This window comes from Hetaerina americana, unplaced genomic scaffold, assembly GCF_022747635.1.
Source record: "Hetaerina americana unplaced genomic scaffold, ioHetAmer1.1.p SCAF_8, whole genome shotgun sequence".
Classification (NCBI taxonomy): Eukaryota; Metazoa; Arthropoda; class Insecta; order Odonata; family Calopterygidae; genus Hetaerina; species Hetaerina americana.
This window is the reverse complement of record NW_027287427.1, coordinates 5,023,229-5,831,290: the sequence shown is the minus strand read 5'-3', so window position 1 is coordinate 5,831,290 and position 808,062 is coordinate 5,023,229. Positions and strand designations below refer to the sequence as shown.

At 40.2% G+C, this 808,062-nt stretch overlaps 3 protein-coding genes across 3 annotated transcripts; 1 reads left to right on the top strand and 2 right to left on the bottom strand.

The window, feature by feature from the left end:
* Nucleotides 1–39,585: 39,585 nt before the first annotated feature.
* LOC139697732 (lysoplasmalogenase TMEM86A) lies at nucleotides 39,586–596,466 on the bottom strand. Its single transcript, XM_071596557.1, has 6 exons — nucleotides 596,404–596,466; nucleotides 50,380–50,549; nucleotides 45,424–45,617; nucleotides 44,534–44,649; nucleotides 43,567–43,677; nucleotides 39,586–40,473 (listed from the first exon to the last, which is right to left on the bottom strand). The coding sequence occupies exons 1-6, from the start codon at nucleotides 596,452–596,454 to the stop codon at nucleotides 40,264–40,266; spliced, it is 852 nt and encodes a 283-aa protein (XP_071452658.1). The 5' UTR covers nucleotides 596,455–596,466; the 3' UTR covers nucleotides 39,586–40,263.
* A 71,591-nt stretch (nucleotides 596,467–668,057) lies between these two features.
* Nucleotides 668,058–682,437, top strand: Pex16 (peroxin 16). Its single transcript, XM_071596556.1, has 6 exons — nucleotides 668,058–668,522; nucleotides 668,627–668,867; nucleotides 668,949–669,130; nucleotides 673,012–673,130; nucleotides 673,905–674,008; nucleotides 681,520–682,437. Exons 1-6 carry the CDS (start codon nucleotides 668,399–668,401, stop codon nucleotides 681,770–681,772), a joined length of 1,023 nt encoding a protein of 340 aa, XP_071452657.1. The 5' UTR covers nucleotides 668,058–668,398; the 3' UTR covers nucleotides 681,773–682,437.
* A 25,489-nt stretch (nucleotides 682,438–707,926) lies between these two features.
* LOC139697534 (1-acylglycerol-3-phosphate O-acyltransferase Pnpla3-like) lies at nucleotides 707,927–764,543 on the bottom strand. Its single transcript, XM_071596264.1, has 12 exons — nucleotides 764,078–764,543; nucleotides 726,880–726,992; nucleotides 721,233–721,352; nucleotides 719,490–719,678; nucleotides 718,993–719,076; nucleotides 718,718–718,894; nucleotides 718,147–718,322; nucleotides 713,850–714,007; nucleotides 713,406–713,487; nucleotides 711,983–712,187; nucleotides 710,236–710,428; nucleotides 707,927–709,130 (listed from the first exon to the last, which is right to left on the bottom strand). Exons 1-12 carry the CDS (start codon nucleotides 764,235–764,237, stop codon nucleotides 708,835–708,837), a joined length of 1,953 nt encoding a protein of 650 aa, XP_071452365.1. The 5' UTR covers nucleotides 764,238–764,543; the 3' UTR covers nucleotides 707,927–708,834.
* Between the last annotated feature and the right edge of the window lie 43,519 nt (nucleotides 764,544–808,062).

Here is an 808,062-nt window from a genome sequence, read left to right as displayed (position 1 = left end):
ATCTCCGCATTGGTGCTAATCTTCGTCATCCGGGCTGTGGCATCCTTCGAAGTACTCCCCACACGCTCCCAGCGGTGCTTTCACATCTTAAAGTAGTCTTCGAACGCAGATTTTGGAATGGCCTTCAGCTCGCGCGTCGCATTACTCTGAATCGTCTCGATGTCGTCGAACCGCTTTCCTTTGAACGCCATTATCAATTTTGGGAACATTAGAAGTCGCAGGGAGCTATGTCGGGACTGTACGGAAGCTGGGGAGGCTGTAAAATATTGTGTCTTGCCAAAAATGGCTGCACAAGGTTCGATAAATGCGCTGGCGCGTTATCGTGGTGGAGAAGCAGCCAGTCATCGCTTGGCCGGAGACACGGTCGTTTTTTTCTCACGGCATCACGCAAACTTTTCAGAGCTTCAACGTAATATTCTTGGTTAATCGTCTGACCTCTTGAAGCAAATTCGTAGTGCACAACATCTCACAATAAACAAAAGAATTAAAAATGCGGGTCGGATACTTTTTGGGCACAATTCGTTTCCCCCGAATGTCTTTCACCCAGGTGAGGTCGTGAGTAAGGGTAACCCCTGAGTCATTACTAAGCACTGAGTTATAACTAGTCTCTCCGTCCTCTCGGCATTACCAGGTGGCGCTGTGATTTTCCCCGGTGATAAAAGCTTATCTCTTCGAGAATACGATCAAAGACTAATTTAGCCTCAAATCCTGTCCTTTTGCTCTCCATTTCTGCCGTAGTCATGGAGAATTAAATCTCATTTATCCCAAGAGGTTAAAGAAAATCCACAGCTTAGCACCTAAGTTCTACTCTTTTAAAAACAATGTTTTTTTGGTGAGTATTAACGTGGAGTTAACTCGAATGATTGCATTTAACGGTATTTGAAATTCTGGATTTTTTTCTCCAATGGTTTTGCTGAAAGAAATCTTGCCGCCATTACATCCAACAATCCACCCACAATTGGCTTGCACGAGATCGGTAAAGACGAAGTGTTACAAGAGACACTTAAAAAGGAATTTATACTGTAACAATTTCAGAGTGTAAAAATCATTCGCCTTGACTGGGATTCGAACCCAGATCCCTCAATATCCGGTCGAGTGCTTTAGCCACTTAAGCTACCGAGGCGTCCTCTTAAACTCTGAAATTTTGGGGCTTTTAAAGGGACAAGATGTTGTGACGAAATACCGTACATACAATGTCATAGGCATTCGTAGTCGTGCGCGAGGCGCCACAGTCCACGAGGTTAAAGCCAACTTTAAACACTTATGGTGTTTTCACTTTGACAAATTCCAAAGAAACTGCGGGAGATGCCGCAACAGTAACTTTTAACGGAGTCATCCGCTAATGTGCATTTCAATGCAACAATTTCAGAGTGTAAAAATCATTCGCCTTGACTCTGAACACTCTGAAATTGTTGCATTGAAATGCACATTAGCGGATGACTCCGTTAAAAGTTACTGTTGCGGCATCTCCCGCAGTTTCTTTGGAATTTGGAATTTATACTCTTTTAAAAAAAATGGTTCTATAAGCTTCATGAAAATTCAGTAATAAATAAAAATTACAAGTACATGATTAGGATTTGCATGTGCTATGGTACCTAAATACAGGATAAATGTCGTCGCTATTCTTTGCGAAAGATTTCCTTCAATGCAGAGTGGCGATGCAAAATGACGAGAGAATTGAAATAAATAAAGTTCAGCGGGGGAATGTAGCAAGTTAATATTACGACTGTACTTCAATGCAACAATTTCAGAGTGTAAAAATCATTCGCCTTGACCGGGATTCAAACCCAGACCCTTCGATATCCGGTCGAGTGTGTTAGCCAGCTAAGCTATGGAGGCGTCCTCTTAAACTCTGAAATTTTGATTGGAAATTGGATCCGAGTTCGAATCCCGATCAAGGCGAATGATTTTTACGCTGAAATTGTTTCATTGAAATGCATATTAGTGGATTACCCCATTAAAAGTTATTGTTGTGGCATTTCCCGCAGTTTATTGGAATTATGAGTGTACGCCTGAGGAAAAGTTAAGCTAGCCATCTCTTCTCCTCCTTCAAAATTCTCGCGAAGTTAATTATTAATTGTAAATTTTCTCTCCGTTTTACCACTCTTTTGTTTAAGCGTAAGATGGCAGTAAGCAAGTAGCACTAAGCATGTAAGATGTCAAGAGAAAATTTTAGTGACTATATTCTGTCCACTAAGTTACAACATTTTGTTTATTTATTTCACGTGGATCCTAAAACAGCACTTTAACATTTATATCGAACTTTTAACAATGATGTAATCATGGAAACAATTACAAACCCCCAAACCCTAAGATGGAGAAGTTACTAAAATTAACCACCGTTTTTGCGCTACGTACGCATGTTCTTAATTTTAAGCTTCCACATTATATTAACTTTTTTGCTTTAATAATAATTATTGAGTGCTCATTGGTGTTGCAAGCTGAAATTGCTATATATTTCTGGATAATTTGTGTGAGTGTAATTAACTGCGTATTCCTTAAAGGATTAAGGATTGGGGACGTTCACTTTTCATAATCATCATAATGGTTTCCAGAAATTTGACTTGCCCATCGTCACAAGAGTACTCATGAGTACTCACGGCTTAAATTACGTACTTTTCAATTCTCTAGCAAAATATCACCATTCTGCTGAGGGATCGCCTGTAAATGCAATTTTTCCTTTTACTTCCATTACTCCCCGCTCTCTCTCTTTCTCTTTCTCTCTTTCTCTCTCTCCCTCATCGGAGATCTTTTTCCAAGACTGTAATCTCATTATGAAACTTGAACTCAACTGCGGTTGATTCAAAATTATGAGCCTAATCGTAATTAAGGCCATACGCACACGGAAAGAATGAAAGGGAAAGGATCTCGTGGGAAATGGAATGAAGCAGTCCAGAAATCCCCGCCACCGGAGTTGAACAAATTAAAAAGCTAATATTCGCAAAGAGCCAAGCTGTGGTAGCAATGGACCGCCGGCACAGAGCCTCCCGCTCAATTAGCATATTCCTTCCCGGGAAGCCAGATTAGGTTTCCCTTCCCCCGTAAAAACGTTCTCGCCACTACGAAGCAAAAAAGTGAGAGAATTTATATACTGTCGGCCGCGGGAGGGAGGAGGAGCCCTTTTGCCCTGGATTCTAAACATTCTCGTCCTCAGCTACAAAGGATCCCTTCTACACAGTGCTTTGGTAAGTTTACCTCAAGCGATCCACCTTGTTGCTCTTATCCCACTTCTTAAATGCAGCACTGAATCGAGCACCTTGCCTCCCTGATGAAGATATTTCAATTGTTTTCCCTTCGTGACTTCCTAGAGGCTCAGAGAGGGAGAGGAATTCCAAATTTCCCAAATACGTACTTGTGTCAGGTTTCTCAGTTGCAAAAGTCTCTTTGATGGAATTTAACATTATTATTTTAGTTTTTGAGAGAAGATTATCGCGAATGAGGCGAGTTATGTGACATATGATAGATTTTATTTTATTATTTTTTATTACATTGAATCCTGAAAGCCGTCTGTAGAGTGTGTGGCAGCGGGTGATTACACACCAGACTACACTTGACCCAAAATACGATCTTCACCCATAGCACGGTAGTACAATGTTATTCTGACCTCTTATCGTTCGTGAAACAAAACAATTCATCAGTGGAATAAAGACTAGCAGAATTTTGATAAAGGTATTCACACTAATCAAATATTCCCGGATATTCAATTGTTTCTGGCTCAACCTTGTGGAAATTCATGTTAATGAAATTAAAAATACAAAGTTACTTTGTATTCTTAATTTCATTCCCGGGTATGATTGAATGGCTAAAGATAAAATTTAAGCCAACTAATAGAGCGACACAACTCCTATCATGCCACGGAAATTACGAGCACTGCCTCAATAAAAAAAGGAAAATCGAGTACTAATCTAACCTGGGTAAATGGGTGCCCCGTTTGCTCACACGCGAGCAAAACCCACTTGTTTCGTGGAGATGTTTCAATTGAGCGTTTAGCAAGCTTTTACAGCAACAAAGCAGAATTTTTACGTCATATCATAACCATGGATGAAACATGGGCTCATTACTTCACACCCGAGACAAAAGAACAATCAAAACAATGGATTCCAAATGGAGAACTGGCTCAAAAGAAGACGAAGACAGTTTCATCTCCAGGCAAGGTCATGGCGTTGGTTTTTTGGGATGCGCGTGGGATAATTTTCATTGACTATCTTGAAAAAGGAAAAAGTATCAACGGTGAGTATAACGCGTACTTAGTGCAACATTTGAGTGAATAAATCAAGCAAAAGCGGCCGCATTTGGCGAAGAAGAAAGTGTTGTTTCACAAAGACAATGCACCAGCCAACAAATCCGTTATTGCAATGGCCAAAATTAATGAATTAAAGTTTGAATTGCTACCTCATGCATCCTATTCGTCGGATTTAGCCCCCTCGGATTATTTTCTGTTCGAAAACTTGAAAAAATGGCTCGGTGGTCAACGATTTTCCAACCGTAAAGAAGTGTTATCGGTAGTTAATGACCATTTTGAGGAGCAAGGCCGTTCTTATAATGAAAAGGGTATCGAACTTACTGAACATCACTGGGAAAAGTATATAGAGCTGAAAGGAGATTATGTTGATCCATAAATACATTTTTTCCAACATTTTTGTCATGTAGATTATATTTTTATTGAAAAATATCTGAGCGATTAGCGATTTCTTAATGTGTATTTTTTCGCTTAGGTTCAAGATTTGGTTGCCAGCATTAATTCATCAATAGTGATAGTCATCACTGTGTAAAATAAAATATCACTGAGCAGTTCAATGCCTTTTATCAACGCTATATACGAATTATGTAAGCTCAAAGCGAATATTGATAGTTGTGTCTCGACTCCAGGAAAATCTTTATGTCAAAAATCTGGCGCCCTTTCTGAGGCTTGGTACTTTCAGGGCTGAGAAATGATTATTAATGAGGTCTTGATAGCGTGAAGCAGGGATAATTTCTCCAATACACAAATTACTTTCAAAAGTAGGAGATTTGCGAAACTAAGTTGCACTCAATCTGTTCACAATTGAGGCTGAAAATTCGTTTCGTCTCCACAATGATATCCTCACTACTTCAACACTCCTTCTCCCGCACTGTCCGATGCCACCAAGCAACTAAGAATTTTTCCGGATGAAGCCTAAGTAAATGTTATCGGAGGCATTGCAACTCGTAAAACGGCTTTATTAATGCATATCTCATTAACTGCCCTTGAAAGAAGTTTCTTAGTCAAAATGACTCGGGACTAGGTTGCCCGAGAACTTAAACTCTATCGCTTCCATTTAATAAATGGTTAACACTGTCAGCATGATTTAAATTGTTCGATATTGATTTAGTTTTGTATTTTATTGTTCTTTAACTTCCTATAAAAAATAATGCATTATAATGTCCTTTATGCATTATTAGTTGGGTCAAATTGAACTTAAAAGGAAAATGGATTACAATTATCAGAAAATGAAAACCAAGATAATATGCTTAAAATCTTCATGAGTTACAATTAAATTAAACGTAGATAAATGTATTCTAATCTATTGCTGTCATACAACATGCATATATTTGCGACCCGGTCCCCTGCTATTTACTTCACCTCCCCGGGTCCTCATTTTAGATTTCTCCTCATCTCGAAAAAAATCTCGAGACAATTTAAAAAATAACGAATAATTAAATGCTTAGTTATATTTTTTTCCTTCGGTCGACCAGATGTCGACTGGAAATCCAGTTATTTGGTGTCAACAAATATCGACACCATGTCGTAAGCTAAGACGTATTAGGGTCCGTTAAATGATAATTATAAGAGTTATTGATTGCTGCTCTTCCTTGATGGCAATATGTATTCAGCCCTCTCCACCCGTCACTCCTTCTCTGCCCTAATCCCCCCCTCGCTCTCACCACTAGCGCTGCTTGCTGCATACTGTATACCCGCTATCGCGAGCACACCTCTCCCAAATCCCTCGGCATTAAACAAAGTCGGGGGCGACCGTCTCGGGAGACACATTAAAATGTGGCTTTACGCCAAGACCCGAAGGGAGAACGATTTTGCTCTTTCCTCACAAAAGCGGTGAAAACGTCTTAAAACCTCGAGGAATTTGATCAAACGCATAGACTCTGAGTCTACAGTGTGCATTTAGCCTAATATATTGAGTTCAAATCAGTTTGGTTACCGAAAGTATTTCTCTTGTCTTTCATCAAGTAATAATTTTTATACGGTGCATTTAGTCACTCCATAAACTCTACTTATTTTTTATGCAGTGAGATTTGGCTCTTAAGGTTTGGATATTGTTCTTTTACGAATTGCAGTAATTTTCCTATGGATATTGATCATCAATAAACATTATATCCTTAAAGTATCAGCCGTCAGCAGCAGTCTAATTTACCGACAGGGGTGTCCGCAACCCCTCCGAGCTGATCCAGCCGTGTCAAGTGTGTCGTCACTGTCAACTTGTCGACGCACAGATCACAATAGTTGGGTTCGATGGGCTCTGACATCTGCGATCCATTCGCACCGTTGACGGGAGTGAAGGTGACTTTCACCACAGCATACACTCGGCTTGTGAATTCCGTTTCGAAGACCTTCATGGTGTGCATGTACGTAGCCAAGTTAATTGACGAAACATCCAGCAATCTTTGAGGATCAAATCGAGACTTATACGTGAAAGGTCGGTGAGTTTACGAATGAAAATAAACCATTGGCTAGTTAGGCACAAGAGGTCTCAATCAAGGTCTCTTTAAACTTGTCTATTTTTCTATGAGAGCAATCGATGTACTACTTGCGTCAATGAACGTACCGAAACGCTCGGGCGTTCTTTTACCAGTACCCGCCATGCAAATTTAATTTAATATCATGCAATAATATTGCAAATATATGCAATAATTTTCAATTAATATTGCAAAATTAAAAACTATGTTGCGAATTGTTTTTCAAGTTTTGTGAACTAAATATATTTTCCGTCTATCAAGTGTAGAAGTCAACGAGTTGAACATTGAAGAGGTCTTCCGCGTGGGCAGGAAGGTATTTTGGCAGAAGTGGGAGATCAGAGAGAGATGGAATAATGAATAGCAGCGTGAAGTGGGCATGCCCTGAAGGAAATGTCTTCAAAAGGACCACAGCTTAAACTTCAATTGATCAAAATATTCATTTAACGAATGGCTATACTAGTGCGACAATTGGCAATTAGAAGTAAACTTAAAAAAGTGCGTAGTGACACATTTTTGAAAAAAGAGCAATTCCCTCCCGAACACCTATTAAATATATTGGGAACATCTAAATGTAATGAGTAGGCTCAATTAAATATCTGGACGTTGCCCTCACTCACGACCTCTCCTGGGTGAAATAAATCCTCAAGGAGAATGTGAACAAAGCAACAAAAAATTAAGATTTAATAGAAGAGTAATGGGTATAAGTGATGAAAAGCGAAGAGAGAAATGTTATCTTTCGCTGGTTAGGCCTCAATTAGAATATACAGCAAGTAAATGGGATCCCTCTTGAAGTTGGATTGATTACCGTACTGGATCGCGAACAGCATAGAGGAGCTAGATTTGTAAAACGTTGCTATGATAAACTTAGTAGCGTATCCAAAATATTAGAGGAGCTAGGCTGGGAATCACTGACGGAGCGAAGGTTAAATTACAGATTGAAGCTGTTGTATAAATTGAAAGGGCGTCTCTTTTGTAGTGATCTTGAAAATCTTTTATTAGCCCATCTCATTACGGAAGGATAGATCATCTCAATAAAATTCGAGAGATTAAGTGCAGAACAGATAAATTGAAGATGTTATTTTCCCAAAGAACGATAAGGGATCAGAATAAAATAGCGTTTGTCCGACCGCACTAGGAGGGAAAGGTGTTTTCGATTAAGGATAGTCCGTTATGTAATCGCCCCCTGCTACACACGTTAGGGGTGGCTCGGGCCACACTGTACTATCCTTAAAACTAATAGAACTAATTAAAGTAACCCATTCCAGTTTTGCTAACCATGAATCCGTTCGCCCCTGAGCTTTGAGAAGCTCAATTTTACCCTCCTCGCCCCCTCCCCCTTTCCTCTCCGCCCCTCACCCGCCTCTCCTCCTTCCCAATTCACGCCCAATCACGCCGGTTAATCACGAGCCATCGCCACCACACGGCGCCCCTAGGAACTAGCGCCCGTGAAAGGCATTCTTGGATAAGCCGTCAGCGCCAGTTGCCATGGCATCCCCACACGATGAAACAGAAGGACTTCTAGTTATTTCTGAGTGTCTTTCTTTGAAGAAGAAGGGAATGTCTGCGGAAGACGATGCTTGAGAACGGCCGAAGAGGAAAGAAAAGGAAGGAGAGAGACCCAAGAAATTTTATAATGAAGGGAATGAACCATATTTGATTGCGTGGAATGATGAGCGAAGGGCCATTACTATTTAAAGTGTAATATCTTACTTTTCCTGTGGTGATAATTATCCATTAAATAATTTTCATGAGTCCTTGGCACTTGTCAGAGGTGATGCCCCCCTAAGTTGCCTTTCACCTCGTGGACTGTGGCGCATCGCCCACGGCTATGAATGCCTGTGACATTGTTATGTACGGTGTTTCGTCACAACGTCTTGTTCCTTAAAAGCCCACAAAAAATCTCAGAGTGTAATAGGACGCCTCGGTAGCTTAACTGGCTAAAGCATTCGGCCGGATATCGCGGGATCTCGGTTCGAATCCCGGTCAAGGCGAAGGATTTTCGCACTCTGAAATTGGAGCTCTATAATCTACATTTGCCGGATGACTCCGTTAAAAGTTACCGTCTCCATATCTTCCGCAGTTTCTCGAAATTTCCTCAAGTCGTTGAATACATAAAGCCAAACTTCTCTGGAATAAAAATAAGAAGTTTATTGAATTGTTCATTGAGTGAATTGAGTTATTACATTATGCTTGATCATAAACACGAAAAGTACTTTCAAAATTTAATTACTGGGTATCTTCGACTACCAAGGTTTACTCAATATATCAGAATACAGATGCCGTATGGACGTCAAAGCTTTTCGTGTTACATTTCGTTGAGGTCCCATTGATATGTTCACCGCTTTCGCGGCAAAAAGAGAAAAGAGTTCCTCATTAGAGTCATGATGTAAATTTTATTTTAAATTAATCTCCCTCCAACTAACGGGCAGTTATTTTCAGTTGAGTGTGTACCTTGTGATATTTTTTTCATATTTCCCTTGTGCACATGGTATTTCAGCTCCTCGTTAACTCATAGTTTGTTTGGCAGTCCAAATTCAGACGTTTCGCAGAAGTAAAATGGTACTCCAAGGAAACTAGTCGGGCATAATATAATCCCTGAATCGGCCGTCTAGTCCCTCCTCGTGTTTCTCGTTATTTGTTACTGAGCTTAGAAACAATTAACGAGAGATTAGTGGGGATCGGGATTATTGCGGTGGCTAACGTACTGGCTTCTGACCCAGAGGGCACGGGCCCTTGAGGTGCTTTGTAGAGGGCACTTTGAGTGAGTACGCCGTCCGTCATACCCCTTGGCGCTTTTCATTAAGAGTAGGCATTAGCCTTAATGAGTGGTGAAAAATGGTGAGAATGGTGGCGGTGGAAAAAAGAATGAGAGTGATGAAAAATGGTTTGGTTCAATTTTGAGTGGATAAACTTAACTTTACTCAAGTACTTGGTATGCATTTCGAGTGACCTGCCCCCATTTCATTCCTTTGTCTTAAGTAACATTTGAATTCGCTGATTCAATCCAACAATTTACACCGTTTCAATCATTCAACAGTGCATGGGGATCGGCTTGGGTCGATGGTTAGTGGGCTGGATTCCTCCCCCCACCCGGAGGGCTCGAGTTCGAATCCCGGTGGTGGTTGGATTTTTCATCGGTGGGTACGCCCTAAGTCGGATGGGACGTTACACTGTAGACCCTTCGTTGTATGAATTCTTCAACAGACTTCATTCCTCACACACACTCTGTCCCTCTAAGATGATATAATCTTGAGTTTTTTTTAGTATTTCAATCATAGGATTGGTTTCCTACAGCCAATATCTTTCCATTCTACTATATTAGAATGCAAGACAAGGCTGTATATTCTAGGGAGATAAAGTAATGTGGTGGTTTCCCGTTGCCTTCCACATCGCAGTGCTGCGGCCGATACCGTGCACTTAACTCTCGTCCGTGGCTGTGGCGGTTGCCTCGTTTCTAAATACCTCTGTTGTATTTTTTCTGTTAATGTATGGTTATCTCGCTCAGGAAAACCTTAAACAAGTTCTTTCTAGGCCAAAAAATCTCCGCCGGTCACGGCACTCGAGCACGCGACCTCCGGCTCCACAGGCAGACGAGCGACCACTGGTCTATCCCCGTCCCATAATCTTGGTGAATTGTTTTAAATCACCAAGGTTAATTATGTTGATCGTTGCCATTTCAAAATCGGTCCAAGATCTACGAATAACCCTTTGCCTGATGAAATTGACAATGCCGCCAGGAATTCTGTAGCCCTCTTTTCGCAAGCCTTTTTCTCCGCCACCCAACTTTCTTTTCCCAAACACCCCTTTCCATTCCCATTCTTGCACCTTGATTCTTGTCCTCCGATAACACGACGCGAGTACCTCCAAATAGTGCTCCCATGTATTGTTTGTCGGAAAATAAACGCCCAAACTTTATCAAACATTATCAACATCTTTGCTCATCCATAACCTACAGGTTGCGTTCCAAAAGTACTGCAATTATTATTTTATCTAAGCACGAGGGCGATTCGAAAAGTAAGGTCTCCTATTTTTTTCATGTAAAAATAAATTTATTCTCAACTTTTTGTTCATCGTAGGGAAGGCTGAGCATTTAGCTATTTTTCTACAACGTCACCTTGACGGTCAATCACTTTTTGCATCCTTGTAAGCAGCTTTTTAATACCGGCGTAGTACCTTTCTCCCGCCGCGTCACGAAGCCAACTGACGACTGCTTCTTGCACTCCCTCGTCTGACTTGAATTTCTGTCCTCCAAGGGTTTTTTTGAGAGCGGGAAACAAGTGGTAGTCGCTGGAGGCAACATCTTGGCTGTAAGGAGGGTGGTCGATGATATCCCAGCCGAATTCATTGCGATGGGTGGTCGTTTGATGTGACACGTGCATGTTGGTGTGGACGTGCATTTTCATGATGCAAACACATTCCTTTGGTGAGACACCTTGTTGTAACCGAGGACCTTCGGTACAAAAAACTACATTGAGAAGTAGCCACTCTCTTCATTTAGGCATTCTTTATCTCATGAAGGGTAATTACCCGGTTATTGCGCACCATCTCGGCAATTGGACCTGCCGTTGATTCCGGCAAACTCGGCCGCCCCGCTCACCGTGGACGTTTTCCCGGCCATCAAAAAATTCCCTGCACCACTTCCGCACGTTTTTGATGTCCATACACTTCTCACCGTACACTTTCACTTAATGGCGATGAATTTATATCGGATAAGCAGTCGTCAGTTTGCTTCGCGACGCGACGGGAGAAAGATGCAAAAAGTGATTGATCGTCAAGACGACTATGTAGAAAAATAGCTAAATGCTCAACCTCTCCAACGATGCACGCAAAGTTGAGAATAAATTTATTTTTCAGGAAAATAGGAGACCTTACTATTCGAATCTCCCTCGTAATTATTTAACAAATTACCACAAACACTTAAAATTCTTCTTAGTACTATCCTTGGATCTCTAAACATTTTTTCCAGCGACTCTGCCATGACCGGTAGGCACCCAGGAAGGCGTCTTCGGGAACCTCTCGCAAGGCCTTCGTCACGGCTGATCGTATTTTTTCTATGGACGAAAAACGAGTTCCTTTCAGGGCTGCCTTAATCCGAGGGAATAAAAAGAAGTCTGCTGGGGCGACGTCAGGAGTATAGGAGGGGTTAGCGTTGGCACCTGATGTTTGGCCAGGTACTCGCAGACTCGTAGCGCGTTTTGACGAGACGCGTTGTCGTGATGGAGTTGCCAGGTAGCGGAGATGTCTTTTCTCGTCTTGACGATCCTTTTCGGAGTCTTTACGGCACATCCAAAGAGTAGGTGTCTGTCCTTGAGGAACAAACTCATTATGGACCACTCCTTTAATGTCGAAAAAGGCAATGAGCATTGTTTTCACTTTTTATTTGCTCATTCTTGCCCTTTTAAGCCCGAGGGACTGGTCGCTGACCAGTCCCTCAGGCCCGGTCACTCCTCTTAATCCCCACCCCCTTCCCCACATTTTCAACTCTTCATTCAGTTCAGCCCTCAAACTTTTTATTGGCCCCGAAGAATATCATACTAGTCATATCGCCACCTCAGAGGAAACCGATGATGGAATTGATTTCGTTATCTAATCTCGTGAGCAATTGGTATATTTAGTATATGCTCATAATAATTATACAGATCTGGGGTGGGATCACTTTTCTTCTTTTCCACAAACCTCTTTCCATTACAGCTGTTAATTAATGAAACATCCGTTCAAAATCGGGAAATAACTACGCTTTTTCAAAGACATTTACATCAATCTGACTTGCTTCATTCGCCGAGGGACTCGAGTGATTGGCGGATGGAGTGATGTTGATTCCAGAGAGGGTGGAATTGGGAGACGGACGTGGTGGTGGATAGGGGGCGGAGGCAGAAGAGGTGGATGGGTCTTTGACAGGTGAGGGCCGTGGTGTAATCGGAAGAAGGCCATCAAGAGGTTTTTTGGCCTGGGGGTGGGAGGGGATCGAGAGCGGAGTGGGGAATGGGGCGGAGGATGTAGTAAGGGGATAGTCGGAACCCTAATCATCCGAGTGCGGGGTGAGTAGGGTTCTATCGTAAGAGAAGCGATCTACAAGAAGATGATAGAGTGGGCAACCGATAGTGGGGACGGCTGATGTTGGATCTAGAAAGGTGAAAGAGGTGAATTGAGAGAAGGATCGATTGTAGTGGTGGGGATATGATCAAGAGAAGTGTATCGGAATAAGGGGGAGATCGATAGGTTTGGATCCCCCGGAGGGAGATCGAATTGGGAAAAGATTTGGAAAGGGGATCGACCCGGGGGGGTGTACTCGTTGGAAGGTGTAGGTGATTTAGATCGAGAAGTTGAATAAGCGAGCGATTCATACGAACGATGGAGAACGGGGATCTCGAGTTTGGAATTGAGAGTGAATGATTGACAGTATGGATCGATCGAATTCTCGGGTGTTGAATTTCCGTTTCGAATTCTGCATTAAACGCATCAAACATCCATTGTAACTATGTATGGAGATCTAAAATGAAATTAATTACTTGGTGTGTCGGTGGAAATTAGGTTATTCTGACGTGAACGTATACTTAATGTAGAATAAAGATATTTGAACTCACTAAGCCAGATATTTGTATTCAAAGGGCACAAAACCTATGAGGTTTCAGGTACCCAAGTTTCTTTAAACTAATATATTTCAAGTCTATAAGAAGCCATTATCAAACTTAAAAGCATTTAACTCATTTTCGATGTTAATTAAATTTCATAACTAAAGCATCTCTTATGGAGGCTTCAAAAGGAAATATTTGATGGAAAAATATGTACCCAAAATGATTCAAAAGTGTTGATTATTGTTCATTGTTACCACATAAACCAATAAAACCGAATTTTAATTCTCAAACATGAGAAAAAACCATATTAAATGCTATTGTACTTTTATTTTTATTTGAGTATTGTATTTTTATTTGAGTATAATAGAGTAAAAAACACATAATCGTGGGATGAAGATATCATTTTAAATGCTAACTTCACAAGTCAAAAAGATAAAAATTAATTTCTTAGTTCATCACGGCCTAATATGTTTAAATGTACTGTGATGTAAAATCAAAACCTTATAAAACAAAAACACTGAAGAGGAGACAAAGAGGAGACCAACAAGTTAGGATAGTGAATTGGAATGTTAGGACAATATTGAGGACGGGGAAATTAGAAAATATAAAGCATGAGGTTTACCGAGGAAATGTAGATGTTATAGGGCTGTGCAAGGTGAGATGGAAGGATAGTGAGGAATACTGGAGTGATAGTTACGGAGTGATGCACAGCAGATGGGATAAGAATCAGCAAGGAGTGACAATAAAATTGAATATAAAGGTAGGAAGAAGCATAGTAAATATTAAGAAGTTGAATGATAGGATATTTTTCTGAGAAATAAATGCTGAACCAATGAAAATAGTCATTGTTTGGGTCTACATGCCACCGAGAAATCATGAAGAGGAAGAAGTTGACACATCATAGATGCAGTTAAAGGGTATAATTGCTGGTGCTCGCGGGAGGAAACATTTGATGGTGATGGGGGACATTGGTAGCTGAAGGAAGAGATGGTAGTGAGGTATGGGACTAAGGTTTACAAAAAAGCAATGATCGTGGGGAGAAAGCGATAGAGTTCTGCAGGAGACAGGGTTTAATCCTAAGAAAGACATGGTTTAAACACCAATATATATCTAAAGCATGAATGGGAAGCCTCACCTAACAAGACACCACCTGACAGCCGATACTGCATTAAACCCTTTGCATATCTATCTACCTTTCTTCACTCTGCCCAACATGTCTATCCTTTTCTACCTCTCCCTCCTTTGCACAACCTTCTCCTCTCAACTAGTGTTCAAAATTCCATCTTCAATGAAATGCTCAACATCCATCTCTCCTGCTGCAGTTGGATTTCTTCCAACAATCCTCTTTCCTCCCAATCATGCTTCTACATTTGCATTCCTTTATAACCTGTTTACTTTTTCCATTCTTCTCCATAGCAGCATCTCAAAAGTCACCAAATGCTTTCCTATCATGTTGCTACAATGACCAATAAATATGCATTCATTTAAAAACTTACCCCCAGTCAATCTAAACTAATTAATTACTTGAAAACTCCTTTCTTTATTTCTTAAGTCATTTGTCTCTTCACGAGAAGGTCATCTCTCACATCCAAAATATTATGAGCCTTTCTGGCAAGCATAATTCTCACATTTAAAACATTCCTTCAAATGGTATTTTATTTGGTATTCCAGTGTTTCAAGTAGGTTTTGGACATACAACAACTGACCCAATGCTATGTAAATTTTTAAACCTCATCTAACCAAACCACTTGTTACCCAATGTTTCAATAAACCATTCTTCTGTTCAATTCACTTTCTACATGCCTTAATTCCATTTTATACACCCATTTCTTCCTCCTCTAAACATAAGTCCAACTCTCTGGCACAGTGTTCTACATTAATGCCAATCAAAATGCTGTTCATACACTTTCAATCCTTTTTTTGGATTTCTCTCGACAGCCCTCTACCCAACAACATTTTTTGTACTTATTGTATTTGTAATACTTTTGTATTTGTTTACCTTTGCATCCTTCTCCATTCTCACATACTACAAGCCTCCAAACTACACCATCATCATGCCGCATTCACCAAGCTTCTGAGTCCATAGTCTAGAGTCTCTGAGAACTACAACCTATATCAAGGCTTTAATTAATATTTTCTTATCATCCTTACTCTATGTAACTAGCTCCCTCCTCCCTTCAAAAGCTGACTTGCCTAATGCAATTCTTCTTCATATGTTCCTACCGATTACTTTGGATGTTAGCCCCTACTACTAGAAGAATGTAATTACAGGATTAGAAGAAGAAAATATGAATAAATAATTAATAAACTGAGTTGATGGCTAATACATTGTATGATAGAAACACAAATGAGGATGCAGTGTCTGAAGACAATGGCTATAGAAAGGAGGAATAAAATTGCGACACTGAACTGGAAAGTGAAAGCGTTTTCAATTTTCTATTTTTCTTCCATTTGCAGTGTAAAAGGGATAATCCATGCACACCATCAAAATATAGCAGAGATATTTTTAACCGACCGAGAAAATATTGTGGTAGGAATACCTAGAAGAGTTACATGTATATTATGAGTGTATTAGTTCAATGAGTCTAGACATAGGCAGAAAATATGATGATGAGGAGGATATGTATGTTGCTATAATGTGAGTTAGACAGGGTAATGAAGGAAATGAAATCAAATAAGACTCTGAGGAAAGATAACTGGAATTATCTAAGGGTTCATGACAACATAGAAAGAAAAGTTTTTACAGGCTGATTCAGAGAATCAGTTCCCATTCCACGTACATATGTGAGGACTATAGAACAATAATTTTGATTTTATGGGCAGCTAATATAGTATGTACTTACTTATATATGAATACATCAATGCAATAATAGAGGGGAGGGAATGAATAATTAGTAGATACATAATTAGTTTGTTATCAGGAAGGGCTGAGATATGCATGATGCAAGAATAATATAGAGGTCACAGATGAAAAGAAATATAGAATACAACAGAATGAATTTGTTTCCTTTGCGGATTTCAAGATGGCATTCAATGGAGTTAATTGGTGAGAATTAATGAATACCTTGTAGAAGATTCCAATTGACTGGAGGATTAGGCAACTGATCTGCCATCTATAGTCTCAGAATATTCAGATCTGTGGGTCAGATGCAAAATCAGGATGGGCAGGGTTATGAAGATGAATAAGACAGGTGTGTCCATAATCAGTCATGCTTTTCAACATATAGTACATACCAATACACTAGTATAATTACATATTAATTGGTTAAGCCGGAATTGATGCATAGCAACAATTCCAGGTATTCATTTACAGAATAGAACATATTATTTTTTAAAAGGTTGAACAGCTTTTTATTGAAAACGGGTACTTTTGCTTCATATTTGATTTCATGGGGAAGTTTATTGAATAACCTTAAGCCCATTGCTTTGGGCCCATGAGCAGTATTGTGTGTCCTGACAAATGGTTGGTGCAGGCCATTGCAGGTCCTTGTATACTGGCTATGGTAATTGTGGTTGGACTTGTACTGGGAAATAGGGAAAAAGGAGCATTGCTCATAATTGTATAATCCTCTTTTGGATTTTGAAGATTATGCCCACATGGGGAGAGGAACCCCAGAAGAGGATGCTGAAAGTAACACGAGAATAAAATTCACCATAGTAAATGCATAGAAGGACCTCTAAATTTACAGATTATCTAATATTTCTAATAAGGAAGCATAGGGAGCTTAACTTTCTATGTAATTTGAAAATGCGTTCCTCCCAAGACATATTACTATGCAGGATTACTCCCAGGAATTGGGTACTGGAATTTTGGGGAATGCTCACATCTTCTACATCTACTGAGATTGCAGATGAAACTTTCTTTTTATTAGTAAAATAAATCAGGCTGGACTTATTTATATTGGGTTGTAGAAAGTTATGAAGACACCATTCATTGAAAATCTGAGCTACTTCAGCTGCTCTTTCTGTCAAACTGTCTACTGAGGAGGCTGACACAATGATATTTGTATCATCAGCATACAGTATTGGGTCTATCCCCTTAATGAACTTAAGCTTGTCTGGGAGATCATTGATATAGATTAAAAATAAAATAGGATCAAGTACAGAACCCTGGGGAACACCCAGTGTTACTTCTCTACCAGGAGAAACAAATTTGGAGCCATTTCTTGAGAGCTCAACATACTGATGCCATTCACTTAGATAAGATTCAATCCATTTGTAGGGTGTGCCTCTTATACCATAGCATTTCAGTTTTTATAGGAGTAACTGATGATTGACAAAGTCAAACGCTTTCCTGAAATCAAAAAATAATCCTAAAGTTTCCGTTCTATTATCCAATCCTGAAAGTATTTGATTCACCATGTGATATGTGGCTGTTGTAGTGGACCTTGTTTTCCTAAATCCATGTTGAGATGTGGATAATAGGTTATATGTTTCAAGATATGATACAAGATGTTGATAAAAAACTATTTCAAATATTTTCCCCAACTGGTTCAACAGGGATATTGGTCTATAAGAATTCATTGCCATTTTGCAACCTTTCACTTAGTATATTGGCACAATTTTTGCTGATTTAAGAGGGCTTGGGAAAATTCCAGTTTTTAGGGATTCATTAATTAATTAATATATAATGAATATATTCTATTGTTTCAGGCTTCACTTCGTGGAAGTATTCAATATCCATACTAAAAAGAAAGAATCGCACTTTTCCACAAAATCTGTAGAAAAGTACGAGTCTTTCTTTTTAGTATGGATAATATATAATGAATTGCATGAGTTAGGAATATGAGAATAATTAGCTGAATTGACTGCAACTGTGGGATTTTGATGGGATAGGTAGAAATCATTCAGAAAGGAGGCCATTTTAGAGTTATCTGGTAGAGCATTACCAGCGGAGTCCTGCAGTTGAAGATCTTGTACATTATGTGGGCCCTTGGATTCATTAATAATTTTCCAAATCTCTCTAGATTTATTGTCTGCATTGGTAAGTCTATGGTTGTTGAAAGATTTTTTAGCACGCTGTAAGGTTTGGCGATAGCTTTTCTTGAGTACTGAGTATTCCTGGCAATCTGCTGGATTTGATTTACTTTTGTAATACACTGTGGCATCTTTCATTTTCTTTGAAAGCCAGCGAATTTCATCAGAGACTTACTGACTTTTGTAGTTAACAGAAGAGCTTTTGATTTTGTATGCTTCAGGACACGGGGAAAGCAGATTTCAAAGTAATGTAGAAATGTAGTAATGCATAGTAGTAATGTAGTAATGAAAAGGTTTTGAATGCTACCTTTTTCCCAAAATATGATTGTTGCATCCAATCAAGCAGGACTTTAGGTGCACTGTTTTCAACTTGAAAAAATATCAAGCAATCAACATTGCTCATACTTAGTTGTTAACATGAAGTAATGTAATCAGCTAAGGTAGCCCTAGTTTTGTTTCACATGTATATTCAATGCTATTCTAACAATGTAACACCCCAAACCACAATAAATATTTCTTTGATTCTGCATATCTCTCTTCATCACAACATTGATGACTACTTATTCCACCCTTCACCACACTTATTATACATTTCATTATTTTATTGCCACTCAGGCCATGATAATTTTATTCAATTGCCATAGATCCACTTTCCTTACCTTAAAATTTCTCCTAGAAACTCTCTCTCTTTCTTTCTCTCTCCACCTCTACCATGCCTGCAAACTCTTTGTTCATTATTCTTTCCATCCCTTTAAATTTTTACATCATCCTCCACACCTACATCCTAAAAACTTCCAATGTAAATATCCTCTTGTCTAATCAAACAAGTTTCAAGTTATACAATCTATACACTCCATGTCAAAGTTCTTCTGGGATTATTTATATGAAAAACATAACTACTTAATTATGATATTCAAGATTAAATGTTTATTGATTAAAATTGACTTTTTTTCAAATTATAAATAGCTAGCTATCTCATTAAATGATCATCATTGTTACAATGACCATCAATCCTAAGATAATGAGAAAAAGAAATTTGCACTTTTCCACAAGTTTAATGGCAATGGTCTATGCGTTTTGGTTTACAGAGCCATCATCAAGTACAAGACTTATGGATCTGTGAACTGTAGCACTTATGGCAATGTAGAACCAAAGTAAAGCTTAGCACATTGCCAATAAACATGTGGGAAAGTGCAAATTTGTTTTTCTCATTCTAATGCAATTCCAGTACATCTCGCCTGAATCTGTTGTATCCTAAGATTCTTTTCTTCTAGCTCTATGTGTACTGAAGTTACATATCAATGAATAATATATTTATATCTACATACATATAATAAATTCCTTAGTATCTGGATACATTGTCTTTATCCTGCACCCTTTTTCTGCTCAGGAAATTGAAATTATATGTTAGTAAGGACTACTTAATTAATGCCTACTATGCAATCTTTCACTCGCATATTACTTATGGCATTAGACTTTGGGGGCATGCATCTGATATTAAGCTAATCTTTGTGATGCAGAAAAAGGCAGTCCGTACCTTATCTAATTCATGTCCATTTGAACACTGTAGACCTCTCTTTTTAAATTTAAAAATTATGACTGTCTACAATTTATATATATTCTATTCATTAGTTCATGTAAAAGAAAATACGAGTATGTACTCCACTAGGGCTGATGTTCACAGCCATAACACCAGAGCAAAGTCTAATATGGATTTTCCATACTGTAGGCTAGATAGGACTTACAAAGTTGAAGGTTTACCTATCAAATTGTTTAATATGCTTCCAAAATCTGTAAAGTCAGCCCGCAATGTAGTGTTCCGCAGGGTGCTGCGTGATTGGCTTACCTCCAATCCTTTATACTCAATAGAGGAGTATTATGAGCTCGACTTTACTAGCCTAAAATTATAAGGTCTTGCGTGAGTAGAATACTAGGTGTATGTATGCAAATATTTTCAAATAAGTATTTTATGTGATTGTATATTGTGCTGTATACTATATTATCTAGGAACAACTGTATGTTCCTAAATGACGACATCTACCATATGTGAATATGATTATAAGATGAATAAAGTATATTATTATATTATTAGTGTATTACCATTATTTGTTTCATTATCTGATTGACTATCTAGCTCTACAGCTCTTTTCATTAATATTTTCCATGTTGACTACCCAGTTGAGGACATGGAAAATATCTCATAATATATCCAGTAGGGTTGTTTATTCCTTTTTCTGTTCAGAGTTGTCATTATATGCTTTCCTTTTCCTAATTTTCATGGAAGTTCTTTATTTGTGATTGGATTCTGTCATATCTGGTGTTCTTGTGTATGTATGTGTGTGCATTGTAAGAGTGACCATTGACCAGACTTGACCATTGCCACCAGGAGAATTGCCTAATTGCAACAAAAAATAACCAATAAATAAATAAATATTATCTTCATTATTTTTTTGCAGGACCACATTTAATAGACTTCCACTCCTCCCTATTCATGCTGCACATGCATGCTCCAGCTATATGTTTAAATGAAGTACCTGCTTAACAACAAGGTCCTGTTACAAGTTACCAGTAGGCTGTTTTCTTATACAAGATATTTTAGTATTTTGGTGTTTTGACACTGAAGTATGAAATACATGTGCTGCAATGGTTCAGTAACATTCAGAGAACTCAAGAAACGTGATATATGAAGTATGAAAGAAGAGCAATAAGAAAGGGGAAAGGGTGATCGGATATCATTTGATACCAAGGGGACGAACAAGAAAGTCATTGTTAAATACGGCTGGAAATACTCTAAAGATGAGGAATGTTTGAAGTCTTGGGAGCAGAAGATCATGTATGGGACTGTGTATCAATGGGATGGAGGTGAAAGAAATATCCAAGAGGTTATATGAAAGAAATTAATAAATAAGATCAGATAATTATATGAATTTAACTTTGGAATTTCTGTGACATTTTTACTGTGAAAATTTCCTTATCTATATATATAAAGGAGAGAGTTTGTTTGTATGTATGTAATTTGTTTACTTTTTTGCTGTCATAGAAACAGCATTTTTCCAACTATGCCAGCAGGATACTTTTGCAAGAACACTATTGTATTCAGAATTGCCGAGATATTATACGTGGAATACATCAAGGAAAGTCTTTTGTAGAAGAAAAATGGGCAACTTTGATCCTGAGAATAATATTTATTAATGTGACGCATTGGGCCGAGTCTACACAGTCCATCCTAACAACGCCGAATGTTATTTTTTAAGAATGCTTCTACATACTATTAGAGGACCTCGCTCATTTGCAGAATTAAGAACGGTAAACGAAGAAATATGTGAGACGTTCAGAGAAGCTTGCCAGAATTTAGGTTTGCTAGAAGGAGATCAACACTGGGATGACTCATTGCGAGAGGCCAGTTTGATTTCTCTTCCAGGACAAATCCGAATTTTGTTTGCCATCATAATTACCTCCTGTAATCCATCTAACCCAAAAACATTATGGGAAAAATATAAAGAATCAATGAGTGAGGATATACTGGCTAAAGTTCGAAGTGAAAATCCTACATTGGATATTACGTTTAACTCCGACATTTTTAATAAAACTTTGATTATTTTGGAGGAAAAGTGTATCACCATGGTTAACAAGACTTTAGTGGAACTCGGTCTTTTTGCACCTGTACAAGATCAACAGGGTGTATTTTATCCAGATTATATACGTGAAACTAGCTACAATGTCTTAGACTTAGAAGCATACATCGCGGATAAAAAGCCACTTCTTAATGAAGATAAGGAATTCGCGTACGAAACAATAATGGATCAAGTAGATAAACAAGAAGGAGGTATCATTTTTCTTGATGCTGCTGGTGGCACGGGAAAAACATTTTTAATTAATTTAGTTCTCGCTGAAATCAGGGTTCATGGAGAAATTGCTCTAGCCGTTGCATCTTCAGGTATTGCAGCGACATTAATGGAAGGAGGAAGAACAGCCCACTCAGCCCTTAAGTTGCCACTTAATATTTCCCGACAAGAAAATCCCACATGTCATATAACTAAAACAAGCGGCCAGGCACAAGTTCTTATAGAATGTAAATTGATAGTATGGGATGAGTGTACCATGGCTCATAAAAAATCTCTTGAGGCCCTCAACGCACCACTTACGATCTTAGAGGAAACTGCAGTTTAATAAGAGGAGCTCTGGTACTCCTGTGTGGAGACTTCCGTCAAACTCTGCCTGTCGTTCCAAAATCGACTCCAGCCGATGAAATTGATACCTGTTTAAAACATTCTGTTCTATGGAATCATGTCCAAGAAATTAGCCTTAAACAAAACATGCGAATCCTCTTAAGAGATAGGAATGCTCAAAATTTTGCAAATAAACTTTTGGAGATTGGAGAAGATAGATTAGTTATTGAAGCATCTGGTATGATAAAATTGTCATCAGATTTATGTGTATCGGTGAAAACTGTCCGCGATATGATACAAGCAGTCTATCCTAACGTTAATCAAAATTATAAACATTTAGAATGGTTGCGGGAAAGAGCCATTCTTGCTCCTAAGAACGATGATGTTAATGAAATTAACAAGGAGATACTAGCCATGCTGCCAGGAGACGTGATTGAATATAAATCGGTTGATACCATAGTGGATGCTGACGAAGCCGTCAATTATCCAACGGAATTCCTAAATTCACTTGATCCAGCTGGATTGCCACAACATCGCCTTATACTTAAAGTATGATCTCCAATCATTTTATTGCGAAATTTAGATCCACCAATACTCTGCAATGGGACACGATTGTGTGCGACAAAATTAATGAAAAATATAATACAGGCAGTCATTTTAACTGGAAAAGGAAAAGGTGAAATAATTTTTATTCCACGGATACCTCTAATCCCAACTGATCTTCCCTTCAACTTTAAAAGATTACAGTTTCCAGTCTGGCTAGCTTTTTAAATTACCATTAATAAATCACAGGGACAGTCTTTAAAGTTTTGTGGTGTTGATCTAAGATCGCCATGTTTTAGCCACGGGCAACTTTATGTTGCTTGCTCCAGAGTAGGTTCGCCTAAAAATTTATATATTCTTTCTCCTGGATATGAAACAAAAAATGTAGTTTATAAACAGGTGTTAAATAGAAAAGATTCTTAAATTTGTATGAAGTAGAGTACCTGTATTATTGTACTTTATAATTTGTTGTTTTTATTTATGTAGTATATTTATATCATTGTTTCTCCCTAACCCGTGCAAAGCCGGGTATTCAGCTAGTTTAAACTAAAAGTGTGTTTTTTTTGCAGTGCTCACACTGAGAGAGAAAATGTGTGGGCTGCATTTGCATGTTATTTGGAGCTTGGATTTAAAATTTGTTGCTACCAGTGAACCATATTGATTTAATTCAGGAACCCATATTGATTTAAGCTACTTATGAGTCGATTAAAAATGCATGACAAGATTCATTAAGCTTTACAAATTCATCAGTGGCAATGAACTGAAGGAATGCTGATGGGTGCTCAGATGACATAATTATCCCTATCCTCAAAAAGATGAATTGAAAATTTTAAAACCAAAGGACAAAAGACATATGAATGGAATTTCTTGACATGAATCATCTTCGGAATATGACGGAAGGATGTAGTACAGTGTCTAGATAATGAGACTAGTTTGTATTTAGGGAAATGATTTAGGGTCCTTGGGCAATTGGACCCTCAGGCATTTAAAGGAAAGAGGTGGGCAAACACTTATTACAATTGTGGATCTAAAAAATTATTTTATTAATGCAACTGGAATAAAAGGCTTCATATTTTCAAATTTTCAAGTTTATTCAGATGCAGATTGGGGATGTGACTCACACACATCTTACCATGGGTATGACGCATTGCCATAATAAGGAAATAGGCACACCAGATCTTTCTTCAATGATAATCCCGAGTTGCATTTTGCAACATTTTGAAGCGTCAGCAAAAATAAGTAACTCTAAACAGCTCTCTAGTAAAAAGTAATTAGGTACATATCATAAATAAAAAACTATTTATTTCGATCTTTGTTTTTACAAATCGAGTTTGCATTCCTGGTTGCTTCATTCGGCGATAGAATAAAAGGTGAATATGATCCGCCATCCTAAACAATGAAAATACAATGTATGTATGTGCATACTTTTCTTTGAATAAACCTTGTGCATAATTTATTTTTTTCTGCCTCAAAGATATTTTCAATAAAAAACCCTTCTAGGGTGAAAATAATCAATTCTTTTTCTCCTCTTTTAATTCTTATGTGTGCTTAGACTCTGAGTCATGGAACATTGGAAATCACGGAGCAGAGGGAAGGACACATGAATAAATGCTGAATGTCCACTGACAAGACTTCATCAATGTGACTGAATGAATTTCATTTTGCACAGCATAATTCCTTATTTTTGCTGATAATTGCACATGTAGCTTAAAGTTAATAATTGATTGCACTGGCTGAAATAGAGGTTGGCCATGGTGATTTTCAATTTGCATTAGCTAGGATAGTTTTGTCATGGATATGACCGCATCTTGAGAGCAATTGCTTCCTGCATGATTAGTTTTCCTAAAAACAAATTCGTTACCATCCCATGTGCCAAGGTGACCATCGATTGTGAGTTTTCCCTCAATACACATCAAATGCATGGTTACTTTATCACCATAGATTTCGCTGGATTTGGAAACAATAAGATTAATCCAGATATTTGCATTTTTTCAAAAAATATTAGACAAAATAGCTACAATTTTTACTATTATCGTTAGCCTTTAAGTGTTTAGAATTTAAGATTGATCATACATAAACATGGAGGACGTCAATAATTGCAAATATTATCAAGATTAAAGTAGGTAAATTCTTATAAAGCTAGATGGTACAAACAAATGAATAATTGATTTTTAGTTATTCCAGCTTCATTATTTGACATGAAAGTAACTGAGACAAGTTGGAAAACAGAAGCTGTTCATGAAGAAGTCTTCAAATAGAGATCTTTGGGACAGATGCTATAATATTTTACAAAATGCTAGGGATACATTTTTTTGCTTGTGAATTCTTCTCTCTCTATGGCCATATATATTATTCTAATGTAATGATATTTTGAAAGAGTACAACTCTAGAGAAATTTCGCTCTAATTATTGTTTAATATAAAAATAATTGCAATGTGTTCAATTTACTTGAGCCAAAGGTGACATGCATCTGTGTCAACAACCAGCATTTTATCATTTCTTAAAGTCATTGTTCTGACAAAAATTGTGCAAAATGACTTCAGTCGACTACTTACAACTAATATTCCAGAATGTTAGATTCCGCTGGCCATGATAACTAGGGGTTATCATCAAAGTTAAGTGCATGAGAGCAAGGGACAGGTAAATTTATAATGTTTGTCAGGTTTATGATAATCGTAATGGAAAACTTTTATTTTATTTGCATTATATTCAAATAATATAACTTGAGCATTCACAATTAATCAATTAAAAGAATTACTTATTTAATAATCTTGCTAACAAAATTGACATCAATCATAATAAATCATAATCATTCTCATGGGCTAATAGTCTAAGAATTGGTTTTTAACAGGTCTCCAGGCTATATCTTGTTCAAATCTGCCCATCTCTTCATTCCCCTACGACCTCCTTGCTTCCTTCTTCCATCACCTGCTTCTCATTGTTTAACATAGGCCTACCTCTACCTTATTCTTCACTTTTCAGGGGAAGAATAGCAGAGGTAGGCCTAGGATAGTTATTTTCATTCAATTATGGTCTTCAGTAAACTATCTTGCCTCAAGATACATCTATTCATTTTCCCTCTTTACAAGTGTCCTCCCCCTCTCTCACACTCTGTTCCAAGCACTTCATTTGTTCCTCTAATCATTTTATCCTCACCATTCTTCTATGGCATCACATTTCCATCAACCCCCCATGTTCTTTCCTCTGCTTCTTCCATCATCCTTAGATTTCAACATGCATCTTTTCTCAGCTTATCATAATCTCTTCCTTATGTCTATGCTTGTACAGTTTTCCATGGGCACTTGTCTCTCGGATATAATACTCTTTCATTACATGTGACCTAACCTGTCTAATTTTAAAATTCTTCCCCTTCCTCCAGAGTGTCTTTCCCTACTATCATTTGAAGATCATTTTCCTCGAGACTATAACAAGCCATTGATTTATTTGAATTCATTTTGTCTGGAGTTAGATTTTTTTTAACTTCCCTACCTCATATAGGCTAATAGTGTTCTTGTCAGATCTTCTATCTTCTCCACGAGTAAATGAAGCAATGACATTCACAAATCCAAAGAATGTTTATCCTTCCTCCTTAATTTGTCTTTTATATGTCCATGTAATTGTTCTTTGCCAACCGGCAAATTTATTAAAGATTAAGGTTGTTATCATCCAGTAAAGGGCCTAACTCTTATGTTCTAACTTCTATTTTACTGAATCTGAATTTACTGTTACTCAGAGCTTATTCCTGGCCGATTTTGGAAATCAGATAAAGATCTAGTTATTGAATTATTGGGATGAGTTTGTTTTTTAACTAATAATAATCTGTGAATCACTGTGATCACGTAATGATTCGTACAGGGTAACCTACAGGTTAGGTTACCCCTTATGCCACAGGCTACATACAGGGTTTACATGTAGGTTACCCTGTGCATTAAATTGATAAAACCTAATTTTATGCTTCTTGAAATGTGATAATATTTTGTTTGATTCATTTTTTCTTTCATGAATTAATGTTAGGGTAGTGGCTAAGATTTTGGATTTGGGCTTCATACTTGGGTGATTCCTTCCTCCTAGTTCTCAGATCTAATTAAGCTGAAGAATTAGAATACCATTCTGCCTTTTATTTGGGAAGGGTTGCACATTTTTCATGGGAATTTCCTCTGACCCTTTCGAAAATATAAAAATCAACATATTCATAGGCATAAAATGTAGGCATACATTTCATCCTGGCCACCTTAAAGGGAGTTAAGTTGTGTAACAATTTTCACTCTTATATTAATATTGAAGAAGATTAGTTTCAGATATTGAACCTTTCTCTTCACTGAGGAGCAGGAAAAAAATAGGTAAATCTTAAACTACCTTCAAATGATGACAATATTTAGCCTCTTATGCGCAATAAATGACAAAAATTGCACTTTGATGGTGTTTTCCTGCTTATGATGATGCCCAAAGATCAATTTCTTCAATAAAGTATCCAGTGTGAGATATTGTTATCTCCAATTGCAAAAGAGCAATAGAAAATAAACTAAGTCACTGGTTATTTTTGACCTAAGCTGCCCATAATGGGGCAACTTTCTACATTTAACCCTTTTAATTCAATACAAGATCTCACCTACCATAGCATGATAAGATAATGACACTGTTTCAATATCATAGGTAATGAGGAGACATCCTTCCCATTTGTGCAAGATATTTAATCTGCAATTCAGCCTTCTCTATGCAAGTGATTCCCAGCCTAGCTACTCTAATACTTTGGATACGCTACTATGTTTATCACAACAAGATTTTACAAATCAAGCTTTTCCATACCACATATGATTCAACTTGGCAATGAATGCAATCTCAATTAACTGCAGTCGATCCAGCCCCAGTCTCGGAGCCAATCACTGAAATAAATAGTCGTCAATTCACAGAAAAATTGAACTATACGAACGTATGTGTATAAAAAGAATTCTCATTCCCTATGGTGGAACATACCTAGGACTAGCAGTATGAGGGAAGGCCATGATGGCTTAGTTCATTTGCTGAGGACATTAGGGTATTTAGATAACCTTTGGTACTTTGATATCCCTGAATGTTAATTTTTATCTTAGTCTTCATGTTACTTGAATATATGGGCCTATTTGTGTGTAGACTTGCTTAATTAATTACAAAGCAATTTGAAGGGAGAAATATTCAAGTTCATATTTTATTTTTTGTATAGCACAATGGAAAATTCAACTAAACTGGCATGAGATTACAATATGTTGCCTTTGGCCCTTGTTTTACATTGTTTAAGTTGCCAGCCTGTTTTTGTGGCTTGATATTATATATGAATTTTTGTTTCTTCAGAAATATATGTTCTTTTATAATCTGGCCTCACAGAAAATGATAAGTTCTTGGTTTCTTTCAATGTCAAGTAGCCATGTTCTCAGAAGTAGGAAGTCTTGATTTGTCATTTTGATATCTTTTCTCAGCATTACCCAGTTTAAAGTACATTCACGCAGTGTTTTCATCATTAAATGTAGGTAGTCACTGTATTGCATCCTAGTCTTTGTTTATTAGTTCAAGAACCGTACGTGTTGGCATTAAATTGCAATTCCACCTGTCTTATTGGTGTTTCAAAAAAATGTAATATGATTCATTTCCAAGCAAGCTGCAATTTGTGTACAATCCTCTGTTAACCAGATGAGAAAGTGAAAGAAAAGCTAATTTAGTATAGTAGAAGGTCGTGTCAAACAGCAATTGAAAGGTTCATTTTCTGCAGCAAGTGATGATATCCAGCTGGTCTATTATGGTGCTGTGATATCTTCTCCCAAAGACATGATAATGAAAATTGAAAAAATCCAAACATTTACACAATAATGTAAAGAAGAGTCTCGCAAAAATAAATTAGTCTTGAAGCATGTCTTTATAATTGCATTATATTTTATTCAGATCTATTACTGTTACAGTTATTTCATCTCATAAATTCATGAGAAAAAGAAGAAACATATAATTTCTATACTTCATTTATTCTAATACGTAGTGCTTCTTTATTCTAATGCATAGTATTTCACGTAAATCTGGAGTACGTCGTAATATATACACAATGTATAAATATGTGATAGGATAGGTAGATCACTGGAATCCAAGAAATTCGTCAACTGAATGACAATTAAATGAATTCGGTGCATTCATTATCTCTTCAGGCACATCAACGAGTTAACTCTTCATCTTCTAGCCTTGGCGTTGAATATTGCCCAAAGCTTTTTCAAATCCATTTTTTACACAAGTCACTCTAATACCCTGCCAACTTTCCAGGATCCACCGGATTATTTCTTCATAAGATGCTCTTTTAATCCTTCCCGATTCTGTGTAGTCTTTCTTACCAGACATCATCCACTTTTCCTAACTAGATCATAACTTTGATTTAAAACATTTATTAATAAATTCATGCTGGCAGCCTCGCTATTTCCTTTTTCTTTCGTGAAATTGATGATTTCTAGTGTAAACATTGCTGTATACGATTTTGTTCTCCATGGATAATTTTCATGAGAAAATTCTAAATTACAATAGCTCAACTCAATTCGGGTTTGAAACAGTCACCATGTAGGCGGCACTTTCATAGAACTTGGAGTGTACAGAACAGCTGAGCGCCAATACGAACAAAGCGAAGTAAAGCAAGCAAAACGAGAAAATTTTATTTCATTAATTCTCTTATATTTTTATATTTGATTTTCTGAAAGTTAATTCATGTAGCAAATAAAAGGACACACAAACCTGTCTCGTTTCGACTTACGAATCATAGCAAAAAGGCGGCACATTGTGTTGGCTTGTAAAAATTGTTTATTTATTTATCCTTCTGTTGTGTGGAATTAATTTCAAACGCCTGGCTCTAATCTTATGTATACCTACGGTAGATATAGCCACAGGCAATTATGATTTCATGTATTCATTTGTTGTTACCATTTAGTAGTGTATGGATATAGACGTATTTTTACAAATTATATATATGATATTAACGCGCATACATACGCGGCGTGAAATGAAAATTGATTCCCCAGGGCAGATGAAAAAGGTCATGGGGAGAGACGCGAAGACAGGCCACTTGGAGAAGTTCGATAAGGAGCTCAGCGCTGAACGCTCCAGAAATTTGTTTGTTGACGAAATGGAATAAGCGGCGATGGGATATTAACATTTTGACTCGGAGGAAGATGAATAGATAAGGATATTGGATAAGGATACCAACAAACGCACGTCAGATGGGGCTTTCTGAGTTGTTCGAATAAATTTGAAGGATCCAGGAAAAACGGAGGACGAGTATGAGGCACGTTAAGGGAACGGATGGATTGCGGAAGATACAGTAAAGCATTTTGGATGGAATGAAGAGAGGAGAAACTTTATGAAGCTAAGGAAATGTGTGCACGGTATACTATATATATGTTAATGTACAGATGCGCGGCATCTACTCACGTTCAAAATAACTGCGAAGGTCTGGGCGCGCGTATACAAATTCATGATAGCTACCAAGTTCTGGATGCGCGTTATACATAAGGTGCGCATTATCAATGGGAAAATACGGTTATAACACTTTTTAATGCTTTCGTAGATTTAATTGCATTTTATCTTTCCATTGGAAATCATATTTTAGTGGTCTTTCCTCTGGGAGCCTATTTTAATAGGTTTAAAATAATAATCTTAGTATCATGATATTTATGGCACCGTGCAGTCAATGATAATTGATTGAGCTATTCATTTGTAATTTCCAACTAATAATGGGAGGTAAATTGTCTTATTGCTCTGGGGAAGGATAGAAAATATTTAATTTCAGAATTGGAAAGTTAAAAATTGGGTGACAAAAAAAGTCTCCTCATTACTAATTTTGCCAATAATTATCCTATGTTTATGGCTGATAATTGTACATTTATTTAAAAAGACAATAGAATGACCTACCATGAACATATTGTTCAAGATGTAGCAACAACATAATTGCTGTTTTTCTCGTGTGTGTCTCCAAGAGTGACTACAAGGTCATTTTTGATTGATGGAATAAAGAAAAGGTATGACCCATTCACTAGAAAGTTTATTTGCATAGAATGCTAAGTCAGCTTTACCATCACCTGTGTGTCAACATAGATGTCTTTCTGTGTTTCCAAGGAATCATTTATATTTGCCATCTCACCAGTGAGCAATCAGCGGACAAAAGTCCTGGTATTAGGTCTTTTTCCCAAAATGTTGAATTGTTTTTAAAAACAGGGTGAAGGATCTTGCAATTTTTATGTACTTTCCTATTTGCTAACAAAATAGGTGCTTTGTTATGGGAATGGCTATGCTGATGCTATTTTGACTCATTTGAGTCATCATGCATTGCCAATAGTTTAATTAAATAGCCTTTGTGGTTGTCGTCGGCTTGCCTGAGCAATACCTACATCTCAACTGACCTCCTTTGGCAGGAACCGGCGTTAATATTAGTGCTATTGGAGAAAGTATTAATTTTTCATAGTTTAAGTAGTTAGGATATCTAATGAAAAGGTTCAAGAGAAATGCTATATTTAGCAAGTTAGGCCTCATTTAGAATATGCTGCCAGTGTACGGGATCATTATGAAGTTGGATGGCTTGCCGAATTGGATTGTATGCAGCATAGAAGAGCTAGACTCATGAACCATTGCTATGCTAAACTGGGTCATATATCAAAATTATTAGAGGATCTAGGTTGGTAATCACTCACAGAGCAAAGGCTATATTCAGATTTAATCTCTTGCATAAAATGGAAGGATGTCTCTTGAGCAATTATGTTAAAAATGTGTTATTAGCCCCATCTGTATGCTAGGAGATATCATATCAATCAAACTAGAGATATTAGGTGTAAAACAGATATATCTTGGATGCCATTTTTCCCACGAATGATATGGGATCAGAGCAATGTTCTCCAACCGTGCTAGTGGAGAAAAGGCTTGTGCGTCAAAAGTAGTCCCGCGTGCAATCATTCCCTGCCACACACCCTAGGGGTGGCTTGCAGGGTACTGTAACCTAAGAAGGCGATTGCCATTTTATTTATTCTACAGTACATATGAAACCTAAATTGCCTTTGTTATTTAATGGTTAATACCCACCACATACCCATCATTTCAAACCCATAAACCCAAGTGATGGCTGCAACTCTTTGGCAGACTAGCTAGGTAAAGGATATAAAAATTAACTATAACAAATAAAATATAATAATTAATGTGCATCATAAAAAGACATAGCATTAGCATGCATTCAATTATATGTAAATCACTTGTGTTTATTTCAACTAGCATAATGGTATCTCTTTGTACGTGAATTGGAGATTGGAAGTAATCTACTGGTTAAGGTTGATTTTTGATGGATACAGCTACCAAACATATATTTTTTCTCCTCAGAATGTACAAGCCAAAATCATACTCTACATGTCCCTCTTCATCTCTGTGTACTTCATCCCGTCCAATGTTCCTATCCTGTTCCCAATCTTTCCTCGTTTGCCTACCATTCTCCCCTCTATCACAGTCTTCAACATCCCACTGCCGGTCAATACCCCCTTCAGCCACTTTTCCTGCCTCCATAGGATTTCTCCCAACAATCCCCTCTCCTCACCCACCATATCAAGTACTTCCTCATTTTTTTTCTTCTCTGTCCATTTCACCTTCTCCATTCTTCTCCACACCAACATTTCAAAAGCCTCCAATCTACGTCTATGCTCCTGCTTCAATGACCACATTTCTGCACTGTACATAGCTACGCTCTATTTGAGAGTTTATACCTGTCTTTTCTTAATATCCTGATTCAACGTCCATTTCATCAACTCCCTCTTCCTAGTGAAAGCCTCTTTATTGAGTGCAATTCTTCTCCTTACGTCCCTACTACTTTGACTATGTTGGTCAAAAACACTTCTGAGATGTGTAAACTGTTTTACCTGCTCTAGTTTTTGTCCTCCTATTTCAATGATTGCCTTAGCCATTTTCTTTTTGGTATATCGCATAACCTTTGTTTTATTAATATTGATTCTCATTCCATATCTATTACATTAAATTTCCAATTCCCTCAGCAATGCTTGCAAACCCTTGGCTGACTGAAGTGTTAAAGTGCAAAAAGAAGCAGCTGCCATTTTCTGCCATTCCATATGGCAGCAAATGTAGACAGCAGCAGCCGATTCCGTTCCAAGAACTGCTTACGCTTTGCAAAGGGAGCGAAATCTGGGTTATTTCTGTGCTTGGTTGCTCTTCCTTTTCATCACTCCTGTTCCTAGGTTATTAAGTTGTACTAAAATCTTTTAGCTGTTCTTACAATTTTCAAGGCACTGGTTCTTAAATAAAGGAATAAAGTTAAATTAGGATTGTGGCAAGTGATCATTTAATTAAAGTCATCACAAAAAATGAGTAAGATAATTCTGGTGAATTTACAATTGAAGAATAAACTTTCCTTCCACTGATTTATGAAATGTAAATGTCTATGACTACTGAATTCACAATGGAAATAATTTTTTATCAACACAGAGGGGATAGAGATGCATAGAGCAGTGAGACAGGATTGATTTCCCACTCCTACTTCATTCAACATCTATAGAGAGGAAATTAAGAGCTGCACCCTAACAGGTAATAATGGGAGAAATATTGGGGGTAAGAGAATAAGCAGCATATGATTCGCAGAGGACATGGTGTTGCTCACAGAAGACATGCAGGCTTTGCAAAGAACCAGATGATGACGATGAACTGCATCGCAAGGAAATAGTTTAAAAAAACAAATATATTGTAAAATCTGTTGTCTCGGGCAGAAGTTTATGGAATTAACAGGAAATTTTGAAATGACATAAGTAACTTTTTTATTCCACACACACTTATTTTAAACAAGACCTAGGGTTCATTGAAAATGTTTATGTGGTTTGTGATGTAAGGTCTAACAATTTCACTACCACCAAAGAGGTCATCAGTGCAGTAACGTTTCTCTTTTTTCAAGGAAAAGAACCCATGTGGAAGAGAAATCAGCAGTGGGCAGGTGAGAAAACATTAAGTCGTTCCAGTACATGATGTACCACCTGATTAATATGTAACGCAGTATATGTTTTGAATATGCATTAATATGTAATGCGTATAAAGAGAAATTAATTTATCTATAAAAATTATACAGGAATAAATTCACAACAATGTATACTCTACACTTAAATAACAGAAATCAAATAATAGAATGCAAATTGTAAAATGTAGCCCATCATGTTTTATGAAAAGTAGAATGTAACATAGCAAACCTACCTCTAAAAGAAAGACATGCTACATTGCCTCACAATATGCATATGAAACTGATGAAACAATACCCCATTCCAAGTAATTGTCAACAGAACAGATGAAGCTGCTAAAGTTTAGGTAATTAAATATCCATGTGCATATATGATATGCACTGCTAGGCATTACACGTCATGCTATGGAAGAATATGTAAAAAGGTATCCTGTAATAAGTTAGGGTCAGTAGCAAGACTTCCTCTAAATTGGTTACAATGATGAACCTTAAGAAATATCTACACCACATGAACACCTAACTTCATCAAAAAACCCTGTTTTTGTTACTTTCAATCAACTACTTCCTTCCTCTTGTCATCATCTGGTTCTTCAGCATTTGATTAAAATATCCTGTTCTGAAAAAGGAGGCAATATGCCACTCAAGAGATGGCCACCATCTCCCACAGAGCAGAGCTAGTTAGAAATCAACTCATATTTCAGTTTTTGAGCTGTCAGGATCTGTGGTGGCTAATGCTTGTGATTAGGACTGCAGTTGTGTCTCATATCACTGGATATTATTTTGATATGATCATGATCAAAGTTTCTTGTGTTGTAGTACCAGGGTTGTTTAGTATTCAGTTCAGTCCATAACAACATTACTACTCTTAAAGAAGTTCACCACTCATTTCGCAAAGGTGATTGGAATTCCTTCTCTTTGCCACATACTCCCGTAGCTGGGTTTTGGCAAGGGCTCATTTCCCATGAACCATGCAAGGACTCCAATTTCTGACTGCCAACTTTAATTCTTTCTTATAGCCCCATTGAAGCTAACAAATGTTGCACATATATTCAGTAGGAGTTATACAGTGCTCAGCTACTTCATTCCTAGAACACCCACAATAACAAAATAAAGGCCTTTATAATGCTAAAGCTATTCATATCCCAAATTTTCCAACAAATGCAGCAACGTACATTAGTAAATACTCTTGCTGTTACATTCATATACATTTTCTGGAATGGAGACAAATCTCTGTTTGAATAAAGAGCTTTTATTAACTAATTGTGATAAAGGAAATAATTACATCACCTGCAAAGTACTTTGATAGGCAAGGGTAGAACTCACCCAAGACTAAGCTCAAGGCATTGAAATCTCACTCACCAAGTGAGGGTGTCTGAGGAAGGGAGAATGGTGTGGAGGAGGCAGTTGGTGCATCATGAAAGGCAGTTGATGGAGTGGGTGCAAGTGTGATCAAGAAGGATCAGGGGTAGGTGGTGGTGTTTCAAATACTGGAGGCTGAGGTTCCAAATGGAGCAACTGGAAACAGATTAATGGGTGGAAAATGAGTGGTGTACCTGGCAGAATGAATAATTACTTCTAGGTTAAGTGATTACATCAATTAACCACGAATAAAGCATATTTTTGTCTGGCTGAGACATTTGGTTATTATGGCCAAGAGATAAGCATAGAGTTGGAGGCTTCTGATATGTGAGAGTGAAGAAAATAAAATGGATGGAAAGGAATGAAGTTCTAGGAATGGTAGCAGCACAGAGATGGCTATTGAGACAAATGTGAAAAAGACAGAATTAATGAATGCAGGAGATACTGAGAGGGCATACGATGCTGAAAGTGGTAATAGTAGGGAGAATGCAGGGACCAGGAGGAAAATATAGATATTTTGAATTAAGTAAAACAAGGAAGAAAGTATACAGAGCTAAATAAGGACTAATTATTATGTGTCATATGGGGTGTAAGGTAATTTTTTGTAATGTTAGGGTCAAAAATAAAGTATTGTGAAGTACAAGGATTTATTAAAAACCTATCATAGGCAGCTGGACTACTGCCATTAATATTATCAAACTTCAAGGTGTTTTAAACATAAAATTTCTCTCAACTCTTTTACGCTATTCTTTCCTGTTTGCTTTCACTACTTATAATCCGATTTTATCAGTTTTTCCAATCATCAGAATAGGTACAAAATTTCAACTATCCAGGAATTATTTTACATTAAAATAAGTATTATCGTAAAGATTTCAAAAGAAGGATTGAATCACATAAAAAAGCTTTTACAAAAAAGAGGGAGATTATGACAAGGACTTTGAGTGAAAATATAAATAAATAAATTGTGAAAACTTTGATACGGAGTATAAATTTCTCAACTTGGTAACTAAAGTCACTGACACAAGGGAATATACATGGATTGGAGAAATGAGGAATTTTGAACAAGGGATAAAAGAAAAAACTGATAGGCATGATAACAAAAACAAATAAAGAGAAACTAGCCATCTTATAGAATGAGCTAAGATTATTGGAAGGAAGTCAAATGAGGCAAGAATATAGAATGACAAGGGCCCTAGCTTAGGGTAGGTTTTGGATGGACCTTTTGGCTACACACTACTTTACTCCTAAGCCCTAACTAACACGTCAAAAATATCTTTAAACCCCATATACATTACCAATAACTCATTATTTAGCTCTGCATAATTTCTACCTCCTGTAATTTCATCCAAAATTATTACTATTTTACTCTCCTTACATTACTTTCACATGATTTCCCATTTTACTGTCTTCAGCATCCCACTGCCTCTCAGTATCTCCTAAATCTAACTTTCCTGCCTTCTTAGGATTTCTCCCAACAGCTATAACTCTTCGATTACCATTCCTCAGTCTTCATCATTCTTAATGCTACTGCTCATGGGGCACTATATGAGTTAATCATGCCATTCCTAAACCTGTGCCTAGTTGTAGTGTAACCATATTTCCCTGTATGTTCCAGCATTTTCCATGGATAAATACATCTAAACTGGTGTTTAAACCAGGTGTTAGTCATATTAACTTAATTACTCAGCAAAACTGTATAGTTTTCACCCTGTAGCAATTTCATTTCCCTAAACCATTCTCCCCTACCTCACTCTTATCTCTACCTTCACCTACCAATGCATTCTAATCTCACATCACTATCATGTGTTTTCTTCCTCATGCACCTGAAATTATTCAGTATAAATGATTGTATACCCTATTTACTTCTTCGGACCTGTGACTGCTCATTGGTATTTACACCAGCAATACCACTATAGGACTGGATTTGCTTTTATTTTCACTAATAATATCCCACACCTCACCTGTTACTCATTCATTATCCTTTTCCTCAGTTTCCTAGTCTTTACAGTTGCTAAAATTTGTTAACTCTCTGCCAGTTCATTATTTTTAAAATGTTTATCAATCCAGTAATCCCAGCTATCTCACATTAAATTGGTCAGACATAGACTCAGACTCTATTTCCATCCTCCATCTCTTCCTTGACGTCTGTCCCCTTCCCAGTCCTCTGCACAACCCTCAGTTTTCAAGTACCATTTCCCAGATGCTATTTCTCTTCTGTGACTCATTTTCTGCCGCCATCAAATCTCCTGTGCAAGGATTTCATGCAAAGACAACCACTATGGTATCACTTACTTGGCTATCATATCTGACACACCTCAGTGGGCTGAGTCCTACAGCTTTCACAGCTTATTTTCATATTATGTTTTACCTTCATTTCTTGGGTTAAGTAATTGAGGTGGTTTCCTGTCGCCTCATCAGTAGTGTTTTTAGCCCTGCACCATCACTGCAAATGGCCACCCCACTGAGGAGAGATGACACTGCAACTACGTCACTGAGAAACAGATGCTATTTATACTACCTTTTGTTTTTTCTCCTGCCCTTTGACCTGTGCAGCATGGGAGCCCTACCAGGAGAGATAGATAACCTTTGCTCTCATCAGTGAATCTCTATGGGTCATAGGCACAAGCAAGTCATGCCATGGTTCAAGGGTCTGAGTGGTTTCATTTGTGATGGGCCTTCCATAAGAAATTGAAAGAAAAAAACATTGAGAATTTATAAGTTTTTGTGTCTTATACACAGACTTAAAGATAACTCATAAATGGTCAATCTGATGACCTCTGATTAGATCTCATAAAGAAGCTATACTTCTCACTTTAAGGACCACTCATTCAAAGATTTCATTCTATAATTTAAGCCGTAATAATTAAAAACCCCATTGTCCAACATGAAATTTATCAGGGAAAAATAAAAATTAACTAATTAACATAGACTTTAAGCATCTTTATTTCATAAAAAAGTATTTTAACTTATATATGTACACTTCAACAGTATTATTTGAGTATATACAATAATCTCCATTTATCATCCAGAAGAATCATAACATTAATATAAAATACAGGAATAACTTAAACATTTAGCGAACAGAAAGGCTTACCTAGCACCCACGTGCATTTCTAAGCCTTTGCCAAATTTTAGGGCTAAAATATTAGCCTTTAAGATACGAATTTACAATATTCCTCTCTATGCTATATGTATTAGGGTATTTTAACATTCACTCAGTCTTTGCAGCTCATCCAATTACATTTCCAGGTTTCATAGATGTGGGTGATAATCAGTGTACTGAGGAATTGATGAGCAACTTCCCTTCAAACCATTCCAAACAGTTTTCATTTATTCGACTACATCCCAATAAGTAACCTAAGGCCTTCATGCATAACCTTTCTACCAGCAAGGATGAAGTATGATGCATGAAACCACACTGACATATATATAATATATAAGTATATAAATAAAGTAGCTAAAATCTATCCCTCATAATCACCAATGGCTCAACTTTTGATGATACCTGAGCATACCCTTTGTTAAGTCAGACAATATAATTCTATTTCGACATCACAGCTTTAGTGCCACAATAGATAAGGAAAAATCAGACTAACATCAAAAATATTTTTGGTCCAGGTATATAGAATGTTACAGAATGATGTTTTATAAGATCTCCCTTCTCATGAATCCCATGACTAATAGGAGTTATCATGAAGCCGGAGGAATGAGGAAATCTGATTGATTAGGTTAATTAAGTGGAGGGTATAATTGTAAAGACATTTCTGACAAATAAATCCCTAATTGGGCAGTTTTCCATCAAACTTGTAGCTGAGGGCACAATCATCCAGAAAGCATTGAATTATGTATCCCCAGGGCAGTGCTATATGTATGTGTACATTTATATATATATATATATATATATATATATATATATATATATATATATATATATATATATATATATATATATATATATATATATATATATATATATATATATATGTATATATATTATATATAAATATATATATAATATATATATATTTATATATAATATATTACACATATTACATATATGTAATACATATATATATATATATATATATATATATATATATGTATATATATTATATATAAATATATATATAATATATATATTTATATATTACATATATGTAATACATATATATATTTATATATAATATATTACACATATTACATATATGTAATACATATATATATATATATATATACACATATATGTAATTCATAAAAGGAAAGGAACTTTTCATTGTTTCCTTGTTTATACATGATCCCATGTAGAAAAACATTATGAGTCATTAAGAATATTCTTTACAACCATGACTAAAAGACATCAGCTTAAGACAATATGTCATCACACTACTACACTTCTTATGACACCAAGATTAATTCCTTTTTCTCAGTCTGAGCTGAAATGCTTATCATTATGGCGCATAGTAAAGGTTTTGTACACAGACAAGTTTTAAGAGTTACAAAAAAGGTTAATTTCAGCACTTAAAGATGGTGCATCATTTCATTAATGGAGTCAGGCCTCTGTAATGCACTGAATTGGAAAATGCCTTGGAGTTTGTTAATTTAACTTTCAGGATGGAATAATATTAGGTAAGTGCCTCACTTACTTAATTTTTTGTATATAATTTGTGACATATTGGTGACCTTATTCAAAACAGTAAAAAACTATGAACTCGACCCAGGGCTTGACTTGACACCACTGAGGTTGGAATTAAACTATTTGGCTAAGACTTTGGACTAGAAGTGATTTCATCAATGTCTGGGCTACCATAAGACAAGATAGGAAGAAGAGAAGGTTAAGAGATCACAAATCCCGACCTCATCATATGTATCACACTTGATTGTGAACAATTATGCATGGGAAATACGCCCATGGCAGTCTCTCAATGTCTGCAGCATCCAGTTATCCTCGGCCACCAACACTGACTGGGCTCATGGGGGTGGCTAAGTTAACTTTGGCATCCATTGCATCCCTTAGGGCATTCTTCTCCTCAGCAATCCGAGCTGCTTCCTCAGCCTTTTCTCTCTCTGTACGCTGGTAGGAAGCCTTACAGTCTACCACACTCAGGGAGATGCCTAGTTGTGCAGCATAATAGGTCAGCATTATGAGTGCCTGGAGAGAAATTGAATTATGTGAGATTCATGAAATGGTGACCTGAAAATTATCTGGCACACTAATATCTCCATTGCATATACATATATCATATGTACAGGGTCTGTCCCAAAAGGAAAGTAGAATAATTTTTCCTGGCAAATTGGATGACTGGAGCGGGACGATTTGTGGTGGTAAAAATGGTTAGAGGTCTACGGAAAGCAACATTATCTGCCTCAGTTGTCTACAGGCCGTTACAGTCTTTGGATTACTGCTAGACTGATTCCCTTTGAGGGTTGTATCACAATTTCCCAATGCCACTTTCCATAGAGCAATGATATGTATGAAAAAACGACCATAGCCAAAAAATAAAAATAAGGACTCAAAAAACCAATAAGAAAAAATACTCTTTTTTTAAATAGAACCATTATTGATTGGAACCAGCTGCCTGGAGGTTTGTTTGAGCCCTTTCCATCCAATTTTAGAAGTTTTAAGTTGAAATGTAAAGTAGCCACTGGGTAATAAACTTCACTGTAGTTTTGAAAATATTGTTTGTATGTGATGTGGACGGCATTTTGTATGTGGTGTGGAAGTTTGTTTGTGTGTGATGTGGAAGTGTCATTATGTAAAAATATTTTGTCTCTTATCTGTTTTCATGTGTTCGTATGTAATTTTCGTTGTTAGTAGTTATCCTTGACCTAACCTGACCATTGCCACCAGGAAATTTGCCTAATTGCAACGTAATTGTGTAAATAAATAAAAAAATGTAATAAAATTTTGTGTTAAACTCAGGAAATCAGTTTCAGAGACCATGACCATGATTAAGGATGCTAATGAAGATAGAGAAATGCCCCAAGTGATGGTTTTCTGCTTGCACAGGATGTTCTCGGAGGGTAACAAGGAGGTAGAGGATGAGGAATGCCCTGGACATCCATCAACAACACAGTGTGATGAAAATGTACAAAACGTGAGACGCATACTCAATCCTGACTGACCCCCAAGTGTCAGTATGTTAGCGGCAGAGTGCAATGTACAGAAAAACAGAGTGCATTGCATTCTTACAGAAGATTTAGCCCTGAGAAAGACGTGCTAAGATGGTCCTCAAGGTGCAGTCGGAAGACTGCTTGTTTGACAATCTTGTCTTGGGCCTCTTTTTGGCCATGGTTAAAGCGAATCGAATATTTTACAATAGGTAATTACTGATGATGAGACATGGGTCTTTGAATCTGAATAATACAACTCCTTTTAGGACCATTTTGTACCACTGGATTATGTCAAAGAGGACACGAAAAGGTGGCTGAACGGGATTCGGGAAAATGGGGTTGAGATCGGCTTTGATGGGGAGGGGGGAGAGGGGTGTTAAGCATCAGGAAAGGTGATTGGTTGGTTTACATTGGGGTGGGAGGTTTGTTGGGTCTATCTGTGTAGGAAAGGGGTACTTCCAGGATTGGGGAGAGGTATTCAAACAATAAATCATTAACCAAATGACCCGTTTTTAAATTATTCCTGATTTGGAGCTTTTCCCATTTTTCCATCCTCATTCCTTTTTCCATCTGGTGAAAGAATTCCAGGTTGAAATCACTCACATGATTTTCCCGGAATGGGGAATTTTTCTTTTAATTAACTCCCGGATTTTCATTTAATTGAAATGAATTTTCACAAAGTTGAGCCAGGAACAATTGAATAACTGAAAATCTTTTGTAGTCAAGAAATTGTGAGGTTACAAATATACTGCATTTCCTGACCCATAAGATGCACCCTTATATTTCAGCTTGGATTAGAGAAAAATACTTGCATCAAATAGCAAAGGGTCAAAGATCTTTACTTAACATGAAGAAAATTGAACTGTAAACAAAAACCATTTAAAAAAATAAGCAGTAACACATATGTCAATGGTTATATATAACCCCAAAATTTCTTCATCATTGGGCCAAAATACTTTTCATCTGCCTTGTTTCTGTCTTCTGAAGCATTATTCATAAATTTAAGTTTACATGCAATGCTATATAACGATCTTCTCTCTTAAGATCCCATGAGAGTTTTGTTGAATTCTAATCATTTTATATTCTTATGCGATGCTAAGTTTCCATTTTTATTTTGATATTATCAAAATTTGTAATGAAAGAAATCATTTTCTTTACCTTTACAACACCCTAATACTACTTAAGGTTGAATGCCTGTAGACTCCAAGTTTATCATGAGAGATACAATATATGTATGTACTCATATTAGCAGAGGGGTGGCATCCCTGTTGGCCCAATGCCCATCAAGTTTCATGGTAGCACCTCACGTGAGATGAAACTAAATGTGCTAGAATGTATAAACTTATGATATTTTAGGAAGTACTTTCAATGAAATATTAAAACTTTTTTGCTCACTACTGACTCAAAACAGTGATATTATTGAAATTTGAAATCAGGACAACCATCTTCTCTCCCTGATTTGGGAAAAAATACTTTACATGGAGTATTTTTCCAGCAAATGGGTTGGTGCTTATAGGTACAGTTATACATATTTACCCTGGGCTTATTAGGCAAAGGCTGATTTTAGAGCAAAAAAAGTGTTTTATGGGCTGGGAAATGTTGTACCATAAGTTCCAAGGCTATCATTTGATTCTCCCTAGGAAAAATATATGTTGGAGTGCCATAGTTTTGACATGTAAAATATTTGACATGTAAAATTTTAGCTGAGGCTGAGTGAACTCCAATTAAGATCTGAAATCAAAGTATCTTTTCCCCAACTGCTTCCAATGGAACCTGCAACTATCCACTAACATTAATTGTTATTTTGATTTTCAAAAATCCATTAAACCTTGATATAATCTTTTTCCATACCACGAAAGTGTCCTTTAACTTTCTTTGGCTAATTTCTAATTATTTACATAGTACTTGAAAACACTATTGAATTTCCAATGATATTCAGAGCTGCTTAAATCATTTTGCAACAAAATGGCACATTGCACATTGGCTTCACCACTAGGTACAATTTCAAATCCACTTCCTTAACCAATATAATATAATTGTGATATGTCATCTTGAATTAGATATGGCAAAATAATTCCAAAGACTGGAAAAAATACCAGATGATCAACCTTTTAAATTCACAGAAGCTTACCTGAGAATTTGGTATTGGGTGATAAAATTGATGGAAGCCAATTAAGCTGTCAGAAATGACAAAGAAAAATGCGCCAACACAGGAGCATAATTTGGTCCATGTCCAAAGTTCCTAAAAAAGATGCAATACATATTAAACACTTTGGAGACTTAAGCTTACACAAGATGTAATCACTTATCAATCCACGGAAGGTAAGCATTTAAACTTATTCATTGAAGATAATTGAATTTTTGGTTTAATCCACCCTTGAGATTAAGTTATTTCCTAGGCATTTGGTGAAAATGGAATGAATTTACTCATTAATATTCAAATTAAGTTAATTATTGGAATACATAGTCTGGAACTTGAATGTGCAGGGAGGGGGACACAAAAACGTTGTGAGATCAAAGGTATTGATTGACCTGGGATTCATCAGAAGGGTGACCCATCTGTATGAGATGAGGCAATTAAGAAAACTGATATAATTGTGACCTGTGCAGAAAGGTTATCCTTTGGTTCAGTATGTTTCCATTCTCAATAAGGGACTGTGAGTCTGGAGATTGGAGGGAAAAATATGTGGGGGATTTTTTTAACTATAATTTTGGAAAGAAGGAAGCATCCGTCCAATGAGGTAATCATATAACACAAACTCTATGACAGATAAAAAACAAAGAATTCACAGCAGCTAAAATTTTCCCCTGAAGAGACAGACATACTGCCATTGCCAAAGCAAAATTGCCATTGCTATTGTCAATCCCAACAACCTGAACAAATAGAATAGAATCACAGGCCTAAAAGCACACATTTTTTATCTGCATAGTTAAACACATTTTATATGTATATACTCTCTTATACAAGTAATGGATGATCCCCCTCGTAAACGATAGTCAACTGAAATCCTAGTGAAATGGCAGAGCATGTGTTTTTGGAATAAGCGAGCAGAGCATGAGATTTTTGTTACATTTGTATTTTGGTTCTTAATACATACTTCAAAGAGTTGGACGCGGGCCATTGCCCTCCATGCCATGGTAATCAGAAGTGTGCTGTAGATTGGAACCCCAGCAATCAGCACTCCGCTGAGTCCAGGCATCAAAATGTATACTCCTATGATAATAGTAGTAAATTATCAAAATTAATATCAAAATATAATATCCATCATAGCCACTTGATTTCTAAGCAAAATATCGAGGAAATGCTGGCTCAAATTAATTTTTCCTTTCCCATATTAGGAGTAATTTTTTTTAAACCCCAATATACTACATAAACTCATTCATTTCAATGGTCATAGAAATGGAAGCAATAAAAATGGGTTTCTCTGTCACAAGAATCGTGTGAGAAGAGGAAATATTAAAGTAACAGTAAGTCAGTTTTTGGACCACAATGTGATTATCAACAATACATAGCTAATCATGATATATCATCAAAGCCTAGAACAGTTAGGATAATAAAATTGTGAGCTCGTACACACAGAGTACCTATATGTTACATTTATTGCCAATGAATTCATAGAATTCAGGTATAGTTTAAGATTTCGATTCACAATTTCTCAATTTTCCAAGAAAATATTCAAAATTTCATAGCAAAGATAAGCAGGTTTTGCAAATTTTAGCTTATTTGAAAGATTAAGGAAGAAAAGAGGAGAAGATATGTTGAAGGAGCATGATGATATGATTGCTGATGCCAAAATATGCGTATCGTGAAAAATATTGGCAAACATGCTGCTATGACTTCAATAAAAATGGAAAAAGAATACCACTATTTCTTGACAAATGTCATTAGTTTGAATTATAATAAGGTAAATTTCATAATGTGATTTTGTAAGAGCATTGAATGGGCATCAAGTGATACTTCAGCGCTCATATATCCACAATGCCTTACCTGAAGCAGTTAATAGGTAAAGCACTGCCCCAAGGGGTGCATTTATTGGCCTAAACCCAAAGGCAGCAGTGTACATGATCTGGGCTGCACCAAAAGCAATCATTCCATGAACAAAGTATGATGGCCATATGAGTAAGACATCACCAATACATGATAAGCCCAATCCAATTAAAATTCTTCTTGAGTAGGCATACCTAGGGAAAAACGTAAAAATAAAATTTATTCAGCCTTTCATTTGAAATGCACTTGATGAAATTGCACAATATACACACACCAGAACAAGTAAGCTCATAGAGTTATATCAAATTTGAATAGATTGACAAAGCACCTGAACTCTAAAACTACAGAAACTTACGTTGAATATGTATGCAATAAGTTTGATCATGGGTTAGAAGCTTTCAATTAACTTCTCTAAACTAAAACTTATGAAGAATCACACCTTCAGACCAGATTCAGATATACAATCTAAATCTACGAAATTAGGTTGGTAGCAAGAAGAACATAATGTAAAAGTAATCGAGTGAAAAAGCAGTAAATTAGCATGACAAGAATGTAATAACTGAGTATGAATGTAGCTGAATAATTATCACCACAATTTTTATTGAAAGGAAGCAGGCTTGAGGATAAACTGTCCTCAAATCCAGCAGAAAGGGGAGACTATATCAAAAACATATATTTGAATGTTCCTGAAGAGTGTTTGAAAGGAATAATTGTTGACTATGCAGAAAGTGCACATGGAAAACAAAGCAGGGTGCACTGCTGGAATGAAGAAAAAGAATAAGATTCCAAAAGTGCTAAAAAAGAGGCATAAAAGAGGGTGATAGAAGCTAAAGGCAAAGAAGCTAGGATAACAATGCATAATGTTTACTAGGAGAATAAAAATAAAGCAATGAAAGGTTAAATAAACTTAACCTTAAAAATTGTTCTTGATATAAATTAGGGAGATAAAGCCGGCATGGTATAAGGATAATTGAAGTGACAAATGGAGCATTTGAAACTGCTGGAGGGAGTATTTTAAGCACTAGTATAAAATGAGTTCAGAGAAAGAGCCAGCCAGCCATTAGATGGCAAAAATGAATGAACACATGCTGACTGATCAATGACATAAAGTCAAGGTGATCAAATGGATTCTTTGCAATCCAAAAAACACATGATTTCTGCCATCAACGATATACTAGAACTGCTAAAAATCCGTGATTACTCTAATTCACTCATTAAGCTAGTCATACTTATTAAGGAAAAGGACCAAAAGAATTCAAAATTTGAATAAATGGAATCACAGTTTAAATGAAAATTCATTAACTTTAAAAAATCATTTTTTCAAGATACGAGGGTCATCCGGAAAGTAGTACCCGTTCGTGCCGCATGAAGTGCTGACGACGCGAGTAGCCGCTGGACGAGGTCAGATAGCTTCAGTGGCTTGTCTGCCTTCTCTGAGCCAAGTTGCGTGACGCTAGCATTGCCTGTGTTGTTTCTGTGATTGTTTACAATGTTTAAAAAAATTGAGAACGCCGCCAGTTGTGAAGTGAGGGCAGTGATTAAATTCCTCAATGCAAGAAACGTTCGCCCATGTGATATTCATCGCCAATTAAAGGAGGTGTATGGAGACAATGTAATGGACGAGTCGTCTGTTCGGCGGTGGTGTCGCAACTTCAACATGGGGAGGGGGAACACACACGACGATGAGCGTTCGGGGAGACCGTCTGTCATTACAGACCAACTGGTGAGCTCAGTTGACGAATTCGTGAGGAACGATCGGCGCGTCACAATTGATGACATCTGTGAGCATTTTCCCAATGTTTCTCGAACAATTGTTCATGAAATTGTTAAACACCATCTGCATTATGCAAAAATTTGTGCAAGATGGGTCCCTCGCGTATCTCAATGAGCTGGCGGCGAAGGACTATGCAGTAGGAATACAGAAACTTGTCACACGTTATGACAAATGCCTTAATTTGCTTGGAGATTATGTTGAGAAGTAGTTTAAAGTATCCTCTTTCAAATAAAATTTTTTATGTTTGTTAATATTTACTTTTGTGTCGTTATTTCACGAACGGGTACTACTTTCCGGATGACCCTCGTATTTTCCAAAATTAAACTAATAAATGAAATACAATAGCAATAATAATAACAACATACAAAAGAATACTTAATAATCCCTTAGTTTTAATTTAGCCATTTTTAAAGTACACTTTTATCCAGATACAATGCCTGATTATATAGGATAGTATTATATAGTTTTTTGTAGTCAATATATGAGCTACAGTGGGTCACGGCAGTTTAGGGGTAGAGTGTTGGACCATTGACCGGAGGGCCCGCATTTGATTCCCAGGCAAGCCTCTCTGGGCACCTGCAGCTCCACCCATGCTGTATAGTTTTTTGGGTACCAGATCTCCTTGGAAAACCATAACCCGCACGGGGAAAGGAACTGGCCCCCCTACCCTGATGTGTGAGTTTCCCATGCCATATAGGGGGCTTAATACTGGGTGAACTCTACCATCACTTACCAAACCGAACTTTGGGTTGATTAATGTGTTTATGGTTTTTTTAAAAGAGCTTCAGATATCGGATATGTAGCGATGTACATGCCAAATCCCTCAGTTAAAGCTCTATTTCAGAATTTAAATTACATATTCAGTTTATGATATCACTTGTCATAAATCCAACTGCTACAGACATGTGCTTTGCAAAATTATTTTAAATTTAACGGAAAGTATTTCAAACAGCCCAATGGCCTAGCTATGGGTTGCCCTCTATCACCGATTCTGGCCGACATTTATATGAACCATTTCGAAAAGAACTTGTTCTCCTCGTGTAACGAACTAACAAATAATGTGTTGTGTTGGTATTGATATGTGGACGATGTGTTTTGTGTGTGGAGAGGCCCCAAAAGGCAACTTCAGCTATTTCTTACACATTTAAATTCTTTGAACGAAAACCTAAAATTCACCTGTGAAGTAGAAGAAAATAATAATGAATCAGTTCCATAAAGTTACGCCAGAAACCATTAATTATATCACTTATCATTAAACATTATTCAAGAATGCCATTTTCACTACAATGGCCATCACCAAATGCAAACCAACGAGCTTTATCCCATACCTATAATCCATTTACAGCCACCATATTTACCAAAAATTAAATGAATACTTATAAAATGTAGCAATGCACTCAGGATAAGACAACACCCAAAATCTTAACTAAACGTGCTCATTTTGCCCATGTACTAAGACAAAATGTACAACTCTGTCAATCAACTTTTTCCCATACTGTCGAGTTGGTTCCCTAGAGCACATCAGCCTCCATGTCTCATTTTTTCCTGGGGAACAAAATCTCAATGCCTCAACCCTCAATGACAAAAAGAAATCAATCGATTGATTCCTCAAACTTTTGGCAAAGAGTCACTCCACCAGTCACAGATGCCCACCCGACTATACTGACCTCCCAATCTGTAATCCTTCCCTCTTGCAGAAAATAAACACACCCTGCTCAACTGCACCAAACACCCAGATGCAAAAACGTCAACATTGTTAACCCCATTATTGTCTCCTGCAGTCTTAATGCATTCTGCATGCCATTCCAGCCTCCAAAATTGAAAAACAGTTAATCATCACATCCGTTGTCTGCCTGCTGCAGTGTGTCAAATACCCTACCTGAGTCTTTGGGGGTGGAGACCATGAGTTGCACTTCCATGTGATAGTAGAATTTCCTTTCTATTTTTTCAACTCTTATTTCCATGCTATTGGATATATTTTTACTACATTTGTAGGTCCATGTGTATGTTAGCTGATAGTATATGTATTTCCATGCGTGCCAGTTAAAAGTGTTTTTTCATGAATATCTATGCCTCTGTGGGTGCAAGTTTGCATGAATATGTTGGCTTTGCATGTGGTTGTATTCTCTTTTACAGGTGGTGACCAAACACCCCTCATCATATGCCCTAGTCGCGGCTTGCAGGGTATTATGTATATAAAATTATTTATATATGTAGATAAAAGCTCCACATGACCAATCATCTTCTTTCCAGCAGTCTTGCCCCTGTTCTTTATGGATCAATATCCCCTTCCACATACAGAAACCCATACTAGCATTTGATGACGGCTCAACTGTGTCAATACTACACTCCCACCCTATTGATATTCCATCAACCCAGTCTACACCCTGGATATCACCATCATATGGGACATTAAGGCACTAAACCCCATCAAACAAAATATTTTGCCCAAAAACCCTCCAAACCATTTCTCAGCACATCACACTGCATCCCTTTATTATTCCTGCAGACTCTCAACCACACATAAAAGTATATTCAAACATGAGTAAAACAATAAAAAAAAATATCTCTAGCAATATTTAAAAATGAAACCATAGTATTCAAGTAGAAGTTTGGTTTGATGGGCCAATGGGCTACCAATCACTAAGCCCAATGATGCCTGAAATTCCTACTTTGAGATTAAGGGGGCCAGTTTCTTTCCCTGAGCCACCTATAGTTTCCCAGAAAGATCAGGTACTCCAAAAATCACACACCAGGGGTGAAGCTGAGGGTGCCTAGAGGCATCTCCAGGAATCAAACTCAGGCTAACTCAAACTCATTAAACTCAGGTTAACAGCCAAGTGCTCCACCCATTGGATCACCCCATATAATAATAATTTTATACTGTAAATAATAACCGTCATACATCATATATTTTATTTAGATACACTAACACTTGTGGGCAAATATTACAGAACAGCAAGAGAAAAAATAGCAAATACTGACAAGACACTCACAGAAGACTTTACGTTTCAGGCTGTCATGCTTCCTTGGTTGATTGAATGAAAGTAGAAGCTTTAAAATACAGCAGATGACTTAAAATAATAATGATAGGCAATTAATAAAAACTTGACATAAATAAATAAAGATTGGTTCTGTAAATAATAAGCTTATTTAGAACAGGGGAAAGGTATTCCACTCACTCGTCATGCAGGCTCATTCCATGGAGTAGGACGAAAACAACAAGACTGATGATTGGGAGACATTTCAACGCTGCGGCCACCAATGTAGGCCTGTCAACTGGGATGAACACGACGAAGTATATGGCGACAGTCTTGAAGAATGGGACCAACTTCGGACCCACGCTCTTCAACTGGAAAGAAACCAGAGAGGAGGAGGATCGATGAGAAGAAAACACAAAAAGTATAGCGTCGAAATCATTGACAAACAATAATAAATAAAGGTTGCATTGTTTTTACGGACTTTTTTGTCCGTACGATCCCATTTTCTGCATGAGATGACACTTTAGTCCCTTTTAGTGCCTTAGGAACGAAACGGCTGATCGCACAGCGATGGCATACCGCTACTCTCCCGGAAAATCATTTTAAAGAAGGGCAAATGATAATCCACTCAATTGAAGTTTTAAAAGTCGCGGATAATTAATCAATGTATAACAAATGAACTTATCAAAATGCCATTTGTGAGGCATCACTTCAAAAGTGTTATTCATTATGCTAAATTCAATATTTCCGATTAATTGAAACTAGTCAGCCACCTTCACGCCGAAGTCATAGTAAGTACGAGTGAAATTCTTTCGGCTATCATGGTGAAAGGACAGTTGGGAATAATTGTACTCAGACTGGGGTGCATTAAAAAATATTTTCATTCTGAGTTTGGTTCGTTTAGCTTAAGGTTTTTCTTGGAAAAAACGATCAAACCCCTCCAGAGCTATTTTTTTCCTTTTTAATCACAAATTCATGCTCTATGAGCCGATATAAAGTTGATATTTACGATATTTTTGAAAAGAAAAAAAGATCTCCAGCGTGTGCGTTAATATTTCCGTAGTGTACTGCGAGAGTCCTAAGTTTAAAAAAATAGAGTTGTTTGTTGGACAATTCACATTCATTCGACTGAGTAGGATGACTTGATTCTAGCTTCTACCTTCAAGTTGAAAAACAACTCTGAGTTAGCAAAACTGTTTTTTTTTGCTCCTTGTTTCTCATTTCAAACAAAATTATTTACGTCTCCCTACTTGATGTTTTCATTTTGCAAGCACAATAATGAGATATTTGTAGCACCCACGGAACAGAAGAGACGCTGCTACTTTTGCGCATCAATTCCAACTTCGATTCGAATGTTTAACGCATCGCCGGCGAGATACGTTCATCCACGCGTGAAACACAACCCATGATGCAAGCAATATGTGAGCACAGGGAAGAGAAGACGCCGACCAATCGACTTCAGCTCCTGTGACTCGGGTTCTCAGAGTCCACCCTCTCAATTCCAAATTACTTTCTCGCTGACTGGGAGATGATTTCATAAAACGAACGAAGTGCAGGAAGTGTGATACGGAATTAATTTCAAAGGTTTGAGACCTCACTTCGTGGCAGAATGTGGGATAAATGTAATCCAGCTGTACTTTCCCATAGATGATGTCCTTTGTTCACCTCCGATCACTGTCTCAAATCACAATGGTAAAATAACAATAAGTAAGTTGAGACCGACCTAAATCGGTGGATAACAAGATCTGCGGTACTTGCACTGCATTCAAGGTAGACGTAACTATGTATCGTAGGAGCGACTAGATTTATTGCATCGTTTTCTATGCACGTATTCCTCGATTTAAAATTAATTACGCACCGTATGCGAAACTCTCGTAAAAAAACATGGTTATCATACACTAGCTTAACGATAAGAACTAATGCTATAATAGATGAAGACCTATGCCCAAAATCTGGATACGGATATGACCCTTATCCAAGTGGATTTGAGTTAATACTTGAAAAGATATTGAGTACGCTATTCGGATATAAGTAAAATTGGATTTCTAAATACATTCTTCGCATTCTAAGTTAAATTGAAAACTTTATTTTGAAGTCTAATGTCATTTATGTATCCTGTTTATTTTATCTGCGATTTCCTATATTTGCAGCATGCATTTTCTTTTTCATAACCAACTGAAAATCTGAATAGACATGAGATACCCCATATGAAATAAAAGATGACTCGGGAAAAGAAACAGGGATCCATTCATGATAAGTCACACTAAGGGAAAGATAGATATTTCGGGTTAAAATTAGTCAGGTGTACGTATTCACCCCCTGCCACACGTCCTAGCGGTGGCTTGCAGGGTGCAAAATAAACTCCAAGGTGCAAATTAAATTTGTCATAATTTTCCCATGATTAAGGCGGTTGTTCATTTTCAGAGGGTCGCTTGTAAGAAATGAGGGAGAGAAGATACAAATCCTCTGACGTATTGAGGGGGCCATCGGACTGAAACAAAATTGAATTTGAATACCTACAGATTCTCGAAATCCTACACCCCCCCCCACCCCCGGTACCTAAATCAACACCGCTGGGTCTGAAGCTTGGTCGGAGGATTTAACCGTGGGTGGGCGGCTCAAAGGAGGGTGAGGCGGAATGGACCACGGGTGTGTGTGCACGGGGAGGTCCATGATGGGCAGGCTGCCAACGCGACGACGAACCGCCTGTGTCCTACGACGGACGACCCCGCCCCTAACTTCCGCGCTAATGTGTCAACGGCGTCATCTATCAAACACCACAGCCTCCCCCCCCTTTCCGCCCTTCCGCTGGGCGCGGGCCGCACGCACTCTCTCCCCTCCGCGAGCCGATGGTTTACCGCCGCCGGCGATGAGGAAGCCCCTCCGACGATTCATGACCTATTCAACACTCGGAGCCCAGTCGCCCGACCATAGAAATAAATTCATTGACACGTGGCGGACGTAAATAAAGACTGCTACGTTCGGATAACTTATTGCCACTTTTGTTTTTTCAAATCCAAGCCCACAATTCAATGCTATTCTACCACTAACTCGACAGCCACTCGGGTGCGCGTGGCCCATTGATTCTTCACGAACATAACATCGCATGTGGATAAACGACGTCTCCGCAGTGGGGCTCTGTTTGGCTTTTACCTTTTTCGTCAGATTCCGACTCCAGGATAGCGAGCTCGACTTTAGCGGTACCCACGCAAATAAAACCTCTTTAGCTTTTGATTGGGGTGGCGTGGGGAAAGGGATGGGAGGAGGGGGGGTCGCATAATTTAACACTCTAAATCTCCTCGAGTGAACTTTAAACTTTCGTTGGATGTGCGTTGACAAAAAACTCACAATCGAAATTCACCTCGGCACATGGGTTGGTAACGAATTTTTTTTAGGAAAATAATCACGCAGGAAGCAATTGCATGCCAAGATGCGGTCATGGCCTTAACGAAACTATTCTAGCTAACGAACATTGAAAATCACCGCAGCCAACTTCTATTTCAGCCAGTGCAATCAATCATCAACTTTAAGCTACAAGTACAATTAACAGCAAAAATAAGGATTTACACAGCCGAAAATGAAATTCATTCAGCCACATCGATGGAGTCTGGTCAGTGGGCACTCAGCATTTATTCATGTGCCCTTCCCTACGCTCCGTGATTTCCAATGTAATACCTAAAAGTAAGACCTCTTTCATGAAGAGCCAAAAATCATCATTCATGAGTTTTTGCAATCCTAATTAAAGAATCACAGCTGTTACACCGGTAATGCCAACAATTTTGAAAGGAAAATTCGAATCATTCTCGAAACATTGATATCCTTCCGAAAATATTACAAAGGAAAGGAAAATTGTGAAGGAGCCCAGAAAATTCACAAACGTAAATAATTTCCAATTCATTAAAGGGACGAACTTACGTCGCTTTACTATGAGGTGCCTTTTTTAAAATTAAAGTAGCCATCGCCTTCCAAGTCGTTTATGATGCTGCATTGTGGCGATAAGGAAAAGTAAGTAGGGAATGGAAGGGAATATCTCCTAGCCATACTCTCCTCTTGTTGTTATAATAATACGCTAAATACCATTATATTAATCGTGTTTACAACCAAATGAATATAAAAACAAATTAAACACAAAACTACTTATTTTTAACGACTTGACACCAGACAGAAAAACCTTTGGTTAAATACAAAATAGCCGTTTCCCACGTTTTTCTAGGCTTTGGTGCCCAAAAAAAAGATTTATTTAAAGGTTCTTTGTGAGTAAAAGTCCACCGGGTGAGGTTACGATTTCGATAGACCCTGAAACTACATACTATTGAATTATAAACTTCTTTACTAAATAATATATTGACCCATTCTTTAGCTCTGCATACTTTCTCCTTAAATCTAACAAAAATGCCTATGTTTTTCCTTCCACAGCTACGTTTTCCCTTGCTCCCCTCTATCGTCATCTTCAGCATTCTGAATTGGATCGCGTGCAGCGTAGAGGAGCTAGATTTGTAAAACCTTGTTATAATAAACTTAAAAGCGTATCCAAAATATTATTGCAGCTAGGCTGGGAATCAGTCAGAGAGCGAAGGTAAAATTACAATATAAAGCTCTTGCATAAATTGGACGGAGGTCTCTTTAGCAGTGATGCTGAATATGTATTAAAACCCCCATCGTACTACGGTAGGAGAGATTATGTATATAATTGGAGAGATTAAGTGTAGAACAGATAGATTTAAGATGCCATTTTTCCACGAACGTATTGAACATCAAAATGGTTGGCCGTAGGTCTGGATGGGCGCCAAATACACGGGATGAAAATTACGACCTCCAACTTACGCATGCTTGTTGAGGGAGAATGTTACTTCCACATACCACCAGGAGTGCTTCTGAAGGTCATTTTGTTTGTGGTCTGCAAGCATGTGTGCATAAGTTTCCAGCCTACCCTCGTAGCTTACAGCCTCCGTTGTATGAGCAGAAGACCACTATGCCTGATGCACCGTGAGGGTATGCCGTAGAAATGTATGAGAATAGCAAAAATATAGATAAAACTATGATATTGCATAGTACACGATGCTAAAGTTAAATTTACATGAATAAACAACGGGATGGCTAGAAATAAATATAGTCACATTTAAACTAAAATGAACGTGATTACGAAAATCAGTTCAATTATCTATCGATCGACAAGTAAAGGTTGATTTAACATATGATGAATATTTCCCCAACTTTTGGGGAAAGCAATCAGGCTCAAAGTGTCTGAAATGGCACATCCACAATATTTGGTAGAGTGAGCCGCGCTGGCAGCGGCAGAAATAATTTCCAGAATCTACGAGAGACAACTTGAGCAACGAAAAGTGAGAAAATATTTATAAGCCCGTGTAAAAGAGCTATCGGGTCAAATCGAGAAAAATATTGAATTTGAAGGCCGTAGAGCCTATTTGCCATTGTTCTTCCACGATATTCCTTGCATTATGTAGTTTTTATTTAGACTGTTAATTGATTATTAATTAATACCAATTAAATTTTGTATTAATAAGACAAAACATCTTACAACCACTACGTTAATTCTGGGTGCACATTTTACTCTTGGCCACGCCCACCTGCTGACGATTGTCGGCATGTGCTCAATCACAACTCAAGCATTGCAATCACAGCTGAAGAAATCGTTTGCTAACGTTAAAATGCAGACAAAATGGATAACTGGTCTCAGAATCCGAAGCGTTATGAGGGCTGTCATTGTTTTTTGAAAGAAACTGATTTTGAATACATAACGCGTGAGCACGTTACCCTCAGTCACGACCCATTCTGTGTCTGGAGTATATACTAGGGGGAATATGTGGACAGTCTAACGAAAAATTAGTATTTATTAGAAGAGTACTAGGTAAATGTGATGAAAAGGCTAAAGAGAAATGCCATCATCTATCGCTGGTTAGGCCACAGTTACAAGAAGTAGAATATGCTGCTAGTAGTATACGGGATTCTCATGAAGTTGGATTGAATGACGGATTGGATCGCGTGCATAGTTTAGAGGAGCTAGAATTGTAATATGTCGTTATGACAAACTGAGTGGCGTATCAAAAAAGATCTGGGTTGGGAATCACTCACGGAGCGAAGGTTAAATTACAGATTAAATCTGTTATATAAATTGGAAGGACCTCTCTTTAACAGCGATGCTGAAAATATATCATTACCCTAATCGTACTGCGGTAGGAGAGACCATGTCAATAAAATTAGAGAGATTAAATGTGGAACATATAAATTTAAGATGTCATTATTTTCCTCAAACGATAAGGGATGAGAATAACGTTGCCCGACCGCCCAAGGAGGGAAAGATGTTTCGGGTCAAAATAAGTCTGGTGCGTAAAAACCCACTGCCACACACCCTGGCGGTGGCTTGGGGTATTAAAAAAAGAAAAACTAAACCTGCCAGTACAAGGCTATTTAGATTAAATGTTGCTTTATACTTAACTGATAACTTTCACTTGGTCAAGCCGTATCAACCCCTGTGGTCCAAATTTAGCTTCCAGCAATCCTGAAGTGGTCTGGCGTTCAGAATGTTTCGGCTCTCCAACAAAGTGAGAAATTAGCCTTCTCATTTAGACAAATGCATTGGCATACTGATAGATTTCGTAGTGAAGGTAACCTATGGGTAAATTTACGAAATTCACTGAAATATATCGTACGTATTCATATCCATTTTGATGTACATATATCGATATAGCATCAGGTTGGCATGCTCCATGTATATGTTGTGCGTTTGGCACGGGATTGCACGATGAGTAAAGCAGTAGTGAGGTTACGAGATGCAACGAAAGATACGTACTCGTAAACTCAAACGTTGGCTGAAAAAATAACAGTCAACAGATTGAAGAGGGGGAAAGAGGATGATGGCGTGAAGGTGTGGGTTATAAACTATCAATCTCATATTTCATCGTTCATATCAGCAAAAATAATTCCAGACCTATTTTCAGGAAATTAAAATCTCAAAGTCAGCTAGAAATAAATAATTTACTCATTGCTCAAGTAAATACTTTCCACCAAATGAAACTTCTCCACTCTTTCCTTAAGCAATTGCCCTGAAACTCTGAGCGCACAGCGTAGCGATATAATATTTTACATGTTTTACGCAGTCTCTATGGCTTATGGAGAGCTGAATAGAAATATCTCAGCACAAGTTTAGTTTGGAAAAAAATGGACGAATAAAGTAATAATTAAAGCAGTACGCGGTTTTGTCCATCCATGAAATATAATGGAAAAGATGGAGGAAAGCCGCAAAAGACGCTAGAAGGGTGGAGAATCTCGTGGTATACGTCACTTGTACCTGGAGAATAATAGATAATAACCAAACGTGGACGCCTAGATATCATCATCCCTAGGGAAAACCTTAACCTCCGCTTCGGATTTCCATGCCAGCCCTCCCATTTCTGAGGGCAGATGACCTTTCAAAATCGTTATAAAAAATTCTCCCATCTCCGTTGGGATGCTTCGCGCTAATTACCCTCGTAACCTTATACTGCCGCACGGCCGCCGATCAAGCCCCACCCCCCGGCCTCCCCCCTCCACCGCTCGCGATACTCGGGCCAAGGCGAAAAGGGGTTTATACACACCCTTATTTCCCGGATTTCATCAGACCCCGGAAATGGCTCCGGGCAACCTACACTCTGACACTGTCCGGCGCCGCGCGAAATGAGACCATCGAGCATCTGCCTCCGCTCGTAACGGCCACCAAACAAGAGTGCAAAAAATCTTTAAAAAAACTCGAGCATCAGGGCGACCCTGAAGTTTCATTGCGGAACGAACAATTGTGAGTCCAATGCTCGCGAGGAAAAAAAAACATTGGGGTAAATTAAATTACCCGGGTACTCAAAATTACCCGAAAATAACATAAAATACGACAAAGACAAAAGCTTTAATTCTTAGGTATTATTCGCCTTTGGTACTTATATATCGGACGGCGCGTACAGAAGCTGGACGACAGGCACATAATGTGCTTTGAGAAAAAAATCTGTGCACATATACTACCAGCATCACCCATACCTATATACTATATATTTAACGTTGAGTTGACTCTGTAAGTATGTTTGATCTGTTCATGAATATGACGAGAATTTATAGTTTCCTCATGGCGGATAAAAAAGTTACTCCATTCAAGTTAGAACTAATTAAAAGAAAATATTCTGAAAACACCTTTGCCGTCCAAAAATGCCAGTTTTCAAGCGGCTCAGCGATTGAGCCATCTGAAAAAATAAAAAAGCACCCCGACTGTGTAAGGTTCAGAAATGTTTCCTCCGTGGAATAGTTTAACTTCTCTAAATAACGCCACCGAGCGGCGCCTTCGAGCAGAGCCATCGCCCTCAATAGAGCTTCGAAATCCATTTTCTCGTCGTCACTGAAATATAACGTTTATTTTATGGCCAATCTTTCTTCACTGCAACGAGTCCTGACCAAAATATACTTTCCCGACGTCACTTGGTGGAATCGTTTCGTTTTATCAGCTATATTCACGTGTTATGTGACTAATGATTCCAAAGTAGGCAATATACCGGACGCACGTGACAATAAAAGTAACTGTGGGGCTTTAAGTGGTTCAATTCATTTTATCACTTACGACCAACAGTATACCTTATTGAACCTTTTATAGAAGTCTGTACTGTCCAGTGAGTCACAATTAGAAGCATGTATCGAAGGGATTATATTGAAAGGAGATGGACCCTGAGGATAAATTTTTATTCAGCCGGAATTCATCCACTCGAAAACTTTTAACCGCTATACGTACATATGGGCACTGCTATGTAGATGGTTTCAATATTTGGAAGATATTTCCTGGTGCGTGTTTTTAATACTTGTATACAGCCTTAAAAAAAGAGATTAATGATACACATGGAAGGATATCTTTCTTATACCTGCGACTATCATTTGAAAGTTGACAGCAGAAGTAAATCGCCATTCCAAGGCGTGTGACGTTCACCCTTTATCCAAATATGAAATTTAAGTCTCCCAACTTTTAATTAGTTGTCACTGCACTGATGCCATGCTCCGTATTCAACGTCTGCGGTTAAGTACCTGCGAACCACGACTAGACAATTATTCGGGGTAATCACCAATGAAGGAAGAGTGAATGATCTAAATGGCAGACGTATTATAATTAATGATTTTAGGTAAATGATTAACTTCCCAAAAGCGATAACTTCATGGGCCTTAAAAAAAAACAGGTATCATAATTTTATTTTATTTGAACATTGAGGGACTTTTAATAACTTAGTATTTTCATAAATTAAAAAGTAATCTCACATAATTATAAGTAAAATACATGCATAAAAAAGTTGGTCGGAGAGTATCACTAGCGAGGAAGTTTTAAAAACGCTCGAAGGGGAGGGAAAGTTGCCAGAAAAAGTTCAAAGAAGGCAGACATAGTGGGTGGAGATATAGAGAGGTGGCGAGATGTTGAGGCCGTGATAGAGGGAAGAAGAACATCAGGTAAACGGGGAAAGAAGCGGAAAGAAGATAAGAGGCTTTCTGGACGGCGTAGAAGTAGGGAGAAAGCACGTAACTGAAGAGAGAAGTAACACTGGGCATAAAAGAGGAAGCTCACGCGAAGCTTGATATGCACAAGCTGTTTTGTAAGGTCGTAAACCTTGCCTAAAATTAGTTCATTACTAATTGAGTAATTACTAGTCACCGAGAGATGTTGTAATTTAACTAGATAAACGGAAAATGTGGGATCTGAAATATATTGCACGAAAAAATTCTAAGAAAATTCCCAATATACTATTAAGCATTTATTTATTCAGATATTTATTCAATTACAGCGATCAGGCAAACATTTGAACGGATGTTTACAATGAAAATATTTAATAAGTAGAATATCAAGAGAAAAAATTGCCTCAAAGGATACATATTGGTACATACAATTTAACTTATTCGAAAAAACAAACAATCAAGGTATTTTACTGCCACGGCCAGGTAGTTTCTTTGTCACTCTCCCAGGAATCGCAGCCTTCGAATACTACATTGGCTTTCTCCGCCCTGATTTCGATTTCCTCACCTCCTCGTAATTTCTGATGTTCTACTGCCGTCTATATATAATTTTATTAACAATAACAAATAAAGGAGTGCACTGATTATTCATTATTCTTACGGATGAATTATTTTTTTTCATCCACCCGAGAAATCTTTCGTAAAAAATTTCACGAATTTACTTTTCGATAAATTTCCACTTAAATTGTATTCTCTGGGCAGGTTTCCTCCGACATGCACGCCCACAAGTGGACTTAATTCTTGGGTTCATCAAAAGACAATCATAGAATTTGTTAATGATATTGGCTCGCTACATGGATGAAATCATCCCGTTTGCGTTGAAATATAGCGAATGGCTATGGAATTGTTATTAATTTTGTAAACGGAACAAAAAAGTAACTAAAATAAACATTTTTATCTTTTCACGGTTTTTAGAGTTCCATAAGAGGCGGGGAAATCTTTGCGAAGGATATTCGTTGCTAAGAGTGACCTTAATTTGCATACGTCAAGTGCCTATGCTATTCCACCCTTCTCCCTCAAAGACTTCGCCCTTTCCTCATGGCCCCAAAGCTAACGAAAGGGGCGAACGACCCTTGCAAAATATAAGCGTACGTTAGCTGTAACGATTTTCTCTAGGAATGCCGGCATAAAAGTAATAATCGATGAAATTGATGCTATAATTTAGGGTGACCTGCGGGAAAGAAAATCCCACCACCATTAATGCTACTAATTTGGAAAGTTGGGTATAATATGTCTTACCAGGTAAATTACTTTGGAGCCGCATGTAAAACTGGGACATCATGAATAAAACGTATTCTAAATACAGCCGAGCCGCATTAAAGAAAATTTCCTCTATCAAAAAAGCAATAAAGAAACATTTTAATGGAAAATTCAAAGATATGAGTGTTTTTGCTTCACTAAAGCCTCATCTTGGATTCGCCTCCGGGATTAGAATCCCGGAGATTAGAGATTCTGCCCCGAAGATTAGATCATAAATTCTGTCTATAAGTATTCCACTTCTGAAGTAGACAAGGAACGAGGAAAATTTGCGAAAAAGTGCGATTGTGGCCATGGAGTAAAAAAGAAAATGCACCTTAGTGTACTCCTCCTCATAACGTTGTTGGCCAATGCAATTTGGATATTCAAGGATAAGCCATTAATGCCAACATATTAATAAGGGTAAGGAATACTAAATTAGAGTTTTTAGAGTTGATTTTGGAGTAATACGCAGTATCAACCCGAAGGTCGGTTTGGTAGGTGATGGTAGAGTTCACCCAGTACTAAGCCAGACGGCGTGTGAAATTCACTCATCAGGGTAGGGGGGCCAGTTCCTTTCCCTGTGCCAGTTATGGTTTCCCAGGTAGATCTGGTACCCGAAATATCACATAGCTTGAGTAGAGCTGAAGGTGCCCAGAGTGCCTTGCCCGGGAATCGAACCCGTGCCCCTCCGGTCAGCAGTCCAACGCTCTACCCCCTGGACTACCGCGACCCATATATATATATATATATATATATATATATATATATATATATATATATATATATATATATATATATATATGATTTCGTCGAAGTAGCACGGACGTGTTGAATAAAATACTTGGACAGCAACAAACAAGTACTAACAGATACTGAGTACTTCTGTTTCTTCCGATGAAGACGGAGCTAAATTCCGTCGAAATTATCACGAAATAACGCGTGAGTGTTCTTCTTATGTGTTCTTATATTGTTTGTTGCTGTCCAAGTTTTGTATATAAATAAATCCCTTGCAGGGTGGAAGAGATTTATATGTATGTTTAGGGATGAGATTCCCTGCAGGGATGTGTAATCCCTGCTGCAAGGGTGACCTACCACCCTGTGGCGCGCGTCCCTGGTGCACTCTGGGCAGATATCATATTGGGGGGCGGAGGGAGAGGAGAGAAGGGGAGCTGGAGTTGTGGTGGGTGAACATTCCTGACCGAGGCGGAGTCCTGCTCTATGGGAGTTTCTCATCCGGAAAAAGCGCCCTCCATTAGGATAATTGCCACCTCCTCCAAGGGAATCACCCCCTCCCTCATTCGTCCTTGCGAGACCCCGGCTCTCCCCTCCCCCTTGCTGGCCGTAACATCTTTCAACAAGCACTTCATAGGGCCTTCCCTTTAATCGTCACTCCGGAGATATGTATCACGAGCACTTGCGCGCACGTCTCCAACCTAACCAATTAATTTTTGCGACCGACAGAATGAATATTTCTCCCTCCACGCAAAAAAATTATTTTTAGGAGTAGTATATCGGCTTAGGGTATTATTTAAATGAACCCTGCGGCTACACACGACTTTACTCTTCAAATCCTAACTAACTAAAAACAAAATATCCTTAAACATCATGCCATGCATAGGAGAAAACAATAGAATTAACCGCCCTTACTGGGGTCATATTGAGGGTAAATAATTCCTACTTCCATATATTCCCTTACAATTGATACGGTAGAGACTCATATTCATAAATATAATTTTTAATAAGATAAATTTAAGAAATTATAGCCCTGCAAGTTCCCTCATAGTACAAAATACTTTAAGAATTTCCAATTAATACCATTAAAAATGAGGCTAGGAAGAATGTTTTTATGGGGTTGAAACGCTATTTATTGGATTATTAAAACAATTCAAGAATACTTTTGCGTACTTTAACTTTAAAAATATTTTAAAAATCCAAATCCGGTATGATCACAAAGTAAACAATGTTTAAAAATTAACTCTTGTAATGAGGCCAAATATGTGACGAGGGAGATGTCATTTTCTTGGATTTGGTCACAAATAGTTTTTTTGGCGCTTTCAACATGATTAAACACAAATTATAGATGTGTTGTAATGAAAGAAACATAAAATAAAATTCAAAATGAATTACTCCACGAAGCAACAAATGATCAGCAAATATTCGGGAAGTCTGAATGTACCCCAATGTATTTCTGATGAATTTATGAGTCCAATAGATTAGGCAGTTTGCACCAACTGGAGAAAGGGTGTGCGAACGTAGACACAGAAAAGGCGCACGAGGATATGAGAGTCTCATGGTATTCACATGGTCCAGCGAGGGTTTGCCCGAGGGCGCCTCTTAGAAGGGGGTGAAAGGAAGGGGAGATGGAATTTTTGCAGCAACAAGATTAGAGCGGTGCGGCCATAGGCTAATGTTAAGCGCGAATTATCCGAACAAATGATGAAAAATTCAACGAAATTTCTCTCCCGAAACTAACTGGCAGGAAACATTTTCCTACGCCATTTTTTCCTTTGGAAGTCATCGATCAAAGGAAGATGCCTCCCCACTCCCCAATACTCACACTCGCCTCCCGAGTCCTATCCATTCCAATTATCTCCGGGGTAGACACACTCATACACGAGGGCAAATGGACAAAAACACACAGGCGCGCGCACGCACACACAAACACACGGCCCTAACAGGCCACCACTTTTCAGGAGGACGGGAGAAAGCCTTTAACATCCAAGCACTCAACTGCGGAGGAGACTCGTATATACGTCCATGATAGACTCATTTTTTTACGTCCCGAAGAGATAGGAAGGAGTTGTCTGGGGGAGAAAAAAGGGTGTGGGGAGAAAAAATTGCGATGGCAGGATAGGGGCGGAAAATGGGCAAAGTCCGCCCGAGGTGCGCTCACTGGTGGGGCTCAGGGTACCGAGGAGGAGCCCAGAACGAGACTTAAGCGGGAAACGAAGCGGGGAGAGGCGTCGAGGGAAGCGAAGAGGAATCGAAAATATAGTTGATCCGCCGTTCGGATTGGTGAATCAAGCGTATTTTTAAATATTTATTTTTATAATCTATATTTTATTATATATAATATTATTATAATTATACATTTATACTCGCAAATCCGTCTCGAATAAAGTTCACCTCATCTAGGGAAGCTAAGTCCGAAGGGTGGCTGTTACGCCTGAAATTTTTCGAGTACCTTGAGGAGATGATTTTAAAAATCGAGCATTTATGGAGCCAGCCTTTCGCCATTTACGAAAGCTCGTACAGTCCGCCTTCAAAAAATAAACTTTTAAAAATTGGCTAATGTGTGCCCCATTTGTTCCGTAATTTTCACGAAATACATGTCTGCGTTAAATTGAATAGGAGGCATCGATGATTTGAGGGGGATATGCTCCAAATAATAATATTTTCTCAGATGTAATACGTTATGAATGCCTAATACTTTCATTTGTAAAATCATGGATACCAATATGATTCGTCTAGGAGCAAAAGATTGATTTGGTCCCCTAAGAGTTAGCGAGACCCAAACTACAATTCCAAAATGCGTTTTAAAAATTTCGGATGAAAAGTAATTACAAAGAACACAAAGAGAAGCAAAATATTGGTAAATAGGTAAGACATTGAATTAACAATTACGAGAAAAAATTAAATAAGAATGCGATAAAATTTTACCAAAAAGTATAACAAAATTAGCGATTAGGATTGAAATACGGGCCAATATTTAATCAAAATTTTCCCTTCCTTCTCTCAAAATGGTGTATAAGTATTTAGTTATCATAACTGGGTCATAGTTTAAGATTTTAAATTTTTAGGTCCGTTTTATCCAGCACCCAACGAATTTTCAAAGTAATACGTTGATAGACCCTCCCCGGACTACAACCTTGACGTGGTGGAAGGGCTTGTGCGTTCCGATGACCCCTAGAGCTGTGCTGGCGGGAGTAATAATTATTGCTCCTGGTAGGGTCACCCATGCCAGATAGGTCGAAGGTTAGGAGCCAGACGAAAGGTAGTCCACGCAGCGTCTGTTCCTCAGTGAGGCGGCTGCAATGGCGTCTGACCCCAGTGGGGCGGCCAGTAAGTGATGGTGTCACGTTAAAAACACTATTGAGGAAGGCAATGGGAAACCACCTCAATTATCATTCCCTAGAAAAATATGATGGACAATAGAGATATTTTGAGTCCTGGCAACCACGGGGCTCGGCCCAATCGGCCGTGTGTCGTGCCCGGCAGCGGGGGAGGCAAGGCTTCCGCGGTCGTCATCCCACGAAACCCTTGCAAGGGAAAACCAGCAGCAGCAGGACAGAAGACGCAGGAGAAGAAGACAAAATTAGTTAGAATAGGAACGTGGAATGTTAGGACAATGATGAGGACAGGGAAATTGGAAAATGTTAAGCGAGAGATGGAAAGGGGAAATATAGATATTTTAGGTCTATGCGAGGTGAGATGGAAAGATAGCGGGGATTACTGGAGTGATAAGTATAGAATAATATACAGCGGTGGGGACGAGAGCCAACGAGGGGTTGCCATAGTATTAAATGAAGACGTAGGAAGAAGCGTAGTCAACATAGAGCAGGTAACGGATAGAATACTACTAGTGGAGATAAAAGCAGAACCGACGAACTTAGTTATTATTCAGGTATACATGCCACCGAGCAACCATAAGGAAGAAGAGGTCGATAAGATATACGATCAGTTAGAGGACATGATCGCGTGTGTTCCTGCAGGGAAACATTTGATAGTGATGGGGGATTGGAATGCGACGGTAGGCGAAGGAAGAGATGGTGATGAGGTGGGCGACTACGGTTTAGGCACGAGGAATGACCGCGGGCAGAAAGCAGTTGAGTTCTGCAGGAGACAGGGGTTAGTCATCACCAACACTTGGTTTAGACACCACAAAAGACGCAGGTATACATGGAAAATGCCAGGTGACTCAGGAAGATATCAGCTAGATTATATCCTGGTTAGACACAGGTTTAGGAATAGTGTGATAAATTCCCACAGCTTTCCGGGAGCGGATGCGGACTCAGACCACAATTTAGTTGTTATGAAATGTAGTGTACGTTTCAAAAAGATAAGGCAGGGGCGGCGAGTTAGAAAATGGAATGTAGAAGCATTAAATGGGTTGAAAAGGAAGGAATACAAACAGGCGGTAGAGAAAATAATGGAGGATGGTAAAGGGCTTAGTACTATCGAAGAAAAATGGGAAATGATCAAAAAAGGGTTGTCTAAAGCCGCAAAAGACACTATTGGAACCGTTAACGCTAAAAGGACTAGGAAACCATGGATCACGGATGAGATGATTACAAAGATGGATGAGCGGCGAAAATGGAAGAATATAAATACAGAATTAGGCAAAATGAAGTACAAAGAATTGAACAATAAATTGAGGCGGGCAACAAATAAGGCAAAAGACGCATGGTGGAAGACGCAGTGCGAGGATATGGAAAGTCTCCAGAGGAAGGGCGAAATCGGTGCGCTCTACAGCAAAGTTAAATCGTTATCGGGAAGTAAGAAAGGAAGAGCTATGCTAATAGTTAGAGATAAGGCGGGTAAGATAATAGTTGACGCAGGAAAGATCCAAGATAGATGGAAGGAGTATATAGAAGAACTGTATAGTAAAGAACTCAGACCAACACAGTTATACATTGAAAAAGAAAATGACGTAGAGGAAGACAGCTTAGGTCCAGGCATACTAAACAATGAGATAGAAAGGGCATTAAGGGAGATGAAACTAAATAAGGCCGTGGGGGTAGATAACATTCCCGTGGAACTTTTAAAATGCTTAGGAAAATGTGGGAGGAAGAGGCTATATGGGCTGATCCGTAGCATTTATGAGGAGGGAATCTGGCCGGAAGACTTTGTGAGAGCAGTTTTAGTTCCGATTCCGAAAAAGGTAAAGGCCACGTCATGTGAGGACTATAGGACAATTAGTTTGATATCCCACGCAGCTAAAGTTGTTCTCAGGATCATAAACAAACGGATAGAGAGTAGGGCAAATGATTACTTAGGGGATGATCAGTTTGGGTTTAGGAAGGGGAGAGGTACGCGTGATGCCATTGCAGTAATGAGATTATTAATCGAGAGGAATATAGAACACAACCAGGAGGTATTTGCCTGTTTCGTAGATTTCGAAAAAGCGTTTGACAGAGTGAATTGGGAAAAACTAATGAGTATATTGCAGAAAATAGGAATAGATTGGAGGGAAAGGAGGCTAATCCGCAACCTGTACATGTCTCAGACTGCTCAGGTGCGGGTGGGAAACGGGGAGTCAGGATGGGCAGTGTTAGGAAGGGGTGTAAGGCAGGGTTGCCCATTATCACCGTTGCTGTTCAACCTGTATGCAGAGGAAATGATCAAAGAGGCATGGGAAGAACTAGAGGTAGGAATGAAAGTGGGCGGGGAATTCGTAAAATCAGTTAGGTTTGCTGATGACCAAGCTTTAGTTTGTCAGTCAGCCAAGGGGCTGCAAGCATTGCTGAGTGAATTGGAAATTCAGTGCGACAGGTATGGGATGAGAATCAACATTAATAAAACAAAGGTTATGCGATTTTCTAGAAAGAAAAAGGGCAAGCTTAACATTAAAATAGGAGGGCAAAAACTAGAGCAGGTAGAACAGTTTACGTATCTCGGTAGTGTTTTGGACCAACACGGTCAAAGTAGTAGGGACGTAAGGAGAAGAATTGCGCTAGGCAAAGAGGCTTTCACGAGGAGGAGGGAGTTGATGACGGGGACTTTGAGTAAGGATGTTAAGAAAAGACTCGTAAAAACTTTGATATGGAGCGTAGCTATGTACGGCGCGGAAACGTGGTCATTGAAGCAGGAGGATAGACGTAGACTGGAGGCCTTTGAAATGTGGGTGTGGAGAAGAATGGAGAAGGTGAAATGGACAGAGAAGAAAACAAATGAGGAAGTACTTGGTATGGTGGGCGAAGAGAGGGGTTTGTTGGGAGCAATCCTATGGAGGCAGGAAAAGTGGATGAAGGGGGTGTTGACCGGCAGTGGGATGTTGAAGACTGTGATAGAGGGTAGAATGTTGGGCAAAAGAGGAAAGGGAAGGAACAGGATAGGGATGTTGGACGGGATGAAGGGCGGAAGAAAGTACTCAGAGATGAAGAGGGACCTGGTGTAGAGTAGAATTTAGGGTTGTGTTTTGTTAGTAGTCACAAAATATTTGTTTGGTAGTTGTGTCCATCGAAAAACCTACCTTAACCGGTAGATTACCTTAAAAAAAACGTTGATAGAAAAGATGTCTAACATGTTTAATCTAAAGGTGTATTAAAAAGAGTTAGTTCTAATTCGACGTTAAGGATAAATACACTATTTGAGAAGAATAGTTGACACATTATTGCCAGAATTCAACAAACTCTACACATTATAAACTCTTAAGTCGAATATTGATCCCATTTTCAAGCCCTTCTCAACCAGTATTTATGATTTCCGAAGCCTGCCAAGCAAGTGTTCGGATGCCCGTACAATCTATTTCATAAATTGCGAAGAGCAGAATTGTCGAAGCTCAGCCACTTTTAATACGCGTCGACATAATGTAAATGTTAATAGCTATTGACTTCAATTTCTTAGTGTTTCAACTTATAGTATGTCTGACTGGAGTGGCCATTTCCTGATAGTAACAATACGAACGCGGGGGATCGAGATGGTGCGGGGGCTAACGTACTGGCTTCCCACCCTGAGGGCGCGGGTTCAAATCCCGGCGGTGTTGAATATTTTTCAGAGGTACCTCGATCCCTACTTGAGGTGCTTTGTGGAGGGCACTTTGAGTGAGTACGCCGTCCGTCGGATGGGACGTTAAACTGCGGACCCCTTGGCGCCTTTTCTAAAGAGTAGGCTAATGCCGACGCCGGGTTTCTCTCCACCCTTCATCCTTTCCTATACATCCCCTATGGCACAAATGACCTCAGCTGTTGGTCGCCTCACCTAAAAACTACTACTACTGCAATGTGAACGCAAGAAAATCACACAAAAATAAAGCAATCTTTTCCAGGAGCTATAATTCTAAATCGCAAATTCCTATTTGTTTGATTTCGTAAATGTTTGCTCCGTTTTCAGATTACCTTCCTCTCATAACAAGGTGACTGATTATGAAAGAATCCCAATATCACTATTAGACATACGTTGTACTTTGATGAAGTACTGAGCCCTGATCTTTATGTACAAATCAATATCTACTTCCAACGACATAATTTTCCCATTAGGTATCTTCTTCAAAGAAGACAATTTTTACTCTGTCTTTTGTCATAATTTTAATGATATGTGCCCAAACTTCTTTACAATTTTAATTAGCGTACAAATACAAGAGAAGGCGAATACTAATTCCGTCCCTTTAAAAGTAAAAAGGTTATCAAATTTCGAAATTTATTTTCACGACTAAGATAAAAATCGCTTTGGTAGACATGAAGGAAGTGAAATCGCAGAATATTATAAACTTGCTTGTTCCATTTGAAACTCAGCTTTACGCCATTGGTAAGCATACCAGTCCATGATATTATTCTGTTTCTATTCTTTGTATTCATCGCCAAAAAAATCCATCCAGATGGAAGGACACTTCAAGATGAATCAAGAAGGATGTTATGAAAGTCAACAATGAAATCTTTAGAAGTGGCAATTGAGAGCTGCAGATATCGCTTTTATGATTGAAAGCTTAGCCGCCATCCACGACGGTTGACGTTTGTGGTCGAATAAAAGACTCGAGGAAGCATAGAAAGATTCGGGAGTATCGAGTAAGCTGCGAGAGGGGCCAAGCAAAGAGAGGGACAAGGCGAGACATCCATGGGAGCGGGAAGGAAAAAGGAAATGGGCATAGGCGGCGGTGAGCGCGGGAGGACAACTGAAGAGCGGTTAGCGTCATCCAAAGAACTTTCTTGGCAACGCGTCTCGCAGAATGCTATTATAATTGAGCGCTGAAGGAACTTGCAACTCCCACTTTGATAAATGGTTCCGATTGAAAATTAAGTCCTCGCTGAGAGAATATCGAAGAGGTTTAGAAGAAAAAGAGGAGGTAATTGAAAAGCTGCAAGCGGATTTAAACATCGCTCGTAAGACAATTTTCAGTCTTTCCGCTGAAAATGAGGAACTGAAAGCATCATTAACAGAGATGAGGCGGCGGGTGAAACAGCAAATCGAAGATGATCTCCACTTTGTCCGAAGGTGTGATAAGAGGAAACCGGAAGATTTAAGGCCGACCAGAAGTGGAACAAGCTCATGTGACGCGGATGCCGATCGGGCTGGAGGAATACGGGAAAGCATCCTACGGAGAGAGCAGCCAAAGAAGCGAGGAGATGGAAGGAAGGATAGGATAAACGTGAGACCGAAGAGGGAAGTGCTTCCGATGAGGGAGGTCATAGTGTCAAGGGAGGGGAGGTCTCTTGGTGATCCAGGGCCACCCAAAGTGAAAATATTTGGTGATTCCATAATACGTTTCGTTGGAGATTGTGGCGATAGTATCAATGGAGGCGTTCAGTGTTTTCCGGGGATAAGAGTGGAACAATTGGACAATAAAATAGCTGATATGGCTAGTGATGGTGATGAAAGTGTTGTCATAATTCACGTAGGGACAAATGACGTAAAAAGTGCTAAGTCAGAAGACCATCTAATCGGTTTTATTTGGGATTTGGCGACCTCGGCCAAAAATAAGTTCAAAAGTGCTCAAATTGTTATTAGTGGAATTCTTCGTAGAAGGGACATACATTGGAAGAGAATTGACGCCATAAACGAAGGAATAGAGTGGGTTTGCGTGCAACAAAGTCTGACATTTGTGGACCCGAATTGTTGGGTCGGTGATAGACACTTGGGCCGCGATGGAGTGCATTTAAACAGGAAGGGATCCCTGGTTTTGTCAAATCTGTTTAAAAATGTCGCACTAAAGCTCAGTGAGCAGGGAAACCTGTAATGGGCACAAGAGGTGGACCTCGCAATACCGAAGGAAAGGAAGGTAAGGGCTTAATAGTTTTGCAGGTAAACTGCCGAAGTATTCTAAATAAAGTATGCCATTTCGAGACGTTAGTTGATGCATGTAATCCGGATATTGTGATAGGTACGGAGTCGTGGCTAAGTGATCATATTATGTCAAACGAGATTTTTCCCCAAAATTTGTCAGTTTACAGAAGGGATAGGGATGGTCGTGGAGGGGGGATATTTATATGTGTAGATAAAAACCTAATAAGTACATTGGAATGGGTAAGAGATGATTGTGAGATGATGTGTGTTCATGTTAAAGGTAGGAATGGAGGGAAAATTTTAAAAATAGTTGCTATGTACAGAAGCCCCAACGAAGGGATGTACGCAGTCGAGGTATTAGCAGACATATGCTCGGCTAACCCTGAGGATCATACCCTCATAGCGGGGGACTTGAACCTTCCAGGTATTCAATGGTCGGCAGACGAGGTCACGGTGGGGGGTGGGAAGGCCCAAGAAATCGTTAGTCGTCTTATAAACGAGGAGGGTTTTGTACAGATGGTGGAAAAACCCACGCGCGGGGGAAACATCCTCGACGTCATACTTGTGAGACCGAAAAAGTGGGTAGGGGAAGTCGATGTCCTTCCGGGAATAAGTGACCATTCAGCTGTGCGTATATATCTAAACTGGGAGAGGGCTCAGTATAAGGGGCTAGTAAACAAAAAGATAGTTTGGCAATATAAACGGGGTGACAGGGAAGGGTTACAGACCTTTTTAAGGGATAAATATTCAAAATGGGTAAGTGGTGGGCAGAATGTAGAAGAAATCTGGAAAACATTTAAGGGGATAATGGAGGAGGGATTAAATAAATTTGTCCCGAAAAAAATTCTTAAAGAAAATACTGATCCAGAATTCTACAACCGCAAAATTAGATCCTTGAAGAAAAAACTGAGAGTGATTCACAAAAAACGGAACGAGAGCTCGGAATGGCTCATAATTTACAAAAAATTAGTTCGTGAATTGAATAGAGAAAAGAAAATAGCCAAAGATAGTTTTCTACAGAAAATAATCGGGATAGATAATGGAAATAAATTTTACAAGTACCTCCGGAGGAGGAAAGGCAACAGGGAAAACATAACAGCTTTAAAAAAAGAGGATGGGACACTAATCGTTGATGATAAGGAAAAGGCTAATGCGTTTAATAATTGGTATGCAAGTGTATTTAAGGTTATGGTAAATAAAAAGGATCCTGTAGATTCATCTCTGAGTCAACAAGGAGGCGAAAAAATATTAAATACCAAAAGTATTAAAACGACGAGCGCAGAAATTTATAAAAAAATTATGAAAATGAGGGCAAATAAATCAAAAGGGCCAGATGGTATCTCAATTGACTTGCTTAAATTGGGCGGTAGTGTAGTTTCAAATTATATAAATCATTTATTCAATGTTACCTTAAACAATAATGCCCTGCCAAATGCTTGGAAGGAGGCATATGTTACGCCAATTTTCAAAGGAGGAGATAAGGCACTAGTTGATAATTATAGACCGGTAAGCTTGACATCAGTTGTATGCAAGCTATTAGAAAAGATAATGGCTGATTATCTCTGGGACCTGTGGGAGAGTGAGAATTGGTTGTATAGTCGCCAATACGGTTTTAGAAAAGGGCACTCTTGTGAAACTCAGCTATTAGGGTTCTGCCAAGAAATGTTCGACTCTATGGATGCGGGAATAGAGGTGGATGCTATAATAGTCGACCTGTCAAAAGCCTTTGACAAAGTTGACCACGATCGCTTAATGCTTAAGATGGGCCAATTGCCACTACACACAGATGGAAGAGTAATCTCTTGGGTCAGAAATTTCATGGAAGGTCGAACACAAAGGGTAAAATTAGGAGAAGTGTATTCTGAAAAAGCAAGGGTAACATCGGGAGTCCCACAAGGAAGCATACTTGGCCCGCTATTGTTTTTAATATACATAAATGATCTCCCAATAAATATTAATTCTCAGTTAAGACTTTTTGCAGACGACTGTATTATCTACAGGAAAGTCGAAAATGACAGAGACCGTGACAAACTTCAGAGGGACATTAATAAAATGGCTGATTGGGTGACAAAAAATGGGATGGATATTAATGTTAACAAATGCAAATCCATCACTTTTAGCAATAAGGTAAATGGAAACCATAGGGAATATAAATTCTCAGAAAATGTCATTCCTAGAAGTGATACTGTCAAATACTTAGGTGTATATTTAACTAAGGACTTAGGGTGGGGGCTAAATGTGGAGTACATCTATAAGAAAGCTTTCAAAACTCTTCATTGGGTAATGAGAAACCTAAAAGGGAGCGTTAGAGCAACCAAGGAGAAGGCTTATCAGACCCTAGTAAGACCAATTTTAGAGTACGCTTCTCTTGTATGGGACCCTCATGAAGAAGGTCAAATTAAAAAACTGGAAAAGGTGCAAAGAAAGGCTGCCCGATATGTACTGGGGAAGCATAGGAGGATGGAGAGTGTGTCTGACATGCTAGAAACGCTGGGCTGGGAACCTCTAGAATCTAGAAGAAAAGTAAGCAGACTTTGTGGAATGTTCCGAATTTTGAAGGGGGAGAAAGCTTGGGCAGATCTTAGGAAAGAGGCGGGGAACCCAAATTTTATAGGCAGAAATGATCACAAATTTAAGATAAAATGCCGGGCACAGAGGACAAATAAAAAAAAATTTTCATTTCTAAATAGAACAATTGTTGAGTGGAACACCTTACCTGCAAAAATATTCGAGCCCTTTCCTAACAGAGTGTATACTTTTAAGAATAGATGTAAGGTATATATGTAAAAATTTGATTTATGTGTGGTGTATGGTATTATATGTTATAGCTTAATTTTTTTTATGTATCTTTTTTTTTCTTGCTGGTTAATGGTTGTAAATGGGATGGGGATTCACTTGTTTTGTTAAAGAGATCTGTGTTTGTCTGGTTTTATGTATTATATTTTGCAATTGTTTGGGACTTGTGTGCCACCTGACAGTGTCTATTAGCACATGTGTATTTATAATAATAATAATAATAATATGAACTTAGAATGTGAATGTGCCAGACGAAAGTATCCCAAACGCTAGGATTCTTCATTAAGATCAAATGTATGAATCCAAGCTAAAATTAAAGGAGAAATGAATAAAAACTACGTGTAATTTAACTTATGACATGAGGGAGACACTCAAACTATACGGAAACTTACTGAATATGTTTGGTCAGAATACCATAGAAATACATCCAAAATAAAAATGAACTTAGCAATGTTTTCCATCAAATATTTCACCCAAAACTGAATCGACTATAGCACTGAATCTGCGATATCACTGTAAAAATTATGTAGAAACCTGAATTCATGCAAAAAATCAAATGCATATATGTATTTAAATAGGCAGGTGCAACATGGACGGATATATATATGCATACTACCTTGATACATATATATATATATATACTTATATATATATATATAATGAGCTGACACAATATAACACAAATAGAATAGAACAGCAACATTTAAAAGGACACTCACACGGTAAATTGTTCGAGCTTTCGGCCCTCTCAGAGGCCTTCTTCTATTCTATTGCTTGTTGCTATTCTATTCTATTTGTGCTATATTGTGTCAGCCCATTATTGTACCTCTCGTGTGAGTTTTTCCGAACAATCGTTATATATATATATATATATATATACACACACACATATATATATACATATATATATACATATATATATATATATACATACACACATATATATATACATATATATATACATATATATATATATATATATATATATATATATATATATATATATATATATATATATATATGGCTATATCATGTGAGGAGTACAGGACAATTAGTTAGAAGTAATATAGAACACGACGGGGACGTTGAGTAAGGATGTTAAGAAAAGACTCGTAAAAACTTTAACTCGTAGCTATGTACGGCGCGGAAACGTGGTCATTGAAGCAGGAGGATAGACGTAGACTGGGGGCTTTTGAAATGTGGGTGTGGAGAAGAATAAAGAAGGTGATATGGACAGAGAGGAAAACAAACGAGGAAGTACTTGGTATGGTGGGCGAAGAGAGGGGTTTGTTGGGAGCAATCCTATGGAGGCAGGAAAAGTGGCTGAAGGGGGTATTGACCGGCAGCGGGATGTTGAAGACTGCAATTGAGGGGAGAGTGTTAGGCAAACGAGGAAAGGGAAGGAACAGGATAGGGATGTTGGATGGGATGAAGGGAGGAAGAAAGTACTCAGAGCTGAAGAAGGACCTGATGTAGAGTAGGATGTTGTGTTTTGCTAGGGGCCACAAATTATTTAATTAGTAATTACGTCCATCCAAAAACCTACCTTAACCGGCAGATTACCTAATAATAATAATAATGATATATGTATATATATATATATATAAAGTATATATTTCTTTTAATTATTTAGGCAAGGTGATATTGATGACACTTTCTTCTTTCTACTGTGCAAATAACTTCAAATTCCAAGAATTTCAAAAATATGATAATAATTGATACTTCAAATGCAGAAAACTTTAAAATTCACCGCTGGCCATATCAATGACCGCCATCTTAACCATATTTGCACGTATTGGCCATATGAACTTAATGATTGATTTTCGTTTCTTCTTCCACCCTATTTCTAGTATTTCTTCCTTTGGTTCCACAATGCGCTTCTATGTATTTTTTCCATATTTCACGGACGCGACTCGTCTGGTAAACGACGTTCATTAAGTCTCATATAACTAATTATGAAGAGAACGACAAGCATACAGGATGATGATGCAAAGGACATTCTCTGAAGGTGCTTTCCTAAATGAAGGCATATTCAGGATGATACCGAACGACAATTATATCGAAGAAATTCCTTTTGTTTCCACTACGTCTTCAGTTCTTCATGCCTTTTGCTCTCTGAAAATCCTATTATGTTCCTTCCCCAACCCCGCTCAATATTCTTCCGTATCCATGGTCTTTCAACACCTCACTCTCCTTCAACACCCACTTTCTCAGCCTTTTTTTTGTTTTCCCCTACAACTGCTTCCCCACCATATTTGAAACTTCGTCATTAGTCTGATATAGTCGTCTACGTATGAACTGATATTAGTATAGACATGCATATGTTTTTTTCCTAAGGCCAGTTACACCTTATTCGAAGCTAGAATTTGCAGGCTAGACTGCGGAGTCTTAAAAAACGGCGGAAAATCTTATAACCACGTAATTACGATATCTTGTTTGCTTCAAAAAGCTACGACCCCAGGGGATTGTAGACGATTAAAACTAGGGAGAGTCTGTGCGTGTGTATATGAGTCATACGAGGCCAATAAATACGGGAACTGGTGCAATCTGGTGGCCATGACGCGGACTAGAGCCCCGCCCACTAGCGGCGCTAGTCGCCTGAGACCCAATGAGCCGTTTGTCCTCGGTGGATCGTCGAGCTGTGCGTATGGTGCCAGTTATGTTAATTTCTGTTGTCCTTGTTTTTACTCTTTGTCGAACATGAAAATTGACGAAATCACGGAGCAGCGAATTAACATCAAGTTTTTTGGTGATGTGCGGTAAAAGTTACCAAGAAATGACTCAAATGTTAACAGCTGTTTACGGTGATAATGCTCCGAAGAAAACATCCGTTTTCGAGTGGATTAAGCGTTTTAAAAATGGCCGACGAGACGGATGCACGGAGGATGCAAGGCCGGGACAACCTTCAACCACCTGTGTTAACGAAATAATCTCAAGGAAGAAGATCCTAAGGCCAATAAAAATAATTACGAAGAACTCCTATACCGGTATTTCGGTCACCTGGTGACCGAAATACCGGTATAGGAGTTCTTCGTAATTATTTTAATTGGCCTTAGGATCTTCTTCCTTGAGATTATTTCTTTAACAGCCAATAGCTCCACATCTTCCAACCTGTGTTAACGACAACATTGATCGTGTGTGGTCGCTTGTCCTTACCGATCGTCTGAAAACCGAAACTACCTACAACTATCCGAATGATAGCTGATTAACTGAATTTAGGAAAATCAACAGTACATACTATATTAACCTAACATTTGGGTTTAAAAAATATGTGCAAAAATCGTGCCCCAGCTTCTGATGCCAAGTCAAAAGTTAAAAAGAGTTGAATGTGGCACAGACTGGAAAATTTCACTTTAAACGATGCTGGATTTTTCAAAAGGGGTATCACTGGCGATGAATCGAGGCTTTACGAGTAAGGTATTGCTCTCAAATCGCAAGGCAAGGAGTGGAAAGCAAAAGATCAACCTCGAACGTAAACATCAAGAAAAAGCCGATCGAATATCAAAGTCATGCTCGTGGCTTTCTTTCATGTCAAAGCTGTTGTTGGTCATGAATTTAATCCTGAAGGACAAATAGTAAATACTAAGTTCTACCTTACAGTTTTCACGCGTTTGAGAGATCGCATGCGTCGTGTGCGACCAAATTTGACTCAGGGCGATGGATGGATTCTTCACCATGACAATGCACCTGCACATTCAGCATTGGTTGTTCGCCAGTTCTGGTCAAAAATTCAATCACCTTGATCCTTGATCATCCTCCTTATTCTCTAGTTCTCGACTGCCCTCCTGCGAATTTCGTTTCCCATTCCCAAAACGCACAAATGTAATGATGGGGCATCACTGGGAAGATGTGGACACAATAAAGCAAGAATCGACGAGAAAATGAAAAAGCCTAACTGCCGAGGACTTCCAAGGGTGCTTTAAACAGTGGAAAAGAACATGGAATAAGTGCATAGCAACGAATGGTGAGTACTTTGTTGAGGGGGATAAAATCGATGCAGACTATAATTTGCAAAATGAAGTTTTTATAGCCTCAGTTCGCTTATTTACTGGACAGACCTCGTAGAGAGCGCAGAAGAAAAGGAGTGTGCACATTTTGATGGGAAATGGAGTGAGATTAATGGAAAAAGTACAACAAATACAGAATTTGGGACAAAAACATCAGATATTAATATTGAATGGCTAAATTTTGAGTAGAGGAGAGTTTGCCCATTATATCATTTTAAAATCTGAGGGATTTCATGAATTTTGCGTGCTTTATGAAAGGGTATGAATTTTCAATTTCTTGAGCGTAGAAAGGTAAACATTTGACTGTGTCAAATGTTTACCTTTACCTTAAACACTAGTGACAGTTTTCTTTTGAAAGGAAAGGAACTGGCCCCCCTACCCTGATGTGTGAATTTTCACACGCCGTATAGGGCTTAGGGTGATCTCAACCGTCACCTACTAAACCGACCTTCGGGTTGATTACTATGTTTATGGTTTATATATAAAAATATATATATATGTATATATATACATATATATATATATATATATATATATGTATATGCATATATATATGTGTGTATATATATATATATATATATATATATATATATATATATATATATATATATATATATATAAAGAGCATCCGCCCGGCAAGTGGAAAGATCCGGTGTTCGAGTCCCGGTCAAGGAAATATTTTTACTCTTGTCATCCGCTCGATTCCGCCTTCCCCACCTCTATTGTGTTCGTCCTTTATGTGTGTTCCTATCCCTTTTCCTTACACCTGTTTCTATATAAATGAGTATTTATTCGCCGTTTGGCGGGATTTTGTGTTTGATTATATATATATATATATATATATATATATATATATATATATATATATATATATATATATATATATATATATTTTTTTTTTTAAGTAATCTACCGGTTAAGGTAGGTTTTTGGACTGACACAACTACCAAACAAATATTTTATTACTCCTAACAAAACACAAAATCAATCATCCTACTCTATATCAGGTCCCTCTTCATCTCTGAGTACTTCCTTCCTCCCTTCATCCCGTCCAACAACCCTATCCTGTTCCTTCCCTTTCCTCTTTTGCCCAACATTCTACCCTCTATCACAGTCTTCAACATCCCACTGCCGGTCAACACCCCCTTCATCCACTTTTCCTGCCTCCATAGGATTGCTCCCAACAAACCCCTCTCTTCGCCCACCATACCAAGTACTTCCTCATTTGTTTTCTTCTCTGTCCATTTCACCTTCTCCATTCTTCTCCACACCCACATTTCAAAAGCCTCCAATCTACGTCTATCCTCCTGCTTCAATGACCACGTTTCCGCTCCGTACATAGCTACGCTCCATATCAAAGTTTTTACGAGTCTTTTCTTAACATCCTTACTCAAAGTCCCCGTCATCAACTCCCTCCTCCTTGTGAAAGCCTCTTTGCCTAGCGCAATTCTTCTCCTTACGTCCCTACTACTTTGACCGTGTTGGTCCAAAACACTACCGAGATACGTAAACTGTTCTACCTGCTCTAGCTTTTGCCCTCCTATTTTAATGTTAAGCTTGCCCTTTTTCTTTCTAGAAAATCGCATAACCTTTGTTTTATTAATATTGATTCTCATCCCATACCTGTCGCACTGAATTTCCAATTCACTAAGCAATGCTTGCAGCCCCTTGGCTGACTGACAAACTAAAGCTTGGTCATCAGCAAACCTAACTGATTTTACGAATTCCCCGCCCACTTTCATTCCTACCTCGAGTTCTTCCCATGCCTCTTTGATCATTTCTTCTGCGTACAGGTTGAACAGCAACGGTGATAATGGGCAACCCTGCCTTACACCCCTTCCTAACACTGCCCATCCTGACTCCCCGTTTCCCACCCGCACCTGAGCAGTCTGAGACATGTACAGGTTGCGGATTAGCCTCCTTTCCCTCCAATCTATTCCTATTTTCTGCAATATACTCATTAGTTTTTCCCAATTCACTCTATCAAACGCTTTTTCGAAATCTACGAAACAGGCAAATACCTCCTGGTTGTGTTCTATATTCCTCTCGATTAATAATCTCATTACTGCAATGGCATCACGCGTACCTCTCCCCTTCCTAAACCCAAACTGATCATCCCCTAAGTAATCATTTGCCCTACTCTCTATCCTTTTGTTTATGATCCTGAGAACAACCTTAGCTGCGTGGGATATCAAACTAATTGTCCTATAGTCCTCACATGACGTGGCCTTTACCTTTTTCGGAATAGGAACTAAAACTGATCTCACAAAGTCTTCCGGCCAGATTCCCTCCTCATAAATACTACGGATCAGCCCATATAGCCTCTTCCTCCCACATTTTCCCAAGCATTTCAAAAGTTCCACGGGAATGTTATCTACCCCCACGGCCTTATTTAGTTTCATCTCCCTTAAAGCCCTTTCTATCTCATTGTCTAGTATGCCTGGACCTAAGCTATCTTCCTCTACGTCATGTTCCTTTTCAATGTCTAACTTTGTTGGTCTAAGCTCTTTACTATACAGGTCTTCTACATATTCCTTCCATCTCTCTTGGATCTTTCCTGCGTCAACTATTACCTTACCGGCCTTATCTCTAACTGCTATCGTTGATCTCCCTTTCTTACTTCCCGATAAAGATTTAACTATGCTGTAAAGCGCACCGATTTCCCCCTTCCTCTGCAGACTTTCCATATTCTCGCACTGCGTCTTCCACCATGCTTCCTTTGCTTTATTTGTTGCCCGCCTCAATTTATTGTTCAATTCTTTGTACTTCATTTTGCCTAATTCTGTATTTATATTCTTCCATTTTCGCCGCTCATCCATTTTTGTAATCATCTCATCCGTGATCCATGGTTTACGAGTCCTTTTAGCGTTAACGGTTCCAATAGTGTCTTTTGCCGCTTTAGACAACCCTTTTTTGATACATTCCCATTTTTCTTCAATAGTACTTAGCTCTTTACCGTCCTCCATGATTTTCTCTACCGCCTGTTTGTATTCCTTTCTTTTCAACCCATTTAATATATATATATATATATATATATATATATATATATATATATATATATATATATATATATGTACATCTAATAGCGTGATAATTCCCACTGGCTGATTTAGACTGAATGGTAGCGTTCGGGATAATTAAAATAATTTTAATGGATTGATAATTAAGCAGTCATTAATTGAAAGATTAATATCTCGATTGAATATTCAAGAGGGAAGCCAAATCAAACAGAAAGTTTTCCGATTGAAATGCGGATAACATTCACAAGAGATGAAGAGCAAAGCTTTTGATTACGTTCGGAAAATCATTGATACTCTACGGCAAGTTATAATTTGACATTTTAAAATGCCTATACTCAATATCAAATAGTTTTCTATCTAAGATGATGGATCTAGTCTGGATGCTTTGATTTTATTCGTTAAGCAAATCTCTTCAAAACGAACTCCTCTTCCGTGATGCTAAATCGATAAAATGAAAGGTGGTTTGGAGTATTCCCTCAGAGCCTCTGAGATGATTGGCATTTCATTATGAGCCCAGTTTAGCACGTGATCTTTCTGTTTCTTTCAAGGTGGCGATTCCTCATTCCAAACTTCCTTAATAATCGTGTGGGCCCGATTGGTCCCGCAGCAAAATTTATTTAAATCAAGTGTCTTCATGACGACCAAAAATGATGAATGTGAGAATGTCAAGGGTACGAGAATAGAATTACTTGGGAGTTGTTCCTTCTCTTAAAGGAAATAAACCTTTAATTTCATTCCATTGGAATTATGCCTAGCGAACTGGTCGTTAAATGGCACTTTTAGCATCGCAAAAGCGTACTTTCCCTACCTTACCTCCGCCCGGAGAGAAAATTTAAAGTCAATAAAAGCGAACGGCGGAATCTTTTCTCCATCGCGTGTCACGGAAATAGCAGACCTTAGCAATCATCGAATCAGCAACTCAGAGCGCCCCACCCATTCATATTCAATCTATTCCATGAATTCGTAAAGCAAGGCCCTTTTGACTCGATGGCCCCTTTGTGGATTCTCTGGAAACAGATTTTCTTAGGTTGGCTTTTCGAAATATGATTTTGAGGTGGCTTTAAACATATGGAACCAGACGAAATAGATTTAAGGCATGAAGTGTGAGCTCAATTGAGGTGACAGACTACAGCTAGTGTTGTCTCCACGCATGACATTTTACTTAATGATTACCGGCAATGCACTATTTATTCCTTTGCCTTATTCTCTCAGTCATTTACGATCGAAGGTACTTCCTCGCATGAAACTTATTAACCCACTTTTAAACAATTTTAAAATTACAGACATTACATCATAAGGACGATATTTCATTACTTTGTATGCCAACAGTGAATGAATATTGGCATTATTATAAATTGCACAGCTATTAAAAAGACAATTATCTGGACATAGTAAATGAAGGTCAACGCATACTTTATTTAAAAAAACAAGTGTGTGATGCAATAGGCTTCGCTTTTTGAAACTAATTACCATTCATTCAGGTAATATAGGAGCGTATCCTTTGTTTTCAGCTCTTAGTGATATTGTTAATGCGTTGAATTAAATGAGTTGGTGCGTTTTATTCTCCATAGTATTCAAATAACTCCCTTATTCCGGTTGTTTCAATTTCTGCGGCAGAAAAAGGAAACTGTCGCAGTAAATTAGTGTCCCAAGATGCATTTATTTTTTACGACCCGAGTTTTGTCGTATCACAACATCATCGGTTGGACAAAATTAGAGAAGAGGCAGGTATATATAGATGTAGTGTCGTTCGACAAAGGGTGGTGGTTAGAGCTAGATGGGAGGGATGGGGAAAGGGGAGGGGTGAGCTCATGGTCGGGAATTTCAGCGCCCCTGACAAAGTGAAGCAGGGTAAATTTCAGTTTTTCTTCAAACTACCGCTTTGATAAAGAGTCACAAAGTCTTGAAACTGTGGCAAGCCTCTTCTAAACCTCGTTTGGAAATTAACTAGGAGACTTAATTTTAACGATGGGTTATTTTTAAAACCCAAATATCTGGGACCATGCAAAAATTTACAACTTTATTAAACTTAATCTTCAATATATAAGAATGGGATTTCCTAAAAACATTGTTCTTTAATTAGGCCTACCCCTATTGGTTTAAACTTTTGAGAATTATTCCAATTATTTTTCAAAGCCTTCTTTCAATTCATTCTCAGAGCACACATCCGCGAAATTTAATTTACTTTCACACACTTCCATTAGGATGAGTGATTCAATTCAATGGTTAATTTCCAATTCATCAATTTTTAATTCACGGCAGGCTCTGTTCTAGACAGCATGAATAAATTATTAAGTTCTTGCCGCCACTTCAAAAATCGACCATTTTTAACATTCTGGAGGCTTAAAAAACAAACTAGAGAGCACTTGATGATTGGAAAGGATTTATTTCCTCTCGCTCTCCGCCCTTCCGTCCCGACGCGTATAACTTAAGGCCTCCAAAATAGTGGATTGGAGGCCCCAATAGGTACATAGGGGTGAACGGTTATAATGTGGGCAGCGGCCATTATCCCTCTCATTACTTGCGTCAGCCTACTCGACTATTAAATTTAAAAACTGAATTTTGAAGTGACGGAACATTTGGGGAACGACATTCCCTATTTGAAATACGTGCTGCGCATTTTATGACAAAATCATGCTCGAAATAATACGAAGATGTTTTCAGTGAAATACTTGAGAGTGCAATCAAATCTCAAAATGGTGTCCCACTGTCCTGTTAGTTGGCAACCGTGATATCCATGGTTTGATGAGTGTCCCACAGTTGGCAGCATGGTGCCAGAAAGCAATAATATGGTGCAAAAATAATGTAAACATGGCAGCTGCAATTGCAGTGAGAGGAAGAGCATACCCTCCTTTCTTTGTTGAGTAGATAAGAGGATAAACATTGAACTTTATTATCAATCAATGAAAGTTAGTGATTCAGATCTGTCATTGCAAGAAATTTACCAGTGAACTGGGCAGTTCCTAAACAGCAGTACAACTCTAAGAGATTCAATTTGAACAGATCAGGTACACCAAGTATTGACATCACTGGCCTTGGTAGCAGTTAAAACATTGGTATTTCTACAGCTATCATTGACATTCACAGTGCTGGAATGCTTCCGTTGCACACCAAGGAGAGTGGATACAAAAACAATATAACTGAGAATCTTTTATATTAAATAAATTACGAGGCTCAAGATCTATAAGTGTAAACGTTTTCATTTCACTCGCTCTAGGATATCGGAGTGCATTGTCGCAGCCACAGATGAGGGTCATCTGTCTTGGAAATATCATTCTGCGAGGAAGAGTCTAAGTGAGGATTTGCATAATCTATTTGTTTCCGATTGTCAACGTCGGTTCTTTTCGATAACTCCTAATATTACAAAACTCAGGCAAGAAGTCATTATTCTTATCTGACAACCTAGTAGCAGTTAAAGACATGTACATTACCTTTAGTGGCAGTTAAAGACATGGAATTTCGAGAATTGAATTTTCAAAGTGCAGGAATATTTCTACTGCACCCCATGGAGAGTAAATGCGAAAATAATATAACTGAGAATATTTTGTATTCGATAATTTGCGAGACTACAAATATTTAAGTTTCAAGGTTTTCATTTGACTCTTCACGGTATTTATTACAAATAGTGTCGATTCATTAACTTCGTTTCGAACAACGATTGGATTTTATTTTCTTCATCGATTCAACAACTATTATCACACAGTGAACACCATTTTCAAGTCCAATGGAATTGAGAACTCAGGGATATTAAATCGAAGTATAGCATTGAAATTATAGACAGTGAAAGAATTACTGCCAGAACTGCGAACAAACATGATCGATGAAACATGATCAGTCACCATGGAACATTTCCAGCACACCTACCGCAACGCACATTACGGTGTGCAATGCATTTTCGATACGTTTTCTTTTGCTTCGACTTTTCGATTTCGGGAGCGATTGAGAGCAGAGCAGACTTGAGACGACAAACATCTATGCCAAACGCCAACCCACGACCCTCCACGAACCCATCGATGGATCTCCCCGCCTTTCTCGGAGGCCTTACGCAGACTGTAACCAACAACGACGAGAGGGGAGAGGGGAGATCTGATAAACAGATAGGGGGAAGTCGCAAAGAAAGAGTGAAAGAAAAAGTGGGAGGGGAGGTTTCTGGCTTTAGAAAATTCCGTGAAAGACTTCTCTGCAGCGTCGCGGGGTTTCGCGGTGTGAAGGGCAAGGCGGGGCGGGGACCGGGGGGAGGGGCGGTACAGAAAGAGGGAGATGAAAGAAATCCCTCCAATGAATACCCTTGTTTTTTCCCGAAGATCCCTGGGTTAGGCCGCGGCAAAGAAAACGTCGCTGTGGGAGCGAGAAACTGGGTTGCCTCTGAGAAACTCCGCCCATGCGAGCCACGAAAGACTCAATCCGCTCTGCTTGTGGAGAGAGGGATGGTTTCCTTTTCCCAAAAAGAATCTATATTCCTTACGAATGCATGTTTCGATGCACGAACGAGTTGAGGCACGAGTCTTAGCATCCACTGCCGTCTTGCCCAGCTAAGACATCTTTGCATTCTTCCGTCTCCTTTTGGAACAGGAAATGGAGTGTGATACGGATTATTGGCAGGATTCTATCCGGATTAGAGAAGGTTTTTGATCAACCATGGCAATACACACCGCTATACCCGTAATCCCGAACTAACATGACTCGGAAAATGCTTACACCTCTATCAACATGAACTCGTTCCTTAGTTCTGCATATTTTATGGCTCTGGTAATTACTAAAGACTTAATCCTTTTCTTCCATATATCTTCCCCGTATTCTCTCTGCTATTACCACTTGCAGTATCCCATTGCCTCTCTTTATCACCTGCATCCGTAAATTTCACTAAATTTACGGCGACCGCGAAAGGAAATGTGACCATTTCAATCGGGATTTTGGCGAAACTTACATGTAATCCGTTGTCTTTATTGCTCCTGAAGAACGGATTTAAGATCAGTATTTGCATACGAGCGTCAATTATCAGAAAGTTAGATATAACTAGCGATTGGGTGGAGTTTGGTCAGCTGAAGGGACGTGAGTTAAAGTTTTTACATTGTACGTACTTTTATAATTGGAGAACGCAAAAATTGATAAATCGCGAACGCTGATTCGGAACCAACTGAAACGTACGCCTCTCTGGGCGACAACGAAACTACAAGAACTAACATTTATCGCGAGACGAGCTGAGGGATATGTAAGTTTGACCTCAACCTCTCAACCTTATTTTTATGCTCTTCGACACTATTATTGATGCCCTCCCTCCCCTCAATCCTTTGGCGACGCCCCACGTAAATATTCCCATTCCATCAAGTATTTTTTCCCACTCAGTCAGACCAACGCTGGGGGCAATACGTATAAGGTTTTACTGCTTTTTCTTTCAGCACAGTTCATGCTGCAAGATTGGTGGTGGAATTATGGTTTTTGAGGATAGGGTAGAGGTTTTTTAGGATTGATCTCAGATGCTCTAGGCCAGGGAAGTATGTTCTTCTCTGACTGGGATGCTCCCAATATCAAAACACGCCTCCGTACACAACACTCCTTTCGATAAATTCTATGGTGTATCCACTTTAATATCCCTCCCTCACTCTGACCCTTCACTCAATTTCAAAACAACAGAGCAGGGGTTTGTCTCTCTCCTAGGTTCCTGGAATGAACCAGGTATTAATATTATACATTAATTACCCCATTCTCTACAAATTTTCATCCCAACTCCGCTCCCCACACTTTCCATATTATTCCCACACTTCTAAAAATTCCCCTTCCTAACTCTTCCAATCGAAAACCTTTCCCCACCTGCCTCTTCCACCCTGCGTCTCCAGCCCCTTCTGTTATAACCTCCTCCTCAGTCCCCCCCTTTTCTTCATTGAGAAAGGTGGCTTGTACCACCGAAAATTCGTAAACGTGTGAGTTTCTTTTCTTTTTTGTGTGTTTCTGTGTTTTCGTTTTTGTTCGCTATTTCTAACTTGGTATATAATAAATGCAATGTGTAAAAAACGAAGACGCAAGAACGAACAAAAACACAGAGAAATACGCACAAATTTAACTCACACGTGTTCCTTATTTTCGGTGGCCAAATCACCTTTCTCAAGGGGAAAGAAGGATCTGAGTACATAACATGTATAAGAAAAAAGAAATTGAAACACTCATGAAGGACAAACAATATTAGTGAGGTGGGGTGTATGAGTATATGTGAATATATTTTTGTGAACGTAAAACCATATTATGCCTTATATTATACGAGTATATCGTATTTCCTAAATAATTATAATGAAGCCTAAAAATAAAATTAAATCATAAATGAATTACAAATGAAATAGCAACATTTAATACAATGTATCCAGGAAGGCAACTCTCAGGGTAATCTATTGGAAGAATGGCGCAAAATTTGCAACAAAATGTGTACAAATTATTCACACGCTTAAATTATGTCATATAACACTCATTTAATTGAATATTAAAGGGATTTTCTCAATAAATACATCCCTCTCAACGAGAGAGACAATCCGTGGCGTTATTTTTTTAAATGAAAATTTATCCACCAAAGTAATCATGAATCATTTCATAGCAGGAGTGCATTTTATGATGATATTTCCAAGTGTTCCGTGCAGCACAAAGGGAAGATTTGAGTGGTAATTGCAAACAGGGGACAATGCTCCCATCCGGTCTGGCGCCAAGAAAGCAGAATAATCATTTGACACAAAAAACATCACGCCCAATAAAGCCAAAGGCGTCGGATGCAACGTTCGCATTTAACATTCATGAATCGGCAAAAGGAGTCGAGAGTCCCGACGAGTGAAAATTAGAAATGGGGACTTCGTTTGTCTGTTTACCGCGAGATAAAATGGAGATCACGTCGCAATATTCACCAGAGGACTGCGCAAACCCGATGCATGAAAAACCAGGAGGCCTAATCGCAGGGAAGAGTACATATTCATAAGTTCATAAAGCTATAGTTCTCCGATGTAAATATAATAACGTATGGCTAGCCAGAAACAAAAAGGCAAGGAGGTCCAGAGCTTCCTCCTACACATTTACCACTTCTCAGATTTGCTGGTGGCGGATATATTTAACTATCATATTACACTCCCTCTCCATTTCTTTATTTCTAAAAGTTGCACTTGGCCCTGTGTTTCATTTGAGTTTTGTATTTCCGTCACTTACTCATTTATCCAATGAACTGGAGGATTATTCAAATAATAATAAATCATCATCACACAGCTATACATTCCTGCTGCTCAAGCACTATTTTTTCAAAGCGATTTTTAAGATTGAAATTTGAGCAATTTTCTGCGCAAATACACAACGCCATCGTTTTGATAACACTTCACAAACTGAATACATTCTATACATGAACAAACCAAATAACATTCAATTTCCATATACACAAAAGATTTCCTTCAATTGAAGTCGATTGGCTCATGAAGTGCTTGTTGGATTGTATTTTTTTGGATCACACTCTACGAACTGCACGGGGTCTCCCTAGACCTTTTCATCCACGAGACCCCGTATGCCATCCCACGATATTGAAGAAAAAAATCCAAAATAAAATGGCCACCACTTTGAAGACCTGCAATTGATTAAGTATAATTCAATCAAATTACTGAGTATAATGACACTCTTGAGAGAGTACGGATACGGCGCAAAGATACTACTAAACTATAAGGTCACAAAATTTGCTCCAAGCAGCAAGTTTAAGTCCACTCGTAACCTTGAAAAAAAGTCAATTACCAAATGGGGTAAGTAATTTCAATTAGAACGTGTCAATAAAAATCAAGTCTATCCAAAAAAAGAATAAAAAATGGTTACATGGAAGAGTTTGCACTCAATTAATTTTTTAAGATAAGATTGTAAGAGTTTTCAAACCATGCAAATATAGATTTCGTGCGGGGAACGAGAGAAAGCGAGGGTTGAGGTGCTTACCGGTAAACCAATCAATAATCCAACCCAGTGCGCGATCCACGTTTCAAAATTCGTCCCAAATGGATCGCAAAAAATAAAGATAAACAATCAGCCAGTCCCTAACATCTCCGGAATGGAAACGGAGCGATGGGACCGGATGACTTATGTCTGTTCTGACGGCAGAGGCTTCGTAATAAGATTGCGCAAAACACGAGTGGGACGCGTTCGAGTGAGATAGTGCCTCGTTGACAACACTCAACTGCCAAAGGGAGCGTCAAATCTCCAGGGATACACACACTCCAGCGACTGGAGAAGGGGGGGATGTCAAAGCAACTCGGTAATGGCATTGAGATGGAGGGAAAAGGTAAAAGCCCATTCCTGTCTGCCAACTGAACCTTATCGGAAAGACTCGAAACCCTCCCGCCCAAAAACTCCAGGCACACCCAAATTGTCCATATTGGCGGTTCAGTCGATAGGGCTCCGGGCTCCCGGTTGGAGGGCTCGGGTTCGATCCCGCGTCACGCCTCTGGGTACCTTCAGCTTAACCCAAGCTGTGTGACTTTTTGGAGTAGCAGGCATTTTTGGGACACCAACACGAGGCATGGAGCGGAGATAGGGGCCGTGGCCCCCCACCATAAACGCACGTGGACGTCTTCCATATTTCTGCCATTAACACGCTGCGCTGTGCTTGGTATTGGAAGAGCGCCGCTCCCACCTATCAAACCAACTTCGTGGTTGATGATTGTGGATTTTTTTAAACAACCAGTTGCAACAATTTTTTCTGCTATGAGGGGAGGCTGAAAACTAATGCACACATGCATTGTAGACCACAAACAAAATAACCTTCAAAATCACTCCTTGTGGCATGTGGAAGTAACATTCCCCTTCAACACTCATGCAAAGGTTTGTGTTCGTTACACTCATCCAGTGTAATTCGAGAAGGGGAAGTATGGAGACGTGTTCTAGTTCTATGCCAACGCGAGTTAAACAGCGTGCTGTTATCGAATGTTCTCCTTCACCCCATCGTCCGAGGTGTAATGATTACCCTTGAGGTGTCTCTTGAGTTAAGGAAAAAAATAAAAATCGCAAGGCGAAAGATCCTGGATTCGAGAAAATTCGCGTTGATGTAGAACTAGAACACGTCTCCGTATTTCCACTTCTCAAAATACACTGGATGAATATAACGACCTCAAAGCTGCACTTGCGTTTTGAGGAGGAATGTTACTTCCACATGCCACCAGGAGTGCTTCTGAAGGTCATTTTTTTGGGGTCTAGAAGTATTTTTGCATTACTTTTCAGCCTACCCCCGTATAATTTAATAAAAAAAGGAATGCATTCATCGACATATGATTATCGATGCACAAAATGAGGTTTTCTTAAATCATTTTTTGGCGTTTCCCTAAACACGACTGAACGCCACGGCCCGAAACAAATGATCAATTCATACGCAATTCCGATGGTTGGGAGGGTTGCTTAGAGGTGACTTCAGCCTAATCACCCGTCTCCACGGCTACGCCAAAGGCAGGACCGGAGCGGATGCCGTCCGTGAATGATTGCGGCGGAGTGCGGAATAGACCGGAATTGGGAATGGAATAATTCGGATGTTTTGAGATGAGATGGTAGTGTACACGAACCGAGCACGTGTTCTTCCGAAAAAAAACCCTTGGAAAGATCAGTTGATAAGATGCTGCATGGGTTATGAATAAGCATCGCTGGAGTTTAAAATGCGTTACGTCCAAAGTGCACTTTAAGATATAATGGGCTCATTTCTCCTTAACAAAATCACAACCAAATAATCTCGGGCTCTAGAATTTCCCCGTTTTGCGAAGAGATTAAATTGCATTCTCATGAACAGTTAAACTAGGTATGAAATAGTTCGTTTGAATTCACTTGATGCGGGAGATATTACGTCTAAGAGCCCCCTCAATTTATTTACCTCACCGACATGAAGACACTACGGGCGCGTAATTATTTTGAAAATATCGCTTTCATGAGTTTTTTGACGTTTATGAAGGATTTAATGAGGTCTTAAGATAATGTATCCCGTCCATGACAAGTTACGAGCCCGGGAGAGAATCATTACCGCAAAGGCTTAGAAGGGTGCCTTTGGAAACCACAAGGAGATCTTGAAGTGGAAAAGAAATTTTCATAATCGGTTAAAATATATTACGAAATCTGTTGGTGCAATTATTTCAATTGCATTATCTAATTAGGATAAAAATAATGCATGGAGTATTGCGAGATAAAATTCATTATAATAAGGTAAACAATAATATTTTACAATAATTTGCGCCATAAAAATGTTCCCGATATTCTGCGATTCAAGATGGCTTTTGGCAACATTACTTTACTGCAGCGGATGTAACATAAAGCAATACCGGAATCCGGAGTAAACAGTAAAGGAATGCCCATTTCCATATTAAACCCGTGGGCGAATTCGTGGGATTTCCTCAATGCTTCGAAATTCCTGGGCATAAATTCAAAATTATACGAAAACTAAATTCAGCAGTTCTAACCTTAAATTTCACCAAAAATTATCATTATGGAAATTATCGAGAAAATAAAGACTACGAAACCCCAGTACCTAGACAAAGTTTTGAAATTTGAATCACAACTGAACGACTTCAGTTCGTAACTTTTCTGCGCAAGTCTGCTCATTTTGGCGAGGTTTATGCATTCAAATGAAACTGAAGCATTTTTTAAAAGCTAAATAGCATTTCAAATCATGAAGCACAATGCTTTAAAGAGGTAAATGCAGGGAAGACTAAGCGATGAAAGCTCCTTCTCTTACTCCTGCTCACTTCGCGAGCTAATTTTTAAATCCCCACTGAAATATATATGCATCCTGAACAAATTGAAACATTTAAGCTAAAAAATAAATTACTCACGAAGAAAAATATAATATCAGAGAATTTAATAGGTTGGAAGAAATACCAACAAATATACCGAATAAATATAAATTATAGTTTAGGTTTAACATCCAAATGAGTCTTAATTATGGCAAGACAACAAAACATGCGAAAGGAATTGCCGTCAGATCTGCAATGACAAATCAGTCCCGTCATTCCATCCCCACAAATTTGGAATAAAGTTTTTCTATTTAAAACTAGTGATATTTTTTCAACTCTAGGGCAAGAATTGAGAGGAGGGCAAATATTTATTTATCCCTTCGATGCGGCCATAAAAGTTCCAATGCCCCTCGAGTATTTATTTTTTATATAATTCTTTAATTTCAGACATAGTAAGATTCCAGGTGTAATAAATCTTTTCCATGGTTTACACTGTGCCGAAAATAATGATTTACTGCTTATATGTCAGTCCTACTCCACCATTTAGATTTATAGTTCTATAATTAGGCCACTGTCCTTCATTGTACATGTATCTTTGTTTGTGAAAAAAATGAATAAATAAAACGAGTTTCCTTTGGCATCACCAACGTTGGTTGCTTCTGTGTTAATAGAACCGAAGGTCTTATATTTGAGCCGCCTTTCAACTTATCTCCCTCATAAAAAAATTCATGGCGAAGGAGCAAGAGCTGTAGATACTAGCTGCTTCTTTATAGTCAAATGTTTTTCTAAGCACACAGTATTTTCACGTAAAACTATAAATGGATTTCTCACGTTGTATTTACAAAAGAAGGAACCGTTAAAAGTATATTGTATTTTCTCTCAACCTTCAATTATACCTATCCACGAATTTGCAACGTTGTTCAGCGACCAATCCTTCCGTTGAGACAATTAGTTCTTAAAAAGCCGTCACACTCATGGAAAAAATGTTGAGTTTTCAAAAACGTAGGATTATTTAAACCAAAAAAAGATATTATACTTTTTTTCAAGAAACACTAGGCCAATATGGCACCGGATGTGGTGCTTCACTAATTGCCGATTATTTCATAAACACATTTACAATATCATATTAAGGACATAAATCAAATTCAGCTATTAGGGTTTAATAATTTTCCTGAAAGAAACCACAAGTAAAAAAGGTATTCTGTGTTAGAATAACACACTGAAACAAAAATTACGAACACTTAGAGCATAATGAAAGGCCCTCCTTCTAGTCTCTCCCCTCCCTTTCCTCTCCCCCAACCATTCCTCTCCCCCTCCTCCGCCTCCCGTTCTCCCCTTTCCCTGGCCCCCTTTCCCTTTCTCTCGCACCCCTCACTCACCTCTACTATTCCAGCAATCATTACTTCTATATCTTCCGATGAAGACGGAGCAGAATTTCGTCGAAATTATCAAGAAATAATGTGTGAGTGATCTTTTTGTGTTTCTATATTGTTTGTTGCTGTGTGTGTATATTTATATATTTATATATACATATATATATATAATGGGCTGACACAAATAACACAAATAGAATAGAATTGCAACATTTAAAAGGACACTCACACGGTAAATTGTTCGAGCTTTCGGCCCTTTCAGAGGCCTTCTTCAAGTGAGTCGTGACTGAGAGGGCCGAAAGCTCGAAAAATTTACCGTGTGAGTGTCCTTTTAAATGTTGCTATTCTATTGTATTTGTGTTATATTGTGCCAGCCCATTATTGTGCCGCTCTTGTGAGTTTTTTCGTACAATCGTATATATATATATATATATATATATATATATATATATATATATATATATATATATATATATATATATATATATATATATATATGCTTTCATAGACGTAACACGGAAGTGCCGAATAGTACAATACACAGTAACACATAATATAGAAACACAAAAAAAAGAGAACACTCACACGTATTCTCTTGATATTTGGACGGAAACAATCCGTCTTCCTCTGAAGATGTAGAAGTAATGACTGCTGGAATTGTTGAGGTGAGGGATGCTTTCTCTCCGTGTGAGTGTTCAATACGTCAAGTAGCTTCAATGCGTGTGAGTGTTCTCTTTTTTTTGTGTTTCTATATTATGTGTTACTGTGTATTGTACTATATATATATATATATATATATATATATATATATAAATATATAAAAACACAGATGTAGATTTTTAGAATATAGAGACACAAAGAAAGGACACTCACAATTTGTTATTTTACGTTTCGACAGCACGGCTGTCGTCTTCAGAATGGCGTTCTCGGGGAAGAGCGGAGAGGGTGTGCGGGGGAGAGGTGGGGGAAGGAGAGGTAAAGGGACCAATAGGAAATGAACAAGGGGGTGGGGGGGATATGTAGGCAGCCAATTGATGCATTCAGTGGGCTTGGTTCAGCCCGGGCGGTTTGAATGATTGGGCCACCCAGATATGCGCCATCTCGCGGGTTCTCACCTCTATTATACTCGCAGATTTGGGAAGGATTTCAATCACCGAAACAGAGAAGCAGTCGTCAAAAGATTGGTTGTGGGAAGCGGTGTGAGTAGGGATGGGATAATTAAGAAAGGTGGGGGATTTGGTGGAATAACGGTGGTTATTCATGCGGAGGGAAAGTGCGGTCGTGCATTCGCCCACGTAGAAGGCAGGGCAGAAGTTACAGGAGAGGCGATATATAATATTTTTTGAGGTACAGGTGGCGAGTGGTTGGGAGTTGGTACTGAGTGAGGGGGAGGGTCTTAAAAGATGACAGCATTTGCAGCGTGGGCGGTTGCATGGTGCGGATAGGGGCGGGGGAGAGACGGGGGTGCTTGAAGTTGGATTTGTGGACTTAAAGATGTCTCGCAGGTTCGACGGGCGTTTAAATGAAACAGAGGGACAGTGTGGGAATAAAAGTGATGTGGACTGAGTGTTATTGATAATTGGGAAGAGGTCACGGATTAGATGTTTAATTTTGTGGGTACCGGGGAAGAAAGTGGTGATAAGATTAGGGCATTTTGGGCGGTTTGGTTTGGGGAGGGGAGTGTATTGTGTTGACGGTTTGAGGATTTTACTGTTTAGCAGTTTTTCCGGGTACCCACAGTTTCTCTCAGACGTTTAACGTTAAATAAAGATATCATAATCACGACGGCGGACAAAGGGTCATCCGTTGTCGTGCTAAACAAAGTAGACTATAACGCCGAGGCATTGCGCCAATTAAATGACATTTCCTGCTATGCCCCCCTGCCCCAAGACCCAAACCCTTCTTATCAAAAGGATATTCTCTCTTTTCTTTCCAATTTCGGTCCCAAAGAAGGTCTCTCCCCCACAGACATATCCATTCTTTCACCACCTAATCCTAAGACTCCCCATTTCTATTTGCTACCCAAAATACACAAAACCAATAACCCCGGACGCCCTATTGTCTCCAGCATCAACTCACCCACAGAACGAATCTCCGCATTAATAGACCACCACCTTCAACCGATAGCCACTTCACTCCCTTCTTACATTAAAGACTCGCACCACTTTCTGGAACGTCTACACTCAATCCCAATTCCGCATAACACAACCATTCTCATGGCCACGATAGACGTCACATCTCTGTACACCTCCATTCCCCACAAAGAAGGCTTAGAAGCCCTGAAACATTACCTCTCCCTACGATCCACACCACACACCCCATCCACAGATTTCCTCCTCGAATTAAGCCAAATCGTTCTTACCAAAAATGCTTTTCAATTCAATGACAAAATATATTTACAAATAAAAGGCACTGCAATGGGCACGCGTATGGCTCCTGCATACGCCAATCTTTTTATGGGTAAACTAGAACACGACTTTCTGCAACAACAAACCCTAAAACCACTTTTCTGGGCCCGCTATATTGATGATATTTTCCTCCTTTGGTCCCACGGACGCGAAACTTTATCCTCTTTCATTTCCTCTCTCAACTCCTCCTCCTCAGTTTCATTCACTTCTTCTATATCCGACTCGAATATTACCTTCCTAGATATCGATATTCACCTCCAAAACAATACGTTTCACACTTCAGTCCACATTAAATCAACCAATAAGCAACAATATCTTCATTTCGACAGCTGCCATCCTCCTCACACAAAGCGCTCCATCCCATTCTCACTCTCTATCCGTGGCTTCCGTCTCTGCAACAACACCCCCTCCCAACAGAAATACTTGGACCAGCTGCATGAATCCCTCAGAAACTGTGGGTACCCGGAAAAACTGCTAAACAGTAAAATCCTCAAACCGTCAACACAATACACTCCCCTCCCCAAACCAAACCGCCCAAAATGCCCTAATCTTATCACCACTTTCTTCCCCGGTACCCACAAAATTGAACATCTAATCCGTGACCTCTTCCCAATTATCAATAACACTCAGTCCACATCACTTTTATTCCCACACTGTCCCTCTGTTTCATTTAAACGCCCGTCGAACCTGCGAGACATCTTTAAGTCCACAAATCCAACTTCAAGCACCCCCGTCTCTCCCCCGCCCCTATCCGCACCATGCAACCGCCCACGCTGCAAATGCTGTCATCTTTTAAGACCCTCCCCCTCACTCAGTACCAACTCCCAACCACTCGCCACCTGTACCTCAAAAAATATTATATATCGCCTCTCCTGTAACTTCTGCCCTGCCTTCTACGTGGGCGAATGCACGACCGCACTTTCCCTCCGCATGAATAACCACCGTTATTCCACCAAATCCCCCACCTTTCTTAATTATCCCATCCCTACTCACACCGCTTCCCACAACCAATCTTTTGACGACTGCTTCTCTGTTTCGGTGATTGAAATCCTTCCCAAATCTGCGAGTATAATAGAGGTGAGAACCCGCGAGATGGCGCATATCTGGGTGGCCCAATCATTCAAACCGCCCGGGCTGAACCAAGCCCACTGAATGCATCAATTGGCTGCCTACATATCCCCCCCACCCCCTTGTTCATTTCCTATTGGTCCCTTTACCTCTCCTTCCCCCACCTCTCCCCCGCACACCCTCTCCGCTCTTCCCCGAGAACGCCATTCTGAAGACGACAGCCGTGCTGTCGAAACGTAAAATAACAAATTGTGAGTGTCCTTTCTTTGTGTCTCTATATTCTAAAAATCTACATCTGTGTTTTTATATATTTGTGTGTCGCCGATGAGCGTTCCATTTCGAAGATATTTTATATATATATATATATATATATATATATATATATATATATATATATATATATATATATATATATATAGGCACTCAAAGCTTTGCCTTTAAAGATGTAACATCAATGTACACATACGTGTATGATATCCAATGATAATATCCACGGTGTATCAATTTTTTATCGTGATAATACAACGAAATAACTTTATATTCGATGCTGTAAATGAACCTTTGGCGATAATTCATGCAGAATGAGCATTTTCGCCAAAAAATAAGCGACACATGATTATTGGTGAGTTCCACACTAGCCGTCGGTCATTACTCTTCGTCGCCCGACGTCCTATCTTTCCCTTCACGCTTTCGAATTTTAACAACGCATTCAGCGGACGCAATATTCTGCAGTGACTCCGCAGGCAGGCATCGAAAGACTAAGGAGACGGGGAATGGAGGGGACCCTAGCGGTAGTTACCGTCTAAAGGGAGCTTGGACGCCGAGATACTTAGACGCCGGGATTAAGACTTCGGAGGCGTCGCGTCGGGCAGCTTCGCGGGGAGAGGAGAGAACAGATGACAATCGCACCTGGGATTCTTACAAGAAAGGGAGTCGGCAAAGGAGGTCACCGAGTCGAGGGGATGGGGCGGGGGGCGCTCGCAATAAGCCTGACATTGCGGCAGCTCCCCCGCACATAAAACACTTGAATGCGACCAAGCGTCCCGATTTTCAAAGAATAAAACTCTTTGGATTTCATCCACTTCACTCTTCAAACTGCATTAGTTACATTCCACGAGGAACAATTTTACGATGCCACAGATTCAGGGTGAAAACAAAAATAGTTCAAATTGTGGACAATTAAGCTTACTTAAAATTACACGACTTACATTTTTCACAGCCTAGTCCCTAAAAAAAATTGTAAATGATAAAAAGGCAAACAATGTTTGAGGAATTAAATGCCAACGGTCGTTTAAGTTCATTTCCTTTATAAATAGTCATTTTTCAAACTTACATCGCTGATAAATGTTCTCAAAATTTATTTAGAATAAAAATAAAGGGCTCCCATTATTCTAACATGCATCCATATGTATAAACTTGGTAGTCCACGGTTAGAGTGTTGGACTACTGACCCGAGGGCCCGGTCAGTAGTCCAACACTCCAGTCCGGCACCTGCCTGTCCACCCAAGCTATGGGATTTTTCGGGTACCAGATCTTCCTGGAAAACCATAACCGGCTCAGGGAGAGGAACTGGCCCCCCTACCCAGATGTGTGGATTTCACACACCGTATAGGGCTTAGTACTAGGTGAACTCTACCATCACCTACTGTGTTTATGGTTTTCTTTTACATGTATAATAGTAATAATGTGAAGATAAAATATGAAAGAATGGATACACTGCAAAAGATACCTTAAGGATAATGATTTTGTTGATTTTACACGATTTTCCAAAATGTTAAAAAGGGATAATTGCAGATATACTCAGTGCATATGATTGATTCAATGATTATCTAAATCATGACACCGCGATTCACCACAAAAATGATGATTGGCAAATGCTGCAAGGATATCAACCGCGAAATAAGATATAAGAATTTCTACACAGATGGTACCTATTTTAAGAAACGTATTATGAGTAAATTCAACTGGATGAAGATCATGAATAATACAAGACGAATTATAAAATCTGTTGCGCAGTCCGTCTATCAAATTTGTCACTATTGCCTAGAGTAAAGTGCGAGTCAAGCAGCTTACATTATTTTCTCAATTTCCTGCCTATTAATGAGATACTTGAAGAATGGTGAATTTATTGCCTTAAAATATATCTACATGAATTCCTCGCGATCCACCAAAAAGGTGTGTGGCAGGGACTGCAAGCACCAGGTTGAATGGGAAAGAGGTATTAGAGAGAGTGTGTTTAAAGGGTTAGGAAAAGGGAAAACACATTCAGTTAAAATCCCCAACAATACGTCCAAATTTGTATACATGCTAGCGGAAGACTTAGCTCAAAACAACTGTTAATTTCACCCAATATAATAGTTCTTTGTTATACTGAAAAGAAAATGTGGCACCCCCTGCTGAGAGCGGACGGCAATAGGCCATATTACCCCCACGGAGAGGGACGAGGGATGGAAGGGGGAGCTTGAAAATGCAATAAAAAAGGGTAAGGAGTGTTTTGATATGCACCACATTGATTATATCAGTCCAAATCGGTCATGCGGGACGGTATTTGCAAACAAGACACACCATATCAGTGTAAAATGCATGCATATGAGTGAAACTAATAATTCTCTAGACGCTGCGGGGGTGGCAAGTAGGGTAGATGAAAGTAAGTGGGGCACCCAGAGTACACGAAATCGGTGAAATTGATTATTCAACACACACATGCCCAGTGCCCAAGATCAACGAAGCACCTCTGACTTAGGGTAGAAGTGCTCGGCGTGGTAACATCCGAATCCAACCACAATAGGAAACCGTTATCAAGGCGACGGGGGTGTCATGGTAAGGACAAAAAATAAAGGGACTCCAGGCCCGATGGCTACGTGGCATGTTGGCGGGCAGCGGATGGAAGTAGGGCGACGCTATTTCAAGTGAGAAGGCATTAAGACGAGAGGCGAGATTTTGAGGTCGGGAAATCTGCATAATGAAAGCCGAGGGAGACTTCATGGAGAAGGCTTCCTCGGAAAGTCGGGACAACCGCCCGAGTTGATTGTGTAAAACTGAAATTATCCAACGCCGCCACCAAACAACGCCATGAATACATTATTAAATCGCCTGCCCTTGGTGAAATCGGAGCAAAAGATTTGATATCTCGAGGGTGAAACTGAGATTTCGCGGATTGAATTGCCAATCTTGGAAGCACAATATCTCGCTCAGGGGGAGGAATAGTTTTTCTCCCGGGGGGGGGGGGGATCGAGGAAATAGTAAATGGACGACTTTCGTCGAGAAACAATCTGAATTAATGAAATTTAAAAAAAAATGAAAAACTTTAGGCTGCCAGCGAAGAATGAAACGAATGCCCTCACTGTCAAATCCATTTTTACGAGCTGCGTTAATTCATTCGACGAACTATATTCGGATGTTTGTGTTTGCCCTGGATTCGAACATAAGACTTTTAGCCTGAACTTAAATTGCGTAATCCCAGGAAACCCAGGAAAAAATAACTGCTCTTACGTTTTGACTCCACCGAGAGAAATACATAGTTCTCTTTTCCGAGAATTGGCTATTTTCCGCCTCCAATCCGATCGATTGAATAACAGCCGGTGGCGTGAACTTAATTTACGGCTGACAAACCTATTGGATTAGCCACGGACGACAAAAAATGAAGATGCCCGCAGGGGCGACGGAAAAAAAAGAAACTGCGACATTTGAGGTGGCGAATGTCGGCAGGCATTACTTCGGAGGTAAAGGTAGCGATATTATGGCGGGGACGGGAGGCGCCAGTTTGAGAGTGCATGAAGCAATTTGTAACGTAATTTGACGGTAACATTAAGGGATCGGGCGAGGAGGGAAGTCGGCAGAGGAAGAGGTTTGAAGGGATTATAGAAATCAAATTAAGGCGCGGCGCAATCTACGGACTGAACTTTTAAAAATAAACCCACGAAGTGCTTCGGAGTCCGACTTCAGTTTTGCTCACAATGGCGCACTTCGGTCCGTCGTCTGCGGTTGACGGTTGACGAACGAGCATCGCCAGCGTCGACGCCCGACTGGGTATGTCGATGCCCCCAGGAGAAATGCTAGACAAGAAACAAAAGGAAACAAACAAGATGACTGAAACTAAATTAATTATTTTCCTAAGTATTTCCCCAGGGCGGAGACAGGGGTGGACTTAGAGGAAGAGGTCACCCAAATAGAGAGATAATGTACTTTTTAATTGGGTCAAGTTGGGGCTCTTCAGTCTCCCCCTCTTAGACCTTATTCAATTGTCTCAATGATGAGCATATTTCAAATGGTTGCATATAAATATAAGGTGTGTCCCAAAGGTGGTAGGACTGAGTCAATTAAAAAAAGTACTGCCAGAATCGATATACTTGCTCATAAGTCTTTGAAGTAGCACCCTTGTGCGTTCTTGTTCGCAATCTCGTAGATCTCGCCCCCTGCGACCCTTTCCTGTTCCCAAAATGCAAAAATGCGATGAGGGGACATCACTGTGAAGATGTGAACACAATAAAACAATTAAAAACGAGAAAACTAAAAAGCCTAACTGCGGAGGACTTCCTTAAATGGTGCTTTTAACAGTGGAAAAGAAGAAGATGGAAAAAGTGCATAGCAACAACGAATGGAGAGTAATTTTAAGGGGAGAAAATAGATGTAGACTAAATTTTGAAAATTAAAGTATCTATGGCCTCAGTTCACGTATCTATTGGACAGACCTGGTAAACCTATCTACAGAATACCTTGAACGGATGTCTTGCTCCATCACACATATCGAAGTACCGTCACCTCCGCTACTGGTGGCGGGGCCTTATTTTGGGGGCCGAGGCAACCACCGCCGTTCGCCCCGCTTCACCCCACCATGCAACCGTCAACCGCGATACGACCCACCGCTACCTCGTCTACTGAACACCTCCCCCGTCGCTGGGCGCACTTGATCTCCCGATAACGCCGCCTCGCCACACCGCCCCACATCATCCAAAGGTCGACCGAGGCCTTCCTAACCGCACACGCCCGGCGGACACCTTTGCGGCCTGCACCAATCAGGGTCCTCCCGATTCGACCGGTGTTGCGTCGGATCGAATGGCCAGAGCCCGCCCGTGGATCTGCAGTCTCCGAACGGCCAACGCCACCACGATATCATTTTCCAAAGCAAAAAGAGTCAAAAATCGCGACATCATCGATATCATTTATAGCTGCTTTTTCCAATTCTATTATTGCATTAAGTTGCATTTTCATGCATCTCTATGCTCTCTAAACTTGTGGCGCAAAGAGGACGGCGATGTAATGTAAGGAACTAGCAGATAATGAGTGTTTTTGAACCGCTAGCGGCGCTGATCTGAGATTATATTTACATTTTACTATTTCTGTTATTCCTTCATTTCCGGGATTAATTATACAACGTACATGTATAACAATTTACGCACCACTTTCCACACTTGCCCAATACGAACAAAAAAACCAATATGTTCTGCGTTTCCTGTTCTTTTTCAGTTCTTTATTGACAACTATTTATTCATCTACATTACACCCCGTCATCCACCGCAAGGGGGTGTGGCCAGCCACGCATGTACGTGCAATCGCAATCATGACACCTCTACACAGTTATTAGTTTGATTTTGCACTGAATGAAAGTTGCTCACATGAAAGAAGGTAAGTATATTCAAATAATGCGGGAAGAGTGTTAAAAAGATGAGTCTATTTTTAAAAAATACATAGGATATCGATAAGATGACACTACCAATGCTAATTATCTCTTTCGCGCATGCAACCATATCTACTATATTTTGATATCTAATGGTAGGAAGGAAAAAAAAGAAATTTTTAAATCTATCCGTTTTACGCATTATTAATCTCCCTCATTTTAAGTACGTCATCTGATCTACCATAGTAGTTCGGGGCTTGAAATCGTACGATATATTTTTAACTTTCAATTTTGTTACGACATTAAATGAACAACACAACGTATTTTTCCACTGTTCCTAATCAAGATATTGCAGTGAAAAATGGCTACAAAGAAGATTTAATTGAAAAAATATAATACAGATAACGTTCCCTTAGAACAAAAAATCATTTGTTTAAACCAGTTAGAATGGATGTAAAAGGTCACAAATGGTGTAGACTCCCTAAAAACTTATTGATTTAAAAAAATATAGCCAACCTTTCCCCTAGGGAAATATTTCGGATAGCTTTTTAAAATGAGAACAACTTAAAATCATTTATGAACACTACGAAAGACAAAGTGGAAAAACAGAATAAAAACGACACTTATAGGTTAACTTATAAAGACTGTAGCGCTATATGCATAGGCCAAACGGGGAGATCGTCAAGAACATGAGCGGAGGAACATAAACGCTGTTTTAGATATTGTTACCTCAAGAAATCTCACTTCGCCAAGTATCTGTGGGAAGAAAATCATGGGAGCGATTTCAAACCGGAATTGGTACACCAAATAGACAATGGAAGGAGGATGGACGAGTGATGGAAATCATAAAATATTTGAAAACGGGTCATTTGGTCAAGTATTTATTGTTTGAATAACTCTCCCCAATTCTAAAAGCATCCCTTTCCTTCACGGAAAGACCTAACTACCCTTCCGCCCCCCCCCCCCACTGTGAACCCCACAAATCGCCTTTCCTGACGCTTAACACCCCTCTCCTCCTTCCCATCAACACCAATCTCAACCCTCCTTTTTTATCCCCTCTCCACCCCCCTCTCTCACCCACCCCTTCCCGCACATGAATGGTATACCCGCATACGCATGTAAATGGACCGCAAATTGACTAATTTGTACCTGATGATGACGCCTAGGCGTTGAAACTAGAAGTACAAAAGTAAAGAACAGTGGAAAAATACATTGTGTTCTTCATTTAATGAACATGAATTCCCAAAAAGTTGAGCCAGAAACCATCGAATTTGTTACGATACTTAATTATTTGATTCAAGCGATGTTTCGTAAGCACTGTCGTAGTTCTTCCAGATGCCGACTGGCCCACGAAAATAACTCATTCATTTATTGAATTATTCAATTGATTCACCAAAACGCCAGTCTTGTTAGGTCCCATGACGCTTGCCATTTCCCGAGATTACGTCCGTGATATCCGTAGGAAACCTTGATCGATTAGAAACAGTCGAGGAAAAGACCTCTCTCACTCCCTCTCTCATTACCCGATCTACGTGCACCGAGGCACGCTGCAGGGGTCAGTCTGTAATAAGCCACGACCCATTGCGGTGGGCCGTGGTCTGAATGAAGCGAACTCACTGCAGAACATGCTAGGATCAAATGAGGAAATAAAAGGGACCGTTCGGAGGTGCGGTGGGAAGCGTCGCGGACCGGAGGGCTGCATTTAAAGCGTTTCCATTCCACGAGGCGCGAGTTGCGAAGAGTGGAAATTCGAATGGAGTCCGGATGCTTGCACTCGTGCGAGGCGAATTGGTTCTTGTCTCGGGGAAGGGGGAGTCTCGTGAAAGGGGAATGTGAGATGTGTATCGATAAATAAACGCACACTTCAGCGAGGACAACGACCTTCTGGACGAAGAAGACATATTGATGCTATGCCTCTTAAATGTATGACGGGAGGATACACGTGCCAGTTTTCTCTTCTCCAATTTCCATGGAATCTTCTACCTCTTCGGCCCTTGGTTTTTTTTCCCAGCTATGACTCTGCCAAATGGCTATTTATAATATCTCCACAACGTTTGCAGTTTTAGGTGTAAAATTTAGAAGTTTATATTTCCATAATTATCGCCAATGGTATAAATTTTAATTTCTCAGTATTTTTATTCTATTTTTTCCGTGTTTCCGCAAATACTTCATTTATGAAATAGTTCATAAAACTCATTCTAATAATTTTTATCACTATGAACCTGTCCATTACCAATTTGATCAAGGCACTGAAAAAACCCACACACACACTCGAACGAAATAAACATAAAAATTACAATTTTCCCATTAAAAACAGGGAAGTATAATTGCATGTCTAAGCATACTTTCATGACTCGATTTTAACGACTTTTAAATCTCCTTGTAAAAGACTGAAGCACGTTCAAATTAAACATGATCTGACTCGCCGATGACGGTAGTCGGGGTCGTACCCTGTGGCCTCCGAAACCCACACAAATCCCGTTTCAGGAGGGTGCGTGGGGGTTGACTTCCCCGGCTGACTCCCACATCCAACCGCCCCATTGAAATCCTAGCCGCTTCCGCGCGAGTAATCTCTCGAGATGACTAAAAGCCCTTTCCGTCTGGCTCTCAGCTATACGCTTATAATTGCTTAAAAATTCAGATTTTTTAGGAATACTAATGAAACGAAAAAGGTACCCCACCTGACAAAAACTTCCTGTCTTTAAGGATTTAGAAATTCAAAGTGGTAGTTCAGTTGCTTACAGTTCTTTAACGCACGAATTTCACATTCGGCGCGGTTTGAAATCCGCAAAAAGGTGTCCCCTGTTCTGCTCGTAACACGACGCAAATTTAATCATAATCTTTTGTATTTTTAGTGACTTGAACACCACCGCAAGGATGTGTGGCAGGGGGTTAATACAAACCATACTCATTTTAATTCGAATAATTTGTCCCCTACGGAGGTCTGATAATGTTATTCTGATTCTTCTTCGCTGGTGGAAAAAAATGACATCTTAAATATATCTGTTCTACACTTAGTCTCTCCAATTTTACTGACATGATACTATTACTCTCCTACCGTAGTTCGATGGGGGTAATAATATACTTTCAACATCACTGCTAAAGAGACGTCCTTCCAATTTATGCAAGAGATATAATCTGTAATTAACCTTCGCTCCGTCAGTGATTCCTAGCCTAACTGCTCTAATATTTTGGATACGCTACTAAGTTTATCATAATAACGTTTTAAAAATCTAGCTTCTCTACGCTGCACGCGATCCAATTCGGCAATTGATCCAACTACGTGAGGATCCCATTTACTTTGAGAATATTTTAAATGAGGCCTAACCAGCGAAAGATAACCTTTCTCTTTCACTTTTTAATCACATTTACCTAGAGCTCTTCCAATAAATCCTAATTTTTTGTTAACTTGTCCACATATTCCCCGTATGTGTTTCGCCCAGGCGAGGTCATGAGTGAGGGTAACGCCTTTAAGTACTTAATCGAGTCTTCAGATTCCGCTTCGATGTTTCCGATGCAGTAGGCGTTTGGGAAGGAATTGCTCTTTGCCCAAATACTCATCACTACGTAATTTTTTAAGTTTATTCAAATTTACAAGGGTTGCATCACAGTTCTAAAGCATTTAGGTCATCTGACAAAGCTGTTGTGTCCTCAGGATCACGGATATCACTGTAAATCACTGCATAGTCGGCAAATAAACGTATCTTACTCGTGACTATATTGAGTCAATGTCGTTGACATAAAGTAAGAATTAAAGAGGTCCGATGACATTTCCCTGGGGAACACCTGAAGTGACTTCTACTGCATTTGAGCTAACTCCATCTATCGCTACTCTTTGTGTCCGACCATTCAAAAAGTATTTAATCCAACCCAAGATATTTTAATCGATGCCGTATGCTTCTAGCTTTTCGAGTAGTTTACCACGAAGTACTTTGCCGAAGGCTTTCTTAACATCTAGAAATACTGCGTCCATTGGAACATTGCTTTCTTCCGAAATAGGGATACATATTAAGTCGCCCGGTGCATCATGGAGCATATTGTAGGCGAGACGGCCAGGGCCTTAACCTTTTAAACCAACTTTCTGATTGAATGAACGAAACGATACAGTGGTTTAAACCTTCCGTTTTGGATTTCCCTTTGGTTTTATTTTCCATACTTCGTTTGATAATTTATTCCATAATTTGTAGCGAACTTATGGGAACACAACCTTCTAATTATTTTTTTATTTTTCAGGTTAAATATTTAAAAAAACGTAGAACCTAATTGCGCTACATCTGCATGACATTCCTGCAAGCCATCAAACAAATATGTGAGGCAGATACTAATTATACATCGGCCGCAGCAGGTCTAATTCATCCATGGGTCGAAGGTTAGATATTAATTGATAAGAAATATAATTCAAAGGGAAAAAGTAAAAAGGGTTTGAAAATGCGTTACTCGCAGGACGGCATAGTATTTATGTTTCAACTGGTACTCTTGTGGTACTGATCTGGCGTTCACATACACGTTAATTTTTCACTACTAAATTAATGCTCACCATTACGCGTCACAGGACATGACATTTAAATTTAATTCAAGTATAAACATCAATTACTTTGATTAAAGTCCACTCTGATAAAATCAGATGCTTAATGTTGTCCTCCATCACTCATTCCCTAATTAATAAGCTGATTTCGATTTTGGACTGCTCTCTTCCACTTTCCCTTATTTTTTCCCCTTTTACAAAGCAAAAGGGAAAAAGGATTAAAGTGAACCATTAATTGGCACCAACCTAAACATTCATCAAAGTATGATTTCAAAGGAGCACCCTGTCCTCTTTCTCGAACCTAAACGAAATTCGGATGGAATAACCATTCGTGACGTCAAGGCCTTCCAGAGGCGTCCACACCGTCGACAAGGGAACCAAGCGGTGGTGATGCATTCCGAAGGTGATTTCACCCTCAACAAATGTTAGTTTAATGATCGAACCGTCTTCAAGTCGTAGGAAAAAATGCTTAGGAGATTCTCCTTATCATGCACTTGCCTGTGAATTAACAAATAAAAGCTCGCAGGTTTCCCAGTCACTATCGATAGATGCTTAAGTTTGACTTGATTGAGAATGATAACGTAATTATCACTGAGCTTTGAGAATGTGAGGAAAATGTTATGCAAGTCTTTTTGCGTGTACATATGCTACCCAAGATTTAGATCTTCGCATCACAGGACACAGGAATTTGCCTACTTTGCCAAAATCACGAATAGCAATTAAGCTATTAATTTGAAATGAGGTTTGCTCATTTCCAATTATACATTAATATAAATAGATAAACATCACGAAAATAAAGCTTAAAAAAAGGTCCAAGGAGTGATAAATGCACCATTGAAGCGGGAGAGACTCGCAGTTTTAGGACATTGACGATAATTTTAACATAAAATAATATTAGGAGACATTAATTCAACCAAGAGTCAATATTTCATGCGTGTCCTTCCAACCAACCTCAGGAGAGGCTCTCTTCGGCAAGAGTCCCTATGCTGAAGTGGTTTTTATTTAATCCTAATTCAATTGATTGTTTTAGATAGCCAAAAGCCATACAAAAGTGTTGATTTTTTTCATTAAATAGCAATTTTAATTACTTATCTTTGAGAAAGTAACGTACTAACGAGTATCAAAACATACACATTGTTGTGAAGTAACGATATGTGTTAATGTACCGAGATTCATAATCACTACAGCAGATTCGTGAATAAACGATTCAAAATTGCTAATTAGCTACAAAGTCACAATTTAGCCACAGTATATGTCATCCTGTAATAAAAAACTCATTGTACATTACAAGAACCGATAACAATGCTTTTGTTTAAACTCGCCAGAGATAGCTGAGGACGGTTAGGAGAAAAGTCGGCTTTAAGTTCGAGGAAAGCTGATTGTTTGCCAGCCGTTGGGCGCACCGCTTTCAAAATCCCCTCGGCCCCTTATTTTACCGACCAGAGAATATGTATCAAAATAAATGAAGCAGGATGACGAGGACGGTGCCGTAAATAATGCCTCGCCGTGTCGGATTGATACCATTATCGGTTTATGATTTTCTTGATAAAGCCTTAGCAAATCAATTAATAACGCCAGATTGGGAAATTTGATAAATCGGTACCGAAGAGAGACGTAATTGGCCTCCTGAGAATAGAAATAAATACCGTGATTCGGCAACATAGAGGTGATGAAAAATTAACGATATCCAGGATCTACATCATCCTTAGTTTAAAGTTTATCTTCGGATTTAGGTAATCCGATTCGAATTGCAATAATTTGTAAAAAGGTGATCATCCACAGTAGCGAGAGACTTGACTTCGGGGAAGACAACAGTACCGAAGAACTGTCCGTGGTCAAGTAGTAGCAGTCGTATTTAGGGGAGGCGACCGACAGCTAAAGCTATTTGCGCCATTGGGGATGGACAGGAGAGGATGAAGGGTGGAGAGAAACCCGGCGTTGGCATTAGCCTACTCTTGTCGAAAGGTGCCAAAGGGTCCGCAGTTTAACGCCCCATCCGACGGACGTCGTACTCACTCAAAGTGCCCTCCACAAAGATCCTCAAGTAGGGATCGGGATACCAATGAAAAATATTTGTTGCGGTCAGGATTTGAGCCTGGCTCTCTCGGTGGGAAGCCTGTACATTGATCACCGCACCATGCCCATCCCCCTGCCGAGGTCAAGAGAGAGGGTTCATATGAGAGGAGGCGGAGGGAGGTGGTTGGCGACCCGTTTCTAGGGGTGGGGGAAAGGTACGACTAGGGGCGGGGAGAGGAGGGGGTGAGGTGGTGGTGGTCATTGTATTGAGGTGCAAGTGTACCCTATAACCCGTGAACCACTTTGGGTGTATGTAATTGTCAAATTGTTATATCAATCTTCAAGGTCCTTTGTAAAGGTCGAAGCGCTGTTTTCGGACTAATTCAAAATAAATAAATAAAGCAAGTCAAGTAAGGAAATGGTGATGATTCCCGGGCCGTTGTTTTAAATGTTATTTCGATCAATGTGCATGTACAACTGCGGCGTCGAGTTCGGAATTTTGGGCGTGCCCAATTAGGGATGAATCTTAAATAAATTTAATGGGTGGGAAGTTTCGTCAATGTGGTTAGTGATGGCCAATTTTCCAAAATGGCCGTCATTGAAATGTGCTAAATATTCCATGATTCTTCTAATGACATTACGTTTCTTCTATCCACTACGTTGTTTGACAAGTGCTCCACTTCATTTCGTAACTTCCAGACTTATCTAATGAGAGAGTTTTGTCTTTAGGATTACCCAGTAAGTTTTGTAGGGTTTCTAAAACTGATGTCCGATTTGGAATAGACAGGTGTCCGATAGTTTGAAAATGTTATGGTGGCCTTAGGTGAATTTGGTTCCAAAGTGTTGGAAAGGAATGTATTCTTGGGGTGATTGTTCATAGGTGTGAGTGCGGTGTGTTTGTTAAGAGAGTTTTTTCTTTCGATTGGTGATCATTTTATATATTTTAGGTTCGCGTCCCTTTTTTAAGGCTGTATGTTTTATGCGTTTTAATTCTTTATTGTATCGAAGTTCTTTGCGAGGAACGGTGAGGAAAAGATTTATTGAACGATTAAAAGCAGCCATTTATTGTTGGTAAGGGCGGTGTGAGTCAGCTTTTATGTAGTTATAGGGGGCGTTGGTTTTCCATAAATGTCACATTCGACTATTCCGCAGTTTCTTATTACTAGTTTGTCTAGAATTGAAAGTAAGTGATTTCATTCAACTTCGTGGCTGAATTCAATTGATTTAAGTTCGTTGTTCAAAACTTCGATAATTTTTCGATGTGACAGTTGCTAGTGTCGAAAACGGCAAAAATGTTACCCATGTTCGCGACTCATGTTTTGGGAAAGTAATGGAAAGTGTTCCTGCATTTATTTTTTAAAAATAGGAAGATAGTATAGTATTGAGGAAGGAACAGGATTTCACGTTTTTATAGTTATACATTAATTCAAAACATTTTCAGTACTTTTTACTATAATCACAGCCAGCAAATTTTTACGGTGATTTGGGCTTGACGACGCGAGGTTTAACGGAGATGCTCTTTTCATTGGCAGTATGTCTATCATAAATAAAATTGTTTAATTTTCACCAAAATTTCCAGCAGTGTTTTTTAACGCTGTTATTACGTTAATTTTAGATAGTTAATAAATGACATTAGACTAGCGACAAATTTGGAAGTTTGATTCATAATTATATTAAATTTTGAATCTCTCTTGCTTTCGAGAGGTTAATGCCGAATTGAGAAAATATTGCGAACGCTTAGAGAAGAAAATGATACTATTACTTTTAATGAAGGGGAATTAATGAGGAAATCCGGATTGAAACTGATCAGAGCTCATCGGGAAACACTCACAAGCCCTTTCGGACTCTCTTCTCTTTTCTCTGTCTGTCACACATCGACCAAACAGTTGGCGCTTGGTGCCCCACCAACACCCGAGTGCATCCCTTTACTGATTTCGTCCCACAACCGCTCCCTCCAAATCAAATGGAACCTGCCAACCAGCTAGTCTGACAATAACGATGCAGCGGCAGTCAACAAGGGACACTCCGGCTCAGTGGAGCAGAGTACGAGAGGGCAACTCTTCACCGGTCATGTTCTGCTGAAGGGTGGCTCAAATGACGCCAGGCAACGTTAATGAATGCCTGAAGAGTTATAACAAAAGAGAGAGAATTAGGGATTGGAACAATATTTAAGAGCAGCGCTGAGTGACGCGGGAGTGGCGGAGAGGCCTAGGGTCCTTTGCCGCAGGGGTAATGCACCCGTGGAAACAGCAGAGGCATTCAGTCGTTGAAACGACTTCAGGAAAATCAATAGTAGTGCCATTTTTCTTAGCTGCTTTGAATTTCTCTTTTAGCCTGGAAATTTTATTTGGAGAGATAGAGAAGAGGGGCTTCCCATCAGTTGGATATTTGGATATATTATAATTCAAACGAAAATATGTATGTATATGTATACTTATATGAATATATATATATATATAATGTATAACACAGCACAATTGGACACAGACAAAAACACCCAGGAACACAAAAAAGAGACTCTCTATTTTTCGAATTTTCGGTGGTCGTGACCACCTTTATCAAGGAAGAGAGGGTTCTGTCCCTCTCTTCCTTGATCAAGGTGGCCACGACCACCGAAAGTTCGAAAAATAGTGAGTCTCTTTTTTGTGTGTTTCTGTGTCCAATAGTGCTAAGTGTTATACATTATTATTCACGCCCGTGAGACTTTCAAAAAGTGTTACATATATACAGGTATATATATATATATATATATATATATATATATATATATATATATATATATATATATATATATACATATATATAGGGGGGCCAGACCCTTTCCTTATGCCGGTTATGGTTTCCCAGGAAGATCTGGTACTGGAAAAATTACATGGTTTGGGTGGAGCAAAAGTGTGCAGGTACCCAGAGTGGTGTGCCTCGAAATCGAACCCAGAGCAACTACTACTCTGGTCAGTATTTCAACGCTCCTGGACTATCGTGACCCACTTATATGCATACACATATTATGCTTGTGCATTTTTCTATTGGTAAATCATTGGCCCCGAAGTTCATCGTCCCTTGGTGCGCTCAATCGAATACTGGTTATGTTTGCAGAATTGGTTATCCCACACATGTCGGTTGATATTTCTCTTGCTTGGGTAAATAGGCGGTCCTGGTGATACACCTTCCTGAAGAGCTTTGACGCAAAAATATAATTTCTATTCAGATGAAGGATTCATAAATTTTCTGTACACATTCATATATATATGGGACTCTTTTCGTACAACACGAAAATATTCCAGACACGCTCATTCAGCTTCTGGAGCATATCTGAAACAAGGTTATGACGATACACATGCTATATAATGCAGGCACATTGCTGCACGTACAAATACTGCTTAATTAAGTACGATTTCCCGGCAGAAGCGTCCGCTGGTTGGAGCAGGGTCTAAATTAGGTTTCTTTTTAGTGTCTCAAATCCACAAGAGAGTCTCCAACTATCGGCTGATTTTGAACTTCAGTACCAATTAATGTCTTGTAAATAGGGGTTCTGTCTACACAACTTATAGAATACCTTAAAAAGAAAACCTAAGGGATAAATAAAAATCAGGATTTTTAAAGCTAAATAGAGCACAGATATTGGACATTGTGAATGTAACGGAGCATAGCAGTGACGACGCATTTATTCTTTTTGTTAGGTTTTATTTCACGCATATATTTTTACATAGTCACTCGGTCCCTCCTCCAGTACTAGCAGAAAGAAATTAATTTTACAGTGAGCATCTGGAACAGATATTTTTCGTTTTTAATGCACCATTAGTGAGAAGTACATTAGCATTATAATATGAAACAAATGAAATAATGTAAATAGTATCATAATTAATGACTGATCCCATCGAGTGATCCCGAGTACCCTCCTTACTCTACCATTATTTTATTCAAGGGAATACCTATGTGATCATAGCCACAAAGTTACCATTTCACACCCGTATTTCCTTATTGCATTATCGCAAAATGTAATGCAACTTCAAATATTGCACGTTTACATATGTATCCGTAATTAGCATTTGAGTAACATTTAATTTCGATGATTTATGCCCGATGAGGTATTATCCTCTTCCACACACCCTAGCGTGACTTAAATGGTACAATACAAACGTAAAAATACTTCATTAAACCTCACGTCAGGAATAATAAAGAGAGATAGAAGAGTAACGTGCAACTAAAAGAAATTTTTTCCTGAAAAAAATTCTATTTCTCCCTCTTTTTTCCTCATCGACAATAATAAAAATAATATAATAATAATAAATAATAGTATAATTAAAGCGACTAATTGATGTCACGTTTGTAAATGATCACCAGAAAATCCATTAATTTGCAGACAAATTTGATCCTAAAGTGTCCATTTTCTCGAGTGTAGTTGCAGGAGAATAAAACATTTCTTAACATTATTTTCAAATTAAATCATTCTTCCTTCAAATTTTCAGCGATTTCTACAACTAAAAAACAGAATCGCCTTTTTTACTTCCGCAGTGATTTCAACATTATCCCACTGACTTCCGAAAGGAATAATGTATTAAATTTAAAACAAGAAAAATGTAATTCCAGACATTCTAGATGGACTGAATGTGTTTACCTGATGGTTTCTCCTGACTTCTCGACCCAAAAACGTCAGGTAATGCTGACTCACGCTGCTGTAATTGACAACCCTGATAAGAAATGGCGATGTCGCACTATATTACACTCAGTAACTTCTAAATCCGACACAAGTGATGTCGCAACACGCGCCCCTCAAATATCAAACGTCACAGTACAGCGACGCAAAATAATTGATGCCAAACAAAAACAGACTGCGAAGCGAATTCATGTTATAAGCCAAGTCATTGTCGCTTGAGTGACATCTAAATACACCATCGACAAATTAATGACGTCATGACATGCCAGGGACGACCCATCAACGTCATGTAGAACGTCACCCTCGGATTAATGATGCCACAATACGTCACCACGGGGTTAGTTTGGCGGACGAACTTCTCGAGTTCGTGAGGTATTTCATTTTCTGGGTCACGGTCACTCTGGACAAGACGAGTGCTGTCATACTCGCCGTAACCAGGCAAAGAGATTGGGAATGCGAGGTGGGGAGGTAAGGTCTTATGGAATTACTTTCATAAAGCCCCCCCCCCACTCCCGCCCGCGGGATTCAAATCATGGGCGGCCTGGAGGAAAATTGGAGTCCCATCGTTGGGCCCACAACAATGCTACTCTTACGAAATCCGTATCAGCACAATGCTTAAGTTCTTTCATAACACAAAAGTGTTAGTTGCATTTGTTATTGCCATATTTTCTTTTCCAATAAATGCGGTCGGTTATCGCACAGGAATAATGACTTCCTGTCGGAGTTTTGTACGAATAATATTAGAAATTATCGTAATACTGGGAATATTAGAACTGACGGTGCCAATGGGAAACAAATATATTACGCAAATCATCACTTGACACTTCCTCGTAGAATGATATTTCCAAGACAAAAGGATGCACATCTGTGGCTGCGAAATTGCACCCCGATATCCTAGAGCGAGTGAAATGAAAAAGTTGAAATTTAAAAATCTTATTTTCGTCGCACTCTCCTTGGTGAGCAACAGAAACATTCCAGCACTGTGAATGTTAATGATAACTGTAGAAATACCATTAATTTAACTGCTACCAAGGCCAGTGATGTCAATACTTGGTGTACCTGATCTGGTCAAGGTGAATAGAGTATTAATACTGTTTAGGAACTGCCCAGTTCACTTGTAAACTTTTTGCAAAGACAGAGATAACTCACCAACTTTCATTCATTGATTAATTTCAATGTTTCTCCTCTTAGCTACTCAAGAAACAAATGACAGTATGCTGCTCATCTGTGGTGCACGTTGCAAATGCAGCTGCCATGTTTACACTGTTATTTTATTTCTGAGATTATGCTGCTATATGCTGGACAATCATCAAACAATGGCTATCACTATTTCCAACCAACAAAACTGCGGGACAGCATTTTGAAATTTTAGTGCTCTTTCAAGTATTTCACATGATTCCTCCTTCAATGTGGCAACAGTGTTCAGTTTGGAGCGATATTATGGTCATCTCTCATGCGATGCACAAAATGGTGTTCATTTACTCGTCTCGTCTGAGGAAGACAACTAATTTTGTAAAAAGGTCAAGCGGCGTGTATGTTTTTGCGCTCTAAGTTTAACATTGGACTTTTCGGAACAATTTTGTCGTCACGGCTTAGTGCTTCTTTAACTTATATCAATACATAAAAAACAAAATTTTAATGAGTTTTATAATTTATAATATTCACGTATGTGAACTAAATCGGAAACATTAAGTAATGAAGTTTCCCCAATATTACGTTTTTCGCAACAGCCTCAATCAGAATGCAATCTAAATTAGTATCTCGGAAATTCGAAGCTTATGAATCAGCAAACATACGAAGGAGAGCATCTCAGTCGACGTTTCCATCTGACCTAATTTCTTGCGTACTCTTCTGAGTATAAATGGTCACAGCGTGGTCTGAAAATTAACTGTGCCCGAATCCTATGGAGTAGTAAACCTTAAGTTTAAAATTCAAAAGAAGATGGGATATCCACAACTATGGACTCCTTTATGTAGCCTAAATTTGCTCAATCCAATAGCGGCCACATGGCTTATTCAAAGGCTTTCGTCAGTGTTTTCCATGTCCTTTTTCACATCTGATATGTGGACGAGTGGGACGCTGGCCCCCAGCGTTCGCTCGACGAAACCCCTCCTAGCATGCTTCCTTCCCTACCCAACTCTTTAAACTTCATCGATTCCCCTCACCCTTTCCTTCATTTGCCCTCTAGCAATGAATTATCATCTATTTCAAAACTGACTAATTAATGTCACATAAAATATTATATGCAGGTTGCGCACAATGATAACTTTGACACTATCATTGAGGTTTTATAAGTACCCATTGCTAATAGATATATATATATATATATATATATATATATATATATATATATATATATATATATATATATATATATATATATATGAAGGCAAAATAATTAAACATTTATCTTCAAGAGAAAATTTTATTTCACATTCATTCATTCGCACTCATTATTTTATAATCATTGGCATAATTTTATCCAGAAAAGAATGTCATTTGCGTTTGTAACTGTTCATTCAATTATGGAATCTTTATTTTAGGGATTCGAAGGAAATTAAAGAAAAATATTTTGGCTTACCACATATCTATCGTCGTTATGTCCTATCGTAGTAAATAATTTCTCCAACCGACACCAGATCACACTTCATTTGGCGATAATGCAGGATTTCGCTTCAATAGCCTGCCATTTCTAAACGGATGTATGAGGTCACTGGTACACCAAGGGGTACACACACCCCGGAGGAGCTCGATCACACCGGCGACGCTCACATTTCAATATTATTTATTTCACAGCGGGAGCCTTCGCGTGTAACGAGCCTTTCTTTCTTTCTCTCGCCCTCGCTACCAACGAGGCCTTATGAGGATTAGGGCCTTTTCCGAATGCTACGACGACGTCAAAATAAAACATTCGCAAAACCAAGTACCCGAGTCACGAGTGAATTGTATTCCCTTCCCGGGGTTGTGCTCCAGTTCTTCCGCGGGGAAAAAAATTAAACCCTCGTCGAATCAAGAAAGCGCCCCCTAAAGGGGAGGGACACGCGCTCGCCCGACCCCGCACAGGGTAAGCAAAATCCCTGCCTCCTTTCATCACGAACAAAAATCACCCTTCATTGTCTTGTGAGAGGACGACTCCCGAGATAACTCCCAAAGGCTCCTGAAGGAAGGTTGCACGACGAAAGAAGCGAAAAATAAAATTTCGCTTCGCGGCAGAAAATCGATTTTTGCCACGAAATAAGGAAGCTGATTTTTTCAAGTAGAGAGAGAGAAAGGGAGAGAGATAGAGAGAGATAGCGAAGAGCATTTCCTGCTCAAGTTTTTCAAGAGAAACTCGTATTGCGACGAAGAGCAAACAGTATTATTTCTCAGCTACGTAAACTCCGTTGGCTCGCGTTAAAAGGCACTTCAAATGCAAACCGGCCAAATCAAAATATTCACTGGGCGTGCAGACAAGTTCAAGCAAAGACGCGAAATAAAGAGAAACATTTGCGCAGCTTCATAGAGTATCTTACTCCACTCATCTAGCAAAAAATGACCTAGTCATAAAAAACTTAAATTTCAATAAAGCAAAATATACATACTCGTATGTATTAAGGAAAAACAGAGCGTCTTGCATTCGGAGCCTACAACAAAATACGAGGGTTATCATAGAAGTACAGGGTTCGTCCGGAAAATAAGTGTACTGACTCCTGGGCTGAGCGCGCCGCTCCAGGGGCGCCCAGCACCGCTCTGACGGGCTGCGATTGGAGGGGGTATGTTGGCAAGCGACGCTGAAAAAGGCAGTCGGCTCTGAGCTGTGGTGTAGTGAGGAGCTCTGTTAACGCGAACCTCCACGCTCGACCCACGTCACGGAACGCGATGCCGAAGTTTTTGGAGCAGCGTTATTCCATCAAATTTGCGGTAAAGCTTGGGAAATCGTCTACCGAAACTGTCGGTATGATTAACCAGGCTTACGGGGAGTCAGCCATGTCCAGAAACATGATCTTTTGGTGGCACAAGATGTTCGTGGAGGGCAGAGAAGAGGTCGACGACGAGTCTTCGAGAGGTTCCCGATGATGCCTTCGCGGGAGCGTTCCAGGAATGGGAACGCCGCTGGAACAAGTGTATCGACTCACAAGGGTCCTATTTTGAGGAATATTAGCTTAAGATATGTAAAAGTGCAATAAATTTTTTTCCTGAGCTCAGTACACTTATTTTCCGGACGAACCCTGTAACTTACGTTTCGGCCTAGCGTGGTGGTGGTTGAGGCTAGAGTCACCATCTTCCTGTCTAAACGTTCCTACACTCAGTGCACATCCTGTTGTGGTAGTGTACAGACTATGGTTCTTCTACTCTGCTCACTTCGGACTGTTACAATGTGCCCTGCTGTAGGAAATCCGCGAGTTGTGAAGTGCGATCTGTGATTAAGCTTATATTGGCGAAAACCCAAAAGCTAATTGAAATCCATAGGCAACTTTGTGAGTGCAGTGGTGCATCATTTGTTTAAAAATGGCTACAGCACCAACGTTGACCACGAGAACTGCAGTGGTCAGGCTCACCTTGTGACATAGGAACAGACCGATGGCCTGTTCTTGGACATCATGAAATTTGTCCATTCACTCTTAAACTAACAACACCAACACAATACTGCCACTCGTCACTTAGTCGGAGCACAGCACCAAATTCCCGATGAATATCAGCAGTTTTGAAGTTTATTGTCGATAAAAAACCTTATCAATAAACGGATTTAACATTTGGCGAAATTTCCCATGGTATCGTTCATTTTGACTCTCTATTGTAAACCAACGACAAGAAACGTTCCAGGGGACTTTCCAAACAGCGCAGCTCGAAGCGTTTTGCCCTTGCCTTTGCCTTAGCGCGTCAATACAACTAACATTCCCACTACTTCGCTCGCTACACGCAAATGGAGGTTACTTTCTGGAAATACACCGTAATTACCACTTGGCGCATCATTTGTCTTATTTCCCCACCCAAATACAATACAAATATTAACAGACGTGCGATAAAGGCTTCTACTTTAAGCATCGCGCCACTGGCTCATTAAGCTGCAAAGGGAGGAGGTAATGGAGAGAAAAAATTAGCGCACATTTTCCGGCGAATTGAAATTTGGGTATCATAGGTGATAACCGACGACGTACCTCAAGTCGTCTCGCAGAAAGGGATTGATTTAAAAACCACAACCACATGCGATGCCAATTGCAAAAATGAATACAAATGCACTTTTATAGTTAATATGAAACTTTTGAACTGAGTGAATCGATGTCCTCGAAGATATTCCACCGGTTCAACAGAGATGTTTTGATCACCAAGCCAGTGTTTAAGGTTTTAAGAAAAATGTTGAATACTTTGCGAAATTATATTCTATTGCTTCAGGCTTCACTTCGTGGAAGTATTTCATATTCATATGAAAAGGACTTGGTACTTTTCCACAAATTTGTGGAAAAAATCCATAAATCTGTGGAAAAGTACCAAGTCCTTTTCATATGAATACTTTGCGAAATATTCAAAATTTGGATCTGAGATAATTTCGCACAAAATATTTAATAGATGTTCTTCCTTCAATCAATTTAAGAGACTATCGAAAGATGACACTAATAACAAATCTATCGCATGTATTTACAACTGCTTTGATGATTTAAAGCCCTATTGTTTTCAAACTTGTCAAGTATTTTTCATTGATTCCTAGAGGACTTGAGCCAACATTTCTGTTCCGAACGAAAAACGATGACGAATGCAACATCACTTGGTGCACCGACGTTCTGCAGGAAGAATAAAAATTTGTATTTCGGTGAAAGGCCTGCTTCTCTTTTCCGCGGTATCGCACACCGTCTGCACAATAGCAAATTTTAAATTTACACAATTTTGCCTGTCTCAAAATTGCACAAAATATTTTACTACGGCATCAGTAAGCCTTGACATCCCACACAACCGCATGGTTCCCTTTGCACAGAAATCCCACATTCAGTTGCGCTAATATTACACAATGTAATTCGTTAAGTTGATACTTACGTCTAAGCATGAATATGATAGCGCTGTTCCCTAAAAAGAAATACCACATTCCAAATCACCAAAAATATATCTCATACTATATATATACTTCCATTTGATTCGATAGTTCGCAAATTCATCATTTAAATTATGTGGATAGATAATTTTTTACAGAAGTAATTACGGTCATATATTTTCAAATATCTCATAGGAAATATTTATGATAAAAATCGGTAATTGCAGCGCGAATGAGTAGAATAAATATAGTATACCATGTCCTATGGACTTTGAAAATTACGCTGGTTTGCACAGACACAGATTTTTTCACACAGATTTTGAAAACATTTTTTTAAACTAATCATATTAAAAGTTCTAAAGCCCATCAGACTGTCTGACCTAATGGCATTCTAAATAAGAGTATACTCTCGTTTATTGATCATTAAAGGGAATGATGTATCACCCTCGCTAGGATAACAGAGAATTATTTGCTTTCAGAGTAGCAGTTAAGGCACATCCTCTTCCAAGATGACGAAAATAGCTGAATGTATTATTGTAAACTGCAGAATAGCAATAAAAAGCCCAAACATATCAGATAACGGATAAGAAATATTATCAGTGACATTTTAGTACGATAGAACCTCACCACTGTCGCGTCTCATCACATGTGAAAGCCCGAAGGCATCCTTCTACGCCGAATGATTCCGCCTCAATCCGTGACTTCACTGTTCCCCAATACCCCACACCTACATCTTCGTAAGAGGTACACCCATCCTGGATTACAATTAATTCCATTTCCGTCATTCCAATTCAATTGAAAAGGACGTATTGACAAAAGTAAGAAGATTCTCAGTGATTGGGACGGATGGGTTTCCCACTTGTCCCTGGTTTGAGGTTTTAATTACCTGGTTCTTTTTTTTCCTCGGTTAGTGGTCACATTCTTAATATAGAGATATGTCGAGTCTGTCTCAGAAGTTCACATCCTGAATAACACATCCTTTTCCTCACCCCTTCCCTTCCTTATAATATAACGTAGATGGCAATCAGTTCCAATTTCCATTACTGGGAATGAATGAATATTAACGCACGGAGTTAATATGGAGTTTTTTTTCAATTTTAATACAGACCTCCCTTTCTAATAACGTAATTAAATTTCAAGCTGTTACGTCTGGCGGTAAAATTAATCCGCCTAAAAGGATAATTTGAAGAGTTTTTCAAAATATTGGATAAAAAGAATAGATCGGAAAAAGTTAATTGCTCAGAGCTCTTTAAAATACTTTTATTCATAAAGTATATATTTACTGCGCCCTCTAAACGAGAGCCATTACTTTGAATGAGATTTGAAACGAAATGAGTCACTGACACAGGTGGATTTTCAAATTAATGGAAATAATTATCACTTTTCAAAAGATTGAAGCCATAAGAAACTCTTTTTGGATAGCCCTTGACAGAAATAAGGGCATTTAATAGCATTTTACATTTACATTCATATTATGCATAAAACATTTTAGAATAAGCTGTCCTGCCAGCGAATTTTAACAAAATAAATCAAATATTGGAGGTAAATGGTCCTGTTTTTTTCTTTTGAGATTGAAAAAAATATTTGTTAAGTGAGAATAAAAAACTGAGAGTACTTCTTAAAAAAAACAAAACCCAGGCGTTGCTAAGCCAGAGAATCGGCTTGTAGCTCGACAAAATATTGTCGTAATTCTATAGCGTTGTATATTATTTTACAATCGAGAAGACTAAAAAAGATGCAGGGAAGGTATTTTGAGCCAAAAATTAGTCTTGAAATATTATTTTAAGGTTAACTCCCAAAATTCTGCTTGAAATTAAAAAAGAAAAAAGATAAGTCAATGATTGGGTTTTTTTTCAATCACTCCTCAATAACTTTCGAAATCCTTGCGAATTTTTTGTTTTTCCCAGCATTTGCAATGTTATTTTCTTCATTCAAACCTTACGAGACATACGCATTTACGCAGCAGCGCAGTGAAATTTGCGTCGGAATTCAGTTTAGTATTTTCACTTCTATCAGTGGTCTCACAGCAAATCAATCGCCTTTAATGTTGAGTACTTCGTCCAAATCAGCGAAACCAGCTCCAAAACTAAATGTGTCTATCGGGTAGGTCATCTCCTAAAAAATGATGATATGTTCTTACAAAAAGTGGTAATTATCGGCTTAGGCTCAAATAAATCTAAGTTTGTGTATCTTATCAATATATTCCCATGCCGTCGGAATGATAAATGGAGAGAAGCAAGCGGGCAGAAATATGCATAGCAAGTCAAAACAAAAAATTTCGATGAAATAGGCTATAATTTTGAGTCACATCAAGAAAAGATCACTCACTCGAAACATTCTACGACTAATACGATCAAAGTAAGTCGCGGCGGCGATTGAACTTCTAAAATGATTATGTTGGTTGATTATTCACGAATAAGATCATACCGTCTCTCCTCGGCAATAATATTTTCTCTAACATAAGTAGTAGAGAGGAAAAGGCAGGTCTAAAATCAAAACGATTATTAGGTTTTGGTGCATTATATTCCGCGCATATTCGGCGCATGCCTGCATTTTCTCTTCACATTCCCTGGCGCGCGGAGCCGGACGCAGCAGCATGCCTAAATTAACATAACATGCGATGCAAAGGAGAAAATATGAACTGCGTTCCCAAGTCGAAGTTATTTTTTAGAGCGTACATATCAGATGAAATTTAGGTAGAGAAACCATTAATGCTCAAATAAAATAATTCTTTTATGACTATATCAAAATGGGAAGCAACTTCCTTGAAAACCTTGGAATATTTCCAAATAATACCAAGCGACATCGTTTCTATTCCCAACACACCGTTTTTTCGCCAAATCTGAAACTGAATGAAACTTAAAGAAACGAAGAGACTGGAGAGTTTGAGCATTATTCAGCTAGTTGCAGTGGTTAATGACACAAGTGTTTGTATACCCCGTAAACTCTCATATTCTTACTATGCTGACAGTATTGCGGTTTCTTACTGATAAACATTAGTCGAAGAAACCGTAAAAATCTCTTTTTGAAATTTGATTTATCCTTTATGTTCATAAGCAATCTTAATTGCGTGATCGCGAATCCCAACTCCAAAACTGACAACGCTGAATGGCCAGCGTTTGTTCCGTGCGCGGACGAATACTTTCGATTAATCGATTTATCGGACGAACAGGACGTTCCAAGGATCACACCGCTCACTCGGGTACGCGGGATTGTTTGCATTCGCTATTTGTTTTAAGGATGAATTTTATTCCGAGAGGGGAGGATGTCGGATAGGAGGGGGAGGGAATGAAAGTGTGGCGCGTTGCCGGGGTTGGGAAGAGCGGACGGAGTCTGATGCGGAAGGAAGAAAAGATACGCTTCCCACCCATCCTCCCTCCTCCCCCCCGCCCCACGCTCCCCACACCCCAGATGGAAATACCCGAGGGTGGGGGGGGGGAAAGGATCGATACTTGGCGGGCCATTTCGACTCGCGCGAACAACTACTCTCTCGCGGACCGGAAGGGAAAGGGAGAAGAAAAACGGACGAGGCGAGAAACAAACTCTCCACCATGGTCGCGGGCATCTGCCCGCAATTGTTTTTCGATTGACATGCGTGTGGGAACGTCCCGAAACTAGTAATGTCACTCCAAAAGAAATCAGATAGTAATCAGTAACCTTTCGATGGCTTAGTTCAGGGCGGGGGAGGAAGAAACGATACCGTGTAGAACAGGAACAGCGTGAGATACGGTACTCAAGAACATAACATAATCGAAGTTGACATATCTGAAGGTCGAAACTACGAGGGTAGGCTGAAAACTAATGCACACATATTTGTAGACCACAAACTTTCAGAAGCACTCCGGATGGTATATGGAAGTAACATTCCTCCTCAACACGTATGCACAGGTTTGAGGTCGTTACATTCATTCAGTGTATTTTCGACGCGTTCTAGTTCTATGTCAACGCGAGCTTAACATCGTACCGTTGTCGAATATTTAACTGCTGAAAAAGTGAGATTCATCGCCATTTGAAGGCTTTTTATAGTGACGATGATGTTGATAGATCCGCTGTAAATCAATGGGTAGTATAATTTCGTGGTTGTGAGCCTGGAAAAGCCATAATTCTTAATGAAACACGCAGCGGACGTCCGATCACTGCCACTGACGATAAACATCGCAAACTCGTCGAAGATTTGATTCAAAATTACCGGCGATTCACTCAAAAGCGTATCGAAAACCATATTGGAATATCCAAGGAACGTGTTGCCTTCATTATTGAACCATTGGGATACCGTAAAATCTATGCACAATGGTTACCACGCCGTCTCACACACGCGTCAAACAAAACACTCCTTATTCCCCCGATCTTGCGCCTTGCGATTTATATTTTTTCCTCAACTCAAGGGTAATCATTACACCTCGGACGATGAGGTGAAGGCAGCCGTCAAGTCCGGGATTCGAGGAAAGTGGCGTTGACATAGAATTAGAACACGTCTCCATACTTCCGCTTCTCAAAGTACACTGGATGAATGTAACGACCTCAAACCTGCGCATGCATGTTGAGGTGGAATGCTACTTCCACAAGCCACCAGAAGTGCTTCTAAAAGTAATTTTGTTTGTGGTCTATAAACATGTGTGCATTAGTTTTCAGCCTACCCTCGTATATTACGATTATAGCATTGTTGGCAGAAGACAACTCACTTTCGAGATCCTTAATGTTTCATTCCGGTGGTGGGAATTTATCTCGTCCCGCCACTTTTCGGTCACGTGACTCCTCGATCACATCACGTGGCGAGTGGTCGAATGAGGGTTCAGCGAACGCACATTTTACGTTTCGTGTAGCTTAAACTCTTAATTTCTACTTCGAGCACGGTTAGGTGAAAGAAGCGATCTTAACGACGAGATATATCGAGGTATTGCGACGTGTGTGACACCATCAACGAAATCACGTCGGCGCATTTGTGTCGAGACCTCGCAGTCTTTTTATCCCCCCACCACGCCTTAATTTGACCGCTCCCGACCGCGACAAAACCACTCGAAGACGTTGTATCTCGTCCCCTAAGGCCATTACCCTGATCTAAACTAAGCCCTGGTAACATCTTCCGTCTCACACACGCGATGATAAGAAATCATTTTCCTACGTAATTTATATCCTTATTTACACAATTAATTAGCCAGAATAAATGATTATCGACATCCATTTGATGAAAAAGCAGACATACGAGTAAAGTGCTTAAATCACACGCATGAAACCGGGGTTACAAAACTTCCAAACTGTATGATGCCCCCTTATCCAACCCTCCAAATTACGGGCCTACTCTCTTTTCGCATAAAATATTTTTTACGCATATTTTTTGACATGTTTTAAAATAATTATAAACTGGTTGTCAAAATAAATACAAACTAAATCTACCAAAATAAACTTTAATTCCAAAATGAATTAAAAGAGCATTCAATCGGCGTTACCATATTGGAAGCTATTCGAAAACAAAATCAGAAATATTATTGCGTCACGCTCATTAAAAATATGATAAATATTACGTCTCAATAATTTTCCGTCAATAAATAAGTTTAATAACAAAAGTTTCTTTATCTACAAACTTTTGAGTCGAATTGGTTCTTAGAAAGTTTCGTATATTTGTACGGCGGAGTTTGTGTCATGACCAGGTTTCTTCGGAAAACCTTGCCTATTGGTTAATATCAACATATTGAAAACATATTTAAATTTCAAAATAAGCGACATTGGGTGGTCTGCAAGCCATGACATCAACCTAAGTGTTGTCCAGAATGTCCCGACTGAGAAGGGGCAATGACTTGACTGACGACGTAAGAAAAAAGAGGAGCAGTTCATTTGGAACGAATCCATCTCTGCCGGATGGGCGTGAGTGTTGAAAGGTTCGCTTACCGCTGGCGGAAATGCAAGTGCCTCCGTCGCGAGAGTTCTCCGCACTTCGGATGGAGCGTATGAGAAGTTTAACACTATTGGAGGAAACATTGGAGGAGGGGAAAATACCTTTGGAAACAATACGCATTACCTTTTTCATTTTTTATCGTTAATAAGCCAAGTACTTGAAGATTCTATGCATAGTTCTTGAACAAATCTGAGCGTGCAGTAAAATTTAACATAAATGATCAAAGAAATAATTTCTCTGCTCGATTTCCAAGACGCTGATCGTCGTTTCTTCATATTGTGCTCTTGCCAACAAATAATAGTTTGAAGAAAAAAACATCTTTTACGGCCACTATCAGCAGATTTTAATAGAAGATGTAAGTAATACGTGTAAATTATTCATAAGTGTACAAAATGCATAGGTTACAGAGTTGATTTCCCAATAAAATCTCTGTAATACCGTAAATTGAATTTATTTCCTTATTCAAGAACGGGACCTCAGTATCTCTCATGGATACGCAATGAGAGAGGGGAAATTAAACCAGTTGTGACGAGGGAGAGAGAAAATATGACGATGATGAATCCATAATTTGATGAATCATGTACTACAAATCCAATAAATGCATACTAACAGAAAGGATAGAAACCAATATGTTTTGATGACCATGTAAGAGAATTTTGTAATAAAAGAGTAAAATTACAATAAATTTCAATTTAAATAAAATTACATTTCAATCAATCAAACAAATCAATATTTCGCGTCAATGCAATCAGCAAAGTACATCCAATATCCAATATTACGCAAAATCAATGTATCTTGGTCTTAGCATTTCGAATGTTTTAATGAAAATGACTGATTGTCTTCGATAAATACTAAAGATAACCTTGACAAAAAATATAAAAAACACGAATATTATTTTTCAGTAGAAAAATCACCGGCGAAGGAGTCGGAATTACTCCTAATTTCTAGGAGGTGAATTTGTTCAGTTATATAAATAGAGCCTCTAACTATATCAAGCATAGTCATTTCGGTAAAAACACTTCGATTTTGCACATTAGCACGCTTATGACCAAGAGCCGTCAGTGCACGCTGCGGCGTGATGATCAATTTTCAAATGGGCGAACATCGATTCGGCCAAGTCAAGACTTATGTGAAGCCTTTAATTCAAATGACCTGCATGCGAAAGAGAGACCGAAGTGAAATCAGAAAATATCATTACAAGTAGGTTTCTCTCGCATTTCAATTTCTGCTGATCTATTCCCAATATGTTTTCTCCCCTTCTAAAAATATGAATATTCGAATGATTTTGCGGTATCCCGCAGTCATTTTCGCATAATATTAAAATATATTACTCTTTATAATAAAAATCAGCTCATATACTTGACAGTTGATAAATGCAGAAATGCTCGATTGATAAAATTCAACAATTAATTTTTATATAAAAAATAATATTTTCTTTTAAATCTTTTTTCTGGCGAATTCAATTCACGCTCCATATGGGATATGCACCATAAGGGATCCAAATCAATTCAATTTGAGCAGAAATTCCATCTGCATAATTTTAATAACAATCCGAACGAAACGTTTATTTTTTAATGATTGAATCACAAATTTAAAACTTTGATTCAGGAATTGGGAAAATCGGGTCAATTTGCACATTGTCCGGATATTTGACAAAGGAACGACTTTGGGAAGGTACCCTAGAGCTATTTTAAATCAACATTTAATTTTTTTACATTTCTGTCAGAAATAATTACTTTCCTACAATTTAGCCTCCATGCCGTCGAGTAGCGCCATCTCTTTCTCTCTCTCTCTCTCTCTGTCATCTCTTCTTTCCTTCCTTCTCTCTTTGAAAATAACCATCAACTCACATTCTCCTTTGAATAATTGCCACTCTTTTCCCCACAATTATCCCCCCATCTAACATCTTAATCTTTACTATCTAATCTAAAACGTCTTCCGAAATATACCCCTCTGTCTAAATTTGTATCACTTTAAAGTGGCTATATTGATGATCCAAGGAGACACTTTGACTTTCTACATAGAAATTTTTTCTATAGAATGGTTTAAGGCGTCACTTTGTGGAAGAGATTCATACAGGAAAAGGAAATACTTAGTTCTTCCACATATATTTAATTGTGCACGGACTAGGTTTCGACTTACAAAGCCAAAATTAGGTGCCATCAAAGTCGATGACTTTGGAAGTCGAAACCTAAGTCGTGCATAATAAAATATGCGTGGAAGAACTAAGTATATTTTTCCGATAGAATACTTTTATTACGACCTTGGTTTTGCTACAGCAGAATATCTTCAGATAACGCTGTAAAGAAACCTAGGTCGTAATTTAATATTCTATATGGAAAATCAAAGTGTCTTCTTTAATCATGAAGGATTTCCACCATTTTACGCCTGAAACTGTTTTAAATTGTAACATAGTGGAAATTAAATAATAATATAACATAACATTACATAGCATAGCATAAAATAATATAATGAAAATATAGTTCAATAATAATAATAATTATTTGATTGCATTTACATTTAAATCCGCAGGTCGCCATTCCGAAACTTCATACTGTCCGACCCGTTGGTATAAATTTACACATTTTACTGACGATCTCCATATGAACTAAATACACTCAAATTTCGAGAGAAATCTTAGAATATTCCCTGACTTCAGCTTATAGCGAGACGATCTGCATGAAAAACCAAACCTGATGAGAAAAAGAACACCCCTCTCCAATAAATTCAACAAGAAATTCTCCGGGACATGATTTATGAGCGAGCCAAGTTGAGCTGACGATGTTTCAATGAAGCCTCTACCCGGAATCCTTCGCTTCGAGGCATCCATTATTTCAAATCAACGCCTCCGCCTCACGCTCATGCAAATCCGATCGCCCGCGTCACGTGGGAACTCTCTCACGTGACGTGGGTGAAGATGAAGAATGAGAGGGAAAAACAGGGCGGGGGAGACAGGAAGTGAATTAGCGTTAAACCATGTATTTGGCGTACCTAAACGCAAAAAGAACTCAGCTGTCGGTCGCCTATACTAAAACTGGTACTACATACCTAAATCTAAGTCACTGTACGACCGTAATAAGGCCTGTCCAATAAATACGCAAACTGAGGCCATAAACATTTTATTTTGCAATATTTAGTCTACTTCGATTTTGTCCCCTTCAAAGTACTCTCCATTCGTTGCTATGCACTTATTCCATCTTCTTTTCCACTGTTTAAAGCAACCTTGGAAGTCCTCTCGGCAGTTGGGCTCTTTAGTTTTCTCGTCTTGTCTTGCTTTATTGTGTCCAAATCTTCCCCTAATCACATTTTTGCATTTTGGGAATAGATATAAGACGCAGGGGGCGAGATCTGGCGAATAAGGAGGATGATTAAGGATGGTGATTGAATTTTTTCTTGACAGACACTGGGGAACAATCAATTCTGAATGTGCAGGTGCATTGTCATGGTGAAGGATCCATCCATCATTCACGTTCGGTTAAAATAGCAGTGCGCACTGCTGATTTTTCTAAATTTAGTTCATCAGATATCATTCGGACAGTTTTTCGACAATCGGTAAGGACAAGGGACCGCACACGATCAATGTTGTCATCAACACAGGTGGTTGCAAGTCGTCCCGGCCTTGAATCATCCGTGGCGTCTTGTCGGCCATCTTTAAAACGCTCAATCCACTTGAAAACGGAAGTTTTTTACAGACCATTATCACCGTAAACAGATGTCAACATTTCAGAAATTTCTTGATAAAATTTACCACCCTCCACCAAAAAACTTGATGTTGATTCGCTGCTCCGTGATTTCGATAATTTCCATCTCCGAAAAGTAGTCAAAACAAGGGCAACAGAAGCTAACATAACTGGCACCATACGCACAGCTCGACGATCCGCGAAGCACAGACGGCTCATTGGGTCTCAGGCAACTAGCGCCGCTTGTGGGCGCGGCTATAGTCCGCGTCATGGCCGACAGATTGCACCAGTTCGGGCTTTATTGCACAGACCAAGTATATCAACAACTGCCATTACCATTTCCAATTAAAGATTAAAATCTAATGAATAACTTCTAGGAAATGCAAGGTCTGGTAAGAATCGTAAGCAATTTAAGTTTTTCACTCCATTACTAATAGTGCATTCTTTAATTACTGATTGAATTGCTAATATTTAATATTCATCCCGCTAATTTCCCGTCGCGATTAGCAGGGAATGAGCATCCTGAAATAACTTAAAATCAGCCCCTAATGATTTCACTTACCGCGAATAGGAAGGGCGTGAAGGATATGACTATATGTACGTAACGTAGGCATAAACGTTTCCAGTTGTTATAAGTAGTAGCCTAGCGGTTTCGGGTAAGTTTTACAAAGACCCAGGGACTACATACTACTCATAACCATTCCTAAGCTCTAACTTCTAAAATTTCCTTAAGTCTCATACTACATGTAACGATAACGTATTCTTTATTTAGCACTGCGTGCTTTCTACCTGCCTCCATCAATTCCATCCAAAATTCCAATTATTTTTCTCCCTCCACCTCGCTTTCCCAACATTCTCCCTTCTATTATCTTTATTCAGCATCCAACTGCCCAGTCTCAGGGTCTCTCATATACCAACTGTCCTGCCTTCTTTGGTTTTTCGCATCAACCCTCTCTCCTCCCTTGCAATGCCTGGAACTCCATCGTTTGTTTTATTTCAGTCCATTTTTTTCTATGTTATGTTTTCCATTATTCACCACATCCACATTTCAAAAGCCTCCAATCTACATATGTTTTTCCTCTTCCCTCAACGGCCAAGTAAGAATAGAAAAGATAGAAAGAAAAGGTATTGCATCTAATGGGGATTACTTTGAGGAAGACTTTCAAAATTTGGAGCATGGGTAAAGGTATGTCGTAAAAAAAGATCAATCTTTATTGGACAGCCTCTGCACCTACATAATCTAGGACGCACTTGGACTTTGTTGCGTCACTACTATCACAGGTACGTATAGCACCACGTTTTGTATGCGAAAGCGTCCTAACATGAATGATTTTCATATTGCGGTATTTCAGATTCTCTGAGCTCAGTTCTCAGAGCTTTCTATCGATTTCAACGAGTGAAAATAATGATAGAGTGGTTTTTCCTAGTTTTATATATGTATAGGTATAAAAAAATGCAGATTCATCGTAGGTCGATAGTTCACCTCCGGATACGAAGGTTAAACCATCACTGATGCTAAAAAATCAGCATAGAGTGAAGTCAAGGTCACGTAATAACTGAGAGAAATATTGCAAAATACTGACAAACAAATTTTCTTCTTTCTTGCTCTCCTATCCATCATTGAAGGCCTTCATCGACGATGACAGCACATGGATTGTATGAGCTAAAAAATTACAATGACGTCAATAACGTAGCATACTCGGTTCTGACTGTTTATAAGCTTAAATCAACGATGACAATTAATGATGATGATGCTTTCCGTGTATTAAGATCGAGCTAAAACCACTCACACCGATTAAGAAACGAATATAAACAAAATAAAAACACTACGGAAAGAAAACTTTCAGCTTTGTTAATTCCACTAAATGTAATTAAGTGGAATTAACAAATCTGCGGTTTTTCCTTCCGCGTTGGATAAGTTCCCTGAAATTACCAATTTTAAAAGAAAAACACCTAATAATAAAAATTAATCATACTGAAATACATTCATGATTTCTGCAAATCGTTCAATAATCGGTCTATGCAGGATCTGCCTAAATAATGTTGAGAACATTCATGGTTTGTATAAAAAGTAACGGGAAAATTTTCGGAAAAAAAGATTAATTCCATATTTTGCCTAAATGCCTCAAATTATTTATTACATCCCTTGAGCGTCGAGACACTCAGGACTCGAAGGCTCCCTGGAAGGCGGATACCGGGTACGCGTGCAAGCTTCTTTGACGGCATGGTGGTGTCCTTCGAAGGAGGATTTCACTTTTGGAAATAGGAAATAGTCTGCTGGTGCCATGTCGGGGCTGTAAAGGGGCTGAGGAGTCTGTCTCGATGCCGTTGTAGAAGGTCTTCGCTAGGAGACACCCGACTCTGCTCTAGGTCGTCCGTCCAGAGATCTTCTGGACGAGTTTAGCCCGGATCGCTTTCGCATTGCCAAACTTTCAGTGATAAAGCTGTGTGCACTGTCACCAATACGACCCGCGATCGGGCGCACGCCTAACCGAAGGTTTGTTCAGTACTTTACGAATACGGCAGGAAAAAATTGCTACCGATACTGTTTATATAAACATATATAAACAATTTTTATTGCTCTGGGAGCAAAGTCCCTTGGAGCTTTATACAAACCTTTTATTCTTTAACTACGCGCTACTTTTAAATAATGACTGTGTTGAGTTTGAGCATCTGTTATTTACATGCAATCGTCATAAATCCCAGGATTGGAATGCCGCAGCTATACAATCATTCTTTTATCTAGTAACCCCCTATTGCCAAGTTATTTCATTTTTGTCATTTATGCGATATTGCTAACATATTTAATTAAGAAATGAACTTCAATGCCAAGTACGATATGGTTTAAAAATATATAAAAACGAAAACTTTCTAATCCCATAAAGCTGCCGGACTGGACAAAATAATTTTAGATAGAATTTACAGGTACATGTTATAGCTTATATTCCATGTAAATTGAAAGCGGCATGGTTTAGATTTTCAGTGGTAACCTTCCGGAAATATTTTCATTTGAATGGAAACTGGACGCTATTTCACGACGAAGTTGATTGATACAGAAGAGAAAACTCTATCGATGAAAAACACATTTAAAACCATAATCTTAAAATCCACACTTTTTCTGCCTCTATAAAAGACTTATTCTTATTTTGCGTCTACCTCAGTGCTCTTCCCTCAACACAATATTCAGCATCCCAATACCTTTCAATATTTCTTCTAACTTTTCCGTATTTTCCATCATCGAATTTTTCCGAGTACTTTCTATCTTTTCCCAATATTTCTAGAACTTCGATTAGTGTTTCTTTCTGTTCTTTTGTATTTTCTCCCTTTTTTAAAATACGCGCTTCCAAGAAGCCTCCAATCTCCGCTGATCCACTCGAATATATACGATTGTTACATCGTAGTAGCTGTTGATTCATACAAAACTTAGACCCATAAATTACCACAAAAAATTTCCTTCGTAACTTTACTAAAAGACTCTGTCGACAACTCCTAAGTCTTTTTGTTGTATATTCATTCAACACAATTCTTTTCCTAATGCTTCTAAAATCATTTCATATCGCCTACATTTTTTTAATCGCCTATATCACTTGCTGAAATAAAAGTTAGTGTCCTCCAAATGTAATGTCCAACTTTCCATTCAATGAGTTGTTCAAGAATAGAGTTATCTCCGTAGTTATAATCAACTGCCGGAGCTTGAATAATCAAGTAGCCGAATTTTAGCATATGGTTAGAAGTACCGAAACCGATATAGTTATTGGAACCGAGAGTTGCTTATCGCAAGACATTGCAGACGGGGAGATTTTCCAAAAGGCTTTAGAATTTACATAAGGGACAGAGAAAATAGGACTGGGGGAAGTGTCCATAGCTGTTTGCTGTCGCTACCTGCAACGTGGGGTCGCATTCCCTACCTTTCACAGTCTCCTTGAGGAGAGAGCGTTTTGTATTGCATGTTCATGTGGTGGTGGAGTTTCACTTTCTTGCTTGTTATGTTCTGGCTTGCGCGTTGTTCGATCGATTTCATGCTGCATCCTGGGGTGCAGTTGTTCGTTGGTTTAAGGTATATGTGTTCGCATAAATGTTGGATGAAGGGATTTTTGAATGAGTGTGTGCGCCGCTGTGGGTGTAGTTTTTCATGTTGTTGATTTTGCATGTGGTATTGTTCCTTTTTACGGGTTGTGACCTAACAACCCCCGACACACACCCTTGACTTGCAGGGTATTATGTAGATGTAGCTGTTAGAGATAATCACGAAAGCAGAGGAGAGTCTTCCCCTAATAGTAGTATAGGAAGCGTTTGGTCCTCCATAAAAAAACCTAGGCGGAGAAGAGCATACCTTCGAGCCTAATATACGTAGACCTCCCGATTCCACAGAAACATCACTTTTAGAACTAGGAAGAGAGGTCGCTAGTTTGAATTCCCACATAAACAATAGGAGACTTACAACCAGAGGGGATTTCAATCTTCTATCCATAGACTGGTAAAACTAAAGTTTCATAGAAGGAGTTAAGGATAAGGAGTCATTCGAGTCATTGCTTCGTGTTTTCACATCACATTCATTAAAACAATTAAATACTGACACCCACCAGAAGAAACAATATACTTGATCTAGTGGTCACAAATTTATCCGAAGACGTCCAAAATACAACAAAACTTGAAAGACTTAATGACCACAGAACAGTGCTATTTAAAATTTCCTTGATGACTATGAAAAATCAGAAACCTAAAAGAAAGATTAACTTGCTTGACCGCGCCCATTACGAAGGACCAAAGCGTTAGTTGCAGTAGTCTAATGATTCATTTGAAGATATTAGTAGAAACAGAGACGGTGAAAGTTACTTGTGGAGTGCTTTTCTCGACGTCACAATACCTCCAATAGAAAAAAATATGCCTAGTAAATTGAAAAGTTATAGGACGGAACGTAGATGGTACATCGTAGAAGTACGAGTACTTTTTCGATTTCCTACACCCTCTTTCCTGCATGCTATTTTTTTTACCTAATAGACCCATCTTATTAACAATTATACAGCGTGATGTAAATATAAATATCCTGTTATTGACTAATATTTCATGTAAGTACTTTCTTTCAAGTGATTAACATTTTTCGAGTGCACGATCAAAGTAATATTCGTGTGGAGGTGACATGATTAGGCACGCAAGGCTGGTGACTTAACACCCCCCGCCACACACTCTCGCGGCGAATTGCGGGGTGGCATGCAGATGTAGATGCGCTCCATATTGATTGCAATCCATTGGCCATGTGGCTGAACAAGTTGTACTTATCCGCCATTCAGACTGAACGAATTGATTTAGGCTTGACCACGTGGGGTCATTTAAACTTTCAAGGACTGACGAACACAAAGATTTAAGTTCCACATAATATTTTATTAAAGACGATTTTTTTACAGTTTTAAACGGCATTATGGTGAAGCGAAACCACGCTCCCGTTCGGTAAAATCCAATTTCCAATGTTTTTTTTCTACCCTTTCTGATTTTAACGGCTCTCCGTCAAAATATATGCACACTTAAGCATTCCCATCCAGGGAAGGCGAGTCAAGAATAACCTCCTCTTAAATTATTTCCGGAGGCTTAACTCCATTTCACTCATTTTTTCCATGCACCTTAAACCCCTTGCACACTTCCTTCGCCGTTGCCACATTTATACACGCGTACGCTATTGGTCCTGGTTGCATCCCCCATCTTGAGAGAGGGCACTTCGCCCACATTCACTCGGGACTTCCACCCCTCTTCCTCTCCAACTCTATTTCTCGCTCTTGATATGCATGATGACCCCAGAAAATCCCCGACGCTAATACGAGACATTGCAGCGTATACTAAATGGGAGTTTGCAGACTTCACCGCAGATTTGAACCGATGCGTGCACGTGAAATGCTCCGCAAATGAAGTGGGGAGAAGATTGTACGTAGTCCGTACAATAAATACGCGAACTGGTGCAATATGGCGGCCATGACGTGGACAATAGCCTCGCCCATAATTGGCGCTAGTTTCCTTGAGACCCAATGGGCCGTCTAAGCTTGGCGGATCGTCGAGCTGTGCGTACGGTGCCAGTGAAGTTAGTTTCTGTTGTCCTTGTTTTTACTGTTAGTCGAAAATGGAAATTGACGAAATCACGGAGAAACGAATCATCATTGAAAAAACGTAACTATCGAATCAAATAAAAAAAATCCTTGATTATCCTCCTTATTCGCCAGATCTTGCCCCCCCCCCTTGCGACTATTTCCTATTCCCAAAATGTAAAAATGTGATGAGGGGATATAGCACTGGGAAGATGTGGACACAATAGAGCAAGAAACGACGAGAAAACTAAAAAGCCCAACTGCCAAGGACTTCCAAGGGTGCTTTAAACAGTGGAAAAGAAGATGGAATAAGTGCATAGCAACGAATGGAGAGTACTTTGAAGGGGACAAAATCGAAGTAGACTAAATTTTGCAAAATAAAGTTTTCATGGCCTCAGTTCGCGTATTAATTGGACAGACCACGTACATTTCTTTCGGACGAGGAAGGTACAAAACGCAGCTTCTTTCGTCGACCGACCAGCAATCTTCCCGAGAGGACCCGTGTTCGCCCTTCCCCCCCCCCACCCGACCCTTAAAGGGTTAGGCGCGGGAAGGGAGGAGAGGGGCGCGACGATTCCCAACGACCCGCCCTCCATCATGCGAGGTTTTTAAAGGGAGGCGAGGCGTGAGCGCAGGCCTCCCAACCCCGCCCCCTCCCCATGGGAAAAGGGCAGCGGTGGAAGGCCCCCCTGGGAGGGGGAGACTACTCACGCCGCCGTGCATTAGGCTCCCCTTTCCCCCTCCGCCGCCGCCTCTTTACTACCATATTTTTACACACCGTTCCTCACACTTCTGGAAGGAGACCAGCATCCCATTTCCAATATCGATCATGGGCATTAAAATAGAAAATACATTTAGGCGATGACGGGGTGTGTGTGTATATATCTATCTATATATATATATATATATATATATATATATATATATATATATATATATATATATATTTAGATATATATATATATATATATTTAGATATATTATATATATATATATATATTTAGATATATATATATATATATATATTTAGATATATTATATATATATATATATATATATATATATATATATATAGATATATATATAGATATATATATATATATATATATATATATTTAGATATATTATATATATATATATATATATATATATGCGCGAGTAATACTACATGCATATATACGAGTAATCGTATTTGTATACTATATATCGGGTAAATTGGGCATCAGAGAAGCACATAAGCCAAAGCCGTGAAATTTGGATACTGTTCCTAAAAGAGGCAATTTGTCATACAATTACTCCAAAAACTTTCGTAAACACCATGCAAAAATATACATAAGACCCGGTGAAATGCATACTTATGACTAGTTTTTTAAACTGATTCAATGTCAACGATTCATATACCGTACCTGAGCAAACTAAGTCGCCACAAATAAATAGGAAACCTGAACCTGGCTTTACGTAGCTCTCGCCTCATAAAGTATTCCATCGGATAATATCTACACATTTCTTCCCCAAAGTATTTGATATTGCTTGCTTCAAGCATACATCTCATCCGGGGTAACATTAAAAGTAAGGGCAATCATACAATGTCATGAAGGTTAGGAACTGTTACGATATATGTATATATGTATGAATGTATGTGTGTATGTATGCACATATATATATATATATATATATATATATATCAATTTGAGTGTAGAGAGAAAGGAGTTGACCGGGAGAATCAAGGGACCCTGTGGTAAATGAGACTCTTATGAAGAGGGAAGGAATCGCGAGTATCAGTTACAGGAGGAAGCGGAAAAAAAGATTAATTTGACGGTGGCATAAAATGAATGAAGGATACGAAAGAGATTAAATAAATACAGTAATGTTTCTTAAATAATCTATTATTAGATTTTCTTGGCTATTCCAACCCCGAAATGGATTGCGCAAGTATTCATGTACGATCCAAAACCGAGGGCGAATCCTCCGCATCATCGCCATAGTTCCCATTTCCATATCAACTCCCGTGGCGGTGCATAAACGTTCCTGGGGGCGATGAAAACTCTCGTGCGACCCCCGGGGGGGTGCGAGGAGGGGGAGACGGTTCATCGGCCCTCTCGTCCCCCGTTTCGATCTCGCCTTATTCCGCAATTTCCTGCCCCCCCTTCCTTTCCTATTTTCCAGCCGTGCCTTAGGGACGGAATCCCCCCTGCGGGGTGGGGAGCAAGGGGGAGGGAAAGAGGGGTGGCGGGAATACTCGGGGGTGGGGAGCAAGGGGGGAGGGGATTAGGGAGAAGGTCTGATGCAAAGGTGATTAACCGACCTCATATGGAGGACGGCCTATAACACTCCACCCTGGAGGGAAATTTTATTCCTGTAATTTCTTATGCCTTTTAATACTGTTAATATTTCCGCAGCGAAGGTTGGCTCAAAGTCAGTTAGTTGATCGCGGTTATTCGCTTACTCTTTCGCCAATTTCGAGCGCTTCATCCGACATTATTGATAACCATTAGGGCCTTCATCTTACCTAGTGGGGAAAATTTACCATTCAAGTTATATATATATATATATATATATATATATATATATAAATGTACATATACATACATACACACACATATATACATATATGTTTATATACACATATCGGTTTGGTATGTTTACATACAGGGTTCGTCCGGAAAATAAGTGTACTGACTCCTGGGCTGGGCGCGCCGCTCCAGGCGCGCCCAGCACCGCTCTGACGAGCTGCGATTGGAGGGGGGTATGTTGGCAAGCGACGATGAAAAAGGCAGTCGGCTCTGAGCTGTGGTGTAGTGAGGAGCTCTGTTAACGCGAACCTCCACGCTCGACCCACGTCACGGAACGCGATGCCGAAGTTTTTGGAGCAGCGTTATTCCATCAAATTTGCGGTAAAGCTTGGGAAATCGTCTACCGAAACTGTCGGTATGATTAACCAGGCTTACGGGGAGTCACCCATGTCCAGAAACATGATCTTTCGGTGGCACAAGATGTTCGTGGAGGGCAGAGAAGAGGTGGACGACGAGTCTTCGAGAGGTTCCCGATGATGCCTTCGCGGGAGCGTTCCAGGAATGGGAACGCCGCTGGAACAAGTGTATCGACTCACAAGGGTCCTATTTTGAGGAATATTAGCTTAAGATATGTAAAAGTGTAATAAATTTTTTTTCCTGAGCTCAGTACACTTATTTTCCGGACGAACCCTGTATATGTACATATATACTGGTCGGTTTGGTAGGTGATCGTAGGGTTCACCCAGTCCTAAGCCCGACGGCGTGTGAAATTCACAGATCAGGGTAGGGGGCCAGTTCCTTTCCCTGTGCCGGTTATGGTTTCCCGAGAAGATCTGGTACCTGAAAAATCACATAGCTTTGGTGGAGCTGCAAGGGCGTCTTGCACGGGAAACGAACCCGAGCCCCTCTGATCAGCAGTCCAACACTCTACCCCCTGAACTACCGCGACACATGATATATATATATATACTATATATATATATATATATATATATATATATATATATACACACACACACATATATGTGTGTGTGTGAGTGTGTGTGTGTGTGTACGTGTGTGTGTGCGTGTAAAAAAATAAACTTCTATTAAAATATTTAAGCACAGAAACAGAGGAAGTACGCTTAAATACATATGTATGCATACGTCCGTACGCTGGATATTTTTATTTTAAGAGAGAAACAAGAACGAACATTCCTTTTCAACAGAATAATTTTTATTATCGGTGTTCCTTCAGATAGAACGCAGTGTTGGGTAGCTCTTGAAAACGTATTCACCACATAAAATATCAATGAGCGGATAAAACTTGGCTATTACAAATATACCCAAGTTTAACTTGTTCATTTTATTTTAATTATTCCTTAGAAAATATAAATTTAAGAAGAATACCTAACACGTGGTCAATAGAGGAAATTTGAAAATATTCCTCAGTTTTAGGTCACGAACTCCAAATTTCATAGAAAGCACAAACAAAACGGAGGTTACTGAAAGAAGGAAAGACTAAGGGAGTGAGGGAGCATCGTGGAACGGGTGTGTGTTAGACACGATGCAAATTTCTCGGGAGCCGTGCGTCCTTGGGCCTTGAAACGCTGTTTCAGGGACCCCATCGGGGAATCCGAGTGTTGTCACACGAGTTGAGACGCTTCAAGTAAACTTTGTCTGTCCCTTGGACGACAACTTTGACGTTTCGCCGATTATAGGCCTCGTGTGCAAAAGGAATGGAACGCACGAGGAGAGGTAGAGGGAGGATATTCGAGGGCCGTGTTACCACTTATGTTCTATTGTCCTAAAAATAACTTTTCAGGATTTGGCTCATACCTGCGAAATATCCAAGAACTGAAGGATTCGAAAAAACAAACAAGTTCTGTTTTAAATAAATATAAATTGCATTATTGAATTCTGGTACGCACAGCAATTTGATTTCCTGGCGACCACGATTTCGTAGGAAAATCTGTTACACCGGGAAAGGAGTTTACACTCCCCTACCCCGATTGCGTATAATTCATACAACTTTGGACTTGGATCGGGGGTTCATAGATGGGGATACATTGATAGAGATGCACTAGTAATTGTTTTTGTTTGTTTTATGTAACTTAATCCCTCGAATTTCATTAACATGTTTCAACGTCATTGCTCAAGAGACACTTCCAATTTACGTATGCAAGAGATTTAATCTGTAATGTAGCCTATGCTCCACGAAACGAAGATCCGCTAACAGTTTTGTTGCGCTACGCAGTTTGTAATGAAAATGTTTCATTCACCTAGCTCCTCTGTGCTGCACGCCATCTAATTCAGCAATCAACGATGATGCGCAGCATCGAAACCATGGTCGTGAAATATTTAATCTTTAAGTGGAAGAGCAAATTTTCTTTTTTACCCTCATAATCAATCCAACTTCACGAGAAAAAGTGACTTACCATTGTGCCAAGTGACTTATAATTCACACTTAATACTTTTATGACAGATGCGCAATATATATTGTAAATGTTAAACTATTTCAAAGTCTCTCGTTCTATTCGCAATCGCAAAATTCTCTAACAATAACAAATATCACTTTGACCATTCCCTGGGTTTAAAGAACAACTGTGTATAAGCCATTTTTATGCGCGGTTTGTACAAAAAGTATCGGCAAAATTTTCGGAAAAATAGACATATTTCAGCTTTTTCTATAATACCTCAAAATTCTTCAGAGCCATTCCTTGAGCGCCGACACACTTTTCCTAGCGGCTTTTCCACGACTAGAAGGCTCTCATAGGGTAGGCGGATAGGATGTTTTTCCAAGATAATCGGTTCTTTCGATGGAGTTGAGCGAATGAAAGAAAGTTGTGTACTGCAAAAGCATTTAACTTACTAGAATGATAGGCGTCTTATTCTTAACGTTTTCATCAATCAGAGAGCCAGTAAGCGTACTTGAATCTGGACGTTAAGAGCTGAAGAGTGAACTAGAGAAGGGTGCATTTTAACGGCAGTGATTTACAGCGTAGGAAATGATAAGGAAGGAATGATAATGGCTCTGAATGAGATAGTTTACGGGAAGCCACATTAAGCATCAGATTTCAGTATGTCGCCTGAACCATGGGATTTCAATAATGGAGAAACGCATTACAGAATTCGCGTGAGAGGCATAGGATTGAGTTTTGACACAAGAAAGCAAAAGAGACCTCCATCTACAAAATAAAACCCAAGCTGCCACAAGAGCGTGTGGCAGGAGCTGCTAGGGCACTAAACATGAATGCAGGTACACTGGTTCAATTATGCATTTGAATAAATGTCAGCTGACATACAAAAATAGTAGTACGAAACATGCTTTTATACATCATGGAGGAATTGGTGTATGAGACTAATTAGTCTTTCATCGAAAGAGCACACTGCGATCCGCCGCTTGGTTATGTGACGGGGAGTGATTCCAGACATCAAAAATCAAAGGATACACATTTCTCTGAATTATGAGTGACAATAAATGCGTAAAATGATTAAAACAATTTTAATCATTTTACGTAGCATTGAGATCATCAAGAAGTATGGTGGTGAGAATTACATCAGATGAAAAAGGTTACTGGAAAAACATACCGGGGGAAGTTTTTGCTAGCTACTAATTTTTATCTCAGATAAAAATAGTATAGTAGGCATCAATACACAATAATACCCTTTAAAAAATCGCAATATGAAATACGCGCAGGAAATAATTCGTATCTATTCACCTGCGACTCCTGCCCGGAATCAATACATCTTGATCTCGTGAACTTGATCCCTACATCGATGATCTCGCCAATGTCTAAGAAGTCAGTGTAGAACATGAAATATAGTATTCCATTAATTTCTGCGTGAAAAATATTTAAATTTATACGTTTTTAAAACTATTAATTTTTTTCCACTGATCAACGTGAACTTTTATTATTACGTAAGGAATCATGGAATAAACCTTCAACCACTTCAAATTTTACGTCACCTATAAAAGATATATCCAGGATTTTTTATCTGATGGTACCACGTTTGAATGATCGCCAAGCAGTATTCAATAAATACTCATTTTCCACTTAAAATGTATCATTATTTGAGCCTTACGGTATATGAATATATGATTATATTTATTATTTCAATGTTGATCAACTAGGACAGTCTGGTGGGTAGTTTAGTTCATCCCCGAGCGATAGGAGTTCAAGAGGTTCAATAGTTTCGGGTCCGGCGGTGAAGTCTGTTGGTTCGGACCAACTTTACATTAATTTGTCTTTCGCTGTGATCAACTGCCTTTGAATCAAACTTATTTGCTTGTAAAGGGGTTACTTAAGCGTGACTAGCGAGTTTCATATTTAACACTGATTATTTTTTAACATCATACGCAAAACTCTAACTGTAAAAAATCAATTTTCCATTAACCTAATCCATAAATACTCCGATTCCACGCCACGCTCCCAACTCACACTAATACTTCAGCATTCCCGCACTTGTCGTGGAAATATCGATCTTCTTCAGCCGTCCACGGATTTCCTTCGCCAACTTCCAGACTTGCCTCACCCGCTTCTTCGCGTGTCACATCCGATTCACTTCTTCTATCTTCGAACATCTTCCAGTCCACACGCATTCTCCTTTCTCGGAGACGCAGTCACTTAACCGTAGAACACATTGACGTCATGACTGGAAGATTCATCATATCACCACAGGAGTGCCCTGATCATTATTTCGCTACTTTTTCGAGAGCTGATGATTCTTTTTGATGACGCAATGATTCTGTACAATCAATGACTGATATTATTGCAATGGATATTTAAGTGATCATTTATGAACGCCATACTTAATCAAAACAAGTTAAGCAATGATTAACTCTGAAGCACTGTGCAACGATTTTACAGTTTATAATTACTAGCGTGGATCGGAGAAATTCCGTTCTCTAATTCGTAACGAATTAAAGAGGGGAGATATAATCGGTAACGCTGTACTTGCAAAATTATCGCTTCCTAAGACAATTAGTTAAACGCTAAGTTGTTTAATGAAAACATTTCTTTGTTTAGAAAGATTGGAAGCCTATGAGCAAACATTCCTGCTTGTGTTTTGAATTATGGTGACCACTCTGATAGTGCCATAGATTATTGTTTTAGCCTTTACTTTCACATTCAATTGCAACTAAATCTAAATTTTCCTAAAACCTAAGATGACAACTTCCAAAAAACTGCGGAAGGAGCCACGACAATGAATTCTAACGGAGTCATCTCTAATATGTGCATTACAATGCAACAATTTCAAAGTACTCATCCGGACATCGAGGGATCCAGCTTCGAATCCCGGTCAAGGCGAATGATTTTAACATTCTGAAATTGTTGCATTGCAAGCTACCATGACCTTCTAACGTTGAAAAGGAGCATTTATTTCTACAAAAAAGTACTATAGTAATTTCCTTCAGTACGTTGAAAACACAATTGTTTTAAAAACATACAAGACATGAACGCTGTGCCTACGAGGAAAGACAGGTCAAACTTGTCGAGTGCAAATTTTCTCAACGGGCTCCTTAGCCCTTGCTCAGGGGCAACCTTACAAGAACATACTGGGTGAGTGCGGTAGTTCGAGGTTAATGTGCCCAGATCCACGCCGAACCGAACTAGGGCAGGGAAGGAGTTAGGGCAACGCAATAAAGGCATCTCCAGCGAGCAAACGAGTTCGGTGTGGAGGCCGAGAGGGCGTAGTAGGAAGCGAGGAGAGATTCTGTTCCGAGGTTTATTTCGGCATCATTCGAAATTTAAGACGTTTAATGCCCAGTTTAAACCTCCCTATCCTCGTGAAAATGAGGGGAGGAGGTTCAAACGTATCAATATAACCTAAGGATATACGGTAAAAATTAAGGAGAATAGAAATTGCAGCAGGGTAAACTGACCTTGGTCAGAACGGCAGTCGTAGATTGAATTTAGATAAGAGAAACAAGGTGACCGCATAACTAATTTTTATCCTCCAGGTAATAAACAGCATTTAGCAACGTCCGTTGCTATGCTAAAATGCGTAATTAGCTTGACTCATTCCGGTAATCATTCCGAAAAATCTTTACAATGAATTATACATGAAAAATAACTTTCATTTGACGGGGACAGTTTAAAAAATAAAGTAATAAGCGCGGCCACAACTATGTTCAACAGGAAAGCTGGCATTTATAACAACACAAGGACAAACGAACATTTTTCAGTGCCTCCGACAGTAAAAACGAACAAACTTGTATATAAATGTTTTAAATAAAGTACATGATAGTTAATTAATTGAACACATTTCAACAATAATGTGTCACAGTTATAATTACTCGTGTGAGATTAGACACTCGAGAACGGCCAGCTGTCCTTAATGGCCTTTTTGACCTACGTCCCACCATTAGAATTTTTTCCAATCCTACCCCTTCCCCCATTCTCCACGCTCTCAACCATTATCCCCCACCTCCTTATTCCTTTAACCCTCAATTTCCCCTCCTTTCATCCCGTTAAACTATCCAAAAAGGTTTCCATTGTCGATAATTCACCGATGTAGTCGTTAATGCAATGAAACCAAGGCCATGATTTCTTTGTGCATCACTGTGGTTCGCGAAAGTTCGCAATAATAAATTGCGAATACAACTATGCCGCATAACGAGGGTTATGAAAATGTGTTTAACCCCAACGGCGTCCCCTTATCATCTCAAAAGTGCTACTTTTACGGCGAGAACTGGTACCATTAAAGCGCGGGACTGTTTTCGCCACTGCTGCGAATTTCCAGCGAAAAGAAGGGAAGCGATAATGGAAACTGAATGGCGTACGTAGGCAAAGCCTTTATGTCCCAGAAACGCGAATCTCCACGGCAACGTAGTCTAAGTCTCGGGCTTGTGAACCGGCGAACTGAACGATACAAACGTTAAAGAGCGGTTCGTTTTTATTTAAAATTTTAGGGACATTGCAACTCATTCGTAAGTCGTGACCTTGATTAGAGAATAATTCAGTGAAGACTCAACGACCATTCGAAATTTCACGGAAGATAAATCTCACTGAATAGCAACTTTAATTGGTTTTGTTGAAGTTTTTCGCGGCGCGAATTTCAATTACTTGCGAGAAATCCCTCCATGGAGGAGGACATGCTATTTCACACCACTTAGGATTTTCTGCTACCTGGCGTAACAGCCACATCTGTAATACTAGCTAATTTAATGAATTCGTTCTAACTTTATCGCAAATTAACCGGATATATCAGTCATTCAGTCAAAGTGTTCCAATTGTTGTAAAGATAGGCTTTGGGCGGTCAATAAAGACTACTTATTTATTTACAAGTATCGAGGGAACTTCCTATTTCCCTCTGCATTTCTTCGTAAGATCTGTCTTGCCTTCCTGCTGGCTAAAAATCTCACACTGTTCCTCATTCTGCACAGAATTCCCAACGTTCTCCCTTCTATCAAAGGCGTTCAACGTACGACTACCTTTCAAATATTTCCTCAACACACTTGCAACTGCCTTTTCTGGATTTATTCGAATAGCTTCACCCACCGTATTAAAAAATTCTGATTTTTTCTTCCTTTATTCTCCAACGCATTTACTCCATTCGCCACCACATCTCAAAAGCCTCCAATATACGTTCATCCTCTTGCCTCAAAGTTCAACTCTCACATACAGCCATAAAGCACTACGCTCCAAATTAAAGATTTTACTATTTTTGTTTTCAAGTCTATACTCAGTTTCCATTTATATGAATGGAGTGGGATGTATACTGACTGAAATAAAGTGTCCCGTTGATAGTAGAAATCAAGGCGGGGAAAAATGTAATTACTTCCGTCTCCCAATAAATTCCTAACACTTGAAAGTACTCGTATATTCTTTAAAGTTGGCCCTTTGTAAATGACACAGTTTCAGGCGTAACATGTCCACCTGAAGAAAAAAAACGCTATATTAAAACTGGTCTATAACCTGAAGAGCAAATCTCAATTCAAAACGCAGTAACGACACCTAGCTCGTAATAAAAAATATTCTACGTGGAAAAGTAGTGTCATCTTTCATCAAGAACAACTATTAATAATCAAATTCACACAATAATTTATGTTTAACGTCTTGGTCCCATTGAAAATTGAAGCAAGTCAAATATATTTAATAAGAATTCTGTCCAAAATAATAGCAACATCCAATAGCAAAACCTAATATCGAATCACAGAATTCAAAACCCAGTTCGAAATAACTACTTCTTTAATGGATGGTCGCAATTATTAATCCGGAGAGTATTGTTTAATTCCAATCATCTCGAGAGTAAATCTTCCTGATTTCGTGTTACACTGTTTATCATTCATACGTCGTTAGACGAGGTAGAAGGCCACCAGCCGTCAGTAACTAGACAAATACGTGCTCGAGGCACAGTGGTTTACAGATGCGTTAATCGGTCGTGGTTTTTTCGTTGGCCACCTTTGTTTTTGTCATGATCGCGAATCTTAAAAGGAGAGTAAACTTATGGCGTGTTGATATAAATTACTGATAAGGGCGTAAGTTGCTTACGAAGTTAATTGGAAGAAAAAGTCATTCATATAAAATTTGTTGCAACAATATTAGATTTGTGCCGTGAAGGATTACTTGCATCATAACTTAAGTTGAAACTCTTTTTTCTAGGACTGCTTTCTTATCCTGCCGTAAGTATTTCGATCTCCAATGCCTAATATACCCCATCCTCCACCCTCCGACACGTATGGAACTAAATGATATCAGTTTCAAAGCTACATTTCCCATCCATTTACATTGTTTTAAAGACTGCACTCACATAATTCGAAAATCGAAGTTAATGAATTAAAAAATAACCAAATTGGGGTCTGGATCGGCTCAAGGACTTTTTATCAAGATAAAGTAACGCCAAATTAAAGAAAAAATAGTTATCCATGCACAATTTGTTTGTCTTTGTAATATACAAAGTATAAATCTCACTGAGGCAAAACAAATATAGGCAGGAATAGGACCAAAGCAACCCTATTTATTTTCATACATGGTAGAGCTTCCATACCTGTTTTTCATCCAATTTCATGTTTATATCACACTCAATTTATAATGTCACCTCAAATAGAATTTAAACGACGATAGTTTAAGACGACATCTTTGTTAGCGCCCATATTTTTTTGAAATTTCCGATTAAAGTAAAATAAACCCTTTTGTCTCGCAAATTCATTTCCCGTCCAACATCGGCATCGCAACCAATGCATCAATCTTCTTGTCCAAAGTCCGTTAATCGCAGTATTTAGTTCTAGTTTAATCACAGGCACTGGCTACGGACCCGAACCCGATTACAACTGATTAATGCAAAGAGCCTTGGGAGCAATTGTTACTTGGGTGTTCGGTGCCCACGGTTCGCGGAAAGCACACGCGGGACGTGTCGTCACTGGCGATGAACTAATCACGCTCTCCCATCCCGCGGTGATTGAGTTTGCGCTTCCCAAGCATGGCTGGGATAATGAGCCGAAAGAACCAGATAAGTACCCGCCATTCCTCTTTTTCCCATCGGAAAAGCCATGCACGAGAGTAGTGTAAAAGGTTGTACGAATCACCACCAGATAACAGCGCTGGGGCCAAGAGTATTCCGCGTAGTAATAGGTATTTATTTATGAATAAACGAGTAACTAGTGACTGCTCTGGGAAGAGATCTGTGGTGCGGGTGTCTCTCTGTTTTTGTTCCCGTCTAGTGATTTGTGAAGATGGAAAAATTTGCGAATGGAGGAATGATTAAATGCTTAGTGAAGAAAGGTATGAAAGCAAAGGAAATTTGTACCGACTTTCAGGACACTCGGAGGGTGTCTGCTCCTTCATATTCAACTGCTGCCAAATAGAAAAATGAGTTTTAAGTTTGGTCGGGACATCTTAGATGATGATTCGCGTAGTGGTCGGCCAAAATTTCCACCTTCCAAGAAATTATTGCAAAAAAGTATAAAATGGTCATGGAAGATCACCGACTGAAAAAACAAGAAATTTCTGAAGCTTAAGGGATGTCATCTGTACGAGAATATCATATGTTAACACAGGAATTGGATACGAGAATATTATCTGCTAGATGGGTGCCACGATTCTTGGCGCAGGATCACAAACGCATCAGAATGGAAATTTCGGAACAATATTTTACCCGTTTTAAGAGCAACCAACAAGATTTTCTGCGCCGCTTTGTGACCACAGATGAAACTTTGGTCCACTGCTATACCCCAGAGACAAAACAGCAGTCACATTAGTGGAAACATTTTGATTCACCACATCCAAAGAAAGCAAAGGCATTACGGTCGCTGGGAAGGTAAAGGCTTAATTTTTCTGGGATGCGGAAGGGATTCTGAAGATAGATTATATTTCCAAAGGTCTTACAATAACTGGACAATACTACGTACGCTAAACTCCTGGATATCAACTACGAACATCGAAAGATACACGAAAAAAGCCAGGTTTGGCAAAGAAGAAAGTCATCTTTCATGAAGACAGGGCACGCCCACACACAAGTGTCGTTGCCGTGGAAAAAATACGTGAACTAAGATACGAATTGTTGCCACACCCGCCTTATTCGCCTGTTTCGGCTTCATCTGATTTCCATCTCTTCCCCAAGCTCAAAGTATTCCTCGGTGGACGGAGATTCTCTTCAAATAAAAAACTAACAGCCGAAGTAGATTGGGTATTTTGCAGACCTGAAGGAAAATAATTTCCGAGATGGGATCAATACATTAAAATATGGCAGGACCAAGTGCAATCAAGTACAGAGAAACTACATTGAAAAATAAAAACGTTTCGCTGAGGTAAATCCTTTATTTCTATTCCAATGCGAAAACCTCTTAAATAACCTTAGTAAATAACTCCACTATTCCGTAATCGGTGATAGGACTAGTCTTGGAAAGTTTAGTCTTCTCTTTCCGCAGTAGTTTCGAACCTAATAAGCTTCGCGTAATGGCAATTGGCCGATCTACGGGGAATCAAGGATCCTCGCTTCCCGTTTCGAACACAAGAGTGAATCGCTACTGCCGAAATGCGAATTATTCCGGATATTATATCTGTACTATATAACAATCCAATGTAATGATCGAATCCCTATTTTGGGAATGCGATCTCGTTACACCGAGCCTTAAACAACATGAATTACCTTTGGGGATTAATCAAATTCACAATACGAGAATATTTTTAGAAATTATATTTCAGAATGTTTTAGAATATTTATAGAATTTTCCTCCCTCTACCTCTCTTTCTCAACATCCTTCCCTCTACCTACAGTATCCCATTGCTTCTTAGTATCTCCTACATCCACTTGTCCTGCATTCTTCGTAAACATCCCAACAGTTTTTTTGTTAATTTTTGGTCCATTTTATTTTCTCCATTCTTCAACTCACTGACGATCTGTAAAACCAAAAATCTACACTTGGCCTCTCGCATCAAAGACCAAGTTTCCAAGACATAGCCGTGTGACGCTTTACATTAAAATATTTTCTTTACCTTTTTAGTTAAGGTGACTCATGCCTCTTTTTAAAAGTTTCTTTAACTTACGCACTTTATTTATTCACTATAAGAAATATTCTGAGATAGCGAAGCGAAGTATTAAATCTGAAGGGAAACGATTAGCAGTCATTACGGTTGTACTTAGTTTTACGGAGTGGAGCAAGAGGAAAATGGAATATAAATACATAACCGGCCGCACCACTAACTGACAAATGAATCAGGGCTGAAAAAAGGGATTGAAATTCATTATTTGTTAGATTAACTTTACATATTGTAGCTACAAAAAAATAGATGCGGAGTGCACGGATAGATGCATTCATTAGTACAAGTCGGCAGAAGAAAGCTGATTCATTATTCATTTCGGTATGAAAAACTAATGAGCAATAGTCGAAGTGGCATTCATGTTTCAGCGAGATGACTGGGGTGGCAGAATATTAAGTAGGTTGGAGGGGTGTCACAAGGAGCATTGATTCACGCATGAAAATCATGCGGGGGAGGAGAGGAGAGGGTGAAAGGGGGGTGGGGGAAGTAATTCAATCCGACGGCCAAAGTACCCCATGGATGGGTCGTGAGGAAATGACAAACGAGGATATTCCATTAACCATGACGAAATCAAATTCCCGCACTCGCTGCATTACAAACGAAGCTGAATAGCAAAAACAGCACTGGAGTTGACCTTAAACACTCACCATGACGGTAATTACGGCGAGGCAAAGAGACAACCAGATATCCAGACTTCTGCGGACATTTTAATTTTTTTCCCACTTCGAGCCCTTTTCTTTAGAAATACTGCAGAGGGACGGCACGTAGAGTGATATGCAGGAAAGATATTGTCGTTGCTAAAGAGGTATCTATTTACTTTTTAGTTCTCAAGGGCCTGACCTGCACTTCTGCTCCTTATCGGACATTCAAACCATAGACACTTTCATTGCAGCACTCCGATCTTCAATTCACTGTCATAGAACACTCAATCAAGCGTCCAATCTCCTTACGACCTAATGTCCGTTTCTCTAAGCTACAAGTCTGTTTACAAGCCATTGACAATTCTCTTGATTCTCCTTTCATTCTGTCCAACATCCCTATCCTATTCCTGTCTCTTTCTCGTTCGTCTGACATTATTTCTTCTATCACAGTCTTCAACAACATCCCATTGCTCAAATCAATATGCTTAGCTACCATTTTTCCTGTCTCCCTTTTAAATCCCTCTCGACCATTCCCTTTCCTCCCCCACCATGCGTAGCAGCTACTCATCCGTTTTTCTGGCCTTTTCCTCTCATACCTTTATTGCATACTTCTCTTCCATTACTGCATCCATTTACTCTCTAAAATCCGACACCTCCATCGGATTTATAAAGATCCTATCAATCTTATATTAGTTATCAATATTAATGGTCAATTCCATGGCTTATATCAAGGGTCCATCGCTGTCCTCCATGTATGTCACTCTTCGCAATCGTTTAAAAGACTGCCTCCACTCCAATCAACGGATGGCGATCGAGTCTCTATACTGGATTTCACTACGGTTTTGTTAAACAAAGCACACAAATTTTTATCAAACGATCACAAGAGGAGCAGAAAAGTTACCAAGGATTAGAAACTTCCTCTTTATCGGACAGGTCTCGGCCTATATACTGCACATCGGACATCCCATTCTCCGCAGAAAATATGACGATCTGACGGAATAATGAAAAGGTCACTGCTCGCCACGTCCGCGCCCGCGGCGACTGCGAGGGATGGATGGATATTAGACGAAGGGTTCCGGAGGCGAAGGGGGGAGGGGAGACGCAGAGGGTATGCGAGATGTTTATAACGGCCTTCTGACGGCAACTGAAATAAGACTCCCTTTCTCCGTCGAAGGACACGGGACCATTACCTTATTTTCGGTCGGATAAACCAATCATCCTGAGAGCTCTTGGGTCGGAGGAGGGGGGAGATTTTAGGGGGTGGAGCTTTGACCAAATGTCCATTGGTTTCTCAGAACTCCACAAAGGATGGAGGAACACTCCCTTAACTAGATGGCTTTTGAAAGGCATTTATGATAAAATATAAAGGCGGATCCCAGAAAATCATTTGGAACACTTCTCAAGGTCCATGAATAACACGGTACGTAGATGAAAAATATAGGTAGCGACATTTCAACTTAGTGATTCAACTGAAAATTACGCACAGATTACTGAACCAAATCAAAATATTCCGCTCAATCGAAACGGTAAAGCCAACTGCAATGAAAGCCACTGGCACTGAACGAAATAAAATTTTGTTTTGATTTCATGGACATAATGGAGAGAAAAATTTGAATTAAAAATAAATAAACAGGCACTGACCGACGTATTGAAAATTACCACTACTGAGCATTTCTTTATATTTGTTGGGAATTGGAATTATTTCATGTTTCACAATGATATACGATAGCATGTTCTCATTTTGAAAATGACCAATAAATAGTCTTTCACTGCAATTCATTCCATCCATAAGGTGGCAATGCTCAGTGTATGCATGCTCTGGTATTGATTTTTGCAAGTGTGCGATGGATCAATACTAATGAATTATAGGTGCGGTCATAATGACCGACAGTTATTAGAAGAGTCAAAACATTTTCTTGTACGGTTAAGTAAATATCAAAAACAGCAGGGATCTCTTTATTTTGCTTTTCTGAGCTACATACCAGAATACAACTTAGAAACTGTAGATACAGGTATATACTTATACGGTAGTTTACTTATACTGTATATGTATACATATATATACATACATATATTTATACATATATACGCATATATGTATATGTATATATATATATATATATATATATATATATATATTTATATATGTATATAATGCTAAGCTAAGCATCAAAATAGGAGGGCAAAAACTAGAGCAGGTAGAGTTTACGTATCTCGGAAGTGTTTTGGACCAACACGGTCAAAGTAGTAGGGACGTAAGGAGAAGAATTGCGCTAGGCAAAGAGGCTTTCACAAGGAGGAGAGAGTTGATGACAGGGACGTTGAGTAAGGATGTTAAGAAGAGACTCGTAAAAACTTTGATATGGAGCGTAGCTATGTACGGTGCGGAAACGTAGTCATTGAAGCAGGAGGATAGACATAGACTGGAGGCTTTTGAAATGTGGGTGTAGAGAAGAATAGAAAAGGTGAAATGAACAGAGAAGAAAACAAATGAGGAAGTGCTTGGTATGGTGAGCGAAGAGAGGGGTTTGTTGGAAGAAATCTCATGGAAGGAGGAAAAATGGATGAAGGGCGTATTGATCGGCGGTGGGATGCTGAAAACTGTAATAGAGGGGAGAATGTAAGGCAAACGAGGAAAGGGGAGGAACAGGATAGGGATGTTGGACGGGATGAAGGGAGGAAGGAAGTACTCAGAGATGAAGAGGGACTTGATATAGAGTAGGATGATGGACTTTTTGTTTTGTTAGGAGTCACAAAATATTTATTTAGTAGCTGTGTCCATCCAAAAACCTACCTTAGCCGGTAGATTACCTAATAATAATAAATATTATATATAATACATACATACACATACCTACACAAATGTATACACTCACCACGCTTGACTCCTTGTATTCACTTTTGTTAACATTTTTCGTAAAAAATAAATAAATATATATTTATGCATATATATAGTTAAATACCTGGGTGTATGACAACATTAAACATCCACCACCACTTCTGCCGCGTGCATTCCAATCAGCCGGACGCAACGCAGCGAAACGGCAAAGGGTTGGACAGATCCGGGATCGGACCGGACCAGCATGAGCATACGAATGCGACAAATGGAGAAGAAAGGGGGATGGGTTGGGGAGGGAGGGCTCCTGAAGGCTGCGACCGGAAGGGATCCTGGCGAGAATTAAAGGGGTTAGATCGGAGAAGTTGACCAAAAATTGCGCGACGCCCATTTCAGGCAATCGAGTAAAGGAACCACCGAATGCGCTTGGAAAAAGATCGGAGGGGACGATTAAGGAATAAAGCGGTTTCGAAGTGGGCAGTTGATTGAATTGTTGAGACATAGACGGGAGATTATTCAATCAGGAGATAAGAAAAACAGACACGGTAAAAGTACCTAATTTGCGGAGAGTAATCAGGACACACTTGGAGAAACGCAATGACCAACCCTGTAATGACGGCGATATAAAATTACCTTCTAGTTGATTGTCCTGAGGTATGTGCCCAGCAACTGTTGACGCCAATTTAAGATTTTAACAGCTAGGATCTAAAAAAATAAACAAAACGGTTGACAGTACGTTGTAATGTGAGGAAAAATCACTGAAATATAATTTGATAAAAGGATTTTGAAAACCTATCAAGGTGACCAACAGTAGAGAGCATGCGTCCGAAATAAAAATATATGATTGAAATTTATCCTGACAACCTTCTGAACTTCGAATGTATAAATGGACGATCGGTGAATAAGTTTTGATTAATATCACCCCCGAAGTTTGATCACAGCCGGTTCAATATCGCCATAGTTTTACTGGGAGAATAATAATTTATAATGAGTTAATACAAGCCTTTGAAAAGTACATAGTTGGCACAGTAAAATGAACCGAAGTTCCAAGCTAAATGTAAGTGTAATATGAAAACGAATAGAAAGAAAGCCATGTGCACCCAAGCAGTTCCAAACAGGGACTACATTCAATACCAACAAAAATAACAGGTTAACTTAAATACTTTACGAATGTTTAAGGTGGCTAGGAAGATACGAGACTCCTTCGATGCATTCGGTGGGAGTATCAACCAAGGATGAATATTGTATTGTATCTCAAGACTCGGATTTTTACCGAAATATTTTTATGCACCTAATACATTGAAATAATGTAGCAAGGCCAATTCAAATCCCATACTGAACACCAAGGGTATTCTAGTATTTGACGTAGTAGTATAAAATGTCTTAAAAACATAATTTGCACGCCATTTAATGCACCTCTCAATGTTTACAATTTCAAACATATCACCACGCTCGAAATTTGTAATATAATAGTTTAATAAATAATAACTATGCTATCATTGCCGAGATGAGTTAACGAAAGTTAACGAAAAAGACAGAGCATTGAAACATGACGAGAGGGGGAATGATTGGGATTCCCTAAGGGAAAGAGGGACTACGTATGAAAATGGCATGCAGCTCATCACCGGCGAAACTTCCACGACAGATCATCCGGGTCCTTCGCTCGTAAAAAATGCTTCGTGGCGGCCAACTCGAACATTCGAGATGCATGATCGACTTCCAAGCTCAGCATTCGTTGAGGGACGTGGAGCGTTAAATTAGCCAATCTCTTCGTCGTTTCGAATCGGCGCAAAAGCTTTCGAAACTTTGAAATTTAGCAAATGACCACTTCAAAGTTTCAGAATTGAAGATGGGGGGAATAGGATGGATGGAGCCCGAACCCGACGGATTGGTTTACTAATTTGCAGATTTCATCGGTGAAGTTTTTTTTCTCCGAATCTGCAATGACAGGAAAAAAATCATTCATGATCGCAGTCAATGTAGTCCACTTGAAAAGTTCAGCGAAGACTCGCAAAGTTCCCCGCGTATCGCCGACAGGCCCGACGGTAATTATCAATTATAAGTCAGCGCATCGACGATAGCCACGTAATTTTAGTGGACAAAAATTGGTTTCGGATATTAGTTTTGAGTCTCATTACTCTTGAAACGAGGGTCAAAGGGAACGTAAAAATAAAGTCGTTTAGTGCCGCTGCGATGAACTGACGCAAGCGGATTTAACGGCGCCAATTAACGACGTTAGAACAAAGTCAAACTAAATTATATTTCACGAAATTTTCACCGCGGCTTATATTTAAAGCCGTATTTTTTCCGTCACATCAATTATCTTACTATTACTTCCTGGAACTTTTAATTCTATCCTCACTTTTATTCAACGTAACTCGGTGTTTAAATGCTCCGAGGAACAGGCAGTTTTCGTTAGGAAAATTTAAATTTTTGAATACTTCGTACCCTTGCGCTTGAGCAAGCAAACGTTTTCAAATATCCACTCATTTTCCATGTATTTTACATTTCATTAATGATGTGCAATATGTTAAGTTAGTGTAATGAATAGTTTAAGGATTAACTTTGTGGAATTGTTCCATATTGAATAATTTTTAAATTAAAATTTGTAACTCCGCATGAAAAATAAGTTTTATTGCGACCTAGGTTTCACTACGCTTCGGCATCTTCATGACCTGAAGATGCCGCACCGCTTATTTTTCATGCGGAGTAACAAAATTTGGTTTTAACCTTATTTATGTTACTCAAGTGTTTTAAATTAGGAGCAATCTTGGACAGAAAATAAAAGGTAAAAAGCTATAGCATTTCATAGCAGCGTTTAATATGAAATTAAATCAATTCAATCATTAAATAAAATGTATGCTTGATTGATTGTAAATTTGGAATAGATAGTTCAGATACATTGCAGAAGTCTGAAAAAGATTTTTTTAAATACCAGCTGTGATGCCAGAAAACATACGCAGGCTGCATCGCATACCAAAACCAACCAAATTAATTTCCACCATATTTTAACGACGGTATCTCCGAACATCACGTAAAATAATATCACAAAAATTACTCTTATTCAAGTTTAATGAATGGTTACTTTTAGCCATTTTTCACCCAGGCAAGAGTCATTGGGTGGCCCATAGGCATTAATTAAAACGCAGCACCAGGGAACACAAAAACGCATTAACTAATTACCACAAGAGCGCTTCCATTATCACTTATGCCTCGTCAATCTTTCATCAGCAATCCAAAGTTACCATGGAGACGATAGGCGGTGACAGAAAGCGAACGAGCAGCGCTGCATTAGGGGTCCCCTTAAAAAGAGAGCTTCTCTTTCACTGCCGATTTGAAGGGTACCGCCATCAGCCAGTCAGCCCATTATTAAAGAAAACATGGGGAGGATGAAGGGAGGCGAGCGCGAGACGAGAAACAACTGACGCGTGATCGGTGCGCAACGCGATCGAAAATATACGTCACCACACGCAATTTCGACAGAAGCAAAAGACATGACGCAGCTTAAAATACCGTCACCGCAAAAGAATTGGAAAGCATTTTCAAATTGCTTCGGTCTCCCTTTCCTCACTTCTTTGCCTACGAAAATTAAAGCTTAGACCAGACAAAATTGAGAAATTAATTTTACAATTAAATACGAATTCTAAAAAATAGTCTATTTTATGGTTGAGGAAAGAAATTTAATTGACACTTTTTTTTCAATTAGGTGGCGTAATTGGCTTCAATAATCGGTACATTTATCGGAGTCATACGAATGAAATTCTCGCCAAATGATCACTTACATCCAAGGGTGAAATCCAATTAACACGAAAGATCGGCCTGAGAAAAAAAGCGAAATAATATGGCGACAGAAAATTTCGTTAGAACAAAAAACTTTTAACAAATGCATATTTTTTGCATTATCGAATTTGACGATAGAGATGACGACAGTCAAAATTCCTCATCTCAAATACATGTTGACGGATACATTTTTGAATAAATTTACTTTCAAAAGGTCGATATTTTGAGGAACCTCTTATCGATTCCATCACTATTACTTTTAATTAAATATTTAATGGTATTAAAGCTATCATCGAATAGCAAAGCCTCTTCCGAGACTACTACCAACTTTGGCATTTTCTACTCATAACCATTAAGCTAACTTCTGGACCTGAAAATGGTTCTCCTTAAAGTGAGTAATGAACACATTCCCTAATCTGGAATGCACGACTCTAAAACCACGGAATTTGATCGGGGGCGCTTTGTGATCGCACCAAGAATACGCGCATTCGGTGAAATATCTCAAAGCGAATCAAATAGAATAGATGAAGGTGCAAATCCCTATTAATGGAAGCTTTGGTTTCATGATAACGGGAGACGGGCACGCAATAATGTTGTTATCCATGGCAATTGGTTTTAGTTCCCGTCCCTTATTTATGTATAAACATTGAACTGAGGTAAAAACTTTTTTATCCGATTGCAACCAAGGAGTTTGCAGTTCACAGTGGCCTGATTGGTGACCAAAAGGTTAGAAAAGCCGTAGTCCGCAGGTTCGAATCTATGCGCGGGAGAATCGATGAAATGCCTGTCAGGTTGGGAGCTGGGATATAACATTATAAACTAAAAAAAACATTACCAAAGTACAATAATACTATGGTAACCAAAGTGGACAAATGGACAAAGTGCGAAACACGCATAATAGCCATGAAAGTTGGATCACGGAGCTCCAGGTGAATGCCGCACACTACGGCTATAGCGCCCAGAAAATCGAGAATACTACGAGGGTAGGCTAAAAACTAATGTACACATGCTTGTAGACCACAGACAAAATGAACTTCAGTAGCACTTCTGGTGGCATGTGGAAGAAACATTCCCCCTCAACACGCATGCGCGTGTTTGAGGTCATTACATTTATCCATTGTATTTTGAGAAGCGGAAGTATGGAGATGTGTTTAGTGCTATGTCAACTCGAGTTAAACAGCGTGCTGTTATCGAAGTTTTGCCTTCAACTCATCGCCCGAGGTGTAATGATTACCCTTGAGGTGTCTCTTGAGGTGAGGAAGAAAATTAAAATCGTGAGGCGCAAGATCGGGGGAATAAGGAGGGTTGCTCGCAGCATTCCAATCGACGCTTTTTGTCCTCGTCGGTGAGACGGCGTGTTACCCATCGCGCACAGATTTTACGGTATCCCAATTGTTCAATAATGAAGCCGTACATAATATAAAATACTGGTATATTTTGAAAGAACTTTTACTGACGTAGGTTTCTAATTAATAATCCATGTGATACTCGAAAGTCTTCAGAAGAGCAAGGAAAATTGGGAGTAAAGTTTCGAAGTTAACATATGAAATATTACAATAATTTTAGAGAGGGGAAAACATAATTTCTGCGATAATATTTAGGGATTTCCCGTAACACCGTTCATCAGGAACTGCATTTACCAGTTCACGATTTGCGGATGGGGGAAGTATTTAAGTGTAGATTTACTGAAAACATACCCCTAAATACTTCTCCGTCACACTGACGGAAATAAATATGGTTTGTTCATAGCGTCAGCATTGAGGTAATCCCAAGTTTGACCTTCTTGTAAATTCATGTACAATCAAATATATGAATAAGGTCTATTTAAAAGCACGATGAAACTTTCCACAGTAAATCCTTCAGTAAATTCTTTCAATAACACTATCTTTAAGTCATTAGCCACGAAAAATATATCACTTAAGTTTCAATAGCCTTAGACGCTCGTATCAAATGTTACGACCTTTTCAAAAACGTAGTTTTCTGATACTGAAAGATCATTCCAATTTACTATATAAAAACCAGGGAAAAGAATTATCAGAGATTAAATTGGCGGAATAATTTAAAAAATACGATATAAATATATACGAGTATAGAATCCAAGATATATTTTAAATTTCTTTAAAAAAGCTATTCCATCACTGCGCCCCGTAGTGAGTATAAAAAAATCGTTAAACAGATGGAATCCCGAAGCGCCCTCACCTTTATGTTCCCCAATGACGTCGCTTCAATTACCGTGCGTCGTGCGCGGTACGATTTACGAGGTTGGCAAATCTGAAAATGGATGACAAAGTGAGATAGGCGAAATGCTAACGGATGAAAACGTCAGCATGCCACGCTAACACGGCTACGGGGCTTAAGGGAGGGCGAGAGAAATATCTCGAAACTAGAAGAACGGCGATTATAAAAAAAAATATTCACGGGAATAAAGGGTCGTCGGAGGCAAAATGGCGGGAATGGCGAAGAGGTCGGAAGATGTGGAAAAGTTGAATAGGCCGCCATCTTTGCCGCACTTGGTGAGAAGGTGAGCCTCTTGGGAGAGAAAAAAATATCATCACCCGGAGAATGTTTTACTTTATTTCTTTGAACCTGACCACATGTGGTCCTCTCACATCTGGCCACACAAACACGGCCTTCCGGCGCACGCAGCTTCACCCCCTTCCCCCGACTCCCCCTCTGCTCTCATCCCCCTTCCCTACCGCCCCCCATCCCTCTCTCTCTCTGGGCACGACCCCCGCTAGGGAGATCGTTACGCATCGATACACCAGAGAACTCGATGTTCTCCCCGCGAAGCAGCCACGGAATCGGATAGCAATATCTTAAAAAGCACGGGCTAAATTTACTCCAAAATAAAAATTAAATATGGCTAGGGAATAATTTTCATCAATGACTAGAATAACATGAAAGCACTTATTTCCGCGGAGAATACACTGGGACGTTATCGAATATATTACAATACCGTTTGTTTTATTCTATCATCCTACTCATAGACAGAATGAAATTCCGAATTACGTATGTACACGAAGTTTAGGCTAGCCGAGATTCAGAAAATGGATCAAGAATGCTCGAATGAATTATTTAAAAATATAATTTATTCTCCACTTTCACCTTTAATTCTCTCAAGTCTATGTAGTGTGTCCATTACGGGTCAAAAGGCGCTCGTAATTAACACATTATTAATTTTCCTGCTCGACTAAAAAAACCTTACTATTATATTAAGTTTTGATGCTCTTGCAGACATAAATCTGATGACAATTCACATTACCCCGCCTCTAGCAAGGATTTCTTTTGAGATGTAGCTTTAAGGTTTCAAATTCTGATGGGAATTTGGACATTATTTTTGTGGTTGTAGATGAAAACACTAAAATTCATCATCAAAATTATAATAATTGCTTTTGAAAACAAATGCATCAACCACGAATGCATTTGTGAAGAAGAGTTACGACATAACGGACTGCGGGCGACATTTCACGACCGATCCATTTGCATTTACACGATATCAGAACGAATTATTATATTAGGTCCGATTATAAATCGAGTTTTCAATCAATTGATTGTTTTATTTCGAGTTTTTGATCAAAAGAATTTGACCAAGCGCTGATAACGGATTTGTCTCACCTTTTTCTTTAACCAAATTCGTACCATCAAACGCAAAACGGAAATTCTGCAACTTGCTCCAGCGAGGCCAAAAAACACTTTGAATGTATCGAATCGAAGCACACCGATACTTTTCTGGAGACCGCTTATCTCTTCCATCCCGCCCCCGTTTTCCACATCTCTTTCCTCTCTTAAACCGCACCCCTCGCACCCCCTCCGTCCTTCCTTTACAGCCCCGCCGGGGGAGGGAGCGGGGTGTGAGGGAGAGTTTTCGGTGGATCGATGCCGTCACGTGACACGCTTAGTGGTCGTAGTAGTATGCGTAGTATAAGCAGTAGTAGCGGTAGTGGTGGTGGTAGTACGAGGAAGAGCCGAGAAAGAAATGAAGAGCGGACGGCGCTTTTCAACGAGATTCAGGGTTTAGAATTAGTCACGCGGGAATGGACGATGGCGGCAAAAAATATTGCGAAAACGGACATAATTCGAAAAATGCTTTTGTGGATGACGAAACAAGAGCGTTTGATGATAGGCTGGAGAATAATAACGGAATGGGCACAGTAATGCTTGATTTAAATCAATTTAAAAGGTCACATGAAAAGTGGCGGCGGAATATATATGCCCTGCGAAATTAACGATTTTTGTTCTCCTTGAGCGTTAAAGAAATTACATGGCAATGACTAGTTGTTACCTTAAAGGAATTATGAAACAGTTTATGAGTGTAAAGTTACAGGAATAAAGTGATGCAAAACTGTACTTACTGGAATTACAGACGCAAGACTTCGGACATAACTTACTATGTGCATCGGTAATGAAAGCAAACTCTTCAACATTTGATTCAACAGTAAATTCTAGTTATTGAATGTTGGATACTGAAGATTTTATTACTAGATTTCCGCCATCATCTACAGGTAGATGTGATTAAAGTTGGGATTGGTTTAGCCATTATCGCTAGAAGCAATAAATGGGTCACATAATTCAATATCGTAAGCTTCCCAAATGCCATTTAGCGCGCTATTTATCTACGCCCTAGAGATCTAAACGAAAATGGGTCAACGTGAAGTGGACCTCTTCGTTACAGAGTTATGATGAAGAGATGAAATGCCAATAAAATGCTTTCAGTGCAGGGTTTTAAATAAATGAGCGAAACGCCTATTTCCAGCCATAAAAAGAATTATCTAAAAAAAGGAAATAAGATTTGAGTACAACTACATTCAGGGTTTCAGTTATTTTTTCGGGCCCAAAAAACATAATAAATAATGGCCCAAACGAATGGTCACTGAGGTATCGTTTTTCTTTACTGTTTTTTTTTACTACACCATCATCTACTGAAACATAAGCTACGAATAAACGATTGCAGGTGACATTAATACTATTATTCCGAAAGATCATCAAGGGAAAGATTATTCGATTGATAGGCCTTCTAAACGATCCATTAATCGAGTTTCCTGACACTCGATACATGCACGATTCCAAATTCGGGCATGAGTGAACTTAACAAGGTAAGGCAATGGAAGTTTCGTATGTCCATCAAATTCAAGAGAGAAAATACTACTTTTCCACTGAATTCAAATTTTATGAAAAAGAACGTTCTCCCTTTTATTTTATGAGCGACCACGACATTGAGGCGGAAGAGAAATGTCATTAGAGAAGAACAAAGGTGAAAATATACATTTCAAACAGTCCGAGACAGCGCGTCCCCCGTTCATGACAGACAGCCTCGATGACAAAGCAGCAGTTAAGGTATGTTATTTACGTGATTGACAATATAAAAAAGGGCAACAAAGAGGGGGGTTGGAAATCTAATCGGTGGGACAGAAGCCGGGATTTTTGGAGTTGAAGGGAAGAATGCAGTGGTCTCGCGTGTTTGCTCGACGGTGGATCAAGGGAGCTTTGGATCCTGGACGCTTCGCTTTAAATATGCCGTAATTCCCCATGTTTATGTGTGGTTCCTCACCCCGCCCCTCCCGCACACGTGCGCTGCAAGTAAAGAAGGCCTTAAGGAGGGGTAAGGAACGGCGTGAGATCCTGGGAGCAAGGGTACGATTGGGCAGGTGTGATACGGTGCGCTGAAGCGAGCAGATGGGGAATGAATCATTGAAAATCACATCCTCTCGGAGTGATAAGGCACGGCCCGACAGAGGATCTTCTGGGGAAGGGATTTGAAAGGAAAAAGAGGGAGGGGTGGGGAGGAGGGGATGACTATTTTATGAACGCATTTTCCCCACGCAAAGTGAGCAAGACTGATGGATAATGGCGCTTCGCGAATGTCAACTAGCAGAGAAATGTCAATAAAAATGACGTCAAGACTCTTTTCCACAATGGTAATTATAAACAACCAGAATAAGAGCTAATTTCCCCATCCTTAGGAATAAAATAAAAATCAAACCCCCACTAAGGAAGATACGGCGAAAAAAGATTTAAACTTTTCATAAAGTAATTGATGAGACTAAAATATCAACTTTCTTACATTTACATCAGATGTAAAGCTGTAGCGATGGAGAATTTGATTTCATTCAGCATCGATTAAGTTGGGCGAATCGAATAAAATAAGAGAATTACTACAGACGAGAGGCGACGGCGATTACTTGCCGCAGCTTGCAACAGAGACCACGTGGAAAAGTCGCGGTACAGGAAAGAAATTTCTTCGCGTGAAGTTAATTCTTCCAACATTATATTTGCTGATAATTATGCTTTCCTGAGACTGAAATGAAAATGTCGCCCAATAATGGGATATACCAACAGGATAGAGCATCGGAAATTATAAAATACCAGGAGAATAGACAATTTCAGATTTAAAAACCATTTATCAAAAGGTAATACCCATACATAGCTTGATAATACCTACGAAGATCTAGAATGATATAAACATAAATACTTTTCAAGTATTTCACTCGAATATGACATTGGTTCTGTGTAAAACGTCCTCTCCAAAGGTCATGTGTTAGAATTATATTCAAAATTCTACAAGGTCCCAGTAAAACACCGCGAACGTTCAAAGAAAGTAGGCTTCAAACGTTATTTTCTAAAGGCAACACAAAATCCAGATATCAGTAATGCCTTTTACCATGAAGCAGTCTTCTAAAAGGACAATGTATCAGCGAAATTGAGTAATTTTTGTATTGATGAATGCGGAGTCACATGCATACTGTAAAAGATAATGAAACAGAACTTCATTTAATGACACAGACACTGGCATATTGATTAAACTAAATTATCTCTTCCATTATACGTGCATTCCGTGAGAAATGCTATTGGGAAGTCGGACACGAATGACAGAAAACAATTTTTGGGGCATGAATTAACCCGGACATCAATTGAGCAAAAAACTCTTCCTTATTTATATATTTATTCTTAGCCCGAAAGCAGCACTTTTGAGCCTTTTGCATCGAACTATTAACAGTGATAACAATGGACACGATTATTCTTCTATTCCCAGTCTAGTAATAATTTTTTTTTAATTAGAAATATTATCCACCCAATTCGATAATTTAACCGCCAAGACGGGCACCATGTCCCATTCGCAGCAAATGTTTCCCAGCAATAAATAACCTCGAAGAATTTCGCTGATGCAAGAGACACTACCTCAGGGATTCGAGGAATTTATTTCTTCGGGCTCACCACGCGGAGTGCGCCGTTGCGAGGGCGACACATAAAAAGTTACCTCGGCTAGGCGAGGCGGCGAAACATATAACAAAATGGAGAACATTACCCATTTATTCCTCCCTCGCCAGTGAGTACAGATTTCCAAGGCAATCGATTACTTCCCTGCTTCTCGAGGAGTAACTTGCACGTGTTACGGACCGAATCGCAACCACCTTACTCAAACGAAGCCCTCCGATCGGCTCGGCCGGGAAACAAATAACAATGAAAAGAGGAAGAATAAGTCCCTTTCCTTGCATCTCTTACAACCCACCACGAAAAAAATAATTATAATAAATTCAGAAATAATATCGAGCTCGTTATCCTAGGGCAAATAGTGAGTGTTATCGACGCGCATTGTAGCCTGGGAGGAGTGAGGAGTAATAAGGTTCCTTAGAGAAAAAGAGGTGTGGACGGAATAAGACTGCAGGTGAAATCATGCAGTAATGAAATCATAAAGTAATCGTACGATTGACTATTACTTTAAAAATATCTGATGGATAATATATTCGATATTTAAATTATATTATTTTTTCCGAGGTATATTTTTCAAACTTAACGGTAGACTAAACGTTTCTTGGAAGCGAAAAATCACGCTTGTAGTCTTCGGTAAATGTCTGATATAATCGTCAGTTAATCATATTAATAAACTTTATTATTACTATAAACTAATCATTTATTAAACTACATAATATTATATTCGTAGGTAATAGTGTATCTAATAATACGTCTTAATGATCTAGCTCAATAAAATAGGACGAATCAGAGACAAAGAATTAACATCAAAGCAAAGGTGTACGGTCAGATTTATTCTGTTTTGCATTAGAGTATGATAAAAAAACCATAAACACAGTGATCAACCCGAAGGTCGGTTTAGTAGGTGATGGTAGAGTTCGCCCAGTACGGCATGTGAAATTCACACATCAGGGTAGGGGGGGCAGTTCCTTTCCCTGTGCCGGTTATGGTTTGCCAGGAAGACCTGGTACCCGAAAAATCACATAGCTTGGGTGGAGCTGCAGATTCCCTGAGTGCCTTGCCCGGGAATCGAACCCGGGACCCTCCAGTCAATAGTCCAACGCTCTACCCACTGGACTACCGCGACCTACTAGAGTAAGATATTAAAACAAAATTTGATTCCTTCCTGAGCATTAAATATAAGACAAACAGTAATTAAAGTAGCCAAAAAACGACACAATTATTTATTAAACAAGAATTTCTTTTGGTGAAAATCAATATCCAACTTTCAATAAATTTTCTCATAGTCGAGACAATTACGAGGAACGTCCCATAAAGAGTGATCATCAAGTTTTTACTGGCATAACTTTTTGTCAAAAAGTTTAATGTTGTAACAATGTTATATAAATGTTTAAAGCACATGAAAAAATAGGCATTTAATTGATTTCACCCCAGTGCTGCGACAGCGGCAGCCGTTGCAACTTGAAGCGTGTTTAGTTCGCCTACGCCTGCTTTTGATGACGAAAACGCTTTCCGCGAAGTTGCTTCTTCTCATTGGAGAACAAGACACAAAGTTACACGGGACTAGGTCAAAATTAAACAAAATATAAGCAAAGATTTACTAGAATTGAGATGAAACTTTAAAATTTTGCTATAATTATAATATAGGACTTGCATCCCCTTCATAATGTCCTCCCCATACAACTTTCCCGATCCCAAACATTCTCTTCTGTCTATTATTCCCTACTCGTCAATATCCCCTTTTGGCTTAAAATCTTGTCCGCTTTATCTCGAATTTCCTCATTGAATTCCTCTCTCTCTCCCATCTCCAGCCGTGACGCTTATTAGTTTTTCTTTCTCACCATGTTGACTTAGTTTATCCATCTTTGCCCATATCCTATATTCAAATATTAGTTTCGCACTATCTTGATAGCCATGATCCATGCCCAAGAATGCACCAAACAATATTTTCTATAGATTCGTAAAAAGAGTCAATGACATCCATCAGTTCCCTACTTTTGCCACTTGCGTACTTCTTTGGAATCCTGTTTCCCTATTTTCATTTTCGTTCAAATAATACCCAAACAGTGAATACTGATCCGCATTAAATTTATGTTTATTAAAGAATAAGTTTTTTGTACATTTAAGCATGGAGAAACATTCAGACCACATAAAAGTGTCTCTCAGCGTGTTGGTCCTGGCGTGTGTGCCTCTTAGTTTCCTAATGGTGGCCGGATCTGCAGTGCGCCTGCATTCACTCAAAGAAACCACTGAGATAGAAATACCTGCCGGAGTGCGTCCGTTGTGTCCGCTTGGCGCGAAGCCACTTCCTCTTCAATCTTTCCAAAACGAGACGGATTTAATATTCACGGGGACGCTTCTTTTAAAAATTAAAGAGTTTTAACCCATCGCTAGAACGTCCAAGAGGTCGATAGAAATCTCCGAGGAATACCCTGGACACTTTATCTAAAAGGGAGTGGTAAATATTCTGCTCGTTGGCAACTCTCTCTTGTATTCAAATTACATAGAAACCACGATAACTTTAGCATGACCCAAATTCTTATTAATTGGTCGGAAAATATCGTGAATGCACCATACATAATGCACTTCAATTTTAAACTTTGAATTCAGAACTACGAGAACAACGTATGGCAGTGCAAAGCGAACCTCGTAAAACAGTGCGAAGAGAAAAATTTTACACAAAAAACATAGAGGCGAATTTTTGGATCAACCGGATTTTTTTAATGCATGATAAAATGACGATTCATAATCGACATATTAGAGATATTTTTGGAAGCATAAAACCAAAACGAAGTCCTCTTTACAAAAGTATAAATGTAATACAAAATCATATGTAAACATACCACAGTAAACATTTATATGAATATATATATATATATATATATATATATATATATATATATATATATTCATAACTGCATTTGTATATAATTCGCCAATATATATATATATATATATATATATATATATATATATATATTCGAACATTCCGCCGGATCAATCATTGAATTCGCTCTCTAGTTCGGGACACACAGCAATTTAAAGCGTCTTCTCTCAACGGCTCCTAAATTTCCTCGCATATTCCGAATTCCATGTCGAGAATCCATCGTCTTAACGTCAAAACGGACGCTTCGAGGCGGTAACGGATGTATGAATTATCATTTCTATTGGGAATCTAATGGTAAAGGCTAGTCTTGGAAGGACTCAAACCATACAACGGGACAACGACCACTCCTCTACTTCTCCTATCCAAACAAAAATTATACCAGTATAAAAAAACAGAGGCCGCAATCCCACAAACATCCGACGCTCCGATGACATTTCTTTGGTGAACAATAAATCAAGGCCACAGATCGGCCCTGCAAGGACGGCCCTGAACGAAAAGAAGGGAAAATATTTACGCCGGAGGCAAAGAGATGCGGGGAGATCTATGAAAGTGACTGTGGAGGCCATGGATGAAAGCCGGGGAAGAAAAATACACACGCCGACACGACGTCCAGTGGCGGATGCCCTCAGTCCGTGGAAGACATTACGACTACGGGAAGTGGTGAAGGGTTAGAAAGGGACCATATTAAGGGCTCAGGGAATCAAGGCGAGGGCAAAAATACGGGTTTAAAGGAAGGACATCCCTCTCCCCACTTCATCTCTCTCTCTCTTTCGATCTCTATCTCCACCCCTCCATCCTCTCCTTTCCCTTAAGGAGTGGACCGGAGAGAATTACATGAGGGATGGAGAGAGAGAGAGGGCGGATGGACACAAAGGGTGGGGAACTATAAGGCAAGACTTTGCGTCGGCTAAATTAAAAAATCAAATAAAAGATGGCGACAGCGGAGGGAAATAATATCCGGGAAGGGGGCGCGTGATGGAGAGTGGAAGGCGAGCGACGCCCTGGGAGGAGACATAAATCACCGAGAAGGAGCGGGTCGTATGAGAAAAGGGAGGAGGGAGTTGGCGGTTAGAACCTTCAGTGCAACAAAGGACCCCGAAAGCCACACCCCCCAGAGGCGTGTAGCAGGGGATGTAAAGCGTTCGGAGGAGGTGGAAGATGACGCAATGATTAGACGGGATGGAAACGGAATGAAAGGAAAGTGGAACGCGTGTCAGACCGAGGAACGAACGTGCGCCATTAGAAAATACCATCTGTTTTAAAACATCATTTTGTGCACTACACCTATAAATTCTGAAAAGGTGAATATAATTCACAGATATTTTACAGAAAACGAACAATATTAAAAAAAGAGGTACTAAAGACATCGTAATAGTAGTTTTTTAGGGGAGGCGACCGACAGCTAAGGCCATTTGCGCCATTAGGGATGGACAGGAAAGGATGAAGGGTGGAGAGAAACCCGGCGTCGGCATTTGCCTACTCTTAACAAAAGGTGCCAAGGGGTCGACAGCTAAACGTTCCATACGACGGACGGCGTACTCACTCAAAGTGCCCTCCACAAAGCACCTCAAGTAGGGCTTAAGAAACCACTAAAAATATTCAGCACCGCCGCTATTCGAACCCGGGCACTCTGGGTAGGGAGCCAGTACGATCGCCACCAAACCATCACGATCCTAACCACAGATTATCATTTTACAACTTCATAAATTGTATCCATTATTGAAATAGAAAGAAAGACTTGTACTTTTCCACAGATTTTATTATACGGCACGACGCGTTTCACCGACTTCCGGCATTATCAGGTACCTGATGATGCCGCAAGTCGGTGAAACGCGTCGTGCCGTATAATAAAATCTGTGGAAAAGTACAAGTCTTTCTTTCTATTTCAATAATGGATATCAATTACTTCCACGAAGTGAAGCCTGAAACAATAGAATATATTCATAAATTGTGATATGTTATTTTTCGCGTTCACAGTGGGATACCAGAGATATTGAGCAATGCTTCTTTTCCTCCCCGGATCGATTTTTCATCAACAATACCACGACGCATAGGGCGAGTTATTATCGCACGTAGCGAGGATGGTAATTAAATTATGTCTCGGGTGAGGAAAAACACATCACTCAACCTGAAGATGATGCGACCCTTAAAACGAATGATGGAAAATTGATTGAAATGATACGAATTCAAGTAAATGGAGAAGAAATTTACGAGAGGGTAAGCGTCACACAGGCATTCTTCAATTATCTCACCATCTCAAGTGGAATTAGATGGTAGAAGAGACTCCAAAGTCTCAATCTCGCCCCGAAATAAAAACGAATATCTACCTATTTATCTATCTAAAAAGGTAAACATAAAGTTCAATACAAATAATATACTCATTTGAGAAAGAGAAGAACTGACGGAAAGTATTGAATTACGAGGAGAGGAAGTAGAGCATAGGATTCGTAAAAATAAACAAACATCCGAGGGCAAAGAGAGCTTAAAAAAGGTTCAAAATGTAACTAAGAGCCAGGAAGTGAAACGCTTACGAAGAAAAAATCAGCAAGCAAAAACATTCCTATGGCTTATGGCCCCCCAGGGATTAGATACTTCGAGGAATTAGTTCGTAAGAGGAATGAACGAAACAAAAGAATCGTGGTCCTGGGCCAATAACAGTACTGATAGCCAAGTAACAGTACTTATCTACATATATATATATATATAATACACCGCAAGCCGCCGCAAGGGCGTGTGGCGGGGGGTGTTAAGTTTCCACCCGTAAAAAGGAACAAAACCACATGCAAAACTATACCCACAGTGGCGTATACATTCATACGAAAATCCTTTCGCCCTACACGCATGAAAATTCATATACTATCATCCAAAAGTGTCCCTAAAGAGAGGGCGATTAAAGATGGAAGAGCTCCCAAAGTGTTTGAGATTTAATTGGAATGGATATGGAAAAATCTGTAGTGGCAAACACTTAAAAACAAACTTCGTTCGAATTTATAGGCCAATGATGATATTGACAAAGTCAAAGAAAGTTATTTTTGAAAGACACTCCTGAGAGTTAATCGAATAAAATATGACAGGAAAAGCAAGAGGATCACGATGGGCACATCAGAGTAAGTTTGTTTCCGAGACTTTAAAAACTGGAGTGCAGTACGCAGTGGCAGAAGTCAGGCAAGCGGATTTCTTATTGATTGAAACTTTGCATTCTTGTTCCTCCAGAAATCTTAACATGTATTTTTTTTGACGATTCAAATTTTGAACCCTATTGCTAAGTTTCCGCAAAAATACCCTAAAATTTATTTTAGAAGCTTCATGTTACGTCAACGTGAATAAAAAAGGTCATAACCATTTTTTTTCAACATCCAGATTTAATTTTTTAATCACCTACCTTAAAATAAATAACAGTAAGGCATTCTTAGGAAAGCCTTACCCTTTCTTCTACTTATTCATTAGAGGATTATACATTAAAACTTGTAGAATTGGGCAAAAAGGGGCCATTTGCCGATTCGGGACAGATTGAAGTCGGCCCTCCGGGAACTAAACAGTCCCCGTCACCTGGCAACCGTCATCTCAAAGAAGGACTAAACATTTCGCATCTATCCTTCACACGATGATGAGGTTTATAAAGCGTCCAGCTCGATCAGGCAAACGCTGCATCACCAACGAATCCCAGAAGGATGAGCCAAGGTGTTCAACCGAATTCAAATCAAGGATTCAATTTTAGTTAAACTTTGAATGTCACACTGACTTTTGAATTCGATTCGAAATAGAAGAGAAATGGATTCAGACTGGAATCTGATACTCGGCGGACGTATTGCAGTGAGAATAGCGTAATGGAACGTCACCCTCATGTACACGGACAAGGTGAATTCTGCGCCCTGGGAAAACACATTCGTCATATTTTTGGAGTAGCAAATTGAAAGTTAGCAATCATAAAAAGGATACTTGGGTATTGTGAAGAAAGAGTGAAGGAGCATTATTTCACGTTAGTTAGGTCCTACCTTGAGTATGCTGCAAGTGTATGGGATCTTCACAAAGTAGGCTTAATTTTGGAACTGGATCGAGTGCAACTGAGAGCAGCTAGATTTGTGAAAAGTTGTAATGAACAAGATAGCAGTGTCACATCACTATTGAACGAATTAGGGTGGGAGCCACTACTTGTCCGTGGGCTTAAATACGGGTTAAATATACCGCGTAAATTCGAGGCAGGTTACTTATCTGAGCAAAGGATTAAAGGCAAATTGCAGGCCCCCACTTACTATGGTAGATCAGATCACCCACGTAAAATCAGGGAGATTTAATGTAGAACAGATTGAATTAAAATTTCGTTTTCTCCTCTAACCATTAGAGATAAAAAAACGAAGTGACATCAATCGCGAAGGAGATAATAATTGCATAATTATGCATTGGCAGTGTGTATAGTTTTCTGATATCCAGCATGCTTTTTTATTTGATAGAACCACATTTTTAGCACTTTTCCCGCATGATTTGAACGCACGCATCTTGTTATTGGATATTATTGCTGTAAATACCTTCCTTCGCATGATTACCTTGCTCCAGTGCATGATGAAACTGATACTTGTGTAGAGGTAAGATGATTGTAACAGAGCATGCATGGCTGGTGACCTAACACCCCCCGCCTCACGCCCTAGCGCCGGCTTGCGGGGTATTATGTACATGTAGAAGTATCACATAGAATTTTCAATTGAAAATGGTCCTCGCAAATGCATTTCTCGGTACCCGATTGAAAATGAAGCGAAGAGCGGGTATCGCCTGTGAAACATTGCTCCATTGAATTTGATGATGCCTCGTATGATGACGCATTCTCGTCGAGATTGGGAGTGGACCGCCGTGCGCAACTCCAAATACTCTCCCCGCATCACCACAAGCAGGGATCGGGATCCCACAGCCAAATCCTGCCACCTCCGGAATTTGAACCCGGGTTCTCTAGGTTTGGGTTAGCTCTCTATACTTGTTCAATCGCCAACAAGTATCAGGGATGGTGTTCCACAGAAATATACTGTTTGCCTACCTGAGATTCTCTCCACCTAAAAATAAAGCATGCATAATTTATAAAACCTCTTCCCTTAACAAAATTCGCAAATGGGTCGTACAATTTGACTTCTCATCCACCGGACGGAGTGGAATGTCCTCCATAGGTCACCGCACTAGAGATCAGGATAAGGAAAAATTCCTCCACCCTGGGTATTTGAACTCGGGACTTTTAAAAGGAAGGATATTACACTAGCCACTGCGGAAACCCAACGACGAGAAAATAGAACAAAATTTGAAGCTTAAACAATCGAATGCAAACGAAGCGCGAACATTCTTCCGTAATGACCATCATCGCCTTTAAGATAAAGCAGCGGGTTTTAATGATTGACGCTAAGAATCCCTTCCTCCGGCCCTCCAGTAAGCGCTCCATTAGTCCTTTCAAGTCGGCCGCCCAATCTCCTCTCCCTTCAGCGGACCTCGCCCTTTTACCTCGGGGACTCCCTTTCATCGCGGACCCCACTGGTCTAACTTGGCTCCGCGCATTTTCTCCTCAGACCTCCCCCTCCCCCCCGTCCCTCCCAACCTCATTTCCAACCACAAAGGCCTGCGCCCTCCCAAACCACCCCTTCTCCACACCAAGAGAACTCGCCCCTCGCGCCCCGTACCCGGCCCTTCCCCGCGCAAACCCCCTCGCCCCTTCTAATTACCCTCCACCCCCCCATCCCATTTTGGGTGGGCGACGGTTTTGTGCAGTGGAGAGCGAGGGGGAAGGAGGATCCGGGTTTCCGCCCGTCCGCATAAGCCATCATCCCCTTAAAGCCGTCCCGTTACACCCCTTCTCTAGTGAGGGTGAAGGGTTAGGGACCCTCGGTGGCTTTCAGACGGCTGTGTGAAGGAGAGATGATGAGGAGGACGGAAAACTTTTGTCCCGACCTCCGCCCATACTATAAGAGTGCAATTTCTTTTGCGTCGGGTACGATTTGTGCATGGCATTGACGACCGGGACCTTTGTCAGGGCCTCGGTTCTATGATTTTTGCAGCCTCCGTTTTTAATGATAATATTCGATCCTGTAGTTGAATATCCCTTAACCCCCGCTCTATGGTTTCAGCGGTAAGATAATTAAATAGACTCAAAAAGGATATAGGAATATATTCCGGTTCCACGGAAAACTCGGGACTATGTGCGCGAATGATTCTTTTAAAACGAACATACTCGCAGCCTGAAAGAGGAATGGAATTAAGCGTAGGTGGGGACATTTGAAAGGAGATGATTCATTACTTACGATTTTTTATTATTTGATATGCGGATCAGCTTTAAAGAAACTTGGCTTCATAAAACGGGTGGTGGGGAAAAGTAATGAAAAAATGAAAGAGAGGTGTTATTTTGCTCTAGTTAGACCACATTTGGAATATGCCGCAAGTATTTGGGATCCGTGGGAGAAAATTTGGCAAAAAAAATTAAATAAATTCCACAGAAAATCTGCTAGATTCGTTAAAAATTGTTATGATAAGAACACAAGTGTGACAGATCTCTTAGGGGATTTATGTTGGGAACCACTTGAAGTGCGGAGAGAACAAGCGAGGCTTAGACTTTTAGAAAGGTTCAGAACAAACGAGTTTAACTATGACACTGAAGGAATTATAATGGTCCCACACTACTTAGGTAGATCAGACCACAAAGATAAACTAAGGGAGATAGATTCCAGGACAGATAGGTACAAATACTCATTCTTTCCCCGAACAATCAGAAATCATAATAGTACCTAAAGTAAATATTTCTAAAGTGACCGAAGTCACTTTAGAAATATTGAAAACATTGAATTTACAAGTCGGAGCAAAGTTAAACACTGCAAAGCTGTTAGGTATACTTTCAGGTGCATGTGTATGTAAGATGTAGATTGAGTGTTTGCATGGGTGTGGGATGTAAGTGTTCATGCATGAATGTATGCCATATTTTTTTTGTGGATATGTGATTCTGTGGTTATTGCATGCGGTTTTTTTTTTCTTTTTCTTTTCTAAATTACGGGTGGAGTCCTAACACCCCCCGCCACACGCCCTTGCGGCGGCTTGCGGGGTATTAATTAGATGCAGATGTAGATTATTTGGTAGCCTACCATTTAAGGTCGATTTCGGATAGGCCCGTATTGAAAACATTTCTTATCCTCGCCTAAGAGGACACAATAGGCCCTCCGACGCCACAGTGTTGCAAACCTCTCTTCAACTCCGCATACTACCCTCCGCCCTTCATTCCGTCCAGCAGATCTATTCCTTTCCTCCGCCTATCTCGTTTGCCTAACTGCCCTCCACTCTATTGCAGCATTAAACATCCAATCGTCAATCAAAACGCTATGCGGCCATATTTTCAATTATCTTTGGATTTCTCCCAACAACCATCTCTCCTCGCATACCATGCCTAGCGATCATCAGTTTCCTTTTCCGTCCACTTTCCATGTTAGACGCGCTGTCATATAGTACAGCAGCGATTATGGTCTTTCCCTGCAGAAAAACACCTCTCGAAAGAAATGCGCACTTTTGGCTGTCGGGCATGATACGCAGCGATTTGATAGAAACTTGTTTATCAAGCTCGGGAACTCTCGGGTTCTCTTAAAGATACTTAGATTCTCTTAATTTCACAGCCAACTAAAAAAAAATGTGTTACCCGACACGTGGGTGTCAAGGCAATGAATGACCTGGCCGAAGGCAAGGCAATTCAACAAACACCGATGGTGTGCATTATCTGTTTTCTCGGTGCAAAATCCCACGTGGAACTTTTTGCCTGAATGCCTGCTATTTCAGGCTGATTGCAATTCTTCCGCCAGGAATTTTCAAGACAAATGATTGAGGAATAGACATAAAACCTTAATAAGACCCAAAAAAATTCTCATTCTTGTAACTTTATTTTTATTCTTGGTGCGAAAATACGCTAAATACACTTTGAGAACTGATAAAACCTTTGTGCAGGAGGTCGTAACTTCGGAAATTAACAGGATGCGGAGAATATTTACCCGTTTCTTGAGGAATGTTTTCAAGTAAACAGAAAGGCCCACGTTATTACAAGATAACTTTTGTTAGGAGTTACTGGAGACGTGGAGCTTCCATAAACAACTTGCACTATTAGATGAGTGTAGAATAGTTAGATCTATGATATCATTTTTTCCGCGAATAGTAAGGGATCAGAATAACGTTGTCCGACCGCGCCAGGGCGGAAAAGTGTTTTGGGTCAAAAGTAGTCTTATGAGTAATCACCACCTGCCACACACCCTAGCGGTGGCCTGCAGGTAGCCATGTATGTTCGTAGGTAAACGTCATGCATGTTCTTCTAAAGTACCCTCTAGAGGATCCCGCTGACGCACGACGGCTTTGGTCGTTCCTAGGTAACGATAAAAATCTCGAGGGGTCACAAAGAGCAAAAAGACTGCCTTTGAGCGAGCGAATTGCAAACATGGCGCCAGGCGCATTCGAAATCAACCGTTGCAGCTCTTTATGAAAGCATTCCAAGCTCACCTTGAGTGCTTTGCGGCAGTGGAGGCAACAAAGACCATGCACACTTCACCTCACCCCTTCCATTCTTCATGAATTCAAGAACACATTCGCACACTAATGATTATGCAGTGTTCACGATAACCTTTGTAATCAATCATGAAACGGTAGATATTCATTAAAATTCATATTTGCAATGCACTTTTCTCCGGGGATGAGAGATGGCGGACATGAACAGCAGATGAAAGAAGACTGTAGGCAAAGAGAATGAGGTGGAACAGATGGTGCAGAAGAACTTCGAAGAGTAGGTGAAGGTAGGAGATCATGGAGGTCGTTTATGTGAAGAAGAGTGATGATATCGGACAGGTTTTTAGGCACGATAACTTTCATACGACAATAATTGAAGGAAAGAGGGTGGAGTTAATTGAAAAGTAAGGCAAAGATTGAACTGCGAGAAGGAGGCAATGGAATATATTAGCGCAAGGAGTTATGAGGGAATTCATGGATTGGTACTGAGTGGCATTATTTGTAGAGCTGCTACAGACCAATGCTCGGATTGATAACCGGTAATGTTTTGAAAAGGTATCACACATTAAAATAAAACTAAGCCATTAATCCGGAGAGTGAGAGAAAGAGATAGAGAGATGAGTGTTGATGTCGAAAAATGATTATCACCAAATTTTTAGCCCAACGAGACGTAATATAAACCCAATCATGGTAGAATAATACTGTTTTAAGGAACTAAGTTTAAGAAAGAAGTTTGTCAATATGTTTATCATAAAATAAACAAATATAACTAAAATAAGTAAATATATATATATATATATATTATTATTATTATTATTATTATTTTTATTATTAGGTAATCTACCGGTTAAGGTAGGTTTTTGGATGGACACAGCTCCTAAATAAATATTTTGTGACTCCTAACAAAATTCAGCAACCTACTCTACATCAGGCCCCTCTTCATCTCTGAGTATCTTATTCCTCCCTTCATCCCGTCCAACATCCCTATCCTGTTCCTTCCCTTTCCTCGTTTGTCTAACATTCTCCCCTCTATCACAGTCTTCAACATCCCACTGCCGGTCAATACACCATTCATCCACTTTTCCTGCCTCCATAGCATTCCTCCCAACAAACCCCTCTCTTCGCCCACCATACCAAGTACTTCCTCATTTATTTTCTTCTCTGTCCATTTCACCTTCCCCATTCTTCTCCACACCCACATTTCAAAAGCCTCCAGTCTACGTCTATCCTCCTACTTCAATGACCACGTTTCCACGCCGTACATAGCTACGCTCCATATCAAAGTTTTTACGAGTCTTTTCTTAACATCCTTACTCAAAGTCCCCGTCATCAACTCCCTCCTCCTCGTGAAAGCCTCTTTGCCTAGCGCAATTCTTCTCCTTACGTCCCTACTACTTTGACCGTGTTGGTCCAAAACACTACCGAGATACGTAAACTGTTCTACCTGCTCTAGTTTTTGCCCTCCTATTTTAATGTTAAGCTTGCCCTTTTTCTTTCTAGAAAATCGCATAACCTTTGTTTTATTAATGTTGATTCTCATCCCATACCTGTCGCACTGAATTTCCAATTCACTCAGCAATGCTTGCAGCCCCTTGGCTGACTGACAAACTAAAGCTTGGTCATCAGCAAACCTAACTGATTTTACGAATTCCCCGCCCACTTTCATTCCTACCTCTAGTTCTTCCCATGCCTCTTTGATCATTTCCTCTGCATACAGGTTGAACAGCAATGGTGATAATGGGCAACCCTGCCTTACACCCCTTCCTAACACTGCCCATCCTGACTCCCCGTTTCCCACCCGCACCTGAGCAGTCTGAGACATGTAAAGGTTGCGGATTAGCCTCCTTTCCCTCCAATCTATTCCTATTTTCTGCAATATACCCATTAGTTTTTCCCAATTCACTCTATCAAACGCTTTTTCGAAATCTACGAAACAGGCAAATACCTCCTGGCTGTGTTCTATATTCCTCTCGATTAATAATCTCATTACTGCAACGGCATCACGCGTACCTCTCCCCTTCCTAAACCCAAACTGATCATCCCCTAAGTAATCATTTGCCCTACTCTCTATCCTTTTGTTTATGATCCTGAGAACAACTTTAGCTGCGTGGGATATCAAACTAATTGTCCTATAGTCCTCACATGACGTGGCCTTTACCTTTTTCGGAATCGGAACTAAAACTGCTCTCACAAAGTCTTCCGGCCAGATTCCCTCCTCATAAATGCTACGGATCAGCCCATATAGCCTCTTCCTCCCACATTTTCCTAAGCATTTTAAAAGTTCCACGGGAATGTTATCTACCCCCACGGCCTTATTTAGTTTCATCTCCCTTAAAGCCCTTTCTATCTCATTGTCTAGTATGCCTGGACCTAAGCTGTCTTCCTCTACGTCATTTTCTTTTTCAATGTCTAACTTTGTTGGTCTGAGTTCTTTATTATACAGTTCTTCCTTCCACATCTCTTGGATCGGTCCTGTGTCAACTATTACCTTACCCGCCTTATCTCTAACTGTTAGCATAGCTATTCCTTTCTTACTTCCCGATAACGATTTAACTTTGCTGTACAGCGCACCGATTTCACCCTTCCTCTGCAGACTTTCCATATCCTCGCACTGCGTCTTCCACCATGCGTCTTTTGCCTTATTTGTTGCCCGCCTCAATTTATTGTTCAATTCTTTGTACTTCATTTTGCCTAATTCTGTATTTATATTCTTCCATTTTCGCCGCTCATCCATCTTTGTAATCATCTCATCCGTGATCCATGGTTTCCTAGTCCTTTTAGCGTTAACGGATCCAATAGTGTCTTTTGCGGCTTTAGACAACCATTCCTTGATCATTTCCCATTTTTCTTCGATAGTTATAAGCCCTTTACCATCCTCCATGATTTTCTCTACCGCCTGTTTGTAGTCCTTCCTTTTCAACCCATTTAATGCTTCTACATTCCATTTTCTAACTCGCCGCCCCTGCCTTATCTTTTTGAAACGTACGCTACATTTCATAACAACTAAATTGTGGTCAGAGTCCGCATCCGCTCCCGGGAAGCTGTGCGAATTTATCACACTGTTCCTAAACCTGTGTCTAACCAGGATATAATCTAGCTGATATCTTCCTGAGTCACCTGGCATTTTCCATGTATACCTGCGTCTTTTGTGGTGTCTAAACCAAGTGTTGGTGATGACTAGCCCCTGTCTCCTGCAGAACTCAACTGCTTTCTCCCCGCGGTCATTCCTCGTGCCTAAACCGTAGTCGCCCACCTCATCACCATCTCTTCCTTCGCCTACCGTCGCATTCCAATCCCCCATCACTATCAAATGTTTCCCTGCAGGAACACACGCGATCATGTCCTCTAACTGATCGTATATCTTATCGACCTCTTCTTCCTTATGGTTGCTCGGTGGCATGTATACCTGAATAATAACTAAGTTCGTCGGTTCTGCTTTTATCTCCGCTAGTAGTATTCTATCCGTTACCTGCTCTATGTTGACTACGCTTCTTCCTACCTCTTCATTTAATACTATGGCAACCCCTCGTTGGCTCTCGTCCCCACCGCTGTATATTATTCTATACTTATCACTCCAGTAATCCCCGCTATCTTTCCATCTCACCTCGCATAGACCTAAAATATCTATATTTCCCCTTTCCATCTCTCGCTTAACATTCTCCAATTTCCCTGTCCTCATCATTGTCCTAACATTCCACGTTCCTATTCTAACTAATGTGGTCTTCTTCTCCTGCGTCTTCTGTCCTGCTGCTGCTGGTTTTCCCTTGCAAGGGTTTCGTGGGATGACGACCGCGGAAGCCTTGCCTCCCCCGCTGCCGGGCACGACACACGGCCGATTGGGCCGAGCCCCGTGGTTGCCAGGACTCAAAATATCCCTATTGTCCATCATATTTTTCTAGGGAATGATAATTCAGGTGGTTTCCCGTTGCCTTCCTCAATAGTGTTTTTAACGTGACACCATCACTTACTGGCCGCCCCACTGGGGTCAGACGCCATTGCAGCCGCCTCACTGAGGAACAGACGCTGCGTGGACTACCTTTCGTCTGGCTCCTAACCTTCGACCTATCTGGCATGGGTGACCCTACCAGGAGCAATAATTATTACTCCCGCCAGCACAGCTCTAGGGGTCATCGGAACGCACAAGCCCTTCCACCACGTCAAGGTTGTAGTCCGGGGAGGGGATATATATATATATATATATATATATATATATATATATATATATATATATATAGATATATATATATATATGATGAAAAGGGACCTGATGTAGAGTAGGTTGTTGATTGTGTTTTGTTAGAAGTATTAACATTTTTATTTGGTAGTTGTGTCCATCCAAAAACCTACCTTAACCGGTAGATTACCTACTAATAACTAATATATATATATATATATATATATATATATATATATATATATATATATATAATATTATATATATTACGAGAACACACGACTTCAAGGAAAAAGAAGCCGATCTCTTTAGATATCTCAGAGAATATTAATCAAATAGGGGATTTCGTTCATCAAATATTATAGAAGGAATAGAGTTGTGAATAAGTTATCAATGTCATTTATTTCGTAGAACAACATAAATTCACATTTGCGCTTCTCTGCAATAGCCTTTTTATTGATCGATTCGATATGTGACAGTCTCCATTTCTAAATTCCTGCTTTATACTCTATGTGAAATAACTAACAAGAGTTAGATTAGCAATTCAGAACCCTTTATGCGACAGCGAATTCTTAATGTTTCTTTAAAATATGTGTCACCAAATCGATCTTCCCTGAATTTCCATGCTCCTCTGTACGTGCTAGGAAGCTCTAAGATCATTGAAATGTACCAGAAGTATGATCAGTCATAATTAATTCACTAAACTCCGGGACACGCCGTGACAGTCAATTTGACGGCATCTGCTGATGAGCGCCGAAATGCTGAAATTTGACAGTGCCAAGGCGATTTCTTTTTACTCACCCTGAGAAACATCTGCATTTCACGGAAATATTTTATTTAAGGCGGGAACATTTTTCTAGTTGTTTTATATTCCTATATTAAGTTTCTGGTAAGTTTGTCGATATAAAATCGGAATTTTACGAAGCCAAAGGGTTTATTTATCATTTCAAGAGTCATTCGAATTTTGTGTTGAGGTGTTTTATTCAATTCTATGTCAATTGGTTACACTTAAATTAAATCACCAGTGATTGCTTGGCCGCGTGATTAGTCACTAATTTTCTTAAATGAACGATGCCACAACACTCCCTGCCGAACGCTCTTGGGGGACTTGGAGGGCTCCGTTCAGATCTGCACGTGTTTATTCCTCCCCTCCCTCTCACCTTGACCCACCCTCCCACCCCCTCAAGCTCTATCCTCAGACAAGTTGACCTTCAAACCCCCCCTCATTAGTACCCTCCACGGCAGCGCCCACTTCCCAATTAAACCCCCACCCCCATGCTCCCAAAAAGCCGCCCTTTTGACTCCACATCCCTGGCAAGGCCCTTCGGTTAAAACACCCCATTCAGTTTCCCTTTGCCTTTTCGTCCCGCGTCGACCTTACACACCCGTCACCCAGTTCTTTCATTTGTCTCCATTGTTCCGGCCAATTATTCTCTTCCCCGACCGTCATCATTTCGGCAAATTTTTCTTTCCCATCCACCCCCTCATTCCGGCCTCCGTCGTCCAATCACCATCCACTCACGTGATCACTTAATTCAACAACTCCAGATGAAGCCGTGGGTTTGCCATATTTCCTTCGTTCGTATCTCGCTCATCTTGAAGTCTTCCGACGCGTACCAACGTCGCATTCTTCCGCTAGAAGGTGGTCGCCGGAAGTCCTGGAAACGTATTTGAACCCGGAAGATTCGGAAAAAGAAAATACCAGGCATGGAGAGGCTAGAAGCCACCATTTGCCTCGAAATCAAATTTTAATTTTAGCATACCTGTATCTCCTTAGCGTGAATGTAATACTCATATACAGTTGCATTTAAATATTACACTTGCGTTGACCCTAGTTCTCGAGCCGTAAAGGTTATATAATATTTATTATATAAAGGCAATTCTTAATGCCCTTCTTTTTTTATAAACTAAAACATATTCGTTGCAAGGAAAAACTTCAGTCAGAGGTCACAAATTTAATCAGATTAGTTTGCTAAATCCACTAAAAAAATGCATCAATTATATCAATTCCTAAGTCATTAACTCGATTTGTTTTGTCATACATTACTACAACGCACTAGAGGAGTACTGTATATGGCCCGTCATATTTTAGCCATTAGATTTTATTGCTATTCCCAGAAGTCAAATAAAGCGAAGAAGCTTATATACAAGCCCGTAAATAATTAGCACGGCCATTATTTGGTTCATGTTGGTGCACGACAAAGAAAAACGAAAATGCGCACCAACGGTAGGGGAAATGTACCATTGGCGAGTGAAAAAATATAGAGGTAAATGCTCCAACCTTTGAGAGTTCAAATAGAAACTGCAAACAAATACTAGGACCGCGAACAAATTGTATCAGGTGAGACAGGTAATAGAAGAAAACATTTTTACAGAGGATACAATATCCAATGCTTAGTATCGGAATAAACGTTTAAAAACTGAAACTCGACATTTCCTCGCCCACGTTCCTACGCAAAAAAACAACTTCGGCTCATTCCACGATTTCCAGAGTAAATAGCCTCCATAATAATTAAATTCGAAATATTTCAGAGATAATTGTGCTGAGAATTAATTAATATGACTAATTTTTAGTTATTAGTATAACGATTTCAGATAAATCCACTCACAACCAATTGTCTAGCTGTAGAGGAAATCAAAAAGAATTAATTAAAGGAAAACCTTTAACAATTCACTCTCGGCTAACCAAGCTTCACCCATGTAAGGAAATCCTTCCACTGGTGAAGGGTGGGCGCAGTCTTACCAACTTAGTTGACGGCGCATATTTCACCCATTGCATTGAAAATTCAGGAGGCATTAACCAAACATTTAATCATCAGCAGCACGCACATTTCCCTCATTTTTTTAAACACTCAAAATATTTCTAGATTGCCTTCACGCAAGGTCAAAGCCGAAATGGTATCGACAGACATTCAAAAATCAAATGTATTATATGTACATGCGCTAGGTATCGATGGATACCAGGCTCATTACAAAATGAGGTCTACACTCAACTTCGGCTCCAAAGAGTTATTCTTCTTTGATAGCCGGATTGTTTACTGAATGTAGGCTATGTATCTTATCCGATTTATAAGTACTAAGCATTAACACCGCAATATGCCATTCATTTCATTTTCCAAACACAGAATGTGACTATTTCGCAATGCGACCGTCCTCAGCATTGCTGAACACGATGGCGCAAATCAAGCTCGGCTGTCCCCGGACATCGTTGTTAGCAGCCTCGCTGATTGGCCAACCTCTTTTATTAGTATCTCGCATGAGTTTCATTAGTCCCACAGCAGCTTTCACGACGCCTTTTTTTCTGAAGAGGGCGTACCTGCATGGGAATGTGACGCTCACTTTTTAACGAATCAGCGCGCCAATCCGCGCCAGTGAACCTTTCGTACATGATGGGTGGATTATTTGCTTACGCCCCGGATGCCTCCCGTCATTAATTATTTATTCTGAGCAATGTTACACATTCAAATAAAAAATGCAAGCCAACGAGGAAAATAAAAAACACGTGGCTAAAGATCAGAAAGTTATTTGCGGAATCGAGCATGGTCAGAGAAAATATTTCAATCATGACATGTCGGAATCGAATTTATGCGGATGCATACTATTAGTCATTTGGAAGGGAGAAAGCGAGCGTTTGTTTGGGGAAACCTAATCAAACACTCCAATTAGAAATGGAGGCAGTTTGATAGGTCCATAGGTAAAACACTCAATTGGCAGTATAAACGTACACCACGGGAAACACGAGTACTTACTGAAAAAGGTATACAATGTAATTGAATACCAATACAGTGAAAGGAGCTTTTATTTAGAGTACATCCAAATCCTAGCTTAAACTGAGACTACAATTATAAATAAATAAACCCTCACACCCATATGTCGGGCCTCCCAGTTTATATCCTGGATAGTAATAAGCTATGAATTAGCACGATACAATACTGCAGTATGGTGACTAAGTTGCTCTTTAAATTTTATTGAGCAGCGATCGTGCATTTTAAGACAAAGAAACTTACAACAATTCCAGAGAGTAAAAATCATTCACATTATTGACCGGGATACGAACTCGGATCCCTCGATGTTCGACCAAGTGCTTTGGCCAGTTAAGTTATCGAGGCGTCCTCTTAAACTCTGAAATTTTGACATCGAGGGATCCGAGCTCGAATCCCGGTCGAGACGAATGATTTTTTACACTCTGAAATTGTTGCATTGCAATTGTTGCACTTAGCGGATGACTCCGTCAAAAGTTACTGTCGCAGCATCTCCCGCAGTTTCTTGGAATTTGAGAAGGCAATTTATTTGTTAGTTTAAGCACAAGCTAAAATAAAACAAACATACATCGAAAACGCTTTGCGCTATGATGGTATATTTTTAATTACTTGATAACTATGAATATTCGATGGATGTATTGTGAAAAATTAATGACAATTGATAAGTGGCAACAATTTTATCATACGAAGATATTTAACCAAGACCTCTTTGGCCAATTAAAATCTATAATCATTAGATATACGTTAAGAAGAGTCAAAGGAGATAAATAGGATCCCCTGGACGACCTGCTGGACGCGGTAATGGCGCCCTGATAGATGGCGTTGACAACATGCCATTGATATGGGCAGGAAAGTAACAGGAAACATGGAAGGGGAAGATCGATCAGCGAGTACGAATTGAAACACATCTCCGGTATGGTACGCAGACGCTTCATATGTTTGAACAATAGAGCCGACTCTAATGATTCGATTTTTATCAAGTGGAGCGAAAGTATTACGGTGCCATCCCTTACAAACCATCAACATTCGGCGTCATGCGCCGTACCGTATAAAGTTTGCAACCCAAGTATCATTGACGTAAATGAAAATATAATTTAAAGAAAGTGGTCGATTAAGGGTCACATTTTAAATATGTGTGGTGTAATTTTCCGCAATCTTGAATAACTATCCATTAGACCCTTCTTCGATCGCAAACACTGGCAGATTTGAAGAATCAAATCCATTCGGTCCAAATATGACAAGGCACAGCTTATGCGCAATTTCAGACTACAAGAAGCAGAGAATTAACTTTGAAAATTATTTGTCACTAAGGTTCAATTACATAGAAATTCCAAATACAATCTCGTGAATCGGTAAATTTATTTTTAACATTTAAGAAGGCCAATGAGAAATATTTTAAATTATTTTTTTCAATGTGTTCATGAGGAACTTCAAAAAAGAAAAAAATGCCACCTGGGATATTGCTCATATAAGTAATTAATTTAAATTCGCTAAAAAATTATATTTACCTATAATTACATCCAATTATTATTAGTTGAAATAACAGCCAATCGGAAAAAATTGTGTTGCGTGAAGATTTTTTAAGCTAATGTATTATTAACTAGTTTCGAGATTTATATTATGTCAGTAAAATTCTTCCCTAGGTACCTATACCCCTGGCACTATATGCCACGTCCAAAATCCACCCACCTACTCGAAAGCCACCGGCGATTAGTTTTTATTCCAAATATTCTTTACGATCGAAAAGTCCACGATTAGATTTTAGATTTCTAAATTCATTCGATTCTGAAAAATAGTCCATGAAATAAGTGAGACAGAAGAAAAATTTTGAAAACATATATATTTTGAACGCAAATTCCCTTTTTAGATCCATTTAATTTTGTGCGAGATAAACATATTTTAGGGTACGCCAAATAAAAAAAAAACTCTCGGACTGTTGATAACAGTTAATACCCCGCAGCAAATAGATAGCTCAAGTCAGGAGAAGATGAAATATGTATTTCATCAGCAATAATATTATATTTCTTTTTATTCCATACTTTCGTGTTCACGGCCTTCATATAACTTTTATTGCCAACCACGTCAACTAAACACGACAGCTTTCGTTACACAATATATTACACATAAACTACTCCGCAAAGTTAGCAAATATTGTTCAACACTTAACAGATAAATAATAACAATAAGAAGCAATGAATAATAATTATTGTAGTTATTATTTCACCATAGGCTTTTGGGAAGTAACACTTTTGAGCACATATTTTCCAGGAGTTTGGATGACATGACTTATGATTTGGTGACCACCGAATCCAATTATTATTACTTGAAAACCATTTAATACTCACCACCCAATCTTCCCATTTCCACTTAATACAGGACTTACCTGAAATTGAGAAAAATATGCATTAATTCATAGCGAAAGAAATGAAAAATTTCAGACAATCAATAAATATTAGTAACATTTCTATCATAAACACTATAGTTTAGGAGTTATCTCTCGGTTCAATTAAATTTTGATTAGATTCGTGGAATTTTGTACAGGGGACAAAATTAGAACGGCCATTCAGCGGAAACTAAAGGCGATTTAGTGCATTCGCAGCAGATGGGAAAAATAATATCGAGTCTCATGACTCACTAATCCCATTTAAATCAATGAATTCAGGGAGTCCTTAGAATTTTTCATTCACTACGGACTGTTTCGTGAAGTCTACATAAAGTTATCACTAAACAGAACAAACTGGATGCATCATATAAAAGCAACTGCACATGTCATAAAGAGATGAAAAAATAAGATTCACAATTTCCGGCTTGACGTAATGGAAGTATTTCATAATGGAAATAGAATTTTCGTACCTTTCAGCAAAATAATTGCAAATAAACGACACGCTTTGCAGTGTTTATAGATGCAGTGGCATAGCCACTCTCTCTCTCTCTCTCTTTCTCCACCTGCAGTGTCATCCTCCACTTCCGGTCACCCTTCTGCCCCACCCGTCCCTTTAACCTACCTTCCTCTTCACTTCCCCTTTCCCTTGAATTTTCTGTCCATATAAATATAATGTTTCTCTCGATTTAATCGTCTTGTCCTGAACATGAACATATGAACTGAAACGAGCGTCCTTTATCAAATTTATTTTGTGAGCAGATACTAAAATTGTTTCTAAAGGTAACAAAATACTCTTTGCTAAAGTGATATAGGAGTATCTTCTCCTCTTCATTAAAATTCACGGTGTCTCTTTCCCATGAAAAAAGCAATATCACGGCTCCAGAGAAAAATATTTACAAAATAAATAATCGGAACAACGGCATAGGATTAATTTCCTTTTACGGAGCGAACTCAATCTTTTGTTTGATAAATACAACCGTCAGTATTCTTCAAATGTTCGATTAAAAAAGAGTTTCATCACCAGAAGTGACTGAAGGGTATTAAATAATAACCAAGGCATATGTACACTAATATGCCTTCGGCAATCCCGTTTTGGATTTCCCCAAAAGTCTTGAAATTTGATTTTATGACCCCCTCTAATGTCCATCAGTTGTCTAACGAAATAGATATAGCACTATTTTAGCGGTGTTTGTACCATTTTATGGTACTGGGATAACGAATACATAGTTATGCATTCGCCCGAGGCAATGGGAAGACTTGCCCAAAACCTCACCCTGGCCGCTGCGTTCTCATCGAATTCAATGGCCCACGTCAATCAAAAAACATACAATCAGAGAATAACAGAAGCATAACGAAAACAGAACACTAACAGCCGCAACCCCCCCGCTTCACGAGGCAGGTCTTACTCATCTTCGAGATGGAACTATTCATTGTGTTCCTGTTCAGCAGTGGCGAAATACCTCGATTAAAATTATTTCTTTCGAGAGCTTCAACGGTACAGCTTTGGCATGAGGAAAGAGGGAAAAATCCTCGAATTAGAAACGGAAGTAATATAAATTAATAGATAAAGAAAGACCGACAGAAAGTCCGTAAAAGGGGAGGACGTAAAAAACATAAATAAGATACAGACATAAAGCTATCAGGAAGTGAGGTGTCAAGTATCATCGGCGGTAATTAAATATATAACTAAGCCAGCGGGAAAATCACTGGAATCACTGTAAATAACGGGTGAATGAGTTTGTGATAAATAACTGATAAAAAGATAAATTGGAACTATTTCACTGAGTCAAAACGTTGTCATGATTTTTTCGGGCATTCATAGTGTCTTTTCTCGAGCGTAGGGAGCCGTGATTGTTCCATTGTAATGCTTTCCCATGAGAAAGCCGCTGAGTGAGGTATTGAAATAGGGAATTGGCACGATGCAATCAGCTCCTGCCTCCCCGCTGCAACACTGACGATATTTGGGTGATTTCTATCTCTTCCTGAATTTAAAGTTTAAATTCCGATTTTTCCAACGCTAAGAAAATTGATAGCTCTCCATTCCGGACTTACATTATTTTTATTCATTGTATATCCATTAAAAACTCAAGAGCTTTACGAGTAATAAATTAGCCTTGACCCGAGGAGAAACCGATGGATGGCAATGGGGTGTATTTGAAAGTTGAACCAAACAGTGTTCAATGACGATTATGAGGAGCATTGCAAAGATCAAAGCATACTATGTTAAAAAAATACGCGAACTGAGGCCATTAAAACTTCATTTTTCAAAATTTAATCTACATCGATTTTGTCCCCTTCAACAAAGTACTCTCCATTCGTTCTTGCTATGCATCAATTCCATCTTCTATTCCACTGTTTATTAAAACACCCTTGGGAGTCCTCGGTAGTTAGGCTTTTTAGTTTTCTCGTCGTTTTTTTGCTTTCTTGTGTCCACATCTTCCCAGTGGTGTCCCGTCATCACATTTTTGCATTTTGGCAATAGGAAAAAGTCGCAGGGGACGAGATCTGGCGAATAAGGGGATGATCAAGGATGGTGATAGAATGTTTGGCCAGAAACTGGCGAGCAATCAATGCTGAATGTGCAGGTGCATTGCCATGGTGAAGGATCCATCCATCATGTTCCGTTAAAATAGCGTGCACTGTTGATTTTTCTATATTTAGTTAAACAGTTATCATTCGAACGGTTTTTCGACGATCTGTAAGGACAAGGGGCCGCACACGATCAAAGCTGTCGTCAACACAGGTGGTTGAAAATTGTACCGTCATGGCATTATCCGTGGCGCCTTGTCGGACATCTTTAAAACGCTTAATCCCCTTGAAAACGGGTGTTTTCTGCAGAGCATTATCACCGTAAACAGCTGTCAACATTTCAGTAATTTCTTGATTACTTTTACCGCATTTCACCAAAAACTTGATGCTGATTCGTTGCTCCGTGATTTCCCCATTTCCATTTCCGACAAACTGTAAACACCAGGACAACAGAAACTAACAAAACTGACATCATACGCACAGTTCGACGATCCGCCAAGCACAGACGGCTCATTGGGTTTCAAGCAATTAGCGCCGCTAGTGGACGGGGCTAAAGTCCGCGTCCTGGCCGCCAAATTTCACCAGTTCGCGCATTTATTGCACAGACCACGTACATCCGTCCATGTGTCAGAGAGAGTGGGAGAGTGGACAAATCAATCAACGAATAATTTTCATCGGCCACATGTAATTTAGTACTTCCTCTGCCACCTTCAATCCGTCGAGGCTGAGCTGCCACATAAACCAAGAGGTGCAGTACTCAATATATATACTACCCGTTTTTGGTCATATTTTGGAATCACTTGTTTGTTTGTTAGACAACAGAACTCAAAATGGCTTGGTTTTGGAAAAAAATAAAAATTCACTTTGAGAGATAAGTGAGGATGATTACTGTATTCACACTGAGGAAGACATTTTACTTAAGTAAGATTAAGTTGGTGTATCACATCAAATTTCATCTGAGATTAAATGTCAATCGTTGAATACCCAATGAAAATCTGTCTTTTGCCGTAATTCAAACCTGAAAAGCGAGCATAATATGAGGTGAAACATTTCAAAATGGTATTAAAGGCATTTGCCCGGAGATATGCCCGAAAACTTAAACTTGACAAGGCTCTAAAAACCAACGTCAACATTGATCTGTTCTCCCAAAAGTTAAGGAGTCAGAGACGCTCGACACAAGAGCCCACCGTGAAGGGGAGGAGGGGGAGTGAAAGAGGAAGGGCTCGGAGGAAGAAGAAGAGGACAGGTTGAATGAAGGGTAAGGTGAGGAAGGCGAGGGTGATAAGGGTGAGGACACACCTACGAAGAGGAGGTCCTGGAAGTAGGGGAGTGGGCGAAACTCTGGAGGAATAAAAGCCCGTGGATTTCAAGGACAGAGGCCACTGACAGAGAGGGGTTAATTTCAAGACGAGGGGAAGACAAGACTCTTTTATTTTTACCCTACTTAACGCCCTAAAAGGACTGAAGAATCGAAATAAAAAAGGGTCCACGAAGCAGAGACACGGTCAAAGAAAGAAAGCAGGGGAAAAACTCAACACGCCAGAGTGACGTGACAGGGTGGGAAAGACTCCAGTCGAAAAGAGTCTTCGTTAGTCCCTCTCCTACGCTATCCCTTGCCCCACAAACCTCATCCTTTGCTTAGACTTTCCTTAAATTACTGATCTCTTTATTCACTGTCATTTACTTTGAGTACCTGTATGTGTAGGAGTATCTTTAATTTATATATATATATATATATATATATATATATATATATTTTTTTTTTAAGTAATCTACCGGTTAAGGTAGGTTTTTGGACTGACACAACTACCAAACAAATATTTTATTACTCCTAACAAAACACAAAATCAATCATCCTACTCTATATCAGGTCCCTCTTCATCTCTGAGTACTTCCTTCCTCCCTTCATCCCGTCCAACAACCCTATCCTGTTCCTTCCCTTTCCTCTTTTGCCCAACATTCTACCCTCTATCACAGTCTTCAACATCCCACTGCCGGTCAACACCCCCTTAATCCACTTTTCCTGCCTCCATAGGATTGCTCCCAACAAACCCCTCTCTTCGCCCACCATACCAAGTACTTCCTCATTTGTTTTCTTCTCTGTCCATTTCACCTTCTCCATTCTTCTCCACACCCACATTTCAAAAGCCTCCAATCTACGTCTATCCTCCTGCTTCAATGACCACGTTTCCGCTCCGTACATAGCTACGCTCCATATCAAAGTTTTTACGAGTCTTTTCTTAACATCCTTACTCAAAGTCCCTGTCATCAACTCCCTCCTCCTTGTGAAAGCCTCTTTGCCTAGCGCAATTCTTCTCCTTACGTCCCTACTACTTTGACCGTGTTGGTCCAAAACACTACCGAGATACGTAAACTGTTCTACCTGCTCTAGCTTTTGCCCTCCTATTTTAATGTTAAGCTTGCCCTTTTTCTTTCTAGAAAATCGCATAACCTTTGTTTTATTAATATTGATTCTCATCCCATACCTGTCGCACTGAATTTCCAATTCACTAAGCAATGCTTGCAGCCCCTTGGCTGACTGACAAACTAAAGCTTGGTCATCAGCAAACCTAACTGATTTTACGAATTCCCCGCCCACTTTCATTCCTACCTCGAGTTCTTCCCATGCCTCTTTGATCATTTCTTCTGCGTACAGGTTGAACAGCAACGGTGATAATGGGCAACCCTGCCTTACACCCCTTCCTAACACTGCCCATCCTGACTCCCCGTTTCCCACCCGCACCTGAGCAGTCTGAGACATGTACAGGTTGCGGATTAGCCTCCTTTCCCTCCAATCTATTCCTATTTTCTGCAATATACTCATTAGTTTTTCCCAATTCACTCTATCAAACGCTTTTTCGAAATCTACGAAACAGGCAAATACCTCCTGGTTGTGTTCTATATTCCTCTCGATTAATAATCTCATTACTGCAATGGCATCACGCGTACCTCTCCCCTTCCTAAACCCAAACTGATCATCCCCTAAGTAATCATTTGCCCTACTCTCTATCCTTTTGTTTATGATCCTGAGAACAACCTTAGCTGCGTGGGATATCAAACTAATTGTCCTATAGTCCTCACATGACGTGGCCTTTACCTTTTTCGGAATAGGAACTAAAACTGCTCTCACAAAGTCTTCCGGCCAGATTCCCTCCTCATAAATACTACGGATCAGCCCATATAGCCTCTTCCTCCCACATTTTCCCAAGCATTTCAAAAGTTCCACGGGAATGTTATCTACCCCCACGGCCTTATTTAGTTTCATCTCCCTTAAAGCCCTTTCTATCTCATTGTCTAGTATGCCTGGACCTAAGCTGTCTTCCTCTACGTCATTTTCTTTTTCAATGTCTAACTTTGTTGGTCTGAGTTCTTTATTATACAGTTCTTCCTTCCACATCTCTTGGATCTGTCCTGTGTCAACTATTACCTTACCCGCCTTATCTCTAACTGTTAGCATAGCTATTCCTTTCTTACTTCCCGATAACGATTTAACTTTGCTGTACAGCGCACCGATTTCACCCTTCCTCTGCAGACTTTCCATATTCTCGCACTGCGTCTTCCACCATGCTTCCTTTGCTTTATTTGTTGCCCGCCTCAATTTATTGTTCAATTCTTTGTACTTCATTTTGCCTAATTCTGTATTTATATTCTTCCATTTTCGCCGCTCATCCATTTTTGTAATCATCTCATCCGTGATCCATGGTTTACGAGTCCTTTTAGCGTTAACGGTTCCAATAGTGTCTTTTGCCGCTTTAGACAACCCTTTTTTGATACATTCCCATTTTTCTTCAATAGTACTTAGCTCTTTACCGTCCTCCATGATTTTCTCTACCGCCTGTTTGTATTCCTTTCTTTTCAACCCATTTAATGCTTCTACATTCCATTTTCTAACTCGCCGCCCCTGCCTTATCTTTTTAAAACGTACGCTACATTTCATAACAACTAAATTGTGGTCTGAGTCCGCATCCGCTCCCGGGAAGCTGTGGGAATTTATCACACTGTTCCTAAACCTGTGTCTAACCAGGATATAATCTAGCTGATATCTTCCCGAGTCACCTGGCATTTTCCATGTATACCTGCGTCTTTTGTGGTGTCTGAACCAAGTGTTGGTGATGACTAGCCCCTGTCTCCTGCAGAACTCAACTGCTTTCTCCCCGCGGTCATTCCTCGTGCCTAAACCGTAGTCGCCCACCTCATCACCATCTCTTCCTTCGCCTACTGTCGCATTCCAATCCCCCATCACTATCAAATGTTTCCCTGCAGGAACACATGCAATCATGTCCTCTAACTGATCGTATATCCTATCGACCTCTTCTTCCTTATGGTTGCTCGGTGGCATGTATACCTGGATAATAACTAAGTTCGTCGGTTCTGCTTTTATCTCCACTAGTAGTATTCTATCCGTTACCTGCTCTATGTTGACTACGCTTCTTCCTACCTCTTCATTTAATACTATGGCGACCCCTCGTTGGCTCTCGTCCCCACCGCTGTATATTATTCTATACTTATCACTCCAGTAATCCCCGCTATCTTTCCATCTCAACTCGCATAGACCTAAAATATCTATATTTCCCCTTTCCATCTCTCGCTTAACATTCTCCAATTTCCCCGTCCTCATCATTGTCCTAACATTCCACGTTCCTATTCTAACTAATTTGGTCTTCTTCTCCTGCGTCTTCTGTCCTGCTGCTGCTGGTTTTCCCTTGCAAGGGTTTCGTGGGATGACGACCGCGGAAGCCTTGCCTCCCCCGCTGCCGGGCACGACACACGGCCGATTGGGCCGAGCCCCGTGGTTGCCAGGACTCAAAATATCTCTATTGTCCATCATATTTTTCTAGGGAATGATAATTGAGGTGGTTTCCCGTTGCCTTCCTCAATAGTGTTTTTAATGTGACACCATCACTTACTGGCCGCCCCACTGGGGTCAGACGCCATTGCAGCCGCCTCACTGAGGAACAGACGCTGCGTGGACTACCTTTCGTCTGGCTCCTAACCTTCGACCTATCTGGCATGGGTGACCCTACCAGGAGCAATTTTTATTACTCCCGCCAGTACAGCTCTAGGGGTCATCGGAACGCACAAGCCCTTCCACCACGTCAAGGTTGTAGTCCGGGGAGGGGATATATATATATATATATATATATATATATATATATATATATATATATATATATATATATATATATATGTATGTACATATGGATGTATATATATACACACACACACATATATATATATATAAATATATATATGCATACGTACATGTACAAATATATATATATATACACACACACACACGCGCACGCACACACATACAGATATATATATATACATTCCTTTTCTTTTAGATGTGCAAATCTGCGCATAATGCATTTGTGTGTCTAAATGTATTTATGTGTATATATGCATGTAACTATAAGTTTAATGCCTAATATAATATGTATACGACGATGGGTTAAATGGAAGAAGGGACCATTAGGTCTCAATTTCGCCCAAATAAAGACCTCTATCTATCTCTCTCTCCTCCCTGGAATAGAACGCCATGCACTTCAACGAACGGTGATGGAACCGTGGGAGGATTCCACTCATGTAAATGCTACGGTCAAGTTCCAGCGTCGACAATCACCGATGGGTCTTACCAGACCCCAAGAATTTGGCGATCGTATGAAACACTAACGAAATGTTATTAACGAATATTCACCGGTGACCATTGGCATTCATCTCGAGGCGTCGGTCAATGTTTTGCTGGACAACTTACATTAGGCTGCGTTGCGTTGGTAATGAGGACAACACGCCAGGAAACGCATTCATTTTTGAGCGCAGAATTGCGAGAGGCAATAAAGAGATCATCGTATCTCGTTTGAAACTTGCGCCGGTTTCCAGTAAAAATTTTCTTTGTTTTAGTGAAATAACCCATAGTTACTTTTGAAGAGTGCAGTTAATTTTACGGATACATTCCAACGTTTCTGGTGATTTTTCAAATTTGCTAGTGATTACCAACGTTCTCTTCATTTTTAACATTTGTCCTTATATGCGTATATACATGGCGATTCGTAATCGTTTGAATTTCGTTACTAAAATGGTTATACCTTGTGGGAATAGGTCATCTAATAATGTATTTTCCGAAATAGGTTATTTTATTTCGTCATTTCATTTTATGGCGGCACGCTAAACATCCGAATTCAATTATTTGCCACGCACATGGCGAGTGGAAATGAAACTGAACAAGGTGTGCGAGAGGGGAACACCCAAGAACGCCTACTGAGTTTGGAATATTCGAACACTAGACACAAGATCACGAGACGTCCGTAATGTCGCATTGGGATAGAATTCACGCCATTGTTCTCCCTTCCTCGCAAGCACGTGGTATCAAAGGGGGGGGGGTTGATCAACTAACGTGGCTAATTACCCGAAAGAGCAAGGAAGCTAGCTGGCTCTTTGGAGGAGGGCGGTAATATTATTCCTCCGAATTCCCAATGAGGTACCACTCGCCCACATAATAAACGCTGATCGTGCTTAGACGCAAAGTCAACGAGTGCCTTTGAAATTAAAGCAGGGGACCTATGACAACATCTGTGTGCTTTTAAATGAATTTCAAACCCGATGAGCGGTAAACTTTGAAGGGACAAGGAGATCAACGGTATTCGTTTCATTTTTTTCACACCAACAAGGGCAAACTCGCGAAGCCACATTAAACTGAAGGTTGAAATACTTCAACCTCGAAATATTTTCATCTGGGAAACACTTTTTGGGAGACCGGAAGGGAAACGGGATGAATAAAAATCCTTAAAAATAAACTTTTCAAGCCAAATATCAATCCACTTTTCCAACCTTATGTTTTATTTTTTACTTATAACATTTGCATCCTTTGGCATCTATTCATATCAAAGTATTTTTTTCGTTTTATAACGTCGGTTCCCACTGACGTATTCATAAAGACTCAAACGGTGGTTCGCCACAAGCCGCTCTATAAGCACAAAGGGATATGCGGATCAAGGGTAATGAGGATCGTGACAAAATAATTTCATGATCGTAAAAGAGAAAGGAAAAAAGTATACCGATAAAAGACTGTTAATTTCAAATTTAAACAAAATAATGCTCGTAAAATTCCAGGTTCCACACATTCCCTCTTCCTTTGCATTCGCTGGAAAAAATAAAAATACGCCAGATGCATGCGGCTGGAGCCACACTTACGAGTTCAGTTCAGTATTCTGTACCCGACACGTCGGTTAAGGCGCTCACTAAATCATAAGTCGACCGGCAGCGTTTGTTTCAATAAGTTGGCAGTTTATCCCTCGCACAGGAATTTAGTTTCCAGAGACTCTTGGGTGTGAGGATGAGAGAGTTGTCGATCTCGATGGCGATCAAAGGACGCTTTGTGACTGGTGAAGATACGAGCTCGTGTTTAGGCTTTGCAGAGTACGCCTAAGCGGAAATCACAGTTGAAATTACGCAATTCCGGTGTTATTAGAGTCACAAATTGGTTACCAAGGTACTCAAACGATAAGAATTATACAAAGAAATAACGTTAAATCAATCAAAACTGTCGCATAAATATTGATAGTAATATATTTTAAATTTCTTGATCATAGCGATGGCTTCTACTTCCATAACATATATCGAACTCTTCCCTTTGCTAAGAAGCCGTCTTCTGCTCTTCTAAGTATTTTATATGCTTTCACGTATTATTTTATTTTTTTATATCGATCAGATTTTATCCCGTGTCTCATTCAAGATAAAATCATTCGTATTTGGTAAAAGGCATTACCAACGGATAAATATCAGGGTCTTGCTGTTCATCGGGTAATTCGTAGACAGACGGAAATGTCTTGGTCATGCGTCTTTTACTTCTCAATACAGGTAAGTGATATCTCTGTTAATATGTATGGCTTATGTGCAACCTCATATGCGCACACGTTATGTCCTCTAAACTGAGCCTTTGAACCTGATTGTAATTCTTTACAACTTTTATTCAAGTAAACTAGGGGGGTTGTTATTTATATTTGGAGCATTGATAACACTATGGGCTTTAGACGCCATCTGACGATTTCATATGAAATTATGACCCTTTTAACGCCAACTCTCTTCAGAATATTTTGTCATTTGATCATAACTTGTGTTATTCACTGTGACTCGTCAATTTTGTCTTGGAAAAATATGGAGTTAACTCGTGAACACTTCGTGCGATCATTTTTTTTACGACTTTAGACGTGGATTATCAAGACAGGACTGCATCGATCAACTTACTTCCATTTTTGGCGATGAAGCCCCATCTTTTGCTACTGTGAAACGCCGGTATAACGAATTCCATTATGGCTGCCGTTCGCTCAGCGACGAAAGTCGTGAAGGTCGTCCAAAATCAGTTGTTGTGCCAAAAATATTCATGCTATGCAAGGAATAGTAAATGAAGATCGTCATGTGACTTATCGTGAGATTGAGGCATCCTTTAGACTAGCATGACGAGCATCAATAAGATATTGCATGAACAGTAGCTGGGAAAAAAATTTGTTCGTGTTGGATCCCGTATAATTTGACAAAAGCTCAAAAAGATGCTCGTGTCAATTGGTGCACAGAAATTTATTATCATGAAGAATACTTGGAAAAACAATAAAGTCATTTTCAACAATAAATTGCTGTCTTTTCATTATTAGCTAAAAAATATAAATAACAACCCTCTTATAATACATTTGTGTCACTTCTTGCACGAAGTGTAATGTAGTTATTTCAAATCCCTTGCGTTGAGTCGCAAGTATTCCTTTATAAGATTAACTGCTTAGTTTATAAGCATGTTTACAAAATGAATATTTCGTTCAGTATTCCATTTTCAATTTTCGTTTCTTTTTTACTTTTATGGGCTGTCTCAGAACATTAATGAAGTTGTACACTCATTCTTTGCGAAAAAATGAATACTAACAATTCACTGCGGTGTTCCACGAGTGCGCCTTCACATCTAATATACATAATGTCACAAGTTCAAAGTGCAAAAATCAAGTATTTGGAGCCTAAGGGTACTCTCGATAGGTTTTGGTAAATCAACTGGCTAAATACACAAGGCCGATAGATCGAGGTCTCCAGGTTCGAATCCCAGTCAAGGAAATTATTTTTACACTTAAAAACCTTTGCATGGTAACACGCATTAGCTGATGACTTCGTTAAAAGCTACTGTCGCGGAATCTCCCGCGGTTTATTTTACGTAAATCATTTTTATTTTTGAAGAACATTAATCGAAACAAGCTTTTTTTATAAATCCATGTGAAGCTTTACGTATTTCCATTAACGTAAAGCGATTTTAGGCGAAATTCCAACAGTTTCAAGGTAAACTATCCTCGATATTTTTTTCGGTTACTCAGATATATTTTTTCACTAAATACAAGAAAAACTCACGGCCAACATTTTTAATTCAGAGCAAGTAATTAGAGATACCTTCTTAAAAATTTAGGTCCAATTTAAAGGGACGGCTGACCTTTTCCTTTTTCCATCTCTTCGCTTTCACTGCATTCACGGGCATAATAATTTACATGGTCTCATGACGTAATGTTTGACCTAAATAGCCAAATAATAATCACCATCAAACATTTATTTATTCTCTATTATCAAAGCATTAAGTCCCACCAGTGCCTCGTTTCGCAATGGATAGTACCATCTTAACAAAATCATTCTAACTGTTGCTGTGGTTTAAGGACACGGCTATGCAAAGACAAACAGGATGCAAATATCCACTTGAGAGTGTACAAAGAGAGCTGAAATGCTTCAGAGGATTTATTTAACCATCGAAAAAACTTAAGACTATCAAAAGGTGACTTTTAAAAGGAAATATCTTGGGAGGTAAGTGGCCACGTGGCTCATTCCGAAAGGGTTATATCAACAAACCAAGCCAGTATACCCAAACTTTAAATCGTAACGCGTGACACATTATTCTGATAACTGAAAATGTGCTCCAAAAAACGACCTCTTTTGTAATCCTCAGATATTACCTTTATCCTCACCCTGTCTATATTTTCATGCGTGTGACTCACGATGGTAAAACATAATGAATCGAAAGCGATTTCAAAAATATTTGAGTTCAGTGCCACGGATGGCATCTCCAGTTAAATGCAATAAAAAGCGCAATAATTCACTGATGGGAAAGATATATCTTAAACGCTAAGGCCATGGACTCGGCTTGGAAAACGTAAGCGCTGCGAGCAAATTTAAGTACTTGGGAATCACACCAACGTCGGGCATAACAACCGGAGAACACGACGTGATAACTAAGGAGCCGCAATACAAATCCTACTTCATCTAAGAGCTATAGATGAAGTAAGATTTGAAGAATATTAGATTAAATTTAAGATGAAAAATTGCACGAGAAGGGTAAATTTGCATTCATCAGACTTCACTTTGAATATCCGTCGAGCATTTGGTGCCTAGCGCAGATGGACCAAATATATGAATAGAACAGAAGAGTAAACAATCCTGTCCATTTCGTAAAAAACGTCATTTGTCCAGAAGAAAGAGTTGCACTTTAATAATCAACCCAGCGTCGGGAGCCATAGCTAACAAGAAACTTTTACGACCGACTTCAATTATCAGAAAAACGTTATCCTCGTGAGCTTCCTCCCTCAAAGGACACCGCCGCGGGATCCTTAAGTGTCGTCAAAAATGTTTGCCCGTGTAACCACCTTAAGAACTTTGGAGCCTAGGCCCTCATTACATCGGCAAAGGAGAGCACACCGAGAGCTTAAATCAATAGCCGAAAAGATGGATTTAAAGGAATTCATTTAACCTCGTACGATTCGTGGATACAACAACGTAAAACACCTAATACGACGTGACTCGCAAAATACGCACAAGGTTTGCATAAAAAGTATCGGTGACAAAGTTTCCCTGACGTGTGCGTTAAGTGTGGAATTCAGACCGTGGGTTAAGTGTGCGCATTATCGCAGATCATATATTGGTATGGATTGATAAGATGACAGTGTACACACCATTATATCACTGACAATTTTGCAATGCGAAAGATGTGCGTTAAACTCGCCCCAAAGGTCTATAATAATGACTCAGAGCAGAGTTGAGTGTCTGCTTACGAAGAACTTCTGTGACGGCACATCAACGATTCCCCAAACCCTTTACAGTCCCCACTTGGTACCAGCGGACTACTTCCTATTCCAAAAGTGAAATTCTCCCTTAAAGGACACCACCCTATGGGACCCTAAGAGACTTCAAAGAAGCTTGCACGCGTAACCTTAAGGACCTCCTGGAATCCGCTTACTATGGAGCCTTCGCAGAATAACTGTGGGGAAGTTCTTCGACGCTCAAGGGACGTACTTGGAAGAGCTTTGAGGTGATGCAGCAAAATCTGAAATAAATGTATTTTTACGAAACTTTTCCTTATACTTTTTATACAAACCAGATGAAAGTAAAATTAAAAAGCATCTCGCACGATGGAACATGAAGACAAAACTATATCTTCAAATGCAGCATGGCTCCCAAGTAGCATCAAGACGCGAGGAAATTACCCCTTAAGCGGTGGGTGAATCCGACGTCCCCTGACGGATCCTGAGAACCGGGGATGCAATCAGTGACAATCCCAGGTCGCCTTTTGAGAGGAGATTGCGGGGCAGGAGGAACTGTAGGGATGGATGAGATAATGAAGGGGAGAGCGATAGTGTGCTCCTCCCCCCTCCCCGAATCCCTCCACATAGACTCCCGCCACTGACAAAGGGCGACAAAATAGTCCGCCTACAGTCCCCCTTGGCCCCCTCCTCCCTCCCTGAAGTACGTAAATAAGGGCATAGGTTTTTGGCTCAGATGGCGCTGCGGGGCACAACAAAACAGCCAGGAATGCAAATGAGTGAATTGGGAAGGGGAGACGGGTCCGCCGCCAAAAGAACTCTCGTCTCCACACAACACGGAAGACGCAAGGGGGTAAGGACACAGCCCACAGGTTCTCTGACACCCCTAAGTGGGTCCCTACTCCCCTCCTCCGGCTTTTCGATCTCGGATTCGGGTCACTCAAAGTGGCGCAGCTACTGGAGTGGCATCATTAGTACTCCCGGTCATTTGGCGAGACCACCGACGGTTGAGGTCATCTACTCCATTGATGAGATGCGGGGGTGCGGGGAGGGGAGTTGGCCGGAAAGGGAGTAGGTCTTAGAGGAGCAGAGAGTGGGCAAAGGGAAATTAGACGTCGCAATTAGCCGAGTCTTTGCAAAGCAAGAGGTTGACGCTTTCACATCTCTCCTTTCAGGCGAAAGGGAGTATTACAGTGGAAGTGTTCTCCGATAGAAATTCAAGTGTGGACCCAAGTACATATTAATGGAAACTCCGCCAACATGGATTGCTTACCTTTCACACCGGTGCAGGGAAATCTGCACAATAATCCTATCCCAGTTCTTAACCTAATCCTAATAGCCGAAAATAATCCTATACCAGTTCTTAGTACGAAAAACCTAGTTCTATTCGCGCAAAAAAATTAGGACAATTGAGATGATGAAAGAAAAGATAAAAGTGCTCGTTTATTATTGCTGAATTTCCTTTTTGTCACTTTAGGTGAACTACCTGGAAACTAAATTTCACCAAATTCCTGTGTAGGCATGGCACAGACGACAGACGTGGGCGAATAATTGAATCTCGAATCGGTCGGAATTCTCCCTCTTGCAAAGACGATCTCGAAAATACTTGTATTATTTATTATTTATATTAACCTCGTCGAAATTAGGGAATTATCCTGGTGGAAACGGTCAATTCTGGTAAACGGTCACTCTTACAATGCACGTTCATACATAAGAAGAGCAGATATGAGACAAAATGCTCTTACATATGAGTACCATCGTACAATGACACTTAAAGATTACCAACCGCACCTTTCCCATCACACAAGGGCTAGGTTTACACCATACCTACAACGTTCCGTCCAAGCCGCACTCCGTCCATAATCACACACTCTTCAATTCCATATACCGTTCACAATCACGCAACGTTTACACATCATTCCTTAATAATTCTCTTCATTCGCCAGATCTCACTCCCTGCGACTTTCGTTTCCTATTCCCAAAATGCAAAAATGTGATGAGGGGACATGACTGGGAAGATGTGGATACAATAAAGCAAGAAACGGCGAGAAAACTAAAAAGCCTAACTGCCGAGGACTTACAATGGTGCATAAAACAGTGTAAAATAAGATGGAATAATTGCATAGCAACGAATGGAGAGTACTTTGTTGAAGGGGACAACATCGATGTGGACTAAATTTTGCAAAATAAAGTTCTTACGGCCTCATTTCTCGTATTTATTGGACAGGCCTCGTATATCCGTCCCTAAACCGGAGGAAATACGAGAAAACCACAAAGTTTGCATTCCCGGCATCATCTTTCATTTGGTGCCTGTGTCTCTCCTGACTCGTCTCTCGAAGTCACCGTACCTCACCGCACACACCCGCTGAGCATCATTCGCAGTCCTCGTCCATTCCGTCCGATTCCATCTCCTTCGTCCGCGTCGTTTTCCATCGCTTTTACTCCCATGTCCCTCCTGCCTAAGCACGCTTCTGTATTTTCCCTCTAATTTTTCACTGAAATTGAGTATCCACAAGTAAATATTCGCCCATCCACAGAGTTTCAGTTTGTTTAAAAAAGACGTTTTCTTCAAAGAGAACGTGAAGGAAGAGTTAATTTGCAGACATTTTCTACTCCAGCCAAAGACATTTTTTGTTTTCTTTTTCAACAGTTCGTCGTTTTGCTCCAAATCTCAGGTATCGAAGAGAAGGAACTTGAAAATCAAGTTTAAAAACTTAGATCTAACCACTTGATCCTATTAAGCCTTTTTTTTTGAGTGAATTCTCTTTCTCCTACTCCTTCAAAGAGATACTCTATCGCGGTGAATAGATTCCATCTGTATTTCAAGGCTTAAAAAACTTTTATTCAATGCGAGGTCTTTAAAATGTAAAATGAATTTTAGTTTTTACAATTAAGAGTCTTCACTTCACTTAACCCAAGGGTTCATTTAAGTTTTTCATTACCTCTTTGAGTTTTCCCTGACCTCCATCGGTTTTATCATAAAATTACATCCAAATTCACTAGATTTAAGCCTAAAAGACTAATTGCTTACTTTACAAGTTTGGGTTAATATAAGTAGAGATACTATATCTATATTTAATGCAAGATGTGTATTCACTGGATTCATACTATTCGAAGCAATCACTCATTGCTTAACGTATTTTATGCACTGCAAAAATTCCATTGCCATCACGGTTTGTTCAGCACCTGAAGGTTACTATGCGGAATGAACAGAGATAATCCCCACGGTGTCCCAAGATGGTCTCCAAGGTTCTGTCAGAACTGACTGCTTGTGTGACAATCTTGCCTTGGACTTCTTCGAAACAGTGGAATGGATCCGACTTTTTTGAATAGGTGGTTACTGGTAACGAAACATGGCTTTTTGAGTACGACCCAAGTACAACCCCTTTTGAGTGCCATTTTGGACCCCTGGATTATGTCAAAGAGGCCGTGACGAGGTGCCTGACCGAGATTCCCACCGACGCCTTCCAGGAAGTGCACCAGAAGCGTGGCAGAGGCGCTGACACCGGGGTGTTGATATGCACAAGGTTCCTATTTTGAAGAGTTTAAGCAATTAGTAATTTAATCTGCAATAAAGGTTTCCCCCAATTAATTCAACTAACTTTTTGGGACGGACCTTGTATTAACCTGTTTCAGGCGTAATACGATGGACTTATTGTATGTGTATTGAATTTTTTTAGAAAAAACTTCCTAAAATTATATTTTCTTCTTTACGATAGTTGTTACAGTGCATCGTGACATAATTTCACCGCGACTACCGTACGTGGATCACGTACCACAATTTCACTTCCACAAAAATTAATATTCACCAAATGCAAACAATAACTATTTTTAATGATTACTGACCGACGCCCATCGGCGCACGTTGAGGTGGCTGCAAGTAGTGGACGCATATTGTGAAGCGACTTGATCACATCACATTACTCCACTATGAAAACTTTGCCGTGAAACATGCAGTGTGGTTCAAATGATTTGTGTCGTTTGTATCCTTAAAGTTTTAGAACATACAGGTATTCGATTGGGAAATATTTCAATTGGGAAAAAGCATCAAGCGAAATGGAGAGTGGAACGAGATTTCGATAAAATGAAACTCATGGCTCGCGCATAAAATAAAACCATTAAGACTCGTCGATTATTCTCAATGATAGATTTTTTTATATGAGTAAATCATTTAGCTTCCTTTTATGTTTAATCGTTTGATTACCTTACTCAAAAGTCACATTTTAATTGAATTGTTATCGCATTTGAATCAATCAAGGGTGCTTATTTGACGTGCGAACTGCGTTATTGTTCCAATTCATTTTACGATGCACGTCCTGTTAACGATAACTCTAACAATTAAAATGGCCCCTCAATAGCATCAGTGTTGCTAATAAATAGACACCCCTAAGCAAGGAGCAGATAGCTCAAGTGACCAAATAATATTGTATGCCTAATATTAACAGGCGCCGAACTATCCAGTAGTTCATGCGTAAACAGAGCGATTATTCGATTTCGAATCAAAGTAATTGGTCTGATTTATTATCCGAGAGTGGAAGCATTTCCATCGATCGAAGAAGAATGATTGAATTAATTAAAGCACATAACTCTCGCGTGTAGTCGTGATTTCGGAAGGGGACCAGATGCTTTACGCTCGTATGGATGCACAAAGGCCGAGAAATATCGTTCAGATCTTCAATTTTTCATGATTTATATTTTACATTTCAGGAGATTTCATTGCGTAAATCTATCTTTCACCATTCATCATTGGACTTTATTTTACACCAACTTAACCTAAAATTTTGTTTCGGCGCAGAATTTACGGCAAGGAAGAATGAAGAAACGAAACGGACACAGGCTAGAAGATTAGAAGAGAATACGATTTGTCATTTGATAATGGACCAATGCCAATGAGCCAGTGACTACATGGTGATATGTCATCACCCTTACTTTCAAACTTCCATCAGCTCATCATCTTCATGCATAAAGACTGGTCAGTTAATGCTATAAAAACGGCAAGCATGAGTTATAAAAAACGCTGCGGTAAATACAATGGACCACTGTAACTTTGCCTAACCTTCTGCAGATGATAATCAACCTGTTTAATGCAACAATTTCAGAGAATTAAAATCATTCACCTTGACTAGGATTCGAAACCGGGCCCCTCAATGTCCAGTGTTTTTACCACTTAACGTATCGAGGTGTCCTTTTAAACTCTAATATTTTGTCCCCAAAAACTCTGAAAATAAAGCCCTCAAAATTTCAGAGTATAAAAAGACGCCTCAGTAGCTTAACTGGCTCTAGCACTCGGCTTGACATCGAACGATCCGAGTTCGGTTTTCAGTCAAGGTGAATGATTTTTAAACTCTGAAATTGTTGCATTGAAATGCGTATTAGCGCATGAATCCGTTAAAAGTTACTTTTGCGGCATCTTCCGCAGTTTCTTGGAACCAACCTGTTCGTCTCCGAGGATATACATATACATATATATATATATATATATATATATATATATATATATATATATATATATATATATATATATATATATATATATATATATATATATATATATATATATATATATATATATATATATATATACGTACACACACACACACCCACGTAATACTACACGACATTTTTCATCCGCAGGACACATCTCGTTGGACCACGAGAGAATCTTTGAATACGCTTAAGGAAAAGAGTGCGACGGAATGGTGCACGACAGGCAGGCATGTTATATTTTTTTCCAGTCGAGAGAAGGAAAAAGGGGCAAAAAGTCAAAAACGATCCGATCTCTGAATTACCCCGACGGATCCCTAAATTCATTTCGTCCACGGAAAGCCGACGGTATCCACGGAAAGCCGACGGCATCCACTGAAACGCCTTGTCGCATTAAAACCACTCTCCTCTCGTGAGGGCGGAGACGGGAAATGGGGTAGGTTGGCGGGAAAGGGGGTAGGGTGGCGGGGGGGGGGGTGGCACGGCGAGTGGATGAGCGGTCTAAGAAGGAGGCAGGGGTGGAAAAAACATGAAACGAAAAGAGAAATGAGAGCGGGAGGGAGGGGCGTGCAAACGGAGGGGGCGGACGGGGGGGGATCCGAGGGGAGAGAGTTCCGAGGGTGAGAGTGGATTTGTCTCTCTCTCTCTCCATAACCCACTCACCCCCGCGAGAGGAGGGGGTTGAGAGAGACACGCAGTGGTGAATAGCATCGCAGATAGCCACGGTGCTCGATTCTTTCGACTTGCATCCCCTGCATAACGAACCGTCGAGCCGGAACCTCATGATGAACTAATCATTTGAAAAATATCCACCATGCACAAGGTCAATCCCAAAAATATGTGGAATAAATCTGGGGAAAAAATGTACTGCAGATCGAAATACGAATTCCTAATTTCTTCATAAGAGCACCCTTATGTATCGACACACCAAAGCCACTGCTTCCAACAGTCGTGCTATGCTTCCTGTTCAGCATCCACACAAATCACGTTCGGGCACTTCGCCACGGCCTCTTTGACATAATCCAGTTGTCCACAACGGTACTCATAGGGGTTGTACTTGGGTCGTACTTAAAGACCCATGTATAACCATGAGTAAGCACCTATTCCAAGAAAATTGGGTCACTTTCACATTGGTCCAAGAGGTCCAAAGCAAGATTATCACAGAAGCAGTCTTCTGACAGCACCTTGGAGACCATCTTGGCACACCGTTCTCGTGGCCAAACCTTCTGTAAGAATTAATACACTGTGGTTTTCTGAATACTGCACTCTTCTGCGATAATTGGGGCTCAATCAGAATTGAGCATGAGCCTCACTTTTCGGTACATATTTTCATCACATTGCGTTATCGATGGATGTCCAGGGCGTTCCTCCTCTCTACCCTCCCAGAATATCACGTGCAAGCAGAAAACCATCACTTGGGATATTTATCCATCTCCATAAGCATCCTTAACTATGGTGATGGTCTCCGAACTTTATTTCGCTAGTTAAACACAGAATTTTATCACATACCATTGCTCTATGGAAAGTGGCATCGTGAAATCGGGACGTGACCGTCATACAGGGGTCCAGTCTAGCAGTAATCAGCACACTGTAAATGCCCAGTTCCCAATCGCTCTCCCAGCACCTTTCCCGCCACAAATCGCCTCACTCTAACCGTCCCCGTCGGTGGAAATAAGTCGTTATACATTTTTTTGGACAAACCATTTATGTGTCAATACTTTTTTTAATAACCAGTATATCAACTTATTAGGACACGGTTAATATAATCTCGGATAATTGCTGACATGAATTGATGAAAGTTTTGCAAATCGTATGAAGCTTGTTTTTTGTTTATGTAATATGCCTTTTTATTTCTATATTTACGGTAATAACGAAAGTTAATCATTCATTAAGGCGGCAAACTTCCATCATCTTATCAGTGCTATAATCTTTCAGGCAGCTTAAAGCTTTCAGTCACGGTGAGTTCCTCAAACTTATCAAAAGTAATTCCGGAAGCATTGATTATAATAAAATGTTATCATTTCGCATCTCGACATTCACCAGCTCAGCTCTCCAGCCCATTCCACTTCCTTAAAATTAACGAGTGTCATCATATGACCCTTGACTCTCTCCGTTGATGTGGCACATATGGCATATGCAGGTTTATTTTTAAATTTTACCGTGCTCGGTATCTTGGGGTAAGTATAAAAAAAACTTCTTTTGGACATTTTCCCATTCATATACTACCTTGATCAAAAAGTTCCCGGAATAACCACCGTGTGGCGCTCCCATCGTTCCGATTTGAGTTCTGTTTTTTTTGTTAAATTGGTACATCTGTTGTTGATATTCCCTTTAAATCTTAGTGTCATAACTTGACATTTGCAAAAGTTACGTAGCCAAGAGTACATCTATCTCTGTGTGTGTTGGAGATTTTTTACAATTTCAGAAATGGATTTAAATTTGCAACAACGAACTTGTATTAAATTTTGCGTAAAAAACGGATTTAGTGGCGCACGGACGTTGGAAATGTTGGAAAAGTGTTTCGGCAACGATTCTCTAAAAAAAACGGTCGTTTACCAGTGGCACGAGCGGTTCAGAAGTGGTCGTGAGTCAATCGAAGATGATGAACGCAGTGGCAGACCATCGACATCGAAAGTCGGTGAAAAAATTGATAAAGTAAAAGAAATGTTGGTCAATAACCGCAAATTAACCATCAGAGAAATAGCGGAGGACTTGAACATTGCCTATGGATCCGCCCAAGACATTGTGGTTAATGATTTGGGTTTCCGTCGTGTAGCAGCAAAGTTGGTTCCAAAAGACCTCAATTTCATGCAAAAAAGAGACCGTGTTGACGTCGCAAAAGACATGATTTCCGAGGCTGAATCCGATCCCACATTCATCAAAAGGATCATTACTGGAGACGAGACGTGGGTTTATGAGTACGACACGCAATCCAGACATCAGGCAAGTGAATGGCGTTCACCAAATGAGCCGAGACCAAAAAAACCACGTCGTTTTCAGTCAAAAAAGAAGGCAATGCTGACGGTTTTCATGGATTACAACGGTGTAGTGCATCATGAATTTTTGCCAGAAGGCCAGACAGTAAACAAAGAGTATTATTTGGGCGTTATGAGACGTTTGCGTGAAGCAATTCGCCGAAAGAGACCAGAAATGTGGGCAGAAAACTCGTGGATTTTGCACCATGATAACGCACCGTCGCACAGTGCTATCATTATTCGTAATTTTTTGACGAAAAATGCAACAAATACCATCCAACAGCCACCGAATTCACCTGATTTGGCTCCCTGTGACTTCTTTCTGTTCAATCGAGTTAAAAAACCATTACGGGGAACGCGTTTTAGCTGCCGAGAGGAAGTAATGGAAAAATCGCAGGAAGCACTGATGGACATACCGAAAACCGAATATAAAAAATGTTTCGAGGATTGGATCAAGCGCTGGCATAAGTGTGTTGCAGTCGATGGGGATTACTTTGAAGGGGACAATATAGATTTAGATGAATAAACTTGTATTTTTAATTTTCTGAATAAATTCCGGGAAATTTTTGATCAAGGTAGTATACCACCCATGACTAAGTATTAAAGAAAAGTGCTCTCCAAGTGAGATTTTTTTCGCTTCTAAAAAAATAATTCTGGTTAAAGGTGTTGGAAACAATAAATTATAGCTATATTTTCTGTAAATTGCACTCACTAGTCGCTAATAATCCCTGGTAAAAAGTTTCATTATTTTTTTAACTGTCACCTTACCAAACTTTCTGAACTTAAAAAGGGGAGAACGACGTGGCATAAAATAAAACTTTTGGCATATTTCAATTTAACATGTTGGAGGAAACCATGGTACGAATAAAAATGATGCCATTCGGTTTATTATATTCATGCGACGCCATTCTGCATTTATCAGAAAGGTTTTTGATATCGATTTGATATCGATATTTGATATCTATTAAAACAATAATTTTCCGCGTAAAGATCGAAGCGTCACGTTTAATGGAAAATTAAGTTATTGCAAGTTTCACTTTTTTTTAACATATTGCTTACGGAAGCATTTAGAATATCGTTTCTACCCTCCTAAAACTAATCTTTATCCATAGAAATCGTCTGCTATTTGGAATCAGCCAAGAACTTTCTCATTCGTGTCATAAAGAAATATCAGCATAAGGCATAGCAATATTAGCGATTATTACGATAACAAAGGAAACACGTCAATAAAATTTTTTCAGGTCCAGGTTTTAAATATAGAGCAAGCTAAATCAAAAGCATAAACTGAAGTCAGTATAAACACCAAGCGACTGTGACTTCACACTAAAATACAATAAAAAAATAGCAGTCTTAATTGTACAAGCCGATGAGAGCGAACATTAAAAATCAACGAAATATATGAAAGAACTAATAGAAATAGAGGATACCATTTATTGCGAATCGTGGGCAATAATAGATATGCATTTCCAAATACAAATAACACGTTGATTGGTAACACACCGATCTTTTTCCTTGAAGCATGCACGTAGATCTAAATTAATTAACGATTAAATGAAGAGGTCAATGGCATAATGTTACACTAAATCGCTAAGATAACTTTCATTTATAATGTGGGAAGCATATTAATCGGAGCATATTGGCTTCATCCATGCAATAAGAATTCGGATTTATAAGGATTCAAATGCTTCCACGCACTTTCGAATGAACGCGGTAGCCGCAGTTCAGGATTTATGATTTCCCGTTCTTTCCACGCCTACGAGGCGCGATCTTTGCGTAAGACTTATTATTAGGAAGATAAAGAGAATTCTCAATAATATATGGGTGAATAGCACTGCAATGCAGGCACGCTGCGGAGGTTATAGGAGTATGTTGAAACTTGGACGACTGCTTGTTGCTTCAAATCCATCGAACTATTCTATGCCTTATGATAAAAAAAATTCAAATCGTAGATGTGCCATTTCAAAGCCTTAAAATTGATTAAAAACGAAATAAATATCCCTGATTTTGACTATACTACGACCGACGTCCTAAATTACTGTTTTTTTTACTTTCCCACGCTGGAAACTACGATGTTCATGATTCGTTTTTGATTCAGTTTCCAAAGGGGTTATTCTAAGCGCACTTTTTCCGGTAAGAAAATTTGGGGTCTGTCAAATAATGAGATTAAAGGAATCATTTCCCTCCCAATAAAGGATAGATAGATAGATATAGGCAATTATTTTGGCCAAATTGAGGCCCAATAGTCCCTTCTTCCATTTAACCCATAAAGTAAAGAAATTAAAAAGCAAAAATATAAGATAAATAAAATAAAAAGATCATAAAAAGTCATTGAGAGTACCTTATTAGTGCCAACACTAACAAAGCATTATCTTTTCCCAACACCCACATTTCTTTATGACCAGCAGTGGCTACTTCCCAGTTTATCTACTTCAAATCTTGTAAAATTTTAAACAAATTTTTCCTAGCACATAAACTTTACTCACAACAACTTTACTTTCTTTAGCCGTAAAACTCTTAATGAGCAATTTTATTCGCGCATCAATGTGGCCGCTGTCTCAGTCTATCCTCGACGACTGATGTAAAGAAATCTTTTGATATCCTGCAGTAAAAGCATCATATCGAAGGAGAGAATGAAATATTGTCCAAGTGAACCGTCAATATTTTTCTGAAAAACTACCAAAATCCTTGAAGACAAGCAAAAGAAGTAGAGGGATCGCTTTAGGTAGATCTCCAAAGACGATCCGCCTCCTTTACTTGAATCTTCTTTCAGCGGCGCCCCTCACCCCTTCCCCCGCACTGCCCATATCCCAGGCCCTCTGCTGTTCAATCGTGAACACAGACGATGGCATCGCAACAAAAAGGAAATCGTAGTACGCAGTTCACGGGCTTTTGAGGTCGGAGGAGCCATGAACTAAAAGGGTAACCCGGGAGCGATATCCCTGAGCAAGCACAGTAGCATTGAGAATAAATGTGAAAAGGAAAAAAAGTTAAATTTCAAGACGAGGGAGGATATTTCTCGGTTACGAAAAGAGAACGAGATTATAGTTTCCACAACGCGTGTGTGGTTACCACAGGTTACTACTTACTCCAAAAGTGCGAAAGATTACTAGCTGACCTCATTTTATTATCAACCTGCTTGCCAGCATTAACCCTCGGTATTTTAAAGCGTTCGATGTTTGTTTCTAAATAATTAAATTAATTTATCAACCGTGAAAATAATCTTGTTCATTCGAAATTATTCTCTAAATAATTATAGCACTTGCACCACCATGTCGACCGGCTGTCGGAAGCCTACAAAATTCTTATCAATTAATATCGACTTTAGACACATCCATATTCTCCGGTTTAAAATGTTTACTCTCTCTCTTGTCCGTCATCTTAGACCAGTCTGAAACTAAAATCATTCTCGTTAACGATACCTTCAAGTTTTCAAATAACTCAACCGGAAACCGCAGGTCATTTAAGTTTAGAAGCATCATCCTTTAATGCATTATCCCCAATCTTCAGCGAAGGGACGGGTGGAACACCTTCAGAGAGGACGACAGGAAGAAAGAAAGGATGGAAGGAAGAGATAGAGAGGGAGAAAGATGTCCTCTCAACCTTAAGAGAGTTACATTTGCATACTTGAGATCCTTCCCGTCTCCTCGGTTACGCTCTCCTAAGTCGAACGGATCCCAGGGGGATGTCACGTGGGGGGGGGGAAGAAAGGCTTCGGGAGTGGGTGGGATGAGGAGCGGTGCTCGCGGACGGACGGGGTTGGGTGTGGGGGAGTGGAGAGAGGACGCGGAGAGGGATGATGCGGAGGGAAACAGCCAAGGACCGCAAGGGGTTGAGGGCGGTAACAGTCGAGGAGGAGGAACCAGACCCTCTTCCCGAAAATAAAATGGTGTGGAAGCGAAGACCGGCTCATGTGCGGGGGGAGGGACATTGGCGCAGAGGGAGGAAGAAAAAAAACGACAAAGGAGAGGAGGAGAGGACGTTATCCGTGGCGAGGAAAACGGAGACAAGGACTGAAACATAAATGTGTCATCTCCCTTCGCTACGAGAGCGAAATCTACATTCTCATTTCATTTTGCGGGTTTTTCTCGCCCCGAACGCGAGAATGGAGACTTCCTAGACGATGGACCGCGGTCATTCGCCGTTTAATTAAAGCCATCAACTCGCACTCGCAGCAAATGGGCCGAAATTTCTTGTCATGCATTCACCAAGTAGGCGACATCTCGATTGGGGCAGAGGTCCTTGACGAATACGCGGACGCAATGAATGAGAGAGTTTCTTTCGGATTGGAGAAACATCTCTGCCATAAGCCATAATTATGAAGTGTAGAAGTCATTCGCTTTGACCGATATTCGAACCCATATCCCTCGATGTCCGGCCGAGTGCTTTATCCAGTTAAGGTATCGAGGCGTCCTCTTAAGCTCTGAAATTTTGAGGGCCTTTAAAGGAACAAGATGTTGTGACGAAATACCGAACATACAATGTCACAGGCATGCGTAGTCGTAAGCGATGAGCCACAGTCTTCGAGGCTGAAGCCAACTTAAAGCAATAGGGGTGTTTTACCTTTGACCAATTCCAAGAAAATTTAGGAAGGTTTAAAGTTGGCTTTGACTTCGTGCGTGGTGCAACATGCATGACTGTGAATGCCTGAAACATTGTAGGTATGTTACTTCGTCACCACATCTTGTTCCTTATAAGCTCCCAAAATCTAGGAGTGTATACGAACGCCACGGTAGCTTAACTGGCTAATGCACTGAGCCGGATATAGAGGGATCAGGGTTTTAATCCCGGTCAAAGCGAATGATTTTTGCGCTCTGAAATTGCTGCATTGTAATGTCTAGGCTGTTTTACCGAAGGAATTTTTAAATGCAAAGCACACAGAACGTACACAAACATCCATGGGTAAAAGTAGGCATTTATGAAGGTGCCATTCGCAGGTAGGCAAAGTGCCATCGATTCTCTTAAAAAAAAATCTCTCGGAAGCAAATTGTACTCAAAGTTAACATCTGCGGCAATGCACGAAGAGAAGACACGACGAAGACGAAAATGAGAACGAAAGAAAACTGAAAATACAGTTATTTAAAGAAAGAGTAGTTTCTTCGGCACTTGAACTAAAAGTTAAGTCTATCGCTCTATAAACTTTTGATATCCTACCCTCCTATCGGGTAGATCTTGGCTTGAGGGTTTTAACCGGAGGGTGTCGAGTTAAGTCCGAAGACCTCTGGACGTTCTCGGCCATTCAAGAATCGTTGGTAGATTCAGGCAACATGTCTGACTATCTAGATAATACAATTTCATGGGAAACCGTGGTTGGCATTAAAAAAAGAAATTTCTCTGACCCGAAATGTATGAATTATGCATGCAAACCCATTTGTTAAGAGATAAAACTTACCCTAGACGTCAAATCAATCTTCTGGGTCACCACAGCGGAAAGCACGCGTATATGATGTAAAATAAAAAATGCGAGCAATGATATGCATCGCAATTAATGAATTGATAATAATTAACATTCCAACATTTTTTCGTAATTATTAAAATTTCCATGAGTATGAAATGCTGCACATATGAATATACTACAAATAGATTGAGCAATAACGAATTCACAAAAAAGATTATAAAATCAGGGAACGATATTCATACCCAACATGGAGGTAATGATAGAATGACTGGGAAACTTAAGATCGGAATATAAATCTACGTGCCTTCATTATTACGTACTCGACAATGTAATTAATGGGAACATTAATTTCCATCTGAATAAAGAAGTAAGTCACGGAAATAATACAATTTAACTAATGTTTGCTATAACATCACACGACGTAGCAATTAGAAACATGACTAATAATGCAAGCACAATGACTGCTTTGAAATTTTGACTTCAATGAATGAAAATTAAAAAAACATCAATGCAAACTGTAATTTTTCCTCCGAAAATTTCTGAAACAGAATCGATGAATATGCAATGTACTCCATGAGTCTAGTTTAAAAAAAAACTTAACATCCTACTTTTTGATACTCATAAAAATGCTTTCACAATATTTTTTTTCATTTCACTCATTCTTTCCAATTACAGTATTTCACTAAATAAAAAATTCCCTCATTCCTCACCTGAAGAAATGAAGATGGGAAAACTAATCGAACTCACGACGGAGGATAACTCGCACGCATGGGTAAAATTAGATCCCCACAGTAACAGAGGAAGCAAATGACTCCATCTCTCCTGAAATATTACCTCAAAAATACGTGGAAACGAGAAGCCTTGGAAATCTCCCACGCAAATGCCAGCACTCTCTGCACGAAATGGTCCGGGTATTCCGTCTAGATGTGACAAGATGCACGAATCAAACCACACACACGAGAGTTCGATATCAAGTCCCACGCGAGGGATTCAAAATAGGGAGGGGGGAGAGAGAGAGAGAGACGGCAGAGCGTGTGGAAGCGACCAAAGGGGATAACACCGTAGGAGGATTAATATCAGCGAGCCATCGACGGCGCGAGGTGGCCACACGCAGGGGAGGGGAGAGAGATGGCGGTCTCCTCCGCATTGAGATGCACAGATCGACGCCGAAAATCACGTACTCGTCGGGCGAAGGAGGGGGGAGGAGGAGGTTGGAAGTCGTGGGGGGTGAGGAGCGCACTCAGAAGGAAAGGAACGCGTGAGAGAAAGGGGGAGTGGGAGGAAAGCGAACCTAGTTCACACGTCCTGGGCAATGGTGACGCAGGCGGCAATGTTAAAGAGCGGAGGAGGAATTCATATTAGGATTTCGAATGGAATGCCATGTATGCGTGTAACCATTCCGATGGAAGAGCACACGAGCGCGTTTTGAAATCCATACTCCGTCGTAATCAGAAATTACTCTTTCATTCAATTCGAAATGATGCTGTTTCGAGATGCCGTCCACTTCCATTCGGCGATTAAGTGAAGTCAATGGTTACAGATGGGCCGAGCAATATCTTTTTTGTAGCAATTACAAGCAATAGTTTCTACCATGTCTAAGTCTACTACTAACTACGACTAAGTATTGTACCAGTGTTTGAACTGCACAGGTATACCTGTATTGCAGTTAAACGTTTAACCGCACAAAAAACTAACGTTGAACCTTTAAAGGAAACGAATCAATAGATATTCTTTGAAAACCTTTTGTAACAAATTATAATGGAAAACCCAAATTATAAAAGTAAAATATTTAACATGTGTTTAACAGTTGAACTCAATTCAAAAATGTTTAAGCTTTCGGCCTTCTTCAGGTCAGACTGGAAGGTTTCAGGCGGAGGGAATGCGAGGGATGGGACGGGGGAGGCGCAGGGTACGCTGGGAAGGACCCTACTGGTAACGGTTGAACCCGGGAATTAAAAAAAAATCGGGAAGCTAGTATGTATGCGGATTCACGGGTTCTCACCTCTATGTTGGTGGCTGACTCGAGTAAGCATTATCGGATGGTAAGGGAAAACTCAGGTCGCGAGAAAGGTCGTGGGAATTTGAGTGTGAATGGATATGAAGAGAAAAGATTGAGGCAGAATTACAGGAGTAACGCGTAACCTTCTGCGAACAAAATGAACAGCAAACAGAAGGAAAACTAATGAAAGTCCTATTTTATATTTCTTTGTACATTTGTGCAGGCCTACGGCATCTCGATCCTTCGTTTGATTTATTATTTACATCTATGAGAGGTTGTTTTTGACTTTGGACGCAATCAACAATACATTATCAAAACAATTTATAAAAATTACCCTTTCCAATATTTGCAATTCGTGGTTCAGTGAGCCGTGAATGACTAAATTCCAAAAGTTTATGCATTAAAAAAACCCTATTCCTTAAAAATCAAAAACAAATTTGAAACATATTAATATTTAATTAACGCGCCTAAAGTATGAAAAATATTTTGAATGAAATTGGAGTAATATTTCATACATATTCAACACAATAAATTCTAAAGTATTAAAATCAAATTTTTAGAAAAAATATTTCGTTTTGCAAAGCATAAAATATGACATTTAGGCTTATACAGTCATATGCCGCATATCATGTATGTATACATATATATATATATATATATATATATATGTATCTCGTATATATATATATATATATATATATATACGATACCAGCCGCAAGTAAGAGTTTTTATGATGAAATTCTGATTAATACCTAACGTGCATCACTTAATAATGATGCTTTAAAAATTAATTAATTTTTATTTGCTGAAACTTTAATAATGAAATTACGCAGGGTCACTTTTTTCTCGTATATATTTTAAAAATACTTTTAAAAAGCAAATATGAATAGTTCTCTAATTTTTCCCCCACCCATAGTTTTCCAATAATGAAAAATCTGAGTTTAATACATTAAAAAATACATTTCGACAAATTTGACAGATATTTATGAACAACCTCAATATTTCCTAGCCACATGAATTAATTTCGCGTTTGTAGAAGACTATTGGTTAGCCCCATACTGGGAATAAAATACACTAAATAGTAGGAAAAAATTAAAATATAAGGTCATCATTGCCATGGATACTACTTTGGTTAAACTTCGGGTGGTAATAAACAACTATTACCTATCGCATATTCTACACATTTCTTATATCAGTTGTACATTCCTTCTCCATGCTTCAATCCCCTCCCAAATAGCCTCTCCCCTTTCTTCCCCTTCTCATCTCGTCCAACGATTTCCTCCAACGCCGCCTTCGCTGCCGCTCAAGTTCTCTTCCTCACTCACTCTCTCTGCATCCTTCAGATTTAAACTTTCTCCCTTCTGCCACCGTGGTTAAAACTTCGCCGTCAATATTCCCCACGGCCAATCTTCTCAACGTGTATCCATGCCCACATCTTAAAAGCCTCTGTTCTTATTTGCAATATCATTTTTAAAAATTCTATGATAAATATGATCTATTTAAATTCATTCAGATGACCAATATGTTAAAAATCACAACCGATTGCATTTTAAAATAAATGGAAATCAATCGATCATTGTGATTCGATAAAAATGCATGGTCTGATGAGTGTCTCATAAATTGTTTCCTCTCTCGAAACAAACGGTGATATCATGACAGTAGCTATCATTTACTCTCGTCATAAACCTCTTCCTCTTAATATTGGGCCATCATCCCTCCTTCCAAATGCCTTCTAATCTCATGCTTTCCATGCGAAGAATACTACGCACCATTCTTTTGGGCTCGGTACTCTAATCCTACCTTCCTACAATTGTAGCTAAATTATTTTTCCCCTTTTTCTGACGAGACTACCCTTGGTGTACGGAAACCCGATGAGCACCACCGTATGGTTGTTTGCCGAACGTTCAGGATCGACAACGTCGAGAAGGGAGCATTTATTAGAGATGGCTAATTATGGATTAACTGACGGCAGTATATGAATAAAGAAGAACCTTTCCCGTCAATTATCCACACTGCAATCAATGTTAAAGCTGTAAATACACACATTTTTATAATTGTATTCAACAAGGAATACGGGCATAAATACGAGGGTCATCCGGAAAGTAGTACCCGTTCGTGAAATAAAGACACAAAAGTAAATATTAACAAACATAAAAAATTTTATTTGAAAGAGGATACTTTAAACTACTTCTCAACATAATCTCCAAGCAAATTAAGGCATTTGTCATAACGTGTGACAAGTTTCTGTATTCCTGCTGCATAGTCCTTCGCCGCCAGCTCATTGAGATACGCGAGGGACCCATCTTGCACAAATTTTTGCATAATGCAGATGGTGTTTAACAATTTCATGAACAATTGTTCGAGAAACATTGGGAAAATGCTCACAGATGTCATCAATTGTGACGCGCCGATCGTTCCTCACGAATTCGTCAACTGAGCTCACCAGTTGGTCTGTAATGACAGACGGTCTCCCCGAACGCTCATCGTCGTGTGTGTTCCCCCTCCCCATGTTGAAGTTGCGACACCACCGCCGAACAGACGACTCGTCCATTACATTGTCTCCATACACCTCCTTTAATTGGCGATGAATATCACATGGGCGAACGTTTCTTGCATTGAGGAATTTAATCACTGCCCTCACTTCACAACTGGCGGCGTTCTCAATTTTTTTAAACATTTTAAACAATCACAGAAACAACACAGGCAATGCTAGCGTCACGCAACTTGGCTCAGAGAAGGCAGACAAGCCACTGAAGCTATCTGACCTCGTCCAGCGGCTACTCGCGTCGTCAGCACTTCATGCGGCACGAACGGGTACTACTTTCCGGATGACCCTCGTAGAAGACAAGCAAAAAAATTCCATAGTGGAATATAAAATTGATGAACACAAATAATTTGAGTTTTTCTCTGAAGGTCAAATAAAAAACAATACATTTTCATGACAATATATACTCACTTATAAAATATTCAGGCTAATTTCATAAAATGAGCACAGTTTGAATGTAATTTCACGTAAGAATTATAAAATGAACAGCAGCAATTTCATATGATCTAGATAATCGCGAAATATGGAGAGCATGCATTAATATAATTGTCTTTCATTGAAATAAACCGAGATTTACATAGAGGACCATTTCCTACCACTATAAGCAAAAATACCTCCAAATATCGAGGGAGAGTGTCATTTACTAAGAGATACAAGCGTAATTACGTCCGAACATTGTACTTGACTCGAACCTTCAGGCTAGTAAAAGGGTGGAGTTTTACTCTTATAAGCACTAATGGGTGGGTGAAATTGCCTCAATAGGGTAATAAGAGGGACTAGTTTCTTTTCCAATGCCGCCTGTGGTTCCCTGGGAAAAACTGGTACCCAAAAAATCACACAGATTGAGTGGAGCAGGGAATGCATTGAGAAATTACTCGAAATCGAAGACGGGAAACTAAAACGATGATAATTATTCAAAGGTTAGTGACGTTAGGAAATAAGAGTGCTAGAAGTTCATCAACTTCATGCATTATATTGTAACTTTGACTTTAACTCTAGACAAACTAATTCCGAGCAAATTATCTCATTTCCTCGTCTCTATTATCACGTTTTCCTTTAATTAATCCTAAAATTGAGCCTACGGCAACCAAACAAAAAATGAGAATCGATTTTAGGTATTTTATTCAATGAAAGACTGCCAGTAAAAATTGACGGAATGTAAAAATATAAGTCCTTAAACCGCATTTTTTAAGGGAAAAAGATAACCCACAAAAGGCAGCTATTAAATGTAAAAATAAAATTCCAAATGAAAAAGAAAATTTTTCCGATTGTGTAACATGATTTAATCAAAGTATTTTTAAGTTTCGAAATTTCTCTTAAACATTTTCATATCTCCACTACAAAGAAAACCTACACTCCTTATGGTGTCCCACCTTACAAGATATTCTTATCTTAAGCGTAAGCGTCGTGCTGAGATTTCGAATTTACCAATCCATGAAATACTATAGACTCATTATTTCCATAGCTGGTTAAAATAGGAACACAGATTTTTTAACGCAGTTTTATGCATTATTTTTATTTCCTTTGGCATCTATCATTATATGTTTCATGCAACTTCATCCAAGGCATTCCTCTGCAATTCTTCAGAATATACTTCTCTCTTTTCTCATTCTTGGTAGATCTACATCGTTAATTAGTTTACTCACTCATTTTAGTTTTGCAATTTTCCTCCAACTTCCAATAGTTTCTTTTCTGCTGATTTAATTGTACAGAGTTATTGTTATAACTAGTTACCTTATTGCTACAGTTCAAGATACAGATTTTAACCGAATATTTCTTTAATTCCTTGTCTGAACAGCTAGCTTTAGAACACTCTACTTATAGCTTTGCTTCCCTGGGCACTTACACTAATTATTTCCTTCTTGTTTCCTGAGTCATGATACTACTTCTTCCAATCGTATATGATTGCACTTTTCCCTCTACTCTAATTCTTCAAATATTTGAATTCGTAATTCAACATAAGTTGCATTCTGGTTCTGCCTCACCTAAAGCATTGTTTTTTATGAATTTTTGTTGCTCTTGATTTGCTGGAAAATCAGCCTATTTCTAGGGCAATTGTTAGTTAATAAATTATTTTAAAATCTATGCGACTAAATCTATTGTTTTAAATACGATGATCGAAAGCGAAGTAAGCGAATCGATGAACAATTTTTTGTCCAAAACAAGATTCATCACAATTACCTGATCCACAGGATTCATCAAATTTTAATAAGGATATAAACTACCGTTTGCAAATATTTGCCAACAAAATTATGGGATTTGGGAAACGCCTTATTACTCATGCCCTTATGCATGAGTAATAAGGCGTGAAAACTAGAGGCGGTTTCCTCTCCTTGCCACTTTCGTTCGAAGGAGACCTCGAGTTCAGGGCGGTAGCACCGGGATTGCATTAGGGGACGGCCGAGCCGAATAATCGGATCGTAACGTCTCCACCCTCTCCGCAAATGCGAAGCCGTTCGAACAGTATCGGAATTCTTTCTCACGAGGCCGCGAGTCTGAAATGAGCACAGCATTTTGCTGAGCGATAAAGATATAAGGGAAGCATTTTCCTCTTAAACTTTCTTTTATCTAGATAGATAAATGTTATAATAAGAACACAAGTATGACAGGCCTCTTAGGGGGATTTAGACTGGGAGCCACTTGAGATACGAAGAGAACGAGCGAGACTTGGACCTTTAAAAAGGTTCAGAACAAACGAGTTTAACGATGACACAAAAGAAATTATAGTGGCCCCACACTACGTAGGTAGATCAGACCACAAAGATTAAATAAAGGAGATAGATTCAAGTACAGATAGATAAAATACTCATTATTTCCCCAAGCAATCAGAAATCATAATAGTAAGGAACCGAAGGCATTTTAAAATATTAAAAAAATTTAATTTACAAGTCGGAAACAAATTAAGCATTGCAAAGATATGAGGACTATTTGTAGGTGCATGAATATGTTAGTTGGTAGTTTTTGGGTTTTCGTGTGTATGGGTTGTAAGGGTTTTTCCGTGCACCGTGCTTTGTTTATGGGTTGTAAAACTATTTGGTTTTTGTCTGCGATTTTTTTCTTATTACGGGTGGTGCTCTAAACCCACACGACCTTGCGGCGGCTTGCGTGGTATTAAATAGATGTAGATATAAAATATTCCACGGCATGAGATAGGACCTGGACGATAAAACGCGGTAGAAGATAAGTTAAATTCCCATTAGGAAGTGTTTTGAAGTAGTATTTTTCTCCGTCTAAATTGATTCGAATCGAAGCGGTGGAGGTAGGGGAGCCGAGTGAATTGGATAGGAATGGTTGGGGAATTAAGGGCTACGAGCATTAGGGCCATTACACATTTAAAGCACGCCCGTGAGGGTCTTTCGTCGTTTGCCTGGCGAAAACGAAGCGCCGATCCCATTATCGTTTGCCGCGGTCACCAAATGGGAGGGAGACCACGCGGCAATCGGGCGGAAGGCAGATGATCACGGCTTGACAACGATGATCACAAACCTTCGCGGAAGAAAAACTCAGGGTTTTCTGAATACTTCGCCCGTGATTCCAGGGGTGGAAGAGGAATGTTACGACCTTGACTGGGCTCAAATTTCGAAACCTAAACGGCATCGTTTACGTGGTATCCAAAAAATCCACTGCCACAAACAATAACTTTCGTAGACTCCGCACGGTCTTTAACCACGAAGCACATGGCAAACTTACTTTTTACATTTCAATGTAAAAAATAGACGAGAATGCCCGACCCGTTCATTGGCGCATCGTCCCATGCACGATGCCCCAAATTCTCGTTGGACGATTTCCAGCTCCACTTGAGGTCTTAAAAAATCAGAATACGGTTTCTGCAGTGCATGAATGTATAGTATGCTTGCCACATTAAAGAATTTGAGCCAAATATTTTCTGATGAGACAGTATGGCTCGCCTCTTTCAGTCTTTCGTCGCAGTTGTACTACAAACGATAATTATGACCATCTGCCTTCTACCTTCACGTTTCCAAGAAACTATACAGTATCTATAAATAAAGATGCTGATTCGCTTAAATAAAACTTTTATTAATCAAATCTGTTATCGCAAACGCTCACCTGAACGAAGCATTGCAAAGGTAAAAGTTTATCGTGACAAACAAAAAGACTGACTTTTTAAGGTTTGAATGCACTTTTTTTTTAATTTTATTAGGTTTCTCAACTATATCTCAATCTTCTTAGTTTCCGAGCGATCATAAAGGAAGGTAATACATATTGAATAGTACACTTCATTCATTCTTAGGGTGAATTTTGTAATTATAACGACTTTTATATCCCATTTTCTGTTAACTTACAATGATGAGCATAAAAACATATAAAGATGAAAAACGAGATGATCCGTTATTCAAATTGGTAAACAAAATCTAAAAACTGTACTTTCATAAATTACCCCAGCTTGTATCGCTTTGCGGCAAAAAAAGAACATAATTGAGTCAATCCAAAGTTCTGCCAGCTTACCCCTAATAATCTATTTCACATTTTTAATTCCACAATAAATACTTCAGGCTGAAACGCACACTAACAGGATGATAAACAAGTCACTGATTTCCACCTAAGGATTTTAAAAGAAGGCCACTCCACCACGTTAGCTGATAGAGCTAGGTTTTTGGCCGATACGTTTCTTTCGTCTCTACGCTCGAGAATTATCAACGTTTATCATTATCAAATTCCAAAGAAACGGCGGGAGATGCCTCCACAGTAGCCTTTAACGTAGTCATCCGCTAAAATGCATTTCAATGCAATAATTTCAGAGTGTAAAAACCATTCGCCTCGACCGGGATTCGAACCCGGGTCCCTCAATGTCCGGTCAAGTGCTTAAGCCATAACTGGCTAAAGCACACGATCGGACATTGAGGTATCCGGGTTCGAATCCCGGTCAAGGTGAAGGATTTTTACACTCTGAAATCATTGCGTTTATCATTATGTTTATGAATTGGTACGATAATTCCAATTCCCAAAGTTTTTATTTAATTAAACACACATAAAATTATCGATATCCTGAAATGCTTATCAAAAGTCTCTCTCTCTCAGTAATCATTATCTTATATAACACAATGTTCACCATTGCTTGCTCTTGCTCAAGGCGTCGTCGTAGCGGGGAACGGGATAAAGGCCTCGCTGCTCATCGCATGCGCTGCGGTGTGGATCGCGGTGCCCCCGGAGAAGTTTCATTGCGGCAGCGGTGCAAGCGAAGGGTTAGGGAGAGCGCGCGGACGGCGTAGCACAGATACACTTGATCCGACGCGGAGAGGAGAGCGAATCTCGATAAGGAACTCAGATGTTTTGCATTAGTACTCATACAATACGAAATCCTCAGTCTTTTGACAAAAATACGTTACTTGACACCAACGTTCCCTTCCTGACTGCTTTAAAACGCTTAACCCCCTACAAAGAATATGATAATTTTTCTAGACAACCAAGTCTATTACAGAATTATAAATAGAAAATTAATTAAATCCATAATGGCTTATTGTGATGATTAATTCATATGTGCCCAAAACAAAATTTTCCACGAAACTGTTCTGGATTATCCTACTTACTCAACGAAAGTTATTTCAAATTATTCATTTCATATACATCAAATGAAGAAATAAAGTTAACAACTCTATTATGACTTTCTGATGTGATTTATAATACGTCAATTATGACTTCCCGAAAAATGTAAATAATAATTTGTCGACCTTCTACATAATAAAAACAATATCTTATCTTACAACAACCTCACCTCGTAATCCCATGCCCCCTTTGATACGAACAATTTGTGCTCCATTCATTAATGTAAATCCGGCTCAAAACATCGAATATGCACCAATCCTCTTTCCTTAAAAATTTAAAACAATTCAGTTTTGTGTTCCATAAATAATGATTCCCATTCTAGTATTTTGACTTCCGGAATTCAATTCTTAGTAAATATTCTTTTTTAGTCTTTTGTAAATTTAGTAATTTTCCTAAGTTTCAAAACTTCAATGCTCATTGTTACACCCCGTAAACATTGTTCCACATTCTCTAATCTCTTTCAAGCTACTCTCATTTTTGGCAGAGTATTTTACCGTGAATTTTCCTGGTGAATACTTCTCGGTCCATCTTATCCTCCCTAATCACTGCCTTAAAAGACCACAAACACCAAACCAGTCACCATTCCTCAACAAACAACTTTCATTCACCCGGTTCAATTTTAAAACCTCGTCAGTTATTTTTGCTGGGCCATAATCAAGTAGTCTTGATCATCAGTTCTCGCCATTGTACCGTCGTTTTTGAAGGGGAAATTCTTCTGAGAGTAATGGAATAAGAGAGGAGTGGGAAGGTACTTGGTGTCAGAAAAGACAAGATGGGACAGTTTGGAGGGGATGAGTAATGAAGGGCATCCAGCGAACCTCTTCTCGCCTCGGGGGGTCAATAAAAAACACGAAAGACTTCGAGAAAGTATTTAATAAATCAAGGAAAGTCCTCTGACTTCTCTTACTTTCTCATTTTAGAAAAGAAAAAACTTCGACCAATGTTTGGCCTTTTTTGTGTGGAAAAAATGTAAAAGCCGCAACATTTGTCACCGGAATTACAACAGCGATACTGTGAGACAAAAGTAGTTTAGAGAATTTTTCATTATAACATCGGGTAATCCATATCTTTGTTTTAAAATTAAGTTCCTTTTGCTGAATACTCAAGTTCGGTTCTTATTCCGACGTGAAGTATTCCCGAAATAACGATAACCTAAGCCATACACTTAAAGAGCCAAACGTAATATGCAGAATAATAAAAAATGAAGAACCAGTTAGATTGGGCACACCACGGTTTTGTTGGAAGCATCAAGGAAGAATATAATAATGAAAGGAAGTAGGTGAGAGTGCGAAGGGAAAAAGCACGTGCAAACTGAAGAAGGGTGCAAGAGCTACCACGGCGTAATGGAGTTGGCCCCAGAAAGCAAATAATGAATAACTGCAGACAACCGATCTTTCACAAATTTCAACACACTTCGGAAGATACCACGAAAGTATCTTTTAACGGAGACATCCGCTAAATTTGCATTGCAATACAACATTTTTTGAGTTTAAAAATTAATCACCTTGGCCGGGATTCGATCCCGGATCCCTCGATGAAAAGTCCAGTGCTTTGGCCAGTTAAGCTACCCAAATTTTGGAGTGAAAGAGGACGGCTCGGTATTTTATTTGACTAAAGCGCTCGGCCAGACATCGAGGGATCCGGGTTCGAATCCCGGTGAATGCGAATGATTGTTTTTACACTCCGAAATTGTTGTAATGTAACCAATGTTTCGATTGACATACTGATTGCGGGGATACTCTAAAGCGAGCAGCGTGATTAAATCTTATTTCAAGATGAGACACATGGCACAATTAAGAAAAATATATTGATGCCTTTCCCAATTAACAAGAATAAAACGTTTCCGAGTTTAATTTTCACGTTTTACGAATAAGCAACTTATCAATTCGTACAATTCCACAATTTATCTGCATAAAGGCGTAATTCTTTCAAATTTGAGGAAAATGAATGGAGGGCTAAATTTTCACGGAACCAATTAAAATTTTATTCATTCACCTTCAGCAAGTTCGAGTACAAAAGAATTAAACGCATAAAATATTTTTTTTTTTCAATTTATGTGGCACCGCTGAGCGATTTGCAGAATTAAAGAAATTGCCGCACATCCCCGAAAATTGCGCCATAAAACAATCAATAATGAGTCCCCAGAGAACCATAAAAAACGTGAGACTTACGTATGCCCCCGAGGCCCTTTGAGCGAAATCATACGGATGATATTCCAATGAGACTAATCCTCGCCTCGCGCTAACAGCGATCAAATGAGAGAGCCACCATTCAGTTCCCCAGTTGCTTTTGTGAAATTGTTTCCTTTTTCGGAATGGGAACACTAGAGAATGGGGCCAAACAATCCGAATCAACGAACTTATTATAAGAACGGATTATTAAACGGAGGGATTATAAAAATGATGAGCGTATCCATCAAAAATATAAAATCGCAAGCGGATGATTTTCCACATTGAAAAACAACAAACGAGGGTTTGAATTTTGAAAATTCCATCCACCGCATGCATTCGAACTCATATTTGACGGTTTTTATTTTCATTTAATTCCACAAACTTGCGATTCCTGGCAGTCAATTTTTTCCCCTTGACTCCCCAACGACCTAATGCCGAGCGAATCCGAATTGAATGAAAAGCAAAAATCATTAAAAATGATGCATTTAATTTTTTTTAAAATCATATCGCAGGAATGGAGGACATGCTGGATTGGGTTACTTTTTTTAACCGATAGAATTCGCAGAGAGAAATGGATTTCATTAACATTCGAGACGGGGTGACTTTTTTCTCGTTATCTCTGCCATGGTCACGGTTTGCCATTTCTGTTTTTCGGATCTACGGATCAAAGCGAGAGACTTTCAGAAACACTTTACAGTTGCCTATCCCGAATGAAAGGCGCACAAATTCCACTTTATCGTTATGAGCGTAGAAAGTTTTAACTTTCAATGGGAATCACATGAATTTTAATTACGTAATTTATTTGTAAAACATCGGAAAGATCCATTACACCCGTCCCTTACATAGATACACTTCCAAAGGTAAAGGGGGATGTCTTGGTGTTGAATTTTTGAATGGTAACCTGCAAAAATTATTAGACAGATGTGGTGGCTACAGACCTAGGGATACTTCTTAGATAATAGTTTCAAACACACTGTACAAGATCTGAAAGTTCACCCTTAACTAACGATCGATTTAAATAAATACTCAGTTAAACCAAATCGAACCAATCCGTGAGCTGTCTGTCCCCCTCTCCAATGGAGTCCATGGGACAATGACAACTCTTAAATCAAAGGACGACATACTTGATTGGATGTAAATTTCCTTCCTATCGTTTGTATTATGCATTTAATATTTTAAAAAACATTAGAATTATCTAACAAAGGTACAGAAAATAAGTGAACGAAATAAAGATTTAAGATACTATGCCTAAAAGCATAAAAGAGAGGTTGAATTGCAGTAATGTACCGACAGATTTACATTTTTGGCCTCAAACTTGACAAGATCGTCGACGACGAAAAATTTCGTTTTTTTTCACAGAACACGTATTATGGGCGAGAAAAGAATTCGTAGCTGGGAACAAATTAATCACTTCTTATTTTTATAAACATTATTTCGCTTCCTTATAATATTCCTCGATAAATATCATCAAGTGTTTCACTCATATTCCATATAAATTAATGTGAACTACCATTCACATTCACTTTCCTAGTGCTATCGACAAGTGCTATTTACTCCATTTAAATATTCTCTTGTGACATCATGGCTTAATTTTACAATCATGTTTGATGATTTAGATTGATCAGGTGAATGGTCTGGTTAATACAATACGCCACCCTTGTATCGAGTAGTCCTAGAAGTTATTTTCTTCCAAGGGACATTCCTCCTGCAGCAATGATAATAACTGATCATGGCGAAGCATGGTAATTAGGCTAGTGTATGAGTATAAATATAAACATAAACACACAAACTTTATGCATAATTACACACATATATATGTATATATATATATATATATATATACATATATATATATATATATATACATATATATATATATATATATATATATATATTATATAACCACAAAAAACAACCCCATAACAACGCGGAGGAGTCAATCTATGCACTACCTATTTCCCACGACCACAAAAGCTCAAAAACGTTTTCAGAGAATATTTTTCCTATTTTAAACAATAATTACAAATACTCATCACTACTTCACCTAGGCCTCTCTCTCGTAAAAAGACCAGCAGCCAATATCATTAAAATTCTAATATCCGTAAACCAAAATTTCCTCATCTTTCCCCTCCTTGCAACTGCCCCCGGTGTAAAACATGTTCGCGCATCACATCTGCTCCCCTCACTCCAAGTCCTCTCACTGCCTCCCCACCGCGCTCCCACGCTAATTGCCTCTCCAAACTGTAATCTATCTCCTGTCATGCAATCAACGTTCGCCATCCTACATAGTGCTTCTTGTTCGTCCGCATGAGCAATCACCGATATTCTTGTGATTCTACATCCCTCTCTTCTCTTCCTGTCACTTTACACGCAAATTCCATTAACCTTTCCTTCGATCAGTGTTTCTCCCTAACTCATACCAGAATCTCTCCCCAATTCAGCCACCAATATAGAGGCGAGAACTCGAGAAACCACATATAGAGGTGTGCTAGCATTCTGATCTCTCAAATTTTCCGATTTGAACCATAGATCCTTACCCCTTCCCAATCTCCCTCCCCAGTGCGCCCCGCGCAACACCCCGCCACAGCCCTCGCATTCCTTCATCCCGAAACGTTCCAGTCTGACCGGGAGAAGGCCGAGAGTTAAGACTACCTTAAATGAGAGTGTCCTTTTACGTGCTTTCAAACTATATTTTAGGCTCTATTCTGACGTCCAAGCGCTACTATTGCTCTCATCGATATATGTATATGAATATGTATATATATATATATATATATATATATATATATATATATATATATATATATATATATAGTCTCTCTTGAAGAAGGCCTCTGAGAGGGCCGAAAGCTCGAACAATTTACCGTGTGAGTGTCCTTTTAAATGTTGCTATTCTATTCTATTTGTGTTATATTGTGTCAGCCCATTATTATATATATATATATATGTGGGTCGAGGTAGTCCAGGGGATAGAGCGTTGACCGGAGGGTCCCGGGTTCAATTCCCGGGCAAGGCACTCTGGGCACCTGCAGTTCCCACCCAAGCTATGTGATTTTTCGGGTACTAGGTCTTCCTGGGAAACCATAACCGGCACAGGGAAAAGGACTGGCCCCCCTACCCTGATGTGTGAATTTCACACGCCGTATAGGGCTTAGTACTGGGAGATCTATACCATCACCTACTAAACCGACCTTCGGGTTGATTGCTGTGTTTATGGTTTATATATACATATATATATACATATATATATATATATATATATATATATATATATATATATATATATATATACATATATATATCTTCACCGGTTAGATGAGCACAGCTTAAACAACTGTGCAAAAATACCTTTAATTGTCCCTACTAAAAAAAAGCACACCCTGAAATAAGTCCCTCTCCAATTCCGTTCGCTTCGCTCCTGCCTTCACTCCTTCCAACATGTCTATCCTATTCCTTCACCTTCCTCGCATTCCCGACGCACTCTTGCTATCGGTCTTCAACATTCCATCGCAAGGCGTGCTTGTGTATAACTTATGCAAACAAATGCATCCAAACAAGTAGGGATCTTTTCAATGGAACGAGGTGTGCTACAAAAAATACAAGGGAGTGACATAAAAACACTGCGTCACAGAAGTTGGACGAACATTAATAATTTTTAAATAGCATGAGAAAGTCGTTATACAAAAGATTTTTAATGTTATTACGCTAATAATACGCTCTTATAAGGTAATAGGTTTAATACTTACACATTAAACTTCCAATTGCCAACCTCCAAGGAAATACCAAGGATGACATTTAATTTGATTGAGACAGAATTCACGATCGCCCAGTCACATCGAAGAACCCCCGGCACATTACGGATTCTCCAGAGAGTGAATCATCGATCACATGCAGATACATCAAAATACTTTGTCGGCCTCCTAAGTACCTCGCATTTCATGAAAATAAGAAATAGAGAAATATATTCACGGGCATTCTACCTTCCTATTTTCATTAATGAAAACAGAAAAGAATTGAAACAAGGTGCACGCAATAGAATTCAAATATAATTTCATGGAACAGATCTATTTTTTTGAGCAAAATTAAAACAAAATACGTATTTTTTCAATTCATACCGAGAATTTATTTTCAATATTCTTTCGTTTTACTAATCTTCGATTAACGCTTTCTAATAGCGAATGATAGCCAATACTTCTAGCGACTCAGTCGATAATCCACAGAAATCTCCAAAAAGCTCAACAACTTGAACAGAGGACACAGTTGCACGCTTTGAAGCGCTTTAAAATACATGTTCAATAAATTGCAATTCATCAAACTGAGCTCATCTCATTGGGTGGACATCTGGTGCGCTCCAGCCAATCCGAGAGTCGGGGCATGTCCTTAGACGGACCCAAGCAAGCGTCAAGCAACCCCTGAGCTTGTTATTACCGCAATTGTTACCTTTTCGTCGTAATTTTGGTATTCATGCCAATTCGGTATCAACATTTTTTTACATTGAGATTGTACTGAATAAGATCAAGCTCTGAAAACGCTCATTGTAACTAGCAAAAATTTCGTCTCAGAAAATGGACCTACGCAGAAAAAAAAACTCTCAAGACACGGAGCTTCCAATACATCAAACAAGGAGTAGCCTTCACGAGAAATAAATAAAACTTTGTCAAATGAGAATTATATTCTGAGATTTATCTATTTAATTAACGTAATTGGCTGTACTTTGGGTTTTATATTGTTGATGCTGCAATTTCACCGTTGGGAAAAGTTAAAAGTTCTAAACAAAACTTTTCTTCCCTCACAAAAATCCTCCATTTGTAACCTTCCGCGTTCACCTACTTCTCTCCACTTATGTTCTTCAGTTTGGTTTATTTCGAAATATTTCATTCACGTACGGTTCGCCTCGTATTCTACCAACCACAACTAAAGATGGGGTTTGGTCCACTAAACGAAACAATGGAGGCGCTTCACCATATATTTCATCAGTAAATACCCAAGCAATGAATACATTTTTCAAAAGGCCTAATCAATAGGGGTGTTTCAGAAAATGGTGCGCATCCCAATGGATCTGATAGAGAGAAAGCGAGGCAGGCGCAGCAAAGCGGACTTCCCGAAACATGGGAAAACTGGATTCCATTATTCATACAATAGAATAAGCAAATATTCAGGCGAACATAAATAAAACATTCTTCCATACTCCAGAATGGATATGGACCGCTGATGTCAAATCCAATTCTAACAAACCTCAAACACGAAGACTTCCTACGCAATCGGAAATAGGTATCTTATCTATTGTCGAGGCTCGGGGAAGGCGATTTGGATAACCTCCAAGCTAAGGCATTAATGGGTTATCCCAATTGCGTGAAATTTATGTAAACTCAAGAAATTTATGTAAACTCAAATAGAGGACAGAGGACATACGTAAAGCGTAAGTAATCACAATAAAGCGTAGGAAAATACTTCCATGTACCTCTATATGTACTGTTACAGGTAGTTTTGAAATTTTGGAACAAAGGAAGTGGCGAACAGGATATAAACTATGAAATAGAGGGTTGACTTCCAACTACGGTCGATCAAATTAAATATTTGCGGGTATTTCTAACACCATGTTTTTCATGGGGAGCACATATGAGGACAATGTGCGGGTCCGCTTTTAAGGAACTCGGAGAGAGAGGAGATATTTCGCTCTAGTTAGACCTCAATTGGAGTATGCCGTAAGTGTTTGGGATCCTTGGTAGAAAATTTGGTAAAAAGAATTAGATGAAGCCCAGAGAAAATTCTCCAGATTCGTGAAAAATTGTTACAACAAGAGCACAAGTGTGACAGGTCTCTTGGTGGATTTAGGCTGGGAGCCACTTGAGATACGAAGAGAACAAGCGAGACTTGGACTATTAGAAAGGTTCAGAACAAACGAGTTTAACGATGACACTAAAGGAATTATTATGGTGACAAACTTCTCAGGTAAATCACCCCACAAATATATAAAAAGGGAAACAAACTCCAGTACAGGTGGATAAAAATACTCGTTCTATACCCTAACAATCAGGAATCATAACAGTAAGAAACCGAAGTCATTTTTGAAATATTAAAAACATATAATTTACTTGTTGGACAAGATGAAACGTTTCATATGCATAAGGTATACTGTTAGGTGCATGTGCATTTTAGTTGATAGCATGTGTATTTGCATGCGTGTCAGTTGTAAAGGTTTTTGCATGAATATATACGCCTTTGTGGGTGTATATTGGCATGAATTTGTTGGTTTGGTATGCAGTTTTATCCTCTATACGGGTACCCCCGATACACACTTGCGGTGGCTTGCGGGGTAATATTTAGATCTATGATTTACCCAAAAAGGATCTCTTTGTGTCGTCGAGGGGGTTCAATTCAAGACATCCCGATTCAATGTTTATGAATAAAAAAGGGGAAAAGTGCCACGTCAACTTAAATATCTACCATGGGAATAATTACAGAACTTAGAGAACAAAATACGTAAGGTGAAAATTAATAAACAGGGAACCATCTGAGGTTGTCCGTTAAATTCTATTTCTAAGTTCAATTAATTTCTAAAATTAAGAAAACAATCTTACAATTCAGAGAGCATTATCAAGAATAGAGAGTATTTACCTTGCAGAAGATTGATTCGAATCCTCACTGGTTGCACAAAAATATTGGATCAATTAAGATTTTGAATTTAAAATGGTAGCTCTCCTGTAAATTTTGAGTATTCCACGAAGAAACTGAGATTTTTTGGTACTTTCAACTTTGGAAAACTGAACAGTAAGTTAGTTCCTTAAATAAGCCTCGTGCTACAATCATGCTTAGTTCGCTCTGGTCGTTTAAAATTGCAGACCAAGTAGCTCTCAGCAGTGACAACCGATTGCTGGGGCCATTGTCGTCACTAGGGACAGGTGGAATATTCCAATAAGTAAGACATGCATGGAAAGAGAAAAGTGCGGAGGGAAACCCGACATCGCCATACGCCAGGTCTTAATAAAATGCGCCAAGAGGTTCACAGTTGAGGATTCACTCTGACGGGCACTGCACTCCAATTGAAGTAATCTTCGCATATCACCCAAGCAGGGATCAGCATGCGACTGAAAAATCTTGCCAAATCCGGGGTTCGAACCGAAGTTATCGGGGTGGGAAGCCAGCATATAAGACACCGCGCCATCCATTTCCCCTGAACTTATTTTTAAATTTCACCAGCATCAACCTAATCAGTCAAGACTCTAAACATTACTACGAATATGTTAATCTAATTTTAAAGCAGAATCCTTCTTGTCCCAAGTAAATTGTATCGCAAACCTCTAATCTGCCTGACAATATTTCACACGGATCGAGGACTGGCATTTATTAAAACTGAAGGTCCATCCCCACACGACGCGTGTACAAGTTTATCGGAAATTTAGGTTTGCATGAAACTACATCCAAATCTTCATAAAACTCCGCAGGCCGATGCAATGGCGTGTGGCGGGGGGTGTTAGGTCACCACCCGTAAAAAGGAACAAAACCACATGCAAGATCCACACATCCATGCAAACCTATTTCCACAGTGGCGTATACGTTTATGCAAAAATTCCTTTCATCCTGCACGCATGCAATTACATATACTATCATCTAACAAATAATGGCACCTTAGGATACAATATGAAAGTTATCCAATAACGTGAAAGCTAGAATTTGGAAAGTAAGAAGGCGAAATTCCACTACCACATGGATGTACAACGATCTCCTCCCCCTAAAGACATAGGTAGGGAATGTGACCCAAGGCAGCAGGTAGCGGGAGGGTCCCCCCGTGGAGAGAGATGAGGGTTGGAAATGAAACTTAAAAACAGGCAAAGCAGAACAAGCAATACTGTAGAGAGCTCTACAATATTTAATGGCATGAGTTGGTTTTGCAACTGGTTTAATCACTTTTACAATTGGAGACCTAACACCCCCCACCACATGCCCCTGCGGCGTCTTGCGGGGTATTTTATAGATGTAGGTGAATTCATATAAAAGGAAACTTGAGTTGACCCTTCCTTACAAATGAGAATAAAAATGACCAATTTGAAACAACAAAGGGAACATCTTTTTGAAATAATTCCATATTTGGGCGCGTAATTTCCAAATACACTAACCAATCCGAATCGTTCGTCTGATAAGCGTGAGCTAACGGCGCCAACCGTCGCCACATCCAAATCTGGGAGTGGATTCATTGAACTTCGTGGGTGCTCGCAAACCTCACGGCGCCGCTGAGGTTTTCATCTGAAATGCAAGTGATTTCCGTGATTCCTACATCCCACGAGGTGACATTTGCGACACACGGTCATTCAGAATCGAGATTTTTTTACTTGTCGAAACTTAAGAAATTACAGTATAATGTGATTTCATCATGGGGGACGAGACCCGATTACGCGGCCCTGAGATTGCGAGAATCGAAGCAAATTGCACAACGTACAACGTGTGAGCCCCGACAGGACACACTTGGGAGGACAAGGGGTTTAACGGAATGAGGGAAAGAAAATTAGCAGGGGAACGAAGGCATTGTTAGCGCACTTCAGTGTCATAATACTGTAGCAGTTGTCAATTTGAAAATATGCGAATTTACATCTACATAATACCCCTCAAGCCGCCACAAGGGTGCGTGGCGGGGGGTGTTAGGTAACCACCCGTAAAAGAGAATAAAACTACATGCAAAACCCAAAATTTCATGGAAATCCACACCAACAGAGGCGTTTATATGCATGCGAAAACCTTCGCAACCCACACATATGCAAATTCAAAAACCATGGCCCAACATACAGGGAAGATGAAGAAGGGGAAACTCTACTATCACATGGGCATGCAACTAACACAATTGAATGAAGTCAACAGCGAAATCAATTGTTTTCAGTCGAATCAGTGGTAAGCATCAATGTTCGAAAAGAAGAAGTCATTTTACCAACTTTAGAGCATAGTTTTACGAGATAACACAAGACGGAATGCTTTGATAAAAACGACCTCCGCATTGGTTGAAGAAAATTGACCTTTAAACGATCCAATGATTGTTGAATATTTTCCTACGGTGGAGCTCACGGCCCAAACAACAATACCAGAACAATGCGACAATTCAAGGGCGTGAAAGTCATTCATCTAAGCCGGGATTCGAACCCAGATCCCTCAATGTCCGACCGGGATCCGGGTTCTAATTCCGGTCATGGCGAATGGTTTTTACACTCTGAAATTGTTGCATTGCAATGCGCATATTGTTACTATCACGGCATTTCCCGTTTTTCTTGGAACAATTTAGAGTCAAGTTTCCGGAAGATACTGTCGCGGTGCGATGTAAAATTTCATTAAATCTTTTAGCAGATAAAGTTCCTCGATCAAGATAAATTACGTGAAATCATTACTGAATGTAAATGAAAATGATTAATGAACACATGGCGTCATTTCATTCTTGCGCCTGAAAAGAAATTAGTTTAGACTCCTCGAAGGTGAAATATTAAGCCATTTCCGAGACAAATTTATTTCATGAAAACCGCTGCGTCACTTCGCCAACGAGAAAGTAACTTCTTAAGATTGATGATAGTTTTCCTGGACATAAGAACCACTGCAGATGGAAGTCTCTCGGGTTTCCTTCCTTGCCGATCTGTTGTGAGGACAGTTTCACAGGCATTCAGAAAGAACTTCCTTTGCGACATCAGACATTCGTCATAACCGGAGCACGAGGATTTATAGTCTTTGCACGAAAAACCCCATAGTCAATAGTTTCAGCTATCGACGCAACCGCCTTGTATATAAACTCCTCTGCTGCTCATACAAGGCAGCCAAAATACATCTGTAGCACTTATGGCCATGTAAGTGGGCTAAAACCAATGCAAAACTGCCATCGCACCTAATGCGTTAATACCAGGAATATACATTATACCCTATATACGAGGGTCATCCGGAAGGTAGTACCCGTTCGTGCCGCATGAAGTGCTGACGACGCGAGTAGCCGCTGGACGAGGTCAGATAGCTTCAGTGGCTTGTCTGCCTTCTCTGAGCCAAGTTGCGTGACGCTAGCATTGCCTGTGTTGTTTCTGTGATTGTTTACAATGTTTAAAAAAATTGAGAACGCCGCCAGTTGTGAAGTGAGGGCAGTGATTAAATTCCTCAATGCAAGAAACGTTCGCCCATGTGATATTCATCGCCAATTAAAGGAGGTGTATGGAGACAATGTAATGGACGAGTCGTCTGTTCGGCGGTGGTGTCGCAACTTCAACATGGGGAGGGGGAACACACACGACGATGAGCGTTCGGGGAGACCGTCTGTCATTACAGACCAACTGGTGAGCTCAGTTGACGAATTCGTGAGGAACGATCGGCGCGTCACAATTGATGACATCTGTGAGCATTTTCCCAATGTTTCTCGAACAATTGTTCATGAAATTGTTAAACACCATCTGCATTATGCAAAAATTTGTGCAAGATGGGTCCCTCGCAAGCTTACAGATGAGCACAAAACCAAGCGTATGGCTGCAGCACTGACGTTTTTGGGACGTTATTCTGATGAAGGAGACTCTTTCTTGACTCGCATAATTACTGGTGACGAAACATGGGTTTGTTATGCATCACCTGAGAGTAAACGACAGTCAATGGAGTGGCATCATGCTCATTCACCAAACAAACCAAAAAAATTCAAGACAGTTCTGTCCACCAGGAAACTCATGGCAACCATTTTCTGGGATCGACGAGGTGTATTGCTTATTGATTTTATGGCCCGTGGAGACACTATTAATGCCAATGCGTATTGTGAAACATTAAAGAAATTACGGCGGGCAATACAAAATCGGCGGCGAGGTCTATTGTCTACTGGTGTCATTCTCGTTCATGACAATGCCAGGCCTCATGCAGCTGGGATAACACAAAAACTTTTGCAGCAATTCAAATGGGAAACTTTCGACCATCCACCGTATAGCCCGGACTTGGCCCCTTCAGATTTTCATCTCTTTACAAAGCTTAAAGACTTTTTGGCAGGAAAAAGATTTGACAGCGATGAAGAACTTAAAGAAGGAGTGACCCTGTATCTCAATGAGCTGGCGGCGAAGGACTATGCAGCAGCAATACAGAAACTTGTCACACGTTATGACAAATGCCTTAATTTGCTTGGAGATTATGTTATGTTGAGAAGTAGTTTAAAGTATCCTCTTTCAAATAAAATTTTTTATGTTTGTTAATATTTACTTTTGTCTTTTTATTTCACGAACGGGTACTATTTTCCGGATGACCCTCGTACATTCAAAGACGAAAACCTGTTATATAGCGAACAAATATTTGTTCACATGGAAATAGATAAAAGGCAAAGGGATAGGAACACATATAAAGGACGAACACACACACACATATACATATATATATATTAATAAATATATATATATATATACATATTATATATATAAATATATATACATACATATATATATATTATATATATTAATAAATAATAATATATATATACATATATATATATATATATCCCCTCCCCGGACTACAACCTTGACGTGGTGGAAGGGCTTGTGCGTTCCGATGACCCCTAGAGCTGTACTGGCGGGAGTAATAAAAATTGCTCCTGGTAGGGTCACCCATGCCAGATAGGTCGAAGGTTAGGAGCCAGACGAAAGGTAGTCCACGCAGCGTCTGTTCCTCAGTGAGGCGGCTGCAATGGCGTCTGACCCCAGTGGGGCGGCCAGTAAGTGATGGTGTCACATTAAAAACACTATTGAGGAAGGCAACGGGAAACCACCTCAATTATCATTCCCTAGAAAAATATGATGGACAATAGAGATATTTTGAGTCCTGGCAACCACGGGGCTCGGCCCAATCGGCCGTGTGTCGTGCCCGGCAGCGGGGGAGGCAAGGCTTCCGCGGTCGTCATCCCACGAAACCCTTGCAAGGGAAAACCAGCAGCAGCAGGACAGAAGACGCAGGAGAAGAAGACCAAATTAGTTAGAATAGGAACGTGGAATGTTAGGACAATGATGAGGACGGGGAAATTGGAGAATGTTAAGCGAGAGATGGAAAGGGGAAATATAGATATTTTAGGTCTATGCGAGGTGAGATGGAAAGATAGCGGGGATTACTGGAGTGATAAGTATAGAATAATATACAGCGGTGGGGACGAGAGCCAACGAGGGGTCGCCATAGTATTAAATGAAGAGGTAGGAAGAAGCGTAGTCAACATAGAGCAGGTAACGGATAGAATACTACTAGTGGAGATAAAAGCAGAACCGACGAACTTAGTTATTATCCAGGTATACATGCCACCGAGCAACCATAAGGAAGAAGAGGTCGATAGGATATACGATCAGTTAGAGGACATGATTGCATGTGTTCCTGCAGGGAAACATTTGATAGTGATGGGGGATTGGAATGCGACAGTAGGCGAAGGAAGAGATGGTGATGAGGTGGGGGACTACGGTTTAGGCACGAGGAATGACCGCGGGGAGAAAACAGTTGAGTTCTGCAGGAGACAGGGGTTAGTTATCACCAACACTTGGTTCAGACACCACAAAAGACGCAGGTATACATGGAAAATGCCAGGTGACTCGGGAAGATATCAGCTAGATTATATCCTGGTTAGACACAGGTTTAGGAACAGTGTGATAAATTCCCACAGCTTCCCGGGAGCGGATGCGGACTCAGACCACAATTTAGTTGTTATGAAATGTAGCGTACGTTTTAAAAAGATAAGGCAGGGGCGGCGAGTTAGAAAATGGAATGTAGAAGCATTAAATGGGTTGAAAAGAAAGGAATACAAACAGGCGGTAGAGAAAATCATGGAGGACGGTAAAGAGCTAAGTACTATTGAAGAAAAATGGGAATGTATCAAAAAAGGGTTGTCTAAAGCGGCAAAAGACACTATTGGAACCGTTAACGCTAAAAGGACTCGTAAACCATGGATCACGGATGAGATGATTACAAAAATGGATGAGCGGCGAAAATGGAAGAATATAAATACAGAATTAGGCAAAATGAAGTACAAAGAATTGAACAATAAATTGAGGCGGGCAACAAATAAAGCAAAGGAAGCATGGTGGAAGACGCAGTGCGAGAATATGGAAAGTCTGCAGAGGAAGGGGGAAATCGGTGCGCTTTACAGCATAGTTAAATCTTTATCGGGAAGTAAGAAAGGGAGATCAACGATAGCAGTTAGAGATAAGGCCGGTAAGGTAATAGTTGACGCAGGAAAGATCCAAGAGAGATGGAAGGAATATGTAGAAGACCTGTATAGTAAAGAGCTTAGACCAACAAAGTTAGACATTGAAAAGGAACATGACGTAGAGGAAGATAGCTTAGGTCCAGGCATACTAGACAATGAGATAGAAAGGGCTTTAAGGGAGATGAAACTAAATAAGGCCGTGGGGGTAGATAACATTCCCGTGGAACTTTTGAAATGCTTGGGAAAATGTGGGAGGAAGAGGCTATATGGGCTGATCCGTAGTATTTATGAGGAGGGAATCTGGCCGGAAGACTTTGTGAGATCAGTTTTAGTTCCTATTCCGAAAAAGGTAAAGGCCACGTCATGTGAGGACTATAGGACAATTAGTTTGATATCCCACGCAGCTAAGGTTGTTCTCAGGATCATAAACAAAAGGATAGAGAGTAGGGCAAATGATTACTTAGGGGATGATCAGTTTGGGTTTAGGAAGGGGAGAGGTACGCGTGATGCCATTGCAGTAATGAGATTATTAATCGAGAGGAATATAGAACACAACCAGGAGGTATTTGCCTGTTTCGTAGATTTCGAAAAAGCGTTTGATAGAGTGAATTGGGAAAAACTAATGAGTATATTGCAGAAAATAGGAATAGATTGGAGGGAAAGGAGGCTAATCCGCAACCTGTACATGTCTCAGACTGCTCAGGTGCGGGTGGGAAACGGGGAGTCAGGATGGGCAGTGTTAGGAAGGGGTGTAAGGCAGGGTTGCCCATTATCACCGTTGCTGTTCAACCTGTACGCAGAAGAAATGATCAAAGAGGCATGGGAAGAACTCGAGGTAGGAATGAAAGTGGGCGGGGAATTCGTAAAATCAGTTAGGTTTGCTGATGACCAAGCTTTAGTTTGTCAGTCAGCCAAGGGGCTGCAAGCATTGCTTAGTGAATTGGAAATTCAGTGCGACAGGTATGGGATGAGAATCAATATTAATAAAACAAAGGTTATGCGATTTTCTAGAAAGAAAAAGGGCAAGCTTAACATTAAAATAGGAGGGCAAAAGCTAGAGCAGGTAGAACAGTTTACGTATCTCGGTAGTGTTTTGGACCAACACGGTCAAAGTAGTAGGGACGTAAGGAGAAGAATTGCGCTAGGCAAAGAGGCTTTCACAAGGAGGAGGGAGTTGATGACAGGGACTTTGAGTAAGGATGTTAAGAAAAGACTCGTAAAAACTTTGATATGGAGCGTAGCTATGTACGGAGCGGAAACGTGGTCATTGAAGCAGGAGGATAGACGTAGATTGGAGGCTTTTGAAATGTGGGTGTGGAGAAGAATGGAGAAGGTGAAATGGACAGAGAAGAAAACAAATGAGGAAGTACTTGGTATGGTGGGCGAAGAGAGGGGTTTGTTGGGAGCAATCCTATGGAGGCAGGAAAAGTGGATTAAGGGGGTGTTGACCGGCAGTGGGATGTTGAAGACTGTGATAGAGGGTAGAATGTTGGGCAAAAGAGGAAAGGGAAGGAACAGGATAGGGTTGTTGGACGGGATGAAGGGAGGAAGGAAGTACTCAGAGATGAAGAGGGACCTGATATAGAGTAGGATGATTGATTTTGTGTTTTGTTAGGAGTAATAAAATATTTGTTTGGTAGTTGTGTCAGTCCAAAAACCTACCTTAACCGGTAGATTACTTAAAAAAAAAAAAATATATATATATATATATATATATATATATATATGATTTCGTCGAATTAACACGGAGGTGTTGAATAAAAAAACTTGGACAGCAACATACAATATTTTTTTTTTTTTGTAATCTACCGGTTAAGGTAGGTTTTTGGACTGACACAACTACCAAACAAATATTTTATTACTCCTAACAAAACACAAAATCAATCATCCTACTCTATATCAGGTCCCTCTTCATCTCTGAGTACTTCCTTCCTCCCTTCATCCCGTCCAACAACCCTATCCTGTTCCTTCCCTTTCCTCTTTTGCCCAACATTCTACCCTCTATCACAGTCTTCAACATCCCACTGCCGGTCAACACCCCCTTAATCCACTTTTCCTGCCTCCATAGGATTGCTCCCAACAAACCCCTCTCTTCGCCCACCATACCAAGTACTTCCTCATTTGTTTTCTTCTCTGTCCATTTCACCTTCTCCATTCTTCTCCACACCCACATTTCAAAAGCCTTCAATCTACGTCTATCCTCCTGCTTCAATGACCACGTTTCCGCTCCGTACATAGCTACGCTCCATATCAAAGTTTTTACGAGTCTTTTCTTAACATCCTTACTCAAAGTCCCTGTCATCAACTCCCTCCTCCTTGTGAAAGCCTCTTTGCCTAGCGCAATTCTTCTCCTTACGTCCCTACTACTTTGACCGTGTTGGTCCAAAACACTACCGAGATACGTAAACTGTTCTACCTGCTCTAGCTTTTGCCCTCCTATTTTAATGTTAAGCTTGCCCTTTTTCTTTCTAGAAAATCGCATAACCTTTGTTTTATTAATATTGATTCTCATCCCATACCTGTCGCACTGAATTTCCAATTCACTAAGCAATGCTTGCAGCCCCTTGGCTGACTGACAAACTAAAGCTTGGTCATCAGCAAACCTAACTGATTTTACGAATTCCCCGCCCACTTTCATTCCTACCTCGAGTTCTTCCCATGCCTCTTTGATCATTTCTTCTGCGTACAGGTTGAACAGCAACGGTGATAATGGGCAACCCTGCCTTACACCCCTTCCTAACACTGCCCATCCTGACTCCCCGTTTCCCACCCGCACCTGAGCAGTCTGAGACATGTACAGGTTGCGGATTAGCCTCCTTTCCCTCCAATCTATTCCTATTTTCTGCAATATACTCATTAGTTTTTCCCAATTCACTCTATCAAACGCTTTTTCGAAATCTACGAAACAGGCAAATACCTCCTGGTTGTGTTCTATATTCCTCTCGATTAATAATCTCATTACTGCAATGGCATCACGCGTACCTCTCCCCTTCCTAAACCCAAACTGATCATCCCCTAAGTAATCATTTGCCCTACTCTCTATCCTTTTGTTTATGATCCTGAGAACAACCTTAGCTGCGTGGGATATCAAACTAATTGTCCTATAGTCCTCACATGACGTGGCCTTTACCTTTTTCGGAATAGGAACTAAAACTGATCTCACAAAGTCTTCCGGCCAGATTCCCTCCTCATAAATACTACGGATCAGCCCATATAGCCTCTTCCTCCCACATTTTCCCAAGCATTTCAAAAGTTCCACGGGAATGTTATCTACCCCCACGGCCTTATTTAGTTTCATCTCCCTTAAAGCCCTTTCTATCTCATTGTCTAGTATGCCTGGACCTAAGCTATCTTCCTCTACGTCATGTTCCTTTTCAATGTCTAACTTTGTTGGTCTAAGCTCTTTACTATACAGGTCTTCTACATATTCCTTCCATCTCTCTTGGATCTTTCCTGCGTCAACTATTACCTTACCGGCCTTATCTCTAACTGCTATCGTTGATCTCCCTTTCTTACTTCCCGATAAAGATTTAACTATGCTGTAAAGCGCACCGATTTCCCCCTTCCTCTGCAGACTTTCCATATTCTCGCACTGCGTCTTCCACCATGCTTCCTTTGCTTTATTTGTTGCCCGCCTCAATTTATTGTTCAATTCTTTGTACTTCATTTTGCCTAATTCTGTATTTATATTCTTCCATTTTCGCCGCTCATCCATTTTTGTAATCATCTCATCCGTGATCCATGGTTTACGAGTCCTTTTAGCGTTAACGGTTCCAATAGTGTCTTTTGCCGCTTTAGACAACCCTTTTTTGATACATTCCCATTTTTCTTCAATAGTACTTAGCTCTTTACCGTCCTCCATGATTTTCTCTACCGCCTGTTTGTATTCCTTTCTTTTCAACCCATTTAATGCTTCTACATTCCATTTTCTAACTCGCCGCCCCTGCCTTATCTTTTTAAAACGTACGCTACATTTCATAACAACTAAATTGTGGTCTGAGTCCGCATCCGCTCCCGGGAAGCTGTGGGAATTTATCACACTGTTCCTAAACCTGTGTCTAACCAGGATATAATCTAGCTGATATCTTCCCGAGTCACCTGGCATTTTCCATGTATACCTGCGTCTTTTGTGGTGTCTGAACCAAGTGTTGGTGATAACTAACCCCTGTCTCCTGCAGAACTCAACTGCTTTCTCCCCGCGGTCATTCCTCGTGCCTAAACCGTAGTCCCCCACCTCATCACCATCTCTTCCTTCGCCTACTGTCGCATTCCAATCCCCCATCACTATCAAATGTTTCCCTGCAGGAACACATGCAATCATGTCCTCTAACTGATCGTATATCCTATCGACCTCTTCTTCCTTATGGTTGCTCGGTGGCATGTATACCTGGATAATAACTAAGTTCGTCGGTTCTGCTTTTATCTCCACTAGTAGTATTCTATCCGTTACCTGCTCTATGTTGACTACGCTTCTTCCTACCTCTTCATTTAATACTATGGCGACCCCTCGTTGGCTCTCGTCCCCACCGCTGTATATTATTCTATACTTATCACTCCAGTAATCCCCGCTATCTTTCCATCTCACCTCGCATAGACCTAAAATATCTATATTTCCCCTTTCCATCTCTCGCTTAACATTCTCCAATTTCCCCGTCCTCATCATTGTCCTAACATTCCACGTTCCTATTCTAACTAATTTGGTCTTCTTCTCCTGCGTCTTCTGTCCTGCTGCTGCTGGTTTTCCCTTGCAAGGGTTTCGTGGGATGACGACCGCGGAAGCCTTGCCTCCCCCGCTGCCGGGCACGACACACGGCCGATTGGGCCGAGCCCCGTGGTTGCCAGGACTCAAAATATCTCTATTGTCCATCATATTTTTCTAGGGAATGATAATTGAGGTGGTTTCCCGTTGCCTTCCTCAATAGTGTTTTTAATGTGACACCATCACTTACTGGCCGCCCCACTGGGGTCAGACGCCATTGCAGCCGCCTCACTGAGGAACAGACGCTGCGTGGACTACCTTTCGTCTGGCTCCTAACCTTCGACCTATCTGGCATGGGTGACCCTACCAGGAGCAATTTTTATTACTCCCGCCAGTACAGCTCTAGGGGTCATCGGAACGCACAAGCCCTTCCACCACGTCAAGGTTGTAGTCCGGGGAGGGGAACATACAATATAAGAACACATAAAAAGAACACTCACATGTTATTTCTGAATAATTTCGTCGGAATTTCACACCATCTTCCTCAGCAGAAACAGTAGTACTGAGTATATATATGTGCAATATGCATATAAGCCCTAAACACAACATTTAACCCGAATGTCGGTTTGGTAGGTGATGGTAGAGTTCACCCAGTACTAAGCCCGACGGCGTGTGAAATTCTCACATCAGGGTAGGGGGGCCAGTTCCTTTTCCTGTGCTGGTTATGGTTTCCTAGGAACATTTGGTACCCGAAAAACCGCACTGCTTCTGGTGGAGCTGAGGGATCCCAGAGAGGCTTTCCCTGGAATCGAACCGGCTCCTTAAGGTCAGTAGCTTAACGCTCTGCCCCTAGAATACCACGAATCCCAACCATAAATTATCATACTGTAATTTCGTTACACTCCTGTAGTTCTTCAATTTCTTTTTAAAAAATTCTTCCTGCATTAGACACAAAATATCTGGGTCGCAAGCCAAGCACGTTGTATTTTGGGATCCGAACTATTTTCTAAGTAAATCTAGATACGCGTAAGCTGAAGGAATTAGTGCTTTTCCTCGCTTAATAAAATCCCAGACTTCCTGCCTCATCTTCTAGCGAGAACAAAAGGCCGAAACGAGGCCGAAATTACACGAATAAATCCCTGTCTGCACAGATACGGGGCTGGAGAGGGCATTGGGAGGGAGATGGAAGGAAAATGGTGTTCTCAGAAGGGCTGAAAGGAGCTCCCCGGACAAAAAATGAAACGATGGCGACATGGCGACACTTCCCCACCGAACCAGCCCTTCGGCGAAGAAGCAGCAACCTAGCACGGAGAAGGAGAGAGAGAGAGAGAGAGAGAGAAGGGGAGAGGGAGGGGGAGTGTTGAATGGCTGAGGCGCGCAGAGCGGGAGAGGGGCGCTGTTTTGGCGGCGGGAGATCCTTCGGGGGAGAGCGCCACGCGCATGGGGTCGGACAAAAGATGAAGACTAAAGGGCAAAAGGGTAAACGGAGCAAAGCGGACGAAAAGGGACGCGAGAGGATTTTGTGAGTGTGCGAGTGGGGTTGCGGTGAGCGATGTTTTTAAAGGCGGCTAAAATCGGTTATAACATCGCACCTTCCGTGTTCGATGATCCACAATTATAAAACTTTCCTCGATTATAATGCCTCGAAAAAAATTAAGATATTGCGATTTGGCGATGGGTAATTCATTCCAATACCGGAAAAAATAACCATCCTATATGAATCACACAGAAGACTTTAAAAAACTCATGATGGTTTCGCAATCCAAACATCTTTCAAATATTTGCCGAGGAAGATCGCTCTTTCGTCACGCACATAAAACGATATTGACCTTACTGCTAGTCCTGTCATTATACAATCATTTTTTCAGGCTAAAGGATATAATAAAAGCTCATACAATATCAAAAAAAGGAAGTTTCATTTATGAATTGAGGAAAACGACAAGAAATTACGAATAGAGTTTAACGAGGAGCGGAAGGGAAGAGGGCCACGGAGGGATGGCAATAGAGCTGAGCAAAAAGTTGAAAAAAAAAGTAGCAAACGTAGAGCAGGTGATAGAATATTAATTCTAAGTGATTCTAGTGCTTCTAAGTAATTCTAAGCATTATAAGTGATAGAATATTAATGGTAGGAGTAAAGTCTGAGTCAACGAACTCAGAAATTAACCAGGTCTGTCTGCCAGTATGCAATCATAGGGGGCAATAAACAAACGGGATGTACAATCAATTGGGGAAATAAGTGCACAGCTCTGAGAGGAATAATTTTATTAGGATTAGAAACCAGTTGTAGATGATGATAGGAGATATGACAGTGAGATACGAGGCTATGAATTAAAAACAAAGTGTTACCTATAAGGAGAAAACAGCAGAGTTCTACAAGAGAAATCTCCTAAATGAACACTTGATTTTAACACCACAATATACGCAGGTATTTGCGGAAAACACTCGGGGGCTCAAGAGAGATATATCAGTTAGACTACATTGTTTTTTCACAGACTAAGGAGTGATTTAATCAACTCCCACAGTTTCCCGGAAGTTGATGAGGATTCAAATCATAACTTAGCGCTAATGAAGCGTAAGTTCAAATTCAAGAGGATAAAACGGTGAAGGCAGATGGGGAAATGGAATATAACATTATCTGACAAAAAAGGTAAACAAAGGAGTTTTAGTTAACAGTGGTAAAAATTGAGTGAAGAGAAAAAAAAGGTTAAGTAGAAGAAAGATAGGAAAATGGATATAACAAAGGATTTCGAAAACAGATAACGAATCTACAGGAACAGCAAATTCGAAAATAACAAGGAAACCCTGGGTTGAAGATGAGAGAAAACAGATGAGAGGAGGAAATGGAAGAAATTAAACACAAATAAGGAGAACAGAGGTTTGAGTTATAAACTGAAACGGGAAACTAATGGAACGAAAACAGTGAGATGGAAGACACAGTGCGAGCATATGGAGAGTTAACGATGGACGTGTGAATTGGGTGCGCTCTACAGGAAGGTGAATTCTCTGTCAGGAAGTAAGAAGGGAAAATCTAGAGCTGTTTATGTACCTTGGAAGCGTTTTTGGACCAAGACGGTTGAACGTTTAAGTTTCCAGAAGAAGGCGGGAGTAGATTCGAGGTACGCTGAGGACGGATGTTGAGAAACGGCCCGTAAAAACTTACATATGGCGCGTGGTATTGTCCGGCGCAGATACATAGCCATTAAGGAAAGATGATAGGTACAGATTTTATGCTTGTAAGAAGTGTGAGAAAAACTAGCTTCTGAGAAGTGGGTGAGCAGAAGGGTGGAAAAGGTGAAGTGAACCGGAAGAAAAACAAACGGAGAGGCACTAAGAGTGAAGGGAAGAGAAGGGATTTTAAGATAAATCCAAACGAGGCAGGGAAGATGGATGCAGGGAATTGACGATGAAATGCTGAAGCCTGTGATTCAGGGGAGAAGGAAAGACAAGCAAGGGAGGGAAAGGATATTCATTCTGGACAGAATGACGGGAAGGAGATTGCATGCGAAATTCGAGAACATTTTAATGTCTGGTTAGACGAAGCTAAGAAATGCAGTGATTTGACAAATTCCAAAGAAACTGCGGGAGATGCCGCAACAGTAACTTTTAACGGAGTCATCCGCTAATGTGCATTTCAATGCAACAATTTCAGAGTGTAAAACATTAGCGGATGACTCCGTTAAAAGTTACTGTTGCGGCATCTCCCGCAGTTTCTTTGGAATTTGTCAAAGTATTAACACCATAAGTGTTTAAAGTTGGCTTTAACCTCGTGGACAGTGGCGCCTCGCGCACGACTACGAATGCATGTGACATTGTATGTACGGTATTTCGTCACAACATCTAGTTCCTTTAAAAGCCCCAAAATTTCAGAGTTTAACAGGACGCCTCGGTAGCTTAAGTGGCTAAAGCACTCGACCGGATATTGAGGGATCTGGGTTCGAGTCCCAGTCAAGGCGAATGATTTTTACAATCTGAAATTGTTGCATTGAAATGCAGTGATATTAATTCAAGGCAAAACATGCCTAAAGCGGTGAACTGCCAAGTAATAGCATATAGTGTAGAAGTACGCCTCGGTAACTGAACTAGCCAGAGTACTCGAGCCAGATATCGATGTACCCGGGTTCGAATCCGGGTCAAGAAGAGTGATTTTTACACTTTGAAACGGTTGCATTGTAATAACATGGGTTATGTTAACATTGACAATTCAATTATTCTTTTTTTTATTTTTTTCAGGTGCACGTTTCCCACGCCTGAAAGATGCATACAATTCTCTTTGAACCGAGAAGGGCGGCAAACGAACATTTTCGGAAACTACCGGCATTTAACGTGAGCGGTAAAAAATTTCATTTGAAAACTAACAAACTGGGAAGAACAAAAAAATTGACAAAAGAAAATAATTGTCCACGGGCATAAAACATTTAGGAGCGAAAATCCGCGCGCAGACAAGATCTATTTGTCATTAGCTTAAAACAAATAACTAGGGTGAAAGCAAATGTAGGTTTTTTACGTTTCCAAAACTTCTTTATTTTTATTGTTTACGTACACACATTCTATGCTGGTGTGGATTACAAAGAATGTTTCGGAGCCAAGGGAGGCGTTGGGCAAACATTTCCTGACACTCCCGCCCTTTATTTTAAATGAATAGTATTGGAAAACTTTGACACGTTGAGTAGAAAAAAACACTTTGACAGAACAAAATAATTGTCCACGGGGAATCAGTTTTTAGGCGCTACGATTTATATTCAGGTGATGAAGTTTCCGGGGCCAGTGCGGGGGTCGGAGCGGGAGGGGGAGAGGGAAGGAAGGAACAACCTTTCACTTTTTGTGGGAGGCATCAAACAAGACCCTCTCACCCCTCCCCTCCCCAAACCCCTCTCGCCAACCAACCCGGCCCTCCGCCACGCACCAACAGACCTCCGCTGGAAGGCCAATGACAAGGACAGCAAAAACCGGCAAACAACCTCCCATGAAATTGAATATTCGAAAGCGGGGACTTGTTTTGGAATCCCATTCCTTTGTTTTCTGCGGCGCGAGGGGAAGGGAAACAGGAGGGAGGGGCTGGGAAGGGAGGGGGGTGGGAGTAGGGAAATTTTGAGTGAGAGCAACGGGAGGAGAAAGAGGAGAGCATCTGAAGAATTGAGAGCGAATAACGCACGTTTCAGGGGTGTGCTTGCGTTTGCGTGTTAACGACACATGTCGACAATTAGACGCAGGACCATGGGGCAATGAATTCATCAGTAGCGTACAAGGTAGCAATCGTAAAAAGGTAGCAAGTTCATGATTCTATTGAAAGAATAGCAATGGGAGCCACTTAATTGACCGTAGGGTTAGGTACGGGTTAAATTCACTGCTTAAATTTGCGGCAAGTGGCTTATCTGAGAGTGTTTAAGACACATTACAGGCCACGACCTACTATGGTAGATGAGATCACCTACGTAAAATCAGGGAGATTTATTTTAGAACGGATAGATTTAAAATATAGTTTTTTCCAGATCAAAATAGATATGACAGCAATCGCGTGTGAGATAATTAGAATTGTTAATTAACATATTTGTCGATATCCTGCATATTATTCTTTTCATTATAAAGACCCATTTTTCAACAGTTCTATCGCATGATTTGAATATGCATGTGTATCCTGTTATTGAATATTGTTTCGATTGGGTGCCTTCTTTCGTGTGATTAAAATTTATCGAATGCATTAACAAACTAATATTTTTGTAGCGGCAACATGATTTGGTTTTAAATGTGGTCTCATTCTATTTTACGGGTGGTGACCAAAACCCCGCCACACGGAGGCTTACGGGGCATTCATTTTGTGGGTGTGGATACCGTCGCGTACGTTGGTTTGTTGAATAACAGATTCGCCCCCAGTCCTGGTGGAATCTTCTTTGGTCGAAAAAAGGACTGCCGAGAGAAAGAAAAAGAGCTGACGAAAGACGGGATTCTGGCAAGGAAAGAGAGCGTGGAGATGCTTGAAAAGAAAAAGTCGACTGCATATGCTACCAGCCCATACATCGCCGGAACGGCTTAAAAGGTGAGTAAGTTCCTACGGAAGCATGATGTATTAATTAGATTATCCACAACGAGGAAAATCAGCGACATCATCCCTGAGCCTAAGGACTGGGTCCCCAAGTTCATGCACGAAGGAGTATATGAGATCAAGTGTACATGTGGAGAATCCTACAGGTTCGTCCGGAAAATAAGTGTACTGAGCTCAGGAAAAAAAATGTATTACACTTTTACATATCTTAAGCTAATATTCCTCAAAATAGGACCCTTGTGAGTCGATACACTTGTTCCAGCGGCGTTCCCATTCCTGGAACGCTCCCGCGAAGGCATCATCGGGAACCTCTCGAAGACTCGTCGTCGACCTCTTCTCTGCCCTCCACGAACATCTTGTGCCACCGAAAGATCATGTTTCTGGACATGGCTGACTCCCCGTAAGCCTGGTTAATCATACCGACAGTTTCGGTAGACGATTTCCCAAGCTTTACCGCAAATTTGATGGAATAACGCTGCTCCAAAAACTTCGGCATCGCGTTCCGTGACGTGGGTCGAGCGTGGAGGTTCGCGTTAACAGAGCTCCTCACTACACCACAGCTCAGAGCCGACTGCCTTTTTCATCGTCGCTTGCCAACATACCCCCCTCCAATCGCAGCCCGTCAGAGCGGTGCTGGGCGCGCCTGGAGCGGCGCGCCCAGCCCAGGAGTCAGTACACTTATTTTCCGGACGAACCCTGTATATTGGCCAAACAGGAAGGTCCATTAAATGCAGAATTAAGGAGCGCCAAAAGACAAGACGGCAAAGAAAAAGTTCCGACTCTCGGTAATCACCGAACATGCGTGGTCGGAACCTGGACAAACAATTTAGTTCCACCAAACAAAAGCGCTGGCGAGGGAAAAGTATTATTTTCCGAGACTCATAAGAGAAGCGGTGGAAATAATGAAAAATCCAAGCAATTTCAAATGTGAGAACGGCTAAACCCTGACTTCGATTCGGAAAAGGGTAATTCCACCCTACCGCCAAGAAACAGCCAATCAGAGCGCTCCGGACCAGCCAGCGTCTCCTTCTTTCTACCCTGTAGTTATTGCTGCACCCCGTAAAGGATTTATTTCCTAAAACAGGGTTGCTGTTATGCTATTGTTTATCAATTCAGAGTTTATACTTATTTCACAGTACTAATCAACATCCTCAGTATTTCAATCCTAACATTGGTTTACTTCAGCCCTCCATTAATTCCTATTTGGTATTAATTCCCTCACCCTCTGATAGGTTCCCTGTTTTACGTCCTTCTTAATTTGCCCTATGTACTTTTCTCTTGGCCTTCCTCGCGGGATCTTTCCTGCAATTTCTCCTTCTATTATGTTTCTATCTAATCCATTGTGCCTCAATGTGTGTCCAATCCATTTAGCTTTTCTTTGCCGTAGAGCTCTCCACATGGTCCTTTCCTCTTCTGCTCTTATATATACTTTATCGTTCTGCACTTGGTCTGCACATTCAATCTTCAGCATGTACTCATGGATGACGGAAATAAAAACCTTCAAAACTAAAAAAACCTAAGACTGACAACGAAGGTCACTCAAACCTGAAGACGCCTCCAGGACTGGGGGTTGATACTGTTGCCTAACAAGCCAACCTACGCGACGGTAGTTCCCGGAAGCAGCTGTGGAAACTTCACTCGGAACAAAATTAAATAGATATCGGTAAAAAAGAGGTTACGAAAGGGTGGAAAGGGTAAAAGGACTAGACGCTGAATACGGACGATATGTGGGCATTCGCCAGGTTTGGTTGGAAATTATTTGACCTGAGGTGTAGAGATATCGATGATGATTATGACACATGGCTGAGCTCACTGCAAACAAGACCTCTCATTAAAAATGCCGTCCTCGTCTGACTATTCATTTGAAAAAAATGTATGGTCTGCCGTGATTGGACTTTGGACCGCTAAACCATTCTGCCATATTGGCGATTTCCACCCCTAGCCGACGAAAAGAAAGAGAGGAATGTATAGGCAATGATTGGCTCCTCTTCGTTTTTTCGCGGAATGCCAAAAATTGCCAAAAAGAGGGGAAAATACAAAAAAAACTTTCGATTACTCGTGGAAAAAAAGATATTCGCGTAAGATCGAATTTTGCTTCAACTGAAGTTCCGAATTAAAAATTACAGGATTAAACAGTAAAAATTAAACCTTTCCAGGTAAAAATAAGTAAGTGAACTATTACATAGCGGGATAGAAATGTTAACATTTAATCAGTCTAATTTAATTAGCATGTTAACACGAGTATGCACGAGAAAAATTTCACATTTATCGGGTGTCCAAATTATTGGAAGTCATAAAATGAGTTAACAACAGGTACGTCACTCAACATATTCAAGGAATTTAGACCAACAACCTTCAGTAATAATTACATGACAAAGGAAGTAATTAAAAATTGTTCTCCACAGAGTGTTAGAATTAAAATGTAGGTATTTTGATGAGTTTACTTGATCGCAAGTTTCCTATGGAAAATAATTATTTTCCTTGCCTTTTTTTGAAAGGATTTCCATATCTTTCAAACTTGCGGCCGCCATGTCTGAGATTAGTGGGCAGACTGTCGCAGAGCGCAGCACTCATAAAACACTAGCATCCGTAAAAAAGTTAGAATTGTTAGAGTTCATTGCTGACACCAAGGAAATACGAACTGAAAATTCAATGGGACAATTATAGTAAAACCAGCAGCAATAAGTTTTACTAAATTAGTTTCTAAAATCCACAATAGGAATACATTATCCCACGCGCCACCACAACACTGCCCATAAAATTGAAAACGACTGCACGAACTAATCGATAATCGATTTACGTTATACGAGTACGTGGTTTGTGCAATAAATGCGCGAACTAGTGCAATCTGCCGTCCATGACGACAGCATTGATCGTGTGCGGTGCCTTGTCCTTACCGAGCGTCGAAAAACTGTCCGAATGACAACCGATGAGATGAATTTAGGAAAATCAGCAGTGTTTTCTATTTTAACCAAACCTGATGGATAGATCCTTCACCATGACAATGCACCTGAACATTCAGCATTGATTGTTCGCCAGTTTCTGCCAAAAATTCAATCACCTTGATCCTTGATCATCCTCCTTATTCGCCAGATCTCGCCCCCCCCCTCTGCGACTGTTTCCTTTTCCCCCAAAATGCATAAATGTGATGATGAGAGGACATCACTGGGAAGATGTGGAAGGCACAATAAAGCAAGAAACGACTAGAAAGCTAAAAAGCCTAACTGCCGAGGACTTCCAAGGGTGCTTTAATAAATAGTGGAAAAGAAGATGGAATAAGTGCATAGCAAGAATGAATGGAGAGTACTTTGAGGAGACAAAATCGACGTAGATTAAATTTTGCTAAATAAAGATTTTATGGCCTCAGTTCGCGTATTTATTGGACAGACCTCGTACTTTTCATCAAATGTTCATGGTGCAGCCCCCCCCCCCTATTTTCTCATACAAGCCGCTGTCTCGACGTCCTTTGCCGAACAAAAACGAAAGCGCGCTCGGTCGCAGCAGTTTGTGTTGTAATATGTGGATGTGAAGACGAGAGGGAGAGGAAGTAAAAAAGGACAAATTTCAATTTATCAACCCTCCCCCCAAGAGGCCGAGGACGCTGTCAAACACAAAAAAAAATGCATTCAGTTGAATGGAAATGAAGTAGAGATTAAGGGTTAAAAAAAACATGAAAGATGGAAGGAGAGAATGAGCCCAGAGGATGAGGCGTGCTCAAGCCATAGGGAGTCTTGCAAGAGCAAGGAAGTAAAAACATGGATCTTGTACTCATGGCGTCATTAATGAATTTCTTCCGTGATCTTCCCAAAAAGCCTATAATTAAATCACACCTAATCATTTTTTAATGAGATTTCCTCAAGTTAGTTAAAAGTAAATGGTGTTGTGGTACGTGGAAAGTAAAATGAAGGAACTAAGATAACCATTATATTGGATAACAAAGGCCAAAAGGGCATTAGTTACGAGGCTTGCTATTTAGATCTTGAGCCTTGAAAGAGCTAAGTGTTTAGGTGCCATCGGACGTTTCTATCTGAAATGTTGACCTTTTTGACGCTAACTTTCTTCAGGGCATTTTGTCGTTTGATCATAACTTGTGTTGTTTACAGTGACGGAGTGGGAAACCTGTTACGAAAATTGGTTCGGGCTCATGGAAAAGGGCATTGATTGCTATGGAGAATACTTCGAAAAACAATAAAGCCATTATCCACAAAAATTACCGTCTTTTCATTATTAGTCTGTCTGATTCTCGTGCATAGCCTAGGGTTGTGTTAGGTAATCCACGAAGGAAACAATGTTAGTAAAGATGATCGAAAAGAAATAAGCAACAGAATTGAAAAAAAAATTAAAGTGGTAACAATACGGAACCATTTTAAGGACACAAAATTTCGTCAATATCAGCAAAATGTAATGTAGATTAATATAAAAATAAATAATTATTTCCTGCGGTTACTGCAGGAAATAATTATTCCATCTAATAGTTCCGCACCATTAATTGATAACATTAGACTAGGTCATGATTTCTCCAAAGAAAATTCAGTGAATAAAAACACAGGAATCCTACAGAGTGAAATGTGTGATTTACGAAGAAAAATGAAACATTGGACCGATAATTTCGACTTCAGAGACCAGGAAACGGAAAGTAATTAATCTATCATATTATACCCACGACTAAAGCCAACTATGTTTTCAAAAAAATGCACATCGGAATAGAAAAGGATTTGTTATGGAAAGGCATTAACTCTTCTTTTTTAAAACGTAAATTTATGATGCGCATTAGAAGTGGAATCAATATTCAATAAAAGCAGGCATCAATGATTAAATTTAATTAGAATTTGAATAAGATTTCCAATTTAGAAAAAAATAATGATTAAAAGATAAATTACAAGGAAAGATAACTTTTGGCGCGCTGAGAAGCAATCATAACGACACAGATTTTTCCGCTCCATGGCTTGATGTTAATTCATTGAACATTTGAAATGCGATAAAGCCTTTCTATTCTTTTCAAAGAATATAAGCAAACACAAACATGTATATCAACCGTCATCTTAATATATTTCCTGCCGCTCTACTTGCTGGAGGAAACTAGGCTCTTGAAATATATAGCGTGAACCCTCAGAATTTCCAGGAATCAAAGAATACGCTGAAAAACACAATGCGAAAACGTCCCCGAAGGCATACAAGGGTTTACCAGGAACCATTTTCAAAATAACACATTCAGACATGCTTGGAGAAAGGAGGAAGCCATTGCAGTATCAAAGGATTGACTAAAGCTAAGCTGAAATGATTTCACACAAAATAACCTATTCAACTCAAATTTAATGAAAACTTTTCTTCCATTTCGAGCTCAAAATTGGTTATTAGTATATTCTTATAATTTGCTTTGAAGATTTTCACTACAGTAAAAACATCGAATAATATCGAAAAATCTTCCACTCCTACAAACAACAACTAACTACGTATATCTATACCGGTTTTAGTGTTAGTATTAGATTCTTTTCACGCATTTAGTATCCCAAATTCTACCAAGAAGGGAATCCGAAAGCGATCATTCGTCGATGATTGAGTGTTTTGAAGCCAATAGTTAAATACGTAAAAATTCATATCTACATCTCATTATACCTCGCAAGCCGCCGCAAGGGCGTGTGGCGGGGGGTGTTAGGTCACCACCCGTGAAAGAGAATAAAATCACTGGCAAAACCAACATATTCATGCAAACCTACACCCCACATAGGCGTACATATTCATTCAAAACCTTTTTAACTTACGCGCATGCAAATAGATATACAATCCACAATACACATGCACCTACTAATGTAGTAAAAATGTATCCAATAACGTGCAAATTAGAATAGAAAAACAAGGAGGGGAAACTCTACCATCCCGTGAATATGAAACTCATAGCCTCTGCCCCAAAAGAGACAAGTAGGGAATATGACACACCGCAGCAGGCAGGCGGCGGAGGAGTCCCCACACCCCACAGGGGGAGAGAGACGAGGGGTGGGAAGAGAAGCTTGAAAACAAACAAAGGAGGACAAGTAATACTGAGATCAAGAGGAGTATGAAAGAGGTGCATACTCGATTGAAACACTCATTTGCGTTCAATTTGAATCACTTCAGTGACATCTCTCATTTTGTACAACGTTAGACGTGTGCCAAAGATCCCTTTCATTTTGTCTCTGAAGTAATAAATTGTGTTAATATTAGAGGAATAGAGTATCTTAAAAATATTGGCTTTGAAGTCATTGAAATACTTGCTGGATATATGAGTTGTGTTTCACCCCACTTGATCAGAGTGAATAGTTTTAAAAGTGTTATTCACGATGAAGAAGGCCTGTCTTTTAATCAATAAGTTACGTTTTGACAACCTTTGTTTCCTTGATGAGTGAATCATAGACATTTCGTATTACCTGTGAAAATACAACGAATGTATGCAAATACTATAAATCCGCAAATGTCTAAATAAAAGAGCACAACCCTTAAATTCGTAGCAATTTCACCAGGCTCATAATGTAATTCTGCACTTCCCGATTTGTACGTCTCCCAGGGACAGATTCCAAGACTTGCTGACGCATGGCCTCGAACTCAACACACAGGACAACACAAAAACAACTCAACGAAATTTAGTCATTTTAAAAACAAACCCTAATGTTTCTTTGAGTGCAATGTTATATCCGCGGTCCAGTTCACCTTGAAACAAAAAAACGTATTCCGCCCCCCCTTCTTCCGCAACCAAAATTAAAATAGCGGTTCTCGGAGACTTTTTTAACTCTGAGCGACCTTTACACGAGGTCACTCGCAAGCTCGATTGAAAGGCACTGCCGTGAAGTGCCCAACAGATCTACCCTACGCGAATGTGCGGCGCAGTGGAAACGTGATTAGTCCTAGTACACACTCCAATGATAATAACACTTTCTTGCTCATTTTATTCAGAGTGAATATACGGTTTTATGCTTACAAAAGTCTTACTTAGCAGTTCCGTTTTCACTGAAATTTTGATTTAATGGATGGACACGTCGTCGCCGCTACAATACAGGATAATATGTCTCTCCACTTCCATAATTAAGTCTTCAACGCATTTGACTTCATCCTGTAGCACACATAACTCGGCCAGAGGTGGCAATCATGTCCTGTCCAGGTCCGGTCGCTGCTGTTTGTTGCAGATACACGAGGGGTGACCCAAAAATAACAGGAATGATGATATAGATTCTTTAGTCCTTAATATATTTTCATTGAATTTTGTTCACCTTCAAAGTATTCCCCATTGACCACAATGCACTTCTCCAAACAATGCTTCCATTGTTCGAAACATTTCTGAAATTCATTTATCGGGATGTCCTTTAGGCCTTCTAGCGATTTTTGTTTTACCTCCTCCACAGTGTCACAACGCTTTCCTTTCATGTCCTTTTTGAGTCTGGGGAACAGAAAGAAGCCACAGGGAGCAAAATCCGGTGAGTAGATAGATAGATAGATAGATAGATAGATAGTGGTCTTTATTTGGGCGAAATTGAGACCAAATGGTCCCTTCTTCCATTTAACCCATCGTCATATACATATTATATTAGCCATTTAAACTTACAGTTACATTCAAATCTAAACATAAACACATAGAGATAGACATAAATTCATTAATCCAAATTTGCACATCGAAAAGAAAAAAGTATATACATATATATAGACACACACATACACATACATACACAAACATATATACCTATATGCATACACATACATACAAATATACATACATATCCACACACACATACATATACCCACATAAACATACATACATGCATTCATACACATGCATTAATGCATACATAAGTACGCACATACACACCCATACATACATACATATACATATATAAATTAAGAATACACCTTCAAATACTCAAATTAAAATGACAGTGAAGATAGAGTACAATAAAATGAGGAAAGTCTAAGCAAAGAATGAGGTTTGTGGGAAAAGCTAGGGAGAGCGTGGCATTGCTCAACTAGTAAAAACCCACGCAGGAAAAACACCCACGAAGAGAAGGGGGGTGTGAAAAACCTGCGAAAACCCTATTAATTAGAGGAAAGATACATGTACATTGTAACAATCATTTTTACAGAGTATACATATTATTAAGTTACTGAAATTGAATTGGAGAAATTAAATACATTGACAACACATGCGGAGTAATGAGAATCGTGATGTTTCTAAGAATAATTATGCAAACTCCTACCGCTTGAGATGACAAAACAAAAAGCAGGGTAAAAAACAAAGTAGACACAGTGATCTGTATAACAGCTGAGTGGAATGACCGAGGGATACTGGTTAAGTTAAGTACCTGAGGAAAATGAACTTGTGAAGTGCTCTTCTAAATGTTGTTGTTGATGAAGAGTTTTTTATGTCATCTGGGAGAGAGTTCCACAGACGGCATGCTGTAACACGAAAAGATTTGTGATAGATTTCCGTGCGATGGTGTGGGACAAGAAGTTTATTATTACCCCTGGTATTTCTGTTGTGGATTGAGTTGATGAAGAGGAAGTTTTTGTATAGATATTTAGGTGTGTGCTTTGAAAGTATTCCGTAGAGAAGTGAAAGAATATGTAAATGCCTGCGGCCTTCTAGCTTTAACCAGGATATTCTATTAAATGAGTCGGAAATATGATCGTACTTCCTAAGATCAAATATGAACCGCACACAGGAATTATGGGTCTTCTGGAGTTTGGTTTTTAGTTCGCCTGAAAGGTCTTGGTATACTACATCACAGTAATCAAAGTGGGGTATGAGAAGAGTGGACACAAGAAGCATCTTTAAGGAGGGGGGAGCAATGTGCTTTAACCTTTTCAGTGAATGCAGGGATGAGTTAATTTTTCTGCAGATAGCAATTGCATGATCAGTCCAAGATAATGTTTCATTTATGGTTAAGCCTAAATTATTTACTGTCCTTAGGTATGGTAAGATAGATCCTTGCAATTTTAGTGGTGGTAGTTTATCAATACTTATTTTAGAATGTATTTTATGGTATACAATTATGATGGACTGACTTTTGATTGGGTTTATTTTCAATAAATTTTTTATTCCCCATAGTGACAAAGCAGCCAGATCTGCATTAATTTCGTTTATAATTGTAGGTAGGTCTTGAAGGCGGGAATGGTGATATATTTGTAAATCATCGGCATAAAGGTGATGATTGCAATTTAAAATGCATTTACTAATATGGTTTATATACAGGGAAAAAAGCAAAGGTCCAAGAATGGATCCTTGTGGAACACCCCTATGTATATGAAGCCAGTTAGAGGATGAATTAGGTGTGATGACTCTTTGAAATAGGTTACTTAGGTATGAGCGAATCCACAGTAAAGACGAGGAAGAAAAATTCAGGTTTTGAAGTTTTGCTAAGAGAATATCTTTGTCAATAGAGTCGAAGGCTTTGGTAAAGTCTAGTAGAGTCATTATTGTCACCTCTTTGCGATCCATGGATAGTCGGATGTCATCTGTTATTTTAAGGAGAGCGGTAGCTGTGCTGTGAGAGGACCGAAAGCCAGATTGTAGAGGATCAAGTAAGTTATTTTCATTCAGAAACTTTGAAATTTGTTCGTGAATGAGTCTCTCGAATGCTTTTGATAAAGGAGGCAAGATGCTGATTGGTCTGTATTCAGCAATGTTAGTGGGTGTGGATTTTTTGGGGATGGGACGGACGAGGGCACGTTTCCAGAGGGAGGGATATGTTTCAGTTAAAATAGACCAATTAAAGATATGAGTTAAAACAGGAAGTACAATGGGAAGTAACTTTTGTATGAGAATAGCTGAAATTCCGTCAGCTCCATCTGAGGAGGACTTGATTTTTTTGAGGGCCTGGAGGACTTCCATTTGTGCGACGGGAGAAATTTTGAATGAGCTTCCAGCAGAAACTGGAGTTGGTTCAGAATTTTGCAAACTGTATATGTATTCATTTTTTGCATTAAAGTCGATTTCCGTCGGTGGGGTTGTGAATAAACGGTTTTGGTCGTCTGGAGAAATGTCAGCAGGTAGGGAGTGTTGATTTTTAGTTTTTCCGACACCAAGGTACTTCAAGCTTTTCCAAATATGTGACGGGGGCTCTTTAGATATTTGGAAGGCATATCTGATTTTGGAATTTCTAATGACTTGTTTAGTTTTGTCACGCAGTTTTTTGTAGATATTGAATACATTTTCGTTTTTATGTTTTTTAAACAGGCTATAGACTGCATCACGCCTACGCATCAAGTATTTTATTTCATCTGTTATCCAAGGGGAGCGTGGTTTGGACAGTCGGATTTTTCTAAACGGTGCATGTTTGTCTCCTAGATCATTTAAGAACGTATTAAATAGTTCTACTTTTTTATCTATGTCGTTGATGAATTCTATAGACTGCCATGGAATGGTAGCCGCATCGGATACCAGGTATTTGTCATCTATGGACTTGAAATCGCGAGTAAGAATGAATTTCTGCTTAAATTTAGGACATCTAACTGAGTAATGTTCGTTCGAAGGTTTCCGCGGCGATGAGTAGGTGATTTCCACATTTTTCGGGCTGCGTCCGCGTATGTCGTTTAAATGTACAACAGTTTCTCCAGCTATCCTGCTGGCGTCCTCAGGTCAAGGAATCCTTGACCTGAGGACGCCAGCAGGATAGCTGGAGAAACTGTTGTACATTTAAACGACATACGCGGACGCAGCCCGAAAAATGTGGAAATCATCTAACTGAGTATGTTAAAAATAACACATCATGCATGGATATTCCTGGGGCAGAAAGTTGCCCATATGTTGTGATTTTGTCAGGGTTGGCTGTAATTATTGCATCAAGCCAAGTGGCTGATGAAGATGTATGATGGGTAGGTTCTAGGGGAAGTATACTAAGACCGAGGGATGACATAGAGTTAGTAATTGTTTTAGAGTCATGAGTTGAGGAAAGAAAGTTGGCATTGAAGTCACCAGTAATAATAACATGGTCATAGTTCGGAATGAGGGAAGATAATGCTTCTTCCAAGTCGGAAAAATAACCTATCTTGGGTGGGCGGTAAACTATGCCTAAAAGAATTTTTTGTAGGTTGAAGGTTATCTCTAAGAATGCAAACTCGGGTCTTTTGCAGTAAACGGAAGAACTTTTTGATATAATTTTGAATGAGAGATCTTTTCTCACGTAGACACCTACGCCTCCACCACCCTTGCCGATACGATCATGTCGATAGAAGTTGTAGCCAGGAATGTCGATGGATGAGGTAGGCATATGAGGCTTAAGCCAAGTCTCAGCGATGGAAATTGCATGAACGTCGTTGTCAGGTAGAAGTTGACACAATTCGTCAAGGTGCGCAGAGAGACTTTGGGCGTTGAGGTAAATTATTTGAAAAGAACGAGGGTGAGATCTAAAAATGCTGCATAAGGTTAATTGATTGTTAAAAAATTTACTTGGAGCCACGTATCGTTCACGTAGATCAATGGTTGCAGAGGAAAGTCTTCGAGACGTATTTTTACCTTCAAGTTGGAAAGAGACGAATTCCGGTGCCAGAGGATTTAGGGATCTGTGGTGGCTTTTAGGGAAGAATTCTGGTGCAAAAGGGTCTAAGGGCGAAAAGGTTTGGGAAAATCCGAACCGGTATTTTGTGGGTAGCTGGGTAAAATGTAATGACACAAGGTCATTATCGGGGAATTCAGTCGTGTATGAGGGACAAGGATTAGCGATGTTACCTGTGGGGGTCAAGGTATTTTGAGTGGAAAGGAGTGGGAGAGCATCCTGCGGTGATGGTGTTACTGGCGGGGTATGGCCGAGGGTGTCCTGCCGTGGGGGTAAGGTAGTGGGTATGCGATAATGAGTTTGGGAATTTGGGAAGGCGTAATGGCTTACGGGTGACGACTGGGAAGTTATGTTTTTAGGAACCTGAGAGCCAAAAGAGGGGTTCATCATACTTCTTAGTTAAATACTGGAAATAGCGAAGCTATCTAGATTAACACAAGCAGAAGCATAAGAGGAAAGAATTAAAAATATTAAAGATCTAAGTATTTACAAGATTAAAAGCATTGGTACGTTAATAGCGATACACTGTATTTGTTAAGGTAGTCTACGAGATTGTTCAGAAAAGCACTAGATGGGATAGGCGCTAAGCACTGCACTACGCAAAGACTAAACAATTGCAGGAAACAAGTAAATAAAGATCCTGCAAACTCAATTGAAAGGAAGGCACTATCAAGTGAGATATGGGAAAAGCATTACGCACTGACACTAAATAAATTTTCACTAAATTACTTCTAAACACAGCACTACGGGATGATTATTCAAATGGGAAAAAGAATATAAAACACTATTTAAAGGGGAGGCACTATTTAAGACAACTAGGGGAAAAGCACTGGGCACTGACACTAAATCACTTTTCACTTGATGACTTCGCAACGTAGATCAGGAACAGGTGAGCTGGATCAAGCAGCAACAGGGTATAGAAGGTTAGAGATGCAGGAGTAAGATGAGGTGGGAAGTCAGTAGCTCAGAAAGAAAGAAGGCAAATCAGGAGCAATTTCCGGAGAGTGGGCGACGAGAATGTAGAGGCACAAAGCACGGAGGGCAGGAATTTCGAGTACCAAAAGGTAAGAGTGCGGCGCGGTAAGGTACTATGAGGGAATGTGTTCGCGGTAGTAGAGAGAGCACTGGCAAGTCACAAATCACTGTATTTAATTATTTTAATCTATCTGCAAGCGGTTGGTCAAAAATGCTCGTGGTAGACAAGTATGCCTTCAAGGCAATTCACACACTGAGTTAGCGGCGTCCGCTCCTCGATGAAATATTGCGAGAGTTATAATCAACACTCGCCTGCTGCATGTCTCCTTCATTTGATACATAAATCCTGGAGCCATCAGGTTTTAAAATAGTTATTTTACCATCTTGTGTCCATACGTTCTTCGGCCCGGCGAGATCTTTGGCGGCAAGTAGCAGACGCTTCCTAGTGGCTGTAAGTGACTCTGTTATGAGAAACCCGCTCGCTTTTAGGTTTCTTTTTGCCCTCCACACTTGATCCCTATCTTGATAGGAGATAAACTTTACGATGATGGGTGGAGGATACTTGTGGGATTCCTTAAATGGACCTATCCTGTGGCTTCGGTCAAGGGACATGGGGTTCACGCTTACCTTTAATTTATTAATGAAGAAATCTGCGGCTACACGCAAACAGTTCTCACCTTTTTCTTCATTGATCCCATGTATAAGAAGACAATTTCTTCTCGAGTACTGCTCAAGATCATCGAGGCGGTAGTCAAACCTGGAGACGCGTTCTTCAATGTCCTTCAACCTTTCAGAAAGATGCTTTAGGTCTCCGTTGATTCCATTTCGAAAGCTGATAAATCTTTCTTCGAGCGACGTAATTTTCACCATCTTTTCTTCGGAGCCGTCCTTCTTTGCCGTTTCCAGCTCTTCTTGGAAACTCGCCATGGTTTTGTTTATTGTTTCCAGCATGGACTTTAACTCGGCGTGGTCATGGGAATGATCGTCCTTTGGTCCGTTATGGTTGACCTTGGGAGGCATTGCAGCAGCGAGTATTGTCTGGGAGTGAAAGTGGGACGGAGCGACCGCTAAACACGTCAACCCTCTACGAGCATTCAAGGAAGACTGCGAGTAGGGGGGTAGACAATTGATGTCATGCCGTTTTTTGTCAAAAACTGCATCACAGAGAGGGCGGTATGAGCCAGCGCGTTGTCATGATGGAAGAACCAGTTGCCTGTGTGCCAAAGATCTGCTCTTTTCTTCCGTATACTCTAACTCAATCTCTTCAAAATCTCCAGGTAAAACGTCTGGTTGGCAGTTTGACCCGGGAGAACGAACTCCGAGTGCACAATACCTCTGCAATCAAAGAAACAAATGAGCAGTCTTCATTTTTGATTTCAATCGGCGAGCTTTCTTTGGACAAGGAGAGCCAGCTGTCTTCCATTGGCTTGATTGCTGCTTCGTTTCTGGATCGTATTCATAGCACCACGATGTATCACCAGAAATCACCTTGGAAAAAATCAGATTCCTCTTCAAGCTGAATTTGAAGCTCGAAACATTCATGGCAAGGGACAAATTTGGCTACAACCCTTTCATATGCAAATCTTCTGATAGAATCCTCTGAATTGAACTCCATGACACTCCAGACATCTCACAGAGTTGATCAATGGTTCTGCGACGGTCTTCACGAATGAGGGCATTGATTTTGTCGACGTTTTCGTCAGTTCTTGAAGTTGAAGGGCAGCCTGAACGGGGTTGGTCTTCCATTGGCATTTCACCATTTTTAAAACGTGTAAACCATTCGTAGTCTCTGGTTTTGCTTAGGGCAGCTTCCCCATAAGCAGTCTTGAGCATTACAATAGTTTCCGTGGCCGATTTTCCCAACAGGAAACAATATTTCACTGCAGCGCGTTGCTCTTGATAATCCGCCATCACCTTTTTCGCTGAAATGAAAAAAGTTGTTTCACTGAAACAGCTCTCACGGACGGACCGACCCAGTCACAGCGACGGCGCTGCGCATACCGACGCAGGTGGCGTGAGCCTGAAGTGCGACCGGCAGTACAAACGCTTCCCCCACTGTCGCTCACCACCGCAGCCCGATTCCCGTTACTTTAGGGCCCCCATCTTAATATTATCCTCTTGGATTAGCTACCACGTCCAGCAGTGCAAAACAGTGACCCTCTGCTTCCGCCGCACCTCAAATTTAGAGGCCGACACTCGTGTAGTCTGTCCAACACCAATCCGTGGCGACACTCGAAAGCAACACTGGAAGGTTCCGTCCCAAGCGGCGAGCAATCAAGGCAGCAAGCCTTAGAGAAAAGGATGTCCTTTGAGCAAGAGCATGTAAACGCACTCGCCTGACTGCCACTGGATATGAAATCCGGATCTGTATAAGGGTATGTCCTCAAAAGAGATAATGCAACTTCACGATTTGTCACTTCTTAAAGAAATACGGTGAGAATCACTAATGGGAAAACAAAGGAATAAGATGGTTCTCAAAAAAACGATAGATTAGTGAAATGCAAATGTTGTGGGACAGAAACTAGAACAGGCAGAATATTACCCTTATCCATTCAGTGTTTCAGATGAAGAAAAACAAACAGTACGTGAATCAAAAGGATTGAACCAGGTCACGAAGCTTTCATAAAGATGAATGATTTGATGAGAGCGACTTTGTGCAGAGATTTGACGACGAGATTGGATAGAAGACGAGGTAAAAAACTTGACGGTTGGGAAACTTAGCCGATCAAACAAGAGGACAAACTTAAATTGGAGGCTTTTGAAATGTGGATTCGGAGAAGAATTCAAAATAAAATTGACTGAAAATAAATAACGGAGGAAGAACTAGGTATGGCATAGAAGAGGAGACGATTGTTGGGAGAAATGTCAAGGAGGCTGGAAAAGTAGTAGTAGTAGTAGTAGTTTTAAGGGGAGGCGACCGACAGCTAAGGTCATTTGCGCCCGGGTTCAAATCCCGGCGGTGTTGAATATTTTTCAGAGGTATCTCGATCCCTGCTTGAGGTGCTTTGTGGAGGGCACTTTGAGTGAGTACGCCGTCCGTCGGATGGGACGTTAAGCTGCGGACCCCTTGGCGCCTTTCGTAAAGAGTAGGCTAATGCCGACGCCGGGTTTCTCTCCACCCTTCATCCTTTCCTATCCATCCCCTATGGCGCAAATGACCTCAGCTGTCGGTCGCCTCCCCTCAAAACTACTACTACTAGGCTGGAAAAGTGGACGCGAGACACATTGAGTGGCAATGGAATGTTGAAGACTGTGATAGAGTGGAGAATGGTAAGCGACGACGTTAAATATATTGAAGGGCAAGAAGGGAGATGAAAATTACGTAGAGTTGAAAAATCGTCTTTCGTAATGAGTGACACTACGGTAAGAGCTTACTGCCGCGTTAGCAACAGTACCTTGGTTCCAGCAAAAACATACCTTGGCTGCTCTTAATTAAAACCTGGCCGTCACTTTGTATCAATTTCGCATTGAAAAATGATCATATTGAAAATCAGAAAAATCAACACCACGTTACGACCAGCCATGAAACACTTCACCGTAAGTTTCACAGGTTTTGACGAGAAATTATGCAGTCTGTAGTTAGAAGGTGTGAAGTGATTTATTTTTCATCCGCAACGGCAGAACGTTTCTAAGGTTGATTGCGAAAATTCACCTCCCTAGGAAGTTAGGAGAGGAGATGGCGAAACAAGAGGTATCTGATGGCGGAGAGAATGCAGAAGAAGTAAAGAAGGGAACCTAAAAGAATAAATATGTTGAACAGAATGGAGAAATGTCGAAAAATAATAAGTTTTAAGGAGGAATAATATTTTCCTCGAAACTTCTTTAAGTTAAAATTAAAAAAAACGCATCACAAAAACGTTATCCCATACATTTTCCACTTGAACCCTAAGGACGTGAAACCATCCGAGAAAAAAGCATGTAATGGATTGGACTTAAGAAATTGAATTCGGCAATTCAATGATGACGGATCGGAACTGATACAAGATGACTCGTTCACAAACACACACTTCCCTTCGCAAGTCTTCGCAACTCCGTAATTATTTACTCCGAAATCAAAAAACATGACGAGAAGGAACTTTGGGATTAATCCGAGGGCAAAGAGACTTGTTCGCCTATCTTCGCAACTCCTCTTCAACCCTCCGAATGGGCCGTGCACGCGGGGGGCGTGGGAGAGGGTGGGGCCGAACGTGCCTACATTTTGCCTAACACACACAAGATTTCCTCAAGCCGATTCCTTCGGAGATAATGAAGGGGAAGCGCCGCGGCGCCAGTATTCTCTGGTGTCTCCAAGGAACGCTAATCCTTCCTCCTCTGAATACAGGCGACAACGGCTAAACGCCTACCGACGCGGCGGCGGACTCCGTACTCCGGAGGTATTATTCAGTTTCCAAGTCTCCCGAGGATAGGGCAGAACGAATAGTATTTACAGCTAAATCAAATTTAAAAAATCCCATAGAACACATTATATATACAATATTTTGTTACATTCAAATATTAGGTAAACAAAGATAAGGTTTACACGCATTGATTCTGCGTGTTTTGGTAGCACAGCATTGCATAAATGAAGACTACAGTTTGCAGTATCAACTTTAAAAATTAACTGTATTCACAACTAAATGGACAGAACAAACGATGTACCTTACTGATTTTCACCATCTTCATTAAAAATTCTCACATGAACAAATTCTATTAATACACACTGCATAAGGTTTGCAGATGATACTGTGGCGGAATCAGCCAAAGAGATGAATAGAATGCTCTAAACTCTCTCCACAGCATTGAAAAACTGGAAACTGAAAATAAATGCGAAGAAAACGGAAGCTGTGCTGGTGTTTAGAAACAGGACAGAGCTCCCTATGAATTGAATGATAGGGAAATCAAGTATAAGGCAAATTGAAGAGCTCTGCTACCTTGGGAGTGTAAGTAATTACAAAAGACAACAGATGTGCCACTGCAGTGGAAAGAAGGATAGCCTTGTAGCCTTGGCGAAGAAGGCATAGATGAAAATAAAAAGAATCTTTTAGGAAACAAACGCATGAAATTGGAAAGTAGGGAATTTGTTCGCAAAAACGTTTATATGGAGTAAATTATTACATGGATTTGAACATTGGGCATTGAGAAATATGAAAAGGACTCGGCTGGACGCTATGAAAATGTGGATTAGGAGAAGAATAGCAAGAACATGATGGAGGGAAAGGAAAAGTAACATAGAAGTATTAAGAGAAATTAAATATTAAATGAATCTAATTAAAGAGCTAGAGAAAATGAAAATTATATTTGATGTACATGTTCTCAGACATAAAATCTTCCTGTAAAATGTAATGGAGGGGAAAATAATATGAAAAACGGAAGAGGAAGGCCAAGAAAGCAATTTATGGGTGATATAAAAATTACTATGAGAATAACAACATACAATTATCAGGAAAGAAAGGCGATGGAGAAATACCAATAGCTGCAACGAAAAGGCTCCGCCTTTAGAAGATGATGAATTTAAATGAATGTATATCAATGTTTAATTCTAAAAGAGAAAAACAAAATGCAAGCTCATACTCTGGGTTCACAGCTAAGCAAATGTACAAAAATAGTTTACAGGACATGAGGACATAAATATAATACAAAATTTACTTAATTAAAACTTGTCCCTCCGCGAGAAATTAGTCCATACTATATGTTTACCTTAATTGGGCTGATTTTTTGACGCATTTTACGCTCCTAGGCAGGGATGTCCACAGTTTACACAGTTCTCACAAAAAAATTACCACTTACATGTAGACTACACTCGTAAAATTGACGAGCAGAAGAGTGTACACACAAATTTAAGATTCTCCTCCAGGCAACTCGACGACAAACGCCTTGCCACGCCACTGTGACTATTCTGCATCTCACCGGAGCATTAAGGACGGAAAATTTCCATTTGTACTCCCGAGGTGAATGAGAGGATAGAGAGAGAAAGACGGGAGGGGAAATGATGCGGAGGAGAGCATTTCAAACAGATGTAACCTCAAGCCTTTCGTCAACTCGCACCTCACGGAACTCATCATCTATTTCAACCTGCATGCTATGAATTGCTCCCTTTTGCAAGTGCCGTATTCAATGAACAGTATGATCTGAATACTACATCACCGATATATAAGACGAGACTAGTAGCCAAACAGCAATTTCTACCCTCTAGTTAGGAAAGTACATATCTAAATAATTATTTTCCCATGTGGGTAGCCATGGCAAATTGTTGTTCCCAATATACGGTGACACTTGTCGTTTAGAGCAATATAAATAATATTGCCACATGCCATCCTAAACTGATGCAAAAATCTGTAAACTATGTTGATCACATTACCATTAAACACCGACTCAAATCTTTCCAAGACGTTTTTATCCACCTCATGATGATGGCGGAACGAAGCTAGTGTGGACCGATCTATTTGAGAGAATTTTATAACGAAAAAATATTAAAAGTTCTCGGTAAGAATATTGACAAAGTCATTTTAAATGAACAAGTTAAAATTAAAAAGGAACAGTGTCGGTGAATCAAGGGTAATTTATAGAAAAGTAAGACCATTTGGTTCAAATATGTCTTCACAAAATACGGGAAGATAATAGAGCCTTTCCTCGAAAACGTTCTTTGCCGCAGAAGTTTCTCCGCAAAAGGGCACTCTAAGAAACTCTGGAAAACTTAATAATTCAAAGAGGAAATATGCATTCGAAACTCAATAATAACTCAATAAGCCCCGTACCTCTTCGCTATCATTCCTTCCTCCTGATTTACTCAACCACCCTTAACTACCGGAGAGGAATTTCGCCTTCCTTATTTTTTAAGGGATTTTCAGTAGATACAACAGAAACGAAACGAGGGTTTTTATGAGAAACTCTCTACAATAAATCACGGATAATAAAAGATATGGCATGTTTAAATGGAACTATTATAGACAGAGAAATTCTGAGATAATAGGGGAGATCAATTATCTCTTCTGCTACTGCCAAATTATGGGGGAAACATTTGCGTGCGTTTTGGGAAATGGAAATTTGGAATAAATTTAAAAGAATATTAACTTGGAATGCTCGAAGTTAATTTGACCACTCACTCTGAAACTATCTATACCTTACAGTAGGTTATAACTCCGGCTTATTCAGAGCTACTTCACTCCACCGCTGGCAATTTAAGGTCGGCTGCAGATGAAGTGGTTTACGGGTAGTTTCTGCAGCATTTTCCTTACTTAGTCCAAAAAACAAATAGTTTGCCAGGAAAGATGACCATTTTGACACGATGAAATACTTGAAAAGCGAAGGACTTTTCCTACAACCTGCTAGGTTCATTTAACTTGCGCACTCGAACGCCGAAAAAAAACATAAACCATCGTTCAATAAGTCCCGCGACTGACTAAGAAAAGAACATTTGTTTCGCAAAATTCATGTTTATTCATCAACATAATCACCTTCAAGAGCTATTCACAATAATTCCAACGCTTTTATAACTTGTGGATTCAATGCTTGTAAAACAATTAGTCCTTGTCCTCTCAGAATAATCTTCAGTTGCAGCGGTGACTTCCTCGTTCGAGCCAAATCTCTTTGTCCGCGGAGCATCTTTTTGAGATCAGCAAACAGCCAGCAGTCGCTGGGGGCTAGATCTGGAGAGTATATATGGCGGGTGGGGAAGCAGATTGAAGCCCAAATCGTTCAATTTCGCCATTGTTTTCATTGACTTGTGGCACGGCGCATTTTGTCTTTATGAAAGATGATTTTTTTCTTCTTCATGTGCGGTCGTTATTTTGCGATTCTGTCCTTCAAAACCACCAATAACTCAAATTAATAGTCACTATTGTCATTCAATAGGTCCCGAGACTTATTGAATGATGGGTTAGTTCCAAAGCGTCATATTTACTACGGAGAAAATAGACAAATAATGGACGTCGAATCTTCCAGCTTTTTACAGTGAAAAACATTAAAAATTTGATCTTTATTGGCAAAAAATCCTATCTCAGGCTAATATGAGAATTTGTCCCAAAATTGAAATTGCGTTCCATAGCACTCAGCGGTTTTGTAAAAAACGATGATAATTAAAGTAACATCAATTTTCAAAAATTAATTGGATATCATTGAATAATATTTCGTTGAAATATTATTCAATTATATCCAATCAATTAGTTGTCGGGTTATGTCCTAGTTGGTGCGCGGACTTGTGGTTGTAGTGGGTTTTCGGTTCCCATTTGACTTCCCCTCACGCCACATCATGTCGGACGCGATGTGTATGCCAGAGACAAAAGACGGACGATTTGGATCTTTATTTCAAGAGAGAGATTGCATAACATACCAGATTATGGAATTTTCGCGACGTACGCTCTTGTTATATCGAAAACGCACTTGCAGACAAATTAAAGTCAAAGAGGAAACCCACATGGCATCGTAGCATCGTGTATTTGGAAGTGCGTAGCGTAAGGAGATGTCTCAGAGAGACTGGAATAACTAAAACATTGAATGGTGCATAGAGTGAATATGAAAAGGAAGCGCCGTGGACAGCGTATTGGCATCCAACCCTAATGACCCGGATTTGAATCCCATCGGTTGCCGAATGTTCCATTTGTATCCCTACCTGAATGCCATACGGAGAGCACTTCAAGTGGAGTACCATCGGATGGGACTTTCAATTGTGGTCTCTATAGTTTCAATCGTCTAGAATTGACAAAAGGCGATTCCGGGCTCCATGGGACAAAGATTTTGTTTAATTACATAATTCGTAGACTATAAACTTTTTACGTCCCTCTCGAACATTTTTTTTTAAACTCAGGGTTTTAAATAATTATTAGTTTCTGGGAGATATAGGCATTCAGTGGGGGGGGCAATTGGCACCGTACCCCTCCCCCTCGGATACGGGTGCTGGTTTGGCGCTTTTCCGTCACGATCCTGGAGAATTTCTGAGTCTATACGTAACTGCGGACGAAACATGGGCATACCAATACATTCTAGAGGCATAGGGACATTCGGAACAGTGGGTTTCTAAAGGCGATCCAGCTCCGAAGAAGGCGACGACGGTGAAATCGGCCGACAAGGTGATGGCCACGGTTTTTTTGGATCCACGCTGACCAATCCACATCCATTACTTGCAAAAAGGACAAACGATAAATGAATGAGGTTATTATGCGTCTTTACTCCACCGGTTAAGCGAAGAATCAAGGAAAATCGTCTTCATTAGGCCAAGAAAAACATTCTCTTCCATCAAGAAAGTTCAAGGGTGCACAACTGCGAAGTTTTGGTGTCAAAAATTATGGAATTATACAAACTGAGTGGCTACAGGCGTGATATGGTGAAAGTATAACATGATAAATAACTGAACACTTTTAGTAGTACTGAGAAGCACTTTTCCATAATATATCAAGTGGAAAAGTGCTACGATCAGTTACTCATTATGGAATTATAGTTAGAATTATTACAACAGCCACCTTACACACCAGATGTGTCCCCCAATGACCTCTATCCGCTCCCGAATTTGAGAAAAATGATTCACCTAAAACGCGAAGGCCATCGCCAACAAAAATGCCTATTTTGTGGACGCCCCGAAAACCTAATATTAGGACGGCTTGAAAAAGTTGGAACAACGCCGGGTAAAATGTATCAAGATAAAAAGAGATTTTGCTGAAACATTAAAAAATGTATATCCAAAATAATGATTTTTTTCCATATTTTCCTAGGAATTTAATGGACGACCCATGCACACATTCAAAGATCACATCGAAAATCATTAAAAAGTCTAGAATATTAATCAATATGAATTTTTTCCATGCTTCCCTGTTAAGAGCTGTTTTTTATGAATTTCAATTTGCCTAGACATTCCTGCTGAAATTATATTGATTTAAGCGTGGCCTACAGAATAATTACCTACGCTCGATATAGGAACAACTCCGTGAACTACTATTGTTGCTAGGAACAATGTACTAAAAAATTCTATCAAAAATTCCAACATAAATTATGAAAAATTCATGAGAAAACTAATTTATAATGGTGGAAAAAAGTGTGCAATGCCCACTGTTCTTTCCACCGCTAAAATTTTTTCCCAATAATCTGGCTGCGAATTCCTGCCATCGAATGCTCGAGCTTTTAAAACGCGGGTTTTAGTGCTCTTTCACTAATTACTTTTAAAATATAGTTTAATACCATCAGACCAATTTTGTGAAAAGTTTGCAACAACCTTACATCGTCGGTGTATCCAAAACCCAAAATACAATTACTACCACCACCAATCTCCTGAATATTCTTAGTTCTTAAAGCATTTAATTAGCAACACATACTTAAAAATACGCAGACTGAGACGAAATGGATCTTGTGATATTTACGTTACATTTTACGACATGACACGCGATATTTAAACAGGAAACAAGCGAATGTTTTGCAACTTGAATATGGCCTCGTACCTCAAGTAAAAGAGCCCGTGGTCACCTAAAAAGGGAGAGGGATAAAAAGAGAGAGGAGCAGAGGCCAAGCTGAAACTTCATTGACCTTGAGGGCTTGGGAGAGCTGCTACTAGGAAGGGTCGGCAAGACGGATGGTCAATTAATACAAAGGGCCCTTCCATTCCCTCTCGGCTCTCTTCCCTCGGAGATGAGGAGGACCCTCTCTCCGCTGCTGCTAGTGAGGGGAGGAAGGGCACGAGGCGAAAGAACGGCCTCTCGCGGGAGAGGAGTGAAGGAGGGCGGGGAAGAGGGGTGGATGTGCGGGGGGGGTGTAATTCGTGAAGGCGGGGGTGGACGGTCAAGGGGGTGTGGGGCGGAGGGGCAGGGGGGAGGTCTACCCGAGAAGGACGGGAAGGGAAAGCAGAAGCTAAGGATGGGGTTGTTTACGGAATCGATCTTCCGCGGGCTTCAAGGGCGAACGAGATGAAGACGGTTGCTTGGCGAAGGAGGCCCACCGGGTGGTCGGCAGGTGGAGGACTGGATGGGGGAAGAGGCGTTGGGGGTGGAGGATCTTGTAAGGGTCGCGGCGAAACTGGAGCGAGGAAATAGGGCGGATTAAGGGTGCAAAGGACGGAGTGGGCGGAGGGGGAGGTGTACAGAAATGCTATAAATGGAAATCCTTTTTTTTGCCATAGTTTCGGTTCTCTGATGTCGACTCTCCTATCGCATTTCTTTTGATTTTTCTTCTTCAGTTGCCGAAGCGGAACTTCTGTTCCCAATAAAACCAACTGTGATTAAATTTATTATTCCAGGGTTTCCATTACTAACTCCGACCTCATTAACAAGTAAAATTAAGTATGGATCATTGCGGATGCCAAATAAAGGGAGTATATAATCAAGTACAAGGTCAGTCTCAAAGGTAGTATGACTATTTTTTCCCGGAAAGACGGACTGACGGGCGGCGGTTTCTCTTGCTGGGTTTGAGGAAGGGGAGTTATAGGAAAGGCTGGAGACCGTTGGCAGTTGGCTTCCAGCCTTTGCGGAGAGTGGATTGTTCGTTTGCGAAACCTCTATAATATGACCTCGTTACGCTCCGTCATGGACCAGTTATTGGAATAGCGGTAAAACATCAAATTTCGCGTGAAACTGGGTAAAACCGAAAAAGAGACTCATGACATGCTCAAGGCAGCTTATGGTGATAACGCCATGGGTCTATAGAGAGGGTCCTCTTCACCTCTAAGGGAGGAGAGCCGAGAAGGAATGTAAGGACACTTTTGTATTAATTGGCCATCCATCTTGCCGGCCCTTCCTGGTAGAATTGGTAGAGCGTGTGATTTTAAGTGGTACACGTTGTCTCGGGAGGGTTAAGAAGATGTTGAAGATAATGTAATGTATCACCTTGTGTCCGAACACATGGGCATGAGAAAGGTGTGTGCGATCGATGTTGATGCCTCGAGTGCTCTCGGACGAACAAAAGGAAACTCCCACGCGCATCTGCCAAGGGCTTCTCGACCATGTGAGTGACAATCCAAATTTTTTTGGCAATGCCCCCACCAGACTTCTTCCTCCTCTCCCGCCTTAAATACGCGCTGAAAGGACGTCACCACGGCTTGAATTTCGCATAAGATTTGAGGTACTAAAGAGCCGCATTGACGTTATTGATATTATGATTGTGAAAAAATGATTGTTTTTAGATTCCCAATTAAGAGGTCCGCAATGTATGAAAGTTTCTACTGTTTCAATTGTGTTATACCAAAAATGGATTCTCACCTTTTTAAAGATCGTAAAAATAAAAACGCGACATCGAATATTTTTCAAATAAATGTCTCATGTGGTCAACTTGCTTAAATTTTACAGTCAGCGGACGCTCAAGGGCACGTCCTTTTTTCGACACGTTTCAAAATACATTTCGACAACATTTTCAAGCTGCAAATAGTAGTAACCGCTTTCACGACCTCCCACCCTCCACTCGAACTCAAAACAATAGTACAGGGGTTTATCTGGCTCCTTGCCACCTGGAATGAACCCGGTGTTAATATTAGACAATAATTACCCCAATCTCCAGATATTTTCATCACCAAAACCTTCCATTTTATTCCCACACTTTAAAATTCCCCTCCAAAATCTTACCCGCGCAAAACTTTCCCCAACTTCCCCTTCCATCCAGCGTCTCCAGCCTCTCTATACTGAAGCCTTCTTCTTAGTTCCTTGCGTCTCCCCCTTGAGAAATGTAGTATAATGGTTTGAGGCGTCACTTTATGCAAGCAATTCATATCGGGAAAGAAAATTTTGTTCTTCCATACATATTTAATTATGCCCGAAATAGGTTTCGACTTACAAAGTCATAATCAGGTGATGACTGATGATGACTTTGTAAGTCGAAACCGAGGCCGTGCATAATAAAATATATGTGGAAGAACAAAGTATTTTTTTCCGAGCTGGTGTAACAACCGAAAAATCGGAATACGCGTGAGTTCATTTTTTGTACGGTTCTCTGTTTTTTTTAATTTTATTCGCTGGACCTATCTATGATATACATATATATATATATATATATATATATATATATATATATATATATATATATATATATATATATATATATATACACACACACACACACACACACACACACACACACGAGGGTCATCCGGAAAGTAGTACCCGTTCGTGAAATAAAGACACAAAAGTAAATATTAACAAACATAAAAAATTTTATTTGAAAGAGGATACTTTAAACTACTTCTCAACATAATCTCCAAGCAAATTAAGGCATTTGTCATAACGTGTGACAAGTTTCTGTATTCCTGCTGCATAGTCCTTCGCCGCCAGCTCATTGAGATACGCGAGGGACCCATCTTGCACAAATTTTTGCATAATGCAGATGGTGTTTAACAATTTCATGAACAATTGTTCGAGAAACATTGGGAAAATGCTCACAGATGTCATCAATTGTGACGCGCCGATCGTTCCTCACGAATTCGTCAACTGAGCTCACCAGTTGGTCTGTAATGACAGACGGTCTCCCCGAACGCTCATCGTCGTGTGTGTTCCCCCTCCCCATGTTGAAGTTGCGACACCACCGCCGAACAGACGACTCGTCCATTACATTGTCTCCATACACCTCCTTTAATTGGCGATGAATATCACATGGGCGAACGTTTCTTGCATTGAGGAATTTAATCACTGCCATCACTTCACAACTGGCGGCGTTCTCAATTTTTTTAAACATTGTAAACAATCACAGAAACAACACAGGCAATGCTAGCGTCACGCAACTTGGCTCAGAGAAGGCAGACAAGCCACTGAAGCTATCTGACCTCGTCCAGCGGCTACTCGCGTCGTCAGCACTTCATGCGGCACGAACGGGTACTACTTTCCGGATGACCCTCGTATATACAAAAAAAGATCACTGACAAGTTATTTCTTGATAATTTCGACGGAATTCTACTCCGTCTTCATCGGAAGATAGAGAAGTAATGACTGAATGAAGAAGTCATTACTGCTCCATCTTCCGATGAAGACGGAGTAGACTTTCGTCGAAATTATCAAGAAATAACGTGTGAGTGATCTTTTTTTGTGTTTCTATATTTTTTATTACTGTGCAATGAACTATTCGGCACTTCCGTGTTACGTCGACGAAATCATCTATATATATATATATATATATATATATATATATATATATATATATATATATATATATATATATATATACCACGATTGTACGGAAAAACTCACACGAGCGGCACAATAATGGGCTGACACAATATAACACAAATAGAATAGAATAGAAACAGTTAAAATGACACTCAGACGGTAAATTGTCCGAGCTTTCGGGCCTTTTGTCATTTTAAATGTTTCTATTCTATTCTATTTGTGCTCTATTGTGTCAGCCCATTATATATATATATATATATATATATATATATATATATATATATATATATATATATATATATATATATATATATATATATATATATATATATTATTAGGTAATCTACCGGTTAAGGTAGGTTTTTGGATGGACTTAATTACTAATTAAATAATTTACTATTACTACCTACTCTACATCAGGTCCCTCTTCAGCTCTGAGTCCTATCCTGTCCCTTTCCTTTCCTCGTTTGCCTAACATTCTCCCCTCTATTACAGTCTTCAACATCCCGCTGCCGGTCGATCCGTAGTTCAAATCTCGGTCAAGGAAATATTCTTTACATCTATTTCCATGTGAATGAATATATATATATATATATATATATATATATATATATATATATATATATATATATATATATATATATATATATATATATATTAATATTTCGGCTACGCAGGTTGCAGGTTACCTTCTTAGAATATTCCATATATAGTACATTTGTCTTCTTAACGTCACTTTCCCCTTTTTAAGTTGGTTCTATCAAGTCCATTGAAATTGTGATGAGAAGAATAAATTTGGCTCCCATTCAAAGCCGACAAATATCCCAACGACGGAGAGTTGAGGATGTGCCCGAAAACGCCACATAAATCAGCGCTTAATATACATAAAGCGCCCAACGGAGAATTCCAAAATTTCCTTGATGGCAATCGTTGAACGCAACGGGGTTAGCCTTGAATTTTGGGAGGAACGTGACTAGTAATCGGAAAACATATAAAATATGTAGTCCTTAACAGACTGCTCTACATGAATACTCCGTTTGTGAATTCATTATCTAAACTGCATTTCAAGTGATCTTCCTAAAAATCTCCCATCTGAGATATGAAAATAGATACTTCTACAATACAACGAACTTGAGGAATTAAATACGAAAAGCATACGGGTACACCACCATTATTAAGTTACGGTTCACCATCAAAATAACTGAAAATCAATACATGCCTGGGTAGACCCATAAGTACCCGGCCTGACCTAGAGATGGCGGTAGTTGTTTAAAAAATATCACTGCTTTAGAAAGTACGCAATTCATAAAGCATATGTTTCAAGTCTGGAGACGCCACGTTGTTTACTATTTGTTTGGCAGCAATCAATTATGAATGTTTTCAGTGAATTGGTGAAAATGGAGAAAATTGGTTATCGTTATATGACACAATACTTTTATTTGAAAGGCCCAACCATTATAAAAGCTGAACTGGATTCTACTCCGGGTGAATCCGCTTCTTTGCTTACAACAGTAAAATATTGGGGAGCAGAGTGCAAATGAGGCCGCACGAGCTGTCAAGACGAGAATCGCATTGGTCGACCAAATGAGGTGACGACTCCTGAAACGGTGAAGTAAATCCACAAAGTGATGCTGAATGATCGACGACTGAAAGTGTGCGAGCTAGCAGACATAGTAGGCATTCCAAAAAGTATCATATAAAAGTCGCATATTGACTGAAATGTCGGGTATGAGAAAGCTGTGTGCAAGATGGGTGCTGCGTTTGCTCACACTCGATCAAAACCAGTGTCATGAAGATGTCTCAATTGAGTGTTTAGCAAAGTTTCACATCGACAAAGCAAAATTTTTGCGCCGTTTCATAACCATGGATGAGATATGGCTCCATTACTTCAGACCCGAGACAAAAGAACAATCAAAACAATGGATTCTAAAGGGAGAACCGGCTTCAAAGTAGGCGAAGACCGTTTCATCTGCAGGCAAGGCCATGGCATCGGTTTTTTGGGTTACGCGTGGGATAATTTTCATAGACTATCTTGAAAAAGGATAAACTATCAACGGCGAGTATTATGCGAACTTATTGAAACGTTTGAGCGAAGGAATCAAGCAAAAGCGGCCGCATTTGGCTAAGAAGAAAGTGTTGTTTCATCAAGGCAATGCACCAGCTCACAAATCCGTTATTGCAATGGCCAAAATTCATGAATTCAAGTTTGAATTGCTACCTCATGCACCATATTCGCCAGGTTTAGCCCCCTCGGATTATTTGCTCCTCGTAAACTTGAAAAAATGTCCCGGTGGTCATAGATTTTTCCAACCGTGAAGAAGTGATGTCGGCAGTTAATGGCTATTTTGAGGAACAAGACAGTTCTTATTATAAAAAGGGTATCGAACTTATTGAACATCGCTGGGGAAAGTGTATGGAGCTGAAAGGAGAGTATGTTGAAAAATAAACACAAATTTATTTCCAAAATGTTTGTTTTCTTTGTTGGGTCGGATATTTCTGGGATTACCCTCGTATCTTGGTTTGACGCGGCACTCCACTCGAACCATTCATCGGCTAACCTCTTCATACCTACACATTTCTTCTCTTCTACGCCCCCACCAATGGTTTCATGCTAGCTCATCCGAATTATTTCCATTTAGGTCATTACCGTTCACCCCTCGACAACTATCTTCATTAGCCCCTAGTCGCTAACACCATCCCTTCTTCTTCCCAACTCTCTCTCTCTCATTCTTCTTTTCCAACTTGTCCTCTGTATAACGTTTTTATTTATTTGATTATTTGCTCATTTGATCATCAATCCTTAGCAATGCACCAGTTTCCAAGCTTTTAATCTTCTTTTTGTATCATGACTCACCGCGGACGAAACACACTGCTGATGTAACAATATCAGGTTAACCTTTCCTTTTTATGTTTTCAATCAGACCTGATCTTCCCCACACAATTCCTACAGCCTCTTTGCTACCTATAGTCATTTAATAATGCCCACCATTCTCCCGTATCAACATCTTTCTAACGACTAGATCTATTTTAGTCTGATATTGTTATTTCACAAGAAAGTAAATGGGAGAAAGAAGACGAAGGGTCAAACCAGTTAGCAACCCAAAGGTCGGATTGATAGTTGAGGATAGAGATCATCAAGTACTGAGCCTTGGAAATTCCTTGGAAAATTCACAAATCAGGGCAGGTGTTTTATTTCCCGGCTAAAGTTTCCCAAAAATAGATAGGTGCGCTACGTAAGGCAAAAATACTAGTGAATGTTTTAATGTGAAAGGTGAACAATGTATAGATTCGGAACGTAGTATTTGAGGAAAGAAAATGAGAATAATCTCTATTCCTTTGAGATGCGGTGAAGAATTGAGAAAATAAGTAAGAACTGAGAAAAAAAGCAATTAAGAAGTTGTAAATGTAATGGAATAAGGGAGAAAGTTGCTGCTGGGGAAATGCCGAACAGGGCAGAGAAAGTGTGCGGGGGAAATCAGTTGGATGAAGATTGCCGAAGTGCAAGTTTTATGCAAGCGGAATTGATGAAGGTAGAGAGAAGACTTTTCTGACGGCATGAAGGCAGTTAGAGTCAGAAGATGAGAAGAACTGAAAGAGGAATGAATGCTGGACAAAGGAAGAGGAAGTTCTCGCGAGGAGTAGAAGACAATAGGCGTCAGGGAAGGGACGCAAGAGCCGGAATTTATTTGGAGAAGAAAAAGGGGAAGTTTACTGTCGAACATAATAGCTCTAAGATTCCATCCTTAAGACCTACCATTTATGACTGCATCACCTTTGACTTACTGATGATTAAACAGTGAAATGAGACCTATGAATATGATCACATGATATTACAACGACATGCATTAGGAATAACTTAGGAGTTAATTAGAATTAGTAGTGTATACACACTTCATTATAAAATGCGCATATTTTATCGAGACGCGACAATCCATGGCAGCGCGGTCGGGACATACATGATGGGGGGGTGTGCCCTTTCAACGCAGCTAGTCGCCAGTTCGCTCCGGATTTTTCCCAGAGAATGCGCATGACTTTCATAGTAAACCCTGTATATTTGTCGACATATTTCTTTCCCCATGTCATCCTTTTTATTTCAAAGACCCGTCTTTTTAACAGATATACTGCTCAAACTAATATTTGAGCAGAGGTAACAAGACTTGGTTTTATATGTGATTTTATTCTTTTTTACGTGAGGTGGTCTACCACCCCCCGCCACACGCCCCCGCGGCGACTCGCGGGGTATTATGTGGATGTAAGATAAGAGAGTATGAGGGAAATGGCATAGTCTTTTTCCGCGACTAGAGGATTCGTTGGGATTCGCTGGGTTAAAGAGACGTGGGGGAGTATCTCTTAGGGGTTGACATCCCCGATTGAGTCGGAAGGTGCGCTGCGCCGTTCCTCCCCCGCTATCCCGGTGAACGAGTGGGAGTGGAGGGAGTTTTTTTCCGGGGGAGTAGTCGAGACCCCGTCGCGTGAGCCTGAGGGGACTGCTGTGGTGGGCGTAATCTGGGACGGGGGAAATGGACGGAGAGGGAAATGATTCGGAAGTGTAGGCAGGAGGAGGGGGGGGGGAGATGGGAAAGGGGGGGGTGTGAGGGAGAAGAGATGTCGGAAGGACAGATATGAGGTAGAGAGACGGGGAGAAGAGAGGAAATAAAAGGCAGTGAGGCGGAATGGGAATCGACGAACTCCTGAGGCGAGAATAGAGGGAAAGGGGAGGAGCGATCAAATTCCCACCGAGCCGATTCCGAGAGAGAGAGAAAAAAAAATATTGAGGAATCCAATTCTTAGGACCGCGCAAACATGATGCGAGGGAAGCGGGTTGACATGACGCTGGACCGAGATGCTGACTTAGAACATGGAGCGTGAATCAAAATTCCCATTTGCGTTTTCGACGAAACAAACGTCTATTGTTTCATGAAGGTGACCACGGGAAAAAATAACGTACAGACAGGCTCCAAATGGAAATTGATATGTAAACACATTGATCACAATTATTTCGTGAAAATGCTCACCTTTTTCTCCCATTTCAACCCCCAGTTTTTTAAGTCACCAATTTCTTTTGTTAACAATATTTCTATTACTAATTACTATTTTTACTACTACCCTGGAAATAATAATGAAAGACCTCGGAAATAATGGCTCGTCAAACCGAGCTCGTTGCATACATTTTTGTGCATAAAATTTTCCACGAATTCGCTCTAAAAACACGCGCGAGTCTAATAAATATGTGAAATAATATTAATAATATTAAATTTAAAAAAACCAGAACTAGATAAACTTACGCCTTTACCATTCCATCCAGTTACTGCACATTTGTCGTATTTTTCATGCATTGAAAGAAATAATATTTTTTACCCATTAAAACAATGGAATGGTTTCATGCGTGTTGGTACAAATACTCTATGTGAATGTACAATATTCATTTATCGCATCATTGATGCTGAATCTGCTTTATCCAATAAGCATGAAACAAATTTTAAACATTATGAATCGATACCCTAAGATCCGATTTCAAAAATGTCCCTTTTCATCTATTGCGTTATTTTGGAAATTCATCAAAACTGATTGAAATAAACGTCAAAGGTACAAAATTATCCGACTAAAATGAAGTGAATTTCATAAAACGTTTTCCATCATGTAAATTGTATCAAATTAAGAAAATACCACGACATCCATTGAAAAGAGTTTAACACGTTAAAAGAGTTCCTTTTGCAGGTATTACTAAATTATTAAATTAAAAAGAGGGTCATCAATCACATAATAAGGATTAATTCATTTGCTGTAGGGAACTTAATGGAGATGACAGTGGACTCATGCGCAGTATTGGTTCAGTTAATGAAACGTAAACCAAACGCAGGGGTACTAATAATTGAGAATAAGCAATGTTCAAAGTATTTCTGCAAAGCTAGCTTCATTTGCATGTTCCCTTTTTAAAGTTGAATATCTTATTAATTCTGGTAATAAAGGGGTTTTGAGGCGAAAGTGCAGCCAGGATGCACGTGGGAAACCTACGTATCTTCGTTTCACACAAACTGGTATTTCTATTGTAATCAATTGAATGCGTCGGAGAACTTAGAGAAAGTTTAGTGACTACGATAGCAACAATAACATACCTTAGAGGGTGCTAACGACGCATGAACACCATATCACTTCTATTTTTCAATTAGTAGGATTATGAAAGCAAGATTTCTTACACAGTGGACAATTATAGTGCACTTTACTACTATGTGATGCGTGATAACTTACTTATGGCTGTATCCCAAGAAGATTTAGCAAATTTTTTTGTGTTGCAAAAGCGATAAAAAAATTATGCATGCAAGATGTCACCGTTTGAACAGCCAAGTATTTATCTTCAATAGTTTAAAGGGTTATGCAAAATTATAAAATGTATTTTATACATGTGTTCTAGCGTGCATTTCACTTCATATTGGCAGATTTTAATAACTATGGAATAAATAACTTTATTCTTTCAAAAATATATATTTAGGGAAAACATCAAAAGAAAATTTTAACACAAATTATTGCGCAATTTACGTTACATTTTTTTTTAGATTACTGGAGTAATCCCAATGGAGATCTGAATACATTTAAAAAAATCCTAACGTTAAAGCGTCTAGCATTAAAATTGGCCAGGGCAACTAGCTGAATACACCGAGGGATAGATAATGTCTGGACTATCTGTAGTCCCGAGACCCCCTCAAGCACTTAGAGAAAAACAGGTTCACGCCTGAGGGACTGCCAGGAAGTTCTTTCAACGACCTTGGGTGTTCAGCGATGCGTTCCACGGGAGAGAGAAACACACGTTCAAGAGGGAAAGGAGGAGTTGTAAGCGCGGGACATCAAGCCGATTGGATAGCTACACACAAAAGAGTACCACGGAAGCGTCGTTCCACCTAGATGAACCTTTTTCCCCTGAAAGTTCCTTCGTGCTCCAGAAGAAGATGACCGGAGAAGGAGAGAGGAAGCGCTTGAGGGAAATGAAGGTAAAAGTGGACGAGAGATATGAGCAGATGAGGGAATGAGTGAGAAAATGGAATGGAGAACGGTAGAGAAAGAGAGAGAAGGGATAGGGAGAGGAAATGATAGGGAAAAGTAGACAGGGCGATAAACGAGAGAGAGAGAAATAGGAGGAAGAAAAGGGTGAGGAGATAATTAAAGGGCAGAGACATAGAGAAAGGCATTGTAGGAAGGCACAGAGAAAGGTGAGGCGATCGAGGAAAATGGAGGAAAGAGAGTAAGGAAGAAAGAGAAAGGAAGATAAAGAGATATTGAGGGAGAAAGGGAAAGAAAGATGTGGAAACAGAGAGAGGGGAAACAAGAGGATAATAAAGAGAGACGGAACGTTGGGGATTAAAGGAGAAGGGGAGAGAAAGAGTGGAATGGCACCGCTGTCTGCGGAAGTATCGTTCTGCTACGAAGAGAGAGGGAACGAGAGCAGGGCACCGCCATTTGCGCTCTCCAGCCCCCGGACCCTCCTCCTCACACCTCCCGGAAAAGAAACGAGGGCCGTCCAAACAACAGTGCTTCCGGGATTTTTACCCCCGCCTGGATGGCCACAAAGTTTACATTTAATCTATGGGTCGCGATGGAATTAGAGTCACTTAAATTTGCTTGGAGGTTTTACCCTCATGTTTAGAGGCACAGTACCCACGTTTGCCCTCTTTTCCGAAAGCGAGGGAAATTAATAAGGGACAACAAGGAATCCTCCTGAGTGATGATTTTTTTTATCCCCCCCCTGGAGTGGAAACATTACATTCTCGCATTAATTGCCCGCAACGACAAACGCGTGTGAAGCGCTTAAATTTGTCGACACAGAGCCGCCAGTGAAACCATGGAAATCTCCCCAAAAACGCTTCAATTTGAAACTTAATTCGAAGCATCTCCAGCATCGTTCCAAAACCTCTCCAGATCCCACAAAGGATCTCATTTTGCAATCTTGTATTAGACTGTAATTAGGACTTTTATAACTGGAGTACGGTTTACACAGGCAAGCAAGCATATGCCCAGTTGAGCAGAGATAGAAATGGGCAATGAGAGTTTCTGCGAAAGAGTATGAATTAGGCTCGATCGGTATCGAGTGCGATATCTGAATCGCATTCATAAGGTGTAACACCACCAAAGTACATAATGTGATTTTGCACTAAAGAGAAAAGAATGGTGAGGCCTGGATACAGCCTTAGATTTCAAAATATGGAGTGTAAAACATATTTATCGACTTAATTGGGCGAGGTTGGGACTAATAGTCCCTTCTTCCACCTAACCCTACATTACAGACATTTCACGACAATCACATACAACCAAGCCCTAGATGGAGGGAAATCCACCTAGGTGGGAATCGAACCCACGACCTCTGGGTTAGTACGCGAGGACGTTACCCCGCCGCCACCGAGGCCGGCTAAAACATAGGACGAGTATAATAAGAAAACCAGCAGTTTTACACTTGAATTTTATTCTTTGTGTGTTAATCATTAGGGAAAGTGTTATTGATTATTTTATTAAATCTAATCATGGTGGGGTAGGAGAGTGGGTTTTTGGGGGGAATTTGGTATTGGGAGAAATGCAAGGATGACAAAATTAATAAATGCAGGTTATATTGAATTGGCAATGGACAGCCGGATGTTGTGGCAGAGGGGAGACTGCTAATCAAGCGACAAAGAGACATGTGGAGAATAGGCATCTTGGATGAAATGAAGGAATACAGGAAGGAACTCTGTGGAGTGGAAGGATGGTTTATTTTAATGTAAGGTTTATTTAGTATAATCTTGGATTGGTCTTCGAAGTGTAGCGCAGAGGGTGTACTGAAACTATTAAATACACAACTTGACGGAAGTATAACACTCTAAATATAAAACGAATATGATCATCACATAAGAAGTCTCAAGAGTTTAATAAACCATGCGCAAACAATGGTTTTGACATTCAAAGGCAAAATGATTTCAGACGCTATATTATTTATAAATCTTTTGAACGAGAGTTGAATTCAATTAGTTATTCGAACGCGTGAAATTGGTACACTGCGATAGAAAGATGGAGGACGCGCCCAAGAATTAACTTCCTTTGAGATGGCACTCACGGGGATATGGGGGGGGGGAGGCCTCTTGGGTTGACCACACAAGACGCAGTCAAAGGGGCGCCGCGAGGGTGACGTGACGCAATGCGTGTGTCGGCTAACGGGGGACGTGGCCCCTCAAACGTAGCGCGACTTATTGCAAGACCTATTGGTGAAGTATGCTTTCACAAAACGATGTAGCTGCGTTGATCATTCTGCCCACCCAAAATAATGGCCGGGACGGGAAAATTCACAATGTTTCTGCGAATGAAAAAAACCATTAAGCTCGCGAGAAAGGATGTAGGCTGGGCGTGTGAATTATTAAGGTGCATGCAATGTGCATCACGAATATTTACATATACCCCCGCAAGGTACCACAACGGTGTGTGGCATGGGGTGTAAAGTCAACGGACATTATGGTAATTATTAATTCCTTATCATCTTACTTCCCGTCAGTTCAACTTTTCGTGCCTGTATTTTTCCACTATTGTGATCAGCAATAGTGCATAGGAGATATGTTAAATCCCTGTACTTGGCCGTTAATATTCCCAAAGTATTCGTGAGGGTTGGCCCATCAACGTAAAGCGACACTACCATCATTCGTTATGTAAACTCTAAAATAAATTTATTTCAATTCACCGCACATTGACCCAATCTTCGTGCATTCGGTGTGTTCCAACACTCAAGCAACGGTAACATTGTGAAATCATTTTTCGCAAGAAAATAATTCAACTTGGAAACTTTAAATCCTCTTCAAGGTTGGGTAATATCTAAAAAGAGCAGCAACTTTGAAGAAAAATCTGGTTCAGTTTATTTTACAAATGGAGTTTTTTCAGAATATTTTCGTTCTTAACTATTTTAATGGGATATACTTCTCCACATTTAATAAAAATCAACTATGTCAAATATTGGAGAATTAAAAAATCTCCATATGCGAGCTCCAGATGTCTTCTAAAGGCACGCTTCGCGCATTAATCTTCCAATCAATGATGTCTGGGATTCGATTGAGAGTTTTATGCTTAGCGCGTCAAATATGAAGTCTTATACCGTCTGCTCCGCCGCATGAAAATGAACAGACTCGGTAGGCTCAGCTTTTTGGCTCTTTCCTCCCAAACGAGGAAAAACTCCAAAACTGGAGTGTCTGCCATGTCGCCCAGTTTTCCAGTTTTTATCCAAGGGATTCTTTTTGCTCTCTGGTGAATTTTGCAGTTTTGGGTCAAACAATTCATGCGAACAAAAATGCCAACGAAGGTGAGTAAGAAAGTAGACGCCATGTGAGCCACAAGTCGAGAATCCATTTTCATCATCAAACACTGGGGAGGCTTAAAAACCCATGACAAAGCACCAGGATATTGAGGGACACGAGCAAATATACATTTCCATAAAATTATAATTAGGCTGACGCGTACAATAAGAGTGTTAGCGACCAATAAAAATATATAAAAACAACGATCTGATTGGAATGCTGCTCAGCTAACTAAAGAACGTAAAGTGATCTTCAGTTACTGCAATATAATTTAATATATAATGTGATAAAATTTGTACATATATCATACGAAATTCTATAGATGTCAATAATACAATAATAATTCAAACGAAGGAGGGACGAGATGGCGTTGGCCAAGAAAAATATAGAAAAACACGTAAAAAGGGGCACTAACACGTATTCCGAAAGGTTCGGTGGCAAGCCACCTTCTTCTGCGGAAAGAAGGAAAAATGAAGTTTCTTCTGTCCGCAGAGGAAGGTGGTCTTACCACCGGAAATTTAGGAACACGTCTTAGTGTCCCTTGTTACGTGTTTTTCTATATTTTTCTTGGCCAACGCCATCTCTTAGCTCCTTCGTTTAAAATATGTGTGTGTGCATATATATATATATATATATATATATATATATATATATATATATATATATATATATATATATATACATATATACACATACATATATATATATACACATATATACACATACATACATATATATATATACATACACATATATACACATACATATATATATATATATATATATATATATATATATACACATATATACACATACATACATATATATATATATATATATATATATATATATATATATACATGCACGTTATTTATGTATGCATATATATTTATACATATTTTTTTTTTTAAGTAATCTACCGGTTAAGGTAGGTTTTTGGACTGACACAACTACCAAACAAATATTTTATTACTCCTAACAAAACACAAAATCAATCATCCTACTCTATATCAGGTCCCTCTTCATCTCTGAGTACTTCCTTCCTCCCTTCATCCCGTCCAACAACCCTATCCTGTTCCTTCCCTTTCCTCTTTTGCCCAACATTCTACCCTCTATCACAGTCTTCAACATCCCACTGCCGGTCAACACCCCCTTAATCCACTTTTCCTGCCTCCATAGGATTGCTCCCAACAAACCCCTCTCTTCGCCCACCATACCAAGTACTTCCTCATTTGTTTTCTTCTCTGTCCATTTCACCTTCTCCATTCTTCTCCACACCCACATTTCAAAAGCCTCCAATCTACGTCTATCCTCCTGCTTCAATGACCACGTTTCCGCTCCGTACATAGCTACGCTCCATATCAAAGTTTTTACGAGTCTTTTCTTAACATCCTTACTCAAAGTCCCTGTCATCAACTCCCTCCTCCTTGTGAAAGCCTCTTTGCCTAGCGCAATTCTTCTCCTTACGTCCCTACTACTTTGACCGTGTTGGTCCAAAACACTACCGAGATACGTAAACTGTTCTACCTGCTCTAGCTTTTGCCCTCCTATTTTAATGTTAAGCTTGCCCTTTTTCTTTCTAGAAAATCGCATAACCTTTGTTTTATTAATATTGATTCTCATCCCATACCTGTCGCACTGAATTTCCAATTCACTAAGCAATGCTTGCAGCCCCTTGGCTGACTGACAAACTAAAGCTTGGTCATCAGCAAACCTAACTGATTTTACGAATTCCCCGCCCACTTTCATTCCTACCTCGAGTTCTTCCCATGCCTCTTTGATCATTTCTTCTGCGTACAGGTTGAACAGCAACGGTGATAATGGGCAACCCTGCCTTACACCCCTTCCTAACACTGCCCATCCTGACTCCCCGTTTCCCACCCGCACCTGAGCAGTCTGAGACATGTACAGGTTGCGGATTAGCCTCCTTTCCCTCCAATCTATTCCTATTTTCTGCAATATACTCATTAGTTTTTCCCAATTCACTCTATCAAACGCTTTTTCGAAATCTACGAAACAGGCAAATACCTCCTGGTTGTGTTCTATATTCCTCTCGATTAATAATCTCATTACTGCAATGGCATCACGCGTACCTCTCCCCTTCCTAAACCCAAACTGATCATCCCCTAAGTAATCATTTGCCCTACTCTCTATCCTTTTGTTTATGATCCTGAGAACAACCTTAGCTGCGTGGGATATCAAACTAATTGTCCTATAGTCCTCACATGACGTGGCCTTTACCTTTTTCGGAATAGGAACTAAAACTGATCTCACAAAGTCTTCCGGCCAGATTCCCTCCTCATAAATACTACGGATCAGCCCATATAGCCTCTTCCTCCCACATTTTCCCAAGCATTTCAAAAGTTCCACGGGAATGTTATCTACCCCCACGGCCTTATTTAGTTTCATCTCCCTTAAAGCCCTTTCTATCTCATTGTCTAGTATGCCTGGACCTAAGCTATCTTCCTCTACGTCATGTTCCTTTTCAATGTCTAACTTTGTTGGTCTAAGCTCTTTACTATACAGGTCTTCTACATATTCCTTCCATCTCTCTTGGATCTTTCCTGCGTCAACTATTACCTTACCGGCCTTATCTCTAACTGCTATCGTTGATCTCCCTTTCTTACTTCCCGATAAAGATTTAACTATGCTGTAAAGCGCACCGATTTCCCCCTTCCTCTGCAGACTTTCCATATTCTCGCACTGCGTCTTCCACCATGCTTCCTTTGCTTTATTTGTTGCCCGCCTCAATTTATTGTTCAATTCTTTGTACTTCATTTTGCCTAATTCTGTATTTATATTCTTCCATTTTCGCCGCTCATCCATTTTTGTAATCATCTCATCCGTGATCCATGGTTTACGAGTCCTTTTAGCGTTAACGGTTCCAATAGTGTCTTTTGCCGCTTTAGACAACCCTTTTTTGATACATTCCCATTTTTCTTCAATAGTACTTAGCTCTTTACCGTCCTCCATGATTTTCTCTACCGCCTGTTTGTATTCCTTTCTTTTCAACCCATTTAATGCTTCTACATTCCATTTTCTAACTCGCCGCCCCTGCCTTATCTTTTTAAAACGTACGCTACATTTCATAACAACTAAATTGTGGTCTGAGTCCGCATCCGCTCCCGGGAAGCTGTGGGAATTTATCACACTGTTCCTAAACCTGTGTCTAACCAGGATATAATCTAGCTGATATCTTCCCGAGTCACCTGGCATTTTCCATGTATACCTGCGTCTTTTGTGGTGTCTGAACCAAGTGTTGGTGATAACTAACCCCTGTCTCCTGCAGAACTCAACTGCTTTCTCCCCGCGGTCATTCCTCGTGCCTAAACCGTAGTCCCCCACCTCATCACCATCTCTTCCTTCGCCTACTGTCGCATTCCAATCCCCCATCACTATCAAATGTTTCCCTGCAGGAACACATGCAATCATGTCCTCTAACTGATCGTATATCCTATCGACCTCTTCTTCCTTATGGTTGCTCGGTGGCATGTATACCTGGATAATAACTAAGTTCGTCGGTTCTGCTTTTATCTCCACTAGTAGTATTCTATCCGTTACCTGCTCTATGTTGACTACGCTTCTTCCTACCTCTTCATTTAATACTATGGCGACCCCTCGTTGGCTCTTGTCCCCACCGCTGTATATTATTCTATACTTATCACTCCAGTAATCCCCGCTATCTTTCCATCTCACCTCGCATAGACCTAAAATATCTATATTTCCCCTTTCCATCTCTCGCTTAACATTCTCCAATTTCCCCGTCCTCATCATTGTCCTAACATTCCACGTTCCTATTCTAACTAATTTGGTCTTCTTCTCCTGCGTCTTCTGTCCTGCTGCTGCTGGTTTTCCCTTGCAAGGGTTTCGTGGGATGACGACCGCGGAAGCCTTGCCTCCCCCGCTGCCGGGCACGACACACGGCCGATTGGGCCGAGCCCCGTGGTTGCCAGGACTCAAAATATCTCTATTGTCCATCATATTTTTCTAGGGAATGATAATTGAGGTGGTTTCCCGTTGCCTTCCTCAATAGTGTTTTTAATGTGACACTGTGACACTATTGGGTGATCCGTGGGTGGGTGATCCGTGGGACATATTAGACCCACGGATCTCAGGGTAAATTGACTATCCTCGATAGCTCAAGTGGTTAAGAGCATCCGCCCGGCAAGTGGAAAGATCCGGTGTTCGAGTCCCGGTTGAGGAAATATTTTTACTCTTGTGATCCGTTCGATTCCGCCTTCCCCACCTCTATTGTGTTCGTCCTTTATATGTGTTCCTATCCCGTTTCCTTATATCTGTTTCTGTATATATGGGTATTTATTCGCCGTTTGGCGGGATTTCGTGTTTGAATGTGTATTTGGCCAATGTGGCTCATCTCTTTCTTCTGGCTATGCGTGCCACGAAACGCACTGTTCCTTTCCTGTATGATGTTGTATGAATTCTAACCCACTGTCCTTTCCTTTCCTTGTGTATTGTCTATTTCTCCTTTGGTGGGTGAAACAGCCCCCTGACGCCATCTCTTGGCTGAAAAAATGGGGCGCTTGGCGACATATTAGACCCACGGATCTCAGGGTAAATTGACTATCCTCGATAGCTCAAGTGGTTAAGAGCATCCGCCCGGCAAGTGGAAAGATCCGGTGTTCGAGTCCCGGTTGAGGAAATATTTTTACTCTTGTGATCCGTTCGATTCCGCCTTCCCCACCTCTATTGTGTTCGTCCTTTATATGTGTTCCTATCCCGTTTCCTTATATCTGTTTCTGTATATATGGGTATTTATTCGCCGTTTGGCGGGATTTCGTGTTTGAATGTGTATTTGGCCAATGTGGCTCATCTCTTTCTTCTGGCTATGCGTGCCACGAAACGCACTGTTCCTTTCCTGTATGATGTTGTATGAATTCTAACCCACTGTCCTTTCCTTTCCTTGTGTATTGTCTATTTCTCCTTTGGTGGGTGAAACAGCCCCCTGACGCCATCTCTTGGCTGAAAAAATGGGGCGCTTGGCGACATATTAGACCCACGGATCTCAGGGTAAATTGACTATCCTCGATAGCTCAAGTGGTTAAGAGCATCCGCCCGGCAAGTGGAAAGATCCGGTGTTCGAGTCCCGGTTGAGGAAATATTTTTACTCTTGTGATCCGTTCGATTCCGCCTTCCCCACCTCTATTGTGTTCGTCCTTTATATGTGTTCCTATCCCGTTTCCTTATATCTGTTTCTGTATATATGGGTATTTATTCGCCGTTTGGCGGGATTTCGTGTTTGAATGTGTATTTGGCCAATGTGGCTCATCTCTTTCTTCTGGCTATGCGTGCCACGAAACGCACTGTTCCTTTCCTGTATGATGTTGTATGAATTCTAACCCACTGTCCTTTCCTTTCCTTGTGTATTGTCTATTTCTCCTTTGGTGGGTGAAACAGCCCCCTGACGCCATCTCTTGGCTGAAAAAATGGGGCGCTTGGCGACATATTAGACCCACGGATCTCAGGGTAAATCGACTATCCTCGATAGCTCAAGTGGTTAAGAGCATCCGCCCGGCAAGTGGAAAGATCCGGTGTTCGAGTCCCGGTTGAGGAAATATTTTTACTCTTGTGATCCGTTCGATTCCGCCTTCCCCACCTCTATTGTGTTCGTCCTTTATATGTGTTCCTATCCCGTTTCCTTATATCTGTTTCTGTATATATGGGTATTTATTCGCCGTTTGGCGGGATTTCGTGTTTGAATGTGTATTTGGCCAATGTGGCTCATCTCTTTCTTCTGGCTATGCGTGCCACGAAACGCACTGTTCCTTTCCTGTATGATGTTGTATGAATTCTAACCCACTGTCCTTTCCTTTCCTTGTGTATTGTCTATTTCTCCTTTGGTGGGTGAAACAGCCCCCTGACGCCATCTCTTGGCTGAAAAAATGGGGCGCTTGGCGACATATTAGACCCACGGATCTCAGGGTAAATTGACTATCCTCGATAGCTCAAGTGGTTAAGAGCATCCGCCCGGCAAGTGGAAAGATCCGGTGTTCGAGTCCCGGTTGAGGAAATATTTTTACTCTTGTGATCCGTTCGATTCCGCCTTCCCCACCTCTATTGTGTTCGTCCTTTATATGTGTTCCTATCCCGTTTCCTTATATCTGTTTCTGTATATATGGGTATTTATTCGCCGTTTGGCGGGATTTCGTGTTTGAATGTGTATTTGGCCAATGTGGCTCATCTCTTTCTTCTGGCTATGCGTGCCACGAAACGCACTGTTCCTTTCCTGTATGATGTTGTATGAATTCTAACCCACTGTCCTTTCCTTTCCTTGTGTATTGTCTATTTCTCCTTTGGTGGGTGAAACAGCCCCCTGACGCCATCTCTTGGCTGAAAAAATGGGGCGCTTGGCGACATATTAGACCCACGGATCTCAGGGTAAATTGACTATCCTCGATAGCTCAAGTGGTTAAGAGCATCCGCCCGGCAAGTGGAAAGATCCGGTGTTCGAGTCCCGGTTGAGGAAATATTTTTACTCTTGTGATCCGTTCGATTCCGCCTTCCCCACCTCTATTGTGTTCGTCCTTTATATGTGTTCCTATCCCGTTTCCTTATATCTGTTTCTGTATATATGGGTATTTATTCGCCGTTTGGCGGGATTTCGTGTTTGAATGTGTATTTGGCCAATGTGGCTCATCTCTTTCTTCTGGCTATGCGTGCCACGAAACGCACTGTTCCTTTCCTGTATGATGTTGTATGAATTCTAACCCACTGTCCTTTCCTTTCCTTGTGTATTGTCTATTTCTCCTTTGGTGGGTGAAACAGCCCCCTGACGCCATCTCTTGGCTGAAAAAATGGGGCGCTTGGCGACATATTAGACCCACGGATCTCAGGGTAAATTGACTATCCTCGATAGCTCAAGTGGTTAAGAGCATCCGCCCGGCAAGTGGAAAGATCCGGTGTTCGAGTCCCGGTTGAGGAAATATTTTTACTCTTGTGATCCGTTCGATTCCGCCTTCCCCACCTCTATTGTGTTCGTCCTTTATATGTGTTCCTATCCCGTTTCCTTATATCTGTTTCTGTATATATGGGTATTTATTCGCCGTTTGGCGGGATTTCGTGTTTGAATGTGTATTTGGCCAATGTGGCTCATCTCTTTCTTCTGGCTATGCGTGCCACGAAACGCACTGTTCCTTTCCTGTATGATGTTGTATGAATTCTAACCCACTGTCCTTTCCTTTCCTTGTGTATTGTCTATTTCTCCTTTGGTGGGTGAAACAGCCCCCTGACGCCATCTCTTGGCTGAAAAAATGGGGCGCTTGGCGACATATTAGACCCACGGATCTCAGGGTAAATTGACTATCCTCGATAGCTCAAGTGGTTAAGAGCATCCGCCCGGCAAGTGGAAAGATCCGGTGTTCGAGTCCCGGTTGAGGAAATATTTTTACTCTTGTGATCCGTTCGATTCCGCCTTCCCCACCTCTATTGTGTTCGTCCTTTATATGTGTTCCTATCCCGTTTCCTTATATCTGTTTCTGTATATATGGGTATTTATTCGCCGTTTGGCGGGATTTCGTGTTTGAATGTGTATTTGGCCAATGTGGCTCATCTCTTTCTTCTGGCTATGCGTGCCACGAAACGCACTGTTCCTTTCCTGTATGATGTTGTATGAATTCTAACCCACTGTCCTTTCCTTTCCTTGTGTATTGTCTATTTCTCCTTTGGTGGGTGAAACAGCCCCCTGACGCCATCTCTTGGCTGAAAAAATGGGGCGCTTGGCGACATATTAGACCCACGGATCTCAGGGTAAATTGACTATCCTCGATAGCTCAAGTGGTTAAGAGCATCCGCCCGGCAAGTGGAAAGATCCGGTGTTCGAGTCCCGGTTGAGGAAATATTTTTACTCTTGTGATCCGTTCGATTCCGCCTTCCCCACCTCTATTGTGTTCGTCCTTTATATGTGTTCCTATCCCGTTTCCTTATATCTGTTTCTGTATATATGGGTATTTATTCGCCGTTTGGCGGGATTTCGTGTTTGAATGTGTATTTGGCCAATGTGGCTCATCTCTTTCTTCTGGCTATGCGTGCCACGAAACGCACTGTTCCTTTCCTGTATGATGTTGTATGAATTCTAACCCACTGTCCTTTCCTTTCCTTGTGTATTGTCTATTTCTCCTTTGGTGGGTGAAACAGCCCCCTGACGCCATCTCTTGGCTGAAAAAATGGGGCGCTTGGCGACATATTAGACCCACGGATCTCAGGGTAAATTGACTATCCTCGATAGCTCAAGTGGTTAAGAGCATCCGCCCGGCAAGTGGAAAGATCCGGTGTTCGAGTCCCGGTTGAGGAAATATTTTTACTCTTGTGATCCGTTCGATTCCGCCTTCCCCACCTCTATTGTGTTCGTCCTTTATATGTGTTCCTATCCCGTTTCCTTATATCTGTTTCTGTATATATGGGTATTTATTCGCCGTTTGGCGGGATTTCGTGTTTGAATGTGTATTTGGCCAATGTGGCTCATCTCTTTCTTCTGGCTATGCGTGCCACGAAACGCACTGTTCCTTTCCTGTATGATGTTGTATGAATTCTAACCCACTGTCCTTTCCTTTCCTTGTGTATTGTCTATTTCTCCTTTGGTGGGTGAAACAGCCCCCTGACGCCATCTCTTGGCTGAAAAAATGGGGCGCTTGGCGACATATTAGACCCACGGATCTCAGGGTAAATTGACTATCCTCGATAGCTCAAGTGGTTAAGAGCATCCGCCCGGCAAGTGGAAAGATCCGGTGTTCGAGTCCCGGTTGAGGAAATATTTTTACTCTTGTGATCCGTTCGATTCCGCCTTCCCCACCTCTATTGTGTTCGTCCTTTATATGTGTTCCTATCCCGTTTCCTTATATCTGTTTCTGTATATATGGGTATTTATTCGCCGTTTGGCGGGATTTCGTGTTTGAATGTGTATTTGGCCAATGTGGCTCATCTCTTTCTTCTGGCTATGCGTGCCACGAAACGCACTGTTCCTTTCCTGTATGATGTTGTATGAATTCTAACCCACTGTCCTTTCCTTTCCTTGTGTATTGTCTATTTCTCCTTTGGTGGGTGAAACAGCCCCCTGACGCCATCTCTTGGCTGAAAAAATGGGGCGCTTGGCGACATATTAGACCCACGGATCTCAGGGTAAATTGACTATCCTCGATAGCTCAAGTGGTTAAGAGCATCCGCCCGGCAAGTGGAAAGATCCGGTGTTCGAGTCCCGGTTGAGGAAATATTTTTACTCTTGTGATCCGTTCGATTCCGCCTTCCCCACCTCTATTGTGTTCGTCCTTTATATGTGTTCCTATCCCGTTTCCTTATATCTGTTTCTGTATATATATATATATATATATATATACACACACAAATATAAATACTACCAAAAGAAGGTAGTTGCCAGACGCTCTCTAATAGCTAGTACGATCTACGTATCGTCGGAACTACACATTGTGTTTCACATCATTCCCCTATTAAACTCTTCCCTCTGTACTTCGCTTTATGCCATCCAAGCCCCAAAATCATTATCAGCCGACGTTCTTCTAAATGTCTTGCTCATGTTAACATTATTTCAACGCTAATAAAATTTCGTAAATCAACTAGCGCTCAACAAATAAATAGTACCACATCGGGCACCTTCTTTGCCTTGTGTTAGAGCACACCAAGAACGTGTCCATTACTCAGGACTCACACATTGACGGGCATGGGAGCGTGCCTTGCCCATTTTTTTTAAGGTAATCTACCGGTTAAGGTACGTTTTTTGGATGGACACAACTACCAAACAAACATTTTATTACTCCCAACAAAACACAAAATCCATCATTCTACTCTATATCAGGTCCCTCTTCATCTCCGAGTACTTTCTTCCTCCCTTCATCCCGTCCAACATCCCTATCCTGCTCCTTCCCTTTCCTCATTTGCCCAACATTCTCCCCTCAATTACACTCTTCAACATCCCACTGCCGGCCAATACCCCCTCCATCCACTTTTCCTGCCTCTATAGGATTTCTCCGAACAAACCCCTCTCTTCGCCCACCATACCAAGTACTTCCTCATTTGTTTTCTTCTCTGTCCATTTTACCTTCTTCATTCTTCTCCACACCCACATTTCAAAAGCCTCCAGTCTACAAGTGACCAAAAGTCATTTATCCTGAACCATCCTATTTTAACTGAGCTCTCCAGAAGAAAATAATTCCCCGAGCCTTTCCAGTTTCCTCAGCTTTTCTTTAGGTCAGAGACCAGCCGGAAAATTGATGGATAGCAAATTTTTCCGACAATATCACCGGCACCACTTTCGGGACCCCAGTATAATTTGACTTCCCATCTGAATTCATTCAGGGGTCACGATAGCGAAGAGAGAAATTCAATTCGGGAAGTGGTCAATTCATTGTTTCGCACAGTGCTGGGAGATGGCGGCCGCTTCGATGCACTTTGCGCTGACCTTGGGATCAGGGGGCACGCTAACGAATTCCCTGGATACCCCACAGTCCTTTGCTATCACACCCTGGCTATAGACATTTTTCAATTGATTTTTCGCCCTTTTTTTCATTTTTCTTTCTTTTTTCCTTTAAGTAACTAAAAAACATTGTTTCAACGATTGTGCAAATTTTTATGCAAAAAAGCTTCGAGGGGTTGGGAGGAAGAAGGAAATATCTAGTACTCTCAGCACCGCTCCAATAAAGACGTTTTATTATTATCATCATTAATTCCCTTTACCTTTCTCTCTCGCCTTTCCTCCTCCCTCGGCCTTGATGGTGGGGTGCAACCGTAAGCGATCCCGTTCCCGCTTGTAGTTTTAACAGTATCAATCTCCCTTAAGCCAAATAATTTTAATAACCATCGCGATGGAACATGATCTAATATATCGCAAATGATTTCTTATATTCTTACATGGGCGATAATACATATCTCGAAATTGGCATGATGCCCGCAATTACAATGGTAACAGGAGCATGAATCGAATCTAGCATTAAATACCCCACTCTTTTGTTAAATCGTATTTTTTTTTGGAAAATATAAAAGTGAATATTATTTTCAATATAATACGATTCACACAGAAACTACAGTAAAATGTTGATTTTTTCTCCTTCAACTTATCACCTCTTTAGATATGTTGAACAAGAATTATTATTTAGTCATTACCAAATACGATTTTCCAGCTATTCTGATTTTTTACCCGGTGAATTTGTGCTAATTTTATTCTGCCATTTGATCAAATTTATTATTATTTTTAAAAACCTTATTTACGCCTTCTCAAACAAAAGAGAAATCGCATTAAAATATTTTTCGCGAACGACCATCATTAATCCAACATTTATCGATTGCGCAAATACCATGAGAGTTTTTAAAATATTCGCATTCCTATCTGCTCTATATTTCTATCGAAATAATAATTGAATGGAAACGGGGAGTATACTCCATCGCCTATCAAACCATCATTCATTTTGATCGCATGGATGACTTATATGAAAGTTGAGTTATAGCTTCACATCAAATAAGGGGAATTTGCGACAGGAAAGACTTAAGTGGTGATTCACGTGAGTGATTAACGGGTCGGAACGAGCGGAAGTGTGACGGGGAGTAGGGCGTCGTCCAGGAAGGCAGACAGCTGTCCAACCGCGGGGAAGAGGGAGAGGGCCGAGGTGACCCTCATATCTTCCCGGGGGTGACCCCGCCGTCCATGCTGCTTCCGACAGTGTCCACTTCCATCCACAAGACACTCGCGACCTCACTAAGGGGTCACACCTTATTGCGGAGGACTCAGCCACCGACTTGGGTGGGCTCGGATAGGTCATCCGTTTCGATCAACAATCAAAATGACCAGCTGGGCCTTCACGCAATTCGGCCTCGCATACATTTACAACTCAAGGGGGAAACATTAAGAGAGGCATGGGTAAGCACTGGCGAAAATATCAACTCACTTTATGGCTGGCCTCCTAACTAAAGGGGAGAATGTTAGGAAAGCGAGGAAAGGGAAGGAACAGGGTAGGGATGTTGGACGGGATGAAGGGAGGAAGAAAGTACTCAGAGCTGAAGAGGGACCTGAGGTAGGGGGGGGATGTTGTGTTTTGCTTGGGGTCATAAATTGTTGAATTAGGAATTTTGTCCATCCAAAAACCTACCTAAACCGGTAGATTACCTAATAATAATAAAATATATTTGGTGCTGTCGGTATTCATAAATGGATTGAGAAGGTGCACTCAGTTTTGATTCCCAAGAGGCGTGCCACGGTGCCCCTCCTTCTTTCCTGCCTCGCATCCACCCTTCCACGCGCCGCCTCCTATCCGTCGTACACCCGCCCACCCCTTCCCTCCCAACCCCTTCCCGCCCCCACCTTCCAGCCAATCGCGTGACGGGCGCACTCACCTGTTTCCCTCAACACAACGGCTACGAAAGTACTCCCACACGGAAAATGCCAGATAGGAGAAGCATCTTCCCCGAAAAATCGGTATCTTTTCATCAAATTCTGTATGACATGGCAAAGGAAAAGGCCCCTGCATATAGCACGTTAGTCAATACCATTCCTGGATAAAATTAAACACCATAAAGCACAAGTAAGTTGATAAGGACTCATTACTAATATTGACAGGTCACTGTCGGAGAGTGAAAAGCCACGTGTCAGTCACAAGCGATGATGTTTCAAGATACAAAAGACAAGATGATGCCGTAAAATCCTAACCGTGGACCCCTAAAGGATAATATTACACTTAGCCCAGACATTGATTATTATGAAGCGCATTTCCATATTACAAAGAGAAAGTGAGTAGCATATACATGAAAATTATTGGCACAAAGAGCGAAAAAGACAACTGAATTTTTACGCATATTGGAAAAGTAAACATCTGAAAACTTCAAGCATTTTTTCTTCCCTCACACACTTTAATTCAACGATATTTATTAATATTAAATCGAAACGATGAACTATGTGTGAAAGAGATAAACTTTCAATTCAAAAATCGTACGGAACTACATATGGGAATCAAGACACGAGAAATTAAGTACATAATCTCCATTATCATACGTATTGCCCGAAATGGGTTATTTAAAGTCGGCTGTGCGATAAATATACAAATGTTTGCCGGAGAAATGAATAAAGTCCATTTTTGGGCCGGCAGTAGAAGTTCTCGTAACATCTTTACGTAAAGAAATTTCCTGACCACGTAAGTGTTGAGGCAGATTCGAATGATAGTGCAAGGTATATCCATTCTTCTTGAAAGTGGAGGGATATCGGTCGCTTCTTCTCCTTAGGGGCACTTTGTTTTGACCTCCAGAGAAGGTATAACACCTTCAAATGATTTGCATGTGAATTTCTCACGTCAGGAGTGCAGTTTGGAGGCTTTAAAAATATTAAGTACAACCTCGTGTCCATTTATACTCCGTATTCTTCAATTTGAATCAAATGCAGGGTTGGATCAAAGACCTTTTGAATGATCTGGTACAAGGAGTAGTGATAGATGGAGTTAGCTCAAAAGCCGTACAAGTTACTTCAAGTGCTCCCCAGGGAAGTGTCATGGGACTTTTATTCCTACTTTACGTTAACGACAGCGACTCCGTCGTCACTAGTAAGGCACGTTTATTTGCCGACGATGCAGCGGTTTACAGGGATATTCGTGATCCTGAGGACAAAGCAGTTTTATCAGATGACCTGAATCCTATACAACGCTGGTGCAACACTTGGCAATTAGCATAAAACTAAAAAAGTGCGTACTGATGAGTTTTTGGAAATAGAGCGATTTCCTCCCGAACGTCTACTGCATGGGGTGCACGGAAATGGAATGTGTAGACTCGATTAAATACCTAGGAGTTACCCTCTCTAATGACCTCTCCTGGGTGAAACACATAAGTAGCGTATCCAAAATATTAGAGCAGCTAGGCTGGGAATCACTCAATGAGAGAAGGTTAAATTACAGATTGAAGCTCCTGCATAAATTGAATGGAGGCCTCTTTAGCAGTGTTGTTGAAAATGTATTATTACCCCCATCGTACTACGGTAGAAGAGGTCATGCCAGTAAAATTAGAGAGATTAAACATAGAACAGATAGATTTAAGATGTCATTTTTTCCACGAAATATAAAGGATCAGAATAACAAGGTCTAACCGCGGTAGGGTCATATTCGGGTCAAAATTATTCTGGTGTGTATTCACCCCCTGCCACACACTCTAGCGGTGACTTGCAGGGTTCTCGTAAATACTTTATTATTATTAAACACCACAAACCATATCCCTTCAAAAATATCGAAACCCTAGAGGATTCAATGTAACTAGCTACCAAAAATGCTTCAAAATAACGTATAATGTGTTCTTGGTCCTAATTGGCTGGTAATTGGTCGAATCTGAGATTTCCGTCGGATATTCACTCAAGAAAACCGATTACGTCGCGGGCGTCGAGCTATCCTCCGCAGGCACGATTATTTTTTCGCTCGAATTTCACCTCAATGCAACATTTCCCTCTCTCCGTGTGGGCGTCGTCGGGTTTGCGACCGCGCACCTAACTCGCTCCTTCGTGGACGGCGACCCATTTTGGGACGCGCGCGAACGCGAGTTCCCCGCAGACACACCGCCCCACACTCCGATTCGTCGCTCTTCTAGTCGGAGGGAACGACGATCAAACGATTTGTACCAATCAAGCGAGGTGACGCAAGGCCGCATCCACTCATTCCCGAAATTGGACGAAATGTGGCTTAATCCCGCCAGCGGTTTAATTAATCGGCTCGAAGGTTCCCGCACTGGCGGAGACCTCCGAGGCAGGCAGCAGCGCGGAGGGGAAAATGAGGGCGACCCTGGAGAGGAGCTAGGGAGGAAGCAGTCCCTGGAGACATTCTTGGGGAGGAGAGGGGTGAGTGCCACTCGATGAATCGGAAGAGAGACATGGGCCATTCGGAAGCCGGACCAGGGACGAACGGAATCCTCCGAAACCGTAGCTGGAGGAGGAGGAAGGCAAATCAATACCAAATGGACAGATACGTGGAATGAGAAATGAAAAATCACGCGAGAATTTAAGCAGGGAGAGAAAACGAGGAATATATAGATAACATACCAAGAAACTAAGATCATTACAATTTTCCACTGAATAAAGATTTATTCCCGACCAGTTTCGATGCACTACATCATTTTCAAGTAAGCTCTCATTGTACAGAGTTCAATATATGTGTGTAATATATATATATATATATATATATATATATATATATATATATATATATATGTGTGTGTTTGTGTGTGTGTGTGTGTGTGTGTGAGTGTGTGTGTGTGGGTCGCGGTAGTCCAGTGGGTAGAGCGTTGGACTGCTGACCGGAGGGTCCCGGGTTCGATTCAGGCCCTCTGGGAACCTGCAGCTCAACCCAAGCTATGTGGTTTTGCGGGTACCAGGTCTTCCTGGGAATATATATATGTATATATAAATATAAATATATATATATATATATAATTGTAGGAGGTGGGTAAACCAGGGTTCCTCCATGTGGTTTCCCTACCTCCTATATTTAATATATACAAATCGGACCCTGTTCAGTGTCCTCGAAAGTCATTGAAACTAGTCTGGTATAAATCTTTACTGAGTGGAATATTCTAATGGCCTTAGTCTCTGTTGTTATGGAACAGTTCCAACCACAATACACCTGAATCTGTGATTTATAAAATAAGACAACATTTCGCATCGTGTGAGATTGACCTAATAGTATAATTAATAACATTTGGGACAAAACATTTACAGAATACGAGCGCAAATTTACTCGAGCTTCATAACTTCATCTTGGTGCGTATAGTATGCACGTGCTGTGCATACTATACGCACTTGGAGTGTAATTACGGGAGACAGCTGTCTCTTTTCACCTTGCCACTAGCCGAACCTTAGGTTAAAATTCGATGGGACGAGTACATAATGGATGTTTGGAGACTCTAATTCCGAATGTTCTGATTGCTAAAATTAAGTCAGGAACGAAATGAAAAAAATGAAATAAATCTCCCAGACGAACTGTTTCTGAGAGGTACATTTCTGCCAATTATCTGCCAGTAACGTTCAGCGAGTTAATTTTCCGACGCACAGAATGGCAAAGCAAGGCTTATGCCGTTTGCCATTTTCATTTTCGATGGGTAGGAGACAAAATGGGCAAAAGAGACGTAAAAGAAGAACTGGATGCGCACATTGGGGCACATGATCAAATGATCCTAAGATAAAATGTAAGGAAACATACGGGGATAGAAGGGAGGAAGGGAAGGACCCCACGAGGGAGGCGCCGCACGATGGCCAAGGAAAGAGGGACCCAAGAGGCGGAAGACCGATTAGGTGGTAGCATGAAGACGGGGTTATGATAAAACGAGCTGAGTACTGAAGCAAACGAATCCTCGGATTGAAATGGTGACGATGCCGGGGAGGAAGCAACACGCTAGGGGGAATGGAGCGAAGAGAAATTTCGAATAAGTTCAACAGATTCAGGCTTGAGGTCGTGGAAGTTCATCATAATGAAATAAGGACAATTTGCACTTTTCCACAGTTTATTGTAAACTTGTATTGTATTTTATTGTTATAAACTGTGGAAAAGTGCAAATTGTCCTTATTTCTTCATGAAGAGAAATTTGCCGAGACCCGGAAGATAAGCGGCGGGAATGGGGGGGAGTGGCTTAAGGGGAGGCGGGTGTAAAAGTGACGGCAACCCTGCGGTCCCGGGCCCAAAGCAGTTACTGGAGAGCGCTCGAGATCGTGAAAGATCAGAAAGGCAGTTATTATACGTTTGACGACACCGGCGAACGGATCTGGGATGAAACGGCGGAAGGAGTCGGCCGTGGTCTCTGCGGGATAGGAATGCAGGCAAGGGAAGCTGCGGGTGGGGGCGGTACACGCAAATGGGGACAAAGGTGGCTCAAACACAAGACGATCCATACCCCCACCCCCCCCCCCCTCGCTTGAATCCATTGTCTAGACTGGAACTCGGTTTTTAAAAGCAATGAGACATAAAATGACGGCGGTTACGGTAACTTCAGGCGCTTTCAATTTTTATTGTAATCCTTTTGCAAAAGCATCTACATCTACATAATACCCCGCAAGCCGCCAAGAGGGCGTGTGACGGGGGGTATTAGGCCACCACCGGTAAGACAGAATAAAACCAAATCATGTTACAGCTACAAAAATATTAGTTTGATCATGCATTTGACAAACCTTAATCACACGAAAGAAAGTACTTACAAGCATAAATATTTAATAACAGAATACGTACATTCAAATCATGCTGTATAACTGTTAAAAAGATGGGCCTATTAAATAAAAAGAATAACATGCAGGATATGGACAAATATATACATACACTACTAATTCTAATTATCTCGTACGCGATTGCTGTCATATCTATTTTAATCTCTAATAGTTCAATGAAAAAACGACATTTTATATCTATCCGTTCTCCTATAAATATCACAGATTTTACTTTGGTGATCTTATCTACCATAGTAATTGGGAGCCTGTAATATGCCCTCAACATCCCCGGAAAAGTAATCTGCCTCAAATTTACGCAAGTAATTGAACCTATATTTAAACCTACGGCCAACTTGTGGCTCCCATCTTTATTCTTCCAATAGTGTCGTGACACTGCTACCTTGCTCATATCAACTTTTCACAAACCCAGCTGCTCTACTATGTTGCACTCGATCTAGTTCCAAAATCGATTCCATATTATTCTTTTTATGAATGCAACTGTTCCATCCTTTAGACTTCAATATATCCGCCTGAGGAGATCCACAGTTCCATTTATATTTCGCACAATACCAAAATATCGGATTTATTAACCCGGAAGGTTTGTAAATGAAAATCAAACCAACGCACATTGTATTTATTCAGTAATTACTCTACAGAGTTCAACCACCGGACTATCAAGTAGTTTTACAACTCAAATGGCAAAGGACAATTACTGCAAAAATTATATTAAATTTAATATTCACTTCAACAGTCGAAATCAGCCTTTGGAATGAATAATGTGTGTTCAAGGAAGGGGAATGCCTTGAGCCAAGCTTAATTAGCAGGCTTTCCTGCAACTAACCGAGCAAGAAAAAAACTTTTCTTAAATATACGACTTTTCCTTACATCTAATATAAATTAGCTTCAAAATTACTGATTGTTTGACCGATGCGATTCGGTAAATATTTAAAGCCAGAGAGTATACTACTACTAGGATACGGGCATATGGCAGAAAAACTGAGATAGACCGAATGGGATGTAGGGAAATAACGTCATTGAAGTACATTTGAGCATTTTCGATGAAGCATAATCGGTCACTCTTAAGATATGAAGGAGCAATTTAAAAAAAAGTTCAAGAAGCAGAAACGTGAATGGAACTTTCATTCACGGTAACTTCAAAAATTAATGACGGTTGCAAGATATGGGAGTTCGTAACAAGTCAAGGGCTAAAATAATTATCACGCTCGGATGACCAATTAAAAGTGTTTTTATAAGAAAAGACGTGGTTACATAAGTGTTGAATAGGTTTCGTTTATGAAATTACGATAGTGCAACACGATGTCCAGCCGCAATGTAATAACCAAACAATACGAGTAATCAATTGCGTAGTTTCAGGCGTGATATGGTGGAATTCGAACATACGAGCTGAAATTCGAACCGATTCCACACCCTCCTTATTCCCCCGATCTTGCGCCTTGCGATTTTTATTTTATTCCTCAACTAAAGAGACACCTCGAGGGTAATCATTACACCTCGGACGATGAGGTGAAGGCAGCTGTCAAGTCCTGGATTCGAGAAAAGTCGGAAGTTTTTCCGTGACGGAATGAAAAAACTTGTTACATGTTGGGAGAAATGTGTTAGCCTTAACGGTGTGTATGTTGAAAAATAAAACTACGATATTGAAACTTATAAATTGTACTTTAATATACTTTTGCCCCGATCTTGCTATTTGTTTTTGTTCACGCTCTTCAAGCATGTGTGCATTACTTTTCAGCCTACCCTCGTAATATCCACCAAATGAAAAACCTTTCCAATAGATGATGATCTATTGGAAACCAACCAGCCACGACATCTTTCGATGTACAGCATAGTCTTTGGTTGGGAATTTCGTTACCACTTGCTCATTATTAACACCGGTGACATTCAAATTATAATAACTATTACTAAATGAAAAACAAACAGAACTACCACTATCGTGAGATTTCATCGTGTGACTTGGGAAATTAATGGGAATCTTGGGCGTAGACTTTACAACAGGGGATTGCAGTTAAAGAGTCCTACTACTAACGGCAATAAACATTACGATCACAATCCAAGGTCGCTGTTGCATTTTATCGCTCCGTGATTCATGTGAAATCGAAACGAAGAATGACGCCCGCTAATTTGGTTTGAGAGGCGCGGTCGCTCCAGGCTAAAAAGCATGCACTTGCGGGATTTCGAATTGCGGGCCGTAGAAGGGATGAATTTAACGATGTGATGGGAACTATAGGAGTTAATGCAATCAATCCATTCTTTGGAGTGACCAAAGCTGAATCTACTCTCTTGCGAGCGGCATTATGCATTGCAGGCCGACTCTGGGCGGAATACTCCTCCCGCACCAGAAGTTTCCATAGAAAGTGGCTCGCCTGGACATTATGGCCGTCTAGACATTACCCCATAATTCGTCTCAAAGGCCCGGGGTAGAGAATGTTAAGGTCAGTCAAGACATGAAAATATCGAGAGAAATCGCAGTAGTAGTAGTTCTGAGGGGAGGCGACCGACAGCTAAGGTCATTTAAGCCATTAGGGATGGACAGGAAACGATGCAGGGTTGATAGAGACCCGCCGTCGGAATTAGCCTGCACTTTACGAAAAGCACCAAGGGGTCCGCAGTTAAACGTCCCATACGACGGACGGCGTACTCACTCAAAGGGCCCTCCACAAAGAACCTCAAGAACCCGGGTCCTCTCGGTGGGAAGCCTGTACGTTAGACACCGCACAATCCCGACACCCTCGAGAGTAATCGTCCCGTAAATGTTCCGTATAATAGCTCCCACAATTCAATTATAGTGGAATACGAATCCTGTTTACAAATGGATTTGGTTTCGTCAGGGAACTTTATCAGAGCTCACACCGGGATTTTGGGTTTCGTCCCCGAATTTCATCATTGGGGAATTAATTTTGATGTCACCATTTGGTTCCCCAGACTGAAACGATTGAAACATGACTATTTTTTAAATTCCCTCCTCATTCCCGATTGGATGTCCCCGCTGCCGATAGGTAATCGCCATCGAGGTGTGGGGCTGTCACCTTGGTCAACTGCGCGCTGTCCCCCTCGTCGAAGAGGGGACGGGGTTTGGCGGGGAAGTGGCGAGGGTGTGGGGGAATGAGGAATGGAGGGCTGGCGAAGGGGGGGAGCTGGCGAAGGCCAGGATCCGAAAACAAATTCGCTCCATCCATCTCGTCCGCCTGACCCATAAAGTCCACTCATATTGAAAGAAAGCGCAAGATGAGGACGTTAGATAAAGACCGGTGTGGGGGTGGAAAGAAAGCGGGGTTGGTGAGAGGGGCGTGATGCTCGGTGGTCGCTAGGAAGAGGCGGAGGATAGGAGAAGAAATGTCGGGGGTGCTGGTGAGGAAGGAAACTGGAAATGATTCCCCCGCAGTCCGGCGCAAAAGAAGGGTGACGTCGCCGGCGTGAGGTTTTTGAACACCCCCTGCCACCCCCCCTTTCTTCTTCTTCTTTTTGCCCCCTCCCCGACTCCCACACGAACGTAAGAACTTGGGAGAGCGGCGCACTAGAGGAAATCGATAGAAACTCTCCTTTGATTGATGAGCGGAGGAAGTTTGCTCCGGGAGCGAACGTTACGTGTCCTCATTCCTCAGCTTTTCCCGAATGACCGCCGCCTCGGCGGGGACGGAGGGAATGCGTGGTTGCGCTCGCAATCCTCGGCAATCGGGCAAACACCGGGAATCGGAAGGAAGTCGCGAGACGGCGCGATGGAAAAAGAACTACTTCACACAAGCCGTTGGCGTCTCTTTCCTTTGACGGAACATGCCAAGGGAGGTTCATTGAAATGAGAAATCAACCACACACTCCAATCTTGTTGCCTCATTTTCAAAATAGAAATATGTCGCTAAGCCATTCAATATTTCTCAGCTTGATGGTAACGGAGCGGATGGGAAATGGCATCTTGAAATTCTGTTTCTTCAAGTATTGTTAAGTGTAAGATCAGCATTTCCTAAAATTAATAGTCCATGGACGAAATAAATGGAGCACAGCTGAACGCAAGCTGCCTTAAAAACAAACGAGAAAGCGGGCTTGCAGATCACACCTGACAAAAGGTACTGCCATTTAAAGAGGAACAGTTTTCAAACAAAAAACCTTCCAATCCAACCAACACCTCGGTCTGGAAAATATTATTATCCCAATTATCCAGACTAAACGAACATGTAATCTCGGATGTTCGGCCTCCGTGAGGATGTGGATGAGAGCGAGCCTTAGGCTTTTAAGGCGCGGGTGAGAAGGCGGATGAACAAAAGCACTAGGTTGGTATATGACGTCAAAGAGAGTTGAGGCAAACTGAAGTTTGGTCAGGAGCATTGGAAGAAGGCAGACCACGTCGATGTAGGATACACTGAGTGAAGGGAAATGATTGAGATTGATAAAGGAGATAGAGCACTGAGCAAACGATGAGATGGATTTTAGACAGTAAAAATTTTATGACCAGGGACATAATACAAGATGAGCGAATTCATATTGTGGTGAAGGCATGAACGTAAGGCATGAGGTGGATGAGGACAACAAATAAGACGGGTGAAGTTTCCAGAGGCTTTCCAGAAACAGAAGTTTTTAAACATTAAAACTTTAAAAGACGTCCACATAACACATCTTATTACTATGTACCCAGTGCATCGCGTTTAAGTTCACGTCCCAGTTCACCCAGGGAATCACGTCCCTCAAGAGTAACATCCTAATTGTGCAATCACAAATCATTTATGCAGAATTTTCACACAGTACTAAATGCCTTTAATGTAAATACGCAAGCAAATCAGGATATATATTTTTATCTCACAGTTTTTTTATAGCTGAGAGATACTTTGAAATTTGTCTCCAACCTTCGGTTACTTCGTCGTGGGGTTTTCGTATATTAACAAAATAAATGCAATTTCAGCCCCACAATAGATCACTTAAAACAATTCATAACGCCCGTATGCCACCAAATACGTATTTTCTGCTCCCTTCTCTACTTCCGCTCTCCCAGCCATCTCAGATAACTCCCGCTAAGGATTGAGTAATTCGGCAAACATGAGCCCATTCAACGGCTAGGTCTTCTCGAGGACAGGGTCGGAGAGAGAGAGAGAGAGCAGTTGGGCAAAGATGCATAGACATCTTTCATAGCCGCATCTACGGGAGGGCTATGACCTGAATGAAAACATTGATTCGACGAAAACGGCAGCACTTACAAGGCTGTTACAGTCGCCGGCACTCTAAAAAAAATAAAAAGAGACTATTAAATGCGTCGTGCTTCAACTCGAGGTAAGAGGAGTTAAGTGAAACACACGCGAGTGGAGGCCGTTCTATGAGGAAAAGAAATAAAAATAACATGGGAGCGTCCATTAAAGGATAACACACCACCCATCAAGCGCTCTTAGAAATGAAATGGAAAAAAATAACGCGATCGCGGACGAAATGAAAACCTTATTGCTAAGAGCGCTCTCCAAGATTTATTCCGACGGAGAACACAAATACCTCCAACGAAAAAGTCTTCTGTCGGACGCCTGGTCGCCAAAAATAAGAAGAAAAACTTGGCTAGTCGCCGTCAACCCTTATCATCCGAACGTTGACATTCATCTTATTTAATCACCTTTGATGTGGGCTCTTCGCTCCATGGGAAAATCGCTTGACCCCGTGGATTACGGTGCTGGTAGAAAGGAGGCCGAACGAGGAGCCTTGGTTTTATTTTCCTGAAGGTAGCCGATAATGCTGATCATCGCAAAATATTTCCTTGAGATAACTTCATCCCCCGTATCATCGATTAAAATGTTTGATTGCTAAAAAGCATGATACCTTGAAGGCGATTTTACTGTAGCGAGCATGGTCTAGTCCGCCGGGTAGAGTCAAGGCCATTAAGGAATTGAAACATTCCAAAAACAAGATGGAATATCTAACTAGAGGGCCCGGTTTTGATTTCTGTTTACCACAACCCCTCAGTTTCTTCTTAGCTGTGTAATTTTTAAATTACAACTTCCTACAACCAAACTAAAGACGGTACAGAGAAATGAACTGACTCTTCTTACCCTGATGTGTGAGCTTCATTAGTCGTACGGCTTATTGAGAGTCAATTGAGTTCTGTCCATGCCAACCAATCCATCCTTCTTTGATGGAGTGTTCAATTAAGAATGATCACCAAAGCACCACAGTTTTTCAACTCTTTTCAGGCATCTTAACATATAGAGGCTTATAGTACTTCACGATTCAAGTATTTCCATCAGGCATTCCTGGTCGTTTTTTTAATTATTACAAAATACTGACAGAATTTCGTATTACACTTTATCGCATTAGAGTGATAAAATTTGAACTCAAATTCTATGTTATTAAAGTAGACGCCAACAGGCTAGGGCCGGATGATTCTTTGCTAGGAGTAACATTTACTAACAGCCTGCAACACACGCCTAAAAAACCACCTCTGAATATACCTGAAGGATACACTTTCAATAAAGCGCAGAAAGTACTATAAAAGGGTTATATGGAGGGGAGGAATGGGGAAAGCGACAATACGGATCTAACGAAGAATAATCGGAAATGTAGTATTAGGGAGATTTACCGAAAATGCATCGTTTATTTTGTAAACCACTGCTGTTTTCTAAAGTAAAATATTAGCAGGGCACGAGCCGTTTTTGACATGTTTACCAATCCTTTGGTTAATAATATGCTGGAAACCTTCCATCAATCCACAAATTGATGATTATGCTTTTCGAAAGCAGTCGTACTCTGCAACAAATTGTATTGTGGCAAAGTATGCACGTTACTTCCCTAAACCGCATATTATAAACCTTCTGTAATAATATTCTGGGATGCTCATTTTCTAAGTGAGCGTTAACCAATGATAAAAGCCACAAAGGTGTAATGATTCAAGGGTTCATTTGAAACCACCATGGAGAAGAAGAGACAATAACACGGTGAATACAATGGTTTGAGGCGTCACTTTGTGAAAGCGTTTCATACCGGAAAAGAATATGCTTTGTTCTTCCTCATGCATTTTATTATCCAGTACCCGAGTTTTGACTTACAAATTCATCATCAGGCCCCCTGATTATGACGTTGTTAGTCGAAACCCAGGCTGTGAATAAAAAAAGGGGAAGAACAAATATTTTCTCTTCCGAGACAATACCAATTCTGGCCATCAACTTCATCTATTTATTTTTATTTATTTATATATACCCTGAAAGCCGCCGCCAGGGTGTGTGGCAGGGGATGAATACAAACCAGACTAATTTTGACCTGAATACGACCCTACCGCTGTTGTACTCCATTGTGCGATATATCGTATTGCATGTGTATTACCACATTATATTTTTCGGTAGTTCACCTTGTTGTATATGTATTTATTGTACTTTATTTTTTTAATAATCTTGCGGGGTTTTCGTGGGCTTTCCACATGTTTTTTTCTTTGGGGGTGTTTCCCTGCGTGGGTTGTTATTAGGATGTTCATGTATATATATATGTAATACAAGAAGGAAGCTCCTGGTCTCTATTTCGTACAAATAAAGAAGGTTATCTATCTATCTACCATTGGTTATAATTAAAGGAACTGAAAACCGCTGCTCAGATATACATGGAAGGTTGAATACGGCTAAATTGGAACAACATCAGGAGGAAAAAAAGTATTGGATAATTAGATATGTGAATTTGGGGAGTCATTAGAATCAATAGGAACTATGAGAAAAAAATGGGGTGGCAGTGGGCTTATGTTTTGATGCACGACTTCACTCAAGAATGAAGATTAAAAGCAGCAAAAATTACTTATTGTTTAATTCGATAATTTAAAAAGTGCCTTTACTCGAAAAAAGTAATTATTATGGTTTTTTATTAGCTGTGCTAATTTCATAAAAGTGTAGCGAAACTAGATGTAGTCTAGTTATTTATTCCTGTGTGAAAAGATAAAGTATTAGACATTCCCAATCCATGGGATAGAAATCATGGGATGCAAGTAATGAAATGGTGCTTCAAAATGTGAGGCTGCATTCTGTTATATCGCCAGGGAAGTAAATAGGGTTTGATGGACATTAATTGATTTTATTGTAATCTCTTTCCGTTTCGTGAATTCTTCTCGGGTCTTCCGCCGGGTCAATGTCCCCGGTGGAAGACCCGAGAAGAATTCACCCAACTCATACGCCGGGAAAGCACCAGATCTTTCTTTCCGTTTAGTTGACTTGCAAAAAACATCATTGCATAAATTGGCCACTTAATCTAAAACGGCATGGAGTGAAAATTTTATCGTTACATACACATTAATATTTGTTAAGGAGTAATAAATATTTTATCCAGACTCTACTCCGCAAAGTACTCACGAATATTCGTCCCTTGAGGCTGAAATTTGGGTCTAGATTGGAGACAGCAGACTAGAATATCTCAGAGCAGACTTACCTGAAAAGAAAAGAGAATTCACAAAATCTCAAAAAATATAGCGCCAGAAATGATGGGCAAAAACGATTAAAACATGTATCCGATTTTAAAATTAGAAACAGAGTTTATATGAAAGGCATAATCAAACGATGATTCTCAAGCCCTCAGGGAGAATAAACTTTATTTTAATTTAAGATGATTTCATGGACATTTTAATCTTGTGCAATACAACAGACGGACATAAGAGTGAGAATTCATAATACTCGCAGGTAGCATAAGTGGAAAACCAGGCTCGCGTTACAAACCCCGCATCCTACAATCAATATTAAAAGGCATATACTATATACACGCGCAGCTAAAAAGATTGAATTTGAACCGGCAGCAACATAAGTCAACAAAGTCTAAGGCAAATGATGGATCAGCCTTTTGGAGTATTCGGAACTTTTCATGCACTGGCACGGATACTCCCTATTCACATAATCAATATGTCTCCACTATTGAACTTCTATTCCTTTGAGATAAAAAAAACCTTCGAGGGTGACAGCCCATTCCGGTGTGATGAAAGACTATCCAAAAGTCAATATTAAGACATCAGGCCATAGGCTGAGTTTTCAAAAATGGAGTTCATATCTCAAAACATCTGAAATTAGGTTAAGGGCTCAAAACTTTACGGCATATCCTTGGTTATAAACAAATACAGATTCAAATCTTCAAAACACATAAAAAATATCCATGTCAAAACTGTGGCTTTGCGAACCTAATGCCTCAAAGTTTTAGATCAAATAGGTAAAATGTTGACAAATATCAACCCCAATTACGAATGGGGCACATAATATCACCCATCATACATCTGGCTAGCATCAAAGGTACCTATATAGTATTTATTGAATCGTGATATACGACGGCTCTCCAGAGTGTAATTTACGTTTTGAAATAAAATATGAACCTAGTGACAAGACAAAGTTTTACAATCTACATTTCAAAGGAATATTCATGATCAGACGATTAGCTCCTGAAGTGTTTTACTTGCAATTCTGCAGTGATTTTATGAGTGTCTTATGTAAAGTTTTTTAAAAGATGCAATTGAAGTGGCTGGACTGAGTTTGTTCCACTCACGGCAAGAATGAATGAGCGAATGGTTATGGAAAAAAATACCAGATAAAAGTCGACCCACAAGTTGACATACTTTCCAAATGTGGAGTGATAGAAGGCTAATACCTTAGCTGCTACGAAAATTCTACCCTCCTTAACCAGTCAGTTTACACAAACGACAGATATTTAACGGTATTTTTTAACCGTAGCAAGAAACGCGGACTTAATTGCACAGGTGATTTTTAACTCCTGTCAGACATACGTGTTTTTGTAACATTGTTCAATCAGGGTAAGAAAATACATGTCGTAAAATCATACCACTCGATTTGCAGTTTTACAAGACACATGAAGGACGAGGACTCAATATTATTTACATTTAGATGGGCTTAAATGTATACATTAGTCTTTTCACATTTTCCAGAGAGGTTTTGGAGTACGATCAACGTTTCCGTAGGAAAAAATGCAGGGTAATATTTGGGTAAAACGTAATTACGGGTAAGACGTCCTAAAGGCGAAATAAGGCATGGTTCATATTCATGTGAAGAACTTAGACTTTTGGGTTGTTTATACCTTTTAAACCGGCTTCCTATCCAATTTTGTCCGACTTCTAAACCAAAGGACTGACAAATGAGCTGCGAGTTGCTTTTATTTCTCATCTTCAGCCGTTGGAAACATCGCAGATTCTTAACCACATCTTCCCTATCAAACGCGCGTTTGCTAACGTGCTTTTGACTGACGCCCGTTTCTTCAGCGGCATGTGTTCTGAAACTAAGGTTGCAAGGAGAGGATGAGGGATAACTATTGGGCTGGTTTCTTGTGGAAGTTCGTGCAAACTCTTCTACGCCCACAGCGGAATTTTGATCGAAATGTTTGCGAAGGTCGTTAGTCACGCAAGCGCCCACCTTGACCTGAGCGGCGTTGCAAATTCGTCAACTGCTTTTTGCTCTTAGAACAAAGCGGTCAACGAATATATCACACGACTTCAAGCAATTCAATGCGATGCATCGAACATCGTTCGTGAAAAACTCGCACCAAAGGACACAAAACATCACACATTTAATACAGAATCTGGGGTGGGAACCTTTAAATATGCGCAGACTTAGGGCTAGATTAAACTTATCACGAATACATATATTGCGTGGGGTTTCGCAATCGGCATTGGAGATAATAGGCCCCCTGATTACTTTGGCAGGGTCAACAGTAATCACAAAATTAGAGAGTTAGACTGTAAAACTGATGATAAGATTCACGTATTCGTTTTTCCGCGCACTATTCTCTGCAACAATAAAAGGGGGAACACCGAAGAAAATAATAGGTGCACTTTGTCGAAAATATGGGTTTACAAGATTAAATTTCCACAAAACACTCTCCAAGTCTGGCGTCCTAACGCCCCCCGCCGTGCGCCCTTGTGTCGGGTGGGGTGTAGGCGAATGCATATGAAGTCTATTGTGTTTGTGAATTCTCCGTTCGGAATGTGTCGAATACTAAACAGTAACAAGTGACTGAATCGCATGAGTGCCTACCCTCTTTGAAGGTATTTTCTTGTCCTCTTTGTTAAAGCATATGAATAGCTGCTGACCATGCAATACTTTAAATATACGTAGGCATTTTGCATGATCGCTGTTCGGTCGCACCCTTTTCACGCGGTTTTCGCTGGATCGAGGGGTGCCTGGTGCTTGAGGAAATAAGGGGAACATGTAGAACGGCTGGTGACCTATCCCCCCCTGCCACACATCCTTGCGTCGGATTACGAAGTATTATGTAGATGCAGATGTAAATGGGTGAAGAATAACTACCGAAATAGTCAATATTCTTCTCCTTTGAACATTTTCATTGCTTAATGCGATTCAACTTCATGCGATATTCACCAACTCCTCCTTCCTCGCTGGTATGCATGCGTGAACAAAATCAAGTCATCCTCCGACCAAATATTATTTCGATGGACTCCATAAATTTTAAGCACACGAAAGAAAACACATACGTGCAGCAATATTCAATAAAATATAAATATATCACTAAATCATGATAAACAAATCGGGATTCGAATCTACTCATTATCACTTAAATTGTAGCGGTAAGATCAAAAATTAAGCCGAAAAAGGTGAACATTACTAATTAAAGTAATAAAAATATAAATTGCTCAATGTCATGCGGCGTCATATTGTGTCGACTGAGTATGTATTCGCGGGAAAATAAAAGTAATGGTGATGCTACGAGATATGTCCCATAAATTTGCGAACTGAAGCCATAAAAACCTTATTTTGCAAAATTTATTCTGCATCGATTTTTTCAACCCCTTCAAAGTACTCTCCATTCGTTGCTACGCACTTATTCCATCTTCTTTTCCACTGTTCAAAGCACCCTTGGAAGTCCTAGGCAGTTCGGATTTTTAGTTTTCTCGACGTTTCTTGCAGCATTGTGTCCACATCCTCCCAGTGATGTCCCGTCATCACACTTTTGCATTTTGGGAATAAGAAAACGTTGCAGGGGGTGAGATCTGGCGAATGAGGACGATGATCAAAGATGGTGATTGAATTCTTTGCCAGAAACTGGCGAACAATCAATGCTGAATGTGCAGGTGCATTGTCATGGTGAAGATTCCATCCATCGCCTTAAGCCAATGTTCGGTTAAAATAGTGTGCACTGTTGATTTTTCTAGATTCAGTTCATCAGCTATCTTTCGGACAGTTTTTCGACGATCGATAAGGACAAGGGACCGCACACGATCAATGTTGTCGTGAACACAGGTGGTTGAAGGTCGTCCCGGCCTTGCATCATCCGTGACGTCTTGTCGTTCATCTTAAAACTCTTGATTCCCTTGAAAACGGCGTTTTTCTTCAGAGTATTATCACCGTAAAAAGCTGTCAACATTCAGTAATTTCTTGATAACCTTTACCGAACTTCATTCAAATAATTGGTGTTGATTCCTTGCTCCATGATTTAGTCAATTTCTATTTTCGACATACATTAAAAACAAGGACAACAGATACTAACATAGCTGGCACCATACGCACAGATCGACGATCCGCCAAGCACAGACGGCTCATTGGGTCTCAGGCAAGTAGTGCCGCTAGTGAGTGGGGGTATAGTCCGTGTCATGGCCGCCAGATTGCACCAGTTGGCGTATTTATTGGGTAGACTACGTATGCCTTGATGGTTGATGCATTAGCACTTATAAGTATTGCAACATCTCGCACCGAACATTTGAATATCCTAATAGTTAAATGAGTTAAGGATTTGTGCGTTTCAATCAGTTCTTTCAGATTTGCTTAGGCCTTCCTCTTCTGAAACTACAAGCTCGAGTTCGTACGCCCGTTTCTCTCTCGCCCGCTTCAGCGAATTCCGCTCTCATCCCGAGTGCAATCGACGGAACGGGCCGGATGGGGTTTGCCTTTGATCTTGTTTGCCGAGCATTAGGTACTCGATAATTAAATTCCAAATAAATTTATTGGCGACAAAGATACTCACGTGCCTGGAGAAAGTTTTTGCCGATAATCCGGTCGGCGGTTATCGGCGGTCCGTCGCGTGCATCGACCTATATCGTATCTTCCCCTGCAAGACGCCAAGAGGGAGGAGAGTGCGGCGGTTTGCGGTTATTTATCTGCCCTTTGGGTATCCAGTGACAAATTGGTTAATTAGGATCCCGACTCCTTTTGCATTCTGCAGTTTGCACTATCCGGCGTGATGTTTTCTATAAATCATTAAATATTTCGAGGATCATCTGCAGAGGTTTTTTCTGATGCTTCGCTGTAATTTTGATATTTTCCAACTGACAATTCATCCATCAACTACGAATCAACCGAAAGTAGTTCTAAATTGTACGAAATACACGGAAATGTTGAGATTCCCTTCCCAGTTACGAGGTGATACGGTTATACAGCTTCGCCTTAACATAAGCAATAGAGATGAGTTACTTATAAAGAAAGGGTGAAATGATGATTGGAAATCGAGCAAATGACGAAGATGTTCTGACAGATTGGGGGATATAACAACTTTTGGGTAATAACTTAAAACAAAGGGATACTAGCTCATCGGGAACGTTGTACAAAAGCCTGAAAACAACACAATAAGGAGGACAGTGATCGGCAAAAATAATCCTAATCCGGGTAAGATCCCGAAAACGGAATGCGAAACAACGCGCGATGATGTATTGAAATATAATCAGGCTAAAGCTATATTCATCGTGAGTATGAGTATTTTCAAATACACAAATAACACATCAAACACCCCACATTACAACTAGCAATTTTACAACTCCGCATGATTTTTCTCGATCACTCTCCAAATGAGAGAGCAATTTGATTATATCCAAAGGAGTACGCTGAGGATTTTGATTGGCTATGGAATGTTGAGGGGTTTGCTAGCGGTGAGTCCAATCCATCCAAAACCTAGTTTAAACAGTGAACTACCATACAATATTAATAATTTCTACCTCTTAACATGCAGCACAAAATGCCAATTCCTTTCTTCCAACTACTACGCTCACACAACATTCTCCTCATAATATTAGTCTTCGGGATTCCATCGCCACTCAGCATCCCCTGCGTCCATTTGCCCAGCCATATTAGAATTTCTCCCAGCAAGCGACTTTAATCCTGAAATATCCCTTAGTTTATTTTCCTTGCCATCCATTTTTCTTTTCGATGGGCAAATCTGTGCTAAATGAATTGATGTCTGTCTATATGTATAATATAGACAGACATCAATTCTGTCTATATGTATAATGCCTAATATAATATGTATACGACGATGGGTTAAATGGAAGAAGGGACCATTTGGTCTCAATTTCGCCCAAATAAAGACCTCTATCTATCTATCTATTTTCTGTTTCTCAATCCTTTCTCCCCCCACACCCACACCCACACACATCATACAAACTTCCGATATATGCCTGTCATCATGCCTCCGTAACATTCGACATCGACATAAATACCACGCAATCCACCAAAAAGATGTGTGGCAGGGGTTGCAAGCACCAGGTGGGAAGGGTAGGTGATAAGGGAGGATATGGAAGAGGAAGAGAAAAAGGAAAAAATATTCCGTTAAAAACTATCTATTAACGTGTAATTTTGTATATATCCTCGAAGAAGACTCCATTCAAAACAAGGATTAAGTCAACTGATAAATTGGATACTTGTTATGTAAAAAAAAGGAATAAAAATGAACGAAAACTACTCATACGTCAGGCCTCCACCATAACAAGACAGGTGATGCAGAATGGAAAAGTAAGGAGGGAACGTTCTACTATTACATGGACATATAACTAATGGTCTCCGCCCTTAAAGTCACAGGTCCCTATCCTTATCCTGTATTCGTACTCTACGAATACGTCTCGTGCCAAAGTTCTTGGAGAACAACGCTCTGTATCAAAGTTAACTCTTATCTTTTTAATTCCTCCTCTTTGTGGAGGTTATTCTTTAGGCAGGAGCGGTCGTCAGCTGGCGGTCAGAGACATGGATGGCACCACCGAAGCGGAACACGTAGGAAAGTGAGCGTAGAGAGGGCCCGAGTAGACCGGGGAGTAAATAGAGAACGCGCCGTTGACAGGCGTCCTTGAGTCGACCGTGCATTTGCCTATGAATTTCTAAGGCCGGGATCAATGCGTGATTGACACACAGGTCAATTGGCTTGACGCAGAAAGCCGCGGCTATTCATACGGGCCATCTGCCTGGCGGGCGATTTCCCCGGACGGACGCCTGAATGAGAGACGCGAGGCGAGGATGAGGAGAGACGCGGATGACGCTGTCGAGAGCCTCGCTCTCATGAGTGCCATGGGTCTGCATCGCATTTCTAAAATGTCGAATTATCAGGAAATGCAAATACTTTAAGTGGCATTAAGGTGCACGCTTATGTCGGTGTTTTCAATATATTGCCGGAATTGGTTGCGGAATATCTCCATTAATCCTAAAATATATTTCGACAAATATTTTAATCCGCCTTTTTGTTGCAACTAAAAAGTCGGTTATGGATATAGAATGGCTTAACCAATGATTGCGTGCGGTTGGCTCTCGTGGTTTCCGGATCTTGACATATAAAATATACTAATAGAATAAATCGCATTACAATACAACAATTTTAATCTACCTTTAAAGGATGACTCCGTCAAAAGTTAGTGCCGCGGCATCTCCCGCAGTTTCTTGCAACTGCATCACTTCAAAACACAACTTAAAAACATAATAATACTGGTGGCAAGTGACGCCACACCAAAAAATAGAATCTGAAGTAACCCTAGTTTTCAGTGACTTATGGCATTTCTCCGAAATTTTTTAGCGTTGTATGGTATGCTCGAAGCTTCTTTCTTCGAAATATGACGAAAATGGAAACATATCAATGTTAAGAATTTACGAGAAAGTTTTCTTTATTTTATTTTTATTGTTATAGACCCTCCAAGCCACCGCCAGGGTGTGTGGCAGGGGGTGAATACACACCAGAATAATTTTGACCCGAATATGACCCTACCGCGGTCAGACCTTGTTATTCTGATCCTTTATCTTTCCTGGAAAAAATGATATCTTAAATCTATCTGTTCTATTTTTAATCTCTCTAATTTTAGTGGCATGACCTCTCCTACCGTAGTACGATGGGGGCAATAATACATTTTCAACAACACTGCTAAAGAGGCCTCCATTCAATTTATGCAGGAACTTCAATCTGTAATTTAACCTTCGCTCCATTAAGCGATTCCCAGCCTAGCTGCTCCTCCATTATTTTGGATACGCTACTAAGTTCATCATAACAACTTTTTTGTAAATCTAGCTCCTCTACGCTGCACGCGATCCAATTCGGCAACCAATCCAACTTCGTGAGGATCCCATTCATACTTGCAGCATATTCTAAAAGAGGCCTAACCAACGACAGATAACATTTATCTTTGATCTTTCTATCACATTTACCAAGAACTCACATGATAAATCCTAATATTTTGCTTGCTAATCCACATATTCCCCGTATGCGTTTCACCCAGGAAAGATCATGCGTGAGGGTAATAACGCTTAGGTATTTAAATGAATTTACACATCCCATATCGGTATTAACAATTCAGTAGAGACTGGGGTGGGAATTTCTCATTTTCCAAATATGTATGACTGCGCACTTTTTTAGATTCAATTCTAATGCCCAAGTAACGCACCAGCGTGGTTTTTATATTGCCTGCGTTTTTAATATATTTTAACTTTACCAGCACCATTTTTATATTGGGTAAAGCCTCCAGAATAATTTTATTATTACGTTTTATAATTACTATAAAATTCAATTGGCATTTATTTGAAAACGATATCTAGAAGACTTATTGTACGTGACACTATGAGGACCTGTAGTGCGTTATTTTAACTTTCAAATACCCGGGTAAAAGGTCGGAGAGCTGTAGAGACTAATAGGATTATAGCGCGCACCTTAACATATAATGACAATAAAATTAATTATTCAACGACATCACTCGTGCCAACATTTTTTACAAATAGATACTAACTCGGTCATCATTATGCCTTTAAGATGATGTGATTAGAGAAGAAATTTCGCCAATTTTAGATTTGAATATTTAATTTAAATTGCCAGGGAACGTAATCATCTTTTCACTATTCTCTAGACGAATACATCACCAATAATTCAAAGCATTTGATATGAAGTAATACCGATCCCGATACCGACCCACAGTAAAAAAAACCATACTGTGGTATGAACCAAAATTCTGTTTTTTTATGTCGTTAATGTTATCGAAAACTCATGCTACGCGCAAAATTAGCTGAAATTACTAAAATGTCGCGAAAGGAAAACGAAACCCCGCTTTGATGGCATCTAGCTACTCCATTTTTCTCGCGTGATGAACCATCCTCTTGATTTAATCAAACATTTAAATGAGGAACTCTTAAAGACTGATAAAAAATGCGTTGTCTGGACCGAGAATAAAAAAAAAAGGTCGGAAGGAATTCTCCGTGAAATGGAGTGTTTCTCGTGGCCGCTCAACCTCGGCGTTTAATTCCAAATCCGAATTAGCACCAAAGCAGCTCTGAAGAGGTGTTTCCGTTCGGCCGCCTTCCTCCGCGGACGGCTGAATCATCCCCGGCGGAGCGGCGAAAAAATGCGAATGCCAGGAAAAGAAAATAGAGCGAACGCGAAATGATACTTGATTTTTTTTCGCCTCGAATACTTGCGGGCAAGGTGTGACCTCCCTCGCCGCGTTTACGTTTCCCGCTCTCATTTGCATGTTTGAGCGAGAGAATAAACATTGAAAAAAAAAGATATGCCGCGAAACAAAGAGTCCGTGCGAGCACCCTAAACTCGGCGCGAGGTTAAACTTTCATTTCCGGAAAAGGCACAAAAACACTCTTTTAAGGGAAACGGCAAACATTCCTCGGAGAAAAAGCTTTCGAACCATTCTCAATTTGTTTTGTTTTAGCCGCGAAAGTTTTTCCACCATTTAGTAAAACTTTTGCCCACGCACGTCTAGACCTCAAAGAGGGAAAGTTTAACTCGATAAGAGAAAATATTACTTTGGAGCGATCATTGCATTACATGTTCCTCAAGAACTCTAATCACCACGGTTCTTAGAGGTGTTTTTGTCCCAACGAAGCAAAAGAAATTAATAAGAACTATCAACGAAAATCGCAGGAATGAGAAAAACCTACTCCACAAAATACGACTTTGAAAAAATGAATTCTTTCTCGCGTAAGTAAAGGGTCAAATGTGTCCATGTTACATGTTCTATTTGATGAACCGCACGATACGAAGGTAAACTTCACAGTCATTGGCAAGATGACTGAAAATATTTTACCGCAATAATTATGACACAACTTTATGAAAGCTTATCACTAACCGGTTCATATTTGTTACAACAATATCCAGAACGATTACATCTACATAATACCCCGCAAGTCACCGCTGGGGCGTGTGGTGGGGGGTGGGCGGGGTATTTTACTGGTCGTCACCAGTAAAATAGGATAAAATAACATGCAAAACCAACAAATCCATGCAAATCTACACTCAAACAGGCATATATATATATATATATATATATATATTAATATATATATATATATATATATATATATATATATATATATATATATATATATATATATGCTTTCGTAGACGTAACACGGAAGTGCCGAATAGTACAATACACAGTAACACACAATATAGAAACACAAAAAAAGAAGAACACTCACACGTTATTTCTTGATATTTCGACGGAAACAATCCGTCTTCCTCTGAAGATATAGAAGTGATGATTTGATCATTACTTCTATATCTTCAGAGGAAGACGGATTGTTTCCGTCGAACTATCAAGAAATAACGTGTGAGTGTTCTTCTTTTTTTGTGTTTCTATATTGTGTGTTACTGTGTATTGTACTATATATATATATATATATATATATATATATATATATATATATATATATATATATATGCGAAAACATTTTTAACTTAGATGTATGCAAATATGTATACTATCAACTAACATGCACATATACCCCGGAATATAGTAAAAATCAATCCAAAATCTTAAAAGGAAAAAATAGACGGATGACATCGAGTGTCAACGATAGTTATGCTGTTACTACACAGTCCGGGCTTCATCATCCCTTGACAAACGGTGGCACTACATTTGAAAACCTTGTATAATTAGAACCTTAGATTTTGACGGGTTTCCTAAATGCTAAATGCTCCTCCCGCGGAGAAAAAAATATTCACGCAGCCTACTAGCACGTTTTTATCTCGTTTTGTTCATCGCGATAGTGTCATACACCGAATGAATACACGCATTAGCCATGGTCCACGTCCTGAAGTTGGGCTGGAGTTTCTTCGGTCATAAGTAGTATCTCTAATGCAGATCCTTAATAACGATTACCTCACGTGGACTTTAAACACTTCCACTCAGTCCAGTCTCCTTGAAATTTACCAAGAAAGTAAAAAACTTGGCCAATGATATTGAACACTTTCCTAAAAATTTAGAAGTCACAAGAGAAATATTGAATACATTTAATTTACAAGTCAGGACAAGGTTAAACGTTGAATAAACATTAGGTATATACGTAGCTGCGTGTGTATGTTAGTTTGATAGTACGCATATAGGTTTCATGGGTGTAAGTTGTAAAGATTTTTGCATGAATATGTACGAATAGGTGGGTTAATATTGGCATTATTTTGTAAGTTTTGCACGTGGTTTTATTCTCTTTTACAAGTGGTGCCCTAAAAGCCCCCGCCACACGCCTTTGCGGAGGCTTGCGGGGTACTATGAAGATGTAGAATCACCTCCGGACTGGGGCGCGCGTCACTTGTCTTGCTTAGGCAAGTTGGTCCTCATTTGGATAGATTTTTCCCCCTTTTTTCTATTTTTACATTGAAGATATCAACTACCTTTACTGAGCATGAAATCCCGTAATTCATCGATTTACAATTCTTCTTGATGAACGGTTACTAAGAAATTCTACACCAATGAGTGAGACTTAGGAGAAAAAACTAACTCCAGCTGATTCCTATACTAGGCATCAGTAAAGTTTCACCATAGCTAGTCACATTGGCTGAGAATTTTGATTCTAAAAAATGTACGCCCAAAGCTCGTATTTTCAATTTCAGCCCATGACTCTTCAGCCCAGTGAGTTCTACTAACCGCAAATACTAGCTGAAAACGAAAACACTGGCTGCTGGCATTGGTTTCTAATAACGAGGCACACAAAACAAAATTTTCCCAAACTTTATTAACGTAAAATCACCGAGGATCAACCCCACCGCTACCAAAGCCGTTCAAGCAGCGAAAACATTAGGAGTTAGTTTCTTCACTTTAATCACAGCTGGCTTAGAATTAAGTTTCTAAAAAGTTTATGCCAATATTTCGCATTTTAAATTCCTCAACTGTGTATTTCAGCGCCAAATCCGAGACATTCATGAAATGCTATCCTTTCCATTGCAAAATTTGAAATTACATTTCCGTACCGCCATTCTAGTTTTAGCTATCAATTTTATATCACACATAGCATTAAGTCAAAACGATAGTCTATGTAGATCTTGATCTACCACAGAAAAGACAGGTAAATTATTTTCCAGTCCGTAACCAGAAGTTACACACGTACTACGAATTAAAATCCTTTCCCGCTAAATGTAATTCTTGCCCTAGTTGTACCAGACTCCTAACCCACACTAGAAAAAGTTAAAATTACTTGTTTAAAAACAAAGCTCTAAGTTATTTGAAATATTTAGTGTATGCACGAATGATTATCTTTAATACTGTGGAGCACATACTCGGACAGTCAAAATAATACAAATCCCCAATCATATCATTATCCACTCTCTCTCTCTCATACGCCTAACATTACAACTGCCTTAGTTCAATGTCCTTATGTCTATTCTTGAATTTACTACCATTGGAAATAGGAATTGACATAAATTGGAAAAAGAAATAAATAAATTATTAATAAATGTTTAGAAATTTCCAGGTAAGCACACAATGATAGTTACAGCGATCTCACAATTAAATTCAATATTAAAATTTCCTCACTACAGATTATCCATGAAAGGCGAGGCAAAGGAAACTACTTTCAGTGCATCCCGATTCATCCAGGGCAATTCAAGAACCAAATATGGCTGAACACGATGACAAAGTCACGAGATGCCTGCGAGTAGGTGACGGGAAAGCAATGAAATGCCAACCGCCACTACGAGGGGTGTAGTGAATCACTCGAGAAAGAAGCTGGCCTTCCGCGCGCCCCCCTCCCACATGCGATGCGAAATATAAATCTTGAAAATGATATTGCCAAGCCACCAACATCATAAATTTGTGAAATAAAATAGCTCCGATCATAAATTCCTCTCCCATAAATTCAAACCATGACTTCTATTCCAAATGAAAATCAACACAAAAAGTCACTATTATTTTGACATTAGGTCCTGTTAACTCACGCTGTCCGTGCACGATTTAGTCAGCTATCCGCAACACATATATCACACAATGTAATTGAAGACATTAACAATAACATTTTTTTTCTTTTTTCAAAATAACCTCCCGTAATAATGAGCAATGTAAAGTTTGATCGGACGCCATTCGGGCAGTAAACAAAATAAGCGACGAAATGAACGAGTGAAGGGAATAAACATGGAGAAAATGAAAGCTTCGTTTCAACAACGCTTTTTGAACAGGGATTTTCACGCTCTCCATTTTTTTCTCTGGCAATTTATAATCGATTCGTCGACTGGAATAAAAAATATATTCGCATACTAATTAATATAACACATTATGATGAGAAATTCCTTCATTTGCATACACTTCACCATTACGGTGCCTCCATCAATGGTGAATGGACGGGCAAACGTGATACGTGACATGGTGCAGACACGAGCAGAGTCTTGAAAATTTATGAGATTCGAAAGGTTTACACAGAGAGTCAAGGATAACTACCGATCTCGTAACTGCATAGTACGTAAGTCGATCAGAGGCACACTTGTGGAATGTACGGCCGACACAGCTCCACTACGGCCCATGCTTTTTGCCATGCCTCATTTGTTCTGCGCCCAGGTTGTATTTGCGACACGACCAGGGACAGGACACAATTTATACGACCAGAAAACCTCTTTATGTGCAAATCAAGCAATTCAATGATTAATTTGATGGTTTGAGACCCTACTTTGTGAAAATTCATAATCACTTGATAAATAAACTTGGTGTTTTCCTCACGCAAAAAACTATAATACTACCGGTTTTGACGCATAGACGACATCATCAGGAATAATAAAATCATCAAGAACTGATGATGTCGCCTCTATTCGTCGAAACCAGTAGTATTATAAAGTTTTTAATGCGAAAATATACCAAGTATATTTATTCCGTAATGCAATGATTAATTACGCGTGGGGCGGTTAATCGGTACTTTTTCTGTAGTAGTAGTTTTTGTCTGGGAAAAGTCAGAATGGGCGATGATAAAATCAATAAATGCGATACGGGGGACTTATTGAATTTATCATTTTTCCACTCGATAGGACGAATTCTAGATTCTCACCTACACAGTGCCACAGAATATTGCTAGCCGCTACTAAAAAATCATAAAAATGAGACCTTGAAGACATCAAAGCTCAATACATTTCGATTTTATAGAAAAACGGCGAGCTGATAGATACGTATTCAGCCAAAATCTAGCAATTACCTTTCACTCTAAAAGTAATTCATACAATTTGAATGAAAGGTCTCCATTTTAGCATTTCCTTGGTAGACGGGAAAGTAACGCCAGAAAACGATCCACGATAACTGGGGGTCCATTGCTTGCGTTATTTTGTGGAGAAAGAGAAAACAAATCGTGCGCAGTGGAGAACGAATAAACGGCCCACCGCTTTCAGGGCTTCACAAAGCGGACAAGAACACATTATATGTACGAGGGTAGGCTGAAAAGTAATGCACACATGCTTGTAGAGCGCGAAGAAAAACTAATAGCAGGGTCAAGCGAAAAGTACCTTCAAGTACAATTATAAAGTTTAAAAATCATATATTTATACATATTCAACACAGACACCATAAAGGCTAACACATTTCTCCCAACGTGTAACATGTTTTTTCATTCCGTCACTGAAAAACTTTTTTGAATTTTCTCGAATCCATGACTTGACAGCTGCTTTCACCTCATCGTTCGAGGTGTAATGATTACTCTCGAGGTGTCTCTTTAGTTGAGGGAAAAAATAAAAATCGCAAAGCGCAAGATCGGGGGAATAAGGAGGGTGAGGAATTGTTTGGAATTTCAGGTTTCGCGGAGCCTCTCCAGTTGCGGGCGACGTGTGTGGACGAGCGTTGTCATGGTGCAAGATTATTGGCGCCAGGCTGCCTTTAACACGACAAACTTCTTCCTTGGATATTCGACTTCTTCCTAGGAAATTTGGTTTAAGATACGCTTTTGAGGAATTTTCCGGTCATTTTGAATCAAATCTTCGACGAATTTGCGATGTTTATCGTCTGTGGCAGTGATCGGACGTCCACTGCGTGTTTCATCGATAATTATGGCTTTTCCAGGCTCGCAACCACGAAATTTTACAACCCATCGATTTGCAGAAGATCTTTCAACAGTATCGTCCCATTAACTGTCGCCTTTAAACAACGATGAATCTCAGTAGGAGTCACTTTTTCAGCAGTTAAAAATTCGATAACAGCACGCTGCTTAACTCGCGTTGACATAGCAATAGAACACGTCTCCATACTTCTGTTTCTCAAAATACACTGGATGAATAAAAAGACCTCAAACCTGCGCATGCGTGTTGAGGGGGGAATGTTACTTCCACATGCCACCATAAGTGCTTCTGAAGGTAATTTTGTTTGTAGTCTACAGTCATGTGTGCATTAGTTCTCAGCCTACCCTCGTCATATTAATAATGGCAATTGATGCAACTCTTTTCTCTGCAGTAAAACGAAAGTTGACCCGAAAGTCAAAACCCGACAGCAAAGGTCGTAAATACAACTGATATTTTCAAATTAAATATAGGACATAAATTGAAATAAAGAAAGAAATAGCTTGCAAGTATTACAAAAATTCTAACATTTTATGGCGAATATGATGTTATCTTAGCGTTAACATTTGAAGTGAGCGGTTCTTTAAAATTTTTTTACCCTTAATTGTTTGAAAGCGTAATGGAAGAAGACAATAAATCGACACTCGCGACTTGGCAATTTCAACGCTAATGGACAAATGAGAGAAGCATGGTGAAGGGATCGGCTTCCAATCGAAGGGTCCTGGTGTAATTTCGGCCGGAGTCTCTGAACACAGCTACCCCGGCTTCACCAGAGCTGCGTGATTTCCAAGGCGGGTACTATATCTTCATGACAGATCGAATTTTGACGCAAGAAAGGGCCATTATCTTCCCTGAATGCGCAAATCACGCAGGCCGAAGGATTATACACGAGGAGAACTTTAGATTCACCCATAAAAACAACCTTTGGGTTGATGACATTGTTTTTGGAGCGTAGATAAAACAATTAAAACCCTTAATAGTCATTCATTAGAGCCTTGGAATTGAAAGTAAAGAAATTAAGGCATATGTAATAGATTAGCTTAGCTTCCCGTATTCACTTCGTAGTCCATTTTTGGACAGCTTAAAACTACATTTTTCATCCGCTTAATTACGTTGCTCTGCGAAGTTAACGACAGGGCACTAGGGGAAATTATTTCATGCATTAAAAATATTGATACTTCTATTTATGCTAAAAAATAAGTTTTGACAGCAACAATAAAATATCATAAAAAACAAGGCGGTAATATAATGGGTCCTCCGTGCCAATTTGTTTCACTCTAACTCATTATACTTGTATTTCCAGACATTTGCAAATGTAGCACTCTCCCAGTTGAGTGGGTCGCGCACCGTTAACATAACCTTTGAGGGCACAAACATACTCCGGCACCCTAGTCTGAATAAGACAAACTCCAAGTTAACGAGGCGGACCGAACGATAAAGAAGCGACCGAAATTCAAAGGTTTTGCCTTATTCTGAAAATTTCTTTAATATATTCTCCCTTGAAACCCCCAAAGAAACAGCTCTGCATTACTACATACTGAATACAGAATCGATCATTTCATTTAATATGTGATTCATCCGTTTTCTAGAGAAAAAGATGCTGCCCACGAAACATTAATGATTTCAAATTAATTAATTATTAATAAATGAGGAGAAGAATGAACTTAAATCGCTTTTTTAAATTAAATAAGGACTAAAATTCGAACTGATGTATCGAAACAACATGATTTTTATTCATTCATTATTTTAGTTTATAGGCTCTCACGTATTATGCGTAGCATACGTATTATATGCACACACACACATACATTGGGCGTTGATTTCTTGTTCCAAGAATGATAATTATCTAGAGTCATCAACTAGAGATCACACAAAGCTCTAGCAATATTTAACGAAAAAAATTGAACAGGCACAATTGCTTCAGTGAATGATCAAAATCATTTTCAACAAATATCCACGTGATTTAGATTTTGATTAAATGCTTCAGAACAAAGCAGGACTCCTTCCAATTTAAACGCGATTCTCTTGATAGACTACCGACAACCACTGTGACCTACCCACTCGCCAAGACTGAATTTCACCTCCATGAGCATTTAAACGAGCAAGGTATTTTCCTGTGAGGGAGTCATGATTTTTTTCAAGGTGACACGTTGACCCCTTTCTGTCTATTTAGTAGGCTCGCTGCTAGAAAAATGAATAAATAAATTCGTTAAGCTATTAATATAGTCGCCTCTCAAGTCGGAGGCAGCGAAAATGTGCCCTTTAAGTGGTGCTGGAAGGATGCACGACATCGGGGCTCTTATATAATTCCACATTAGCTCGAAGCAAGCAATCGAGCATCCCGGGGAAACCTCGACACTCTCCACGAGGCGTGAGGGCATTCTCAGATCCGAGCTCGATCACGGAACAAGGTCAGGAAGCCGCTAATTTGAATGCAGTCAAAACAGAATCCGGCTGTTCTCGAACGCTGAAAGAAAATTCCACATTGGCTATATCTTTCAAAAATTAGCTGGCCTGTTGTCATTTTACATCTACACCTACATAATACCCCGCCGAAAGGACATATGGCGGGGGATGTTAGGTCACCAAACGTATAAGAGAACATAACCTCGTACAAAATCAACATATTTACGCAAACCTACGCTCATAGTGGCGTAAAAGATTCATTGAAAAACCTTTTTAACTTTTACGCAATCAAATGCATAACACTATCAACTAACATACACAGGCCCCTTCATAATGTAGTAAAAATTTATCCAATGACGGGCAAACTAGAATTTGAAAAGTAAGAAGGTGAAATTCCACTGCCACGTGGACATGTAACATGACACGCTCCGCAAACTCCGCAAAATGCTTGCGAAACAATGATTTTATACTAATATGGACTGTTGGTGCATTGAAAAACACATAAAATCGATTAGTAATCATATATAATGGTGTACCGAGCAAATCCACAAAGATATGAGCGCATTGGAAACTCTAATCGATCAATCGCAGAAGTATGCGGTCATAAAATTTTAACGTAAATGTAATTAAACGATGCGTATCGGGTGTAATACGATGCATACAATACCCATGCGATGAGCGTGAAAACGATATAAACCGTGGCGAAATCGATACTATACTATATTATATGTGACCTTTCACATTTTATTCAATATGAACTGTGCAAAACACAAGTCGCTACACCGGCAAATTTGCAATAGACAAAACTTCACCGCAGTGCGGCATTTAAGTTTAAGCGTAGGACTAATTGCCGGTGAAAATTCAACCTTAGCCGTCACGCTGGCGGCCGAGGGTAAAACTTGAAAAGGGAGGGGGGCTGTGATGCAGCGTTAAGTTTGGGAGTGGATCGGGGACGGGCTTAAGATGCAGGGGTCCGGCGGCCATTCCCCGACCCCACGAGGAGATTCGCGGGGAGAAGTGGCGGGAAGAGACTGGTGAGGAGAGAGAGGGGTCGAGTCGGTTAGAGGGCGGGGAAGGGTGGGATTTGCAACTGCAATGCATCCCGCGAGCCACAACTTGGACAGTGCCGGGATTTCGAGATATAACTTTTATTTAATATAGCATTTACAGGTATTTACACGTATTAAAGAAAATATGATTTAATCATGGGAAATCATGAATTTGCTTGATGAATTGCTCATGCGCGATATCCTTAAAATATTGCGATGACATACTTCATTTTCCATAATAAAATTCGTTATTTCTTCCTCGATATGTACAAAGTCATTCGGCCAATTCTGTTTTTGTTTCAAACAACATCATCCCCACCGCTTGGAGACATTATAGCAACAAATTGTTCGGGCATTCGCAAGTAAAAGGCACACAGGAAATGATTGACGAATCCAGTCCGGTCTATGAGTCACAACTGTTAAATGACCATTCCTTGTTCAATTCATTCCACGGGAGGATGGCGATCTCACTGTTGGTTTTTTACCATCGAGGTATCTTTAAGTTTTCATTATTAAGTTGCTTAACCTGAGTGTATGAGGAAAATCGTATTGATGAATACTATTATTTCTTGAAATGACGACTGGTGTGAGAAAGAAACGGATCTCAAATTTACTCCGTATTAAGGATCTATCAACGCGGGAGTGTGTGTTCCCCTTATTTTATCCGTGAGTCTTCTAAATCAAAGTAAGAAAGAACTGTAAATAACTCTGGGTCTAAAAACAATTCACTCTTTGGTTCTATAAGATCCCAATCCACTATCTTTAATCAGGTATTAAGTGGTAAAAAGGATTACTTTAATATTCTCTCTCCAACATTTATTTTAATAAGCACGCGAGCCACGTTTTCTCTCCCGCGTCACATTTTCTTTAAGAGTACTAACAAATGATCTCTAAAATTAAATCAAATCCTAGAAATGAAAATTTTCCGAAGGGCTTTGAGAGAAACGCCATTAACGAATGTGGCCGATCTAATTCGAAATTACGACTCTCCTTTGCGTTTTCATCTCTTCTGCCTTAACCGCCACCTCTAATGAAGGTGAGTTTTCCTGAGGGCGGATCCGTGAGCGTGTGTGTGTGTGTGGGTGTATTCTGCTGGCGGATGCTCTCCCGTGCAGTGGTGGGAGAGAGGAGGGGTGTCGAAAGTGCAAACATTCCGGGGACGCCGCCGATGCACTCGGCAGCTGAATATTTCACGGGAGGAGAGGGGGGAGGCGTCGGTGATACCCATGCTTGAACTCCCCATCCCGCTCTCCTCTTCCCCTCTTACGTGGGACGTCATCCACAGCGCGGAAAACTACGGATTACGTCAAGGCTCAGCCGAGTAAAACCTTTCCGACCTTGCTCAATCCACTCCCGGAGCCAGCCATTCAAACCCAAGATAGAATAAAGCAGACCCGCCGTGCGCTGATGACTAATGCTCTTTCTAACTAAAGAAACGTTTTTATCACGGGTACACTGCTTCTCTTACCTAAAGTATGAAAACAATTTATCGGTTCTTTCACCACTACTTTGGTGATATCGGTAGTTGGGTACCGGCACCAACAAACATTACACACACACATATACTTATATATTATTATTATTATTAGGTAATCTACCGGTTAAGGTAGGTTTTTGGATGGACATAATTACTAATTAAATAATTTGTGACCCCTAGCAAAACATAGCAACCTACTCTACATCAGGTCCCTCCTCAGCTCTGAGTACTTTCTTCCTCCCTTCATCCCATCTAACATCCCTATCCTGCTCCTTCCCTTTCCTGGTTTGCCTAACATTCTCCCTTCAATTACAGTCTTCAACATACCGCTGCCGGTCAATACCCCCTTCAGCCACTTTTCCTGCTTCCAAAGGATTTCTCTCAAAAGCCCGTCCTCGCCCACCATACCAAGTAATTCCTCGTTTGTTTTCTTTTCTATCCATTTCAGCTTCTCCATTCTTCTCCACACCCACATTTCAAAAGCATCCAGTCTACGTTTATCCTCCTGCTTCAATGACCACGTTTCCGCGCCGCACATAGCTACGCTCCAAATTAAAGTTTTTACGAGTCTTTTCTTAACATCCTTACTCAACGTCCCCGTCATCAACTCCCTCCTCCTTGTGAAAGCAAATTATTGCATTATACTCACACATAATTGGTCTTTTCACAGCAGCAAAGGTTCAAGTACTGAATGGCACTTACCTGAAATAAATTAAATCATTGAAATTATTACAATCGAGAAGCAATGCATAAAAACTAAATTAACTTTCATAAAAATCAATAATGCCAAAAGTTTAGTAAGTATATTTACCTATCACAACAGTCCTCTATGACTAATTAAAGTTAGTTTTTAATAAATTGTATAAGAATATGGGCTGAAGATAGAGAGGCTTAGATAGCTTACCTAAGAACCAACCATTACCACAATAATGTAAGTACATACATTGACATTTGAAGACTGTATATTGTGAAAATTCTTAGTTAAATACACATTTTTAAAGGTCAACGGACAATTTTTTCGAGAATAAGACAAAGCACTCCATGAATACGATAAAAATAATAAATGCAAAGATATAGGGCCTTATGGATGTAACATGCTTCTATGAATAAACCGAGATAACAAAATAAATTGCAAGCCCACTTAAAGTCATGAGCGGAGGAATGATGGTCCATGTGAGCATGAAGATAATAAAAAATTATACTATCAAAGTTCACGATTACAAGATTGGTGCGATGAAAGAATTCCATTTTAAGATTTCATAAACCACCACATTATCTCGCAAAATTAGCAACTTTAATAGAGAGCAATTTGTCTCACTTTGTCATGAACAGGAAAAAGAGAGCAAACCATGAGAAATAGAGCATTAAAGTACAGTTCTTTCTGGGTATAATACATACATACACACACACTAACACACACACAAATATATATATATATATATATATATATATATATATATATATATATATACATACATATATCTTCGAAATGGAACGCTCTTCGGCGACGCACAAATATATATAAACACGGTATATGTACATATATATGTATATATATATATATATGTACATATATATATATATATGTATATATATATATATATATATATATATATATATATATATATATATATATATATATATATATACGTGTGTGTGTGTTCACACACACACACACACGTAGACCTAGTTTTTGGACCGACCCAGAAATCAGTACGTAAAACTGTGTTATTCCAAACTAACATATAACATTCGTATATACATATTCTTCCCTTCTTCCGCTCCTCATAGTTTTCGTCCGGTCAAATATATCTTATTCCTTTCAATTATTTTACGAGATCACGCGAAGCAGCGGCGTGGAAGGATCCTGATTTCGTTTCCAAGGCGATGCCTTTGAACAACCGCTCCCAAAAATTGCTGTACTGCGATTTTCTGGTCACTGGAAAACCGTCTTGGGAAACCATGAAATGGCACGGGGGAAGGACATGTCCCTCATACTCCGAACGCCTCAGTTTAGCTTGGCTTTAGTACCCCTATGCTAACCTTCTAAACACCAACCTTCGATTTGATAACCATGGTTTAACAACAGCCTTCCTCCATCTTAAATGCATGCCGATGATAATAATGAACCTATTATTTTCCCCTACACTGTCTTATACGTTTTCGTGTTATCTCTCCTAGTAGTAGTAGTTTTGAGGGGAGGCGACCGACAGCTGAGGTCATTTGCGCCATAGGGGATGGATAGGAAAGGATAAAGGGTGGAGAGAAACCCGGCGTCGGCATTAGCCTACTCTTAACGAAAGGCGCCAAGGGGTCCGCAGCTTAACGTCCCATACGACGGACGGCGTACTCACTCAAAGTGCCCTCCACAAAGCACCTCAAGCAGGGATCGAGATACCTCTGAAAAATATTCAACACCGCCGGGATTTGAACCCGGGCCCTCTGGGTGGGAAGCCAGTACGCTAGCCCCCGCACCATCTCGATCCCCTTATCTCTCCTTATCCCCTGCGTCTTATCATTTCCTCGCCTCTGGTAATATCAAATTCGCAAATCAACGATCATCCTTTTTCCACGTAGACTACGTTTCGAAAAATTATAATGTTATGCTGAACTTGCTACCTAATTAACCTTAAGAATAAGGTTAACCTAACTTCAATTATCAGACTTAATGCTAAATTAGTGTGATTATGCCATTTACCTCTTAATTTAAGATTTAAGATAAAACAGATTTAACTCCTTCAAGTAGTAGTAGTAGTTTTGAGGGGAGGCGACCGACAGCTAAGGTCATTTGCGCCATAGGGGAAGGACAGGAAAGGATGAAGGGTGGAGAGATACCCGGCGTCGGCATTAGCCTACTCTTTACGAAAGGCGCCAAGGGGTCCGCGGCTTAACGTCCCATCCGACGGACGGCGTACTCACTCAAAGTGCCCTCCACAAAGCACCTCAAGTAGGGATCGAGATACCTCTGAAAAATATTCAACACCGCCGGGATTTGAACCCGCGCCCTCAGGGTGGGAAGCCAGTACGTTAGCCCCCGCACCATCTCGATCCCCTTAACTCCTTCAAGGCAAGCCTTTTCACTACTAATATGTTCGTCTTACATACCTCATCGATTCCCTCCACTTATACACAAATGTACCCTTACACGCAAACACGATCAGTCGTTTCACTTCGCTCATTAGTTTACCCATTTTGGTCCTCAATAATCTTTAGAGATGTGAGATGTTCTATTTGACGGCCTACGTATGCATAGTTGCCTGTATTTTTAATTGATATTAATGAACTTAATCAAGTGACACGAAAATTAAATTGCAAAATAATGACTATGGTTTGGGTAGCAGTCGTAGTTCGAGGATGCATCAAACTGCAGATGTCATTTGCGCCGTTAGGAACAGGTGAGTAATTTTATACGGAGAAGAAAATTGCTCAGGGAATGAAGGAATGGTAGAGAGAAACCAGTCGTCGGAGTTAGCCTACTTTCAACCAAAGACGCCAAGGGGTTCACAACTTAACGTCCCATTCGACGGACGGCTTACTCCACTTTAGGGTCTCTCCACATATCACCCCAAGGAGGGATCTGGATACCTATGAAAACTTCGGTACTTCCGGGATTTGAAATCGAGACTTCGGGGAAGGAAACCAGTGCACCATACTGACCTCAATAAGATTCAAACATCACCGAAATTAATGACACTATTATCACAGTATCACCGGGGAGATTATTATGATCTTATTATCAAATGTCATCAATATTTACGCGATATGCATCGGAAATACTATTGGCATTTCACAAACTTTACGCCGATGAGAGCACAGGGGATAACGTAATTCCTGATCCTACCATGAATCACCGTATGACTATCGAAGGCTTCGTCTTCGCAAACTGGGCGACAGAGAAAAATATCGTTACAGATAGATAGATAGATAGATAGTGGTCTTTATTTGGGCGAAATTGAGACCAAATGGTCCCTTCTTCCATTTAACCCATCGTCATATACATATTATATTAGCCATTTAAACTTACAGTTACATTCAAATCTAAACATAAACACATAGAGATAGACATAAATTCATTAATCCAAATTTGCACATCGAAAAGAAAAAAGTATATACATATATATAGACACACACATACACATATATACACATACACACACATATATATATATATACCTATATGCATACACATACATACACATATACATACATATCCACACACACATACATATACACACATAAAACATACATACATGCATTCATACACATGCATAAATACATACATAAGTACGCACATACACACCCATACATACATACATATACATATATAAATTAAGAATACTCCTTCAAATACTCAAATTAAATGACAGTGAAGATAGAGTACAATAAAATGAGGAAAGTCTAAGCAAAGAATGAGGTTTGTGGGAAAAGCTAGGGAGAGCGTGGCATTGCTCAACTAGTAAAAACCCACGCAGGAAAAACACCCACGAAGAGAAGGGGGGTGTGAAAAACCTGCGAAAACCCTATTAATTAGAGGAAAGATACATGTACATGATAGCGAAAAGAGCACAAACAATCCAACTCACGACCGTTATCCACTGAAAGTGCATATTTCTATTTGAAACTACACATTCAAGCTCGTGGAAGCAGCAAGATCACTTCTGTACTCGTCACGAGTCAAATTCTACGGCGTGTGAGTAAATATTTGGATATCCAAATCCTAAAGCTTGTTCCCAGCGTTTGAACATCGCTCAAACCGCAAACCTGACTCGGAATTGGTTGATATTGGTGGGTTTGAGGGGAAGGGGGAGTAGGTTGAAGGGGGGGGAGTGGGTTGAAAGGGAGGGGGGGAGTGGGTTGAAAGGGAGGGGGGGAGTGGTTCATTATGACTCGCACTTTGATCCACGGCCGACGACGGAAGGAATAATGCGCGCGCGTTTTGAATTTCGGATATTGGTCCGAACATTTGTTTTCGCTCGATCTGAATCGCATTACGATTCCCGTCACCCCTGAATCACTCATTTGAAAGCGGCTCCATTATTCCAAGCCGCTCGCGTTACCGCGAGGGCGAAGTGCAGGGCAAACAACAGCTCCGCGGTTGATGGCGGCAACGAATATGGAAACGGCTGATTTAACCTTTCCCAACACGACGATGTAAACGCCAGGCGACTCCATGGGATGTCGCAATGCACCCAATGAATCACGGACGCAAGGACAATGCGAGAGATGCCGGGTGGGGTATCCAACAAAGAGCCGGTATCCGTGGTATTCTGCGTTTACATCCGTACTCAGGGGAATCGCGAACATAAATCTTTTTTTTTCTCGCTTCCACAACCCTTTTGATGAGTAAAACACGTTCGCCACTGAAATCGCAATTTTAATCCCATAGCTTGCCCTGTAGTAAGGGTTTGGAATTGGGTCAGAATTTTTCGTACCGCCAACCATACGCGTTTGTTCCCCGCGAAGGGAGTAAATATGGATGATGAATGTTTTGAGGGTAAGGCTACTATTACTTCACCTCCGAGGGAATAAATTACATGGCCCATTTAAAAACGTGATTATGAATACGATACTCTTTAGTGAAATTGTTTGGAGGGCCGTTCAGAAACAGGTCTGGCGGAAAAATTAAAAGACAAACGTAAAATTGCAGCGGTGTTTGGGTAAAAACCATCGAGCACGATTTGGAAGGAGTGTCAGGCGATTGAGTGCATCACGCCAAACTGCGGTAGATTGTGGCCCTGGATGGCCAGGGCCACTCGCGCGGCTTTCAGGGAGCCAGGTCATTCAGAGGGGTCATGGGCAGCGCGGAAAGAGACATGGCTGCTCTTGCGATGCACTCCGTGAATTAAGAAACCAGTTAGTCTAAAAAATAAAAGAGTGAAAGCAGCCGTAATCCCGACCGACCATTGTCAAAAAATTAGAGTTACTCTGTCGAACTGATAGATTGAAGTATTCGTTTTCCCCGCGCACTATCCGCGACAACAATAAAAGGTAGAGCACCTAAGGAAATAATAGGTGCGCGCTGTCGAAAGTAGGGGTATACAAGACTAAATTCCCACAAAACACTCTCCAAGTCTGGCGTCCTCACGCCCCCCGCCGCATGCCCTTGTCCCAGGTGGGGTGTAGGCGAATGTGTATAAATTCCATTGTATTTGTGAATTTTCTGTCCGGAACGAGTAGAATAATAGCCGGTAATAAGTGTCTCAATTGCATGTATACCTTCCTCTTTTAATGTATTTTCTTGCCTTCTTTGTGTAGGCATAGGACTAGCTGCAAATCATGTATTACTGTAGTATAAGTAGGCATTTTGGACAAACCGAACGGTTTCAGGGATAATTATGTGAAATTGATCCATCATGGAAAGGAACAAACTATGCAAAATTTCACTATTTAAAGAAATTTATTTTCGACCCGGGTATTTACGACCAGGATCACCTGAAGATGACATAAACTGTTGAAACCCGGGTCGTAAATAAATTTCTTTAAATAGTGAAATTTTGCATAGTTTGTTCCTTTCCATGATAAGTATGCATGTTGAATGATTGGTGTCCGGGCGTACCCTTTCCACGCGGTTTTTAGTGGATAGCGGGGTGCCAGGTGCATGAGGAAGTAGAGGGAATATACGTGGCATATCTGGTGACCTACCACCCCCTGCCACACGTCCTTGAAACGGCTTGTGGGGTATTATGTAGATGTAATTGATAGATGAATGTAACAAACCAAAGGATGCGGTCCGATTGGCCTCAATCAGCATAAAATTTCACCGAGTGTTTTGGTATAAATTAACCTAGGAAACCACTTCTGTTGAATGCACAAATAATTCGTGATTCCAATAGCACTGGGGCGTACGTGTACCAAATGTCAAAAGCGGATAAGATGAAATGACACTTTTGGTGTAGTTGGCTTTGAACGTCCGAAGAAGTATTTATGAGAAATATCCAATCATTTGACAAAACATACTCGGCAAATTCAATGTATTGCTGTTTTTAAATAATGGCACCGAGAAGGCCCGGGTTCCAATCTCGGAGAGGGCAGATATTTTTCAGTGGTATCCCAACCCGTAGTTGAGGTGCTTTATGGAGGGCACTTTGAGTGAGTGCGCCGTCCGTCGGATGGGACGTTAACCTGCGGACCCCTTGGCGCCTTTCGTTAAGAGCAGGTTAATGCCGACGCCGGGTTTCTTTCTACCCTTCATCCTTTCCTATCCATCCCTAAATACGCAAATGACCTCAGCTGTCGGTCGCCTCCCCTAAATACTACTACTACTACTTAAATAATGGCAATGTTCAATTCGTGATCATCACATTTTCATATTGGTAGTAGTAGTAGTTTTGAGGGGAGGCGACCGACAGCTAAGGTCATTTGCGCCATAGGGGATGGACAGGAAAGGATGAAGGGTGGAGAGAAACCCGGCGTCGGCATTAGCCTACTCTTTACGAAAGGCGCCAAGGGGTCCGCGGCTTAACGTCCCATCCGACGGACGGCGTACTCACTCAAAGGGCCCTCCACAAAGCACCTCAAGTAGGGATCGAGATACCTCTGAAAAATATTCAACACCGCCGGGATTTGAACCCGCGCCCTCAGGGTGGGAAGCCAGTACGTTAGCCACCGCACCATCTCGATCCCCTTCATACTGGTTCCAGAGATTCAGAGGAAAAATATCAGTCAATTTGAAGCGAGACTCAAGCTTCGATATTTTAATTACCAGAAGAGTACATTGGCTGGCGCAGCTGCCAAAAAAATGTCTTTCAAAATAAATTTCTCCGGAGTATAAAGTGAAAGAGTTATTAAAACGCGATATTTACAAAATTATTAAAGTCCACAAGAAGTCGGATGACAAGCGTAAAATCCATCATAGGACCACGTCCTTTCGATTTGACAGTCCACAAGTCTAAATGGTAAAGGCAGGCTCAAATTTGTCGAAATTATATTGCGAAATAGCAAAATTGCAGTTTTATTATTGCATACCTGGTACACTGACATTGAAATGCGCCGTGCAAAATAAATCTCTGCGGGAAAATATAATTTTATCTTACATGTACATAGCATTCTGCAAGCCACCGCTAGGATGTACAGAAGGGGGGGGGGGTGCTTTATTACCAGACAAATGACACAAAAAATAAGTTTCACTTACTTTTCAGCAACAATATATGAACCAATTAATTGAAATAAGTTATATTGAGATAAATACAGTTATATGCACCACGGTATAAAAGGAGGTTTACTTCTCACAATTAAATGAGGAGCTTTTGGTAACAAGTAGAACAGTCAACTAAGATTAGATGAAATAATGACAATACACTAGAATATTTAAAATTGAAAAAACACAATACTTCCCCCTCCCCCCAGCACGATCTCTAACAGTTATTTTGATGCCTTATCGTTTGCGGGGAAAATGAAAATCTTACTTCTGTCGGATTTACATTTTGTCTTTATAATCTTATGGTTACGATCTCTCTAACCGTATTATATATCATCATTATTCTTTCGTATCACAAATCCGAAGCTAATTATAAGCATATAAGGAGTTAATTTCGCTATTCATCTATCTCTACAAAATCCCTCGCAAGCCGCCGCAAGGGCATGTGGCGGGGGGTGCTTGGTCACCACCCGTTAAACAGAATAAAACCACGTACAAAAAAAATGTTACCTCTACACAAATATTAGTTTGACCGCGCACTCCATAAATTTAAAGCACACGACAGGAATTACTTACACGCAACAATATTCAATGACAGGATATTTGAATTCAAAACATGCAGTAGAACTGTTAACATTATGGGGCTATTACATAAAAAGAATAACACGCAGGAAGAAACATGCAGGATATCGACAAATATATACAATGCCAATTCCAATTATCTCCTATGTCTATTTTCATCTATAATGGTTCGATGAAAAAACATCATTTTAAATCTATCCGTTTTATAATTATTCTTCCTGATTTTAAGTTGGTGATTTGATCAGCCACAGTAAGTCGGACCTGTGATATGTCTTTAACATCCTCAATCCTCAGATAAGTAACCTGCCTCAAATTAACGCAGTATATTGAACCTGTATTTAATCCTTAAATTTTATCTGTATATTCCAAGTATATGAAATAGTAATGTCAGACGATGAAAGCGAGAGATTTACTAATATAAAATATTCCATGGTTTTTTTTATCAAATATTTTTATTTAGACATAATGAAAACTATTCTTGTACGCGTATAAACGCAAGCCAAACATATTCCGGCTGGAAGATTCCACGCACCGATCACTCGGGCTAGAAATAAAGGACTGGAGATGAGAAAGAGATAAGTCATGTGGGCATCGGAGAGACTGTTGGGGGGTGGACGCCGACCCCAGGTGCGTGGGCGCCGTATTATTGCATTCAGGAGGCGCCACAAGAGTCGTCGAGTCAACCATCCCAACGGAAGCCTTTGAAATGCACCAGAGTGGAATATAACGTGTAATAATACATTTATTCGAAAGCTGACAAATCACCGCTTTTTATCCTCACAACTTGCGACAACCAGCGAAGGAAGCGCACTTCTTAAACCCCACCTCACACGACGCAGAATACCTTAAGCCACCAGAACACTATCATAAATCATTTTTTAATGCTTCATACTTTTTGGCTTCCTTCACTCAGTCCAATATCCTTCATCTTATCCTCTCCTCGATCGCGTACACAACTTGCTCTCATCCACCACATTCTTCAGTATTCTATTGCCACGCAACATTCCCTGCATCCACTTTTCCTGTCTTCATTGATGTCCGAAGCTTTCAACATTCAACTGAAGTCTTCAATTTGTGAAAGCCTCTCTCGCTAACGCGCCTCTTATGCCCTGGCTACTTTGTCTCCTAATATTCAAATATGACGGCCGTAGGGACAAAACGATTAAATGTCCTTTATTTCAAGCGTTTTATTCCTGTCCATGAAAATTTCGGTTAGGAGCGTGGTTTTGTAAGGATCGGGAACTCGGTCGTTGGGGCGCATTGATAGAAGTAAATGGAGGCTTTTGCGATGTGGGTGTGGAGAAGATTGGAAAAAGTCAAATAGACGGAAAGGAAAACAAATGAGGACGTGCTAGGCGTGGTAGGGGAGGAGGGGGGATTGTTGGGAGCAATCACAAGGAGGCAGGAAAAATGGATGAAGGGTTTATTGATAGGCAGTGGAAGATGAAGAATGTAAGAGAGGGGGGAATATTAGGCAAAGGAGGAAGGGACAGGAATAGAATAGGGATGTTGGACGGGATTAAGGTAGAAAGAAAGTACGCAAAATTGAGTAACACACTACAAATATTGTAGTGTGGGGTGTAAGATTTTTTCTTAACAGGCAAAGCAAAAAATTGTAGGAGTGAAGAGCTTGTGTCCATCCAAAAACCCATGCAAAATTAGTTGACTGCCGAATTATAACTCCAATCTACATAACATTGTACCCCCTCAAGAACCCTTCAGGCCACTTAAGAATCTGCATAATTTGGACATGGAAGATAATGAGTGGCTCCGTTGCGTTTATTTACATAAATAGGAGGGTGAATTAAGTGACATCCATGAAGTTCACTGAAATTTCAAAATGGTGACCCACTGTCCTATTAGTGGCAGTGATGATAGGCATGGTTTGATGAGTGTCCTACAGTTGGCAGACTAATGCCAGAAAGCAAAAATATGGCGCAACAATAGTGTAAACATGGCAACTGCATTTGCAAAATGCACCACAGAGGAACAGCATACTCTATTTTCTTTGTTGACCAGGTGAAAGGATAAACACTGAAATTAATTAGCAAATGAGAGTTGGTGATTCATCTTCACCACTATAACAATTTACATGTGACCTGGGCAGTTCCTAAACAGCATCACTTATCCTAGTGACTCCCCTTGACCAGGTCAGGCGCACCAAGTGGCCTTAGTAGCAATTAAAGTCATGGCATTTCTAGAGTTATAGTGGGCATTCAAATAGCTGGATTATTTCTATTGCACGCCGTGGAGAGTACACAAAAATAATATCGCTGAGAATCTTTTGTATTCAAAAAGTTAGGAGGCTCAAGGTTTTCAATGTCAACGTTTTCATTTGATGCTCCGGAGTATGCCAATGTGGTTACGTGTCCGCCCACCAGGGAGCCTTCGAGTCGTGGAAAAGCCGCTCGCAAAGGTGTGTCTACGATCAAGGGATGTAATTTGAAGAATTTGGAGTAATTGTAGCAGTATCAGAAATATATTTTTTCCGAAACTTAGTATACAAACCACGTATATTAAATTCCTTACCGAGTCATTTTCAAGGAAAAAATTACAAGAACTTCTCGTCAGTCCTTCAAAATACATTGGCTATCAGTGGATAAATGCGGAGGTGGCTGAGATATAGGTAATGCTGGGGGTGGAATGCCTCGAGTGTTTGCGATAAGGGGGAGACGGGATGACCAGAGTTTCGGGCTATTATGTGAGGGCTATTTGTGAAGCCTATTTGTGAAGGAAGGAGGTAGGCATTCGAATTTGGAAGATATGAAGTCAACGGTAAACACCCCAAATTCGCCGTCTTAGCATTTAAGTTGGCACGCTCGCTAAAAGTCATTGCATCACCATTTAAAATTTTCTATAAATTTCGAACCTTCGCCATTATAATAAACGACTTTTGCCTGGAACTACTTTCGACAATGTCTTCAAATTTGGCGCAAAATATTACTTAAAATATTTTTATTTTGAAAAATGTCGGTAATGATTCTTTTATAAGCACACTTACATAAGTTTGTACCCTGCAAGCCACCGCAAGGGTGAGTGGCAGGGGGTTTCCAAAAGCATTCGACCAGTAACGAGACTATCTGTTCTTCCGTCACACGTATGTATACCACAAAAGAGTAATTTCAGTTCAGCAAGTTTCTTAAGAAATGCTCATTTCATTTTTATAATTTTATAGAGCTTTGTTAGGAATAATAGCACCTATTTCCTGTTGCATCACACAGTTATTTGGTCTTAGGGTATACCTGGACGCACTCACTGTATGTAAGCTGCCTCACTGAGGGTAACTCTCGCGAATATCTTGGTTATTGACAGCCCACGAGGTAAGTATTGAACGGTCCATTGATCGACGTGAAGGAGTATGGATGGAATCAGTGACACGGCAGAGTGGCCAGAGTTATTTCGCTGTTTGACGAAGCCAACTGCCTGATAGCAGGGCTCTGCTTCTCAAACCACATTGAAAATATTACTCAGCTGCGTTAAATGAAGCAGCGTACATTTGTGTAGTGGGGCCATGATTGTGATTGTGCATGCACGGCTGATTACCTAACACCCCCCGCCACACGCCCTTTCGTCGGCTTACAGGTTATTATGTAGATAAATGTATTATTCATATCATAAGTTACGCTTCTGTGTTAATAGAATTTACGGTGACACATGTATACGTATGAGAGTAGTAACAATATTATTTTCCTTTTTTAGAAGGCTAAGCGAACTACGGGTAACTCTGTTTGTAATACACCCCTTCTTAATCATTATTTATTTCTTTTGGTTATAATTCATGTTCAAAATCCCGAGCAAAGATTTCTGTACTCACGTGCTTATTCTTACAGTGTTTACCCAAGAGGAATTTATTTTCTATCTACCTCCACGTATATTCAGAGCGAGCGTGTTTGTGTGTGTGAGGGAAAATGCCATCGGCCATTTCAAGAAGGGAAGAGGTGCAGGGGGAGGAAGATTCGCTGGACCGGATGATAAGATCCGAGGGAGGAGGATATTGAGCATCCTTCCACTTACAACCTTTCGGCTACCGCGAATTCGGGGACATCGATTCGACGTTGACAACCTTCCACTCCGCACCCACTCCGACTCCCCTTGGACGCCCTAGGCGAACTGGTTCGCTGATCTTTGCGTTGGATTGCAACGCCGAAGGCCCAAGCTCGAGCTCCGGATATGCCAAAATTATATGCGAGGGTTGGAAGCATTGCTCTTCTGGGAAACGGTTCGGGCGCGAAGAAAGTAACGTCGAGAGGGACGCTTAACTATGGTCCCAGTAGAAACGAATCTCGTTGAAAGTATGGAGGCGATTTCCTTTGATTGGTTTCTCTTCAACATTGATTCATTCCTTTGAGTCGCATCTCATAGTGGTTATTAATCAGTGTTAGATATCACGTAGATCTTATTGCATCCAGCATTGATCGAACAATGCATTGGTTAAAACCCATATTTCATATTCCCTATCGACCCATACACCAATACTTCGGGAGAGAGCAATGTTCTAGTGGACGCGGTTTTTCTAGATTTTACGTAAGCCTTAGACAAAGTACTTCATAATCAACTACTCGCAAAGTTAGAAGCATATGGGATAGATAAAAATATCCGGGTTTGGATTAAAGGCTTTTTCAATGGTCGGGTTAAAAGAGTAGCGATGGATGGAGTTAGCTCATATGCAGTAGAAGTTACTCAAGGTGTTCCCAAGGGAAGTGTCATCGGACCTCTTTTATTTCTACTTTACGTTAATGACATTGGCAGCGTAGTCACTAGAAAGATACGTTTATTTTCTGCGGATGCAGTGGTTTACCGTGATATTCGTGATCTTGAGAATACAGCAGCTTTGTCAGATGGACTTAATATTATATAAGGCTCCTGCGACACTTGGCGATTAGAATTTAACTTAAAAAAGTGCATTGTGATAAATTTTTGAAAAAAGAGCAATTCCCTACCGAACGCCAACTGCATTGGGAACACCTAAATGGAATGTGTACACTGAATTAAATACCTAGGCGTTGTCCTCACTCACGATCTCTCCTGGGTGAAATACATACGGGGAATATGTGGACGAGCTAACAAAAAATTAGGATTTATTAGAAGAGTACTGGGTAAATGTGATGAAAAGGTCAAAGAGAAAGGTTATCTTTCGCTGATTAGGCCTCATTTAAATATTCTGGAAGTAAATGGGATCCCCACGAAGTTAGAGTGATAGGTCGAATTGAATCGCGTGCAGCGTAGAGGAGCTAGATTTGTAAAACGTTGTAGTGATAAACTTAGCAGCGTATCCAAAATATTAGAGCAGATAGGCTGGGCACTCAATGAGAGAAGGTTAGGTTATAGATTGCAGCTCTTGTATAAATTAAAAGGTCTCTTTAGCGGTGATGTTGATAATGTATTTTTACCCCCATCGTATATATATACATACATGTATATATATATATATATACATACATACATACATATATATGTATGTATGTATGTATATATATATATATATATATATATATATATATATATATATATATATATATATATATACATATATATATAACTAAATAAGGCCGTGGGGGTAGATAACATTCCCGTGGAACTTTTGAAATGCTTGGGAAAATGTGGGAGGAAGAGGCTATATGGGCTGATCCGTAGTATTTATGAGGAGGGAATCTGGCCGGAAGACTTTGTGAGATCAGTTTTAGTTCCTATTCCGAAAAAGGTAAAGGCCACGTCATGTGAGGACTATAGGACAATTAGTTTGATATCCCACGCAGCTAAGGTTGTTCTCAGGATCATAAACAAAAGGATAGAGAGTAGGGCAAATGATTACTTAGGGGATGATCAGTTTGGGTTTAGGAAGGGGAGAGGTACGCGTGATGCCATTGCAGTAATGAGATTATTAATCGAGAGGAATATAGAACACAACCAGGAGGTATTTGCCTGTTTCGTAGATTTCGAAAAAGCGTTTGATAGAGTAAATTGGGAAAAACTAATGAGTATATTGCAGAAAATAGGAATAGATTGGAGGGAAAGGAGGCTAATCCGCAACCTGTACATGTCTCAGACTGCTCAGGTGAGGGTGGGAAACGGGGAGTCAGGATGGGCAGTGTTAGGAAGGGGTGTAAGGCAGGGTTGCCCATTATCACCGTTGCTGTTCAACCTGTACGCAGAAGAAATGATCAAAGAGGCATGGGAAGAACTCGAGGTAGGAATGAAAGTGGGCGGGGAATTCGTAAAATCAGTTAGGTTTGCTGATGACCAAGCTTTAGTTTGTCAGTCAGCCAAGGGGCTGCAAGCATTGCTTAGTGAATTGGAAATTCAGTGCGACAGGTATGGGATGAGAATCAATATTAATAAAACAAAGGTTATGCGATTTTCTAGAAAGAAAAAGGGCAAGCTTAACATTAAAATAGGAGGGCAAAAGCTAGAGCAGGTAGAACAGTTTACGTATCTCGGTAGTGTTTTGGACCAACACGGTCAAAGTAGTAGGGACGTAAGGAGAAGAATTGCGCTAGGCAAAGAGGCTTTCACAAGGAGGAGGGAGTTGATGACAGGGACTTTGAGTAAGGATGTTAAGAAAAGACTCGTAAAAACTTTGATATGGAGCGTAGCTATGTACGGCGCGGAAACGTGGTCATTGAAGCAGGAGGATAGACGTAGACTGGAGGCTTTTGAAATGTGGGTGTGGAGAAGAATGGAGAAGGTGAAATGGACAGAGAAGAAAACAAATGAGGAAGTACTTGGTATGGTGGGCGAAGAGAGGGGTTTGTTGGGAGCAATCCTATGGAGGCAGGAAAAGTGGATGAAGGGGGTGTTGACCGGCAGTGGGATGTTGAAGACTGTGATAGAGGGTAGAATGTTGGGCAAAAGAGGAAAGGGAAGGAACAGGATAGGGTTGTTGGACGGGATGAAGGGAGGAAGGAAGTACTCAGAGATGAAGAGGGACCTGATATAGAGTAGGATGATTGATTTTGTGTTTTGTTAGGAGTAATAAAATATTTGTTTGGTAGTTATGTCAGTCCAAAAACCTACCTTAACCGGTAGATTACTTAAAAAAAAAAAAATATATATATATATATATATATATTTATATATATAATTAGGAGGAGGGAGTTGATGACGGGGACGTTGAATAAGGATATTAAGAAAAGCCTCGTAAAAACTTTGATATGGAGCATAGTTATCGTATGTACGGCGCGGAAACGTGGTCACTGAAGCAGGATGATGGAAGTAGACTGGAGGCTTTTGAAATGTGGGTGTGGAGAAGAATGGAGAAGGTGAAATGGACCGAGAGGAAAACAAATGAGGAAGTACTTGGTACGGTGGGCGAAGAGAGGGGTTTATTGGGAGAAATCCTTAGGAAGCACGAAAGATAGATGAAGGGGGTATTGGCCGGCAGTGGGATGTTGAAAACTGTTATATTAGGGAGAATGTTAGGCAAACGAGGAAATGGGAGGAACAGGATAGGGATGTTGGATGGAATGAAGGGAGGAAGGAAGTACACAGGGATGAATAGGGATTTGATGTAGAGTAGGTTGCTGAAATGTGTTGTTTTCTTAGAAGTCACAAACTATTTATTTGGGAGTTTTGTCCATCCAAAACATGCCTAAACCGGTAGACTACTTAATAATAAAAAAAAATAAGTTATGTCTTTCTCGTGAGTTCTGGTTACCACTAGCACTAAGATAGGAGAAATACGAGGGTCATCCGGAAAGTAGTACCCGTTCGTGAAATAAAGACACAAAAGTAAATATTAACAAACATAAAAAATTTTATTTGAAAGAGGATACTTTAAACTACTTCTCAACATAATCTCCAAGCAAATTAAGGCATTTGTCATAACGTGTGACAAGTTTCTGTATTCCTGCTGCATAGTCCTTCGCCGCCAGCTCATTGAGATACGCGAGGGACCCATCTTGCACAAATTTTTGCATAATGCAGATGGTGTTTAACAATTTCATGAACAATTGTTCGAGAAACATTGGGAAAATGCTCACAGATGTCATCAATTGTGACGCGCCGATCGTTCCTCACGAATTCGTCAACTGAGCTCACCAGTTGGTCTGTAATGACAGACGGTCTCTCCGAACGCTCATCGTCGTGTGTGTTCCCCCTCCCCATGTTGAAGTTGCGACACCACCGCCGAACAGACGACTCGTCCATTACATTGTCTCCATACACCTCCTTTAATTGGCGATGAATATCACATGGGCGAACGTTTCTTGCATTGAGGAATTTAATCACTGCCCTCACTTCACAACTGGCGGCGTTCTCAATTTTTTTAAACATTGTAAACAATCACAGAAACAACACAGGCAATGCTAGCGTCACGCAACTTGGCTCAGAGAAGGCAGACAAGCCACTGAAGCTATCTGACCTCGTCCAGCGGCTACTCGCGTCGTCAGCACTTCATGCGGCACGAACGGGTACTACTTTCCGGATGACCCTCGTAGTATTACGTGATTGACAACGCCACCACTCATCCAGTAATCCTAGATCAGAAATTCGAGTGAAAGACAAAGGAATACTATACTACCCAACTTTCACAAGGCAAAAAAAATTACGTTCGGCTCCACAAAACTTTGAGAGAAAACTGCTCGAGTAAATCTGTTTTATAGCGAACCCAAAGTGATTTCCTCTTCTAGTAGGGAGTTTAGAGGGTAAACATTTCAACCGGGTAGACATTCAAGAACAGAGTAAGCCACGCACCCTTCGGTTCAGATAAATGCGATGCTACTCAGCTCGTGCTAAACTTTAGAGAGCAGGAATTCTAGCATTTAAATGTAGAGAAGGGAACAGCCCCATTTCTTAAATCACCTCCTATATTTCTCAAAATTATGACACTCAAGAAAAACACACCACCTGAATTCCAGCCAAGAGTTTTCAGTGGAAACAACCGGGTTCGAACCCGAGACCCTTCTGGGGTCTACAGCCTACCTCTCTGCCCAATGGGCTGATCCATCTCTGTCGAGTCATTAGAGAAGTGAAACGATGAAATTGTTCCATAGAGCATGCAAAAAAAATAGATGTAAAAAAGAAAAATCGCGAATGTAACCATCACATGAAAAATTTAGAACTGTATGGTATATGATATTAGAATGGGTCAGCCAATTTTATTTTTATGGGTTGGCCAATACGTGTCGGTTCCGAATATCTATTAGTATTGCGATCAGAGAATAAAGGCGTTTAACCTTCCGCGTCGTTGTCCTGAAATTCTACAAGCATAATGCCAAGAATCACTTCCTCTTCTCCACTATACTCGTAGGATTTTAAGTTTGTCGAGGCGTAAAACGTTTTAGTCCGTGTCCAGAATGTATAATGAGAGGCAGGATCTTAACGTAAGAGAATGAAATATGATCGCCAAACGTGAAGATATTTTATTACTCCAACTTAGTAATAACTTTGTAAGATGCAGTTGCGCAAACTCTAACAATGAGCAATTGTTAATATAATTAATAATAATTTGTAGGCCTACATTAAATGGCGTTCGGATCGTGTGTAATCGAGGAAGCCTTAGGGACTGTAATCGAAAGCAGCAGCCTCGACATGGTGGAATTGCAGCATACTTGAACTTAAAAACTTGGGTGTATTACACAGCATTACAATTTACCGCAGTCAATACATTGAGAGTTGCTGTGGAATAAACCAAGTTTTCCCGAATGAACTTTCACAGACACCCTCCGCGCCCACCCCCTCGTGGTATCTTAGATGACCCACGACACGCGTTCTCGAGAATCGATCTTGTATTGTTTACGGTCCACAATCTCGAGATCGCCCACCCAGCACGCGCTCTCCGGACCCAAAACTGAAACCTTCCCGGGAGCCTTTCATCATCAAGTGCGCAGATCCACAGAACCAACCCCCGTCGCCCTCCCAGCCCTCCCCCACTGAACCGCACGCCAGCGGCGAGGAGGCCTTGCTTGTATATACACCCTCCCTCCGCCTCCTTTATTTCCCGACTAGTTACGACGCAGGGGGCGAGACGGTTCGCTCCATGTGCACTGCGGGAGCCGATGGTGGTGGAGGGCAGGGGGAGGGAGGGAGGGAAGTTAAACGAGGGGTGGGAGGGGGAAAGGGACAGAGAGAAAGAGATCATAGGGTCTCTGCGTGCCTGAACCGCAAAACGCTTCCCTCCTGCAGATTTTAACGACCTCCTTCGCCGTAAAGCGGATTGCTCCGCGGGCTGCGGATGCCATTCTGGGCGCGCGTTCCCTGCGCGAGATGCCCTCCCCGGGGTCGACCCTACTCGAATGCGCTTCGCCCTCTCGGACGGATGACCGCTGAATTTTAAGGAGCGGGGAGGGAAGGGGAGATATGACGCCAGGCGCCAGCGTTTTAGTGTTTCCGTCGCTTGTACTCGCGCCTCTTTATCTCCTTCGAGCAGCGCCATTTTTCGCTGGGCGCCTGGCAATAAGCATCGCTGGGTTATGGTGGTGCCTCGGCACATTAACAACTGGCACTTTCCTTAAATATAATGAATGCCCTCTTCGGTCGTATAGCGCAATTCAAAAGCATTCCAACTTAAACATCGTATTATACTCGTATACCTACTAAAGAGACGAATCATACTGGAGTTCATAACTCACTTCAAGGAACCAAATGCGCGAGATGAAGTTGAACTAAAGGAATACTGAGATACACTATGCTACAAAAACGATAATGATACTACGGAAATATCGACAAATAACTATGAGTAATAATCAATTATAATAATGAGTTATGGCGCGGCCTAAAGAGAATTTTATTGAGCCGTCAGTGCAAAAATGTTTTACATTTTCACACGCATGGAGTTATTTACTAATGCATCATTGAACGACTAGGTGAATTTGAAATATACTATATTTTGTAAAAACCTGAGGACTTGCCTTACCTATTGTAGTGAGAACCTAGTTTGATTGCTCGAGATTCACTTAAACATTCGGGATACCTAATTTTTATTAACATAATGACACAGTCTCAGACTTCACTAAGTGGTCATTCTGCATCAAGAAAGAAACATTGAATAACTTTTGACGGAATTTAAAAAAGTCACGATTTCAGCCTTAACATTGTTAAGAGATTCTGATGTCATTTTTTATCCAAAGACTTGGATGTTATAAGATGGAAAATTAAATGCTGCATTCAAAACATCACCCGAGGCCCTACGATTCCTTAATCTGCCACCGAATAGTATCCGGATTATCCTTAATAATGAAAAACACATTGCGTGAAATACATTTTGACAGCGCTACACAAATAATGGAGGAAACTTCTTCAGCGGCAGGAAAAATAATCCACCTCGCCAGAGTCAATCTCGTGAATAATAATCACGTTTTCGCACAAAGCTTTACACCGAACACCCTTGAAGTGGCACGTTCCCTCAGGTGCGACAGTCTTCTCTCGAGTGATCTCGAAGGGAAATCAGGGGCGAGGGAATTATTTTCGTATTCTTAGGCGCCGAGGCGATGTGGGAGAGGAGAGCAGGAGTGAGGCGAACGATGGGAGACGGCCCGGGAGCAGACCACCCGAGAAGGCGTGGCAATCGAGGATCATTTATTTAAAAGACTGTTTTCCGGCAGAAAGGGGGGTTGAAATCGTAAGAATAAGCCCGTGGAGGACAGAATGAGGGAGTAATGGCATCTAGAGAGAGAGATAGAGATAAAATGGAAGAGGAGCAGAAGAGAGGGAAACGGAAAACGGAGCGCTATCGAAAATTGACCCTAGCAACCCGATGACCTCACGCCATTCCCTGGATACTTGAGCAGCGCATTAATATGCACGCGTCTACCGATAATCTTGAAGCGAAACGATTGTGATACATAATTAGGTATCTCCGTGACCAAAATCCTCAAAATGTTTTGATAAAAACTACCTTGAGCACCTTCGTAGCTATGCATATTTGCTCCACCATATTACGTCTCTTGGAACTCATTATGGGACCCCGACCCTTCCGACGAATTGCGCGACCCAAAATCCATAAACCGATGAGAAATTATGAGGCGGAAAATACAGCGATCCCCAATGCCGAGTTTTGCTCGCCGTGCGGGAAGGAATAGTATTGCTGATCGAAATCCTTTTAAACACAGTGAAGGGAATTATTCCAGTTGATTGAAAAACTCATCGGAGAGAAATTAGAAATATAATTTCGTAGAATTTAACACTCCTCCCCGACCTTTTAATGAAATGGAGATGATTGCAAAGTCGGAATCCCCCAACCAAACACATCTTTTTACGCACTGAACATGCTAGTAGTTGTCACGAAATAATCACGGAAAACATCTGAAAGTATAATACACAAATGTTCGCTGAGCGAAGCGGATAAAATCAAAAATGCAAAACATTTATTGTGCCAAAAGTGGCAACAGCGGGGAAACTCGATCAAAATATGGCCGCTACCTGTAGTCCTTCAGAACTTTCCACGTAGTGCCTTCAATCAACTTCGGCATTTTGCCAACGAAGAGTACGATAGACACAACCGTTTTATTTCGCACATAGACGAGAGGAAGTATTTTCCTTTCACTCCTTTGCGTAAGTGTTCCACGTATTCGATTCTCACAAATTTCATGCTCGCTTTAATAAGTTCGATACCCTTTTTATAATAAGAACTGTCTTGCTCCTCGAAATAGCCATTTACTTTGACCATCGCGCCTTTTTTTCAAGTTTGGGGACAGAAAATAATCCGAGCGGACTAAATCTGTCGAATAGGGTGCATGAGGTAGCAATTCAAACTTTAATTCATGAATTTGGCCAATACAAAAACGGATTTGTGATCTGGAGCACTGTCTTGATGAAACAACACTTACTTATTAGCCAAATGCGGCCGCTTTTGCTTGATTTCTTCACTCAAATGTTGCAATAATTTCGCATAATACTCGCTGTTGATAGTTTTTCCTTTTTCGAAATAATCAAAGAAAATTATCCCACGCGTATCCCAAAAAACCGACGCCTGCAGATGAAACGGTCTACATCTTCTTTGAGGGCGGTTCTCCCTTTTGAATACACTGTTTCGATTGTTTCTTTGTCTCGGGTGTAAAGTAATGGACCCATGTTCCATCCATGGTCGTGAAACGTCGCAAAAATTCTACTTTTTTACAGTGAAACTTCGCTAAACGCTCAATTGAAACATCTTCACGACACTGGTTTTGCTCGAGTGTGAGCAAACGCGGCACCAGTCTTTCTCATGTCCAAATTTTCAGTTAATATGCGATGTACCGCACTTTTTTGAAATGCCTACTCTGTCTCCTAGCTGGCACACTTCCAGTATCACTTTTTGGATTTTCAACTCACCTCACATGGTCGACCAAGTCGACCAGGCGGTGCTCGTCTTGACAGCTCGTTAGACCTCGTTTAAACTCTGCTACCCAATATTTTACTGATAAAATCGAAAGAGCAGACTCACCCAGAGTAGAATCCAGTTCAGCTTTTACATTGGCTGGCCTGAGGTCTTTCAAATAAAAGTATCTAATAACAATGACCAATTTTCTCCATTTTCACAAATTCACTGAAAACGTTCACTATTAATGGCTGCCAAACAAATACTAAACGACATGGCGCCTTCAAAGTTGAAACATATGCTTTATAGATTCCATAATTTCTAATACCGTGATATTTTTACACAACTACCGCCATCTCTAGGTCAGGCCGGGTACTTATGGGCCTTCGCATGCATCCTAATTTACTCCGGTCCATTATTGCTTCTTAAATTAATTAGTAATTGATGACAATAATCCCTTTTTTTAGTGCTATTTAATGAACAACCATTCGCATCGAAATCCATTATTTCGATTGGTAATACAAACTTAATATAATGAAATGTGGGCAGCTTCAAAGAATTAGTTTGAAATATTCCAGCCTTCATAGTGAGAACTAGCGAACTCATCCACAGAGGAATCCCTTCATCTTGAATTTTCTAATGGGACGAGTAGGCAGACATATTTGCGAACTGATTCCTCGAGGGGACCAACCGTTTCGGCCATTTGAAAGAGAACATTCACCTCGCATATTATCATAACTAGAAGTTTGACCTAAGAATCCAGGGATTAGTATTTGCCATTTTATTACTCTATCAAGTCCCTCAGCTCTCGATCAAATGGGCAATATAATTGATTATCGTTGTTTTTTTATAATTCATGCAAAGAATGATCATGGTAAATCACACGGAAAGCATCATTATGCTAACTATATTTCGGTTTAAAATTTACGGAAAACGTTATCGTTTACTCTGTGAAGAAACAATTACGAGCGAAGCATAAGTAAACAATGTCCTTTTGCAGCATAATCAAACGTTATCATCCATTACTGTGCAGATTTTAGGAGTCGCATTTCCATGATTTCACTCAATAAAAATCTTCTATTAATTCACTTTATCTGTCAAATTAATCTGGAGTACTTTTTAGAGTCTAGGAGGTGCCTGAGGTGGTTTTTCTGAGCGTCTACAGGGTTCGTCCGGAAAATAAGTGTACTGACTCCTGGGCTGGGCGCGCCGCTCCAGGCGCGCCCAGCACCGCTCTGACGGGCTGCGATTGGAGGGGGGTATGTTGGCAAGCGACGCTGAAAAAGGCAGTCGGCTCTGAGCTGTGGTGTAGTGAGGAGCTCTGTTAACGCGAACCTCCACGCTCGACCCACGTCACGGAACGCGATGCCGAAGTTTTTGGAGCAGCGTTATTCCATCAAATTTGCGGTAAAGCTTGGGAAATCGTCTACCGAAACTGTCGGTATGATTAACCAGGCTTACGGGGAGTCAGCCATGTCCAGAAACATGATCTTTCGGTGGCACAAGATGTTCGTGGAGGGCAGAGAAGAGGTCGACGACGAGTCTTCGAGAGGTTCCCGATGATGCCTTCGAGGGAGCGTTCCAGGAATGGGAACGCCGCTGGAACAAGTGTATCGACTCACAAGGGTCCTATTTTGAGGAATATTAGCTTAAGATATGTAAAAGTGTAATCAATTTTTTTCCTGAGCTCAGTACACTTATTTTCCGGACGAACCCTGTAAGATTTGGAGAGTTACGGGGCAACCTTTAGTTTTCCCTGACGTTACAGTGAAATCGTACCTCTTTATAGGCATCCCTCGGGATGCCTATAAAGATACCGGATATCTACCGGGATAGACACGGGGGTGGCCTGAAGCCTTCTCGGCTTCGCCCATAGATGGCAAGTCTTCACGAAAAAATGGTGCACTGAGCAACACACAGTCGCAGATCTAGGATTGTGAGATGTTGGCTTGGAAAAGCATGGAGAAAATAAGTTAAAGAGACAGGAAGATGGATGAGCAAGTGTTGTAAAGGGCGAGGTAAGAGAATAATTGAGGGAAGAGAATGAGAAGGGAGTAAAAAATATTGAAAGACAATGTGATGTAAGCGGAACGATTCCATGGAATGGATAATATTAAGTCTACGTCAAGAGGGAACGTTTTGGCAAAAAGAAGACGAGGATGGCGACAATGGAGGAGGCATTATGCATTTGGAAAGGCATGAACTAATGGGAACTGAAGAAAGAGACTGCATGCCACAAAGGTTTGCGTTTACATCCTGGAAAAATGTATGCAAAGTTGTTTGATAAATGCATGTAGACTTCTTCAATAAATACTTTTCCTCAAGACTAACAAATTCGCCACCTCGTTATACGTAGGTAAGATGACTTTTCATTCTATTAACATATTTCATTTTTAATCCTGCTGGAGGGTGCATCTTTTGAATAATGAAAGTATAAAGGAAGAGTTTCCCTTCAATCAAATGGCAAGAAGAAATAGGTGGTTTCCTCATCGTCGGAAATGCGAAATTTCGCAAATACAGGTTCATCCATTATAAATCGTTATGACAGCGTTGTTCATCCTAGCTTTTCCTAAGAATACATTTAAAAATTAATACATTTTATGTGGTATCTCATGGACCATAACAGCTTCAGTATAAAAATAATTTAAATATGAAGGAATATCTAGTATTTTATTAACAATATTCAATAGGTTCGTTTCTGTGTACAATCATACGCGCCTTCCCGCGCTAACTGGGCAAAATAAATTGTCTCTCCATTTTACCCCAGGATAAAAAAGTGTTTAAAGGACCAATAGTTTTGGATTCATCGTCGTTAAGAGGAGAATCTCATAAATTCAATTGTTTCCAGCTCAAATTTGTGGAAATTCATTTTTATGAAATGAAGAGTACAATGTTTCTTTCCACTGTCCTTTCCTTGCGTACAACCGGTTTGAACGCTCAGGTACGTACCTGATGATGACGCTTGAGCGTTGAAACTGATTGTACGTGAATAAAAGACAGTGGAAAGATACATTGTATTCTTCATTTAATCAGGAGAATTTCAACTTGATTTATATATTTTTCGCGCCTGTTGTCAAGTACATTTCAGTTTACAGTTCAAACAAACTGGCGGTCATTAGCTGACAAAACCCATCTTATTTATGTTGTCATAACGATATCAAAAGTTACTCCTTTTAGAATTGATTTTGACATATGTTAATAAAGTAAAATATGGCTTTTATTCGCACCAGTAACGATTAAGTCTTTCTTCTGGGATAAATTTTTTAGGTCACACGACTTTCACAATACGCCGACAAATAGATCGTATTTTATTAATTACCTCTCAGTAATATAGATTATTGCATTATTCAGTAATATTAAGATCACACTAGTCCAACATTCATCATTGCTAAATTAATTTTAATTTTATGTACGTTCGCTACATCAATGAAAAGAATATTTACTCAACGTGGCCTCGCGAAGTCAAGCCCAAAGAAAACGACCTCCAGGAAATTGTTGCGGTTACTACTCGCAAAGAGTAAGAAATTTCCAACGAAAAATTGAATCCGTGGCTTTGGCGTTCCCTCCAGAAGAGGGGACGACAAGGATTCCTCGAAAGAGATGCAATCTGCTGAACTCGTCTCCCACCCTCCCCTCGCTCCCAATTCCCAAACCGTCCCCTCCAGTTAAACCGTAATACCGAGAGCAAAATGTTCCACGCCGGGACTTATTTCCGAGAAATAATTTTCTCCCGTTCTCCCAGAGAGTACCGCGCAATAATAAATCTAGGCGTGACCTGAATATGAACGCTCAGGAAGGGAGTGAAAAAAATGAGAGAAGGGGAGGAAAAAAAATAAGGTACAGCGTAGAGGGGAACGAAATTGTACGCGGGTGACGGGGTGAGGGGCGGGGAGTGGTCGAGGGGTCAAAACAACGGGACGGCCGCTGTAATCAAAAGAGCGATGGCGGATCGAGTTGTCGGGAATGGAGGGCAACGGGCGATGCTCCATTTTGAGCACTGTTGACCGGTGCACACGGAGTACAAAGAACTCGGAATTGCAATTCACTTCGACGGCATCGCATGTCACAACGCAGTATCGCATTTACCTTAGGACTATGAAATTTACACTATCCACTGTTAGCCTAGCAGGAAAAGTGAGCGGCCACCGACGGGAGATTTCATGGCCCACATCCCGAGGGATGCCTATAAAGAGGTACGATTTCACTGTAACGTCAGGGAAAACTAAAGGTTGCCCCGTAACTCTCCAAATCTTACAGGGTTCGTCCGGAAAATAAGTGTACTGAGCTCAGGAAAAAAATTGATTACACTTTTACATATCTTAAGCTAATATTCCTCAAAATAGGACCCTTGTGAGTCGATACACTTGTTCCAGCGGCGTTCCCATTCCTGGAACGCTCCCGCGAAGGCATCATCGGGAACCTCTCGAAGACTCGTCGTCGACCTCTTCTCTGCCCTCCACGAACATCTTGTGCCACCGAAAGATCATGTTTCTGGACACGGCTGACTCCCCGTAAGCCTGGTTAATCATACCGACAGTTTCGGTAGACGATTTCCCAAGCTTTACCGCAAATTTGATGGAATAACGCTGCTCCAAAAACTTCGGCATCGCGTTCCGTGACGTGGGTCGAGCGTGGAGGTTCGCGTTAACAGAGCTCCTCACTACACCACAGCTCAGAGCCGACTGCCTTTTTCATCGTCGCTTGCCAACATACCCCCCTCCAATCGCAGCCCGTCAGAGCGGTGCTGGGCGCGCCTGGAGCGGCGAGAAAAAATCAGTAGTCATTACACTTATTTTCCGGACGAACCCTGTACGTATGTATCGGCGATATTACTAAGCCATCCAAATAGAAACATATTCTAGATGAAATCTGAAATTAGGTTTGACTTAGCGTTTTACAATGCGATTATCAGCTGACCACGATGTGTTTGTGCAATAACAGAGCACCATAAATCATCACTTGTCTTTTTCACTGCGCGACAGCAGGACGCATTGGCACAGTGAATTGAAACAAATATTTCGAAACTCGTACGACAGGTGAATAAATGCGTCAATATTTCTGAGCAGAGAGTTTCATTTGTAAGTAATTTGGCCATCATTTGAAGATCAAGAATAATTTAAATTATTACTCCAACAATATCTGCTGAAATTATGCAATAATAAATCTTATCAAATATTTCTCCGGAGCAAGACGCCAATGACCTAACACCCCACGCTAAACTCTCTTGTTGCACCTTGCAGGGCATTATGTAGATAGGGATGACAACGTGAGGAAATGTAATGAAATGGCACCTCCGCCAATATCCTTACATAATTAAAGGGCAGGCTCTAAGCTCGAGGGGGCATCATTTAAAGGACTACTCCTAATATTAATACTCGTAAATTGTTTCGACTTTTAAAGGTCTGTCGTTATATACCTGTATCTCATCGCTTCAGTTCGGTACGTACGACAATGGTTACACGTATATATATCGTTTAATTTGGTATTCCAGAGTGTACTGTAGCTTTCGGATGGGCTGAGTATCTACCGATTAATTTCTAAACATCTCCCATCTAAACCTGACATCCTAATTTACAATGAACTCTTCAATTCCGCATAGCCTCTGCTTCCATTCATTCTTCTTCTTTTCTTCCTTATATTCTTTTTCCTCCGTACCTCACTTGTCTAACTTTCTCCATTCTATTCAAGTCTTCATCATTCTAGGGCCAATCAAAATGCTCCCCATTCACTTTATATGATATTTCAAAAGTTCAAAGAAAGGCAGCAATATATGCAGTCGGAAGGCACAAAAGAACATAGTTTCACGGAAATGTTAGATGTACTGAAATGGGAGAGAGTGAAAAATAGAAGGAAAAGGAGTAGGTTAGGCGCGATGTATAGAATTGTTAAAAAGGGCGAAGCGTGGGAAGATTCATGGAAAGAGATAGAAAAGCCTAACTTTAAGGGAAAAAACGACCTGTTTTATAATCAAAATAAGAACGCAAAACACAAATAAGAAAAAATGCTCTTTTTTATACAGAACTATTGTTGAGTGGAACCTTCTGCATGGGGAGTTGTTTGAGCTCTTCCCCTCCATTTCAGGAGCTTTAGAAATGGGTATAGGTCAGCCACTGGATGATCAACTTCATTGATCAGTGATTATTACGCTATTGTACTTATTAAAATATTGTTCGTATGTGATGGGGACGGCGTGAAAAGTTGCATTTCAAAAGTTAAGTTGAGTTGTTAAGGGTGCGAGATTTTGAACGGCATATGAAATTGAAGAGTAATTGATGGTGGACGCAGTGCGTGATTATGGACGGAGCGTTGTAGCAAGTATGGTGTGAACCTCGCCCATGTGTGATGGTAAAGGTGCGGTTGGTAATCTTAAAGAGTCTCTGTATATAAGAGATCATTTTGTATCATATCTGTTCTTCTTGTGTGTTAATTTATGTATGTGCATTGTAATTGGCGACCGTTGACCAGACTTGACCGTTGCCACCAGGACAATTGCCTAATTGCAACGAGATTTATGTAAATATATAAAAATATTCATCAGAACGATATTTTAATACATACCGTGTCGTCGGTATCTTTCATTTCGAGAGTCGACAGTCGACTTTGAGTAACGATTAGTGCGTATTTGCAACCCAATTTTACATGTCGCTTTAGTAGGTTGCTCAAAATATCTTCGACAATGGCATCTTCCCCGCACAAACATCGCACAGGGATGCGGACTCGTCGAGAAACATCGCGGCGCTCCCGTCGGGGGATGCTCGCGGGCGAGAAGACTGCACTGTAGACCGCGACGAATGAAGGGGAGTTCGTTCCGCGGGGACGAAAGGATGAAAGGCGGGTGGTGGGGTACGGTGGGGATACGGTGGGTTGGGACACGGGACGTCGAGGGGTTACGTCCGGAATACCCGATGGACTGCGGGCGTCGAATGGCCAGCCGAACGATCCACGCGAGTGCGCCCACGTAGGCTGGGGGAGGGGAGTGAAAACCCCGCCATGAAGTGCATCCCGTGCATAGATCAGGGGGGCGGTCCAGATGTAACCGCGCAGTGGAGGGCCACGCAAAGAAGTGACGCAACAAAAAAAATCATAATGGTTAATGGATCACAGCGTCCATTGCAGCGTGGAAAAAGTGAACTGGCAGGGTGTCGTGCGAAATGCAAGTAATAACTCACCATTGCGCAGCGTTAGACATGAAACGACTCCGAAACGTACCCTCAAACGCTATTCAAACCACTGAAGTTGCTGATTAAAGGAAAAGGACTATTACCATCACATTTCACTATGATTATATAAATACATATATATATATATACATATATATATATATATATATATATATATATATATATATATATATATATATATATATATATATATATACTTTCGTAGACGGAACACGGAAGTGCCGAATAGTACAATACACAGTAACACACAATATAGAAACACAAAAAAAGAAGAACACACACGTTGTTTCTTGATATTTCGACGGAAACACTCCGTCTTCATCTGAAGATATAGAAGTAATAACTTACTTCTATATCTCCAGATATCTTATACAGGGTTCGTCCGGAAAATAAGTGTACTGACTCCTGGGCTGGGCGCGCCGCTCCAGGCGCGCCCAGCACCGCTCTGACGGGCTGCGATTGGAGGGGGGTATGTTGGCAAGCGACGCTGAAAAAGGCAGTCGGCTCTGAGCTGTGGTGTAGTGAGGAGCTCTGTTAACGCGAACCTCCACGCTTCGACCCACGCCACGGAACGCGATGCCGAAGTTTTTGGAGTAGCGTTATTCCATTAAATTTGCGGTAAAGCTTGGGAAATCGTCTACCGAAACTGTCGGTATGATTAACCAGGCTTACGGGGAGTCAGCCATGTCCAGAAACATGATCTTTCGGAGGCACAAGATGTTCGTGGAGGGAAGAGAAGAGGTCGACGACGAGTCTTCGAGAGGTTCCCGATGATGCCTTCGCGGGAGCGTTCCAGGAATGGGAACGCCGCTGGAACAAGTGTATCGACTCACAAGGGTCCTATTTTGAGGAATATTAGCTTAAGATATGTAAAAGTGTAATACGTTTTTTTTCCTGAGCTCAGTACATTTATTTTCCGGACGAACCCTGTACATCTTACATTACTTCTATATCTTCACATGAAGATGAAGTGTTTCCGTCGAAATATCAAGAAACAACGTGTGAGTGTTCTTCTCTTTTAGTATTTCTATATTGTGTGTTACTGTGTATTGTACTATATATATATATTTATATATATATATATGTAAATATATATATATATGTAAATATATATATAAATGTATTTATGTATATATATAAATGTATATATATATATATATATATATATATATATATATATATATATATATATATATATATATATATATACACACACACTGAAACACGAAATCCCGCCAAACGGGATGACATTGATGTGAAATTAGTGGGAGGGATTCAAAATGAAAGAAGTTGCTTGGTAATTCCCCCTGGTGATGACGTCTATCGTCAAAACCTAGGTGATACTTTAATAGAGTTCGTGTGGAATTTCCAAGTTACTTCTTTCATTTACAATATTCTTTATACACTCCATAAATTTACACCTGAGACAACAAATTTTAGCGAGAAATATTTCAATTTTTGATCAATAATTGACTCATTGAAAGTAAACAAAGAACAATAATTGACTCTATCAGTTCACTGAGTTAGTGCCAGACGAAAAAGTGGACCCTAGCGTATGATAAAGGAATCTGCTCAGTCTCTACTGTTTCTCGCTTCTGTAAAGGAATTTTTTTCGAAAAACACAAGCAAAATTTTCAAATTAAATGATCAAGCGGGTACTAAACGGGAAAGAACGTATTGACGACTCTTTCGGGGGACCTCAACAACCTTACTGCTCGATGTCACGAATGGGGTCTCCCGCTGTATTTGAAATTTAAAATATCACACACACGAGCGGGCTTGGAAAGAGTGCTATAAGCACAGATGCCTAAGTAAATACGCGGTTGTCGCACGAAAATTGGACACAACATTGGGTAACACATTCAGCACACCTGCGGCACTACATTGGAGAAACAAGAAATTTGGCTCCTTTAAGGGAAGAGGGGATAAATATTAAGAAGAAAAAGTCAAGGAGAAGCGTCTTATCTAATTAGCTTGATCCCATTTTGAATAAACTTGAAATATTTTATTTCTCGGCTGATTAAGACAAAATCAGAGGCAGTCCAAAACGCCCGCAGTTTCTCATTAACGAAAAGATAAAAGCACACGATTATTGGGGAAAAAATTGGCTCAAAATCACTCGGGTCATGATAATTTAAAGTGTACAACTTCAACGGGATAAAAATCAAAAGTTCTCCGAGTTTAATTTTGGTATAGTGGCAAATATTAAAAACCCCGCATTTATAAGAAGGCTAGACAGGAACGTTAGAAAAATAAGTCATTCGCCTGTTAAAAATTCCTGAATACAACAAAAGTGAGCCTAATTCAGTATTCCTAGTTCACCCCGAGTAGTTCAAAATCTCTCTGAACCCAAATAAGTTCAAGCTCGGTTCAAGGGTTCTCAATTCAAAGACATTTATTGCTTGGGAGACGAATTATATCATTGTGAAGATGAAGCGGTTGCCAAACTGAGACTGTGGGAAGAGAGGTAATTTGGATCGAGCAGATCGAAGATTTTGTGTAGTTACAAGGGCAATCGATAGGAATGGAAAGGGAGACGGTGAATTCACTTGCACGCTTTCGAACACCCCGGCATAAATAATACTATTTAAGCACCAATATCGGACACTTCCTCCCCCCCCACCATCGACATACCCCTCAAAATCACCTCTTCCAATCCCTTTCTTCCTTTAGCAACTCTGCCACACTCACCCCGCGGAGATCGTTTGAAAACTTCGTTTGGCGATGGCGGTATGGCCGCACGGGAGTTGACACATATTTGGCTACACAGGAAAGTTGACTGACCCGGTCTAAACCGACCACACTAATAACCAATACCACTGCTCTCCTCACCTCCACCGAGGAACCCCTCCAATCCGTGGCCCTCTCCATCCTAAATCGACTTCCTCTCATCTTCATTTCGAAAAAGTCATTCTTTGTCCGACGAAGGCGACCTGGCGAACGCCGAAACGTAAAATATTTCTGTGAGTACCCTTTTTTATGTCTCTTAATTAACAATGTCTATAATATGTACCACTTCGATTATCATGAAGTCTCAGCGAGGAAAAAAATGGGAAAGAGGATCGAAAAAAATATTCCGCTTCCTCCTCCTAACACAGTTTCCTCTCGAGGTCCCAGCACTCCCGCCCTCCGCAAAGGGTTGAAGAACTCGATGGATTGGCGAAATGTTTCGGAGTAAGGAAATGCCCAATGAATGGAGATGTGGGGAACACGGAGAAGCTTCTAACAAGGACAGAAATATAGGGGTTGAATAAATTGCAACGAAAAAATAATACGAACCAAGGTATGGGCAATAAGGACTTCAAATATGATTTATAGGGAAAAAGTCTCAAGTTTGCCGTGGAAGTTTAATTTTCTTTATTTCCTCTCTGTTTCGCCCACCGCTTGTTCCCATTCCATTAAAATTTAAAAAAATAAGATAAAGGAGAAAATCAAACATAATATAGTATATCCACGAGGGGCCTACCCGGTAAGGGAGACCGTGAAATCGGAAACACAATTAAGTGGCGCGCCGGCTATTTTTTGTCCGGGTAAATATCCTTTCCGTCGGATGATATTGAGAGACTGTTGCCATGGCAACCGGGGGAAATTTCTGCTTATCTGAGCGGCACTTTTAGATATTAATAATAATAAAAGTCTTTATTGGGGCGAAGTTGAGACTAGATAGTCCCTTCTTCCTGAATGTAATCATAAAACAAGCGGTGAACGGCATCGTTAATTCATCCAAATTCAAGTACCGCTTCGTTATACAGGACATGTGCGTACAGTCCTGTAAGGTTATATAGGACACACTTCTCCCTCACTGTATTTACGAATAAATCTCGTGGCTGGATTATCTAATCATTAAGTTGTCACTTCAAAGAATTTTAAGACAACGGGAAACAATGAGTTGAGATAGTATAAGCCAGATGAAACCAATTGTGGAAACCAGTCAATATTTTTGGAGGTTAAAATATGCATTTGACCTATTTTAATAATGACTAGCCCTACTCTTTTAAATCATTCCGAGAATTATGTCAATACTCCATGTCCCTTGGACTGTTTAGATAAAACTATTAAAAGTTCCGAATATTGATAGCACCGAATATATCCGCTACTACTCGACTACTCACTCGACTGAAAATTTGGCGTTGATCATGACATGATACTCATTTTATGAATTCCTGTTATTCATTTTGAACGTCTAGGTTTAGTAATGCAAGACTATATCCTCCCATTTACCACTTAACAAAGATTAATACGACGAAGAAACGACTCCAATGCCATTCAAATAACAACTTATATCTGTTCATCAATTCCAGTAGAGAAATCTTTCGAGCTGTGTGAAATTACGTTTTTTTGAATAATGGAAGGCAATTTTTCCCCAAAATATATTTCCAGATTCGGTTAACATACTCAACATCCATCTACTTTATGTTATATTCATTTTAGATTCTAATCTAATACTAATGAGTGACCATAAGCTATACGAGTGCAAATCATTAAACCGCAGCCAATTGTTTGGTATACTTATTTACGTATCGCTTTATTCGTATTAATACGAGTGCTATCAGCAACCACCGCTTAAAAATCGCAAGATAGTATTAAAATTTATTAAATACAACAACATCTACTATAAAGCATGTGCACATTAAAGAATGAGCAAATATTTGGGATCAATCTATTAGTGACCATAATTTAAAAAGAATATTTGTAACTAATTTCCATGGGTAACATTATCAAAAAACTCAAGAGCTTGATGTGAACATTTGTCGTGACCACTTGCATAGTTTTAGGGAGACTATCTAAAGGTAACGTTAAAGGCTGTGGAGTTTCTTCGGGAGAATACAATGCATATAAACAAGACTAAAGTCATGAGACTTACTGTGTACTTAGCACGTACTTTGCCGTCAAAAAAACCCACAATTGGGCTAAATATGACAGCTGCTATAGTTTAATGTTCTTTAGGACAAAGAAAAGTAACCAGAAAAAAAGACTCTTCATTCGTTCAACAGATACCCATAGTACGATTCTATTAGAGACATAATTCATTCTCAACAAAACCAAATCTAAGCCTAAATCCGCAAGATCACTGCATGCGCCATTACGCGTTGCAATTACGAGGTGATAGCAATCACTATTCAAACGTTTGGAATCATTAATGAGTATTTATAGCATTCGGAAAATCTAGTCATATGAAGTAGCAATAAACGTGCTCCGATAAGACTCAAGTGTCTACCAAATAGCGAAATAACTTAACCAGTAGTCATAAAATTGAAAATTTCTCACCAATAAAATACCCCGAGATGGTTACGTAAACCCTATGATATGGTAGATTAGATTGGTAGATAAGCCATATGGTAGATTTGAAGGAATAACGACTGGAAACCATTTTAGCTGAAACGCCAACCTCAATTCAAAGCGAACGATATGCTTTCATTCGCTAAGGGGCATTATAATAAGTTTGGACAATATTTGAAGAGCGGCTCTCACACAAATACTACGAAGACATCTCTTTCTACCATAAAACATGGAACCGACAAGCGGTTTCAAAGCAAATGAAAAAACTTAAGTGACCAATGTGAATGGTGTACTGGAACTTTACATACACTTACAATATACTTGAGGTTTACTCATACATTTTACGATTTCTTGATCATTTTCATGATTGATTAAATAAGCGTACATGAAAATTAAATTTTACACATTTCTATCTTCATGTTCTTCGTCTCTTGATATGCATCTTGATTCTTGCTTCAAAAGACAAACTTCTTAGGGATCTTGCAGCACAAAGTCGTCTTCTATCCGTCCTCTCACTACTGGGTCACCTTGAAGGCCCTCAAGCATTACAATATGGAAGAAGCAGTTGTTCGTTCCAAGACATCCATTGATTATAATTCCTGTCGGTGCAAAATACCCCATGGTGCGCTCTTACAACTCCAAATATCCCCTCTAATTGGATATATACAGGGTCGCACCCAAAAGTGGTAGGACTGATTTTCTCTGGCGCGAACGGAGCGGTGGAGGGGGGTCTGCCTGGCAGGGTAAGGTGGGGGGGGGGCTCTTAGAAACAGACCGACACCAACCTCAGTCACCTGCGAGCTGTCGTTGAGTGAGGACACCGTTTTTAGTGAAGCAAGTTTTTTGTCCGCGTCGAAAAACAAAGTGAATCTGAATTTAGAGCAACGTTATTCCGTGAATTTTTGTGCGAAACTCGGGAAGACGGCTACTGAGACCCTCGATATGATCAAGCAGGCTTATGGGGACACTGCCTTAAGCCGTTCCACAGTATTTGAGTGGCACAAGTTTTTTAAAGAGGGTAGGGAGCTCGTTGAAGACGACCATCGCTCCGGACGGCCGTCGACGGCAAGAACCGACACGAATGTGGACAGAGTGAGGACACTGCTGAACACAGACCGACGCTAAACCAGTGAAGAAATTGCAGACCAGTTGGGTCTGTCTGCATCCAACGTCCAACGCATTATTTCACAGGATTTGGCCATGCGCAAGGTGTGCGCCAAGATGGTGCCGAAAATTCTGCCATGGCGCGCTCGTCGTCAGACAGCTCCTGGACAAGTACGGCGTTGCCACGTTGCCGCACCCGCCCTTTTCTCCCGATCTGGCACCACCGAACTTCTTCTTCTTCCCCCTGATGAAAAGACAGCTCAAGGGACGACGTTTTGACTCGATAAAGGCCGTTCAAGAGGCTTCAACGAGGGTCATTACGGCATCCCCAAAGAAAATTTACAGCGGGCGTACGGGGAATGGGAGCAACGTTATACTAAGTGTGTAGCAGCTCAAGGAGCATACTTTGAAGATTATTAAGTCGATATAAGTATATCGTCAATAAAATTCTTGTAAAAAAATCAGTCCTACCACTTTTGGGTGCGACCCTGTATGAGAGGAAGGATAAGAGAGATAAATAAATTGACACAACCACTGTTTGCTTTGTAAACTATATTTGATGCTTATATCAAAACTTTTACTACAACAATGATCCGCCTTAGATTCAAGAAACCCTTAGATATTCCTGAAAGATTTCCAATAAAGTTTCCTTCCTCGGATGTTTTAATATCTGCACTCCCCACTCCCTTTCCCGGAATTCGTCCAACAAAATGCTTCTGTTGTGAATTTCGCTTTCCGAGGATTTCGTGAGACGACGAACCACTAATGTCACCCCAGCAGACTTCTTTTTGATCCCTCGGAATAAGGTAGTTCTGATAGGAACCCGTTTTTCGTCCATAGAAGAGATCCAATCGGCCGTGACGAAGACCGTGCGAGAGGTCTCCGAAGACGCCTTCATGGGCATGCCCATAGTGGTCATGGCAGGGTCGCTGGAAAAAATGTGCAGCAGAGGCCCGAGGACAGTAATTTGAAGAAATTTAAGTGTTTGTGCAAATCTGATTAAAAAATTACTTTGAAAAAATAATTGTATTACTTTTGGAACGCATTCTGTACAGCTGCATTCATCCAGAGGAAAGGGTATATACTATATAATGTACGTCCAATGAAGTAATGTCGGAACCACTTCAATGCAGAAAAATCCCAATAGCTCGAAAGGATAAAGGCTACCATTTACTACAGCGGGGTGGGCACCTCCACAGTCATCACTACGCATCCAAGATTGAAATTAAAAATAAATATCGGACAGAGAAGGCGTTCCAATCGTATGCACCAGGGTACGTGCGAATGGGGCTACGACGAAACGCGCGGCATCGCCGACTGAACGGGGAACAGAGAGAGCGAGTCGGAGGAAATGAGGGAATTCAACATTGCCGCTGCCAACCCCCCCCCCCCCCCCCCCAGACGAACAGGAAGGGAGGCGGGGTCATTTAAAAAAAGAGACACAAAGAGGACGAGGCATGAAAAAAAGAGAGCAGATAGTGGCCTTTCATGCGGCATGGGAAGAGAGAGATAGGGCGGGAATAAGTCATCTGCAGTCGTTAGCGCGACACCATACACGGGAGCCGATTCCCTTTCACGACGCACAGTATCTATCTACAGCACGCACCGCGAAGAAATGCACGCACACAAAAAGAGAAACGGAATATAGTTGTGGCAGAGCAAAGCGGAGGGAGACGACTTCGTCCGACTTTTCCTCAAAGACAAAAGAAGAAAGAATTTGTGCATCCCGTACTGGGAGAAATGGAAATGGGGGGGGGAATCGTTAAATAATTCGTTTAGAAGTCGAACAAGATTCCCTCATGTGCAAATCAGGGACCAACTCCATCATACTGCCCGTCGAACCTCTCGGCGGACATCGGCACATGAGCAGTGGATATCACGTAGATCGAGAAGTTACAATGAAATAACATGTGTAAAAAATCATTTGCCTTGACCGGGATTCAAACCCGGATCCCGCGACCTCCGGCCGAGCGCTTGAGCCACTTAATCTGCAGATGTCTAATTGGAATTAGTCAAAGGTTATTATTATTATTATTATTAAAAATACACATGTGCTGATAGACATTGTCAGGTGGCACACAAGTCCCAAATAATTGCAAAAGATAATAGATAAAATCAGACTTCAAAACACAAATCTCTTTAACAAAACAAGTGAATCCCCATCCCATTTACAGCCATTAATCAGCAAGAAGAAAAAAAAAGATAAATTAAAAATAAAATTAAGCTATTACATATAATACATTACACCACACATCAATCAAATTATTACATATATGCCTTATATCTATTCTTAAAAGTATACACTCTGTTAGGAAAGGACTCGAATATTTTTGCAGGTAAGGTGTTCCACTCAACAATTGTTCTATTTAGAAAAGAAAATTTTTTTTCATTTGTTCTCTGTGCCCGGCATTTTACCTTAAATTTGTGATCATTTCTGCCTATAAAATTTGGGTTCCCCGCCTCTTTCCTAAGGTCGGCCCTTTCCTAAGGTTAAACGACCCTGAACTCTAGTTCAGGGTCGTTTTACCTTGAACCGTTGCTGGGGTCCGGGATCGACTTCCCGTGAAGCCGAAAGATTTTTTACACCGAAATTATCACATTGTAATGCACATTTTGCAGATGGCTTCGTTAAAAAATACTGTCGCGGCATCTCCCGCAGTTTCTTGGAAGTTGTTAAACGTAAAACACCACTTGTTTTAAAAAGTTGGCTTTGACCTTATGCGTTGACTGAGGCTAATCGTGTACGAATACAAATTCTAGTGACATTGTATGCACGGTGTTTCGTAGCGGTAGCTTAACTGGCTAAAGCACTCGGCCGGACATCGAGAGACCAGGGATCGAATCCCGGTCAAGCCGAATGATTTTTTTATACTCTGAAATTATTGTGTTGTAATACGTATTTAACGGATGACTTCATTAAAAGTAGCGGAATCTCCCGCAGTTTAATGGAAATCGTTAAGTTGACCAAATTCAATACTGGTTTATCGCGGTCATCCCATGTGCCTTTATTTTGCGGGAATCCATTACGAACCCTATCGATCTATACACTTCTAGCGAAACGACGTCCATTTTTGTCGAATTTCGCATAAGATGGCTTTTGGTTCTGACGGAGATCATTTTTCAAGGTAAAATGCGAAAACAACGACCGCATTTGATTCGATATCTACGAAACTACAACTTCCGCTATAGGCACATCTGGGGCACAAGGCCTCAATGAATGTCACTTTTAGTCTTCTTAAAAGTAATACGAGTTATTCGATGCAGCGTCTTCCGCAAAATGCAGAGGGTTTAAAGAAACCTTATCATTATATTGGTTTTAATTAGTACGCCAAAGTCTTGTCAATATACTACTTTCTGGTTTAAGAAACGGGAGACTAATGTCCATAATAAAGGTTTCTCCGTAGAAGCCATAAAAATGTTACCTAGTCATCACCGCTGAACTGAGCTCCTTGCAATATCTCCCCCTCCCTCTTCTCCACAAAAATGTAAAGAAAATAATAATTCACTCCCACCTACATCTTAATAATCACCTGTAAGCTGCCGCGGGGACGTGTGGCGGGGATCTTTAGGTCACTACCCGTAAAAAAGAATAAAATCATATGCAAAATCAAAATATATAGTAGATGCAAACACACCCCCAGAGGCTTATACATTCATGCAAAAACCTTTTTAACTTACACCAATGCAAATAAATATATACACCACCAATTAACATACACAGGCACCTGAAAAAGTAGTAAAAATCTATCCAATAATTGGTAAGGTATGAGAAAAACCTTTAATTCGCCTTCAATGGAAAAACCACAGTGATTCTCGGACTAAGATGGTGTCCAAACATTCATCATTTCATTCTACCAACATTATTCCACATCCTGCTAACTCTCAATATTTCTTCACATAGATATGCTGTAACACTGCTCCATCAACCCTCTACCGTAATTTACAGTATTTAAAAGGTGCGATCAAAAAAGACCGGATTGATTTTATTTTGCGCAAACCGTTCAACGGATCGAAACGAGACACAGTGCGCCATCTAGCGACACATCTGATCACTAAAACGATAGGTTTTAACGCTTGTCTACGTCGCGTCGTTACGTAGCAACAGCGGTACCTGTCTTAACCTGTTCGTCGCCGCGTGCAACGGCAGCAATGAAGGAGCAAGAGGAACAGCGTGTGTGCGTGAAATTTTGTTTCGAACTTGGCAAAAGTTCTACGAAAACATTTGGAATGATTCAGCAAGCCTTAGTTACTGAGGTTATGAGTCGAAGTCAGTGTTTTGAGTGGTACAGTCCTTATAAATAGATAGATTCCAAGTCAGATAGGTACAAATACTCATTCTTTCCCCGAACAATCAGAAATCATAATAGCAAGAAACCGAAGTCACTTTAGAAATATTAAAAACGCTGAATTTACAAGTCGGAGCAAAGTTAAACACTGCAAAGCTTTTAGGTATACTTTCAGGTGCATGTGTATGTTAGTTGGTAGTTTTATTGTGTTTGCATGTGTGTGGGGTGTAAGTGTTCATGCATGAATGTATGCCATGTTTTTTTTTATATATGATTTTGTGGTTATTGCATGCGGTTTTTTTTTTCTTTTTCTTTTCTAAATTACGGGTGGTGTCCTAGCACCCCCCGCCGCACGCCCTTGCGGCGGTTTGCGGGGTATTAAGTAGATGTAGAAGTAGATGTATAAATCGGGCAGAAACTCGACAGATGGAGATTCGCGAACGGGGCGGCCTTCCACTTTGACAGACCCCAACCATGTGAAATTGGTGAACGATTTGGTGCGGGCAAATCGCCGTTTAACTGTTAGGGAGATAGCCGAGGAGGTGAACATTAGTTTTGAATCCTGTCAGGCAATTTTGACTGACATTTTGGGCATGACACGCGTCGCACCAAAATTCGTCCCGCGGGTGCTGACTGATGAACAGAGACAAAAACGTGAGGGAATTAAAACTAATTGTACGGCGGACCTGAAGAGGATCCCTAAGGCGGCTTACCATGCATGGTTCGAGAGCTGGAAAAAACGTTGGCAAAGGTGTGTCGTCAGCCAAGGCATGTAATTTGAGGGTGACAAGTTCGATGTAGTCGGCGAAATAAACAAGGTATAAAATCAATCCTGTCTTTTTTTGATCACACCTTGCACATAAGAATTTTGCTCATAGATATCAAACTGAGCATTAAAATTTCACTCAAAGGTTGTTTAACTTAAGTAGTGCGATCAGATAAAAAGATGGCGCAAATGAAATAAGTTACATTATTTGCCAGAGAATAAAAAACGCACTTCCCAAGGACAGCATCAGTGACGAATTTCCGGCTCTCCAAATTAATTCAGTGCTGTTACTTCGATTGTGGCCATAAAACACTTTATTGGCCCATAATATATTAAGGGAATGGTACTTACGCCTTCGTATTACCTTCAAGACTTTCTGTTGGCGTCTTATAAATAAACCGGCAGGAATTTGGGCGGATGAGGAGGATAATTGCTGAAAGCTTGACCATTAATTCATTTATTTTGCATTAGTCCAAAAACAGCACCTCGGCCTTTAAATCGGACTTTAATACTGATATAATTCATTTTTAAGGCCCACTGCGTTAATTATGGAAACCCCTAAACATTTTTATGTTTCCAATTTTCAGTTATCAACATTAAGTAGTTAAAGTGTTCCCATTCCCTCATCTCTTGATACTGTGCAAAACCTCGTTAGGGTTATTGTTTATTTCAAGGGGTTTTTTAATAGCAACAAACTCCTGACCGCAGACGTCTCCCTTTAGATTCTGGTTAAAGGATTCGTAAAGTTTTCACTCAGATTACAGAACCTCGGATGAGAATCGTATCGTTCTTTTTCGTCACTACCTCCCGCTACGGAAGTTGGCCTTTTGTGTGCCAACTTCCCTCTCTGGACGTGGCAGACTTTTCATAGGCCCCTTCCCCGGGATCGAACCCTGATCCCCGTCACTCGTTGAAACCATGGTGCGCACAGATTCTATCATCTACATGTACATTATACCCCGCAATCCACCGCAAGGGCGTGTGGCCGGGGGTGTTAGGTCATCCACCCGTAAAAGAGAACAAAACCACACGTAAAATTAACATATGGATGTAAAAATACACCCATAATAGCGTATAAATCCATGCAAAAACCTTTTAAACTTACATCTACATAATACCCTGAAAACCGCTACAAGGGCATGTGGCGGGGGGTGCAAGGTCACCACCCGTGAATGAGAATAAAACCACATGCGAAGCCAACATATTCATGCAAACCCACAACCACAGAGGCGTATATATTAATGCAAAAACCTTTTTAATTTAAACGCATGCAAAAATACAAACTATAACCACATGGACCCTATAATGTAGTAAAACATGTATCCAATAATGTGCAAACTAGAAAATTGAAAAGTAAGAAGGGCAAAGCCCATTACTACATGGACATGCAACATGCAATGGTCTCCGCCCCCAAGGACACAGGTAGGGAATGTGACCCGCCTATCGTCGAAATTAAATAAGCCAGATATTTAAAAGATAAGTCACGCGTGCAACTACCGTGCGATCAGCCAAATGTTATCTAGAGCCAGTTGAACAACAGACGGAAGACCGACCCATCGCCTTTTATCCAATAGAAGTCTCTCATTCATCACTCTTAGGGCTACAAATTCCCTGTATAGCCCTTGGATTATCACAGCCATGAAACTGTGGGCAGGGTCCAGGAAACCATAACTCATCCAATGAGCATTGACGGGTTCGCTTCGAAGTGGTTACCACTGAAACATTCATGGCTTAATATTTGAGGCAAGCATACGGCTGTTGGAAGGGTTATGTACAAGGTCTGTAAAAAAATATGATACCAGTGACGCTCGAACTGCTTGACAGATGACAATCAGTGATATGTCGCCTTCTGGCGGCGTCTGTGAGAAGGAAAACACTGCCTTGCTCGTGGCCCTATTTGGACTTGTCTCCGCGCAACAGCGATTCTTGTCTGAGCATTGCTTGCTCAAATTGATGTGTCGGTTGGAATTAGGGTGTTAAATGAGCAGCGCGTGTGAATTGAATTTCGTTTAAACCTTCGGAAAAGTGAAACTGAAACTTATGCAATGATTCAAGAGGCATTGGGCAATGAATCTATGAGTGGGGAAAAGTATTTTCGTTGGTACAACCGCCGCTAGTCTGGAAAAACCTCGACCGATGAAGACTGGAGAAGGGGGGGACCATGGATGTCAACAAACGACGTCTGCCGACTTGTACTGCCAACACCAGGAGGGAAGGAATAGCTCAAGGGATTTCCACTTGAGCCTTGGACGGAGGCGTCTCCGGGGAGTAGCTGGGCGGTTCATCCAAGAGACTACCACGCCATCATTTTAAATATAATTAACGAAGAAAACTTCATTTTTCGCAAGTTATTCACCACAGAGACTATGAAAACAAATCACCTAAATCCCCTTAGTGATTAATGAATACGAATTGAAGACGTCGCGAGAAGCGACGAAAGTCGAGTCGAATAAATAAATCATTTAAGTGGATTTAACAAAGTTAATCATGAGATCTCCGTTTAATACAATCATATCTATCAACTTAATCTAACGGCCAGGTAGGTTTATGACAGACCGAAGGGGTATTAATGGCTATAATTCCAAGTTGGATCTAATACGATACGAAATATTCTAACATCCTACCTTACAAGAAACCATTTACTAACTTCACAGGATTTCTACCTCCCTTCGTGCCGGTCAAAATGCCTTATCTTTTACCTTCCCGCACTTCGATTGCCCCCTCCCCCCATCCCCGGCCATATTCTTCAGCATTTCATTTCCACGCAATACGCCCTCCACTCACTGTGCCTGACTCCTCATCGACCTCCCCCCACCACTCCACTGGGACTCGTTCCTTTGTTATACCCTCTGCCCATCATTCGTATTTTTTTTCCTAACGACGGACCTAAATGCAAACTCAAAAGAGGACAATCCATTTGAAAGGAAAGGACTCATGAAAAATATAACGTATGCAAAATAGAGGCTATCTTTACGGTCGAACGGAGTAATGCACTTCCGCGCGTTTGCGTTAAATTCAGGAAGTCCGTTAAAAAGACAATTGAACTAGCCATACGTACGCCTAGGGAGAGAAAGGAAGGATCCGGTCGTAAAAAAACTCGACGTCTTCCGAACATTTTCCATTAAGAGTCAAAGGCGATTCAACGTTGGAAACGTATTAGTTGAAATTCCAACATATTCACGCCACTAGGGTTATCAATTATCGAGAGACGAGGAAACATTACAGACCGCCACGGAAAAGTGATAAAGCGATAAAGGGGGCGTATTTCGACACGAAGGCCGGCTCTCGACGTAACGCGAGAGAAAAGAGAAACGACATTTTGAGATGAAAGGAAAAAATACTTGATGCGTTAATGAAAATTGCGTGTTAAGGTAACTAGGTTTCCAGATAAGATCCTGACCTACGTAAAACTTACTTGTTTCGCAAAGTAACTGACGAAGTCGTTACTGTTGAAATTTACGTCATTAAGCTGGCGTAATTTATTCTCGTTTCAAAAAGACATGCAAACTCTTGACTTACGGAAATACTTTTTTCCAAAGTGATAATCGATTCTCAGAATGGATGGAGAGAAACGAATTCCAAACGAGGCGTTGGTGTTCAAGCAAAGTATAAATGTATTAACAAATGAGAGATCAAAAGAATGTTCTTAAGCAGTACTGTAGTAATTGAACCTTCAAGGTTACAATAACTCAACAGATTCAGGTGAGATGTGGTAGAAGTTCGCCATTGTGAGAAAAAAATTGAACTTTTCCACAGATTTATTTGTAACGCACGCTCCCATCCCTTATACTTCATTCCTCCGATGTCTCCTTCCCACTTAACCTTTCTTTATTCTTCCCTCCTTCCTACTGCCAGGATAACAGCTACCTGCTACCGTCCTCTCAAATAATACACACAGTAGAATGGTTCGAGGCGTCACTTTGCAATGAAGCAATTCATATCGGAAAGGAGGATGCTTTGCTCTTTCACATATAATTTATTATTCGCGACCTAGGTTTCGACTTACAGAGATGATGACTTTTCTAAGTCGAGGCCTGGGTCGTGAGTGCTTCAGTGAATGTGGGGGAACAAAGTGTTTTCTTTTCCGAAATGTGCCCACGCCTACCTTACTCCTCACTCTTTTATCCTCCCCCCCTCACTTCTCGAACGGGTATATACCTCTGTGCAGTATAATAACATAACTTCGTATAAGGCCGTAGGAATTTCTTATTTACGAGATGGAGGAGTACGAAGAGAGATAAAGAATGATTCTTTAAAAGCTACTGATATATAAACAAATATAAACCAACTATAGATCACTCATGATAAAAAACATCTGTCTGCACGGGTCAACCGCTGTGGACAGAGAAAATCGGGGATTGTCAAGGATTTGTCTCAGACAAGGAGATGTAAGAGAATTTTCAGGAATTTAATAAGTGCCAACTTGGGGACTTAAGCACGTTGCGACCACATCTACGGCGTAACCTGCAAATGATTTGGTACGCAATTAAGTCGAAGGATTATACTGGTCTTCAAGAATTTGTCATCACTTTAATCTTGAATAAATGATATCACGTTAAAAATTAATCCTTCAGTCCATTCACGATGCCTATTATTACCGACCGATACGTCCATCGTTCAATAACTCCTTTGAAAAGTCAAGACAAGGGGCTCTTAGTATCTAAAAAGTTAGCTTTCAGTAATTTTAAACTCTCACTAGACTGCTGTAAGGGTTTCAGCTAATACCCATCTCCTGGTTTCATTTTCTTAGTCGATTGAAAAGAGAAACGTTTGTTTGTTTAGAAAAATGGAAAAAAATAGTTTCGTGCGGTGATTGAACACATATTTAACAGATCTAACACCGAAAAAGATCGCAGCTGAGTTGGATGGAGTTAATTGCATATTTGCACATGCGTTTGCGACTGTTTACAATTGACTGAATGGGTCTAAGTGCGGCCGCACATCGACAAATGATGGACAACGTTTGGATCTTCCAGTGGAAGTGACTTGCGCATAAATAATTGATACAAAACCAAGATATGAATCTAATCAATCGACGAATCATTTTACAGAAAGTTGTTGTGGCCACAGGCATATTACACGGTTTTCAATTTTAAATGAAAAATTGGGTGTGAAAAAACCTCGGCGTTTGCTTTCAATGCGGAGTAAACGCAATCGTGTGATAGATGTGGATTTCGAAAGGTGAACTTGCGCCGAAGGCGAAGGCGGTGAAATCGGCCGACCACGTGATGGCCACGTTTTTTTGCTATTCACGCGGAATCATCTAAATCAATATATTCTATTGTTTCAGGCTTCACTCCGTGGAAGTATTTAATATCCATACTAAAAAGAAAGACTTGTACTTTTCCACAGATTTAGCTATAAAGACATCTAAATCAACTACTTGCAAAAAGGACAATCAGTAAATGCAAAGTATAACGTGTCGTTATTGCCATAGATGAGCAAATCTATCATGAAAAAAGTCCTCATTAAGTAAAGAAAATATTATTTTGAATCAAGACAAAGTACGAGTACACACCTGCGCAGTTTCGACGGCAAAAATTATGGAATTAAGTTTCAAAGCATTACAAAATTTGCAGCATTCACCATATTTGGTTCCCGGTGATATTTTTATTCCCACAGTTAATAAAAATGGCTCAGCGGGAAACGATTCACGTCAAACTAACAGGCCATCGCGAACAGAGATCCCCATTTTCAGAACCTTACCAAATGCAACAATTTGGACGGCTTAAAAAAGTTGCAGAAGCACTGAGAAAAGTGTATCCAGGTAAAAGGTGCTCTTGTTTTTTGGAAAATTTGAAAAATAAAACAATTTTACTCAAATTAATGTTTTTCTATACTTTCGTACAGAATTTTTGAACGACCAACGTACATGTGAAACTAGTAAACTGGTTCCTACAGTTTGCAAGCAGTATTAATAAAATCTAAAGAAAAAGCTAAATATGATTGGCATACATTAGAAATGCCGACACAGAGACATCAAAATATCATTTTGCCTTAGACTCCTCCCTCTTTAACGAACAAAACCCTGCTCGTATAATGCTTTTAATTTCTGCCATTCCCCGATATGTTACCTTGCATATGAGTTATGTGATGCCGAAGGATAGTCAGAATTAATGATAAAATATGAAAAGATGAGGCGAAAAAATATAAGGTTGTGTTATACGAATACGAGGAAAAGTGCTTCATAATCATTTTTAATGCCGGAGTCTTGTATTAAAATTAAAATACTATAGTTATACATCTCATTCTTCATGCCATATAAATGATTTTGAATTCACTGCCACACATCTTTATGCATTGAAAACAAACGTTTCTTTACATGCACGTATGTACGCGTATAAAGCCACAAACTGACTGACCAACTCACTGATTCATTGACACGAATTCCTGGAGACATTTACAGGAGCTATAGAACTAGATTTTTTTAGGAGACGTTCATCAGATGACTTTGCAAAAAAGCAACAATCCAAAGAAACTGGCCGTGGCTCGAGCCCAGCGGTGATGATATTTTTCACTGCAGCGAAGTTAAGCACTTGAGCAAATATTTGCCTTGCAGATCGATTTTATTTCACTCGCTAAAATACGATATCTTGCCCTACGTCACAGGCACTTGATTAAAAGTACACTGAAAGAAAAGCATCCGTATTCTGTTTATCTTTTGGAGTTCTTTGGATTCTGTTTTCTCTCGAACATCTGGAGAAATCCATGCGAACATATATTTTTTTAATGGTTTTATGGGATTTTTGTGCTTCGTATCCGAGGCTAATTGTTGCCGAATACGTATTTTCACGCATTTGACTGTTAAAGTCAAATATAAAATGACATCGAATGAATATTATCGTATATTTTTCCTTTAAACGAAGCTCTACATAATTTACCCATAACTATAACATTTTCATGCGGAGAGTATTTCATTAAAAGTGAAAATAGCATTAACTTAAATCATGTTGAATTCCTCCTCAATTTATGAGAAGTAAATTTTAATTCGTCCTCGTATTTGCCCTGCGAGCAATTTCCTGCGGCTATTTTTAAGAACCGCTAAAGTGTACATTACGCACGTGCTAAAGCTATTACATGTCTCAAATTATGAGTAATTAATGAGGTTGAACGTGACGCTTAGTTATCCTCGGATTGTTTTAAATGGCTTTCCGTAAATGAAATACAAACTAATTGATTCAAACGAATTTCATTTCAAATTATTCCATTAAAAGCTCAGTTAATAATACTATCAAACAAACGCGTTTTAATCAAAATGAAACACAAGTTGATCCCGGAATTCTAATTATTCAAAATGATGACTATGAACTCGTTTTTCGCAAACGGATGGATGTATGAGTTCCACCGAAGGCTAGAAACATGAACTAATACGTACTAGCATTTCTATTCTCTTCTTCTTAAGGGTCGGATCCGATAATCAGAATTATAATGTGACGGAGTATGGCACCCATCGTTCGCATGAGCTTATTGGTTGTGTCGGAATGTGTGGGCCATTCGCTTATTGCAGTAATCAAAAACTATTGTACTGATAAGTAATTAGATTACAATTTAACCTGGACATAAGGTCGAATACAATTAATAATTGTGATTCACCTCACCATCTTTCATAAGCTGGACTGAATCTAGCAATATGTATAAGAAGGAGTTCACTCTCCCGTGAATAAAGATATTATATGAACATTCGAGCATATATAACCCTTGTGGAATGTTTATTCGTACTTAACAACAAAGACCTTCGAATTCAGTTTAACTAAACCAGATGAAAATGCACTCACGACACGGTCATCGCGTGAAAATCCAACCCAAATTTTTCAATTTTGATTTCGAACATGCATTATAGATTTTTATTTAGCAAAAGAACGTGAACGTAAAAAATACCCTTCTATATGTAACTAATAATAGACTATTCAGATGCATACATATTAATAGATAATGGTACTTCCCAAGGAATCAATATCAAAGAAACGGAAACAATGAGAGGCATTTCAAGGAACTGCGGGAGATGCCGCAACAGTAACTTTTAACGGAGTCATCCGGATGGATTTACTGACGACTAGAAAGTCGTGGAAAAACAAATGGCGACAGTGTGAAAGGAACAGGCCTCCAAATCCTTGAATGCGTTGATTTCACACGTCTTAGAACTCGAGGTGAGCTATTTAACTTCTGTTTGGCCACTATGACGTAGAGTCAAGTCACAAGCTTACCGTTCACAAGAAGGGTATTCCGTTTAGTATTATAAATTCCACACACATAAACTTAATACAATTCACTTTCGAGGTAGGCATAGTCAAATAGGCACGATAACAAGATATTTCAGGAATACTCATTCTTTCCCCGGACAATCAGGAATCATAATAGTAAAAAACCGAAGTCCCTTTAGAAATATTAAAGATATGCAATGTACACGTCAGGACAAGATTAAATGTTGCGTGGACATAAGGTATATTCGTAGGTGCATGTGTATGTTAGTTGATAGTATATGTGTTTGCATTTCTTTGAGTCATAAAGGCTATTACATGAATATATACCATTTTTAGTGTGTAACGTGGTATGGATTTGTGGGTTTTATTCTAAATTACGGGTGGTGACCTTCCGCCACACACCCTTGCGGCGGCTTGCGGGGTATCATATGGATGTAGAAATATTCCAGCAATTTAAAAGTTCACGATAACTCGAGAAATATCATTGGTTTAACTGCTGCTAAGGCCAGTGATGTCAATACTCGCATTGCCTGACCTGCTCAAGAGAGGTCGTCTCTTAGAGAAGTGATGCTCTTTGGGAACTGCCCAGTTAACATAGAAACTTGTTGGGGTGACAGAGATGAATCTCCAGCGAAACAGCGTACAGCGTAAAAGGAGTAATGGTATACGCATATAAATCTGGATGAAAATTAATTAAAATAAAATTACTGATTAGTAATGCAGATGCAAGAAATATCAACGAAAATAAATGCAAGAAAAAATATTACAACAGTACGATTAAATGGCATGGATATATATGCAGGCTGAGCGAATACGTAAACTCGTTATGTGCTAATTATGTTGGGGAAGAATGGAACATTTTCGGAATAAAAAGGATGAATTTTGCAATACGAGCATTTATTTTTTCACCCGGAGGGTTTGCGATTTTAATGGTCAGTTGAGGATTCAAAGAGACGGCAAAGGGTTCTCCTTCGCACAGCACTGTGGCCTCCCTGGGGCATCGGAGGGCAGTTTGTGTGGATTCGTTAGTGCGGGTGCCTTGCAAAATCTTTTCCCTATCGTATCGTCTGCCCTCAAAGTGGCCACTAGATCCTAATCCAAACACATATCTATTCGTAATACCCCACTCGTCGAAAGACGAGCTTTCTATCGCCATTCCAAGCTGTCGGAGCGAAACTCTTGACTTCCCCTACCCGAGGACCACACTGAGTAACTCACGCAAATTCCATTTCATTAAAAATTGATTGTTTCATATGTTAATTGGACAACAAGTTTGTTTTTTCTCATTATAAGTAATTCGTACTTACAGAATGTATTTGTGCATTATGATATTTATGCATTCTTTTCAACATATGCTCACGGATATCCATTTGTGATTATTTATAGATTTTCAAAAGACATAAAGAAACAGGCTGCAGTAATAGTAGGTTGATCAGCGTATTCACATTTGCCTTTGGAGAAATGTAAACCACATAGGATTTTGGCGTAAAACACTTTTTTAATCTGTTGCACTTAAGAATCATTAGTCCTAGTACTATGAATTATATTCTATTTCCCTCTATCGAAGTCTTCAACAACTCTACTGCCTCACGACATCGCCCTAATCAACTGTTTCTGCCTCAAAATTTCTCCCACCAACCTTGTCTACTGCACAATTCTTAGCGCTTTTTCGTTAGTTTTTCTTTCCGCCCATTTCACTTTCCCTACACAAATATCGCAGTCAATAGATATGCCGTGGTGATTAGTTTAATGGTAACTGCTTACGCTGGGGTATTGATGACAATTAAGTGTATTCTTCCGGCGAAAAAGCGGAGTTAAAGGTAGGGTAGATCCGCAAGCTGGTCCATTACTCGCTCTTGCCTTCACATCAGACTGGTAGCACATCGCAACGAAGAGTATTTAAATTCTCCGCAAGAGAGAGTCGTGTCTGAAGTGGATCTAGAATGGGAGGTGGCACTACGAATGAGTGGGAGAGCGGAATGAGAGGACATTACGGGGGACACAATTTGAGACCTTCGACCTATACCACTCAACGAGAGAATGTCCTGCTTATCCTGACGCATTGGACGCCTCTCACCCCCTCTCCTCCCTCCCTCCATTTCCCCCCCCGTCCCCATCTCGGTGGCGACCTCCTGCCATCGCGTGATAGAGTAGCAAACTACACGTAATGCCTTTCTTCCAGCCGAAGGTCGTCTACAAGCACCCCGGGAATCGGAAAATTAACTAAATTTATAAAAGGCACCAAAAAACTCCTTCAATAAAACTATGCACACATGACACTTGAAATGAAGAAATTGATCTATTAGAAACACTAATCCATTGCTACGAGGGTAGGCTGAAAACTAATGCGCACATGCTTGTAGACCACAAACAAAATGACCTCCAGAAGCACTTATGGTGGCCTGTGGAAGTAACATTCCCCCTTAATATTCTGCCCAGGCTTGAAGTCGTTACATTGATCCAGAGCATTTTGAGAAGCGGAAGTAACTCCATACTTCCTCTTCTCAAAATACACTTGATGAATGTAACGACCTCAAACCTGCTCATGCGTGTTGAGGGGAATGTTACTTCCACATGCCATGAGGAGTGCTTCTGGATGCCATTTTGTTTGTGATCTACAAGCAAGTGTGCATTGGTTTTCAGCCTACCCTCGCACTTACAAAATCGAAAAAATATTACTTCAAACGTAATTTCCTTGGAGGCTTCTATGAAATTAAAGAGTGCATTCATTCAGCTACTTACGACATGTTTTAGACGGTCATCGACGCTATTATCTTCTACATATCACCAAAAGTTCCTCTTGTTTGCTCCGCATTGTTTTAATTAACATCTCTTCTCTGATGACCACAATTCACAATCTAAGTCGAACCCTGATTACAGTCAAATCTCGTTACTATGCCACCTCGCTACTACGCCACTTTCGCTAGCCACTTTTGCTCGGTCCAGACGAAATTCAATACAAAATAAATTTGCTGCGCCACCCCATACTCTCGCTACTATGTCACTATTGTGTGACTGTTAAAAGGCACGAGTCGTGAAAAAGACTGTATATCTGCGCTGTGCTCCATTATTAAACTCACGTCCCAAAGGCGAAGCGACGAACTACAACCCAACCCACAACATAACTCAATACGTACGTACACAACAGTCGTTTCATTTTTTTTAATGCAGCCCATAATATCAGCTCAGAAACGCAGGCGAACCGACATTCCGCTGAAGGAGAAAAAGGACATCCCAGATGAATAGCAATAAATGGGGCTTCGAAGTTAAGAGAACTACCGTGAAGGGCATTGTCAGCAAGAAGGATGCAATCGAGGCTGCAAGCAAAGCTGGAGTTCCATCGAAGCGCATGAAGTTGACGCAGGCTCACGTCCCGAACCTTGATGCGGGAGTGCCCATGTTCGTGCTTGGGACGGACGGCTCGGCCAGCAGGGACGCAGAGTGCTGGTCTTTCTCGATAACTTCTCTGGCCACCCTCCTGAGCTCCAACCGAACAACAACTAACTTGTTCTCTTCCCACCTAGCACGACAGCCAATTCGTAACCTATGGATCAAGGAATCATAAAGAACCTCAATTGCCACTACAAGAAGCTCCTGCTATGCCGCCGGCTTGATGCCATGGGCGAGGGAAAGGAGTTCAAGTTCAGGTTGCTCGACGCTCTACTAGGCGCCCAGCAGGCTTGGGAGCAGGTCGGCAAGTCGACGATCAGGAATTGTTTCGCGAAGACCAAGTTCATGGAAGAGGAGATCCAAACTGAGGCACAGGATGCGGAGCTGCTCAACTTCTGGGAGGCTCTGCCTGCTGAGGAAAAGATACACGAGAACGGGGGGGATCGAGCTTTCTGACTTTTTCGAAGCCGAAGAGCACCTCGCGACTGGCGGGACTTTCACGCTGGAGGAGATTGCGGAGGAGATGCTGTGCAGTGCGGAGCTGGTGGAAAGCGAAGATGACGAGATAACTGTCGAGGAAGCCCAGCGTGCTTGGAGCACCGTCCGGAAGTTCATGCAACAGAGAAGCGGGAAGCCCGGTGTGATGCAAGCGTGCGATTGGCTAAAGAAAGAGATGCACGAGATCCGCCGAAAGAAGATGCGCCACCCGACGATTCCTGAGAGCTTGGGACTGATGGGTAACTTGAGAAAATAAAGCCGTTTTTACAAACCCTCGTTACTATGCCACTCTTGCTACGTTGGCACTCTTGCTCGGTCCCAACGGGTGGCATAGTAACGAGTTTCGACTGTATATGGAATGCGCGGGATGACACTCGCGGAGACCTTAATTCGATCATTTCATACAGGAAGCACCAACAAATTACAGTCATTATGACTCCCCGGGTACATAAGGTAAAACTATGGCTTCAATTGACCAGAATAAGCGTACCCTACACAGAGATATCCAGTAATTTTTATTCCATACATGCGGTACCTACATTTTTAGTGAAATATTTGTTGGCGTACTGTTCGAGTATACATCAGGAAGCTTACTGTATTCATACGGAAGCTATTCACGCCTGTGTTTAAAATAAACAATCTCTGAAACAATGTAACATATTTCTGATTGCCATAAATGTTCATTTCCTTAAACAACGGCGCTAAAAACATAAGATAAAATTTGGGAAAAATAATATAGGCTCGAATGATCAAGCAATTTCTTGTCAAATGATAATTCAGTTTACTATCAGTATAGAATAAATCCTCTTCAAAATTAGAACTTGTCAACACTTCTTCAGTTTCTCAGAAGCTGGTGATAAAAACATTGAATTTGAGAAAAATTAAATAAACAAACTTTCGAATGATAATCATTCTTATAACAGATTTAATGGCTTTTAACCGGTAGTAAAATCAATATTTCCTATGGAAGGGATTTTTATCTCTTGGTTTGACTCAAGGAGGAAAACTGGTCATTAATTTCCACTTCAATGCGTCAAATCGTTTCCGTGCCTAATAATATCATTCCAGGGATTTTCCCCGAAATCGAAACGAGTTGACAGTAAAAAAAATCTATTCTGTGGAAGCATGATGTTATTTGATTCTTCCACGTGCATTGAGGAGAGAGTTGATGGCAAGAATGAGGAAGTTAAGAAAAGTCTCGTTTAAACTTTTATTTGGAGCGCTGTGTTGATCGGTGTGGAAACATTGGTCATAGAAGCAAGATGATAGGCGTATATTGGAGACGTTTTAGGGGAGAAAAATAAGAGAAGCACTAGGCTTTGTGGGCGAGGACAGAGCGATGGGAGAGATCCAAAAGATGAGAAAGAGAATTCTGATTGGCAACGGGAAGTTGAAGACTGTGATGGAGGGGTAAACGCAAGCGAGGACGGAGCAGGAAAGGGATAGGCATGTTTGAAGGAATTAAAACCAGGCAGAGCACATGCGGACATGAAGAAGGGTATTGCAGTGTGCGGTGCCAATCGTGTCTTATAAGGAGGGGATAAGGAACGTGGCGGGGTTCAGTCTTGAGTCCACTCACAATCATAACTTAAACGATAGACTAGTCATAATTCGGGGTAGCTGCCATCATTACACTTCCTCATGCAAATTCTGCTTTCACCGAGAGATACACCTATGTCCACGGAATAGGAAAGTGATTCTCTACACTGCTGATTTAGACGAATATAATTTGAGGAAATATACCCGCTGTTGAGGATGAACACAAGAATCAGGCCAAAGCAATCGACAAACTCAAAACGCCGATTAAACGCGGTTTCAGGAGTTAAATTTGTAATGCGAGTGGGTCCGATAGGTCATCTCGTCATATTACGAGTAATGACAGTTTTCTTTTACAAACAAAGCCACACACTGGTAGGGAAGGGAAAGTGACTGATGGAGTCAGTTGATTGTGCCTCAGCCATTTCCTTCTCGACGCTCAAGCCAAAGTGATTCCAGAAAGTAAAAGCACTTTGTCCTTCGTCACGTGACTGATCAAAGCCCCGGCGTTCCTCCAAACCCTACGAATGAAATACGTTTCACGAATCAGCAGCTGCCGCAGAAAGAGTCCATTAAGGGTGAAAGGTCACTGGGTCACTAGGTTTGTTACGAAGGTCGACGAAAGAAGGGGCTTTAGGCCCTGGGTGGATCTTCCGGCCGTCTTGTGTTTACTCTGAGACGATCTCATCGTCTCTTTTGAAGTCACGGCAACCTCGATGTCAAGATTTCTTCCTGCTTAATGGGTTCCACTTCATTATTCACTTCTACGCTAATGAGATAACTGAGCAGATAGGTAAAGTATTCTTTCGTCACTTGTTTAAGACGATGCCTATGCATATAGTATTGACAGAAGTTGATTTGTCATGTGTTTCAATTTTTCCCCTTCTTGCATTCTTCTTGCATGAAACCACCGTCACGATTTCAACACCACGGAAAGATATTTACGGAATTATTTTACTCACTATTGGTTTTATGGGACATTTTTAAGTTTCTGGGCGTATGGTATGACGAAAGAGAGTAGTAATGAAGACGGGATATCATTAAACTCAACGCTAAACGGACCAACCTCCTTCCGGCCACTTAAGCTTCAAACACTTAACTCATGGCAACACATTAAGACTATTTCCTTCGGAATGTACTCCTCTAAAGAATGAAGGAATATTTCATGTTAAGTAAGATATTCGCGACAAAAACGAATCAAGCCTTAGGCCCACAAATGAAACAGGCACGTCAATTTTTCACGAAAACTTCACCCTTTTCAGTCAATTTTGGGAGCAAATAAAGTTGAAAGCATGATGGAATCACATTTCTAAAATTGCGATGCAAACCATATCTTTGGTCGTTATTCATTATCAATATTATGCTATTGTTTCACAGGATTATAATTTTGAATTATTTGATGCAAAAGCGACATAAAATAACATGTATATTCGTGACCAACGCTTTTAACTGTATTTATGAGATCAATAATTAGATATGAATGATATTCATACAACCTATTCTTTTTCCATCCCCTAATCCATGGACGCCCTTGTCCTACGCCTTAATAATATTTCCCCGAGTGCACTGCCCCTGGTGCAAAGTTAATCGCACTGTGGCCAATACACGGACGCGGCCTACATGGAAAGGTTCTCCCGATATCTACGTACCTGTATTTATGAATTATTTATGGTCACTGAATAACAGCTTTGGAGAAATATTTGCTGAAAATCATTACCATAATTGGGCGAAAAAGTATTATTCATTTAAACACAAATTTCATGTCAGGTAGACAAAGAAGAAATAAAAACTACATTTGAATTAAATTCAAGAATCTTCCTCTTGCACATTAGTTCCTATTATCCAATGTTCTTGTACGCATAATTCCCCTTCGTTTGTTACCACGTAATAATTTATTTTCTCCCCATGTTTTTAACCTAACCATAAGTACATACTTCTGCCAAATCATAGGATTCCACATTTCATCGTATTTTGTGTGAATATGAACCATTTGTAGAATGTATATCTCGTTATTATCTTGGAAACTATCGAAGCACTAATAATAATTATTATTATAATTTTCACTATTTTAAAAATGAGCATTAAGCACCTTAACGTATACAGGCGAGCGTTGTGATTGAAATACCCCATTAGGTAAATGGTAGGAAGCAAAAATATGTAAATACTTCTTGCGATTGTCGAAATAAATGAGCTAAAACATAATAACGTTGCAAATAAAGTGAAGAAAATCTTAGGCTCGCCGTTTAAAAATCCCTCGAGTATTATTCTTAAGTGATTCAATTATCAAAAATATCCCCAGATATTTAAGAGTAATCTTTACTGAACGCCATTTTTTTCAAAGACGATAATGAAATAGAATGAAAGAGAACAAAAAATTCATATTATCTTATCAAACCGAAAATAAAACCCGCTTACGCAGCGGGTGAGGACATTTCGAATTCAGACACTCGACAGTATTCTATTCAAGGATGTTAAAAAAATGAGAAAATCTCGCACTTGAAAGTTGAAAGGTTTACACGCACAATAGGCAATTAGAGAAATGCTAGGAACACTTACTCGTATACTTCCAGATACTCTGAAATACTTGATATAGAATCTCTGAATTATATGTTATTTCGACTGGGATAATTAAATTAGAGTATTATTATTCATTAAATTTCGGCGTTTATAACATGGAATCTAATGAATCACTCAACTTGCACCAAAATATATTCGGTTAAGTTGGTAATCAAGATGTTAATAAAAATTTACACTCAAATAACATGATCTATCTGTAATATTTCACTGCCAGTCCCGCAATTTTACACCATACAATACAGTAATTACAACAAACAGAAGGTGAGCATTTCTAAAATAAAACCAAAGAAAGAGCACTAGTACGCTATTGATATTTGATAATTTGGCAAAAATGTAATATGAATAGAAAATATTTATAGTTTGCCGATTTTTTCCAAAGCATGTAAATACAGCGGGAAAGAGTCTGAAATCAACTAACACTCTTAAGTAAACCATATCACGAGGTTTATAAAGTCTGACTATATAATCTTGACGTGCCATGTAATTAGTTTAATGCAATTTCCACATGATAGAATGTAATATCCGAGGTGTGTTCAGAAAATGACGGAATTTTTTAATTTCGCGAGTTTGGAGAGCCAAAAATGGTTTTTTATTATGTTGGCATGCATGCTCCTAAAGTATGATAAAATTTTCAACTGTTTTCATTGTTTATACTTTGTCTGTGGTAGCAGCCTCTATGGTTAGACGTGTTTTCATGAGCTCGGCGATTTTCTGTTTGCTAAAAAAAATGGATCGAAGAATCTGTATCAAGCCTTAGTTTCGACGTCATATCCGTAAACTCATGTTTCGTCACCTGTTGTTATGACACGTTTCAGTAATTCTGAATCGTCGTTGACTTCATTTTTATTGACTACATTGAGCTACTACCATTCGCTTCCGCTGTTTTCCTTCAAAATTCAATAATTTGGAAACGAATTTTGCTGTTTCACGCGTTTCATACCCAAAACATTCGAAAATATTTCGTGGAATGAGACAATCGACATGCCAACGTCATCAGCGACTTCTCTGATTATTGTGATTCGGCGATCATTCATTACCTTTTCTTTCACTTTCTCCACGTTTTCATCGATTGTTGATGTGCTGGCGCGTTCGTCATCTTCAACGTCTTCACCGCCATCTTGGGAAAACGCTTATAATACTACTCTTGTTTTACTCATAGCAGACTTACCATGGGTCTTTTTTTAACATTTCACACACTTTGTTACACTTTTTTCAATGTTTACGAAAAATTACAAATTCTTCGATCCATTTTATTAAACAAACGAAAATCACCGAACTCATAAAATACGTCTAACCTCAGCGGCGATTGCCACACAAAAAAGTAAACAATAAATACAGCGGCAACTGTTATTATACTTTAAGGGTATGCATATCAACATAATAAAAAAAATTGGCAATCGTACTCTCCAAACTGACGAAATTTAAATATTCCCGTTATTTTCGGAACACACTTTCGTTTTGTAAAAATGTTAATTATTCGTAATATTTAGACCGTGAACAAAAAATAATTGGAAAATTCACGTCGTAAGGGCCGGGATTGCCATAAAAGGGTTTATGTGACTCGCAAAAACATAACTAGTTTGTGTATAACTGCTCAAACCGACTAAAACTCGCGATAGCACGACAAGGAAATCTAATTTTAATATTTGCCACCTCACATACGATACGTCGATATGAATGACGGATGGTTTGGCATAAAAAAGACCGAGGGAGTGTAGTGCGAAAGGACGGTTGCACCCGAGTGTCTCCGCCGCTCTGATATGAGCGCACCATGGTGCACACGGGCAAGTGCACGCGTTCGGGTGCAACCGAAGCAATCAATCTTAATCTCTATGTCCTTGTCCCGTCCACGGAGTTGGCATTCCCGCGAGCTACTACGCCGGATGATACCGGCGCTCAGAGCATAAACAAATCGCCGGAACTAGGCCACTCACTGGCCAAAGCCGACTAGAAGAATTACATTCACGGGGAGGAGTAATGTCCCTTTGCGATGATACATAAAAGCTTAGAAAAAAACACCCCTTGAAATGACAAAATGAAAGTGATAAATTTCCAGATTTTTTTTAAATGATGAATATCCAATACCCGTGCCCGTGACGACGACTATAAAAAGTTCCCGAGGCTTTTAATTTTTTTCGTTTTCATGACGTATGAATGGACTTCAGCGGAATTTGGTGAACTATCATATCTATATCCAATAAATGTCTATTGCTATTAATATCTTATTTCAACACTTGATAGTTTAGCAATAACTTCAATTACCAAACTTGTATGGAATACATAAAGGAAACAATTTTTTTATGTTTTTTCTTAAAGGTAGAAGTCTTACCTCGCTTTTACATACATGAAGATGCAAGCCTAAACACTATTAAGTGCCTCCATATCATCATTGACGAGGACGGTTTTCAACCGGATCATACAAACAGTATTTTTAAAAGAAATTATCCTATTTTTTATCGGAGTATTCAACCTGAAGGAATACTTTCACAGATGGAGGCAGGAATTACCTGCTAATGATTAATTAAGCGTGAAAAAATCACATATTCATGTGAGGATGGTATTAGTTCCATTCCCAGAAATCCAATTGACTTCTCTCGAAACTCTAGCGACTATAAATCACTTATAAATGGCCCTGCGTCTACCCGATGGAGTCACAATCTAATCACTAAACGCCGGGCCAACAATTTATCCCAAATTATTGCATTATACTCACACATAATTGGTCTTTTCACAGCAGCAAGGGTTCAAGTACTGAATGGCACTTACCTGAAATAAATTAAATCGTTGAAATTATTACAATCGAGAAGCAATGCATAAAAACTAAATTAACTTTCATAAAAATCAATAATACCAAATGTTTAATAAGTATATTTACCTATCACAACAGTCATCTATGACTAATTAAAGTTAGTTTTCAATAAATTGTATAAGACTATTGGCTGAAGATAGAGAGGCTTAGATAGATTACCGAAGAACCGACCATTTCCACAATAATGTAAGGACATACATTAACACATAGTTCTATGAATAATCCGAGGTAACAAAAATAAATTGCACGCACACTTTAAAGTCATGAGTGGAGGAATGATGGTCAATGTGAGCATGAAGATGATAAAAAATTATATCATCAAAGTTCACAATTCCGAGATTGGCGTGATGAAAGAATTCAATTTTAAGATTTCAATAACTAGCACACTTTCTCGCCAAATTAGTACCTTTAATAGGAAGCAATTTGTCCAACTAAGCCATCAACAGTAAAAAGAGATCAAACCAAGGGAACTAGAGTATTAAAGTATAGTTCTTTCTGGGTTAATACATACATACACACATACACACACACACAAACATATATATATATATATATATATATATATATATATATATATATATATATATATATATATAACCGAAGGTCGGTTTAGTAGGTGATGGTAGAGTTCACCAAGTACTAATCCCAACGGCATGTGAAATTCAAACATCAGGGTAGGGGGGCCAGTTCCATTCCCTGTGTCGGTTATGGTTTCCCAGGAATATCTGGTACCCAAAAAATCACATAGCTTGGGTGGAGCTGCAGGTGCCCAGAGTGCCTTGCCCGGGAATCGAACCCGGGACCCTCCGGTCGGCAGTCCAACGCCCCTGGACTACCACGACCCATATTTATATATATATATATATATATATATATATATATATATACATATACATATATATATGTATATGTATTATATATATATGTGTACATATATATATATATATGTATTATATATATATATATGTATTATATATATATGTATACATATATATATATGTATTATATATATATATATATATGTATGTATATATATATATATATATATATATATATATATATATATATATATATACAGGTATATACCTGTATATAGAATGTATTTCACTTTGTTAAATCATTGGCAATGGCACAGTGATCTACTGTTCTTAAGTTTTTTTATCGAACTATTTTATTCGTTGCTTCTTATTATTAAGTTAAGCAGGAAGTGTTGACGCTGATTAAGCTATTGAATTTCTAACGCCTTTTCAGAGGGGCGCCTTGATAACCCCTTGGTCACTCCTCACTATCTCAGCGACGAAATCTAAATCGCTCCAAAGAGATACACGGAGAAAAACATTTAAGGCATACTGGCCAGGTCAGGTGCAACGCTTACTATGAGTGTGTATTTATAAATTAGTATTGAAAAAAAATTGAGTTCAGTTGGCGTCAATACAAAATGTTGGGTCGATGGCACATAAAATAGCAAAATAGTTGGCAGTACCCGAAATGGCAATGATTACTTGAGTAAGGACACTCGAGCGTGTCAGCTAAGCATTCGCGTTCAATAAACGACGGGTGCTCGGACTGCCAAAAAGAATTTCAATAGTCATTCATCATCCCACATACATTTCATGCCACCGAATTCAGAATGATAAAATTGAAAGTCATTGGATAATTTAGAGAAAATGAATGCAATATTAAAAAACCCCATTCAAAGATAACCTTTGAGATTTTTCGGATATCGAGGCATTTCAGAAATTATGACTTCCCGGAATTACTCGAATTGTTTTCTGAGATTCGATGGATTTTAATTAAGGGCGTTTGACGTTTGAAAATTCCTCTAGAGAACAAAGCAACTGAGTTGCCACCAAACCAACCCCTGCCAGTCTTCTTTTTGAACAGTGCATACATTATATGAACATTCCGATATCTAAAACTCGTGATTGTCCGTACATCTACTATTGAAGTTTTTAATTTTAAAGTACGGCCGCATAGGTTTCGAAAACTAGAGATATTAACTAATAGTCGGAGCCTTAATTGTCCGAAAGCGAAGATTCATCTTTTCCCTGAGAACTACTTGAATTATATTTGCTTTTAAAAATACATGCACATAATGTCTAATGGTGATAACAACATACATAGTAGTGATACACTTCAATAGTCATAAGTTACTGACGAAAAATCAGCACGGTTTCCGCAAGAGCAACTCCTCCGAAACACAAATTGCACTTTTTGTTCATGATATTCCAAGTTCGGGAGATAGCAATGTTCCAGGGGATGCGTTTTCTCTGTATTTTTAAAAGGCTTTGGGAAAGTACCTCATAGTAAACTACTCACAAAGCTAGGAGCATATGGAATAGTACAGAATTTTTTAATGGTCGGGAGCAAAGAGTAGTCATAGATGGTGTTAGCTCTAATGCATTCACGTCAGACGTTCCCCAGGGAAGTGTTATTGGACTTGTTTTATCCCTTATTAAGGTTAACGGTAATAACTACGTTGCTAATAGTAAGATAACCGTGATACTGAGGATAAAACAGCTTTAGCAGATGACCTAAATGCTAGTAGTAATAGTAGTATTTAGGGGAGGCGACCGACAGAGGTCATTTGCGCCATTAGGGATGGACAAGAAAGGATCAAGGGTGGAGGGACACCCGGCGTCGGCATGCTAAAATATGGCCTGGCATATTAAAATTAAACTTAAAAACTGCTTAGTGATGAATTTTTGGAAAGAAAACAAATCCCTCCCGAACGCCTACTGCATCAGCAACACCAAAATGGAAAGTGTAGGCCCGATTAAACGTGAAATTCGACGTTACCCTCGTATATAAAGAATATGTGGACAAGCAACCCGAAATTAGGATTTTTCGTGAGGGTAGTTTGAAAGGCTCTCGGAATCAGCACCATATGTCAGCGCTAGCGCAACGAGTTCACCTCATAATAATAGGTAATCCTTTTACGAGTACACAGAGAGCGCGTCGGTGCTCTCGGAAGAGATCTGTGGTGTGCGCCAAGCTGTGCAACGTAAAGCGACACACAACTGCATACTACAAGTGCAGTTCCTTGGCACCCTTCTTGATACTCAATCGACGGTAAGAGTGCAACAATTGTCGAAAACGAGCCACATTGTTGTCGGTTTTGCAGGTTGAAGGCCACCCAGAGCGTTGTTCGTCGTGAAACTCTCCCGTAAAGCCCTTTATCCACCTCGACACTTGTGAGTAGGGCAGAGCAGGGTCCCTGTAAGCCTCACGAATCATTTTGTTAGTCTCCCCCGGAGATTTTTTCAGTCTAGGAAAAAACGCAGTAATCGTATGACGTTGCTCGATCGTCGATTCCATTTTTTTCGTGACACGGTCGGCGTGTAGATGCTTACAATAACTGACGTACTGCCTCTTCCACAGCTTGGAGAGCACTGAGACTGGTTTCGCGGCAAAGCTCGTAGTTCCCCCGGCACCAAGTGGTTCGATTCCACTCGACCAATAGGAGCGACGCGGGAAATTAAATTGCATTACTTTCGGAACGCATTCTGTGCATTCGATCTGAAAATTCAACCATTTTTTTGGACCATTCCGCACAGGGATTCCCTGGCCTATTATTCCATATTTTTTAAGAAGTGTACGGAGATCTTCATTGTGCCTCAGGTATCGTAAATAAAAAATAAACATTTATTAAAATAATAATGAGGGCCACCGATAAACGCGTCGTATACTGAGGAAACACGAAGGGCAAGGATAAACCAACCACCCGGTCTCCACATTAAAAGCGTCTGACTGAATACGTACGGTGGGAATACGTATTTTAGTCCGAGACTGACCATTACTCACGCCCCGAGGCTGGCTCGCGACCAGCTCTCGATTGTGACATTTCCACCTATCTCCGGCCACACTCCACTCACTCCTCGGTCACGGCCAAAACGAAGACGCGGTGCGAGCGCATCACGACATGATGAAAAGCAGCGCGGAGAGCGTAAAAAAGATCGATACGCAACCATTGAAGACCACCCCCCCCCTCGTGCGTTATTTGCCAATAAGCGCAGGCATTTGCAATCCGACGGGTTTGTAGGTGGGGGAATGGGGGGGGATTCGTACGGCGTTGCCACACGCCGTCTATTATTAGCACGCCGCCATTAATGAAGAAGACGGAGGGTTGCAATCAGCCGCTCGCGTATGCGCCTCCATTCGGGATCTCAGGACATAAGCTTGGACGCGAACCCAATGCAAAAAATGATCGATGCAGTGAGAAAATATATTTCCGTCTATTTTCCTTAAGTTGTCTGAGCAGACGCACCAAATAATAAAAATATATCGTATGATGTGTACTGATGGTCGACGATAACTTTCCAATAAAAACTCGAACTGAGGCCATAAAAACTACATTCTGCAAAATTTAGTCTCCATCGATTTTGTCCCTTTCAAAGTACTCTCCATTCCTTTAAATGCACTTATTCCTATTTCTTTAGAACTCTTTAAAGCACCCTTGCAAGTCCTCGGCAGTTATGCCATTTAATATTTTTGTCGTTTCTTACTTTATTGTGTCCACATCTTCCCAGTGATGACCCCTCATTACCTTTTTGCCTTCTAGGTATAGGAAAGTCGAAGGGCGAGATCTATAAGAATAAGGAGGATGATCAAGGATGGTGATTGAATTTTTTGCCAGAAACTGGGGAACTATCAATGCTGAATGTGCAGGTGCATTGCCATGGTGAAGGATCCATCCATCTTCTCGAGTCAAATTTGGTCGCACACGACGCACGCGATCTCTCAAACACTTGAGAACTCTTAGGTAGCACTAAGCATTTACGGTAAGGATAAAGGACCGCACACGATCAATGTTGTCGTCAACACAGGTGGTTGAAGGTCGTCCCGGCCTTGCATCATCCTTGGGGTATTGTCGGCCATCTTTAAAACGCTCAATCCACTTGAAAACGGATGTTTCATTCTGAGCATTAAGGTGATTCGTTGCTCCGTGATTTCGTCAATTTCCATTTTCGACAAACAGTAAAAACAAGGACAACAGACACTACCATAACTGGCACCATACGCACAGCTCGACGATCCGCCAATCACAGACGGCTCATTGGGTCTCAGGCAACTAGCGCCGCCAGTGAACGGGGCTATAGTCCGCGTCATGGCCGCCAGATTGCACCAGTTCACGTATTTATTGCACAGACCACGCAGGTACATCGGATATTGAATTCAATAGCGTTTCTTTACACACATTCAGTAACTGCGTTTATCACTGACTTAAACGCAGTGAGAAAAATACTCTGCCCACAAAATACATAAAACAGAATATGTTTATTAGTAGCGTAACGCGAATAACGTGCAGATACCTTGGCAATATTGAGTTCACACATTTATGGACCTCGAAGATAAAGTGAAATTTAAAGTACAATCGATTTACGTTATTATGAATTACATAGTATGTCTCCGCGCCACGGGATTGGAAAAAATAAACACGTGTGCGTCCCAAACTAAGACAATACACTCAAGTTGGAAACGAGACAAGCCTGCGTATTTATAAGATGCATATATATAATCCAGAATAGTGAGGTCGAACTCCATAGTAAAGAGGCGAAGCTTTCTTCTTTCTTTCTTCCTCCACTAGGTTTTGTTTCACATTTCCCTGCAGCACATTTCATCTTTCTCCTCACAAGGGAATCGAAATCTACGGCCGGTGCCCAGAATAGGACGGACATAAGTCACGGCATGTTCTATAATACTCCAAGCAGACTTATTATATATTTTAAAAGGGCCATGTTTTATATAGGGCCGCAGTCATTACTATTGGTATACAATACTTGTATATCACTACACATGCCTGCTTGCAAACGAGCAATTTATTTAGTAGACGCTGTCGATTAAATGACTTGTTTTACGTTATAAAACGAAACATACACCATTAAAAAATTCTTCCATAATACGTCATTTTTGTGCTTACGTTTCGCTTCAATTAAAATATAAACTTGTTTAAAATATGCTCTCCTGCTCCTGAGAGTCTATTCATTTCTTGTCCAGGGAGTGCCCTCAACAACATTCACCCATTACTTACTTGATCGCGACGTTTCGTTTCAAACCGTTCACTTATCTCCTTCCATATGCCTGACTTCCATGGTTTTCAATGAATGGGATCCAATCCACATTCTTTCATTACCAACTCGTTCTTCACAGTATCTCCTCATTCTCTAAAAGCACCCCCCAAGTACCCTATTCTAGTTGCATCTATACGACATTTCTCCCATATACTCACCCTGCCATACGATAAGTCGACTTCGATCCCATAACATATATTGGGGAGGAGTACACTTTGAGTTGATACCTGAGGCTGTTAGCACGACCTCTCTCTTTCCATCATTTCTTTTGTTATAAACACAGTAATCAGCCCGAAGGTCGGTTTGGTAGGTTATAATAGAGTTCACCCAGTACTAAACCCTATACGGCACGTGAAATTCCCACAGTAGGAGGGTAGGGGGCCAGTTCCTTATCTTATGCCGCTGATGGTTTCCCAGGAAGATCTGGTACCCGATAAATCACAAAGCTTGGGTGGAGCTGCAGGTGCCCAGAGAGGCAGGGCCGTCATCATCAGAGCCATCTAATGATGACCCCCGTGCCATTGAACGCCAAAACTACATATGTGAGTGTCCTTTTTGTGTTTTTATTTATATGTGCGTCACCGAAGAGCGTCCTAAGATGAATAAGTATATAAATATATATATATATATATATATATATATATATATATATATATATTATATCTATTATATATATGTATACATAGTGTTTGAATGTATGTACGTATATACATACGTTGTCTGAAAAGTTTCCGACTCAGAAAATTTCAGAAAAAATGTCTTGTATCTTTGTTAGGTCGGAAACTTTTCAGACCAGCCGTACCGGCCATAGTCGCTGGAAAAATGTATAGAAGCCCAAGGACAGTACTTTGAAGAATTTTAAGTGTTTGTGGAAATCTGTTCAATTAATTCATTTCTAAAAAAATTGTATTACGTTTGGAATGCAACCTGTACTTTTACGTAGATTAACTATAATAATAATACGTACTTGTCAAAGATTAATTCATCTTCCAAATTGTCAAACGGATGTATTATTTATTATATAAGCATCAGCATTCATAGCGTGATATATAATATAAATTTTTATACTTCACCACGAAAAACTTCGTTGCCAATGATGTCTTTTAATTTGCAAATAATTTTGAAATTTAAGTCACTTATATGCCCCCTCTCTCCTCTAATTGAAACACCCGAAGGAATAAACCGGCTCCGGTTGCTGGATAGCCCCGAACGGAATCTACACCCTCCCCCCTCCCTTTCCAATTAACTCTTTTCCCAACGCTGCGTCTCCCGCTGGATTAGCGCACTAAATTTAATCACAAATAGAATGCGCATTACGGAGTTAATGTTTCCATCAGACAAGCCTTCGCTCGCCATTTCGTGCCTAGCCTTCCGTTCTCACCTTTCTGAAACATTGAAACGGAAAAATGACGTCCCATTATGACAAAGGTTTAGATTTGAGATATTTTACAAAAACAAAGAACCTCAGTGAAAGAGCCATCAAGTTCGCCATCATTGCTATCGTCCAACTCCGTCGGAGACAATTGCTGCCAATTGATGGACTCCAAGGGCAAAGAACGGCCTTGGGGCGAGGGCAGTTGTTTTTATATTCACGGCGCCAAATTAGCATATTCCTTCTCTTTTACCCCGCTCCCTGGAGAAGCCCTCTGGCGCCATTTCGCGGAACAATCCGAGGGGGGCGTGTATGATTTATCGCCTCACCGTTGGCAATCCATCTTCCCGTTTCCTAGGAAACGCGGCGGGTATTAATGCACGCGTGCTTCCGCCAACGACCGCCCTCGCCGGAATGGCGTGCGAAAACATCGAGATGAATGGGATACGAAATGGGAATTTCTTTTAATATCTGTGAGCGTGTGTGTGCGTGCGCGTAGAAAAGAAAAACAAAATGGTGCCGCCGCTCCTAATCATCCCATCGGAAATTGGACTCGTACGCTCGAGGTTTATGACAACCCCGAATCCTCCGTCTCCTCTTTAAATCCGCGGAGAGTTTTCTCGCGGCCACGGGATTATATACGTAGGCATCTTCGACGTTTCCTCGATAGCTCAAGTGATAGGAGCATCCATCCGGCAAGTGGAAAGATCCAGTGTTCAAGTCCCGGTCAAGGAAATATTTTGATTTGTAAAAAGAGTGCTGGGTAAGTGCGACGAAAAAGTGAAGGAACGATGTTTTCTTGCCCTAGTCAGGCCCCACCTAGAGTATGCTGCCAGTATATGGGATCCTCAAGAGATAAATTTGATCTCGGAATTAGATCGAGTTCAGCGGAGGGGGGCTAGATTTGTCAAGCATTGTTATGACCAACGCAGTAGCGTAACTGCTTAGCTAGAAAATTTTGGCTGGAATTCCCTTACACAGTGGCGTTTAAAATATAGATTTAACTTACTAAAAACATTTAAAGATGGGTTCTTTTCCGATGACATTAAGAACATAATTCGACACCCAACATATTACGGTCGGAGGGATCACAAATATAAGATTAGAGAGATAGACGGCAAGACTGACAGCTATAAAATGTCATTTTTTCCTAGAACGATAACAGATCAGAATGTTTGTAGTCGCAATCCCCCAGGATTCAGTTCGACACAATAGGTATTAACCTACAAGGTAGGGACTGCGCGTGGTTATACATGTACACATATTTATGTTCCTCCCACCTTCCTCCACCCATTTGAAAAACCCTAACCCCCTCACCCTTTCCTCCTGGTGCTGCACCCCCTGCCGCTCGCAGGGTATTGATGTAGACGTAGATGAGGAAAAAAAGGTAACCAAGCAACCCATTCACGCCGCCACTGGACCACCAGGCTCCTCAAACCCGAGCGGCAGAAGCGCAATTGAAAGGGATTCACTTCCTAATATACATGGAAGACAATATTTTGAGGGATAAAAAATAAGAAACACCGTTTTGGATTTTTGATGATTTTGACCCTATTATTTTCGATCAAGAAAATCATCGGATACGGCAATAAAAGGCCAATCGATATTCGTGACTTGTATCTCTTATGTCAACCACAATTATCTCGGAGCGTATTCATTTTTTTAACATCATTGTTCCGATATTATTTCCACCCGAGAAGAAAGTGGAAGTATTGAGCTGGAATATGAGATCGATCATATTGAATCCCATCCATGGAAATTTCGAAACTATCAGGCGTATCATGGCCTACATAATTTATTGACCTAATTTTATAAATAACCCCTTAAACCAGAAGTACTTGGCGTATTCTTAAAACCGTGTGAATGCCCGTGAATTGCGCAACTAACGACCACTGGTTTATCGGAAGTTATGTCGAAATGAAGCTTTGAAATTGAATTGAATCCTTTTATATAAATCTTTCGGTTTAAAATTTTTAATTCCCTTCACCGAGTGATGCTCGACAGTCCTGTCAATTCTCAATTCTGAGTCTCAAAAAATGATACATGTCACGGGATATACGTACGTGCGTAAAAAATATATGCAAAAATCGTACACATTCAGCATTGATTGTTCGTCAGTTTCTGGCAAAAAATTCAATCACCATCGTTGATCATCTTCCTTATTCGCCAGATCTCGTCCCCCGCGACTTTTTACTATTCCCAAAATGCAAAAAATGTGATGAGGGGGAAATCACTGGGAAGATGTGGATACAGAAAAGACAAGACACGACGAGAAAACTAAAAAGTCCAACTGCCGAGGACTTCCTTAAAGGGTGCTTTGAACAGTGGAAATGAAGAGGATGGAATAAGTGCATAGCAACAACGAATGGAGAGTAATTTTAAGAGGACGAAATCGATGTAGACTAAATTTTGCAAAATAAAGTTTTTATGGCCTCACTTACTGAGTTCCGCTTCCTAAAGTCCTGCAACCCTATTTACGTGGGATTGTTTGATATGTTCCAATGCGCGAATTATAAAATATTTTGGGTTTTGTCACCCATGACCTTAAGCAATCCTATCCTTCTTTAAGTATACGTATTCTAGGTTTGAGGTCGCTCTACGAGTCCCGGCAGTAGGAAGTACGGATAAAATGAGAAAACTTCTCAACCAAGAACTTGGAAATGAAGTCCAGCATGAATCACACACGCCGACGGAACTCCGCAAGCCTCCTCCTCCACCCTCGGCTGGGCTCCCTCTTCACTCGGCCGAATGTTCAGCGCTGCTAACCAGTCCGTCGTAGGAAGAAACTTCCTCGGAACGCCCCGAGATGTTGCGTTAATTTCGGCCAGCACTATGCGTACATGAGTTACTCCTCAAACACTAACATATTAAGCTGCTTAGTTTCTCATAACCACCCGTTTACTTCAGTATGTCCCCAGACACCCACGATGTTCTCCTTTCAAACGTGGTCTTACAATGGCACGAATAGTAAATCGAATACGATATCCGAAATTTTTAGGGTTAAATGCCGACTTCTTCATTTCGTCCATATTTCCAAATTTATTGAAGCATTAATTGAATCAAAAGGTATTAATGTCTCTTTTCATTTCAAATAATTACTATCTTATTTGTCGTCAATGGCTTTGTGGTACTTTCCTGAGAGAAACTTTAGCTTTACTAATTTTCATAAAGACAAACTAATTAGATAACGCCAATAAAATATGCTTCTGGATAGGAAATATGAAGGGCCATGCGTTATCTAATCTTACGTAAATACGCCGAATGGAAGCTTGACCTTGGTGCAGAGCATATAATAGCATTTCATTCATTGATACTATTATCAAGTAAAACCATATATATATCACATGGTCACATAGGTCACAGTCACATGGAGATTTCTTCACGGCCACTTTGCAGAATATTGAAAATAATATTGCCAAAAACAGGCTCTTGCCATGAGGGCAGAAAAAGAAACTTTGCACTTCCACATAAAGTGGAAGTGCAAAATTTCTCTTTCTACCCTCATCATGAAGGAATTCCACAAAGTTAAGCCTGAGACTGTTATGTTTAGGCTTTTGCGACGCAATTCTTGCGGAAGGGTATTTATCATAAATGAGAGATTACTTATAACATCCGAGAATCCGAAATTTTCCTGTCTAGTTCAGAAATGATTTTTAATGTGGCGAAGAAATTATGTTTGTTAATGAAGCCATACTGCTGTCAACTGCCGTAGCTAGAACATTTCAATTTTTTTAAACTCGCCCCGTGAGTTACAGTTTCCACAAACGAAATGTAATTTGTAACGCTTAATTTACAACTTTTTAAACGACTTATCACTGAGATGACATGGATTCGGAAATTTCATGCAAGCGCGTCAAATATCAGCCAGTTTAATTTTCCTGGGACAGAAATTTATCATTTCATTAAATCTCACTTAGCATTTACAACAAAAAATACTTTGCAATATTCCACACTGTTTAATAAATGAATCTGATTTAATTTCCGTTCCTATGGCCTCAAAGAGGCCACAAGAGGTTTGTCACAACCTCTTGATGATAATTCGTCCGTCAGCCAAGCTCTTTAATCAAATAAAGTGGAATATTACAAAGTGCTTTCCATTTATTACGGCACATGACTGCACAGAACCACCACGCCTGCAATAAATTTTATTCCTACTAAATGATTTTCAGCAAAAACATCCGTGCAATTTCATTTGAAGAAAGAACGCATTTAATTCTTCGTCTATTGCAGTTAACTCGATCATGGTTTACACGTAGGTTGTTCAAAAATCCCATAAACAATCCAATAAATGACGCTGGTAGTATAGGACAATGTTTTGCTTTTATTAAACCTCATTTCTCACTAGAGAACTGTTAAAGTTTCAGCTATATCCATCAAGTGGTGTCGTTTTCACGGCCAATTAATACTACCAACTTTGTTTATTTAGAAAGATTGCAAAAAATAGTAACGCGCGGTGCGGCAAACACTTTTATTTAAAAGGTTTATCACCAAAATGGATGAAAAGTTGGGTGAAGGTCATGGCACGTCTGCTCTTGTGTTTTCGATTGATTGATAAACGATTGGGTTAATGAGTTCCAACGTAGCCGTACATCCACAAATAATGAACATCGTTTGGTAGGTCCAGTGGATGTGACTTCCTCCGAAATGATTGACAAAATCTACGACATAGTTTAAAGCGATCGACCAATCAAAGCTCGCAAAATAGTTGAGGTCACAGGCACACCACAAAGTACAGTTTTTTCAATTTTCCACGAACAATTGGGTGCGAAAAATATTTTGGGGAGAGCACTTGCTTTCCAATTTTTCTAACGACTTCTTGAACGCCCCCCCCCCCACTCAGATTGAATGCTGATCTTATACAAACAAGTATCAGCAAATCTGAGGGACGAATTTTCGATCAGAGAACTTGGGTGATGAATCTTAACCAGGGTTAGATATCCTTCCAGTTAAGGATCTTGTGAATGTTCAGGCATCATTCGTTTAGAGCGCTTGGCGTAATTTTGACATTAAAAGACGAGCTAGATTTATCAAGACGAAAACTTGGAGGAAATGGAGAGGGAATAGAATGGCCTCAAGCGGATAAAATTTTTCAGGGCACGCACAGCAGCCAACATGGCACTAGATACCTCAAGAGCAGAGTCATATGTGAGACCTGAATTTAGTATTCTTTCCTCCGTATAAACGACTCTAATCTCTAGACACAGAAACGTCCAACTCAGAGAACGCGGAATTAGCGATAACGCGACAGTCATGGGTGGGCGGCAGGGAAAACCACAATTGATAAGGAAATATCTGTTGGCTCAATATGCATTCACAGGGAATATTAATATGAATTGTTGTCTTTGGAAAAGAAAATACTTTGTTCTTCCAAATATATTTTACTATACACGACCTAGGTTTCGCCTGACAAAGTCATTATCTAGTAAAGTGCAAAGGACACACTCATGATGTGGCACTCCGGAGGACACGCTCCAGAAACACTCCCTGACGATGACTTTGAAAGTCGAAACCTAGGTCGTGTATAATAAAATATACGTGGGAGAACAAAGTATTTTCTTTTCCGATATGAATCGCTTCCACAAAGTGACGCCACAAACCATTATATTCATCAAGTGTTCCCTTAATTAACCATTTCAGATAAAAGGCAGAATTTCTATAAAAACTTCTATTAATACTTCTTCAGTGAATTTACGAAGTTTTCATCATCAATGGAAACATAGCATGTTCGATAATCGTCCACAGGAACAATTCGAGTCGACATTCGATCGCTCATATGAGTCCATGTCTGAAATTTTAATATCCTACCTTGGAATCGAACACTAACTAAAATAAGTCATTCCAAACAATTCGTCAGGCTCTGAACAAATCCCTGCTCGAGTATACAAAATGGCGACCACTGAAATATCTTCTTATTTGGATAAAATATTGGCTAAATCCTTAAATGATTGCGCAGTATACAAAGATTGGAAAGTAGCCAATGTAACTCCCATACTTAAATAAAGGCGTCAGAGAAGATCCGTGTAATTACCGACCAATCTATCTCAAATCCATTTCATGCAGAATCTTAAGAGCACACAACTGTAAGTTCAATCAGGAAATATCTCGATTCTTAGAGTTTACTTACAAAACACCAACACCGTTTCCGAAAGAGTAGAGCTTGCGAGACCCAACTGGCACTTTTCGTTAATGATCATATGATCTCGGGAGGAAATAATGTTCAGGTCGATGATATATTTCTACAGGACAGAGCAGAGACCCCGTAAGCATCACGAATCATTTTTTTTTAGTCTCCTCAAGAGATTTTTTTCATTTTAGCGCAAAACTTAATCGCACGCAGAGGTGTACAATAACTGACGTCCTGCCGCTTCCACAGCTTAAAGAGCACTGAGACCGGGTTCGCGGCAAAGCTTAGCGTTGTCCCAACCTGCTCCAAGTGGTTTGATCACACTCCGACCAATAGGAGCGGCGCGGGAAATTCAATTACATTAATTTTTCAACGCATCCTGTATGCCACCGACAGATTCAAGTGCTCTTCCTTCCCTTATACGATACACAATCATAAGAAAATCGAACTAAAGGACTCCAATATGTTTAATTAAAGCAAACATTTAGTTATTTAGCGGTTATTTCAAGATGTACACGTGCATATGCGTGTAATCGTTAAAGTGCTCTTGTATATGAGTTAATATATGTTCACTCAAATGCATGCATAAACTAATGGTTGTTCATGCACGGCTGGTGTTCTAACATCCCATACCACACGTCATTGCGGCAGCCTGTTTGACAGGGTGTAAACATGAGTAGCTTTCAATACTTCCCCCACACACCCTTTACGCCTTTTCCGCATTTCCCCCAACAACTTTCTCTCTTCGCAAACCCTGTTTAAATCTTAAGCCTTTCATTTCATTTCTTTCAAACTTCTTTTCTACATTAACTTACGTCTTCAAAAGCCTCTGATTCACGCCAAGCCTTTTGCCTCAAAGAACCATTTATAGATTCATACGATGCTCCATATTTAAAGTAATTGCCAATCTTTTCTTCACATATTTCAATCTTGTGAATGGTTCTTTCGCCAACCCATCTCTTTTCCTACTGCTCCAAATTGTCTACATGAAATACCATCCGAATACACGAAGCTGCTCGGTTATCGTTCATTCCCTACTACTTTAACGTTTAAGTTCCCTCTTCATACACATTCTATATGCCACGTTCTCCGCAATACCGCATGGCAAAATCCTACGGCCTACATCCGCAAAGACAACAGGGCGGCACTCGATGAACGTCACGACTTCTCCCGACCTTAAATTGTACGGCATTCGATCGCACAGCTGCTCTCGAGTCTCGACGCAAACAAGGAAAAAGGAATGTTTCAGGCTTACTCCCGCTCGCAAAACCGGAATGAGGCGAGGGGGGTGGGGAGGGGACTGCAGTTATCCCGTGCGGTAGCTCGTTCCCTATCGAGGCCTCTGGGGCGGGGGGTGGGGGGACGAGGGGGAGGGGGGGGAGGGGAGGGGGATTCAAAGGATGGACCGAAAAAATGAGAGAGAGAACACTAACACACTCTCTGCCCGAGATGGATTGAAAAAAGCGGGAACCAAATCGCGCGAGGACGGGAAGTAAGGGATGATGAAGACGAGCGCTCTCGTCAGGGCCGGCAAACAAGCTCTCGGACACGACGACGTGGCAAGTAAACGAGACGGGACCGAACGTCCTCGAAGGTACGTAGAATGCGGGACACGGGAGTCGCGTCTCATTATCATTTTACGATTAGGATGGGGACGACATACGCGTCGCGACAGGCGACACACTCTTCCATATCATGTCAATTTTCATTCGATTAGTTCGACGTTGAAAAACTGGTTTTACGCCATGAGAATCATTCAATACATAGTTTGTATAAAAAGTTTCGGGAAATTTTTCGTAAAAAAAAAAAAAAAAGATTAATTTTATGATATTGCCACAATGTTTCAAAATTCTTCCGAGTACTTGTGCGGATGGTCCTTAAGCGTGCGCCTGCAAGTTTCTTTTACGGTATTTTTGGTCCCATGGTGGTGTCCTTTTAGGAAGGAATTCACTTTTGGGAATAGAAAATAATCTGCTGGTGCCAATTTGGGACGGTAAGGGGGTTGGGCAATAGTCGCGATGCCATTGCGGAAGGTCTTCGCAAGCTGAGACGCTCGACTCTGCTCTCTTGGTCGTCCATCCAGAGACCTTCGGGAGGACGAGTTTAGCGCAGAACTTTCGCATCGCCGTATTTTCAATGATATAATGGTGTGTACAATGTCATCTTATCAATGCCAATTCGATTTGCGATCATACGCACACTTATACCGACACGGTCTGAATTCAGCACTTCACGCACACATCAAGAAAAAATTGCTGCCAATACCTTTTTACACAAACCTTGTATGTTATGCAGTGATCATCATAGACTATTTAGGGCTCTAAAATTATTCCATGTTGAAAATCTGTCATCGACATTAATCAAATGAAAAATGCATACTTGAGCTATATGTATACGTATTTTAAAAAAAGTACGCTTGTAACTAATTCATCTTAAGTATGTAGTTTTACAATATAAATAAATGTAATACCTGTATTGTACTTTTAATAAAGCGAGTTTAGCAAAGGTGTGATGCAACTGTATGCATCCATACATTTAACAAAATTCTAACTACTGCACCGTTTCCACTCGGATCACTTCAATGACCGAGATAACATTTTTCCAACAAATAATTTAAGCTGCCCTTTATTTATGATTATGAGGCAATCCGAATGGAAATTAATACGTCCTTTGTTTCATCTGGGTTGGGATTTGATGCTTTTTTAGATGAGTAATAATTTATTAATGTCAGCAAATATCTTTGACTTTCCCACAGGTTTTGTTATTACACGATCAGACCTCTGTCGTAAAATATCGACACCATAGAGTAGCAAAAATATATGCAAATCACCTGATAATAACGCGTTACCCCGAAACACGAGTCGGGTTATATGAATACGTATCATGCATACATTAAACATATCTACGCCCAAAACAAATATCAATCAGTAATTAGGAGTGAGACAGTATTATTTGAAAATAACATAAATATGACAACATCGGTTATGAATTCACATAGCCAAAAAAACTGCAAATCTAATTTTCAGGTGTAAAATGTAATGTTTATAATTATCAGAAAAGAATAAAATGAATAATTTTGAGAAACAACTAAAATTACCCGTATAGTAATAAAAAAGCTTCTCCATGAAAAAGCATATTGCCAAGGCAAAAGTATTTTATTGTTTCATAGAGAGAAAAAAAACGCGTGATAAAAAGGATTTCAAACATCGTTTGCGGAAAAACCTGAAGCAAATGAAAAAGGCAGTTGAGTGAAGGCACCACTTGGATTTAAATGCAGGAGGTTTGTCACTTAATAAAGGCGTCGATATCGGACATTTTAAAACATTTAGCAATTAAATGGTTCGATCTAAATGCGTTTTTGCAGAAAAATAATTTTACCTTGAATAAAGTCAGAAATAAGTCAACTAGATACGAAATTCCCGTATGTAAACATTTCCTTAAGCATTTAAACATTTCTCGGGTAATATTTTCTTTTCATAGTTTCTCTCCTTCCGTCCGAACAGATTTCAAGGATTAAAGTCGATGTCAAAGTTCGCGTCGCCATTTGGAGCATTCCTTGGAAGAGTTACCCGCAGAAAGTCATAGATATCATAGAAAAAGCTACAAATAGACTCAGTATATGAACGCTAGAAATTTATAGCATGTAAGAGGCGCAGTGGTCCAGGGGTAGAGCGATGGAATATTGATCGGAGTGCCCGGGTTCGATTCCAGCGCACATCTCTGGGCACCCTCAGTTTCACCTAAACTGTGTGATTTTTCGGGTACCAGAACTTCTTGGGAAACCATAGGCGGCACAGGGATCTAGCCCTAACACCTTGACGAGTTAATTTCAAATGCCTTTGGGCATGGGGTGAGCTCTACCGACACCTACTGCAACCGACCTCCCAGCTGGTAATTATTTTTTGTGGTATTTACCTGTTTCATTTATAATTTAGACTATTTTTTACGGCTCGCGTCCAAACACAGAGTACGTACCTTTGGCTTTTCCGGCTATGTTATGTGTTAGTAATATGGTGTATGATTTCATGCATACAGTACTGAATGCATGAACGGTCTGACCCAAAAGTAGGATGGGTTATGTTTTCCCTGGTGGACGGACAGACTGTCGGGCGGCGGTTTCTCTGGTTGGGTTCGAGGGACGGGAGTCTAAGGAAAAGCTGGAGGCCGGTGGCAGTTTTCTCCCAGCCCTTACGGAATGTAAGTTTCTCGTCTGCGAAACCTCTATTGCGTGACCTCGTTACGCTCCGCTATGAACCGGTTATTTGAAGAGCACTATGTCATCAAGCCATGCGTTAAACTGGGAAAGTGACTCATGACATGTTCTAGACAGCTTGTGGTGACAATGCCATGAATAGATCGGGTTTTTCTAAGTGTCACAAGTTGTTTTTTAGAGAGCAGAGAAGCTATTGAGACGCCGAACGTTCATGACTAACTTAGACCTGAAAAAGTGAGGAAAATCTTACAAGAGTGAAGACTTTGTTGGACAGGGATCACTTATGATCGCATGGTTCCAGATGAACTTGGCAATCCTAAAAGTGATATAGGCATTCCCATAAATATGGGCATGAGAAAGGCGTGTGCGAAGTTGATACCGCGAGTGCTCCCTGAGTAACATAGTGAGTAATGTAATACCTGTCCCGGCAAAACGTGGCAACCTTGCCTCAGTCACCCTACAGCCCTGACGTTGCACCACCAGACTTCTTCCTCTTCCCCCGTCTCAAGTCCATTCTTAAGGGCGTCACCACGGCTCGGTGGAAGCGTTACAACAAGCCGTGACGAGGGAGCTTATTAGAATTCCGGGAGCAGCCTTCCAGGAGACGTACGAGGAGGCGTGGTAAACCCTCTGGCACAGCTGTGTGTGTGGACGCACAAGGGTGCTAATTCGAAGATTTTTGAGTGAATGCATCAATTCTAGCAATAACATTTTTTTTGTAAATCGACTCAGCCCTACTATTTTTGGGACAGACCTTGTATATAGCCTAACGTAGAGGTAATTGAAAACGTTTTATTTCACGATTCGCAATATTGAGACTTTTACATCACACTACTACACAGCGCAGGAACGAATTGTGAACAGGTAACGTGAACATGAGGCAAAAACATTCGCACTCGTGAGCGGAGATACCATTTACTCTCTTATTTATGACAGAAAATACGGCGTCAAGGATTTACAAGGAAGTTTGTCTCTATAGCAATAATAATTATGTTCATTACAGCGCATGTTCTCCCCTCATTCACTTCAAAGTCATTCGCGGAGCTCACATGACTAAGCCCAATGAGCAATTCACTTACGAAGTTCCAATTTCCCGTGGCGCCGATAATACAATTACGATGACGTAACAAGCATGCGTGCACCGTTGACGCCTCCGCAATGAGAATGTTAATGAATTAATTGAAGCACTTTTTATGAAATATCACTCCAAGCCAAACCGTGACGTGAGTAGCTCACGCTGACGCTGCACTTTGCCGTACCTGTATTTTTGTGGGCTACTTTCTCATGGCCTGAAACTCCCGCGACAGGAATTCCTATTTATAAATGCCAGAACATCAGCACGTTTCCAAGGATATACCAGAGACTTGGACTCTTCAAAATTATTATATTTGGTTAAATTATCATCGCCTGGGAATCGCGGGTACCTGTGGATAAAGAAGCGAACATCCGAAACCAGCTTCATCGAAGTTGTTGCCCGAAATCGGACAATATGAGCACGAAAAGGCTGAATTTCGCGATTTTTGAAGCACTTGTCTCGACGTTCGGTGAAGGATATACCTCTACTAGCGATACCCCGCGGGGGTGTGTGGAAGGGGTTGTCTGCAGCCAAGAAAACAATATGAAGAAGTTTGTAATAAGGAAGAGTGGTATTTATGTCTCCACACTTATACTGCGAGAGACAGGCGAATCCTCAAATGTATCTGTCCGGCAGTATCGCATTATGTTACTGTGGCCCGACAGTTGGCCGTAGCGTAGGACTTTTACTATGGATGGTTTGTATAAAAAGTATCGGAAAAATCTTTAGCCAAAATAAATTTATTTCAGATATTGCTGCAATGCCACCAAATTCTTCAGAGTGCATACCTTGAGAGCGTCGACACATTTTTGCCCGGGCGGCTTTTCCACGACTCATAAGACTCCCTCATGGGAGGATTCCAGAAGATCCTATAGTGCACGGGCGCAAGCTTCTTTGACCACACATAGGGTCCCAGAATGGTGTCCCTTGAGGGTGGATTTCACTTTAGGGAATAGGAAATAATAGACCTCTGATGTCAAATCGGGACTGTAAGGGAGTTGGGGAATCGTCGTGATGTCATTGCAGAAGGTATTCGCAAGCAGACTCTCGACTCTGCTCTTTTGGTAGTCCGTCCGAAGACATTCGGGAGGACGAGTTTAGCGCAGATCTTTCGCATGGCCAAATTTTCAGTGATAATTGTATGTGCACTATCACCTTATCAATGCCAATATGATTTGCGATCTTGCGCACCATTATCCGATGGTTTACACTCAGCACTTCACGCACACATCGGGAAAAATTGTCACCGATACTTTTTATACAAACCTTGTATCTCTTATTTCGTACATAAAATCGAGTAATCGGTCGCCGTGGCCCGTTCAATCAAGCCCGTAAGTTTATAACAGCGTTAAATCTACGACTTTGACTTCCACTGGCTCCCATTCCGGGTTGTTAATAATAGTTTAAACTTAATTTTTACCTCAAATCCGAATGATGCCTAATATACGAGAAATAGTATTACCATTCTACTTTCAAAAACTGATTTTCAATTATGAGTCTAATAAATAATTCTCGTATCTTATCCGAATTCATGGTAACACCAGAGGTTTTTTCTCCCTGGGCAAGGTGTGAATGACACTTTTTGTTCCTTCGTAGAATTCTTAACGCAAATTTTCAACACACACGTACCACGCAAACCTGTCGGAGGTGTGTGGCAAGGGGTGCTTGGTCATCAGCATCATGATACAAATTGAGTAGCTTCAGGCGTGATGTGGTGGAAGTCGAAAGAAGGAATTACTGATTGTAGCACTTTTCCACTTGATGAAATTTATTTTTACGACCGTGTTTTGATGAATTACATCATCAGGTAAAAATAAATTTCATGAAGTGGAAAAGTGCTACCATGAGTTATTCATTAGCATTAAGGTACTCGGTGATTAAAAGCTTTGGATGCACTCTTTTGTTTTCAGTGAATCAAAATGGCTGCACGTGATGTTTCCTACGCACTGTAGTTGTCAGGATTCGTAGGAAGAAAAATGGATACCGTACATCGATCAGTCCGGCAGTAAAATTCTTTCAAACTATCGCTATGATTTCGCCTGCCAATATGATATGGGGGATAGATTTTTCTCCCATTTCAATCGAATTCATTTGCCTTGCATGCTATCTTCGGCCTTCTAACATAGAACATACAATAATTATGTGAAGATTTCTTTCGTTTCTGGCGATTTTTCACGTAACGGGAAGTTTCTTCTTATATTTTATAAATTCGGAATCTGTCCTTCAACACAGAGCCACAAACACACAATGCGCATTGAAAATGTATTCCAAGCAAGAAAAGATATAACACCACATCTTCACTTCTTCTTGATAGTATTTCCTCCACATGATATCGACGAAGCTATGTTTCTTTGACCCAGCACCTCAGCTGTTCCTTACGTGCCGTACTTACCCAAAGTATTTCACCAACCGGACGACTTTTATCTGCGATCGGTTTTCTGATCACTATTCCCATACCTGTACGTATTTCATGTGGATATAATTACTCTGTCCGACGGATAAGACGTCAAACAGCGAGCACTTACACGTCTTTCCTTAGGAAACCACTCATTCCGACGACGGATTTTTCTCAAATCTTCTCCGATTCCCAATTATATTTTATCCCACCATACTATCCATATTATGATTTTTAGATTCAAAATTTCCTACACAGTAGGTCTCTTATCGAAATTCTATTCCGCTATCAAGTCATTATATCATTATAAGTTCTTCCAATCGGAAGTGCGGTCATTGACTCGCCATTAAGTTCAGCGGAGCGTTTGAAATTTACGGAGCGAGACGATCTCAATGCAGGGCACGTCTTGTTGCCAAATTTTAATTCCTGTGATAAAAGGTAAAATCAAAAACGTCTCCAAAAATATTTTGTTCTAATCGCTGATATTAGCTTTCAAAATTAATCGGGGAATGAGAAATAGTGACATAAGCATGGTAAGCATCCAAACGGCCGCAAAAAATATCTCACCATTTTGATCACATGAAGGAAAAACAATGAATTGAATTGCCCCAGTTTTTTTCTTTTTAATGAAGCTAAAATTTCTTCGCTAAACACCAACATTTGCGTGACAGCTGAGCTGATAGCATACTAGAATAAATGTAAGGTCAGCACGCTTGCACGAATTGGGTTTCTCAGCTCGCTGCTTACTTTATGCCAGGGCTTTAAAACAGGTCTGCCATGAACGCTGAAATATACAAGACGGAATTTTGAACGGCGACGTTTGACTCGAAAACTGTGAATTTTCTCGCTCAAGTCTTTTCCCTTTCGCCAAGGAGAGAGTTTTTACGGCATTCGGCGAACGAACAGACCGCTCGCAATCAGATCATCCCCTTTCACTCGTGCTGTAAGTCAGGCGACGAAGGAAAGGGCAGCTACGAAAGAGAGAAACGGGCCAATCGCGTAGGTAAACTTTTACGTGCTCAGAAAATATCGGCGCGGCGAGTCAGCCTCCCCTTCCCATGTTGCGGCACGCGAGTCCTTGACAGCCGCAAACCTCTGGGCATCGTTCCTCCTGGGTTGGGGTTGGGAGAGCCAAAGTGGCCAAAAAGGAATGAGAGGGCACGGCAAAGAAGCCTGGATTCCGGCTGACCTTGGCGGAGCTGAACTCGTACCTCTTCTGCGCCTCTCTCTCTCCACCCTCGACGCTTCTCAAGCCCGGAGTTGATCCGTCTCCTGGCCCTCATCCCGACGGTCACTCAAATACACTGTTGCACCGCCCAAAGGTCCGCTTCACTCGCCGCGAAGACTCGTGCTATCCGCGAGAGTGTCCTCAACCTTAACCTATACCACGAGACCCTGCTCAACTTCGTGTTACGATGCTGGATGTGATGCCGTTGCTAGGTTCCGTCATGACATGGAACAAGTCAGCAGTGTTCCACATTAATCAGAACAATCGGATTTGCTTCGATACATCGCGAAATTTTTAAGTAATGTAAGACTACGCCCAAAGTTACTAAAGGTATCGAAAATAAAGGTGGCATGTAAGACAATTATTCTATCAGTAAAACTGAAGATGCGTATATTTTAATTATTACACCTATTTTATATGCAATTTAACGTCTAGAGGTACTTAGGAGTGCTTACAAGAGAACACAACTATCTTCATATTTGCTGGAGTGTCGACAGTATAATAAAAGTAACAGAGTCAGGGTTGATTTCCAGGGATTATATCATATTGATAATAAATATGAAATTAGTAATTTTCCACGCTTTAATTATACAATACAGAACTAAAATGAGGCATATATATGTTCCATGTTTCAAGGTACTTGGACAGAGATTTGGGGGTTGAGACTCGAAATAATTTCATTTTTGACGGAATAGAGTTTCAAAAAGGTGATCCTAAGTAAATTTCACATTCTTATGTTCATATTTCGAATGATTTCACACAGTCTCGGACTCATACATTCATGAGATGATCCAAGTACAAAGTACGTGTTATCACGAAAGGACAATGTAACAAATGAGAGTGACCGCAACCCCCAGGGCAAGTGTTCAACTCATTCCATTTGGTGCCTGCATGTTAACCCATCGCTCAGAAACGCTCAACGTCATTTATCCATTATGTAAAACTGCTTTCGAATTGAATTGTATGGCTCTCGTTTTTCCATCAATTTTCAATAATACCTGTCACAAGTTGGTTCGCCCATAACTGGTTCATTCAACTAAAAGTTATTCGTGCATCAGATACTATTCGATTTGCATATATTACTTAAAGAGTTATCGAGGACACCTTGTAAGATATTATCAATATTATTAAAACTTACACGTGCAGCTTGACAACGTCAGGTGGCACACAAGTCCCAAGTATTATAATCAAATTTGCCTTCGACAAAAATAACATGGCAAACCATGACATGAATGAATATCACAAAAGATAATGAATAAAATCAGTCAGTACAAAAAACGCACTCAACGGAAACTTCCAAACACCAATCTCTAACACAAAAAAAGAAAATCCCTATCTCATCAACATCAGTTTCCCAATCAACAAAAAAAATTAAGCTATTACATACAATTTTACTCAACACATCAATCAAATCATTACCTAAATGGTTTACATTTTTTCCTAAGAATATTAACCCTGTTAGGAGAGGGCTCGAAAAGTTTTGTAGGTGAGGTGCTCCAATCAACAATTGTTTCATTAAGAAAAGAAAAATGTTTTTATAAGTTCTTTGCGCCGAGAATTTTTCCTTGAATTTGTGATCGTTCCTCCCTATAAAATTTGGATTTTCCGCCTCTTTCCTTAGTTCTGCCCAAGTTTTCTCTGCCTTCAGAATGCGGAACATTCCACAAAGTCTGCTTACTTTCCTTCTAGTTTGTAGAGGTTCCCAGCCCAGCGTTTCTAGCATGTCAGACACACTCTCCATCCTCCTATGCTTCCCCAGTACATATCGGGCAGCCTCTCTTTGCACCTTTTCCCGATTTTCGATATGTCCTTCTTCATGAGGGTCCCATACAAGTGATGAGTACTCCAAAATTGGTCCTATACGCCTTTTCCTTAGTTTCTATAACGCTCCCTTTGAAGTTTATCACCATCCAATGAAGAGTTGAAGAATGTATTCCACGTTTACTCCTCACCCTAAATCTTTGGCTAAATATACACCAAAGTATTTACAGCTATCACGTCTAGGAATGACATTTTTTGAGATTTGTAGTCCCTATTGTTTCCATTTACATTGAAACTAAAAGTTATGAATTTGCATTTGCTAACATTAATGTCCATCTCATTATTCGCCACCAAATCCGCCATTTTATCAACGCCCCTTTGCAGTGTATCGCGGTCGCTGTCATTCTTGATTTATCACCCCATCGATGCAAGAATTATTGCGTCCCAGTCTCAGTTTGCCAAGGGTAATTGCGGATCACGATCTGACAATGACGGTTGAACCAAGGTCGACAACGTTTTTGAGGATACGTCAATGAACGTGGTCCAACATTAATTAGCGAAATTACAGGATAATAAAAAGGTAGTGAAAAGTACACAGTGATGCTCCACTCTAAATTTAATGGTAACACGGCTGGTTTTATCCAATGCATTGATTCATCAATTATCATAAAAGTACCACATATGCAAGAATCATCAATTACATAATATTGGACGTATACATATTTCCTTCTTTCCCTAGAGGAAGGCGGTTTGGCCACCGAAAATGCAAAATACGTGTGTTTCGTTTGTATGCGTTTCTCTGTGTTTTTGTTCATTAGCGCTATCTCGCTTTTCCTTTTAACTTATTACTCACATCCGTGAGACTTTCCTTCAAGATTATATATATATATATATATGTATATATATATATATGTATATATATATATATGTATATATATATATATATATATATATATATATATATATACACATATATATATATATGTATATATATATACATATATATATGTATATGTATATATATGTATATATATATATATATACATATATATATGTATATATATATATATATACATATATATATGTATATGTGTGTATTTATATATGTATATATATGTATATATATATAACATAAACCATAAACACAGTAATCAACCCGAAGGTTGGTTTAGTAGGTGATGGTAGAGATCACCCAGTACTAAGCCCTATACGGCGTGTGAAATTCAAACATCAGGGTAGGGGGGCCAGTTCCATTCCCTGTGCCGGTTATGGTTTCCCAGGAAAACCTGGTACCCGAAAAATCACTTTAGCTTGGGTGAAGCTGCAGGTGCCCAGAGTGCCTTGCCCGGGAATCGAACCCGGGACCTTCTGGTCAGCAGTCCAACTGGTCCAGTCCAGTCTACCCAGTGGACTACCGCGACCCATATATATATATATATATATATATATATATATATATATATATATATATATATGAATATATATATATGAATATATATATGAATATATATATATGAATATATATATGTATGAATATATATATATATATATATATATATATATATATATATATATATATATATTTATATATATGTATATATATACATATATATATATCTATCTAGTCCATCATATTTTTTTTTCTTGGGAATGATAATTGAGGTGGATTCCCGTTGCCTTTCTCAATAGTGTTTTTAACGTGACACCATCACTTACTAGCCGCCCTACTGGTGTCAGACGCCATATATAGAAGAAGGAGGTGGAGAAGGTGACATAGACAGAGAAGAAAACAAATGAGGAAGTACTTGGTATGGTGGGCGAAGAGAGGGGTTTGTTGGGAGCAATCCTATGGAGGCAGGAAAAGTGGATGAAGGGGGTGTTGACCGGCAGTGGGATGTTGAAGACTGTGATAGAGGGTAGAATGTTGGGCAAAAGAGGAAAGGGAAGGAACAGGATAGGGATGTTGGACGGGATGAAGGGAGGAAGAAAGTACACAGAGATGAAGAGGGACCTGATATAGAGTAGGATGATGGATTTTGTGTTTTGTAGGAGTAATAAAATATTTGTTTGGTAGTTGTGTCCATCCAAAAACCTACCTAAACCGGTAGATTACCTTAAAAAAAAATATATATATATATATATATATATATATATATATATATATATATATATATATATTTATATATATATATAGTTTCTGAAGATACCGTAACAAACGAAATCGGTCGTGCTACGATTACTTTTTACGTGGAATTTTACAAAATACTTTTTGACAACAAATCTTTGTCACTTTTCCAAGAGCAAATCTATTTACATTCGTGGAATATACTCCCTTATGAGACCACAAGTTGAATTTTATGTGTTTGATGGCGCATTATTTCCCTGCCGCACGTGGATGAAATGGACATTAAAATCAACAATCTATGCAAATACGATCAACGTTTCGCAATACTGGAGACAACCCGAATGTGGTAGATATCATGAATGAATTGTGAAAACTCAATTTTATGGCCGAATGAAATGTGCTAACTTTAGCCACGAAGATAATTTTCGCAAATTTTAAGTGAGAATTTCACTCTTTTTTGCACAATTAAATGGTGATTAAAAGATCAGAATCAACGTATATTGTAATAAATTAAATTACCTTTTGGGCCAGAAAATTGCACCGCATTTAAAAATTGCTGATTTGACGTAGCACTGATATATGAAAACAATTTTGCAGTTAATTATTCCACTGACGATGACATTTAATTATAACATGGATATTCCTTGGAATAGACCGTCAAATGGAGAAAAATATTGACAATATTTCCTATAGCTCCAATTAATTATATTTATGTTTTTCATGTAACTGACGTTAATACACTTCAAATTGTAGGCTACTTTGATTGCTTTATTCGTAATTGAAGTCAATTTTTTCAGGAAATCTAATAAAGAAACATTTTTCCCGAGACCAGGACATGAAAGTTTAACGCCTGCAAGGAAAATTATTCATGGACCATTCCCAGAGGTGTTGGATACATTTGAACCCGGTTTTATTTTTAATTGCCATAAATTGATTTTATAAGAGTTACTGGTGCCATCCTTTATTTTGATATCACATAAAGGAGAAACGGGTTCAAGAATGTGATATAAAGGTACAAACATACATAGTCATACATGGTCACTGCCATCTTAAAATAAAATAAGGCTAATTAAAATTAAAACTAGTTTTTATTAGAATTTCCTCCTGATGAAAAAGAGGAAATTGATTACTTATTCCATAAAATAATTTCTATTAAAACTTTTAACGCATAACATGGAATGAAACAGGAACCACAGGTTAATTACAAATGGACACTCTCATATGCTTGCAACGACTACATCTCCAATGATGAGATTGAAAAAACAGATATAGCATTTAGAAACTACATTTTCAAATGTATATGCATACAGACCGTGAAATACAAGGTTACTCAGCAGAGACAATCGCCTCATTTCATCGATGAGCGATATGTAACGAACATATCCTCTCATAAGGTCAATTTGCAAACATGGAAGATAAAAGTATCGATACTAGTATAAACTAAAATACTATGAAAACACTATAAAATTATCGATACTGGTTAAGCATGTTAACAGACAATTACTCTACTATGGTTCAGCGTCATCTCTCCATAAAAGCTGGAGTGTTTTAAACACAATGAAACAGATGATATGTATATATGTATGTATATATATATATATATATATATATATATATATATATATATACATATATACATATACACATTTATATGTACATATATAGAAAACCAACACAGTAATCAACCCGAAGGTTTGTTTGGTCGGTGATGGTAGAGTTCATCCAGTACTAAGCCCGACGGCGGATGAAATTCACACATCAGGGTAGGGGACTACCGCGACCCATATATATACCGCGCAAATGTATATATATATATACATACATATATTTGGACTACTGGCCGGGGGGCCCGGGCAGGCCACCCTGGGCACCTGCAGCTTCACCCAAGCTAAAGTGATTTTTCGGGTACCAGGTCTTCCTGGGGAACCATAACCTGCACAGGGAAAGGAAACTGGCCCCTACCCTGATGTGTGGATTTCACACGCCGTATAGGGATTAGTACTGGGTAAACTCCTATCACCTACTAAACCGACCTTCGGGTTGATTACTGTGTTTATGGTATATATATATATATATATATATATATATATATATATATATATATATATGGGCTGACACAATTCTACACAAATAGAATAGAAGAGCAATATTTAAAAGGACACTCACACGGTAAATTGTTCGAGCTTTCGGCCCTCTCAGAGGCCTTCTTCAAGTGAGTCGAGGGCCGAAAGCTCGAACATTTTACCGTGTGAGTGTCCTTTTAAATGTTGCTATTCTATTCTATTTGTGTAATATTGTGTCAGCCCATTATTGTGCCGCTCGTGTGAGTTTTTCCGTATAATCGTAATCGTAATAAGCTTAAGCCAGCCTTCCTTGAAAGCATTTTAAAGTGCCTACGCAGGTAAATTTCTGTTTTTCCTCGCACCAATTATCTTAATAATCATCAGTAACTTGTCATTTAAAATTAAAAACACGAAATGCTGCTCAACATTTTTGCATTACAAAAAGAAATAGCATTCCGCGTCTATTAATGTGATATCATGTTAAGGTGGTTATCCGTGGTTAGTAGTAATTTTTTATTTAAAATATGAAAGTAATTAATGAATAACAATAAAGTCAACATTTAAAACAATAAATCAGGCACAAGTAGCTGATTAATGTACGGTTATTTAACATTATCCATTTTGCCTTAATTCAATATTATTCTCTAAATCGGGTCAAATTACATTATTTTTATTACCCCTCCCCCGAAAATCATGACGACGACAATCGAGTTCAACATATTTCAACTCATGTACTTGGCGCTTTGCTATTATACCACTATTGTTTCGATGGAGGGTGGTTTAGCATCAGAATCGGAATCCACCCCATTTTCACTAATGGTCACCGGACTATTTTAGATGTTTTGATCACATTCCACGAATTGTATGCATGAATACTTCACAATTCAGATAATATTATTGACCTCCAGTATATCAAATTTTCCATAGCAATTTTCAAGTTTCTTTTCGTACAATCTGGCACAAAATACTTTAAAAAGTATTGGCCTCATAGGCACATCCCTCAGAAAACAAATTCCACTGGAGAAACACGCACTTAAAGTGAAAAGAAAACAAAAATAAGTGCATATATTTCCTGAAATGGTCGCAATAACGAATTTATCGTTTCGACCTATAAGAAAAGAAAATGCAAAAATCGCCAGTGCAATCAAAAGAGGAGGGTGACTCGACGAAAACAAAACCCGTCGTGACAGTCTTACTTCCCGTGACCTTAAAATGTGCCCTTGGGATGCACACAGGAATCCCAAATGGACGAAAGACAACAATGGAACGAAATGCGCACGGCAGCAGCAGTCCGACGCTTAACTCCATTTTTGCCTCGAAATGTCTGAACAGCGGGAAGCTCACTAGTCGTGGGAGGGATACGTGTACTACTAGTACCAATGCAATAATACTCTCACGTGCGGGGACCCAATAAATCACGCGGAAGGCAGGTTACAGAGGCACAGAAGCTAAATCCCCCCCCTTCTTGACCGGCGGGCGGTGCTGGTGGCGCCGCCAAAACCAACGGCCGGAAGAGCACGAACCACGAGGGACAAAACGGAAACGACGAAAAAAGAAGCGAGAGGAAAACCAGGGCGCCTGACTCCTTCAGAGGTATTTCCTCCTTTTTATATTTTTTATGCGACACTACGGGGTTGAGAGTGGAAAAATAATAGAATGCAGGGATCAAGAAAAATAGGGAAAATTCGCCGAAACAATGGCGTAGAGGAAATTGCCTGGCAGATAAGTAGGCATATTAATTAAGGTAGCGTGCCCGAAGACCGTTGCGGAAGATGACAAAAAGCTTTTGGACTCGCGATTAAGGTTGAAATATGGAAATACTCAAAATCGCTCCTCCCGGAAAAGTCGAGTCCAGAAGCCAAGAGTCGAGACAATTACACGAGGATGGCCCTAAATCGTACTTCCGACGACATAATGCTTGGCGAAATGCTTTTAAAAACGACCAGTACCCACAAGGTATCCAGTCACGTCATCAAACGTTAATATGGCGACAACCTTGCAGTGATTACTTTTCGGACGATTACTTTAGAAACGGAAAGAGATTGGGCATCTCACATTTTTTTCGCTTAAAGAAATAGGCACTCGCCAAAGCTTATTCTGAAAAATGCACAATAAATACAATAAAGTTGTCCTTAAATAGGATGATTGTACCCTTATGTTGGTACCCTCAATTTCCTCTCTATGCAATAGTTATCCTTTTTAATCGTTCGCCGTTATTTCAATCAAACGTTTAGTATCAAAGTTTATTTTTTACATTGTTTCGGGTCAAAAAAACATATCGCTAGTTATCTAATATTACTGCAGACGCATCGCTTTCCTCAGAAGATAAACGGCGGTGGACTGCCTTTGATTTTTCTTTCCCGATAGTATTCCTTTATTTCTTTCCTAGTATTTCTCCAATATCCTAAATTTCCACACTTTTGATGTTATAATTACTTATTACTATTATAAAGTAATAATATATATGCATACATATATTTATTAATTTATATTCTACAATATTACATAACAATAAGTGTTGCATGTAACTATACTTAGGTTAGCAATTATTATAAAATATATCTGATTATATAACTTTTTATAAATTCACTTTCTACATACATGAGAAACGATTATTATACCTATACGAATAGTATTACGTCTGCCAGGTATGAATGTCCCTTCTCATGATATTTTAAGGTCGTATTAAAGAGCCAAGCCAAATAAAGTCAGCGCAAAAAGATGAGCTAACTGTAGAAGGAATTGTGGTTGAATGTTAAGGTGAACCACACCCAACACCTCTCCGACAGAAGGCAATCAAACGACCTTGTGCAGCGGATAGTCTTTCCTCGTACCGATCGACCTCCAGACCATCTCTGGGGCAGACAACCTGCTCTGGAACAAGAACTATAATGAACACCAAGCATTGAACGTCCTTAATCACTGAAATAGAAAATTTTTCCCCTCGTATCGAGCGAGGAATCCACAGAGCACGCCTTGCCCCGTCCCTTCGTCCTGAAGCCCATGGGTACGCTCAATTGATCCGTTCTCATATCGAATTGAAGAGCAGACAACATCCCCAAACTTGCTTCCGGATTCGGCGAACTCTTTCGGCGAACTCGAAATTGCTTTAATATCCGGTGAATTTTTCATAAATTAAAAAAAGTTATTTTTAACCTTCCACCACGAAGCAATATCATGGAAACGGTTGAAGAATACCATACAATAACAAAAGCGTGAAGGTTTAGCGTGGTTAATATAAATGCTCGTTTAATAACTATTTTCATATAAATTTATTTCTGCATAACTATATTATTTTATTAACTATTTGAATTTTACTCTTCAAATTTTTGCAGTGATTTTTTGCTGGTGTTTTAATGTGGAAAAACGTTGTAGTAGGTTTTGCGGATTAATTTTTAAAATATATTTATTTAAAACTTTATGAAAAATAATAGGAGCAGAATTCTGGAAGGGAAAACCTGAAAAAAAGTCGTTCGCGAGCAAATATAAAGACTGGATCATTAATTTTTTTAATAGATCGGGCGAAGCGGAAGCGCCCACCAGTCAAGCAAGAGTTTAACTTTCAACTGGATACTTTTGCAAGCAACGATTGAAGCAAAGGGCATTGATTTCCTAAAGTGGAACGTTTGTTGTAAGTGTATAGAATGAAAATGCTTCAGATGGAAGCAGGAATAGGTGCGCCTGAAGAGACGAACACCAAAGGAACCCTACGGGGTACGTATTATGGTGGCGGAAAAATATGCAATCCATAATAAATTTTTTTTTGAGAACTGACTCCTCTTCAAATAAGCAATCATGAGTGCAACCCTGTTTCCCTAATTATCCAAACTGATAGAAATTGACAAATTAACGCAGACAACTATTATTATTGCACGCCTCCTCCTGTGGAAATGAACAAGAGCGACGGTTTTGAGTGTTCCAATTCCGAAGATGCTGGGGTATTTTTCCTGTCGTAAATAATTTTCCGTAAATTCAGCATCATTGAATGGTGACAGATTTAGGAAACGGAATAAATGTAATCTATGTATGGAACATGCATGAAATAAGTGCCGATCAGTAGATTTGCCTCATAGTATAAGGAAAGAATCTCATAGAACGTTTGAATTTACAGCAAATTCAAAGCGTTCAAAAGTCAATTCGCCAAAAACAAAACAAAATACCAATAATTACCCAATTGTCGTTCAATAACTTTTCTTTGTAATGTAACGAAATACCGCTAAAAATATAGCGACAGGGGTTTAAAGCTTAAGTAGGGTTAAGTAGTTTAAAAAGTAATGAAAATGATATGATTTTGAAGATTTCAGAGCTCTTAGCAAAGTTTAACAACATTGTGATAAAACACACAAGATAAATTAACAAAAGGTGAATTTACCAGCACTACCATTTGGTAAAAAATATATAAAACTAAGCTCTTCGAATATGGAGTAAAACTGTGGATATGGAGAAAATCGTGTTAAGAAACTGAAAAATGATTTCTTTCATGTTCACTGCAGATCTTTCGCAAGTTGCACAAATGAAACGAATTAAACGCTCTATTTTGACCTAGAAATCGCACGAAATAGATATTAATCATGTAAAAATCTGAGAGCATTTTTTTGGGTTCCGTAGATTTTGAAAACATCACTGGAGCTGATATTATACAAAAAACCCCTGAAGTTTTACAGTAATATGGTCTATTTTTGGTTTAAGAGAGCAGGGGTATCATTACCCTCGGCCGGGGATTTTAGCATTGAATCCACGCGCGTTTTGCATTCCTTGTTCCCTGCGTTAATGATATTTAACGGTCAAAGATGAAGCTTGATTTTGGAACGTAGAAGCTGTAACGTTTTCCGCATTGTAAACCACATTTACGTCTCATTCTCGTTTTCTGCATACCGTAGGAACACACTGGAAGAAAATGTTAAAACATTTCACAACGAGTGAACCTAGGGAAACGAGATAGACAAGTGGTATAGATCCGTAAAAACCAGTAAGGCATTCAGGTTTTGCGGATGAATAAATGAATGTAACAGCAATTACAACCAATGGAAACCCATCAAAGACAGATTTTCCAGAAGAATATATCGTTTTTTTTCATATTTATCTACAGAGAGATTTCTTGATAGTATCCTTAGTGACAAATTAATATCGCAACGAAAGCCTTCGGAGGTGTAAAATTGAATAGGCTCTCTCTGCTTTTCAAAATTAATTGACAATCTAAAATCGCTATCCATGACGTTATAAAATTAACTTCAGTCTAAATTATATAAAAGTAAGCTCTATAATTCTAAATTAAAAGTAAATTTGAACTAATTAGGAATCAATTAAAAAATTCCTAATGTTACATGCGGTGATAAAGTTGTAATTCCAGGGAAGAAATGTTTTAAGATCCTCTTTTTTAATAGCATTTTAAGAAATTTTATCCAGTCACTGAATATATGCCTTAATTTAATCATCAATCAGAACGATCACCTACAATTTCTACGCATTTATAATCACGCCGCAGGAATAATCAGCTACAATCTGCACAACAATTGTGTGGATTTAAATAATTTCCTTACATATGGCGATAAAAGAGATATTTCTGTTATACATTAAGAAGAGGAATAAAATTAGTGATTGAACTATTTCAAAGGCATTTATTTGATTATTTATTATTTTTTACTTTATTTTGAAGGGATTTTTGATACTCGATGTGACATTGATGAGCGTGGAACGAAGATTATCAAAGATGAAGCTAATTCAACTGATCGCCGTCCCACGATGACATGAGATCAGTTGCATTGGTTTGGCATCCTGTCAATAGAATGTGAAACTTTATTTGGGTCGAACAAGTTCATCTCCTAAGCACAGTACCCAATTGATTTAATAAATTGGAGTTATATGAAGCAAAATCAATTAAATCTCTCTCGACATTTTAATAATACTAATAAAATATGTATAAACTGATATCTTCAAAACTGAAGCCCTACTCGTATTTAAATTGCATGAATGACGCGAATGGATTATTACGAAAGAATACAGAGCCGCGGCTATGAGAAGTGACGAGTGGCTGAGGTAAAATATTCGAATATGTGGTCTGAGCTATAAATGCGCGAACTGATACAATCTGGCGGCCTTGACGAAGACTATATCTCCGCCCACTCGCGGCGCTAGTTGCATGAGACCCAATGAGCCACCTGTGCTTGGCGGATGGTCGAGCTGTGCGTATGGTGCCAGTTATGGATGGATCCTTCACCATGACAATGCACCTGTACATTCAGCATTGATTGCTCGCCAGTTTCAGGCAAAAAATTCCATCACCACCCTCAATAATCTTCCTTATTTGCCAGATCCTGGCCCTTGCAACTTTTTCCTATTCCCAAAATGTGATGAGGCGAAATCACTGGGAAGATGTGGACACTATAAAGCAAGAAACAACGATACAACTAAAAGGCCTTACTACCGAGGACTTCCAAGGGGGGCTTTAGACAGTGGAAATGAAGAAGATGGAATAAGTGCATAGCAACAACGAATGGAGAGTACTTTGAAGGGGACGAAATCGATTTAGACTAAATTTTGCAAATTAAAGAGTTAATGGCCTAAATTCGCGTATGTAATGGACAGACCTTTTGTCTCAAAGAGAACAGGCAATAGAGCACTGCGTGGCGGATAAAATGAAGCGAATTTGGTGATTACAGACCTGTCAAAATTACGAGGGTAATTTGAAAAGTTCTCGGTATGGAATAGAAATAAACGCCTAACCTCATTGAAATTTCATTTTTCAATGTATAGTATCCCAGTACAGTAATTCCCTCTGTCCAACGAAGTTCCAATGTCTTGATCTCATCTCAAAAATTAGATTTCTTCAGGCCTGCAAAATACCTGTCCACTTCGGCCGCTAGTTCTTTCTTTGAAGAGAATCTCCGCCTACCGAGGAAAATTCTGATCCCTACAGCTTCAGCGATTTCTCGCACTGGCAGTCGGCGACCCTCCATGACCACTTTACGCACTTTTACAATAATATCTGGGGCAGTGGCACATTTGAGCCAACTACTACGCGGATCTGATACATTACGTGTTTAACTCCAAAGGGGGTAAACACGTAATTACCTAATACTACACAGGGCACTCGTGTCGCTGACATTTGGTGGTGATTCCGAAAACTTTCTTAACTACCCTCGTACTATGCAGCTTTCTAACCTTTAAATAGCAACTAAGTCAACGAAGCGATAATTTTGGAAAGTTAAATTCGTGAAGACAATCAGCAAGTGCCGAGCAATCAACCCTACATAACTATTTCTTTGGTAATATGAAGAGGGGGATGATACCGAAGATGACTACAGTCGCCTGTTTTCATGAAATAAAATCAAAGCGATCTCTTGATCGCACCAATTAATGGTTTCGGATAGTTTGTAAGCTGTTGTTATTACCTTACTCAGAATACACGAGTATATTCTAAGTATTTTCATATATATATATATGATATATAACATACATAATATATGTCATATACATATATATGTATAATAAAAGACTCGTTTAATCCAGTCACGAATACTACATTTATCATTTAATGAAAAAATCCATCCAAATATTTCGCCTAAAACACTCAAAAGACATTTCGCAGGCGTTTCCTTCAAATGAGACGTCTTACGCCTCGATACCTCCGAACATCTCTTCGCCATTCAGCTTCACCACAAAAATCCCTCTGGGATCCGCACGGTTACCAAATATATTTTACCTTAATGAAAGAATTCCTGGGGGCCATTATCGTTCTCCCAGAAGACTTTTACGACCCCAGCTCAGCCATAACACGTAATCATCAATTTAGAGATTGTTGGGCGTCGCACTAGTCTCTTGGAGAGAATTATAACTGTCCCATCACGGGGATTCGCGGTCGGACGCTCTCAGGGTGAGGATCGTTTAAGGGCTTGCGAGGTCCTCCAAAATGCTGGCGAGTTTTAAGCCTCGTCGGTGCTTGAGGGAGAGAGAGGCTTGTATCCGTATATCACCAGGCAATCCACTGCGAAGGCGTGAGACAGGGATTGTCGAGGCAACGGTTATAAAAAAAGGAGGGGATAGAAAAAAATTGGGACGCTGAAGACGGCGATCGGAGGAAGAACAGAGTTCTGGGCGAGAGAGAGAGGAAGGAAGGAAGGAAGGAAAGGGAATAGGATTTTTGGAGAGAATGGAATGGTGGGAAAAAGTATGGAAAAATAAATTGAAAAATAATACAGGGCGATCCGCACAATTAAATTCAAGCGAAGGGTAAATACTTAATATTCGCTCAAGACATTTAAAAAACCTTAAAATTATAATTAGTTGACTAGCCGTGATGATGATGATGATAAAATTAACAGAAGAAAGATCTGTTTTGAGTTTTGGTGCGAATATCGAGCGAAGGAAAAACCAAACCAGGGTAATGTCTCAGGCTTCACTTCGTGGAAATACATTATTTTTATCTCAATTAATGGATAAAACAAGAGATTTTGATCCCTCGTTCTAAATTATTTTAAAACCCAACTTTAAAGTTAATATCTAGACCAAAATATCTAGCATAGGGCAGTCTTTTCGGTGTCACTTTTCGAAAATTTTCGATTTCTATTACAATAATATAATAAAATAAGTCAATTATCACACTTAACGAATATAATTATAACTTACGTGAAAATTGACTTGTTTTATCCCTACTTTTAAACAAAAATTTACAAAAACTCAATTCTTTTGACCATACCTGTTCGACGGTCAATAGTCAGTATGTCAAGAATAAACTATCTTGAATGATAAAATATCAACAAATATGATGTTCAGCATTGCGAATACCCTTCAACGGATGCTCCCGATCATCTCCGACTTGGAACGTAGTGTGATGTATCGAAGAAGTTTGTCTCAACTCGGGAAGCTTCTCTTATTATTTTGATTAAGTCTTGATTGCCGAGATGTATTCCAAAAACTCTCATCTTTCGCGAGATAAACAAGGAAATAACATTCTAAACCCTCTTTTCATCATTACTATTAAAAATTGGTCGGGGTTGAATCGATCGAGAATCGCAATGGACAGAGGTAGGCATAGGATGGAGAGAGGGTTGCCCGTTATCAGCGGTCCTTTTCAAAATGTACGTCGATGATATACACTCGCATATTAAGGATGGCATGGAAATTGCTGGAGTAAGGAATTAAAGTAGACGGCGGGCTGATTAGGTCAGTTGGCTTTGCGAAAGATCAAGCAATAGTGGGTCGAGCATCCAAAGGAATGCAATTATTACTACGTTACGCAGTACGTACGATAAATACGTGAACTAGTGCAATCTGGCGGCCATGACGCGGACTATATCCCCGCCCACTAGCGGCGCTAGTTGCCTGAGACCCAATAAGCCGTCGGCGCTTGGCGGATCGTCGAGCTGTGCGTATGGTGCCAGTTATGATAGTTTCTGTTGTCCTTGTTTATACTGTTTAGCGAAAATGGAAATTGACGAAATCACGGAGCAACTCAACATAAAGTTTTTGCTAAAGTGAAGTAAAAGTTATCGAGAAATTACTGAAACGTTGACAGCTGTTTACAGTGATAATGCTCTGAAGAAAACATCCGATTTCAAGTGGATTGAGCGTCCTGAAGTTGGCCGACAAGACGCCACGGATGATTCAGGGCCGGGATGACCTTCAACCACCTGTGTTGACGACAACATTGATCGTGTGCGGTCCCTTGTCCTTACCGTTAATGCTGAGTTCTACCTTACAGTTCTCAAGCGTTCGAGAGTTCGCGTGCGTCATGTGCAACCAAATTTGACTCGAGGCGATGGATGGATCCTTCACCATGGCAATGCACCTGCACATACAGCATTGATAGTTCCCCAGTGTCTGGCAAGAACAAATTCAATCACCATCCTTGATCATCCTCCTTATTTGGAAGATCTCTCCCAATGCGACTTTTTCCAATTGCCAAAATGCAAACATGTGATGAGGGGACATCACTGGGAAGATAAGGACTCAATAAAGCAGGAAACGACGATACAACTAAAAAGCCTGACCGCCAAGAGGACTTCCGAGGGTGCTTTAAACAGTGCAAAAGAAGATGGAATGAGTGCATAGCAACCACGAATGGAGAGTACTTTGAAGGGGACAAAATCGAGTAGTAGTAGTTTTAAGGGGAGGCGACCGACAGCTAAGGTCATTTGCGCCATAGGGGATGGACAGGAAAGGATGAAGGGTGGAGAGAAACCCGGCGTCGGCATTAGCCTACTCTTTACGAAAGGCGCCAAGGGGTCCGCAGTTTAACGTCCCATCCGACGGACGGCGTACTCACTCAAAGTGCCCTCCACAAAGCACCTCAAGTAGGGATCGAGATACCTCTGAAAAATATTCAACACCGCCGGGATTTGAACCCGCGCCCTCAGGGTGGGAAGCCAGTACGTTAGCCCCCGCACCATCTCGATCCCCGACAAAATCGATGTAGACTAAATTCGGCAAAATGAAGTTTTTATGGCCTCAGTTCGCGTATTTAGCAATGAGGCAACTAAAGCCCAGAGATTATCGAGAAGTAGGAAAACTACTTTAAATATTGAATTGGGGGGAATGAAAACGAGCAGGTGAAGCAGTTCATGTATTCGGGCAGTATTTTATCGGGAAAAGGGGCATTGTAATGGGGACATTAAGAAAAGAAATGCAAAAGAGGCATTTGCAAGAAAAAGAGAATGAATGAATGGCACACAGAATAAAGATGCGAAGAAAAGATTGGTAAAGGGTTTGGTGTGTAGAATAGTTCTGTATGGGTGTGAGATCTGGTCTTTGGGTCAGGAGGATGAATATAGAATGAGATGCGGTTGTGGAGAAGAATGGATAAAATTAATTGGATGGAAAGGGAGACGAGATCCTAAGTTTTGGATGGGGTGGGTTGGTGGGGGAAACCCGAAAAAGGCAGAGAAATCGGATGAAGGAGGAGGATTGAAAAGTAGAAGCTGAAACTATTCATTGAGAGGAGAACGTTGGGTATGCGGGGTAGACAGCATGAAGACGGGCAGAAGTGAATAGGAAATGAAGAAGGAAAAAGGAAGGGCAGGGCATCATTGAAAAGGAAGTCTCTTTTATGTATATAATTTTTGGCGATGATGTGATAACATACCTGGGTAACATATCCAGGGTTTTTGGAACAACACGTTAATTTAAAATATAGCGTTCTACATAATTTATAATGCATGCACCAAACTTAAAATTTTTTTCTTTAAGTGATTAGTTAACTCAATTCAAGCAGAAAAATTGGAAATCACTCGAAAATGGTTGATATTTTAAATATAGCACAAAAACCCCCACAAATTAACTATTTATTTAAAAGTATAAGAGGAATTACGAAGTCAAAGTTAATCCAAAGATGGGCGATGCGTTTGTACGGCAAGGAGTTTAACTGAAATTCTCAGGGGTCTGGGTTGGAAATCGAAATAGAAAGCAGATTAAAGAAAAGACAAAAAAATATTCCTCAAACAGGTCCAGTGAAGGAGAATGACATACAGACACAATCGACTATTCATTGTCCAACCTCAGATTGAGGAGAATGAGAGGAATGGACGCCAGGATCAACAGATTTAGATGCTGACTTAATCCGCGTCATGGCAACAGCTCCAACCACACATTTCTAACATTCCTCATTCCACTATTTGTGACATACCTCTGCTCAGGGGTTCACACCCCCACTGCACGCAATTAATTCATGTGGACAGCAGGGCCCAAGCGAGACCCGCTAATTTTGCCAACCGCGACCTCTGGCGTGTGCAATGCATTCGTTTCATCCCCTCTGGTATCCTTTCCGGATTTTGAAACTGGATTAAGGTATTACCTGAAATGGCGAGTTACACCCGAAGGACAAGCGAGAACCACGTCCCCTTAAGCGAGATTATCCATGCAGAATATACTGCAAGTATATGGGATCCTCACGAAGTTGGATTAATTGCCGCATTGGATCGCGTGCAGAGTAGAGGAGCTAGATTTGCAAAACGTTATTAATATATACTTAGTAGCATATCCAAAATATTAGAGAAGCTAGGCTGGGAATCACTCACGGAGTGAAGGTGAAATTACAAATTTGAAGCTCTGGTGTAATTGGAAAGAGGTCTCCTAAGCAGTAATGTTGAAAATGTAATATTACCCCATCGTACTACGCTAGGAGAGATCACGTCAATAAACTTGGAGGGATTAAGTGTAGAAAAGATAAATTTAAGATGTCGTTTTTTCCGCGAACGATAAGAGATCAGAATAGCATTGTTCGACTGCGGTAGGGTCATATTCGGGTAAAACTCAGTCTAGTGTGTATTCATCCCATGCCTTACAACCTAGCGGTGAATTGCAGGGTACAACAATAAATAAATAAATCCATTGCACAATAGAGAAAAAGAGTTGTCCGAGCTAAAAAAAGTGATGACTTTAAAAGTGCGTAGGAAATGCGAAGGGAAAGGTTTGGCAGGGGCATCGTCACAAACATCCCATCATGCGGGGGTGCGGTGATTGGGGGAGGTGTCGTTGAACCTTGACCTTATCCCCAAAGAGGGGTGTTTAACTTTTTACGTTTCGCGCATTCGGTATCCAATGAGAAAACGGCAGTTGGGTCGAAGGCGACGACAATTCCATCTTCTGCGGAAATCGACGGGGAGGCTAAGACGCCCTCCGTGAGGAAAATTATGAAAAAGTCAGCACCGCGGAAGGGTCGAAGTGCGTAGCGGGGATGCCGATGGAGGAGCCCCATCGCCATCTCGTTCGATCGCCATCGATTTCCATCCGTCGGAGCGGAAATTCCTGAGCAATCGCATCTCTGCATTAGGCAAGTGAAATCGCAGGAGACAGATTGAGCAGATTCGAAATGGCGGTGCGAATTCCCTGAGTGAACACAACGATGCGTTTCACAAGATGATGCTACAAAATATCACATTTCCAAAATTTTAGAATTCACGCTGGGCACCTGAGAGTGGAATATACATGTATACTCTCTCTCTTGAGGCAGGAGAGGCACGGGTTAGGCTTCATCGACATCTACAAAATACCCAGGAAGCCGCCGCTGGGGCGAGCGGCGGGGGGTGTTAGGGCACCAGGATTTATGCAGAAGGAAGCTTTTGAAATGTGGAAGAGGAAAGATTGGAAAAGGTAAAACGACCGGAAGGGAAACAAAGGAGGAAGAGTGGCAAAAAATAGGCAGGGTGGGAGAGGAGAGGAGTTTATTATTGGGGAAAATGTCGAGGAGACAGGAAAAGTGAAAGCAGAACATTCGGATTGACGAAGAAATACTGCGATTAGAAGGGAGTGTTGAATACTGTGATGGAGGGGAGAACGTTAGGAATTTTGAACGGAATTAAGAGGGGAATGAAGTATGCGAAATTGAAGAGGGGCTTATTGTAGTGTCGGATTTCAGATTATATTTCGTTGAAAGAAGTCATAAATACATATTTTTTCATTCTGTGTCCATCCAAAGCCTACCTTAAACGGTTGACTATCTAATGATAATAATTAAGCGTAAAATAATGATCAATGTGCTCTTAGCTTCAGCCTGCTTGAAATTTCTTCTTGCGCCAGCAAATTATGTTCGCGAAACCCCGGTTGGTGACGGCTGTGCTCTAAAAGTCTATTCTCTCCCTGACACCTTGCTTACCCAACATTCTCCTTTCTAAAACAAGAAGAAAGTATCAAAGACTTTGCAATTTTAATGGAAAGAATTTATTATTGTCAACTAGTTTACACAACACTCTAGGATCATCTGGACTCAGCGTATTACTGTACTAGAGTAGTTGGCAAAAATGTAGCGAAACTAGTCTACAATAATAAATTCTCTCTAGACGGACATTAGATATTTTGTGATATTTTAGTCGTCTGCAAGCCACCGCTAGGGTGTTCGGCTGGGGCTGAATACACACCCGACTAATTTTGACCCGAATATGACCCTACCGCGGTCGGTAAATGTTATTATGATCCCTTATCGTTAGTGGAAAAATGATATCTTAAATATTTCTGCTCAACACTTTATCTCTCTAGTTGTATTGAAATGATCTCTCCTACCGTGGAGCGGTAGAGGTATACATACATTTTCAGCATCACTGCTAAAGACATATCCTTCCAATTTATAAATTAATTATTTCCTGTGGAAACGCAAAGTCATTGATTCTTTCTTCGAGCTTTACAAATGGATTGCCACAAAGTATCGACCTCAACCATTTCTCATTATCCTTTATCGTCTCAGCATTTCACTAGCGATCAATATTTCCTCCACCCACTTTCCCATCCCTTCCGTATTTCACTCCACAAGTTCATCTCTTGTCTCGCCACAAACTTAAAACTTCGTTAGGCAGAAATGTTTATAGCGTTAAAATCATTCGTCTTAACTGGAACTCAAATCTTCTCTCCAGGAGTTGGTTAATCTACGTTTTATTTCTTAAAATTATCTCTGCGATGTTAATTATTTTCCACCGAAAACGCCAGTGACAACGACCGGCGAAGTCTTCACGGAGTCCGCTCAATTCCGTTAGAACTAGTGATAGGATTGCAATCTCGGTTTGGCCGTAGCACTGATTTGGCGAGCCACCAGCACGGAAATTTCCTTTTTTTTTCGGAACAAGTCCTGCAAGAGGTCGACCTCGATTACATAGATCTCCCAGATCCCTAGCACCAGTTTGCAATCTAGCAGCGCCTGGGCAGCCACACCCAGCCTTCGACGACTGGAAGGGGGAGTTGGCCTCTCCCGATGACCAAGACACACCTCCATATTCAGATAACTTTCAAATGCAACCATTTCCTTTGCCTTGTCTGCACCGTTACACGACAAACGCCATCGTCCGTGCTGGATGCTGGAGTATTTTCGCATACATTCAGTCAGAGGAAGAAGTACTTTCGAACTTTCACAATTCCAAGAGGACATAGTCACGTGAGGTCAGCACATTGATTACGGAAAAGGGTAGGATAGGATGAGTTTGCAAAACGGTGAAATAATGCTTTAATGCGATTGTGTGGAGTGTAACACTTATTGGTTTATTTAAAAGGAAAAGGTTAGCGGAAAATTTGAAAGAGAATCCAAAAGCGTTTTGGTCATACGTCAGTGAAGTTCAGGGAAATAATTCAAATATTAATTCACTCAAAAATGATAAAAGCAAAAGGTAACCAGCAATTTGGAAAATGATAACTTATTAAATCCCTTCTTTCAAAGCGTCTTCAACAATGCCTCACTGAATGCCCCCGATAGCTTACCAAATCGTGCCGGTCAACCGATGCCCAAAATTGAAATCTCATATAGTGGAATAGAACGTTTGCTGAAAAATATTAAGCAATAAATCCTCCGGGCCCGATGAAATACCCACTCGTATATTTAAGGATCTAGCTTCAGAACTTGCGCTAGAAATCTAGAAATAATATTTAAGAAGTCGCTCGTGCATCACAAGGTTCCCAGAGATAGAAACGTCTAAGGTAACACCATTATTTAAAAACGGAGACAAGGAGGAGCCGAGTAATTACAGACCGATTGCCCTCGCATCCACGGCTTGCAAACGTAGTGGAACATATAATTGCTAGTTCGATCGTGAGAACCCAAATAATCAGAAGTTATTAATAAAAATCATCACGGTTTCCGAATGGGTAGATCCTGCGAGACACAACTTCGGCTTTTTGTTCATGATATTCTTACTTCGGAGAGAGCAATGTTCCAGTGGACGCAGTTTTTCTAGATTTTAAGAAAGCCATCGACGAAGTACGTCATAGTCAACTACTCGCAAAACTCTCAATAATAGCATGAATATATGTATAATATATATATATATATGAAAATATCCGGGGTTGGATTGAAGACTTTTTGGATGGTCGGGTTCTAAGAACAGCGATAGATGGAGTTAACTCAAATGCAGCAGAAGTTACCTCAGGTGTTCCCCAGGGAAGTGTCATCGGACCTCTTTTATTCCTACTTTACGTTAACGATATTGACTCCGTAGTTACCAGTAAGATACTTTTATATGCCGACGATGCAGTGGTTTACCGTGCTATCCGTGATCCTGAGGACACAACAGCTTTGTCAGTAGACCTTAATGCTATACAACGCTGGTGCAACAATTGGCGATTAGAATTAAACATAAAGAAGTGCGCAATCATAATTTTTTGGAAAAAGAACAATACCTTCCCGAACGCCAACTGCATCGGGAACACCGAAATGGAATGTGTAGAATCAATTAAATACCTAGCCGTTACTCTCACTCACGTCCTCTCCTCAGTGAAACACACACGGGGAATATGTGGACAAGCTAACCAAAAATTAGGATTTATCAGAAGAGCACTTGGTAAATGTGATGAAAAGGTCAAAGATAAATGATGTTAACTGTCGTTGGTTAGGCCTCTTTTAGAATATGCGGCAAGTAAATAGGATCCTCACGAAGTTGGATTGATTGCCGCATTGGATCGCGAGCAGCGTGGAGGAGCTAGATTTGTAAAACGTTGGCATGATAAACTTAGTAGCGTATCCAAAATATTAGGGCAGCTAGACTGGGAATCACTCACGGAGCGAAGGTAAAATTACAAATTTGAAGCTCTTTTGTAATTGGAAGAAGATCTCTTCAGCAGTGATGTTGAAAATGTACTATTACCCCCATCGTACTACGCTAGGGGAGATCACGTGAATAAAATTAGAGGGATTAAGTGTAGAACTGATTTCAGTATTTCCACGAACGATAGGGGATGATAATAACATTGTTCGACCGCGGTAGGGATATGCTCGGGCAAAATTATTTTGGTGTTTATTCCCCCCCTGCCGCACACCCTGGCGGGTGCTTGCAGGGTATATAAAAGGTTGTACTGCCGGAAAAGAAAACGAGCAAAGAAATAGTATTTATCCGCCCATTAACAATCTTTTTAGAAGGATGGGGGATCATAGAAGTTTCTTACCTGTATTTTTTCTAAAAATGATTGAATAAATTGAGAAAGTGAAGGAAAACATTTTTCTTTTGACCTTTGATCCAGCATCAATCTTAGTCCATAAACCAAATGCTAACAGATAGGTCAAAATATTATACGACATAGACTTATAAATGTAAAACATTGATTTAATATCTGCTAAATTTATTTGACGAGAGTCAACATGTAGACTTATTGAAAGATTTAAATGCTAAGGGATTACTCATGCGCCTTGATAAAAAATTAAGACAATCGAGACCTGACCCATTCATAATCGCTATGCAAATAATACTGAATGTTGTCCTAATTCCACTCGCAGAAAGACTCGAATTTACAGTCGCTAAGCAAAAATAGCGCACGTCACGGAATACATGTTTATATGCTGAGGCCCGCAAGGGTGCCACAGATGCAATGAATTCAAACGTATTTCGAGATATTCAATTGTTTCCGGCTCAACTTAGTGGACATTCATTTAATTAAGTTGTTCGAGATATTGAACTGCGTCGGAATAGAGATCTTACAAATATGCATCTCGGAGTCATAATGTTATAAATTGCCCAAAAACTGAGGTGCTGCTATTGTGGCCGGTCATATCGAAAAACTGCTCTGAAAACATCAAAGAAACCGGAAGAAAATTTCAAGAAGAAATATCCCGGAAAACTAGATCAGTAGAGTTTTAAAACAAACAACGCTGACGTGGTCATGGAAAGGCTCCGAACCGAACAAGAGAAGCTCCACAGCTAAAAGAAGAACGTTTGAAGAAGCAAAAGGAAAAGTGAACCGAGCTGAGTCAAATAGCAAAGGCGAAACGAAAGCAACAGCTCGAGATGATCCATCACATCAAAAGCAACGAGAAAAAGGCGACGCCAAAGAACCAGTCAACGCGAAAAAGGGAGAAATAGCGGAAGGCTAAATGACGGCATACCAAACACGCTGGCACCTAATGCTACGACGAAAACCATGAAGCGAAAGCAGATGAGTATGCCACAGCAAATACGGACGGAGGCACGGGACATTTTTTTCGATAACGCTATTCATGCCTCCCAAACCTTTAGATATTTCAGATATATTAGTATCTTGCAAGCCACCGCCAGGGGGTGCGGCAGGGAGTGGATTGGACTGAAATTTGAAAAAAATCGGAGTAATACATTTTTGGGAAAAGAGTAATTCCCTCCCATTTAGTTAAAAAGTAAAACAAACAGAAATCATTAGGGTAGATTCCTTTAAATACTTGGGTGAAGCAATTACTCACGATCTGTCCTGGGGCAAGTAGTTACGAAAAATATGAGGTCGTGCTAATAAAAAATTGGGATTTGTCAAAAGAATGCAAGGTAAATGCGACGAAAAAGTGAAGTTCACGATGTTTTCTTGCCCTAGTCAGGCCCCACCGAGAGTAAGCTGCCAGTATATGGGATCCTCAAGAGATAAATTTGATTTCGGAATTGGAACGAGTTCAGCGGAGGGGCGCTAGATTTGTCAAAAATTGTTATGACCAACGCAGTAGCGTAACTACTTTGCTAGAAAATTTAGGCTGGGATTCCCTTACACAGTGGCGTTTACAATACAGATTAAACTTGTTAAAACATTCAAAGATGGGTCATTTTCCGATGGCATCAAGAACATAATACGAACCCCAACGTATTACGGTCGGAGGGATCGCGAATATAAGATTAGAGAGATCGACTACAAGACTGACAGGTTTGAATGGTCATTTTTTCCAAGAACAATGAGAGACCAGAATGCTTGCAATCGAAATCCTCTAGGAGTCAGTTCGGCGCAATAAGTTTTAACTTACAAGGTAGGGACTGCACGTGGTTATATATTTTTTTTGAAAGTTCCTCCAAACTTTCCCCACCCATTTGAAAAACCCGAACCCCCTCCCCCTTACCCTTTCCTCCTGGCGCTGCAGCACTTGCCACTAACCTTTTTGGTGGCTCGCAGGGTATTGATGTAGATGTAGATGAATACACACCAGGCAAATTTTGACCCGAATGAACCTAATAAGGACCCGACCTTGGGATGTTACCAAATAGTTCATTTCAAAATGGAATGCAAAGAGCGAAATGTAACGGAAACAAATTAAATCTCATTCTAACTTCAAACGTAAAGAGAAGGAAGTTGCTCCACCTCTGCAATTCACCTTAAATCAATGCATCCCAAGAAAGTCCTAGGGTATCATGTATTTAAGAGAGATAGATTGCTCAAATCGGACAATAACCCCGATGCATAGCCATTTTGGCAGGGGAAGACTTGGTAATTAACCAGATAAGACAACCAACATTTAAAAACGGTGGGAATATACGAGGGTCCTCCGGAAAGTAGTACCCGTTCGTGAAATAAAGACACAAAAGTAAATATTAACAAACATAAAAAATTTTATTTGAAAGAGGATACTTTAAACTACTTCTCAACATAATCTCCAAGCAAATTAAGGCATTTGTCATAACGTGTGACAAGTTTCTGTATTCCTGCTGCATAGTCCTTCGCCGCCAGCTCATTGAGATACGCGAGGGACCCATCTTGCACAAATTTTTGCATAATGCAGATGGTGTTTAACAATTTCATGAACAATTGTTCGAGAAACATTGGGAAAATGCTCACAGATGTCATCAATTGTGACGCGCCGATCGTTCCTCACGAATTCGTCAACTGAGCTCACCAGTTGGTCTGTAATGACAGACGGTCTCCCCGAACGCTCATCGTCGTGTGTGTTCCCCCTCCCCATGTTGAAGTTGCGACACCACCGCCGAACAGACGACTCGTCCATTACATTGTCTCCATACACCTCCTTTAATTGGCGATGAATATCACATGGGCGAACGTTTCTTGCATTGAGGAATTTAATCACTGCCCTCACTTCACAACTGGCGGCGTTCTCAATTTTTTTAAACATTGTAAACAATCACAGAAACAACACAGGCAATGCTAGCGTCACGCAACTTGGCTCAGAGAAGGCAGACAAGCCACTGAAGCTATCTGACCTCGTCCAGCGGCTACTCGCGTCGTCAGCACTTCATGCGGCACGAACGGGTACTACTTTCCGGATGACCCTCGTAGGTTAACACCAATGCTAGTCCAATTATGGATTTTTCCTGCTACCTACTACCAAACTCTTACTTACTTCTCTCCGATATGTTCGAAAGAAAAGAGCACAGAAGACAAATTATACCGATAGAGAACTTCAACCCGGGGGCTATTTAATGGATAAGAATATACGACCTTTGTAGACGGAGGAACCGAAATATACACTGTATGTATACGAAAATTACCCCAAACATGTTTGTATTTGTCGGAGACAATTGGGAAGAGACTCCGTGGTATTATCGACCCTTCCATCCTGGTAAGCAAGAACGAATTGGCAAAATTAAAACTCTGACATATCAGTTAACTGAATCCGATTACTGCCGGGGTATCACTCACATTGATCGTGGCTACTAGAGGCGACCATGATGCCCAAACAATAGGGAACCGATTAGAAAAATAGTGGCGGAAAACCTACCGATACCCCATGAAACTTCCAATATCGCAGTAATAACCAATGAGATGGCAGGACTCTTGACAAAACAATTTTGAAATCAATGAATCTGGTCATACCTTGAGAATATAGAAGTATTTGAAAATTCCGAAAGAATATAATCAGGTTAAAGAACGAAACCATAATAGAATATTTAAAATATGGAACGCTAGAATTGATAAAAAATACAAAGAAATGGCTAAATGGATTAAGGAAGCGGTATTCACATGTTAGAGATAAAAAAGTAGGGACAGGTTCTTAGCTCTATGATACAGATGCTTGGAAAATGGCAAATAAATTCAAGGGAGCCGAGATATCAAATCTACTGCTGAAAACTTGATAAACTGGAATAAGTTTGCAGAACAACTAACGATTTGTCAGTGGACGAAACTGACAGTAACTCACAAAAGGTATCAATAATATCACCACTACAATGACAATTTGAAATGTTCTCGAAATGGAATATAAATAAACGACACGTCAGTGAAACCTGGCTATTTTCCAATGTAGTCTCCCTGTACACCAATTCACTTGGCTCAGCGATGTTCCAATGCATTTATCCCATCTCGAAAATTAGATCCCTTCAGAAATGCAATGTACCCGTCTACTTCGGCTGTTAGTACTTTGTTTGAAGAGAATCTACGACCACCGAGGAACATTTTGAGCTCGGAGAAGAGATGGAAATCTGATGGAGCCGAAACAGGCGAATAAGGCGGGTGTGGCAACAACTCGTAACTTAGTTCACGTATTTTTGCCCTGGCAACGACACTTGTGTGTGGGTGTGCATTGACTTGATGAAAGATGACTTTCTTCCTTGCCAAACCTGACTTTTTTTCGTGTATCTTTCGATGCACGTAGTTGATATCCAGGAGGTGAGCGTAGTATTGCCCAGTTATTGTTTGACCGGTGGGAAGATAATCTATCAACAGAATCCCTTTCGAATCCGAGGAAAACTGAAGCCATCACCTTTCCAGCCGACCTCCGTATTGCCTTTGCTTCCTTTGGTGGCGGGGAAACAACTCGTTTCCACTGTAAAAAATGGAAGCGATTAGGATGGCCCAGATGCTGTCAAATGGGAGAATATCGGGAAAGACAAAACTCCAAATGAAGAAATGAAGGATTTGCCGCAAGAAATTCCTGTTGAATATAGCCAAAGGCTCAATGAACTATTTTAGACTATTCCTTCCTGAAACATGACAGTGGTTCCATGAACATCAAGGAGAAAATGGAAAAGCCTAAAAGCTAAGTGCCTCCCGCAAACATCAGTATTTCCAAACTTCAGAGAAATAGTCGAGAAACTGGTGCTACCGTTTGGAGAAAATACGTTTTACTCCAGAAGAACAAATTGTCTTCATGAATCGGTTATCAGCTACGAAGTAATTTAATGGTATCGTCATAATCAAAAGTGACACCAATTAAAGCCCTCCACGGCCAACCAGAATTATGAGTTACCACGAGTTAATCAACAAACCTCCGGAAACTCACCGAATGATAAGGTTTTACTCCCAAACTCGTCAAGCCACCAAATTAATTTTGTGAGGAATAACCGAGTGCTGGTGCATCAATTCCGTTGTAATCGATTTCACAGTGTTACGCTGGAAACTAAGGGACAAACACGACTGAACGAAGAAGTACGGCAACTGAAAAAATCGATAAACTCACTCGCAATCTCATATTACTACATCGAAGGGAGTTAAACCGATGACCCCTGCCTTGAAAATGTCATAGGCGTGAAATGAAAATTGATTCCCCAGGGCAGATGAAAAAGGTCATGGGGAGAGACGCGAAGACAGGCCACTTGGAGAAGTTCGATAAGGAGCTCAGCGCTGAACGCTCCAGAAATTTGTTTGTTGACGAAATGGAATAAGCGGCGATGGGATATTAACATTTTGACTCGGAGGAGGATGAATAGATAAGGATATTGGATAAGGATACCAACAAACACACGTCAGATGGGGCTTTCTGAGTTGTTCGAATAAATTTGAAGGATCCAGGAAAAACGGAGGACGAGTATGAGGCACGTTAAGGGAACGGATGGATTGCGGAAGATACAGTAAAGCATTTTGGATGGAATGAAGAGAGGAGAAACTTTATGAAGCTAAGGAAATGTGTGCACGGTATACGTCATTTATACTGTTTAGAAGTGTCATCGGATTAAACATATCTTCAAGGCATTAGCGATCGTCCAAAATCTATCTCCACACTGTAAACCTACTTCAATGGAATTTAAATTAAATGTAAATGTGCGGATAACACCTTGGGCATTTATCCCACTCACCCATGCGATGGCTACCATTTATATATTGAGCCTTAACAACACTAAATGCTTAAGGCGCCAGGAGACGTTTCTATCTGAAAGTTTGACCATTTTAAGGCTTACTTTCTTCGGAACATTTGCCATTTGATGATAACTTCTTTTGTTTACAGTGACTGGACAATTTTGCCTCAGCAATAAAGTGGAATTAACTCGTGAACACTTTCGTGCGGTGATTTTTTACGACATTCGACGTTGATTATAAAGACAGGAGTGCATCGATCAACTTACTTCCATTTTTGGCGATTAAGCCCCATCCTTTGCCACTGTGAAACGCTGGTATAACGAATCCCATCATGGCCGCCGTTGGCTCAGCGATGAAAGTCGTGAAGGTCGTCCAAAATCAGTTGTTGGGCCAGATAACATTGATGCATTGAGCAAGAACTAGTAAAGGAAGATCGTCACGTGACTTATCACGAGATTGAAGCATCCTTGGAGATTAGCATGACGAGCATCAATTATATATTACATGAACATTTAGCTGTGAAAAAAATTAGTTCGCATTGGATCCCGCAAAATTTGACAAAAGCTCAAAAGGATGCTCGTTTCAATTGGTGCATAGAAATTCATGGTGCATAGAAGACATGGAGAATACTTGGAAAAACAATAAAGCCATTTTCAACAATAAATTTAAAAAAAATGATTTTCATTATTAGGCTGAAAATGTATATATATATATATATATATATATATATATATATATATATATATATTTTTTTTTTTTTTTAAGGTAATCTACCGGTTAAGGTAGGTTTTTGGATGGACACAACTACCAAACAAATATTTTATTTCTCCTAACAAAACACAATATCCATCATCCTACTCTATATCAGGTCCCTCTTCATCTCCGCGTACTTTCTTCCTCCCTTCATCCCGTCCAACATCCCTATCCTGTTCCTTCCCTTTCCTCTTTTGCCCAACATTCTACCCTCCATCACAGTCTTCAACATCCCACTGCCGGTCATCACCCCCTTCATCCACTTTTCCTGCCTCCATAGGATTTCTCCCAACAAACCCCTCTCTTCGCCCACCATACCAAGTACTTCCTCATTTGTTTTCTTCTCTGTCCATTTCACCTTCTCCATTCTTCTCCACACCCACATTTCAAAAGCCTCCAATCTACGTCTATCCTCCTGCTTCAATGACCACGTTTCCGCGCCGTACATAGCTACGCTCCATATCAAAGTTTTTACGAGTCTTTTCTTAACATCCTTACTCAAAGTCCCCGTCATCAACTCCCTCCTCCTTGTGAAAGCCTCTTTGCCTAGCGCAATTCTTCTCCTTACGTCCCTACTACTTTGACCGTGTTGGTCCAAAACACTACCGAGATACGTAAACTGTTCTACCTGCTCTAGTTTTTGCCCTCCTATTTTAATGTTAAGCTTGCCCTTTTTCTTTCTAGAAAATCGCATAACCTTTGTTTTCTTAATATTGATTCTCATCCCATACCTGTCGCACTGAATTTCCAATTCACTCAGCAATGCTTGCAGCCCCTTGGCTGACTGACAAACTAAAGCTTGGTCATCAGCAAACCTAACTGATTTTACGAATCCCCCGCCCACTTTCATTCCTACCTCGAGTTCTTCCCATGCCTCTTTGATCATTTCCTCTGCATACAGGTTGAACAGCAACGGTGATAATGGGCAACCCTGCCTTACACCCCTTCCTATCACTGCCCATCCTGACTCCCCGTTTCCCACCCGCACCTGAGCAGTCTGAGACATGTACAGGTTGCGGATTAGCCTCCTTTCCCTCCAATCTATTCCTATTTTCTGCAGAATACTCATTAGTTTTTCCCAATTCACTCTATCAAACGCTTTTTCGAAATCTACGAAACAGGCAAATACCTCCTGGTTGTGTTCTATATTCCTCTCGATTAATAATCTCATTACTGCAATGGCATCACGCGTACCTCTCCCCTTCCTAAACCCAAACTGATCATCCCCTAAGTAATCATTTGCCCTACTCTCTATCCTTTTGTTTATGATCCTGAGAACAACTTTAGCTGCGTGGGATATCAAACTAATTGTCCTATAGTCCTCACATGACGTGGCCTTTACCTTTTTCGGAATCGGAACTAAAACTGCTCTCACAAAGTCTTCCGGCCAGATTTCCTCCTCATAAATGCTACGGATCAGCCCATATAGCCTCTTCCTCCCACATTTCCCTAAGCATTTTAAAAGTTCCACGGGAATGTTATCTACCCCCACGGCCTTATTTAGTTTCATCTCCCTTAATGCCCTTTCTATCTCATTGTCTAGTATGCCTGGACCTAAGCTGTCTTCCTCTACGTCATTTTCTTTTTCAATGTCTAACTTTGTAGGTCTGAGTTCTTTACTATACAGTTCTTCTATATACTCCTTCCATCTCTCTTGGATCTTTCCTGCGTCAACTATTACCTTACCCGCCTTATCTCTAACTGTTAGCATAGCTCTTCCTTTCTTACTTCCCGATAACGATTTAACTTTGCTGTACAGCGCACCGATTTCACCCTTCCTCTGCAGACTTTCCATATCATCGCACTGCGTCTTCCACCATGCGTCTTTTGCCTTATTTGTTGCCCGCCTCAATTTATTGTTCAATTCTTTGTACTTCATTTTGCCTAATTCTGTATTTATATTCTTCCATTTTCGCCGCTCATCCATCTTTGTAATCATCTCATCCGTGATCCATGGTTTCCTAGTCCTTTTAGCGTTAACGGTTCCAATAGTGTCTTTTGCGGCTTTAGACAACCCTTTCTTGATCATTTCCCATTTTTCTTCGATAGTACTAAGCCCCATGCCATCCTCCATGATTTCCTCTACCGCCTGTTTGTATTCCTTCCTTTTCAACCCATTTAATGCTTCTACATTCCATTTTCTAACTCGCCGCCCGTGCCTTATCTTTTTGAAACGTACGCTACATTTCATAACAACTAAATTGTGGTCTGAGTCCGCATCCGCCCCCGGGAAGCTGTGGGAATTTATCACACTGTTCCTAAACCTGTGTCTAACCAGGATATAATCTAGCTGATATCTTCCTGAGTCACCTGGCATTTTCCATGTATACCTGCGTCTTTTGTGGTGTCTAAACCAAGTGTTGGTGATGACTAACCCCTGTCTCCTGCAGAACTCAACTGCTTTCTCCCCGCGGTCATTCCTCGTGCCTAAACCGTAGTCGCCCACCTCATCACCATCTCTTCCTTCGCCTACCGTCGCATTCCAATCCCCCATCACTATCAAATGTTTCCCAGCAGGAACACACGCGATCATGTCCTCTAACTGATCGTATATCCTATCGACCTCTTCTTCCTTATGGTTGCTCGGTGGCATGTATACCTGAATAATAACTAAGTTCGTCGGTTCTGCTTTTATCTCCACTAGTAGTATTCTATCCGTTACCTGCTCTATGTTGACTACGCTTCTTCCTACCTCTTCATTTAATACTATGGCAACCCCTCGTTGGCTCTCGTCCCCACCGCTGTATATTATTCTATACTTATCACTCCAGTAATCCCCGCTATCTTTCCATCTCACCTCGCATAGACCTAAAATATCTATATTTCCCCTTTCCATCTCTCGCTTAACATTCTCCAATTTCCCTGTCCTCATCATTGTCCTAACATTCCACGTTCCTATTCTAACTAATTTTGTCTTCTTCTCCTGCGTCTTCTGTCCTGCTGCTGCTGGTTTTATATATATATATATATATATATATATATATATATATATATATATATATACTACCTTGATCAAAAATTTCCCGGAATTTATCCAGAAAATTAAAAATACAAGTTTATTCATCTAAATCTATATTGTCCCCTTCAAAGTATACCCCATCGACTGCTACACACTTATGCCAGCGCTTGATACAATCCTCGAAACATTTTTTATATTCGGTTTTCGGTATGTCCATCAGTGCTTCCTGCGATTTTTCCATTACTTCCTCTCGGCTGCTAAAACGCGTTCCCCGTAATGGTTTTTTAACTCGATTGAACAGAAAGAAGTCACAGGGAGCCAAATCAGGTGAATTCGGTGGCTGTTGGATGGTATTTGTTGCATTTTTCGTCAAAAAATTACGAATAATGATAGCACTGTGCGACGGTGCGTTATCATGGTGCAAAATCCACGAGTTTTCTGTCCACATTTCTGGTCTCTTTCGGCGAATTGCTTCACGCAAACGTCTCATAACGCCCAAATAATACTCTTTGTTTACTGTCTGGCCTTCTGGCAAAAATTCATGATGCACTACACCGTTGTAATCCATGAAAACCGTCAGCATTGCCTTCTTTTTTGACTGAAAACGACGTGGTTTTTTTGGTCTCGGCTCATTTGGTGAACGCCATTCACTTGCCTGATGTCTGGATTGCGTGTCGTACTCATAAACCCACGTCTCGTCTCCAGTAATGATCCTTTTGATGAATGTGGGATCGGATTCAGCCTCGCAAATCATGTCTTTTGCGACGTCAACACGGTCTCTTTTTTGCATGAAATTGAGGTCTTTTGGCATGCTACACGACGGAAACCCAAATCATTAACCACAATGTCTTGGGCGGATCCATAGGCAATGTTCAAGTCCTCCGCTATTTCTCTGATGGTTAATTTGCGGTTATTGACCAACATTTCTTTTACTTTATCAATTTTTTCACCGACTTTCGATGTCGATGGTCTGCCACTGCGTTCATCATCTTCGATTGACTCACGACCACTTCTGAACCGCTCGTGCCACTGGTAAACGACCGTTTTTTTTAGAGAATCGTTGCCGAAACACTTTTCCAACATTTCCAACGTCCGTGCGCCACTAAATCCGTTTTTTACGCAAAATTTAATACAAGTTCGTTGTCGCAAATTTAAATCCATTTCTGAAATTGTAAAAAATCGCCAACACACACAGAGATAGATGTACTCTTGGCTACGTAACTTTTGCAAATGTCAAGTTATGACACTAAGATTTAAAGGGAATATCAACAACAGATGTACCAATTTAACAAAAAAAACAGAACTCAAATCGGAACGATGGGAGCGCCACACGGTGGTTATTCCGGGAACTTTTTGATCAAGGTAGTATATATATATCAATCCGTGTACAATCACGAAATCCTTTTTAAATATAATCCTCTGAAATTCGGTACTCTTATCTCTACCAATCTTACCAAACGTCGTAATGCGCAACTCTAACTGCATAACCTCCACATGTCATGACCCAGCCAACAAAGATTCAGTACAAAAGGAACTTGCTTCCCTCCTCTAAAAAAACCAACCTTTCCTTTTTTCCCCATATATTGCGTTAAAATATCTATTAATTGATGATCCATCGTTTATCATCCCATCCCTTTTTTCTCAACAATTCCCGGAGATCGATGCAGAATTTCCGACCACAGCACCCTTCAGAGGTACTCACTCATCAAAGAAAGAATCGGCTTCGCCACACATTAAGGATAATAATTTCGAACCATCACAAACATCCGATTCCCCATCCTTGACCGAACACCCCCCACACCCATCATTCCCCACAGTCCACATGGGCACACGCGATGAATGGAACTCACTTTTTCTGGATAGGGCCGCGACCTTGACACGGCGAACATATTAACGCCAGAGGACTTGTTCGGAAATGAATCCATTCTATTCACCGCCGCAAAAGCGAGAATTCTTGATTTTGTCCCGACTACTCCCGCTCTCATTTGCCTCTTAACCGCGATTAAAATATAGAACCTGCCTGATTGGCACTCTTTCCAACTCCCGATCGCTTGTTACTCCGTTCAACGCTTCGCTGCCGTCTCGCCTCTCTCATTGCAGACATTCCGAACGGAGACCTTCGACGCGTCTCATATACATCTACATAACACCCCGCTATTTAGGAACGAGGCAATGAGAAAAATAAGACTCCTACTAAAAAGCAACCCTGATCCCATGGTGAAAGGCAGCAGATCAACCATTAGGCACTGGTGGCGTAGACCGAGTGGGTCGGCCCGGCATCAGCTGCCACAGCCGCGGGCGAGGATGAAGTTTTCACGGTATCGGCCGCAGTACTGCGATGTGGAATGCAACGGGAAACCACCATTTTTCTTGCATTTAAAGATAGTAAAATGGAAAGATATGGGCTACAGTAAAGCAATCCTAGGATTGAAATACTGATGATGATGATAATATCCCGCACGAAGCCGCAAGGGCGTGTGGCGGGAGGTGTTAGTTATCCAACCGGTAGACTAATAGTAGACGTGCCAACGGCTGCTGCGCAGTCTAAATCCCTTACGATTTTGTACATTGACATACCTAATCGAAATAATGTCGACGAATCGTTGCTCACATGTAACAGCGATGCGTTATCACGAAATGTTGACACATACTTATCATATATTAATTATATAACTAATGTTGCGTTGCTTATTAAAATTCTACCAAGAAACGGTAGAATACCATTTAAAAATATCGACGGTAGCGATCACATTGACGGTATTCGGGGTTACTCACCAAAGCCGATTCATGACGACGATGAAACGACTTAATTATTTCAGAAGTAATTTTAATAAATCCAACCAAGGTTAGGTAAACGACATATTTATTCGGTAAACACCGCAAAAAACACAGTGCCTTGCATGCTTATTGATGGGGTGACAAGCTATCGTCTTTTGGGAGGAGGGGGAAAACGGGAAGGCTATAATGGGATTTGGGTGAGAGTATTAACAGGGAGGAGTGGGTCAGCGGTTGTGCGTGGGACTACGTCGGGCTGTGGCATCGTCGAATGGTTAGCGACAAATTAAAGAGTTGATCAGGGCTGAGTAAGAGCATCCGGAATGTTTGTTGATTATTTCACAATTGTCACCATCTTGGTATGCGATATATGCTTGTAGCGGTGTCGCGGTATCCCAGGGGGTAGAGCGTTGAACTACTGACCGGAGGACATGGGTTAAATGCCCGGGCAAGCCTCTCCGGGCACCTGCAGCTCCCACCAAGCTGTGCGATTTTTCGGCTACCAGATCTCCCTGGGAAACCATAACCGGTAGAGGGGAAAGGCACTGGTCCCCCTAATTACCCTAATGTGTGAATTTGGCACGTCGTATAGGGCTTAGTACTGGGTGAACTCTACCATCACCTACCAAACCGACCTTCGGGTTGATAACTGTGTTTATGTAAATAGAGTTTCTTCTATAGTTCTCAACTGATGATGAAATGCTTTGAAACTCGGGTCGCTTTTATGAAAATAATGCGGAAAAGGACTTTTCGTCGTCACGACAATGATCAACTTGCCCGATCTTTCATCGTAGTTAATGGCTAAACCAATCGGTCGGATATCGAGGGATCAGTGTTCGAATCCCGGTCAAGACGAATGATTTTTACACTCTGAAATTGTTGCATTGCAATGCACACTTGGCGGATGGATCCGTTAAAATTGACTAACACGGCATCTCTCGCGGTTTCTTGGGATTTATATCATAGTCGATGCATCGCGGTTTGGCATGGTTTCTAAGGCAAATGAGTTGAGTAGCGTTTCTTTAGGAAAGGGAATACGAATATTTGCCAATCGGATAGAGGCGGCGGAGAGGCAACGAACACGGTGAGGTCGTCTTAAACCCACCGCTAAGGTCTGCGGTGGTGAAATAATAAAAGAGCAGAAGAAGGCTTCGTTGCGGTTCTCCTTAAACCGCTGTGGCGAGGGGAAGGATGTTGAAAAAGCGATTCGTCACACTGCGTCTCCCCTGCTCACCCCTCGCCCCTTCCTCCCTCGGCGCCTCCCCCACCCCTCGCACCTTCCTCCCTCCCCCCGTCGCTGCTGGACTCGACGCAGACAATTCCACTCCTATCCACAACAATTCCACGGGAATGCCAGCGAAACGCAGCATTTCAAAATACGGAATATGCTCTCTCTTTAATATTCCTTTTTGCACCACAGTAATGGGGCAAAATATTTTAAATGGCTACACCGCACCGATGATTCAATTTCAAATGCTTGGCGGAGGAAAAAGATATTACACAATTGTCCAGCAAATAAAATTTTCCAGACGTTATACGTATCAGATATGAAATAAAAAAAGCTGTTGGGGAATTTTAAACTATGACTCTATTCCACAAAATAAGAAGCCTTATTACATCCAGGACCTGTCTTCTGCCTGCCGATGACTCAGGCAGCCGGAATACAGGTCGTAAAAAAACGATATTTATTGGAAAAGCGCTGCATTTTGAATTCTACTGTATATATTCCGTAACCAACGTATCAAGCTTCAAACGATGGACTTGGTCAAAGGTGACCCTGACGTGAATTATTGAGTGGAGAAAATGTAACTAATTTTATTTCGGATAATTCTTCCGTTTTTGTAACCTAGTAACCTTGAAATAATCATCAAATTGCATTTACACCATTTCGACCGCATATATTTAGTCGTCAATCAGATTCATTGTAATATTCAAATCTTTAATCGGAATTTAGTTTAAAGCCATATGTCAGAATAAGATTAGGGGATTACATAGTTATTACAAACATTTAAACGGATAACTGGAAACATTTGGTAGGCATATTTCATTTCCACTATTTCCGTACACAAACAACCTCCTTAAAAGACGAACAACTCCGTAAAATTACTATTTTATATAATTTGATTTACGAACACTACAGTAACAAATGTAAGATGATCAATTCAATATAATATAAGCGAATTATTTCTCGCACTATTGGTCGGACACCCAAGTTTGCGTCTCATTGCCAGTATTTCCCATTGACGGAAACTTCAAAGTGGGCCCAATTGCTTTAGAGCGTAATGAAAGTCGATCATGAAATAGTGTCGATAGTCGAAGAACGCGTAGGTTTCTCTTTCATTGTCTCTTCAGTCAGGAGTAGGCGCGCAGTGTGGGTTAGAGAGAGTATATGAACCCGATTCCCTCAGACGCAGGATCTACGGCGAGCCCTCTCTTTGCCTTTCCCCTCGTCTCCACCCCCTCTTTCATCCCTCCACACTTCTGTCTCCGCCCTACCCCAACACGAAATCCTTCGCCTCAGGCAGTCATTTTAGTCCGAACGAGGATGATGATCTATTACTCGCGTCCGAAAATTCTCGATGCTCAAACATATCCGCGTACCAACATTTGAATCAACATTTCTGATATACAAAAGGATTTGTAAATGAGTGATCAGTAACGAAAATCCAAATACAAGCCATAACGTCCATGATATACAGTACATACTGTGATTCCTGTACCTACTATGATTCTTACGAGTCAGGAGCAACACTACATAATAAAACGATAAAAAGAACATTTTTGATACCCCACAGCTTAGAACACGTATTCTTCTTTAACCCGTGTGCTGATCAGGATACCAGTTAAGACATATCCAAAATTTACCTTATATTTGAAATGCCAAATAAAAATTGTGTTTCTTAAACCTCGACACGCAACCACGAAGCGCGATCTACTTATTGGGGACTCGTCTTTCACGTTTTCGCTTTTGTGTTATGCATGCGTTAGACCAAACTTATGAAAAAGCCATAATATTTTCTGTTGAACCGTTAAGCACTATACAAACTCGTACATTCGTATTTCCTTGCACCTGCTTTCCACTCTCCGCTGCTAGGTGGGCAAAGAGAAATTTCTCGGGCAACTATCCCTGATTACACGCTAAACTTTTACAAATGTATCTACATCTGCATAATACCCCGCAAGCCGCCAAGGGGGCGTGTGGTGAAGGGTGTTAGGATACCACTCGTAAAAGAGAATATAACCACATGCAAAACCAAATCATGTTACCTCGAAAAAAATATTAGTTTGACCATGCACTCGATAAATTTCAATCACCAGGAGGAAAGTTCTTATAAGCAACAATATTTAATAACGGGATGCGTACATTCAAAACATACTGTAGAACTGTTAAAAAGACAGGTCTATTAAATGAAAAGAATAACATGCATGAATAAACATGGGCATCGGGATTGGTGCGGTGGCTAACGTACTGGCTTCCCACCCAGAGGGCCCGGGTTCATATCTCGGTGGTGTTGAATATTTTTTAGAGGTATCTCGATCCCTATTTGAGGTGCTTTGAGGAGGGCACTTTGAGTAGGTACGCCGTCCGTCAGATGGGACGTTAAGCTGCGGACCCCTTGGCGCCTTTTTTAAAGAGTAGGCTAATGCCGACGCCGGGTTTCTTTCCATCCTTCATCCTTTCCTGTCCATCCCTAATGGCGCAAATGACCTCAGCTGTCGGTCGCCTCCCTTAAATACTACTACTAGGAAGAAACATGCAATATATTGACAAATATATATACATACACTACCAATTCTAATTTTCTCCAACGCAATTGCTTATTTCTATTATTATCTCTCATGATTTGAGGAAAAAACGACATTTTAAATCAATCCGTTCCACATAAATCTCCCTGATTTTACGTTGGTGATCTGATCTACCACAATAAGTGGAGGCCTGTAATATGTCCTTAACATCCTGAGATAAGTAACCTGCCTCAAATTTAGGAAGTAAATTTAACCTGTATTTAAGCCTATGGTCAACTTGTGGCTCCTATTCTAATTCATCCAATATTGTCATGACGCTACTACCTTGTTCATAATAACTTTTCGAAAGCCTTCTGCTCTACGTTGAACTCGATCTACCTGTAGTTCCAAAATGAAGCTTACTTCATGAGGATCCCGTAAACATGCAGCATACCCAAGGTGGGGCCTAACTAACGTGAAACAACAAAACTCCTTCATATTTTCACTACAACTCCTCAGTACTCTTTTTATGAATCCTAACCTTTTTTTAGCTATTCCTCAAATTCCACGAATGTGTTTTCCACAGGGCATATCCGTCCGTAGTTATCGTTACCTCAAAGCATTTTACCGATTTCACGCGAGTTATGTTGGTTCCCTGTGTAGTGTGTTTTCGGGTGAAATACTTTTCCTCCAAAAATTGGTCGAAATACCTGCGAGCATAGAGGATAATTGAAACAAGCGGTCAGTCGCGGTTGTGCCCGGCTCTTCAAGCGAACCACGTCATATTCCAATGGCTTCTTACGCGAGTCAATCTCCGAGTTAAATCCGCGAACTACGCTCCCATCAATTATGGCGATGCTGATATTATTCGCATGCCTCAGAAACTCAAACGGACGCCCGTCCGGAGGTACCAGGCGGTTGTCGTCATGCCCTTGGCAAGGTCACTTCGGCGGTCGGAAGGCCTCACTCGAGATGGCTCGCCCGCCCGCTTTCGCTCGCTTAGCTACGAAGCTTAGCAGGTACGCGTGTACCTCACCTTCGGAATGGGAGCGCAGGCCTCTTCTCCCTTCGCACTCGCCGCTGGGAAAGGTCCGCGACCTCGCGCCAGGAAAATAAAATACAAAACCTCCTCGTTGCGGTTGCTTCACCCGCTCCTGGGTGCGAGGTTCAGCTGTGGATCTGGTTAGCGTCGCCCGGGAGCGTATTGCCGCTCGTCTTACGAGGGAGGGACGGGATTCGAAAGGGCACTCGCACACAGGAAAACTCGAAGTGAGGCAATGGCACGCCAAGACTTTCTCGAATAAACTGCGCTCAAGGGTCAAAAATCGAAATAATGAAAAATATCCATTCCTGTCCAATATCTACTGTGCTGTTCAACGCATATGAGAAAGGAATGATTTAAGAGGTATAGGAATAACTGGAGGTAGGAATGAAATTCGGTAGGAAATTTAAAGAGCCAGGTTTGCGGATGATCAAGCTCTAATTTGTCAGTCAGCCAATTGGTTGCAAGCTTTGCTGAGTGAATTGGAAATTCAGTGCGATAGGGATGGAATGAAAATCGATCTTAATGAAACAAAGGTTATGCGATTTTCCAGAAATAAAAAGGCTAAGCTAAACATTAAAAAAGGAGGGCAAAAAGTAGAGCAGGTGGAACAGTTAATTTATCTAGGAAGTGTTTTTGACCAACACGGTCAATGTAGTAGGGACGTAAGGAGAAAAATTGCGCTAGGCAAAGAGGCTTTCACAAGGAGGAGGGAGTTGATGAGAGGGACGTTGAGTAAGGATATTAAGAAAAGACTCGTAAAAACTTTGATATGGAGTGTAGCTACGTACTGCGCGGAAACGTGGTCATTGAAGCAGGAGGATAGACGTAGATTGGAGGCTTTAGAAATGTGGGTGTGGAGAAGAATGGAGAAGGTGAAATGGACCGAGAAGAAAACAAATGAGGAAGTACTTGGTATGGTGGGCGAGGACAGGGGCTTGTTGGGAGAAATCCTATGGAGGCAGGAAAAGTGGATGAAGGGCATATTGACCGGAAGTGGGATGTTGTTGAAGACTGTGACAGAGGGTAGAGTTTTAGGAAAACTAGGAAGGGGCAGGAATAGAATAGGGATGTTGGACGGGATGAAGGGAGGACGGAATTGCATACATGGAAATGAAGAGGGGGTTGTGGTAGAATAGGATTTTGGGTTGTGTTTAGTTAAGGGAGACATTTATTTGGTAGTTGTGTCCATCCAAATAACTACCATAACTGGTAGATTACCTAAAAAATACATTCCTGAAGAAGAGCCAAGAGTTTACTCATACAATTTTCTCTCAAATAAACACAAGGAGGATTCCAGGATTCCATTTTTGCCCTAGGAATGAAATATCTTATCAGAAACCATAAGATTTCGCTTTTTCTGTTTTAATAACAGCAGTAGAGGAGAACATGATTTTATGATTGGAGGGATTGACCGCAGAACTGGAAAATTAACAGTGCCATTTTCCTGTCGTTTATCCCACGAATTACGGCAATGGGTCATAATGGAGAGGGCGCTTACTCAATTATTTCTGCGCAAATATCACATCCAAAACAGAATTTGCCGTTTTGGATTGGAAACTATTTTAATTTATTTTTATATGCTTCACACTTTCAGGCTTCACTTCGTGGAATTGTTTGATGCCCATATTAAAAGAAATTGTAATTTTCCACAGACTTCATTTCACAGTACAATGCGTCTCGCCGACTTGCGGCATCGTTAAGTACAAGTGACACACACCGCTGTTGAATATAGTATACTCATCGGACAGAGGAGGGAGGGAGGTTGAAGGTGGGAGGGGGGGATTTGCTGGGACTTCAAAATCGGTGGTCGTGACTTTTTCGGTTAAGGGAGGAAGAGGTGGTGGCGCCTTGGTTATGACGTAGCATTGGGTCTGGTCCGGGTTCATTGGGGGGGGGGGTCAGGGGCTACGAGCGGACGGCTACTTCGAACCGTTGGATTCGTTTACCCCCGGGGAGAGTCGTGGCTGTGAAGGGTTGGGGATTTTTCGAAAGTGAAAGTCGGTGGTCGAGGAAAGAGAAAGAAAAGAAAATGGAAGAATAGTGTTGTTTGATGAATGACGTTCCAAAGTGTCAGGTCATGGCGTAGATGCAACTGAGTACGTTGAACCGTTGGGTTTTGTCTTATTTTATTGTCCCCATTACTAGGATCTTGCCTCCATTCCTCTGCGAAGAAATAAATATTAGATGCCGTTCTGAATGTTTTTAGCAGTAGACTACCTGTCTTGGGAAGGTTACCCATGAACCCTGAGATTACACTCCCCTGATCTTCTACACCTGAACTAACGGCCAAAAATATGATTCAATCTATTACCACAGAATACATCGACTCGTTCTTAAGATCTGCATACTCTCCACCTCCCATTATTTCATTCTAATACATGTATATTATTTTCCTCGCTGTCCCCGCATTGATCCATCAATTAGTGTCGTCAGTGTGCCATCTCCCTCTCATTGACCCCCGCGTCCACTTGCCCTGCCTTCTTCCAACAGCCGTCTCTCTTCACCTACCATGCCTAAGGCGTCGCTCGTTTTCTTTTCCATCCATTAAATTTCCTCCATTCCTCTCCACATCCACACCACGAAAACCTCCAATCTACGCCTCTTCTCGCCCCTAAACGATCAAGTTTCTCAGTCATACAAAACCACGCTCCATATTGAAGTTTTCATTAGTCTTCTCCGTGAATCCTCACATACGGCAGCCGTCATCAACTCCCGCAAATGTGCCAATAATGCATATCTGCTGTTTCTAAAATTGATCCCTATAATTTGATTGATTCGGCATCCGTAAAAAAAATTGACGAAAAATTTAATCTCGATTTCACATATTTGGTGCATAACCATCTCCTGCCATACATCCTATGGATAGCCTGCAGGATACCCGGTATATGAATGTAGGCAGTGCAGTCCCAGAGTCCACGACAGCAAACCAAGGCCAAGTAACCACTCCTACAACTGTGATCGAAAAACTACATTGATATCGATCACCCCTCGTATGGGCGCACCAGGTTAACCGTAAATTCATAATGAAGGATCAACGCCCTCCCATAAGACCCAGGGAGTGCATCGCGGGTTAAGGTGTAATTGCATTGATGTAGACCTACAGGTTGCCGAACAAATGCGAGCGACGACGCGAACCATCAAGGAGAACGCTGCGCGTCCAAGTCAGGACATCGCAAACCTGAACCACTGGCAGAGAGCAATGATCACTACACTGAGAGGACGGAGGGCGAAACCTTCGGGATATTTAATAGTTCACAATGTTTATCAAGGCGATTGATATTAGGACGTTACGATACTCTTGGAAGAATTAGGATGAGCGCCACTAGATGACCGTAGGTTGAAATAGATGTTCAATTTACTGCGAAAATTTGGGGCAGGTTACTTATCTGAGGATGTTGAAGACATGGCCTCCACTTACTATATTAAATCGGATCACCAACTTTATTTTAGAATTTAGATTTATTGTGGAACGAATGGATTTTAAAGGTCGTATTTTTATCGTGCGATTAGAGCTCAAAATAGATATGACGGCAATCGCGTAGGATATAATTAGAATTGGCAGTGTATGTATTAGTTGATTTCTTGCATGTTTATTCCTGCATGTTATTCTTTTTATTTAACAGACTCACCTTTTTAACGATTCTACAGCATAATTTGAATATACGTATCCTGTTATTAAATATTGTTGCAAACGTATAAGAACTTTCTTTCTCACGATTAAAATTGATCGAGTGCAAGATAAAAATAATATTTGTGTAGAGGTAACATTATATGGTTTTGCAAGTCGCTTTATTGTATTTTACGGGTGGCAGCCTCCACCACACTCCCCCACGGCGGCTTGCGGGATATTATGTTGATGTAAATTAGCAAACCATTCGAAACCTGCACGCCACCACAAGGGCGTGGGTAGGGATGCGTGGTAGGTCACCAGACATACGGGTAAATGGTCCTTATTAGCATTGGATGCCATTTTATTTTGACAAGTTTAGATTTTCTAACGAGACATTTCCTATTGATGTGGTCACGGATCGTGTGAGGCAAAAAAAGGACTCCTCGCATCGATTCGTCGGGCGGTCAATTTCTCTTCGACACCTCACTGCGCTCTCGCCTAGCGTTGCCATGGGGTCAGACAAATGTGCAGTTGATAACTGGCATTTAAAATTAAAAAAAAGGGGATGAATGGAGTCCAAAATGAGCAGAATGATAAAAAGGGAGAAAGGAGGAGGAGAAGGAAGAAAGACATTGAGAAGAGAGAAGGGAAAAAAATGATTTCTTCTCTTTTACGGGTGGTCATCTGACACACCCCGCCACACGCCCTTGTGGCGGCTTGTGGGGTATTATGTAGATGTAGATAAAGACAATAAAGTGCAGTGCTGCATTCATCTGGAAAATCAGACGTCCCGTGCTTCCGGTACCTCTCAACCCAGCACTGCAAAGAGTACTGCCTCCCGTTTGTTTATGACGAAACAGATAGCTTTTCAAAATAATTTTTCGCAATGCTCGGACCTCAAGTCTTCACGGTGAGGTAGAAAACTTTGCAAAAGAACACCGCTCTAAAAATTTCATCCGTATTTACCCCACTATGCTCTTGAAGAAGTCAGGATTCTTGAACTTTCGTGGATTTTTCGCACGTGCTTTCTTAATGATAGGTCGTTTCCTCTCATTAGATTTGGATTCCTTCTTACTCCCAAGTCTTTCACATATCGGGCAGTTTTCTCTATTGTACATTTCATCGCAGATGAAATATGCAGCAGACCGACTTTGAAAAATTCTACTCCGTTCCCAGTACATTAAATTATGACAAGCTCTTCCAATCGGAAGCGCGGCCATTGACTCGCCATGTAGTTCAGCGAAGCGTTTGAAATTTACTGAGCGAGACGATCACAATGCAGGGCACATCTTAAGACCAAATTATAATTCCAGCGATAAAAGATAAAATCGAAAACGTCTATTTTGAACATGTTTCGCAACATTCATTCGATTTAACCTCCCTGAGGGTATCTGCGGCGAATGAGGAATTAGCGACGTGACCAACCAACACAAAACCTATACTCAACCGTTCCACTCGAATATTTGCCTATTTACGTATTTTTCGACGTCCAAGTGGCCTCATTAAAGCCCCGTAAGTGATCCAGGCGAGTCTTAATCATATAAGGTCAGACGATTTCAAAATAATTATTTCACTTAGCATCATACTCGCAAAAGGATACTTTTCACGTGGCCATATGGCGGTTGATAATCACTGTATATGAGAGAGCATTTCGTCTCACATCTGTTCTTCTTGTGTAATTATGTATGTGCACTTTAAGAGGGACCGTTGACTAAACTTGACCGTTGGCACCAGAAAAATTGCCTAAATGGAATGAGATTATTATAATAATAATATTTGAAGTAATTCTATTGAGCCAGTCGACTCAAAACCCTCATCCAAGTGACTTCCGGGTTCAGGCACGGTGGCAATGACCTATGCCACAGATTAATCGCCATCGAACAACCGCAAGGTTCCATTCGTGTTTAACGTACGTAGTAATATTATATGCACTCTCACACTGGAGAAGCAGTTATCATTGCGAAATAGACAGGAGATGAAACGCTTCAGACAAAATTCGGATGCGTATCATTTGCAATTAACATTAATTAATTCGTGCAACAAGAATGGGATGTTGTAAATGTTAAAACATCTTATTATCACGCGTTTTCTCGTTGGCGAAATAATGAATTCACGAATGCAGTAAATCAACGATCTCGGCGCACTCTCGATCGTCTTTTGGAGGACGAGACAAAGGCCCACGCTAGACACTCGAGAGGAGAGTTGAGTACAGTTCTTCGCGCGGAGGGTCGAAAACCACGAGACTCACGAAAGACTCACAACTAATGCAGTGAAAAGAGAATAAGCATGGAGGATCCCGTATATCGAGGAAAGTTTAACTAACTTAAACTGACCAGACATCCTCCTAAGAGCACGAGAGCCTTACTTGGGGAATGTTTGCATTTCAATTTTCCGTGAGCCCGGAAGGGCCTTTGAATATCCTCCTTTGCTGAACGTGGACTCCAAATGTCCCACTTTTCCATAAAACGAGGCGAGGTCTGTCCCCAGACTTCATCTCTTAACTACCATAGAGATATTGGCTGTAGTAGTACTTGAACCTGAACATCGTCTTCGACTTCGGTAGTCACTTTGATGACTTCCGCGGATTCCTACCACGGTGTACATTAAATAAAGGGTTTATTCATTCAATAAAGGAAAAATAAAATTTTCAGCAATTAGTATTAAGAAAAAAAGTTCTTGGTAGATTTCACAGAATGCCTTCCCCCATACGAATGGTTTTATAGAATAGTCGGCATGTTCATGCCCGATGAAACCGATAGCTGAAATTAATTCCTGTAAAATCTACAAATCATTTTTCATACTCATGAATTTACTCATCATTAAGTTATAGAAATCAGTCGTTTCATGCGTTCCTTTGCGGAATTGTTCCACGATGAATAATTTCAAAATAAAACTTTGTAAATTCAATATAAAAGATAAGCTTAAAGGGACCAAGGTTTCACTGAGGTGCAACATCAACAGACAAAGAAGTGAACGCGACCCTGGTATTCCAATTACTAACCCACTCCACAGTCAATATTATTAGTTTATTTTTTATGCGGATTTGCAAAGTTTTATTTTGAGATTATACAAAGCCGACCCTGAAACAAACGAATCCGTTTTTACTAAGCTCGCAAGCCTTTTCATAAACTCAGGTTGGCAAAATGCCTTTTGCATTTGGGCATTCATAATATTTCAGTATTTCACCTCTCCCTTCATTTCCTCTTCTCTCAAACAATCACAATTTGAGCATCAGAAAGAATCGCCAAAGCAAGAAAAAACAAAATCATCCATCATGAGGGCAAGGCTCATTTTCCAAGTGTCAAATAAAAGGAAACTTTAAACGAGATAAATGAGAACAAGAAAAAACACAAAGCCATTATCACGAACAAGTGCAATTTCCTTCCGTCTTGCAAGGAAGTTTTGATAATATTTCAAGACCCCAAAAGGGTTGACGAAAAATTTTCCTACCGATAAAAAAATGAAGGATTAAAAAAACCCGCAAGGACACCGAGTCAGTTTAAACTCTCCAGTAGGTTCCCTCACCAATTCAAACAGCAGCGGATTTGCCACATGAAGACGTACATGTAAGGCCACGGTTACCATTGAAGTATTTCCGAAGCATATGGCCATTCAGGCAGGTCATCGCGAGCCTTCGTCGCAAGGCGGACTACCGCGAATGCTAATAACGGCATCTCATTCCGGGGACAAATACACCGGGCTTTTGGCACACTCAAACGACCAAGCATAAACACTTTTTTTGGATGCCCTATAGCCTTGAAGCCGTCAGCCGGTTATTGCCAAGCGTCGCTCATAACGAGTCGAGCTGTGAGAAACGCTCGGATTAGATGGCACGAATCTCTCATAATGCCGACTATGAAGTAGAGATGCGAACCGATTGAAATTATTTCCAAATATTTCTTCAAGACAACGGTGGTGGCACGATTGACGTCGACCGAAAAGTTGCACGCATACGTAATTATTCGTAACTTACCGTTGAAAAGAGTTTTTTATAGGCACAGATTGATCATCGCTACATTTCGCCCAAAAGAGCACAATTTGACAACCAACTGCTACAACATTAAACTGATGTTATGTTCAACAGATTCAGGCGAGATGCAGTGGAAGTTCGTCATTATGAGAAAAAAATGTGCATTTTTTCACAGATTTAAATTTATGTTAATTCATTTTTACTACTGTATACACGTATTCGTCTAGTGATCCCTGAAAGATTTAACTTCCATCCAAAGGCGCTTCCTTCACAGAAAATTAGTTGACCTCGTCGCTGTTTAGTCCCAAAAATCAAAACTTTGAGAATGTTTAGCATTACAAGTAATAGAGGACGTCCAATTGAGGTAAACAGTATCGGTATCTTGATACGAGTAAGGCGAGACTTAACTATATACGCATGAAATTAAACAGGGTAAAAAATATTTCTTTTTTTCTGGCATATTCGTGTAAGGGTTTCAATTATTCATGGTTGGATAACACATTAATATTTTATAAGAAATTCTCATTCCTGCTACTGAGAGATAAAGTTCGTATGTTAATAATTTCAAGCCGAGTAACCTGTTTTGTCATATCTCTTTAGCAATAAAGTCAAAACAGCAATTTCAAGCATACAATTATATTACAGCTCTCATTTTCTTAATACATAGTACTTGGGAACGTTGACTGAGATTACGCCGAACACTTGAATAACTTTTATTGACAAATCAAAAAAAGGACCTCGACTAAGAAAGATTACTCACATATCTTAGATTCTCCGTCGATTAAAAATTACGCGGAAATTTAGGGAAGGTAACTATAAAAATTCGACCTTCTGGCGAAAATGAAATTTTAGCAGCAGCCTGATGCCAAATTCTCACCATTGAGCTGACTCAGCACCACATGTGGACAAGAAGAGCGCTTTTCCCACTTTTTCAAAAAATACGAACGCACGAATCGGATATAATGAATGAATTCCGAGAAATCAGGTGATATTGACTGTAACTCGAATGCATAAATCATTTGGATAAATTAAATGGATTTAAATTACGTTCAATTTATCCAAATGACTGACCTCTGAATGCAGGAGACCGATAAAGAGAAGGCTGGGAAGGAGAGATAGGGAGAAGGAAAAGAACAGGAATTTCGGACGGAATACGGATGTCTCTTTTGCAATGATGTTGAAAATATGCCATTGGCCCCATCGCATTACGGTAGTATAGATCATCTCAATAAAATTCGAGAGATTAAGTGCAGAACAGATAGATTGAAGACGTCTTTTTTCCCACGAACGATGAGGGATCAGAATAAAATAACTTTTGTCCGATCGCGCTTGGAGGGAAAGGGTTTTTGGGTCAAAAGTAGGTTAGTGTGTAATCACCCCCTGTCACACACCCTTGCGGTGGCTCGCAGGGTACTAAATAGACTAAAATAAATACAGAGAGGAAGAAAGAATGTGAAAGTGAAGAAGGTTTTATTGTAGGGTTGAATGTCAGATTGTGTTTTGTTGTGCAAGGATTAGAAATGCACTTGCTAGTTTGTCCGAGTCTATCCAAAACCCACCTTAAACGGAAACTATAGGCGATGTACCGTTGGCGAAATAATATAATTTTTTATCAGTTCAAGCCTTCATTCAATATGTCTTCTTGATTTCTTCACATTATACTCGCTTTTATGAAAGCAGGTCAGGATTCATGGGATATATAACAGGTCGACATTATTAAGAATACTTGTCAGGCTCCAACTTACCTGCTACTTATTTCTTAATGTATATCTCTAATCCCAAGTACCCGTTAAGAGATATAAGGGTCATAATACAAAAATACTTCCACGAAAGTAATAATACTAATACGAAAATGTCAAAACTCCAAAGAGCTTACTTCGGACGCCTGATGATTACGAGGAGTAAGAAAGAATAAACCTTATACAATGAAATTCCGTCTCGTTTTAAGATCGCGGCCCTGAGAAAGCTAAAATATCTTTCGAACAATGAGCGACCGCACGCAAATTCGGAGTACTTAAAAACAACCCGGATTCGAAGCCTGATTCCCCACTTACACTCGCGAATCGCAACGTGAAATATCACGTTCCATTACAATGCTGTCGGGACTGGAGATGATATTTCTCCAAAGGAGGTGAGAATACACTCCAATGGATGAGTTATTTCACGAGTTCCCTTGGGAAGTCAATACGCGAGTCACGAAAGTAGTCCCACGAGCGCTCTCAAACTTCCAATGCACGACGAGGCCAGGGGGATCAATATTTGTGAGTAATTCCCAAGGCGATCACACTCGTAATACGGACAGGTATTCGTGCTAAGTTTGTAAATCACGTTAAAGAATGCGACTAAATAAATGGGCACCTCGGCGCGGCTAACGATTTTTCTCCGGAGTTTTGAATTCAGTTCCAACGAAATGCAACCAGTGCAAGGCCTCCAGTTAGTTCTCATGCAATCCTAGATCGGCATGCAAATATCGCCGAGGATTTTACTCAGGATACCTCCATTCTAGCAAAAACTTCCATTTTATTTACGCTAGCTAAGGGCAATGGAAGGACAAATTGAAGGATTTATATATATATATATATATATATATATATATATATAAATATAAATCCTTCTATATATATATATATATATATATATATATATATATACACACACACACTGTGTATATATATATATATATATATATATATATATATATATATATATATATATATATATATATCGATTATACGGAAAAACTTACACGAGAAGTATAATAATGGGACGGCACAATAGAACACAAATAAAGTAGTAACATTTAAAAGGACACTCACACGTTAAAATGTTTGAGCTTTCGGCCTTCTCCGAGGCCTTCTTCAAGTAAGACACTATTTTATTTGTGTTCTATTGCGCCGTCGCGTTATTTTAATATATATATATACATATATATAAATACACACATATATATGTATATACACACACACACACACACACATATATATATATATATATATATATATATATATATATATATATACACACACATATATGGAACACCTTACCTGCAAAAATATTCAAGCCCTTTCCTAACAGAGTGCATACTTCTAAGAAAAGATGTAAGGAATATATGTAATAATTTGATTGTGGTGTAAAATTATATGTAACAGCTTAATTTTTTTTATTTATTTCTTTTTATTCTTGCTGATTGATTGATGTTCATGAGATGAGGATTTTCTTGGCATGTATAATTCACACATCAGGGTAGGTGGGCCAGTTCCTTTCCCTGTGCCATTTGTTATGGTTTCCCAGGAAGATCTGGTACCCGAACAACCACATAGTTTGGTTGGAGCTGCAGGTGCCCAGAGAGGAATGTCCGGGAATCGAACCTGGGCCCCTATTAGTCCAACGCTCTCCCCCCTGGACTACCGCGAACTACCAAGTTTATGCATATTCAAACATGAGAACTCGCCATATGGCGGACAAATATGAATTCACATGGGAATAGATATAAGGAAAAGGGATAGGATCACATACAAAGGAGGAACACATGAGAGGTGGGGAAGACGGAATCGAACAAGTGCAAAAATATTTCCTTGACCGGGACTTGATCCACGGATCAGTCAACTTGCCGGTGCCCTAACCACTTCAACTTTCGAGCAAACGTCATTTACACTGAAATCGTCGGGGGTTTTATGCAACCTTGATTCTTTGGCCAGGAGATGGTGTCAAGGAGCTGTTTCACTCACCAAAGGAGAAATGACGACCCAAGAGGAAAGGTCAGCAGGAAAACAGTCAAACAACATCATAAAGGATAAGGAGACTGCTTTATATCTAACTTTCCTTATATATATATATTTCCATATGAATGAATATTTCCCCGCCATACGGCGGGTTTTCGTGTTTGAATGGGTATTTGGCCAATTTGACTCGTCTCTTTAATCTGGTTATGCGTGCCACAAAACACACTGTTCCTATTCTTTATGACCTTTGTCTTACCCTTTTGCTGAAAGTCGTCCTATCGCCAATTACCCAACCACACTCTACGCCCCCGGTATGAGAAATATTTTGCATGCATCTACAGTAAATGCCTTCAGAGAGGAGTGACGTAATATCAGTCGTGTCAAAATCATATTATTCCTCAATATACTCCTCTGCATTTCCGTTAGAAATCAAACGAATCGCGTAAGGGCGGAGTCGGAATGAGTGGATCAGGACAAGGATCAGAATAAGTTCTTCATCGAATCCCGCGCGTACCAAAGGGAAGGACCTGCTCCATCCTCCCGCCCTTGCGAGAGACTTGTATGCTAAGATATAGATGAAAAACCTGCCCTCTTAACTTGTTACTTCACACGGCTTAGGTATAACTCCCAGGCGTTCTCTACCCTTATCCATTCAATCATTCTTTGAATTTATTGCCGAGGCTACTTTTTGCTAAATTTGTGCCATTCTAAGAAATTATTTCACGCGTTTGTTGGTGCATAAGCCTACGGCCGAAACCATTTCACGTTGTACTCCACTATATGGAAAAGAAGGGGACTTGAATTCTTCCCTTTGAATCCGGATTTGAACTCGAATGATTGGTCAAACTGGACTAATTACGTTCCATCTGCAGGGAAAAACGATTTATGCATTGAAATGTTTTCTGCGATCGATAGCTCATATTGAGTCACTACCTAACCTTTTTAAATGAAGAGTATAATGACAAAAAGAATATGGCTAGAGAGGAAAACAAAGAAGTGGCGAATACCGCGCACATCCATGTAATCCTTGCATGAGGATTTATTCAGGGAGCGCCAATATTTCATTGCAATTTGACGAGATAAGCGTCCATCTCTTGTTGCCGCGGACGAACGGAATATATTTCAAATATTCAACAAAGCATTATGAAATCTAATCGATGAAAATTGCACCTAATGTATGTCATACATGATGCGAGTAACTTGAAAAATGTAATAGTGTGCAAATGAATTATGCGAATTAAATATTTATGAGTATTCTATATATTGATCAGGCTTTGCGAAAAAAGAGACATTTTGGGTTACGATAAAATTTTATTTCATCATTATCATTATTCTAGCCATTGTAATTCTCTAAGTGTGTTCACTCAAATTAAAATTGTACATCATCACCACACACGTAGATATTGAGCTACGAGCGTTGCCTGAAAAGATTCCGACTTAAACATAAAAATGGCAGCACAATTCAACAAATGGTTGTTGAGAGAAATTACAAGTAGGAAAACTGGACTTAAGGAATTTTTAATGGCGATGAAATGATGTAAATTATAATTGAGTGGTGAATGATGAGTAGGCGAGGTAAGGGAAGAAAAGATTATGCAGGAAAAAGTTACGTTGAGCGGAATGAAGGGAGGTAGAAAATATCTGAAGTTAAAAATTGGTTTAATGTTTGCAGGCAGTGCATTTAGCGCTATGCTAAGTTGAGCGCAGAAGGTGGACAGTTTATAGCCGTTTGGTTCTCCAAAAAACACCCTTGACCGTTAGACTGCGCCTAATAAAACCTTCCGAAGGGACTTGATTTTTCCTTATTACAACGAAAGCAACGTTCAATACACCCCATTCAGGCCAACATACAAATCAGTAGTATCACTTTTACCAAACGCTTTTACCCAAAATTTTAAAATTAAGGTATTTTGCTATGTTATAGTACTTGTTCAACAAGAGGCTAAGTTTGCATTGCTTGATTCTTGGGTTTATCTCTTCCTAAATGAAATCCAGCAGCTAGTGAAATAACGAATTCAGATGTTTAATTTAGAAAAATAGATATTGGCCCCTGTTTTTCATTTATTTTCCATTTAAGTATATTATGCATGTTTTTTCATTCAATATATGCTATCTCCTAACACATATTTGACAAATATATTATTCCCAATCGCTTTGGACAAAATGGCGTTTTGCGTTATAGAAAACCTCCCCCCTTCTAAATTAGTATTTACGTGAATACCAGCTATTATTAAATATATGTTCTCAAAAGTTTAAGTCAGTAATTTTTACAAATTTTTCAAATTCTGGCCCAAATTTATCAGAGGTCTTAAACTACTTGGTCATCTTCATCACTATAGTTTCTCCCTGCATGCAGAAAAAACTCGCGGAAGGGCTGAAAATATATTTAAATACAAAAAGGGAACCGCATATCGGGTACCCAATTTCGATTCGAGCGGGAAAGTGCAGGGCTCAGCAAACGAGAAAATTTAACCCAACTACTAGCGCTGGCGTCGAGGTGAGGTGGGCGGGGCGGAGGCGTGGCATTTAAAGGTAGAGGCGCCAGCGGACCCATTGCCCCGGGCGGGGGACGAGGCGTTTTGACATTTCCCATGTCTCCGATATCGAAGGAGGCTCCGTTGGTGCGGGAAGGCCGCAGAGAAATGAACGGAAGGAAGGACCGGGGGCGGTAGGGAAAGGCAGGGTTCTTTGGTGGAATATTGAAATCCTCAGGGTCCCTTACTCCATTCGGTCCTTTACCAAAGCACAGAACATAAAATGGAAATAGCTAAAGGTGACATCGATATAATTCTTACGACTGATATGCATGCTTAATTATTATTGGTATTCTTCCGGTTAAAGTAAGTTTTAGATGGGCACAGCCAATGCAATTAAGCACCGAAGCATTTACTTGCCTCTCCAAACAAAACACAACTCAACATCCTACTCCACATCAAGTCCTTCATCTCTGCGTACTTCCTTCCTCTTTTCATTCCGTCCAACATCCCTATCCTATTCTTGCCCTCTCCTCGTTTCCTTCCTCCCTTCATGCCGTTCAACATTCCTATCCTATTCCTGCCCTCTCTTAGTTTGCCTAATATTCTACCCTCCATTAGTATTCACCATCCCATTATTGTCGACCGATACGTCCTTAATACATTTTTCCTCCCTTCCAATGATTTCTCCCAACAATCCCCTCTCCTCACCCACCATACGTCATTAATTCCCTCCTTGTGAAAGCGTCTTTGCCAAATGCAATTCTTCTTCTTACATCCCTACTACTTTGACTGACTAACTTGAGGTATGCATTTGCAACCAATAAATATTACAAGACCTAAAATTCGATGCACGGTTTTTATATAATCTGCAGGGTACCCTCAAGCCAACGCTGCACGCTAAGCATGTAACATCAAAAATAAGTTTTTTCAATAGTTAGATACTAAAAAAAATTTCAAATAATGGAGGTCATATTAAAAATCTGTAGACACACTGCGGTAACTAAGTGTACTTATTATTAGGAAATGAGAGTAAAAGAGGGCATCAAAAAACCAAAGTGAGAGGGTTAGGGAGCGATAACAAAAAACACATCTATGGGTGGAACTCGTTGAGTAGTCGTACGTAAATCAATATCCCCGGCAGAAGGAGTGATTCAGCCGAGCAATGAAACGGTGCCGTCTGGTTCATTTCAGCTGGGCCGCACCACTCGCGTGTCCTCTCCTTCCTAGTGCTGAGGCTAAAAATGTGTTACTACAAATTCACAGTGAGACAAAAAATCCGTTAAGAGAAGAAAGGATAACGTAAATCAGATATTCGAGAAAATATTGGTTGAGCACACAATTCAAGAAAACTAAAAAGAGCACTTTGCGCGATAGAATGCATTTGCACATGAACAAATAGATCACAATGAAGCAAGTGGACGACAGTTATTCAACTCATTATGCTCAATACATAAAGATGCTGCTGTTGCCCTTTTTAAAATCGATGAAGATGGAGCGTCCTTTAGTATCATAATGATTAAATGATTTCTTAAGACTGTAATGAATGACATTATCACTGAAGCAGATTGATAAAGGCTGGAGAAAAGGTTGGGTGAGTGGTGTTTATCTCTTTACGACTGCTCCCTCCCACGTCGCTTTCGTTAATGCAAAGAAAACAAACTTAATTACATGAAGCCCGACCCCCTTCAGTCTCCTCACGATGACTCCGCGACCTTTTGTGCCCCTGACCTCCTCCCGGTTGAGAACCGCGCAGGGGAGGGAAGAGAGTGATGTGGGAAAGAGGGGAGGAGGGTCACCGGGGGCGGGCTCCAAGAGAACGTGGGTGACCATCTCACGGACTAATTGGCTCTCTTAACAAGAAGTTCGAAAATTTCCTTTCCACGCCGCGATGAACTCTGGTATTTCGCGGGTCACGGCGGACGCCCGCGCGGCCACCGATGCTTCTCGCGCGCCCTCGTTCGTTTCCGCCCCCGACAGCTCGCAATTTCCGAGAGCGATCTGGACACCTCCGGTCAACACCGCGGGAGGGTGGCGAGGGTGAAAAATCCTCCGGCCCTCTGCCGGGTACAACATCTACGACTAAACCTGGAAAGCAGCCGCGAGGGCGTGCGGCAGGGGGTGTTAGGCCGCCAGTTAATAAAGTAATCGTTGGTTGGTGATCAATGGCATTGCGAAAGTACACAATTTTCCCAAACTTATGTTCCATCCTGCGTAGTCTGAAATTGGAGGAGGGAAAAATGATTCCTTACATCAATGGGTCCCGAAGTCTTTGGGCCTTAACTTCTAGCTGTGATCACGGCTACCAATGCAATATGGCGCCAGGATCATCCCTACTGAGTCGGGACTATACGATTGAAGTTTTTTTTTAAATTCATATAATAATTTAAATCGAGCGTGTAATCTTTGGAAATATAATGTGACGCTTCAGGTGCGTTTATCACAATTTTTAACCAAACGGGCAGGCTATCGAATAAAATTGTCTGAGGCGTCACTTTGTGGAAGCGATTCATATCGGAAAAGAAAGAAATACTTGGTTGTTCCACATATATTTTATTAACACTTAATAAAATATATGTGGAACAACCAAGTATTTCTTTCTTTTCCGGGCAGGCTATCTTTGTATCCTGTTTAAATCCAAAATTAGACCCAAATGCGCAGGGTCCCGAACACTCTTGCATACGTGGCTAGGTCTAGCATATCGATATGGATACCCTGCGATCTAACAAAAAGGTGTGTGGCAGGAAGTGCCAGGACCAGATGGGAAGGGTAAGAGATAAGGGAGGAGGATATGGGAGAGGAAGGGAAAAGGGAAAAAATATTCAGCAAAAACTATCGACTAACGTGCAAAATTGCATATATGCAGGAGGAAGACTTAATTCAAACGAAGGAATAATTCACCTTATACATTAGTTGTTTGTTACACGAAAAGAGGGAATAAAAATGAACCACAACCATTGATATGACCGACCTCAACCATAACAAGACAGATCGTGCAGAATTGAATAGTAAGGAAGGGCAATTCTACTATTAGATGGACATGCAACTCATAATTTCCGCCCCTAAACTCACATGTAGGGAAAGTAACAAACAGCTGTAGGCAGCGGACGGCTTGAGTGAAAAATCAAGTGGGGGAAAAAAAAGGTCTCTGGAGAAAGACAATGATTAGAAATTGGATCAAATATTCTGTGTGGCGGTCCAGTAGTGCTCCGAATGGTGAGAAGACGCTGAGATTTATTTATTTTTATTTATTAAAATCCACATGTGCAGATATACAGTGTCAGGTGACACACAAAGTCCCAAGTAATCAAAAAAGATAATAGGTAAAAGCAGTTAGTAAAATAAAAGTACACTTAAAGGGAACTTCAACACACAAATCTCTTTCACAAAACAAGAAAATCCCCAGCTCATTAGCATCGATCAATCAGCAAGAAAAAAAAGATAAATTAAAAAAATTAAGCTGTTAAATACAATTTTACACCACACATCAATCAAATTATTACATATACTCCATACATCTTTTCTTAAAAGAATGCACTCTGTTAGGAAAGGGCGAAATAGGGTGGTCCCAGAAGTACCAGGCATGATTTAGAGATGGAGTTAATTGTTTGAAAAATATAACTGTATTAGAAAGTAAGCAAACTATAAATCATATGTTTTAAGTTTGAAGGCCCTAAAGGGTTTAGTATTTGTTTTGCAGCCATCAATAGCAAACATTTTCAGTGAATTGGTGAAAATGGAGAAAATTGGTTATCGTTATGTGTTACAATACTTATATTTGAAAGGCCCAACCGATATAAAAGCAGAACTGGATTCTACTCTGGGTGAGTCTGCTTCTTTGTTTACAACAGGAAAATATTGGGTTGCACAGTTTCTACGAGGCCGCACGAGCTGTTAAGACGAGCATCGCATTGGTCGACCAAATGAGGTGACGACTCCAGAACGGTGAAGAAAATCCAAAAAATGTTCCTGGATAATCATCGACTGAAAGTGCGCGAGCTAAGTGCGCGCAAACATGACAGGCATTTCAAAAAGTGTGGTACATCGCATATTAACTGAAAATTTGGACATGAGAAAGCTGTGTGCAAGATGGGTGCTAAGTTTGTTCACACTCGAGCAAAACCAGTGTCGTGCAGATGCTTCAAACGAGTTTTTAGCAAAGTTTCATAGTAACAGAGAAGAATTTTTGCGCCGCTTCATAACCATGGATGAAACATGGGTCCATTACTTTACACCCGAGATAAAGGAACAATCAAAACAATGGATTCAAAAGGGAGAACTGCCTCCAAAGGAGACGAAGACCGTTTCATCTGCAGGCAAGGTCATGGCGTCGGTTTTTTGGGATGCGCGTGGGATAATTTTCATTGAATATCTTGAAAAAGGAAAAACTCCCATCGGCGAGTATTACGCGAACTTATTGCAACGTTTGAGCGAAGAAATCAAGCAAAATCATCCGCGTTCGGCTAAGAAGAAAGTGTTGATGCAATCCGTTGCATTACAAATCCACCATGGCCAAAATTCATGAATTAAAGTTTGAATTGCTACGGCATTAGCCAGGTTTAGCCCCCTCGGATTATTTTCTGTTCACAAACTTGAAAAAATGTCCCGGTGGTCATAGATTTTTCCAACCGTGAAGAAATGATGCCGGCAGTTAATTGGCTATTTTGAGGAGCAAGACAGTTCTTATCATAAAAAGGGTATCGAACTTATAGAGCATAGCTGTGAAAAGTGTATAAAGCTGAAAGGAGATTATCTTGAAAAATATATATTTTTTTCCAAAATGTTTCTTTTTTTCTTTGTTGGGTCGGGTACGTTGGTGATTGCCCTCGTATTTATAGCCTAGGCACTGGAAAAACATTCATAGACATAATTATGTACTCCTGGAAGCTATGTACAGAACGCTTAGATCAAAGCGTCGTGAACAAAAAGAAGGAAGTATGCGTGTCAAACCTCACACCTAACGCCGGCGATTCCCGAAGAACTAACCACTGTCTACCGTAACAAGTCCACGAACAATTGCGCTTCACTTCGCTTGATGCTCATCTCTTTTTATGTTTTGTAAAAGCTGCCGTGGTTAAAAATGCGAACCCATCATTTGCGATTCCCATAGCATCATGAAGAGGTGATCCATGAACTATTACCAGGATATGGATATGCAATATTGCTGAATGAAAGTCCAATTGATTTAAGAGTGGCCCTGATTTGTTTTAATGTGATAACGGGGAGAATATACTGAATAAAATTAGATAATTCATCGTGAAAATGTGAGAATGATAGCGGAAACGCCAGCCGGGGCGTTTCACCGTTCACCAGGGTAAACGGTGAAAATTTTGAACGAATGGACGATTTTCTATCTGATACGCAAGTATTTGCAAAAGACAGAGAATAGAAGGTCTGCTGCAATACCAAAACAGTGGGTTTCTAAAGGCGATCCGGCTCCGAAGGAGGCAGACAAGGTGATGGCCACGGTTATTTGAAATGTACGCGTAATAACCTGTATCGATTACTCGCAAAAAGAAGAAACGATAAATGAAGAGTATTATGCGTCACTATTTCACCGGTTGAGGGAAGAAATGAAGGAACAAATATCCTCATTCGGCAAAGAAGAAATTCTCTCCCAACAAAACGGTGAACGTTTACACACGTGCACATTTTGCGATGGCGACATTATGGAATTTAAGTTCGAATTATTACAAACATTTTCAGTCTCTTATGATCTTTCAAGGTTTAATGATCAAGTTTGTTACATGTTACTAGCATTTAGCCCCGTTTTACCACTACTAACACTTAGTTGCATTGCATTTTCATTATTTATATAATTCATAAAACCTATACGATAAGCATTGAACATATCATTATTCTAAAAATTCTAATTACGTTTCTCGTGAATATTTACTTCTGATAATGCCAATAAAGTAATCAATTGGAGTGCTTCATGTTTAGTAGCATTTGGAATTTTTTAGGACACTAATGCATACACTAAAAAGTTTCCATTTCTGAATTATTTTAACTGCTGTTTTACATAAGTGCAGTTTTTACATCTATGAATTACGTAGAGCACTCTGCAAATTTTTCTTCCATTATTTTGGTCCATACATCATGTGGGTTTGCCTTGTGAATTTTCAGTGAAATATATTTTTTATTTGATCATTTACAGTTATGTCGATGAAGTCTAGAATTTGATTTTATTTTTATTTGGCAATTCATTAATACTAAAATCAAACTATTCTCATTATTGGTCATAATGTGCTCTTCTCAATGCCTTCCACCATCCCTATTATAGATTTATCGTTGCCTTCCTTACTGAAAACTAGCAATTTGAGCGTTTCCTACCTTTTCCATACATTCGATTCATTACAACGCGTTTGAATACGTGTATGACTATATGAGAACTTAAATGCGTGAATAAGTGAAAACTTGAAAGGCTGAGTGGATACATGATTACCCGCATGAATTCATTCGGGTGAATGACTACCTCTGTAGCCCTCGATTGAATACCTATTACCCAATACTATCGCAAGATTATTCGATTTACTAAATCCTCCTTGAGTACTTTCTCGAGAACTAAGATAAGTAAAGTACCCAAAATAAATACGACAGCTCTTGGAGTGTGCGTCTGAATACAAGAGTAATGGCTATCCGGGTTCCATGGATAAAGAAATAAATGACTACTTCAAGAGACATTCGCTTTACTAGCTGAGAATTTAAACTAATACTAGAGAACCTAAAGCATTCAGTAATATGACCACTCAAATGACCACAGTAAAATAATAAATACATACACCTCTGAAACTACATGCGTTATTCGATTATTCACTTGCAAAAACGAACATTGGTTGAATACGCGTCTAATTCCTTTATTAATATGAAACATTTTACATTATTTTACTTATTTAATGATTTCATTAGCTCAGCAAAAAAATTCTAATTTTTAAAATTTTTTGGCAAATAATTATGTTTTTTGAGCTCTAAATGAAAGTTATATTAGTTATTTCTCTTGTGCCTAAATACAGGTATATTTAAATGCACTTTTGATTTTTCTGTAAAATAGAGTCGTTTATAAGAGTTCTCAAAACGCTAACGGTTATGTTGCTCAAAACTATTATGGAATTAGTGTTAATGTTAATGAAAAATATTGTTACAAAAACAATGAATGTTGCAGCCGCAGTCAAATTCACTTTTTATCAAAAAATTATTGGAAAACTATTTCCGCTGAGATTACTTTCGTGATGCGACCCACCGTATTACTCTGGCATATAAACTTCATGTCCCACTCTTGAATGTTATAATTACGGTCGCTCATTGCAACCCACTCCATGCAGTTCTGCCAATGACAGTCACCCGCCGCTGCCTTCACGGTTGTGTTCTCGTGTCGCCTCCACGATCGGCTTTATCCGGAGAGATTGTTCGGCCGGCCGTTTCTGGTTCCGCCTGAGGCCCTCGCTTCTTCGAACGCACCCATCGTCACTTTGCGGAACATCCGCCCGACTAAGTGGCATGAGCTCGAATCTTTGAGGCTCGTCCGAATGTGTCTTTGAAGCACTAATTCCCAACCTAAGACACTCGACAAAGACGGATATGAAGAGCAACCGCAAACCCAAGACGCCCGTGACTTTAGTCCATCCTTTAACACGTCCAGCGCACCTCCACCTTTCCTCCCCCATTCACTCCTCTCCCACTTCGACCTCTTTGGCCTCTCGCGTCCTTCTGATGACATTAGTATGTCAAAAACCCAACAGAACCTCTATTATAATGGGAAGAGTTCACCCCAGCCGTACTCTTATAAATGGGCAAAGGATGGGTGGGGGATATTGGAGAAAATAGAAACAGTAACTCGATAAAAATTATAAAATTAAATAATTAACTGAAAATAAGACTAACAATAGTAAAAAACTGAAAATAATTGAAATATTTAAATACCGCAAACGGTTAGAACAATGAAATGGAGGGGGGGGGGGGGGAAATTAATTTTTTGAATACTAAAAAAGTGAAAATTAATCACGCATTCTCTAGCTTGGATGTACTATGCAGCAGTGATCCTTGCTAGTCGCATACACTCTCACCCTATCAGGGCTTACGGCGCTAATTTCTAGAAATTGAGGAAAAGTTTCGTGAAGACCAATACGTACTGAGGATGGAGTTGAATAGATACGAGAGGCACTGACTTGTTTGTTCATTGTTCGGCATGATAAGCCATTGAAATGAGTAGTACGGCATGAATCCCTACGGACAAATAAAATTTTATCATTTCACAACACACTTATCATATTGCCAAAAACCCCATTATTTGATCAATGAGCTCACAAGGATACTTACTCCAACGTCAAATATACATGACCAAAATCGCAACTTACTCCACGGAGTCTAAACTTTTCCACTTGAGATAGAAATATATGCATTTCTTTGCCCTAGCAACTGGTCCAATAAAAAGTCTCTCCGTTCCGATAAATTGGGCGATCTTTTTCATCGGAAAACTTCTATTGTACCTCATTTTCATTATTCGTGTAAAGAATTTATTTGTTAATGTTACCAAATTGTTTGCTGAATATCGAGTATTTACATATATTTATGCCCCCGTTGCCAATCACCACCGGATGCGGGACTTCCGGAAAAATATTTCCCGAAAGCGTTCGGCTAAAAAGAAATAGAAACTCCCTTTCAGGGAAAAAGTGAGATTAGGTAGATGTTATTCTATAATTTCATACACATAAATGCGAAGTCAACGTATGCAAAATATTTTAACATTAGATTTTAGGGAACTTAGAGAATTAGAACACCTCCATTGCCGTCCCTTTGAGAAAACTTCGTGAACAAGCATGACTAACGTTAGGGCACGCAGGAGTGAGATCCTCACTGGGAAATGGCCGGAAATTTCACATGGCCAGCAAGCCAAAACGACTCCGGAGAACTTCCGCTGCCCATTCTGCGTTGACGTCGTGGAAGATTATGGCGTGCATAGACCGCCATTCCGTAGTGATTAGCCCGTGTCACGTGGAAGGAACAGGGAAGCGCGATATAATGCACCGGGCAATGCAAATGGCAATGCGAGAGAAGTTTTGCTTTTGTTTCGTCGCATATCACTTGCCGCCATGGTAATGGATGAGCCCGACAAACGACTCGTGAATTCGAAAGGCTTTTATTATTCCATCCGACTACCTAATGCTTTGTAGAAAGCAATGAATGCCCAAAAAGATAAAAATTTCGATTTTCAGACGTTTTATCACATTTATTTTCTAAAATAGAATATAACAGCCATTCCGCTGATGGCCAAATATGCGAATCTTCTCAGTTCCTTCCGTCAGTAAAAGAAGGTGGTCGTCCCACCGAAAATTTCGGAATACGTGTTAATTTCCTTTTATATGAGTTAACCTGTATTTGTGTTGGCTTGTCATCTCGTCAATCTCCCTCCATTCTTAATTGATTTAAATATATATGTATATATAAATTTGTGTGTGCGTGCGTGTGTGTGTATGTAAGTATATATGCATATATATATATATATATATATATATATATATATATATGATTCTGAAGACGACAGCCGTGCTGTCGAAACGTAAATAACAAATTGTGAGTGTCCTTTCTTTGTGTCTCTATATTCTAAAAATCTACATGTGTTTTTTATATATTTGTATATATATATATATATATATATATATAGTATCTACGAGGGTCATCCGGAAAGTAGTACCCGTTCGTGCCGCATGAAGTGCTGACGACGCGAGTAGCCGCTGGACGAGGTCAGATAGCTTCAGTGGCTTGTCTGCCTTCTCTGAGCCAAGTTGCGTGACGCTAGCATTGCCTGTGTTGTTTCTGTGATTGTTTACAATGTTTAAAAAAATTGAGAACGCCGCCAGTTGTGAAGTGAGGGCAGTGATTAAATTCCTCAATGCAAGAAACGTTCGCCCATGTGATATTCATCGCCAATTAAAGGAGGTGTATGGAGACAATGTAATGGACGAGTCGTCTGTTCGGCGGTGGTGTCGCAACTTCAACATGGGGAGGGGGAACACACACGACGATGAGCGTTCGGAGAGACCGTCTGTCATTACAGACCAACTGGTGAGCTCAGTTGACGAATTCGTGAGGAACGATCGGCGCGTCACAATTGATGACATCTGTGAGCATTTTCCCAATGTTTCTCGAACAATTGTTCATGAAATTGTTAAACACCATCTGCATTATGCAAAAATTATTTGTGCAAGATGGGTCCCTCGCGTATCTCAATGAGCTGGCGGCGAAGGACTATGCAGCAGGAATACAGAAACTTGTCACACGTTATGACAAATGCCTTAATTTGCTTGGAGATTATGTTGAGAAGTAGTTTAAAGTATCCTCTTTCAAATAAAATTTTTTATGTTTGTTAATATTTACTTTTGTGTCTTTATTTCACGAACGGGTACTACTTTCCGGATGACCCTCGTATATAGTGTAGATCACTTTGGTTGACGGAATGAAATATAACATAAACATAATATCACGCTTAGAATTGTTTCCAACAACAGATAACTCGTGATATACCTAAATATACACGATATGGATTGGGATTCTAAATATATACATTTTCAGTACTCCACAAAAAAAATCGAATTTTGGGCAGAACTTTCACTCTTGCAGATGATTTTTCATAAAGTTACCATTGATGGAAGTGTTATTTTCAAACACCTTGACAGTTTACCGTTATTTTTGCAACCATTTGCTTGGAGTACGTCCGTTCGTTAAGGTACCTGTATGTATACGACCAAGGTCTTCCCGGTTCACTCACCCCAAGCGAAGAGGTTTCCCAATGGAGGTGCGAAATTAGCAACTCGGTGCGTTTCAGTTGTTTCTTCCGCCGTTGTCCGACGCCTTGGGCTTGAAACTCATGTTTTTATACGCGCAATGTGAGACCCGGGTATATTTTTATTAACCGCCATTCCAATTACAGGGAACAACAGTTGACCCACTCATCTGCTTCGGTCGGAAAACTCGACAATATGTAATAAATGATCGTGCTGCACAAATATGATCATTACTTAACACTGACTCGCTTCATACACAATTACTACCTCGTATCATTTCTTTCATTACTTTCGGAGAATGCTGGAACATGAAAGAATTAAAAAACGTAGATGCAATCCACAGTAAAGGAGTCCATAATAGATAAGCTGTGGCAAGTGGAATGAGGCCGTCAGGGATGAAAGGATAATCAAACCGAATTGATTGTCTAATGTGCGATACGATTGGTTAGAATGATAATTTTGCGTGTAAATGAAAGCGGAATCGAGCTCATACGGAAGGACAAAGGTTGAGTCGAATTTCGGCATCTATCTCTCCGACGCGGCTGCTGAATCAGCGTATTTTGAGACAGTTAACTAGTTTTGTCGATATCAAACAAGTTAATTGAGATTTTTTTCCGCTTATGAATTATAACAAAGTAGGAGCTGAAACTCATTGCATTAAAACCTCATATATTATCCGACACTATTTATACATCTGCAGTATGCTGTTTATTTCATTAAGTTGTTACCTAATTCAAAGAAACTGCAGGAGATGCCGTAACAGCGGCTTTTAACGGAGTCATCCGCTAAGTATCCATAGAAATGCAACAATTTTATGTATTTTAACTGTAATTAATGGTTTCTGGCGTAACTTTATGGAACCGATTCATTATAAATAAATGAAAGGACTAACTTTGTAGTTCCACACGGAAACTTTTCGTGTGGAACTACAAAGTTAGTCCTTTCATGTATTTTAACTGGCTAAAGCACTCGGGATCGGGTTCCGGGTTCGAAACCCGGTCAAGGCGGATGATGTTTACACTCTGAAATGGTTGCATTGTAAAGCTGTTACCTAACAAGGTAATGAAGAAGGCTCTTATTTAATCATTATTAATTTTTTTATTCAAGGATTTACCATCATTAATCTTCTTGTTTGAAAAAAGGTGTTACATTAGAATATGCTTCTTACTTTAAGGGTAGCCGCGTGACCATTTACAGTAAGTCTAAGAGGTAATATAACGCGGAATCGACTTCCTCTTGTATTTCAATTTTCCTCTTCGGTCATAAAAGATATTCAGACGTATTTGAATTACGTAATGCACGAAAATCACCCTGGCGCATTAAATATGCAAGTTAAAGTACGAACACTCTTTCTTTAACAAATACAACCAGGGGTAGTTACCTTTACTATGAACACTACACTATATGTATGCTCGAAATTACATATGGATTGAATCATATATATTTTTTCCTTGTATATTTTTTCCTTATTAAATTATATCATCGCATAAATATCATCTATAAATTCCAGCGCCCTGAAATCCACAATCAACTGCTTTATTACCAAATTTCGTCCACTCTTCCCACATGAACCCAAGCCAATCACTCCATGGAGGTCTTCATCGAATATTCCTCTCCAAATTATAAGGGCAATCATTTCTCAAGCTCCTCAATATAACAGAAAAGCTGAACCACTCTCAATCGCACCTACCTTCATGCCGCTTTCTGTGCTTTCAAGTTTCAATCACGGAAATATTCCCAGAGTCTACCGGCAACATTGAGGTTGAAAACTTGTGAGATTGCTCACATTCGGTTACACAAAGCATCTGGTTTGAATCCTACGCCTTGATGAACCCCGTCTCCTCCCTGACACACCTTTCTCTCGCACTCCCGCTCATCAACCGAACCCCCGACCCCCGTCACGCACTTTTTTCCCCCTTCCGCACCCTTCCCCCCCCTTCTTACCCTTTCTCTACCTCATGCTGGAAGAACGGAACCCTTCGACCACCGACGAAGGCGGCGAGGTCGTGGAAACCAATCATAAATAAATTCCCAGAAATACTAATCACCGTAACAGAATAATAGTTGGTTCAAGAAGTGTTCGATGATATTTCGTTAAGGTCTCATAATCTGAATCGCCAAAAATATGTAAATAACACATTATAATGGGTTACTTAACAAACATTTGAGGGCAAGCAAGTGTATTTCCTGCTCCGATGAACGAATTAAAAATGGCGCACGGCGTAAAGCATTTGGAAACTCCGTCGAAGTGCAACGCGTCAATACAGAAAACAAAGGATAAAAATTTGAAGAAAAAGCTCTCCCCTAACAAAATACAATCCACGAATCAACAAAAGTTTCACCACTTACCTCCAGAGTGATTGTAATGCTTCATTAATAATTAATAGAAGCATTGTGTGTATGAGCACACAAGGTTTAAGACAGACATCTCCTCCGACAAAGCTTCCGAAAAACCAATACCAGAGAATGCAGAATTGTTGAATGCGGAGAATTAAAACTGCCTAGAAAAACTGGGGACTATCGTGAGAGGGCATCGTAATTGGAACTTTTCCAATGGGAAAAAAGTGCTGCGGTAAGCAAAAGAGTCGATCTTTCGCCACGAAAAAGAACTTAATATTTTAAGAGAGCAATGACCTTAATAGAGAGAGAGAGAGAGAGAGAGAGAGAGAGAGAGAGAGAGAGAGAGAGAGAGAGAGAGAGAGAGAGAGAGAGAGAGAGAGAGAGAGAGAGAGAGAGTAGTAACTGCTGCCTGGTCCAATGCAAAGGAAAAGGCTTTTCAACTCTGAGGTCACTAGCCAATTCCCACCCACGTACAAGCATTGTAGTGGATGCGGATGTATGCTAAGACTAGGGGCTTTCGCTCGAAAATCAATGTGGACTTGGAAAATGCTTACACAAGAGCTATGAATATAATTCCCATCAGAGCTCAGGCTACGGAAAAACTGCATGGTTCAATTGAGTGAGGAGGCCTTAACTTGTTGGAATGACATAGCAAAAAAACAACACACGAGTCTCTTTGGAAGAACATTTCTTTTTCAATATTATTGTACAATAGGACACGAATCGCCATTCTATAATCAAGTTTATGCGATTTTTTTAGGTTTTCACTCCAATTTCTCGAAACTCTCAAGTTGCTTCAATGCATTCTGCTAAACATCAAAGGGTTTCCGTATTTTTAAGTCTGGTGGAAAACATGATTGATGAATGATAATAAACTCGAACTAAATTGAACTAACATTAGGATTCCACGACCGATAAATAATATGACACACGCAGTATTCATGTCTCAACAAGTCAACAATTAATTTATATCTACTTGTCCCCGGGTTATATAAAAATTAATATCATAACTATTTAACATCCCAAGTACATCCTCAGAAATGAAGCGAGTTCGATACGCACTAAGCTCGAATTCAAAATTTGAACCGAAGCAGAATATGCCTCACTCATCGGAAGATTATTTTCTCCCCATATATCTTATTCACTGTAAAACACAGTTCCTTTGACGGCCCTTAGGCTACAGTCATAAGATAACGAAACTATGCGTCGAAATATTCAGCAATATTTTAAATTAGATTTGTAATAAATAAATATATATTTGTGCAAGGTATCTCAAAAGAAGTTACTTACGATACTTTTCCCTCTCATTTTGAAATTTTTGTCAAATATCACGATTAGTGCTTGGTCATACCGGTAATCACTTACCTGAAAGGAAACAAGAAATTGTCAGATTATTAAACAAATTCTGAAAAAGTAGACATCAATACATAACACGCTAAAAAGGGCATTGAGCCAGAAAGATACAAAATATTTTTGCCAGTTCATAAATGAATTAGACCACAATCTTGGGAAACTTTAACGGAGGAGTTAAAATTAAAAGTTTGACTTGATAATTAAAATGAATATTTCTAATGCAGTCGACGAACTTAGTCTGATTCTAAACTTGACTTATTATGCAGGCGAACTTCTCCGTACACTTAATGAGAATGACATTATCCTCCTTCATTAAAAATTCGATCGGCATAAGGAACGCAATAAAAAGCCAAGCTCATTGTCGCCCGTTTTCGCTTAAATATTGAAAAAACTGTATGAAAGAAAGACGCTACGCCGGAAACTGCGTCATTTATATTGGGAAAAAATCATTTTAAATTTATAACTATCCTTCCTAGACAAGCTTCAATATTTCAGTTATTAACTTACACATCAACAAGCGTAAAATGCATAAAATATGCACAAAAATGCATAAAAAATGCATTGAAAAAGTCTGTAACACGTGAATAGAATTCCAACGACTACATTCATCACTTCATGCTATCAACAGAAAAATGCAGCTCGTCTTTTTGTCGACATACAAAAGCTTTTACGTACTATGCACATTTCTACCTCCCTCCACACAGCACTGCATCGGATGGAACATGGGCTTGCTAATAAAAGTATAGACGTCGAAAAAATATGCGCTGGTTGTGAGGTACTTGAGGAGTGTTTGAGGTAATGACAGGAAAGGTAAACTGAGCAACCAGTGGGTAATGAAAGAATAAGTATAATATGCTAAGATCATGAACGAGCATGAAAGAAGTGTGCCACGTTGAGTGAATGTAGTCTAAGAGACTCTGATTAAGAGGAACGTTAGAAGTCCCAGGGACAAAAGAGACTGCGAATGAAAAGAAAATAAAGCAGCACAGCCAGAGGATATCGAAGAAATCTATAATCTACTTAAGAAAAAGTCAGGAGAAGGATGTCAATAAAAATGGAGAACTACTCCTGGAACCGCTTAAATTCAGGCATTTTTTAAAACTTTGTCTGCCCGGATACGTGTGTATCTTAATAAAAAGTTTCACCTCCATTAAAAAACCGAACTTTCCCGCAGAGAGGCAAACTGTAAAACATTAAGACATTAATTAACGCGAACGGAATATGAAACAATAGAACAGTAAAAGAACAAATCTAAAATTCGACCTGGCAGTCGTGAAGAAAATATCTTCTAGCACATGACAACTTTGAAGCTTCATGTTTGTGAAATTCCGTCTTTTTTACTCAAGGATTGAAGCATTCTGTAGAATCCTCGGAAAGGTTTTTGTTCGCCGACCCTTTTGGGGTTCAACAGGATACCTTACGGCCATTTTTGAGGTTGAAAATGACTGAATAAGCTGTCGAAACGTGGGTTGGTGAATTAAACATTTTCCATTGATTCTACAAAATCACTTTATTATTGAGTGATATTTTTGCATGACTCGGAAACCTGTATATTGAGACTTGAAGGCAAACTTGAAGTAGAGGTTTTCGAGATGTGAGTCTGGAGGAACATGCAAAAATAAAATGGATGTAAATGGAAGCCATGGATGAATTTATACGCATGGAAGGAGAAGAGATGCGACTATTGGGAGAAATTCGAAGAAGGTAGAACAGCAGAATACAAGAGATTATTGAGAGGGAATGTGATGACGAAAGACAGCGAAAGAGAGGAAACCATACCGCATACTTGGGGGTATCCTTTTTAAGTAATTATTACTAAGAAATAGCGGAGATTTCTGGATTAATAATGTATCATGGGTATTAATTGATCCTCACAAAAAATTACAGCTATTAATGTCTATTTTTTTAGTTTCACGAACTCGTGGTTTGAAGTAACGATAAGCATGGAGAAGATAAAGAGAGGCTCTCAGTGTGATTAAGTTCCTTGATTTGAAAGGCTATAGTCTCCGGCAAATCCACGATGAAATTATGACTCTTTATGGAAATGATAGCACATCAAATGATATAGATATTAGATGGAAAAGGAGTTCTCAATCTGGGACTTTATGACTTTATCCCATTATACCGAAGAGCAACCATCCAAATGTTCATTAATGAGACTCATCCTAGTCACGGCAGCGTAGAAGATTATTTACGAAGAACTGCACATGTCAAAGGTGTCAGCGCTCTGGATTCCATGACTCTTTTCCAGAAGCAAACAATGCGCGACCGGAAATCAAAGGGATGTGGCTTAGAAATGTTTCCACCTCCGCCCTACTCCCTCGATCTCCCCAAGAGGCTTTTTCTTAATCCCATGACTCAAAACACCTTTTAGGGGGCGAAGATTTCACAACACAAATGACGTCATTCAAGGGGTTGAAGGTTTTCGACGCAATCCGCTAAGTTCTACAATTACGGCCTTCAAAAGGTCAAGAAACGCTGAGAGTAACATATAAATCTCTGGATGGTGGTTACGTATAGAAATCTTAAGAATAGCAAATAAAAATTGAGATTATATCTCGATTACCTTTTTAGTTATAATCAAAAGATTACGATACCCCTTATAAAAGCTATGCACAGCTAGAGAACAACTTCTTCTAAACGTTCTTCGGGGTTTAAGGGTATTTAATCCATGTTAGTCAGAGGCAGGAACATCGGTCGGGGATGGAGGGGAATACTTGTGCGCGATAATTTGGGTCAGCTGGCAATCTACCCTAATCCGGTTAAATAATAAAGAAATAAATAATAATCCCACGCATTGTTTTAATAACGATGCGGTGTCGTCGGGAATCGACAAATCGCAAACGACGGCACGTGCACGCGTCCAGCGTACGCCACGGGGGCGGGAGTGAGAGGGATAGGGGCGCAGGGGGTGGAGATGCACCCGCGGGCGCCTCTGCTCTCCTCGGAAGGAGGACTATAAATAAAGAAGTCGCGGGGCGCGACCACTTGGGTGGCGGGGAGGGGGAGTGCGGGGGAGGATGTGAGGGGATGGGGGGGGGGGGCTGTGGTTGGGGAGACTGGCTTGGGGCGTGGCGTGGGAGGTGAAGGGAGGGGACGATGGAAAGAAAACAGAAGATGGCGCGCCGAGCGCACGAGGACGCAGGGATGAGGAGGAACTATTGCGTTCCGTCTCTCGTTCGTCCGGGACATCGTCCTCACGGGACACCGCGAAAGCAAAGACTTTTTTTATGCTCAAATTCACGAATTCTCAGGTGCTTCCGTTTACGTCGTATAAATTGGCGTTGGTGAATTTCAGATTATGGTGGTCACATTAATGACGACTGAGAAAATACACAGTAGACCATGTCCATTAAATACGCGAACTAAGGCCATAAAAACTTCATTTGGCAAAATTTAGTCCACATCGATTTTGTCCCCTTCAACAAAGGTCTCTCCATTCGTTGCTATGCACTTATTTCATCTTCTTTTTCACTGTTTGAAGCACCCTTGGAAGTCCTCGGCAGTTCGGATTTTTAGTTTTCTCGACGTTTCTTGTATCATTATGTCCACATCTTCCCAGTAATGTCCCCTCATCACACTTTTGCATTTTAGGAATAGGAAAAATTCGCAGGGGTCGCAGAGTTCGGCGAATAAGGAGGATGATCAAGAATGGTGATCGTATTTTTTGCCAGAAACCGGCGAACAATCAATCAATAAATGTGAAGTCGCATTGTCATGGTGAAGGATCGATCCATCATGTTCGGTTAACATATTGTGGACTGTTGATTTTCCTAAATTTAGTTCATCAGTTATCAATCGGACAGTTTTTCGACAATAGGTAAGGACAATGGACCGCACACGATCAATGTTGTCGTCAACACAGGTGGTTGAAGGTCATCCCGGCCTTGCATCATCCGTCTTGGCGTCTTGTAGGCCATCTTAAAAAACTTAATCAACTTGAAAACGGTTGCTTTCTTCAGAGCATTATAACCGTAAACAGCTGTCAAAATTTCAGTAATTTCTTTATACGAGGGTCATCCGGAAAGTAGTACCCGTTCGTGAAATAAAAAGACAAAAGTAAATATTAACAAACATAAAAAATTTTATTTGAAAGAGGATACTTTAAACTACTTCTCAACATAATCTCCAAGCAAATTAAGGCATTTGTCATAACGTGTGACAAGTTTCTGTATTCCTGCTGCATAGTCCTTCGCCGCCAGCTCATTGAGATACGCGAGGGACCCATCTTGCACAAATTTTTGCATAATGCAGATGGTGTTTAACAATTTCATGAACAATTGTTCGAGAAACATTGGGAAAATGCTCACAGATGTCATCAATTGTGACGCGCCGATCGTTCCTCACGAATTCGTCAACTGAGCTCACCAGTTGGTCTGTAATGACAGACGGTCTCTCCGAACGTTCATCGTCGTGTGTGTTCCCCCTCCCCATGTTGAAGTTGCGACACCACCGCCGAACAGACGACTCGTCCATTACATTGTCTCCATACACCTCCTTTAATTGGCGATGAATATCACATGGGCGAACGTTTCTTGCATTGAGGAATTTAATCACTGCCCTCACTTCACAACTGGCGGCGTTCTCAATTTTTTTAAACATTGTAAACAATCACAGAAACAACACAGGCAATGCTAGCGTCACGCAACTTGGCTCAGAGAAGGCAGACAAGCCACTGAAGCTATCTGACCTCGTCCAGCGGCTACTCGCGTCGTCAGCACTTCATGCGGCACGAACGGGTACTACTTTCCGGATGACCCTCGTAACTTTTACCATACTTCACCAAAAACCTGATATATTGATTCGTTGCTCCATGATTTCGTTAATTTCCATTTTCGACAAACAGTAAAAACAAGGACAACAGACACTAACATAACTGGCACCATACGCACAGCTCGACGATCCGCCAAGCACAAGCGGATCATTGGGTCTCAGGCAACTAGCGCCGCTAGTGGGCGGAGATATAGTCCGAGTCGTGGCCGCCTGATTGCACCAGTTCGTGCATTTATTTCACAGACCACGTATATACATTCTGGATTTGCAATTATATCGCAAAAAAGGCTTTAAAAGCACAACAACGTATATCAGGAATTTTAATTAGGCACTAAATATGACGAGAAACCTCCTCCTCTATGTAGAATAGGGTGAAGCGCGGAAGATACCAAATGAAGACACCAAATACTATTGCCGTTAAAATAGTACTTACGTTAAAAGACTTAAATTAATCGAATGCAGATAATACATGCTCACGCATTATGTGTCGTAGTAATCTTTTATGTTAATTAAATTCATTTGGTAATTCTATACTCAGAAACCATTACCACAAATTAAGCCGAATCAAATAGATTCTCTATACTAAAATCCAAATGCGTACACCAAGCTCAACCAATTAACGTTTCACCCATTATGTTGAATCAAATACATACAAATCTATTCGCTAGTATTCGAATCGTTTTAGATAACCCACGACGAATGCTGAGCGTATTAATTAGACCATTTTGTCCAAACAGCACTTAACTGTTGAGCTGATTCCTAGCGCATTTATTGTCTCTGCATTTGCTTTCGATTTCTAACTGGTAAACTTCCGAAATGAATACAAGGGACTATATCTTCATCAAAGCAAAAACTTCGTAAGCCGGCCGGGACGATCTGATTGGCAACGACTCAGTCCGCGAAACTAAAGGTTCGAATCTCGGCCAGCTCATGGGTTTTTCTTAACGCTTTGTTGGAAGATCGCTGGAAAACTGAGTGTAAGCTAAAAGTGGCTCACTGATGTTCCGGGGAAAGCAGATGACCGGAAGCACCCGGAAGAGGGAAAACAAATCACCCCCACCCACCACCCAACCGGTGGATGTTTCATAGCGGTCGGAAAATAGATTTGGAGCGCAGGATAATTCATGATAATTCTATTTCTCTCTCCCCGTTAATCTTATCTGCTTCTCCAAAGGGGCTAACTCGTTGAGTGGCGATGGAGTCATGTGGCAGGGGGTGTTAGAATACCACCTTACTATACGTGTGCAGTTCATTAAATAGCGATCATACTTCTCATTATTTATATAATTTATCGTGTAAACTTTTATATTTACAATGCAACAATTTCAGAGTGTAAAAATCATTCGCCTTGACTGGGATGTTGCATTGAAATGCACATTAGCGGATGACTCCGTTAAAAGTTACTGTTGCGGCATCTCCCGCAGTTTCTTTGGAATTTTATATTTACGTTATACTCTCTGCTTCATACGTATTAAATATGTGGTTCAAAACGCCATTGATCTGACTGCATTTGTACTTCGGCGGCAATTTGAAACACGTCCCGTTCGCTTCGCACAATTACGGGTCAACGTTCGCTCGTGAAATGTGCCCTATGTATATATCTTTCTGAACGCCGTAGTTTGCTTACTCCTTTCCAGTTCGGAGGATGTTACTTCCTGTTTTCCCAAGTATTTCCGTCACACTTTCTCAGTTCTTACTTATTCCAGGTGCGAAAATCGTGGATGGAATAAGTAGTCCATGTATTTCCGTTTCGTGGACTTACACCTGAGGATAAATCCCACCAGCGTTCGTACTGTTTAAACTTCACCGACCACGATTCCTCCAGTGGTTGGCGTACAGACCGGTTAACCATTAGAAATTTAGGAGGTCTCACCCCGCCCCGAAGCGGCACATTGCGAAAATGCGAAATACTGCATTCATTTTCGGCCATGATGCCTTACGCACCGAAGTGGTGGACATCGAACAACCACCGCCATCATTACGATTGCAACCGACTCTTGATCTTAGGGGTCACCAGATCGTAATCTATTTCTTGCACTCGCTGGGCTGGATGGGGACCCGGCAAATTCGAACCTTGAGGCTCATCCGATTCGTTCTCGAATAGCTGTAAGTAAATGAAAGGGTAGTAGTGGTATTTAGGGGAGGCGACCGACAGCTGGGGTCATTTGCGCCATTAGGGATGATGGACAGGAAAGGATGAAGGGTGGAGAGAAACCCGGCGTCGGCACTAGCCAACTCTTGACGAAAGGCGCCAAGGGGTCCGTGGCTTAACGTCCCATCCGACGGACGGCGTACTCACTCAAAGTGCCCTCCACAAAGCACCTCAAGTAGGGATCGAGATACCACTGAAAACATTTGAAGGCGCCGGCATTTGAACCAGGGCCCTCTGGGTAGGAAGCCAGCACGATAGCCATCGCGCAAATCTCGATCCCCGTTAATGAAAGAGGCACCCACGATGGCTGCAGCACGAATCCCGTCAAGCAACTCTTGTGATAAAAAAAATCACATATACCTGTAAGGTTTGTTCAAAAAGAATCCCGACTTTTGTATGTTTTCAAAAATTATTTATTTATTAATGAATTTCTATTTTGTCCCCTTCAAAGTAATCCCCATTATATATTATATTAGATATTAGGCCAACGTTTTTCCCAATCCCCGAAGCACTTCAGAAAATCATTTTTGTGATCTTGTCCAGCTCCTCCTTCGATGCAGTCTTTATCTCGTTAATCGTAGCGTAGCGTTGTCCTTTCATGGGTCTCTTCAGTTTCGGGAACAATAAAAAGTAACTGAGGGCGGATTTGGGAAATACAGTGGCTGCGGCCTCATCGGTGAGCTGTTTTTGGCCAAAATTTCGCGCACAAGTAAAGATGTGTGAGCAGGGGCGTTGCCAAGGCGCAAAAGCCATTTTTTGATCTTCCACAAATCCGGGCGTCTGTGGCTGATTGCCTCGCGCGAATTGCGCATAAATTGCAGGTAAAATTCCTTATTGACCGTTCTATTCTGTGGCAAGAATTCATGATGCACCTTGTCCCTGCAATTGAAGAAAATTGTAAGCAAAACTTTCACATTCGACCGAACTTGGCGCGCTTTTTTCTGTCTTGGCTCGTGCCGCAGCTTCTATTGGGTTGATTGAGCTTTAGTTTCCACATCATGACCATAAACCCATAAAGTGTCACCAGTTACGACCCTCTGGAGCAAATTTTGGTCGGATAGAGTCCAACACCTCATTAGCAATGTCAATGCGTTGCTGTTTTTGGTCGAAATTGAGCAATTTTGGTACGAATTTTGCGGCGACCCCTGTCATGCCCAAATCATTGGTAAAAATCGAATGGCACGAGCCAATCGATATGTTAAAGTCCTCAGCAGCTTCTCTAGCGGTGATTCAACTATTTTCCAATGCTATTTTCTTCACTTGATCAATGTTTTCGTCTGTTGTTGACGTGCTCGGGCGTCCGGCGCGCTCTTCGTCGTTCACATCTTCTCGGCTCTCAGAGAAAATTTTGTACCACCGATAAACATTGCTTCGGTCCAAGGTAGCTTCTCCATATGCCACAGTAAACATTCGGTATGCGTTCGCTGACTTAATTTCGTTTTTCCCATAAAATTTATTACAGATTCTTTCATCCATTTTTCGGAGCAGGAAGTAGTCGAAGACAAGCCAAAACACGTCCAAACAAAACAGCGGTCAACAATTAACTGAGCATTCAAAATGGTCTAACTTTTCGGCATAAGTGAGAGACTTAAGTATCAACATAACGCCTCAAACAATCGAAAATCAAATGCACGTAACCCGCGGAAATACAAAATTCGCGATACTTCTTGAACAGACCTCGTACTTTCAAATAAACATGCAGCTTCAAAATCAATGATTCGTGATCCATGGAAAAATTTAAAATTTTATTATTTTATCCTCCGAATTTACTTATTTCAATTATAACGGATGATCTCCCTTAAATGGTTCGTGAAATAAGACCAGAACTTCCAGATGCTGTCAGAATTTTACCAATCATTCAACAAAAATTTCGCGTAAACTAAATAAAAACATTCAAATGCTAGTCGAAAATCCTTGAATTCGTTCAGTTTCATTTCGTGGCAGAACTTTCATATTTTTCCAATTTTGAATTCTCCATATTTTGATGTGTTTTTCAGCTAAAAGTTTTCTTTCTCGAAATGACACTTGGAAACCTCAACGAAAAGGTCCTATTCGCAAGTTCATCAAAAGTGAACTGTTCCAGATGGGAAAAAATAAGAAAAGGCTAACTGTCACGCGCGCATTACTCTCGATAATCTTGAAGTAGTGAAATATTGGAAATCTATAAAATTCAATTCATGCACGATGCGAATAACACTAAAATCCATTTTACAACTCTTCGCTTTAAAAGATAAAACGCGTTTCTACGAGGAAGTTAGGAAAATACTGGGTTCATTTTTTATCCTGAATCGAGACAACATTTCCTAATGTTTTCCGGCCCCACATATCGTATTACCGGACACCTAGTCACCATTTCCTTTTTAAATTTTTTATTTTTATTCTCCTTTGCAGACCTGATAACTAACCTGGAGACGGAAAGTTATCGAACGAATTTAATGCAAGACGTAAATTTATTTTAGCGTAATAGTATCATCACATAGGATATAGGAATGACCGTGAATACTTCAGCAGTACTTCATTCGTGACTCTGGAGTTGACCTCCTCGAGATCATTATCGTGATTTAAAAAAATATGTTTACAACCTATCTTTGGCGTTGTGACTCGATAGAGTTGTGCGATACGGCGTTTGCGCTATCTGTCTGATTAACCGACTCACGGTGATGCTTCACATTCCCGGAGGACAAAAAAATATTCTCGATCAGGAAAACAATAATGGAGAGGACAACAAGATCGAATTAGGACTCGACTGCTGCTAGAGCACTTGTCCTTGGAGGGGACCCTCGCGGCGAATTAACGCCCACGCATTCTAACTTCAATTTAATATAGAAGATAAAGTTAGTAAAGAGGTCCGGATTAATATTTGTCGAATGGAGTCACATTAAATATTCACACTTTGAGAGAGATCCATATTTATTCAGCATTCCGCCCTTAAGAGTTTAGCCTGCGTTACCTAAGTGAAAACAGAAAAAAAGGCTTTTAAAACAATCTGCAAAACCATGACGAACTCTTAAATTCATTCCACTAGCAGAATATTGAGCAAACATGATTCAACGCTGAATCCCACTTCCATTGGCGCTAAGTAGAAGCTATGAGCAAAGAAAGTTTAAAAATTAGAGAAACTTAAAAAAAACACGATTTAAAGCGCTAAAATTATTACAATAAAAATGTTGTCTGCTGGATATTGCAAGTGAAGTCTCTTTAGCGATGACGTTGAAAATATATTTAATAACCCAATCGCACTACGGTTGGAGAGATCATATAAAAATAGAGAGATTAAGCGTAGAACATATAGATTTAAAATGTAATTTTTTCCACGAACAACAAGGGGTCAGAATAACATTGTCCGAACGCGCTGGGGGGGGGAGTATTTTTCGTCAATATAAGACTAGTGTGTAATCACCCCTTGCCACACACCCTAGCGGTGGCTTGCAGGTTACCATGTAAGTATGTAAGTAAGTACCGGGGGAAGTTTAGGGAAAATAGATTTATTCCAGATATTGCTCCAAACATTCAAAATTCTTCAGAGTATATCCCTCGATCGTCGACACACTTTTGTCCGCGGTTTTTCTACCAATCGAAGGCTTCCAGAGGGTAAGCGGATTCCGGAAGGTCCTTAAGGGTGCGCGTTTAAGCTTCTTTGACGACACTTAGGATCACACGGTGGTGTCCTTTGAGGGAGGATTTCACTTTCCGGAAAAATAATTAGCCTGCTGGTACGAAGTGGGTACTGTCACGGAGTTGGGGAATCGTCGCGATGACGTTGCAGATGATCCCCGCAAGCAGACACTCGACTCTGCTCTTGATCGCCCGTTAAGACCTTGGGGACGAGTTTAGCGCAGATCTTTCGCATCGCCAAAATTTCAATGATAACGCTGAGCATTGTCTCATCAATGTCAATCTTATCAATACAAATCTTATCAATGCTTTAACGATCTGAGATCATGCGAACACTTAACTGACAGTCTGAATTCAGCACTTCACGCATACGTCAGGCTAAAATTGTTATTGATAACTTCTATACAAACCTTATATTCTAAATATATGACCAACCAGTGAATTGGCAAGCAGGCTCATAAAGAATAAAACTTAACCAACATTTGAATAAAATATTAGCAAAATTAATGCGCTTCAAATGTAGTTATTTATTTATTCATTAAGAAACATCCACAAAATGAGAATAGATTTGTTCTCTCCTTATGCATTTGTGAGGGATTCATTTCCGAATGAGACATTTAGAATTGAAAATGGTTGGACATTGGAGCATAATACAAGGATTCGGATCCAAACTCCGCCACACTCAAAATGAAAGCCTTTAATAATCACATCTTTGCGTCTTAGCACTATGCAATTGTCATCAGCCTCTCGCTCTTTGCAAATCCTTATTCTCCCTGAGATGCCTCTACTCCTAGTACCTCTCACGAAGTACATTTTTCTCCCAAAATGCAACGCATAAACATGAGTTGTTCCACTTGTCCTGATTTATTCACTCCTACTTTAATGTTGAAGCTCGTCTTGCCACTCCTTTAAGATCTCATTCATTTCTTTTCTTGTGACTAACCTCTTTCCGATTCATCACTCACCGCTACTGGAATGCACTCCGCAATAACTGCAGTCGATGCAAAATTCATCACCATCATCTTCTAAAGGAGGAGTTTTATCGTTGCAGCCATATACGTATCTCTCTCCATTGCTGTTCTTTTCAAATCAGCATACGCTGTGACTCTAATGACACTTCTTATGTCATCCAGAAACTTCTTCCTCTTCCTTTCTGTTTCCAAGTACTCTTCCCTCCAGTGTATTTTCAAGGAAGTTGTTATGTCTCAGAACATGTCCCACAAATTTAATTTTCCTTTTCTCCGTCTCTTTCATCAAATTCCTTTCCTCTTTAATTCCTCTTAATACTTCTATGTTGCTATTCTTATCCATACATCTTGTATGTGGTATCCTTCTCTTAATCCACATGTCCACTGATTTCAATCGAGACATCCTCAACTTTCCCAATGTCCAAGTTTTACATTCATATAATAATGTACACCAAGCAAACATTTTTACATAGGATATTCTAATTTCTAATTCCATGTGTTTGTTTCATAAAATATTTTTTAATTTCCATAAACCTTCCTTGCCATGGCTATCCTTCTTTTCGCTGAAGAGGTACATCTGTCATCTAATTACTAAAAAATACAGTTTGAAGGGAAAACATGGTGGAAATCTTTCATCGTGACAGAAGACAAATAACAAGAAACTGCGAGATAAACCGCGACAGTAACTTTTAACGGAGTCATCCGCTACTGTGCATTTCAATGCAACAGTTTCAGAGTGTAAAGATCATTCGTCTTGACCGGGATTCGAACCCGGATCCCTCAATGTCCGGTCGAGTGCTTGAGCCAGTTAAGTCGAGGTGTCCTGTTAAACTTTGATATTTTGGGGGCTTTTAAGGAAGAAGATGTGACGAAATACCGTCCGTACAATGTCACAGGCATTCGTAGTCATGCGCGATGCGCCACAGTCCACGAGATTAAAGCCAACTTGAAACACTGAGGGTGTTTCACCTTTGACAAATTACAAGAAACTACGGGAGATCCCGCGACAGTAACTTTTTGACGGAGTCATCGGCTAATATGCATTACAATGCAACCATTGCAAAGTGTAAATATGGCTAAATAACTCTGCTGGACATCGAGGAATCCGCGTTCGAATCCCGGTCTAGGCGAATGATTTTTGCACTCCGCAATTGTTGCATTGTAATGAAAGAGGACAATTTTCTTTTCCACAAAGAATATTTTTACTACGATCTAGATTTCCTAACAGAGTAATATCTCCAGATTGACATCATCAACCAGAAGATGCTACGCTGTAACGAAACCTAGCTCGTAATAAAAAGACTTTATATTGATAAGTAAAGTGTCATCTTTCATCATATAATTACGTTGCAAAGGTACGGCGAAATGGAGTAACTAACATTTTTGCCATGCTACTAAATACGAAAACATTGAATCATCCCTCCAAGCCTTTCATATGGCAAACCTAATGCGGAGGGTTTTTTATGGTAGTAGTGGGAAAGAGGAGAGGAGATGGAGTTGGAGAAGGGACGTTTAAAGACATGTCTCGCGAACTGCAGGCGTGCAGAGGGGGACGAGGGGCCGATGACCGGTGTGCATTTCCATATCCATTAGCGTGGCTACCATATTATTTACGAAGCGAGCTGACTTAAATGGGTCAGGTATCGACGGGAGTAGGTTCGCTTCCTTTTTCGCCCGCGCCTCGACCAAAGCGACTCATTCTCAGACATAGATCTTCCCAAAAGTGTTTTAAAGCTAGGAGTCGTCAGAAGAAAAGATAAATTTTGGACCGTCGACTTTATTTGGCATCCAGGTAGAGTAAACGATGCTGGCGAGGCATCAAATTCAAAATCCTATTTAGGGAAAGCCTTAAAGCTCCAGACAAGCACACAACGAGTTGACTCGTGGTCCATCGAACAGAGCACCACGTCCACTCAGATTTGAAGGCTAATTACGCCTGCAACTTAAGAATTATCAACAATGGTGTGTTTACTGCTGAGGTGCCACTGCCGAAGACCAACAATTTTCAAATGAATTATTAATAATCAGATAAGCTAAAACGTTTTCTTAATGCAATAAGCTAAGAGTAAGGGGATCGGAATGGTGCGTCGGCTACTCGCGTGCGTGCGCGCTCCCCGCCAGGTTCGAATCACGGAGACGACAGATATTTTACAGTGGTATCTCGATCCCTACTTGAGGTGCTTTGTGGAGGGCACTTTGAGTGAGTACACCGTCCGTCAGATGGGACGTTAAACTGCGGACCCCTTGGCGCCTTTCGTTAAGAGCAGGCTAATGCCGACGGCGGGTTTCTCTCCAACCTTCATCCTTTCCTGCCCAACCCCTATGGCGCAAATGACCTCAGCAGTCGGTCGACTACCATAAAAACTACCACTACAGCTAAGAGTAGAGATGTAACACGGCTGGCGCTGTTTAGTATTTCCATCCATATGATCTTTTCCGAAATCTTATGGATCGCGAATACATCTTGGGGACCGTGCATCTCGAAATATCGAACTAGATGAATTTGTATAGACGTGCGTGTACGATACACGTAAGAGTCGACTGTGTTATGCGACTGGGCATCAGTCAACTCGCGTGAGCCCACCTCATCAGGAGAAGCTTTTCGAGTTTCGATTTTTACTATTGCCACACAATTGATTTGAGAAATCGATAAAATTATTGTCACTCTGGATATCAAATTAATTCGATTAAAATCGAAAAAAATCACATCGAATTAAAACCATTTCTACGATCGCACTTTATTTGTCCAACGGCATAAACCATAATTTACAAGGTTTGTATAAAAAGCATCGTAAAAAGTTTCTGAAAAGCCGATTTATTTCAGATATATTGCTTAAGTGTCTAAATAATTCTTCAAAGTACATCCCTTGAGAGCGCCGCCACACTTTTGCCAGAGCGGCTTCTCCACGACTCGAAGGCTCCCTGGTAGGCGGAAGGTCCTTAAGGGTACGCGTGCAAGCTTCTTCGACGGCCCTTAGGGCCCCATGGTGGTGTCCTTTGAGGGAGTATTTCAATTATGGGAATACGAACCATACCCAACGTCTCCGTATACGTTTTCCCCAGTCCAACACAAAAGTTGATGGCGTACCGCTGTTCAATCGTCCGCCGCTGCATTTTGCGCTTGGCCCGATTCACTCGACAGGGGACCACTAAAAACACAATCTAGCCTGAACGAGCGCTAGCAGACGATTGGCGCTTGGCGCATGTTGAAGGCCCCCCACCGTCGATCCTACGATGCGTGAGCGCGCTGCGACGTGAAGTCAAATCAGGTAAAAAATGCCCCCGATACTTATTATAAAAAGGATTTTGGATAAACCTTTACAGAAAATGAAGACTATGACGTGGTGGTGCCTATATTTCCTACCGTGAACCAAATAAAAATAACATGAGATTCTGCTATGGGGCACGAGAACTCTTCCGCGAACTATTTCAACCGGGTCAACCCTCCTCCCAGCACCTACCAACCAAGGCGTCAAGATGGATCAAGTGTTGCACTTAATATTGTTGTTATTTACACAGCGTCCATGTATGCTATAACTGGAAAATTCTGTATCGTTGTGATTTGAATTCCAATTCTCTGTATGTAATTTAAACAATTTTTTTTCCAATCTGACATAAGTTAATTTGAACCCAATTGCCACCGCGAAATGTACTGTTGCCCTCTTCAACCACCGAAGTATAGAAAACTCACGGACTCGAACAAGGTAGAAAGGTGAAATCAAAATACGAGAAGATTGATATTTACGTATTTACACATCAATCTACAAGGGAAATGAAATAAACGTGTCTTTCCCTCGGTTATATTCAAAGTAGGCAGTATGCAGGCTGTAATCTTTGCACCACATCCAAAATATTATGTTTCGGTGCATTTATCTTTTGCAAAACAATTTCAATGCATGCAATTTATTTCATTCCTGGCTGTGCCGCCTCTTAGGAAAAAGTCGAGAATAGCAGGAATTAAGTGAATATTCACTGTAAATATTTATTAAAATGCAAAATTTAAAAGACGAATATTCTTCATGCACATCTAATCACAGATGAGAGATTCACGTTTAGTCAACAAATACGTGCGAACACCCTAATACACTTTACAGTGGCCATTTGCCGACAGAAGCGTATTGAATAAGTCATAGATTAACACCCCACTTGTAATCGCTTATGATGTTTTGGCGGACAATCCCGAATTAGGCGTGGGAGCAAATGTAATTTGTTATTTTTTAACTTTTAATATTTTTTAAAAAAATATTCCACTAAAACCGGAATTAGATTTCGAAATTAAAAGAAGATGTATATTTTCTATAGAGTTTGAGCGTGACCAGCACCGTTCTTCGGTTCTCCTATTACTGAGTAAACATAGAAAATGTAACGGGGGCAGAAGCGCAGGTTGTCTGGCCGCGTATGAAGTACCTCCACCGCATCCCACGCTCTTCGATTTTATCTCCACCTCGTGAACACGAAACGAGACGACTCGGACTCTATTTTCGTTCCTCACGTGTAGATTAACGCCAGTTTTCCCTTTGATTAGAGCGTCCGCGTGCCGATCAAATAAGGTGTGAAGGCTCATGCCTTTCAGCCTTTTGATGCCGCATTAGAGCCCGTTCCCCCGATTACCTTCCCTCTGTGGCGTGAACGTAATGGGTGGCCCTCTCCACTGTCGCCGGCTTCACTGTAGTACGTACACTGCGGCCGTTCGGGAGAAAAATTCAGCGCCGTGCAAAACAAGCATTGACGCACAAGAAAAGCTCACCAAAGCACACAATTAAGCCAACAAAAAATTAGGATTTTATTTGAAAAGTGTTTGGGAAATGTGATATGAGAAAGTAAAAGAAAAAGATCGACGTAATCTTTGCCTAGTTAGAATTTGCTGTAAGTACGTGGAAGGCGAAAATTTCATGGACGTAGAAGAGTAATTTGGAAATCATTGAAATGATGTAAATCCTCATTTTAAAGTTGCATTGATTGCCGAATATGATCGCGTGCAGCGTAGAGGATCTAGATTTGTAAAACGTATTTATGATAAACTGTGTAGCGTATCGAAATAATTAAAGGAAATAGATCGGTAGCCACTCACGGAGAGGAGGCTGAATTGCAGATTAAAGCTCTTACATAAATTGGAAGGTTGTCTCTTTTGCAGTGATGTAGAAAATGTATAATTAGCCCCATCGTATTATGGCAAGAGAAGATCATTTTAATACAATTAGAGAGAGATTTTGCATTTGAAGACATGAAGAGGTCGAGGTGTAGTTTCAAAACTTTCTATTCATCACGTTCACGTATTCTCGCTCGCTCGCTTTGCAACGATACAACTATTCCGACATAGAGTAACACGAATAATTTTAGCGCCTGTTCCATCGCTCTTATCATGGGGCTGAAAACCGAATAAGCTCGAAAAATATACTTGAAACATGAGTACTCATGACGACGATTTGACGACATTGACCATTTTTAAAGGACGAGGACACTTCTCGTGCAATCTCCTACGAGTATAAATAACTCGCTGTCGCTTTCGCAAAACGGGCAGTGTATGCAAATTGCCCTCCGGGTTCCGTGGCGTCGCCGTTAAGGAAGGAAACATATCTAGGGGGGATATGGAGGGGGATCTGGAGGTCGTCCTGGAGCTGTTCGCCCATGGGGAGCGTTCGCACATAATGAGTGCATTCAAGTTCCGCCTTGTCTCGGCAAAGGAGGAAAATGAAATCGCGTCGCCTTTCCCAACTTAGCACGCATTCAAGCGTAAGACTGAGCTGATTTGCGCACATTTTTAGTCGAAGGGTCCATTTTTTAGCCAAAAGCTTTCGATCGATCGAAAGGTTTTAGCTAAAAATAAAGTTCTCGATGATGGAAAGTGCCGGTTTAACCATGAATGCATTAAGTCCATTACCTGGGATGTCATAATCTGATTGCAATCATCCGTAAGAAACATACTTCAGCAAACGTTAAAGAAAAAAACCTTTTTCGTCAGATCATTTTAATACGAACCGGGGTGATGCCGCAGTGGGTTAGACCAGTCTTGTGATATCAATAAAACAAAGAAGTGTTTTCAAAGTTTTTTTAAGCAGAACAAATTATTGAGGGAAAATATTTTCACACCTATTTGCAACATAAAATGTGATTTGTTTCCACACGTACATTCCGTCAGAGAAATTGGAGAAAGGATTTCGATACATCCCCATGTAAAATTATGCGTGGTGAAAGCATGGATAATGTTAAAATAAAAGAATCAAAAAAGCATATTTTCTCATCAACGTCCTTGAAATTTGATGTGTGAATAGAGAAGGCAATGAGTTTGCGGAAGATTAAAGACGTGTCGTACAAATAGCAGGAAAAAGATTTGAGTTCTACAATGTGAAGGAAACTTGGGGCGAAGAAGGAAAGCCTGCCAGGGATACTATACTAGAATATGGAGAATAGGGTGAAAAATAAAACTCAAGATTAACAACATTGAAAATAAGGCAATGGTCTTATTTGAAGTAGGAAACATTATCACCTGGTAAAAGTAGGTAAAGACACGTAGAAAGAAAATGGAATAGGCTCCATCTTTAAGCGGCAAGAGCGAGCGATGGCAGGAGAAAGAACACATTCGTAGTTAGAAGAATACATATAGTCAAGAGCATTTTCTATCAGAAGAAGTAACTACTAAAGGCAAACGGCACCAGCATAAAAATAAGGGAGCGAGTCATTAAAATATTTATGCTTTCTGAGTCTGCTTTCGACGAATGAGATACTTGCCAGACAGAATCAGCAGAGAAAAGAAAAATGTGGGCGATGAAAATTCGGTGCAACAGATGAATTGTGGAAATGAAATGGATAGAGACTGACAAATGAAGAATTACTTCGAACAGGGAATTAAATGAGATGCAAGTGCCGATGTGGTCACTTACAGCTGGAAGAGAAAAATTGATTGGACACATTCTGAGGCACGACATCCTGCTGAAGATCATAACTGAAGGAAACAAGGAGGGGAAGAATAACAGAGGAAGATGTGGGGTCAATTACGTGTGGAAGGTAATGGAAGATGTCAGCACCAGCAATTTACTATAGAGTGAAGATATTGGCGTGGAACAACATAGAGAGCTGTTGTAAAACGATCCTCGGAATGATAACAAGAGATAACGAGTCTTCTCCTAATGTCCCCGCTGCTACTTCAATTTTCCATCAAAATACAACGGAAATACGAGAATTGCATTAGCTACACGCACTGTTTCACTCCTACTTCAAAGTGAACTCAACATTTCCTCTTTTTCTAGAACTCATCCCTTTCGTACTCATTTAAAACATATCCTACATGAATACCCATCCAACTTTAAGGACATCAACTCCGTAGTCAATAATAAGATAGGTCTATTTTCTGACGAAGCATTGGTTTACAGAAAAAGCCGTAATGATGAGAGTTTAGTAGCTTTGACAAATGACCTTAATTCTATATAAAGTTGGTGCGAAACATTGGAATGAGAATTTAACCCAAAAAAGTGCGCAGTGATGATTTTTTGGAATAGTAGTAGCTCCCTCCCGAACACCTACTGCAATTCAAAATAACGATATAGAAAGTGTAAAAACAATCAAATACTTGGGCATGACCCTTGGGCATTTAATATTGGGCATGACCCTCACCCACAAACCCTCCGGAGTGAACAATATGCTGTGAATATGTGAAAAAGCTAACATTAAAATGAGGATTTATGATAAGAGTAACGGGGAAATGACACGATAAAGTTGAAGAGCATTGCAATCTTTCGCTCGCTAGGCCTCATTTAGAATTTGCTGCCAACACATGGGATCCTCGTGAAGTTGGATTGGTTGGCGAACTAGATCGCGTGCAGCGCAGAGGAGCTGGATTTGTGAAACGTTGTCACGATGAACTTAGCAGCGCATCCAAAATATGACCGGGGCAAGGCTGGGAGCCACTCAATGGAGCGAAGGTAAAATTACAGATTAAACTTCCCGCATTAATTGGAAGGAGATCTCTTTAGCGATGATATTGAAAATGCATTATTATTATTATTAGACACATGTGCCGATAGACAGTGTCAGGTGGCACACAAGTCCCAAGTAATCACAAAGGTAAAATCAGTCATTAAACAAAAGAACACATAAAGGGAACTTCAAAACACAAATCTCTCTCACAAAGCAAGACAATCCCCATCTCATTAACATCAATCGATCAGCAAGAAAAAAAAAGATGAATAAAAAAAAATAAGCTATTGCATATAATTTTACACCACACATCAATCAAATTATTACATATATTCCTTACATCTTTTCTAAAACGTATGCACTCTGATAAATAGATAAAGAACGTACGTGTATGCACTCTGTTAGGAAAGGGCTCGACTAGTTTTGCCGGTAAGGTGTTCCAATCAACAATCGTTTTATTTAGAGAAGAAAATTTACCAGGGTCTGATACGCCTTTTCCTTGGTTGCTCTAACGCACCCTTTGAGGTTTCTCATCACCCAATGAAGAGTTTTGAAAGCTTTCTTAAAAATGTACTCCACGCTTAGCCCCCACCCTAAATCCTAAGTTAAATATACACCTAAGTATTTGCAGCTTTCACATAATTGTATGTGCACATTCAACCATGACACAGCCGCCATCAGGCGAACAAATATTTATTCGCGAGGATATAGACATAGGAAAATGATAGATCGAGGAAACGTAATTTACAACGAAATCTGTGGGGCGTTTATGCAACCAAAAGTCCCGATATTTTGGCCAAGGGTACTGTTTACATGGCGTAAGGGTACTGTTTCACACCCACCAAAGGAGAAATGGACAACGACAAGAGGAAAGGAGAGTAGGAAAGCAATGATACAACGTCATAAAGGATAGGAACAGTGCGTTTCGTTGCACTCATAGCCATAAGAAGGAGACGAGCCTCGATAGCTCAAGTGGTTAGAGCATCGACCCAGCAAGTTGAAAGATCCGCGGTTCTAGTCCGAGTCAAGGAAATACTTTTGCACTTGTGATCTGCTTGATTCCGCCATCCCCGCCTCTCTGCTGTATTTGTCCTTTTGTGTGTTCCTATCCATTTTCCAATGTCTGTATCCTTGTAAATGAATGAATATATACACACACACACATATATATATATATACATATATATATATATATATATATATATATATATATATATATATATATATATATAAGAAAACGCTCTTTCACGACGCCATAAATACATTAAAACTTTGATAAATTTATATATATAATATAAGAGCGTTTTCTTTAGAAAATACATCACTATACATATAAATATATAAATTGAGACTTTGGAATGATAGGAGATATTAATTCTACCCCGCGTTTCAGAGAGAGAAGGAACGGTAGCACACAAAGGTATAATAGAAAGAACGCGTCCACATAACATGGGATGTCTTAACCTTCACACCAAGCCCAGCAAAGAGAAATAAAAAATGATTATATTGAATCCGGCGTTTTAACCGGGAATTCCACCCAGCAACGACATGCTCTCAGTTTCCAGCGTTTCGTGACAGGAAGTTTATTTATTGCTCATCCACGAAAAGGAAGGAATTTTTTGAATTATCCTCACTCCGACAAAAAAAAGAATTTCGATCCATTTGGACAGAAAAAAAAGAACCTAAGACTTTAATTCTCATACGAAAGCGTTCGATGAAAAAATGAAAATAATTCTAATCAAGAAGGGACATCGCATAAATTATGAATGGAAGTACTTCTCTGGGAGAGAGGATACGATAAGGACACGGGAGAAATTGTCAACATCGCTCAACTGCATTTCATATGGAAATATTTCATGTGGAAAGGGCGCCTGGCATTTCTTTACAAAAGCCTTGGCAGTACTTATCACCCATTCGCGTTTAATGCGTAATCTTTTTTTTTATTTCGAGACATCGCAAGCGATAATGTTTGTAATTTATTACGCACTGCCTCACAATATCACGCGTTGGACTAAGGAAATACGTCAAGGTCTCCGAAGTCGTTCGATGTATTTTTTGTCTTGCCACCCATACTTCACATTTCTCGAAACGCAGGACGCTACAATCATTAGTAGATCTAAACTGGCGAATAATGTTACAACTTATGGAACCAATTGCTGAAAAAACTATCAATTAAATCACGACGTAAAAATCTTAATTATTTTTTTAAGTACAAAAATTATGATGTACACTCAAAGGAATCGTAGAATTGCTTTGTGGGGAAACCACGCGATGAAAAATAAACTTTATTAAAATATTTTATTCATACGACAGTTAAATGGAGAAAATTGGTATATCGCTGTCCATTAATTTAATATTCAATGGAAGTCAATAAAAATTTCTAAACGGAGGCAAAAACACGTCATTTTGCGCAAAATGTGAAAGAAACACTTTTTTTCTGCCTTATAAATCGTTAAACACGAGAGGATCAGCATATATTTAAAGAAGTAGGATTATCGGCTCACTTTACATGAATAATTCAAAAGTAGTGCGGTGACCAAACATACAGATCCAGCCCCCTCCCCGAATAAAACCGCATATTTTTAAATATGCAATACTCTCTTCAGCGGCACGCCGTCCATTAGCCTCTACCGTCGCCATTTTAAATTGCTTTCGTTATTTTGGCAAGAAGATATAGATTAGGGAGCATATGTATATCGCACACTTGATTGACGCATGGCGAGCATCGAGCATTGTTCCCGAGAGCAGTCTCAGGCGTCGTGTCAACTTCGCAACGCCACCGACCACGAATGGCGTCACGTTATACCTAGTGGTAGCGATTCATATCTTTGCCGTTTGTGTATAGTTTGGGTAGAACAGATAGATTTAAGATATCATTTTTCCACGAAAGATAGGGGATCATAATAACATTGTTCGGCCGCGGAAGGGTAATGTTCGGGTAAAATTATTCTGGTGTGTATTCACCCCCTGCCACACACCCTGGCGGTGGCTTGCAGGGTAAATATAAATTAATATTTAATAATATTAATAATAAAGAATAAATGCAAACTGTAAAAAATCTGAAAATAAAATACTTTGCTCTTCCACATACTTTTTATTCTGCACGAACTATGTTTCGCCTTACAAAGTCATCATCAGGTGACCTGATGATATTTAAGAAGTCGCTGGTAGATCACGAGGTTCCCAGAGATTGGAAAACGGCTAATGTAACACCATTATTTAAAAACAGAGACAAGGAGGAACCGAGTAATTACAGACCTATTTCCCTCACATCCATAGTGCAAGGTTAAGGAAAATAAACCAGCTAGTTCGATCGTGAGACACCTCGGTAATCAGGAGTTTTAATAAAAAACAGCACGGTTTCCGAAAGGGTAGATCCTGCGAGACACAACTTGCGCTTTCTGTTCATGATATTCTTATTTCGGGAGAGAGCAATGTTCCAGTGGACGCGGTTTTTCTAGATTTTAAGAAAACCTTCAAAAACGTACCACACAGTATACTACTCGCAAAGCTTGAAGAATATGGCATCGATAAAAATGTCTGAGGCTGGATCAAAGACTCTTTGAATGGTCGGGTACAAAGAGGTAGAGTGATAGATGGAGTTGGCTCAAATGCAGCAGAAGTTACCTCAGGTGGTCCCCAGGGAAGTGTCATCGGACCTCTTTTATTCCTACTTTACCTTAACGAAATTGACTCCGTAGTTACCAGTAAGATACTTTTATATACCGACGATGCAGTGGTTTACCGTGATATCCGTGAACCTGAGGGCACAGAAGCTTTGTCAGATGACCTTAATGCTATACAACGCTGGCGGGACACTTGGCGATTACAATTTAACTTCAAAAAGTGGGTAGTCATAAATGTTTGGAAAAAGAGCAGTTCCCACCCGACCGCCTACTGCGTTGGGAAAACCGAAATGAAATGTGTAGACTCGATTAAATGCCTAGGCGTTAACCTCACTCACATTCTCTCTTGGGTGAAAAGCATGCGGGGAATACGAGGGTAGGCTAAAAAATAACGCACACATGCATGTAGACCACAAACAAAATGACCTTCAGAAGCACTCCAGGTCGCATGTGGATGTAGCATTCCCTCTCAACACGCATGCGCAGGTTTGAGGTCTTTTTATTCATCCAGTGTATTTTGAGAAACAGAAGTATGGAGACGTGTTCTAGTGCTATATCAACGCGAGTTATAAAGGGTGAAGTAATCGAATTTTTAAATTCTGAAAAAGTGACTCCTACTGAGAATTATCGTCATTTAAAGGCTGTTTATGGCGACGACGTTGTTGATGTGTCTACTGTTAATCGATGGGTAGTAAAATTTCGTGGTTGCGAGCCTGGAAAAACCATAATTGTTGATTAAATACGCAGCCAAAGCCCGATCACTGCTACAGACGATAGACATCGCAAACTCGTCGAAGATTTGATTCAAAATGACCAGCGAATCACTCAAAGACGTATCGCAAACCATATTGGAATATCCAAGGAACGTGTCGGCTTCATTATTGAACAATTTGGATAAATCTGTGCACGATGGGTACCACTCCGACTCACAGACGAGAACAAACAGCATCGATTGGAATGCTGCGAGCAACTTTTGCAGCGCTACCGTGACGAAGGAGACGACTTACTTTTGAATATTGCGACGGGGAACGAGTCATGGGTCCACCATCACGACCCGGAAGAGAAAGACAGATCGCTGAATATCGACATCCGTCTTCTCCTCAGGCGATCAAGTTCAAAAGACAACCATCCGTAAAAAACTTCCTTTGGACGGTGTTTTGAGATGCTCACCGATTTTCTTTTAAACGCTTTCCTTTGACGCTTATGTGACCGATTTTCTGAAACGAGGGGCAACGGTAAATTCTTATCCGTATATGCAGACTCTTAAACACCTCCGACGTCGAGTTTGTCGTGTTAAAGGCAGCCTGGCGCCAATAATCTTGCGTCACGACAACGCTCGTCCACACAACTCGCGAGCAACTGGAAAGGCTCTGCGAAACCTGATATTTGAACCGATTCCACACCCTCCTTATTCCCCCGATCTTGCACCTTGCGATTTTTATTTTTTTTCTCAACTAAAGAGACACCTCAAGGGTAATCATTACACCTCGGACTATGAGGTGAAGGAAGCTGTCAAGTCCTGGATTCGAGAGAAAGTGGGGAGAGTTTTTCAATGACGGAATGAAAAAACTTGTTTCACGTTGGGAGGAATGTGTCAGCCTTAACGGTGACTATGTTGGAAAAATAATTATATGATTTTGAAACTTGAGAAATGTACTTTAATGTACTTTTCACTCGATCTTGATATTTGTTTTTGTTCGCGCTCTACAAGCATGTGTGCAATACTTTTCAGCCTACCCTCGTGTGTAGATAAGTATTTACCGCGGGTTTCCCTTATTACAATTGAATTAATTCCCCCCGAACTTCATTTGAAACAATGAACGACGGTTTTAACTCAATTCACCAATTTCTAATCTTGTGTTTCACAATTTAAACAACCCCTGACAATACCACCATAAAATCGTGTATTGCGCAATTTCAATCATATACACGCTGTCACATGACATCCTCGAAGACAAGGTCACGTAATATTTTCTGAAGGCATAGGGGATGCAATTTTGCATTGAATATGCTGTCTGCCCCCACGACAAGTGATAATATCTCCGGAGAACATACTGCAGATGCGCCATAGTGCGTAAATAATATATAAGCAATGAGTAAATGTGTGTAATGTTTAACTTTTCGGCTGAGTAATTAATGAAATGCACAGCAGACCAGCACACACACGGCTGCTTTTCAGTTTTACGAGGCATATCTTCATCGCCAACTGGGCGCATTTTATCTACCCCGCAACTGCGTTCTAAATATACATTATATCTCCGGCGAATGCCTAATGAATGTTTATTAATCCATTTAATCAGTTATCACATCGCTCTTAATTTTGCGTTTAAGTGTCATCAAGCCAGTATTTTATGGGACCCCTGTTCTTTCAACATTTGAAAAAGTGCCAAGAGACCTTTTTTATAACTCAGTGGGTTAAAACGGGTCGCGGAAAAATAAATATTTTTTTTAAATCCTTCAAATGATGACATGAACGATGCATCGTGAGGACTTCTTCAGCGCCAATTAATGCCGAAGAAGAGTCTCACATATAGTATTTCGAGGTTAAATTAATGGATGACGTATTTTTTTCGGCTGGAGGCCTGGCAAAAAAGGGATCCGAGATGCGGAACGATGACTCAATCGTGCGCGTGGTTGGTGCTTGGAAGAGAGGTGCTATCCCATTCAAATAACGAGGGCATTAGGAAAAAAATGCAGTTCGTCCAAATGCGAATGCGGCCCGTCCGGAGTCCGCACCAATTCAAAACCGAGATATATTCGGCAGGATTAGGTCTTCAATAAAGTAACTTTGAAGGACTAGATGTAGTAAATCTTGCTCTTCAAGTGCAGATAAGAAAACTCAAATCTGGAAGTAATAGAGATTACGACATAAATTTTAATGCCGGTTTGAAATACAATGGAGATTCTCGGATCGGGGGACAGAGCGCGATAAAGACAATTGGGATGAAATTAAGCCATTTGTTCCTTGAATTGGCAATCTGCAACTATAGAACTGAAATGTTAGAGGAAGTAGGGAGATCAAAACGGTGGGGTACACTAACACAGGAAGCTTTGAGACTCAAATCACAGCGAAATAAACACGAAATGAGCTCTTTCGGGCTTGGTTAATTGCACAAAGGTCACAAAAGTTCCCAAGGGCGTAAAAGGGTGTGACGCCAAACCGTGTTCGAAAGGGCTTTTAGAGTAATTCCGTGTGGGATGGGATCCCTGGCCAAGGATCAATTTCCCCGCAACTCCACGCACCAAAATTTAATTCCTTTTGAAATGCCTTTGGTGCCACATTCTTTATAGCCTTAGGAGTTTTTTCTGTGATTTCTTGAAATCTATATTGCTAACGAAGTTAGTCAGAATTCCGTGGCCCGTGCCGACCGGAGAAACCCCATGGGGCTTCGCTCCGTTCGTAAAACGAAGTTCGTTCTTCCATGGATGACTGCTAGAAACGAGTGCGAACCCATACTTTGAAATACATTTTCGCAGTTCAACTTAAGATTAAAAAGAAATTTTAATTTTCTGATTTTTCACCGAGCAGGCGTCCTGATGTTTGAGTTGAGAAATGCTCAAGCAAACCTAATGTGAACAAAAACGAATAGATCGTGAGCAAACTTTTTAAATTTAGCTAGAGCCTGATGTGTAATATTATGATCCAATTAATGGAATAGACGCATCCGTGAAACTTAAGTCGGTTAAATTCTCGATATAAAAAATAAAGAAACGAGCCAAAAGTTGTAATTTATCCAATTTTTAGAAATCTCTAAAACTTTCGGTGGGTAACTTATATCCCGAATACGAAGATCGAAATTATTTTAAACCAACGACATCCAACGACTTCGGAAGACCTCTAATTGACAACAGCGCCAATTGTAGGCGCCGTAAAACAAATGAATTGATAAATAAGAAGACAGCGAACCGTCAAAGCGGGGTGGAGACATTCGTAATTAACTGACCAATGAAGGCGAATCTTTACGTTCCACGCCCAGTTTAACTCCATGTAAATTTCCGAAGTCAGAGGGAGTCACTGGCAGAACGCCGCGGTCACGTACGGAGGGCGGTTCCTAAACCTGGCTGCAATACGCGCGAATTGAGAATTCTAGTTAAAATCCGAGATTCACGACACGGAAAGTTGTTGAAACGCCACAATGACCACATGCGAAACCCAAGTTTTTGTCGTGGGAGACCCTTGGTGATATTCTGAAAAAAAGCGACTAATATCAAGGTATCCATGTGAGATTCACCTAATTTACAGAAAAAATACACCCACTTCGATGTATTTGGTTTCTAAGGGTTATGACACGAATGAAACTCATATATCACGATGGACATTTCAAATCACTTCTTATTACCAAACTCCACTCTAACCACCATAAAGCACTATCTTTTTAGCTCGATTTGAAATCAAATATGATATTACTTAACTAAAAACAAACGATATGAGCAATTTAAATGATAAAGCAATTTTAATATAAATGTGTGGTTCACAAAATGAAGTTTTCATTAATATATAAACTTTATTCTCAATCTGCACCCATATGGTACTCACTATTAAACAGTTTTTTAACTTCGAAAAACAATGCACTGAGTGTCTTGTGACTGTCGGGAAACAATTCAGAATAGCAGCACAAAAAAGATCAAACTGAAAGTGTAATGGAAGAGATAACGCGATGAAGCGATCGGTGTTAAGCGTCGTTTTCAAAAATATCACGAATCTCAGTCTAGTAATTGTTTAAGGAATTATCCAAATGCTATGCACTCATATGGAATTACTCGTTTTGTGTCCCAAACACAGGTAACCAAGAACTAACTACGAGTACTTCATCACAAAGCACCAAGTATCCAAATTTTCTCGCTGGACACCAGGATATCACGCGAGGGCGCTACAGACATTGCGGGCGTCAAACTCATTTTCAAAACAATATTTCCCGACGAGTCACACAAATTTTATTTCCATGTTTTAATGCTATTTAAATCATTTACAAATCAGTGGCACGAGAATGATATTCGCATAAGTAGAACGGAGATGGAAAGCGTTCGACTTCATAGCTGAACCCTGGAATTACTGAGTTGAAACTCAATTCAATGGCGGATTTAGTTCTTTTGATGGATGGATTAATTCGAAGGGAACTTCCCACCACAGTTGCTAAAAGAGAAACATAAGAGGGGATTCAGGAAACCAAAAGAGATACGGTGGGTAAGACGAAAAGGAAAAACTTCACGATTCGAGGTCCCCACGGAGAGAGAGGGGTAGACGGAGAGGCACCGTACGGCTTGGGTTGGAGATATAAAAGGTGTGCCCCCATGAATTTGAGCATGCGTGTGCCTATACACACAAACATAAGTACAGACAAAAATATAAACAAAATGAGGAAATGAACGAACGCCAATGAAAAAAGACTATAGGCTCCAGACACCTTCATCGGAGTAAGAGGAGTAACTACACACACACACAGGCACGCACACGCACGCACGTATATATATACATATATATATATATATATATATATATATATATATATATATATATATATAAATATATATATACACATAAATTACCGATAATACAGATACAGATAAATTACCGGTTAAGGTAGACGTATTGATCGGCAGTGGGATGTTGAAGACTGTAATAGAGGGGAGAATGTTAGGCAAACGAGGAAAGGGAAGGAACAGGATAGGGATGTTGGACGGGATGAAGGGAGGAAGGAAGTACTCAGAGATGAAGAGGGACCTGATCTAAAGTAGGTCGCTGGATTGTGTTCGCCGTCGAAACGTCAAAACTATATATGTGAGTGTCCTTTTTTGTGTTTCTATGCTTTAAAAATCTACATATGTTTATATATATATATATATTAGTGTTTACACACACACACATATATATACATATATATATATATATATATATATATATATATATACACTCAAAACAATATACAAATATTGCCGCGCAACTCGCAACATATCAGCAGCAGAACAAATAAATATACTTGTTGGTCTGTGTGTGTGTGCGTATGTATGTGTCTGGGTGTGTATGTAAATATATATATATATATATATATATATAAACACATATGTAGATTTTTAAACCATAGAGACACAAAGAAAGCACACTCACAATATGTTGTTTTGACGTTTCGACGGTTCGGCCGTCGTCTTCAGACAATTCAATCTACATCTGTGTTTTTATATATTTGTGCGTCGCCGAAGAGCGTTCCATTTCGAAGATATTTCTATGTGTATGTATAAATAAATAAATATATATATATATTTATTTATTTATACATACATACATATACACTTAAGGAGCCCCATAATAGCTTTTCTTCTCTCAGCAAAAACACGATTAAGAGCCTTCACCCAGACCAGTAATTACCGAGCAGGGGAATTATCAGATCATCACAAACGAGCAAGGGCTAACTCGCTCGCTCCATAATGTCACACCCCAGTGAAACCGGAAGCTCTTATTAGAAAAAATTGGAACAAGACGCCGAGCAACGGAGAAAAGGAGGCGCTAAGAAAGAGCATCGCCCTCCTCTCTCGTGACTTGAGTCGCCTGGCGATCGCCTTCACGCGTCGAGGAACGATGGGGCAAGCATTTACGCATAAGCAATCCAAAAGATGGAAAGGGAGAAAAACAGGTACAGCTGGTTTTGACGCGCTGCAATCATATGCCCAGAATGCTTTGACGTGAGGACCTCAACTGAAGCCATTCTTTTGCCTCTCCGCCAAGATTCTCTTCTGGGATACCAGTTAATCATGAAATTAGAAGACACTCCATTAAAACAGTTTAAACCAATACATCTGCCACCAAAATGGGAAAAACTTCCATCAAATGTTTTCTCCATTGTCTATCATCTACAGACACGGACACAGATTATGAGTAACACCAAGGTGATTGTCTAATTATAACGATTATTACCTAAAGATGCTACAGAGTGGAAAACTATGGGTACCCGATAGAGCAGGACAAATTAGCTGAAATTAAGGCATATGGGCGGAATTTAGCAATTATTTTTAACCAATCTGCTTATTTCAATCTAGAGAACGTTGACTTTAAAGACATTTCCTGATTTTCTGGCTGATTTCCAGAGTTTTTTTCGCTGAAATTCCTAGTGTTGCAATACAGCTGAAATTAAGACTTTTGGACATATTTCAGCAAGTTTCTTTCCGTACAATTCTGTGCTTCCCCGTCGAATTGCTGTGCAGAAGGCAACTCTGGTCTTCCACCGGGTCAGTTTCTCCATCGATGAAAACGCCAATATTTCGCAAAACGAGTCGTTTTCCACAATCGGGGCTGATGATCTCGACACTGACAGCCAGCATTGAAACCCTAAAAATGCCATCTGAAACCCTAAGCATTCTCTTGCGCTGCTCCGGAGCAACAATCGTTCATCTTTTCAGGGTGACGATAACATGCTCGATCTTTAAATAAATTAAGAGTATGGAATTAAAATATATTACGGTTATTTTTAATGCTGAGAGAGTTCTAATTAACTTCAAAACCTGAGCCAAATGAACTCGGCCGCAATCGTGATACGCCGATGAGATTTGGAGTAGCACTAAACGGCGATGCAAAATCAAGCCCCGTCCACCCCCACAGCCTCAGGATTTCATGTCATCTCGACCCCCGGCCCAAGGGAGACACAGACCGGCGTTGGGGATGGGCGGGAAGGGAGGGCGGGAATCAACCGCATCGTCGCCGAGGTGATTACGCTCGTTCCGCCGGCTATGAGTCCCCCGGAACACCCTGCCGAGAAGGATATTCCGGGAGGAAAGGGTCGCGGGGTACCCGCTGCAGGTGGTGCGTTCCGCTTCCGGGGACCTTTCGGGGGAGGGGGGGGCAGGAAAGGGATATTTAACCACACCGTAATTAGACGTCATGCAGCGCGTTTAATTAGCGTTAGATCCGGCCACTCCGGGAGAGGAACGCAGGGAGGACATCGATCCCCCTTGAGTGCAGCTTGGAATCGAGTGTTAATGAAGTAAGCGAATTCGCATGGAAGGGCGTCAGCGAGGAAATGCCCAGGGCGGTGCCTTTGGGCCATCATTAAGCCAAGAGATGCAAAGTCTTTTGTAATAGAGCTTCGTGGGAAACCATATGTTGCATCATTTTTGAGCCTCCGATAAATTTAAATTTTTGTGTATTTGAAGCATTTCCACGGACAGCAAAGAAACAGGAGCCCTTCCCGCAATCCTGGTTGCATGCATTTCGCCTGGAGTTATATTTCGTGGTGAGCTATTCACCAATCAGAAGTCAATTTTGGGTTATTCTGCTATGGCTTTTCATGCAATTACTTCTGGAATGTATCTGATTAATAGAAGCCTATTGGTTAACGTAAACTACTTTTCCAAGGTTGTGAATCTTAGGTCATAGTAATAAATAACATTCGAAGACTTGAAGAATAAAAAGACCACGGCAAGAAGAGAGTTCCCTCACCCTAACTATACGCTCTTGGTCTGGAGGGCTTCAATCGAATAAATCGTAGAAAAGAAAATCACGAGATCAAGGTACATGCAAATGGTCATTAATAAATTACATCGGAAAACACCCAAATAGCTTGGATTTATGCAAATTAAAATTCCCAGGTTTGATAACGAATGACATGGACGCTAAGTAGGGATTGCCCATTCTGAATTCTATTTTCTTCCATGGGAATAATTTTTTCATGGAGGAAATGTACTTTGAGCATCCCATTGAATCCGTTGCGTTAACCCTTAATATCGGTATCAAGTGGATCATCTAACCTGCCAAGACTTTTGACGCGTTTCATATTAATTCACAGGGTAATAGCTACACATTCGCAATTAATCATAAAAAAATCCGTGTAATTAGCCCTTCACGCAGGGATTCCATAAAACCATAGACAGCGATGGATTGTCAATAGCTCCTGTAAATCCTGGAATTCCCACTTATTAGGTAAATATATTCCAATTATTCCTAAGGTGCGAGTGGAGGAAGGAGAGCCGAGATTTGGAGGAGGGATAAGAGAGGATTGCCCATTATCACCTGTGGTGCTCAACCAATACGCGGGGGAAATAATTAAAGGGGAATGGGAGAAACTGAAGGTAGGAATGAAATTCGGTGGACAATTAATAAAATCAGTAAGGTTTACGGATGAACAGGCTTTAGTTTATCAGTCCGCCAAGAGGTTGCAAACTCTGCTGAGTTCATTGGAAAGTCCATACGATAGGTATGTGATAGAAATAAATGTAAATAAAACAAAAGTTATACGGTTTTCGAGAGAGTGAAAGGGTAAGTCAAAAGTTAAACTTGGAGGGAAAAAACTAGGGCAGGGGGCACAGTTCACATATCCCGTAAGTGTTTTGGATCAAAATGGCCAAGTAGTAGGAACATAAGGAGAAGAATTATGTTAGCCAAAGAAGCTTTCACAAGGAGGGAGTTGATGACATGGACATAGCGTAAAGAGGCTAAGAATAGGTTCGTCAATATGGAACGTGGTTTTTTACGGCGCGGAAACATGGTCACTGAAGCGGGAGGATCTACGCAGATTGGATGCTTTCGGAATGTGGGTGAGGAGAAGGATGGAGGAGGTATAGTGGAGAGAAAGAAAAACAAACGAGAAAATGCTATGCGTGATGGGCAAGGAGAGGGGATTGCTGGGATAAATCATAAGGAGGCAGGAAAAACGGATGCAGATGCGTTTTGATTGGAATCGGATGTTGAAGACTGTGATAGAGGGGAGAATTTTGGGCAAATGAAGAAGGGGCAGGAATATGACAGGGATGCTGAAAGGAATGAAAGAAGGGAGGAATTATACAGAGGTGAAGAGGGGCTTATTGTAGCCCAGGATGTTGGGTTGTGTTTTCTTTGGAGAATCAAAGGTGGTAACTCCAATTTGGAGGCCAATTTGTTCTTCTCATAATTGCATCTAATAAGGTAAATACGCGCATGAGTCTGATAGTTAACCGACGGAAGAAAAGGTAATTTACCCTAATCCCCACGATATTTCATCATGATTATTAAGGAATTGGATATTGGATAATTGATGTTTATTCCGGTATCAATAATTAAATGGATATTAAAGATTGGAATAATCGTACAAGATGATTTCTTCGCATAAAATCATAATCAACTATTTTCGAAAATACGGAGTTGTCAACACCAAATTCTTCACCTAAAAATTCGACGTTAAGACGGACGAACATGTCGGAGGGAAATAGCGCAAAATGTCTCTCCAAAAAAAGACTCGAAATATCTACAATGAATGTTAAAATGTAAATTGGGCATAAATACACCGTATTTTAGGGTGCAAAGCTTTTGCGAAAAGTCAAAGCGAATTCGTACAGCGTCCGACGAGGAAATTAACGTGGTAACGGGAATTGAGAGGGGGAGAGAGGGTGAGACTGGGCGTCTGCCCGAGCTCGAAGATTAGACTAATTAGATTCGCTTAATCATTGAGCGATTCTTAGGAGTACTTCCAAATTAGCACTAATTAATAAGACCTTTTGATTAAATGATGAGAGAGCGGGAGCGCGATGTAACCGAATGAAAATCGGCAAAATTTCCTACTTCGTGATACCTGTAGAAAAACGTATTTCCCTTTGTCACGAATCACCGATTCATGAACGTATCCTCCCGTGATGGAAGAGCACTGAAATGGAAAATCCCCTTCGACTCAATTTAGACAGAAGACGAGGAATAACACCTGAAAATTCCTTCCAAGCAAAGCATGAAGATGGATAATTTCTTTAATCGATTCATGATTTGCCCCAAGAGAACAACATCATGCGCTTTGCTTCAATGAACCCTTAAACTGAATGTGAGAATCCTTGATTAAATTACGAAACCATCATTCAGTCTCTGATTTCCATAATTTAAAATCGACTAAGAGGTACGATATTCCACGCGAGATCAGTGAAAGTTCATTCATTTGCGTAAAACTAATTATTCCCTAGACGCTGTGTTTATCAGGTGGTATTTTTGCTATCTCTGACCCTGCAGTTGCTATCCCGTATTGACCGTGGGAAGAAGGAGTCCTTGAGTCTGCTAGTTCTGCCACATATTTCCTGAATTTTATATACATGATCCAAGCGACCAATGTATGTAGGAGTGCGAATAATTTTCGAGACCTCGGTGCTGAAACATGCGAATCTGAATTCATTTAAGTTCTACCGAGCATTGAATCGTATTTCTTCTAATGATTCCCACCCCAACTCCATACGTAATTCAGTGACGCTTTTCGTTTTATCGAAAATTTAACGAAACCGGCTGCCCGGCGTTGAATTTTATCAATTTCCCGAATGAGGCCTGTTTCAGTCGGATCCCATACCCTGCATACACATTCTAAACGAGGCCTTACAAGAGCGTGGTAACAACGTTCCTTGACATCGTAATCACTCCTGCCAACAATACGAGTAAGACATCTAATTTTTTTTAATTTATCCCGGGCGTCCCGTTTCGTATCGAGGATGAGTGAAAATATTGATAGAATCCTCGTTGCCCAGCAGGGAATAAAGATGGCGATAAGGCGGACTACCAAGATGCACAATTGCGCGTAGCATTTTCACTTCCTAATTTGAAGCAGCAAGATGCCCAGTATTGCCAAAATTCCTACCGGAAATCATTCTACTTGATGAGATCTGTGTTTTATGCGGATATGCGACAATAATGGACCTCTAACATCTTTCCCTTTTTAAACCAATCGTTGAAAATAATCGTATTGGTTAAGATGTCGAGAATTCTGGAGACATTGAGACAAATAACATAAAAATATACACTGACACCCATTGTGTTGACACCAAGAGCATTGTCATTCTTCTCATGCGCGCCAGAGTCTCACTCAATTCAGGAAAAAAGTACTCATGAACGGAAAATGTCTTTCGCTGACGGAATCCATGCTTTTCCTCGGGAGTTAAATGTTTTTCTTCTCCGTTCATTTTACCCCAACAAAAGGAATGCCTGCTTATATAAAACAATTATAATTAAAATAAAACAGATGCACTATTCTACCAATAGGGGGAACCCTGCAAGCCTACGCCCAGCATAAATGGAAGATTAACAACATTTTTACATCAACGGGGATAATGATTTCCCTGTAGAGGCAGCTCTGATTCAGCGGCAGGGAGCGTGACCACAATCCACTTCACGTAGCGCCTGAAGTGACATTAGGGTCGGTGAGGAGAGTCTACCGCTGCATAATCTCTTACGACCCACTGCCACCACATTGGTCATTACACCAATTCAGCTTGGTCGGGTCGAGTACACAAAATCAAGGTGGTCATAGAAAACTAGCTCTTCAGGAAACTACACACATGCGCTCCATTAACCGATAAATACGCCAATGAATAAAAATACACGTAAAACGGAACGCGTTGAATGGGAGAAAATAAATATGAATGGAATCTAATAATAATATATCTCATTCGAATTCAAAGCCCTTCGTTCATTCAAGAAACCGTACCCATTATTCTACATCCCACCGCAGAAATAATCCACTGATTAATCCATTATGATGACTATATCCGGAGCCATTTTTAACTCGTCAAAAATCACTGGCTTTTTCAGGTACATTGCCACACACTAATCCCCTAAAAAAAAACAAATTCACATTTCCATTCACCGACTAGATTGCGTCAATAGCCTTCACGCACCCCATATAACTACGGTCGCCATCACACAAACGCTCCCAAATTCTTCCTACGACGAAAGAGAATGCCTGAAATACTGGGCCTTTGATTCCAGAATTTAAACTCTTTATTCCCCACCTAGACTAGAGGTAGGGCGTCTAAAGGTCGCTGGTTCAAATACCGGGACCAGCAAACTTTTTTCAGCTTAGAAAAACATTTTTTAAGGTATTCCGGAACAAGGCGACTGTACATTTAACATAAAAATCACAATAATTGTATTTTCGGAACGAGGAAACCAGAAAAATAGATCCCTGAAACCATAGTGAAAAGTAGACGTTTCGCCATTAGTCACTGGTGGCGCAGAGCGAATGGGATGGCCCGGCATCAGCTGCCACAGCTGTGGGCGAGGGTAAAGTGCACGGTATTTGGCTCAGTACTGCGATGTGGAAGGCAACGGGAAACCACCACATTTTATCCTCCCTAGACCATACAGCCCAGCACTCAAATACAGTAGAAGGGAGAGCGGCAGTAAACCAATCCTAGGATAGAGGTACTGATGACGATGATTCCCCTCATAATGTTACTTGCACAGTATTGTTTACCCTGCTTTGTTGTTTTTCAAGTTCCACCATTCATCCCTCGTCTCTCTCTTTGGGGGCACGCCTCCGCTGCCTGCCCGCTGCGGTGTGTCACCTTCTCTGCACGTCTCCGGCGGCGGAGGCTATAAGTTGCATGTCCACGCGAGAGGAGAATTTCCCCTTCTCACTTTTCAATCATAATTTGCACGTTATTCGTTATATTTTTACTAAATTTGTATGTGCATGTGTGTGTTGGTTGATGGTATATGTATTTCCATCCGTGTGGGTTGAGAAAGTTTTTGCATGAATATGTATACGCCTCTGTGTGTGTGGGTTGGCGTGAATGTGTTGGCTTTGCATTTGGTGTTTTTCTCTCTTACGGGTGATGACCCAACATCCCCCGCCACACGCCCTAAAGGAGGCTTGCGGGGCATTATGTAGATGTATGCCTGAACCCAGTGAAAATGAAACGCGACGCCACTCAGCTGAAGGCATATTTATGCTAACACTCCACAAAAAAAGTATTATATAAATCAAGGGAATCCGTTCCCCGAACGCAGGAAAAAAATTTTTAAAAAGTCCAATCTCGAAAGCCATAGTAGTGATAGTGCTTAGGGGTATCAGAGAGCGATAATGGTAGCTGATGGAGGGAACCCGATGAGGGAACGCAGTCGAGCGGGAAATGTAACTTTCACACATTTCACACATGAAGATTACGGTATCCGAGTAGATATATGGCACGTCGACTCTCTCGACTAGCCCACTATCACTGGAAATCTTCGAATGACTGCTTCGCGCCCAAGAATTCGAAAATGAAAAAATGATAACTCCCGCTCACTTCAATCTATAAATGAGTAATAAGGTTTTCAATGTACATCTCTGTGAGAAGGACAAACGCAAGAGAGAAACAAAACAGGGAAAACAATATATCATCGGGTTATCAATCCGAGGATTGGTACGTGGCATCTCCCCCAACCTATCTAACCTGTTTCCTACCCATCTCTTCATTTCCTCATGGCTATTTGCCCCGACACTTTCCACAACTGCCCCTCGGTGTCCATCCTAGGCCTTCGCCCATAGTTCTTCCCCTCCATGTTCCCTTCGACTATGTCTTCGTAGTACAATATCGTGCCTCAGAATGTGTTTTCATCATACGGATTCCTCTTCTCCATGTAAGTGTCCTCCGACGGTTTTTATCTTCATCCACCCTTTGAAGTAAGTACTTCTGCCTCTGTTGCTCTGTCTATTCACTTAGTCATTCTCCGAAAGCATTACATCACCCGCCACGAACTTAAAAACAATGTAAATTTGAAATTTTATTTCCTCTCTGAAACACAGAATTAAAAAAAAAAAATGAATTCCCCTTAAATAAATACCTAGAATAGGGGAAAAAACCAGACAATTCCTACCAAGATACTACCAAGTACATAATATATGTAGGCATGTTGCATGATTGGTGTTCTCTCTACGCGGTTTTTGGTGGATCGAAGGGTGCCAAGTGCATGAGGAAATAGAGGGAATACATGTCGGATGGTTGGTGACCTACCACCCCCTGCCACACGTCCTTGAGGCGGCTTGCGGGGTATAATGTAGATGAAGATGTATTTTGCAATGACAGTCCGACTCTTTCTAATGTTCATGACGATGTATTAGAAATAAGTTTCCACTACTTATTCCTTTCACAGTTTCATGAAAATGTCATTAAAATCGGAGGGACAAATAACGTCTAGTGTCAAGTTTGGTAAGCCGAACATACGTGGCATACAAGGATACAAACAAAACCCTGCCACCTTTCATACCCGTGAAATAGGATGCAAACAATGCAAAACGCTGTCCAGGATTTACTGCAGTGGTTTACATAACTTCCAAGCCAGAATTTTAGTTAACCCCTCTGCCCTGGCAGAAGTGAGTTGCAAGCCCATTCCGAGGGTTTGCAGCCATTTTTGCGGGTTAATGGAGCTGCAGGCGATGATCAATCGACGTGCCTATTCAAATCTCGCTTGGCGAATTTCCAAGAGGGAGCAAGGAGTGAGCGCGCTAGGATGCCGCCCTTTCCGAATGATAACTTCAGTATTTGGTGAGACGATATTGGATTAAGACGGCTCCGCGTTATACGTTGACAATTATTTCAGCGCAGTGAACATACAAACGAAAGGGATTCGCAGGGAAAACATTATCAACCCTCAGGAAAATCATGTTCCCCGCCAATCTCTTCGCATTAATTTTCCCGTTTCCCTCGTAGCACTTTCGCTCACAAAGGAAAAACGAAGAAACTGTGCTTAAATTAAGGTGGGTTTCCAAAGAAAATAACTAAAATTTCTCCACAATAGGTGGCGACAATTTTCGCTTTATAATAAAATAATATGTATATTAAAGTTATATATATATATATATATATATATATATATATATATATATCATAAACAAAAGGATAGAGAGTAGGGCAAATGATTACTTAGGGGATGATCAGTTTGGGTTTAGGAAGGGGAGAGGTACGCGTGATGCCATTGCAGTAATGAGATTATTAATCGAGAGGAATATAGAACACAACCAGGAGGTATTTGCCTGTTTCGCAGATTTCGAAAAAGCGTTCGATAGAGTGAATTGGGAAAAACTAATGAGTATATTGCAGAAAATAGGAATCGATTGGAGGGAAAGGAGGCTAATCCGCAACCTGTACATGTCTCAGACTGCTCAGGTGCGAGTGGGGAACGGGGAGTCCGGATGGGCAGTGTTTGGAAGAGGTGTAAGGCAGGGTTTCCCATTATCACCGTTGCTATTCAACCTGTATGCAGAGGAAATGATCAACGAGGCATGGGAAAAACTGGAGGCAGGAATGAAAGAGGGCGGGAAATTCGTAAAATCAGTTAGGTTTGCTGATGATCAAGCTTTAGTTTGTCAGTCAGCCAAGGGGCTGCAAGCATTGCTTAGTGAATTGTAAATTCAGTGCGACAGGTATGGGATGAGAATCAATATTAATAAAACAAAGGTTATGCGATTTTCTAGAAGTAAAAGGCTATGCTTAACATTAAAATAGGAGGGCAAAAATTAGAGCAGGTAGATATAATAATAATCTTTTACATAAAAATATCCCGTTAAAAAAGCGTAAAGCTTAACACAAAGCTTAACTCGACGATCCCATGGATTAACACGCGAAAACTTCTTGCCTCCGCGCTTATTACATTTTAAATAGGATTTGTGACAACTCTGAATTTATAATTTTGGAAATGGATCTAAGTTCCAAAGTTTGTAGTCCACACCACAAGTAAGCACCTATATTGCTGAAATGTGAAAAAAAACGTGTGGTTATTTGTGCTAGCAATGTTTCTCGCTGTTTGAATATTATTATTATTATGTAATCTACCGGTTAAGGTAGATTTTGGATGGACACAACTACCAAATAAATATTTTGCTTCTCCTGACAAAACAAAATCCAATATTCTTTCTCTACATCAAGTCCTTCATCATCTCTGTGTTATTCCTCCCTCCCTTCATCCCGTTCAACATCCATATCCTGTTCCTGACCTTTCCTTGTTTCCCTAACATTCTCCCCTCTATCACAGTCCTCAACATCCCACTGCCAGCCAACACCCACCTTCATCCATTTTTCCTGCCTCCATAGGATTTTCCCCAACAAACCCCTCTCTTCGCCCACCATACCAAGTACTTCCTCATTTGTTTTCCTTTCGGTCCATTCCCTTCTCCATTCTTCTCCACGCCCATATTTCAAAAGCCTCCAATCTACTCCTATCATTCTGCTTCAGTGACAACATTTCCGCGCCATAGATAACTACGTTCCATATTTAAATATCTATATTAATTTTTATTTCAAATTTTTTTTCCGTAGCTCGGAAGATTGACTAAATTTTTGCAAGGTTCACCTTTTTTCAGATGCACTTTCAATAAAAAGGCTAAAATATTCTCAGTAAACACCCAAGGTTTTGAAAATGAAAAATTACTGAAACTCCTCAAGAATTTCCAAAGTTTTTCTCTCTTTTCAACTCTTTGTCTGCGTCGATGAATGGTGTAGTAAACGAGTTCGCATTAGTATGACAGAAATTGGTAGCCCACATTCGGAGAAAGAAAAGGGGACCCAGGATCGAAAAGCGAGAGATTCGGAGGAGGCTTTGCAGCTTGTGAATGAGTAATTGCGCGACGGATACACCGAGGGCAAACGTGGCCCCGAGTTCACCCGGCCCGCACCACGTTGCTAGTGACGACGACACGATCCTCAGCCATTAATTCGTCCAACTTTGACGAGGGGTCAGCGGTGGGACGCGGGATATTGGCAGCGAGAAATTGATAAGGAAAGAAGGGAGGCTGGGGAGAGGAAGGGGTGAAGGGGAGGGAGGGAGTCGCAAAAGATAAGTGACCGTGAAGTACGACAGCAGGTGCCCGGAAATACTTTTGCAAAAACTGCGGCCCCCAAAGATAAACTATTTTCGACATCGAAGAAAGTTAGTAACGTAAGTAAAGTAAGATGGATGGAAACAGGAAGCATGCCTTATTAGGGTAAGAGCCCCGCAGGATTCGCTCGGACATAAATATGTTTTAATCATGGGCGTCCTACGATGGAAACTCGTACAGCTAATGCCGACGCTCCCTCTACTTCTTCCCTCTCCTGTCCATCCCTAATGGCGCAAATGACCTCAGCTGTCGGTCGCCTCCCCTAAGTACTACTACTACTAGTCTACTTCAGGAGCTTACTCTTCCTCCTCCATTTTCGCCTCAAGGTGAAGCCTCTTTTACTTTGCTGGCATTAATTCGCTGGGAAACGTATTTTAAAAACAATATTTTGTGAATGCTATACTGAAGTTCTACAATTAAACTATAATGCAGGAAGTAACTCTACACAATATAACCACTCAGTATTTACATCAGCATTTTCATGGTTTTTACAATAGGAAGGGGGTAGGTACCATTTTGCAAAAAGGAATACGGAAGAGGGTAAATACTATTTCGCATACCGTTTTATCTGCAATCATTGAGTTTCAATTTTATGAACGGCGTTTATTACGATGGTGAACTAATTAGTATCCAACTTACCATGCATTTACAAATCTAGACCTTCTTACAATATTATTAAAACATACGATTTTTGAATAGATATCATCTCAAATTATTCACCATCAACCCACTTGATCAGGTTTGGGCCTCCTGTAAGCCTCTGACGGGCGTCTGATTGACCATGGCAGCAAAAAATGTCACTTTTCATCCTGGGGGTTCGCATTGAATAATGTTTTTCCCCTTACATAATGTGCGCCAATACTGATTTACACAAAGTTTTGATTGTTATCACGAAGCTCGAATCTGAGGGTTCAATTTAGATTGATGGAAGGGATCGCTCCACGCGCGTCGCTTTATCGCCTCTTTGCAGGAACAGCCAACGGTTAAAGGCGCCATCTGCAGGGAGACGCACAGCAGTACTTAGAGGGGCCGTCTCTCCCACCGTTGTCCAGTTGAACGTAAGGGGAACGGAAGGTCACTCACCGGAAAATCGCGAGACTGCCAAGGAAATGGAATTTTGAGATGCCTCGCGTCCCACTGACCGCTGCAACTCACCAAGCGACCTACTCAAAAGAGGGTGAGGTTGAAAGCTATGCGTAAAAAACACACTTACTAGCAATATCCCGAGCCCGTATTCATTGGGCCCTAACGCGGTTTCAAACACACGCCGTTGTCAAGGGTGATAATACTGGATTAGCAGCCGAGTGGCACCCCAATACTTACAACTTGGCTAAATCAAAGCGTATTTCAGACGATACACAATTTCGCAAACATGACTCAAAGTCACTGCTTTTCGTGCTTACTAGCGATATCAAATGCACATATCCTACTCTGCACGCTTTACGAATAGAATGCAGCATTGATTTTATGGCTTTTGTTCTTCTAATTGTGAACCACTTTAGAATTCAAGAAGTAACATTCCTTCGCATACTTATCCAGCATTTCTTATGAAAATGGAAGGTCCGTGGGCGCTTGCGAGTAAGAGAGAAAGATAGTGCGAAAAAGAAGAGAAAGATCGCCTCGCAAAATTGAGAACAACGGAAAAAATCCACGATGTCGTCGCTCTAAGCTTAAAAGCAAGACGGTTGAGTCCACACGGCGAGGGTTTCTAGTGACTAACCTCTAAAGAAAAGGAGAGAGAGAGAGGGCCCTTGTGCCAATATCTCCTTCGTGCACCTCTCTATGGTTTCGCAGTGGGAGGGGGGGGCGTTTCCCAAAGCCTAAATTTAATTGACAACTCCTTATCTTTCGTTCTCATAGAGCGCTCAGATGACATCAATGTTTAAATATGCCTAAATTTTGCAGCACGTATAAACGTTCCAGAATGTTGCACTGCAAATCATCGCCAGGGTGTGTGGCGGGGGGTTTCCTTCTAGGAAAAGCATTCTGCGTGGAAACTAGCCTGGTGTGTAGGACAATGTTATTCTGATCTCTTGTCGTTCTTGGGAAAATGGCATCTTAAATCTATCTGACACACACTTAATTTATTAAATACTTAATATATTAAATCTCTCTCGATACAATCAATTTGTTATACACTTAATTGCCGGCCTCGGTGGCGGCGGGGTAACGCCCTCGGCTACCTACCCAGAGGTCGCGGCTTCGATTCCCGCCTCGGTGGATATTCCTCAACCTACGGATAGGGTGATTTTAATTGTCTTCAATGTCGTGTCTAAGGGTTAGATGGAAGAAGGGATTGTTTGTCTCAATCTCGCCCAATTAAGTCGATAAATAAAATACAAATCTCTCTAATTCTAATTGTATGATCTTCCCTACCGTAGTACGATGGGGCAATAAAACATTTTCAACTTCACTGCTAAAGAGACCTCCTTCCAATTAATGCAAGAGCTTCAATCTGTAATTTCACCTTCGCTCCGTGAGCGATTCCCAGCCGAGCTGATCTAACATTTTGGATAAGCCACTAAGTTTACCATAGAAACGTTTTACAAATCTAGCTCCTCTACTTGCACCGCACGCGATTAAATTTGGCAATCAATCCAACTTCATAATGATCCCATACACGAGCAGCATATTCTAAATGAGGCATTACTAGCTAAAGATAACATTTCTCTTTAAAATACTCATCAAATTTCCCCAACACTCGTATAATAAATCCTAATTTTTTGTTAGCTAGTCCACATATTCCACGTACATATGTTCCCCCCTGAAGAGGTCGGTAGTGAGGGCAACGCCTAGGTATTTAATCGAGTCCGCACTTTCTATTTCGGTATTCCTGATGTATTAGTCGTTCGGGAGGGAAACACGTCTATTCCGAAAATTCCCACCACGCACTTTCTTAGGTTTGACTGTAATTGACATGTGTCGCACCAGCGTTGTATAGAACTAAGGTCATCTGCTAGAACTGGAAGGGCTTAAAAACATACCCGATAACTATCTCCTGGGGAACACCTGAAGTGACCTCCACTGAATATGACCTAACACCTGAATATGACTATCTCTCACATTCCGACCATTCAAAAAGTCTTAACCTCACGACGAGTTTACGATTATTTTTAGAGAACTTGTTCTAACTAAATTCTATTATTTCGGAAAATATGGTATTTCCCTATGATGAATTTTGGCTTTGAACACAACTGCCTCTTATTTATGTATCGTGACGGGATAACAAAAAATAGCAAAATTTCATGTTAGGCATGATTAATGTTGAAATTCTGTCTCCATATTAATGTATCTGAGGAACGCCTTAATCTAATTACGCCGCGAAACCTGGTGGAATGACCTGCAATTAGACCGATAGCTTTGAGAAAATGGGGTGGGCCAGAAAAGTTCGACAAAAACGAGCAAAAAAACTCAAGCATAAGGGCAATCTCAGAGCTCATGGATTTTATATAACGCGGCCTTTGTCAAGTAGTATCGAAGTACTATCTATCTTGCAACACATATATTTTTCTAAATATCTTTATCTATCAACTACACCTATATCCTGCGGGGAGTAAAATCTTATTCCTCCAATTTTAAATCCAATGCATATCACAAGCATCGATCCACATCGATTCGAATCGGAGTCTTTTCAAACGTGCTTGTAAACGAGTACTCAGAACGAGTGTCTCTCCCCGCGGAGAGCAATTTTAAGGTCGCGGAACAATCGGATTTTCGGGAAGGGGTCCACGGTCTCAATGAGGGTTCGTGAAAAAAAAAGAGATCGCCATAGCTGCTTATTATTTTTGGGGAAGAAAATTACTGTGCCCCCCTCCCAACCTCACACACACACACACACACGTATGATGTCCAATTAAAACTGTGAAACGGGGCCAAAAGGGTGATAAAAATAAAATGCGAGGCTGGCGAGTGAATAGGCTCCATCCAGGAGGATGGTGGTGATTACCGTATACATTCAGACGAGAGGAAGGGAAGCCAACAAATAAAACCGCATCGGCCTCATATTTCACGAGCACAATAGAGTTTTGAATGTACCTTCCGGTCGCCGCACTTACTTTAATTCTCAGTATACATTTTTCGAGCGTAAAACATACATCTGCATAAATTCCGCCCCGCGCACTGCATCCAATCACATTTTTATGCGATATCCCGTAACGACGACCCATAAAACTTAAACAAACAGGATTAACATTGCCTACATGCGCACGTAGGGACAAATAAAAGTGTAATAGCACGGGGCTTTTACAATGTGCGTGTTATTGCGAAAATCTTTACCATGCCCGGGAGAGAATGAATTTAAATGAGGAAATCAGTATAATGCACCATTCATTAGTGATAAAAGGGAAGGAAATATACTCCACATATTCGTTTATTCTAAAAAAAGACACTGATGATCTTAAGTATTAACATTAAAATTCGTCAGATCATTAATTTTCTGAACAAATATTTTACAAGAGAGCGTATACCTCGTACTTGACTGCCCAGCAAACACAAATTGAAACGGCGTTTGTTCTTTTGTCCGAGGAGGAAGATAAATCCTTAAGCTTAAGCTATGAGATGTCTGCCATTTACAATCCATCCGATTGCGAACGACCGCTACTCTATAAGCGATTCCAATTCCAAATAAAAACTATCCTCCTCTTAGTACTTTTCATCCTTAACGTTCTCATTTCATCTGTTGCAACTAACTAATTAAAATACAATATTTAACGAGTCCGTCCAAGTGAAGTCCTAAGAAAAAACTTTTGATAAGTTATTAATTGTGCTTCGAGGGCGTATTTAAATGGTACATTCACATAACACTGCTATAAATAATATTTGACTATTTTCACCAAGTTATACTTCCGTCAAACGCCTCTGCAAAACGTTTGTGCATGCATACATATACATGACACAGTGATGATATTCACTTTCAAAGAGTATTTATGTCCACCACGAAAATTTAAGTAGTCCACTCCAGAGTGAGAATAGCGAAAACTTAGTTCAAATGCTAATGAACGTGTTCTCCCAAATAAAAACACAAAAACGGATTTTTTAATTTGATGATATTAATTTGCTTAAAAATGGTCTTTTATTATGCTAAGTTTCCTATATTTAAATGGTCGCTTCTCATGCATAGCGATGCGATGACGTAATGTCCAAAATGTCACATTAGAAATCATTACTATGCGATGGGGTTTTTTTGGGCACAGTTATATTCAAAGAGTCAATTAGTTCAACAAACACAAATTAATTCTTCGCAATGCAATATTCATAATCTAATAATAATGGAATTGACTCATTTTGGCTTATTTTTTGCTTATTAGATTCGGGTTCGACATCGAAGCTCTCAGTCCAATACCTTAGATAATAGAATGAGTTAACGTTTTCTTTGAAAGAAAATGAACAGTCCCATAAAATTCCCTCCAGTGAAAGCATGCTCGTGGAAACGCTTCCACTGGAAATATCCTAAAATTGGGTTACAAGGAAAAGAATGCGGAGAGCCAACAATTTTTGTGAAGCGAGGGGAGTTGTAAGCGTTCGCGACCCAAACCTGTCCATAACTCAAATAGGAGGGAGTGACTGCAGGGAGACCTTTCAAGAAAGAATGAAAAGGACTTGAGGTCTGCCGTCTTTTCCCATTCACGAGCCCAGACAAAGGAAGAACGGCGGGCGAAACCTAGACAAGCAAACCTTTCAATGTTGACGAAATGACGAAATTTCGTTTCCTCCTCACCTTCTACAACGGAATTTTAAATTATCAACGGTCTCTCTATTGAACCTTCCACACCTGATTCAATTCTCCAAAACTCGGAAATGTATTTCATCTGTGAGGCATAGGAAAACGATCATTTTGAGATTACAACACAGGCATTACTCACCACATGGCAATGCCGAAACTATGCTTGCTAGATATGGGAGATTCGACAAATTTGCATTATTTTTTCTAAACTGTATTTGCCAACTGTCTTTAAAGCGCTGTTTGATGGAGAGGCGCTCAATATTTTACGCCTACGGAATGCAAATGCATTGAATAGAAATTCTACAAATTATGTAAGGCAAAACGAGGGCTGAAAATATTGTTGCTCAATACGGACTATCACGATCAGTGATAATGCAGCACAAACATACGTATATTTCTTCACGAGGGACCATTTTAACATCCGGCTTAATCTAAAAAAAGATATATAAAAATTGGACGTTGCCAATCCAACTCCTGCATTGCCAGATTCGGTTTTCACGTGTACACGAAGAGGCGCTGGTTTGGTCCATTCATAATATAGCTCTTAATATCACCCAGAAACAAAATTTCAGCATATAAGTCCCGAGAGCTTACAAGGAAGCATGAGTTAACTCTTCAAAAAAATATATGTTCTTTCCCCTGCAATTCTTTCCGAAAAAGTATGAAAAAGAAATTAAGAACGAAAAAGATTAATGAAAAAGCCAGTTCGCCTCGTCCATGAAGCGGAACGCGAACTTTTTAAATGCAACAGCAGAATCTACAGACTATCTCTATACTACTAATATCTACTCTCAGAATCTATATATCTCTCTGGAACATTCACACACGCCAAAACAGTCTTTTTTTAACTCGCTTTTTAATAACGCAAACATTGATGAATGAAATTTCACGAAAGAACGTACTAATTCCTTCTACATGCCAATTCTAAGCATGTAATTTCAGCAAAGAAGCAGCAGAAGTCGAACGCCTGTCAAGTTAAAGCATGCCGATGATTTAAAAACTATTTCTCACAGAAGCTATTCGCGAAATAATCAAAAGAAAAATATAAAGATTTGGTTATGATAAATCATTTCCCGTCGGAAGAATATATATATATATATATATATATATATATATATATATATATATATATACTACCTTGATCAAAAGGTTCCCGGAATAACCACCGTGTGGCGCTCCCATCGTTCCGATTTGAGTTCTGTTTTTTTTGTTAAATTGGTACATCTGTTGTTGATATTCCCTTTAAATCTTAGTGTCATAACTTGACATTTGCAAAAGTTACGTAGCCAAGAGTACATCTATCTCTGTGTGTGTTGGCGATTTTTTACAATTGCAGAAATGGATTTAAATTTGCAACAACGAACTTGTATTAAATTTTGCGTAAAAAACGGATTTAGTGGCGCACGGACGTTGGAAATGTTGGAAAAGTGTTTCGACAACGATTCTCTAAAAAAAACGGTCGTTTACCAGTGGCACGAGCGGTTCAGAAGTGGTCGTGAGTCAATCGAAGATGATGAACGCAGTGGCAGACCATCGACATCGAAAGTCGGTGAAAAAATTGATAAAGTAAAAGAAATGTTGGTCAATAACCGCAAATTAACCATCAGAGAAATAGCGGAGGACTTGAACATTGCCTATGGATCCGCCCAAGACATTGTGGTTAATGATTTGGGTTTCCGTCGTGTAGCAGCAAAGTTAGACCTCAATTTCATGCAAAAAAGAGACCGTGTTGACGTCGCAAAAGACATGATTTGCGAGGCTGAATCCGATCCCACATTCATCAAAAGGATCATTACTGGAGACGAGACGTGGGTTTATGAGTACGACACGCAATCCAGACATCAGGCAAGTGAATGGCGTTCACCAAATGAGCCGAGACCAAAAAAACCACGTCGTTTTCAGTCAAAAAAGAAGGCAATGCTGACGGTTTTCATGGATTACAACGGTGTAGTGCATCATGAATTTTTGCCAGAAGGCCAGACGGTAAACAAAGAGTATTATTTGGGCGTTATGAGACGTTTGCGTGAAGCAATTCGCCGAAAGAGACCAGAAATGTGGGCAGAAAACTCGTGGATTTTGCACCAATGATAACGCACCGTCGCACAGTGCTATCATTATTCGTAATTTTTTGACGAAAAATGCAACAAATACCATCCAACAGCCACCGAATTCACCTGATTTGGCTCCCTGTGACTTCTTTCTGTTCAATCGAGTTAAAAAACCATTACGGGGAACGCGTTTTAGCAGCCGAGAGGAAGTAATGGAAAAATCGCAGGAAGCACTGATGGACATACCGAAAACCGAATATAAAAAATGTTTCGAGGATTGGATCAAGCGCTGGCATAAGTGTGTTGCAGTCGATGGGGATTACTTTGAAGGGGACAATATAGATTTAGATGAATAAACTTGTATTTTTAATTTTCTGAATAAATTCCGGGAAATTTTTGATCAAGGTAGTATATATATATATTTATATATATATATATATATATATATATATATATATATATATACATAGTAACACACAATATAGAAACACAAAAAAAGAAGAACACTCACACGTTATTTCTTGATATTTCGACGGAAACAATCCGTCTTCATCCGAAGATATAGAAGTAATGAGAAGTTACTTCTATATTTTCAGATGAAGACGGATTGTTTCCGTCGAAACATCAAGAAATAACGTGTGAGTGTTCTTCTTTTTTTGTGTTTCTATATTGTGAGTTACTGTGTATTGTACTATACATATTTGTATATATATATATGTATATAGCTATATTATATATATAGCTATATTATATATATATATATATATATATATATATATATATATATATATATATATATATATATATTTCAAAATCCGAATCCAAAAGCTGCATTGCTGAGGAAACCTTCGAAAGACACCCTAAAAGAAATGAAAAACACACAGAAAAGTAATAAACACATCTCACTGCAGTCCTTCAGAGGGTGTAAAGATAAAAGTGTCCCCTCCCTCCCCCGAACGAACTTTATGTGTCTAAACAAATCCGATATCCGATACCTCCTTCGATGGGAAAGACGGGAAAGGAAACGCTCTCGGCCGTAAAAATAAAGCGATAGTAAATGACCCACATATCATTCCTTCCCAATCGCGGTCCATTTAAACATATCCTATAAATTTCGTCGAGTTGCGCGATCCGAGGAGAAGAAGACCGATGCGGGGGAGAGGGAATTAGCCGCCCGGGGGGGAGGACGCCTTCGCGGGAAAGAGGGGAGGGGATATGCGCCCACCAAACATCACTCCCTCGCTCTCTCTCTCTCTCCCCACCGCCCCTCCCAGGGGGATCCGTGCCATTTTGGGCCTCCTTTCAGGGCCCAGCTTCCGAATCCTATACTTCAGGGGTGCCAAATTTTAATCCGAAGGAAAACAGTATATTACAGTATATACCACACGAAGGACAGCAAGAAACAATTTCCGAGGTGATTTTTTTCTTTAACTTTCACTATCTAGAGAAGATGTTTGGGATTTTACATACCGGACTGCAGTGAATATACCAGACTAGCTGGAATACGTATTGAGAAAATAAAACAATCGATCAGCTCTCACAATGGAACCAATCAAATTTATCCTCCATAACATTTCCAAATTGACCAGAATTTAATTGACTTCATATACGAGCAAGTAGCCAACCAATACAACTAACCAAAATGCAAAAGGAGCAATTTAAAAAGAATCTTTCGAATTGTATATTATGTTTTTTTATTACTATAAGTAAGCATTAAAATATTTTCAACAGATTCAGGCGAGATGTAGTGGAAGTTCGTCATTATGAGAAAAATAAATTTGCACTTTTCCACAGATTCATTCGTAACGTACAAGTCCTGTCTTCAGGTACAAGACTTGTGCACCTGAAGATGGTTCGATGAACTGAAACGCGTTGTGCATTACAAATAAATCTATGGAAAAGTGCAAATTTATTTCTCTCGTAATAAAGCATTTATTAGGCAATACCCTGACTGCCTACCTAATTCGAAGCTTTTTCTAGCGGTAACTTTTATGAACAGATTCTCCATTGATTTTCGAGGCTATAAAGTCAGAATGTTTTGTAGTAAAATGTACCATCATTTAATAAATATATTTTCCAAAATGTAAGCACAGACCTTTTCCCGATAAGCATGCATATCCGACTAATTCAGACTATATCATTCAAATTCATATGCACTCATAAGAGAAAAAAGATTTACACATCAAATGACGGTCATATTTAAAATATTTTTTTTTCATTTTCCAAAAGTATCTTCGGACAAATATTTATATATTTCATTTCAAATTAACCGAGTTAAAACCCTTCTGAAACAGGATACGCAAACGATCCAGCACGAAAATTCGACCGTAGATAAACGGGGAGGTGACGCTCAACATATAATTTTTTAAATTGTGAATACAAGAGGGCAAATAGAGCCCAAACATTTAAAGCTTGCCATCCCTGCGATGAATCTCTTTCACGGGGTATCCGAAGTTCGAGAACTCCGCCAAAATATATATTATTATCCTTCATCCTTCAATTCAACCCGCATTCACAATGGCGAAAAAGACTTACGGGAGTCAGCGGTTGCAGGACAAATGACACTGTTCTTGAGAGAGAGTGTTTGCTCCCCCATTAGTCCTGAACTTATTGCTTTAAATTATCGATCCTGAGTCAGCGGCGCCAACAAAGGGGAAAATATGGTGACAGCATCAGAAAATATATTGGATTTTGGATTGGGTGATAAATAGATTTAGGGCACATGAATCCTTTTGCCAAACGTTAATTTAAAGGTTTACAGATATAGTATTATTGATTAGTAGATTATAATTTAAGATGATAGATCTTGCGAACTGTTTCTTGTGGCTCTAATCTTCAAGAGCGGATGTGAAAAATTCCCAATCGGGGGCACTAAAGGACCGTTTACCACTTCAGACGATATAAATATTTGAATACCTACTCTTTCAGCAGTAAGTATTAGGGGATATTCCCGACAGCTAGGATCATCCACACCATTAGGGATAGGTAAGTGGTCTGGTCCAAGAAGGACCTCAAGGAATGGGGAGAATGGGCGGAGAGAAAGACCTGCGTCGGCATGCCGGTCATGTACTGATGTTAGGACTAACTCTGAAAATTTCTTTCACCAATGGGATTCGCACCCTGTCCCTTGGTGTGGGAAGCTATTAAAATAACCACCGCACCAACCCAATCTCTCCTGTTCTCAATTTCCCACTGATAATGATCCCATCAACTCCACACAAGCTGAGAAAGCTAAGGTCTCGTGAAATGGCCAATGTTTTAGCTAGAGCTGAAGAGTAAAACCATGTCCAGGCGTTAATAAACACGACACATATAATGAAATGATCTAATAGCGATTAAGGTGGCGCGATTTAGTATCACGAACATTGAGCAACCCTACTAAAAAAACTTAGTTGAAGAAATATGCAGAATGCTTCGAGGATTTACAGGGTATCTCTGAAAAATAAGTGCATAAATATTATATCGTCTTTCTCGACTCAATATTCGTTATCCACAAAGTGTATGTGCCTCGGGTACAGACATTGAACAGTAAGTCTTACGTGGAAGTCCTCCAAAGGCTACGGAAAAGAGTGAACGCGTGATGAAGAAGATCTTTGTCAATTGGAGGCTGCACCACGACAACGCCGCGCCGTCCCACACCACCTTCCTCGTCACCGAGTATCTGGTCGAATACGTAGTAGGCGGCAACGCTGCCGCTACAGTCCCGATGTGGCATCGATGGACTTCTTTTTGGCCCCAATAATAAAAAGGAGTTTGAAATGCGACCATTTTGGAACGCTGGATAACATCAAAGAGACCGTGACGAGGTGCCTGAACGAAATCCCCGTCGACGACGCCTTCCAGGAAGCGTACCGCGACTGGCAGAAGCGCTGACATCGGTGTGCTATTTTGAAGAATTTCAGTAATTTTTGCATAGATCTGCAAAAAAATTCTATTCCCGAATTTATCCTAATTATTTTATAATCACACGCTGGACCATGAGTAACGTTATCATCAAAGCCAGAAGTAAGAAATCGAGAGAAGGTGGAGGAGGGCACACATCGACATAATGGAGGATAGTCCCTCAAACCGCACAGTCCCATGTGAACGCAATATGGATTGAGATGTCGTCCATTTAAATTAAACGATGAAATGACACTCAACCGGACTTTCCCATCAATGGAATAATCTTGGTTTTAAATTAGAATGAGCACTGAAATCAAATTTTGAATCCAGTGCCTTATACCACTGTTTGCATCAGCACACATAATTTAGTCAGAGTGAGTCCCAAAAATTCCAAGTTCAGTCCACTCTGAGTGCGACGCCAGATTTAGCCAGGGCAAACATTAACGTAAAATTTCGGTAGCATAATTGAATATGGCAGATGAGCAGGCGATCTCGATTGCTTTGCAGACATGCAGGACTAATAATTTTATTTTGTAGCGACGTAAATCCTCAGCGAAAGTATTACATCCCCAAAACCGACTATGGCTTCGCGCGCTCAATTGACCGTACTTCGTAATCCAGAGAGCTCCAAGGGAAAATGGGACAAAGCCCATGAAGTTCACTCTCAGAAAATATCGGGTTGACCGGGAAAATACCGATACCGAATGTGGACACACACCGCAGCCCGACCGTCCCGGATTCGAATCCCGACAGAGTATTCCAACCAGTAAGTACCATTACTCTAGTCAAAACTACGAACCAAGATAGACTAGGTAGCTATTTGCTCGACGATGTAAAGATGAGAGGGACACCATCAGGGTGTCAATTACCGCATAAGGTCTATGCTATGGTCGAGGAAGGGAACTCATAAAATAAAATTTCGAAAAGGGATACGTAACGACAAGAATAAATTCTATATACATATAGTATATATTATCAACAGTAGTCTTCCGACATAGGTGAGTTTTGGATGGTCACGTACTATAATAAACTATTTTTTAACTTCTAATTCCACCCACCTTCCATCAATCCGCACAGCAACCCTCCTTATTTTCTTCCGCTACCTCCCTTGCCCTGGACTCTTTCCTCTTAAAGACGATTCAAAATTTCATTGACTCGTTTATCCTCTTGACATAGTGATAAAGTTCCCAAAAAGTACAGAACAACGTCCTTTCTCAAAGTTTTCGCTAATCAATTCCTTACATCTTTACCCAAGGCCCTTGCAATCAACTCTCTTATCTTAGTTAAAGCTTCCTTACTAGACAAAAATCTTCTTTTAATGTCCCTAACACCCTTTGTCGTCTAAAATAAACTTGAGGTGTTTAGCATGTTCTAGTTTATGCTTTCCTATTTTAATTTTTCAGTTAAACAATTAACATTACGCATGCAAATATAATTTTCCACAATCACGACGAAATAGAAAATACCAGCTGGCATAAACGGGAATGGTAAATAAAACTATTGTAAAATATGAGGAAACAATGCATAGATCCTCCCATATCCCTTCCGAATCGATGGCACCAGAGCGAAGGATGCGACCGCCACTGGTTCCTCCGCAGAGAAGACGCCGTGAATAACACCAAGATCCGATTGGGACGTTTTCACGAGAGGATGGATGAATTATTCATCGGGGCCTTTTAGCCACCGCGGCAGGGCGTCCCACGAATCCCAAGCGCGAGGGGCGCCGACGAGGCGATGCGGCAGCCGACGCGTGCAGCCCCGGGAGGGGGAGTGTCCGAAGGCGGGACTAACTCACGGCTGAGACACGCAACAAGGAATCCCATCCCCCCCTTCCCCTCCCTTCGACTCCAGAATGCGTGCGAATGCCGGTGGACAATGTCCACAAGTGAGCGTGTGCCTAACATCTGGAGTATATAATTTTGCACCTACAAGTCCTCCACTTTAATGTGTAGATGGTTGGATATGCAAGGAAAAGCATACATGTAGGTATTTGTCGACTGAATACGGCAAGTATTGGCGATAGGAGGAGTGCTTGCGGTCCAAATAGGAGAATGAGGAATGAGTGGATCACGAAATATTGTGGACTGGATCCGCCGTTAATTGATTCGACGAATCGCCAAACAATTTAAGAAAGAACGGTTTATTTATCTATTTAGCATTTTTTAGCACCCTGCAAGCCACCGCTATGGTGTGTGGCAGAAGGTGAATATACACCAGATTACCCTTGATCGAAAACACTTTTCCCTCTAAGCGCGGTCGGATAATGTTATCCTGATCCCGTATAGATAGATAGGTAGAGGTCTTTATTTGGAGATCCCTTATCGTAGTAGTAGTAGTATTTAGGGGAGGCGGCCGACTGCTGAGGTCATTTGCGCCATAGGGGATGGACAGGAAAGGATGAAGGGTGGAGAGAAACCCGGCGTCGGCATTAGGCTACTCTTTACGAAAGGCGCCAAGGGGTTCCCAGCTTAACGTCCCATCCGACGGACGGCGTACTCACTCAAAGTGCCCTCCACAAAGCACCTAAAGTAGGGATCGAGATACCTCCCAAATCGTTTGTGGTAAAAATGACATCTTAAATCTATCTGTTTTACACTTAATACCCATCATGTTATTAACATGGCCTCGCTTAGCGTAGTATGATGGGGCAATAATACATTTTAAGTGGAAGGGGTGAACCGAGAATAGCACGGTTGAATTTAGCCGAGGAGATTTTCAAAACGATGAATTTTAGTTGAGTCATAAACAAAAAAGGCACGAATAAACGCTATGAAATTTATCAAAGCGAAAGGATCATGCCCGAACAGGACAGAATGGAAGGAGCAAGTGAAATAAACTTTCTTAAGCACGCTTATTACCAAGCTTTCCCCTTGCTCCAAAGGGAACGGCGTGGAAGGCAAGCTCTTGTAGAGGATCCATTTACAACTATGCGTAGATTATTTTGCCTTGCAAACTTTTTCTCTCTGTTCACGATGCAGATGTGATAATATCTCAAGTATAGTACTTCAATATTTCATTTGCTCCACACATTGCTTTAGACTAGGATTTGGTTTCTATGGATTGATTCAGCAAATCATATACGTATTACAAGTTTTTATTAAATATATTTATTAATTTATATTATTCATAATTTTTATTAATATAATTTGCTTAGGTAGCACTGATCTCTTCCCAGAGCACTGGCGCGTTGCGTGTTTTCCCATAAAGTGTTACCTATTACTACGCGAAAACTACGTTGCGCGACATCTGGTGGCGAATCAGAGAGTCTTTCAAACTTCCCTTGTATTAATGCTAAAACGAGTTACCTTGGAATCTTACGTATACCCTCGGTGAAGATTAATTTACATCTCCCTCGTACTTCTCTACATCTACACCCATTCATTACCCCGCGAGCTGTCAAAAGGATCTGTGGTGGGGTGTGATAGGTCACCAGTCATTCTTGTTATTCCACTCCGCTACTACTTCCACATACACGTGGATAGACCCGTCGAGTCACCGAAAGGGCAAGAGGAAGGGTGGCGACCAATCACCAATCACGCAGCATCCAGCGCACACATTACGAATTTAATGCTGTTCGTCATTACTCCACTAACTACATTATGAGGAAAATTACGGAAAAACCATTAAAAAGGGGGGGCCCAATCGTGATGCAGTCACTAACATATCTACTGCAGCTAAAATTAGAGAGGAGATCTGGCAACAAAACACGATGCTTTTTTGATTCTTTTATTTTTTTGTTGATTTTTTCCCACTTACCCTTCCTCTACCTTATATACAACCCATCCCAGCTGGTGCTTGCATCCCCTGCCCCACACCGTTTAGGTAGATCGCGGGGAAATTATGTAGATGTAGATGATGCTCGATTTGAGGTCGAGAGATACCAAATACACTTATTATGTAGATGTAGATGATGCTCGATTTGAGGTCGAGAGATACCAAATACACTTATCTCCGCTCACTGCCAAACAAAAGATTCTTCTCAAAGCGAACGGACAGAAACTATGGCAAAATATTTTCCCGAAAAATGATATCGAAATTTCTTCTGTTAAGTAAGTGTGTTATGACCTTCCGGATGGAGATAAGGAAATGCTATTGAGAAAGGAGTACATGGTCCACATACACATACACACACGTACTTATGCCGACGCTGCTTATGAAGAGCTTCTTGATGGGCATGCACGCATCTTGGGAAAATGGAGACCACACCCGGAGAGGAAAATTTCCGGCCGCGCCGGCGTTCGGTAAACAAAGGTTAAATCGATTCGTTTAATATTCCTCTCCGCGCGCTCTCGACTCTCCTATGAAATACTGCCGAAGAGACTCAATGCGACGGAGTAAATTCATCAACAAATATTTTATTGGCCAACAGCAATTAAAATCCGCAATATTTACTACAACTTATGGTATACGAGGTGTGTCCGAAAAGAATCCGACCCGCGTTTTTTTATTATTATTTTTTTATTGTGAGCGTGTTGTGCGGATTCGCTCCAAGAGATGAACAAACAGTATTACGTTGAAGTTCTGGAAAGTTTGCCTGATGCAGTGAGAAGAAAACGACCGCGTCTCTGGTCAAGCGGCGACTGGCTTCTTCACCACGAAGACGCACCAGCGCATTCATCGAACCTTGTGCGGCAATTTTAGGCGAAACACAAGATTGTACAGCTTCGCCAGCCTCCATACAGTCCCGACATACAGGTAGCTCCCAGCGACTTTTGGATTTTCCCAAAATTGAAAATGGCGCTCAAAGGAAAGCGGTTGGACGACATCGAGACGATTCAGAGTAATGCGACGCGCGGCTGAATGCCATTCTAAAATCTGCTTTCGCGGACTACTTTAAGATGTGGAAGCACAATTGGAAGCATGTGGTTCAAACAAATGGGGACTACTTCGAAGGATGTCACGGCCGGGATGACAAAGATAAGCACCAATGCGGAGATATGTACGCAGGTCGGATACCTTTCGGACACAGCTCATATACTTAAAGATTAATCCCTTCTTAACCAACTATATGTAATATTATGGCTAAATAAAATCATATTGGCGAGAAACATTGAAAACGCTGGCGTAACCACTGGCTCCATCCGCTGCGATATTTCTGGAGACGGAACTTCGTCGGCAGAGGCAAAAGAAGTATTAAACCAACATGGAGGAAGGGATCTCGGCCCCCATGTGTCGCCACTATCTATGCCACTGCTTGATTGGGTGTGATTTGACATTAGGACGAGCTGCATCCAAGTCCTCCAGCAATACAAGGTAAGGTTTTCAAGCAACAAGAACCAAATGAATGGAGAAGGATAAATTCTTACAAGATATGGCAATAGGACTGTTTTAGGCTATTTTTTTCTCAAGAGGAACTATTATCGTAAATAAGGATACTATGTGTTCATAGGCTTGGCATCCGTGTTACATGCTTATCCGTGTTAATATTGCCAGAGAATAATAAGCAGCAAAAAAGAAGATTAGATAAACTGTAACTGAGGCACTAAGGGATAATGATAAAGATGAAATGGACGAAACGAAGAAATGACCGAGCGAAACTGTTCAAAGAGAAGTGGGACAAGAATAAATCGAAACGAAAACCGAAGACATTGATGTCGAGCATTTCATGACACACGATGGCCTGATAAAGGCAGTCTTCGAAGGAAGAGTTACACGCAAATCTGCATATACATAAATACCCCGCAGTCCACCAAAAAGGTGTGTGGCAGGGGGTGCAGCCCCAGGTAGGAAGGGTAAGTGATAAGGGAAGATATGGGAGAGGAAGGGAAAAGGGAAATATTATTCAGCAAAAACTATCGAATAACGAGCAAATTTGCACACATGCTGGAGGAAGACTTAATTCAAAACCAAGCGTTGATTCACGTAATAAATTAGTTATTTCTTATGCGAAAAAAGGGAATAACAATGAACCGCAACCATTTATACGACAGATCTCATCCATAAAAAGACAGGTCATGCAGAATTGAAAAGTAAGAAGTGGAAATCCTACCATTCAATGGATATGCAACTCATGATCTCCGCCCTTAAACAGTCACAGCAGGGGAAAGTGACACCCCGCTGTTGGCAGTGGGCGGCGTGAGGCGTCTCCCCCACCCCCGCAGAGAGCGAGAGAAGGACGAGGGATGTGGACGAAGAGAAATTTGAAAACAACAAAGACAAACATAAACCCCAAATATCAGAAATAGTATATAGTCATTAAGATGTTCGCCAATATGAGATCCGAGTCGAGAATGCGTCAACCAAACCTCAGGATTGAGAGGAGCACTGATGCTCGTCCTACAACGGTGAATATTGATGGCCCGATCGGAAAACATGAGTTACGCAACGAATTATTTACGATTGATCTTCACTGACTCGCTCGATTAGATCAAAGGCTCTTTCTTACACTGCTGGGAATCGCTCGTCCTTTCAGTCGCCGCTCGACCGGTAGCCACGCAATCACGAATCACCCACCTCCAAACGCTTCGATTTGGTCTCGAAACGGGTGGACATGATTCCCAAACTGACCTGTCCACGCTAAATGACCTTCCTCCCACATGCCGAGGGGACAGAAAATGCTGATGCCCAAGTCTCAAATTCACACACTTTCGCAGAATAAGTGTCTTCGCATCAGCTGTGCTCACTCCATGGAGTTTAAATCTCCATACTCCACTTATTTCTCTGCAGTTACATCCGCATTTTGGGCTCTGCTCTCGGTCACATTGAGATATAACCGAACTTCATTTAAGGTTTTCCATGAAATTCAAAGGAATCTAACCCCATCGATTGCCACTGCGACACCAAGGGGCTCCAAACTCTCAAAAACTGCTTCTTAGTATTGGTTAATTTCTCACCGAACGTTTCAATAAATAGATTAATAGAGAGATAGTTTGATACCGTGAACTTATGAACAATTAATGGATATGGCAAAAGTTTAATCCTGTGCTCTTTTTCAAGCGTTCTGGAAAGAATATAATGGTTATCTTCTCATTTATCCAATTCACATTTTTTTAAATCTTCCGGTGCTTTCTGCTTAAATTTCACGGGTGGTAACCAAACACCTCCCGCCCGTGATAATTTTTAATGAATATTTTTCCAATCAATTCCTCTCCCATTTCCTCCCTTATCACTTACCCTTCCCTCTTGGTGCTTGCTTGCACCTTCTGCCACACACTTTTTGGTGACTCACTTCGTAGTGCTGTAGCTGAATTGATGTTTGTAACTCTGTAAAATACTCACGGACATTCATCCGTTTCCGGTAAAATTTGAATTTGGGTCTACATCCGAGACAGAACCCTGGAATTTCTCCGAGCGCACTTACCTGAAAAGAAAAGAGAATTCACAAAATTACAAATTGCACACAATGAAAAATATAGCGTCAGAAATTATGGGTACAAGCGATTAAAAAAAGTATTAGCTTTGAAAACTGAATCAGAATTTATATAAAAACAATAACTGAAAGTTATTGTCAAATAACCAAGGGAGATTGAACTCTTTTTAAATAAGCACCCAAGGAGAATCTTTATTTAAGATAACGTCATCGACATTTTAATCCTACGTAATGCAACAGATGGGCGTAGAAGGTAAGATTAAATAACATTATTACTTGTTCTGAAGTAAGTTTTCTACCCGCACGTTTATCAAGGTTTTCACTGAATATTCTTCCCTTTTCCTTTCCTCCAGCTTATCCCCTACCGATCCTAACTAGTGCTTGCAAACCTGCCATACCACATTACAGTGAATCGCGCGTCAGGTAGATGTAGAAAATCTACGAAATGCAAAAATAAACCGAGTTCTATACCACTGATAATTAATCTGCTAAAGATGGACACCGAAGACGGTACAAGTTCTTTTTATCTTGCCCCCTCGAGATGATTCTATTAACGAGAATGAAGGGACGTTATCATTACCGAAAGAATTTACTTTTTGCGTGCTCTTTGGGCTTTTTTTGCGGGCTCTTTGGGCCCGGCTGGGGGGGAGGCATGGCTTCCTCGGTCGTCATCCTACGAAACCCTTGCAAGGGAAAACCAGCTGAAGCAGGACAGAAGACGTGGGAGAAGAAGACCAAATTAGTTAAAATAGGAACGTGGAATGTTAGGACAATGATGAGGACAGGGAAATTGGAGAATGTTAAGCGAGAGATGGAAAGGGGAAAAATAGATATTTTAGGTCTATGCGAGGTGAGATGGAAGGATAGCGGGGATTACTGGAGTTATAATTATAGAATAATATACAGCGGCGGGGACGAGAGCCAACAAGGGGTTGCCATAGTATTAAATAAAGAGGTAGGAAGAAGCGTAGTCGACTTAGAGCAAGTAATGGATAGATTATTACTAGTAGAGATAAAAGCAGAACCGACGAACTTGGTTGCCAGGCCAGGTGATGCCAGGTGACTCAGAAAGGTATCAGCTAGATTATATCCTGGTTAGACAGAGGTTTAGGAACAGTGTGGTAAATTCACATAGCTTCCCGGGAGTGGATGCGGACTCTGACCACAATTTAGTTGTTATGAAATGTAGCGACCGTTTCAAAAAGATAAGGCAGGGGCGGCGAGTTAGAAAATGGAATGTAGAAGCATTAAGTGGTTTGAAAAGGAAGGAATACAAACAGGCGGTAGAGGAAATCATGGAGGATGGTAAAGAGCTAAGTACTATCGAAGAAAAATGGGGAAGCACCAAGAAAGGGTTGTCTAATACCGCAAAAGACCCTATTGAAACCGTTTACGCTAAAAGGACTAGGAAACCATGGATCACGGATGAGATGATTACAAAGATGGTTGAGCGGCGAAAATGGAAGAATATAAATACAGAATTAGGCTAAATAATGTACAAAGAATTCAACAATAAATTGAGGCGGGCAACAAATAAAGCAAAAGAAGCATAGTGGAGACGTAGTGCGAGGATATGGAAAGTCTGCAGAGGAAGGGTGAAATCGGTGCGCTGTACAGACAAGTTAAATCTTAATCGGGAAGTAAGAAAGGGAGATCTATGCTAACAGTTAGAGATAAGGCAGGTAAGGTAATGGTTGACACAGGAAAGATCCAACAGAGATGGAAGGAGTATATAGAAGAACCGTATAGTAAAGAACTCAGACCAACAAAGTTAGACATTGAAAAAGAAAATGACGTAGAGGAAGACAACTTAGGTCCAGGCATACTAGACAATGAGATAGAAAGGGCATTAAGGGAGATGAAACTAAATAAGGCCGTGGGGGTAGATAACATTCCCGTGCAACTTTTAAAATGCTTAGGAAAATGTGGGAGGAAGAGGCTATATGGGCTGATCCGTAGCATTTATGAGGAGGGAATCTGGCCGGAAGACTTTGTGAGAGCAGTTTTAGTTCCGATTCCGAAAAAGGTAAAGGCCACGTCATGTGAGGACTATAGGACAATTAGTTTGATATCCCACGCAGCTAAAGTTGTTCTCAGGATCATAAACAAAAGGATACAGAGTAGGGCAAATGATTACTTAGGGGATGATCAGTTTGGGTTTAGGAAGGGGAGAGGTACGCGTGATGCCATTGCAGTAATGAGATTATTAATCGAGAGGAATATAGAACACAACCAGGAGGTATTTGCCTGTTTCGTAGATTTCGAAAAAGCGTTTGATAGAGTGAATTGGGAAAAACTAATGAGTATATTGCAGAAAATAGGAATAGATTGGAGGAAAACGAGGCTAATCCACAACCGGTACATACTTTATCAATTTTTTCACCGACTTTCGATGTCGATGGTCTGCCACTGCGTTCATCATCTTCGATTGACTCACGACCACTTCTGAACCGCCCGTGCCACTGGTAAACGACCGTTTTTTTTAGAGAATCGTTGCCGAAACACTTTTCCAACATTTCCAACGTCCGTGCGCCACTAAATCCGTTTTTTACGCAAAATTTAATACAAGTTCGTTGTTGCAAATTTAAATCCATTTCTGCAATTGTAAAAAATCGCCAACACACACAGAGATAGATGTACTCTTGGCTACGTAACTTTTGCAAATGTCAAGTTATGACACTAAGATTTAAAGGGAATATCAACAACAGATGTACCAATTTAACAAAAAAAACAGAACTCAAATCGGAACGATGGGAGCGGCACACGGTGGTTATTCCGGGAACTTTTTGATCAAGGTAGTATCTCAGACTGCTCAGGTGCGAGTGGGAAACGGGGAGTCCGGATGGGCAGTGTTAGGAAGGGGTGTAAGGCAGGGTTGCCCATTATCACCGTTCCTGTTCAACCTGTATGCAGAGGAAATGATCAAAGAGGCATGGGAAGAACTCGAGGTAGGAATGAAAGTGGGCGAGGAATTCGTAAAATCAGTTAGGTTTGCTGATGACCAAGCTTTAGTTTGTCAGTCAGCCAAGGGGCTGCAAGCATTGCTTAGTGAATTGGAAATTCAGTGCGACAGGTTTGGGGTGAGAATCAATATTAATAAAACAAAGGTTATGCGATTTTCTAGAAAGAAAAAGGCTAACCTTAACATTAAAATAGGAGGACAAAAACTAGAGCAGGTAGAACAGTTTACCTATCCCGGTAGTGTTTTGGACCCACACGGTCAAAGTAGTAGGGACGTAAGGAGAAGAATTGCGCTAGGCAAAGAGGCTTTCACAAGGAGGAAGTTGATGACAGGGACGTTGAGTAAGGATATTAAAAAAAGACTCGTAAAAACTTTGGTATGGAGCGTAGCTATGTACGGCGCGGAAACGTGGTCATTGAAGCAGGAGGATAGACGTAGAATGGAGGCTTTTGAAATGTGGGTGTGGAGAAGAATGGAGAAGGTGAAATGGACAGAGAAGAAAACAAATGAGGAAGTACTTGGGCATATGGTGGGCGAAGAAAGTGGTTTGTTGGGAGAAATCCTATGGAGGCAGGAAAAGGGATTAAGGTGGGTGTTGGCTGGCAGTGGGATGTTGAAGACTGTAATAGAGGGGAGAATGTTAGGCAAACGAGGAAAGGGAAGGAACAGGATAGGGATGTTGGATGGGATGAAGGGAGGAAGAAAGTACTCAGAGATGAAGAGGGACCTGATTTCGAGTATGTTGCTGGACTTTGTGTTTTGTTAGGAGTAATAAAGTGTTTGTTTGGTAGTTGTGTCCGTCCAAAAACCTGCCTTAACCGGTATATTACCTTAAAAAAAATATTTTTCTGTGGTATCCCGATCCTTACCTGAGGTGCTTGTGCACCTTTCGATATGAGAGGGTTAATGCCGACACCGGGTTTCCCTCCACCCGTCCTTTCCCATCCATCCCTAATGGCGCAAATGACCTTCGCTGTCGGTCTCCTCCCATGAAAACTACCAATGGGAGTGTGTGCATATATTTATTTACATGCATATATATATATATATATATATATATATATATATATATATATATATATATATATATATATAGTATATGTTTGTATTGCGGGATTTCGTGTTTGAATTTATATTTATATAGCATGTATTCAGGAAAAAATGCTTACTATTTAAAAGAGGAAAACTCTTCTACAAATACTGTTGCAGTTTATTTTGCGACAAAAATTGTGTTAATATTATTTTGGAGAGTAATATCTTGGTGAGCTATTTTCGATGACCCGATGAAGAGTGATTTTAACTTCAATACACGTGTTTTAATCTCCACGATCTAGGTTGAAAAATATTGTAAAAAGCGTTCCTTGAAATCTAATATAAGTAATATTAAGTTTTGATCATCAGTCTGGAGAATTTTTTTACAAAAATACACATGATGTCATCTTTATGCCATTAGTATAATGCAATTAAGAAGGGCTACCAAAATTTTCAAGAACCCAAATATCTTTGTTAAAATTTCGGTGACCCGACAATATTTTTTCCGTATTCACTGAGGGAAAAGCTTGGTCAAACGTATACATTTTGTGCTTAAAGTCATCTTATAAAGTTGGACGTGCGTGCCCGAAATAGAGGCATAAGTTCGCGGTGGCGCACGAGAGAACAGCTCACAACAACAACCGAACCCGATAATCCATTTTGCGCATCGTTGTCTCGTCCAAGGCGAAAGCGGCGCGAGCGGAAGGCTGGGTGGGGAGGAGATGGGGTGGGGTGGGGGTCGGAGGGGTGGAGATGGGGGGGTGGGATGGGGAGGAGATGGGGGCGGAGGCGGAAGAGGGAGATAAGGAGCGAGAGGCTATCAAGGGTGGTGAACGGACGGCCTTCACTCCTTCCCTCCATTCGCGACCACGTCCCTAAACACGGCGCCGTACTACGGCCAGCCCAGCAGTCGCCTGCGGTCAGCGGAGGACTGGCTGGCGACTGCGGAAGCCTCGCTCTCGCCTTCTCGGGAGTATATCCACGCGAGGGAGCACGAATCTTGTTGAATCTTGTTCTATGGCGTTTCCGTCAAACGGACGGCGATCCACCAACCGCGCTCTGCGACAAGGTCTATTTTTTTTCCTTTTTATTTTTATTAATTTTATTTATATATATCCCGCAAGCCCCCGCTAGGGTGTTTGGCAGGGGGTGAATACACACGAGAAATATTTTACCCGAACACGACCCTACCGCGGTCGAACAATGCTATCATGATCCCCTATCGTTCCTGGAAATAATGACATCTCAAATCTATCTGCTCTACACTTAATCTCGCTAATTTTATTTACAAGATCTCTCCTACCGTAGTACGATGGGAGTGGTAATAAATTTTCAACATCACTGCTCAAGAGACCTCCTTCCAATTTATGCAAGAGCTTCAATCTGTAATTTAACCTTCGCCCCGTTAGTGATTCCCAGCATAGCTGCTCAAATATTTTGGATTCGCTACTAAGTTTCTCATAAATACGTTTTACAAATCTAGCTCCTCTACGCTGCACGCGAACCAATTCGGCAATCAATCCAACTCCGTGATGATCCCAAATATTTGCAGCACATTCTAAATGAGGCCTAACCAGCGAAAGATAACATTTCTCTTTGACTTTTTCATCACATTTACGAAGTACTCTTCTAATAAATCCTAATTTTTTGTTAGCTTTCCCACATTTTTCACGTACGTGTTTCACCCCGGAGAGATCGTGACTGAGGATAACGTCTAGGCATTTTTTCGAGTCAACACATTCCATTTCGGTGTTCCCAATGCAGTAGGCGTTCAGGAGGGAATTGTTCTTTTTGCAAATATTTATGAATACGCACTTTTTTAAGGTTAAAACTAATTGCCAAGTGTCGCACCAGCGTTGTATAGCATTAAGGTCATCTGACAAACCTGCTGTGCCCTCAGGTTCACGGATATCACGGTAAACCACTGAATCATCGGTAAATATATATATTTTTTTAAGGTAATCTACCGGTTAAGGTAGGTTTTTCGATGGACACAACTACCAAACAAATATTTTATTACTCCTAACAAAACACAAAATCCATCATCCTACTCTATATCAGGTCCCTCTTCATCTCTGAGTACTTTCTTCCTCCCTTCATCCCGTCCAACATCCCTATCCTGTTCCTTCCCTTTCCTCTTTTGCCCAACATTCTACCCTCTAGCACGGTCTTCAACATCCCACTGCCGGTCATCAGCCCCTTCATCCACTTTTCCTGCCTCCATGGGATTTCTCCCAACAAACCCCTCTCTTCGCCCACCATACCAAGTACTTCCTCATTTGTTTTCTTCTCTGTCCATTTCACCTTCTCCATTCTTCTCCACACCCACATTTCAAAAGCCTCCAATCTACGTCTATCCTCCTGCTTCAATGACCACGTTTCCGCGCCGTACATAGCTACGCTCCATATCAAAGTTTTTACGAGTCTTTTCTTAACATCCTTACTCAAAGTCCCCGTCATCAACTCCCTCCTCCTTGTGAAAGCCTCTTTGCCTAGCGCAATTCTTCTCCTTACGTCCCTACTACTTTGACCGTGTTGGTCCAAAACACTACCGAGATACGTAAACTGTTCTACCTGCTCTAGTTTTTGCCCTCTTACTTTAATGTTAAGATTAGCCTTTTTCTTTCTAGAAAATCGCATAACCTTTGTTTTATTAATGTTGATTCTCATCCCATACCTGTCGCACTGAATTTCCAATTCACTAAGCAATGCTTGCAGCCCCTTGGCTGATTGACAAACTAAAGCTTGGTCATCAGCAAACCTAACTGATTTTACGAATCCCCCGCCCACTTTCATTCCTACCTCGAGTTCTTCCCATGCCTCTTTGATCATTTCCTCTGCATACAGGTTGAACAGGAACGGTGATAATGGGCAACCCTGCCTTACACCCCTTCCTAACACTGCCCATCCTGACTCCCCGTTTCCCACCCGCACCTGAGCAGTCTGAGACATGTAAAGGTTGCGGATTAGCCTCCTTTCCCTCCAATCTATTCCTATTTTCTGCAATATACTCATTAGTTTTTCCCAATTCACTCTATCAAACGCTTTTTCGAAATCTACGAAACAGGCAAATACCTCCTGGTTGTGTTCTATATTCCTCTCGATTAATAATCTCATTACTGCAATGGCATCACGCGTACCTCTCCCCTTCCTAAACCCAAACTGATCATCCCCTAAGTAATCATTTGCCCTACTCTGTATCCTTTTGTTTATGATCCTGAGAACAACTTTAGCTGCGTGGGATATCAAACTAATTGTCCTATAGTCCTCACATGACGTGGCCTTTACCTTTTTCGGAATCGGAACTAAAACTGCTCTCACAAAGTCTTCCGGCCAGATTCCCTCCTCATAAATGCTACGGATCAGCCCATATAGCCTCTTCCTCCCACATTTTCCTAAGCATTTTAAAAGTTGCACGGGAATGTTATCTACCCCCACGGCCTTATTTAGTTTCATCTCCCTTAATGCCCTTTCTATCTCATTGTCTAGTATGCCTGGACCTAAGTTGTCTTCCTCTACGTCATTTTCTTTTTCAATGTCTAACTTTGTTGGTCTGAGTTCTTTACTATACAGCGGTAAATATATACTATAGTATAATTTTACCTAAACAAAGGGTACTTCTTAAGTTCGATTTTGATGTCATATCTAAAGTAAAGGTTGGGGATTCGGACAAATTCAACAGAAGATACATTATGTACGATCTTACAGTAATTGATCTAACAGACGAATTAAACATCGCACTCCAACGCCAGTGAAGTTCTAGCGTGAGATACATTTTTTACAAACGTACAGAAGATCACATTACTCCGCACCTTAAAGAAATTCATAGTTGGATGTGCAAACAGGATAAAATGTTTGCTTGGGTCATTTTCCGAAGGATTGATTGAATTCCAATGTAACGCATAGCCTTCTCCATATACCCCCGTCGCAAAAAAGACATAGAGCATAAAATACTGGAATTGGGGTAAACTTTACTTCCCAATGTGCGCTAACTACTAATGCGCCCAAAACATCGAACTGCTACATATTAAAGGCGTTTCAAGGTTATTGGAATACACTAACGGAAGAACATTCCTTACGATATAAGGGATGTTCTTCCGTTAGCTTACTGGGCACTTTAAAAAGGATTTATTTTTTAAATACTGTTCCTAATTGCCTTTTAAATACCTGAATTGACTGATGAACTCTGTCCTATTGCGCTTAAAGGCTATTGTTTTATAATTTTTTATCATTTTTGACAGTTTATACTCTTGCTGCCCTTTCCATTTCTATGTATTTTTGCTTTGGGGAATGCATTTATTAACCTTTATCCCGTTTGCATTTTCAATGGACGTACATTAGATTTTTTATGAGCTCTGAATATAAAATTGCTTTTTAATTTTCTCCCAAGGGGAGAGGCGTCCTAGGATATTAAATCACTTTCTATTTCACTAAAACACTCAATTTAACTGGAAAAACTTAGCACATAAACCACATTCCGTTCTGTCATAATTATTTGTGAATTCGCGCGGTCCAAAGGTAAATTCTGTTTCAATAAGAGCGACCACACCCCACAGTAAAATCACCGGCTCTACTAATAGCTTCCTGATTTCACGTTATACTTTCTCATTAAGAATTTTATGGCCCATCATGAGTAATTATTTACGGATTGATTATCACATTATTAACTTATTTAACTGGAATTTTGCGTACACAACTATGCCAAATTGGCTTCCCATGTAACCAATCAGTTTCCAAAAAAAACGCGTTCAAACAAAGCTAAAATTCTTTCCTTTTTCCTTTCAGTTATTTCTCCTTCCAGATGGGTGGTCCTCAAACCCACCATTCCTCCTTATCCATTACTGATTCCTTCATCCCCAGCAACCCTTCTCCCTCACGATCCCTTTATTTGGTCAAGGTATTTGTCAATCTGGTCTCTATCGTGGAACTTCTCTTTCATTCAGTCCATTAAAAGAACAGTGAAAGAATATTAACAAAAGTAAGAATAACATCAATATCTTTTTCTTACCAATGTTCAATTTTTGGTTGAGTGTAAAAATTATTTGTAGGAGCATCCTTATCGATCGACCTCATTCCCATCACTTACAAATTCACCTCCTCTTTGGTCAACTGGACGCCATGGCATGCTCAGGTCCAATAAATATGATTTCAAGGCTTCGTGGGACTCCTCGAGAGTTGGGGTCAAGCGGGCAGGAACCGCCCTATTCCAACCACGCCATCCTCAATGAATGAATTTCAGGACCTGAGCCCTTAAATATATAAAGATTCGCAGTCTCCACGCTCATGTAAAATCGGCCTTCAAAGTGACGACGCAGTCGTGGAGCCGAGCTTAAAAAAGGGAATAAATTGTTTTTCCGGGCAAATTTACACGCTGAATTTTCTCGATACCACCAGCGACACTTTCTCAGACGTGTTTCTCATACTATATGCAATCTAGTAGTCAAAGATATTGGCTTTATCGTGTTTTTTCAACTGTAGGTTTCGTCAGGAAAAATTTTTACTGTATTTCACTGAATGTAGGACAAGCGCCGTTCTTTGTACTAAGATTGGCTTTTTCTTAATTCATTTTTAATTACAAATGGATGTGTCCGAAAACCTGTCGGAGGCATTCAATCAACCATTCCAGGCGATTGGTTTTGGTTAATAAGCATTCAAAGATGAAGCTTAAGATACCATTCTAGTGCAAATTCCAAACATGCCAACTCGACTTCAATCATAATTTAGATACTGCATATTTAAATCTGCATTAAATCCCGCAAGCCGCCGCAGGGGCGTGTGGCGGGTGTGTGTAATCAATAATAGTGTTAATAAAAATTAATAAGCTATCTTCATCCCCAGATGTCTCCCGATATACCACCGTGTCATCTGCGAACATCCACATCTTACTTATCACTTCGTGGTTTAAATCTTTAAAATAAAAATCCAGCAAAGCATTGGCCCAAATGGCCCAATTACACTTCCCTGAGGTACACCCGAGGTCACTCGTACGCTATCGGACCCTGCGCCGTCAAGAAATGCCCTCTGTTCCCGCTCACACTCCCTGACTCGCCGTCTTCAACCCAATTTGAAGACATGGCGAGAAAAGATTATAGTGCCAAACAAAATTATGAATTTGACAAATGAATTTGTTTCCTAAAACATTAAGTTTCATTACATACATCTTTATTATTAAATTTTTATGGACGATCATTAAAAATAGAGCTAAACAATTTGTAGGAATTATCTAAAGTTAACAAGAAGCAAAAACACAAAAAATACCAAGTCAAACCGCCTATCTTAATGATTCTACGAATTTCAACCGCAGACGCAGTTACATTGGACAACATGGCGTGGAGCGTTCAATAACCCTATTTTATGCAGATTTGGAATCGGTGGAAAAACCAAATTTTGTTTCTCTAATAATGACGAACTTCCACTATATCTCGCCTGAATCTGTTGAATTTATTCGGAAGGTAGGTAAAAGTATCAAATATGCAACTAGCCAACATTACATCTTCACTTAATGAAAATTGGGTAGTCACATATAACAGTGGGGTCAGGGAAGTATGGTCATAGCATTATTTTTATATTATTTTGAGTTTCACCCACATTAAGCAACCTGACCTCCACTGAACTAAGCTAGGTACTTTCACTTAAAGGATACAATATCCCGTCGATATAGTTTTAGCGTGGCGGCTAAGTGATAGGTGACTTCAACCTTCAAATTCCATAGCTTCGAAATAGAGCCCTTGACCAAGGACGTTGAGTAACCCTGGTGAATTGACCTCTTGTAACCCTGATGATGATGCCAAATACACTTCAAGGACGAAGGCGGACCACTACTTTTGTCCGCCTAAGTAAAACAAAGAAATGTATAACTCCATTCCAATTTGTATTGACACGATAACTAAATGTAAGATTTATCGATGTCTCAATCAACCGAATGCATTATGACAACTGAGATTTCAATGTACCTCCCAAAATACGTCTATTTTCATACATCTATGACGACCAAGCCGCCGCAATGGCTTGTGGCTGGGGGGAGGGGGGGGGGGTGCCAGGTCACAAAATGTAAAATTGACAAATTCATGCCAATCTACATCCACAAAGTCCTATATATTCATGCAAAAATCATTACAACTTACGCACATGCAAATACATATATTATCAACAAACACACACATGCACCTACGGATATACCTAATGTCTACGCAAAGTTTAATCTTTTCCTGACTTGTGAATCAAATCTCTTTGATATTTATGTAATGACTTTGGTTTCTTACTATTAAGATTCCTCATTGGTCGAGGAAAGAACGAGTATTTGTATATTACGGCCAAATATGTAACTAACTTTATCTCCCTTATCATATTGTCTTTGTGGCCTAGCCTACCCAAATAGTGTGGGACTATAATCATTCCTTTTGCGTCACAGTGAAACTCGGGTGTTCTTAACCATGCTAATAATCTAAGACTCTTGCTCTCTTCACATCCCAAGAGGTTCCCAGCCTGATTCCTCCAAAATGCCCGTCACACTCGTCTAAGCATTGTAACAATTTTTGACGAATCTGGAGGATTTTGTCTGAACATTATCCGATTCTTTTAGCCACATTTTCTCCCATGGATTCCAATTACTTGCAGCGTATTCCTAACTAGAGCGAAATAACACCTCTCTTTAACAAAAAATGTATCAAAACATGATAATATAAAAATATGATCTAAAATTTAGTCCTATCTGAATGCTTATCGGGATATCAAAACTTCTACGCATATTCACCCTTGTGATTACGTTTTTAAGACTCAAATCAAAATGTTTCACTTGTAAGTTTCCATTTATTTTTAAGGACCAAAAGTTTCCAATGTCCTGACAGGACTAAATTAACTGTTAATGCAAAAATATGTCTAAAGTACGAGTCTCGTAAAATGAAACAATGACTATTCGATAATATTAGTATACATTAATCATTTCGAATCTGTTTAATTGGGATCATCTTGTTCTATTGATTTGCCATTACTCACTATTATTATTATTATTATTAAAGCTCACATGTGCAGATAGACAATGTCAGGTGGCACACTAGTCCCAAGTATTACAATCAAACTTGCCTCGGAAAAATAACATGACATATCAAATCCGATCAATATGCATATTAATGTCAATGTGCAAAATTGAAAAGTTTGTCGCCTTTCTTGAATACATGAGTGCTCTCGACTAAAGCCATCTTTCGGGAGTTCCCTTCGATTAGTTCCTCAGGATGAGGGGGCAAGGGAGGGGGAGGGTAAATTCCGGCCGATTTGTCACCGTGACGTCTAAATAATATTTCTGCCTGGTTTTGCCCCTGGAAACGAAATCACATGCGGCAGGTTCACTCTGACCTACCAGAGGAAGAAATAGCTCTGAGGAGAAGATAAAAAATGTTACGAGAGTAACATTCAGTTTGGAGAAGGATTTGAAAAGTAAAACCTATGATGAAGAAGTGAACTAACTAAGGTATTAGTTTGTATTACAATTACAGAAAATCTTTATCATATACCAGAGTGAAATAATCATCATAATTTATGCAAAATAATAGTAAAAATTTATAAATGGAATACTCATTCTGGTCCTGCTAAGCCAGTGAATTCTGGCTTGACAGTAGGTACCACGGAAACAAAAATGAGAGCTTCAAGTGTACGCAATTATAGAGCTATATATATATATATATATATATATATATATATATATATATATATATATATATATATATATATATATTAGATCTCACGTTTTGTTCCAAGTCCTAATCCATTCTTTATAATAGCCTGTCTTTTATTCTCCCTTTCACAGCGTTTACTGGCTCTAATATTTAGGTATTTCATTAAAAATTAGAGGTACAATAACAACCGATTTTCTTCTACCTTGATTTGCACGATATATTTTGCTATATACTTAATATAGTCCCTTAACGGTAATTCCTTATTATTTAAATCAAGTATTTTATATTTGTCATAAAAAAGTTTCCAATTATGATGCCACATCTATACAGCCTATCTATTGGCAGAATTCCTCATTTTTGAAAGATATTTCTTTCACCTAGAATATTTGTGTTTTTGATCTAACCTTCAGCCATTTTCTCTAGGATTTTTTATGTCTGTTGTTAGTACATTAATTTTAGTAGAACCAGTGGATCCCCAGACGGCTATGCAACATCTTAAAATACTTTCAACCCGAGCAAATTTTGATGGCATTCAAACTTACTAAGCTAGAAATTTAGTGAACTTGACGAAGGATTAATTTAATTTATTATTATTTTATTTTCAAAATATGTTTACCAAAGTTAATGTTTTGGTCGATAATTATCTACGAGTAATTATATTTATTTACTTGTTCCAGCATGGGGAAGTTACAGTTATTGGTGGGGCAATGAAGGCAGTAACGTGAATGAAACTGTAGTTGAATATCTATGATGCGAGAGGTTTTGTGTTTCACAAACATGACTTTGGATTTTTTCACATTGATAACGAGATTACTATCATGTACCCATTTACTGATATTATTGAATTCGAAACAGAGAAGTCAATTTTTTAAATGAATAGGGAAGGACACCCTTTGAACATTGGCATGGGTTTTGATATTTACGGAGTGAGGTCATCAGTAAAGGATTGAGCGACGGAGGGACGGGGAAGCAGAATCGCACCAGAAAAAATGGCCGTATACCTTAAAACTACGAACGAAAAATAGTAAGAGCCTAAATATAATCCACCTGTCCTTCAAAACCGTACACACAACCCTTACTTTTCTACTGCAGGGATATCTGAGCGGCTAAAAGAAAAGAGAAAAATATCAGAAGAAATGAAATCAAGGTAAAAATAATTATGAAAATGGATTGTAGTCGGTAATGCACAGAAACGAACTTCCAACGACGGGTAATGAGATGAGTCTGGGAAATGTAAACCACAAGCAATAAGACCTTCGCCTACTCGCTGAACCTCTCTCAGCTTGGATGGCATATTATTTCCTGCAGACATCAATTGAGAGAACAATAAAGGAATAAATATACGTGAAGGTCAGATGAATTAAGAGAAGGAAAAGTGAGCAGTCGATGTTAAGAAGAGGCGATGAGCGACGAAGTATTCGTAGCAACACAAAACATGAAAGAAGGAACATGAGTTCGGCAGGCCGTTTTATACGTTGGAAAATAGCTTCTAACCAATCATCGCAATGATATCTCACGATTGAGACCTTACTGAAGTACGAACGTTACGTACTATATATTGCCGAGCGTGTTGCTTTGACTTTCATGAGTAGATGTGCGATCAAACCTTACCCGTCGGGACACGTTACACAGACATGCTAAAACAAATTCATTTTCTTAAAACGAACGCAGGGTTATCACACCTAACTCCCCTTTTTGACGCGAGAAGCACGGCACATAAAACTCCCGAGGACAATTCGTGCGAACGGACGAGTGAAATTATTGCACCAGCCACTCCAACGTAAATCATTTTCGCAGCTGAGTAAACGATGTCACGCATGAGGCGGCTAATTACCGCTATCGTAAGACCGCAAAACGCCCGAGGAAGGAATTCTCGAATAAAAATACATTCTTGACTCTGGGGGAATTGAGAAAGAACACGAGGAGGAGGGGATAGCGAGAGAGAGAGAGAGTCATGCAGTTTATTACGGACCCTGCGATCCGCGAAAACGGAAGTGTGCGTGATAACTCGAGGGGGAGAGTGGGAAGGTAAAAAATATGGGTTAAAAGTTTAAAAAAGAAACTGAACTTATCTCCATTTGACGAGCACGCGAAGGAGAAGAAATCCCTCTGGTTCGTGGCGTGAGAGGACAGGTCCCGACGGTTCTAGAGACCGGCGGTTTTAAGTAGTCTTCGTGCGCATTTTCAAGCATATGAAATAAAATGCCTTTAAAGACTTAATGGAATCGTTGTAGTCTGCACGGAACTCCGGCCTTCCATGTGGGTTAGGGATTAAAAGGCACCAACCTTACCAGTTTACGTCGAGAGAAGTATTAAATGCTTTCTCCCAAATAACATCTTCTCAATTGCATGCAGTGATTTTCTTTCTCAAAGGCGTTAAGTATTTCGGAAACTGCGCTCATTTCGTGAATACTTACAGTGTCATTATATTTTCTCATGCATTCTTAAAGCTTACACTTTCCTCCCAACTATATTTCGTAGATAACAACTATTAGTCAATATGGTTGAGATTTTTCGGTCGGTGGTTAGAATTTTCGACCAGAGGGTCCTGGGTTCAAATCCGAGGGAATTCCTTTGGATATAATCGTCTATTAAATCCATCAAAGTGCAATTTGCTGATTGCACGAAATACGTTAGCAACCAAAGGGTAGCGCAGGGAAAGAAATTATATTCCCTACTCTAAATGCGTTGATTTCTCACGACATAGATCTTACACCCTTGCCTCGTGGCAACACCAACCTTCCGCCGATTACTGCGGTTCGTTTGATGAAAGACCTGGAGAGACCCAACGGCGTATTTCCACATAATAAACAATTATTATGCCCAGAAAAATGGAAAGAGAATAAACCTTTCGTATGTACGCAACATAATCAATGTTCAGATGCCAACAAAAAATTCAGAACATTGCAATAAGCCGATTGTTACCCCATACGAAGTTGCATACGCTGATTGGGTTCACAATAATGTTGCTCAAAATATTACTGCCACAACTTCAAGTCCAAAGGCACTCGAAATTTTTTAAAAAAAAAGCAAGTTAATTTAGTTTTGCTTTTTCAAACACTACATTGACTTTCTTAAAAAAATTAAAGCTATATGTCAATAAGAAAGACTCGATAAAACAGTCAGAAATTTGTTATAAAAATTCTAAAACGTATTAATTAGGATAACAGTTAACAGGTGCTCTGTTTTAGCAGATTATTTCTCGTTGGAATTTTCTGTAAAATAGCCATGGCTTTCAATAAATGGGCGAAAAAGCGATGGCTGTACAATATAAGATTTTTTGTAGAAAAATTTTATATTAGTAACATCAAGTTTTATGAAAAATGTTCCATGATCTGCAAAATTTGTGGAAATTAAAATATTGTATCGTAACTGCAGTTCTGACTTTACAAATTGACGCAATTCAATCTCGTTCGATTTCCTATTTCTCTGGCACATTTAAGTCTCACGCCTTTTTACCCCAAATGAATCACATCCTAGCACTACCACTAGCATAGTACTGACTATATGTTAATAGCAATGTTTTTAACAAATCGGGCCTATACTTTGCACTGAGTTAAATTTATGCATCGAAATTTTCTGCCCTGAATCTGAAATAATAAAGGCACAGTCAATGTGGAATCAAACACAGGACGGCCAAACATCGCCCCTATTGCATTTTCATTCAAATTTGCCGTAATCCCGGATTCTCAGGCTTGAAAACACGCCACTATTACATTCGTGGAGTCATTAATGCTTACGCATAATGTCCGCGGAGGTGTGAGGTCCACCGTAACAAGCCGATGTCGAAAGCGAATAACCGATTGGAGATAAACGATAATTGACGATTGTGATTTCTACTATAGTATTTTTACATCTACGTCTACACAATACCTCGCAGGCCGCCGCTGGGGCGTGTGGCGGGGGATGTTAGGGCACCCACCCGTAAAAGATAATAAAGCCACACGCAAAACCAACATATTCATGCAAACCTACACCCACAGTGGCCTACATATTTACGCACAAACATATTTAGATTGAACGAATGCAAATACATACACTTTCAACTAATATACACATGAACCTAAGAATGTAGTAAAAATGTATCAAAATGTGGAAAATTAGAATTGGAAAGTAAGCAGGGGGAAATTCCACCATCACATGGACATGCAAATCATGGTCCCAGCCCCAAAAGGCACGGATAGGGAATGCGACACGCAGACCGCTGTATGGCGAGCCCCCACCCCCTCACGGGGAGAGACGAAGGATCTTGAGATCAGGGAGGAAGGAACTTGAAAACAAACGAAGCAAGCAATACTGTAACTAGCACTCTCAATGGCGAATACACTACAGTATTTTAATGTGAATAGACACACTATAGTGGAAATCACAATCGTTTATTATCACTTCTCTCCAATATGGAAAGTTTCCATAAAGTTAAGCCTCAAACTATACGGTTCGGATTGCTGATGTGCGATATCATCGAATACATAACCATTCAATGATATTACAACAAAACATCGTGCATTTGGATAACGATTGAACTTTGTCCGTGATCTACACCCCACTACATCATCGGAATAATGTACTCAAATCATTTAAGACAAAGATTAGGTCCCTGCGGGCCATCTGCGAGATGATGTCATAGCACCGCATCCTCATTCTGCACACACACACACACACGAGATCGCAGACGACTCAACAGCTGATCCTGCGATAGGACCATCCGGTTTAAGTGAACTTTCATTATTTTTGGTCATTTACTACGAAAGATAAATGGAGTCTGCTCGTAATATGACATTTACCATTTAGGCAATGTTAAAAAATTCCTTGCAAATCACCATACTTCTAGATGAGTCATTTTTTCGTTCGGGCGATTCGGAGCCAAGGAAACCGTAACTGAGCACCTTTGTACCAACCTTGGAACATTATCGTATTTGGACTATTGGGAAGGGATCGCTCGAAACCAAAGAACAAATATAAAAGTTTGCCAACTATATTTAGAAACTTCTATGAAGAACACTATCACATCTTCGAGCAATAATCGTCATGTTACCTGAAAGAGGGCCATGGTCAGCGTAAACTCACGGATATAGTAAGTTTAAATCTCCCTCGATATTATCTCTTGAGCCGTAAGTTGGAACTTCTTGCAATTTGACTTCTCTTTTGTGAGCCAGTATCTAGCATAGAAGACCCCTCAATACATGTTCCAGATACGTCATGAGTTAATAAACAGTTAAGTACCCACGCATAACATCCCAGCATACTGAGAGTCGTAGATCAAACGATAGTAATCAATTAGAAAACCATGGCGTGGAATGGAAGAGTCAAAGTGTTAACGAGTGAAGAGTTGAATATGTACGAATTATAAAAATTGATTTTTACAATTGAAATTACCACTCTTTAGTATTTTTTGACCATTTAAAATAAAAAACTGTAAATGGAAAACATAGATAAAACTACTTGCGGGCTCATATTTCATTTTTTTCAGTATCAAACTGATTTTAGACTGATATCAAAAACTCACTGGCTAAATAGGAATGAGTATTCGATTTTTAAATATAAAAAAATGCTGATTCAGATTCGAGATCCGATGAAAAAAATAATTCAGTTTCTTTTATCAACGTCCTTTGACGGAGCATTCGTTTGCACAGTCTTAAATTCAAAGGTTTCCTTTGGCAAACTATATGAGCGTCTTATTTCCACTTGAGATTCTCATTCAATGTTGTGGAGCTACGAGTTTCCATCTCAGTACCATTTGCCATTACTCCTCTGATGGCTATGACTCTTGTTTTCTTTCCTCCTATGTGTATTCTGAAAACCTTGGGCATAATTGAGAGTCCACGGAAAATGAACACCAACCTGAATATGGACCCAAAAACTTTCCATTAGAAACAGGACACTTCTCCCACTATGCTACAGCTCATCTAAGTCTGTAAAAAAAATTCTAACACGGTCACGTGATATTCATTTCTGGAGATATGATGTAAGAAGACTACAATTTAGCCACGATCTCTGGGTAGCATCTCGGATTAATCAAGCACAATTAATCGAAGTAAAACATCCGAAATAACGAAGTTTTCGGGAATATTGGCACCAATTGATTTTATCTAGTTGGACGTTAACCCACAGATAAAACTCAGAAGCTTTGGCAATTGATTTCCCAACACTATCCCAATTCATGAAATGTAGCCTCATTCCTAGAAAATCAAATGGAATGTAAAAAGGTTACCAAGAATTCATTATTTTTTTCATTCCACCACTGGGAAAAGATTTGATCTATAGATCATGATTTTATCGTTTTTCGTCGCCGGCGATGGACGGGACTTCCTCCGGTACAAAGGGATTAACTTGCTCCTCTTATTCTGAAAAAGAAGGATGGAATAAATATCGAAAAACTAATGCTATAGAACTGGCAATATCGGCAGATTGCGTCAGTGATTTTTAGAGGTTATCCGTCAATGCAGAAGGCCACGATCTTTTAGGGCTGTCCAAGAAATAGGCGCACTAAGGCCATAAAAGCTGTATTTTGCAAAATTTAGTCTACAGAGATTTTGTCTTCTTCAAAGTACTCTCCATTCGTTGCTATGCACTTATTCCATCTTCTTCTTTTCCACGGTTTAATGCACCCTTGGAAGCACTCGGCAGTTAGGCTTTTTTTGTTTTCTCGTCGTTTCTTGCTTTATTTTATCCACATATTCCCAGTGATGTCCCCTCGTCACATTTTTGCATTTTGGTAATAGAAAATAGTCAAGCAGGGGTCGAGATCTGGCGAATGAGGAAGATGATCAAGGATGGTGATTGAATCTTTTACCGGAAACTGGCGAACAATCAATGCTGAATTTGCACTATTGGGCGTAGAAAACCACGATCTTTTAGATATTCATGTACAGAAACTCTTTCTGGTTGAGAAACAGACTCCCCTGGTAAAATTCGTTGGGGAAAGGTTTCCGAAAGGTTTCATGCACTAAAAACGCAAACTAAATGCACGAAATTATAGAAACACGCGCAAAATGCATACCGAAGCCAAAGCATAAGTCAATTTTCATTCCGAGATTTAGTTTTATCGCCATATTTGGATTACGGCGTCGTTAATTTACATTAGAAATATGCATGTCGTTGGAATTTATTCTAATAAAAAACTACCCCGGGAAAACATTCATACAAGAAAGGTATGAACATTGGCAACTCAAATTAGAAAGAGAAATATGAAGCTGATTGTTCCTGGAAATAATCTCTAAAATGAAAAAAGTTCTCCCGAAAAGTTATTAAAAAAGTGCGTAAATCGTAAGAGTCCATTTGGTGGAAAGTAAAAGAAAGCTTTTCATTTAGATGCTAAATGAATTAAAAATCTTTGAATTGGATTACAACTCAAATTAGAAGCGTGATATTTGATTGAATTGAGTCTTTGTAGCGTCGGTGTTCCATCGAGGAAAAATATTTGTTTCCAACACGAATATTTTGGACTCTGCCATTTTCACTTTTATGGGTTTACTTGACAGGAAATTAAAGATTAAGAAGTTAACATTGAAATAATCGGAGTAATGGGATTACTCTCACGAGGGAGGCTAGTTCCTGTTTCAAGCTCCTCCTTGGCTCATCGACGAAAGAGAGAGCGACCAATCATGAAATACGACACTGCCCTTGAACAGAGCCATATAGAGTCCCCAATATTCGCTCAGTGATCTGATAACTGTAGTGTCAACAAAGTTTGAGACATGGTCTCAGATGATGAAGCGTTTTTCTTAAAACATCAACCTCATCCTTGAAAAATAAAGAAATCTATAAGCTTTAGAAACCATCGCTCTTATCTCATCAAGTAAAAAAACCCAAGAAATGTCAGGGATAAAATATATGGAGCACTTTTATAATTCACGAATTCATTAAGTTGACCTTGAAAGGTCACAATTTAGTTAACCCATTTATTATCGCATTCCAATTGGTTGGAGCCGTTGAGTTTCCATTGACTAGATTAAATCAATGAATTACACGAGGTTTTTCGAGAAACTAAAAGTGATCACCCCAATAACGAGATTTATACAAGAAATGAATTTTCATTAAATCACAGGGATTCCACCGTTATAAGAAGAGGCAAGTTCGATTGATTCTAGTGGCATTGAAGTGAGAAAGAAAATAATCCTCTTCGGGATAAGGCTTAACGAATAAAACCATGTTAAATTGGCCTTGAAAGTGGATATTTTTATATTTTCTGGTCATTCCTTCATCTAAATATTTAGTACTTCACGATCTAAAGTTCAATATAGCTTGAAGACCACATTGCAAATGAGTTTGACATTTTTAAAATCTAAATGTTTCATAAAAATAATTTTTTAAAGAATTTACAGAATCCATAAACCTATTTAAATTAGCATAGATTATTTTTTCCCCAAGAGATGTCGCCACGGATTTTCTTTAACCTTTTGACAGTTTTTGCGAAATATTTTTCCTTTTTTGCGAAACATTAAAATTTATAAGTTTTACCACTTGACATCAAACGTAAATTTGAATAAATATTCCGAGCGCACATTTAAGAACTGTTCAAAACGTGAGATAATTCAATTGATAGAAATAAATATCACGCATAACACAGACACGCGCAATATATACATAAAATGTATGTACTCTTAAGGTTCCCAATAAAGTTCCATTAAACCGTATCTTCCCTTATCTCACGGAAAAAGAGACCACATTGAAAACATCCCTCTCCCAAGCACCAGGCATTAGGAGATTGGTGGGTGTTCCATATAGTAACGTCACCGTTTTCCTTTCATCACGGAAAAAGAGACCACATTGAAAACATCCCTCTCCCAAGCACCAGGCATTAGGAGATTGGTGGGTGTTCCATATAGTAACGTCACCGTTTTCCTTTCATCACGGAAAAAGAGACCACATTGAAAACATCCCTCTCCCAAGCACCAGGCATTAGGAGATTGGTGGGTGTTCCATATAGTAACGTCACCGTTTTCCTTTCATCACGGAAAAAGAGACCACATTGAAAACATCCCTCTCCCAAGCACCAGGCATTAGGAGATTGGTGGGTGTTCCATATAGTAACGTCACCGTTTTCCTTTCATCACGGAAAAAGAGACCACATTGAAAACATCCCTCTCCCAAGCACCAGGCATTAGGAGATTGGTGGGTGTTCCATATAGTAACGTCACCGTTTTCCTTTCATCACGGAAAAAGAGACCACATTGAAAACATCCCTCTCCCAAGCACCAGGCATTAGGAGATTGGTGGGTGTTCCATATAGTAACGTCACCGTTTTCCTTTCATCACGGAAAAAGAGACCACATTGAAAACATCCCTCTCCCAAGCACCAGGCATTAGGAGATTGGTGGGTGTTCCATATAGTAACGTCACCGTTTTCCTTTCATCACGGAAAAAGAGACCACATTGAAAACATCCCTCTCCCAAGCACCAGGCATTAGGAGATTGGTGGGTGTTCCATATAGTAACGTCACCGTTTTCCTTTCAACGGAAACGACAGATTGGCAAAATGTTTCAACAAACAGTTTTAAACGTGTTCTCAAACGAATGCATAATCTAATGCCCATTCCGCTTCCTTCCTTCTTCCTAATCAAATAAATACATCTTATTTTTTCCCCGGACGGTGGCGATGCCATCCACGCAACACGTTGACAAATTTTCCTTTAGAAGTCATAATAGTTTTGAGATAAAACGTCACCTGCTCCCATTTACTTTTCTATATCCCCCCTGTGACCCTCGAAGGCCTACGCTAATTTGGGCTCACGAAAAACTCATGGTATTGTTCAACCAAAGACTGCCATTACCGATTCCAATCCGTCAGATTACTTCAACACCCTTCGGCGGGTTTTCCCATGCATGAACTCCTTAGAGAGTTCTGCATACTGCATTTTCCTCACGGGCTCAAAGGTCTAGGAAGCGTGGTGTGTGGGATTATAAAGAAAGCTCATGCAAGTTTGCTCGCAATTCTCCCAAGTTTAACCGGAAACTTCGCCAACAGTTCTGTCACGCCGGCACACAAACTTTTCATAGGATATTTTTTTCACTCATGAATCCATTAAGGGGTGGATCTGTGGTAGGCTGCAAACATTTGCGTCGACTGCAAACAACAGGATTGCATCGCTGAGAGGGTACGTGGAGATGGAAATCCGTATTTCCGGGCGACGTTGAGGGAGGAACAAATGGAGATCGCCGATAAGAAGCAAACACCCCAGAGGTAAATTAAATGGAATTAACCTTTGACCCGTACTCATTTGTTCCTACCAATAGGAAGCTTTGCTGGAAAAATGACGAGGAGAAGAGATTTTTTGGGAGCAAGGCGAGATGGTATGATTCATTTCTTTCGTCTTGCTCAAGTTAAAAGGCTTCCCACTAATACTACTCAGTTCAATAAATACACGAACTGAGGCCATAAAAACTTTTTCTTTGCGAAGTTTAGTCTACATCGATTTTTTCCCCTTCATCTAAGTACTTTCCATTCGTTTCTATGCACTTATTCCATCTTCCTTTCATGCACTGTTTAAAGCACCCTTGGAAGTCCTCGGCAGTTAGGGTTTTTAGTTTTCATGTCGTTTCTTGCTTTATTTTGTCCACATCTTCCTAGTGATGTCCCCTCATCACATTTTTGCATTTTGGGAACAGTGAGATGTCGCAGGGGGCGAGATCTGGCGAATGAGGAAGATGATCAAAGATGGTGATTGAATTTATTTTGCCAGACACTGGCGAACAATCAATGCCGAATGTGCAGGTGCATTGTCATGGTGAAGGATCCATCCATCTTGTCCGGTTAAAATAATGTGAACTGTTGATTTTCCTAAATTCAGTTCATCAGCTATCATTCGGACAGTTTTTCAACGATCGGTAAGGGAAAGGGACCGCACACGATCAATGTTGTCGTCAACACATGTGGTTGAAGGCTGTCTCGGCCTTGCATCATCCGTCTTGGCGTCTTGTCGGCCATCTTTAAAACGCTAAATCCACTTGCAAACGGATGTTTTATTTCGAGCATTATCGCCGTAAACAGCTGTCAACATTACAGTAATTTCTTGATAACTTTTACCGCACTTCACCAAAAACTTGATATATTGATTCGTTGCTCCGTGATTTCGTCAATTTCCATTTTCGACAAACAGTAAAAACATGGGCAACAGAAACTAACATAACTGGCACCATACGCACAGCTCGACGATCGGCCACGCACAGATGGCTCATTGGGTCTCAAGCAACTAGCGCCGCTAGTGGGCGGAGGTATATTCCGTTTCGTGGCCGCCAGATTGCACCAGTTCGTGCATTTATTGCACAGACCACGTACACCCACGCAGTTCGACCGACTCTTGGCGTGCGCTGGGTTAAATGACGTCCGACAGATTGCTCAATAAAGCAGAGAGGGTAAATGTGTGGACAAATTAGCATAGTTATTGCATATCAGAGTATTATTCCAAACATCTTTCAGGCGACAACGAGTGAGTGATTGGAGAAATGAGAGTGACGGGGGAGTTGGCACGCCAATAGAACAACTACATCGCTCCCAAGGTTTACGCCAATGAGCACTCCCTCTAAAATAGAGGGATACATGTTAACAAACACTGAAATGAACTCTGCTTCTTGCTCATCAACCATGTTGACCTGAAATGATAAATGGTTTGTATAAAAAGTGTCGGGAAAAGTTGCGGAAAAATAGGTTCACAGAGTGCGTTCCAAAAGTAATGCGATTATTTTTTAATTAAGTAATTCATTTAACAGATTTGCACAAATATTGAAAATTCTTCAAAGTACTGGCCTCGGGCCTAATAGCATATTCATACACGATCAATGCAAAATTATAAGCGTGGAATCCTGTATTACTCTTTACACAATGAAGCATTTCAGACACCTAATCCCTATAACGTTACGCCAGAAGCTTGTTCAAACGTTAGTGTTACCACATCTCGACTATTGCTCAGTTGTCTACGCTGATGTGAATAAGGAGCTAAGTACAAAAGTACAAAGGCTCCAAAATTCTTGTCTACGATTCATCTTTAATATGCGTTTTAATGAACGTGTAACTCCTTACTATAAAATGTTGAATTGGTTAAAAATCGATCAGAGGAGAATGCTTCAAAAGGCCTCACAATTATTTAAAGTTCTGAATTCAAAAACCCCTTCATATTTATATGAAAATTTTATATTCAATTCACTTACGACAAAGAGATCAACCCGCATTACAAAAACATTCCATCTTCCCAAATACCGCACGGCTATATATGAAAAGTCATTCAGTATTTCATCCAGTAAACTATGGAACTCTTTGCCTAATAATGTAAAATTATCCAGGAACACATCCCAATTCAACAGGAACATGTTTGAATATCTGTCTACCACACTACCAAAATGACCTTATTACTGTTCTAACAGGCTAAATATTTAACTATTGTTCTTTGTATTTGTATGTATGTATTGTACTATATGTTTCGTTCAACTGATGTTAAATTATGTCTTGTTTCACTAGTTTAGAACCAGTTTCACTCCATAGGTTTCAAAACCTAATGTAACCTGTATTCTGCTCCAAGGGACTTTGCTCCCAGAGCAATAAAAATTGTTTATATTTATATTACGTGGATAGTTTTCAATACAACATTCCAATAATGGGCACGGACTCGCCCACTAATATCATGGCCGACTACGATCCTGATTGGGGGTGTGCTGCGACCTAGCGCCCTTTGCTTCACCAGCGCAAAGTGGAGTAAGCCAAGGCTCCATACAGACACAACATTCGAAGCCAACATGTAATCAATACAGTCATTCAATGAATAGAACCGCCATGTGATCATTGAAACACAACGCGTTTGCCCACGACCGACGATACCTCGCTCACCAGCGAATTTTAATCATGGGGACTAAGATCGAAACGTGTTCACGGGGGCGCTATCAGTGGAGTTGCGACATGGTAACTCCTCGACAATGTCCAGGGATTTAGACAAGTTGTAATGTCTTGTGACATCGGTATGCGCGTGTCTTTTCAGATAATACTTGGGTGCAGATATTATTTAACTAAACACGCTTATTTCGCGAAAATATTAGTTAAATCTAACATTATATGATTTTCAAAGATCCAATACTTAAACTAACTCTCTACAACAAGAATACTCCATACTAAATGTTACGGTTTGTTCAGTGGTTTATCTTATTTTTATATTTTTTTATATCGACCGCTTTGGCGTAAGTATCGAGTATATCTGAAGTGCTGTCTATCCCTATATTCGCTGAAACTCGAAATGCTCATTATTGCAGTCATGGTTCCCTACTTTGATGTTAGTCAGTAATTGAACCCCAAATATTTTCCGGAGTTGTCAACGCCTGGACCACTCCCCAATTACCGTACGCCACGTGGCATTGCAACTCATCAAAACTGTGTTTTGCCACTTCGAGGGGCAAAATGCTCACTCGCGTGTTTAATACAATATCTATGAGGATGCCGAGTATGTTACGCCAGAGCGTCGAGAATTGCCGATTCTTGTAAAAACCAACAATTGTATCTGTCGATATCATGGCGTCACGACTTCGATATCATTAACACTCGACAATTATGTTACCTTGCTGAATAGTTCACGATCGCACCTCAAGGATATCGGTATCTCGAAATCATCTGTACCGTGAATGGCGAATGGAACGGTGAAGCTAACATTGGTGCCAAAAAAACCCACGACAGATATACATTTTTCCCATCTCGATTTGAAAGAATTTTTCCCCATTTGATTATGAGACACTTCATTCTTCTTCCGCTGTTCCATCTGCTATCGCACGCCATCCTTTCCTCCCGCGAAGACACCTTTCCCGAACGCGGAATTCTCCGCGAAATTCCGCTCACGCTTAAACTCCGTCTGGCGCCTCCCGCTTACGCGCTAATTCCGGGTGTAGCTCACATGAATGGAACTTGCTTCAATTTATTGAGAGCACGAGACGTTCAAGTGGAAATTAAGAAGTTTCCCCAGAAGAAGTTTTCCGGTCGCCTTCCTTCCTCTCCGTAGTTTCTCCAAAAGCTCTTCGACGAAGAAATCCGCTAATGCGACATCAGAAGTGAGCCCGCCACCACCCCAAGCCGATCACTTCCCGTCTCCAGAGAACTCTGACGTCGTTACGCCGACAAGCCACCCTCGTCTCCAGCGACATACACAGACACCGTACACCCCCCTCCCCCCCCCCCGTCTCAACCCCAACCCCCGACTTTCGAAATTGCACGTGGGAAGAAACTTCACCAATCCCCGCCCCTCGACCAACGGATATCCGAAATAACCTTCATATTGCCATAACAAAACCGATCAGAGTTTGGGAAGCATTAGAATACAAGGTGTAGAGCCTGCAATACCTGCTACTCTTCAGCTAATAATTCAAAATATGTGGGATAATTATGCAATGTCAAATTGAAATAAAGTTAGAATAAATCTCCCGTAAATTATTTTGTGGCAGTTAATTCTATTACAATGGTTTACAAAACATGGTCTAACGGTGGGTAGCAAAAACAGGTAACTTCCTCCCTTTGGTCCCCAAAATCAGGAAACGTGGAGTACATCATACTAAACGCAAGCATACATTTAAAACTAAATTTAATGACTTAATTGTTCGATCACATTTTATGGCAAAAAATAATATTTTGAAATTTTCAAAGGCCGTTTTAATCAGATAAATTAACAGAACTACGAGAAATGCAACTTTGGTTTAGATAAAATGGAACTCAGTAGTCGCAAATCGCATTTAAAACAATGTCGCTCCTTGGGCTGTGAAACAGTGGTGGTCTATACACATAAGGTTTAAACATTTAGCTACGAGTGTAAAAATATTTCCTTGATCGAGAAACGTGAAAGTAACATTCCCCCTAAATACGCATGCACAGGTTTGAGGTCGTTATATTCATCCACTGTGTTTCGAGAAGCGGAAGTATGGAGACGTGTTCTAGTGTTATGTCAACGCGAGTTACACAGCGTGTTTTATCAAATTTTAAACTGCTGAAAAAGTGACTCCTATTGAGATTCATCTTCGTTTAAAGACTGTTTATGGTGACGATGTTGTTGATAGGTCTACTGTAAATCGATAGGTAGTAAAATTTCGTGGTTGCGAGCGAGAAAACGTTCAACAGAAATACATCCACAAAAAGAAAACTTTTCACTGTGTTTTAAGATGCTCACCGAGTTTCTGTGGCCGATTTTCTGGTACGAGGGGCAATGCTAAATTCTTCTCAGTGTATACAGACTCTAAAACACCTCCGACGTCGAGTTTGTCGCGTTAAAGGCAGCCTGGCGCCAATAATCTTGCAACATGACAACGCTCGTCCCCACACCTCGCGCGCGACTGGAGAGCCGCTGCGACACCTGAAATTTGAATCGACTCCACACCTCCTTATTCCCCCGATATTGCACCTGTCGGCTCTTATTTCTTTCCTCAACTAAAGAGACACCTCCATGTCGATGGGGTGAAGGCAGCTGTCAAGTCCTGGATTCTAGAGAAAAAGGGGAAGAGTTTTTCAGAGACGGAATGAAAAAACTTGTTACACGTTGGGAGAAATGTGTTAACCTTAACGGCGGCTATGTTGAAAAATGAATGCATGATTTTTCAACTTTATAATTGTACTTTAATGTATTTTAAGCCCGATCTTAGTATTTTTTTGTGGTCTACATGCATGTCTGCATTAGTTGTCAGCCTACCCTCGTACATGCCCGCCATATGACAGGTTTTTCGAGTTTGAATGTGTGTGTATATATATATATATATATATATATATATATATATATATAAATAATGAGTGAGATTTCATTTCGGCTGTTATATGAGCACAAAATTCAACACGTCAGTAGAATGCAAAATATGCAAAAGTGATTATAATTTTAACAATTATTCCGAACAAGAAGTAAAATTCCATTTAAATGAAGTTTTCTCGGGTCTTCCACTGGGCTCGGGGGTATCATGTGGGCCGACGTTTCGAAGCTCGACTCGAACATTATCCTAAGGGCATATGAGTCGGCCAACATGGAACCCTTGATCCACTGGAAGACCCCAGAAAACTTCATTAATATGTTACGGCGGGAAAACACCAGTTTGCACTAAGTGCAATTACAGTCAAAAGGCTGCGTTCTAAAACCCCGAGATAAAAAATCATTTGTTGAGTGGGCTTATATAAGGTTCCTCGTTTGACAGGTGAAATAGTTGATATAGTGATTGAGTTAAAATTTGAAAGCTAATAATATCTCTAAATCAAGGCATGCATCTTTATATATTTTTATGCATAGTGTTCACCAATTCATATAAAATGCATCTCGAATTATGCTAACAATTATCCACCAACTGTTAGAATTACAATAGGTTCGTATGCATTGCAGTGTCTTATGTAGTATTAATAGTGGAAATCACTGTCGCATCCACAAGTCAATTTGCTTAAGGTAGAGAATTAGCGTGGCATAAGAAATATCCGCGTGAGTCGGCATACCTAAAGGTATTTTCTGAAAGAAATAATCAACTTTATTTTATCAGTTAAAACCTGTGGGATTTATTCCTGTACGAACCTGAAATAATGAAAATTACCCGATGGTGAGTTGTTACTCTGTGGTCTGTGTATAAGGGAAAGCAAAAGAGAACTGTTTTCCACGTTGGAGTCCACTGCTCATTTCTAATGCGGGGAAGAACTTTCAAAGAAACCTGCACAGCGGAGGATCACGTGGTTCCATTTCTCAGGAGATTGTACCGGCAAAATGTTTAATCAAAAATCATTATCTATTCTACGCCACTGCATTAACAAGGCAATGTTTCAGAATTTACCGATGGGGATAAAGCGAAGAATTTAGAAAGAAAAAAGGTGCAATGTGAAATGGGAGAGAGGTCAGTATGAAACCTGTTTTGAGCGAATGAGATTTCTTCAGAGAAAGTGAAAGGCACCTCTCCGAAAGGTATGTCTCTTAATGACATCATAAATAAGAGATTATGCTGCACGAAACAAAGTCTGAGCACTAGAACGAAGCCATTATTTCATGGGGTAATACCCTAAGTGGTATCCTTCAGATAAGCCAACAGCGTTTAATTATCGGAAAAGAAAATACTTTGTTACTCCACGTATATTTTACTATGCACGACCTAGGTTTCGACTTATTAAGTCATCATCAGGTTACTTTGTAAGTCGAAACCTGGGTCTTGAATGATAAAATTTTTATGTAGATGAACAAAGTATTTTCTTTTGCGATATGAATCGCTTCCTGAAAGTGACGCCTCAAACCATTCTATTCAGCGTTTAATTTGTAAAATTTGCAAAAATATAGCTATGAAATCAGCCAATCACCACGAAAATTTCTGTATCAAGTACACTTAACATTATTCAACAAAAAATGCACCTTGCTACGGCGCCATCAATAACAGTAGCTGTAACAACTGGGAGCTACATACAACAATCAACCACCAGCACACTATTAATTAACTTTGAATTTTTTAAGTTTCATAAAAATACTGAGCTCCGCGTTACGCTACATCATATTACGTCATATAAACTTAGACAAGTAAGGATATTTTTACTACGGATATTTATAACAGTATTGGCAAGTATATTGCAAGAAAAATATCAGTTAACCTGCATAATTAAGGTTTTAGGTTCACTTGCATTTACTGATGATTTGCGGGAAACCTGGATTGACTGCATCCCAAAATGGGGAAACAGTTAACAAATATTTGCCAACACTGCTGACATTTTCCCAAAATTTCCCTTAAAATCTAACGTATCAGCATTTTTGATCAAATAATTTGGCGTTATAAATATATCTCCTAAGTACATTTTTTACGATGGTCCAATTAACTGTATACTTTGATGTCAATATCGTTAAAACTTTTTATATCTCCATGGGAAGGGTTTATTTAAGTTTTAAATCTCTTCACTCATTCGAATCAATTATTGAAACTTAGTGGCATTATCTCTACGTCAATCAGAAAGTTCAAGAAATCAATAGGGGCTCAGAGATGGGTGGGAAACCATATCAACACTCCCTGCCTAACTTCTTCCCTTGGCATCGGAAAATAAACGCTAGGAACGTTCCTTGATCTTTCCGGATGTAAAGTAAGGGGTAATAAAACAATAAAGAATATAAATTAAAGTAATAAAGGAAGCATGTACATGGACAGATTTAAATAATCAGGATTTCGATACAGTGGTATTAACAGGAAGGCATGACTGGAAGAACGAACTACTATATGATGGCATTAATAGACAGAAAAGGATTATAGAGAAGAATAAAGACGGGAAAATATTAAAATGTGCTATTAAAAAACTGAAAATATAAAGTTATGGCTTTTCAATATACTTTCCATATGAAAAAAAGGAATATTTATGAAAAAATTCAATTGAAATATGTACGAAGGAGAGTCATAATACGAAAGGTCAGCCCCAAAAATAAGTACAATAAATCTGGGAAAAATATTTATTGGAGATCAAAGTACAAATAGCTGGAATTCTTCCTAAGAGCACCAACACATATGTCGACACGGCAACGCCAGTGCCTCCGCCAGGTGTGCTATGCTCCCTGTTAGGCATCAACGTGACCCCCATTCAGGCACCTCATCATGACCTCTTAAACAAAATCCAGAGGTCCGAAATGGTACTCAAAGGGATTATACCTGGGTCGTACAGAAAGACTCATGTCTCGTCACCTATTCCTAAAAAATTGGGATACTTCCACAGTGAACCAAGATGTCAAAGGTAAGATTGTCACACAAGCAGTCTTCCGACAGGATCTTGGGGACCATTTGGCCCACCGTTATCATGGCTAAATCTTCTGTAAGAATGCAATACACTCTGCTTTTCTGAATTTTGCACTCTTCTGCTAACACCCTGACACTTGGGGTTCTATCAGAGTTGAGCATTTTGTCTCAATTTTAGTACGTTTTCATTCCACTGTGTTGTTGATGGATGTGCTTGGGGCATTCCTCATCGTCAACCTCCCAGAACATCCTGTGCGGGAGCAGAAAACCATCCCTCGGAACATTTCTCCATCTCCATAAGCATCCTCAACCATGGTCATGGTCTTCAAACCCAATTTTCCAGGCTTAAATGCACAATTTTATCGCATTTCACTATTTCATAGAGAGTAGAATTGTTTCCCGATTTCCCGAGTTCAAAACAAAATTTTATCGCATATAATTGCTTCATGGAAAGTGGCATTGTGAATTTGTGACACGACCCCCGAACAAAGGGTCAGTCTAGCATTGATCCGCAGACTGCAACGACCCACAGACAACTGACGCGGGTCGTCCGCTTCACCATAAAAAATCGTCTGACTTATCTTTAATAGGCCCAGTAGGGAGAGCCGAAAGGAAATAGGAACCGCGTGTCAGCGGTCCTTAATTTGCAAACATTCTTACTACTGGCCCACTCTTATTCAATTCATATTTCAGCTGTGACCCATGTTCATTATATTATCATCATCATTGATATTATACAGGGTTCGTCCGGAAAATAAGTGTACTGACTCCTGGGCTGGGCGCGCCGCTCCAGGCGTTATCCTGCTGAAAAAGGCAGTCGGCTCTGAGCTGTGGTGTAGTGAGGAGCTCTGTTAACGCGAACCTCAACGCTTCGACCCACGTCACGGAACGCGATGCCGAAGTTTTTGGAGCAGCGTTATTCCATCAAATTTGCGGTAAAGCTTGGGAAATCGTCTACCGAAACTGTCGGTATGATTAACCAGGCTTACGGGGAGTCAGCCATGTCCAGAAACATGATCTTTCGGTGGCACAAGATGTTCGTGGAGGGCAGAGAAGAGGTCGACGACGAGTCTTCGAGGGGTTCCCGATGATGCCTTCGCGGGAGCGTTCCAGGAATGGGAACGCCGCTGGAACAAGTGTATCGACTCACAAGGGTCCTATTTTGAGGAATATTAGCTTAAGATACGTAAAAGTGTAATAATTTTTTTTCCTGATCTCAGTACACTTATTTTCCGGACGAACCCTGTATTTCACAGTTACAAATGACGAGGTATTAAGATATTCATGATAGCACCACTTGAAGGAAGGGTAGCTGCTAAAGGTAAATTTTCGAATCGATTGAGATTAAGGTTGACGATTCTATTTGAGATTATTAAGAACATGTCGATATGTTCGCTATCACCTCAGCCATCACTGAGTAAGGTTTGTTTATCGCCCTGATTAAATAAATCAGCGACCTACTGCATGAGGAATTTTTTTTTCGATTCCATTTTCCGTTGATTGAATTGTGCTTTTCCTTTTCACTCAACCCACTCCGTGTTTCAATATTTTCATTGGCTTAGTGAGAAACAAATATTTTGAGATGTAAATGCTGTTTTTGATCAACGCTCTCAAATTTGTATCCGCTTAGACCACACTTTTTCTCTCGCACAAGGCGGTATTTGGCTGAGATATATTTTTGCCGATGTTAGAAAAAAACGCGCATTCGATAGAATACTTTTTTTTATTACGTAAGCAATAAGTAGTCGTTCAATCTCACTTTTCGCATTCCACTTTTTAGACGAATCCGCGACAACGCAAAGGTTTTTTTACTAGCAATTTGTTTAGCATTCCTCAAAACGCGTATCATTCAATTGCAGTAAACAACATTTAACACATTGAAGACGAAATTTGGCGAAAGCCTCACAAACAATCAAATTTGGACCAATTAATAAATTGCTTAGTGTCGAAAACAGATAAATTTGTGCATAAAATGAATTCGCGCAAAACCTCCGCATGCGTGTTGAGGGGGGATGTTACTTCCACATGCCACCAGGAGAACTTCTAAAGGTCATTTTGTTTGTGGTCTACCAGCATGTGTGCATCATTTTTCAGCCTACCCTCGTACTTTCCAAAACATATTTTCACTCAGCCATGCCATATACGTTCCCATGATGGCATTGGAACTGCTTCTACGAACATTTATAAAACCAACATTGATTCCGTTACAGTTTCTCCCGGTTTTAGCCATGGCCACAATGAGAACTGCTGGGATTTCCAGATGAAAGAGATGACGTATTTTGAAAAGTGTCCATTTTTTTTACTATTGGGTGTTATCGGTTTCATAAACTGATAATTTTGGTAGCCCGGAATATATTTCAACCAGAACCGAATATTGGTATTGCTTGTTCACCCACAGAGAGGACATGGATCGAGTTTCCATCGCGAAAAAAATCCATCAACTTTACCCCGTTCTGTTTTTACGATCGAGTTTAATTCGACCCGAGCGTTGCCATGGAAGGGGGAGAGTTAACGATATTTTCTTGGTCCTGCACGCGCGGAACGGCCGGCTCCAACAAAAGAGAAGTAGTTCGTTAGTAAAACGAACTCTCCATCCCTCTCCCGGGATCGCCCTCGTCACTCTCTGCCATTCTTATTCGCCCAGTCGGAGGAAGAAAGAAAGAGGATACGTGGACCGCCCTGATGCCGCCGTTTCCCCCCCCACACACCCTGCCCACACCGCTCTCGAGCGTGAGACAAATAAATGAACGGAGGGATATAGAAAGAGCGCGAAAACCCGCAACGCTCCCTGAGGGGGTGGAGAAATCGGGAAAGAATCCGTGGCACCACGAGGCGGAATTCGAGATAGGATCGCCCGCTTTGAGACGAGGAAGGAGGGCGCGGAGGGAGGAGAGGGGTGGAGGAAAGGGGAAAGAGGAGGGAGAATGTGGAGTACTTCGCTTTCATTTCTCTTCCTTTTGCTCGCCTCGCCGAAACAGCACGAGTTGACCGCCTTCCCTCACGTCCGCACCGACGGATGCGAACGCCTCGCGGAGATTTTTCCGTCCACGCCTAACACCACGCCAACCAACACCATTGGTTTCAACGGAATAGGTCAATACCGAACCACAAAAGTTTGCGGTTTTTTCCTTAATACAAAACGAAAATCGTAAGCAAATACAGAAAAACTCAAATAAACCTATAAAAAAAGTCTTACAAAGAACATTATAGCAGCTTTGAAACATTATACTATATCAATGCAACGATTTCAGAGTGTAAAAATCATTAGCCTTGACCGTGATTCGAACCTGGATCCCTCAATATGGCCAAGTCGAATGATTTTTACAATCTAATATTGTTTATTTGAAATGCAAATTAGCGGATGACTTCGTCAAAACGTTACTGTCGCGGCATCTCCCGCAGTTTCTTGGAATTACACAATATACCTACGGATTACATAAATACTACAGCTAAATGCTTTAGCAGATAACCTAAGCACCATAAAACGCTGGAGCGATACATGGCAATTAGAATAAAACCTAAAAAGTGGGTGGGGATGAATTTTCGGAAAAAGAGCAATACCTTCCCGAATGCCTACTGCATCGGGAACACTAAAATGGAATGTGAGGGGAACGCCTAAATGCTTAGGCGTTACCCTCACCCATGACATCTCTTAGGTGATACATCCTCGGGGAGAATATGTGGAAAAGACAACAAAAAATTAGTATTTATAAGAACAGTACTGGGTAAATGTGATGAAAAGGTCAAAGAAAAATGTTATCTTTCGCTAGTTAGGCCTCATTTAAAAACACTGCAAGTATATACATGGGTTCCTTACGAAGTTGGACTGATTGCCGAATTGGATCGCGTGCAGCGTAGAGGAGCTAGATTTGTAAACCGTGGTTATGATAAACTTAGTAGCGTATCCAAAATATTATAGCAGCTAGGCTGGAAATCTCTCACGGAGCGAAGGTTTAATTACAGAGTGAAGCTCTTGAATATGAATTGGAAGGTCTCTTTAGCAGTGTCGTCGAAAATGTATTATTACGCCCATCGTACTACGGTAGGAGGTCATAAAATGTCATGTAAATAAAATTAGAGAAATCAAGTGCAGAACAGATAGATCTCAGATGTCATTTTTTCCACAAACGATAAGGGTTCACAATAAAATAACTTTGGTTCGACCACGCTAAGAGGGAAAGTTGTTTTGGGTCAATGGTCGTCTGGTGTGTAATCGCCCACTGCCATACACCCTAGTGGTGGCGGGCGGGGTGGTAAATACGTAAAAATAAGGAATAACAACCGAAGACATGGCGGTAGCTTAGCTATGGCATCCACGTACATTTCAGTAGTCACCGTCGAGTATTTAATGCCAATGAGACGAAACGTTTAGTGTAATATCAAGGATTACAACCGAAGAGTGAAACAATATCATTTATTTTCCCGACTCTGATGCGATGTCCTAGTAACAGCCGAGGTCCAACTATCAGCTCGAAACGTTAAATAGAGTAAAAATGGTCAAAGTAATTTTAATCCGTCGTCAATTAATTGAAACATTCGTGGCAATGGCATATCGTATCTTGCGGAGTGCTTCCAAGTAAATTCTCTTTGCACTCTTTACAAAAAGTGGCGACGTGTCCGCACTTCAAAGAGGCAGTCCACTGGACAATCCAATTTGCTAGCAACGTGCTGCATTGGAAAGGACAAATTGAGCTTCCTACGGCCTCTTTTTAGACTGACTTTAGTAAATAATATTTCCTTAAGCCGTAAAGGGTTTTTTTCACCACTGTAAAAGTAAAAAAAAGGAGGGTAAAATTGAGATTGGTGGGGTAATTTACGGGGAAAGTTAATCCCTAAACGTCTGGATTAATTTCTACGGAAACCTATCCGGTGTATTCCTAGTTATCACGTAAGTGGTCAAGGTAGCCCAGAGCCGATCCCTGGCGAGGGAAAAACTTCCCATAAACCACTTTAGGCTAACGTAGGAATAGGATTTATTAGGAGTAGTACGCGTGTTATTTCGTCACAGTAATGAGGTCACTGGAGCGAAAATTTGGTAGAAATAATCAATGTAGCATGTGTAATACAGAAGATAGGAGCAGATTGCACGGCTAAACAACTCATCCGCAACATTTAGATTTCTCACACAGCTCAGGTGCGTGCGGTGGACGGAGTATCTGAATGGGCAGTGTTACGAAGAGGAGTAAGAGCAAGGGTGGTCCATTATCATCTGTCTTTTTCAATTCGCACGCAAAGGCAATAGCGAATCAGCCACGGAAAGGGTCGGAGTAAAGGTGGGTGGAAAATTCGTGAAATCAGTTAGATTGTGAATGATAAAGATTTATTTATCCAGCCAGGCTACGGGTTATGATAAAGAAATATTAGAAAATAGTTTTATTTATTTATTTATCGACTTACTTTGATGAGATTGAGACTTGTAGACCCATCTTCCACCTAACCCTTCCACAATACATTAAAGACAATTACATTCGTCCAAGCCCTAGATAGAATGGGGTGAGAATCAGCGTGACCAAAACAAAGGAGTGAGGCCCGCTTTCTAGAAAGGGGCCTCGCACTCTCCGTGGTTCTAGGGCCTCAATTCCTTCAACATACCTTTCCCCATAACTCTTTTTCCCGGAACGTTGTCCGCACGCAGTCTCAAAGTGAAGATAGGAATGACGGAACGAACACGGCAACAGTGCACGCACGCACAAGACCCACTCACATTTTCGCTCGCCCGAGATCATTTCCACTCTGATGCATCGATTGGATGCGAGCGTCTCCATGGAAACCCCGGAAAGGATTAACTCCGGCACTGCTCTTCCTCCATAATGGCGCATTCTTTTCAGATGATTGTCCTCTATTTTTTTCTTTTTGCCTCCACGCACCCCCTCGCCCCTTTCCCTCCCCCGCCGCACCTCCCGGGGGACGCGGGGAGACAAAGTGGGGCGCCGGCACGCCGAGGCAACGACAAAGCGGGTCTAAGGATCGTGGGAGGGAGGACCCGAATCAATGCGGGGAGAAAAAGATAAAAGCTGGCGCTAGAACAAAAAAAAGAAAGGTGTGTGCCAATGTGAGATCTCAGAGTCATAAATTTCCATAAATCGTGCGAAAATGGAAGTTCTCCGCAGGAGGGAACAGTGTGCGGTGTGGTCTCAACGTCCGACCTCACTCGTAGAACCAAAGACGACGAGGTCAACTATGAGAGGAATAAAACATCGAGTAGCAATCTTTAGAGTATTATATGATTAATGGCCTTCCTTGGCCCTGGCAATCTGTCATAATAACTTTTAAATATACCAAAGGCCGATACGTTTGTGTTCGGATATGTATTGCATCACACTGTATCCGTTCCCACCTCCCAAAGTTAAAAAGTTCACGAATTTCCAATGCCACTTATTTTGTCACCCCTTTTCTTAGTATTTTCACTTTTTAAATGAGACAAAAAAATGTGAACTATCCAGTATGTTATCGGTCTTTCCATATGATACAATGTGAAAATAATTTATAACCATAAAATATCCATAAAAACTATAAACACAATAAATCTCCCTTTTCACTGACCGGTTGTCATGCTTGATTCTTAATGTCGCTTCACTTCGGTGATTTACTTCGGAGGACAAAGTTTTTGCTGGACGTTGAAATTAATTTATCTCAAAATCGATGCGATTATCAAATCTAACACTCGACATCAAAATATACCAAGGCTAAAGTTGCCTGAAAATGGAATTTTATAAATCCAATATCTTTTAGATCTCTTTTCGATGTGAACTGAGCTTATGACCTCTCTATTGATGGCTAAATTTTGCCATAAAAGGATTACTCTTTCACGAAATTTGTCCACTAATTAGCACCTATTTCATACACTCTTACATGAGTCATTCATGAAAGTTTTCGATTCTGCCCCCCCCCCCTAATAACCAATCTCCACGGATTTTTTTTATTTTATGAATTCATTTTTGCTCTCGTGATAAGTATTCGCAATTATTTAATTTCTCTAGTCAAAATTATTTTCATCGGTGGCATTTAGTGTTATTTCTAATTCTCACAATTTTCCTTTTGGCATTATTTATCACTATCGAGATATCCACGCTTTTCCTTTTCGCATTAATATTTATCATTATCGAGATATCCCTCTTTTAACTTTGTTTTGTTTACATCGATTTTCAATGACGTGATAATATAATGCGTAAAAAAACACAGCTCTCTGGTACCGGTCGTAAATTTTGAACGTGTCAATGTTTGTTTGTATCGATCGTTTTCTCTTTTTTGCTTGAGTGGAAACGAAATCTCGGAAATAAAAAGAAGAATGAAACCGAAAAAAAGCTGATAGTGTGGGACCGGAACAAAGAAATGTGAAGTTTACTAGATATACCAGGGACGAGGAGCATTCGAGAGATGCGGCCGAGGAAAAAACAACTCCCGGCAATACAAACTGGCGGGCGTGACCCCTGGGGTTAGGCGAGGCCGTGATTGCTTCGGTTCATCTCGTGCGAGCGCACCCGGGCCGGAGGGAACGAGGCGGAGCAATCAGCGGAGAAGATCGTTTGCATCCCTCTCTGCCGCGAGAGGAAACAAGGAGGTGGGAAGGGGATGAGACTCCCACTCCACTCATTCCTCACTCTTACACCCGCACGCTTCCCCAGCGAATTTCCCCCAGCAATTCCCTTCGGAGGGCGGAAATAAAAAATGCCCACTTCTAAGCGAGACTTTGGGGCGAGACGCGAAATCCACGGTCCCCGGGACGAATTATCGGAGGAGGATTGAGAAAGGTTCGGATAACGTCGAGAGGACATTTTCAGGATACCATAAAAGAAGTGTGGACGAGATGGAAAGAGGCAAAAAATCGGATTTCATTCTAATCTACATGGTACCCTGCAAGTAACTCTATCTTAAGGTTCCCATTCCAGATCTTTAGGTACATATGAGACGCTTTTTGTTCTTTCGTCCTTTCCCTGTGCCTTGCTCCTGATTCCGTAATCAGTGCTATTTTTAAATGGATCCCCTGTCCCCACCACACATGTTATCTTACTAAGGAAAATTAGCACGACCCCTTCACTCGTTCAACGCTACGTTTGCCAACCACAAGTACGCGTACGCTTGATGAATGTCATCTTTTTTTTATGCACTCTCGGCAAATAGTGCGTATGTGTTATTTTCATGTGTCTCCATGCTAGATCTTTCACCAGGACCTGCTGCCACATATTACCAAAGGTACATTGGCGATGGTAAAACTACGGGATTAGGGGTACGATTTGCCCGGCCATCCCCCCTAATTCTCCCGATTCAGCACCCTCACACTTACATCTGTTCCCAAATGAAGACATCTGTTTCAGGGAAGCGCTCGGCGTCCAATGAAGAAATTGAGAGGGCCGTAGATGGATCCAGAGATTCACTGCCTTCCAGAGTTTAACTTCCGGGAAGGAGCACTGATGCTGGAGAAACACTGGACCAAGTTCGTTGAAGTCAAGGGAGATTATGTAGAAAAATATAATCATTTTTTAACTGAAAATCGCAGTCTTTCATTTTCAGATCGAGAACTTTTCACCTTACCCTTGTATTATTTTTTTAAGGAGTTCACATTCGTAAATTTCTTAGTACTTAAATCCAAACCTCAATCTGAATACGAATTTAAAATGTTGTTCAAGTCAATGTTTAGTATTTGACGATCTGAGTCGCTCAGTATTTCCAGGCAGATCACAGTGTCGCCAACCAAGAGTATTACGTTGCCAAGAGTATCATTTTGTTTTCTGTAAACTAATTCAAATAAAAAGATCACGATAACTCTCCAGACACATGCACCACAAAATACACGAAATTAGCGAGGAGGGATAATGTCATCCCGAACACTTAATCGTTTTTGAAAGAAATTACATCTTAAACGCATCTGTTCTAAACTTATTCGCTCTAATTTTCCAATCCCGAAATTTCAAAGGGTGTAAAGCATTTGCCCCCACCGGGATCTTAGACTATGTGTTATAGGCTGACGTAAAAATCGGGCAGAAAAGTTAACGAAGAATAAATACACCAAGATCCGTTTTTTCTCCATTATTATTACACGAATTGTTTTGAACTGATAGGGAGAGTAGACAGAAGAAAATCGTTCCAGATGACCAACTTTCCCGACATTAAATTGATGAGCGTTTTTTGGTTGGTTGATTTTCTGGTTGCTTGTTTGGTTGGCTATATTGACTGATACGTTAGATAAATTTGGGGCGGATGTAAATATCCGAAGAAGACATGACGAAATTTCCAGGAGGAAATAAATATTCGGGAAACATATTTGCACACTTTTGCCTCAAGTTCTTCTTTCAAGCTTTTCCCAACCTTCGCATTATCTTTTTTATTTTACAGTCGGAGCCAAGAGCATCATTTGCATGGCAGTAGCCACAGAATGATGCCCTGAGTTTCCCCATTTTCAAATCCCCCTGATACCTCTATTAATACAGCTAGCCAAGCTCCGTGACACTCTGGTTGGGCTTAAGTATTCTGGTGAACTACCACTGGATCATGGCAAGATACTGGTTACTATGATGATGTTAAACGTCACATGATTGGTATCAGGTTAACTATTAATCCGACCTTCGGATTGAAAACTGTTGATCGGGTTTGTCTGCCGTTACCACGACACGAAGAACGATTCTTTCGGAATGACACTTCATTTAGAATGGTATGCACCACTTCCAAGAAATAAGCTCACAAAAGAAAAGGTGACTCGTGTTAAGTGGATATTTTCTCCCCTTCCTCAAATTATGACAGCATAATTCCTAGAAATGTCGAAGAAGGACGTACTGGAAGGAATGTCCGCTCCTCAAACACAATCGAAAATGAAAAATAATGGAAGACAAACAAATGCGATTCAATTACTCCCCAGCATTCGGCGTATGCGGAGAAGAAACGGAAACGCTGGCGTGGAAACCCTTCGTTGTGAAAGGCCAAATTCTACTCACTTTTCGTACGTCAACCCCTTATTTGATTAAACCTCCTTCTCTCTTAAGTTTATATCACTTGACGCAACAATAAATTTCATCAGTTATCATAGATTCGCAAAGAAATTTTAATTCGTACTAACCAGAAATATTTTTAATGGAATTGTTAATTATTATTCAATTTAATTATAGAGGAATATTTTTATTCTCGCTTTGAATATGTCGTAGATAGGTAATTATTACTAACAGGACCGCTTTAGGGCACAAATATCTATTTTTAAAACGTTACAAAAGGTTTTGAGTGCTAGACACACGCACGAAATGTCATACGTACTTGTCTGCATTTATACACGAGGATACGGCATTTCCGTCTACACTATTGTACCGATTTAGTAGACGTCCCATCATAGTTATCCATTGTTACCGCACATATCGGAATACTGAGGGTGATCACACATAAGGAGAAGACGCGTTTAAAGAATAAGAATCCTGCAACGATACATTTCCCTCAATTTTATGAATTTTGATTGAATTTAAAATTGTTTTCCATGATTCGGAGTGTTTGTGATAGGAAATTTAACAAAAATAAATTAGTGGTTTTCATTTTTCATTTCAAATTCATCCGACTCTGAGATCAAAATTAAAATTCCAAAAAAATGTCCATCCAAGGGGAATGAAAATTTTCAAATAGCTGATTACAGGAGAATTTGAAAATTTAAGCCGAAAAATTGATACCACGAATACTTGCAATCTATTAGTGAAATCAACACCCAGTTCTGAGTTTACCTCACCATATTCTACTTTTGTCACCATTGTCATTGTATCGAAAATAATTTTTTTAAGCCGGGCTCTTTCAGAATAATTTAGGTAAACTGAGTCCTATTTTCAAATATTTCAGACTGCGACTAGCTTTAAGTACTGCTATCAATTCGTACTCAGTGGAAAACAGAAATAGATACACTTTATAAAAGTGGAGTGAACTCTAAACGAATACGCAATTCGGACCTCAATTTTTATTCCGGAATGAGCTTAGGAAACAAGACTTCCAATTCGAATCCGTCCGATGGTAAATATATTTCTGTTTCCCGTGGTTTCAAAAACTTTCAAACTCCCTTGCAAAATGCTATCGCCATTTCTTTGCGGAATTCAGCATTCTCCTTTTGACGCGGCATGGATGGAAATTAATTGAACTTGGTAATTGTAATTATGGTTTGGAAATATTTTCCACGTCGCATCATAACTTATAACACATCCGTACATCGTAACTCATAACCCGAATTGTCACTTCATAGCCTTCGAAATCCTACATAAGTGTGATAGTGCCGTAAATTAATTTACTAAAAATAAGCTGCAAAAGAGGTGTTAACATGATTAAAGATAAGGACATTTTGCAGTTATGCCATGTCCTTTCATCTAAGGACGGATATGACATGTAGGTCATGAAGCGTAATGGTAATCAAAGGGGGTAAGTACGCCAGTGTTAAGTGCTGCTTTCTCCGCGAGATCAAATTAATTCTTCCGCTTACATGCTCATTACCATCGCACAAAAATAACCACAATTGAGCCGTTCCCTTCATTGGGCACGACTACGTCGTCACGCCATCCTTCTTAGGACGCAGGCAGGCTACGGGTGAAGGTGTGTAGTACTGGCACACGCGAAATAATTCCGAATATTTGTAAGCGGAAAAAAGAGAGAAATAGTTCCTTTCTGTTCTTCCCGCAAGGGTTACATTCGGGAATAAAAAAACGCCCGGGAACCTCCTCCCTCCAAGGCACGCCTCACCGCTATCGCCCCAGGATGAAGGGGGGAAAGGCAGGGTGTGATATATGGGCCTTCGGAGGAGGGATACATACAAAGGGAGGGGGTGGAGGGGGGAGTGGCGCTAAATCAAGTAACTTTCACACGTGAATAACCCCGCGCGAAGCCGAGCCAAAGACGCTCCGATGGAGCGATCTCGAACCCCGGCGATTTACCCAATGGTCGTCGATATATCCTTCCACCCCCTCCCCTCCCCCCCCCCATTCCCCCACTTTCGTGGACGAATACGGCGCCCGCGCACACAGGAAAAGTCTTCTAGTAAGACCAGGAGAACGAGCGAGCTCTATGAGAACTCCTGAGCTAAAAAGCGAATTTCAATAAATGTGTTTTGATAAATTTTTGGAGGGAAAGGATGTCAACCAAAAGCACACCATACAGGGAACCAACATAAAAAACGTAGAATCGGCCAAATACTTGGGTTTAATGATAGCTAAGGCTATGCCCAGGGGAAAACACATTTGAAAAATTTGCGGAATAGCAAATAACAAGTTAGGGTTCATAAAAAGGATACTTAGAAATTGCAATGAGAGCGTCAAGGAGTTTTATTATTTCACGTAAGTTAGGCCCCAGCTAGAGAATGCTGTAGGTGTATGGGATCCTCACGAGGTACTCTTAATTTTCGAACTGAATCGATTGCAACGAAGAGCAGCTAGGTTTTTGAAAAGTTTGTATGAACGATGTAGCAGTTTCACGACACTATTGGAAGAATCAGGATGGGAGTTACTAGTTGACTTTAGGTTTAAATACAAGTTCAATGTACAGCGTAAATTTGAGACAGGTTAATTATCTGAGATATATTACAGGCCCCGAATTACAATGGTAGATCAAATCACGCAAAAAAAATCAAGGAGAGGTTAATAGAAGAGATAATTTTAAAATGTTGTTTTTTCCTCGTACCACTGGAGATCAAAATAAACTTGACAGCTATTGCGCAACGGATAATTTGAATTGTCAGTATATTTTTATACATTTTTTCCAAATTCTTGCATGTTATTTTTTCTATTTAATAGACCATTCTCCCTAACAGTTTTCTCGCACGATTTGAATGTACGTATCATGTTATTGAATATTATTGCATGTCAGCACTTTCCTTCGTATAATTAACTTTTGTTCCAGTGCATTCAAGATAAAACTAATATTTGTGCAAAGAGGTCATAATTGGGATTGTACATGCGTGGCTGGTGACCTAACACGCCCTTGCGGTGTCTTGTGGGTAATTATGTAGATGTCGATGCTAATTTCCTGCTCAATTCCAAAGATAGTGGATGATAAAGAGTACCATATCTTACTTCTTTGCTAGTACCAGGTTCATCCCTGGTGTCACCTCAAAACCAATTATTAACAGTGCTCTACATTGGGCGTTCTATCATTCTTATATCGTTGCAATCCATTCCGATTTCTTTTTTGACAACAAACATGGCATTATTCCCCACCCTAATGGAAGGGTGTATCCCTAAAACCCTCAACAACCGCGTAATGAACACTTAAAGCCTAGAGCGCAGAATCGCTACTTATGAAGAGGAAAAAACGGAGTTAAGCGATCAAAAGCGATCGTGATTTCACGACAAACGTTTCCTTGATAAGCACTCATTTGTTCCACGAGACCCTCGGAGATAAATCGTTATGCTTCAGATCAAATGTCAGCCGCATCTGCTCATTTCTCACCTGGCCCTGGCCCTCCCTGTCATCGAAAAAACGCTTTTAGGACGCCTAGATATTGGGAAAATAAGCAACCTTTGGACGCTAATGCTAGGAAAACAGATGATACCGCGATCAAACAACTGATAAACGAGTTTCGGACGCAATAATAACATGGGGAACGTAGAAGACCGGATTTTAACAATAGAGCGGATAGTCGGAACGAGATACCGGGATTACTGAATGGCGAAATAAACGGGGCGAGATGAAAAACGTACACCAGCAGAAACTCAAGATAAAAAATTAGAACGCTTGCGAAAAAGTAGCTATAAGTTAGTACTTGGCCTAAAAGATGACAAAGCACTCTGTTAACGAGAAGAGGAGAGATATCAACCACAAGATGTTCTGCAGCTTGAATGAGTAATCAGTCAATTCCACCTGAGCGAATATAAGCAGTAGATGGTGTCCTATTACCTATAGTTAACTACAATTTCACACACATACACACATTTACTATGGCTTATATAGAAGAAGGCAATTTCACAGTCTCAATAGCGCCAGAATGAAGCCGAATTATTATTATTATTATTATTTATTTTCTATGCTAGTAAATAAATGCCTAAATAAAGACGTTTAAAGTACATTGTCAATCGAGATTTGCATGCATACATACGACTTTGTCGGTGTAGATTGGCAAGAATTTGTGGGTTTTGCAAGTAGTTTTATTCTCTTTTACGGGTGGTAAATAAACACCCCCACCACATACCCTTGCAGCGGCTTGCGGGGTACTAGGTACATGTAGATGTAGATGAGATCATCTTATAAAGTTTTAACTTAGGAAATGTATTCACTGTTAACAGTATCGGGAAAAAAGGTGTTTTTCCCAGTTAAAACAAACTATGTATTATAACTAACATTTTTGTGATATATATATATATATATATATATAACGATTGTACGGAAAAACTCACACGAGCGGCACAATAATGGGCTGACACAATACAACACAAATAGAATAGAATAGAAACATTTAAAAGGACACTCACACGGTAAATTGTTCGAGCTTTCGGCCCTCTCAGAGGCCTTCTTCAAGATATATATATATATATATATATATATATATATATATATATATATATATATATATATATTCGAAAAGGAACGCTCTTCAGCGACGAAAAAATTTATAAAAACTTTGATTGAAACATTTATTCACAGAAACACAGAGAAAGAACACTCACATAAATTTTACAAGTTCCTCCGGAGGAGGAAAGACAACAGGGAAAACATAACAGCTTTCGAAAAAGAGGATGGAACACTAATCGCTGACGATAAGGAAAAGGCTAATGCGTTTAATAATTGGTATGCAAGTGTATTTAAGGTGATGATAAACAAAATGGATTCTGTAGACACATCTCAGAGTCGGCCAGGAGGCGAAACAATATTAAATACTAAAAGTATTAAGACGACGAGCGCAGAAATTTATTAAAAAATTAGGAAAATGAGGGCAAATAAATCAGAAAGGCAAGATGGTATTTCAATTGACTTGCTTGAATTGGGTGGTAGTGTAGTTTCATATAATATAAATCATTTATTCAATTTTACCTTAAACAATAATGCCCGCCAAATGCTTGGAAGGAGGCATATGTAACACCAATTTTCAGAGGAGGAGATGAGACACTAGTTGATAATTACAGACTGGTAAGTTTGACGTCAGTTGTATGCAAGCTATTAGAAAAGATAATGGCTGATTATCTCTGGGAATTTTGGAAGAGTGAGAATTGGTTGTATAGTCGCCAATACGGTTTTAGAAAAGGGCACTCTAGCGAAACTCAACTATTAGGGTTCTGCCAAGAAATGTTCGACTCTATGGATGCGGGAATAGAAGTGTATGCTATAATAGTCGACCAGTCAAAATCCTTCGGCAAAGTTGACCACGATCGCTTAATGCTTAAGATGTGCCAATTATCACTACACACAGATGGAAGAGTAATATTGTGTGACAAAAATTTCATGGAAGGTCCAACATAAAGGGTCAAATTAGGAAAAGTGTATTCTGAAAAAACGAGGGTAACATCGGGAGTTCCACAAGGAAGCGTACCTGGCCCACTCTAGTTTTTAATCAACATAAATGGTCTCCCAGTAAATATTAATTCTCAGATAAGACTTTTTGCAGACGACTGCATTATCTACAGGCAAGTCGAGAATGACAGCAACCGCGATATACTGCAGAGGGACGTCAGTAAAATTACGGATTGGGTGACAAACAATGGGATGGATATTAATATTAGCAAATGAAAATCCATCATATTTAGAAACAAGGTAAATGGAATAAATTGGGACGATAAATTCTCAAAAAATGTTATTCCTTGAAGTGATTGCGGTAAAAACTAAGGTATATATTTAATTTTATATTTTAAATGTAAAAAGGATTTAGGGTGGGGGCTGAACGTGGAATACATTGTTAAGAAAGCCTTCAAAATTCTTCATTGGGTAATGAGAAACCTATAAGGGAGCGTAATAGCAACTAAGGAAAAGGCTTATAGGACCCTGGTAAGACCAATTTTAGAGTGCTCATCACTCGTATGGGACCCACACGAAGAAGGACATATAAAAAAACTGGAAAAGGTGCAAAGAAAGGCTGCCCGATATGTCCTGGGGAAGCATAGGAGGATGGAGAGTGTGTCTGACATGCTAAAAACACTCAGCTGGGAACCTTTACGAAGTAGAAAAAAATACGCAGACTTTGTGGAATGTTCCGCATTCTGAAAGGAGAGAAAGCTTGGGCAGAAATAAGGAAAGAGGTGGGAAATCCAAATTTTATGGGGAGGAATGATCACAAATTCAAGGAAAAATGCCCGGCACCAAAAAAGACTTTAAAAAATTTTTTTTTCTTAATAAAACAATCGTTGATTGGAACACCTTACCCGCAAAACTATTCGAGCCCTTTTCTAACAGGGTGAAAACTTTTAATACAAGATGTGAAAAATTTATGTAATAATTTGATTGATGTCTTGTTTATAATTGTATGTAGCAGATTAATTTTTTTATTTCTTTTTACCTTGTTGATTTGGGAAATTGATGTTATGGAGATGGGGATTTTCATTTTTTTATGTGAGAGATTTGTGTTTGGAAGTTTCCTTTAAGTGTATTTTTTACTGATTTTATTTATCATCTTTCGTGGTATTGATTCATGTCATTGTATGTCATGTATTTTTTTCGAAGACAAGGTTGATGGTAATACTTGGGACTTGTGTGACACCTGCCATTGTCAATCTGCACATGTGAGTTTTAATACTAATAATATCTAATTGATGTTTCGACGGCACAGCCGTCACGAATTCTTAAAGTGGTTGTGGTTCCTTTTTATTTATTCCTTGTTAGTACAATAACAAGTTATTTTGATGAGTTAGACTTGAACTTGTTTTTAACTAAGTCTACCGCCAGCATGTCTTTCAATTTGCACATTTTTAAAAGATTTTTAGTGAATGTTTTTTCCCTTTTCCCTTCCTCATCCTCCCTCGGTGGATATTCATCCCACCAGGGGTTTGCACCCCCTGCCACTTCCCTTTTAAGCGGATCGCCGGGTATGTACGAGGGTCATCCGGAAAGTAGTACCCGTTCGTGCCGCATGAAGTGCTGACGACGCGAGTAGCCGCTGGACGAGGTCAGATAGCTTCAGTGGCTTGTCTGCCTTCTCTGAGCCAAGTTGCGTGACGCTAGCATTGCCTGTGTTGTTTCTGTGATTGTTTACAATGTTTAAAAAAATTGAGAACGCCGCCAGTTGTGAAGTGAGGGCAGTGATTAAATTCCTCAATGCAAGAAACGTTCGCCCATGTGATATTCATCGCCAATTAAAGGAGGTGTATGGAGACAATGCAATGGACGAGTCGTCTGTTCGGCGGTGGTGTCGCAACTTCAACATGGGGAGGGGGAACACACACGACGATGAGCGTTCGGAGAGACCGTCTGTCATTACAGACCAACTGGTGAGCTCAGTTGACGAATTCGTGAGGAACGATCGGCGCGTCACAATTGATGACATCTGTGAGCATTTTCCCAATGTTTCTCGAACAATTGTTCATGAAATTGTTAAACACCATCTGCATTATGCAAAAATTTGTGCAAGATGGGTCCCTCGCGTATCTCAATGAGCTGGCGGCGAAGGACTATGCAGCAGGAATACAGAAACTTGTCACACGTTATGACAAATGCCTTAATTTGCTTGGAGATTATGTTGAGAAGTAGTTTAAAGTATCCTCTTTCAAATAAATTTTTTTATGTTTGTTAATATTTACTTTTGTGTCTTTATTTCACGAACGGGTACTACTTTCCGGATGACCCTCGTATGTAGATGCAGATGAATTGCGATTTGTTAAGAAATATTAACAATTCATACAGACTCTACAGACTCCGTAAAATACTCACGAATATTCATCCCTTGACGCTGAAATTTGGGTCTACAGTCGAGACAGCAAAATAGAATATCTCACTGAACACTTACCTGAAAAGAAAAGAGAATTCACAAAATCACAAGTTGCACTTATACACAATGAAAAATATAACGTCAAAAATAATGGGAACAAACAATTTTACAAAATGTATCCGTTTTTTAAATTTGAGAAAGAATTTATATCAAAACCATAACCAAAAATGTTATAGAAGCACCCAGGGAGAATGAACTTTAGCTTTATTTAAGAGAATGCCACCGGCATTTTAATCTTGCGTAAACAACAGATGGGCGTAGAGTAAGATTAAATAAAATTAACACTTGTTCTGAAGTAAGTTTTCCACCCGCAGATTTATAAATTTGCATGTTTTTCGAGGTTTTTAGAGAATTTATTTCCGTTTTTCTTTCCTCAACCTTACCCCCTATCCATCCCACCTGGTGCTTACACCCCCTGCCACGCAACATTACACTGAATCGCGTATTATGTAGATGTAGAAATCCTACGAAATGCATAAAGACACCGAGTTCCAAAACGTCAATAATTAAGCCGTAACCCATGGACACAAAAGATTGTACAAGCCCTTTTTATTTTTCATATGCAGATGTAGTTGTATTTGTGTGTGTGCATATAAACTCTACATACATTGAGTAACTAAAAAAAAAGAAAAACTTTTTTTATGTTCATGCCTGGTGTTGAATCACCCCCTGCCATACACCTAAGCGGTAGCTTGCAGGGTACCATGTAGAAGTAGAAACAAATGGTTGTTCGTCATTGTAATTTAATTTGAAACGTCTATACGGTACCGAATAATCATAAATTTCAATTAATTCAAAAAGTACAGTTTGATTTCACTGAACGTTATCCGAATGAAATATCTCCAGTTTACATCGGTCGCCTGTAAAGGCGGAACATGGTGGAATTTGATGGCACGACTCGTTAGAACCTAGCAATAATGAACGCAAAAGGGAGAATGTCCTACTCTCTGAAAGTCACAGGCCTAATTGACAAAAATACAGACGAATCCGGTCATACCGAAGAGTAGATTCAATCTTGCATCTAAAAATCACAAATTCATATTTTTCAAAATTTTTGAAAAGGATTCACGAATAATTTGTTTGAATTTAGGATGATTTTGTTAAATTTTAAGTTTTTTTTAATATCATCCATCGGAAAATCATCATGAATGGCGGTTTGTTAAGTCCCTGAAAACCAAGTTCAGATTCAGGCTGCTCCCAGGCCAAGAGTAAACTTACTAGAGGGATTATCTCTAAAATCAATTGAAAACTTTCTATCCCGATGATGTAATCCGTAAATTTCCATGGAATGCCTTAATTAAATTTCCAGATGGAAGAGGTTAGATAGAAAATAACCGGTCCTGTTAATCCTGAAGATTCATCTTACCAGGCGTCGAACAGAGGACCTAGCAAGAAAAATTGAAGAGATCGCGGACCTGAGGGACGTAAAAAGCCTTAAATCGTCTTTGTTTTAAAGAATGCATGCCCAGTTCGAGAAACACTTCAAGCGAGATTGAAAATTTCAGAATGGTTCAGAACACACGCATTCAACAATGACAAAAAAGGAATAATTATGACGCGGCGGGAGAAAGGTACATCTACATCTAAATAATACCCCGCAAGCCGCCGCAAGGGCGTGTGGCGGGGGGTGTTAGGTCACTAACCGTAAAAAGGAAAAATACCACATGCAAAAAAAAACAACACGGAAAATTACACCCACAGCAGCGCACACACTCATGCAAAAATCCCTTCATCCAATACTCATGCAAACACATATACCGCAAAACAATTAAAAAACTGCACCCCATGATGCAGCACGAAAGCCATCCTACAACACGGAAGCCAGGACACAACAAGCAAGAAATTTGAAACATCACTACCACATGAAAATGCACCACAAAACACTCTACCCCCAAAGAGTCTGTAAAGGGAATGGAATGCGACCCAACGTTGCAGGTAGCAGGAATTTCCCCCCGCGGAGAGGGACGAGGGATTGAAAGGAAAGAGACTTAAAAACAGATGAACGGAACACGAATGAGGTCATTCGGAAAGAATGGGTTATTATAGCAAAACACATAAGGTTAGTGGAAGAGCATGCATTTAAATACAACTAATTATTTTTTAGACGCTGAGGGTGGCAAGTGGAATTTTTGCTATCTATAACCCTGCAGTTGCTATCCCGTATTGTCCGTGGGAAGAAGGAGTCCTTGAGTCGGCTAGTTCTGGCATCTATCTCCCGAATTTTATATGCATGATCCAAGCGACCAATGTATGTAGGAGTACGAATAATTTGCGAGACCTCGGTGCTGAAACATGCGGATCTAAATTTATTTAATAATTTCAATCTTGCATTGAATCGTCTCTCAGCCAATGATTCCCACCCCAAATCCATGAGCATTTCGGTGACGCTTTGCGTTTTATCGTAGGAATTTTTTACAAAACGGGCTGCCCGGCGTTGAACCTTCTCAATTTCCCGAATGAGACCTTTTTCACTCGGATCCCACACGCTGCATGCGTATTCTAAATGAGGCCTTACAAGAGCGTGGTAACAACGTTCCTTGACCTTCGAGTCACTTTTGCCGACAATGCGTCTAATGAATCCCAATTTTTTATATGCTTGACCGCAGACTTTACGTATGTGAGTCCCCCAAGTTAAGTCTTTTGTGAATGTGACACCTAGGTATTTTACCGTATCAACTACTGCTAGGTCACCTCCAGCTAATTTGTAAGCAAATCCCGTTGATCTTTTAAAGAAATTTACCACTGAACATTTATTATAATTCAGAGGCAATCCCCAGTTAGAACACCATTTAGTAATGCAATCTAAATCCTGCGCTAGAATAAAACGATCCTCATCCCCAGATATCTCCCGATAGATCACCGTGTCATCCGCGAACATCCTAATTTTACTTTTCACTTCGCGGTTCAAATCGTTAACAAAAATCAAGAAAAGCAACGGCCCGAACACACTTCCCTGAGGTACCCCCGACGTGACTCGAACGCTGTCGGAACTAGCACCATCAAGGACTACCCTCTGTTCCCGCTCTGAAAGAAAATCTTTAACCCAACTTATGGCGCCCTTGTTTACACCCGCGACCTTTAATTTATGAATGAGTTTACCGTGTGGGACCTTATCAAATGCCTTTTGAAAATCTAAGAAGATGGCATCCACTTGCCTACCTCTCTCACCCGATAAAAGTAAATCATGTGTAAATAATCCTAATTGGGTTTCGCAGGAGCGGATTTTCCTGAATTCGTGTTGATTGTCACTTAAAACGTTAATATTGTCTAGGTGTCTCATTATTGAACTGAAAATTATGTGCTCTAAGATTTTGCAACAGATAGAAGTGAGAGATATAGGTCTGTAATTACTGGGATCCTCCCTGTCACCACTTTTAAAAATAGGCGTTATTTGCGCGTTTTTCCAAATCTTAGGTACTTTGCACTCTGTGAGGGATTTTTTAAATATAAACTCAAGGTACGGGGCAATGTTTGGAGCTAAATGTTTTATCACCCTAGCTGGTATATTTTCGGGACCCGGGAATTTGTTGGGTTTAATCTCGTTAAGCAATTTTAGAATTCCTTGTTGGTCCACTGTTATTTTTTCCATGGGTGGAGTATGTATTATTTCTTGGAGATATGCGGTGGCAACATCATTCGAGAAAACGCTTTGGAAGAATGAATTTAGGATGTTAGCTTTACCCTCGCTGTCTGTATGAATTATATTGCTACAATCCCTTAAGCGAGCCACGGTTTGTTTACTCCCATTTACTTCCCTAACATATGACCAGAAAGCTTTGGGGTCAGTGTCCAAGTGCTCGCAAAGTACTTTGCGTTTAAAGTCCAGTAAAGCGCTACGTAATTGTGTTTTCGTTTCAATTTTAGAGGATCTATATGTGTCCCATAATTGTTTATTCTCAGGGGATGATGTGTTCACGCCTGCCCTCTTTACCCTAGAGTGTAGCATTCTCTGCTTTCGAAGGGCTTTTCTAACGTCTTTATTGTACCACCTAGGGTCGCGATTTGCTTTAACGTATTTTATAGGTATGAAATCTACGATTCCTTTTTGCATGATATTGATAAATTCTGTCCAAGTTTCTTCCACGTTGACATGACTTAAGCGGGTTTTGAACTCGGGTAGTGAAGAGTTTAATTGATTGGCAAAAGATTCAAAGTCTGCTTTATGGTAATTATAAATTTTTCTTTTTGGTTTAACGATCTTTTTTATTTCTATGTCCAAGTGGACATTAATTGCTTTATGGTCACTCCAGCCCTCATCAGTAGATACACTAATAATACGTTCAGGCGTGTTTGTAAGAAATAGATCCAATATGTTCTTTCCACGGGTGGGCATGCGTACTGCTTGATGGAGGGAGTTTCTTTGAACCAATTTTATCATGGAATTGCAAGTGTCGCGATCGCGGGTGCCAGATTTAACGATATTGTTGTCCCAATCTATACCAGGGAGGTTACAGTCGCCACCAATTATGTTTATGCTGTTATTATATTTACGTGTAAAATTGTAAATTTGATCGTTGAGGGTGTGAAGTGTTTTCAAATCGGAGTCTGGAGGTCTGTAGAAAGAGCATAAATTTATGTTGGGTTGATTGGTCCGTATTAAGGCGCACCAAACACTTTCTATGTTATTATTTTCAAATGAAACTTGCCTGCTTTCAAAATGACTTTTAACTGCCACGAAAACCCCTCCTCCGGGTCTTGTATCTCTATCGTGTCGGTAAACTTTGAAATCTATTGGGAAAATTTCTTGGTCATTTATGTCATTGCACAGCCAACTCTCTGTGCCTAATACTATATCAGCGGAATGAGTTTGGATTATGTTTTCTAGATCCGCTGATTTGTTCTTGAGGCTTCTGCAATTTATAATAAGTATAGTTAAATTATTTTGATGTTGAATAACGTCCTTATTTGTGCCTGACTGTAATTTAGGACGCCTTTGTGGGGAAGTGCGTGTCACATGTCTTTCTAAATCAATGCCAGTGTTGTCGGTGACTTTTATATTTGTATTAATAATATTATACGCGCTATCCCCAGATGTTACTGACCCACTAAGTGACCTGCTCTCTATCCTAAAAGGTACGACGCCAGTTTTAAAAAGCTGCTTACAAGGATGCAAAAAGTGATTGATCGTCAAGGCAACTTATGTAGAAAAATAGCTTAGTGCTCAACCTTTTCAACGATGTATTCAAAGTTGAGAATAAATTTGATTTTTCATGAAAAAAGAAATAGGGGACCTTACTTTCTTGGGGACCTTACTTTCTTTTCGAATCGCCCTCGCAATGCATTTACAACACTACTGCTAAAAAGAAGTCCTTCCAATTCCTGCAAGAGATTTAATTGGTAATTTAACCTTCGCTCCGTAAGCAACCCCTTCTAATCATTTCTATACACTTCTCAGTTTATCACAACAACCTTTCACAAAACTGGCTCCTTTGCGCTGCACGCGATCTAATTCGACAATTAATCCAACTTCGTGGGGATCCAATATACTAGCAGCATATTCTATGGGGATGGGGATTATTGGGATGATGCCTTAAGCCGCACCAGAGGTTTTGAGTGGCACAAAATGTTTTAGGAAGGCCGGGAGCTCGTCCAAGACGAGCACCACGTCGGACGCCCGACGACCGTTCGAACCGATGCTCAGGTGGCCAAAGTGAAAAAGGTTTTGGACTCTGACAGGCGTTTAACCATCGCCCCTATCAGTGAGGGGACCGGTCTTTCGGTCGGAACCGTCCACACCATTATAACGGAGGACATTGCGATGAGGGAAGTGCGTGCGAAGCTGGTGCCGAAAGTCTTGAGCGAGGAACAAAAATTGTCGCGGCTGGAAATTTCGCCAGAAATTTTTGACTGCGTCCAGGAAGATGAATATTTTCTCGAAAGAGTTATTACCTCAAAGGATAGCTCAAAAGAAGCTCAAATGACATCGGTTCAACCGACACCGACACTTATTGTACCGTCGCTGTACGTCGAGCATCGGGCATTTCATGGTCCACTGTTCCGTTCCCTTTTGCTGCAGGCTCGACGAAATTAGAGTCCGACCGCGCGGTCGAGTCAGAAGAAAATCCATCGCGATTTCACAAGTTGCATGAATCACACGCATCAATCAATGCAAATGAGATCTTTCAGTTCAAAATTGTACCCTTTTCAATGCACTGAATTCATTTGAATGATTTAAAACCACGGCGTAAAAGTTTTCAATGGCGGCTAGGAGGAATGCGATAACCGTTCGGTGAGAAATAGACACCTTGGCTCGGGATAATGAACCCGAGCGGGTTATTTTGTTGTTTCCGAACGCGATTACAACGGTGTAAAATCAATTGACCGTGGCCTTTTCTCGCTCGATTCTTCGAACGTTGATGGTCAGGAGACTGATCGCCTCCAATAATTCTTAGATACAAAGCCAAAGCGAAGCCCGCGTTAAGTGGGCCACACTTTAAGATCACAGAAGCGTTAACGCACGCGCGGCGGCCGCAGCCGTTGATTTGCAAAGTCAGCGGATTAAGCGGCGTGAAATCACAGCCTGGAGAAAATCAGTTTTCTTCGCCATCTATTCCATGCAGCACGAGACGCGAAGGGAAAAGTTGGCAGTCAACGATGAAAAATACCTGTATCATTAAGTTGTAATGGTTATCAGATGATTGGAATTGTGCTTCCATTTTTACATTTTCATCACCGCACCTATATTGAGAAAATAAAAGAGTTAACACCATTACTACTGCTGAGAATTAATCAATACTAAAGACAATTACTACGAGAGCACATGAACAGAGCGCGGCGATAACATGACGAAATAAATCCTCCAATTACGAGAAAAACTTCACGCCCTAGTATTGCATTTCTTATTTATCATTATTATGTATGTACATTTAAACTCGTGGAACCACTTCCACAGTTTTAAGGATTTAATTTCTAAGAGTGACCGGGAATGTAATTCAAGTTGAAGCGTGATTAAGCCCAAAACTATTTAAATCCATATACACGACGCTCAATAGGGGGATATATTTTTTGATTCTGCCAATTTAATGAGTATACGCGGAAGAAAGCTTAATAAATTTGGGAAGCAGAGATCTACCAAGAATCTACCTCAGTTTATCATTAGAGGAATGGGAATTTTTTATGCAAGCAAAAGTGTAATATCTGAATTTAGTTATGAGCTGCTTCAGTTAGTCTAATCACCATTTTCCAAGCTGTCACGACAAATTATGGCAAAAACAATTCATTTGTATCACCACCACATTCTATGAATTTTTTCAGACAAAAAAGAAATTTCGAAAAAAAAGACTATGAGCATTAAAATATTTTATCATAAAAAAACTCTAGGATTACAAGACGAGAGTTACGACCAAATGCAATTTTTTTTAACGACGCAAATCTAATTCCATCCTATGGGTACTTTCCGTTTACGTAGAGGCTGTCGTAAAGCACAATTAATGTCATGATAAAAACAGACATATAAATTTCATTTTAACCAAAATACAATTTATGAAAATATCAGCCAACCGGGAAGTGTTTTAGTTCATTGTGTGTTTCAAGAATTACAGCTACGTGCATCTAATCGGACGTTATTTCTTATACTTCATGCTTGGCTCTTTTGCGAACCTTACCATTAATATCGGAATAGTAAGTGTATGCATACATTTTTGCATTTAAAAAAACCAGTGTAAAGCTCAATTAAATTACAGCATGGCCCTCTTAATTACGGATGTATATGCATTCAATGCAGAGCCACCTTGAAGAATCAATCATTTTTTAACGCGAAACACATTGCTATGGAAACGAGCCATTTCTTGTTAATCGGTCCTGCCACCATCGAGTGAGTCACATTTCTATAGTATTAGGTACCCATACAAGGAAATTCGATAGCTGGGCAAAATACAGATGTTAAACGGGCGATTCCTTAAAAAACGGCTCCAATTTCACTGGTCACAGGTAAAAATCACACACTTTTAAAACTAACATCGGAAAGTCGGACAGCAGTGAGAAAACCAGAAATATTAATGGGCTCTTTTTTACGTCTCACTTTAGAGAAAGGGTAAATCAAAACATTAGCGAAACGACATGAATCTTCTATTTTCAGTCATCTTCCATCTAAGTGTATTTGCTGGTGCCCTGACACCCTCCACCACACGCCCTTGCCCAAACTCCCTGGGGATTGCGTAGACGTGAATAAATGGGATCCTTAAATACGTGCATACTGAATTTTCAATCAGAGTTGCGTCTGGAAAGAAATACTTGGTTGTTCCACATATATTTTATTAACACGACCTAGGTTTCGACTTACAAAGTCATCATCAGGTATCAAAGTGACGCCTCAGACAATTTTATTCAGAGTTGCGTCTGATATATTTCCTTTTCTTTAATATCATTGGCTATTAAATGTAAAACCGTTCCTAAATTCATGCTACGAATGTGATTCACAAAGAAGAGCAATATTTTCGAGTTTGCGCTTCCAGTTCAAATTATCACGTTGAACCAACTGTCCCAGCTGAGAGGATGCTTACTCGCGCAAGAACACGAAGGCATGCAGGGCTCTTCCGCGAAATTCGTCGATAATGTTGGCCGAGGTTTCCTTTTGTCTTCGTCAAGTACCCAGAGGTAATCTTACCCTAGACACACACATCCAGATTATAACTTCAAGTAAGGACAAAGTCTAGCGTGAACCATGAAAATATGCTTCACTCTCTTCAAAGGCATTTGAAAGAGGAAGTTTACGATCACAGACAATTGAATATCACAAATTATACCTGTCCGGGCAATTGTTCGCAACTTACAAATTGATGATTGATTAATGGTGAGATTATAAACTAAAATGAAGACAATAATGTAGCTCTGGCAGTGTTTCCTTCCAACGTACCACAAAGCAATTTGGCCAATTCTATGAAAAGTAATGCATAATAAATTTGAATCATCTCTTGACATTCAGAGACAAATAATTCCGAACGCAATGCATATCAATGGTTTATAAAAACAAATCCTGCCTCTCAAAGGAAAATTCAGCATTAGAAATATGATAGCCACTCCATGTACTTAGAAATTAAATAATAACATTGATTTCGTTCATAGTTGAGATCAATTAAGCAAAATGTTTCAACTTATACATTAAAACCAATCAATTATATCAATCGATGATATCACGGGGACATAAAAAAGTGACACTGATTAAACAGCTCCAATTTTTCACCTAATCTGGTGTTTTTAAATTGTGCGTGACATGTCTCAGGGGAATTGAGGACTCCATTTAAGGAACGTCAAAACATTTGAAAAGAAATCCGATACATTAAAGCATGACAATCTTTAAAAATCGAATTTCAATTCTTACGACTCACAGCGGATTTATTGACCTAAGAGTGACAACAACAACATTCCTTTGAATAATTTTTGCAAACAGAAAATGACTTTTTATTTTAGGGCTCATTGTTACGCAAGTAGATACTTTACTTATAAAAAATTGAAAAATATAATTAATGCTTCATTATATGGGTTGGTGATCCATTTCCTTAAATTCTGAAGAAAGTCATGATAATCGATTATGTTATGGGCACCGCAGACGTCAATTGAAAATGTACAATTATCACTTAAATAGCGAATGTTGTCATGAAAACGTCACTGTGTAATAGGTTTCGTAACCGTTCATGAATTAACTCATTCCCACAGAATAAATTATTGCTCCATGTCCCCAGCCCAGATTACAGTAGGCCGTCACTAGACAATCTTCAGGTATTCAATACCATCAGCGAAAAAATAACCTAAACCACTGTAATCAGCCAGACGGTTGGTCTGACAGGTAAAGATAGAACTCACCAAGCACTAAACCAAACGGCTAGAGTAACTCGGACATCAGGGCATGGGATCCAGGTCTCCGGTTTTACGAAAGATCTGCTACCAGAAAAAGCCCACAGCTTGTGTGAAGTTGTAGATGTAGAAAAAGTCCCAGAGGGTATCCAGGGGCATTACATGCAATCGGATACAGGTGCTCCAGTCATTAGTCCCCCGCTCTAACCACTAGGCTACCACGTATCAATAAAAAGAAATTGAATATATTTTACATCGTAACCTGAAAGCCACCGCTAGGGTGTGAGGCAGGGGGTGAATACACACCAGACTTATTTTGACTCGAATTTCCTACTACCGCGGTCGGACAACGTTATTCTGACCTCTTATCGTTTGCGGGAAAATTAACATCTTAAATCTAACTGTTCAACAATTAATCTCTCGAATTATACTGATTTCACCCAGAAGAGGTCATGAGTGAGACCAACCCCTAAGTATTTAATGAGTCTACACTTTCTATTTCGGTGTTCCTGATGTAGTGGGCGCCCGGAAGGGAATTGCTCTTCAGGAGTGGAACCCTTTTGACAGAAATGGGTAAGCACTGGCGAAAATAGTAAGAAACCTAATGGTTACATTCCCCAGCAACTCACTTCATGGCTGGGGTCCTAACTCCTCCCTCCCCCACGCTCCCTTTTGCATCTAAATAATTACCCTATGATCCACCAAAAAGGTGTTTGGAAGGGGGTGCAAGCATTAGGTGGGATTTGTAAGGGATGAGAGAGGATATGGGAGAGGATGGGAAAAATCCTCAATAAAAATCTCAAATTACGAACAAATTTATATACATACTGGCGGAAGACTTGAAGTGGAGTAATTATACGAGTTCTTACAGGATTCAAATGTGAAAGAAAAAAATGAATAAGCACTTTTTTCAAGGACGAAAAAATAATAGCTCCGGATCGGAAACCAAGACCCCCTCACTTCCCTAACGAAAGGCTCTACCAAATAACTCATCAGAGTGTATGTGGTGAAAAACATAAAGACTTGATACGATTCCGGGTACTTGCGACCGCCGCAGTGGGCCAAGGGCTCCTCATTTGTGGGATGTCATCTGGGGCGTGGGGAGGGGGTGGTGAGGCAGAGGGGAGAGGTCACCCGGTGGTCCCTTTTGCCCCAGTGCGATACGAGCAGGGGGATTGTCCCGGCGGGGTACTCTGCGCCCCCGCCTGCCCCCTCCCTCCGCCCCACACGGGGGGAAGATGATGCCGCACTTCTCCGAGCCGCGGGGTCGGAGGGCGTGGCGGCAGATACCGCGAGGGTGCTTACTCTAATTGATTCGAGGGCCCGAGGAGAGGGAGACAAAAGTCAAACCTCGACGCGCACCGCTTCCCTCGCAATTACCGCCCGCCGCGCTGGAGAAGTCTCAATCCGAGGGCGCGCGGGTCGATCCGGGGGGTGGGGCGGCGGAGGGTGAGGCTGGAAAGAAGGACTCGGCCCTGGAGCTGGAGAAGGATATAAACGGAGGACGTCCTTTTACAATTATCGCCGGTAGCCTAGCGGATAGAGTGTCCGGCTTGCTGACCGGAGGGACCCGGTTTGTCGCTAAGCTCTAGATTATTAGAAAACACGGCCGCGGGGGGCAATATTGAGCCAAACGGTGACTATTTCCACAACCAAGCAACTAGAGGGCCGACCTTCACTTCCTAAAGTTTACCGAATGCTTAATCAACTATCCATAATAATTTTATATTTTGCAATACTATTCCTAAGTTAACGGGTGACGGTAGTAACGACGCTGGCCCTCCCGTCAGTCAACGTCGGACTGCTAACCAGAAGACGAGGGCTTGATCCCCGCGCAAGTCTTTCTGGGCACCCTCAGGTCCACCCAAGCTGAGGGTGCTCAGAAGGCCTTCCTTGGTAACCTTAACCGGCACAGGGCAAGGAACTGCCGACCCCGTACCCTGATGTGTGAATTCCACACGCCGTATTGGGCTTAGTACTGGGTGAACCCTTCCAGCCTGCTTTCATGTTTTTTATATCCCCAAATAGTGTAACAACGAGTCAAAATCGCCTAAGCTATTAATCTAAATTAGATGAATCATAGACAAAAATTAAAATCAAAATAGCTACGAAAGATAAGATGCATTACGTTTGCATTTTAACGAGACCCTATGAAACACAATGTAACCCTTTCCTGGGCAATTAACAAAAGAACGACTCACAAGGAGTAATCCAGCAATGGCACGTTCAGCGACATCCAGAAACGCAACCATTCCTTTGCTAAATTCAAAACCCCTCTTTCCAAAACCTTTCTCAAAATCGAGTCCAAACTAAATCGTTTGCTCGAATACGTTGATATACCTCATTTCATCGAAACGCCTAGGCCGATTTCCCATTTAAAATTTACGAGAAATGCTCGCTTTATAGTAGTTTTGAGGGGAGGCGACCGACAGCTAAGGTCATTTGCGCCATAGGGGAAGGACAGGAAAGGATGAAGGGTGGAGAGATACCCAGCGTCGGCATTAGCCTACTCTTTACGAAAGGCGCCAAGGGGTCCGCGGCTTAACGTCCCATCCGACGGACGGCGTACTCACTCAAAGTGCCCTCCACAAAGCACCTCAAGTAGGGATCGAGATACCTCTGAAAAATATTCAACACCGCCGGGATTTGAACCCGCGCCCTAAGGGTGGGAAGCCAGTACGTTAGCCCCCGCACCATCTCGATCCCCTATCTCGCTTTATAATATAGAATATTATTAAATAGGGAAAATTTTCACCTTGGTAGATCATGAGAAAAAGAAAATTTCCATTAATCAGCATATATTTTTTTGGCACAAAATGATTCACGGCTCTACGGTATTATTACGGTAGTATCATTAATTCCGTTTCGGTAGATATACGAAATATATAAAAAGGATGGAGTTGCATGAACAAAATTCATGTACCCCAACGAAATTGTAGTTTACTCGCCGGTAGACACCTGGTGGCGTCGCAAAGAATGAAACGATTTGTTCCATTAATATATTTTAAATAGTACGATTTTTCTTGTTCAAGTAATATTAAAAACTTCCACGAGGGAGTCCAATCGCAATTACTTTATAGAATGCGAAACTAATTATTCCAGACCATTGTGTTAATAAGAAAAACCGTAACTCTAAAGAGGAATAACGAGATGAGTTGGTTTTACTTTTTTACCACTTTCAAAGATATGCGAATAAAATGAGAGTATTTTGGCGATTTGGAAAACTATATTGCACTCGCCACTTCATGCACGACCTCCACACAGCTCCCACATGGGATAGGCACTGCCAAGAAAAGCCAGCACGCCGTCATTTCGTTTCCAATACAGAATTCCATTGCATTTGTGCGGATTAAGGCGAAAGACCACTTGATGCGTGAGTACCTGATGAGGACGCCTAAGCGTTGAAACTAGTTGTAAGTAAATAAAGAACGGGGGAAATATACCTGGTGTTCTTCATTTAATGAAAGAATACTTATTTAAAACTCTCAAATGAGGACTGAATTGGAACTCAGCAATTTTCTGGGCACTCATACATACACTACCAGTTGTTAAGCCCCGCGTTACAGGTGAGGATAATAATTCACCAGACGTGATACCCTGAATGGACACTCAATCCATAGGGTGGGAAAGAAACTTTGCGCCACTTTCAGGGAATCCCGTGCTCCTCGCGTGTACGTCAACTCGACCTTTGGAAGAGGCTAGTCATTTACCAAGCTAAGTCACAACATTGCAATTTACATGTTCATGTCACTGCAGCTCGCATAACGCACAGGCAATTAAATTATTACTCCGTTTTGGAAAGCACCCTGAAGGTCCAGGAGCCAATCGACCAGTTCAAATTACGCTGTTGGGGTTTTCTAGCGCTAGGAGACGATTTCCATGGGGAACGATCTTCCTGAAACAGATGTCCTGTCCTATTCAAAGGAGTTCGCGACCTCTCCATACACCAATAAAAAGGCAATCGACCCAGGTTCACCCCTACGTTAATAAAAGCGATAAAAATTTGCATGCCGGAGCAATATAAGGCTTGAGAGAACCACTTTAAATTCCCCCAATCAGGAGCAATGCATTAAGGCTACGAGGCATGGAAATCGAGCCAACTAACGTGGAAGCCATCTAATTGAGAGTCTATATTTGAAGCTTCTGAGTTCCCTTTGCTCTGCTCACTCCAGCCACGACCTTAAATAAGGTCGCCGTAGACGTAAGAGAAAGATAGAGAGGGAGAGGGAATAGGAAGAAATACTATTTACGGCCAAGTGAGTCCAGTAAAATTAAAAAAGTCTCGCATCTTGATAATTCCTCTCAGCTTGTCCACTATGATCCCATTCTCATTAGGGCCAAACTTATGAAGTAGTCAAGCGAAAATTTGTACGTCATTTTTCTCCTCTTACTTCAGCTTTAACACCGTCTGCAGGGAGTGAATAGATCAGCGTAAAATGAAATACGTGCAGCACCTTTGAAAAGTATTTTTGCTACAGATCTGGGTCAAATGAACTAGATTCCCGGGAAACAAGACTCGGGAGATAAAAATGAGAACTTTGTTCGGCAAAACTATACTACGATTTACAGTCCTCTTTTCCTACGTTACTACCAAGAAATGATTAATTGAAAAACATAATATTCTAATATAAACTCAAATTTACTTATCGATGAAGCTTTTCGAAAAAATTCTATCGATTTCAAGGTGTATTAGAATAACCCTTATAAACAAATAATGGATACCTTGAGGAGTTTATTTTACGATAACCAAATCGCTGTCCTAACTCAATCGAGGACAAAATTACTCGAAAACCGGCTATGGACATTACTTCCTTGTACAAGTAAATGACCAATTATCATCAGTCCATAATAGAGATAGAAAATTAAATTATAGGCGGCTTTTCATTAATTTTCGTTCTCCTTCAAAAACAATTTTGTCAGGAGAGATTTCTGAGATGACGTAAAGCGTTATTATTACGGACAGAATAAATCAATTAATTAATATATCATTAATAATCTAAAACAAATGAGAAATAAATTTTACTGGCTTAATGTCATTGATTCTCACTGACCTATTTTTTCTTAGCAACTCCACAGAGAACGCGAAGCAAGTTTCTGATGTTTCCTACCGATAAGTCATGACAAATGAGGGAGACAAAATCCATATTTAAAAATAAAATGAAAGATAAAAGAAAGATTTGAGTTTTCGTCGAATGGAATTTACACATTTTTTAAGACCGACAAGAATATTTTACAACTTTTATCGGCACGGAATAAAACGGATTGGGGGAGGCAGGGGGTGGGGGAAGGGGGGTGGGAAGGGTAAAAAGTGACGGCACGGATTTTTCGGAATACGAGGGGAGGGAAAGAGAGTGACACGCAGAGCAAAGGTTGAAGTGGCACGCATGGGGCACGTAAAGTGGGGAAAAAAGTCCGAATTATTGTCAGTAGCAGTCTACGGGTGAAAAGGCAGGTCTTTAATCGGACTCTAGAAACTATTCATCACTGGCGAGATTGGTGCTAAGGAGGTTAGAGGCTTCAAACCATCCCTTAGAATAAAAGACATCTGCACTGAACCATTCTTCCGAACCACATGATTTTTCTCTCTACCTATGCTAAATGCTTCATTTCACTTTAAGTAACTTAATAATATGTATACTATGTAAAAATGATTGTTACAATGTACATGTATGCATCTTCCCTCTAATTAATGGGGTTTTCGCAGGTTTTTCACACCCCCCTTCTCTTCGTGGGTGTTTTTCCTGCGGGGGTTTTTACTAGTTGAGCAATGCCACGCTCTTCCTAGTTTTCCCACAAACCTCATTCTTTGCTTAGACTTTCCTTCCTTATTTTATTGTTCTCTTTATTCACTGTCATTTTCCCTGAGCATATGTAATGATAAATTTTATGCCTAATGTAATATGTATACGACGATGGGTTAAATAAACGAAGGAACAATTAGGTCTCAATTTCGCCCAAATAAAGACCTCTATCTATCTATCTATCTGAATATAGTATTGAATAAGTTCAGTATCCATAATATTCCACGTTTGATAGATATTGCACGGATATTCAAATGGTTAATGAAGAACAAACTAAGACTGCGTTGAGTTCGACTACGACCATTCTCATTCTGATTCTCAAATTTATTGCAAGTGTCACTTTTAAAACGTTTCCAAGGGAAACCCGAAAAAGGCAGATGACGTGGGAGGAAGAAATATTGAAAGGTAGTGGGGTGTTGAAAGGCGTTCTTGGTGGTAGGCTGTTGGTTCAGCCAGGCAGCGAAAGGAAGAGGGTGGGCTGTTCAGACGACATGAAGGCAGGGCAAGTAACGAAGTTGTCCAGAGAGAAACAATGTTGAGAACAAAAAACGAAGTTCTGTTCTGTAGCTAACCTATTTCTATTGTTTACTTCAACATTTGAGCAAAATTTAATGATGATGTTGAATGCCGGATGTGGACTCACCCTCTGCCACACTTGCAGGAAATCATGTTGAAGTTCACGTCCCACGTCGATACTGAGATAATAGCCTATTTTTTTAGGGGCAGACCAAAACCTACCTTATTAGCTAGAATACCGCGAATGAATAAAATCCACGTCGCTCTTAACTCAAGGGTCGCAGAAATATATACAGATATCTGCATCGCATTCATAGAAGAGGCGATTTGATATTTTTTTCCAAATTGAAAACTTCATTCCGACTTTAAATGGATATTTCCATCGAGAGCCAATGATTTTATTCGGAAATGCGTGTACTAGGCAACCATATCATATTTCTATGTAAGGTCGTCGTAAGATTTCCGGGAGAGACGGTATCTCGCGTCTCACCTTCCACAGCATATCATTTACAAGGATTCGAACTTCCCTAAAATGACATATTACTTAGTATTTAATATATAATCAATTACTCTACCGGGATGGTTCGATGGCTAATGTGCTGTCTTCCCACCGAGAGGACCAGGGTTCGAATCCTGGAGGAGAGAAATATATTCAGTGGTATCTCGATCCCTACTTTAGGTGCTTTGTGAAGGGTACTTTGAGTGAGTACGTCGTCTGTCGCACGGGACGTTAAACTGCGGCCTTCATCCTTTCCTGTCCATTCCTAATGGTTCAAATGACCTCAGCTGTCGGCCGCCTCCCCTAAATACTACTACTATTATTAAATGAACAGTAGCCTGTAAACTGGAGCATGGAGATATTATGAGGAAATCACATTTTTATAAAAATTAAAATAAGCATATATGTTCTTGACGTCTTTAAAATGGAAGAAAAAAAACAAGAAAATTTCCTCGAGCGAAAAAGAAAGAGCAAATCACTCATAACATTCACTTAATAACTTCAAAAAAGAAAGTATCCCAAAATAGTTTTGGGAGTTGAAGCGACAGGAAAAGTGGAATGAAAAGTGAGCACAAAGCTCCTAGTGGATAAATGATTAGATCTTAGAGATTAAATTTATCTACATCTAATTAAATTAACAGTACTTAAGATACGACATTTGCAGCCCTCCATTCTTTCACTTATAATGCTCATATCCTTTCCTCTTCACTACGATAATCAATAAGGCCTCTTATCATCATTCGCGCATAGTGTTGGACGGAAAGATAAAATAATTGGAGCAATTCTGTGAACGCAAACAACCTCGTCAACTTAGCTACTATGTTTGGTTTTGGCTCCCACGATAATCATTCGCTACAGAGCGTATAGAAGATTAAAACTGTAGTCTTTAGTTTAAGAAGCTAAAGCGGTACTAAATAGAAACGTTAATACGTTTATGCTCACGCTAATTAAAAAAGCTCCAGGGGCGCTGGATGCATACTGAGCCTTCAAAGTGGAACATTTTAATCTAACCCTCGACGCATAATATCTCATGTAATCAAAGTCGAAGTCTAATACCTCTTTTTCCTCAACGTAAAAACATCTCTCACAGCGAATTAAAAAAAATAACTCAGGTAACTTTAGCAGTTCAAAGAATCCGTCTTAATGACTCCCCAAGGAAAATTTAAAGCTTTACTTTTAGAATTTAATCTCCCTGTAGCTTAGGAATTATCCCAGAATAGAGGGCATCATGAAGAAACTAATATTTTAAAGGCGATGTATTATATAGTATATTACAAGCAGTCAGCATTTTCGCCATTTATACTCAGAAACGAGATTTTAATTCGAATGTTAACTCGCTTGGGATTCTTCTCGAATTCGGTCCTAATATGCAGCGATTTCCGTCAAAAATGTTGGCAGTGAATGTTCCCTGAAAACTGTCACAAAGGATAAAGGGAATGCCAGGGATGTATGAAGTGCATTCCAAAACGTCCGTACAACGAACTTGACACGAGAATCCTAGCAAAATTTCAAGACGAATATTTTACGCCAAAATTTCCCCTGCAAACAAGTTACCTCGCAAACGCCGTTTAATCAAACGCGACTCCGCCGAACTGCAAGCGGGGAAGTTGCGACGGCGGCACACTTCGTAGAAGTAAACGAGACGTCAAGACTAGGCGCTGCATCTAGAAATAATATCTAAGAAGCCGCTGGTAGATCACAAGGTCCCCGAGATTGGAAAACGGCAAACTTTACACCAATATTTACAAAATGGGCCAAGGAGGAATCGAGTAATGACAGACCTATTTCCCTCACATTCATTTCGTGCAACGTAGTGGAACATATAGTTGCTAGTTCGATCGTGAGACACCTCGATAATCAGAAGTTATTAATGAAAAATCAGCATGGGGTCCCGAAAAGGTAGATCCCGCGAGACACAACTTGCGCTTTTTGTTCATGACATTCTTATTCCGGGAGAGAGCAATGTTCCAGTAAACACGATTTTTCTAGATTTTAAGAAAGCCCTCGACAAAGTACGTGCGTCATAGTCAACTACTCGCAAAGCTAGAAGAATATGGCATATATAAAAATATCCGGAGTTGGACTAAAGACTTTTTGAATAGTCGGGTTCAAAGAGTAGCGATAGATGGAGCTATCTATAATGCAGTAGAAGTTACTTCAGGTGTTCCCCAGGGAAGTGTCATCGGACCTCTTTTATTCCTACTTTACGTTAACGATATTGACTCCGTAGTCACTAGTAAGACAAGTGCCCGAAATCAACCACGCATTTTATCCCATAAATATTCAAATCATGCCAAACATAAAAGCAAAAAGACCTAGATTTTAACTATGAGCATGCATATACTACGTGTGCTCCATTGTCTCCATATGTTGAAAAAACGGTATATAAGAAAGAGATATAGACTAACTGTGAAATTGTGCGGAGCGAATTATCTTACCCCATGTGAAAACCTCAAAGGCCAACAAACTATTTGTTGGCTGTTTTTACCGTCCTCCCGCAAGAGACTTGAGTGTACTCGAAAGTTGCCTCGACTCAGTGTTTCGGGCCGTAAATCTGGGACCTGTAATTCTTGTGGGTGATTTTCATTTGTCTATTCGCTGGGAATCTCCCACGAACGGCCACCCGCTCAATGCCAATGACAAATTTTTTATTGAACACTTCGTAAATGTGCTCCAACTCCCAAAACACTGTCTCAAGAGCACCCGCGATACGGAAACCCTGGACTACCTGCTCTCGACCGCTATGCCCGAGGCAATCACCCCCGGCAGAAACATTTTCGACTCCGAGCATCATTCCATTGATGCCCATTTCTTCTTCCGTGGCTCCTGGAAATCTCGCAGGGCTTCCAATTCATCTAAGCCCTTTCTTGCCTGGTCGAAGGTTCACTGGGAGGACGTCAACCGCTCCCTTGACCTTATTCCCTGGAGCGTCCTTTCCTCATTATCCCCTGAAGAAGGAGTGGACTTCTTTCACGCTGTCCTCGAGGCCGTCAAAAAAGACTATGTTCCTCAGTTACGCCCAAGACAAAAAAATTCCCCTCATGATTTAAACAGGATACCATACATGTCCTGGGTAACAAAAATCGCGCTTGGTACCTCCATAAGGCCGTCCCTAATGTGGAAACGCGCTGATCATTCGTTGATCTCCGCCGATATTCCTAATTCCTCATTCGCCGTGACTATGAAAACTACGCGCAGACTGTCTCCTCCAATATTTACTATAGCCCCAAAAAATTCTGGTCCTTCATCAATCAGCGCCATAATCGTCCTTAAATTCCCGAAGCACCCTCCAATGCCACCAAAATGCCGCGGGATCAGAGAGACCCAACCTCTTTCTAAAATTCTTTTCCGATTGACTGCAGCCTGTTTCTAACCTCTGTCCATTCCCTCCTTCCTAAAATAAACCATTCCCTATCCCACTTACAGACAGACTCCCGGGAAGTTTTTCAATACCTATGCAAAATACGCCCCCACCGCTCACCTGGTTCAGAAGCTCTCAGCCCTAAATTTATTCGCAATTGCACTTCAGCCCTCTCACAACCTTTAGGCATCTTGTTTAATCGCTGTTTTTCCCTAGGAACCTTCCCTCCTAAATGGAAATGCGCTAATATCATTCCGATACATAAAACAGGTCCCAAGAACGATGTATCAAACTATCGCCCTATCTCATTGCTTCCAATCCTGTATTCCGTTTGTGAACGTATTATTCTCTACAGGATTTATTATTTCACCTCTCCCTTTTTATCTTCCCAGCAGCATGGTTTCCTCCCAGGAAGATCATGCCTGACAAATCTCACTGTCTTTCAGCACCAAGCCTTCATGGCAAAAGACAAATCAAGTCAACTTGATGCCATCTACCTTGACTTCTCCAAGGCTTTCGATGCTCTGCATCATCAACTCCTCCTTCATTAACTCAGCCAACAATTTGGCATTCATGGTATGTTCCTTAGCCTTCTCTCTACCTCTCTCACCCACAGAACCCAACGTGTGATACTCTCGGATGCTTCTTCCTCTTGGTCTCCTGTCACGTCTGCGGTTCCCCAGGGCAGTGTCCTTGGGCCATATCTTTTCAATCTGTTCATTAATGATCTTCCTTCCCGACCCCTTTCCTCCCAGGTCCATACCCTTCTCTACGCTGATGATTGCAAGATCTACAAGCAAATTAATAACACTTCTGACTGTATTCACCTTCAACTTGCTTTACATAAAATTTCCCAACGGTGTGATACCAGGTAGCTTAACTTAAACCCTGGGAAACGCTTCGTCATGACTCTTGCTCTGAAAAAACACCCCTGATGTTCAAATACTGAATTAACTCAACTCCCTCAAATAGAGTAACAACCATGAAAGACCTTGGCGTTTTAACTGACCAAAAACTAAATTACTCTGACCACATACAGACTGTAAAAAATAAAGCAATGTCCCTTCTAGGCCTTCTTTACCGCTTCACAGAAATTAAAGATCCAACGGCACTCCATTCGTACTTCTCAATAATTGTCCTTCCCATAACATAATACCTGTATTGCTCCCCAATTTGTTCCACCTCATCCCCAACTAATCTTAAATCCCTCGATTGCATCTCTCACTTCTTTGCCAAAATAGTCAAACACCGAGTCCCACATTTCCGCATACGTATGCCCTCAAATGCTATTCTGTCTTCTTTATCCATTTCTAGCCCCCAAAAGCGCAGGCTTAAAGCTGATTTAAAACTCCTCCAAAACACCCTAAACTCGACTTTTGATTGCCCTGAACTGTCCTCTCTCTCTCTCTCTTCAAATTCAGGATACCAACTTGATCCACCCACATCCACTCCCTACTCCATCTGCCTATTCCCAGAATATCTCTCACCAAGCGCTCACCTTTATTCCGCCTATTCTCCCTACTAAATTCACTCCCTCCCACTGTCGATCCTTTTAATTTATCATGCAACAATTTCACCACCCAAGATTTATCCCACCTTTCGGTAAATTAAATTTTTCTCAGGTCCATGTTCGGTTCTCATTATTTATTGTCATGCTGTTATTGCCTTTTGTCCTCTTTCATGTTTGTTATATTTTTCACTATAAATTGGCGCTACTGTTGTACGTGAATAATGTTTTAAAATAAATAAATAAATCCAAATGGCCAGACATCACTTGCCCTAATTGAAGCCAATCCTCAATTTTCCATAAGGAAGTGGATGATTTGGGAGAGGGACGCATGCCCAAAAAGGATATCTTGTGCGAAAAAGATGAATTTGGGACATCCTGTGGAATAGCTAACGCTTCGATGAAGGAAAATCGGAATTTCGGGAAATTTGCGAGACTGAACCTTTGTGTGGGACGCGAAGGAACACGAGATGAAAGGAATGAAATAATGTCATTGCTACGGAAATACACATTCCACGTGCTTTGCAAAAGCTCAACGTACTATGGCAAGAAATTGACTGTATATTACATAAAATAAATTATTATTCCTAGTTTCGTTTAAGGTAGGTTTTGGATGGACCCAGAATGAAAATCGCTAAATTTTTAGTTTCGTCTGACAACACTTAAGTTGACGTTCCACATTGTATTACACTCTCTTTCAATTACATGAATATAATTTGTTATGTAATAAAGCGGTTCAGATCTAGAGGTTTCGGAAGGACACAAGTTACCAAATGGTACGGCGACAATTTCCTTGCCTCTCCCAACCAAACGAAACCCAACATGATTTTCTACAACAGGCTCCTCTTCATCTCCAAATACTTCCTTCATCCCTTCATTCCTTCCAGCTTCCCTATCCTATTCCTGCCTCTTCCTCATGTGCCCAACATTCTCCCCTCTATCACAGTCTTCAAAATTCCATCCCATCCGATCAATGCGTTTTGCATCCATTTTTTCAAAAGATTTTCCCAATAATCCCCTCTCCTCCCCCACCATGCCTGGCACTTCCTCGTTTATTTTCCTTTCGCTCCACTTAAACTTCTCCACTTCAAATTTCAAAAGCCTCCAATCTACGCCTATCCTCCTGCCTCAATGACCATGTTTCCGCGCTGTACATAACTACGCATCATACCAAGGTTTTGACGAGCATTTTCTTAGCATTCTCACCCAACGTCCCTGTCATCGATTCCCTACTCCTTGTACATGTGATTTTTCATCAAATTAACGAATGTTGATAAATTTTTTTCGACAATAAAATTAAATCTGTGTAAAAATAAATTAAACGGTTTTTGAGAGTGTGGAAAAAGGTATACGAAACATATCGAGACGAGGAGTTCGAGCAAGTGGAATCTTTCGCATGCGTCAGGGGCCAAATAACGTATACTACGAGAGTATCGAGGGATACTGACTGACACGCTCAGGAGGCGTTTACCTTCAAGAGGCAAAGTCTCCATTGAAAGAAGTTTACAAACAAGGAAGTATTACGCGGAAGCAATCCCTTGGACCGTAGCGTTCGTTATATCATCAAAGAAGAATGGAGTTCTTCGAAGCATGGAGCCATAGGAGGAGGATGCTGGAGATCAAATGGAGAGTGGAAATGAGAAAGGAGGAAGTTTACAGAAGAACAGAAGAGGGAAAGACCGTAATGGAAAAAAATAAGGGATCGAATTACCAGATGTTTACGGCACATCTTGAGACAAGATGGAGTTGTTGGCAACATAATAGGAGAGAGAATAGTGGGCGAATGCCCCACGGGGAAGGCCAAGGGTCACATGCGAAGACCGACCGAGAGGGATGCGTGACGGAAGAGCAGTTGCTTATCGTGGAAATGAGTAATTATTGGAGAAACTGAAGAGTGGAGGGGTGCAGACGTAATTGTGGGCGCTGTAATTAATAAAGGAAACTTTTCGAAAAAGTCCAAATCGTACTTGAGTTTGATGACAGTGCTGTTCACTCAGATTGTTTGATGGTCAATCTATTATTAAAATGTTTACACTTAAAAAATTAAACTACCATGAGAGACAACTAATTTTTTTATTTGAGTGGCATGAGAATTAACCGGTAAAATGAAAGCGAACGTAAGGATACTTTTCAAAAGTCTGATAGATGCGGAAAAAACCTGAAATCAGTTTCACTAGTGGAAATTTGCACAATCTGTTTGTTCGCCAATGATACAGGATAACTAAAAATGTCTGTTCATGTACAATGCCTGACATAAAGTAACAAAAGCATAACGTAAGATTCATTCTAAATTCTTCTCTCTCAGCCCCGCAAGGAAATACAAAGAAATGGGGCAGCTCTCTCTTCCCCAAAATTCTTACGTAAGTACTTTCGATTAAACAAATGACGACGTTCTGGGTGTACGTGGTGGAGGATGGGAGACGGTTGATTGTTGGGAAAATTCGAAGAAGGCAGTTCAAGCGGATGCAGGGGATACTTACGAGATAATGGATGCTGAAGACGATAATAGATAGATAGATAGATAGATAGTTGTCTTTATTTGGGCGAAATTGAGACCAAATGGTCCCTTCTTCCATGGGGGGAATGAAAGGAAAGCAAGGCAGAGGAAGGAAAAGATAAGCATTTCGGATAGACCCAAGGGAGAGGGAAAGTATTCAGATCTAAAGAAAGAGCTGTTGTAATATTCAAAACAGGGTTTATGGGTATTGTCAGTAAATAGTATTTTTTTTAATTTTTCGTGCCCTTCAAGCCACCGCTGGAGTGCGTGGCAGGGGGTGAAATTAATCAGGTGTACACACCAGACTAATTTTGACCCGAATATTATAACGCCTACCGCGGTCGAACTACGGTTTTCTTATACCTTATCGTTCGTGAAAAAACGACTTCTTCAATCTACCCTTTCTACGCTTAGTCTCTCTAATTTAATTATCATGATCTCTCCTACCGTAGTACGATGGGGATAATAATACATTTTCAACATCACTGCTAAAGAGACGTCCTTCCAATATATGCAAGAGAGATACTCTGTAATTTAACCTTTGCTCCATTAAGTGATTCCCAGCCTAGCCGCTCTAATATTATGGATAGGCTACTAAGTTTATCACAGCAACGTTTCACAAATCTAACTCCTCTACGGTGCCACCGATCCAATTCGGCAATCAATCCAACTTCGTGAGGATCCCATATACTGGCATCATATTCTAAATGAGGCCGAACCAGCGGAAGATTACATTTCTCTTTAACCTTTTCATTACATTTCCCCAGTACTTTTCTAATAAATCCTAATTTTTTGTTAGCTTGTCCACACATTCCTCGCACATGGATAAGCGACTATTCGACTATTATGCCGAATTAGTTAGGGCTTAGAAACACAGTAGTCCAATAGTAGTAGTAGTAGCGTCAGGATTAATCGAAAACCTAGCCCAACCCGGTGGTTTATTGCAAATAATAATTTACGGACAGCCCCCCAATCAATCTTTGAATCGAACCACTGTCGATGGCGATATCAGTATAGTGTGTTTGGATCGCGCTGTTTTTTACGAGATGGATTAATTGATACTTTGGAACATCCGATGGGAGGGCGCCTTTCACCACCTCTCGCAAGCACGAAAGGCAGGCGGACGATTGTAGGCACTCCGGGAGGCGAGGGCGGGGGATGATAGGGGGAGGCGGGTGGGGGTTGGAGTTTTGAGCGGGCGAGGAGAAAGGGGAAAAAGCGGGTCGCGGGGGAGGGAGCGGCGGCGGGAGGCGGAAGGGTGGGATTTAAAAGTGTCGACAAGAGACGGACAGACCGACGGCTCGCGAGGGAGCAGCGCGATGCGTGCGGGCGGCGAAATGCGTGGCGAGGAGGGAAGGAACTCTCCTAACTCACGCAAGTGGCCGTGGTCCAGACCGACGACTCGACTGGGAGGCGTGTTAAACGACCGCGTCGAGATAGTTCCGACGCACCAATTACTCGTTCGGAGGCTGAAAGCAACGGCGAAGACGCTGGAGATCATCGCTTGGACGAAAAATAAGAGGTGGAGAGAGAGAGAAAATCGAATAGTTTAGGAATTTCCCGGATGTATATGCGTACAAATAGAGGGGCGGGCGCGCGATATGTTTTGAGTAGTCCGAAACTTCCCGACGCGGTTGGCCGATTAAAAATAGCACTTTGTGTTTCGGTTCAGCCAATCAGTCCGAGGCGACTTCGGGCGCGTAGCGTTTTACCAACGCACTCGCGTTTATTTTTAACGTTAACGACGCCAAACGTTCCCCCATCATTCGAGGAGTACCTAGCGGCAAAACGCTTTCCATGAGGCTACAGAGCGAGCACTACCGTTTCCTCAGTCCGACGACACACGTTTGATTCGCAAAGGTGGTTAAGGATGTCGTCGTATTCTTGAACAGCGTTCGTCATCTTGCTAGTGACGACGAAGCAAGACGTTAACTTTCCTAACTGACCAGAAATAAAAGAAGTATGAATAAGCACCTTTTGCAAATATACCGATGATATATACTATTATTCCTGACGTGTATATGCCTACGCTTTACCACGTCAGCAAAGTTACGAGCTTAGAATGCGACCAGCATGTGCTTGGGTATATCATCAACTCATTCAATGAATTATTAAGCATACGTTCTATACATTTTAAAGTATTCACTTGTGTATACATTCGAATTTAGAGAAAACTTAAACGAAAATCCATAATAACAAATTTTGTCTTCATGGACCGAAGACTAATAAGTTAAATTATTCCGCTAATACCTCACCCATCGTCAAAATTTGCACATGAATTCAGAATACATATTTTTACTTAAAAAATACCCTGCAAATCATCGCTACTAGGGTGTGTGGCTAGGGGTTAAATATACAACATAATAATTTTACCCGAACATGACAATGCAGCGGTCGAACAATGTTATTATGATCCCCTATCGTTTGTGGAAAAATGACATCTTAAATCTATCTGTTCTACACTTAATATCTCTGATTTCATTGACAAGATATCTCCTACCGTAGTACGATGGGGGTATAAAAACATTTTCAACATCACTGCTAAAGAGACCTCCTTCCAATTCATATGCAAGAGCTTCAATCTGCAATTTAACCTTCGCTCCATTAAGTGATTCCCAACCTAGCTGCTCTATATTTTGGACTAAGTTTATTATTAACGCGTTTTACAAATCAAGCTCCTCTACGCTGCAAGCGATCCGATTCGGTAATCAATCCAACTTCGTGAGGATCCCATATATTTACAGCATATTCTAAATGAGGCCTAACCATCAACATACAATATTTCTCTTCGACTTTTTCATCACATTGACAAATTAATCTTCTAATAAATACTAAATTTTTTGTTAGCTTGTCCACATTTTCCCCGCATGTGTGTTTCACCCAGGAGAGGTCGCGAGTGAGGGTAATGCCAAGGTATTTAATTGAGTCTACACATTCCATTTTGGTGTTCCCGACGAAGTAGGCATTCGTTTACGTGCTACATATAGAGAGTTTTAGTGTAACTTTAAAGCGGATATTAGGAAAAAAACAGGAATATAATGCTTACAGGTGTGGAAGTTAAAAACAAATATTTAAATGAGTAGAATGAAGTTTCCGATTCTAGGCAGATAACTCGGACGTGAGAAGAGAAGCGACTGGCACTGTAAACAGGCGTCAACGCGCACAGAATTTAGCGCCTACGTATGAGTGGAAGCTGAGATCCTCAGGAATTAGGAAGATTAAGTTTAACTTGAAATGGGGGAGGCATTACTTACACCAGTTCCACTGTTTATGAAACGTTTTGAACGATTATTAGCAATATAGCAGGGATATAAGAAGAATGCCACAGCAAAATTAGTTTGCGCAAGAGGGTATTAATGATTAGAACCCTTGAGTTCAGATATAAAGAAATTATGTGCGAAATCTTTGACGTGGAGCGTATTTTATGTGCGACTCGGCCAAGCCAAGCTCAGAGGATGCGGGTGGACGGAAAGCTTGAGGGATGATGGCGGGGAGAAGAAGAATTGGATAAATAAATTAGACAGGAAGAAAAACAAACGAAGAAGCGCAAGGCATGGCAGCGGAAGAAAGACGGTTGTTGGGAGATATTCGAAAGGGCAGGACAAGTGACTGCGTGACACATTGAGTGGTAATTGAATGTTGACTGTGACTGAGGTGATGATGTTGGGTAAGCGAGGCAGAGAAAGGAAAACAAATAGACAATTCATACGGAATGAAAGTAGGAATTATGCGGAGTTGAAATTCACACACTTGATATTTTAGTACCCTGCAAGCAACCGTCAGGGTGTATGGCAGAGGGTGAATACACACCAGACTAATTTTCACCTGAATATGACGCTAGGTCGTTCGGACAATATTATTTTTTATTTTTTTTATTATTTATGAATGTACAGCCTGCAAGCCACCGCTAGGGTGCGTGGCAGGGGGAGAATACACAATAGAATAATTTTACCAGAAAATGACCCTACCGCGGTCGAACAATGTCATTACGATTCCCTACCATTTGCGGAAAAAATGACATCTTAAATTTATCTGTTCTACACTTATTCTTCCTAATTTTATTGCAATGATATCTCCTTCCGTAGTACAATGGGAGTAGTAATACATTTTCAGCATGACTGCTAAAGAGACCTCCCTCCAATTTATGCAAGAGCTTCAATCTGTAATTTAACCTTCGCTCCATTGAGTGATTCCCCGCCTAGCTGCTCTAATATTTTGGATACGCTACTAAGTTTATCATTACAACGTTTTACAAATCTAGCTCCATCCCTTATCGTTCGTGGGAAATATGACATCTTAAATCTATCTAATCTACACTTAGATTGGGCCAGAATAGGGCAAGGTCTTCGGTCCTGTACGGCGAGGCGTAAAAGTGTAGCCATGCATGTCTATCGACAAACTTTCTCGATCGGCCGACCACCATTACATCTACATCTACTTAATACCCCGCAAGCCGCCGCAAGGGCGTGTGGCGGGGGGTGCTAGGACACCACCCGTAATTTAGAAAAGAAAAAGAAAAAAAACCGCATGCAATAAAGACAAAATCATATATAAAAAAAACATGGCATACATTCATGCAAGAACACTTACACCCCACACACATGCAAACACTCAAACTACATCTTACATACACATGCACCTGAAAGTATACCTAACAGATTTGCAGTGTTTAACTTTGCTCCGACTTGTAAATTCAACGTTTTTAATATTTCTAAAGTGACTTCGGTTTCTTGCTATTATGATTTCTGATTGTTCGGGGAAAGAATGAGTATTTGTACCTATCTGTCTTGGAATCTATCTCCCTTAGTTTATCTTTGTGGTCTGATCTACCTAAGTAGTGTGGGGCCATTATAATTCCTTCAGTGTCATAGTTGAACTCGTTTGTTCTGAACCTTTCTAAAAGTCTAAGCCTCGCTTTTTCGCTCTGCACTTCAAGTGGTTCCCAGCCTAAATCCCCTAAGAGACCTAACACACTTGTGTTCTTATCATAACAATTTTTAACGAATCTAGCGGATTTTCTTTGGACTTTATCTAATTCTTTTTGCCAAATTTTTAATTAATGATATGATTTAATTATAATAAAATAATAAAATTAATACCTCAATTCAACTCTTATTTGCGCATTTGTGGAACACTGCGGCTCCCGTGAGCACCCGTTGTTACTCGTGATAACAGAAACCTCATCGCATTTCCGTAGCGACAGGCGAGGAATTGAATGCCACGCAACACAGTGGCGCTCGGAAGAAAGAAACGGCGTGCTCCTCAATCTGATTCCGTGTGAATACTACGTAGTGGCGGGTTGGCGCTATTTTTATCTTCATTCTCTTCTCTTCCCCTGCCCTTCGCATTCCTTGATCAACGGTGACTTCTCGATTGCCGAGTTAACCTTCCGCACGATGTGCTTCAAGATGATTCTTCGGCATTTTCCTGGCACAACCTTAATTTTGCTCGGCCGCCAAAATTTCCAGTAACATGCAAGCGCTTACAGCAGTTTCAAGGCAGATGTGATGTTTCGGTTCGATGGGGATATACAAAACTTGGGCGCGAAATGCGAAAAAATGTATGTCGTCAAATATCATCTAGCATAACGAATCCACGTCAATATAATTATCATGTGACCACATCTACGAGAATAATTTTTTGTTATCGAAACATCGAAGCCCGATAGTTTGCGTAGAATATGACGAAGTTGTTGATTGGGACGATATGGCCAATACTGCACGAAACAATCGATGCGGTGGGTAGTACTAAATGTGCCCGAAAATTATTGACATTTTAGATTTTCGCCGTCGCCTCGAAATTTACAGGGTGCGTTTCATAAGTAATGCAATTATTTAGTGGTTTATTGAACAGATTTTCACAAACACTCAAAATTCTTCAAAGTAATGTCTTTATGCCTCCACACATTTTTTCCAGTGACTATGCCATGACCGGCATGCGCCCTGGAAGGCGTCTCCGGGGACATCTCGCAAGGTCTTCGTCACTGCTGATTCCTTTCAAAAACGGGTTTCCTTCAGGGCTGCCTTAATCCGAGGGATTTAAAAGAAGTCTTCTGGGGCGACCTCAGGCCTATAGTAGGGTGGGGCAGCGTTGGCACCCGGTGTTTGGCCGGGAACTCGCGGACTCGGAGAGCGTTGTGGCGGACACCTTGACCATGAGCTAGGCGCACTCTTTCCTCATCGCTAAATCTTCACTAACAATGCGAAACACAACAGTAGACGACAAGTCCAGTTCATTGGCAACGATCTTGATACTCAATCGAGAGATTCCAACAATTATTGAACACGAGTCACAATGTCGCCGGTTGGTCTGGTTGACGGCCTCCCAGAGCGTTGTTCATCATCAACCTCTTCCCTCTGCCCTCCTTAAAGGCCTTCAACTACCTCGAAACTTGTGAGTAGCATAGAGCAGAGTCCACGTAAACCACAAATCATTTTTTAGCCTCCTCAAGAGGTTTTTTCGGTAAAGCACAAAACTTAATAGTGGCGTAATGTTGCTCGATCGTCGATTCCATTTTTTTCAAGACACGGTTGGCGCGCAGAGGTCTACAATAAGTGACGTCCTGCCGCTTTCACAGTTTGGAGAGCACTGAGACCGGTTTCTCGGCAAGGCTTACCGTCCTCCGCCCCACCTACTCCAGGCGGTTCGATCCCACTTTGACCAATAGGAGCGGCGCGGGAAATTCAATTGCATTACCTTTGGAACGCACCCTGTAGCGTTTGACACCGTGGATCGATAATAAAAAACGAACATCGCAAATTACATCTCGAGAGCGAGCACGATGCACTTATAAATATGTATCACTGAACGAATTCGAAGGAACTATTGCTTTACAAACTAATTACAGAATACTCCCCGCGGGAAATGTGTATACACAGCTCATTTTGAGCCGTTTGAGATCACGCCTGTACTGATAAGTCAATTCATGAAAATAACAGAAAGTGGCGCTCCCTGTTACAAAAGAGTTAATCATAACGATTATCATCAGTATCTGAAGGCGAAGACGTAGTTGGAAGACTGGAATTGGCTCAAATGCAGTAGAAGGTACTTCAGGTGTTCCCCAGGGAAGTGTCATCGGACCTCTTTTATTCCTACTTTACCTAAACGAAACTGACTCCAAAGTCACTGGTGACATACGTTTATTTGCCGACGATGCAGTGGTTTACCTTGATATCCGTGATCCTGAGGACACAGCATGTGACTGCTGTCAGATGACCTAAATGCTATACAACACTGGTGCAACAATTGGCAATTAGAATTAAACTTAATTAAGTGCGTAGTCACACATTTTTGGAAAAAAAGCAATTCCCCCCCGAACATCTACTGCGTCGGGAACACCGAAATGGAATGTGTAGACGCAATTGAATGCCTGGGCGTTACCCTAACTCTCGACCTCACGACCGACTCCTGGGTGAAACACATACGGGGAATATGTGGACAAGCTAACACATAATTAGGATTTATTAGAGGAGTACTGGTAATGAAAAAGTCGAAGAGAAATGTTATCTGGAATATACTGCAAGTATATGGGATCCTCACGAAGTTGGATTGATCGCCGAATTGGATCGCGTGCAGCGTAGAGGAGCTAGATTTGTAAAATGTTGTTATAATTAACTTTGTAGCGAATCCAAAATAATACAGCAGCTAAGCTGGGAATCATTCACGGAGTGAGGGTTATTGAAACTATAAATTCCAAGTCGTGAAGCTATTTTTTTACATTTTAGTTTTTCCAGTTTTAAATTCAGCTGATGACGTCCAATACTATCGCCGTCACTTTTTTCGGAATAATACACAACCTTTCACTTTTGAAACGTAAACGAAAAAGTTACGCATTCGTGCCCTTGGGTTTTGCAATCAGGAGAGAATCATGATGCATGATGATTACAAACCCAGATCTGCGTGCATGTCAGGATGACGGCTCATCTTATCGCGAGAGTTTCAAACGAATCAGGCTACGCTACGCTGAGCCTTCGCTATTTTAGCAGCGAATCAATCCTCTCTGCGCTTTGACTCATAGGCTAAGCGGGTTCTCTTTTTGAAGTCGGACATCAGTGATATTCAAAGCATTTGCATCTCTTCACTCGGGAATTCCCATTGAAGTTTTTCGCGTACACTCGAGAGGCTATCGGGAAATGTCATTTTAAATTTGCCGAATTATTTTTTTTGTCAATGACCAATCACCACTCAGGTACGTATTAATTTTAACCCCGTTAGAAACTTCCCCGAATGCGATTCAATGGCCTCCGCCGCCGCATAATCGTTTGAAAACGGTGTGTTATTCGACGTAACGTGGGGTGACGTTTTCCTTAGTCCATCGGCTGTACTCCGTTAACACTATTCATTAAGAATTTGACACACTTGGCGATTCACGACTTTGTATTCAGGAAACCGGGCTAGTTTCAACGTCTTTGTGGCCATTTCACGCATTTTCACTTGCCAGCCCACGAAAATGAGGCAAAGTGTTGAAAGAGTTCGGGTTTTCGGAGGGTCTTCTGAAAAAGCGATGTAAAAAATCACTGTGTTTTCAATTCACAGCGTTTTATTATTTTTTTACATTTTATTTGTTTATTTTATTTACATAGCATCCTGCAAACCACCGCTAGGGTGTGTGGCAGGGAGTTAAATACACACAAAACTAATTTTTACCCGAAATACTTTTCCACCCCCGCGCGGTCGGACCGCGTTATTCTGATCCCTTCTCTTTCGAGGGAAAAATGATACCATGAGCCTCTCTCTTCTACACTAAAGCTCTCTAATTTAACCGACAATATCTCTCCTGCCGTAGTACGATGGGGTCAGAAATACATGTACAATTCCATCGCTCAAGAGATTTCCTTCCAATGCATGCATTGTCCGCGTTATTGATTGAAACCCGGGCACTGTAGTCAATAATAGAACGCTCTAGCTCCTAGACGATCACGCCCCAGATCCTATCCGTCATCACTAATATACTACTAGCACCCTTGCCTTCTCAACAGACCCCCAGAAATTGCCAATGTGAACATTTAAATTAATTTATGGATCGTATGAACAGTACCGTGTTTACCGCACACAGCACTGCACGTGATAGGTCAAGACAATACTCTTAACCTTCCGTGTCCCCTCCCCGACACCCTCAGAAATTCCCAACGAGTATATTTTAGCAAATGCACTTAGTTCACGAACGGCACCGTGTGTACAGGCGGCACTGTTCGTGAATACTCAAGCGGATGGGTAATGTTTTTTCCAGCGCCCACCTCGACCCGTCCCTCCGGAACTCCTTGCCGGTCGTCTCGGCAGGACACTTCCGTGCTCATCCAATCCTACACGAGGTCACGCGTGAGCTCGCAAGTGTACCTAAGCCGGGGGTGCTTCGCGGTGGGACCCCCGCCTTTCCCCCTCCTTCATCCTCGGAGGAGTCGCCTGCTGCCTGCCCGCTCCCGCAGACAAAAGGGGCGCAGGGAATGCATCGTATAACCCACGTTTCCTCGGGAGGGAGGCGCGAAAGCTGATGGCGAATTCGCTATGGAGGACGGAGGCGATGCCGAACGCGATGCTTAAACAGTGTCATCCATGATAGGAGTGCTAAGCGCGCTTACGCGAGCCGGCATCCACATCGGCCGTGCTATGAAAACCAAGGGGTGTCACATCTACATCTACATAATACCCCGCAAGCCGCCGCAAGGGCGTGTGGCGGGGGGTGTTAGGTCACCAACCGTAAAAAGGAAAAAAACCACATGCAATAAAACAACACGGAAAATTACACCCACAGCAGCGCACACACTCATGCAAAAATCCCTTCATCCAATACTCATGCAAACACATATACCGCAAAGCAACTAAAAACTGCACCCCATGATGCAGCACGAAAGCCATTACCGACCATTACTTGCCTATTTTTTCGATTTAATTCATTTTCACATTTTTACACCCACAACACATGAAAGATCTCTCCATGGACAACAACTTTGACGTGACGTAAGGCCTTACGTGTTCCGATAACCCCTAAGGCTTTCCAGGCCGGAGTAATGATGACAGCTTCTTGAAGTATTACCCATTCCAGATAGATGAAAGAAAAAAGGAGCCATACGAAAGAGTTAAGTCCACGCACGTCTGTTGATCGGAGAAACAAAGGCCTCTGACCCCAGTGGGGTGGTCAATTAAAGCAAAAAGTGTCGCGTTAAAAACACTATCTAGGAAGGTGCCAATTATAAGGTGCGAATATTGATTTTTTTGTGAAACTCTATACCGAAATTTCGGAAGAGAGTTTCACAACAAATTAATATTGGCTCTACGATTGGCACATTAGAAACTCACAGACAATGGTTCACACCCATTTTGTTATACCATCTAGGAAGGCAACGGGAAACCACCTCATTGGTTTATCCCATTTTTTTACGATAGAACCAATAGGTGGGATTCTACCTACAAATGATGTCAGAGGAGTTTTCTGAAGTGCAGTATCAGTCATATACATGTCATCACACAAAACGATGCCCTAACCGTCTTTTTTCAGTGTCTGTGATACTGGATTATTTGTTTAAAGCAATTATCTCCATGGCATCGAAGCTTATTTGAATTTTTTTCCAAATAATCTGACAAAACGCTGGATCAAGGGCAGGAGAACTAAATTTGTGTCAACCTCATAACAAAAACCACGAACAAAAACACCCCTCGGGCTCCTCTCATTTCTGAAAATCCCGATTACGAGTATTTTGTATTAGAATGATACCCGCACGATGAATTTTTAGCGTGTGTGAATGTTAAATTGTCCATCACTAATTTCATAAAAAAATAATAAAAATGATAAGGGTAAAAAAAAGAAACTTTGCACTTCCACATAAAGATTTAATATTTCACGACCGTTGTTTCGATGCTGGTAATCATCATCAGACGAACACCTCATCATGAAACCTGAAACTGTTATTTTTAATAAAAATGTGTTTAATTATACGATGGTCGCCGCAAATATCTCAAGATATTATCCTGAATGTTTTTTTCCGGATCTGGTAAAACAATCTTAATCTTCCAGATATTTATCCAAAAAAAATTTCGGTCAGCTTCGCAAGTTTCTTCCTCTTCCCAAAGACATTTCGACTCCGGAGCAATCAGCTCTTTCAATTACTGCAAAGCTAGGACAAGAACGGACGGAGCAGGGCGAGAGATAAAAGCAGAAGGAAATAGAATGAGGGAGAGAGATAAAGAGTTTGAAATGGTAAACACTTCGGCTCGGTGGACGCTGGAGAATCTTATTCGCTCCTCGCGAGCGCCGATGACTCTGTAGAGTTGGGAAAAGGATTTGTGGGACAAAAAAGGAGAGCAAAAGATAAAACACGAGGGAAACAATTCCCTACCGTCGTTCCTTTAATCCGCACACCCCCTACTTCTCAAATCCATCCGTCCATTCCTCCCCATCCCACCCGTGATCCCCCCGCACACCTTATTCCTCGCGCGCACTGCCAAATTGGCTGGGAGCCACCTTCAACAGGCTGCCTCCGAGCAGATGAAGCGGAGATTACCCGCGCCGTCGTATATACAAAGCAAAGGGAAGGGAAAGGAGGATATGCAAAACACAAGACTATGAGGGAGAGCGAGAGGGACAGAGTGTGGCGAGTTCAACGGAAGAGCGGTGAATGTCAGTGTGTGTTTGTGTGTGTGCGTGTTTGTGCGTGCGTCTTTGTGCGTCGGGGAGGGGAAGACGAGGAGCGAGCGAGCAATCTTTACATTCGCAACCCTTAAAACGAGGGCGAGAGGAGCAATTATTCGCTCCGACGACTAAATAAATTACGTAACGAAACGCATGCATCAGCCGTTTGAAGAATTCCCACTCCGCTCCCTTCCCCACGTGGGGGGAGGAGGGTGAGGGGATGAAGAGGACTGGGGAAGGGAGACCGGAAAGTCCCGGAGCGTATTCGCTCGAGAGATGGCAGTAATCCGGCAGTCGACGCGTCCGAAGAGGAGAGTCTCGTCGTATTCCGCTTTGAGTTGGGCGAGAAGGGGATGATCGCTGACAAAGTGGCGGGGTTAACGTGTGCCCATCCAGGTTCGACACTCAAGGAAAAAAACACTGGAGGGTGGAGACAAAGATACGAAACAGTGATACTCAGTTTTGATGCTGTATTTTTCTGTGCTGTAAATGACTACCCACCAACTAACATGCCTATGACTCCTGCAGACGAAGAGGCCTCCTTCATGTCGCAAAACACCCCTTAATTATATCTCATCCCTACTAAACTCTTTTCGATACGTTAACTGAAACTGTCGTAGGTGCAATGGCACACTTCTTCCCGGGCGTGGGTCTGCAAACACTAGCCATTTATGTAAACATACAAAATAAAAACTTTGTTGCAATTCTCCACAATTAAAACTTCATTTCGACCATGGTTTCGATACACTGTATCATCATCAGGTGAGGAACCCCTCCTTGTAGCTTGGTATATATATATATATATATATATATATATTCCTTCCCCTTGTACTTTTCCTCACCTTATGATGATACAGTGTATCGAAACCATGGTCGAAATAAAGTTTTAATTGTGGAAAATTGCAACAAAGTTTTTATTATGTCTCGATTCCACAACATCACACCTGACTCTTCACTTTTCGTATGTAAGCATACGTTTTATACCTACATATTTACACAGAAGCTTAAGCCTAGTAGTTCGAAGAAGTAGAATTTCTCGACATTCAAGAAGATGGGAAATTATGACAGGGACTCGTGGCATTTCAAACAACTCCTTCCAAGAGCCGTTTAAAACTGACCATTAACATTTAGAGCGATTGGTTCTTTTGGCTTCCCTCCTGTGCTTAAAATACGCAAGAATCTAAGTAATTTATTTGGCGTCAAGGAGGCATCCGCGAATACTGGCACGAATCTAGAGTTCGCGACTCAGTTGCCGCGATTACGTCTGGGTAACAATTGACGCCCACCTATCAATAAGATCACACTGCGCCACTCTATTTCACAACCTCGGTATTGCCGAACATCGCAAGCATGCCTTCATGGGAGCGAAATCCACTCGAATCCTCCCCTGCCTAACGCCAAACTCGAGAATTAGACGACCAAACTCTACGTTCGACCCGAGGGCATCGTCCTTCGTTTTCAATCTCGCCCGCCCGTCATTGAGAAACACGCTCCTTGGATTTATAGTAAAATATTATTTCATTTAAATTCTATTTTATCTATTTAAAACAACGGTGTTAAGAACGCAATCTGTAAATACATTGCCACAATAGTTATGTTTGTATTTTGAGACTTATTTGTCCCCCGGTTGAAACAGGTTGGTAACACAAAGGTAAGGCCGTGTTCGGCTAAAGTCGACGTTGTCTTAACTCTGATGTTTCGACTCCATGTTGTGTCAGTTGACAAGCCGGGAGTTTTTCATAAATAATTCAGAGACACGCGGGTCACAAAACATGACCGGAAGATGAAAAAAATAATTGCATTCATCTAAAGTGAATACTTTGGTTGAATAACTTCAATGCCTTTGACTCAATTCAATGGAATGCTAGGGACCATCTCAATCTCGTTCTTCGCCGCCGGTGCGCCGCGATCCGCAAAATATCTGCGAAGATGACCTAAAGGGTCCTTGGGGAAAAAGCGAACGTTGTGTGGGAAAGGGACACTCTCAATATAATGTTGCCAGGCTCGACCTTACGAAATCAAATCTTTATGCCACTCAAAGATGCCATACATATGATGACATCGGTTGTACTGCAATACAGTTTGGTGTAATCTGCTCATTTTTTTCTAATTTCCTATGGAACACTATGGTGGGTTCCCTAAAATCCTATTCGTCTAAGATCCCCACTCACGTATATATTTCGCGGAATGATACGAACGACCAATTAGTGTACTGACTAATATAATGTGCAATTGCATGAGCGTCTCCAGTGTTATTTAATCCTTATATTATTATTTTTTTATTTACATAGCATCCCGCAAGCCACCGCTAGGGTGTGTGGCAGGGGGTGATTGCACACCCGACTGCATTTGACCCAAAATACTCCCCCCCCCCAGTGCGGTCGGACAACGCAATTCTGATCCCTTATCGTTCGGGGGAAAAATGAGATCATAAATCTCTCTGTTACACAATAAAACTCCCTCCTTTTATTGACAAGATCGGACACCGATGACCGTAAAACGATGGGGCTAATAATATATTTTCAACAACAACGCTCTAATTTATCATACTGATTAGAGGGAAAGAGATTTCAAGTGACCTTACTCCTCTTTCTCTTGAGTGTCCGCAAACTCATCGGGAAGCGGCCGATTGGATGGAGTGCACCAGCAACAAAGCAAGTGGTGCATTACGCCGGAAAGGGCACCTCCTCCGCAATACGTTGCACTTCCCCTTCAGATAATATTGGAGCAGGGGAACGCTCTCACTCGGCCGGAGGGACACGCAAGTTCACGGGGGGAAGTGGTGAGGAGGGCGGGGGGGGGGGAACACGTGAAGAACGTCGTCCGCTCAAAGTCAGCCGTGCCGAGTGCCTCCGTCATTATCTCTCTCGGAGTAATTTATAGCTCAAACGTTTGCGGAGAAAAGATTTTCAAGGATTCGCGCTTCGCCGCCGCTGTCTCTCCCTCAAGACTCGCCTTCCGGTAGATGCGATTTAAGAGGAGATTTGCACTATGACATCCCAAACAAATCCACAATTCAACTGCCTAAGCATATCACTCGCCTAAGAGTCTATCCCATTTTCTCTTTTAGACACAAGTCCTAATTCTTAAGTAAATAATATGTCATCGGGAAAAATTTAGAAATATATAAAAATAGATACAAAAATAATGTTTATGAAAAAATATACATATATTATTTGAAAAATAATATGATTAAAATATAGATTACAAAATAAATTGACAAAAATATGAAAATTTATATATATGTAGTATAATACATTTAACCATAAAAAATTATAATATAAATATATAATTATAAATATATTATATATACATACATATATTAATATATATATTATATATAAAAACATAAATATGCATATTTACTACCTATACCCGCAGGTGTAGCAAATAAGCATCCTAACCAACAACTTGTTTAACAAAAAAATTGTATTGCACTTAAGGTTTTGAGTACAGTGTAACCATCATAATGCTAAACTGTTTGATTAATAATTTGTTATAACCCTAAGTTAACCATATGTTTCTTTTTTCAATAAAAACATACTACACCGTCACATAATCTCCTCCGTATTCACACATCCATATGTAATCATAAAACTGGAAGAGGTGTATGTTTCTAACCAACGATGCACTTCCTTCTCGCCGACACAACTATCAGTTCCGCAACGGACTGGACCTGGGACCGTTGCTCGCCGCAATTCATTATGCGTGTTGATTTATAAGACCCCTCCCTCCCGCCGCCAAGCGTCACCTTTAAGTTGTCTGTCTCGAGTGCTCTGAACTCGGGTGGCTCCCGAACACAATAGTGAACAGATAAAACCTTCCAGAGATGTTGGAGATAGCCCTGAGTGTGCATTCCTTCGTCGGTTCAGTTTACGCAGGCCGTGATTTCGTTTGCACGAGTGAAAATTACGAGCGCGGCTCAAGAACTCGATGGCCGCCACTAACGATCCTCAGGGATTCGCAGTGAATGTACTTTACGACGAGGTGACTCATGCAGAACGGTGAAACTTTTGGTCGGTAATGAATTCACGAGCCTGCTGAAAATTTAACACAACTGACAATGACATTTCATTCAAAAATACTCACCATGAGTGGAGATAAATTCATCAGATGCATGTTTTATCCCAACTTAAAAAAACTCGTGCGAACGTAACATTAATTAAACCGATGGTTTAGTTCCCTATAAGTGGGAAATGTCGGAGAAATTTAATGACAACATTTGTTGAAAATTGATTCAGCCCAAATGTATTCCTTGTCTGGAAGGGCATGGTCAAGCAACTGACTTTGATTTCCGTTAGCCATAAATTGTTAACAGTTGTTTCATATTGATACATTAGTAAAGGGTGGTTGAAGATCATGAAGATGGAACTTTACTATGAAACAGTTTGCGCAATTTACATGCTCATTAGTGCTGCACCTTGCAGTAGGTACAATATTTCAACTGCATTGTACTATCTGGCATAAGGCATTAATCATCAAGAAAACGCAGGGTACAATTGCAGAATATTATAGAAAATTATTCATAAACATTATTTTGATTTGATTCTAGAATATATGAGTAATTATATGAGCAACATAAAATTCCAAACCATTCTGGTTAAATTCAAAAACAAACAACACATTCAGTGCACTATTTCATAGTTTAGTTTAGTTTATTTAGTACCCTGCGAGCAACCACTAGGGTGTTTGGCAGGGGTTGATTACACACCAGACTACCCTTGAACCAAAACAACTTTCCCTCTCGCGCAGTCGGGCAAAAGTGATTTTTTTCTGATCCCTCATAGCTCGGAGCAAAAATGATATTTTAAATCCATTTTTTCCCGTAATCCCTCTCATTTTATTGAGATTATCTCTCCTACTGTAGTACGGTCGGGATAATAATACATTTTCAACATCATTTCTAAAGAGTCATCCTTCCAATTACGGTAAGAGCAAATTTTTACGATGATACCGCATATTATCTGTAACTTAAACTTCTTAAGCTCATCTGCGCTGCACACGATCCAATTCTGCAATCAATCCAATTTTTTTCTAAAACTCCAACTTATCCAACTTTACCATTATCGGACTATGTTAATGGTTTCTAATCAGCGACCATCATTTCAGCCTGATAAACTGCGGAGAAGGATGCCCTTTTTGACTTCCTACTGATATTTCAACTCTTTCCTGTATTCAAAAGCGTACTTGAGATCTCGATCGGGACCTTAAACTGCAAAAGAAAATATTCAGGCGGCGAAAAGGAAAACACAAACATGACGAGACCTGCATGAAAATTTCAAGTATTCGTGCGTTGCAAGATACAAGATATATATATATATATATATATATATATATATATATATATATATATATATATATATATATATATATATATATATTTCAAGGGAAACCCTCTCCGAAAGAGGACGCCATTTCATCCGCCGCCAATCTCGGAAGCCTTTATTACTTCCAGGCTTTATTACATCCGCTCCGGTGTAATTATCTTCCATGGCCTCTCGTCCTCTTTCTGCGAAAATATTCAATCTCCGACGACTTAAGTTCGAAAACCTCGATGTTCTGCCTTAATTTCACCTCAATCCGTCCACGCCCCACGGCTGAATATGTCTTAAGCAAGCAAAATGTTCGTGCACCCTCGCATCCTATTCCGATCAGGAGAAAGCAGCATTATCTTACACAAGGTGGACTTCATGTTTTCATCAAAGCCGCGGGCTGTGAAACCGCTATGGGCGTACAAGCTCAAATAAGTACAAAAGAAAAAGGTTATGAGATGATTCAGACCCAACAATGCAGGCATTCTATTCTTAAACCTGTTCGCCTATTGCCTCATAAACTAATACATCCAAATATCATTTGTTGCAGTTAATTGCAGCCTCGAACCCTCATTAAACACAGTGCAAAAGCATTAAAGGATCAATCTTTATTTCCCATAAAAATAATACCTCCATGAAGTTTTCTCGGGTCTTCCACCGGGTCAGGGGCTCCATATTGGCCCAATTTGGAACCCCTGACCCTGTGGGAGACCCGAGAAAACTTCATGAAGCAAATACGCCTGGAAAGCACCAGATCTTAAAAATAATACCACTTTCCTCAATGCACTACGAGTCGCTCAAGCTCAAGTAATAAATTATATTTATCACAAACACATTTGAAAGTTAGTCCTTATCTCTGGTGCCATATAAATGAACGTGGATGTAAAACCCAACTCCGCAGCCGTGAAACATCATAGTATCTTACTATTTCCATCCCTATAGTTGATGAAAAGCTTGCAATAATAGACGAAGCGGAATGCTCCCAAAAACAAATCACCGTAAGTTACGGGTAAATAAACCCTGTGGTTATATTTGTAATATTGGGCGATCGTTAGAAACAATAAACTGAAATTTATAATCAATTAACGTAGTATCGGTGAGCAAGGCTTATATTAAAACAATATCCAGTTCCGGACTTGAAGCTGAGAATTCCTTCCAGAGAATCGATGAAAAACAACACGAGCCAGGATTATTACGTCGGCATGTTATTGAACTTCCAGTCAAATCTTTCTTTTACAGCTGAAATGCGCATTTTCAACTACCCCTACGAACGATTCCCTGCAGACTGCCAAAATGTTACGTGAAATACAGAGTGGGAAAGGAAGACGCAATAATTACCGAGGTCACATGGGGAACTAACTATGAAGGTATTTAGAAAAGCAATTGGAGGATTACCCAAACGCAAGTCACGTATTATTTTCCTCCTTGTGATCAACAAAAAAAAGAATTTGAAGGAAAAAGGAATCTAAGCTTAGAGGCGCCCAGGCTTCCAGTGTGCTTTTTACACAATTCGTTTCGGGGGTTTTATGAAAAAAATAAAGACAATTCGGATGTAAATTCCAAGCAGACATTTCTTTAAATCATCACTTCGGGTACTTAATATCACCGCCACAGCAGCAAGATCCTGTCGCGTTGCTTCCTTATAAGCACACGAGACGACCATAGGGCATGTGTCCCACAAAAGAAAGCGAATGTGAGAGTTTAATAGTTCCAATAACTACTACCAGGCAGATTCCTCATAAAAGGAAGTCTAATTAAATAATATCCGTTCCTGACACCAAAGATTTGGAAGCTTTTGAAGCGAATAAAACGATCATTTAGAGCGAGACAGCACCATTTTCGAAAAACGGAACGAAACTTAAAAAAACGAAAATAATGTCCGAACGAAAGGTAAGAGAATATACTGGAGCCAACATGAATGAGAATTTTAAGGCAAAAATACTTGTAAAAAAGGTTAACATATAATATAAAAAGGTAATAACATAAAATAACATAAAAGGTCGGAGCATCTTTTTGAGATATTTTTCCAACTTAGTTTAATGACTCAGACATAAATATTTTTTAAACCATATATCACAGTTAAAATCAAATTTCAGCAACATTTTGTAACCTCGCAATCCATATTTAATTACATAAAATTCATGTCAACTTCGTAAGGAAAAAAATAAGCCTAAAAACTTAAAAGTTAAATGAAACGAAATTACTATGGGGTCCAGCAATTTCGTATTATATTTATTACTTTCTACCACAAAGGACTATTAAAATTTATTTATTAATACGTAAATTAAATGCTTAGCAAAAAAGATCTTCCAAAAGCAACAAAACATATTCGCAACGACATGAAGTGAGAATTTTGAGACGAGAGAATGAATGAAACGAGGCGAAAGCAAGGGGACGATTCCTCTTTCATTCTTCGGCCTGCTACTACGCCAAAATTAAATTGAAACATTTCACGCACAAAAAACTGACAACCCATAAATGCACTATCTATTCATTTACGTCAATGAGGTTTGTACAAGCTCTGCATAAGCATATTCGAGGCTTATCAATAATAATTGTTAGAATTTTGTCACCAAACTGGGTTCACCCGTGAGTTCCATACTTAACCACTGGATAATCCGAACCACAGTAACTCTGAATGCCGATCACAATCAACGGTATACTTGCGCACGGTTTTTGAGCGGTGAATAGCTGCAGATGTGCGTCTACGTTTTAACACTATGTAGACTCAATTAAATACCAAGGTGATACCCTCACCCACGATCTCTCTCGGATGAAACACACACGGAGAGTGTGTGGACAAGCTCACCAAAAAAATAGGACTTATTAGAAGAGTGCTAGGTCAATGTGATGAAAAGGGCAAAGAAAAATGTTATCCGTCGTTAATTAGGCTTCATTTAGAATATGCTGCAAGTATATGGGACCCGCAACAAAGTTGGCTTAATTTCCGAGTTGGATCGCATGCAATGTAGAGGAGCTAGATTTGTAAAACGTAATTATGATTAACTTAGTAGCGTATCTAAAATACTAGAGCAGCCTGGCTGGGATTCACTCAATGGAGCGAAGGTTAAATTACAGATTGAAGCTCTTGCATAAATTGGAAGGAGTACTCTGTAGTAGGTTATGCTGAAAATGTATTATTACCCCCATCGCACTAAGGTAGGAGAGATCATGCTAGTAAAATTAGAGAGATTAGGAGTAGAACAGATTTAGGATGCCATTTTATCCACGAACGATAAGAGGTCATAATAGCATTTCGACCTCGTTAGGGTCATGTTTGGGTAAAATTATTCTGATGTGTTTTAACCCCCTGCCACACACCCTAATGGTGGCTTGCAGGGTATATAAATAAATAAACAAAAATTAATAACAAGCGAGTCATCATAACCGTGTGCAGCAGGGGGTATCAGATTGGCAGCCATTAGTGTAATCGGTGATAATGGGCATTTACTATTACTTTATTTTCGAGCAGTTCAAATCGTCTAAGGAGATGACCTATTACGGTACATATTGATGTGGGCATGAATAGTACAGAATGAGTGAAAAGGGATAGAGAATTATTAGATCACAGTGTTCGACAGCCAACATACTCTTAAATCCTCGTCATGTTACCGCTTAACTATGCAACGTCAGGGTGATATTTTTCCCATCTGTGACAGCGCTTAACTCTTAGGAATTGTATTTATCGGATGACAAAGGTTATTTATTAACACATTTAACCTTCGTTTCTTTCAGTGGCTCCCAGCCCTGCATTTCTAGTAACATTACCGCTTGATGTAGTGCTCGATTATTTCTCTGACGTCGCAGGTGAAATCGCAGTTTAGGTTGGTATGGTAAATATAGAATTGGGTTTTCGAGTCATCCTAGGTTTTATAGTAACTGTATGTCACTCTGTCCATATTTCAATTCTTGAATCGATGCCTAGCGAGATTAGTGATAACCCATGATATTTTCACTGTTTCACGAGCATATGAAATTCCGTCAGATGATAAGTAGCTAATCGATTCGGTTGAAAATTACTGACCAACGAACATACACCGATGTTTTACACAATATTTAACAAAACCTTCACTATTTAGACATTGAAAAGCCCATAGCGTAATTCACATGATTATCAATCTTATCATATAACGATAGCATCAAAAGATACAGCAAGATAATGATGATATGGATTTCTTCAAAGGGATATTTAGTAATCAATAAAAATGCGTGAAGAGATAAAACAGAGATAACAAGCGAACCATTATCGAATACCACCGGTCAATGTGTGATATACCTTATATCTTTAGGTCTCAAAATCAATATTTTGCTTCAGTACCATTATCCACTCAAGGAAAATGCTTGAGCAGTTTTTTATACTGAGGAACAAATTCTTGGGAATTTCATTAGAAAGAAAAACAATAGTAACCGACCCAAGACTTAGTTTCATAAGTATGCGAGCTCTGCTAAGTCATTGAGCTTTTTGTACCCGAGCTCTATGAAGTAAGAAAGTCCTCATTCATTCAGGATACGTTTGAACTAGAATCTCCATTCCTTGCGCCGTCTTATAAATACAATGCGACAATTCTTACCCATGATTATTATTATAAGCAATATACCAGTTAGGGCAGGTTTCGGGTGGACACTAGCTATCAAATGCGGCAGCGACAATCCACTTGTTTCTCCTAACAAAACGCAACACAGCATCCTAGTCTAAAACAAGCCCCTCTTCAACTCCACATACTTCCTTCTTCCCTATATTCCGTCCAACATCCCTATCACCCTTTTCTTGCCCTTTCCTCGTTTTCCAAGCATTCCCCCTGCATCGCAGTCTTCAACATCCCACTACCGATCAATACGTCCTTCACCCATTTTACTTGCCTCCTTATGATTTCTCCCAACTAGCCCCTCTTTCCACACCATACCTAAGCCTTCCTTATTTGTTTTCCTTTCAATTCACTTCACCTTCTCCACAACCATATTTCAGAAGACAATCTTCGCCTATCCTCCTGCTTCAATGACCATGTTTCCGCACCGTACATAACTACGCTCCATTTCAAAGTTTTAAAGAGACTTATCTTAACATCCTTACCCATTGCCAAAATGGATATTTAAAAAAACGAGGCATGGATCATAAAGGGGCATGGTGATTTTGTTAGTTGTAACGCACATGCATATCGGCAAACTCAAATATATACGTATGCACTGGTGTACTGTATATAAGTAGTTTCTGGCAGCCAATGAATGTCAACGTGTTAACACTTTTTGCCATTGCCCAGTTTTGAGCGAGCCGACCTCTCACAGCAAACTTCAGCAATGACAGGTCCAATTCGCCGTTGAAAATTTCTCCTTAACGAGATAAGGGGAAGAAGCGGGATACGCGGAGCTGCCTATTAAAACGCGACACCTTGACCGCACCCCCCCACACTCACACCCTCCCATCGCTCATTCCAAATATTGCCCGCATGGTGTGCCGACCAAATTAATCGACCGCCCATGTATCGATCCGTGGCAATCCCCATATTTTTGCGAGCGAATGCGAGCTATCGAAATGACGTCTATGCTTCGTTACATTGGATTGCCTTAACCTCTGGATTCCCAAATAAATATGAATCCCAGAAAAATCGAATGATTCATATATGTCTCTAGATTCTAAATGGTAAAAATTCTTACATCAGAGGTGGACGACTACCTAACTACCAGCCAAAAACAGCTGACACAAATACAGATTAGAATATCCGAGTAACGGTAAATTTACGGAAGAACTTTAATGAGAACCGCTCACGAGTCATCAAAGCAAAGTTTACCACAGAAAGATAAAGATTATAAATACACACATCCTAATTCAAACATGGCTAAAATTTTACCCCACATTAATTGCAATATTGATGAATTATTTTAAAATTCTTCATGGAATTAAATTGTATTTCTACACTTCTTACAGACTAGAAGTAATATATTCATTTTAATGTGGAGTTCTTTGTTAATCCTACCAACAAAAATGCACTGATTTTTTTCTTTATAGCGTTTGGAATCTGATAGTGTATTTTATTTGTGGATCATCCCCGTCACTTCGCTTCCCGACGTTATTCACCGAAGTCGATTCGAAGTAAGTCTCTATTTTTGCTGAGCATGCAGGCGCCATGGCCTAAGGCAAACACTTGCAAATGAACACCATTGCCTTCGGGAATTCCTGATTCGCTGATTCCCGACTTCTGGTAACAGATCCTCCGACTAAATGGCCAACTTGACTTAACAGGACTCTTAATAAAGCAATGCGCAGCTTAAATTAATGTCGAACCAAAAAATGGACCTCGCAAGGGTACATCTAGCATTTAATAGGGACGAAAGGATGGTTGAAGTTGTCAGTAATCATTTTGTGATCACATATCAATGATCTGTGCGATGGACATGAGTGCGATTCGCCAATAATTGCCCAAATCAAAAGGCAATGCTTGAAGAGAATGGATAAGTTTCGTTCAATGGGTGCCAATTTAATATCTCCTTTCAGAAGCCGCCAGCCAGCAGTTCTCGAAGGGTTTTTATTCCCGAGTCCCCGATAGGCGCCATTAAGTGGGACGCCCTAGGAACGCCAGCGGAGATTAAGATAAAGTCGCAGACGCAGACATAAAATTTGATGATGCTGCGAAAATCTTGCGCAGAGAAATCCGGCGACGTCTTTGATCGGGGAAAGTGAGCGGGGATGACGGTTGGAAATGCACTTTCACATGTCAGGCGCAGGCCCACGCCCGCGAAAGTCACCGAAACAAATGAATCACTCACTTTGAATCGCCTATGGCCTTCAGTTGATCGGTTACGCGAGAGAGATTCGTATAAACAACGACCAATTTATTTTATTTTTTGCTTAGGAAAATTGTCCACACGCAGCAGCAATATTTACCAAATTTACAGAAGGGAAATTTTGCAAAAATCGAAAAAAAAGACGCACACCCACCAAAAAAATTAGGAAGTGCTATGTGTAAGGTAGGGGAGGAGAGAGGATTGCTGAGAAAAATTATAGGAAGGCAGGAAAAATTGATGCAGAATGTTATGCTTTGGAATGGGATGTTGCGGACTGTGATAGAGGGGAGAATATTAGGCAACCGAGGAAAGGGCAGGAATGTATGCGGAGATGAAGGGGGCCTTGCTGTAGAATAGGATGTTGGGTTGTGTTTCGCTAGGAGAGACAAGAATATTATTTGATTGCTTCATTCCAACCAAAACCTACGTTAACCGGTACAATACCTATAATAGTTTTGATTACATCAATTCTCATTAATTTAACACACTTTTCTATTCATACGCTTTATACACGCGTAAAAAATATTAAGAGTCGATTTCACACAACTTGTGATAAAATAAAGACTATCGAACACCTATGATATTATAACTGTATCGAAGATCATCACTAGATATTGGTACAAATCTTCGATATTCTAAGAATTCAGCAAAATAGGAGAGAACGCTGGAAATAATGGCACTGTCGACTGGAAGGAGAATTAGGTTTAGGTAATGAAAGGGCCGAGTTACTAATTAAGGAAAGCGCTTCGCAGAAGTTGGTTACGGGAGAAGTTAACATAGACAACCAGAAAAGGTAAAGGCTAAGTGAACAAGATCTGCTGTGTTAATATTTGCAAAAAATGGTGTTAAAGGAAATTAAGGAAGGATGAACCAAAAGAATTCAATCACGACGCAGGATATGGAAGGAAACGGTGCAATCATTTACGATGAAAGAGAGAGATAGGCAAAGGAAAGGAGATCTTTGGAAAGAAAGGGGAACTTTGATTGATAAAATTTGAGTGAAATGATAAGTATTAGACACAATTTACTTAATTACCGCCAAAACTTCAAGACTAGCATTGATAAAAAAATTGTGATAATTCCCATTCCCCCGCAATGAAACCAACCTTATAAAAATAAGCTCATGCAATTGGTGCAATTATCTTTCCCGTCCTGCATGCACTTAAAAGAATCTTATCACTCGGACATTTTTCATGACTTAAGAAGAAATTTGATAAGGTTAGAGTAAAATTAGGATGTCTACATGAAGGTGTACCAAGTGTCGTAGATAGGAAATGTAAATTGGGCAATTTATTTTGTCAGCAGCAGGTCAAAAAGCCGCCAGCATCACATGCTTGAGGCTTTTTGGTATCTCTTCTCGTTCAAAAACATCTCATGTTATTATTTAAAATATTAAAGTTGGTAAACTTAGTATTTATTTTAAAATTGTAGAACATAATAAAATCCTAGAGTATGTAATTAAATGCCTTATATGCAATGTTATATTTTGTGTCACATACATATATACGAGGGTGGTCTGAAAAGCTTCCGACCTAACAAAGATACAAGATATTTTTTCTGAAATTTTCTGAAATTTTTGAGGCCGAAAACTTTTCAGACTACCCATGTATATATGTATACATATATGTATTTATTTATATTTTTTCATACATATATATATTTAAATAATATCATCGATTTAAATGAATAAAATACTTATTACAATAACTAATAACATAAAAACGACAAAATAAATATTTATGAAGACCACAATTGCAGAGTGTAAAAATCATTCGCCTTGACTGGGATTCGAACCCAGATCCCTCAATTATTGAGGGATTAGGGTTCGAATCCCAGTCAAGGCGAATGATTTTTACACTCTGAAATTGTTGCATTGAAATGCACATTAGCGGATGACTCCCGCAGTTTCTTTGTAATTTATGAAGGCATTGCATTATATTCGAAAATAAAATCCTACTGCTGAAGCCATTTATTAATTGATAATAGAAGTAACATCATTGTTATAGTTTAAGTATATTTCATATAATAATTCTTACTGAATGTCATCGTGATTTGATGAACTGAAAACAATCATACGATCTCATTAATCAACGACCATTCTCTTTTAAGAAATACATTATCGCGTGCGTAAGGGTGTTGGTTTATGAAAAAGGTAATTTTCGTAATTGGGCGGAGGGGAGGAGACGGTGGGGGATGAGGAGAGAAACAGAGCAGACTTTGTGGAATGTTCCGAATTTTGAAGGGGGAGAAAGCTTGGGCACATCTTAGGAAAGAGGCGGGGAACCAAAATTTTATAGGCAGAAATGATCACAAATTTAAGATAAAATGCCGGGCACAGAGGACAAATAAAAAAAAATTTTCATTTCTAAATAGAACAATTGTTGAGTGGAACACCTTACCTGCAAAAATATTCGAGCCCTTTCCTAACAGAGTGTATACTTTTAAGAATAGATGTAAGGTATATATGTAAAAATTTGATTTATGTGTGGTGTATGGTATTATATGTTATAGCTTAATTTTTTTTTATGTATCTTTTTTTTTCTTGCTGGTTAATGGTTGTAAATGGGATGGGGATTCACTTGTTTTGTTAAAGAGATCTGTGTTTGTCTGGTTTTATGTATTATATTTTGCAATTGTTTGGGACTTGTGTGCCACCTGACAGTGTCTATTAGCACATGTGTATTTATAATAATAATAATAGAGGTAATGGCGAGGAAAAGGGGGAAGAGGAGGAAATAAAGAGAAGGGAGAGGGACCGCGGGAGGCGTCGTCGAGAGGGAGTCAGCGAGAGGGATGTACTGCCGGGACGATTCAATTGCTCAACCTTGTTAGCAGAGAGTCGCGTCTTTCTCATCCCCTCCCTCCCCACCACTCATTAGCCCCCCTCCAAAAGCCTTTATGCATTCTCTCTACGGCACCCTCGCCTCGAGGAAAGCGACAGGCCGAAAGGATTGGCACGGTGGACGATTCCCTACCTCCCTTCATCCCTTCCTCTCTCTGCCACTCCGTGCGTGCGGTGGGGTGGAAACGACATCCAGAAAAATATGTTATGGCGCTCAAAATCACGTCTCCTCGAGTTATTTTCCTCACTGCCGACCGCTCCCCCCCCCCCCCCCGGGGATGACACGTCGTCGCCCCGAGGTGATATAAGAATCAAACAAGGCTGACGAAAGAAATGGGATACATTTACCAAGCACATGAGTAAGGAATCAGGAAGGGATATCAGTGTTAGGTCGCCAATTCTGATTTCCAAGCAATATTAATTTTTCATTGGTATAATCCAAAAAAAATAGGACTATTGGCAAGATAAAAATATCTGAGTAACGAATAAAGTGTAATAAATAACTGTTTAACGGTTTCAATTGACGTAACGCTATCCAATGATTGCTTAACTGTTTCTTTGGCATAGTATCACGACATTATCAAAATTTGACCGTACGGCCCGAGCATTAATTACTTAATTGACGGTAAACCTAGCCTCCTGTTTCACATGAGATGGTAGTTTTCTCATGATAGCTTTTTCCTCATGATTAGTACACGAACACACACCATCAAAATATTATCATACGGCCAGTCATACATTGATTAATGTTTCCACTTAAAATGGATCGAAAAATAAATGTATTCAATGTGTTCATTAAACCGTTTCAACGTACATTTCATAAACAAATCCTTCTAAAAGACATGAAATTAAAATCTTTTCGTAACATTGCATTCCATCGTTGTTCCTCATTCAATCCTCATTAAATGACAAACGCCAGGCGAAGAAGCCAAGTCTAAATTCGAGAAGTACAAACACTGTGAGATTGCAATGATGTCGATAAGTATTTTTTTAATGGATGCCACGTCATAACCTCACTGCAATAAGGCCGACACACCGTATTCGATAGCTGTAGCAGGGTTTCATTTTAACGGCACAGCGGTGTTCACTTGTAAGCCACGTGTAAAGCACCTCAAGTTCAGTGACTTCGGCTGTGATTCTAATGTGACTTCACCCTTGACCACAGCAGTTCCCTCGCGGTAACTCTCCGTGAGACACTTGCACCAAATCCCCATTCGTTTTTATTATTAATATTATTAAAACTCACATGTGCAGATAGACAATGTCAGGTGGCACACTAGTCCCAAGTATTACAATCAAACTTGCCTCGGAAAAATAACATTACATCTCCAATCCAATCAATATCAAAAAAAAGATAATGAATGAAATCAGTCTGAAAAAATTATACTTAAAGGAAACTTCCAAACACAAATCTATAGCACGAAAACTTCACACGAGTTTCCCGTTCTCAACCCAGTTTAATGTTTAAATAGCCATCTTTCTCTTTTCCACCATTCCCGAAAGTAGTTAGCGATTCTTTTTTTCCATTATTTTGCAAACAACTGATGTTATGCTTCACGGTCCTGGCTATAGTTTTATCTCATTTCTTGAAAACTGGTCTAATGTTTGCTTTTTCCAATCATTAGGCATGGAATCATTATTTTAAGTTACTTTGAATTGAGGACTCGGGTATAAAGTGATTGCGGTGTCACCCAATTTTCGAATATCAATTGATTGTCCAGCTTTAGATAGCCATTTGATATACAATTCCTCCACGATAATACCGTGTGCCGAGGGAAGTGAGCTGCTTTGTGCTATTACTCTGATTAAGTTCTCTGTTGTTTCTGAACTATTTAGGTGAGCCTCATTTTCCTTATTGCCTTCTATTCCCCGAAAAACATCCCTAAAGCAGGAGTTGAAAATATTTGCTATATCTACAGCGTCAATTATAATGCCATTATCGATTTTTGCATGAAGGAGTACGCCACTGTGGGTATAGTGTTGCATGTATGTGTTGATTTGGCATGTGGTTTCGTTCCTATTAACGGGTGGTGACCTAACACCCCCCGCCACACGCCCTTGCGGCGGCTTGCGGGGCGTGTAAGTTTTTAAGATGCTCACTCGTTCCCTGTTGTCATACCTAGTTCTCATGTACCGATAGGATTTGATTGCATTGTGCTTCGAAATTGCATTGGTAAGGAATTTTTCTTTTGCCTTTTCCTTACAGGTAGGTTCCGGACCAAGGTGCTGTTCTGCTGTGATATTTCTCTACTTTCATTCTTTAAACTGTGTGCCTTTCCTACCGCTTTCTTCAGTTTTTTATGGTTTTGTCGTAGTACTCCGGATCCGTATTCTGTTTCAAATTTTTTATGAGGACATACTTTGTTTGCCCTTCAAGAACTATATCTTTGAATATTTCCCATATGTTCTCCACGGTCTCTCCACTACATGCCCATCCCAGAAAATTGCCACTTGAAAATTCCTGAAGTCCTTCCCTATCTGCCCGGGTATATTGCCAAATTTTCATCCCCCATACCTCCCATTAGGAGGAGAAGAATGGAGAGGCACAGACAAATAACCCGGGGAATGAAATTTACATATTTCTCGGATGGCCTCATATATAAACATCTGATATTTTTGTAGCGCCCAAATAATTTCCTCGCTTTCAAAAGCACACTGGCGCGTTAACACACGGCTACGAAGCGCGTATCAAATTTTCAACCGATTCATCCGTTTCTAATGAGCCTCAAGTGACTAACAGCATTGCAGCTAATTTTGCAAGACACAGGTCAACGGCTCGACAGTTTTAGCGAAGCCGAAACAATTTTTATGAATTTATCTTTTCAAATGAAATCGTTAAAAGAGAATTTAGCGTTGGAAAATGATTCTACATGACTGATAGAGAAAATGTTCCGCTGAGATATTCTACGGTAATTTGTCCGGGGGTTTTCCCATCGGCCCAATCAAAACATGCAAAAGCGAGGAACCGGGGAGGATGAGCGGAGCGCGAAATCCCATGGCGCCTATAAGCCCCGACCCCTTCTCGGTGCACCTATACGCCCGCCCCACTGAATCCCCAAACACCCTCGCACACCGTCCCCCGGAAACCTCCTCTTATCCCATCCTCCTCGGACTCACCTCTGACTCGAAGGTCATTTTCCCTCAGTTTACCCACTCTTTTCCCCTCGTCCGCTAACCCCCCTCCCTCCGTCTTCAATTAAATTCTTAGTCTTAATATGAAAGTCTGTTAAATTTCAACAAAAACTTACAAAGCACAAAGATTACAATTACTATTTATGTTACTATGCACTATTACTATTTCTTGAATTTCGTGATTCATCAAGCCACACCACTATCCTTCAACCCTAATGACTGGGACCATGAAATATTTAATATCCACCAATAACCAGCACGAATCCAAATAACTGGCTGAACCGCATCAACGCCCTCTAAGCATACGCCGTCAACCGTCGAAACAACGGTTGCCGAATGCTGTTTTGTCGTTACAGGCGTCCAACACGTTCTTATCCTTGAAAGTTTAACCAGACTCCTTTGCCCGTGTTTAAGCCTCCAGATATGACCCCATGGCCTTCCCCAACGTCACTTTTTTCCAGTTGAATACACGAGGGATGAGTCGAGGTCAGAGAGAAACAGATCTCATTTACCATTCCGACCGCTGACAGGGCGCTGGCCCGAAAGATTTTGGTGCAAGTATATACTTTTCGCAGGAGAAATAAAAGATGAAGTTTTAAGGAGTTGGAATCAAACGATGCAAGAAATTGCACACATTAATTTCCAATATGGATAATATTTACAAAAAAGACAATGATGCAAAATCACTGAATACTGTTCTCTTAAAGGGGAGGCAGTATTGGAAGATTTCTGCTTCTCTTAGTAGGTGTTTGTCTACGTAGTCATGGAACCATTTCATCAGTGTAATTTAGAGATGGATTGATTCATGCGATATCACTGCAAGATGCCAAATTATAAACAGCTTTAAACAACAGCCGTTGAGTGCCTTAGATAGTGGCCAAGGAGGAGAAACAAGAGATAAAACCAATTTAGCAAGCAAAGGGAATAGAAATTAGGGCGAATGGTAAGCAACTCAATTCGTAGGAACTTAAGATAATAATATCAAAACTCAGCTTGCAAACTGGGAATATTTAGACAAGGGAGTCGATCGAATGATACCAAGTGTCTATTCGAAAAAGAAGTTTCAAATTTTCACCAAAAACTGATAACTCAAGAGTCGTTTAAAAAATTATACGATGCAACAAAGGAACGTTTAGGAAGATTACTGAAGATTAGAATCAACCGCGATTGTCCCTTCATCCTCTCATTTGTTGAAATCAATGCCTAAAAATGCCCGCCCGCAGTTTCCCCCGTAAAATCCACATTATTATATTTTACCTAAAATGATTTCTGACAGAATCCACATGAGTAAGTGGAACGATGTCGAGAGTTATGAAGACTGAATATCATAATGGATGGCACGCATGATTTTCTATTCCTCCCGCACTATAAAGCAATGACGAACAACAAACCAACAGTGGAGGAAATAATATCACATTAAAAAGCAGAGACGGATCTCAGCATTTGAGTAAAGTTTAAAAAAAACCTTAATGAACCATTAAAAAACACAAGCGTAGGCAATGCATTTTTTTAAGCATCGACAGCTCGTGCGAAAAAGCATAATTTCTGAAACACCCTTTCAGAGAAAACTCTCTCACATTCCGTCTGGTGTGCACACACGGAATGATTCAAAGGGAAAATAAAACAGGTGATCACCTCTCACCTAGAATGCCAAAACAGCAAAAAAATGACTCCTTGTACAGGGGGAGTTGAATTTATAAGAAAGGAGAAGACATACTATCGTGTAATAATTGGATACATCCACTTTTAGTATCATCACACCAAAAAATGAAGTAGTCTTCTATTGTAGAATACGTCAGGTAGTTTATTACACCTCTTGCTACGCTACCACTATACTCTTTATGAGAATTCGCTCCGTTTATCCAACGCCATACATACAACCTTGATGCAAAGAGCATCAGATTCTTCCCATCATGTTTCACATGTCTTTTCTCAGATTATGCCATGAAAGTATCACACATATATTTTCTTTGGAGTTCATAAATTACATCTCTTTTCTTATAGAATGAAGCTTCCCAGCCGACCTGAGAGTAGGCAACAAAAACTTGATGAGAAGTAACTCAACGGCAGTAATTGGGACAATATCAAACGGTAAAACGATCGACAGAAATACAGGTCGCCGTCCTGCGAACGTTTCGTCACCGTGCTGGCCGACAGAATGCCCGCCACCGCCGCCGCCAGTACCTGCATTGACACCCGCACACGCCCCCACACCTCAGTACGGTTAGTAGCCGCAGCAAATCCTGGAGGCGCCACAGGTAACGTCACAAACGGCGCAACCCCCGTCCGAACGCAGGCGAACGAACAAAGGCAGAGGCCGACAAAGGGAATGAATTGAAGCACCTCCCATTCGCCGCCCCCTCTTTTGATCCAACGGGACTGAGAGTCGATTGAGTCGTGAAACGCGAGACTAAACTTTGTTCGTACCGGGTTCACGGGGACCGCGTTGACCTTTGCGACATCATGTTTTTCCTCTAATGAGAGAAAGAACTCGAGCAGGGACCATCGATTCCAGAATCCACACGAGTCGGAACACCGAAGGAGGAAAAGAAAACAAGATATTTCGTTTTCATCTTCGACACCGACGACATCTTTTTTTCTCTGCTAAACTTTAGACTAGAAAATAATTATGCGCTACGTCACTCTGAACTTGAATCGAACGGAAAATGGAAAGGTAATTTGATCAGACTTGCTTGCGTGTAAATAATCTGAAGAGAGAATGATACTTAGTACATCCCGACACAAAACGTTTTATTTACCAACCCAATTTCCGCCTATGTGGACACCAAAGTTGTGGAAGAAGTAACTCTCTCTCGGACATGCATTCACATACAGGAATGTGTATACATAACAAGACAGGAATATGTACCCTTACTTCTTGCCCCACTTCCTAAAACAGGAATATCTAGACAAACATACTCTTTCTCTCACAGTAGTAGTATTTAGGGGAGGCGACCGACTGCTGAGGTCATTTGCGCCATAAGGGATGGATAGGAAAGGATGAAGGGTGGAGATAAACCCGGCGTCGGCATTAGCCTACTCTTTACGAAAGGGGTCCGCAGTTTAACGTCCCATCCGAAGGACGGCGTACTCACTCAAAGTGCCCCCCACAAAGCAGCTCAAGTAGGGATCGAGATACCTCTGAAAAATATTCAACTCCGCCGGGATTTGAACCCGGGCCCTCTGGGTGAGAAGCCAGTACGATAGCCACCGCTCCAATCCCGATCCCCACTTTCTCTCACCTGTATAGGCATTCGACTAGCTCACAAATTGAATTCAACGGCCGGAATTCATCAAACGCCGAACTACGTCTATCGTAATACTGTAGGATGTATCAGGTAAGTAGAATGAGAAAGACTAAGTGTAGAACGGATACATTTAAGATGCCATTTTTCTTCTAACAATATGGGGTCAGAATAACGTTATCCGACCGACCACTAGGAGGAAGAATTATTTTGAGCCACGAGTAGCCTTGTGTGCAATCATTCCCTGCCACACACCATATTGCACACCTGGATTGCATGTTACTACAAAACAAAAATACTAAAAAATACTAATATAAGATAACGCCACACAGTCAGAGACTGCCTTTGGATATTGTTCTAATTTAAATGACTCTAACCTCTTGCCAATGACAATGCGTATGTTGTGTTCCTTTTTTACTCACTCGGTACCAATTTCCACTGGAGCCATGGAGTGCATTTTGGAAGTATTAAAAGATGGGTTTCCCAGTCTTGGTTGTTATTATTTATGTATTTTTATTTTTTGTTTATATATATATATATATATATATATATATATATATATATATATATATATATATATATAAACAGGGTTCGTCCGGAAAATAAGTGTACTGATTTTTTCCCGCCGCTCCAGGCGCGCCCAGCACCGCTCTGACGGGCTGCGATTGGAGGGGGGTATGTTGGCAAGCGACGCTGAAAAAGGAAGTCGGCTCTGACCTGAGGTGTAGTGAGGAGCTCTGTTAACGCGAACCTCCACGCTCGACCCACGTCACGGAACGCGATGCCGAAGTTTTTGGAGCAGCGTTATTCCATCAAATTTGCGGTAAAGCTTGGGAAATCGTCTACCGAAACTGTCGGTATGATTAACCAGGCTTACGGGGAGTCAGCCATGTCCAGAAACATGATCTTTCGGTGGCACAAGATGTTCGTGGAGGGCAGAGAAGAGGTCGACGACGAACCACGGCCTGGACGCCCATCAACGACACTCACCGACGTAAATGTGCGAAAAGTTCGCGATGTACTGAACTCTGATCGTCGTCTTAGTGTTCGGATGATAGCAGAGCAGTGTAATGTGCCAAAAACAACAGTGCACGAGATTATTAGGGAGCAATTACAGATACGAAAAATTTGTGCAAAGTTGGTGCCGAAAGTGCTCAGTGATGATCAAAGACTCAATCGTTTGGGAATCGCGACACAACTTGCGGATCACTGCAAAAATGATCCACATTTTTTAGAGGACTTCTTTCTGTTCCCTCTTTACTTTACTTAATTAACCTCTATCGGCTTGGCATTCGCGGTCCCCCAAATAGAGTGGAGTAGAACTGTGGCAGCTGGCGGGGCTGACGGTCTTGGGCCCGAAGACACCCACGCACGTCCGAGAGGGCGTTCTTGATATCTCGATCGCTCGTGGTGTCAGGACGCCCCTGAGTGTGTTTATATGCGCAACACTATCGCCGGACCATAATATACTGCTTTTGGGGACGAGGATTCCTGATGTGCCTCAAAAACACCCACTGGACTTGTCGTCAGCTGACGTGAAGGCCTTCCGTAGTATCATCGCCAGAGAGCCGCTAAGGTAGACATCGCAACCGACATATCCAGAACTGGCCGATCGCATGGTCGGTCATCTCACCCGGACTGTCACGGACGCCATGGAGGTCACGATTCCGCTGAAGGAAGCATGGATCTCGTACTTTCGGGTTCCGCTTTCAACCGTGGTCTGCGGTCTTATCACACGACGCAACAGCGTACGGCGGCAGTGGCAGACGAACCGGACTGGTGAAGTCCGGAGGCAGCTCTCTGAACTCAACATCACGGAGCAACACGCCCTCTAGGAAGCCCGATCAGTCTACTGGAAGTACCTACATAGAGTTTCCCAGGACTCTTCTAATAAATTTCTAATAGATTATAAAAAGTTCTAACGAATTTCTCACCTCAAGGCCCGCGGTATCCTTAATCCATCAACTCTTCCTTGAGACCAAAATTTTTCATAAGGTAGGCAGGCAATCACGTGCTTGGATCCGGAGAAAAAAGTTTTACGATTCGGGAATAATGTCGTCGCAGCAAACCTTTTATAACTGTATATTTAACGCCAACATTAACCAAATTTAATTTTAAGTTTTGAACGCATTTTTGCATTTCCGCAGACATCGGCGAGAAAATTAACATCGCGAGTAACAATTTCATTGGCAGGAGTACTTTCAGAAATTGGTTTAATTTACAAACCGTTTACTTTAACCCACGAACGTTTATTTCTACGCGTGACTGGAACGAAAATTGATGATTCCAAAACACATAAAATCCAAAAAAAGAAAGAACACCTATTGCATGTCATGATACTTCGAGTCTATCAATTGCAAATGGCTCATGAATTAATTTCTTTTCTTTCCGAACCACTCTTGGCAGTGTGTGTTTCACTAGAATCTCAAAGCGTCCATGTTACCAAATTTTTGGGTTTCTTAGGGACGGATCAAAATAAAACTCAAGACGAGACTCCTCTAGATTAGCAGGTGGGAGTTTTTCCCATCCCAATTTAACCCAGCCGCAATTTTAATTACCGGAGATAATTTGAAAACCCACTTAAGTAAGTATTGACGCTTCTGCGGCAGCGGGAAGATAGCGAACGAAACCTAGCTAAACACGCTTCAACTTCATTAACCGAGGAACAACACAAGTGAATATTCAAGCACAATGGCATATCGAGGAAACCAGAGGAAATTCCTCGGTTTCCAAACTGTGCACCGTGACTCGGAGGGAAAGGGGTGGGATTGCTTTGCGGCAGGTGTCGAAATACGATGTGAAAAATAACCGACAGTAAACAACCTCAATATTCCAATTATCATAAACCTCCAAATCCTGAGGCACTTCTCTGGATTGATTACGAATGCGAGAGTGGAGCGAAGAGGGAAGAAAGCATGATATACTGAAAAGGGACATACACGTAAAGTGAAGGAAGGAGCATTTATGTGTTGCTGGAGCACTTAAGAAGACGATGCGTAATAGTTTTCCAAGACCTCCCAAAACGTGCACGCAGTTGCATGCCATCTTGCGATAACATCAGAAATTAAACTCACCAGTTCGAATGAATTTACACTTTTGACCATTAGCACTGCATCGGCTGAGAAACATAATTGCGATTCAGTAAGAAAGTTACGAAATGTACTTATAATTAATACGAGGGTAGGCTGAAACCTAATACACACATGCTTGTAGACCACAAACAAAATGACCTTCAAGGGCACCCCTGGTGGTAACATTCCCCCTCAACACGCATGCAGAGGTTTGAGGTCATTACATTCATCCAGTGTATTTTGAGAAACGGAAGCATATATTCAACAGATTCAGGCGAGATGTAGTGGAAGTTCGTCATTATGAGAAATAAATCTGTAGAAAGGTGCAAATTTGTTTCTCATTAGCGGAAGTATGGAGACGTGTTTTAGTGCTATGTCAACGCGAGGTAAACAGTTGGCTGTTATCAAATTTTTGCCCAAAAATCATATATTTATTTTCCAACGTAGTCACCAATTAAGGCTAACACATTTCTCCCAACGTGTAACAAGTTTTTCAATTCCGTCACTAAAAAACTCTTCCGACTTTACTCGAATCCATGACTTGACAGATGCCTTCACCTGATCGTCCGAGGTGTAATGATTACCCTTGGGGTGTCTCTTGAGTTGAGGATAAAAATAAAAATCGCCAGGCGCAAGATCGGGGAATAAGGAGTGTTTTGTTTGCTCCCGTCTGTGAGACGGCGTGGAGCCCATCGTGCACAGATTTTACGGTATCCCAATTGTTCAATAATGAAACCAACACGTTCCTTGGGTATTACATAATGGTTTGCCATACGCTTTTGACTGATTCGACGGTCATTTTGAATCAAATCTTCGACGAGTTTGCGATGTTTGTCGTCTGTGGCAGTGATCGGAAGTCAGTTGCGTGTTTCATCAACAATTGTGGCTTTTCCTGGCTCAAGCCACTAAATTTTATTACCCATCGATTTACAGCAGATCTATCAATAGCATCGTCACCATAAACAGCCTTTAAACGACGATTAATCTCAGTATCCTGCGCATGCGGGTTGAGGGTAATGTTACTTACACATGCCACCAAGAGTGCTTCTGAAGGCCATCTACAAGCATGTGTACATATATTTTCAGCCTGCCCTCGCACATTGTTTGCACAAAATGTATCGAGAATAGTTTCGGAAAAATAGATTTATTTCATATATTGCTACAGTGCCTCAAATTGTTCACAGTACATCCCTTGAGCGTCGACACCCTTTTCCCAGCGACTTTTTCACGACCCGAAAGCCCCTTGGTAGGCGGTGGATTCCGGAAGGTCCTTAAGGGTACGCGTGCAAGCTTCTTTGACGTCACTTAAAGAGTCCGATGGTGGTATCGTTTAAGTGAGGATCCATTGCAGAAGGTCTTACCAAGCAGACACTGCATTTGGTCGTCTGTCAAGACCTTCAGGACGAGCTTAAGGCAGATCTTCCGTATCATCAAATATTCGGTGATAATGTGGGCACTTAAACCGACACGGTCTTAATTCAGTCCTTCACGCATAATTAAGGGAGGTCCTAATGAGTAATCCTGCATACGTATATTCCCCCGGAACATAGTTCCTTTTGAAGTAAGGTTGCGGGATTGTTGAGGTGATGGTGGTAAAGGGTAAAGGTTTAACAATATGGAGTATGATAATGATGGCATTGAACACCATGCGAGCCCCGACAGGGGCGCACGCTCTGACAAGGGCGATTACGTCAGGAAAAAATGTCGAAAACACTTTTTATACAAATCGTGTACGCTTTCCTCGACAATCGTGTTGGCGCTACGATACGTATCAAAGGTTCCCGCGCATGCCCTGAGACCTCATTCCGGCGGGATTTAATCCTTTTGGGCGCTGAATGTGACGGGCGCTCCGAAGGGGACGGTGACTGAGTCAGCCATCGAGACCTCGGCCAAATGATCCGTGAAGACTTCACTTACAACCATACTTTCGTCCGGAAAACAACCAACCATATGAATTCATGCTGCTTCCGAGAATTATCTTCGCGTAAGACAACAGCATGAATTCATCAAATAGACGTCGCGAAAGCCTAAGGATTAACAAACCATATATTCAATCTGTAGGTCGCGGCAGTCCAGTGGGTAGAGCGTTGGACTGCTGACCGGAGGGTCCCAGGTTCGATTCCCGGGTAAGGCACTCTGGGCACCTGCAGCTCCACCCAAGCTATGTGGTTTTCCGGGTACCAGATTTTCCTAGGAAACCATAACCGGCACAGGGAAAGGAACTGGCCCCCCTACCCTGATGTGTGAATTTTCACACGCCGTTTAGGTCTTAGTACTGGGTGATCTCTACCGTCACCCACTAAACCGACCTTCGGGTTGATTACTGTGTTTATGGTTATATTAAATCTTTGATCCCCCGGGTGTCAAACCCTAGTGTTCTGGGTCCAGGGTTGTGGGAAATCGGGGGCGGAGCGCATTCAATAATTTTGTCATTCGTGTCGATCTCCAACGAGATCAGTTTTCGCATTTTAACCGAAAAATTACCAAAACCAACAAATGTTTCCTGCAAAGCCTAGGTGTTGATTAGCACGCACCCGTACGCTGGTTCGCAAGGGGTGGGGAGGTTTGACCCGCATATTTCATGCCAATATCACGTGAGGCATAGGCGGACGGCTGACGGATATAAGAAAAAAATGACGGCTATTTTCGAACGAAAAAAACCGGCACTGTTTGCGAGAGAGTGAAAATAGAAATGCTAGGCAGTGTTGATTCCGGAGACGAGGCCACAAGAAAGCCCCATTGTTCGCTGGGCATGTGTGTCGAGTTAATTATGCGGTATGGTCCAAGATGAAAATCCGAAATAGATTCGAAATAGTTTGGGCAGTAGGGACACAGGTCACGTCCTGACGTCCATAAAAAAGCACAAATCCAAAGAAAACGGAGGCTAGGATATATAATCACGCGAAACTGAAGGCAGAAGAATACGAGATGCCGGCAGAACGACATGTAAATTGAATATTCATTAATTACAAGTACAGCCACTTGAGCAGCCTAGCGAACGCTCTAATTCCTGGCTCAATAAAGACCTTGGGTCCAAAGTCTTGGCATTTGATAAAAGGCCTGAGTGAAAATTGCGAAAAAATTAAGAATAATTTTAGAAACACACCCACTTGCCACGTTTTTCGACAGGGAAGTATGTTATGTTACCGTGCCAATACTGAATTCAAAGGGATTTCCAACGAACATAAATTTTTATCGAAAACAAAGTTCAAATTTCACCCCACGTCAAAAGGCGACACACGGTTCACCGCCGTTTTTTGTTTCCTCCAATTGGTTACGGAGACGTGGAAATGGGGTGTCACATGCTGCAAGGGCGACGCGACGCAAAATCGAACGCACGAAATCGCCGCGCACTCTAAAGGGTACAAGGGTACGCAAGGGTCGGCCGAGGAAGAGACGGGCGTGCGTAGGTGGGCGGAAGCGCTGCGTGGGAGCCGCCGCGGTCCTGGACCCAGCCGGGGGCAGGTGTTTCCACTCTCGGGTAGGGGGGAGCGGGGGGGGGGGCAGTGGTCGTAGGGGGGCGAGTAAAGGGCTCGGGAGCTAGGATTACAGGGGGCGTACGTGGGCGGGAACGGGGGCTCACGAGCTGATCCTGGAGAAGGATCCCCGCATTAGCGGGTTCCCTCAAACGGGCGAAGAGGTCCTCGTATCAATAAGAGGAGGCGGAGAGGCTCCCACGCCGGAAGCGCAGACGCTTGCGCTAACCTAAGATTCTATTCAACGGTCTAATGCGGAGAGGGTGGATGGAGCAGCGGTTCAGGGGTCCCGAGGAGAAGTGAGAATTCAAGAGGTAGGGTTACCTGGTCACGGGAATTACGAGGAACATGGAGAAAGGAACTAGTCCTTTTCTGAGTGAATTTTATGTATCGTACGAGTTATTACGAGGGTAGGCTGAAAAGTAATGCACACATGCTTGTAGAGCGCGAACAGAAACAAATAGAGAGATCGGGCGAAAAGTACATTAAAGTACAATTTTTAAGTTTCAAAATCACAATTTATTTTTCCAACATAGTCACCGTTAAGGCTCATACATTTCTCCCAACGTGTAACAAGTTTTTCAATTCCGTCACTAAAAAACTCTTCCGACTTTTCTTGAATCCATGACTTGACAGCTGCCTTCACCTCATCGTTCGAGGTGTAATGATTACCCTCGAGATGTCTCTTGAGCTGATGAAAAAAATAAAAATCGCAAGGCGCAAGATCGGGGGAATAAGGAGGGTGTGGAATCGGTTCAAATTTCAGGTTTCGCAGAGCCTCTCCAGTTGCTGGCGAGGTGCGTGGACGATCGTTGTCATGTTGCAAAATTATTGGTGCCAGCCTTCATTTAGCACGACAAACTCGACGTCGGAGGGGTTTTAGAGTCTGTATACACTGAGATGAATTTAGCATTGCCCCGCGTACCAGAAAATCGGCCACAGAAACTCCGTGAGCATCCCAAAACACAGTCAATCAACACTTATGGCTTTTCCAGGATAGCAACCACGGTATGTATGTTTCCAGGATAGCAACCATCGATTTACAGTAGACTTATCAACAGCATCGTCACTATATACAGCCTTTAAACGACGATGAATATTAGTAGGAGTCACTTTTCAGGAGCAGTTAAAAATTCTATAACAGCACGATGTTTAACTCGCGTTGGCATAGCATTAGAACACGTCTCCATACTTCCGCTTCTCAAAATACACTGGATGAATGCAACAATCTCAAACATTCGCATACGTGTTGAGGGGGGATGCTACTTCCACATGCCACCAGGAGTGCTTCGGAAGGTCATTTTATCTGTGGTCTACAAGCATGTATGCATTAGGTTACAGCCTACCTTCGTGCAGTTTCTGTTTTATGAACTCTAGAGTTCACCAGTAAAAACCAGTCTTTAATTTCCCCTTCCTCCGACGATGGAAATAACATGTTTTTTTAGTGGCTCACATTAATGAACAATCAAAACACGTGCCATTTTTTACGTGCATTATTTTTACGTGGCCACGTCATTCAATTATGTTTACGCTCTGCACTGTGAGCTTCCCCACGAACAAATTTATAATATGGTTCATACAAAGCTACGAATAGCCCCGTGATCCTCCGTAAGGAAGCGTGTGGCAGGGTTTGTTAGGATTGAAATGGAAATATTGCATTTATTCTCACATTTTGCCCCAGCACATTATTCCCTCCCCCACATTATTCAAAGAGCAATGTTTCTGAAACTTAGTTGCATTCGCGTTAACTCCATCCTACGTAGTAGTAGTAGTTTTGAGGGGAGGCGACCGACAGCTGAGGTCATTTGCGCCATAGGAGATGGACAGGAAAGGATGAAGGGTGGAGAGAAACCCGGCGTCGGCATTAGCCTACTCTTTACGAAAGGCGCCAAGGGGTCCGCAGTTTAACGTCCCATCCGACGGACGGCGTACTCACTCAAAGTGCCCTCCACAAAGCACCTCAAGTAGGGATCGAGATACCTCTGAAAAATATTCAACACCGCCGGGATTTGAACCCGCGCCCTCATCCATCCTACGTTTGGGCAACATAAAACCGCTGGAAATTCCTTCTCCCGTTCATTTCAATCGTTCATTCCGTTTACAAATTTCAACCCCCAAGGCAAGAAAGTCAAATATTTTACACATTCCACAGGATGATGGTGGCGTTCACATGGCGTCCACACGCTTAGAGTTCGGTAAATTAGCTACCGCTGGGGATACTGTAGCGAAATAAAGATGGCAAAAAAATGTGCAATATTTTTTTAAAAATTAGACGAATAAACTTCAATTATAATATTCATGCGTTTCCGGCACAATAATAAGAAAGGCATCCTGAAGTGTCTCTTAGCAACAAGTAATTAGGGTTTTTTAGGCCCCGTAACTATTTTTTTGAGAACCGGTTGATATTTCATGTGCTTTCCCGTCTCTACTTAGTTTGCTAGACAACTGGGAACAAAGGGGATATTACGCGATAAATACAATACGCGTTACAGTGCAAATGTTTCCCTCTCTTTTGGTGCGGGGCAGTGAATTGTAAGAGTGGTAAAAGTCGGTGCATTGCGAGCCCTATAATTACTCTTGAAGAAAATCGAAAGCCAAAACCTTTGCGATACCTTTAGCCAAGCGTTGAGTTTTTGAAATCCCCAAGAATTCCCACTTCGAAGCTACGCAGGAAAAATGAGAGTCGCTTTTCAACCCTTTTTCAATCCTTTTTTAGATATATTTTTGATATTTTAGTACCCTGAAAGCTACCACCAGGGTGAGAGGCAGGGGGTGAACACACACCAGACTAATTTTGACCCGAATATGACCCATACCTTGGCCGGGCAATATTATTCTGATCCCTTATCTTTCGTGTAAAAATTAACATCTTACAAGATCTGTCCCAAAAGTAGTATGATTTATTTTTTCCCGGATAGACGGCCGGCGGTTTCTCTGACTGGGTTCTAGGGAGGGGAGTCTCAGGAATGGCTGGAGACCGGTGGCATTAGGCTCCCAGCCTTTGCGGAGCGCGAATAGTTCCTTTGCGAACCCTCAATAACGGCAGATCGTTACGCTCTGTAATGAGCCGGTTGTTGCAACAGCGCTACGTCATCAAATTTTGCGTGAAACTGGGAAAAACCGGGAAAGAGAATCATAACATTCTCAAGGCAGCTTACGGTGATAACGCGATGTGTAGATCGAGTGTTAGTGAGTGGCAGAAGTTGTTTCGGGAGGGTAGAGACGATGCTGAAGACTCCGAAGGTTCAGGACGCCCTTCGACCTCAAAAAAAGCCGAACATCTTGCAAGGGTGGAGGCCTCGTTGGACATGGATCGCAGAATAAATTTTCGCATGGTTTCTGATGACCTTGGCATCCTTGAAAATGATGTGCACCGACTTGTGACCGAAAACACGGGCATGAGAAAGATGTGTGCGAAGTTGGTGCCGCGAGTTCTCTCGACCATGTGAGTAGTGGGGATCAAAATTTGTTATGCGATGCCCCACAAGACTACTTCGAAGACTTTTAGTGAATGCATCAATTCTGGCAATACATTTTTTAATCGACTATTTCCAACTATTTTTGGGACAGTCCATGCACATCTATCTGTTCCACTCTTAATCTCTCACTTTTATTGACATGATATCTTCTACCGTAGTACGATGAGAGTAATAATACATTGTCAACATCACTGCGAAAGATACGTCCTTCCAATTGATGCAATCATAGTGGGATTAAACGCATGAGAAGTAGCATATTTCCTTTGAGTTTGACGACTATATTTTCTAACCATGCTGTTCACATAAGCTGCGTAGCTTCTTCAGGCGTGGACCGTAAGCACTACATACGTGGTAATATTAAAGCTGAGGATTTTCAACTTTAAAAACCTCAATAACCCGAAAATAAATAGGTTCCTTCAATTTTAATAAAATAATATGAAAACTCGGCCGTAATGAGTATCTTTTTACGGCTACAAGCCTTTTCATTTCATTTTATCAATTTACGAGGCCGTAGAGCTCAAGTTCTTAGATTTTAACTTTTTAAACAAAATTTGAATGTTTTTACGAAGTGAAAACTGCGTCATTAACAAAATTTTAATTTGGGAAACACTTCCAGTCATTTTTAGGCTACATCTCTCATAACAAACTATAATTTTTTAATTGAGTCTTACACGGTGTATTCAAAAGGTTCCAGGACTGGATACCCAGAGATCAAACAACTAAACGAAATGGAATGGCGTCTATTCCTCACACCTCTAAAATGTCTCCCCCCGCAATGCGATAACAGCGCCTAGCACGAATCTTCAGGCCTATCATCGCCTTCAGGAACGCCTGCAGCGGAATGCTTTGCCACCGCCGTTTCAACCGAATCTAATGAAGTGCCTGCCCCTGCCCCTTCAACTTCAAATTTTTGTTTCGGAAATTTTTTTAAGCAAAATAATAAGCCAATTTTTGATCCAAACATTTCAATCGAGGGCCAAATTAATATTTTGTGATGGACACTTACAAAAGCATTTAAGATTTGAGCTTTTTTCTCAAGAAACAATGTCAATAACGTTTGTTGTCTCCGACGTAACTTTATGGAATTTGCATAACATGTTCAAATTAAATTATTGACTTTATCATTCCACACACTTTAGTGGAATTACAAAGTAAATAATTTCATTCCATTTCAATATCGATAATGTTTGTTACTAAGGTTAAGTACAAGGTTTGAAGTATTCAAAAACTTTCAGATTCAAGATTTTTTTAACTCCTATAAAAGTGAAATTGCAGCTAATCAAACACCTGACATCTTTAATGCTGAAATATTATGAGTCAGAATGAAAGAACATTTTGATACTCACAGCACCACATTTTGCTTGAAGTAGGAATATGTTGCAAAAATACAGGGGGCAGTTGGCTCCCAGCCTTTGCGAAGTACAGATCGTTCGTTTGCGAAACCTCTATAACGTGGCAATACCGTTGAAAAAATACGCTTTGATCATTCCCCTTAAAAGGTGATGAACTTATACATTTCGTTTGGCTGTTCTGTTTTAGAGCTATCCTGGTTTGAAAATTTCAGTGCACCACTCAGTATTGATAATAATATCTTCAAATCATTTGCCAATAGAGGCTCTATTTGACGAAATTACGTCTCGCTAATTTGGAACAGACTAAAGCGTGGGCTTCTATCACGGTTGACCGAGAGCGTCGATTTTACTTCAGCCCAATTATGGTCCGAGAGTACTTCATCAAACCCTGCGAATTCCCCAATGGGAAGAGGCGAACGATAATGCAACCTGAATGAGCCGAGGCTGTTGCAGCTGCACCGGAAGTCCTCGTGACCCGCTTACCGGGTGACGAACGAGAAGCGTGATTAACTCGACGATAAAAGAGTCCTAAACGCAGTGAAAAACACGTCGGACCCTTTATTTAAAATGTGAGGATCAGCGAAACCGCAACCCGGTGTGCTCACTGTTGCCCAGGATGGCCCCCCGTCTCCCCCGTGTTCTATGACCCACCCCACTCCCCAATCGAGCCAACTCCCCCCGAAAAAACCGGACTCGACATATATCTAGCAGTATTGTGCAATTAATATCTATCGCAGCATAAGAAATCTGTAATGACAAAAGAGATTATAACATGACGTATTCTGTTGATGTAAAATGTGAAAGATGATACGTATATATTACCGTTGAACCACTTCACGAATGGGGATTAGAATGTTGCGGTGGCTGACGTGCAGGCTGCCCGAGAGGGCCCGGGTTCGAATCCACGAAGCGGCAGATTTTTTCAGTGGTTTCCCGATCCCTACTTGAGGTGTTTTGGGGAGAGCACTTTTAGGGAGTACGCCGTCCATCGGATAGTCGGACGGAGTACACTGCGTTTTCATTACATACTCTAACGCATAGGTTCTATCTTAATCATGCCTATAGCGTTGAAAGGTATTTTGTGCTTGACGACATGATATGCAGGATCAATGAACAACAAAAATATTAAAACTACTGCTTTAGAAGTTGACGACTAGCTTCCTAGCGCGGCATATCGGTCCTGCAACTCGCCGATACTCTATGCTCAGCCATAAGTTATAGATCGAACAAAAGTAGCCTCCGTACAAAATGACATTTTGTTAAATTTATCAAACAATAATTGAATTTCACAAAAATAACAAATGATTACGTTATATAGCTAGTATATTACGTCCATAATACAAACTAATTTTTTTCAATCAAGGTACCTCATATAATTTTATGTAGTGATAACGTTGCAATTTGGCTTAGGCTACCTCTTCAATAAAAACGGATTTTTTCAACTGATTCAGGCTAGATGTAGTGGAAGTTCGCCATTACGAGAGAATTTTTACGAGATTTTGTATTTTTTCCAAGAGTTTATAAACTTTCAGGAAAAGTGCAAATATTTCAATTCCTCTCGTAATGGAATTTTTCAATCATATTCTATCTTCAACTAGAAACTTATGTGTCAATTATTTTCTCTCCGACCCCTCCCCCATTCCCCTCTCGACAAGGTGCCCACCCACTGCTCGAACCCTGTCCCATGTATCCGTATCTGCTATTTAACACCTGCGTCTAAAAAAATATGACATTAAACAAATCTCTCTGGCTACCACGAGGAGCCGTATTCGTGCCCTCCTCTCGGTTTCATTTTTTAATCACGAACGCCAGGTCATCCGAATTCGCGAGTTTCGCATATTCACTAATCACCAAACGTGCATGAATTCTGCATCTCCGCCCCCCTTCCCCACCGGGATCCAGTGAGTATTCTCGGCTGCAATCAGGGGAGCGGTTTGAATTTCTCATGAAAAGCACGAAGGCCGAAAGCATCGATCAAATACGCATTGGCGAGGGTTCACGGGAACGCAGACCTCGCGAATCTGTTCTCGGATAACAACTACGAGGGTCATCCGGAAAGTAGTACCCGTTCGTGCCGCATGAAGTGCTGACGACGCGAGTAGCCGCTGGACGAGGTCAGATAGCTTCAGTGGCTTGTCTGCCTTCTCTGAGCCAAGTTGCGTGACGCTAGCATTGCCTGTGTTGTTTCTGTGATTGTTTACAATGTTTAAAAAAATTGAGAACGCCGCCAGTTGTGAAGTGAGGGCAGTGATTAAATTCCTCAATGCAAGAAACGTTCGCCCATGTGATATTCATCGCCAATTAAAGGAGGTGTATGGAGACAATGTAATGGACGAGTCGTCTGTTCGGCGGTGGTGTCGCAACTTCAACATGGGGAGGGGGAACACACACGACGATGAGCGTTCGGAGAGACCGTCTGTCATTACAGACCAACTGGTGAGCTCAGTTGACGAATTCGTGAGGAACGATCGGCGCGTCACAATTGATGACATCTGTGAGCATTTTCCCAATGTTTCTCGAACAATTGTTCATGAAATTGTTAAACACCATCTGCATTATGCAAAAATTTGTGCAAGATGGGTCCCTCGCGTATCTCAATGAGCTGGCGGCGAAGGACTATGCAGCAGGAATACAGAAACTTGTCACACGTTATGACAAATGCCTTAATTTGCTTGGAGATTATGTTGAGAAGTAGTTTAAAGTATCCTCTTTCAAATAAAATTTTTTATGTTTGTTAATATTTACTTTTGTGTCTTTATTTCACGAACGGGTACTACTTTCCGGATGACCCTCGTAAATAAGACAAGTGCGCATGTGGTAAATAATAATAAACAGGTTCAATGTTTTCCCTGAATGCCACAATGGTCTGTCTCTATGGTAGACAGGGACCAGACTGCTACCTGATGCGGCTTCTCATCTTATTTATAAATCGTCTCAGAGTTAGGCTGCGGGGTTCCTGAGTTTTATACGAAAAAGCCCTTCAAATTATCAAATCTAACCTCCTGGTGGAACACCGCCACTGCCATGGGTGTCCAAAACAGATTCAGTATCCATCTCTTGAAAAGTAGACAACATTATTTAGTTCATAAATAATTTCCTAAATTTCCCACCTTTGAGTCTTAGAGTAATCATTAGCATTGACATTGGAAGTAATGCATCGGTCAAAGGTATCTTACCGTTTGACTCTGACCACTATTACGGACGAACCCTGTATGCGTACTTATGTATGTATTTATGTATGTGTAGGAATGCATGTATGTATTTTTATGTGTGTATATGTATGTGTGTGTGGATATGTATGTATATGTGTAGGTATGTGTATGGATATAGGTATGTATGTGTGTGTCTATATATATATATAGTATGTATATACTTTTTTCTTTTCGATGTGCAAATCTGTGTTAATGAATTGATGTCTGTCTATATGTATTTATGTGTACATATTAATGTAACTGTAAGTTTGATGGCTAATATAATATGTATACGACGATGGGTTAAATGGAAGAAGGGACCATTTGGTCGCAATTTCGCCCAAATAAAGACCACTATCTATCTATCTATTATGCAATTTCGACTAATTACTGACATTTAAGCCTTTGACGGCAACACAGTGTGACATAATGATCGTTTTCGTTCAGTCGGGTTGAATTGATTGAAACGACTAAAAAAAAGCAGACTGCCGTCCCGGAAAACTTGCAGGACTGCCAAAATTTTAAAAATACGGCTTGGAATAATAGATGGCAAGGTGGTGGTAGAGTTAACCCATAGTAATAAGCCCTATACGGCGTGTGAAATCCACACACAAGGGTAGGGAGGCGGTAGTTCATTTCCCTGTATCGAATATTATGCCACGATTAAGAGACCGGGGTGAAATGGCGGACGATGCACCATTGAAAGCCGTTACGATAGCAAATAGAGATAGCAGTGGGAAGCATTAAAATTAACTCAATAATTCATTAATTCATTCACTAATTTACTATCAATTCAATTCAATTCATTAACTAATTTCGTATTCATTCAATCACTAATCTAATTCATCATTTGACTCCATCCGTTAAAGTTAAGTGATTCATGTGCAACAAAATTAGAAAAAAACGATTAACTCTTGCATTGAACGAGCGCGAACACAGGCACTGAGGCATAACCAACGTGCATCCATCTTGATCGCGACTTATACGTGAAGTTTAGATTGAAGTAACTGGCCACAGAAATGTAAACACAAGCAGATGACAATTTGGATATTTATCGATCGTGTTCCTGAATGTCCCATTCGCTTCGAAACTTGCGTCGGAAGATATTAAAATGGATATTAATGTTTTCCACAGCGGAGATTGGATGAATCGCGTAGGATAAAGTAGCAAGCGATTTGATTCGAGCATTAATTCACAGTAAAGCAACAGACGAAAGGGAGAAACGATTGAGGGGATTAGCCATGAGCTATCCCTCATCAACTGAAATTACAAAAAGGTCTCGGATACAGGTACATGGTGCTTACGTGGCCGCTAATTACCAATGGGCAATGCTTTTGATTAATGGCCATACACGATTCTCTCATGTGGAGATGATTTCTACGAGAGAGTCAACCTCTCAATCGGGGGGGGGCTAGTGAACCATGAGAAAGTTAATTTCCAAACACGAAATTAATAAAAAGCCAGAAAACCACACAAACTGGTCTCGAATACCAATATGTCATTCCAAGCTTCGCAGTATATATATATATATATATATATATACATACATATAATATATATATACACACACATATATTACATATACACACACACACACACACATATATATATATATATATATATATATATATATATATATATGTAAATACTATTTATTACAATTAATCTGAGAACGTGGCCCTGGTCTAAATTTAATAGCATGAGTAACCGTTAAAGCAGTATTTATATTAAACAATTGACCCGAAAGGAAACTCAAAAGGGACAAAAACAGCTTAAACATTAAATACCTTCGATGAGATCATTGAAAAAGCAGACAAAGAATTAAACAATCCAATCACCCTCTCCTTATTAAGATGAAGAAAAAGACTGGCTGCATTAACGTATTCCTTCCCTTCCATTAAATCCTCGTTCACTCCACCTCCAAATTTCTCAGTTGAACCATTCTTAATTGAATTTTAAAATAAATTACTCTAAGGGGTATAAAATCAGACAGTGATTAGGAATACGAACTGGAATAGTTGTACTTCGAACATGATGGATATATCTCAGTGGCGTACACAAGAAACTTCTTCTTACCTCCCACCATTGCGAATATTTTTTTTTAATACTGGTCGTTCGATGATATTCAAGTCCATCCCAATGTGCTGATAACTGCCTTTCAATCCATACACACGACTATGGAATGCTGGCAAATACACGCGAATACAGGCAGTTCGGTATCAGGAAGAAAGCGTACATTCTTTCCGATCCCATTGAAAGAATACATATGTGATCATGAATACAAATGTTGCAATTGCCAAATAAAACTTCAATTTTATAAAATTTAAACTACAGCACTGACTCAAATACTAAAATTCACATTATCAAAAAATTAAACTTTAAATATTTAAATAATTTGGAATTCACAGACCAAACTGCATGTTCCACCGCGAAAAGAAATATGTTCCCCCTTCTTTTCAACCGTAACGCTCACAATAACTTGAGTTGAATGAAAACATGTTTGAATTATACCGATAAAGTAAAATGGACGGTTTCTATTTATGTATTTTAATATCCGCATGATGAATTGCTACAATTTTAAATGGATAAGGACATATTACGAGTTCAATCAATGAAATTTGCAATGCATGACATTTTAAACTAAGGGCACAAAATTAAATTTTTTAAACGAAATAACATGAAAACAAAATGTGTGATCACTCTATGTTGAGCATCCCTCGCAGATTAATAACGACGGCACTAACTTTTATTCCAACGACTAACGGCTATTCTATTTCCCTTTCCATTCTCCTCAGAAACGACCTTTAATTTCACGAAGTCCTCCCAAATAAAGACACGAGGGTAGGCTGAAATCTAATGCACATATGCGTGTAGACCATAAACAAAATGACCTTCAGAAGCACTCCAGGTTGAATGTGGAAGTAACATTCCCCTCAACACGCATGCAGAGGTTTGAGGTCGTTTCAATGATTCAGTGTATTTCGAGAAGCGGAAGTATGTAGATGTGTTCTAGTGCTATGTCAACATGAGTTAAACAGCGTGCTGTTATCGTTTTTTTTGCCTGTTGACATAGCACTAGAACACTGCCTCTACCTAACTGCCTCAAACCTGCGCATGCGTGTTGAGGGGGAATGCTACTTCCACATGCCACCAGGTGTACTTCTGAAGGTCATTTTTTGTGGTCCACAAGCATGTGTGCATTATTTTTCAGCCGACCCTCGTAAATAAAACACAAAACTACGGTGATGCAGCGGAATGATTAACGTAAAATTAATAAAGAGAGAGAGTAGGAATTGAAAGCTATTCCGAGACGGGTGGAGAAGCCAACGGAGGACACTTCCAAGAAGAAAAGAGAAACCAATTGGACGCATCCCGAAGCACGATAGCTAATAAAGACTATAATTAACGTAAACGCCGAGGGAAAAAATCACGAGGAGGCCAAGGATAAATTACGAGAAGCAGGTAATTGAACACGCAAGCGCCGAGAACACTGAAGGAACGAAAAGCTAAGTGGGTAAGAGGGGGTGGATTTGGAGAGTTGCATTGCGATGCGTTACAGTGCGATGATGCACCTCGTTACTTCGGATGTTTCAACAATTTGAAAACACAACCATTCAGCTCTTAACACCATTGACTTTAACGTCCAGCGCTGACGGTCAACGCCGGAAAACTGAGACAACCATATTCAAATGAGTGGGTGAATTTGCTGTTCATTTCAATGACCTCGATTTGCGATATATAGAGTCGAAATTTCAAAATCGCTTAAAAATCCGCCAGATTACAGCCACACGAAAGTCATCAATGGCTTTCGATCCACACAATGGTTAGCATTAATGATTCACAGTCAAAACGTTATCGGGGGTTGGCGCGTTGAATTTTCCCCTCAATGTTTCAATGATCTATATCGTAGCATCATCCAAAGAGCTCAAATGACGGGCCTGTGTAATCAAACACTCAATGATAGCCCCTAAAGAAAACCGAGAATACAAAATGATTGATCCTTTCAAAACTCCCGCTAAAAATTAATCATAAGGAAAAATCCGCAGACGAACCCGTCAGTGCTGAACCACCACTATAAGAGACTGTTTTAGCCGTTACTCTGTGGTATTTTTCCATCGTATAGAAAGAAAGAAAACACAGCAATTCCACATTTACATGTAAACGTGGAATTGCTGTGTTTTCTTTCTTTCTATACGAACCACCACTAAATGAGATGTCAATTGAGGGAGGATAGACTTTAATATCGGATATGCTGAGCTACCTTCAGGAGAAATATTTATTCGTTTCCGAGGGCGCCATGAGCTATATTGTTCCCACAGAAACCGGTATTGAAAATGCAGATTAGGCTCCAACAGGTCTGCTTCACTGCAACCAACATACATAATGCATATTCGAATTATTTTATCGATGAAGTTACATGAATGTGTGCAAAATCGAAGAAGCACTTGATAATGGTTCGCGTTGGCAGTCGAGTGAGACAGAGGGATGTTTGCTTTTTCCCCAGCGGGCATTGGATAGAGTTGCATTCACGATGAATCGACTTCGAGATTTCATTGGAAGCATGAAATTAACTTAAGTCACTATTACTCAAATATGGGAAAACAAATAAGCAAAAACTTGATCACAATTAATCAAGAACTATTTATACTTACAATGTGATCACTCACATTCAGCAGGGTGTATTACGCGCGTAATGGAAAATCCGAAGGATATTTCTGACTAATGCATTGAGAATCTTCTCATATTTCGTCGAGTTTATTCGTCGGGACCTTGAATGTGAAGGCGTGCTTAAGCATCAGTCAGGCTCCAGCCGCAGAATGCCGCAGCCGTGAATAAGTCGAGCGCGCGTTACGGGGGAACCAACATTTCGCATTAGGGTTGCCATGGCACCGAAGCGAATCAAAACTCCTTCGAAACCCTCAAAAATGACCGCCAGTAAAATGCATTCTGTTCTAAATCGAAGCATATTTATTTATGAATCAGGCTTTTCGGGAGCCGAATTCATCGTTTATCTACGTAGTACGTCTCCAACTCACATTACTGTTTGGATAAAATACATGCGGATAGGTCCTCTCTAAAGCTAGGCGCAGGTATTAAATAATTTTCATTTATTTATTTAACGACTTTATTGGGGCAAGATTGAATTTCATAGTCTCTTCTTTCACCTAACCCTTATACATTACAATAAACACAGTCACAAACGCTCATGCCTTGGGTGGAGGAAAACCCACCCAGGCGGGACTCGAACCCGCGGCCTATGGATTAGCAGGCGAGGGTGTTACTCCGCCGCCACAGGGGACGACAAATGAAGAGAGACACTGGTGAAAATCGGATTATAAATCAGTTCAAACGTAACAGGAAAATACGTGAACTGGAAGTATTGATCACTTAGAAATGGACTAAATAGGGATAGATTGGGGCACTATTGAGACAGATTCAGTCATTGAGAGCGTACGTACATAGTATACACGCCCGTGCGAAATTAGGCGCTGCTAGTTTTTAGAAAAAAAAGAATGCTAGAGTCAGCATTAACCGACGGGGACTCTATCGATACAGGGCTAATTCAGCCGCTAAGTGAAGAGGCTGCCTACTACTACCACTACGGGTTCTAAAATTAATGGCAGTAAAATTTTTATTGGTATAACGATTATTACCTAACTTTGTCAATGACTTAGCGGGCTTCTCCCCGGCGCGGGACCGTTCGAATAATAATGAATACTGATTCTTAGCCAGTGCGCGCCCGAGGCAACGGGGGCGCCAAAGCAAAGTCGGCTTCGAGACGCCACAACGATGGGAAGACCCCCGTAACCCCCCCGGGCGCCGAGAGAAATATATTTGCCCAGAGCGCGGAAATGCCTTGCACCGTCGCGGCCCCAGAAAGAATGCCCTATCATAGAGTGCCCCGTGACGGAAGTGCACTGATAGGTTTGCTCTACTAACGGCAATCAAGTTGAGAGAAGAATGTAACGTAGGAATATCCTGGCACTTCCGAGAATCGATTCTAGGCCATCATCATATGAAGGCACTAGCCGCAATAGCTCACAAAAATATCCAAACAAGGCGTGCTCTAAATATCAAAAACTTGACAACTGAAATACAAATTTGACTGAAAATGAAATCATCCTGCCATTTACAGAAGAATTCTCAAGAGTTTATGCACTGGCTGCAACAAATAACGGTTAGGGTCTAAAAAACACAGAGCTATCTTAACCGTCGTCAAATTATACAAAATTCCAACAGGTTATTCGATAAGAATAATAATATGTCACCAATTAATTCATACCGTTTCTTGGCCCACGAGATATTCGAACAGTGTTTTCCCTTTAATAGCCAATAGACGAAGTTAATCAGAGCGGAAGTTGAAAAACGCGGAGCGGCTAAGCGCGGTCGTCATACTGACTAAATGCGATAATTTGATTTAGCATTCTTGACAGCTGAAGAATCGCATATGCGACTTTAACACACCCCATTTTAACCCGCAGCAGAGGATTTTCACAGAGTGCATGATGATGAGCTGATGAAAGAGAGCAACACAATAACCCACTTACTCGGAAGCACGATGAAATAAGCCCACATATTTGAATGATTTAGTATCATAGTAAACGGGCAGCGCCAGTTCAAACGCGTAGAATATTAGTACATTTCGCAACAATACTACATCGATTTTCACCCGAACAAATCAATGGAACATTTAGCTATACCTGCTGCGAAATTAGCCAAGAGGACGTTATATTTAGGAAGAAGAGTAACACTACTCACCACTTGTGTCGGGCTTGTCATTTCTCCAATTCTGAAGAGAATTTGCTCGAAACAAAAGCTGCTCACGATCCCTTGCCGGTGTATATCAGACGTCTGCTTGACCGAACAGCTGCTCCTGCCCTGGACCTTGACAACAACTGAGTGTTTGTTTTGGTTCCATCGCAATCATAAAATCCTACTCGTCTTCTACACTCAAACTACAACCACTCTACCTGGCGTCTTTCTTGGGAACCTCCACGAGAAATATGACTTGCGTTAATATTGCAAAATGGCGCTGCCCCTGGTTACCCGAGTATTTTGTGACTCCAAATGAGTATTCGCTTAAATTTTCCCTACCGTGGCACACTTTCAAACATTGAACTATGTCTTCGGTTGTAAATTCTATCACCGATTTTTATTGTGCTTATAAAGAATGGGTTAGTGCGAATCCCCAGAAGTCGGCTGATTTTGAAACGACAGCGAAATGGGTGTCATACTTCATCGCAGGTTTGTTGTCATAGTCAGAAAGAGCCATAATGAATAAACTGTTATATACATTATGAAATTTTTTGAAAAGATGGTTGGCGTATTTCAAATGTCCTCTATTGCAGGAAGAATAAACAATTCCAGCATAGTTTCTGAGCTAGTATACACGCTTTCAAATTTGTTGGTGCTCTTTAACGACAGGATTATATTTAATGCCCGAAGAGTTGGAGGGCATGTACCGGGAGAAAAGTTGAAGATTTTTTTGACTGTTTTGGAATATACTGAAGTTTTTATTGAAATCTCGGCGAAAAAACTATGGGGAGATAAGGGGAAATGGGCGTTAATTGTAATAGTTCAATTAGTGAAGTAAGTCATCGAATTTTTTGACTAATTCAACAAATTATCGTATTTATGTCTCTCTTCTAAAACACTCTATTGTATTTTTAGGTGCATCTCAAAATTGTTACTGTTCTTCCATTACAAAGAAAAAATAACTACTGCTCCATCAGTGCCTCCTCTACACCGCACCGAATTTGTACAAAAACAGGTGTCAGAACTCAGCAGGTCAATTGCTAGTACCTCAGCGTTTTCTCTCAAGTCAGGAAGAGTTATTAGGACAGTCAGCTCAGGTAAGATGAATTGTTGATAATATCTCGTCGAAAATTGTTAAATACATTTACTGATGCTCTCCCAAGATTTCGAGTATTATTAATCAAAAATCAATGCATGAAGTTGAATTTGCCCATGTAATCGCGATATTTTTAATTGCAAATGGTGGTGAGTGATACCAAGTAACATAATTTAAAATAGCATTGAATTTCGTATTCATATGCTTAAACGTTCTATTTTCTTTATTAGGCTGAAAAAGAGGTGGTACAGTCCTGTATATTCTTTAACATATGATGCATGATTTAAATTCCTAGGCAGTCACTGTTGTATTAAAATGTATTGGTGGATTGTGCAATGTATATTTTCATTGATATGATATCAAGATTCATCTCCTTAATGTTCAGTGCTAATTTATTCTGTGCTTTATGTATTTTACATCATTATCATGCGCTGAATTTAATGTCAAAAAGGAGTGACTGGATATTGGAATGGCAAGGTTTGACTGTAAAAGAAAAGCCTCTGCGGTGATTTACAGATGACACTTTAGGTTTTTAAAAGATTGGAATGTAAGATGTTTCAGGCAAGGGAGAGTCATTATTTAGCCTTCTACCGGTTTCATGAGAGCTAGTACGCCTAAAAATTAGGGCCCAGATGATCAAAACATTCCAAATTAAAAATCTTGTAATCTGAAGGAACTGAATTAATGTCCAGTGCAGGAGTGTGAATGAAAAATAATGAGGGCTAACTTCAAATTTTTCTTCCCCATTTACATGACATGAAATATGACTGGATTGAACTCTTGTCTTTTTTTAAAGGCTAAATCAAAGTTTCTCTTATGATTTGATCCCAATTAATATGTTAAATGCTACAGTAATCTTAGTTTATATAGGTAAATAGGTTTATATGAATCTCCTAGTAATTTCTCGTTGTTGAAGATGTGTACAAAATGGCCCTGGTTGTCAAAGCACCCATAAAAATGCACAATTAGAATGGATGTGAGTGGCATCTACAGAAATTTCTAAACTTACAAAGTGGAAATACTTTTATTTAATACGACTCTGGCTTCAGGCCATTTTTTGTTTGCCCTTAGCTTTGTGTTTTGCCTATCGCTCATTATATTATGAATAATTAGAGTTGCAGGAATTATTAGGAGTTGGACTCCGTTTTAATCAAAGACGCAACTAACTTATCCCATGCTCATGCTCTTTTTAAAATTTGCGTAACAGTTGGTCAAATGCAAATTTCAAGAAATGATATTACCTTATTAATTAAGATCCCTATGCGAAATACGCATTGAATTTCAACCATACTCCATTAGGTAAGATGAATTTTGAGTACTTGCATAAATTTTATCATATTTCTGAAACGTACATTGAGGTAAAGGTTGATATTTGGTAAGAATAACTTTTTAAAAAATATGTGATAGTATGAATTACTACTAAAATCATTATTTCATTCTTACCAAATGAAACAGTTAAATATTATTGACTATTAGAGGACCCACCCCAGTTATAAGAGTCTGCGTGCCTTTCATATTATATCAATGTTTTTGAAATGAAATTGTTGACTGAATTGCCGAGCACTTCAACTCATACACTCCACTCCTCTCGTTTTTGAGAACTTCGTCTTTAGTGTGAGAGATCAGGTTCTTAAGGCATGAACCACTGTAAAAGGCACATTTAATATTTTTTAGGTAAAATTTTGATTGCTTCTTTGAGAAATATTCCCTAGATAGAGTATTCTTTGCCATTTGGCAGTGGGATCTTTTGAATATTCGGGGTTGTAAATGTGGCTTAAGGCTATTTTTGTTAGTGTCTTCCACAAATGTTTATTAATTAGATCTTCTGAATAGCCATTGTTGACTGCTATGGTTTTAATTAAATTAAATTCCTTATTTATATTGAATTTTGATGTAGGGATAGCGGCTAATCATTGGATCATTGCATGAAATGAGGAAAGCTCTTGGGGAAAGCAATGCCTTGAAGAAGATTTAATCAATTGGTCCCTATACATTCCCTTCCAAAAAATGGAGTACCCATCTTTGTCTTTAGAAATGGATAGGTCGAGGAAGCTCGGGGAACCTTTTTCTTCTTTTTCAGACGTGAATTGTACATTAGAATTGACAGAATTTAAATGTGATAGAAACTGATCTAGTTGCCTATCGGAACCTGTCCACACACAGTAGACATTGTCTACGTATCTAAACCAACAAAATATATTATTAATGAGAGGGTGAGCTGAGGAGAACAAAACTTTTTCAAAATGGTAGATATGAATATCGGGCAGGAGTTGGGACAAGGGCAAGCCCATGGCTAAACAATTGGGTAGTTGTAAATGTGTACCATTAAAAATAAAATAATTTTGGGAAACACACGTCTTTAGAAATAAGCAGGGTTGACTAGTAACTGGCACTGAGATGGATTTCCAGAGAAGGATGTCCTCAGTGAGGTTCACAGCTTCCATGGGTCGTTGAAATGGATGCTTACATCGAAGGAAACAAGCATGCACTTTTTCAGGATGACCTTTTCATTTCATTAGTTTGTTGACAAGGTCCAAGGAATTTACTACTGCATTTTCAGTGGAAAATTTGGAAACCTCTATCAAGAGTTCAATAAGTCTTTTCACTAGCATTTTTAAATAAAGTGTGTGTAATTACAAAGCCAATATTTTCATTTCAATATGCAATGCAAATTCCATAAAGTTACGCTGGAGACAACAAATTTTTAAATTATATTAATGTATTCATAATGCATTGTGGGTTGGAATCCATTAAGAAATGGCAGCATAACTTTTGTCTGTGAAGCAAGGAAAAGTTAATGGTAGCATTGATTTTGCCAGTAAAAAAGTTATTTAACTTCTCCGACATAATTTTATTATTTTGTCTACCACATAGGTTTTGTATGGTCACAGACTAAACACCCATACTTTTCCAGGTTTTGTATGGTCACAGGCTAAACACCCATACTTATCCTACCCTCACCTAACAGAACACCACCTGACACCCTGCGTTGCAAAACCTTCATTAAATTCTGCATACATTGCACCTCTCTTTATTCCATTTGACATGCCTATCCTTTTCACTAACTTGCCGAACGTCCTACCCTAGATAACCATATTCCATCACCAATAAAAATGCTCTGCACCCACCTCTCATGCCTCTTTTGGATTTCGTCCAACAATCCTCTCTCCTCCCCACCTTTCCTTATACTTCTTCGTTTGTTTTACCCTCAATCCATTTTACCTCTAACATCCATCTCCACGCCTACATTTCAAAATCCTCCCATCAATGTCCATCGTCTTGCTTCAATGACGTAAGTTTTCATGCTGTATGCTCCATATCTGCATTTTATTGTTTGAGTAAGAATGTTAAGAATAAATCATTTCATTAATATCTTCTTAACATCATTACTCAAAGCCGCAGTCTTCAATTCCCTCCCCGTTTTGTAAGCTTTGCATGACACAATTATCCTTTTTATATCCTGTCTACTTTGACCAACTCGGTCCAAAAAACACATCCGAGATAGGTAAACTGTTCTCCCTTCTCTAATTTTTACCCTCCTATTTTAACATTTAGCTTAGGCTCTCTTTTTCTTAAAAAACTTTGTTTTTTGTATGTTGATTCTCATCCCATGCCTATCATACTGATTTTATAAACTGGTGATGTGAAAAAGTTGAAAATATTTATATTTATAATGGATATCATCGACAGATTAAGCCAATAGAGAATATTTGCAAAAAATCTCAGTTCCTGGATTACATATATTTCTTATGTGTAAACGGAATTTCATTGGGTGTTGTGTGAAGACCTTGCTGAAGTCTATTGGTATAAATAAATTCCCAAACATATAGATATGTTCGTGTTGTGTCAATATTTGCAATGCTAATTATATTTCCATTCCAGCGCCTCCTTTGAATGCAAGATCATGGTCCCCACCTCTTCTCCCTCCAAACAACAATGTGGAGCAGTTTAGACAGGCGACATCCAACATTCCAATGCCTACGTCAGTTAAGGTAGCTGAGGTGAGTATACCGCCCGTTGGCCCATCAGTAGCCATCAATCATTGCCCAGTTCAGTGTGCCTTAAAGACCTTGGAAATACCCAAGGAAAGGATTTGATTCTTGTATTTATATGAAGTATCCGTGGAAAGCAGTATTAAGTGAAACAAGAAAATTCACATTAGATGGCACACTGCAAATTTTAAGCCAATTAGAGAGAATACTTAAGCAATGAAGATGTATGGATGTTATTTCAATTACTTAATCAGAATGATTGTCAAGAAGGACCTCTCATTTCATATGTTTATACTAAAATTATACTACTACATTTCAGAGATAGTGATAGAAATTGTCTAGTATTTTTCTCTTTAGCTTGTCAATTTTGTAAGATGTCAATTTTGTAAGATGTCAATTTATTTCAATTCAACTAAATTTGAAATTTTCTGATCATTATAGAGGTTTCCTCATTAATATGTTTTCAGTCAGTAATCACAAAATACCAATGACTCTTTATTTATGAATTTTAAGAAAGCTGAACACGTCAGAAAAGATATTTCAGTTTTAAGATAAGTTGATAAAGAATAGTTTTCCAGTTTGGGCTTGTTGATTTGGTTCATAAATACGGATGTAACTGGTCGATAGTAGGGATATATTTTGTGAAGAATGGAGTTTGTCTTATTTCCTATTTTTAATCTCATGGAAAAGTGCAGTTTGCAAAACCACCTGAATCAACTGCATTAAAATGTAAATACTTGAATGAATGCATGGTGTTCTAATAGTATGACATTTCTTTTGTAGGTTATGTACCTTATGAAGCCACTTTGCTATCTTGGAGCACTGTTTGCGTACAAAGATAAGCCCTGGAGGCCGTGGCTTCTTTCATTGGGATTGGACTTAATGAGGTACTTAAGTTATTAATGTGAATGACCGACGTGGCCATCACAGGATTATTGGCAAATTGAAGCAAATAATAAATTGCAAATATTGGGTAAAAATAGCTTTTGAGCCCATTCCCAATTAGAACTTCATTTTGCAAACAGTTTCAAACTAGCATTGCCATGCAACAATTTCAGAGCGTAAAAATCATTCGCCTTGACTGGGACTCGAACCCAGATCCCTCAATATCCGGTCGAGTGCTTTAGCCACTTAAGCTACCGAGGCGTCCTCTTAAACTCTGAAATTTTGGGGCTTTTAAAGGAACTAGATATTATGACGAAATACCGTACATACAATGTCACATGCATTCGTAGTCGTGCGCGAGGCGCCACTGTCCACGAGGTTAAAGCCAACTTTAAACACTTACGGTGTTTTCCCTTTGACAAATTCCAAAGAAACTGCGGGAGATGCCGCAACAGTAACTTTTAACGGAGTCATCCGCTAATGTGCATTTCAATGCAACAATTTCAGAGCGTAAAAATCATTCGCCTTGACTGGGACTCGAACCCAGATCCCTCAATATCCGGTCGAGTGCTTTAGCCACTTAAGCTACCGAGGCGTCCTCTTAAACTCTGAAATTTTGGGGCTTTTAAAGGAACTAGATATTATGACGAAATACCGTACATACAATGTCACATGCATTCGTAGTCGTGCGCGAGGCGCCACTGTCCACGAGGTTAAAGCCAACTTTAAACACTTACGGTGTTTTCCCTTTGACAAATTCCAAAGAAACTGCGGGAGATGCCGCAACAGTAACTTTTAACGGAGTCATCCGCTAATGTGCATTTCAATGCAACAATTTCAGAGCGTAAAAATCATTCGCCTTGACTGGGACTCGAACCCAGATCCCTCAATATCCGGTCGAGTGCTTTAGCCACTTAAGCTACCGAGGCGTCCTCTTAAACTCTGAAATTTTGGGGCTTTTAAAGGAACTAGATATTATGACGAAATACCGTACATACAATGTCACATGCATTCGTAGTCGTGCGCGAGGCGCCACTGTCCACGAGGTTAAAGCCAACTTTAAACACTTACGGTGTTTTCCCTTTGACAAATTCCAAAGAAACTGCGGGAGATGCCGCAACAGTAACTTTTAACGGAGTCATCCGCTAATGTGCATTTCAATGCAACAATTTCAGAGCGTAAAAATCATTCGCCTTGACTGGGACTCGAACCCAGATCCCTCAATATCCGGTCGAGTGCTTTAGCCACTTAAGCTACCGAGGCGTCCTCTTAAACTCTGAAATTTTGGGGCTTTTAAAGGAACTAGATATTATGACGAAATACCGTACATACAATGTCACATGCATTCGTAGTCGTGCGCGAGGCGCCACTGTCCACGAGGTTAAAGCCAACTTTAAACACTTACGGTGTTTTCCCTTTGACAAATTCCAAAGAAACTGCGGGAGATGCTGTGGCTAAAGCACTCGACCGGATATTGAGGGATCTGGGTTCGAGTCCCAGTCAAGGCGAATGATTTTTACGCTCTGAAATTGTTGCATTGAAATGCACATTAGCGGATGACTCCGTTAAAAGTTACTGTTGCGGCATCTCCCGCAGTTTCTTTGGAATTTGTCAAAGGGAAAACACCGTAAGTGTTTAAAGTTGGCTTTAACCTCGTGGACAGTGGCGCCTCGCGCACGACTACGAATGCATGTGACATTGTATGTACGGTATTTCGTCATAATATCTAGTTCCTTTAAAAGCCCCAAAATTTCAGAGTTTAAGAGGACGCCTCGGTAGCTTAAGTGGCTAAAGCACTCGACCGGATATTGAGGGATCTGGGTTCGAGTCCCAGTCAAGGCGAATGATTTTTACGCTCTGAAATTGTTGCATTGAAATGCACATTAGCGGATGACTCCGTTAAAAGTTACTGTTGCGGCATCTCCCGCAGTTTCTTTGGAATTTGTCAAAGGGAAAACACCGTAAGTGTTTAAAGTTGGCTTTAACCTCGTGGACAGTGGCGCCTCGCGCACGACTACGAATGCATGTGACATTGTATGTACGGTATTTCGTCATAATATCTAGTTCCTTTAAAAGCCCCAAAATTTCAGAGTTTAAGAGGACGCCTCGGTAGCTTAAGTGGCTAAAGCACTCGACCGGATATTGAGGGATCTGGGTTCGAGTCCCAGTCAAGGCGAATGATTTTTACGCTCTGAAATTGTTGCATTGAAATGCACATTAGCGGATGACTCCGTTAAAAGTTACTGTTGCGGCATCTCCCGCAGTTTCTTTGGAATTTAGCATTGCCATGTTCAAACATCTGGAGATGGCAATGGTATGTTGGAACTGGGCTGTGATATAAAGTTTTCAGTTGACATGGATACAATTTTATCCAATGTACCCAAGTAGTTGATGAGAATTTTTTAAAATTACAATTCAATTATTATTATTATTCTTCTTGAAACATGATTATTAAAAATATAATAACAGGTGAAAAAGCCTATTATCGTGAACTTATTTGTTCTTCATCTTCTTTCGGTACGAATAGCTTCTGATGCAAAATTAATGTTTTTATTTCTTCCAAGTTCAAGAATCAAAAGTATGCTGTATAATGTGATGCCAGAAGGCCTTTTTTTCTGGTCCAAATCGTTGCTCATTGGTCAGTTGTTGCTGCCTCTCAAACTGCTGGGACATGTTTCTCAATTAAGAGGGCATGGCTGCATGTACTAATTTAGTAATAATGAAAATATAAAACCAACAGGGTATCCTCGAAGGAGAATCCTTCTTTATCATTAGCCTTCAATATTTTTAATTTAGTATTGAAATAAATAACCATAGTAAATTCTCAATTATCCATTTGAGGATTACCTGTACTTGTGTCTGTCTTTTACCTCAAAATGTTAATGAAATTACAATCACAAAGATAATAAAATGATTTGAAACTTCAATATACTTCTTAAAAACGCTAGTAAGAAATTCCTAGGCTTTCTTAAAAGATTCCTCGAAATCAAAAGCTGTCAATAATATTTAATGTTTTAATTTGAATATTTTTTACCATCCCTACTTTCCCATCATCGTTTCCCTTGCATTTATCTGCATTGGAAATTCCACATTCACCTTTAAGACGAGCAAATACATAGTTTTACGATTCAACGAATAGGCTATTAACTGTCTGCATTGCATTATTTCAATTGATATCATATGATGAATGTGAATTCATAGCAGTGATCCTTTGTCAATATAAATCCTTCATCAGTCATACTACCTTGATCAAAAAGTTCCCGGAATAACCACCGTGTGGCGCTCCCCTCGTTCCGTTTTGAGTTCTGTTTTTTTTGTTAAATTGGTACATCTGTTGTTGATATTCCCTTTAAATCTTAGTGTCATAACTTGACATTTGCAAAAGTTACGTAGCCAAGAGTACATCTATCTCTGTGTGTGTTGGCGATTTTTTACAATTTCAGAAATGGATTTAAATTTGCAACAACGAACTTGTATTAAATTTTGCGTAAAAAACGGATTTAGTGGCGCACGGATGTTGGAAATGTTGGAAAAGTGTTTCGGCAACGATTCTCTAAAAAAAACGGTCGTTTACCAGTGGCACGAGCGGTTCAGAAGTGGTCGTGAGTCAATCGAAGATGATGAACGCAGTGGCAGACCATCGACATCGAAAGTCGGTGAAAAAATTGATAAAGTAAAAGAAATGTTGGTCAATAACCGCAAATTAACCATCAGAGAAATAGCGGAGGACTTGAACATTGCCTATGGATCCGCCCAAGACATTGTGGTTAATGATTTGGGTTTCCGTCGTGTAGCATGCCAAAAGACCTCAATTTCATGCAAAAAAGAGACCGTGTTGACGTCGCAAAAGACATGATTTGCGAGGCTGAATCCGATCCCACATTCATCAAAAGGATCATTACTGGAGACGAGACGTGGGTTTATGAGTACGACACGCAATCCAGACATCAGGCAAGTGAATGGCGTTCACCAAATGAGCCGAGACCAAAAAAACCACGTCGTTTTCAGTCAAAAAAGAAGGCAATGCTGACGGTTTTCATGGATTACAACGGTGTAGTGCATCATGAATTTTTGCCAGAAGGCCAGACAGTAAACAAAGAGTATTATTTGGGCGTTATGAGACGTTTGCGTGAAGCAATTCGCCGAAAGAGACCAGAAATGTGGGCAGAAAACTCGTGGATTTTGCACCATGATAACGCACCGTCGCACAGTGCTATCATTATTCGTAATTTTTTGACGAAAAATGCAACAAATACCATCCAACAGCCACCGAATTCACCTGATTTGGCTCCCTGTGACTTCTTTCTGTTCAATCGAGTTAAAAAACCATTACGGGGAACGCGTTTTAGCAGCCGAGAGGAAGTAATGGAAAAATCGCAGGAAGCACTGATGGACATACCGAAAACCGAATATAAAAAATGTTTCGAGGATTGGATCAAGCGCTGGCATAAGTGTGTTGCAGTCGATGGGGATTACTTTGAAGGGGACAATATAGATTTAGATGAATAAACTTTTATTTTTAATTTTCTGAATAAATTCCGGGAAATTTTTGATCAAGGTAGTGTCTTTTTCCTGGCTAAGTAATAGGTTTAACTTTTTGAGGAAAATACGTTCCGCTCTTCACTCTATGAAAGCTCTGTGTTCTTGTAAAACTAAAATTCCATCCCTGTAAATATGCTTGAATAATGGAAAACATATACTTATCATCGCTAAAAAAATTTTAAATCAATCATTAACTGTGAAAAAGGAGGGTTTCCGTGTATTTATGTACATGGATATCATCGACATATTGGTCCGCATGTTTCCGTTATCAGTGTTTTTTGATTATCCTTGCATCATCACGCATACATTGGCACACGGATAATCAAGAGTTTTCTCTTTTGTAAAATGTATAGTAACTTTGAATAAAAAACCTTATTGGTCACGCAACATTGATGTATACTTCCTAATCATATACTAATAATATTAGCGTAGATGTCCTTCTGGTGTCAAATCCTAAATGCATATCTTCCCTCGTTGAACGAAATATTAATGCATCTGTTTAGGCATTTCTTTCTTTATTGCATATTGGTCCTCATTTCACTTAGAAACTCCTTCGTCCTAATGACCTCTATCATAGTGAAAAATAAATCTTGTAACGAGTGTATTTGTCCTGCGAGCTGGTCATTTTACCTCCTTTGAAAATATATTTAAGGAATACTCAAAATTATTTTATTTCTAGTATGTTACCAACTTTAAAAAAATGGTTGTCCATGGCACAAAATATGTATATTGCATAATTTATAAATTTTGTGCATTATTATTATAAGCATCAATGTCTCAGGGCTTTTACCTTCGTAGTTATATACTTTAGGAGTAGTTATATCCATCATAGGAGTAGATGGCTTGTGTATGCAGCACACAATGGTGTTTCTTTCACAAATATCGGTCATGCATTGAATAAAACAACTTGTATGTAATGCAATCAAAAGTAAATGTTTCTACACGTCATTAAAAAACATTTTATGTTTTACTTCTTGCTTTAAATTAATATTTTGAAGGATCTGTTACTTTTCGAAGAATCTCATTTGTCAGTGTACTCTAGGCACATGATACTAGTTACTGTGGCTTGGAAGTGTTTTTTGCATTAGTCTATTAAATTTGTTGCATTTTACAAATAGGATTTCATTTAAACATGTCTACTTATTCCTCATTTTTGCCACTTTGGGAGAGAGTAGCAATTCAGGTAGAAAAATCCACTGGCAAGGGTCATGGACAGAGATGCTTAATGCTTATTCTTAAGAGCCATATCTAAATCTTTGAGGAAAATTCTTTCTTGATATTAGTGTTTCTCAATTTTTTACAAAAAAAGCTGAAGATATAAAGATTTAAAAAATTATGTTAGGGCGCTATCTTTTTGTAATATTGACACTGAGTACGCTGCACATGTTTTGTAAAGTGTTAACAGGGATTTTTCTTGTTACAATAGTAATATGTGGTTTACTGGCAATCATATCAATATTCGGTGGTGACACAAGCATTAGGTTCTTTTGTAGGCCAATCAAAGAGGCATTGACATAGCTGGCTTTATGAGGAAGATTAAAGGGAGTGATTTCCAATTTGTTTTTGTTTTATCCATTTTCTATTTCGTGTGCTTATGAAGGTGTTATTTTTGTTGCTAAATATTGAGCAAGATATGAGCATGTTTATGTATCAATCATTTGTCATTAGATTTTGGTTTTTATTTTCAAATGATTCAGCCAAATTTTTTACCTTCAGTGAGAGTATTCGAAACATGTTATAGTAATCATCCATTTGCTGCCTGTAATAGTCTTCTGCTTCATCTTTGGAGAAAGATGGAATATGTGTGTAAATGTGTGAATGTTGAAAGATATGTTATGACAATCGAATTCTTTGAGACCGTACCATGCTGACCTATTTGGAATGTACTGCACCAAGCTAGTAACCCCTACCTAAAGTACACAACATTTTAATGGAAATATTCATACATTGTACCTAATTTTTTATGTAATATTCCATGAGTTGATCTAGAAGCAAGTGCATAGCTGCTATGTTTATCTGCATTTCTTCTATTGATCGTATCATGGGCTCCTAGCATCGCAGGCATAATGGTAATCTCTTGAAACTTGTAACAGCTCTCAAATGCTGCCTTTCCACTATTGTCTGGATACTGTATTTCTAAGATGTAGGATTAGTGAGTGTGGTATTCATAAATAGAGCTCCAAGCAAGGAAAGGATTTCTGTTTAAGAATTTCTATCTCTCCTCTCTATCACTTCTTCATCTAACATATTTAGGAACATGCTAACGTCATCAGTGATATATTTAGCTCAAGCATTCTCCCTGGGTGTAACTTTCAGCTTTCTCTTTCTTGTTTTGCGTTGTGTAAGTTTTTTCCACATTTTTTCTGCATCATTGGTGGCAAAAACCACCAGATACTTATGGTTTTATCTTACTAACGAAATATTTTTCCTTTTGTAATCCTTGATGTCCTTAGAGCTAGAAGTCTCTGAAGCATCACTTTCAAAACCATCATTGTCATCAATGTTTTCTACTTTTCCCTAATCATCACAGCGCTGAAGAAACCTGTGTACGTTTAGAATAATTGAAATTTTTTGTTTTTTTATAATGTCTGAAGTACATTGTAATTAATATAAGGCCCCATTAACGAAAAGGCAGGTAATCAATAAAGGAAATATTGCATGTTTTTTGCAAACATTTTATCCAAAGCAAATATCATTTGATAAAAGCTCAAGTAAATGACTATTGCAAATAATGTACAAAATTTTATGACAGTTTCACTTCCCTAATAACTACAACTCCCAAAAGGGTGTCCCTACACCATGATGATGAGTCAAACCGAAAGAATGGTGGAGGGTTTTTTGTCAGTCCCATCATGGTAAAGAAAATGAACTCTTTTATACTTCGTATGCACAGATGTCTGCCAGAAGTTTAAGGTATAGATTAGGATTGATTGTTTCATTTTGAGCTAATTCCTTGCTTCAATCCCCACAGTTTAAAGCTGAATCATAGCGTTCGCCCTTCAAGCATGAGCCCCGAGGAGCAGAAGGAACTCTCGAGACGAAGCATCGCCCTTGTTCTATACCTTCTCCGCTCGCCTTATTACGAGAAGGTCTCTGCCAAGCCTCTTCATGCAGTCCTGAATGCCATGTCGAACAATTTACCCTTAGTCGGACACATCTGTCGACCGCTTATACATTACCTTCCAGAGTGGCAGCGCACATACTTTTACATGTGGTCCACTTAGTGTGGAAATCTGTTTCGTATTTTTATTTCAGTACTGAATTCACAAATGGGATATGCAGACTTGAATGAGTCCTACTTAGTTCTTGAACTACTCTTGGGGCATTTTATCTGTGGTTTAGATCATTGCATACATTGAAGGTCCAAGTCATTAATTCATACACATTGGTTTCTTTAAAACATTCCTGTAATGGTATGCTTGTTGATATTTTTGTTGTTACTTTGTTTCTATCATTTATTTGATCATTTGTATGATTGGTCATGGTCAATTAGAATACTACAATTATAATTCATGTTTGAAGTAATTTTACTTTTACAAAATGAAGTAAATGGTTTAGTGATAACTGCATGGTGGACTTGTTTATTATTGTATGTATTTGCCATTTTTGACCATTTAAAATAAAGAATGTTTGGTGATATTAGATAGGGTGACTTTAAAATTATCTCAGAGAATATCTATTAGAATATATTCCCTAAAGTTATTTATGAATCTTGGGTTATCGGTTCTGTATTGGTGTTGTGAACAAAACTTTGTAAAGAATTGGTTAGGATTTTTATCCATGCTATTATGATGACATACTTTACCGCGGTACATGTAGGGTAGAAAATTTAATACTAAATTCCTTCAGAGTATGTAACAAATACCTTGTACATATTTTTTATAAAGGGATTTCTCTTTCTATTTTAACATTGTTGTTTTTTTCCCCGATGTGTCCGCCTTCCAAAATGATACCGTGGAAATAAAAAAAAACCATAAACAATAATCAACCCGAAGGTCGGTTTAGCAGGTGATGGTAGAGTTCACCCAGTACTAAGCCCTATACGGCGTGTGAAATGAAATTCACACGTCAGGGTAGGGGGGCCAGTTCCTTTTCCTGTACCGGTTATGGTTTCCCAGGAAGATCTGGTACCCGAAAATTCACACAGCTTGGGTAGAGCTGCAGGTGCCCAGAGTGCCTTGCCCGGGAATCAAACCCGAGCCCCTCCGGTCAGTAGTCTAATGCACTACCCCAGGACTACCACGACCCACACCTTGGAAATATACTTCTTAAAACAGTCACTAATTTTTCAGCATGAACACATTCCTATTATTGTGGATTTATAAATATGATTAGACAAACAAAACGATTTGTAGGAAAATGTGGAAATTTTCTACAATTGGCTCAACTAAGTATATATTTGTAACCTGTTTTTCAAACTTACTTAAAGGCAGTACATGCACAGTAGCCAAAGCCTTGAAATTTATGTGCATTTCTAATAGGTACCAATTGGGTGGTGTTGAGCATATCTACTGTGTAATTGAAGTAGTTTTTCTTGAAGAGTTTTTTAATCAGTTCCTGAAGAAGGTTTATGCTTAATTCCTCATTGTGTGATGACGATACAGACACAATTTTTCTACAGATCAAATCATGTGACTGCCCAAATGAAATGATAATTTAATTTGTTAAAAACGTTTCTACTAATTTACAATTATTCAATAAAAATAAACCTTTTAGCCAGTTTACATGCACACTTAATAATTGGAATGATTTTTTAAAATTTCATTGTTATATACTAAATATTGCACATGACACCGCATGGAATTGTGATTGTTATGACATGAATTTTTGGAGATCATTTAAATTTCTTTTCTTGGCTTTCTGATGGACTTAGAAAGAAATGTGCTTAGCTGAATGTGAGCATGGTAGGTATTTTTGTAACATGAAAGAAGTGTATAAGAGAATGTTTTGTAATAAGCGAAATACAAGGAAGCTGAAATTTTTTCCACTTTGATAAAATTGTATGCTTTTGTAAGCAAACGGGGGGGATTGTGCAAAATATTACACATTTTTGGCAAAGGGAGATTTTAAATAGGACATTACCTCGTAGAAGTACCTTATGCGATGATTATTTTGATGCTATGAACACTAAATCTCGGATTTAGTTAACTTCTTAACCTACTCTGTTGTAATTCTCTCCTTTTTTATACTGCTCGGGTTTCCCCAACCCAGCAGGCCACTCTTTCATATGCTAAAATAAAATGGGAATGTTTTCAGCAAGGGTAGACAAAATCATGATCATAATTGATTCAGAGCAAGCGTGTTTAGAATTGTTCTAGAGCAGAGGCTCACCTAAAGAAACATTTATTCACTGGAAATTGGTATCTCCACTTTTCCTTTTCATATCATGTTCTCCTTTATCTGGATTTCAACTCTGAAAACATTCGTAATAATTATAAATATGCCACAAATGACAGATAGCATTTGTGGCAATCGTCATTTGTCGCAGTTAATGAATTCTGTAATAACCACTAACAAATCACCCCCTGCACTTCCGAGGTAGGAATTTGATCTAACGTAAATATAGGCCACAAGGATAGTTTTTTCCTTTTCAATTACTATAGCATTCTTATCAATATTTCTAGCGGGGTTACCTAATTTAATTAATGAGTGGCATTATTAAATTGAAGCTCCCTCATAACGGTGTTGAAACTTTTCCGCGGGTCTGTACAGGAAGTGACGCCAACAAAGATATTTTGCAGGGATTTCTCTAGGTAGCAAAATGAAAAAAGATTAAGGTCACAGTAACGCAAGAAAATCATAGTGAAGGGCAGAATAGCTATGTTGCACAAAACGGAGAGATGAAAATGACCGCAGTACCGAATATGACAATGGATTGTTAAAATTGGCACTACACATACTTCTATTTACCTTAACATGAGTTTTTAAGAATAATTACAGCACAATGACTTCTGATTGCTTCTTCAAAAAATTTCACTCGGTGACCAATCATCATGTTGATATTTTCTACGCTATGAAAATTCATTAGTTTTTTACCCAGTTCACTTCCTCTATTCACTTTTGCTGACTTCAATTGTTGAACGCATTCCGATCGTCATTTTAAGTAACAAAAATAAGCGCGTTCATTTAGTTTTGGTTTTACCAGTGTGTTTTTTATGCTTATTTCAAAAAGTTCTTGATTGTATCATAAGTGGTGAAACTAATATTAATCTATTAAATATCAATATTAAAGAAACGTTTTAGTATGAAACTAAAAACATAGTTGAGTATGAAAATAAGGGATGTATTGCAAGCGAGGATGTGCCTGAAACCATTGTGAAATGGTAGTACTTTTTTTCAATATTTTCGGGAAGCATGTGTTATATTGCTTTCGTGTGAATATTTTTTAATTTTTTATGTTGCTATGAAACATCAAACACTTAACATTTGCCGACGGAATCATCCAATTCTTTAATAAAATTGGTGATATGAATAAGCCATGGGTGTCAGTATGGAAGGATGGAGGGTGTCAAAGACACCTGTATATTTTATATATACACATACACACAAGTATAATGATTCATTTTTCCGCCAGAAAGTGATAACTTAAACCTCCTGCCAAGAATATATGTATTGGAAGACAATTGTATCCTAGGAAAAGGAGTAGACTATAAAGAGAAGTGAATGACCGTGAAGAGACAGGGATAGGAACGGGGTTGATGATGGGAGAAGCATCAGTAACCTCACATGAGGATATGAAGAAGAAGAATGATTCTTGACAAAGTTTCGTTTGTTTTTTTCATTTCACTTTCCTCCGAATTACAGCCTGTCTGTGTTCATGAACATTAGAGTTAACCGAACTTGGCCCTCGGAGAGCTAGCCCACGACTATCTACCGGCCGTTGGAGCTGTGGGTTTTCAGTCATGCCAACGTAAATATTTTTGCACGAAGTAACTAAGTAAATCCCCTAAACCATTGCAGTAATCTCACTACAACGGACATATTATACTCGGTGATACTCCCTGTAATCACTCGCAATTGTAAGACCGGGATGAGTTATGTAGTATATGATACACGGCCCTAGAAAGACATCTACACTGGGTTTAGCCAAAGCGGGAGGTCGTCTTTTACAGCGAAAACTAAGAGGTCGTAACGAAAACGTTTTCGACAATATCTGCTCAACTACAGAAGTACTTTTCTTGAAAATCACCATAAACACTCAACTCCCTACTCTATCACGATGTAGGCATAAAACCCACATCCATAGCTTAATTTAGCATCCAGGGCCCAGTGCAGTCACCCGAGTCGCCCTTTCACACAAAAAATAAGAAAGTACTTAAAAATATCTCCTAAACCAAAAACCTTTTTTTTCTAAAATATGGCAAAAAAACTAAACCCTCTTTCCTCTATCAGCAACCTTTCGCCTGCCCCATGCTCATGGCCTAGTTTAGGACCCAGGGCCCACAATCGTCACCAGAGTCGAACTTTCACACCAAAAATATTAAAGTACTTCACAATATCTCCTAACCCAGAACATTTTTTTTCTAAAATTTGGCACAAACACTAACCCCTCTTTCCTCTATATTCAACCTTTCGCAAAAAAAATTTATTTTTCACGTTCGTTGCTAACATTTAACATAACGCGCATCGTCTATTCTTTCGATAATTTGAACATTTTCGTAGATAACGCGCGCTTTATCAAACGGAAAATACAGTTTTTGTACTGATATTATCTCTCATTTATTTTAAAAAAGTAACTGCGATACTTTTGGAACGAACCCTGTGCTGTCGCCCTCGTCAAATTAAAGGTATTAAGTCGTCTTTGGCTGAAAAAGACGATAAAATAGCAATTACCATGAACCGACCGATGTCATGACAGCATCGACGAGCTAGCTACCCGTCGACTCTGTGGGTTAATCACCGAGTGCTAAAATACTCCACAAGTAGCCGCACAATCGGCTCCCTCTTGTAAAATCACCGCATGCGGATGCAGAACGAACTACGTCGACGAAGCTCCAAATACGAATATAAATGTTAAATGAAATAGTCGTTAAAATATTAATTAAACTCACTTCAGATGATTTGAATTAAAATAAAATCATTTTTAAAAATTAAAAAAATGTTTTAAACGGCATTTTTTCACATTGTATTCTTTGAACACGGCCCCCATGAAAGGCTTACGTAATCATAAAGCATTTAATTGATTTCATAAACGCGATATTTAGTTAATATTAAGTGCATCCAATTAGTTTAAAGGCCGCCATTTCAAAATATAATCTGTAATTTACGTGTATATAAGACACAGCACCTGTCTTATGGACTAACATTGGATTTTGTTAAGTGATATGCCATAAATAGGGTTTATAGTATTAAAGAGTGAAAATCTAATACAACCTATCAAACCTTCTTTCGGGTTGATTGCTGCTGTGTGAATGGTTTCGCAAGGCACGTCGAAAATCATAATACGAAGGTACTGCAATAGTTTCATCTGTTACTAACATTTTGAATCGAAATAAATACCCCGAAATTCACCAGAAAGTTTTATGGCAGGGGGTGCAAGCAACAGGTGGGAAGGGTGAGTGATATAAGGGAGAATAAGGCAGAGGAAATTTAGTTGATTTATCAGAAGGATATTGAAGAAATGTGATGAAAAGGACAAAGAAGAGTTATATTTCGCTGGTTAGGCTTAATTTAGAATATACTGTTAATTTATGGGATCCTCATGAAGTCTGATTGATTGCGGAATTGGATCGCGCGCGGCGTAGAGGAGCTAAGATTGTAAAACGTTGTCATGACAAACTGAGTGGCGTATCGATATTATTCATGGGTCCAGGTTGGGAATCACTCACGGAGCGAAGGTTAAATTACAGATTTATCTTTCATAAATTGGATATCTTTAGCAATGATTTTAAACATGTACTATTACCCCCATTTTGTTACTGCTGGAGAGGTCATGTAAATAATATTAGATATATTAAGTGTAGAAAAAATAGATTTGAGATGCCCTTTTTCCAATGGATGATGGGGCTACAGTTATACCAATCCTGGGATTGAAATACTGATTATGTGAAAGGTCCGTAATGTTCTTGATTCTGTGGAAACCGAGGCTCGAAAATTCTTTGGGTAACCGTTTTGATAAATGGTAGGCGGGGGAGTTGATAGCTTAGACAATGGCACGCATAGGGAAGTCGCTCTTGTGGATTTCAGGAAGGCCATACAGTCGGGGTAGGGTGGGGTTGGAAACGTGGAGTTTGAATCGAAGAGATTTGTCGATTAGATGTGGGCAACCAGCTGCCTCACTCATTACCTGTGTGTCTTGAATCAAGCGGTTTAGAGGGTATTTGAGATTCAAGTGTAAGAGCCGTTGTCCATAAGTTGGGTCATTTTTTGATGGGAGGCGTCCTTTTCCAGATTCACTCAGAAGTTGTCTTAGTCTGATTTTTCGTACAAGCTAGTTAGACTTGAAGGATTTGATGAGGGGAACAAAATTGGTTGTGGCCTCTGAGTGGATACTGAGGTTGGGAAATGTTTTTCTTCAAGCTAGATTCGCAACTTTTACTGATGTGATTCTTCGTATCAGTCAGTTAAACATTGAAATAGGAGGGAATAGACTGGAGGAGGTGGAACAGATTACGTATATCGGTAGTGTTTTGGACCAAAATGATCGAAGTAGTAGGGACGTTAGAAGAGGAATTGCGTTAGGCAAAGTGGCTTTCACAAGGAGGGAGTTGATGACAGGGACGTTGGGTAAGGATGCTAAGAAAAGGCCCGTTAAAACTGATATGGAGCCTAGTTTTGTATAGCTCATAAATATGGTCAATGAACCAGAATGACAGGCGTAGATTGGGCCTTCTTTACCGCTTCACAGAAATTAAAGATCCAATGGCACTCCATTCGTACTTCTCAACAATTTTCCTTCCCCTTAACATAATATTGCTCCCCGATTCGGTCCACCTCATCCCCAACTAATCTAAAATCCCTCGATTGCATCTCTCACTTCTTTGCCAAAATAGTCTAACACCGAGTCCCACATTTCCGCAATCCTCAAATGCTATTCTGTCTTCTTTATCCATTTCTAGACCCAAAATCGCAGGCTTAAAGCTGATTTTGAACTCCTCCACAACACCCTAAACTCGACCTTTGATGGCCCTGAACTGTTCTCCCTCTCTCTCTTCAAATTCAGGATACCAACTCGATCCACCCACATCCACTCCCTACTCCATCTCAGCCTATTCCTAGGATACCTCTCACCAAGCGCTCACCTTTATTTCGCCTGTTCTCCCTACTAAATTCACTCCCTCCCACTGTCGATCCTTCTAATGTATCATGCAACAATTTCACCACCCAAGATTTATCCCACCTTTCAGTAAATTAAATTTTTCTTAGGTCCATGTTCGGTTCTCATTGTTTATTGTTATGCTGTTATTGTCTTTTGTCCTCTTTCATGTTTGTTATATTTTTGACTGTTATTTGGCGCTGTCTGAGAATAATATTTTTTTTTTAATAAATAAAATTTAAGTGAAAAAGCCCTCAGAATAGACTACAACCTTGTCGTGAGGGAAGGGATTGGGCGTTATCACGACCAGAAGAATTGCAATCTCTAACTTCGGTACCGTTACGCAGAGACTTAGAGTTAACATAATTTAAAGTACTTCAATTATTGCTCAAATCTCCAATGAAACTAGAAGTAAATATTTACTGCAATTATTGTCGTTGAATGCCAGGTGTGTAGTCATCCTCTGCCAATGACCCAAGCGTGGATGAGTGCAGTCGGCACCAGGCAGATATAGATATTGCCTGACATAATGAAGAATTAATGCGAAAGAACGAGCTGAGGCCCTTCAAAGTTTGCCATTGACGTAATTTATTTTATTTATGTACTCTGCCAGCCACAGCTAGAATGTGTTGGGCGGGGGGCCAATACTAAACCCATGATGGGACACTTATTAAACTATTACTCTTCATTACTAATTTTTAGCTGAAATCTTAGTTGTGTTCAAAATAAGCGACCATTTGGGTGCGAAAACAGATATTTTTGTGTGCATTTACGCGTAAATATAATTACGATGAGAAGAACTCGTTCACAAACAATATTACGAATATCACGTTTAATATAACACTATGCATGAAGTCTCTTCAAGATAATGTCAATATTAGAACGCCAATGCGGGTTAGAAATAAAAGTAATGCCGTGGGATTTGACCATCATAGTTAGAGGAAAACATTTCAGAACGTATGAAGTGCTTGGGGTGGTGGATATGACGGCGAGCAAATCTTATGGCTTGCGACTTGTCGATATTTGTTTTAAGATGATAAAATTAACTAATTTGGTTCTCAGAAGATGAAATACTTTGATAAACTTAGAAGCGAATCAAAAGTATCGGAGGACCTAGGTTTGGGGTCACTTGGGGGCTATCGTCAAATCAAAAAATACGAGAAAGTATTATCTATGAATAGCAAGGATGTCCCTTTGATGTAAATATTCATATGGGATTATTGGACTCAACGTACTGCGGCAGAAGATATGGTATACGTAAAACTAATCAGATTAAATATAGAACAGATACAGACTTAAGAAATCTGTATCCATTCTACCGTAGTCAGACCGCCTCAGAGGGAAGGCGGGGGGAAGGGGTTTTTGTGTCTCGTGAAGTATGGTCTCCCATCACCCCTGAAACTTTCATCTCGCACAGGCGTGTAATCCTCCCTGTAATGCACCCAAGGGGTGGCTTACAAGGAACCGTGTGTTAGTGAAAACAAAGCAAGTTTCCCCAAAACATAAATCCTGAGACAAATTGTTGTTTCAAACTCAACGTTTATTGAATTCGGGAGGAAAAAAAACATCCCGGTGGAGGCGATTTTGCTACGCTTTATAAAGGCTTTTTACGAAGTGATTCCGGGTAACCTGCTCAAAAACCTACAGAACTACGACAAAGCTGAAATATCCAGAAGAGAATTAACATATGAATGGTCACGTAGTAAGAGTAGTCTTATATGGTGTCAATTGAAATGCAGTCGAAGTCACTTCAGAATCTCCCCAGGTAATTTTTGACGATTCTCTTTCATTCCTCCCGTAAGTTAAAGGGGTTATTCCCGTGCATCTATTGGAAGATACGTTTATTTTCCTACGAAGCAGTTGTGCAATAAAATGTAAATAGTTGCCACGAAAAGTTAGTATAATCAGTTGACCTTAATGCTGTCCGACGCTGGTTCAAAAAATACCATTTAGAGATCAATTAAAAAAAAGTTCCTGGTGAAAATAATTAGGAATAATAGTAGTTCCCTACCGATTATCTACTTCATCTGGGATAGCGAAATAGAAAATGTAGATTCGACTTAATAATTAGGCCTACCCTCACCTAGTAGTTACTCTCCTGGGTGAGATGTATCCGGGAAATAAGTGGACCTAGCAAGCAATTGAATTCATGAGAAGCCTATTGGCGAAATATGACGCGGCGGCAGAATAACAAGCTCAGCTTTCCAAAGTAAACCCTCATTTAGAACAAGTCGCCAGGATACTATGCGACTATGAATGACCGCATTGGGGTTGGAACCGTGATATTGCACCATTGAAACAATAATTTATTCGTCCAAAAACCTCACTGCACAAATTAAAACTGCGAATGAGGAGACGCCAAACGGGATTTAACAGAATTAACAACATGAAAGGTATTTGATCTTCAAAGCAGTAGACAGAGTAGTTTCAGAAACCCAATCACCCCACGACACGTATAAGGTAATCCCTAAATCCCTATTGCCATCACGAAAATGCCCTCGGGTGAAGTGCAGCAAACGTCACCCATCCTCCATTGGATAGACAAAATGCGATTGAAATGCTGGATTCAAGGAACATTTGGCTGGACGTCAGATCGCAGCTTTTGATAAATGGGACATCGCTGAATATATTTTCGATCCCTCCCATCAGATTACTCAAAAATATTAACCGCAAAATTAGGCAAACGCAAAGTTTAAAGCTCGACGCCATAGAGGGGTTATAACGTAAATGGGAGGAGTGCATATATCTCGAGGAATGCGATTTGTAATTTCCAAAGACGTTTTTTGAAGAGGCACTGGCCTGCAGTAATCCCAATTGCTCGACAAATAAAGTCATGTTTGCAGAATAGCACTTGCCTCCAGGACCTTGTCTTACCTAATAAAGCCACCGTTTACATTTTCGTCAACGGTGATTCTCCAGCGCATAAAAAATGGAAGAATTTAAATTGAACGTAACATAGCATGAATTAAATACGGTTGTGAGAAATATACAAGAGGAGGTGAGTGAAGAAGGGACGCGGAAGAGAGGGAAAGTGAAATCTTGCCTTCCATGACAAAGGTCATTCCGACGTGGTCGTCTTTATCAGGGTCATCAATGCATGAATACAGGAGCGAATCCTGGGAGATTCAGCTGAGAAGTGTCAACTTACAATTATTCCTATCCGCTGGATTCTCCGAAGTTCCATTCACTTGGAATCCTTATTTCAGTCCTGACGTGCAGGAAGGAAAATGAGATGATTCTCTCTCCCATTCCATCAATGTCCTGTCTGCACCTCCAGATATTTTCCTCTCTTTCTCATTACAATGTGACAGTCCTACTTCTTCGAGAAGTCCTTATCCGCACACACGCATCGCATCACTGTAAAATATTTTTAAAGAACATGTTAGATAAAAGTACAATCACTTATGAATTTCCGTGCAAAATCTTCCATATTCAATACATTATTCGCATTCAAAATAATTCAGAGCCCCTCTTAAGATTACGAAATCAGACATTAAATGCCGTTTGCTTTCCCAATAAGGGTATTTATTCAAAATAAATCTTAGCGATTGAAGCTATGAGTGTTCGAAACACGGAAGTCATTGTCAATGAAAGAGCAATTTCCCCAAAAAAAGAGTTTCCAACTGCGGCCTGAGTCTGAGGGTCCCATAGTAAAATGGGGCGAAATGCTCCCGAGAACTCTTAGCACCTTGTGACCTAGAGCTTTGCGCTCGCAGGCGTAAGAATCCGGGGCTTTAGAGTGTCCTTAGTACTTTAGACTGCTTGTTTAATGGGTATGTGAACAAGATGCAATTAGATGTGACGGCTACTGTTCGAAGAAATAATGAACTACATTACAAATCTCGGGTGAACGACCAATTGCAGATGACAGAATGACATAAATTATTGGGTAAAGCTACATTTGGAGAAAAAATACGTTGAGATATTGGTTTCCTGTCATGTAAAGAGAAAATCAGCAATCTCTTTGAAGAAAATTTGAAACGCCGTATATCGTCACGCACCAAATTATCTCTGCCCGTATCGCATGATATATGTATACCTATTGAAACCAATGAAAATGGCACTACTTCCCGTTTCATTGGAAATTATGACGAATTTTAACTTTTCCCTGGCAAACTTCAAACAGATAAAATACTGACCATCGCACGAAAAATCATTCGACCAAGAAGTCCCATAATTACGATGGAATTTACATGGCCATCGCTTTCGCAATTACAATTAAAAGATTCTCTCGCACTGAAAGAAGTACACTCTTTTTCACAAGTGCAGCCGCAAACGTAAAGGCAACCAGCATTAATCATAAAAAAGGCGCGAATATTAGTCACGCATGCACTCACCTCCTCCCCACACGACGATCCAACACCAACTGAACGGATTAGCGAATCGAAAGAATGGCGGGAGGCCAAAACCGTTGGATGACGTCATTTGTTCCATTTGAAAATGTGCCATTAATATTGAATATTAAAAGTAAACAAAATATACATAAAAACTTTCCATCATGATTTTGGTTATGTAATTTCAAAAATATTTCCCTTTATAAATTAATATATTTAAACTCAATATTAATTTTGTTTCGGACTACAGCTTCCCGCCATATTTGGTTCTTCAACAACCAGATGGCGCCAGGGGATATAGTCAGCGACTCCCACAAGCAATCTCAGGACGCCGACTGCGTCACGGTGGAGGCGCGCAATGGCACAGAGATGCGTACCTGAGAAATATCGGATTAGATCCTGGTGTCTCGGCCTTTCCCTCGCTCCCGCGGACAAGAAAGAAACTCTCCTGATAAGGAGCGTTCTTCTTTCCTCTTTAATCAATTCTGGTTACTTAATATTTGCCAGAGTAAATACACGCACACTGAGATGATCCGCCTTTCTTAACGACATAACCACCAATCACACAAAATTGAGTGGCTCTCTACCTTGGCTGCTCGAATCACCGTTCTGTACGCGATATTAAATATTTTGATAGACATTAGCCATCAAATTCGAAGACACTTTGCGAACATCCGTGGGTGAAATTATAAATGTACCACGGACATCGAAGCCTGGTGCCATGAGGGAGGTCACTATTGCGATCCCAGGGTCATCAGGAGTATCCTGACAGAAATCGAAACAAGACACTTTCCTGGGATTAATCCACCCGTCACCAAGTTATACCAAAACTGCATCCAATGTAGCGAACCCGGCGACTCTACCTGCTGCTAATCGAGGAGTTGGCTAAACGGACTCCTCTCATTGAATACAACGGGGCCAAACTCTTCTCCTCTCTGTACATACCTGTAGCTTGGGTCGGCCGAATTTCGGCATTTAACCGATATGATTAAAAGAACTACTGAGGCGTAGTACAATTTCCTTAAATATGAAGTTTGCCTTTGCCAGGCTTTCCTTTGCTTGGGTTTTCTACTGGACGTGCAATGCATACCCTTGAAGTGACTGCGATTACACCAATTCTCATTCCTTTGGTATGTGCTTTTTGATTCTGATCCTCTGCCTGTAAAGGGTCCTTCGTTTCGCGTCCTTGGTGTGCTCTATTTTTTCAATGCGAGCAGCCCTTCGGATGATGCGTGTTTTAAATGGAAGAAAGTTCCGATGCCAAATTCTTAGAGCGCAAAGTTAAGATGCTCTTGGCAAAACGTGCTCTCTTGTTAATAAAATGAACATGTATTCTCTTCGAAGGAAATAATACTGCAAAAGAACCTTCAATATTTGTTTGGTTGTTTTCTCACTGGTATTTTCAACTATTGCAGGGACCTGAGAGTTCGAGCGGGATTATACTGTGTGATCTTGGAGAAGCGTAAAAAGCTAAGAAAGAGACTTTGGCGGCAAAAAAGGAACATAACCAAAATTACGGAGCGGGAAAAAGGTATTGAATTTTTTGGACATCCCGCAAATACAAGGATGGGAGTGACTGTAGATAGTATGCATTGTGACCATGTGCCTCAGTGTTTAGTGAATTTGTCTTCCACATACACCCTTCCCACTGCTCTCTTGCAAGGGTTACGCATGGAGGACAACAGTCTTGTATTTTATGGCAAAAGGCAACTTACTCTCTCTCCTCTCTCAATTTGCTACAGCCTTCACTCCGCGTAAAAAATAAATGAAGGAAATAAATAAATGAAATGAATAAATAATAAAGTAAAAACATATATTTATGTATGCATGTTTATAAATACACTCGGCAAAAGTGACGCGGATATGAGAAATAAATCAAGCGAAGGAGCGAGGTTTCGCTACATTATGTGAGTGGGAAATAAGTGGAAAATGAAACAGCTTTACTCAGTTTATTACAGATCTGACTGATGGGCTCTCCCAGATAAGTTTTGTATGAACATACGCATATTTATTTGTGTAATAGTTATTACATGGTTCATTTGTCATAACGACACCATACGTGTTCATGCTTGTGTCATTGGCCTAAACCTTGATTACTAAAATGCCTTGCCAACTTTGAGAAATTAAATAAGGAGAACCAGAAAACCTCTTCAAGCAGTGAATGGCCTCCCACAGGGTTTACAATTTCAATTCAAAATAATTTTTTTATAATTAAAAATTGTTTGAACATTCTTCAGAGATCTCTTGTTTTCATGAATAGAAAGAAATTGCTACATGTCCTCTAAATTCATCATTTTACCGACTCCCATTTCCACCAGTTTATGCCTACAGATACAAATTTGGAAAAGAAAAGGAATGTAAAAACTTACAAAGAGAGTCTATAAAATATGACAATACATTCTGCGTAGTAAAAGGATTTTCCGTGACAATGGAGAATAATAAAAGATAGTTTTTATGTATTCTAAAAAGAATTATGAAACAGATAAGTATCTCATTAAATGAGATGGCACTGCAATAAGTTTAAATTATGAATGGGCACTATTATATTATATTGGGATAGTGAATGATGAATAGCTGTGGCCATTTCTTTAATTGCTTTCATGACGAATGAATCAGCTCAAAACAATTGGGGAAAACCTTTTAGAAGTGGCAGATGTTCATTGAATTAAATATTGTTATTTATTATTTTATTCATAATATACCATCAACTGCTTTTCCACAATACTCGAGGATATTTATTTGCAGTTACTTGTAGTGTATCCAACCTTGCCCAACCTTCCAATTTCCTTCCTCTGCAGAGAGACGTTCCTCCAGTTCCCCTCACTCCATTCCTTTCCTATCCCTCTATTCATGGATGTACACTTCAATTGATCTTTATACCTCAAATGTACATATACCAATGTATTTAACAACCCATACATTTTTTCCCTGCATTGATATCTCCTAATTAAAAACCCATCCTCTTGGAAAAAGAAAATACTTTGTTCTTCCACATGTATTTTATTGTATACAACCAAGGTTTCGAATTATCAAGTCTTCATCAGATGATTTGTCTTTGAAATTTTATTTTTGTAAATTTTCATGGAATAAACAAGGCAGTAAAATAATTTTCAAATGACAATTTGTATTCAATTTAACATTATCATCATACTACATGCAATTCCATTGCAGCACAAGCTACACTAGAAATGGTCTCTAATTTTCACACTCGTTTGCTGGCAGAATTAGGTGTTAGCCAGCGAATTTCTGGCCTATACATCTATCACTATTTACCTCCCCAGGTATCATAGCCTCATGGTCTCCTTGGGCATGCAGAAATTTTAGATCTTTCACAGATCATTATGTTTTCTCTTGAATTAGTTTTCTGGACTATCAGGTAAATTGATTCTGCAATTCCATTCAGCTTTTTGGCATTTCTGCCAGGCTCCAAAGTTGTAGGGAGCTACAGTGGAGACATTGCACAACCACCTTTGTCTTTGTTTATGCATTTTCATAAAACTTCCTTGACCCATTCCTTCTTTTTACCATCAGGGTATCTAACTCATTCTGCCATACATACCACCCATTTATCTGTTTCCAGTGGCTCTGTATGGAACCTCAGCCTCCAGTATTTGAAACATCACCATCTACCCCTGATCTTCTTCCCTCTCCCTCACATTTGGACCTACACCATCAACCTGCTTTCACGGTGCACCAACAGCCTCCTCCACACCATTTTCCCTTCCACAGACACCCTAATCTGGTGCGTGAGATTTGAATGCCTTGAGCTTAGTATAGGGTTAGTTCTACCCCAGACGATCAAAGTACTCAGCAGGTGATGCAATTACTTCCTTTATCACAATTAATTTATGAAAGCTTTTTATTCTCCCAGAGATTTATTTGTCTCCATTCCAGAAAATGTGTGTAAATGTAACAGTACAAGTACTTAGTAATTATGTTGCTGCAAGAGTAAATGCATTAGTCGAAAGAATTGGGATTACAATATTTTTAGCATTATAAGGTCCTTTATTTTGTTATTTCAGGTGTCCTGGGCATGAAGTAGCTGAGCACTCTATAATTCCTACTGGACATGGGTTCAACCTTTTTGATGGCTTCAATCAGGCAACATAAGAAAGAATTGAAGTTGGCAGTCAGGAATGAGAGCCCTTGCGTGGTTCAATAGAAATCAGCCCCTGCTAAAACCCAGTCATGAGAGTTCGTGGGAAAGAAAAGGAATTCCAATCACTTCTGCTGAATGAGTCATTAACTGCCTTAAGAGAAGTAATGTTGCTGTGGACTGAACTGAATACTAAACAGCCCTGTTACTTCAACACAATAAACGTTGATGATGACTCTAACAAAATAATGCCCAATGACATTAGACACAACTGCTGTGATAATCACAAGGTAAGCCATGGCAGTACCTGACAGATCTTAAACTACAATATTGTTAAATGGATTTAAAACCAGGCCCAAGAAAATACTGTGGAAGATGGTGGCAATCTCTTCACAGGTATAGTGTCTCGTTTTTCAGAACAGAATATTGAATCAAATGCTGAAGAACCAGATGATGACAAAATGAAGTAGTTTATTGAAAGTAACACAAAAATGGGGATCTTTTATGTGCGTAGGTGTTCATGTGGTGCTGACTCTCTTGAGGTTCCTCATTTTAGCCAATATGAAGGAACCCTTGCTTTTGACCCTAACTTATTGCAGGATAACATTTTACATATTCTTCTGTATTATGACCTGCAATACCCAGCCTGTCCTTACAAATAAACTGTATCCCAATATTGCTTGAACAATTTAATTTCCAATTTTACAGGTATCATTGCCATCAATGTGATAATTCCTTTCAGGTCTCAATGAGTTTTTCACAAAGTTGACGTTTTGCATGGAGAAGTACAAAGTGAAATAATCAATTGATAAACTTAAATGTGCTCTGTCTTGTGTTACCATAAAAATTAATTCATTCTCTATTTTTATTTTTATGCTAGTCTTGAGCTAAATTCTCTGCTGTAGTAATATATAGTCTTTTGTAGCTTCCTTTAGTGTTTGTGAGAGCGGGTATAAGAGTACATGCATGGATGTGTAATTTCTTAAACTTTAGCAGCTTCATTCTTTGTTCTGTTGGCATTTACTCGGGATGGGGTATTGTTTCATCAATTTTATATGCATATTGTGAGGCAATGTTCCTTGCCTTTCTTTAAGAGGTAGGTTTGCTATTTACATTCTACTTTTCAGAAAACACAGCACAGGGCGGCTACATTTTGCTACAAAATTACCGCCAAGTTTTTGAGATTGTGTCACAGGCTCAGTTTAAAAATATCAGACATTTTCTACAATTTATTTTGATCTTTAGAATTTTTTATGGGGCTTCCCTAATTTCTTTACTTCTAGGAATTGGCCATGAAATAAATTGTAGGGAAAAGCTTTTGCATCTTTCTGTTCATTATTTGCCTGCTTTTAAATCACCCCAACAACAGGACAATGCTCTGCTCCGGCTTTTCAAAACTATTAATTATTATAATTATAAGGTAATCTACCAGTTCAGGTAGGTCTATGGATAGACACAAGTATAAAATAAATATTTTGTGATTCCTAACAAAACACATAATCTGGCAACCTACTCTAAATCAGATCCCTCTTCATCTCTGAGTACTTCCTTCCTCCCTTCAACCCATCCAACATCCCTATCCTCTTCCTGCCCTTTCTCCTTTTGCCTAACATTCTCCCCTCTGTTACAGTCTTCAACATTTCACTACCGATCAATACACCCTTCATCCATTTTTCCTGCCTCCATAGGATTTCTCCCAACAAACAGTCTCTTCGCCTACCATACCAAGTACTTCCTAATTTGTTTTCTTCTCTGTCCATTTCACCTTCTCCATTCTTCTCCACACCCACATTTCAAAAGCCTCCAATCTACGTCTATCCCTGTCATCAACTCCCTCCTCCTTGTGAAAGCCTCTGCCTAGCGCAATTCTTCTCCTAATGCCCTTACTACTACTTACCTTAGCATCCTTTCCCTCCAATCTATTACTGTTTTTTGCAATATAATCATTAGTTTTTCTCAATTCACTCCATCAAATGCTTTTTCGTAATCTACAAAACAAGCAATTACTTCCTGATTGTATTCTATATTCCTCTCAATTAGTGATCTCATTACTACAATGGCATCACGTGTACCTCTCCCCTTCCTAAACCCATACTGATCATCCCCAAAGTAATCATTAGCCCTACTCTCTATCCATTTGTTTATGATCCTGAGAACAACTTTAGCTGCGTGGGATATCAAACTTATTGTCCTATAGTCCTCACATGATGTAGCCTTTACCTTTTTCGGAATAGGAACTAAAACTGATCTCACAAAGTCTTCCGGCCAGATTCCTTCCTCATAAATACTATGAATCAGCCTATATAGGCTCTTCCTCCCATATTTTCCTAAACATGTCAATAGTTCCATGGGAATGTTATCCACCCCCATGGCCTTATTTAGTTTCATCTCCCTAAGGGTGTGCGGCTGGAGGTTAATACACAGCAGACCTATTTTGACCAGATTTTTTTCTCCCCCTACCGCGGTCGGGCAATGCAATTGTGATCCCTTATCGCACCTGGAAAAACTGACACATGAAATATAACTTCTCAATGCATAATACGTCTTTTTTTGGTGGACATGATTTTGCCTACCGTTGTAAAATGGGGTTATTATACATTTTGTAATAATATTATTTTAATAGCACATAATTAATATCATTATTAATCATACATCGTTATTCTAATAATATATTATTGACTAATATTTCATCGGGTCCAGGGAATATATTGCGCTTAATGTGTTTTCAGCTAAATTTGTATTCTCCCTATTTAGCTAGATTTGTAAAACGTTGTTATGATTAACTTAGTACTGTATCCAAAATATTAGAGCAGCTAGGCTCGGAATCACTCGCGGAGCGAAGGTGAAATAAAAGATTAAACCTTTCGCAGGAATTGAAACGACGTCTCTTCAAGGAACGACGTTAAAAATGTTGTATTAGCCAAATCGCACTACGGTAGGAGATATCATGCAAATAAAATTACAGATATTAAGTGTAGAACAGATAGATTTAAGATGACATTTTTTTCCACGAACGATAGGGGATCATAATGGCATTGTTCGATCGCGGTAAGGGTAAAAATATCCGGGTCAACATCAGTCTTGTGTGTTTTCACCCCCCGCCAAGCACCCTGGCGGTGGCTTGCTGGGTATATATATTAATAAATAAAAAATGTATTATCTGAAATGTACGCATTGAATGGAGGTAACCATGAAATACCTTCCCTGATTCTCGGCGTAAAAAGGGAGGTCACAGATGCTGTAGCATCTGATGCAGTTGAGTTCACTTCAGCTTATCCTCCGGGGAAATGCAATGGGACCTATTTTATTCCTTCTCAACGCTAACGACATTGACTCCTTGGTTAATAGTAAGATACGTTTATTTACCGACGATGTAGTGGTTTACCGTGATATCCGCGATCCTGAGGACACAGCAACATTTTCAGATTACCATAATGGTATACAATGCTGGTGCGACCCTTGGCATTTAAATTAAACTTCAAAATATGCGTCATGATAAATTTTTAGAAAAATGGCAATTCCCACCCGAACGCCTACTGCATTGGAAACACCGACATGGAATGAGTAAATTGAATTAAATGCCTCGGCGTGACCCTGACTCACGACCACTCGTGGGTGAAGCACATACGGGAAATTTGTGGTTAAGCTAACAAAAAATTAGGATTTAGCAGAAGAGTACTGGGTCAATGTGATGAAAAGGTGGAAAAGAAATGTTATCTTTCGCTGGTTAGGCCTCGTTTAGAATATGCTGCTAGTATACAGGGTTCGTCCGGAAAATAAGTGTACTGAGCTCAGGAAAAAAATTTATTACACTTTTACATATCTTAAGCTAATATTCCTCAAAATAGGACCCTTGTGAGTCGATACACTTGTTCCAGCGGCGTTCCCATTCCTGGAACGCTCCCGCGAAGGCATCATCGGGAACCTCTCGAAGACTCGTCGTCGACCTCTTCTCTGCCCTCCACGAACATCTTGTGCCACCGAAAGATCATGTTTCTGGACATGGCTGACTCCCCGTAAGCCTGGTTAATCATACCGACAGTTTCGGTAGACGTTTTCCCAAGCTTTACCGCAAATTTGATGGAATAACGCTGCTTCGGCATCGCGTTCCGTGACGTGGGTCGAGCGTGGAGGTTCGCGTTAACAGAGCTCCTCACTACACCACAGCTCAGAGCCGACTGCCTTTTTCAGCGTCGCTTGCCAACATACCCCCCTCCAATCGCAGCCCGTCAGAGCGGTGCTGGGCGCGCCTGGAGCGGCGGGAAAAAATCAGTACACTTATTTTCCGGACGAACCCTATATATATATATGCGTATATATACATATATATACATATATATAGATACATATATATTCCTGTATGGAATCTACATCTACTTAATACCCCACAAACCGCCGCAAGGGCGTTGGCGGGGGGTGTTAGGACACCACCCGTAATTTAGAAAATAAAAAGAAAACCGCATGCAAAAACCACAAAATCATGCATCCACAAAAAAATGGCATACATTCATGCAAGAACACTTACACCCCACACACATGCAAACACTCAAACTACCAACTAACATACACATGCACCTGAAAGTATACCTAACTCCTTTGCAATGTTTAATTTTGTTCCGACTTGTAAATTCAATGTTTTCGTACTATTATGATTTCTGATTGTTTGGGCAAAGAATGAATATTTGTATCTATCAGCACTGGAATCCATCTCCCTTATTTTATCTTTGTGGTCTGATCTACCTAAGTAGTGTGGGGCCATTATAATTCCTTCAGTGTCATAGTTAAACTCGTTTGTTCTGAACCTTTCTAAAAGTCTAAGCCTCGCTTTTTTTCTCCGCACTTCAAGTGGTTCCCAGCCTAAATCCCCTAAGAGATCTGTCACACTTGTGTTCTTATCATAACAATTTTTAACGAATCTAGCGGATTTTCTTTGGACTTTATCTAATTCCTTTTTGCCAAATTTTCTCCCAAGGATCCCAAATACTTGCGGCACATTCCAAATGAAGTCTAACTAGAAGAAAATGACACCTCACTTTAACTTTTTCATTGCATTTCTCCACCACCCGTTTTATGAAGCCAAGTTTCTTTAAAGCTGATCCGCATATTATCCCGATATGTGCTCCCCATGAAAGGCGTTAATAAATCATCAAAAAGGAATCCTGACGAAGTTGGATTGATCGCCAAAATTGATCGCGTTCATCGCAGAGGAGCTAGATTTGTAAAATGCTACCATGATAAACTTAGTAGCGTATCCAAAATATCAGAGGAACCAGGCTGGGAATCACTCACATAGCGAAAATTAAATTACAGATTCAATCTCTTGCATAAATTGGTAGGATGTCTCTGTATCAGTGATGTTGAAAATTTATTATCACCCCCATCATACTACGGTAGGAGGCATCATGTCAATAAAGGTAGAAAGAATAAGCAGAGAAGAGATGGATTCAAGATGCTATTTTGTCACGACCGATAGGGGATCAGAATAACATTGTCGCGCCGCAGTAGGGGTCATATTCGGCTCAAAATTAGTCTGCTGTGTATTCACCCTCTGCCAAACACCCCAGCGGTGGCTTGTAGAGTCCTAAAATAACTGCGCGTTCTTTTCATCTCCCTTCATGGTTTCCAGCATGCTTAATGTCTTCCTTCCTCTACAACCCTCATCCAGGAGTTACATTTGTAAAACGTTTTTCTATTGACTACAATTCATCATGGATCACGAAGAGATAGATCTTGTGAGACACAACTACCTCTACTTCCTGGGAAACCATAACCGGCACAGGGAAAGGAACTGGCCCCCCTACCCTGATGAGTGAATTTCACATGCCGTATAAGGCTTAGTAATGGGTGAACTCTACCATCACCTACCAAACCGACCTTCGGGTTGATTACTGTGTTTATGTCTTTTTTTTATTTCTTTTTCATATAGATAAAAATATATCTTCTGCTACTTTCATTATTAGGGGGGATAAGGGTGATTGACGCGGCAAGCTTATTCGTCAATGCCAACGGAACGATAAAAACACAATATTTTGAGAGGTAATCGTTATTCTAAAAATTTCTTCCATAAAATTTCAATAAGAAGTTCACTCAAAAATTTCTTTCAGGTGGATCGGGGCACCCGAAAAGGAGGAGGTTAGACGGAATTCATTTGTACATCAAAGGTATGAATATATTGCTTAAATAAAATGAAAAAGTTAATCCCTTAAATTAGAGCGGGAGATGCTCCCTTTCTAATTAAGGGAAAGAGCGAGCGATTTCTCCTATGCCTCCCGGGGATCTCTTTTTCGCTCGTTTCTTCTCCAAGCACAAAGAGAAACGCATCTAGCAGGTAACCTCTTCGGGTGATGTGGAATAACTTGCAGATACACTACAACTACTTCAACTATGCTTTCGTCTGTTGTTGATGTGCTTGGGCGTCCGGCACACTCTTCTTCGTTCACATATTTTCGGCCCTCTGAGAACATTTCGTACCACCGATAAATGTCTCTTTGGTCCAAGGTAGCTTCTCCATATGCCACAGTCAAAATTTGGTATGTGTCCGCGCTCTCAATTTCATTTTTCACACAAAATTTGATACAGATTCTTTGGCCCTTTTTTTGGAAGGGGCAAATATGGAAGATAAGCCAAAACACGCCGAAGCAAAATAGCTGTCAAAATGTAACGGAACATTCAAAGTGGCGGAATAATTGAGAGACATAAGTACCAACATAATGCCACACAAAATCAAAGATCAAAAATTTTGGTAACCCTGCGAAAATTCAAAATTCACGATACTTTTTGATCAGACCTTGCATGTCTAATATTATATTACTGTGTTTCCTTGAATCTCTTTGATCGTAGGCCATTAACCTTGGTGTTCAAGGTTAATCTCCTGCTATTTTACATGCACCTGCTTTGAAATCTATCATTTTTTTCACATTACATTACTAATGTGCATTATATTAAATTATTTCAATGTCTGTTCACATAAAGTTTATCGTTTCATAGTGATTCACATTTCATTTATTTTTAGATCACTGTTTCAATTGATTCTTCCAGGTCTTAATAAAACTTCACAAAAGGAATGTCTTTTATTGTTGGACAGTACTAAAACTTCCAAAGAAGCCTACTTATTTTCATATAACTGGCTCTGCAATAAAGAATGCATCCCTTTTTACGTCGACAGAGCAGAGCTGAGAGTGTAGTGTTTAATTAGCCAGGAGTGTAACATGGAGACGAAGCAATTGAGGCCCTTGAGGCGATTTGAGATATATGGTTACTAGCCGATAACTCAGCCACGGCGATAAAAACTTCTTAAATAATGAGGCAAGGCATTGGGGTGTCCAAGGAAGGAAATACTACCTCAAAACTGAAGAGGGACGATGGAAAAGATTCAATGTGTTGATATACAAGTGGGGCCCGATAATAAATAAAACGGTCTTGGGATTAATTCCCAATCATTGCTACCAGCTGCTTTTTGCTTAAGAATAACATTCACGTGAATTGGCTCTGTGAAATGACATTGGAAGTTATTTGTTTAAAGACACCATTGATGTCATTTGAGTGTCTGGCTGCAGATGCCGTGGCATTATGGCATCGCAGAAATAGCATCGACAAACACATTGTTTTGTGATAAATCATTTGCCAAAATCATCTCACAAAACAATGTAAACATGAGATTTGGAGAGTTAATTCAGGGAGTTTTATTGCACTGGATTTTTATGCTGTACCTAAAGACTGTAAAAATATAAGTTTTAATAATTCCAAGGTTAAGCCTACGGGATAAATCAAATTATTTTACAGCCTGCAACGAAGATTTAGTCCATTGTACTTGAGTTCTCTTTAGAATATTGAAGAGAGTGATTGATGGGAGATTGTTGAGTAAACAAGGAATGGGAAAGAAAAGCAATGGGATTAAATGAAATAAGTTCGAATTATGGACGAGACAAATTGCAACGTTGTCACTTTATAATTGCTGACCAAGTAGATGAATGATTCAACGTCATTCCACTAGTTTCACTCCTCGAATCGTGATATCTCTGGATTCAGCTTCTCTCTTTCACATACAAGGATTTTTGTTTTCTTCTTGTTGATGTTAATATTATATTCCCAAAGTACTTGGTTTGTTGTAATCAGATTTGCTTGCAGGTCCTCTTCCATCTTTGTTACTCCTGCGATCATCGTCTGCGAACCACAGCATGTTAATTTCTTTGCCATTCACCTTGACTCCTTTGATGCCCAATTCTTTTGCTTCCTCCATCGACTCTTCTACGTATACGTTGAAAAGTGCTGGCGATTGGTATCCTCATCAAACTTCTTTATTTATAATGGCTTCTATTTTCCTTCAGCTTCACATTTGCATGGTGGCTATTTTTAGTAGTAGTAGTTGCTTATCTGATTACCTTTAAAATTGTGTTTTAGCAAGAGTCTGATTCACCTAATTTCTGTTAAATATTCAGTAGTGCTTGGGTTAAATTATTCCTAAAGACATGGCCTTATTTGTTTTCCTTGTGATCAAATAAATGATCGAAACAAAGTAACAACAAAAATATCAACAAGCATACCATTACAGGAATGTTTTAAAGAAACCAATGTGTATGAATCAATGACTTGGACCTTCAATGTATGCAATGATCTAAACCACAGATAAAATGCCCCAAGAGTAGTTCAAGAACTAAGTTGGACTCGTTCAAGTCTGCATATCCCATTTGTGAATTCAGTACTAAAATAAAAATACGAAACAGATTTCCACACTAAGTGGACCACATGTAAAAGTATGTGGTAATGTATAAGGGGTCGACAGATGTGCCCGACTAAGGGTAAATTGTTCGACATGGCATTCAGGACTGCATGAAGAGGCTTGGCAGAGACCTTCTCGTAATAAGGCAAGTGGAGAAGGTACAGAACAAGGGCGATGCTTTGCCTCGAGAGTTCCTTCCGCTCCTCTTGTGCGAATGTGACCTTCCATCGTGAAGTTAAACTTTTCAGTCTTTATGTTACACACTAGAGTAGAAGTGTGTCCTATATTTCAAAATTGGTACAGAGCCAAGTTAAGGATTATTTCAAGATCAAGGATGGCCAGATAGGCTACAGATAACTTAACATTTCTTTATTTATTTAAAGACTTCATTGGAGTGAGATTGAGACTTTATAGTCCCTTCTTCCACCTAAATGTTGAACACTACATTAAGACCAATTACAAATACCCATACCCTAGGTGGAGAAAAGTCCATCCAGGGGGGAATCAAATCCACAAAAATTCCATCGCAATAACATAATCTTAAGCTTTAGGAGAGTTAAACCTCCAGAAAAAGAAATTTCTATGCCCCAGCCTATAGCCTTAAAGATTTACATCACTCTGTCTTATTTGGCAGTGGTCTTGTGCAGCTCAACTATCTGACTGATATCTACGACAAATGAGAATGGGCGCAACACTTTTTATGTACACTGCTTCTTTTCAACAGATTGGGAGATTTAATTTATATAAGATACACATCATCTCTGATAAGGCAGTTAAGCTACACAAATTCATAGTCTAGAAGAATTTGTTTGCTTGTTCTGTCATTATTGCTATTTCTTCAAGATGGCTAAAATTTTGATCTTGATGAATGATAAGCTGATGAAGTAGAATTTAAGACAGAATTTGGAATTACTTTTAATTTCTTAACAGAATATTCCAGATGCATCTGTTTGATTTCATAACATTTTTCAAATGATTTTATGCACGACAATGTATATATACATGTATGTGGGCCCACTTCAAGGAAAACCCTAAAATAAGTGGGAGGCTGTCGTTACTAATACCAGACCTGGAAAATTCGTGTTTTCAAGTTTAGGCCATTGTTTGTCCAAGTGTACGGGCACAGGAAAGATTCCACCAGCAAAACTAAACTCCTGTCTATTTAGTAGAAGTAGTTTTTTAGAGGTGACCAACAGCTGCAGTCATTTGCACCATCAGGGATAGACGGGAAAGGATGGACGGTGGAGAGAAACATTGGCATTAGCCTTCTCTTAACAAAAGGTGGCAAGTGGTCCGCAGCTTAATGTCCCATCCGATGGACAGCGTATTCACTCAAAGTTCCCCCCACAAAGCACCTCAAGTAGGGATTTGGTTACCACTGAAAAATATCTGTCGCCTCTGTGTGGGAAGGTGACTCCATCATCCCGATCCCCTCCTGTCTATTTGGTCTAACCTAATTGCGCATAACTATGTGAAAAGTACATTATAAAGTGATATTTTCCAACCAAAAGTTTTCTCTTATGCATTTACGAAAGTATAAAAATGAGCGTTAATGGCTAATATCATATACATTTCTACCAGCCTTAATCTATACCGTCATATAGAGCTTATTCGTCAAATTGTCAGCATTGTAATCCACCTAAATTAATAGTCGCCTAAGCTATGAAGTTTTAGTCCCTTGATCTCCAACCAAAACTAAATGACACTGATTAAGTAACAATACATCCATCCCTAGGGTGGTAATCTTTCAAATGATTTTGCGACTAACATTTCAGCGGCTATTACAGAATTATAGTTTCCCGCTTCCTACAGTTATATATCTCTAATGCGAGCTAACTTCACAATGGCAATTAAAATTACTTCTCTTTTTATAAGACATTGATGAAGAGTATGTAGATGAAAACATCAAGATATTTTCTTGATATGACATTACTGTTGTTAGGATAACAGAAATTAAATACTAAAAATCTCCAGAATAATTTCTTTATTTTTCTTAAATAGCAAAGGATAAATTAAAGTAATCTATAGGAATAAGTATTTACATCATGGGTGTCAAAAGTACTTGTTCGTGACATGTCCTTCCATCACAAATGTGAAAATCTGGGAAAATTCAACACCCATGGTAAGAGCCCAGTAAGGTAGTTTTCAACAATGATCATCTTACAGCACAAGGTTAAGTGTGCCAACTGCATTGATTTTGGCATTCAATCAGTCTTCAATAAAAGTAACACATCACATAAAATAATATGTACATAAGAATGATCAATATGCTGCAAGCGATCATGGAAAAATAATACTAGACATTTCATTAAAAATTTTCCACACAAGGCAAAATAGGAATTATACACATATTTACATAAAAAAGAGAGAGCAACATTTAACAGCCAACAGTGAAGGCACAAAATTGTGGAAGTTGAAAACACTTTCTCCTCGAGAATCCATAAGCAAACACACATCCGTGAGTTGCTAGTGGTCCCAGAAGACCCCTAAACCCAGACAAAACATTACAGACCAGCGTAATTCTTTTTTTTGGGTACTCTTTTAATGCACAAATTGTACATAACAGCCTTAAACAGGGGCAGTGTATATCATAAAAACATCTCTATAGGAACTTGAACAATATTTCATTCACTAAAAACAGACAATAAAAAATATATATGTATATATCTGTGAATGAAATCTTTTGTCAGAAATTTATAAAAGGTCATCTTCCATTTTGTGAGAAAAGGTTTTTGTTTGTCGGAAAGATGCTTTTTGAGGCAATAAAAAAATATATGGGGCATAAAGTACACCCAATTTGTCACAAGACAATCACAGGACACCACGGTGGGCAGTTTTTATCATTTTGGAGACTTTTCTTCTCACACTCTCCATGGCTCACTTCAAGATTCCATAATAATGAAAGTAGGCTTTGTTGAAACTTCCGTCAAGGGTTCCTTGCTCTGGTCCGACTCCGGTCGGGAGTCTGGGGATTGTCCAGAAATGACAGAGGAATTTGAAGAGCAAGCATGAAGGGGAGTTTTTGAAGTGTGGTGCGATTGGGCATATGCCTTTCCACTTTGCTGGTGTTGGTTCCATTCGCTCTCTGGGTCAGAGAAAATTGCCGACGAGTCCCTGTCCAAGAGGTAATCAAGTGAATCTCCCCCACTGCTGCAGCTGCTTCTGCTCTCACGCTCTTCTGCAATTGTGGAAAGAGCACCAATAAATGTGACAATCCTGGATACTGTGAACAAACATTGCACAACAAAAACTCTTAACATTATGACTCTTACTAACGAGTATGCATAAAACGTAACCAAAAAGAATGGAAAGAGAGGCTTGAGTGGCTCAACTTGAAAAACTAAAAGAGCAATGCTTTAGAGAAAGACAAATGTAGATAAAATTGTTGCCCTTTGTAAGAGTGCGAGGGAAGAGAATGCATACATAGATCATTATGTTTAGGAATACCAATCAATGGGGAATATTGAAGAACTGGCATGAAGGGGAGTTTTTGGCATGAGGGGCAGATTGCAATATGGGCTTGACAATATAATAGATATGTACCACACATGAACATGTGTGGTACATATCCATCCATATTTTCCCCTTCAACATCATCACCTTCCAAGTTTTAAAATCTTGCAATTAGTTTCAAAAGATTCATGTCGAACTTTGAATAATTGCCACTTGGGGCAATGATCAACATGTGCCTCAATCAATCCTTCCCATGGGGCACAGAAGGGAGAAGTCACCCATCCGGACAACTCCTCTGCAGGTATGCTCAGCAACCAAGCCTCTCTTTGACATACCAATTCTCTTTATTTACAATTTGTGCTTAATCATTTGCTAATTCTTACATTGCACTCCCTTCTGAGACATTTTAAAAGATATACAATATTTCAAAATGCCATCGCAAGTCAGCCACATTTAATTTTTTACTGAGTATTACACACAAAATAAAAATTAAAGCAAAGCTAAAAGTTTATAAATAAAAGTAGCAGAGATTATTTATTTCCAGCAGAACATAAGTGATTGTTAGCTATGTTATAAAAAGCAAATAAAAATTGTCAGTTGACTCAAAAGACATCAGCTAACTACTTGAGTATTGAGAATATATTTTGTATTAGATACATATATTATGAGCATTTGCATGAGTCAATTATTTGAGGCATATTAAAACATTTCATAAGGATCAATGAGTACATAGAATGCTCATAGTCCTTGTTTTCAGTAAGAGTGAAATAAGCCCACCCTCTAAAAGTGCTATTTAATTAAATTTCAGCATCAAGAAAGGATATGCTCACCATCATCAGGTGAAATAAGTTGGTCTTGACCGCCCAGCCAATTCATATCAAGACTTTCATTTAACTCTGAATTGCCTTCCACATTCCAGTTGTCATCATCAAATTCAAGGTGAGTGTTGGCTTCCCTTTCTTCCGGACATAAGACAGCAGGAGAGTCAGTTTCTGTGACATCAAAAATTTCTGTCACTTTAACCTATAAAAATAGAAAAAATCATATTATGCACCCGTACACATTAAATATAAAGAAAACTAAATAAATCACATAGTGACACCTAATATTTGATGATTGGCTGCATTGTCAAGTTTGTTTATGCATTTACAACTGTCAAGCATACTGGTTGCAATGCTATCTGAAATATATATGCACATATCCAGCAATAAATATGGATTGGGAGGATCTTACAAGGAATCTTAGCATTAATGAGAATCATGGGAGAATCACCGACTAATTTGGACACATGTAAGGCACTGCTGAGAACTAAATCCCACAACCTCTATACATTGATACTTGGCAGGGTAGATACAAATAGGAAATTAAGAATTGAAGAATATAAAAAGTAATCAGAAGAATGAGGAAATAGAAGAAGTAAGAAATAAGACTAGATGTAAGTGGCTAAGTAGAACTCTTGGAGATTCACTCTAATAGCAAACCCAATATGAGCAAAACAAGTTGGAAATATCCGCAGATCTGTACAAATGAAAACCTACTTCACCAAATGAATATTGGGGAAACTAGAAAAAAAAACAGTAATCAACCAGAAGTTTGGTTTAGATGTTCCGTCTCAATGGGTTCCATAAAAAAAATAATTCAAAGGCTGGATTTTAGACGTGAAGAAACACTTTAATTAAAATTGAGGTAGGTAGACTATCAGCGCTCCACCAAATGGACAATAAAAATTGTATGGATTTAATGTTGGCTGTAAAGCAACAATTCTAACTCCATGCAGTGTTATTGGGCAAAATGACAGCGAAAAGTTAACGGAACCTTACTCGTACAATACAACAAAGATTCCTTTTCTCGAGCACATTTTATAAGCAAAACGGCAAAAAAAAAATAGTGTGCAACTATTTGAAATACTCAAGTAGAACATTTAAATGATTTTCTTCAAAACACAATGATATTCAAACTATAAACTATCCTCATGCACCAGTAGCAGTTTTGCATGTAGATGAGAACTTAACTTTTTTTTGTCCAATCAGAAGTGATGCCGTGAAAGGCGAACATGATTGATTCATATCAAATAATAATACACCATCTGCATTATGCAAAAATTTGTGCAAGATGGGTCCCTCGCGTATCTCAATGAGCTGGCGGCGAAGGACTATGCAGCAGGAATACAGAAACTTGTCACACGTTATGACAAATGCCTTAATTTGCTTGGAGATTATGTTGAGAAGTAGTTTAAAGTATCCTCTTTCAAATAAAATTTTTTATGTTTGTTAATATTTACTTTTGTCTTTTTATTTCACGAACGGGTACTACTTTCCGGATGACCCTCGTACACTATTTCACTGTTGTTAAATATATTTCAAGCTATGTTCTGAAGTTATTTCATCAACGTTAAAACCAAAGTGGAAATATATTGTCTTAACATTGGTACCGTGTATTATTATTTTCCATAAATTAATTGCGAGAAATTAGCGATAGGAAATACTGTTATCAGAACTTAATCATCTCATAAAGGATAACTATCCAATTTATGTCTCTCGCAAGACTTTCAATTACTTTTAAATTATGTTTTTGTACCTTATTATTCTCATCCATGTAGTAGAATGCCATTAGGGCATCATGATGCGATGTGACTTGGAGGATATGGTCAAAGGTGTCATCATCAACCATTGTGGTGCCAGGTTCGGCAAGTACTGCATTCAAACTGGGCCTCCTCAAAGGTGCTTGACCCATGACTTTGTTGTTGAACTTCATTGCTGAGCACTGATCCCGAGGTACTTCCCTGCAATATAGTTGAATTACTGTTTATAAACTTACAGAAATCGTCACAGCAAGGTAGATACATATTATCATTCATTTCTGGAATAATGGTAGTCTCTCTTCTAACATCCAATTCCAGGCTGCAGTTCACTTAAAATGTTGCTTCAGAAAATACTTTTTTAAGTCGTACTGAGAAATTTTTGCCCATGATCCATCAAAATAGCAAATCTATGGAATTCAGGAGTCAGCAATCACTATCCTCTGAGCTATTCTAGTACATATCTAGTAATGCCAATTACAGAAATTATTTTGGAATATCATGATCAAAAATTAATCAAATATCAACTAAGCGAAGTCTGAAGAAGTGATAGCTATTGGCTCACAGTGTAGGAGGGAGTGACACTATTATCAATTATAATGATAATTTGACAGCAAAAAGAGCCACTCTCCCTTTAACGATTTTCCAGTATCCAGTGCTCAATATATTTTCCTAATTGATGGCCACCTTTGTAACCAAAACATCCAGCTAGGAGTTTCTTCTCCCTTTTTCTTTATTAGTACCTGGATCACCCCCATCATTCTACAGGTCAGGTACACTTTGAAATCTCTGCATAGGCACCGAGTAGCCTTTCCGAGTCTGAATCTAATATTATTTATTAAAAATGCTTATGATTTAGATAATGTTCCTCAGTATAATTTTATTGAATCTGTTGAATGGACACCTATACATATTTTCTTGATCCAGCAATACAATTTGCTATGTAGGAAAGTTATGATGGACAAAATGCTGAAGAGATTCTGAAGTTGGCAAATAAACAGGTCTTTTGAATATTGATCATTTCATTTCCTAAAGTGGAATAAATGAGTACTTGTCACCAGGCTAGATTTTACATTATGTCGCTTTCACTCAGCAAATTCGGCAGGACTTCAAGTTTGGTTACGGATGGACTTTTAGAATTAAATAATGTATCCATTAAGAGATATTTTATAGGTGTCACATTGAAAATAAAATATGATCATCTGATCTTCAATATTTGTGGGAAAACAGTTTTTTATGTCTTTTGCAGGCTAGTAACTTCAAGATTGCATATTTTTTGTCCAATTTTATAAATCTTTTTGAAATTATGACATTTCAGAGTAAAGCTACCCCTCAGCATTTCCATCAGAGTCAGGTGTGTGTGTTGTGGAGAATTTGAACTCCCATCAGCCACAAATTAATTAAAAATATTGCAGCACTTACCCTTCTTCAAGATTCAAGGTGAAATTGAAGTTCATCTTGTTCTTGTAGGCATAATCTTTGGCTGATTCAATGTCAAATTTGGCTGAAATGGAGAAAATAGATATATATTACATGGGCAATTATGCTTCATACTCTTAGTCTGAATCTTATGAGTAAAATGGAATAGATGGCCTGATGAGAACTACAAATCGGTATTCTCCTGACAAATTAAATCAGAAGGAAGAACCATGTGCAGAAAAAGCTGCCCATGAAAATTATCTAACATGGACAGGATTTAGAGGCATTACGTACAGAAGGAATCAATTAATTAAGGGTGCAGTCAACACCTTTTAAATAGTCTATTTTGCATCAAGGGCCATGAGCACTTAGGATACCCCTACTAGATGTTTTTAATATAAAAATACCTCAAAAACACATCATTAAAACTTTCAAATTGATACTTACTGCCTCTATACTCTGTGATTGCCATTTGGCAGGTAATATTTGCACTGAGTTGTTGCCTCTTCTTATTCACCTTATGAATAAGGTGGCTTAGATGCTCAATCATGTACTTGCTAATTAGCCACAAATTGTGACCAACTTTGGGAGCTGACGCCATAAACCTGCAATTAAATTGTTAGCTTAATTAGATAACCAACATTACTCTCATAATGGCCATAAGTATTACACAGTTAAGACTGGATAAGCTGTTTATACATTTTTTGGACAAATAAAACAGTGACAAGAATAGCAGGGAGAATTAGCTAATCAAATGCACTGGAAAAATACCATTATACTTTTACAGATATATAAATAAGCCACAAAGGGACAATTTATGCAGATGCAAGCAAATATAACAAGAAATATTATGATTCCTTTGAAAATGTTATGAATAATATCAAAAATTATCTCTCAATTTGTGTGCACAGGTAATAATTAATCTTTTCCTCAGAGAGAGTCACATCTAGGTAGAGTAATAACATGGGGCTTTAGTGGAGACCAATACCAGACCACATAAGCTCATGCAATATTTTCATTAACTCCTTCTGAGCTCCTCAAGTGGTCACAATAGCCAAATTTGCTATTTGTGAACCAAAATGATTAATCAAATAACATCTGTAGATTCTTATTTAGTATTTCCCTTTATTCCATTATATGTTAGTTTCCATTTCCCCGGGTACTATGAATTTAGAGGTGCAAATCCAAGAGTTTCCCTAAGTTGTTTCCACCAATAAAAAGATATTGTTTACTCTCTCTCCCTCTTGTGAGAGAATTTACACATACGCTAAGGACACAAATGGATTTTGAAATTCAAGCATGGGCCTATTGAAACAAATCACCAAATTGATTCATTTTTAGGTTGGCCCTCAAAGTCTCTGTATAACATCTGTGGAAGTATAACTTTAGTTAAGAAGGTAGGAGGGAAATGTAAAATCCCCATAGTGATCAGCTAAATTTACAAATCATTGCAATTATTCTTTGAATCTGCATCAATCTTTCAATTTATCATTAGACAATACATTTTGTGTCGTTTAAATTTGTTTAAACAGCATTTATGTTGAATCATATAAACAAATGTGAAATGTATTGCCTAGTAGTTGTCAAGGATTACACTCAAATCTCAGGATCTGAATGGCTTACAGTTTAAATTTAGGTCCTTCATGAGTGAATAGCATGCATAATAAAATGAAGTGAAATAAACTTTTAACTTCAATTTAATATTGAGGGGATCATATTGAGATTTAAGGTGCCTCTCTTTATTGCATACTATTTAAGGATGTGAACATTTTGAAATCACATCATTTCAGAATGGAAGCACTAGTTTAGGTGGCCGAGGATCAAATTTTACACATTTTTCCAAGTAGTTCTTGAATTAGATAATTGCAAAAACAAACAAGTTTATATTTCTGCGGAACACTTATTTCCTAGTACCAAATAAGTTATTTAATTTAGAATAAGATATCTCTGTCAATTATTAATTACAACTAAACAATCAAGTGTCAAGAATAACGTCCATTAAAAAGTTGTTGACTTTGGTCTTAAGCCTTCTTGCTTTACATAGTATGCATATTTAAATTTGGCATCCATAAATTAAGATCTCCTTCATATTCATGAGAGAATGAACATCAATGGACCAGTTGGGCCACTTATACTGTATAATAACAACTTCAAAATTTAGCTTACTGTACATCTTAAAGTATAAGTTGAGAAAATACTTTCTTAGTATTCATGCCAATAAAAATCTATATTCCACCAATAGGTGTATCACAAAATAAAGTGACTTTCAGGGTCAATTTTTTAATATACAGCTTAATAAAATTGAATGAACATGTTTCTTCCATATGTCACTTGTAAAGTCGCATTTCATTTCATTAATTTTAATTAGGTTAATACCATTTATTTCCTATGCTTGAGATAAGAATTTTTAAAAATCTCTGTATGCGCAAAAATGTACACTTTCACCTAATGTTGCAATATATTATAGCTGACATGCAGTAATTAAAGTTAAAACTTAAAAAGAGCTGAACAACTTTGCAATGATAGGCCTGAGGTATTCTCCCTTAATCATTTAAACATTTCAGTTTACATTACTAAACCTAAATAACACACCGCTTGGGTTACTTTCATTTTTCACGCAAAAATGGCTATAAAGAGGGAAAAAGACAGCTATACAAATCCATATCATATCTTATACATTTAAGTGAGAACAAAGGCAACAAAATTTAACAAGCATCACATAATGTAGCATATAGGTACATGCACAATTGTGGATTACAGTAGTAAACACAAAACAGATAAAGATAAAAATGTACCTTCTCAGTACCAACTAAGAAGATGCTGTATAAAAGAATCATCATACTTAATAATATGCACCTGCAATTTTAAAGAATTCACATTCAAAGAGAATTAAGACTCCAGAGCACTCCGCTCAAAAACACAGAAAGTACACACACACAGAGAGTTACGAGCACAGAAGATGGCAAGCAGACAAGTGCAATTGACCAGAGGAAGCCTGGCAGTTTGACCAGATGGAGGTCAGGATGAATATCCCACAGTCATAAGGAATATACTGAAACATTACCTTATCTGAGGTCAATATACATTTCAGTGGGGTGTTGAGGGGGTGGGCATTTACTGATAGAAGGAAAAATTGGCAAAACTCTCTACTTTGAATTTTTAACAGACTACAGTGACCATTTGAAACATCGATCATAAACCCACTATTTTACTTCACCGAATTATAGGAAGCTTTTGAAATTATGAATTTTTTTTTATTGTTTTTTAAAAGTGTTCATTAAATTTTGGAAAAATTACAATCAATTTATTTACATATTATATTGCCATCATTGCTTAAATGCTATCATCAGCCTCAATCAATCATTAATGAACATTAGACCTGAATAACTAAAATTGTTTGAAATGTCCAAAAACTTCTGCACCTTAACACTGAAAACTAAATTATTTTTTAGGAACGGCACAGTATTCTATAGATTATACATGCAAAATAAATGATTTCCTTTAATAAATTCAGTGACATTTGATTCTCTTGATTCATATGATGTATTTTGGTTTGCAAGATAATTCACATTAATATTCTCTCTTACATTTGTGATGCCTTGCTTGAAGATTGAGAATCCCACTCATTAGAAATTAATCAATTCAAGCATCACAGACAGTGTTTTTTTTCACTGTAATCATTATTATCTACATCTATCTAAAATCATGATTCATCTATATGTTTCTTAGTCACAAGTCGCAAAAATGACAAATTAAAATATCCAAATTGAAAGTAATTTATTTCCATAGTGTTCGTGACACTAAGAGTTTTGCCAAACTTATGGAAATGAGTGGAAAATGAAGCCAGACCTTCCCCCTCGTCAACCCCACTTGACTCTGCTTGCTCACCTTCCTTCTGCCGAGGCCGCTGCTTCTATTTCTAGTCGATGTTTGTAGCTCAGATGCGGTGCGAGGGAACCAGCACAGCCACATGCCAACTGTCTCCTTACCCAATATTTTCGCCTGTCTAGATTCCCAAATACAACCGAGTGCCTCTGCACCATGTCTGCACCAATGAGGCTATATAGTATTGGGTGAAGGGACCCATGCATTTAGTAGGTAAATGTTTTCAATTGGATAAGGGCTGACACTTAAAATTATTATTATTAGCATATATCAAATTCAAATAAATAGGTGTGTCATGTCAATGGATTTGATTATATTATCAATAGCATGAAAACGTTTGTTACTTCTTACTATTAAGGGGTATGTCACCATTCTTTTTTTAAGTATGGAGCATGGCTATTACATTACAAGAGCAATAAAAAGTCAAAATGCTTTACACATATGCAAATGCTTGCAATGGAAGCATACCAGTGAAACTCAATATATTCCATGCAATGAAAGTAAGCATTCAATTTCCAAGGAAACCAGAATGAGGATAAACTAATTGAAATCAGCAATTACCTAGTCAATAGATAAGGAAAGCAAATTTAACCAGGTGTAACTAATATCATGCAATAAATGTTAAGGTGGGTAAGTGTTAATCATAAATAAGTTAGGTGTTAATTTCATGCCATATACATATTTTTATGAGTAAATCACAACCAGGTCTTCTGTGAAAGCTTCAAATATAAAATACACTAGGAACAAATTACGAAATGCATGAGAGTGATCAATGTGAATTAGATAATTACTTTTCTTAAAGATAAAAGAACTGGCTTTCACAGCTAATTGCCCAGAAGAGATAAAACCATGAACCTACTTTGTGTACGTTGCATAAACGATGTCTGCGGGCAAGATACACGGGAGGCTGAGAATGGATAGGATTTTCATCCCTCTGTGCTTGAATACCCAATTGATTATTCCCTTATTGGCAGAATCAATAGCCTCTTGGAAGATAGTCATCACAGTATCTGGAAGGTTAGCAACTAATGCTTCCTAATGGACAAAAATCAAAATAAATATTAAATAGGATTATCAATTACTTTTATTAGCATTCTAAAAACAAAGAAAAGTTCTTTTATTTGAACAAAAAAATGTGAAATTTTGCCCTAACAATATTTACAAAGATTAAACTTTCTGAAAACATTATTATCGCGAATTTCCGAGAGGTCAGATAGTCACTTGACCGTGATATTATATACACTCTTCCGAACTCTATTGAAAAAGACTGTGGAATGAAATCCTTCTATGACTGATCATACTTTCATTGATAAATTCAATAGCACTTAATAATTTGCTTCATTCAGAATTGATAAATAATTATTACTTCCTGAAAGACTATCAGGTGAGCAACTCAAAATATCTAAATTATGATTCCAAAGAACTCGTACCTGCCGCTGCTGTTTGCATTCACAGCACTGGGGATCAAAGTCAAAATTCTCATCAAGAGTTTCTGACATTGTGAAAGTTGACTGTACAGCTAAGCACCTCGTGCAATTAATTAAATTATTCCTATGTAAGAACCTAAGGGCATCATCAAAGCCTTGCTTACACATGTTGGAAAGCACCTAGAAAAAAAAAAGAAATGTTTATTCACTTCATCAATTCTAATTTACAACAAACATCAGACAAAATTACTGAAAAAATTCAAGGGAGGAAAACTTACCTCCGGCTTTGGTGGAAAAAGAATTCTGGTAAACCTATAAATATTTTGCCTCGATAATTCAATACTGGTGTTTGCTACATTTACCTGGGAATGGAATGAACAAATATTTTCAGGCATTAACACAATTTATGTCATTAATGACTATGTTTAATACTACAATTATTTATTTTCTCAAATTAAATGTCAAAGGTAACGTATTCAGAGAATTACATTAATAGCTTGCAGTTGCATTTAAAACAAATATATTAGCAAAGTAGGCAGATACGAACTCTAATTATGACATGACTTTCAACAATTTAAAAGTGCCAAATCTATCATCTAATAATGAAAGGTCAATTGCAATTGTTGGTTATAATAAGCCAAAGAAGTTATCCACAGCATTGCAACATGAAATGCAGTCAATCATGAAATTAATACTTTATCTGATGAAAATAAAATAATAAATCAGTAAATTTCAGCAATTTGATGAAAATAAAGGGAGGAGGATGGCTGCTCACATGGAATAGTTGGGAGGAGAGGTCCCGAGGGCAAATGTCACTCTCTCCACAAAATGGAGAGACTGTGATTGTGTTCTCATCCAAAGTTGGTAAGTTGTTGCTGAAACCACCGTCCATGTACCTAACACCATGGAAGCGGGGTGGTAAGATCCCGGAAAACATTGGAATGAAGGAACTAGCGAGAAGGGCCTGGAATATAAGGAATAAATATTAGAAAGGTTAAATTTGAACACAGCAGACTTTGTCACATGAAATGATTAGATTGAATAATGCTAGGAAAACAAACATAAAGGCTTCATTTCCAGTTAACGAAAGGTAAGTGGATGCAGTGCACCAGAAATTGGATACATGTATATGTTTGGCATTTAAGGACATTTGTTTTAATGACTTAAGTTTGAAGCATTCGGTTATAGATACTGTTTCACACTGAATAGCTTTGGTTAGATAATTTAAAACTGTTAAAAGCAATGTGGGAGGACCGCCATATTCAATAACTCTGGGAGACTGGTAATTAAAAGATCAAAAAAAATTATTTTTTACAACGCCAGCAATGGAATTCATTTTTTATTACTAGGGAAAGCTTTTATGTCTAAAGCTATGAACCTGAGAAGAGACGGGGGTATATTGAAAGCATTTTAACTTTTTGCTGTGCCGGAGTTAGCAATTTAACAAAATATTTATCCTTCAAATTACAGGGCAAGTAAAGTTTTTGAACCCTAACTATCAATAACGATGATCGCAAATTGTTTTCTAGTTGAGCATTTAAACTCAGCACTGAAGAGGCCATGAGAATGTCTTGATGCTGCCCGATGTAATGCTGCCTTCTTTTTGTCATGGAAGTAATATTAAATTGGTGGCACGCAAGTTTTGCGGCAGTGGGTAGGAACTCTCTCTATGATTCACAACAACCACACCTTCCACGTGATATCACATGACTACAACGTGAGTCGAGGTAAGTTGTTTGTTGCACTCTTACTCTTGAGAGCAGAAAAAATGATGTTACTTTCCCTCTTCCATCTCTCACATTCCCCACTCACACATTTCAAAAACCAATCATTAGCAACAGGCCTGCTGAGGCAATCTATTTTAATAACTCCACATGGCAAGCATCAACAACTTATTCATTTAGCCCCAATGAATATGTCTAAGCCAAACCCCAATCTGAAGATTCATTGACAGCTGGTTGTAGTTGTGTAATTCCTACTTCTACAGCGTTAACTCATAGCAAACAGACAACAGCAAGCTAAACAAAAAGATTAAAAAATAAAACGTTCAATTGTATTGCCGGGAAACTGTTGGAATGAATTAAAAGTTACTGCAAGAGGATGGCCACTCGGGTCGGAAATAGTGTAGGGAAAAAACTGAGTTTCTTCACAAATTCTGGAAACAGGCCTTTTTTTTTAAACGTCTGGAACGAGAAACACTTCCTTTGTATCTGTGCGACTAGCTCGTGTCTGGCGTAGGCATTTGCCAAAACAGGAGGCGGCAAATGCCAACACAATAAAACATTGGAGAGAATACAGGAGGATAGACCGGCATGCCCCTCGGGGAAATTGGATAAAGGTTGCGAATTGGAATCTAGGAAATGGGTGGCCACCCTAAATTGTCTCGCACCTGGGCTGAGAGACCGTTCCCTTCTCAATTAGATCGTAGGAAGAGCGTATTTATGGTTAAAACATATGGGCAAGCAGTTCTGGGAACGAGCTAATCGGTGGAGAGCATTAGGTCAGGCGAAATTCTCACCTGAAGGAGGTCCTCCTTGCTGTTGAATTGGGATACGATCACATTTCTCCCATCGTAGACACGGGTGAGTGAGATGTGAAGCTTGCCGCTAACCCGGATATGGGCGTCCTCTGGCAAAACCTGTAGTGTAGGTCACGGGAAGGAGGGAGGGTGAAGCGAGAGAGAGAGAGGCAGGGATGAAAAAAAAGAACGAGAGTGAGTTAGTTAATCGTTTAAACAAAAATTCACCCTTCTAACTTAAGCGTACGAGGTCGGTTGCTTGGAAGATTATTGAGAAAAAGGGAAAATATTTTTTTTTGTTTCGCTTTGGCGTTGTTGCGCTGGACTGGGGAAACATTCTGATAAAAATGTTCCGTCGTCAGCGAGCAGCCATGCGATGAAGCGGTGCATCTCTGAGTAACGGTAGCTATAGGTGATGCCTGAAAGCCTTTTTTTATACACGCCGGATTCCGTAGCTTTTTCACCTCAAAAGAGTGGCGTAGGAATTCTCTATGCATCTCTTGTTGAGTAGGATGACCTCACGTAATCGATCTCTGACCACGGACGCATTTACACCTCGGCGTCGCGAGTGATTTTTTTCCGGTTCCAATCTGATATGCAGGATGAGAGTTGCTCCATCCTTGAAAAATACTTTTTTAATAGCTTCAGTAATCGATATATATCTTACAGATATAGCAACCATGTATAAACCTGTTGACGTTTCTGAATTATTTAATGAAAAATGTAAATATCAACAGCATAATATTAAATTGTGGATGACTCGATGGAGGGCTAAGGTCCCATTAAGTGCTGTGAAATTAGGGCCATGGCCGTATCTATCTCCCGTGCTGTATTCATCGACCTATCATTCACTTTTTTCACAGCTCCCGGTATTTTTTTGGCATTTCCATGGCGATGATTGAAAGTTTTGAATGGATTCTACGAAACGGGACAAGTGGGCCAATAGCGTACATATATTTTTTAAAAATTCTTGACGATGAACCGTAAAGCCGGGCCTGTAGGATTCTTAGGACGAGTTTGACCTAATTATCGATTGAATCCGATCAACTAAAGCCCTCGCAGTAACGCACGAGGCGTAATAGATTAGGATACACGTTAAGAGTTGCACAGCGCCATAAAAACCTCGACTTCAGCAAAGATGGCAGTTAATACTTCCACCACAGCTCTTCCTTTTTACCAACTCTTAGACTCTGTCCGTGTCATTTAAGATATTCATTCCAAGTATTCCACCAAATAAACGTAGGTTTTGGCTGGTCCCTAACGACTATTTCTTCTACGTATCACGAGAGCTTCCTTTTGCTTGCCCTTATATTATTCTCACTCTTCACTTCTTCGTAACTTATGCCAGTCTTCACGCTGTCAGGAAAGCATATTTTCTTCCTTCGTCTACCTCGCTCCCCAACGTTTTCCCCCTATCAACATCCCGACATCATTCCGTTGGCAGCTTCACCGTAAATACTGCATAACTGTGAGACAATCCACCGCTGCGTTTCCCATAATTGCTTAAGTCAGGAGAGAGAGAGAGAGAGGGAGGGAGGGAGAGATAATCCTTCACCCAATGCGTTAATTCCTTCACACGCGAGAAGAGGGGAGTGGACGGAGTGGCGCAGGTTCAACAGGTGGCCTTGACAGTTACCTAACTCCCCCTCCCCTACATGTCTCCCCTCAGCCCCTTCCTTTGCCCTCCCAACTCGGTCATCGTCTCCCGAATGTAAAACCAGCCAGCGAGGCTTCCCCCCCCCCCACGTCTCTCTTATCAGACATTTGGAATCTCGCGCCTAAACCAAGTCTTGGATTACAGGAAAAAATTAATGGAACGAACAACATGGGCCGGAAATGTAGGTCAGGTAATATTTGTGTACGGCGGGAAATGTGTCTCGAAATGAAAGCGAAAAAAAATAATAAGCATACAGTTCGCGTCGGCATTTTCGCACACTTCACGTGCTAATTCAGCGAGAGACGAGACTTGGGGCGGGGGATGTTTCACGCGTGGTCGGCTGAATTAATGCGAGGGTGGGCGATGCGCGTGCTGTCTTCCAATGCGAAGCAGGCTCCCCACGCGGACTCACCCTTTCAGATGAGGGGGGCGAGGGCTGATGTAAGATTAGCACCGAGGATAATAATAGCGTTAGAGCGGTGAACCCCAAAAGACTGCGGAGCCGCGACTCTCTGGAGAAGGCGATGAAAATCAGGGAGGGGAACAGAATTAAAAAATAACACCAATTTTTAAATTATAAAACTATATCTCTCACGGAAAGGTGCCGGATTGACTGGCAATGTTTGGCTGATCTAAGTCCTTATACTGAATTTTATTCGTTATTCTATTTTCTTATTTGTTTTATTCGTTATTCTATTTTTTTAAATTAGCACTAATTTTATTCGGTATTCCTATTTAAAAAACATGTTTACTATAAAAAAAACTAGTTTCATGATTCCGCATTGAGTAAACACGTATAAACCGATTTTTACACCAAACGGGGCTGCCTGAATGCAATATGAATCAAGAACACGTTATGCTGTCGCTTAATGTTTCGATGCCGAAATGAGAAAGACGTTACGTTAAGTCCGCTGTACTAAAAAATACCAACAGGAGGAAAAATTAGCAGTAGTTCAATGAACAATAGGTTATTCACAGTCGACTTTGTATACATTTTTTTAGATTTTTCAAGAGCTCAAGGGGTAGAGAATGAATATATTTCAGGAGAAATTTTACTCGACTGATTTCTATTGTCATAAACATGAAAATAACTACTTGATATTTTCCTTCCATGGATTCTTGTGTTGAGTACCTTCGCCCAGCTCTTTCGGCCTCATATTTTTCACGACGCCCATCTTCAAATAACGCGCCTAACATCTGCTACATTACTCCCTACCCAATGAGGCTGCGAGCCAGAGGAAAAAACTCAACTACGTATTATCGATGGCGACGTCGCGCTGATTGTGATGTTTGAAACCCAGCGATAAGGCCGCAACAAATAAGTTTCCCGGGCCGGGACCAATGAAGAGATAAAGCGAAGGCGGAATTCACCGAACCCCTAAGGAGGTCCTCCGTGGGGGTAAACAACGTAAAGAGCGCACACGCCCCTTCCCTGGGAGAAGATAAGGCCAAGTGACCACGTATCAAGGGTGTCGGAAGGACACAGCCGGGGGTGTGTGGGAGGGGTGTGTCTGAGGCCGGTGGATGGGGGGCTGCACGATGACTAGATTCTTATTAAGGATACGCTCGGGTACGCTCATAGACAGAAGATTTCTCTATTTACTCTAGTCAAATAGCGTGACTACGTACGTGTACATACGTAAATACCACAAAACACGCGAGCTTGGAATGACAAAGCCAAAGGAAAATTTACGAAGGCTTTTGGTGGTGACTACATTAGGCTATAAGCGAGGTTTAGGTTTCTTAGTCCCCTCAAAGTGATTCAGCCCAGTCAGAGAACATAAAAGAATTCGCCGAAATCCCATTGACAGTGACATTATATTTAATGGTAAAGGTTTTCGGCAATTTACTTGATTTTTGTCACAATGCAGTCAGTCACTGCGCGAGGGTTAAATTCGGAGGAGCAATGCTAAACTATTTCATAATGGTAGAGAAGGTGACCTGAATCTCGATTAATTTACATCACCACTAATTACGAAGCTCCCGGGTAGACTGAATAAAATTTGCCGTTAATAGTCGTTGGGACTAGATCCCTCTTAATGGAATGGTCAGCGCGGTCATTTTCTTTTTCTTTCGACCGAGAAACGCAATAATGGAAAACGATATTATTCACAAAGGGAGACAAAATGTTCAAATTTCATTAATTTGACAGAGATGCCTAGAATTTTTGCACAGTTAAAACTATGGAAACTTGTGACTCCGCCACTGTTTTTAATCAATAATTATTTATAATTATTACGCATTGATTATGAATGACTCGGATATATCGTATATCCCAATTGATATATCGCCACACAACACGCTATCCCAGCAGGGTTGCTGTAGGATAGGAAGCGGAAGTCAAAATGTCGCAAAGTGTTTATCACGCAGAAAGTGGCAGGAGGAGTTAAGGAATAGGGGGTGGGAAGGAAACGCGAAGGTTTGGTCGGGGGGGGGGAATGGGGGGGGGCTCCCGCTGCGCCGATAAGGCCGATTCGGATCGTACGATTCCTCTCTCGCGTTTAGTCGAGGCGCGACGGATAAGGGAAGATGGATTTGCGGTCATGTGTGCGCATATTCAACATAGAGACGTAGATTAATGCCTAGCTTCCTTCCAAGTAAGATTAGGAAATGAATGAAGGGTCGGGATGGGCCTCGTTTGGGGTTCATCTCCGGAGCAACCCCTCCTCCTAACGGCACGGAAGGGAGATAATGCTCCAGCGAATGAATGAGTAGTTGCGAAAATCGACAGGTAGTACCAGTTTTTGTACCTCTGTCATCTCTCAAGTAGTCATTGCTCACACCTGATTTCTGTGAATGACGATTCATAGCAAATGATTCCATTAATATCCAAAATACTAATATATATATATATATATATATATATATATATATATATATATATATATATATAAAATTGAAGAGGGACTTAATATAGAGTAGGATGCTGGATTTTGTGTTTTGTTAGGAGTCACTAAATGTTTTATTTTGTAGCTTTGTCCATCCAAAAACCTACCTTAACCGGTAATTACCTAATAATAATAATATAATTACGCAGAGAGGATTGACAAATGATAAAAGTCGTCTTCATAAAATTTCCGAAGACAATGATATAACTTGTTACAACAATTGTGACAGTGTCTTCCCCCACTTTCTTGGCGAAAAGAACAATAGGTACCGAGGGAGTTCAGTGGTGAACACCAAGCCAAGCAAGTAGGGTCTGTCGGCTGCCAAAAAGCGAGACTCTTGGCTTCCCAAACGGTCGGGGGATCACCAACGGGTATATTTGGAGCAATACCAAGTACCTGGGAAGGTCAACTAAAGCATTTCCCCGTCACTTTCTTTTTCGTGAACCGAAACTCACTAAGAAGCAAACCTCGATCAGCGAAAAAAAGCATCTTTTTTGCGGATTGAAAAAAAGATGTCACATTAAAAGGTGAAAAGTCGTCGAAGGGACAATATGCACTTACACGAAACGTTTAGAGATGGATTTTATCGATGGTTTTTTTTGTTATGCAGTTATTTATTTGCGGGATAAACACTTCGAAGCTTAGTCACCACGCAATTCCGCGTCATGCAAAGGATTTTCCATAGCTAGAATGCCCGAATGCGAATTAAAACAATTCCCAGGGCTTGGATTTCCTCCAAACTTCCCTTCCGTTATTGTTTGGTTAAAATTATAATAATATATAATATTATCGCTCGATGCGGAACGCATGTCTGTAGGAGCAGAAAACCTTTTCTGCCCCAGGCAATGGATTCATCACGCGGGCGCGGCTGGCGGTCATGACGCTCCGGAGGATGACCTTCACTGGCGGCTGAAATAAGTGGCGCCCGTGAATGCTGCGGAGGCCCGCGAGGAACGAGTTATTCAAATATCTTTCGCGAGCTTCACTGGGAAGTGTCAAAAGTGCATCTCAGCGGTTCGAATTTGGGCAATGCGAGATTGAGTCGAACGTAGCGAGTGAGTGCGGCGGACGCGAAGGGAAAACAGAGAGGCGTTCAACTTACCTTCTCCAATCCTTCCAGAAGTACATTCTGCACGTTGAACGAAGGGCTGAAAGGTCCTAAAGTTTTGGATCGAGCCTCGGTGACCACCCTGAGGACATCGCTAGTAATCTCCCCTGAAAAGATAAAAGTGACAACGCATGAGTCGAAACACTTGTCTTTCGTCCATCACCTCCAAAAGAACATGCAGAAACATTATTTCTTAGACTAATTTCGAGACGCAGTAATGATCTTGGATAAGGCGAAGAAGTCCTACGCCTTGTTTTAAGCAGTACACAACGTCGTCTCAAGTTATTGAAACCGCATCTTGCATTTTTATTCCCAAATTCTTATTTTATGCTTCCATATGAGTATTGCACATAAATATGCTTGACCCAATCCCCAGACAATGATAACCTTAGAGTATCTTGGATGAGAGCCGGATAACAGTTCATGTCAGCAGGTAAACACTACGTCTTACGAAATTCCAATGATCTGGAGAATTTTACATGGAATGCCAAGTCGATAACATCGGATGAAGTATTTTTTCTTACCGATCATAAGTATCAGCCAACAGGGAGTGAGTGGTATGTTGAACAGTATCAATTCCCCGAGCACCTACGTCAATTCAGGCATGAAACAAAGCATAAATATAATATATATTATATATCATATATAATATATATTTTATACATAAATAGGTCGCGGTAGTCTAGGGAGTAGGGCGTTGGATTGCTGGCCGGAGGGCCCCGGGTTCGATTCCTGGGCAAGGCACTCTGGGCACCCGCAGCTCCACACAAGCTAGTGTTTTTTTCGGGTACCAGGTCTTCCTGGGAAACCATAACCGGCACAGGGAAAGGAACTGGCTGTGTGAATTTTCACACGCCGAATAGGGCTTCGTACTGGGTGAACTCTACCATCACCTACTAAACCGACCTTCGGGTTGATTACTGTGTTTATGGTTATATATATATATATATATATATATATATATATATATATATATATATATATAATGAGATATTAGGTGACTATTCAAAATCCACCTCGTGTCCGGAAAAATTATTAACCAAGCCGAAGAAGTGCTAGCACGCGCGTTCAGACATGACCTTCCACACGTTGCGAAGCACTGGGTCACATTCCTGCGCGGGTGACGTAATCTGCAAATGCTCTCTGCCCGCACTACGCAATCGGGGCAAGCAGTTTTCGCAGAAACGTATGCACACGGTTTTCCAGAATGTTCAATACGTAGATAGAGTACGACTAAATACAAGCCGTAGATTAAAAATTCGCACATTTGCAGGATAGAACGATCACTTAACAGGTGTGGTGACCTACGTAACTGCATTCTCAAGTCAAGGTCCAGGGTTCGAACTCCAGCGGTTACGGAAATTAAATCGATATCCCGATCCCTAATTGGCGTGCACTGTGCCCATCGAGTTTGATTGTAAACTGAGTAGCCATTTTTATTAGAAGGGTATTATGGCGACACTCTAGGTTTGGGTGGAACACTCTCAACTACGAGTCAATTTTTTTTCTCGAATCCATGACTTGACAGTTTCCTTCACTTCATTGTCCGAGTTTTGATGATTACCCTTGAGGTATCTCTTGAGTTGAGGAAACAAATCAAAATGGCAAGGCACAAGATCGGGGGAATAAGTAGGGTTTTGTTTGTTCTCGTCTGTGAGACGGCGTGGTACCCACAGATTTTACGGTTTCCCAATTGTTCAATAATGAAGCCAACACATTCCTTGGATATTCCAAAATGGTTTGCGATACGCTTTTGAGTGATTCGCTGGTCATTTTGAATCAAATCTTCGACGAGTTTGCGATGTTTATCGTCTGTGGCAGTGATCGGGCTTTCGCTGTGTGTTTCATCAACAATTATGGCTTTTCCAGGCTCGTAACCACGAAATGTTACTACCCATCGAATAACAGTAGACCTATCAACAGCATCGACACCATAAAAAGGCTTCAAATGATGATGAATCTCATTAGGAGTCACTTTTACAGCAGGTAAATATTCGATAGCAGCACGCCGTTTAACTTGCGTTGTCATAGCACTTGAACACGTCTAAATACTTCCGCTTCTGAAAATACACTGGAGGAATGTAACGATCTCAAACCTACACATGCGTGTTGAGGGGGAATGTTACTTCCACATGCCACCAGGATTGCTTTTGAAGGTCATTTCGTACGTGGTCTACAAGCATGTGTGCGTTATTTTTCGGCCTACCCTCGTACATTCGGACTAGTGATTTTGCGGATATCGGATCTTCCTGAGAAAACGCATGCTGCTCATGGAAAGGAACTGTCCCTTGGGTTTACACTCCGGATAGGGGCTTAGTACGGCACGGACCCAGTGCTCACCTAACGACCCAACCTTCGCGTCGATTGTTTTGATGTAGAGTCGAGAGATTAAAGTGAATCTTCAAAGAGAAAAATGCATACGGGAATCCCACCGTTGAGATGGAAATAATGAAGTAACTCATCCGATCATTTTTTTTCATATGATCGCACGAGGGATTAAAAGGCCCTTAAAGTTCGATACAGGCGATAAATATGAAAAGCGGCCAAAGATCGAATCACACGAGTGACTAGCTATTCCAGACATGCGAGACACGTAATCGCGACGTTGCGACACGGCATTTGGTGGCCAATGCGATCCACGCTCGCCGGGGACGGGGTTACAGTCCCCCGGGCGCACTCTCCCTGCTCTCTCGCCCCCCCCCCTCCCCCCCCCCCCCCGACTTCGCTTCACGGCGGAGAGACGCAAGTAGCAACGCGCGTTTCTGCCACGCGGTGCGCATAGTTACTGACCGTTGCTCTCAACGCCCTCCAGCCTCTTGCAACTCGCAAATGGTGCTCCCATTGCAATGCACTCACTCGTTTCGACTGGCACTATCATTATTTTCCTGGGGTCCAAAGACGGTTTAGGTCATTTTCCTGCAACCATTTCAAACTTGATGGACGCAGTCGCAACCCATCTACGTAGCGGAGACGAAAGCCTAGTCTCGGGAATTTATTTTGGAAAATCGATCGCTCCTAATTAAAATTTTGAAGTTATTTCTACTTGGTTTAATGGAAAAATTAAAACGCACGTAACTACTCCATCAGTTTTTGTTTCTCTAACGCATTGATGATTTTAAAAAGTCGCCAATTCACTGATTTCATTCGAAAATATAATTCAAGGCCTCCACGGAAAGATGAATTTGTACGCAGGGGGCAGCCGTAATTACACCCCTGTTGAATTCCACGGCATTCCCCCATGATCTTTTCATATTTCAAGGGCGTCTGATAAACCTGGAAGTCAACAGGGGATGGATGCAGCTGGAGATCATCAAAGTGAGACCGCGATGACGAATGTGAATGATGACCTTCGCCCCGGTTACGGCATGTGCACCTCCTGCACTCCATCGAAAGTGCAACTTCTTGAGAAGGAAATTTATCTAATTGAGGAAAAAAACGGAGCAGCTTGCGTTATGAACTTTGGTTCCAACCGTGTCTCGCCTCTTTTTATTGCAGAGAGATAATAAAACTCGATGGAATTCGCGGCGATGGTGATGGTGTGCACCCGTGGAGTGGGATGGTGATCGGACGTGGGGCTATCTGAAAAGATTTGGACGGGTGGTGACATATCGAACGGGATTAAACTCAGGATGTGGTGTCATCTGCATACACAAAGGCATTACAGTGCTATCTTCGCAAGATAATTCAACAATCGAGAAACCTTTAACAAGATTACGTGGCTTTGAGCTTTGGCCAGCGCCCTTAATGACAAATTGATTTATTTTTATCGATATGTTCAACGGAAGATAAAAATACTGATGTACAAAAGTTATATTTTCTGTTGCTAAGACAAGTTCAATGAAAATGTGCAATGCAGATATACTCTATAATAAAACCATAAACACAGCGATCAACCCGAAGGTCGGTTTAGAAGGTGATGGTAGAGTTCACCCAGTACTAAGCCCTATACGGCTTGTGAAATTCACACATCAGGGTAGGGGGGCCAGTTCCTTTCCCTGTGCCGGTTATGGTTTCCCTGGAAGACCTGGTACCCGAAAAATCACATAGCTTGGGTAGAGCTGCAGGTGCACAGAGAGGCTTGCCCGGGAATCGAACCCGGGACCCCTCCGGTCAGCAGTCCAACGACTACCGCGACCCGTATACTCTATAATATACCACTCCAAATGACTACAACGACCGAAGTAATGCAATTAATGCGATACCGTTGAGAATGAAACGTGTTGGGAAATATCTCCGCTTGAGTTACTCACACAAAGCTCGTTCATAGTATCAAAATTAGAAAAAGATTAATCATGAATTAGTAGCTGAGGATGGTAAAATGTAACCTAATATTCGCTCTCATAAAAGCGATTCCCTGAGTAATCAGATCTAAGAAAATTGTATTTAAGCACACCGGTAGCCGCGATTGGATTACATTAGGATATGTGGAGACGAATTTTGGAAGGTTTCCCCGTGATATCAAAAGTTAAGAAAAGTCCGAAATATCTATTAGAAGCAAAGCCAAACCAATGGTTGCTTATGGTTTTACATAAGGATATCCGCGAAAGATTTTGGAAATCACGAAAAACTAACAACTGGTTTACCTTTGATTGAGTAAGCGATTAGCTTTTATATAATCGCTGAAGTCTGGATAAATGACGCTTAGCGAAAATCTGTGGAAGCTTTTACATTACCATATACAGGACAACGTAAGACACAAAGTTATTAACCAGGTTCAAAGTCGCTAGAAAGCTACGTCTTTTCTCAATTTTCACTACGAAGGAAGTGATTCAATAAATTAGAAATACCCGAGTAATTTTTTTAAGAATTGAACAAACCAATCTTAGATGTTGCATTAGGACACCGGTTATTCAGACTGGTGAAGGTCGTTATTGCAATCGAAACGGCAACCCCATCTTAGTATTAATTAGGGGTAAACACAAAATATATAACGATATTATTCACGAGAAGACACGACAAAAAATTGTACCAATAGTAGATCACGATCGGCGATAACACCGGCCGATGTTATGTGCTCACCATTCGCACACGAAGGAGAATACTTATTCTCCGTAGGAAAAGCGTTCATTCTCTGGCACAGCGAAAGGATTTCCGCCATTGCTTCTTCCAGTGGACGGGTGGCACGAAGCGAGATCGTATGATGCATTTTCTATCCCATAATCGCATTCGGGAGGATGTTTCGTAAGCAACACAAACATGCAAACACTCGAGCGGATCATTTGACCGGAAGACTGGCAGCGATACAAACGGTAAACATATCCCCCGGCAAACAATAATTACTGTCACTCTCCGACCGAAATCGATTTCCGAGGAATACCTCTGACGGAGGTATAATCCACGTTCTGCATTTATAATATAATACATATATATGTGTGTATATATATATATACACACATATTTATACATATATACATGTATATATGTATATATATACATATATATACATAATATATATACATTAAATATATATATATATATATATATATATATATATATATATATATATATATATATATATATATATATATATATATATGCATACCCCCTCCCCGGACTACAACCTTGACGTGGTGGAAGGGCTTGTGCGTTCCGATGACCCCTAGAGCTGTACTGGCGGGAGTAATAAAAATTGCTCCTGGTAGGGTCACCCATGCCAGATAGGTCGAAGGTTAGGAGCCAGACGAAAGGTAGTCCACGCAGCGTCTGTTCCTCAGTGAGGCGGCTGCAATGGCGTCTGACCCCAGTGGGGCGGCCAGTAAGTGATGGTGTCACATTAAAAACACTATTGAGGAAGGCAACGGGAAACCACCTCAATTATCATTCCCTAGAAAAATATGATGGACAATAGAGATATTTTGAGTCCTGGCAACCACGGGGCTCGGCCCAATCGGCCGTGTGTCGTGCCCGGCAGCGGGGGAGGCAAGGCTTCCGCGGTCGTCATCCCACGAAACCCTTGCAAGGGAAAACCAGCAGCAGCAGGACAGAAGACGCAGGAGAAGAAGACCAAATTAGTTAGAATAGGAACGTGGAATGTTAGGACAATGATGAGGACGGGGAAATTGGAGAATGTTAAGCGAGAGATGGAAAGGGGAAATATAGATATTTTAGGTCTATGCGAGGTGAGATGGAAAGATAGCGGGGATTACTGGAGTGATAAGTATAGAATAATATACAGCGGTGGGGACGAGAGCCAACGAGGGGTCGCCATAGTATTAAATGAAGAGGTAGGAAGAAGCGTAGTCAACATAGAGCAGGTAACGGATAGAATACTACTAGTGGAGATAAAAGCAGAACCGACGAACTTAGTTATTATCCAGGTATACATGCCACCGAGCAACCATAAGGAAGAAGAGGTCGATAGGATATACGATCAGTTAGAGGACATGATTGCATGTGTTCCTGCAGGGAAACATTTGATAGTGATGGGGGATTGGAATGCGACAGTAGGCGAAGGAAGAGATGGTGATGAGGTGGGGGACTACGGTTTAGGCACGAGGAATGACCGCGGGGAGAAAGCAGTTGAGTTCTGCAGGAGACAGGGGTTAGTTATCACCAACACTTGGTTCAGACACCACAAAAGACGCAGGTATACATGGAAAATGCCAGGTGACTCGGGAAGATATCAGCTAGATTATATCCTGGTTAGACACAGGTTTAGGAACAGTGTGATAAATTCCCACAGCTTCCCGGGAGCGGATGCGGACTCAGACCACAATTTAGTTGTTATGAAATGTAGCGTACGTTTTAAAAAGATAAGGCAGGGGCGGCGAGTTAGAAAATGGAATGTAGAAGCATTAAATGTGTTGAAAAGAAAGGAATACAAACAGGCGGTAGAGAAAATCATGGAGGACGGTAAAGAGCTAAGTACTATTGAAGAAAAATGGGAATGTATCAAAAAAGGGTTGTCTAAAGCGGCAAAAGACACTATTGGAACCGTTAACGCTAAAAGGACTCGTAAACCATGGATCACGGATGAGATGATTACAAAAATGGATGAGCGGCGAAATTGGAAGAATATAAATACAGAATTAGGCAAAATGAAGTACAAAGAATTGAACAATAAATTGAGGCGGGCAACAAATAAAGCAAAGGAAGCATGGTGGAAGACGCAGTGCGAGAATATGGAAAGTCTGCAGAGGAAGGGGGAAATCGGTGCGCTTTACAGCATAGTTAAATCTTTATCGGGAAGTAAGAAAGGGAGATCAACGATAGCAGTTAGAGATAAGGCCGGTAAGGTAATAGTTGACGCAGGAAAGATCCAAGAGAGATGGAAGGAATATGTAGAAGACCTGTATAGTAAAGAGCTTAGACCAACAAAGTTAGACATTGAAAAGGAACATGACGTAGAGGAAGATAGCTTAGGTCCAGGCATACTAGACAATGAGATAGAAAGGGCTTTAAGGGAGATGAAACTAAATAAGGCCGTGGGGGTAGATAACATTCCCGTGGAACTTTTGAAATGCTTGGGAAAATGTGGGAGGAAGAGGCTATATGGGCTGATCCGTAGTATTTATGAGGAGGGAATCTGGCCGGAAGACTTTGTGAGATCAGTTTTAGTTCCTATTCCGAAAAAGGTAAAGGCCACGTCATGTGAGGACTATAGGACAATTAGTTTGATATCCCACGCAGCTAAGGTTGTTCTCAGGATCATAAACAAAAGGATAGAGAGTAGGGCAAATGATTACTTAGGGGATGATCAGTTTGGGTTTAGGAAGGGGAGAGGTACGCGTGATGCCATTGCAGTAATGAGATTATTAATCGAGAGGAATATAGAACACAACCAGGAGGTATTTGCCTGTTTCGTAGATTTCGAAAAAGCGTTTGATAGAGTGAATTGGGAAAAACTAATGAGTATATTGCAGAAAATAGGAATAGATTGGAGGGAAAGGAGGCTAATCCGCAACCTGTACATGTCTCAGACTGCTCAGGTGCGGGTGGGAAACGGGGAGTCAGGATGGGCAGTGTTAGGAAGGGGTGTAAGGCAGGGTTGCCCATTATCACCGTTGCTGTTCAACCTGTACGCAGAAGAAATGATCAAAGAGGCATGGGAAGAACTCGAGGTAGGAATGAAAGTGGGCGGGGAATTCGTAAAATCAGTTAGGTTTGCTGATGACCAAGCTTTAGTTTGTCAGTCAGCCAAGGGGCTGCAAGCATTGCTTAGTGAATTGGAAATTCAGTGCGACAGGTATGGGATGAGAATCAATATTAATAAAACAAAGGTTATGCGATTTTCTAGAAAGAAAAAGGGCAAGCTTAACATTAAAATAGGAGGGCAAAAGCTAGAGCAGGTAGAACAGTTTACGTATCTCGGTAGTGTTTTGGACCAACACGGTCAAAGTAGTAGGGACGTAAGGAGAAGAATTGCGCTAGGCAAAGAGGCTTTCACGAGGAGGAGGGAGTTGATGACGGGGACTTTGAGTAAGGATGTTAAGAAAAGACTCGTAAAAACTTTGATATGGAGCGTAGCTATGTACGGAGCGGAAACGTGGTCATTGAAGCAGGAGGATAGACGTAGATTGGAGGCTTTTGAAATGTGGGTGTGGAGAAGAATGGAGAAGGTGAAATGGACAGAGAAGAAAACAAATGAGGAAGTACTTGGTATGGTGGGCGAAGAGAGGGGTTTGTTGGGAGCAATCCTATGGAGGCAGGAAAAGTGGATTAAGGGGGTGTTGACCGGCAGTGGGATGTTGAAGACTGTGATAGAGGGTAGAATGTTGGGCAAAAGAGGAAAGGGAAGGAACAGGATAGGGTTGTTGGACGGGATGAAGGGAGGAAGGAAGTACTCAGAGATGAAGAGGGACCTGATATAGAGTAGGATGATTGATTTTGTGTTTTGTTAGGAGTAATAAAATATTTGTTGGTAGTTGTGTCAGTCCAAAAACCTACCTTAACCGGTAGATTACTTAAAAAAAAAAAATATGCATACCCTCCCCGGACTACAACCTTGACGTGGTGGAAGGGCTTGTGCGTTCCGATGACCCCTAGAGCTGTGCTGGCGGGAGTAATAAAAATTGCTCCTGGTAGGGTCACCCATGCCAGATAGGTCGAAGGTTAGGAGCCAGACGAAAGGTAGTCCACGCAGCGTCTGTTCCTCAGTGAGGCGGCTGCAATGGCGTCTGACCCCAGTGGGGCGGCCAGTAAGTGATGGTGTCACGTTAAAAACACTATTGAGGAAGGCAACGGAAAACCACCTCAATTATCATTCCCAAGAAAAAATATGATGGACAATAGAGATATTTTGAGTCCTGGCAACCACGGGGCTCGGCCCAATCGGCCGTGTGTCGTGCCCGGCAGAGGGGGAGGCAAGGCTTCCGCGGTCGTCATCCCACGAAACCCTTGCAAGGGAAAACCAGCAGCAGCAGGACAGAAGACGCAGGAGAAGAAGACCAAATTAGTTAGAATAGGAAGGTGGAATATTAGGACAATGATGAGGACAGGGAAATTGGAGAATGTTAAGCGAGAGATGGAAAGGGGAAATATAGATATTTTAGGTCTATGTAAGGTGAGATGGAAAGATAGCGGGGATTACTGGAGTGATAAGTATAGAATAATATACAGCGGTGGGGACACGAGTCAACGAGGGGTTGCCATAGTATTAAAATAAGAGGTAGGAAGAAGCGTAGTCAACATAGAGCAGGTAACGGATAGAATACTACTAGTGGAGATAAAAGCAGAACCGACGAACTAAGTTATTATTCAGGTATACATGCCACCGAGCAACCATAAGGAAGAAGAGGTCGATGGGATATACGATCAGTTAGAGGACATGATCGCGTGTGTTCCTGCAGGGAAACATTTGATAGTAATGGGGGATTGGAATGGGACGGTAGGCGAAGGAAGAGATGGTGATGAGGTGGGGGACTACGGTTTAGGCACGAGGAATGACCGCGGGGAGAAAGCAGTTGAGTTCTGCAGGAGACAGAGGTTAGTCATCACCAACACTTGGTTTAGACACCACAAAAGACGCAGGTATACATGGAAAATGCCAGGTGACTAAGAAAGGTATCAGCTAGATTATATCCTAGTTAGACACAGGTTTAGGAACAGTGTGATATATTCGCACAGCTTCCCGGGAGCGGATGCGGACTCTGACCACAATTTAGTTGTTATGAAATGTAGCGTACGTTTCAAAAAGATAAGACAAGGGCGGCGAGTTAGAAAATGGAATGTAGAAGCATTAAATGGGTTGAAAAGGAAGGAATATAAACAGGCGGTAGAGAAAATCATGGAGGATGGTAAATGGCTTATTACTATCGAAGAAAAATGGGAAATGATCAAGGAAGGGTTGTCTAAAGCCGCAAAAGACCCTATTGGAACCGTTAACGCTAAAAGGACTAGGAAACCATGGATCACGGATGAGATGATTACAAAGATGGATGAGCGGCGAAAATGGAAGAATATAAATACAGAATTAGGCAAAATGAAGTACAAAGAATTGAACAATAAATTGAGGCGGGCAACAAATAAAGCAAAGGAAGCATGGTGGAAGACGCAGTGCGAGGATATGGAAAGTCTGCAGAGGAAGGGTGAAATCGGTGCGCTGTACTGCAAAGTTAAATCGTTATCGGGAAGTAAGAAAGGAAGAGCTATGCTAACAGTTAGAGATAAGGGGGGTAAGGTAATAGTTGACGCAGGAAAGATCCAAGAGAGATGGAAGGAGTATATAGAAGAACTGTATAGTAAAGAACTCAGACCAACAAAGTTAGACATTGAAAAGAAAATGACGTAGAGGAGGACAGCTTAGGTCCAGGCATACTAGACAATGAGATAGAAAGGGCATTAAGGGAGATAAAACTAAATAAGGCCGTGGGGGTAGATAACATTCCCGTGGAACATTTAAAATGCTTAGGAAAATGTGGGAGGAAGAGGCTATATGGGCTGATCCGTAGCATTTATGAGGAGGGAATCTGGCCGGAAGACTTTGTGAGATCAGTTTTAGTTCCTATTCCGAAAAATGTAAAGGCTACATCATGTGAGGGCTACAGGACAATAAGTTTGATATCCCAAGCAGCTAAAGTTGTTCTTAGGATCATAAACAAAAAAATAGAGAGTAGGGCAAATGATTACTTAGGGGATGATCAGTTTGGGTTTAGGAAGGGGAGAGGTACGCGTGATGCCATTGCAGTAATGATATTAATAATCGAGAGGAATATAGAACACAACCAGGAGGTATTTGCCTGTTTCGTAGATTTCGAAAAAGCGTTTGATAGAGTGAATTGGGAAAAACTAATGAGTATTCTGCAGAAAATAGGAATAGATTGGAGGGAAAGGAGGCTAATCCGCAACCTGTACATGTCTCAGACTGCTCAGGTGTGGGTGGGAAACGCGGAGTCAGGATGGGCAGTGTTAGGAAGGGGTGTAAGGCAGGGTTGCCCATTACCACCGTTGCTGTTCAACCTGTATGCAGAGGAAATGATCAAAGAGGCATGGGAAGAACTCGAGGTAGGAATGAAAGTGGGCGGGGGATTCGTAAAATCAGTTAGGTTTGCTGATGACCAAGCTTTAGTTTGTCAGTCAGCCAAGGGGCTGCAAACATTGCTGAGTGAATTGGAAATTCAGTGCGACAAGTATGGGATGAGAATCAATATTAATAAAACAAAGGTTATGCGATTTTCTAGAAAGAAAAAGGCTAAGCTTAACATGAAAATAGGAGGGAAAAAACTAGAGCAGGTAGAACAGTTTCCGTATCTCGGCAGTGTTTTGGACCAACACGGTCAAAGTAGCAGGGACGTAAGGAGAAGAATTGCGCTAGGCAAAGAGGCTTTTACAAGGAGGAAGGAGTTCATGACGGGGACGTTGAGTAAGGATGTTAAGAAAAGACTCGTAAAAACTTTGATATGGAGCGTAGCTATGTACGGCGTGGAAACGTGGCCATTGAAGCAGGAGGATAGACGTAGATTGGAGGCTTTTGAAATGTGGGTGTGGAGAAGAATGGAGAAGGTGAAATGGACAGAGAAGAAAACAAACGAGGAAGTACTTGGTATGGTGGGCGAAGAGAGGGGTTTCTTGGGAGCAATCCTATGGAGGCAGGAAAATGGATGAAGGGGGTGTTGACCGGCAGGGGGATGTTAAAGACTGTGATAGAGGGTAGAATGTTGGGCAAAAGAGGAAATGGAAGGAACAGGATAGGGATGTTGGACGGGATGAAGGGAGGAAGAAAGTACTCAGAGATGAAGAGGGGCCTGATATAGAGTGATGGATTTTGTGTTTTGTTAGGAGTAATAAAATATTTGTTTGGTAGTTGTGTCCATCCAAAAACCTACCTTAACCGGTAGATTACCTTAAAAAAATATAAACATAATATATATATATATACATATATATGCATATATATACATATATATACATATATATATATACATACATATACATATATATATATTAGTATATATATGTATGTATATATATATATATATATATATATGTATATATATATGTATATATATATGTATATATATATGTATATATATATATATGTATATATATATGTATATATATATGTATATATATATGTATATATATATATATATGTATATATATATGTATATATATATGTATATATATATATATGTATATATATATATATATATATAAATCATTTAACATTGATTGGGATTCCAAATTCACATTCAAAGGATTGCAAATGGATGAACCGTTAGCTACCAATAAGTGGCCTGTTGTTGCGACAGCCATCGACATCCGAGAGAATGTAGTTAAAACGCAACAATTCCTAAGCGAGATTAGATTCTCTATTTACAGTACTGCCTTGCAGACTTCCATTCAACAAGTTGAAAAAATATTTGGTGCAAGCATTGGAGGTATTGGCGAACGAACGTCTGGAGTGAGAAGTGATTTGAACTTTTCCAGACAACATTTTAAGGGTTTAAAACGAAATTACTGGCAATGATATACCTATAACTTTACACCGAGATAAATGCTTTGTTAGAACATCAATACACGTTACTTTTACCATAGCTTCTGACTAAAGATTTTGAAAACAAACTTGTAAGTCAAATGTGACATTTATGCAAATGCAGATAACATATTACTGTTAGTAATTGCGTACTTTTAAATTTGGTGTAATTGTAAAAGCTTACGAAACCAATTGGCATTCACTGAAAGATCATGCCATTATAGTTCCACGGTGAAAATAGAAATTCCCGTTCGTGGATTGTATGAAAACAAGAAACTCTAATAGAAGGGGGGAACACCGATAATATTCATACCAGGGAAAAAAGCAAGTGATCTTCTGATTACATCAAGGGAGGTTGAAGGCAAAGTGCATTTTAGGAATAAATATAAAATTCATTTAAAAACGGAGGAGCATGAAACTTTTTGAGAATACTTATTTTAATTCAAAGGAATAAAAAAAATGCTTTTCTTAGCATCATTAGTAATGGGTCGTACAGGCAGTTGACTATGTTCGGATGATCCTTAAAAACTCGTGCAAATCCTTCAGGAATTGTGAAACACTTGTGTGGAATAAAAGAGCTACACTGTTTTCTTCCTTCTCAGTTCCTTCAAAATTGCCATTTCCTTCATTTCGCATAAAACCCTAATCCATTCTTCCCGATAAAATGAAAATTCTCCATTTTTTACAGCGGTCTTCTAATACCCGCTAATTTTAAATGTTGTCTCATAAACCTCTTTTCCACATTCCTCGTATTTTCCCCACCAACTTACCTATCCTTATACTCGAAGACTTCTTCCACTTTGAACCTCCCCATTCCTTCTCAACACTGCATTCATCTCAACAAGCCTTTCATCAGAAATTCTTTCTCCGAAAACCCAATTTTTTTTAACCACGTAATTCTGAGTTCTACATGAAAGTCTTTCGAAATGTATATCGAAGACAAATTTGTTCAAATTGCGCAAATTAATCGAGAAACTCGTATAAAGCATAGATTGCTGGATTCGCGGCTGTCAGGACAACGTGAAAGATAGAGCTCTGATAAATTACATTTCGCGAAGCTTTTTGATTGCCATCCCTCGTCTGGTTGAACGGTAGATAAACAGATATGCGTTTCCATCTTCCGTGGATCCCACGCACCCACCCAGCATTTAATTGCCCAGGAAGCAGAGGTGACGACGTCACTGGGACCCACAGCTGCGCAGCGAGGGCAATATTCGACCCTCCGTCCCACCCAGAGGGTGAGATAACTCGGCACAAGCCAAGCACCCACGCCCGCCAATCATCAACCCCGGTTGCCAACGGGCCATATCTACTACCTTGATCAAAAATTTCCCGGAATTTATTCAGAAAATTAAAAATACAAGTTTATTCATCTAAATCTATATTGTCCCCTTCAAAGTAATCCACATCGACTGCAACACACTTATGCCAGCGCTTGATCCAATCCTCGAAACATTTTTTATATTCGGTTTTCGGTATGTCCATCAGTGCTTCCTGCGATTTTTCCATTACTTCCTCTCGGCTGCTAAAACGCGTTCCCCGTAATGGTTTTTTAACTCGATTGAACAGAAAGAAGTCACAGGGAGCCAAATCAGGTGAATTCGGTGGCTGTTGGATGGTATTTGTTGCATTTTTCGTCAAAAAATTACGAATAATGATAGCACTGTGCGACGGTGCGTTATCATGGTGCAAAATCCACGAGTTTTCTGCCCACATTTCTGGTCTCTTTCGGCGAATTGCTTCACGCAAACGTCTCATAACGCCCAAATAATACTCTTTGTTTACTGTCTGGCCTTCTGGCAAAAATTCATGATGCACTACACCGTTGTAATCCATGAAAACCGTCAGCATTGCCTTCTTTTTTGACTGAAAACGACGTGGTTTTTTTGGTCTCGGCTCATTTGGTGAACGCCATTCACTTGCCTGATGTCTGGATTGCGTGTCGTACTCATAAACCCACGTCTCGTCTCCAGTAATGATCCTTTTGATGAATGTGGGATCGGATTCAGCCTCGCAAATCATGTCTTTTGCGAGGTCAACACGGTCTCTTTTTTGCATGAAATTGAGGTCTCTTGGCACCAACTTTGCTGCTACACGACGGAAACCCAAATCATTAACCACAATGTCTTGGGCGGATCCATAGGCAATGTTCAAGTCCTCCGCTATTTCTCTGATGGTTAATTTGCGGTTATTGACCAACATTTCTTTTACTTTATCAATTTTTTCACCGACTTTCGATGTCGATGGTCTGCCACTGCGTTCATCATCTTCGATTGACTCACGACCACTTCTGAACCGCTCGTGCCACTGGTAAACGACCGTTTTTTTTTAGAGAATCGTTGCCGAAACACTTTTCCAACATTTCCAACGTCCGTGCGCCACTAAATCCGTTTTTTACGCAAAATTTAATACAAGTTCGTTGTTGCAAATTTAAATCCATTTCTGCAATTGTAAAAAATCGCCAACACACACAGAGATAGATGTACACTTGGCTACGTAACTTTTGCAAATGTCAAGTTATGACACTAAGATTTAAAGGGAATATCAACAACAGATGTACCAATTTAACAAAAAAAAACAGAACTCAAATCGGAACGATGGGAGCGCCACACGGTGGTTATTCCGGGAACTTTTTGATCAAGGTAGTATATCTCGGGCGGAAAACCGAGCATATGGTCGAATATCGACGAAAAAATGGATTGAGAAGACGAACGAGACTTCGTGCGTAACAAAGCTGAGAAGCACTTTCGGGTAAACAAGAGGTCGTCTTTGTCTGGCGGCACATGTGTTGCATGGCACCTCGTCAATCAGAGGCAGTTGAGCGGGTGTTTGGTCATGACAACGGCTCTCAAATAATAACGGACGATCCCTTATCGGGGGCACCTAACAAGAGAACAAACATGGAAAAATCGGCAGAAATACCCTCGGGGCGGGGAGGGTGTAAACACGTGAGGCTCACAAATATTTGTCATTTCAGTGAGTTTTATTTGGCTTTTTGGGTGACATAACAAACCTAACACACGAGTTCTAGTATCCGTATAGTCATAAATATATTCTGACATGCAAATACCACCCAAGCATTTGATTTTTCGGGTACCATGTCTTACTCAGAAGGCACAGGGATGGGAACTCGTCTCCCCCTGAGCGAGTGAACTTGGCGCGCTGTAGGGCTCAGAACGACGTGAGCTCCACCCTCACCTACCAAACCAACCCTCGGCTCTATTACTACTTTTACTTTCAACGGATTTCCTTTTATTAAGTTGCTGATCTAAAATGTCGCGTCAGATCACCAGAAAAATTACCCGAGATGCCGGTTATCCGAATACAGGTCAACAAATACGTATCACGGGGCATAAATGAAAAAAATCAGAGGGAGGCGGGTGAGAAATTGATATCATGCATGAACTAAGTATTGGAATGAAATACTTACGATACATACAGTATCTAAGTCCTCAGTGTACAAAGTAATTACGTACTATGATTTCCACATTTTTCGGGCTGCGTCCGCGTATGTCGTTTAAATCCACAACAGTTTCGCCAGCTATCCTGCTGGCGTCCTCAGGTCAAGGATAAAAAGAAGCTTGTTGTCCCGTCTTATATAGAGAAAATCCGGCGCCAATACCGGGAAATTTCTTGGCCAATCGGGGAACGTCCTCATATTTGCGCGGAATAATTCTTTTTTCTATATAAGACGGGACAACAAGCTTCTTTTTATCCTTGACCTGAGGACGCCAGCAGGATAGCTGGCGAAACTGTTGTGGATTTAAACGACATACTACCTTGATCAAAAATTTCCCGGAATTTATTCAGAAAATTAAAAATACAAGTTTATTCATCTAAATCTATATTGTCCCCTTCAAAGTATAAAGGTAGTACGCGGACGCAGCCCGAAAAATGTGGAAATCACCTACTCATCGCCGCGGAAACCTGCGAACGGATAATTACATACTATGTTCATTTCCCACTCGTGCGCTGTAGTGAATAAATTTTCGGACAACACGCTAATTTTTTAAACCGCGAAACATGAAACCATTATAATTATTTGGTAGGTTTTGGATGGAGACACTAATTCTTCATTCATTCCTACATTTCCTAGCCTCTCCTAAAGAGACAAAACCTGAAGTCTCACAATACAATTACAACGGTTCTTCGGCTCCGCATGCTTCCCTCATTCTGTCCAACATCCCTATCCTTTTCCTGCCCCAAATTCGCTTGCCTTATATCTTCCCTTCATTAGATTTCTTCAGACAACGGTCTCTCCTCTCCCATCATGTCAAGTACTTCCTCCTTTGATTGCTTAACGCCCATGTCATCAATTCCCTCCCGCTTGCGAAAGCTTCCTTGCCTAATGCAATTCTTCTCCTTGTGTCCCTACTACTTTGACCATTTTGATCCAAAACACTTCCAATATAAATTAATAGTTTCACATGCTTTAATTTTTGCATTCCTATTTTAACGTTTAGCTCAGCCTTCGCTTTCCTCCTCCTCGAAAACCTCATAACCTTTGTTTTGTTTACATTAATTCACATACCTATGTTATTCACAATGCGCTCAGCAATTACAGCAATCCCTTGTCAGACTGGCTACTAAAACTTGGCCATCCACTTGCACGGATTCCCCACCGGTGCTTATTCCGATCTCTAGTTCCTCTCTTGCCATTTCTACCATTTCCTCGACACGTAGTAAGTAGAAAATCACGGGTAATGATGGACATCCCTGTCTTACCCCTTTTTCTAACATTGATCATTTCGATTCTCCATCCGACATACGCACCTTAGCAGGTTGACACACGTATTGGCCTCGGATAAGTCGCCCATCCCATCAAATCGCTCCGGTAACTTTTATAATACATTCATAAATTCAACCAAATTCACTCCATTCTCGTTATCTACGAATCAAACAATTACATTCTGGTGATACGCTCGTCTCCATTAGTGACATTACTGCTATTGAATCACGCATACCTCTCCCCCCTCTGAACCAAAACTGTTCTTCCCCATTATCTCCATCCTTTTATTGATGATAAGTAACAATTTTTACTGCGAGTGAAATAAAACTTATTGCTCCTTATTCTGACATATGGCTCCATTGCCCATTTTCGGGAAGGAAACTAACACTATTCTAACAAAATGCCACCCTCATAAATACGAATACCCATAAAAGATCTTCTTTCCACGTGTTCCTAAACCCTTAAGTAGTTCCTCGGGAATGTAATGTATCCCCGCGACCTTATTTGACTTGGATCCCTTGATGCCCTTGAATGAAGTACGTAAACAAACAAGGTCTGTCCCCAAAGTAATAGGACTGAGTGTATCAAAAATATTCATAGCTACAATTGATGCATATTCACTCAAAATTCTTCCCTAGTGCGACCACACACTGCTGCCGGCGGGTTTTCCACGCCTCGTATACACCTTCTGGAAGGCGTCTCCCGGAATGCTGCTAAGATTCATCGTCACGGCCTGTTGTAACGTGCTTTCAGGACGAATTTGAGGTGGGGGAAGAGGAATAAGTCTGGTGGTGCATTGTCTAAAATATTTGGATCCTCACTCACATGGCAAAATTGCCCAATCAGATGAATCATTGTAATACGCACCAACGAGCCCAGGAATCGGTGCACGGCCACGGCCCGGGACGTGGTCTTGCGATGAGGCATCATGACCATCAAGGTATGCAAAATAAAGACACTGGCCCCAGAAATCGTCGACTTGGACCATTTCAAAGAAAGTGTTTTTTCTTGGGGATAAACCCGCGCCATTAATCCTCGATATTCCATCGCCATTATTTGAAAAATGACGAATTTATTGTTTGTTTACTCTTCAACCGATATCGAAACAATCCCGACGGCATCCCTTAAAATAGCCCGGCAGATAAAGAGGAGGGGGGCTTGGGCGGAGCGCAGGTTCCTCACCCCGGGGGCAACGACGCGTCACTCTCAGTCAACATTCACAATGCCACACATTCCATGTGTTTCACATCGGCAATAATTATGGCGTTCACGCGCAGCGGCCACGAAACATCGCCCACATTCGTCTGAATGATTTGTTTTCCGGATGTACATTTAAGTGCCGGGACGACAACCCAACGGAATCCGAGCCTTTTTATCATCCCAAGCGTTCATAAATCGCAACGCACTTAGTCCTGATATGCAGAAAAACTGAATTTCGGGTTGATAGTCGTGGTTCGGCATCAGATATGGACACGCAAATTCATAGTTTTGGATTAAAAATGTGAAAAAAATGTTCGCAATTTTAATAACGCGCTTCGATTTAACTTCGATCAAGGTGTTGAAAAAAAACTAATCGACCCGGAAGACAGGTATGGCAAATATATATATATATATATATATATATATATATATATATATATATATATATATATATATATATATATATATATATTATAACCACCATCGCGATCCATCTGCTGAGAATATACGAAGGAATATAGTATACCCAGAGACGTGATTTCGTTCGATATCAGGGGGACAGCGCAATCTCGCATTCAACCATACACAGAGAATAACCCAAACAGTTGGATGGCCAAAAACTGTAAAAATTCTCATTACAGATAGGATACACACCTAAACAATTCATTTCAGCCACTCCACCCAAAGTAACAAAATGACGAAGTTCAGTTGCCCACAAGACAGTAAGTGGAACCATGGCGTTCCACAGAAAAAAGCTACGTATTCATAAAAAGGCAGATGGAAAATAAACAGAACGCACCCATTCTTTCTCTCCGTCTTCGATAATGCGTCTGCCGTTTCCCTCAAAGATGTGGTCCCTGAATGAATGAATGAATCTTCATAATATACTCGAGGAACAAGTTAACGGACAAAATAATCTCCGAGTTTACCTTACGTGAACCCTCTGAACATAAGAAAACATCATCAGTCAAAATATTTTACGATAACAAATAATAGTCATCGAGATCTACGGAGTCGTGCCGAATTATTTCTTTCTTGTAATGCGTATGCTCACTGTTGAGCAAACTGGCGATAAAGATATGCATTCATCGAGCAACAAGTTGACCTTTGGGAGCACCGGAATGCTAAAAATAACACTCGACCGAGCGAGAAGGTCCTAGAGTGGAAAGGGACGGAACGGAAATCCGACCTTCATTGAAATGATAAAAGAAAGAACAGAAGAAAAGAGGAACAGATAACGCGTGCATAAAACAAATGTGCCCCTCTCGCGTTTCTTCTGCAATTCTGCGATGAACCGTTAAAGCAAAATGTCACCTCCAAAGGAATACATTCATGATGTTTACCCAATTTGGAGTAAGATAAAGATGCAACCTCTCGACAGCAATATTCAACGTATACCTGGGAGAGGCAATAGAAGAAACACAAGAATTAGGTATCAAAGGAGTCAAGGTATATGGAGAAGAAATCAATATGATCCGGTTTGCAGATGGCATCGCAGTAGTGGCGGAAACGCGAGAGGACCTGCAAGCAACTCCAAGTGCTATGGACCAAGTACTGAGGGAATATAATACGAGCATCAACAAGAAGAAAACTAAAATCCCTGTGTGTGGAAGAGGGAAGCTGAATGCAGATATCACAATTCGGGGGGTGAAACTAAAGCAAGTGGAATCCTTCATCTACTTGGACGGCAGCATAACACGGGATGGAAGAAGTTCGAACGACATCAAGCGAGGAATAGCCTAAGAACGAATTCATGAGGAAGAGACAATTACTATGTTCAAAGCACCTAAGGCTAGAAACAAGGAAGCAATTCGTCAAGACTTTCGTGTGGAGCATGGCGCTCTATGGTTCCGAGAGTTGGAGCATTGGGAAAGTGGAACAGCGATGAATAGAAGCCTTTGAAACATGTTGCTGGAGGAGAATGCTGAAGATTACATGGATAAAGTACCGAACAAGGAAGTATATAGAAGAGCAGAAGATGATAGGACCATATGGAGAACTCTACGGCAAAGAAGAAATGGATAGACTGGGCACAGAGAGGCACAATGGATTGATTATGAATATAGTATAATAGAAAGAAAAAGGAAAAGGAAGGGAAGATGCCACGAGGAAGACCAAGAGACATATTATGCATAGGAAAAATTAAGGACGTAAAACAGAGAAGGTAGCAGCGATTGAGGGAATTAACATTGAATAGAGCAGAATGGAGGGCTGCACTAAACCAATCTTGGATTGAAATTGAAACTGATGACGATGACCCAATTTGATTGAAATTTTCTTTATTGAGATCACCATAGCAATGATAGCCACTGCTTAAAACAAATTAAATGCATGACCAGAAACGAAAGTAATTCAACAGCAAAATCCTACAATGTAGCCTTCAAACAAGTCCAATTCTACGTGTATTTTTACAGCTCACGTTCTCGGACTGCCATTAATTTGATCACCTACCCGAGGACTCCTTAAGTAAAGAACGGCCTCGATGAATTCGCTTTGCAAAAAAATGTTCCCTGGATGCAGAATTAACGTCGACGGTAGATAAAAACTAGCCAGCGTAGTCAAAAAGTAGTTGAAAACCGAGTATCAGTTACACACAGGAAACTGATGACAAGAACGAGCCTGATTAAACTCGCGAAGCAGAGATTGAAAACTTCTATGCTCACTGCTTCGGTCCGAACCCTAGCCTCCGAGCAAAATGTATGTACGAGCGTAAAGATGCTTTTTCGATGTGTATACGGAGTAAAAGATGATTATAAGGAGAGAAATGCAAGAGAAGAAATTCCTGGCATGAAAGTGTTAAGGGAATGAAACTACGCGTAGTCATTTGAAGGCGCGCCAGGAAAAGAAGACGGAAGAGAATATTGACAGCGATATGCTGGGATTTTGAAATATGCGATTGAAGGGTCAGAGATCGAAGGAGAGAGAATGAAAAGGTGTCATTTTATTTCAAGCAAGGCTGTGGAAAGTATGAAGCGATAGGAGGAAATATTATATTTGAATTTAGGTCCGGATGGAATGTTTTAAGGGAATGTCCTAGGTCGAGCGATTATAAAAATACGTTACGCGCGCCGTGGGACTCTTTTGACACACTCCTATCGAGCCAGCCTTCGGGTTGACTACTGTTTCCTTTAACTACGCCTAATGACTACTTCCAATAACACACTCAAAAATACAAGAATTTCTTTTCAAGTATTCGTTCTTTGCCATGCGAAAATGTTTTTTTTTCAGTTCAGCGAGACGACCCATCCGTGGCCCTGGTGCACGAAGGCACTGCGAGCACCAAAGCGGAGCAGCAGTTCCAAGGATTCCTCTCCGATTTCAGCGTTCGGGACCGAGACATCCCAGTCCTCGCTCTCCTCAAGGCGACCGCCGCCTCCGACCCCCTCGCGCCCCGGCGTGACATACTTTCCGGGAACGGCGGCTCTCATCCAGCGAAGAGGGCGGACGATCGCCACAGAAGAGTCGAGCGGCCGGGCGTCCTCACAACAACACAAGGCGATCCCACTCATCGGAACTAGTCCCCCCCCCCCCCCCAACAACACAACCTCTCATTAAACTCACTTGACACTAACGGGAACACCCCATGCATCCCTCATTCCTTCACGTAGAAGGACACGTCCAGAGGAAGAGGAAAGAGATGAGAGTGCCAACTCCGCATATTTCGGCAAGGTCTCGAAAAGAATCAAAACAAAAGCCTCTGTTTAACTGCGCGCGCTCCGGACACGTTTCGAGTTGAATGGGACAAAGCAATAGCTAGGGGATATGTTTCGAACGACAGCGGAGAGGCATTGTAAATAGGTCTCTCTAGTCTCGGGCATAAAACCAATGCGAATGGCTAGAGTGGCATCTTCATCGTTTCTAACTGCATTCGAATGCCAATGTCCATGTAGAAATTGGGAGAAATTAATGTGACGCCACCGAGCACTATAGTGTAAAATACATATATGACCCATGAGGTGCCGTTCTCTTTATGAATTGCCATTGTAATGCAAACAAATTATTTCATTCAAATAAACATGATTTCTATTGATTTTACGTGATGCCCTAGCCACAGTTACAAGGACGAGGTTCAGTAGTCGTGTTAATCACATCAAATTAACACTTGATGCCATTGACAAGACCTACAGGGCCAAGTCCTTGAAACTGTGGCTACGAGAGACAATTATGCGAAGGTTGATCCGATTCTAATGACGACAACGATCTAGTGATAAATTGTGCCACACTTTTCCCTTGAAGATCAGTATTATATTCATTTAATGGCCCTCAGTCTTATTCTTGGAGGGTAAAATGCGCCCAGATTTACGATATGAATGAGCTACTTGAAGGACGTCCATAATAGATGAGGTAAGCATTAGGAACTGTGTATGGTTGATGAGATTGGTAGAGAACAGGTGGCTTGAAAAGGTGCCAGAACCAATGCGAAGATTTATAAGCTGCGAGAGTGATGACTGGTAAAAATTATATCAGATGTATCATAAAGGATGAAATCTGTCGGAGAACACACGGGATGAAAAAGTGCTTCCATTAGGATTACCCCCCCAAGTACAGTTACAAACGGAAATGCCCTTAAGTGAGTATTTAATAACCTCAAGTAATTTGGAGTATCAACGCGAACGAATTCGGATTGAGAAACCTTTTATTGTGAGAGGCGACCAAGGGAGGAGTGCGGAGAGTTTGAATGGTGCCAAGGGTACTCGAATGCATCAAGTTTGAACACCCAAGTAGAAATTTGAAAGTTGGGAGGCTGTGAAGGAGAAAGTCTCCAGATGCAGTCTCGGCATCTTTTGGAAGGAACATGGCAGACGTCCACGGCAGGCGGCATACGAAATATGTGGCACAGACAGGCGATCATCCGAGCTTCATCAAGTGTCTTGTAATGAACCGAGCACTCTTGACACAATTTTAATGTCAACAATGTAAAGAAAGTTTTTTATGAGGCTTCTCGTTAGCCCACAAATTACGATCGTCTCAATGAGGGAAACTCAACGGATTGACAATAGGGCACCCGGAATGAGTAAATATCAAATGAAAAGGACATATTCGTATATACGAGGGTCATCCGGAAAGTAGTACCCGTTCGTGCCGCATGAAGTGCTGACGACGCGAGTAGCCGCTGGACGAGGTCAGATAGCTTCAGTGGCTTGTCTGCCTTCTCTGAGCCAAGTTGCGTGACGCTAGCATTGCCTGTGTTGTTTCTGTGATTGTTTACAATGTTTAAAAAAATTGAGAACGCCGCCAGTTGTGAAGTGAGGGCAGTGATTAAATTCCTCAATGCAAGAAACGTTCGCCCATGTGATATTCATCGCCAATTAAAGGAGGTGTATGGAGACAATGTAATGGACGAGTCGTCTGTTCGGCGGTGGTGTCGCAACTTCAACATGGGGAGGGGGAACACACACGACGATGAGCGTTCGGAGAGACCGTCTGTCATTACAGACCAACTGGTGAGCTCAGTTGACGAATTCGTGAGGAACGATCGGCGCGTCACAATTGATGACATCTGTGAGCATTTTCCCAATGTTTCTCGAACAATTGTTCATGAAATTGTTAAACACCATCTGCATTATGCAAAAATTTGTGCAAGATGGGTCCCTCGCGTATCTCAATGAGCTGGCGGCGAAGGACTATGCAGCAGGAATACAGAAACTTGTCACACGTTATGACAAATGCCTTAATTTGCTTGGAGATTATGTTGAGAAGTAGTTTAAAGTATCCTCTTTCAAATAAAATTTTTTATGTTTGTTAATATTTACTTTTGTCTTTTTATTTCACGAACGGGTACTACTTTCCGGATGACCCTCGTGTGTGTGTGTGTGTGTGTGTGTGTATATATATATACACCATGTGCCTCGGCGCATTGTCCATATTGATGCCGATAATAATCATAATAACAACATAAAGAAGCAACTTGAGAACGTTTACTCCGTGAAGATGTCTACATTTATTTCCAAAATAATTGGCAAATAACAAAAATTATTCCCGCCGAACATCTCATTGAATATGGTGAAAAGAAGAGAAACGTGTAGAATAGTCGCAAAAAACTAACGGACACACATTTAGATATTTACGCCAAAATGCTTTAATTTACAAATATTAAAATAAATTATTTAAAAAAATAAATTATTTACAAAGCTCACACTTAAAGAGACCCTCGGCAGTGTTTCCTAGCAATCTGTAGAAGAGTTGCAATTGAATGGAAATTTACTATTCTCGCAATGCTTGAAATAGTACCTTGGGCATCGATAAACTGGACAGCGAGCTCTTCCTCCCTTCAGTTAAGAGGATTAGCTGAAATCTAAGCAGGAGAACAGGATGCAACGGCTAAACAGAAAATATAACACTCCTTGCGCCGAACGAACCAGCTTCCGACAATGTTACATCGCCTTTGATTAGAGGACTATTCCAAAGAGGTCTGGTTCGAGGGAAGCCAAGCGGCAGTTTCCAACACACCTACGGCGTACACTTCCTTTGGAAACGAGAAGAAAAAGCTATTTCCTGTCGGAAGGAGGGCGTTTCTAAAAACTGAAGGTTACGAGCGCAAGGGATGCGTCGAAAAGGAAAAATAAACGCGCCCCTCCCCCCTCCCCTTCGTAAGTCTTCCTGACGGAACACGTTCACGAGGTGGAGAGGACAGGCGTGAGGCGGGCAGACGCTGAGCTGAGAATCCTTCCGCGTCAAACTTTGGGGAATGATACATTGGGGAAATGTGAGGAAAAGGTTAAAAGAGCAATGTTATATTTGGATAGTTAGATCTCATTTAGAATATGCTGCTTGGAGCCCCAAGCTCAATTCCACCCAAATAAAAACCTCTTATCCATCTGCCTAGTACATGGGATCCTCTTCAAGTAGGATTGATTGCCGAATTAGATCGCGTGCGACGCAGAGAGCTCGATTCGTAAAACGTCGGTTTGACAAACTGAATAGCGTATCAAAATTATTAGAGGAAAGAGGTTGGAATCACTCACGGAGCGAAGGTAAATTACACGTAATGAATTAATTGGAAGGATGCCTCTTTAGCGATGATGTTGAAAATGTATTATTAGCCCCGTTGCATTACAGTAGTTCATGCTAGTAAAATCGGAGTTTATATAATAATATTTATTAACTATCTGATCTCAACTTCATAATATTTAGTTTAGAACAAAAAGTTTTTAGGTGCCATTTTTAACACGAACGATATGGGAATAATATTCAGTAAATCAGAAAGTTTTTAGATGTCATTTTTACCACGAACGATAACGGATCGGAATAACGTTTTCCGACACCACGAGGAGGGAAACGTAATTGGAGCCAAAAGTAGTCTGGTTAGTAACCATCCCCTGCCATCCACCTTAGCGATGTCTTGCAGGGTACTATGTAATGTAAACTAAGACAAGGAGACTGTAAACATTGTATCTCACCTTAGGAAAACACACGCAAATCCTAAGTGCCTTCCAATTCGAGATCGCCAAGCACGTCCTAAAAGCCCTTTCAAACGTAACCGCCCCCCTCTGGCTCCACTGCCGATTTCCCTCGCCACGCTGAATAACCAAATGGACCAAGAGGTGTCCATCCCAATGGGTCGGAGAGAAGCTGTCTGTCCTCAAGATTCCTGGGCATTCCAGTATGTATTCCCTTGGGAGCCTCGCCCGAAGACTTTTACCGCACCTAAACCGCGGCAAGGCGCATCAACGGCGTGTGGCAAGGGATGTTAAACCACCAGCCATAAGGATGATGATCGTTGACTGATGACCAATGACAATCGAGAAGCACGAATTGACATAAATTATTTTTCCTCCTCTCGCGGTCTCGACTTTTGGCGAGAGAAAAATGATTGCCATGGCAATTCAAAATTAAGTGAATTCATATTTAAAATTCGGAACTAATCGCGGCATTTTGAACAGCTAAACTTTCAATAGAAATACATCGCTAATAGCATTAACGCGAAAGAAACGATTTAGATTCTCCGTCAGCAGAAAAACGAATCGTCTAAATGAAACAACGACTGACGTCACTAACCCATCTCTTTCGCGCTTCGGGCTTGGCGGAGAATATGAAAAAAAAACATTGAAGTAATTGCAACACATTCTCTGACGCAGAAACGCATCGATTGCTAGGAATTGCGCTTCTAACTCGTGGCGAAGACCTCATAGAGATGCGAATGATATTTATTTCCCAAGGTCGCGTCGCCATTAATCCGTCCAACTCAGTGTTCGACCCATTCTATCGACAATGCCTATCGACAGATTATCCCTTCTTTGAACAAATGACTGAGCAGTATGGGGTATCATAACGTCCTTTTGAACAGAGTTATTTGGCAATAGTGATATTTTTCTTTGCTGACGAGTGAAAAGGGGCGATAATCGGGGAGGAGAACGCGAGGATTTTGTTCATCTACTCTGGTGTTCCCGAAGTGCTATCCACACAGCGTTTTTGAACTTAATTAGTTTCCATGCGCGAGTCTGCCACTGCGGTGACGTAGCAACGAGCGAATCGCGTGGATGTCACCAAGACGACATACGTCAATTAACAAAATTTGGCGAAACGGAAGTTTTAATTCATTCATCGAGCAATCAATCCATTAATTTAAGATTAAGGTGCGGAGGTTAGTGAAATATGATGATGAATATGATGAATATGATTATAAGTTAAAAGAAATGGGCTAAGTTACATCTGAGCAAACGCACATTTTTAAAAGTGGCTGTGGAGGGATACACGCATTTCAAATTAACCCTAGCAATTTTCACTACCAGAAAGAATAAAACGAAAACAACCCCAATAGTTTCCTAATTACCAAAGAGTCACGCACTGAGAGGAGAATAACAAAATAAGTCGTACATCCAGTCGCAACTAGAAAATACTGTTTTTCAGAAAGGTACACAATCAATTTTCAACGGCCATATTTCCCAAAAAATCTTAGAAACTTTAATGTAAGCTCTTGAACGCATACGGCCTTCTGAAAATCCAAACACTTTTAAACAGATTAATGGATGTTTTCCTTTTAGTACTTCTTGAAATAATATGGAAAACGCGGAAAATTATGGAGAGAAACCTATGTCATCAAGCCTGATGCACTTCGTCAAGTTCAGTGGATGTAATGTGCGCAGTCGTAGCCAACTCTATTGCCAGGAGACGAAACTTCCAGGCTTCGCTTGAGGGATTGCTACATTTCAAAATAAAGGAGACACTCAATTACAGGAAGGATTCCACGGCCCATTAATTTGTTCGGATAAACTGAAACTAAAATAAAGTTCCATCTCCTATAATTTGGCAATTCAAAAAAGTTTCCTTTCCAATTCAGCTTCATACAGATAAAAAAAGCCTGAAGGGTTGAACATGACGATGAACTGTCTGAAAAAAAATCTTGCTCGCCATAACGGGGACGCTGTCATTAAAACAAACGAGCAATAGCTCCGCGACTTTGGTCACTATCAAACTTCAATTCCGTCCCAGGTTTAGTCCGACGGCAAGGTCGGAAATTGGACAATGACAGTGGCTTGGAGGAAACAAACTAACGAAGAAAAAACTGCGAAGTTAATGTCGGATCATTATAATTCCCCTCAGATCGATGGGGCTGCTTCCACTGCTGCCTTTCATAGAAATACGTATTAAGAGGTCAATAATTTACGCGACCGTTCACGCTCAGGGTTAACTTGCCGAAGAGATAAAAAAGACGGCGGAAAAAGGGACGGAGGGGCTTTTCTGCGGAAACCCACTGCGACTGCGCGTCTCCCACGGATTGAGTGGGGGGGAGGGGAGGAAGGGGACCATCGGCCGGGAGGCAGCGACACGCGCGGGCCGCAAGGCGTAGCAAACAAGGACGTCAGGCGCGTGACCCACAGAGAAACGCAATAGTGAGTGTGGCGGGGGGGGGGGGGGAGGAGGGGCTGCGCGCCAAGGAGGAGAGGGAGAGGAGGGGGGGAGGATGCCGGAAACGAAAGTAAACGCGCTGCCCGACATCTTCCCCTCACTCGAGATCCCACTCTTACGGTTATTTATTTGAGATCGTCGTTGTTATTCGCATATTTTTTTCCTTTATAGATATTACGCCTATTTCAAAAGGTTTCCAACGGCCCTTTAACTATAATGGACTGCACACCGCGTGCAATCCCTTTTTGTTTGCCCTTGATAATTTCCTTATACTGTTTTGGACACCTATTATGCCATTCAATATTAATCAAGAACTCATCCTGTAATCAAGAACTCCGTCGACTGGCAACTTCCAGCAACGGAACTATACATAAAATTACACGCGTGTGTATTTATGTCATTTACTCCTTCCTTTTTACGCTATTTACTTCTATTTCTTTCGATGAAGACGGAGCTGAAGTCCGTCGAAATTATCAAGAAATAACGTGAAATAACGTATAGGGCTTGGTACTGGGTGAACTCTACCATCACCTGCTAAACCGACCTTCGGGTTGATTACTGAGTTTATGGTTTGCTAACTTCATATGTGTGTGTGTATATATATATATATATATATATATATATATATATATATATATATATATATATATATATATGAAGTTAGCACTGGCGTACAAAGACAAAAACGCAGAAACAAAATAAGGAAAGAAACTCACTAGTTTTCGAATTTTCGGTAGTCCAAGCCACCTTTTACAAGGAAGATACGGAAGGAACTCTTGGAAGGAAGGCTTGGGCCACCGAAAATTCGAAAACTAGCGAGTTAGTTTTCTTTGTTTTGTGTTTTTGTCTTTGTACGCTAGTGTTAACTGTATATACATAATTATTCACGTCCGTGAGACTTTTACATAAGTGATATATACACGAGTATATATGTATATATATACAGATGCATACATACAGACGAACGCACTTCCATCTCATACGGGTACAAACGGCCGTCAAAGCACTCGAGGTGATAAAGAAAAGGAAACGGGTCGAAGAATTGCCGCAAGTGCATCCATCAAGCGCGCCAGTTTCCAACAACAGCTGTGCGGGCCTCCCCCTCCGCGGACCGCCCCCCCCCCACACCACTCCGGGCTGATGTCACGCGATTGCGTGCGACACCAGCTGAGCCCGGTCCATCGGCGACTGAGTCTTGCGGGGGAGAGTGGTAGGGGAGGGCGATCATTGAAGAGTCGAGGGGTAAGCTATGGAGGGTCGCGTGGAACGGACGGGAGGGAATGGGAGCTCTTCTAGGGTGGTTAGGAAGCGAGGGAACTGGCTGGCGAGTATGGAACGCACTTCATTGCTCCCGTAATGTATCGACAGCGGCCCCCCCCCCCTCCGCCTTCCCTTAAGCCAGTCACTGCACTCAATTCCATGCTCCCGTATTGTCGCGACAGAGGGCGCATGTATATCACACACACGCCGATTATAAATAGATATGAATCGCCATTCTCTCGACGCAGACTCGTCACCCTTACTCATTGCAAAGCGGATCCCATCGGTTGCCAACATTTTCGTCTGAGAGGCGTGATCCCCCCTCCCACAACCTCAGAGGGGAGGGGAACGCTTCAGGAAATAAATGGCGGGATGCAGTTGATGGGCACTGACAGGGTCAAAGAGTAGTCTCTTGGCCCGCCTCCCTACAAGGCAGCGAGTTTGTCGAACTCGGCGATGGTGCGAGACGCAGGGACGTGTAGCTGCGTGGGGGGGGGCTCAAAACACGAATGCGACGAAAGAGAGGCGACGTAGCACAAGGCGTGACGCACAGCGACAAGAGCGGAGGAGGAGGAAACGAAAAGACTAGGGAACGTGATATAGACCACAATTGTTCACCCTTCCAAGCAAGTAATTTCTGGAGATTCCGAAATTCAACATTTGCGCTTTTCGGCGGTTGATCCAGGGTGAGGAGTGTTTAATATGCAAAACAGCGGAGATAGGGTGGGGAACAATACGCAGGTGCGAATGCGAATTATAGAAATCGGTAATAAACGGATATCAGAGTAGCGATGCGATGTTTTTCATTTTTGGGGTCGAATGGTAAGATTCGCATCACCGAGCACGGTGCATAAGAGTTTGAGAGAGTGGTTTTAGAGGGACGGAGAAGGTCATGCTTGCATGTGATCGAAGTAAGACTCTTTGAGACAAGGATGGTGCGTGTATGAAACAGAGTGTGGTGGAAGAAGTGTGCAAGGGAGAATTTGAAAGGAATAGCAAATTCCTAGGAATAATTAAATCCAAGAATTGAACGTGTTGTTATCACTTACAAATCACGGGAACTTTCTATGACCGAGTAGCATTTCATAAGAAAATATTACGATGTTTCCGAAAACTAACGATTCTCATTCGGCAGCGTTACGCCATTTATCACCTATCTGCTTGCAGCACGATGTTTGTGTTCTAGACAAACGCATGACTTGTGAAGAATTACATGGGCGTCCATTGAATTGTTTCGTGAAAATTGAATCAAATTTTCAACTTTTCTTTTACGGGACCAATTTACGTTTTGGAAAAAACTGTCCCCCTAGCGTTATTAGCAACGAGATACAATGGACGCGTAACGTATTAATATCATTCGTATCGATCAAATTAAATGCCATTCAAATACCAAAATTGTGCCAAGCAACACTAATCACGAAGTATCATGTTGGTATTGGACCTATACTTAAAATTCCAATACCGCTCGATGTATGCGAGTCAACTGAAAATCGCTCGGTAATGAAAACGAATACCAACAAGACATTCATCTGCGTTAGCGAGCGAGAGAGACAAAGGTCCAGCGGTCATTGATGTGGCGCCGAATTCTCTACGAACACCAAAACGATAGTTGCTTCCACGCTTAATCTTGTTTTCATGTAAAATTCGGCTTCTACGGAAAAACATATATATATGACATAGTGATCACCATGCGAAATACACAGATCACCACGCAGGTCGGCCGACCGAACACCTTCAAGTTAATACCCAGCGTTAACATTTTAACGGAACTTTATCACGAAACAAAAGGCAAGGCTTTTCTCAAGTCCCAAATCTGATGACGTTCACTTTAGATAAGGTTATCAGAGTCACACACAATGGTGGTCTCAAAATTTCGTACCTATGACCGAAACATTCCCGAGCAGACCGTGTTTCACGGGCTTGATAACGGCGTCTTTTGTCCATCATGCGACACGGATGTCCGACGGACTATTAAAGATGACCGCGCGCACTTAAAAAGGCGATTCAATGGCTTTCGAAAAAGAAATTGGGGCACCCGACGGCGGAACAACGAGAAAATAACTCGCGGTCAGTTCTTTAAAAAGCCCATCATCGGTTCTCATAATTCCAACCACAAGAGGTGCAGGCGAGGGAAGAAACCCAAAAGGGGGTTGAGCAATTTATTACTCCAAACGCGGAAGCGATTGGTGAAATCCGTGGAGGACCCACTAAAGAAAAAGAAGGGCCCTTTCTAAAGGAAAAACCTAAATCACTTAACTAAATCACACATTTGCATCAAAAGTGGAAGGATTCGGGGATCAAAAAGTTTTATTTGGTGTCTGCCATAATACCATGTTAGTGAACCTCGATCATTCTGCCCTTCGGCTAGTGGGTAAAAAAAATAACTGGAGAACATAACGAGAGAATTATTTTCAGGCTCACCGCTTCATTTTTAACGAACGGTCTATCACTAGACATGCCAATGTTGAAAACCACCAAAATAACTATAACGATAACTGGACCAATCATCTCCCCCCCCCCCAACCCACCCAATCCTATATTTGGGCCCATTAAGATAATGGACATTAGACTTTGAATTGCTGAATGTGAGCAGTTTATACATTCGCCGAGGTCAGTTGTATCGGTCTGTTATGCTGGAAAAAAACATGGACATAGTCGGCTGGGAAGGAGATATAGGATTTCTGAAATCTCAAGCGTTCAGAATATACGGTACTACCAAATATAATATTCTTGTGAAGCATTTACAACATGGACCTATATTCCTATCTACTGATTGTTCATCGCTGTAGCTAATTACCACGGAAACGGTGCGAGTCAAGACTATCTTCGAATATCCAACCAACCTTGAATGTTCTGAAAAACTGATTGCACCTGACGACGACTGGACCAAGAGTGCAGTGTTACAGATTATTGTATCAAAGTAGGAAAACCCGCAGGACAAAAAAGGGGAACGGCGCAGTTGACTAGGAAGCATTAAGCGTATTAATTAATTATTTTCAGGCTTGACTTCGTGGATTTTATTGAAAAAAATGAGCGGAATTAAATAATTATGGGGAATTTACATAGCTGTTTTTTTCTTTCCGTAAGTACATTGAATCATTGACGATTCATCGCCACTGCCAGGAAAAATTGCAGTTTATGTTTTCGAAATATTTACGCATAATTTACGTACAATTTTTCTTGTCATGACATGAAATGAATTTCTTCAGCGAGGAATATTTTCTCGGGATGGAATTTCTTAGAGCAAACCCCAAAATGAATAAAGCAAAGGGAAAGCGGAAGAGATATAGTATACACACACACGTACACAAAGTCTGTGGACCGTCCTCGGTGAAGTTGGGACTCGGGACGGCGTGGGTGAGAGATTGACAAAGTGAAAGAAGGCATTTGGTAACTTCGTCGACACTTTTGAAAATCCGTCACTTCAGGCTCGGGGTGAAAATCGAAAAGCGACGAAGCGAGAAGTGAAAGGCGCAGGCCCGCGCAGTCGTGAACAATGGCAGTGACTTTGCCCGCGTCACTCCTTGCGATAAAATAAGATTCGAGGCTAGAAAGCCTTCCCGAGTAAAAGTGCAGAGGTTCTCAATCTTCGAGCCTTTTATTATCGAAGCACCTCAGTTTATCAACGTTCCCTAAAATGTACAGAATTTAAAAAGATTAAAAGTACTTCGAGGGCCAAGCGTGTACTATTGCAAATTAATGTGTACAGAGATCCATAGAAGTGGGCACGCGTGAATTGGGATATGAAGAGATTTAGCGTTTTATTAATAATAATTAACAACGACCAAAAGTTCGTGTGTGGAGTGGTGTCGGGTCAAAAGCTCTTTAAATCAAAACTATCGGAAAGTGTAACTTCGGTTTGTCGCATTCGCCAAGACTCCACTGAAAACTGTATTCTTTCCTATTTTAGCCGAGTGACGATAATCTGACGATATATTATCGGTCTTTAATGAAACCTACGACGTCAGGAGCTAACTCCCGTGGCTCACGCTTCCGAGAGTCTTACTCAGTCTGGCTTCCTCCGGGGCTTCACCAGTATTTAAATATATCGGGACCGACCTCACACGACAGACACGTGCCATCGCCGAAAAGGGATTACCGTTCTAAAACTCGCACGGAACCACATCACGAGACCAATCGTCCAAGCCTCGACTTGCAGAAACCGATGCCCGCAATTGACATGTCCCGCTGCAGAAGAGAACGCTTGCCGAAAACAAACAATACGTAGCATACCTCAGATCAAACACGAGTCCGAATATAAACAGAACTAGATCGGAAATTAATCCTTACCTGCAGATTTCACCTAAGAAACCCTGGAAAACTTTCGGCTCCAATGCTGAGCAATGACAGCACGTGCACTCAAAAGAAGGGCTCTTCTCCGACATGCCAGTTACATCCAACTCATGCAAGGGTTTCGAGTATATAATGGCGTAATAAATCAAGTTAATTAGACATTAAGGCACTTCGACACCCACAATGTCATGGAAAATTTCATTGGTTTACGAAATGGTAGATGTCACGAAAATCAAACGAAGATTATTGTTCATCCCATGTCCGCTTCTAGCTAGCGCCCCAGGGGGAAATTATTTCCCCCTGGGGCGCTAAATTTCAAGGATATTGAAAAAAACTTTAGACCAATTATTTCGTAGCAAGTCACTCGGTAAGCCAGAAACCTATTGAAGAGTTAAAATATGATATGCTGGATGGGACAATTCGCGATTGAACGAAAACGATCGTCATATTCACATCTCCGATAAAGTTAAATCAGCTACTCCTCAAGACATTTTTGGCGTTTGCGAGGACCAAGCAGATGTAGAAAAATATGTTATCAACTGAAAACACGCTAACTCAATTTCCCTTAGGGGCAAAACAGCCAAGAGAGTCGAATCGATAAGAGAGTCACGGACTTCAAAGGCAAACAAGCTGGACGCTTCCGTTTCCTAGCAACTAGCATCTCAAGATTCTGCTCCAGGGGGAAGAGAAGGAAGACGGAGGGAAAACGAGGGACTGGGGTGGAAAGGGAGGGGGGGGTGGCACGAGCGCATTGAGCAACCCCCATCCCATTCCACGGAAGACTTTCACTGCTGCAGTGACGGTTACTTTTTCACTAAACCAATGTTTTCGGTCGCCTCGCACGTGTCAATATATTGGCCCTGGGATATACGAGATTATTTTAATCTCCTGACACCCCCCCCCCCAACCCTCGATCGCCCTACTCCATCAACCAAAGGAGAAGACGCGTAGCGACCCTCCCCCCCCCCCCCAGCAGTTCCTCGGCAGTATCATCATCTTCTCACCCCCACACCTACGTGGGGAGGGATTATTATTAGGGTGCGCGCACCCCCGCCCCCCATTTTACGGATTTTGTGGGACTGAACATTTTCGTGTGTGACGAATGCTCATAGCCCCATCATCACTCCGAGCACCAAGAAACTCCTATCGGACACTTGCAGCGGAGTTGGGAAACTCCGCATTGAATGAATAAATATTCCACGGCGACTGGGACTGGAGTGAACTAGACCAAATTGCCTATCCATCCGCTATCACTTCGTCCCTCGAACCTACTCTGTACAGACGAGAACACGCCGATGAAGGAAATCACCCGCCCAAGTCATGGCTTGCACTACTCCGGCTTAGAATCACCGGCGAAATGGTCACTCCTATCGATTTTAATATCAGGACGTGTGATGCGCCACAGTAGTAGTCGATGATAGTGTATGTATTCGCGTGCGTGTAAAATGAAAGGATTCTTGCGCGGATCTATACGCCATTGTGAGCATACGTTTGCATGCATGTGTTGATTTTGCATGTGGTTTTGTTCCCTTTTACAGGTGGTGACCTAACACCCCATGCCACACGCTCTTGCGACGGCTTGTGGGGTATTATGTAAATGTATCCTAACACCGATATTCTCCCAGACGCGTTGAAATAAAAATCTTCATACGCTGTTTGAAAATATTTTTAAAGTCGGAAAAAAACATTTTATGGCTTACGTATCGCGAAAGTGTTTTTATAATTTCTCAATATGCGGTGAAAAAATGAACGTGTGAATACTTGGAATTGATTTTTTATTATAAAGCCGATTCGGATAAGGATCTACATCTACATAATACCCCGCAAGCCACCGCAGGGGTGTGTGGCGGGGGCGGGGGGGGGGGTGTTCGGCCACCACCCGTAAAAGATAACAATGAAAACCACATGAAAAAACAACAACATGGACAACTACACCCCCAGCAGCGCACGGATGCGTGATGTCAATCGCTTACGTATTCGGTGATTGGCGAAAAATAAAACGGCCCTTGCAACCCCAAAGCGACGAGGAATGCGGTAAACAAAACATGCGTAATGAGTTCGAGGTGGAAGTTGATGACCTTATTACTCCCTTTCCTTCAGTTTCCCACCGCAGCGGAAATGTAAACATCGTCAACTTTTGGATTTAAATCCGAACACGAGAACTGAGAAATAACTTGTCGATTCACGAAGGCTGAGGGCGTGCCCTCTCGTTCGGGCTATTTTGGGCAACAGTGAACGATGACTCAAGGACGCAGGGAGGTCCTGCGCAGCTTGCACGAGGCACGGCACGGCACCGATATTCATTAACAAGCGACGTTCGCGAATGAAAAGGTCGATTCACTTCAGAATACGATCCGTTTTTTCAACAACAGGGTGAAGTAAAAAGGAATCAATCAGTTATTTGTTTAATTAGGACAAATTATTCAGAGCATATCCAAAGAACACGCACATTCTGATTTCATAGACCAAAACCTTTCACTTACGCCACGACCTACGTCCGAGATTGAATTCAAGACTTGACAGTATTTTTGACAAATTGCGAAAAACACGACAGCTGAAAGATTCAAAAGATGGTGACTTCTGGGTGACTACGTAAAATAATCGCACCTTGATTATTGCTAGCAGCCTTGTTTTCGTTGCCATCCACAAGTTACTCTCGTCTGCTCAAGGGCAAATGATTAACAGGACACAATTGTCGTCTGCTGATTTCACTCCCACGAACAATACAAAGGAACAAAGAACACGATTTCACTTAATTGTTCACCCACATAATTGCTAACTACTTCCGTTCAATTAATTCAAAAATCGATGGCCCTGTTAATCATCCCCACAAAGCAATATGCATGTAAATACCACAAATGACTAAGTGATGAGGAAGTAGGGAATACTTCCTGCTGAGAGAAGGCATAATAGCAAATCATGCATAATATGGTACATAATTTACATACCGAGTGGTAGATCGCAGAGGAGACAGCAGGCCGCTATGGCACCAGCAGATGCACCCGAAATCTTCTCCAGGAGCAGATGAGGAGCGTATTTTTTGAAGCACACTGCCACTCCTACGTGGTATATTCCGAGGAAACCACAGCCAGCGAATGACAGATTCATTTTGCGTTCACGAAAGTCTACGCTCTAACATCAGACGAAATCAGTAAAACTAATGCACTGTTCAGAAATTCGTGACCCCCTGGACGAGCAGAAAGGGCGTCTGCTCTTTCCTACGGAAAAATATCACTGTGGAAGTGGCTATTCGTCGTAGGTACCAAGCGTACAATATGCGCACTGTAAAGAGTGTTGATTTCCGTTTTCTTGATGGAAGGCCAATAACCAAACGTGGTGAGAACTACCAGGAGGTTTACTTCCGAGTCTTCCCTCCCCACGTTTCCAACCGCTACTGTTTCCCCACGGCGCGCCTGCGGTGTTATATTGCGCTATCGCGAAACCCTTGTCCTTCGGCTAGATAACGAACTGTTGCTCCCCACACCACCCGCTCAATTTCGAATCGCCAGTGATGACGAGCTAGCGAGAATGGGCTCTCGCCATTGGTCGGTTCAAGTGGTGTGGTTGTTAGGCTCCGCCTCCAATCCACTCGTGCATATTAGAGAGTCATCTATCGGGGAAGAGTTGAACTTCTTCAGGAAGCTTCTTGTGGTTGCAGTCCCTGGTTTAATGAACGCGCCGAATGAAATAATTTTAAATTCGATAAGTTCCAACGCATATAAATAAATGAATACCTCTGCGCTTATGGATATTGAAAAAGATGTAATTAATTAAGTAATGTAATTGTGTCTGCGAATAACCTGCAAAACAGATCGTGAGCACTAAGCGTTTTTACGAGTGTTTGTGGACTACAAGAAAATTATAAGACGTAGGGAAATATAAGAACGGGAGTTCGAAATAGTCTAAATGTCGATCTTTGCAGCCCCATGTTATTTTAGAACACGAAAAAATATCTGCGCCACCGTCAACCAACTTATTATTTCCATTTTAAAATTTGCGCTCCTATAAAATTTAAAAGAATGGTAAAATAGAAGAACAATATTTTTTCAAGTATTGAGCGCCAAATAAGTTCACATACAATTTACAAGAGAGTATTCTTCCTAAATGTGTAATTACGAAACATTTTCAACAAATACATTCAATTGTTCCGTGAAATAAGAATCATGCTTGTATATGAGTTTTAAGGCTTTTACCATTCTGTGCCTAACCTATGTCCTGTATATTTGTAAACAGTTTCAACAGCAAAGTCAAATAATTTATGGCACAATTTATTGTATGTTTCAATTTCTTTTAAATGCTGGGAAAACTAGCTGAAAACTATTGATACTGAAATAAATGGCTGATATTACTTTGGAAGAAAACAAATGAGGAAGTACTTGGCATGGTGGGCGAAGAGAGGGGTTTGTTGGGAGAAATCCTATGGAGGCAGGAAAAGTGGATTAAGGGGGTGTTGACCGGCAGTGGGATGTTGAAGACTGTAATTGAGGGGAGAATGTTAGGCAAACGAGGCAAGGGAAGGAACAGGATAGGGATGTTAGATGGGATGAAGGGAGGAAGGAAGTACTCGGAGATGAAGAGGGACCTGATTTAGAGTAGGATGCTGGATTTTGTGTTTTGCTAGGAGTCACAAAATATATATTTGGTAGCTGTGTCCATCCAAAAAAACCTACCTGAACTTGTAGATTACCTTATGATATAATAATTACTTTGGGAGACTAGCTGTGGTGAAATACTACCTTGATCAAAAAGTTCCCGGAATAACCACCGTGTGGCGCTCCCATCGTTCCGATTTGAGTTCTGTTTTTTTTGTTAAATTGGTACATCTGTTGTTGATATTCCCTTTAAATCTTAGTGTCATAACTTGACATTTGCAAAAGTTACGTAGCCAAGAGTACATCTATCTCTGTGTGTGTTGGCGATTTTTTACAATTTCAGAAATGGATTTAAATTTGCAACAACGAACCTGTATTAAATTTTGCGTAAAAAACGGATTTAGTGGCGCACGGACGTTGGAAATGTTGGAAAAGTGTTTCGGCAACGATTCTCTAAAAAAAACGGTCGTTTACCAGTGGCACGAGCGGTTCAGAAGTGGTCGTGAGTCAATCGAAGATGATGAACGCAGTGGCAGACCATCGACATCGAAAGTCGGTGAAAAAATTGATAAAGTAAAAGAAATGTTGGTCAATAACCGCAAATTAACCATCAGAGAAATAGCGGAGGACTTGAACATTGCCTATGGATCCGCCCAAGACATTGTGGTTAATGATTTGGGTTTCCGTCGTGTAGCAGCAAAGTTGGTGCCAAAAGACCTCAATTTCATGCAAAAAAGAGACCGTGTTGACGTCGCAAAAGACATGATTTGCGAGGCTGAATCCGATCCCACATTCATCAAAAGGATCATTACTGGAGACGAGACGTGGGTTTATGAGTACGACACGCAATCCAGACATCAGGCAAGTGAATGGCGTTCACCAAATGAGCCGAGACCAAAAAAACCACGTCGTTTTCAGTCAAAAAAGAAGGCAATGCTGACGGTTTTCATGGATTACAACGGTGTAGTGCATCATGAATTTTTGCCAGAAGGCCAGACAGTAAACAAAGAGTATTATTTGGGCGTTATGAGACGTTTGCGTGAAGCAATTCGCCGAAAGAGACCAGAAATGTGGGCAGAAAACTCGTGGATTTTGCACCATGATAACGCACCGTCGCACAGTGCTATCATTATTCGTAATTTTTTGACGAAAAATGCAACAAATACCATCCAACAGCCACCGAATTCACCTGATTTGGCTCCCTGTGACTTCTTTCTGTTCAATCGAGTTAAAAAACCATTACGGGGAACGCGTTTTAGCAGCCGAGAGGAAGTAATGGAAAAATCGCAGGAAGCACTGATGGACATACCGAAAACCGAATATAAAAAATGTTTCGAGGATTGGATCAAGCGCTGGCATAAGTGTGTTGCAGTCGATGGGGATTACTTTGAAGGGGACAATATAGATTTAGATGAATAAACTTGTATTTTTAATTTTCTGAATAAATTCCGGGAAATTTTTGATCAAGGTAGTATACGAGATGCAATCCTGTTGACTTCAGATTAACACGAAGAGAAGGACTATGGATTTCTCGCTTTCAAAGAAGATATTTTACTGTAAATTGTTGCAAATTTTGACTGACGCTGTCGCTCGGATGGTGTTCAACCTTTGCCACCTCCAGTTATGATTAACTTTACCAGGATAATACAATTTGATTCATAAATAATTGGCCAACTCATCAACAAATTTGTATTAACTGCACATCATTTCCTTGTTCTAAATTTTAGAATGACGATATGAATTTTCCTCAACATTTAGAAAATGAATGTGAGAGTGAGGCTGAATGTGGCAGAAGCAGTTCAGCAGATTAAGCACCGGAACTCAAATGTCCTCTTTTCAGGGCCCAACAGGGATATTCTCGGGAGAACTCAAATGTATTACGCATAAAAATGTAGCTAAAAAAGTAGCTGATACGGTAAAATACCTAGGTGTTACAATCGCTAAAGATTTAACTTGGGGGACCCATATACATAAAATTTGCGGGCAAGCAAATAAAATTAGGATTTATTTGACGCATTGTTGGCAGGTGTGACTACAGGGCAAAGGAACGTTGTTACCACTCTCTTGGAAGACCCCATTTAGAACATTCACGTAGTGTAAGGGATCCGAGTGAAAAATACCTCATTCGGGATGTTGAGAAGGTTCAACATCGGGTCGGGTTTCGTTAAAAACTATTACGATAAAACGAAAAGTGTCATTGAAATGCTACTGGGGTTGGAGTGGGAATAAGTATAGGGAAGACGAACCAATGCTAGGTTTAACTTACGTAAATATGTATTCAGATTCGCATGATTCAGCGCCGAGGTCTCGCAATTTAATCGCTCTCCAACATTAATTGGTCGCTTGGATCAGGTACGTAAAATTCGGGAAATTGATGTCAGAACTGGGAGACTCAAGAACTCCTTCTTCCCACGGACAATACGGAATAGTAACTGTAGGGTTAATTGCGTTAGAACATAACCCACGTAAAGTTAATAAAATTGGTGCCTCTAAACATATAAAAGATAGTAATGCGAGTGAATGTAATACTTGTGCCTCTGTTAACCATGAATCGTCTCGAAACAGTTTGGTGAGCACACATAAAACCATAAAACAAGAAGTGATTGACCAAATAAATATTTTAACATTAAATTGCCGTAGCATTAGAAACAAAATATCGGATATTGAACATATTTTTGTCAGTACAAACGCAGATATAGTAGTTGGAACGGAGAGTTGGCTCACGGAAGAAATAGCAAATAATGAGGTTTTTCCGAGCGGTTTCACAATTTACAGAAGGGACAGACCAAATAGATTGGGTGGGGGAGTATTGATTGCAGTAAAGTCTCATCTTAGTAGCGAACGATACGAATACGACGTTAATGATATAGAAAGCGTTTGGTGCAACATTAAGGACTACAATGGCAGAAGCCTATTCGTGTGTTCATTTTATAGACCCCCAGATTCTAACACAGATGTCCTACACAAGCTCGACGAACAAATATCCACCATCAGCAGCAGACATAGCAACAGTATTACTATAATCGCTGGTGACACATATCTACCGTCAATTGACTGGGACACGTACTGCTTAGGAAAATCTGCCAAAAACCGAGATTCATGCCAAGAACTCCTTCATATATTCACAAAACACTCCTTAGAACAAATGGTTAAATCATCAATACGAGGTCACGGTATACTTGATATCTTCGCGACTTCTACGCCCGAAATCATTATAACATTGAAATAATTGACGGAATCAGTGACCATAAGGCTATTTTTGTATGGGTGAAAACTAAGTTCGCGAATATAAAAAAGAAAAGCGTAAAATATACTTATTTAATAAAGCAGATTTTAACGGACTACGTGAATATTAAAAAAAAAGAATTAACAGAATACAAGACAAAAACAGTGACAACCGATACAGAGAACACTTGGAAATATTTTTCAAATGTTTTACGCGAAGGAATGAACATCCCATCCAAACTTATCAGCGACAGTATAGAACCTAGATGGTGCAACGAGGATGTCATATCGGCATAAAGAAGGCAAAGAAGGCTACAGTCAAATTTTAAAAAGCTTTTAAAAAGTGACGATATAGTTTATGTGGATACATCCAAACAGAAACTAAAAGAATGTCGTAGTAATACGAAAAGTATTATGCGCACAGCTCTGCACTCTTTTAAATCTAAAATACTAAGAGGATATCATGAGGAAAATCATTGTGGTCCTATGTTAGGGAAATACAGGATAAACGTCCAGCTGTACATTCTTTGATGACGGAAAATTGAGGAATTATTACTGGCAGCATGAAAAAGGTAAAGATGTAAACAAGTTTTTCCACAAGAACAAAGACTCAAAAGCACCAAACGATCCTCCACACCCACCCGGGGAACACATGAGCGATATAACACTGACCAAGCAGGGAATAGAACATCTGCTCCGTAGTATCAAAGCCAACAAGGCACCTGGTCCGGAAGAAATACCTGCTAGAATATTTAAGGAATTGGCTGAAGACATTGCCCTGTTTTTAGAAATTGTTTTTCTAAAATCGATAGGAGAAAGCTCAGTACCCTGTGATTGGAAGCTAACCCATATAACTCCCATCTATAAAGGCAGCGATAGGGAAAAACCAACCAATTACCGACCCATTTCCTTAACATCGATCTCTTGTAAAATATTAGGATACATTATTGTCAGTAAAGTTATGAGATTTCTAGATAGTAGGAAAATACTAATCCACAATCAACACGGATTTAGGAGGAGCAGATCTTGCGAAACAAAATTAGGTCTTTTCATTCACGATATACTTAGATCGGGAGAAAACAACACACAAGTCGATGCAGTATTCCTAGATTTCAAAAAAAACCTTCGACAAAGTGCGACACAATAAACTGTTATACAAACTAAAATACTCTGGTATCAATGAGATAATAATTAATTGGATTAATGACTTCTGGTGAAATCGCAAATTAGTCGTCATCGATGGGTTGTGCTCAACGAATAGAGATGTAACTTCGGGCCTCCACCATAGAAGTGTAATAGGGCCTCTTCTTTTCTTAATATACATTAATGACTTAAGCACACACGTTGGTAGCAATCTCAGGTTATTTGCTGACAACACGTACGTGGTGTACAGGGAAATAAGGAGCCAACTAGTACGCGAGCTACTCTCGAGAGACTTAGACACAATCTCGGATTGGTGCAAGGAATGGGGATTAGTACTTAATAAAGAAAAATGCGAAGTTTTGAAATTTTGGAACAAAGAAAGTGGCGAACTGGACACAAACTACGAAATAGAGGGTTCAGTGCTAACTACGGCCAATCAAGTTAAATATTTAGGGGTTGTTCCAACACCACGCCTTTCATGGGGAGCACATATTAGGACAATATGCGGATCAGCTTTAAAGAAACTTGGCTTCATAAAATGAGTGGTGGGGAAAGTAATACAAAAGTTAAAGAGAGGTGTTATATTGCTTTAAAATACCTCATTTGGAATTTGCCGCAAGTATTTGGGATCCTTGGGAGAAAATTTGACAAAGCGAGACTTAGACTTCTAGAAAGGTTCAGAACAAACGAGTTTAACGATGACAGTGAGGGAATTATAATGGCCCCACACTACTTATGTAGATCTGACCACAAAGATAAAATATGGGGAGATAGATTCCAGTACAGATAGATACAAATACTCATTCTTTCCCCAAACAATCAAAAATCATAATAGTAAGAAACCAGATTCACTTTAGAAATATAAAGAACATTGAATTTACAAGCCGGAACAAAATTAAAAATTGCAAAGATATCAGGTATATTTGTGGGTGCATGTATATAGTATGTTAGTTGGTAATTTGAGTGTTTGCATATGTGTGGGTTAAAAGGGTTTTTGCATGAATGCCTACAATGTTTTTTATGGATTGTATGCATTTATGGATTTTTCATTTAATTTTATTATCATATTACGGGTGGTGCCCTTACACTCCCCGCCACACGCCCTTGTGGTGGCTTGCGGAGTATTATGTAATTGTAGATGTGATGCATGGTGTTAGAAACAATGTAAGTGAAACAAATGTTACGACGCTTTCGAGGAGAAGGAAAGCTAATTTAAACTCTAAAATAGGAGAACAGGAGCTGGAGTAGCAAATGGAACAGTGAACCTCTCTTAGAAGTGTTTTGGACCAAGATGGCCAATGCAGTAAAAAATGGTATATTGCGTTGGGCAAAGATGCAGGAGGAGAGAATTGTAGAGAGAGGCGTTGAGTAGGATGGCGTTGCAGGATGGGAGGAGAAGAAGTTTGGAAACATTTTATTTGGAGCATGGTTTTGTGTAGTGCAGAAATATTGTCGTTGAATCAGATGATCAGCGTAAATTGTAGGTTTTTGGCATTTGAGTGGAGAGGGATAGAAGACGCTAAATAGAAGAAATGATAAGGTTAATGCATGGTATTTATGCAGAGGATGTTAAAGACAATGATCGAGGGGAGAACGTTAGCCAAGCGAGGTAGGGGAAGGAACAATGCAGACAAAAGATGAAGAGATAGAAAGAAGGGGAGTTGTGAGCACGCGGAATCAACGAACAATTTCTTTAAATGTGGAGTGTCAGGTTTTGTCTTGTTAGGTGGGTCTAAAAGTTGTAGTGACATTCAATCTATCCCAATCCGACAACTACCATAAACGGTAGACTGCAAAATGCAAAAAAATATCATTAATTTGGTGAGATTATAAAATTTAAAAAAAATGAAAAAGCTTTATGGGTGTTGTAGCTGCTGTGGCATGGTCAAAAATTATTTTCATCCGCGAAAATGTGAAAATAATATGTACCTTGAAGAGACTCTGTCGTTCGACCAATTTTAGAGCATTTTCGAATGGTTATACTTTTTCTTTGGGCAGGTACATTATATTCGGTGGGATAAATTGCAGTAATTACTTTCCGATTGCCGATGTATCATGCTTATTAGTGTTAATTGTCGTCTATCGGTTGGGGTAGGTATCAAATGGACGCACTGACCAACCACTATATTGGTTAGTTATATCTAAGTCTCACCTTTCATGGAACCACGTTATACCCTTCGCTAGAGTAAACCATGCTTCAAATCCTGAAATTTTCTGGTTCCCTTGATTCCGTCCAGAATTCCTAGTGTTATCTTCTCCCCAACTCGCCTGTTCAACATTCAATTGTCTCCCTCAGCCTTCAGCATTACAAAAACTAAAATTCTGAGAAATCACAATGTCCTGCGTCTACTTTTCTTGCCTACTTAGAATTTAGCCTAAGACACATCTCACCGGCTTACTCGTTTATTCTTCCTTCCCATATAGTTTACATTTCAATTCTATTGCTCTCCCACGTCTCAAAATTCTCGAATTAACGCTTATCTTCTTGCCTTAGCGACCAGTTTTCTTGTCGAACAAAACTACCATTGGTCAATTGGTTACTACCAAGCATTTGAAAAGGAAATAACTAATATTATGGATTTGTAGTGTTCCTCAATGACTATTTAAAAACTATAATTACGTGCGAGTATTTCACAGTTTGTTTTACACTAATTACAATTGATTGAATTTAAAGGGAACCAAATTAATGTGTTATTACCACGTAAAGTAGTGTGCGATGATATATGTGGCAATTATTGAGTTGATGACTGAATATGTTTGGTAATTCATAACTGTGAAGTGATGAAGAATCATTTAGTAGATTTGGAGAAGTAACTCGACACGTTGTTGAAAACTTGGCGGAGGTTAATAGAATCAATTTAAGTTTCATAAGTAAAAATTTGAAAATATTGAAATATGTGTCCTTCTTCCATTAAAATGAAGAAAGTACAAAACAACTCAATTACAATGAGATTCAAAATTAAAATGTGGTTCTATTGTTTTCGTATTCTAACTAAACTCCAAGTTGGCTTTACCTGCTTAATTACTGGCCTATCTCTTAACCCGTATCACTCAGGCCCGTGTTTTTAAAGCCATAACTCTTCGGAGCTTAGGGAAACGTGATGATAAACTAAGTGGAACCCCGATAGGCGCCTGGAAAGCATTTGAAAATTGTAATCATGCCATGAATGTATGCGCTATCGAGTGATTAGTTTTTCGTTTTTATTTTCTTGTTTGAAAAATTTCTCAACAGTTGGCGAAGTGGATATATCCCAGCTAATCTACAATAGGTTAACTAGATTAAGGAAAACTAAGTTTAAGAAAACTCTAATGAGACAGTGTAGAAGGAAGTTGAATAAGAATTATAAAAATCAGAAGTGAACCCCATTTTCTATGGCGTAACCTTATGGGATGAGTTCAAGATGAGTTTCAACGCGGGGACGGTGTAAAGTGAAGTAATGACAACAGGATGTTGCCCCAGGGCCGTCATGAAGAGGTGAAATTGACCCTAATGCGTATAGGGAGCACCTAGATCACATAATTACTTTTCACTACCGAGAGAATACCTCAGGTGAGAAAAGTATGGCACATATATTCTTTCTGTGAGTCATACGTACATGTACGTATCCCCATGGGAACAAAAGAGACTTTCAGATCGGCGGGATTAGTTTCGACTTCCCCGGGCGCCTTCACGATACCACCGTGGTGATGATATGATCATGGCGGTGACACTCTTTCAGTAATTGATAGTCCCAAAGTATCCATATATTAAGATTCCATCGATACACCACCCGATCGCTCAACTGAGCCCATGCCTGAAATTGTTATATCTTCTCTTAGAATCGAACGACAACTCAAAGACATCGGTCAAAAATAATTGCCAGGCCATTTTCAAATCCCTGCTCGTGTTTGCAAAACGATTGCATCAGAAATAGCTCCTTTTCAGGAAATAATATTTAAGGAATCCCGGAATGATCGCGCAGTACCCAAAGCCTGGAAAATAGCCATTGCCACTCCCATATTTAAAAAAGGCGACAGAGAAGATCCGAGTTATTACCGACCAATCTCTCTCACATCTATCTCATGCAAAATTGTAGGGCATATAATTGTAAGTTCCATCATGAAATATCTCGATTCTCAGAATTTACTCACAAAAAGCCAACACGGTTTCCGAATGGGTACACCCTGTGGGAGCCAAGTGGCACTTTAAGTTCATAACATTTTGGTCTCGGGAGAAAATAACGTTCAGGTCAATGCTATATTTATATATTTTAAAAAGGCATTCGACAAAGTCCCTCATAAAAGGTTGCTCCTACAGTTGGGAAGCTACGGGATCAATAAATGTGTAATTGATTGGGTTAACAACTAATTGGCTTGCGGCCGCAAGCTAAGGGTCATAATAGACGCGGTATCATCGGACACAGTAACCGTAATAGTGGGTGTCCCACAAGGAAGTGTTATCGGTCCGCTATTGTTCCTTTTAAAAATTGATAACATCGGGTCTCAGGTTTCCAGTAAACTTCACGTCTATTTACTGACGATGCCGTGATATATAGGGAAATATCAAGTCATAAAGATAGAGCATCATTAGCTAACGACCTAAATGCAATTTAAAAGTGGTGCGGACGTGGGGTTGGATAGACATGAGCTAGAATTAAATTTCAATAAATGTGTTTCGATAAATTTTTGGAGGACACGTTTTTCACCCGGAAACCCTTACACTATACAGGGGACCAACACAGCACACGTGGAATCAATAAAATACTTGGGGGTAACGACAACTCGCGAATATATCCGGTGAAAAACACATTCGTGAAATCAGCGGAACGGCTAATAAAAAGTTCGGATTCATAAGAGGAATACTTGGGAATTGTAATGAAACGGCGAAGGAGCTTTGTTATTTCACATTAGCAAGGCCCCACCTTGAGTATGCTCCAAGTGTATGGGATCCTCATGAAGTAGACTAAATTTTTGAACTGGATCGAGTGCAATGTAGAGCGGCTAGGTTTGTGAGAAGTTGCCACAAACAAGGTAGCAGTGTCACGACACTATTGGAAGAATTAGGATGGGAGCCACTAGTTGACCGTAGGCTTAAATACGGGTTAAATTTACTTCGTAAATTTGAGGCAGGTTACTTTTCTGAGGATGTTTAGGACATATTACAGGCCCCCACTTATTATGGTAAATCAGATGACCAAAGTAAAATCTGGGATATTTATTTTAGAACGGATGGATTTAAAATGCCATTTTTTTCTCGGACCATTAGAGATAATAATAGACATTACAGCAATCGCGTAGGAGATGATTGGAATTGGTAGTGTATACATTTTTTGATATCTTGCATGTTTCTACCTGCATGTTACTCTTTTCATTTAATGCACATTTTTTTAAACAGTTCTAAAGCATGATTTGATTGTACGCACCCTGCTATTGAATATTGTTGCCTATGAGAACTTTCCTCCTCGTGATTAAAATTTATCGAGAGCATGAACAGACTAATATTTGCGTAGAGGTTACGTGATTTGATTTTGCATGCTGTTTTATTCTAGTTAACGGGTGATGACCCAACACCCCCCGCCACACGCCCTTGCGGCGGGTTGCGGGGTATTGTGTAGATGTAGACACATTTAACTCAATCCGAGAGTGACCTACGAGGAGTATTATTTTTAAAACTGGGAATAATTATGTTCACGGAAAGTATTGGACCTTTTCTCTTGGGTTTCAATTAATTTATTTCTCTTATTTTACTAACTATGAAAAATTTCATCGAGTTTTTTTCACAGTCACCTCGGCTCCGGCGCCACTCATGCGTTGACGCGCAATAAAACAACGTATCAATCCAGCGAGATGCCTGTTTTATCCGAGGGTTCAGCTAATTTGATTTTTCTTTGGAACGGGGCGCCTGTTACCAAGGCATTCAACGAGGCCGCTCAACGTTTGCAGAGTAAACAATGAGCGGCGATTATGCTGTTGGGTGAGCATTATTTTCGAAGGAGTCACAGGGGCCGACGTGGAGTGACAAATCGTGCGACCATTGTGAGCGTTGACTCGATTGTAATCGTGGAGAAAACAAGGGGGAGTCAATCTGGAATCCAAGCAAAGTAGATAGTAAGGATTGATGTGCTTGGGGCGAAGGGGGGGGGGTGAGGGAGGGAGGGAAAGGTAGAGAGTTGGGGGTATGGTCCGAGCGTTGACCCGTGCCGGTCGTGACTCGGAGGCGGCGGGCGGAAAGAAGAGGCCTTGAGGGCGACGGAAGGGACGGAGGCTGACGGCTGATAAAGGAAGTGCTTTCGAACAATATGAATCCGGACATTTAATTTAGCGTATGTAGTACGCATCTGGGTATTATTTATCTGATAGTCCATTGCATTTAAATAATTGATAATATTATTAGTAGTTCACCATTTAAGGTACATTTTGATATGACACACAGACTAATTAGTGGTACGCTTCTAAACTTCATCTTGCACAAAACAATGGCAGACCCCAGTATTTCAATTAACTCCTTCAATTCCGTCCAAAATGTGTATCCGCCTCCTTGCCTCCCTCCCTCCCAACAGTTTTCACCATTCCCTCGTCAATCAAAGGTTCCGCACGCACTTTTCCTGCTTCCTCTGGATTTCTACCAACAATCCTCTCTCCTCCCCAACCATTCCTAATGCTGCTTCGTGTCCATTCATTTCTAACCCTTTTCTTTCCTCTCCACACCTACTATTTCCTAATGCGTGCTCCCTCAAACGGCATTTGACTGTGGGCTTCATTCGACCAAATTACGCCCAGCCAATCCTGCAATAGTCAACACATACATGTATGCCTCCCATTATTCAAAAGGATCAAATGCGTATTTTTCCGCTGAAAGATTTCTTTTATTTTCTTAACCTTTGTGAGTCTTAATAACTCCTTTCTGCGGAATTTCGGAAATACTTTTCCATGAAATCGATGGTTTTAAGCTCTACTTCGTTAAAATTCATGATCACTGAATAATTAATCTTGGAATTTTTTTCTCAAAAATTGTGACGCGACTATCCATGGCAGCACGGTAAAACCGGTCGGGAAATGTGATAGGGGAGCTGCCCTTCCAACGCCGCCGGTCGCCAGTTTGCTCCGAGCAGTCTGAACGGAAAGATGTGCCTCTGCTTGAGGTGTATTTTTAGACTTTGTAACACTGCAAAGACACGGTCAAGCTCCACCATAATACCCCAGCCACACGTCCTTCATCTACACCAACTTCCTGGCCCGGAGCACCACCCCGCACACGTCTCCGCATGTGTATTGATGCAAGGGGAGAGCATTTTGAAGAATTTTGAGCAGTTGTACAGGCACGATCAATAAATCTATTCCTCCCAGAGAATGCGCATTACCATAATAGTGGACCCTGTGTATTATAATATACGTGTATATTATAATATATAAAATTTAGTAAGAGTGTTATTCAGTCATCCGTTCCCATGTTCACTCGACGAATGACTAATGCATACCAAACTGGTTTAGTGTGCTGGAAATCGACAAGTTGGAACAGGATAAGGAGATAATGCAGCGCAGAAAGAAAGAATTCCCACTGAGGGGAGGTTGGCCCAGTGCAATAAAGAGCCGGGGGTCGAAGGAGGCCGAAAGTGTGTCCTGATGGCGTAGGACGTGGGCGGGGGCACATTCGGGCGCCAGCACCGGGTCAGCGCATGCGTCTGGAAGGCTGGCCCAGTCGAGGGATGCATTCTTTCAGTGGTCTGTTCATGATTATTGCCAGACTCCTTTCCATGACCCCTTCGCGTGGCTGTAGGCAGGCTCCCGGTTCGACGTCATATCCGGTCCGCGGGTCACCTCTAACCCATCGTTCAAATAGTCCCGGGTATCGTTCAATAAGTCCCGGGACTGACTAAGAAAACAACATTTGTTTCGCAAAATTAAATTTTATTCATCAACGTAATCACTTTTAAGGGCTACACATTCGTTCCAACGCTTTCCCAACTTTTCGATACCATGCTTGCAAAAGGATTATTCCTTGTCCTCTCAGAATAAGCTTCAGTTGATCTGTGATGGTTTCCTCGTTCGAGCCAAATCTCTTTGTCCGCGGAGCATCTTTTTGAGAGCAGCAAACAGCCAGTAGTCGCTGGGGGCTAGATCTGGAGAGTACATATGGTAGGTGGGGAAGCAGATTGAAGCCCAACTCGTTCAATTTGGCCATTGTTTTCATTGACTTGTGGCATGGTGCATTGTCTTGATGAAAGATGATTTTTTTCTTCTTCATGCACGGTCGTTTTTTGCGATTTAGTCCTTCAAAAGAATCAATAACTCAATTTAATAGTCACTCTTGATAGATTTTCCCATTTCAAGGTAGTCGATGTAAATTTACCTTGCGCATCCCAAAATAATACCCCGTTCAATTGGTCCCGGGACTTCTTAAATGATGGCTTACCTTTATTTATAGAGAGACTTTTCAAGATTTCTTTCCGAATGTCTATGTATTGGTTTGATTGGAACCCAAAGAGGAAATTTAAGAAAAAGACAGCGAGTATTTCTGCATTTGCAGGACTTTTGAAGACTTTTTCATGATTATGGCAGAAATTCAAGATTTGATCGGATTTTTCGTAATAACCTTTAATCAATAATAATTATTAGGAAATCTTCTTGTGACGATGTCCTGTACCCACGAAGCATCGCGAGCAAGAAAGCATTTTAACGTATTGAGTTATTTTGAAAAAAGATGTTTCTTTTACCGCGTGTACCACTCAATGGAGGATAATGATACCCTTTCAGTTTGTACAGTTGGAGAAAAAGTTGTTTCCAATTAAGATTATGTACATTTTAATGAATGGATGCAATGCAAGGGAATACTCGTATATCGTTGATTGGAATCGGATTCGAATGACGAGCGTAGTGCATGAAGAAGCGCGTGATCACCAACGAGGTGAAAGATGAAAGTTTATGCGGTGCTAAGAAACAACCCGAACCTCAGTCTCACGAGAAAAGCTGCTCATGTATTGGACGGCGAGCATATGGAACGGAAGGACTCAGTCACTGAAAAGCTCTCCTCACTTTACGAAATTCTCATGTTGAAGAATGCGCAACTCACATCCTGAGATGTAGAGAAGTCGTTTTCTATGTTTAAAACCGTGCTTGCTGGCCGCCGGAAAAACTTCACGATGAAAATTATCGAGATGTCCCAGGTGATCAACTGCAGTATAAACTGTGCGATAATCAGCCGATCAAGAACAATTGGAGACCAGTGTGCCCAGGTGGGCACGAATACGTAAGCTATCAGTTTGTTTCATGTTTACCAAACCCATAATTAACTTCTTCTGAAAATTGTCTTGAAATTGAACTTACCTGTGAAAATACCTCCCACCAGTATTGTTTAAACAGCACTAGAGTTTTAAAATTCGCTCACTGGATTACGAGGGAAATAAAGATATAATTCAGTTTGTGAAGGCATTTTTTTTTCAAAACAGATGACAAGAAAGTGGTGATGTTTATGTGATTATTTGTTTTACAGTAAAATTATAGATGTGATTCGTCATTTTTTGGTGTCTTTTATGGCAGAAACAGTTACTAGACGACTTTTTTTGGCGCTCACTGCTTATGGAATTAGCGGTGGTTCTTTAATTACTTATTTGGACTTTGTTGTCTCTTCCTCCTCCTATCTAAAGAACTTAAAGATATGGACCCTGATTACACCCCCACGTAATTATCAGCGCTATTATCAATAAAAAATTATGCACTTTTTTCCATATTTTTTCTAAATAAAAGCTCGTTTAGGTTTAAAAAAAAAAGAGTCTTTTACTTTGATTGATACTGATCATGTCCATTGTGTCGAATTTCCGCTAAAAAAGTACCCTTCCTTGAAAGGAAACCTGTTTGTTTTTCTTTTAATGGTTTTATAATATGTACGGTGAAAAGAAACAAGTAATTCGAAACTTTTCATTGACTGATACCTGTTCAAGTGATTCTGAAGAGACTGTTTCATTACTGAACGGATTGTTCACTTTAATAAATATTAGCATAATTTTTTGAGGGTCATTAAGGAAAATTAAAATTCTTTCTACATGTAAAATGGCTAGAACAATGCAACAATAAACATAACTTGAGTTTCCTCCTTCACCCTCCCACCACCGTCGCAAGGAAGTGTAATGAAATGACACACAACCCTTCACAAAAAGCCTTGCTTAAATAAAGGACAACTCGTAATTAAATGAGCGAACCCACGTTAGCAGAATGCGCTTAGATTATGAGGGCGAATGAATATAAGTGGACACAGTACGATGACGATATGATTATTGAATCAAAAAATAATATTGGTAGTGTATAAAATTATACTCGTATCTACGATAATTTTTTGAAACAAACATTTGACATGCTGTACATATAAGCATGCATTGCGATTAAATACAGCTTTTGGGCAAAATTGGAGGAATGTTTTTAATCAAAAACAGGAGAAATAGGTTGATGAATTAGCAGATCATGAAAGAATATCATTGAGATGGGCCAATGATGGGCAGTACGAGTATGTCCCCCCGCCACACGCCCTTGCGACGACTTGCGGGGTATTATGTAGATGTATGAGAAAAAATTTTTACTGCACTGGATTGGTCCTATTGAGAGAATGCATGAACGTCAAGTCACCAATGAATGAGAGTCGTATGAGAGTTCAATTAGTAGTTTTAAGAGGAAGGGGAAGATCGAGAAATTCATGATCGCATATTAGCGATGAATCTCAATATTAGGAATATTAGAAATTATACGAGGTGCAAGTTGCACGAAACAACGTGCGAATATGACAGATTCTAAAGGACCATGCGCAGACATGGAATAAATAAATAATAGAAATTGATTTGCGCACATGTCATATGGTAATGAAATTAACCATCAACTCCTCGGTCGTGATAACAAATCCTTCTTAAGTGGAATATGAAAGCATTTTTGCATTCATCTTTGATGGGTATTGGAATGCTTTCTAAATAGTGAATACTACATTCGGGCGTCCAATTAAAGTTTGTTTCATTTCGCTAGAATATTTCATTTCACACGAACTGAGTGCTAAAGTGACCTCAACGAAGGTCGCCCTGCTTGATGGAGACTCTCAGGAAAAAAATCGGCAAGAATAGCTGCATTCGTGAGATATGCTATCACACTTGTGCGTGGGTGGTTCAAAGTTTGAAAATATGATAGGGAGACAGTCAATGTATATTAATGGATGATATCATAAGATTATTCCAGAAACTCAAAATATCACACTGTAAAAACTTCTGAAATAATAAATTTTGTACTTTGAAACTCGGGAATAAAAGAAAAACAATGATCGAAAAAAAGCTTTCGGTTATCATTTGGTTTTCTGTCGTTAATAATGAGTGATGACTCACTTTTTTGCATGACTTCCATAGCACTTAATTCTTTTAATTCTCTTGGAAAAGCTCCAGCTGGAAGAGGTTTCCTGGAGTGGTATGAATTCGATTGGGTAAGATTCGTGATAGCTTGTAGGGCCCGAGCAATTGAGTGACAGGGGCGGCTCGCCCACTTAATGGAGGAAAAATATCGCTGGATCAAACGGAACACGATATTTCTTCACATGTTTATCCATTTCCGAGGAACCACAGCTATCGTGGCTTTGGACGTGAGTGAGAATCGCTGGGAATACACCTCTCTTAAAAATAATTACACACGAGCAAATGATTTATTTGTAAAATAAGAGAATAATTATAGAACTAACAGGAAGGATCGTTTGTTAATGTGATAGCATTTTCTGATGCTGTTTTCAGAATAGTTATGAATCGCATTAGTTAAGAATGAATACGCAAATAGTAATTATAATTTTGAATCTATTATGCATACAATTGACGGTGGATTTTCCGTATAATATTTGAGAGCTTTCGGAGAAAGGTTATTCCAATGTAATTGAGTATGCAGGCGATTAATCCTTTGTGTGATCAAAAGCAGCTAACCCAGGGTCGTTTGGAAGCCAAAACCTAATGTTTGGAGGGTTGAATGTTTTATTGGTTTAGGTTACTAGCAAATGTCTGACGTAGAGTCTCTTAAGCATAATTTCCATCTCAGGAACCAAAAGCTTGAAACTAAGATCGGTGCGAACCATTGCTCAACAATCGAAATTTGATAATCCATTTCGGGAAATGCATTTGAGTCTCCTTGTAGCTACGAAATTGTCGATTTTTACCTGGTAAGATTAGATAGTAGAAAAATTTAGGTTTTTAATGTTGAGGGAAACCGATAAGAAGATGTCAAAATTCTTCGAATTTTCCTGCTCATGATAACACTAAATGAGAAGCAATTCCAAATCTTAAAATAAAGTCAGTTAGATCAAAATTATTCGGTAAAAGTACAACTTTCTCACAACAAGTATTTCCTCATTGTATCAGAAGTAGATTATCTTAATTGCACAATCGCTGCATTGAATTTAGTCATTCACTATCAAGTGCCTTGGCGTAGACATTGTTACTTAGACAGATTATACTCCAAAATGTTTGGTTTATCCTTTTACACCACGTTCAGCACTATTTATAAGATGTAGACTTGTTGTCTGCAATGGGACCTGGATATCATTTGACCACTTAGTATAATAAAGAGGAGATTTTGAAAGGTAAGTTTCAGATGGACGGAGACTGCCAAAGGATTCCTTCTTCCTTCCTTTTCCGCACTCACATCTCAAAAGCCTCACAATCTACGCCTCTCATCCTGCTTCTAAGGCCATGTTTCCGAGGCACACAAAACCACTCTCCAAACCAAAGTTTTAACTAATCTTGTCTTAACACCCTCACTCAGCGTTCCTTCCTCCTTGTGAAGGCTTCTTTGCTTAAAAGATTTCTTCTTCTCATGCCCCCACGACTATTACCGTATTTGGCGGAAACACTTCTAAGAAAGATATACTATTCCGCACGCTATAGTTTTTGCCCTCTTATTTCAATGTTTATTTTTTCTTCCTATTTCTCCCTTTCATATTTTGCTTGATTACATTCATTGTCATTGAATACCTATCAAATTGATTTTGTATGGCGCTGGGCAATTATAGCCCTTGCCTTCCTGGCATACTACGAGGGTCATCCGGAAAGTAGTACCCGTTCGTGCCGCATGAAGTGCTGACGACGCGAGTAGCCGCTGGACGAGGTCAGATAGCTTCAGTGGCTTGTCTGCCTTCTCTGAGCCAAGTTGCGTGACGCTAGCATTGCCTGTGTTGTTTCTGTGATTGTTTACAATGTTTAAAAAAATTGAGAACGCCGCCAGTTGTGAAGTGAGGGCAGTGATTAAATTCCTCAATGCAAGAAACGTTCGCCCATGTGATATTCATCGCCAATTAAAGGAGGTGTATGGAGACAATGTAATGGACGAGTCGTCTGTTCGGCGGTGGTGTCGCAACTTCAACATGGGGAGGGGGAACACACACGACGATGAGCGTTCGGAGAGACCGTCTGTCATTACAGACCAACTGGTGAGCTCAGTTGACGAATTCGTGAGGAACGATCGGCGCGTCACAATTGATGACATCTGTGAGCATTTTCCCAATGTTTCTCGAACAATTGTTCATGAAATTGTTAAACACCATCTGCATTATGCAAAAATTTGTGCAAGATGGGTCCCTCGCGTATCTCAATGAGCTGGCGGCGAAGGACTATGCAGCAGGAATACAGAAACTTGTCACACGTTATGACAAATGCCTTAATTTGCTTGGAGATTATGTTGAGAAGTAGTTTAAAGTATCCTCTTTCAAATAAAATTTTTTATGTTTGTTAATATTTACTTTTGTGTCTTTATTTCACGAACGGGTACTACTTTCCGGATGACCCTCGTAAATCTTGCCCGTCCATAAATTGAATTGTCTTTTTGAATTCTCCATCTACTTTTATTTCGTCCTCCAGTTCTTATCAGTTATTATACTTCTGTTAGCATTTCTTCCGCTAATACATTGAAAGCACGAGTGAACATGGGCAACCCTGTCTTACTCCTCTCCCAAGCACACATCCAATGCCTACTCTTTTCCCAAATCTGCCGCGTTTACCCAACACTCATCACTACTATTTCTATCTTCATAGTTCTATTGCCCATCGAAAGTCTTTTTAAATTTATTTAATACTTTGTCCACTATCTTATCAAGCACTGTCAAATTAATATTGCGTAGACGGGTTTGCAATTGCGATTTTGATTTTTCTGCTACCCATTTCATCTACGTCTACATAATAGCCCGGAAGCCGTCCCGAGGAAGTGTGGCAGGGGGTGATCAGCCATTCTTCGTATATTCCCTCTATTTCCTCATCCCCCTGGCACCTCGCGATCCACCAAAAACCGCGGGGAAAGGGGGCGACCGTACACCAATCACGCAACATGGCTACATATATATTACGGCTACATTGTGGCGACGTACATTACATGGTTAGCAGCTGTTCCCATACCTACACAAAGAAGGCAAGAAGAAATATTACAAGAGGGCAGGCAATCATGCATTTCAGACACTGGTTAGTATTCTACGCATTCCGGACGGACAATTGACAAATAGAATAGACTATATATTCATTCGCCTACACCCCACCTGGCACAAGGGCGCACGGCGAGGGGCGTTAGGACGCCAGTGAGAAATCTTGCATATCCCTATTTTCCTCAATGTGTACGTATTATTTTCTTAGGTGCTCCCCTTTTTATTGTTGTCGCGAATAGTGCGCTGGAAAAACGAATACTTGAATCTATCAGTTCGACAACCTAGCTCTCTAATTTTGTGACAATTGAGTGCCCTGCCAATGTAATTAGGGGGCCTAATTATATATTCTCCAATGTCGTATGTAAAACCGCACCCTTTATATCTTTAAGCAGGCCAATTTCACCCTTCCTTTGTCAACATTACACATCCTCACACTGCGTCTTCCACCGCGTATCTTTCGCTCTATTAGTTGCCCGCTTCAGTTTATTATTCCATTCTTGACACTTTCTCTTACTCAAGCCTGTGTTTACATTCTTAAATTTCCCTCCCACGTCTATTTTCCTAATAATATTTTCCATGATACATGGCTTTCGTTCCCTATTTACCGTTTCTATAATTTCTATCGAGGCTTTCGATATTGAATTTTTATAAATATATTCCTATTGCTTGTCTATCACATCCGTCTCTCAGTTCTCGTTCAATTCCTCTCCTTCCTGCTACTACTCCCTTCTGGGTTGTTCCGGTTAATTCCTCTGCCTTCCATATCCGAATCCACTCTCGGGAAACTGTGCGAATAAATCACTCTGTTCCTAAATTTGTGACTGGCCCTAATATGGTCTAACTGATACTGACAACTACGAGGGTCATCCGGAAAGTAGTACCCGTTCGTGCCGCATGAAGTGCTGACGACGCGAGTAGCCGCTGGACGAGGTCAGATAGCTTCAGTGGCTTGTCTGCCTTCTCTGAGCCAAGTTGCGTGACGCTAGCATTGCCTGTGTTGTTTCTGTGAATGTTTACAATGTTTAAAAAAATTGAGAACGCCGCCAGTTGTGAAGTGAGGGCAGTGATTAAATTTCTCAATGCAAGAAACGTTCGCCCATGTGATATTCATCGCCAATTAAAGGAGGTGTATGGAGACAATGTAATGGACGAGTCGTCTGTTCGGCGGTGGCGTCGCAACTTCAACATGGGGAGGGGGAACACACACGACGATGAGCGTTCGGGGAGACCGTCTGTCATTACAGACCAACTGGTGAGCTCAGTTGACGAATTCGTGAGGAACGATCGGCGCGTCACAATTGATGACATCTGTGAGCATTTTCCCAATGTTTCTCGAACAATTGTTCATGAAATTGTTAAACACCATCTGCATTATGCAAAAATTTGTGCAAGATGGGTCCCTCGCGTATCTCAATGAGCTGGCGGCGAAGGACTATGCAGCAGGAATACAGAAACTTGTCACACGTTATGACAAATGCCTTAATTTGCTTGGAGATTATGTTGAGAAGTAGTTTAAAGTATCCTCTTTCAAATAAAATTTTTTATGTTTGTTAATATTTACTTTTGTGTCTTTATTTCACGAACGGGTACTACTTTCCGGATGACCCTCGTAAATGCGATTTTCCAGGCATTTTCCATGCATATTTGTACTTGCGCCTATTGTAGTGTTTAAATCATCAGTTCTTTGAATTGATCACGTTTTCTGCATAACTCCATTAATTTTTCTCTGTGGTAATTTCTCATCCCTAAACTGTAGTCCCTTACCTCACTGCCTTTTCTTCCTTCGCCTCTCGCCGGATTCTAATCTCCCATCACTATCAAATGTTTATCCGCAGGAACACCCGCCATTCTGTCCTCTAACTGATCGTATACCCTTCCTCCCCAAGATTCCTTGGTGGCATGTAGACCTGAACAATGACCAAGTTCTTTGGTTCATCAGACACTTCTGCTAATAACAATCGATCAGTCACTTTGTCTACGTTAACTACGACGCTTCTTCTTGCCTTTTTGTTCAATATTATTGCCACCCCTTGCTGAGTCTCTCCCCGTTTCTGTAAATTACACCATAATTGCCCCTCCAATAATCCTCGCCAATCCTTTCATCTCACCTCGCACAGCCCCTCGGTTTATATTTTCTAATTTTTAGCGGTTCGGACCTCTTCCGTGTCTACTAAATAATGTTTCCACTTTCAGCACTCTTTGCTGAACTAAAGTTTTGACATACAATTAAAAAAATATTTTAAACAACCTAAAAGTATAACTTTGTCCTTCCATCTTAACTGTTGCGCAGATACGCAAGAAAGAACTAGTCGAAACCCGAAAATGGAAGTGGCGTCCTAAGATTCTGGAATTTGGTCTATGAGGAAAGGAGGAGGCAGTATATAGGGCGCTCGTTGAGGAATTGTTTGAGGAAGAATAGAATAAAGTAAATAAAATTATCAAATAGGATTGTGAGCGATAAACATTTGGTCGGAGGCATTCCAATGGAACAGAAAAAAATAGATGAGGAGACATTGTGATGCTGGGGAATTGTTTAAAATATTCGCAAAGATTGGTGGAAGTATAGTAAAGTTTTAATTAATAATGAAAAATAGTCGAGGGATAAACTTAATTTTTCTGTTATTCTTAAGACTTCTCCATTCATACGAGTATAGTTATCATCCAGAGGTATACAAGTGCATTTCTCGTAGCCTAGAATTGTAGAACTCGGGAGTCGGCGTCGAAAATCATTGTTCCACCTCTTGAATGATGACATTGTTCTTCGTGTATAATTTTCCACTCACTGCCGTAACTATGATCAGTCTCATTCAAGAACATTTGGATGGTCGCTATTCCGTTGGTCTAATAAAATAAAGTCCTCTTCACTTTCTTCACTGTGGCAGTATCGTCCGTGAGTGATGGTCTCTATGGGACATTAGGCCATTTTGAGAATCCCTTTTCCACCTTCATAACTGAGTCATATGACGGGTTATCCTTTCCATAAGCAGCTCTCACTTCATCGTGGATTTGCTGGGCACTGTAAACTTTCAAATGAAGGAACTTAATGACCCTGCAAACCTCTAATCTTCTTCATACGGCGAGTTATTTCTACGTCCTCCTAGAACAAAACAAATCAACATATTGATGTAATTTAGGACATATGCAAATAAAGAGTCAATTAAGGATAGATATTTTCCAGATGCCTCGGTTATTTCTAAGCAATAATTACCGAAAAACGAAAACTCCTCGTATATATAGATCATACAAGAATAAATGTACTCTAAGAGTATTTACCAATAATTATACTCCTAACCATCGATCACACTTTATCTTTGAAGAAAAAATTGTCGTTCTATTTTTCAGGAAAATATTTTTAAGATAGCATATGAGTTCCGACATGATAGTGTGATGTCACGTGGAATGCATTTAATCTCCGATATGAGGCTGGAAAAAATTGATATGGAGCACGTCAAGAAAGTGTTGACTGACTACCTTTCCCAATCTAAAACGCCGTGAAGTCCCCGCTAGAGGGAAAAATTAATGCCTTCTCGTCACTCTTCTCTCCGTCCTTAGAATCTTTCCCTCAAGGCGTCGCAATACGGAGATCCGTTATCGGAGTGTTGCTTTCGGATATTCCGAAGACACAACATGGACTGTGAGTCTCAAATGCATGCCGCATTTAAGACTGTCGTCACAGATAAATGCAACGGCGATGAGGAAACGGATACCTAGTTAGTTGGACAGCGTCTTAAATACAAGCGGTGGTGCTTTCTTTTACACATACCAGAACTGCGCGGAAAATCGTGTGGTTGGCCATCATATTCCGAATGTAAAAATACCATAAGTCGTTGGACTTAGTTCGTGGTGAGAAACGGATTCAGGAGCACTAGGATCACACTTGGTGTTCTTCTCTGCGGAAAGGGTCCCCAGGGTGTGCAAGGAATGTGATGTCCCTCTCCCTGCAACGCATATGCGTACTTACTGAATGCAATGATCTCTCGGATATGAGCAATAATATTTTACTTCTGGATTGACTTTTAAGGTGGGCGGCTGGGTTAGTCCGAATTATCGACGGAATCGTCAACTTTTTAAAGGATGTCGACCTAATTAACCCCATCTGAAAGTGAATTACGAGGAACTTCAAGTTTAGACTGATAATTTCGAAGATTCCGAAAGATGAGATCTTTCCTCCTATATTTTAATTAGCTAATTAATTTATTATTTCATTATTATTATATTTTATCGACTTTGGTGATACTGAAAGGATCATCGGTCGAAGTGGCCAATTGAGAATAATATTAGATATGGTCAGTTTTAGATGGCCTATGGTTTTGTGGAGTGGGGAGGGACGAGGGGTAGGGCGAAGGAGATCTAGGAATTACAGAGGAAATTGGTAATGCGAAGAGGACATGATGTTTAATATCCATATCATCTCCATCTACGTACCTAATACCCAGCAAGCCGCCGCAAGGGCGTGTGGCTGGGGGTGTCTGGTCACCACCCATTAAAACGAACTAAACCATATTCAAAATCAACACGTATGCCAACCTATACCCAGAGTAACGTATATATTCATGGAAAATACTTCCATTTTACACACATACAAATACATATACTATCATTTAAGAAATAATTGCAACTTAGTATGCTTTGAAAAATTTATCCAATAGAGTGCAAGCTAGAATCTTAAAAGTAAGGAGGAAAAATTCCACTACCACATGGATATGCAACATACAATGGTCCCCTCCCCAAGGACACAGGTAAGGAATGTGACCCAACGCTGCAGGTAGCGGGAGGGTACCTCCACAAAGAGAGATAGAGATGTAGAAAGAGGTCTTTATTTGAGAGAGACGAGGGTTTGCAGGGGAAACTCAATGACAGGCGAGGCAGAGCAAGCAATACTGCGTCAAGCCCGACGAAGAATGCTTTGCCATCAAAACGGCGTCGGGTTCTCCTCTTTTTTTCTCTTCTTTCCCGTTATCTTGGATTTATGTTCTCCCAGTAAATCCTTACCCTCTGTTAACCCACTTCTCCACCCCGTTTACGCTCGGATGGTTGTGAAAGTGCTTTTAACACCCAATTGGTCCCACAGGCACCCAAATCCAACGGATTCTCCAACAAGGGATCGACCGGCCGAGAGTTAATATTTCCCACTCCCCTCCACAATTATTGGCCATCAATAGCCCTATCCAACGGTCAGTCTATACAGAGGGGAAACTCGATAAAAAACGACGGATCCGACGCCAATTACTTATGTGTTTGAGGACCGCAGCACACCAAATCCGGTCATTCATTAGCCTTTCCGAGTTTGTGCCTCAAGACTATACTTTTGCTACGTTACATACGCTCAAAACATCGTCGGGAACTTTCTACAAAGTGTTTCTCCTCGATGGATAAAGTTTTATCGAAGCATAACCGTGACTTTACCACTCCTCTCATCCATTATCTCCTGTAACCTACAGTTCACGATCGTGTACGTATGTTGACGTATCCCACGACTTTTTTTATTGATCACGACTCAGAACGCGCAAGTGCCCCCTCTTTTCCTTCTCCCCTCCTTCTTAATGCGTCAGGGACGGCTGATTCCGAAGGAGCAGAAAACGAGAACCAAAGATCGTTTACGCTTGCTTTGGCATATTTTGCACCTTGTTTCCCCATTTCGATGATGAACATGAAGTCCAAGCACGACCAATAAATGTGAAACTTTCATATCCGAAGCAGAAAAAAGAAATGGGGATCCAGTCTATGTTGAAAGTAGATAAAATAAAGATGCTATCCCCTCAGTCCATTTTATTAATGTCATAAGTGTCAAAATCATGTCACTTTGAACATCGTATGATACAAGATGAAATTTGGTGTCGTTAAAATTAATTAAAGTTTACTGACGATGCTTTGAAAATGCGTAAAAGACACTTTGATGCACAATCCTAAATTTATCCTGCAAAATTCTCACGTTTTTCCATGGTTCCGCAGCTGATAAATTCACCAAGATGATATTTTTCTAGCTCATTCATTTAGAGTAGAGACTTCTTTGTAACCCGCGAGAGTTATCAGAGTTAAAGTTATTTTGAAGTCTCAACTTGTGAATAAAACTTGCTATTTATTGCTATTATTCTTTGTGGACATATTTCACTGGTAACCCGACATTTTTCATTGAAATTTGGAGGGACAACAGATTAGTAATTATTAGCTGTAGTCTACCGAGATCGTGTCGGAATTTGAGAAACCATGGCACTACACACTACCATGCTCCTAAGTCCTAACTAGCCTGGGACAAAATATCCTTAAACCCCATACTCGATATTAAATGAATCATTCTTTAGCAATGCATATTTATACCTCTATCAATGCAATTTAAAATGTAATCTAGAAATATGAAAATGTTGCCATCTCTCCACGTGTATTTCCCAGCATTCTCCCACAATCACCGTCTTCAGCATCCCATAGCCCTTAGTAACTCCTCCATAAATTTTCCTGTCTCCTTTGACTATACATATATGAATAGGGCTTTCTCTCTCGTCTCCTACTATGGCTAAAACTTCAATCGAATTAACTTAACCCCTTTGAGTGTGCTGTCGATAATGGTAATGGCAAGATCATCGAAAGCAGCCAAGCGTTTTAATAACGTGCTTTTTCCAATAAGGTCATGGTCATATTTAGCCCTATCTGACAGCGGAAAAGTAGGAAATCAATTTTTTTAAACTTGGACTACTGAAATTAAGTTTAAGATTGGTGCTCTTGATTAATTATTTTATTTGACTAATCTTCTGAAAAATTGACAGAAAAAATAAATCTCCAATTGTGTATGCATGTTAATGAGCAGAAAAAAAACAATACGTTGGTACAATCATCCCACATTGATCCAAAAATTCCTTTCCCTATTTCTTATCATCATGTTATTTTAATGTGATTCATAAACCCATATCGATTGACGCACTTTCGCAGATTCAAATCAATTATCTGAGATTCCTGTCACATTCCCCAATCTTAATAACGCGTTATACGATTGAAGACCCGATCGCAAGACTGAACACGTCAAGTGGTCCATAGTCTTTCAGAATGTAATATTTTGTCAATATTCCACAGTGAATGGAGAACATAGATAATACCAATAACTATTAATACTATCAACTATGGATTGAAAGATAACGTCATAAATTTAATTTGGAGCTTTCTACTGGAAGGTCAGTTCGCATTTTCATGAGATAAACTTGAGGGATGAGCTAAATAAAACTTGCCAGAAACCCATCTGAAAAATGAAACTTAAGGTGCCGTGAATTCCTTCGTTCAGTACTGTTTCCATCTGATCCATGGATTAATGCTTCTACGAGCTTTATCAGAGGCTGTGGAATGACACTGAAAACCATAGGTATCAATGTCATGGCTAGCATGCACCGGATGGAAGGTTAATATTGATACATATATTGCTGATTATATTGTGCGTCATTATCATCGACCATTATCGAGTGTACAGCTATGAAGAGAGATTAAGCGACATCTCGCGACAGTGATTAGGTGACATCACTTCCTAGATACCATATCATAAGATTTAAAAAGTGAGAAATATCAAACTCCAGCATCCATTTCAACACTTTTTGTCATGAGTATTGAGTCAAAATGATTTCCCTCAAAGCAAAATTTTCATCATTGTCCCTTATCGCCGCTGCTCCGTGGCTTACGATACATATATGCGGAAGAAATATTAAAAGTGCTATTAAAAGGGCTTGGGAATGTATAATAAAATTATTGATGATAAAAGTGAGCGTTGAACTGATTAATGTCAGCTTTGCAGGTGATCCGGAAATCATTCAGTCTAGGGGTTGCTGTCATTGGTGGTGGATTCACTTGCCCGATGAAAACAATATGGGTTGAAATTAGCCAAAAAGATATAGTAAAGACATTATGGAATCTAAGTTAAGCATTAAATATAATAAATTAACCAGAGGAAGTGAAACAGTGCATTTGGGTAGTATTTTGGAGAAAATTGGCTAAGCTGGGGGATGGGGGAGGAGAAGGAGAGAATTTATTAGCAGGTTTTACTAGAATTAGATTGATAATAGATGCGTCAAGTAAACTCATAAAGGACATATTACTGAAACTATAATAGCATAGAGAATAGCGTTTCTTGGATATGGAATTTGGGAATGTAAGATGGGAAGGGAATGAGGGCAGATGGGCATTGATGAAGAGTAACGAAAAATCTTAAATATTATCTTTGATGAACCCGTGACACATGTGTTGAAGAATAATCATTAAATTTCAAAATTCATCCGTATTTTAATGAATGATAGGGCTCAGTCAAGCGAATCCAATTCTAATATTTGTAACAATAAAATTTTGATGGTGAGCATTGAGTGGTCTGGTTTTTAAACTTGATCTTTTAGGAAATTACGTATAACTCGGGGCTTTGGGTAGGAAAGGCGTTTGAAAGAGGGATGAAAATAGGCTGGAGATAGACAGATAAGAGGTTAGGACAGATAGAGGTCTTTATTAGCGCGAAATTGAGACCAGGAGAGAGAGGAACCGAACCGAACGAAATCTAGCACATGTCGTTCCTAACCCATCGGCTATCTAGGACTTGTTTCAATCTTGTCTGGGTACAGGTATTTATTTTTTCGTGAGATTTACAGGTTTATCATAGTAAAGATATTTTAGAGTGTGGGGGTGTGTGTAGGACGAAGGGCGATTTTAGGTATTTTATGGACGCTGGATAAAAGCTATAGTCATAGTCCCATAGGTTAGTAATGAGGGGTGTTCAGTATAAGGTGGTGTGTCAGCGAATTTCGGTTACAATTCTTGAAGAACCTGTAGGATTGGCCTTATGTTTAGATCTTTCCTGAAATTTTCATTCCTAACGAACCATGGTGCGCCTAGTAATTTGCGAGCTCCGAATCTTCTGAACATGGGTTTTAGCTGCACGCTGGGGATACATAGGAGAGAGGATGGGGCGGATCTTACTCTTCTACAGTAAAAATTTGGTTGCGATGGATGGCGAAGATCTGGGTTTTATGAGAGGGTGTAGCGAATGTGCTGCTGCCTTGGCGGTTGCAGTGACAGCGTTTACATGAGAGGAAGGAGAGAGAGGAAGAAAAATAAGCGTTATCTACGCTAAGGGGAGAGAGTCGGTGGATAAAATTAGAAAAAGGAAGTGGGATATAAAAGATATCGAGGGAAAGATGGATGCTGGAGGTGGCCTTAGAATCGTAGAAAGTAGAAAGGTAGAAGAGAGAGCGTATAAGGAGAAGTAGGATATGAGTAAGCTATGTCGATACTTACAAGTTCCCAGCGGCTGAGGCCAATTTTCGCACTTCGTTCAGATTAAACAGAGCATATACGGAAGGAGATATTTCAGGAATGCCAAGTGATAATGACAACGCATTGATTTTGAGCCTAAAGATCTTTAGTGAGAGATTGGATTTGATTTGTCTTTTTCCGATATAAAAATGTGAAATGGAATAGTTTCAAAAGGAAAACGCTGAGTAATCAAGGATCATATGAGGGTCCTTTATTACCATCTTATAAAAGTTGAATCTATCAGTCCAGCAAGGGTCACCACAATTTACCTCTTACATCGAAGATGTTTATCAATCGTTTCGAACAGTTTCTTGGCAACCATGCCCCAACGGTTTTAGGCGTTCAAATTAAGTAGGGTTCAAATCACCGGTGTAAATTGGAACGGAATTGGGATTATCTGTTTTCTTGTAATTTCGTTGTTCATTAATCACTCTGTTCACTTGAGCTAGTTTTATATTGCATTAAAAGCATATAGACAAAAGACATAATGCAAATAGTGCAGAAGACATATGAATAATTTCAATGTGAATTCCAAGAAGTACCCATTCTTGACTGCGATTTATGGGCATTCAATTATCAGATCACAGAATACCCGAGTAAAGCAGTATTTTGGTGTGGACTTTTGCTGGGTGCCACGATGACTTTAAGTATTTTTAACGGCCATCAAATTAACGGCAAGGTTAAACAATAGGTGCATGTTTTCTTATTTGCACGTCTTTAGAAGTTATTCATTAATATTCAATAATATGTCTACATAGACGTTTTTCATGGTTTCCACCCGAGAATGGAGTTGCAGTCATTCATTAGGCTTTTCGAAAAAATATGTCGGCATCTTTAACGCTGTGGGCTATGAATCGAAAATAAATTCAGGTGTAGTCATCATCATCTTTCTTCCGAAAGTGAAGCTCAGCGAGTTGTCTCAATGAGCGGCACTAACCGCTCTTCCATAGAATAACATAAACAGGAGGTGCCTCATGACTAATGTTGTCCATGAAGCAGATTCACGCTGAAAATACAATAACCAAAGCCAATAAAAGCGTCCATTGGGGTGCGATTATTTGAAGCGCATTGTCGCCCGTTATTGGTATTGTCGAGTAATCGGCAGGAAATGAATGATTGAACGACATTCAAATCGATAATCGAGGACATGCCGCGACGAAAGAAAATTACCAGAGAACTTCAAGAATATTGTGATGGTTGCAATACCGAAGACATCAAGGACAGGTTATTGCGAAGAACACAACATTTTCACCATAAATACTCTCTCGGATAATTAGCCGAAGAGTAGAGGGAAAGATAGAGGAAACCCATGGTAAACCAATTCGGATTCGGAAAAAAACCGAGGAACAAGAGAGGGAATACTCAGCTTGAAGGTACTGGCCGGAACAAATGCAGGCATACGTGTAAACAAGCCATTATATGGGGCATTATTCATGAACTTAGTGAACCGGTTTCGACTACGTCGAATGTCACGAGGTACTCAAGATGTTGGAAGCGCTGGGAATCGACTACAGCGACAGATAAATAATCCATCAACTCTACAAAAACCAAGTAATAACTATGCAAATGAAAACGGAAGGAAAGTATAAGCCAAAATAAACAAAGGATTTAGACGGAGATGCAGCCTCTCGTCAGCAATGCTCAACGTAGATCTATAAGAGACGAAATAAGAAGTAGAAGAATTGGGCCTCAAAGTAGTCAAGGTGAATTACGAAGAAATCAAGATGCCGGTTCCCGGATGACATCGCAGAAGCGCAAGAAGACCTGAAAGTAACTCTGAAACATATGTACCAAGTACTTCGTGTATATGATATGAGCATCGAACAGAAGAAAACTAAAATCCTTTTGTGTGGCAGAGAGAAGCTGAAGACATAATTCGAGTAGTATTATAACTAGAGCAATGGAATATTCTTCATCTGTGTTGGCATCAGTATAACTTGGGATGAAAAGAGTTAGGCCGAAGTTTGCGAAGAATACTTCAATCTAAGAAGACGTTCATGAAGAAGAGGCAACTCTCCTGCTCAAAGAATCAGAGGTGGCACTTAAAGCAGTCCGTCTGAACGCTCATGAAGATTTTGTCACTTGGCACGGATCAGAAACATGGGACATTGGAAATTCAGACCAGCGAAGAATTTTGAGAAGTCCTTTTGAAACACGGTGGTGGAGGTGAATGAAGAAGATTACATCGACAGGAAAAATTGAAAGGAACATATGGAGAACTACGGAAAATACTCGATGAATTGGACACCCCTTGAGGCACAATGGATTAGTTAGAAACATAATAGAAGGGACAATTGAAGGGAAGATCCCGTTAAGAATAGCAAGAGACAAGACCATGTGACAAGTTAAGGAGGGTGTAAAACATCGGGGGATTGACTGAATGGAGAAGAATAGAGGGCTGCAATAAACCAACCTTAATATTGAAATACTGATAATGAATTTATTTCACTGCTCCTTTGCTATCAGATCCTTGCAATTTTTTCTTATTCAATTATGGAACAGGTGGAACAAGAACAGTTATGACTGGAACCTTTCAAACACAATCAATTTCCTCTAAGGTGCACTTTTCATTGTTTTCGGCCAATGACCTTTGTTTGCCATTATCTTAGGGCCGTTTTTCACATTTTTAGGTTATTATACGATAACAAAGAAATAATCGGGGAGATATATAATGTCCAATTTTGGGTATGCGTGGAAGACTCTGATCCGCACGTAAAGATGCCAATGAATGGGTTTTTATTAGTTCTGATTATTTTCTATGAATTTTGCTATACTTATTAATAGAAAAATAAATAATTATATTTCCAATCAACTGTATCGGCAAATGCATTGAAAGCATCAACATAGGCAAACATTATTGTTGAGTTTAAATAAATGGAAATTTTCTCAGCAACGGTTCTGATTACTCTTCAGCTATCCCTCGACACTCTGCTTCCGGACGACACATTCGACAACAAGGAGCATGAGCAAACCAGGAAGAAATCTAAAATAATCCCCGAGTCTGAAAAACTTGATCCATTCACGGAAGAAGTTCTCCATGCAATTGGTCAGATTAAACCGAAAAAAGCGCCTGGACATGACCAAATCCACGGCCTTGTTATCAAAAAACTTGTTAACAACATAACAAGTTTTCTAGCAATATTTACAACGACTGTCTGCTGCTATCATACTTCCCCGACACTTGGAAATCAGGGACCCTACATGCAATTTTAAAATCAAAAGAAAAAGACCACGCAGATTCCAGCTCTTTTCGTCCTATCACACTCCTACCTGACCTAGGGAAAATATTTGAAAGATTAATTAAAGAGTAAATACAAATAATTCGCGAGGAAACGCTATATCATCCTAATCAATATGGCTTCAGGAAAAACCGAAGTACATCAGACGCAATCAAGGCCCTCTTAAATAACTTAAATAATCAAAGTAAATATACATTAGTGGTTTTCATTGACATAAAAGGTGCATTTGACTCTGTTTGGTGGCCCTTTGTCCTTCAGGAGCTGAAAACACTAAAAATTCCTTCGAAGCTAACTAGACTCTTTTCAAATTACTTTACAAATAGACAGGTCGTATACGAAATGAAAACTATTTCAACAAAGATAATCCTCACCACTTTGAGTAAGGATGTTAAGAAAAGACTCGTAAAAACTTTGATATGGAGCGTAGCTATGTACGGAGCGGAAACGTGGTCATTGAAGCAGGAGGATAGACGTAGATTGGAGGCTTTTGAAATTTGGGTGTGGAGAAGAATGGAGAAGGTGAAATGGACAGAGAAGAAAACAAATGAGGAAGTACTTGGTATGGTGGGCGAAGAGAGGGGTTTGCTGGGAGCAATCCTATGGAGGCAGGAAAAGTGGATGAAGGGGGTGTTGACCGGCAGTGGGATGTTGAAGACTGTGATAGAGGGTAGAATGTTGGGCAAAAGAGGAAAGGGAAGGAACAGGATAGGGTTGTTGGACGGGATGAAGGGAGGAAGAAAGTACTCAGAGATGAAGAGGGACCTGATATAGAGTAGGATGATTGATTTTGTGTTTTGTTAGGAGTAATAAAATATTTGTTTGGTAGTTGTGTCCGTCCAAAAACCTACCTTAACCGGTAGATTACTTAAAAAAAAAATCCTCACCAGGGGCTGCCCACAAGGATCTGTTTTGGATCCGTTAATGTGGAACCTTATTACTAATCAGGTCTTAAGGAAAGAATTCCCCATAGGATGTAGATTAATAGCTTTTGCTGATGATATGGCTTTGTCTATTGAAGCTAACTCAAGAGCTAAAATGGAGCAGCTGACAAAAAGTTGTATTGGACAAATAGAACAATGGGCAATAGTTAATAAATTGGTAATTTTAACAACCAAGACAGAATACATGGTCTTCGGAACTAAAATGTCTAGGAACCCCACTGTTAAAATCTACAATAGCAATATCCGACGCACACCATCTTTTAAGTATTTGGGCATCGTTTTAGACGAAAAATTAACTTATCAGGCCCACATTAATTTCATAGCCAGCAAAACCAAAAACGTTTTTCAAGCTGCCCTTAGGCATTGCAAAACTAATTTTGGAACGGACTCCCTTCAATTGATATACAAAGCTGTAGCAATACCCATTGTTACCTACGGCTGCTCCATTTGGGGTCATAAGGTTAACTACAGCAGAATCGAAAGAAAACTTAGAGAAGCACAAAGACCCTGCCTCTTAGCAATTAGCAAAGGTTACTCGACAGTCAGCACGGATCACCATGTTTAATTACCGGACAACCACCTCTAAAATACGAGGTTATGGAGAGAATCAGCATAATCGACGTCAAATCGGGCCAAGGCACAAAATACTTCAACGCCGAAATCGAACACAATCACGCCCTAAGCAAAAAACAATTAAAAGAAATACTCAGGGAACAAACAATTCGTCAGTGGAATAAAGACTGGCTGAATTCCGATAAGGGTATTCACAATAAAGAAATATTCCCAGACGTCATTGAAAGGCTAAATATAAAATTCAAGCTAACTAAGAAAGCGACGCAACTCCTATCAGGGCATGGAAATTTTGGACACTACCTCAATAGAATAGGAAAATCAAGGACTAATCTAGGTAGTACCTGCCTAACAGAAGACACCGCTAAGCATAGAATAGAGGAGTGCCTACAGTATGAAAAACCCAGACATGAAATTTGGCACAGTATGACTTATAAGAAAACCACGATGCGTGAGATTGTGCTATTTTGCCTTAAGCATAACAGCGACCAATTATTTAAAATGGTGCAATGAAATTTGATAATTGTAGTGACATTTGAAGTTGGTAAAATAAAGTTTGATAAAACTAGTAATTGTATTGCTCGTTTATTGTGCAAATAAAATTGTATGTAATTGCTATTTTAAGTTAACGTGTATTATTTTGCCTAGTGTACGATCAAAGGAAAAAAAATCTTGTATGACTCTGTAAATTGAAGTGTTTTCATAGAATAATATATTTATTTCTTATAATAATTATTATCTCTAATTGTTCTAAATTTGGGTCATACATTACTTCTGTAATTTAATGCTACTGTATCATCTTGTTTGATATTTATTTTTCTCATATTGTGTAATTGATGTTAATTATATCAGAACACAAAAGGGGGATTAAGCGAGAGCAGGAACCCCCTCAACATATCATGCTATTTTTCTGCATGGTATTTTTTTTTGTATTTGCTTCCGCAATAAAAAAAGGAAAGGTGTGATTAAGGAAACTCCTTCACCACCTTTACTTGTTATTATTATCTTCATAGGTTTGAGTGTTCACAATAAAACTTTTATTAATGTAATAACATTATACAAAACCACAGTTATCAACCCGAAAGTTGGTCTAGTGAGAATAAAGTTGGATTGGTTAGAATAGAGCCGCGTCGATGACGGCCACAGGCTCAACACGCCCTTATAGGAGAAAAATAACAACAAGCAAAAACAGCAAGCGAACAAAAGAATCGCCTTTCGCATTGAGAGCTGTTTTCACTCCAATTTTTCTTCGCCCCTTCTTTAGAGAGTTGAACGATAGTCTTTTTTTTCTTCCGAGCATGACGCGCGGCGGCCATATTCTCTCTACTTCAGCATTTTGCGCGCGACACTTCTTCGTCAACCTAGTTCGTGCGTAATTAACACGTTTCGGGCCCGTGTGACCCTACGTCCTTAGAGTCAGAGACCATCGTGCGTAAGTGCGTACGTACAAATACGTTAACACGCTCGGGGGAGACGGAAGATAGTGGTTGTGGGAGTGGTCGTCTGCCCACGTTTCATCCGAGGGCGTTAACGAAGAAGCGCTCTCGACTTGTGCCGGCGGCGAAGGGGCGAAACGCTCCGTTGAGCTAGATGCACTTCTGATTAAACCGGGTCGCGCGGAAGACCGGGGCTGTGGGGTCGGCACGATTAATCGAAGTAATCAGTTCAAACATTCGAAACTTAGCCGGTGTGTGCGTGTGTGAGTGAGTGTATGTGCGAGTGGAAACCGAAGTGCCACGCATACAGCCAATGATCTTTCAAGAGTTATCATGGGTATTTAGCCGATGAGAGACTTATGACGTCCTCTTAAAGCTATGAAACTCGTCGTTGAGCTCTAAACCACTTCTGAACAAAATAAATGCCCATCGCACTATGCCATCCTATGATCCTCACCTGCCCGTATTTTCGACACCCCTATACAGGGTCCGTGCAATGATTACCGTGACTGGTTCGCTCTAGCCTCAACGGAGTAGCTAATGGCGGTCCGACCGGTCTGCTCGGTATAGGGGTCTCCCACCACTCAGGCGAGCTTTAGTTCAGTCGCCTCCGGGCATGCGTTGAGACAGGAGGTGGATTTTTGTGACGTGTAATTGTTTGCGGTGTCGTCGCGCCGGCGCGCTCAGCATGGAGCGCGCCGTCGAGCAACGCTACGCTGAGAAGTTTTGCGTGAAACGCGGGAAATCCGCGTTGTAGGCCCTTGAACTCATTAAACAGGCTTATGGGGATGATGCCATAAGCTACGCAAGAGTTTTTGAGTGGCACAAAATGTTTAAGGAAGGCCGGGAGCTCGTCGAAGACGAGCACCGCGTCGGACGCCCGACGACCGCTGGAACCGGTGCTCAGGTGACCAAAGGGAAAAAAGTTTTGGACTCTGACAGGCGTTTAAACATCGCCCTTATTAGTGAGGAGACCGACCTTTTAGTCAGAAACGTCCACACCATCATAACAGAGGATCTTGCGATGAGGAAAGTGTGCGCGAAGCTGGTGCCGAAAGTCTTGAGCGAGGAACAAAAACTGTCGCGGGTGGAAATTTCGCAAGAAATTTTGGACTGCGTCCAGGAAGATGAAGATTTTCTCGACAATGTTATCACCTCAAAAGGAGCCCAAAGGATATCGGTCCGACTCCATCAAGGCGGTTCAAGCGGCGACGACAAGGGCTTCCAACAGTATTCTGGAAACCGAATTCCAGCGAGCTTTTGACTAGTGGCAGACGCGCCGAACTAAGTGTATCGATGCAGGAGGAATGTATTCTGAAGATTATTAAGTAATTTTAGTGATAACGCCAATAAATTTTGACTTTTGGAACCAATCCCGATACTTATTGTACGGACCCTGCATGTCTTCCAATATTTCAATTTTTTTCCAGTCTCTTTCCCGCATCCGGAGCGGTAACGAGAGGCTCCGAATTATCTGCAACTTTCCCTCGTCGCAGCCATCAACGTTCCTTCTCAATATCTCCTTCCATATCTATTCTCTAATTCGACTCGTCTTCAACACTTCCGGTTTTAACGACTCCGCACAACATTACGTTCGTCTTCCTCTCTGTTAATCTTATTCTATCCCTTTTCCACGCCCAAATCCGGGCACCCTACAACTTGAACTCTCCTCATCTACAACCTGTTTCCGTTTCTCAAAGAAAAATTTAAGGACCATGGATAAATGCGCTCTGAATCGAAGATTTATCGCTCCAAGATCTTCGTTAACGATATTAGATGCAATGGTTTTACGAGGGTGGGCTGAAAACTAATGCACACATGCTTGTAGACCACAAACGAAATGACCTTCACTAAAACAGTCCCGCTTCTCCAAATGCACTGGATCATTGAAACGACCTCAAACCTGCGCATTCGTGTTGAGGTGGAATGTTACTTCCACATGCCACCAGGAGTGCTTCTCAAGGTCTTTTTGTTTGTGGTCCACAAGCATGTGTGCATTAGTTTTCAGCCTACCCTCGTATATTACGATTATAGCATGGTTGGTAGCTATTCCTATTCCTATGCAAAGAGGACAAGAGATTAAGTAGTAAGAGTACAGGCAATACTGACACTAATTACAGATTAGTATTCACAACATTCCGGACGGACAGTTCACAAATACAAATACAATGGCGCACGGCGGGGGGCGTTAGGGCGCCAGATTTGAATTTATGTAGTGTATTTAGAAATATAGTGTTTTGTGGGATTTTCATTTTTTTATACCCCTATTTTCGACTACATGTACCTATTATTTTCTTAGGGGTTCCCCATTTTATTGTTGTCAAGAATAGTGCGCTGAAAAAACGAATACTTGAATCTATCAGTTCGACAACCTAGCTCTCTAATTTTGAGACGATTGTCGGCCTTGCCAATAATCGGCCCTTATGGGGCATAATTAAATCTCCAATGTTGATTTCGAAACCACGCGCATTATATCTTTGTATTAAGTTGAATCCAGCCCTGAATATTCGCATATCTAAAGGTTCCCACACCAGATTATGTATTTAATTAAACGACGCCCTATAGTACGAGGTTATCAAAAACCTAGCGGCCTCTCTCTGTACCCTATCCTATTCCGTAATTAATGTTTTTTGAAATGGATCCCATACGCTCGCCGCATACTCAATTTGAGGCTTTACTAAAATAAAATAGCACGCTTCCTTCACTTTTTCGTCACTACACCTTCCGATTATACGTTTGACGAATGCCAGCTTTTTTAGCCCCCCTCCACCACTCGTGTGTATGTTTTTCCCCCAAAAAAGATCCGATGCAATGGTGACCCCCAAGTATTTCACTTCATTCACAACGCTCATCCCAACATCTGTGAGTGTGTAAGTTGGTGAAGTTTGGTCGCGTTTTCTGTTTTTTTAGAGATGTATGATGGTACATTTTTTGGGAATTAAATCTAGCTCCCATTCTCCACACCAACTTTTTGAATGTTGTTGAAGTAAGTTTGTAGTGATTCACGATCTGCGTCATTAGCTATTTACCTGTAGATTATATTGTCGTTGGCAAAGAGAGTTATGCTGCTTTTTAATTTACTGGTGATGTCAATAATGTTTAGCAGAAATAGTAGTGGTCCTATGACACTACCCTGTGGGACCCAGGATGTTAGTAGCACATAATTAGAGCTTGATCCATCTTTAACTACCCATTGTTTGCGGTCAGTTAGGAAATCCCGAATCCAGTTTATTACTTTGTCATTTGTTCCATACTATTGCAAGTTGTGGATCAATTTAGCATGTGGGACTCTATCAAATGCCTTCTTGGAATCCCAGAATATCTCATCTACTTGTTTGTTTCTTTCCTCGGATTTTAGAACGTCATGTATAAAAAGTCCCTACTGCGTTCTCTCTCCTTTCTGAATCCGCGTTGCCTGTTGGGGATAATAGGTTGTGAGTGTCGAGGAACGTCATGACGTTACAAGTAAAAAATGTGTTCCAAGACTTTACAGGAGAGAGAGGTTAACGATATTGGTCGGTAATCACTGGGGTCCTGTATATTTCCGCTTTTGTAAATGGCTATGGTGTTGGCTATTTTCCAGTCCAGGGGAACAGCACCTTCTAAAATCGATTTGTTAAATATATATTCAAGGAAAGGCCCAATTTCGGTCGCGACCTCTTTCAGTGCCCATGCGGGGATATCCTCTTGTCCGGGTGATTAATTAATTTTTATTTGTAGCAGTGGTTTTTGATTTCTTCGCGTGTAATTCTAAGGTCATCCATCATTGCGATAGGTTTGACGCGGCCTTCACTGAGTTTCTCTCTGTTGTTAGTGTGCAAGCTTTGAAAGAAATTATTTTAAACATTCGCTTTTTGGGTGCTGTCGGTATGTTTATTACCATTGGAGCTTTTGAGGGACTCTATGGGTTGGACGTTTTCCCTGCAATTCCCTAACGTACGACCAGAATGCTTTACGGTCATTCTCCGAGAATTCGCACATATTTTCTTTTGAACTTTATTAAGGCTTATGTATGATTTAAAAACACGATCCAGGTTTCGACGTTGAACGTCATCATTAGGTTGTTTCATCATCATCAAGTGACGTTCAAAGCCGAAACCTGGATCGTGTTTTTAAATAAAGCGTGTGGAATGACAAAGTCAATAATTTCAATGCATTTCAATATGTTATGCAAATTCCATAAAGTTACGCCGGAGATAACAAATTCTAGTAAGCCTCTACTTATTTAGTATCGCAAATTATCTACATCTCTATCATTTTACGCTAATACCTGCGGTATGATAGAGGAATAGCGTGCATATAAATGACGGTTATGATACTAATTGTCTTCTAGTTAGCTAAATTTCACTGAAATTCTATATTTCGTAATGGTGACATCACTTAACTTTCTGAGCCCTTTTACTCCAAACTAACCATTTTATTTGGCAAATATGCCTTCGAATTTGGTAAGTTATTGTTATGTAACTATCCCTAGGTCCTCAATATCGAATGATACTTAATTAGTTATTAAGTGGTGACCTGGCTAAATACTTCCCTCACACGGGAAAACGGTAGCCTCACCTCATTTCATCAAAATACTTTTCCGCCCGTTATCAGTATTAAATGTACAAGATTGCTCTCCCTCTCCAAGTGTGGGATGTCTCATTATAATTAGACTAATTATCTAGGAATACTAGTTCGTTCTATGAGAAACCAACGCGTATCATAATTTCTGACGGCAAAACCAAAAATAATTTTTTGGCCGAAGAAACTTAGAATGACAGTCTGGGGATTCCTCGATTTCAGTATTTTATAGGAAAGGTCTTTCGTGATTTCTTTGATGCAATGGGTGACGAATCGTCGATACATAACAGCCATAAAATATTTGAAGTGCAACAATATTTTTAATCACACAAGAGGTGAATAATTATAAATCTATTCGTTAAACTGAGACTGCTACGATTGTGTGAAATATGTAACTTTTCCCTTATATTTTAATTGATGTGCTCGTTTTATTCAATTGGGAAAATTGGGGGAAAAAACGGAGGCGCTAGTTAATAAAAAATATGAACGCGTTGACCACAACACATCCATCCATATGCTCAATGTCGTCAATGCGATTAGATCAAATTAAATCTGCAACCCATGAGATTATTTCATTAGCATCTCCGAGGGGGCCTCATCTTTCCTCCACATGATGGCCAAAGTCTTTGGGGAAGGGCTCTTTGAAGCTAGTCCGAAGAGGCAATTCCGAGTGATTCATCTTTCTCCTGCCCTAGAAAACTTTTGAATCGTCCGCTTAGAGATGGAATATCTCCTCTGGTTTTCCCAGATAACTTTCTCTGCTCGGTGGAGATTACGGTTAAGGTGTTGCTAAGGAGAGGATTCAGAGAAATAAAATTGATCTGGCTCAAATATCTTAAAAGAGTTATTAATCGTGTAAGTGCGAAATTTCGAGTCAAAATTGGCATTACGCTGTGATCGCACACCCGTGTGCTTCCCGGTGATGGGACGCAGGAATAGGTATGTTGGCCAACACTTACGCAGAGAACGTCTCGAAACCATTATCAGGGAATACTAAACGAGGCGCGGGCACTGCAGAGGATGGTGAACCAAATATTACCACTCCTGCATTACATGTAACGGTTTAAACAATTGTCTCCTTTCGACCGAAGCGGCGACGACACGCGTAGGTCTGATACGAATGTCACATCAAGATGAGAACAAGGCAACATTAACGGGGAAAATGGTATTTATGACTTCAGTGGTGTGAATAAAAATGAGCGAGGATTCTTTAATGAAATGACGGTGATGTGAATGGATGTCCTGAGCTTAGGTGGAACACAATGTAATTTCTGTGATTTCATTAAACTTGGCGATATTGATTAATAATTTGGACAGTATCTGGTGAAAGTGCGTGAGAAAGTTAGAGTTCATGATTGGTTTTGAAAAGGAGAATTTAGGCGCATTTAAGGAAGCAGAAAATGTTTTTTTTTCCTCTAGGTTTGCATGAAAGTTGAAATTGAAATATTTGTGATCTTATCCTAATGGGTGAAGGATGTGTCTCTCTGAATGCGAGTTAACTGAGACTAGTTTTGAATGAGTGTAATGTACCTATACCTAGTGTATGAAAAATAGTATTAATTCATGTGAATAAAATATCCATATTTGGATGTATTTAAGATGACCCTTGGGTGACCCTGGATAAATGTTAACCAATTTCTGTATTCCTACGGGAAAAAAAGGATTACTTTTCTTTTAAGAAATGGCTAAACCAAGACTTACTTAACGTCAGTGCATGGCAAATGAGTGATTCCGTGACAAATCATTGAATTAATCGTTACCAATGAGTATACGTGAAGGGCGTGAGGAAAATGAGGGTGCTGATTTTGTAGCAGGTCATCGTTTGGCAATCTAAGCAGTCAGCGTATCTGGTGAGAAAGTGGTTCAAGTAAGGAAAAGGAGATCGGCAAGGCGAATGAGAGTAAAATTCAGAAGGCTAAAAGATGATGCGGTAAAATGGAATTATATCCGTCAAACAAACACACTGCAATCGACCAGATATTTTTGTTTACAATTAGGTTAGAGAAGAAAGGGGATGAAAACTCCAATGGCCGTAAGGATTAGTTGCCAATCTCTCGTCAGACCAATTGTTGTGTTGGTGTGACGGGAATCACGTCAGGGACCAACCACAACCTCTCGACCAGAATACCCTCTGTGGTGGTTTACGGGAGATTAATCCGCGTCAGGGACCAACACACAGCCACACGCACACTATCCTGCCTGAAATCCTTCACGAGGCTGTGAGACCCTGTTAAAGAATTTCGGATGGAGATGGAATCCTTCACGAGGCTGTAGAGTAGACCCCGTTAAAGATTCCAGGATATTCTCAAGCACACACTCTGTGGCGGTTTACGGGAGATTAATCCGCGTCAGGGACCAACACACAGCCACACGCACACTATCCTGCCTGAAATCCTTCACGAGGCTGTGAGACCCTGTTAAAGAATTTCAGATGGAGATGGAATCCTTCACGAGGCTGTAGAGTAGACCCCGTTAAAGATTCCAGGATATTCTCAAGCACACACTCTGTGGCTGGCACAGACCAAACACACACACAAGCACTCGAGAAACGCACACACACTCAAAAGGGCCCAACTTCTGGGAGAATCTGGACACAGGTAAAAAGCAACTAGGAAGTACGACGCACTTCCTAGTTGCTTTTTACCTGTGTCCAGATTCTCCCAGAAGTTGGGCCCTTTTGAGTGTGTGTGCGTTTCTCGAGTGCTTGTGTGTGTGTTTGGTCTGTGCCAGCCACAGAGTGTGTGCTTGAGAATATCCTGGAATCTTTAACGGGGTCTACTCTACAGCCTCGTGAAGGATTCCATCTCCATCTGAAATTCTTTAACAGGGTCTCACAGCCTCGTGAAGGATTTCAGGCAGGATAGTGTGCGTGTGGCTGTGTGTTGGTCCCTGACGCGGATTAATCTCCCGTAAACCGCCACAGAGTGTGTGCTTGAGAATATCCTGGAATCTTTAACGGGGTCTACTCTACAGCCTCGTGAAGGATTCCATCTCCATCCGAAATTCTTTAACAGGGTCTCACAGCCTCGTGAAGGATTTCAGGCAGGATAGTGTGCGTGTGGCTGTGTGTTGGTCCCTGACGCGGATTAATCTCCCGTAAACCACCACAGAGGGTATTCTGGTCGAGAGGTTGTGGTTGGTCCCTGACGTGATTCCCGTCACACCAACACAACAATTGGTCTGACGAGAGATTGGCAACTAATCCTTACGGCCATTGGAGTTATCATCCCCTTTCTTCTTTATTGTGAGGCCGTAGAGCTCATTATTTCTTGCTAAATTAGGTTAGAGTTCACCTATTTAGTGCGAGTCTTCCATCCAAAGGTACGTGCAATTACCACATCAGGGTAGTGGGAACAGCTCCTTTCCCTGTGCCACCTTTGGTTTTTTCAAGAAGACCCAGGACCTCGTACCCAAAAAATCACACAGTTGGGGTGAAGATGAGGGTACTCGCAGGTGTCATCCGGAATCAAACCCCGACCCTGCGATCAGTAGCTCAGCGCTCTCTACTCGACTACCGCACCCCAAATTAGCACCATTGCTGATGTCTAAGTGGTCATTT

Coding starts and splice junctions, on each gene's coding strand:
- LOC139697732 (XM_071596557.1), bottom strand. CDS start 596,454: ATGGAAGCACAATTCCAATCATCTGATAACCATTACAACTTAATGATA. Junction 50,550..596,403: donor ATTACAACTTAATGATACAG/GTATTTTTCATC, acceptor GTTTCTTTCCAG/TTGAAGAGCGTGGGTCCGAA. Junction 45,618..50,379: donor GGAATGAGCCTGCATGACGA/GTGAGTGGAATA, acceptor GTTTTTCCCTAG/GTATGCCTACTCAAGAAGAA.
- Pex16 (XM_071596556.1), top strand. CDS start 668,399: ATGTCTTCGGTTGTAAATTCTATCACCGATTTTTATTGTGCTTATAAA. Junction 668,523..668,626: donor GGTGTCATACTTCATCGCAG/GTTTGTTGTCAT, acceptor CCTCTATTGCAG/GAAGAATAAACAATTCCAGC. Junction 674,009..681,519: donor TTGGGATTGGACTTAATGAG/GTACTTAAGTTA, acceptor CAATCCCCACAG/TTTAAAGCTGAATCATAGCG.
- LOC139697534 (XM_071596264.1), bottom strand. CDS start 764,237: ATGAATCTGTCATTCGCTGGCTGTGGTTTCCTCGGAATATACCACGTA. Junction 726,993..764,077: donor CCTCTGCGATCTACCACTCG/GTATGTAAATTA, acceptor TTATCTTTTCAG/GGGAGATTACTAGCGATGTC. Junction 718,323..718,717: donor AATGCAAACAGCAGCGGCAG/GTACGAGTTCTT, acceptor TTTGTCCATTAG/GAAGCATTAGTTGCTAACCT.